This window comes from Lissotriton helveticus, chromosome 2_1 (assembly GCF_964261635.1).
Source record: "Lissotriton helveticus chromosome 2_1, aLisHel1.1, whole genome shotgun sequence".
NCBI classification, from domain to species: domain Eukaryota; kingdom Metazoa; phylum Chordata; class Amphibia; order Caudata; family Salamandridae; genus Lissotriton; species Lissotriton helveticus.
In genome coordinates, this window is record NC_136059.1 from 1,588,503,621 (window position 1) to 1,589,657,053 (window position 1,153,433).

The 1,153,433-nt window shown below is 44.2% G+C and overlaps 2 protein-coding genes and 1 pseudogene across 5 annotated transcripts in view; 1 reads left to right on the forward strand and 2 right to left on the reverse strand.

The window, feature by feature from the left end:
* Nucleotides 1–370,664, forward strand: part of SLC49A3 (solute carrier family 49 member 3) — a 484,926-nt gene extending 114,262 nt beyond the window's left edge. Inside the window, exons 1-10 of one of the 3 annotated variants that reach the window (XM_078676556.1) lie at nt 8,829–8,961; nt 235,024–235,182; nt 278,881–279,097; nt 306,983–307,059; nt 307,171–307,308; nt 312,705–312,821; nt 357,351–357,503; nt 365,520–365,677; nt 367,196–367,308; nt 368,691–370,664. In XM_078676556.1, coding sequence (XP_078532682.1) covers nt 235,081–235,182; nt 278,881–279,097; nt 306,983–307,059; nt 307,171–307,308; nt 312,705–312,821; nt 357,351–357,503; nt 365,520–365,677; nt 367,196–367,308; nt 368,691–368,827 — 1,212 coding nt within the window. In that variant the 5' untranslated portion in view covers nt 8,829–8,961; nt 235,024–235,080 and the 3' untranslated portion in view covers nt 368,828–370,664. Of the gene's footprint in view, nt 1–8,828; nt 8,962–71,530; nt 72,265–235,023; nt 235,183–278,880; nt 279,098–306,982; nt 307,060–307,170; nt 307,309–312,704; nt 312,822–357,350; nt 357,504–365,519; nt 365,678–367,195; nt 367,309–368,690 lie in introns of those variants that run through there. The other 2 variants (XM_078676554.1, XM_078676555.1) reach the window with 2 other exon arrangements.
* Nucleotides 163,210–185,987, reverse strand: LOC144819142 (uncharacterized; annotated as a pseudogene).
* A 34,717-nt stretch (nt 370,665–405,381) lies between the features above and the next one.
* TBC1D2 (TBC1 domain family member 2) lies at nt 405,382–916,392 on the reverse strand. Of its 2 annotated transcripts, none has more exons than XM_078676557.1 (14): nt 915,821–916,392; nt 882,871–883,325; nt 844,705–844,837; nt 783,861–784,002; nt 730,559–730,695; nt 727,406–727,614; nt 678,228–678,614; nt 674,085–674,195; nt 631,017–631,207; nt 565,684–566,160; nt 481,588–481,708; nt 453,202–453,387; nt 424,070–424,191; nt 405,382–405,787 (listed from the first exon to the last, which is right to left on the reverse strand). In XM_078676557.1, the coding sequence occupies exons 2-14, from the start codon at nt 883,294–883,296 to the stop codon at nt 405,586–405,588; spliced, it is 2,844 nt and encodes a 947-aa protein (XP_078532683.1). In that variant the 5' UTR covers nt 883,297–883,325; nt 915,821–916,392; the 3' UTR covers nt 405,382–405,585. The 2 variants fall into 2 exon arrangements, with proteins under 2 accessions (XP_078532683.1, XP_078532684.1); XM_078676558.1 differs by having other exon boundaries at nt 727,406–727,611; nt 915,821–916,267.
* Between the last annotated feature and the right edge of the window lie 237,041 nt (nt 916,393–1,153,433).

A 1,153,433-nucleotide genomic window follows, 5' to 3' on the forward strand; every position in this document is an offset into this window, starting at 1 on the left:
CAGGCAGGACACACTCTCTCCCAACGCTTTTTAAAAATATTTGATCTAGGTGTGGAGCCCATCTCTGAACTACTAGCGGCCCGACCCCTCCTGTATTGGAGAAGGCTCTGGACAGTACCTGAGCTTGCAGACTACAGAGCTGAGTTCGCTGCTGTCTGGGGGTCCTTGAAGAGTAAGAAAATATCCTGGCTGCTCCACATTAAAACTATTGCCTATCGAATCGGAATGCCCCAAATATGGGAGTCCCCGGCGGAGAGCTGCCCAGTGGTGCGGAGAACTGAGCTGCTGACCTCTCTGAGGCACTATAACCTAAGTCTGCTGCATCGCCTGCCAAGTATGGGCAGGTTGTCTTTGGAATTCTTGCAGGTAAAACTTGTGCCCAGAAGGGAGGAATTTTTGGACCAAATGGAACCTCCCCTTGCAAGAAAACTATATACACAATTAAGGCATGGTTGCCTGCCACTTGGGGCCTTGACCTGCAAATGGGCAGGTCAAGAGGAGGGAATTTGCCCTGTCTGCAACAATAGCAAAGAAGACATTGCCCATGTTTTGTTTTTTTGCCCCGCTTATAGTGCAATTCGGAGAGCCTGGCTGGTACCACTATGTAGAAATCTGGGACTAAACCATTGTGCTCAAGCTGTTAGAATTTTAAAATTTGATACACCCCCCTCATTGTGTTTTCGGTCTCCCGCTTTCTGTATAGTATGTGGCGTAGAAGGTCCACCTTGATTAATTGTGACTAATTTTTAACGATGACTACTTTGTTGATAACTGATTGTTTAATACTGTCTTAACCATTGGTTCTTAATTATTTATGTATTTTATTGTATGTACATATTTTATCTGTGCTTTCATGGTCGTCGACCGAAATAAAGTTATCAATGATGATGATGAAAAATATTTGTAGCACCTATTTGCAATGCAATAGGTCTTGCATTTGCGAGAGTTTAAGCTATTGGCATTGTAAATGACAATGCCTTTTATTTATCTGTTTCAAAAACAATACATAACTAAAAGGCATTGTCATTTACAATGCCAATAGCTCAACTCTCGTAAATGCGAGACCTATTGCATTGCAAATGCTTGTTTTTTACTGGTGCCAAGTAGGCCTACAATCGCAGTTGCCTTCAGGGGCTTTTAGTTTTGCTTTTAATGATGATTCACAATCATATCATGCAAAGCGAGGACGGCCAAATAAAAACGACTGGCTGACAGTGGCATACGTGTCATGAAGCAACTTGACAGCTTCTACTTTAAACAAAAAGTTTAAAGTACATTTCGAAACTGAGAAAGCTTGTTTTATGTGCAAACCAAACTTTCTCCCGATTCCCGAGAGTCAGTGCTTTAAATGGGCCTGTACTCACCGGTACTGAGTACCGGCACTTCTTCATTTTCTCCCCTTGAGTACCGGCGCTTTTTTCTAGAAGAAACAGAGTACCGGTACTCATGGGGATCTGACTTTAACCGAGGCAGCGGGCTCCCTTTATCCCTCAAGTTATACTACGGCAGCACCTTTCAAGCACTGCACGGAATCAATCAATGGAGCTCGTCACCAGGACCCAGCGTGAGCTGCTTTGTAAATCAGAGCAGGGGTGTGTCTGCTGAGTCGTTTGCTTATCCAAAGATCTTTCACAGTGGGCGCCAAGAGGGGGCTTTAAAATCTAATGGGTGGCGGTGGGAGGCACTATTCAGGACATAACAAAAGAACGTATGGGAAGGCATTTACAGTTGCCACGCATCTGAATTGCTTTCTTGCACACTTCCACTTCCACACTCGCTGATTCCTATTTCATCGACCTTGGACAGACCTTAAGACCAATCAAAAATGTGGAGATTGGCACCTGGTTCCCCAGTACAGACGTTGTCAGCTCTGGCCCTAACTCCGGTTTACAAATGTTCCAGGAGAGACTTGTTTATTTATTTTATGCGTTTTTATATAGCGCGTACTTTACCCGAAGGTGTCAGAGCGCTTCACAATAGGAACAGTAATGATACATGAGGAGAAAATTACAAGTGAACAAATTACAAAAGCAAACGTTAAGTTACATGAGGCAAAAGTGACAATTGTGAGCAAACAAAATACAAGAGGTAGCAAACGATACATTACAGGAGGAAAAAGTGATATGTGTGCAGGTTACAAAAGCATACAAAGTACAAGTAAAGGTATTAGTACAGCAATAAATGGCAGACACTCCAGCACAAGAACAAATGTTACATGAGGCAATGGTGGCACTTGCGCAAGTATCTAAAGCAAACAAAATGTAAGAGGTAGCAAACAGTATGTTACAAGAGAAAAGTGACGTGTGCATGTCACAAAAGAGTACCAGTGCTGGACAGATGGCTCAGTGGGCTGTAGGCTACCGGTTCGATTTAAGGCAGGCTGAAGCAGCATGTAATCCTTAGGCGGTTGATAAAATGCATGCAGATTTCATGCATACAACCTTGGCACGGTCAAAGAGCGAACCCTGCCCCTTGTTCCCCCTTAGCCCCGCCCCAAACTCCGCCCACTGCTCCTTTTGGTGAGTACCTGCACTTATTTTTTTCCATTTAAAGCACTGCCGAGAGTTCACTCTTTGCATCGCGCTTTTAAAAATGTTTTTACAATTTCAAACATTTTGCCTTTTGACTAATTAAAAAGTTTATATGAAGATGCAAGCTTCCACAAGACAAATTACTCAGGCAAAGCAGGCGCTAGCAACAGGAGTGGCTGTAGGTTCCATTGCCTGCAAGGACTATGAGCAACACAGCACCAGTGCAAGCATATTCCCCTCACAGAACAGGTACAACTCAAGCACTACAGGCCAAGCTTCTCTCATCATGAAAGAAGGTACACATTGATAAGGAGCAGTAAAAAAGTCCTTCTCTAATCTGGATGAAATGTTCTGTGGGCCACCTGCAACTGTCCTACTGCCCATGCATATGCATCAGAAAATACCTTGTACTTCTGATGTATGCTGTTATGTTAAATACAAAACTAATAAAAAAAATGTTTTGAAAACAAATGTATGTCCTTCTCCAGAGAACAGGTAAAGCAGCAACAGTCAAGTTTTCCCCTCCCGCACACAGAAGGCACACACTAGCGATGGCGGTGCAAGCTTTCCACCGTATAGAACACATCCAGTTCTGCAGGTAGCAGAACGTCCCTTGCTCGCAAAAAACATGCATCATGCCAGCAGCATAGCAAGTTTCCACCTCGTCAGAACAAAGTCATTTTGCAAGGTTTCCTTCACTGCAGAAAGGAATATTCACAGCAGGAATGATATAAGGATGCACTGATCACAGAGGATTTAGAGAGCTATTTGAAACCTTGAATTTATTTTTGGCTCCCTACTGTTTACTGTCTCAAACCTATACTTTACAAACATTTTGTGAAGAACTGGCTTGTTTTGTTCTGCGTCTCTAAAATCCAGAAAATGTACTTCGAAACAAAAACATGTACAAACCTCCAGTGGCGGCTGATGCATATTAACAGTGGTGAGGTGGGTGGAGGGAGTGCAGGGGGGTGGGGGCGGGATAAAACAAACAAAAAAAGAAAACGCACCTCATGCTGCTTCTGCTGTCTCCCGTCTCGGAGCTCCTCTGCTTCCTGGTCCCAGCGGACACTGGGACAGTAGCAGACTCCCTGTGCAATTGCTGCACTGCTCTCATTTTGTAGGAGCAGCGCAGGGATTGGCCTGAGCAGGCTGGTTTGATGCTCCGCTCAAGACAGGGAGTCTGTGCTATTTCTCCAAAAGCCAGGTTGGAGAAACCTAACTGCGCATGCACAGTTAGTAGTGCAAATCACTCCACCTCCTCCCATGGCCCAGCCCAGCCCCGCCCATATCATTTTATTTTTCGGCTGCTGGCTGAGGCGACAATACTCCGCCATTGAGGAGGAGCCGCCCCTGCAAACCTCTCTTCTTTGCCTCTATCTTGTCCCTAAAGATATTATGTCAGAAGCAAATAAGTGTAAATTGTCTCGCAATAATCCAGAAGTCCCTAATGGTATTATGCACGCATGTGAGAATAAGACCATGTAATGTATTAAAATGCTGTCGCATTTGCTATGACGATGTTTGGACATGGCCGGCCAATGTATTGATATATTTGTAAAAAAAAACTGAAAAAAGGGCAAAAGGGATCAATTAAAGACTCTCGGACTAAATCCCCTTAATTCAATTTGTCAGTCACAAAGTAGACCGAAGTCTGTTCAAAAGAGTGTTCATTAATGTATAGACACTACAAGTCTCAAGTGCTCGAAAGGTGGAGTACAAAAGACAAACCTGAAAGGGTTTAAATAGAGATCAGAGTCAAGATGCAGTCTCCATTGTATATCCTTTTTTAACTCACATCTTGCTTTTGGTTTCTTGCACTGAACTATTCATTTAAAAGAGTCTTTCCCTCTTACACTATTCTCCTGTATAGAATTCTACAAGACAATACAACTATTTTCTTCTTTCCTCCTTCTGGATGGAGGTAGGGTGAAGTGTAGTTGTTTGGCATCCCAGATGACGACACTGGGCACGAAATGTGTAATGATGGGACACCAATGATCCCTTAAGGAGTTTCTCTGTTTTCTTCTAGGTCATCCAAGTGATGGCCTTTCATTCTGCATCTTGACTCTGATCTCTATTTAAACCCTTTCAGGTTTGGCTTTTGTACTCCACCTTTCGAGCACTTGAGACTTGTAGTGTCTATACATTAATGAACACTCTTTTGGATATATTTGTAACCAAATGCAATACAATGATTTATAAAAAAAATCTAAAACAACCCAGAAGTCACTTTCATTCTTAATATCATCAAAGCAGATCCCCTGGAGGTTATTTCCCTAGCTACGTTTTGCACTCCTGAAGTCTTGCACCAATCTTGACGAATATTGTGAATTGCTCATTGTCTTATGGAGAACTTCTACTGGACTGAATGTTAATGAGTAAAAACTCCTCTCTTTAAAACACAGTAACTTAGACAGAGTGTAGTTGGAAACTGCAGACTGATCACTCTCCTTTTACCCTTAGGGCAGTTTACTGAGATTCGTACTGCCTAGATGGATGGCAACTTAGTTTTCACTTTGCTGTGGAGGAGGTCAGAGCAATCTTACACCAAGGTGATTCTGCTGTAATTATGATTTTAGATCCCTCAGCAGTGTTTGATACAGTGGCGGCTCCTCTGCTAAGGTGGAGGAGCGTTGCCCCACTGCTCACAGAGCACAGTAAACAAAAACAAAAAAATGATAATAACTGAATTTATTATCATTTTATTTTTCGTATGGTCAGGCTAGGGTGGGGCTTGGCTCCGCTGACGTCAGGGAGGAGGCGTGGTTGTGCACTCTGTAGAGTGCGCATGTTCTCCATGCAGGCTGCATTACAGTCTGCATGGAGAACATGCCCAGTCCCCCATTCCCTGCCTGAGCGCCGAACCACGGAACTCAGACCAATCACAACACTGCATTGCAGCATTGTGACTGGTCCAAGGGAGCCTGGGTGCTTACCAATCACAATGCTGCATTGCAGCGTTGTGTTTGGGTGTGGGGAGCCAGGGTGCTTGAGACTCACTCGGCGCGGGAGAGACGTGGCGATGGAGAGACGCAGCGAGATCAGGTAAGTGATTTTTTACCCTCCCCCATCACGCCACCCCCATACCTTACTGCCTGCCAATGGTTTGATATGGTGGGCCATGAACTTCTGCTGGGTTGTATTGGAATTGGAAGTATTACCTTGAATTGTTTTTCATCGTTTTTCAGTGATCGTTTCCAAATTGTTACAGTACCTCCTTTCCTCCTTTTCGTTCCTCGTCTCGACCAGTCAGCTGTGGCGGGCGCATCACTGTCTCCCATTCTGTTCAATGTGTATGTTCATCCTTTGTTGGAAATGATCTAATCTGTCGGCTGCAGAACACTTATCTAGTTTGATGACAACCATTTGATTGTTCGGTTAGATCATTTGCTCTAGCTCTCTTCTTAAAATCTGGCCACATACCTTGCAGAAGAACCATTGTGGATTACAACTAACTTCCTCAGCTGAATGCTGGTAAATCAGAGATCCATATATTAGGCAACAATGACAGGAATCTGACTCAATCTGCCTAGCAACAATGACAGGAATCTGACTCAATCTGCCTAGCAACAATGACAGGAATCTGACTCAATCTGCCTAGCAACAATGACAGGAATCTGACTCAATCTGCCTAGCTACTTCCGAAGAGTGAGGATCCCTCAACGGCAAAGAGGGTCAAAGCAGGGTTTTGGACTCCTGTTTTTTTTGGACTCCATTTCATTCAGTCTCTTCGAACTGTTTTCTCCATGTAAAGTTATTAAAATCCTCCTACCTTCCTTAATACAGGAGCTACATGCCCAAGTGGATACTGATTGTAATATTTCAAGATTGACTATGCCAATATCCTCTACTATGGACTGCCTGGTTAGCTGATTGACAACTTGCAAATAATACAAAACCTTGTTGCAAGGCTAGTATGTAAGAATAAAACAAAGTTGAGTCAGTGAAGCAGCGCTAGGAAGAAATAGTATATATATAAAGAAGTGTTGTCAGTTCAATACATTTTGTCGTATGCACAGAGTTTACTGTAACACTGAAAAATTCCCTCTCTCATCATATTTCACTCCCTATTCTGTTGGAAGACATTTACAATTAAATACTCATTTCATTTTCATTTCATACAGCAGTATGTTGTCTTTGTTTATTGATAATTAAATACTCAACCGCTGTTCAATATCCTTAGATTTAGACTTTCGAGAACTGAAGGTTTTGCCCTATCTAATCTTCACCCACACTTTTGGAACAATCTTCTTTTTCATACAAGAGTATTTCCTATTGTCTGAAGTTTAGAAAAGCTTTAAAAACTCATCTGATCTGCTAGCTACTGGACTACACTTTTACATGATTTCTAGTGGCAAGATGCCTTCGTTGGTGAACGTGTGTTTAACAAATAACATAACATTTATAACCCAAGCTTCAGTGTCACACACATTTGCTAGGAGCAGTCACTTAATCTACTGGTGGATGAATGAGTGAATGTACAAGTGCTGCTGCTACCCTCCCTCGTGTGTCAGTTTCTTTCAGTAACCCTGCTGTTGCTCTCTTTCATTTCTAGCTTCACTTGGGCTGTACTCAAAGTGGCTTCCCAAATACCCTGCAAGTCCTGCAGAGGTAATTCTGAGTTCTGCTGCCAGTGTTGTAACTCCTACTGGTGTATTATTCTGCCGTTTTGCAAATGTGACGGAGTCCTACTCTAAATGCCTGTTGTTAAGGTTAATCATACTTAACTAGAGCTTGCGGATGAGGTCACAACCCTGCAACTGCATAACCTTTGGATTGTGTAGTATTTTCTTTTACTGTGCGTCTACTTTCTGTTAAGTAAAGATATGCAATGAACTGCATAACATGGTATAGTGTCTGTTGTTTGACTGTTGAGTTCTGAGCTCTTGGCCCCCACACTACATCCCAAGAAGTCTTTGACTGCTTGACATCACTATCCTGAGAGCCAGGTGTGCAAAGGGTATTCTTGGCCGTGTTTATTGAGCCATAGTTGAACACAACCATCACAATTGGTAAGTTAAGGTAATACGTTATTGTACAGTTAATTAAAACCATTACAAAACATCATCAATTAAAACAGTTTCATAGCAGCCATAACAAATTACGATAATACTATGGTACACTGTGAGTAAAAACTGCTATTAAAATAATAAAGCTAAGACTATTAAAATGTAGGTAGAGTATAAGATTGGCCTAAGAACTGACTCGATTCTGTTCTGCCAATAAAAAATGTGTGGGGTGGCCCTCTAGATAAGTTGGGCTAACTTGCATTCCCATTCAATCCAGTTAAGTATTGAAGCCCTTAATGTGCCTTGGCCACAAGAAATGATCCACTGCATAAACTTGTGCTTGCTTAATCCAGCCCAGAAGAGAATTACCACATGTACTACAAAGAGAGCGAACAGTAGAGTAGGAAGAAAAGAAAAAAATAAATCCCAGTAATGCCCTTGAAACAACACAAACAATTGATTGCGTGAAGAACAAAAAGTTTCAGAAAGGCATCTAAGCTGTAATTATTCGGTTCTTGAACTCTGACCATTAACTGTTCAAGGTTTTAAAGTTTTTAGCAGTAAAGCTCAATGAACACCAAGATACCGACTAGTCCCTTGTTGCCATCAGGTTACTTTGGCTCTTAGGGTACAAAGATTGCACTGGCTTCCTCTACTGCCCTTCCTGCTTATCCGCTAATGCGAAGCGGAACCTTCTTCATGAGGATTTTAGCGCTGTATTCTGCTCTGCAACCAGACCAATTTGACTTTTTCTGTTTATTCTTTCACTTTATTAAGGACAGCTTCAACAGCTTCAAGATATTTTACCAACCAGCAGCTCAGTTGGACTTCATCCCCGGAGAAGCATGCCAGGACTGCTTGCCTGCATGACCTTATCCGGTTTTTAGGTCTCGCTGAACCAACGCGCATGCGTTGTTCTGCGAGAGTATTGTAGGTGAAACAAACTCTTGAAACCAGCGAGGATTGTCCCCAATGCATGTGAGGTACTCAAGCGCGACGCTTCCCCAGCGCGCGTTTGGCCTCACTTCTCAATCACACCCCATATGGTGTTCCCTCCCACTCGCTCGCACATCAAAGGCTGCTGCTCCCCCGCCAATGCGCTCCCGCCCCGCCCCCCCCACAGCAATGCCAAGAGCTTGTTTGTTATTATTTCCTTTCAGCCCGGCCGCACGGCCAATGCTTGTTGGTAAACTATGCCCTTCGCAAGTGACACTCCGTTCAGTGGTCTTCCTTGATTGCAGTTTCCTATTTCCTGGCGAGTGTCCGTGCTGTTGTCCCCAGCCTGAAGAAACACGGTCTGGAGTTTCATTTAATCTACTGCTTGTTATTCTTTCCCTCAGCTCGTGTATCAGCCCGCTTCATGGACGCAGCAATTTTTCTTGCAATCAAAAACAAAGCTGGCCCCGGCTTGAAAACAGGTCTGTAAATCTTTTTTTTGAGGAATTTCGCCCCTCTGCCGCCCCACACCCTCCCGCCCGTCACTACCTGTTATTTTCAATGCTTCGTCACTTAATATCCCATGCCGTGGTCCCCGCTCTCCGCGCCCATCGCTGCCTATTATTATTCAGTGCTGCAGTACCCGTTGTAGTCACTTAAGATCCCCGTGCCATCCCCTCCCCCACCACCACTTCCCGCTCGTCGCTGCCTGTTAATTTTAGTGCTTCGGCACTGGTCACCTTCACTTGCTGCTGCGCAACAAGTTAGTTAATTGTACACCTGTACTGTGACTCATGTGAGAGAACAATAATACCATTAAATCTTAAAACAACAGCAACATTTCAAATCTCAGTACAACTTCTTAGGGGAAAACATTTCTTTGCATAGGGCGTAAGTAACACATGCTTCCATAGCACAGACCTTTGCCTACACATCCAGTACACGCCGTTCTTCAAACGGTCCTAAGTGATGGCGCCTGGTTATAAAAAGCAGCCGCACAGATGTACTGGGAGGCAACCTTGTGTTTGCTAAGTGCTTTGCCGACAACAACTCACCTGAGAGCACAGAAGCATGACCAACTCCACCATAGAACTTCTGGATTTTATGCACACCAAACCGAAAAAAACAGATAGATATCTGGTCACATCTCAAAGACAGTCTGCTCAGCCCATGGTGACACGTAGCAATACTATTCACACGTAAACGAGCAAGTGGCTTCCAATTATGTACTTTCATTCTTAAGGAGAGCAAAGAGACACATTTCAGTGTAAAAAAAAATCTGCATTACAATTAAAAGTATAGAATGGCGAAAATGGGCCATTAGAAGTTTGGAAAGAGGAAAATGCCTGCGTTAGTAAGAAAGTATAATAGCAAATGCGGTTTGTGTGTCCCTCAAAACGTATCCATTAACTCATCTCTGTACCACACATTAGTCATGTCAACTGAAGACAAAACCAACTGCAACTTTAGATCTGTTTGCGTTTATATTACTGGTGACAATGTGCAGGGCATCTGCTGTATTGATCCATAGTATCTACGTTATGCTGCTTCACAGCGTGTAGTCATTACATGCAGAGAAGGGAAATTGCTCCATGACCTTTGCTTTCTCCGTTGCTCTTCTGCCTTCAGCCCTCTAGCTATCAAACAAGCTTCCAGTTTGTTTGGTGGCAACAGACATCCGAAACATTCTCATTAATACGTTGACCCTTGACCTGCAGTAATCCTTCGCAGAAGTGCAAGTGGTAGCACATTAGATGTTTGCAAGTGTTTATAAATACATTTTGAGTATTCCTTTGTTGAACATTTGTAATACATTCTCAAAGCCCCACACGCATGCAAAGATTGATTTACAGGGATGCATTTTTATGATAAGTGAAATAAAAACGGTTATCTTACTGTTAAAATTTTTTGAGCTGGAGAACAGTTAAAAGGCCTCGAATTGCAAACTGTTATGTGAAAACGTATTTGTTTTTCCAGATGCTTTAAAGTACCTTATCAATAACACTGCAAACTGGCACTATGTTTTATCGTTCTTGGCATTAAAATTAAAATGTACTAATGAAATTATGAATAAAACATTAACATTTCAGATGATTGGATATATTTTCGCTGCATTTCATACACAAACTACCAATTACCCTAATCCACTCCACTGCAAACCAAAAATATACGTGAAAAACAATATCATTTACAACACCAATAACTCTAACTTTCACAAATGCGAGACCGATTGCATTGCAAAAGCTTTTTTTTTCTATGCAAGTAACAGAGCCAAGAGAAGCTCGATCTAAAAACTGCAAACATACTGGAGGAAGGCATGAAAGTAGGAGATTCCATGCTAATATAGTTCTCTATAAGTTTCCTCCCCTCTTTAGCAGAAACAGCTTTGAAGCAAATGTGTTAAGGTCTGATAGGAAAGGGCCATAAAGACTTGCCAGCATTACTTCCACTGCTGCTGTGTGCCATCACATCAACTTCTGAACAAGGGGTTTGGTTGTCAGGTTTGGTGGCTTAGTGGATTAATGCATCCCCTCTAGGGATGCGTGTTTGACCTCATGGTCACAGGTTCAAATTCCAACAGGTCTCACTCAACCTTTCATCCTTCCAAAGTCAATGCTTTGAGTTGGGTAACAATAAAGATCTGTTATTTTAGCTTCAAGATGCCCCAAAGTGTGAAAGTGTGCTTTCCAGATGTGGGTTCAAATACATTTTCCAACAAAAATCTAAGAGAGATCAAGATGACACTTGTAGGCTTGTAAGAGGCTTCTGGCAGGTAGAAGCGCTGACCATTGTGCTGTGCTTGCATGATTTTTAGGTCTCGGCCTGTCTGAGCTAAGGGATTCTCTCCATGTTCACTGGAGTACTTCAGTGATCACGATGTTTGAAACATGCAGAACACCCAAGTTTTGACTTGCGCCTCGCTGATGGAGCATGAGCTTAGCTTCCCCTCTCGGCACTGGACGTCGCTAAGAAGCCAGGACACGGCTGAGTGAAGTCTTTATCTCCATAGGCCGCTCTGTTCGAGAAACCAATGCTGTAAGTCATCCACGTTATTACCTTTGCTGCCTGCCGGCTTCTCAGTGTGCTCATTTTCATCCTGACACCGGCTAGTGCTCTACCATTCTGCCGGCACTGCAGTACCCGGCGGCTTGCGCTCTCTAGCTGCCGTGCTGCTGACTCCAAAAACACTGCCCTAGCTTGGACCAGATGACACCCCTTCATTAGAGGCTGTCCTCTTCTGAACCTCCACGCTGAGAGCTCTTGCTGATAGTTATTCCGATAACACATGGCTGTTTCAGCAACACTTCTGTAATTTGGGAAATTCTCATCAGCACAACACCTCCAACTTACTGCGCTATTGGCCTCTTCCTTATAGCATGCTGCTTCTGTGTATCTTCAGGCAATGTTATGCATCCCAGCAGGAATTATCATAGAGTTTGTCCGCAATTGCCTGCTTTACCCCACATGGTGCATTTCATGGTGAAGGAGACAGATACACACCTTGGGTTGCCAACGATCAAGTAAAGTCATGTTCCTACTGTTTCTTTTCTTGTCCTGGTGGGTAATCAATTTTGAACTCTGTTGTTACACCATATCTACACCTCATATCGTGCATTAACGTCTTTGATAGATTATGATTACTACGCTAATCAGCAATCTGCCTTGTTCTGTATTTTGACTTACTTTGTTCCATTGCCGTGTTAAGCATACCCTACGGGAGTGACTTTGAAGTGGTGCCCGCCTTTACACCTCTTTTACCGCCCTTGAAGTAGCAGGATATTCCTTTTTTCTCTCACTGAACACCATCCTTTATCCATATCCTTCTGAGGGTTCATTGCGTTATGTGCCATTATTGCTATCCTTACACTCTAGTGGCTTCTCTTTCTATGACCACGTTGTCTCTAACGCACTCATATTGTATCATTCTAGATATGCTGTAACTGAAAGCCTTACAAATTGAGGATAAACTTCTCAATAGTAACTTCTCTAAATCTTGTGATATGTCTTTGTGGAATAATGAAAAACAGATAGCCCATTCTTCGCTGGGATTGGTCTTATTTGGGTGTGTAAAGGTGTCAACTTGATTAGCAATATCTTTTCTTAAAAGGACCCTCTTCAATTTGCATCTCTTCAACACAAGTTCTTCATTTCAGATCTAGACTTTTATAAGTTCCTGAAAATTAAAGCTAAAATCTCCAATTTGGCCCTCTTCTGCCACCTATTCCTGCCTTCTTGTGCCAAAGCCTGAATTGGGTCATTCTGCTTCAAAGATTTATAAATGAATACACAGACCCATAAACATTCCCCCCTCCCCCTCCTGTTCAGTCTAAATGGACCGCATGCTTCCAAAGCTGGTATAGACAACCTCCCAACTCACAATCATGAAATAACATATGTGCTCATCTCCTACAAAATAAACTCATGCCTTCTTTGTCATAAACAAAACTCTTGCACCAACATTCCTTTATTGGGCCCCAGAAAAACTCTTTAAATTACATATTTCAGATAGAGATGTTGCTGGTCCTGAAAACTGGATCAAGGCGCTCCGGAACAAATATTATTCAAATGTAAGTAGCTAACTCCTTACTTAATTGCCTTGGATTTCCCAACAATAAACCTCTATCTATATATCGCCCTCACTCTATCTTTTGCCCTCATTCGATCTATCTATCGCCCTCACTCTATCTCCCTCACCTTATCGCCTTCATTCTATCTATCGCCCTCACTCTATCGCCCTCACTCTATCTATCGCCCTCACTCTATCTATCGCCCTCACTCTATCACCCCCCCTCTATCTATCTATCGCCCTAACTCTATCTATCTATCTATCTATGGCCCTCACTCTATCTATCTATTGCCCTCACTCTATCTATCGCCCTCACTGTATTTATCTATCTATCTATCTATCTACAGGGCTCGAAAAATCATAAAAAATGCACTAGACCTGCAGGTCTAGTAACCTACAAAATCTCCTCGACCTACCTGAAATACACTTGACCTCTAACTCTGAAAGCTGAACAAATGTGACAAATGATCAAGATTTAAAAGCATTTTTTGGCTCTTTTACTTTGTGAGCAATAAAGATACCTTTAAATCTTGCTATCTAGTAACATTTCCTCTGCTTTCAGAGGCGGAGGTCAAGTGTCAGTTTGCATTCCAACTCGCCAGAAAGGGCGAGTAGGACCTAAAAAAAGCTCGTCCTGAATTAATCTGACTCGCAAATGTGAGCGGTTGAGTGAATTTTTCGAGCCCTGATCTATCTATCTATCTACCTCACTCTATCTATCTATCGCCCTCACTCTATCTATCAATCACCCTCTATCTATCGCTCTCACTTTATCTATCACCCTCACTCTATCTGTCTATCTATCTATCGCCCGCACTCTATTAGTCTATCTATCGCACTCACTCTATCTATCGCCCTCACTCTATCTATTGCCCTCACTCTATCTATCGCCCCCACTCTATCTTTCTATCTATCTATCACTTCACTATCTATCTAGCTATCTATCGCCCTCACTCTGTCTATCGCCCTCCCTCTATCTATCTATTGCCCTCCCTCTATCTATCTATCGCCCTCCCTCACTCTATCTATCGCACTCACTCTCTCTATCGCATCACCACAGCATCACTCAGCACCACCACAGCATCATTCAGGGGCACCACAACATCACTATGCGCTACCACAGCATCACTGAACGCCACAGCATCACTCGTCGCCACCACAACATCACTCAGTACCACCACAGCATCAATTTGTGCAACAATTCAACAACAACTGGTTCAAATATGTTCTCTCAATATTTCAAGCTTTATTACAAATGTCACAAAAAGATGTTAATATTTCACTTCTGCTCTTGGATTTTCTTCACAATAAAATACACTGAACATAATCTTCACAAAAGTTATTTACAAAAGTTTAAGCTATTGCCATTATAAATTACAATAACTTTTATTTAACTATTAATTATTTAAAAAAATTAAAAGCCATTGTTATTTGTAATATCAATACATCTAAGTCACGTAAATACAACACATATTGCATTACAAATGCTATAGGTGTCACATTTACAAAAGTAAAAACTGTTGGCATTGTAAATGACAAAGCTATTAATTTCGCTATTTTCAAAACCAACACATAAATAAAAAATGTGTCATTTACAATGCCAGTAGCTCACACTTTCCTAATGCGAGAGCTATTGCATTGCAAATGCTTGTTATTGAATAGTGGTCTCAAAAGGGCCCTGCGTTCTTGTAGTAAATCCTTGCAGATGGTGATAAGGTGTACAATATTTTCTTTGCCGTTACCACAGAGGTGGCACTTTGCTGGTGTTGAGGGGCGCATCCAAGGACCAAATGGTTTGCATCACAATTGGGGCGCTGTAGCCCCTGCAACCCCCCGTCAACTCCCCTGCCCCCAAGCAACCAATTTTACTTCAGGAGACAGCTGCATTTGCATACATTATTATCCTCTTTTGGCAGGGGCAATGCAAATGATTCTTTGGACAATGCAAGGATATATCATAGAACCAGCTACTTCCTGTCACGTAGCCCAGTACTGTAGCTCCAATTGTTTTCTCTGAGCGGTGGTATGTGTTGTAATTTAAAATATAAGTTGCATGGCTGCATCCAGCAATTACTTGCAAAGCTGAGTGCTTCTGTATATATGTGCCTTCTAATCACAGTCAGAAGGAGTGCATGCCACATTGCTGGCATGTTGCATTTCTAAAGTTGCCTCTTGCTAGTAGTGGGAATTACTGACAGCAATTAAGATAAAGTAACAGAAGGGAAAACAAAGGGGATATAGTAGCTGAGAGTAATAGGAGATCAAGTCAGAACCCAGAAAGAGAGTCTTGGGGGATAGTGCCAAAGAGAAACAAACAGTGACAGAAGAGACAGAGAAAAAAGAAGAAAACCAGAGTGACAGATTAATAGAGTTTAACAAAGGCCAGGAACATATTAGCATATTGCATACTTTTCTAGATTAGAACAGCTGGCTGTGGACAGTGTTGCAGGCCACTACAGAAGAGTGACATGAGGGTGCTATGTTTATACTGGGGTAACAGTTGGTATGCAGGCGAGGGCTGAATGAGTTATTACTGCCATAGCACTATATTTTGCAGGTCAGGTTAGAGGTACATTGAGTTATGCCTCTTGTCAATGACAGCAGTTCTAAAAATCTGCAGACAGTATTTTTCAAGGTAATCTATGGGGATGCTAGCAGTCAGCAGTGCTTTGACCTACATACAGATCTGCCAAGTCAATCTACCTTAAAGATGACATGCAGCAGGCTCGGCTATTTTGGTATTTTGATGCAGACACATTCACATTTATCTATGAACCTTAGATCTGACAGGCTGGAGCCCTTGCTATGCCTTTACAGAGATCTTCCATACTCAGAGTATGAAAGAGGGTAGAAGGAGAGACCAGTCCCCAACGTGAATATTTCCGACACTCCTTCCTCCACCCTTTCGCATTCACTCCATGTATTTCCCTCTCTCTGTTCTAATTTTCTCATTTCTCTCAGTTGTTCCACTCTTCCTCTTGTTTCACCTTAATCTCTTTTTTTTCACCAGCTACTCTTACCCTGACGTTCCCAACGAACACTAATATTCCATCCAGCTCCCTCTTTGCCTCCTTTCTCCCACTCTACTCGCTTATACAACCCCACCTTTCTCACCCTATTCTAACTCTCAATCGCTTCCTCGCGTATGTCTTCCTATCTCTTACTCCTATTTCCTGCCCCCCCTCCTAGGGTGATTGCAAGGGTCTATTGCCACAAAAGGTGAAGGTACATTTTCTGGACCACTGTATTTTTAGTACTGGTGCCCCTTTTGTTGCTTGTATTGGTAATATGATATGGTATTGGTAACATAATGGCATTTCCTGCAGCATAATCCTGACATCCACCTATTATTTCCACCCCAAAACATGCTCCTTCCCTCTCCTCTGTCTCACACATCATCCTGTCTTTCCCATACCTCTATTTATCCCTCTCTTGAGCTCACCTTCACTCTTCCTTTTTCATCAGTTCCTGAGAAGGGAACATGAGGTCAAACCCATCATCCTTTCTTTCCCACTCCTATCGTGTCTCTTTCAAGCTCACCTTTCTTCCTTATGTTTCCCATATCCATATTTCTCTCTGCCTTAACCTCCTACCAATTTGCCTTCTTTCTCTCTTTCATGCATTCATCAATACATAATATGAGCCGGAGTGTATGTGATTATATGCATAAATTATACAAACGTTATGAGTTAGATAATGTGGCCCCGCTATTACCAAACAAAATCCCGGCAGGGCACAGAAATCAGCACCTTGGTTTAACTCTGACTTGCGTCTGGCTAAAACAGAGTGCAAGCGCCTTGAGAGGCAATGGAGAAAGGGTTTTTCAAATCGAGACAAATTGGAATATCTTGATAAACGTTAAAAGTATCATGGGCTTATTAGACGGGTCATGGCAGCGCACTATGTGGACAGAATAGGAGCAGCAGGAAATTCCACCAAAGAATTATTTAAGATCTATAAGGAGATCTCTTCCTTGGCAGCGTCTGTCGCTCCAATGGAGGGTTCGGTGGAATCATGCTACCGCATTGCAACCTTTTTATCAGAAAAGGTGGAGAAAATGTATTCTTCCTTTCCGGGGACTGTAAAGATGGGTATAGAATTTGTAGAGCAGATTGGAGGAGCCGGGGAAAGTAGTAGGCTGGATAGTAGCACGATCCCTTCATCCAAGCTGCTTAGTAGAATTTGCCTAAGCGTTAAATCTGGCTCGCCCAGAGACCCTGCCTCACCTATATTGCTTGGCGAGAGTATTACCATCCTTGAGCCATATATAAGATATCTCTTGGAGGTATCTTTTAGTACACATACCGTGCCTGTTAGTTGGAAAAATGCTATTGTTCTTCCACTGCAGAAGAAACCCAATGTCAGCCCGGAGAAGCTTGATAACTTACGACCTATCTCACTGTTGCTGTACCTGGCTAAAGTGACAGAGAAGGTAGTAAACCAACAGCTTATGGCTTATGTGGAAGAGGCCGATCTCTTGCGTCCCTCTCAATTTGGATTTCGGGCTCTACATTCTACTGAGTCCACTCTACTTATGGGCACGGAGGCTATTAGACAGGGAGCAGATGATGGGCAAACAATGGCTCTAGTTCTCCTGGACCTGAGCGCTGCCTTTGATACTGTGGCACATTACACCTTGCTGCAGCGTCTGAATAAGGGCGGCGTCTCAGGCCCGGCTTTAAAATGGCTGCAATCTTTCCTTGTGGAGCGCAGTTTCCAGGTGAGACAGGGTGCCCATTACTCCAGGGCCATTAAGTTGAAACAGGGTGTGCCACAGGGCTCTGCGCTGAGTCGCACCCTATTTAATCTTTACATATCCCCCTTGGCGGAAATAGTGGAGGTTTTTGGAATCAGGGTCGTGTCATACGCCGACGATACCCAGCTGGTGATCTCCCTATCACAGGCACCGGATTCGGTAGCTTCCAATTTGAGGGCATACATGCTGGAGCTTGCCTCCTGGATGGCAAATAACTGCCTAAAACTTAATGGAGCTAAAACCGAGGTGCTTGTGGTAGGAGGGGTCCATCAGTGTGGTCATCGGTGTGTTGGCCTTCAAGCTTGGGCTCCATTCCTATACCATTCACCCAGGCGAAGAACCTGGGTGTATGGTTGGATTCTAACCTTACATTTGAACCGCATACTAGACGTGTAGTGGGGACGTGTTTTGGAGTCCTTAAGGGCCTGTGGAAAACCATGGATCTCCTCCCCATAGAGGCCAGGAAGACCTGGTGCATGCACTTGTCACGTCTCATTTGGATTATGGCAACATACTCTATCTTGGCGCCACTGCTAAATGTTTAAACAGACTTCAGGTGCTGCAGAATGCTGCGGCACGGCTGGTCCTCATGCAGCCCAGTAGGGCTGCCTCAAAAAGTGCCTTAAACACGTGGCACTGGCTTCCTGTTAGGAAGAGAGTGCTATTTAAGGCTCTCTGCACGTGCCACCGCATTATCCAGGGCATTGGCCCTGTGTATCTGCGGAGTCTCCTCACCTCATATACGCCTGCTCGGCCTCTTAGATCCAGTGGGACTGGTCCGAAGGTTAAGTAGGCCAGGATGGGTGGTAAGTCCTTTCGGCTTCTTGTGGCCCAGAGTTGGAATAGACTCCCTCTTAACCTCCGGTTGGAATCATCTGAGATGAATTTTAGGAAGGATCTCAAACTTACCTGTTTTCCCATTAATAGTTGCGCTTTGACGTCGTCCTAGGTACTGTGGCTCTGCCTCTCCCACTTTCTAGCGCGGGGACACGCCGACATGGCATAACCAGGCGCTTTATAAAATCCCTTATTATTATTATTATTATTATTATTATTATTATTATTATTATTATTATTATGTTGTTTACAATTTAAAAGGCATGAGGTAACTTGACTGCATTTGTACAGCTTGCCTTGGCAGTAATGTCAGCATTGATGTATAGTATTGAAATGTACTCTACTGTAAATGAGGTAGAGAAAGAAATATGGAAATAGGAGCAGATAGGCACATGGAAAGAGGAGGCTGGTAGATGGGCTGAGGGAAATACGGGTAGAAGGAAAGAAGGGGATAGAGGTAAATGGAGCGGTATGACAAGTACATATTAAGCCTGGGCGGTGAACTCACTCTATTCGTGGAGTTTGTGGAGTTTTTCGCACTTTGTGGAGCTCGCGGAGTTCTGAAAAACTCTGTTCTGCATAGCAGAGTGTTTTCCTCGCTCGCCTATGGTAAGTTGCCAAGTGCGAGCGAGGAAAATCCAATGCTAGACCACTTCCCAGCGAGATTTCTCAACGCGGGAGTCGCGTATGGTGACTATCACTCTCGTTGAGAAACCTGCCGCTAAAGTAGAACTTCTACTCGAGCGGCAGGAAGAAGCAGCATCCTCTTGCACTGTGGGAGATGCCATTCTCACTGATTTTACCGCAGGGGACAAACTCCTGCCACTAAAAATCAGTGTGAATGGCGCGAAGTAACCCACTCAACCCCTCGCAGAACTCGGAGTAGCTTGATGGATTTTTTTGTCACTTCACAGAGTTCTGCATAGCAGAACTACGTGAACTCAGCCCATGCTTAGTACATATAGAGATGTTGCAAGAAGTAGCTGGGGAAAGGGAGACAATAGTATGGAGAAAGGTGGCACAGCCAGACAGATGGGAAGAAAAATAGACACAGAGAGGAAAAAATGATAGAGCGAGAGAGTTGCAAGAGGAGTGTGTGAACGACTGTTGGAAAGTGGGTTATTGGTAGGGGCAAATGTAGGTCTGCCACTGGCAATGAGGCCACTAACACATGGTAGGACTCAGCATAAGTCTTAGAAAATTATTCCTATGCTCAACCCTTGGTAGCTTGGCTGCAAGCTGACAGGCTTAACTTCACAGACAGGTATGTAAAGCATTCAAAAACGCCATTTCAGTAAATGATTAGACACAACACAAAATAAAAATCCAATACCACTTTATAAAACTAGATAATATTTGTATCTTTTAAATGACACCAAAGCAAACAAAATCTACTGTAGGGAACCAGAGATATGAATTTTTAAAGATTAGTCGATTCGATTTGATTAGTCACTTTCTAGTGCTTAGAAACCAACAGTGCCCCTTTTAGTCATTTTGTTTACTCTGACAGGGACACACCTTTAGAAATTGTTCTGGCAAATTTCTCACCACTGTGTTGTGCCGCCTTCTCCAGCAGGCGGGGTCTAGTTAGAACTTCTTCCTGAAGTTCTGCTTGCGGGTCCCAAAGTATCCAACACACAATCCAAGGTTCTGGAATGTCCAAGAGGGTCCTTGAAAGTGTGAAACTTCAATTCCGCAATCCACTTGAAGAAAACCCTTACAAATGCACTTGTACTCCAGGCTGGGAATTCTTTGTGGAGATGTCCAGGTAAGCTCTGTAAACGTGTAGCTTGCAGGAAGTCCACTCTTTAGTCCTTTTAAAGCAGGTTTGATCCACAGGGCTGTAGTTTCCAATGGTGCAAAAAGGTGCAAACTCAGAGTCCTGACCTTTGGAAATGCACTTCAAAATCTTCAGCGCAGACAGACCCTTCTGATTCACTTCAGTTTGAAGCAGCAGATCTGGAGGGCTCCGCCCCTCTCAGATACTTATTATTCCAAGTTCTCTGGGTCATGCAGGAGGTCACTTCCGACCAATGGGAGCAGGGTAACTCCTCAACGCTATGACCACATCCTGTAGAGTGTGGCATTATTTTGTCCCAGAGAGCATCAAATCTTCCAAATCCATAATGGCTGATTTTCCAGCAAGGAGGTAAGAGCTGGCTAAACACACCCGTAGGATGGCTAATTTACTTAGACTCACCCTCTGCATCTGCCCATACCTTCCTTAATCCTACCATCTAATCCTACCATCTGCCTAAGGTGGGAAGTTCATAGCTGTAAAGACAATGATGTGCATAGTTTACGACCCCTCCCCCTGGCATGGCATTCCCATGGAATAGCACACTGCCCTGCCAGCAGAGCTGGTTAACCCCAGGGGCTATTATCACCTCTTCAAGGCAGCCTGGCTAATCCACTTAACTCTGACCAATCAGGGCAGATCACTGGCAGCCGGAATTTGGACCTACAAACAAGAAAGTCTTATAACTGCTTGTATGTACACTTTAGGAGAAATTCAACAATGTGATATTGTTGGATTTGTTAATACCATTCTGGGAAGTCTTGGAATGGCATTTTTATACCTTTCCTATCAATAGTTATTAATCAATAACTTTCTACCATGTTATCCTGTATAACAGGGGATTTGCAATGGGAAAAATGACTTGGGCCATTTTTCTAGCACCAGGACTTCAAAAACATATTTTATAAGTACTTGCCTTATATCTACAGGAACCCCATCCCCTGTGCAACTAGGGGAGACTTTAGGGGTTCTGAATCTGTAGAAATATTGCAGATTCTCCCTCTACCAGGGGCGTAACACAGGCCCCCGCAGCCCCCGTAGTGTGGGGGGCCCCCAGGAACCTTTACTCTGGAGGGGGCCCCATCCACTTCCAAAGTCTTTTCGCAAGGGCTTCAGGAAAAAAACACAGCAGCTGCTGCCTCGCTGAAGCCTGTTGTATGGGGGATATCCCAGCACAGTGAACCATTAAAAAACCGAGCAAAATGAAACAATGTTGGCAGAGGGGGCCCCCAGTAAACGGGCCTCCATGTCTCTTCATGCTAGTAAGGAAAGAGAGCCCAGGGTGAGAGAGGAGCAAGACATCGCAGGGAAAGAGAATGGCATAAGAGTAAAAGCAAGCACTTAAAAGGCACAGGTGAGAGGGAGAAAGCGGGAGAAGTGCAAAAATTAGTGAGAGGTAATAAAAAACAGGTTACAGAGAGAGGTGGAAAGGTAGGAGAGGTGAGAAAAAGGCTGATGAGAGAAGAGACAGGTGTGAGACAGAAATAGACAGCAGCCAGAGAATTAGAGTGGAGGGGTGATAAAGAAGCAGGCATGTGAGAAAGGAACAGGTTAGAGAGACAGAGAAAAGACAAGTGTGTGAGTGATAGACAGGTGAAACACAATGGGAAGATATAGAGGGGAGGCCAGTCAAAAAAGTACAAAAGAGACTGCAGGAAAAAAAGTAATAGCTGAGAGAGAGAAAGAGAGACAGAGTGAGTGGGATGGGGGTTGGTAAAGAGACAGCCATGTTATAAATGACAACTGAGGATAAATGTGTGGAGGAGACAGATGTCAGAGAGATAGAAGACAAGCAAGATACAGTTGTTGAGATAAGGGGAGAGAAGTGATAGAGCCAGAACAGTAAGAAAGAAAGACAGCTGAGAAAGAGACAGCCAGTTGTTGGGAGGGAGATAAGTTAAACACAGATAAGAGGTATGGAAGGAGAGATTTGTGTGAGAAGTGATAAAGATATAGAGGCATATGGGAAAGAGACAGCTTAAATGACACACAGATGGGGCATGGGAGAGGGAGAAGGGCTGGGAGGGGATGACAGGTGAGTGAGATAGAGAGTGATTAAGAGAGAGAAGTGAAAATAGGGCTGAAGAGTAGAAGAGACAGAGATAGGGCGGAGACAGGCGTTCAATCAAGATGAAGAGAGGTGAAAGTCAACTGAGAGAGGGTAAAAAGGGTGGCAGATGAGAGAGGCTATAAAGACCAGGTTGAGTACGTTACACTGGAAGTAAACGCATCCTTGGAATTGGGCACACTCATTTGGTTCATCATATGAAGACAGACTCCACTATAGATTATGACATTCAATTATTTATTCAAAATTCTCATCATTGATTGCCAAAGTTCATAAATTCTTGTTTTCCAATTTTTTAGTCAAATCATGAAAATCATTGCTGACGAATTCAAGAATACACCAAAAGTGCGCCAATGCATTTAGGGCAATGGGTGCCCTTTTTCAAGGAGCTCTGTGAACGCAATGAAATGCTTTTACCATTCAGAACATAAGATTGGAAACATTGCATTAAATGGATTTACATTTCAAGTGAAGTCCGAATGACACGTGAATGTGGGAGCTGTGTACCTTATAGCCCAATGTGTGGAGTTATGGGGACAGGGGTGTTCGGTGCTTGGATGTAAGAAACCTCACAGGAGGGGGGGGTGTTGGAAAAGCGGGATTTGCGGGCGGAACACTTACGTTTCCGGATCGTAGCAAGTGGTTTGACTCGGAAGCTGGGGAGAGATTAAACAACCTGTTATGAACAGTACCGGCCCAACGTGGCAGTAATTAGGACGTGGGTCTTAGTTGGAGCTCCAACTTACTTGAAAATGTTCGATGGGTTGGTTCTCAATATTCCGTTAGGTCGCGGAGGGCTCACTGAGTGGGGACGGAGTTTGTGAATGGAGGTCAGCTACGCGGAAGGGTGATCACGTGAGGGGTCATGGAAAGGGTGAAGGACGGAGTGTGTTTTGATGGTTTTAGCGGCCATCTTGGAAAGGGATACCGATAGTGAGAATCAATGTTGGTGAAATGTAAACAAATGCAAAGATAGAGCTCGAGCTTAATGAACAAAAGATACAGGGTAAAACATGTGTACCATCAAGGGTACTATAGAAAGCAGCTAAGTTCAATCCGATCGTTGAGGCCATGTGGCTTCATCGCCTGTAATCTGTAGATCCAAGCTGTTTCACGTTGGAGAAGTGTTTTATTATTGTCTTTCCCTTCCTTTTTGCAGACGATTTCAAGCACCAGAAATTTTAACTGTGCCACGTTGTGGTTGAACTCATTAAAGTGTGTGGCTATGCTGGATTTTTGATTTTTGGTGCGGATGTTTGATTTATGTTCGTTTAGGCGGACTTTAATTTTCCTGGTGGTTTTGCCCACATATATCTTGCCACACGGGCATTTCAGTAGGTAGATCAGATTACTTGAGTCACATGTAGCATTCACGTGTAGTTTAATTTCGAACCCTCTCATGGGGTGGTTTATGCTGTTTCCTGTGATGATGTTGTTACAACTGTTACAGTTGTGGCACGGACGTGTGCCAGTATGGGAAACTTGTGGTGTGGGTTCTTTTGCCAAAATTTCTTTCAAGTTTTCAGATCTGGTATACGCAAAGATTGGAGGATTTTTGAATAGATTACCAAAATCAGGTTCAGATGATAATATACGCCAGTGTTTAAAGATGATGCTTTTGTATGTTTTGCTGGAGGTTGAATATTTGGAAACTACTACAGTTCTTTTTTCCTCCTTTTTCTTTGATCCTTTTAAGGCTTCCTGGCGTGTGATGGTAGATGCTTTTTTGATAGCTTCACTTAAGGGTTCTAATGGATATCCTCTGTTGGTGAATCTTGTGGCCATTTCATCCATTTTTTTTAAGCATGTTTCCGGATTGGATACGATGCGTTTTATCCTAAGCATCTGACTGTATGGTAAATTTCTTTTAAGGGAATGTTGATGGAAACTGGTGTAATGCACCGTGTTGTTTCGATCTGTTGCTTTGCGAAAAAGATCTGTTACGAACCCTGTTTCTGTGATCTTCACCAAAACGTCAAGAAAGGTGATCTGATGTTCACTGATATTCCATGTGAGGGTGATTTTATTGTCTTTTGTGTTCAGGTTGGTTAAGGCTAACTCCAGGTTTTCTCGTGTGTTTTTCCAGATGAAAAATAAATCGTCGATATAACGAACATAAAGCTTTAGGTTGTCTGACCAGTTGGGATTGGCATAAATGTGGGTTGACTCAAACTCTGCCATGTATATGTTGGCATAGGTCGGTGCAGCGCAGTTGCCCATTGACATCCCGGACATTTGAAGAAACCACTGTTGTTCGTGTGTAAAATAACTGTGGTACAGTGTAAAAATCAGCAGTTCCATAAGGAAAGTTTGTAAAGAATCGGTGATGTTGCTGTTCAGTAAGGCTTTTTCTATGGCCTCGATGCCACCCCCGTGAGGGATGGAAGTATAAAGGTTTTTAACGTCGGCTGTGCATAAGATCAGACGTTCATCTGTAGAGATATTCACCTCTGACAGTTTTTTGAGAAATTCCGTCGTGTCTTTAATGTAACTTTTACAGTTCATTACAATTGGCTGTAGATGTCGGTCTAAGAATTTTCCTGTGGGCTCATGTAGGGACCCTCTCGTGGACACGATCGGTCGGAACGGGGGGTCCATCAAATTCTTATGGATTTTCGGAAGCATTGTGATTGATGGACTTCTGGGGTATTCCACGATGAGGAATTTCCTGGTTCGATCATCAATGGTGTCGTTATCGTGTGCTTTGGTGGCAAGATCTCTCAGCTCTGCTTTGTATTGTTCAGTTCGGTTGCCCTTTAATTGCATGTATGTTTGAGGGTCGTTAATGTGTTCTTTGATTTTGTCATCGTACATGCTGGTATTTAGAACAACTAGGGCTCCGCCTTTATCTGCTTGTAGGCATTTGATGGTTTTATTGCCTGCGATTTTTTTCAAGGTGTCTTTGTCCTTTATGGTGATGTTTTGTTTTGTATGTTTAGAGTAATTGATTTTAGATATGTCTTGTTTTACAGCCCACAGGAAAATTCTTAGACCGACATCTACAGCCAATTGTAATGAACTGTAAAAGTTACATTAAAGACACGACGGAATTTCTCAAAAAACTGTCAGAGGTGAATATCTCTACAGATGAACATCTGATCTTATGCACAGCCGACGTTAAAAACCTTTATACTTCCATCCCTCACGGGGGTGGCATCGAGGCCAATGAAAAAGCCTTACTGAACAGCAACATCACCGATTCTTTACAAATTTTCCTTATGGAACTGCTGATTTTTACACTGTACCACAGTTATTTTACACACGAACAACAGTGGTATCTTCAAATGTCCGGGATGTCAATGGGCAACTGCGCTGCACCGACCTATGCCAACATATACATGGCAGAGTTTGAGTCAACCCACATTTATGCCAATCCCAACTGGTCAGACAACCTAAAGCTTTATGTTCGTTATATCGACGATTTATTTTTCATCTGGAAAAACACACGAGGAAACCTGGAGTTAGCCTTAACCAACCTGAACACAAAAGACAATAGAATCACCCTCACATGGAATATCAGTGAACATCAGATCACCTTTCTTGACGTTTTGGTGAAGATCACAGAAACAGGGTTCGTAACAGATCTTTTTCGCAAAGCAACAGATCGAAACAACACGGTGCATTACACCAGTTTCCATCAACATTCCCTTAAAAGAAATTTACCATACAGTCAGATGCTTAGGATAAAACGCATCGTATCCAATCCGGAAACATGCTTAAAAAAAATGGATGAAATGGCCACAAGATTCACCAACAGAGGATATCCATTAGAACCCTTAAGTGAAGCTATCAAAAAAGCATCTACCATCACACGCCAGGAAGCCTTAAAAGGATCAAAGAAAAAGGAGGAAAAAAGAACTGTAGTAGTTTCCAAATATTCAACCTCCAGCAAAACATACAAAAGCATCATCTTGAAACACTGGCGTATATTATCATCTGAACCTGATTTTGGTAATCTATTCAAAAATCCTCCAATCTTTGCGTATACCAGATCTGAAAACTTGAAAGAAATTTTGGCAAAAGAACCCACACCACAAGTTTCCCATACTGGCACACGTCCGTGCCACAACTGTAACAGTTGTAACAACATCATCACAGGAAACAGCATAAACCACCCCATGAGAGAGTTCAAAATTAAACTGCACGTGAATGCTACATGTGACTCAAGTAATCTGATCTACCTACTGAAATGCCGGTGTGGCAAGATATATGTGGGCAAAATCACCAGGAAAATTAAAGTCCGCCTAAACGAACATAAATCAAACATCCGCACCAAAAATCAAAAATCCAGCATAGCCACACACTTTAATGAGTTCCACCACAACGTGGCACAGTTAAAATTTCTGGTGCTTGAAATCGTCTGCAAAAAGGAAGGGAAAGACAATAATAAAACACTTCTCCAACGTGAAACAGCTTGGATCTACAGATTACAGGCAATGAAGACACATGGCCTCAACGATCGGATTGAACATAGCTGCTTTCTATAGTACCCTTGATGGTACACATGTTTTACCCTGTATCTTTTGTTCATTAAGCTCGAGCTCTATCTTTGCATTTGTTTACATTTCACCAACATTCATTCTCACTATCGGTATCCCTTTCCAAGATGGACGCTAAAACCATCGAAACACACTCCGTCCTTTCACCCTTTCCATGACCCCTCACGTGATCACCCTTCCGCGTAGCTGACCTCCATTCACAAACTCCGTCCCCACTCCGTGAGCCCTCCGCGACCTACACGGAATATTGAGAACCAACCCATCGAACATTTTCAAGTAAGTTGGAGCTCCAACTAAGACCCACGTCCTAATTACTGCCACGTTGGGCCGGTACTGTTCATAACAGGTTGTTTAATCTCTCCCCAGCTTCCGAGTCAAACCACTTGCTACGATCCGGAAACGTAAGTGTTCCACCCGCAAATCCCGCTTTTCCAACACCCCCCCCCTGTGAGGTTTCTTACATCCAAGCACCGAACACCCCCGTCCCCATAACTCCACACATTGGGCTATAAGGTACACAGCTCCCACATTCACGTGTCTCTCGGACTTCACTTGAAATGTAAATCCATTTAATGCAATGTTTTCAATGTTATGTTCTGAATGGTGAAAGCATTTCGTTGCGTTCACAGAGCTCCTTGAAAAAGGGCACCCATTGCCCGAAATACATTGGAGCACTTTTGGTGTATTCTTGAATTCGTCAGCAATGATTTTCATGATTTGACTAAAAAATTGGAAAACAAGAATTTATGAACTTTGGCAATCAATGATGAGAACTTTGAATAAATAATTGAATGTCATAATCTATAGTGGAGTCTGTCTTCATATGACGAACCAAATGAGTGTGCCCAATTCCAAGGATGCGATTACTTCCAGTGTAACGCACTCAACCAGGTATTAAGTACGACGTATCCGGCCGGTTACGTCTCTTGGGGGAGCACCCGAAACCTCAACAAAACGCTTAAACTACGTAAAAACCTAATCAAACGACCAGCTGTGCGCTGTGCCTCCACTGCTACCTTTACAGTATCTTTACCGCCCGCCAGGCTGGCAGCACGCCTCCAATCTACTGCACAATGCAATACGACGAAATATCGAAAACAACTGAAGCCCGAGCTAGTACACTTGCTTATGCAACCGAGGAAATTGAACGCATTTATGCCCTTATCGATGAAGACCTAACTCAAAACACCTCGAGCCGCACAAAAGAACAATGCGTAAAACAACTACTTTATCTCTCAAAACGGAGAATCAATCAAAAACTTCACGCGAACACACAAATTAAATATCATCGAGCCCAGCGCATACCCCGAGGACTACGGATTGCACTGAAGACGTCATTGTGCAAAAATTCAAAATTATTTTAGGAAAGGTGGAACTCAATTTTAAACAAATGCAGCTTTGACCTGATCCTTTTGATCGTGGAAGAACTGTCCACAATTCTACTTGATTTAACTAAAGAAATTTCTGAGATTGAAAATGAACTAAAAGAATCCATTACACCAGAGGAACTTAGCAAAACTTTAGAAGACATCAACAGACAAATAGAAAAACACACCAAAGAAATAAACGAGCGAAAAATCCGAAAATTTCGCCGAGATACCCTTGACTACAAATTAGGAGAGGTGTATACTTGGGCAGTCGTATATGCACAACGTCGCCGCAACAAACCTTACAATCAAAACGCGGACACCTCATCTTCTGGAAGTGAAAGCACCAACCACCCACCGAGAAAAACTATCTTTGAATCAACCACACCAAACGTATCCTGAGATCCCAAACAAAACCAAGGTCAACCCAATGACAGCCCTACAACATCGAGGCCTTTTTTAGAATTAGGACCGGACGAAATAGACGACCCCGGCGGGGAAAAAAATCAAGAAAAAGAATTGGAGGCAGCTCAACCCCAGAACAAGAAGAAACCGAAAGGGAAAAAGAATCGCTAGTGATTAACATCTCAGACACCGCACTAACAACACATGAAATCAAACTCCTCCAAAAAGGAACCTCATTCATTCCTACGACTTCAACAAACCTTCTTGAATTAGAATTGAGCACTTTCAAACTAACCCGTAAACTACGCCGAAGGCACTTTTTTGAAAATATACTCCCACCTACCGTCGAAAAAAAACCCGATCAACTACTTGGTCTGAAAACAACCAGCACCTACATGCCACCTTGTAGTCACAAAAGTATCGATACTTTCGAAACTCTTGTAAAACAAGACATATCTAAAATCAATTACTCTAAACATACAAAACAAAACATCACCATAAAGGACAAAGACACCTTGAAAAAAATCGCAGGCAATAAAACCATCAAATGCCTAAAAGCAGATAAAGGCGGAGCCCTAGTTGTTCTAAATACCAGCATGTACGATGACAAAATCAAAGAACACATTAACGACCCTCAAACATACATGCAATTAAAGGGCAACCCAACTGAACAATACAAAGCAGAGCTGAGAGATCTTATCACCAAAGCACACGATAACGACACCATTGATGATCGAACCAGGAAATTCCTCATCGTGGAATACCCCGAAGTCCATCAATCACAATGCTTCCGAAAATCCATAAGAATTTGATGGACCCCCCGTTTCGACCGATCGTGTCCACGAGAAGGTCCCTACACGAGCCCACAGGAAAATTCTTAGACTGACATCTACAGACAATTGTAATGAACTGTAAAAGTTACATTAAAGACACGACGGAATTTCTCAAAAAACTGTCAGAGGTGAATATCTCTACAGATGAACGTCTGATCTTATGCACAGCCGACGTTAAAAACCTTTATACTTCCATCCCTCACGGGGGTGGCATCGAGGCCATAGAAAAAGCCTTACTGAACAGCAACATCACCGATTCTTTACAAACTTTCCTTATGGAACTGCTGATTTTTACACTGTACCACAGTTATTTTACACACGAACAACAGTGGTATCTTCAAATGTCCGGGATGTCAATGGGCAACTGCGCTGCACCGACCTATGCCAACATATACATGGCAGAGTTTGAGTCAACCCACATTTATGCCAATCCCAACTGGTCAGACAACCTAAAGCTTTATGTTCGTTATATCGACGATTTATTTTTCATCTGGAAAAACACACGAGAAAACCTGGAGTTAGCCTGAACCAACCTGAACACAAAAGACAATAGAATCACCCTCACATGGAATATCAGTGAACATCAGATCACCTTTCTTGACGTTTTGGTGAAGATCACAGAAACAGGGTTCGTAACAGATCTTTTTCGCAAAGCAACAGAACGAAACAACACGGTGCATTACACCAGTTTCCATCAACATTCCCTTAAAAGAAATTTACCATACAGTCAGATGCTTAGGATAAAACGCATCGTATCCAATCCGGAAACATGCTTAAAAAAATGTATGAAATGGCCACAAGATTCACCAACAGAGGATATCCATTAGATCCCTTAAGTGAAGCTATCAAAAAAGCATCTACCATCACACGCCAGGAAGCCTTAAAAGGATCAAAGAAAAAGGAGGAAAAAAGAACTGTAGTAGTTTCCAAATATTCAACCTCCAGCAAAACATACAAAAGCATCATCTTGAAACACTGGCGTATATTATCATCTGAACCTGATTTTGGTAATCTATTAAAAAATCCTCCAATCTTTGCGTATACCAGATCTGAAAACTTGAAAGAAATTTTGGCAAAAGAACCCACACCACAAGTTTCCCATACTGGCACACGTCCGTGCCACAACTGTAACAGTTGTAACAACATCATCACAGGAAACAGCATAAACCACCCCATGAGAGGGTTCAAAATTAAACTACACGTGAATGCTACATGTGACTCAAGTAATCTGATCTACCTACTGAATGCCCGTGTGGCAAGATATATGTGGGCAAAACCACCAGGAAAATTAAAGTCCACCTAAACGAACATAAATCAAACATCCGCACCAAAAATCAAAAATCCAGCATAGCCACACACTTTAATGAGTTCAACCACAACGTGGCACAGTTAAAATTTCTGGTGCTTGAAATCGTCTGCAAAAAGGAAGGGAAAGACAATAATAAAACACTTCTCCAACGTGAAACAGCTTGGATCTACAGATTACAGGCGATGAAGCCACATGGCCTCAACGATCGGATTGAACTTAGCTGCTTTCTATAGTACCCTTGATGGTACACATGTTTTACCCTGTATCTTTTGTTCATTAAGCTCGAGCTCTATCTTTGCATTTGTTTACATTTCACCAACATTCATTCTCACTATCGGTATCCCTTTCCAAGATTACCGCTAAAACCATCGAAAAACACTCCGTCCTTTCACCCTTTCCATGACCCCTCACGTGATCACCCTTCCGCGTAGCTGACCTCCATTCACAAACTCCGTCCCCACTTCGTGAGCCCTCCGCGACCTACACGGAATATTGAGAAACCAACCCATCGAACATTTTCAAGTAAGTTGGAGCTCCAACTAAGACCCACGTCCTAATTACTGCCACGTTGGGCCGGTACTGTTCATAACAGGTTGTTTAATCTCTCCCCAGCTTCCGAGTCAAACCACTTGCTACGATCCGGAAACGTAAGTGTTCCGCCCGCAAATCCCGCTTTTCCAACACCCCCCCCTGTGAGGTTTCTTACATCCAAGCACCGAACACCCCCGTCCCCATAACTCCACACATTGGGCTATAAGGTACACAGCTCCCACATTCACGTGCCTCTCGGACTTCACTTGAAATGTAAATCCATTTAATGCAATGTTTTCAATGTTATGTTCTGAATGGTGAAAGCATTTCATTGCGTTCACAGAGCTCCTTGAAAAAGGGCACCCATTGCCCGAAATGCATTGGAGCACTTTTGGTGTATTCTTGAATTCGTCAGCAATGATTTTCATGATTTGACTAAAAAATTGGAAAACAAGAATTTATGAACTTTGGCAATCAATGATGAGAACTTTGAATAAATAATTGAATGTCATAATCTATAGTGGAGTCTGTCTTCATATGACAAACCAAATGAGTGTGCCCAATTCCAAGGATACGTTTACTTCCAGTGTAACGCACTCTACCAGGTATTAAGTACGACGTATCCGGCCGGTTACGTCTCTTGGGGGAGCACCCGAAACCTCAACAAAACGCTTAAACTACGTAAAAACCTAATCAAACGACCAGCTGTGCGCCGTGCCTCCACTGCTACCTTTACAGAGGCTATAAAGAGACAGCCAAGAAAGCAATAGCCTCGAGAGAGCATTAGTAGTCACAAAAGAGAGGGATTCGAAAGAGACGTACAGGTTGGAGAAAGAGAGGTGAGAAAGGGACAAGCTAAAAGAGGAAATTAAGAGACAGCAGCTGCGAATGGTGCAGCAGAGAGCGATAAGGAGGGGCAAAATGATGGTATACATGATCAAGAGACAGGTGACAAAGAGACAGTGGGGAAAGAGATTAGGGTAAATTAAGAGACGGGTACAGATGAGAAAGAAAAGAGAGGGTGGGGAGATAGGAGAGAGCATGGCAATACAGAGACAGGTTAGAAAGAGAGCAGAGAGGGAAAGAGATAGAAAGTTGATGAAGGGACAGGCATGATATAAAGAGACAGGTATAGAGAAGGGGTAGAAAAGAAGTAGTTAAATGATAGTTATGTGCGTGAGAGATAGCTGTGCAAGAGTGAAAGAGGTAAGAAAGAGACATATATATATATATATATATATATATTCACTGAAAAAACCATAGGTTATAGACCATATATAGTTAGGGATTAGCATTTACAAAACCTTATTTTACTCACACAAAACCATTGAAATTCCATATATAGTTAGTTGCACTAACTATATATCGCGCACCCGCAATCCACTGCTGATCATGTCACATATTACATCATTCATGACATGGTCAGTGACATCACTGATGACATCACTGATGACATCTCAAATGACATCACTGATGACATCACTGATGACATCTCAAATGACATCACTGATGACATCACTGATGACTACATCCAGTGACTGTATAATTCTGTAAAGTTAAAATATGTCTTACAAATTGAATAATGAGTGGATTTATAAGTGTCTGGATGAAGGATTTAGTAGGTGCGTGACTGACTGTATGAGTGAGTGATTAAATGTGTCTCACTGAGAGCATGGGTTAGCGACTAAACTGTCTTAATTTGTGCATCATTATGTCTGTTGTTCTGTAAACTGCTGCATGTGTTGATCAGTAGCTATATGAGTAACTATATGGGTTATTGATTGGTTGCTCAAGTATTTGTATGGGAGACTGAGTGTGTGTGTGGGTGGCTGGGAGGTGTATGACTCTGTGCATAGATGTGTGAGCAGTTGATTCACTAGATGTATGGGTTCAAAAGTGCATGTGGAAACAGCTGTATGGGCGGTTGACTGTGTGCATGAGTGTATTGGTGAGTGAATGGATATCTCAGTGCTACATGTCAAAGTAAGTACATATGTAAAACACAGTACATGTGAGAGTTGACATATATAAATAACTATGCATAAGAGCCAGTGAATGTGTGAGTGGCTGTATGGATCATTGTGAACTTGTATCCGGGATTGTATAAGAGAGTAAATATGTGTTAGTATATGTTTGAATAAGTAAGGTGTGTATAACTGTATAGTTGAGAAAATGGAGGTGTGATTGATTCTTTGCATGACTGAGTAGGTGTGTGTGTAACTTCATGGATGAGTGACAGTCTGTGAGTGTCTGTTTACACTGAGTGTATCTAAGGTTATATTAGAGTCTGAAGAGGTTCATCGTATTATCACATGAATTATGTCATCAGTAATGTGATCAGTAATGTCAACTGAGATGTCATCAGTGATGTCATCAGTGATGTCATTTGAGATGTCATCAGTGATGTCATCAGTGATGTCATTTGAGATGTCATCAGTGATGTCATCAGTGATGTCACTGACCATGTCATGAATGATGTAATATGTGACATGATCAGCAGTGGATTGCGGGTGCGCGATATATAGTTAGTGCAACTAACTATATATGGAATTTCAATGGTTTTGTGTGAGTAAAATAAGGTTTTGTAAATGCTAATCCCTAACTATATATGGTCTATAACCTATGGTTTTTTCAGTGAATTTTCAAGGTTTTGTAAATGCTAATTCCTAACTATATATGGTCTCTAACCTATGGTTTTTTCAGTGAATTTCAATGGTTTTTTAATAGCAAATATCATAAGCTGTCGAATGTCAAGTACGTGGTAAGTAAAAACATTTTCGTGTTTATGCACACTGATCTGCTTTGAATGCTGCCCCCCCCAGCTCATTTCTATTAGGAGTACTCTCTCTTTGCAGATAGTGAAGGGTAGTTAACGCAGGCCTTTGCCCCCGTTGTAATCCGTCGTGCCTGCTTCTCTCTCCATTTGATTGATTGTTATCCAAGCATTTACTGTTTTAGAATTGGTTCTCTTTGGTTCATTCTCTATTTACAAACAAGCACAGAGTCGCAATACTCTGTTTAGTCTTTGCAGATAGTGAAAAATCGTGTAAAAAAACAAAAGGAATCGAGCAAAATCAGTAGGCCACTAATGGGATCTCTTTTTGACCTCGCTAAAATAGAAACATTAGGAACAACCCCTCATGAGAAATACGAAACTAGTGAGATGAACTGAGCTCCACACCATGATGGCTGCAAGACAGCTCGGCTCCGCCACCCACCCCGCCCAAAATAACGATAAACTCTATGCAAATATTACAAATATATACAACACACCAGCAAAGTAACAGGGTAAAACATTTTATTAAATAACTATTTACATAACTATTTTATACTTTTTGTTGCCCGATCCGGCTAGCTCAATCGATCGAGCATGAAACTCATGCACTCTGACAGTTCAAAGTTTTGAGGAGTGCTTGTTAGACTGTCTGAAGCTTATTTGCACCTGCTACAGCTTCACTATTCTCAATGTAAGTGGGGGCTGTTTGAGGACGTGACTGCATTTGAAAACAATGTGATGCGGTGCCTCCCTGAACCGCTAGACGGAGGCCCCCGAGGGACGGTGTGATGGCGCGGACTCGGAGGGGGCGCTTGGCTCCGGCACCCTCCCCAAGTCGTGTTGCCCTGGTGTGGCCTGAGATCGCCCCCGACATAGGTGGCCGGCTCCCGGGGTCAAGCGGAACTTTTTGCCTTTTGGTGACTCTTCCATTCTTGACCTTGTCCCACAATCCGTTTGACCTAAAGACACGCTGTAGTGGGGCGCCCCTTTACCGTTTCAGTTGCCATTCCGCCCGCTTTTGCTACACTGTGCCTCTTCCGCTATTCAGCTGTTTACCGCCCGCTCTTGCGACTACAGCGTCTCGCTCACCATGTAGTTGAGTTGCTCCCGCTCTTGCGGTGCAGCGATAGGCGGCTGCCACAGGACTCTCAAAATGGCGGCCGGCTCTTCAGATTTGGGTGTGGTCCACTAAAATGGCCCTGCGACACCTTGGAACTCGGACGCTTGTCTGCTAGGGCTTGGGCTCCATTCTCGAAAGCGTCCCCTCAGCCTTGAAGATTCTACAAAAGTCTTGGGGGCCCCCGACTCCTGCAGGCTTCTGGTGGGGAGCGGCTGCCATGATTGCTCGTGGAATGGCCACGACGGAGCTACGAGATGGTGGTGCTCTCATGCTGACGCCAGCTTCAGTCTGAAACATCCAGAAACACTGTAGACTACCAATTCGATCAGTTCCGGTAGCGCCCCAACGTGACCCGGTAGAGAAGAACTTGCCCTCCCCTCTTTGACTGATGGTTCTTGTTGCCTGTCCCTTCTGTTGTCATTTAACAGAACTATTTAGCCTGCTGAAAGGGGTTGTGTTCCGACCGCTGGTTGGTGGAGACATTTTGACTATATTCTGGACCTGCGTTGTCGCGTAATGCGTCATATGACGCGCCGCGTTAGCGCATCCGGAAGTGCTCCGGTGCGCGAAGCGCAGCTTCCCGGAAGCGATCCGGGGCGCGGCGCGCAGCGCGTAATGTAAGCATAACAGGTCATGTGACTTGTTAATAAAACTTTTCATTGGTTCATTTTACTTTTCTTATTCTAATGATGAAAGGCTTGGTCATATGACCTAAAATTTACACTTTTTATTACTTTCGAACATTATTTTTTCTTAAACATATATGTTATAATGTTCCAGGCTAATGTACTTTCCCGGAAAATTTACAACTGTCCTGCAAGTAAAATATATTCCTTTTTCGAGAAAAAGGGCGTTTCTTCGTCCCATGACGGAGCCGTTGAGCAAAAGAGGCTCGGCCTGCTGTCTTAGTCGCCGATACGCCTGAATATCAGATTCTTATCGATCACTTTATGTTGCAGGAGTAGAAAACACAACAGCCCTTGACCATTTATCTTTACTGCGTTCCTGCGTATTATACCTTTTACCCTTCATGTAATTGGACTGCTTTATTTCACTTGCCTTTTACTGATTCGAAAACAGTGACTATTATTAAAAACTTTACCAATGTAAATACTACTACCATGTTTTCTTTTAAAAACCTTTATTGTGAAAATGTCAGTATACAAATACGGGCCTATAACCACGTGGGCCGGCCACGGAGCAAACTGTAATCGTATATGATGAGGAGACATTTACACTGTAGAGGAACGTAACGGGCGGGCCATTAGGTTGCAAGAACTAAGGTGTCTAACAGTTGCGGAATCGGTGGACGTACATTTTATAATTAAAATACGACAGGGCCAGTTACAATAAAATTATCTAGATATACATTTGCGGGCAAGTACCATGGGTGACGTTAATTCGAACTTTCAATAGTACAGTAATCAATAACACATCAGAACTTAATATCAATAGGGATGTCGAAATATTCAATCAGTTCTCGTCCCCGCCCGCCATGTGCTTCAAAACTGCATACGTATCTCGTGATATCAAGGTTGTGCAACCAGTACACAACAAGGAGTTACGAGTCCCATTTATTCCGGCGCCATTTTGGGCGAGGACGGGCAGGTCCAGGATATAGTCAAAATGTCTCCACCAACCATCGACTATGATGATGTTCATATGCTGTATTTATTAGAGTAACACTCATCTGTCCACATGAAACTAATTTGCCACAATCTAAACATGTCATTTTAATCTTTCCAAAGTTCTTCTGAATATTTGGGACCGTTTCCCTTGCCTCTGATGCTGTCAGTGCCACTTCTTTGGTGAATGTACTGGCAGGTCGGGGGTTGTCCTCCAAATCTCTCTTTTGTGCAGCACTATAATTAATCGGTGCCACCTCTCCATATGACGATGCATGGTATAATTACCATAACTATATTTTTTTCGGTTCCTCTGGAGAGTACATCGTGGCAGATGAGGCAGGTAACGTACCGGGCATTTACCTTTTTTGCATGTAGAGGAAAGGAAAAAAAATTCGAGCGTCCGAGTTCTAAGGTGTCCCAGGGCCATTTTAGTGGACCAGGCCCAAATCCAAAGAACAGGCTGCCATTTTGAGAGTCCTGTTGCAGCCGCCTGTCGCTGTAGCAGCAAGAGCGGGCGAAACTCAGCTAGACGGCGCTCCACTGCAGATGAAGTGCCTCAACCTGGAGAGGCGGGAGAGGCTCGTTTGCGCCGCCTCCCCCCCCCCTTCGGGCACCCCACGCCGTCTTTCGGCGCAGCATTGTAGGATGGCCACACCAGTGCGGCAACTTGCTAGACACCACCTCGGTGCCATCCGGATCTCGGCACCCCACTGCAGATGAAGTGCCTCCACATGGAGAAGCGGGAGAGGCTCGTTTGCGCCGCCTCCCCTCCCCCTTCGGGCACCCCACGCCGACTTTCGGCGCAGCATTGTAGGATGGCCACACCAGTGCGGCAACTTGCTGGACACCACCTCGGTGCCAACCGAATCTCAGCGACTTGTGGTGTCTTCCATTCCGAAAATATTGTTGGCAGCATTTTGAAAGGAAAGAAACAGCCGTTTGTGGCCCTCACTACACCGTTCCCCTAGTGAGTCTCACATTGTTACATTTAGGAAGAATGTTGAAGAGTAGTATGTTGAAAATCTGAAGCCATTGTTCTACAAACTCTCAACCAGCCTTGGATGGAAAAATCCTGAAGAATGTACAACTGAAAACCAGTTTTTGTCTGTATAGCATCAGCAGCAACGCTTGAGTCAGCTTTGTGTGAAGCCGCCATTTTGATTCAATCAATAGCGTCCCCCTGCACACATTCAGGGACCTGGTCGTGTCTTCAGGTCAAACGGATTGTGGGACAAGATGCACAAAGGAAAAGGAAAAAAGTTCCGCCGGACCCCGGGAGGCGGCCGCCTATGTCATGGGCGATCTTAGGCCACACCAGGGCAATAGTGAAGCTGCAGCAGGTGCAAATAAGCTTCAGACAGTGTTACAAGCGCTGCTCAGAACTCTCAACTATGACACCACCTCGGTGCCATCCGGATCTTGGCGCCTTGTGCTGGTTCCGGCCTATTCACACATCGGTCCGCTACTGACGCCACCTCACAGGCCAACGGGGCACCCCACGCCGACTTTCGGCGCAGCATTGTAGGATGGCCACACCAGTGCGGCAACTTGCTGGACACCACCTCGGTGCCATCCAGATCTCGGCGCGTTGTGCTGCCTTCGGCCTATTCGCCGCAAGTGCGCACGCAACTCAGCTGCATAGCGAGTGAAACACCAAGGGGCGCCCCACTGCAGCCGAGGAACCTCCATCTTGGGGGCGACGCACAGCATCACATTGCTTTCCAATGCAGTCAGATCCTCAAACAGCCCCCACTGACTGACGCGAACTCACAGGCCAACTGGGCGCCCCACGCCGACTTTCGGCGCAGCATTGTAGGATGGCCACACCAGTGCGGCAACTTGCTGGACACCACCTCGGTGCCATCCGGATCTTGGCGCGTTGTGCTGCCTTCGGCCTATTCGCACATCAGTCCGCTATTGACGCCGCCTCACGTGCCAGCGGATTTTCTACGCTTTTTATAGCCCTATGCCGCATAACAGGTCATGTGACTTGTTTATAAAACTTTTCATTGGTTTATTTTACTTTTGGTTTCCTAATGATGGAAGGCTTGATCATATGACCTAAAAATAACACTTTTCATTGGATTAAAACATTTTTTTTTCCCAAACGATGAAAGCCCCACCTTGTTTCTGGATGTTTCAGACTGAAGCTGGCGTCAGCATGAAAGCACCACCATCTCGTGGCTCCGTCGTGGTCATTCCGCGAGCAATCATGGCAGCCGCTCCCCACCGGAAGCCTGCAGGAGTCGGGGGCCCCCAAGACTTTTGTAGAATCTTCAAGGCTGAGGGGACGCTTTCGAGAATGGGGTCCAAGACCTAGCAGACAAGCGTCCGAGTTCCAAGGTGTCCCAGGGCCATTTCAGTGGACCAGGCCCAAAAAGGAAAGAGCCTGCCGCCATTTTGAGAGTCCTGTGGCAGCCGCCTATCGCTGCACCGCAAGAGTGGGCGCAGCTCAGCTGAATGGCGGATTTTGGCACAGTGTACCAAAAGCGGGCGGAATGGCAACTGAAACGGTAAAGGGGCGCCCCACTACAGCAGACGAGCCTCCACCTGGGGAGGCCCGTTCACGCCGCCTCACCCCCCACCCTCCCGGGGCTCCCCACGCCGTTATTCGGAGCAGCATTGTAGGATACCAAAACCAGTGCGGCAACTTACTGGACATCACCTGGGTGCCATCCACATCTCAGCGCGTTCTGCTGCCTTGGGACTATTCGCACAACAGACCGCTACTGACGAGGCCTCCCCCCGCACCCCCCGGGACGCCCCACGCCGTTTTTCGGAGCTGCATTGTAGGATACCAAAAACCAGTGCGGCACCCAGGTAACATCACCTGGGTGCCGTCCAGAACTCAGCACGTTGTGCTGCCTTGGGACTATTCGCACAAAACACAGCTACTGACCATTGTTGCTTCTTTTTTCAATTTTTTTTTTAAATGTATTTACTGTTTTTGTTGCGTTGTATATATTTATAAGTTATTAAAGTTTTATAATCCTACTACTTTGTTGGAGTGCTATATATTTTTAATGTGACACATAATTGTAAAAACTTTGATGTACAAAGAGGCATCCCTGGAATCTTCCGCTTCAGGCTCGGTCCCCTCCCCAATCACAATACAGGATGGTTTTCAGATAGTAGGAACGCGTGTGGTGTGACGGATCTCATCGGGTGGGGGCCTTGATCTACTGTAACTCCTTTGAAGAGGGGTGATTCTTTACAGCTGGGGCCATAAACTACATCTGCAGGGCTAGGTGATAGCCTGGGACCGGCCTGGACAATCGGACACAGAGGAAGAGGAGTGTCAGAGGGTGCGGTAGTGAATAGGGCGAAAGGGAGGTGTCGGGCGGGCACAGGGTGTGATTCTCAAGGAAGAGCAGCGCAGATGGGGGGAGGCTTATTGCCCATGCATAAGACAGAGAGCGGGGTGACCAGTGCCTGGGGGAGATGCTTGCAAGGGTGGGGAGCCATGCTAAGGATCGACAGCGTGCAGAGAGTGGGTCTGGTCAAGGCATCTAAAATGGCTGCCGTGCACGACAAAAGTGTGGCATTTGAAAAAAGGCAAGATGGCGCAGACAATGTTTTTCAACACTTCCTGATTTCCTTCGAATCGAACGTTAACAGACGTTATCTCTCCCACACTACCGGTCCCCCTGGGCTTAAACGCCGAGATGGTAGGGACTGCATCCCGTGGAGATAGGCCGAGACGTCACTCAGCAGAAAAAAAAAAAAAAAAGTCTATAAACATACAATAAGTTAAAAGTCAATCATTCTTGTTTCCTTGTAGTACGCTCCCCAGTCCGCTTTCCGTTACGCGTACCGGGCGCACCCCACGAAAAAAAACGATTTTTTTTTTTTTTTTTTTTGCCCCGCGGGGCCCTTTTAAAGCCTCAACATCAAACCTAGGGGGTCAGGGAGGATCTACTATGCCCCCTTATGGTCATTTCCCCCTTTGTTTTGGCCTCCTCTTGTCTCTCGATCCTACCGAGAGACAAGATGGCGGCCGCTCCGGACTGTTTAGAATGGTGACAGACACCGGAGAGCCAATCAGCTTCGCTTCGCGAAGTTCCGTTACGCTTCAAGTACGCGAACCGGAGCGCTACCCGGAGCGCAGTTACAGATATATATCTTTTTTTGAACGTTAATTTCTCAAAATCCACTGGAGCACATATATTGAGACCTAGCAAAGGCACATCGGGCTAACAGTCCCTACAATTTTGCCAAGTTTTGTGCAAATCCATTCAGCCGTTCGGGCTAAAAGTGAGGCCAACCGCCCTATGGAAATTAACATGGGAAAAACGCGTTTTAGGACCCCCCTTTTTTCTCGGCCCCCCCTTGACAAACCCCCCCCCCAATTTTCAGTGGCTGCTCAGAAACATAATGTTCAATTTTCCTGAAAATTTCAGCCAATTCCGTCCACAAACGCCAAAGTTATTAGACATAGAATTTTCAAAAATCCCATAGAGAAAAAATCCTAACTATATATACCTACTGGCGACCGCCAGTAGGTAATATATATATATATATATATATTTATATATATATATATGTATATCCAAAATACTTGCCACAAAATTTGAAGGAGCCCACACAGGAGAAATGTTGCACAAAATTTAATGAAAGCTTGCTGCTGGAGGAGACAAGCAGTACAGCAAAAAGTCTTTAAAAATCCAGCCTGACGCGTTTCATGACGTGGTCACTTCTTCAGAGGCTTAGGAAATGCTGGCGTTCACAAACATTTTGCGGGGCACTCATTTATCAGTTCAAATACCTGCACAAGTGGGTGTGGCCGTTCGCACGGCATTCTGGTATTAGTAGTGTCTCCGCTCATGCTCCAGTGAGCTGTTGTGTCGCGCTGCACCAAATAAACAACAATGTTCCCAAGTGGGGGGCTGTGCGAACTTGCTTCATGCAGCAGACTCGTTCTCGCTTTCATTGGCGCTCCTGTCCCATCAATCGGCAGCGCTGGTATGCGATGCCGTGGGTCTGTGCTCGCATTGGGGCTCCTTACACGACCTTTGGCTGGCCGTTAAACATCCAAAATACTTGCCACAAAATTTGAAGGAGCCCACACAGGAGAAATGTTGCACAAAATTTAATGAAAGCTTGCTGCTGGAGGAGACAAGCAGTACAGCAAAAAGTCTTTAAAAATCCAGCCTGACGCGTTTCATGACGTGGTCACTTCTTCAGAGGCTTAGGAAATGCTGGCGTTCACAAACATTTTGCGGGGCACTCATTTATCAGTTCAAATACCTGCACAAGTGGGTGTGGCCGTTCGCACGGCATTCTGGTATTAGTAGTGTCTCCGCTCATGCTCCAGTGAGCTGTTGTGTCGCGCTGCACCAAATAAACAACAATGTTCCCAAGTGGGGGGCTGTGCGAACTTGCTTCATGCAGCAGACTCGTTCTCGCTTTCATTGGCGCTCCTGTCCCATCAATCGGCAGCGCTGGTATGCGATGCCGTGGGTCTGTGCTCGCATTGGGGCTCCTTACACGACCTTTGGCTGGCCGTTAAACATCCAAAATACTTGCCACAAAATTTGAAGGAGCCCACACAGGAGAAATGTTGCACAAAATTTAATGAAAGCTTGCTGCTGGAGGAGACAAGCAGTACAGCAAAAAGTCTTTAAAAATCCAGCCTGACGCGTTTCATGACGTGGTCACTTCTTCAGAGGCTTAGGAAATGCTGGCGTTCACAAACATTTTGCGGGGCACTCATTTATCAGTTCAAATACCTGCACAAGTGGGTGTGGCCGTTCGCACGGCATTCTGGTATTAGTAGTGTCTCCGCTCATGCTCCAGTGAGCTGTTGTGTCGCGCTGCACCAAATAAACAACAATGTTCCCAAGTGGGGGGCTGTGCGAACTTGCTTCATGCAGCAGACTCGTTCTCGCTTTCATTGGCGCTCCTGTCCCATCAATCGGCAGCGCTGGTATGCGATGCCGTGGGTCTGTGCTCGCATTGGGGCTCCTTACACGACCTTTGGCTGGCCGTTAAACATCCAAAATACTTGCCACAAAATTTGAAGGAGCCCACACAGGAGAAATGTTGCACAAAATTTAATGAAAGCTTGCTGCTGGAGGAGACAAGCAGTACAGCAAAAAGTCTTTAAAAATCCAGCCTGACGCGTTTCATGACGTGGTCACTTCTTCAGAGGCTTAGGAAATGCTGGCGTTCACAAACATTTTGCGGGGCACTCATTTATCAGTTCAAATACCTGCACAAGTGGGTGTGGCCGTTGGCAAGTATTTTGGATGTTTAACGGCCAGCCAAAGGTCGTGTAAGGAGCCCCAATGCGAGCACAGACCCACGGCATCGCATACCAGCGCTGCTGATTGATGGGACAGGAGCGCCAATGAAAGCGAGAACGAGTCTGCTGCATGAAGCAAGTTCGCACAGCCCCCCACTTGGGAACATTGTTGTTTATTTGGTGCAGCGCGACACAACAGCTCACTGGAGCATGAGCGGAGACACTACTAATACCAGAATGCCGTGCGAACGGCCACACCCACTTGTGCAGGTATTTGAACTGATAAATGAGTGCCCCGCAAAATGTTTGTGAACGCCAGCATTTCCTAAGCCTCTGAAGAAGTGACCACGTCATGAAACGCGTCAGGCTGGACTTTTAAAGACTTTTTGCTGTACTGCTTGTCTCCTCCAGCAGCAAGCTTTCATTAAATTTTGTGCAACATTTCTCCTGTGTGGGCTCCTTCAAATTTTGTGGCAAGTATTTTGGATGTTTAACGGCCAGCCAAAGGTCGTGTAAGGAGCCCCAATGCGAGCACAGACCCACGGCATCGCATACCAGCGCTGCCGATTGATGGGACAGGAGCGCCAATGAAAGCGAGAACGAGTCTGCTGCATGAAGCAAGTTCGCACAGCCCCCCACTTGGGAACATTGTTGTTTATTTGGTGCAGCGCGACACAACAGCTCACTGGAGCATGAGCGGAGACACTACTAATACCAGAATGCCGTGCGAACGGCCACACCCACTTGTGCAGGTATTTGAACTGATAAATGAGTGCCCCGCAAAATGTTTGTGAACGCCAGCATTTCCTAAGCCTCTGAAGAAGTGACCACGTCATGAAACGCGTCAGGCTGGACTTTTAAAGACTTTTTGCTGTACTGCTTGTCTCCTCCAGCAGCAAGCTTTCATTAAATTTTGTGCAACATTTCTCCTGTGTGGGCTCCTTCAAATTTTGTGGCAAGTATTTTGGATGTTTAACGGCCAGCCAAAGGTCGTGTAAGGAGCCCCAATGCGAGCACAGACCCACGGCATCGCATACCAGCGCTGCCGATTGATGGGACAGGAGCGCCAATGAAAGCGAGAACGAGTCTGCTGCATGAAGCAAGTTCGCACAGCCCCCCACTTGGGAACATTGTTGTTTATTTGGTGCAGCGCGACACAACAGCTCACTGGAGCATGAGCGGAGACACTACTAATACCAGAATGCCGTGCGAACGGCCACACCCACTTGTGCAGGTATTTGAACTGATAAATGAGTGCCCCGCAAAATGTTTGTGAACGCCAGCATTTCCTAAGCCTCTGAAGAAGTGACCACGTCATGAAACGCGTCAGGCTGGACTTTTAAAGACTTTTTGCTGTACTGCTTGTCTCCTCCAGCAGCAAGCTTTCATTAAATTTTGTGCAACATTTCTCCTGTGTGGGCTCCTTCAAATTTTGTGGCAAGTATTTTGGATGTTTAACGGCCAGCCAAAGGTCGTGTAAGGAGCCCCAATGCGAGCACAGACCCACGGCATCGCATACCAGCGCTGCCGATTGATGGGACAGGAGCGCCAATGAAAGCGAGAACGAGTCTGCTGCATGAAGCAAGTTCGCACAGCCCCCCACTTGGGAACATTGTTGTTTATTTGGTGCAGCGCGACACAACAGCTCACTGGAGCATGAGCGGAGACACTACTAATACCAGAATGCCGTGCGAACGGCCACACCCACTTGTGCAGGTATTTGAACTGATAAATGAGTGCCCCGCAAAATGTTTGTGAACGCCAGCATTTCCTAAGCCTCTGAAGAAGTGACCACGTCATGAAACGCGTCAGGCTGGACTTTTAAAGACTATTTGCTGTACTGCTTGTCTCCTCCAGCAGCAAGCTTTCATTAAATTTTGTGCAACATTTCTCCTGTGTGGGCTCCTTCAAATTTTGTGGCAAGTATTTTGGATATATATATATATATATATATATATATATATATATATATATATATATATATATATATATATATATATATATATATAATCAATAATTAACATAGGGAAAGGTAGCAGTGGTGATAAAGAGACATGAGAAAGAGAGGGAGAGGTGAGAGAGGAAAACAGGTGACACAGAGACGAGTAATATGGAAGGGAGAAAAGACAAACAACCCAGTGGAGGAGAGATGACAAAAAAAGCATGGAAGAGAGGGTGAGACAAAAGACAGAGAAAGGGAGTGGAAAACCATAGGACTGGGACGATGTGAAGGAGAGAGTAAAAAGAGAAGGCCACATGAGGGAGAATATTAGTAGGAGAAGATACAAATTAAACTTGAAGAGGAGTACAACACAAAGGAGAAAACTGAGCATGCCCTATTACAAATATAGATTAACATTCTGGTTTTCTATTATGGAGAATGTGCATGCATGTAGAGTGGTAGCCAATGTACAATGAACTGCATTACCCGGTAGAGCAGTAACTCATCCTTAGCTATACATTTTCTAGAAATGGCTGGTTTTAAACAGTTTCTGAGTTGCCCAGTTTTCCGAAGGCAATATATAATAAAGGGAAACCACAAAGATGGCAAAGAAGTCTCCACTGGAATGACTTTTACAGTATCTCAGCGAGATAGGTCTCATTGGAGCGGAATATCGCAAATGTCTTCTGGGACAGCATCTTCTAATGACTTTTTAAGGCACATATCACCTTTGTAATAAGTAGCTCTATGGGCCGGATATAATACCTTTAATTCCATAAAGCACACCATAATCTGCTTTCTTCACTCTGTAAATCAATCACAATGCTTGGTCTTGAGCCATCTGGAACACGTTAAATCTGTCCAGCAGTTATCTTGTCATGAAGGACATTATCATAGGCCATTCAAAATAAAATGTTAACCCTCATAAATGCAGCCCTATTGATTGAGCCCAAGAACGGAACAAGATTTCGGGCCAGTCTGGACTAAACTTTTTGCTTCTGTTCTAATTTTGGGACCTAAAGAGAGTTGATGGTCTGTATAGGCATTTAGGATCTTAACGGTGGAGATGGTTCATGATGCTGTCATAAGGAAAACCGGCCAAGAAAACAGAGATTAACCCGTTCGATGCTGATGACGGAACCGCTCCGTCATCAGCTGCGGTGGCGCTGTGCTTATGACGTAGCGGTTCCATCATGGCCCGGCCGCCGCACCTGCGCGGCCCATTCTATTGAGCGGGCGGGGCCATGACGGAACCGCTTCGTCATGAGCACAGCCCAACCGCGGCTGATGACGGAGCGGTTCCGTCACCAGCATGCGGCCGCCGGGCGGCCGCCCCGCCCCCTTAGTGCTGCGGCGGAATAGCCGCCGCAGCGATGCGGTTAAGATGAAATAGCCACTCCATTTTGTGATATTTCCATTTTTCCGCCACTGAAAGCTGGTTTGCTTACTCTCATCCCCACAAGAAGCTGTTATTTACTCTCTCTCTCTATTGTCAGACATGAGGGGATGGAATACAACCACCTTCACTCTAAGATGGTGCATGCCTCCTAGCTTGCAAGAGGGAGCACCAAGCCTCAGGATGATGGCAGTCTAATTTCTGCCTTTCAAGATTGGTCTTTGAACTTGCCACTACAAATGGTTCTGGAGTGAAGTGGTAATCAGCAGTAGAGTTGACCAGCTGCAGACTAGGCAGTGATAGCAAAGAAACCAGAAGCCTGGAGTGATGCACTGCTTATTGAAATTCTGATCTGAAAATGCCTGGTAATAAAGGTATCTGTCTGTCGTGGGCTGAATATAGTAGGCGAGTAGAAAAATAGCATAATGGCACTGAAAAAGCAAAGAGGACCATTTGGAACCGAGAGACTAGGAAATGTAGAAGAGTGGAAGAGTACACACTAAGGGGTAGGCAAGGAGAAACATGTGGAGCAGTGGTGAGCAGAAGGACAATTGAGGATGCTTAGAAGAGCTGGAGATGTTCTGTACTGCAAGTAAACACTGTGGAACAATGACAGTTGGAGCTAAACTCCTTTTTAATTGTACTGATACTCAAGCAAGCTCAAGTGATCAGAGTTTTCTTAAAGGCATTTGCTGTATTCCGTTTACTGACAAGAAGGCATGTGCAAAACGACAGCTAATTCTGTGCTTGGTGTGGTTGCTGATGAAGGCTCTTGAATGAAGCTAATGATTCCAGGATTAAATGTTGCCACAGAGAGGCCACAATCTCTGTGAGCCCGTAAGAATGTGGGAACAGAGCCTGGCAACTACCTTCCTCCAGATGAACCCTTATTTGGGTGCCATCTATTTAGTGCTGAAAGCCTAGTCCAGTTGAAAGTCAGCCTATACCCATAAAAAGCAATTGATAAACTGCAGAATCTTGTGGTAGCGCAAAAACAAAGCTCCCTCACCATGGGATAATTATCTTAATCACTACACCCAGTCTAAAGCTGATTATAGCCAAGCTTTGTGCCTCAAATATGTAGGGAAAAGTTCTCCCTTTCCAGTAGAACAGAGTGATCTATTATATCATAGGACACGGACAGGTTCAAGCAAAAAAACGACTGTCTCTGTACCATGCCCTAGTTGAAATCCTAATTAACATTCACTGAATAGGTAAAACTTACAAACATGTGTCTGGATCATTTCATGTACCACTCCCTCCAACACTTGGCTGAGACCGGCAAATAAAAACATGGTTTAAAAATTGTCTGTAATCCAAGGGAAGACCTTCTTTTTAGGTCGAGCTGGAGATGCCTCCGAAGGATGCATGTCCATGCTCGATACCTATTGTCAGCCATCAATTGGGAATGGGGGACAGGAGGGTGGCACGAGCTTCTCCGAGCTTCTCTGAGGGATTTGGCTGCGTGCACGCGCTTTTGTTGCAAGTTTTGTAGAGCTGTTGTGTGGGCGTTCTTTCAGTTTCATTTTTTTTTTCTTTTCAGAGCGCGTGGAGTGCTGTCCGCTGTTGTTCTGTCACATGCAGTATCTTCAGCACATTTAATTTGCATCGCAAACAAAACAGCTTGCAGCCGGCCGCTTTCAAGCCTCTAACATTTCAGCACATTTGTACGTGCTGCTTTTCTCAATTAAATGTTTACGCATTACATGTCACATGCAGTATCTTCTGCATATTTAATTTGCATCGTATAAGGGCACACATTCATTTTGTTACGCAGAGGGAGATTAATTGATTTGCCCAGAATCACGGGCACACATTCATTTTGTGACGCACGGGGAGATTAATTGATTTGCCCAGAATCACAGAAGTCTTTTTGTTGGCATTACTGAGACTCAAACTAGGTTAGGGCACACATTTATTTTGTTAGGCACCGGGAGATTAATTGAGTTGCCCAGAATCACAGAAGTCTTTTTGTTAGCATTACTGAGACTCAAACTGATTTTTTCAGGCATGAAGTCGGGCGCTTTCAAGCCTCTAACAATTCAGCACATTTGTACGTGTTTCCTATCTTATTTCACCTTTGTATTTAGAACTTTCAGCCATTGCATTTTCCTCTATCACACCTCTAACAATTCAGCAGATTTGTACGTATTCCCCATCCCATTTCGCCTTTGTATTTGTTCGCTTTGCTTACACCTATGCAGTTTAGTCCAGCACACCCTTCCCCCAGCCTGGAGCCATTTGCTTGCATTTAGGCACTTCAAGACATCCTTTCCCCCACCCTACAGCCATTAACACGGTTTCGTCTTTCATTAGATAAAAACTGTTACAAATCACAGGGACACTTTACAAGATGCTTAGCAGGCGCCACCATGTCTGCTTTCAGTTTAGGAACAGTTAGCAAATGTTCAGCTTATTCGCCTTAAGCAAATAAAGTGTCACGATTTAATCAAAATGTAAAAAGAGAACTTAAAGATGCTTCATGTGAAGTCTTTATAAAAGTGTGCCGTCGGCGCGAGAACTAAAGTTTAAAACTGCTCCATGTGAAAGTTTTTATAAAAACTTGCTGTTTGAAAGTACGATAGCCAATGCTTTCACATAATGTATTTTTCTATACCGGGAAGGTGCTGTTAACTACACATTCATTTTGTTAGGCACGAAGAGATTAAGTAATTTGCCCAGAATCACAAGAAGTTTTTTGCGACATTACTAAGACTGAAACTGGCTTTTCAAGGCTGAAGTTGAGCGCTTTTTACGCTTTACATGTCACATGCAGTATCTTCAGCATATTTATTTTGCAAATTGTAGCGCAGCATATGTAATTTGCATCGCACAAGGGCATACATTCATTTTGTTAGGCACGGGGAGATTAATTGATTTGCCCAGAATCACAGTTGATATACTGCCAAATAGACCTGCACTCAACGTAGTATCACAGTGCTTTACATAGCACCAGTTACGTTATACTTGGGCACACATTCATTTTGTTAGGCACGGAGAGATTAAGTGATTTGCCCAGAATCACAGTTGATATAGCGCCAAATAGACCTGCACTCAACGTAGTATCACAGTGCTTTACATAGCACCAGTTACGTTATACAAGGGCACACATTCATTTGGTCGGTAATTATAATACATTAGCGTTCAAATAGCCTTTGTCAATATTTACTTAGTGCCGTACAAATGCGCCATGACTACAAATGCAGCCGTACTGCAAAACAAGTCTTATATACTTTATTCTGCCTCAGAACAAAAAACGCAGCTATGATACTTTCTTAGACACAGGCTAGCAGCGTAGCTGGTGCTTTATAATATTAATTAATACCACTCAGATACTAGTCTTGCATACAACTAAAATTTGGTCAATGAGTTACGTTACATAAAGGCACACATTTATTTTGTTAGACACAGGTAGAATAAGCGATTTGGCCAGAATCACATGAGGCTTTTTGGCGACATTACTGAGACTTGAACTGTGTTCCCTAAGCTTAAAGTAAAGCGCTTTAGTCTATGATGAAAGCTTACTACGTAATTGTGCGATAGCCAATGCTAATAAATAACGTATTTTCTTGCATATGGTAAAAGAACTTTCCAAAAACTTCATGTTAAGTCCTAATTAAAGCTTGCGGTTAACGCAAGAAACAACGTTTATTTTGCAGAGTTTTATATTGCGCGAACGAGACTCAAACTGAACTGGGTTTCAGAGTGCTTTACATATCACTACTTACGTTACACAAAGACACACATTGATTTTGTTAAGCGCAAGAAAATGAAGTAATTTGCCAAAAATTACAAGAGTTTTTTTTAGCAACATTCTTCACACTCGAACTAGGTTTTCCGAGCTTAAAGTTGAGCGCTGTTGTCTATGATGAAAGTTTGCCACCTCAAAGTGCGATAGCAAATGCTAATAAATAACGTATTTTCTTGCAGTAATAAGCTGTTCGGTAATTATAATACATTAGCGTTCAAATAGCCTTTGTCAATATTTACTTAGTGCTGTACAAATGCGCCATGACTACAAACGCAGCCGTACTGCAAAACAAGTCTTATATACCATAATCTGGCTCAGAACAAAAAACGTAGCCATGATACTTTCTTAGACACAGGCTAGAAGCGTAGCTGGTGCTTTATAATATTAATTACTACCACTCAGATACTAGTCTTGCATACAACTAAAATTTGGTCAATGATGTGCTGATCAATGCCTACCTCAACGCCACGCTGAGTCGTCGTCAAGTCGAGTCAAGTCAAGTAAGCACGCAGATTTCATGCGATGCTACTCTCGTGGTGAGCTGCCTGCTGTAGCGGTTTTGCTACGGCGTGGTATCAATGCAAAAAAAAAAAAATGCGCACCTTGTCGCACAACCCGCCTGCAACCTATCAAAAAACAGCCCAAACTAGTGTTTTCTAGTATGCTCATTACAAGCAACTGCCTTAACACTGCTGCGGCCTACAGTGCAGTACCGCTATTAACAATTAACAGAATAATTCTGATTGTGTGAATTTCCTTAATCTGGGGCGAGGTTCATAGCACGTTAAGTGCAGGGCAGCTCGTAACTTCTAAAAGTAATAGAACTTAATTGTGCAAACTACCGAGTGAAGTGCTCTGCAGCCGGCAAGCACAGAATGAGAGTTAAGGAGTCACTCTCACTGCCAAAATAGAGAAAAAAAGAAGTAACATTCCAATTCACATTACCCCGTGCCTTTTGCACTTTCAAGTTAGACATGAAATAGCATAATCAAGATGCTAAAAACTGTGAAGTTTATTTTGCAGAGTTTCATATAGCGCGAAATAGACCTCTTATAACAGAAATGCAACACATATTGCATTACAAAAGCTATAAATGTCACATTTGCAAAAGTTACAACTATTAACATTGTAAATGCCAAAGCTATTAATTTATCTACGTAAAAAAAAAAAAACATTGCTATTTACAATACTAATGGCTCAAACTTTTCTACTGCGAGACCTATTGCATTGTAAATGCTTGTTTAATGTGGGGAGTCACAATAGCTGTTTTAATCTATTGTGAGACCACACCTTGCCATATCAGCAACAGATAACACAACATGCTGCTGGGCAAGGACTCAACAGTGCCTCAGCCAGTGAAATAAGGAAAAAACATTTGAGTTCCTGACTAGAGATTATTCAAATTTTGTGCTGGATTATAATGATCTTGTGTTGAAAGGCAAGAGTCCCTGTTGGTTACCAAACTCCGTGAAGGCAACGCCATCAGGAAGAGGCCTGATGGATGAGTAGTTTAACTGAACCCCCTAGCAGCACGATGGTATGGCTTCCATTATAGTAGTAGTATAATACAGCTTTTGTCTTTTCCTGTTGCGAATGGAGCTGCAGATGCTTCCTACAGCAAGCCTTGTTTTCCTCAAATTCTCTCTCCCTCCATCTTCTCTCTGCTGTTCTACACATCTGTCTTTGGTGATAAATGGACAAACTAAACCAGGGTTTAGACTTTTGCCTATTAGATAGACTGGCTGCCTCAGACAGAGGCACCATCATCTTCAAACATGTGATTATGATTTAATAAAAAGCCTTACGGTTTCTGGTTAACATGTCCCCAAATCCTGAAACAAAGTATTGAGCTTGTCAGTACTCAGTGCTTAGAACTTTTTGTGTGTGCACTACATAAGCTTCCCGATTAAATGAATTTCATCCTTGTATAAAGTTGTTTGTTTTCTGGCTATGCCATTTCCTCACTTAAATAAAAGATCTTTTTAGATATTCTGATTTCCTCTCTACCAGTACAAGCATTGCATACACTAAGAACAATAGTTATTTATCAAAGAGGCCTCTCTTTCTTGTTTCAGTAACATACCTACTCCCTAGTTTATCACCCATCTGGTCGATGCCATTTAGTGTGTGCAGCCTATAGGCCTTTTTTTCACTTGATGTACAACACAGTCTCAGTCCACAGCCTGCAGATTTGTGTAATCTGGGATTAGTTCTGTTGAAAGTGTCTATATGGTGTGCGGTTCTGAAAGTCTTTGCAAAGGTGATAGATTGCACATAGTTGAGCAGGGCCCATTCATCACACCTTGCATTGGGGGCCCTAAGCTTTTGTTATGCCACTGCCCTCTACAGTGCTCCTAGCATCAAAGTCGAATTTGAGCAGCACTTTACCACAATGTGCGGAGTGAAATGTAAAATTTCACTTTACCCAGGCATATAAAACCTCATTTTATAAGAGTGTTCCATACAAATACCTGATCTTCCACCCCTGGGATACCTTGGGGAGACCCTGGGGGTCCATAATATGCCAACACATTGTAGGTTATCCATTCTGAAGTGCCCCAAACACCAAAGTCGAGTTTGGGCACAATTTACTTTTTAAAAGCAGTCCTGGCATCCAATGCTGTTTTTAAACTGACCTCAGGCTTCAGCAGTGCACACATGCAAGTGCAGAAAAAGTCTGCTGGCCTCTAAACTGCCATGCCCCAGGATACTGGGGACTTCTAGGTAGTATCAATCTCCCTGCCTTATTATATACTCGGGCCTATAGGGTAGGTCATGCCAATCACGTGTACCCCACCATTCCATTGTGTACCCGAGTATATGTAGGTGTTTTAACTGTATTCTAATGTGTCTCTTTCAGCTTAGCACTGGCCCTGGGCCTGGTTAGGCTGAGCCCAGAGTCAGTCAGAGTTAGTTACCACCAGCATCAGTCAGCAAAAAGTTGGGGGATGCCCAGGGCACAGGATAACTTTGCAACATAGCCTCCCCCTAAACGAAAGGTGATGGGCTACTAACCTACACACTGGTAGTCCTCATCAGCTAAGTGGGAAAACCTGGAAAGCCCATCTGCATTTGCATGGCAACCTCAGGTCTGTATTCCACTGTAAAGTCCATTCCCTGTGGGGAAATGGACCATCTTAACTGCTTGGGATTCACCCCGCTCATCTGCATGAGCCATCTGAGAGGCCTGTGTGTCGGTTTGAACATGAAAGTGATTCCCAAACAAATATGGTCTCAATTTTTTCAGGGACCACACCACAGCAAAAGCCTCTCTCTAAATGGCACTCCACCTCTGCTCTCTGGGAAGAAGCCTCCGGCTAATAAAGGCAACTGGCTGACCAAGGCCCCCTTCATTTAGCTGTGACAACACTGCCCCAATCCCTTGCTCTGAAGCATCTGTCTGAACCACAAATTCCTTTGCGTAGTCAGGGGCCAGTAGCACTGGTGCTGAACACACAGCAGCTTTCAGAGTATCAAAAGCCTTCTGACACTCTGAGGTCCAAATCACCTTCTTGGGCCTCTTTTTACAAGTGAGTTCTGTTAGGGGCCCCACAATGGTGTAAAAACTAGGTCAATGGACAATCAATATTTGCCCGGCGGTATCGCCTCTTTAACCCACAAAATATTAATCAATGAAGAGGCAGGCGCTGGAGACTGGAAGGCAGGTAATTTAGAGCTAGACTGGGTTTCCCGTCTTAGCGTTGTTTGATCTATGAGGACTCGAACATGTCGCTGAAATCGGCCTGGCGAAATCTGTGCCATCGGGCATAATCAAACGTGGTGGTTCTATCTGGCCTGTCCATGTCAGTCTGATTCATCTTTGTCTCGCGCCTTTTCCCTTTCTGCCGGCCTGTTATTCCTGTCGGCCCTCTGCTCCTACTCTCGTTCAGTAGAGTCGGGCATTGGGCTTTCCAGTGCCCGGCATATTTACAAAAAGCGCATTGGTTTTGCCCTAAGTCTGGTCGTCCTGTGCGTAGTGTCGGGGGATTACTTTCGGGTCGTTGTGTCCTGGGGTTGTCCTGTCGATATATTCCTTTACCTACTCTGTCCTCGTCTCTTTTCTTTCGTTGCATTGCTTCTTTGCGCCACATACCGAGACTGTCGAGCATAATAGGCGTTGTCTTATTATTACGAAGGGCTATTTCTAACGTTTCTATTTTATCAAGATCGAAGGATCCTATCAGTGGCCACTGTTTCTCTTGATTTTCTTTGGTATACCTGTGCCACAGCTTACTATAGGCTATGGTAACTAATCCATAGTTAATGAACATGTCTTTATTAGGGGTGCCTTCCAGCGGAGCTAGATGATCCACCTCTAATAAACGGTCCGGGCTGAACCAACTACCAACCAGTGGGGAGAAGACAGACATGACGGCTCGCAACGAGGACAAAAAGTCAGCACTGCCTATCTTATCACTGCGTGCAAAGACTAGACAGAATATTTCTATTCTACGTTGTTTGCAGGCAGTGAATACCTCATGAACCAATATCAAAACAATTAATAAACAACCAGTGGGGAGAATAAGTAGGTCCGCAAAAGGTCTGCGTCCTCTACCCTTTCACTATCTGCAAAGGGGAACCTGTTCTTTCCTGTTTGCAGACAGAGAATCTCCAGAAAACAATCCGCGAACAGTAGCTCGGGGTCAAAAACAGTTAATCAGTGTGGGAGAGGGAATCTCCCGAAAACAATTCGTGAACAAATAATCAATCAGTGGGGGAGAAAGATAGGCACGCTGGCTGCGTTACCTATCCTTCACTGTTTGCAAAGAGAAAGAGCCTGTTGTTTCTCCGTGTGCAGACAGTGAATCTCCAAATAAGTCAACAAAGAGTAATACTAGTATTTTCCGAACCATTAAACAATCATTTCGTAATTCGTCGTGTTTACACGACCTTACCCGGACCGTATGGACAGTTTCTTGTCTTCCGAATCCAGCGCCCGATCGTCCTCTTTTCCTCGTATTCCTCGCAGCACTCCTGATGGTTCCCAGTCAGGACCGTAGATCACTCGAGAGAGGTCTGTTCGGAACTAGTGAAGTTCGGATGATCGGCTGCCAGACGAGGGTCTATTGGGCAAGAGCTCTCCCGATCGTTGCAGTCGTTCACTCTGTCGTCAGGACCTCTCCCACTGGATCCACGTGTCGCTGATGGGCCCCACGCTTGGGACGCCAATTGTAAAAACTAGGTCAATGGACAATCAATATTTGCCCGGCGGTATCGCCTCTTTAACCCACAAAATATTAATCAATGAAGAGGCAGGCGCTGGAGACTGGAAGGCAGGAAACAAGGTTTATTCTCTCCGGAGGAGAACACATCAGTTCAGACAGCCAGTATAGTCACGAGGTGCTCTAGCCACATCTCTGAGGCCTGGCCTCTTATACACATGTTCATGATCTTTATTGCAGGTAACACATTCTTGTAATGCTTTGAAGTATGAAAGGACATCCTCTGAGTCTCCCCCTCAGGCCCGTCCCCACACACATTTACAGTTGAAGTCCCCACCCCGGTCACAACAGGTGATGATTATCGCGCAGCTGGACATCCCGCCGATTCACGGGATGTGGGGGGTTGATCGGATCTCATAGGGTGGGGGCTTTGATCAACTCGAGGGTCCTTTGATGAGGGAAGCTTCCTACTGTACGGGGGGGCAATAAACAGTATCCGCAGAGCTAGGTGGCGGCCTGGGAACGAGGAAGACAAACGGGCACACAGGAAAGGGGGTTTGTATCAAAAAAGGCCTGGGACCATGAAAGGAATGAAGGGAGGTGTCGCGCTGGGAACAGGATGGGGTTCTGAGGCAGAGCTGCGCTGAAGAGGGGTTTATGACCCAAGGCATGCGAGAGCGGGGGGGTTGTCAGCGTGCGGGCTTTGCGAGGGCGAAGGGCTATGCTGGGGGTCAGTGGCGTGCAGAGGGTGGTTCTGATCGAGGCACCTAAAATGGCGGGTGCACACGACAAAAGTGTGGCATCAGGGAAAAAGGCAAGATGGCGCAGATAATGTTTACCAAACCGTACTAATTTTCCACAGTCCTCCCTTTAACATATCCAAGACATCTTGCTGGCCTATTTCCTATCCATGTCTACTGTGGCGGTCATAAGTAAAGAAGTAGGAACCCAGGTGAAGGAGCTATAAACATTACATTTAAAATCTTTCGTCTTAGGAGGCGGGTCTATCGATAAAACTTGTTTGCAGGAAAGTCATAGTAATGCAATGTCGGACAAAAACGATTCTGTAGTGAGAGCATGGAGTACATTTCATAGATACTTGTACTCATTCGGAATGTGAACTGATAGGTTATTACATATGTAAGTTCTGTTCATTTTTGGTGGGAGCATAATCAATACAATGGTGGCTGGGAGAGAAATGAGACGTAGTAAAAAACAATAATCAGGGGTGTCATTGTTCGAAGGGGAGGTCCCATTGTCATGGACCATCATTAGCGAGTTCTCAGCATTCTTTGTCGTCTTCTGTTGGCACGGTGGAGCTATGGGTCCAGCTCTATTCTAGTTTCCGCGTTGCAGGGCATGACCTTTTCCTCGCTTTTCTGGTCAAAAAGGTCCTTTTCGCCCTGTGTCCCTTTGAGTCGATTGTCAAAAAGTTCAGGTGGAAGAAGTGTGTGTGTAAGTAGTCCTTAGGGTAGGTCGGAGAAAAAGGGGGATGGAGCAGGGCCAGATCGGGAACAGACCAGGGGGACGGAAAATTTTAGGTAGGCGGGCTCATGACCGAGTTCAGAGAGCGGGGACTTTTCGGCACACGTTGAACATCGAGCAGGGGCATCAGGTCAGCCCTTTCCTCTTATTTTGTCGGAAACGGTGCCTCGTCCTGCGACTCCTTACTGTTGCGGTCTCGCCTTGGCCAGTGTCGCAGATGTTCCACGATCTGTAGTCAGGCCGCGTGCTCCCACATCCGGTCTCTCTCTCCTCCGACAGTGGTACCCTTAAATGAGTTTAAAAAGACAGTCTTTAGAGAATTGGCAGAGGAAGGTAATCACATAAGTCTATTTCTCTCCCAGCTCCAAGTAAATGAGAAACATCCGTTATTTTGGGGTTCACAACCAACATATAAATAATTGACGATGGGCTTGCTGGATTTATTATAACTTTCCTTCGTAACTATTTCTTTGGTGTTTGTTGGTGTTACATTCATTGTCGTGGTACGAGATCTGGTACCTATCCATTGCATTTTGTTTATTACAATTACGTCAGTTCTTCTGGCAGAGACCCACTTTCCTAGTACGAGCCTTACGAAGCTATACCGTTCTCCAGGGCTTTATATTTTACGAAAAAAGTGCAACGTGCTATCACCATGGTCTGATAGGTATCTTAATGAGGAACGAACATAGGCTAAACAATTTTCCATTCGATCAACGCATCCTACCTTTCAGCTAAACATTTTACTTCTAACAGGGTTTATTGCAACAATTTTTTCTTCATTTTGGTCTAATCTTAACTTTTGCAAATATCCTTCTAATTCCTACATGGTCTCTTACAACCTGACTACTTCATTAAAAAATGAGGTCTTATGGAAGACAACTAGGAACATAGCAAACTGTGGTGAGGGACTATTGTCTTGCTTTGTGTCATGAGGGCGTTTATCTAGCAGAAGGCCACAGTTCAGTTGGTAAGCGTTCAGTGACATTTCTCGAATTCTAAACTCTGTAGCTTGCTCATCGACAAATCATTCCTAGGAACAACGGCTGGCCTGTGTTAGTCGTAAGACGACACATCTCTTACAACCGAGGGTGAGGGACATTAAAAACTCTCGCCCGGGGCAGCTGATATAAAACTGGGGGCGTTCTGGGAAGATGGGGATGTTTCGATCACCTTTACTGTTTGGGTATTGAGACAATTCGGGACGGGGAAGGTCGCGTTATCTGAGGCATTTTTGTTTATCATAGAAGCCGCTGACATGTAGTTCCCTTATTACGGGTCAGATTGGGGAACCTCAGTCGTCTTACCTGTCCTTTCCCTTTTGGCCAATTCTAGGTTTCATCAATTTTTAGCAGAAAGGAGAGGTAGTGACACGGCATCAGGGTGATTTTATTTAAGACAAATTTTGTGCAAATACTTGCGGTACTTGGAGCCAATTGGGTGGTGCACCAGGGGTGGCGGTTTGCCAATTAGGTGCTAATCGTTCGGAAGAGTGAGAGTGTGGAGGGGAGCGAGAGAGAGAGAGAGAGAGAGAGAGAGAGAGAGGGGGGGAGAGAGAGAGAGAGAGAGAGAGAGAGAGAGAGAGAGAGAGATGTGCAACAATAGGCTAAATAGTACACGTGCGACGTGGGGAGTGGCCGTGTATTAAGATAGGCTATTCAGCGCTTTACGCAACATAAGACATTTCGGGTCTGTGTTAGAATTTCGAAAGCATGCAGTTTGGGACGGACGAGCATTAGGCCGGGTACAGGGGACATGCATTGAGTAAAAGACACCATTGTATCGCACTTCTCGCACTCTCGGTCCTTCGACCAGTCAAGTCAGCGCCTCAGTCGCACAAAAACATTTGCTCATAGTTTCAGACATACGTGACACGTGCCCATTCACGCAACACGGATTAGGGGTGACCGTGTGTCATCATATCATACAACTCATTAGCTCTTTCGTTACGAGAGCAGTTTGTGGGTGTGCTTAGGTGCCACCTTGCAGCGTTAGTCCGCTTCATGTATCAGACATAGCGAGGCTTCAGATCTTCACCGTACCTCGGTCGTGATTCCAATGTAACCTGTAGAGGGAGGAAAAAGAGGGGAAGGGAGGGGGACAACATTCGAGCATACCAAATGCATGGGCACGAAAGTCCTTTACTTACCTCATACTCGTCTTATCTCCTCGGGGTAGAATCCCTGGTGTCTTGGTTTCTGAAGCCAGGGGGGGGGCAGTGTGTCCTTATAGGCCGTGTGTAGGGAAACGTTAAAAATCAGAAGCACTTAGTGCGAGGTATCTAGTTGGTAGGTGTATCTAGCTATCGGGGTCCTTAAATCTTTTCCAACGCTGTGATGTTCTAAGGTATATCAGTTTTTCGGCCAACTCTGCTCCCTAGTACCTTTTAGTGCCGTACCTTTATAACATTCTATTATTTACACCGCTTCACTTTACCCGTCCTCAGAAGCCGAGGTCCTTCTCCATGCGTTAGTTCCTAAGCCAGTCGCATACCTGGAGGCAGAGTATCGTGTTTTAGATTCGATCTTCCATCTGGGGCTGAGCAACCATCTTCTAATAACCTTAAAGAGAGAGCAAAGCAGGGTGCACAGAAAAACTCTCCCGCTGATCCCACATTAAAAAAAACATGCAATACCTGTTCATAATTTGGAAAACCTTTATTTGCACAATCGTTCAGCATGTAGATATGAGGGTGCAATCGTATTTGGCCGGACACGGCGATGGCTGAAGTACGTACAGTAAGGGGGGCTATTTTGCAGCATTAAAAACATTAAAAAAGGGTTTATTTAGTCATCTGCAGGAAACTAAAAAGGTCTATCAATAGGTGAGGGATCAAGGGGCATTCATTTCATAATTGGAAGCACAGTCAGGCTAGTTGTAATCAAATTTCCTATATGCATACCGTGGGCGTGTGTCACAAGCGAGGTTACGTATTAGCTACAATAATATCATAATAAATCGTACATTGAAAACAACATTTTTAACGTGATCCTTTTACATGTTCGTCGAGTGAACCCTCCCTCTTTTTCGTCAAGTGTACAAAGGATCATATACATATCTCAGAACATCGAGTCTTTTTAGCTAAAAAACCCCACGAGGTGTTCGTAAGTTCTCATTGATTCCGGTGCCATTTTGGGCGGGCCGGGTTAGTCCGGAAGTAGCATCAGAAAAAATGTTTCCTACAACCGGCGGTTGTACCAGAGTCCTTTTCGGCAGTTCAAAAATTCATGTTAACAGAAGGGATGGCTATGTCGTGGTTATTTCGTTAGCGACCAAGGCAGTTGTTCCTCACTGGAAGCCGGCAGGGGCCGAGGGCTCCGGGGACTTTTGTAGAATCTTCAAGGCCGTGGAGGTGCTGTCGGAGGTGGGGGCTCGTGCCCCGGTGGGCAAGCGTCCGAGTTACATTGCTGGTCAAAGTCACTCTAGCGGCCTAGACCCGCCTTCCAGGGGTCCAGACGCCATTTTGAGGCCCTGCAGCAGCCGCCCTTCATCGAGTCTGCAAGAGTGGAAGAGACCTTTTGGGGTGAAAGAAATGGAACTCCGTGCCGTAGGAGCAGGACGTTCGGCTAGGGTGCAGCTGTGGCGCCCCCACCTGGGGGGGCGAGGGAGACTCGTTCGCGCCGTCTCCCTCTCCCAGTGCACCCCACGCCGCCCCTTCTCACAGGCATACATGATGGCCACTCCACATCCCGTGCTCCACATGTACTCTTGAGGGCCATCGTATGTCTTGTGCTGCGCAAGTATGGCCGCCGTTGTATGTCCGGTGCTGCGCAAGTATGGGCACCGTTGTATGTTCGGTGCTGCGCAAGTATGGGCGCCGCTGCATGTTCGGTGCTGCGCAAGTATGGGCACCGTTGCATGTTCGGTGCTGCGCAAGTATGGGCACCGTCCGACTGGAGGATTTCGGTACCGGGCCGGGGGCTGGGAAACCTCCTATCCGAGGAGGTGGGAGAGGCTCGTCCGCGTCGCCTCTCCCTCCCAGCCCAACCTGGACTAATTTCAGCGGAGGTATTTGTGATGGCCGGACTGGGGCTGGGAAGCCTCCTATCCGTGGAGGTGGGAGAGGCTCGTCCGCGTCGCCTCTCCCTCCCAGCCCACTCCGCGAAGAAGAGGATGGGACAGCCATTTCATGCCGGGCCCGTGGTGCCTCCTGGACATCCCACTGGCGATTCGATCGACGGTTGTCAGCAGGCCCCGCCCCACACGTGCTGTGTGGTTCACCTTCCGGATGGGCGTGACCGGTGACCTGCGGCATTTCGGGAACTTCCAGAGTGGGGGTAGGTATTTTGTTTGGACAGGCATGTCTGGGTAATGGGGGGTTGTCTATGCATGCCTGTAGTTGCTCCTTTCTTTTTACAGAGTGGGGGGGGGGCAGCAGAGAGTAATCAGTCCCATTGCACTCGAAGTTTGCGTTCATTTAATGGAATGTATACTAATCTGTCCGAGACTACTCTGTGTATTGTTTCTATAGGTTCTCCGAAAAGGGTGGCTTTTTTTTTTTGTGTTAGGGAACAGTAGTGGTAGTACGGGGTTCGTCGCCGGGTAATTTAGAGCTAGACTGGGTTTCCCGTCTTAGCGTTGTTTGATCTATGAGGACTCGAACATGTCGCTGAAATCGGCCTGGCGAAATCTGTGCCATCGGGCATAATCAAACGTGGTGGTTCTATCTGGCCTGTCCATGTCAGTCTGATTCATCTTTGTCTCGCGCCTTTTCCCTTTCTGCCGGCCTGTTATTCCTGTCGGCCCTCTGCTCCTACTCTCGTTCAGTAGAGTCGGGCATTGGGCTTTCCAGTGCCCGGCATATTTACAAAAAGCGCATTGGTTTTGCCCTAAGTCTGGTCGTCCTGTGCGTAGTGTCGGGGGATTACTTTCGGGTCGTTGTGTCCTGGGGTTGTCCTGTCGATATATTCCTTTACCTACTCTGTCCTCGTCTCTTTTCTTTCGTTGCATTGCTTCTTTGCGCCACATACCGAGACTGTCGAGCATAATAGGCGTTGTCTTATTATTACGAAGGGCTATTTCTAACGTTTCTATTTTATCAAGATCGAAGGATCCTATCAGTGGCCACTGTTTCTCTTGATTTTCTTTGGTATACCTGTGCCACAGCTTACTATAGGCTATGGTAACTAATCCATAGTTAATGAACATGTCTTTATTAGGGGTGCCTTCCAGCGGAGCTAGATGATCCACCTCTAATAAACGGTCCGGGCTGAACCAACTACCAACCAGTGGGGAGAAGACAGACATGACGGCTCGCAACGAGGACAAAAAGTCAGCACTGCCTATCTTATCACTGCGTGCAAAGACTAGACAGAATATTTCTATTCTACGTTGTTTGCAGGCAGTGAATACCTCATGAACCAATATCAAAACAATTAATAAACAACCAGTGGGGAGAATAAGTAGGTCCGCAAAAGGTCTGCGTCCTCTACCCTTTCACTATCTGCAAAGGGGAACCTGTTCTTTCCTGTTTGCAGACAGAGAATCTCCAGAAAACAATCCGCGAACAGTAGCTCGGGGTCAAAAACAGTTAATCAGTGTGGGAGAGGGAATCTCCCGAAAACAATTCGTGAACAAATAATCAATCAGTGGGGGAGAAAGATAGGCACGCTGGCTGCGTTACCTATCCTTCACTGTTTGCAAAGAGAAAGAGCCTGTTGTTTCTCCGTGTGCAGACAGTGAATCTCCAAATAAGTCAACAAAGAGTAATACTAGTATTTTCCGAACCATTAAACAATCATTTCGCAATTCGTCGTGTTTACACGACCTTACCCGGACCGTATGGACAGTTTCTTGTCTTCCGAATCCAGCGCCCGATCGTCCTCTTTTTCTCGTATTCCTCGCAGCACTCCCGATGGTTCCCAGTCAGGACCGTAGATCACTCGAGAGAGGTCTGTTCGGAACTAGTGAAGTTCGGATGATCGGCTGCCAGACGAGGGTCTATTGGGCAAGAGCTCTCCCGATCGTTGCAGTCGTTCACTCTGTCGTCAGGACCTCTCCCACTGGATCCACGTGTCGCTGATGGGCCCCACGCTTGGGACGCCAATTGTAAAAACTAGGTCAATGGACAATCAATATTTGCCCGGCGGTATCGCCTCTTTAACCCACAAAATATTAATCAATGAAGAGGCAGGCGCTGGAGACTGGAAGGCAGGAAACAAGGTTTATTCTCTCCGGAGGAGAACACATCAGTTCAGACAGCCAGTATCGTCACGAGGTGCTCTAGCCGCATCTCTGAGGCCTGGCCTCTTATACACATGTTCATGATCTTTATTGCAGGTAACACATTCTTGTAATGCTTTGAAGTATGAAAGGACATCCTCTGAGTCTCCCCCTCAGGCCCGTCCCCACACACATTTACAGTTGAAGTCCCCACCCCGGTCACAACAGGTGATGATTATCGCGCAGCTGGACATCCCGCCGATTCACGGGATGTGGGGGGTTGATCGGATCTCATAGGGTGGGGGCTTTGATCAACTCGAGGGTCCTTTGATGAGGGAAGCTTCCTACTGTACGGGGGGGGGGCAATAAACAGTATCCGCAGAGCTAGGTGGCGGCCTGGGAACGAGGAAGACAAACGGGCACACAGGAAAGGGGGTTTGTATCAAAAAAGGCCTGGGACCATGAAAGGAATGAAGGGAGGTGTCGCGCTGGGAACAGGATGGGGTTCTGAGGCAGAGCTGCGCTGAAGAGGGGTTTATGACCCAAGGCATGCGAGAGCGGGGGGGTTGTCAGCGTGCGGGCTTTGCGAGGGCGAAGGGCTATGCTGGGGGTCAGTGGCGTGCAGAGGGTGGTTCTGATCGAGGCACCTAAAATGGCGGGTGCACACGACAAAAGTGTGGCATCAGGGAAAAAGGCAAGATGGCGCAGATAATGTTTACCAAACCGTACTAATTTTCCACAGTGGTCCCATAATTTTGAACAAATCTTCTATAGTACCCTGTCAGTCCAAGGAATGCCCTGGCCCGAGTCTGGGTAACAGGAGCTGGCCAATCCAAAATAGTTTGAATTTTTGCTTGGAGAGGCTGTACATGGCCCCCACCTACCAGGTGGCCCAGGTACACCACAGAACTCCGCCCTATTTGCACTTGCTTGCCTTAATAGTCAGGCCGGCCTGCTGCATGGCCTGAAGCACTTCCCTTAGGTGGCTTAAGTGATCCCCCCCAGGTAGAACTGTATACAGCTATATCACCAGGCCAGGTAAGCTGTACTGAACTGTTCCAACCCAGACAAGACCCTGTTCACAAACCTTTGGATGGTGGCAGGTGCATTTGTTAATCCAAAGGGCATTACCTTGAACTGATAATGCCCCTCTGGTGTGGAGAATGCTGATCTCACCTTTGCTCCATCAGTGAGGACAATCTGCCAATAACCTGAAGTCAAATCAAATGTACTCAGTTACTTAGCAGCCCAAAACCTGTCAATGAGCTCATCAGCTCTAGGTATAGGGTGAGAGTCAGTCTTTGTGACTGCATTCAAAGCTCTGTAATCCACACAGAACCTTAACTCCTTGGGTCCCACCTGAGGATTAGGTTTGGGTACCAGCACCACTGGACTGGCCCATGGACTCTCAGATGGTTCAATTACCCCCAGTTCCAGCATCTTAGCAACCTCTGATTTAATGCTGGCTCTGACATGGTCAGACAACTGTACAGTATATTTATGACAGGTAGGCTATCACCAGTGTCAATGTGGTGCACACACCACTCAGTGATGCCTGGAGTCCAAGAGAACAGGCAAGCAAACTGCTCCAGCACTTGCTTGCAGCTTAGGAGAGAGCTTAGGAGAGAGCACAACTCCCTCCACTGATCCCTCCTGCACATTAGTGGAGAGGAGGTCAGGCACAGGCTGTGTTTCTCCTCCACACCCTCATCAGTGACCAGGAACATGGTCATGTCTGCCCTGTCATGGTGGGGTTTCAATCTATTCACATGCAGAACCCTATGCGGGTTCCTGGGGGTGCCAAGGTCAACCAAATAGGTAACCTCACCATTCTTTTCTAAGATTGGATAGGGCCCACTCCACTTGTCAGGGAGGGCCCTGGGAGCTACAGGCTCCAACACCCACACCAATTGTCCTGGAGTATACTCAGGCATAGTAGCCGTTTGATCATACCAGTGCTTCATGAGCTCCTGGCTGGCCTCCAATTTCCTGTTTGCCTTATACATGTACTCTGTCATTCTAGATCTCAGGCCTAGCACATAATCAAGCACATTGTCCTTAGCTTCTTTAAGAGACTTCTCTAAAGACTCTCTTAGCAGGCTCAATGACCCTCCTCACAGGGTGTCCAAACAACAACTCAAAGGGATTGAAACCAACCCCTTTCTGTGGCACCTCCCTGCAGGCAAACAGTAAGCATGGGAGGAGAACATCCCATCTCCTCCTGAGTTTCTCTAACAACCCATTTATCATGCCCTTCAGGGTTTTGTTGAATCTCTCAACAAGATCCTTTGCTGTGGGTGATAGGGGATAGTGAACTTGTAGTTAACACCACACTCATCCCACATAGCAGTCAGCTAGCTGGACAGGAAGTTCGTGCCCCTATCTGACACCACCTCTTTTGGAAAACCCACTCTGGTGAACACACCAAGCAGTGCTATAGCCACCACAGGAGCATGAATGGTTCTAAGAGGTATGGCTTCAGGGTACCTCATGGCATAGTCAACTACAACTAAGATGTACCTATTCCCTTATGCAGTAGGGAGATCCAGGGGACCAACAATGTCCATCCCCACCCTTTCATAAGGAATCCTAACCACTGGCAGTGGTATTAGAAGAGCTTTTGTCTTGCCCCCTGCCTTGCCACTGGCCTATATGGGATCAGTAGAAATGGTTCACCAACCGGTTCCATGTCTTTATCTGTCCCAAATGTCCTACCAAGGGGATATCATGACCCAAAGTCAGGATGAACTCTCTGTACTTCTGGGGCACCACCAACCTCCTGGTGGCCCCCTCCTTGAGGTTTCTGGCCTCAGTATAAAGCAGTCCATCTTCCCAAAGTCATCTCCCTCCTCTTGCTTAGAAGCAATCCGCCTCAAGTTCTCAAGGATGGGACTGTCACGCTGTCCCTTACTGAACTCCTCTCTGGAGGGTCCACCTGCTCCTGTCAGTTCTAACAAATTTGACAACTCTGGCAGGGTTGGAGTCCCTCCCTCAGAGGCCAGATCCTCCCCATCAGGGTTAGATTCTTCCTGCCCCTCTGGAGTCCCCTGGGCTGGCTCACCAGGCCCAGTGCCCTTGTCCTTGGACACTTGGCCCTTTGTTCCAGGGTCCAAGTGTCCAACCTCTCCCTTCTGGCTAGTCTGTGACCTAGTCACAGCACATACCCACTCAGGGAGCTCCAATATTTTCATATGGAGTCCTCTCTCCACCTCTGACCACACAGAGGCTTCAAGACCATTGCCCAGTAAACACTGGACTGGGAGCACCTTTGACACAGCCACCATTATAGGGCCTGTCACACCTCCCCATTCCAAATCCACCAAAGCCATAGGATGGAGTTTGTTAGTGCTGTCTGCATAAGTCACTGGTGAAACTTACCAGGTAGCAACCTCTCTGGAGGCACCAGCTCATCCAGGGTCATAGTTACACTTGCACTTGTGTCTCTGATAGCCTCAACCTCACTCCCATTCACTTAAGGCCTCAGCCTGTACTTGTGCATGTTTGGAGGTAAGGCAGCAAAGGTTGCAATAGTCACCTCACCCAGGGACACTAAGGTTGCTTCCGCCACCTGACTACCCCCTTGCTAGGACAGCACTCTTCACCACTACACTTACACTGGCAATCCCTGTGGATTGCCCCTTAGAGGGAGCTTCTTGGCACAGACAGCATCTCCCTGTTTGTGCCCTGGCTGGTTACAATCAAAGTACGTATCCACCTTTGAGGGATCAAAGAACCTACCATTCTTTCCCTGATACCCCCCCTTTGAATTTGGGTTGGCTTGGGGCCCCCCTCTTTGTGCAGTTTTTTTGTGGGTCTTGGCAGGTTTCCTGGTTTTGACCTTCTTTTCCCTGGATTTTTGCCTGTGGAGGGGCCTGTCCTTTCTTCTGGTCACCCCAGTGCTGAATGGAAACCCGGGTTCTCACCCACTCATCTGCTGCTTCTCCCAGCTCTCTGGGGCCTGTCAGCTTAGAGTCCACTAGATACTGGCATAACTTCTCTTCTGCACAATAAGTCAAAATATGTTCTTTCAAAAACAAATTATCATATGTGTCAACAGTGTTACCAACAATCCAGACTTCCAGTGCCTTCACTGAAACATCCACAGTCTACCCAAGACTTTGAACTCAATTTCTGGGTGCCTCTAAACTTCACCCTGTACTGCTTTGGAGTCAGACAAAATCGTTTGACCAAGCATGCCTTTATCTGCTGGTATGATTCTGCATCCTCTCCCTTCAGGGTCAGGAGCCTATCCCTCCCAGCTACTGGATTCAACTCCCACAGGAGTGCACCCCAATACTTAGAATGGATCCTACTCATTCTAAGGGCCCTCTCAAAAGCAGCTAGCCACTTGTCAATGTCATCCCCCTCGGTGTACTTGGGTACTATGCCCTTGGGAAGTTTGTGATCAAGACCACCACCCCTGGACATTTCGAAAACTTCATCCTTTTCACTGCCACCATTTCTTTTCAATGCCTCCTCCCTCTCCCATCTCTTCTCAGCTAATTCCAGTTTCCTTTGCTCCAAAGCTATCAAAGCTAATTGAGCTTTAAGCTGTCTCTCTGCAAGGGACAGTGCTGGTTCCTGAGTAAGGGACTCTTCCCCTCTCCCACGACATGGAGTCATATGGCTAACACTAGACAAAATGGAAGAGGCATCATCTTCACCCCCCTCTGGGGTGAGGTTGGGGGGCTCACCCTCTACTCCCCTTGATTCTCTTCAGCTACCCCAGCCCAGGCCTTTAGGGACTCAATCAACCCTGCCTTTCTAAGCTTCTTGGTAGCAGGCAGCCCCCTAAGCCTAAACTGCACCCTAGGATCAGCCATCTTGAAGTGGGACAGCTCAGCCAGGTCCAGCTCCATGGTTCCCTAGTTTTGAGTCACAACAACTAGGCACAACAGACTTAGAACAATTTGGAAAAATCAAAACAATGGATTAAAAACAGTTTAGTCCAAATTCCAAAAATCAAACTCAAATGTTTTGTTCTAAGGTAATTTGGAGGATTTTTATCATCTTAATTCACTTTACTGAAAGGTGTACTTTTAAACTCAAGTCCTCATCCACACTGCTGAGCACCAAATGTTGGAAAGTGGGTTATTGGTAGGGGCAAATGTAGGTCTGCCACTGGCATTAAGGCCACTAACACATGATAGGAGTCAGCATAGGTCTTAGAAAATTATTCCTATGCTCAACCCTCGGTAGCTTGGCTGCGAGCAGACAGGTTTAACTTCAAAGACAGGTATGTAAAGCATTCAAAAACACAATTTCAGTGAATAAATAAGGCACAACACAAAACAAAAATCCAACACCAATTTATAAAAATAGGTAGTATTTTTATCTTTTAAATGACACCAACACAAAACAAATCCACTGTAGGGAACCAGAGATATGATTTTTTAAAGATTAGTCACTTTCTAGTGCTTAGAAACCAACGGTTCCCCTTTTAGTCATTTTTTATTCTCTGACAGGGACACACCTTTAGAAATTATTATGGTGAATTTCTCACCACTGTGTTGTGCTGCCTTCTCCAGCAGGCGGGGTCCAGTTAGAACTCCTTCCTGAAGTTCTGCTTCTGGGTCCCAAAGTATCCAACACACAATCCAAGGTTCTGGAATCTCCAAGAGGGTCTTTGACTTCAATTCCGCAATCCACTTGAACAAAACCCTTACAAATCCACTGGTACTCCAGGCTAGGAATTCTTTGTGGCACAGGATGACTTTGCAACAATGAATAAGAAAGAAAGGTGACATGGTCATAGAGAGCATGATAAGGATAGTGAGAAAAAAAGTAGAGACCAGAGATACAAGAGGCCGTAGGCGAACACGGTGATTGTTGACAGATACAGCTTGGGTGCTGGGCACAGCGTCTGGTAGAGGGAAGATGCCATGATGTTGATGGTAGCCCCAGTATCCACTACAGCCATGACATCCTGGGATCCCACACAGACTTTGCATTGCGACAGCCGTCGCGCTTTGCAGGTGTCAGTGCCAATCATGTGTACTTTATGGACCAATCGCTCTTCATCTTCGTTGTCATCCATGTCGCTAGGCGTCCGATCCCCTTCCGGTATGGCGTTGACCACCTGTCGTGGCTTGCGAAACTTCTTTGATCTGCACACTTTCTCAAAGTGGTTGAAACGCCCACATCCCGAGCATCTCTTCCCTTTTGCAGGACACTCTGCTGGCTGGTGTGGAGGTCCATCACAGTACCCGCACGTTCCTGCTGGTCCCCGAGTCGTGGTGCTGGACCCTTTCTTGTTCCATCTTGCCGGTGTTTTGGTCGTGACTGCGTTGGCAGGTTCTGTCTTCACCGGGACTTGGAGGGCTGCCTCCATGTGCGCTGCACATGCTTTTGACAGCTCTTTGGTGCATCCCAAGGTCAGGATGTTGGCAAGGGACTTTCCAGATTCTTCCAGAATGCGTTCCCAGAGTTTGGCGGAGGCACATCCCTGAATCACCTGTTCTCTTATCACTTATGTCTCGTCGTGGAACCCGCAGGTTGATGCCAAGTTCTTGAGTCTAGCATGGTACGTGTCCAAGGACTCCTCCAGGAGCTGGCGTGCCTGCCTGAATATGAACCTCTCGTAGTCCTGGTTGGTCATCGGCTCAAAATGTCCATTATGGTGTGGTGGTTCTTCGGCGTGGCTTCTACGAGCGTTTTAGCAATGTTATGAATATCCTTGCCCCCTCGGGGCAACAGCATCGCTCTCTTCTGGTCCTTGTGGACCTTGGTGGCCTCAAAGAATATCTGTAAGCGGTCAACCCAATCCTTCCATTTGGGAGCCAGTGACGATGGCGACCCTTCCACGATGAAGAGCTCTATGGGAGGTATTTGGGACATCGTTTAAGCGGAGGCTCTGATTCCGTAGGCGCAGCGTTGTGGTAGCGAGATGGGTAGGCACTCAGCCTTCCACTGACCTCCTGGTTATCCCTGCGTGGTAAGAGGGGCACCCGGCCGTGAGGTGTGGCACCACTTTTCTCTCTGCTGGCAGATTGCCCCTTCCGCTGGTGCGCAGTCTTCCCAACCGGCTTTCCCAGCCCAGTTAACAAGAGGGCATTGGTACCAGTGTAGCTCCGCCCCCTCAGGACCAGTGCCATGTCTCGTGGCAAGGTAGGCCTCAAGAGGGCCTCAGTATGGATTCCCCGGGGCTAGAGCACAGCCTAATTCACAGTCCCTTGCTGGTGCTCACCGTGTTGTGCCAGTGGGCTTGTTGGACAGCCTTTCACTTTCCCCTTTCGCACCGCGAGCACGTGTGGGGACTCGCGGTGTTTCCACGTTAGCGGGGCCAGGCGGAGGCACACTCGGGCCGAACACGGCAGTATCAGCGTACGCGGGCTGCTGGCAGATGGGGCAATGAACTTCAGGGGCCCACCACTTGACCCAGGCGCCACCATGTGCAGCACACAGCCGCGTGGCAGGACGCGTGGGCGGCAGGCCGCACTTGAAGCTGGGCACAGGGGCGGGCTCACCTTGAGGCCGCGCCAATATCCGCCGCACTTCAGGCCGTTGATCGGAGCAGTTCAGGAGCTCCCGGGCGTCAGGAGACACAGCGCCACTGTACGGGGCACGAGCGCCTCGAGCGGTCAGGGAGCTCGAGACCGCCTTACCGCAGGGTTGCGAGGGTGCGACACACCCTCGTTTCCAATTGTGGTGTCGGGGAGTAAAAGCATCGACACTTGGGGGACTGCATGTAAGGCCTGTGGTACACGCTATTTAAATCACGACAGGAGACCGTGTGGCATGTAACTATCGGGACACGTTTCCGTCGCCTGACTGGCGCACGGATACGTGCCCTTTTCTTTTATTATAGCTTGTCCACGTGACCGATACGCTGTGAACGTATCGTAACGTGTGACGTGTCACGACATCACAAGCCTGGATCTCCCCTCCCCTCCTTGTACCGCGGGGGCCTTTGTGACCAGGGCTTTAAGTCGGATGAAAAAACTGGGGGGGAGGGGGGTCTCTCAGGTGGGCCTGGCCAATGTAATTGAGGGCATGGCTTAAAACACAAACTAAAAATCTGTGCTTAGCATAGTGTGCCGCCCGACTTGTATGTTGCTGTTTCTGTCATTGCATCCAGATATATGATACTTGTGGTAACATAATACCTACAAGAAGTCAGGACTATTGGCTTTGCCAAAAGTTGTAAGTTGCATCAGATAAATAAGCAGCAACAATGGCTTGTATATAATATTGAATACGCTTCAAATTAAAGCCCTGGTGACACCAGGACAATGTTGCTGCTACTGAGTTTCAAAAAGAGATGAGAAAGCCAGAGAGAAAATGACTCACTTTCGTTTTCGTGAACTTCTCCGGTGGGTAAAAGGTTAACCGGGCAATTTATTCAATCAGATCGCAGTGGAAGGCTTAGGAGAGCTGCTGAGGGCGGAGCCACAAGGAAGGGGTTGTCTCTCAGCTTCTCTAGTGTGCCACACTGTGCACGAGACAGCGGAAGGGAGTGTTGCTAACCGGAGAGCTGAAGCTTGTGCTCCGAAAGGCATCGCTGGCACAGGAATCGAAACATGGGACTCTTTGTCCCGTTTGCCTACGGTTACCTCGGAGTTCTTGGGGTTTCATCTCCACAGGGGAGCCTTTAAAATGCCGCAAGAGGAGATATATTCCCTAAAACACAGCGGGCTGCTTTCGAAGAGAAAAGGAAAATAGGAAAAGAGAGAAGCATGCATTCCTCGTGACAGCCTTCATAGCGCACCAACTCCCCTCAGCCAAGCAGCGCCTGATAAAGGGGCTTGAACCTCGCAGAAGCTGTTCGTGTCTAACCCTCTCTTAGGTTGCTTTCTAAAGCATAATCTGCACAAAGGAGGAAGTGCCTCGTCTGTTTTGACTGCAGCCGTGATAATCAGTCATCGGGCAGCTACAAGAGGAACTCTGGGAGTTTTTTGTTTAGCGCTGAAGTCTCACAGTTGTGAATTTTGTTTTTCCGGGTGATTGTAGTGAGGGCGAACACTTGCGGGGCAACTATGGGTGATAGGGCTGTTCTGGTGGCCAATGAGTGTCCCACTGACCGCGGACCGATTCTTGCGGAAACAAATCAGAGGAGGAATGAGCTGGAGAAATTGGCGGAGTACAAAACCTATGGGATGCGGTGGTACGTGCTGGGGGTGATCTGCCTGCTGAACTGTTCCAACGCCATGGTATGTACTGATGAGCGAGAAGGGCTCCCACAAATCATCATTTTCACATAGTGCTTGCTGCTACAATCTTCCTGCTTTAAGGCGCTGTAAATCGTGCGTTTGTCTAGTTCTGGTGGTGCAACCTACATACGACCCATGATAGTGGGCAGTCATAAGCAGTGCGCCGTGTGTGTATATGTGTTAAAATATGTGGCACACTCCTTTGCAGTATTATTTCCATCTGTTTACCCCAGAAACAGCCTTTTTGTGTGAAATCGGCAAATTATGTGGCCAGTTTTGTATAGACTTAATTATGTGGTCAAGTCTGCAGGCACAGAATCATATACATGGACTGCCCAGTTTCTGTTGGGGACTGCTTTTTATCAACTATTTAGTAATTCAATTGAAACCTAAACGTTTTTTCCTCGCCCTGTGTTAGCTTCACTAGTTATTTATAGCAACTGAATTAAATAAATGCACATTTACTCTTTATTGCTGCACTGCACACACTTTGTACTGCTTCATGGAATACATGTAACAGTTGCTTCAAACAGGGAAAGCACTCCCTCTACTCACAAGGACGCTTCATTGTGATTTTACCATTCAGCACAAATGTAACTCCTTGCATTCTGATTTTGATGAAATACCTTTTGTTAAAACAAATATACATGAAAAAAATAATATGGCATAAACTATACATGCAGGTGTGGAATGTATAATTTTATATTTAACACCATTGGTATCGGAGGGGCAACACAAATCAATTCAGAGATTTGAAATTCTTCAGCTGAAGCGTACACAGGAGTCTCCTGTGCTGTGAAACTGAGATAGGGGCAGACAGCTAAACAAGCCTTCTTGCCAGGGTGCCTCCTTGTCTGAAAGAAATGTAAATGTGCTCAACCGGTTAATCTGCAAAAATAAAGGGTACTTGGAAGTCGGTATTGGCTTTAATTGATGGAATCACTTGAAGGTTCCTGATGACACACAATTATTTTTTTTAGGCTTATTGTAAGGGAGATACAAGCTAAGCTGTGAAGTATGCGATTTTAAAAGACAGTTAATAAAACAAATTTACAGTACGTACAGTCTGGGTCAGGCGGGCAACTAGAGCCAAATTTCGGGGGGGGGGCTGAAAAATATTTAGAGGGGGGCTAATTCTTCCAAACTTAGACAAGAGTGGCTGTAAAAAAGGGTGAACACACAACTAAAGCCTCATTTACAACTAAATGGTCTTCTAACGACCTGTTAAGTACTCGGCTGCGGCTGCAATTAGATGCTCGCCAGGCCGCGAAGCTGTCTTCGCCCAGGCTGACACACACAGATGGGGGGGGGCTGAAGCACCGTGAGCCCAATGGGTGTTGCGCGCCTGGTCTTGGTATTACTAAAATCTATATTTTGGAAGCTCTCTTTTATCTTAAACCTTTTTGCGTTTTTTTGTAGCAGCCTAGCTAATACTGTCTGCAATGCAAGTTTAAAATAATGACATACATGCTCTGCTCACAGTGCTTTCTGCCACAGACTGGAACCTTGTAGCACTAAGCATATACAAGTCACTATTCTCCCCTGTACCAACCAGGATTCAGTTCTGTGGCTCTCTGCTTACACACACAGACCTCTGCAGTGCATTAACTAATAGATGTTTCATAATGTACAATAGTGCATTTCCCACTGATTAACTTTACTTGCATTTTTTTCGCATTTAATCTGTGAGTTATTTCATATGTAGTTATCTAAAGGCTAAAGCCTGGAAAAAAGTTACAGAATATTTTGGTTTTTTTTAGCCACGCCTTTGACCCCGCCCTCACGCTTACTCATCCCGCCCCCATAGCACGCAGCATCACAGTTCTCATACTTTTTTTGGTGCACTTGGATCTCTAATGTGTATATTTACATCTTGTTTTCGTGGGGTGCTCTGTTGTTATATCTCTGTTGCTCTGTTTTTGTGCTCCATTATTGCAATGTGATGGGTTGTACTGTGATTGTTGTGCAGCATACTGTTTTTGTTGTGAGGTACTATGTTATGTTTTAAATGCATTGTTACGGCACTCTGTGTATGTTATTGTCACGTGTTTTACATTGGATATGTCAACAAATGCAGCTACATTTCTATCTTAAAGGGGAATATGACTTGAACTTTCCTGTGATAAGCAACCATTTATCACTGCCGGAGGTGGTAAAGGACTGCTGTTCTAGCTCTTCGACTATTTAAGACATCAGACAGTCCAACACTGGCCTTATAGTAGCATTTCCAATGTTCACTTTGTCTTAAGATTTCTGACCATCATGTATTGACAGTAATTTGAAGGCTGTGTCTCTCAGGACAGTGCTTTTTATAAATATGTTTTTGTTTAAATATTTATATTCAAATTTTTAAACATATCCGTTGTTGTTCATGCGTACATGCAGCTGAATCAAGTACTAGTTGTTTATTCAATTAACTGCCAAATCACAAACACTAATTTACTAATGTGAAAGCAAATTTTAACAGTAAGTAGTTCTCAACTGGTAAGCAAAATAAAAAACAGAGAAAATAGGTAAACACTCTATAGGGAGATAAGGATAGGAAAGACTCCATGTAAGAGCGTATTCACCCACACCTTTTTTGAAATATATTATTAGAGCAAACAAACTCAATTCAAAAGTTTTCCCTTAGGTACTCGTGTAATAAATGAGGCGTTCATACCTCACCCTCAAGTAGATTTGGAGAAACAATATGTAATATATGTCCCTATTTATCAAACCGCTTAAATTCATCAGCGCGAATCAGAGGAGTTCTTTTCTAGTCTGATTGTTACATACTGTACTTCACAAAGCGTATATGCTAATTGTGTTTCCCACAAATTTTTGTATGGTGCTAGAACCCACTGTAATAATATAAAGTAGTCTAATTACATGTTTGGAAAGTACTAGAGTGGGGTGGGCCACTGAAGGATCAAGCCGGACTCGAGCCAAAAGCCTGGCTCTGACGCCGCTTGACTGCTTCTTGAAATCTCAATCCCAAAATGAGCCAAGCTTTCATGGGAGGTAATATAGCCTAGAGTACATGTGCTGACCATATAAGGGGGGGAGGCAAGGTTCTATCCTGGCCTCAGCTCAGCATCCTGTGAACCCCAGCAAATGCCCCATTGACAGTCTTTGTTGGGAAGTACTCTTATGCTATTGGACAGTGGATTATGTCTCTTTCCCACACTCTAATATCATCTTCCAAGAACTAAGTACAAAGCATTAACATTTAATGTCAGAGATAAGATACCCATCTAGTGGCTGAACTGCACAGTGTGGAACTGGACATTCGGTCACCAATTGTAGCTTCCCTGCTTGAACAAATTTTGTGATCTTTGGCAAATACTTTTTTACACGAGTCTCTCTTTTTTGTTCATTATCACATATGAGAGCACCTTCATATATGTGAGTTTAAGATGTGCACTCTACAGAAACCTCTTGTGTTTGATTGAATAGCTTAGAATGTTGCTTCATTTCATATAAGAATAATTTATAATAAGAATCTAAGCCACATATAGTGTACACATGACAAAAGAGCATTGCCACCAGGGCCTGGGTAGGTATGTTTTTCAGTTAATGGTTACAAATTCTGACTTTTAGTGTATATTCTCAATGTAGTGATATATTCTCATGTACTAAGGTGAAGTGCTTCTGAATGTTAAAGAAATACAACTTATTTTATTCTGAAGACACCATATCATATTTTAACATGCATCATTTATTTTAACATGTTTTAACATTTTAACATATTTAACATATTTTAACATTGCATAATTTACATGTCAAATATTTTCAAGGCTTGGCTCGTGCATGGGCTCTTGAAGTAAGAGCTGGTTCTTGTTTCGGCTCTCCCTGTTGATTTTTTTGCCCACACACGTCTAGAAAGTACAGTGTTTGTAGCACATAGACCGACATCTGAGCTATGTGAGCTTAGTGGGATACTAATTTTTAAATTACAATAAAGTTGCCCTAGTTTTGCCGTTCCAAGAGGTGTTTATTTTAGTACAGTTAAAACATGTTGATATAGATTGTTCCACTTTGACAATGACAATTGTTTTCCATTGCACTAGAATTTGTCCTATACAGAGTTGCTGATTTCCACAAAGTACTATGGAGAGAAAAAGAGTGCATTTATTGATATTTGCTGCTCCTGACAAGGGAAGAACATTTTCTTATTTAACCTTCACAGTTACTCGAAAGTAAACAAACGCAAATTTTGGCTACAATATTGCATGAAAACAACAATCAAGTAATGAGTTGAAAATGTGATGTTCCCATCGAAACTCCGGATTGTACTTGATGGCTCCACACATTTTTGTGAGGACCTTGAATCCGATTGAGCCTGGTTGGAGGCCTACAAGGTGGGTTCAACCCTTCCTAACACACGCATATGATCTTCGGCTCTCAAGCAGAGGGTACGGAGGTGTCCACGCCGGGCCCAGCGAGGAGGCCCCAAAAGTGGCTCATCACCCTCGCAGACCAAACTGGAACGTGCAGCCGCTCCGCAGGCAGTAGTGGGCATTGTACAGGAGCCCAGGATTGTCTCGGGGGTGGATACTGCATTGGACGGAAAATCAATAGTGTCTGACTCTATGTCCTCACATGGAGACGAGATTGGTCTTCTAGTGGTCACACCTCGGACAGAGATGATCTGATCTGATATCGTTTCTTGTGAGGGGACCGTGGGGTTCGAGTGTGGTTGGAGGCAGGGGTGGGTGAGGGAGACTCCTGGGTGGCCTCATATTGCTCTGTACATTTTATAGGAATATTGTCTCCTGGGTGAATTTAGCTGTCTACCGGAAAATCAATTACTCTACGTATGATATACTGGGACTATTTGCACGGAACTGGCTAACCCCTCTTGACCCGCCCCTCACAGAGTGGCCCTTGTAGGCTAACTGGGGGAAGAATTCACTAAAGACATGTTTGATGTGGTTGGTTTGGCCGGCCGGCCGTTGCCGTGCTGCCCTTGGAGTGGGGAGCTCTTAGTTGGGGGCTGTTTATTCCCCGTTTCTTTTTTCTTTCATCTTTTCTTTTTTCGATTCAGTTTTTTTCTTCATGCCTACAGGGACCGTACAGTGGTATGAGGGGAGATGGGAGGATATAGGGAGGTTGTGGCTGGAGTACGATGGCGTAATCACTTACGGCTGACAACGATCAAACCTGAAATGTATGTCCTGGAATATTAGGGGGATGGGGTCAGCCACAAAGACATGGAATTCATAGGTACATCTGTCAATCGCCATGCTTCAAGAGACCCACCTTACAGGGACTGAGATAGATCAGTTGCAGCGTAGATGGCGAAGCCATCTCTGTGTCACTTCCTATTTAGCTTATGCCAGGGGGGTTTTAAAATGGATCAGGGCCGGGGTTCCTTTTAGCTCAACCATTCCATTATAGATAAGGAAGGGAAGTTTGTTTTTGTGATGGGGAGATTCTTTGGAAAAGAGATTGCATTGGAGTGCGTCTCTGCACCAAACCAGGACCAGATTCCCTTCTTCCACTCACTCTCTGCTCATCTGGTTAGCCTCCAGATCGATACTCTGCTGAAAGGTGGCTATTTTGATTGTGATGGATGTGTTAATAGACTGTTCAAGTCCTGCTGATGGGCCTTAGGGCGGGTAAGCTTACCATGGGATTGAGAAACTGGGTGGAGAACTGAGGGATGGTAGATATATGGAGGATTCAGCACGGGGAGGAGCAAGGTTTCTCATATTCCTCCCTTATACATGATCTGCATACCTGGACCGATAGACTTGTGTGTTCTCAGAAACGTACCCATCAAATTGTACACTCAGAATATTTAGCCTGCGCCATATCTGACCACAGTCCCGTGCTTCTAACATTTCAGCCATTGGGGGAACACCCACCTATACTTTTGTGTCGACTTAGCCCAATCTCACTGGAGGACGCAAGCTATTGCAACTCTTTAGCAGAAGTAATCTCAGAGTACTTTGCTCAGAAGCAGGGCTCTGCATCCTCGAGCATAGTAGAGTGGGAGGCTTTTAAGGTGGTGGTCCATGGTCGGTGAATTGGACTGATGGTAGGCACCCAGAGAGAACTTGACAGGGAACGCCAAACCTAAAAGACAAGTTGCACGTTTTAGATGGGACCCTAGGCACCCAGACAGGAGTAATGGAGGAAATACAGGAGACAATAGAACAACACAGGGCCATTTTTAGAGAGAATGCGCAGTCATGATTATAAACAATACATCATTAGGGCTCATGAAAAAGAGGGCAAGGCAGGGTGAGTGTTAGCATGGTTCATCAGCCCGAGTCTCTGGGGAACCCTATCGTGCGCATCCGACAAAGAGACGGTCGCTCTTTGTATTCACCCATAGCTATTAATGGTGAGTTCCATGTCTATTATAAAAGCCTGTACGCAACTCCCGCACCCTCCAGATGGGACACCTATCAGACATTTTAGCGGCCATTCCCCTGACCTCAATCCCAGAGGAATGCAGTAGAGAATTTGACGGTCATATAACGGCGCAGGTGAATCCAGTGGCAATTAAAGATATGGCGAGCGGTAAGACACCAGTACCCGAGGGCCAGCCAATCGAGTTCTATATGGGCTTATGCAGCGACCCTGACCCCTCAGGTGGTTGAACTGTATGGTTACGCATGGCGCCTTAGTGGACTCCCAAAGTCTGAGGCCGTGGTCATCCAACTTCCCAAAATCAAGACACTGGGTGTCCAGGTCAAGGAGTTCCGACCTCTCTCTATGCTGAACCTATACTTTAAGATACTTAGTAAGGTGTTGGCCCTCCGCTTGCTCCCCTATATGCAGACTCTAATTAATGAAGATTAAAGCCGCTTCACCCCTACCCGCGACACCTTCCAAAATCTTAGGCGACTTTATCATGTGACATCACCCTGAGGAACAGACAAAGCGGGATGCAGTGTTGGTGTCGATGGACCTTGAAAAAGCATTCAACTCAGTGAGCTGGGACTGTCTTTTCGAGGTGATGTGTAAAATGGGTTTGGTTGAGAACACGTTGTGTTGTGTCCAATTACCATACACTCCACCGACGGCCTTGATGCAAACGGGCACCACAATATCCTCACAATGTAAATACCCATTACAACAAATCTTTTACCACAACTACCATCACCTCCCATACTATCACAACGCAACTACCATTACTCCGCAATGACATTACAGCGCATGGCATTACATTTTATATGCTTTTACCACGCATGCTTTTACAACGAAATTCGTTGTAAATGCATGAATGGTAAAAGCAGATTTTTTTTATATGTAAGTATAAGGTAAGTATAGGATTTCGGTTTTGGGGTGTAGGGCAAAGGTATTCAATCTGTGGGTCACGACCCCCACGGGGCCGTGGAGTCATGGGAAGGGTTTGCTCATTCCCGGGCCTCACTTCTGCCTGGACTCTGGGGAAAAAAACACATCCCCAGACAGCTCATTATGAAATTAAAATACTAAAAGCTACAATGCGCTTCAGGCAGTGTTCTCTTGTGATTGTGAATCCAGAGCTGATCAGACACCTAAACAAGGTTTCCTTCCAGAATGCCTGCTTGCCTGAAAGGAATGGAAATATGCTATGAGTTAATCTGAAAATGCACAGGGCAATTTGCAGCAGTAAAGAATGCTTGGGAGCCGACGCTGGCTTTCATTGATCAAATCACTGAAAGGTTTGTGATGAGCTCTGAAGTGCGCGCTTCTGATTGTTTAATATATGTGCATAGCGATTGCTATCCCAGAGGAGGTGTTGAAGGCAAGTAAGGAGCAAGAAAAACAAGCATTTGCAATGCAATAGTTCTCGCAATTAAGCGAGTTTGAGCTGTTGGCATTGTAAATAACAATGCCTTTTATTTATGTTTTGGTTTTAAAAACTTAACCTCATGGCTGCTGGAGCGATTCCCCTGCAGTGCTGGGCCGTAATAAAAACGGGTGTGTTCATGACGAGCTCAGCTCGTCATGAGCACCTGACAGGTATATGCCATGACGAGCTGAGCTCGTCATGAGCACCGAAGATTGTCATTTACAATCCAATAGCTTAAACTCGCTTAAATACGAGACCTATTGCATTGCAAATCTATTGTAAATCATTGTGGCCAGTTTATTCTCAAGCACATTTCGGTCAAGGATTTTTCCTCGAGAATATTACTTACCAACTGTAGCAGTTCTTCGAGTTTGAAATACCACATAATTAAAATAAATAAAAGTACTCCCAGTATTTCTGAAATCTGGGTGGGCGGCCAGAGCTTTGGGTGTTTTGAAGTCTGCCATCTAGGCTTAGGAAAGAGATGCGTTGTGTCTTGCATGTCCTCCAGTGCGTCACCCATCTGCTCTGCTCAACGTGGAGCATAGCGTTGTGTCAGATGTCACAAATGGGGCGGAGCACTACCATATGTGTCAGTAGCAGGGATGCCGGGCAGTGAAGTTGTACTCAGAGCTAGTGCAACACTAAGGCCAGGGACACTGAAATTATGCGATTATGCAGCCGCAGCGATTTTCATATAATTATACATTTGCCACATAATCCATCATCATCTGCATAATATGCTGATTTAACATTAAATAGTTTTGAGGTCAAACCGTTCAAAAGTTATTAAAAACAAAGCAACAGGTGTTGCTGAGCAGGGAAGATCCTTTGTAAAGGTTGACTGTTCATATTTCTGCAACTTAAGGCTGTGCTTGGGTGTTAAAGTGGTACTAATGAGTTGCAACTAATAATGAAGTGATACTTTCCCAAAATGTGCTGCATAATTTGCCTTTGCTTGCCACATAATTTATCCAACCCTGCTGCATAATTTGGGCCTCCCCTACTGCATAATTCCTGTGGCCCTGAATAAGGCCACTGAAAATATCTGCCTTATGGCCTGCATAAACAAATGACCCCAAAAGGTGGCCATATAACAATAGTGTCCTCAAAAGCCCTTGTTAGGGAAAAATGAGCACTCAAATTTTGCGTAGGGCTCCGCAGATCTGTGCACCGAGGCTGTTTGTGCTGCTCTCGGTAAGGCAGCTTTTAAAGTCTGTATATGTCATAAGTAAGAGGCCTGCTGCCTAAAATATGGGGCAGATTAAGGGACCATGCGCTACTGCTACAACACTGAATCAGTGAACACTTTATTACAAGACAAGCAAACCATCAAAATACTGGTTTGTAAACACCCCCAGTGAGCGACGCACAATGCCGAGGCACGGATGAACATCGTATGCACACTGTAAACTTGGGTCTCTCCGAGCTGCCTACAAATTTCTAACCTCTTGCAAGTTGAAAACCAAAGCCCAATTGACTTAAACCACAAAACTGCACTGCTGATGGTGTCAATAGTACATCTGAAACCACAAGGACACAGGGTGTCCTGCTGGCAACCTGCCAGGGAGGGAAGCAGAGGTTCAAATACCAAAGTCACTATTATCCACTGCACCAACCAAGATTTAATTTAGTGGCTTTCTAGTTACACACAGACCGGTTATTAAGGTGGATTAACTACTACAGGTTTAATAATGTACAATATTGCATTGGCGACTGAGTAGCATTTCTTTATATTTTTTTTAATTTAGGCTGACCCTTAATTTATATGTAGCTACCTGATGGCGAAGGCCCTGAAAAACGTACAGAGTATTTCGTTTTTAGCCAAACCTTTGACACACCCAAGTGCTCACACTCTCAAGGCCCTCCAGCCACCCCCCAAACATGGCTGAAATCAACAACAGCAGCAAACTAATATAACAAGGAGGCAAGTTTTTGCTAAAATAGAAGTGTCTGTTTTCATAATGTTAAAAATAAAACCTTTTTAGAATAACAGTGTGAAAGATGCTTAAGGGACCACTTCCTCCCCCTGGTATTAAAGAAAGCATCCTACTTGGACCTTACAGTTCATCATTAATGACTGTATATAGTGTTTCAATGATGATAAATGATGCTCAGCAACCTCCAGTTCCATGCAGCTGTAAATGCCAAGCCTCAAGCATTCCATGATATATAGTATGGTTCTCCTTGGATGCCTTGCACTAAAGTTGCAGCCCATGCATTACAGCCATTATACCCAGGGGCACTGGGATGATTCGATTGTGCAACCGCAGCGATTTTCACATAATCATAGATTTGCCACATAGTCAATCATCTGCCTCATAAGCTGCTGATTTTAACAACAAAAAATGTGTTTCTGGCTCAACCGGTTCACTAGTTACTAAAAATCAGCTACACGTGTTGATGCGCACAGAGGACCCTTTGCAAAGCGGGACTGGTCCCCGTTTTGTTGCTTATTGCTATATTTGGGTGTTAAACTGGTATTTATAAGGTGCAATCACAGATAGAGAGACCTCTGGGAAAAACAAGCACACTCATCACTTTAGTTCAGAAAGGTGTTATCATCCAAATAAGTTTTGCCAAAATATGTTTTATTTGTGAAAACATTGTGAATTTTTGTGTAATTCTTTTTTGAACTGTGTAATAAGCCTCTGATTCCAATTAACAGTCACCCACAAACGTTTGGTTTGCTAAACACTGTTTAATATGGTTTCCCCACCATACAAATGATTTGCTATGGGAATTAGGGATGTTTATGCATGTCGAGGATGAGGAGTACCAGGTTCCAGAAACTTTTGTCAGGAGGGGTTCCTTAACCCTACAACATTTTGACATGGGGGTCTCGGCATCAAAAAGTTTGAAGACCTCTGGTGTAGGGGTATATCTTTTGGGGTTCAGGGGTAATTTTAGGGTTAAGGGTATGTTTGGGTTTTGGGGTGCTGGGGTATTTTTAGGGTTCAGGGTGGGTTTGGGTTTTGGGTAAACAGGGTATTTTTAGGGTTCAGGGTCGGTTAGGGTTTTGGGGTGGACAGGGTAATTTGAGGGTTCGGGTGGATTTAAGTTTTAGGGTGCTGGGGTATTTTTAGGGTTCAGGGTGGCTTTAGGTTTTGGGGTGCTGGGGTATTTTTAGGGGTCTGGGTGGGTTAGGATTTTGGGGTGCAAGGGGATTTTTAGGGTTCAGGGTGGGTTTGGGATATGGGGTGCACAGAGTAATTTTAGGGTACAGGGTGGGTTTAGGTTTTGGGTTACTAGGGTTTTTTAGGGGTCAGGGTGGGTAAGGGTTTTGGGATGCAGGGGGTATTTTTAGGGTTCAGGCTGGGTTTAGGTTATGGGGTCCTGGGGTATTTAGGCTTTTGGGTACTAGGGCATTTCTAGCGTTTAGGGTGTGTTTTGGGGTGCAGGGGGTATTTTTAGGGTTCATGGTGGGTTTTGGTTTTGGGGTGCAGGGGTATTTAGTTTTTGGGGTACTGGGGCATTTTAGGGTTTAGGGTGGGTTTTGGGGTGCAGGAGGTATTTTTAGTGTTCAGGGTGTGTTTAGCTTTTGGGGGCTCGGGTATTTTAGGGTACAGGGTGGGTTTAGGTTTTGGGGTTCAGGGTTTGTTTGGGTTTTGGGGTTCAGGGGTATTTTTAGGGTTCAGGGTGGGTTTAGGTTTTGGGGTGTTGGGTATTTTTAGGGTTCAGAGTTTGGGGTTGGGGTGCAGGGGTATTTTTAGGGATCAGGGTGGGTTTGGGTTTTGGGGTGCACAGGGTAATTTTAGGGCACAGGGTGCTTTTGGGGTGCCAAGGGTAATTTAAGATTTTTGTGGTTATGGGTATTGGGGTGGTATGGGTAATTTAACAATTTTTGGGGAGTTTAGTCATTGGGATACAAATGGACATTTATGGGATTTAGGGAGTATTTAAATAAAATTAAATATATATATATATATAGATATATATATATATATATATATATATATATTATAAAAAATAAATCCTATATATATTTATAAAAAAAATTATATATATATTTAGCGTAACCACTTTTACAGAGTGTATACCTTCACCACGCATGCCTTTGCGTTTTATTGACATGCGTGGTAAAGGCATATGCGTAGTAAAAGTTTGCAGGGTGATTGTATCGCGTTGTAACATCACTTGCGTTGTAAAAAATGCGGGGTAATGGTGTGCGGGGTAATGACTTGCGGGAAAACAACATATATTCCCCAGAATATGTGATCTGTAGAGGCACAAGGCAGGGATGCCCTTTGTCCCCACTGTTGTTCGCTCTGGCAATCGAACTCCTCGCTGTGCTTTTTAGACAGGAATGTCAGGGCTCCGGTGTATTAGTTGAGGGATGAGAACATATCGTCTCCCTCTATGCAGATGATATTCTTCATTTGAAGGACGGAGTGCAGGATATAACGCAGGCTTTGGATTATTTGCGGAGGTTTGGGATGGGGTAGGGGCTGAGAGTAATAAGGCCAAGACACATGTCTTCTCTAGCTCTTCTGATGCAGCACTGCCATAAGGCCTCCCTCCAGACTTGATTTGGTCGCTCACCTCCTTCCGATATTTGGGCATCCAAGTTTTTCATCACTTGGATGACCTTTGGGAGGCCAATTTGGGCAAGGCCCTCTGCTCCATAAAAACATGTGTTCTTTTTTGGAGGTCCCTCATATTGCCCATAATGGCTTAGATTACGCTTACTAAGATGGTCATTCTCCCAAGACTCATTTATTTTTACGAATTTACTGGTGTGGGTACCAATATCCTGTTTTAAGCAGCTGGATACCCTGTTGTGGGATTTGGTATGAGACGGAGTGCGCCATAGGGTGTCACTGGCTGTTTTTCCGCGCTCCTTAAAGGATGGAGGCCTGGGAGATCCGGGCTTCGAGCTTTATTTTCTGGCTGCCTAACTTTATTGGATTGCATGATGGCTCTAACGCACAGCTCGGGTTGGACTGGGGGCGATTGGGCTCTTAACATATAGGGACCTCCTATTGGCTAAGTTACTCTACCCCCTGATGGGCCTCTAGCGCCCAGTAGTGCTGCTTATGGTAGCTTTGAAGTGATGGTATAGATGCATGGTGAGGACTGCGGGGATGCAATTATACGCACCAGCGCTATCTCTGGTGGGCTTCCCTCATGGCGACCTGTAACACGCTTTACTGCTGGGCAAATGGTGGCCTGGACAGACGCTAGCATTGTCAGTGTGTGTGATTGTTACCATCAGGGCATTCTCCTACATTAGATGACTTGATGGAGCAAAATTGCTTTCATCAGGGCAATTCCTTACGTATGAGGCACTCACACAGACATTGCGAGACATTATGGTCCGGGGTCTTCATGAACCTGTGACACATGCCTTGGTGCAGTTATTGGTCTCCTTGGGATCAACCAGACACCTGGTGACCTGGTTTGATCACTCCATTGTGGCAATGGTATGCCTTTCATTACTGGCTCAGACGGGCAGGTGGCAGAGAGTTTTGGAAGGGGAACTATCAGACTAGGAATGGCACAACATTTTGGCCTCCCTTAGAAAGATCTCCAGGAATACCAGGCTGAAATATACCAAGTTTCCATTTATACACATGCCTTGTATGACTCCACACAAAATCTAGGTGATGTACGGTGTCTAGCTTGCCCCTGCCCTCGGTGTGGTCCCCTAGATGCAGATTTTGCCCACATGATATGGCCTTGCTTCACAATACGACCTTATTGGGCAGAAGTAGTTGCGGCCCTGGAGACCACACTTAGCCGTTCCCCTCATTGCTCTCTAGAGATGTGTGTTCTGGGCCTGTTCTTGAGACCGACTACCCGAAAAGTAGGTACACGTTTTTATAGATCTGGCGTTAGTGCTGGCTAAAAGACGAATAGCCATGACCTGAAAATGGACTGACACCTCTGATTCAAAGTTGGGGGGAGGATGTATCCCAATGGGCGAGGGCTGAGGAAAGGGCACTGGCTAGAGAAGAAGCTAGGTGGGCACGAGCTTGCCCTACAGCAGACCTTTGGAGAGAAGTATTGGTGGTGTGGGAACACCCAGAGATTGGCCAGGAGGTAGACCTTGGGGAAAGTACTGATCCACTAAATGATGAAATGGATGGGGAGCTGGGAGACTAGGAAATGGGCATGTCCTTGGGGAGTGTCGAGATCCGCAGTTAATGCCTTACGAGTAATATAATGTGCGGACAAGACACTGATTAAAAATTGCATTGCTAGGCCTACTTAATAAAGGGTAGACTTTGAGGCATATGAGAAGCCAGCCATGCCACTAGGAAGGAACCTTGCAACCTTTGTCCCCCAAACTCACACCCATACTGATTGGTGGCCCACACCCACTGAAGTTCAGGTATAGCAACTGCATTTTTGTTTGTTTAAAGTACTATTCTTTTTTTTTTTGATTCCCTGTTATATATCTGGTATTTTAATTTCCCTTGAATGTGCATTCATTATACTGATGGGATGTTCACATACCGCCCCCCCCCCCTTTCGTAAAAACAAGGGGCTATCTCTCGTGCCATGTAATGATGCAAATTGTTGGCAATATATGGACCTACCTGGAAAGGACGATGATTACTGGAAATAAGAGTGTATATCATTTTTCCTTTAAAGATATGATATGACTTCATGCTAATAAGATTAAAATGCCAATAAAAATACTTTAAAGTAGTAATACGTTGAAAATTGTTCTTAAAAACTGAAGTTGATTTTGCTTAGGGTTTTGGTGGTTAAGGTGGTGATTGTGGCTATGGTAGGGTGGTGGTGGTTAGGGTGGTGATAGAGCAGTGGTGGTGTTTAGGATGGAGGGGGTTAGGGTTGTTGTGGTGGTTATGATAGAATGGCGGTGTTGTGGTGGGGATGCTTAGGATTATGGTGGTAGTAGTAGAGTGGGGGGTAGTAGGGTCATGATAGTGGTGTGGTGGTGGTAGGAGAGTGTGGTCATGTGGTGGAGTGTTGGTAGTGTCGTTGTGGTACGGTGGTGGTAGGACGATTGTGGTAGTTTGGTGGTGGTAGAGTGGTAGTAAGTTAGTAGTGGTACAATGGTGGTGGTTGGTTGGTGGTAGAGTGGTGGTGGTCGTAGGTGGTATGGAGGTGGGTAGGGTAGTGGTGGTAGCGTGATGGTGGTGGTAAAGTGATGGTGGTGGTAGGTTAATGGCTGGTTGGTGTAGGTGGTGCCTGTGTTCAGTGTACTTGTGGGTGTCTGAGAAGTGTGAGAGAGTTGGGTTAGATGTTTATGATCCCCAATATCCCTGAACAAAATATCTCAGCAAAAGTTTTCCCAAAACCAATGTGAAATGTAATTTTGAATAGGCAAAAAGAGATATTTTAAAAAGGCAGGCGAAGACACAGCATAATTCGAGAGGATGTCATTCCCTTGTCAAATTTGAACAGTGAGACGTGAAGCATTGTGAGACCTTATTAATCACAGATTTGCCACGTAGAATAATAAATAATACAAAAACTAGTCATATTGAGATAGATACGTATAACTCCTCTTTTTACTACACATATTGGGTGACCAGAAACTGGATCCTGCCTTTATCTAACTTAGTGACGGAGCATTTATCTAATAGCTTATTCCCTTGCCAGCCCAGACCTCTGAATGTGTCTGCCTCCTTGCAATGGGTAGCAACAGCACATTGTATTGTGGAAATTGTAGTCTTGTTGTACCTTTTTAATGATCAACTCCACATTCACAGGGACAAAAAGCTTCTCATTAAAAAGGCAGTAGTGTCTCAAGGGTCCACACATGTTCTGTTCCCACCTGGCAGCGACAGGCAGGGTAACATGAATGTATTGGGCATTGTAAAACCGTACCTATGGGCTAGTAGATGGTGAGCTAGTGGGCTGCTTTAGGGCTAACACAGGAGCAGCGGGAGGCAGTCAGTCACTGTAAATGTTCCTCTTCTGTCTAACCCTAACAGTGACAAAAATTACATTCTGTGCATGCTTGGTTGCCACAAACCTTACTTTGCAGTGCTCGTTGTATGCAACATGTAATTAAATATGGTAAGTCAAGTTCAGTACTTGCACAGTTTCAGTCAAGACCTAAAAAGGATTCTATGTTGTTACCAAAAAATTACAGGCAATTTGTGATCCATGAGGTCAGTTGTAAATTGTTAATTGTTCTGTAAATCCCCTTTTATGTCATTTTTAGGAGTAGGCCAACACATCATATAAATCTTAATTCAACTATAGATAATATAAACGAGTTTACAATCACAAAATCACATTTGTTAACACATTTTAAAATTAATCACCCATAGATTCATGTACCAGCTTAAAAGGTTAAAAAGATTAAGTCAACAGTAAAATGCATTAGATGATTGGATGTGTGTTCCACATCAGAGTTAACCAGGCCTAGATTGTCTATATCTCAAAGTAGCATGTAGAAAACGTGAAACAGCAAAAAGAACATGCTCATTTGGCAGGAGCTGCAGATACATAAGTGCCAGATGGGCTTGTGCCAAGTTCAGTAACGGGAGGAGAAATGACTTCCCAGGAACACTGAAATATTTACACAAAATGTAGGGGTATCCTGTGGAGACATTTTGTCATGGCCACAGGCCCCTAAAGAGCCAGGGTGCGACCAACCACTGGGGCTGGCTAAAAGATGATGTAACAAGTTGAACCTTAATCGTGCCACCACAATTCTGTCCCTTTCGTTGGATTGGAGGGAAAAGTATGGCTCCATAGTCTGAACAGTTTGTAATACCAGGTGGCCTGTACCATAGGTTTCACAAGCTCTCATTGCTCATGTTGTGATATGACACGTTAAAAAACACAAGCCTCTCACTCTTTTATGCTCCAAGGGTCTCATAGAGTGATGGTAAAATATGTCCACACTCCCCAAGCCGGTAAAAGCTGCTTTCACATAAGCAACCCTAGGGATTTTATACATGTGATTGAGGGATAAGCAATCCGACAAAACCAATCTGTTTAGGCCATAGTAACCGCCGTCTTGATCCAGCACAGCAAGGGCCTGAGAGCAAAAAAACCCCCTAATGTATCTAATACCAAGCGGGAAACAGCCTTTACAACGCAGTCATTACATCGCACTACACTTACAATGCAGTCATTACATCGCAACGTCCCTTACAACGTATGTCACTACAACGCAGGCATTACAACGCATACCATTACAACGCATAGTACCCCTACACTATCCATCACTTACCCTACTGTTGCACCCCCTGGAGTTAGAATAGTAATTTTTACCCCTATACTATCCAATACTTACCTTAAATACAATGTAATGGTATGCGTTGTAAGGTAGCATGCAATGTAATGGAATGCGTTGTAAAGGTATTTTTTTAATATGCGATGTAGTGTCTTGCGATGTAATGGAATGCGTTGTAGTGGATGTTGCGATGTAAAAACTGCGTTGTAAGTACGTGCGTTGTAAATGTATGCGTTTTAACATCGTACATTCCACCAAGCTCCTCATAAACAGAGGAATCCCGGATAATTTGTGGGACCTGCAGAATGCACCCTAAGAACTTATTTTCTGCGAGTTGAATCTCATCAGCTGTTTTGTAACCCCAAACTTCACTGCTTTAAAGCACCTTAGAGATGCACTTGGAATGGAAAAGCTTCACTAGGGTGTGCTGAGACCTCGAGCCCAGCCGCTCAACAAATCTAGCTACTACCCCACTGGGTTATTGATATTACAGTTTTACCATTCCAGTAATGAGGATTTCTGGAGGACTGATAAGTTATCAATAACGCAGCAGTGGTGCATTCTTTGGTAGATTAATAAAATGTTTTTTTAAAAACAGCTAATCTATTCTTTTATTAAATCTTCAAACAGATTTTAACTTTGTTGCTAGAATCACATTGTGGTAACAGATTGTGAGACATTGCCTACTCCATGAGTTGATTCATCTAAACATAAATGCTTGACAGCCAATTCGAGATGGCGTTATATGGTTAAGATTTATTCATACACCTCAGCCACCGTCTAATCCTAAATGCCTCATATAAGAATTTTCAAGGCAGTTTACAATTACACGTTCTGGTATATAATCCACCCTCATTGTATTTGTAAGAGATTGGGTTGTTTGTTGAGGGGATAGATACCTACCTCCGGTAGTCACCACCATTAAAGCCAGCATCTTACCCTCAACCCCTGGTAGCTATGGCGTAGACCAGACAGGCTTAACCCAGAGGCAATGTGTCCAATATTTATGCAGTACAAAAAAAGTAATGAAGTTGAAACGCAAAACAATACAAATCCCGAAATGAACCAGAACAATAAAGTAAAATTCCATCAAAATGACAAAAATCCAAATTTTAAAATGTAAGTAGAAATAGCAGCAGGAAGCACAAAGTGCCAATGACGGTCAGCGGACATTGTAGAACAGGACCTAGGCGCAATTTAATGCTGCCAGCGACGGAGTGCCAGCAGATACACTAACCAGGCTCATCCTGGTCAAAGATTTTTCATTCCAACATTAGTACTTTAAATCCCAGTCCTCCACAGCAGTACACTTGTAAAGCCCCGCAGGACCTCAGGGGAGGCACTTAGACATGTACGGGGTGGCAGGCAGAGGCCAACAAGAGGGTCAAGTCCAGGTCCAGTTGCCACTGGTCATCTGGGCAGTTGCAGGAAAAGACCTATTGTATTATGATGTTTACATAGCTTTATCAGGAGGTCAGCCTCATGACTCTTAGGGTCCACCTAGGTGTCCTGGGTACAAGAAGGAGAGCAGGTCCAGATCTCTGGCAGACATATGGGGCTATTCTCAGGTCTCCCGACAGTAGGTTCAATTTTCAACTGATCTTCAACCTGTCCTGACAATCGCTTTGTAATGTATGTAGTGAAAGACGTAGACCTGCAATCGCAGGAGGCGCTGAGTCATAAAACCAAGCTAACCATTAAATTGTTTGTCCTCCTTGCTAAAACAAACAAAGTCTTATGGACTTGGAACAATCAACTCAATGCTTTCAAGCAGGCTGGCGCCATCTGCAACTGACTGGAGGGCTGGTTCTCTGTAAAGACAATTGTTTAAAAGACTATTTTTTTTTATATTGTTTAATTATTTGCGTGATGAATTATGACCCAGCATGGACATTTAGTTTGTCTATACTTAACATTGTGCACAGTTATGTGCAGGCAATCACAATTTATTTATTATTGAATAAGTACTCTTGCTTTGTGCTATACATATTCAGAGGAAGTGTTTTGGTTCGACATTAGAAGATTGATTCGACGCTCCTCAACAGGGCCCGGATTTACCTAGATTTTGCATCATGACTGAATCCCTTATTTGGTGCAGCCCCACTGCAGAATCCATTTTGGGATTTACAAAGGCACACAAATCCTGATTTGCAGTAGTGAGAGTTGTATTGGTGGTGTGGTGCATGGGCATTCCCATGCATCCACCTATGTATTTTGACGCAAACCCATATTTACAAAGTCTTGTAAACACGGGGTTGCACCACAGTGGTGCCCCTACCTGAGGCTGGCGTAATGAGGAGCAATATCTTTATCCTTGCTATTTCTTCTTTTCATCTGTGCTGCCTGCACTAAAACAATCCTGACCTCAACACAGGCACCCTTGTGTCATGATTCAAGGGTGCCTGCATTGACTCTAAGCTGCCAAAAGTGCACTAGTGCTAGGATCAGGCAGAACTGCACCACTTTGAAAATATGGTGCTGTTCTGCTATTTCTCTTTCACGCAACACAGTACAGCAAAATCACTTGATGCACTGCGTTGTGTGACATATTAGTTAACCCTTTCACCACTCTCCTCTACACCACTAACTTTTAGCCATGCTGAACAGCAGCCATGCTGTTGCATAACATGACTAAAATACATTGGCAAAGCCAATAGCTCTTGCATAGGCTAATCCCGTGTCACTCCCCTGGGTCATGAGTGCAGCAGCAGAGAGCAGGAACAGGACCCTCTTTGCTTTCTGTAGTTCCCTCTTGTTTCCCCCAAAGAGGAGGCTGCTGAGGGTGGTCCTCTTTTTACCAGACAGAAATACTCCAGCACTAGATGGAGCTATACCAGGCCATCCCCACAGTTGTTTAGGCTTTTTCAGCTGTCCCAAAGGAATGCCAAGTGCAGATGGATTTCTCAGAAGACCTGGGCTATAAACATTGCAGGCTGTTTTAGTTGGTGAAGACTGTTGCTGCTCTGTGTCGCCTTCGGATTGTCCTACAACTGTGCCTTCTCTCCCTGCACACCATTAAACACAAGAAAACGAGATTTAAAGACACAACAGCAATAACCACTTAAAACACACATAACAGTAAATAAAAGAGAGATGGGTAGAATTCAGACTATCACCAGGCAAAAATAATCTGATCCCTCCTCTGAGACCCCTTTTTAGCCGTCAGCCCAGGACACATGCTGAGAGCCCAATAGAAGATGTGAGGTGTGTGAAAGAAGCTAACATGCTCCTGTACTTAGCTGCATTGGCTAGACTGAGCAAGGAGCACCCCTACAGAGTGGGTTGCAGGCTAGCCCATATTTTACCAAGTGTTCAAGGCTGAACCTCCATCAGAGGAAATGGTGTGTACACTCCACCATTTTTATATGGGCAAGTGATTAATTTTATAGTTCAATTTTCAAAACCAATCCCTAAAAATTAGTAGGTTGTATGTTCTGTTGCGGAGACTAACTTGACATATCTCTGTTTTTCACAGTATGATTGATTGATTGATTGATTTTGAAACTTATATAGTGCATTCTGTCACCCTACGGGTATCCTGGCGCTTCAGACTAATAAACAAGACCAGAGTGGAAACAGGTCATGACAGAAAGAACAGGAAGACGAGACAGGGACTTAGACCTTGAGAAAGAGCCAGGTTTTTAGGTTCCTGCAAAATTCTAGCAGGGAGTTGAACTGTCTAAGACTCTGGGGGAGTTCATTCCACAGACGGGAACCAGCCACACTAAATGCCCTTCCTCCCAACCTAGACCGTTTAAACCTGGGGACCGTCAGTAGGCCGGCACTAGAGGAGCGGAGTTGCCTTGTGGGTTGATACCATGAAAACCTTTCCTGCATAGGAACAGGACCTAGCTCGTGCACTGCTCTGAAAACCAGACAGAGGGATTTAAAGTAAACCCTTTCCATTATAGGCAACCAATGTAGCTCTCTCAGAGCCAATGTTGTAGAGGAGCTTCGTTGCCTGCCAAGGGCCAGTTTAGCTCCTGCAGACTGGTTTCTTTGCAGCCCCTTAAGGATGTATAATCGGGCCCCCAGATACAGGGAATTGCAATAATACAGCCTGCTTCCCACTGTACTGCTTACCACCAGTGAGCGCGACTCTTTAGGTAGTAGAGGGAGTATTTTACGTAGCATACGTAATAAGGCGCGCGCAAAGGAGCTTTATTTCTCAGTAGAGGCAGATCGTACATGTGCCTAAATGTATGCTTCCCCCTTAATTTTGCTTCTCAAGATAGATGAGCTAAGAATACCATGCTGGACTAAAGTCTGTCCCTTGCCACTAACCTCAGTGTGAGAAGTTGGCCTGATGTGCAGTGTTCACTATTCTAGTGATCACTATATATCAGTCCAAACAACCCTTATTGATGATTGGTTGTAAGTCAACCTTATAGACCAGCTATCCTAGTAGCATGGATACGAGCAGTCTAAGGCTAAGACTCTAGAGGGCGTGTTAAGCCAGCTGTTTTACCATCACATTACCCCTTGAACACCCAGTGAAAGGACACCACACAAGTTGTTATGAAAATAAACAGTGTATTTATTTATAACAAGACTACCCTGGCTCTTTATGAGACAGGGAGCTAAGCACACAACAAAACTCTTATAAAAATACTTCAAGTCGCACAATTTACACAAATGCCCGAGGGGCACGAAAAACCATATACTCTAAAAGTGGAATGCGAATTACTAGCAGGTAAGTAACGATTCTCAGAGGCTTTAGAAATGCTAGGCCTACAATACTGAACACTCAGGTTAGGAGCAGGAGGCCTAGGGACACCACGTGCAGAGTGGGAACTCTCACGCGTAAGGTGGGAAAAAGCCTATGGAAGCTAGTATTCACAAAGTTAGTGTTCTCGGGCGAACCCGACTAGGTAGGTCAAAAACGAAAGTGGATCTGGACCCTTGGATAGTGAGGCTATGCTGGGGCACCGAAATGCCGAAGTTACCTAGCCCAGGGGCGGCAGCTGCATAGGTCTGAAAAGACGTCGGGATTCTTCGTTGACGAACCAGGAGCCTGAAGGAAAGGAGTTGCTGGCAGGCGACCAGTCGAGATTGTTCGAGTGATCCAAGCCTGGATCGAAGATGGATGACACCTGAAAGCAGAGGGGACCAAGTTCGTGACTACTAGCCAGTAGTCAGGTGGCACCAGGAGGGCACCGGATGGTAGTCACCTCGACTAGGTGAGTGGGCGACGCTGTGCTCTGCAGTCTCACGGACCAGGAGGCGTTGTCGGCGACCAGGATGGAGGTACGAGCTGTCCCACGATGGATGATGCTGTCGACGTCGCTGGACCCAGGATTGGGGCAACAAGTCTTGGCAAATTCAAGCCCACGCGGTGGACCTAAAATGGCGTCTGGAGTGGACCAGGAGGGTCCGGGGTGCTCCTCTCTTGGAAGGGAGCAAGGGCCAGTCTGGAGCAACCAGACCAGCAGCAGTGATGTCGTCGGGGGTCGTTAAGAAGGTCACAAGCCAGCGGGCTAGTAGCCAAACAACGCGGTGAGCAGCAAAAAGCAGAAGGGCCCCACGCAGATCGTGGAGATGCTGGGAGGCTGAACTTCGGTGCTGGAGCTGCTCAGGGTCGGGGCTTCTCGGACCCCAAAGCACTCACCAGAGGATCCCTCGGCGGTCGTGCTGGAAAGAAGTCGTGCAGTCTTGAAGATGGCCGGTCCCTCGAGGTCTCGTCGCACCCACGGTTCTCAGCTTTGCTGTAGAGGTGGGTAGAGGTCAGAGGTGCCAGGGAAGCCGGTTCTCGTCGAGCTGGGCAGTCAGATTCCGGAGGAAGGACTTGCAGCAGGCCGCAGTGTTCTTAAGATGGTGCCTGCGGATGCAGGGTGACTACTCCTTAGTCACAAGGGAGAATCTTGAAGAAGAAATCTTGATGTCCTTTCGTAGAAAGTCGTGTCTTGATTCCAAAGATGATCTAATTTGGAAGGGGGCCTGCTCCTACCTTTATCTGGGAAAAGGGGGCTGGCACGCGACTAAGTCCTGCCCTATGGGTGGGACCAGGAGGGGGGTGGTTACACCCCCTTCCTTGGCGGGCTTTTCCCCAGCTCACGGTCTGGAGTGTCCCTGGAACTGGTTCAAGCCGGCCTATGCACAGTGAGCACCGGGGTGCCACTTGCAGTCACCTTCCTCTGTAGCCCTGCCTACCTGGAATACACAAAACCCTGTCTGGGACGGTGCTGGCACCGCCCGTGGCAGGAAACCCTTTGTCCTTGCCTCCTGCTCTGGGAGGACTCCCAGCAGCAGGAGGGCAGACTTGTGTCTCGGTGGCAGCATCCATTTTGTGGATGCTAAGGCTCTGTCTGACTTTAACCGGGGTTACAGGTTACATCCATGTCGTGTCCCTCTAGAAGGGTGGAATGCTAACCCCGTCGCCAGAATTGGCAAGGGGTTAGTATTCCAATTCGTATGACACCTTACTCGACATGTTTTGATAAAGCGATACCAGAGTTGGCATATAACCGTGAGGATTATAATGCACTTAAGAGTATATGGTATGCGATATCATGGAAACGGCTAAGGGATGGATCCCGAAAGCCGCAGACAGGCTCAGCTCATGCCAGAGCACTATCTCACACGATTCCAAGCACTCTGCCTTCAGGATTGTCAAAGCCTGCCATAGGAGTGACTGATAGGAGATCTGTGTGTCCATTTTTAGGGTTAGATATAGGAATACTATATCTAAAGCAAAGGGTGTTTACACCACCTTGCCCCAGCTGTCGTGCAGCCAGTTGTGTCAGATTTGGATGGCCAGCCAGGGGTGGCATAATACATGCTGCAGCCCCTGGTAGGCCCTGGGCACACCTATGCCCTGGGTACCTAAGGTACACTGTACAGGGACTGATAAGGTGACTCAGTATCCGATTAGATATGTACCTAAGGTACATGGAATCCATTTTACAGAGAGAACAGTGGGCCTGGGGTCCTGTATAGCAGGGCCCCAGGTCAACTAAGTCAGAAAACCAGCAAAACACCAGGCAAAAAGTTGGGGGCAACCATAGTCAGGGATCTACCTTCCTACACTCAGTGTATAATTAACACCAGGCTGAAGACTCGACTTCTGGTGCACATATGCAAATACCGCTCTCACAAAGGCACAGTGTTCGGCAAGTCTGTGGTGCAGATTCAGCCTTTGGTGACTCTGGTGCTGCACCTGACTAAAGGTTACATGCATGGCCTCCTGTAGCTAAAAGATCTGCATCACACCATTACCATCTTGTTAAGGTTGGACATGTTTTTGTAATTCTTATTCTGCATTAAGCGGTAGTGAATCCCAAGGCAAATCCCCAATGGCCAACCATGGATTAATTTTAAAAATTCACAATAGTTGGTCTTCTGCACCAATTGATTAACCACTACCATTATGAATTACCAGCCTGCATCCACTCCTAGTCTGTTTGTTTATTCTGAAGCAATTCTTTGAAAATAGCTAATTAGACTGGGTGTGAAACAGGGCCCTGTTCTGTTTGGTTGAAAGTGTCACCAAAAAGATCACTGTAATAACAGCACTGGGGGGCCCCAATCTTTCAACCCTTAAATATAATTGGGTTGCCTTTGTCCCTCAGAACCTGGGTATATAAGTATAAGCTACAAGTGGTCCTGTCGGCTGTCACCTTTTCAGGAGAAATTGTGAGAAATGCATAATATTAACTATGGAAATTAAGGGTCCAATGATGATCCCTAAAAGTCAGTGCGCAAGAGCAACTATAAGCGATTCCTTACTTGCCTTCGCACATGGTACTTTGTAATGTCCACAAACCACGATAATGAAGAGAGATTAATTAATTAACATGTATTATTCTGGCTGTCCAAAACACACAGAACAGATAATACAATCAATTAAACTAACATCATTTTTTACAGTGTTCACAGATACAGACATGAAAACATAAAAGACACACATTGTCAAATGTCCGCACTTGTGACACTCAAAGTATCTTTGAAGTGTTTCCTTTATATATTTGTAGGATAGCTGACGCAGGACATTGGATAATTACACCGATGTTACTACCCTCTGATAACATGTTATTGGTTATACATCTTAGCGGGTCTTCCTCAGGACTAGACAAGGGACAAAAAGAGACAGCCTCCAAAAGGAGAATACAGGATCACAAAATGTGCATCCTGTAAAATATAATCAATGCATATTCCATGTCCTCATGGTAACCAGCCTGAAGAGGGTGTACAGCCAGCTTTCAGCTGCTGATAGGGATCGATTTCCCCATACAATCACCAAAAATTAATTTGAAAGGGTTTTGTGTACTTTACAGAAAAGGATGATTGGGTGCCCCTTTTTACATACCTTGATTACTTTTGTAGGGGACCATGAGAACATGGTATATGCATTGATGATATTTTGCAGGATGCTCATTTTGTGATCCTGGATTCTCCTTTTGGAGGCCGTCCGGTTTTTGTTTTTTTTTTAGTCCTGAGGAAGACCTGCTAAGATGCATGACCCTTAACATGATTTCCACCACCGATCTCCAATCCTGAAGCGTGGTTCTGCCACACATTTCACATGTTTCAAAGACTGAAAGGAGATAAATGGGCCTGGGGATTTACCGTCCTAAAGCAAACACAGCCCTGTGCACAATACTACCATGCCGGGTTGTTACCCGATGATTGTGGAGCACACTGGCTCATTTGTTCTTTTTGTGAAAACCAATAAAGATATCTTAAACAAAAAAAAAAGCAAACGCAAGGAGATGATGGACAGAGCGCTGAAACTTTTCAGACACTCACCCCCAGTCACATATCTGGGTTGAATCCATCATCGTTCTTTAGCTCACTTTGTGAGCCCAGTTCAGATACAGCTATATTCAAACCAGTCTTGACCCTGTGCCTCATGGGAACAGTCCAGTCCGAACTGCCAAGCTATGTCTTCCCTGGACCGGAAACAAGCATCCTTGGACCGGTTTCAGGCTAACAGCCTTCCTCAGCCAGGCTAGCTTGAATCCAGTGGCAAAGTGAGCAAGAGACCCACATCTGGGTATACCCTGCCAACTTAGGGCGAACAAAGCAAACACAAAGAGATGATGGACGGAGCGCTGAAACTTTTCAGGCACTCATCCCCAGTCACAGATCTGGGTTGAATCCATCATCATTTTTTAGCTCACTTTGCCACCCCAGTTCAAACACAGCTAAATGCAAATCAGTCTTTACCCTCTTAATCTGTCCATTCACCACAACACATTACTGCATGTCAATTTTTAATGTATTGCAATAATTAAAGGCGATGCAGAAAGAACCAGTGTAAGACATATTAGGACCTGATAAAACTACAGTCAGAAGCGTAACTTTCATTGGTGCAACAAGTTCTGTGCGCCGAGCCCAGTGGCCTGAGGTACACACTTAACCCTGATTATTGCTATAATTCAAGCAGCAACCACGTAGGCCCATTTCCTTCCTAGCACTAGGGCCAATGACAGACCCACAAAAGTGCTTGTTTGTCTGCGTTGGGCTTTACTTTCTAACATCTTCCCTACCTCTCGCTTTACTAGCCTGAAGAACAGCAGATGGTTAAATGCTTGGAAGGCATGTCCAAGATACAGCATTTCTATTTCTACTCAACCCTGAAAGGAATAAAGGATGTAAATCTATCCAGAGAACTGGCGCTTCCCGTTATCTTGTATTCAGAACGAGAAAACAGCCGGATTTTCAATGTTTAAGCAACGAATGAGATAAAATTAGCAAACCCTGCGGTACCAAGCGCAACCTAGCTGTATAGTGTAAAGAAAAGCAGTAATGGACCACAAAAAGGTAAAACTCTGTAATAGGTGTGTGCATCTTTCTAGCCACTATCATTACTCATGTGAATTCTTGTGTTCGTTTTCTTTCGGCAGGAGCTGCATAAGCATAAGCATCAGAAGCAGGGTTCTTCCTTCACTCGATGTTCAGCTAAAGGAGCGTAGTTACTAATAGTGCAGCAGGTGTAGAGGAATTTGGGTATAGGGGCATTAGGGCCCACCGAACCCCAATTATGGCTGTGGTTTAATGCCCAAGTAGCGGTTAAGGAGGCCCATTTTCCATCCTTTCACCAGGGCCCATAGCACCTTTGCTAGTCCAGTAGGTCATAGGGTAGCAGGCTTTATTGATGTAAACAGCCAGCTATTTATTCAGCTCAGAAGCCATTTATGCAGCATCATACAATGAGGGCAAATGCGGGAAATCAACATAAAATTCCTGTTTCCGGGGTTTCTTCACTTTCTGTTTTGCCACCAGACCAGTCCTCTCCATATCGATGTGAAAAGAAACTTTGAGGGGCCCATTAGCATGACGGGCGGATCGCCACCCCGCCCGCCAAAAGCATGGCGGGGGGTACCGCGGCGGACGGAAAGACCGTCCGCTGCTAGGCAATCATCACGATTGCCTACCGGGCGGAAAAGGCCTGCAATATGGTGGCGATCCATATTATGATGTTGGCGGTTTAGTGCCTTTCCATGGCAGAGACTCCGCAATGAAAAGGCATGCAGTGTTCACTTTGGGGGCCCGTTGCGGGTGGGGGGATACACTTGGGGGGGTACCCCCCAACATAGGCATACAAGAGGTGCCTATCACATTGTGCCAATGCACAACATGCATATATTGCATTGTGGCGGGTGCTGCTTACAGCATCGCCCGCTACAATGCAAAATATGTGGGATGCCACTGCCACCGTGGTGGTGGCATCCTAATTGCCTTGGCAAGACCACCACACCCATGGCGGTCGGTCCCATGTACTGTTACAGTGGTGGGTGGACAAAGTCCGACCGCCATCATAAAGGACCCAAAAGTGTGCACAGATTCAGGCTTACAAAGGTTAATTTTTGAATATTTAATTCTGACTGTTTATGTTACTGAGCGCCAAGTGATGTGGTCAGGGCGAAGGGTGCATGTGTACGAGATGGATAGAAGGCGATTAGAAAAGTGTGTTTTGATTGTGTTTAATAGAGGGAGAGTGTATGTGCTGACATAAACTGACACAAAGCATGCATGACAGTGCCATTTCCAATACATATTTGACATATTGCTCATTCAAACACAAGACAGAAAAACTGATAGGTTTTGAAATACCAGCAGATAATTATGCACTATGACATCCTTTCCATCCTCCAACATCCTAATTGCTTCGAATATACTTTAGTGGGCGGCAGAGGATGTTATCAGCAAATGTTCATCACGGTTTAAAAATGTGTTTATTTCCCAGTATCTGGTGGGATCATGTTCTAAAAATATCCAAATTCTGCCTACCTCGAGGAGCCAGGCAGTAGAAGATGTGTTGTAGCAAATTGTATGTATTGTGTGATTTTAGTCTTTCCTGCCCAGTGTTGTAATACAGAACACTTTGATTACTAGTTGGACTGTTGACTGAAAGTGGCTATATCATGTGTTTGTTGTGGTCCATAAATATATTTAACACAAAATAACTGGATTAAAGGAAATGTTAATGCACCTGATCTTATAAAATCAGCTGTAAAAAGTGGATGTATGACAGAACCATGCAAGCCATTACCACACATGGCTTTACGTCGCTGTCATTACACTACCATGCGGATGTATGACGTTACGACGCATACTTTTACAACGCCTACCTTTACAACACAATTTTTACAACGCAGGATCCTTTACAACGAATGCCTTTACAATGCATGACATTAGATCGCAGATGCTATTACAACGCATGCCATTACAACGTAAGTATAGGTAAGTATATAATATTATTAAAAAATGTAATTAATTAACATTGATTTAATTTAATTTTTCTTTTATTTTTCTCAATTTTTAAAATATATATATATATATTTAAAATAATGTAGGTGTTTTAAAATAATATTCTAACTCCATAGGGGTGTAATAGTAGGGTAAGTGCTGGATAGTGTAGGGGTAAAAATTACTATTCTAACTCCAGGGGGTGTAATAGTAGGGTAAGTGCTGGATAGTGTAGGGGTAAAAATGACTAGTCTAACTCCAGGGGGTGTAATAGTAGGGTAAGTGCTGGATAGAGTAGGGGTAAAAATTACTATTCTAACTCCAGGGGGGTGAAATAGTAGGGTAAGTGCTGGATAGTGTAGGGGTAAAATTTACTATTCTAACTCCAGGGGGGTGTAATAGTAGGGTGAGTGCTGGATAGTGTAGGTGTAAAAATTACTATTCTGACTCCAGGGCGGTGTAATAGTAGGGTAAGTGCTGGATAGTGTAGGGGTAAAAATTACTATTCTAACTCCAGGGGGGTGTAATAGTAGGGTAAGTGCTGGATAGTGTAGGGGTAAAAATTACTATTCTAACTCCAGGGGGGTGTAATAGTAGGGTAAGTGCTGGATAGTGTAGGGGTAAAAATTACTACTCTAACTCCAGGGGGGTGTAATAGTAGGGTAAGAGCTGGATAGTGTAGGGGTAAAAATCACTATTCTAACTCCAGGGGGGTGTATCAGTAGGGTAAGTGCTGGATAGTGTAGGGGTAAAAAATGTAATTAATAATAAAATTACTTACATTAATTTATTTTTATAAATGATACTTTTTAAAATATATATTAAAAAATTAATAAAAAAAATTAAATAACTTTTTTATTATAATTATATACTTACCTATACTTACGTTGTAATGGCATGCGTTGTAAAGGCATCTGCGATGTAATATCATGCGTTGTAAAGACATTCGTTGTAAAGGATCCTGCGTTGTAAAGGTAGTTCGTGGTAAAAGTTACGTTGAAACGGTTGTTTCCCCTACCATGCATATGCCTTCACCACATATGGCTTTACAACGAAATTTGCGTTGTTAAGGCATGTATAGTAAAGGCATATTTGTGGAGAAGTGTGGCTCCATGGTTAGAGCAGGCAGACCTTGATGCAGAGCTCTGGCCAGGGACCAGGGTTCGATTCCCGCCTTGGCGGGTCTTGGGCTCTTAAATTCCTCTGACCGGATATTCTCGCCTCAGTGCCTATTCTGAGCATGGGTCCCACGCAGCAACTCTGAGCAATAGCTTGCTTAGTCTCCACAACGGCCCCCACAATGCGGGGGATGCCTGGTTTCACCATGGGGGTGCCCAGGAGTGGACACTTCACAGGGAAAAACCAGGAAGGGTTCCCTTGCAGTATTCGTACAAGCGCCGGGAAACCCATTCAGGGTAGCTGCGCGCTATACAAGTACAAAAACATTTACATTTACAATTCACATATTGGTGGTAAAAACTTACTAGGTAAGTATAACCCCAAATTAAATTATATTGTTTTTTTCTCCCAGTTTTACAAATAAATATATGTATTTTTTTATAAAGCATATATATTTCAATAATTACAGGTATATATACATTTAAAGACAAAATATATTTGTAGCTAAATCTCTATATATTTGTATGTATATCTATCTATCTATCTATCTATCTATCTATCTATCTATCTATCTATCTATCTATATATATATTCACTGAAAAAACCATAGGTTATAGACCATATATAGTTAGGAATTAGCATTTACAAAACCTTGAAAATTCACTGAAAAAACCATAGGTTATAGACCATATATAGTTAGGAATTAGCATTTAAAAAACCTTATTTTACTCACACAAAACCATTGAAATTCCATATATAGTTAGTTGCACTAACTATATATCGCGCACCCGCAATCCACTGCTGATCATATTACATCATTCATGACATGGTCAGTGACATCACTGATGACATCACTGATGACATCTCAAATGACATCACTGATGACATCACTGATGACAACATCCAGTGACTGTATGTTTCTGTAAAGTTAAAATGTGTCTTACATATTGAAGAATGAGTGGAAGTATAAGTGTCTGGACAAAGGATTTAGTAGGTGCATGACTGAATGTATGAGTGAGTGATTAAATGTGTCTCACTGAGTGCATGGGTTAGTGACTAAACTGTCTTAATTTGTGCATCATTATGTCTGTTGTTCTGTAAACTGCTGCATGTGTTGATCAGTAGCTATATGAGTAACTATATGGGTTATTGATTGGTTGCCCAAGTATTTGTATGGGAGACTGAGTGTGTGTGGGTGGCTGGGAGGTGTATGACTCTGTGCATAGATGTGTGAGCAGTTGATTCACTAGATGTATGGGTTCAAAAGTGCATGTGGAAACAGCTGTATGGGCGGTTGACTGTGTGCATGAGTGTATTGGTGAGTGAATGGATATCTCAGTGCTGCATGTCAAAGTAAGTACATATGTAAAACACAGTACATGTGAGAGTTGACATATATAAATAACTGTGCATAAGAGCCAGTGAATGTGTGAGTGGCTGTATGGATCACTGTGAACTTGTATCAGGGATTGTATAATAGAGTAAATATGTGTTAGTATATGTTTGAATAAGTAAGGTGTGTATAACTGTATAGTTGAGGAAATGGAGGTGTGATTGATTCTTTGCATGACTGACTAGGTGTGTGAGTAACTCCATGGATGAGTGACAGTCTGTGAGTGTCTGTTTACACTGAGTGTATCTAAGGTTGTATTAGAGTCTGAAGAGGTTCATCGTATTATCACATGAATGATGTCATCAGTGATGTGATCAGTAATGTCAAATGAGATGTCATCAGTGATGTCATCAGTGATGTCATTTGAGATGTCATCAGTGATGTCATCAGTGATGTCATTTGAGATGTCATCAGTGATGTCATCAGCGATGTCATTTGAGATGTCATCAGTGATGTGATCAGTGATGTCACTGACCATGTCATGAATGATGTAATATGTGACATGATCAGCAGTGGATTGCGGGTGCGCGATATATAGTTAGTGCAACTAACTATATATGGAATTTCAATGGTTTTGTGTGAGTAAAATAAGGTTTTTTTAAATGCTAATTCCTAACTATATATGGTCTATAACCTATGGTTTTTTCAGTGAATTTTCAAGGTTTTGTAAATGCTAATTCCTAACTATATATGGTCTATAACCTATGGTTTTTTCAGTGAATTTCAATGGTTTTTTAATAGCAAATATCATAAGCTGTCGAATGTCAAGTACGTGGTAAGTGAAAACATTTTCGTATTTATGCACACTGATCTGCTTTGAATGGTGCCCCCCCCCTCATTTCTATTAGGAGTACTCTCTCTTTGCAGATAGTGAAAGGTAGTTAACGCAGGCCTTTGCCCCCGTTGTAATCCGTCGTGCCTGCTTCTCTCTCCATTTGATTGATTGTTATCCAAGTATTTACTGTTTTAGAATTAGTTCTCTTTGGTTCATTCTCTATTTACAAACAAACACAGAGTCGCAATACTCTGTTTAGTCTTTGCAGATAACGAAAAATCGTGTAAAAAAAAAGAAAAGGAATCGAGTAAAATCAGTAGGCCACTAATGGGATCTCTTTTTGACCTCGCTAAAATAGAAACATTAGGAACAACCCCTCATGACAAATACAAAACTAGTGAGATGAACTGAACTCCACACAATGATGGCTGCAAAACAGCTCGGCTCCGCCACCCACCCCGCCCAAAATAACGATAAAGAGCGGCTGCCATGATTGGTTGCGGAATGGCCACAACGGAGCTACGAAATGGTGCTGCTCTCATGCTAACCCCAGCTTCAGTCTGAAACATCCAGAAACACTGTAGACTACCAATTCGATCAGTTCCGGTAGCGCCCCAATGTAACCCGGTAGAGAAGAACTAGCCCTCCCCTCTTTGACTGATGGTTCTTGTTGCCTGTCCCTTCTGTTGTCATTTAACAGAACTATTTAGCCTGCTGAAAGGGGTTGTGTTCCGACCGCTGGTTGGTGGAGACATTTTGACTATATTCTGGACCTGCGTTGTCGCGTAATGCGTCATATGACGCGCCGCGTTAGCGCATCCGGAAGTCATCCGGGGCGCGCAGCGCGTAACGTAAGCATAACAAGTCATGTGACTTGTTAATAAAAATTTTCATTGGTTCATTTTACTTTTCTTATTGTAATGATGAAAGGCTTGGTCATATCACCTAAAAATTACGCTTTTCATTACTTCCGAACATTATTTTTTCTTAAATATATGTTATAATGTTCCAGGCTAATGTACTTTCCCGGAAATTTTACAACTGTCCTGCAAGTAAAATATATTCTTTTTTCGAGAAAAAGAGCGTTTCTTCGTCCCATGACGGAGCCGTTGAGCAAAAGAGGGTCGACCTGCTGTCTTAGTCGCCGATACGCCTGAATATGAGATTCTTATCGATCACTTTATGTTGCAGGAATAGAAAACACAACAGCCCTTGACCATTTATCTTTACTGCGTTCCTTTGTATTATACCTTTTACCCTTCATGTAATTGGTCTGCTTTATTTCACTTGCCTTTTAATGATTCTAAAACAGTGACTATTATTAAAAACTTTACCAATGTATATACTACTACCATGTTTTCTTTTAAAAACCTTTATTGTGAAAATTTCATTATACAAATACGAGCCTATAACCACGTGGGCCTGCCACGGAGCAAACTGTAATCGTATATGATGAATAGACATTTACACTGTAGAGGAACGTAACGGGCGGGCCATTAGGTTGCAAGAACTAAGGTGTCTAACAGTTACGGAATCGGTGGACGTACATTTTATAATTAAAATACGACAGGGCCAGTTACAATAAAATTATCTAGATATACATTTGCGGGCAAGTACCATGGGTGACGTTAATTCGAACTTTCAACAGTACAGTAATCAATAACACATCAGAACTTAATATCAATAGGGATGTCGAAATATTCAATCAATTCTCGTCCCCGCCCGCCATGTGCTTCAAAACTGCATACGTATCTCGTGATTTCAAGGTTCTGCAACCAGTACACAACAAGGAGTTACGAGTCCCATTTATTCCGGCGCCATTTTGGGCGAGGACGGGCAGGTCCAGGATATAGTCAAAATGTCTCTACCAACCATCGACTATGATGATGTTCATATGCTGTATTTATTAGAGTAACACTCATCTGTCCACGTGAAATTAATTTACCACAATCTAAACATGTCATTTTAATCTTTCCAAAGTTCTTCTAAATATTTGGGACCGTTTCCCTTGCCTCTGAAGCTCTCAGTGCCACTTCTTTGATGAATGTACTAGCAGGTCAGGGGTTCTCCTCCAAATCTCTCTTTTATGCAGCACTATAATTAATTGGTGCCACCTCTCCATATGACGATGCATGGTATAGTTACCACAACTATATTTTTTTTCGGTTCCTCTGGAGAGTTCATCGTGGCAGATGAAGCGTGTAACGTACCGGGCATTTACCTTTTTTTGCATGTACAGGAAAGGAAAAAAAAATCGAGCGTCCGAGTTCTAAGGTGTCCCAGGGCCATTTTAGTGGACCAGGCCCAAATCCAAAGAACAGGCCGCCATTTTGAGAGTCCTCTTGCAGCCGCCTGTCGCTGTAGCATCAACAGCAGCCGAAACTCAGCTGAATGGCAACTGAAACGGTAAAGGGGCGCCCCACTACAGCAGACGAGCCTCCACCTAGGAAGGCCCATTCACGCCGGCTCCCCCCCCCCCACCTTCGGGCACCCCACGCCGTTATTCGGAGCAGTATTGTAGGATGGCCACACCAGTGCGGCAACTTGCTAGACATCACCCCGGTGGTAACCGAATCTCAACGCCTTGTGGTGTCTTCTATTCAGAAAACATTGTTATGCTGCCTTCGACCTATTCGCCGCAAGTGCGCACACAACTCAACTGCATAGCTTGCTAGACACCACCTCGGTGCCATCCGGATCTTGGAATGTCAGCGCCTTTTGGTGTCTTCTCTTCAGAAAATATTGTTGCGCTGCCTTTGGCCCCATTCGCACATCGGTCCGCAACTTAGACATCACCTCGGTGCCATCCGGATCTTGGCATCTCAGCGCCTTGTGGTGTCAGTCAGAAAATATTGTTGCGCTGCCTTTGGCCCCATTCGCACATCAGTCCGCTACTGACACCATCTCACAGGCCAACAGGGCGCCCCACGCCGACTTTTACCATTGTAGGATGGCCACACCAGTGCCACAACTTGCTAGACACCACCTCGGTGCCATCTGGAACTTGGCATCTCAGCGCCTTGTGGTGTCTTCAATTCAGAATATATTGTTGCGCTGCCTTTGGCCCCATTCGCACATCGGTCCGCTACTGACGCCATCTCACAGGCCAACGGGGCGCCCCACGCCGACTATCAGCATTGTAGGATAGCCACACCAGTACAGCAACTTGCTAGACATCACCTCGGTGCCATCCGGATCTCGGCGCCCCACTGCAGATGAAGTGCCTCTCAACTATGAAACCACCACGGTGACATCCGGATCTTGGCGCGTTGTGCTGCCTTCGGCCTATTCGCACATCGGTCCGCTACTGACGCCATCTCACAGGCTAATGGGGCGACCCACGCCGAGTTTCAGCATTGTAGGATGACCACACCAGTACAGCAACTTGCTAGACATCACCTCGGTGCCATCCGAATCTTGGCATCTCAACGCCTACTGGTATCTTCCATACAGAAAATATTGTTACGCTGCCTTTGGCCCCATTCGCACATCGGTCCGCAACTTAGACATCACCTCGGTGCCATCCGGATCTTGGCATCTCAGCGCCTTGTGGTGTATTCTCTTCAGAAAATATTGTTGCGCTGCCTTTGGCCCCATTCGCACATCGGTCCGCAACTTAGACATCACCTCGGTGCCATCCGGATCTTGGCATCTCAGCGCCTTGTGGTGTCTTCTACTCCGAAAATATTGTAGAAAATATTGTTGCGCTGCCTTTGGCCCCATTCGCACATCAGTCCGCTACTGACACCATCTCACAGGCCAACAGGGCGCCCCACGCCGACTTTCAGCATTGTAGGATGGCCACACCAGTGCGGCAACTTGCTACACACCACCTCGGTGCCATCCGGATCTTGGCATCTCAGCGCCTAGTGGTGTCTTCTATTCCGAAAATATTGTTGCGCTGCCTTCGGCCCCATTCACACATCGGTCCGCTACTGACGCCATCTCACAGGCCAACGGGGGCGCCCCACGCCGACTTTCAGCATTGTAGGATGGCCACACCAGTGCGGCAACTTACTAGACACCACCTCGGTGCCATCCGGATCTTGGCGCGTTGTGCTGCCTTCGGCCTATTCGCACATCGGTCCGCTACTGACGCAAACTCACAGGCCAACGGGGCGCCCCACGCCGACTTTCAGCATTGTTGGATGGCCACACCAGTGCGGCAACTTACTAGACACCACCTCGGTGCCATCCGGATCTTGGCGCGTTGTGCTGCCTTCGGCCTATTCGCACATCGGTCCGCTACTGACGCAAACTCACAGGCCAACGGGGCGCCCCACGCCGACTTTCAGCATTGTAGGATGGCCACACCAGTGCACCTTACTAGACACCACCTCGGTGCCATCCGGATCTTGGCGCGTAGTGAAGCTGCAGCAGCTGCAAATAAGCTTCAGACAGTGTTACAACCGCTGCTCAGAACTCTCAACTATGACACCACCTCGGTGCCATCCGGATCTTGGCGCGTTGTATTGCCTTCGGCCTATTCGCACATCGGTCCGCTACTGACGCCGCCTCACGTGCCAACGTATTTTCTCCGCATTTTATACCCTATGCCGCATAACAGGTCATGTGACTTGTTTATAAAACTTTTCATTGGTTCATTTTACTTTTGGTTTCCTAATGATGGAAGGCTTGATCATATGACCTAAAAACAACACTTTTCATTGGATGAAAACTTTTTTTTTTTCCCAAACGATGAAAGCCCCACCTTGTTTCTGGATGTTTCAGACTGAAGCTGGCGTCAGCATGAGAGCACCACCATCTCGTAGCTCAGTCGTGGTCATTCCGCGAGCAATCATGGCAGCCGCTCCCCACCAGAAGCCTGCAGGAGTCGGGGCCCCCAAAACTTTTGATGAATTCTCAAGGCGGAGGGGACGCTTTCGAGAATGGGGTCCAAGACCTAGCAGACAAGCGTCCGATTTCCAAGGTGTCCCAGGGCCATTTCAGTGGACCAGGCCCAAAAAGGAAACAGCCTGCCGCCATTTTGAGAGTCCTGTGACAGCCGCCTATCGCTGCACCGCAAGAGTGGGCGCAACTCAGCTGAATTGCGGCTTTTGACACAGTGGACCAAAAACGGACGGAATGGCAACTGAAACGGTAAAGGGGCGCCCCACTACAACAGATGACACTCCACCTGGAGAGGCCCGTTCACGCCGCCTCCCCCGGGGCGCCCCACGCCGTTATTCGGAGCAGCATTGTAGGATACCAAAACCAGTGCGGCAACTTACTGGACATCACCTTGGTGCCATCGTTCTGCTGCCTTGGAACTATTCGCACAACAGTTTGCTACTGATGACCCACCCCCCGCAATGCCCCACGCCGTTATTTGCTGGGTGGCAACTTACTAGACATCACTTTCGTGTCATCTAGATTTCAGCGCGTTCTGCTGCCTTGGAACTATTCGCACAACAGTTTGCTACTGATGACCCACCCCCCGCGACGCCCCACGCCGGAAATCTGGACGTTGTGCTGCGTTGGGACTATTCGCACAGCCGACCGCTACTTCGTTGTTTTTCCCTAAAAATGTTTATATGTTATTACTATTTTTGTTTTCTTGTATATATTTATAAATTATTAAAGTTTTATAATCTTACTACTTTGTCGGAGTGCTATATATTTTTAATGTGACACATAATTGTAAAAACTTTGATGTACAAAGAGTCATCCCTGGAATCTTCCGCTTCAGGCTCGGTCCCCTCCCCAATCACAATACAGGATCGTTTTCAGATAATAGCAACGCTTCTGCTGTGACGGATCTCATCGAGTGTGGGCCTTGATCTACTATAACTCCTTTGAAGAGGGGTGATTCTTTACAGCTGTGGCCATAAACTACATCTGCAGGGCTAGCTGATACCCTAGGACCAGCCTGGACAATCGGACACAGAGGAAAAGGAGTGTCAGAGGGTGCGGTAGTGAATAGGGCGAAAGGGAGGTGTCGGGCGGGCACAGGGTGTGATTCTCAGGGAAGAGCAGCGCAGATGGGGGGAGGTTTATTACCCATGCATAAGACAGAGAGCGGGGGTGACCACTGCCTGGGGGAGATGCTTGCGAGGGTGGGGAGCCATGCTAAGGATCGACAGCGTGCACAGAGTGGGTCTGGTCAAGGCATCTAAAATGGCTGCCGTGCACGACAAAAGTGTGGCATTTGAAAAAAGACAAGATGGCGCCGACAATGTTTTTCAACACTTCCTGATTTCCTTCGAATCGAACGTTAACAGACGTTGGGGCATATTACCAAAGTTAAGCGATATTTATCCCTAACGATGCTTAGCAACGATTTTTTTACCGTCAGAAATTATCGCAGATAAACCATGCTATTATCAAGGTTTATCGCAAATACGATAAAAAACGACCGCAATGCATTAATATCGCTGAAAACTCAGCGATATTCATGCATTACCGAGCTAATGCTCTTAGCCATGTTATCCACCTCCCATTGGATAACATGGCTAAGAACTGCTCAGGGCAGGTGGTAGCTTTTGGAGATATTCGCGCTTATCTCGAATATTTCCAAAAGTTGATAATAGGAGATAGCGATGTTAGCGACTGTTTCCAGTCGCTAACATCTTGGCATGCCCACTTTGCATGTCATTAGTGATAAATATCACTCACATGCAAAGTGGGGCCCAAGATGGTCGCTATCTTCTACTAGCCGTCGCTAACTGGTGTTAGCAACAGCTAGGTAATACACATATAATTTTATCTCCGCGAAGCGGAGTGCTGTTACAGATATATATCTTGTTTTTGAACGTTAATTTCTCAAAATGCACTGAAGCACATATATTGAGACCTAGCAAAGGCACATCGGGCTACCAGTCCCTACAATTTTGCCAAGTTTCTTGCAAATCCATTCAGCTGTTCGATCCTACCGAGAGACAAGATGGCGGCCGCTACAGACTGTTTGGAATGTTTACAGACACCGGAGAGCCAATCCGCTTCGCTTCGCAAAGCTCCGTAACGCGAAAAGTACGCGAAGCGGTGCGCTGTTACAGATATATATCTTTTTTTGAACGTTAATTTCTCAAAATCCACTGGAGCACATATATTGAGATCTAGCAAAGGCACATCGGGCTACCAGTCCCTACAATTTTGCCAAGTTTCGTGCAAATCCATTCAGCTGTTTTATTATTATTATTTTTTTTTTTTTGCCCCGCGGGGCCCTTTTAAAACCTCCACATCAAACCTAAACGGTCAGGGAGGATCTACTATGCCCCCTTATGGTCATTTGCCCCTTCGGTTTGGCCTCCGCTTGTCTCTCGATCCTACCGAGAGACAAGATGGCGGCCGCTACGGACTGTTTGGAATGTTTACAGACGCCGGAGAACCAATCAGCTTCGCTTCACAAAGCTCCGTTGCGCGAAAAGTACGCGTCCTGGAGCGCTGCCCGGTCCGCTGTTACAGATATATATCTTTTTTTAAACGTTAATTTCTCAAAATCCACTGTAGCACATATATTGAGACCTACAAAAGGCACATCGGGCTACCAGTCCCTACAATTTTGCCAAGTTTCGTGCAAATCCATTCAGCTGTTCGATTATTATTATTATTTTTTTTTTTTTGCCCCGCGGGGCCCTTTTAAAACCTCCACATCAAACCTAAACGGTCAGGGAGGATCTACTATGCCCCCTTATGGTCATTTGCCCCTTCGGTTTGGCCTCCGCTTGTCTCTCGATCCTACCGAGAGACAAGATGGCGGCCGCTACGGACTGTTTGGAATGTTTACAGACGCCGGAGAACCAATCTGCTTCGCTTCACAAAGCTCCGTTGCGCGAAAAGTACGCGTCCTGGAGCGCTGCCCGGTCCGCTGTTACAGATATATATCTTTTTTTAAACGTTAATTTCTCAAAATCCACTGTAGCACATATATTGAGACCTACAAAAGGCACATCGGGCTACCAGTCCCTACAATTTTGCCAAGTTTCGTGCAAATCCATTCAGCCGTTCGGGCTAAAAGTGAGGCCAACCGCCCTATGGAAAACTCAATGTTAAAAACACGTTTTGGGACCCCCCTTTTTTCTCGGCCCCCCCTTGACGAACCCCCCCCAAATTTTCAAGGGCTACTCAGAAACAAAATGTGCCATTATCCTGAAAATTTCAGCCAATTCCGTCCACAAACGCCAAAGTTATTAGACATAGAATTTTCAAAAATCCCATAGAGAAAAAATCCTAACTATATATACCTACTGGCGACCGCCAGTAGGGAATATATGTGCGCAAACTCCAAGGAAACGCCACTTCCAAATCCCAGCACAACACAGGACCGGCGAGGCAAGTAGGAGACGGACCACAGCTTACAAAATCACAGGTTTAATTGCAGGAAAGGATGGAGGCAAACGGGCAAGACGCGTTTCGGGCTCCACGAGCCCTTGATCACATGCAAAGAACCAACAATTTTCATTTGTATTTATAATGCAGTGAAGCCTGCCTCCCCGCCAATTTTCAAAACTGGTCACATGGTCATAAAAATAGAGAAAATACTCTATAGTGCCGCTGAAATACCTAAACACATGCTAGTAGGTTACTTTACAATTGAAAAATAACTAAGCAAGACGGAAAAAAGTATATAACATTGAATCAATGCCATCTATTATATTTTGTTTCAGAAAATTATTTCGGGATAAATCCCTTATTAAAGAAACAATGTGCAAAGTATAGCCTAGCGACATGTACCAAATTGGGGAAAAACGGGTAAAATTTAAAGTGCAATATACAACGATCGTTGACCCATTGTCTGACATAAGTGGAATAAACATATTTATGTGCAAAATGCAATTCAAAAGGGAAGGAAAAAATAGTGCTACGGGTGACTGATACTAATAACCTATGTATATAATGCATATATGTCTTTTACAACATAGAAGGACAATATTAGCCTAGCATATGTTATGAATTATGCATATCTTAAAAAGCATTTGATACAGGTTAGTATATTTATTCTTATATATAAAATATACATTCATATATAAAAACACCACGTGTAAAAAGTGCTAAAAAATCACACATCTAGAATAAAAAATGGTTACATAAAATTGCATAAATTTATATGTACATGAAGGAGCAGAACAATTATGATTGTCTATGGAGTGGCTAACAAGGAACTTGACTAACCACCCCTGCCATTGTTTAGAAACGCAACACTGTATAGGACTATTATTGAAAGACAAATCATCTCCCTAGATCACAGGGACCCTGATATATCTAGGGAGCAGAATAAGAAACTAAGTAGCCTGTTTCACATTGATGGACGTGTTTGACAGAGTCGAAGCATTAAAGAAAGTGGCGCAAATCCTCAGTGTTATTTAGCCCATTTGGCCACTTGCTATCGAACTCAAGAATCAAACTTGATTCTAATCGCCTCAGTTTGAGCTCACGGTTACCTCCTCTTCTGGATTTGGGAACAGACGCCACCACATAATACGAAAGACAACTGATGTCTTTATTATGTATGCTCTCAAAGTGGCGAGCCACCGGGTACGCCTGATCGCAATGTAGGATTGCCCGAATATGCTGGAGAATCCTGACGTGCACTTGCTGTTTAGTACTGCCTATATAATTAAGGCCACAAGTGCACGTCAGGACATATACCGCATACTCTGTCTTGCAGGTGTGGCTACCCTGAATTGGGATTTCAGAGGCGGAAAATGGGGTTCCATAATGGGTTTTGTTTATTCCAAACTTACAGGCTCTGCAAATGGTACATTTACGGAACCCAGCTGGTGACAGCCAATTGGGTTTTTGTTGCAGTTCTGGACTGCTACAGTCCAAAACTGCACCCATACTCTGTGCTCGCCTAAAAGTAACCGATGGTTTATTTGGCAGCAAACATCCCAAAACAGTATCTGTGAGGACAGTAGACCAATTTCGATTAATTATTTGTCTAATTTTATTTTCTTGACTGCTATAGTTTGTTATAAACCTGGGACAGTCGGAACTCCTTAAACTGGTCTTGTCAAGGACTGTGTCATTCTTGCTTTTAGTGTCTGTAAGCAAGCTGGCCCTGGAACGCTTTTGTGCTTTAGTTAAAGCTTGATTAAACAGCCGTTCCGAGTATCCCCGAGCTTTCATTCGATGTTTTAGATCAATGACATTTGTCAAAGTCCTTAGTGGAACTACAAATTCTCTTTAGCCTAGAGGATTTCTCCATAGGGTATATTATGGATGGTATGACTGGGATGAAGACTGGACGCATGGAGCGTGCTGTTGCCCGCTGTGGCTTTTCTGTGCAGGGTAGTTTGTATTCGTTTGTCATTATCAACATATATTTTAACATCTAAGAATTCTGCTTGTTTGGCACTTATATTAGAAGTAAATTTCTAATTAAGGTGGTTGTGGTTGATCTCATTAATGAATGTACATGCTTCATTTTCATCACCTTGCCAAACAATAAAGATGTCGTCAATGTAATGAAGGTATTTAACAATTTTCTCACGTACCCATGCTTGATGTGTGACCCTGAGGACCCGCTCCTCCCACCAGCCAACGTGTAAACACGCGTAGCTGGGGGAGAAGCAGGCCCCCATAGCCACACCTCTCAGTTGTCTCCATATCTCCTTGCCAAAAGAGAAATAATTGTTGTCCAAACACCATTCAATCAAGCCCAAAATCACCTTATTGTGTTCGTAAAATTCTGCTGGTCGCTGACCAAGAAAGTGTGAGACTGCATTCAGACCACATGTATGAGCAATGCTCGTGTACAATTGTTCAACATCAAGTGTAATTAACAACATGTCATCTTGCCATTCTAAGTCCTCTATTTTAGCTAGAAAATCACTAGTATCCCGAACAAAACTGGGAAGGTTGTTAACCCAATTCTGTAAAAAGAAATCAATATATTGACCCACATTTTCTCCACAACTATTAATAGCGGAGATGATGGGTCTGCCGGGATCCGGTGATATCCCTTTATGAACTTTCGGGATAAGGTAGAGGACTGGCAGGACCGGATGTTCATTGTACATGAATTTGTATTCGTCCAAAGAAATAAGACCTTCTCTACGATATTTTAAAAGCAACTTATGAAGACCCTCCGTTGATTTTAGATACTCTTTATTAGTTGCTTTGATGTAGCAAGCAGGGTCTTGAAGCTGTCTGTGTGCCTCTGTGGAATAATCCGATTTGGGCCAAATAACAATGTTACTCCCTTTGTCAGCAGTTTTGACTACTATATTGGGGTTGTCTTTTAGTTTTTTCATTAATTCAAAGTATTTGGCTTTTTGCACATTATATTTCTTTTTCTTTTGGTTGTTGATTTTTTTGTACAATTCTTTAATGTCTGTGATAATGCAATCTTGGAAAACATCCACAGCGTCTTTGGTCATAATGGGCACAAAGTCTGATTTCCCTTTGAATGGCGTAATACCTGCACCTTTCTGAATCATATCAATTTTTTCTAGTCTTTTTTGTGTGCTGGTATCAACTTCTCCACTCATGCTTTGAGAGTTTATGGCTTGATTAAGGTCATATATGTCAAGAAAAAGTGGGACATCATGTGCCGAAATCTGAGGTTCATTAGCCGTGTCATCTGTGTCATTGTTGATATCAATTCCATTATTGGATCTAAGTTTCTGTAATATATATATATATACACACACACACATGTGCAAAGACCCTTCCCACCCCAAAACCCATATCCACCCTAAACCCTAAAAACCCTTACCATCCAAAAACCTATTTGAAGGGCTTTCCACTGCGCGACAACACTGTCACTGCATTTTTAGTAACTTTTTTCCCACCTGAGCTAGAAACATTTTTTTTATTGTTAAAATCTACAGCTATTGCAGCAAATGATGGATTGGATGGCGAATTCTGCAAATCCATATTTTTGTGGAAAACGCCACACGTGCAAAATTGCTCAATTCCAGAGGCCCTGAATGTGATGGAGAATAATATAGGTCAAGGTCCAGCATGCAGCATGCTGTTGACTGAAATCCTAGCATCGGGTGAATATATCACGATAGGAGGCCCCTCTGCAGCGGTGACATACTGACGCTTCTGCCATGTGACCCCAGAAGAAGGTTGATTTTAGTCTTTAAACCTAGAATTTATGACCGAGAGTAAACTAGAGCCCTTGAATAGCACAGTTCTCAAAGCAAATGACCTTGAGGCACTGACAATGTGGCTGTAATATGTAAAGGATTAACTCTGCAATTGTTTTCTTTTTCTTTTTCTTTAATAGCTGGATTAGATCCTCTTTTTTAACGAAAAGACAAAGGGGACATAAATTCGCCGTTATTGCAAAACAAGTCCTGTCTATCAAAGGGACATAATCCGATCGAAGCAATAACAGTACACAAATCTTGTGATTATTGTATGTTCGACAATCATAATCTGGTGAGTTATGCTGTGCAGATGCGACACAGGCCATACTGGCTGAGGTTAGATATGTTCTTCCTTGAACTTATCAGCTGCAAAAGAAGCACAAACCGAATCTCAGTTGATTATTCGTTTAACTCTTCTCAGCCTACATTTTAGGTCTGGTGTTAGCAAAGACTTTTTGATATTACTACAATTAAATGGAGAAGTGGAGAAGTGTGGCTCACTGGTTAGAGGAGGCGGACCCTGAAGCAGAGGTCAGACCCGGGACCAGGGTTCAATTCCCGACGCAGCAGGGTCTTGAGCCCAAAATGTCCACGGACTCGAAAATTCTCGCTTTGGTGCCTACTCGAATCACGGGTTCACACTCTGCAACTCTGGGAAATAGCTTGCTTAATCTCCACTACGGCCCCCCCGCGGCGGGATGCCTGGCTTTCACCTTGGGGATGCCCAGTAGGGGTTATCTCACAGGGAAAAAGCCAGGACGGGTTCCCAAAGCCAGCGCCTTGAGACCTTGCGGTGATAGGCGCTATATAAGAACCTTTGACATTTGACAAATAATACTTTGAAGTTAAGTTAGCCACAGCAACGACCTTTTGGTGTTACTGAAAAAAAACGATATACATACACACACACACACACGTGTATGTAACCTTATAGTTAGGTGAAATGTTCAGTAACAATGTAACTTTTTAAACTCTAAAAACCACTGAAATGTGCCAGTTATAGTTATCCCAAGTAAATATAACTCGTGCCATAGGGTAACAATAACTCGCACCCCTGACGTGCACAGTACTCTCATTAGTAATTTCACTGCAAATGTTGAAGTGATATTATCAATGCTGTCATAGAAGGTGTAATATATGTGTTAATTTGAAGTGCATGGCCTCAAAAAGACGCCAGGATCTGGGGATGGGACCCGAGCCGAATACGGCCCGGGAAGTAGGGGCATGTACCCCCTCCCTCTGAAAGAGATGTCTGAAATCAGCCAGGGAGGGGGGGGGGGCAGTTGCATCCCCTCTCCCACCATAAATGTGTTCTTTGTTTTTTAAATTTTATGTTGCCCTGGATCCGTGGACCTGCCACAAATTTGCAGTAACACATTTTTTTGTAAGTTTTTAACCCTGGGACACCACCAGGCCTAGGGCATCAGATCATCTTTATTCTGCTTCAAACAGAGCCATAAAAGTCCAGAATATCTGCATAACCATGAACAAAACAAAGAAAAGGAATAATGAAATCTGCAATTGTTATATAAGAATGATCTTTGATAAAATACTATAACGATATCTTAAATCATATGCGCAGCGTAACCTTATAGTGCAGACGATATTTAAACTGTAATAGTACATTGTTGACAATTAATCAAAAAATCCAACTTGACACCAGGTGACCCCGATATAAAACAAGTACAGGGTCATGGATCATATATGAGATTTCATAGCAAAGGTCCATGTTGTTGATCTCATACCAGAGCCTTGGCTTATATAAATATACTTTAAAATAAACAATGTTTCAAATACAGGAATACAGGACTAGCAGACCATAAAAGACATATCATCCCAAAATAGTCCGCATGCTGGTCTTAAATCGTTAGTAAACATACAGAAACCCCATACCTCTTCCTTGTAGACAATGAGCATCTAATGTAATGTATTACTGTCTGACGTACGTGGAGAGCCTAATTGCTGAAGGAAGACTCAAGCAATCTTGTGCTGTTATATTTGCGCCACACAGAATTGAGGCCAAAAAGTGTTTCTGGCAGAACTTTTAATAGCGTGCAAAAAAGCACAAAGTGTGCTGTGCTTTAATTGTGAGATATTGGCAGGGACAAGTTGGAAGGTTTGGGAACCAAGATTCCTGCATTGGAAACGTTGCTAAAAAGTGAGCAGGTGTTAAAAATTGAGGTTTCATAGAGCTCAGGACCCGTTGTTCAGTTGATGAAACAGTATTTACTACAAGATTTCATGTTACGGAACTCCCTTGCTCGAAATTTGAGTCGATGATTAATAAACACGTTTCTTAATATATATATATATATATATATATATAGAGAGAGAGCGAGAGAGTGAGAGAGAGAGTGAGATATATATATATATATATATATATATATATATATTCACTGAAAAAACCATAGGTTTGACACCAGTTATAGTTAGCTGGAAATTTTACTGACATAAAACCATTGAAATTCCCACGTTATAGTTAGTTGGACTCACTATAACTCGCGCGCCCGCAATGCACTGCTGATGATGTCACATATTACATCATTCATGACATGGTTAGTGACATCACTGATGACATCACTGCTAACATCTCAAATGACATCACTGATGACATCTCAAATGACATCACTGATGACATCATCCAGTGTCTGTGTGTTTCTGTAAAGTTAAAATATGTTTTACATATTGAAGAGTGAGTGTATGTATGAGTGTCTGGATGAAGGATTTAGTAGGTGCGTGACTGACTGTATGAGTGAGTGATTAAATGTGTCTTAGTGAATGCATGGGTTAGTGACTAAACTGTCTGAATGTGTACATCATTATGTTTGTTGTTGTGTAAGCTGCTGCATGTGAGAGTTGTCATATATAAATGACTATAACAGCCTGTGATTGCATAAGTGACTGTATCTATCAATATGTACTTGTATCAGTGATTGTAAAAGACAGTAAGTATGTGTTAGTCTATGTTTAAATAAGCAAAGTTTTGTGTGTTTAACTGTATAGTTCTGGAAATGGGAGTGTGATCGATTCTTTACATGACTGACTAGGTGTATAAGTAACTCCATGGATGAGTGGCAGTGTGTGAGTCTCTGTATAGGTTTATGAGTGCATATGTTGGTCTTGTATTGATGAGTGACTGTATGTATGAAAGATTGTATGGGTGAATGAGTGGATGTGTGCGTAGACCTAGAAATCAGTGAGTGCGTATGTGGTAAGTGGTTTTAGAGTGTCAATGGTTTCAGGAATGGTAGTTTGTATTTAACACTAGGTGTATCATGTGTTAGATTAGAGTGTGAGGAGGTGTATTGTATTATCACATGGATGATGTCATCAGTGATGTCATCAGTGATGTCATTTGAGATGTCATCAGTGATGTCATCAGTGACGTCATTTGAGATGTCATCAGTGATGTCATCAGTGATGTCACTAACCATGTCATGAATGATGTAATATGTGACATCATCAGCAGTGCATTGCGGGCGCGCGAGTTATAGTGAGTCCAACTAACTATAACGTGGGAATTTCAATGGTTTTATGTCAGTAAAATTTCCAGCTAACTATAACTGGTGTCAAACCTATGGTTTTTTCAGTGAATTTAATAGGTTTTTTAAATGCTAATTCCTAACTATAACTGGTGTGAAACCTTTTTTGTTTTTTCAGTGAATTTCATAGGTTTTTTAATAGTAAATTTCTATAGCTATGAAATATAATATTTTTTATAATGAATCCTATATTGTATATTTATGTAATAATTTTTTTTTATGTATATTGTTCATGTTTATTTATTTTTTTATTTTTTGCCCTGGAGCGCTCCCGGTGCGCGTACCGGTGAGCGCACCGGTGCGCAGTCTTGCGGCGCGCCCCGGTGCGCGTACCGGTGAGCGTCCCGTTAGCGCTATTGCCGCGAACGAAAACATCATCGTGGCGTATCGCGTAGCCGCGTGATGCGTCTTATAACGCACGGCGTAAGCGCATCCGGAAGCGCGGGAGCGCATACGATCGCGCTACGTAAGCGCCCCCGGGGCGCGTAGCGTAAGCGCGTCGGGTCATGTGACCTGAAAATAACACTTTTCATTGGTTCAGAACAGTTTTGTTTTCCAAATGATGAAAGCCCGGGTCATGTGACCTGAAAATAACACTTTTATTGGTTCAGAACAGTTTTGTTTTCCAAATGATGAAAGCCCCCACCTTTTTTCCTCATTCTCACTTTGTTCTTTGAGTGAGGAAGACCTGTTTCTATTCATTGAGAAATGGCTACAGTAGCAGCAGCAGCAGGAGCATCTGCACCGCCACCACCACCACCACCACAACGACCACCACAACACCACAGTGGTGGTGAAGAAGAAGAAGAGGAGGAGGAAGAGGAGCACAGGCACTTCCTGCCTGAAGATAATCCCCCATATAAACCTAAGGAGCACTTTGTGTGGGAGTTTTTTAAAAATCCCAAGGGACCAAAAGAAAGTGAATGCGCCAAAAGTGACTTGTCTGATCTGTGGCACTGTACTTTCCAGGGGGAACCCTGCAAAAAAATATTCATTTGGGAACCACACAATGCTTTGCCACATGCAACGCAGGCACCCTAACAACTATGCTGCGGCAGAGGTCAGAGAACTGACCAGAAACCCTCCCCAATCTTCTCCGAGCACCTCCAAAAGCAAACAACCCACTCCATCGGCTCCAGAGACAAGGGAGATGGTCCCAAACATCCAACGCCAGTTTGGAGAATACAAAATAGTTTGTATATTTTGTGGGACTACAATTTCGTATGGTGAGCAAAGCATCAAACTCATCAACCGTGCTGGAGACAACCACAACTGTAGAAAGAAATCTTAATTTTTTTCTGATTTTTTTTGCTCGAGTTGAGCCGTTTACATTTCCCTGTTTTTTGTTTGTCCCCATAAAAACTACAAAAAAATATAAAATTGTTCATAAAAGCCAAAAAAAGTAAAAAATGTTCAAAAAAACAATAAAAAAAATATAAAACAACAAAAAGAATAAAAAAACAGTTCTTTTTAGAACTACCTCCAACCGCACCCCCCCCGCAGAGAGCACCACCCAATTACTGGTCTCTACACTTTTGCATTCATGGGTTTGTTTGGGGGAACTCTTTTTTTTATCGTTTTTCGGCTCGTGTCTTTGGTTTTGAGCTTCAATCGCTGCTTGCAGTTCACTTCATTTTTTTTGCCATCCCCCTACCCTAATGCCATGCCATTCCCCGATGCCACCCACCTGTCTCAGGCTGTTATTTTTTGTTTCCTGCTCGTGTCTTGAGTGCACCCCTTTCACCGTCTGTGCATCTCTTGAATGTAATTACCTTTTGGCCCAACCCGTCCCACTGTACTCACTTGAGTAAAAGTTGGTCAAATCTTGTTTAGAACTTGTGCCCTGGCAATAAGTGCTTGTGTTCTTGTGTCTTGATATCTCTGTATGTGTCCGCTCCTGGATGCACTTTGTCTGCGTGCCTCGCGCTTGTATGTTAAGTGCATATGTGCAGTTTTTTGGTGTATTGTGCTAGTCTGTACGCGTGTACAGTCATTGCACCTTACTTGCCTCATGTGAAGAGTTCCTTATGCTGGTGCATCCGAAACTATCTCTCCCTGAAAGAAATGAGTTAATAAAAAAAAGCATACAATAGTCTCCCTCTTGTTGTTGCAACATGTGTGTTGCACTTTCTGTCATGAAGTCAAGCTTGCACCACCCTTGTCTTGCTTGACCATGTAATCATTTTTGCCTTATGATCTTTCTTCGCGGAATCTCATGAGAAAGGGATATAATCCTACATTATTTTGTTATATTTAAAGGTTTTGCGCAGAACTGAAAGTGCACTGAAAGTGCAGTCTTTCAAGGACATGAAGCGGGCGAGTTATGGGGGAGGCACAGTTTGCCTCTCAGTACCATGGAGTGATGGGCGGAGACCCCAAAAGGGGCTTAGCAAAAGGGTGTGAAGGGCGACCTCTCCCCTGCACTGTGAGACACGCCTCATCTCCGGCTATAGGGGAGAGGGCTTCACCCGAGTATTCCCATTCAATGCAGGAGGAGGTGGTGGCCGCTCCTCCCTCACCACCAGACACCGGTAGATGGGTCTTTAACATCCTGACCAGCTGTGCGACAGCTAGGCTATGAGGAGGTCAGGCTGCCCTGTGAGAACATTAGGGATGAAGCTAGCCTGTTGTGAATAGAGACAATTTATAACGGGTTCTAAAGAAACATTTGAAATCAGAACCAATCATAGAAATCTACAGTGTCTTCACAGCATTCAGTGCCATAATATCCGCCAAACTAGGTGGGCCTACTTTTTAGTCAATATGATTTTACCATCACGTATGTATCAGGTTCCCAAAACATTCTGGCAGACGGCCTCTCACGACATCCTGGATGCCCTACCCTTCCTCAACAGAACATCATAGAACCACAACATGTCATAGATACTGTGCAGTCATTTCTTGACAGGGTCCAGTGAGGCTATGCCTCTCTCCCCAAGAAAGAGTGGAATAGGATATCTGATCAACTGAACCAACAAGACAAACATTATTACAAAGAAAAGGCGCTGTTTCTCCCTACTAAGAAATTGCAATTGGCGGCCTTGCAGATGTGTCACAACTCTCCCATTGCTCATCACTGTGGTTTTAAGAATACCTATGAACCAGTGCTTCATTATTTCTGGTTGCAGTCAATACTAGAAGATACCGAAAGATATGTATTTTCCTGTCCAGTCTGTGCACGAGCCAAAACCCCTCACACTAGACCAGTACGTTTGCTTCAACCCTTACCTGTTCCCCCAGGACCGTGGCATATGGTGTCCACAGATTTAATCTTTTCTTTGCCCCATCTGTAGGCAACCATGTAATTATGGTAACAGTGGACTTCTTTTCTAAAATGGCACGTTTTACCACTTTAAAGAAGCTGTCTACTGCAAGAGCGTTGGGAAGGATATTCATACAGGAGATCTTTTGTCTTCGTGGACTTCCACAGGTCATAATATCTGACCGAGGTCCCCAGTATATATCCCAGTTCTGGAAGCACTTCTGTAAATCCCTTCACATTGAGGTAGCCTTATCCTTTGGTTTCCATCCTCATACCAACAGACAAACCAAACGCCTTAATCAAAGCTTGGAGCAGTATCTCCGTTGTTTCTGTAATGCCATCCAAAGTGATTAGACCACTTATTTGCCACTAGCAGAGTTCTCCTAAAACAATGCTGTCCACAGTGCATCCAGGATTGCTCAGTTTTTCTGTTTTAATGGCTATCATCCTAGAGCATTCCCTTTGGTTTTGCAAGAATCAGTTTCTGTCCCAGCAGCAGCCTCCTTTACTCGTTGTCTTCAAGTTATAGGGCAAAAGATACACTACAACCGACAAGAGGCCAAGGCAAGAATGAAAAGGACTGTTGACTTCCTTTGGTGTAAGCTTCCTTCATATCAGGTCAATAATAAAGTCTGGCTATCCTCATGGTATTTGCCCTTTCGCCACACTTTTATGGACCTTTTAAAATCACCCATGTAGTAAATGATGTGTCTTTTCATTTGCAGTTGCCGAGTACTCGGAAGGTTCACCCTGTGTTCCATACTTCCCAATTAAAAGTATATGTCACTGACCACTATAATCAGTTTCTTTCTCTTTCTCCTCCAGTCCTGGCCAATAATATTCCTAAATCCCAGGTCCGGGAAATCTGTGACTCCTATTTTTTTTAGAAACCGATTACAATTCCTGATTCATTGGAAAGGTTATCCATCTAGTTATCAGTCTTGGGAAGATGCTGACACTGTCCATGCTCCTCTCCTCATTTGCATGTTTTTTGCTACTCTTCCCTGCTATGACCGGAACGTCGGTAGGGGGACCTACTGTTATGCCGCGGACCGGGTCACTGTCTCAGTGCAGTGGCCCGCCATTTCTTTTCTGGATGCACAGATGCGCCCTGAGGAGCTTCTCTTTTCTCTTCGGGTACCCCGCCAGTGTAGGCGGCTGCCTGCTTATGTCCATACCACTCAGAAAGCACCTGATCTCGTCTGAACTCGGAAGTTAAGCAGGGTCAAGCCTGGTTTGTGCGTGGATGAGCGACCGCCTGGGAATATCAGGTGCTTTTGACTTACCTGAATCCTGGAGGGACATTACTATGAGTTGCCTGCAGTTATGGTTTAGGGACCATTGTTGTGTTTCTTCCTCCCATAATTCCTGTCTGGTTCCCAGAAAGCCTTGGGTTCTGTTTTTGCTTCACCATTCCATGATGGAGGTTTTCTGACCTTTTTCCTTTTTCTTACCAAACCAAGGTGGTGTTTCACCTTTTCCTGTTGTGTCACTTCCTGTCCCTGGGTATATAAGGGGCCGTAATTCTCATTTTTCGTGCGTTGCAACACTCTTCACTCCCGTTGGTGTCTCTTCGCTTCTGTTGATATCTATTTTCTTCTGTTGGTGACACTTTGTTCCAGTTTGGTATGTCGTTCCTATGGGTTCCTTCTTCCGCAATTCTCCTCTTCTTCCGAGGTCTGTTGTCGCCTTGCTGACTAACCTCCTTGACGTGTCCAGTTGCCTGGATTCTGTAGTCACTGCTTCCATCAGAGGTTTTCCATTTTGGATTTTTTTCTCTCTGGGACTTCTTTGGGAAGGCACTGTCTGCCCTGACGTTGAATTGTCAGCAGCACCATAGCCAGCAGAAAAGGTCACCCCCTGCCTCGGACAGACCAGGACCCTCAAGACCCGGAACTGGAAAACATCTTCACACCTAAAGGTTAGAAGAAAGAGTTCCGAACCTGACCAATATCATGCTGTTTTTATTATCTTCTGAAAAATGCCCGGCACCCAACAATCTCTGCTGGCGGTTTTTATCCCTCGTCAGGCTGTCGTGCAAGTGGTACCCCCTCGAGCGTGGTGCCTGGTGTGGGGGCACTAGTTGTACTGCCCTAAAGCCAGCACAGGCATGAAGCAACAGTCAAATAGCAGAAGTGTTTGTACAGAGCACATCTTGAACCCATGTGTCGGAAGCTGTTGTCAAATCTGGTAATAAAGAAGAAGCATTGACACAGCCAAAAGATCTCTCCTATGAGAGCTATTAGCTTTAGAAATGATTTCTTGCCATGCTGTACAACAGGACAGTTAATGGGAAACTTGGCTAAAATATATATATTTTTTAAGTGTCTTGACAAGGCCAACGTTAATGTTGTTTGTTTGCGCTGGCTGAGTCATATCACTTTTAAAAAAAATACTTTTTAGGTCTCGCCTGTCGATGCGCATGCGCATCGAGCTTGCGAGACTATTGGGGCTTAAACAGTCTTTAACCAACTTGCAAGGAATCGTGGCGATTCCTTGCAGTGCCCGTGAAATTTAAGCTTAATGCGCATGCGCTTAAAAGCGCGTGCACATGCCCCCAGCCGCCTGCCTGCCCCAGCTGCTTTCACACCCTCTCGCCGTCTGTTCCCCCTGCTGCGTCATCAAAGGCTTTCACGGCCGGCCGGCCGTGCTTTCAGTTTCACTGCCGGCCGGCCGTGTAAAGTGCACTTCAAAGGCCGCTCTCCCTGCTCCGCCCCCTGTAAGTGCTCTTGTTTTACTCTTCAGCACACACTTTTAGAAAGTGCATGCCTCTGCTCTCAATCTCCTTCACCCCTGAAATCCCCGCTCCTCTGGTCTTTTAAACCTCCTCTCCACCGGTTTCCATTCTTTTTTCGAACATTTCTCCCACCCGTCGTCCTTCTCTGTAATCCATCCCGCCCCCTCCAGCTACACGTTCTTTGTTTCCCAGCCTCTTGTTTATTTTTTGATGATTTCGCTCAACCTCACGTTTCCCACCTTCCGTCATCCCGTTGCTTGAGGTCATGAAAAGGACGCTGCAGGATTGCACAGCCTCGCTCGAGTTGCCCACCCCCTCCCTCTCCCCTTCCGTGACTCGTATATAACAACTGAGAACAGCACATTAATTAACAACTGGTCACAATTGCTAATCACGCTCAATACCCAATAACGTCTGATCACTCGTACTTGGCACTATGCTTTATGCGATTTTTTGACACAATTTATTTTGTGTTGTTAGCTCTTAGCGCCCTCGCCTTTTTCAAAACGCTCGGGGTATTCACCATCTTCTGATGTTTGGAGTCACCGGAATACATCCTACAAAAGGAGGCCAGAAAGGCTGGGACTCCTGAGACAATTAAAGCTAGAGGCATTGGATGGCGAGCCGCAAAACAACCGGAAGACAATCGCAAGTCCACACAGTGAACCCAATACTTGCACGGTCACATCTAGAAAGGTAAAACTCTCCTCTCGCCTGCCGTGGGATGCATACGTGTGACCTCGGCATAATTAGCCTTTGAAAACTTTGGGGATTACAAACGCTTGCGGGTCACCCCTTCCAGCTGAGCTAACAGACTGATGCGAAGCAGATGGACAGCACACAGAAGGCGGCGCTGGCCTCTCTAATTAACAAGCACTGGCGTTGCCAATAGGTCTCGTTTTTTTTTTTTCCCGCTATTCTTTCCAGTGTTTTCGCGTCTTCTCCTCTACCATTTCCTCCCTTCTTTTTTCTGCAGTCCATCTGTGGCTCCTCTTAATCTCGTCCATCTCCCCTTCCTTTCCCTTGCCTTCAATCCCTTCATGCCCTCTCTCCTTTTCCCACCACTTTGCCTCCCCTCCCTTCTTCTTCTCTCCTCTCTCCTCCCTTCTCGCCTCCTTTTACAGCCCTGCTGTTCAGCTTGCTTCCTTCCGTATCCATGCAGTTTCCTTCTTTTCCCATGGCTCACTGCAGCGTTTCATTCGCACTTTTCGGCATCAATTCCTCGGTTCACTCTATTTGCTATGTTTCTTTGTTCCACTGCCCCCACCTTTCTTCCAACACACTGTGGCCCTGTGCAGTTTGTCGCTGGCATTCTTTAGTGAAATGTAGTGCACATTGCCCCTATAATTTCATCTTGTGTGTATAGCGTCTTCCCTGCTCTTATTAAGTCGTTCATGTTCTTGCTTTTCCTCTGCAGCCTCTTCTCGTTTATGTTTCTATATTATACCGAGGCACATCTCTTTACCAGGCACATGCACTTTTGTCACTTAGGGAGTATGCAGTACCGAGCACGGCGTTTCCATTGCGTATGTTTGCTTGTTAGTTGCTGGGTTATAACTGCGTGTTAAAGAGCCAGAAACACGGGTGAGTGCACATGAGATTTGTGTGCGTCAGTGTTGCCGGCGAATGTAGAAGTGGCCATTAAAAGTAGAGACAAAGGAGCATCGGTGTGTGAGGGCTTACCTGCAATGTGTGTGTCTGTGTAGATTGCTTCTAAATGTACAATGTATGCGAGCCTGTGTATGACTGTCTACGTCTGTAAAATGTGTATTTCTTTGTATTCTATATGTGTGCTTGCATAGAGGAGCATGTTTTTTCTGTACCCCACTGCACGTTGCTTGTGCACGAGTCTTTGTGTATGTAAACGCTCGTGCGTGTTTGCTTGTGCAATAAATGTGTACAATGATGTGTGTATCACGTTCTATGGAATGTATGTGCTGAGCGAATGTTGTGCTTGTGCCTTTGTGCATGCCTGTGTGTTTGTGTAGATTGTGTGCGCCTTTGTACTTGGTATATAGCTCCGTAGTAGTGCTACTATGTGTAAAGTATGACTGTTACTTTGAGCTGTGCGTTTGTGCATGTATACAAAAGCTTCTCGAACGCTTTTGCATGGTGCGAATTTTTTTAATTTTTATATAGGAATGACTGTGTTTATAGATAAGTATGTGTGTTTGTATTCTGTGCTTGGCTACGAACTCTGTTGTTTTGTGTGCCCTTCAGCGTATGTATGTCTTTTTTACGAGTACGCCTGTGTGCATTTGTGTAATGTATGTGCCTTTGTGTGGTGTATGACTGCTCCCGTTTTTTTGTATGTGTATGAGATGTGGGCTTTACCCACGTAACGCCACTCACACACGCAATGCCAATCACACACGCAACGCCACTCACACACGCAACGCCACTCACACACGCAACGCCACTCACACACGCAACGCCACTCACACACGCAACGCCACTCACACACGCAACGCCACTCACACACGCAACGCCACTCACACACGCAGCGCCACTCACCCACGCAGCGCCACTCACCCACGCAACGCCACTCACCCACGCAACGCCACTCACCCACGCAACGCCACTCACCCACGCAACGCCACTCACCCACGCAACGCCACTCACCCCCGCAACGCCACTCATCCATTTGCAAAACGAAAAATGTAAAACTCTTCTATTGCGAGACCTATTGCATTTTCAATGCTTGTTTGCCATTTGCACTCCATCCCCTCTTGCCTGTCCTCTATCCAATACACATCCTACTTAACTGCCATCCTTGTTCCCCATTTTGCCGTGTACCCCAGTCTACTTCCCTACCAAACGAGGGAGTGGGTTTGGGGACGAGGCAACACAGCGGGATGGTGATAGAGAAGGCTGTGGGTTCTGGAGAGGATAGGTAAGAGGGAATGGGGAGCACACAGAAACGGAGGGAGGGCAGAAACGGCTGAGGTAAGCACATGGACAGTGGAGGTTGAGCGGGAGGGGTGACGGCTAGCACACAGACACCGTGTGTGTGATGGGTGGGACTAGGGCAAGCACATAGACAACATAGGGTGCATGGGAGGGGCTGGGGAAGCAAAGGAACAAGCACACGGACAATGGAGTGTGGGGTGAAGGGCTGGGGGAAGCACTCGGACAAGGAAGGTGGGAGGAAGAGGATGGGGCAGCGCTTCGTTGTCTTGTCAGAAGTATTAAGTGCTATATAAATACAATTTGCTGTTTACACTGATGATGGAGAGTGGACAGTAGGGGAGGGAAAAGGAACTGAATAAATACACAAGGGAGGCAGTTGGAACACAAACACTCTTGTAGAAGGCTTAAACATAAAGAAAATAAGTAGCACCTGAGGAAGCGAGCAGTGGAAGGACACTGTAATGTGTCTTTGCTCCAGTGGAGGGACAAACATAAGAAAAGAAAAGAAAGCCTACTGAAGCTGATGAATTAAGAATCAAGGAAATGAGAGACATGAATCCAACCAAGGATAAACAATGGGTAGCCTCAAAGCCCACTGTACAGTAACAAAAGCTCTCAAGAGACAACATATGCTCATTTTTGGGCAAGACCTAAAAAGCAAGCTTTGTTGAAATACATTTTTTGCCTAGGAATACATAATTTGGTCAAGTGGAATGCTGGAATGTACCACAGGTTTTCTGGTTTCACATTGTGAAATTCACTTACTAGGTAGGTAGGTGTCTCTTTCTCTCTACTTTTTTACATCAAAGGTCACTGCTTTGCTTTTAATTCTTTGTGCATGAGGCTAGAGCATTGGTGACCGGCCAAAGCACTGGCAAGCTCGACTAGTGTTGGGCTTGAGAGTCCATGAGGATCTCGAGCTGAGCAAGAGCAAGGCACCTGGTTCGAGCCTGGCTCGAGCTTTCAGTGGCTCAATGACTTCAAACCACCATTCCACATGAAGTACCATAATGGTATAGGATTCCACAGGACACCACAGCATTATAAATGATGTTTACTGAAATTGAAACTTTTGCTTCAGTTATTTGAAATTGACATGGAATTTTTATGGTTGAAGGTCAGCGGGGAAAGCAGTGACCCCTGAGGTGCTGTGTAATCTCTTGTAGATGGGGCATTTCTTGGATGATTGTCCTGTGGCAACACTTTTATGTTGTGCTCTCATCTTGCTTGACACACGTCAGCTGTTTTACTTTCTCAATACCATTAAGTGTATTCAAGTGAGTACTGGAATTGTAGTAGAGTTACCAGTTGGTGGGTGCATAGGTGACAAGCTTTCGGCAGTCCTCCTTTTGTCCTGGCCTACATCAATATTGAATAAAGAAGCTTCACATTTTGTGCAGTCTATTTAAACTACACAACAGTGTGGTGATGAGTGGACCCGGAAACTAAACAAGACTATGCTTCGTTAAAAGGGGAAACAACTTTAAGATTGCATGCTTTACATCGCATGCCATTACAATGCGGTCGTTACAACGACTGCGTTGTTACAACGCGAACCATTACATCGCAAGTTGTTACAACAATTTGCTGTAGAGGGCAGATGGTGTTGATATTTACAATCCAACACCTTGCCTGCTGCTGCACAAACTGGAGTAGGAATAGTAAATTATACTATTCCTAAATCCAGCGCGCCCCCTACAGCAAGTAGTTGAAATAACTTGCGATGTAATGGTTTGCGTTGTAACAACACGGTTGTTGTAACGACCGCGTTGTAATGGCATGCAATGTAAAGTTTGCGTAGTAAAGGTCGTTAAAAGTTCTTGTGGGTCTGCTTGAGGTATACTGGTGAATTTTGGGATTTTAGTACGGAGTGTCAGAAATGGTTTCTCAAGGAGTGGTAAGTGCCTTTTGTCTTATCTGCTGACAGAACCCCAAGAAGCTCCGAGGTTCGCGAAGGCTGATCTTGTAGTCAAATCTTTAAGGAGGGTGTTCTGAGCTGTTTTTGTGGAAAGAGTGGGGAAGAGCGGACAGTAATCTAGTCCAGTTGTTGGTGAAGGGAGTTGAGAGAACAATTCCACTTTTCTTCTTTTATCAATTCATTAAGAGTTCCCAAAGTTTCGCAATTAGCCCTCCTCAGGCATTCTGACCTGGGGGTATAGAGTCCTGCATGAAATGACCCGAATGGAAAAAGTATTTTTAAATGTATTTAGCTATTATTAATTATACTGGTGTTATGCCCACTGAACAGAAAAAAAGTATCTTCTTACATTCCTTGGGCTATGATGATGCAATTTTTTCAGGAAGGCTATTGTGGACTTTGATAATTATTTTGCTCAATGTATTGGTATTGTCGCATTAAATTAAAGAGGCAAATGAGCCAATAGACGAATATTTGCTTGAGAAAGAGGATGCCTACCATTGACATGTTTCTATTGTGTATTGCTACTTTTCCAAATTCTTAACATTTCTGAGATCAGATGGAAAACTAGAAATGACTGGAGCCTGCTGCCACTTGTAATTAAAACAAGTCCTGTTGTCATATCAATTAGTTGTGATTTACATTAACACGAGAGAAAAAACGATTCTGAGTTTTTAACTCAGCTGGATTTTGTGTCTATTTAGGAGCCCTTTATTTTCCACCTTGTAACGAGGCAAGTTTTGTTTCTAAATAACAGAAATGCTGCATTTTGATGAAATTTCCGTGGGTGAACAATGAGTCAGGAAGAGAATCAGCGTTTGCTTTTCATCTTCTCGCTTGCGAGTGAGAAAGCGCGGGTATCCCACCGGCTTCAGCTGCTTATTAAGTCTTTAGTCGTCTCTATTTGTCAGTGTAAATAAGTCAGCAGTTGCCTCCCCCTGGTTTCTTTGTCAGACAGATTCTTGGCACACAAGTAGACAGGGACAATGAGATCAGTGCTCATCAGTGTCACTGTCACTGGGCGAGAGCAGACAACAGGGACATGTGTAACGACCTCAGCTGAACCCGTGTGTGTGTGTGTGTATGTGGGGGGGGGGGGGGAATAGCTGAGGGGGGCGGGGTTCTGTGCAGCTGACCCAGCCCTCCCGTCCGACTCACACTTTGCTTGCAGAATATGCATATTAACTTTGCATACATCTAATACCACTGGAATGCAGAGCTGCCACCTCACCTGGTATCAGCGTGTGTACCACACCATCGGCTCCCTGAATAGGCAATGCCACACAACTTGAATAACAATCTGACCCTGTGAGGAGGGGGCGGGGCCTTCAAAGGGGTGGGGCCCAGTGCCAAGAAGTACCTACGAGGCACTTTTTGAACCCCACCTGCCCCCAAGCCACCTCCTCAAAAAAAAAAAAAAAAAGCTTGCTGAAGCAGGTGTCAATGTTCTTGGGTATTTTCAAAACCCTGAACGGAGGTTGGCAGTAAGTAGGCCTTGGAAAACCAGCTGGAAAACCACGTTTTAAAGTGGTTTTCAGCTCGTTATTGACTCCTCACCGGGAGACCGTGTGATGGGAGCCGATATTTATTTATGTGTTTTTATATAGCGCATACCTTAACCAGAGGTGTCAGAGCGCTTTACAATAGAGCGAAGGAATGAGAGTGACATTCCATAATGGTGGATTGTATTTCATGTACACTTTTTTAATCTAAAAGTTTACTTGATAATTCTAAGCTGCTAGCACAAGGCACTTTAACTTCTGCTGCTAATCGTTTATTAGTAAACCGTTTATTTGTAGTTAAACAAACCATGTTAGGGCTTAGTTCTGGGTCTAGTCATGGATATAAAAGCACATTGTAGCTGTATATTTTTAATCTGATTTCGTTTTGGATATGTACTTTGCTGTTTGTAATGATTTTAAGTAATCAACAAATACATTTCACTTACTTACTTGCATGGCAGTAGGTAACACTACACATATGTGAAACAGTTATTTGTGGTGAGAGTTACAGATTAATATATTACAAATTCACTCAAGGTTTCATCTTAAGAAAAGGTTGAGCAATTAGGGTTACACAAATCTATAAAACATATTTACAGAATTGAGACAGAGGGTCATAGTGGCTCTCGTGAGTGTCGTGAACAAGCACAGTAGCACTGTGTGAGTTGGCAGGTATGCACACAGCGAGCTGGAAGATGATGTCCAGCAAAGGATTTCTACAATCTTATCAGGATATTGGCAAGAACTACAAAAGCCTCTGCATTTTTTGGAGGGGAAGAGATTAGAGCCCCTGCAGCTCCACTCTGCCTATTGGTTGAAGAATTACCCCCTACCCCCCCCCCCCCACCCCCCGCCCCCGAAATTTGGCTCTAGTTGCACCTCTGACTCCCTCCCACCTCGCACAGTAGAACTAACTTCAATGTTGACTGGGAACGGACTGGGTGGGTTACAATATTTGGCATGGCTGGGTTCATTTTTAAGGTTATTCTTTTTGCACTTTGCATGATGTCTTATTGATTCTTTTCTGCTACTATAAAAAGATAAATGGGAAGAAGACATATCTTCCCGTTTTTAGCATGTATTTGTATGGCACGTCATACCCCTCTGTCAGTTGCAGTAGCCACAGTACTCTAAAACCCCTTACTGGAGTATGTTCTGTCAGACACCACCCTGCTTTCCTATCTGCAAATCTAGAAAATTCAACTTTTCAGGGCCTGCATTAAATACTAACTCCCCTCTGCTCTCAGTGTATCACAAGCTCGCTCAGAATGTTTGACTACATTCTCTGGTTTCATGTGAAGCTCTCAGTTGCTCCATTGATTAGGTCCAGGATATACAAATATCCTGAAAAAAATAAATGAATTATGTTTGCCCGCGAGCTGTTGCAGAGGTGCACTGAATGTGGGAACACCCTGAGGGTATTTGACGCAGGATCCTTCCGTACCTTGAAACGAGGGCAGGATTGTGATCGTTAGTGCAGGTGCCAAGATTAGGGATGAATTATTCGTCTGGATCCGGTTTCATGTCCTCGATTGGGAATGGTGTCTCCATATACCTTGGAAGAAGAGATGACAACACATTTTCCTTGTTCGAAGGAGATTTGCCGCTGTAAGGGCACCTCAGACTTAGAAAACTGGCCCATCCTGTACTTTTTCTGCACTGGCCCATCCTGTACTTTTTCTGCACTATCTTGCACCAGCATGTTGTTGCTGTATTTTACATAGTAACAGATTATTTTTCTGATTTCTTCTTGAAACACTTTCCATTCACTTTTAGAGAGTCTGTGTTAGAGCATTCTTAAGTGAGCAAGCTCTTCAAAGGTACTGAAAGCTCCCCTTTTAAGATCAAAGTGTTTGCTAAAGACCTCTTGGGGATATTCGGAAAGCTGACCTAGGAATGCATTCCACCTAGTACTTACCATTGGCTTTGTGACTGCTTGTAACTCCCATGTGCTTCCTTTCTATTTGCTGGCTTTTGTATATTAAGCTTTCCACTATGTCTTGACCCTCCCATGTAGCATAGTCTATTTACAGTATTCTTCCACAAGTGCTTGGCTTTTACATGCTCTTGTCACATTTGCAATGCATTCAAAGACTGCCAGACTCCGTCTTCCGAGGGAGCTTGGTGTTTACTTTTCTTTTTCTGACTTCAAAGTGAAAAGCTTTATCAGACACTCTTGGGGTGAGGTAGGGGGGAGAAGTGAACGAGGGTTGATTTTTTCCCCTTTAATTCTGTGCAGGGCTTGCTAATCTTTTTCATTTTCTCTCCCTGCCTTTGTGGCAATCTCTGGGTTTTGCTAGCGTCGTGACACCTTTGGGTACTGTGCGTTCTACAAATGTAGTTTACTTATTTACTAAAGGTATTTTTCTAGCTCACATCAAAATTTTAATGTCTGTAAATGAACAGTGAAATATTTCAGAATATATCAGAATTAGAAAAGCACAAATGAAGCACACTTTCTTTTCATTTTGAAGTGTGCAGGAAACAAATATTTGAATATGATCAAAATAAATGAATACACTAGGAGATGCCATTTCCACACATTATCGTCTGTCCGCTGTATAGTTTTATAACTGCATAGTATTTGTTTCAAATGACAGTGCACTGCCATACCCTACATATTCTACTCTTTGACATTCTACTCTATGCCACTCTTCACTGCTCTACTCCACTCTTCATCACTTCACTGTATGCACTCCACTCCACCCTACGCCACACTACTCTACTCCACTGTATGCCCCTACACTCTTTAACACTGTGTTCCACTCTGTGCCACTCCCCTCTAAGCCACTCTACCCCACTGAATGACCATCCACTCTGCGATGACACTCTACATCTCTCCACTCTCACACAATCTACTCCACACCACTCTACAGAAGTCCATTCTGCGCCACTCTACTTTACGATTCTATGCCACTTCACTGTAGGGCACTCTACTCCTTTTTATGACACTCCGCTTTACGACACTCCACTATGTATCACTATGACACTAATTGACACTTCACTCCACCTTCTTCCCCACCACTTTACTCCTCTCTGGAACACTCCAGGTTAAGCTAAGGCTAAGCCACTGCACTCAACTTAACTCCTCTCTGCGGCACTACATGCTAAACCACTCCACTCTACTTGGAGAGCTTTTACTCCACTCTATAACACTTTACTCCACTCTAAAACACTTTACTACACTCTACGGCACTCTATGCCACTCCACTCTGTCATTCCACTCTATGACACTCTACTCTACAACACTCCACTCTATGACACTCCACTCTACAACACTCTATGCCTCCTAATACCACTCCACACCACTCAACTCCAATCTACATCACTCCACTCTCACACCTCATTCCACTCTATGCTACACCACTCTATTCTACAATACTTTCCTCCACTCTATGCCCTTCTGCTCTACACCACTCCATTCTACAGCCTTCCATTCTTCAACACTTCACTCTATGACTTTCCACTCTGTGATACTCTGTGCCCCTCCACTCTAAACCTCTCCACTCTACAACACTCTTTCGTACGGCACTTTACTCCACTTGGTGCTATGCCACTCTGCTCTACAACACTTTACTCAACTCAACGCTCCTTCACTGTATGGCCCTCCACTTTACACCAATCTGCTCTGTGATATGCTGCTTTGTGACATTCCACTCTACGACACTCTGCGCCCCTCCACTTTACAAAACTGCTCTCTATAACACTCTGTTCCACTCTGACACTCTACACACCTCCACTCTATAACATTTTACTCAACTCTAGGCCCCTTCCCTCTACGACCCTCTACACTACACCACTTTACAACTCCAAGCCACTCTACAACACCTCACGACCCAACTCGACTCTACGCCATTCTACTCTATGCCACACTATGCTACTCTGCACTGACCCTCCATTCTACTTTACTCCACTCCACACCACTCTACTCTTCTTCACTACACTCTACTCTACACCACTCTACTCTACAACACACCAATCCACTCTAGACCACTCTACTCCATGACACTCCACACTACTTCACAACACTCCACTCTACTTCACGACACTCCACTCTAAGACACTCCAGTTTACTCCATGACACTCCACTCTACAAATCTGCATGACAATCCTCTCCACTCTACGCAAGTCCACAACCCTCCACTCCAGAGTACGCCACTCCAAGACACTCTACGCCAGTCCACTCTTCAACAATCTTCTACACACTACAATACTCCACTTTACAACACTCCATGACACTCCACTCCACGTCACTCTCCTCTACGCTACAATCTTTTAGCCATGGTAAACAGCAGCCATGTTGGTGTACAACATGGCTAAAACACATTTTAAAGCCAATAGCTCATGCATGTTGTTATGTTATGTTAAACACACTTATTGTGGCGTAGTGACCCACCCCCATAGGTGTATCTCGGTGCTTTACTAGTACAGGTAGGAGATGCCTCCAAGGGAATTTGTTCAGAGAATATATTTTTATGAATTAAAGAAGACTTAGGAGGACAAATCAATGATCCTGTAGTGGAGTGACTCAATAATATGTTCTAGTGAGTAATACACATCAATGTTCAAGATAAAACAAACATAAACAGAAAACAGGTGTGTAAGAAAATCTTGATTTTATCAAAAGATTAAGAGGCAATAGAATTATGGTACAAATACATAAACAGACCTACAGGAAAAAACAATAATATATGGATATTATACTCTGTAGGTCCTGATAACGCCTTTCCTATTTCTTAAATTAATTGAGTAGGAAAAAAGCGAAGGTCGACGTTTCGGTCTGCTATGTGTTTATCTGCGAGACCATCTTCAGGACTGTTAGTTTGATATTAGTAATGCCCTAATGTAAAATGAAACAGAAATATTTACAATTACATTTAGATCCATGATTTTGATCATATTTCTAAACAATACACCTGTGTTTTAGCAGAAAACATACATTAACATAGAGAAAAACAACATCAAAACATGCATATTAATTTATTTGACTCTTACATACTAACAATAGCTAATCTAAAATATTGATGATGTACCTATGTTAACTTTACATTAGGCAATCTTCTTATAACAATGTCACGGTAATGAACCTTCTGAAATGTTTGATAGACTTAGCATCATATGTATAAGTCTCATAAGGTAAAAGGAACATGATTATTAATTTACCCTAGGAGAAAGCACATTCCTCGCAGTATCATGGCTTACATGAATTGGCCTCATTTAACCTACCAACAATGATACAATCTGTCACAGTATTAATTATTGTGATTTGGTTACATTGGTTTATGTTCATCGGAGAACTGTTTTCTTTTAACGTTGCCGCGTGTGCATTTTTGAAGAATGCCTCCAATCCTTCAGCTCGCTCTTTCACTGTTCGGGAGAGCGTGAATAGACTTTGACATTGCGTTGCCCTACGCTGCGTGTGACGTTCAACAACATGGCGGCCATATTGGGTAAACTGTGAAGTGTATTTGTTCGGTCGGGAAGCCGTCAATGCCCGGAACAAACAAACTAATCTAATTGCTTTATTTGAACAATTTAACGAAGATAACGTTTTTATGGTGAGTGCTATTTACATAACAAAGAACATTTTTTTGTTGTTTTATTTTGGACTTTTGTTACAAGTCTGACACGTTTTATTGAAGAAGTACATTTGATGGTTGGAGAACAAGAATAGGAAAGAATAAATAATAACCAGTTCTTTTGACATTGTACCTACCAGCATAATGACGTCAGCATCCAGCATGTCACAACCTCCACCATTCCTCTCTGAAGAAGGAGAACCAATTCTTCACTGGAAGAGATGGAGGAATTTGTTTGATTCTTACTTAGTGGCCATAGGAGGGGAGACATTTTCTGCCTTTAGGAAGCAAGCAATTTTGTTACACAACCTGGGTGTTGAAGGCAGAAACACCTATGATAGTATGGATCCTATACCATTTGGTGGAGGTGATGGGGAGCCATCAGACGTATTTGAAATGTCTATGACAATGTTGGAACGAAATTTTGGTCCCAGGATCACAGATTCTTTACACGTGTTTAAGGGTCTACTGAGAGAGTTGGTACATACGTTGCTTCTCTCAAAATGCTGGCACGCACATGTGACTTTGGGGAGTTATCTGAATCACTTGTAAGAGACCAACTTGTGAGATGTACCAATAGCTCAAGAGTACAGGAAAAACTTCTGTCTAAGAATTCCACATTATCTGAAGCACTTGCTATAGTAGAAGGTATGGAAAATACTTCCTCTTGGGTCAAAGAGATATGGAAGAATCTAGAAGATGGCAGTCATAATCTTAATGACAGCAAAAAGAAAAATCAAGATAATGTGCTTATGTTGGAAGATAGTGACATTGTTGAAGAATTTCACGAGGGTGTTGCCAAAGTTTCTTTGAATGCAAAAAATAAGCTGGTACATAAAAATCCTCATTCCCAAAAGAGTGCTCTAGACAGTCAAGCTCGCTCTTCTACTAGCAAATATACTCCTCCAACCAGGGAACATGCTACTCGCTCACCACGACCATCTACTCAACAGAAAATAAAGTGTTATAGATGTGGACGTTTTTCACATTACTCGAGTTGTCCAAATTGTTATGCGAGGGACAGCATTTGTAATAATTGTGGTGTCAAGGGACATTATGCTCGTGTCTGTAAATCATCCAGGAAAAAGAATGTAGGAGAAGAAGTTTCTGATGTCATTCGCACTCTTGTGGTGTCAAATTTAAAAGAAGTTGGAGATGTTATTGATGCAGGACAAATCAGTATGCCTTTCTGTGATATTGGTGTAGATGGGAATGTTTTCAAATTAATGGCAGATTCTGGGTCTCCATTTACCCTGATTGGTAATAAGATCTGGGATGAGGTTGTGTGGTTAGAAAGTGTACCACTTTTACCTCCAGACATTGCTCCTGTAAGTTATGGAGGATCAAAAATTGATATTCTTGGATATGTCATAGCAAAGATTACGTTCAAAGGCAAGGGAACGACTGGTAAAGTATATGTAGCAGTGAGGGGGGACAATCTTCTTGGTTGGAGGCACCAACATGATTTGGGGATAGTTCTTAACCCGGGAGCTAAAGACCCTCGAAATCAAGTGCTGTTAATGGAGGAGTTGGTTGGTAACACCCATTCCCTGTCTGTTGATACTGTGTTTGACTGTAACAGATATTTTGAAGATTATCCTAATGTATTCTCTGATACGCTTGGTTGCTTGAAAGGATTTGAACATCAAATTATTCTTTAAAAATCAGCTAAACCTTGTGTTCACAAAGTGCGTAGAGTGCCAAACATGGCGCTTGAACCGTTGAAACTTGAGATTGAGAGAATATTGAGCTTGGGTGTGATTGAGGAAATAGAATCTTCAGAATGATTGGCTCCGGTGGTTTTGGCACCTAAAGATGGACGAAGGTGAGAATGTGTGTGGACTTGCGCGGATTGAATGAATGGATCTGGGTAGATCGCCAGCCACTTCCTGAATCTGAATCCATCAGTGTTTTGAAAAGTGCCAACATTTTTGTGTACTGGACCTTTCGTCAGCATATCACCAAATTGTGCTTCGCCTAGACTCAAGGCCTTTAACTTCCTTTGTTACTCCTATAGGGGCATATCGGTTCCTAAGAATGCCTTTTGGATTGGCCTCACCGGCAACCTGTTTCCAGAGAGTGATGAAGATGGTCCTTGGTAAGCTGCAAAACGTGATGGTTTTCCAAGATTATATCTTGATTTATGGGAAGGATAAGTTGGAGCATGAGAGTATGCTGGGAGCTGTGTTGAGCAAATTGGGAGAAAGTGGTCTCACTGTAAAGAAAGAGAAATGTAGGATTGGTCTTGAGTCGGTTACATATCTTGGTCATGTGATTTCAGGAAATGGGATATAACCAAAGATGGAACTTGCAAATAGCATTGTGAAAGCTCATGCGCCAGAGGATAAATAACAGGTTAAGTCATTTCTGGGCATGGCTGAGTTTTACTCAAAGTTTGTTAAGGGTTTTGCGAGTGTGGTTGAGCCAATTAGAGTTCTTTTGAAAAAGGGTGCGCGATTTATATGGTCGGATGATTGTGAGGAAGCTTTTAATATCATTAAAAGGAAAATTGGAAAGATGCCAACCATAGGTCATTTTGACTCAAAGTTGAAAACGATCTTGACAACTGATGCAAGTCTTAAGGGACTTGGGGCTGTTCTCTCTCAAGTAGTCAATGGTGAAGCAATTGTTGTAGCTTTTGCTTCAAGAGCTCTTAGAGAGGCGAAGATAAACTACTCTTGTATTGAGAGGGAAGCTTTGGCTGTAATTTGGGTGATCTATAATTTTACATTTTATTTGTGGGGCATTCCGTTTGTGGTAAAGTCAGATCATCGCCCACTTGTGCAAATTTTCTCTTGTCATCATAATGATCGTATGACTCCCAGATTAAAGAGATGGAGTGAGGGTTTGCAGGAATGTAATTTTTATGTGCAGTAAATTCGAGGTCAGAATAACAAACCTGCAGATTGCTTATCACGCTTACCCATTGAAGCTGAGCATGGTTTAGAGATGGTGGAAAGTGTGAATTGGTTGGTTGAACCATCAGTGTCCAGGGAAGAGTGGTTGTCGTGTGTCAAGAGTGACTATGTCTTTTTTCTTTCAAAAATGTTATTTCCAGGGGTTGGCCTGTTTATAAAGATCTTGATTGTGATTTGAAATCATACTGGACAGTGAGCGATGACCTTACGTTTTGGCAGGATAACTTGTTGAGAGGTGACAGAGTAGTACCACCTTGTGATTTGAGAAGTAGGATTATCAACCTGGCTCATGAGGGGCATTTGGGTAGAAGCCTTACCAAGGCACGAGCCAGGGAAAAATATTGGTGGCCTGGCATGGACTGTATGGTAGAATCTGTAGTCAAAGATTGTCATCTATGTTCTGTCAATGATAAATCTCGCACCACTAATCATTCTCCACTTTCACCTGTTGAAGTTCCTGTTGCGGTTTGGATCAAAGTTGGTCTAGATATAGCAGGTCCGTTTGAATTGATGCCTTCTCATGAAAGATTTGTGTTACTTTTGGTGGATTACACTTCAAAATGAGTTGTCTCGAAGTGCTTGGGTGTGGTTAACTCTAGAGCTGTGATTGAGTTTTTAAAAGATGTGTTTGTGTCAGAAGGTGTGTAGTGTAGTTCCTATTATCCCAATAGGGTCTGCGCATTGGAATAATACCTTCAATAGTATAGGCCTAGACCAGACGTTAACTAGGTCTACTACTGTCGATATTAGACTTAAAGTTTTGGGTTTGCCAGCTAGCTCAGAGTTCACTAGAAACTTTCTCGAATAGGCAAGGAGGAGTTGAACCTCCCTGGATAGACAAGAAGGGATTTAGTTTCTGACAACCATAGAACATGACAACTTTGCTCTCCCCTAATCAAGAGTGTATCTCGAGAGTCGTGTGAAAACAAAAGGCAATTTATTTTACTCAGTCAGTACGTGCATTCTTAGTCTCATCAGATTGTAGAGAAAAGGAAGAGACGGGCGTGTTCAATAAAAGATGTTATTTATTGATCAGTCTCTTTTCTCGTACAAGAGAAATGGATCGATATTATTGCAATACTTATGATTAAGTAAAGTGCATACATTAAAAGCAGAAGTATAAAATAATACTGTAAAAACATTGATATGGTTTCTAAGCCATATGAAGGTTTAAAATGAATAAAATATATTACATACACATATACATTTGACTAATCGTACTCAACTGGTGTTTCTAGCTACGCCTACCCCGTGTACCTGACCTAAGCCTAATACGTGGGCGGGAATAGAAAGTTACAGTTTAAGTTAAGTTTGTTTTGCCAAGTGACTGACTAAAGAATTCTCTGCGAGGGGTTATTCAGTTCTGTACCTGGAATCTAGGATGGATGAGGGATGGTATCTCTCGTCTCTGGTCTCGATATTCCAGGCTGCCTGCGAGGGCTACCCGGAAGCGCCGGAGCTGGATTTCTCGGCAGGAGAAAAACGGCTTCTCGTTCTCAGCGCGTCAGGAAGGCGGGGCTGCGCCAGCGGGGTCTGCTCTGCTCTGGGCTTCGGCAAGTCTGGCTGCTCCGTCCTCGTCACCACCGCGTGTGTTTGCATAGGGCAATATCGGTAATATTTATACCTTTAAGGCGCCGAGATTGACGTAAGGATGGACATAGATACGTCAATAAGGATGTCATACGACCAGGTCGTTAGCACATTCTTTTGCTGAAGTTCTCGGTGAAATCAAAACAATGGCCGCAGGGTTTTTCCCAAGGTGTCATAGGTTTGATTTGTTTTGAGAACTCCGTATGCCTTATCAGGGGCTGGAGGAATATCGCTTGTCTAATTAGATGGCAAGCGTTATGACCTAATCAGATAACACGCTCCTGTGCCGTAGTGTGGCTTTATCAGATAACGGTTCCTGCATCATGGGGGTTTTCTGCCTCATGGGATGGCTGCTAGTTAACTTGTTAGTTTGTTAACCAGAATAGGGTCAGGAATAGGGGGATCGATACAGAACCTATAGGAATACATCACAGGTGTTCCTAAGTATTTGGTCATGGATAACTGGTTACAATTTACTTCTAATGAAATGGATGTCTTTCTTAAAGATCTTGGAATTGTTCATCAGAAGACAGCATTATATTCACCCCAGGCCAATGGTCTTACAGAGAGGATGAATAGAGTGGTGAAAAGTTGTGCCCAACGAGCATTGGAGTCCAGGACTATGTTTAGTAGTGTCTTGAGGGAAACTTGGTGGGCACATCGCAGGGTTCCCAATGCTATCATGCAAAAGTCACCTTTTGAGGCTCTGAGGGGAAGGGTGGCGAATTCTAAACTTAACCCTGTTTGGCTTCCAGTGAAGGATAGGGATGATAGTGTGGTTGAGAACCGGGCCAGAAGAGATGTGTTGTCTCAATATCAAAACAAATACAAACAAAGGTATGATGGAAGAATGGCTGTCAAAGTAAAGAAATGGAATTTAGGTGATGGAGTGTTGGTGAAAAAACCTAAACTGGGTCACAAAGGTGTCTCTAATTTCTGTGGTCCTTTCATCATTGTTGCTATTAAGAAGAATGTTGTGACCTTAGATAATGGTTGTAACTGGAACATGTCTAGGTTAACCAAGTTCACAGAACTCAAAAGTGGTTCCACTGTTGTTTCTCCAAATTCAACCAAGTTCACAGAACTAAAAAGTGGTTCCACTGTTGCTTCTCAAAATTTGAATGTAAACACAGAAATTGCAGATAAGAGATGCAAACAACTACCTAAGAAATTCAAAGACTATGTTCTGTATTGATGCGTATATTTCCTTTTCTTTAATTGTTTTATTTGTCTTATTATTGTGTAATGTCTGAACGATTAGATGAATAGTTTTGTTTAATAATTTCTATGTGAGGGGGATGTGTTATGATTTGATGTATCTTTAAGGAACATGGTGTGCATGACATCACTGGTTGCGATGTAGCATTCCAATGAATAGGGATTCAGTTGAACTGGTTTCCTGTTGATGGCTGTACTGAATAAACCTGCTCTTCACAATATTGGAAGATTGGTGCATTTTATCAGTCTGCCTAGGAGACAGGGTGGAACCCAACTCAGGGGGCTACCAGTCTGGTGTCCAAAGCTGCAGATGTTTTCCGGACAACAGAATCTCGGTTTTGCAGACAATTATTTATCATCCAAGCAGCTATTTTCCTCACACAGTCTATAAAATGAGGTTTCAACTCGTCAAGATTCTGTCAGAAAGAGATGAATATCTGTCCCAAAGAGATGACAGAGTGTCGTCAGCGTTAAGATATTATCTCAGAGCCACATCCTTTGACAATCTGAGCGAGGGGACCCACATAGATGTTGAATAATGTGGGCTCAAGGAAAAGCCTTGAGGTACCCCATATTGATAGGCATCATATGTGACTTGAAAGAGTCCAGTGAGATCGCCTTTATCCGATTTTCTGGAAAATCTATAACCATTGTAGAGCTTTACCATAAATGCCTTATACATGCAGCCTGCGGATCAGTAAAGCCTGAGAGACCGTGTCAAAAGCTGCAGACAAATCCGGCAAAACCAGCATTGCTGGAGTGCCAACATCCAGGGACAATCTGATGAAGTCAGAAATCGCCACCAAAGCTGTGTCTGTACTGTGAAAGGTTCTGAACTCATATTGAGAAGGATCAAGAATCTCATGATCTTCCAAATAAGTGGTAAGCATAGGTGAGACCTTATTGCGTTGCTTATGCTTGTTGGAAATCATGTTCTGTCTTCATCAAATGGGGTTGGGAAATGTGTGGGCTTCCTGTTTGATGGGTAATGATGCCAGAAAATTCCTTTACAAGTAGTTAGAGATTACACTGAATTTCTGTCTTAACTCCCTACATGTAAAATCATGTTGATTTATATGTTGCTTCAGTTGCCTTAATCATCTATTCGGATTGCGAAAAAGAATTTTTCAGGGTCTCTATTTGGATAGATTTTAGATACATTAGCCACCCTGTTTTTTCAAGAGTAATGTAATCAATGTTGGTCTGGTGTGACGCTAATAGTGGTTAATCAGTCATGAGTTGGACTCAATTAAGGTGTTATAATTTCTTTTTCTTGGCCACAATTTGCTAAATATTGTTATCCAGCTCCGTGGCTGGAATTATTGCTGCATGTTATACTCTTTGTAGTGTCTGGATTTTATTTTTTTGGTAGAGGGACTTCCTCATAAAGGGCAATGCGATGTTTAAAATAAAAACTCATTAGACATCATTTTGCACGGATCGTTAATCCTCAGATATAACTGGAATATTCCTCTTAAGTATCCACTCTGAAATGTTAAGATTAGGTAACTTGGTTAATTTGCTGCGACAAAGATAGTCTTTTTTTATTGAACACAAACGAGGACTTTTTATGTCTCCTATGGTAGAGATACGTTATCAAGAAACGCTGCTAGTGATGAGTAACCTTCAAAACTGTGCATGACATTTAAGGGGCCCCCAAATACATAATGTCTTTCCTTCACTTCTGCAAGCTTGTGTGTATCCAAATCTGCTCTAGTTACCCCATGTCCCCCAATGTAACTTATCTCTTGTATACATGTGTAAAATCCTGTAACAGACCTGATCTGATTAATGCAGTAAAACAATGGACTTCTGGGGACACGCATCTAAGTTGTATATAAGAAGTGACATGTATTGTGAAGTGCAGGGCGGTCGGGAGATTGCTGAGTATTAATGGAATCAGATGTGTATGTAGAGGGTTCAGAAACAACCATTTAGTTTTGATCATTTACTGACAAGCGTTTGAATTTATAATTTTGCATTGAAGTGCTCTCCCTATTATTTGAACTTGGTAATTTAGGTGGAGCTAGTGTTTTTTCGTATCACTTTGAACCATAATAAGCTCTTCAGTGCCCAATTTTTAGGGATGTTGACTAGATTGTTTTTTGTACCTAATGGTTCGAGGAGTGCAAATCCCAATAATCGCCCTCCCACTCATCCATAGACCCGATGTTTACACCTCGTTCCTAGGCTTTATTGAGAGTGGCTCTTAGGCTTGTAGGCCTCTTGGCCTCCTGAAGTGGAACCTGAAGTCTCAGTGGACCCAACACCAGGGGAACATGTCCAATTCTAGCCACATTTCAGAGGAGACTGCACAAGACCTGCAGTTGTGGCTCCTTAACCACAGTAGTACCACCAGCAGATCTCTCTTCCCTGCCCAACCCAGAGTTGAAAGTCGTGACAGATGTGTCATTGCGAGATGGCGAGGTTATCTGGAGAGGTAAAGATTAGAGGACTCAGGTCTCTGATGTAGACCCATCTCCACATCAGCCTGTGGGAGTTGCAGACCATTTGCTTGGTGCTGAAAGCCTTCCTACCATCTATCAAAGTGAGGCTGGTTCAGGTTCCCATGGATAACATCACATCCATGTGGCACCGCAATAATCAGAATGGTTGGGTTCCTGGGTTCTGTGTCAAGAGACACTTACGGACAGTTTTAACAATGTGTTGTGTTGACCTTGCGTCACGTACGGGCAACGCAGCACTAAACTCAGATTTACCAAGCCACGCAAGGCCATCTTGTATGGCCTTGTGGAACTTGTTAAAACTGGAGTAACGCAAGGCAGTGCCCCAAGAAGGCGTCCCATGAGGGGGGGGGGGGCGTGGGTGATCCCATGCATCCACTCGTGGATTTTGTTGCATTCCCAGATTTACCATGAGTGGTAGACCTGGGAATGCGTCAATATGCTACACCTCCCCAGGGAAGGCGAAGCAAGGAGAATCTCCTAATTTTTTCCTCTTTCTAGGTGTGTTGCAGCACACATAGAAAAAGGAAAAAGGCCCAGCGGATTGTTTTTGTCCTGGGAGGTGGCCCTGCACAAAAACAATCCTGCCTACAACACTGGCACCCTTACAGTATGGTCCCAGGTTACCTTTGTTGGTGCTAGATATCAGTTTGTGCACCAGTGCAGGATGAGAGCTGAAATACGCTGTATAATATTAAATATGGTGCATCCTGCCCTCTCCCTTTCATGCAGCAAGGTGGCCTCTTGCTGCATTGCCTGAATATTTGATAAATCTGCCCTTTAGTCTCTGGAGCTGGCTGGAACATCAGGGTACTTCCCTGAGAACCACCTGTTGGGATCTTTGAATTCTAGGGTGGACAAACTCAGCTGGCTGCGCCTAGCAGATCATAAATGGCGGTTGCATCCCAAGGTGTCACGGGCAACTTCCAGAAATGGGGAGAACCTGGCTAGACCTTTTTGCCACCGCCAAGAATGTACACTGTCAAACATTTGCACGCTTGACTTCCCAAGAAGGATCCTATTATAAGACTTCTGCATGCCATTCGGCTACTCCTCCCCGAGTTCTGTATTGCTGTTTAAATGTCGTGGATCCAGTCTTGCACCTAGATACATCGTAAAGGTGAGGAATCTCTGAATAGATAGAGTATCCACCAGAAAGAGCATCACCGAAGGCAAGTGACATAATGAGGCAATGTGAATACATGGTGCATTTGTAGCAATTGTGCTTCAGTGCACTTGCTTTCAGAGGAATATGATCAGTGAAATAGCTTAGAGGAAGAGATTACACATGCTTGTTACACAGCTGGTGACTATTAAGAAAACATTCAGCTTGTTCTCTACGAAAATATGAACCAAGGAGGCGGACACTCTCTGAACCAGCCTTTCAGTGACAGTGAGCTGCCATGAATCAGTCACCAGTGGTTGCTTTCTCTGTGATTTCAATACTTTACTTTTAAGAACTAGATAACAACTTTATCTTTGCCACCATTACCATAATCTTTTCCCTCCTCATGGCTTTGTGAGAGATTTTGCTTTTCCATCCCTCCCAGTACTCTGGCACGGCGGAAAGGTTTTGTGGGATCTTGGCCCAAAAGTCCCTGCATATCACAGACACTTGTTCGGAAGATACCACGGTTACAGGAAGTCACTGATCCATGGATAGCGAGTTGGGCTCCGAGATTTTCTTTTAGGCGGAAGTTAACTGGTGTAAGAGCAGAACATGCACCAGGCTTCCCATGCCCACCCCTGAGCACAATAAACCGTGCACAGCCAGCAGAGTTTCAAAATGATCAGCTAATAACAGAAGGTGGGTGGACTTATAGAGTTGAAGATTTTACTTTTTTGCCTGGCCAGAATTAATAGACAGCTATTTAGCCAGCAGTACCTTCCTTTATCAGGGTTTTATTAACATATTTTTCAGTATAAGTAAGAGCTAAAAATCCCAGTTTGTGAAGGATGTTTTGCAGAAAATAAAATTGCTGGTTGAAGGGATCATCTCTAAAGCATGAGATTACTTATATTTCTGTTTTCTGGAGCATGTGCGGTTTATGCTGTATACATTGTAATAATTTGTGTAATTATACATATAGACTATATAGACTGACATTTCAAATACATACGGTGCACACAAAGACTTACTTATCTTACATGCATACAGGTTTTAAGAAACTAAAACACTTAACCTTTTTCGGTTCCTCTCTTGGCCAGGTTACGAACTGGCATGCTTTGTGCATTTTAATTTCTTCTTATGGGCTAGTGAATCTGGTGGCAAGGTGTTTTCATTAAACTGTGCGCCTCCTGGTTTTGATTTCTGCTCCCAGTCAGGATCCAATTTAGACAAAGGATTACAAATTGTTCTTGAAGTAAGACATCAAGATTTGGCTTAAAAAAAAGACACCTTTTTGCCATCCGCCTTCAGACTGCTGCTTCACAGAGCACACTCTGAATGTAGGCAGATATTGTCGCCTGGTTCACGGTGTTGATGAACTTAGTAGATATGGTGTATTCTTGCCCTCTCCATTTGACAAAGTGCTGCAAGTTGTCTTGCTGCTTTTGGTCAAATATTGATGCATCTAGGCCTAGATGTTTTCTATGAAAGCCAGACGTTACGCATTCTTAAGGCTGCGGGATTATATTATTTGCCCAGAATCACAGGATGTTGCGCTGATGCCAGATTTGAGCCGGCTTCTCTGGTCCCATTGGTGGCAGCTCTAGCTGTTATATCTCATCCGTTACCGCCCGATACAATCGAGCACCAGGCACTCATTTCTTAAGCCTTAGTGTACAAAAAGAGCATGGCGGATCTGTATAGGAGTAACTGAACAAACGCAAAGATTTGTGAAGGAACATAGATCCCATTTGTTGTTTACTTGCACACTTGCATACACACTTGCATACACATAGCCATCTTCTGAACCTGCTCTTTTTGAGCACACATGGTTCTTTAGCCTTTCTAAGTAACACTTTCAGTCAGTGAATCCCCCTCTCACATTTATTCTTGCTTCTAACGTATTCACTTTTCCCCCATATTTCTCTGGCCTACCCTTTCACTGGGATATGTAGAGTTTGTCTCCTCTTGGTGGGTATGTAGACTCTGGGCCAAAGGAACTCAGATGGGCCTTCTTCGATGGGCTGCTGCTGCTACTTTGCCTATCATTTTGAGGTCTCAGCTAGTAAGGGCATGCGCTGTCTCTTCGAGGCTATTGTGTACAATAAGGGGCTTCCAAGGACCCCCATTGCATACCCCTCGTTGACTTTATTGCCACTTTTATTTGCTGCTTCCTAGTTGGCCAGCACACACCAATTATTTTCTTTTCTTTGTGTGGCGCATGGACTGAGCACAGACTGATTAATTTGAATTAAAGCGCACCCGCTGCTTGCACTGTTATTCAGATACTATCTCATCTTCCCCCTCCCACCCATCGGCGTTCCTCCTTTGGGGTGGAGGAGCATCTCCCCGCCTGCTGCAAGCGCAACAGTAAACCAATGGATTTGAATAAATAAATAAAATCGTATCATTACCAATTTTATCCTGCACGTGCTACGGGTGAGTGTGTGTGAGGGGTGATTCCTGCTGCTTGATTGGCAGCTGCAGGGATAACACGAAAAGTGAGCATGTCGGATTGAGCGGCGGTCTTGCCATGGCCAGCCCGGCTTGTGCATTTCTGCAGCAGCAATACAGCAGCTGTGTCAACAGCCGTAGTATTACAGTCACAGACCCCCAGTCTCAAAAGGAGCGCTGGGGTAGCCTGCTCCATCCAATCCTGACGCTTCTTTCATGCTGAAGAGCATGAGAGCAGCTGCAGGATTGGTTAGCATCGCATTGACGTGACCAGACAGCAGCCTCAGAGGCGCGGGCTCAGCAGTAGAAAGACAACCGTGTCCAGTTGCCTGCAGGCTTTTCCATGCGTGGCTGAAATTTGGGGATCACAGCCTGCAGGGTGCAAGATAAGAGGGTAAAATGAAGTGAAGACCACAGAGCTGTACAATTCTGCACGCTGCCAAGTTTAATAAAAAAAAAATATATATATACATATATATACACATTGGTTCAAACCTTTAAGGAACTTGAAAATGGAAGATAAAGGAGTATAAAAGAAAAGGATTAGCAAAGCATTGAAAATTAAGTTTAGCTTCAACCAACAGTTTTCACCTCCGGTGGTTTCTAAGAGTCTGGAAAGTTCTGGAGTGACAACTCGTGGTGTGAAATGTTGGTTTGTTTCTAAATATTGAAGTGCCATTGGATACATGCATTGCCCTTATTTGTCGACGATGTCTTCTGTGCCATTACTTTGAACCTAGTATGGTAGCTTGGTCGTATAATGCACCTGCAGTTTCCTGGCAGAGCTGACTCAAACGGCCATCCTTCCACGCTGATAAAAATCTTCACTGTCTGGGACATGCAGCTTCTGTTCACAAAGGGCTTCAAAGCACTAATAGATTTATGTATGTTTAAAATGATAATAATTTATATTTATTTTCTTGAGATTGTTTCAAAACAAACACTTGGGGGGGGGAGGGGGGTGTCTTAATTTGCTTGAGAACTTGGAATCCGAAAAGAGAATCAGGAGTTGATCTAAATTATTAAAAGTTTCCTTTGACACCATGTTTGACCTTCGGCATGGCCTTTACAAAAGCTTAAGGGAGGGGTAGGGGTTGATTGCTGGGACACCTCCTGCATCCAAGGGAAGGGGCTCTGGCGTCAAAGGCTGCTCCTCCTCTTGCAGCCGCGCTGGTCATTCCGTGGTAAAGTGGGCGCCCAGAGCCAGGTTCGAACCTGCAAGAGCCCTTTATCAATATTGACCTGGAGTCATAGCGCTCTGTGCAAAAACCGAGGGGCAGCATTTAAAAGCTGGCAGGGAACCAGCTTTGTGCCAATAATGTGAAAAACAGCTTATAGTGCACAACTACCAGAAACCGTCATATTGACTTTATAATCCCGCCTGCATTCGAGCACCAACTCTCCCAACACAACGTAGAAGGAAGAACTATTTATTTTATGTTCCTTCGCTATGCCGTATTTTATAATCATTTTTTAAAGTGAACGGTTCGTGTCTGTTGGTAGCGCCTACTACCAGAGCCGGTTCTAGGATTTGCGAGGCCCCTCTAATTTAGATAAGTGACCCCTTGCAAGGAGACCATTCAGAGACACTGTGGGAGGCCCATTGTCCAGCATTTTTGTGCCCCCCACAGTTTTAACTTTTAGCCCACAAGCAATTCTCACACCTTCAGTCCATAGGTGTGAGAATTGCTTGTGGGCTAAAAGTTAAAACTGCGGGGGGGGGGGGGGGGGGTAAAAAATGCTGGACAATGGGCCTCCCACAGTGTCTCTGAATGGGTCTCCTTGCAATTGGGACAAGAGGAAGCATCTCCCTCCCCTAAGCTTCCAGACACCATCCCTGAGAGGCACGGGAGGAGGGGGGCCCTTCCCATGGACACTAATTGAAAGGCGACACCTTTCTTTAAAATGGATGGCCAGGGAAACAACAGGACACACCACCAATGCCAGGCCCCATGCTGGTGGGCTGAGTGCGCGAGGCCTTGGGCAGCTGCCCTCACTGCCCATGGCTAGCGCCAGCCCTGCCTATTACCTAGGGTGACTAACATTTTTAAGCCAAGAACTGGGATATTTCCCAAAAAATAGAAGAAGGACTACAATTTTACTTTAACCCAGCGCACAGCATGACAGTACTCCTTAGCTGAGAATTACAGAAGAGGCAGTCAAGACATTCATAAAATGCCATCTTTATTAAAGTCAGTAGCATGCCTGTTAATTAATTTGCTTTCTTATAACAGCTGCTAACGACCACTGCTTTGCAAAACATAAAAAGATACCTCTCACCGTTTTCAGCCGACCCTCTGAAAACTGGGACATGAGCTTAATTTTCAGAAATCTGCCGGGACAGCTGGCGAAGAACCAGGACTGTCTGGGAAAATCCGGAACCCCTGTTCAGCCTACTATTACCGCAGCGCTACAAAACCTATTATAGGGGCTGCTGCTGGTTTACACAGAAAACAAGATATTGATATTTCATCCATGTGTTTTGTTTGTGTGAGGCGTATAAAGTAGGTCCCTCTGGCATTTAATGGGCCTTGCCCAGCTTGTCTGTCTGCTACTGTTTGCGATCTCTTTGTAGTTGGGGCTGCTCGCCTCACTCGCTCCCTACATAAAGCTCAGCCCGATTTTTATGCCTCACCACTTTGAAATGTCACCAGCCACCACAGCTTCCTGATCACTATTCCGTGTTGCTGACCCTGTTCCTACATTCCTCTCCTCGCTCTATCCTTTAAACATGAACACGCACACTTCGCTGTGTGACTCATTTCTCCAACTGCTACCCGATTGTAGGAAACGTACTTGCACGGCCACTTTGATTTAAAATGCAACCTGTTACCCCAGTTTAAAAAACAATGTACTTTTACTGCTATTTACAAAGCACATATTTTGAAAGCGTATACATGTTTAAATTCGTCAGTTCTTATTTGCAATAGCCTGGGTACCTTCATTTAAATTCACATCTTGTTTAATTTACTGAACGCAATGCAAGTATATTTCACACAATACGTGGCCCTGCATTTGTTTCCAAGATGTCCAAACCACATTCCACAAAAATGTTGTGTTTATAAATAAATACTCTTATCTTCACCATCGGCTGTTTAATTTAACTACCTATATTCATTGCTCCTTCTGCACACAATTCCACTCCATGCCATTCCATGCCTTACAATTCCACACCACACAATACCACACCACACAATTCTACGCCCCACAATTACATGCTCCACAATTTCGCTCCACACGATTTCACTCCACACAAATCCACTCCACACAAATCCACTCCACACAATTCCACATCACACAACCCCACTATATGCACAAAAATTATACGCCACACAGTTCCATGGCTCACAATTCCATGCCACGCAATTCCACTCCACACGATTTCACTCCACACAAATCCACTCCACACAATACCACACCACACAATACCACACCACATCACACAACCCCTCTATATGCCAAACCATTATACGACAAATAATTCCATGTCTCACAATTCCATGCCACACAATTCCACTCTGCGCTTCACAATCTTACTCCGCTGCACGTAATTCCCTTACATGCCACATAATTCCCTTGCATGCCTCATATTTCCACTCCACATAGTTTCACTCTGTGCCACATAATTCCACTCCATGCCACATAATTCAACTCCACTACACCCAATCATGCTCCAATACATGCCACATAATTCAATTTGACTCGATGCAACACAATTCTACGCCATACCACACTATTATATAACACATAATTCTACTCCACATCATGCCACATAATTTGACGCCACACTACATAATTCCACACTGTGTCACATAATTCCACTCCTCGCTGCATGATTCCACTCCACACCATGGAATTACACATCACACAGTTGCAATCCAAGTTAAACCATTGCACTCCATGTTACACAGTTGCACTCCATGCCACACAATTACATGTCTCACAATTCGACTACAATACATGCCACACAATCCCATGCCCTGCAACCCAGTTCCACGCAACATAATCCAACTCCATTCCACATAATTGTATGCCACATAATACCCCTCCTATCCACATAATTCCACTCCACATATTTTCAATCCACTCCATATCATATAAGTTCACTCGATTCCAAATAATTCCACTCCACTCAACGCCACAGAGTTACATGCCACACCATTCCACATCTTATAATTCTACTCATGCCACAACATTCCACTCATAGAATTCCAGGCACAATTCCACACTGCATAATTCCACTTCATATCTCATAATTCCACTTCAATGCACACCACATAATTCCACATCATGCATCATAATTTGATTTGATTTTGATGTGATTTGATTTATAAAGTGCCTGAACCACCCCCGAAGGGGTATCTCTGTGCTACTAAGGAAAAAACACAGGCCAGGAGACGTTAGTTGCAAAAAAACTCAGTTTTAAGTAGTTTATAAAATGAAGGTGAAAGGGTAAGTGAGTCAAATAATGGGGAGCCACGTAGGAAAAGGCTTTGCCCCCAGAACGAGATTTCCTAAAACGGGGAGTAGTAAGGAGGGATTTCTCCCCAGATGGTAGAGATCTGCTCGGCTGGTATGGGATCAATTTTTCTGTTAAATAACTGGGTCATCTGCCATTCAATGCTTTATGTACTATACAACAATTCTTGAACTTACTTCTCCTGCACATATGGAGCCAGTGTAGTAAGCACAGGAGGGGGAGAGAAGCAGTTCTGGCTGGCATATTCTGGACTTGTCGGGCCGCTGTGTTCTGGACCACCTAGAGTTTTTTTCAATAATGATTCACTTTACAATAGTCCAGGCAACTGATTATCAGTGCCTCAATGAGAGTTTTTCACACAGAGAATGGAAGGAGAGGAAATACTCTACGCAAGAGACTCATCATGTGAAAGCAGCATAATTCTACTCTGTGCCACATAAATACACTACACTCTGTGCCACTTAATTGAATTCAACATAATTCCATACAAATCAACACAATTCCACGCCATGTGACACAATTACACATCACTCAAATCCATGCCTCATAAGTCTACTATATGCCACAATATGTCACTCCACATCACATGATTCCATTCCAAGTCACATAATTACAATCCACATCACATAATCCTACTCCACACAATTGCACTCTTTACAATTCCACACCTCAATTCCACTCCATGCCACACAATTTCACACCACACAATTCAGTGGCACGCCAAATAATTCCACGCCACATAAATCCAATCCACAGCATGTTATTCCATACATTGCCATGCAAATCCATGCTACATAATCCTGCTCCATGCCACATATTTCCACTCCATGCCATGTCTCATAATTCAACTCCACACCACATGATTCCACTCCACCCTATAAAATTCCACTCAACATGATTCCACTCCACACAATTCCACTCAACGCAACATAATTCCATTCTTCACAATGCCACACAATACCATGTCAAACAATTCCATGCAACACAATTCTGCTCCACACAATTTCACTACATGATTCCTCTCCACTCAAGCCAACGTAATTTCAAACCACACAATTCCATGACACACCACATAATTCTACTCCACACACCATAATAATTTCACTCCTTGTCACATACTTCCTCTCCACAAAATTGCACACCACATCACACAATTGCAGTTCACGCCACACAGTTCTATGTCTATCAGTTTCCTTTCCCGCCACATAATTCTCTACACTACACATAAATCTGCACCACATAAATTCCACTGTGTGGCACACAATTCCATGTCACAGAATTCCACCCCCACCACTTAATTCCACTCCATGCCGCATAATTCCACCCCACACAAGTCTTCTCCACACCACAAAATTCTATACCAAGACATCTAGTTTCACACTATCCCAAATAATTCCACACAATTCCATGCCACATAATTCCACTGCAACCCTCATAATTCCACTCCACTCAGTGCCCCACAATTCCATGCTACATATTTCCACTCCAACCCACATAATTCTACCCCACTCAGTGCCCCACAATTCCATGCCACATAATTCCCTCCACACCACATAATTCCACTCTATACCACATAATTCCACTACGCTCAGTACCACATAATTCTACTCCTCATAATTCCACTCCATTCAACTAAGCTCATTTGTACTACACAATTCCCGCCATACAATTCCACACCACACAATTCCATGCCACTAATTCCCGTAGCAGCCATGCCACATAATTCCATACTACACCACATAATTCCACACTGTCACATAATTCCACTTCCCGCCCCTTACTTCCATTCCACAGAATTGCACTTCATGTCACAATTCCACTCCACACAATTCTCCACCACACCCCAAAATTCCACACAGACATCTAATTTCACACCACGCCACATAATTCCATACAACCCCATGCCACACATTTCCACTCCAGTCCACTTAATTCTACTCCACAATTTCATGTCTCACCATTTCACTCCACAGCCCACAATTCTAGGGCACATCACACAAATCCACACCAAATAATTCCATGCCCCATCACATAATTTCACTCCATGGCACATAATTCCATGCCACATAATTCCACACCACATAATTCCACTCCACTATTAATAAATCCACTCCATAACATAATTCCACTAAGTGCTGCATAATTCCACTCCACGACCCATAGTTCTATTCCACTCTACACAATTCCATACCACACAATTCCACTCCACACAATTCCATACCACACAATTCCACTCCACACAATTCCATACCACACAATTCCACTCCACACAATTCCATGCCATACAATTAATCTCCACACAAGTCCATGCCACACCATATAATCTTACTCCTCACCACATAATTCCACAACATGCCAACTAATTCCACACCACTTAATTCAACAGCACACCACATAATTTAGCTCCAGGCCGCATAATTCATCTCCATACAATTGCAGTGTATGCCACACAGTTGTACTCCACGCCGATCAATTCCCCTTCTAACAATTCAACTCCACACCACATAATTCCAAGCCACCTAGCACACTTCCATGCCACATAATTTCACTCCACACAACACAATTTCACTCTGCATAATTTCACTCTCTTCTACACCACATAATTCCACTCCCCTGCACAAATCTTCACACTACATTACATAATTCCATGCCACACAATTCCACACCACACATTTCCACGCCATACCACACATTTCCACACCACACCACATAATTCAACTCCACACTACATAATTCCACAGCACATAATTCCACTCCACAGCACATAATTCCAAGACACCTAATTTCACATCATCCACATAATTCCACTCCACATAATTTAACTCCACACAATTGCCCACCAAACTGCACACTTCCACTCCATGCCACACAATTCCACTACACGCCACATAATTCCACTCAGTGCCACATAATTCCAGTCAGTGCTACATAACTCTAATCCACATATTTCCACTTGCATACTACATAATTCGACTCCACCTAATACCACACAATTCCATGCCACGCTATATAATTCCACTCCACACCTCACCACACAATTCCACGCCATGCCACATAATTTCACACCATGCCACATATTTCCACACCATGCCACATATTTCCACTCCACATATTTACGCTCCATTCCAATTCACGTCACTCCAAGCCACACTGTGACTTTAGAAACCACCGCAATGGAGCGCACACCGCTAGCCCCTCCTCCGGATCGCCCCTCGGGACTCTGGTACTTGTAGTTCAATAGTGGATCACCCAGTTGGGTGCAAGTCGGTACTTGTTGGACTGATGAATCTCTAGACCCGATACATGTCCCGGGTTTTTGGGTATCGTCCGAGACATGGCTCGGGTTTCGGGATAACTTCCCTCATCAGTAGAGAAATGGTTAGGGGTGGAGGAGAAGGCCGCCAAACAACCGTCAATGGCCTCGATGCCCGAACCGGCACGCAGGGCAGCATCCAGGAGCCCGTCGGCTCAAAGCTCAAGGGAGCCAATAAATAGAAACCACCGCAATGGAGCGCACACCGCTAGCCCCTCCTCTGGATCGCCCCTCGGGACTCTGGTACTTGTAGTTCAATAGTGGATCACCCAGGTGGGTGCAAGTCAGTACTTGTTGGACTGATGAATCTCTAGACCCGATACATGTCCCAGGTTTTTGGGTATCGCCCGAGACATGGCTCGGGTTTCGGGATAACTTCCCTCATCAGTAGAGAAATGGTTAGGGGTGGAGGAGAAGGCCGCCAAACAACCGTCAATGGCCTCGATGCCCGAACCGGCACGCAGGGCAGCATCCAGGAGCCCGTCGGCTCAAAGCTCAAGGGAGCCAATAAATAGAAACCACCGCAATGGAGCGCACACCGCTAGCCCCTCCTCCGGATCGCCCCTCGGGACTCTGGTACTTGTAGTTCAATAGTGGATCACCCAGGTGGGTGCAAGTCGGTACTTGTTGGACTGATGAATCTCTAGACCCGATACATGTCCCGGGTTTTTGGGTATCGCCCGAGACATGGCTCGGGTTTCGGGATAACTTCCCTCATCAGTAGAGAAATGGTTAGGGGTGGAGGAGAAGGCCGCCAAACAACCGTCAATGGCCTCGATGCCCGAACCGGCACGCAGGGCAGCATCCAGGAGCCCGTCGGCTCAAAGCTCAAGGGAGCCAATAAATAGAAACCACCGCAATGGAGCGCACACCGCTAACCCCTCCTCCGGATCGCCCCTCGGGACTCTGGTACTTGTAGTTCAATAGTGGATCACCCAGGTGGGTGCAAGTCGGTACTTGTTGGACTGATGAATCTCTAGACCCGATACATGTCCCGGGTTTTTGGGTATCGCCCGAGACATGGCTCGGGTTTCGGGATAACTTCCCTCATCAGTAGAGAAATGGTTAGGGGTGGAGGAGAAGGCCGCCAAACAACCGTCAATGGCCTCGATGCCCGAACCGGCACGCAGGGCAGCATCCAGGAGCCCGTCGGCTCAAAGCTCAAGGGAGCCAATAAATAGAAACCACCGCAATGGAGCGCACACCGCTAGCCCCTCCTCCGGATCGCCCCTCGGGACTCTGGTACTTGTAGTTCAATAGTGGATCACCCAGGTGGGTGCAAGTCGGTACTTGTTGGACTGATGAATCTCTAGACCCGATACATGTCCCGGGTTTTTGGGTATCGCCCGAGACATGGCTCGGGTTTCGGGATAACTTCCCTCATCAGTAGAGAAATGGTTAGGGGTGTCTTCTAATCCACTGCTCACAATGCCACTACATGCCACACAATTCCACTTTGCTCCACTTTTCACAGTACCACTCAACTCCAGACTCCATGCCACACAGTACCACGCCATGACAACAAAACCAATAGCTCACGTATAGGTGAGAGCTGTTTGCTTTTGCAATGTTTTGTAGCCATGCTGTACAGCGGTGCTGAAGCTTTGCAGTGTGGCTAAAAGTAATTTTAAAAAGCGCTATGACGCAGCTAGGGCTAACATGCATTTTTTAACAGTAAAAGTGCATTAGCACTGGATTCATCATAGTTTATTTTTATTATTAATTTTAGTCATGCTGCTATACAGCATGGCTACATATCATTGCCAAAGACGACAATGCCCATGATGTACAGCAGTAACAAAAAGCAATGCCAGAGGCAATGGTCTCCAAGGCAAGGCATTTTGGCTGTGCCAATACTAGTTTTGTTTCCGTACAGAGACCTACCTCTACGAGTACTGACGCCACAGGGAGGTTAAGGGCGCCTCTGGCTTCTGATAATGCTCTTGACTGCCAATGGCTTAAACCACTGCAGTGCTCACTATGTTCTCTCTATCACCAATGTACTGAGTTGGCTGACCCTTGTCCAGCTTTCCGTTGTGTTCCCCCCACCCCCTCCTCTCGCTTAACCTTGTGTTTTCCAATTCCTCCCTTGTGTTGCTGAACCCCGTCCCAACCCCCCTGCACTATTATAAAACATATTTTACAGCAGCACAGGCTACTGTGCAACATGGCTTAAAATGAAAAAAGTACTAGAACGCGGCCAATGCTTTAAAAAAATATTTTTCTTACCTGTAGCCACATGTAAAAAAAACATTTCCGAAGCAAATAGATTTCTCATAGGCCAAACCTGTTGGCTTTGCTAGTGCTTGTTGATAAGATGTTCCTAAATGTAAAACGTCTGCTGCAGAGCTTTTACTCTGCCTATAGGCTGATGGTTTTAATGCCCAGAAGGACTTCACAGATTTTCATCTTTCTTCGGATAATATATCTGCGAGTTTACATGTGTGTAACAGTACTGGCAGGTCAGGGGCTCCAGTACCAGTTAGTTTTTTTGGGGGAAACATCATTTACAACGAAGGCATTACTACGCGTGACGTTTACTACGAGGCCCTTACCACATAAACGTCTTTTCCACGCATATGCCTTCCACGACAGTCTTTACCACGCAAGTCATCCTACGTTCTGGGTGTTACACTCCGGTCATCCTACGTTATACGTGTACGTCTAAAAAGAAGTCCTTCTTTTATTTTGTGTGAAGTGTTTTCACACTTGTTTCTTTGGTTGGTCGATGTAAGGGCTGCTGGTGAAAGGCGTGCGGCTGACAGGTAAGTAATACGTTAAAACGTAATATTTTAGCGCACTTAAAATTAAATGCATATTTAATTTTTACGTAATTGATGTATGTGACATCATTGCTTTGTTCTGCACTTGTGGAAGCTGTAGACAGCTAAGCTAGAAACGGTGAGCAGCCCTTGCTTCTTTCTAGAGCATGTGTCAACTCTAATTCTATGTGCAAGGCAAGCATATTAATAGCGGCCTTTATCTGTTCCCAGCTCGATTGCGTGCGTTTAACATACGGCTCAAAGTCAGAGCAGCAGCATTTTTAAAGGTTGTGTATATGCTAATATGGTATCCTGGGTGAGACATGCCGTATAGTGTAGGATTCCCACTAGTGGAGCCATTGTGGATTTTAGGAGGCCATACAGATTTCATTTTAATTGCATCATCCTTATTTCAGACTTTATGGGCTTGAAAAGCAGTTCCGATTTTGCTATTTTGAGGACCTATTTCACTTGTTCGGTAAGGTGAGCTGGTCCCTGGTGGCCTTTGGCTTCCTGGCTGTGTGTTCCTTCTGGTGAATTTACTTTTCTTACTTATAGGAGTAGGATGCTTGGGGTATAGGGGTATTGGGTGGGGTAGTGTTTTAATACCCAGGTATTTTTTTTCCTAGTTGGCAAAAAATCCCTGAGTATTAATTTGTAAGTGGCTACTCCTTATTTATGACAAAAACAAGAAGTGTATTTAACAAGAAATTTCTACACTAACTTTTAGGAGCGGGATGCTTGGGGTATAGGGGTATTGGGTGGGGTAGTGTTTTAATACCCAGGTATTTTTTTTCCTAGTTGGCAAAAAATCCCTGAGTATTAATTTGTAAGTGACTACTCCATATTTATGACAAAAACAAGAAGTGTATTTAACAAGAAATTTCTACACTAACTTTTAGGAGCGGGATGCTTGGGGTATAGGGGTATTGGGTGGGGTAGTGTTTTAATACACCAGTATTTTTTTCCTAGTTGGAAAAAAATCCCTGAGTATTAATTTGTAAGTGGCTACTCCATATTTATTTGAAAAACATGAAGTATACTTTACATGAAATTACTACGCTAACTTTTAGGAGCGGGATGCTTGGGGTATAGGGGTATTGGGTGGAGTAGTGTTTTAATACCCAGGTATTTTTTTTCCTAGTTGGCAAAAAATCCCTGAGTATTAATTTGTAAGTGGCTACTCCTTATTTATGACAAAAACAAGAAGTGTATTTAACAAGAAATTTCTACGCTAACTTTTAGGAGCGGGATGCTTGGGGTATAGGGGTATTGGGTGGGGTAGTGTTTTAATACCCAGGTATTTTTTTTCCTAGTTGGCAAAAAATACCTGAGTATTAATTTGTAAGTGGCTACTCCTTATTTATGTGAAAAACAAGAAGTATAATTTACTTGAAATTACTACGCTAACTTTTAGGAGCGGGATGCTTGGGGTATAGGGGTATTGGGTGGGGTAGTGTTTTAATACCCAGGTATTTTTTCCCTAGTTGGCAAAAAATCCCTGAGTATTAATTTGTAAGTGGCTACTCCTTATTTATGTGAAAAACAAGAAGTATACTTTACTTGAAATTACTACGCTAACTTTTAGGAGCGGGATGCTTGGGGTATAGGGGTATTGGGTGGGGTAGTGTTTTAATACCCAGGTATTTTTTTTCCTAGTTGGCAAAAAATACCTGAGTATTAATTTGTAAGTGGGTACTCCATATTTATTTGAAAAACAAGAAGTATACTTTACATGAAATTACTACGCTAACTTTTAGGAGCGGAATGCTTGGGGTATAGGGGTATTGGGTGGGGTAGTGTTTTAATACCCAGGTATTTTTTTTCCTAGTTGGCAAAACATCCCTGAGTATTAATTTGTAAGTGGCTACTCCTTATTTATGTGAAAAACAAGAAGTATACTTTACTTGAAATTACTACGCTAACTTTTAGGAGCGGGATGCTTGGGGTATAGGGGTATTGGGTGGGGTAGTGTTTTAATACCCAGGAATTTTTTTTCCTAGTTGGCAAAACATCCCTGAGTATTAATTTGTAAGTGGCTACTCCTTATTCATGTGAAAAACAAGAAGTATACTTTACATGAAATTACTACGCTAACTTTTAGGAGCGGGATGCTTGGGGTATAGGGGTATTGAGTGGGGTAGTGTTTTAATACCCAGGTATTTTTTTTCCTAGTTGGAAAAAAATACCCGAGTATTAATTTGTGAGTGGCTACTCCATATTTATGTTAAATATAAAGAAGTATACTTTACAAGAAATTACTACACTAACTTTTAGGAGCGGGATGCTTGGGGTATAGGGGTATTGGGTGGGGTAGTGTTTTAATACTCCTGTATTAAATCCAAATGTTTTAAAAATGTTGTACAATCAATTAACATTATAAGCAATGGATCAATGCAATTATTAGTACCATCATGCACATTTTATATCTTTGCAAATCAAATATAAAATAGAATCTAAGATTAAATAATGAATTAAGAAAATAAATTAAGATATTGTTCAGTAAAAAAATGTATTTATTGAGTATATATTAAAATATTTTTCAGAAAAAGAGATCAATACATTTTTAATAATGCACAACAAATTTTTATTTTAAAACAAAAACATTAGTAAATATTTTCTTAATATGATATATTAATCCATTTGGGATTTAGTTTAATCGTTATAATAGTTCATTTTAATTTTATAGATACTTCGTAGTCAATAATTGTTTCACATTTGATTCTGTAGTCGGTGGTTCCTCTCAGCATGCAATGGCATGAAGACGGAGTCCGGTTATGTTTTGTTCTTTTTTTACCAAATACATTATAACATTTGGAAGGTACATTTACTGTAAGGAAAATCCATACGTTAATTTCAAATTCTGTGGTGAGTATCATTTTTAATTTTTAAGAACTACACTTTGATCCCCATGCAGGTTGCCATAATATACACACTTTGGAACAATTATTTTCTTACTAATAAATTGTTCAAGAAAGTTATTGTAGATGAACTCAGAAACATTCTTTTATTCATACCTAGCCTAACTTTGTTAATTTAAAAAAGAAATTTAAATAAAAGTGTTTCAAATTAAACATATTGATCCAAAATTGATGTGACGTCAGTTCAAAAAATATGTGCTAGTTGGTAAGATAGCAAAAGTAGTTTTTATTTGATATTTGGGTCAATTTTGAAAAATGTCAATTATAACTTTTGGGAGATGTGTAAAACAGGCGATCAATTCACATGTTAGAAATGAAGAATATATGCAATACTTTCAAGGTAGTCAGACGTTCCCATTAAAGGAAATTGTTGGAGTTTTGATTGAAGTCTTTCAGTCATCTCTCGGCTACGTCGTGTCACTCGAAGATTTAGCATACCTGAAAGTGACTGAGCCATCCTCATTTCTTGAAAACTTTGTTCTTTTTTTAAAATTTCTAAGAAATGATAAAAGTTTGGATGACTCCTACCTATGGATTTATTAAAAGAGTTATGCCATCCTTCGATGGAATTGTTCGTTTTTGCTCCTCCCTCTAAGCAAGTTAAGTAGCAGTTCCACCACTCAATGGGGAACCTTGGCTTCCTCCTGCTACTTGACCTGCTAAGATTGCCAATCCAGGTTCCCTCAAAATAATTTAAAAGAGGTGCCAATTTCTCTTCATTTGCTATAAAATAATCTGATTGTATAATTGCATTGTAGAAGTCATCTACAAAATCAGGAGGAACAAAACACAAAGCTGTTAGTTTTTTTAACTCGTATTGTAGTTTGCTGTCTGACATATAATCTTCGGCTAAGGATGTTTTCTGTATTTTTCTCCAATACGCCTGGGCAAAGTGAAAAAAAAAAACCTTGAATTTGGGTGTCTGGATATAGTTTACAAATAGTATTAATCATTTGTATCTCAAAATCAATTATTACTTTCCGAGGACTTTTGTTGAGAGTTTTGGTTTTTATAACTGATAAAAACTCAGTGTAAGTGGAAGATTGTCTGTCAGGCAGCAAACCAAATACTAAGGGGATAGTTGTGTGGTTAATATTGCCATGAATAGTATGAATTTGGTTAAAAGGATGGGGGGTAGATTTAAATGTGCCGTCCATCATCCAAATTTCTGTATTTTCAAGAGTGGCCAATTTACGTGTTGTAGAAAAGATTAGAAGACGTTTTTGAGGATTATCATTATCATGTAAAAGGAAAGTTTCATTAGTAAAAGTCACAGTTAGTTCTGGGGGGATGTTAATATCGGAGAAAGATAGTGGCCTTATTGCATGTGGATTGATGGCCTGTTTTGTTCTTTGAATCATGCGCCTTAAATTGGGGATTGTGGGCATATTACTGGCAACATGCATGGGGATGTATTGTGCAACTTCCCGTAAAACTGAGCCACAGGGTTCATTGGAGGTGGCTGCCAAAAATTGTATCTGCTGTAGATTTTCCCTTACTTCAATCTCCATTGCAGAGGCAGAGTGGCTATGCTCTGTGGACCTCTCCACTATGTCTCCCAGAGTAACCGCTCTGCCTTTGCAATGTGATGAGAAATATTCTACGCACCTCCAATGACTCCTGGGCTCAGTTAAACGATCCTTACAGTAAATGTAGCCACCAAATTTTAATAACCTGTTACCCCTCTTAGATTGAACGTAATTTGCTCGGCGACTTGAATTATCTGTTGATGATCCTTTAAATAGAAGAGGATGATAAATGAGTTTTCATTTTTTAAAAACTACTTGTGTTTTTCTGTACAGAAGATTTATGGTATCTAAATAAAATTACTAAAATCAAGATTTTTTCTGTTTTAGAATGGATTCAAGATTTAGTTTAAACAAATCAATAAAAACTGGATTCAGACACTTTAACACAACTGTTTCCACCCATAACCATAACCACACATGCATTATAACGCATGGGTGGTTACCACTAATAGCCTTTATCACGCATACATTTACTACAAGATACGTAGTAAAGGCATGTGTTTTAAAGGAAATTTAAAAAGGGGGGTTGGGGGGGTCTCCCCCCCCCCCCAAAAAAAAGTCTCTTTGTGATGCGTTTTATATATATATATATATATATATATAAAATAATAATATATCATGCCTGCGTTTTCAATGAAAATCATTGTAAAGATTTGGTTTTTAAGGTATTTTGTGGTAACAGTTATGCATGGTAATGGAATACGCGTTGTAACTCATGCGTGGTAAAAATTAAAAAAGGGGGTTTGGGGGGTTTCCCCCCCCCCCAAAAAAAGCTTACAAATCAGAAAGGGGGGTTGGGGGGGATTTCCCCCCCAAATAAAAGGCATGTGTTGAGACAGGATGCATAGTAACGTCATACAACAAATTATAATGTGCTACACTATTGACAGTTTTAATATCTGATTAAAAAAAGTTAATTATAGATTTGTTTTTCAGAAATGTTTTCGATTGTACCTGAGGCTTGCATTTCTTTGTTCTTCTGTGGTGAAGTTACGTTTGCAATAGTATTGCTGTATGTGTTGCTTTCCTTTGTATTCTCTTTTCCAGTCTGTTTGGTTTTCCAGGTCAATGTTGTAGACGTAGCTGCAATTACATGTGATAGAGCGCGCGAGGCCACCCGACCAATAGTTTTCGCCGTTTCCGGCTTCAGGGCCCATATACTTTCAAATCACCATATACATCGATCGGGTGACTTCACGAGCTCTACCAAGTTGATGTGTGTGTGTTCCCTGCTAATAATTTTCAGTGCACCCGACTTACCATCCACCGTTGCGGGTATCTAATGACCACAATGAATCAGGGAGCTAGCTGTAAAAGAAAGGCAGCAAAATGCAAACCCACACAATAACATTCAAATACTGTTTTAAATGACCACGGACAACTGGAAGTTTTTAAAATGTTTATCTAAATTCAATAACTTCTTGCATGAGGTACAGTAAAATAAGGCAATCAATAACCAAGGTAACGTAAATTATATAGGCATAAAGAAATAATGACAGGGTAATCATTCGAATGTAATATGAAATGCAGATGGAAAATACTATAAAATCTCAGAAATGTTTAAGCATGGACAGTTTATGCATGAATAACTATGGGAGGGTCTATAAAGAGTAACACGCTTCACTTAAGGTGAATGGGCCTTTGAACAATCTAGGCAATGAAGTTCTAGACCATATCATAAAATTACAGACTGCAATGCAAAATATAATTTCTAACCAGTGAGTAGACATAGGAACAAAACCTTATGGAAAAATATGTAATTGACTTTCAATAGTTGCGGAAAAGCATGGAAAATATAACATATGCAATGATGAACTTTATTAAAGCAAAAGTCAGAAATTCAGAAGGTGCAAGATTTAAAGAGTTTTCAGAGCAATATTTACCTAGAAAGGTGTGGAAACCAAACCCTGGCCACGGGTCAGTTAAGGACAGGAAACCCTCAAGGAAGGATACCCCTCAAAGGACAGCAGGTGCAGAACGGACACCCAGGACAGGACAGGATACCCTCGGAATAGGAATCAGGACAGGACCCTCAGGACAGGACAGCAAACCCTCAGGACAGGACCCTCTTCAGGACAGGACCGGAACCCACAGTTCGGAAGCAACGCCTGCGCTCCACCCGCTCTGCAGCTATCGATCAAGACCCCGATTGGGTCAGCGAACTCCCAGCTAAGTGCTTTGCCAGCACTATAAGGTTCAGTAGAACCTTAGTCTATGGTCAAATTCGGACAGAGTGCTTCGCAGCGCTCTGTATCTTCAGTCACCTATTGAGTGCGTTGGGTCAGTGACAGGTCAGCTAAACCAGACAAGTCGGACGGTTCACTAGGTGAACCCAGGGTAGATATACAGTTTGGGGTCAGTGTACCACCCCCCAATGTTGCAAAGTGTCAGAATCCTTCAATTTGGATTGGTCCTAAAGTAGGATTTGGGTAGCACACCAATCACGACATAGAGTCTCAAGCCTTCATTTGCATAATAGGGTACCGCCTAACTAGATTGGGGTTCTCATGAGAACTGGTGCAGAAATACAATGGCAACTTTAACATTGTTGCTCTGTGAGTACATGTGATTGGTTCAGCCGAGTTTTCGGGTCGTTCTCAGGAGCATCTTGCTCATCACTGCCAACTGGCTGAGTTCCATCATTCAAGGTCTGCTCTGGCTTGGCAGGTCGCGCAGGCGCAGAAGGACCTCCAAAATGGTTCTCGGCACAGACAAACCCCATTCCCCGCGGTACATAAAAAGTAAGCGAAAAACAAATTAATACATAATAATGTCATTATGAAAATACATCACAGGATTTGTACTTTTGACTCATCATCAAGAAATAAAACTATTGCATTAAAATGTTAGCTACATTGACACAGTCACAAGAGCAGTGGCACTTGCAGTACCACATGATAAGCACAGCTATGAATTACGCATGCGCACAACTTTCCCTCCACTTCTGCAGACGCGTCAGGACACGTGAGTGTGGCTGACGCATGCGCAGTAACTAAATACAAGCGGCGGCCATTTTAGGTGACTTGGGTAAATTATTTTAGTAAAACACATGTGCAAGCTTCACTATCTGTGTTCAAACTTAACATAAACGTTAGTAAAACATACATTTGTTACCTTATTACACATAAACGAGGTTCTTGACTTCGGCAAGCCGCAAAATATGCGAAGCTTTGCTTCATCAATCCCCTCTTTGATGATATTTTCTATCATCACAAATTATAATGGAACCAGATGCCAACTTTCTTTCACACTTTATAAAGTTCTATTTCTTCCAGCAACCGTTCTAACTTTTCTCTCTCAGTTTTAGTAGGGTGAGAAGTCTTCACCTTTTTGTATATCTGATCATTCACTTCCTCTAATTCAATCTCATCCACACTTCGTTTCACTCCTCTTGCATTTACCCCGTGCTTTTTTGTGCGCTTGCGGCATTTACAGCATAAGAAAATGGAAAGTATAATAAGACCTATAATACCAATTGGCATCAGAATTTTGAACAATAAGTTTTTACCTATGCTAGCAAGCCAATGACCTACATTTGAGAGACCATCTACCAGTCTCTTCCAGGCACTATCAACCTCGAGTGGTTTGAGTTCCTTTGCCAAATTAGTAATGTTTTTCACATATCTTTTGATCTGTACACTTTTATCCGGAATATAAGTGCAACAATGTTGCGCCTTCAACATCCGGCAGACTCCGCCCTCTTTCGCTAATAAGGTGTCAAGAGCAAGTCGATTCTGCAAAACCATTGATCTGATCGCAACCATTTCAGTATTGACCAGCAGAAATCCATGAGCTGTTTCAGTAGACAGCACATCTACTATAGTAGACAATTTGCAAATTCTGTGAGTGTTCAGAACCACTCCCACTCCAGGTATCAGTGCACTGAAAATACTACCCATAATTTCACCTATACTTTCTCTTTTACTACGCACTAAGCCATTAGTATCTTCATTGCTTCCAGCTTTCCCATTCACATGGTATATTTTCGGGAAGACAATGCCAAAGTAGCAGCTTCCATACCAGTGATCTGGCAATTTGAAATAAGCCTTGTCCCCACAAATATAATAAATTCCAGGAAACACAGGCTCTGACCCATTTTTGAAACCCCAACCTCCAATTACCTTGTAATTATGTTCGCATTCACTGGAACCAATGAAAACATTATTATAATAGCTAGTCTTCTCGCGGTGAAGACATAGCTTGCCTTTCTTTTCAAAATCCAGCAACAGAGCAGGACCCGCTCCACCAGATGAGGTGCCTTCCATGTTCTCTGCCCACTTTGGCTTTTTCTGACTTTCGTCATTAGCCTTCTTTTGAATTTTAATTCTTCTTTTCTCTGCCATGTTCAGGAACATTTTTTCCTGCTCACGCAAAGAACAAGTCAAGTTATCTCTGTGTGCGTCTGCTATGTCAATGTTACCTATAGTCAGAAAGTAGTCTCCCATATATCTTATGGTGTCACTTTTGGTATGTACAGGATTCAAGTTCCCACGTATAGGAAGTTCAGAAAAGATCACGTCATTGTTAGAGTAATAGTACTGTAACGGTCCCCTTTTGTAAAATAAACTAGCTAAAATGCTACAGGAGATTCCATATGTCAATGGCAGGTGATGGTATGTCACGCCTTCAGCCACAGAAGTAGGTAGCTTCATGCAGACATAGCAATCTTCAATTTCCATAGTCTCTACATAGTGTATTAATAAGTTTGCGAAAACATTTAAGTGTGTCTTGTTCTTAACTCCATGATAATGTAGTCCTCCCTCATCTGATGCTTCTAAGTTCTGTTTTGTTTGTCTCAGGGCTCTTTCATGTCGTGCTACACTCTGTGTTGTTAGCTCCTCACTGTCAGTATTTACAACTTCAGTAGGGACAATGTTAGTATCTTTACTTACAGCAAAGGGAATGAAAATTGTTAATCCTATCCAGATAACTATCAGTACTACTACACTACATATACACACCTTGCAACACGTCTTAAAACGGCTGCAACTAGGTCTACCATTCACTGTTGAATCAGACATTTTGGCTCAGAAGGAGTTTCTCGAACCCCTCTTTTTGGCTTTACACAACTAGCTTACTTCGTGCAAATTCACGGTGGTTCGTCTTCTTCTTCAGCTGAGTACCCAGGGACGGGCTCTCCGTCGCTCACGTCAGTTATATCAAGATCTTCAAGTTCTTCCAAAACCAGTGTCCATTCAGGAGACTTGTACTTTTTGTTTTGTCTTTTTATTCGTTCACTCCTTCTTTTGGAAGAGTCTTCTTCTTGCTCTGCTATCCGAGCACTTCTTCTTGCTTCTGCACGTTTTTCTTCCACTGTCTTTATCCTTAGTCTCAATCTTTTTACAAACCTAGGCTCAAGGTTGTTTCTTTTCTTTAGTCTCTTAGTCGGTACTTGGACTTCACTTTCTTCTCTTATTCTCTTGTTCTCTTTATCTTGTGGTAATTCTTCTCCACTTTCTTCTTCTACTTCCCCTATCTGGCTAGTTCCAGGGCTAGCATCAAATTCTTCTGCCTGGTTGCTAATCTGGCCTTGTTCAGGAATAATTTGCTTTTGGCTTTCGATTGTCTTTATTTCTGTGTCTATTTCCTGAACCCGTTCTTCTAACCCTCTCTGATCCTGTTCAAGCACTTCGATCTCTTGATTTTCTTCTGCTCGAACTATCACTCTATTTCTAGTCTCTCCTTTATCTGCATCAGGTGTTAGCGGTGGGGTATCGAACACCTGCTCTGTCCCTGTCTGACCTTCTCCTTCCTCAGTTTTGATGTGAATCTCAAGCGGCTGAGGTTCTTCGCCTGTGCCTTGCTTTTCCTGACTAGTCCACTCTCTACCTTCACTAAGTCGCTCTCTTGTTCTGATAGGATCTTCGGTCAGATCAATCATCGGTATCCATTCTTCTGGCCATATGCTTGGCAGCTCGTCTTCAGCTACTCCTGGCTCAGTTTCCTGGACCTCTTCAGCAGGCTGGATTCTTGGCAGTTCGTAGTCAACTACTCCTGGGCCAATGTCTGCTGTTCCTGCAACCTGACTGGTGCTGGGCTGCTCGTTGTCAGTTGCTTCTGGTCTGGCTCCTTCAGGGTCCTCTACTGGTTGCCCTTCTTCTTCAAATCCTCTGTCTGGTAATACCTTCTGGGTGTGTCCAGCGTGGATCCACTGGGGAACACCTGCGACCTTCACTGCAGTGGTTGTTACCAGGATTACTTGGCGTTTCTTTCCCCACCTTGGTGCCAGACAGCTTGATCGAGTGTGCTTCTTTATTTTGACCCAATCTCCTGGAACCAAGCTGTGGAGAGGAGTCGTTGGATTGAGGATGCCGTCGTCTCCAATCTGGCGAGAGATAGAACGCACTTGATCACCCAATCTTCTGCAGTATTCAAGCACCAAATCATCAGTAATATTCAACAGTTTGCTTCCTGGCACCCATGCTTGTCTCATCACTCTTCCCATAATGATTTCATGAGGACTTAGGCCTGTCTTGCGGTCAGGAACACTTCTCAGTCCCATCAGGACCAGGGGCAGGGCCTTCACCCAGGTCATGCCAGTAGCATTTGTCAGCTTTGCTAGTCTGTTTTTGATAGTTCCATTTACTTGTTCTACTATTCCAGAAGCCTCTGGGTGGTATGCACAATGCAATTTTTGCCTTATTCCGAAGGCCTTACATAATTCAGCCAGTATCTCATTCTGGAAATGTCCACCCTTATCTGATTCAATAATGTATGGTATGCCGAATCTAGGTATCAGTTCTTTTAGTAAACACTTCGCTACTGTCAGTGCGTCACTTTTGGGAGTAGGGTAAGCTTCTACCCATTTTGAAAATACACAAACAATGACAAGGACATATCGCTTTCCTTCACAACGGGGCATGGTGATGAAATCAATCTGTATTTTTATAAAGGGACCCCCTGATCTCCCAATCTTGCTCAGTTCAACCATTGTCCTCTTGCCTGGGTTCATCTGTTGACATGACAGGCACCTCTGGCAGAGGGACTCTGCTACCTTCCTGAACTTTTTACTGTACCAAGTCTGTTGAAATACCAGAATCATGGCATCCCTACCAATGTGTGATCCTTCGTGTATTAATCTTGCCATTGCGCCAAGCAAGTGTCGGGGTAACACAGGCATACCAGTTGGGCCCAAAATCACACCATCCACACGCCTCGGTCTACACCCATCCTCCTTCCATTTCTCTCTTTCTTGCCAAGGAGCCGATTCCTGCCACTCTCTCACTTCATCCCATGTAGGCACTTCTTCAAACACCTGAAGCTGGCAGCTGGTTCCTGGCCCCCCTCGTTTTGGATTTACAATATACCGATCTTTGGCACACCATTGGGCCACTCGATCAGCATAATCGTTTCCCAGTGATACTTTGTCCATGCTCTTTTTATGAGCAGCACATTTTACCACTGCCAGTTCTTTGGGCAACTGGATGGCCTCTAAAAGGTCATGAACAACCTTTGCATTCCGAATGGGAGTACCTGAGGAAGTCATGAATTCCCTCTGCAGCCACAATTGGCCAAAGTCATGCACAACTCCATAACAGTACTGACTGTCAGTATACACTGTTATGCGTAAGTCCTTCCCAATTTTGCAAGCTTTTATCATAGCTATTAATTCGGCTACTTGTGCAGACTTGATGTTATATAGGTAACCTGCTTCTTCAATTTTTGTGAAAGAGACTACTGCATAAGCAGCACTCAAGCCTCCGAGTTCATGTCTTAGACAGGAACCATCCACAAATAGTTCTTTATCATGTTCAGGCAATGGCACTTCTTTTATGTCTGGGCGTGGTTTAGTACTGAACTCTGTCAGGTCAATACAATCATGTTCATCATCATCCCCACCTTCTATTTCCAAGGGGTCGGGGAGTAAAGTGGCAGGGTTCAGAATACCGCACCTAACAATGCTTACATTTGCTGCACCCACAAGAATCCTCTCGTATTTAGTCAGCCGACTAGGGGTGAGATACTGTGTTTTAGTTCTGGTCAATAGAATTACCACTCCATGTGAAACATACACGGTCACAGGATGTCCCATGACGATGGACTCACTCTGTTCCAAACTTGCGCAGGTAGCAGCTACTGCTTTCAGACAGCCTGGTAACCCAGCAGCTACTGGGTCCAAAGTGGCAGAGAAATAGGCCACAGGCCTTCTGGTCGTGCCATGTTCTTGAGTCAGGACTGACAATGCACAATTATCGCGAGTGTCACAGAATAGGGCAAACTCTTTGGAATAATCTGGCATTCCCAACGCAGGGGCTGTACACAGACAATTTTTCAGTCTTGTGAAAGCCATTAGACTTTCATCGTCCCACTCTACAACATCTGGCATTCCTCTCGTGGTCATTTTTATCAAGGGCCTGGCTAAGGCTGCAAATCCCAGAATCCACTGCCTGCAGTACCCTAATACACCCAGGAACATTCTGACATCTTTTTGAGTACGGGGCAACTGCATCTTTTGAATTATTCTCACTCTTTCTGATGTGACCTTTCTGACACCCTTTTCTATTTGGTGTCCCAGATATTTCACTGATTTCGCACAGAACTGTAGTTTGTCAGGGGCCACTTTATGCCCTTTCTCACACAGATGATTTAAGAGGGCAATGGTGTCAACTACACAGTCCCTATGACTTTTAGACGCCAGTAGAAGGTCGTCTATGTACTGCACTAACACAGAGTTCCCAGGTAAGATCAAAGTCTCTAGACATTTTTTCAAGATCTGATTAAAGATAGAGGGGCTCTCTGTATACCCTTGAGGGACCCGGTTCCAACAATACACGTGACCTTCGAAGGCAAATGAGAAAAGAAATTTGCTGTCGGGGTGCAGGGGTATCGAAAAGAATGCATGACACAAATCAATCACAGTGAACCATTCAGCATCCCAAGGAATCTGGTACAATATCACTGCAGGGTTCGGGACAATAGGGCAGCAAGGAACTACAATTTTGTTAACCTTTCTCAGGTCCTGCACTACCCTATACTTGCCACTAGGCTTTTTGATGCCCATAATCGGTGAGTTGCATGGGCTGCTCATCACTTCCTGTATGATGTCTCCTTCTAATAATTTTTGTATTTCCAGAGTGACACCTGCTTTCACTTCAGCATTCATTCGGTAGGGCCTAGTGTTAGGATATACTGCATTGTCCTTGATGGCTATCTGTATGGGGTCCACATCTTTCATCAACCCCACATCTTTTCCAGTGAAATCCCACACCTCTGGCTTTACGGCTTCCTGGAGTTCTTGGGGCAAGTCCTGCAGGGTCAATCTTTTAATTTCTGAGTCAGGTCTAAGTAACAATAGTTTATAAATGCCATCTTCATCTGGGGTCTGTATTTCAACACCTTTTGGTGTGCAAAAGATGGTACAGTTCATTTTGCACAGCAAATCACGACCCAGTAGATTCACTGGACTGGTGTCACAGACGACAAATCTATGCATCTGTTTAAAATTTCCAATTGAAATCTCCATTGGTTCGGTAACAGGAGTACTAATCAATTGATTAGATACACCCACTACTTGGATATTTTCTCCCGAGAGGGGTAGGTTTGGAACGTCCACTGTTCTTACAGTAGAACGGGTAGCGCCAGTGTCCAACAGAAAAGTGACATCATTTCCGTCAACCTTTCCTTCAATATATGGTCCAGACTGGTCTACCGGCAAGGAAGCGCCAAGTACGCACTCCTCGTCCTCCCCTCTCAGGCCCCGTCAGTCCTGATCATTACAAAGGAAGGTATCATTTAGCAGATACTGCGAAGTTGCTGTATTTCTGTTCTCCCCGCTTTCCCAAACCTCTATCTCTTCATCTTCTGCCTGTCTTCCCCTGTATACCTGCTTGGGTGCTCGAGGCACCTGGACTGTTTTTACCTGGGGTTGAGTCTTTCTTGGTCTTTCTTTCTGCGTCTGTGGAGTTAAATCAGGAGTTTTTTCATTAGCATCTACTAATTGGGGACACTCGTTTCGCCAGTGTCCAATTTCGCCGCACTGATGGCAGGGAAATTTCTTCATAGCCTCTTCCCTGCTAAATTTGGGCCGGGGCTTTCCTCCACCCCCTCCCCCAGGACTTTTGTTCTCAGCATTCTTAACCATGTTACTCAATTGTTTTTCCTGCTGTTCTGCGAGCTTCACCTGAGCCCACATCACCTTTTCCTTAAGGGCCTTTTTCTTCTCTGCCATCTCGTCCTCGCAGTACTTAGCGTACCGCAGGACCTCATCCATTTTCTTAGTATGCCAACAGATTTTATTATCTTTTATCCACTGACAAATTTCAGGTCTTAAACCATTTACAAACCTGTAAATAAAGTGCGTCATGTCCTTCAAATCGATGTTATCAATACCACTGTATGTTTTAAATACCTGCAATAACCTCTCATAGAAGGAGTGCACTGTCTCGTCCCTTTCCTGAGTTGTTCTATCTATTTTTGTCCAATCAGTTTCCTTTGCGGGCACCTTTTCTTTCAAATGCTGAATTACCTGCTCATATTTTCGCATGACATCCTTTGATGGCTCCCCAGTTTCCTTGTTTCTGGGATACTCCTCACTGGGCCAGTCTATGGCTATTTTACACTGGGTCCATAAATCTACTGGAACCACAATGTCGAAAAACCCATCCAGGTCTTTCCACAGACATTTCTGTACCTTCACGAACCTCTCCACCTGCCTGTACCAGTCAACTGGTTTCTCTCGTAATTTTGGAAAATCGTTCGTGAAGGACACAATATCCTGCCTAGACCAGGGGACATGCACATATTTCCCTCCTGGAACTTCGCGCATGGGGCATAACTGCTCAGGTTTTTCTACCTCCCTTAAAGCAAACTCAGGAGTCACTTGTCGGGAGCGAACCTCTTCCCTCTTTTTCGCCCACCTGCTTCTCCATCTTTCCACATCTCCCCATTTCTGCAGTACCCCCATTAATTCTTTAATCTGTAACTTCTTCCCTGCCACATTCAGGTGTTCTATATCTTTGTCTGAGAAGTCTGCTCTGTACGGTTTCTGTAAGGGCTTGGATTTTGAGATATCTACCCCCATACTAACTGCTGTTTCGGTCAGTTTTTCGTGGAGTACTCTGGTGTTCCTTGTAAAGCTTTTACATATGAACGACAATTCTTCTTCAGAGTAGGTATTCAATCGATCCAACCCCACATTTCCTGCCATCAATTCTTCTATTTCGACCCTCAGCTTGTAGAGGTCTAAAGGTTTTGTTTGCGGAGTCTGCTTCTCTAATTCACGACTCCAACTCTCAATTTCATCCGGAGTTACCAGAGAGACATTCCTAGTACCTGTTGCTGTCTCTAATTTAATTTCTTTTGTATTAAAAGGGTTATGCCTCTGCTGTATTCCCTTTCCAGTCTGTTTGTTTGGCAATTCCAAGAACGCAACTTCAGACTCGCACTCACTGGACTGATCATCTATGATGATCGGTTCCTGTCTCGGGGTTGCCATGACTGGGGTCATAACTGGAGTAATCGGATTTCCCTGACCATTTCCGTATAACGGGACCACCGGTCCAATAGTTACTGGAATAGTCAATGCCTCAGGACTGGTATTTAACTGGGAAATTTTCTGAATTATTTCTGTCCTTTGTCTAGCTAGAGCCTCTTGTTCCTTTTCCACTAGTACCCTTCTTAAAGTTGTGTCATGTAATATCTGTGGGGTCAACGGAGGAGTAAAACTCGGGGCAGTAGGATGCGTTTCACTTGGTCCTCCCCCATAATTTGGTTTCGGGAATAAAGTTCCAGTATTAAAGGACCTGCGCTCTTCCCCATATGGAGGTTGAACAAAAGGCAGTCCTGAATTCGATGGTTTCTCTTCGCTTTCATACAAGGGTCTGGGAAAAAAGATTTTCGTACGTGAATATTTTTCTTCCTGGCTCGCGGGCACTTTGGGATATATATCCCTTGTTTCCGCCGGTTCGGGTTTTTCAGGATAGGGCAATACTTGACCACCCCCTCCCAGTCCCAGGGACCTGTCTTCTTCCTTTAGGAAGTGGCGTCGGGGAACATCTCCTACACTGGAAGGTCGGGTTCCCTCATTGTAAGGTGGCGGACTTCTGGTACAGATGTCATCTATTAGTTCATCATCTGATTCCCCCAGGGCCCCCCAATGCTTACATTTTTCAGTACTTTTCTCACCCGCTCCAATGTTATGACATGCCGGCATCATGGGAAACAGACCCTCAACAATCATGCTCTGCCTCCACTGTTTCATCCTTTTATCCCTGGACTCCTGTTTCTGCCTGGGGTACCACTTGGTCAAACCCTTGTCCATTCGGGGTCTTTCTCTTTCAAAAGCCTCAATCTCCCATTCCTCTAATGCCTCATACTGCGTTAGTCTCGGTCTGGGATGCAATTCGTTCATCCGAGTCCTTAAATTAAATAGGATCCTACCATTGAAAGTACCATCTAACGGAAAAGCCAATACTCCGCCATCTTTTGTGTATTTCACCCAATTCTCCAACCACACACAGGTATTGTACCCTCGGTCAAACATCATGAATGAGGCAGGACTATTAGGTGGTGGGACAAGAACACCTTCCCTAGATTTAATCGGTTTGTCCGTTTTAAAATAATTTTTCACCTTACTTATAAGGGACATTTTTCTTTTCGTTCCGTACATAATATCGTATCTATTAGTCTTCCACTGATCCCTTTCAAACCCTAGGTGCCTTGGATCAGGTCGAGTTCCTGTAGTCTGCGAGTGCCACATACGACTTCTGCGCTAAACTTTGTTTACAAACTACCTCCAATCAGAACGCGCTTCAGAAATTCGTGTAACCAATGGGTGCGCGATACTAAATAAGCTCCGCCAATGGGTGCGCGGCCCCTTCGTGAGACAGTTCCCACGCTCCGGCGCTCACCCCTCCTTTACAATTCCAGCTCCGCTACCCGCCCGCTGCTTCTACCAATCCCAGCGCGGCACAGAGTGACGTCAGAGGCGCTTCGCGACTGACTCCCTCCCTTCACAAGGTAACGGAAACTTTCTTTCTTTTAAAGTGCTCAGTGCTTGGTTATTTTACAACAAATACACATTCGCCACAGTGCTCAAGTGTCTAGACAGAGAAAGAATTGTTTTACTGCAAGTAAACTACTTCCATTTACTTTTCACTCGCTGCGGGCAGATCTCTTCCACCTACCCTTCACTCTAGCCTCGGTGAACCTGTTATTCCCCTAAACTCATCCACTTCTTTCCGGGATATATTCCGAGTTTTAAGGTTTCTCAGCGGACCCCTCTGCTTTCACGCTAGCTCCGAGGAACCTGCTACTCTTCCGATGTGACCCTTACTAGGTTACGCCACTATGGGAATTTTGCCAATGAACCCCGTTACTGTCATTTATTCACACATGTATTCAGAAAACCCTAGTTAGTGCTTCCCGGTTATCCTAACCTGCACCTAACTTTCCTCGAACCTGTGACCTCAGGACAATGGATTCTATTCACCACTTGCCCTTTCAATTCCCCGGGGAGTTCGGACAACATGAAACTAAACGATTGACAAATGCATGGATTAGTACATATAACAATATAAGAACAAGAATAATAAAAATGCAAAAATTCATGAGTTTCAGCAGCGTATTCACAAGAGAATGATCAGGTCTCTTAGAACAGCCGCTCTTCTAGCAGCATCAATATAATAGCAGCTTCCGACTCAACTTAGTCCAACTAATCCCTGCCTTACTCTCAACTAGTCCCTAACCATCCTCTAGCTACCAGAAAACTGATAGAGCGCGCGAGGCCACCCGACCAATAGTTTTCGCCGTTTCCGGCTTCAGGGCCCATATACTTTCAAATCACCATATACATCGATCGGGTGACTTCACGAGCTCTACCAAGTTGATGTGTGTGTGTTCCCTGCTAATAATTTTCAGTGCACCCGACTTACCATCCACCGATGCGGGTATCTAATGACCACAATGAATCAGGGAGCTAGCTGTAAAAGAAAGGCAGCAAAATGCAAACCCACACAATAACATTCAAATACTGTTTTAAATGACCACGGACAACTGGAAGTTTTTAAAATGTTTATCTAAATTCAATAACTTCTTGCATGAGGTACAGTAAAATAAGGCAATCAATAACCAAGGTAACGTAAATTATATAGGCATAAAGAAATAATGACAGGGTAATCATTCGAATGTAATATGAAATGCAGATGGAAAATACTATAAAATCTCAGAAATGTTTAAGCATGGACAGTTTATGCATGAATAACTATGGGAGGGTCTATAAAGAGTAACACGCTTCACTTAAGGTGAATGGGCCTTTGAACAATCTAGGCAATGAAGTTCTAGACCATATCATAAAATTACAGACTGCAATGCAAAATATAATTTCTAACCAGTGAGTAGACATAGGAACAAAACCTTATGGAAAAATATGTAATTGACTTTCAATAGTTGCGGAAAAGCATGGAAAATATAACATATGCAATGATGAACTTTATTAAAGCAAAAGTCAGAAATTCAGAAGGTGCAAGATTTAAAGAGTTTTCAGAGCAATATTTACCTAGAAAGGTGTGGAAACCAAACCCTGGCCACGGGTCAGTTAAGGACAGGAAACCCTCAAGGAAGGATACCCCTCAAAGGACAGCAGGTGCAGAACGGACACCCAGGACAGGACAGGATACCCTCGGAATAGGAATCAGGACAGGACCCTCAGGACAGGACAGCAAACCCTCAGGACAGGACCCTCTTCAGGACAGGACCGGAACCCACAGTTCGGAAGCAACGCCTGCGCTCCACCCGCTCTGCAGCTATCGATCAAGACCCCGATTGGGTCAGCGAACTCCCAGCTAAGTGCTTTGCCAGCACTATAAGGTTCAGTAGAACCTTAGTCTATGGTCAAATTCGGACAGAGTGCTTCGCAGCGCTCTGTATCTTCAGTCACCTATTGAGTGCGTTGGGTCAGTGACAGGTCAGCTAAACCAGACAAGTCGGACGGTTCACTAGGTGAACCCAGGGTAGATATACAGTTTGGGGTCAGTGTACCACCCCCCAATGTTGCAAAGTGTCAGAATCCTTCAATTTGGATTGGTCCTAAGGTAGGATTTGGGTAGCACACCAATCACGACATAGAGTCTCAAGCCTTCATTTGCATAATAGGGTACCGCCTAACTAGATTGGGGTTCTCATGAGAACTGGTGCAGAAATACAATGGCAACTTTAACATTGTTGCTCTGTGAGTACATGTGATTGGTTCAGCCGAGTTTTCGGGTCGTTCTCAGGAGCATCTTGCTCATCACTGCCAACTGGCTGAGTTCCATCATTCAAGGTCTGCTCTGGCTTGGCAGGTCGCGCAGGCGCAGAAGGACCTCCAAAATGGTTCTCGGCACAGACAAACCCCATTCCCCGCGGTACATAAAAAGTAAGCGAAAAACAAATTAATACATAATAATGTCATTATGAAAATACATCACAGGATTTGTACTTTTGACTCATCATCAAGAAATAAAACTATTGCATTAAAATGTTAGCTACATTGACACAGTCACAAGAGCAGTGGCACGAGCAGTACCACATGATAAGCACAGCTATGAATTACGCATGCGCACAACTTTCCCTCCACTTCTGCAGACGCGTCAGGACACGTGAGTGTGGCTGACGCATGCGCAGTAACTAAATACAAGCGGCGGCCATTTTAGGTGACTTGGGTAAATTATTTTAGTAAAACACATGTGCAAGCTTCACTATCTGTGTTCAAACTTAACATAAACGTTAGTAAAACATACATTTGTTACCTTATTACACATAAACGAGGTTCTTGACTTCGGCAAGCCGCAAAATATGCGAAGCTTTGCTTCATCACATGTATCAATAATAGGATTAGAATAGTTAACATAAAATTATTGGTTAATCTGCAAATTTTAAATTGTTTTTTTAAGTTTGTTTAACTGTTTCATTATTTTCTAATATTACTATAAAAATCCTTAATTTTAAAAAAACGGAGTAAGATGGTTGTTTTATTAGAGGTTTAATTAAAAAGATAAGGTAAATTAAAAGGTTGTTTAATTTATACCTGAATATTGGATGTTTTGTTCTTTCGTGCAACAGATGTTGTAAGCTGTTCTTCCTTTTTCTAGTTTATGGTTTGATGTTAATGGTTCTCTTTGCGATATCTGGTTAGAAAAACAAAGACATAGCATATTTTAAACAATTATTATTTAGACATTTTACACTTCTCTGTTGTATCTTTCTTAGTAAAGTTATTATATGTTGACAAAGATCTTCTCTGAGGTAAGTACCTAACAGAGTAAGAATACTAAATCTAGCTCCCAGACACCGTCCAACACCTATCCTCAGGTAAGTACCCGTCGCAGTATGAATAGTAAATCTACCCCCATTCACCTACCTACTCCTTCCCAGAGGTAAGTAACCGATGGAGTTTGAATAGTAAATCTGGCGCAAAGATGCTAACAAACACCATCACATCTACCATGAGGTAAGTACCCAGCGGAGTATGAATAGTAAATCAGGCCCCCAAACACTGACCAACACCTTCCCTGAGGTATGTAACCAGTGGTGTATGGATTGTTAATCTGGCTCTTCAACACTAACCAGCATCTTCTTTAATTTAAGTATCCTGCGGAGTTAGATTTGTAAAACTTGACCCCAGACTCAGCCTAACACTCTCCCTGGTGTAAGTTTTCAACAGTGTAAAAATTAAAAAAAAACGTGCTCTCAGAAAACCGAGTTAGATTGTTGAACCAGTATTGGTTTTAAAAATACAAAAGACAAATTAAAAGGTTCTTTCATTTATACCTGAAATTTGGATGTATTCATGCAACTGATGTTTTAAGTTGATCTTCCTTTTTCCAGTTTATGTATTGACGGTAATGGAGATATCTGTTTTAAAAAACAAAGACATAGGGGTCGATTCCGATCCGGTAAAATCCCCGTCCGTACGATTCGTATCCGGAGCCGTTTCCGTACGACTCGTACGGACGCCGTACGACCGGACGATTCCGATCCCGATCGTCCGACCCGGGCGCGATTCGTACGGTACACGTCGATACGTACGGAAAAGCGCACGATCACCTACACACCGTACGGCGCGTACCCCCCATGATCGCAGGGGTACGCGCCGTACCCCTGTGATCATGCGGGGTACCTGCCGTACACCCACCATACATGGGGTACGGTGCGTACCCCATGTACGCTGGGTGTACGGCACGTACCCCGCATGATCACAGGGGTACGGCGCGTACCCCTGCGATCATGGGGGGTACGTGCCGTACCCGGGGGGCGTTCCGTACCTGTTTCGGCGCGAACTCTGCGTTTACGACTGTTTTCGGCTCCCGTAGGAAAAGGATTGTACGGTGCGTACCCGACACGAATCGTACTTGCTGGGTCGTAAAAACCAGCCGCGAACAGTAGTGATGTTGTGTGCAGCGGGTTCCGAGTGAGACTCGTACGGAGATTTGAGTCGTACGGAGTCCTGTACGACTCGTACGGAGTTCGGCTCCTGGTACGGATCGTACTTCGTCGTACGTACGGGACGTTTACGGGTACGATTCGTACGGGGAAAAAACGCTCCGTACGACGATTCGGAGCGCATTTTACCGGATCGGAATCGACCCCATAGTATATTTTACAATTTAGAAATATTACATTTATTTGTTGTAACGTATTTTGAAAATTTAATATGTATCAACAAACACCTTCCATAAGTTAATTATTCAGCATAATAAGACTACTTAATCTGGTCCACATACTCTGTCCAACATCTACCCAAATGAAAGCACTCAGCTGTCTAAAAATAGTAAAACGTGTCCCCAGTTAATACCCAACATCCTCCCTGAGGTAAGTTTGAAGCAGAGTAAGAATTGGAAAATGTGCTCTGAAAAAACAGTTACATCATTGCACCAGTATAACTTTTAAAATGAGATAAGGCAAATTAATAAGTTGATTTAGTTGGTTGTATTTTTCTTTCATGCAACTGATCTCTTAAGATGTTCTTCCTTTTACCAGATTTTTGATTGACGGTAATGGTTCTTTATCTGATTTCTTGTTAGAAAAATAAAGACCTAGCATATTTTAAAATTGTAAATTAGAAATATTACATTTCTTTGTTGTAAGTACCAACTAAGAATAGTACTAAGAATAGAAAATCTGGCACCAAGACACCGACCAACACACCTATCTTGAGGTAAGTACCCAGCGGAGGAAGATTTGTAATTCATGCATACAGACTCCGACCAAAACCTTCCCTCTGGTAAGTACCTAGCGGAGTAAGAATACTTTGGGGCCTATTACGATTGCAGATTTCCCGCATCCTCCGGGCCTAGAAGCAGAAACTACACTATACGGCATGTCTCACCCAGGATACCATATTAGCATATATACAACCTTTAAAAATGCTGCTGCTCTGACTTTGAGCCGTATGTTAAACGCACGCAATCGAGCTGGGAACAGATAAAGGCCGCTATTAATATGCTTGCCTTGCACATAGAATTAGAGTTGACACATGCTCTATAAAGAAGCAAGGGCTGCTCACCGTTTCTAGCTTAGCTGTCTACAGCTTCCACAAGTGCAGAACAAAGCAATGATGTCACATACATCAATTACGTAAAAATTAAATATGCATTTAATTTTAAGTGCGCTAAAATATTACGTTTTAACGTATTACTTACCTGTCAGCCGCACGCCTTTCACCAGCAGCCCTTACTTCGACCAACCAAAGAAACAAGTGTGAAAACACTTCACACAAAATAAAAGAAGGACTTCTTTTTAGACGTACACGTATAACGTAGGATGACCGGAGTGTAACACGCAGAACGTAGGATGACTTGCGTTCAAACGGGTTCAAATGGTGACTAAAAGTGTATTTTAAAATGCTTTTTTGTTAATAACAATTGACCTTCTTCGTCGAATTTTTCTTCCATCTTGCTTGGGGACACGTTTTTAGAGAGTCAGTGAAAGTGAGAAAAGACAAACGCTGTCACTACGCAACGCATATTTTTTAACCTATTAGTATCATTGTGTTTATTTCAGTGTCATTTGTGCTTGATGGACTTTGGGTGCTTCATTACGTTATATGCGTGGTATAATCCTTCGTTGTAAATTCCAGCGTGGTAAAGCCACTTGTGAAGTAAAATTCGCGTGGTAAAGCCATGCGTGGTAATTGTAAGCGTGGTATAATCATATATTCGGCTGTGATACCTGTTACTAATACATAAAGGGCGTTTTCTGGGGGCATTAGTTTAGGTAAGAGGGGTTATGCTTCCTGTGCAGAAACCTTTTGGGTAACTTGCTGATGTCAACTACCATCCCAGTCAGATAGCTCAAGAGGTTAATTAAATGATGAATATTTATTAATTGGTTTGTTACATTTGTAATGTTTGATATGGTTATTTGTTTACATGTTTTATCATTTTATAATTTATTTTTGGGAGAAGTGTAGTATGTTGGAGGAAGTGGCATTTACAGTTTTTTTTTACTATAGTTAGATTATAGTTTAATACAAAGTAAGATATTTTTATCATAACATGTTACATTAATTTGTTTTGTGTTTGATTTGTCGGAGTGTGGTTGAAGGGTGCTGTTTACTTTAAATAGAAATTATCTAGTTTATTTAATTATTTAATGTTCTGTTATGATAGATTTGTTAAGTTACAAAAAACTATTCATTAAAAATGATATAGCATTTTAAAAAAATTTTTTAACCCGTTCGGTGCGCCGAAGAGCCCTCGGCCGTCCGACATGACAGTGGGCGTGTGCAGAGGACGCCGGGGGCCGTCCCTAACATGCCAACTCATTAAATCACCCACACCACGGCAGAATCTTCGCCGCATTTAACGGGTTAAATTGATGAAACAATCAATCTGTTCTCTTTGATGTGAACTTTTACTGTTGTAAAGCCCTCTGATACCTTCGGGTCTAGCTAGCGTTATATAAACCTCTCGAATAAATAAATGTATGGACAGCAAAGACTTTGTGTAGTCTGGGAGTTACGTATTTCCATATCCGCGATATAGGTTAAAAAGTTACATTACCTTCTGTAAGGACCACTCAACCCTGCAAACTGCACATTCCTGTCCCTGTAGGATAGCTGCAGATCTGCTTGTAAAATGCAGGTAATGAGTTTCAGTCCCAGTAAGCTATCTCGGAGACTTATCTCAATGGAGAGATAATACCTCTTAGCTGCATATAACAAGTTTGAATAAAAAAAAGTAATATGCTTACATATGCTCCATCTATTCTGAGATTATTGGAGACAGTGGCCAGTGTTTCAGGTTAGAAAAGAAAATAGTAGTTTCAACCTCGGTGATAAGTGCAGGAAATGTAGGGAATCGCCTTGGGCCCTGGTTCCGGCTTCTGTTTCGGAGTCATTTCTGGGGTCCCACCTACCCAGTGAAATATGCTGAATGTGTCCTGGTGTAATTTTCAGGCACCTCCATACAATTCAGCAGTGCCGCCCCGTTGACTGCCTTCTGAGCAGCAGCATGCAGTCGGCACGGGGATTTTGCTATTTTCACTTCCAGCAGAGTTAAAAACAAAGGCATGATTTAAAGGACCATCAGCTCTTCTTTTGTTCAAGTATGATAGTGGCTGGGAGCTGTCTGGAGCATAATACCTCGTCCCTAATCCAAAGGAAGAAAACAAAGACACACAGTTTATCACTTCTCTAGTACTTTGGCGAAACTATCATTTCGAGGCATTTTTAACTTTTTAGGTTTCGACCTGGTGAGGGCACGAAGTGCCCCTCCCAGATCGAAAACTTTTGTCTTCAGTATGGATGTCGGCACCGCCTCTGCCTCTCATTGGCTAGCTCCATAAATGGAGGCTAGCCATTGGGAGACAGAGGCTGTCAATCGCGCTTTCTCTTGAAAACGCGATTCGGGGGCGTTTCTGGTGCTTTTTTTAAGCCCCGCCCCTTTGTCCCGGGCCGCGCTGCGATTGGCTGCCGGCCCGGGACACCCCCGTGATGTCATTCCCGGGCCGCGCTGTGATTGGCTGCCGGCCCGGGACACCCCCGTGACGTCAGCCAATCACAGCGCGGCCCGGGACCTGACTTGTTCTTTGATGCCGGCAAAAAGTGTGGGTATTTCCTTTTCAATCTGACCACCCTTTGACTTAGTTCCGGCAGCAGAGGCAGGTTCCTGGACTTGATACGAGGCAGAATTGTTATTGCCACTTTGTACCGTCTTTCCCCTCACCTGTGCAGCCACTCCAGAGTTTTCCACCGCCTCTGCCGTTCCCTCCTCATGTCCGCGGGGATTGCCGCGAGAGCCCTTCGGCGGCATCCCAGCAGAACACTAAGGTTTTGCAGGACAATCAAGAAACGGCCTCCAGGTGCGCCGCGAGCTCAGCAAGAGCAACGCCCAGAGACTACGCCGAGTCCGCACCCGCTCCGCTGCAGAGAAACACAGCGGTATCCACAACGGCATCAGAGTCCAATAATCCGTTCAGCAAAACGGCCACCAGGTAAGGTCCGCGTTTAGAAAATGCCGGCAGCAGCAACAGAATTCCACTCCTCCACTCCATCCGAGGACTCACGAACAGGGTCTGGCAAGAGAGGTCTGCTCAAGCGTCCACAGCGTTCGCCATCTTGCCTCGAGACTCTCGCCATCTTGCCTCGAGAGATTCCTTTTTTTATTTTATTTTTTTATGCATTTTTTTTTTAGTAGGATAAAAAAGCAGTCCATACAAAAGTCAGAACAAAGAGAAACCGAATATTAATTTGACATTCATCAAGCAAAAAATATCTCTAAGCACATCTCCAATAACAATAAGACAGTGCAAAGTGCAAAATACTATTATAACAATTCATATTTACAAATCAAAACAAATAAGTATCAGGTTTAAATAAATCTAGGATAATCTTTTTCTCAATAGAAGAATATAAAGCTAGTGTAAAATACACAACAGAAAGTGCAAATTCCAAGATACCACTTTTGGCAATTCATCATAATCTGATATCTTAACATTTAATTCGTGGTTAAAAGAAAAAATTGAATTCTAGATTTCCAACAATTGTATGTTGTAACAGATAGCACTAACTGTGGGATAAAAAATGAGTGCAGCTGGCCTTAGAAGAAATCTACATACAGGACATAACAGTCACATAGAGCTAGCCTACGAAGTAAAATTATCTAAATCCATTTTTTAGCTCAGTAGTAAACTTGATCTCTACATGGCATCTATAAAACGGAAAGGATGTCAATCTTAAACATCATTTACTTGCTGGAAATAACAGAGAGAAATCTCACCAGACTCCCTTAATTCTACACATTGGCCTCATGCGTTTAGCATATGCCTCCTCAAAAGCATATGTCCTGGACATCTTACTAAACCATTGCTGTACTCATGGTTTCCTATCTGATTTCCCGCCCCCCCTCCCGCTGTCTGTGTCTCCGGCCCCACTTGTAAATGCTTGTTAGGAAGTCGTGCTCCTCGTGGCTGACACCAAGCGCTCCTCTTATCTAGAAATTCCAGTCTTGAAAGGCCTACTTAGTTAGCGCAGCTCGCGGAAGGCTGCATGTGGTGGTGGGGGTGGGCGGGTGGTGTGTGTAAAAAGCTTCATTTAAACCTAGAGAAAACACAAACTCGTTTTGTTTTAGAGAAGTTGTGTTTGTCTCTGTTTAAGGATGTTTCGACTGTGTTCCCTGAAATCACCATGTTAGCTCTGCGAACTCCGGCGGGCAGTGTCTGTGCCAAAGGCTGTAAATCACGTCGAGGTGGCTGCAGGCAAGGTGTCTCTGATTATGTGGTGCATGGCATCATTTTAGAGCAGTCTGTACGTTCATCCCACGTGGCGTGCTGCAGGGTGGTAAGGAAAGGACAGACTCTGGGCCTAAGAAGTTAAATCGTATAATTAATGTAACACGTAAAATGGGACTTGCGTTATGAATATGCCTGTTTGCTGTGACTGTGCGCCCTGATGTCAGTGGGGTGTCGAAGTGTGTGTCCGTAGAGGTGGGGGCACGGGGGGCGGGACTGGTATTTCCTCTTGGTTTAATGAGTGAGTGACGCAGTTACCGCAGATCTGCTCTCTTTCAAGGCAGTGTCATGTGGGTGGATGACCTGGGAGTCAGGATGTCTGTGTGAGGAGTGTGTCTAATGGACACTGCCATGGAGATAGATGTTTTGGAGACAGGCCGTATCGGAATATCTGGCATTCCAGGCATTTCTCATCTCTTGTTTCCAAGGATGAAGGGGACCAAATTTCTCATCGTGCAGGCCTCTCAGTTTAGTACCTTCCCATCCACGCAGGAAGAGGATGGAAAAGTTGATGCATAGAAGCATCAACTTGAAAGCATCCCCATGTAAGTGATGTGAACTCTTCATCGGCTATTACCAAATGTTTTATTTTTTTACTGTCCCGCTATGTTTTTCTGTGGTTTTGCAGTACAAGGATGAGCTGGTAGATACAGTGACTGTCCTTACTGATATATTGATTTTCATTACTTTAAACCGGTGGTTTGCATGACTCCGTTTTATGTATTACAGCATACTCTGCTTCCTGTCTCTTTGCAGAGTCTTGGTACATTAATAAACGTGATTGAGGGTTTGCAGGACTGATAATGTGGGGTGGATGTGATGTGGGTCAGCAACCTTTGCCGGGCCTGAAGAAGTATATAATGTGGTACCCATGTTCTGTTTTGCTGTTAGGAGGAGTGCAGTGTGGAATGAGTGGGATAAATGGTCAGATGTTGCAAATTTACTGGTCATCCCAAATGAATGTGAGCTGTATTATCTTTTACCAATTCTGGTTGCTACACTGGGTATAGGGCCTTTTGTTTTCATCCAAAACGTTTGAGTTGTACCTGCTTTTTTTGTCGTTTTAGAATTCTGATGGATCGCTTAATAGGTGACTGGTCTTGAGTTTTAGCGTATGGCATATGTCAAATCCAATCTAATCGGTGTTAGAGACTTGTCTGTTTCTTAATTTGAGGTTTTTGGTTCCTGAGCCAAATTATGATGGAACCTTCGACAATGTATTCCTAGATTTGCTTTCCTTGCCCACTTTCTCTTGACAGGGTCTTGTGTGGGTATTAATCTAGCACTAATCAGTTAGTCATCATGTCGGTCTCTCTCTGCTTTTATTTCTCCTTTCCCACGAGCCCAATCAGTGGGCTTCATATTTGTTAACTCTGTCTTTTGAGATTCCAAACTGCAAGTCTCTTGACCCCAATGTTTATTGATCATAGATAAGATAATCTCCCAATCTTACTTGATTCTGGTCCGTGTCCCTCAGTGTACCAACATCTCTAAGTGAGTTGTTTAAATGTGGAGGTATATAACTTTCTATATGAATGATGGATGAATCTTGATAGTCCATTCTATAGGCTGATATAGATAGAAGATTAGATAGGTATGCAGGACAATAAAGTTGAGAAAAGAATTGCTTGCAGGTTTGTGGCAAGTCAGGGACCAGTTTTAAATTTGGGGGATAAATCAAGTAGGCAATGAATTGCTCTACTGTCTGGCAATGATGGGGTGTCTCTGCTGTCTGCTCAGTGAGGGATAGTTCTGATGTCTGCAATAGCTGACAAATTAGTGGAGCAAGTATCACATCTGCTGTATGTGACAAAGAAAGGAAACTCTTCTGATAGTTTGTTCCTACCCACTCTTGGTGTGTTTGGAGGAAATCTGGTTAAGGACTGCAGCAGGGACTGATAGACCTGGGATGGACTGACTTCCTGCTCCCAATCTAATCGACACATTTACCTGCAGGGATTAGAGTTTGGGAGAGAGCTGCAGAGAGTATGGCCTAGGCTTCTAGTGCTTTAAAGGTGGCTTCCCCCATGAGGCACTTTAGACATTGCAGACCGTAGCATGTTTCATCCCTAGATTTCTGCAAGGAAAAAACCAGTAGCAGCAATTGAAAATAAAATGCTGATGAGCGAAAGGAAGTAAAAAAGGAAAAGGTAGTGGAGTAGGTTGATCTACGGCACAACCCTTTACCGCAGATATGATTAATTTGACACCGCTTTCTGGCTCTGAGTTATGTTGAGGATTTCAGTATATGGAATGTATCTGGACCACTTGGCCTTGATTTTGTCGATTTTGTTTAATCTAGAGTTGGATGTTCTACATGGGAACCCATGGGGTTCCTTTAAGGGCCGATTCTGGTCTGACATTTAGGAGTACCACAGTTGATTTTATGAAAAAAAAATTGGGTCTTACACAAAGCCTGACTTTGGTCAGTCCCTGAGGATCGTAAGTGTGTACCCTGTGGCTGGTTCTCCATTCAGTACTCTAGGAAGAACCAGCTACCATGTCTTCTTATCACCCATGACCACAACCTCACTTAGGTCACCAACAAAAGCAATCTCTGAATTTAAACTTTAGAATCTTTTCTCTAGCAAGGATGAGACACCATTGACATAGAAGCAGTCAGCAAATGCAATGCTCTAAATTTCTTTAATTGTCAATTGAACAAACTGCGAAGTCAGTATAAAAAAAAAAAACTTAGTTTGCCCATATCTGCCAACATGATCTTTAAACTCCTCTGCCACATAAACATCCTACATTATTCATCATCAAAATAAATAAATCTCCAGTAACTAGATAACAATGAGAGAGGGTGTTTTTAGACCTCTTAGCTCTTTAATCACCCCCCTTTCAAGTTGGTGTACACAATCTATATGGTGTTAAAAGGTTTTTTGATTACCCCCACCTCCACACAATGCTGGTGAATGCGGGCCCTGCAGCCAGAGAGATTAAGCTATTGGCATTGTAAATGACAATGACATTTATTTATCTGCTTTCAAAACCAACACATAAATACAAAATTTGTCATTTACAATGCCAATAGCTCAAACTTTTACAAAGGCGAAACCGTTGCATTGTAAATGCTTGTTCTTATAGGCCCCATGTAAGAGGTGTGCATGGACGGTAAGAATGTCGGTTGTATCTGTGTGCATGAGACCTCTGTACTTGTTGCTGACCGTTTGAGGACTTTGTTTGGACCCCTTCTAGCCGCTTTACGACTTGCGGAACCCGCTTCGCGGGTCCCGCTGCGCCCCAGAGTCACAGGGGAGCCTGTTTGCTGCTGCGTGGAAGGACCAGGGCTGCGAGCGTGCGGGGCAGGACTTCGAATCCCAGAAGCCCCTGCACACCGCGCCTCTCGTCACCTGGCCGCTCTCCCTGGCCACCACGCCCCGCCTGCAACCTTCAAAGGGCTTGTGAGGACCGTCCGTCGTGGGAGACCTCTGTACTTGTTGCTGACCGTTGAGGACTTTGTTTGGACCCCTTCTAGCCGCTTTACGACTTGCGGAACCCGCTTCGCGGGTCCCGCTGCGCCCCAGAGTCACAGGGGAGCCTGTTTGCTGCTGCGTGGAAGGACCAGGGCTGCGAGCGTGCGGGGCAGGACTTCGAATCCCAGAAGCCCCTGCACACCGCGCCTCTCGTCACCTGGCCGCTCTCCCTGGCCACCACGCCCCGCCTGCAACCTTCAAAGGGCTTGTGAGGACCGTCCGTCGTGGGAGACCTCTGTACTTGTTGCTGACCGTTTGAGGACTTTGTTTGGACCCCTTCTATCCGCTTTACGACTTGCGGAACCCGCTTCGCGGGTCCCGCTGCGCCCCAGAGTCACAGGGGAGCCTGTTTGCTGCTGCGTGGAAGGACCAGGGCTGCGAGCGTGCGGGGCAGGACTTCGAATCCCAGAAGCCCCTGCACACCGCGCCTCTCGTCACCTGGCCGCTCTCCCTGGCCACCACGCCCCGCCTGCAACCTTCAAAGGGCTTGTGAGGACCGTCCGTCGTGGGAGACCTCTGTACTTGTTGCTGACCGTTTGAGGACTTTGTTTGGACCCCTTCTAGCCGCTTTACGACTTGCGGAACCCGCTTCGCGGGTCCCGCTGCGCCCCAGAGTCACAGGGGAGCCTGTTTGCTGCTGCGTGGAAGGACCAGGGCTGCGAGCGTGCGGGGCAGGACTTCGAATCCCAGAAGCCCCTGCACACCGCGCCTCTCGTCACCTGGCCGCTCTCCCTGGCCACCACGCCCTGCCTGCAAATCTACGGACTACCCATTTAAGGGAGGGTCAGTACCCGCTAAGCGGGAGCGTGCGGGAGCGTCCCGGGAGAAGCCCGGGACAAGGGCGGGACCGTCTGTGGCCGTCCGGGGCCGAAGGAGGCCGGGCCGGGCCACCGCTCTGACAAATGGACTAGAATTCATTCTTGGGTAAATTGTTGTCTTTCATATCTGTTACCCTTATTGGACCCTTATAGGTCTTAATTGTTTTTAGCTTATTTTTATCATCTTTTAAATATCTAACCTTATAGTCTGTTAAAGGATGTCTGCTTCTACCCCAAATATTCTACCTGATCATGTGAGTGTTTCTATACTCGGTCCTTTAGATAAATTCTTTACTAAAGCTACTAAAGACATTGATCGTGAATTGCTATTGGCAGAAAAAAGGGCCGAACGGCGCCTATCTGTAGAGGCAGTTAAAAGACAGGTTTCTTCTGTCAATAAAGGTGTACTTTCTGCATCCATAGTAGAACAGGCGGATATAGATGCAGAGCTTTTTAATACAGATAGCATCCCGTTAATTTTTCAGGAAAGTCTGCTACCCCTGGGGGATCAAGGTATGATGGTGACCATTTTGAGTGAATCGTCTATGGTAACAACTGATAATCTTATAGATCTTAATACCCCGTTACCCCAGGAAATTGATACTCATTGTCACATTAATGTTGTTCCACCCCCTTTGAAGATACAAACAGAGGTTGTTACCTTGCTTCCTTCTCCTCCCTCTCCTGAAACAACCAAGGCACACCATGGTCAGAAGCGTAAAAATGGTGTATCCTCTCCAGCAAGGAAAAGAAGGAGGAGGGGAAACAAAAACAAAAATAGGTCTCTTAACCTATGGAAACCCTCTGAGATGGCATCCCCAAGACCATTGTTGCCAATAGATACGGGGGATATGGTATCGGAGGGAATAGAAACAACACAAATAAATGCAGTTGGGGAGGATAATAAAAGTTCCAATGTTGAGCTTCTGGAAGCACTCAAAAAAATGTTACAAGCCTTTGTCCTACCGCTTGTAGAAAGGTTAAAAATCTTAGAAAAAAAATTAGACTGTCTTCTTCCTCAACCCATACTCCCAGAGAAGGTAGCATTACCCGCTTCGGCTATCAGTCCTGGAGAACAAAATACCAGTAAACCTCCTAGCCAACATAATCCCCCTAATAAATTAAAGAAATTAGTTGTTGATAAAAACCCTTTACCTTTATCACATACGCAAGTAACCCCAGCACTAAAAAATATGGAAAAAGGGAAAGTACCTGCCGTTGTTTTAAAGCCTACAGAAAGTAATATATCAACTAATTTAGAAACGTCGCATATTGGTAAGGCTAAATTACAATATAAAAACACGGTACAATTACCCCCAGATTCATATGGCTTTGTTATTGTTCTAACTGGAGTTCCAGTAGTTGGAGAGGAGGAAACTGAATCAAACAGAAGTTTAAAAAATAAAGTGATTCATTGGTTGTCCGTGAATAGACCACTACCTGCATATTTGAATGGGGACATTGTATTTGTTAGGAGGTGTCAATGGGTAGGCATACGTCCCAAGGATATAGATGGTGACTTGATCATAGTGAATTTTAAGGACCACACGGTGGTATCCTATATAAATGATTGGTTTGTTGGTAGTAATGAGGGTGGAGTTTCTACACGTAGCCTGACATATTTTTACCAGGAAAATATGATGCTTCCATCGAAAAAAGAACGGCAGGGATATGGTTTAAATTTTAACCATTATCAGAAACCACCCATAGAATATCCAACCTTTGACTATACAAATAGAAATCCCAGATTCCACACCACAGCCAATTATCGAAATTCGTACTTTGATTCAAATAGTCAATACCGGACTGATCCGAGGGAGCTCTGGAATATTCCTTTGTCAAACATGTTTTACCCCTTGACTCCACTGAATCTGAACGATTGACTCCCTCTAACTAAATATCGAACAAACGACTTTGGTTCAATACGGGGGGATAACATGGTTCCTTGTAGAGCTACAAATATAAGTGAGGATTTGGAAAAGAGTAGTGATGACAAGGACACCTACATAAATGAGGCATATGAGGTCGCCGATCCGGGAACTAATATTATAGAAACCAAGGCAGGCCAATGTGCCCAAGATCCCTTCCCAGATAGATTGCTAGTGGGAAAAGAGGGTAATTGTGAAAAGGTTTCTAATACCTGTGAGAGGGTCAGTAATTTTCGTGTACTCTCTTGGAATATAGCGGGTTTTGCCCATAGGGGGGATGATCCGGTATGGGTAGATTTTGTGGAGTCCTTTGATTTAGTCTGTTTTCAGGAGACCTGGAGTATAGTGGATTTGAGTTTGGATGGTTTTCAGGCTTTTAATACCCCAGCAATACCATCAAACTCAGGGCGAGCAAAGGGTGGACTTATGACAGCAATCTCTGTAAAACATAATTTAATAACCGTAAATCTTGTGGTGGAAAGACCTTGGTACCAACTATTTATTATTAAGAACCTTATTACAGAACCTGTTCTTCTTATTAATTGGTATTACAATATATTTGACCCAAATAAAACGGAAATTATTGATAATTTGTATGAAGAGATTGCTAAAGTAAGAAATAAAGCTTTCCCTCTCCTTATTATGTGGTTAGGTGATTTTAACTGCGAGCTGTGTAAATTTAGTGGGTCCAGAGCCTGTGGGATGATGGACTTAAATGACCACCCTGTGGCCCATTTTTCCCATACAAAACAAGGCGAGGCCCTAAATAGTATTTTAGTAAACAATAATTTATCTATTCTTGATGCGAAGAATTTTATGGGTAACATGAATATGAATATGAACATACCCACTTTTCAGGGCACAAGGGGCAGAACTAGCACAATTGATTTTGCTATAGTATCCATGGGATTTTTTAGTTATCTAAATGATTTTAAAACTGAGGTAAACCCGGCTAGCGATCATAACCCCCTAACCTTGAGTTTGACTATTGCTGCTGACTCAAAAAGGTTTCAGGAATTTGGTTGTGAAAAAAAAAAAAGGTTTCAGGAACATCCTGTAGCATATAATAAGAATAAGGGTATTACTGTAAAATGGAATAAAGTAGCCGTGGGGGAACTGGAAATGGATATTTTTAAAGAAAATGTGGCTCAGATAGACATATGTCTATCATCCGATCCCGACCCAGTTCATATAATTAGGAGCTTCGAGAAGCTAATGGAAAATGTAGCTACACATTTACTAGTAAAGGTAGGGGGGAAGAATCAAGATCATGGGCCCAAATGGTTTAACGCGGAATGTTCTGCAGCTCAAACTACCTTAGCTAAAGCACTGCGTAAAAAACCCAGAGATGGAAACATGGTTATATTAGCAAGGAAACAATATAGGCAGGCAATTAAAAAAAGGAAAAATTAATTGAAAACTAAAGCATGGGAAGATTTAGATAAGGCATCTGACTTAAGGGATAACAGACTCTTTTGGGAAGTTATAAATAGGCCCTCTTTAAAATCTGGGGAGGAAAATACTATTCGAGTTCACCTATCAGAGGGAACTTGGGTAACTCATTATAACAAAATTTTCAATCCCAAAGAGAAATTATATACTGCTGCCCTGGAGGAGGATGATTCCCGTTATGTTAATATGGACTCAGCTAAGAAGTTGAGCGAATCGATAACGCTTGCCGAAGTAAAGTTAACTTTGACTTTGGGGGCAGCTTCAAAGGCCCCAGGCCCTGATTCAGTACCTCTAGATCTTTTTAAATCTAATCAAGAGTTTTGGTCTCCTCTACTGATGAATGTATTTAAGGCAATAATAACTGGCCCCATTCCGACCTCATGGAAAGAGGCCGTTTTGGTCCCAATTTTTAAAAAAGTCGACAAGTATGATCCAAGATGCTATAGGCCAATATCGCTAATAGACTCAACATGTAAGTTGATGGGTCGGGTGATATTGGCACGGTTGGAAACATGGGCTGAGTCATCAGGGGTAATTGTAGAATCGCAATATGGTTTTAGGAAAGGGAAAGGAACCACCGAGCAGTGTTTGAACCTTGCTTTGATTATGGGCAAGCACATGGGTGCCAAGATTGGCTCTATACACTTGGCATTCATGGACTTGTCCAGCGCCTTTGATACAGTGTGCAGGGAAAAATTATGGCGTATGATGGACTCCATGGGTTTTGAAGAACCACTGGTTACCCTGCTCCGCAGGCTACACACTGCTACAACGGTCAGGGTCAGATATGGCCGTGGTGGAGAAAAATCACAACCAATTTTATATACTGAAGGCGTCCGTCAAGGATGTATTTTAGCACCTTTCTTATTCTTGGTTTATACAAATGGTTTGGAGGGTTTTTTGTTAGAAACATCTGCTGATTTTCCAAAGATAAACGGAAAAAGAATCCCAATGTTGTCTTATGCTGATGACACTGTTTTAATGGCACTTACCCCTAACAGCATGCAGATTTCCCTGAATGCTTTTGATACTTTCATGGGCAATTTAGAATTAGGTGTTAATTTTACTAAATCTTTTGCCATGACTTGCGGTCCAAAAAATGTTAAAATACGGAAATATACGGTAAAGAATGCTACCATTGAGAAAGTGGATAACTTCTGTTATCTGGGTAACCTTTTTAATAAAAAACTGAGTTGGGAACCATTGCTGACAGCACGGGTTCAGAAGGTTGCACAATTAACCGAAGCTCTTTTCCGCTTTTCTAGTAAATTAGGCCAGCGGTGTGTAGCAGAAATTATATCATTATATAAGGCCAAGTGTGTTTCCGTTTTGACCTATGGTTCAGGGGTGTGGGGTTCGGATAAATGTGAAAAAATACAAATTGTGGAAAATAAGTTTGTTAAGCGTTTGTTATCTGTCCCAATGGGTACATCTAATATATTTTGCCATGGAGAAGTTGGTATCGAGTTTATAAGTGACATCATTTACGTTGCCCCTCTAATATTATGGGCAAAGGTTTGGCAATCTGAAGACCTGAAACTAACAAAAGATATCATCCAAGATTGTCTTAAACTTGATTATTATACCCAAATCCCGTGGCTAAGATACGTTAGAGAGACTTTTTTTAACATTGGCCTAGGTAAAATGTTTACAAACCCGGAACTACTTGGTAGGGATGCCAAGGAGATTATTAAAAACGCTTTTAAAACTAGTTTGGGTTCTTTTAGGACAAATGACCATGCACTGAGCGCACGGGGAAAGCCAGTTCGCCAGTTTTATTTGTCATATATTATGAACACGCAATGGCGTTTCTATCTAACAAGATTTCGCCTTGGTACCCTACATTTTTTGTTCGCTTTCCCAAAGCAGGGGGGCTGGTGGGAAAAGTTACCCCACTGCCCCTGTAACAATAGGGTTTCACAGAATACTCTCCACCTTTTGTTTTTCTGTACCTTGTATAAAGTACCAAGAAACACTTTCCTTAAACCTTTATTGGCATCATTTCAAACACGATATTATAAAGAAGCGTATGATTGTTTGTTATCCCTGTCAACTAACTGCACATATTTGTAATGCCGTCTTAAATTTTATCAGATCAGCTCTGGTGATTCGAAATAGATATTGATGGCATTTGGTCTTAAGAAAAAGTATGTAAACATGTACAATGTCTGATTAATTTTATTGTTTTTTAAAATTTGTTATGTATACTTTTATGGTTTCTATATGAAATCGAAATAAAGTTTTTGAAATGAATGTGTGCATGAGTAATTTTACAACTAACCATTTAAATGTCACTCATGAATGCATTTTTTTATTTAATTATTTTATAGCGCTACTCATCCCAGTTTAGGGTGTCAGAGCGCTTTACACCACATACAAACAGACAATAAATCGTATAAGTGTATAAATCAATGGACAGGAAATGTTACAAGAGACAATGTGGATCTAAACTATGGCCTGTTGTTTGCACGCAGCTCATTCATGCGGGTTCATAGCTCACTGGGCTATATTAGGATTGCAATTTAGGAACTGTAAATAACAAAAGGATCTCAGTAACAAAAGCAGTAACCAACGTACTTATCTTCTTAAAAGGCAAATCTGGGATATGCATGTTGTACAATGTGCTTTGCAGCTAGCACATTAACCCTCTGTGGTAGTTTGAGACAAAACAGTGACTTGAAAAAACACCAAACTCTCCTATAACTGCGTTAACCACCAGAGTTAGCTTACCATTTTTATAATTCCCTGAAAATTGCTCTACATAGAAAGGTCTCTTCAGCAGATGGGTATAGGCGCTAAGGCACTCGGTACCTGCACTTCTTTAATTTGGAAGGGATATGGCAGGTACTTCCCAGCCACCTTGCCACCACATTAAAATGGTGGCTGGCACAAAAAACGGAGGCGCTAATATGTAAATGTTGGGCAATCAGTTCGCCCAAATAGAGCCCAAACCCGCCATGTAGTCCTCTGGAATGCACCACTTCCCCCCAAAGACGGGGGGGGGGGGGGTGCAGATCTCTCTCCAGTTTCTGCCCCCCAAATCCCCATTGCAGGTGTCACACCCGCATTTTGGGTTAAACACCCACAACATGAGGCTCTCACCTGAGTATTCACTGACCTGTGCTGATACGGCCTCATGCTGCAACAAGTCTTTCCGTTCTTTCGAGTCTACACAGGTGTCTTCTTTCCTTGGCACTACCCCTTTCCCTGCGTAAACAAGCATTGGCAAGGCCAGGAGGTCTTGTCTTTAGGACCTTTTGGCTCTGCCAATGGTTTTCAGCCATGCTATTCACCATCCCAGAGGCTGTGCATCATAGCTAAAGAAAATAAAGTTACAAAAAGGAGCGCTACGACACTACATCATGTATGTGCGTGCACCATGCGTTCACACGCCTACAAAATGATGCAGGCGTTTTTTTAATTTTTTTTATTTACGTGCCAGTGTGGAAGGAAGCAAGCAATATGGAAGTCTGGGGTGGGGTTCTCAACTGTCGGTGGTGGGACAGAAGCAACACAATGTACAGGGGGCGAAGCACAGGGCGAGAGGGTAGGAGGGCGGGGTGGATGGAAGCAACAGAGTGAGCAGAGGTGGGGTGATTCGCTAAGTCTGTTAGCAACACTCCTCAAATCTCGCTTTCATTTTTGTCTTCAAAAAGCGATGCGGTCCATTTTAAGCACTGATTCGTTTAAAGTTATTTATAGGTTGGTTTTTATTCTTTGAGATACTGGCTGTTATTCACATCTTTATTTCCTCTTCGGAAGGTCTATACATCTTTTGCTGCTTTTAGAAGACGTGAGATTTTTGCACATTTAGTGTGCTGAGGGGTTGCCTCAAAGGCACTTCCTTAAGGTCACTAACATAAATATTGAATGGACTTCTACATCTGAAGAATGCAGAGGCATTTAAAAACCACAGGTTTGCAGTGCATGAAATGTATTCTTCCCTGCCAGACCAGGCTATTGATAGCTTTCCATAGATGGAGAATATGTCAGTCAGCAGAGTAGGCGAAGATGCCTTCAGGGCCAGAGAGGTAGAGGCTGCATGAAAAGGATGACATGTATGGGCATGGAACGGTAAAGGCGAATGAATGAAGCCAGATTTATATAGCGCTACTTAGGCCAACGGGCGTCAAAGCGCCTAACCAAATAACGTGTAAGGTCAAAGAGCATGCTTACTGGTAGGCCTTAGTGAAACACCACGTCTTTAGGGCTTTCTTAAAAAGGGCCATAGAGGGTTGGGTTTTAGAATGAATGAAGGCAGCAACGAGGGAGTAAGTGGGCAGGAACTCTTCGGTCGCCCAACTCTAGAGAAAGGATGCACGCAATTCCGATGAGAAAACAGTTTTTTTTCTTGATAATATTTCTCCCCTTATAAGAGGCACTTGGCAACTCTACTGGCAAACGTTAGCGAGTAAGATGGTGTGACATGGCCTTGTTTTCAAGTAATCGATTAATCGATTAATCCAGACCCTCGACTTCCTGTTGGTGATTATGCATGTGATGGGCGAGGTAACTCACGGGGGTTTAGTCACAAAGAGCAGTTTGAAGTAAGTGAAGTTGTACTGCCATATTACTACTTATGTACTACAAAATGCTATTCACTAACCTGCTGACTGTGACTTCCCCCTCTCCTACTGTTCCTGTGTGGAGATCTCTGCCATGCAGCAGCAGCCAGTTCCTGGGCAGAGTGGCGGGAGGTGGTGGTGGCGGGGGATGATGGTTGAGGGTGGACGGGGCCAATGGACAAAGAAACAAACAAAAATAAAATGCGTGCATCGTCGCCGGTTTATACTGCAGGCACTGGCTCCGAGCCATTCCTGCGGGCAATCCTGACGCTGCTCTCATGCTACTGGCAGCATAAGAGCAGCGTCAGGATTGGCCTGAGCGCCCTCAATTTACGCTCCCGTTGAGAATGGGAGTCTGTGCCTGCTGTCTCCAACCCTGCAATGGAGCTCGGGTTGGTGACCGCTTCAGTGAGCGTTTCAGTTTGGCCGTTCTGAGACTGCTCGCCAAACGCACATGCTCGCGGAAGGCAATGTGTGCAACCGATCCCCTCAGTGTCTGTCATCCCCCTGGCCCCGCCCCCGAAGGCTCGGCTGAGAAACAAAATAAAGCGATAATAAGCCCAGGTTTAATATAGGATTTATTTTTCATTCTTTTGAGGCTGATGGCAGTAGGGGGGGAGCTTATATCTGGATCCTAGAATTCAGAAGTAAAAACTTTAGCTCTCTCTCTCTGCAAGTAGTGCATTGCTGCCTGCATGTGTGCCATGTATCCACTGATGTTGTATAAAAGGAAAGAAGCTTTCTGCACAGGACTTGGACTGGTGCATTCGTATTCACTTCTATACCAGGGCTTGCTGCGGCATCCACCTGCGACACTCTACTATACATTTCTTGCTATATATATCCCGTACTCTAGTGGTTTCACCTACAATGCACTGAAACATTACATCATCCACTTCCTCAATAGAGGTTGTTGTGGTCTCTCCCTGGTTACTATTTGGGTGACAGCACAAATTCCCCTCTTTTTATAGTCAGTATGGACAGTGCCATTGCCTGTTTGTTCCTGAACACCTTGTCATGTTACACAATGCCATTTGTCTAGGGTTCCCTGCTATATCATGGAGCATTTCAGGAACTGTCACTTTGGGTGAACTTGATTCCTTGAAAGGGTGAATACTTTTTCTCCTAGCTAGCCATGCTTAATATCTGAGCCCAGTTGTGCTCTTGGAAGTGCAGGTGAGTTCCCTGGATTTGTTAAAGGGAACAGTGATTGTATGCCAGTTTCTCTCTCATGGTATTAAGTGCATGACAGCTTCCCAAGACTCAAGATCATGCACTGAAGCGGTGGGGGAGGGGCCTCCAAGGAAAACTGCTAGCTGCACTGTGCGTTCTAGATTTCCTAAAATGTGCCATGTCAGTTTCTGTCACACAGTGCTAACACGTTTATTATTGTTGGGTGAAGTAAGGACTTATGAAAAGGTGGATTCATCCAGCCCAATGCTTTTTTCCTGATCGATTGCCTGGATGAAGCACAAATGTTTCATGATTACAGGGTCTGAGGCATCCAAGCTGGATAGCCCTTAATGGTGGGCTTCCATCTCTAGAAGGAACTGAAAGTACCCACTCAAGTCAGAGCAGGACCCATTAGATGGCTGCTAGTCAGCAAAGCATCCTGGGAGCCAGGAAGACATTGCTCTCCAATTGGGACGACACAAATATTGGTGGAAAGGTTTGGGCCCCCAGCCATAACCTGTCCTGGCTCACCCTATACATAGTGAACAGTAACTTGGCCTTCATGCAATGCCCTTCCAAGTCTCCCCCTGATACTATTACAGAATCCGAAGGCAGATATATCTACAATTCTCTGGAGGCCCTGCACAACAGATTTAGATCGTTGTATTATGTAAAAAGTGCATTAATTTATTTATTGTTTAATGAAAGGTTAAAAACGTTGGATCTCTCCTCTTCAATCACTGTTTGGCTTCTTCAGGCTAAAATCGGAAACCGAAACAAAAAGTTGGAAAACTACAGTTCTCTATTTTCATATTGCAATCTGGTAAACCCCTGAATCTGGTGACTCATAGATGTTTAAGAAGAATGGCATACCAATCTACACAGTTGAGATTTCTGGGGTACTGGTAGTAGTTACTGAGCCTTCCCGGAGGATAGCACTGTTCTGTATTATTGAGGTCTTTGCAGGTCTAAGGGGGTATCGGAGCCTCCTTGGAATCGGGACTCTCTTGGCCAAACGCGATATCTTCAAACATTGGCTTTCCCCAAACCCCCTCTGCTGGCAAGCTGGAGGGCAGGAATGGCATGGTGCGCCAGACTCAAAGAATTGGTTTATATGTCAAGAGGCTGCCCCAAGAAATATAAGCAGGTGTAGGGGAAATGGGTAGCTTATCATATCCTTGCCTGAGGGGCCGTGGTTGGCTTCTGTTTGTAAGTGAGATGTAAACTCTGATGTGGTTCGGTCAACTCCTGTATTACTATATAGTGGCAAAACTAAATGAAATGTTTGATATAGAAAAAATCTACACAGGTTGTACATTTAAATGCATACGCCCACCCTAAATGTGGAGTTTGTAAGGTTCAAAGCCAGAGACCTTAAAAAGGGAAGTATAAAGATTGGAATTTTTCTATTACCTTCTGTGCCATTTATAACATTTCTGTTGCTTAGTGCTTACGTATGTGATTTATTTATTCAATTGTCATCAGCATTAGCCTTGCAACGTATAAAAAATGGAATTACAAATTATCACGATTAAGACCTTCATAAAAGCCCCGCTCTGCGCAATGTTAAACAAGCATTTGCAATGCAATAGTTCTCGCATTTGCGAGAGTTTGAGCAATTGGCATTGTAAATGACAATACCTTTTATATATATGTGTTGGTTTTCAAAACAGATAAATGAAAGGCATTGCCATTTATAATACCAGTAGCTTAAACTCTCGCAAATGTGAGACCTTTGCATTGCAAATGCTTGTTTGAAAAAATGCACCATGCCGCGCTTTCAATTTAATGCCGGCTGCCAATAAAGTGAATGCGCAATATGTGGTGCTTTTACAAAAAAAAAGTATTTGTTTGTCAATTTGACAGACAAATGTTTTGGGCGTTTTTACAAAAAAAGCATTTGTTGGTCAAGTTGACAAACAAATGTTTTTTTTTTTTTTTGTAAAAGCGCCTCATGCCTCTTTATTTGTGGCGCACACTTTTCTTTAGGCAAGCAGCGTCTAAAGAAAGGGGGGTGGCTGGCATAAAAATAAAATCGCGGAGTGGGGCGCTTTAAGATAAACAAAGTTAACAAATAGGAAGAAGAAAAAAACATTCGTCCGTGTTTAACTCAGCAAACAACTAACCAAAGGCACGGCCTCCAGGCATGCTGTGCTATGAAAAACAAAAAAGAAAGCATTGTGGGAGTGCGTGTCTTGCCTGCAACAACTGGCAGGAGACGACCATTTAACCCCTTCCACGCTCATGACGAGCTGGGCTCGTCATGGTGTAGCCTCCTCGCACGCTCATGACGAGCCCAGCTCGTCATGAATAATGGAAAATGGGCAATCCCAGCACCGGGGGGGAAAACGCATAGCAGCCAAGTGGTTAACCAAATAGTGCCCAGAGGCTGTAATTAAAACCTACTGAGTAACAACACATTTAACAGGGGCTGTCCTCATGGGAGATTACAAGATGAGACAAGGCGGTACTAAGGATGGACTACTAAGCCTAATGACCAATGAAAAGCCACACTTTACAAAGGACAGTGACGGGAGTCAATTAAAAAGATGGGCGGAAAGTGAGCAGAGCTGCAAGTCCATACCTGAACACAGCATTTCTCAAAGAGACAGCGCAAGCACTGCCTGTGCGAGACCTAAAAAGGAAAAGTATATATACATCACAAAAATCACCTAAAAACCGTGCGAAGTGAGGGTCTATTCAATCAACAGGCATAGCATGATACAGTATATTTATGTATCATTGTGCCTACTTTGAAATATATACACTTGTCTTACATTTATAAGCAGCTTGTTTCTAAAGCCTGCTTTGCATTTTTCATACCGGAAAAATGACATGGATCTTTGTAGCATTTCGTAACTTGGAAAAACTAAAGATATGGGCATCAGTGGTCAGTTCCTCACTTTATAAAGAGGTACCCTGTGCATTTATCTTCCTTGTTCATGGGGTTATAGAGCAGGACCATAAATCAATGACTTAATCAGGTAAATGTAAGAGACAGAGATGCCCTAGGGAAGAGGGCTGGAATGATGACTAGAGTAGTGCAGGTGACACTAATCACGCTAATAAATACTCCGCTTTTCCTTTCCCGAGAGAATTAAATTGCAGGCCACCATGAACAGATACTGAAACAAACCATGACAAAGACCCTGTCAAGCATGAACTTTATTTTATATTTATTCAAGGATTTGCAATAGAAATTGAACGTTTTTAAGTCTAAAAATAGTTTAAAAAGGAAAGGATTGATTGACCCAAAAGCCCTGGCACTGAAGTGCACTTGTTTTTCACTGGATACGAACATGTGATTGGGCAAAATGCTGTTACGTTCAGTGCAAGAGAGCCAATGGCTGACGGTGGGCTGAACCACTGACACATGCTGCATCCAGTGGTGGGTAGAAGCTAAACATGAATGCCAGTTTAACAGGCCACTGAATGAAGAGGGCTGAGTCCTCTATGTATGTATATTTTAAGTGGAAGCTGAAAAGGTAACCCTCCTCTCTAATACAAAACATCATTAAGTAAATGTTCTCTACACTGCAAAAAAGAGTATTAATTATTTAAAATGTATTATTTAGAGCTAGCTCAAACCCCATTTCTAAACTGTGTTAAATTTAGCAGCAAGACTATCACATAAGAAATAAATAAACCACTATAAATATGCAAATATGCCTATTTTGCAACTGCCCTCCTCAATCTACTCTTTCTCCATGCCCGGTTCTAGCGGGTGGGCTAGGCCCACCCAAACATGACCTGGCCCACCCAAACAGGAGCTTTGGCCCTCGCAGTGAGGGCTTGAAGTCGGGCGTGCAAAGCACAGGTCGTGAGTGTCAGCCCGGGCCGAGACAGCTTCCGGGCGCACAGAGACAGTTTTAGAGTACTTCACAGGTCTTTAAAGACCATTTAAATGTTAACAAGGCTTTGTTTATTTTTTCACCCCTTCATCTCTGCATGGTGAAAGGCGACAAATCCTTTCTTTGACAATGGTAACCTTTGGTAACCTTTGCCTGCTGTCCTGCTGCATTGATAGTTCTTTTTCTATGCAGCACAGGAGAAAAGAATTAGTAAAATCTGCACAGGCCCAGCAGGACACATACTTCCTGTGTGCTTCATTTAAACAGTTTTTATCGTTATCATGGCCGATGCTGTCAAGACAATACAAAATGCCCAGATAATGCTGGGGATTAATGATCCTTCTGGAGAGCAATCATTTGTCTGTTAATAGTTTTTAAATGCAGATGAACTGTATTTGATGTGGATAGCTCAGTGGGTTACTGCCTTTGTCACAGAGATCCTTGTGTTACTTGCAGTTCAGAAGTTACAATCCTAACATAGGACAGTGACCAATGAACTGTCACCAAAGAGCCTCATACAAACATGAATGGTATAGTTAGAACTTCGCTTTTTTGTTTTGTGATATAGTTGGAACTTCCCCAGTCTTTCATAATTCTAATGTTGCTAAAATGAGTATGTTGGGCAGATATACATTTTTATCAGTAAAGCTGAACCCCATGGAATACTGTTTAAATCCTAAGGTTGTATTCCCCAGACCAAACCCTCTTAAAATATACTGCCCACCAGTATGGATGGCATGTGATTACTACACCTTGTAATCCTCATTGGCTTATGTGACATTCCCTATAGACTGATTTACATACTTGTATGATTCATTGTCTTTGTATAATGTGTGTGTGGTGTAAAGTACTAACACACACTACACTGATATGAGTAGCGCTATACAACAAATGAAATGCATATGAGAGAGGGGCTACGTAAATATGAGGGGTGCTGGTGGAGGGTGGCAGTGAGGGAATCCGAGGAGGAGGTAGTGGGCAGGATTGGATTGGGATTGAAAATCGGCCCGGACAAGCCAAAACAAAAATTGGCCCTCATTTGCATAATCACTCCTCAAACCACTGCTTTGGCTTAATCTTATAAAAAAACTTTAGGAGGGGGTAAAGAAATGCATGCGTTAGTTTACACAGGTGAAACAAGTGAGGCCACTTCTGCTCAAGCCCCCTGCCCGCGCTCAGTATGTGCACACATTAATGGGCCGGCCAGGAAAGGGAGTGACATCTTTGCCTGTTGCTAAACGGAGGAAATGAGCACCCATCTGCCTCTAGAAAGGCCACTCAGACACCAAATGGGTCGCTGGCTGAGCCTGTATTCGAACAATAGACACAGCGCCCAAATGGCCCCCCAGACTGCTCAAAAAAAGCCGCCCACAGCAGAACTCGGACACCGGCCCGAATGCCCTTGTTACCTATACGACGCTGGTAGTGGGAGGGGCTATGGAGCGACGAGGAGCACTGTTGGTGGGTGGCAGTGTGGAATCCGAGAAAGAGGCCCTGAGGTGGAGGGAGGAGCTAGGGAGATATGAGGGGCACTGATGGAGGGTGGTAGTGAGGGAGTCTGAGGAGAAGGTCATGAAGGGGAGGGGCCACAGAGATGAGGGACACTGGTGGTGGGTGACACTGAGGGAATCTGAGGAGGTTATAAGGGGGTGGGGCTATGGGGAGATGAGGGACACTTGTGGTGTGTGGCAGTGAGGGAATCCGAGGAAGAGGTCAATAGTGGGGCCATGAAGGGATGAGGGGCACTGTTGGAAGGTGGTAGTAAAGGTATTTGCTGAGAAAGAGGTTATTGGTGCGGCGCCAAAAAAGTCTTTCGCCTCAGTGCTAAAGCCGGCCCTGTCATGGCCTTTCTGTTTTAGTTTATTTAATTCGCAGTCAGGCCATAAGGGCTACTGTGGAACATACTTTAAAGTGCCTGCTAATTATATTTACTGCTATATTCAATGTTTTAAGTATGAAGGTGATTTTACGAATGTTTTTACCGGGAAAAATGAAAGTGGAGCCCGATGGTGCCTGATATGGGACTGGGGCCCAAGGTCAGCTGTGAGATCAGGTGCACTGGAGAGGAGTAGTGGATAATCAAGCCTGTAAGCGAGTGTTTTGCAGAGTCCGTGGTTAGGTGGAGGTAGTAATGAAGAGGAATTCTCCCTGAAGGCTCGCACAGAGGGAGCCCGAGGAGTGTCACTTGCCTGATACCCCCACCTCAGAAACCTCCTCTTCCCATCAAAGTAACATTACATGGAAAAAACACTTTTTGAAAGTGATAACATTAAAAGGAGGTTTGGAAAAGAGTGAGTTTTACTGTGCCTTGTACGTCTAAGAAGAAATAAAGGAGGGCCCTGAAGCAGGCCTGCCTAGACATATATGCAATAAATCAAGCCCGCAGTGGCCCACCCAAATGTACCCTTGGCCCACCCAAATAAAAATTCCTGGAGCTGGGACTGCCTCTCTCCCCACTTGTCTCTGAGAGACCCAATCAATCCTCTTCATTCATCAAGGCTGTAAAATACACAACCAATTACACTATAAACTACATCGCATACTATATTGTACGGTGCATTACACTACATATTGTTTTGACGGATTGATGATTGTTAAACATATATACATTTTACTATAATCTGCACTGTTAATTGCACTGCATGTTATGTTCGAACATGACAGTATATCAAGATGGCGATTGGACACTGCAATTACAAGCTCTCTGTAAACTACAAGATAAAATGTACTATATGTAACATTATTTTATGTATTGCAGTATTTGTACGACAATGTAGTTCACTCATATGGTAACCGGCATGCCTCATGTGACACAATAAACCAAATTACCTTGTATTCTTTGTTACCCTTTTATTATTTACTTATTGTTTATTCGTTCATTTATTGTTTATTCATTTATTTATTAATTACCCTTTACCTGCTTTAACTCTTTTTCATGAATTTTTTTAAATAAAAAAAAATCTATTTGCCTATCATCGTAGAATTTGTTCACGTGCGGTCATGATGGTTATTGCTATGCAGTAATGAAATTAATAGACTACTTCTCTCTTGCACGAAAAGATCCCAAATTTAGGACACCAATATCTGATGGCACAAAGCCTGATGGATGTTGTAATACAAAGACAAACACTTGCGTCAGATCAGAACCCTGAGGCAACTTGGTTTGCACATGCACTTGTCTTCATTAATGTACACACATACACAAACTCAGGGATTCAGCAATATTATATAGCCTGTGGTGGACTGCCCATTTATCCCACTGGGCTGAAGCCCTCGGAGGCCGGGGTTTGAAGGTTGAGCCGCTGCTGGCACCTGGGCGTTTTTTTCCAACTTCACCGGGTTATATGCAGCTGGCGCGTCAGGAAGATACTGGATAAAGAGAGACGAAAGACTAAAGGAGAGGGAGAGGAGGAAGGGGGTGAAGCTGGTTTGAACATTTTTGCCATGGATGCTTTTGGTTCCCAATACGGCTTTGTATGTAGCTGTTTTATCTCATAAGAAGGACTATTTTTTTCCAAACCGTACTTCAATATTCGTCTCATTATGATATTACTCACAGATTGTATGTTTCCAACAAAATTAATTTGCAGAGGAAGTCAGTGGCAAACATGCGGATTCATCTAAACAAACAGCATGCTTTGCGTTAATCAAAAAAGCTACTATAACCCGTTGATAAGGAACCACTTTTTAAAAATTATGTAGATAATGACAGCACTTACTCAAATAATCTTCCTGCATTATGTTTAGGTTTCGCCTCGTCGAAAGCTGCGCACCGCGCAGCTTTTCGGCGCAGGCGAAAACCTTATTTTAACAGTAGAGTGGCTTGGGAATCCGCTCTCTGTTCCATTGGCTAGCTCCATAAATGGAGGCTAGCCATTGGAACAGAGATCTGTCCGTCATTTGCGGAGCAGATTCGGGGGCGTTCCGGCCATTTTTACTCATCCTGCCCCTTTGACAACGTCATTGGGTGGTGGGCGGTTCCTATTTTTTTTTGGGGGGAAGGTTTGTTTTGGTCATTGCAGGCCGACCGCCGCCGGAAGAAGTCCAGGTGAGTGCCCGTTCTCGCCCCCCCCCTCCCGCTGACCGTGTGCCGTTCCCGCCCGCCCTCCCGCTGTCCGTGGCTTTCCCGCCCCCCCTCCCGCTGTCCGTGCCTTTCCCGCCCCCCTCCCGCTGTCTGTGCCTTTCCCGCCCCCCCTCCCGCTGTCTGTGCCTTTCCCGCCCCCCCTCCCGCTGTCCGTGCCTTTCCTGCCCCCCTTGTTGTTTTCCTCGATTGTTGTAAAACTGGTTAGTCACTCTTTTGTTGACATTTCTTCCTTGTTTTATTATTGCCAACTATTACTTATCTACTTTCTTCATCTGAAGTGTAGTTGTTTTGCCTCGCCAATCTTTAATGTTTACAGAATCTTTGCTACTTTTAGTCACTAGTTGTCTTTTCCGAAATTAATTTTTCAGTTGTCTTTCTTAAATACGCTGATATTCCCTTTCCGTTTGTCTGTTATCTCGGCATTGCTTTATTTTTGTTTTTAAAATGCTTTTGTTGTTGCGGTGAATCATTTTCTCTTTGTGTCATTTAGGGCGGGGCAGATGGGGTTCTAGGCGCCTCCAGGTCAGATTTTCACTTGGGTCGGAGCCTTTGATTTACTTGCCTTTTTGTGGGGTTTTATTGGTGTTGTCGGCTGCGCCGTCCTTTTCTTGTAATTATAATTCGGGAGAAGTAAAGTGAGCATGACCCCGAGTGCTGTGGATTGGAGTGTGACGTCAAAGTTCAGGTCTGAAGGGCGGAGTCAAAGCTTTAACAGCAGCAATATTCAAAGTGCCGCCATAACTACTGGAGTGAAGTGCTGTGTCTTTGGGGTTGGAGGGTTGTGCGGCGATGTCCATTCAGTGCCGCCTGTAACCACCAGTGCAAAGCTCTGTGGAGGTCCCGGGTATATCCCTTCAAAGTGCCACCCGTAACTACCGCTGTAAAGTGCATGGGGCGGGGATAGTCATTAAAAGTGCAATGTAAAATGTAACGTGGAGAGGGTCTGGATGTTGAGTGTTACCTGAAGCTTGTATTCCCTGCATAGCAGACAAGTGGTGTCCAAAGTCTCGCTGCAAGAACTGTTTTTTGTTGCAGGTTTATAAAGCATGAACTCGACCTGAAGGTATCGGAGCGCTTTACATGAGCACCAGCTACATTACACAGTCAAGGACACATTAATTTTTTGTAGCTACAGGGAGAGTGAGTGTTTTGCCCAGAATCACAGGACGCTGTGCCAACGCTGAGACTCCAACACGGTTCTTCAGATTCAAAGTCGACAGTTTTGGCCGTTAGGCTACCCCCCCTCCCCTCCCCCTCCCTAAAAAAAAAATGAAGAGGGGAAATAAATAAGTGAAAGTGGAGCTGATAAAAAAGTTGGGGCGGTTAATCCTTTAATACATTCGGTAACCTATTAATAAATAGCAAAGTGCAGATGGGTATGATCTCGGGAACGTTTAGGAGACTTTAGTCGAAAAAATGTCCTTTAAACTGCAGTGGAAGGAAAGGATTCCCTGCACTTCGGCTTCACACTATAAGCGTACCGCGTAATGTGTGCTAACGTGTTCATCCGAAGTGCAGCGGTGTTGTCTAGTATAGTATTTACGGTTGGAATGAGTTAAAGTGCAGGCGACATCTGTACACACAAAATGACTCGGGTATATGGATTTAAAGTCCAGTGATTGTGCACGAGCTTAAATTGTATTAGTGTGTGAATTTAAAGTGAAAATCAAATGAGTAATGTGCTTTGAACGTGCTGCAGGGTGTACGTTTAAATACGTTACTGAATAACACGCAGCTGACATAGGTGCCCTTACGTGCAGAAGGGTGTATTCGAGTAAAGTGCTGTGAGAAGGGAGCCAGGTCCTCACCCAGAGGGACAGTGCGTCCATTTAAAGTGCAACAAATAATGTTTGAGGGTGCAGTATGTAAAGTGCAGCACGGGTGCATGATTTTCGAACGCAGCAGGCACCTCTTGTGCTCCGGTGATGTAGTAAAGTGCAATTGAGGAGTGCCGTAGGGGGTGTACAGTGCAGCGAGGGAGTACAAGAGTGTACTCCGCATTTAGAGCACGCTGAGCGCGTGCATTAATCGTGCAGCTAGCAGGGTTTCGTTTGCAGTGCAAGGGCTGTGTGGGCTGTGAGAGCTGTGAGGGCTGAGAGTTCTGTGAGGGCTGAGAGTTCTGTGAGGGCTGAGAGTTCTGTGTGGGCTGTGTGGGCTGTGTGGGCTGTGTGGGCTGTGTGGGCTGTGAGTGCTGTGAGTGCTGTGAGTGCTGTGAGTGCTGTGAGTGCTGTGAGTGCTGTGAGTGCTGTGAGTGCTGTGAGTGCTGTGAGTGCTGTGAGTGCTGTGAGTGCTGTGAGTGCTGTGAGTGCTGTGTGGGCTGTGAGTGCTGTGTGGGCTGTGTGGGCTGTGTGGGCTGTGAGAGCTGTGTGGGCTGTGAGAGCTGTGTGGGCTGTGTGGGCTGTGTGGGCTGAGAGAGCTGTGTGGGCTGAGAGAGCTGTGTGGGCTGAGAGAGCTGTTGGCAATGTAAATAACTATGCCATTTATTTATAAGTAAAAAAAAAAAGAAATGTCATGAGCAATGCCAATAGCTCTAACTTTTCCAAAGGCGAAACCATTGCATTGTAAATGCTTGTTTTGGCCTTGGGATGACATTCGAAAATATGCGGTTTGAAAACCCGCTTTGTGAGCCGGGGCTGGCAGCGAGTTCAAAAAATGTATTGCAATAAGAAAATCTGAAATTTCAGTAGTCTACTGTAATTTGTCTAATTTATTTGCCCAGTAATGACAAAGGGCCCAATTTAGATCTTGGCAGGGAGGAAACTCCGTCTCAACTGCGACAAAGTTCTGTCCCTGCCAAGACTATGGTCTGCCTGAATGATATAAATGTGGTTGAACCATAGTTTTACTCCGTGTCCCCAGTGATCAAACTTCTACTATGGCCAGATGGAGTAAGGGGTTTCGTAGGTTTGGCTACATGTCTGCCACCAAAGTTAGGCGAGCGGACATACAGCTGTTTATCAGTGCCTGCCACCACCAGGACGGCTGTTCCTGCCAATGCTAGAAATGTTCGGCCGGACATTTCTAAATTTGACTGTCGTGACTTCTGTTAAGGTGACTTGAGTAATTTAGTTCATTGCCCTGACAGAGGACTGGCAACCGCTAATAAATAAATAGGGCCCTATATCATTATCAAAAAGCTTCTTAATTTCAGGCAAATTTTTGATATCGCACTCCATTTCAGAGATATATTAGGGGATGGCATAAACCAGTACAAGTGGGTTAGGTAAGTACCACAATTTCAGAGTGAGGGTTCACATGTGGGTTGAGCAGGTTATTAGCGAGGCAAAGACATTTCAAGGCCTGGCTTATGGATGTAACCACGTTGCCATCAAGGATTTTCTGAAGAAAGTTTTTTTTTTTTAGTTTGAGAATCAGGGATTAGTGCTCACACACTGAAAGAATGGATTTTTCATTCTCACCGAAGGACAGCTTTAGTGCCTTTAGCTGCACTGTTCTGTTAGAAAAATGAAAAACATGCAATGGTATCAACTAACATCATACATTGTGGGTGATACTTTTTGATGTTTTGGCTACAGACATCTTTAGCTCTCTGTTGACAAGACCTATTGTTTCAGGTATAATGGGCGAAGTTTTCCCCTGAACATTTCTGCACCAGTCTGGTTTAGGGTGGTCCCCCAGACGGATTAGGTCCAGCAATTGATGGTGCCTGCGAAGTCCTTGACCATCGTATACAGCTTGCTTTAGATATGACGGCTCCCTGGTCCAGCACGGGTCCCATGCGGCGAACTAAATCCGCAGGGTAGTTTAATGCTGAATTAAGAGAGGCTAAGACGGTATGCAAGCGTCTTGAAAGAAGCTGGAGAAATGGTTACCTGCCTGCCCCGGAGAGGGCGTATAAAACTAGCCTCAGAAGGTACCATGCCTTGATTAGGAAAATCCGCTCTGCCTACTACACTGAGCGGATTGACAAGGCAGACTGTTCTGTTAAGGAACTCTATGTGGTATATAAAGAGCTATCCTCACTGGCCTCTATTGGGGAACAGGAGGCAGGCTCTGCGCAATCCTGTAATCAGATAGCTGAATTCTTCCACAATAAAGTAAAGGATATCTATTCTACCTTCCCAAAGGAGGCTAGGGCTTGCTCCGGTAGTGAGGAGACACCGTTGGATGGACCAGTAGAAAAAGATTGCCTAAGGGCGTTCATGGTTCCAGATGAGGACCTGCTGATTAAAGTAGCTAGAGGTGTGAAATCTGGCTCCCCTAAAGACCCGGCCCCAGCTAAAATTCTGAGAGGAAATATTGAGGCGTTAGCACCTTACATTAGTCACCTGTTAATGCTGTCATTTGGATCTGGTAGGGTGCCGACAGCCTGGAAAGAAGCCGTGGTTCTTCCACTTAAGAAAAAGCCACAGATTAGTATGGCCCAATTGAGTAATCTGCGGCCCATATCACTCCTTCCCTACTTTGCCAAAATAGCTGAAAAACTGGTTAATCAGCAACTTACAGCTCATATTGAAGCTCATAAGCTCCTACATCCTTCTCAGGCGGGTTTTCGTGCCTGCCACTCAACAGAGTCTGCCTTGCTCTTCTCCACAGAGGCCTTGCGAAGACATGTGGATGAGGGCCAGACCGCGGCACTGATTCTCCTCGATCTTAGTGCCGCATTTGACACTGTGGCGCATCACACCTTGCTACAGTGTCTAAGGAATTGTGGAGTGGTAGGAAAGGCATGGGACTGGCTGGACTCTTTTCTCTACGAGGGCAGCTTTCGTGTTGAGCAAGGGCCCCACAGGTCTGAGGCTTTTGACTTGAATCAAGGTGTTCCACAGGGTTCCAGTCTGAGCCCTACCCTTTTCAACCTTTATGTGGCCCCTGTGGCACTATTAACTGAGCAATATGGAGTGGATGTGGTGACGTATGCAGATGATACTCAGCTGGTTGTGGCATTGACACAACCGGCTGAGCATGCAGCCAGCAGGTTTGCGTCTTGTCTTCAAGACTTGGCTGGATGGATGTCCGACAATTGTCTGATTGAACGGAGACAAAACGGACGTGCTGATTATGGGCAAGTCTCCGTCTGTCTGAACATCGGCCTGGTGGCCTCAATCATTGGGCCCTCTACCTGTACCCAAGGATCAAGTTAAAAACCTCGGAATCTGGATTGATTCTAAAATCTCCTTTGAGTATCACACCAGACGCGTGGCTGGAACCTGCTTCGGCATTCTGCGTAGTCTTAGAAAGTCACTTGATTTGCTCCCTGTGTCAACTAGGAAAGCCCTGGTCCATGCCTTGATTACTTCCAGGCTGGACTAGGGGAACATCCTCTATTTAGGAGCCAATGTGAAGTGACTTCAGAGACTACAGCATATTCAGAATGCTGCCGCCCGCCTGGTGTTGATGCTACCCAAGAGATCCGCCTCTAAAAAATCTCTGGAGACACTTCACCGGTTGCCCATTAGGGAGCGTATTCAGTTTAAAGCTCTTTGTGTCAGCCATAGGATTGCGCAGGGGAAAGGCCCTTGTTTCCTGCGCAATTTGCTCACACCGTACACTCCCACTCGGCTGCTGAGGTCGCAGGGTGCTGGTATGATGCAGATTCCCAAAACCAGAAGGGCAAGAATGGGAGGTAGGTCCTTTCGCTTGTTGGCGGCCCGTATGTGGAATACCCTACCCCTCAGGCTCCGTGTGGAAACCTCGGAGGTGGCTTTCCGTAAGGACTTAAAAACCTATCTTTTCCCTAAGGACTAGTTTATCTGGGTGGGCCTGTGGAAGCTGTAACAGTGGGATGCAGAAGCCAATAACTAGCGCGGGGACACACTGGTTAGTGTAACCAGGCGCTGTATAAGCTCAGGATTATTATTATTATTATTATACAGAGAGTGGGCTTTGGGTCTGTCCCTTGCTCATGACTGGATGGCTATGTTGTCTATCTTACATATCTACTTCTTATTCCATAGCTTTCCTTCCTATACTTGTGTTTGTCCTGCCCAGGAGCATTTCCATCTCTGACTGGACAAGTTGTTGTTAAAGATCCCAGAATACGGGAATGAACTAAACAAGAGAGACTATGACCTAGTGAAACTGGTTGTTTGTCTGGTGTAACATGCACCTTGTGATATCAGGTAGATTTTATAAGTACAGTAATTTAAGTTATCACATTTTAAGGGCTTAGGCAATTATTTGAACTCTGGATGTTTTTAGCATACAGAATTTGTAATCTGTTCCAATGAATTTTATTAGAACAAATGTACATCAAAGGTAGTGTGATGGCCCCTTGATTTGTAATGATTTTGTATGGTTTCAAGTAACTATGCAATAAACTTTACTGATATATATTTTAATGTGGTGAGGGATTAGACCAGCTGTGTCCTTCCACTGCATGATTGTGGGCCTTATTGTTTATTTAGCTTTAAGCATGTCGTAGAAGTGGGTTCACTGATGCAACATTGATGTAAAAAAATATAGATCTAAAAAAATATCGCGTAAAAAATTCAGACAACAAAAATAACAACTATACTAAAAAAGGTAAGTACAAAATGTTGGCTAAAAAACTGGATGTAAAAATATAGATGTATAAATGATCGACTTTTATATAAAATAAAATAATATATATTAAATATGATAAATATAATTTTAACAACATGAAATAAATGTAATATACATTTTAATAAAATATAAAAAACAAACGTAAAAAATAAACACACAAACATAATAATTTATACATATATATTTACTTTAAAAAACTTAAACTAATATTTCTAATTTATATCAAAAGTTTAAAATAAAATAAAATATAAAAATATATATTAATGATTTAAAATATAAAAAACAAAAATCTATATTGAATTAAAACATTGAACTATGAAAACATTTTTAAACTTACATTTCAAAATACAATCAACGCAACCGTGGGGAAAATATTGGATAGCAAAGGGGTAAAAATAACTTCCGTGCAACAGTAGGGTAAGTGTTGGATAGAGGAGGGGTAAAAATTACTATTCCCACTCCAAAGAGTGCAACAGTAGAGAAAGTGTTGGATAGCGGCGTAGGGGTAAACATTACTATTCCCACTCCACTGAATGCAACAGTAGGATAAGTGATGGATAGCGTAGGTGTAAAACATTTTATTCCCACTCTGGTGAGTGCAACAATAGGGAAAGTGCTGGATAGCAGAAGGGTTAAACACTTTATTCCAACTCCGGCGAGTGCAACAGTGGGGAAAGTGTTGGATAGTAGTGGGGTAAAATTTACGATTCCCACTCCAAAGAATGCAACAGTATAGAAAGTGTTGGATAGCGAAGGGGAAAAATTAACTGTTCCCACTCCAGTGAGTGCAACAGTGGGGAAAATGCATGATAGTGGAGGCTTGAAAATTACTATTTCCACTCCAGTGAGTGCAACATTAGGGAAAGTGTTGTATGGCGGAGAGACAAACATTATTATTTATATTATAATGCAGCCCTGTTAACTTTAAGGAAAGATACTGCATTAAAAAAAAAGATTGACCTTATTTAAATGCGATCACAAACATGACGGTCTGCTGCTGGCATCCAATCATAGTAAGTCGCTATTTGGGAACTACTTCTATGAATATTGAGGAGGTAGGTTGGATTTGCGACCCGTAATGAATCCAAATTTTGTCAACCAACACAGGTTATTTTTACAAATTCTTTTACATTTGCAAAAAGTTGGTGTTTAATTTGGGAATAGAAATGTTGTACTGTAGGCCCTTATTCTTTGAAATAGTGTAAAGAATACTTTATGTGCACTATTTTTTGACATTTAAGAGTATGTGGAGACACCATTGAGCCATTTAAGCAAATTTAAAGTGGTGATTGTGTGAAGCAGTTTCTGGGCTGTGTTCATAGCTGATTGCTTGCAGGCTGTTGTTCCCTTGCAGATTTACCCCTTTGTTCCAGATGCTCCATTTGGTCTCATTCTGCTTCACCATTTCAAGGCTTGGAGGACATAGATATTAGGCCACTGGTGTAGCTTCCTTGTGTCATTCGGCTTCCCTCCACCTCAAGTCACTGATATCCACACTGGCTTGTGCATCCAAGAGCAGGGCGGAAGTTTATGGGCAACTACCAGTAGCACCTTCCCTGTTCAAACCACAAAAGTGTCTAAGGACAACAAAGCTTCCTTCCACCAATGAGTAGGTCCTCTGTCTCTGTCTTAGCTGGTCCCGCAATTGCACTCCATATAATATGCACCTGGAGGTTTAGCAGAGAATCAAATAGATTGATCCTCAGCCATTTTAATGTATACGCCATGTAATACTTCCCTGTTGATTTAATAGAACCTCTAATGAAAAGGGGCGGTGCTCATGTTATTAAATAATTGGGCATTTTAGTATTTTGCACCGGGAAGTGCTCGCTAGCCACATGGCGCCATTTCCATAACTGCTCATTCAGCTCATGCTGACAGCAGTTTATACCTATCAGAGTATTGTTTTGTCTGAGCACAGCAAGACTCCTCACTATGATTATTGCCACATAAGGGGCAGAAAAGATTAAATCAAAGATGGCCACCATGTTAGATGTAGAAAATTGCCTTGAGTGTCACATGGCGGGAGTGCCAGATTGTAACGGCAATAATTGTTGCACTGAAAAAGCAAAGAAAGGCAGCTGTGTAATACTGGCTACTGTTGTGTTGGCTGTTTAGTAAGTGGTATGGTGGGGAATTGCTCTTCCCCCAAAACAGGACAATGAAAGTTTGAAATATTTCACGATTACCCTTTCAAAGCCTATGGTTGTTTAGGAAAATTAGTTGAAAATTGTGCTGAAAAAATCATGTTTTTTTCCAGATGTTTAAAGAACTCTCTACGTTTGGAGCTGTGATTTCTGGAAAAATAGCCCCTTTCCGAAATAAAAATTCTGTTATTCAGCGCTCACTTCAATATGTAGCCCCTCGTTCCCCCACTAACATGAAGGACTGTCCCCTCCATTATCGTGGATACTCTATTTTACCCTCTCACCCACCTCTAGCTAATTTTTTCTGCTCACCTTTTCCTTACTTTTACACATTTTTTGTTGTTAAGATGTACTTTCTAAACTTGATATTCACACTTGTGTTCTTTACACAGTACTGACACCCGCCCGAGTAAGAGTAGCGCTATATATATATAAATACATGATTGAAAAATAAATAAAATGTCCTTAAGAAATGCTTTTTTTAAATAAAATGTGGAGTAATTGTGTACATTTTACGAATGAAATAAAGTTTAGTCCTTAAAATCTATAGATTTAAGAATAAGTTGTAAGTAGCCTTGAAACAACTCAATATGTCATGGTCCGCCACAGTTACTGGGGGATTTGTTCCTCGTTCAGCTGCTGAGAAATGTATGTGCCAATAAGACATGACATGTAGGTGTATCATTGAACCAGTGATGTACGGCTAACAAATCATGCGTATCTAATACATTGTGCCTCCACGGAAAAAGTCTAAGCATGAACTCTTTGAAAGGAGGCAAACATAATTTTCAAATAATGTGTCAGGATGTGTTATAATGCCCACCATTGTTCAAAGACCAGTGATTATCCAGAAACATAAAATAGCAACAGACTTTATTTTGTGGGGGGAGTTTTATACAGCGTGAACTCGACCCTAAGGGAGAGGCAGATACGTTTTAAGGTATGGGCAAAATGGGCTCTGGCCTTTCAAGTATTTTTAAAGCTCTGTTCTGTAGAGTTTTGCCTTGATTACCTTGAATAATTCTTAAAAAGATTGGTTCAAATTCCATTTTCTTTATTTTTAATGTGTGGGGGTCTAATATAGACCTTTTACAGAGAAATGTTGTGTTCATGTTCTATGCAACATCCATAAAAAAGGTTTCTTTTTTAACAAAACAAGAACTCCCATGTGAGAAGTGGGAAGGTGTCACAGATTACTTGTAGTAATATTAATAAGCTGCTGCAGTGGTACAATATTGAAAGCACAGTCACTATCCCTGAATAATGGATGTAAACACATTTAGAATTTGTATGAGTTCACCTGTACACTGTCAGTGACCTGGCCAAAGACGGCATGAAAGAGCTGAATTTGGATCATAAATTTGAAGCAGTAAGAGGGGCCCACGAAATACATTTGGCCCGGGGCTCCCAAAAATCATTAAGATGTCTCTGGGGAGAGGATTTACATGAGCCCCAGTTGCGTTACAGGCGGACACATTCATTTTATTAGGCACGGGAGACCAAGTGATGTGCCCAGAATCATAGGATGTTACACGTCCGTGCCGAGACTCGAACCTGGTCCCAAAACTTCGGGGTCGACCGCTCTAGCCATTAGGTCACATTCTGTTCCCAACTTGCTGTCTGGCTCACTCTCTCTTTTCCCATCTGCTTCCTTTTACCCCCCTCGGTGTTGCGTGGGTCGTTCTCACAAGTAATATTTTGTCTGATTTTCTCCACCCTGGATGATTTTGCTATTGATATTTCCTTTATACCTTCAGAGTTCTTCTCACTCACTCAGTACTTTCTCTTCAGACCCTTCCTCGAGAGGGCTGACTCCTACCTCTCCAGGTCAAGTCCTGCTCTTAGCATTTCTTTCTCCTCCTGAGTTGCTGCATCATCTTCCTTATTCGTGTAAGATGTTTTGTCTTTCCTTCGTTTTACCTCTTCTCACCCCCCGCCCCTCCCTTTTTTTAACCAAATGTACCTTTACATTTTGCAACCTTCTGATAGAGCGCGCGAGGTCACCCAACCAATAATTTCGCCGCTTCCGGCTTCGGGCCCATATATTTCAATTCACCATATACATTGACCGGGTGACTTCACGGGCTGCTACCAATTTGTGTGAATTCCCTACTGTTATTACTCAGCGTACCCGACTTACCATCCACCGACACGGGTACCTATGACCACAATGGATCAGGGAGCTAGCTGTAAAAGGAAAGGCAGCAAAATACAACTCAAAAATGACATTAAATACCTTTGTAAAATGACCACGGACAACTGGAAGTTTTAAAGTCTTTATCTAAAGTTCGTTTTCAGTAAGCATTAGATTTACAAGGATAAGACAATCGATAATCAAGATAATGAAAAGTACATAACTATAGAGAAATAAAGTCAGGGTAATCATTGAAATGCAAATATGAGATGCAACGGGAAATGCTATGCATTTAGGGTAAAAGTTCTTTAGACAGTTTAAGTAAGGACGTTCTAGACCATATTAGAAAATGACAAACTGCAATGCAAAATATAATTTCTAACAGATAGGGTAACATGGGAACACGTTATGAAAATATGCAAATGACTTTACGATTCAATAGTTGCGGCAAAAGCATGGAAAAGTCAACATATGCAAAGGTGTGTCTTTATTAAAGCAAAAGACAGAAAAATAGAAAGGTGCAAGTTCAAAGAATTTAGAGCAATATTTACCTAGACTGGTGTGGAAACCAAACCCTGGCCACGGGTCAGTTAAGGACAGGAAACCCTCAAGGAAGGATACCCCTCAAAGGACAGCAGGTGCAGAATGGACACCCAGGACAGGTCAGAAAACCCTCAGATTAGGAATCAGGACAGGACCTCAGGACAGGACAGGAAACCCTCAGGACAGGACCAGCACCCGCAGTTCGGAAGCAACGCCTGCGCTCCACCCTCTCTGCAGCTATCGATCAAGACCCCGATTGGGTCAGCGAACTCCCAGCAAAGTGCTTCGCCAGCACTTTAAGGTTCAGTAGAACCTTAGTCTATGGTCAATTTCGGACAGAGTACTCCGCAGTGCTCTGTATCTTCAGTCACCTATTGAGTGCTATGGGTCAGTGACAGGTCAGCTAAACCAGACAAGTCGGACAATTTCCCTAGGTGAACCCAGGGTAGATATACAGTTTGGGGACGATGTACCACCCCCCAATGTTGCAAAGTGTCAGAATCCCTCAATTTGGATTGGTCCTAAGGTAGGCTTTGGGTAACACACCAATCAGAACAGACTATTTGGAGGCCTTATTTACATCTCTGGGCACCGCCTAGCAAGATTGGGGTTCCCATGAGAAAATAGCGCAGAATACATTGAAAGAATACATTTTAGCAACATAATGGAACAATATCGTGATGCTGCGGGGCGAAGGTACAGCTTCCCAGGGTGGCTTCTGGTATCAACCTTCTTTGGCAGCAATTCAATGCCATGATGGCTCCTGGCGAGTCTGCGCACAAGTACCCTCCAAGATGGACTCCCCAGCCCAGCACCCCTCCGAGTCGAGGATACATGAAAAGTAAGCGAAAACAAATTAATACATAGAAACAACGATATGAAAACACATCATTGGGTTTGTACTTTCAACTTATCACTAAAATTTATACTTATGCAGTCTAAATGTTAGCTACATATACACGGGCACAAGAGCAATGGCACGAGCAGTACCACGTTATTGCCAAAGCTATGTATTACGCATGCGCAACTATTTCCCTCCAAACCTGCAAACACGTCAGGACACGTGAGTGTGACTGACGAATGCGCAGGAGCTATTTCAAAGCAGCGGCCATTTTTAGGACTCAAATTAATCGTATTAGAAATACACATAGGCAAGCTTCATTGATTTCGTTTCAACATGAAATAAACGTTAATAAGACGTACAAATTATTACTTGGTTATACATGGACGAGGTTCATGACAAAAGCAAGTCGCAAATGCGAAGCTTTGCTTCATCACTTCCATAGCTGTGAGGGGGACTGCTGGTCCTTCTTTTTCATGGCTGGTGTTCTTTTTGATTATGTCTTGGTTTTGAAGGTGCACCTGTCCAACAGACCTACTATTTGTAATATGCGATTACATCTGCCCAGGAGAGACTGACCAGAGACTCTGGAATATTCGTAGGCGGCACCTCTCTGGTCCTGTTGCTCAGGGCGGGGTGGGTCCCACCACTCTGGCAGTGTCAAAAGGCTCTTCCATGCGCTTTGTGGAGCACTGGCTCGAAGGGCAGTAGGCAGAGCACAGAGACTTGGAAAAGAGGAGAGATGTGAAACAAGAATTGGTGAAACCAATAAGGTTTACCTACGCAAGCGCTATTGGCTTTGCCAATATGTTTTAGCAATGCTGTACACCATAATGACTGCTCTTCAGCATGGTAAAAGTTCGTGGGGTAAAAGACCTTTGGGGTGGAGTGTCGTAAAGTGGAGTAGAGTGGAGTGTTATAGTGTTATGGAGTGGCGTAGAGTGGCATGGAGTGAAGTAGAGTTGAGTGGTAGGAGTGAAGTGTTGTGCAGGGAGTAGAGTGTAGTAATGTGGGAGGGCATAGAGTTGAGTACAGTGTCAGAGTTGAGTAGAGTGTTGTAGGATGGAGTGGCATCGAGTGTCTTAGAGCGGTTTAGTGCAGAGTGGAGAATCATCGGGAGTGTTGCGTAGAAAGAAGTAGAGTGTTGTAGAGTGGAATAGACTGTCATAGAGTGGAGTGGCGTGGAGCACTGTATTATAAAACAGAGTGGAGTGAAGTGGCATGGAGTGTCCTAGAGGGAGTTGCATAGAGTGTTGTAGAGTGGAGTAGTGTCGTAGAATGGTATAGAGTGGAGTAGAGTGCTGTAGAGTGGAGTGGCATAGAGTGGAGTAGATTGTCATTCTAAATACCCTTGTCATTGGCCCAGTATTATATTTCCTCAGGGTCTTGTAACCCTGAGTACACCTTTTTAATGCACCGCTTTGTAGGAGCACAGTCCTAGACTAGCGCTTTGCCGTGCTTGATTTAAACATACCAGAGAATGCACAGGATGGAACCTAAGATCTCTTATTTGTTAAATTCCTATCTTCCTTGCTTTTGCAATGGCTAGATTCCCTTAGGCAAGGATCACTGGCAGCGCTGCTCTGACATCACTGACGGAAGAGAGCCACTGCAGCAGTAAGGAAAACAAAGTCAGTTTAAGACCTGACTTACACTGGCTGCCTGGAGAGAGCAATGTCTGCCATGAGTCTGACGTAAGGTGCAAAGATCTGACATCCTCCGTTGAACGTCAGAACAGGTAACTAGAGTCATGCTGGCAGAGCAGTTTAAATGAGAGGCCGGGACTTGCAATGCTGGAGGTCAATTTTAAAACAAAGTCTAGACTGGCTTAAGTTGACTCCAGCCTGGGCCTCTCACACACCACCAGTGATGTGGCAACCAGACCTGACTGGCACAACTTGAAAGAGCCACTACCCAACTCTGAGAAAAGATTGGGGGGGGTTGCTTCACCCCATACACACCCTGTGAAGATACGCCTCTGTCCCTGACCTTCAACTGCCAGCCCAATTCGCATGAGAAACTGTACTGTAATGAAGACAAGGTATACTTCAGGAGTCGTCTATATACTGTAATTTAAGTGTCATAGATATATTTTAGAAATACTGTTTCTCTATGTGCAATCACATTACAACAACAAGAACTGTTGGTTTTGCCAAAGCCTGTTAAATGGTGTGTCATCCCTAATTGGGATAACAACTTTTTTTTTTGTGCAGTGGTCTGTTCCTGCAGTCTGGTGTGAAAATATACTGCAAACTATCACTAAATGTAAACTGTAAGTGGCTTGAAAGCATGCTGACTCTCATTACTGATTTTGGGCTTATTTCAATCTCTGCACCAAGACTGTGACAGAGAAGAGAGACAAAATGAATTCCTCACGGTCCAAGCTGATGTTTTCTGGATCTGAATGAGAGACTGCAAACAGTTTTCCCAAACTGTGTTAGGGCATTTCTCTCCTGGACATGACCATACAAAACAATGACGTCACTGCATTCTGCTTCCACACTCTGGAGATGCTGAAGACGATCTTCAAATGGCTGCTAAGCAACTCTAGGAAACTATTACCTATGCCCTAATCATCAGCAAGTTGGACTATGGGGCCACTCTCTATGCCGGGATCACCAAACAACAAATTAGAAGATGACAAATAATCCAGAACTAAGCAGCCAGACCCATCCTCAACTCCCATCACACCACTCCTCAGGGAACTACATTGGCTCTTGATACACAATTGGGATCAATTCAAACTCCTCACACACACATTGAAGGCACTACACAACTCAGGCCCCACCTACCAGGACAGTCACATCTCCTTCAGTTAACCACCCAAACACCTCTGCTCAACAAGACCCCTACTGGCACACACCCCACCCATACACAGAACCAGATCAGGACAAGCATTTTCTTGCATCGCTCCCAAAGTGTGGAATGACCTCACACTCCACATCAGAGCTTCCTCCTCTCTTGTTGAGTCCCACAGGAAACTGAATACTTGGCTTTTTAATTAACCAACCTACCATAGGCAGGGCTTGGCACACACACAACTGCTCAACACCAGGATACCCTCACGGGTGATAGTGCACTTTACAAATATATATAACATATTCAAAATTCTTTCTGCTTGCCTCAACTTCATTAGCTCATTTTCTCAAATTTCAGTTGGTTTTAGAATGAGATATACATTGTATTCAACTCACAAGGAGCCTTCTGATACTGTAAGAACTACCACTTAGATAATACCGATTTGTTGCTTCAGAGTATCTGACTGGCATTCGAAGACATTCAGGAGCTCATTGTTTGGTGAAGGAGGGAATTGAATGAGACGACGGGTTGAGGGGTGCCAAATCAAAAGATCCTGATGCTGTGGCCTTCTACCATTCCTGGCATAAGGTTACTGTACCAGTTCTGTCAGACGAGTATGTTTTTTGGTGAACAAGACTCAAGTTATGAGTGTTCTGGAAGGGGGCGTATTTGTCTCTGGTTGTGGGACCTTATGTGTGTGTTACATTTTTGTACCTCTTGCTGTAAACTCCCCTTGGTCTCCCAGCATGTGAATGTGTAGCTCCTTCTTCTAAATATCCTCCCCGAGTTATTAGACCCTAGGCTTCGGTATGCCTATTCAGGTCAACAAGCTCTCAATGGAGCACAGAAGTGTACCTGTGATCACCCCTACCAAATTGAGCTAGTTTGGGCAATTTTGTCTGTTGCCTGCACAATGCAAATCTACACAGTGGGGGTGGCCATGTTTACTGCTCTCACCTGAACAAAGGGATGTGTTGCATCTTTCTCAAAGGTAGCTACTCTATCTTTTGTTCCAGAATTAATTTTGTTATTCCTAACCAAGGATGATTACTCCATATGTGTTTTTCCTCAAATCAATTTACCTTATTCCATTCCATTAAATTTTAAAAACACCAACACAACCAACATGTTGATATCTAGAGTAACCTCCTTTGAGGAAGAAGTAATTGCATGACGAACCATTGGTGTTTGCTGCTGAAAGTTTGAGGCGTCGGGTATATTTTCTCTTTAGCCCAGGCCATTTGAACTTTTCAAAGGGATCTGTTACCTCCTCACCCCATGCATCCTGTCCAACTTAACAAAAGCCCCTGAAATAGACGCTGATTGGTTGAAAGACTGTCTGGACAAGATTTAGAACCCTTAGATCCTCAATGCAGAAGCTGTCAGTCGTGCCAAAATTTGTTTGCTCTCTGTTGGGCCGACGACGCCTGAAATGGCAGAAACCGGTCCCCGGAAGCTTGTTTCCTTCCCAGTACAAGAATTGGCTTGGTAGTTTGGTTTGCCCTGTTCCCATCATGCACTGGGACAGGAACAGACTAATTTGCATATAGCCAAGTTCTGAGCTGGGATGGTGCAGTGAGCTAAAAAACGGCGATGGATCAAGCCCTGATCTTTGGACTGGGTAAGAGTGGTCTGCTTAATTCAGGCACTCTGTTCATCACCACCCCCTTTTCTGAATCATTTTGTCCACCATAAGCGTGGAAGGGTATACTCAGATGGGAGTCCCTTGCTCATTGCACCATCAGGATTCAAGCAAGCCGGGCGACGACGCCTGAAATGGCAGAAACCGGTCCCCGGAAGCTTGTTTCCTTCCCAGAACAAGAACTGGCTTGGTAGTTTGGTTTGCCCTGTTCCCATCATGCACTGGGACAGGAACAGACTAATTTGCATATAGCCAAGTTCTGAGCTGGGATGGTGCAGTGAGCTAAAAAACGGTGATGGATCAAGCCCTGATCTTTGGCATGGGTAAGAGTGGTCTGCTTAATTCAGGCACTCTGTTCATCACCACCCCCTTTTCTGAATCATTTTGTCCACCATAAGCGTGGACGGGTAAACTCAGATGTGAGTCCCTTGCTCATTCCACCATCAGGATTCAAGCAAGCCGGGCCGACGACGCCTGAAATGGCAGAAACCGGTCCCCGGAAGCTTGTTTCCTTCCAAGTACAAGAATTGGCTTGGTAGTTTGGTTTGCCCTGTTCCCATCATGCACTGGGACAGGAACAGACTAATTTGCATATAGCCAAGTTCTGAGTTGGGATGGTGCAGTGAGCTAAAAAACGGTGATGGATCAAGCCCTGATCTTTGGACTGGGTAAGAGTGGTCTGCTTAATTCAGGCACTCTGTTCATCACCACCCCCTTTTCTGAATCTCTGTTGGGTGGGCGCACATTCCAGGTGACCGCCACAAAGTTGTGGAACAACCTGCCGCCTCTCTTAAGACAGGAACAAACTCTCCTCAGTTTTAGAAGGAAATTAAAAACATGGTTGTTTCAATGAGAAGCGGAGTTCCTGCAGCTTAATCTGTTCTGTTAGGAGGGTTAGGCCAGCGCCGGGACACTCGTCTAAGTAACCGCGCGCGCTTTACAAATACCCCCTATAGCATAACATATAACATAACATTTACATTGGCTGGTGATACCAAGGGATTTGTGCCTTCACTATGAGCATATTGTGTTGTTCCTTAACATTGGCCTGGAAAGACACATTTTGATTTAGTGAGCTTCCTTCAAATTTTCAAGTGCTTCAAAATCTCTTGGTGGCTGGTTTGCCTGGCAATTGCTTCATTTAAAGCTGCATTTAAGCTGACTTTGTAACCTAGGAAGTAAGTTCACCCCTTGACTAAAGTGAATCATTGTGCAGCAGCACGCACAAGAGTAATGGCACTGTGGCTACTTTCCAGTAGGAGTGAGGGCCAGAATACAGGTCTGAAAAAGAAAGCCTGTAACATTGATGTGACAGAAGGACACCGTTTTCCTATCCTTTAATGTGCCCTTGACTGACAAGTAAACTTGTCTTCACCAGCAGCATACCTTTTCTTAATTTATCCTGTGTATCTAATGCAAAAGTTACTGGCTATTTGCCTAGGAGTACTGTCATCCTTAGCGGACAAACCCTCCAGAGACACAAAGGCTGGAAATCGTGCAGGCTATGTTATGCCTTCAAAGAGGACTTTTTAGGTCGAAGCACGACCTGCATTCAATGCGTAAGCATTGATTGCAGTGTGCTTCGACAACTATTGCTACCCGTTTTGGGGAATGTGGACACGAGAGGGTGCACGAGCGCAGATTTGCTCAGTTTTGACCTCGTGAGCGCGCACGGCGCCGTGCCCCTCTCGTGCCTCATTCCCTTGCGCAAACACTCTACACTCACGCATGCGCACATACACAGCCATACACAGGCATACACACACGCAGACCCACGCGCACACACACAGACACACGCACAGACACATTCGAACACACACAGACACACGCGCGTGCACCCCCCCTCCCCAACCCCAACCACTTACCGGGCTCTTTCGGCGTGTTCCGTGTCTCCTCTGCAGCGCTGGTCGGGCACTCACCGGGCTGTTGCTGGGGATCGGGCTCCTCTCTGCGGCAGTCTCGTCTCGTCGCGGCACCAGGGGGCAGGGGGCTCCCTCCATCACCTGGGAGCCCCGGGCTGCGGAGAGGCCATCAGTCTGCCGGCTTAATTTCTTCCTCGGCGGCGGCGGCGGGCGGGACTTCCTGCCGGATTGCAGGCCCCGCCCCCGTCTCAGCCAAAAGTGCCTGACTTCCGGTTTTGACGGAGCAGGGCTGCGGCGGTGATTTCTTTTTTTTTTCTATTTCTTTTTATTTTTTTTGCTTTCCGGTCTGCTATTGGTCTTTATGTATGTATTTGTTTTAAAGGGAGCATACCATAGGTCAGAGGCGGGCGCATAGCTCCGCCCCTGACCTATTGGTGTCTGTTACGCGCATTTCACGCAGCCCTCGCGCACCAATGGCCATATATCATCAATTATCGCGGGTGTCATGGCTGCCGCGATTCGCGCGCACCACTCTAGAGCATCTTTTATTTTTTTCTTCCATTTCATGGCAACGCTCTTTCGACATCTCTGTCCCCTGCGCCGGGAAGGGGCGTCTGGCAGCACCCCGAAGCATAACAGTAGCCCCGCAGTCCACAACCTCGCAGCCATACTGAGAACTGGTCCCCTCAGCAGGGCGTAACAATCACGGACCAAGGGGGTGATGCGCAGCGCCTCTGACACCCCGGGTCTGCCCTCGACACAGCCTGGCTCCAGCAGCGTGCAGCGGGATGCCCTGTGTGTAGGAATGCAGCCCGGCTCCTGTGAGGACCCTCCCTCCCACCCCTGCCTCCGTCTTGTCCCACCCACCAGCCCTGGTACACGAGGCACCAGCCAGGAGCTGTCTGTTCGCATTTGGCCTGGCACGAATCAGGCGGGCCCCTTACACACGTCGGGATCACGGCCCCGGAGAGCTGCGCCATATGCAGCGCCAGGCAGCGGGACGTGCACCTGGCCCTGGAGACCTGCTGTGCCAGCTCCGCCCCGGACCCCTCTTCATGGTCCCTGCGCCGGGAAGGGGCGACTGGCAGCACCCCGAAGCACAACAGTAGCCCCGCACTCCACAACCTCGCAGCCATACTGAGAGCTAAAGAAGGATAGCGTTTCTGTTCTTGCTTATTTATAAGCAGAAACCGTGGCTCTGCTGTGAGATCAGTGTAACTTGACGGCGTTGTGCTACATGTCTGTGAAACTTGCGACTTCTAGGTTACAAGTCCGATTTGGTTTGTTACGTTATGCTCTTTAACCACTTATTGGGCGCAGAGCATCCTGTTGTATACATCTACATTAACATTCGTTTCGATAGCGAAGACCAATATGACTTGCATTTGAATAACACCTGCAGTTCTGAAATACTTCCATTACAGCCCAGCGAACAAAATGTGCTGCGTAACGTCACGTTGAGGTTTATTAAATCCACACACTTTTCTCTCCCCAGGCAACGGGTTGACAAACAGAGTCGATTAGGCAATTTTTATTTTAGTGTTCTGAGAATGCCAGATCTTGGAACTGCAGCCCTTCTCTCTCACTCTTTCTCTTGCCTGTTTTTGGGAGGCTCAAGCTTACTGTCTTCCGTGAAACAGCCCCCCCCCCCTGTAAATTCAGGCATAAGGAGGACAGACCTCCATTAGCCTGGCCTTTGAATGTTTCCTTGCACTGTTGACTCGGATAGAACAGCAGGTTGCTGTGCAGATGTAGACATTTGAGAATCCTTTTGGTGTTTGTAGGCTACCAAGCAAAGTTAATTTCCCAGTGAAAAATGTATTCCACGTCAGTAGAATGTGAAAAGGGACAAGGATAATGTTGCATCGCAGCTGCCTTTGATGGTATTTGTTTCAGAATAGAAATGTCAGGTGCCTACAAACTTATTCTTGTATAGCTTTATGAATGTATCATGTGTCTGTGGAAGGGCTTTAGATGAGGCGGTGCTTCTTTTTAACAAATACATTTTTAGTCTTTGGGTGACATCATGTTCGATGATCACTAAAGTTTTTCAAGGATTCGAGCACTGCAAACTTTAAAGGAAGTGTATAAACGATTACTGTGCTCCAGGAACGCCCTCTACTCCAGGGTGCAGATTATCATAATCGAAATGAAGAACAAGTTCATAATCAACTTGTGTACCTGGGCACAAGCATATGCTGAAAATCAGCCCCAATTTTTTCAAGACGCTGTTTCACTATATTTCATTCAAAAAAATTGTTCTTTATTTAATTATCCATGTTTGGTAACGACATTCAAATGTTGCATCACATGTAATATCCAGCCAAACGAATTAATTGTTTCAAATTCACAAATATTTGTAGACTTGGCCTCCCATGGCCTCCCGATGCATTTCGGCGCTACACTGCGCCTTTATCAAGGGATCTGTAATTTAAATGTCCGTAATTAATACTACATCCTGAGTCAACAACAAAAACTACTACTCGCTACATGTCGAGTTAACTAAACTTACTTCTGAAGGTGTTAAGAAAAACTAATACATTTAACCAATGGTTATCTATTCATAGCAATGCGAGCGTTAACTGCGTACCGGAAAACTAAGATACAAACTTGCATGTATATTATCACCACCCTCTGGGGAACAACACTACCAAACCTACTGCGTGGTAGTAAGCTAATGGCTGCAAAAAGGTAGCTGGGGCCCTAAGCCCAACGACTGGTAAATGATCTAAATTGCGGAGCTTCCTGCTACTCTGCGGGAAGCACAGGGGGATATATCCCGTGTTTAAACTATCCGCCCAAAATTACTCGTGACGATTATTTAAGCTAACGCTGCTTCCCTTACGCTACGGTTCCTAGGGCTTCTCCTAACAGAGGGGCTTACAGGAGTGAGTAAAAAACCGCTCACAGGAGACTGCTCCTCACGGACGCAAGCATCACAGCGTGGCAGGTGACCTATGGCGGAAGTGGGTGGGCAAAGTTAATCTCGCGGCTCAAGCGCTATGAATTCTGGGACTTGTATGCTATTAGTGGTGTTCTACGTTATCTTTGCAGTGAAAGCAACAAACAAAGCCCATCATACAATGCATTGACAAGAAAACAGATTACAGTTATAAATAGCAGAGAAATTCCACCCTCTCATTGAGGCCAAACGGTTTGAGAGATTTCAAACGATAAATCCAATGATTCTCTCTCTTCAAGAGTTGGGTTTTGTTTTGTTGTTAACCCCTTCATGCTTATCCACTATTTCCAAAATACATGCTTTCAGTTCTGTAATGTCATGTTGAGCGTAAGGGAAGCAGCGTTCGCTTAAATAATCGTCACGAGTAATTTTGGGCGGATAGTTTAAACACAGGATATATCCCCCTGTGCTTCCCGCAGAGTAGCAGGAAGCTCCGCAATTTAGATCATTTACCAGTCGTTGGGCTTAGGGCCCCAGCTACCTTTTTGCAGCCATTAGCTTACTACCACGCAGTAGGTTTGGTAGTGTTGTTCCCCCGAGGGTGGTGATAATATACATGCAAGTTTGTATCTTAGTTTTCCGGTACGCAGTTAACGCTCGCATTGCTATGAATAGATAACCATTGGTTAAATGTATTAGTTTTTCTTAACACCTTCAGAAGTAAGTTTAGTTAACTCGACATGTAGCGAGTAGTAGTTTTTGTTGTTGACTCAGGATGTAGTATTAATTACGGACATTTAAATTACAGATCCCTTGATAAAGGCGCAGTGTAGCGCCGAAATGCATCGGGAGGCCATGGGAGGCCAAGTCTACAAATATTTGTGAATTTGAAACAATTAATTCGTTTGGCTGGATATTACATGTGATGCAACATTTGAATGTCGTTACCAAACATAGATAATTAAATAAAGAACAATTTTTTTGAATGAAATATAGTGAAACAGCGTCTTGAAAAAATTGGGGCTGATTTTCAGCATATGCTTGTGCCCAGGTACACAAGTTGATTATGAACTTGTTCTTCATTTCGATTATCATGTTCGATGATGTCATTACTGAACTTGTTACTGACAAAGTCTTATCTTTGTCTACCGCTCAGCATTAGTACGATAGTGTGTAAACGAGTAGACAGTCGTGCATTAAAAAATAAGTGCTCGATATTTAAAGCTTAGAGAAAGGAAAAGAGCATATAAACATCCAGGAGCTCTTTGGTGGTAGCAGCAATTTATTAGTACTCTGGCACTGGTTTGTTTTCATACATCTTGTTAAGGCCTCTATCACGATTGCAAGTGAGACTCCAATGGGCAAAACAGAAAAGCTGCATCCTTGCATGGGGAAGCAGGCACGGTTTGCATTTAGAACATGTACCAAATAAGCAGTCATATTAAATCAATTGTAGATCCATCAGTAGTAGTGCAGTCAATTATGATTTCCGAGGGACTTCCTAGCCCACAATCTTGTACAGAACGCTAAGACACATGGTCGGTATTCTCCAAAGAAACAAAGGAGGGAACCTGCTGAGCTAGGTAGAGACCTGAAAGACCACACAGTGACCGACCCTGACCATAAACGTTGTGTTGTTTCAGAAACGTTCTAGGCAGTATTTATTCAAAAATTAAAACAAGACTCAATTGACACAAACGAAAAACTTGCATAAACAATATCACATTAACACTATTTACATACTTTACATCCTTTGTTTACATCTTGGTGGGGACAGAAAAAACACTGTGTACAGAAGTAGTCGTAACACCAGACATCACACTGGCAAATTGGCCTCCTGATTTACCACCATCTTGCTCTTCCTGATTGCTTACGTCAGGCCCCCACGTACACTCAATCCACTTAGGAACCTACGCACTGTTGCCAAAGCATGGAACAGTGCCAGCTTACATGCTGACCCAAACCATGGCAAAGGCATCGCCCCTGGCACTCTTAAAGAGATGAGCCTGGGAAGTGTGCCAAACGTGGTTCTCTAGTGCAAGTGCCATATTCCCAAACCCCCAGGACACTCTGTGGAGAACTTGCAAAGGGCCAGACCTCTACGTAAAGGTCCCTACCAGCCCCCTGTCACCTTTAGTACTACAGAGGCTATACTTGGGTAAAACAGCCAGGTCCCAGACATGCCCTTAGTTGAGGTATGATGTCGCAGGTATCAAGCAGGGGGAAAACAGAAACGCTAGCCTCCTCTTTTAGTAGCTTTAACAAGAAAAAAACACGTCCACGCTTCAGATTTTCCAAAACATATAGTAGCCACTTCCCCGACACAGAAGACACGTTCTAACTTTGCAGCTATGTTTATGGCAGGATAGAATTGTCTTTCAATTTTCATCATGAACCCGAACTTTCATTTTTTTAAAAAAAACAATTGATCCTGACCGATTTTTACTATACATTTGACTTTCTGGTAATACTGCATAAAAGACCAATATTGACTGTTAAAGTGACATTTGCAGATTTTAAAACGTAAGACTAGAGAACGATTTTTCGGAAAAGCAGATGTGCTTGCATTTTTCTTTGTCATGGGTGTTACTATGATTATTGACTGTTTTTGGTCTCTAGGAGCTTGATTTTTATGTAATGAGCCTTACAACTCGGTTCAGTATATCTCAAATTTTATTTCAAGTATTCATACGACAGTTACAACCTTGGGTGCTAGATACACCTCGGATTTTACACAGATTTTACTAGTTCACAACAACTGATACACTGCCTCCCGCCTTGCACTGCTGCATGCCTCACACTGCTGCGTGCCTCACACTGCTGCGTGCCTCACACTGCTGCGCGCCTCACACTGCTGCGCGCCTCACACTGCTGCGCGCCTCACACTGCTGCGCGCCTCACACTGCTGCGTGCCTCACACTGCTGCGTGCCTCACACTGCTGCATGCTGCACACTGCTGCACGCCTCACACTGCTGCACGCCTCACACTGCTGCACGCCTCACACTGCTGCACGCCTCACACTGCTGCACGCCTCACACTGCTGCACGCCACACACTGCTGCACGCCACACACTGCTGCACGCCACACACTGCTGCACGCCACACACTGCTGCACGCCACACACTGCTGCACGCCACACACTGCTGCACCCCTCACACTGCTGCACCCCTCACACTGCTGCACCCCTCACACTGCTGCACCCCTCACACTGCTGCACGTCTCACACAGCTGCACACCACACACTGCTACACTCCACACACTGCTGCATGTCTCACACTGCTGCACGCCACACACTGCTGCACGTTGCAGACCACACACTGCTGCACGCCACACACTGCTGCACGCCACACACTGCTGCACGTTGCAGACCACACACTGCTGCACGCCACACACTGCTGCACGCCACACACTGCTGCACGCCACACGCTGCTGCACGCCACACGCTGCTGCACGCCACACGCTGCTGCACGCCACACGCCGCTGCACGCCACACGCCGCTGCGCGCCACACGCCACTGCACGCCACACGCCGCTGCACGCCTCACGCCGCCGCACGCCTCACACTGTCGCACGCCTCACACTGCCGCACACTGCTGCATTACTCGCACTGCTGCATGCTGCACACTGCTGCACGCCTCACACTGCTGCACGCCTCACACTGCTTCACGCCTCACACTGCTTCACGCCTCACACTGCTTCACGCCTCATACTGCTGCATTACTCACACTGCTGCACGCCGCACACTGCTGCACGCCGCACACTGCTGCACGCCGCACACTGCTGCACACCTCACACTGCTGCACCCCTCACACTGCTGCACCCCTCACACTGCTGCACGCTGCCTGGCCACACACTGCTGCACGCCGCACACTGCTGCACGCCGCACACTGCTGCACGCCGCACACTGCTGCACGCCACACACTGCTGCACGCCACACACTGCTGCACGCCACACACTGCTGTACGCCACACACTGCTGCACGCCACACACAAACATCTTTTACTTGCAAAATGTGTTTTCTTTTTCTCAAACTGTAAATCAAAGTCACAAACACATATTTTACGTACATCGCAGAATAAGAACGAACGTGGGACAGGTAGGCTTTTTTTAAATTTATTTATTCGTTTTTACTTTTATATAGCGCAAACTTTACCCGCAGGTATCAGAGCGCTTTAAATCAGCATGCTTATAACAAGCAAGACTAGCACTCTATATTACTGCCAACTTTGCTTAGCATAAGCAACAGCTAACCATTCACAAACAATGTTTATATACCAATTGCAAATTAAAAAAAAATTCATGCAAAGCATTGTCATTTACAATGCCAGTAACTCAAACTTTAATGCTGCGAGACCTATTGCATTGTAAATGCTTGTTGAATTTGGTTTGCATATGTCCCGCATTAAAGAAAGCAAGCCTCTCTTTGTTAAGACTGATATTCAACAAGAGGGGGATTTGCACCTGCCGAACCACAATAATGAGAAGCCTTGACCCTAAGTTGAACTGCAAACTTTTGACATTTTTGCAATTTCATGACAAATTACTCAAACAGGCTTCCGAGGGCACAGCTCTAGTACGAGAAAGGGGTCCGCATAATGATTAAACAACAAGAAGGGTGTGAGCAGAAGACAGTTGTATGACTCTTTTAAAATGTTGGACTCTGGTATTTTACACAAATCGAAATAAAACTTAACTTGTCATCTCCACACACAATGATACTTTATAACAACTCATTCGAAAGTTATTGGTCATTTATTTGAAGAAAACGAAACAATAACACCTGAGATGCTAAATGATTTTATTATTTTGTATTGTTGAAATAATAATGTGAACGTTTAAGAAATTGACAAACCAGAAAATTAACCATGAATTGTTTTATTCAAAACTGTTTTTATTATTTGGTATTATCTGTAAAATATTGTGACGGTTTTTATTAACTTATAACAATCATAACAATCAAAAAATGAAATTGAAACTGACATTGTTTTCACTGTCAAACACAAGTAACACAATATGCCAGGCTTTCCACTTAACACTGCAACTTTCTGTCTCCATCTTCAAACCACTCCTACATCCTTCTCCTCTGTTAGACTTAAGAATATGCAAAGGAGCGAGAGCAAATATTCACCTTTCCTCATGTTTTTGTTGTCTTGCAGCTATGGCTTAGTTTTGCTCCAGTCGCTGACATTACTGCAAAATTCTTTGACATCACCATGGACCAAGTCAACTGGTTATCACAAGTATACCTTATAGTAGCCATCCCAGTTGGGCTTTGTACGATGTGGGTGCTGGATATAATGGGACTCAGAACTGCTGTAAGTTTTATTTAAAATACCTAAAATATATGATATTTTGTCGTAATGTGTCTGAACCAGGTTATGTTATTTGAAATAACAGTGTCAGAGGGTAGAGCACTCATTTACATATGCTGTTAGATTGATGATGAATAATCAGGATTGTATTAGAGATAATTATGTGTAAACAGACACAACAAATACGCAAAATATTGTATGGAGCACCACCCTCCTACTCTGCCTATATGGAATTTGAAGAAGATGGTCTGTATATGAGTGCTGCCATGTATACAAAGGAACTCAAGCTGAAGTATATGCTTTGCTCCAGGAGTCCTAAAAGTATTTTTTTCTGAATTTGGGGATTACCTCTTGACCTTCAGTAGCGATGATAACAATTAATTAGGAACATACTTGATACTACTCATACTCAGATGCTCCGGGTAAAGAACTTTTAACAGACCAGGGGGAAGCACTACAATAGACTACATATTGGTGAATGTAGAGTTCTGGGCCTACCTTAGAGCCTTTTCTGTGATCCCAAGGGTGGATAGCGATCACAATTTATTATCATTAGAACTTCTAGCACCCCTGGGCCGTCACACCGCATTGGGGCGTCAGGAGACTGGCAGTGATCCCAATTTAGTTTTAGCAGCGGGAGGGAGACGTGTTAGATGGGAGAGGATTGCGCAGGTCCCCGACAGTTTGGCAGAACTTTATCAATTAGTTGTAAGTTCCCTCTTAGAGGTTTCTAACCTCTTGGGTACTACTAGTGATCCCCTTTACCCTCATCCTCAGGGGTTGCAGCTTATTCATAACAAACTCTTTGGTTCTCTGGCAAGTCTCTTCTACTCCAGTGATCTTAAGCGCCACAGGACAAAAAAGCAAAACCACTGGTTTAATAAAGCATGTAGTGATGCGAAGAGGTGTCTGATTAGGGAGGTTAAATTGGGCTCAATCCCTGGCATCAGGAAGGCGAGGGAAAGATATAAACGCCTGACAAAGGAGGCTAGGTCTGAGTGGGACGCTGCAAGGTGGGTCAGTATTGGGGTGGCCTTGGGAGCTCAAGATTTCAGGTCATTCTGGAACCTTGTGCGAGATGGGTCAGCCGAGGGGAAGCCTGCCATTATCCCTAACCTTAGTGAAGCTGCCTGTTTAGAGCACTTTAAGCCCCTCTATTCTCTTCTACCCAGTGAACATCTTGGAGAGGCCTTAATCCAAACTTCCCCCCAGAATTGGCCCCATTGGAGGCCTCGGTCCCACTGTGCCCACCTTGCTCTATCCATGAAGTGCAGGTGGCCCTTGGAAGCCTGAAGCCAGGGAAAGCTCCGGGCCTTGACAGAATTCCTGGCGACCTTTTCCGTAGCGAACAAAAGGTGTGGGCTCCCTACATCTGTGTCTACTTTAACGCCATCCTTCAGGGCTTGGAGATCCCGGATACTTGGTTGGGAGCTGAAATAATTCCCATTCACAAGAAAGCTTCCCCCCTCGATCCGGCCAACTACCGCCCCATAAGTTTAATCGACGTCCTCCAGAACATTTTTGCCCGCCTTTTGTTATCTAGGTTGCAGAGTTGGATGAATGAACAACACATCCTAACCTCCCTCCAGGCGGGCTTTCGAACAAAGGTCTCCACTATAGACCAACTGTTTAGATTACAGTTGGTCTACTGGAAGATGGTCACCATTGGGGCGGGTAGTTTGTTCCTGATCTTTGTGGACCTTAAGTCAGCCTTTGACCTGGTACACAGGGACAAACTCTGGGCATTATTGTTGGAGATGGGTAATGCCCAGAGTAGTGCTCCACCCTATTTGTGTCATCTACTCAAACGTCTGCACCAGGGCACATACGCTAGGGTGAGGTATGGGAGGAGTGGGGAGTTATCAGCTCCCTTCACGGTAGAAAGGGGAGTAAGGCAGGGGTGCGTTCTGGCCCCTACCCTCTTCTCCCTTTTCCTTAATGGGTTAATAGATCATCTCTCGGGGGCAACAGACCTGGACTCTCCTAGCTTAGCAGGGCGAAAGATACCTGCCCTTATGTTCGCTGACGATACCCTTCTGGTATCAAAATCGTCAGAGGGTATACAGTGTACATTGGAGGCATTTTGTTCTTTCTGCCGTCTAAGAGATTTGGAGATCAATATCTCCAAAACAAAGTTCATGGTCTATAATAATAAATCGGCTAATTGCCCTCGCCCACACATGGAAGGAATGGTGCTGGAACAAGTATCCACTTTTGAGTACATGGGGGTCATACTGAACCACAAAATGGATTGAGGGACACATAAGGCTCGGACCAATTTAAAGCAGGCCCAATCATCGGGCGGTATCCTAAAGATCTTCAATGATACGTCACAGAAATTGCTCAGCCTGCCCCTTGAGATCTACAAGGCTCAGGCAAGAGGGGGCGCGCTTTATGGCGTAGAGTTATGGGCCATACTAGTGTTGCCCCCCTTACGCTTACGGAAAACAGCTTCATCAGGCGCTTGCTTCGCTTGCCTATGAGCTCCTATCTGATCCCGCTGCGGCTGGATCTGGGTTTGGTACCCATACAGGATATTGTAGCCAACCGTCATCTCCTGTACTGGAGACGCCTGTGGGCGACCGCGGAGTTGTCGTCCTATAGGGAGGACTTGAGAGACATTTTACAAAGGGGGTCCTCGGGGAAAATACCTTGTCTGAATTACATCAAGCATCACGGCCATTCCATAGGCAGAGGTGATCTGTGGTCGTCTCCCCAAGACACTTGCCCATCGTTCTCCAAGAAACTATTGAATGCGGCGCTAAGGACCACAGATTGGAGTTCTTAACATGTAATTCCACCTTGGGTAGGTTGACAAACTTTTCTGAATATCAAGGCCCACCCTCACTTTGAAGCCTTCCTGGACGATATCCAGCCTTCCTTGGCCAAGAAACTGTATATCCAGTTTAGACACGGCTCATTGCCACTGAGGGCTGTAACACATAAATGGCGGAACGCCCTCCCAACGGCGAGCTCCTGCCCGGGGTGTTGGAACGGTAGAGAGACAGATCTGCACGTTCTGCTCCTCTGCCCTTCCTACGCCAGGGCTAGGGAGAAATGGATTCTGCAGCTGTGTAGGGCTAGGGGCTTTAGAGACTACCGGGAGGTTTTTAGGATTCTCAAATATGACACTTCCCCCCCCCCCCCCCCTGATAGTGTTTGCCACAGCTAGATTCCTCCAGTCTATGTGGTACACAAGATGTGCAATATTAAAGTTGGAAGCCTGCACCCGGCGCTAAGGGCCATCTTTAGGGGAGTGTTGTAACCTACTGCAATCTAGTATATCATAGGAAATGCTTACATATTGCTGTTCTTGTGTTTTAATTGATGTTTTAACCTTCGGAGAAACGGACTATATGAAATTTCCTCAGATTATTCTTAAAATTTGTACTACCAGTTTTTATTGCCATTTTATGTGTGTATCTGTGTTTGGCCTTTTTATGGTATGTTTACCGAAATAAAGCTCTCTGACTGACTGACTGACTGACTGACTGACATACTTGATAACTATCTACTGCAAATAAACTGATGGGTTAACTAAGGCTGTGGCTTAACTCTACAAAGTTTGACTTTCCCACCGACAGATTCCTGAACTTAGTTCATTGCACCAGCGCTTGACCATGAAAGTACAGGTTATTGTAGCCCCACGCAACCCCACTCAAAACATAGTTGACGTGGTGTCCATGCTTTCCTGGCAATTAACAGTCCCTTAGAAAGGGGCCAAGGATGCAGTGGTAATTCAGACTCAATTTTGTTCTTCAGAATATCACACACACGGTTAGCACTAAAAGAAAAGACACATTATGTTTGAAGTGTGTTTTAGTTGAACAGTCCCATACAGTTGCTTAGTACATGTAAAATAACCAAACAGAATATTATTAAAATAGCACCGATGCATGTTACTAAAAAGAAAAATAATATGAACATTTCTAACATAGCTGAAATATCTTTTGGCAGCCAACACCCTAAAGTCTACTTCTATGAGCTATACTATTGGAGGAAAGAGTAGCTTAACTTGCATCTGGAGTTTCGTAGGATTCAGCACTTTGCATACCTGTTTACAGTAAGTAGATGTCATTATCAGTAGCTAGGCGAGACTGTTCTCTCAAAAGGAAAACAAATATCAGCTAGACTTAGCTCCTCTCCTCTCCTCTCAGACTTGGCTTGGTATCAGCTCTGAGCGTAGGACTCGGTGCTGCGGAAGTTCAGCAATCTGGTGATCTCTGTCAGTATCTTGTGCGATAAACTGGATGAGGGACCTCTCTGACTGAGTGGCCAATTGATGGACCTATTATGCTGTTGCCCACCAATCTTATCTTGCATAGGGGATTTTTGAGGAATTTCTGACATACCTTGCATCCATCAATATGTTGATCTTAAGACACACTAGTATAAACAAGTGTGGTAAAAATATGTCAATTCAGACTACATTGTTTGTGATTTTCACTATCTGACCTTGAAATATACATACCAAGGCACTTGTCCCAGACTGATGTCTCATTAGGTGTCTTATCATTGTCATTATCTGGATGATTTGACACTTTCACAGAGCCTTTGAAGTATAAGGGCAGACTGATCTACATTAAAGATAGGCAGAAATAGAGTCTTGTGCTCAAAATGGAGTCTGACTATGGGGACTTTATGTCAAACAATATTCTTATATTTATTTGCAGCATATGTATTCATTGTAGTCTCACTGAAGTATATAAAAAAAGTGAAGTATTAAAAAAATTGAATGATGGTCGGCTTGAATTAACCAATTACTTTGGCTACATCCCAGTTCATCTTTATTTTGCACACCATGCAACCCCAGTTCGGACCCAGCCATATTCAAATCAGTCTTGACCCTGTCCAGTGGAAAAGTCCAGCCCAACCTACCAGGCCAAGTCCTCCCTGAACCAGAACACAAGCAATCCAAGACCAGTTTTGCCCATAATAGACTTCATCTGTCCAGTATAGCTTGGTTACAGGGGCAAAGTGTACACCCTTGATCCATGTCTGGACATACCCATCCTACTTTGGGCGTTTCACTGAAATGTCCAAAAAAGCGATGGATGGAACGTGTGAATTAGTCTCAGCACTAGTAATTATTTAGGCTGCATATTCCCAATCATTGCTATTTTACACATCATGCCACCCACCCATATACAATTCAGTCTTGACCCTTCTCCAATAGGAATAGTAAGAATGGATGGTAGGTGCACAGCACTTGTTGATTATGTGTTGACTTGAGAAGTTATACTGGAGAGGGTGCACTCGAGGGTGGTGTGACCGTCACACACCTTGAGTATCAATAGGAACTGGTGTAAGCAAAAGAATTGCGTTTACATCCCCTCATGGAGGCACTCAAAGACGTTCATAAAAATGACTCTATTGTTCTTTTCAAAACTCAGGTTTATTCCAAACTTGTTTTAAGCATTTTAGAAAAGTTTTCTCTGTTTCATGGGTTAATAGATATTACATCATATCCATGCAATGAACAACCATATTTCTCCAATGCATTTCGGGCTGCACGCCCTTTGTCAAGGAGAAGCTGAAAAGAAGAAAAAATGAGCCCGAATCAGGGTGGGGGAATGTAGCAAGAAAATCGTAATGGGCCGAATAGCAGTTTAACAAGTGCCTATCAACGAGTGAGGTGACGTGAAGGTCGAGGGCAACGTGACAAATAATAACTTAAAGGTGGAGTGCAAATATGACGAACACAGGAAAAAATTACTAAGCAGGATGGTTCGGTGGGCGATATAACGGAAGGTAACTAGAGGACATGTGCTGTTAGGTGAAAATCATAACGGTGTGCAAACGCGACAAGCGCGTGTGAAGTTACCGCAGTGTACAAACGCGATACGCGCATGTGAAAAATGATTATAAAGAACGGGTCGTAAAGGAGAAGTGATCTCTCCTAGAAGTTACGAAGCAAACAGGGTTACTCACTTGGTGGTTTAACGCAGTGGCGGTCAGTGACGCGGCGGTTTGAGGATGCGCAAGGGTGCATCAAGGGTGGAATACATAGACGAAAACATAAAAAACGGACTAGAAAATAAAATTGAAAGGTGGTGGCCATCTTGGAACGGGGAAAAAGGCTAGTGGACAACAAAAACCAAACTGATGTGGGTGAAATCCCGTGACAAATAAAAAAAGTGCTATGGGTATGGAATAGAGAGCAAGGCATAACAATAGTAAATAGTGGATTTACAAGTGACAGCTATATTCTACACGGTCATTCAGACCATGGGGCTTAAGAGTTTGTAGACGAAAAGTCCATTCCAATTCTTTCTGCAAAAGCAGTTTCCGATTGTCAACTCCTTCTTTTCGTGGAACACATTCAAGGACAATAAACTGAAGTTGTGCGATGGTGTGATGAAATTCTTGAAATTGTGTGGCCACGTTAGATTTCTCATTTTTGGTACGTATGTTGGACTTATGTTCGTTAATGCGAACCTTGATTTTTCTTTCAGTTTTGCCAACATAAAGTTTACCACATGGGCATTTTAGGGCGTAAATGAGATTTGTAGAGTCACAGGTTGCGTTTACTCGCAATTTAATGGAAGTCCCCTTCATAGGATGTTTGATTGCTTTTCCTCTCATGACGCAGTTACAATTATTACAGTTGTGGCATGGTTGGGTCCCTTTAAATTTTTGTGGAACAATGGGTGGTGAGGAAAGTATTTCTTTTATATTTTTACCACGTGTATAGGCAAATAGTGGGGGGCTATCAAAGATATTCCTGAAGTCCGGTTCCATCTGGAGAATGGGCCAATGATTCAAAATAATTTTCTTGAAACTGTTGCTGGCTGTTGAGAATTTAGAGACTAGAACCATGCGTTGAGCAGGAGGTTTGGTCTTTTTTACTAGACTTTGTGGTCTAGTGACGTTGGCAACTCGGGTTTCAGCGTCGTTGATGATAGTTTGGGGATATCCTCTCTCAAGGAACCGTTGGTGCATTTCCTTGATGCGATGGGTGTAGGTGTCCTGTTCAGACACGATCCGTTTGATACGCAACATTTGTGAATAGGGCAGGTGTTTTTTAAGAGACCCTTGGTGGAAACTTTGAAAATGGAGTGTATTGTTGCGATCGGTGCTTTTACGATACAAATCTGTAGTAATGGATTGGTTGCAGATTTTAACTAGGACGTCCAAGAAAGAGATTTCTGTGTTGCTTGTGACCCATGAAAGGAAGATTCGAGGATCTTTGGTGTTAAGGTCTGTGAGAGCTACAATAAGTTCTTCTTCTGAACTGGCCCATATGAAGAAAAGATCATCTATGTATCTTACATACATTCTCAGTTTACCGCGAAACTTGGGGTTCTCATATATGTAGATTTTCTCAAAGTTCTCCATATAGATGTTCGCGTACGTTGGAGCCGCGCAGTTTCCCATGGCCATTCCTGTGAGTTGGAGGTACCATTTATCTTTGTCTTGGAAATAGCTATGGTAGAGTGTGTAAATCATCAACTCCATTAAGAATGTTTGCATTTGAGGGTTGATGTCGCTTTTGAGTAAGGCTTGTTCTACAGCCTCTATGCCTCCCTGATGGGGTATAGAGGTGTATAATGATCTGACGTCTGCAGTGCATAGGATCAGTGATTCATTGTCGATGTTTTCAATGAGAGAGAGCTTATTCAAAAATTCAGTGGTCTTTTATGTAACTTTGTGCTTTGATGACTAAAGGTTGCAGATATCTGTCTAGATATTTTCCAGTTGGTTCGTGGATCGATCCTTTTGTGGAGACAATTGGCCGGAACGGTGGGTCATGGAGGTTTTTGTGAATTTTTGGACTCATGAAGATTTTTGGACATCTTGGAAATTCTTAAGACAACTCATATATTTATCAAAACGCCATATTAACCAAAAGCTACATGCAAGTACCTACATGGAACTTCAGAACAATCCCACCAAAGAGTTTCAGGACTCGTTATTGAATATTATCAATGGGGCACACCAATTAGGGATAATTGAAGATCGCACTAAAAAATATCTAATCACCGAATTTCCAAGATGTCTAAAAATCTTCATGAGTCCAAAAATTCACAAAAACCTCCATGACCCACCGTTCCGGCCAATTGTCTCCACAAAAGGATCGATCCACGAACCAACTGGAAAATATCTAGACAGATATCTGCAACCTTTAGTCATCAAAGCACAAAGTTACATAAAAGACACCACTGAATTTTTGAATAAGCTCTCTCTCATTGAAAACATCGACAATGAATCACTGATCCTATGCACTGCAGACGTCAGATCATTATACACCTCTATACCCCATCAGGGAGGCATAGAGGCTGTAGAACAAGCCTTACTCAAAAGCGACATCAACCCTCAAATGCAAACATTCTTAATGGAGTTGATGATTTACACACTCTACCATAGCTATTTCCAAGACAAAGATAAATGGTACCTCCAACTCACAGGAATGGCCATGGGAAACTGCGCAGCTCCAACGTACGCGAACATCTATATGGAGAACTTTGAGAAAATCTACATATATGAGAACCCCAAGTTTCACGGTAAACTGAGAATGTATGTAAGATACATAGATGATCTTTTCTTCATATGGGCCAGTTCAGAAGAAGAACTTATTGTAGCTCTCACAGACCTTAACACAAAGATCCTCGAATCTTCCTTTCATGGGTCACAAGCAACACAGAAATCTCTTTCTTGGACGTCCTAGTTAAAATCTGCAACCAATCCATTACTACAGATTTGTATCGTAAAAGCACCGATCGCAACAATACACTCCATTTTCAAAGTTTCCACCAAGGGTCTCTTAAAAAACACCTGCCCTATTCACAAATGTTGCGTATCAAACGGATCGTGTCTGAACAGGACACCTACACCCATCGCATCAAGGAAATGCACCAACGGTTCCTTGAGAGAGGATATCCCCAAACTATCATCAACGACGCTGAAACCCGAGTTGCCAACGTCACTAGACCACAAAGTCTAGTAAAAAAGACCAAACCTCCTGCTCAAAGCATGGTTCTAGTCTCTAAATTCTCAACAGCCAGCAACAGTTTCAAAAAAATTATTTTGAATCATTGGCCCATTCTCCAGATGGAACCGGACTTCAGGAATATCTTTGATAGCCCCCCACTATTTGCCTATACACGTGGTAAAAATATCAAAGAAATTCTTTCCTCACCACCCATTGTTCCACAAAAATTTAAAGGGAACCAACCATGCCACAACTGTAATAATTGTAACTGCGTCATGAGAGGAAAAGCAATCAAACATCCTATGAAGGGGACTTCCATTAAATTGCGAGTAAACGCAACCTGTGACTCTACAAATCTCATTTACGCCCTAAAATGCCCATGTGGTAAACTTTATGTTGGCAAAACTGAAAGAAAAATCAAGGTTCGCGTTAACGAACATAAGTCCAACATACGTACCAAAAATGAGAAATCTAACGTGGCCACACAATTTCAAGAATTTCATCACACCATCGCACAACTTCAGTTTATTGTCCTTGAATGTGTTCCACGAAAAGAAGGAGTTGACAATCGGAAACTGCTTTTGCAGAAAGAATTGGAATGGACTTTTCGTCTACAAACTCTTAAGCCCCATGGTCTGAATGACCGTGTAGAATATAGCTGTCACTTGTAAATCCACTATTTACTATTGTTATGCCTTGCTCTCTATTCCATACCCATAGCACTTTTTTTATTTGTCACGGGATTTCACCCACATCAGTTTGGTTTTTGTTGTCCACTAGCCTTTTTCCCCGTTCCAAGATGGCCACCACCTTTCAATTTTATTTTCTAGTCCGTTTTTTATGTTTTCGTCTATGTATTCCACCCTTGATGCACCCTTGCGCATCCTCAAACCGCCGCGTCACTGACCGCCACTGCGTTAAACCACCAAGTGAGTAACCCTGTTTGCTTCGTAACTTCTAGGAGAGATCACTTCTCCTTTACGACCCGTTCTTTATAATCATTTTTCACATGCGCGTATCGCGTTTGTACACTGCGGTAACTTCACACGCGCTTGTCGCGTTTGCACACCGTTATGATTTTCACCTAACAGCACATGTCCTCTAGTTACCTTCCGTTATATCGCCCACACAAACCATCCTGCTTAGTAATTTTTTCCCGTGTTCGTCATATTTGCACTCCACCTTTAAGTTATTATTTGTCACGTTGCCCTCGACCTTCACGTCACCTCACTCGTTGATAGGCACTTGTTAAACTGCTATTCGGCCCATTACGATTTTCTTGCTACATTCCCCCACCCTGATTCGGGCTCATTTTTTCTTCTTTTCAGCTTCTCCTTGACAAAGGGCGTGCAGCCCGAAATGCATTGGAGAAATATGGTTGTTCATTGCATGGATATGATGTAATATCTATTAACCCATGAAACAGAGAAAACTTTTCTAAAATGCTTAAAACAAGTTTGGAATAAACCTGAGTTTTGAAAAGAACAATAGAGTCATTTTTATGAACGTCTTGGAGTGCCTCCATGAGGGGATGTAAACGCAATTCTTTTGCTTACACCAGTTCCTTCTCCAATAGGAACAGTCCGGTACGAACTGCCAGGCCAGGTCCTCCCTGAACTGGAACATAAGCAAATCAATAAGAGATTCACTCTTATTAGGGCTTATCAGTCTGGTGTAGCTTGTTTCTCCACAAAAATGTGAGAGATGCCTTATATCCGAAAGGGACAGGGTCAGTTATAATAAAAAAAAACAGAGTCCCTCTTGTGTCATTTATTCTAATGTATTCAATAGAATAAAGCCGTGCATTCTCGTACTGACTCTCTACTACATTCACTCAAATGTCTACACACTGAACTTTTTATGTGTAAGAATGTCTCATTTATTAGAGTATAAAAAATATATTTATTAAAATCACTATGTTGCTATATTAAACGACACATACATTGCTTTGTAAATGTTTTTTATTGTGATAGCTCTGTGTATTTTTATGGTGAAATTATGAAGACAACTTTACATGCTTAAAGTGATATCTATTTGTCTTGATAGTGAAATTACCTATAGAAATGTATGAATTGTGTTTTTAATTTTGATGGTATCTATATATATGATTTCTACCTGAAGAAAGTCTATTTGCGACAAATACAAAGAAATGCATTTGTCGTTTTAATATAGCAACACAGTGTCTTGTGGATCATGTATGGTGACTACATCAAGAGATGGCACGCTGCCTCTTCCAAGAATTAGTAGAATTTTGGCTTGATCTGTTCTCCACTGCCGAGAACACACAATGACAGTACTTCTATGGGTTGGAGTCTTCAAAGTGGCTCTTGCTCGGAGACACATTTGACCTTGAGTGGAATTCGGGAGTCCTGTATGCCTTTTCAAGTTTTCAAGAAGATCAAGACAAACTGGGCCCAAGGCATTTTAGTGGCTCCGGATTGGGCATGGAGAGTTTGGTATGACAAACTCCCAACATGACCATCAGTCATCTGATCAGGCTGCCCCTTCAGGAGGACCTGCTGTAGCAGCAACAGGGTAGGGTCCTGCTGACTCTCCACCTTAATGCTTGAAGATTGAGTGACAACAGTTGAGAGTATTCGATCTACCTCCCAAGGCCTATGATATCATCTTGGCAGCTAGGCGTCTCTCCACTAAAACTGTATTCCCCTGCTATTGGGATATGTTTGTGGCTTGGTGTTCCCCACACCATGTGGATCCCCTTTCTGCACTGCATAGGTGCTGCTGTTGGTTTTATATTTAGCCCGGCAAGGCATTTCCCTGAATGCTTTTAAGGATTACCTGTAGGCCAACTCAACTTCCCTGTGGTTGCTTAATATAACCCCCCACCAGCCAGTCACCGGTGACTTGTTTTCAGAAAGGTTTGCTACACTTGTTCACACGTACCCCTTTCGTGATGCCTTAATGTAACATCAATCTGGTCCTCACAGTTCTCATGTGTTGCCCCTTCGAGCCCCCTCATAGATGTTCTATGCAGCACTTGCATATTAAAATTATTTTTCTAGTGCCCATTACTTAGGCCTGGAGGTTTAGCGAGCTTCAAGCTGTTTCAGTTCACCCTCTTTACACCACCTTTCACCCCAATAAACGTTATTTGGACACAGACCTCTTTCCTGCTCAAAGTTGTCACCCCATTTCATGTCGGTCAGAGCATTACTCTGAATGCATTTTTCATCCACCTCATCATTTCAAGGAGGAGAAGAGACTCCATCATCTGGACCTGAAGAGAGCTCTCTCGTCCTACATTGATCATACCAAGGACCATCGGGTGGATGATCATCTCTTCAGCCGGCTTATTGGAGCGAAAAAAATCAAGGCTATGCAGAAGCAGACCATTTCTCAATGGATTGTACTCTGTATTACCATCTGCCACATATTAGCTAAGTAGCAGCCTCCTGAGGGCTTGATGGCCCATTCCACCATGGCATAGGCCACTACTATTGCATTGGCTGACATGATACGCATCCTGGACATCTGCCGAGCCGCTCCTTGGGCGTCACTTGATACATTCATCAAGCACTACTGCTTGGTCAGTCATGACCATTGAGATGGGCATTTTGCCTGTTCGATCCTCCAGGATTTTATGGTTTAGGCCTCTGTATTGCTTGGGTATCTAGTCTAATGTGAGGAATCTTTGGTTAGAAGTCTATATCAGAAGTACAAGTTACTTACCTTCAGTAATGCGTTTTCTGGTAGAGCCTCTATTTAACTGAAGATTCCTCAAAGACCCTTCTGTCCTCACAGCTCTGTGATCTGAGCTCTTCCCTCTAAATATCTCATTGGACACTGAGCATTGGTCAAACATTGTTTTTTATGTGGCTCTGTGTTTGTTTTTGATGTAGAAATAATCACAAAAGAAACTGAGGTAAGTGCAGCAGGAGGGCTTTTATATTGGCACCACGGCGTACATTTAGATGTGGATGATGCCAGCACGAAGTGGATCGACATCACCTACAGGCTTGCATAGGTACTTCTCAAGATTTTCTAGATGCAGTCTCATGCCTGGGGAATATTCTAAGGTGAGGAATCTGTGGTTAGATAGAGTCTCTACCAGAAAAGGCGTTACCAAAGGTAAGTAACTTATTCAATAATTTGATCCCTCCAAATATTTGTAGCCAATTTGAATTTGAGTGGCCAGTTATTTTGAGCCTAACTGCTTCCCCCTCTCTTAGCTTATTGAGGAGTTCTCTTTATACTTTGAAGGCTTCTGTACTTTTTTGAAGAGGTAGGCTGGAACATAACGCATTAAGATTGGCTGTGTCGGTTAGTGAGGAAGAGAGTATTCCCAGCTTGTGGAGGAGACTGTGTTACAGCAACCTAAGAAATATCCTGCCTGGCATGTAGAAAAATCTGCCTTTCTTTACACCAGAGTATGAGTTTGGTGACACAGTGCATTTCCATGAGTAGTTCAGATGGACCGAAACTGCAAAGACTGGAGGCCTGCAATCACCGCCCATCCCAAATTAGATTTTTCACCACCAAGCAATGCCCCCATAGGATGAGGGTCAGTCTGTTCTTTCCTTGAAGCACATATGATCACCCCGCCCTGGATGCTGACACCATTATGAGGTCTTGTGTGCCTCTCCACTCATTGGTGGATTTGTGCCTCCTGGTGAGCAGCATTGCCCCTAGCATTAGGGCAGCTGTGATTATGCGAATTAATATGGTACTCTTATTCCTCATTCTTTAAACATTATTAACCGAATCATAAGGCCGTAGGCCTCCACCCCAGGTGCTTCCCTTCTTTTTAAAGTTTTGTTTTTTTTTAGAGTTTTATATAGTGCGAACTAGATCCGAAAAATCGGGTATCAGATGTCTTTACATGAGCACTAGTTTTGTTACAGATGGACACATTCATTTTGGTTAGACACGGAAAGATTAAGTGATTTGCCCAGAATCGCAGAATTTGAGCTGTTGCCGAGACTCAAACCCAGTTCCCCAGCTTCGAGCTCGACCTCTCTAGCCGTAAGGCTACATCCTCTACCTTTTAATATCCACTCATGAGAATTTGAACTGCTTTCGACCTGAAATGTGACCGGGAAGTGACTAACGATCAAAGCCGAAATTGATGATTCCTGGGCTTTACGGTGCCCCTCCCAATGCAATCCACAAGGGCCACGATTGTGGTCCATCAAAGGAACTGAATGAGCTATTAAACGGTGTGATTGTGGCCACCATAACCAAACAGTTTGGCTGTACCATCCAGACTTCAATTGTAAATGCATTTTTGCTTTAAGTTCATGCAGTTACTGAAAGAACACAGAAAGAATCACAATTGTGTGTGACATGTACTAGATTTCCTACCATGCAACATGTTATAGGACTAATTCTTGACTTTACCCTCCTACACCGTGAAAGCTAAAGCATAAAGATCAGTACATGGTAATTCAAAGAAAATCCAGTTGGCTCCTAGATTTCTTGAAAAAATGCCTAACTTTCCCCAAGTTCACCACACCCCTGAGTAAAAGCTTGACAATCTCGCATAAGGGGAGGCTAATTCCTCTAACCAATCATGTTCACTAGTGTGACAAAGAGACAGAAGCAAGGGAGGATCTAAAAGTTTTACCAGCAGAGTTTGGGCTCCACAGCAAATCAAAAAGGGTATAAATGTAAGATCTGAAATATATTGGCAGAGAAAGTTATAATGGTCCTGGTAAAAAAGAAGGTAAAAAGAAGAAAAGAACCAGATTGGAACCTGAACATATATCGTCTTCAAAGATAGCTTTTAGTGCCACCGTCGTGATTCCTGACAGAGCTCTTTAGTAGTGAGTGGCGACTGACATGCCATACAGTCTGCAACTAAATTGTCTCGAATGTGATTATGATTAAGTGACCACAGAGAATGCATCTCTAAGCAGCTTTGGTAGGCTGCTAGCACGCTCAAGAAATAATGAAACTGGCATTGTGGTCTGTCCTGTATGTGTCACATAACTTATGGTTTGTGGTTAAGAACTTCCACGCTCTGACGGTACAAAATAGGCTGTTATTTTGCAAAGTATGGAGCTTCCTCTCCGAGAGGTGCTGCCAGACTTTCAGGCCGACTTTTGTGGTGCACTTGAGTTGTTTTACAGGCACTTAAATTGTAAGGCCTATTAAAGAATATTTCTTTAAGTTGTCTGTTTATGCCAAAGTTTGTTTGGTGCATTCCTGAAAGATGTGGTAGCTATACTCTTCAACAACTACAAACATGCTGTGGATGTTTAGAGGAAACGTAAGACATGTCTTCAAGGCTTTAAAGCTGTGATCAGTCCCATTAGCAAACCCCTCCTTCTTGTTCAAGGGGCGAAATAAGGCAAAGACAACCCTGCTTAATGCCTCTTGGCCATACTGATGAGAGTCTCACTTCTTTCCAGTCTCAGGTTACATCTTAGAGTATGCACAAAGTTAATAGGTCCCTAAATGTTATTTAATATCACAACAGTAGTACCCTGAAATTAGCAACAGTAAAAAAAGAAAACAAAATGTAACCACCACACACTAACTGTACTCATAGTCTTATGGGCAGTGCGTCCAGATTTCCTTAAATACTTTGTGCAAGTGAACACATTTCTCACTAGATTTCAAAGATTATTGAGTTCTAAATTCCATTTGGCAACAAAAAGGCGTTTGGGTTTTCTTTTTCTGAGGACCATTATTTTGTTAGTCACAGTGGCTTTAATAATCCCTTTCTTTCTAACCTATTTGTTACTTTGTCAATAGTCTAAAAAATTACAGTAGTCTACCTTGGATAATTTTAACCTACATGAAGGTATTTCCCAGAAAAGAAAAAACTCTATAGGATGCAATTTTCAAGAAATCGATCGAAATCCCATTTTTTTCTATTTTGGTTTCAATTTGAGAATGTCTGTTTTTGTTGAAAAGAGTTGCATAGTCTAATTTATAGAACACTAGCTTACCCGTTGCGCGTTGCTGCGATCTCCGAAGAAAGGAAATTCAAGGAAACTCCTTATGATAACATTCAATTTACATTGTGTCATTTTTATTGAAACTTATTCATTTTAATATGGAAAACATTTCAAAGTGTCGTTTTAATTCTATTTAATTATTCAAGTGCTTGTGGATACCCGATTTTTTGTTTTTCCGTCTTGTGCGTATATCAGTATTCGAAAGATTATGAGGGCCCTGGGGGGCCTATATTTAAAAAAGTTTTATGCCAGAAACCTTCACGGGAGTGTACTCAAAAACTTCCCCAAGTTTCATGGCGATCGGGTGAATGGTGTTTTAATTATATTTATTTATTCAAGTGCTTGTAGATACACAATTTTTTGTTTTTCCGTCTTGTGCGTACATCAATATTCGAAAGATTATGAGGGCCCTGGGGGGCCGATATTTAAAACATTTTTATGCCAGAAACCTTCGCGGGAGTGTACTCAACAACTTCCCAAAGTTTTATGGCGATCCGATGAATGGTGTTTTACTTCTATTTATTTATTTATTTGAGTGCTTGTGGATACACGGTTTGTTGTTTTTCCGTCTGGTGCGTACATCAGAATTCGAAAGATTATGAGGGCCCTGGGGGGCCGATATTTAAAAAAATGTTATGCCCGAAACCTTCGCGGGAGTGTACTCAACAACTTCCCAAAGTTTCATGGCGATCGAATGAATGGTGTAGTAATGCATAAAGGACAAACAGACAGACGGACAGACATACATTCGTTTATATATATATATATATATATATATATATATATATATATATATATATATATATATATATATATATATATATATATATATATATATATTATAGGCCCTGCAGCTGTCCTATAGATATCCTTCTAAAAATGATTTTTTTCATCAAACTTATCTACTGTATATTTTACGTTAATTTGTAAACGTTTAATTTAGACACCTCTTGAAGAAAGTGTTTGAAGTGACGCAGAAGTTCTTGAAATGTTAACAATAAAGGAAAGCCCAAAATATTTCCCTGATTTCTTGAATTTAGCGGTTGAGTCTTATCCTTTACTCATTGGGTAGTCAAGAAAAGCTGGCAAAGTAGCTTGGTGGATTAACCATCTGCTACAGACATCTGTATATGAACATCATAGTCATAATTTCAAATTATGTCATTCTTTTAACATTAGTAAACTGAGTACTATTAAGTTGTGTGTTAGCAACAGTTGGTATCTATACTTCTGTGAATTGGCACAACTGTTGTCAGTAGTACTTTCTTTCAAGTAAGAAAATTGTATTTGTTTGCTTTATAAAAAAAAGTTTTTGTGCTTTTAGAGGTCTTGTCAAGTCTCAAAGATAATTAAAAAGTAATTCAAGTCCAATTAGCAGCCACAGAATAGAGAGGAGCTCAATTTCTAGACAGACATTCATGTTTTTTGGTTCTAGTGGCTCTATTGTTGGAGGTGCACCACAGCTTGAATGTGATGTTGTGCCCATGTTTGGTTGATTTTCTTTTGAACATTCTCCATCTAGAGACCAGTCTTTAGAGGCCATTCACAAAGCGATTGAGACTTTTGAGCAAGCACACTTGCTGTGACTGAAAATATATTTTTTGTTATTTCAAAGGCATCAGTGAAACAAGACATCGAGACATTGTGATGTACCCATGCAGCTGTCCTTTAGATACCCTTCTAAAAATTATTTTTTTCTTCATCAAACTTATCTACTGTATATTTTACGTTAATTTGTAAACGTTTAATTTAGACACCTCTTGAAGAAAGTGTTTGAAGTGACGCAGAAGTTCTTGAAATGTTTATAATGAAGGAAAGCCCAAAATATTTCGCCGATTTCTTGAATTTAGTGGTTGAGTCTTATCCTTTACTCATTGGGTAGTCAAGAAAAGCTGGCAAAGTAGCTCAGTGGATTAACCACCTGCTACAGACATCTGTATATGAACATCATAGTCATAATTTCAAATTATGTCATTCTTTTAACATTAGTAAACTGAGTACTATTAAGTTGTGTGTTAGCAACAGTTGGTATCTATACTACTGTGAATTGGCACAACTGTTGTCATTAGTACTTTATTTCAAGTAAGACAATTGTATTTGTTTGCTTTATAAAAACAAGTTTTTGTGTTTTCAGAGGTCTTGTCAAGTCTTAAAGATAATTAAAAAGTAATTCAAGTCCAACTAGCAGCCACAGAATAGAGAGGACCTCAATTTCTAGACAGACATTCATGTTTTTTGGTTCTAGTAGCTCTATTGTTGGAGGTGCACCACAGCTTGAATGTGATGTTGTGCCCATGTTTGGCTGATTTTCTTTTGAACATTCTCCATCTAGAGATCAGTCTTTAGATGCCATTCACAGAGTGATTGAGACTTTTGAGCAAGCACACTTGCTGTGATTGGTAATACTTTTTTGGGTCTCGGCTATTCTTATTTATATTTATCTTATTCGTACCGCTTTGGTTTTCATTTGTCTGAACTGGGTGTATAACGCGGCATAGTTAAAAAAAAATTGAAATATAAATCCCTTAGACTGTAATGGGATTTATATTTCGGTGGACGGGATATCTGTCACCGCCGTGATGAAATAACCCGTCTGCCAAGAGCTAAGACAAACCCTAATTGTCCTCTGTCTACCTCTCATTTTGGTACAGTGCTCCTTTTTGGGTCTCGGCTAGAAGCGCGCGAAGCGCGTTCTTGCCAGAGAACCATAGTCGTCGGCTCAGCCGACAAGACCCGACAAGGAGTGGAGACAAAAGCTGGGCACGCGCGCAGCATTGTCTATGGCGGAGGCGGCATCCGACATGCGCCTTGGGATTGGGTCGAGCGCGTGAGCTTGTAACGTAGACAGCTCACGCACGCGACCCAATCCCAAGGCGCGCGTCGGAATGTCGGGCAGGCACGGAGCTCACAGGCGCAGGGTGCAGGGGTTCACGGGGAGGACAGAGGGATCCCGGCAGACTCATTATCTTCCCCCAGCTCTTTTTTTTTTCACGGCGGGCTGCGACATTAATCACCCCTGCGAGTGACTTGAGAATACTGACGTGCTTGGTGAAGTATTTGAGAAAACTTCGTATGGTTTTAATAAAAGTGGTACGAAGTGTTTCTCATCTGGCCTTGTGTGCGTGCCTTGACCTGCGCGCATGCCTCAGGCACGGGCTCACAATTTAGCACAAAAAACGTGTGGATGACGTGAGGTGGGGTGGGGTAAAAACAACAGGTGATCGGAAAAAGCCCTATTTGCATGAAATTGTTGGTGAGTAAAATACTTAAAAAACGATTAGTCTTCGAGGTCATCACCTCGGGCACGGGGCTGACGCAGTTATTCACACAGCTCTGATGATGCACCTCAGGCAGGGGCTCACAGCTGTTATTATTATTCACACAGCTCTGATGATGCACCTCAGGCATGGGGCTGACGCAGTTATTATTCACACAGCTCTGATGATGCACCTCAGGCACGGGCTGAGGTAGTTATTATTCACACAGCTCTGATGATGCACCCCAGGCAGGGGCTCACAGCTGTTATTATTCACACAGCTCTGATGATGTACCTCAGGCACGGGGCTGACACAGTTATTATTCATACAGTTCTGATGATGCACCTCAGGCACGGGCTGAAGTAGTTATTATTCACACAGCTCTGATGATGCACCTCAGGCAGGGGCTCACAGCTGTTATTATTCACACAGCTCTGATGATGCACCTCAGGCACGGGGCTGACTCAGTTATTATTCACACAGCTCTGATGATGCACCTCAGGCACGGGCTGACGCAGTTATTCACACAGCTCTGATGATGCACCTCAGGCACGGGCTGACGCAGTTATTATTCACACAGCTCTGATGATGCACCCCAGGCAGGTGCTCACAGCTGTTATTATTCACACAGCTCTGATGATGCACCTCAGGCACGGGGCTGACACAGTTATTATTCACACAGCTCCGATGATGCACCTCAGGCACGGGCTCACAGCTGTTATTATTCACACAGCTCTGATGATGCACCTCAGGTACGGGCTCACAGCTGTTATTATTCACACAGCTCTGATGATGCACCTCAGGCACGGGCTCACAGCTGTTATTATTCACACAGCTCTGATGCGCTCTCTAATACTCTTTACTAATAACTCTCTCACTCTTCTACTTACTCTGTGTGTGGGTGCTAATGCAATAGGTCTTGCATATGCAAGTGATGAAGCTATTGGCAATGTAAATGACAATGCCATTTATTTATGATTTAAAAAAAATCATGAGCAATGCCAATAGCTCTACCTTTAATGCTGCAGAGACCATTGCATTGTAAATGCTTGTTTTGTTATTTCAATGGCATCAGTGAAACAAGACATCGAGACATTGTGATGTACCCATTTTAACATATAGTAAAGCAAGGCAGACGATCTAACACAGAGTCAAAAGTAACTGCATAGTACTGGGTGCAGAAACAAATCACACTGAAAAGTGTGTGATTCAAGCTAATGCCCCACTGTGATTTTCAATTATTTTGCACACGGTGTCCAAAGTGATAGAGCGGGGATCCCACTTGATTGTGAATGTAAATAGTTGCAGAATATCATGAGCTCTGGGCCTGGAATACACACGGCATTTTTTTCATACAGCCTTGGCAATATTTTTACCTTGGAACGAGTAACCAGACTTCTAATCTTGGCTTGCAACGCTTCTATTTTTATCTTAGGCTCTAATTTGCGAGTGGCTGTGTATTGAAGGAGACATTGGCTATTGTAATCATAGTTCCACAGATTAGATTGTATCTTGAGTTCTTAATCCCTCAATTTCTACCTTTCTGGGAATCTAACTCAAAGATGTTTGAAATACAGATTTCAATGATGCCTGCCTTGAACAAATCTACTTATGGTGGGCATTTGGGCCTCAACTACTACATCAGATGGTGGTTACAACAGATATTAGTGGCAAAAGATGCAGTACCAGTCTGATCAACCTTTTGCCTCAGGGATGGTCGTATGTTTAACTGTACAAAATTCTTTCACCTGGGAGGACAGGGCAGCCATTCGTTTTGTTATCCTCTAAGTTTGCAGTCTAGCTGATGGGGTCTGCATTGATAGTTGCTTAGATAATGTGACGCACTAAGCATTCCTACAGAGACAGGAACAAAAGTATTCACAGAAAATAGTGGACATTTTACTTTGTGGGTTGAGGCATATGTGACATTGGGTGTCCAGTCACATTCTGTGGTGAACAGTTGTTAGGTGTATCATCTCAATAGAATCAGTTATTTCTCCCATTTTTCAGAATTTGAAGCTGGCTTGTTTAGCTTTGTTTGCATAGACCTTTACCTTTATGTAATAAGAGGTTGCATTGACACCCTTGTTATGCTTTCAGCATCAGGTAGGTCAATGCTGCAAAGATGCTGTTATTGCTATATGTCATGGGTCTCCAACCTTTTGTGTAGTCAGAGCTACTTCTGGCCAGTGAAAATCGTCTTGAGCTACTGAACCAGAAGTAACTCACGCATTTTTCCGAGAGACCCCCCACGCCCAGTTTCATTGACTTTAAGCCTAATTTCATCAGTGCCCATACTGTGGTTTGAACAAAATACCCAAGACAGGCCTAGAACACCAAAAGGAATGACTTTGGGTTGTGACGCTTCAAGACATTTCAATTAATAGGTCCAAAATTAAGGTCCAGAATTAAGACCTTGTTTTTTGTGCCCTTCTGCCCTCTGTTCCACACGTTTTTCCCTCTTTTTTTCTGCCTTTCTGCCCTCTGTTCCACTTGTTTTTGCTTCGTTTTCTGTGCCCTTCTGCCCTCTGTTCCACTAGTTTTTTGTGCCTTTCTGCTCTCTGTTCCCCTCGTTTTTTGTGCCTTTCTGCCCTATGTTCCACTCGTTTTTGCTTAGTTTTTGTGCCCTTCTGCCCTCTGTTCCACTCGTTTTCCCCTTGTTTTTTGTGCCCTTCTGCCCTCTGTTCCACTTGTTTTTTGTGCCTTTCTGCCCTATGTTCCACTATTTTTTTGTGCCTTTCTGCCCTCTGTTCCACTCGTTTTTGCTTCATGTTTTGTGCCCTTCTGCCCTCTGTTCCACTCGTTTTTTGTGCCCTTCTGCCCTCTGTTCCACTTGTTTTTTGTGCCTTTCTGCCCACTGGTCCACTCGTTATTGCTTTGTTTTCTGTGCCCTTCTGCCCTCTGTTCCACTAGTTGTTTGTGCCCTTCTGCGCTCTGTTCCACTCGTTTTCCCCTTGTTTTTTGTGCCCTTCTGCCCTCTGTTCCACTTTTTTTTGTTCCTTTCTGCCCTATGTTCCACTCGTTTTTTAGGCCTTTCTGCCCTCTGTTCCACTCATTTTTGCTTCATTTTTTGTACCCTTCTGCCCTCTGTTCCACTCGTTTTTTGTGCACTTCTGCCCTCTGTTCCACCAGCGCTCTCTGACGCCTTGTCAGCTATCCCTCCCACAGGATCCCTAATTCCACCATTGAGCTTACCTGCGGTGGAAGGCACGTCTCCTGGCGTTGGAAGGCACGTCTCCTGGCTGCTTCTGGCGGTGGAAGTCACGTCTCCTACTGCTCTGGCACCCGTCGCACAATGGCAGACAGTGCGATGACAGCGGGTTTTCAGTACACAATGACGTCACAAGAGTCAGACTCTCACGAGGGGAGTCTGCTGCTCCAGGAGAGGAGCGTCATCCTCTTCTTATTAATTAAATATTTCTAAATATTATAAAAAAAATACCAAACTAAAATTAAACTACATAAACAAAAACACATTAACACAACATTAGTCCCAAAATATAAAACCAAAAAACTATAAAAATAAAATAATTAATTTAAGCTTTACTTGTATGTAAATGATCCTAAATATATCTTCAAAAATTTATATGTATAACATTGTGAAAAAATGGTCTGTGACCAATACTTTTCAAGGAATTCAATTCAATAATACAATGAGTGTTGTGTACAATTTTAACAACACTGGTCTCTAGTACCTTCACAAATGGCTTAATGCATGAATTAATTACCTCTTTATGCATGCACATTTCAAGGAAACAGACAGACGAAAAGAAAGATTTATGCCCAATTAAAAAGTAATCACATTTATTTTGAATATGTATCAACTTGTTAGACAAGGTTGCGCGCAGAAGAGAAAGGGGTAGTAGGGTAGTGGTGGTGGATTGTGAAAGTGCAAGTCAGGGGTTAAAAAAGGAACAAATAGATTCTTTTTGATGATTGCTGGTAAATCTAGACCAGACAATGTTGACCTGTCCAATGTTAAACTTTCATTTACATGTATTCTGTAAATCACAATATGCACTCAATGCATTTTGAAAGTATACCAGATGGATAATTGGTACAAGTCTGCAACACATAGCAACAACCCTTTTTTTATGTATCAAAAATAAAAGGAGAATAATTATTTATGCAACCGAAAACAACCCAATAGGACAAACTTAAAGCAACATGTGATTGAAGGATGGGACATGTAAATTATGCCCTTCACCTTTCACACAAATCTACACAATACATAGTGACTACCACAACACAAACATAACGTTAGTCTATGCAATTTTACCTGGCAAACAAAGCGCAACATACCACAAACTACTACTCAAATAAAAAACTAACAATTGCTATCCCGAAACAAAAATCATTCACATTGAGCAAGCAATGATTAACCTCTACCGCGCTACCGCGTTTTCCCGCTGTGCGCTGATTTTTGAAAATCGCGCGGTTTATGACAAAGCCAGCTCGTCATCTGCGTAGCGCAGGTAACGCCCATGACGAGCTGGCTTTGTCATTAGCATCGAAGGGGTTAATGCCATTTAAAAAATATGCCCACATACAGCTGTAAAGGAATGTTAACACCAATGTAACCAAGGTATGTGGAAAGACCTCCAAAAATTGGCACTAAGAGTTGAATATTCTCCAAATGTTGAATCTGTGTATGAACTTAAAAAAATTATTGCTCTAGCATATGTTCCAGTAACTGAAGTAGCAGACACTACAAGCTCCTAATGGTATCACCAATAACCCAGGGCGGGGACCGCCGCCCGCGGAGTGTGCAGAGATTTGCCTACTCCGCGTTCAGCTGAGAACACAGAGTAGGCAAATCTCTGCACACTCCGCGATGGAGCAGAGTTGGCCAGCACCCGCCTCCCACCCGCCCTATTAACAATTGCGTACAAGTTAGATAAAAGGACTTTAAAGTAAATAAAAACACCTTACCTTAGCTACGGTGTCCCCGGGCTGCCCTCCTCCTCTTCATCGTGTTCTGTGGAAACACTGCGCATGCGCGGGACACCAAAAGCAGCAGATCGTTTCTCGGGCATCAGTGTGGGGGGCAACAATACCACACCGCCGCCGTGAGGGTAACGGCCAATGTTGCAGAATCTCACTTCTCTCTGCCATGAGGGGAACGACTCTCCTGAACTACATCTCCCAGCAACCCTTGCCTCGTCGCCCACTCTGACGCTCTTCAGCGCACCTGGAGGCGCGATATAATCACCGCCAGCCTCAAGCAGCGCGGGACGCGCCCAGGCCAAGGGCGGGCCCGTCCTTGCCCGTCATCGGCAGGAAAAGGCAGGGCCAACGTTGCAGAATCTCGCTTCTACCTGCTGTGAGGGGACCGGCTCTCCTGAACTACATCTCCCAGCAACCCTTGCCTCGTCGCCTGCTCTGACACTGTGCAGCCCACCTGGAGACGCGATATAATCACCTCCAGTCTCCCACAGAGCAGGATGCTCCCAGGCCAAGGGCGGGCCCGTCCTTGCTCGTCATCGGCAGGAAAAGGCAGGGCTGGGCCACCCCCCTAAAATTTGCTGCGGATAGCGTTAAACATGGTACTGTACATTCCGGGCTTCCCTACACAACGCTAATTGCTAATATTTTACTACTTAGTAATCTTTGCCCACTGACTCTGATGGTGTTTGACCCCCTTGTGTTAAAGGGGATTATATAGCACCTATGTTCTCTTTGTTTCATTGGTCTGTATTTCTGTTTCTTCTTACTATTTGCAGGGGCTCACGATTACTTTTTGTTTGACCTGTTAGAACTGTGGGCACCTACCAGCATTATCATTAGTGTTATCTGGTTACTTAAGATGGGGAAGCGGAAAACCAAGGAAGGTATTGGTGGAAGCGGGGCAGGCAGCTCAACTAAAGGGAAAAGGGCTAGAAAGTCCCTCAAACATCCAGGCAGTAATTGGGTACTTGATAGGATAGATGCCCTAATAAACGAGTGTGAGGAAATTTTGGAGTGTAATCAACCGATACCCCAATTTATGAAGGTTCGAATGAGATATCACCCCCAAGCTTAAGTTCAAGAACGGCCTGCCCCCCTGTTATTCCAATGATGTTCCAAAAGCCACCCTTTAAAGAGACATCCACTAAATTTAACAAGTCAGCTCTTCCTGCTCAAGATACAGTCCGACCCCCCATTACTTCCCTTGCCAATATCAGCACTAACGCATCTCAAGAGGCCCATGAACAAAAACATATTCCTTGCTCAAATAGATTTCTACCTCTCCAGGCAATTGGGGATGAACATAGTGGCAACTCCCCCCAGCTGTTGCCGTATGGCACGGCTGACGCTATCGGGGTGTGCAGCATAGCAAACCAATCTGAACCCACGGACACAGTTATTGACATTAATACACTGAGAACAGAGATTGGCACACTGAAAAGGATGATAGAGGATCTCACAACCCTAGTTACATCTATAGCGGGGAAGGTCGTGCCCCACAAAGAAAATGTCACGACTCTACAATATCACTGCCCACAGCTCACCAGTAGTGGCCCTAAACAAGTAGCCCCATCAATTTCTAGCACAAAAAGCTCCACCCATGATCCTAATGCTCATCAACTAGCCACCTCTGTTCCACTGACTCGAAAATACGTTTCTAACGAACCCTCGAACCAGGGCATACATAGGCCTAATAGTTCTAATCAAGATAGGCTTAAGAGGTTGGCAGTTCCGCAGACCCTACAGGCCCACGCAACGAAACACAGTTCCCAGCCACGACAGGCTCAATCACCTACTCAACATCTTACTCATGGCAATCGAGACTAGCAGACCTCCCCAACTGCTACAACTAATAGCAATGGACCACAATCCAGAAAATTAATATGACTAATGTTCCAAGATTAAAAACCTACTAAAAGCATCTTTGAGAGTGAAGAATCCTTAATCAATAAAGTAATTCACTGGATTCGTCACACTAGGGGTTGTCAATCGGTGATCAGAGATGATATCCTCCGAGCACGGCGATGTCCCGCACCCATCACCCAACTGGATGACATCGAGATCACCATAAAGGAATTTGAGACTGCGGGGAATCTCCTGGCTCTGGATTTTCGCACCTGCCCTCCGGATTGCTCTTCCATCCAGTTTAGAAACCAGCCTTCGCATAAGCAGGGCAGATTACAAAACACGCGGGCAATAATACATCTAGCAGGTGCTTCTTCCCTGGAGTCCAACGATTGACTCCAAGAACCACCGCCTCTGATCCCCTCTAACTGTCCAAACCACTATATGCAAAGTCCTCAATGCTTAGTGGGCATAAGTAGGGCCAAAATCTATCCAGCTAGTCCTAGATTTACACTTATCTATAGATTCACCTGCTTCAGTTCCTTTGCAAGAAAACATCCTTACCTCTCCACAATGCATTGCTCCTATACTAAACCAGCAGTTAAAGATCGTATCTTTGAATGTGGCGGGACTGAATAGCAAAGTCCTGCAGTAGAACGATTTTGTAGGGAATTTTGATATTTGCATTTTCCAGGAAACGTGGAGTCTGGTCTCCCTATATAAACGTGGTTACACCTGTCATTTAATCCCTGCAACTTCTGTTGGGAGAGGCTGCCCTTCAGGGGCTTGACTGTTTCGACGAGCATTGGTCTTGACTGCCGAATTATCTCCCAGTAAAGCCCAGGCCCAGATATTTTGTGGCTGAGTATTAGGGGTCCTAGGGTTGGTAGTCAAATTGAGCTTTTCAATGTTTATGCAAGAGGGACAAAGAGTGTAAGGCCAACAAATATAATTTCTACACTAGAGGATTACCTCGACAAATGCCCACCATATGCAAGAACAATAGTCACAGGTGATTTCAACTGCACCTATGAACCCCTGACTACAGAGGGATGGATGGAAATCGAACCCCAAGATGTTAGGTGGGCAGTACCCAAACTTGATCTTCCCCCGATCAAAGGATGGACTCAGCAGGTTCTTCAATTGAATTCCATTACTATGGAATTTGGCCTCAGAGCAACTAATGGCAGGTCACCTTCTGACAAGCGAGGGGCCAATACCTATAATAGAGTTAGCTGCCCATCCAGGATTGATTACATCCTCCTCGATATTAGATTATGGGGGCACTTGATTGATATGCTAGGGCTCAACCACAGAGAGTGACCACAATCCTTTGTGCTTAACTCTGAAACCGCTCTGGGAAGTAAATTGTCATCAGCAGAACACTCAACCTCAGGCAGTTACTAGAGAGGTAGTGCAATCAAATTGTAACAGCACCCTGAAGTGGAAAAGGGTAGCACTAAATGAGGGGAAGATTGACAGCATTAGACAAGAGCTAGCATCTGTCATGGCTGAGCTTCAAGTTGCGGTACACAGTGCAACAAGATCATTGGATGTATCTAGGGCCCATGAGATCACAATCACTCAAATCACTGCATACATTTTGACCCCAACTCAAAAAGAAAAACCCAGCGACTCTACCAAGGACCCATACTCTTGGTTCAATAAAGATTATAGTGAAAACAGGTCAGCACTAATCAAGACAATCAAGGGGGAAGATAAAACACAAATAAAAACAGCAAGAAATTCCTATAAAGTGGCCCAACGAGAGGCAAATGCATCCTGGGACGAATTAATATGGGAGCAATTGAAAGATGCATGCTCATCCAAAGATAGTGATCTTTTTTGGAAATTAGTCACTTGGAGCAGTAGGTCAGGTCCACGCCTACCCCCGAGCCATACCACTAGGACATTATGGTTTAACCATTTTAAATGGCTTTATTCTGAAGGGGGCAGTCAAGAGGGGGAACCAGTAGGGCTTTTTGGACACATGCAAGAGGAGGAGTATTTTACAATCCTGGAGGTAGAAGCTGCAATTAACAAAATAGTCCCCGCGAAAGCTGTAGGCCCGGACGGTCTGCACGGTGATCTATTTCTGGCCGACCGCAATCAATGGGCATGTTACATTTTACTGCTAACAAATGCCATAGCCGAAGGAGCACCAGTCCCACTGCCATGGAAATCTGCTGAAATAGTCCCCATTTACAAAAAGGGAGCAAGAGATAACCCCTCCAATTACAGACCAATAGGTCTGATTGATGCTGTGCAGAAGTTCTTTGGCTGGATGCTTCTTCACAGGATCCAGACATGGTCTGAGGACGGGGATATCCTTTCACAGTTCCGGGCAGGCTGCAGAACAAAGACTGGGACAATGGACCAAGTATTCAAATTCCTTCTAATATACTGGAAGGTTGTGGTGCTCGGCAGAGGCAGTCTTTATCTAACATTTATTGATTTGAAGGCTGCCTTTGACCTGGTTCCTAGGTCCAAGCTATGGGATACGCTTGGTGAGATGGGCATACCCCATTTTGCTCTTAACTTACTAGTCCAGCTGCACGAGGGGAACTTTGCCCAGGTTAGACGGGGTGAGCAGGGTCAACTTACAGAGCGCATCCCTGTCAAGAGAGGAGTAAGGCAGGGATGTGTTCTGGCACCAACCCTCTTCTCCCTATATGTGAACGGAGTAGTGGACTTCCTTCTGGAGGAGCCGGCTGACTCACCTGTTCTGGGGGGGGCAGATACCAACTTTGTTGTTCGCAGATGACACGTTGTTGATATCTAAGCCCCCGGCTAGGCTACAGCGTCTAACTGACAGATTCAATCATTTTTTGTGAGAACTGGGGTTTGATTGTAAATGCCAACAAAACCAAATTTATGGCTTTTAATCCCCATAGGACATGCAGGAATGGCCCTCTCCTAGGTGGAACTCCCCTTGAAAAGGTTGTCACCTTTGATTACCTAGGTGTAAGATTCCCTGATAAAACGTCATGGAAACCCCACCTAGGTAAGATGTTGATGGCCCACAAGCGCATGTCTGGTGCATTAGCAAGAGAACATCACCTTTCCCATACTAGGCCGGTAGCTCCAGCCCTCCAGATATATGACACCAAGGCTGTTAGCGCTTCCCTCTATGGAGCTGAAGTCTGGGGATTTGATAATCTTGATGAGCTCCGGAGATCAGAATATAAATTCCTAAGAGATCTAGTAACAGCACCAAAATACACCCCCCTCACGCCGCTACTAATGGATATGGGCAGGCGATCAATAAGCGATGGAGCTAGGTTGCGTCCCATGCACTTCTGGGCCCACATTAGGAGGACCACTGAGCTTTCTCCCTACGCAGAGGCCCTTACTGAGGTTATCAGCCTCGACACTGGGGGGAAAATAGGCTGGATACGTGACATCAAGAAAATGTTATCTGCAATCGGGCTTTGTGGCTGTCGGGCTAGCCAGGAGCCCCCAAGGAGAGAGGATCTCAAACGCCTGTACTAGGAATGGGTGGACCAACGAGAGATCAGCAGACCCAATGTGGGTAAATTGACAACTGAGTTCTATTCCCACAAACCAATCAGATACAACGAGCCTTACCTGGACCTAATTAAAGTACTTAGAGACAGAATACTCTACATGCATTTTAAGTATGGCTCCCTTCCAGTGGGTGAAGTGATAGCAAAATAGTTCCTTAAATAATGGAAAACACTGGCCTAGGTACCAAGCCCCTTTGGAAAGCATTGCCTACTTACTGTTTGTCTGCCCAGCGTACAAAACCACGGAGAAAATGGCTGAGCCTGCTTTGCCGGCAACTTGGTACACGGGAGCACCATGTTGCACTCCGCATTCTTAAGTCAGATTCTAAACCTTTTTTATCCTGCTGCGTAGCAAAGTACTCGGGGAAAGCTTGGCTGATACAGTGGAAAACGCTTGCGAGAAAGACATAGCCTCCGTTGCACAGACAATAGCCAAGACCTCAAAGCCACAACAGCATTGCCGTTAAAATCAAAATGCACAAGCACTTTATTTTTTTTAATTCTTGGTAACTAGTGCAAGTAAATGAAAAGTCTTCCCATGTATTGCACTGCGTTTAAACAAAATGATGAAATACTGTTTGTTTTTAACTAGATTTTAAGATGATTAAGTGTATATTTATTATTGTATCTTCTTTTACCTATACTCATTTTATTGGCTATGCTACCTTTGCTCTATGTTGCTTTTATGACTTTTATGTCGAAATAAAGCTTGTGATGATGATGAAAAATATATTTAAACATGCATAATACATAAAATCCTACACAACCAAAATTAAAACTACCAACTAATGTTTAACCACTGAACAACTACAAAACAGTAACCTATGCTGACCCTATATACATCTCCCAACTACCATACACCCAGTAAATATCTTGGGGCCTTACGACTTTGACGTTGCTGCACCGGCTTTGCACCGCGTGCGGTCGAATTCTCCCATTTCTGTATCGGAGCTTGTTTTACGGCCATAAGGTGCAGGGATTAACAGGGGTGCACCACAGGTGCTCCCTCAACTCCCAGCCAGAGGCTGCATGGGAAAGGGGGCCCTACTAGAGGCCCTCAAACACGCTATTTGACAAGGTTTCCATGTCGGAATGGCCGGTTTTGAAAGCGTGCCGGAAACCGTGCATCAGAATCCGGCTAGCGTAAACCACCATCCATATGGATTACGGGCTGGTTCCGACTGGCTGAAGGGCTCCTTGAGCCCGCCGGAAGCCAGCTGGAATGATTGGCTGGTTTCAATTCTGACCGGCTGTCTCGTAATCAGGCAGTCGGAATTGAAACTGCCGATGTTGGTCATAAAACCTCGGACCTAAGGTCGGCGGTTTGACGAACAACATCGTAATTGGCCCCTGAATTTTGTTCTTTGTTGAATTCAGATTTTTCAGACACCTATTTTTTTACCCTCAATATTTACGAGTATGGTAAATTTTTCATCAGTGCTGAAGGCTAAAAGCTTCTACATAGCGAATCATTTCAAATGGCGGGCTTTTGTACAGTTTGGTGTGCTATTTCTTGTCGTATTTCTAATAACATCTAAACAGTTTGCCATATGGTCAGGAACGTGCACAACCAACAATATTTTACTTTGACCACTACATCAATTCTGTGATAATCAATTGGCTATGGTCTCTGTTATTCTTTGTCCCTTTTAGATTTTGTAGTTATTTGTGTATAACATAGAAACCTGTCTGGCCCTTCGGATTCGACCTTTGACAGGGTTCCAAATATTAAGGGTTGTAATATAAGAGTATACAGTTTATTTTGACAATATCTGCAATCCTTGTGTTTTTATTGCACAGCAAGTATTGTGATGTATTCCTATAGGTTCTGAATCGATCCCCCTATTCCTGACCCTATTCTGGTTAAACAAACCAACAAGTTAACTAGCAGTCAGCCCATGAGGCAGAAAACCCCCATGATGCAGATACCGTTATCTGACGCAGTCACACTACGGCACAGGAACGTGTTATCTGATTAGGTCATAACGCTTGCGATCTAATTAGACAAGCGATATTCCTCCAGCCCCTGATAAGGCATACGGAGTTCTCATAACAAATCAAACCTATGACAACCTGGGCAAAACCCTGCGGCCATTGTTTTGATTTCACCGAGAACTTCAGCAAAAGAATGTGCTAACGAGCAAGTCGTATGACATCCTTATTGACGTATCTATGTCCATCCTTACGTCAATCTCGGCACCTTAAAGGTATAAATATTACCGATATTGCCCTATGCAAACACACGCGGTGGTGACGAGACGGAGCAGCCATACTTGCCGAAGCCCAGAGCAGAGCAGACCCCGCTGGCACAGCCCCGCCTTCCTGACGCGCTGAGAACGAGACGCGCTGATTTCTCCTGCCGAGAGATCCAGCACCGGCGCTTCCGGGTAGCCCTCGCAGGCAGCCTGGAATATCGAGACCAGAGAGAGAGATACCATCCCTCATTCATCCTTAATTCCAGGTACAGAACTGAATAACCCCTCGCAGAGAATTCTTTAGTTATTCACTTGGCAAAAACAAACTTAACTTAAACTGTAACTTTCTATTCCCGCCCACGTATTAGACTTAGGTCAGGTACACGGGGTAGGCGTATTTAGAAACACCAGTTGAGTACGTTTAGTCAAATGTATATGTGTATGTAATATATTTTATTCATTTTAAAACATCTTATGGCTTAGAAACCATATCAATGTTTTTACAGTATTATTTTATACTTCTGCTTTTAATGTATGCACTTTACTTAACTATAAGTATTGCAATAATATCGATCCATTTCTCTTGTATGAGAAAAGAGACTGATCAATAAATAACACCTTTTTATTGAACACGCCCGTCTCTTCCTTTTCTCTACATTCTGATGAGACTAAGAATGCACGTACTGACTGAGTAAAATAAATTGCCTTTTGTTCACACGACTCTCGAGATACACTCTTGATTAGGGGAGAGCAAAGTTGTCATGTTCTATGGTTGTCAGAAACTAAATCCCTTCTTGTCTAATCAGGGAAGTTAATTCCTACCTGAACATTCGAGAAAGTTTCTAGTGAACTCTGAGCTAGCTGGCAAACCCAAAACTTTAAGTCTAATATCGTCAGTAGTAGACCTAGTTAACGTCTGGTCTAGGCCTTTACTATTGAAGGTATTATTCCAATGCGCAGAGCCTATTGGGATAATAGGAACTACACTACATGGCGCCCAACGCGTTTGGAAAGGGCGATAAAACTAACGTAAGACATTTAAAGTAACTCAGTCGTGCTCTCTCACTCAGACCCCTTTCTCCCATAATACTCCAAAGACGTCTGGAGTGGGTAAAATGTCATATCCGCCAGACCTCGCAGGAGGGAACTCCTATGTATGGTTCTTGGTATAGTCAACGTTGAAGGATACACTGTTCCAAAATATTGTGCATCTAATCTTTGTTTCCATAAGAAACCTGATCTGCAAACAAACAAAATAACCTTCTGGACTGTATAATGTCAGACAGTGAAGGAGAAAGAGAGGCAGTTAGATTAGCAACTGAACTCGCAGCAGCTGATGCTACCATGCAAGACGCAGACCCGGATATAATACTCATCCCGGTCATCAAAAGGAAATCTATAACCATAAAACTTATAGAAAATGGACTGACACCTAGAGGTGGTACAGTCATATTCGTAATTGAGGCACACGAATATCGGCAGACAGAGGTATACTATTCATGGATAAATTTTCCAGCAGCAAATCCTGTAACAAAGTACTTCCACTATTACAAAATAGAGGAACCTCCTGAAACGTACACTCCTTTCGAGGAGGTGGAAGTACCACTCAAATTTCAAGAGCATTTGCTCTTATTTGATGGCGCCCTAAAACATAATAATCACATCACCAGGCTCGGTCCTTTAGGTAGACCAGGAGCAACGTGGCCGGTCCTAGCCGGATACACACCACATCCAGACATCGACGGGATGTCTGCAGCTAACCTATTAACACAGCTAAAACAATTAATAAAAATACATAGACAATTAGTCCAGTATGTGATGCGGACTTCAACAATTCAGCCAGCGATTAAACTCCCGCAGCTGACCCCTCACCAGGGGAACACAAATAAAATTACACCACAGAACATCCAGTCCTGCCTAGGTAAAGTACCGGCTAAACGGGAACAAATACCATTCTGGCTAGCGCAGAAAATCACCCAAATAGAGGCGGTGTTTCCAGACACCACCCCGCTAGAAAAGCACAGGATTCTGACTATCTGTCTTCCAATGGGAATCGCACCACACATTGAGGACTGTGACACTTGGGGTACAGTCTTTGCTTCCATCTACACAAAAACGCACGGTGTTCCATCCATTTCGGTAATACCAGATGTGCTAAAACAAATTCAAGATGAATATGGTCCAGAACCCGCTTTAACTCTTGGTATGAAATTACTAAAAGACTTCAAGCAGGTCTCGGCTATATTGTTAGCCAACATAAAGGGAGAAGCAGCAAACGTGGCGATCCGCCAGAGGTTAAAGGAGACAGATATAGCAGACCAACCAGCTGAAATTGCCAGAATCATAGAAAAATCCTATGAGGAACTAGGTAGAGATAGTTTAGGTGGAATACCAGTAAAACCACAACTGATTGAAAGTCCTGAAAAAATATTTTTTAATAATAATTCAACATCACAGAAAAAGAGCTGGGATGGAAACAAACAATCCAATCCCAAAGAAAAGAAATTCCAGTCCAGAGGAAGGTCTCCTAGGCGAAGAGAGAAATCTCCGAACCAAAGACACAGGTCACCCCAGAGTGACCCCTCTGGGAAAAGATATAACCTTAGAAATAGGGATAATATAAAAAAGCCTGATAGATATCAAGACATTGATACACGTCCCTCTCAATCTTTTCAGACTTCCTCGCAGAAATCGGAAAGAAGAGGATGATCAGAACAAAGAGAAGAGCACACCAAGTCCAAAGACAAGGAACCTGCTCAGCTAAAAAAGAAATTACAATTTCCAAAGAAGAAGGTAGCCAGCATTAAAATAGTTAACAATGCCGAGAATTCTGAGGACACAACTGAAAAACGGGGAATGGGCTCAGACAATGCTAGACAGCGCAGCAGAAGTGAGCATAGCTCGCAAAGTCCTTATGAATCATCTGGAGACAGTGGACACGAATGAATATCTTCAAGTGGAAACTGCAGACACCAGAGTTAGCAAACCTCACAAAATATACGAAATAACATTACGTATAGAGGGAGATAAGACTAGGAAAATAAGGGGACTATTTTGGGATAATCTCTCCAAGGGCTATGATATCCTTCTAGCTGAAAAAGACTGGCCACCAGAGTTTGTCAGGGATTGCCCTCATGGCGAAGAAGTAATTATGCCTGCCTTCTCAAATCATATCCCAATTCATAAAAAATACACACTTGCTAGAAAGTGGGCAGTGGCTCTAGCCCCTGCTTTATATAAAAATCACGTGGGATGGGATGAGGACTCTCCTCCTCACAAAATCCAGTTAAAGTCACAACCTACTGCACAAAGGCAGTTCCCAATTAAGCAAGAAGCTAAAAAACAGGTAAAAGAAATACTAGATCAGCTAGAATACCAGGGGGTGATTGAAACTTGCACCTCACAAATGAACAACCCTTTGTTTCCGGTCTCCAAACCAGACAATTCATATCGTCTAGTTTTGGATTACCGACACATTAACACATGTTGCAAAACTTTTGCAGTACAAAATTCGCATAGTGCTGCACTAATGAATAACATAGTGCGCAAAAAATACAAAACAACATTAGACATCTCTAATGGATTCTTTTGTCAAAACATAGCACCAGAGAGCAGATATTTGTCTGCGTTCTCAATAAATGGCACTCAAAAACAATTCTGTCGGTTAGCCCAGGGGTACAAGAACAGCCCGGGAGTATTCTCAGCGAGAGTAACAGAATTACTACAAATATATGATGATGAAGCATTATCTTATGTCGATGACATTTACTTAACAGATGATGACTTGGAGACTCACTTGAAGAGAGTGAACACCATAATACTTGGGTTCGCAGCAGAGGGTTACAAATTCAACTTTAAAAAATCCAGAATTGCCCATCTGACAGTCCTGTTCTTAGGATATGAATTATCAAGTGAAGGCAAAAGCCTGGCTGACAATTTCCTAGAGAAATGTGCCGTAATCCAAGCACCTAGAACACTAAAAAACCTACAGTCGATTCTAGGCTTCCTAAATTTCGGAAGAACATACATTGCAAATTATGCAGAAAGGGTCAAACCCCTTTATGATCTGATAAAACCAGATTTTAAAAGATCCAATTGGACTCAAATACACACAGAAATTTTGAGATCCTTACAAACAGACATGCTAATTAAAACAAAATTAGAAACACGTGATAACACACGCAATCTTGTGATTCGAGTCATCCCAGGGAGATGCGGATTCACATACCTGACCTCTAATGAGGGAGAAAAGGTACCAATTGCATTCAAATCACACTTGTACACTAAGGCTGAAATGAAATTTAGCCCTACGGAAAAAATTCTAACTGCAACACAGACAGCTATAGCAAAAGAACGAGCCCTGGCACAAGGTAAACGAATAATAATCGTGACACCGATACCAGCCCTAGAGGCGGTAACAAAGGCAAGCATTCCAAATGCTAAAGCGCTCCATCCGAGATGGATACAATGGGCTAATTCTGTTGCTGCAACGGACGTGGCATACGAATTTGATCCTAACTTAAAAACACAAGAATTTCTCCAATATGAATTTGAGTGTCCTCCGCCGACCGAAATTCTGCCTCTAGATCATTACGGCTGTATAATATATACAGACGGATCAGCACAACCCGCAGTCGGGGGTAAAACAAGCTTATAGTGCTGCGTGCGCGATTGTTAAAGGTCGCTTGCACGAAGGGAAATTTAAACCAACCCTCACTAAAACGCAATCTCTAGGAGATTGCACAGCTCAGCGAGCTGAACTACTGGCATTTAAGATGGCGCTTGAAAATACCGATCGAGAATTCCCCACGCTGATAGTGTGCGATTCGTATTATTGCGTTCAGTCTTATAATGAATACTTGCAGATCTGGCTTCAAAATGGTTTTAAGGATGCAAAAGGAGGCACAATCAAGCATAAAATGCTCTGGGAACAAGTAGTTCTTTTGCAAAAAGAACTACCAAAGACTCACGTGATACACACACTGAGTCATCAACGTGATGGCGTTCACGTTGCAGGGAATTCATTGGCTGATGAGGCCGCGAAGGCAGCTGTGCAAACGGCTTCCGTAGCTGCCATCACCCGGTCAAAAACAAAAATAGACAGCGAAATATTACAAGCTGTCAGCGCTTCAGAAAAGGATTCGATAGAAACACTCCCGAAAGGCTTTCCAGTAAAATACTCATACATAACTGATGCAAACAATGTTCCTTTTGCTCGAATCCCTGGAGTGGGGGATAGGGCAATTCCAAACATGGAACATAGGTTAGGACTAATAATAGCGGCACACGAAGGGCTTGCTTCCATCCATGCTGGCGTCTCAGCCACAGTATCATTATTAAAACAGAGATACTGGTGGCCACAAATGAGAAGACAAACAAGGAACTATGTTCTAGAATGTGAAATATGTCAAAAAATAAAAGTATCAACGGTGAGACGTCCAGCTCAGACGCCCCTTCTAATCTCGGATAAACCATTAGCCTGTGTTTATCTAGATCACTGCGGTCCCTTACAAAGGGACGGTAACTATAAATATATCTTGGTCGCAGTGGATTCATGCACGAGATTCATATGGATGTGGCCCCAGCGAACGGCTGACGCCAGAACTGTTATAAACGCAATTGGCATGCTGCATTCAGACCACGGTCCTGCTTTTAGCTCTAGAGCTTATAAGGAGGCCATGGTCAGCATGGGCGTGGCATTGCGGTACTCTTGTCCATTTCACCCTGAGGGGAACGGAATTGTTGAAAGAAAAAACCGTGACATAAAGCAATCTATAACGGCAAAGGTATTAGGTTCGGGAGCTGGGTGGGTCAAACATCTAATAAGTGTCCAACGTAGTCTAAATAACTTGCCAAGAAATTCTGTGAAGGGATTCAGTGCGTACGAATTATTATTTGGAACTAGGATGTTGATCTCTGACATTGATAGTCAGACTTCAGTGGTGAAAGAAAAAAGCTTTGATATCAAAGACCGTTTGGCTATTTTGCAGGACTTAAACAAAACGAGAAAAGACCTGAGCAACATAAAGTTGAAACAACAGCCAACAGCCACTGAAGAACCACCACCTGTCCCAGCAAGACCTGTCTGGATTCCAAAAGTCGGGGATCTAGTCAGGGAAAAGATTGCGGTAAAGAAGGAATTTGGGCCTTCTTACAGAAAAGCAGTTCCTGTCTTGTCTATCAACGGGACAAGATCTGTTATACTACCGCCACTTGCTGGTAAAAAGGAGAACCGAGTTGTATCCATCGACCTGGTAAAACCACAATCATGTGGCCGATAACAAACAGTAGGCCAAGTGGACTCCCAATAAGTAGCCGAACACCAAGGTTTGCTACCAATACAGAGGTCCTAACGAAGAGGCTCATCACATTCGAAACGCCTACAGAAGAACAACAAGGACTATGGAACAATGCAATAGAACTCAGACCTCTGAAAACCCAAATAATAACATTTAGCAGAGACACACCAATCTATAATGAAGTACCAAGCGAAAATGCAAGAAACAGTAATCCTGAAGCAATTGGAACAATTGACAGAACTGCATCCGGCTACTTCATAAACTTCGATGATTCCTCTGAAGGCTTCAGTGAATCAAAGACACAGCCATCATCAAAAACCTTTCAAGATAAAGCTAAAGAACTTTTGAAACAACTGAAAGAAACATATCTGATTTCTCCATGGATCGAATTTTGGGTGGGTTTTGGTGCATTTATCCTCATACTTTGGCTCATCATGGTACTTACTTTGGGACGCTTCGTTGAGGGAAAATATGCTAAAATGGACACAGCAAGTCAGAAAATCAACTTGATCCTCAAACCACACACATCGTCACACGTCGAGAAAAGAGAACTTTCTTCAGTCAACTTCACAGCCAATCCGATACCGGGTGGGGTAGCCTGGGACAACACTGACTATGAAATTTATGGTCCGGTCGAAATCCTGAAATATCCACACCAAATTAAGATCTCATTGAGTGACTTTGCAAAACCAAGCTCATTTGCTGATGATTGGGACTTCGAAAGCATTAATAATATGATGTCTGACTTAGTAATGTCTGCTAAATTTACCAAACATGATTATTTGCAGGGTTCTACAAATTATGATAGTATGTACTGTTATAACCACTATGGTAACCATTTTTTACATAGATCTGCACAACCTAGAAATGTTTTAAATTATAATCAATGGGAACATTGTGCAACCCCTCCAAAAGGAAGCTCAAGAACCTTCTATGACAAATATTCATACTTTTCAGGTTTTAACACAAGTAATGCTGAAGCATTTTATTTCAAATTGTCAAACAAGACAGGAACTAAGACCATGATAACAAACACAAAATTGATGTATTCGGACTCATTTTTTGAACAAATGAATACTTTTGGTTTTGATTATTGGGAAACAAAATGTTGAATTGAAAAGTGTTTGGGGCACAAAAGAATGGCAAGTACAGGGTATAGAATCTTTGTTTAGAGCCTGCATGATCCCAGAACAAATGATATTTTTAAACGACACTGTTCAACAAACTACCTGTCTTGGCCTAGCCAAAATAAAAGACTTAAATAAACCGTCTATTCCAAAACCAACAATGTACAGCAATACCTCTACAGATGAGGAGATAGACGTAAATTATGTATTAAACCAAAACAGAACACATCCTGATTGGAAACAGTGGTTGATCTGGCCCACAGATACTAATAACTGTCAAGACAGACTCCTGAACAAAACACAGGGGTTCAAAATGACCAGGCCAGACCCTAGATATCCTCAAAGACATTACCCAGGGATAATAACCACCTACAGTGTGGGCAAATTATGCCTTCAATGGCTACAAACTTCCACACTGACAGAAATTAAGCAACACCTAACTTTACTTACTGATGGTGCTGACTTGCGTGATTTCATTATGGGACCGCGCAAACAGCGTCAAAAACGTTTCATAGCAGCCTCTGTATATGCAGCATACAATGAGGCCTGGAAGGTTACTCAAATTGAAACAGCAGAGAGAATACGGGAAATTGACCGTATTAATTTGGAAAAATCACTTTCTGTAGTGGACAATGGGTTAATGACTCTGTCCTCCAGAATTTTTTCTTTGGACAGCATTGTGTCTTCAGCAATCGACATCTTATCGCAAGACTTACTGTTATTACAACACGGTCAGTCTCAATTGCGTTCTATTGTACAGCTTGGCTGGACGTTACAAAATCTGCGTTCAGGCTATGTGCCTTGGCGTTTAATCAACACAACGTCACTATTCCAAATCTTTAACCTTACTGATAGACAAATCAGTATGGCACAAAAGGGTGCTGATTATACAATCTTGAGCATTGAAAAACTCGAAAGATTACCAGTGACAATGTCAGAACGACCTGTCAGTGAATGGATAATACATGGGATAATAAATATTCCAATCTCAACCTTCAGGTTTCAATACTGCCAAAAATATATACAGGCTGGCATGTACGAGAAATTGGGAAAGGGGTACATTAAAACAACATGGAACCTGCCCTATTCACATGCATGTGTCAGTAATAAAGGACAGAAAGTGTTTCTTAGTGGCAATAATTGTGCGATGTCACTAAGCGGCACGCTTCTGTGTAACGGAATTAGTTTGCATGGAGCCTGTGAAGGGAATTCATACAACCTTTCATGTCACCAGCAAGGCGCACCTGCAACAGAGATAGAACCATTCTTTCAAAGACTCTACAATGGGAGTTACATTCTAATTGTAGATCGCAGATGTTGTAGTCTTATGCCCGGAACTCCTTATCTCATAACTACGACTGCGAAGGTCAAGTGCTGTGGACGCTCATTGTTCCCCAGCTCCTTTCCAGACAGGGAGGCAAGGGCATGGCCCAACTTGAAAATTACTTCTATTCGAATAGATACTTTAAGCAGAATGAAAACAGTGCTTCTTCAGACGCCTACAAGGCTCACGTCATCAAAAGAAACGTATGATCTACAAGTCGCAAGGACGACTGCAGAGATACATTCATTGTTATCGACTAATTCCCCCATACATTTCGCAGAAATCCTGAATGAAATCTTAAATATTTCTGATACCAATGGGGTCTCAAAGGTATTTAAGACAGTATTTTCGATGGCATTAACACCATTCAAAGCCATACTGGGTATTTTTCCAGATTTCGTCCATTCGATTTTTGGCGGACTTCCCCTGATCTTGGGACTAATTGCAGGAATACTATTCTTGGTCCTTATTTTTCGTTATGGCAACCCATGTCACAGACCAAACTCTTGCGACAAGGGAAGAAACAATCCTAGCCATTGGATACCGGGACCGGATATCAAAAATCCTGGGACTCTCCCGGCTTAGAGACCTGAACATGACTTGGTTTCTATCATTTCGACCAATGTGGCAAAGATGTGTTTTACCTGTATTAAGGTGTCTGCTATGCGGAGAAGAATGCGTGTTAGACACCTGTCTGACACTACAATCGGATGCGCCAATGGATGCAGAAACATTGTTGAGCCCGATCAAGGTTCACGCTTTGTGCTGCCCTCAAAGGCTACCAATCCTGATGACGGCATTCGTGGAAGCTTCACCACTACGATTAAGGGGTAGTGAAGTTCAAGATGAAAGCAGCATCGAACAGGTACGACCTTCTGTCAGCAATGCGAATCAGAACGTCAATGGAAACAATCATGCGCACAAATGCATGGTTACACCTTTTTCCGAGTTAGTGGAACTTTCCCAGGAAGCTGTTGACAGCTTTTTCGAAAGCCTAAATGATATGATGTTCTCACCAGAGCAGAAATAGAGACTTTTGAGCAAGCTCGCACACGGCGTTCCCTGAATTCGGCCTTCAACTTTAAAAATAAAGTCACATGAACAATTTTTCCTCCAGTTCACGGACAGCAATTTTTCAGCAGCCCCAAAATATTTTTGCATATTTTTCGGGACACTATCTTCTGCTTAAAGTAAGAACTATTCTTAGAGAACTAAGGTTTCTAAATTTTAGATAGCTTATAGACATTAGCTGCCCGCTGGTATGTTCATAAATATTTTATTGTGTGATGGAATGGTCTCGAACTTTTTTTCTGTATTAAGAGCCGTTTCATGTGTAAATTATCATATACCAAATAGCAATAATGTATACAAATGCGTGATTACTTTGGCATTATTCTACAGCTTGAGTGCATACAATACATATGATTGCAATTCTTCCGTATATTTGGAAAATTTCAAAATGCATTTATGTATTTTGGGGTGGTAAGGTATACACTATACTCTATAGTATGTTTTACTATGCATAGATTAGTAAATATGTCCATAGTTAGCGTGGAGTGGGTGTGATGTATTCCTATAGGTTCTGAATCGATCCCCCTATTCCTGACCCAAACCAACAAGTTAACTAGCAGTCAGCCCATGAGGCAGAAAACCCCCATGATGCAGATACCGTTATCTGACGCAGTCACACTACGGCACAGGAACGTGTTATCTGATTAGGTCATAACGCTTGCGATCTAATTAGACAAGCGATATTCCTCCAGCCCCTGATAAGGCATACGGAGTTCTCATAACAAATCAAACCTATGACAACCTGGGCAAAACCCTGCGGCCATTGTTTTGATTTCACCGAGAACTTCAGCAAAAGAATGTGCTAACGAGCAAGTCGTATGACATCCTTATTGACGTATCTATGTCCATCCTTACGTCAATCTCGGCACCTTAAAGGTATAAATATTACCGATATTGCCCTATGCAAACACACGCGGTGGTGACGAGACGGAGCAGCCATACTTGCCGAAGCCCAGAGCAGAGCAGACCCCGCTGGCACAGCCCCGCCTTCCTGACGCGCTGAGAACGAGACGCGCTGATTTCTCCTGCCGAGAGATCCAGCACCGGCGCTTCCGGGTAGCCCTCGCAGGCAGCCTGGAATATCGAGACCAGAGAGAGAGATACCATCCCTCATTCATCCTTAATTCCAGGTACAGAACTGAATAACCCCTCACAGAGAATTCTTTAGTTATTCACTTGGCAAAAACAAACTTAACTTAAACTGTAACTTTCTATTCCCGCCCACGTATTAGACTTAGGTCAGGTACACGGGGTAGGCGTATTTAGAAACACCAGTTGAGTACGTTTAGTCAAATGTATATGTGTATGTAATATATTTTATTCATTTTAAAACATCTTATGGCTTAGAAACCATATCAATGTTTTTACAGTATTATTTTATACTTCTGCTTTTAATGTATGCACTTTACTTAACTATAAGTATTGCAATAATATCGATCCATTTCTCTTGTATGAGAAAAGAGACTGATCAATAAATAACACCTTTTTATTGAACACGCCCGTCTCTTCCTTTTCTCTACATTCTGATGAGACTAAGAATGCACGTACTGACTGAGTAAAATAAATTGCCTTTTGTTCACACGACTCTCGAGATACACTCTTGATTAGGGGAGAGCAAAGTTGTCATGTTCTATGGTTGTCAGAAACTAAATCCCTTCTTGTCTAATCAGGGAAGTTAATTCCTACCTGAACATTCGAGAAAGTTTCTAGTGAACTCTGAGCTAGCTGGCAAACCCAAAACTTTAAGTCTAATATCGTCAGTAGTAGACCTAGTTAACGTCTGGTCTAGGCCTTTACTATTGAAGGTATTATTCCAATGCGCAGAGCCTATTGGGATAATAGGAACTACACTACAGTATGATTCTATATTTATAGATGCAGGGATTACATTGTCTTATTTTTAGATTAGTGTCCTATCAATGTATCGTGAAGCATCAATACTCAATTATAAATCTGGATGAGTTCCTACTAAATGTAATAGCCTGGCAACATAATTTTAGTTTTGCATAAATTAATTGTTATTTGATTCAAGTAAGGTAAGATTGAATGCATATAATTGTATGTATAATATTCAAGTTTGGTTAAAAGTAAAATAAAGAGCATTTTTGTAAACTGCAGCTGCACACAATGGTGTAATAGCCACTGTGAATATTGTGTAAAGAGACTCAGAACCAACTAATGGGTAATAGTGTAATTTCTACTTTATTCAAGTAAGACATTTTTTAATTTCCATATATCCCTCTTGGGTTTGCAGGTGATCCTCGGCGCTTGGCTGAACATGCTTGGCAGTGTCATCCGTTTCATGGGTTTTTTGAGTGAAGATTATAAGAGTGTACAATACGGTATCCTCCTAACCGGCCAGTGCCTGTGTGCTGTGGCTCAGCCACTTGTCCTATTCTCGCCAACTAAGTTGGCTGCCATCTGGTTTCCGGAACATCAGCGAGCGACCGCAAACATGATAGCTTCTATGTGTAAGTATCTGTCATCAAACAGTTGAGAAAAATTTTCCAGCATTTGACAGCCACTTGGGATTCAAAATGTACTGTTCACTTGATAGAGATTGTTTTCTTTTGTGTGGGAGATATGCATAGCTTTTATACTACACAGTTGCCCACAGAGGTTACATAAGTTGATTTTATGCCAGACTGCTTTCTCAGATAAGCATTATACAGTCCAAGTAGAGTCCATAATCCTAAGCAGTCTGACTTCAAGTTTGACTAAGGTTCAACAAACATGTGTCCAAAAGGTTTTTGAATTTGCATGATGTATCAAGGCAGTATCTCCATAGTCTAGTTATAGGTAAAGGGGAAATAAATTGAACATTCACATGTTTTTTTTTCTGTTGGATGAGTATTCAATCTGCGTAGTTATTCTTTTTTTATGTAGTCTGTATATTTTGTTTGTATGAATGGATGTTACATAGTCATGAATAATATGGCACTCTACCAGCAGCTTTGGATTCTTTGCACAACATCAGGGTGACTTAACCTGTTGCAGGAATAAAGATTATCCATCTGGAGTATTTGTCACCAGCCATACAACTTTCAGTTTATACGTGGCGTATTACATCTCACCAGTAGCATCTCGTGAACCTCCAAAGTGATGGGACATAAATGACGTCCCTGAATTGGACTGAACTTTTACTTCACATGCAAGCAGGCCAGCACTGTATAGGTGAAATATGTAAGTGTTCTAGGAAAGCTCTTCTAGAGGTGTAGAGAAGGTCTGATGCACACAGGATTTGTCAGCACAGAGCTGTACTCCTTTCATGGTGCGTATTCTTTGGCAGCTCTTTGAGTGTGGTCAAGACCCTTGGCAAAAAGTGTTTTTAAAATTTTAAAGACTATGTGGAGTTTGGCCTGAAGGAAGCGGATGGTACCGCCGGCCCTCCTTAGGCCCTGATTACAAGTTTGGGAGTACGCACCACCAAACCCATGGTTAGGCCGCCCGCAAGACTATGAGTGTAATTAATGGCTGGTAGGCGTTTTTATTAACGTTTCCACACAGTGCCCTGAAAATGGGCACCGCAATGGGAACACCAAAAACAGTTCCTGCATGGATGAACTGAAAAGCTGATGCCATGCAGGAACTGGGGAGCATACATACAGGGAGGCACAGCTTGCACCCTATGGTGCAGAGGCAAAAGGGGGCCCTGTAGAGCCCCCTTTGTTTCCTCTCCACCAGGATTTTCATGGAGGAAGAACCGCCATGAAAACCATGGCAGAGAGGAAACTGGATATATTCTTGGAGGGACAGCGGTAGTCCCTCCAAGCATTTTGATGCCTCCAGACCACCGCAACACCGCCAGGGAATGGCAGTTCTCTGGTGGCTGCAGCGGGCAATGTCGGTCCAACTGCCATGAAAACCATGGCAGATAGGAAACTGGTAATTTGCTTGGTGGGACAGTGGCAGTCCCTCCAAGCATTTTGATGCCTCCTGACCAACGCAACACCGCCAAGGGATGGCAGTTGTCTGGTGGCTGCAGCGGGCAATGTCGGTCCAATCGCCCTAATCGTAATAGCGATACCGCTGCACCCCCATAAGTCGGACCGCCAGACTCATAATCATGCCCTTAGGGTCTAGAAATATCTATATCCTGAAATAAGCAGAGATAAAAACAATTTTTATATCCAATATTCTTTTTAAAATACTTTGTATAAAAGGGCTGCAAAAGGAACACACTATTTGTTTAGTTAAAACAATGTTTCATTCACTCACTGTGAAAATAAATGTGATTTTCTAATTATTTTTTAGAAGCTTTTATACCAAACTAGCAGCCCGTACCGACGTTGTCCGGGTATGAAATAGAATGTGTGTAATGTGTGTATTCAGATACGGTCATTCGCGTGTTCCCCCGCTTGAGGCCCATGTTAGCAGGCGCATGTAATTAGTGTAGTGATCCGCCGCCTGAGCCCGGCTACAGCCCTAGCTGATGTTAGCAGGCGCGTGTAATTTGGTTTAATGTGATAGTTCAGTAACAGTGCGCATGAGAGGCTGCAGTAATTGTCCCCGCAGACACGCTCAGTCGCATGTGCCCCCGCTTGAGGGCCAGCGGTGACCGTCTAACAATTAGAATTGTGTGAGTCTTGAATGATTGTTTCCCGCTGTTCTTATTTTTTTATGACCCACACCGACGCTCTTCGGCCCGAGTGCTTTTTAGAGGCGCCCAGGCCAAGCCACACACTGCGTTCGGTCCTTTCAGACGCACCCAGGCCAAGGCACACACTGCATTCGGCACCCCCAGTATGTGTGAGACAACGGGCAGTCCCCCAAGGTAATCTTGCGAATGTTTACTTACCACGCTTCGAGGTGAACACCTTTGTGATGCCAGAATTTGCAGCTCTCTCTCGCCGGTTCGTAAATCCCCGCGGCAGAACCACGCCGCATTTAAATCCACAACCAATTCCCCCAGCTGGGAGAAAATCGGGACGAACTCGCGTTTGTCTTCACTTATGTGCTTTTTTATTTAATCCTCACAGCATGGAGTTTCTCAAGCAGGCAGGCACAAATCTACGCGTTTCGGGATAGCATATTCCTTGTTCACGATCAATTTGGCTCCAGGCTCTCAGTCTCAATATAGTGAGTCACATTATTACACCATTTCCTGTTTGATGTTGTTATGGCCCTCGGCCTTCTGGATGATGTAGTTTTTTGCAATTTTTTTTATAATTTTTTTTATCCGTCTGCATATCCTATGTCCTTCTGCTGCAACTGCCCTTTCCATTGCTGTATTGGGTGTTGTGATTGGTGCTGTGGTTACTGAGATTACCCGCCTCAAAGGTTTGGGCTTTCTCTTTATACTATTAGTATGGATTCCTTAACCTAGCAGGATGGGCACCCATTCAGCACTTTCTGTAAATCCGTGATCTTTAAGCAATCACATTTAAAAGTCGTGCTGTAAATTGCAAAATTCGACAAAAGTTAAAAAAAAAAGTTTAATGGAGAAAGGAATTGAAATGAAATGAAATGAAAAATTGCATTTGTATAGCGCATAACTGCCCTAGGGCCTCGCAGCGCTTGAAGATAAAATGGTTTAGCGCAGGCTCGGGGCAGATCAGCAGGATTTAGCAAACAAATGCGTTTTCAAGGCCTTTCTGAACGAGAGGAGGTTGCTATTTCCTCGGATGGCAAAGGGGAGGGCATTCCAAAGTCTGGTCGCCGAGTGGGAAAAAGAGCGCCACCCCAACGGGCTTTGTTGATTTTAGAGGAGGTGGCCAGCTGCAAGGTACCAGACCGAAGGGGGCGTGCTGGGACATAAGGCGTGACCAGAGGGTGCAGAATCGCTGGGCCTACACGGTGAAAGGATTTGTGCATAATGCACAGAGCTTTAAACTGCACTCTGGCAGCCATTGGGAGCCAGTGGAGGTCTTTCAGAGCTTTCCTCGCCGACTGCCGACGGGAGAGATTGAACAGTAGGCGGGCCGCACTGTTTTGTGTGACCTGAAGCCTCTGCAATACCGAAGCCGGTGCTCCTAGGTAGAGAGCATTCCCATAATCCAGGCGAGAGAGAATCAGGGCCTGGACCATGATCCTCCTCGCCTGGAAAGGGAGCAAAGGGAGCACCCGCCGGAGCATCCTCATTAGTCCAAAGCAAGTGGCGGCAGTCTTAGTAGCCTGGACCGAGAAATCAAGGGCGGTGTCAAGCCAGATCCCAAGGCTCTTTATCTGGGACTTGGGGGCAGGAGGAGCGCCAAGACATGGTGGCCAGACGGGTGCAAGAGCAGACGGGGAGGGATTTCCGAGGAGAATGATGTCTGTCTTCTCCCCGTTAAGCTTCAAACAGGAGGCTTGCATCCATCTGGCAACAGCCTCTAGACAGGGGCCTAAGGTGTCGGATGATCCATCTGCGTGGTCTAACGAGACCACCAGCTGCGTGTCATCCGCGTAGGTGACTATACGCACACCAAAGGGATGGACTATCCTGTCCAGAGGTTCCATGTAGGCGTTAAAGAGGGTCGGGCTCAGGGAGGAGCCCTGAGGGACCCCACACCTGAGAGGGTGTTTGGGAGAGACTATCTCACCCTCGAAGACCTGGAAAAAGCGCTCACTCAGAAAGGAGGTAAGCCAGTCTAGAGCCGCGCCCGACACGCCCATGCCCGCCAGTCGGTGTAATAGCGTGGCATGGTTCACCGTGTCGAATGCGGCGCTAAGGTCTAACAGGATAATGGCCACCTTTCCTCCCCGATCCAAAGTCGTTCTTGCTTCCTCTGTAACCGCTAACATAGCGGTTTCTGTGCCATGTTGAGGGCGAAAACCTGTCTGGGAGGCACGCAACAGACAGTTGGACTCCAAATAGAATTCATTGGATGTCTGATTTACCTTTTCAGGCTATTCTTTCTTCATGGGGTTGAGCCTTCAAGCGAAGAAAGGTGGTGGAAGCATCAGTGGGCTTTACCTATGTTGAAGGGTTAAACATGATATGACAATTGTTGTGGCAAATACACTTTCTCTTCCCTACATACATGCTTTTACAGGTAAACTGTGCAGAGGATGAAAAGTTCAGAACCCCAACTTTCTAACATGCAAACCGTACTCCTGAAAGTCCCTAACTAATCTGATGGCCTTAATATTGACAGGCCATCATCTTTTTTACTGGTTGTTGAATATCAGAAATGGTGGTAAGGATGTGATGGCTACTCCCTAAAGGGCCAGCCATCACTACCCCTACCACATAATTAACCCCAGTCATTTCCCATTTGGAGTTCTGGTGATCCCCCATTTAGATGATTATTATCTTCAATATTTGGGGGTCCCTAACTCTCTTATGAATAAACGTCAAGTGCTAAATGTCATGGACACATCAAACAGCACTATAATTTTTAAGCTCAACGTGGCCATTAAAAGCTCAAAGTCTATATAAGCAGATGTGATTGGTTGCACATTCTTGCCTATGAAAAGATCCTGGGCCTGGCTGGAACTGACCAAGAAGTCCATAGTTATCCAAATGATTTTGAAGCTTGCTAAATTTAGCCTTTCCAAAATGTGTGGGTTGAATACATTTGATATCCAGTGACTTTTTAAATTTTGTTTCTGTTTTTATCTCACATTTTCATAGAAAGTATACAAGACGTGCACATATGTGCAAGAGTATAACTGGCCTTTTTTTACTCTTTCCATGCATTGCTTGACCTGTCACAGTTTTCACAAACTTTTTAGAACCACAACCCACTTTTTAGAACGGCAAACCTTTGTGGCCCACTGGGGTTTATATGTTCATCAACAAGTAAAGTGTCTAGATTTGTTTTAATTCTATTAATCTCTTTGCTTCCATCACACTTCAGAATTACAAAACATTTGATTATTTTTTACTTTCCTAACTGCTGCATGTGTACAGCTCATTTACAGGAATATACATTTTGTTGAATGTTACGAAAATTATATCCTACAGCCTTTCTGTTCATACTTTCTGTCCCCTAGCAACATTGTCACATAATTCATTTTGCTTCTCTTTAACTGACTGCAAAGTGAGAGGAGTTTGTAAGCAATAATTCCGCATTAAAAAACATAAATAGCAATTTGTCAGAAGACATAGCCTGATGTTGACCTCAGTCTTTGAAGCGCAACAAATGTGATAAGGTAACTACAGAGCAAAAAGGCATGTTTATTTATTTCTTGGAATTTCATGACCCAACAAAACGCAGGTCGCTTCCCACATTTGAGAAACACTACCCTATCATGTATCATGACTTTTCAGATCCAAGCTTCACCCATTGACATTAGATCATTAAGAAATACATTTGATCACCCTCATCTGTTGTTGTCTCTGGGAATGCTTCACTCGTCTTAAACTGTGAAATGAATCTATTACCTAATGCTTCTTTTTAAAGATCTCTCCACTGGTAACTAGGGGCCTGATTATGATGACGGTGGGAACGCCACCGACAGCCCATCGGTGGTGGTCCCACCACCATCGTAATGAAAATTCCCGCCTGCCACATTAGAATGGCGGGCAGATGAGTGGTGGTCGGTCTCTGATCCAACAGGCTCAAGGAGCCTATCAGAGAAAATTCAATCCCTACAATGGTGGCAGTGCCTGCCAGACACCGCCGTAGGGATTATAATGTCCCTCCCCGCCGGCGGTTTCATGGGGGTTTACCAGCCATGAAAAGGCTGGTGGAAAGGGACATTGGGGGCCTGTAGCAGGCCCCACCTTTCTCACCTTGCCTTCAGTTTTGGGTTAACCCTACCTATCCCTGCACCATGTGGCAGGTATCGCATGGTGCCTGCCACATAGTGCAGGGATATTTGTAATGTACATTTTTTGTACTGCGGCGTATGCTGCCGACTAAAGCACCCGCCGCAATACAAAATATAGACATTGTGATTACCGTGGTGGCGGTTGCATCCTAATTTGGCTGGCTGAACCGCTGACTTGGATTCAGGCGGTCCTGTTTCCGAACAGTTACATATTTGAATAACCCTATTAATTTAGAAAAAACATAAAACTTTCAATATAAACATTATTACGTAACATAAAATATATATAAATATATAATAAAAAATAAACAACTAACCACTTTACTACATTCATAAACAATGTAATAATACATTTTCAATAACAAAATAATGGTTATACAATTATTACTTAACGCCTTAGCTGAGGCCGTTATTTTGGCGCAGTGCTGGGCGTTCCAAAGAGTGGGCCGTTGAACGTTCGCAGCACCAGCCAGGTAGTGCTCCGAACGTTCAGCCGCCGACTTGCCACCCTATACCCCTACACACATAACACATTTGACATAGCGAATTATAAATGAATAATGTATTGTTAATTATTACTCAGTTACCTTCCTACCCTACAACCCTACAAACCCAGCAGGCCGCACCTAAAATATAATTAAAATATATAATTATCACAGAATTTACATAATTATTAGTCAATTTAATTATACATTAATAATAATAATTTTTCATTATTACTTAACTTCCCACACTATGCCCCTACAAACCTAGCAACCTTGAACTAAAATATAACTAAAATAAATCAGTATTATATAATGTAGATAGTCATCAATTCAATAATTAACACTACATGAATAATGAATTGTTTATTACTTAATTTCGCACCCTATACCCCAACAAACTTAGCACCCCCAACTAAAAGTTAACTAAAATATGAGTATTACATGATTTACATAATTAATAATCAGTTAATTAATAATTAAGTAGTTACTTAGAAATTAATTGTTATTTAATGATTATATAATGAATTGCCCACCCTATACCCCTACGAACCTGGGCAGGACTAGGAACCAAAACCAGCTCAGGCAATGTTAACGGAACAGACCCCCTGCTGATTCTGTTACTGGGGGCCAATATAGCACCGCCACTGCAAAAGCGCCCCTCATCACTGCAAAAGCGTCCCGCCCTTCCAGTCTCCTGGGGAAATGCTCGATGCCCGCTATGGCCAGTCCGGCCCTGCTATGAACGTAGCAACCCACCCATAAAATATAAGTACATTAAATCAGTATTAAATAATATACATCATTAATTTCAATCACATACTTACTTAAAAATGAGTAATTAATAAATATAACTTAAGTTCCCACTTTGTCCCCCTACAAACCCAACAACCCGTGATGACACTATAAATTACTATTAGCAATTAAATAAAAAATTCTAAATCACTTGAAATTACAATCTACATTAAAAAAATAACAAACAAATACTAATGCATACAATTAATATATGACCTAAAAGAACTTAAAATAATTAAAAAACGACGTGCCTTACAACTATATTATTGAAAACAGTATTAACAACAAAAATATTCTTAACAACAATATTACTTACTTCAAAGAATTATATTCTTGACAGCAATAGTTCTGCATTACAATATTTTTGTATCACAATATTTGTTTCCAATATTTCTGTTTCTCGATATTTACAGCTCCATATATTGTCCAAATACCCTAAGCAATGCCTGCACCAAAAGCCTTAATAAATTATTTGCCCTATTAGCGTGTTTGTTAGACTGTGCTAACATGCCACAGTAGAAAAGTGTTTCACCACTTGTTGCCTATATTGCATTTCAGAGAGGACCATTTTAAACACAACTGAATACAGGGCAGGCTAAAACAAGGCAGACTCAACTAATGCACCTGAGTTATGTTCTTGTATTATTGGTCGTTCGACTTGAACCTTCACCAAATTTTGAATAATCTAAATTTCATTTTATGTGGAAGAACTTCGCTCCTCAGATGCATTTCATAAGCAGTTGGGTGTCGACCATTATGTCACTCATCTTAGTTTAACATTAACCTGTTCACTTTATTTGCATCTTACCATAAATTACAGGAAACCATTTAATATAATTGAATGTTTTCTCCTTTATATAATTACAAGTCTAGACTTGGATTATGCAACTTTCAGCTCGTTAATGTTGTTTCTTGTCCTTTAATATATATCCAGCTGGGTATCTAATGGAAATAAGAAATCTACGAATTAGAGAAGTGTAAATAAAAGCAATGTGTTGGGTATATCTTACTTTGTATCCTTTGATGTTTCTGGGGCATGTAAAAGATTGTAAGATTGCAAGAGTTTGTCTCTGTTTAATGAGTGTTCCTTGGTACTTCTGGTATCCCCAGGATTCACAAATTAATTGGACAGCTATTCACTTAATGACTCGACACAGTCTCAAGCGACAAGTCAGCAGCGAAGCCCATGGGGCCACCATGACTTTTCCTGACCAGGTTATTACAAATAGAGCTGGCCAGTCTGTTCGCTAAGGGTAGTCACATCTCCATATTTGGATCCCATCCAGTTAAGGTTCCCTACAGCCCAGCAATTTATCTTTGTTATGAATAGGGCTCCTGGTTTTTATGGTATTTCTTTTTTTAACCTTTCCGTCTGGATTTATCCATATTTATTTTTTGGCAATTTTATCTGTATTTATCCATATTTATTTTAAGTTGTAAAACTGTACATTTCCATAATTATTTAACTGATAGGACACGCCCTCATACTTTGATGTCTGTCGTAATTTAGCTATTTAAGCTGCCAAATATTACGTAACAATACATCCACTAAATATTAGCATTATACCACAAATATATGTTGACATATGCCATTATTTAAAGAAATGTCATCCTGTTTTTTAATTTTTCATGCTATCCATGTGCTTGGCTGTTGGGCTGCAATTCATGAAAGATAGCACGGAGTGCCACTTAAAAGAAACTCAATTTTCTGTACTTATCCACTTTCAAAAATAAATGCACACAGAAAACACTTTGTTTTCTGTCTGTATCTATCTGTAAAATCCGTAAAAACTGAAAACTGGGAGCCTTCGTTATAAACACGGCTGTAAAACTAGACATAATTAAATATGTGAAACTGGCATCCATCTATTCCTTATAGAAAGCTTTACAGACTTATAAAGAGGATCAACTTGTGATGTCGGAGAAACTGAAACATGTAACCTTCCTCAGTTTACTTTAACATTTCTGTCGGGAATATCAACCAGGCTAGGTGCCTGCAGGAAACATTTTATTATTTATCTATGCTATAGTGCTTCCAGATTGGTCCAGATTGTAACCATGGTAAGAATGATTTGAGTGCTGCCAACTCTTTCATCTTCACACCAAGTGGGATGTTCATATGAAGTAATGATCGTATGTGAAAATCAAAGTTGATCTTCTCATTGTGAATCTAAAGTGTGTAATGCACATGCCACCACCCTCCGTTCTGTTCAAAATAAGGTGCCAAACAGTACCTTTTCAGGCTTTTTATCTAACGATGATCCACAGAGTATCCCCTACATTTTCTGTTGAATTGGACAGTGTAATGGTCAAATGTTTTGGTAACACCTTACTTTTCTGCATCAGAGCAGCCCATCCAATGGAATGTGCAAATTGAAGATACACACCTTGCCATCTGATTACCATATATTAGAACCATTCTTGTAGTTGTATGCCTATTGCTTTTGTTTTATTATCATAATTAATCAGTGGGTTGGGCGAAATGCAGTAGCCCTGGAAAGTAGGAACTATTGTTAAGAGGGCCACCTCCATCTGGGCCAGAGGGTAAGCATCATTTGTGAATTGAAATACTGGCTAACTATCTTATCCTTCTTGAGTGACCCCCTCTTCATTTGCTTTTACATATTACATTATGTCTAAACATTTCATAAAATGATGTGGGGACATGGGCACAGCCATCCCTTACTCCTCTCGTGACAGAGCAGTTTTTCATTCTTTCACTATTTGAGCCATAGTGCATGTATTATCAGAATAGAATTATTTCCCAGCCTCCCATTTATTTGTGCAGTCTCCTAAATTGAAAATGTTGTTGGTAAATAAATGAAAGATAGAGATGCGTGTTTGGGTGGCCAGTTTAGAGGTTTTAAGGATTAACACTAAACTAAAAAACTGCTAAATTAATGGAAAGTAACTCCCTATGTACTAATGATAGGACATTTCCAAAATTGGCATGAAGTAAAGTCACAAATGTACTCCAATAGGTTGATTCATACGTGCACAACTTTCCCTGAGAAACCTGGAAGAATTTTAAAAGTACCCCTTAGTATCTATGCTGGAGACGCCACGAAGAATCCTGCCTGGGTGTGGAGGACTCCATCACCCAGAGTCCCTTTCTTTTTATGCAGCCCTACCCACATCATCCATGATGCCCCCAAAAGGCCGTTCCTCTTTCTACCAGAGAGATTTCATGCGATAAGGCAGCACAAGGAAGAATTGTGTCTGGGATCTGGGGCTCAATCAATAGACATGCTTGCTACCCTCTAGTCCTACTCGCATCGTGCGAAGGACCGCTAAAAGGCCACTACTAGACCAGCAAATGAAACCTTTATGTATCCTAAAGATCTTTCTGTACCTTTTTGAAAACATGTCGCCCATATTTGCAGCTCTGCAATTTGAGTATTTGTTTTAGCCCTGCTAGTATTTTCATGACCATTCATATCATGGGCACCACAGTACGATGTCATACATAAGTCATGCACTTTGCTGGTGTGCTGTAGAAAATATTATTTTACCAAGATACCGAAGGCTAGATACAGCTAGGATACACACCCCTTTTGCAGCACCTAACTCAACAATGGAGTAAAAAATGCAGTTTGGTCACAACAGTTGTGGTGGATAGCGGTGTAAGCATATACTTATGTTAGAACATTTGTGACACAAATTTTCCTCTACATGTAGTTGCAGTGTGTTTAGTCTATTTATTGGGGGAAAGCATGCATGGGTGGTGAATAATGTGCATGCATTCTCCCTTTGTGGGTCTTGCCAGATTGATGGACTGGGTTTTGATCTATCAGATCATGAAGTTTGCAGAGGAGAACACTCATGTTGTACTCCCTGAAGTATAAGTTGTACTTGGATAGAAAATCTAAATGGAAGCTGATGGTCTGGTGGCCAACCTGTGTTGGGTAGAGAACAATTGGATTGTAAGTGCTTCTCTTTTGGAATATTTACCCGACATATTTCACACAGTTGATATCACATCCTACTGAATCCCTGTACAGTTCTAGTTTGGGTGACAAGACCACTCTGGTCACCAGAATACTTTTTGATTGCATAGTAATCACTGAGGCAGTTCTTGCACCTGTCTTACGGATGAAAGATATAAGATAATGGCAATCGAGAATCCTGGTCTTTGAGGGACACGCTTTCTGTGCTTCTCGAATTCTAGCCCTTAATTTTGGATTTTAACTCATTTGAACATAGACTATAAGACCTGAAGTTCCGGATTGATGATAATCTTTACCCCAACTCATAGACTGACACAGTTTTTAAATCAAACTTTTAGTAACTGAACCAGGCACTTTAAGGATTTCTCTGTATTCACTGTTCGCTTACTGTATGAGTGTCCATCTCTTTAGGTCTTCTACATAGACCATTTTTTCAGCTTCAAAGTATTCCAGTCCCCACAGCTTGATGGAGGTTTAATACAGCCCCTCACCATTACAGCCAACTCGGCATTAGAGAGTGATTCAGCATTATGGCATATAAAACATTGTTGATGACAACAGACAGAAGAATAAGGGAGCGTTCTATTGTTGGCATAAGAGAAGACTATGCCCTGAAAGGTCATTGTTTTGACTTGTCTAACAAAGAGCGAACAGGTGTGTTGAATATTGAATTATGAAGTGAACATTACCAGCGCCAACTTGTCCCATTTAGGCCTTTTGCGAGCGCGTAAACGGCAGCCATTTTAAGACTATGGCCGCTCTTGTAACATTGCCGATCGCCTGCACATCTCCCCGACCTTGCGATCATCCCCCGCGCGCTGGCAACCCCCAAACACATGTTGGAGCCATAAAGTAGCTGCAGCGCGACCTAGCCCCGGACCCACATCCCGTGCGGAACCCATATACCCTTTCATCTTTTTCACGCAAACGGGCCCTTTGATAACCCCCTTCCCCTGTGCCCGATTTTCCGAGCTGATCCCAGGCCATCACCTAGCCCTGCGGATGCAGTTTATTGCCCCCTACAGTAGAAACTCGTCTTGCTTCAAAGGGGCTGAGATTAATCAATGTCTTCACACCATAAGATCCGACCGATCACACACATTTCTGTTCCCAGCGGAATGTCCAGCTGCGCGATAGCCATCAAATGCTGAGATTGGGGTGGGGGCTTCTACTGTAGATATGTGTGGGAACGGGCCTGAAGCGGGGATTCCGAGGATGTCTTTCCGAACATCAAAGCATTGCCAAGAATTTGTTGTATGTAATAAAGCAATAAACCTGTGTATAAGAGGCCAGGCCTCAGAGATGCTGTCTGAGCACCGCGAGACGATACCCCGTTTGTCCGATCTGTCGTGTTCTGCTCCTGAGAGAATTAAACTCTGTTTCCTGCTTTCCAATTGCCAGCGCCTGCCTCTTTATTTGATAATCGTCGAATGGTTTAGAGGCGACAAACGCCAAAGCAGTGTTAGAAAAGGTTATCCAATAGTAGCTGCTTTTTCACAGGTGTAAGGCATTGGCCAGGTTGGCCTGGATGATATTTTACCAATCCAAAGCTGTAATACTGTGCCTGGAGTGGTAAAAGGCTTTTAACGATTTTCAGCTCGGCTTGGATGGCAGTTGCTAGTTCTATCCTTACAGATTTTGCTGTAAACATGGCAAAAGGCTTTGTCATGTTCAAGCTCAGCATGAATGGCACTATGCTGATCCTGTGCTTAAAAACTCTGCTAGATAAAAATTGTATTTTAAATTAACAGATTTGTGTCAGTGGTGTTGTAGAGTGCTTCATATAGAGAAGCAAATAACAAGTGAAGGTGCCAGCAAGAGATTTACTTTTGAAGAAATTAAATAAACACCAATTGCATGAATAGATCTACTGTCAAGCCCAACAATGGTGACTGACTAGTGAACAATCAAATTTAAAATGAAATTATTTATATTTTGATGAATCATCCAAAAAACAATTTAAACACGGGTGTGTGTATTTCAGCAATATGTAATATAAGTAAATGGACAGGGTACACAAAAAATAACTGCATACAAAGACTTAGGTAAATCAGTATTGAACAGAAGCTGTGACCTCAGGGTCCAGTATATTAAACATCTATCGCAGAGTTATTATAATGGAAAACAAATCTGAAGTAACAGAAAACAATTCCAAGAAATCAAATAATTGTGGAAATAGATGAACTAGTCAACCTTTCGGTCTCTATGGCTTAAAAGTCCATTGGACCATCTTCAGTATGATGAATAAAAGGTTAATAGTTGACCCTCATGTTTGGCCAAGTACTGTATTTCCTAGACCAGCAGAATTGTAATTTATTTAATAATTCCAGATAGCCAACGCCGGACAAATGATTGAGATTCCAGGCTATTTGGAAAAAGTTTAAACAGCAATTCGATAGATAAGCTGTAGATATCGCTCATTTCCGTTGAGCAATATCAAGGCAGAGTTGCTCCCCTCACTGATCGTTGTCAATATAAGCTGCAGCTGGCAGCACAAGCCGCAATAGAAACAACACACTTTCCAACCGCTGTGAAGGTTGTTGCATCATAATAATGAAAGCGGGCCACCGACTCCTTGGCTGGCGGTCCCATTTCCGCTACGATTTCGGTCAGACGTTCATCCGACTGACATCGTAATGGGCCCCTTTGCTGTAAAAACTGTCTAAAGGTTTTGTAACATTCTGGCCAGGCTTGGATGGCACTGTGCTAATCCTATGCTTTAAAACTCAGCAGACATGTTATTTGAGCAGATTTGGAGTGTTGATGGTGTTGCACAGTGTTCCATACAAAGGAGCTGCTCTCCAGCTAAAACTTGAGAACTACCCAGGGTTTCCTCCTTTTGTTTGCATACTTTATGCTGCATTCTAAAACTCTAAGCCTGAAAGGGCATGGTTTCGACTTATATTGGCTACTATCTTGTTTTTGGACAAAGCTATATCTCTCTGACGAGATATAATAGGAGAAACAAATGTCAGTGGTTGATTATATTCATTCAGGGTTGGCTTAGATAGACATTTAGCAATCCAGAGTTGTAATATCTATCTGAAGTGGTAAATGTATTTCCTGTAAAAATGGCAAAACGGTTTGTCACTTTCTATCTTGGCATGGATGGCCCTGTGCTAATGCTTTGCTTATAAACTCACAAAAGTAAAGGTAAAACATTTTTTTGAATATATAATACAAATACATTTAAAGAAACAAAATATGATCCAATAGTTTTTCTTTCTAAAGATTGAAAACAAATACTAATAATCAACACTTTTTAAAAATGCAACATATGCATAATACACATTTATACTAAAAGAAAGTGAGAATAGTATGCAATATAATTATTAGATTGCAAATTACATTTAAAAGACATAAATATAATACATATCACTTTCCACAGTTACTAAATAAAAGAAAAATATTAAATTGCAATAAAATATACTGTGGAATAAAATGTTAAAAAGATAAAAAGCAAATAGGTCTCGGCAATCCGAGGGCTTTAGCTATAGGTGATGTCAATGTTAATGCTTTGTGTACGGCACTATAATTGGGAGCAGACCACAAAATAACACAGTTCAGGGGCACACTTTCTTTCTGTTTCACACCAATTCTGGGTAAGAATAAGATCCAGAGTCAATAATGCACTGAATTGTGTTATATGTTTTTTTAGATTTGACACTGTCGATGGCGTTTATAATATTTTGAACGTGCGCAAGAAAGTGTAGGTTTTGCCAAATTGCTCCGAGTATGTTAATAACCATTGGAGAGCTGTTGACAAACAGTAGGCTAATGAAACTGTATTTAAGTTTGAAATAATTAGCTCTGTTCCATTTTGTAGTTTATTTTAGATAGAAATTCACATTTTAATACAAAACAAGATTAAAAGTGTACAGTACAGACACGAAGTGCTGAGGTGAAAATCAGTCATTGGAAAATGATATGATGACAGAGTGAACTACTGGACAGACAGAGCTGCTGCTGTGACGAAAGAGAGAAACGTGGTTACAAAATGAATGATTAACTATTGAGAGGAAAATAAAACTGCATTGATAATATAGCAGTAAACCACTCCAAGTAGAAAAATGTAAAGCCTTAGCCAATATAAACTTGGCCCTGGAAACTTGTCTCCGCAGCCGTCATTTTGGGAACACTATACGTCCGGCTGTGTGGCCAGATATTGGCCTCAGAATACCAATTCTTAAATCACATAATACCTGGTGCTATGTTGCACCAAAGTGCTGTTTAGCACCATTTTTGTACGTGTGCTATTTTAGCTCAGTTTTAGAACACACAATGCTGTTTTACAACACCTGAATCATAGCTCGTGTGTGTGTGTGTGTGCGTGTGTGTGTGTGTGTGTGTGTGTGTGAGTGAATGCAACACGCACAATTAGAGCTGCTGCGCAACAGAGTCCTGACTAAGCAAAAGGAAGAGCAAAGCAGGGCTAATGTTTTCAGATAGCATAGATAAAATGTTGCGTTGGTGTAATTTAGTGCTGAAATCTGCGGGGTTTGACAGGTTACAACATTTGCTAGTTACAACATTTGCTTCTTTCTGTCCAAATGATGGTGCACCAGCATTGTGCAGACTAAGCAATGCTGGAATGAGTTATGATATCTGTCCGTCACTACTGTTATCTCATGCCTTATTTTTACCTAGCACGCCTGTGTAACATGGTGCTAATTAGTACCTTGGAAAAAAACATCCAGACAGTGCATGTAGTCAGGGCCCAGAAAATCAAATCACGTTTTTACATGTTGAGATAAAAATGCTGATTACGTGTGTGTCCTGTTTGTTTAAAAAAATCTGCACAAAATTGGAAAGCGCTATGAATTTAGTACATAAACTGCACATGTGCGCTAAATTGTCATGAGAGAAATTGGAATCGGCGCGAGTCACAGTATCCTCACTCTGAGATTTTAACAGGGCCAAAGAGATAGATAGTCCAGACTCCAGGTCATTCTCTGCTGCACACATTAAGATGCGGTATTAGAAAATACATTTGGAAGCAGATGAGAGGTGTTGTGCAAATAAGCATCCATTTCAAAGGAAACAAGCAAAAATGGATGGAGGGGGCAAACAGCAATAAGGGAGGGGTGGGCGGAGATGCAAATGTACTCGCCATACTGCCACCCACCCATAACCATTAAGAAGCGCAGAAAGCGTGCCAAAGTCCAGTGCAGTGAAAAATATTTTGAGGGCAGATCGACAAACCTTGGCATAAACTTCCGGCAGCCCAACCAATCGTGAAAAAACCCCCCACTGCAGTTTGCATAAAAAAATACATTGACTAAAATAATCAGCCTGCATCACAAACGTGTAATGTATCTGAAATCTTTCCAATGCTCATTTGCTTTATGCGCAATCTGTGAAATCTCCCAATGAATAATTACATGTTAAGAAACATTGTCTCGCATTTGTCACTGATTGTTTGACAAAGAAAGCAGAGCTTAGTTTGTTTCTCTTTCTGGGTCATAAATCATTACACCGCTATACATCGTGGCCTTGGTTCTTGGGCACACAGCCTGCCTCTCTCCATCCTTCAGCAGAGATAGTTATCGCCAACATCTCATCAACACAGCTGCCATTAGCTCTGCTTAGCACATTCTTATAAAACTATAAAACAAGCACTGCACACTGTTCGAAAAAGCAGAACCATGTGTACGGTAGCATATGCAAAGTAACATCTAGGTGTGGTAGAGACTAGGAAGCTACTTGGAGAGCACAACATGAGGTGGGAGAGGGTTGGAGGAGAGGTAAACAACGAAGGAAGCGGTCGCCCTACCACCAAACCCGGGGTTGGGCTGCCCGCCACATTATTTTATTTTATTTATTTAATTTATTTATAAAGCGCACTGTCACCTTGCAGGCATCCTGGCGCTAACTGACTCATGGGCATACAAGTATCAGGCAGGGCAAGACCACACATTACGAGTGTTTCTTGCATCTGCCTGGCTTTTTTTTTTTCATGCTCCCATGGGGGTGCCTCTGAAAATTTGGCATCGCAGTGGTAACGTCAAAAGCAGTTCCTGAACCACATGGACTGTAAACTCCATGCAGTGCTTGAACTGGGGTGCCTGCACACAGGGGGGCACACTCTCCATGGCCCTGAGGCACAAGGATGCCCTGTAGGGCCCCTTTGTTTACTCTCCACCATTGTTTTCATCGAGGAGGAACTGCCATGAAAACCGTGGCGGAGAGGAAACTTGTAATATGCTTGACGGGACCGCGGCGGTCCTGCCAAGCATATAGCTGCCTCTACACCATCGCACCACCACCCGGGAACAGCAGTTACCTGGTTGCTGAGGCGGGGTAAAATTGGTATGTCCACCCAAATTGTAATAGGGCGGTTGGAAGACTGCTGCCACTCGGCGAGTGTGGCGATTCGTGGGCCGCCAGACTTGTAATCGAGCCCTTAGTTGGAAGGGAAGAAGAGGTGCTGTTTGCCATGAGGACAGAGAGCCTTGGTGGGTTACAGGGCTTATATGTATGCAAGGAGGCTTCTCTCTGGTACATCGCCAAGTTTGTGCTTCTGAAAAACAACAGAAAAACAACAAACCCAAGGCACCTAATATTTCATCAAATCGATGGAACACCCATCACGTGCTTAGCACAGCTGTGAGTAAACAGAATATGCTGTAAACATGGTGGGATTAGCCCGCCTCGCCAAGTGTCCAGTTCTAGATGTCAATACTCACCATGCACCCCTGTACAAATCCATGGAAGCAACACTGAAGCAACGGAATGGGGTGGGATTTATATAAGGACACTGATGCCTCAAATCAAAAGAAAATAAAGTTGGTTATCCGCTATTAAAAAGTACCCACGTTTGATTTTCATTGTAGTAATTCTGAACTTCTGCTTTCTAATGCACAGAAACTGAAATCACCCAGAAGTAGGTAACCTAGTAACAAAGCACTACACGAAAACATTGACGAGTTTAGATGAGAAGCGAGGAGGAAGGCGAAAATGTGAAATGATACTAAAAACATTTTTTAAATCACAACACATAGAACATGTTTAAAAAAATGACACATTAAATATAGAAAATAGAATAATGTAATCAATTGCATAATTTAAAACACAATATTCTGAGTAAAATGAAAAATGTATTCATTTACAAAAAAGAATCATTACATGATTAATCAGTTGACACATTTATGTATCTCATCTTGTTAATCAATTTAAGGGAATTTAAATAAAATTTTTACATGTTTTAAGTAGATAATGTAACAGTTACACCATTACATAATTACTAATCTAAATAACAAATTGTAAAAAAGAATGTAAATATATATATTTAAATATCTTTTCACCCAACTTCCTTACATATATTCAAATATCTTTCCACCCAACGCCCTTACAAATCCAGCAATCCACAATCATTGTAAAATTGAAATAAATTCAAAAAGTAAACTTTAAAAAATATTGCCAAACAATAAACCTACTAAATTTTAGAGAGCTAAAATTAACCTAGTAATACCTTAAAACATTTAAAATCATAATACAATATAACATAATACAAAATCAGTGTTATACATAACTATATTAAAAACCAGTATTAGACACCTAAAACCCCATATTATTACCGGCACCATTCGGCACCAGCATATTCTTACTACCACAATATTTTTTGACAATATTTGTGCCAGATGATACTTGTAACACAATAATAATATCATGCATCGCTCTGCATGAGGGATACTTAATTCCTCCCTGACTAACACTGTAAAAAGATGGTGTGACAGTGAGCCACTCTGTAGAGGACAAACCGCAGCATATTTTGTGAGTTTTGTACTGGCAGGGAAAAGGTGATAAAGGGGCCCCTACCAAATAATCCCCACTTACCTCACCCCCCTAAATTCTGAAAAAGAATCACACTAGAGACAATTGTAAGATGATAGGCATGCCCGCTGGATGTCGATATTCATGTATGTATTGTACTTGTTAAAGGGATAACTGGATATAATTGCAGTGTTTAACCCCTTCAGCGCTGATGACAAAGCCAGCTCGTCATGGGCGTTACCTGCGCTACGCGCATGACGAGCTGGCTTTGTCACGTAACGCGGGTTTTTTAAATATCCAGCGCGCAGCGGGAAAACCGCTAGCGCGCATGCGGTTAACATGGTCATGTCTGCTAGTGGCTTCATGTCTTGTGCAGTGCCTGCATCCTACCATGCAAAGTGCTTCTGGTTAAAATCTCAGGGCTGGTTTAAGGCATCACACATGCTGTAGGGTCAGTTGCCAGTTGGGTATTGTAATGTGAAAAATAAAAGGCAAGAATGAATATCAAATTGCCCCAAATTCTTAGATATCTGTTAAATTCTCTCATGCATATTGCCTCCCTTAGTCTACAACTTTTTAATTTCACATATGGTATTTATTGTATGGAAACAATGAATGTTGCTTATTTTTATTATTTTAAACTGCCCATTTACCCAGTGATCTCATTTCGAATAACGTGGTTTACATGATATGCATTTCATGTATTTATTGTAATCTTGTCTGTAACCCCATTAAAATTGTTTAGCTTGCTTGTGAGAAAATAGACTGTCATTTTCACAGGCGTCAATGAAAATATTTTACACAAGGTGTAAGCTGTATTAAAAGGTTTGAAGATCATTGATACAGGGGCTGTGGAGCATTTAGATATGGCAGAAGAGGATGGACAAGAAAGAAATGTCTTATAGAATGGTCTGGCCAGGAAGGGTATTAACATCACTTTTTCCTAAGGAAACAGATATGCCCAAATGTGATCCTTTAGCTCGCTATACCAAAGGATGCAAACCATATCTCAATGAAGAGGCCCAACAATGTCGACACCAATCTAAGGTTATATGCATTCCCATTCACAGGGGAGATAGCCTACCAGTTCAGGCAGGTGTGTCTCCTTTGTAGTGGGTTCAAGACTCAGTTGAATATGATTGCCTGTCGGTTATTGCACAGGTGAGCAAAAGATTTGGTGCAATGCACCCAGATCCCTTCCCACTGGCTCAGATGGAGTCAATATATGTAAATATGTAATATATTTAGATACATTCAAGCCTTTCAATTATTTGTTTCCCACCCAAAGGTAGGGTCTTCATTCCTCAACAGAGTAGTCTAGTGGTGTGACCTTTGATAGTGTTTGGGGAGGATTTCAGAGAGGGAGAAGCATTTCCCTCAGTGAAGGTTTAGGTTCATTCAAAGATTGCTATAAATCCCTTCTGAGTTTCTTTCTGTGTCGGTTAACAAAGATTCCTATTGGAGCTAAATTGGAACTGCTGTTTTTTTACCATCTTGTTAAATGTACCCTCCTTGAAGTGTATGCATGAATCTCAAAATATCACAATTAAACTTAAAATGTCAAGGGCCTGCCAAGTGTTGGTCAGGTCTAAAAATTGAACCAATGTTTTCAGCAAATCAATCATTTTTTGACTGTTCACACCATTTAACTTTGCTACTCTTTTTGGATCTACATGAAACTTGAGATTCTCTACTGGGCTTAACATGCAGAGAGGTTGCCAGATTTCATGCAATTTCATTATAGAGCACCAATGTTATTAGGACTTAGTAGTGCCCCCTTCAACTTTGCCATCCCCAATTGATGGATCTGCACAAGAGTTGCCTTATCCAAGTAAATTAAACATTCTAAATATCTGCCAAATTTCACCTGGATTAGTAAAATGATCCCATAGTCATTAGCAAATGAACACATTTTAATCCCTGTCTTTTAAAAGTGCCCCCCTTGACCAGTCTGCTCACATTTAAAAATACAAACAGTGATTAAACTTGCTAAGCATCTGCCAACATTCGTGCAGCTTCGTCAAACAATGCTGAAGTCATTGCTTAATTAAAAATACAGCTTTCCAATTGTCAATACAGCTCTAAAATATAACCTCTTTAAACCTAGCCCACGGACCTCTTTAAATGATAATTCTCAAACTACTAAATGGATTTATACCAAGCTAACAAAGGCACAATCCTTGATTAAAGTTCTTACTTTGTGGCAAGGTTGGCTTAATTTCACTTAGACATTTTTTCTGTATTGAAGAGCAGAGAACCCTATAAGAAGTGCATTTTGGGAGCTCTCCTATTTAGGTCTCGGCCTGCGTAGGCTGCGTTTGCGCAGTCTCGCTGGGCGAGAAATTATGTCTTAGAGTAGGGAGGTAAATGAGCCAGCTCTTCTCCATTGGCTGGCTTCCTAAACGGCAGCCAGCCATTGGAGAAGAGCTCTGTCCGGCCCTTTAAGCCCCGTCCGTTTCGGATTGAGGGGCGTGTTTTTTGCGGTCTTTTCTATCCGTGACGTCATCCGTCACTCAACAAAAAACACGCCCCCCAATCTGAAAAGGACGGGGCTTATCCGCAGCTGCTGCCACCATTTTGCTTGTTTCCTCCCTCGCCGTTTTGTTTCATTTTCGTCCCTCTCTCTCACCCTGTGGCCCCTCACCCGCTCCTATATCTTACCCTGTCACCCCCTCCTCCGCTTCTGCCTCATCCCGTTGCCCCTCCCCGCCCCCTCTCTCTCTCACCCCTGCTACCCTTCATTCACACCACCCTTTCTCCTCTTCCTGTCCATCCGTCTCACCCCATTCTGTTACTTGTCTCCCCTTCCTCCTTTCTTACCCCCGTGCCCCCTCTTATCTCCCGCCTTCCCTTGCTCCTCGCAGTCCACAGAAGGGGTGGGGGCGTCTTCCTTCCATCTGCTTGTTGGAGACGTTACCATGGTACACGGCCTGGAACTAAGTCCGGGTTAGAGACTGATCCTGGAGAGGAGGCAGCTCGGCGGGCTAATGCTCCCGCTGCACGGCTCGGTGCGTGCCGAGCGGGTCACCTAAATCAAACCCCAGCAAGATCGCTCAGTGAGTTAGACGCCTAAGTGCGTAGATGTAATGCCATCCATCAGGAAAGACCCAACGGTGAATACTGCCTGCTGCTAAAATCGGCGTACGGCCCGGTAACTGTAGGACAGTTCACGACCTGCATTCATCCCTTTGCCCTTATCGTGACAGAGCCCTTGTCATGATGGGACAGGAGCCCTCTCAGCCCACTCCAAGCATGTCGCTTTGTTTAGGGGTGAGACTGCTCCCCGTGCCTTCCTCGCCTCGAAAGGAGCTGTGTCTCGCTCGCTCATTTCATTTCCTCGTTCCCGTTGTTTCTCTCTCCCCTCACTCTTCCTATCTGCATGGTTTGCCCTCCCATTTCCCCCTCTTTCTGTCCATTTATTTATTTCCTCTTCCCTTCTCTCACACACCTCTGTCATTATATCTCTCTTCCTCCCAGGCCCGGCTCCAGAATTCTGGATCTGGTGGGCAACAAGGGTGCAGGGGTGGGCCATGAAGATTCATTGAGGAACATGCATAGTCAAAAGAGAATCTTTCATAACATATGCTGTTTTAGACTCGGACATCTATCTCGTTTTGACAAGTCTAGAAATTTACCTATCTTTGTAATGTGGAGTCTAATGTTTAGGACCATTACCCACGTTGTAGTCTCAGTGCCCAATTTGTGCTGGTTGGAGGGGTATTAGTCACAAGGCATCGGTGCAGATTATAGCCTGTGCCCACGAGGCGGGCTGCTGCAGGCCACGGCCACTGTCTGCAGGGTACTGAGCCTAAGTCTGGGCTCTAGCCATTACCTACACCAGCGCTCGCTCAGTGGCATAGCAAAGTGGGGCTGTCCTCCCCGGGAGCCATGAGTTTTGGAGGGGGCGGCCTCCTCCGGCTCTTACTCGCCGTCTAGGGGTGGCAATCCCCAACACCTCACCCTGCTCTTCAATGTGGCAAACGGCAGGGACCTCCACGGGTAGGGTGACCAGAATTTTAAAGCCAAAAACCGGGACATTTCTCAAAAATAGAACAAGGACTACAATTTTACTTCAAGCGATGAGAGCGCTCCTCAGCAGAGAATGACAGAACAGGCAGTAAGAACATACATAAAATGCCATTTTTAAGCCCAGTAGCTTGCCTGTTAATTAAATTGCTTTCTTGAAACAACTGCTAACTATCCCTGCTTTGTAAAACATAAACAACACCTCCCACCGTTTTCAGTCGACCCTCTCTAAAAACAGGGACATGAGCTGAATTTCTTGAAATTTGCTGGGACAGCTGGTTAAAAACAGGGACCGTCCTGGCAAAACGGGGACGCCTGGTCACCCTATCCACGGGTGACCAAAGGGCTAGCTACGCCACTGCGCCCACTTGGCTTAGACCTGCCCTATTATCACTGCATTGTATGACCTGTTAGCCATGGGGTGCTACGGCACCACACCGAACCATAAATGATGAAAATCAAGGTTTTTTGAAACTTTTGAAACTCATTTATAATGTCCTGTCGACAATGATTTCAAAACGTGTTTCGCCGACAGTATTCCAAGCCTTTGAGTTAATTACTTTCCATAATTCGTGGAAATTACACTAGTCATGCGAATTACAGATTCCAATTAACGATTTGGCGAAAAGGTATTATAGAATACTACAGCATGAAGCACTAAGTTATAGTAGCATTTTAAAAAGACCATTTTACTATTTTGAAAGTTGTAACATAAAAAAATGCATGTCACGTAACATAACGTACAGTTCGTCTAACATTTACAAACTATCCCACGCTTAAAATCATGTCAAAGGAACCCTTCACTGGCATTATAGAACGCGAGGTCTGCAAATGATAAACTTAGCTCATGTGCCATCTCATTGCATATCCAGCTGTGGAAAACTGTATTCTCTGCTCTCGCTCAGGGGCGAGTGACAGCAGGGACACACAGTTGGCACTGCCCAACAACATGCAGAGTTGCCCTTCCTAACAGCCAAAAGTCCTGCGACTGCCAGCGTATTCAGTAGGGGGAATACATTGCTAGTAAAAATTGATGAGAAGTTTCTGTGGAACAACTACCAACCCTGCCATGACTATGTGGACAAACTGAAACGGACTTCCTTGAAGAAGCTGGTAAAAAGCCCACTTCATTAACTATCTGGAGCACATGAAACGGATCCTTAACCCCTCCCCTGCTGGTGACGGAACCACTCCGTCATCAGCTGCGGTCGAGCTGTGCTGATGACGGAGCGGTTCCGTCACGGCCCGCACGGCACGCCTGCGCGGCGCGGATTCCGCGCCTGCGCTGAGCGGGCGGGGCCGTGACGGAACCGCTCTGTCATGAGCACAGCGCAACCGCGGCTGGTGACGGAGCGGTTCCGTCACCAGCATGCGCCCGCCGCGCGGCCGCCCTGCCCCCTTAGCACTGAGGCGGAATAGCCGCCGCAGTGAAGGGGTTAAATAAATATATGTACATTTGGGTAAAGAATTGAACATGCATTCTAACCAATGTATATTTGAACCAATAACGTACATTTGAACCTACAATTGCACCAAAGAATGTATGTGTAGACCTACGAAAGTACATTCACGAATCACATGGTCCACCAGCATCACATTAACCGGATTCTACTTGGCATGTACCAAGTCAACTTGTCATACATATTTCATGTGCATGTCCTTGACGCAGCCCACACAGAAACATAACTGCTTACTGTATTCCATGTAGCTCTGTCTAATCACTGCCACTCACCTAATTGATCAGGATTTAGGGGTATTACGGGTACAGACTGCAATTACACAGATAATAGTGCTATACAAAATCATTAACTCTGCCTTTCATTCTAAAGTGGGTAAATAAAGTGCCACATAATGGGTAATATTAACATCTCTTAATTTTATAGCACTTAGAACTGCCAGAATTGTAGTATTTATAGTTTTATATATAAAACAAATAGCTTTTTATTGAACTAATCTTTACGACTATGCAGCAAGTTAGAAACTGCCTCAAAGCAGGAAGAAAATAAACCGAACCACTTCTAAGCACATATGTTCTAAGTGTATGTACATTTTAATTTCATTTTCTTAGGAAGGTAAAATCCGTTCCAGATTGTTCGTGCTGTGTCTCTGGTTTTATCTCTGAAGTAGCTTGTGAGAGGATCTTGTCTTTACACTAGAGGGGGAATGCAGCAGGATATCCCTACTGTTCATGTGTGAATGCAATCAGCAGCTTCCATCCCTGCTCGTTCCACACCTGCAGCCATATTATCCCTTAAATAATTAGACGCCTAATGGCCATGGCAGGACCCAAAGAGTGGCTGTCAACTTCTGAATGGCCTTGGGTGGGCCGGGAGATCCTTTGGGAGGGCCTGGTCCACCTGGCCTACCCTCTAGAACCGGGCCTGCTTCCTCCTCTCTCTTCCACCCTGTCTGTCTCTCTAGACTTTCTTAAACTCTCGCTCGATCTCTTTTTCTTTCTCACTTCTCTCTCAACCTTCATCTTTCTTCTCCCTCTAGCTCGCTCTTTTTTCCCTATTAGTTTCTCCCTGTTCTCTCTCACATACTGTCTCTGTTCTGTCTCTCTCTCTCTCTTCCCCTCTTTTCTCTACATTCCTTTCTCTCTCGTACTATTGTCCGTGTCCTCTTTTCCTTTCTCTCTTTCACTTCTATTTCTTTCTCCCAGTCTCTCCTTCACTCTCTCTGTTTCTACATAGCATCCTCTCATCTTTCTTCTCCCTCTCATTCTCTTATTTTCCCTTACTCCCGACCCTTACACTCTACCCTCACCTCTAGCTCCCTTCATCGCTCTCTACACTCCCTTTCTTCCCTTTTCTCTTTCTTTTCTTTCTCACTGTTTCTTTTCTTCTCTGTGGGTTCCTTTCTCTATTCCCCCCTCTTCTGCTTATTTTTCTTTCTACTCTCTCTTCCATCTTCCTTCCTCGCAGCCCTCTCTTTCTCATTTTCTTTCTCGACTTTTCCCTCGCATTTGCGAGAGATTAAGCTATTGGCATTGTAAATGACAATGCCATTTATTTATACGTTTTAAAAACAAAAATAATGTCATGAGCAATGCCAATAGCTCTAACTTGACCAAAGACGAGACTATTGCATTGTAAATGCTTGTTTCTTCTTTTCCACTTATGGGATCTGCATGAAGCTTGCCATGAAGGACCCAAAGTCAGTGATCTTTTTTGCTGAAAGCTTTGTGCTAATTCTTCAAAAAGCCCCAAATGTATTAAGGAAACAAAATATACCTTTGTTATGGAGGCTTGGACTCACCATAACTTCACTAACGATGTCGTTGCCAGTGTAATATGTAATAAATATATATTAGAAAAGGTAATTTTTTTAATACTTCCCTCCAAACTAGTGACTCCCAAAATAAGTGTAGCATACCTTACCTGCCAAGTAATGGCGTGTGATGTACTGCCTGTGATGTAAAGATGAAGGACAAATAAAATGCATTCAATCATAAATTCTGCATATCACACAATACGGTTTAGTATACTATGATTTAATTGTTCTCATGTTAACCTCCTTAATCATTTTAACAAATTACATAAATCCTTAAAAAATATATATCGGAGTCATACATTTAATATTTTATATTCTTTGAAAGAATTCCATGAGAAAGGACTGGATTATCAGAGTCGTGATATAGAAGTTAAATCGATACAAGAAATCCTTCCGCATAATAGTCAATTATTCTTTTTCCTCTTTTAATAGAAGTGACATTTTCTTTAGTTGAACTATGTGTGCCATCCTGTGTACCCAGGCATCAATGTGCGGTTTGATCGTGGATTTCTATTGTTTTTGTATAATTTGCTCTGCTGGCATCATAGAACCTTAGAGCCTAGGAAACGTAACCCTAGTTTGCTTCTTCCCTTGCCTGAACCCAGCGGCTCCCAGTGATATCTTCCAGGTGGCATTGGGAAGGTAAGATAATGTTTACTTTGAGACTGACCCTTTACAGGATTCTGTTAACCAGTAAGTCATGTCAGCTATCTTGTTTTCCTGCCAGTTGTGGTGCCCAAGTTTAAATATGATACTTCACAAAATAGTCTCTGCTTTCACTAAATGCCTGTACAGTTCTTCTTCCAAATCATAAAACTTATCATACTCGGTCAATGGCTACTATAAATGCCTGGCAATATTGGGATGGTTTTGGGCATGCTGAGCCACACTGCCTTGTGGTCCAATGCAGTGGCATGTCTAATGCTTGGCTTATTTTTAAGAGTATTAATAAGCGGTTGAAATCCACAGTTCCTGATCCATGGATAAACCTCAGTGTCTTTCCAAATTCTAACTCAGTTAATGTTTATTCATGATCAGCTATAATGTCTAAACACATGGTGGAGGATTTCTGTGAACTAACTCTTCTGTGGTGTGCTGCCTGTGCTTTCGGCTGAGAAACATAATTCGCCCCCATTTCACTTGCTGAAACACCATGCCCATGCCCTTAGCCTGGAAATGAGTGCTTTCATGTGTTTTAACTTTCTGTTACTACCATGCATGTTCACAACAGATAACTTGTGGTTCTATTGCATTTTCCGTCTGGTGCTGCCCCAAGTGCATCTGGGCTCTAGAACTTTCTTTGGATCTTGTTGACACATATAGTGATGCAAATTCACTGACCTTTCCTTTTGCTTCACTTTAGCAAATCCTATGGGCGTACTTGTAGCTAACTTATTGTCACCAGCTCTGGTTCATAAGACGGAGGACATGGCTTTAATGGTAATTATGAGACATTTCTGGGATCTTAACCATGGCTTTAGATTTATGAATTAATTGTCCTCTGATACAGAAAGACTGTTGTGATACTAGTTTTTGTTTTTGCTTCATTAGATGGGCATCTATGCCATTCCAGCAGTGTTGGCTTGCACGTTTGCTACAGGAGGGGTTTGCCACAGTGAACCTCTAACACCCCCATCAGCTAGCGCGATCAACTCCACGTCCGAGCCTTTCTGCTCTGGTTTGAAAAAGGTAAATCATACATGTAGCGTTGTCCCCAGCCCAGGTACTCGGAAATGAATGTGCCACACACAGGGTATAGTTTTACACGTCTTTATTCATCAGCATGTAAACTTGAACTCAACATTCAAACTGTGTCATCCCTTCCCAACAAGCAAATGTTCATGTGATCAGTATACAGAGTCCCTTGGGAACCAAAAGGGTTTTGCCACTTCTACCTCACAAGTCAGTATCTCTGTCCCTTTTTTTTAAAATTGAAAATATTTCATCACATAAATATATATATATATTCACTGAAAAACCAAAGGTTACAGGGACATTATAGTTAGGGGATAGAATTAAAAAAAACTTACAAATTCACTGGCAAAACCAAAGGTTACAGGGATGTTATAGTTAGGAAATAGAATAAAAAAATTCACTGAAAAAATAAAGGCTAATGGGACGTTATAGTTAGGCTCAGTTTTCACTCGTACAAAACCAGCAAAATTTTATTTCCTAATTATAATGTCCCTGTAGCCTTTGGTTTTTTCAGTGAATTTCTAAGAATTTTTAAACTCTATTTCCCATCTATAACATCCCTGTAATCTTTGTTTCTGTCCGTGAATTTCAACATTTTTTTAAATGTTATTTCCAAACTCCTGCCCTGCGTATTTATCCAAGAAGATGTGTGTGTGTTTCCAGCCTATCTTCCCATAGGCTTAGGATGGAGAGGTGAAGTTTAGTGTGCCTGAACTCACAATTTAATAACACATCTTTTTTTGAAGGTGGTTTTTGCATTGTGTGTTTAGAAACTGCGCTTTAGAAGTGGCTGGTTTCTTTGTTCTAACAATTATGTGTGTTCTGCCTGGTTGTGGATTGACTGTCTGGATTTGAATGTGATAGGATCTGGGAAATGTCTCGACCCAGGGGATGAGTAGGAGACAGCAACAGGCTGACCTGCATCTGGAGTGTAGGGGAGGAAGAGTAGCCCCTGTAGGTGAAGAGGCCTGGGCTGCTGCCATAAAAGAATGGCTCTACCTCCTGCTGAGTGATTGAGGAACCAGACCCCTACTAATCAAAGGACGAAAGTTTCACTGGCAGGGAGACTCCCAGAACTGGTTTGAACAGGGGTCAGTCCCCCCCAGGTGTGCATTCACCATTTTGGATTTGAATATAAATCTCTCGTAATGGCAATCTACTTAGGTGATTTCGGCCAGGTGGCCTCAGCCTCTATCTGTTCGAAAATAACCCCAGACTTCCTACTTAACAAACAACAGCCCATACTACGTTAATGATAAAAACAGGGATGTGAAGTAGGGACACCGTTTATCTGTGGAAAGGGGAATTAAAATCAAGAGGGGCTCTAGCTTGAACCCACGGTGTAACTGCACCACTCGGATTAACTTTTACAATCTGGCAATGTTCCGTTTGCACATTACCAACTGATTCGAGTTGTACAGACTAGGCTTCCAGTGAAGCTTTTCAAAGCTGGTGATACTGAATACCGTTTGGGAGCCCCCTCCGAGAGACAGTATGCGCACAATGGAAGCAGGTTTAATACTAGGATCAAAAACAGGTACAAATCCAATGTGGCCAAAAAGTGCCTCGTCCTCCTTTAGGCCGTAGGAAGACTTGCTGCTGAGAAGGACAATGTTACTGGACTCCAGTATACTCAGTTGTCTCTCTATCTCCCCCTCTAGAGGTTGTTGCGACTCCATTATTTCTTCCTGGTTTACTGAGTTGTTCTCGCATGCAGCATTATGTCTTTTGTGCTTGTGCCCTCCCCACCAGATTTTCCTCCTTCTGCGTTTACGTTTCTTGCTCCTCCTCCTTCTGGTGGTCTTGGTCTCAGTGACTTCTTTGATTGTAAAAAATGATATTCCTCTAAAGATGTAAAAGGTAGGCCCGATTCCGAATTAGCAACATGAAAGCTATTCCGATATGGAGGAGCAACTAGGAACTACTAGCAAGTATTCCCTGCCTTTTACACTCAAACAAGACTGAGATCGAGACCCATTTGTTGAAATGAGGAAGCCAGACTCAATCTTGGAGAGTGCATTTGCTGGCAATGATTCTTCGACGTCCCTCATGGACCACCTCAATTATCTGTTGTTTTAGACTCTCTGGAATAACAATTTGTGAATCTCTCAAGATGAGAACTTCTTGAGTTACAGACAGTTCATATTTGATATTCTTAAATTTTAAATATTCACTGTCGAGAATACAGGTTCGAGGATTGGTGAGTATAGTGTCTTTCAATTTTAGCATGCCACTATCATGGCTGGTGGCAGCGACAGTTTGTTCCAGTGACATGGCAGCTGGTGTGCTTGATTTCACAATTAACTTTATGTAGGCTTCAGTTGTTTTAGATGGATTACCAGGTCATTGCAATGGTACTCTTGCGAAATAGTCAGCAGGATTTCGATGTTTTCCTGGTTGATGTACAATCGTATAGTTGTATTCTTCTAATCTCAAATCCTAACGTTCAATACGAGGAGGCATCATGAGTTTTGGATTTCCAAATATTGTCAATAAGGCCTGATGATCAGTCCGTACTGTGAAAAGATTTCCATATAAAAACAGGTGGAAGTATTCACAAGCCTACACCATACTCTCTTTCTCAGGTTGTTAACAAGCAAGTTCAGTCTGGGACAAAGTTTTACTGGCATAAGCTATGATACGTCATTGTGCATTTAGCTGTCCATTGTGTTGTGAAAGTATTGCACCTAACCTGACAGGGATAGCATCTTCCACAACCTCTGTATGCAGGATCGATCAAAGTAGGCCATTTCGAAGGGGTTCTCGATGGCTTGTTTGATTCTCTGGAAACTCTGCTCGCATTCAATTGACCAATGAAACAATACCTTTTTTTTGTTTGTTCTCTCAGTGGAGCACTGACCATGGCAAAATCTTATATATATATCGAGAACAGTAAGTGGCCATGCCAAGGAATGAACGTAACCTGGAAATGTCTTGTAGGGCACTGGCAGTAGCCATAGCTTGCACTTTAACCAGATCAGGTATCATGCCCCCATCAGAAAAGATATTGCAGAAGAATTTCAACTTTGTTTTATGGAATTCTCACTTATCAGCATTTAGAGTTAAGCCAGCATCAGTTAGCAAACAACAGACATGCATGAGAGTCTTGTCATTTTACTTCTGAGTAGGTCTGAAAACTAAGATTCCATTGCTATAATTAAAAGCATTCTCAACAGGCTGTCTGATACGTCGCATGACATCTTAAAAAACTCGGTAGCAGATGACACATTAAAGCTTAGTCACTTGTAACAAAATTGACCAATGTATGTAGATAAGGTAGTAAGGTACGCATAATCTTCTTCCACTTCAAACTGGTGGTGTCCTATAAGTCGAGACGAGAGAAAACCTTCAAAACATTCTGTTGGGTTATCATGTCAGCAATGGGCTGACCAGGATGTCATTCTCTCTGTTGCCTTGACCATCAATGGAACATTGACCTTCTTTTAGGTCTCATTTGGAGTCCTTTATTGTGGTGGAGATCTTTGGAGTAGTTCTGTGCCACCACCCAGCAGCTTTGGTGGCTCGCTGCTTCGTATACGGACAGCTCCATAAGCACAAATGCTAGGGCTTCTGGGGTTGAGGTGCCAGGCACTGAGGTTGTACAACTACCTCGATTTGGGTTATGGTGAGTAACCAATCTCTATTACATTTAAAACACCTGTCCAATCATCGCCTGGCAGCACTTCCTATCGTAGTGTTAGCTTGTTCTTGGAATTTTCTTTGCTTTTGTACTTTCAAACTTAGTGGCATCTGCCTTTAGCGTTATCACTCTGTATAATGCATTGTAATATGTTGCATAGCAGCGTATTACTTTTATTGCAGCCTTCTCATTCAGTTCTCGGCCATCACCATATGTACTTCTCACCAAAGCCTACCTTATCTTCAATGCTTTATATAGGCTGAGATTGCGCTTTAACTCCACATACACCAATGTCGATTCTGCATTTCGACTGGTTGCACGCGTAAGCAGCTTTCTTGACCCCGGCAAACTCTCAGGAAGGGCACTGTCAATCTTCGGTTTGACTATTCCTTACTCGTCGCCTGTTCTAGCGTTCTTCCCGGCCCGGGCACTTGCAAATGACTGCGCTACACATGGAGGATTGTGTTACATGCCTTTATTGATCAGCGTGTAAACGCAAACTCAACATCCTAAACCTGTCTTCCCTTCCCCACATTTAAATGTTCACATAATCAGTCTATGGAGTCCACCGGGTGCCAGAAGGGTTCCGTCACTTCTAACTCTTAAGACACTACAATACGTTTCATCAACTGATATTACTGTTCACTAATTGTGTAGAGGTGGATCTGATGAATGAGCAGACACAACTTGTTGTTCTCTGAAATGGCCAATTACTAGTATTTCTGATAAGGGGAAAACAGATAACTGTCTACTTGTGACCTATTTCCGATATATTTTCGGGTCAGTAGTTATGGAAGGATGACAGGAGTCGCGTGTCTGAATTAACGGCACAATATATCATCATATCTATGTACTGTGCAGACAGCAGAGAAATCCACTGGCTTGCTGGCCGTTTGACATTACCCCATTCACATATTTGTTCTTTTCTGCCCTTTAGGAATTTGATGAAAACAAACTTTTCTATTCAAGGCTTGTCTGCATAAGGATATATGTCTATGATTAGCTGTAAGAAGTGTGTAAGGCTGGTAACTCTAGAGATGGTAATAATTTTTTCATGCTTTATATATACTTTACAGAAAGTGTTTAGAAGCAGGGTGAGGACGTAGGGGTTAAGCCTCATTTCTGCACTTATCTCCCAGAATAGTATGCAGTTGTTCCAGCGCCTTTTGGGTACGGGTAAAATTAAGCTCTTCCTATATGGACAAGGCACAAGCCACCTGCAAGCAGAGCACGAGTTTGTTGTCGAAATTCAGAGGGATGACTTTTCAGGGCTCCTATGGTACCCCATAAAGAATTCAGTCCTGTCAGATGTTATCGACATTTTAACCCTACACAGAAATCAACCTTTGGGATCCATTGTTCTCTATTTCTATAATGTACCCCGGTTCTGCTAGGAATAGTGGGAAGGCAATGTTTCATTTGTACTGGTCCATGGATGATTTCAGTCAAATGCAAGTGAGACGGTGTTGCCTGAGCCCAGGCATCCCAAGAGCCCAGGCCATGATGGGGATGCCTAAGATGGCTTTAGTCAGCCATCATGATGATCCCCGGGATTCTTAATCAGTGGCATCGTCAGTGAAATCTCTAGGGAGTGATTTTTAATGAATTTAACATCACAATTTTCTTTGAGGCGGACAGAGGGCTTCAGTGCCCTAACGGTCCTTTTCAGTCCCACTTCCATCTTTGTGGTGTTTTGCAGGTTGCTTCTTCTCTCAAGTCATTTATTTTTGTTTTTTCCTTATATTCACAGCTCATGACAAATAAAGCATACGTTATCCTGATGGTCTGTGTTGGAGCTGGAATTGGAATAATAACGGCCTTCTCAGCACTTTTGGAGCAGATCCTTTGTGTCATGGGGTACTCAAATGTAAGCCTCTTTGCATAGTTTTTTGTTTAATACTTTTATGTCACCAGACACACTTACTAAATAACGTGCTATAGCAGTGTTGAGTATTTAGATGCTTTTACGTTGGTTGTGTCACATTCTGTTATTCCACTCAGACTGGTCCAGCCTGGGTCTTTGTTGTGACCAGGAAGGTAGAGTGTAGCTGATAGTCTGCAGGCTGAAGAACCCAAAACAAGGACTGGCAAGCAAGGAAGGTTGTACTACTTAACTACCTGCCAGAGAATAATTTGCCATGATAGAACCAGGGGAATCTCTCTGGCTTCAAAGAGGCCCTCTTTACCCTTTCTTAAGATGCCGCAGTCTGACCTATTACAAAGAATCTCTGGAATGTCGTGGACAGAGCCATGCCGTTCACATGTGTTGTCTGGACCCTCTTCAACACCACCACATACCAATTGAATGTAGCTAATACTACATGGAACCCAGCGTGGCTGCAGCCACCTTTGCTACATACGATTCATACATGCATCTTCTAAACACACAAAACATACAGTACACACTTATGACATCCATGTCTCTGATTGGCTGGGTAGAGGACCCGGTGCAAGGGGCTGGAAGAAAACTTTAAAAAGTGTGAGAGTACAGTTGACACTTCTCTCTGCCACAGGTGGGTAAAAGGCCTGCCTTCGCCACTATGAACGGTATTCCTGCCACAACTGTCTTTCATCCAGAGTCTAGTAAAATGACAGCACTCTGTTTCATCTCAAGAACGTTAAAAACACATATACTTCAGCATTTACCCAACTTTAAAAGGGTTAGTGTGTACTTAATTGGTAAGTCAACAATTAACTTAATTTTTAGCAAAGGCTCTGAGGCTTATGAAATGCGTACCTGTTTCTTTCAAGGATTTCCTTTCTCAAGTTTTACTGCTATAGAGGAAACAACATCCTTTCCCATATACAAGCGTCCCTCCAGGATCTTGTGTATCGATATTTAGCCTACCGTTCTTCTAATACTCCGACCACATCAACTGTTCACCAGACCCATCTTTCATGTTCTGTTTTCAACCTCTGCTAAATTGTTTGCTGTAACAAAGATATTAAGAGAGGGGCATTTGCACACTAAATGAAGCATTCACTTTTATTTGCATTGTTAAAAACGTAATTAAACTGCTTGATACTCTGCATGCCTGCTTTCTTATTTACTGACGGCTAGGGCCTGCTTTAAAAATAAAAAAAATGGCATTCAGCGAATTTATTTATTTATTTATTTATTGAGCTTATAGAGCGCGACAGCTACCCAAAAGGGTTTCCCGGCGCTACGAGACAGTGTACTAGAGGACAATAAGGTTACTACCATGCAAAACAGGAGGATTTATTGATTGAACAACCAGGTCTTAATGGCTCTGCGAAAATGGACATAACTAGTTTCGTTTCGAATGGTCAGAGGGAGAGAGTTCCACAGTTTGGGGCCCACTAGAGAAAAAGACGCCCATTCTGGCAAGTCGGACCTTAGGCAAGCTAAAAAGGCCATGAGATGACAAACTCAAGCAGCGGGCAGGAGTGTACATATGCACCAGAGATTGTAAGTATCACGGGTCAATACCCCATTTTATTTTGTGTATGTAGCTGAGAGTTTTAAATTTAACTCTGCTCTCGACCCATAGCCAATGTAATGCACAGAGATGTCCTGAGATGTGTTCCTTTCTGTGAACTTTACATAACAGCCTAGCGGCGGCATTTTGGACTAGCTGAAGGCGTCTAGTGACAGCCTGTGATGCCCCTAAATAAAGAACATTGCCATAATCTAACCGTGAAGTTATCAGTGCATTGATTACGGACTTCTGTGTGTCACCCGGCAGCGAATAGCATCAGAAGCAGCTTGCCAATGGTCTCCTGCACCAATGTCTGCTCCCCTTGATGCCTAAAGCCCACATTCACAAAGTGTAAGCTATCCTCCTTTATGATAACGGGATACCATCCTTGGTCCAGAGTTGGTATCTGAACAAATGTTTTCGACTGCAATTGTGATCTCAAATGATTGATTCTTTACATTCCGGCTTGCATGGCGGCCTTGGACGGACCTTTCAAGATCTCTACTCTTTATGCACAGTTGTTCGCAAATAGTATTTTGTGAATTGTAGTCATTTCTGGAATGCATTTCATTTTGCATTTTTGCACTTGCAAAGTCAGGGGTTTCGTGAATTGTAGACTTTAAGACTACATTAATACATAGTACTTCGGGTGTAAGTATATGTTTATTAGTCTTATCGTAATAAAATATATAGTTTACTAAAATATCGTGTAGCATGTCGTTTTCGATGATATTTTTGTTAAATAGTTGTCGCAGTTGTGAAATTTGTTTGTATTTAATTTTAAATAGTTTAATGCTATTTATATTTATTGTAAAACATGTTTGAATAGTTATTGTGTATTATTCTAAAATGAATTTATTTTCTTACAACAATATATTTTTAATAACATCTATAGTAGCGGAATGTTGGGTTTATGGGGAAAAAGGGTAGGGTGATTTTTAAGGTATCTGTTAATATTTTTAGTTATTTTAAATATATATTTTTTAGATTTTTATTAGCAATGGCAAAAATTGGAAATGTACAATTTTAAATATATATGCAAGCAAAAACATTTTCATTTTTGTCCTTGATAATGTTAGAATTGTATTTTTTTAAATGTAAGTTATAGATGTATGTTGAAAATCATTCTTATTTCTAAAATGTTATAATGTTATTATTTACTTAATTTTATGTTTATGTTATTGTATTATCTTGTGCCTTTGATAATGAAAAGGGAAATATTAAGAAAATGTGTCTGAATTGTTTTAATATTCATTACAGTAATTTCAAATAAATTATTGACATTTTCTTAAATATACATTTTATTAACATTCATTGTATAATTAAAAAATTGAATTTATTATATTTTAGTACAAAATGTATATAAAGCATTAAGAAGTTTATTTTAAATAAAATGATGAATAATATTTTTATTAGTGGGATGTTGGGTTCAGATGGGAATTGGGTGAGGAGAATTTTTAAGTATTTGCTAGTAGATTTATATTTTATTTAATGTTTTTAAGTATTGCGTTTTAATCACTTTTAAATATATAACATTTATATTTAATATTGTAATTTTTTGCTAGAATTTAATTATAATTTGACATTATTTTTGAAGTTTTGATGTGTGTATATAAAATATATTTTACTTTTGTGTATATGTATACTTTATGTATATATTGTGTTACATTGTAATTAAATTATGTTATTTTAATAATGTATTTATTTGTTAAAAAATAGAATTTATTTAAATTTCGAAATAAGTTTATTATGTAATAGTTTCTAATTTGTATGATATTTATATTGTTAGCGAAGGTTTAGTAAAGAATGAAAATGTAGATTATAGATCTTTCACTGATGTTATTATTTGTATTATTTCTAAATTTAGTTATATGATTGCTAAAAGTCATTTTTGTTTATTAAATGTTCATATTTTTGTTTTGTTTTATTTGATATTGTTATATTTTTATTTTTGAAGTACATATGTAAATTGTAAGTATGCATTGTTTATTATATTTATTGTATTTATAATATTTAGGATTTCGAAAAATTATATACCGACTTGTGGGAATATTCATTGTTACAAAGAAAAACCAAAGGTGATGATGGACGGAGCGTTGACAATACAAACACTCACCCCCAGTCAACTGATCTGGGTTTAATCCATCACCGTTCTTTAGCTCACTCCGCCACCCCAGTTCAGACATGGCTATATGCAAATCAGTCTGACCCTGTGCCTTCTGGGAACAGTCCAGCCCGAACTGCCAAGCCATGTCTTCCCTGGACCGGAATCAAGCTTCCCAGGACCGGTTTCTGGCATTACAGCCGTCTTCAGCCGGGCTTGCTTGACTCCAGTGGCAAAGTGAGCAAGGGACTCACGTCTGAGCATACCCTGCCAACTTAGGGCGAACAAAGAAAAACCAAAGGTGATGATGGACGGAGCGTTGACAATACAAACACTCACCCCCAGTCAACTGATCTGGGTTTAATCCATCACCGTTCTTTAGCTCACTCCGCCACCCCAGTTCAGACATGGCTATATGCAAATCAGTCTGACCCTGTGCCTTCTGGGAACAGTCCAGCCCGAACTGCCAAGCCATGTCTTCCCTGGACCGGAATCAAGCTTCCCAGGACCGGTTTCTGGCATTACAGCCGTCTTCAGCCGGGCTTGCTTGACTCCAGTGGCAAAGTGAGCAAGGGACTCACGTCTGAGCATACCCTGCCAACTTAGGGCGAACAAAGAAAAACCAAAGGTGATGATGGACGGAGCGTTGACAATACAAACACTCACCCCCAGTCAACTGATCTGGGTTTAATCCATCACCGTTCTTTAGCTCACTCCGCCACCCCAGTTCAGACATGGCTATATGCAAATCAGTCTGACCCTGTGCCTTCTGGGAACAGTCCAGCCCGAACTGCCAAGCCATGTCTTCCCTGGACCGGAATCAAGCTTCCCAGGACCGGTTTCTGGCATTACAGCCGTCTTCAGCCGGGCTTGCTTGACTCCAGTGGCAAAGTGAGCAAGGGACTCACGTCTGAGCATACCCTGCCAACTTAGGGCGAACAAAGAAAAACCAAAGGTGATGATGGACGGAGCGTTGACAATACAAACACTCACCCCCAGTCAACTGATCTGGGTTTAATCCATCACCGTTATTTTGCTCACTCCGCCACCCCAGTTCAGACATGGCTATATGCAAATCAGTCTGACCCTGTGCCTTCTGGGAACAGTCCAGCCCGAACTGCCAAGCCATGTCTTCCCTGGACCGGAATCAAGCTTCCCAGGACCGGTTTCTGGCATTACAGCCGTCTTCAGCCGGGCTTGCTTGACTCCAGTGGCAAAGTGAGCAAGGGACTCACGTCTGAGCATACCCTGCCAACTTAGGGCGAACAAAGAAAAACCAAAGGTGATGATGGACGGAGCGTTGACAATACAAACACTCACCCCCAGTCAACTGATCTGGGTTTAATCCATCACCGTTCTTTAGCTCACTCCGCCACCCCAGTTCACAACACAACATGCACAACATGCCTTCAACATGCTCACTCCGCCACCCCAGTTCACAACACAACATGCACAACATGCCTTCTTGACATTGTGGCGGGCGGTGCTGAGAGCACCGACCGCCACAATGTCAAGAATGCAGGATGCGCCCGCCAGTGTGGCGGGCACATCCTAATGTCACCAACGGGACTCCCCCCCACAAGTGGCAGGCAGTACCGTTCCACGAAAAGAACGGCGGGTGGGCAAAGCCCGCCCGCCATCCTAATGACCCCCTTAGTGACCCCTTTAGTGTTTAAATTTCCTCAGAATGGTTGAGATTGGACTCAGAATAGTAAATGTAACCCCTTTAGTGTCCAACACCTTCCCCAAAATGGTTTAAATTGGAGTTGGAATAGCACATCTCGCCCTTTTAGCATTCAACACCTTCCCCAAAATGGTTGACAGTGGGGTGGGAATAGTTTCCAGAGCTCTGCGGTCTGCCAACCCAAGTGGTGGGGTTTTAGTTTTAAGTTGAACCTTTAGGGGTTATTTTATGTTCATAACTGTGTTTATTTTGCTTACTTTAAAAATGCCTTTTCCAGGTGTATGAGTGTTGAGTTGGATTTCTCAGTGTGAAGTGCTTAGTGTATGCTGAACTGCTTTTTTTGTATCTAAGTATTAAAATATATATATAAGAAAAGAGAGAGTATAGTAATGTATTTTTAGATTTGAGTTTTAAAATTATGTTCGGTTATATTAAGTAAGTACAGTTTATTTTGGTTAATTATAACCATCCACTATTAAATTTCTATCCTAATTGCATGCATGCCCACCTAAGGCACCACAATAAATATCCCTGGATTCTATGCACAATGATATGATAGTGTTAAAAATAATGAAAGCCAAATGTGCCGTTAGTGTCCTCTTACACAACATAAATGAAAATGCATATAATAATGTTCAGCACATTATAAAATACAGTCTCAGCATAAAATGTTCTGTACTACAAATCCAGCTATATATAATTCGCACTGCCTCCTTTGCCCTCGTCTAGTTCCTTTCCAATAAAAGCTGGTCAAATGTATTCATAACTTTAGGGAAAGGAATGGACACCATTGGAAAATCACCTCTCAAGCAAAACATTTTTGCCTGTTGATGTCTTTATTATGAACGAACGAAATAGTGGTTGTAGCCAACATTTCTGTTCCGGTAAGATACATGGGCAGACACAATAAATGCAGTACAGTCTCTTGCAAACACAGTCTGCAACTGTTCGATGATGGCGCCTCCGTCCATTTTGTTAACAGGCCTAGTGAAGCAAAAAAACAAAACAAATCCTAATTGCATCAACCATATTTTCTTTTATACGTTTGTAGCTTTCTGCTAGATATTTTTGGTGCTGAAGACGCTTCTGTGAATTCATTAAGATTTCCTTGTCTCTCAGAAATTAATACCATTTTGGCTGCTTGTTTATGATCAGTTACAAAACTTGCTATATACTTGTTCTTGGAACCACTTGTTATCTACTTTGATATCCTTCAAGGCAGAAGACAAGTCAGCCATCCAAGGGTTTCATAATTTCCCACTCTGCATCTCTTTCCATATGCATGTTTAAAGTTTACAATCCTCAGCATTGACGAGGCAGTAAGAAAATACTCCTTGTGTTTGATTCTCCAGTTTGTAGCCTGGAGTGACACCTCCCTCGCCAGTGCCTTATCACTGACTACAACGCCTGGTGTTGGGACCACCTGTTATTAGACAGGTTTGGCAAGCAACAGGTCAGTTTTGGAACCCTTAACCCCCTTCTTATCGCAGTTGCACGGAGTAAATCTGGAACCCCCTTCCACATTTGCTTAACCCATTTCTTCCATCTGACTTTAACTGCTCTCCCAAATGTGGCTCCTAACTCCATAAGAGAACTTGACATTAAACTAGAGCTGGCCAGGCGCCTCTCAATCTAACAAAAATGCATCTAAGAACTTAAAACACAGACTCCTCAAATCTCACCCAGAAACTCTAATCTCTGACCCATACTTCTGTTCGCATAAATTAGCTATAATTAGTGATCTTATCTTCTACACAAAAAGACAAGCACAATGGAAGAAAGCCCTATATATATACTCTTTGCTCTTAATCACTACTTCCAGGAAAACTCCTCATGGTCTAAGACTCGGATGAACCAAGCGCTCCTGCTCAATCATCTCTCGAGCTCCCCACTTCTCCTTCATGCCTAACACTATCCCCACTCAGACATATCTTTCACAGGTTCTCCCAGAAAAGCAATATTCCAACACCACAACCCGAAGCACCCCCTCATCACCTGGCCCCTTGTCCCAAACTATGGCCGCTCAGTTCCATGCATCTCTTGAATCCAGACTAGGTGATATTAAACTGGTCTTCAACAAGCAGATCTACAGAGCCTCATAAGCATCACCACAAAGCTGGTGACCAATGGCCCAATAGGACTCTGATGAACATCAGTCGCAACCACGCTCGATCCTTTAACTTCCGCACTAGGCTGCCTTCATAGATCTCTTCCTCTCCTCAACTGAGATGGAGAAGCATACCCTAACTTAAAACCCCCTACTGGCCCATTAGACTGAATGAGTGACTACCAGACTGTGACATTCACACCCTTCTTCTTACTAGTCCCCCCTAGTCACGACATCACTAGATTAGCTGCAGCTAACAGACTGGGTGGTTTGGTTGCCTGCGTTCACCATAACAATCTCTCAGTGAAACAGTCACAAACTCTACCCTTTTGCGAATACCTTTGAATTGATATTGCAAGTAACAATAGACCACGTTGCAAACTTTACATGATCTACCATCTACTGGGAGACAACCTTCAATTCATGGAAATCATCTCAACCAAAGCTGGGCATCAAGACACCCAAATCTTTCTTGGATATCTCAACCTACTCTGGAAGTACCCCAATGACCCTGCAGCAAACAGTCTTAAAACCTTCCTCGCTGACCTTGATCTGACCAAAATCTACGACAGCCCTACACTTAATAAGGGTATGACCTTGGACCTAAACATTGTGCAGATGAACACCATCCAACTTGAATCTATCTTCCCATTCGACTTGACAGACCGCCACCGCTTTACCCTACTCATCACAGATGCTGTGAAAACATAAAAGCTCAACTAAAGAAACCAATGGAAAAGGAGCATGCAAACATAAACCTCAATGAACTGACAGCCCTCAGCAATAGCATTGTGCCCTCTCCGGTGGGCATGTTAGATGTCCAAGTCCTTACAGATCAATACAACAATTCCATGATGAACATTCTAGATTCGATTGCACCCGTACAACTACAAAGAATGTCCACCAAAGACTCCAAATTGTGGTTCAAAGGCAGCCTAAATGCAGAAAGATGTAATCGGGAGACCAGATGAAAAATCTTGGCAATTCTCTCGATCCCTCAAACACCTCAAGAGCTTAGGATCGCTGAGGAACATCTATAACAAACGCATCAGAAGTGCAAAAGCGAATTTCTTTAGAACCAAACTAGATCTAGCCAGAAATCGACCCAAAAACGGGTTGTACTTGTCAAACTCCAGTTGAATAACCAATCTAATACTTCTACAATTGGGTCTAGTTTGCTGCCTAATTGCGTGGAATTTGCCTTTGGTCTGGGAAAGACAGAAATAATTGAAAATGATGTGGGGACAGCAAGGGAGCACCTTCCTGTCACACCACATATCAGCCTACCTCCTCACTGGATAGCTGAGCCCTCATGTCTCCCAAGGCACCCCCCCTAAAAACAACTCTTCTTGGAACACATTCAAACCCTTTGATGAAAGTGACATTCTCAAACTTCTAACAGCTCTGAAACCCTCAAACCACTTCAGTGACATGTAACCATCGAATATCTTCAGAGTGATCAAATCTTCTATATTCTCACTTTGGACCAAGATAGTAAATGCCTCAATACTCCTAGGCACTCTTTCGAACTGCCTAAAAGTTGAACAGGTAAACCCTTTTTTTTAAAAACCCACAGCAGATTGCGCAGACCTATACAACTTCCACCCAGTCTCCAACATTCTGACTTTGGCAAAACTCCTTGAAAAATATGTCCCGGTCCAACTATGCAACCACTTAGAACAATTTCAACTCCTAGACCAATTCCAATCCAGCTTTAGCCAAGGCCCCATCACTGAATCGCCTCTCACACTCATGGTGGGCAACATGCTAAAAATGCTTGATCATAATGAATCCTGCCTTTTAATCCTCCTCGAACTATTGTCTGCTTTCAATACGGTTAAACATTTTTTTAAAACATATTTTTATTGGCATTTAAAAGATATCAGGACAATTTGAACTTCAAACACATTAAGACAAATAATAGTTTGCACCAATCATAACTGGTGAGCTCGGTAGTGTACGGTGAAGCTGCTCGGATGCAAAGTGACAATAGTGGTGGTCGGGGCTGTGTGAATGCCATGAACAATAAAAAGAACCCAGGGACACAATAACCGGGGAGAGGTACAGGGAGGTACTGGGTATAGGGGTCAGATGCGGTGTCTGAGTAACGTGAGGCTCACCAATTTGTGCAGTCATACGCTATATAATGATGGGGAGGATGGCGTGCAGGCCAGGTGCGGGGTTCCGATCACCCATTGTAGTATAACGCGTAGTGTGATTGGCATCATCCCTAATGTGCCGTCGGGAAAGGTCTAATGTGTGCAATTGTGGATTGCTCAGGCAGATGGGGATCTGCAGGGACGGGTGCGCCTGCGCCCAGATCGTCACTGGGTGAGGATTGCTTGAAGCGGTGTAACAGGAGAGCCCACTCCATGGAGATGGGGTGTTTACGTATCCCCTTTACTTCTTCCTCACGTAATGTCTCCTCCTCCGCGGCCGCCGAATTTATGTAATGCTCCCACCCATGCTGCAAGCGGGGGGCCTGTGGGGCATCGCCAGTGCATAGTTATGCTCCTCTTGGCTAGGAGGACGGCGAGCGAAGTGAAGCGGAGGTGCACTTTGAGATGTTTCTGTGTGCGAAATATGCCGAGTGCGCTAGCTTCCCATGTGTTGAGGTGTGTGAGTCCTGTGAGGTCCCCCAAGGTGTCATAAACTGTTTGCCAAAAGAATCGGATAGTGGGGCAACTCCAGAGCATGTGCTGAAGGTCTGCATCCCGCGATTGGCATCTGGGGCAAAGGAACTGCGTGTCAGGGTGAAACTTCTGAAGGCGTGCGGGTGTCAGATACGCTCTGTGGAGTATATAAAATTGTATGTTTTTGAAGCGTGCGTTTCTGGAAACCTTTTTAGGGTATTCGAGGGCTCTTGCCCATTCTTTCTCATGCAGTGGACGTCCAATGTCCTCATCCCAAGTGGTGCGTAAAGTCGTTAAGGATGTGTGGGTGAGTTCCCGGAGGGCTTTATAAAGCCACGTGACTAAGTGTCGCCCCACTCCCATGTGTAAGACTGTATGTATGAGCAGATGTGTGGTTGGCTCCCCGCCCGCAAGGTTGTGAAGTGGACGGTAACTCTTGAGGAGTTGTCGATAAAGCAGGAACTGGCCCAGGGGGAGACCATACCCATCGATGAGCCGTTGAAATGATTTAAACTGTCCATCCTCAAAAAAGGATTCCATGTCGTTGATCCCAGAGTCTGTCCATGCGGTGAGCATATTAGCCGTGTAATGGCCTTCGCCTTTGGGCCATCCGACGAGTGGGAACATAGGGGAGTAAGGGGGTGTCCCCGGTGCTAGGCGATGCACCCTAAGCATGCACTGGCGGGCTACTGTGACTTGTAGGGGGTATGTTCTCCTAGGCTTGGTACCGGGTAGTAGAAGGCCGGTGAGTTCTGAGATGGATATTCGACGAGTCATGGTATTCGTCTCGTCCGTGTGTCTGCCTGCCGTCCAATAAGATAGCCATTGAAGTTGTGCTGCCAGAAAATAGGATTCGAATGACGGGCCCCCAGTCCACCCTGCGTAATAGGTAATTGCAGTGTCCTCAACGCTATCCTATGTCTACTAGGTCCCCAGATCAATGTGCCGAGCATCGAATTTAGGTCCCGGAAGAAGGTTCTGGGCGGGATCACTGGTAGATTCGTTGAGTGGTATGACAACCTGGGGACTATTATCATTTTTGCGAGAGCCACTCGGCCACTCGGGGCCAAGGGGAGGCTACTCCAAAATCCGATTTGACGATCGGATGCTAGCCATTGCCCTCCGGTGATTGCCCTCTAAGATGTCGGTCGGGGATTGGTAAAGACGAATCCCAAGATAACGGGGGGCCTCTGCGCTCCAGGCCACCCTCTGGCTGCCCATCCAGATGTCTCGGGGGGGGGGGGCAGATTCGGATGAAGGGGGTACACTGTGGATTTGTTCCAGTTTACCTTCAGTCCAGAGGCGTCCGCGAATTCCGTGAGTGTCACCCAGATAGGTGTTAAATCGTCCGTGATGTCTTGTATGTAAAGTAAGAGGTCGTCGGCGTACATGGAGACGCTGTGCACGGTGTCGGCTATGGGAATGCCCCAGCGTGCGCCCTCTTGCCGCAGTCGTATGGCTAGTGGTTCGACCGCGAGGGCAAAGAGGAGAGGCGAAAGGGGACAGCCTTGCCTTGTGCCCATTTGTACCTCGAATGCCGCCGAGATGCGTCTCCCTATGCGGACCCGTGTGGTGAGTTTAGTGTAGAGTAGTCGTGTATACGTTAGGAGAATGGGACCAATATTTGTTCGTTGCAGGACTGAAAATAAATACTGCCAAGTGAGGGTATCAAAGGCCTTTTCAAGGTCCAGAATGAGGCAGGCTGATCGGGGGTAAGTGCCTCTCACTTGATCCTGGACATGAAAAATGCGACGTATATTTTGAGATGTGTTCCTGCCTGGGACGAACCCATTCTGGTCCGGATGGATCAGGGGTCGTATAATCTGTGCGTATTTGTCCGCCAGTATCTTCCCGAGGATTTTACAATCGGTGGAGAGAAGCGTGATGGGACGGTAAGATGCCATGAGTTGCGAGTCACAATACGGTTTTAGGAAGGTGACAATTACCGATTCCCTTAGGGATTCCGGCAACTCCCCTTGTTCAAGCGCAGTAGCGAACATCGTTAGCAACCGAGGGACTAATAAGGGGAGAAAGTCTTATAATACTCCCGTGGGAGCCCATCTAGTCCCGGTGCCTTGTTTCGAGCCAAGGCATGTAATGCTTGGGTAATGTCGGTGGATGTTATTGCCGCGTCCAGTGTCGTCTTATCTGTCTGTGTAATCTTGGGGACCGTCAGGGGGTCTAGAAAATGATCTATTGTGGCTTGCCCGGTTGGGGTTGGGTGACTATAGACTACCGCATAGTAATGTCGGAACGCCAGGAGGATCTCATCCTGAGACCGCACCAAAGCGCCCCGACGGTCGATAACCTCCGTGATAGGTTTCGTGGCAAATCCTGTTTAGCCAGTCACGCGAGCAGCATGCCCGTTTTGTCCCTTTCTTTATGCATCCGGGTGGCATATGATCTGAAATTATACCTACGGAGATGTGCGCAAGCTGCTAGGTATTCTGTTTTGGCAATGGCTATGAGAGCTACTCTCTCTCCAGATAGATCGGTATGTTTAGTGACCGTGGCGATGTGCTGCTTGGCTTTAGCAACCGCCCGTTCCAATGTCCGCTTGGCCTCTATTATTTGTTTGATACATTCCCCCCGGGCCACCACTTTAAATGTGTCCCATTCCACCAATGCTGACAATGCTGTGCCAGCATTGTGGATGAAGTAGTCTTGGATGCTTTGCCCCTGATCTTGTTTAAAGACCTGATCCGTCAGACAATCTCGGGGTAGATGGCAGGTAGGGACTGGGGGATGCGGGGGCCTCCCTCTTAATCGCAATATGTGGGCATCGTGGTCCGATACAATCCTGCCCATGTAATCTCTGTGTAAAATGTTAGGGAGCACCGACGCAGAGCATAAGAATCTGTCTAATCGCACCCGCAGGTTATGTGGGATGGAGTGGAATGAGTACAGTTGGGTGTTTCGATACGGTTAAACATGACGTCTCCTAGACTTACTGGAACAAACAATGGCCCTATCAGGGTCCGTCCTAAGTTGATTCAACTTGCTTCTCCACAACAGAACTCAAAGAATAAAAATTAACGAGTCCCTGTCCAAAGCCACACTGGTCATGTAAGGGGTTCCACAGGGGTCTTCTCGGTCACTCACTCTCTTTAAGCTATTCATGGAGCCTGTGACTTAAATTCTGAAATTATCTAACAGTCATGATCACATATATGCGGATGACAGCCAACTGTACTTGAAAATCTCCTCCACTGAAGGTATTCGGTCCCTCAACGCTATGCAGAAACCTAAAACTGGCTGACCTGCAACCACCTCAAACTAAATTCCCTCAAAAGAGAATTCCTCCTAATCGTCCTACCCAAACATTCTCTCGATATCTATTTATGGATGAAGCAACTAACTGCTCTTAACTGCTCGCCAATCATGATAGATTCCACAAGATCACTGGGAATAACACTTGACAAGAACATGAACATACAGGAGCTCATCAGTATTGCCACCAAAGGAGCGAGCTACCAAATGAACATCTTTAGGACATTAAAACCCTTCCTCCCCCCTGACGACTACAACTCAACTGCTCAAGACCTAATTATTTCCAGGCTGGACTATGGAAATGGAAACCTTTGTGGCCTTCCTAGGTCTACGAAGGCTCCTCTAAGGGCCTCTCTTAAATCTGCTGCAAGACTCATTACAGGAACTAAAAGAAACAGACACATCACTCTGAATCTAAAATCCCCAAACTGGCTCCCATACGAGCCAAGGAATAAGGTACAAATTACCAGTCTGACCCATACAGACTTACACTACAACACCCCAAGGTACTTGGCACAAAAACTAGAGTTATCTGCTGGATGCAGATTCTCTAGAAGCACCAGCACCATGTTGCTGAAATCACAGAAATTCCATAAAAAGAAAACTTTCAACAGACCCTTCCTCCCGAGAATATGGAACTCCCTACCTGATATCAGACTGCTTCCCTCAACTGCATCGTTCAAAAAAGAAGTTAAAATACTACTTGTGAACACATTTCTGCTCTAGTTCACACAATATAAATCAGTGTCTACACCCATGATTATTATTAGAATGTTGGCCATTGTCTAATGTCTTGTCGGCTTTGTCCCGTGGAGGTGTCTTTCCTCAATTTGTGAGCCACTACATTCGGTACCTCTCTTAATTATGTTCCTGTTTCTTCCTTCCGATCATTTGTAAAGAACTCTGAAACCCTCACGGGTCATGTTCGCGCTATATACAACTTTATAAATAAAACGTATGAACAGCTGGTAGTGCACACAACAACTAAAAGTGAAATGTGTTGTGGTGCACGTATCCTCAGTCAACCCTATCCTTTTATAGTGGAAGAAAAGGAAGCTATCCCACAAGGCTTTGGATTTTCCATATTGGATTGGGGAATGGCTTCAGAGAAACAGGAATCCATCATCTTTGTTAGAGGAAAAGAAGTAGGCGATCCTCCCATGACTATAGTCTTCCTGTAAGGAAATCTGAGAAGTTTAATTTCTAAAAAATTATTTGCAGAATGTCTAAACATTTTTCCACTTATGAAGGGGAACTGAGAAGCGGGGTGGTTGGCAGCACACTGCCATCCTCGAGAAACAAGAAGCAGATGTCTGAGTGGGAGCGGCCTCCGAGGTAAGCAGGGCGCAGTCGAACAGAAGTCATTGTCTTATCAGCTTCCCTGAAATTGTCTGAGTGTTTTCAAATGCTGAATATTTTAGGTCACCCAGCATGTTACTCGAAAAACCAACATCACAGTAGACCTGCTCTCTGGCTAGATCTAGTTTGGGATTGGTAAAAAAAAATGAGCTGTCTATCAGCGGTGCATGAACAGTTGAAGCATACCCTCAGGATTGTTCACTAGGCAGATAAGGTTTCCAATTGATCAACAGTTAACTTTCCCTTTAAAAATATGAGGTGCAGATGCCTTTTACCTCATATTCTGGAAAATCTTTAATCCAAAATAGGTGGAAGTATTGAAAAAGAAATTTGATATATATATATATATATATATCAACTCAGCAGAGCTTTAATTGAGAATCAATCATGAAAAATATGACTCTTCCAGGTGAATGGTAATTGAAGTTTACAGGCCCCTGGATCGATACATTGTGTTATTCAAAAGACAGTAAAATTGTGACTTGACTAAGTTGGAAGAAAGATGAGATGACATAAAAAATGTGGGGATAACCAAACTTTATCTTCTGGTTTATACTGAGGGTTGGGAAGGTGTTAAGCATCAGTATGACATATTGGCAATACCTTGGACTTTCAGAGGTTCTCTTGTGCTTCAACTTCCTGGGAAGGGGCACAAGGGCACAAGTTTAGGGCTGCGATTTGTGGGCTTTCCCAGAGGAGGACACTTGTTGGCTGCAGAAATTGTCTTTCTGGGAATGGGTCAGGGACACTTTCTTTGAGTTGTCACCAGACGCATTCTACCGGCCTGGTCTGTGTGTGCCAATGAAAAAGAGTGGAAATCTCTGTAATCCGTTATATTTTCCCTTTTATGATATATGCCTAAAACAGAAATACGTGGCAACAAAAAATAAATAAATGTGGACATGTGGGACCCAACTAACCGCTAGGCGATGCACCAAGAGCGAAGTAGTTGTGCTGTCGCTCATAATGAATGTTGAAGCTCATGACAGGGTTGCCCTATCCATATAGTTTGAATAGTTGGTACAATGGAATTTCAAGTTAAGTGGGGTGCACAAATTAATTTTGAAAATAACATTTTTAAAAAGAATTAGAAAAAATTCGGATGACCGCATGTCACGGTTCATTTAGGGCACCTGTTGTTAGCAGCACTCTTGAACCACAACCGCTGCTAAGTTTTGTTTTCTTACCTGGTCACTATAAGGATTGGAGGCTGTAGGGACAGTCTGGTAGAAAGTAGGCTTCTTTGCTGAGACTGACACATAAGTAGACAGAGGTGCTGTGTGCATCTTCACTCCATGAGTCTACTGACAGTGGAACACTGGAGCAGAAATGGCATCACATACTAAAGGCAGCTCTGGAAGCAGACACCTTGAGTCTGCACAGTATGTCTTCAAAATTCATAATGATCAATTGTGCAGACTCGATTGCTCGGCAGCCCGCCTGCAGCCTCTACCCCACCCTTTACGAACTTGTCACAGAATGGGACAAATCCCACCCTGTTCTGAGTTCGGAAAGGGTGGGGGTGACCATAATCTCCACTCTCTGATTGACGTGAAGCCCCAGCCCTGTAGGGCTTCAGTATGAAATGCCTGGGAATAACTTTACTGCTAGGTAATCAGGGAGTGGAGACTGGTTCTTGAGGCTATGTGTTTGCTGAGCTGATGACCTTACAGGCCTCTGGGCTATGAGATCGTCTGCCCAGCAGATACTTTTGACTTTGAGCCCCATGCCAGGTGTTAGGAACAACAAGCACAACTGGGGTGAGTGGCAGTGTGCAGAAGGCCCCCCACCAGAAGGATTAAGTATGTGGGTATGTTTGTTACATTTTTTAAATAAAAGGAACACTGTAGTGTGAACAAATTGGCTCATTCTTCTGACATGCCCTTGGGGCAAAATAAAGGGGACGGAGCCGCCACGCTCTCCAAAGCAAATTTCACTGTGTGATGGGCCATTTTTTGTGATATCTATCTGTCTTCGTCTTCTTCTCTCACAGTTGTTTTCCAACACTCTTCCATTTGTTGTCTACTTATACTACATAACGACCCAATAATAAATAGGTACAGAATATCAAGTATGGAAATCTCGAATTATCAGAATATTAAAGCCAAAATGTTGAGGACCAAAATATGAACAGGTATGGGTAGGTATGTATAGGTTTACTGTACTTAACTTCACACACACACACACATACACACACACACGCACACATACACGCACACACACGCACACACACACATATATATATATCTTGAATATATATATATATATATATATATACTTATATATATATATATATAGATAGATATACACATATATATATTTTTTTTTTTCAATAAAAATCAAAAGGTCACATGAATGTCATAGTTAGGTTCAGATTTTACATGCCCAAAAACATAGAAATTCAGCAGTTACAGTTATACTTATCTCAAGAAACTATAAACCAGTGCCCTACTATAACTCGCACCGCTGCAATGCACTGTTTTCTCATTAATAATTTTACTGCAAAAGTTGCAGTGATCTTATTAATTAATTTATAAGAGATGCCATTAGTGATGTAATATGTGGGGTAATTAGCAGTGTATTGCTGGTGTGAGTTATAGTTACCAACCATTAAACTGCATTTATAAAAGCAGCCCTTAGAGGGCAAAACATTGTAATGATATTGCATTGCAACCACACAAATGGCCCCTAGAGGACCCTTCAATACATACAATGCTTTTAACCACCTTTAGATCTTTCGAGCTGTAATGAATATAACCATACTCATGACCCTGGAGGGTATAGCACTCCCAGCTGTAGAGCAAAAGCTCCAACCTTGGGAGAGCTTGAAAATATAAGGAAAATCCTGGGGTGATGAATATTTTGGGGTCCCCCCAAGTTAGGGTGGGGACTCCTGAAATCCATTGTTGGGAAAGGGGGAGCCTTCCTGATACTGTTGGTGACCCCGTCGTCCTGGGGTTACATCAAGGGGGGAAATAGTCAAAAATGCATTCAAAATGATAAAGCCCCTCAGAGCATTATGGGGCGTTCCTCAGGAGTGCAGTGAATATTATAGTATCAGCACTCCCACTGAGCCACAACAGCCCTGAAGCTTTTGCTTTTGTTTTTCTTGCTTGTTTCTAGGGGCTCCCAGTCCCACCTGGGCACTCTCAAGTCCCTCAAACATTGGGGGCAATGGCGAGAGCCCAGGCCTCACCACCCTGCTGGCTCCCCCGGGAGCATACACTGCTGACTGCGGCCACAGAAGCCGGCAGCTTCCTTCTCCCTGCTTGCTCCTGCAGGCAGGTTGCTTTCTTCAGCAGTGGCTGCCCTGCTCTCTCCAAAGATGGGCCCAAGGTGGGGGTAAGGCCACCATCATTGAGGGGCATGATGGCACTCCCCTCTCCGCTTTCGATTTGTGGGGGCAGGGGATGGGGTCCCTACCCCCAGGAGAGTAGTACTCCAGGGGGATGGGGTCCCAGGCGAATCGGAGGATGAGGGAAGGGGGGGCCCTTGCATGCCCTTTCCCTGAGGCCATTGTAACTGCTTCCTTGTACCTGGCCCACCCTAGGTCTTATAGATAGCACAGCATCCCACGCTTATTTTTAAACATGTTTAATTTAACAGCTGATTCTCCGCAAATTTGTGGCAAAATTAAAAAAAAAGTGTTGGCCCCTGGGACCCCACCACCAGGCCTAAGGGGTTGGGGTATTCTTACCCTGCCCCCTTCTTTTTTTTTTTTTTCGTTCAACCTTTTTTTTCTTGGGACTAGTCTGAGTCTCAAGATGGCTGGCAACGCTTGTAGCAGGAGATCTGTCAGATCTGCGGAGGATTCGTGTCCCTAGATATACTAATTTCTCTTTTCTTTAACAATTCCAAAACTACTGAGCAAATTTACACCAAATCACAAAAGTCTGGACCATTAGATAGCTTTCAGACAAATTTGGTGTAATTCCATCTAGCAGTTCGGGCTGTTGTCGTGTCTTAAATCCCCATGGGAAATCGCATGGGGAAAACACGTTTTGTGACCCCCCCGCTTGACAAATCACCTCGAAATGTTCAAGACAGCAGCTGAAGTGAGCGGCAAACTAATTTAGAAAATGTCATGAAGATTTGTTAAACAGTGTCAACGTTATTAGCAAAACAAAAAATTATTTGTCTATGGGAATTAGGTCATAACTATACCTACCTTCTCGCCACCGCCATTGGATCAGTAGATGTGGAGTTAAAAATAGCAACTCTAGATATGGTCTGGCCAGTTATCAAGGTCTGAGTGATGTTGTTGTTATACGCGAACGCATGCCCAAGTATGCTATATTAGGGGGAGAGGGAAAGGGGCAGACATGGCGGAACTTCCCTGACATGTAGAACTCCGCCAACTGGCCATTTCATTTTTGGTGGAGGAAAAGGGATACCACCAAACATTGAATTTTGCCTACCACCGACTGATGAATAATGAACGAGGTATATGGGCATGTGCACAGCAGCTAAAAAAAAATTTATAAAGTGTGCGGCTGCCCGCACACGTACCACAAGGTAAGGGATGCCTTGTGGGATCACCAAGACACAAATAAATGAATAACATATGCACTTACCTTATTGATATTTTGGTCCTCGATATTTTAGCTTTGACATTCTTGTAACTCAAGATTTCATGTTTGATATTCCAGACTACAACACTCAATCCTTAACTATGTTGTCTTTGTTAAAAGTATTGGGTACACTTTACAAAACGTTTTAATGAAATCTTTTGTAAAGTGGGCCTAATCCTTTTATCAGGGACACAGTAGCTAAAGATTGAGAATACTTTGTAGTACGTTATAGTACAAAACATACTACAAAGTGTAAATGTTGCCTATATTTATATGTGTGGAGTTCTCCGCCCCAAATGTGGAGTCTGCGCACATGTGCGTATAGATTTTAAAAGTAAATGTTTGAGGGGCACAGGAGAATGGTGGCAAAAGGAGCAGATTTACTAAAGGGGATGGGATTAGGGAGGATTAAGGGGACATTTATGGTGGGTCATGGAGGAATTTAGTGAGGGATGTCACCCACCCATTCGAGTAATCCAATTGATTACTCTGGGGGTGGAGACATGTAACTTAAACGTTTGTAGTAAGTTTACATTCAAAGTATGTGAATACCGAAAGTACTAAACGTACTACAAAGTGTAAACTTACTCAAGAGTGTAGCTTACCTTTGTAAATCAGGGCCACAGTGATAATGTAGTATAAGTAGAAATTGTAAAAAGTGTCATTACAACGTAGAATGATGGGGTACCGCATATTTTGGTGAGGGACACTTGAGACACCCATGCCTTACAGATATTCATAGGGATGAGGCTGAATGGGGGTGGGCCCTGAAGGGTGGAGGAACCCCTGTGCCACAGGACTTACAAAAGCCTGTATTACACTACGACCACTGGGGTTTTTGGGTTGTAATTGCTCTGATATCTTTTTTGTGGCCACCCTCCCAAAAGTATGTGTACTATCCTGTACACATACCAATAAGCGTACTATTGTGGAACGTCTGCTGCACTAACTCATCTCCCATAGAAGTAGGGTTCTGGTTTTTACTGGCATGTGCAATATATTTTTTCTTCGAATTGTTTTTATTGGCATTTCCATTTAGACCAAAATATTAAAGTTTAGGATCTGATTCACAGAGGTAATAAACACTTGATAATAAGTTTACACTTTTGAGTATGTTTACTAATTTTCGGTATTCACAAATTATACTTTTTTAGTAATTTACAATTTTGTAAGAACTTAAACCAGAAAATGCAAGCATGCATTTAAGGTTACAGAACATATGCATCAGTTCCTCGAACTATGTGTATTGTGCATAGGTTAGGTTGTCCATATAAATGCAACCCAATAGGGGTGTGATCTGACAGGCCTCTGGCATGTAGACGTAATTCCTTAATATAAAGAAGATCTACTATGTGCACCAGGGGGTGTTCAATATCCGAAAAAGACCTGTATCATCCCGAAAAGAAGGTATAGCACCCCTCTTTAGGGCAGTAATGGAGCCACACATCACAGAGTCCCATACTGGAGTCTAATGGGGTACAGTCAACAAGGAGAGACCGCAGGGTCAGAATTTGAATGTCCCAGGCGTTACAAAAATGAGGAAAATCACCTAGAGCTGGTATTTTTTCCTCTTCTCTGTAATACTTAAATCAGCATATATACAAGAAGAAGAATGCACTTCAAAATTGTATTCCAGAGTCGCCTTATTGAGTCATGATTAATAGTTAAAGAAAACAAAGACAACGCCATGTTACAAATGAATACGGACCATTTTATATGAACTTCAATTTAAGTATCATGCCTGGGCCTTTTCAGAATCTTAAAACGTGAACAAATGGCCCGTGTTTTCTCTTTGAAAGTGGCATTCCTATCTGTTACTTTCGCAGCATAAAACTGTTTTAGGTTCACATGTTTGTATGCTTCTGCCATCTAGTGGCTAGTCGAGATTAGTTTAAAAAAAAAAGCTAAAGTAGCCTGCAACACATTTTAATAGACTACACTCTTTCAAATTATTTACCAAGAAGAATCTTAAAAGCTTACTCGCTAAAATGCTCTTAACTTGTGAAAATGGCAATCTTTGACAACTTACCGTAAATTGCTTTAGTGGCATGTGGGTTTAGGAGTACCTATTTGCATTAAGACCTATACGTTGACTACTCGTTCACATCATTGCACCAGTCATTACTCTATGAGGAGCAGTGCTGGAAAGTAGGGGGGATCCCGCTGGATCCAGGTTACGGCTGTTATTTCTGGACAAGATGTGGGATCAGGCCGATCCAGGGAAACATGCTGAATTTGTCCTGGTGCCATTTCAGACACCAGGACATAATTCCGAAACGCCCGCACATCTACATTTGTTCGTAGTAGCAACGTGCAGGTGTGAGGAAGTTTACTTACATCAACTTCCAGCTGAGCCAAAAAAGAAAGACCTGATTATAAGCTCCATCAGCCCTTTTTTTCTTCAAGTATCATTCTGGCTGGGAGCCATCCGGACCCTACCACCTAGACGCCAATGCAATGGAAGGAAACTAAGACACATAGCTTATCCCTTCATATTACTTTAGAGCATGGGTACTCACAAACTTTGTGTCGGGGGCCAAAATCACAGTGTGGTTTGTGGCCGAGGGCCCCACCGGTAGGAGTGGGGTCAGTGGGGGGGCGGGGTTAGAGTAAAAAAAATCAAACCCGTTTCAAAACATTAGACAGTGCGATAATGCTGTATTTTAAAAGCAGCTTTAACTACAAAGAGCACATTTTGATAATACTTTCATACACACTTTGACCCCAATTCCATCACAGTCGCTTCTCTCTCTCTCTCTGTCAGTTAGTCTTTATCTCTGTCAGTCAGTCTCTCTCTGTCAGTCAGTCAGTCTCTCAGTCTCTCTCTCTCTCTCTCTCTCTCTCTCTCTCTCTCTCTCTCTCTCTCTCTCTCTCTCTCAGTCAGTCAGTCAGTCTCCCTCTCTCATGCAAACAAAAAATCTGTGCTTAGCATAGTGTGCCACCCTACTGGTATTTTGCTGTTTGTCATTGTATCCAGATATATCGGATACAACCAGTAACATTATACCTGCAACAAGTCAGGACTATTGGTTTTACCAATGGGTGTTAGTTGCATAAGATAAATAAGCAACAACTATGGATTTGTTTTATATAATATATAACATTGAAAATGCTTCAGTTTTGAAATGATGAAACTGTGAAAGAACTAAAACTAGCCTATTTGTAATTACATCAAAGGCTTTGTGCTGCTGTTGAGTTGAGATTTATCTAAGGGCGAAAATGGAGACCCCCATTAGTTGTTTGTTGCATAAGATAAAAAAGCAAAACCAATGGCTTTGTTGTATATAACATTGAGAATGCTTCAGGTCTGAAATGATGAGACTGAAAGAATGAAAACAGTCAATTTGAAATGACAAAGACTTTTTGAGCAGTAGTGCTGCTGCCGAGTTGATATATATTTGTTTCACCCTGAAGGCAAAAATGGAGCCCCAATAGCTACACGTCTCAGCACCTGCTTTTAAGCACCTGGCCCACTAAAAACCCTTCCTGTTAACTCAGGGAGAACAAACTTGCATAAAAAGTACATTTTAGCTGATGATTAACTCACAATTGGTCACAGAATACGGCAACAGCGTTATCTACTGTAGCATGCACTTAAATTAATATGCAAAACCACTCGTAATTAATCGAAAAGAAAAACATACATAACTCTTCTGCCCAAGATTTTAAGCGCCCTTGAAAACCACAAACAATATCTTTACCTTTTGTGTGGTGCATGAACAAGGAGGTCTAGCAACAGAAAACCACAAAATATGGGGGACCAGCAATAGCAATGATGGCATTGGCATACACTTACTGCTTTTCCGGAGATGCGGCAATGGTGCCAGGGGGCCGTGAATCTTGGCTCCATTTTAGCTGGGCACACACTGCTTCCATCGGCGCCTGGTGAGTCCGAGGTAGGTGTGGATAACGGCAGGTAAAGAAAGGCAGCAACTTGCATGCCTTCTTTTAAAAGCTTCACCTGCCGTGACGCAAGCCTATGACTTCACAATAGCAGATGAGGGCAGGGGCCGCAGGTGAGCATGGAGACGTTAAAGGGGTCATTAGGATAGCGGGCCGATCGCCACCCCCCATATGGCGGTGGCGATCCACCCGCCAAAATCCACCACCTGCATGACTTTCCCCCCGCCACATTACGAAGGCGGGGTGGACCGTCCGCCGGTCCGGACCGTCCGCCGGTTTTCCGCCCGTAGGCAATCTGCCTGATTGCCTACTGGGCGGAAAAGCCCAGGAACATGGTGGCGGTGCCCACAGAAAGGCATGCGGTCTTCAACATTGGGGGCCGTAGTGGGCCCCCAGGGATTCTAGGGGGTGGGGGTGCACATGGGGGGTACCTATGGTACCCCCCCTGCTTTTCAATGTACAACGTGGCAGGCACAACGCGGTGCCTGTCACGTTGTGTATTTAAACGCACAACTTGTAGTTGTGGCATTGCGGAGGGCGGTGCTTTCAGCATCGCCTGCCGCAATGTTACAAATGAGGGATGTGCCCGCCAGTCTGGCGGGCGCATCCTAATTGTTGGTGCGAGACCGCCACATGCATTGCGGGCGGTCCCGTTTCCCGGGGCTATTGCGGGCGGACAAAGTCCGCCCACCATGCTAATGAGCCCCTGATTGTCTGCCCATGCCCCTTTGACCTTTTCTCAGCAAAGGCGGTCCCCGAGGAATCGCAACAGCAGTAATGGCGCCAAGTCTGTGACTGATGTTGTTTTCCATGGGGCCGCAAAGAAAGGTTTGGTGGGCCGTAAGTGGCCCGCGGGCCGTACTTTGAGTACCACCGCTTTAGAGAAACTGTTGGACTTGGCCCTTTTTGCAGGGTTATCCCCAAACATTTTGCCTTCTTCCTCCTATTTATTCTGACCTGTTTTTGCTGGATTTAGGACTCTGGGCACTTTACTACTGCTGACTAGTGCTAAAGTGCAAGTACTCTCTGTGTAAATTGTATTGGTGATTGGTTTATCTATGATTGGCATATTTGATTTACTAGTAAGTACCTAGTAAAATGGACCAGGTGTGCCCAGGGCCTGTAAATCAAATGTTTCTAGTGGGCCTGCAGCACTGATTGTGCCACTCACATGAGTAGCCCTGCAAACATGTCTCAGACCTACCACTGCAGCGTCTTTGTGTACAGATTTAAACTCCCATGTCGACCTGGCAAGTGCACCTACTCGCCAGGCCCTACCCTTCCCTTTTACTACATGTAAGCCATCCATAAGGTAGGCCCAACACAGCCTGATGGACCGTGTGGAGTGTATTTAAAAGGCAGGACAAATATTGGTATCCTCCCCTGGGAGTAAGAAACCAATGCACCGCTTTGCTTTTCTGACGCCTCGCCTCCCCTGCGCTTCGCACCGTCTTTGAATTTTAACTATCCAAGGTACTTTGTGCTAAAAGTGACACATCCATACATTCCTATGGACTACATTTGCTTAACCTTTAAAAAGTGATATATTTGCTTATGTTTGTTGTTTTTGTTGTTGTTTTGATCTTGTTTTATTCAGATACATATTGGTTATTTTCTCAAACTGATGTGGACTCATTTTGTAGCGTTTTGTTTGTGTTACTGTATATGTACAAATACTTTTCACATTGCCTCTGAGATAAGCCTGACTTCTCATGCCAAGCAACAAAGAGGGTGAGCACCTGTTATCTTAGCTGTGTGACTCCCTTACCCTGACTAGAATGAGGGTACCTACTTGGACAGGGTGCCAACCTTTGCCAACTGGAGACCCCATTTCTGACAGAAACTATTACTGCAAGAGTAATGTAAGACTATGAATGTAATGTGCTTGTACTGCAAGAATGAACGACTTTCTTTGTGTATTGGTAAATACAATAAGAATTTAAATGGCACCTACTAATTTATTTTACATTTAATTCTTTTATAGCACTGCGCATCCCAGTGTAGGGTGTCAGAGCACTTTATTTCACACACAGAGACACAATAAATGAAACAAGTGTGTAAATCAATCTACAGGAAATCTTTAATAAGACAAAGAGCGTAATAAGGTGTAGGAATCGCATATCATCCATACTTGTAGACATTATATTTTAAGAGTGAATGGTTGAGAGAAACAGAAAGTCAGGATATAACATGTAATGTAGTGATTGTGGTTGTCTGTACTAACATGACTTTAATGCTTCAAGAAGGAACCCTTCTTAGTGATCTTGAATAATAATAGATTGAGAAACAAAACAATAGGCATCCAAACCCATGACTTTGTTTGCACTCAGCTCCTTGATGCCTGTAAATAGATCACTATGCTGTATTAGAAGTATTGCAACCTACGAACCTATAGTCATAATATGACCTCGGTATCTACAGCAGTAGTCTACTTATCTAGCTAAATAAAATACTCATCTGGGATCTACATGTCACACAATGTGCTTTGCAGCAGACACATTAACCCTTTATGCTACGTTATGAGTCAAAACTAAGACTGGACAAAATAGAGAACTCTCCCACAACTGTGTTAACCACAAGTTATCATACTTCTAATATAATCCCCTCAAAATTGCTGGGCACATGATCTCTGCGGCAGGTGTCTTAACCCTGTAAGATACTTTAAAATGTAGCGTTTTTGTGACCAATTAAGTAATCTAGAACAAATTTCCTATTACACATGTCCATGTTGCCACTTTATGTGCAGAAGATTTTTTGTTTATATGTATATGTTGACTGTCAAACTCAGTTTTTCAAGCTTTGCCCAATGTGGGTCACCCCCTTTCATCCGCCACATTATTACAAATTATTTCCAATTCCAGCACTGGACTGATGAGAAGTATCCAACTTTTCTGACAGACCCACTATAGTCCTACGTTTCTTTCTAAAATTCTCCCCAAGGTTTAGATATACTTTACTACAAAAGGTCCCTCCTCACCACCAGAAATCCTTTTTAGTATCTTCCTGATTGATGTCTATGTAGTCCCTTATGTCACTAGAGAACCTTTATAAATCTATTGCTTTTTTTAAATTAAGAATTATTGTTTGCACTTTCTGTTACTGTATTCGCAAGAAGTTTTGATCATATCCTTAACAAGCCTAAAGGTAGATAGCTGACTTGCTTGCAAGGTGCTAAGAATACATTTGCGCCAGCTTGTTTTTCTCTGCAAGTTTTGGAGTTTGAGAGCAACCTAAGTATATAAAAAGAAGAATAGAATGACGATGAAGGCATTTGATAAAAATGTAAAATAATTTTTGTTAGCAGGTTGTAGATGGGATACTTTTGCCTTTTGGAAATGGGGATTGGTATAAAAGTAAGCCAATGGAATGATACAGTTTGGTCACATGATATATTAAAGTGTGTAGAAGTTCTTCCCTGGAATTTTGAGTTTTGATGGGGGAAAGATGGAGAGGAAAAGAGCAGAGAAAAGAAAGCATAGAGAAGAGGTCACTTGTCATAAAGGGAATGAGAGAGGTAAAAATAGATTTACATGATCGGCAGTCTCTTCCAGTAGATCTGTGCAAGAAGGTTAAAATACAGCACATTATGAAAGATTTGAAAAAGTAAAAAAGGCGTTTGAGGCAGAGAAGGCCAAAAGGAGAAGGTATAAAATTCATACAAGGGATGATTATTTTTCATCTAGATCATCCTCTCCGAAAGCTGATCCTTCATCAAAGGGGAAATAAACGAGAAGGAAAGAAATGCAGCAGAATATGACACACCTGAGGGACGTTCTGGGTTGTCCTTGACCTGAGGTCACAGATGATGAATCTTCAAGTTTGTTCTTTCAATATGGAAAACAATCTGGCCCTACTTTTACAAGAAAAGGTGTGCTCATTAATCATTAGGGTACGGAAGATTACATTGGAATCATCTTGCAGTTCCAGGATGCATACAGAAAATGTATTTATGGGCAGATTTAGGATCTGTGCTGGCCCATGCTGTTAAAGTTGACTCAATATTGGCAACTCCTGCAGGCAAGACATTGGTGAGTCCAGAAGGTTCAACTCCCTTGCATGAGGTTCATAAAAAGATGAATGAAGAAGATGTATGCAGCAATGACCTTTGCCCTAAGAGCAGATGCTGGTGACACTGTTCAATGCCTAGTGAATGAGTTTGATGATCTTTCATGAGTCATGCAGGAAGGAGAGGATTGTTCTGTCTGGTATCCTGGTGAACATGGTACAAAAGGCAAGATTCCTTTCTAATATAATATGCGGTGGACTAACAACCTCACCTTTAGTGGCTGCTGGTGCAGTGTTGAAAAGATGACAAATTGGCTGAGATATTGGAAAGCAGAGATAGATAGCATTGTAGAAGATTCCATTTTCAGGAATAAAGTTGCTTGGTGACCACTCGGATGCTGTGGTTACAAAGGCTTTCAAGGAATTGGTCTGAAAGGTATTTATCAAATGTTTCAAGTTCTGTGGGAAAAGAAGGCTGACAAACAGCCAAAGAAGAAGAAATGCTATGAACCACACCACTCAGTTAGAAATGATCTTTCAAATCAGGAGTCAACAAATTCGAAAGCTTAGCACTCCTGACTTCTGTGGAGCAGTGTTTCTAGAGTTTCCAGTAGGAGAGCATATCCAGATGATTGGTTGCTGAACATAGCAAACCAGTTATGTGACCAAATTAGCATCCAAGCCTGTAAATCTGGTTTTCATCCCTACTCCTATTCCAGGGACCAATACAAGTCAGATGCTCTGTTGAGATGTATAAAAGATCTGTAGAAAGCGATCATCCCAGTTGCAAAAGAAGAATCGGAGTAAAGGAATTAATTTTATTCTTTCGCTGGTGGAAAAATCATCAGGAGGGTACAGTCCAGTGTTGGATTTGAACAAATGGGTTGAAACTATTAATTTCAAGATGGACTTCGTTCAAAATATCATCCCATTAGTACAAATGTAAGAGTTCATGGCGAAGCCGAATTTTCAAGACATCTACCTGCACATTCCAGTACGCAGTAAACATCAAAGGTTTTCACACTACTCAGTGATGAATCAGCATTTTCTGTTTCAGGTTCTGGCATTTGGGTTGAAGTCAGTCCCAAGGGTATTCACAAATGTTCTGTTTCCTTTAATGGAATTACTACAAAATCAAGGGATTTATCTGCACCCATGTCTGAATGATTGTTTGATCCATGCATCATCAAAAGAGCTTACAAAATCGTCTCTTCAGAGGGTGATGGTAATGATTCAGAGGTATGGATTTCTAATCAATTGGGAAAGTCCAGTCTAGGCCCAGGTCAAGATTTGAAATTGTTTGGCGCAAGGCTTCAGACAATCAGAAGTATAGTTATCCTTTGAAAAACTAGGACTTTGAAGATTCTCAAACATATGATCATAGATGTGCCGAGGGCCAGAGACTGGCTGCACTGGCTGCAAGTCTAGGGAGACATAGCAGCAACAGTTGCAGTAGTTGTGGGCAAGATATCAGCTAGGGGTGTTAGTTCAATATTACCTGACCTCTTGGAAACCCTCAGTGTTGGCCTTCATACTCCTAAATCAGAGCATCAGGGAAGAACTAAATTGGTGGTTAGATCGGATTCATTAAGGGATGAGAATAACCCTGCAGACTCTATCAGTGAAAGAATGGAAATTCACGGTAGATTGTCTACACAATCAAAGATGAATTCCCTGAGTTGGAAAGAACAGAAAACTGTCAGACTGGCACGCCTAAAGTCCTCTCTATCCTTCAGAAAGCATCAGTGGTGAAAAAAAACGTACAATTTAATAAACAAATCTTAGCTGAACAGATGGTGGGGGGGGGGGGGGGCAGGTCCAGCTATCTTGTAGCAGTGGCAGAGATAATCTTCAGCTGAGTCGAGAATAATCTCTGTTCCCTGACATCCACATACTTCATTGGATTTGAGAATATGGTAGCAGACAGACTCAGCTGAATGTTTCCATTATTTCAGGATTTTGTTTCCAAACTTCACACTTCCAAAACATTTGTATCCGAAAATAGATCTATTTTCACAATCTATTTTTTCAATTTTGTCACAAGTTTGTGTTAAGGAACAGGGTGGAAGGAGCATGGGCACTGTATGCCTTGTCATGCTAAAGGCCCCATGTACTACTGTTCACCTTTCCACCTTTTCTGCTGATTCCCAAAACATTTGATGACAACCAGAGGAGAGATTTGGGTGTTCCATCCTGCATAAGTCCCTATCTGAGATTCTTTTCTGGCAGATTGGTATTGAAGTTTGGTCCTCCTTTATTCTGAAGGTTTATATCCAGTTTCATTTACATCAGGAAATGCTTGCTTTTTTTTACCAAACCTTTCTTCTCCAGAGGAAGATGCTCTTCGTTCTCTAGATGTTATAAGGGCTGTTTTCATATATTAGGAGAAAGTCTGTTTCAGGAAGGTTGATGCATTGTCTGTTTATTTTGGGCCAGCTAGAAGGGGTTTAAAGCCCTTGATAAGTTCTTTAAGCAGGTGAATTTCTTCAGCAATTGTGCCTGCAATCGCAGAACAAGGAAGGTTTGCCTTGTCCTTGGAGGGTTCAAGCTAAACCAACCAAAAGCATGCCTGCTTCTTGGGTAGAAGTTCATGCGGCTTCTATTTTGGAGACATGCAGGGCACCTACATGAGGAGTTCCTTGAACATTTATGAAATATTACAAAATTCATTGCGATGACACGAGTTCGGTGGACTTCGGTTCAAAGTACTGTCATCAGCAGTACATGCTTATATGTAACCGTAAATGTTGTCATCAATTTCCCTGGGTGGTATAAAATACTGTAATGTTACAGAGCTTCGTATACCTCACAGTGTAATAACTGGAGCGAGGAAGTGGATGAGGAGGTAATATTACATATACTGGTAATTTCATTACTCTGAGCACTTTCTGCCTTGCTCTAGTCATTAGGTGTTGGGGACGCAATTTATTTGTCAAGTTGTGAAGAAGCTTACTTATGATAGACTTTCCTGCGGGGAGGAGGTGCCTTAAATTGTAAGGTGTGTCAAAACCTTGGGAAGTTTTAGAAAGAACGATGGGCCTATGTCAGATCTACTAGCGGAGATGGATACTCCTCGTAGAGTAATGACTGGAGAAATAAGTAAAAGACTTTGACTAATAAGAGTATTGGTAAGTAGTTGTAACCGTACAGTACCTCCTGTGTACCTGTCTTTTGTGCGTTTTTCCCAGGTTCTGAGATTTGCTACAAGTGAAATCGTTAAGGCAGTAGAAAGAATGATGTCCCACAAACGTAGGTCTCTGTGCAACTGCTGATGCTGCATTGTCTATAGTTGTTTTCCATAACTTGGCCTGAAGGAGATGGAAAGTGGAGGTGCTGAGTGTGGCATTCTCTCCCCAAGAAGCTGCTCTGAGTTCTGCTGAGGGACAAAAGGATTAGTGCCCTTCTTGTACTGAGCAGAGGCTTTCTCCTCAGTGGGTAACTTGTTGAATGTGGGGCCTATCAGATTATTAATTATGGAGGAGGGGTGGGAGGCCTGTCCACTGGTAATGAAGTTTAAAGCATAGGAATGAATACTGACATGGGGAAACGTGCTGCAAAGGGAAGTGTGGTCTCAGAAATGAGGAATGAAAGGAGAAGCCTCTTACTCAATTGACTAACAGCATCTGATCTTGAAGGACTGTTTTTGCCTCAGTGGATCAGTGAGTTGCGGGCCCAACACAAATGGAAGGACGCATGTTGACATGATTTTTTCTAATTCCTAACATGACTGACCATGCACTATTTATTCTGTTAATGTCCTCTTCTCTATCAGTATCTATCTATCTATTCAGCTAGAATGATCTAAAGTCTTTTGAGGCAGCTCTGAGGTAAATAAGTCATTCTTTTACTAATGTATTTTATAGGTTAATAAGTATCCTTGAATTGTGGAAACATCTATGTTGTGTCCCTAATTAAGTGTAAAACTAACGGCCTGATTTAGAGTATGGTGTGAAAATATCCTGTCCACATTCTGCAGCACACATAGAAAGAGGAATATGCAGTTCGGGATTTTTTGTGTGCAGTTCAGTATACTTTATTCAGATACATAGCCATAAAAGACAACGACACAGTAAAAACATGCAGTTAAAATGCATGCAGTACAGATTGTGCCTCAATAAGATGAGCAAAAAGTGCAGTAAAAACCGGTAAGAACATACAGTTAATATACGAGTAGTGCAACAATACATCACTGGTGCAAAAAGGTGCAATAAATGCAGAACAGCGCTAACCTTTACCTAGACCCTTAAGTCTCTCCAAATTCTAAGGGAGTAACTGGTACTTGATTATTTAGGCCATAGTCTGTAAACATTATTATAAAACATCCATACATATATTCTAAAATCATGATTAATATGAAAACGATTAGATAGAAATAAAATACATATTTTTGCATACATACAAGTACATGTTATGTTATGTTAATATATTTATTAAACGCACAAATACCCAGAGGTGTCTTGGCGCTGAGGTCTGGAGAAGCAAGTTCATGTAAGGCACAGGTCACTATTTATTGAACAACGAAGTTTTCAGGGCCTTCCTAAAAGCAAACAAGGTTGGAGGTGTTCTAATGGAGAAAGGAAGTTCATTCCAAAGTTTAAGGGCTGCCACTCTAAAGCTTCTTCCACCCCAACTGGCTCTAAAAAATCTCTGAGTTACTAGCAATTTAGCTCCTTCTGAGCGCAGGTGTCTTTTAGGGACATACCAATATAATAGGTGTTTTAGTGACTTTGGACCAGAATCGTGGAGTGCTTTGTAGGTAGTGCAGAGGACCTTAAACATGATGCAGCTCTTAACTGGGAGCCAGTGCAGCTTTTGCAGGTGTTTCTCAACTGATTGATACTTAGGAATTCCCAGCAGAAGCCTGGCGGCCGCATTCTGGATTATTTGCAACTTATTAAGTTGTTTCTCAGACACTTCAAGATAGAGACCATTACAATAGTCTAATTTAGTGAGAATCAATGTGGTGATCACCATTTTCCTGCTGTCTACGGGAATAAAAGGTAGTATTTTTTCCATTATTTTAAGCAAAAAGAAACTCGATGAGGAAACGGCATTAACTTGTGCCTCAAAGTTCAGTTTACTGTCAATGATCACGCCAAGGATCTTTGCCTTGGCGGCTGAAACTGGTGCCGTCCCTAATTCAACAGGCCACCAACTCTGTGACCAGTTTGGCAAAAAAATTGCCAAAGAGGACTACTTCAGTTTTACCTGAATTCAATCTAAGGCAGTGAGAGCTCATCCAGGAGCTGACAGCCCTCATGCAGGCCTTAAAATTTTGCATCAGTGGTAAAGTATTTTTTGACACAAACAAGACAATTTGTGTATCATCTGCATAAGACTTTAAAGCCAGTCCGAAGGATATAATAAGTGTTGCCAACTCGGAAACATAAATATTAAAAAGAGTGGGGCTCAGGAATGAGCTCTGTGGGACTCCGCACGGGAGGACAAAGTGGGGAGACTCATAACTGCCCAGGAATACCGACTGTATTCTACTGGACAGAAAGGAAGACACCAGTGTGAGTACTTTGTCGGAAATGCCAATGGAATCAAGACGCTTTAGTAAGAGATTGTGATCGACTGTGTCGAAGGTCGCCGACAAAATCAGAGCAGCAGCTCCTCCTACATCCAGGACTGTTCTGATTTAGTCTTTGGCTTTTTACCAGGGCTGATTCCGTACTATGTTCTGCCCTGAAACCAAACTGTGTTTCGTTCAGATAGTTGTTGGAATGCAGGTAGTGAGTTAACTGTTCATTCATAATTTTTTCTACCAATTTTGCAGGGAGATAAAGACGTGAAATCAGTCTGTATTTATTCGGTTCCATGGGATCAAGATTGTTTTTTTCAGTAATGGCTAAAAAGAAGCCTTTTTTCCAGATAGTAGGAAATACACCCTGAGCAAACATGGAGTTAAAAATAGTAGTGAGACCAGCATCTCAGGAGCTTGCTTAAACACAGTGTGGGGGGGAGAGGGTCATAGGGGCAGCCTGATTTAGCCTGCTGAATAAGAGTGGTAATCTTCTCGTTGGTTATTGATTTAAATTCAGAGACATTTGTGTCAGCAGAAGAGCCATCATTGGCTATGATGCTTTTATCAGTGTGAGTAGTGGTACCAAATATATTGTATATTTGTTCCACTTTCTTCAGAAAGTGTTGCGCTAAGGAGTTGCAGAACTCTTGTGAAGGCTCCGTGGTATTTGTTACTAATGGTACAGACAATTTGGAGACTACTTGAAAGAGTTCCCTAGTAGAATTTCTTGCCTCCTCAATTTGTTTAGAGAAATAGGAGCGCTTCTCTGTCATTATCAGGTTTTTATATTCAGCCAATAGGAGCTTATAAATGGTGAGTTTGTGGACATTATAATTAATTCCCCAGCGCCTTTCCTGTCACCTACACTCCTGTTTCTGGACTTCGAGTGTTTCGGAGAATCAAGGAGCCGTGGGTGAGTGTCTTTTGTCTGAGGCTTTTTTAACAAGGGCTATCTTAACAGCTGTTTGTGAGAGCCAATTGTTGAATTGAAGTGAAGCTACTTCCATGTCATCCAGAAGTTTATTTTGAGTTTTAGACAATTAATCATTAAGCATTTTGCTGTCGACCTGTTGTCAACTATGGTATGTCCTAGTAAGTTGCTTTGGGCCGGTGATCTTGTCCGTGAGAGGATCATGCAACTCAAAAATAACAGCTGAGTGATCTATCCATATTACAGGCAGAATTTCCTTGATCATGATTAATTTGTTATTAGTAAATATATCATCAAGGGTATGATCAGCTTGGTGTGTAGGGCCTGTAACTATTTGGTTTAACCCTGCCATAGTCATAAGATCAGTTAGTGCAACGATGTTTGAGTCCAAGCCATCTTCGAGATGAAAATTAAAATCGCCCAGAAGATGGATTGAGTTCTCTAAGGCATAGGTTTCAAGCAGGGATTTAATTGTGTTTAAAAATCAAGTTTTGATTCCTGGTGGGCAATAGAGTAAGACCCCTTTGAAGGGAAAGCAATTGGTTATTTTTAGGTTGAAGGAGAAGGCTTGGCAATCTGGGCTTGGTATGGGCTCAAAGGATGCTTTAATGGAGTCGAGATAGACCAGCGCAATTCCACCTCCTTTTTCCCCCAATTCTATTGTGTCTAAATACCATGAAACCCTGGGTGACAGCCTGGTTAGAAATCAGGTCCTGCTGTCTTATCAACCCAGGTTTCAGTGATAAAAAGTATGTCTAATTGCTGAGCCTAAATCAACTCAGCAATGTCTAGCCTATGTTTAGGTAAAGACCGAGAGTTAATGAGAGCACACTGAATTGTGCTTATGACTTTAGGCGTTGTTTGCACATTGGAAGGGAGAGAGATATGGGGTGTCAGTGCTGTCTGGAAGTGGAAGCCACAGTTTGGGCATTTTTCTGCAATCTTTGCAGCTAACATACTAAGATCTAAGCAAATACAATCCTTGGACCCGTTTGCATCAAGGGTATTTAATTTGTGTAGATCCTTACCAGAATATAACTCGCGTTCCCTTGGGTGAATAAAAAATTGGGCAGCATCCCTGGCGCTCAGTGTGGTCTTAGCGCGGATGGGCGCAGATGGGCTTGCCTTAGGCACGCCAGCGGAGCGCCCGCCGCATGTTTGATTCCCCATGATTAAGTATGCTCCCCACCCGGAAATGCTGAAATGCTAAAAAAAAAAAAGCTAGACCGTCACCACCACCCTAACGATGGCTGCCGTCCCGGAACTCTCAAGGGACTGAAGGAGGCACTCTCTCCGCTCAATCGGGATCACCTGTGGTGGACTGGAGAGTGGGAACTCTGTGGCGGTAAGAAGGGCGGTCAATATATCAGGATTTTGTAAAATAACACATAAAAATGATGCTAAAAGCAGGTTAAAATTGGTTAACACAGTAAAGTAAAAATAAGGCGCCTTATCAGAACTTACGTCCGCTGTGTGTTTGATTCTCCATGATTAAGTATGCTACCCCCCCGGAAATGCTAAAAAAAAAAGAAGCTAGACTGTCACCACCACCCTTATGATGTCGGCCGTCACCCGAACTCTCAAGAGAATGAAGGGGGCACTCTCTCCACTCAATATGGATCTCCCATGGCGGACCGGAGAGTGAGAACTCCATACAGGTAAGAAGGGCGGTCAATATATTAGGGTTTTGTAAAATAACACATAAAAATGCTAAAAGCATGTTAAAATTGGTTAACACAGTAAAGTAAAAGTACGGCGCCTTATCAGAACTTACATCAAAGAAACATCGAGTAATAAACAATCTCATTCCAACCTCCTGGGCCCTTTCAAGTTATATTAGCAGCTCTTTTAATGACTCCTGTACTGCAATTAAAAATCTTCCTATTGCACATACAGCATTTAAAAATCTCATATCTATCAACAGGCTGCGGGCTTGATCCCTATAAATAATCTTATAAACAATAAAAAGAGGTTTTAAGAACTCCTTCCATACTTGTAGGAACCACAAACAATCCAATAAAATATGTGGGCCGCTGCATTTTACTTTCAGCCCTCATGTGCATTAGCCCTGATCATTTCTCATTGCAGATTTTATCTTCATATCTGCATTGCATGGATTAAGTCCAACCCTACATTTCAAAATGGCCTTCCTAAGCTTGGGACTTGCCAGGGACTCGATATAAGGGAACGTATTATCATTGATCCAGCTATTTACCAAGAGCTGGGTGGACAGTTTGTCCCCCAAATTGAACAAATCCTCCTCTTTAGCACATTTACTTATAATAGCACATAGCTCCTGCTTAACGATCTGCTGCCCTAACTTCCACTGTTCTCACGCTAGTGATAGTTTGACACAGATTTTAGCAAGCATGTGTCTAAAATTTGGCATTCTGCCCTTTCAGCCTAGATTATGGTTGATGGTGGAAGTGCAAGGAGCTGTTTCACACATTTACCCTCCTCAAAATTCCAACCCACTTTACTGCCTAAGGCTAATACATCCACCTCTTACTGTGGATGGACTATTGCGTTAAAGGTCAACAAAATGCGGCGTAAAGACGGCCCTCCATATTTTCGCTTGAACTGTTTCAGGTCCCATACTGAAGATAGTGCAGTTGATTTTAATGATCCTGTGTGGCCCCTCTAATTTAATTTGGTATCAATATCCATACCAAAATATTTATATTTGTCCACCACCTCAACTTTGACCTCTTCCAGATGCCTATTAAAAAAAACCTTTCCTTTCCCCAGAAGCATTATTTTAGTCTTGTCCAAATTAACTGTAAGACATTTCTTTAAACAATCATTTTGGAAAATGTCCAATTTCTGTTGCAGACCCAATTCTGTCATGTCCACTATCACCAAATCATCGGCATATAGTAGACAAGGGATATGGGTCCCGCCCATCTTAGGGTATAGACCAGCAGCTTTATGTAACATATTTGGTAAGTCGGACAGGAATAATGAGAACAGTAGGGGGCAAGGAAGCAGTCCTGTCGTAGACCATTCGTTATCTGTACTTTCTTTGAAAGGCTCCTATGGGTATCAAAGATTAGCCGTGCCCAATTCTCCCAATGCCCTTCCTGGATTAGTGAGAGTAACGCCTTGTTGATGCCAAGCCGCCCTTGCATATCCCACAGAAACTTATGATCTATCAAATCAAAGGCGGCCCTGAAATCAACAAAGCAGCAAAATAATCTGCCCCGCTGCTCACTTGCATTTTTTGCCATTGCCCTTAGACTAAGCCAATGGTCTATTGTTGAGTGGCCCTCTTTAAAACCACCTTGCTGTATCGGAATTAGGTTGTTTTGTTCTACCCAGGCCTTCATTACGCCTAAGAGTATTTTTGAGAATATTTTCTCCCCCACATCCAACAGGCTAATTAGACTTGGACTGTGTAGCATCATTCTTTTTATATATTGGCCTGAATATTGCCCCTTTCCAGCTTTTGGGAAAGTGCCCAGATGTCAAGACTTTTTGAAAAATGTCATTAAAGTGACTTGCCCACCGATCCACATTATGGGGCCGATTATGATGGCGGACGGACCTGAGTCCGTCCGCCACCATAGAGTAGGAGGGAACCTCCACATGGCGTGCGGAGTTCCCTCCTGTGCAATTAGGATGTGACCGCCACCCTGGTGGTCACATCCTCTTTATTTACCATTGCGGCGGGTGCGGCTTCAAGCTGCATCCGCCGCAATGGTAAAAATGCATAGATTGCATTTGCATGCAGAAAGCGGCAGGCACTGTGCGGTGCCTGCCGATTTCTGTATACAAATGCAGGGGGGTACCCTAGGTACCCCCCATGTGCACCCCCCAACCCCCCTTCACCCAGGGGGCCCGCAACGGGTCCCCGAAGTGAAGGTTCGTATGCTTTTCCACGGCGGAAAAGCCGCCGTGGAAAAGCATACTTCCTACTCCATCATAATATGGCTGGCGGTGTCTGATAGACACCGCCAGCCATGTTATTGCTTTCCACCGCGGTCGGAAGGCGACCGCGGCGGAAAATCTGCGGACTGAAAAACGATCCCCCAGCCATCCTAATCTGGCGGGGGGTCTTTTTCAGTCTGCAGCGGTTTTCCCGCATCCTCCGGGCTGGCGGTGGCTTTCGCCGGCCCGGAGGATGCGGGAAAACCGCCATCATAATCGGGCCCTTAGTGTCAATATAATTGCCGGTAGGATGTCTTGGCCTGCAGCTTTGGTTAGCTTTAGGGATTTGATGATTTTATTTATCTTCTGGAAGGTGAAGTGCAACGCTTTTTCTACACCAACCTTAATCATATTTTCTAGGTTCTCATCTACCTTATTACATTTATACAGATTGTTCAAGTGATTAATCCAATCCACTTCTCCCGCTAAACACCTAATTTCCCCATGTACATTCCCCTCCCGCACCAGTTGCCAAAATTTCCTAATGTTAATTGTGCCTATCAATTCAAGCATAATTTGACAATTTTTCATATACTCGGATTTCCTTTCCTTCAATTTGTTTTTATACTCAAGTTTTGCCGAGCGGAGGCTCTCCACTGTTACCTTATCATGCCTTTTCTGAAAAAGCAGCCTTTCCCATTTCCGTACCCTCAATTTTAAGCTCCTTATCATGAACACGTTCCTTAGTCACAGGGCCTGATTTTAATTTCAACCTCAAACAATTTACCACTTCCTCAATCACCTGGCCATACAATATTAGGATATTATTCAACTCCTCTGCTTTATCAAAAGACGTATATTTGACCATCAGCACACAAAGCAATTTCAGACTATCCTCAGTTATCCAGGTAGTTATATGTCAGGGATACTCAATCTGCAATGGGGCCACTTTGTTTCTTTGCACCCCTTGCTCCTTCCTAAGTATTACCTTTTGAGGCCAGTGTTCACTACCTTCAATTTGCAGCACTTCTAACCCGCTACTTCTGAAAAGTGGCAAGTATTTATGAAGGCATAGTCAATTGCACAGCTCTTATTACCTAAGTTAAAAGTCTTTGTTGCTGTGTGGTTGGCATCTACTCGCCCAATGACACAGAACAGCCCTATAGATCCTAAGAGCTTTACTAGGGTTTCATCTCATACAGTACCACCTGAACTAGGGGAATCTAGCCAGGGGGACCTGTACCAAGGCTAATAATTCTTTAAAGAATTTTCTCACTAAAAGAGGGATCTAATTTATGATTAAAATCCGCTAAAATCATTACCAACTGTGTTGCATTTGCTGAGCAGATTAACTCCAATTCCTTTTCTAATATTCCAACTGCGCTTCATAATCTATTATGTACCCTGCTGGCTGGATGTATATATTAGCCACAATTATTTGTCTTCTTGCCCAGGGGCCACTATAGAGTTCTATCTAACTAGCCAATAGCCAACGACTTTTAACTTTTAGCCTAGTTGCTTTATTGGCTATTTTAGTCGATACTAAAGTGAACCATTCCCCTGAAGGGGATCCTGGGCCTATACGCTATGCATTTAGTAAGCATTAAAAATCCATCTACTGGATCAGGTACTTCGCACAGCCAAGTTGCTTAAAAGCACATTATTTCATATCTTCCCGACATCTCTTTAAAGGTATCTTGAGTTAACTGTCTCCTGTATCCCCCTGTGTTCCAAATCAATAAATGCTGGTTCTACAAGCACTCTGCTTCCTAATCCAGATCACTCATCCCTCCTAATGTATTATCTTCACAACTTGCTATTGAATAAGATAGAGGTTTGAATCAATTCCTCAACATTGGTCCTTTTACAGCATTTACTATAGCTACTTGTAGACCACCCTTGCTTCTATCCATAAATGTTCTTCTCTGCTGATCCCCTGATAAGCCATATTGTATTTGATCAGGGCATAATCCAGCCTGGTGGGTGAGAGCCCCAAGGCTCCTAGGACCACTCCTCTCCATTTCCAGTTCACCAACTTTTTCCAATCTCATACCCTCCTTTTATAATTCTTCCTCGGCTCTCACCACCATTTGTTTGACACATTCTGGATAAAAAAGGACCTCTGTCACCTCTTTTCCTTCCAAGTTTGTTGCACAAGCTATTTACCTTATATCGCGGGTTGTAATCTCGCCCAGGCTAGGATATTTAGCCAGTACTTCTAGAAGGTGTGAGCGGTTCAGGTACTTTAGCTTCCTCTGGTGTTTCTTCCCTATTCTTCTTCACCACGGTTCCATAAATAACCATACACTGTCTCTCCTATTATACTTTTCTTCACTCTTCCTGAAGTTCTGGCTGACTTTAAGCATTTACTTTTCTCAAGATGATCTAAGGTGGAATCGCCCCTTTTACTTATTCGAGTCAACTCCCCCTTCACCCTACTTCCCTCTTTTTTGAATCCAACTATTTCTTTTCTTCTCTCTTCTACAGTTCTACGGGGTTGCATACTTTCCGACAATACCTTAATCTCCTCTTGACTTATTACTACATTTCTACTCAAAGTACCACTCATGCTCTTTTTGCTTCCCATTCCATTCTTCTGTTGGCTCGCTAGCTCTGGGGTCACACACTGCCCTTTCCTCCAGCCTTGTTTTATGCCCCCTTTCTTATTCAGTGTCTTCTGTATTTTCCCTATTATCTTAGAATGAGGTACATACCTCTTTGGCCCCCAGTGCTGTCATCTCTTTATTATCAACAGTATACTTACCAAAGGGGAACTTACAGTCTGTGTGTGAGTTGTCTCATCAATGTCAACTGTTGCATATACCTCCTGATGTCTTTTTTCTGTCACTGGTCGTACTAGGGTTGTCTTGCAATTATTAATTTGTTTTCGCTCCTCTGTGATCCTCTGTAGTTGAGTTTTATGAAATTTCCCCTGTCAGTTAATCTCGACTAGGGCTTCTTATATTGCCTGAAGTGTCCAATGCATTAGAAACATCACTTCTAATAATGACGATGCTGAGGTTGCGGTCATATCTAGGGCCAGGGAGGACTGTGACATTTCAGGGGGTATAGTACATTGCCGAGGGATACCCCTTCTTGCCTCTTCTAATGATTCATTCTCCCCGCTCCCTCCCTCCCTTGCCTAGTCACTGCTTGTTGCGGGGCCTCACTCTCCTCTGTGTTACTATGGATTCCAAAGGGGGAAAGACATGGTGCTGACAATAACCTTGGGACAGGCAGAAACATCACCCCTGACATTTTTACCCACTCCATCCCCCACAGCTTGATCCAAGTCTGGTAGTGTTTCAAAATAATAAAGTCACTCATTAAGTTCTTCTTGCCATCTTTCCAGTTGTCCCCTTGAAGGCTTGCCAGCAATAAAGGGTGCTTACGTGCATCGGGTTTCCTTTTGAAATATTTCCCACAAATTAATTTATGGTTTGCCCCAAGTATGTTCCACCCACTTCTAACGTGGGGTATGCCGGGACCCCTATCAGATGTCTGTCCTTTAACATTCTAGCAGTCACATTTTCTTCTGGGGGGGGGGGTCAATAGTAATACTCCCCCCAGATGTGCTATGAAGGTCCACTTTATGGGTGCGCTTTTTTAGCAAGGAGTCTTTCTGCCCCCACTTTAGATTGTGGCCCCCACGTGCCTTTGTTTTCAACTGCATTTCCCTTTGCAGGACTCCTACTGCTTAAGGTAGTCCTTCTGATTTTAAGCAGGAACCTGGCATTGAACAAAAAGACTTGCCTCCCCCTCTGCCTTAATGCTTCTGCCGCCTCCACTGGCCAATATACTTAGTTGACCACTAAATTGAATTCCAGCGTCCTCCCTCTTTTTCTGGGCGCCAATCAGTAGTTGCCCTGCACTCTTTGTCCCCTACACTAGATTACCACTCCGCCGTACACACTAACCCCCCTGGCTTCCCAGAGGAGCTGGGCGCTGTAGCGGTTGGTGGAGGGTGGGGTCTGAGGCAGAGCAAAGCTTAATTATGGCATTTCAGTACACAGATCCTGGCTGCTGCAAAAGTTATACAAATTCTGTAAATACTATAAAAGTTGCACCAAAAATCCTTACTTGCTTCCAGGCATCCCAGGATTTAGATGGCAACTGGTCATCACTACTACACCACTCTCCTGTGGCTCCAAACCGGCTTGCCAAACAGGCCTACTGGGGGTGCTAGCTCCACGCCAGGCTGACTCACTCTTCGGCCTCTCTCTCGCGGCCTCACACGGCCTCACTCTCCGCTCTACTACAGAAACACTGCAGCACCTACTTGGCGGCTTGCAGTCCTTCCTCATTCAAGCCTCAATTAGGTGGCGGGATGCGGCACTGTGCAGTACTCCCGTGAACTTTCCTGTACTTCTGAGTAGAGGGGGTGGTTACATGGGCTGAAGACAAGGGAGCAGCAATGCGGCTGCCGTAATATCACAGGGCACCCTGCCGGGAGCTCTTCTTTAAAACAAAAAGGAGGGTACAAAGTTCCCCGGGAAGGATAAAAAGTGTTGTGGTGCTAGCGTGGAATCAATGGCAGAAAAAAGGGGGAATTCCCTTTTTGGAACTAAAACCCTCACACACCTAGCAAGCTAGGTGTCATGCTTCATCATATGGGTTCTGCTCCTCGTCGGGTCAGGACTGGAAGCGGCTGGGTGGATCGTCAAGGTCAGGTAGTGTATTTAAACCAGCTCGCTTCCTCCCCGCCTCGTCATGGGGGCTGGCCGACACCGAGGGAGCGCATGCGCAGTGGAGGTCACAGAGAATTTGAGCTATACCGCGCACTGCCCAGGATCCAACCGTGTAGTTTGGCGGCCATCTTGGGCATAGCTTCTGTAGCGGGCAGACCTGCGTAAAGTGAATGAGACCCTCAACCTCAGCCCTCGAGTATCGGACATGTACCAACACAGTGGGTGATTGTTAGTAAGTCAGATGCGGGGGCCCAGGGATCAGCTGAGCAATTTATGGGGCTCATTATATAATGCCATGTGTGAATGCTCATAGGAATAATTAGTAGGATGTCCTCTTGAGTACTAGAGTGGAATACTGAAGCATAGTAAGGCGGATATATAACCGTGAGAGTGTTGGTACTGTAAGTGTGGTCCCCAATCGGCTCAGTGATAATAGCTGGGGTGCCTCAGGATCATAAGTCGTCTGTAGCAGTGGTTCTATACCAATGTGTTTGCTGTTACAGAGAGACTCACTATAGGTCACCTATGGCAGTGTGATCCAATACGGCAACCATAAACTAATCAAAAGGGTGCCCTTATGCACTATCGGACTAGGGTTGCCCATGGGACTGAATCATTTAGACCTGCTGTGTCCAACCTCAGACGATGAACCCATCTCTGATCTATTCTGAACAGCGCTTGGGGAGTAATGTTCTGGTGGGCTTCCAGAATCGTCCAACGGACACTCTCTGCTGTGTGTCCATGCTGGGTGTAATGGTCATACAGTCTAATGTGTGTTTTTAAGCATCTAATATTTGCTCTTATGTTCTGTGATCCTGAGTTTCACGTGCCTCATTGTCATCCCAATGTAGTGTTTTCCACAGGGGCATGTAAGCAAATAAATACACCTTGATGTGTTGCAGTTTGTGTGTTTTTTCAGGTGCCAGATGAACGTCTCAGTCAGTTGGATGTCCTTACAGTGACTAGTCTGTGGACAAACAGAACACCCCCCGCAAGGATAGTGGCCCACTACGGGTGGTAGCCCCCACAGTGTATTTTGGGAGATGCTAGTCTGCTTTCTCAGCCTTGTGTGGATGAGTGCGTCTTTCAAATTCGATGTCCGTTTGAAAGCGAACCTTGGGCGTGGAATATTCAACCCACAAGTATTGATGATCCCCCAATGTTTGTTTATGGTCTTTTTTTTATAAAAGCAGAATTTTTTGTAAAGCAGGTTACACAGGTAATCAGTTCCTCTGTCTCTTTAGGCTGCACTTCTAGCAGTGCTTCCCTCGGGTTGTTCATAGCTCGTTTGTAGGAGTTACGAATGTGCCTCGTGGGGTATCCCCTATCTTGTAGCTTATGTTGTAAGAGTTTAGCCTCCTGCTTATAATCTGCCATGGTGGTGCACGGGAGCTCTTCTTTAGCCATTTGCGGTTCCTCGGCTCCTTGTCACAGGTTCCTCCGGTCATGACTCTGCGGAATGTAGCTTGCCGTGCAGTTCACCTCGTGCCCTGCCCTGCCACCAGTCGATAACTTCCATGGCCTCCGACCACAGCCCTTTGCACCCCTGCGCCGAATCTGAGCAGTTGCAAGCAGGTGCAGCTCTAAAGGGTAAACCAGCATCAACCAGCAGAATCTCTGCTCTCCGGTCAATTGCAGAATGCAGCACACACAGTAAGAGGAAGTAATGAGGAGAAATAAAGATATTTCTCCTTGTTTCACCTCTCCTGGGGAGGTGTGTCTTTTCAGTGCATTCCCAGGTTTACAAGGTCTTGTAAATCTGGGATGTGTCAAAAACCATGGGAGTTGTGTGGGAACTCCCATGCAATGCCCATGGAACAGCTCCCCAGAGCAGAGTAACGCAACACAATGATGTGCGCTGCGTTGCATTACTCCGTATTTTTGGATCCACACAAAGTGGCTTCACATGGCTTCAAAAATCTGACTTAGAGGTTTGCGTCATGCATGTACCATGTGGCAAACGTGATGCAACCCTCTTATAAATATGCCCCCTAAGACCATAGCTTGAGAAGCTACCACAAAATGTAATTAATTGCCCTAGTGCTTTTACCATTGGTGAATATAGACTTTTGACAGCGTTTGCAGGTGCTGTGATTTCAGCTATTTTTCCTCTGAAAGTATTTTGACAATGGTTTTACTGCTGTGCAACCGCAACTTCCACCTCTTCTGGGCAAACCTTTTCTGAATTTGATTTAATTTGTTATACGTGTGTGGTTGTACTTAAGGAACAGATAGAAAAATAGAATATATTTTGGTCTTTGACTATTATTATTCCTAAGGCTAACCAATTTTCTCTGTTCTTTCTAGTCATTTGCAGGACTTTGCGGAGCTCTACTTATTGCCTTTGGACTGCTTGGGGCTTTCTTACTTGGGCTGTACATTGACAGAACTAAAATGTTTATAGAGGCAACCAAGGTCTTTTTCTGTGGAGCAGCACTTGCAAGCATTGCTTTTGCATTGGTAAGATCGTTTAACTGAATCTCGTTTTTATTTTGTGTTGGTTATTTTTATCGCAGACTGTTGGGGACCGGGGACATCTGTGGTTGAGATTTTGACACAATTCTATATTTTAATTAAATGTATTATACTTTTGGGCCACCAAGGTGCCCTTGCATTGAGTGCTAAATTTGACTTAAGTGTTGCTCTTGCTTTAGTTACCGAGTGTGATGCTAGGACAACCTAACACTATGATAAATCTGGCTCCTAATTCCTTAGGCAATCCAGACCCAAAATTATAACATTTTGACACTATTTCCTTTTAAAGTTCGGTTTGTTCTTCTTCACCAGTCCAATTTTGGGATTTGCAGGATGTCATTCACAGAGGCGAACGTGGTAACCTGATCTGATTGGTCTGAAGACTACATTTATCCCAAATTTAGTATTAACGCGGTACTCTTTTCAGAGCAATGATATTTACCATCTGAAATGGAATAAGGTCAAGAGCAGGGCTCTCCAACCTTTTCTGTAGTGAGAGCTAATTATGCTCAAGGAAAGTTCTGCTGAGCTACTAGCATATTTTATCACTGTAAAATACTGATTATATGTATTAACATTACACTCAGACCACCCTAAGCACAATTATCAGTAGTATCCACCCAAAAATTTCAGGTGAAGTTATCAGCAGAATGCTAGGAAAACGTTTATCAATATTAAATGCTTGTAATCAAGTAAAATTCAAATCATTACATGTTGTGTGCCACAAAGGGTATTAAGACAGCAGTAAGTCTCCCCAACTCAAATTGAATTATCATTCAGCTAACAACTTTAAATGTGTTTCAGAACTGCAATATTTTGTCGTCATTAGCATATTAGTTTTTGAAAATACACATATTTTTCTATCCAAATCCCTTTCCACTTTGAGCAATCAAACTCAATTTTCCAGAAGAAAAACCTTTTCTGAAAAAGCATAATTTTTTCTTTTAAAATTCAAATCAATTTTTATAGTTAGAAAATACACAGTCCCTAAACATCAGCTTTTAGTTTACATTGAGTACCGCCATGTAAAAATGCCTCTCATGGATAAATTATGCTTCAAATACCCAGGTATTGGAATCATAGGCCATGCTTCCTCACCATAACACTAAGAATGCCTCGGTTATGCCAATAATGCCCACTATTAATCCATGGCTACCACTGTGCCACAGCTGGATGCCCAACATATATCAGTTATGGCCATTGCTATGGGAGAAGCTGTTGACACTCTGCCAGGAATGGCTAAGCAGGCCAGTCATGCTCTTAATATGTCAGTGATGGCAGCAAGTATGTAATTACTAGACTAGTATGCCCAAAATAGTCAAGGATGAAAATATTATGGCTATGGCACAACTGTACCTTGAATGGGCACAATTACGTCAGAGATAATACTCTTATGATGGAGATCAGCATACATATTTGGCAGTCCTTGATGCTAGGAGTAGCTTTAAGGAATCAACACTGTTCATTTGGGAAGGACACTATGTCACACGCCCCCACGCACAAATTAATGTGATGCTTTTAATTTTCACTGTCCTGGATGCATACTCCCGTCTCCTCAGCTCTTTGGTTGAACATGCTCCCAACTAACACATTTTCACTCTAGTTCTTGCAGTCACACCCTTTGGGTGGGTAAGCCCTGGTTACTGCTGCTACTATTCTTTGATGTCACACAGTGCGACTAATCGAGCAGGGCGGATAACATGGCCAATCTCCTTCTTAGGCAGATTTAAAGTGGATAAAGATGGTTCATGTGGCAGACCCATAGGCCAACGCTGCAGCTTCCACATGCTTCAATCCCCTCCTCATACTCAGCAAGACCTTCAAATGGACCCACCCCCCGAATCCAGGAAGAACATCACCCATGCACTCATTACCAGCAGGCTGGAGTACGGGAACGTTCTCTATGCCGGAATCAACAAATCTCTACTCCACAAACTTCAGATTGTCCAGAACGCCGCAGCCAGACTCATCCTCAGCATCCCACAACAAGACCCCATTACCCAGCATATAGGAGCACTCCACTGTTTCCCAGTCGAAAAAAGAGTGACCTTCAAGATGCTCAAACACACCTATAAATCCCTCCACAACACTGGACCCCAATACCTCAACAAAATAATCTCCTTCTACACCCCCAAAAGAAACCTCCGCTCCGCTGACCAGGCCTTTGACAAAATCCCCTGCATCCACAGAACTAGAACAGGAAGCACACCCTTCTCCTACATCATGGCCAAGACCTGTAACAAAGTCCCCCTCAGCATCAGATGAAGCCCCGCACTGAAAGCATTCTGGAAGAACCTCAAGACCTGGCTTTTCGAAATACTTGCGCTGCCCAAATCCCCCCCACACACTCCCCCAGCGCCTTGAGACCCTCACAGGTGAGTAGTGCGCTCTGTAAACCCCATATTTATTTGTTGAGATAGGCCACCACAGTGTGTGTTTTGAGTGTTATCAACGGGCATTGGTTTGGCTGTCTGTAACTCTTAAGGGTAGTGAAACGAGCAGTGATGCCTTCTTTAATATACAGAATCTCTGAGATTGGCTTGGTTTGGCTTCACCTCTGAGAGCTACTTTGAGGGTGCAGGTGAGCTACCAGTATCTCCCGAGCTACTGGTTGGAGACCCCTGGTCAAGAGCATAGCATAAGCCACCCTGTTGTTCCTGCTCCACGAGAAGATGGCATTGACACCAACCTTCCCACTTGCGCAGTGTTCCTTTATTGTCTCCAGTTCCGTATTACCAAATAGGCGAAGTCGGCACCAGCCTATTGGCCCCACTCCTTTGAGGGGCCCACAAAAACGGATCAAAATAATATTGATTTGATCTTGAAAGAAAATTACAATCAAGCTTTCTTAATATTGTTTTCAGTAGATAAAAAAACGAATCAACTAAAAGAAATGAAAACTTTACATTAAAGACGATAGAGAAAATGCTGTATACATGTAATGTACTTATTAACAACTGAAAGTACATAAACCAGAGACTTCAGATTCACATAACAATTTGTCTCTTAAAAGCTCATCTTCTGGCAGCTGTCAGTTTGTAAAAAAAACAGAGCATTGGGTATTAGGAGATAATCCGTGAGGGAGGCCGACATTTCGACTGCCTAGGGGTCTCTACAGAATTTAATCTGGCACTGCCTGTCTCCCTCCATCTCTACTCCCATTTGACCTACAGGAATGTACCTAAGAGTCTGGGAAAGCATTCTTTCCGTTTCTTCTTAGCCAAAATCACTCATTTTTGTCAAACACTGAATACCTGGTAATTCCCTCAAGCAGTTCTGCTATGTCTGTATTTGTCTGTATTGCAGCGCCTTGCTCAACTCTGTAAATTACTATAAAGTCGGTACAAAGCACTATAACCTCAAAACAGAACTCAGGTGTCAATTTCTTTCTGCTTCTTGAGATTATTTGAAGCAAAGCTTTCATAAGTTTATTTCACATCTCTTTTTTTCCGTCCATTACTGGAAGATTGAAAGGGCAGATTTTGATTAATCTGTGTAATTCTACTTTACTAAAAGAAAAAAATCCAGAAACAACTGTCTTTTTCTTATCAATAACAAGTGATTTAAAAGAGCCCAGAAGACCATAGCTCCCATTACGTTTACTTTTTAGAACTCGGAAACTAAGAGAAGGTTGCTACATCTGGGCAGAGTCTTTTTATCCCCTCAAAACATGTTAACTTATGCTACATAGTATTCATTATTTACAATGTTTAACAAAGCTAGAAAGAAGAAACTAGGGCTAAAACAAAATAATATTCAGATCTGCTAAACAAAAATGTAGATTACATTTCACACCTTGCATGCTCATGACAAGGTCAGCTCGTCATGAGCCACGGTGCTCCTGTGCTCATGACGAGCTGAGCTTGTCATGACCGTTGGAACGCTCGCATGCTGGGCTAATTCCCCTGCTGTGCGAGCGTTCCACACAAACGGGTGTGGTCATGATGAGCACAGCTCGTCATGAGCACACGAGCACTGTGCCTCATGACGAGCTGACCTCGTCATGAGCATGGGGGCGCTGTGCGCGTCCCCCTTCCCCCAGCCCAGCTGGGGAATATGCCCCGCAGGGAAGGGGTTATACAGTTGTAGCCAGGAATACAGCAGAAGAAATATCAAGTGACCACAATATTGTGACCGAAATATTGGGAGGCTATATGCACAGAGAGAGGTATAGATTTTCTATTCTTAACTCCATTGCTATGTAACTTCCGATTCCTTCGTACGAAACAGACACCGACTCAGGGGCTGGGTTTCCAATTACTTCTGCATTTTATTTTCCGCTGTTACGCGATTCGGCATTGCTGCCTTGCTCACACAACTAGTGTTTTCACATTTCCTCATTAAAATGCAAGAACTACTTGTGACATGGTTCTCTTACTTCGACAGCCATGGAAAACAGACTCGGCACCCATCTTTCGCATTGAGAGATCTTTACATTTCGAGAATCTCTCACCAAATTTCATTAGGACCATTTCATATGAATAAATATTAACATAAATAAACAATTTCTGGGTGCTTATTTTCCATTGTTACTTGATGTAGCATGGTTCCATCACAATGTGATAGCCAGTTTCTATTGTTTTTTTCTAAAATTGGGAATCAGAGTTGAGTTCATCATTATGTAAGTGCCTCAGCTCATGCTTTATACCATAAAATCATACATGTCCACAATAAATAACCTTGATAAGTGTTAGAATAAAATAGACATAACATTATGGTTCAAAAGCTGATAAAATGACCAAGGTAATCCTTGCAAAGTCAGAATTCCCCTGAATATTGTGTCACAAAAGTGCCATCGTACAAAGTGCAAATGCTTCAATATTTCCAAGGCTCTGCCACTGTCTTTCACAAAAGTTAGTCCCCTGATCAATTGTCCTGCAATAAAAATCAATGATAAAGTGCAAGTGCTATATTAGTGGTTACTGGGTTGTAAACAAAATGCCTCTAGCCTAGTGGCTTCAAAATTGTGGCCATTATGGAGTGCAAATGCTCTCCAGTTCATCACCTGTATCTAAGAACGTAGAAGCATATGCTCACAATGCTGATATCCTTACGGGTGGGTATATAGGGGAATAAAGTGCAAATGCTATTTTCAAATAAAAAGTTTTGATTTGCTAACTTCCACAGCACAATTCACAAATACAAAATCATCTATTTTGGTCATCATGTAATTATGATATATATGTTACCTACTGGCGGTCGCCAGTAGGTAGTTATAGTTAGGACCTAGTTTCCATAGGAAAAGCGTTTTTTGATTTGCCAATATCTTTGGTGCCGTTTGGCGAATCTTTGCGAAATTTTCAAAACAAATGGGGCGCTCCGGTCAGCTCTGGTCTTGAATGTTTTGGGGTGATTCGTCGATTGTGGGCAGAGGAAAAAAGGGTGTCCCAAAACATGTTTTCCCCATGTTAATTCCTTAGGAAACTTTAGACACGGCTACAGCCCGAACTGCTCAACAGAATTACACTAAATGTGGCAAAAAGGTAGCTCTTTGTTCAGAAAGCGACCTTTTTTTTTTAAATGGTGTAAATCCGTTCGGTAGTTCCTGAGAAATTAAAAAAGAAAACTTTCGATATCTGAGCACCAAGGAGGAGTCGCGACTCCTCCAGAGCATGAGCTGACTTCTGATTGGCTGCCAGCACTCCAAACCAGGAAGTGTGGGCAGCCATCTTGTGACTCGGTAACTGAGTCACAAGAAAAGAGTGGAAAAAAGGTTGAAAAACAAGAAAAGAGGGCAGGGTAAAAACACCCTGACCCCCTGGGCCTGAGACCCCTAGGCCCAAAATAAGCATTTAAAAATATAATTTCGGCCGGATTTGTGCACCCAGTTATTTTACAAAACTAAGCGCGGGCTGCCGCGCTTCATTTGTTAAAAAGCCACATAGTGGGCCAGGTCCCGGAGGCAATTCTAAATTAAGGTGTAGGGGCCCGTGGGGCCCCCACAGCCCCGGGGACCGCCACCGCCCGGGGCTTCATAATTTATGCACGGGGCACTCGCCTCCCCCCTGCAGCCCCGGGGACCGCCATCTCCCCGGGGTTTCGTTGAAATTGGGTGGGGAGACCTCGCGGCCTCCCCCAACCCACAGGGACCGCCACCTTCCCGGGCATTTGATTATTTGGGGGGCCTCACGGGCCCCACATGCGCTGGGGACCACCACCTTCCTGGGCTCCCTGATTTAAAAGCGGGGGCTACAGGGGACCGCCACCTCCCAGGGGCTACATTTAATATTAAAGTGTGGGGGGGGCTCAAGCCACCCCCCCCACTTCCCCAGCTACCACCACCTTCCCGGAGCACTAAATATTCAGATACAGGCGTCCGTTGCGGATCCCGGGGACTACCACCTCCCCGGCGCTTTAAACACATGAGAGGGGGCCACGTGCCCCCACCTGGAGCTCTTGATGGCCCTGGGGACCGCCACCCCCCAGGGCCGGCTTCTGCGATGTCCCGGGGTGCCCACCCCTGGGACATTGCCGTTTACTATGGCAGGGCGGTACAGTATTTTCTCTAAGGGGAATGCACAAATAAAGTTGAACAGTGAGTTTTCTTTTAACCAGTAATATATTAGCCCAATTATTTGCATGAGAGATTTTGTAATCAAGGTGAACACGAATGATCAAATGTAAAACTGGGGTTCTAGAGCTATCAAGCTACATACAAGGTTAGAGGAATTCAACTAACAACAACATTTCAGCTTTTTCCCCTAATCAAATTACATTGTGTGCCCCCTTCAGACTGTTGCTTCTTCCTGAGCATAAGAGAAATTAACCACACTTTCACTGGCATCAGCACTGATGGTTTGCACATGGCTTCTGTACTATATACTGATTTAGAGAGAAGTAGTAATTATTATTTAAATACAATTATATAACAGAGTCGAGGGGTGCTGCAGCGCCCTTGGAATATATGAATGATAGAGTTTGGTTCAGCCTCCTTCAGGTTTTGCCATGTCCCTCCAACCACTTGCTTGACACCCGATCCAGTGGAGTGCATGGGTAGGGATACGGAAGGTTCTTCACTTCAAAACCGACACTACACCTTAGTGTCTGCCTCTACCAGTACACAATGCCGTTAGCCCCCAACTCAACCAGGGTTCCGGTATAGATCTACAGGTACCACTTTTTAGGGTGCTGTATGGTTGGTCGTTTATACACTTCACTGAGGTCCTGACCACCACCAAAAAGTGTAGGTAGATCTAATTTTGGTCCTGAGGAATTGCCATCAATAGATAACAGGCAAGAAACATGTTGACCTATTGCACTAGCACATATTTTCGCATACCTTAGAGTGAGAGTGTGTGTTTTTCTAGTTTTAACCAGGGTAGTGACCACAACTCATTAAAATTGCTATGAGTGGACCACTAATCCCTGTTTTATTTTTCACACCTGACACATTTTCACCACCTACACTACACACATTCGATAGGGCCCTCACACGTACTGCACCCAACAGCATTAGGAATAAAGATCTCTTCCAAGAAGGCCCCATCACAGGCGCCTGATCGGGTATTGCAGCGCTTACCCGATAAGGAGCAGACGAAGTGATGAAGCAAGACACCTGCTTGTTGGGTGTGTGAGGGTCTTTTTCCGAAAGGAGGAGACTTTTCTCCTGTCCATTGGATTATGCACTCACTGGGTTTTCCCTTTGATCTCTTACCATCGCCTGCATTACATATTGGAAACTGCATACTATTTCTGTTTACTCTGTCAATCACATCATCGACCAGCACACAGGATTTTTTTGGTCTCACTGTCTTTCTGGTGGCTCTCTATGTATCCATCCGCCCCCTTTGGGTGTTAGAGGGACTATTTCATATCTGATAATGAAACTCAGTCATCACACTTTTTGGTTACTTTTATACTCTCTTGAAATTGCATTGACTCTCTTGAAATTGTATTTATTCTCTATTTTAAAAAATATTGACTAAAATTTTCTTGCCATAAAATCTCATTTAAAGTACAGCTACAAAGAAAGGTTTTAGACGGTTCTTTGTTTTTCCCCAGGTGTCCAGGTTGCCAGGGCAGCCGGCTTTGGTGGCTGTATTCTGTTCCCTCTTTGGATTATTAACATTTTCTATCTATCCCATCTCAATGGAGCTCGCTGTGGAATGTACCTATCCGGTCGGAGAGGGCACTTCAACAGGCCTCATCTACATCTCTGGGTAAGTGGACACCCAAAAGTCAGTCTTATGGGGCAGGTGGTGTGTGCATGGATCCACAGATCTTACGACTGTGTTCACACTAATGCTGCTTTCCTCCAGCTGCCTTTGTTACTTGCTGCAGCCAATGCTTTCTCTTGCACCCCATCTAACTGCCCTCTGGATATTTCCTCTACTAGCCTCGCTCACTCGGACTACCTTTTCAATTAGCAAGAAAAACAACAGTGAGTCATATCTGGAGAAGAGTGCCCCTTCCTGGTGGTGAACTCCAAAAAAAGCCCTGGGCCACCCTCTCTAGTGGGGTCATTTAAACCTTAGAAGACTAAGGAGGCACCTGAGTAGAGTCCTTTTAGGGTATTTCAAAAAATCGAGTCCAAAACTCATTAGTTTCATAAATGTCTCTACATAATTTACCATGTACACCCTCTTTTTTCTTAACTGTTATTGAAAAAACGAAAACATTTAATCCAGTTCTTAGAGACGACGTGCATACCACAGAACATGTTGCTGATTGTATTTTGTTTTAAAGATGAAGCACCCTACAAGATTGGGCTACAAACACACTGGTCTCCCCTTCCTTGTATGTTCCAGTACTTTCTCACACCTTTTACGCCTGTAGAATTCAGGGCAGTAGGAGGTCCAGGGTGACAGACTACATGGTACACAGGTGGAGCCAGTAGGTAATGTGTCCACTGGGGTGGCCTGCTTCCCACAACTATAGATCAGCTGCCATCAACTATTAATATTGTTGTGGCCTATAATTGTGCTACTTTGCTCACTACAACATGTATGTTGTGCTTTTCATTTTGCTCTTCCATGTACTTTGAGGCAGGGCCCCTCTGACTGCACTGAATTATAATGTACATGAACTAATATACAGGAGCAGATTTACAAAGAGCTCAAAAAATGGAGTGCTGCATCCAAAGTTGCTGCTCTACGTTACGTAGAGGGCGAGAGCAGGGAGTGCCATATCTACAGAGATATGGTACTGTACCGCTCTCTGCATTGCGCTGGTGCATAATCAGGCTACCAAGCAAACACCTTTGCACCATAGTGCAAAGATGTCGGTGTCATGTTTAGCATAAGTTTTGTATTGGAAGGGTACCATTTTCAGTACAAAATACAATGCTTAGACAAACTTTTAAAAATGTTACCACTTCCGATGTGTGCTGTCCAGTACAGCACACATGCAAATCGGAAAAGCATTTCTCCAAGTAAATTCTAGTCTCAAAGAGGCATTATTTTTTGCCTCTAAACCCGGTCTACTGTTGTTAGCAGATAGGGTTTTGCGTCAAAAATAATGGGTGATTGCATGGAAGCACCAATGTACCACCCATGGAACGTCCCCTGTTACAAAGTAATGCGAAGCAGCGCAAATTCCAAGGAAACATTGTGCTAAGTTTGTGTAACTTTTGTGACACAAACAGAGTTCGGAATGTTAATATATCTGCCTTTCTATTTGTTCCCACCTTTCTTTCTCGCAGACTCCCTTTCTGACAGAAACTCTCTCCCCTCTTCCAGGCAGATCCAAGGAATTATCTACATGCTGTTGTTTCAAGCCACCACTAAGCAGTTGTCTGATGCGCCATTGTCTACGTGTAGCTCTGAAATGGATTCAGACCTAGACTGGAAAGGTATAGACTTGGTTCCATTTTTTTACTTTTGTTGACCATTTTCAAGTTACAAACGGCCACATGCATCATTGCACCCGTTTGCGATTCCTAAATTGCGAAAATGAAGGAATCGCAATTTAGAAATCGCAAACGGCAATGCATGAATAATTCGCAAATATTTTTGCGATTTCTTCATTTTCCTTAATTGCGATTCACATTTTGCGAATCGCAATTAAGGAAAACCTTCCCATTGATTGCTATGGGCCAAAAGGCCCATAGGAATCAATGGGAAGGCATTAACATTTTGCAAATTTCATTTTGCGAATCGCAATTTGTTAATGCATTTCAAGGGTGCTGAGGGGGGTCCCCCCCGCACCCTTGAAATGTTTTTGTAAGTGCAAGTTTCACACACACATGTCCAAAGGATGCATTTTTGAGCATTTTTGAGAGGTTCAACCTCGTGTTAATTTGCTCCCCCTATTTGCGAATTCGCATTTTTAAAAAGATTCATGCATTGCATTTAAGGAATCGCAAAAATGCGATTACTTAAATGCAATTGCATTTTTAGAAATCGCAAATAATTGCGACTTCTAAAAAATTCTTTAATGCATCCCAAAAAGTGATTTTGGAATCGCAAACGGCCGAATTTTGCGATTCGCACCGTTTGCGACTCCAAAATCGCTTGATGCATGTGGCTGAAAATGTTTTGCCTTGAATTTCTTGAGTACAGCAGGGTACCGAAAGAGAGGCAGTAGACCAGAGCCATGCCCTCTTGTGACAATCTTCTATCTGCCCAATTCCCTCATGTTGTACTGAGGGGCCCAGCTCAGCAGCATGTACCTGTCTGGGCCTAGGGAACATATATACTGCGCTCTCTTCCTACCCCACAATCACCCTCACATAGTAGTCTAGAAAAAAGGGCATTCATGTTTATGATGCATTCGTTTTATGTGTCTAAAAATGCTTCAACTCCTAATAAAGGAATACCAAAGCCAAACATTTTGCCTTTTGTATTATGGAAACGATTTGTCAAGGTTCACAAACAAGTACAGAACTGGAACTCAGCCCTGCCTGGGACCCAGACCCATAACATGCAGACCATAGTGCATCAGTGAAAGGCTCCCTCATACATAAAAGGTAGTCCATACGTTCAAGCAGTGCCTCTATGACCTCTAACCCTGGCCCCAGGCTCCCATCTGCCCAGTGGGTTACAACTCACATCCTTTAGGTGTGATCTTCATCCAAACGCCTCTCAGAAAATGGTGTCATGACACGCTCAGCTCACGTCTTGTGACTTTTATAAGCTCACTTCCAAATTAAAGTTTAAAATATGCCTTTTCATTTCTCTAAAATAGTCTAAGTTTGTCTTTTGTCTAATATGTTTTTTTCTTGTTTATTCCCAGTTCCAGTGCTGCTAATGGCCGGTGTAATGAGCGTTGGGTCCTGCTTCTTCGTCCTGTGTTTCCACACAGACTACAAGAGACTGCAGGCTGAGGCAGAAAGTGCGGCCATCACACAGAGGGAAGCGGACTCCTCCTAGTGCCCACATCTCAGTTATTTATCTTCGTACTTTCTTACAGCTGCTCACAGCAAGGTTTTATTAAAAAAAAAATCCTTGTGCCTATGAAGGTTTACTGAAGACATGCATCCGAACACTGACGCGGCCAGCCAAGGTTCAAGCATAGGGGATGCGTCTCCTAGAAGGGAAAATGGATATAAACTGCAATTTTTGTTACAAAAATTGTTTTATACTGTCTTTTTAATCAAGGTTTGTTAAATGAACACTGATTGGTGAATGTTTTACCTATTGAGAGCTCATCGTTTAACAGTTTTTATAGATCTGTACATTTTTAACTATGTTATAAAATAATACTGACTAGAGAAGATATATTTGTATTTATATTGTGAGCCTAGTGCCTTATGCTGTGGTGTTATACAAACATAGCCACTTGGACCAGCAAACATCACCTTGCGTACTAAACAGCATGAAAGGATCAGATGTTGGGGATCCCTGACCATGTTGTAGATCTACATTGATGCTCGCAAACCTTTGCACTTTTTGGCGCGCTTCTCATCACTTCTTGATGGATTGTTGGAGCTGGTTTATTTTATTTATTTATTTGAATAGTTTTATAAAGCTTGAACAAGACTCATACAGGTATCAAAGCGCTTTAAAGAATTGGCGAAAGAAAGGGTACAAAACACAATGGGACAGTAGGTAAAGTTACAACAAAGGGGGAAATAGATCAGGTTAAAAGTTGGGGGTATCAGCGCTGCCCTAGAGCACGAAGAGCATAACAGCATAGAATAAAATGCAACAGTGAAGTGCAACAAGAATCAGAGTATTAACAAAACAAGAGCAAGATCACAAGTTGATGCTTTTAAGGTGCCCTAGAGCAAATTAACATAAACGCATACAATGGAACGCATCAGTATAGTACAGCAAGAATCAGAGTATTAATAAAAACAAGAGCATGATCACATGTTGATGAACGCCCATTAGCACTCAGCAGTGCACTTTCATTCTGCAGTGCCCACTCTTTCCTTTCTTCACACTGTTAGTCAAAGTCACTGGGCGTACGTCCACTGTCAGCAGTCGCCTGATTGGTGTTTTCTGGGCAGGAAATGGAGGTCTCATCCTTCCCATGCCTTGGTGATGTTTGTTGACCTTAATTCTTCAAATAAGTGTCATTTAAGCCAACTTTGAAGAACAGTCATTAGGATCTCCACTTCTGTTTCTTATGTAGAAAATTTCCATCAGTGCCCAGGAGTAGAGCCTTTTGTCCATAATCGTATGCCTTCTCAATCAAAACCGTCAATCAAGTCAATAATGATGAACCATAATATCTAAGCTTATCAACATTTGTTTCCCAATTTACATCCAGCTCATCAGAGTACACTCTTGATGTCAATTCTTAGCCCTACTCGTGTCCTATTACATAATTTCTATTTTAATGCTCCTTTCAGTGGAAATTAAAGGCTTTAAAAAATATATATTTTAAATATATCTTTTTATTCAGTAGTTGCTCAGCATACAACAATACATGTCAAATTATAAATACAAACCTCAGGTTAATTGCGGGGTTTACAGACTACATCCACTACATTGTGTTACGTTTCTTTATAAAGTCACGCACGGCGGAGCAGACAGCCCCTTGCGTGGCTTTGGAAATCCCACTTAAGTTTTTGCGATGACTTGTGTCATGCAAGTGCAACGCAAGTTCCTAGTAAATATGATCCGAGATTTACTCTCATGGTCTCAGTTCTCAATCAAGTATGCAGCAAGGTATGTTTGATGAGAAATCTACAACTGGTTAACACATATTTCAATTAGCTCATTTATCTCTTCGGATGAATATAATAAAAATTGTCTTGGATTAATGACCACTGACTCAAATAAAAAAATATCACTACACCTCTAAACTATTTAAGCGCCAAGAGGCAAGAAATACAGGAAACCATTATTTCTTCTACCTACGGAAAGAAGGTTGCAGTAGGGAAATAAGAAATAATGCACATTGTCACTGGGAGGCCCAATAAACTCAGTCCTTCAATGGAGTGCACTAACCCAATAGTCTAGATGTGTTGGGGCGCAGTTGTGTCTCCGGAGGAAGATGGTGAAATCCTTATTAACTGTTCTAGGTCAAAATTACTTTATGTCTGAGGGTGTCTTTTACCAGTAATGTTCTGGAATTTCGATGGGAGCAGTTTTTGCTCCCAATCTGGCCAACATCTATATGGATTATATAGAACAAACATATGCCCTTTCCCAGGAGAGTATTTATTGTTCCAACATTTTATGTTGTAAACGTTATATCGATGATATTTTCCTTATCTGGTCTGGCTTTGAATGTGACTTACATGATTGATTTTGTAACATACCTAAATGGTGCTCAGAAGCATCTGACCTTCATGTCTGCCGTACCCTTCGGCCAATTGCTATGTCTCCATAGAAACTGTTCCCATAAGGAGGACTACATGAGAGAAGCCCAAACTCTGAAAGCCAAATTGTTGCCTGGGGTTACCCTAACAAGATAGTAAAGAACTCCCTAAAACATGCATGGTTCTGTCCGAGAGAGGACAGCCTATTGTTATTTCTTCAGGTAAACCCTTCAGTCATTATACTACCCATTTAGAGTTACTCCTCATTCTAGCCGATTTAGTCATCTCTTTATTGTTCTATTTAAGGTATCCCTTATTATTAGGTCCTGATGAGACCCCCTACTGATTGTGGGGTCGAAACGCCATTGACACACACTTAAAAATGAACCATCTTCCAGCCCCTATTATTGTGTTAGCCAGCAATATATCAGTATGTTTCCCAACCCCTAGGGCAGACGGCAGCCTGGGTGCAGGGGATGGAGGTTATAGAGGAAAGGATGACTGAATGGGTAACTTTTGGCAAGGGGAACACTTCAGTCTGAAAGGCACTGACTCTTCAAATAATGTGTAGTAGAAATACAGCATTTCAGCAATATCTGAGTGTTGATATCTTGATTTCCCAATCCATCAGTGACACTGGAATGGCTTGCCTCTGACCCCTCACTGGCAAAGCAGACAGAAATCAATATTCTTTCAGTCGCTGAATGATTCTATCTGCTTGGAAACCGCCTCTATTGGTCAGAAACATAGCAGCTCACTTTGAGTGCGGAATCAAGGGGCCTTTGTGCCTCCCAGCTGAAGAGGATGGGCAAGAGACATTCAATACAGTGTAATCCCAGGGATGTTCTGTGGGCAGCAGAAAGCCTTCAGGTATATGACTCACAGATGGCCTTTTGAGGATCAGGACAGAAACACAACTTCTCCCAACCTCAAATGAACCTTTTGATGTGCGGGTTGAATCTGTGCTTGTCAGCAGCAGTTTCAGAAGTGGATATGGTCCTCCAACAAATCACAGGCCATCTCAACTGCACCGCACCCTCCTGCTAGGTGAGTTGTTCTGGTGATGTCACAGTGCTGCTGAACACTGGGATCCACTCTGGCTTGAATGGTTTGTCAGATTTTTATGTATCCAGGAGTCTTTCCTGAAGGGACTTGCTGGTTCTTGGCCGTTCCCAGATCAGAAGATCAGAACTTCAAAGAGAGCTCCTGTCCACCATTCGAGCTACCTGGCGAGTGACTGGTTCCTTAACTCCTGGGAAGTGACAGGAACTGCAGGAAAATATTTGCGGGCTTAAAGTGCGCCCTACAGATACTAAAAACTATCTCATAAGTGACACAATCCTCACAAGTGAATTTCTTGAGATGTAGAATAACTTACCAATGAATCATTGAGAAGTTTCCTAGGAGTCTGTTAACAGTGTTGATCCCAGATAATCTTAGGGCGTGGAAGCAGGATTTTACTTGATCCAGTGGTAGGAGTGTGTTGTATGTATTATATTCCCCTTGTCCTCTGATCTCTTTCCTCTGTTTCCCTTGTGCATATTTTCCCGTGTGTTATTTCCATGTCCTCGTGCCGTCTCTTTGGTGCTATTGATATGTTAGGCTTTTTGAGACTCAGACAGTCTTGGCTGTTACTCCTTGCTGCTGAGAAGCATGGATTTACCTGGCTGTGGGGCCCTAATTAAGAGCTTAATGAATCAATTTTATTTGGTGCAGTTCTTCATTCCACATTTTGGTGACGATTCTTGGGCCCTGTAGGGACTCCTCTCTTCTCTGCTCCTGGTGCTGACTAACTTCAGTCCTTCAATGCTGCAATCAGCACCGTTTCACTTGTGCCAACCTGCAGAGCTGACGTCATACCAGAGCTCCTTTAACAAGGTTAACCTGGAGGTTACACAGTATTTGCTTTCAAGAAGGACTGCATCGCCATTGGGTGGTGTAGAGATGCTAGTGACATCTACTGGGCAAAATTGGAATGGACGCTTTTGGCTCGCTTCAAATTGCATTTGTGTGATGCGCACACACTGAAGTATTTCACCCTGTGCATCATTGCTATGAAATCAGTGAAGAGCTCATATATTTAGAGCATTATGTATAATTCTATGATGCACACACATTCATAGTATAGCATTATTCTGGCACATTTTAAATGCTCTTGTGTGTAATATGCACACAATGTGTCCATGTTTGTGAAATTATTTTTCTAAAATAAAATAGTGCATCAGTTTACTATTCTGCACTTCCTCTTCTGGATGGAGATAGTTTTCTTCAATTTCCCTCAACCTTATTGCACTCACTTTCTAACTGTTTCATGCTTTTGCAGCAGTTTTTTAAAATGTATTCTTTCTATCGGAGTCTATACATTGTACTATATATTAGTAGTCTGCATATGGACCATACTAGTCACAGAGAAGTTTTAAATTATTTAATTCATCAGTTTGATTTGGTTTTCTCCATAGAGCTTTTCTTTAATGAAGGGACTATGTCTTTATCTCCTACCTTTCCAGGACATGGGTGTGTCTCTATAATCAAATGTATATTCTTTTTCTCTAGATGGTTTCTGAACCTAGGGTTCTAGACACAGTCTTTAGCAACCACAATCCAATAGGATTATCTTTGGGGTAGGATCGACCAATTAGAAATAAAATTTAATATGCACAGAGTTGGCCCCTACAGACCAGTGGAGAAAAATAAAATGGGCAAAAATAACCCCTATGGATTTTTTGGCTAAACTGTTTTGCAGTGAAGATCTTGATCTCACTAAATGTTTAGTGGCTGAAGCAGAAGGTTATGACATCTTAAAAACCTTTAACAACATACCTAAAGAGGGGCACAACCCTTTGACACATCCGTTTCTTAACTTCTCTGGAAGAAATGCATGTAGATGGTTAGATAGGCTGGGGCAGATTTACAATAACTGGCGCATCCCTGCAGATCAGCAGGGATGCGGCAGTTATTTTTGTGACGTTAGGAACCCCTTGCGCCACCATGGTTGCACTGCATTTGCAATGCAGCACACGGTGGGTCAAGGAGAGACAGATGCCTGGCGCATCTGTCAGCGTATAGATGATGCAGTGCTGGAGTTGTGTCGCAAGAGCGAAACAACTCCAGCACTTCTCAGGGGCATCCTATACTTGCAATGCTGTGTTACTCCTTATGCCTACTACAAGCAGGCGTAAGGTTTTGACGCAGCATGGACGTTAAAGTGACTTAGTGAAATCTTGTAGATTTCATTGCGTCACTTTTACGTGGCTTCCTGTGACGGAACGCCACCCTGCATACATTATACCTGACGCAGGTATAATGTAGCGCAGGGCTTTACAACGTGACGCATCTCACTAGATGCGTCACGTTGCAAATCTGTCAAATAGTGGTGCATTATTTACGCCGCCGCTGCGTCACAAAAGTGGCGCAACGGCGGCGTAAAAGTGTCGCAAGGGGCTTGTAAATCTGCCCCCCCCCCAAGTTCTAGAGAACAGAGGAGATTCCAGAAGGGCATTAAGACCTCTCCGAGGGATAAAATATTGATAGAGACATGTGGTGCATCTTATAAACATGAGGTCAAAAGGCTTAAAAACCATTTGAGGGAGGCAGCTTGGGATCAATTACTTGGTGCTAGTTGTGTAGGTAAGAGCAGTCAATTCATGCAGACTGTTAACTGCCCTTTGTTTTCCCTTTCTTCTAGTGGGGCGGCTTCACCCTACATTTCCCCTGATTTGTGGGCGAGTCAATTCATGGAGATATTCTGCCTTGCTTTCTGCCTTCAGGAAAATAGTACACACAGTCTTTATAGGCTGGGAGAATCTTATTTAGAATTTTCGCTATCTGAAGTAAAGATGTGAAATATAGGGTTGTCAAAAAACAAAGGTCCAGGTCCTGATGGTATCCCTGTTGATTTGTAGTTAGGTGAGCTGGAGATTTAGGCCTCTCTACTTGCTCAAACACTTAATGCAGCTGTCAAGGAAGTTCTTCCCTCTTCATGGTCGACCTTGATTATTATTCTAGTATTTAAAAAAGGGAATAATGATAGCTCAAAGTGCTATTGTCCCATCTCTTTAATTGACTCGTAGTTAAGGTTATTGGTCGAATGGTGCTTAACAGGCTTTCAACATGAGACAAGGAGAACCATATCTTTTGGGTCTTCAATATGGGTCAGGCCACAGCACCATCGATCAATGCCTGAATTTCCATCCTATTCTTACTAGATATTTGGTGGCGAAATCTGGCTTTGTGTATATGATCTTCATAGGCTTGACTCAGGCGTTTGATAGAGTCAATAGAAGTAAATTGCGGAACTTGCTCCCATCTATAGGGGTACATCCAGATATTATAATATTTCTAAGTGGTTTGAATACTCACATGTTGGCAGTCGGTTGTATGGTATAATACTTATGGCTCCTGTACGAAGTCTTTTTAGGGACATGAGTGGGGTGCTCAAGGGTGTATAGTTGCCTCATTTTTGTCCACTCTTTATATTAATGGTCTGCAACAGAACCTCTTTGATAATGATCAGGATTTCCCAATGGTGGGCAAATGGCCTCTCCCTGTATTACGATACCAAATTGATGCAGTTTTTCTAGCCTGAACAGCGGTAGATCTGTAAAAGATGGTGGACTCATTTGCAATGTTTATGGGTATGCTAAACTTAGCAACAAATTACAGTAAGTGGCCGATTATGATGGTGGTCAGAAAGGCTCAGAATGGGATTCAGATTCGGAGTATGCGATTCGGAACCTATGTTTCCGACCAAATTGGATACATTTCCGAATGCCCGATTATGTTGCAAGGAAACTGTTCCGGCTGTCCGAATCGGTTTCGATTGGCATTCTTACAGCCCGAGTTGTTTGGAGATGAATTGTACAAATCTATGGACACCCGTTTCCGACCGAACGATTACGATGTCCGATTCTGACAGCTGTTCCGAATCGTTTTTTCTGACAGGAAACGCCTGTCAGAATCTGACTTCGGGACCATAGCAAGCCCCCCTTCACCCGTAGGCCTCTGGTTGGGGCCTGTGAGTGTACCCATGGGCCACCCCTTTCCATCAATGAACAGTGTGGCAGGCACCATGGGGTGCCCGTCCCAAGATGCAAGGTTTTCTCCAACCACCCCTTTTTTTCAATGGGAGCCTGTGTTCTCATTTGGAACACAGGCTCCCATTGAAGTCAATGCGAGTCAGACCGAGCAATGTCCTAAAGCATCGTAATTGGTCGGACGGACTCGCAGAACCTGAGTCAGTCGGAAACAATTCCGAAACCGATTTGGTCGGAAGAGTTTCCAACCCCCATCGTAATCAGCCCCTAAGTCATTTGTGAGGATGGTGGGGCCTAAGCGATCTAGAGCTACATCTTTTTGTATTCAGGGGCATGTGGTGGCTTAAGATGATTCCTCGTCACAATTAGGAGTGCATTTTGACTCTGCACAGACCTGGTCTTCCCTAGTTAAGACTAATAAAAAATAGTTTTTGAGGGCTACAGCATTAGCTTCTGATTTTGAGGCGTGACTGGGAAATAAAGCGTTTCAGGCACTCCTTAAAATTTACCATGCTAAAAATACCTCTGTCTAATATGGCAGTGACATCTGGAGCTACATGGATGGGTCTCCTTTTCAGACAGACAGTTGAAAATAAATTCTGTAGATAGCTTTTAAATGTCCTGTAGTGTACCCCAGCATTTATTGTACATCAAGAACTAGGAGTTAACAATCTATGTGATACTCGGCCCCCTCGCCAACTGTATTTAAAAATGTGGTCTTGGCCTGAGACAAACCTTGATCAGGATATCGTAAGGGATTGTTTATCCCTTGATAATGCCCATAAAAATCCCTGGTTAAAATACTTTAAAAGTTCTTTCTCATCTCTAGGTCACCCCAATGATAGCCCAAAGAATATAAGGAATGTGGATCTAAAATGGATCACACATGCTTTTTTATCCTGGTGTCTGGCCAATAGATTTGGCCAGGAATTATCTAACCCGTGTGTCCTTGCCTACACACTTTTAAAAACAGTCAGCATGATGGAACTATATTTAACGTGAATGAATAATGGTAACCATCATTGTTTACTGACATGGTTTAGGTTGAATGATTACATTGGCTTTGATCTGTCCCTAAGGGCTAGAATGAGGGATCTAAGCCTAAACCTTGTGACTGTGACCTAGTGCCTCCACAAGACCTGCTTTATTTTGTCATGTTTTGTGGCTTTACCTCATGCCTTAAAGAAACTTTATTTTAGCACTTTTTATTAATCATTTTTTAGACATGTGCGCCTTTCTTTAATGTATTCAGAACTGTTGAATAAAGATGTTATGTTATTTTGTTACTCATTTTTCAGCTGCAGTATTTAAAACAAGACAGACATTTAATGATTGAAATTCTGTAGTATTTGATTTTTTTAACTATGTAAGATGTTTGATGGATTATTAATTCTGAAATACATATTAATAGATTGATGTTCGATTGATATACACTTTAATAATATTTCTCATTCTATTCCTTGTCACAAGCATGCAGTGTAACCTGCTTCCTGTGTTTTTGGATATGCCTAGTGACCCTCCATGAGATGGAACTCCTAGATAAACTTGTTTTATTTCATCGCTATGTTTAACAAAATGTTTAGTGCTGAGAGAAAAAAAAAAGAACTATTGTTGTATTTGCTTGGCAGAGAAGCAAAAACAAAATTGAACATTTATCTCCATGTCATCCTCCACCTCTTTCATCTTCTTGTGACTTCAACAAGTATTTATAGGCAATTGATAGACTTAAGTTGCTATTCAAGGATGAACCACATATTGTCATGGGAAGGCACGCATTTTGAACATGTCATCAGCTTTGAGTCTATTGATTCTTATGTGGCAGCATTACTCATTTTAGGTTCTCAGTGTAAACTTGATGGTACGCTTAATTTATAAATAAGCGGTCAAATTGTTGTGCATTGTTTCAACAAAACAAATCAGGAACAGCTGTTGATACAACACAGTCCTTCATTAAAACAATTCAATTGACATTGTTAAAAGTGTAGAAGTCGCTATTCATTCCATTAAAGCAATGTTGGAGCATAAAAACCTCGAAGAGGAAGTTTGTTTAATCAAAGGCAAAAATACTACTGAGATAAAAGTAAACAAATTATGATAAATATCGAGAAAAGGGCTAGTCAGGTAAAAGTCTGTCTTTAGAGATGTCTGGTTCTCTGCAGTCTTTGTGCAGGTCCTATAAATGTTGTTCACATTCTCATTTAGCTAATTCCAAACTTTGTTCAGCTCTAAGAAAGAAATGTCTGAAATGCAAGAAGATAGATCATTTTGTCACTGTTTGTAACAATGGTTTAAGGAAGTTCAACTTTATTCAAGCCGAAAATGAAGAGAAGAATGATGAAGTAGCCGTCGGTATGATCGTCACCATATGTGATCAGCAAAGCCCTTCAAAAAACAGACACTTCAAAATCATGATTAATGTAAAAATATTTCTGTTATTGAAACCTGTCCTGATTCCATAAAAAAATATTGATTTGGAACCATATGTACCATCCCAATGTGAAATTGTTATTGATAATGTAGTTACCTTGGAATTAGCTGACTGTGGTTCTCCTTTTACTGTTATTTCTGACATGTTTTTTTTCAAATAACTATATTGGTGTACCTTTATTTGAACCAGACATTAAGGCTGTTTTGTATTGTGGTAGTAATATTGACTTTCTTGGATTTTTTATTGCAAATGTTCATGTCATGGCAATATTTATGTTTCTCATCCGAAACAGCATTTATTAGGATGGAGATGGCAATGTTATTTAGAGATAACTCTTAAACCTAGCACTGATGCTGCTTTCTTGTATTTGTTTGTGACTAATTCCATAGACATTATATTGAATCAATTTTCTGTTATTTTTAATGGCGCACTAGGAAAAGTCAAGGGCTGTACCCATAAAATTAAGTGAATTTAAAATGGCATGCAAGTCTGATGCAAGATGAGGAATGTGTTCATGACTGTTTGCAAATAACTTTTTCTATCATTGGACAATGTGTGCAAAGAAGTAATCATTCAACCTATTGAGTCATCTCAGTGGGTGTCTCCTATTGTTTTAGTTTAAAACTAAACAGAAGATTACAGGCTATGAACCGATTTAAGATCTCATAACAAGCAGATCTTAGTAAACTGTCACCTTCTTCTCAAATTCAGGACATTTTTGCAAAAAAAGAGAGAGGCTATATTTTTACCACATTCAATATCATCTTACTACTTTTTTAAAACGTTGTGGGCCGTTTTGTTGTTTACGCATGCCATCGGATCAGCTTCTGCTGCCACTGTATTCCAGAAATTAATTAATTCCTTATTTGAAAGTATGGAAGGAGTAGCAGCTTTTCAGGATGACATCTTCATTTTTGCTGTGACCATGGAGGAACATAATCATATTGTTACCAAAGTTGTGGCTGCTTTACAAGATAAAGGCACAAACCGTAACAGAGAAGAAAATGTAATATTTTACAAAGTGAAGTTAAAAATCTGGGTCATTCTAATTCTTCTAAAGGTATTCGTTCCAATGATGATGGTTTTCATACTTTTTAAGTTTATATGAGTACTATTCTAGATTTATGGCTGATTTTTCTTCCCATACCTTTGAAATGCAGAAATTGTTAAAGAAAAAAATACTTTTTGCTGGTCTGAAGCTATATCGCAGTATTTCAATAGAGTCAAAAAATCATTTACTTCGGCACCTGCACTTGCTCCTTTTTCAGAGAATGAAATTTCTACTGTTATTGTAAATGCCAGTGGTGTTGGATTGGGTGCTGTTCTTTCACAAACATCCACCTGTAAGAAAATTGGGAACTCAGCATTGCATATACTTCAAGAATTCATCTGAAGCTGAAATACGTTACTCCACATCTGAAAGGGAAGCCCTAAGTTGTATGTGGGCTGTTGAACGTTTCAAAACATATCTGAGGGTTAAACATCTTATTATTAGGGCAGACTACAAACCTTTTGTTTGTGTTTACTGTGGTGAAGCAACGGGTCAGGCATGGGTACTTCTAGATTGATTCACATTTTATCCAAATTATATGAGTACACTTTTGCCGTACAATTTATTTCTGGTGAGGAAAATTCAAGAGCAAATTGTGTAGCTTGGTTCCGTGTGAAACTTTTAAGGAAATGGGAGATCAAATGCAACAGTATATTGTGGCAAATGTTTCTGATATTCTTGAATCTCACATTTCTGAAAAAGAGAGGGATGATGCCTTGATTAATGATACCACACTTTTGCGTGTCAAAGACCTGATGGTTGATAGACAGCCTGAAGAGAGAGTGCATTACCTGGTGATCATAAGGTTTTTTGTAAAGTTATTGATGAATTATCTCTTTAAGTTAATTTTGTTATCCGGGGTGATAAATGTGTGCCACCTTCTAACATTAGACCTAAAATTATTTCAGTGGCACATAAATAACATTTAGTTGAAACTGGTTAGGGCTAGATTTTGTGGCATTATCTGGATGCCATGATCATTTCTACTGTCAAGAACTGCTCTGTCTGTTCTAATTCTGCCACAACTTTGAAAAAATAAATTCACTTCTTTGCAGCCTGTGTTGTATCCTAAAAGCCATGGCAACTGGTGGGGACTGACTTTCTTGGTCCGTTCTCCTTGCTAAAGAACTCTCAGAATACATTATGTTAGTGGTAGAGCACTAATATCAGAAAATGTAGTTGAATTTTTGGGTGAATATTTTTACAGAGAAGCTTTTCCCAAAACCATTATGTCTAATTTGTTTCACATGAAATGCAATATTTCTTTGACAAACCCAGCACCACTCACAAACATACACTGCCGTATTCCCTCAAATCTAATGGATTTGTGGAAAGGTGTAATTGCATAATTAGTAAAAACATACAAGCCGTGTGTTTGTAGTGGATTTATGTTAAAGGTTTTCAGAGATGAAAAATGTGGTGTTATCATTTGATACCCAACTCTTCCAATGTTTTTTTTACTATTTGCATAGCTTAGGAATGGAATTCCTTTTTCTGATATTAATTCATCATGGTTGTCCAAATATAAAAATCTTTTAGAAATTCAAAAGGAGAGGAGAGTCAAGGCTAGAGATCCCGCACTAGTCAGCAATACCCTATCTAGGCTGAGTCTATCATTACATTTTATGAAAAAGAAGTCACACAAGTGCTACTAAGAGAAATTAAACAAGGGGTGGCCCAGCACTCAAACTAATATATCATGTAAGTGGAACTTGTTGGTAATCCACAAATTATAGAAGCGCAACATCAAGTAAACAGTGTATCAAGATCTTCCCAAACAAAAATAAGAAAAGCGCTGATGAGTTTTGATTGTAGTTATGAAAAGTCTTTATTCCTTTTTCAATTTCTTAAAATTCATAATCGCCATCACGTTTCATCCCCATACGGACTTCTTCAGGGCTCTGATGTATTTTAAGATCTTTGTTTGGGTTTGAGGTTTCTTATATGAGATCCAGTTGAATTTAAAAAGCAAGACAATATACTACGAAAACACAAATACGTGTATTCGTATTGCTCCTCTTGATCCTAGGGGATCTAGTTTCTACTCAGGGTTTTAGATTAAATCATTTGGGATATGTATCTCCCTCCTAACGAAAGAAGGGAGCTACATATACCACTTACATGATATATTAGTTTGAGTGCTGGGCCACCCCTTGTTTAATAAAAATCTTTTAATTGCGAAAGATATGCATGAGAAAGCTAAGGCAAATGTATTAATGAAACAAAATAAGAGGCAAATTTGGCGTGACAAGAAATTTGGTGCTAAATTTTCTTGCGTGAATGCTGGTGATTTTGTAAGTGTAAACTATCCGTTGCCATATTTATGAAAAAATCATGCAGTGCAGCAAGCCACCTTGTTGTGTTCTCTGCACTGTGTGAAAGGGAACGGACAGGAATGTTCTGTAATTACCAATATATGGCCATTACTGTCCTTTCTTAGGGCTGGAGAACTTTTGGCTGCCTAGTACCAACACAGGCACCATAGCGTCATGTTGAAAGGGTGCCTGTGTTGCAAGCAGGTTTGTTTAATGTGCAGTAAGATATACATTCTTGCACACAAACAAACCTCAGAGGCACTTTCCTCTTTCTAACTGTATTAAATGCAGGACACGTAGAAACAGGAAATGTCAAGGAGGAATAAAGATATTTCTCATTGTTGCGCCTCTGGTGGGGACGTGTACAATTCTGATGCATTCCCAGGTCTTCCAATGTTGGTAAATCTGGGAATTTCAGAATCCATGGTTGGATGCGTGGGAAAATACACGCTCCAACCTTGGAACGCCTCCCTGGAGGAGAGCAATGCAAGGCAGCGATTTGCACTGCTAGTAGGGCTGGACTGAGAACCACAACCGGCCCTGGCAAAGTGCTCGGCCGGCCCCCCCCTTCCCACTTGGGGGGTTGGAGGTGCCGCCGAGCTTCTTGCCGGGGACGGTTTTTGGCCGATTTTCAGCCGATTTTGGTACAGGGCGGCTATTGCAGCTATGCTGCAAAAATGGCCCTGGAACAAAAACGGCCCCCAGGGGCCCAAAACCGGCCCCCACCCGTGCGGCGCACCGGGGGATTGTCCGGTGCCCGCTATGGCCAGTCCGGCCCTGACTGCCAGCGTAACTCCAGATTTGCCATGCAGGGCCTTGCATGGTGGCCTAGTGTTGCTTGATAGTCTCAATTAGATTTTGTATCTCTAAAGATCCCTCCACTGCCACTGGTGCCTGTTACACAAGCGAGCCCTCTTCAAATGCTTGTGCTTGTCATCATGTGAACGTAAGAGTGATGCAAAACCTTGACAAATATGCCCCTGTTTTTAGAAACAAAGGTAGTTCTAAATTCATGCCTTCCCCAAAAGTTGTGAGAAGAACCAGTTCATCTGTAATGTTGGAGGATGGGAAGTGGTTGATATTAGCCAGGGTGGCTTTATCCAAGGAAAGTGGTTTTTCTGACAAAGGTATCCCTTGTTAATCGAATTTGAGAATTTTTTCAGGTTGATGTTAAGGCTTTCACTTCTGTTTGTAATAGTCATTCAAGTAATTATCAAGCTGTTAATTGTTCACCTTTGGATTCTACTTTGGATCTGATGGATGATGGTAATTCTTCAAAGTTCATTCCTTCTCAATTTGTTATCAACACCAAGTTCAGAAGAAGCAATGGAGCGACTAGAATACCTGGGAAGGAGTACGTTTATTTTCCCATTGTTGCTATTTGCATTTTTCCCTTTTGTAATATAGTCTGTTTATGTTTTTTTTATGTTTCAAAGGCAGCAGATATGTTGTATGTATTAAATGCATCTTCCCGTTCCTCTGTTCTCTTTCCTCTATTTTCTCTGTTACCCTTGTGAATACTTTGTCTTGTGTTGTTACCCTGTCCTCACGCCCCCTCTTTACTTCTGCTGCTACTTTATGCTTCAGAGACTCTTACATTCCTGGCTTTTACTCCTTGCAGTTGTGAAGCACAGATTTGCCTGGTTGTGGGGCCCTAATAAACCGCTTTCTTAATCAGTTTTCTCTGGAGCCATTCTTTATTCCACAGAGTCAGGGTGGTATGATGTTACATTCATGTGCTGGTGACTATTTGGATGGTGAGAGATGAGAATATAGATAAAGTAGAATGTCATTCAAAGAAAGCATTATTTGTTTGCGATATTGGTAGATGACAGTGATAGGATGGAGTCCTTTAGTTCATGGAAAATTATTTAAACATAACTTTGGCAGTACAATGCCTCAATTGATATTGAATTTGATGGCCTCTTGCACTATGATGTTTGTAAGTTTGATAGTGTGAACACTCAAAGTGACAACCCCCATCCCTCCCCCAATTGGTGTGTGCAAATCAGACAGTCCGCACATGTGAATTCGGAAAGAAAATGGACTCAATGAAATAAATTCTTGACAAATCTCTCAGAAGAGGGTTAGGATATGGAGGTGCTGAACCTTGGGTGTTAGGGATTTAGCTACCAGTGGTTAAGCAGATGCCTTGGCACTGGGGCCAAGAGGTTTAAGGGCCTTTGCACCCTAAATATGCCTAACCGTTGCTACCCTACTAGGGTCTGGGATCGCCCATTTTCATTCTCTGACATAGGGTCCAAATCGCTCTTGCTATGCCATTAGTGTCCGTGTATCCATAATCAGGCGGTCTGAACATAAAAACAACTTTCCCACCTCTTATTGTATGTAGCAGCAGATATGGAGCAGGAGATTTGCAGAATGCAACAGTTGTGTATTTGAGTTGTCACATATTTGGTCATAGTGTCAGCTTGTGGTAGAGTTAGTTAAATGGTAGGAATAAAGCTATACAACGAATCTTGCCTCTGAATGATCCACCATGAGGGTTTAAGGAGCAGGTAGACATGAGTGACAAGATATGATACTAAACAGCAGTCAACATGCTCTTGTAGGCACTATGATACTGGTTAGAAATAAAACACACAGACCTGTGTGTGTATGGGAGCAGAGCCCTGGTCGGCTGGTGAACAGATATTTTTCTGCACACCTTTGCTACATTGCCAGTTATAGGCCCCCCTATACTGCAACACACCTGACACCCATTTCTGCTGTAGTGTTGTGTGGGGAGTCCTCGTGCTTCGAAGCGGCAGCTGTTGTCGCCTGCACCTGGAGAAGGAGTGCTCATCTGTAATGCTCTGTTTTTGCACCTGCATGATGCCAGGGTTGTAGGAAACTGCTGGAAGCGGGCCGCAGAAGCCGAACATCGAGGCAGCTGAGTGGGCAGCCTCATGTACACAGCCAAGTGCCTGGGACCTCGATGCTCATAGGCAAGCCGAAGCGGATAAAGATCACAAGAGTACCTGAGGGCAGGCCAGACCTTACTACACTTGTCCTTGACCCAACCGTTGCATGCAAATGATGCAGGTGCGACATGCCAATAAGCAAAATAAAGGCAGTCTAAAAAGGACTGACTGGGGAAAGAGAACGCAAAAGAGGAAGAAAAGCAGAGAGAAAAGGCGGTCTGGAATGCAGCCACAAAATAAAAGAGAGACGAAAGAGACATAGAGAATTGAAATGTTCAGGAGTGGAACAGCTGTGGGGTTGCACCATGGACCTTTAAGGTGCACATCGTTAATCAACTTACGAATATTTATCTAACAGGTGGGAAACACATTCGCAAAGTCCAGCACTAATTCCAACCTCCCTGTGTCTGACGTCTTGGCAGTGGAACAACTATTTGTGCCTGAATCCTGAGTCTGACTCCCTAAGAGGTTGTACCAGTTGCAGGCATAGTGAACCTACTGGCGGGATCCTTGTTGTTCACTCGAGTCACCCTACTTTTGGTTACTGCCCACCTGTTTACTGTGCCAGAAACATTGTTCCCCTCTGCTTGGGGGGCTGACCTAGACATGACGTGAGTATATCTTGGCAATGACTCAGTCAATATAAGATCAATAAATTGGCAGTATGGGAAAGGACATGGCCATCCCTGGCCAGGGGCATGCTAGGATTGACAAATACGATAAATCCCAGTCAGATGCCTCCAATGTACGTGAGCACTGACACACTATCACCTGACACATCCTCCACAACAACACTAATCCAGGCTATCCATGCATCAGAATGCCCTGGAACTAGGATTGGCGAAGTGGGAATGGATATAGCACTTCTCAAGCAGGACCTGCTCAATATGGTGGATAGAGTGAAGGAAGCTGAAGGGCACATATCTGTGGTACACAGCACAATCAAAAAGCTCAAGGCATCAGCTATTCACCTCTTGATAAAGCTCAAGGTGCTAAAAAACCATACAGGATGCTGGAGGAACTCCGCCAGATGAACTCCGACTCCTCCTTCTGCTTCCACACCCTCCACCTCCTATGTAAGACCTTCAAATGAATCCCCCTCGAACACAGAAAGAGTGTCACTCGCGCCCTGGTCACCAGGAGACTCGACTACGGCAACGCACTCTATGCCGGAATAAACAAAAACCTCACCCGTAGGCTACAGAACATCCAAAATGCCTCTGCAAGACTAATCCTCAACCTGCCAAGACACTGCCACATCTCCCAGCACCTGCCCACACTCCATTGGCTTCCCATCAAAGCTAGAGTCACCTTCAAGATGCTCACCCACGCTCACAAGGCCCTCCACAACACCGGACCAGCAAACCTGAACAGCCGACTCAAATTCCACGCACCCCAAAGGACCCTACGATCAGCCCAGCTCTCCTACGGCACAGTCCCCCGCACCAGAAAGACCAGATCAGGAGGCTGCTCCTTCTCCTTCCTCGCGGCCAGAACCTGGAACGACCTTCCGCTTCACCTCAGACAAACAACATCACTCCCCATCTTCACAAGAAACCTCAAAACCTGGCTCTTCGACAGACCGCCTCCTTGATGGACTGGAACCTGAGATTCCCCCCCACCCCAGCACCTTAAGACCCTTACGGGTGAGTAGTCGCGCTTAACAAACACCTTGATTGATTTATTGACAACAGTCTTTTGTGGCGTTTCTGGAGGGAATGTAGGACTCCTAAACTAAGAACTTCCAGGAACAGCGGCCTAGTTAGGGGATGCTTCTGAACATTTTCTTTCTATTCTTTGTTCTAGAGATAGCCCACTGGCTCTCGCACAGAAAACCCCCAGGGACCCACTCTTCGTTCTCTCTTTTGCAAAAATCCAATTTACTGTTTATTTGTTGCTTGTATCCATTGGATATCCCAAGTGAAATATTTTTATGATGAAGCTCAAAAAAGAAGGCCAATTAATACCTGTAGTTAGTTTGGCTGAAAATGCCCATTTGTGCTTCTTAGGTCAAAGCCAATCTGACAGTACAGTTGTCTGGTTGCAAAGACATATTGGGGACATGCTGAAAGCTTACCTAGAATGCATTCCGCCCATTGCTCACCATTGGCTTTGTTTTTTGTCACTCACACTTGCTTGATTTCTATTTGCTCAGTTTATTTGTTTTCGCACATCAAGCATGTCTTTGTTGATCCCATGAGCATAGCGTGTTTACCATTTTTTTTAATGGATCCTCCTATTCTTACATCAGGGCTTGCTTCTGGGAACACATTTTTTTGTCTTCAGTAGTGTTTTTCAGCTGCGTGAAAGGGCGAGAGCAGGAATGCATAATATTGTAACAGTGCCAGCGTAGGCACCCTGCACCTTGGTCCAACGGTGCTGGTGTTACTCGCAGGACTTTTTTTGCAGGAAAGAATGCCTTCTTGCACAAAAACAATCCTTAGAGGCATTTTAATTTTTTAGGTCTCGCCCACGCAGTGCGCACTGCATAGAAAAGACCTTTAGCCATCGATTCAGTTTGTCTGCCAAAAACGTGCACGCATTGCATTGCCTTCAATGGCAACTCGTGCACGTTTGGCGATTCCCTTGCGGGAGCGAGCTTTGACATATGGTTCCTGCTCACTCCCGCAAGGGAATCCGGCGCAGGCCCCCTCCTCTCTTCCCTCCCACTGCTGCCTCCTCCTCTCCTCGTCAGCACGAAGCGCGCCTGTCTTTTTTTGGATCCATTTCACAATTAAGCAACTAAATGAAAGCAGGAAAGAGAGGCAGTGTGTGTTCTGGTATCTGGTTAGGTGCCTGGTGTTCAAAGCAAAATGTTCTGCTGTGTTCGCAGTTTTCAGAGGGCTTGTCACGAAGTTTGTCCACTTGTTTTGTTTTGTGTTTATTGCTTGCGGAGAGGTGATTTGCAAGCTTGTTGTCTTTGCGTGCGTGGCGATAGCTTTTTAGGGCCGCGCTTTTTTATTTATTTAATTACAATGTGCTGCACGATTTGCTTTCACCGCGCTTGTTTTATTTGTAAACCACATCTCTGTGCGGGTGAACACAGATGCTTTGATACACCTGAGCTGCTCCTGTCCCTTCTGCCTTAGCACTTCACCTGAAGCTTGTCTGCATCTTTTTGAGATGTACCGGTCATATGTTCTTGGAGATTATAGTAATAACGCCAAAACTGTACCATTTGCCATCTGATAAGAGCGAGTATGTAAAATAAAACTCAGTAGCACAGTTGTGTGTTGTGCTAGAGTACCAGGGTTTATTGATAGCAAATAGTCTCTCGCACAATAATAGAGCCAAGCCAAGCTTTGCGCTCACTCATGATTCCACCAGGGGTGCTGTATAGTAAACACTGTCACTGAAGTCTCCACTTCCAAGTTTAGTTGTGCACTCCTCTTTGAATGCTCCATGGTGGATTTCCTGGATGTATGATGTGGGTTACCCATGCTTAGGTATCCACTGCCTCAGTAGAAGTGTAAAAGTAGACTTCTGTGCAAGGTGTACTTCAGTCCTTTTCAGGCTTGCCTCTGGTCAAATAATTAACCCCACGATGCGTTAGGGATGCTAGGAGTTTATGCAACCCAAAATAGTAAATAAAGAAAAAAGGGTATCCTGACAAAAAGCAATGCAAAAACAATGTATTAATCAAAAACTCGTACAAGGAAACCACTCCCAAGTGTGCTGCAATAAACTTTACAGTTGGGCTGAAACTTACGGTTAGATCTTGTTGTAAATGGTATTAATAGTATAATGTCATGTCCCCTACAGTCCAGTGAAATCACAGAATGAGTTCCAACAGGCAAGAGGCCACTGTTGGCTGGCAGGACCTATATTCACCCTTGTGTCATGTGGTTAAATAAAGGACCTTATTGGAGACCACAAATGTGTGTCACTACTTCACCTATCTGCACGGTGTAACTAACTGACCATATTGAAAATCCTTTAGGTAAGGCTAAATGCTGCAGGCGCAGACCCGTGCATCTCCTCAGTGAAGAAAATACTTGTTGTGTGAACTACAGTAGGACAACTTCTCTAAGGTTGTACCAAGTTCACAGAAGGTGGATGTGTTTCTGGCAGTGCCAATGCAGATCCGACATGGAATCCACATTCAGCAGATGGGATGGAACATAGAAAGATGTTAATTATAACTAGTTTTCTCTGTTGACGATCTGACTAGTAACCAGGCATGTTCATATACACTGAAGGCCTGTTAGGCCTCGGCTCTTCCCTGATAGAGAAAAGAGCACCATAGGTCTGTGACTTAGCTGAGGAATGAGGGCAGGTTTAAGTGGAGGAAAATGACACCTACAATTAACTCTCAGCACTTGAAGAAAGGAGACCGTGGGCTTAATTTAAACCGTAAGTGTTGGTAATTTGACCAGATTATCTGTGCATTTCTAATTGTGTACTTTCTAGGCATTTTGCGAAGTTTAACATTACATTTACTTTTTGGACTTGACTTGTGATAACTATCTTTTTTGTGCTTTAAAAAACATGAAACCTGACTTTCTTAAAAGTAAACTTAACATAGCAAATCACTTATTTTTCTTTGCTAACTTCCACAAGTACAAATGTCTCACTGACTCCTACTTGGTATATACCCCGTTCTGTTGCATGCATTATATCTAGGATTATATCACATAACAGTAATATCTCACCCAGTGCATCGACCTAAGCACTGCAATGCAAGGGAAGCACAGGAAATTATACATGGATATATAGTTAATAAGGTTAAGCACACAATGTGGTGATGAAAATAGTAATCTAATTAAGTAATCTTATTAGTATGACCCTGTAGTGATAGGCAATATACTGGGTGCAATAATATGGGTCGATATTCCGAACCTCGTTATAGTGTCAAGCAACCCTTCCCAAGATAAATCTCACAAGAAAGCGAATCCTATCTGAAATTTTGAGTCCTGTAATATTCATGTTCTAGGCTTGTCAATTTGAATTCCTTTTGCTTTTTGAAAAGTATGTATTTTTTTCCAACAGTGTGTTATTTCCCTGCTAAATAACTTTTTGGGTGCATTAATTGTATAGATGTGTGCAGCTAACTTTACTTTTTATCGTTCAGTGTGGTTGTGGTGACCTTACCTATCAACATTCGTTTATAGAGAGCATAGCCAAAAGGGGTGGTGTGTCTGTGGTGGTGTGCTATTTAATGTGTTTACATATTCATTCATATGATTTTTTTTTCTGCAGCATAATAATTTCGTCTCCTGCCATTGATTTACCACAAACTTTGATGTCTTTAATATCTCATATAATGTGATGAATAATGTGTGGCATGGCCAAACACTTATAAGGTCCCAAAGACGAGACCTATTGGCTATGCCAATGCTTGTCTACATGGGCTGCAGAATGCAGCACACAGAAAAAGTAAACAATTAAATAGTACAGAGAAATTAAGATATTTCTCCTTGTTAGGCCTCTGTTGGTAAGGCATACCATTGTGACCTAATCCCAGGTTTACTATAATCAGTAAGTCTGAGAATGCGTCAAAATCAGTGGTCAAAGTGGGAAAATATGAAGGCCCCAATATTCCCACACTTTTTAAAGGAAAATCGTTTCGATACTTTTTTATTAAAATTCAATTACCCCAGGATGGTTCATTTCGACAGTTTAAATGCTTAAGGTGCTGTATACGGCAAAGAGTCTCCTGTGCTGTAAAAACAAGGGAGTACCAGACAGCTAAGCAAGAAACAAGCCTTCTTGCCATTGTGCCTGCTTACCTGAAATAAATGTTAATGTGTGCAGTTGGTTAAACTGCTATTGTGCTTTATTTGATGGAATCACTTAAAGCTTCCTGGTGACACAGATGCATTCTTTTTGAGTGGTATTGCAAGGGAGGTACCAGCTGAGCTGTGAATTGTGTGCTTTCAAAGGACAGTTATACAACAATGTGTGCTATACACAGTCTGGGTATTACTAACATCTATATTTTGGAAGCACTTTTTCAACTTAAACCTTTTTACACATTTCGTAGCAGCATACCTTATACTGTGTTTAATGCGAGTTTAAAATAATGACTTACATGTTCACAGTGCTTCCTTTCACAGAAAGGGACCTAATAGCACTAAACATACACAAGTAACTATTCTCCACTGCACTAACCAGGATTACATTCTGTGATTTTCTGGTTACACTCTGCAGTGCATCAACCAATAGAGGTTTCATGATGTATGACAGTGCATTTCCCACTAATTAACTTACTTTGTTTTCTTTTTATTTAAGCTGTGGGTTATTTTATATGTAGTTATCTGAAGGTTGAAAACCAAAAAAGGTTGCAGAATATATATATATTTTTTTAACTACGCCTTTGATACTGCACCACGCTCACTCACCCCTCCCATATTGTGAGCAGTATCATAGTTCCCTTACTTTTTTTTAATGCCCTTTGACTCCTGGTCAAAAAGCATGGATGGATGCATGGTAACATCCATGCTTCACACATGGAAAGACTTCCGAACGCAGAGTAATGCAAAGCAGTGATTTGCGAAACCTTACGTTACTCTGAATTTACTAAACCATGCAGAACCATGGTATAGTAAATCTCATTTAAGCCCTTGCGTCACTTTATGTGACACAACAGCGATGCACAGGCTTAGTAAATCTGGGCCCTAAGCTTGTCCAGTCAGTGAAAATTGATGTAAACTCTACAGTTCATCACCGCTATCACCGTGTTTTTAAAATCGTTGCCACAATGTTCTGAAAATCACATTTGGATAGGATGGGGCTGCGGCCTTTAGTTTTTGATTATTTATTGTTCATTTTATCAAATAGTATTTCCTTTTATTGTCCATGCATGCTGCACTTTGGTAAAGCGATAGTATATAAACTGATCGCTGTAAACATTTTCAAACCAGAAATATCTTTAGTATTAAGGAGCCAATGAAAACAGGGAAGTATGAACTGCTCCTGTTTAGGTACATGCGCTTTCTATGTCTCAGCTGAACACAACTGAAAGTTACCCCGAAACCGGTCCCAGGATGCTCGTTTCCTGTCCAGGAAAGACCTGGATTGGCAGTTCGGGCTGGACTGTTACCATGAGGAACAGGGTCAAGACTGATTTGCATATGGCTGGGTCTGAACTGGGGTGGCGAATTAAGCAGAAGAACGATGATGGATTCAACCCAGATCACTGACTGGGGGTGAGTGTCTGAAAGGATGTATGTCAGTACAACGCGATCTTTTAGATCGCGGTGCTTAACAACGCGGTTATGACAACGCAAGTCGTTACAACGACTTGCGTTGGAGGGCGCGGATTGAGGAATATTATAATTTTATATTCCAACACCAGTCCACGTAACAGTAGGGAAGGTGTTGGAATATAAAATTACAATATTCCTTAACCAACAGCGCCATCCAGCGCAAGTCATAGTAACGACTTGCGTTGTAATGGCAGTGTGGGAAAAGTCGTGCGGTGTAAACACCACGTTATAAAAGACATTTACCGTCTGAAAGGTTTCAGAGCTCTGCCCATCATCTCCTTGTGTTTGCTTTACAACTGAAAGTATTACAAAGATGGGGCAAGAAGTACAGTGTAGCATGGAAAAAGTCCTCAAGACAATGGGTGAGGGAATGTTCTTTTGCTTACAAAGTAGCACTATTATTGTCTGTAAGTAAAGTAGATGGATTATTTGCTTCTGGTGTTTTGCCATTTTTTTCTGTTACTGTACAGCAAAATGACCAATAAGTGTACTTATTGTAAAATACCTGCATGATAATTAACCCCGATTGTAACGAATTCTAAGGTATACAAAGACATGTTTTCTGTAAACAATAAACATTTATGTTTACAGGTGACAACATATTCGTCATACATTTTGCATCAAATAGTCCTTGTTGGTGTGCTTTCATGCAGGGGAATAAGGTTTTGAAATAGGAAATGAGAGTACAAAAAACACAGGGGCAGATTTACAAACCCCTTGCGCCACTTTGGGTCACTTTTCCGAAGTTAAAAGTGACGCAAAAGTGGTGCAAGGGGCTTGTAAATCTGCCCCACGGATTTTAATTGTGACACCGGTTTCAAATTAGCTTCGGTCTCCTTCATTAAACCCACTCCAACTCCATTACAATGGAAGACTTAAAGAACAGGTCTTCGTCTACCAAAACGGTCCTAGGGTCAAAATGTAGAGGGGACTGATTGTTGAGGAAGCAGATATGCAAGGGAAATGCTTGACATAGGCAGGAAACTTGGTCATTAACTAGATTTAGCCATTTAACCCCTTCACTGCGGCGGCTATTCCGCCGCAGTGCTAAGGGGGCGGGGCGGAAGAGCGGCGGGCGCATGCTGGTGACGGAACCGCTCCGTCACCAGCGTCAGTTGCGCTGTGCTTATGACGGAGCGGTTCCGTCACGGCCCCGCCCGCTCAATAGAACGCTCAGCGCAGGCGCGGAATCCGCGCAGCGCAGGTGCGGAATCCGCGCAGCGCAGGTGTGCCTAGCGGGCCGTGACGGAACCGCTCCGTCATCAGCACAGCGCGACCGCGGCTGATGACGGAGCGGGTCCGTCATCAGCAGGGGAGGGGTTAAAATTGTATAGATTCAAATTAATAGAAATCCATAATTCATCTCATATATTTTAAATAAAGTTTCAAATATGTATTAGATTTATACAATACACTTATACTCCTTATTTCACTAGTTTCCCGCAGCCTGCTCCATAGGACATTTGTTAAGCTCAAGTCCATATTTACAACATGGAGTGTAGGTGCGACCCACTTTTGTCATGAATATGGAATGCTAGCATTCCAGCTGTTATATTGGACTCTGTTCATTTGGTGGACTGATGCTATTAAAAGTACAGGTCAGACTTTTTCTGACACAAATAAGGAAGATATTTTTGAATGTACATTCAGGCAGAATGTATGTCACGTGTTCTGCTTTTGAGATGAATATATATAAATATATATATCACTTTCACCTTTCAAAAAGAAAGAAATGAGCCGCACACGTCGTGGTTGTTTTTGAAGGTTTAATTGAAAGCTCCTATTTTTCCTAATGCATTTCAGCCCACCTTGGGCTTTCGTCAGAGGAGGAGCACGGCTGAAACATCGTGTGGCTGTGATTTGGACTGACAGCACCAGCTACGCTCTTTTAAATTGTTCATAATTACCCTCCAGTGGGTGTAACACACAATTTCGTTGCCGAGCGTTCCGGTAATTGTGGTCCAACCCAGTCTTTAATGCTTTTCCTTCAGTGGAAGATGTTTCATATTGAAGCCAAAATCCTTTTACCTTTTCTTCCACGATTCCTTTACAAACACTTTAATTTGCTCAGGTCTGGACCTGGGGCCAGTCCCAGGCGGCAGCCACTGCTCTTTGTGCCTCTCATTCAGGCAGAATGTATGTCAATATATATATATATATATATATATTCACTGAAAAAAACATAGGTTATAGACCATATATAGTTAGGAATTAGCATTTAAAAAACCTTATTTTACTCACACAAAACCATTGAAATTCCATATATAGTTAGTTGCACTAACTATATATCGCGCACCCGCAATCCACTGCTGATCATGTCACATATTACATCATTCATGACATGGTCAGTGACATCACTGATGACATCACTGATGACATCTCAAATGACATCACTGATGACGTCAGTGATGACAACATGTTTCTGTAAAGTTAAAATATGTTTGATATATTGAAGAATGAGTGGATGTATAAGTGTCTGGATGAAGGATTTAGTAGGTGCGTGACTGACTGTATGAGTGAGTGATTAAATGTGTCTCACTGAATGCATGGGTTAGTGACTAAACTGTCTTAATTTGTGCATCATTATGTCTGTTGTTCTGTAAACTGCTGCATGTGTTGATCATTAACTATACGAGAGGCTATATGTGTTATTAATTGGTTGCCCAAGTATTTCTATGGGAGATTGAGTTTGTGTGGGGGTGGCTGGAAGGTGTGTGACTCTATGCATAGATGTGTGAGCAGTTTATTCAGTAGGTGTATGAGTTCAAGAGTGCATGTGGAAACAGCTACATGGGCAGTTGACTGTGTGCATGAGTGTATTGATGAGTGAATGGATATCTCAATGCTACATGTCATAGTAAGTACATATGTAAAACACAGTACATGTGAGAGTTGGCATATATAAATAACTGTGCATGAGAGCCACTGAATGAGTGAGTGGTTGTATCGATCATTGTGAACTTGTATCAGGGATTGTATAAGAGAGTAAATATGTGTTAGTATATGTTTCAATAAGTAAGGTGTGTTTAACTGTATAGTTGAAGAAATGGAGGTGAGATTGTTTCTTTGCATGACTGACTGGGTGTGTGAGTAACTCCATGGATGAGTGGCAGTGTGTGAGTGTCTGTATACACTGAGTGTATCTAAGGTTATATTAGAGTCTGAAGAGGTTTATCGTATTAGCACAAGAATGATGTCAAATGAGATGTCATCAGTGATGTCATCAGTGATATCATTTGAGATGTCATCAGTGATGTCACTGACCATGTCATGAATGATGTAATATGTGACATGATCAGCAGTGGATTGCGGGTGCGCGATATATAGTTAGTGCAACTAACTATATATGGAATTTCAATGGTTTTGTGTGAGTAAAATAAGATTTTTAAATGCTAATTCCTAACTATATATGGTCTATAACCTATGGTTTTTTCAGTGAATTTTCAAGGTTTTGTAAATGCTAATTCCTAACTATATATGGTCTATAACCTATGGTTTTTTCAGTGAATTTCAATGGTTTTTTAATAGCAAATATCATAAGCTGTCGAATGTCAAGTACGTGGTAAGTGAAAACATTTTCGTGTTTATGCACACTGATCTGCTTTGAATGGTGCCCCCCCCCCTCATTTCTATTAGGAGTACTCTCTCTTTGCAGATAGTGAAAGGTAGTTAACGCAGGCCTTTGCCCCCGTTGTAATCCGTCGTGCCTGCTTCTCTCTCCATTTGATTGATTGTTATCCAAGTATTTACTGTTTTAGAATTAGTTCTCTTTGGTTCATTCTCTATTTACAAACAAACACAGAGTCGCAATACTCTGTTTAGTCTTTGCAGATAACGAAAAATCGTGTAAAAAAAAAGAAAAGGAATCGAGCAAAATCAGTAGGCCACTAATGGGATCTCTTTTTGACCTCGCTAAAATAGAAACATTAGGAACAACCCCTCATGACAAATACAAAACTAGTGAGATGAACTGAACTCCACACAATGATGGCTGCAAAACAGCTCGGCTCCGCCACCCACCCCGCCCAAAATAACGATTAAGAACGGCTGCCATGATTGGTTGCGGAATGACCACGACGGAGCTACGAAATGGTGCTGCTCTCATGCTAACCCCAGCTTCAGTCTGAAACATCCAGAAACACTGTAGACTACCAATTCGATCAGTTCCGGTAGTGCCCCAATGTAACCCGGTAGAGAAGAACTAGCCCTCCCCTCTTTGACTGATGGTTCTTGTTGCCTGTCCCTTCTGTTGTCATTTAACAGAACTATTTAGCCTGCTGAAAGGGGTTGTGTTCCGACCGCTGGTTGGTGGAGACATTTTGACTATATTCTGTACCTGCGTTGTCGCGTAATGCGTCATATGACGCGCCGCGTTAGCGCATCCGGAAGTCATCCGGGGCGCGCAGCGCGTAACGTAAGCATAACAAGTCATGTGACTTGTTAATAAAACTTTTCATTGGTTCATTTTACTTTTCTTATTGTAATGATGAAAGGCTTGGTCATATGACCTAAAAATTACGCTTTTCATTACTTCCGAACATTATTTTTTCTTAAATATATGTTATAATGTTCCAGGCTAATGTACTTTCCCGGAAATTTTACAACTGTCCTGCAAGTAAAATATATTATTTTTTCGAGAAAAAGAGCGTTTCTTCGTCCCATGACGGAGCCGTTGAGCAAAAGAGGGTCGACCTGCTGTCTTAGTCGCCGATACGCCTGAATATGAGATTCTTATCGATCACTTTATGTTGCAGGAATAGAAAACACAACAGCCCTTGACCATTTATCTTTACTGCGTTCCTTCGTATTATACCTTTTACCCTTCATGTAATTGGTCTGCTTTATTTCACTTGCCTTTTAATGATTCTAAAACAGTCACTATTATTAAAAACTTTACCAATGTATATACTACTACCATGTTTTCTTTTAAAAACCTTTATTGTGAAAATTTCATTATACAAATACGAGCCTATAACCACGTGGGCCTGCCACAGAGCAAACTGTAATCGTATATGATGAATAGACATTTACACTGTAGAGGAACGTAACGGGCGGGCCATTAGGTTGCAAGAACTAAGGTGTCTAACAGTTACGGAATCGGTGGACGTACATTTTATAATTAAAATACGACAGGGCCAGTTACAATAAAATTATCTAGATATACATTTGCGGGCAAGTACCATGGGTGACGTTAATTCGAACTTTCAACAGTACAGTAATCAATAACACATCAGAACTTAATATCAATAGGGATGTCGAAATAGTCAATCAATTCTCGTCCCCGCCCGCCATGTGCTTCAAAACTGCATACGTATCTCGTGATTTCAAGGTTCTGCAACCAGTACACAACAAGGAGTTACGAGTCCCATTTATTCCGGCGCCATTTTGGGCGAGGACGGGCAGGTCCAGGATATAGTCAAAATGTCTCTACCAACCATCGACTATGATGATGTTCATATGCTGTATTTATTAGAGTAACACTCATCTGTCCACATGAAATTAATTTGCCACAATCTAAACATGTCATTTTAATCTTTCCAAAGTTCTTCTAAATATTTGGGACCGTTTCCCTTGCCTCTGAAGCTCTCAGTGCCACTTCTTTGATGAATGTACTAGCAGGTCAGGGGTTCTCCTCCAAATCTCTCTTTTATGCAGCACTATAATTAATTGGTGCCACCTCTCCATATGACGATGCATGGTATAGTTACCACAACTATATTTTTTTTCGGTTCCTCTGGAGAGTTCATCGTGGCAGATGAAGCGTGTAACGTACCGGGCATTTACCTTTTTTTGCATGTACAGGAAAGGAAAAAAAAATCGAGCGTCCGAGTTCTAAGGTGTCCCAGGGCCATTTTAGTGGACCAGGCACAAATCCAAAGAACAGGCCGCCATTTTGAGAGTCCTCTTGCAGCCGCCTGTCGCTGTAGCATCAAGAGCAGCCGAAACTCAGCTGAATGGCAACTGAAACGGTAAAGGGGCGCCCCACTACAGCAGACGAGCCTCCACCTAGGAAGGCCCATTCACGCCGGCTCCCCCCCCCCTTCGGGCACCCCACGCCGTTATTCGGAGCAGTATTGTAGGATGGCCACACCAGTGCGGCAACTTGCTAGACATCACCTCGGTGGTAACCGAATCTCAACGCCTTGTGGTGTCTTCTATTCAAAAAACATTGTTATGCTGCCTTCGACCTATTCGCCGCAAGTGCGCACACAACTCAACTGCATAGCTTGCTAGACACCACCTCGGTGCCATCCGGATCTTGGAATGTCAGCACCTTTTGGTGTCTTCTCTTCAGAAAATATTGTTGCGCTGCCTTTGGCCCCATTCGCACATCAGTCCGCTACTGACGCCATCTCACAGGCTAATGGGGCGCCCCACGCCGACTTTCAACATTGTAGAATGACCACACCAGTACAGCAACTTGCTAGACATCACCTCGGTGCCATCCGGATCTCGGCGCCCCACTGCAGATGAAGTGCCTCTCAACTATGAAACCACCACGGTGACATCCGGATCTTGGCGCGTTGTGCTGCCTTCGGCCTATTCGCACATCGGTCCGCTACTGACGCCATCTCACAGGCTAATGGGGCGACCCACGCCGAGTTTCAGCATTGTAGGATGACCACACCAGTACAGCAACTTGCTAGACATCACCTCGGTGCCATCCGAATCTTGGCATCTCAACGCCTAGTGGTATCTTCCATACAAAAAATATTGTTACGCTGCCTTTGGCCCCATTCGCACATCAGTCCGCAACTTAGACATCACCTCGGTGCCATCCGGATCTTGGCATCTCAGCGCCTTGTGGTGTCAGTCAGAAAATATTGTTGCGCTGCCTTTGGCCCCATTCGCACATCGGTCCGCTACTGACGCCATCTCACAGGCCAACGGGGCGCCCCACGCCGACTTTCAACATTGTAGGATGGCCACAGAAGTGCGACAACTTACTAGACACCACCTCGGTGCCATCCGGATCTTGGCGCGTTGTGCTGCCTTCGGCCTATTCGCACATCGGTCCGCTACTGACGCCATCTCACAGGCCAACGGGGCGCCCCACGCCGACTTTCAGCATTGTTGGATGGCCACACCAGTGCGGCAACTTACTAGACACCACCTCGGTGCCATCCGGATCTTGGCGCGTTGTGCTGCCTTCGGCCTATTCGCACATCGGTCCGCTACTGACGCAAACTCACAGGCCAACGGGGCTCCCCACGCCGACTTTCAGCATTGTAGGATGGCCACACCAGTGCTGCAACTTGCTGGACACCACCTCGGTGCCATCCGGATCTTGGCGCGTTGTATTGCCTTCGGCCTATTCGCACATCGGTCCGCTACTGACGCCGCCTCACGTGCCAACGTATTTTCTCCGCATTTTATACCCTATGCCGCATAACAGGTCATGTGACTTGTTTATAAAACTTTTCATTGGTTCATTTTACTTTTGGTTTCCTAATGATGGAAGGCTTGATCATATGACCTAAAAACAACACTTTTCATTGGATGAAAACTTTTTTTTTTTCCCAAACGATGAAAGCCCCACCTTGTTTCTGGATGTTTCAGACTAAACTGGCGTCAGCATGAGAGCACCACCATCTCGTAGCTCCGTCGTGGTCATTCCGCGAGCAATCATGGCAGCCGCTCCCCACCAGAAGCCTGCAGGAGTCGGGGCCCCCAAAACTTTTGATGAATTCTCAAGGCGGAGGGGACGCTTTCGAGAATGGGGTCCAAGACCTAGCAGACAAGCGTCCGATTTCCAAGGTGTCCCAGGGCCATTTCAGTGGACCAGGCCCAAAAAGGAAAGAGCCTGCCGCCATTTTGAGAGTCCTGTGACAGCCGCCTATCGCTGCACCGCAAGAGTGGGCGCAACTCAGCTGAATTGCGGCTTTTGACACAGTGGACCAAAAACGGACGGAATGGCAACTGAAACGGTAAAGGGGCGCCCCACTACAACAGATGACACTCCACCTGGAGAGGCCCGTTCACGCCGCCTCCCCCCCCCCCCCCCCCGGGGCGCCCCACGCCGTTCTTCGGAGCAGCATTGTAGGATACCAAAACCAGTGCGGCAACTTACTGGACATCACCTTGGTGCCATCGTTCTGCTGCCTTGGAACTATTCGCACAACAGTTTGCTACTGATGACCCACCCCCCGCGACGCCCCACGCCGTTATTTGCTGGGTGGCAACTTACTAGACATCACTTTCGTGTCATCTAGATTTCGGCGCGTTCTGCTGCCTTGGAACTATTCGCACAACAGTTTGCTACTGATGACCCACCCCCCGCGACGCCCCACGCCGGAAATCTGGACGTTGTGCTGCGTTGGGACTATTCGCACAGCCGACCGCTACTTCGTTGTTTTTCCCTAAAAATGTTTATATGTTATTACTATTTTTGTTTTCTTGTATATATTTATAAATTATTAAAGTTTTATAATCTTACTACTTTGTCGGAGTGCTATATATTTTTAATGTGACACATAATTGTAAAAACTTTGATGTACAAAGAGTCATCCCTGGAATCTTCCGCTTCACGCTCGGTCCCCTCCCCAATCACAATACAGGATGGTTTTCAGATAATAGCAACGCTTCTGCTGTGACGGATCTCATCGAGTGTGGGCCTTGATCTACTATAACTCCTTTGAAGAGGGGTGATTCTTTACAGCTGTGGCCATAAACTACATCTGCAGGGCTAGCTGATAGCCTAGGACCGGCCTGGACAATCGGACACAGAGGAAAAGGAGTGTCAGAGGGTGCGGTAGTGAATAGGGCGAAAGGGAGGTGTCGGGCGGGCACAGGGTGTGATTCTCAGGGAAGAGCAGCGCAGATGGGGGGAGGTTTATTACCCATGCATAAGACAGAGAGCGGGGGTGACCACTGCCTGGGTGAGATGCTTGCGAGGGTGGGGAGCCATGCTAAGGATCGACAGCGTGCACAGAGTGGGTCTGGTCAAGGCATCTAAAATGGCTGCCGTGCACGACAAAAGTGTGGCATTTGAAAAAAGACAAGATGGCGCAGACAATGTTTTTCAACACTTCCTGATTTCCTTCGAATCGAACGTTAACAGACGTTGGGGCATATTACCAAAGTTAAGCGATATTTATCCCTAACGATGCATTGCAAAGATTTTTTTACCGTCAGAAATTATCGCAGATAAACCTTGCTATTATCAAGGTTTATCGCAAATACGATAAAAAACGACCGCAATGCATTAATATCGCTGAAAACTCAGCGATATTCATGCATTACCGAGCTAATGCTCTTAGCCATGTTATCCACCTCCCATTGGATAACATGGCTAAGAACTGCTCAGGGCAGCTGTTACTTTTTGGAGATATTCGCGCTTATCTCGAATATTTCCAAAAGTTGATAATAGGAGATAGCGATGTTAGCGACTGTTTCCAGTCGCTAACATCTTGGCATGCCCACTTTGCATGTCATTAGTGATAAATATCACTCACATGCAAAGTGGGGCCCAAGATGGTCGCTATCTCCTACTAGCCGTCGCTAACTGGTGTTAGCAACAGCTAGGTAATACAGATATAATTTTATCTCCGCGAAGCGGAGCGCTTTTACAGATATATATCTTGTTTTTGAACGTTAATTTCTCAAAATGCACTGAAGCACATATATTGAGACCTAGCAAAGGCACATCGGGCTACCAGTCCCTAATATTTTACCAAGTTTCGTGCAAATCCATTCAGCCGTTAGATTATTATTATTATATTTTTTTTTTGCCCCGCGGGGCCCTTTTAAAACCTCCACATCAAACCTAGGGGGTCAGCGAGGATCTACTATGCCCCCTTATGGTCATTTGCCCCTTCGCTTTGGCCTCCTCTTGTCTCTCGATCCTACCGAGAGACAAGATGGCGGCCGCTACGTACTGTTTGGAATGTTTACAGACACCGGAGAGCCAATCAGCTTCGCTTCGCAAAGCTCCGTAACGCGAAAAGTACGCGAAGCGGTGCGCTGTTACAGATATATATCTTTTTTTGAACGTTAATTTCTCAAAATCCACTGAAGCACATATATTGAGACCTAGCAAAGGCACATCGGGCTACCAGTCCCTACAATTTTGCCAAGTTTCGTGCAAATCCATTCAGCCGTTCGATTATTATTATTATTTTTTTTTTTGCCCCGCGGGGCCCTTTTAAAACCTCCACATCAAACCTAGGGGGTCAGCGAGGATCTACTGTTACACCCTTATGGTCATTTGCCCCTTCGCTTTGGCCTCCTCTTGTCTCTCGATCCTACCGAGAGACAAGATGGCGGCCGCTACGGACTGTTTGGAATGTTGACAGACGCCGGAGAACCAATCAGCTTCGCTTCACAAAGCTCCGTTGCGCGAAAAGTACGCGTCCTGGAGCGCTGCCCGGTCCGCTGTTACAGATATATATCTTTTTTTAAACGTTAATTTCTCAAAATCCACTGTATCACATATATTGAGACCTACAAAAGGCACATCGGGCTACCAGTCCCTACAATTTTGCCAAGTTTCGTGCAAATCCATTCAGCCGTTCGGGCTAAAAGTGAGGCCAACCGCCCTATGGAAAACTCAATGTTAAAAACACGTTTTGGGAACCCCCTTTTTTCTCGACCCCCCCTGGACAAACCCCCCCCCAATTTTCAGGGGCTGCTCAGAAACGAAATGTGCCATTTTCCTGAAAATTTCAGCCAATTCCGTCCACAAACGCCAAAGTTATTAGACATAGAATTTTCAAAAAACCCATAGAGAAAAAATCCTAACTATATATACCTACTGGCGACCGCCAGTAGGTAATATATATTTTTTTTTTCTTTAAATAAATATCCAGGGAGAGGGATCACCATTTTTCATATGGTGAAATCACCTTAAAATTAACCACAATTCCTAAGCTGAGTGCACGCCACCAGTAACTCATTTCAATCGGGACTAAAATCTGTTACCACCCTTTTTATAGATTCCTTTATTATGATCCTCGAAGAGTCATCAGTCACTCCAGTGCATTTTAATAACAAGCTAAAGTTGCTACAGGACAACAATGACGGTTCCTAATCACAGTAAGTAATGTTGCAGTTACGTTGCGAGTTACTGTCAAGCAATGTGGTACCGTGAAAAACACACTTCTAACAATCATTGGTAAGAATCATATCCGAAATTTCGAGGGTTTGATATACAAGACCATCACAAGCGGGGGTGCGGGGTTGCTCTTTCACTTGCAGATAGTTATTGACCAGGACAGTGTGGAGCCCTTGAATTCACTTCTGGCCCACCATATTCACCCAGCTCTCTAACTACATAAGAAGTGACCTTCCCCTTGAATACTACTGCTCAATGATCTCCAATAGCTGTCATAATTAGGTCACTTAAAGCTTAAAAATACACCCACGCAGCAATTAATATGATTTGGAATTTTGAATTTTGTTGATGTTTTTAATAACATTGTGTGCTGAACAGTTTCCTTTCACTATATAAAACAAATAATACATGCATGCAACAGCTACTTAGTAATTCATATTATTCTAATGAATTCCGTATTTATGCAAAGACCATTCATACTGTTGCTTACATTACTCTGTAGCCATACCCGTTTCCTTACTGATCTCACATACAGCAAGCTGCCAAGAACATTTAACTTCAAGAGTCAATTTCTTTTACAGCGTGCCAATTTGCCTCTGAAATGTTGCATCATTTTTCATTGGCACATTCGCACTTCAAGTGCTGTGCTTTTTTGGAAGGCTCTTCACCTGTGTGTTTCAATTAATTTTACAGGCACTGACTTGCTATTTTCCAGAGCAGCATATCTAGTTTGCCACTCTGGTTTGCTGGGATGCTGTTGATGGCAATTGTGACACTGTTGCATTATCTATTAAGTGGTATTAGGAGTAAACATTCAGGACCATAATGTGCTGTATTTATCACAATACAGCTCATTTTGGACTTTTCCCAGCACTGGTGCACTACGGGCTGCCTAGCGCCAACATAGGCACCCTTGCACCATGGTGCAAGTGTGTCTGCGTTGCATGCAGGATTGTTTTTGTGCAGGAAAGGCCCTAAACAAAAACAGTCCCCTCAGGCATATTCCTCTAGCTATGATTGCAGCACACATAGAAAGAGAAAGTAACAAGAAGAAATAAAGATATTTCTCCTTGTTACGCCTCCCCTGGGAAGTGTAGCATTTTTGCGCATTCACGGGTCTACCAATTTTGGTAAATCTGGGAATGCATCAAACTCCATGGGAGTTGCGTGGGAACAACCACGCAGTGCCCAAGGAACACCTCTCTGGGGTAGAGTAATGCAACGCATCAATTGACGCTGCTTTGCGTTACTCCTGATTTATCAAGCCACTCAGGGCCAAGCACAGTGAACTTGCGTGGCTTGATAAATCGCATTTTGGGGTTGCGTTGCCCATGCGCCATGTTGTGTGGTGCAAAAGTGACGCAACTACCTTGATAAATAGGGCCCTCAGTGTCTTGTCTAGAATAATAGTACCCTGTTTAGAAGAAAACAAAAACACATTTTCTGCAACTAAGAAATACAAGGGCATATGTATCAACAAACAGATTTGCAAATCCTTGAATGCGTTTTTTTGCAAATCGCTTTTAAGGACTTGCAAACTGCTATGTATGTAGGAATCACAATAATAATTGTGATTCCTACGCATTCCTTAATTGCGAGTTGCAAATTGGGAGTTGCAATTAAGGAATCCCTTCCCATTCATTCCTATGGGCCAAGAGGCCCATAGAAATGAATGGGAATTGCGCACGCAATTTCAAGGAGGCAAGGGTTCCAAAGGACACCCTGTTGCACCCCTGAAATGTCATGTGTGCACATGCGGCGCACATACATGCCTTAAGGGCATGTATGTGTGCCACATGGCACTGTGAAAAAAGCAAAAAAGTGCCTTTTTTCCACGAAATCACAAATTGCCACCAACTTGAAGTTGGTGGTAATTTTCGATTCCTTAAGGCAATATCGCAATTTGTGATGCCTACTAGCATAGCAATTAGGGAATCGCAAATTGCAATTCTCTAAATGCATGCGCAAAATAGGGAATTGCAATTTTTACAAATTTTTATTTTGCAAGAAGGTTTTTGCCTACCTACATAGCACACAGCTAAATTGCGATCGCAAATACTGAAATTCTGTGAATTACAGCATTTGCGAACACAATTTAGCTTGATACATCTGGCCCACAGGCTTTTGAAAAAATCAAAAAAACTACTAAAAAGCGTGAAAACAGCAATGACCAAGTAGGTCTGTAAAAAGAGGCGAGAAAGTTGTTCATGACTCTTTAATTAGTGCTCGGGAAGGAGTGAGCTGAAAATAGTTCAGTGACACCTTTCGCATTCCAATTTTACTCTTCTGTACATAAATTACTTTCTAGAAGTTTAAATGAAATATATATATAATATATAAGATAAAATGCTCTGAAATCTTTATAAAAATGTCTGTGATTTAATTTTAAAATGCTGTGTTCCATTTATGTTTCTTCCTCATCTTCACTAACGCCTACATCCAGATGCATATTTGCATGTTCCACTTTTTCTTTCACATATTCCTCCTTTATCCTTTCCAGCTCACTCAACTCTGCCTTCAGTTTTTCCATGTGGGCTGCTCGCCGATTTCTTAGCTGCTTCATTCTGAAGGGATTCATTTCATTAAATGCTATATTCGTCAATTTCCTAGAAAGAAAACAAATGTCTATGAGAGATGCTGATAAGTTAGCTCCAAAGAAACGCTGTGAGATTTCGTTTTATATAAAATAGATGGTATTCGAGAGTACATTGATTGTAGGTTACAGAAGTACATCTTTCTATGCATCCACTACAGAAACAAGCATTGGCAAGGCCAACACATCTCCCCTTTGAGACCTATTTGCTTTGCCATGGCTATTAGCAATGCTGCACAGCATCCCCAATGTTGTACAGTGTGGCTAAAGTTGACAAGTTGAATTCGTAACTAAAAATAAAATGAAAAATGCTAAGTTATTTGTTTTAAGCGAGCAGGGGGTTGGAACAGAAGTACAATGAGGGGCTGAAGTAACCCTGGAATGTGCAGGCGAATGCTGAAGCAACATGGAGGAGGAAGGGGAAGCCAAAGCAACACAACAACTGAAAGAAATAGGGGGGAGGGCATGGGTGAGAGGAAGCAGCATGAAGGTGCATGAGGCAATGAGTTGAAGCACAAAGACGAGAGCAACAGGGAGGGGCAATGAGAAGTACTCCAACGACAGAGAGCAACATGGAGTGAAGGCAGAGAAGTACACAAGGGTGGCAGTTCAAAAATACAATCACCTTCAGGCTGATACTGGGCGCATGGCACATCCTAGGTACCCTCTCCAATACTGGGCGGCAGCGGACACGAAAACGGCAGGGTGGCGATTTTGTGCAAAGCTGGCATCAGGCGGGGTAATGATAGGCTCTTCCGAAGTGGTGATGGCCGTTTCCTCAAGGTGACTGTTGAGGTGGGACTTCGCCGTCTTACACTGTGCAATGTGTATGCCCCTAATCTGGCGCAGGATCGTTTCCTCCGAGACCTCTTACGCGACCAGGTACTTCGAGGTGGACCCTCTATTGTCCTCGGGGGGGATTTTAATTTGGTGTGGTGTCCGAAGATGGACCGGAGTGAGGGCTCCTTTCATGGGGCGGGGGCGATGTCTCTGGCGCTTCGCAAGCAGATCGGCGACCTAGGCTTATTTGATGCATGGCGATACTTCTCCCCGGATAAGAGTGAGTACTCTTTTTATTCGAGTGCCCACCGCTCTTATTCTCGCATTGATCATGTCTTCCTGTCCCATGATCTACTTCACGACGTGGTAGATGCTGGGATGTCGGACATATCCATCTCGGACCATGCACATGTGGAGCTGCTTCTCAGGAACCCGCGGGACGGTCCCCCCAGAGAACGGAAATGGCATTTACCCCCGCACCTCCTTAGAGATGCAGCGTCTGTTGAGGACTTTCGTGCAGCCATTACCTCCTATTTTGAGTTCAATGACCTGCCAGAGACCCCTTTTCCGGTGGTCTGGGACGCCTTTAAGGCCACGATACGGGGCCACATTACGTCCCTTGCGATTGCGAGGGCACGAGAGAGGAGGGTGGTGGAGGACGGCTTGGTGAGGGACTTGAGGGAGGCGGAGACGCAGGATCAAGAGGGATCCACCTTGAGGACACGGCGACGCCTGGCAAATATTCGGGGCCAGCTGCGACTGCTGCGTGCGAACAGGGCTTAGGGCTCCCTTTTGGCTCTGAAGCAATTGCACTTTGACGGAGGGGATAAGGTGGGGAAACTATTGGCGAGACGGCTGAGGGTCAAAGCGGCCAGATCCCACATAGCGAACGTGGTGCTCCCCGATGGGTCTCGAGCGACGGCGGCAGGGGACAAGCTGGGAGCGTTTCGGGACTATTACGCCTCACTCTACACGGCGGACCCACCGGCCCCGCCTTGTCGGAAGCAGTTTTGGCGCACTATAGCGGGACGCGGCTGCACCCCCTTACGGCTGAAAGTTTGGAGGAGCCGTTAACGCTGGATGAGGTAACCTCGGCTATTAAAGAACTAAATTTGGGGAAGACACCAGGCCCTGATGGCTTGCCGCTCTCCTTCTATCGCCTATTCCAATCTCAGCTGAGTCCATACCGCCTCCGGCTCTTCGCCTCTTTCGATGGCGGTCAGGGCCCCTCCCCGGACATGGGGATGGCGGAAATAGCTTTAATTCCGAAGCCCGGAAAGGACCCCGCGCTCTGCTCGTCGTATCGCCCGATTGCGCTGCTCAATACCGACTTTAAAATATACACCAAGGTGCTGGCCAAGTGATTGGATCCCCACATGCCTGATCTCGTTGACCCGGATCAGGTGGGCTTCATTCGTGGCCGCCAAGGGGCCGATAACGTGCGGAAAGTTGCACATTTGGTGGGGAAGGCGCACCATTGGCGTATCCCGGCGTGCCTCCTCTCGTTGGACGCTGAGAAAGCGTTCGACCGCGTGGACTGGTCATTTCTCCGAGCGGTCCTTTGTAAGATAGGGCTCGGGCCACAGATGGTTGCCAGGATCATGGCGCCTTATGCTGCGCCAAAGGCTAGGATCCGCGTGAATGGGAGGTTGACAGACCCGATCGACATCGGGAGAGGGACTAGACAGGGCTGCCCTCTCTCGCCCCTCCTGTTCGCCTTGGCGGTCGAACCTCTGGCGGATCTGATCAGGCGAGACCCGGGCATCCACGGCATTACGATGGGTGGACAAGTCCATAAAGTGGCGTTGTACGCTGACGAGCTCATCCTTACCCTTACGGAGCCCCGGCAGTCCTTACCGGCGCTCCATGCAGCGCTCTGCTCCTTCCAGGACGCCTCCGGCCTGAAAATCAACCACGATAAATCGTGGGTACTTAACCTTACGATCCCTCCGGCCGATATCCCCTCACTGGAACAGTTGTGCCCCTATAGCTGGACTGCTCGCCATATTCGATACCTCGGCCTATCCCTGACCCACTCCCTGGAAGATTGGTCGGCACTCAACTGGGCAGATTGCCGCAAATCCATCCTTGACGACCTGAGACGCTGGAAACCACTTATCCCCTCATGGCTGGGAAGGCTAAACGCAATCAAAATGTCTATCCTGCCTAAACTCCTTTATCTGTTCCCGTGCCTTCCCACACCTATCCCCTTGCCGAACATCCGAGCCCTGCAAAAAGACTGCACTAAATTTATATGGGGGGGGGTAAGAGACCCCGCTTCTCTCAGGCACTTCTTATGGCCCTGCGAGATCGCGGAGGGCTTGCGTGCCCTAACCTGGTGGATTATTACTCACTTGCGCTTTGTGATTGAATGGGGCACCAGGCGAAGCGAGAAGGGGTGGCTCCATATGGACCATATGGAGCGGGCGGTCACGGGCCGCACCATCTGGAATCTGGCTTGGATTCATAAAGCGGGGCGGTCCCCTAGTGCATATTTGGCGGTGCCCACGAAAGCAGTCCTGAATGTGTGGGACAAGATAGCGTTACGGAGAGGTCTCACGACCTTCCCCTCACCGCACACCCCTATTGAAGACAACCCGTGGTTTCCACCGGCTAGCCGCTCTAATGCCTTTCGTAAATGGACGCAAGGCGACTGCAGAGTCCTTACAGATCTCTTTGATGGAGGCACCCTTAAGACTTTTGCCCATTGTCGAGAGGAATTCCGTCTTCCGCCGGAGGCTGAGTTGCAATTTCTCCAATTGCGTCATTGGGCCTTGTCGGACGCGGTATACCCAGGGGCCACCAGGGCCTTTACCCCGTTTGAGCGTCTGGCCCGCTCCTGCACCGACACGAAGGGCCTAATCTCTCAGATCTATCGCATTTTGCAACACCCCCAAACTCCCCCCTTGCAGCCGTACCAGCAAAAATGGCATGCGACGCTGGGTGCAGATATTACGCCGACGCAATGGGCTCGCTTCTGGGGAGATATCCCCAAAGTATACCGCAGCGTACCGCAGCAAGAAAACGCGTACAAAGTAATGACACAATGGTATTACACACCACAGCGCTTACACAGAATGTTCTCCTCTTCCTCTCCCGGTTGTTGGAGGTGCCATCATGTGCCTGGGGATTTCCTGCACATCTGGTGGACCTGCCCCCTGATCGCTATCTTTTGGAAAGAGGTACTGAGCCACATAAGGGGGGTTCTGGGGTTCCCTTTGCCTGATGCCGCTAGTACAGTATTGCTGGGAATCAAACCTGTCAATTTGCTTGCCCTGACCCGTAATGAATGGAGTATATCATTGCAAATGCTGGGTGCTGCCAGACAACTTATTGCCCTGTATTGGAAGAAGGCGGAGGCTCCCCCCCTTGCTGCATGGTTTGGGAGACTCTGGCAGGTCATCACTATGGAGATGCTTTCAGCAAGGCTACAGTCCCGCACTACACGCTTTGAGAAAGTTTGGCAACCCCTGGTGACTTATCTGTGCAAAAGCGAACATGCTAGGAGCATGCCCCCTAAGCTGCGGGCGCTGCGTTTAGTGGATCCCCTTTGCCCCCCGTAGCACCCTGAGATAATGGCCTGCGGACCCGGCATGGAACTGCGGAAGTGTGCCCCGACGGCCGCTCCTCTTCGGGTCCTTTCACTCCCCCTATCCTGTCTGCCTCTTTCCTACCTTTCTCTCTGCTCTCCCTGGACACTGTCTCTCTCTTCTCTGTTGCCTTCCTTTAGGCCCCTGGTTGTGTGTTGGACCGCTATGGTCCGATGTTTGTTTCCGTTTGGCCCACTAGTTGCTGCCCGATCTTCAGGGCTGAACCTAACGCGTGGTGACAATTGGGCGTGGTGGATTGCACATAATGCTCTTTCATATGACAGGCCCGATTGGGTTGTAGGCAGAACACTGAATGTGAGACTGGAGGAATCGCAGATCCTGCACGCACAGAAAGCTATTGTACATCGAGTTGTGTGTCGCGGCCGGCCCCTTGGGGGTTGTAGACTTAACGCTGTGTAAATGTCACCTTTTCCTTTGCGTATCCCCGTCTGGGGGTTTAATAAAACAGATGTTGAAATAAAAAATACAATCACTATCATGGACTGCTTGGCATTAAAAAAACTACAGTGTCTGAAAAACAAGCAGAGATGCCAGTCAATCAAAGTGGTGGTAAATAAGTTATGCTCCACAAGAGGGACAACCACAAGACTGATAAGCTTGGATAGAAATATGAAGCAGGCAAATTAGAGTGACAGGAAGGCCAACCAATTGAAAGCAAAGGGTGAGCTCTAAGACTTTCTATGTTCTTTGTAAACTACAATGTACCTGGTAACAGACAGCGCATGTGTCGTCTAGTAAGCGTGCCTAAATATGGCCTTTCCGAGATCTTTAATACTTTAATAACACCAGGATGTATTTAAGGGGGAAGGCAGTTGTACTGTCCTCTCTGGACAATGTAGTATTACCCTGTGGCTTCTCTGGACCGGGTGATGTTCATGTATTGGAATTTACAACACAAGAACTTCAACAGAAGACCTCCTACTTTACTCCAGGGGCAGCATTTCACACAAAAAGGGTAACTGCTACTCATGTTTTATGTGTATAAAACTTACATTGAAGTCAGCAAAATACTAATAGCCTGGTTGCTTACCGGAGAACTTCAATATTCCTGGGTTCATCTTCTTCCTGTTTCTTACTCAAAAGTGTAGCGACCTCCCAGCAGTCATCTCCTGGCTATTTTAATTTACCAAGTTTGCCTCTTTGTTGCCTAGCGTATTTCCCTTTATTCTAGGATTATCCTATAAAATTCCTTGTATACCAAGCTACAAACTCTGGCCAGGCAGGTTTTTCCCTCGAAATCGAGGGCGAAACATAATGTAGGAGCTGGACTACCCTGGAGTAAAGAAGATCATATTCCTGTAATCAGATCACACCTCCTCAGGTCACTTTCTTACCCCATCCTTACTCAGAGATGTTTCCAAGCAGCACAACTGTTACCAGGACACACAATACCAAATCGTGCAAATCACGATTTCAGTGCTCTCAAAACCAGGCTCGAGAGAAACGCAAACAAGAGAGACGGAGGACAAAATGTTTGTACTAATTTCAAATCTAACTTCCATCTCTTAAATGCAGTATGTAATGGAAGATAAAAGAAAAATGCTCATTCCAAAAGCCCATCACAGCTCTGCAGTGAATGTCTTGTGCCTGGGTCCATGGGCTAGCCATCTCCACTATGAACTACTCATTAATGGAAGATGGACCTTGCAAATTTGTTGAAGGATAAAGTGTTTAAATCCACCCATCTGCTGTTGGAAGACGAAGTTCGAAGGCCGTTTAAAGTTAGTTCCAAATTAATGATATTAAATTTACAGTGGTGACAAACCGCTGTCTTTGGAAGGTAAATGCCAAAGCCATGTCAGGGTCCAGGATAATCAATGTGGAACTTGGGAGTGGGGGAAGGTGCAGGAATGGTGAAAAATGAGGGGATGATGAGGATTTCCTGTTCACTATACATAACATGCACTGCAAGTTGTTAAAAGTCACCAAAACATTGGGACTCTAACCAACAATAAAATCTTATTTCAATATCAATTCATAAAAGTATTTAGTTCACTTAGTTAAAGGCACCCTACATTTAACATTGATCACACTTTGAGCAACCTATAACAACTGAGGTGTGTATGGGATTTTCTGTAATTCACATAGTTTAAAAAATGTGTATTAGTTGTAGACACGTTGCAGGGTTGGTGAGAAAGGTAGCAAAGCTCTCCCTGAAACCTGTTGGAGTTGAGAATTGAAAGACTATAGCTAAATGACAGCCCTCAGAATTAGAATTTCACTTGATCATTCAGATCAAGGGCTATGTATGCACAGGGATCTGCTCCTGACTGTATAAAATATTGGTGAGAAGGAATACACCATTACATCCTTTCCTGTGATGTAATGGTGTATTCAAACATAAAAAGTGAGGGAATAGGCCCCGCTTTTCAAATTGTGATGAAGGCACAAGTGGTGCCGAAATGCGTAGGTGTGTTTACCTGTCTGTCTTGAATGCCGAAAATATCAATGAAATGCTGAAAATAAAATTAATTCATTACAAGTACCTGCGATGAGTGCGGCCCGTTTTGTTCTGGTCAAACCGGGATTTGTGGAGTTATATATATATATATATATATATATATGTGTATATATATATATATATATATATATATATATACATACATACATACTCCAGACTCACTGATGCTCTGCGCAGTTGGCGTGAGTGCTGAGAAACATCAAAAATCCACAGGTCCCACGGTGTACTGGAAGGAAATGCGCACTCCGCTTTGCAGTGACTTGCTCGCCAAAACGTGTTGGGTTCTCTGAGCCCCTGTATCTTGGAATGCCATGGCATTTCCTTATTTAATAAACTTGTAAGGCAAATACCTTTGGAGGGTGCATTTCCTTCCACTGCACCATGGGACCTGTGGACCATTAATATATATATATATATTCACTGAAAACAAATGTTAAAGGAACGTTATAGTTAAGTGAAAAAAACATACTGCTGTATTGAGCTTTACATGCTTATTTATTACCTATGTGTTCATGGCATGAAGGCCGTCACTGATCTGTAAATTGTAGAGGTCTTCCAGGCTATCCATTTTTAACATGATTTGGATGTCATCTGCATAGTTGTAACAGGTGAAGTTGTATAATTTAATCAGATTTGGTAAGGAGGGCTAGGTAGATGTTGAATAATAGACGGAATATGATGGATTCTTCAGGACTGAATGTCAACACTACCAATGTTGATACCAGTTTAGGCTTTGCAAAGATGTGTACAATTGCAGCACAAGCATTAGCAAAGCCATTAGTATCGGGTGGCAATTCTTAAATACTATTTGATCTGTATTATTTATGTTATACCCTTCCAAGAATGTTATTCATCAAGTGTCATCTAGATTAACATGATGACCATCTTGGAATTCTTGTGCTTGTCTTTTTTAACAAAGGAGTTGCATTTGAAGGTGGAACTCACATTGATTCTTTATTCAACATGATAGCCTTATTATATTTACATAACTATAATAAGAAATACCAAGCAAATAGATTTGAAAGTTGGCCCGATAGTATTGGCTCTGCCAATACTTGCACTGTAGTTGTGCAAGTAGTAGCAAATCCAATACCAGAGGTGGTGGTGGTATGTGAGCATATTTTGAGGAAATGAGGGAGGTATGGAAAAGTAATAGTGTGCAGCTGGGAAAGAAACATTAGTATGGACGAGAGAAAGAGAGCCAAGATGTGAGGAAAGAGAGGGCTGGGCCTGAATTAAGCCCAAGGCAGAGAGAAAAAGGCTAGGCCAATGCACTCCCATCAAGTACCAAAAGACAAATGTCTTAAAAACGTGCAAAAGTAAATAGAGACTCCTGGCTCATCCAATCAAAACCATGGTAAACCAAAAACTACTGGGGAAGAATAAACCTACAAAAAAGGAGGAAAGCCATTGGGTGAGGAGCACGTAATTGGAATTAAAAGGGAATCCAACCAATCATGAGCAAGTGGCATGTTTCCAGCCCACTCAAGTGTAAATTCAAGTTTTGGTTACAATGCTGTCTACAACAAACAGCGAAAGCTGACTGTAGCAAGGCTTCAAAAAAACACACTAATAATTCTTAATGTCATCAAAATAAATATTGCACTCAGCATGTTATCATTCTGAGAAAGTAGATTAAAAACTAGAGGCTGAGCTCATATTATCGGAACCTACAAAGCTCCTTGCAAAAATCTCCGTAAATTACTGTACAGAAGAGCCACCATGTAGATGAACAATTCTAACACAAAAATAATGTATAGTACTGTTGGAATTGGCCCTTTTTGCAAGGCCATCCCTGAACTTTTTGCCTTCCACCTTGTCTTTTTTCTGACCTGGTATTGTTAGTTTTAGGACACTGGGCACTTTAGTACTGCTGTCCAATGTAAAGTGTGTGTGCTCTCTGTGGTAAACATGGTAAGATTGGTCTACACCTGTTTGGCGTATTTAATTTACCTGTCAGTCCCATGTAAAGTGGTATCTGAGATACCCAGGGCTAGTAAATTAAATGCTACTTTTGCGCTTGCAGCGCTGATTGCACCACCCACCAAAGTAGCCTTTCAAACCTGTCTCAGGCCTCTGCCATTGCAGGGCCTGTACGCGCAGTTTACTGCCGCTTTGACGTGGCACCTAAAGTTGTTGCCACGTCAGTGACCCCCCTTTTACTGCATGTCAGTCACCCCTAATTTAGGCCCTAGCTAGCCACATGGGCGAGGTGCATTTTAGGTAAAAGGTACAACATGTTCCTTAAATGTGTGATATGTCCTGGTAGTGACAAACAGCCATTTTGGTTTCTCGCTGCTTTGAGGCTGCCATCTCATAGGAATGCTTTGGGGATTCTCTGATAAGTGTTTCAGTGTTAATTCCTGATATGAGAGGAACAGTGTGGTCAAGTTTGGTATGTTTGGAACAGTGATAATAAATGCTGCGTAGTGGTGTGCGCAGATTTATGATCACTATTTTAAAGATGACACTTTTAGAAGCAGCAGCGTCAGAGATCTGGCTATGTACAATTGACGTTACTGCCCTGTACACATCCATTCCGCATTCAGAGGGAAACAAGGCGGAAGAGTGGGCTCTCTTGTGACAAGAAGATGTACAAGCCAACAAGGTATTCCTACTGGAGTTATTGCAATGTTCCCTGTTTCACAGTTATTTCCAATGGAAACAGAAATATTATCTTCAGACTAACAGGACGTCAATGGGTTTTTCTGGAGCACCCAAGTACGCCAAAATCTTCATGATGCAGTCTGAACTTCAGCACATCTTATCTGATGCCAGGTGGTCCGAACACCTTATCCTGTATAGAAGATACATAGACGACATACTGATAGTATGGCAAGGTGCCCAAAATGACCTCTTGGAGAACTTAACACGACTTCACACCAGACACCCACAAATACAGTTCACTTACAATATGGACCGCTGTCATATTGCTTTCTTGTATATTAACATTGAAGTGGATGGAACAGTCATCCAGACCTCCATGTTAAAGAAACCTACTGATCGCAATATCTCACTGCTTCACGCCATTTTCCACCCACCATCACTCAAACGTCATCTTCCGTACTCTCAGTTTCTTCGGGTCAAATGTATTACTTCTGACATGACTAAATTGGATCCCTCTATGCATGAAACAAGAAAGAGATTTTTGGCTCGTGGATACCCAGTTGAGAATGTTGATGAGGCAGAGAAACGCACACAGAAACTAAATAGAGAGTCTCTGCTGATGAAACAGAATAAACAACTATCCAGCAGAGAAGTGTTTGTATCCGCCTATTGCACCTCATCCATGGCCATAAAGCAAGTGATTTTAAAGCGTTGGGAACTACTACAGTCCGAACCGGACTTTTGAGGTATTTTTTCAGAACCCCCAATTTTTGCATACAGGAGATCATGCAATATGAGAGAGCTGGAATCTGATGAAAAAGTGACACATAAGGGCATGCACAAATGTTAGAACTGCACCCATTGTAATAATGTTCTAGTTCTTGACTGTATATCTCACCCATGGTCTGGAAAAAGCATTAAGTTACATTTGACTGGAGATTGCAATAGCACTTTTGTCATTTACATGATTCGATGCCCTTGCAGTATGTATTATGTAGGAAAGACTGAGAGATCTTTATGTAAACGAATCACGGAACACAAGAGTTGCTTTAGAACCAAGACTACTACCTCTCCTCTTGCGGTCCACTGGCATGAATACCACCACATGATGGCTCGATTACGCTTTCCGATTCTGGAAGTAGTAAGGGTTCAAGCAGACAGGGACATTTCTACATTTTTGTCTCAGCGTGAAATGTATTGGATACGCTTTTTGGATACTTTTATGCCTAAAGGATTGAATGACATGCTGGAGTTTTCTTGTTTCTTATAACGCTGTTTCTGGTCACACCTTTTTTTAACATGCCACCGCTCTTGCCTATTATCATTTTCACATTTTGGGTGAACACACACACTGTTGTCTTTAGCTCGTTACTTATTATTTATTCACTATTAGTTTGCTTGTAATTTCATTCAGTATATGCATTTGTACTGGGGCTTCTATAAGTCCATGGGAGCTTTACATATTGTATTTCTTTGTATTTGACTGCATTTGTTTCCATCTTGAAATGATATGGATGGTTTTCATTCTACATATGTACATTCAATTATGAGTGAGATGATACATTTTTTTGACACTATTTTTTCTTCTTTGTTATCTTTTATCTTCTATTCTTGGCCATTCAGGATTTTTTGAGGTAGCACACCTACGACACTGGTTGGTCAGGTATGCTATTATATTGCCATCTGCTATTATAATGCGATTTTCTATCACCACTATCATCACTTAGTGTCATGTCCTAATTATTGCACCTGTGGATTTAGATTGATATCCGGCATCTCTGTACGATTACTTTTCATTTTTGCATGTTGTTACCTTTAAGCTCATGGCTCACATTGGTATTGGGAGCATAACTTTCGTTCTTTCTCCTTCTTTTATTTCCATTCTGGTTCTCTGTTATTATTTTGCGGACTACACTGCTCCTTTAATTCGAAGCATACGGCCTCACACTGGCATTAAATTCCTGACGAGCACTCATATGCGTGCACGCAAGCTCCGCTCATGGCGTTGTTACTCTTGGGACAGCCGTAGAATCTCTGTCTCCTCTCTACATGGTTTAACTGCTGATGCCACTACCTGGCTTTAGATTCTAGTGAGTCTTGGCACTTCAGTGCTTTATGTTTTTGAATTCACACCTTTGACGTACTTGCTAAGTAATTCGATCTTTTTGTTGATCCAGAGGCATGGTAATGTTTGACATTACCGGCTGGCCCGACGGCGGGTTCGGCCCACCTCGTGCAAATAAAGCTTATAACGTTTTGGTTTGGCGTCTCTTACCACGGTCTTCGCCGGTGAGTTACATTTTTTAACACAAGGGGTATTGCATTTGGATTTGAGTGGGCCACTAACACACTCACACTTTGATCACTTTATTTACAGCACTATCCTTTGAGTTAGTGTTCTTTATACATGACGCTGTGTCGTGTTTTGATGCAGGCTTCAAGTAATGAATGCTTCACGTATTTACCTCTGGGGGCACGAGTGGGTGGCGTTTTATTTTGCATTGGCAACTGCATGTTACTTTTTGAGCATGCGCTTTCACGCAGGCACTTTAGCGGAATTGGCACGTTTGGTCGTTTTTTAAAATTAATTTGCACCATCCATTTAGTTGTGAAATTTGTTGTGTGCTCTAGCGCTGGACAATGGGCATACACACTATTGATTTGAATGTCTAACACTTTCCTCCTTTTGTTCGTTCCTCTTCCTCTCTTACTTTTGAGGTTTTACATTAAGTAGCATTTTCTTTCGAGTTAGGGCTATTTAGTGTGTTTGGAGCATTCATTATGTTGACTCATCATGTTGACTTCCTCTCTGTACCTCTCGGATACGTATTTGATTTTGTTAACTTTTCGGAGAATTATATAATTCAGTTACTTAGTTTGTAAATTCCCCTGACGAAGGGCAGCATTCATGCCAGAAATGCATTGGGATTTAAGTGTCACTCGTGGGATTCAGATGTTTGCTGTTCCACGCATTTGAAAGAAATATCCCTGTGGACCGTCACAAGCCTCTCTTCAATTAAAAGACTCTTTTGATTTACTACTGTTGTTTCTACAGAGTACTTTTTCAATGGACTTTTTGTATTTGTGAATGTGTTCATTTTGATCATCTGATTTGTGACAATGTATTACTTGTATGCCACACTGTTTGATACTCACTTGAGTGCTTTTTGGTAGTCTACGACTCTTGTCCTAGTTTTTTCATTACTTTTAGAAGTTGGCATTTCTGTGTGCTATGTGTCTTTGCCTGCCTGGTGTGTATTGCATGTCTCGCTCTGGAGTGACAGGGGATGGTGAGGTGTGTGGCCCCAGAGGGGCAGGGTGAGTCAGCACTAGGCTGAATAGGCAGAGCTACATTTTGAGTAGTGGGAGGAGTAGCCCCTGACCCTGAATGGGTCTGTGCCTGACTGGGTCAATGCTGGCTCCGCACCCTAAGGTGTGCCTGAAGACCGAGCCCCACCTGCCAAAGAAGAGTAGAAGCACTGTAAGCAAAGTGCTTCAGGACACCCCAGAACCAATTGAAACTGGTTCCCCAAGCCCTGTGCCAGGGCAGAACAAAGCCATCTCTAGTATAAATATTGGGGCTGTGACCCCATGTCTGTGTGCTGTTCGGGGGTGTTGGCTTGTACCTGCTGGTCCCCAGGAGGAACCGCCACGAGGGACTGCCCCTCTGCAGTAGGCCCTGTGAGATGCCCTGCCTGGGCCCAGCTTTGCCCCTCAAAAATTCTGGGATTCTAACACCTCGTGAGCGCTGCATCTTTTTCCCTGCTGCTCCAGGACGAGAGGAGCGTAAGTGCCTTTCATGCTGGGCTGCAAAAGTGTTCCGGGGGAATCCCGGCGTGGGGATTCCCCCGCACTGCAAAGGAGTAAAGCTGGAGCCTACCGTGAATTGTGGTGCTTTCAGGAGTAAAGTGGGAGCCTAGCCCGCATTGTGGTGCTTTCAGGAGTAAAGCAGGAGCCTACCCTGCATTGTGGTGATTCCAGGAATGAAGCCGCAGAGATCAGCGAAAACGGAAGTCAGGCACCCGTGCCTGACTGTTGATGGGACCTGTTGAAGCCACAAGCCGGAGCCTCGATGGCTCCATTTCCGCCTTTCCACTGCTTCAGAGAGAGAGGAAGTGCCTGCCGGAAGACAGACAGCTGAAGGCTTGATTGGGGGCAGGGCTCGGCCCAGGCAGCCGAGAGCCCTGTGTTCTGCCGCTAGAGAGCACAGCTGGAGTCCTCTGAGGGACGGAACCTCGAGGGCAGCCAGGAAAGAGGACCGGAACCTCAAGGGTGCCCCGTTGACAACCTCGCGTCTTGTCCAGAGACAGAGCCTGCCAGGCACATTGCTGGTGCCATTCTCCCTGCCCAAAGAGACCGGAGGAGTCCAGGAAGAGCCCCAGTAAGTGGGGGTTCTGGTTGGGCATTGTTGGTGCAATTCTTCTCCAGCTGCACCGCAACAGTGCGGGCAGCTGCAATGACAGGGGCATTTCTTTTCATAAAGAAGAAGGGGTGAGACCCTCACCCCCAGTGCATTGCACACATTTGCGGTGGTTGCTTTTGCAGCCAAAGGGCCAGTGGAAGGCCCTATGATTATCAAGCCCGGACTTTTGGGACAAAGGGTATTTGGGACAGCCCAGACGAGCCCCATGAGGAAGGCCAGTTGGCCTGGTGTCATTTCGTGTCCTGGTGTGGCATGAGGCCGCCACATGATGTGTGCACCTACCTAGTGTTACTGGGGTGCACAGCTAGTTATTAGGATGTATTCCTAATGTGATGCCTAATGCTAATGCATAATGTGTTTATGTGATGCAGACATAATGTGTCTATGTTACTTGTGATGATGCTGAGGACAGTATGTTGCCAGTAGTTACTGGTTGTGTTATTACTTGCATGCTGATGGTTCTGACAGTGGCCCGATTGGCCCTGTCCTGTATATAATCCCTGTGTAAATTACTACCGAGTGCCAGGTGGCACAGTGTATATTTGTGATTATGATCTAATGTGCTTATGAGTAATACAAAGGCTATAATTTATATAACCTTGTGTGGAGTTTCTTTTGTGGTGTGCCTAGTGTGTCGCTGCTGTTGTGTGTGTTGCGCAAACACTTTACACATTGCCTCTGGGATAAGCCTAACTGCTTGTGCCAAGCTACCAAGGGGATGAGCAGGGGTTATCTTCAGCATGTAACTCCCTTACCCTGACTAGAGTGGTGGTTTCTGCCTGGCTTAGGCGCAAGCCCTAGCCAACCATAAATCCCATTTCCAACAAGTACCAACAAAGCAGGCAAAATATCGTAAAGCTAAGAAAATGAATACATCCTTCTCTGCTCAGACATAAGAGAATGAAGAGTTTGTTATTAGTGTGAAGGATCCTGTGTCTTACAGATATTGCTGACAAATACTTCAAAAGTTTTAATTTGCCTAAGATTACCTTTTCAATTTACAACTGCCCTTGTGTAAAGAAAAAGGAATTTAAGCAGTAAACACCACCGAAAAAATACAAATCTCCTGGCCCAGATGGTCTGATGACTGTGCCAATATTAAACTTGGAGAGTGATGTTCGAAACAGCAGGCAGCAAATAATGGATGCAGATTGTGCAGTGACTTTTTGCGTCCTGCTCTTCATTTTGTAACTCAACCTATATACCAATGGGCTGGGAAACCATTAGAGGTGACATGTGTTGGTTCCCCGGATCACTGCCTTCCCCCTCACTGCCAGAAACAATTCCCAATGGGGGGTATGTGCAACAGGGACAATATCCCTTTCTGAATGAGTTCACACTTCCTCTGAGGTGTCAATAACTGTTCAGTGGTTTATGGATGGAAATGCATCACAAACCATTATATATGACACTGCAAAAAGTAGGTGGGGACGCCCATTTCATGCCACCCCCTTATTGCAATTCAGAACGAGTTGCAAAATCCCTTTTGCTATCTGGAAAGGATTTCTTAATAACAAAAGAGGACACTGTAAAACAGTATGTTTCCATCTTGTAATTTTGCAAATTGCAGGGTTTGCAACTGTAAAATGGGTTTGACAAAGTAACGTCTTAACTATCTTGTAAAGATGAGCATCAGAATCTATACAAAAACCTAGGCTCCATAAAAAATGTGTTCCAACAAAATATTAGTCATTTTGCTCAATGAGGCCCTTAAGAAGTGGGCAATGCCAGTAACACTAGGAAATGAGAATTATGGGCCGGCCCTTAGAACAGGGTAGCTGTTTTCTGCCTGGAAGTGGAAACAAGGTTTCTTTTTGAAATGTTGTTTCTGATAAAGCAGCTTCTTAACTGATAAGTCCCAATGCTCACCCCTTCTTTTAAACGCCTATATGCTTTCTTTGGTCCAGGTGACTGGGGACCACGGTTTTCACTGGTGATTATGCTTCAATGATAGAGATATAATTTTATCAATCAATCAGTATTTGTACACCACACATTCTCACCCCTAAGGGCACCTGGGCGCTGAGGTGATGTGTTTCAGTTGACAATCCAGGTCTTGAGCTTCTTCTGGACTCTGCCAGGGTGGGAGCTGTGCGGAGGAGAAGGGGTAGGGCGTTCCAGGTCTCGGCAGCAATGTTGGAGAAGGAGCTGCCCCTTCTGTGGCTATGATGATGTAGGGTGTGAGCTAATTCGACAGAGCACAGGTGTCTTGCGGGCAGGTGGACGTTCATAGATGATTGATGTAGGAAGGTCCTTGGTTGTGTAGAAGTTTGTAAGCGTGTATGAGATCTTGAACTGACCTCTCTTCTGGATAGGGAGCTAGCGGAGTTCTATGAGTTGGGGGATGATGTAGGACCATTTGTGGAGGTCCAGCATGAGTCTGGCTGAGGTGTTCTGTATGGTCTGGAGTTTTTTGAGGAGTTGGTTGGAGATTCCGACATAGAGAACGTTGTCGTAGTCTAGCAGGCTGGTGACGAGGGCCAGCGTGACGGTCTTTCTGGTGGTGATGGGGATCCATCTGAAGATTTTGTGGAGCACGTGGAGGGTGTGGAAGCATGAAGAGACGACTGCATTGACTTGTCGTCTCATTGGCAGTTGCCTGTCGAGGATGATGCCGAGGATGCATGGGTGGTCTGTCGGTGTGGGTGTTGGTATGAGTTCTGCTGGCCACCAGTTGTGGTCCCTTACAGAGCTGTTATAGCAAAAGATCAGTACTTCTGTTTTGTTGGAGATGAGCTTGAGGCAGCTGTCCACTTGTTTACGTCTATCATGGTGCTCAGGAAGTTGGTTTTGGCGTTGGTAGGGTCCTAGATGAGTGAGAGGATGAGTTTACTGTTGTCAGTGTAGGAGATTATGTTGAGACTGAGGGACCTGACAATGTTTGCGAGGGGGGTCATGTAGATGTTGAATAGGGTGGGGCTGAGGGATGATCCTTGGGGTATGCTGCAGGTGATATCCTTGGGTGCGGATGAGAAGGGAGACATTTGGATGCTGTGTGGGTGTCCTGAGAGGAAAAATGTGATCCATTTGAGGGCATTGTGCTATACGCACGCGGTGTGGAGATGAGGGTGTGGTGGGAGATGGTGACAAATGCAGCGGAGAGGTTGAGGTGGATCAGAGCCAAAGTTTCTCTGCGGTAGAGGAGAGATCTGATGTCGTCTCTGGGGCCGATCAGCACAGTCTTGCTGCTTTGGTTGGCAGGGAATCCAGATTGTGAGGGGTCAAGTAGTTGGTTGAGTTCCAAGAATTTGGTGAGCTTCTGTTTGGTGGCCTACTCCAGTACTTTGGCTGGGAAGGTGAGAAGGGAGATTGTCAGATGTTTTTGAGGTCGCTGGGGTTGGCCGAGGGCTTTTTCAGGAGGGGTCTGACCTCCACGTGCTTCCATCAATCTGGAAAGTTTGCTGTGGAGATGGAGGTGTTGAGGATGCAGGGTTGGCTCTAAGGTTGAAGAGTTGGTGGGTCAGGGTGCGGTGGGTACCCCAGAGTGGATAGACAACATGATGGTCATGGTGGTCTGTACAGTGAGTGGAGACCAGGTGATTAGTGTTCAGCTGGTGATTGCTGGTTGCTTGAGGTTGTCGAGGCTGAGGTTGGTGAGTTGGGGAGTGGAAAGTTGCTGTAGATCATGACTATCTTGCTGTGGGAGTAGTGCGAGAGGGAGTCGCATAGTTCTTGGGAGGGGTGGATAGTGTTCTCTGTGGCTGGAAGGCTGGCAAATTCCTTGACAATCTTGAATAGTTCCTTCGTCTGGTTGGCTGCGGTGTCGATGCAGTTGGTGATGGCTGCTCTCTTGGCCTCCTCGATGCAGCAGTGGCAGTTGCTAAGGGCTGCTTTGTGGGCAGCTCTGTTGAAAGGGTCTTTGGAGAAGCCAGCGCTCCTTGAGTCAGTAGCAGTTGCGCTTGGTGGTTCTGAGCTCTGTAGTGTACCAGCTGGCTTGTTTTGAGGCTTCGAGAAGTGGTAGATTGTCTGGGTAAGCTATTCAGTAACAAGAAAAATAAAATAACATCATGCACAGCTATAAGTAGTATTTTGGGTCTTTCATAAAAAATATATTTCCCATTTTAGTATGATGGTATCCGAAATTTTTATTCTATGTATTGCCATTTGTGCCAGCACCCTTTCAGTTTTCCTGCTACATTTCTTGAATGAATACATGGTGATACGTTGCCTAAATTTTTTTATCATAGAAATAAACTTGTTTACCCGAACATGTCTCCAAAAATAATGTAACAAATAAATTCACACACTGCTTTGTTCTAGAGATTACAAGCACAACAGTATGATTGTTTATTCAGCACACACTGATTACAAATTATAGCAAAAATAACAGCGCAATAGTAAATACAAAAACGTTAAAAACAGATAGCAGCTACAGAACCTTTAGGTGTATCAGCAAATGCCCTTTGACCTCACCTGCCGTCACATATAGTTTGGGTGAACGATGCCAGATACTGGTATATCTCCGTGGACTCGTGTTTTTTCAAAATCTCCTCCTCGTTATACTTGAAGATTGCCAGGGCGTAACGAAATATCACCTGTAAACAATTCAAACACTCAGTACCAAAGCATTGCATTACACACAGAATAGACTCTCTGGCAACAGAACATCACATTTAAGACCTCATTCTTAATGGCACTCAAGATATACTAGCTTCTCTTGCACTGTTATAGAAGACTATTTGAGGCAAGATAGAGCCTTTTTAATTCATTGCCTTGCTCTTGTTAAAAGGGGCCTTACTGACATAAGTCTCTCTAATTTATTTTATTCACCCAATGAAATTGATAATTTATCTAAATCTATGGTGAAAACTTTATTTTGGCAATTTAAAAATCATGATAGATTTGATAAAAATCAATGATTAAGGATAGTGCAGTGCTATCTGGACTTATAGTTGGAAGCAGGGAAGGAACACTATTTAACTTGGGTTACTAATAATGATTCAGATTTAGCATCCTGCATTTTATTGTAACTTTTCCCCACCAGGGTACTTGGTTTCAATCCCTGCCCCCCTGTCCTTGTGATACCATTTCTAAGCAATCAACGGAACATTTTATGTTCTTTTGCAAATTTTAGGTCTACCCTCGGCACATATATTTATTACACTTTTTTACGCACCCTTTCTTTTAAATCTTACAAAGATTGTTTACATCGTCTCCAACTTTTAGTTAAAGAGCTGTCAATATTATCATTTTGATTTTTTAGTATGGTTATATAATTGTCTAGATTTTATCTAATTTCATTTATTGTATATTATCTTTTATGGCTTTTTAGCCGAATAAAGAAACTTGACTGACTGAGTGGCCTCTCACTTTTGATGGGGCTGGTGAAAGCAGTTGGGAAACATCCATGACAACGCGGTCAAAACACCGCGCTGCCATTACCACGGGTCTTTTACAACGCAAGTCGTTACCACGACTTGCGCTGGAGGGCGCTCTAGACTCAGGAATAGTAGATGTACTATTCCAACACCTTCCCTACTGTACGTAGGCTGGAGTTGGAATAGTAAATCTTACTATTCCTAAGTCCAGCACCCTACAGCGCAAGTCGTGGTAACGACTTGCGTTATAAAAGATGCATTGTGATGTACCGCGATCTAAAAGATCGTGTTGTAACATCATACAACACTGGCTCAAAACAAGGAATTACCAGGGGACTTTGGGCCATATTATCAAGAACGGCACAAACATTATCGTCACTTTAGCGGCAGTAAACTGCTGCTAAAACGGCAATAAGGGGCTTGATAATATGACCTTGTGAATTCCAATAGGAGCCCAGGTTCATACCAGAAAATGGGCTTATGTGGGAATTCACAAGCCCCTTATCGCCACTTTAGCAGCAGTTTCCTGACGCTAAAGCGGCGATCATTTTTACATAGTTTCTTGTTAATATGGCCCCAAGTCCCTTGGTAATTCCTCATTTCTTAGCTGACCTTCATGGTCTCCTTGTAATGGGCACATTTCTCCCCACACCCAGAGTTACTGGTAACCCCAATATCAATAATGCCGGGTTGGGCAAATGGAGCCCATTTACCATCCGACTCATAACGAGAGCCAAAGGGGTGAGTGGAAGAGCAATGAAACACTTGATGATGGAACGTGCAGTGTAATGATAGAAACTGCAGCTAGTGAAAACAATTCACAAAATACAAGATCATGCCTTTCACCAGTAACAGTGCATCATAAAGTGTAATTGTTTCTACTTTCACAGTACCTAGGCAGCTTAGAGTTTTGGAATTGACAGGCGGTGATTTGGGCACATCATTAATCTTCACAGGCCGGTTTCAATTGGGTGATGGATTTATATACCGCATTGTAACTGCTTGAATGACTAGGATGGGCTGTCCTGTGGGTGGGCACTCCTGTCCAAAGCATGAGCCACATTTAAGGTCTGGTTACAGTGTAACTTACTTATTGTTGGGTTATTGTGTAGTCTGTGCGACAAAAATGAAATACTGATAAATGTTTCAATAATTTTTTCAGAATTCACCCTGACGAAGGGACGGGAGTTCCGAAATGCATTGGGATGGCTTCATAGTTTACATTTTTGCATTTTACCATGTGATTGCTTGATATTTGATTTATATGTATTTGTGATTATTTTTTAAATAAGTGCAATTTTGTAGTTTGTAAATCAAGGAACACTAAGTTGAAAGCAATGATTAAAATTGCATGATATGAAAATCAAAAATCGTTTTGTATGTGAACTGAGGTCTTAAGGTAGAATATTATTTTTATACTGTTAGTATTAACCATAAATGCTGTGCTAGTGTGAGCCCAAGTCACCTGTCGGAGCTTGGCCACTTTCACTGTTTCACCAGTAACTGCCTTAATTTAACATTGCACAATAGGATGTTTTTGAGTGTTTGTTTTAAAGTAATCCTGCTTCAACATATTTCTGCCTTTCCATAGATTTATAGTAACTTGGGGGCATATTGTCAAGAGAGGCGATAAAATTATCGCCGCTTTAGCGGCAGGAAACTGCCGCTTGTGAATTCCAATACCAGCCCAGGTTCTAGTGTTAACCTGGGCTGCTATGGGAAATCACAAGGGCATATTATCAAGGACAATATCGCCGCTTTAGCGGCACTTTTCTACCGCTAAAGTGGCGATAATTTTCTCGCCTTTCTTGATAATATGCCCCTTGGTTTTATAATTTCAAACAAGTGGTTGTAAAGCATTAGAGCACCAATACACCATGGCCGGCTCCATTTATAACTATATTCCCAAAAATGCAGAAAAACCTACATAACAATATCTCCACAAGAAATTCAAAATCTGTGGGAGAAAGTTGAAAATGCAGGGTTAATTCCACATTTCCCAACTGCTGTAAAATTGTTAGCGCATTTAAGAATTGGCACTTGATTTATTGTGAGAATGTACTTAAACAGGTAAGTAGATTACTCTCAGTGAAAAAAGTCTCTCTCCGCAACCATCCCGAATCAACTTCAATGGTAAAAGTTCATGGCACAGTTTAATGTTAGTGCCCAGTGGTAGGTTATGCACCATAAAATCCCTGGCCGCAAAGAAATTTGTTTATTGTACTGAGAAGATTTTTTGATTGACAGTGGTTCCTGAAATGTGGTGTGGATTCCTTCCAACAGACCGTAGGATGCACACAGGCATTATACCAGCGATCTGTAATAAGAGCTAATTACGTTCAGTAAAAATCATCCAGAGCTTCTATTAGTGGAGTCAGTGTGATCACCTCAGGCAAAATGACATTAACGGCTACCATATGCAAGATAACCAGCAATGAGCATCTCAGTGCATCAAGCAGGCTTGCAAGCAGTAGTGGAAAAAATACATTGTCAACTTAGAATGCCTCTACATTGGTAATAGTTAAGAGCCATAGCTACAATGCATTGGCACCAAAGTAATAATATTTGTAGTAAATCTCCTCATTGTCACTTGTTTTTTCACTGAAGTATCGGCTTTAAATATGTTTTGGAAATTCAGCCATTTTCTGCAAACTTGCTGATGAGGTCTGAAAATACGCCCATTTTCGTCTCAAATAAAACTGTCCATTTTGGTATACCAATATTAATTCAGCAGGATTGAGTACTCCGCCGAGCTGATGGTCTTACGGCCGCTTCAATTAGATGTATATGTGATACGCAGAAGAACATTGTGGCAGCGGTCTTCAGTGCTGGCAACCCGCCCGCTGTCAGTCCTAATTTGGAAGTTCCCGTTGGGCTAGCGGTGTCCTGTCGGTGGAGTGCTGACGGAGAGCGACTGTGGTGGTAGGAAGACAGCTGAGTAACATATTTTTATGTACATATATGTATAAATGTTGTGTAGTGAGCATATTTTGTACATTCTTCATTGCACCCCACCAACCTACACACAACATGCAATGTATACCCGCACACACCACAAACACCTACCTTCAGGTCCATCTGATGGGGTGCGGGTCTGTCGCAGTCAAGGTGTAGCAGGTAAGGTGGGAGCTAGGCGAAGGAGTTGAGGACAAAATCGCAGTCTGAATCCCACAAAAAGGTGTGTTTTACACTCCTTTTCATCCCACTCCGCCAACTCAAAGTAGGAGGGATTAATGCCGGAATTCCCTTCGAAACAGCCCACATCCAAATCTGGAGGGCCTGAATCCTGGCTGGAATTCTGCCGCTGCCTGCTGCAGCCCATCCTACCGCAGGGGGGTGGGGTGAAGTCCTGGCGGAGGATGGGAAGGCTGCTAAAAAAGCCCACTCTGTCGAGGTCCCACCAAAAAATATATCAGGCCCAAAGCTTCTAAGTTAGTAGGCTGGGCTGTACATAAGAGAGCTACTAAAAGATAGCTGGACCACATGAATGCTACTTAAATGTAGCTGGAGGGCTACCAGTAGTTCACAAGCTGCCAGTTGAAGAAGCCTGCTCAATTATGTACCTTAGGATTCCTTGGACACTCTGAACGTCTCAACCTTAAACAGTCAATTAACTAAATTTGGTTGTAATTTGTTTATACCAGCACAGTCTCACATACGTTTCAGTATTTCACTCTACGATTGTTATACAAAATGTCTGAGATTATGACATTATGCCATGTCTTGTAATTGAGATTTAGTTGGGATGAAAAAGCTACTATGGTAGCACAGTAAAAACATGACTGAACCAAACGTGTGTCTGTTGTTAGCATCACATTCAATTTTGTACTTCAAAATGGACCCAAGGACACATTTTGAGCCAGATTGGCATTTCACAAAATAATGCCTTCTTTTGCACCTTTTGTGACCATTTAGCATCATTTTTGCAACAGAAACTAAGTGAAGTTTGTCCATGTCTACCATTAACCTGAGAGGTATATTTTGTGGCTTATTGGACATTTCTAAATTGGATTTTCTGAGTATTTTTGCAATTTACTACATCAATAGTGCTTGGGAAATGTTAGGATGTGGGATTCCCAAACATGGGATGGGTTATGGATAGAACTGATAGATTATGCCTTTCATGCTTCTAAAGTACATGAATACAGATTTGGCAGAAAATTGTTAAAGTTGACCCAGACTAAGATGACTAGAGGCTTAGCAAGAGCTAAGGGATACAATTTGTAACTAAATGTAGGCAGCACTGCAGATATACTGTGCTTAAAAAATAAAATGGAATTAATAGATGTAGAGTGGAACCTTCTGCATTACCCACATTGTAACATCAACTCTATGATATCATGGCCAGAGCCACCATCCGTAAGCTGCACTGGTAACCCATCGAATCCAGAATCCAGTTCAAAACCCTTATTATGACATTCAAAATACTTAAACTCGGATGCCCTGAGCTATTGCGACCTCTCCTTACACTGTACGTGCCGCGGCGCAATCTGCGTTCATCTGGCCAGCACCTACTGAACGTACCCCGTATAAAGCTCTGCCGCACTGGTGGTCGCTCCTTTAGGGTTCTGGGAGCCAAGCTCTGGAACGCTCTGCCATTAAACATCCGTTCTTTGGAAAACTTATCTACTTTTCGGAAGGCCATCAAGACCTACCTGTTCCCCTCTCCCTAGGCCACCTGTCTATCCCACTCTTCTCATTCTCAGGGTAGTGTCTGTGGTTTCTTAGCGCCGGGACGCCTCTTTGCTGGGGCAGCTGTCGCGCTCTACCAAACTTATAACATAACATAACATGGGAATTGGTGAGTGGTGTGGTTGTGACCTATATCACCTTTGTAAAGTTCCTATGAAAGGGAAATTCCATAGGCATTCATCTCTTCTCAGATTTGATACCATCACTTTCCAGAGAGCATTTGGTCACATACATTCTCTTTTCGAGAGATAAAGTCACATATTGGTTGGGAAGGTATATGGGAAAAATGAGATAAGAAGGAGATTTCTATAATAGGGTCATACTTTAAAATAAGGGACGATAAAGGTGAACTGCATAAAAAGTAAGCAAAGATTTCTAATTATGTGGATCATACAATGCACATCAGGAAACGGTATGTGATTCTTTCTAAACATACTTTACTAGTTAGAGGGCGTAGCTAGTAGCCTTCGAAGATAGCAGCGTAACGGCAGAGATCTGGACCCAGACTGATTTATAATGCGGTTTTTGCCTTTCCCTTGATAAATATCCCGCATAGAAATTGAGCTCCCGCATGTCCAAAGTGTTCCTCATGTGGTTGTTTGTATCCATTAAGAGATTTTTGACATATGGTTCACAACACAACGGGTTAAAGCGTCTGCCACCCAATGTCTGTGAGGCGATCTTCAAAATGGCACCCGTTTCTCCTTAAAGGCCCGTAATACCGCCTCATGCATTGCGATGCAGAGTCTGATTTTCAACAATAAAAACATCCCTATAGTTAAGCATCAGGTGCAACATCCCTAATCTCTTCTGGTGTGCATGCCCTGTCTTGGTTAGTCCACTGAAGGAAATTTTATGGGAACACCTTGCTTCCTAAAGTGCTGCAATATAAAATGGCGGCTATGAGCATTCCATACGCTTTATAAATGCATCTCAACACCGCCTTTTTTTAAACTTTCTAATGTGGCACTATCTGATTGGTACTGGCACAGTGTTCTGCTATCTTGCTTTCTATAATATGGCAAAGTACAGCTGACTGCATGTGGAGGCTAGTAGTAGCAAGTAGTCACATGCAGTGAGAAGTAGTGAAAAGCACTGATAAGAAATGGTGGCAAATAATGGCAAGCAGTGACAAATTGTGCTGTCTGCAAATATAAAAGTGCACCGCTTATTTAACTCATCGACGGTTTGAATTACCTCATGTTACCTCGACTAATGCGATTCTGCTTCATGTGGAGAAGCTACAAAACAGAAAGTATTGTAAGGAAGCTGTTGTGTTTTTAAACTGTTTAATGCCACTGTTTCTGAGACTGACTGCCGTATCCCAGGGGTAGCTACCCTATCCCAGTGGTGACTTCAAGTGGTGGCAAGCTGTGCCATGTAGAAGCAAGTAGTTGTGTCTGCATATGTCAAGTGTCAAAGAACTTTAAAAATATCAGTGCATTGATTGTAACTTGGTGAGTAGAAGTCACAGGAGAGAATATATTCTACAGATGCTGCTGCATTCTTTGTAATTTCCTTAGCATATACTGGCTTTCATATCCTAGTGGTAACTGCAAACAGTGACAGGTAGTGAGTGGCTAGTGGCTGCAAGTGTCTGCAAATACACCACTCATTTATAACTTAAATCTAGCTTAAAATCTCTCATGCTTCAACGACTAATGCAAATCAGCTGCATGTAGCCCAAAAGGTTAAGTGGGATCACCATGTCTGCATCTGACTTGCGTTCATGTTTTGAGGCTCAGCTACGCGAATTTTGGGGTTTTGTTTTCATCATGCCTCGCAACGCATACAGCTCATGTTTTCTGCCTCTCTAAGTAATCAGGGCCTTAGCATAGGATTTGTTTATTTCTGTAGTAGGGGATCTCTGTGTATAGTCATAATCTAGTGAATAGTCCCGCCCATGTGCGTGGACCCCGGAGCAATCAAAAATAATCTCTTACAGTGTCAAAAAATGCAGAAAATGCATAGACACTTAAGAGAGAATTTAAAGACAGATAATGCAGCCAAAAAGGCTACACTGTCCAGTACTTCAACTAGAAATTCCACCATAAAATCCACAAAACAGCAAAGCCTGTACAGATTTCCCTTGCTTAACAGCAAAATCCCTCAGGAATGATAGAGAGAAGAACCTGGACAGACAAGCCCCATAGGCTGCCATTATGTGGCTTAATTAGGATACTGTGCCTTTAAGGAACCTTCCAGAACCTTCTCTCAGTATCCCAGAATGCATAGCAGGTCCAACTTAGCCTCAGTTCTTTTTTCCGGCTCCTGCAAGCAGGACCCTGGAGCATTGAGCTCTCCCTTTTCAGGGGTTTTTGTTAGTGTTTTACACTAATTTCGATTTTTGGTACTTTTAAAGTACTTTGGTGACTTTCTTTCTGTGTTTCTGCGCTCTTTTTTGTCCATAATGCCTGCATTATTCGACAAATGCCCTGAGTGCTCAAGAAAGAAGGCCAGGTCAGACTCCCATGAGGTCTGTATTCTCTGCCTTCCCTCTTCCCACATTCCTGAGGAGTGTGTGATATGCAGAAGCTTCTCTGGAAGGACCCTGAAGGAGAGGAAGAAGATCAGGCTTCAGGGACTTGAGGAGAGAAAGTTGAAGGCACGAGGTGGGTCAGGAGGGGCTCCTTCTACCCATGCTGAGGCCTCTGGGGGGCTCCCCAGGGGCAGGAAGACCAGCCCTCGCCCAAGATCTCCGTCTGGGTCAGTTGCGCTGACCACGACGTCGAGGGGACGGTCAACGGCCAGTTCCAGGTCTCCCCAGGGCTCTGGGTCGAGAAAACGTCGCCCGTCGACGTCGAGGAACGTGTTCCGGCCGCCGTCGAAGCCGGTGTCGATATCCTCGTCGTCGCTGTCGGCGTCGAGTGGTCGACATCGGAGGGCCCGGCGTCGGCGCTCGCCGTCGAGGCGACACCGCCGTTCGCCGTCGAGGACATCGTCGTCGAGGGGATCCTCGTCGTCGAGGTCGCCGTCGAGACGGAAGGCGTCTCCGGCGCCGAAGAGGTCGACGTCGAAGCATTCCAAAAGACCGACGTCGAGACGGTCAAGGAGATCGACGTCGAGAAGGTCAGAGAGGTCGACGTCGAGAAGGTCCAAAGGGTCGACGTCGAAGCGATCCAAGAAGTCGACGTCGAGGCCGGCGAAGAGGTCGAGGTCGCCGTCGAGGCACCATCGCCCGTCGTCGAGGTTTCGTGGCTCGTCAATCTGGTCGGGGTCGACGTCGAGACGGAGACACGGTTCGACGTCGAGAAGTGTGATTCGGTCGACGCCGAAGGACCGTTCGACGTCGAGGGGACATCGGTCGTCGTCTGGGCACCGGTCTTCAACGTCTGGAGGTCCTAAGGACAGGCCCAGGACTGTGGGGGGCTCCCCACGCTCCGGAAGAGATGGTGGCTCGCCGGGAACGGCGCATTCCGGGGTGGATACTCCGATGAAGCCTTCTACACCTCCTTCGCGGCCTGCTGTGCCGAAGGGTCCGCCTCCGAAGGCCCCTACCCCACCTCCGAAGCCGGCTCCGCAGACCCCGCGTCCGGTTGCTCCTCCACCCCCGGTCCCACCGAGGGCGGTGTCGATGCCTAAGTTTCCGACGCCTCCGAAGAAGACTCCTAAGAAGCCTAGGACTCCTGACCCTGGGAGGCCGAAGGAGCGTCCGAGGCCCAAGAGGTCGAGGTCTCGCTCGGGGAGACGGGACAGATCAAGGAGTGGCCATGGATCTTCCTCACGATCCAGGCGTCATCACAAGAGACGTCGGTCCAGGTCACGTTCTCCATCTGGGACCCGTTCCTACTCGCCCACGCTGTCCGATTCGCCGGAGACTAGGGTGTCTCCGATAGACGATATAAGCACATTTCAGGAGGTTCTCCTGCGTGGAGCGGCGAAGTTGGGCATTGAGGTTGAAGCACCTACGGCTTCTACCTCGGTGATATTTGAGACATTACACAAAAGGCACTTGTCTCGCCCCCTGTTACCTCTGGTGCCGGGGCTCCTTGAGCCCGCCAAACAGCTATTCCTGACGCCGGCAACGGTGAAGTCTGTACCTTCCAGGATCCTAAAAAAGTACAGGGCTCCGGACTCAGACCCAGCCTTCTTGAGGAAGGACCCGGTACCGGATTCGGTCATCGTGACTGCTGCACGGAAGCTTCATGCCACCTCCCCTGCGTCCACGGTGCCTCCGGACAAGGAGAGCCGTTGGATCGATTCTGCTGGTCGTAAGGCGTGTGGGACATCCGCCTCGTCCATGAAGGCCGCCAGTGACTCGGCTTTGCTGGGACGTTACGACCGGTCCCTGTGGGACTCGATGGAGCAGTTCGCAGACCTTGTCCCTCGAGACCGCAAGGAGGACTTTGTGGAGATCGTCCAGGAGGGGATGCTGGTCTCTAATCAGGCCATCGGCGCCGCAGCGGACATATCATTGCTGTCCGCGCACGGATATTGCCACGGGATTCACCAGAGACGCCACGCTTGGCTCAGGTTGACGTCATTGAAACCGGAAGCACAGCAACGCGTGGCGAATCTCCCGTTTTCCGGAGATACCCTCTTCGGGAAACACGCGGGTGATGAGATGGCCAGGATGAAGGCCGAAGCGGAGACCCTGACGGCAGTGGGCTTGGAGAAGCCCAAGGAAAAGAAACCCTTCCGACAGTACCAACGTCGGTTTGGGTCGCAGGGTCGTGGAAGGGGGCAGTCTGCTGGACAACATCAACAGAAGCAGCAGCAGCAGCAGTACAGGCGGCCCTTCCAGAAGCGACAGGGTGGTAGAGGTCGTCAACAGTCCTCTACCGCGACCAAGGGCCCGGCCGGGTCCCGTCCCTGAGCTGTTACTTCCCCCTCGTCCGTTACCCGCTCCGGTGGGGGGAAGCGTTCAATTTTTTCTGGCAGAGTGGAGAAAAATTACTCAGGACAAGTGGGTGCTGAATATTGTTTGCAATGGATACAGTCTACGTTTCACCAGCCCTCCTCCATCGATTCCTCCCGTCAGCTCGCAGTATCAACTGCGCGAGCTTCAGACGGAGGCGGACGTTCTGCTAAGGAAAAGAAGAGAGAAGTTTCGCATGCTGTCGTTGCATCAGATCTACCCTCAGCTGCAACGAGGAGACTGGATGTGTGCCATAGATCTACAGGACGCATACTTCCACGTGCCCATTGCATGCAAACACAGGAAATTTCTGCGCTTTCAAGTCGGCACCAATCATTATCAATACACGGTGCTACCCTTCGGACTGAAGTCTGCACCCAGGACGTTCTCAAAATGTATGGCAGTGGTAGCGGCACACCTGAGGAAGAACAAGGTGTTTGTCTACCCGTACCTGGACGATTGGTTGATCAAAGCCTCCTCCTTCTCGGAAGCTCAAGCACACTTCCAGAAGACGTGCGTTCTCTTGAACAAGCTGGGGTTGCACATCAACATGTCCAAGTCGGTCCCGATTCCGGTACAGTGCATCCAGTACTTGGGGGCCTCCATCAATACGCTGTCAGCAAGCGTGTCTCCTTCGGAAGAGCGACGTTTATCACTCGTTCGGAAGGCTCAGGCTCTCATGAAAACTCCGTCTACGACTGTGAGGACGGTGTCTTCTCTACTGGGATCGATGGCCTCTTGCATCTTTCTCACTCCTCACGCACGGCTACAGATGAGACCTCTGCAGGAGTGCTTGGAGGATCAGTGGGACCAGAGGAGAGGTTCTTGGGACGACAGGATACGACTGTCTCTACATGCTCTTCAGTCTCTAAAGTGGTGGTGCTCGAAGGAGAATCTCCTCAGAGGCGTTCCCTTCCACAAGGACATTCCCACACAGACCATCGTGACGGATGCGTCTCTCCAAGGTTGGGGGGCGCATTCCGGAGACCTGCAAATTCAAGGGACGTGGTCCCCGACGGAGTCCACGTACCACATCAATTTCCTGGAACTGAGAGCTGTTCACTTGGCACTGAAGGCCTTTCATCCGTCCTTTCAGACCAACTCTCTGCTTGTTCAGACGGACAACACGACAACGATGTATTACCTCAACAAGCAGGGGGGCTCGAGATCGCGCACTCTGTCGCAGGAGGCGCAGGCGATCTGGCACTGGCTTCTGGCTCGAGGACTGTCGATAACGGCCACCCATCTGCCAGGTGTGCAGAATGTTCAGGCAGACGAACTGAGCAGAATCGTGCAGGAAAACCACGAATGGGTCATAAACGACGAAGTACTAGGAGAAGTCTTCGCAAGGTGGGGAACTCCAGACGTAGATCTGTTTGCCACCGCCGAAAACAGCAAATGCCGAGGCTTCGCCTCCAGGTACTACCAGCCAGGGACGCTGGGGAACGCGTTATGGATCAACTGGTCGAACAGCTTTCTGTACGCTTTTCCACCAATTCCCCTGATTCCGGCGGTTCTCATCAAGCTGTCTCAATCCAGGGCGAGAATGATTCTGATTGCCCCGGAATGGCCCAGACAGTGGTGGTTCACGGACCTGCTTCACCGATCTTTCCTTCCTCACATGAAGCTGCCGTGCAGGCCGGACCTTCTCACGAAGTTCGGGGGGCGGATGGTGCACCCCAACCTCTCGTCTTTGAGTTTGGCGGCATGGCTCCTGAAATAGTGCAATATGGCCATCTGAATCTCCCAGAGGATTGTATGGGCATACTGAAGGAGGCTAAGCGACCTTCCACTAGGACTTCCTATGCTTACAAGTGGAAGAGGTTTTGCATCTGGTGCAAGTCTAAGAACTATGATCCTATGTCATGCAAGGAAGATGTCATCCTTCCATATCTGCTTCATCTGGCGCAGTCGGGCCTTAATGTCCATTCCATTAAGGTTCATCTGGCTGCTTTGACTGCCTACAGGAAAGGCCCTTCACAGACTTCCTTTTTCCAGATCCCTGTGATCAAAGATTTTTTGGAAGGCTTGAAGAAAGTGTTCCCTCCTGTCAGGCTTCCTTCGCCTTCATGGGACTTGAATGTGGTGCTGTCCAGATTGATGAAGGAGCCTTTTGAACCCATTCATAAGGCTTCGTTGCAGCACCTGTCCTGGAAGGCGGCGTTCCTCGTGGCCATTACATCGGCCCGCAGGGTGAGTGAGATTCAGGCATTGTGTTGCCAAGAACCTTATACTGTATTTCATAATGCTAAAGTTGTTATGCGTACTCACCCTAAGTTTCTTCCCAAGGTTGTTTCTGATTTTCATATCAATCAGACTATCACTTTGCCTACGTTCTTTCAGAATCCTTCATCTCCGGCGGAAAGGTCTTTACATTCCCTGGATGTGCGGAGGGTGCTGAAGTTTTATCTTGATAAGACTAAAGATATTCGTAGGTCAGACCAATTGTTCATCAATTATGGCTCAGTCAGGACGGGTCTTGCTACCTCTAAACAGTCCATCTCTAGGTGGATTGTGTCCTGCATTCAGTTGTGTTACTGCAAAGCTAATAAGACCTTAGGGGGCAAACCTAAGGCTCATTCCACCAGGGGCAAGGCTGCTACGACAGCTATGCTCCGTAATGTTCCCATTGCAGAGATCTGCAAGGCGGCCACTTGGAAGTCGGTCCATACCTTTGCTAAGCATTACTGCCTGGACACTGATGCCAGGGCAGACGCTCAGGTTGGGCAGGCTTCGCTGCGGAATCTGTTCGCACAGTAGTGGCGTTATTTTATTCTCCACCGCCGCTTGGTGTGGGGATGGGCTTGCCATTCTATTCACTAGATTATGACTATACACAGAGATCCCCTACTACAGAAGGAGTAGTTTCTGTCCTGTAACTCCAGTTCTGTAGTAGGGGTATCTCTGTTATAGTCATAAGCGCCCTCCCGCCTCCCCGGTGGAGTGTTGTTCATGATCATAATGCTACAGGTCTGGCGTTTTCTGCGCCTTCAAAAAGAACTGAGGCTAAGTTGGACCTGCTATGCATTCTGGGATACTGAGAGAAGGTTCTGGAAGGTTCCTTAAAGGCACAGTATCCTAATTAAGCCACATAATGGCAGCCTATGGGGCTTGTCTGTCCAGGTTCTTCTCTCTATCATTCCTGAGGGATTTTGCTGTTAAGCAAGGGAAATCTGTACAGGCTTTGCTGTTTTGTGGATTTTATGGTGGAATTTCTAGTTGAAGTACTGGACAGTGTAGCCTTTTTGGCTGCATTATCTGTCTTTAAATTCTCTCTTAAGTGTCTATGCATTTTCTGCATTTTTTGACACTGTAAGAGATTATTTTTGATTGCTCCGGGGTCCACGCACATGGGCGGGACTATTCACTAGATTATGACTATAACAGAGATACCCCTACTACAGAACTGGAGTTACAGGACAGAAACTACTCCATCTCTATCTTGCTGCTGGCTTTTCGACTTTCACCTGAGTCTATATGCGGTCAATTATATCACTTCTATAGTTCCATAACAAGTTCCAGGCTATCGCACTACAACCCTTCACAGCCGATATCTCCAAATACCAAGTAACAAGTGGAATTTCTCCAAGAGTTCTCGCTACGCTCTAGGCTGCATGATCATGGCAGACAGAAGAGAGGAAGAACACAGAGTTGAATCATGCAGGTCCAAATACCATAAAGACCCCAAAGATCACAAACTGGGTCAAAAGAGAACAAAACAAGATTTGCTTTCTCCAGATTCCCCGGTAAAAGGGAAACCGGGCTTCTTGGATAGAATTGACATTATTCTATCAAAACCTAATGCTCTCCATGGTTTCAGTCAACTAATATTAATAATAACAAATATATTAATAATAATAGTGATAATAACTATAGTAAATATTGAGTTCCTCCAATCAGAAATGGGTGACCTCAGGCAAGTTGTACGTACACTGACCAACATGCTGAAGATAGCAGAATTTCGCATCAGCAAAGTTGAAGATAATCAGTGCTCTATTACAAAATCATCTGAAATAATGTTGCTAAAAATATTCTCTGTAGAAAAAGAAATAATCAGCCTTGGAAGATAGAAACAAGAAAGGCAATCTCCGAATATTTGGCCTCCCAGAAAAAACACAGACAACTCCAGCAAATCTTGCGTCTGCTTCCTAGAATCGTGGTTTGCTCAGGTCCTTGAACTTACATTTGATTAAAATTTTGAAATTGAATGGGCCCACAGGATACCAACATACATCACCTCTGTCTCCCTGAACAAACCAAGGGTCCTCATATTCAGACCTCTAAGGTACCAGCATACTGAAATGATCCTTGACCATGTGAAGAAAATCATAACTTTCAGCTGGAAAGATCATAAAATTGGCATCGCACAAGAGTATGCAGGTCCTACAGTGGAGTGAAAATAAAAGTTCTTAGCTCTTCTCCAAGATCTCCGCTCCCTCAATATACCTTTGTCCTTTATTGGGCCAGTGAAGATGAAGATCATCTTTGAGGGTACCCCACATATTTTTGACAAACCAAAGGATCTGGAAACTTTCATACACCAAATAATTGAAAACCAAATGTCGCATTGAAAATTGGTTTAAATGATATGATATCCCTTACGCCTCTGTAATGCCACTCCTCTAATAGAAAAATGTCATTATGTCCTACTTTACCTTGCCACCCATGGTATGCCCTTGGTATGCCCAATGTATTACTTATGGTATATGGCATACTAATGGTTTTGCCACCATGATTCATTTTGTAAAGAATAACTCTCCTTTATGTTATAAGATGTTCTTCAAATATGCCCTTGTAGCTTAGCAGTTATATGTTCTCTCAGTCTTTTCATGTTCTTGCTCATAGACTCGCTTTCACAACACTTTTTATAATGATATGTTCTCCTCATTTAGGATTAGCTTAGTGTCTTCCACTGTATTAGGTTAAATCCTTTGCAAACTCCTTAGGCCCTTTACATCTATGGTTGCTTATCTGTGGTTAATCATCTATGGTCAATTTAAAGATGCTATCATACCAAAGTATAGCTGTTTGCTACAAATATATATGTTAACTCAGCTGTGTTTACCCATCTATGGTTACATTAAAATTGTTACCATATCATACTATAGGTTATTCCATGGTTAATCTATGGTTATGCTTCTAGGTTGCCCATTTTTGGTTATTTTAGAAACATTCTTTGTTCTTTACTCTTAGTTAAGTTAACAAGCAAATAGTGTACCCCGTTTCACAGCTTTGGGAATCTTTCTGTTCTGTGAAGTGAACAACAGCCCAATGCTGCTGTTCACCAGGGGGCAACAATTAAAGGTCAGGAGGGCCGCATGTGGCCTTCGGGCCGTACTTTGAGTATCCCTAATCTAGAGAAACAAATCCACATTTTAGAAGAAGACAGAATCAAAGACCTTAAATTTAACAAATTTGGCCTCACCATCAAATTCGTAAAACCTAACAAAGCCCCAGACCTGGACGGTATCCTGCTTCCTTTTACCACAGCTACCAGCAAATATTAGTACAGCACATTCTTACCCTCCTCCATAACTTTGACTTGACGGGTAAACTTGGAGGCTCCTTCTCAAAGGCACATATCGTGGTCATTATCAAAGAGGTGAAAGACCCACTCGACACAAAGAAATTTAGACCTATTTAGTTATTAAATACAGACTACAAAATCTATACTAAAATATCGGCACTCCGAATTGAGAAAGTCCTTCCTCTTCTTATACATCATCTCAGACAGGCTTTGTAAAAGGTCCCTATTCGGCTGATAATATTAGGATTTTTTTCCATGTTTTCCCATGTTTTAGAGAAAGCAAAATTACTCTCCTCTCTGGTCATGGCTATGGCTATGGACACAGAAAATGCATTTGACAAGGTCTCTTGGCCCTTCCTATAAGCCACTTTGGAAAAATTCAATCTAGGTTCAAGATTTACTCGCTTGGCCATGGCATTATACTATAACTCAATAGCCTGCATTAAACTTAATGGACACATTTCTGATGCTTTTAATCTTGCTCGAAGGACGAAGCAAGGCTGCCCCTTGTCCCCTTTATTGTTGCTTCTTTTAATCGAAGCACTGCTATATTCTATTTGTACTAATTCAAAAATCTAAGGTATTCCTTTCAAAAGCGTATCTCAGAAATTGGCTGCCTATGCAGATGACATCCTAATTTTGTCCACTGAGACTGACAACACCATCCCCGTAATTCTCAATGTCATCACAGATTATGCCAAAGTCTCAGGTTATTCCTTAAATAAAGAAAGAACTGAAATATCCTCCTCAATAATTTGTGCCCTCCATTTATGGCCTCAACTTCAAACCTTAAATGGCAACCTAACAAACTTAAATATTTGGGAATTGAGTCTGACAAAATCTATCTCAAAAAACAAAATTCATACAAAACCTCCCTCCTCACAAAAATCGCAAAGTTAACCGAGGAGTAGCCTCCAAAGTTCATTACATTGTGGTGTAGGGCTGAAACTGTTAAAATGTTAATTGCCCCTCAAATCAACTTCTATCTCAATATGCTGCCACCACACATCTCCAGCACCTTCTTTCCATCTCTCAACGCTCAAATATCAGACTTTATTTGGTAAGGGAAAAATACAAGAATTTCCCTTCGCAAATTAGAATCAAATAAACAAAAGGGTGGTATTAACCTCCCTAATTTCATGTTCTATCAAACAGCTTTCTTAGTTAGGCCAACTGTCTGGTTGTTACACCCATCTGTTCCTCATTGCCTCACCTGGGTGGACATAGAGTTGGACCCAATGTCCCCTCTCTCACCTATAAATATTCTTACAACAAAACAAATGAAGGTACCTCATTCTTACTAAAGAATTAAAACCTCCATCTCTATTGTCAAAATATTTATTAAATGCTTCCTCACCAAATCAGAGGCTCAGAGCTAGCCTCCCTATGGATCAATCCATCCATAAAACTCAATCCTAGCCCCTCTAGGAAAAATGAGCCTCTCTTGTCTTACTATATGTTAAAGACATTATATCCCCGGATGAATCACTAACTTTTGCCACACTATCATCCAAAATCGGTCTCTAACCAAGTGATTTCTAGGACTTCCTCTTTCTTAAAGTGGCTCTGAGAGGTTTTAAAACCCCACATGAAGCAGTCTGTCTCAATTTCCTTCAAAACCTAATAACCAAAAACTATAAAGTCTCCATAATCTATAAAATACTTTTAAAAACTTCACCATCTTTAACAGATGGCATCTAAAAAAACATGAGAAGCATCATGCATTAAATGTAACCTTGACCCCATATTACCATCACAATGGCCACATATTTGGAAATCTATGCTACTTCATAATAGTTTTGCCTCTCATCCTACAGTGCAAACTTTGGACAACATACAGAGCATTTTGGATTACGGAACGGTTAAAAAGCGTTGTCTTTTATTGTGAGCTGCTTGTTGGCTTTGGTAACACTCCAGAGGTGATATAGAACATTTGCTGTTTTACTGCACACACATTAATAACCCTTTCTGTTTATCTATTTAAGCTACACTATCAAACACATTCAATATACAGATTTCTTTATCACATACCATAATCTCTCTAGGTATTCATGCAGCATCTGGCTCTGTACTACAAACTCACTATCATCTTGGGATTGTTTCCTTATTGATATTTTGCTTGCAATGGGCATTTAAACAATCCTTGCTAATTGGAAAAATTGTAATAACATCTCATACCATATGTGGTGGGCTTGGGTATGTTTTATAAGAGGTGCCGACAACCTGCTACATAATCAGACATTGAACAAAAAGTCCTCTAGCCTTTAATGGTCTAAACTGGACTTATATCGGCAAACGATTAACTCACCCAGATCCACATCAGGAGACTCTTTCGTACTATTTCATTGTTCAGCATTCACCTCCCTACGCTCTCTCTCCTCTTTTTCTCTCTTTACTCTCCCTCCTCTCTCTTTTTCCTTCCTCCTACATATGTGCTGTTTTGTGTGATATACTAAATATACACCTTTATAGCTCACCGATTTCTGTCCAAGATATGATTCTACTCATAGATTTACGTGCAAAATGTTGATACAATGCTGACTGCTATTTCAATTGCATTTAAACCTCTCTGTATCTGCTATATCATGATTTATTTTGTTCTTTGGGAAAACATAACTCAATAAAAATGTTTTGAAATCAAACGATACTAGCCTAGTTAAGTCTTTGACCCACTGATCAATATCAAGCTGCTGTAACAATTTCCGAGGATAATTCATTCTGCAACAAACAGCCATTTGGAAATCCAAAGCATATATCATTTATTTGAAAAGGTGACTGAGAAGAAATTGTATGGCATTAGGATATAGGGTGACATCTGGGACTCCATGTTGGTGTTCTTTTTGATTCTGTTAAGGATTTCATTTCACCAGGCCTGAGCAGTGTGGCATTCAACAAATATTTGGAGATACCCAGGGGCACATATCAACGGCCAGCGATAATTATTGCTGGCCGTGCTTAGTGATAATTTTGTTATCCCAGGCTATCTCTGGAATTTATCGCCCTGGTAGCGCGTTATTAACAACGCGTTTCTCCAGGGCGATAAAAATTCCAGAGATAGCGAGGTTCTCGACATTTTGCAGGGAACATTACTGGTTTTCCAGCGATGTTCCCTGCAAAACGGCGATAACCTTGCTGATATGACCCACAGGGTCGTATCAGCATAATCCACCTCAATGTTAGGGATTGGTAAGTCTGCATTTTAGCAGACGTTAATTTTTGGAGAAAACAGTAGTTTTCTCCAAAAAACTAACGTGTGCTTAAATGCTGGGGCAGCCTTGTAAATATCGCAATGTGAACATCAGCGATATTTGCAAGGTACTCCATCCTGGGTACGCTCAGTGACGCCCACTTTGCATCTCATTAGAGATGCAAAGGGAGGCTCTGGGAAAAAGGGTGCCTACATGCGATTATGCATGTTAGCACCTTCTTGTAAATAGGACAATAGTTTTATCTCTGCTTTTTTGGCTTTGTAAGTCAAAAAAGCAGAGATAAAGTGCTTGTAAATATGCCCCCCAGTGTCTTCTTTCTTGCATTTTCAGCATTATGAGGTTTTTTGTTTAGACTAAGCTTAAGAAGTTTAAGAGGTTACTAGCAAACTCTGCAGGTCAAAGCAGAGTTACCTATCAGATTACAGTGCTTCCAACACTGATGCTGCTTCTTTGGATAGGTTTAACTCAATTCTCCTAGCCTCAAGAAGTTGAGCAGTATAACTGATGTCATCCAGACATAAAGATGATAGAGGGAGAGGAGTAGGCCTAACGGCTAGGGCGCTCGACCTCGGACCTGGGGTTCTGGGTTCGAGTCTCGGTAACGACGCCAAAACCTCCTGTGATTCTGGGCAAATCACTTAATCTTCCCGTGCCTAAAATGAATGTGTGTCTGTCCTCATGTAACGTAACTGGTGCTATGTAAAGCGCTCTGATACCTGATTCGGTTCGGGTCTAGTATGCGCTATATAAAACTCTGCAAAAAAAAAAAAGAGTATAACACTTGTTTTCTTCCATATTTTGCTCAGAAGCAAATTTATGAGATCAGTTGACTAGTTTTGGAAAATGTCTTAACATGTATTTTCAGATGCAAGTATGGGCCAAACAGGTTTTATCAGTGGCAAAACCTACAATTTGGAAATTAAGAGGGCTTGTAACTGGCTTAATGCTCTTTCTACTGTACTAAATACATTTTACAATGTGAAAACCTTTTCTCAAATTTCAAAATGGGTTTAGAAATGGTTACAGATTCAGTATTTGGAATGGGTGTTTTTTTGGTGTCCTTTCCAAATACAAAATTGGAACCCTATGTATCATATTTTGGCAACTGTAATTCCTGATGCAAACAACTGATAAATTATAGACCCCCAAGTAGGGGTGGTAATTGATTCACAAAGTGAAAGGGAACACCTTTGGTCCTCTACCCCTTTGGAAAACACGGAGGAAACTTCATGTCAAGAAGGCAGTGGTCTAGAAGGCCAGTCAACTCTCATCAAAGTTGTTCAAAATTGAAAACTTCTTTTGAAAAAGGAAGCACTGCTTCCTTAAAGAAATGTGGTTGCTTTAAAAAACACAAAGAAAAGTTTTTAATTTTGAAATACAATCACAGGAAAGGTGGTTTGCTGTTCCTTGCAGGCCGCCATCCCTGTGATTGTAGCCAATTGCGCGGGTTTGCAAATTGCAGCCTCCCTAATTAATATTCATTAGACAGGTCATTCTGCACCCTCTACAATTCCATATTTTGCAAACTGATGTATTAGTTATATAGGCCGGTTTGCAAAATTAGATACAGGTTACAAAAAAACGGGTTGCAAATTTGTGACCCTTTGTGTGATCAGTAACTTTGTACACCACATTCCCAAGTTCTTTAAGTAAAAATAGTTCCAGATCCCTGGTGTGACAAAATTGCACTTCATACATAGCTTGTTGGAAGGTAACGCATTGCTATTTTTCCACATGTGGCTGTTAACGTTTTATTTTTTTACAGAGTTTTATATAGCGCGAACTTGACCCAAATCGGGTATCAAAGCGCTTTACATAGCACCTGTTGCATTACATGAGGACACACTCATTTTTGTTAGGCACGGGGAGGTTAAGTGATATGCCCAGAATCACAGGATGTTCAGCGTCATTGCCTAGACTCAAACCCAGTTTCCCAGATTCGAGGTCGACCGCCCTAGCCGTTAGGCCAACTCCTCTCCCCAACATTAAATACCACAAGTGTACCAATGTTTCAATTGAGTTATTTTATTCCTCAGTTTTAGGTATGGGTTGACCTATAGTCAGGCCTTTGAGTGCTGGGAGAGGATACAATTGGATTGATTAATATTTCTACAAAAAAACAATTTTGCTCAATAGACGATAAAATACATTTCATTTCTAATCTGCTGGTTTGCTCCCTAGATAGCCAATTTAGAGTTTCACCAGTAATTCTTTGGTGAAAGTACCTGGCTTGGTTTAAAATATAGATATCATTATATCTTTTAGTGTCAGAAAATATATGCTAGACCCTACTATTCATTAAGTCAGCTCATCCCAAAATAATGAATTCAGGGATCCCAAATCATTAGGATTTGTTAAGTCAGCCTCTTCCCTTATGCACCATGCATAATGCTGCACCAGGCGACATTTTTTTTCTTGGCTTCCCCAAAGCCTTACAATGTCCCGCTTGCCACTGTAACCCACATGCTCTAAAATGTTTTAAGGTATTTTGACAACCATCTCCCCAAATCCTGACTATTATGAGCCTTCCTTCCATAGGAACATATTTACCCATCACTCCATTAAAGCTTATCTTGTCCTGCACCCTCCCTAATTAATGCAAACGAGCATGCATAATAAATCCTATGAAATATCCTGCTTTGCTCCAGATGAAAACCAGATTGTATCCCTATCTTTCTAGCGTAAATATAAACTTACTCCCAGTCTGCATCTTCAAAGGTCTTATTTCCATTTACACCGGGGTGTTACTCTATAATGTTCTGTGTGGTTGGGAGGTAGTTTTAATCCTTAAAAGAGTAACAAATGCCTAAATTCATCAACCAAAATTGTGATTGCAATAGTTGCGAAACAGCTATTGCGATCGCAATTGTTGTTACCGCAATTCATGATAGTAAGAACAACCAAATTGCGAATTCGCTAAAAATATTTTGCGAGTTCGCAATTAAATTCGCAGAATCAACGTGGAACCACCTTTGCGATTCTGTAAAAGCGATGTTCCACTGATTCTGCGAAATCATTTGCGAAATCGCAAAATAATCGCAAAGCAAATTTGCGAAAAACCCCAAAATCGCTATTAGCGAGGCACAATTTAAGGAGAACTCAAACCAGGTGGTAACCATGAAGTTCAGTTGGAAGAAAAAAAAAACTAACAAGATACAGGTGCGGGGATAAACAAACACACTTAAGGAGACACAGTAGGAGCATGAGGACATTCACAATAACAGGACTCTACATTGTGGTAAGGCGACGAAGGCTCCAGGCTGCAGCCCGGAACCGACGCAGGATCCAGGAGCGCATCTTCCGGCTGCGGATCACACTCCTGGGCCAGACTGAAGAGGAGATCTACTCAAAATACAGGCTGAATGGGGCAATGATAAACAAGCTCATCCGAGACCTTGACCCCCTGATGCAGCACCCAACAAGGAGGACGAATGCGGTGCCCACCCATGTCCAGGTCCTGACATAGTGACCCAATACCCGGGGAGCACACATGATTCTTTCATATTCAGGCACAGCAGCATACACACCCGCTTGGCCAGGGGTGACTTTGGCGAAGGACACCTCCTAGGTAAGTACACATGCCCACATACAGTACGCCAAGCCCATGTAGCTGCGCATGACAGGCACTGACCCTCTGCTCCTTTCCTTCAGGTGACAGCGCCTATGGCCTCCGTGAGTACCTCCTCACCCATACCTCAACCCTGCCTCACCACAGGAACGGCGTTACAATGCAGCGCACATTCGCACCAGGAATGTCATTGAACGGACATTTGGGATGTTAAAGAGCCGATTCCGCATCCTACATAAGACTGGTGGGGCCCTCAAATACCAGCCTGAGGTCTGCTGCCGCATCGTGGCCGTGTGTGCTATACTCCACAATATTGCTATCAAGCGGAGGATACCTGTGGAGATCTCTGGCAGTGAGTCAGAGGGGGACAACCGCCCACCTGCACATGTGCGTCATGCATGCGGGGAGAATCCTGCTGAAGGACACAGGCGCCGCAACAACATCACACTGAATTATTTTTAGTGCTCCAATACCCCTCACACAACACTGCACTCCTGCCTGCCAAATCAAAAAATGACATGAGTATGATTTGCGTTTCAAATAAATTCTCATTATAATGTAAATAGGATCTTTCTTTTACATTTTTTGGTTCACAAAACATGAAAACTGTATTAAGTCCTACAGCCTCATGATTGGGAAGCAGGCCTGATTTGTACTTCAGCACGGCACTGCTGCTAATAGTCAGTTAATCACTAGCGCCTCCGGCCAGACGCGCCCTGTCGCCTCTCCACATCCACCTCACCAGTATCGGGCCTTGATTCTGCAGTGGGCCTGGTACTGCGGTGTCGTTCTTGTACCACCGGCAGGGACAGGCTGCTCAGACTGGAGGTGCCCTCACTGGCATCATTCCCCCCCCTTGCATGGGCATGGCCCCCATACCTGCTGGTTCTGGACAACAGTTGTGACCTGTTCCAACGCCCTAGCAACATCCTGGCAGCATTGCTCCATCTGGCATTGCATTGTCAGGGACCGGCGTGATAGTTGGGAAGAAGCATTCCCGATCAGGTTGTTTGACCTGGTGTATGCCGAAAGGCGGGTCAGCAGCTGGCGCTGGCGGCGGCGGGTGATGTCCTGCTGTGACACCATGATCTGGCTGTTCTCCCTCACTGCAGCCGTTAACACCTGCACGCTTTCGGTGAGCTGGCTCATGTTGTGCGCTGTTTTGTAAAGCTGCAGCTGCATGGCTGCCATGTGCCGTGCCTGCTTCTGGTGGACAGCTAGCATCCGGCGTTCGATGCAAGCCCTTGTTCCTGATCATGTTGACCCCGGTCAGCCCGTGTTGCCACGTTGCCCTGCTGCCTCATCCGGCCACTTGACTGCGACCGCACAGTGGCTGTGCACCGTGTCTGCCTCCTGGGTGGTGGTGTGGCCTGTTCCACTGCCATGTGTGACGCATGGGGTGGTTGCTCTCCTCCTGTGGCTGCAGGGGTGGCCCTGTTTGCATGGGGAGGTGATGGTACTGGTGCAGGTGTGTCTGAAGGTCCAGGTCGTGGGGCAGGATTGCTCTCTCCCTCGGTGTCCTCTGTGTTCTCATCAATTTGGAGTGCCTCGCTGCCCGTGCTCTATGGTTCAGCAGCACCTGTGATGTAAATGGGTGCATGATTAATGATATGAATCTTGCACATGGGAAGTTGCGACATGCATGCAGGCTTGCATTCCCTGACTGGCTTTAGGGACATGTTTGACTTGACAGGTCTGGCTGTGTGTGGCTATCAGTAAAGTATTATCACACTACTGGTCCCACAATGCAATATGGCGTTTCTGATGTGCATGGCCTACATCACTGGGGTTTTCAGATGGCTAGCTCTGGGGGCATGGGCATTGTTAGGGGACGGGATCGCATTTGCATGGCTCTTACCTTTTGATTGTTGGGTGGGTCGGGAGGTGTCCAGCTGGGTGACCCCCACGCAGGCTGCAGGGTTGATGGTCTCCTCCACCAGGTCTTCAAGTGGTGTGTTGGGCGCAACTGTGGGGTCTCCTCCTCCGGTCTCATGTTGCTCCCCCAACCTCTCTGCAATGCGCTCTTTGGCACGGCCTCTGAGGTCGTACCACCTCTTCTTTAGTTCATCAATAGAGCGCTGGGTCACTCCGACAGAGTTGACCTTAGCCCTGATGCGCCGCCAAATGCGCCTCTTGTCTGCTTCAGGGACCTTCCGGGATTGCTTCTCAAAGAGCCTATCATGGTCCCTGCTTACACCCTCGATGAGGAACTCCGGCTCCTGTTCAGAAAATGTAATTTTTCTTTTTCTTCCAGGTGCACTGCTTCCTGCTGCTTCCTGGAACATTCTGGTTCTAGATGTGTGTCCTGTTGTGGGGCTGCAGGGTGTGTCTGTTGGAGCTCTGTGCTGTGCTTCTTCCACTCTCAAGCTCTGTGTTCAGAATGAGTGAGGGAACTGCCTACTCCCTGGTTGTGATGTCATCATTGTGCTCGAAATGAGACTTCCCGTTTTTGCGATCTCGCAGTTAGCGAGATGGCAATTTGCGATTTCGGTAATTGCGAAATCGCAATTTCAACATGGGAAACCGGCGATTCTGCGATTTTTGTAGGATTTAGCGGAATTCGCAATCGGCGATTGTGGCCGACTGAGAATCACTTTTTTGGTTGGCTTTTATTGATGCATTCCATTCTGCGAATTCTAATTTGCAATTTAGAATTCGCAGAATCTGGGCTTGATGCATCTGGGGGAAAGAGTCTATACTGCGAGGGAGAGCCTCTGGGTATATTGCCAGTGAGCTTTAAGCACTGCTACAAATCATGCCTAAATCGTATGTTCTAATATCTCTATGCATCTGCCAATTCAACTTTCTCTGTAATTGTGCAAAGGCCATTAGGCTCACACCACCCCCGCCAGTGATCTTCTAGTGTTGAAAATCTATTTCTATCCCATACTGTAAAGCCTGTCAGCTTCCCAAGATCAGGTATAAGAACACTTCACCACAAGGGGATCTTTTCACTGGTTATTGCATCATATTTCAATTAATCTGTGGACAGTCTTTATTCTTGAATTAGCGTTGCCGTTGCTGCCAGGAGATACTATACTCCTTCCTTTCCTTCATATACAGCACTAAAATATCCTCCCTCTTCCACTGCGTCTCTGTTTATGTTCAAGGATGGCTATTGAAGGGGTGCATATACTTAGTGTATGACTGTTAAGTGTGAGGCCACTAGTACCGCCTAGTATCAGGCAGGGCAATCTCTGCATTATGAAAGCCCTCTGTAGGCTGGCCAGAGAGTTAGGAGGTGGGGGGCTTCCTTCCCAAAAGAGTATAAGCAAAGTCATCTCTATGATGATGTCCTTCCATACAAAAATTCTCCTAGAGGCCCCTTTAGCTCATCTTAGAACTAGTTGATGGCTGCCAAACCTAAAAGGGCCCCCGCCCTCTCTTCTGAAGACACTGATTCAATGTTATCACTATATATGTGAGCCTTGCTGCAAAACAAAGACAGCTACAATCCACATTGCAGATGATACCCCTTGTATTGTTAACAATTGTGACCACTGTTGCTCCTTCATCTCTTTACTACTCCATATGCACATCTGCACATTATGTAAAGCTACATAATGCTTTACCTCTTTTCTAAGCAACACGGAAAATCATCAGGAAGGGTCCCCTCTGGACCACACCGCAGTCAGTCTTCTGTGAGGTCCTCTTCGCTGACTCTCTAAGAAGGGCTGTATCCACATGCTGGACTGTGTGCTTTGGCCTAAGGTCATTGATTACAAGTGAACACTTAAAGCTTAAATCCATTAACAGAAAATGTTTCCTAACCCAAAATACCCAAGGATGGTTTCTCCTCAACTAACCTCGTGCACCAAATATCTCAGCTTTAGCACAAACAGTCAACACTCTTAAAACTCTAACTACAATGAAAACACAAGCTGACCGGTACCTTTCACACTTTTTAGCAACGTAAAACCCCAACTCCTGTAAACCAAACTGTCTTTGGGTCTATACCATCCTTATAGAAGAAGTTATTTACTCATGGAGTACCCTAGACATGCCTGTCATATTTGAAGGTAGTATTCTACATAGAAGCATTCCTCAACAAAGGTCAATATGATTTCAGTCATATTATGACTATTTTTATCTTCACTCTGGCTACTAAAGTAACTGTGTATTATAATCAAGACCAGCTGCACAGCTATTACGATTTGAAAGTCAAAAAACCAACCAACATATCCGCCTGAGAACCTGACCATCTCCCAGACCAACTACATTATCAGAAGCTAATTTGTAGATCTTGAACACATCACTGGTGATAAAGGGTTTACGCCTAAACTAAAGACTATAGAACAGTATCCCCATCAAAATCACAATAGTGCTTCCATAATGAGTTAACAGAAATCCTAGCCCAATGTTCCTAACATTTGCAAATCTGAGCTCTTGTGAAAGCACCACCACTCCTTAATCCATCCACTTAACTCCTTCACCTTCCCTGCTGCTATGTACTCAACATTCCTGTAAAGTATCTGCATACTGACTACAAGACCCCTTACTTTATTAGTGTTGAACTATCCTCTTTAAAGTATATGCAGTGCTCCACTGCTTTTTGAAGTTAAGTTTGCCTTTTAGAAATACTCCTACAAAAAGCAAAATACGATATTGGCGATTATTTGGTTAGCTTTGGCATGATGAAATTTGAACTGTACTTCAGGTTGCAGATGCGAACATTTAATCCACAGAGCTAATTTGCTAACACATTCTGCATGCATGAGAACACTATGTGTTGGGCCATATGTTGTGATATTGCATACATCTGCCTTGCCTACGGAAGTATGCTTAGCCAAAACACTTTGCATGTGGTGCCAGGTGCAAAACTGTATTATTTCCACTGTTTACTCAAGCTTCCAGTTCACTACCTCTTTCCTTTCCACTTTTGCACAGAAATACCTGCTCAAGCAGAACCAAATGCTTTTTGGAGAAGCACACCAAATGTATGTAATTCCCAAAAGGTAACTGATAAAATCAATTACTTCTGATTGGAAAGATGCAACTTTGCTTCTGGGCATACTTAGTGGGCATGGATTCGTTTTTCAAGACATGGAGCTCGTAAATCGAAATCTCATAAACCCATACCATGCTATCATCCGTTTTGGGATGTCTTGATGGCTATATTGCTACTGTTTTATAGTTTATAGTCACTAAATGTATGCAAATATATATTCATGATAAAAACAAAGGTTAAATCTAAGTTATAGTTAAGAAAACTTTATTTATTCTTTATATAGAAACCCACCTATAAAAACTGGAGAATTTATAAAGTTATAGTTATATCTTAAATGTATAATTTACGCACCACATTCAATTTACTATACGTCATGCACCTCCGTACACATTCTTGTCACATCAATCGCTACACTACATTAACTATAACTCAACACTCTACCATGCACTGTGTTCTGAGAAATTATGTCATTTCAGATGTCATAAGTCTGACTGCTATGATTTCACATGCCATAAGTAATATAATATACAAGGGTATAACCAGTACATGGAGAAAGGGCGAGTAATAGTTATAGCATTAGCAATAGGGGGGTAGTTATATGAGTTATAGGATCCTCCATAAGTTATAGGATCTTCTGTGCCTTCTCTGTAAAATAAAAAAAACATTTCTGGCTCCAGGCGCAGGGTCCCTAACCTGACACCTTATGTATTTTCCTAACATTTTTCTTAGGACTGAGAGTGGTTGAAAAACCTGCTTTTAAACATTCGTGAAGATTCATCCAAATGGCAGCAAAGTTATTAGGAAAACAAAAAATACTTTCCCTATGGAAACGAGGTCCTAACTGAAACAGTGGGTATTCTCACTATACTATAAATATATGTTTAAAGTCCCTTCGTCTATCAGTTCTCGTTAACCTTTGACTAATTTTATTCTTTTTTCATTTTTAATATTCTTCTTATATTTACGTGTGTGGTTCTAGCTTGACTTAATTTTACTGATTTGGTCTATCGATTTTGGTTTTTGATATTGGTTGCAGATAAATTAGATTTGAGTATAGTATTTATTCCAGTTCTATATAGTGATTGATATTTATTTGGTACTGTTATTTTCTGTATAGTTTTATTATACACTTCATCAAAATATTTTAAACACTAGAACAAAAAGCTTTTTGGAGAAGCACACAACTTTATGTAAATCACCAGAGGTACCTGTGGTAAAGCACACATTCTGATTACTCAATACCGAGTAATGCGCCAGTAAGCCATACCTCCGATGGATACATTTTTTACAGGATAATGCAGAACAAATAATGGACTATCCAATTAAAAGGGCACACTGTACATTATGCTACTTCAAAAAGCATCAGATGAGAAGGTGTTCCTTGTTATTCTTGTGCTGTTTTCCCATTCATCTACAGTGACCTACCTTCGTCCCTTCATAAAGAAAGGCATCCCAGACCCTGAGGAGAATGTCGCTGACCAAGCTGTCCACAAAGACGACTAGAAACCAGTTAAAGGTGATCAGAGAGAGGTCAATCTTGTGCTGTTCAAAGTGAGCTGTTAGTTTAGGAAGCTTCTCAGCCAGAAAGTCCTTGAACACTCGCTGATCCACCTGGAGAAAACAAAAGTGATTTAGAAATGGCCTTTTTACAAACAATACATAAAGCATGGTGATACAGGTGTGCCTGACCATCCCACCTTCTTCAGCCAGCACTCAAACATCTAGAGACACCAAATCCCCCAGCTCAAAAACAAATGGAATAACCTGGAATCGTGTGCCTCTCTCTGCTGGCCACTGGCACCTGGTGAATTTTGAATGTGGTGGAGCACTCAGATTGCATCAACCGACTAAGCCGGAAATCCCACAGTAAGTTTGGTAGATAACTAGAGAGCGTTCTTGTTAGACCTGACGCCTTTTGGCGTGGTTCTTCCCCCATCTTTTTGCCTCTGACTCATGTGTTTTGATGCTGTGCTGGATTTCGTTTTTGCTGATTTAGATGCTTTGGACACTCTGCCACTGCTGATCAGTGCCAGAGTGTAAGTGCTCCCTCTGTAAATTGTGATATTGATTGAATATACCTGATTGGCATATTTGTATCACCACGAAGTCCCTAGTAAAGGGCACTGTGTGTGCCAGGGCTGGTGATGACAAATGCTACTAGTGGGCCTGCAGCGCAGATTGCGCCACCCACATGAGTAGCTTTAAAATGGTGACTCAGGCCTGCCAGCGCAGAGCCTGTGTGCAGTCAGTGACTGCCATGTCAGCCTGGCCAGTGTCCCCACTGGCTAGGCCTAACCCTTCCCTGTCTGTGCACATCAGTCACCCCTATGGAAGGCTCAAGGTACCCCCCTGGGCAGGGTGCAGTGTATGGATAAGGTAGGGCATGTGCTAGTGCAGGTAACATGCCCTGGTAGTGGGCTGCAGCCATTTTTGTGGGCTCACTGCTGTAAGGCTATCTTGCTCCATAGAGTAACATGGAGGAGGCTGGGCCCATGTGATACCAGCCTATCTTCCCGTAGGAACAAGATGGGACATAAGTGAAAGATATCCCTGAACTCAGAATTTAATGACACATCTTTTAGTGAAGGGTGTTTTTAAATCCTGTGTTGGAGAATAGCACTTTTTAGAAAGTGGCTGTTCTCTTGTCTAAACCTTTCTGTGTGCCTGGGTTTGTGGAATGCTTGGGTGTGACAGGGGGGCTGCAGAGCCCCCGAGGAGAGGGTCAGAGCCATCCCGGGGATGAAAGGGCACATCTGCCTGCCTGGGAGGAGGGAGGAAGGAATGCCTGATAAGTGCTGAGCTGCGCCTGCCTACCTCCCCCACGTTAGCTCTCTCCTGGTGGTCAACTGACACCTCTGGCCCTGAAGCTGACAGGAAAAAGAAAACCAGAGACACCTCCGTGCTCCGCAACCCCCAGAACTGGTTTAGACTGGACCCAGGGCCTCCATGCACAAAGACTTCAAAGAACTCAAAGACATTGAGGGGTATAAGGAAAGGACCCCTGACTACAGAAGATTAGATTCTGAAATTCTGCAACCAAGAAGGAACTTCGGCTGGAAGGAGGACGGCTAGAGAACTAAAGGAAGACTGCCTTGCTGTGTGCTCTAAGGGCTGACCTGTTCTACTGTCTACCTGGAAGCTGAGGAGAAGAAAGGGGCTTTGCTGTGTGCTGTGACCCTGCCTACTTGAAACTGCCAAGACTTTGCTGTGTGCTGTGTCTGCAACTTGAATCTCCAAGGGCCTGAGAAGAGCTGGCCCCCTGTCTGCAACCCAGGGACATAAAGGTTGCCCAAGGACTGCAAGACTCTGCTGTGCCCCCCTGAAGCTGCTGGGTGGCAAAGAGATCGTGAAACCTGGCCGGTTGCCTGCTTAGCGCACGGGCTGCTCTCTAATCTGCTTGAGAGCGCCGCGCTGACCCAGCCTGCTGAGTGGCCAAGATCGGCGTGTTCATCGACACGCGGGTGTGGGGCTTGCCGGAGACTTGTGGGCCTTCCCAGTGCGAGGCGCACTGAAAACCACTGCCAGCCGTGTCACCGCCGCGGCCCGGGGGCCAGGAATACCCCCCCAAGATCGTCGATCGTTGGGGAGCTGAAGCGGCAAAGAACGAAGCCGCCGTGCTCCCATTGGTTGAGGGAGCCGAGCCCCCTCACTAACGCCGCGACGGGATTGGCCCGAGCGGCGCAGCGTCATCCGTGGTGGTAGGCCGTGATTGGCCGAAGGAGCGGAGCGTCATTGTTTGCCTGGCCCGGGAGCCGCTCTGCCATTGGCTGACTCCCGGGTGCTGCTGGAGGCTCGCCCCATTTGCCGCGACGGGATTGGTTGGTCCCGGCGAGGAGAGAAGGAAGAGAGGGGACGACCCCTCAGCGAGAGCCGACCCCGCCGAGGGACTCTGAAGCGTCCCGCACCCTCGGCCAGCCGTCCCCCACCAGGTGAGCAGCACCACCTCCCCCGCCGCTCGTTGGATTGTCGAGAGCGGGCGGGAGAGGACAGGGGACCGGCCGGGGTGGAGGCGCTGGAGGTCTGCTGTGCGCGAGGCGCCCGACGCCTAAGAACACGTGAGTCTGTCCCGGGGGGAGAGAAAGAGTCCCCGGGCCTCGCGCAAGGAGCGCATTTGCAGCGCAGGAAGCCCACGCCTAAGAGCACGCGTGGGCAGAGGGTCCCTTGCTCGTTTTTAGAGCTACTTGAACAGAACTCAGGGGCATTATTATTTCTAGCCACTGATTTGAGAGATTAGAGACTATTTTTGTTTTGATTCTGAGAACTACCTATTTACAAGAACCATTAATAATTAAGTGCAACATTTTTCTAAATGAAGTGTTTATCGTGCAACTGCTTGATTTACCTTGCTGAAACTAGATAAAGTTATATTTTATATATACTTACCTGTGTGGTCTCAGTTTGTGGTGGATTGGGAATTATTGTTGTGTTAAGTGCAAATGTTATCCACATTGCCTCTGTTTAGCCTAGACTGCTCGCGCCATGCTACCTAGAGGGTGAGCAGGGGTTATCTCAGAAGGTTATTCCGTCGCCCTGACCGGAACTAGGGGTCCCTACTTAGGCCAAGGTACTTACCTTTGCCAACCAGAGACTCCCGGTTCTAACATTGGTGGCTCGCGGTGCGGATTTTGAACTAATAATTGCACTTGACCTGCAGTGATTTCTTGTACATCACTAGTCTAGTTTAGCGGAACAGGTTGCGCAAGATTTTTTCTTTTTGGTGAAACCTTTTTAGTTGAAAAAGGGTAGGAAGCATCATGTCTCAGAACGCGCCGAGCGTGAATGGAGAAGTAGAAGTGGAATTTGAAGTCCAGAAGTTGCTCACCTATAACAAGGAGCAACTGAGGAAATTCTGCAGACTGCTTGAATGCCCAGTAAGGGGCGGCGCAAATAAGGAAGAGCTACGGACAGCTCGGAGGGCCTGGTGGGAGGCCAAACATGGTGCCCCGGAAGCTGCTACTGGAGAGGGAGACACACAGGAGAATGGGTTTTTGCCCAGTGAATTGCCAGTGAGGAAGCCAGGGTCTAGGACCGGCAGCGACCACTCCAGTAGGGGTATGTCTCCAGAGGAAATAGAGGAGAATCAGCGAGTTAGGGCCCATGAGATTGAGCTTTTGAAGCTCAGAGCGGAAGCCGACGAGAAGAGACTGCGCCTAGAAGTTGAGAAAGAGGCGCAGGAGAGAGCGGCGCAGGAGAGAAGACATACTCTCGCTTTGGAGGAAAAGAAGCTCCAATTGGCTCATGAGAGGAGCATGAAGGAGTTGAACTTCAAATATAAAGAGAGGGGGTCCAGTTCTAATGGTGGCAGCGCACAACCAGTACAGGCGGGTAAGGTATACATACCAAAGGATCTGGTACAGAATTATCAGAGGGGTGAGGATATTTATGCGTGGTTCAGAGCGTATGAACTTGCCTTAAAGATGAATGAGGTGCCTGAGAAGAATTGGGGAGCAGGATTGTGGAAGCATTTTGAGGCCTCTGGGAGGGATGTTTTGGCACCCTTGGAAGCAAAGAATGCTTTATCCTACTCCGCCATGAAGGAGGCTTTGTGCCTCAGGTATGGGCTCACTGCAGAACAGTACCGCCAGAAGTTTAGGAACTTCAAGAAGCTTGATTCAAGTACTTGGGTGGAGTGTGTGAGTATGTACACGCGTGCACTGGAAGGTTGGATGAAGGGCAGCAAAGTTACTGATTATGTGGGGTTGTGTCACTTGATTAGTAGGGAGCACTTAAGTAGTTTATGTGTCCCAGAGCTGCGCCAGCATCTTTTGGATAGCAAGTTAACTGATCCCAGTGAGCTTGCTAAAGAGGCGGACCGGTGGACGAGCACCAGGGTCCACAAGGGGGTGGTAAGTACCCCAGCCAAAGGTGGACAGGGTCCCCAGCAGAAGAGTGGGGGGGACACGGGTAATCAAAAGGAGTCTTCTAAAGGGCCCCAAAGTAGTTCCCAGGAGAAGGTGTCTCAACCCCCCAAGCCTAAGAAGTCCTGGCCCCATAAGGGCCCACAGGACAAAAAGACCCTTACTTGCTATTCATGCAGGGAGGTGGGGCACATTGCTCCAAGCTGTCCAAAGAAGAAATCAGCACCCACTGGTGCTCCAGCTCCAGCTCTGGCGTTGGCCAGTGTAGCTTTGGGAGGGGATTTGATTTCTAGTCGGGAGGAGGGGTTAGCATTGATGACCCTTGTCTCTCTAGGAGACCAAGAGATGGTCCAGGAAACCTTGCTGCCCCAAAATACTAAGAAATACGGACAGAAGGTGACTATCAATGGACAGGTGGTGGAGGCTCTGAGAGACACAGGGGCCAGTGTGACATCTGTTAGGTGTCGGTGGGTGTCTGAAGAGCAAATTATTCCCCAGGTACTCCGGCCTGTGGTGGCAGCTGACAGTTCAGTGCGCTACTGCAAGTTAGCGAAAGTTCCATTCGAATGGGGAGGAGTCTCCGGTATTTTGGAAATTGTTGTAAGTGATGCCTTGCCTGTAGATTGTCTATTAGGTAATGACCTGGAGAGCTCCCCATGGAAAGAGGTGGAGCACAGGACTCACTTGGAGATGTTGGGTTTGCCTGCGTGGATCTGTGTGTCCACCCGTGCAATGACAGCCAGAGAGGGCGGTCTAGCAGAACTGGAGCCTGGAACAATGGCCCAGGGACCTGCCAAGAGAGGAAGGGGTAGAGGGCGCGGGAAACCGGCCCCCACTGTTCCCACGGTCCAGGAGGAGGCAGACCCAGAGGGGGATGCCCTGGAACCTACAGGGGAGCAGGTGGCCGAACTAGGGGAATTGCCTGAGCTGTCCCAGTGGCAGCAAGAGGGTGGTCCCTCCAGGGAGGAATTCTGCCAGGCTCAGAAGGAGTGCCCTTCTCTCATTGGTGTGCGGCAGCAGGCTGCCGACCAGGCCGCAGGCCTGGGGTCCACGGAGCATTTGATCTACTGGGAGGATGACTTACTTTATAGTGAGCCTAAGTTCGCTGAGCCCGGTGCAGCCCGTGTGCTGGTGGTACCGGAGCGCTTCAGGAACTTCCTACTGGGTCTGGCTCATGACGTGCCTCTCGCAGGACATCTGGGGCAAGACAAGACCTATCACAGGCTTGTCACCCATTTCTACTGGCCCCAGATGAAGACGCACGTCTCTGCCTTTTGTAAATCTTGCCAGACTTGTCAGGCCAGTGGCAAGAGTGGAGGGAAGCGCGTGGCCCCCCTCCAACCCTTTCCCGTGGTGAGCACCCCTTTTGAGCGGGTGGGCATTGACATCGTGGGGCCCCTGGATCCCAAGACAGCCCTAGGCAACAGGTTTATCCTGGTCTTGGTGGACCATGCCACTCGGTACCCGGAAGCCCTTCCGCTCAGGACAGTCACCGCCCCAGTGGTGGGCCGTGCCCTGATGGGGATCTTTTCCCGGGTGGGATTTCCGAAGGAGGTCGTTTCGGACCGAGGGACAAACTTCATTTCTAAGTATATGAAGTCCCTGTGGAGTGAGTGTGGGGTGACATACAAATTCACCACTCCTTACCACCCTCAAGGAAATGGTTTGGTTGAGAGATTCAACCGCACATTGAAGGGCATGATCATGGGCCTGGAGGAGCCCATGAGGCGGAAATGGGATGTCTTGTTGCCATGCCTGTTGTTTGCCTACAGGGAGGTGCCTCAGAAATCCTTAGGGTTCAGTCCCTTTGAGTTGCTGTATGGCCACACTGTCAGAGGGCCTCTTACTCTGGTGAAGGAGGGGTGGGAGAAATCCCGTGGGAAAACCCCTCAGGATGTGTTCAGCTATGTGCTGGCCATCCGCAACCAGACCAAGCGCTTCAGGAAGCTCGCTCAAGAGAACCTGGAGGCTAGCCAGGAGGAAATGAAGAGGTGGTATGACCAGAACACTTCTCTGGTTGAGTTCCAACCTGGTCAGAAGGTGTGGGTGATGGCGCCAGTGGAGCCTTGTGCGCTCCGTGACAAGTGGTCTGGCCCATATGAGGTGGTGGAGCGCAAGAGCGAGGTTACCTATTTGGTTAACCTGAAGACTCCCAGGCAGCCCCTGAGAGTGCTACATGTGAACCGCCTCAAACCCCACTTTGAGAGGACTGAAGTAACTATGCTCATGGCTACAGATGTTGGAGGGGAGGAGGATAGTGATCCTCTCCCTGACCTCCTGGCAGTCAAGGAGCAAGATGGGTCAGTGGATGGTGTGGTCCTCTCCCCCACCCTGACCCCAGAACAGCAGGAGGACTGTCGCCAAGTCTTGGGTCAGTTCGCCCCACTGTTCTCCCTGACCCCAGGTGTCACCAAGTGGTGCGTCCACGACGTGGACACTGGAGACAGCATGCCTGTGAAACAGAAGTTTTACAGGGTGGCTGACAAGGTCAAAGCCAGCATCAAGGAAGAAGTTTCCAAGATGTTGACGCTAGGGGTTATTGAGCCCTCCAGCAGCCCCTGGGCTAGCCCAGTGGTCTTAGTGCCTAAGAAAGCTGCTACCCCCGGTGGCACCCCAGAACTTCGGTTCTGCGTGGACTACCGTGGGCTCAATGCGGTCACCAAGACTGACGCGCACCCCATCCCCAGAGCTGATGAGCTGGTGGATCGGTTGGGAGCTGCCCAGTACCTGAGTACTTTTGATTTGACTTCAGGGTACTGGCAGATTGCCTTAACTGACGGGGCAAAGGAGAGGTCAGCATTTTCAACGCCAGAAGGACACTTCCAGTTTCGTGTCATGCCCTTTGGGTTGAAAAATGCCCCCGCCACATTTCAGAGATTGGTCAACCAGGTACTGGCAGGGCTGGAGCAATTCAGCGCAGCCTACCTGGATGACATTGCTGTGTTCAGCTCCACTTGGGAGGAACACCTGCAACACCTCACTGAAGTGTTGAAGGCTCTGCAGAAGGCAGGCCTCACTATCAAGGCCAGTAAATGCCAGATAGGGCAGGGATCTGTGGTGTACTTGGGACACCAGGTGGGGAGCGGCAAGGTGGCGCCCCTACAGACAAAAATTGATACCATTCTGGCTTGGGAACCCCCCAAGACCCAGACTGAGGTGGGAGCCTTCTTAGGTCTCACCGGGTATTACAGACGGTTTGTCAAAGGCTATGGCACCATTGTGGCCCCTTTGACAGAGCTGACATCTAGGAATCAGCCCAGGAAAGTGAATTGGACTGAGGCCTGTCAAACTGCTTTTGACACCCTCAAAACTGCCATGTGCACAGCACCGGTGCTTAAGGCACCTGACTTTTCCAGTGAGTTCATTGTGCAAACTGACGCTTCAGAGCAAGGCGTGGGAGCAGTGCTCTCACAGATTAATGATGAGGGCGGAGACCAACCAGTGGCTTTCATTAGCCGAAGGCTAATCCCCAGGGAACAGAAATGGAGTGCCATCGAAAGAGAAGCTTTCGCTGTGGTCTGGGCTCTGAAGAAGCTGAGGCCCTACCTGTTTGGGACTCACTTCCGTGTTCAGACCGACCACAGGCCCCTCAGATGGTTAATGCAGATGAGGGGTGAGAATCCAAAATTGTTGAGGTGGTCCATTTCCCTACAGGGGATGGACTTTACGGTGGAGCACCGCCCTGGTACAGAACACGCCAATGCTGACGGTCTGTCCAGATTCTTCCGCCTTAGTGATGAGGACTCCCAAGAGGTTGGGTAGTTCTCCCCACTTTCAGCTGGAGGGGACACGTGTTAGACCTGACGCCTTTTGGCGTGGTTCTTCCCCCATCTTTTTGCCTCTGACTCATGTGTTTTGATGCTGTGCTGGATTTCGTTTTTGCTGATTTAGATGCTTTGGACACTCTGCCACTGCTGATCAGTGCCAGAGTGTAAGTGCTCCCTCTGTAAATTGTGATATTGATTGAATATACCTGATTGGCATATTTGTATCACCACGAAGTCCCTAGTAAAGGGCACTGTGTGTGCCAGGGCTGGTGATGACAAATGCTACTAGTGGGCCTGCAGCGCAGATTGCGCCACCCACATGAGTAGCTTTAAAATGGTGACTCAGGCCTGCCAGCGCAGAGCCTGTGTGCAGTCAGTGACTGCCATGTCAGCCTGGCCAGTGTCCCCACTGGCTAGGCCTAACCCTTCCCTGTCTGTGCACATCAGTCACCCCTATGGAAGGCTCAAGGTACCCCCCTGGGCAGGGTGCAGTGTATGGATAAGGTAGGGCATGTGCTAGTGCAGGTAACATGCCCTGGTAGTGGGCGGCAGCCATTTTTGTGTGCTCACTGCTGTAAGGCTATCTTGCTCCATAGAGTAACATGGAGGAGGCTGGGCCCATGTGATACCAGCCTATCTTCCCGTAGGAACAAGATGGGACATAAGTGAAAGATATCCCTGAACTCAGAATTTAATGACACATCTTTTAGTGAAGGGTGTTTTTAAATCCTGTGTTGGAGAATAGCACTTTTTAGAAAGTGGCTGTTCTCTTGTCTAAATCTTTCTGTGTGCCTGGGTTTGTGGAATGCTTGGGTGTGACAGGGGGGCTGCAGAGCCCCCGAGGAGAGGGTCAGAGCCATCCCGGGGATGAAAGGGCACATCTGCCTGCCTGGGAGGAGGGAGGAAGGAATGCCTGATAAATGCTGAGCTGCGCCTGCCTACCTCCCCCACGTTAGCTCTCTCCTGGTGGTCAACTGACACCTCTGGCCCTGAAGCTGACAGGAAAAAGAAAACCAGAGACACCTCGGTGCTCCGCAACCCCCAGAACTGGTTTAGACTGGACCCAGGGCCTCCATGCACAAAGACTTCAAAGAACTTCAAAGACATTGAGGGGTATAAGGAAAGGACCCCTGACTACAGAAGATTAGATTCTGAAATTCTGCAACCAAGAAGGAACCTCGGCTGGAAGGAGGACGGCTAGAGAACTAAAGGAAGACTGCCTTGCTGTGTGCTCTAAGGGCTGACCTGTTCTACTGTCTACCTGGAAGCTGAGGAGAAGAAAGGGGCTTTGCTGTGTGCTGTGACCCTGCCTACTTGAAACTGCCAAGACTTTGCTGTGTGCTGTGTCTGCAACTTGAATCTCCAAGGGCCTGAGAAGAGCTGGCCCCCTGTCTGCAACCCAGGGACATAAAGGTTGCCCAAGGACTGCAAGACTCTGCTGTGCCCCCCTGAAGCTGCTGGGTGGCAAGGAGATCGTGAAACCTGGCCGGTTGCCTGCTTAGCGCACGGGCTGCTCTCTAATCTGCTTGAGAGCGCCGCGCTGACCCAGCCTGCTGAGTGGCCAAGATCGGCGTGTTCATCGACACGCGGGTGTGGGGCTTGCCGGAGACTTGTGGGCCTTCCCAGTGCGAGGCGCACTGAAAACCACTGCCAGCCGTGTCACCGCCGCGGCCCGGGGGCCAGGAATACCCCCCCCAAGATCGTCGATCGTTGGGGAGCTGAAGCGGCAAAGAACGAAGCCGCCGTGCTCCCATTGGTTGAGGGAGCCGAGCCCCCTCACTAACGCCGCGACGGGATTGGCCCGTGCGGCGCAGCGTCATCCGTGGTGGTAGGCCGTGAGTGGCCGAAGGAGCGGAGCGTCATTGTTTGCCTGGCCCGGGAGCCGCTCTGCCATTGGCTGACTCCCGGGTGCTGCTGGAGGCTCGCCCCATTTGCCGCGACGGGATTGGTTGGTCCCGGCGAGGAGAGAAGGAAGAGAGGGGACGACCCCTCAGCGAGAGCCGACCCCGCCGAGGGACTCTGAAGCGTCCCGCACCCTCGGCCAGCCGTCCCCCACCAGGTGAGCAGCACCACCTCCCCCGCCGCTCGTTGGATTGTCGAGAGCGGGCAGGAGAGGACAGGGGACCGGCCGGGGTGGAGGCGCTGGAGGTCTGCTGTGCGCGAGGCGCCCGACGCCTAAGAACACGTGAGTCTGTCCCGGGGGGAGAGAAAGAGTCCCCGGGCCTCGCGCAAGGAGCGCATTTGCAGCGCAGGAAGCCCACGCCTAAGAGCACGCGTGGGCAGAGGGTCCCTTGCTCGTTTTTAGAGCTACTTGAACAGAACTCAGGGGCATTATTATTTCTAGCCACTGATTTGAGAGATTAGAGACTATTTTTGTTTTGATTCTGAGAACTGCCTATTTACAAGAACCATTAAGAATTAAGTGCAACATTTTTCTAAATGAAGTGTTTATCGTGCAACTGCTTGATTTACCTTGCTGAAACTAGATAAAGTTATATTTTATATATACTTACCTGTGTGGTCTCAGTTTGTGGTGGATTGGGAATTATTGTTGTGTTAAGTGCAAATGTTATCCACATTGCCTCTGTTTAGCCTAGACTGCTCGCGCCATGCTACCTAGAGGGTGAGCAGGGGTTATCTCAGAGGGTTATTCCGTCGCCCTGACCGGAACCAGGGGTCCCTACTTGGGCCAAGGTACTTACCTTTGCCAACCAGAGACACCCGGGTCTAACAGTTCTCAACTCAGATTCTCTTTGAAAATGTGGGATTGATGGTTGCATTTTACGGTGCATATTCCAGATTTACTAGCTGAAAAGCAAACCCTACCCTCAAAAAGGACATTGTGACGTTTACTTTTAGAAAAAATTGAAAATATGATGGTAGACTAGCTCATTTTTCAACATAGTTTCACAAAAAAATTGCTAAATAGGAGATTTAAAGAATTTAGGGTATATACCCAAACTGGGCATCTTATTGGTTGTCAAAATTCTGATTATATCGCATGTGATCTTAGAGTAAGACCAACTCGATCACATCATTTCTCCAAACCTGCATTCTTGAAATTTCCAAGAGAGATGTCATTTACCAAGCTTTTAAATCTAACTGGGTGACAGCCATTTATCTTGAAACTGTTTTCATTGAGATACTTTATTTTTGTTACTCTGTTCTAAAGCTGCCCCTCCCCTGTTTCCAATTTTAAATTTTACTCAACTCTCTCTGGTGACCTCCTCACCCTCACTCCGAGGGGCATATTACCAAGGAGGGCGATAGGCGAATATCACCGCGTTAGTGGCCGTTTTCGGCCGCTAAACGGCGATAATTCTATCGCCCTATTCACAAGCTGTCGCTAACAGCAGTTTGCGACAGCTTGTCGGCGATAGCGAGCGGTTTGGGGCCCGCTTTGCATGTCAGCGATATTTATCGCTAATGACATGCAAAGCGGGTGTACCCAACCCGTTAGCGACTGAACGCAGTCGATAACGATGCAATCGCCTATTAGCAAGGTAGGCGTAGCGATGGAAATAATCACGCTAAGCACGAATATCTCCAAATACTAACACTTGCCCAGACCAGTTCTTAGCCATGTTATCCAATGGGAGGTGGATAACATGGCTGAGAGCATTTCGTCGCTAATGCGTGAATATCGCTGTATTCTCAGCGATATTCACACATTTCACTGTTATTACCTGGATTTTTATCGCTTTTGAGATAAACCTTGCTAATAGCAAGTTATCTCAGCGATAAAAAAACAGTGATGCGCGGTGATAAAAATATTACCGCTAAGATAAATATCGCTATTTGTTGGTAAGATGCCCCCTCTTTCTTATGTTGCAGTTTGCTCTATATTCATTTTATATTCACTCATCCTTCCACTGTCTCGAATCAGCATCTCCTTCTCATCTACCCTACTTTTCCTCCTCCCTCCCACCAACTCACTGCTTTTTTAAACCCCTTTTTCAGTATAGAGCCAGTTTATAAAAACACCTCCCGGAATGCTCACGTTCCCTCCTGTCTTATGTTTTGTCTACCTTTAACATGCCTACTTCTTTGTGATCCAACACCTTTGTTGTGTTTTTATAAAACTAATATGGGCCCCTTATTCAGCACCTGATTATTTTTCTCACCTTCTTACTGCCTTACCTGCCACCATGCACTGTGACCGTTTTTCTGTACCTGGCTGTCTGTCCCATAGTACGCAATGAATGATCAGTCACGGGTCCTTACTAACAGTTTAAAGACAAGGCAGAACACAATAAAGACTAACAACAATAAATTGTTTTTTTGTGTTTTTTTTATTCCAGTGATTTACTTCTTTATGTTTTATTTTTAAATAGTTTCTTCACGAACTTACAATTCCTATATTCTTTGCTAGAGGTTTTGTGTAGTATTATCGAATGTTAACCAGCGTCCAGAGTAAAGATTCGAAATAGGGTCATAAGTGAATTTGTCATCTTTTTTGTTAGTTTATTTGTTCTTTGACCTTTGTTTAAAAAAAATAGTTTTATCATAAAGATAAAGCATGAAATATTGTCTGGCATTCAAATGCAAGGTCGCCTAGCTTGTGTGAGCTAATATTTCCATAGCAACATTCTATGTTTTTTATGTGGATTAGATTATTAAACAAACATCCAGTGATATCTCTTGTTGATGAGACAACCGATGCTGTCAGTACGCTTAAAATTAAACTCCGAACATAGACTTATTTAGTCCACTGAGTCCATGATGTTCTTTCTACCAATACCAAACACTTTAATAGACTTACTAGGTCATCCACGAAATTGTGTAATACGTTCCGCATAACCACAAATCCAGTACTAACTGAATATTCTTATTTATTTTTAGAGGGCCCGAGGGGTGCCAGCTGAGTTTCATAAAAGAAGTATTTAGCATCCAACTGTATTGAAAATGTACCGATCAAAACTACTGATTTTTTCCTGTTTTGTGTTCATGCAGTCAGGCGGCCACTACAAGCTGTAAGAAAATATAACGTGTTCACACACCTCATCTATCACGTTACATTTTTTAGTGCATCACAAACCATTTTCCCCGAATTCACATGCAATCCCTGAGTTCAACTTGATGAGTTGCAAATGTACATAATTTAAAGAGGGCATGGCTTGTTAAGAAATATATGCATTACTTTTGTATGTTTAATTAAATGCATATTTGCATATTTCATAATATGCAAATGTCAATGATTACATGTTTATAAATGCATGATTTACTATTTAAATGAAGACTCGTACATTGCACTAAAGATTCACTACATTGCAATGACGGACAGGTTGCCTGTGATCTGGTTCATGAGGACCTGGCCTGGCAGTTCGGCTGGACTGTTCCCATTGGAGCAGAGTCAAGAGTAATTTGCATATGGCTGGGCCCAAACTGAGGTGCCATGGTCAGCAAAAACGATGTATTGGCATATGGCCCAGTGCAGTTGCCAGGGCTGAGATTAATTTAACCCCTTCGGGGCTGATGACGAGCTGGGCTCGTCATGGCGTAGCCTCCTCGCACGCTCATGACGAGCCCAGCTCGTCATGAGCCCCACCCTCGGGGGAAGCGCCAGCGCTCCCCCCGAGTCAGCCCGATTTTTTTAGTTTCTGCGGGGATGGCAGGGGAAGACCTTCCCCTGCCTCCCCCCGCCCTCCCCGCCCGCGTCATCAATGACGTCAGCGCGCGAGGCGCGCTGACGTCACCGGAGGCTCCATTTGTTTACCGACGCGCAGGGAAGCCATTTGCTTCCTGCGCGTCGGATGGTAAACAGGTTAGTTTTGCGGCTGGGGCGGGGGAGATTTCAGTATTGGTTCTAAGGAGGGAAAGGAAAGGCTTTTCCTTTCCCTCGGTGGCATTTAGAGGTTTCCTGCTGCACGATCGTGCGATCGTGCAGCAGGAATGTTAGGGATTTTTTTTTTTTTTTCATGGATGATCAATTTCGTAGTTCGGGGAGCGGCCCCTTGGGGAAGGGTCGCTCCCCTTGTTGGGGGAACATTATCTATGAAGTCTTCTCTTTGCTGCAATGTTGTTGAAAGGCCGTTTTTTCTACAAAAATGCCGATGGGGGTCATTTATAAAGTAAAATAATAGTGCTCATTGTAATGAAGGATGCAAGTGCCTCTGTCCTTCATTACTTATACTGATGTGTGTTTCTGAAGTGGCTAAAAAACACACCTGTGCTGCCTAGGCAAAGCTCACTAGTGTTTTTGGCCTGATGAATGTTTTTTTTTTGTGTGCTGCTTTTCAAACACATGCTTTGTCTCCAGTGACCATGTGTGTGTTACTATGCCATGTGCGAAGGGGTCCCTTGAGTGAGCTGTCCATCATAGTGGGAAGCTCACAAATGTTTTTGGGCTGTTGATTGTTACCTGAATTTGTGCTGCAACTCTAGCGCCATCTTTGTCTCCATTGACCATGGGTGCGTTACTATGCAACTGCACAAATGTGCGCAGGGGTCCCTTGAGTGGGCTGTCCATCATAGTGGGAAGCTCACAAATTTTTTTGTGTTGATGATTGTTTTCCTGAGTTTGTGCCGCAACTCGAGCGCCATCTTTGTCTCCAGTGTCCATGTGTGCGTTACTATGCAATTGCACAGATGTGCGCAGGGGTCCCTTGTGTGAGCTGTCCATCATAGTGTTTGGGGTATGCACGAAACATGTCGACGATAGGAGTTGATAGGTACATCTGGACACATTACGTTTAGGGCAGCCTATCTTTCCACCCCGTTTATTACCACCTAGAGGCAAGAATAAAGTTTATTGTAAACCTACTGGGCAGGTATTTCACACATCACATAGTCCACTCCTCAAATACACATGCACCACACATAGTCTAATAAAGTGCTCCTACGTAACTTTCGCAAGTCGCAGCACGCCCCAGCCCGTAGAGGACTGGGATGGCCCCAATGATGAAGCATGTCACCGTGGGGCAACCCTGGTGAGTGAGGGGACACCTAAAAGAGGAGCATTTCTCCCCTTTTTTGTACACAATACCATATTTTCACAATCGACCCCAGTGTGTGTTGGTTGTTATCTGAATAAACTAGCAACGCTCTTAGGTATCTGGAAGCAGAGACCATTTGTTCATCATAGTGGGAAGTTCACAAATGTTTTTGGGCTGATGATTGCTTTCCTGAGTTTGTGCTGCAACTCGAGCCCCATCTTTGTCTCCAGTGTCCATGTGTGCGTTACTATGCAATTGCACAGATGTGCGCAGGGGTCCCTTGTGTGAGCTGTGAATCATAGTGGGAAGGTCACAAATGTTTTTGGGCTGATGAATGTTTTTCTGAATTTGTGCTGCAACTCGAGCGCTTGCTTTGTCTCCAGTGTCCGTGTGTGTTACTATGCCATCGCACCAATGTGTGCACAGGTCCCTTGAGTGAGCTGTCCATCATAGTGGGTAAATTTAGGAAAGATGGTGCACTCCGCTAGTTGGTGGGCGTTGCCAATAGGGGATCTTCTGTGTGAGTTCACATGCCTCTTATGTGTATAAATGGTCAGAGACTGTTGAGAGCAGCAGATGGGGAGAAAGAAGCTCCTGGTCATAGGAACTGTTTTAGGATTGCGCTTGTGAAAATCAAGGATGCAAGTGCCTCTGTCCAGCATCGCAGTTAACCACAGTAATTCTGTTGTCCCCCTCCCCATGAGAATCCCTGATGATGTCAGCGCGCACAGCACGCGCCAACATCTTCAGGGATTCCCAGGCGGTCGGGAAGCCATTTGCTTCCTGCGCCTGGAGGTGTTAGGTTGGTTTTGAGATATTTGGGGGGGTTTGCAAAGAGGCTTCAGGGGAGAGGTAAGTGATTTTCCTCTCTTCTGATGTCTCTTTGCAGGGCATTTCTGGCTCACGGTCGCGCACAGCATTGCGATTGTGCGGTGGAAATGCCCTCACTAGCACCAGGGATTTTATTTTAGATTGTAGGAAGTGACCCATTGTGCAAGGGTCGCTTTCAGGTGGGTCGGATTTTAAATTTAGATGTTCTGGCCCCCCCCCCCGGTGGGCAAATCAACCCGTACTTTTGTCCGTTTTGCCCTTTTTGATGGCCCATCTGTGTGGATGTGATTTTGGGGGTACATTTGTGTATTGTTTATTCATTTGTTATGTTGTTTGTGAAATGTAGTATTACATTTTTTTTTTTCTTCTTTGTTTTTGATCCAGGCTTTTGCTGTTTGTATTGGTGTAGGTTGTGGTTCGGTTAATGCTGGTTTTGCAGCTTGTGTAGTTGCATGTGCTTGGTAAGTAAATGTTTTTTGTACTATTTTTCCTAGATAAATGTGTTGTTATGAAAAGTGAAGTTATTGCTGTTTGTGTGGCTTTGTGTTTCTTGATTGTTAACTTTTTTTTGTATTGCTGCTTGATGTGTACTTTGTCTAATCTATACTTGTTTTTTTTTCTTTCCAGTGGGATTTCCTTTCTTTTTGCTGTGTTTCAGCAGAGTAGGTGCTGGTGAGTCTTCTTATATTTGGTTAGATTTGAATTGTTTTTGAGTGTATTGATTTTTGTGTGAAGACTCTACCTTGTTTACTTCTTCCTTTGCACAGTGTAGGTTGTTGTTCACTTGTGTGTGTAGTCTTCTTGATTTGTAAGGATAATGGCTGCTCGCAGGATTACTGCTAAGCAGGTTGTTAGTTTGCTTTTTGAGTCTTCCTCTGACCATGGTCCAGACACTGACTCCGATTCGGAGCTTGAGTTAGGTGCAGAAGATTCAGGCAGTGAGTTTTCTCTTCGCATGGTATCATCGGATGATGATTCTTCTTCTAGTGCTGATGAAGTGCCTGTGGTAGAGAGGGACATTGATGTGCCGGTAGAGAGGGAAGAGCCATGTGAGCGGCAGCCTAGGTCCTCAAGGTTTCCCTTTTTTTCTCGTCAGGAACAGGCAAGTGTGGTAAAGGCTGCGCCCAAAAGGTTTCACATTGCTGTGGTGCGCCAAAGGTTATCTGGTGCTGCTAGTCTTCCTGTTGTTGAGCAGCATGAGGCATCTGGTGCTGCTAGTCTTTCTGTTGTTGTTGAGCAGCAAGTGGCATCTGGGGATGCGAGTTCTTCTGTTGATGTTGAGATGCAAGAGGCAGCTGGGGATGTGAGTTCGTCTGTTGGTGAAGAGATGCAAAATGTATCTGGGGATGCTAGTATTCCTGTTGGTGTAGTGAGGCAAGAGGCATCTGGGGATGCTAGTGTTCCCGTTGATGTAGTGCAGCAAGAGGCATCTGGCCTGCAGGCTAGGGTGGCTTCTTCTCCTCATGTTAGTGATGACGTCTGGGTTGCCCCTGGCATGGTGCAGCCGGAATTGCCAGACTTCACTGGTGTTCCAGGGTGTAGAGTGGATACTGACAATTTTTTGCCAATTCAATATTTTCAATTGTTTTTTGACGATGAGTTTTTGCAGGAGATTGTGGAGCAAACTAATTTGTATGCAGAGCAGTATTTGAGGGACCACAGTGCCAGCCTTAAGCCCCATTCCAGAGCTACCCATTGGTCTCCCACATATGTTGAAGAGATGAAGAAGTTTTTGGGATTAACTTTTTTGATGGGCTTGCTAAGGAAGCCATCAATGTCTTCTTATTGGTCCACTAGTCCCTTGATGGCAACATCTATATTTCCAGCACTTATGACTCGTGATCGATATATGCTTCTTCTTCGCATGATGCATTTTGTTGATAATGATTTAGCGTTGCCACGCGATCACCCTGATTGTGACCGTCTTTTTAAGATTCGGCCTGTCCTTGATCACTTTGTTGATCGTTTTCCTGAGATGTTTGCACCTGGAAGAGAAATAGCTGTGGACGAGTCTTTGGTGTTGTTCAAGGGCCGCTTGGTTTTTAGGCAATACATTCCTAGTAAGAGGGCACGCTATGGCATCAAACTGTATATGCTGTGTGACAGTGAGACTGGATATGTTTATAATTTCAGGGTGTACACCGGTAAGGATTCCAGCATTAACACTTCTGCTTGTCCGTCCACTTTTGGAGTGACTGAGAAAATTGTGTGGGAACTAGGTAGACGATTATTTAACAAAGGCCACCATTTATATGTAGATAACTTCTACACTAGTGTGCGTTTGTTCAAGGAGTTGGCCAAAGTGGGCACTGTTGCATGTGGCACGATGCGCAGTAACCGGAAAGGTTTTCCAATAGAACTTGTTTGCAAAAGGCTTGTGCGGGGACAGTCTACTGCATTGCGATGTGGGAAGCTTCTAGCTGTGAAGTTTTCAGACAGGAGAGATGTTTACATGCTGACTACTATCCATGACGAAAGCACTGAAGCTCTGCCAGTTCGGGGTGAGACTGCTGAAGTGCGTAAACCTGTGTGCATTTTAGACTATAATAGGCACATGGGTGGTGTTGACAGAGTAGATCAGAGGTTGGAACCTTATGCTGCTCTTCGAAAGGCTTACGTTTGGTACAAGAAGTTGGCTATCCATCTTTTCCACTTGGCATCCTTTAATGCTTTTGTTGTTTTCCAGAAATCTTGTCCTGAGTCAAAGATGCCTTTTGTTAAGTTTCAGGAGACTATAATAGGCAGCCTTGTACTAGTGGAACAGGCAAGTGTGCCAAGATTTGGAGTGGTGGAGGAAGTGGCTAGACTGAAAGATCGCCACTTTCCAGAATACATTCCTCCCACAACTGCAAAAGACAAACCCACTAAAAGATGTAGAGTCTGTTGGCGAAGAGAAGTGCGGAGGGAGTCTCGTATGCACTGTCCTGACTGTCCTTCAAATCCTGGATTGTGTGTGCCAGCTTGTTTTAAATCGTACCACACACAAAAGAAGTTTTGGGAGTTTCATTGAGCTTGTAAGTGTACTGTCTGGTTTGTTTTCTGTAATATTTTTTTGTTTGCTTTTAGGTTTGCATTAGTGCAAAGCATTTAGGTTTTGAATTTGTGTTAGCAGATTTGTAGGTTTCTACATTTGATTTGTGGTATTTCTTTAAAAAATTCTAATTTTGATGGTGGTGTGTGCAGGATTGTGCTTGGATTGTTGGTGTGCGTGGACAGGCGCTTGGCTGGTGGTGTGCGTGGTCTGGTGCTTGGCTGGAATAGTGCATGGATTGGAGTTGTGCTGGGGGGGTTAGTGGATTTTTGCTTGGCTGGCGGAGTGTATGGTTAGGTGCTTGGCTGGCGGTGTGAGTGGAGTGGTGCTTGGCTGGCGGTGTGTGTGGAGTGGTGCTTGGCTGGCGGCGTGTGTGGAGTGGTGCTTGGATGGTGTTGTGTTTGTGGAGTGGCGCTTGGCTGGTGGTGTGCGTGGAGTGATGCTTGGCTGGTGGTGTGTGTGGAGTGGTAGTTGGCTGTCGGTGTGCGCTGAGTGGTGTTTGGCTGGCAGTGTGCATGGTCTGGTGCTTGGATGGTGGTGTGGGTGGACTGGCGCTCGGCAGGCGGTGTGTGAGTAGTTACTTTCTGTTGGTCACTACACACACTGCTAGTTGAGTGACACTCCACACAGTCCATCATTTTGTGTAGTTGCAGTGTCAGAAATGTGGGCGTGTGAAAGTGATGGGCCCTTGAATGGCGCTGTTTGCTGGTGTGAGTGTTGAAATGTGATGGGTCCGCGGCTGGCGGTGTGAATGTTTTGTATGTGTCACGCGTACGAAAGGTGTATGAATGGCCTGTAAAGAGGTTGGTGCCTTGACGTGGCTTTACAGCTCACGAGCTGCGAGTCAGTGGTTCAGTTTATCATACTTTCAATTATACGCAGTGTATTTCATTTTTGATGAAATTACTTGCGTATCCAATTGTATGTACTGAATCATCACTCACCCTCGTGCCAAATCCAACCAGTATGTGTGTGTGCTTGCGGATTAGATGGGTGTGCAGTAATAATTGTTTTTTTTCTAATTTCTGCAGTAGGGTGTACCTTGCCCCTTATTGTGATTGTTGTTATGTGTTGCTTTTCCATTCGGATGGTGTCAATGGTCTGGTTTGTATCAGGTATGAAAGGTGCGTGAATGGCCTGTAAAACGGTTGGTGCCTTGTCGTGGCTTTACAGCTCACGAGTTGCGAGTCACTGGTTCAGTTTTTATGCATTTATTTATTGACAGAGCATTTCATTTTTTTGAAATATCTTGTTAATAAAATTTTGTGTACTGAACCATCACTCGCCCTCGTGCCAAATCCAACCTGTATGTGTGTGTCTTTGAGGAATAGATAGCCGTGCTTGAATGTTTGACTTTTGAGTAACTCTGTTAAGGTGTGGTATCCTTTTACTTGGGAGAACAAGGGGAGCGCAGGGTGGTAGGACTTTTTTGCCGGCACGGCGATCCCACGCCAAAATGTTTGGAAAAGTGCTATTTTTACCTATTTTTAAGGTTTGCAAGGAGTTCTGGGTAGGAAAACATTGGTGGACCCACACATGCCATACCTCCCTGGACTCTCCCGGGTGTCTAGTTTTCAGAACTGTTTGGGTTTGCTACTTTCCAAAGAATACCACCCATCCCGGGCCAAAAACTCAGGTGCCTCCCCCCCAAAAAATCAAAGTTATATTGCTTCAGGGTATTTTATATTCACCACTGTTAGATTTGGACCTTTTCCTGTTGCAGCCACTATGGCTACCCACGCAAGTGAGGTACCGTTTTTATCGGGAGACCTGGGGGAATGCTGGGTGGGAGGTAATTTGTGTGAGCCCAGTGATGCCACGCTTTCCCAGACTACAACGTGTGAAAAAATTGATTTTTTTCTGCTAAAATTGAGGTTTGCAAGGGATTCTGGGTAAAGGAACGTTGGCGGATCCACGCAAGCCATACCTCCTTGGAAGCGCCCGGGTGTCTACTTTTCAGAAATGTGTGGGTTTCGTAGGTTTCCATAGATGGCTGTCTCGCACGGGGCCAGAAACCCAGGTAACCCCTAAGTCCACCAGCTTTTGCAAGAGGGGTTACCTGGGTTTTTGGCCCCGTGCGAGACAGCCATCTAGGGAAACCTACCAATCCCACACATTTCTGAAAAGTAGACAACCGGGGGCTTCCAAGGAGGTATGGCTTGCGTGGATCCTCCAACGTTCCTTTACCCAGAATCCCTTGCAAACCTCATTTTTTGCATGGTAAAAAATCTGTTTTTTCACACGTTTTAGTGTGGGAAAGCGTGGCATCACTGGGCACACACAAATTACCTCCCACCCAGCGTTCCCCAAGGTCTCCCGATAAAAATGGTACCTCACTTGCGTGGGTAGGCATAGCGGCTGCTTTAGGAAAAGGCCCAATTCATACTGTGGAGACAAAAACTTTACCTTTAGCCAAATAATCTTATTTTTTGAGGGGGTCACCTGAGCTTTTGGCCCGGGGCTTGGCAGGCATCTTTGGAAACTACCAAACCCAAACAGTTCTGAGAACTAGACACCCAGGGGAGTCCAGGGTGGTATGGCATGCGTGGGTCCCCCAATGTTTTCCTACCCAGAAACCCCTGCAAACCTGAAATTTTGGTCAAAAAACCCACTTTTCCATACTTTTTTGGGTGGGATCTCGCTGCCGGAACAAATGTCCTACCACCCAGTGTTTCCCTTGTTCTCCCGAGTAAAATGATACCTCACTTGTGTGGGTGGGCCAAAGGCATGTGACTTAGGCTGGGGTGCTTAATTTGTAAAACGTAAATATGAGTAAAAACTACTTTTTTCAAAATTCATTTTTGGCGTATTCTGCTTTGGGGCACCCACACAAGTGAGGTATCCTTTTACTCGGGAGAACAAGGGGAACGCAGGGTGGTATGACTTTTTTGCCGACCCGGCGATCCCACGCCAAAAAGTTTGGAAAAGTGCAATTTTTACCTAATTTTAAGGTTTGCAGAGAGTTCTGGGTAGGAAAACATTGGGGGACCCATGCATGCCATACCTCCCTGGAGTCCCCCGGGTGTCTAGTTTTCAGAACTGTTTGGGTTTGCTACTTTGCAAAGAATACCACCGAGCCCCGGGCCACAAACTCAGATGCCCCCCCCCCAAAATCAAGGTAGTTTTGCAATAAGGTAATGTAAATTCACCACCGTACAATTTGAACCGTTTCCAGTTGCAGCCACTATGTTTACCCACGCAAGTGAGGTACCGTTTTTTTCGGGAGACCTGGGGGCACGCTGGGTGGGTGGAAATTTGTTGATCCACGCAGATTCCAGAACTTTCCACCACAGAAATGTGAGGAAAATGTGTTTTTTTGGTCAAATTTTTATGTTTGCAAGGGATTCTGGGTAACAAAACCTGGGGGTAGGCAGGCGAGTCACCCCATCCTGAATTCCCCTGGGTGTCTAGTTTTCAAAAATGTATAGGTTTGCTAGGTTTCCCTAGGTGCTGGCAGAGCTACGGCGCAAAAACAAAAGGTAGTCTTTTTGTCCGAATCGTGCTAAATTTCACTGGGAAATTGAGGTGCGACCATGCTGCGTTTTGCGCTGTTTCATGTCGCAGCCACTATGCCTACCCACGCAAGTGAGGTACCGTTTTTTTCGGGAGACCTGGGGGCACGCTGGGTGGGTGGAAATTTGTTGATCCACGCAGATTCCAGAACTTTCCACCACAGAAATGTGAGGAAAATGTGTTTTTTTGGTCAAATTTTTATGTTTGCAAGGGATTCTGGGTAACAAAACCTGGGGGTAGGCAGGCGAGTCACCCCATCCTGAATTTCCCTGGGTGTCTAGTTTTCAAAAATGTATAGGTTTGCTAGGTTTCCCTAGGTGCTGGCAGAGCTACGGCGCAAAAACAAAAGGTAGTCTTTTTGTCCGAATCGTGCTAAATTTCACTGAGAAATTGAGGTGCGACCATGCTGCGTTTTGCGCTGTTTCATGTCGCAGCCACTATGCCTACCCACGCAAGTGAGGTACCGTTTTTTTCGGGAGACCTGGGGGCACGCTGGGTGGGTGGAAATTTGTTGATCCACGCAGATTCCAGAACTTTCCACCACAGAAATGTGAGGAAAATGTGTTTTTTTGGTCAAATTTTTATGTTTGCAAGGGATTCTGGGTAACAAAACCTGGGGGTAGGCAGGCGAGTCACCCCATCCTGAATTCCCCTGGGTGTCTAGTTTTCAAAAATGTATAGGTTTGCTAGGTTTCCCTAGGTGCTGGCAGAGCTACGGCGCAAAAACAAAAGGTAGTCTTTTTGTCCGAATCGTGCTAAATTTCACTGGGAAATTGAGGTGCGACCATGCTGCGTTTTGCGCTGTTTCATGTGGCAGCCACTATGCCTACCCACGCAAGTGAGGTACCGTTTTTTTCGGGAGACCTGGGGGCACGCTGGGTGGGTGGAAATTTGTTGATCCACGCAGATTCCAGAACTTTCCACCACAGAAATGTGAGGAAAATGTGTTTTTTTGGTCAAATTTTTATGTTTGCAAGGGATTCTGGGTAACAAAACCTGGGGGTAGGCAGGCGAGTCACCCCATCCTGAATTCCCCTGGGTGTCTAGTTTTCAAAAATGTATAGGTTTGCTAGGTTTCCCTAGGTGCTGGCAGAGCTACGGCGCAAAAACAAAAGGTAGTCTTTTTGTCCGAATCGTGCTAAATTTCACTGGGAAATTGAGGTGCGACTATGCTGCGTTTTGCGCTGTTTCATGTCGCAGCCACTATGCCTACCCACGCAAGTGAGGTACCGTTTTTTTCGGGAGACCTGGGGGCACGCTGGGTGGGTGGAAATTTGTTGATCCACGCAGATTCCAGAACTTTCCACCACAGAAATGTGAGGAAAATGTGTTTTTTTGGTCAAATTTTTATGTTTGCAAGGGATTCTGGGTAACAAAACCTGGGGGTAGGCAGGCGAGTCACCACATCCTGAATTCCCCTGGGTATCTAGTTTTCAAAAATGTATAGGTTTGCTAGGTTTCCCTAGGTGCTGGCAGAGCTACGGCGCAAAAACAAAAGGTAGTCTTTTTGTCCGAATCGTGCTAAATTTCACTGGGAAATTGAGGTGCGACCATGCTGCGTTTTGCGCTGTTTCATGTCGCAGCCACTATGCCTACCCACGCAAGTGAGGTACCGTTTTTTTCGGGAGACCTGGGGGCACGCTGGGTGGGTGGAAATTTGTTGATCCACGCAGATTCCAGAACTTTCCACCACAGAAATGTGAGGAAAATGTGTTTTTTTGGTCAAATTTTTATGTTTGCAAGGGATTCTGGGTAACAAAACCTGGGGGTAGGCAGGCGAGTCACCCCATCCTGAATTCCCCTGGGTGTCTAGTTTTCAAAAATGTATAGGTTTGGTAGGTTTCCCTAGGTGCTGGCAGAGCTACGGCGCAAAAACAAAAGGTAGTCTTTTTGTCCGAATCGTGCTAAATTTCACTGGGAAATTGAGGTGCGACCATGCTGCGTTTTGCGCTGTTTCATGTCGCAGCCACTATGCCTACCCACGCAAGTGAGGTACCGTTTTTTTCGGGAGACCTGGGGGCACGCTGGGTGGGTGGAAATTTGTTGATCCACGCAGATTCCAGAACTTTCCACCACAGAAATGTGAGGAAAATGTGTTTTTTTGGTCAAATTTTTATGTTTGCAAGGGATTCTGGGTAACAAAACCTGGGGGTAGGCAGGCGAGTCACCCCATCCTGAATTCCCCTGGGTGTCTAGTTTTCAAAAATGTATAGGTTTGCTAGGTTTCCCTAGGTGCTGGCAGAGCTACGGCGCAAAAACAAAAGGTAGTCTTTTTGTCCGAATCGTGCTAAATTTCACTGGGAAATTGAGGTGCGACCATGCTGCGTTTTGCGCTGTTTCATGTCGCAGCCACTATGCCTACCCACGCAAGTGAGGTACCGTTTTTTTCGGGAGACCTGGGGGCACGCTGGGTGGGTGGAAATTTGTTGATCCACGCAGATTCCAGAACTTTCCACCACAGAAATGTGAGGAAAATGTGTTTTTTTGGTCAAATTTTTATGTTTGCAAGGGATTCTGGGTAACAAAACCTGGGGGTAGGCAGGCGAGTCACCCCATCCTGAATTTCCCTGGGTGTCTAGTTTTCAAAAATGTATAGGTTTGCTAGGTTTCCCTAGGTTCTGGCAGAGCTACGGCGCAAAAACAAAAGGTAGTCTTTTTGTCCGAATCGTGCTAAATTTCACTGGGAAATTGAGGTGCAACCATGCTGCGTTTTGCGCTGTTTCATGTCGCAGCCACTATGCCTACCCACGCAAGTGAGGTACCGTTTTTTTCGGGAGACCTGGGGGCACGCTGGGTGAGTGGAAATTTGTTGATCCACGCAGATTCCAGAACTTTCCACCACAGAAATGTGAGGAAAATGTGTTTTTTTGGTCAAATTTTTATGTTTGCAAGGGATTCTGGGTAACAAAACCTGGGGGTAGGCAGGCGAGTCACCCCATCCTGAATTCCCCTGGGTGTCTAGTTTTCAAAAATGTATAGGTTTGCTAGGTTTCCCTAGATGCTGGCAGAGCTACGGCGCAAAAACAAAAGGTAGTCTTTTTGTCCGAATCGTGCTAAATTTCACTGGGAAATTGAGGTGCGACCATGCTGCGTTTTGCGCTGTTTCATGTCGCAGCCACTATGCCTACCCACGCAAGTGAGGTACCGTTTTTTTCGGGAGACCTGGGGGCACGCTGGGTGGGTGGAAATTTGTTGATCCACGCAGATTCCAGAACTTTCCACCACAGAAATGTGAGGAAAATGTGTTTTTTTGGTCAAATTTTTATGTTTGCAAGGGATTCTGGGTAACAAAACCTGGGGGTAGGCAGGCGAGTCACCCCATCCTGAATTCCCCTGGGTGTCTAGTTTTCAAAAATGTATAGGTTTGCTAGGTTTCCCTAGGTGCTGGCAGAGCTACGGCGCAAAAACAAAAGGTAGTCTTTTTGTCCGAATCGTGCTAAATTTCACTGGGAAATTGAGGTGCGACCATGCTGCGTTTTGCGCTGTTTCATGTCGCAGCCACTATGCCTACCCACGCAAGTGAGGTACCGTTTTTTTCGGGAGACCTGGGGGCACGCTGGGTGGGTGGAAATTTGTTGATCCACGCAGATTCCAGAACTTACCACCACAGAAATGTGAGGAAAATGTGTTTTTTTGGTCAAATTTTTATGTTTGCAAGGGATTCTGGGTAACAAAACCTGGGGATAGGCAGGCGAGTCACCCCATCCTGAATTTCCCTGGGTGTCTAGTTTTCAAAAATGTATAGGTTTGCTAGGTTTCCCTAGGTGCTGGCAGAGCTACGGCGCAAAAACAAAAGGTAGTCTTTTTGTCCGAATCGTGCTAAATTTCACTGGGAAATTGAGGTGCGACCATGCTGCGTTTTGCGCTGTTTCATGTCGCAGCCACTATGCCTACCCACGCAAGTGAGGTACCGTTTTTTTCGGGAGACCTGGGGGCACGCTGGGTGGGTGGAAATTTGTTGATCCACGCAGATTCCAGAACTTTCCACCACAGAAATGTGAGGAAAATGTGTTTATTTTGTGAAAAACTTAGCTTTGCAAGGGATTCTGGGTAACAAAACCTGGTGGTAGGCAGTCGAGTCACCCCATCCTGAATTCCCCTGGGTGTCTACTTTTCAAAAATGTATAGGTTTGCAAGGTTTCCCTAGGTGCCGGCAGAGCTAGGGTGCAAAAACTACAGGTAGGCACTTTGCCAAAAAAGGGTCAATTTGTAACTGCTAAATTTAGGTGCGACCACGTTGCATTTTCCGCCGTTTCCTGTCGCAGGCACAAGGCCGACCCACACAAGTGAGGTACCGTTTTTATCGGGACACTTGGGGTAATTCAGATTTGTAAATCAACTGTTATTACCAATTGAGCTTTCATGCATTTCTCCCTTTGAATGAAAGACATTGAGTAAAAAAAAAATCTTTATGAAAAATGACCAATAATTCTCATGCTAGTATGAGTATTCCCAACTTTGAAAATGTGCAATTATATACTGTTTCTGAAGTCTATAATTTGTACCCAATTCAGAAATACATAGGTGTCTTTCATACAGATTATTCCATGTATACATTTTCCAAGACAAAGTGCACTATACCCAGTAAATGAAAAAATACCATTGCAAGTTGCTGCTCAGTTTTTGGATCTGGGTTCGTCGGGTTCTTGGTGAAACTACAAGTCCTATATATCCCCACAACCAGGAAGGTCTAACGGATGTAACGGTATATTGCTTTCCAAGAGCTGTCAAAATTAGAAAAAGTTATAGGTGAAAACGTTGAGACAAAAGGCTGTTTTTTTCAACAAAATTTCAAATATTCCAATATCTAACTGTTAGTTTCTATAACGAAACCTTCATGGATTTAGACAAATGACCCCTTTCTGAATTCAGAATTTTGTCTACTTTTCGAAAATGTAAAGCTTTCCAGGATCCATTATTGCTTTCAAACTCATTTCTACCATTAACTGGAAGGAGGTGGAAAGCTCTAAAAATAGCAAAAATAGGCTATGTCCCAGAAAAATGCCAAAACTGAGTGAAAAATTTCGGTTCTCTGACAAAAGTCTGTCATTCCCTGAAAGCTGAGAAAATGGAGATTTCAGCCCCACAAACCTTTTTGTGATACCATTTTCAGGGAAACACCCAGAGGCTTTCATTTGCAGCCCGTTTTTCCCATTTTTCTGAAAAAAACAAAAAAATCACTATATTTTGCTAAATTTCTGGGCCCCCTCCAAAGGAATCCACAAACCCAGGGCGCCTTTAGAATCCACATGATGTTGGAAGAAAAGGACGCAAATTTGGCGTGGATACCTTATGTGGTCAAAAAGTTACAAGGGCCTAAGCGCGCACTACTCCAAAACGCCAAAAAAAGCCTCAGCACAGGAGGGGAAAAGGCCTAGCAGCGAAGGGGTTAAACAATCATTCCATCACTATCACGTTCTTTCTGATGCCCTACATGTTACGGGTTTACCCAAACAGGTGTCCCGTGTTCAATGTGCCACTGGAACAAAGCTATACCTGGCTGATGAGCCCTAATAAGAGTGAAACTGGTCCTGGGTTGCTAATGTTCGGGTTCAGAGAGAATATAGCCTGGCAGTTGGGGTTCGCCTGTTTCTGTTCTGGAAGATTAATTCAAGCATTCCATCACCTTGTTTTTAGTGCCCTTTATGATGAAAACATACATTATATCCAGCAAAGTTTGGATCTCAGCTGGTCCATTTCCTTTAAAGTGAGGGATAGTACAAGGCGGGACACCCCTTCCTGTGATTTTTATTATTTTTTAGGATTTGCATTGTGTGGAAGAGTTAAAGCACGGGCCACTGGTGTACATCAGCTAAATGGGGCCTCGCTTAAAGAAGTGCCATTATAGTGTATGGTGTAGGACATTCCAGCTTTACCTGGGATGCAGCTAAGGTTTTGCTGTAGTACTCCACTGGCATTATATTTTCAACAATATCTACAAGGCACCAAAAAGAACTCTCCTCCTCTTGCATGACCAACAGGATAAGTGCTGCTAATCTAGAGAAAATAGAAAAGAAAAATGGGTTAAACTGATAATCAATTAAAGCTAGTAATTAGCCGTCAAATATGGATGAGAAGTCACGAAAATAAGAATGCGGGTAACATTTTTCTTCTGAAGTTATACGTTTTTTAAAGTATAGATTTTGTCGAGTTCACAGGTTAAAACCTATTCATGTTTCATGTGTCTAGAATACTTTAATACTTGGAAACAATAATGTTCTTATTATAGTTGAGCTTAAGGTAGCTTGTAGTCAGAACCACCCGTTATGCAAACATGATCTCAAGACTAGTCTATAATAATAATGGGAAAGACACTGACTTAAAATACCTTGAAACCGAAGACTTTATACTTATGGCATCAATACATTCTTTTTGCATTCAGACGTTTTTGCTATTACATTATAAAAATGCAATTCTGCAACAGAAATGTTCTAGGGTCTAACGTTTGGAATCTTCCTCCTCACACCTTGTGCTTTATAGAACCTGAAGAAGATTTTTTGAAATAATTAAAAACTTGGTTATTTTCAGCCTAAGACTCTTGTCATTCGCTAATTTAGTGACATCTGCATTCATTTCTGGACCTGTAGCAGTTTTCTAGCATAGCACCAGGATGCTCCTTGGAGTGACAGCTGTGCTTAACACATGTTTCATTCATTCATTCAGTTATTCAAATACGTTTCATTCAAATCACAAAAAAACCTAAGGTAGCAGTACAAACTAGGAACCAAGAAACAGCAAAGAAGATGAAACAGCACCTCATAACCAGGGCGACATTATTGCACCAAGACTATGAGGGATTATTTTCTCCCATCCAGTTCCTGCTGATGTTTTTTGTCTTTCCCGTGCATAGCAACGGTACTTTGTTTGCCCTGACAACACCCTGGATCAGCTGTTCAACTTATTAGGAGTCTATTCAGGGAAAGCAAACCCATAGGATTTGTCAGTACTGGAGCTGAGCACCAGATAAACCTAAATAGTAATTGAAACTACTGGGACAAGAACTAAACGAGCAGTGGAAGGTTCAAATAATGAGGCACCCTCCTCAACTGGGCTCTAAGAAACTGGAAGGAAGATGACTTGAAAAGACAAAAGGAAAAGCACTGAGGCGTAGCATCACATGAGGTCTGTACAGTTGCAGGTGGAGTGGGGCTCGAAAATCTTATCAATAAAGATAATATGATAATAAAAAAAAATGTATATGTTATATGTTTGATCTAAATAGGTTACATTTGATAAGTTGCAGTATTTCAATCCACATTTAGGAGCCATATCCTCTTATTTAATAACTAAAGTGAGTAATAACTATGGACTTTGCCGTTGTCCAGAATCATCAAATTGCCACTGAGTAGCCGCACACTAATCAACCGCCTCTCTATTGAGTTCAATGAATTACCTATTAGACTGGTTGGTCCGACAGCACTCTGAGTGTCTATTTTAATACTTCCAAACCTCCATACATCTTAAAAGCTTATAATATACAATGATTCATTAATTCAAAATAAAGCCAAAAAATCTTTTCTAATAGACAGAGGGGCTTGCCTTTGGGGATGCCGAAGGCAAACCCGTCTCCACATACCAGCTGGGCCCACGGCCGGCAACGCTGCCTCTTCTTCTCCACTGCAATTCTCAACTGAGCACTTGATTAGCCTTAGCTCTTGAATTACTACCGTGAGATTTTCGTCTGTTGCCATGAAGACTGTTCCTTCCTCCTGTTTTCTAATTAATCAGTTCTGAACTCTTTCCCTACTCTGTCTCTCTGGTGTTATCTGATAAATGCTCAATCCCTCGCACGCTGCAAACAAAAGGCCAATGACCTTATATCAACTCTTAATGTAGATGTTGTGTTCGTTACTGAAACCTGGCTTCATGAGGCCTCACAACGGGACATCGCTTTGGCCACCCCTGATCACTATGTTGACCGCCTCACCAAAACGTGTTTCTTGACAGAAACTCTTTCCTCTAATGATACTGGGTTGTTTAGCAATGCTATTGAGAAAGCCAAACTACTGAAACCCCCCAACAATCACCATGACGGTGGACGTAGAAAATCCTTTGATAAGGTTCCTGCATGATGTAGAAGAGCGCTTCTCTTTGGGAAAGCCTTTTCCCCATATAATCCTCACATTATACAAAATTCTCTCAGCCACAGTCAGCATTAATGGCTTCCTCTTCAAAATCATTTTGCTACAAGCGACAACAGGAGTGACCCCTTTCCCCATCTATTGTTTTTGCCATTTACGGAACCTCTAGTAATCTCTATTAGAGAAAATTCAAATGTTATGAGCATTCCATTTAATTTGGGCTGATATAAGACAGCAAAATGCACAGATGGCAGTCTCATATTTGTAATTTATTGAGGATGTAGGGAGGACTATTCCTGTAATTCTAGATACAGTAGATAAAATATAATGAAGTCTCGGGATATTGCGTAACAAGGATAAAACAGAAGTCCTGCCAATAAAAAACCTGTGCCTTTGCTTTCCAGAGAAGGGACAGAGTCCAGGATGAAATACCTCAGTATTTGGTTTGAATCTAATCTGAACAAATTCATAAGACATAATGAAAAGGTTACACTACAATTGATAAAGTACCTTCTGAACCAATCGTCCCCTAAATTCATTGCCCGAGACAGCGGGATAGGATTTAACCAGTTAAAAAATGATTTACCTGCTTATCAACTTCTTCACAAACATGTTCCAAATCCAATTGTCTGGGTGTATTAGGTGTTTCATGTGTGGGAGCAGTCGGGACGCCAGGATTTTGCTCAGTATTTTGAAATCTGTGTTGAGTATGGACAAAGGCCTGAAGTCCCACACTCCAGCATCGGGCCAGGCACCTTGGGGAGGGGGACCACAGTTGCAGTTTGTGTGAAGTTCGGCAAATGTCCCGACTCGAGAGCCTCAGCGTACAAGGAGACCAGATGGGTGGCCAGTTCTGTTATATAGTTAGCGAAAAACTCTGCTGGGAGGCCCATCCAGGCACGGTGTCTTACCATTGGCCAACGACGCAATGGCCCCTCAGATCTCTAGGATAGTTAGAGGGCTGTCCAACTCTTCCGCCGTCTGTTCTTCCACAATGCAGAGGGGAAGCGGGCCAGGAATGAACCACAGTCTGCCTGGGGGGCCTCTTGGGGGGTGGTGTACAGTGTTACCTAGTAGCGCTGGAATCGTTTGTTGATCTTGTCTGGGTCGAATTCGGTTGAGCCTGGTGTGTGTGTGCGTGTACCCCTGTTCATTGCGTGCTATCCAGCGGGCACGGCACTCCCTCAATGGTCAAGAGCTCCCGGTGTAGTTCCCTTTGCATGCCAGTTGTTTGGCCCATACAATGTCCCTTCACCACCACCTTGAATGCCTCCCAAGAAGCGTAGCTAACAGACAAAATGTTATGTTATGTAAAAGTATTTGTAAAGCGCAGCTTCCACCATACGGTTTCTTGGCGCTGTGAGCGTGTGGAGACAGATCAAGGGGGGATTTAGTCGTATGCTTTGCGAAACAGATGGGTTTTGAGAAGGGACCTGAAGTGAGGATAGGAAGCTGTAAGCCTAAACTCTAAAGGGAGTGCATTCCAAAAGGAAGGGGCCAGAAAAGAAAATCTGAGCCCACCATGTTTCTTACGCCTGAAAGCAGGGATATTGAGTAGGGTAAGATGAGAGGAGCGGAGATTGCGAGGGGGGACATAATGATGAAGAAGGGAAGAAATGAAAAGAGGACCAAGGCCAGCTAGGGCTTTGAAAATAACACAGCCCAATTTAAAATAGCAGCGTTCTGTTACCAGGAGCCAATGAAGGGTTTTCCGAAGGGGGCGCACATGCTGATGTCTAGGCTGATGAAAAATTAGCCGTGCAGCTTGATTCTGAACCAGCTGGAGGCGGTTCAATTGATAGGAAGGAATGCCGGCATAAAGAGAATTGGCGTAATCAATTCTAGAGATGACCAACGCCAAAAGGGTCAAGGTGAGGGCAGAGGTGGTGAGGAAGCGCGCAATTTTCCGAATTTTGCGTAGGTGAAAAAAACTAGAGGAGACCACAGCATTGATCTGGGGTTTCATCGAGAGATCGTTGCTGATGATCACCCCAAGACTTTTCGCGGAATTTGTGGGAGGGGGGAGGCCTAAACTTGTTGGCCAAAAGTGGGGCCTCCAGGGGTTAGAGGCACCCCCGATAAGAACCAATTCGGTCTTATCTGGGTTAAGTTTAACCTTTGCCTGCTAATGACAAGGTGAACTCGTCATGAGGCACACTGGAGCTGTGCTCATGACAAGGTCAACTCGTCATGTAAAATGGGATTCATAAATATTCAGCACCGGAGGGGAAAAGCCTTAGCAGCCAAGGTGTTAAGATGGTTTGCCCCCATCCAGTCACTGATGTGACATAAGGTGGACTGGAAATTATAGACAGATTGGTCTGAGGGGTTAATGTAAAAAATCAGCTGAATGTCATCCGCATAGTTGAATGCGGTGACATTGCTGTTACATGGACTGGATAAGGGGGGTCAGGTATAAATTAAAAAGGAGGGGGGAAAGAGAAGAGCCCTGTGGGACACCACATGTCATCCCAACTTTCTCCGCGGAGAACTGGGAGAGACGAACGGCCTGTTAGCGGTTACTCAAAAAAGAGTGAACCCAGTTAAGGGCCGATCCCTGTATGCCGGCCTCCCTGACATGGTCGATCAAGATCTTATGGTCAACCGTGTCAAAGGCGGCCGACAAATCCAGGAGTACCAAGGCCTGACTGGTGTTAGAGTCGGCTCCCCTCCGCAGCTCCTCCATCACTGAGAGAATGACCGACTCAGTGGAATGAGCGGGTCTAAAGCCCGCCTGTTGGGAATCGAGGAACTGTGAGCGCTCAATGAAGAGGCTCAGAGAGTTGGTGACATGGGACTCAATGATTTTGCTGAGATAGGGGAGTAAAGAGATAGGGCGAAAATTACTCATGACCGAGGGATCTGCGTTAGGTTTTTTGAGGATGGGAACCACCTCGGCATTTTTAAAAGAGCTGGGAACAAGGCCCCATTTAAGGGAGTCATTTAACAGTGTCAGGGGGGGAGAAGGGCAGGCGGAGAAGGCCTCGCGTAAGACATGGGGAGGGCAGCAATCAGTAGGGGAACCAGAGGACACTTTATGCAGAAGAGTCAAAAACTCAGCCTCTGTGATCGGGGGAATCTGAGTTATTGATTGGGGGTACATAGGGTAACCACGAGAGGGAGGGGGCCGGAAGTGGCAGGGGGACAGATGCTATGTTTGATTTTAGTTATTTTATCAATAAAGAACTGATTTAGGGAGTCGCAGAGCTCTTGGGAAGGGAGGGGTCTAATGGTTACCCTATCTGGGTGGGATAGCTCCTCAACAATAGAGAAGATGTCCTTAGCTTTGGAAACAGAATCAGTAATCTTCTTTGAAAAATAGGCGGTTTTTGCTTGCAAAATGGCTGATTTGTACTCTTTAAGCTGGAACGTGAATGCCGACTTATTGTCGGCGGCATAGTCACGGCGCCAACGCCGCTCAGCTTGTCTAAGTCTGAGTTTTTTCTCTTTAAGATCTTCCGAGAACCATCTTTGTGCGTCGTGGGGGCGCTTGAGTCTAACCTGTCTGAGAGGGGCTATGATGTTACAAGCTGAATCAAGCCAATGATTAAGGCCGGAGGCCTGGGCGTCTAAGGAGTCACAGTCGGGGGGAGGAGAGGCTTTGAGCAGGGATATGAATTCGCTAAGGTCAGCTTTATTCCAATTCCTGGCTGAGAGGTTGGTCTCAGGTGTTCGAGTAGTGTTTGACCCAATAGTCAAAGAAAAAGTAATAATGTCCGACCAAAGGCAGGGAAGGATACAGGGAATGGAAATATCTAGGTTGATAGTCCATACCTGGTCCAGTATATGGCCTTTTACATGGGTAGCTGATTTGATATGTTGGGAGCAGTTAATGCTTGTCAGAAGGTCAGTAAAGGCCAGTGAACACGCACTCTCTTTGTCGTCAGAGGGCCAGTAGTTAAAATCTCCCAAAATTAGAACTTTGGAGTTATTGATGACCAATTGGGAGAGCATGTTACCAAACCTGGATGGGAAGTTGGGCATATACTGGGGGGGGGCGATAAACCAAAACGCAAATAAGTGGTACCGCTGGAGATTCAAGTTTGAGGACAAGACAATTGACCAAGCTAATATCATCCACAGCCAATGAGGAGAAACGGGTGGGGTGCTTGATGATAGCTGCCACCCTACCGCCTGGTTTGCCTGAGACCCTATTAGCCTGGAGGATGTAATAGCCTGGCGGGGTCGCAGCAAGAATATACGGGGAGGATTTCTCATTGAGCCATGTCTCGGTGATGAATAGTAGGTCGGGTTTATCAAAATCCAGAAATTGAAATATTTCCAGCTGGTGCTTGGGTAGGGAACGAGTGTTCAAATAGTATACAGTAAGCTCAGAGTTAACAGTCATTTTGGTGAGGAAGAGGGAGGGGACCGTGCACGGCGGAATGTTAGGAAGGGGATCCATGGCCGGAGGGGAAGCGACCTCAGGAAAACCCGTCTCAGGCAGAGCAGCCCCAATGAGTTAAGTTTGGACTGAGTGATGGTACTGAGGGGCCAGAGAGCCTGCAGAAGAGTCAAATCATGGGCCGAATACCTGGTGGGGGTTGCAGAGTGGAGTGCCCCTTGTCCCGGCCAGTCGCGGACGGGCGCAGAAGGGCTTACCTTAGGCGCACCTTCGGCGCGCCGTCGGCGCGCCCGCTGCGCTCGTCCTCTGCGCGGCCGAGTAACCGCCTCCCCCATATTGCGACCCAGGGAGTGACGTAGCAGGGGGGAGGTGTCGCGTCCCTCCGTTCAAGCGGCACGAAATCGCCGTGACGGACCAGGGACCGATAAGGTAAGTGCAGAGGGGGAGAGGGTATTTTAAAAACAAGTTTTTAGCACCAGAACACAAAGTAATACAAGATGGTACAAGTTAGCCTGTTCTTAAATCAGCCGCGCTAACACTCGCATTCAGTTTAAAAGAAATCGCATAGCTCGCCAACCAGCATCTGGCACACACTACTCACCCTACTCACACTACTCAAAATATATATATATCACTGGGAAAAACACATATATCAATGGGAAATATCGAGATGAACCTATGGAATAACTGAACTCTTTCCTCAAATTGCTTAACCCCCTGAACTGATGGCAATCTATCAGTCAATAGTGATACCAAAGCAGATATCATGGATTCACACCAATATTCAATGTAGACTACTGGCTGTCCAACCATCATCTCTCTATGCCATTACCTTTACCTATTTCTGTCTTTCCTTTTCATCCCTGTTAACACCGGATGCTTTTACAGGGGAGTTTTCTCTTAATTAAGCAGGTACCAAATGTAATATTACTATTAAATTATATTTGCGTCTCAGAGTTCTTTATTTATAATTAATATAACTGCATTACATAATACCACACAAAAAGCAATGCACAAAGAGTTTCAAAACTGATGCTGGAGAATGAGTTATGTATTCTGCAACCTATGCGTGTTCCTGTACTCATTTATTTACCAAAAACTGGTTGAATACAAAATTATTAGGAAGTCTATGGCTTACTTTTTTTTAAATGTCTTAACTTTTTGTTATTCAGAGAACTTAATTTCAGTTCAGTTACTTCCCTTAGGAAGCTACTGCTTTTCATCAATATATATCATGTATTACATCTTATTCAGCAAGTTAAGCTTGCTACCCAGTTGTTTTGAACAAGTTCTTCCTGCCCTTTCACCACCTGAAGGCAACGTTGCTGCCGACCTGACCAACAATTTACATTTTTGGTGGATATTGGCCCTAAATTCTCTTGCAACTTGTGAGCTGATTACTTCATCTCCAGATCAACTTTCAGCTCCTTGGTTTTTAAAATAACTAGACATTGCTGCACATCTCTAGAAAAGCGATAGTGTGCCAGCTACCATCAGGCAATTAAAATCAATTACCTTTTAGCAATTAATAACTATAAAAACCATATCTGCAAGGTGCGCTCTGCATTTTACTCTTCCTCCATTACTTGTGCTGCCAATTCTAGTTTCAATAATGTTAAAGGAATTTTTTCAGAATATTCTCTCATTTAAATTGGACCTTCGGGGGCGTGGCTTGCGCCCTGCGGAGATGGCGGCGGTTTTGTGACTCTCCCGGGCTGACGGGAGTGAGGCTGAACCAGAGCGACATTCCTGGTGCCTACACCGACTTACGGGTGAGGCATGAGGTGTGTGAAAATGTCCTGAGTTCCACCGGATTTGTTTCGAGCCTTCTCCAGCTCTGAGACCGGCTTTTCTCACTGGCTGAATGGTGGCGTGGTTCTGTGAAGGTTGCGCCCGCCATTTTACGCTGCCGCTGACAGAATTATTTCCAATGCAGCTTTTCAGTTACCGCGCATGATACCTCTTCAACAACTCAATGACCAGCCAAAGGTATTTCACCTTATCTTCAAGTGCAGCTAAGCCCTATGATGTCTCGTTATCAAATGTGCAGCGAATTTTGAATCTGTTGAGCTTTTGACTGTCATTTTTATTTCGTGATTTTCTTTACCGCCGACTGAGCTCTTCTCCCATGCAGCATTTCTTCACTCTGCTAAACGGCATTAATTGGAGCTTCATCATTTCAAGCTTGTTTGGGTCGATGTATTTTATCATAACTGCTCGCCATTGTATTCACTGAATGCACCTGTGGATCTTTGCAGTCATAGCTGCTCTAACTGAGGCATTTACAGTGTTACACATATTGCTTGATTTATGGAAGATTGGTGTGCTCCCCAAGAACATTAACAAAGTTAACTTTTACAAACATCTCAAGGCCTGAAAGAATATTTGCTTCTCAAACCAGGATTTATTATAACTTTGAGCAGGTTTTGTCCGCCATTTTGCCTTTTGGCTCACATTTAATGTTGACAGAACCTCCTTCTCTTGAGACGCTTTTACCATTTCTTCACTGCACAATTATACGATGATTATTTGAAGCTACTCCAAACAATGTCTTGTATAATGTATGTTAGGTCGCGCACCAAGCATTTCTAAGTTTATGACGCTGCATTTATACACTCGACATATCGGAATGTATGCCCTTTTGTCTTAAATGTATTATGTCTACGCTTTACAGTTAGTCAGTGTTCCATCGGTAATGAGTACTGTTGTATTCTCTGCACTTATGTTTTATGTATCCCTTTAAGTCCAACATTCCATTTTCCCTGATGTCATTTACTCCTTTGTTCTGTCCTGTCAGTTAGCTCCTGCTTTCTGATGGGAACACCAGCTTTTCTCTATGGTGCTTAATAAATAAGAGTTAAGCCTTACATCTGCCTGCTGACTTCATTTACAACACATGGCGATGATGAACAGAAGGAGCTAAACAACCATAGAGGGAGAAGAACTCCACTGGTGAAAAGAACCACGCGAAAATTTTTTTTTGAAGAAACAGAGAAAAGAACTTTGAAGAACCATACTAACAGAGACAAATTGCTATCCCAGGAAACATTTGAGCCTGAAGCCTGCATCAATTTACGTTTTCATTACTGAAGTGAAGCCTGCAAGTTTCCTAACTGACCGGTGAGTTGGAGAGATTGTCGTGTGCCTGCTTGTGACTTTCCTTAACGTTAATCTAAAAGGCTACACCCAGCCAAAGAACCGCCACGTTTGTGAAAGCAGCACTCTTAAAAGAAAGAGAAACTCCTTAGATTTAATCGGGATGTAAACGCGACTTCTTGAGCAGAAACTGAACGATTTGTGCAAAAGAAAAACGGAATGACTTGTGTGCATACTATGTGACCCAATTTTTGACTTTCGTTGTACCCAACCTGTTGATCCCAACAGGGTTGCATCTTTCAAATCGACGCACGAGCACACCAGCACATCGAGTGGAGATACGCGTTGCATCTTTCAAACAGGCACACGAGCACACTCCTCGAGAAACGCTCACCGTTCGATGTTCAACCATTGTCTTTCTTCCACTGAGCCGCGTCAACAAGGGAGCAGGAAGTGATGTGCCTGCAGTGACGCGACTCGAACGGCAACGTGCCAGCAGTGACGCGACCACGCAGCGTCCATCTTGGATTACCGCGTATCCTAGCAACGGATATCGCAAGGCGAGATTGTTCGGTGAAACAATTTACCGAATAGTTAGATAACCCCAAGCAGTTTACCCAGTAGTTAGAACTGGTTAAAGCAAGACGGACATCAGGCAGAGGGAACGAGGCGTGCGTGCCCCATCAACGGAAAAAATAAAGGGTGAGAGCATCATTTAAAGATCGTTTTTTTTAACGAGACTGTAAGCAGTGCACAGCGAAAAAAAAGAATAACGAAGCACTCTTTTAGTATATGTTAGGAGGTGACATTTTTTTATCCAGTTTGACCACCTCTCCATTCTAAAAAAAAAATGGAGAATCTAAATATTATTGCACCTCCTTTGTTCCTACAAGCCACAGGAGATCCACCCATCGAGTGGGATGAATGGATAGATGTTTTTGAGAACTACATCGAGGCGCTAGATGGGAAAGATTTTAGTGCAGTTAGGAAGAAAGCCCTCTTGTTAAGTGCTTTGGGCAAGGAGGGTCAGCATTCTTTTAAATATCTTCCTGTGGCAGTCAACCAAGATGGTAGGGCGATAACTAATGTATACACAGAAGCTAAAGCTCGGATGAAAAAACAATATGCAAAAGAAGTAAATATTGTGATGGCGCGACACAAATTTTACACCCAACCTCAAAGGAATGAAGAGTCTGTGGACCAGTTTGTAGCTAGGCTACGTGAGTTGTCGATAAAATGTTGTTTTGGTGAAATAAGAGATGAAATGATAAGAGACCAGCTAATAGTACAGTGTCGAAACAAAAAGATGCAGGAAAAATTGTGGGCAGCAAAAAACCCAACTCTACAAATGGCCATTGATATAGCAAAAGTAGTTGAGGAATCGAATGCATGCATGAAGGAAATGGAAAAGAAAGATAACGCAAAAGGCAATGCTCAAGGCAATGATGTTTCATGTGTTGATCATGATGAAGTTGCTGTTGTGAACAAGAGGAGTGTGGACCTAGGAGGAGGTAGTCAGAAAAGATTTAACAATACATTTTCAGGTAATGACAGGAACAGATTCCAAGGAAGAATGTGCAGTAGATGTGGGAGTACTTTTCACAACTCGGACTTTAGGAGATGCTTTGCGATAGACAAAATGTGTAGGAAATGTGGGCGGAAAGGACACTTTTCAAAAATGTGTAGAAGTACAAACGTTGACACGGTTGCTGTTGTTGAAAACAAGGATGAAGTAAAAGACTCCATTAGTGTTGAAGGTGCAAACAAAATATTATGTTTAGGTGGAGACGGTGCGAATGAGGGTGAACCTGGTAGGAGATTCAGACCAAAAGCATTGTTTCTTATTGATAAAATCGAGGTTCAACTAATGGTTGACCCTGGGTCTTTATGGACCATAATTCCCAAGGATATGTTCCTGGCAAATTGGAAAGATGCGCACTTGTCTGCTAGTGACATTAATGCCTGTGGTTTTCAGGGTGAAAGCATAGATGTGATTGGGTTCATGGTGTGTGCAATAACATTCAAGGATCGTTCAACTGAAGGGAAGGTGTATGTAGCTAAGTCTGGTCCTGCAATTTTAGGATGGGGGCAACAGTATGACCTTGGGATAATAATAAATCCCAGAGCAACACAACAAGTGATGGTGGTAGACAGCATAACCACTGATTCGATAGTGGAAGGGATGAATGGTTTGTTTGAGGAACATATAGGAGAGTTAAGGGGCTATGTGCATAAGATCGTGTTGAGGGACGATGCCATACCTATGCAACACAAGGTCAGAAAGGTTCCATTCATTGCACGTGAGGAAGTGAAGAAGATGTTAGAGGAAATGCTAGTCCAGGGTGTAATAGAGCAGATCGAAACATCACCTTGGATTTCCCCTGTAGTTATTACAACCAAATCTGATGGAAAATTTCGTTTTTGTGTGGACCTTCGCACTCTGAACCAAAACATTGTGGTGGACAACTTTCCCTTACCGAACATCAATGAGTTGGTTCTGTCATTAAAAGGGGGGAAGTACTTTTCCAAGTTAGACCTTCGTAGCGCCTATCACCAAATAAGACTACACCAAGACTCCAAAGCACTTACGGCGTTCATAACAACCGAAGGAATATATCAATTCACACGAATGCCTTTTGGTCTCGCCTCTGCTGCTGGAGTATTCCAAAGGATGATGGGTGTTGTACTAAAAGGTGTACACAATGTTGTGTATTTTCAGGACGATGTTCTGATATTTGGAGCGACCATTGAAGAGCACAATGTAATCCTGAAAACCGTTTTAGAAAGGATGGAACAGGCAGGTTTGACTCTAAAGAAAGAGAAATGCAAATTTGCAGTGGAGGAGGTTGAATACCTGGGGTATACATTGTCTGTGGATGGAGTAAAACCTAAAAGAGACTTATTAGACTCCATTAGAAATGCACCTTCTCCGTGCGATAAGGATCAGTTGAGGTCTTTTCTCGGCCTCATCGAGTACTATGCCAAGTTTGTAAGGGATTTTGCAGAGAAAACCGAGAAGATCAAAGTGCTGTTAAGGAGTGGATGTAAGTTTGTATGGGGTGTGGAACAAGATGAGTGCTTCAAAAGAATCAAGGTGGAAATTTGTGAGGCGGGCATTTTGACACCGTTTGATACCAACCGTAAGTCAGTCCTGACAGTAGATGCAAGTGCTGTAGGTGTTGGTGCGGTCCTTGCTCAAGTACACGATTCTGGTCTCAAAACTGTTGCGTTTGCCTCAAGGACACTCACTACAGCTGAAAGGAACTACTCTATAATCGAGCGTGAGGCTTTGGCTGCGGCATGGGGTTGCGAGTATTATAGAATGTACCTGTGGGGGTTCAGATTCACATTATTGACAGATCACAAACCCCTGGTTAAAATACTTTCGCCTGGTGGCGCTGGCAAAGGCTCTGCCAGGTTAGCTAGACTCGCTGCCAGGATCCAGGAGTATTTGTACACTATAGAATACATTCCCGGTTGGAAGAATGGCCAAGCGGATGGACTCTCTAGACTTCCACTACCTTGGGAGAGGGTAGACAAGTTAGGGGTTGAATCTCTCAATTCAGAGGGTTCTGTTGCCGCTGTAGAAGAAGTTGTTGATATGTGCGCTGGGGCAATCAGTAGAAGTTTGTGGAATTCTTCAATGGCCAAAGATGTGGTGTTGTGTGAAGTCAAAGATTTAATAGCGAAGGGACCAAGGAGAGAGAGTTGTCTATCTCCTGCACTTCGTCCTTATTTGAAGGTTCTGGACCAATTGTCTATCTTGGACAATGAGGGATTCATGATTTTAATGGATGACAAATTCATTCCTCCACAAGATGTGCGATTTACTTTGTTTAAGCTGGGTCATGAGGGTCATTTGGGACAGTCCCTTACCAAGAGGAGAATTAGGGACAATTTTTGGTGGCCCGGGATGGACTCAGAAATCTCACAGTGGGTGGAGAGATGTACGGAGTGTTTGGAAAGTGAAAAGAGACTTAAGGTGGGTAGTCATACTGGTTGTGGCTCAATAGCTGATCCCAAGTGCCCGTGGCACACCATATGTCTCGACTTCATTGGCCCTTTTCACCAGTTGAATCAGGATATGAGGTTTGGGTTGGTGGTAGTTGACGTCTCTTCCAAGTGGTTAGTAGTCAAATTCATGAGGGAGATCACCACGAGCAGCACTATAGCCATGTTGGGTGAGATCTTTAGAGAGGAAGGTTTCCCCACAAGGATCATTACTGACAATGGGACACAACTCACCTCCCTGGAAATGGCTAATTTCTTGGGAAAGAGTGGCATTATTCACTCTAGGACCTCACTTTACAACCCCCAGGGAAATGGCATAGTGGAGAGGGCCAACCGAATGGTTAAAGGTGCCATTCAAATGGCAGTTTCTTCCCGCATGGATGTGAAGAGTTTAGTTAATGACCTGGTGTGGGCCTACAGGACTACAGAAAATGGGGTGACTGGTTTAGTCCCGTTTTCTGTCATGAGGGGACGTCCTGCGGGTACTAAACTAGTGGCTGCTTGGATGAAAGAACTCATGAACGCTGATCCTCCTGCTGGTCATGGTGAGCCTGACACTGCTTGCGAATCAGATGGCGCGTGTAAATTCGCTGTGAATGATTGGGTTAAGGTCAAACCAGGTCGTGTGGGTGTTGGACTGACGAAGTTCAGGGGCCCATTTAAGATCAAGTCTGTGCACAAGAGGTTTGTTACCTTATTTAACGGGGAGAGTTGGAACTTGAGGCGTGTGGCTCTATATAAGAAAGCCGAGCGAGAACCGGTGGGGATCAGAGAGCCCAGAGGACAGGCCAATGAGATTAGCGCAAGTAGAATGCAGAGAGTGAGAAGACCTCCAGTTCATCTACGTGACTTTGTTTGCAAGTAAGGTCTCTCTCTGCAACGAAGGGCATGGTCTTATAATGTTTTTGTTTGACCTACTTTCGTTTTTTTTTATTGTTTCTCCATATGAAGGGAAGAGGATATGTTGTATTCTCTGCACTTATGTTTTATGTATCCCTTTAAGTCCAACATTCCATTTTCCCTGATGTCATTTACTCCTTTGTTCTGTCCTGTCAGTTAGCTCCTGCTTTCTGATGGGAACACCAGCTTTTCTCTATGGTGCTTAATAAATAAGAGTTAAGCCTTACATCTGCCTGCTGACTTCATTTACAACAAGTACCTATTTACTTAACTATTGATTGCTTTTTCCTTTCACAGTGCACATTTCACCTTTTTTTAATACAATAAATGCATAGACTTCTAAGAGCACTTTTTCTTAGCACAGTGTTCATTTTCTTTAGATCCTTTCCATAACTTGTTTGCTGATTCTATTATTTGTTCCCTTCTCCTCTTGCTTATTTTCTTCTCCTCACGCTAACATTAGCAATATACCTGTAATGACGTAGCAATCATTCTAATCATTCGTGCTCTGAATTTTCACATGAATGTTTTAGTACTTTCATTGTACTGCAGTGTGTAATTTTAGATTTTTTGCAAAAATAGAAGTCTGCTATTGCTGTTCTTTTATTTTGGTTTTCATTCTCTTTATTTATGGGAAGACAACTTAAAGGTTTATCTCAGGCTAAATCCTCACTTCGCAGTTTTTTACTTCAGACTAGTTCACACTACCAGTGCTCAGACATGGATGACTCCAGCAACGCTTCACCTAAAAATCCATCATCATCAGTGACTACCTTTACCTCTAATGTTACCAAAGCGTCAACTAAAAGGCTGAAAAAAGATCCTCCCTCACCTCCTAAGCAATCCTCTTCGGTTACAACGGATCTACTGTTAGAAGAAATTCGGGCTATACGCCCCTTTGTTAAGGAGACTAACTCGAAGCTTCAGGTACTCACTGACAAGTGGTCAAGTGTGGAAGAACGCTTCACTACTTTGGAGCAGAATGTTGATTCTTTATCCTCTTCCACATTCAAAGTGGATTCCTTATGTTCCAAGTATTGTTGTTACACAAGCAAATAGAAATTTTAGAGAACAGAAACAGGAGAAATAATCTCAGCATTTATGGACTACCTGAGGGAACGGAAGGATCAGACTCAGTTACCTTCTTCAAATCCTTTCTTTCAAAACTCTTCAATTTACCTGAAGGCACTGTTTTGAACATCCAAAGAGCTCACCGATTGGGCCCAATAACACGTATGGCATCCTCTTCTTCAGTAAGAAAGCCAAGGGGAGTGATCTTATATTTCCTTGAGTACACCGACTCGTTAAAGGTTTTGTCTGCAGCTAGAGCACTAAATAGGATCAATCGGTCAGGAAATTCCTTATTTTTTACTCAAGATTATGCTAAACCAACGGCGGATCGTCGTAAGGAGTCCCTGGCACTATGACCTCAATTACGCTTGATAGGTGCACGCTGTGGCCTTTTCCACCCTTGCTTATTCAAGGTGACCATCAATAATAAGACCAATACTTATGAGGATCCAATACAACTAAAAAGTTTCCTCTATTCTTATCAGGCTGACCCAATGGACACCGCTTCTTCCTCACGTTTCAAATAGACATTTCAGTTTCTACTCTGTTTTCCATTTATTTCAAAAGCCTTGTCCTTAGCTATGTTTCAATTATTGGCTATTCATGTTTATGCAATGTAACAACTTTTGCTCCTATTGTTTTCAACATATACTTGATATTTTCCTCCTCCTTTCACAGGTTGTTCCAGTCTTTTTGTCCTTTCCGTATATGTTTGGAGTCCGCTGGTTGTGTTCTCCTCTCCGCCCTCCCTCATGAGTCTTTTTTTTTAACGTCTACATGCAGCCTCTAGCAGGGATAGTCCAACCCTTCGGCGTGCGTATTGTCACCTACGCAGACGATACCCAACTGGTGGTCTCTCTAGACCACACGGATGGGTCGTCCAACACCTTAGGTCCCTGTCTAGAGGCTGTAGCTAGGTGGATGCAACTGTCCTGCCTCAAACTCAATGGGGAGAAAACGGAGGTCATGCTCCTGGGCAACCCTCCTCCGACCTGTCTGGCCTCTATTTGGCCTTCCTGCCTTGGCGCCCTTCCCCTCCCCAAACCCCAGATAAAGAGCCTGGGCGTCTGGCTGGACAAGTCGCTTGACTTCTCGGCTCAAGCCATTAAAACAGCGGCCACATGCGCGGGGCTCATGAAGATGCTTCGTAAAGTGCTCCCGTTGCTCCCTTTCCAGGCGAGGAGAATCTTGGTCCAGGCCCTGATCCTTTCTCGCCTGGACTATGGAAACGCGCTATATCTGGGAGCACCGGTGACCCACAGGCTCCAGGTCACCCAAAATTGTGCCGCCCGCCTACTGTACAACATCCCTCGCTGGCAGTCTGCCAAGCACGCCTTGAACGATCTTCACTGGCTTCCAGTCGTCGCCAGAGCTCAGTTCAAGGCCATGTGCATTGTCCACAAATCTTTCCATCGAATGGGCCCGGCCATCTTGTTTCCCTTAGTACTGCCTTATGTCCCCCCCAGAGCCCTTCGCTCCAGATCATTGCATCTAGCAACTACAACAAAGATTAACAAAGCTAGGTGGGGCGGCCGCTCCTTTTCCCACACGGCCGCCAGGGTCTGGAATTCCCTCCCTCTTGCCCTCAGAGGGATCCCCAACAGGATGGCTTTTAGGAAAGCGCTGAAGACATATCTGTACACCAAAACTCGGTAACCCCGCGGCCAGCTCAGTATTACAATCAATGTAAGCGCTGCGAGGCCTCCGGGTAGTTTCGGCGCTATACAAATATAATTTTTCATTTCATTTCTCGAACACGTCATTGTTCCCTGTGACCTTCCATCCTTCCATCCCTCCATCCCAGGCACGTAACGGGTCTTTTTGTGACTATTTCATGCTGTTGTAATACTTTATTCGATAGCAAAGTATCATAAAAGTAAGTACATTTCATCATTTTGTAAGGTAAAATTTTTGTTAAAAAACAGAATTCAAAATACAAAAAACTATTTCCTTTTTCTCCCACAGGTCTTTTTGTATTTTTCTCGCCCATTTGGGAATGAGACACTTTCCTACAACAGATTTTTGTTAGTAGGTTTAAAGGAATCTAAGACTGGCAGTGCGTTAGTGTGCCCTGACCACCCATTTTCCTCTGGTCCTGAAAAAAACCCGGCATTTTCCAACCACGGGTTGAAACGTGTAGACCTATCACATACAGATACACATGGTCATAATAAACCTTAACCGTATCTACACACCATTTTAATATTGTCCAGTAGTCTTAGAATAAAGTTATTTTTCACATAAGTCATACCAGGACAATTTTTAACATAATTTTTTTGCACCACTCACACGAATACCAGCTCCACTGTAATCCAGGTGTCGAAGCACACCCTGATGGCACTCGGCTATCAGGGTGGACCCCGATGATGAAGCATGTCACCAACCAGGTTGGTGAGTGAGGGGTTTATAAAAACCAAAGAAGACTTTCTTCTTTTTTTCAGCTGTAGTCATCCCACTCAGACTGCTCTTTGAGCTCATTCTGGTGGTACTCCTCTCATGTTATTTAGATATTTAGTCCAGGGGACCAGGAGTACTCGCCATTCACTTCTGTGAATAGATTCCCTAACTCTCCCTTTTGTTTATCTCTAATTATTTAAAAGTCAAACAAAACAAGCTTAATATTGATTCCATTTTTGGTCAAGATCATCAGTTAAAATCTAAAGACGAGGACATCCTCAATGAATTTTTTCAATTTTATAAATCACTTTACACATCTGAAACCTTATCCTCTGATCATACCATATCCCAGTTTCTTTCTCACATACAATGCAACTCCAATACTAACTCTGACCTTTCGCTCTTAGAGGCTGATCTAATGCAGAAAGACCTTCTAGCTGCCCTATAAACATTAAAGAAGGACAAAGCCCCAGGTCCTGATGGGTTCACTGTGGAGTTTTTTACTCATTTTGCACATCTCCTCCTTCCTAAATTACATGCCCTCATATCCCCTTTTTTGCAGTCTGGTGAATCTTCAGGCTCTTTTTCAGATGCTCTCATCTGTCTTATACCTAAAGAAGGCAAAGACCCACAACACTGTAAAAATTATCGTCCCATTTCTTTGGTCAATATTGACTAAAAAATTTTTTCAAAAGCTTTAGATTTACGTTTGGAATCCCAGATGCCTGACCTATTAGGTACGGAACAATCCGGTTTTGTTAAAGGTCGCCTTATAACGGATAATACCTGCTTATTCTTTGATATTTTGTCTAAAAAAAAGCATTTGACAGAGTTGATTGGCCCAATCTCTTTCGTGTGCTTCAATGTTTTGGTTTTGGCCCAAAGATCACTGCTTTAATTTCTATTTTGTATTCCAATCCCAGGGCAGCTATATCGGCAAATGGTGACGTTTCTTCCTACTTTCAACTTGGAAGGGGCGTCAGACAAGGCTGTCCATTATCTCCTTTTCTCTTTAATCTCGCCCTGGAACCTTTTTTGTTAAGGATTCGTCAAAATGACAATATTCATGGTTTTACTTTTAAAGACACCACTGTTAAAATGGCAGCTAATGCAGACGATGTTCTTCTATTTTTATCACACCCTCAGACTTCTCTTCCTGCTTTTTTAGAGGAAGTTTCCTCTTTTGCATCTGTTTCTGGATACAAATTAAATAGAGATAAATGTGAGATTTTACCCCTCACCAAGTATACTCTCAGGTACTACGTGGAGTTCCCAGTACATAGAGGGGCAGATTTATGTTAACTGGCGCATCCCCAGGGATGCGCCAGTTAATGTGCGCCACAGTGCGCCACAGCTCCGCCACCCATGGTGCGCCGCATTTACAATGTGGCGCACTATGGGGCAAAAACGGCACAGATGCGTGACGCATCTGTGCCGTAAAGGTAGCGCATTGCTGGAGTTGCGTCGCAAGCGCGACGCAGCTCCAGCAAGGCTCGGGGGGGGGCCCTATCTGACCAATGCTGCATCAAGACCTACGCCTGCTTCAAGCAGGCGCAGGCTTTTGACGCAGCATTGGCCTGAAAGTGACTGAGTGAAATCTTATAGATTTCACTCAGCCACTTTTGCGAGGCGCACCTGCCCCGGAACGCCCACCCTGCGCCGGAACGCCCACAAGCGGCGCAGGGCTTTACAACGTGACGCATCTGCCTAGATGCGTCACGTTGTAAATCGTTCGTAGGGATGCGCCACGTTTACGCCGCCTTGCGTGACGCAACAGCGGCGTAAACGTGGCGCAAGGGCCTCATAAATCTGCCCCAGAGTACCTAGGTTTACATTTTACTCCAACCATTTCAGGGACGATATCACGATGTTTAGAAAACTGTATACAGCGATTGTCATCTTTAACAACAAAATGGCATCCCCTTTATTTATCTTGGTGGGGTCGTTTGGACACCATTAAGATGATGCTTTCACCCATAGTCTTATACATAATTTCTAATATCCCATTATTCATTCCCTCAAAATATTTTAAGAAACTCACTTCCATTTTATCTTCTTTTTTATGGAGTAACAAAAAATCACGCCGTCCGTATCAAAACTGATTCGTCCAAAATCAGAGGGTGGGGTAAATTATCCTGACTTCCCCACATATCACAAAGCCTCCTTTTACATCAAGCGTCAAAATGGCTTTCTGACACCTCCAACAATCTTCCTAAATGGGCTATACTTGAACAATCCTTCCTTTTACCATTCTCATTTCAGGAGTATCTTTCCTTCACACGTAAACCGCAATCTATTTCTACTCCTATAATCAAACATACTTCTAAGATAATACCGCCTGTTTTCCTAACCTCATTCCTTAACTCCTTTATTTGGCACAACGAAAATATTCTGATCAACAATAAAGCTTTCTTTTGGAAATCTTGGAGGCAGCGAGGCCTAATTTGGAATCATCAACTTTATGACCAAGACCAAATTATGGGCCCTATTATGATGGCGGACGGACTTGTGTCCGTCCGCCACCCCTGTGTAAGAGGGACCGTCCGCATGGGCAGCGGCGGTCCCTCCATGGCAATTAGGATGTGACCGCCACCCTGGCGGTCACATCCTGATTTTTTACATTGCGGCGGGTGCTGCTTGGAGCAGCACCCGCCGCAATGTAAAAAATGAAAGCAGTGCCTTTGCATGCACAAAGCGGCAGGTACCGCACGGTGCCTGCCGCTTCGTGCACGCAAAGGCGGTACCCCCCATGTGCACCCCCCACCCCCCTTCACCCAGGGGGCCTGCTACGGGCCCCCGAGGTGAAGATCCACATGCTTTTCCTCGGCGGAGAATCCGCCGCGGAAAAGCATGTTTGCACAGCCATCCTAATATGTCTGGCAGTGTCTGAGAGACACCGCCACCATATTAGGCCTTTTCCTCCGCGGTTTTAAGCCAACCACGGCGGAAAAGCGGTGGACAGAAACCAGGACCCACCAGCCATCCTAATGTGGCGGTGGGTCTTTGGTGGGTCCGCAGAGGATTTTCCGCATCCTCCGGGCCGGCGGTGGCTTCCGCCGGCCCGGAGGATGAGGAAAATCCTCCATCGTAATGTGCCCCTAAGTCTTTGGAACAGATTAGCACATTATTTACCCTGCCTCCACTTTTCAAATCTAAATACTTTCTTTAATTGGAGGCCATTCAAAATGCTCACACACAATTTACACCGTTTCAGTCAACTTCTCCGCATGAACTTATTCATATAGATAAGTTATAAACTCTTATCATTAACGAATCTAAGGCACCCACTATATATGAATTTTTACACTCTCTACCTTGTTCAAGAGACAAAACCAAAGTAGAATTGTTGTGGGAAAGCGATTTAGGGGTTTCTTGGCCAGTGGACTTTTGGGATAAAATCTGGCTTAAGCTTCGGAAATCCTTTAAGGCTGCCAACACGAGACAGACGCTATTTTTCAAATATAACAGACTATTACTACCTCCACTCACTCTTAGTGCAAGACATTCTCATCTTCCAGATCTTTGTTGGTCTTGCATGTTACCACGTGCTGACTTAAATCACATGCTTTATACATGCAAATATGTCCAGAATGTTTGGGAAAAGGTGTGGCCTCAAATTAATTCTATTTTTATTTCTAATCACCCTCTTTCTTCTTCACATATCTTTTTAGGTAGCTTGTCCCCTATTTGGGGAAATTGTGAATCCAATATTAGGATAGTAGACCTGTTAGCAGTGGCCTTTCAGCAGGTAACCAAGAACTGGAAAGACTTCACCAAACTTTCTTACCAAGCATGGTGATATGCTGTCTGTTACAACCACAGAATAGACACAACCTTTGTATATTCGTTACACATGGCATCAAAACGTTTAGACTTATGGTCACCTGTCACACTCTTCATTGATACAAGTGCAAGATGCTCTTTGTCTCCTATTCCTCAACAAGAGGAAGTAACTAAACCCCCATGACATTCCTTAGTTTGATACTATATGGCTTAATTTACGTTCCATTTTGCTCTTTGAACCTATATAGACCATACATGATACAGGTTTTACTTTCATATGTTATTGTTCTCCTACTTATGCATGGCATGTCGGACTGTATTTCAATTGCATTTTGTTTGTTATTGATTACGCAATTGATATATTGTATGAAATTCTTTTATTTTTCTTTGTCTATATATCTTCTGTATTGATGTAGTACTTACCCTAATAAACTTATTTTTTTTAACTTAAATTGAATCTTCAATAGAACTTTGTCATAATTTGTCTAATTTTTTTCATTCTAAAATTTAAACTCTCCATGATACTTTTACCAGTCTCAACTCTGTTACTCAACTATTATTCTTGCCTGGTACCAACAGTACTCTGTATGGGTCAACAAATGGCTCTGCTCCTTCATTGCATACTATTCCTAACTTTATTAACTTTTGTCTCTGTCTCTACTGTTATTCTTGGTAATTCCATGTATTCTGCCTTCCCTCTTGCCCACCTATGATCTTAAGAAGTGCTACACTATTAATGGCACTGTTCTCTGGGATATGTGAAATCTATTCCTTAAATCTGTCATGTTTTCCAATTGACTGAAAAAAAACATTAGTGATTTCTTTGCTCTAAAAGTCTTCTGTTGACCCCACCGTCTTGCCAATTTTAATCCTATCTTTTTACTTCCTCTACCTTCAAAAATACTAGAAATTCGTGCCAATGAGCAACTTCCACCATTACTAGTCGCTAGTGCTTAGCTTCATTCTACTCAATCAGGTTTCTGAACCATGCTTAGCAATGAGTCAGCTCTGCTGTCAGTTGCCGACGACCTAAGACTTGTAGTGAACCAGGTAGGCATGGCAGCACCAGTCATCCTCAACCTGCTGGCAGCCTTTGACACAGGGGCTTCTCCATTCTTATTGCCTCACCTTTTACCTGATCACAAACAAAAACGTTGTACACTCAGGCCCGATTCACTGAGGTCTAAGTTTAAACCCAAAGTCTAATTTTAGATCTTAAGTCTAATTTTAGACCTGAAGTTTACGTTTAGACCTAAATTCTAAGTTTAGACTTAAAGTCTAACTTTAGACCTGAAGTCTAACTTTAGACTTTAGGTCTAACTTTAGACTTCAGGCCAAAAGTTAGACTTCAGGTCAAAAGTTAGACTTCAGGTCTAAATATAGACTTCAGGTCTAAGTTTACCTTTGTGAATCGGGCTCTCAATTGTTATCTCTAGGTTAGATTATGCTAATTCTATTCATTTTGGACTTAAAAAAAGAAATTATTTATTGCTTTCAGCTAGTTCAAAACTCAGCTGCCAGGCTTCTTCTTCAACTGCCATGAACGCCCATATTTCTAACAGGTTTGCCGCTGTACATTGGCTCCCAACTTGAAAAACATTGATCTATTACATCAGATAGTAGCTTTCCCTCTATCATCCTGTCAGGACTCTTCAATCATCTTCTCAAAATGTGCTTAAAGTACACCCGGTTTATAAGGTCAGAACAGGTAGCAGATCCTTATCCTTTCTGGTACGAGAACTTGGAACAGCCTCTATTTTTTTGCTACATCTTGTAACCAATCATATACAGTTATCAGGGACGTAGTTTAGTTAATAATGTTAGGGAGACATGAGGCTAAGATTTCCAAACCAGTAACAAAGTGTATCTAACTCAAAATGATAAGGCGGGCTAACAGGACTAGATGTAATAATGGACTGGATTAAGGGGAATTATGTTTCAGTTATTTGGAAAACTAAAGTCAGGAAATGTAGGGATATCATGGACTATGTTGTGCATTCCAGTCCAGCTCCTCCTCAGAGCAATGTAGGCCAGAGAGGCCCAGGAGAGCAGGCTAGCATAAGCCCATACCTAAAATCAGTAGACCAGGCTTAGGGTGGGCAGTGACAGCAGGCCTTTTAGTAGCCCAGATTGCAACTGCGTGAAGTCTGAATATCTTTATGGCAAACGTAACAGGCAGTATGAGAAATTCATACTACCTTCAGACTCTTCCTCAGAGCTCTCACTTATGTCCCATCATGAGCACTCACCCACAACTGGAATTCACCCAGATGTCTAGAAATTATTCTGCTCATATGAAAGAGTCAGATATTGCATGTACAAACTGCAGAAACACAGCATATGGAAAAAAACAAATACTTTTAGGGAATGCAAGATGAAGTTAAAACGTAATATAAACCGGGACTGCTTCTCTGTTATGGATTACCTCAATGCTTTCTACAGTTTTTGCTAGGAATTCAAGCACTGTTTTTACCTACAAAACCATGCATTTAGACCCAACAGGGTCCCATTTTTAAAGTTTGTATATCAGACCTGGCAGGACCCAAACCACTTAACACCCTGCAAGCAGCACTCTGATGTAGAGTGAGTGACAGGCAGGGGCGCAATCAGGTCCATGCTCTAAACTTTGCCTGTGCATCACACAGACATTTGAGCGTTACTCTGCAATCCCATGCATAATCTTATAGTCAAGCGAGCTATTGAAATCTCATCTCAAGCTCCTCTTGGACCCTGAATCCCAAAACAAGTGAGCTTTCATGGGGCATCTGCCTGCCCCCTCATTTTAACCTCATGCTCCAAGAATTAACGTTTAAGCAGTGACCTTTGATTTAAAAGGAGTAAAAGAAAAAACCTGCTCATATAGTAGCTGAATTGCATAAAGTGAAACCAGAAAATCTGTGGACAATCCCGGCTTCAATAAACAGCTTTATCCTAGGCAAATACTTTATTTACAGAGTCTCCTTTTTCTCCATGATCACACATGAAAATACCTTCATATGTTAGAGTTCAGGAAGTGCCCTGTACAAAAACCACTTACATTTAACAGACTATATAACTTTCCTCTGGCTAGAGCAGGGTTCTCCAAAGTCAGTCCTAAAGGTCCGGATCCATGCCAGATTTTTAAAAGAACTACATTTATCTAAATGTGGATAGGCCAACAATCTAGCATGGATCCGGCCCTCCTGGCCCGACTTTGGAGAACCCTGGTCTAGAGTAATCTCGCCACATATGTGGTACACTTGACAAGTGACTTGCCTCCGATCTCAACAGTAGCATTATTGTGAGGGAGGATGGAGGAATTCATCAATTTAATTAAATTTTTTTAAACTATCACTTTTTATAAACGCTTCTCAAAGCATTGATATAATCTGAAGTATTAAGGTAAAACACATCTGCAAGTTGAAGAAATATGCTTCTTTAGAAAGTGACTTGATAATATTTACACGGCAAATATTTTCATGTCTCTACTCGTGTACGGGCACAAGCTTTTAGAGCCAAGCCCAACCCCTGTCTCGACTCACCCCTTTAATAAGTTGGTTCACCTACCTCTACCCATATTGCAGCAACAGTCACTTGATGTCACTGTTGCTACAGATAGCGATTCGACTGACACTGCCAGGCAAGACCAACTAAGTAATTACTAGGGGGGTTTCCCATCCCATAATACACCTGCACTGAAGCTACATTCCTGACAGTTTCGTAAACTTCTCAAATCCTTTCCCTCTAGTCTTCTTCTGCCTCAATTAGCAGCAAGGCACTCACACTGTTGCGTATAGGTACGCTCTATAAATGTGTATTATTTGTATTATTATTAATTTTGCTAATATTATTATTCCCTAAAAGAAGAAGCTAATGGTCTCTTAAATATAACAAATATACATTGTATGTTAATATCGTCGTTTATAAATCCGCCACTGACATCTTTAGAAACACTGCACAATAGGGTACATTTTAACTAGATTATTTTTAAACCAGGAACAGAGGAAAACCTTTAGTTAATACTTTAATAGGAGTCCTTAAAAATGGTAAAATATGAATACGTTGAACATCAGCAATGCACAGTAAATCACAAGACAATAAACATATCATAACACATACAATTTCATTTAAATGAACCCGCACAGAGAAACGGGTTTCCATATTGCACGATAGGAAAACAATTCTCTCATTTTATTTTCTGAAAGCAACATTAATTCTTATTGTTTGTCTTTCTTTTAAATAGCAATAACTTCAATTATCATCCATTTACTCCTTCCTAGGGTACATAGATGTACTGCCTAATAACTGTAAAAAAATAATGAAATTTCCTCATATGGTCTACGAACTAACGATGCATAATTTTGAGCACGCACAAACAAACTTTACATAAGCCCACATTAGTTCCAGTTCACTGAACTTAAAACAACTCCGTACACAGGCAGCAGCTCAATATACAAATTGCCCTCATGACTTCCAATGACCAAAAAGTCTGTATCAACATCCCCAATGGGTTCAGTAGGGAAAATAGAAATCCTTCAAATTATTTTTTTACCTAAATTAACGCAGGTTCAATGTCCACCTATGAAATTTCACACGCAAAAGACCAGGGGCCGTATTATGCATTTTCATTGTTTGCGTTGGGCGCATCTTTTAACCCCTTCCGTTACGGTGGGCGTGTGCGGACGACGGCCGGGGGCCGTCCGAACCACGCCCACGCCATAAATCACCCGCACCGCGGCGGAATTTTCGCCGCGGTCAAGGGGTTAAAAGGTGTGCTGGGTGTAAACAAAGAAAATGCGCCTTATTACGATGAATGCGCTTTCTCAAGGCAGCCACGAACTTGCGCTGTCCACAGGGCAACACATTCATGTGAAAACACGGAGCAGCTGCATGCATCCGCACCGTGTTTTCACAGTGCAGGCGGCAACCTGCCTGCACTTTTGAAGGGGATTAGAGATCCCAATGCAGAAGGGTGCAGTCCATAGACCCCCTTTTCCCCCTCCAGAGGGCTGCTCTCAGGGGGCACATTCACAGTGCCCCACCTTCTAGGTGGCACACTGTGAGTGTGCCCCCTGAGAGCTTCTTTGCCTCTGTGCCCACATCTGTAACATGGCGCTGGCGCAAAGGCAAGGGAACTCCCTCATTTGCATAGGGCATGCCCCTATGCAAATGCAGGAACAACCCCTGAAGGTGGTGCTGGTGCTTTGAGTGCTGGTGCTATTGGTATTATAAAAGCTGATGCACAAGCGACGGTGCCCCCTTCTGTAATACCAAAGTGCCCCGCGGGAGAACATAGCAGGCGCAAATGCCCCTTATGCCCCAGGGGCACTTACTGTAACATGGCCCCAGATGGTTCCTTTCCATGGGCAGACTAGCCTCTTTCTTGCATTAATGTCCAGTTCAATATAAAGCCTTTTCTCTTTCTAACCCTAAACAAACGTATTCAAACGAAATTTGAGGTGCCTCACACCATGTCATCTCTTCTTTCCAGGTACAGGTGTAAAAGGGTGACACTACCAACCAGAATATAAGATCCTTAAGTATTGCCCGGCGGTGTCGCCTCTTGACCCCACAAGGAAGTTAAACTATTGAAGAGGCAGGCGCTGGAGACTGGAAGGCAGGAAACAAGGTTTTTATTCTCTCCGGAGGAGAACACGGCAAAACAGACAGCAGGTATCGTTCTGAGGTGCTCTACTCGCATCTCTGAGGCTTGGCCTCTTATACACAAGTTAATCACTTTATTGCATGAAACACATTCTCGTTAATACTTTGATGTACGAAAAGGCATCCTCGGAATCTCCCCTTCAGGCCCGTTCCCACACATAGTTACAGTTGAAGTCCCCACCCCGGTCACAACGGGTGGTGATCATCGCACAGTTGGATATTCCGCCGGTTCACGGAGCGTGTGGGGTTCGATCGGATCTCATGGGGTGGGGGCTTTGATCAACTCGGGGGTCCTTTGATGAGGGAAGCTTCCTACTGTACTGGGGGGTAATAAACAGTATCCGCAGAGCCAGATGGCGGCCTGGGAGCGGGGAAGACAGACGGGCACACAGGAAAAGGGGGTTTGCATCAAAAGGACCTGGGACCATGTAAGAAATGAAGGGGGGGGTGTCGTGCTGGGAACAGGATGGGATTCCGAGGCCGGGGTGCGCTGGAGAGGGGTTTATGACCCGAGACATGTGAGGGCGAGGGGGTTGTCAGCATGAGGGGGGGGTGCCCGTGAGGCTAGGAGAGGGAGAGACGCGCTGGTTATCAGGTAAGGGCAGGGAAGCCATGGTGTTCAAAATGGCGGCTGTTTACGCGCACGAAAAAGGTTCGAGAAGGGCAAGAGGGCGCCGATAATGTTGACGGTTTCAGCCTAACTTTCAACAGTCCTCCCTTTTCAACATATCTAGCCAACTTGCCTACTCAATGTCAATTTTCATCAAATTCCTAACCTCGGTATCGTATAATGCTCTCATGTGTTCGTTTCCAAAGTCCACAGTTTTGGGGAAAATACAACTCGCACATAAAGAACACAAAGGTGGCAGACATTGAATTCCTAAGCATAGACCACATATTACGACTACAGGAATCAGGATAATGGTGAGCAGTCTCCAGCCCCAGTTCTTAACGGAGTCCCAGAACCAACCACCAAGCGACCATTCTTCTTGTTCTTGGTGGACTTCCGAAGAGAGTCTGTGAAGATGTTCGATGGCTTTGTACACTGATGGTGAGTTGTCCGGTATGTATGTACAACAGCTGGACCCAATAATGCGGCATGCCCCCCCACGGTCCGCCAGAACCACGTCTAGAACAAGGCGGTTCTGGAGAGCCACCAGACGGACCGCTTGGAGCTCGGCAGTGTTGTTAGCAAAGATACCAGCTGTGATGTTCATAGTTGTCTCAACTGCCTGAGTCAGGTGTCGGATGGCACGGCTGTTTGCCATCGGGCCCCAGAGGGGGACGAGTCCTTTCATAGCATCGAGGAACTGTGCTCCTGTTGAGTCGGCTTGTTCAATGTCTTTGGCTCGTTTTTGTCTGTGGTGATTCGCTGGGGCCACATAAGTCGGAGGTAGGATGAAGGAGATGAAACAAGTGCCTCCCCAGCCTTTGGGGAGCCAGGTGTAGGCCTTGGTGCCGCAGACGAAATACATGTTTGGTGATGCCACAAAGGAAGGTGGATCCATGGAATCCAAAGTTCTGGTAAAACGGCAGGCGCTGCGACCCACCAGCTGTGTCCCAAGTCCTTCTACACACATGTGGCCTGTGACGTTGATGACCGACAAGGCCACAGTCAGAGTGGCCGCCGTTCGTTTCCGCAGATAGGAGAAGGTGGGTCTGGTTGGATTGTTGAACACCTGCATTTCGATCCGTTCTTTAGCCGGGATGTCCATTTGGATTGAATCGTTGGAGGTCTGCGGGCAGAAGTGTATCTTCGTTTTGTTTCGTCGGACCCCGTGGGAGAAATGCGTTATGGTTTTGCCTGAGGTGGCATTGTCCTTATAGCTTTCTTGTAGGAGGATCAGCCAAGCAAGGCAGGAGCCGTGAACAGAGAAGGGTGAAGGGATGAATGGTATTGAATGTCCAGTGGCATGGGGCAGCAACCCACAGATCCAGCAGTTGGTGGCAAGATTGTGTTGGTGAAGCAGCTGCACGAACGAGTTATTCCAAAATTCCTTTCGCCTCTCTCTTAGTTGAGGAGAGAGCGAAATTAGATAATGTTCCTTCATGGTTGTAGGCTGAGCAGTGGTTAGGAATGTTTCGCGAGCGGGTGCATGCTCTTCCAAAATCCAGAGCGTGGTCATGAGGAGAAAACAGAAGAGGATTACGATGAAGAGTGCAATTGTCTTTGAGCGATGGAGTCTGTCTGTTCTCGGATTTCTGTAGTGGGTATTTCCTGCTGTCTCCGTCGGCTTCTTATTTGGCGCTCCCATCATCTTCTTATCTGGCGCTTCCATCATCTTCGTTTTCAAGGTGCTCGGTAGTGGGCAGGACCACAGACTTAGTTTAGCTTCTCTCCAGGTAACCCTTGGTAGTTTGGGTCACCGTTCTGAGATCCTTTAACCTAGTCCGTGGCCTACTTAGCCGAAGCTCCCTCCTTTCGACGCAGGAAATACCCTTCTCGAGATGGTACAGTGGGGTCAGGATGTTTTGAAAGTTCAAGTGTCTCTGTGTCAGGATAGCAGTTCAACGATGGTCGGTCCTGGTTCAGGAGCTCTTCTTGGGTGTTGACGGTGTCTGTCGTGGCCAGGGCTGGGGAGACCTTTTTGCAGTGATGGGCGTGCAGCCAGTGCTTCTTCCCCTCCACTCGAAGTGCGGTCCGAGTGGTGATCAGCACTTGCCAGAGGCCCGTCCACCGGGGTTCCAAACTCTTTGATCGCTGAAAATTCCGGATCAGCACGAAGTCCCCCGGCTGGATGGCGTGACCCGGACCCCTGGAAGCATCGGGGATGGCCTGCTGCACCTGCTGATGAATGACAGACAGAGTTTCAGTCAATTTATACAGATAATCAGACATTAGGACGTCCGGAACGTCATGAATGGAAGTTGGTTTCGGGGCAGACCAGACGCTCATGGGTCGACCGAAGACAACTTCATAAGGAGTTAAGTGATGTCGGGTGGGGGTAGAGCGCATCGATAGCAATGCCAGTGGGAGGGCGTCTGGCCATTTCAGGCCCGTGGTAGCCACTATTTTGGCCAGTTTAAGCTTTAGTGTGGCATTGTGTCGTTCGACAAGCCCAGCAGATTGGGGGTGGAAGACTGCGTGGAATTTCTGTTTAATACCCAACCCATTTAGGATGAGCTGGATAACTTTGGCTATGAAGTGGGGGCCATTATCACTCCATAAAACACGACAGAGGCCATAACGGGGGAAAAACTCCTTTAACAGAACCTTTGCAGTGGCCATAGCGGTGTTGTCACGGGTTGGATATGCTTCCACCCACTTGCTAAATGCGCACACCACAACAAGTACATATTTCAGGCCTTGGCATCTGTCTAGCTGGATGTAGTCCATCTGCAGGACTTCAAATGGGTGGTTTGGGACCCCAAATCCCCCCCGGGGTACTACAGTTCCTTTCCCGGGGTTGTGTTGCAGGCATATTAAGCATTGTTGGACCAAGCGTTTGGCGGAATCTGGGATATTATCGTTGTGCCAAACCCTGGAGACAAGTTCGATCATGGGGGCCGATCCTATGTGGGCAGGGGAGTGTGCCATGGTCAGTATGGGAATCAAGTATGAATCAGGTAGCAACCATTTGTTTGTGTCTTTTGTCCGCCAGCAGCCTTCATCGTCTTTCAATCCCACCCGTGTCCATTCAGTCAACTCGTGTTGTGTGCTAGCCGTTTGAATGTCCCTGATAGTGTCTCCAACGTCAGTCCATTTTTCCGCTTGTGATCTGGTCACGTACATGTGTGTTGTCGTCCTATTTTCAGCTGTCATTCGGGCGGTGATGTCGGCTAGTGCATTTCCCTGTCCAATAATGTCTGTCACCTTCTTGTGTGCCTGGCATTTGATGACGGCAAGCTTGTTGGGGAGGAGGACAGCTTCGATTAAGGCGGAGACTAGATCCCCGTGCAAAATGGGTGTGCCGTGTGAGGTCAAGAATCCCCTTTCCCTCCAAAGGAGCCCAAAGTGGTGAACCACCCCGAAGGCATACTGGCTGTCGGTGTAAATGTTCGCTGTGGTTCCTGTTGCCAGGATGCAGGCTCGTGTCAAAGCAATCAGTTCCGCTGCCTGGGCAGATCGCTGGGTGATGCGGGCTGTTTCTACTACGGTTCGAGCCGTGGTGACTGCATAGGCAGCGGAAGTGGTACCGTCGGAGAGTTTGATGCAAGAACCGTCCACCCACAGCTCCCCGTCGGGGTCAGGGAAAGCCGTGTCTCTGAGATCAACCCTACTCCTGGTTTGTTCGTCCGTAAGAGTCACGCAGTCATGCACGGGGTGCACATTGGGATCGTTCTCCGGCAAGGGTAACAGAGTTGCCGGGTTCAATGTGGTGCATCTTTTCAGGGTGATATGGGGGGCAAGCAAAGTCAGTTCGTATCCAGTCAGTCGTGCACTCGTCAGATGTTGCGTCTTGGTTTGGTTCAGGAGGGTGTCGACTGCATGGGGTACCAGTACCGTGAGGGAATTCGAGAGTACAATCCCCTCACTCTGTCGGATAGAGATTGCAGCAGCAGCTACAGCTCGAAGGCAGGCAGGCAAGGCTCTGGCGACGGGGTCAAGAGTGGCAGAGAAGTAAGCGCACGGTCGTTGCTTAGGGCCGGTGGCCTGGGTCAGGACAGATAAAGCGCACCCCTCCCTTTCGTGAGTGTAAAGGGAGAAGGGCTTTTTGTAATCAGGGGTACCTAGGACAGGGGCTGAGCAAAGGGCATCTCGCAGTTCCGTGAAGGAAGTTTGACACTCAGGGGTCCACGGGAGTGGGAAAGGGACGTCTTTGTTTAGCAGAGAAAGCAGTGGTTTTACAACGAGGCTGAAGTTTGGTAGCCATTGTCGGCAGAAGGAGGTGAGGCCTAATAGGGAGCGAACCTGCTTCTGGGTCTTGGGGACAGGGGTATCTAGAATGGTTTGGATTCGATCAGGAGTGAGTTTTCTTCCATCTTTGGACAAAAGGTGGCCTAGGTAAGTGACCTGGGGTAGGCAGAATTGCAACTTCTTCTTGGAGACCTTGTGGCCATTTTCCGCAAGGAAGTGCAAGAGTTGAATGGTGGCGGTAACCGCTAGAGGGGTGGTGTCGGCTGCCAAAAGAATGTCATCGACGTATTGTACCAACACCACTCCGTCGGGTAACTGGACTTGGTCTAGTTGTCTTTTGAGGGCCTGGCTGTAGATGCTAGGGCTTTCCGTGTAGCCTTGGGGCGCTCGGCAAAACCTATATGAGCGGGCTTTTAGGGTAAAGCCGAAGAGATATCGGCTGTCTGGGTGGATGGGGATGGAGAAGAATGCGTTCTTGAGGTCGATGACGGTAAAGGTGGTGGCAGTAGATGGAATCAAGGTCAGGATGGTGGTGATGTCTGAGACCACAGGGTACTGGGGTACCACCACTTTGTTGATCTCTCGGAGGTCGATGATAAAACGGTATGCTTTCTCATCTCCCTCTCCCTGCTTCTTGATAATGGGCAAGATAGGGCTGTTGCAAATGTTGCTAACCACTTCCTCTACCACTCCTGCGTCTATCAGTGACTGGATAATCATTACCAATGCCTTCTCGCCCTCCGGCGATATCCGATATTGTGGGAGTTTTGGGAGTGTTGCGTCTGGTCGGACAGTAATGTGTACTGGGTCAATTAACATACGCCCTACGTCCGAATCCGCTTTGGCCCACAGATACGGAGGCAGAGTGTCAAGCAGGGATGCGTCAACGTCGGTGATGGAAAACATGTGTCGGGGAGAGCAATGTCTAAGCAGAACGGGGTTGTCGTAAAGAAACACTCGAACTCCATCTTGAGAACACCTGATCGTCGCTCGGAAGTGTTTCAGTAAGTCAAGTCCCATAATGGCGTCAGGGCTATTGGAGGAGAGCAAGATCGTGGTGTCGTGGTGTTGTTTTCTACGTCAAAGAGAATCGGGGCAGACAAAGGGTTGGTGGAGGGCGTTCCATCGAAACCTGTCGATGTTATGAGTGAGCCAGACAAGGGTGCCCTTGGAATCAGTCGTTTAGATAACGCACTACGTGTTGCGCCAGTGTCTACCAGAAATGGAGACTTGGTACCCAGGACCTTAGCAGTGACGTAAGGGCCCTGCTGGTCAACATAGAGCTCGACTGGATCCCTCCCTTGCCCTTGGCTGTCCTATGCGAAGTTGTGGGTGTCTTCATAGTCAGATTGTTGGTATTGGTTCAGCCTGGGTCGATCGAACGTATTTGGTCTGCTTGATCTGTCGTTAGTCGCGTCATTTGGGGGCTGACGCTGTTGTCCCTTAGGTCTCGGTCCGTTTGCTACGTCCCTGGGGTCTTTGTTTCTGATCATTTCCAGAAGAACTGGGCACTGGGATTTCCAATGGCCGGTCCCTTTGCAGAAAGCGCACTGGTTCTCTCTAAGGTCTGTGCGTCCACTGTAGGAAGTCAGAGTGCGGTCCTGGGGAAACGTAGTCTTAGGGACGTTCGTCTGGTAGTTTCCCCGATATTGGTCTCGTCCTATAGTCACCCCTTGCAGTTTGGCAATCATCACCCTCTCTTTTAAGTCCTTCTTCTTTTTCTCTGTTGCCCTATCGTTTTCATTTTTCTGATGCTCATAATATTGGGCCATTTGGAGAATCGCTGTAGGTTTGGAGGCTGCCCAACTACTCTCGCTGGCCTGGAGTTTCTGGGAGATCTCTGATGACAGGCCCTTAACATAATTCTGGACAAACAGATGGTGTCCGGTTGCAGTGGTCATGTCCTGGCCGCTGTAATCGGAGAACACCGTTTCAAACCGGGAGAAGTATTCTGATACATCCTCCTGGGGTTTCTGGCGACAGGCTGTTACTATCGACCAGTCCACTTTCTTTTCTGGGATCAGGGTTTTTAATTTCTCTACGATTTTATCTGGAAGGTCTAAAATAGATTTCAAAGGCTTTTGTCCTGGTCCCCGTTGTTTATCCAGGTCATTGAGTTGTGACCAGGTTTGTCCAAACAGCTCAAGGTGGTCGACTTTCCGGATTTGCTTCCACACATCAGCTGGTAGACATAACCCGAAGAACAAGTCGATGTCAGCCAGGGTCATAATCGTCGAGCCCAGGGCTGTACCCAATTCAGTATAGAAGGCAGTGGGGTTTTTACGTAGGTCGGGTAGAGATTTCCGGAATGTCAGTATCTCTTGCCGGTCCCATGGCTGGTAGACCCAGTTGTACACTACCCTTCCCTTCGCATCTTGGTTGTTTGCATCATCGTGAGTCCCTGTACCTCGGGGAGGAACCCAGTAAGGGGCAGCCTCTCGTATCGGCATCATGGTGTTAGATTGCTCGGTTGGTGGTTTGGTCACTACGGAGGTCGCGGGTTTAGCTCCCGGTTCTCGTTCAGTGAGGTGGCGGAAAACCTCAAGCGTATGCGTAAGGAGGTCCGACACATCACACTCGCCCTCATCCCCGATACCGACCTTCCGGTACAGAGTCGTTAGGCTCCTGGGACCGTTGTCTCGATATCGGTCCTCGTATGCATTCAAGACATGATAACACAGTCGTACGGTAAAATGTCGTCTGTGACTCCCTGTATACGAGCTGAACACATCCGTGATGTACTCTTCATCATCCTTCCTTTCTACCAGTGTCTTTGCTATTTTGTCGATCCCTGCTCGCTCATCTTTGCTTAGTCTGCTTGTTCTTGCAGGGCCAGCCCCTCGAGTCTCATGGTCGTCTAACGTTGTTGTTGATGCGGTTTTTAATACAAGGGGTTCGGCTGGCACAGAGGCCATTGGGGCCGAAGCTGTGGCGGTACCTTCGTTTGTACCTGGGGGTGGCGCGTGTTGCGCTAAGGGTTGGGAGGGGGCATATGGAGGGGGCATGTAGATGATAGGAGGACCTAACAGCAGATCCTCGTTGGCTCGTTGTTTCGAGGGTAAATCAGGGTAGAGCATGGAGGGAGTTCTAACCGGACACTGGCTTGGTGTTTCCATTTCTAGTTTCTGTTTAGCTTTCTCTCTTTCCTTTATCTCTTTTTCTAGTTTTTGGGCAGCTAGGTGGGCTGCTTTTCGCAGCTCTTTTTCCAACCTACTCTCAGTTTTCTTTTTACGTTGTTCAGTTTCTTTTCGCCACATGCCGAAACTGTCAAGCATAGTGGGTGTTGTCTTGTTTTTACCCAAGGCAGTTTCTAGCGTTTTTATTTTATCATCATCGAAGGATCCTATCAGGGGCCACTGACTTTCTTGGCTCTTTTTCGTATATTTATGCCATAGTTTACTATAGGCTATAGCGGTCAATCCATGCTTCATGAACATGTCCTTATTAGGGGTGCCTTCCAGTGGGGCTGGATGGTCCATCTCTAATAAGCGGTCCGGGCTAAACAGGCTACTAATCAGTGGGGAGAAGACAGACATGACGGCTCGTAACGAGGGACTAAAAAGTCAGCACTGCCTATCTTATCACTAGGTGCAAAGACTGGACAGAATATTTCTATTCTACGTTGTTTGCAGGCAGTGAATACCTCATGGATCAAAATAACAAAAAGACCAATAAATATTCAATGGGGAGGATGAGTAGGTCCGCAAAGATCTGCGTTACCTACCCTTTTCACTATCTGCAAAAAGGGCGGTCTCTTCCCTGTTTGCAGACAGAGAATCTCCAGAAAACAATAGTTTTGCGAACAACAGTTCAGTTTCAAGTAATTATTGAGTGGGGGAGAAAAAATAAGCACGGCTGCTGCCCTACCTATCCTCCACTGCTTGCAAAGGGAGAGCCCGTTGTTTCTCCGTTTGCAGACAGCGAATCTCCAAATAAATAAAAAGAGCAATACTAGTATTTTTAAAACAATCAAGCAATCAAGCAATCATTTCGCAACTTGTCGTGTTTACACGACCTTACCCGGACCGCATGGACAGTTTCTTGTCTTCCGAATCCAGCGCCCGATCGTCCTCTCTTCTCCGTTATCCTCGCGGCACTTCTGATGGTTCCCAGTCAGGACCGTAGATCACTCGAGAGAGGTCTGTTCGGAACCAGTGAAGTTCGGATGATCGGCTGTCAGACGAGGGTCTATCGGACAGACGCGTTCCCGATCGTTGCAGTCGTTCACTCTGTCGTCAGGACCTCTCCCACTGGATCCACGGGTCGCTGATGGGCCCCACGCTTGGGACGCCAATTGTAAAAGGGTGACACTACCAACCAGAATATAAGATCCTTAAGTATTGCCCGGCGGTGTCGCCTCTTGACCCCACAAGGAAGTTAAACTATTGAAGAGGCAGGCGCTGGAGACTGGAAGGCAGGAAACAAGGTTTTTATTCTCTCCGGAGGAGAACACGGCAAAACAGACAGCAGGTATCGTTCTGAGGTGCTCTACTCGCATCTCTGAGGCTTGGCCTCTTATACACAAGTTAATCACTTTATTGCATGAAACACATTCTCGTTAATACTTTGATGTACGAAAAGGCATCCTCGGAATCTCCCCTTCAGGCCCGTTCCCACACATAGTTACAGTTGAAGTCCCCACCCCGGTCACAACGGGTGGTGATCATCGCACAGTTAGATATTCCGCCGGTTCACGGAGCGTGTGGGGTTCGATCGGATCTCATGGGGTGGGGGCTTTGATCAACTCGGGGGTCCTTTGATGAGGGAAGCTTCCTACTGTACTGGGGGTAATAAACAGTATCCGCAGAGCCAGATGGCGGCCTGGGAGCGGGGAAGACAGACGGGCACACAGGAAAAGGGGGTTTGCATCAAAAGGACCTGGGACCATGTAAGAAATGAAGGGGGGGGTGTCGTGCTGGGAACAGGATGGGATTCCGAGGCCGGGCTGCGCTGGAGAGGGGTTTATGACCCGAGACATGTGAGGGCGAGGGGGTTGTCAGCATGAGGGGGGGGTGCCCGTGAGGCTAGGAGAGGGAGAGACGCGCTGGTTATCAGGTAAGGGCAGGGAAGCCATGGTGTTCAAAATGGCGGCTGTTTACGCGCACGAAAAAGGTTCGAGAAGGGCAAGAGGGCGCCGATAATGTTGACGGTTTCAGCCTAACTTTCAACACAGGTCCCAACCCTTCCAGGTCTCCCACTTGCACTCACACAAATTACATTCAACTTCTCCTCAGCAAAACCCGCTTGATTTCCCTACATGTGTGTTCTAACTTTACATCCAGGCAAGCGTACTGTCTTTCAGAAAGTTTGAATGAACAACATTAACCTGTTCACTCAGCACAACTCTTTTGCTGGGAATGATTATATAATGCCATGTCTGAAGCTATCATCTTATCTGCAGGTTCCATGTATCCTTTGCTCATCATGTTCAACATATCTATTAAGCCAACGCACTACAATTCAGCTACTCATTACTAAATGATACATGAAAGCTTCCTTCCCTCACTATATATGTCATTTAGGAGTATTGCCTTCAGGCTCAATAATTTCATAAGGTAATAATGTGCATAACATTCCTTTACAACATATCGCAAATGAATACAGGGTAGTTTTCATGTTTTCACAACATACTTGATGTACCATTTAAAATAAATCCACAATTGCTTCCTCACCATCCTAAATAAAATAGAAAGATAGAATATTGCAATAGCCTATATGTACAAACAGTGTGGGTCCTTCCGGGATCAGTCCCATTGCCAGGTGGTGCATCGGCCGGCAGGCGCCCCAAGCCGGTTTGTAATTACAAAGTTAGCAAGCATTTACAATGCAATGGTCTGGTCTTTGTTAAAGTTAGAGCTATTGGCATTGCTCATGACATTATTTTTGTTTTTAAAACATATAAATAAATGGCATTGTCATTTACAATGCCAATAGCTTAATCTCTCGCAAACGCGAGACCTATTGCATTTGCACACACAGAGAGCCACACACAGAGCCACACACACCCACACACAGAGCCACACACATACAGACAGAGCCACACACAGACAGAGCCACACACAGACACACACAGACAGAGCCACACACATACAGACAGAGCTACACACACACACACAGACAGAGCCACACACACACACACACACACAGACAGAGCCACACACACACACACAGACAGAGCCACACACACACACAGACAGAGCCCCACACACACAGACAGAGCCCCACACACACAGACAGAGCCACACACACACAGACAGAGCCACACACACATACACAGCCAGAGCCACACACAGACAGAGCCACACACACAGACAGAGACACACACACACACACAGAACAGAGGCGCTAAAAACGATCACAAGCAGGGAACAGAGGCACTAAAAACAATCACAAGCAGGGAACAGAGGCACTAAAAACAAGCAGGGAACAGAGGCACTAAAAACGATCACAACTAGGGAACAGAGGCACTAAAAACGATCACAAGCAGGTAACGGAGGCCCGGGAACAGAGGCACTAAAAACGATCTCAAGCAGGTAACAGAGGCACAGGAACATAGGCAAGAAAAAACGATCACACGCAGGGAACAGAGGCAAGAAAATCACGCACAAGCAGGGAACAGAGGCAAGAAAAGCGAAAAATACCAGCCGGCTTCCCGCTGCTGCTGCTCCTCCTCTGCTGGTGCCTGGGCCCGCTGTGCGCCACGTTGGTGCTGGTGGAGCCTGCCCTGGCTTGGCTGGCGCGGGATGGAGCACCCCATTGACCCCCGGGGCCACGCGGAACTTTGCCGGAAAGCGTATTTGATTATGTCCTTCCGGGTTTTCTAATACATGATCAATGCGCATAACTAGTCATGCACCCAATAGTCGATAGTATGATTTAAAGACACACTCGTCCCTGAACTGTTTTTGTATCTATTTGCGGGAAGCATTGAGCAGGTCGCTAGTCCCTATTAAGGGTCTGTAATATCGCACCTTCCTACTTTAACTCACGATGTCATTCCCAGCGGCCATCTTAGGTGTAGGAGCTATGCACTTGATCCAGTATTATACTGCTCTACAGGCCCGGTTCAGGAATGACAATCGTGGGAGGAAATAACGATGTTTGCACACAACTTATTTGGCTTCCCGCTGCTGCTGCTCCTCCTCTGCTGGTGCCTGGGCCTGCTGTGCGCCACATTGGTGCTGGCGGTGCCTGCCCTGGCTTGGCCGGCGCTGGGCGGGCGGTGCGGGACGGAGCACCCCATTGACCCCCGGGGCCGCTCGGTCTTCATCACGGGTTGTGACTCCGGCTGGTGGGCTCAGACGTGGAGCGGAGCACGCTCAGCAGCAGTGGCTGAGAGGCGGACGGGAAACCAAGCAGCAGAGGTCCATGGCGAAGCGAGCGCATGGACAGCGGCCACCTCAGGTAGGAAAGCGGACCACACCATTAACCCAACCATCTTTCTCCGAGGTCATGCAGAAATGCCTCAGAGAAACTCCCCGTCATTTTCCGACTGAGGGGCGTGTTTTTCTTTCTCTCATCTTCCCATTGGCTGGAATGTAAAATTCCAGCCAATGGGAAGAGGAGAGAGAGAAACGAAAAAACACACCCCTCAATCCCAAAAAGACGGGGCGTAAACGGACAGACACCCCTCTTCTCCAATGGCTGGCCTCCGTTTAGGAAGCCAGCCAATGGAGAAGAGTGGCGGGTTCAAGCCCCACTCTGTAAAACATAAGATCTCGCCAGTGAGACTGCGCAAGCGCAGCCTGCGCAGGCCGAGACATAAAAAAGTAGTAAAGATGCACGCTCAGAAGAGAGTTTGCTGAATCACCAAGGTTTATTCCTGGATACCACTACGCGTTTTGACACTCCTCGGTGTAAATACAGTATATATAGCGAGGATTCGTCAAACGTCGCCAAAGTTATTGGCAAATGAAAAAATGCTCTTCTTATGGAAATGACATCCTACCTATAAATACCTACTAGCGACCGCCAGCAAGTCATATATATGACCTACTTGCGGTCTCCAGTAGATATTGATAGTTAGGATCACCAGAAAGTAGTTATAGTTAGCATGTAGTTTCCATAGAAAAGCGTTTTTTTATTTGCTGATAACTTTGACGTAGTTTGAGGAATCCTCGCAACATTTTCAAAACTAGTTTGCTACTCACTTCAACTGCCATCTTGACAATTTCGGAGTGATCCGTCAAGTGAGGGCCAAGAAAAAGGGGGGTCCCAAAATGTGTTTTCCCCAAGTTAATTACTAGTGTCACCTATGAAGCTGGACATGCCTACTGCAAAACATCCATTTCGGTCCCTTAACATGTTGTGGTGATAACTAAATGAGGTGGATGCATACCATGCAATCCTATCCAAATGGAAGTCTACGGTTCTACAATTGGACTACCATTCATAGTACACAGCCTTTGACTTATCATTGGATGAAATATTGCTGTGAAAGCTGGAATAGGCAAAGAAACAGTTTTAGTTTGGATGCGGAGCATAACCTGAGTTGCTCCATGGGAGAAATAAAAAAAAGCCCATACTCTGGTGCTGCTGTGTATTCAGAATGTTCATTGAGGTAGCCCAGCTCCTCCTTCTCCTGAAGCTGTGAAAGGCGTGTGGGGCTGATAGGGGTTCCTGTTGTGATGCCTCTATGCAAGCTTGAGCGCGAACCCTGCCCGGGGTAGAGGTGGCCATGATGCCTGTGGGAGGAAAGAGGCTGCATCGTAACGGAGGGGGAAGGGCTCAGGAAATCTAAAAGCCAGCAGGCGTGCACTCTGAATCTACCCAAGTGATACACGCCTGGGGGAGCGAGCAAGCAGCACCGAAGCTGCATTAAGTAACAACTCTACACGAGCTTGAGCGCAAGCCCTGCACCGGCTTAGAGGCGGGCATGTTGCCGGCTGGAAGCACCACAGAGGCACACAGATGTGGATGTCTGCTTTGGCTCCAGGAGAACTGGAGAGGGCACAAAGAACATGGGAGCCCGCAAGGAGATCCCTGCTTGTGCCTCAGGGGAACCGTGGAGTGTGTGCTCAATCGCAACTGACCCAGACAGAGAAGGTGAAAAAAAGTCCCTCAGTAGAAAGTAGAAAGCGGAAGCAGACAAGTCCTGCGGCAATACTCCAGAGCGCACAAAGAACAATTAGCAGATAATCCTGCAGCCTCGACCTAAACAGAGGTAGGGCTAAGCTGACTCTGTAACACTGCTTGTTTCAGTCCTCTGACTTGTACATCCAGACAGCTTTCCCTTGTTATGTATGATAAAGTGTTATCCCATTTTGCTAAATGCACCAATTTTAGGCGTGGAAACTGCGTATTTTTAAAGTGCATGTGAGGAAAAAATCACATTCCTAAAGCAGGCTAGTGTCTAATCCCTTGGATTATTTCGATTTTCTCCAAATTTTATTTTTTTGTTTCATGTCTTCAGACCTTGCGGCCATCAGCTAGCACCAAACACACATGTCATACTATTTAAAGCATCTTTCCAACAGCACAACTCCAAGCGGACACTAACTAGAGCGCTTTATATTTGTTAGGGGTTTGATGTGCTATACAAATTCTGCTACAACATGCAATACAATGCTGATTACAACATCGATTAAAGCATGAACACTTCGAAACTGTCCCCCTCCTCCACCCCGCGCACCTCGCCCTACCCTCCTCCACTCACTTCCCCGGATAGTTGGCTTAAATATCCCACTCAGCTCCTTCAAGCACCTCTCCGTTTACACACAAACAGAGTGCCATCTTGAGCCGGCAGGCACACCCTCCTTATCAGCCCGCACTGTCCCCAGCCCCGCCTTATTGGCCTCAGAGGGCACCTGGGTGTAAGGTTTAACGGGTGAATGGTCGCCAGGGTTTGAGGGCGGACCAAAACAGCAGTCTCACGTGCAGTTGATTTGTACACTTGTGACACAATGAGGGTGTTTAGAGGAGAGTGTGAGAAAGTGTTTGGTTTTTATAAATAAATAATATATGTAATAAACAAGCATTGGCAATGCCAATGGGCCTGGCTCATCAGCAAAATACCTCTCCAGTAACCTAGACTTTAGGCGCTCGGTATTTTAGCATGCATTCACTTTATTAATCATCCTTGCACTTGTGCATCCCCGTACCCACTAATCCAATCACATATCCATAATAAAAGCACACAGAGTCAACATGCATAGGCAAGATAATTTAAATGAACAAAAATAAAACAAGTAAAATAAATAAACAGAGCAGTGGTTGGCCATCTTGAAATGGCACAAAATATGTGTGTAATCGCAATCCACCTACAAAAAAAACTATTGGCTTTAACACGCCAGCCGTAGGGCCTTTGTTGTAACTTTACAGAACAAATAGTTCAGGCCTACGTCTTCGGACATAGCTTTTCCTAAATGAACTAGTCTGGCCTATAGCCTTTATCAATGACGTAGCACTATAACCAATCGCCAAATGCAACTTTGTATACTGTTGTAATAGCTTCAAGCTATTAAAGTACAAATATATACAAAGTAGCATTTGACAGAAATCTATAGACCTCATCATAAGAGGACCAAACTGTTCACATTTTCTGCCCCCAAAGTTTGGCATAGCGGGTAACAAACACATAAGAGTTTCTCTAGTACAGTAACCTCTGAGAGTCAATGTAATGAAATACCTATGTCAGGCGTTAGGGCGGGGTGTTAACAATACACCATTAAAATCAAAGGGACATTTTAGCGAGAACCTCGTTAAAATTATCGCCGTTTTAGCGTCAGGAAACTGCTGCTTAAACTGCGATAATGGGCTTGCTAATATGCGTTATAGAATTCCAATAGAAGCCCAGGTTAGATGTCCTGCACATATAACACTAAAACTGCGATAATTTTAACGAGGTTCTGGCTAATATGCCCCCAAGTGTCTTTAACATATGCTTTTCACAACAAATACATCAGACCTACTGCTTTTACAGAACATTTGGTGATAATCAGATCAGCCTGGAGCAATGGCTTGCTGCCATAAATAACTTGTATGCACAATGCGAATGGGGCGAGGCTGTGGCGTAACCACCAGAGCTGCCAACTTTAGAATTGGGGAGTCCGGTTCGAGTCTCCGCGGTGGCTCAACAACCGGTGATTCTGGGCAAATCACTAAATCTCCCTGTGCCTGCCAAAAATGAATGTGTCCTTGTCTAACGTAACTGGTGCTCATGTAAAGCGATCCAATACCTTCCAGTCTAATTCACGCTATATAAATCTGCAAATAATAAATACATTAAAAATGCAGTATGGGGTAATCCCGTTTTCCCCAAAACATGGATCTATTTGTAAAATGTATCTGTATTCAAGGCAGTAAATAAACAAACAATCTTCCCATCTGCCCAACCGAGGCGGTAATACACAATCAAAGGTGAAATAATTCCTAATGTCTAAATGGTTAGACAACTAGTCATCATTATACTATATATCGATGAAACTTACCTGTTGAAATACTATTCGATTGATCTCCACCACCTCTGTCTGAGCTCCTAACGAAATCGTGCTCCTACATTCATTACTCACCTATGTTTATATTTCTGGAAAGGCACTGTATTTCTGTCTTGTACTGATGTATCCACCCCTCCTTGTAAAGCGCTCTGATACCCTCACGGGTCTTGTTCGTGCTATATAAAACTTTCTAACTAACTAAATAAATAAATAAATACGCAACCACAAACATTGAATTTCATAAATCTTATATTGTCTGAAAGTAGTTCATTTCAACTTAACATGAAAAAGGTGCTCCGTGAGCAATGTGCAAAGGTGCTCCTGCAGTAAAGTGTGCAAGAATTATAAATACAAAAAGTGACCAGCTTCTGATTGCATATCTTGAGTCTGTTCACTGAGTGCTTGAGGCTGGTTCAGTCACATGGCCAGTCTTTCAATGGACATGGTACAGATAATTTAGACTGTCACAGTTTTGCCCCAATAAAATAGTGTGACAATTATTTATCAAAACGGGGTCTTCCTGAGGATGGTGAGTAGGGGCACCCTGAATTCACAGGTGAGAGTGTTCAAGAGTTCCAAAAGGTCCTCTTAGGGCTGCCACAGAAATGACCTGTAGGGCTATTCAGAAGGGAAAACGCCACTGAGCAGCCTCAATTCAGTAGTGATAATGGAGAGTTTAATTTAGTCATAAATAATTCTTTGCATCCACCCAGGTGATCCAAGAATGCGGCACTTTCAATGAATTCATGAATGAATGTCCTGTTTTGATTAATATAATCAAATACGGTTAACCTTTTTGTATTTATATCTGACATCACTTATCCAATGACCCAATCAGCCCCATAGCCTCTACTATTGGCTGGACACTGTAACCAACACAGGCACACTGAAGTGCACTAATGCTAGCAACCATCATAGCCAATAGGTCTCGCCTTTGGCACCATATAAGTGTTTCGCTATGCAACAGTTGATGTTGTTGCAGTAAGTATATTGTGCTGGATAACTGAACACTTAAAAGGTCTCAAAGGCAAGACCTATTGGCTATGCCAATGCTTGTTTTTCTAGCACTGTTTTCAGCACTGCTAAGCATTAGCGTTAGTAATTTGGGAAACGCTCAGATGCAGCAGCGTCGCGTGGGTTGCCAGCGTCTAGAGCAAAATTTTAAAAGAAAGCATTGCGCCACTTAACCCATGAACGGTTAGCTCAGGAAGTGCTAATGGTCGACAATGGTCGACCAGTTAGGTGGCGCAATACTTTCTTTTAAAATGTTGTGCTCTCAAGATCTTTGTGCCCGGGACAACTGCCACTCTGAGGTTCCGTGAATTCTGAACCCTTGGGTTCCATTTTGTGCATGGCAGCCATTTTGTGGTTGCCCTCACATAGGCCGATGCCTTTAGCTGACTTTTAGATGACCTGAGTGAACTGACCTTGTTGCCTGTAGCTGACCTTGTTAGGCCAGTTCCTGCCCTTGAGCTGATCAAGATTAAGGATCAGAGCACAGGAGATTGTAAAGTTTGGTATGCACATACACACCCCTTATCCTGTTTCTTATCTGTTTCTGTTTCTTCTTTTATGGTCTGTTTATGATATGGGTTGTGGTCCTTTTATTATGGGTTAATCCGGCTTGTGTAAGAAGGAATGTTAGGTATTTTGCATGCTTGCAAAAGCTAGGACTGCCCCTTACTTGTATGCTGAAGTTTGTAACCCTGAGCATTATATAAGGCCTCTGTTCTCTGTACTCTTCAGACTACCTCATTCAGTTGCTACGGCTTCTGTGTGACGTGGCCTCACTTATTACATTTAATAAAGATGTCTTTTCATATTTCAGCTTCTGTGCCAAGTTCTTTGTTATATTAGTAAGTACTCCCTGAGAATGAAGATTACAGTTCTTCAAATGGCGCGGCCAATGTGGGCTTCATCAGAGAAGTGACTTTCTGTGGGAGTGATCTGGTCAGAGGACTGAAATCTACTGAGGAGGACAGAACAGGATTCTACTAAGGAGGTACTCTGTGCACAGGGATTCTGGAGATTCTTTGATTCTGCAGCCCAGTATATTTCTGATATTCCTGATTTTGATCCTCCACATGATGTCACTCCTGACTGAGAACCTTTTTGGCGTGAGTATTCTAAAAAAGACCGTTAGGTCATGTAGAACTTGACAGTTAGAATTTGGATAACATTTTGATTAGTAAAAGTAAGAGTTAAGTATAAGTGGGTCGCTCCCAGTCCTTTGTTCTTTGGTTCTTTGGTTCTTTGAGTCCTTAGTTTTTGGTTCTTTGGGTCTTTGATTTGGTTATTGCAATTACCAAAGCCGAGGGGCTCGTACATTTGCGAGTATATCGTTTTTGATAACCCCTTGAAGTTTGAAGCTAGATTAGTGAGCTATAAGATGCCTGATCTTAGCAAATTTGGAGCTTTGTGTTGGCCAACTTTGTATACGTTTGGATTAACCGGCTTCCCCTAAAGGGAATATCTAAATAGGTTTAGATTTAAAAACATATTTCTTCCTTGGTGATTTTGTATCCCCAGGGAATTAAAATATGACATAATACAAAACAAGGATCCTTTGTTCTGCGCAGTTTTATGAATGAAGATATGCAGAACGATTTTGTTTGGTGTTCTGCTAGCCAAAGCTAGTCAATTGAGTGTATTTTCGCTTCTTGGACATACATCAGTCTGTTGGGCTGTTTTTGCAGTCTTTTGAAACACAGTTGAGAAGGGTTTCTTGTAAATATTACTTACAACTAGTATTTCCAAATGGTTTGGTTTAAGTACAGTCTGTGGGCTGTCCTTGGTTTCTGTCCTGAGTATTGATTTGTAGGTTAAATGTGTGTTTAAATGTCTATGTGGGTTTCCCATTAGTGCAATTTCTGTAAGTACATAGCGATGGCGCTATTCACGAGATGCATGGCTAAAGCGCGCTATATTGTGTGTCCTGAGTGTTTTGACCCCTTTCTGTTTATGTCTGAAATGAGCTCAATGTCTGTTCGTGGTTTTTCTCGATGTTTTCAGTCTATTAAGCAACATTTTGTAAGCATATTCTTGGGTCAGTTGCTAAATAAAATTGTCCTTTTTAGAAAGAAAAAAATGGCGCAAACATTTTGTCATGTTTCAAGTTAGGCGTCTGTGCTTGGGCTTATAAATGAATGCGTCCAAAAATGATAGGCAAGGGATGCAGCTTGCTCTTATATGTGGAATTATCAAAAATAATTGGGTTTAATATTTTTTTTATTATTAATTATGAAAAATAATAATTAAAAATAAGTGCTACAAAATTCGTTTTTTACTATTCATGACGCGTAATACTCATACTATGACCCCCTAGCATTAAAATTTAATTTAAGTTGTGCTATACCGCATAATGAGAACATTGGCATTTAGAATTTCACTTAGCGCAGGCGTAAAAAACTCATTTTTCTAAGGATTTACATGAGATATGTCTAATGTCTAATCTCTGTAATGTGTAAAGAACATTCTGAGGATGATTAATATGTAACATACTTATAGGATATTTATTTTTACGTGCCCCACACATCAAAGTCGATTTTGGGTATTTTTGCCATTTAAAAAGCTTTAAAGTGCTTTAGGTTTCAGTAAATGCATACATTTAGGTATAAAACACAAATTTGCAGGTTGGTCCCATTTGGGGTTGCGTTTAATGGCTCAGTGAGCCAATGTGCCTGGTGCAGAGGTTTGAGTTTAATATCAGGGTTGAAGGTTTTTAACTTTGACTGGACCTAACTGAGACTTTCATGTATTTAAGGTTGATGAAATGAGTACCATTGCAAACAAGCATTTGTTCTAAAACTGGTATGTGTGTTTATGTTCTGCGAATTATTCACAGTAAATGTTTTAATAATATAAGTATAGAAATAAATTATGGCCCCTAATAGGAGTAATATATATAACATGTATTTTAAATAGAGTGAATTATTGCAGGTTAGGAGGCCTTTTGCCTTTGTCAGCCTCAGAATGAGCAGAGAGTGGGGGCTAGAAGAAGCTGTGGGCCAGGAGAACAGGCTGCTCAAGTTGCGCTAAGATGCTATCTTTAGTTTTCCTGTAAACAATGGAGGAGGCTGTCATGTTGACATTTGTAACCTTTTAAATTAGGGACTTGTCTCTGTGAAATGCAGAATAACCTTGCTAAACAGGCCTCTAAAAGGAAGGGTTTCTGGTTTCTCCACAAAATTAAAGAACTTAATTCCAAAGGGAAAAATATGAAAAAGGTTTCTTTGAAAGTCCCAACACATGCTAAATGCTCTGCAGAAATGATACATTTGTATTTCTGCTCTAAAAAATGATGTCCGCTAGTTGCTTTTATTTGACAGAAAATGAGGCATTGCATTAAGTTTTAGACAGAAAATAAGAGGAAGCTCTTTATTCAAATTTTGAAGACTACATGCCTAAGTGAGGATGATTTGCCAATTAAGAATTATTTTTCACAGTGGGAAATTGTAGGTGCCAAATTAATATGGAGTGTCAGTGTAACAATTTTACTTTTAGGAAGGCAAAACTAAGGTGGCTTGATGTTGCAAGCTGCCTGACAAGATGGTAACAGTTAAGTAATGGAAATTTATTTTTGTGTCGGTTAATGTGTATTATGTTTTGTCTTCTGATTAAAAGTTATAATTGATATTTGTTTGTTATGAAAAATGTCTCTCTTTTGTGTGTTGTGTTTTTTTTCCTGCTTCTGCCCGCAGATCATTCATGGATTGTTCTGGGTGATTTTAAGGCTGACAAGACACGTGAGTTTGGTTGGTTGAAAAGAGATGTGTTTTTGCGTAATTTCTTTGAAAAGAAATGTTTGTGCATTTTACATATTCTTGCATTTTATCCTTTTATGAATTGTTCCTGCTGGTCCTGTGTGTCAGAAGTGACACACAGTAAGTTGCATTTGACAGCCAAATCTCCACTACCTGGTGATTTGCTGTCAAAAGGAGGGTGAGGATTTTAAACCTGACAAATTAAGCAGGCCCGAATATTGTTAGTACATGACCTGGTGTTGTGCGTCACCGCTCATTTATATATTCTATTGTTTTGTCTATGCTTTTTTGTGCTTGATATACAGCGAGTATATCTGATGGCTTGACATGTCCGTTTTGTGCGTTTTTTTGCATGTTTTTGTTTTATGTTGCTGCTTATGATACTATTACAAGTTTACCTGTGTTGTGAAGGGATATACATGACGATGTGTATCCTGCAAACAGTTGGGTAGATTTGCTCTGACACTAAATTTCACAGAAAGACAGACAACACTTCATCAGTGTATGTCAAATTTGGCTTTAATGGTATTTGAAGGAAAATAAAAAAGATATACAGGAAACAAGGTTTCACCTACAGTCACATTACTGCCCCCTTTCCTGTAAGGAACAGGCAGCCTTAAAATTATGTATCCTGAATTGGACGTAAGGATAAATTATAGATCTGTGACTTTTGTGCATGGTGACCTAATTTTTATATTACATTAGTCAGTTTTGTTCTGCTTCCTGAATAGTGTATGGCCTTGTACCATAAAGGAAACCAGGTTTCATTTTTCCCTGAAGAAGGAACTGGAACATTAGCTGAGATTACCGTATATGGTGTAGCGGCCAGCGGTAGAGTTTAAATTTGTGTACTATTTTGACTTTTTGTGTATCACCCATACTCTTGGTATTGTGTCACATGCCTGACTATCACCCAAGCGCATTGTGCCTAGTTATTGGGATTTTAGCTGTGTCCTAGTTCCATTTCCCTTTTCCATATTCTTTTCACCAGTTAGCCCATTTCTTTATTGTTGGTGAATTATTCAGGTTCACACTTTCAGATTGCAGTAATGTACCATGGACCCCCATCTTATGTATAATTCCCTTTTGTATAACCAGACTGTTTTCCCTGATAATCTGCATTATATGATTTCTCTTTTGAAATGTTTTAGATAAGGAATTTAGGAACACCTATATGTAATCATTAAGAAAAAAAGGTGTTTACCCCATTAAACGATGACACTATGTGTGAGGACATCCATTCAGATAGATTTCCCATGTCGCTATCTACCCTTAGATGGTGGAGGATATGCTCTCACACGGAAACCCAATTGAAGAGCCTAGAGGCACTGTTTTGCCTACTGCCTTTGTTTTTGTATTGCCTTTGAGAATGACAGTCTATTTCAACGCAGAATTGTCCCATGGCGTATGGCCACTCCTTTGAAGATTGCAGGCCACCTGTTTTCAGTCCCTTTGTTATACAATGAACTGTTTAAAGCATCGCACTTGCTCCATCAGACGGCATTGGACATCACAGAACCAGAATTTCAGTGCAAAAGAGCGCCTGTCATGTACTGGTAACCTCTGACAGTGTGCAGTCCCTTGAGTCCCTTGGCCTGAGTTTTGGCCACACACCCCCTTTTCCTTTGCTCCAACGGAAGTGCAGTGCACCGGAGGATCCAAGATTGGCAAAAGGCACTCCATTCTGGTGCCCATGAAAGAGCAGCCTGAGCTTCCTCTGACACTGAATGAGTGTTGGAGTCTGAGAATGGTCCCGGGTCTGCACAAGATGATTTGTGCTCATGATCAATGGAGAGCACACTATCTGTAGTGCCTGCCGCAGAGAAGAGATATTGGTGCACTGCCTTGAGACATTGAGACTTTCAAATAAGCTGCAAGTGTTTGCCAGGAGGGCACTCCAACGGATACTGAGAAGGACCATTTTCATGAAAGGCCTGAATGAAGAGGCCCATGCGGAAGAAAACAACAGAAGAAGATTTGATGGACAATAGAAGCCTGCCAGAGAGGCTTTTGAACTGACTCTGGGCATAGTTGGTTTCACAAGGGGTTTCTGTGCAATTGCATATAATGGGTGTTATGAGACTGATTCTTATTGTTTTGCTGGCATTGTTTTGAAGTAGTATTCTGTTTAGTAAAAGCGGAATAAAGTCCATTCTCTGTGGAAGAGTATCCCTTTTCATCTGAGAGCATTAATAAGGATCGCCACTGTTTCACCTGAACATATAATGAGTTAATGAAATGCATAGGAACCATAAAAAAATCTTACTAGATAATTTTAGGATTTGTTTCTACTTAGGGTTGTGAAAAACGATAAATGTTGTTTGTAATAGTGGTCATTACTTTCTCCTGTTGTCTATATGTTCTTAAAAACGTGTTTTCTAGTGTTTTTAAGCATGGTGTTGTCTCTGATGGGTTGGATTTTTTTCACTACCCAATTGACTTCTGCACCCACCTCCCAACCTATGTCTTTTCCTACTACTACTTCTTTGCATTCTTTCCATATTTTACCTGAACATGAACTGGTTAGGAGGTCAGAGTTTACTATTAATTCCTTTTGTACAGCTTCTGCATCAACACCAGTTAGTAGTGAACATCACTAATTGTTGGGTGTGTGGTCTTATGCCACATACTACAGATAGAGGTATTCCCTATTTGGTCCTGCCATATGTGGCCTTTGTGCTACTACGTGTGTAAGGAGACCTGTCCCGAGAGAGTTGCTAAGTAATAGGATTATGCTCCAGCAACATCTTGATGATCTGATGAATATAGACCTGGATTCAGATTGACGTGAGTTTAGATGATTGCCTATGTAAGGGCAAAAGGAGGGTCTGAGGTTCCGTGAATTCTGAACCCTTGGGTTCCATTTTGTGCATGGCAGCCATTGTGTGGTTGCCCTCACATAGGCCGATCACTTTAGCTGACTTTTAGATGACCTGAGTGAACTGATCCTGTTGCCTGTAGCTGACCTTGTTAGGCCAGTTCCTGCCCTCGAGCTGATCAAGAATAAGGATCAGAGCACAGGAGATTGTAAACTTTGGTATGCACATACACACCCCTTATCCTGTTTCTTATCTGTTTCTGTTCATTCTTTTATGGTCTGTTTATGATATGGGTTGTGGTCCTTTTATTATGGGTTTGTCCGGCTTGTGTAAGAAGGAATGTTAGGTATTTTGCATGCTTGCAAAAGCTAGGACTGCCCCTTACTTGTATGCTGAAGTTTGTAACCCTGAGCATTATATAAGGCCTCTGTTCTCTGTACTCTTCAGACTACCTCATTCAGTTGCTACGGCTTCTGTGTGACGTGGCCTCACTTATTAAATTTAATAAAGATGTCTTTTCATATTTCAGCTTCTGTGCCAAGTTCTTTGTTATATTAGTAAGTATTCCCTGAGAATGAAGATTAAATTTCTTCAACTGTGGACTCCCCACGCTACGCCCCTGCAGATAAGACCCTTCCTTTTCCACCGCCGCATCTCTACTCCGCTTTTCTGCTCTTCCTGACTCCAGACTGGAAGAAGCTGCAGGAAGCATTCAGGCACACAGGCTCCCCTGAGCCAATCACAACACTGCAATGCAGCGTTGTGATTGGCCTGGGTGCCATGGATCGGTGCTCAGATCGGGACAGGGTGCATGTGCATACTCCCTACCAGGCTGTCCATTACAGCCTGGTGGGGAATATGCAAAGTGCGCTTGACTGCTTGGCTGGCCAAAACAGCAGGCCAAGCAGTCACGCGCACTTAGTGTGCATAGTCCACTCCTCCTCCCTGAGCCACCAGCACGCCCCGCCCTAACCCAGCCCCACAGCAACCTAAAAAATAAAATGATATTAACGTTTAGTTATCATCATTTTATTTTTCCCTCTTTCACTGCTCTAAAAGCAGAGGAGCCGCCCCGGCTTGCACTTGACTATGGCTCAGTTCTAGAGGGGAAAGGGTTACGACTCTCCCAAACAGGGATGTATGACGTTACAACGCATACTTTTACAACGCATACCTTTACAACGCATTTTTTACAACGTAACATCCACTACAACGCATTCCATTACAACTAATTTTTAAAAACTACCTTTACAACGCATTCCATTACAATGCATACTACCTTTACAACGCATACCATTACAACGCAGAACATTACATTGCATGTATGGTAAGTATTGGATAGTGTAGGGGTAAAAATTACTATTCTAACTCCAGGGGGGTGCAACAGTAGGGTAAGTGCTGGATAGTGTAGGGGTAAAAATTACTATTCTAAATCCAGGGGGGTGCAACAGTAGGGTAAGTGTTGGATAGTGTAGGGGTAAAAATTACTATTCTAACTCCAGGGGGTGCAACAGTAGGGTAAGTGTTGGATAGTGTAAGGTAATATGCGTTGTAATGTTATGCATTGTAATGGTATGCGTTGTAATGACATGCGTTGTAGTGGTATGCATTGTAGTGTCATGAGTTGTAATGGTTGTGTTGTAATGGCATGCGATGTAATGGATGTTGCGTTGTAAAAGTTTAGTTGTAATGGTAGTGCGTTGTAAAAGTTGCGTTGTAAAGGTTGTTTACCCCAAACAGCTATGTGTCCAAACTATATGTGTTTAAGTGCCAGATTTGTAAATTCCCTGAAGCACATTGGGAGGTACAATTACCCCCGCCTATGCTGTGAGCTGGCTGTGGTGGTTTCTGAATTTCTGAGGCTGTTGATCTCATATATGTTGTAGGTCTGTGTGACACTCTTCTCTGTACAGTTTTAGGGCAAGCAAGATATTGCTACAAGAATCTCTAACAAGATGATGGATTGTCCAGATGAATCTCACTGGCTGTTTGATTTATAAAAGCTTCTCCCGGGCAGTTTTTACAGAACCATCTGATTACAAAGGACCTTCATTTTCAGTTTTTGGGGGGAGGAACGACTTTTATCTGTGGATTTTCACATTTGTAATGGTAGAATTTGTCCCACTGCGCATAGCCTCTGAATGTTTTTCTTCTGTTGTTCCATACACTTTCAAACTATACACTTTGACTCAAAGTTTTAGCTTTTCAATCTCCATATATTCATTACATTTTTTAATTATTTCAATTTCTCTTTCTCTTCAATCTTTAAATCCACCGTCTACTAATGCTTTTCTCTTCACGTCAAGATTAATGAGTACATTCAAAATTCTATTAATACATGTCAGACCGAAAACGGTTTTGGTCAGGTCGTACGTGAATCCCTTCCCAAATGACCAAAAACAAAATTCCCCCTTCATGATTTAACAGAATTCGCAATACACATTCTTTGATGAAGCAGCAGCTTTGGCTGCCTTTGATACAGCTCCCATTTGTGTCAGATTCCCTAACCCATAGCTCATGGCATCCGTCAGGACGATTATGCCCCTGGGGTCACATTACAGACAAGGCGCATTTTCATTGTTTGCCCTGGGTGCACCTTTAAAAAGGTGCGCCTAGGACAAATAATGAAAATGCCCCCTAGTTTGATGAATGTGCTGCCCCCAGGGCAGTGCACTGGGGACAGCACATTCAGTGAAAAAACGGAGCGCCTGCTTCACAGCCGCACTGTGTTTTCACAGTGCAGGCGGCAACCCGCCTGCACTTTGCCACCTGCACTTTTAAAGGGGATTAGAGATCCCCTTGCAGACAGGTGCAGTCAGTGACTCCACCCGCCTGCAAGGGGATGTCTGGAGGGGGGTCTATGGGACCCCCTTTCCCCGCCAGACGCCTGCTCTCAGGGGGCACGCTCACAGTTCGCCACCTAGGTGGCTCACTGTGTGTGCGCCCCCTGAGAGCTTCTTTGCCCCTGCACCAACGTCTGTAATACGGCATGGGTGCAGAGGCAAAGGAATTTCCTCATTACACCCATGCAAATGATGGAATGCCCCCTGAAGTTAGTGCTGGTGTATTATGTGTGCCAGCACTGTCAGAATTACAGAAGAGGCTGCACAAGCAACTGCAGTCCCTTCTCTAATACCAAAGTGCCCCGGGGGCATGCAAAGCGGGCAAAAACGCCTGTTGCGCCCCTAGGGCACTTTATGTAATGCGGCCCCAGGTACATTTTTTGTGGTCTCTTATTACATGTAACAAACACACACTAGCCCCACATCCTGTAACACCCCACTTACAACTACCGGAATTGGGTTCGACTTTGTTTCTGCATTTAAAACATCGGTGCTTTGCTGTCTATAGAGATTTCCACTTTAAAACTATGGATATTCAGCAGAAACAGTTGCTTCCTAGCCTGCTGCACTAACTTCCAAGACCTTACTGTGAAATTGACTCTCTTCTTGATCCCAATGGCTTTTGGAAGTCAAGTACTGGAGATAAGCCCCCAAGTGATAAACAGCAATGTTTTATAATAATTGTTGTCTGGGGCTGTGCCACCTGTCGGAGGCCTTGACAAGTGTATTTCATTTTCCTTCGACCTATGAAGCACTTGGTGCGTAGATGGTGCCAGGTACACTTAATCCTCCCATCATCCCTACACCTGTTTCCAGTGAATGTATACCTAATGCTGAAAACGTCTCATCTGCAATATGCCGTGGGATAGCAGGGATACAACACGACTTTGTGAGGTGGAAAGTATTATTAAGTGTGACTATTATTTCTGATCTTTCATACGAATAGTCTCATGAGCCTCAGAGGCAATGATTTCTTCGCGTTTGCTTCGAAACTCCCTGACTCCGTCACTGCGTTCCATCCAGTTCTTCATTTTACCATTTTTGTCCATCCGATATGTTTCCCTACACAAAGGACCTGTGTTAATAGCCTCTGACCAGGCCTCTCCTTGCTTTGCTGTAGACTGTTGGATGGTCTGGGACCTCCAAAATGTTCCTCTTTTTGTCAGTAAGTAACTACTGTCCCCCTGTCCTGGCCAAAACACTACTGAGATGTGGCAACACTTGATCTCTAGTCATGGGGGATGCCTTTTTACCTTCACCCCCAAAGTGGAGAGACTGTCTACTGGTGCTTCCTGTTAAAATCTGTGGTCTTTCATAACTAGGTCGCCTTCCTTAACCCCTTCCATGCTGATGACGAACCCCAGCCGTCACGCTCCACGGTGCTCGTGTGCTGATGACGGCTGGGGTTCGTCACGGCCCGCCCTGTTCTTTTGTTTACCGCACAGCGGGGGAATCGGCCCAGCATGGAAGGGGTTAAAAGCTTTTCCCCTTAGTAAAGCTCATTTACCCCTATTGGGGTTGTTTTTCCAATTGTTATATTTTTTTTAAATTCTTAACTCTTTTTGATGCCTTCTTCTTATGTACTGATGTTTTACATTGTATATCCTGTTTAATAAAGCTCTTTAAACTTAAAAAAAAAATAGCTAGGTCGCCTTAAATGCTCCCAAAGATTAACAGGTACATGTAAGGGAGTGCTTGATCATGAGATGGGTGTGGAAGACCTTCAAAGAATTATTGGCATGCTGCCTCCCTCTCCTTGCTGTTTACCGTTGTCACCATAGTAAGATAAGTGTACATACAGGATTTTATATTTGCATCTGCTCAATGGAGAAGGCTGTTTGAGTTCATATTCTCTGGATCAAGACAAGCCCAGCAAGACAACCTGGAATCTGAGAGACGAGACCTGAACAAAGGACTGCGGATGAGGGTGGAGCTATGGTAACACACCTTTACATAGGTATACACTCAAAATACAGAGTTTTTAATATCGATTTGCATTAATTTCGATTAAAAAATATAGAATGGACACAATATCGACTGGACAGAATATAGACTACAAAAATATCGGATAGGATAGCATTAATATCGAATCAAAAATATAGAATGGACATAATATCGAATGGACAGAATATAGACAACAAAAATATAGAATGGACAGAATATAGACTACAAAAATATAGAATGGACAGAATATAGACTACAAAAATATCTAATTTGAGGTAAGAAAGTTAATATCAATTTTTAAAGTGTTTTTTATGTTACTATATGTTTGAAAAGTGTATTTTTTTAATTATTTATATTAATTAATTATTTTGATGGTATTTAATTTTTGCGTAATATAATTCTGTAGCGGGTTGTGGGTTTATAGGGGAATAGGGTGGGAAGTAATTTAATTATAATTAATTAAATATGTTAATTTATTTATTGGTATTGATTTTGAATTAATTGTTAATCAATCATTAATTGTTAATTAATTAAAATATAATTGGTAATTCATTTTAATTAATTGATTAATTGATAATTATGTTAATTTTAGTAATTTATTTTCTGTAGCGGGTTGTGGGTTTATAGGGGAATAGGGTGGGAAGTAATTTAAATATAATTAAATATGTTAATTTATTTATTGGTATTTATTTTGAATTAAATGTTAATTAATTATTAATTGGTAATTAATTAAAATATAATTGGTAATTAATTTTAATTAATTGATTAATTGATAAATATGGGTCACTTTTTTTTTACCTTGCAGAAGCGCATTGCTGGTCGCGCTCACCCTTGCCTGGACACTGTGGACTGCGTGAACTTCCTTTGGACCTTGCCGCACCCGCTCCGCGGGTGCCGCTGCGTTTGGTCACCGTGAGGAGGAGCAGTCAGGGAGACCTGTGTACGGACGCTTCAACCTCGGCGGAGGGCTGCAGGGCTGCGAGCGTGTCAGGGACTCCAATTCCCAGGAGTCCCTGATAGACCGTCGACCACTTCCGGTCCGCTCTCCCTGCCGGCCCGCCCCCGCCCACCGGTGGGCTCTTTTAAACCCCTTGCCGACTAGCCCTCACTGGGTCACTTTTTTTACCTTGCAGAAGCGCATTGCTGGTCGCGCTCACCCTTGCCTGGACACTGTGGACTGCGTGAACTTCCTTTGGACCTTGCCGCACCCGCTCCGCGGGTGCCGCTGCGTTTGGTCACCGTGAGGAGGAGCAGTCAGGGAGACCTGTGTACGGACGCTTCAACCTCGGCGGAGGGCTGCAGGGCTGCGAGCGTGTCAGGGACTCCAATTCCCAGGAGTCCCTGATAGACCGTCGACCACTTCCGGTCCGCTCTCCCTGCCGGCCCGCCCACCACCCTCTAACCCTCCTATAATAGGGGTCACTCCTCCCGCAGCGCGGGACGCAGCCCGGGCGAAGACTGGGCAAAGACTGGGCCATTTGAGGCCGTTCGAGGACTAAGAGGGCTGGGCTGGGCCACCCCCTCTGGCCGGTACATTATACAGTTTTATTGTCTTTGTATTTATTGTTATTTATATATCCTGTATAATGTGCACACGGGGTAGCCGCAGCAAAACCCTTATGGCTGCGAATAATTCGAACAGAACCTTGGATGATTTTCTCATCAAAACCAATTTGGCTATTGATGAGGAAATTAGTAAAATGCAGCACAGGGTCTCTCTGGATCTTGAAGCGGCACGAAGGCTATCTGTCCACCTAGCCTGCACTGAAAAATCATCCCTGGGGAAAATTGCTTCTGCCCGTACCCCTGAGCAAATATCAGGTCCCCATCCTCTGTTAATAACGGCAGCTATCCATCCCGCCCCTACCACTGCCTCTCCAACGTCTCGCCCTAATTCCTTACCTACTCCTATGAATCTCAATCAGGTTCTTGCTCCACCCACTTGCGTGACAGGCACTTGTTTCCCTTCCAAAAGTAATCTTCCCCCGACGCCAAGCAGGGTTAAGAAAGCTGCCATCTATAAAAAGAAATGCCTTGCTAGGTCCATTTATGCACGGAAAAAAGCAAAAATGGCTAGAGCAAAGTTCTTTAACAGCCGAAGGGCATTGTCTTCCAATGGGATGAAGGATGAAAGTACTAAAATTAATTCTTGTTCCCTGGATGGGGAAGATGTCCTTGGTTCACCTAGTCCTGTGGAAGACCACTCTTTGGATGGTTTTTCCGCCCCGAACAGTGTGAACGAATTTGAGGGTCGGTTGAGCGGATCCGAGAAAGACAGGGGGGGGGACGATGAATTCCTTAAAATAGTCTGGGGCACATTAAAAAAATTACTTACCCCCTTGGAACTTAGGCTGTCTCGTATAGAGAACAACTTGCTAGAAATGGATAAAACCATAGTCACCCTGGCTAGTCTCAGCCTAAAGGAAATGGAGGAAAACTCCCACGCGAAACTGTTCCAATTCCACAAACCCAGACGTTAGAACCCATGCGCCTATCCCCAGAAATACCCCAAAATATCCCAGCAGTTCCACCAATACCTAAACCCGTACCAAAGCCCCGAACAACTGTTGTAAACCATGTTGTGTCCACTCCTAGTCCTGCTGTACAAAGCCCTCTTCCTTTGCAAAGCTCAGTTAACCCCAAACAGAAACCTAATCCACGAACCTTATTACACTACGCAAAAAGACCAGACTTTGTGAACAATCCTCATCGGCCAGCTAGTCGTCCCAACTTTCGTGGCGGGTTTATTGACCTTCCACCGGAAGCTGGCCCTTATGTTATTATATTAGCTGGTGTTCCTGAACTAGGTCCGCATTCCCAGGAGAACCATCACTCCCTGAAAAATAAAGTCATTCATTGGCTTAATTTACACAAACAGCTCCCCGACCACCAAAGAAGCAGTGTATTAATGGTACGTAGAGTGCCTTGGATAGGCCCAACACACAAGTCCATAACTGGTGACTGCATAGTGGTTTCCTTTGCAGATCCCCACACAGCCCAGCACCTTTGTACATGGCCCTCTCATGAAGTTAATGCAACAATAGTAGTGAGACCCCTCACCTTCTTCTATCCCCCAAGGCAGCCTCGAGTGCAGGAGGGTTTATCGTCAACCGTCCAGAACACTAGATGGACTGCCCGTAGGGTTGATGGTTACAGCCAGCACAATTGGTGGCAAGGGGCACCTACCTCCAATATGTATGGATGCTTGGAGGAGGTTGATTGACTTGGGGGGTCTGATGATGCTATGCCTACTGTGGAATCCCCTTACCCACGGGGGACTGTTTTATCCACATCACTGACAACTTCCACAAATGGCTTCACCCCTCTTAAAAGTGTAGGCACAGTTTCGGATTCAGATAATATCCCAGTTAAGTTCATGAAAGAGGAAATGGGCTTGGAACCGACATCCTCTGCTTTTGCAAATGGCACGGATAACCCTTTAAGAGTGGCCTCCTGGAACATTGCAGGGTTACGGGGACGTTTGGACAACGACGATTGGGTCAATTTTATTGACTCCTATGATATCGTTGTCTTTCAGGAAACATGGTCAACTGTCCCCCTTTTTAGGCTGGGTTATCTAAACTTTTTTAAACCTGCTATTCAGGGTCCCAAGGGTAGGGCCTCTGGTGGCCTAACCATTTGGATTAAAAACAACTTGGGTTTTCATGCAAAAGAAATCTTGGATGAGAATGCTGACCTCTTAGGTATTACCCTTAGTAAAGCCAATACAAGGGGTTTTCTCCTAATTGATGTTTATGCCCGTGGCTGTCCGGGTGGGAAGAAACAAACTGTCCTGAATGACCTTGATCAATTTCTTAAGATATTTAAAACTGATCAGATAGTTATAATAGCGGGTGACATGAATACATCTTTCGAGCCCATCCTTACCTTGGCAGAGGATGTGGGATCTGAAGAGGATACTGCCTGGAACATCCCCCCGCTATCTATTATCAAGGGAGTTAGGGGCACCGAGGCAGCCTTACACTGGTTGGGTTTCTGTCTGGAGTGGGGTCTTCGGGCAGTAAACGGGCGCACATGTTCTGATAGTCAGGGGCAGCAACATTTGATAACGGTCTGAGCTCTAGCCGTATCGATTATATATTGATCAATATTGAATCGTGGTCATGTGTGAAAGATATGGTGGTGGAGCCCAGACCTGAGAGTGACCATAATCCTCTTTCTCTGGAGATGTTGGTCTCCGGTATGGGTGCCCCCCTTATGGAAACCAACTACCTAACGTCTGATGTAGTTCTGTGTGACAATAGGCGGCGAGTTAAATGGTCCAAAGTCTTAGATGATCCAGTGCTTATTCCTAAGATTGAGGAGTTGGTTCTCAAAGTGTGGAGCAGGATGTCATCTATATCCCCCTCTGGTAACATTGATTCTTCAATTACCACTCTTCATGAGGAGTGCTTTTTGGGCCTTAAAAACCTCCTTACCAAACCCTTAAAGTCGGGTATTGTAAAGGCACACAAAAAATGGTATAACAAAAGTTGTAGAGATGCCCATAGCAACCTAATAGCCGCTGTAAAAGGCCAGAATACAGATGATATTAGAATAGCCAGGCAGCGCTACAAGCATATTCTCTGGGTTGCCAAGCGGGACTGGGACGATTCATACTGGCTTGACCTTCTCAGAGCATGTGAATCTTCCAACCAAACTGAATTCTGGTTGATTGTTAGGCGGGGCAGGGATTCGGCCCCCCAAGCTCCGGTGAACCATGTCTCAGCACAGTCTTGGGTGGAATTTTTCTCGGCCCAATTTAAAGACTCAAGTGTAGCACTGGACTCACCCTCTGCAATGGCACCACAGTCCACTCAGCTACATTTGGGGGCCGAACTTGTGTTTTTAGAATCTGATACCGTTCACGCTCTCGAGTCTGTCAAGTCTGGTAAAGCCCCTGGTCTAGATGCCATACCAGCCGATCTTTTTAAACTAAACCTCGACCTATGGGTTCCTTATATTACACAACTGGCTAATAATATCGCCGCTGGGGCAGAGATTCCTAAATCCTGGAAAGGGGCGGAAATTCTGCCAGTATACAAAAAAGGAGACCGCTCCCTCCCAAATAATTATCGGCCTATTAGCCTGATCGACTCGATCCAGAAAATAGTATCAAGGATGGTTCTACTAAGAATCCAGGGCTGGATCGATTCGAACAATATACTTTCCCCTATGCAGGCAGGGTTTAGATTTGGTACCAGTACCATAGATGAGGTGTTCCGTTTCTCGTTGCTTTTTTGGAAGGTGGTTTTTTTGGGTGGTGGGGTTTTATACGCCGCATTCGTCGACCTCAAGTCGGCCTTTGATTTAGTCCCTAGGAAGAAACTATGGGAGGCTCTTAGACAAATGGGCCTTCCTCCCGAGTTGTTGAGTCTAGTCCAGCGCTTACATGAGGATAATTTCGCTCAGGTAAGATGGGGGAGTCAGGGACAGGTGACCAAAAGCTTCCCTGTTCAACGAGGGGTGCGCCAAGGCTGTGTCCTGGCCCCCACCTTGTTCCTTCTGTTTATAAACCAGGTGGTCGAATACTTTAACAACACACAGTCCGATGCACCTACTCTGGGCGGACTCAAATATCCCATGTTAATTTTCGCGGACGACACCCTTCTCCTCTCGAAAACTAGGGGTGGGTTACAGGTAAGCATGGGCGTAAAATCCGCTCCGCTCGCGGATTTTTCGGATTTTCGGCAAATTCGCAATCCGCGAACGCTCGCGAATTTGTCGAAAATCCGTGAATCCGCTTGCGGCGGATTTTTTGCTTGGTTGCGGCGCGCGGCGTGGTGCACGGCGTTCACTTTCCGTCATTTAGCGTTTGCCGAGTTGTTTTTCTGTGCGAGTGACGCGCCATTTTAGATCTTGCTGCGTGTTCCCGCGGGAGTTTGGCGCCCGCGAATACGTACTCGCGGCTTGCCACCTTGCACAGCACACCTCGCGAGAGTTCGCAATTGCAAACACGTAGTTGCGGCGGAAAGGAACAATCTCGCACTTGCGAAATAGAGATTTTACAATTTCGCACAAGAAAATCACCAGCAAACAGGATAAACCTTCAGAAAATTATGATTTTTATCAGAATTACTCCTCAGGTTGACATTTGCATGGCCTTTTTTTTTGCAAGGAGTCCATTTTGGGGGGGGGGGGAGGAAGGAAGTGCCCCACAGTCTCCAACTTCCTGTTCCTGTCCAGCAGGCTCCTCCCAGTGCTTTGTCCATCTCCTGGTCACTTTCATTTGGATCTGGAGCTGGAAGGATTACTTTTTGTGGGTGCTGCTGGATATTTGGATTTGAGGCCTTTTTGACTGTCTTTGGATCACTTTTGGATTAGAAATCAACTTTCACAAGTAAGTTTGTTTGGGGCATTACAGTTGCTGCAAGTAAAATTTTGGAACTTTTTCAGAACATTAAATAAATTATATTGTGGGTAGCCACAGTATCCAGTAGGACCAGGGTTGGTTAGGGGTGCATGATACAACTGTTTTGTTGAATTTAAACACCATTGAGGCCATGGATGGGCTGGGATTGTGCTGATTTTTGTCCTTTTTTTGGGCCTGCTGGTGTGGCCCTTTGCCCAGGGGTGGTGAGTGTTGCATGGGCTTAGTCTTTCTGTGGGGTGTCTTCTTGAATTTAAACATAATTGAGGCCATGGATGGGCTGGGATTGTGCTTATTTTATTGTTTTTTGTCGTTTTTGGGGGGCTGCTGGTGTGGCCTTTTGCCCAGGGGTGGTGGTGCATGGACTGAGTGTGCCTGTGGTGTGGTCTCACTCTCTTTAATGTAAACATCATGGATGGCATTGGATTGTGGTGATTTCTGGCTGTTTTTCTGTTTTTTGGGGGTGTACTGTTGATGTGGACTGGCCATGTGGGTGGTGGTGGTGGCCATCTTGAGTGCTGGCTGGTACAGGCAACATGTGCTTGGGGTGTAAGGGGCCATTTTGAGGAGAGGCAGTGTCTGAGGCCTGCACTTATTTTGCCTACTTTTCATCCATTATGCCCAGGGGTAGTGAGTGTTGCATGGGCCTAGTGTTTCTGAGGGGTGTCTTCTTGAATTTAAACACCATTGAGGCCATGGATGGGCTGGGATTGTGCTGATTTTATTGTTTTTTGTCGTTTTTGGGGGGCTGCTGGTGTGGCCTTTTGCCCAGGGGTGGTGGTGCATGGACTGAGTGTGCCTGTGGTGTGGTCTCACTCTCTTTAATGTAAACATCATGGATGGCATTGGATTGTGGTGATTTCTGGCTGTTTTTCTGTTTTTTGGGGGTGTACTGTTGATGTGGACTGGCCATGTGGGTGGTGGTGGTGGCCATCTTGAGTGCTGGCTGGTACAGGCAACATGTGCTTGGGGTGTAAGGGGCCATTTTGAGGAGAGGCAGTGTCTGAGGCCTGCACTTATTTTGCCTACTTTTCATCCATTATGCCCAGGGGTAGTGAGTGTTGCATGGGCCTAGTGTTTCTGAGGGGTGTCTTCTTGAATTTAAACACCATTGAGGCCATGGATGGGCTGGGATTGTGCTGATTTTATTGTTTTTTGTCGTTTTATTGGGCCTGCTGGTGGGGCCCTTTGCCCAGGGGTGGTGAGTGTTGCATGGGCCTAGTCTTTCTGTGGGGTGTCTTCTTGAATTTAAACATAATTGAGGCCATGGATGGGCTGGGATTGTGCTTATTTGATTGTTTTTTGTCGTTTTTGGGGGGCTGCTGGTGTGGCCTTTCGCCCACGGGTGGTGGTGCATGGACTGAGTGTGCCTGTGGTGTGGTCTCACTCTCTTTAATGTAAACATCATGGATGGCATTGGATTGTGGTGATTTCTGGCTGTTTTTCTGTTTTTTGGGGGTGTACTGTTGATGTGGACTGGCCATGTGGGTGGTGGTGGTGGCCATCTTGAGTGCTGGCTGGTACAGGCAACATGTGCTTGGGGTGTAAGGGGCCATTTTGAGGAGAGGCAGTGTCTGAGGCCTGCACTTATTTTGCCTACTTTTCATCCATTATGCCCAGGGGTAGTGAGTGTTGCATGGGCCTAGTGTTTCTGAGGGGTGTCTTCTTGAATTTAAACACCATTGAGGCCATGGATGGGCTGGGATTGTGCTGATTTTATTGTTTTTTGTCGTTTTTTTGGGCCTGCTGGTGGGGCCCTTTGCCCAGGGGTGGTGAGTGTTGCATGGGCCTAGTCTTTCTGTGGGGTGTCTACTTGAATTTAAACATAATTGAGGCCATGGATGGGCTGGGATTGTGCTGATTGTATTGTTTTTTGTCGTTTTTGGGGGGCTGCTGGTGTGGCCTTTTGCCCAGGGGTGGTGGTGCATGGACTGAGTGTGCCTGTGGTGTGGTCTCACTCTCTTTAATGTAAACATCATGGATGGCATTGGATTGTGGTGATTTCTGGCTGTTTTTCTGTTTTTTGGGGGTGTACTGTTGATGTGGACTGGCCATGTGGGTGGTGGTGGTGGCCATCTTGAGTGCTGGCTGGTACAGGCAACATGTGCTTGGGGTGTAAGGGGTCATTTTGAGGAGAGGCAGTGTCTGAGGCCTGCAGTTATTTTGCCTACTTTTCATCCATTATGCCCAGGGGTAGTGAGTGTTGCATACTTGCATGTCCCACTCCCTAGTCTTTCTGTGGGGTGTCTTCAATGTAAACATCATGGATGGCATGGGATTGTGCTCATTTTTCTGTGTTTTGTCGATTTTTTGGGGTGTATAACTGAACTGATGTTCCTCTGTCTTCCATTGCTTTTAGGTGCACAAGAAGACTCAAGAGAACCACCAGTGCCAGGAAGAAGTCCTGCAGCGGTGTGTGTGTGCAGCATAACGTCACGCGACGTCACGTCTGGACACAGAACCCTCTGCAACTCGTGCAACTGCTGCCGTGCTGACCTGCTCTGAAGAAGATGGCCCCAAAAAAAGTAACCCGTAGCTCCTCTAGCAAGAAAGGTGCCAGTAAGGAGCAAGTTACCAAGGACACTGGTGTGCTGCCCGCCCCTTTTTTTGGGAGTAAAAAAAAAAGTATGCCTGCAGCAGCAGCAGCGGGATCTGCTGGGGACCAAGCTGGCAGCAGCACCCCCGCTCCATTGGGCTCAGTGCCACCACCACGCCAACTTAAGTCCAAGCCCTTGAGTGCTACAGAGGCAGCCAGTATAGTTCTTCAATCACCATCGACCAGTGATGTTGGCTCATCGCAAGAAAGCAGCAGCAATGTCCCTCAATCAACACAGGTTGTTGTAGCTCATCTGACGAGTGTTGAACAACCACAGCCGCAACAACAATCACATGTGCAAGCACAAGCCCAAGTACATGTGGAAGGAGAGGCAGCGCAAGGAGATGCGCAAGCAGAGGTGCATGGAGGGTCACAAGTGCCCACAATAGTTGTTCCTCCCGAAGTAGGGGCACATCAGGAAATCGACAATCAAGGCGAGGTATCATTTGAGGAAGCCACTCCTCCTGATGATCCTTCATTGTCTTCCACACCCCTAGCAAGGAAGAGATCAAGGGTGGTGTCTACATCTTCTTCAAGCACACCTCCTTCTGATGATACGGATCAAACTTGGGAACCAGCACCACAGCCGTCTGAGAGTGAGGCACACCATGATCCGACAAAGGTAGTTAAGCGTAAAAGGAAGCTCGTCCAAAGTCTCAGAGTTATGGAGTGTGATGAGTCTCAACAAGAAGTGGCGGATACTGCTGCTGATGAAGACTCTGCCAACGACGACCCAGTCATCATAAAGGTCACTGCAGCCCCAGCGGGCATGCAGCAAACAGACATTTTGACCCTAGCCCGAAGAGCTGCTGAGCGTGATGATGATGATGATGATGTTGTCGATGAGGAGGCAGTGGAAACACCACAATCATTGGAGTTAAGTAGTACACCAACTCGTCCCGCTTCCATATTTCTTTCTGGCAAGAAGAGACCTCCGTCAACCTCGACCTTAATTAGTGGCGGTGAAAGTGCAAAACGTACAAAAGTTGGGCAATCCAGATCCTCCACTTCATCTGGCATTAGCTTCATGACCACCACCACCAGTATCGCCGCCTCCTCCAGGTCCCACAGACACTTCAAGTCCCCAGTTTGGGACTTCTTTACTGTTTGTCCCAAAAATCCAAAGTTTGCCATTTGTACCCTTTGTAAGCTTGCAGTTAGTCGTGGTAAGTCAGGTACCAACTATGGTACCGGCGGCCAGAGAGGTCATCTTGAGAGAAAGCACGCTGTCAAATGGTTTGCGCACCTAGATGCGATCAAGAAAGGCCAAATTCAAGGAAACGTTGATGTTTCATCTGATGATGACGAGCAGGAAGAAGACGTGTCAAACACTTCCCTTACACCCAGTACCCCTGTCAGCAGCACACCCAATGTGAGGCACACTAAGAGTGTTGGAGCGAGTGAGACACCAACGCACAAAAGTTCACCAGCGAGCAAAATTGGGTCAACGAAGTCATTATCAGCCCGTAAATGCTTGGTCCAGGGCAACATTAGAACAATGCTTACTTCAGACGTGCCATATGAACGCAACCACCCACTGACGCGTCTGTATAACACTAAGATGGCTAAAATGCTAGCTGTGGACCTTCTACCTTTTTCTTTTGTAGAAGCGGTAGGTTTTCTTGAATTAGTGGCAACGCTCTGCCCTAAATGGAAGGTTCCGAGCCGGTTCTATTTTGCCAGAGTTGCGGTTCCAGCACTACATGAAGATGTGCTGGAGGCGATTAGGGCAGCTTTGCAGAAGAGTGCTGTTCACACAATACATCTGACAACAGACATGTGGACCAGTGGCGCAGGCGCTGATTACATGTGCATCACTGCACATTGGGTCTCTTTTTCAGGTGTTAAAGCAAAGCTAAACGCAGGTGTTGACCCGGACAAAGTTTTCAAAGCTGCTCGGAAACATGCAACACTAGCCATGTTTGGCTTGGAGAAAAGTCACACAGCAGAAAACCTTTTGGAAGAGTTTAACAAAAAGGTCTTGAAAATGCTATCCCCTCTAAAACGCAAGATTGGTTATGTTTCCACGGATAATGGCGCCAATGTAGTTAAGGCCATGTTGAAGGGTGACCATGTTAGAGTGCCGTGTTTGGCGCACTGTATCAACCTGGTAGTTCAAAAATTCTTGATTGATAAACAGAGTCCAGCGTTCGAGGTAATGGCCACCTGCCGCAAAATGTGCAACCATTTCAGCCATTCTTTTAAGGCCCGGAAGCATCTGCGGAGACTGCTACTTCAACGTGGAATGCCAGTGAAAGCACTCATCCAGGAGGTGGCAACACGTTGGAACTCAACCTTCTACATGCTTGAGCGTCTGTATGAGCAGTATACGGTACTCGATCACTATTTCTTCACAGAGGGTACATCTCAGAAGGAGGACCTGCGGATGAGTGCGGCGCAATGGGACATAGTTAAAAGCCTGACAGACATGCTTCGTCCTTTTGAGTTCTTCATGCGTGCAGTCAGCCAGGAGGACTGTAATTTGGGAAAAGCTATCCCATTGTTGTGCATGCTGGAGCACCAACTGATGGCGGTGTCTTCTGAGTTTGAAAAAGATGTACAAAAAAAAGACCATTTTATTTTGTCTGAGAAATTATTAGAGCGCCTACGTGGTGATGAACGTCTTCAAAAGATCAAGTCAGATCAGCATTACATTTGTGCTACTATTCTGGATCCACGCTACAAAAAGGCGCTGGCAGGCGAAGCATTCTTTCCTTTTGCTGATGCAGATGTTCAAAAGTACAAACATTGGTTAGCTTGGTCAGCCAAGAGGTTTGAAAACGAACGGCAGGTTATTGAAGGAGAAGCCAGTACATCAGCATCAGCATCAGCAGGCCATCCCCAGTCACAAGAATCCACTTCTGCACCTGTGGCTGGGGCACAAGTGACCTCTCAGCCGTTAAAGACACCGGCAACTGGATCATCTGCACCACACACAATGACAACACTAACAGTGGCTGCGGAGGAGGATTGGCTAAGTTTGATGGGGTATGGTTCTCGAAAAAATGTCACAGGCACAGCAAAAAGTAAGCAAAGTGGAGGAACAGTTGATGACCTTGAGTCGATGGTGCAGGACTATCTGAATGACTCAACAGAGGTCTTTCTTAATGATGAGCCATTGCAGTATTGGCATGGCAAAAAACAATTGTGGCCACAGCTCTTCAACCTGGCTATAAACTATTTGTCTTGCCCACTCGCAAGTGTGTCTTCTGAACGTGTTTTCAGTGCTGCTGGTGGCATTGTAACTCCCAAACGGAGCCGCCTCTCGCCCAAAAATGTGGAGCGGCTGACAATGATAAAGATGAATCAGCACCTCATACCACCAGATTACAAAGTACGAGAAAGCACGCCGCATGAAGACGAGGATGACGGCAACGTAGATGAGGGGATTTGTTCTCTGTTCGGTGGCACTGACCTCATCCAGCCTGAATTCGCAGAGTATGATGACGAAATCTTGTTCTTATTCCCTGACACCGAGCCCTGAAAATGAGACAATCAATCAAGAACTTTCTTTTTCGTCCTTATTCACTTTTATTCCTGTGTGCTTTGTGTCTCTCTTTCTTTGTTTTGCACAGTTAATTTAATTCAAACTTTAATCACCTAATCCCAAAAACAAGACCATCATCAGAACTGTCTTCACTTGTTTGCTTATTGATTTGAAGGTGCCGCAGTCTACATTCCTCAGGTTCACAAGTTCTGAAGAACATGCTCCTCTATCCTCCTCCTCCAGACTGCGATTTCCCTCAAAGCAGAGTGCTGGATTACGCCCAATGAAGAAAGACTCAGCACTTGTGGGGGTGTTGTACTTCTTTGCGGGTGAGTTGACGGATTTGGGCCCATTGCTGTGAAGCTCTAATAATGGACAAAAGTGTTTTGGACCAAATATGAGGTGGAAATTTCTTGCCGTTTTTGCTGACTTGCTTGCCTTTGAGGTGCTCTTTGGCGGGGTTCCGGGTGTTTGTGGGTAATTTTTGGTGTCTGGGAGCACTGTTGCGACAGTCTAATCTTGATTGCATTTGCTTTTCAGGAAATCCGTGGTGGAAAACAGGAGTTATGATGATTGATGATGATGATGACCTAGCTGCACAGCGCCGCGTTTGGACCGAAGGCCGAGAGATATTGTAAGTATGAGATTTAGCTTTTTCGCTGTTTGGGGGTGTTGTCGGTGGTTTTTTCCGGGTGGGTTGGCGGGTCTTGCCTGGTGCATTCCTGGGAAGGTCTAATACCGGATAGAAGTGTTTTGGACAAAATCCTGAAGGAACAGCCTTTTTTTTGCTATTTCTTCTGTCATCTTGCTCAATGTAGCGTTTTGGGGGGCTTCCTGCTGTTCGTGGGTGGGTTGCGGCCGGGGTCTCTGTCGAAGCACTGCTGCGACAATCTAATCTTGATTGCATTTGCTTTTCAGGAAATCCGTGGTGGAAAACAGGAGTTATGATGATTGATGATGATGATGACCTAGCTGCACAGCGCCGCGTTTGGACCGAAGGCCGAGAGATATTGTAAGTATGAGATTTAGCTTTTTCGCTGTTTGGGGGTGTTGTCGGGTGTTTTTTTCCGGGTGGGTTGGCGGGTCTTGTCTGGGGCATTCCTGGGAAGGTCCAATACCGGATAGAAGTGTTTTGGACAAAATCCTGAAGGAAACACCAGTTTTGGCACTTTTTGTAAATTAGGGTTCGTTAGGGTTAGCCCTACCAGCAGGATTGCATGTGTTTCGGGGGGTTCTATTGCAACGCAGTTCTGGTGTTGTAGAGCACTGTTGGAGCGATGCTGGCTATGGATACTTTTGCTTGCTTGCAAGTGGTTGGAATACAATCCACGGTCTGTATTTGGGCCTACTGTTACTTTCAAAGTACGTTTTGTAACCATTTTTCTGCTAGGCATCGTTTTTGGAGATCTGATTGGGGTTCTTCTACATTTTTGCGACTGGCTTTAGTAAGGGTCTTGGTGGGAGCATTGCTGGGAAGGTCAAATTTTGTTCTAAAACACAGTTTATAGTACACCTTAATTGAGGGGAAAGATCCGCTATAATATTTTGGCCATACTTATTTATCTTTAAAAAAGTGAGTCCGACAGAGCACGCAATTTCAAAAATATTGTACTGTCTATTAGGGAAATCAAAGTGTCACATTTTGAACCACACAGCGTACATACCTTTTATTTATTTATCAGTGGTATTGTAATAGCACTTCCTGTTTTCCGTTCAATAATTACAGGCCGGGTTTCAGTCAACATCCGCCAGGCAGGCAGTGGACAGGGTGTCTTCTGTCAGTGGTCACCAACATTGATGGACGAAGCGTCAGCTGGAATGGAGGAGTGCCGCCAATAAGAGGAATTGTTTGCTGCATGCAACTTACTTACCAAATTCAAGGACAACACCAAAAACATACGCAATACAGATACAGTATCCATTGTATTATTCTATGAGTGTGACTGCATGTGCTTAGCTTTAGTTTGTAACCAAAGATTGTCTTTATCTTCAATTATTGTTTGTCCATGCTCTGCTTTTTTTTTCTTCTCTCAACAAAACCTACCCAAAAAGAAACCCCCATTCCCATCCATTTTACAAACCCTAACCCTCTTCCCCCGGGCTGTGTTGTTTTGCTTGATGTCTGACTAAAATGACATCAATAATTCCACACACTTGCTGGGGAGGATAAGGTCATAGCAACAGGCTGGTGAAGGAATACGAGGATATCTTCTAGACTTACTCAGCTTCAGTACTATATCTTCTAGTAGTAGTAGCCAATGTCAAATAAATTCAACGCAAGTACTAGTTATACTTGCAAGCAAATACTTTACCATTTGTTAGGCTACATTATGGCACTGTTCTGTCTGTCACCTGCTATATTCTCGATCGTACCGTAACCGTTGTAATGCTACAGTAAGGACAAACAAGGTTTCGTTTTCTTTTTTTCCATAGGCATGCAACTGCCACTGTGTCACACCACTAGTACCACCGCAATGAGGAAATGTCACCCGCCCAGGATTGACAACGTTAATCCCCATTTCACGTGGAGCCAGCCCTGGGCCTAGCCCTAATTTCTAACACAAATTACAGGTAAGATAAGCGTTTGGTGGGAGGTAGTATAATGGAGTATTATTTCGGAGTAGACAAGAGATTGACGGTTGTACTACTAAAGTCCTACGACTGTTCAGGAAAACAAAGTTACTGTTACACCCCCACCCCCCACCCACCAGACTGAAAAGCAGTAAAAAACAGGTATGGTCAGATAAAGTTTAAAAATATATTTATTTAGCCCTAACAATATAATCTCCCTCACCCACCCTAACCCCAACGATTGTCTTTGAAACGTCCCAAAACGATCCCAACTCCCAAATCCCATCCCCCAAAAGTCTATAAAAAAAGGGCAAGGGACACTCCACTACTGGAGGGTGCTGGTGCTGGTGCATTTTGCGGCATGGGCATCATACTCCTTGCGGAGGGTGGCAAGCTCGGAGCGGAGGCCCTTAACCAAGTTCTTATACTTCAGGACCTCCTGCTCCAGGTTGGACATTCGGACTCGTAGGCGGCGTTGGCGTTCCTTGCAGCTCCTGTGGGGGGCAGCTGGTATTTCTGTTGCTTGGCGGTGGCGGTTGTCTTTGTTAGCCCGGCTCGGTCCTGCTGGCTTAGTCACGGAGGAGGATGCAGTGGTCACAGTCGAGGATGTTGTTGTTGCCCCGCTCGACTGCATGTCCTCCTCCTCCTCCAGGGCCACCAGCCGCCGATATTTGGCGACAGTGGCCTCCAGCCTCCGTTGCCGGGCCATTCTAGCCTGCTCCCTCCGTGTTGTTGATTTGGAAGGAGCAACTATATGAAGAAAGAAAGACATAGTCTGTAACCAATGCTCCTTAGCATTAATAACACAAAGTGATTGAGCCGAAAGTTGGGTCACAGTACAAGTAGCAAATTGAAAGCACAGTACATAACTATTGTGGACTGTATCTATGTAACCTCCCACTTCTGCATCCTTGCTCTAACATTAGTGGTAGTTTAATGAACAAATTCTACGACCACTATGGACTTCCATTACAGTCGACTATGACAGTACACCAGTCTTATTCTTCTTCTTCTCTCTTGTTTAGGGAAATTGGTACGTTATCTTATGCAAGCCGGTAGAATGACATGGACAGCACAGTGAACTTGCACCCGAGAAAAAAAGTTGCACACCATGATGAGTGAGACAGACTTGCGTTACTGTACCGGTCCAGTACATGCAGGTGGTGAAGCTATTACTTTTCTATTACGGGTGGCACTGAGAATACTCTGTTACAAGGGCTACTGCTTAATTAATTTACCTTTCACCCTACAGTGCAAATGAGTACTAGAAAAGGAAAATGAAGAAGCTAACTAATTTGATTATCTATCACTTCACATGGGACGTATTTGATGACATATGGGATGACTTTAGGTGCTTTGCTTAATATTGAGTGAACAGTGATACACCCACACATGAATGACGTACTACAAGTAAACTAAAGTTATTAAGAGAGGTACGGAGTGTCCACCGTAATAACCAGATATATGCTGTGATTGCAGACGCAATACAAAGTACTGCTACTATTCATGGTAGTATTGGACACATTTACAATTTCTTTCCCTTGCCTTCCCTGCACTGGAACGGACGTGCGGGTGCGGTGGTACATGCTCTTCAAGGTAACACTTACTTCATCTGGCGACCATCTACTCTCTCTAGATACACATGTGCTATCTAAGAGTCAGAGAATACCATGCTCCAGGCATCCATTCAGTCAAAGTATACGCACACATACAGTTTCTGTTTCACCCACCCAGGCTGCTGTCCTTCCACCCATCCTTGCTTCATCATTGACCCAGCCATGCACCATACCATATTCTTTCCTTCCCAGCCACCTTGGGGGCCAAGCAAACACATATCGTTCTTCTTTGCCAGCCATCATACAAGTTCGCGTCCCACTTACTTATACCCTTCTTTCGCTTTTCGTTCATCCCATCCATCACGTTCGTCTAAGAACTTATTGGGATTCTTCTCACCAAAAACTTCACAGCTAAGTCGAAGTACATTTCGAGGAGGCTACTACCTGGTTGATTTGTAATACACCCGTGCAGAAAGCACACTATGCAGTCTTCAATCTCAATAAGTAAGGAATATATAGCTTACCTGTTTCCGCCACCACCGTTTGAACCCCCACAGGACCGTCCGCCGGCTCTTGCACCGCCTCCTCCCCAGAGTCCGCCGAGTCCTCGCCCAACACAGCCACCTCCGCGCTGGCCCCGTCACCAGATGTTACACCTACAAAGTACATTTAAGAATGTTAGAATACACCACTCACTACTATATAATATTTGGTCTAGGAGAAATGTTAAAAAAACTGAATACAATGTAATAATTTGTGACTGTCTACTCCAAAGTAAAAATGTCCCATTTTCCAGGGAAGGCTGTTGTCTTGCTGCACTTTTATGCACAACTGATGAATGCTTGCTTTTGATTTTTAACACGCACCACTTTTTCTCCTAACAGACAGAAGCTTGACTCCTAAGAACACGACCAGGATCAAGTTCAAACCAGGTGAGAGCTCGGCTCGACCACAAGAAATGTGTCCAATTAATCGTCAGCACTAACCACTTTTCCGTTTTCAGTTAAATAGTTTTATGACAAAGTAGATTTTAATAAATGTGTTTACTTTTAATAAAGCTTTTAAACTTAAATAGACTCTGTGGTTTTTGTTCCTCCAGACTAGAGTGGATGAGCTAAAGGTTTTGGAATTTTTGCAAGCATGAGTGCCTCTGACACTTCTTGACTGTGCTGTGACTCCGTACTCTCTTGTCCTGCGTACGATAATCTAGAGATCATTGGGGATCAATAATCGGTGACTTCGGGAGCTGAATGACTCTGCCACACTATCTAGTCAGTAAGGAGACAGTGCATAGAGCTATTGCTGAATAGAATGGGAGTCCAATGGAATTGCCAAATGTCCAATCTTAGTTAGCTACACAGACAGACTAATAAGAATAGTCTAGTAATACCACAGGGAGTCATATTCGAGGCAGGATAAGAATTTATATCCAGTCTACAAGAAGATCAAAGACGATTTAGAAAAAATCGAATGAGGAACGCTAGGAAAAAATAGGTACTCTTTATTAAAATGTAAACTTACTGGGGCCAGCAAAGGAGCCCTCGCCTGCCCGATCCTGGCCTGCATCCTCAGCACCCTCCTCCTGTGTCCTCTTGCCCTTGGGGGGAGCTGATGTACAACATGAAAGAAAGAAAAACCAGAAAACATGGATGAGATTTTTCAACCAAATCAAACATTTCAAAAGAACAATAACAAAATATTATGGAGAAATAGCAAATAGATAGACAACTATTCCACGGGATCTATCTCATGTGGTATACTATGTTATTCGTATTGCCTGATTTGCGGAACGTTGACTTAGAAAGTTCCTATGTAACTCAATAAACAGACTACTAAAGAGGTTTGCCTAGGCCTGGCACTGCAGGCAGCAGTCCGCAGCACGCGAAGTGACATGACAGACAAAGTCCATCCTGCTTGCAGATCAGTGAATACTCAAACTATCAATCCACCCACCACCGCCACTATTTCTTCTTATAGCCATGTGTCTAAAGGAAGGACTGGACTTCAGTCTGTTGGGGCTGATTTAGAAGTCCCTTGCGGCTCATTTTCCTCCATTGTTGCGTGCCTTTTGTGACGCAGCGGCAGAACAAAAGACTCGCCATGGTGTTGGTGCGGCGTATATATTAAAAAAAACCACATATGGGCATATGGGCGATGCATCACGTTGTAAAGCCCTGCGCCATCAGGGGGCGTTCCGGCGCAAGGGAGGGCGTACCTGCGCAGGAACGAATCCTAAAAGTGGCTGAGGGAAATCTACAAGATGTCAATCAGTTACTTTTAGGACAATGATGCATGACTCAAACCCTGCGCGCTTGAAGCCGACGTACGGCTTGATGCACCATTGGGGAGATAGGGTACCCCAGAGCATTGCTGGAGCTGCGCCATCGTTGGCACGCAACTCCAGCAATGCGCTGCCTTTACGGCACAGATGCGTAAGGCTTCTGTGACGTTTTGGGCCAATGGGTGGTGGTGGCATGGCACACAATTACTGCCGCATCCCTGCTACTTTGCAGGGATGCGCCGGTAATTGAAAAAATGACCCTTAGTGTCTAGCATTACGCAGTTCTTATCTTTACACTACACTCATACATAATTTCTCAGGCCAATGAAATGCTTCTGAACACAACATACAAAACAAAGAAGCATAGTAGCAAGCAAGGCTACTGAGAAGGAGAGCAGTGCACCTGAAATGCATAGAAGATTTTGAAATATAATTTACCTCAATGTAATCGGCAGCATTATTGCTCTTGGTAAAGAACAAAGGTTTGCAAATAACAGAGCCGGATAAAACAGAGTAGTAAATGAATAGCTACTACTGCTCACCAAGCCCGGGGACCTCTACGCCGAGCGCGTCCAGCAAGTCCCGCTCCCGGTCCATGACATCGGTCCAGCGGTGGGTGGCCTGGTTATATGTGCGCCGGACCCCAGAGAGCCAGTACATGGCCCGGCACACCTTCTCCCACCGCTGGCGGCGCTCCCGGATGCCATAGCCAGTCGCGATCTTGCCGCCTCCCAGGATCGTCTTGGGGAGGCGGCGCTGGACGTGGAAGATGAGTGCCGCCACTTCCTCCGCGCTGAAGATCTCCCGCGGGACCACTTGCTCCCCCCTCAAACGCCCGCACGGGAGCCGGGCACGGGGTGCGGGACCCTTCCCCTTCTCAGGGTGCTTCCCGGCTCCCTTTACCATGGTCTGGGCAGAAATACAGTTAAATGATAAACAAGAAATAGAATAGTGAAGAAGAAACGAAAAGAGTTTAAAAAAGTAGTTTAAAAGTAACTAAAAGCAGCAGAAAACACAAAAATATAGAGCTAGAAAAATAGAGGGATAGATAATAAGTAAAATTAGATCAAATAAACTTCAAACAAGCAAAGGATGGCAGAGATTGAGAGAGGATAGAGAAAGCATGCCCAGAACCATAGCAATGAATGAGAAACAAGATGGCCGCGCCCGTTCACGACCGCGTGGGTAAGTTCGCGCGAGATTTTCCTCGCGAGCACGCGCGAAATTGTACTAGCGAGCAGCACACTTTGCGAGATTACACATAGCGGCCGGAAACGGAATTACGTCACGCAAACAAGATGGCCGCGCCCGTGTACGACCGATAGGGTAACTTGGCAAACGTATAGCTAGAAGCGCCTCGCGAACACGCGCAAGATCACGCGAACATACACGTCGCAAAAAAAACAATTTTGTATTCGCACGTATTCGCGGCTTCCGAAATCGATCTCGCACGGATTCGCGCCCCAAAAAACGCGCGAAATTGCACAAAAAACGATTTTAGCTAAACTGAAAGCAAGGAGCAGGTGCAAAAGTTCAAACTTAACATTAGTAACATTCAAGGTAGTGCTTCCTGAGGGGCCCCTCCAGAGTTTGCAACTATTCTATGACCCTGCTATGACCCAAACAGCAGGCTCATAGAATAGCTACAAGTAGACCATAAAGGTCCTGTGAAAAAAAAATTCACTGCAACAAAAAGCAAATTACAGATAAGGAAGGAAGCAGGTGCCAGCCAGACTGGAACTTTCAAAATTACTGACACATTAATGACCCACAAATTAATTGATGGCAGTTGAAGAAGGGCAGGTGTGCTTGCTTTTTTCAACCACCATAATCTACAGTGATAAATAAACCTAATGGGTGGCAGTGAGGATGTACCAGAGGGTGGCATGGGTGTCCCAGAGGGTGGCAGTGGTGAAACAGAGGGTGCTGTGAACCTGTGATGATAAACCAGAGGTAGAAACAACATAGTCGCGGCCGTTGCGAGCCGAAAAGTAAGTTCGCAATTGCGAACTTGTCCCAAAATCGGCGCGAACGCGCGCCAACACAAAAAACGGGAAAATCCGCAAATCCGCTAGAGTTCGCGTATCTTCGCGGATTGCGAATCCGTAAATCCGCAATTTCGCGTACGCGAGATCCGCTAGATCCGCCCATGCTTAGTTACAGGTAGCCCTGAACAGATTTTCAGAGTTCTGTAAAAAAAATGACTTGCAGATTAACGTTGAGAAAACCAAATTTATGGTCTTCTGCAAGAAACCCCCCCCTAATTGTTCTGTTACACTAAACGGCGCATCAATTGAGCAGGTCAAGGTCATGACTTATTTAGGTGTGACACTTGACCATCAACTCAATTGGAACCCCCAACTGGAGACAACTAAACTTAAATTTAATCGCTTGGCTGGTTGTCTGGTCCAAGAACAAAAGAAATCCTTCACAAAACGAATCACCCCCGCCCTAAAAATCTATGATGCCAAGATTATCGCTGCAACCCTATATGGAGCTGATGTTTGGGGCTACAAGGACTTATCATGTTTGGCCATTGCCCAGAATAGATTCCTGCGGAACCTGGTAGGTCTCCCGCAGTCTGCACCTATAAAACCCCTGTTACTAGATCTTGGTTGTAGACCTATCACTGAGCTGGCACAGTATCGCCTAGTGGCACTATGGCGCCGCCTCTGGACAACCCCAGAGCTTAGCCTTTTCTGCCGTGAGCTTGATGAGGTAAAATCATTGTGGGGCGCGCTAAAGATACCATGGCTCAGGGAAGTTAAAAACATTCTGCATATGATGGGCCTACCAGAGCTATGGTCTAACCCAGGGGGGTGCATCTTTCGATCTAAACCTGAGTTTAAGGCCCTTTTTTGGGCCTGGAAAAGATCTATTTTAGTAGCCCAATCTTCGGATGCAAACTTAACAGGTTTATTCTTGATGCATAAAGCCATTCCCTTTTTAGAGCAGTATTGGGACCTGATCTCCAAAGTACTAGATGGTAAACTGTACCACCAGTTCCGTACAGGTACCTTGCCTGTTAATTCCTTTACAGCGAAGTGGGTAACAAAAGCAGGAAGCAAGTGTTTCTGGTGTCCTGACCAGGAAGAAAGTGTTGGTCATCTATTCTTTGGTTGTCCTGTCTATCGATTCCCTCGTAACAAGTGGCTAAAACCCACATGTGTATCCCTGAACTGTAGCGGTCATCGAGATGCACTGACCAAATTACAAGAAATCAGATCAGAAACGGTTGTGGTTTGTGTTGCCAAATTTTTGGGTTGGTCCTGGTTGATCCGAGCTAAGAGAATGAATTTGTTTTTAAATTAATTGTTCTAACCATATGCATTTTTTTGTATCATGTTTGTTGTGTATTCTGTGGATTCCAACGGTATTAATTGATGTGTATGTTGTAATTATCCTATTTGTATTAAGGATCCTCTAGTGGAACCTTTTTATTGTGTATGGTTTGTATGTTGTCTTTTATGAATTGCTTTTATTCGAAATAAAGACAAACTGAAACGATAAATATGTTAATTTTAGTAATTTATTTTCTGTAGCGGGCTGTGGGTTTATAGGGGAATAGGGTGGGAAGTAATTTCATTATAATTAGTTAAATATGTTTATTTATTGGTATGTATTTTGAAATAATTGTTCATTAGTTATTAATTGGTAATTAATTAAAATATAATTGTAATTAATTTTAATTAATTGATTAATTGATAAATATGTTACTTTTAGTAATTTTTTTCTGTAGCGGGTTGTGGGTTTATAGGGGAATAGGGTGGGAAGTTATTTAATTATACATAATTAAATATGCTAATTTATTTATTTGTATTTATTTTGAATTAATTGTTAATTAATTATTAATTGGTAATTAATTAAAATATAATGGGTAATTAATTTTAATTAATTTATTAATTGATAATTATGTTAATTTTATTAATTTATTTTCTGTAGTGGGTCGTGGGTTTATAGGGGAATAGGCTGGGGAGTAATTTAATTGTAAGTAATTCAATTTTTAAATTTATTTTCTTATCTAATTTTTAATTATTTTTTAATTGTTAATTAATTTATTGTTAATTGGTAAATAATTTGTATTAGTAGGTAATTATTTTGAATAATTAATTTGTATTTGTATTTTTAATTGATAAATTAATATATTATATAAAAGTGTTAATTATTTTAATTAATTTGTAATTGGTATTAATATTTATTTTATTTTTAATTATATATGAAATATTTACTTTCCCTACTGTTGCACTCACTGGAGTGGGAATAGTAATTTTTACCCTCCTGCTATCCAACGCTTTCCCTACTTTTGCACTCACTGGAGTGGGAATAGTAATTTTTACCCCTACGCTATCCAACGCTTTCCCTACTGTTGCGCTTTCTGGAGTGGGAATAGTAATTTTTACACTCACGTTATCCAACGCTTTCTCTACTGTTGCACTCACTGGAGTGGGAATAGTAATTTTCACCCCTACGCTATCCAACGCATTCCCTCATGTTGCACTCACTGGAGTGGGAATAGTCATTTTTACCCCTACGCTATCCAACACTTTCCCCGGACGAAACACGTCATGTTGCCGATCATATCGATGGAATAAAGCACTTTATAACTCTACAAATCCCTTGTTGTGGTCTGTACCTGTGTTCGTGTTGGTGCTGCCGGCGGGTCGCACGCACTGCAGGATTGTGGAATCATATATATATATATATATATATATATATATATATATATATATATATATATATATATATATACACACACAAGGATACCGGCTGGAAACCGGTAAGGAGGCACTCACACAGGTTATTTCAGTTTAGACCAACTGCTTTTATTTCAGCATACTCGTCCTAACCCAACGCGTTTCGCCTTCAGCCGAAGGCTTGATCAAGGGTGTTGAGCTCTAACACGAGCCTACTTTTATTTCAGTGCACAGTGAAAAAAACGTTACAGTGAAAATGCATTGCATTGTGGGTGACGTAGTTTTTCATGTGAACAAGTGTTAATGTGCTCAATTTTCAATAACATTTCAGCTGTTTGGATTTTCAAAAATCTATGCAGAGAAGACCCCCCCAAAAAAACACCCAATTGAAACAAATGTCAAATTTAAATCTAAATGCTGAGGACTCTGAGGCACTCTCCACCTTAATGACAATGGGTGCAGTGTCAATATCACAGGAAGAAGAAGAGCTCATTGAAATGGAAGATTCCATGGAACAAGAAGGTGCCAACGAGAGTGGATTAAAAGAAAAATCCAAATGTAACCCTATACTGCCTCCTGGCAACAAGATTGATTTATTCCAGGAACTCGTAATCGATGAGCTATACAAAATCAAACAAAACCAGACAAAAAACAACTTTTCTTTGAAAGAAAAACTAATTATAAGAAATCTCTCTGAAGACAAAAAAATAGAGATAAAGCCAGCGGATAAGGGTGGAAACATCATTATCATAGACAAAATAGATTACGCAGAGGAAGCACAACGTCAACTGCAGGATAAAAATTGCTATGAGCTCCTAAATCAGGATCCAACTGCAGACCTACAAACAGAAATTACTGAATTATTACAGACTTGGACTGTTGCGGGCCTCATAAGCGATGATGAACAAAAATACATGACAAACACATTTCCAACTCTACCCACATTCTATTGCCTCCCAAAAATCCATAAAAACAGCCAGAAACCACCAGGGAGGCCAATAGTCTCGGCAAACAATTCATTGCTAGAAGGAATGTCAAATTACATCGACCAATTCCTAGCTCCTCTGGTCAGAGACCTCCCATCATTCATAAAGGATACTAGTGACCTTTTAAAACAACTAGAAAAAATTGTCTGGAAACCTTCTTTCAAACTAATCACAACGGATGTGACATCACTGTACACAAACATCGAGCACACCATTAGGATGAATGCATGCAGATACTATCTGGGAAAAAGGAACATAAGATATAAGGAACATAATGAAATGTTAAATCACATGATCTTCTTATGCCTACATAACAACTATTTCCTATTTGACAAAAACATCTTTAAACAAATACGGGGATGCGCCATGGGATTTTCTTTTTCACCAAATTACGCTAATCTTACCATGGGTTGGTATGAACAAAATGAGGCATGGAAAACAGAACATTATGCGTGGAAAAAGAGGACAATACTATGGCTTAGATTCATAGACGATCTTTTTATAATATGGGACGGTGAACAAACAGATTTTGAACAATACTTTGAAAAACTAAACAATACACCTACAAATCTGAAGTTCACGTGCGAAATAAGCAGCAATCGGGTAGTGTTCCTGGACACAGAAATATATATTGAGAACAACTGTCTTGAAACCACACTACACCGAAAGAAGACTGCGGCCAACTCTGTACTACATGGACAAAGTTTCCATGATGACAAACTAAAAAGAAGTAATCCATATGGAGAATTTCTCCGCATAAAAAGAAACTGTTCTAAAAACTCGGAATTCCTCAAACACAGCACGGAGGCCTCAAATAGATTCATAAAAAGAAAATACCAACCGAACAATGTGAAAAAAAGCCTCAAGAAAGTAATTGAAACGGACAGAAAAGAAATCCTACACAAAGTCCAAGAGACTAAAACTGACAACAAAATCAGATTAATAACATCATACAATGCGGAAAAGGGGACACTAATGAGAATAATCAAAAAACACTGGGGTATTCTACGGACAGATTCAACACTATCAAAAATCATTGGAGAACATCCACATGTAACCTTCCGCAGAGCAAAAAATCTGGGTGACCAATTAGTCCACAGCCACTTTAAAAAATCTCCAACTGTAAATTGGATGCATCGTGAGGGCTTTTGGCCATGCAAACAATGCAAGGTTTGCCGAATTGCATCTCCAACAAAAGAACTCTCTATGTTTGGAGGAAAAAAATGGAAAATAAAACAACATCTGACGTGCAAAAGCACGTTCGTAGTTTATATGGTGACATGACCCTGCGCCAAAAGTTACATCGGCAGCACAATCTTTGAGGCCAAAAAAAGAATGCTTGAACATACAAGAGCTGTCACTCATCAAGACCAGTCCAATGCAATCGCCAAACACATGACACAGTACCATAACAACAATTGGGAAACCCTCAAATATTGTGCAATTGACCAACAGACGAACTCAGAAAGAGGAACTGAAATAAAAGTAGGCTCGTGTTAGAGGTCAACACCCGTGATCAAGCCTTCGGCTGAAGGCGAAACGCGTTGGGTTAGGACGAGTATGCTGAAATAAAAGCAGTTGGTCTAAACTGAAATAACCTGTGTGAGTGCCTCCTTACCGGTTTCCAGCCGGTATCCTTGTGTGCAAATTTTACGACTGGTTCCGTCGTCTAAGGAGGGCACCACGCTATCATCAAGAGCGCCGGCGTTTCACACAGAACCAAACCACGAAAAAAAAAAAAATGTTATTAACATTTTTTTATTTTCATTTATATTAATTATTTATTAATTTTAATGTTATTTAAGTATTTTAAGTATGTTTCAGTTAGTTATATTTATTATTTATTTAATGTAAAATTACTTTTAACTATTTAAAAAATTCGATATTTTGACTATCTATATTTTTGATTCGATATTTTTGTACTTACCTGTTTGAAGATAGGAAGTCGATATTTAGGCATTCTATATTTTTTACTCGATATTTTTGTAGGTCTATATTTTTGCCATCGATATTGTTTCAGTGATCCCTTTACATAGGAGAGGGGCCGCCTGCCTATCCTGCAAACCCTGTGTCCCGATGTGCCAAGGAAGCAGGCAATGAGAAAAAAACCCTCATTAGTTGATGCTCTCTGGAAACTATACAAATAGCAGGGGACATTGCAGCAGCTTCTCTGGCGTCCCCAAGGAAACCAGAGCCACAGTGCACCTTCTGGTAACTGGTTTCCACCAGCTGGACGGTCCCTATAGGGAAGGTTCCCTGTGCATTAACCTGTTGACCTTAATTAAAAGTTTAGTAAAAAAGTTTAGTAGAGGTATTGATACCGCCTCTACTAAGCAAAGGAACTTAACAGAAATACATTTTAATTTCTTTACTTAAAGTTATGAAACTGACTGAGAGCAGTCCATTTACTGTATGTTAACCGTGTGCAACTTTATTGAACTTTCTACTCCACAACATATTGATCAATCGTTTAATATTTTAGACCTCTTGCTACTCTGATTTCATTTGGTGGGGCATAAGGATAATACAGAGCGCGGGATATAAACTGGTCACTAAAAATAAGTCGAACCGTGGAGAAAAAAAAACGTTTTTATTGCAGTTTTTGACAACACTGCAAGTTCGTAGGCGTCTAAGAATGTGAGTGACCCGTTTTGCAGTTCTGAAAATTCATATCTGAAAACGATTAGTAGAGAGCCATAGCCTTTGATTTAACAGTACTACTGTAGATAGTGAATTGTAAGGCCTTCCCAATAGTAGGCAGTGCACATCCGAATAGTTTACTGTGATGGGAAATGTATTTGAAAGTCTGCAAAGCATCAGATGAAACATTTTTTGTGATGGAAAATATATTCGAAAGTATTCGGTGGAGCGTTTTAACTCTAGCCTGAATCAATAGTGCTTATTGTAAGGCCTGTTCAAGTAACACAATTAGTGGTTCAGTGACTCCACTCAAAAGCATCTTAGAATCCGGCAATGTGGGTAGATGCAGCCTTCCAGGCGCCACGAGCCACGTGTTCAGGGCAGACGCAGAAAACTGAATTGTGGGCAGATACTTTTACGGATCTATGAGCAATTGTAAGACTCAGCTTTTCAGGGAAAGGGGAGAGGAATACATATTTGAGTTCCACACCAGTGGCACAACTCAAATCTTTGAAGGTCAAAGATAAGAAATATAAAAAATCCGCAAATATACAATTAAGAAGCATTCAGGAAAAGGGCTAAACATAAAGGGCACGATTCACAAAGGTAAACTGAGACGAGCGTCTAATTTTACGACTTTCGGTATTCACAAAGGGCATCAGTATCATTTACCACTCGTAACTGCCCTTTGTGAATACCAAAAGTCGTAAAGTTAGACTTTCGTCTCAGTTTGCCTTTGTGAATCGGACCCAAAGGTCTTTACCGCAGCCCATCACTAGACAGATTTACATTAAAAAGAACATATCACAAACTAGGAAAACAAAGTTCTAAAGCACATGCACTGTCTAACTGAGCGAAGTACCTGTTTAACCCCTGACAGTAGCCAATGGTGGGGTTGTGCCATGAAAACGCAAGCAGCACCCGCCGTAGCTTCTGAATGTACTGAGATGTGGGTACGGAGAAGTGCCTGTTGTTGGTCAAAGTTCTGTGAAGGTCCAGCTCTATCTGCCTTGAGGCTGGGTTCTCCTTGTCCTCACACTTCTTCAGGAGATTCTCGTAGTGGCTGGAATTTTGTGACATTGGTACCCGTCGACTTACTATCCATTTCCATACATCCTGCCGGTACTCCACAGGGATTCCCATCCGGATTAGATTCTTCAGCTCCACAGAGGGAGCTAGCTCGCCAATGTTGTTCCACCTCATATGTAAAGGCTTTTCTACAATCTCATGGTTCAGAAGATTATTGGATTTGATTCCTAGTGCTTGGATTTTGGCCAGAAGTTTCTGATGCTCAAAGTTATATTCAGGAATGGTCAGGAATCCATATTCATCGTACTTCCTGTAAAGGGGAAAAAAACACAGCTGAAATTATTTTATTATCTTTTCAGTGCCTGAAACTGGCATGCTAGTGGATCTTCACCATTTATTTTAACTGATATGCAGAATAGTACATTATAAGTGAAATGAAAATGTTACTTACCTTCGGTAATGCTTTGCGTGACGTGATGGATAATCTATCTTACTGCAAACGTCTCACCTATAGAATGGCCTCAGGCATTAAACGGGATCCGAACATATTTCAGCATGGTACTGCACACTGGTAGCTGAAGTCGTGTGGCTCTGTGTTGACCCAGCTCTGCCCTGAAGTGGCAGATGGAACTAGAGGTAGGCACCACCTAAGCATGGCGGTGTCTTTCTTTTTGCACAGTGTCCACGCCTTCAGATGCAGAGCACAAAGAACATTTTTTGCATCTGGTTGCAGATCTGTAGATTGGGACCTTTTTAGATGGAAAATAGTCCATTCCATAGAACATGGAGGGAGGGCAGTGAGGAACCTATGATTAGATAGAGTAGCTAAGAGAAAAAGCGTTATTAAAGGCAAGTAACTCGTTCTGAAGGATACTTCTAACTGCATATTCCTCACCTTTGGAACAGACACCAATGCAGTACCTCCCCCGGTGGTCGATCTTTGGAACGACTCAGACCAAAAAATCCTGCTGGACCATTCAGCCAAAGTATCCTTCTCATGAGGCATGGCTGTTAAGGCAGTAGTGTTTTTTCAAACATGTGCACTGATGCCCACAAGCAGCTTGACAAACATCCTGGACAGCCACTCCATGTGCAATCACAGTATTAGCAGCCTTGGCTCTGATAGATTGCTCCCTCAATCTTGGCCAACGCGTAGCAGATCTTGATGTAGAGTACTATTCACCTGGACAGTGTCCTCTTCTGCACTGCCTTGCCTTTCTCTGACCCAGAGAAATCCACAAAGAGCTGATCGTTCACCAAAGGTCTTTTGTGAGATCAATGTAAATGATCAGCGCTCTTTTGCGGTCCAAGAAATGGAATCTCTTCTCCTCCTTCAAAGGGTGAGGAGGAGTACAGAATATCAGAAGTGGGATAGACTGGCTAATAAGGAAGGGAGTCACAACCTTCAGAAGAAAGGCCACTGTAGGCCGCAGCACCAATTTGCCCTGAATGTGGTGTAGGAAGGCTGCACTAAAATAGCTTGAAGCTTACCTATGCAATGAGCTGAAGCAATCTCAAAGAGGAAAACTGTCTTCACTTTCAGGAGATGCTGGGGACTGCTGTTCAATAGTTCAAACAGATTACACATAAGGAAAGTAAGGACAAGATTAATGTCGTACTCAGGCATCATGAAAGGCTTTGTGGTAAACGTGTGGGCCAAACTTTGAAGAAACATATCATATCGGTTGATTTGAGCAAGGATGGCTGGTCAGGCAACCTCAGAAAGACCAAAAGACTTTAACAGTGTCCACAACAAGTCTGTGCTTGGCCAGAGACAAAACAAACAGTCCCAAATCCTACAGTTTGGCTTATAATGGGCTGTATTATGGGTTTCACACCCAACCACAAACCTGTTCCACTGACTGGTGTAAACAGATTTTGTAAAAGGATGCCTCACAGCCTAAATGGCATTCACTACTTTGGAATGTAAATAGAATGCAGTCAACCGCCACCGCTCAATCTTGATGCATGGAGGTGCACATTGCACAGGCCCGGGAGCAAGAACCTACCATGCTACTGTGACAGAAGATCCTCCTGAAGTAGCAGCCTGATTACAGGACCGATTTCATTCCCAAAACCGGAGTCTCTAGGATGACTTGGGCTCAGTCATTCTTGATCTTCATCAGAACTTGGGGCAGGGGAGGTAGTGGCAGTAGTCCCGTGTTGCACTCCCTGAGGAATGCGTTTCCGAGACAGAGCCTTCTTGGAAAGTACAACGTGCCAAAGTGTTGTCACTGTCAGTTCTCTGCAGTGTCGAAGAGATCAATTCAGGGTTCTTCCCTTTATTTAGACACCGGGAGCGTCCTGTTGTTGAGGTGGTGGGCCTTGACGCTGTCTATAAGCAAAACTCTTAACAATGTCTCAAAAGCGCAAAACTGCTGTGGATACTGCCTTGGTGATGTGGATCAACTGAGGGAGTGCGTAGAAGCTCTACTTTCTTTAAAGTGCTTGAGAGCAGAGTCGGCCTTCTAAGCCAATGAGGCAAGACCAATCATAAGGCATATCTGAGAGTGATGCCTAAACGTCACCTGAGAATTATTAGTCCAGAAAGAACTGGGTTTAACCCTGCTGTTGGAAGCCTGTACTAACAGGGATCCAGGAGTAGTGTGTTGACTAAGGAAAGAAGGGTTTCCCCTAGCAGGTCTGTGATGATGTGTCACCTGCCTTTTTACTGGTAGACAAAAGCAGGGTTTGTTTCAAGTGTCCACAAGGGTGTAGGCTACAGCCTTGTTGAAAGGCAGTAAGTGCTCCAATGGGGACTGTCTGGGCTGTAACACCACTGTTAGGATGTGTGTTTTTACCTCAATCGATAGTAACTATAGATCCAAAACATTCTGCACCCATCTGATGACCATAGCAAATGAAGCAGACTCATCCATAAAAGGGCAAAGGGCTTATACCAGCACCATGTCGAGGGAAGTATCCAGTCCACTGGCCTCTTGTTGGTTTAACTAAACATTGTCATTATAGTGAAGGACAAACTAATGTCCACTATCACCATTATCACCAAAAGGTGCTTGGCTCTGGTCAGAGTCCGATCTGAGCACTGGAGGGCAGCTCCTCAATAAAGATAGTGTTTTGTCAGCATCACAATGTAATACAGCCATGCGTGACAAACAGAACTGTGCCGGACTGCGGCTGTGGCCAAGGTCAAGACGGATGCAGTTCAGAATAGGACAGAATAATGGAATCAGCTCCCTCCTCCAGCATCAGTGGCATTGGTGACAGCATTGACGCAGACGAAACCAGCAAGGATCTTGGTGTAGGGTGTTGAGTCCACTCCAAAGTGGGGTCGGGAGGCACAGACGGCACTGATGATGAACCCAGCGATGGTAACCTGACCAAGGCATCAACGGATCTGTTATACACAAAAGCAGAACAGAGGCAGTCAGTAGGGTGCCAAAGATGTGGACAATGGTATACTTAAATGTCTCAATCTGTTATGGCATCGCTGATGAACCTCAGAATTTGGGATGCATGGGATCGGGCTGCAGGTTCGGCTCCTCAGTAGTGGACCGGGAGCGAGACGCGGGGCAGTTAACTTGGAGTCCTTGCGAATTCTCAGAGGGAGAATGGCAAGGTTGAGACGAGGCCTGCTGAACTTTTGTTCTTCTCTTTCGTCTTGGACTTACATGAAGACTTTGATCTCGGTGATGACCTGTCACAGGATCAGCCCCAACAGGGGGAACAAGTTTGTGTCCTCGATTCTGTGACGGAACGAGCTTTACATGACTTTCTGTGGTGTTCAGCGAGGTAACGCTTGGCTTAATGAACACAGGTTTATCAGATAACCCTCTCCGCGCAACTTGGAGCCATGGCCTGAACCCACATATGAAATGCACATCTTGTGAGGATCTGTCCTGAACAGCCCTTTCTTTGCAACAGTCTGTATAAGGCGTGAACGCTGTCATTTTAGGAGGCTTGAACACTGTCATTGGAAACAATTCGGAAAAAAGTTCATTGACTGGCGAGAAAAAAGCAGGAGCTAACTCTGGATCCTCCTACGAAGGCATGGAAATAAGTTAACTAAAGTCAGAGCAATTAGGTGGCACCTATATGCAGATCAAGCTGTCACTTCTGGGGCAGAGCATACTTGACACAGAGCCACTCACTGGAGCACTAGGGCTGTACTGAAAAATCTTACAGGTCCAGTCTGGCACCTTAGGATAGTCCCAATTAGAAGAATCTGCGGTTAGAAGTATCCATCAGAAACATGAAATAAAAAACCAACTGTAACTAAACAAGCTACAAAGTTAATAGCTATATTGTAATTGAAAATGGCACTCAACACAGGAAAAGTGACTACCTGTCGCTAGACGAATGCCAAATTGGAAAAACACAATGTACTTTGAGTTTAACTAAGCTCTGTCAAAATCCTGGGGATGTTCTGGGCTTGGTGCACCAAAAAGGTCAAAATAACCTTTAAAATAAAGTCAGCCTTGCCACACAGAAACAAAATTATTACTCCCAACCTTGTTACCGAGGAGGAAATATATTACTACCTGCTTTGCCAGATTAGTAATGCATACTTTACTCATCTTTACCTTGACCGCTGCCTCGGCTACTCCTACCAGGTGTCCAGGAGTGCTTCATAAGTACACTATTTTCTTCTTTCTTTTCCAAAAATTATTCATCAGAATCCAATACTTCATAGACCATTTTCAATATCAGTAAAACGTAATTGGTAGTAGTAGTGACCAACGGTAAAAAAGTGCATTATATTTGACAGAAAAGAAAAATCTGAGGAGAAAAAAGTGCTTTAAATTCCAAGTAGGTTAATAAAATGTGATCGATTTTCTAATAAGTGAATTAGCATAGAATGACTGCACTTGTGCACAAAATTACACAACACAGGACTTCAACCCTCTTCCTACCATGACAAATAACTCCTTATTTCTCCCTGAAGCTGACGACAGCTACACGTTGAAATAATAGATGATGTTGCCCTACTCAAGCATCTACTGGGAAGAGAGGAGAGCCACAGGTCCATTTTGAGTATGATGCTCAAGCCTGATAGCCATTGGTGGGCTCAAATAAAGCTGTGTGAACCACATCGGGGGTTCAGCCAACTGTTCAGTCAATGCCAGTGCCACCCTCTGAAGCCAGAGCTGTCATCAGATGACTACCAATCACAGTCACCTCAACCTCTCCCAGAGAATGAGTCTGGACCAAGTCGATATTGGGAAGCAACTGCTGCTAGAACAGCTCCCAGCTTACAAGAGGGCAGCACTCGCCCATGGATTGCTTTGCTGAAATATATACATGTAAGCACTACAGCAGGGCATCAAGATGTATTTTAAGAGTTCAGAGACTACTGAAAACTCTATAGACCCTGCCGATTGGTGCCATCAGAAACAAGGTCATGGCTCCACCAGCTCCCAGATCCTAAGATTTACATCCAGGTCACATTTCTTATCTCTTGAAACTGGGGAGCGCAAACGCCTTGGGGTCCATGATGCTAATCCCATTGGGGCACAGTTAGAGGAGTCACAAGGTGTGTGTGTGTGTGTGGGGGTGGGGATGTGACTGTGGGGTTATTCACCAGTGCTTGAAAGGCAGCCTGGAAGAGTGACATTTGCTTGGTACATTTCGAGCCTGTGTTTCACACGTCATTTTCAGTGCTAAGAGTGATTGAAGGATCCTGCTGCCCCATAAGGCTGGCACTGGCACCCATGGAGAGCAGCACTACCCTTTGTAGACTCCTGGGGCGCTAATAATGTTGGCTGATTGGAGCAGAGCATGGTTTGAGGGAGATGGAGCCACGTGCAGGCTCAATGTGATGATTTAGAAATAGGGAGAGGCAAGTGCCTGTTGGCGGCCATATGGAAATGGCCCATGGTATAGAGTAGGGGCAGGCCTCATTGTGATGTTTTGCAAACAAGAAGAGGGCGCTGCCTGCTGCGGCCTTAGCCCCGTGGCACAGAAGAGGGGAGCAACTCCTGCCTGCTGCAGCATGTCAGCTCACCTTGTCGCAGTGGAGAGAGACCTACCCTACTGAGTTAAATGTTCTAATAAAAAACTGTACCTACAGATCTCAGAACAGTTGATTCGCAAAACGCTAAAAAAAAGCTGCTGTGGCTAGAATGGACAGGAGCAGATCTGAGCTGCGTTACTTTACCAAGGGCTGTGTTTAAAATGTGTTAAAGCATTTTTTTTTCCTCATTTGCCATAACCTCCATCCACAAAGACGAGCCAACTACCATGCGTGTCTGCCTTGAAAAACTTGGAGATCTTTCCTCCTTCAAGTCCTTTCCCAGGCCCGATTTATTGGTAGGCGGGAGACCAGGCCTCAAAGGTGGAAACGGAGAGATGGGTGCAGCCCTTTTGTTCCAGCCAACGTTATTCAACCTGACAGACCCGGGATTTTGTTTCGGATGGGGCCACGTCCCAAGGTCTCTAGAGCCTAATCGGCATAATCATAGGACCCGGGGAAAATTAATAAATAAATAAATAAATAAAACGGAATTCCTATCTCCAGTTAATTAACAAATCCCAGAAGGACAGATTTCTTTTTACTACACGATCTGGCCAAGTCCGTCTTTGAGGTTTCATACAACGACATTAACCATGCTGCCTGCGATGGAGCATTAGAATCCACCAAATATTTACATATTTGCCGTCTTGCCAGAATAATAGAATAAAAAAGAAAAGGCTTTGCGTCGCCAGTTACACTTTCCTCCAATCCAAAAATTATTAATGGAAGAGTGATGTTCAGGGACATACTTAAGATCTATTCCAAGGTAGCCTTTACTTCCTCCCAAAAGAACGTAATAGCAGGACAATCCTTAAACATGTGTATGTCTGAAGCTGCCACAAGGTTACACTTATTACATTTCTTCCCCGGGAGAAATTCTGAGAGCCTTAAGGGTGAAAAGTAAGCACGATGCAGAGTGAACAAATGATTGCACTTTAACCATGCTGGCTTCACTATTCTGTACAGGAAATTGAAGGATCTCATCCATGAATCCTCGCACTGAAGGGCCAACTTGTTTCCCCATAGCTCGTCTGGCAAAGTTAAATCTCCATCTGCCTCCTCCACTATACTCCAATACCAGGTTGCCACCTCTTTACCCCCCTCTCACTTTTCTACCAATTGTTGTTCAAGGTAGCTGTGTTTCCCCAGTTGGGGACCCCTCCTACTTACTGCTCGATTCCAACTGTCCAGCTGTATAAGTTTGAACCTAGAAAAAGTCGGGCCCACCCTATCCCTCAACCCCTCCCAGTCCTGTGCCCTCCCATCAACCAATATCTCCCCCCATCTGAGTATCCCAGCTTCCTTTAACGGGATTGCCAGACTGTCCTGCATACAAGGTGGCTGCCCTGGAGACTCCCACACCGGGGCAAAATTAGAGTAATAGTGTAACCCGACTTTCTTTAGTCTCACTTTCTTGAAGTATTTCATATCTCCAAACTTGAATAGAAATCCGTCCGGTGGAATATCCACTCCCACTAACATGGACCTGAACATAACCCCCAAAGATGATCTTAGTGGAGTTTTAAGGAGCCCTCCCTTCTCCCTCCTCCTTCTCAACTTCTTCCAGGCCAGCCTGGCTGTTTTATAGTTCCATATAAACAAATTAATTTTGCGCAGGCTTTTTTCCAATTTTTTACAATCAAACATCAAGGGGATGGAATTAAAAATAAAAGTAAACTTTGGGAGGATGGACATTTTAACTAGATTTATTCTCCTGAGAATAGAAAGTGGCAGGAACGACCAAGATTTTAAAAGTTTTCTACACTCAGTGGCATCCCGATCTAAATTGGTCTGTGCCATATTGCCTATTTCTTGGGTAATTCGTATTCCCAAATATCTCATAGATGTTGCCACTTTTAGTTGTAAATTAGGAACGTTCCAGCACATGATCTCCGTTTTACTGGCGTTGATGTCATAGCCAGAGATCCGCCCGAACTCCTCTGCCTTTTTAATTACAGTTGAGAAAGTTCTTTCCGGATCAGACGTATAGATCAAAATATCGTCTGCATAGAGCGCTATCCGCTTCACCCACTCACCAAATACAAATGGAGAAATATCTACTTCCTCTCTCAACACTTGGGCGAACGCCTCAATGTATAGATTAAATAAGAGAGGGGAGAGCGGGCAGCCTTGTCTGGTGCCTCTGGTGATTTTTATCGGATCTGTTAAGGCGCCATTAACTAGCAATCTAGCCCTTGGAGCCCTATACAGGGTCTCAATGACCCGACAGAACACATCCCCCAACCCAAGCCTTCTCATCACCTCCACCAGATAGGGCCAATTGACCCTATCGAAGGCTTTGGTGGCGTCCAAGGTCAGAGTGGCCAGTGGGAGAGAAAAGATGGTTGCGATATCTATTGCCCCCACCAGGTCTCGAGTGTGATCAGCCAGCTGGCACCCCCTTATAAACCCCCTTTGGTCCGGGTGGATTATTGAACCCATTACCTCCCCCAATCTGGGTGCCAAAATAGATGTAAAAATTTAGTAGTTGTTAATTAGGAGGGAAATTGGCCTATAGGAGCCACACTCCACCGGGTTTTTGCCTGGCTTAGGAATGAGAACGATCGTAGCTTCATTCCAGGAATCCGGGGGCTCTCCCCCCTCCGAAGTATACCATTAAGAAGGGCCGTCAATGCTGAAACTATGGCGGAGCTTAACCCCTGATATAATTCTCTGGGTAACCCATCCGGGCCTGCCGTTTTTCCTTTCTTCAAATGACCTATCGCTTTTCCCACCTCCTCCTCTGAAATCTCCCACTCTAAGTGGACCCTCTGTGATGTTAGCAGGGTAGGTAAGGCGATGTTATCTAGCACCCTATCCCTAGCCTCCGGATCATTCCTAACCTCCTCCTTATATATTTCTTGAAAGAATTCTTGAAAAGCAATCCCTTTTTCCCGGTCCGAGGTCCTAGTAACGGTCTCTCCTTCTCGTTTGATCTCTTTGATGTCGTTTTTTGCCTGGTCAGCTTTGACTTTCCATGCGAGGACCTTTCTCGCGGCTTCCCCAAATTCAAAATGCGAGATTTTGCTCGCCTCCCACCTTTTAGTTAACTGATCTTGTAGTATGGTTTCGAGCTGACTTCTCAGATTGGCCTGTTTTTATGCCACACCCGGGGATGCCATAGCGGAACCCCACTCTTGATCTATTTTGGCCAGCTCCTGCTCAATATTTCTGATTTTCTCCCAGTACATTTTCCTTCTATACGTGGCTCTGTTAGTTATGCAGCCCCTCATATAGGCCTTCATGGCATCCCAGACTATATTAATATTTGCCGAGTCCAAATTTGATTCCAAAAAAAAACTTCGCCTCTGATAACAAAAAGTTAGTTTCCTCCTCCTCTAAAAGAATCGTACGGTCAAAAGAGCAAGAGGAGTCTTTTTTATAATTACCCATTTGAAGTTCAAATACAATTGCCATATGGTCCGACATGTGTGAGGGAAGGTAAGCCAACTGCTTTAACGAGGCCTTTAAAGAATAGCTAAAAAGGGCGTAATCAATACTTGACTTATGTTTGTATTTAAGGTTTTTGAAGGAAACCCCCAATTTGTTTCCTGCTCTTTCCCTCCATACATCAGCTAGACCCATATGTTCCATTATATCTAACAGAGCCAGCCTTGATTTAGATGGTATAAGCGCTCTTGACTTGGAAGACTTATCTAACAAAGGGTTAAGTACTATGTTAAAATCTCCGACCCAGATAACTGGATCCTGAGAAAGTATAAGGTGGTTCTGGATTGCTTTCAAGTAAGAGGGGTCGTCTTGGTTCGGCCCATAATACCCCACCAACGTCAAAGTCGTGCCCTCCACTAAAATTCTCAACATTAGCCATCTCCCGCTGCGGTCCTCCTTACATTCCAACTTGAGCTTTTGCTGCTTTTTAAAAAATTATTGGGATCCCTCTTATATTTGCGGTTTGGTCCGTGAATGAAAACGTATCTACCCATTTCTGTTTCTTTAGCATCTCACAGACCTCCGCTTTAAGTAAATGCGTCTCTTGAATGACGATGGCCTGCGCAGGAGCATCTCTCAAATATTGTAAGATTGTATACCTTCGACTCCTTACTCGCAGGCCATTGACATTCCAGGATAAAATTTCTATAGGGATCATCTATTTTTTTTACCTTCTCCCCCTACTTTTTTCCTCTGCCATAGGGACAACTTTACAAAAAGCTGAAATATGACAATTATCTGGTGATAAAGGCTTGTAAGGCAAACTAACCTTCTAACCTTTGTGAGGTCTGACTCTTGAGGAATTTTATTGTTTTTCCCACTTCCCCCCTGTGCCCCGTACTTCCCTCCCACCCCTGGAAAACCCCTCCTTCCTTACGCTAGCCAGGTGTATGGCCAGATTTAAGTCCCCCCCATCCCTCACCCTCCTACCCTACTGTGCAACCTGTTTTCTAAATAGTTGATAATAGTGAATAATAGATGCCGATTTAATCCCTCATCCCTTAATCCCTCATTTTACCATAGAGACTGCTAAAAGACAAAAAATAAGGAGAAACTCCCCTACTATTATATGCAGATGTCAGTGTGTACCTATTAAGTCAGCTGGTACAGTATAAGATATGTAATATCTCACTGTCTCTCTTTAATCACCTTAATCCCATGCTTCTATACCGCTTTTTTTTAATAGGTAGTTCTTAAACCCTTTAACCCACCCGGTGCCTTACTATATTTCTACTAAGAACGCAAAAACATCCAGCTGACCCATCCTTTTAGCTCCCCCCCTTGAACTCTCCCCCATTTTCTCCAAGAACTCATCCACCTCAAAGGGGGATCGGATATTGTACATTTTATTATTGTACAGTATCCGCAGAAAGGCGGGGAATCGCATCTGGACCGTGGCACCGGCTGCCCTGAGCTTTTCCATCCTCTGACCCAACTCCCATTGCCGATCTAATGTTGCTTTTGAGAGGTCTGACCTGACTTCACACAAAAAGTCGGTACCCTTGATTGTCTTGGCCTTCAGTGCGAGGTTTAGGATCATATGTCTGAAAATTTACTAGGATTTTTCGTGGTTTGGTTCTCCCAGGGTTGAGGCGGAAGGGGTCTCGATGGATCCCCTGGATATCTCTATCAAGTAACTCGACTGTTTCATCCAAATTTAGAGAGACCTTCAAAAGCGCAACCACAAAAGCTTTTATATCATCCCCTTCTTTTCCCTCAGGGACTTTCAAAATCCGCAAATTATTCCTCCGTGAAAAGTTTTCCAACGACTCAACCCTCTCCTTCATAGCTTCTCCTTCCCTCCGTAAAGTTTGGATCTTGGACTCAGCCACCTCCAAATTCGCTTTTATAGATCCCACCTCCCCCTCCAAACTCTCCGTTCTCTCATACAATCCATCCACCTTTCTTTCCAGAATTTCGCAGGCCGCTCTTATGTCGTTTTGGTTTGCCTTGGATACTGCGAAATCGCTCCTGATCTCCTCCCTCATAGCTGACATAGCAATCAAAATAGTTTCAAGAGAGTTATTTGACTCCCCCTCCCCCACCCGCCCCTCCTCCGTGCCGGTGTCCGTCGTAGGATTTTTACCCCCCTTGTCCTGAACATGGTTTACATTACTCATGCCAGGAGGGGCAGCGGTAGTAGTAGTGGTAGAGGTAGAGTTAAGAGGAATAAGAGAGGTAAGAGGAGAGGGGAGAGAAGAGGCGGATGTCCCCGGAGAGGGAGCCTGTAATGACGGGGGTGGTGCGGGGGTAAGAGGCTTACTTGTTGGTCCACCTTCGTTTAAACTCACAATTGCTTCGAGCTGATTAACCTCAGCCATACTCAACCGGTTTATCGGGTCACCGGATTTTACAGGGTTGATTGCCAGGACCTGGGGAAGCACTTTGAAAAAGGAACGGAGTGACGGGGTAACACGCACTGCGCTATTTTGTATACTCTTGTCTTTGCCCTTTCTTTTTTTTCCAACCTATTTACTCACATGTCCCCTCCTATCCTTCTCACTATCCCCGGGATTATCTGAAACCCAACCTGCCTCAGCCTTATCTTTACTCACGCTAGCTATCTTCAATGGTTTCTCCACCTCTTCTTTCCCCCCAGGGGCTATGGTTTGTGGCCGCCTTTTGTGCTTCTTATGCCCTTCCCTCTTCCCTGTCTTTAAGCCTTGCTTTTCGGGGGTGCATCCTTCTGTATTTGTTGACTTGGAATCAGCTTTGTGGCTGCCTCCCCCTCCTCAGGTTCTCCCCCAGCCTCTCTGTCTCCTTCTGTCTCACACAGACCCCCTCCGCTCCCCCTGTCAAATGCAAGTGCTATGGGCTCCCCCGCATTAACTTGGCCGTCCACCGTGACAGTCTTCCCACCCTCCCTCTCCCCCCGTCAAACCTCTATGTAGGAGCCCGCGAGCCACCGCCCTGCGACCTCGCCTTAGCTCCACGGCTGCTTGTCTCCACTTCGGAAGGTAGGTGGGGGGGTGGGGTCTCTCAGCCGGAGCCAGGCACATCGGCTCCCGCTTCAGAGTTCGCTGAAAAAAACGCCACTAAGTCCAAGCGGAGCGGAGTCAGAAATCGGCCGAATTCCGAAATCCTAGGTGCTGGGCTGCTGAAAGTGAAGTCGCCCCTTTAAAAGATATGTCTCGCTCTTCAAGCTACTGGGTTGCCGGGGTCACTTTTCAAAAAGGATTCTTGCAGTTTTTTTGCCACTCGAAGTATCTGTGTTACTCAGCCATAATCGGCTGTACTCAGATATGTCTCTGCCGGCTCAGCACGCAATCAGGTGCCGCAGAGTAGGAGCGATGGGAGAGACGTGCGTCCCGCGCTAGCCTGCGGCCGCCATGTTTTCCCGTCAGAATGTGTTAAAGTATTGTAAACATACTGAAAATGCTACATGTTAGAAAGCACGTGGTAAAGAAAAGCAGCTCTGAGATCCATTTTTTCTGTCTTCCAACAATTCTTCCTCTGTAGCAATGACGCTGAGAGTATCATGAATTCACCTAATGTCGCCCTCTCTCGGAGGGTGACAACTTCGTTGGACTCACCACCCTCCAAACCAGGGACATACCCCCTGCACATTCGTGGGCTTAAGTGCTCTAGAAACCTCACTCACTCTTTTAAAAGTGCTTACTTTCCATTGATTTCAAAAGATCACTATCAATAATCTCAAAGTACTTGGAGACAAAAGATTGAGAGGGATGCATCTTGCCTTAACTTTTACAAGCTGTACTTTTTATTAGGCGCCGATGCTGCATCTGTTTACTTTATTAGTCCATTTAGGATAGACTAGAAAGCACTGAAATAGAAGAAATCATGTTAGAAGTTGCTATTTTGCGTTAATATTATAAAGATGAAAAACACTGGCAGATTCTCCTCTATTTTTGCCAGTCGACGTAATTTATTAATCCTCAGTTCCTCCTTCTCCACTACCTTTCTGATCCTAAAGTTTTGAAAGTGATCCGACATGAATGCATATGTTTCACGTGAGGCTTGGAAGAAGAAAAATTGAAGACCTTTGATCTAGCCATCCAGGTGACTAGAACCACGCACAGCACCCTGGATAATGATGGGAAGAGCGCCAACAATAGGTGCAAAGGACAAAGCACTATTCAAACCAACAGGAACACATTTTGCAGGAGCCGCTAGGGTCAACAGATGGTGCTAGCGGCTGATTCCAGGACATATCAGACCCAATGAACTGCCTCATTCTCACCCCTTTCCTCTTGTGGCCCGATCCCAACATGGATGGTGCCAACAATTTTAAATTTCATCTTAGTATCAATTGGGAGACAACTGAGTGCTATGATGGCAGGTTTCATCCCGCTTCCAGAGCTTACTTCACGCTCTGGGTCCATCAACCTTTTGCGCCGGGCATTGAGATTCTTTGGAGCCGGGCATTGAGGTTCTTTGGCAGTGCAGAGTAGATGATTCCACAGTAGGCTAGGTATTTCTGGATGGCAACCTGACTTAGTAGTCAGTATGAAGGTGTAGGAATCTTTTTTGAAAAAGTAATGGTTGGATGTTCACAGCCTTTGCACTGTACTGACCCAGGGAGCAAAGGTGAACAGCCTTCCTACCAAAATGTCATGCTGCACAGCTAACATGGCACCCATAACCCTGGCATTGCCCTAGGCTCCCCTCGTACTGTGCTTCTCTGCCTTGCACTAAGGCATGTACTAAGGCATGCTGAGAAACAGGAAAAGCAGGCCTATCTGGTTTTGTGCCACGCCTGTGGACTCTTGTCAGTCATGTAGGCCATGTCTCCGACCTGAAACAGCACTTGGCACCCACCGGCTGCGTCACAGTCAAAAGAAAGCACCGTCATTGGAGCAAACACTGACCTAAAACAATACTGCTTTTTTAACTCTGATATGTTGTATGCTCTCAGATTTATGCAATAATCTTAATTGGATTATTGATATATCTGTTCTTAAAAAAAGTACTTCTAAGGTACTTATTTTGTGTTACGGTTAAACGAACATCATCACAGTAGGCCCATATTTCTCCAGCATAGCTAGCTACAGCCACTACCTGGACTTGGTCGACTAGAAGTAATGACTGGTTGCAAAACCTGACCTTAAGTGCCTCTACTGCATTAGATGCCTGTAATAATTAATAAGATGGCTTTAGGCTCGACCACGTGCGTTCTCCACTCCAAAGGTGATATATATTACCTACTGGCGGTCGCCAGTAGGTATTTATAGTTAGGATCGTTTTCCATAGGAAATCCGCAACATTCTATTGGGAATAACTTTGGCGCCGAATGAGTTATCTGCCTGTAATTTTCATTAACTTTGCCTCGCTGCGCTCCGCTCCTTCCCTGAAAGTTTCGGGGGGATCCGTCAAGCGGGGGCCGAGATAAAAGGGGGGTCCCAAAACGTGTTTTCCCCATGTTAATTTCCATAGGGCGGTTGGACTCACTTTTAGCCCGAACGGCTGAATGGATTTCCACCAAACTTGGCAAAATTGTAGGGACTGGTACCCCGATGTGCCTTTGCTATGTCTCAAGATATATGCTCCAGTGGTTTTTACGAAAATTAACTTTGAAAAAAGGCGAGTTGGCAACGGCAGCAGGAAAAAGATTCTACTGTTGATTGGGGAGATGAGATGCAGCAGTTGTTGTTGCAACGTCTGGGGTCCAGGGCTCAGAGCTCTGTGGCAAGTATCCGTGGGTGGCCGGAGGGTCATAGTTCCTGCCGCTAAGTGAGGTCCAGTTGCGGAAGGGCACAGACGAGATTGCCTTTGGTGTACCAGCATCGCGCCCGCTGCACCCGTCTACTGTGCAGTTGTGCTGCGACCTCCATTAAGTAGGTCCTGGGAGGTGGAAGGGAGGTGGTGGGTAGTACCGGCAGAAGGGTGAAACAGCAGGAAGGGCGCAGGTAGCAGGGAAAATACAATGAAAAACAACAGAGTATGGCAAAGAATCGAGCACAGACAAAACTGATACACAATATGGCACAGAAAGGAACAAGGAAAAAAAAAACAATATCAAGTAGCAAACCAGGAAGAAAAACAGTCAGCAAGGGTTGAAGCCATGGGGGCCTGCTTTCCCTAGTGTACTGCTTTACCTCCCTGTAACTTCCCCCCACCAGCTGTCCAGCGATACACCCCATCACCACTTTTTTTAGGAGGTGTGGGGAGGAAAAGGCAGCACATTTTTAATGACCCCTCCGCCTTGGAAAAAAAGGACTTTCACTCTACAGGGCATATTCTCAAGGAGTTATCGGCGAGTTATCAGCACTTTATCACAGCCAAAGTGGCAATAAATGTATCGCCCCATTCACAAGCTGGTGCTAACAGCCCTGAACACCAGTTTACCTGCGATAACAGCCGCAAAATCATTGCCACAGATGACCCCGGCAACTATCACTAATGAGATGCAGAGTATGCGTTCCCGTGCAAAAAGCTGCGACAACACCACTCTGCAACATTCTCTACGACTAGCCAGATTGGTGATAAGTACCCAAAACAGGGTATACGGCACGTTAGCAGCAGGAAATTAACACCTGCTCTGACCTGGTGTAAAGGTGGACGACAGCCTGCACCAGAAAAGGTAGCCCAGCCCAGAGCCACACCTGAAGATCAACAGATGCCATGGAGCCACTGATCATGCAGCTCGGAACCCCAACAGAGCCACAAGACCCACAAACACCACCCCCTGGACCCCCCCGGGCCACCACGTACAAAGACAGCGACCTTCAGAAAACGCACCAACCTCAAAGACCCAATACCAGAGAATGCCATTGCCCACTACAGTATCAAAATCCTCCACATCCTGACCATCATTGCCCACAGGCTGACGGAAGCAACACAGCGGACAACCAACATCCCACCTCGGACAAAGCTGCTGGCTGTGCTGCACTTGTTGTCCTCTGGTACCGTCCAACCACCAACTGCCAGAGGCGGAGGAGTCTCACAGCCAGCCCACTGCTGGTGTATGGAGTGCAGTGGACAGTGAACGCAACCATGTCACCCCAGTCAGTGCGGAAGATCGCGGAAATGTAGCTTGTTACGTTCCCCCCTGTAAGCATGAGTGGAATGGGCTGGCCCGGCCTCCTCAGACCATTATGGTCTCTGCGACACAGGCCCACAGTACTCCTTTCTCGTTGACATACTCCACCGGCATACACAGCGGACTACTAGGTCACACATTTGGAACTGAATCTTGATTACACTATGGCAGAGTACATTTTTTATGACAGGATTTATATCACTATACTCCATTCGATGTGGTGCCACCAAGTCTGTGTATAACATTCCAACCACACATGTGTGTGGGTCCCCATGGACTACTGCCCTCGTGCCACAATGCACTCGAGTAGGTCACACATTTGGAACTGAGTCTTGATTCTTCATGGCAGAGTTCATATCATTGTAACAGCCTCATCGCAGACTGCATCCCCTCTCAGCCCCGATGCCACTTAATCTGTTTCGCGACATTCATGGACACTCTCTGGTTGAACTTTGGTGGCATCTGAGACTATGGACTGGGGGTTGTCTTCATCCTCATGTAGCTGATACTGACTTGGTGGTAATAACAAGACTGTAGCATTCCACTCCTCAATTTGCCGCTTCTGCCCTCTGCATCATGCCCAGGAGGACAATGTCCCCCGCAACCCTCCGCCACATTCACCTTCAACATCGACGAGGACCCCCTCAGTCCACTTGGCCCTACCTCAGTGCACCACAAGTCACCGTCCCATGGCGGTGTGCCTGTGCCGGCCGCAGTGCGTCCTGGGCCACTAACTCTGTGCAGCTCAAGTCAGGAACCATGTCTGATGAGATATTGGATGGCCGCTGAGACAATGGCCTTGGGGTCATCAATGCCCTGTGTATGTGGCCTTGTGCTGTCCGCTGCCTCCGGACTCAACTGCGGTCCACCAGGGCTCACACATCAAATCGAGTCCTGACTGGCCCGGACATCGCATCACTGCAGGAGGCACACGCCATCACCACCAGGACCACCTCCAAACACTAACTGCCAGAGTCTAAACAGTTGTACTGTCAGACTAATGGATTTGCTCACACCTGACGTGGATGCCATCATCTGCCCGATACCCTGCCCAGCACTCCAGGTGCCACTAACTCAATGCACCACAACTCATGGACCATTTCTGATTGAGTTGGTTGCTGTGGAGAGCTCACGCAGCAATGTCACCTCAGGCAGTGTGGGAGACCTGGGACGATGATGAGGAAGATGATGCAGGTGTAATACACCCCACTGCAGCTGCATCAGGAATATCCCGAAGGGACACAATCCTAGACATTTTCTTCACATGAGCGCGCTCTCCTCTGGTGCACCAACCTCAGTCCACTGCATCTCACGAACACTTCTGTTTGCATATTGGGTGACCTCTGTACTTAATCCGGCTACCACCATGATGCCCCGCAGTTGTCTCTATAATGCTGGTGTTTTCTGTTTCCGTTTTTATTAGTGTTCACTGTTGAAGTTGTTGTCAGCACCAACCACTCCTTGCGAGCTGGCTTACACTCACCCCACACACATCCAGCACAGGCATCACTGTACATGTGACCCTGCCAAAAAAGGGGCCAGGCGCATGTGCCCGTAGCCAGTTCCACAAACTATCTGCGTGTGTCCGTGTGGTCTTGATGTATGCATGAGGGCCCCAGGCCACACAACATTACATTGTACCGTGTACAGTGGATGCAAACATGACACCGCTGGCAGCGGGTAAGACCTTGGACATGTAGTTTTGTCGTCACCCACTCAATACGTATGAGGATTGGACTGGGCCGTCATACGGAGGTTCAGCATGGGTGTGTGAGTGATAATTCCAGGGCTCTGGGTATGGTTCATTACAGGAAATGTGCAAATGCATGTGTCTCTGTCGCATTGTGGGTATCCTTTGTGGGGTGCAGGTGGTCCCTGATGGGACTTAGACACCCACGTATGTGATCTAGTTCAGCTTCCATGAGCTCTGACCACACCGCACCTGTTCGGCGACCTCCTTTTTGCATTCTAACACCTGGCATTGGAATGTGGTGTGTGCCTCGGTGAAGTGTTGGGAGCCAGCCGTGGTGGTGGGTGCTTCCTGCTGTGTGATCTGTGCAGAGGCTGGGTCTCCTCTATGTAGCTTAGCTGCCCTGCTCCTGGGTGGTGGGTTGCCTAAGATGTCCATGAGCTGTTGTAGGGCGTCGGTGTCGAAGGTGTGGTGCTCCTTTCCAGCATCACTGATGATTTGTCTGGTGTGCTCTGCTGGAGGTGTTATTTGTCCCGCTATAATGTGAAGGGGGTGCATTGTTCTAGTTTACATGCAGACTGTATGATAATGTACATTGGGACTGTGTGGGAGGTGCTGAATATTTGATGCGGGACAGTGGACATTTGGACTACATGACGGATGTGAGGTTGTACACGTACATTTTAATCTCACAGTTTCCTGCTATGTTAGATGTGATTGGCCTATTTCTGCGCCTGAGCCAGTTGTGTCCTCTGTTCTGCAGTGTTGGTGTTGCACTTTGTAACACATTGTCGTCGGTTGTGCTGTGACAGGGGTCAGGGACATGATCCTGGGTCATTGTGGGTGTGCAGTGTGCTACACATCGTTGTGCATGTGTGCCATTGTGTCCATTTCCCCCCGTCTCCCCAGTCCCTGGGCATTACTCACCCTGTTGATGTTGTGTCAGGTCCTATTGAGCTGTGTCCGTACTCCCAACTCTTTGGACCGTCTCCACACTGATGACTGTGGCCTCCATTTCCTCCAGCTTCTCCTGTGGTGCAGGACTCCTACCTCCTGTCACCGTTGCTGCCTTCCTTTTGGCAGAAGGTTTGTGCTTGGTTTGGCTTTTCACATCATGCCAGTGCCTTTAGGCCTCCTCCGTTGAACTCCTCGACTCTCCGAATGCATTCCCATTTGTCAAATTGGAGTTCAGTTGATGGTAGTGTTCTGTCACCTCCGTGACGCTGATCTGGTTTTCCTGTGGACTGCACCCCGTCTTCCTCTTCCAATTCTCCTTGCTCTTCCCCGACCCCGAGGTTCCTTGCTGGTGGTCTGTGGGGCTTGTGGGGTTCGCGTTGGCCTCTGCACTCGGTCCAGGTGCATCCATGGTGCTACGCAGTTTGTTTTAGTTTCCCTTTGGTTTTGTTCTGCTTTTATGGTGATTTTTCCCACCTGATGTGTGTGAATTGCAGGCCTGTTGCTGGTTTTCGCTGATTTTTGTATTGTGATTGGTCTCATCGCAACTTTTTTTGCGTTCATGTTTCACAATTTTGCAGAGTCGTGTTGAATTTATCGCGGACATTTGATGCGTTATCGTGTGCCTATCGTATGGTACCGCCGTGTTGAGGACACAACGTTAAAACAGTGTTATTTTTCCCGCAATAGACTGCGATGTGAAGAGTTGCTTTGAGCTAATTTTTCTGAAATTATCACACGTTCTTGAGAATATCCCCATCTTCTTTTCCTCTTTTTCTTTCTGTAGTTTACCGATCCATCTCAGAGTGATAAATAATAAAGATGCAGCCCGCAACATTTTGTAGGCACCCCTCATCTGCGTCATCACTCATTTTCTTTTGCTTATTAGGTCTCCTCTAGACAGCACTTGACATGTTGTATATACTTTGTAGGCTTCAGCCCATCCATACGCTTACCATTTGCTGGCTCCATCATCACTCTCCTATTCTTTCTCCCCATTTGTCCGTGGCATGCATTTGTCATTCCTGTGTTTAGCTGTCCTTGAGAGCAGGGACCAAGTATTATATCAATCCGCTGGTCACCGTTTTAGCATCTGTTAAGAACTACTCATTTCTTTCTTGAAAAGCAATTCACATGATCGGTTCTGTTTTCACCAACTCCCTGCTCTGCTGTGATTTTGTAAATAGATCTGCAAATCTTATTCGTAGCTCATCACATTTGCTGAGAACTGAAAGACCGAGATCAAATGTCAGATATGTTTTCCAAGGGCATTTGTTTACTTAATGTCCCGGTGTTGCTTGTGATCTTCTTATTTCTACATCTGTTTCTGGTACTCTTACAGTGCATGCTTCTTATCTCTTCTTTAATCCTCCTACATCACTGTCTCCATGTTGATGGCCACTATCCTCTAACCCCTCCCTGCCATTTGTACATGTTGTGCATATTCGCATGTCCCCTTTATGTGTTCCTCGAATGTCTGTTCTGTCTTTACGTTTCCCTTTCTGTCTCCGCTTCTGTTTCATTTAGTGTGCATGTATTGTCTGTCTTTTTAATCAGCTAGTCCTCCAACCAATTCAGTGTTGCTGTTACTGTATACAGAGGATTGTGCAACATGCTTGCTGTATTTTAGCGCTTGGATGCCTCATCAGGGGTAGTAAGTGCCATATAAATACAATTACTCTACAATTTTGTTCAGTTCACCTCTGCCTCTATTTGCTGGTCTGTGAATGATGCCTTTGAAATAGGCAGTGCATTCTGATTGATTCTGTTGGGTGATAGCAGATGCCTAGCACCAGGTTTGTAAAGAGGCCTGGAATGCAGTTGGCACCTCAGACAACAGAGTCCTGTTATTTTTGTTCCTCAAGTCTGGGACACTGTTGCTGAGTCCTTTCAGTCCTGCATATTTACAGTTACCACATGGAGAATTTTATGGAAGAAATAGAGTGCGTTAGAAAAACATACCACCAGAATAAAAACACAGGTTTAGATGTCATTACCAGATGACTTAATTTTAACAGGGAGATGCACAGTTCTAGCCCCTTGTTCTCATTTCACAATGTCATGCATGCTGGTAGTTGTAGTCTTTCACGTCTTGCAACTAAGTACACTAAAGTAGGACCAGCTTACAATGGTTTATAAAGGGATACCCCAGGATTATAATAACTGCGTCTCTGAAAACAAGAACTCTTTCTTATTCCTAGACTGTCACAGAGACCTGGCACAGGTAATCCAGCCTCAAGGGCGCAATGTAAGGTGACAATGAAATATACTGAGAGAATGGAGAACACAATAGCATCTCCCAATCACTGATGGAGAGGTGCAATGGGCACTTTTAACACGCACAGCTCTCAGCTCCAAAAGGATACTATAGCAGACTTCACAATACGCAGATAAACTCGGACATAAGGCAACTTCACTACACACGTGCAGCTGTCAGTGTCCAGAGGGCATAGCGATGGCAGACCCAAGTTACAACGACATTATTACTAGAAAAGGAAGATGAAAAGGTAAAGACATCATGTTGGCCCTTCTTGCCCTATTATTTACTGCTCCAATCCCACCCTCAGTAAATACCACTACCTCAGGAGTGGTATTTACTAGGTTTAGTATTTCCTGACCGTTACGCACCTCAGTCTCTCAGATAGTGTAGGAATACGTAAAAATGCCTACAGAAATCTGAATAATGCATTTCCCTGAGTGTTACTTGGCTAAATTTCTGTGGGGACAAAAATAAATTGTCGTGTTTTTACAAAACTCATTGTGCAAAGTTGCCACAGGAATCCAGTTGTGGACCCTAAATCCATGCTGCACTGGATGGCTTTACTTGACATTTCGAGGTAGATTGCTGCTTTGTGGGCGAAATGAAAAGGGCAAGAATGGGTCCTGGTTTAATTTGCGACCTGTTTTCAGTTTTACCACTTGTTACTTAATTTGCTGCGGGTGTTCATGTACTTAGAATGTTGCCTTTTCATTTCAGATACAACAGGTTGTGGAATGCAAGGCCCTTTCTTCAAGGATAATGAGAAGGCTGTATTTTGCTGAATACTCAACACACTGTGGAATATGCGTGACTCTCCCACAATTTACCTGCAGCTGTGGTCCGGCACTCTCCATTCACAGGAAGTCTTGCCCTGCTATCACAGACCTGCTCATTCAGACGGCGACATCGTGTGCCACACAATTTCAAAACTCCTTTTCAGACATTCATCCGGTGAAAGCCCAATATCACATAGTGAGCGTTGGGTGAGTTGGAATACATAGAGTAGGTCTCCAGTTTGTGTAATGGAAACTCTGTACACTCGTCCATTCGGGGTTTTGCATTCTGCCCAAACTCTAAAGGCAGATTCAGAATCTATTGTTTTTAGATCAAAGCCTAACATATAGCTCCGCTAAAGGCTTCGTGGGGACGTTCTGAAAGCTGACCTAAGAATGCATTCCACCCGTTGCTTATCATTGGATTGGTGTTTATTAACTTATATGTGCTTGCTTTCTATTTGCTGGCCTTATTTGTTTTAGGCTGCCCAGCGTGTCTTTGCCCCTCTTTTGGAGCATAGCCTGTAAACTGTATTCTTTCACAAGTGCTCGCTTTCTGCAAACAGGCCTTTAAGTTTGGTTCTTATCTTGTCAGATTTGCTAAGCATTCACACACAGATGTCAAATGTCAGGCTCTGTCTTCCAGGGTGATTGGTGTTTACTTTTCTTTCTTTGACTTCAAAGTGAGAAGATTTGCACTTTATCTGAAAATCTATGAGCGTGAAATAAAAGCTTTTCTTTAGAACACAACAAAATTAAAATGTGTGTAAATGAGCTGTGCAAATATTTCGGAATGTAATAGTAATTTCATACTCCATTCAATGCCACTCCACTCTACGAAAGTCTACTTCACTCTATGCCACTCTATGGTCCTCCACGACAGTCTACGGCACTCCACTACACTCTGCACCTCTCCAACTCTATGCCACTCTATGACTCTATACGCCACTCTACTCCACTCTATGCCACTCTACTCCTTTCCACTCCACTCTGAAACACTACTCTACAACACTTTACTGTACTCCACACTACTCCACTCTATGATACTTCACTCTGACACTCTAATCCACTCTTTGCCAGCCACTTCACTCTACGACACTCTACACTACATCATTCCACTCTATGCACTCCAGTCTATAACACTCTACTCCACTTATGCCACTCCACTCTATGCCACTCCATTCTACGTCCCTGAACTCTACACCCCTCCACTCTATGTCACTCTACTCTACGATACACTCTACTCCATTCTACTCCACTTTACCAACTCCCTCTATGCGACTCCATGCCACTTTACTCCACTCTACAGAAGTCCACGCTATACCACACTATGGCACTCCATGCCACTCCACTCTGACTCTCTACTCCCCTCCACTCTATGCCCCTCCACTCTACACCTCTCTACACGCCTCCATTCCACGCCGCGTCACGCCACACCACTCTACACCACTTCACTCTACTCAACACCAACCTACTCCTCTCCTTTCAACAACACTTCAAAACCCTCCACTGCACTCCACACCATGACATTCTACGCCACTCCTCTCAATGACGCTCTGTACCACTCTATGCTACTGTACTCGACTCCACTTCACTCAACTGAACGCCACTCTCCTCTACTCTACTAACTTTTACCCATGCTGAACAGCAGCCAGGCTGGTGTACAGCATGGCTGAAACACATTGGCAAAGCCTATAGCTCTTGCATAGGCGAGACCAATTGGGGTTGCCAGTGCTTGTTTTTTTCTTTACATTTGGCCATGCTACAGAGCACTTTGCAGATGTTCTACATCAAAGTCGATAGGTTCAAAATGTGAGACATACTAGTTTTATGTATACTTGTTTACAGTTCATCTTAAAACGTCATGGGGACAGCAAAGCCAAAGCTTGAGACACGCCTCGTCATGGGTAGGAAGGGCAACACAATTACAATGCAAGACCTGCATGCCAGGAAGAGGCTGGGGGTCAGTAGCGTCACGAAACTTGGGGGGCACCCTGCAGGGTACATGGAGGCCCCCCCTCCGGACTCAATCAGGAGCTCTCCGGCCAGAGTGCAGTGCCGAGGGGACCTCTTGGAGCTAGGGTCCCCCCCCCGCACTGCGGGGGCCTGTGTTACGCCCCTGAGCACAGGGGTTGCGGGGACATATGTTACGCCACTGCAGGGGGTGCAGAGACAGATGGCTCAACTCGTCAGGCGTATGGCTGGAGCTTTCAGTGCCAGGCCCACCTCTAGTGAGGTCACTGAAGCATGGGCACGGATTAAACCATTTTAGTTCTATGTCTGGTATAGCAACCCCCTTCGTGATGTTTGTTACAAGCCCTCTAAATGTCCCCTGGCCAAGCAAAAGAATTTTAACTAAGGCTAATTCTCGCCTTTCAATGTGAACTGTTGTTACCCAACAAGAGCACTGCCAGTATCACAAATGCGGACTGTTAGTCACAAGCACCGTTCTATCACTCATACAATCGCCGTTTTTGCATGCGAGACATTTACACACTTGGAGAACAATGCCTCGTGTATAAATCGACCTCAAATAAATCTATTTTATGTGCGCAATCAATAGAAAGCAACAAACGTGAGCTGAGCTGGATGAATGCGTATATTTAACAACCAAGCTGTGCATTTGCAAAGCAAATACAGTCTGGATTTCAGATAAAGGTTCGCAGCCCTCGCCTCCTCCCGTTGAGAGGCTGGTAAAAGGGTTTCTCCAGTCTATCTGCAGGGGAGAGTCAAAAATTACTGAATGGTTGATGTGCAATCCGCGCGAGGTCGTAATTTATAAGTGTGCCTATAACTAACACTTTCACACGTGCTGCTCAGTCATACACCCAACGAGTGTGGAAACTTTCTCCTGGAAAGTTGTAGTATCCGAAGTAATTCCTTCAGTTATTTCAATATCTTCCCTTAATGGACACACACCAGCAAAATGGGCGATACTGGTGTGGCCCCTCCCACCACAATATTTGCTTCACTATGTATTCCCCTGGTAACTGCATTGCACGACGTTTGTAAGTGCGCACAAGGATACAAGCTCTTTTGAAATGACTTTCCCTAATAGGCCTCCAGGGTAGTCCACCTAGAAAAGTCATGGAGAATTTAACAGTGATTAAGTGCACAAACTCAGCAACTTTTGCACATTCAGTGCTGATGTCCTTGCCAAGACCAACTTTTGTTTACCTCCTCTAATCAAATAGCTTTTAGTTGGTAACTTGGTAAGTTCCATGGTAAACTGGACTGCTGTCTCAATTTTGGGGTTTCACACGGTACCACGGGGCAGATTTATGTTGGTAATGCGCCACGTTTGCGTCACGCAACTGCGGCGTAAACGTGACGCATCCCTACGACCCATTTACAACGTGACGCATCTAGGCAGAGGCGTCACGTTGTAAAGCCCTGCGCCGCTTGTGGGCGTTCCGGCGCAGGCTGGGCGTTCCGGGGCAGGTGTGCCTCGCAAAAGTGGCTGAGTGAAATCTATAAGATTTCACTCAGTCACTTTCAGGCCAATGCTGCGTCAAAACCCTGCGCCTGCTTGAAGCAGGCGTAGGTCTTGACGCAGCATTGTAAAGATGGGGCACCCCCGAGCCTTGCTGGAACTGCGTCGCGCTTGCGACGCAACTCCAGCAATGCGCCACCTTTACGGCACAGATGCGTCTGTGCCGTTTTTGCCCCATGGTGGGCCGCATTGTAAATGCGGCGCACCATGGGTGGTGGAGCAGCGGCGCAATATGACTGGCGCATCCCTGGGGATGCGCCAGTCATCATAAATCTGCCCCCACATGTATACGCTTCAGAAAGTGCAGAATGTGCTTGTATCAGGTAGCAAAGGACAGCTCACAAAGCCCAAGAAGTATTACTACAGCCACGGTGTGACACCACCAGAGGATCCGAGGGGGAGAAGGAGAATTTTTTTTTCGTGCAGTCACAAGACCACAGCAGAGGCAGAAAAAACATCAATGATTTTAGATGACTGGACATCAAAGAAGCCAATCAGGAATCAGAAGAGGGAAAAAAGAGAAACAAAAGTTTGTGGAAGATAGATAATGGCCACACAGATGAATTTAAAAAAGAGGAAGACCTATCATCCTTTGGCACTGAAAAAATAAATAAAACAACAAGCAATTAATGAGAAAGAAAATGCAAAAGCAGAGAGCGAACAAAGTCAATCCTCCAGTAGAGATCACATCAGTGCCCAGCTGCCTGTAACCTAGGGCAGATTCAAAACACAAACTCAGCTGTAACTGAAGAGAGGAGAGAATGTTGTTTCCCTTTTTTCTGCTGATGGAGTACTATGGCTTACTAAAATATTCAAAAGTACACTGTGAAAGGAATCAGTTGACACTGATCCATGTCCGCCATAAAAGAGGTTCAGTGAGAATGAAATCACAGGTCACTGAGTTCCACAGACAAAGATAGCAACCGTTGGAAATTGAAACTTCTGATATGTTTTTTGCCAATATGGTGGAGAAGCGTCGTCCCACTGCTTTTAAGCAGTGCCAAGTAGAAACATAAAATAATAATAACTTAGAGTTATTATCACTTTATTCTTCGTGTCCTGCTGCTTTGCAGGTGGGCGGGGCTGCTCTGCTCTCGGAGCAGGGGAGGAGTTGCTTGCCCACTCCTAAGTGCGCAATCACTGTTTGATCGGCCCTCTCGAGCCACCCAAACCAGTCATGCACACTTTCCACGTTCTCCATTAACATGCCCACCCCTCGAGGCCCTGGCTGAGTGTCGGGTCATGGAGCTCAGACCAATCACAACGCTACACTACAGAGTTGTGATTGGCTTAGGGGAGGGAACCTGGCTGCCTGCTTCCTTTTCCTGGAGTCGGAGGCAGGAGAGGAGGAGCAGAAATACAGGACCCGGCCTCAAGGTAAGTTTAAGTCACTTATCCATTAAGACATGAAAAGGAGTCTACAATTGCACCTTGAAACCAAAGCACAGTCTCTCTGTCAGGCCAGAAAGGTGACAGGAGGAGGGAAATGGCATTAATTTGGAGGACTGGATGATACAGAGGTAAGAATCTGAAGAAGAATTCTTAGCTTTAAGGAGAATTTGAACATTGAAATGTTGAACGCTCCATTGAAGACACTGGAGTGCTCCGACTTCTAATGGCTGGTAGAAGGCCGGAGCATCAACATTCCAATGTTTGTTCTCAGATGTTGTTGTGAACAAAGGCCTCACTGAGCTGTGCGGATTTTAACGCCCTCGGGCTCCGTGAAGGCTTTGTTTTACAAATTAGAACATTCTGCCCTCTAGGGGTGGATTGTTCTAATAGCCTTGTTGAAGGCACTCACCTTCGGCTTGGGCCTTTAATTCTGGAGCGGGCCTTTAATGGCCGGTAGAGCCCACTACGACGGGTTATAAGGCTATAGTAATCTCTGACACATAGGACTGCATTCCTCTAGAAGGATAAAATCCCCCCTATCTATAGACACAGAAAGAAGCACAAAGGCCAGGGGAGAAACAATTGGAGAATCAGATGATTCTAGATGATGGGAATCTTTATCAAGATCTTTCCTGTTTGATACAAAGCGCGATCCCCAGATACTTGCTTCCAATTTTTTTAGCAGAAGGACACTCATTAAATAAAATATACTTTGTGGTCTAATCTATTTGTGTCTGCACGCCCGTCTAACCAGATTTAAGCACTAACTGTTCCTTGATACATCTCCATCTCTTGTGTTAACTGTTTTGGACTTGTGGAGAAAAGGTGCATGGGATGACATAATGGCTGACCGGCTAACTGAAGTAGCCTGTTAGGTACCGACTCATAGGGCAAGTTCAAGAATATTATTTATGTTTTGATGCTCAAAGTAATGCTTCAAGAGACTTAGCTAATCGTTTATCTATGGCAACATGATATCTCCAAATGCAGAAAAATGTGACAATGACAAACTCCACTGGTTATAGCCTTGAGGCCTTATGGTGGCTGGGTAACCAACATTTATACAATTACTTGGACTTTAATCTTCATGCTGCATTTTCAAAAGATCTTTCGAAAATGTAAACTTTTTTGAAAAAACAAAGATCTTGTTATTCAAAATGAACTGGATCATCTGTTTATGAAAGATTCCTCCTTTTAACTTTCTGCCTAAAATTGATACAGCAATTTCAACAACGAGAGAGAGACCCTTTTTAAACTGCTAAAGAAGCTACACACAATATTTCTAACAACATTATAGATTATCACTCCAACATGTGAGAGTCCTTCTTTTGTTGCATATGTGAGATACTTCTGTGACTTCCTAAACAGAACATCCAGAAACCTCATGGGAAGTTCATTGCCTACATCAACCATCGATTCAACTTCCGCCAACCCTCTAGACACATGCGCTCCTCTTCACTCACCCTCGCACAACCCCCGCATCCGTCACAGCCACAGCTGTGGTCGCTCCTTCTCCTACATCACTGCAAGATCTGGAACAACTTTCCCCTCCATCCCAGCACAGGCCGCTCACTGGCAGACTTCAGAAAGATACTCAAGACCTGGTTCTTCGATGGAGACACAGCGCCTAGGTACGCTAGGGGTGACAGTGTTACACTTTACAAATGTTGCTTGACTGATCATTTTAGATGCAGCTAATTTACGAGTATTTATAGATCACCAGACCTATAAAATTAACCCTTAGGGAATTCTTTCCTAAATACATTTAAGCCGAGTTATTTGTAAGTTATGCCTAACAATTTATACTTTGCTAGATCTCAATGGTTACAGAGCAATGGAAAAGCAAGTGGGTTTGGTTTCCATCATCGAGTGTAAATCTTTTTAGAGTGGTATGAAGAGATACGCTTTTTATATTTGGATAGACACTGAAGAAGTAAGTTAAAATGTATTCCATGTCATATTTGCATTGATGATTTATCTCTTCTTCAGAAATACTTTAAACAAAATACCGAATTGCAATAATTTTAAATGACCTGTTATTCTTATTGTTGTAATACTGCAAAGTGTACTTCTGGATGCTACAGTTCAGATTTTGTAGGCAAAAGTCGTCTGCTGAGCACTCGTTTAGAACAATAAGCTTCTAACTCACTTTTCTATGCTGATCTTAAAAGGGTCTGACAGTTGCACGGTTTACAGTCATAGAAACTATCTCCACAGATTGGAAGTTCCACACTGAACATAATGATTAAAACAAATACCCTAAAATGTCTTCTTTCTAGTGTAATAAGAACAAAAGGAAATTATCCTTTATATTCTCTGTAATCAGGGGCGGATTACCCACAGTGCAATCAGGCAGTGCCCAATGGGCTGGCTTGACATGTCTGTGTGTGGACTGGATTTTTTGCAGTTTACTGGACGGTTTTATGGGCAAGTGGTACGGTTTTTACTGTTGATTTTCCAGATATCACTACAGGGACTGCCTGCAGCAAACACATACACGCAGTCTCCCATATCTCGCAAAATACCCATACAGTGTGTCTTTATAAGTTTAAAATTGGCCTGATTTGCAAACATGGGCTGCTTTTTAGCTGTATGGTTCATAAATAGGGGCCACTCTCATTTTTGAACCCAGTCCAATTTGTTTGTCCCAGACTGACCCTGCATGTGATGTTCTTGTACATGATTCTCAAATCACCTACGATATTTGTCAATCCAAATGAAACAAAAATGGCCGACCAAACAGGGCAACACTTCTATGCAGTGGGAACTCAGAGGCAGCTAGGTAATCCTTGTAAAACAAACAATTGTGAGTTGTTTCTGAAACCGCTGGAACAAGGTGCTACTGCGAGCTCATTGAACAGTCATTAGCCTCCGCTTTTAGCTGTGACCCACATGGTAAGTGTTAGAAGCCAGGACTTACTCCAGGAACAACTCAGATATCAATGACAAACGAATGCTGCACAATTATTCAAATGCCCAGTTAGGATTCTCATTGTATACAATGTTTAAATATGTTATTCACAGTTAGTCCCAATGGTAGAAAGACTGTTACCGTACAATAAGCTATAACAATCTCACTCCTCTGGGTTGTTGAATGAGGATGCATTGCGCTGACTGGCCGGGTTCTCAGGCTGTAAGCTATGCGGTCTATGCACACTGTTTGGCCTGCACATGTGGGGGCTCCTTGTCTTTCACAGTTTTAGTTGTCCAGGTGCACATATCTAATAGTCAAGTCTCTCAAGCAGCCACACAGCTCTCTAGGGCAGCACGTGGCTCACGCGGGCTCGATGCCGGATGTCATGGGAGAAGGACAGTTAAACAACAGAGGGTCTACATGGACAGCTTCACCGGACCATTCATTTGGGCAGCCGCGTCCCATGCAGGTAAGAGTGCGGGGTAGGGGGGTTGACAGACAACGAAGAGAGAGAAATATTTATTTATTTATTTTTCCCTCGTGGTCGTCTGTCGAACCCCCCCCCCCACCCCCTTCAACCCCGCCCCACTGCTCTTACCTGCACAGGCCGCAGCTGCATTTGGGCAGGTACAGCCCCTTTGGAAAGTCACATTTCTGCTGGAAGTCCCCCTGTAGGTTTCTTGAGTTCTTCCCTTGCACCAGGCATTTTGGGCACTGCGTTGATTACGACTCTCTCTTAAAAGAAATAATAAACTGGGTCCCTTTCTTGTCAATGTTGGTTTTGGAGTCACCCTGCTCATTGGCCTCAATATAGACTCCTACCCAAGGCAACAGTCTTCATGAAAGCATATATTGCAGCTAGGTTTCAGGGTTCTTTTATGTATTTACAACTTTTTTGGGAGTGAATAAGCATAAAACAGCGATGACAGCACCTCTTGATATACAACATATCAGTAGATGAATTCCATACATTCTTCATACTATTCAACTTGCCAGGCCTCTGCATCAGTACCAAAGTGACAAGTCCCTCCATGTAGCAGTCCTTGATCTAGTTACCTCGGATGGACTCACTAGTAACAGGTGTGCACAACATTCTCCTGCTTTCATTCCACCTCTCCCAGACCTTCGTTCATTTGTGTGTACATCCTCTGCTCTCATAGACAACCCTTTCTGCCTGCATGCGCCAGTCCATGTCTGCCTTCCATTCCCCCAACGTCGGGGAGGATGCAGCCCTCCACATCCTACCTTTATTACTCTTGGCTGCAATGAAGTCTAGTGCAACGCAGAGCCTCTCTGTAGCTCTGTTGCCTCCCATACGTTTAATAGGCACCACTTTGCCGAGACCATCAGGTTCCCTCCACACATTGCAATAACGCAGGAAGTCACTACAGCCCAGTAAGCCCGGAGTACCGGGCAGGGATCAGGGTTCTTGAGCCGATTAAGGCAGGTTGTTCTTTCAGAACAGACTAAACTATCTCTTTCAGGTTTCAAACACTGCAGGCCTTTAATCTCAGTCTTCATGTCTTGCCCCACCTCTAGGGGTCAACAGCCATCTTTACTGCTTGTGTCTGTAGCAATGACAGACATTCCGTAATGCTACCCGGGAGCGTGTATTTCTCTAAGGCAGCCCGCCAGCCAATCAGAGACAGTTGCAGAAGCTGATCACCGGAGGGCAGGGGGGTTCCTGTTATGACAACAAGCATATATTTATCAGGTGCAGCAAGTAGCTGTTTTGCCAATCTGGGACCGTATTACAGAATGTGCCCCGGGGGCGCAACAGGCGTTTGCCCCCGCTTTGCGAACCCCTGCTGTACTTTGGTATTATAGAAGGGGACGCAGACGGTTCTGCGTCCCCTTCTATAATAACGATAGCGCTGGTGCACTTAAAGCACCAGTACTATCAACTGAGGGTGTTCCCTCATTTGCATAGGGGCGTGCCCTATGCAAATGGGGGAATTCCTTTGACTCTGCGCCCGCGCCATATTACAGATGCGGGCGCAGAGTCAAAGAAGCTCTCAGGAGGCGCGCCATTTAAAAGTTGGTACACTGTCAGTGCGCCTCCTGACAGCAGCCCTCTGCAGGAGGTAAAGGAGGTCCCATGGACCCCCCAGACATCCCCTTGCAGGCGGGTGCAGTCACTGACTGCATCCACCTTACAAGGGGATCTCTAAACCCCTTTGAAAGTGCAGGCGGGTGCTGCTCACACTGTAAAAAGACGGAGCGGCTGCTCCGTGTTTTCACATGAATGCGGCTGCAGTGAGCGCAAGGTAAATAGTTTTATTTATTGATTTACTTACTTTACTCCATTCCGTCATATGTCTGAGTCTACTACCCCCCCCACCCTGCCCCTTTCCCGCCCCGCCTCGCCGCCCCGCAGCACTCCGTCGGCGAGCCGCCACTGCAGCGCATACACCAAAATGGGGCGCATTATCACTGTTTGCACCCTGTGCACCTTTTGAAAGGTGCGCCGGGCGCAAACAGTGATAACGTGTAATACGTCCCCTGAGTTACAAGCTGAAACGTGACAAACAATTAGCTGATAGGAGAACATTATCAGCCAATAAATGTGGTTCCCCCCGGGAGTGCACCCCATCTACGGGGGAGTCGAAAACCAACTTCTACAAAAATACGTTCATTCAGCATCACTAAGTGGGCATTTGGTGAGTCTCCTTGTCACACATAAGTGGTAAAAGGAGGATCTGGGCAACACAGGTCTAATGTGCCAGAAGCTTTCATTTCTATAATATACGATAGCCGTCGGAATTTCACAATTTTGTCTAGCCCCAGGTACATACATCTTGAATTCTGTCAATATACAGACAGCCTCAGTGTAATACTCTCTACGCAGGATGCAAGTCGCAGTACCAACATCTTAAGATGCAGATAGCTGATAAAGACCAAGGAGTCGTGTTGGTAGACCTACAATCCCCGCCTGTAAGTGTTACTCCTGTCCAGGAAAACAAAGGGGAGAACAGTAAGAATGTATCTAATCCAATGTCCACTAAAATTATTAGTAATAGTGGGAAAACCAATTCCATTAACACTACCAATAGGGGTTGTAAGGTTAGTGTAAAAAATCCGCCCACCATAACTAGTAAAAATGCCACACTTTTGCCGATCGGACCGGGGAAAACTATGGCCAAAAGGCCAGGAAATGATAAAATCCCTTCTAGTAATGGCAACGGGAATAAGGTGGGGCCTACGACCCATATAGCAATGGGTGGTGGTCCCACGAGGGATGCCCCTAGTATCGGGAACGGGACTAATACTGTTGTGGCAGTGGAAAACATCCTTACACAGTGCCGTGTTCTCCCAGAGCAAGCACTAACAAAACCCCATATAACTAAATTTCTGACTAGGATCCCCCCAGTACAGCTCACCCCGGACTCCTACCCATATGTGGCCATACTCACCAATGTTCCACCCCTAATGGAGGGCCAAAGAGAAACTTATGACACGCTAAAAAACAAGGCCATGCATTGGCTTCGTGTCAATAGACCCCTGCCAGGGGGAGTGGATGGCCTGATAATTGGGGTAAGAAGAGTCGATTGGATAGGGAATACCCTAAAAAAGCAGGGGGGTGAGTGTATTATAATTAACTTTCAGGATCCAAGGGTTGTGGGGCTGATAACGGGACCTGGTTGGAATATTAGCATTGGTGGGATTGGGGTTGTGGACCTAACTTTCTTTTATCCCAGACCGGTCATCCACCCAGGGGGTTGTAGGGAGCAATTGAGATCCAGTCTCTGTACTGGGGTAGAGGCTGGCCCCACTGCTGTGCCCACTTTAAGAACAAATAATTACTATATACCGGCATTTATCCCCCAGAATGGGCAGGGACAGATTAGGTGGGGATATTGACAGAGTTCAGATGAGCAATTACATCTGGAAGGGGAAATGGTTGGGGGAAGTAACCCTGTTGAAACAATGATAAACAATGAAGATGAAATGAGTTTAACATCTGAAGTAGTGAATGTGAGTGATGGGAGTATCATTGCAAGTCCGGTGGGCTGTGTGGGTGAACTAGCAATCCCAACCACTATTTGCATGAAGGAGGGAATAGTTGCTAATTGCATAAACACTGTTATAGGAGAGGATTGTGATTGTGGGACGCTGGATGATTTGTTGTCCATGGTATCTATCGAAAAGGGGACTTGTATAGAAAACACCCTGGAGAGATTTTTGTCATGGAATGTAGCGGGGCTGGGGGCTAGATTGTTGTCACAGTATTGGATTGATTTTGTAAGTGGGTTCGAAATGTGCCTATTCCAAGAGACGTGGGCTTGTGACCCAATATATTTCCCAGGTTACTTAAATTTTTGTATACCAGCTACGAGAGGCCCCAGGGGTAGACCTATGGGTGGCCTCGCAATTTGGATCAAGCAAAACTCAAATGTTAAAGTAAAAATGATTGATCTAGGGTGCAAGGATATACAATTATTAAGACTATCTGTAGGAAAGGGTGGCTTGATAGACATTTATAACATATATGCTAGGGGCAAGAGTCTTGGGAATTCTGCTACCCTAGAGGTCTTATCCGCCTCCCTCGAATCCCAGTCACTTGGAAACAGAGTAATTTTGGCTGGTGATTTGAATAGGACATTTGAGCCTTTAGAAAATACTGCATATCCAATAGGAATGGAGGAAGATGCCCTTTGGGGCATCCCAAATCTAAACCTCATACCTGTGAAGCGGTGGTCAAAAGATATTCTATTGTTGAATGCGTTATGTCTAGAGTATGGTTTGAGGGCCCTTAATGGCAGGACAAAAAGCGACCAAGGTGGCAATTGTACATTCGACAATGGACATAATAAAAGAAGGATCGACTATGTCATCTGTAGTCTTGAGTTATGGTGTGGCGTGGGTGACATGGAAATTGTGGGGAGAGTAGAAAGTGACCATAACCCCCTCTGTGTCTCCCACTTATGGTGGAGGGCCGCACGAACTAACTCAGTGTCAGGTAGTGGGAGCGTACCTGTTATGACTAATGACTCAAGACGGGTGAGATGGCCATATGTCCTGGCCAATTTGTCCACTATGGAGTCCATTAAATTGGAGACAGACAATGCTATTGCTGCCATGACGAAAGTAGATCCGGTAACACCAGACTCTGTCCAATTAACTGATATACATGACACATTCTTCTCCGTGATAAAACCGCACTTTACCAAGTCATCAAAGACTAACAGAAAAGTACCAATCACTATGGCGACCTGGTTCAACAAACAGTGCAGGGTAGCCAGACTGGAGTTGGGCAGAGCACTCAAAAGCAGGGTCAAGGCCTCGATTAGCGCCACTAGGAAATTTTATAATGACAGTATCCGTAAGGCAAAGAAGTTGTGGGACGAGGAGTACTGGGAGGAGCTACTCGAGGCTTCAGGGCAAAAGGATTCCAGACTTTTCTGGAAAATTGTGAAATGGGGAAGAGGGGGCGCCCCCAACAATCCCGACAACAATGTCGATGAGGCGTTGTGGGTCGAGTATTTTAAACCCCAGTATGCTGAGAGTAGGGATATTATGGCCATAGAACCAATCCCTATGGTATTCTGCAAGGGTGATTTATTTTCATCCAAGGACGCGGAACTCGTAATAGCAAGTTTGCAGGGGGGGAAAGCCCCTGGGCTAGATGGAATCCCCTCAGACATTTTCAAACACGACAAGGCCCAGTGGGCAAAATACGCGACCTTGTTGGGAAATGGCCTAGCGAAAGGGGCAAAAATCCCAAATATATGGAAGGGGGCAATAATAATACCGATCTTTAAGAAAGGCGATCGGTCACTCCCGGCAAATTATAGACCAATAAGTTTGTTGGCCACCATGCAAAAAGTGGTGGGGAAGATGTTGGTTGACAAACTTATGGCCTGGGTAGATGACAACAATGCTTTATCCCCCTTCCAGGCAGGATTCAGACGTGCAACTAGTACGGTCGACCAAATTTTTCGCTTCACCATGCTGCGGTGGGGGACTGTACTCCTGGGCAAAGGCAGGCTCTATGTAGCATTTGTAGATCTAAGGGCCGCCTTTGATCTGGTGCCCAGGCGCACGCTGTGGGAGGTTCTGTATAAAATAGGGGTCCCACCTGATTTGCTCACGCTGATAATGCGTCTGCATGAAAGCAACTATGCAAAGGTTCAGTGGGGGAGGAATGGGGAATCCACCACCAACTTCCCAGTCGAGCGGGGGGTCCGGCAGGGATGTGCTATGGCACCCCTGCTGTTCTCCCTGTTCATTAATGGCATTGTAGATAGGATATTGGACGCAATGGTTGACGCACCTTCGTTAGCGGGCATCAGAGTTCCAATTCTGATGTTCGCTGACGACACTTTGATCGTGTCTAAAACCCCGTCGGGTCTCCAGCGAGCCTTAAACATTTTTGACTCATTCTGTAAAGAACGGGGTCTCGAGGTTAATGTAAATAAAACCAAGTTGATGGCCTTTGGGCAAAAGCGTCAATCTCGACCCAATGTATTTTTGAACAATATCAAACTAGAGTTGGTAAATGTTTTTACATACCTTGGGGTCGAGATATCAAGTAAACTTGGTTGGTCAAGACACATAGAGAAGGCGGTGTTGAAACACCAGCAGATTTCTGGAGCACTCAGGGTCGAGCAAGTAAAATCCAAAACCAGGCCTATAAAACCTGTTCTCATGGTTTATGACGCAAAAGCCCTGGGCGCAACCCTTTACGGGGCTGAAGTCTGGGGCTTTGAGAGTCTTACCACCCTTCAAAGATCTGAGAACAGGTTTGTGAGAGGGATAACTAGTCTCCCTCAAAGTACCCCACTGATACCGCTTGGTTTAGATTTAGGTAGAAGATCGCTTAGTGACCGTGCCCGACTGAGGCCTATCCTTTATTGGAGACGGCTATGGACAACCGTGGAAATAAGACACTACGCTGAGGGGTTCTTAGCATTAGCCAAACTAGATGTTTTCCATAAAATCACATGGCTAAAAACGTTAAGGGATGTCCTTGCAGAGCTTGGGCTCTCCAAATTGTGGGAAAACCCCCTCGGGGAAGTATTCCCTAGTAAATCCAGTATTAAAGAACTATATTGGAACCACATTGATCAAAAACTTTGGAGGAGCGTAACCTCGGAATCCATGGGGGGTAGATTCATGGAAATTAAACAAAGACCATCCTTAGAAAAGTATTGGGACAGTATAACTGTTCCAATAGATAGGAAATTATTTTTCCAGTTAAGGGCAGGCTCTCTCCCCTTGAGGTGTATGACGTCCAGGTGGAAAACTGGAGGTAGCGCGTGTTGTCCGTCATGTGGGGCCCCCAATGAAAGCATCGCACACTTTCTTTTTTTATGTGTGGCTTATGTAAATCCAAGAAAATCTTGGTTGGCTCCAGTTTGTAGGAACCTCGGTGTCCTAAGTGGTGTTGAGGGGCTGAGAATTATTTGTTCCTCCACTGAAATGTCCATCGTAGTCGGAACTGCCAAATATCTGGGGTGGGCATGGTCCATAAGGAGGAGGGCTCTATCCACTAATGTGTTCTGAATTTTACATTTTCCTATGTATGATTTATCCTTGCAGATAGCAACTGGGAGACATATATGAATTTTAACTTTAAAATGCGGCTAACACGTATGGTATGAGTTTTTATTGTATAAACTCGGGAATGGTCCGCAACGCGGAGGTTTCTATATTGTAACATGCATCTAGTTTCCGCATATTATGAAAAAGCTTATTTTAATTCCAATTGACAAATAATTTTTATGCTTATGTATTAGGTATTTTTAACTACAAATTAATTGTTATAGAATGTTTGATGTTTTTAAGAAATGTATGAATTTATATGTGTGTGCTTTTATGAGTGTATAACTCGAATAAAGCTTTTTCTACCTACCTTAAGATGCAGGTCAAACAATCGAACAGTCAGCAATCGCGACTTAAATCAAAAGAGTCTAATTATTATGTTTAACGGTGACTCTAAAGGTTGTTCTCACATACAATGTAAGAATAGAGCTTTCCTGGCATAACAAAATGCCCCTCCCTCTCGAAATGCCATCCCACATTGAATTTGTTAATATTTTGTGGGGTTGGGGGCATTATTTTGATATAGTGGAACTCAATGTACATATCCCGGTGAAAAACAGCAGACATCCTCGCACCAGTTGAGATTTAACTTTTTGGATGACCATAAATAACAGAAAATATTTCTCTCTCTATAAACGTTAGTTTACATTTGTGCGACAACCTACAAAGTGACCACTGGGTGGCACTAACTCAGTATGTTCATCCAATGGATTCGAGATTGTTTTTTTTCCCACTTTATCCATAGCTCTTAATAATGTATGTGGAAGACTGCAAAAAAAGTAATACTTACAAGCGTTTTATAACGAAGGTTCATTGTATTCACCATTACTACCAGGGACGCTGCATCAAACAACGTAAAAGGTAAACATGTTGGAAGCACACAGACCACCTGACACAAGGCCTTCCATGCACAGACTAACAGACAGAGATTCGTGAACACAGATGAGCACCTGGATGCGTGCACACAAACATGCTTTCGTTACACGCAGGGTTTCCAACAATTCACATGCAGTTCAGACAGCACACAATCAAACATACATAAATCGGCGAAGTTATAGGCTTACACATCGGGGGCCCTCAACATTTTGAACAGGTGCAGCACTGAGCATGGGATTGATTGCACAGCGCCTAATGCACGTGCATTCAAAACCTTTTCAAAGAGGTTGCCACTTGTCTGCCTTTTTCGAGCATGGTTAGTTACATTATAGTCATGGATGTCGAGTCACACATCCTTATACCTCTGTGATATCATATGAAGTGATGTCATAGGACATTTGCTCCTGACGTTAAGAACCCCATAGTAAGAGCACAGGTACTACAACACAGCAGTTACTAACACAAATACATGTATTTTTATATATACATAGATGTATTCAAGTTAGGGCACTGCTATGATGTGCCACAGAAACATTACACATTCCTGTTTTTTAACCCGTTGCATGCTGATGACGGAACCGCTCCGTCATCAGCTGCGGGTGCGCTGTGCTGATGACGGAGCGGTTCCGTCATGGCCCGCTCGCCGCTCATGCGCGGCGCGAATTCCGCGCCTGCGCTGAGCGTTCTATTGAGCGGGGCGGGCCATAACGGAACCGCTCCGTCACAAGCACAGCGCAACCGACGCTGGTGACGGAGCGGTTCCGTCACCAGCATGCGCCCGCCGCATTGCCGCCTCGCCCCCTTAGCACTGCGGCGGAATAGCCGCCGCAGTGAAGGGGTTAATTGGAGAATATTGTGCTGCAAAACAAACAATCTTACTGGCTTACAGCATGCCTATAACTGTTTAAACATTTTAATTTGTGCCACTTTTTCACTCTTACTAAGCACAAGGGTGAAGGTATGGCTCTAATATAATTTTTCATCTATTCATAATAAAGAAACATGATGACATGTTCAACAATGTGCTTTTATTACACTTTTTTGTTTATTCAGAAGAGTGGCATTCCTCTGGGGAATTTGCTTATTCTAAAAAATTGGATCTCAGTTGAAGCAGCAAAACGCAATCAGTGCTCACCTGGAGACTGTTTACCTTTCTTCTTGGGACAGCTTTTGCCACCTCTGATGCCAGGGGTCGCAAAGGAAGTGCCAGTGTTACCTTGAAGCAATTCAGGGGTCACAGTTGCGACCCCTGGCAACCCCCAAATGACATCCATGGCTGTAGTGCGGCAGCTCTAATGAACAATTACCCATTGGGTGATGTTGACTTCTCAATACATGGGACACCAAAGACTCAAATCAAACAGCTTGTCTCCAACTGAATGTGGCAGGAATTTCAGGATGCTGACTTGAAATATCACCTGAGTGAGAACCTTGTCAAAACTTGCACATTCGCTCAATCATCCATCTAGACATTCTTCTTCATGACCTAAGCACCCACTCCAGAGATCTGTCTGTAACCTATATGTCACTCATGCCTTAACTGTACATGGTCTCTGAGAGATGAATTCTCTATTCTGCGGGAAATGGAAAGCTGCTTTATTACCTTCTGTGAGAAAGGGAAGCTTGGTTTGCTACTGCTATTCAGTCCTGGTTCTGCTTAATTTGAGCCTGTCCTGTAATAGGAAAGGCTTGTGTTGATGCCATCTTTGCTGCACCTGTCCTCCTAAGTTGTGATGCTTGAACCGTTTGTGACTAAGGTGTTCTATGAACAGGGGTACATCCAATGCTGTTTCCCCATCCTATAAACAAACAAAGTATATTTTGGATACACTTGCCTAAGATGCCCAGGCCAGTCTGAAGCCTTTGTTGGACACAGGGCAAAAACTAGTTGCAAGGCCTTGACCTAGCGACCCTGGTTTCTTACACAGTTTCCGAGTTCGATCAAAATGTGTGACCCTGGACAAATCATTTTCTTCCCTTTACCTTGAAATAATTCAGTTCAGGATGTGCACTGTATGTAACCGACTCTCTAATATGGTTTAATAGAAGATGCTGTTGCTTCATATATGACAACCAAAGTGCTCTGTATAGGTGGCAAAAGACAGCTGACTTGCCTCTTGGGTCACTAATAAAATTGTCATCAGGGCAGAAGAGGGAAAGAGTGTGATGCCTATGGTAAGAGAATGGGCCATTAGTTATGTGGCATGCACAAGTAGTGGGTCCATGTTTTCATCCACTGGGAAGCAAACACCCCATTGTAGTGCTTGACTCTCTCAGGGTAGCGGAGCAAAGCAGTCCAAGGTCTACTTAAGGAAGGTGGCATAGGCTAGAATTCACTATTCGCTAGCACGCAGTAATAACACTCAATAAATAATTGTTCAGTCAATACTTTTTCTGTACAAAAAGGAAAAGTACATTCAGTACACACACACTACTAAATATTACACACTAACTTACAAATATACATAAGGCTGGTGAAAATTCCTCAGACGCTCGAAAGGGTCATACAAACACATTCGTTAAATCTTTTGACTTTGTTCAAGTTCAAGAAACCACATGCTAAAGACTTAATTTTGTATATAAATGCAATCATCAATGATAATGATAATCACCATTTTGGGATTTGCACTGAGGCACAGCGCTTCTAATCACTGTATCCTGCTCTACTAACCGGATCCCACTGCCACTGCTCGCGGTACCCACTCCGCGGGTCCCGCTTCGTTTTCGGGGGCTTACCTTGACATCAACAGCACCCGTGGGACAGCGTCTCCTCTTGAAGGTAGGGACTGCGGGGACGCGTGCAGGGCTGCGAGCGAGTGCGGGCGCAGGACTCCAAGTCCCAGGAGCGCCCGCCAGACCCAATTGGAAGCACCTGGGCCGCTCTCCCTGCACGCTCCGCCCCACCTTTCCTCATCACCAGCATTAAAGCCTCCACATCGTCGTATACCGCTGTGTCACCATTTTGGGATTTGCACTGAGGCACAGCGCTTCTAATCACTGTATCCTGCTCTACTAACCGGATCCCACTGTCACTGCTCGCGGTACCCGCTCCGCGGGTCCCGCTTCGTTTTCGGGGGCTTACCTTGACATCAACAGCACCCGTGGGACAGCGTCTCCTCTTGGAGGTAGGGACTGCGGGGACGCGTGCAGGGCTGCGAGCGAGTGCGGGCGCAGGACTCCAAGTCCCAGGAGCGCCCGCCAGACCCAATTGGAAGCACCTGGGCCGCTCTCCCTGCACGCTCTGCCCCTCTCACAAGCTCTAAATATAAACAAGTGACAAGACCCGCTGCGCCCGGGACAAGGGCGGGCACGTTTTAGCCCGTTCTAGACCGAGCAAGACCGGACCGGGCCACCCCTCTTGGTCGTGCGGTCCCATTACCTGCTGTTAGGTATTAGTATTCTTTCCTTACTCCTGACTAGGGTCTCTTTATGAACAATGTCTACACGCGAAACCCGATACAGGGCCAAAAATGCAAAAAAGGTCACAGGAACTTTGGACGATTTTATAACAAGGACCAACACAAGCATTGACATTGAGATTTCCAAACTCCAGCATAGAGTGTCTTTGGAGCTGGAGGAAGCTAGAAGACTATCTACAGATTTAGGCTTGGGTAAAAAATCTTCTCTAGGCAGCATCGCCTTAGCTAAGACTCCAGAACGCCCCGTTACTACCAAATCCATTGTCATACCGGCTGAAGTTCATCCAGTTCCTGAAGAAACTCTGCCATCTGTCGATGTTACACCTGACCACACCCAAGAAACATCCAAAAGGAACTCACCAGAAAAATCTCCTAATGCGGATATACCGTTGAAGGATAATGAAAATAAAGACAATGACGACACTAACAAAATTATGTGCACCAATAAGGCAACGCTATCACAAAAAAGAAAATGTCAGTCTAGATCAGCGTACTTTAGGAAAAAAGCAAAAGTGGCTAAAAGCCAGTGTTTAACAGCTTGGTCTAACCCACAGGGAGGTACAAAAGGTCTATTTCATCAGTCACTACCCACTACAGAGCTGTCTAAAAATGTTAATGTGATTGAAACCATGAATACAGCCAATGTTGCTAATATTGATGTGCATGACACTCCAACGGTGGAGAAGATAGGTACACCCTTGGTGGATTTGGAGGGAGGGAAGGAGGATTTTGTTAAAACTGTATGGGAGACCTTAAAGAAACTATTAAAGCCCCTCGAAGTCAGGTTATCTTGTATTGAAAACCAACTCTTCGAGCTGGAGAAAAGTATTATTACCCTGTCTAGTATAAGCCTAAACACATGTGTCAACAAGCCACAGTGTTCTGATGCAGCTTCTAGCAGCCTACATGTCCCCATCTGTCCTGTACCTTCTAAAATAAAAACGGGTGCTAAACAAACCACTACGGAGAGTGTTCCAAAAGTAGCTGATCATAATGTGAGCCCAGTCTACACCTTTTCTGCTACCCCCTTGGTTTTGCCTAAAGGTAAAAATATAAATAACTTGAATGGCAAAGGTCCTGCACCTGTAGTGAATAATGGAACTACGAGTACTAAAAATGTGAGTCTTCCTAAACAGATTGCTTCCAACCCCCTTGCATGTGTTGCATCTATTCCAAGTGTGACCTTGTCAAACAAAAACATGAAAAAGACTGTACAAAACCATCACACTTTCCACACTAGCAAAATCCCAAGGGGAGGATACATAGATCTTCCACCTGACGCAAGTCCCTTTGTAATTGTATTAACTGGGGTTCCTGAGCTAGATAACCAACATGAGGAAAATTTCTTGTCCTTGAAAAATAAGGTAATATATTGGCTAAACGAGAACAAGCCTATCCCAAACCATATTAAAAGTAAAATCCTCATGGTAAGAAGGGTACCGTGGATTGGTCCCATACATAAAACCATTATGGGCGACTGTATTGTCGTTTCATTTGAGGGTTCTCTTACTGCCCAACATATTTGTACACGAACTACATATGCAGGCACATCCCCCATTGAAGTTAGGCCCCTAACATTCTTTTATCCTCCTTTGAGGCATACGAATAATGGAGGAAACTGGACCACGGTCAACTACCATTCTACGCCTGGTATGAAACCGAGCAGGTATGGCACTAGCATTGCGTGGAATGGAATTTCTACCTATAATAGGTTTAGTCCCCTGGATGGAGTTGATTGACTCCCAACCCAGACAGTTTGTCCCACTATTACACAAGTCATTGATCATCTAGCTGATACTGAGGGTACTTTTACTAAATCTGTTAATTCTAAAATAATGATTCCAGTTGGAGAGGGTGGTAAGGATTGTCATCTTAAAAAGGGTATCTTAGACAAGCAGCATGTAATTGTGTCAAGTACGAGTAATTCTGGGGAAAATTCGGGTGGTTCGGCCAATGGAGCACATAACTGTGTAGTGGGCCTGCCATCTGACTTAGTTCCACATTATGTAGATGCACCAGCAAAAGACTTAACGACAGGACCAGAATCTATTACAAATTCACTTAATATTGATAAAGGGGTAAAACCATCTTTGCTTATAATCTCTTGGAATATATCGGGGGTAAATAAAAATCTGAGGGACCCAGAATGGGCAGAATATATAGATTCTTGTGATTTCTGCCTTTTACAAGAAACCTGGGCAATAGACATACCCCATAGGACAGGATATAAAACCTATGGTATCAGGGCTGCCCAGTCAAGTAGGGGTAGACCCTCGGGGGGTCTTATTATATGGGCCAAAGTCACGCTGAAGATCAAGATCAAAATAATTGAAACAGGCTCATTGGACATCCTGGCTCTGAAAATCACAAATGTAAAAGAGGAAGAATGTTATCTAATTAATGTCTATAATAGACCCTCCATGCATTCTAAAAAATCCCCCACCATTGAAGTTTTGGATGATTTTTTAAAAAGGGTGGTTGGTGAGGTTCCAGTAATTATGGGCGGAGATATCAACTGTAATTTCGAACCCATCCTGGGACTTGTGGATATCCTTGAGGAGGAAGATCATGCAAATAACATCCCACAACTTGAGAGTACAAATTTTGTCAACTGCTCCGCATTGGTCGTACAATTGGTAGGACTAACGGTCGACCATAACCTTAGGGCATGCAATGGCCGTTTTCCCTCCGATCTTTCAAAACGCCCCACTTTTGCAAGGTCCGATATCACAAGTAATCTGGATTTTATAATTGTTTCATTGTGTATTTGGCAATATATGTTGGACTTTGTGGTGTCTAATAGGGGTGAAAGTGATCACTACCCATTGGAATTGTCGGTTGATGGTACTTTGTTCAGTGAACCCCCTTTTCAAACACTAATTGAGGTTCCTAATCTGAATTCACATAATGTGCATCATGTCAGTAAAATAGGCGAGTGCTGAAATGGTGCCATGTACTTGAACGCGGAAATGCACTGGCAAATGTATATTCAATCTTTGACTCAATCTTTGGGTCTTTAGATGATTATTCTCTCTCACCCAACTGTTATGATAGATTTATTGAACTCCACCATACACTTTTTGAAAAATTAAAAATTTGTTTAACAAAAATGCCAAAGAAAAAACATCAAAACGTGAGGATGGGGTGTCATGGAAAATTATGGTATGATCACTCATGTAGAGCAGCCAAGAGGGAACTACTGATGGCAATAAAAAACAAATCGAAGGAGGATGTTAGAGCAGCTAGGGAACTCTATAAGTCTACCCAAAATAGCTCAAAAAGGAGATGGGAGGAGTCGATCTGGGCAGAGATGTTGACTGCAGCCAAAGTGAAAGATAATGTTGGGTTTTGGAGGTTGGTGGCCAATGGGTCTCATGCAGGTAGAGTTGTGAAGGATGTTTTTTTAGATGAGTTGACTTGGGTAAACCATTTTACATCCCTCTACAAACAATATGATAATGGGTCTGATGTTACCCCCTGGTCCTCCCCACCAATCGAGTGTATGAACTTCACAATTGACGAGACAGAAAGAGCAATTGCTGATTTAAAAAGTAGCAAAGCCCCTGGCCCCGACAAAATTCCAGGTGACTTGTACAAACATGAGGTCGAAGTTTGGGCTCCTTACATAAATCATTTATTTAATGCCCTGTCTAGTAAATGTCAATTCCCAGACAGTTGGCGTGCTGCGGAGGTTGTTCTCACATTTAAAAAGGGCAGCAGGTTTGTTCCGTCGAACTATAGACCGATTAGTCTGATGGACATCCTACAAAAACTTTACTCTAAACACCTACTGTTTCGGATGAACGATTGGCTTGAGGAAAAAGCTATACTTACCAAATTACAAGCCGGTTTTAGGGGTAAGATCAGTACCATAGACCAGGTCTTTAGATTCTGTTGTATATACCGGAAGTATGTGCACATTAGGAAGGGTCGTTTGTATGTCGCCTTCGTGGATTTGAGGGCGGCTTTCGACCTTGTTCCGCGTAATCTGCTCTGGAGGACACTTAGTGAAGCTGGTCTTCCTGGATGTCTCCTGGCCCAAATAGTCCATCTACATGATGGGAATCATGCCAATATTAGGTGGGGACCGAACGGAGAACTGTCACGCGATATCCCCATAGAGCTTGGAGTACGCCAAGGATGCGTTCTGGCTCCCACTTTATTTTCGCTTTTTGTTAATGATATCCCTGACTATTTGAACAGTTGTGCTAGCGATTCACCAAAACTTAATGGGGAGATGGTGCCCGCGTTACTTTTTGCGGATGACACCATCTTGATATCGCAAACCAAGAAGGGGCTTCAAGCCCTCTTGAATTCTTTTAGCACATACTGTATGAAGAAGGGCCTAGAGATAAATGTTAGTAAAACCAAATGTATGGCTCTAAACCCACCCAAGCCTGATAGGGGGACCTTAAGTTTGGACGGCCAAGTACTGGAAACAGTGGATAATTTTACCTATCTGGGGGTAGTGTTAGATTCGAACCTAACCTGGAAAGATCAAATTGAGAAAAGCAAGATGTCCTACGCCCATAATGTTAGACCAATTATCAGCAAACTAAATAATTGCTCAAGTAAAAGCGTTACACCTGCACTTGAGCTATTTAAATTCAAAACTCAGTCTGCTGCCCTCTATGGGGCTGAGATATGGGGGCCTTGGTCTAAGGACAGCTTCCATGGACTGGATAATAGATTCATGAGATCAATCGTAAGGGTCCCCATAAGTACACCTTTGATACCACTCCAAATGGATCTGAATTTTAGAAGAACTGATAATTATACAATTGTAAGACCACTAATGTTTTGGGTAAGACTATGGTCTACCCCCGAACTAATCGACTATAGGAAAGGACTTCAGGAGATATTGGGTCTCGATTCTCTGCATTCCATTGTATGGCTTAAGCATATTAAAAGATGGTTTCTTATCCTGGGCTTACCTCAGTTTTGGGAATGTCCGGAAGGGTTACCGTTCAATGCTAAACCTATGGTGAAACAAGCGTTCTGGTCCTTCATCTCCACTCGCCAAGTAAATGGTAATAGTATTGGTTCCCTCACCCAAAATTTCCTAAACTTCAAGGAAGAGCCTTTTTTTGAGGCATTTTTGGATGAGATTGAGCCTCCGCTCGCGAAATCTCTATTCTTGAAGTTTAGGTATGGGAATCTTATGACGAGCAGTAATGTCGAACGCTGGTCTAAGAGAAGCGGGGATGGGGTTGACCCTACACAGGGGAAGTGTGCAATGTGCCCAGGCTCTTATATGGAAGACGAGAGACACATCCTTTTTTTCTGTCCAGCGTACGATAAAGCGAGAAAAAAATGGGTTAAACCTCTGTGTAACACCCTAGGAATAAGAACATGTTCCCAGGCCTATAGAATTGCAAAGACTAATACCCTACAAATTGTTGTATTTAGCATTAGTAGATTTCTCCTCTCAGCCTATTTCTCTAGAAGGAAGGTTGGTCAACCACTATGAGTAGTTAAACTATGCATATACTTTTCCAACCAAAATGGTGTATGACTTTGTCCCTCGTTATCAAATGCAAATAGGTGACAACATTTATTCCCTGTGTACATATGTATACTTATCTTGTACTGAAAATGGTTTTAGCACTTTGTAAATATGGACATATTTTAAATTGTAGCATGTAATATATGTGTTGTATGATATGCTGTATGTTTTATATGCATCTTTTATGGCTGGATTAGTCGAAATAAACATCAATTGAAGATAATAATCTTTAAATACTTATTTCTGTTAATAAAGCATATGCATTTTGATCAGTAATCACTGCCAACATTATTATATCAATAGGCCAATACAAAGAAACATCACATGTCTTTGTGCTTATTGTTAGCCCCTGAAGGGCATCGCATTGTAATCACATAACATGCAACCAAAAACGTAGCCCCTTGAGGGCGCTGTACAACATGTACCTTTTTTAAAACAACTTTGGGCCCAATAACTCCATCCGTAGACTTAGCCTCTAGACTAAGTCTCCTTAGGTTGTGCATCCTATGAACTTGGAGACATAGGTTGAGGACTTTAAAAGCAGTGTGGATGAGTGGGTACTGAGCCTCTTCCAGCCCTACCAGAACACTTTACAAAAACATTGATGGTGCCCCTACCCCTCCATGGGACAACACAAAGAGGTAGAAAATGGAACTACACCCTCACAAGGCATTATGGGGCACTCCTGGGTCAAGAACGATACATATCAGAACACCAGGTTTAGCTGGCATAGAGCCACACGTCCTTTTTCTTATTTTGTTTTGTTTTTACTTTACGACCAGGTGCCCATGTCACCTCTAACTGGACATCCTTGGCAGGGAGCTGATTTTATGGGCTACCTACCCCAGTCTTCTTCTCTCCTGGCTCCTTATGCTCCTGTATGGCTGTTGGACACCACCTCTGCTCCCAGCCAGCAGAGCACCCTCCTCTCCACACTAGCAACCACCAGAACCTCCTGGCTGTCTTGCAGGGCACTTGAAGTGGCAGTTGAGTCCAGATCTTCCCCCAACAGGTCCTCAAGGGGCATAAGGGGACAGTACCACTGGCCCTGGAGAGACCCATCTAGTCCTGGGGCTCAGCTACAGACAGAGTCCTTAGTAGGGCTTCTCATTCCAGTTCTCCTTGATTCTTCTGTTGACGCCTTACAGGGTCCTGTTCACGGTCTTTCTCTTTTGCAGGGGTTTATACGTGGGTGATAAAAATGTTCTAGATGGCAAGCAACACTGGCCAATCCTACAATGCCACATTATCCCTCGAACCCTGCCCTACCCTTCCTGCACAGCATTCTGGGGCAATCCAAAATTATACCATCAAGTTTTCTCTGTGAAGAGCTTTTCCGAGAGCTTTCCTAGCTGACATTACTGCTAGATCTTTATCCATCAAACCTCAAAGAGGATCCCCTCCTGTGTTGGCTTTAAATGTCTGGGTTTCCTCCTTTGTTCAGTGGGCCTGGGTGACTTAGCCCAGGTGCAGTGTGACAACTAATTATCAGATGCTGATTTTCCTTCCTGCCCCTTCCTTCTCAAGAACAAAGTCAATCACTGCTCCCTTTGTGTGGGGAGGCCTTTATTCACACTGCTGGAGAGCGGCGTAATGAAGTTGGTTCAGCAGGTGAGACAAAGGCCTAGAATATGATTAAGAGCTCGCAGCCGTTAGTGGAGAGCGTTGATACTTGGCGTCCTGAGGAGGAGAACCCTTTACCCTGTCCATTTACGGATTACTGCGGCTGTTGCTGTTGGGGAAATAGAGACCTTGCTCACGGACTCACCAGCGGGCGCGGGACTGCGAGTCCCAGCAGGCGGAGCGCCGTAGTCACCAGGCGCACCTGCGACTCTTCCCACCCCCTCCCCCATCTGCACCTGAAAACGGCTCGCGGCCCCCGCTCCGCGGGAGCCGCTCGCAGCCGTTAGTGGAGAGCGTTGATACTTGGCGTCCTGAGGAGGAGAACCCTTTGCCCTGTTCATTTACGGATTACTGCGGCTGTTGCTGTTGGGGAAATAGAGACCTTGCTCACGGACTCACCAGCGGGCGCGGGACTGCGAGTCCCAGCAGGCGGAGCGCCGTAGTCACCAGGCGCACCTGCGACTCTTCCCACCCCCCCCCCCATCTGCACCTGAAAACGGCTCGCGGCCCCCGCTCCGCGGGAGCCGCTCGCAGCCGTTAGTGGAGAGCGTTGATACTTGGCGTCCTGAGGAGGAGAACCCTTTACCCTGTTCATTTACGGATTACTGCGGCTGTTGCTGTTGGGGAAATAGAGACCTTGCTCACGGACTCACCAGCGGGCGCGGGACTGCGAGTCCCAGCAGGCGGAGCGCCATAGTCACCAGGCGCACCTGCGACTCTTCCCACCCCCTCCCCCATCTGCACCTGAAAATGGCTCGCGGCCCCCGCTCCGTGGGAGCCGCTCCCAGCCGTCAGTGGAGAGCTTTGATACTTGGCGTCCTGAGGAGGAGAACCCTTTACCCTGTTCATTTACGGATTACTGCGGCTGTTGCTGTTGGGGAAATAGAGACCTTGCTCGCGGACTCACCAGCGGGCGCGGGACTGCGAGTCCCAGCAGGCGGAGCGCCGTAGTCACCAGGCGCACCTGCGACTCTTCCCGCCCCCTCCCCATCTGCACCTGAAAACGGCTCGCGGCCCCCGCTCCGCGGGAGCCGCTCGCAGCCGTTAGTGGAGAGCGTTGATACTTGGCGTCCTGAGGAGGAGAACCCTTTACCCTGTTCATTTACGGATTACTGCGGCTGTTGCTGTTGGGGAAATAGAAACCTTGCTCATGGACTCACCAGCGGGCACGGGACTGCGAGTCCCAGCAGGCGGAGCGCCGTAGTCACCAGGCGCACCTGCGACTCTTCCAGCCCCCTCCCCCATCTGCACCTGAAAACGGCTCGCGGCCCCCGCTCCGCTGGAGCTGCTCGCAGCCGTTAGTGGAGAGCGTTGATACTTGGCGTCCTGAGGAGGAGAACCCTTTACCCTGTTCATTTACGGATTACTGCGGCTGTTGCTGTTGGGGAAATAGAAACCTTGCTCACGGACTCACCAGCGGGCGCGGGACTGCGAGTCCCAGCAGGCGGAGCGCGGTAGTCACCAGGTGCACCTGCGACTCCTCCCGCACCCTCCCCCTTTCTGTATATAGGTCAGGCTGTACCCGCGCACGCGGGACGCGCGCGGGCGTACGCCGGGCTAAGCCCGGGCAAAGGGCGGGCCGTTTGAGGCCGTTCGAGAACAGTAGAGACCGGGCCGGGCTACCCCCCTAACACCCTGTCTCCCGGGTAATGCACATTGTTTAGCTGGTTGCCCCGAAGCAGGACGTTACAACATCATGGCCAGTAGGGAAATCAGAAGCAAGGCTACTTCCACGATTTCAGGTACTCTGGACAATTTTCTTCTTAAAGGTAACTCTGTAACCAATAAGGGTACTACAGTGCCTGACAAATTAATTCTGGAGGGTGTAGAAAACTCCTGTCTATCCTCGCCTGGGATATCAACAAATATCAGTACACCGCTTATGCTTGATGCAACCCACTTATCCCTAATGGACAGTATTGATCAAACAATAGAGTCTGTTCTACAACAGCTAAGGACACCGTCATCCTCGCTAAGGGATAGAGACACATCACGCATTATTAGTGATGTAGAGCTCTCCCCTGTTGCAGAGCGTGTACTGTCCGGGGATCAGGGTGAGGTTGATAACCTGTTGGAGCATACGAGGCACAGAGAGGATCCCGTAATGAAAAGGAAAAGATCCAGAAAGCCTAAGGGTGCCAAAAGGGCCAAAACTGATCCCGTTCCACCCACTCTGGAGGAAAATCCGGGTGTACCTGACACTATAAGTATGGGAAAGGACAGGGTAATGTTAAGCGTTCCATCCATCGCATCTACACCTGTGCTCACTCAGCCATTTATTTTTGGTGGGACTAGCGCTAACGCTACAGAACTCCTCATTGCTTTACTCACCGCTGTCTTCAAAAGCTTCCTGGATCCTCTTCTCCTCAAACTGGACTCAATAGATTCGAGACTATCAGTGATTGAGAGATCAAGAGTGGGCAATGGAGGACAGTTGGGGATAGGAGTAAGTCCAGATGGAATGCACGGGGATGGTGATGGAGTTTCAGTTTCATATCCAATGCCGGCCACTACGGTTCACGTTCCAATATGTGCTAAAACTCCCACCGGGGAAAATAGTAACAACAGTATAGTTCCCGTGCCTCTAACCGCACCTGTACCACTACCCAGGTTAGTGCCCCCGATTCCACCCCGTAGGAGGTCGAAGCAACCAGCTTCGGCCAGTCTACCCACCCTGGGGAGACCAACAAATGCATCAGCCCACAGCTCTAACCATCAGGATAGCCCCAAAACCAGACGCAAGGCGATTAACCTGCCCCCTGAGGCGGTGGGTTATTCTGTGATATTGATGGGGGTCCCAGAACTGGCCAGCGACGTAATGGAGTCCTATGACTCTCTACGCAATAAGGTAATTAGCTGGTTAAACATCCAAAGGCCTTTACCACCTAACCTAAAAGGAGAGGTTTTGATGATTAGAAGGGTCCCGTGGGTTGAGTACACTGCTAAGAAAAGTGTGGGGGATTGTATAATCGTCAGTTTTAAGAGCCCCCAGGTCGTTACCTATATTTGTAATTGGCTCGGTAACACATGCAACACATCCATCGAATTGGTCCCTCTCTCATATTTCTATCCTAATACTTGCACGCCATCTATGAGGAGGGACGAAGGCTGGACAACCTATCACTGAAACCCTGAAGGTCCTCTCCTGGAATGTGGCAGGTATTGCAAACAAAATACACACAGCAGACTGGGATCTTCTATTAGGTACCAGTGATATCTGTCTCTTCCAGGAGACGTGGGCAAGGGACCCAATGAGTAGAGCGGGTTTCGCAGTCTTTGAAATCCAGGCTAGGTGGAGTGTAAGGGGGAGACCTTCGGGGGGTCTGGCGATTTGGGTAGCCAGTCACATCGGATGTAGTGTGGAAAACGTCCCCACGTTCTCGCAGGACATCCAGTGTGTACTTCTTAGGTGGCCTAATGCAGCTAAATTGGCCATTGTAAACGTATACTCTCGTCCAGTCAGTGTAGCCAAGGAATCGCCCACTCTGGAAGATCTCTCGTCCTTTCTGGGCTCTCTACCAAGTGACCATAAAATTGTGATGGGTGGAGATTTTAACTGTCATTTTGAACCCCTGGAAGGTCTAAAAGAGGGAGCCCTCACTATTGAGGACGACTTTTGGGGTGTCCCACCATGTTCATCCCCCCATCCTAAATCTTGGTCTCCACTTGCGGTCCAAATCATGTCCCTCACGTAAAACTATGCACTGAGGGCTTGTAATGGTCGCACTCCGTCAGACAGCCCCTCATCGTGTACCTTCAATAGAAAGGACCACGAATCGAGGCTGGATTACATCTTTGTCGACATTGGCTTATGGTCCAAGGTCCAGGATTTTAGAGTATCCCCCAGAACAGATAGCGACCACAACCTACTTCTATTAGATCTGAAACACCCTGCCCCCCGTTGCTGAGTCATTACCTAACAATCCCAATGATGACCCAGGGAATCTGGCCCTTAGTTCTAATAGGCGAAGGGTAAAATGGGGGAAAATAATTAATAGAGAGGAAAATATTAGTAAAATCTTTGATATAGTACTCCAGAAGTTTGTAGAACTAGATGAACTTATTAACCAGCCCAGATCCCCAGATTTTAGCGACAAACTGGGAAATATCCATGCAAATCTAGTGGGATCACTAGCAGAGGTTTTCTACCCAGTGGCAGTTCCACGGCGCAAACAGACCCGAACTTCAACCTGGTACAACTCTTCCTGTAAAAAGGCTAAGATAGAGCTAATTGCCACAATTAAAGCAGGTTCAGGCAAGGGCACGGTCGCCAAACTTAGGCGCGACTATAAGGAAGCCATTGCTTTGGCCAAGAGGGAGTGGGATTGGAATCATTGGCAGGATCTCTCCTCTGCATTAGAGACCAGGGACTCGAAAAATTGTTGGTCCCTGGTAAATAATGGCACGGGAGAAGTTAAAGCTGCAGTGGAGCCTAATATTGCACCATCTGCCTGGGAAGTCCACTATGGCAAACTGTATCAGGATATCGAACAGTCCGCCTATGAAGTGGCCACTGATGATATACCCATCCCTGCAGACGGTTTGGAATTTACTCTCGGCGAGGTGGTTAGTGCAGTAGAGAGACTGGCAATGGGGAAAGCCCCGGGATTGGACAGATTGCCCGGTGACCTCTGTAGACAATACCCTGAGATCTGGGGGCCTTACCTCCTTATTCTTTTTAATGCCATCTTGGGAGATATGGAGATCCCCTGTACTTGGCTGGGAGCTGGGATAGTGCCAATTTACAAAAAGGGTTCTCCTCTTCTCCCAGCCAATTACAGGCCGATCAGCCTCATAGACGTTCCCCAAAAACTCTTCTCTCGTCTCCTCCTGGACCATCTCCTTGATTGGATGGAGGCACATGAAATCTTGAGTCCCCTCCAGGCTGGCTTCAGAAAAAACACGTCCACCATGGACCAGATCTTCCGCCTCGTCCTCCTGTATTGGAAAACGGTGAGGATTGAGGGGGGGAGGCTGTACATGGTGTTCGTGGATCTGAGGTCAGCCTTTGACTTGGTCCCACGTAAAAAATTATGGGAGGTCCTAAAGGAGTTGGGTGTCCCAACCCAACTGCTGCACACCATAATTAGACTCCACGACGGTAATTATGCGCAGGTCAGGTGCGGGAGGGACGGACCGCTGTCATCAAGGTTTCCTGTTCTCAGAGGGGTAAGGCAGGGTTGCGTCCTGGCGCCAACCCTGTTTTGCCTCTTCGTCAACAGCGTTATATCTCACCTTGATGATGTTAAAGACAACAACGCCCCACTTTTGGCAGGCAGGAGGGTGCCAGCCATTATGCTTGCCGACGACACCCTCCTGCTTTCCAAATCCCCAATGGGGATTCAAAGGATTCTGGATGGATTTGGTCTTTTCTGTAGAGAACACGGTCTAGAGATCAATACAGAGAAGACCAAGTTCATGATCTTTAATCCATCCCCAAAAACCAGACCTAATCCCACTCTGGGAAGAGCTAGCCTGGAAAGGGTTACAACCTTTCAATATTTGGGGGTAACACTTCATGAGAATTTATCCTGGGGCCCCCAAATAACAAGATCCCGGCTAAAGCTGTCCCAATTATCTGGTGCAATTTTGAAGGTTGTAAATACTTCAACCTTCAAACCTATAAGTCCGGCACTGGAAATGTACAAAACGCAAGACAAAGCGGCCGCAACCTATGGCAGTGAGCTATGGGGGTATAGAGCAGGTCCAGATCTCGTCAGAGTGGAAAATAACTTCCTCAGACGTCTTCTGGCCCTCCCCCGTGGCACACCCCTGCTTCCCCTAAGACTGGATGTGGGTTTACCCTCCATCGCTGCTGAATTGGAGTCCAAGCCATTAAGATTCTGGCATAAGCTCTGGTCCACTAGTGAGCTTGCACACTACAGGAGTGATCTTACCCATGTAATGGACCTGAACCAGCGAGATAGAATTCCTTGGCTGGCTTTTGTCAAGAATGAACTGTACCGTTTAAAACTGCCTGAGCTTTGGGAGGCTCCAGAATTAGGCTGCCAAAGGCTTTCTCGTAAACGACTAGTTCAAATTCACAAGGATAAAAGCCTAGATCTCCTCCGGACTGCAACTAATAACGGCACCCTAACCGAACGTTTTCTGCAATCCAAAAACTCATATGAATTTGAAGGTTTTATGGCCATTATCTTCCCCATTGTAGCCAGGAAATTGTTTATTCAGTGGAGGCTGGGCACTCTGCCTATTAAAACCTTCACCTGTAAATGGCTGCAGCGGGACGATAAAATCTGTCCAGGTTGCAACTCCCATGATGAGGAAGAAACCCATCTTTTTTTCTTTTGTCCTGCATATCAGAGACCAAGGAAACACTGGCTCGTCCCCTTATGTAGGAATTTGGGTTTCAGGAGTCATATGTATGCATACAGAATATTAAGAACTAGTACCTTGCCCCACATAGTCTTTTCAGTGGCGAAATTTATCATGGCTATGTGGCAGATTAGGAAAAAATTGTTAAATGCACAAATGCCAAAAACATGAATTTGTACTTATATTTATGGACTGTGCTTTCTAATCATGTCATGAAATGTTCCTCCCAACTATGTATGTTATTCAAATCTTCATCATGTCTGGAACAACCTGGAATTTTATGTAATGTTTTTATAAATCTAATCTCTTTTAAATATGCCTGTAAATGTCATATGCAATGCATCTTTTATGGTCTAAAAGGCCGAAATAAAGAATTTTTGGATTGGATTAAGAGCTGAACAAGAGACATATAATGATTCTTGATAACCTATAAGCTTTGTATGTATGTTAATGGAACCTGCAAAATCAAACTCAGTGTACATATTTCACCCCAGTTTTATAGGACAGTGTAGGCTTAAGTGGAGTGCTACTGCAATATAAGTCAGATTTCACCTTTTTGTATAATACAGTGACAACACTACAGATTTTCCAGTAAACCCTATTGACCTACTAATGAATGTCCACTAATATTATAAGACCTTCCCTAGGTCAGCACCTATCCTTGAAGAGTTCCTTCCGTGCAAGGCTACCTGTGAATAATTACTGGGATGCGGATGATCGTAGCCTCAAATGCTCTGCCTGCACATGAGTGCACACATATTCATGTGCGACCATCCCAGGAACCCTTACCCTAGGTGGTCTGTAACTGCCTTATCTTAAAAGGTTAACACTGGTGGTAAACATGTTCAGAGCAGTTACAGTGAAATTACAGTAAGTGAGACTCAGGTAGCGAGACTCACTCACAGTAAATGTCCAGTAGCCATGTGATCGAAAGTGAAAAATCCTGATGGACTAACTGGATGGAACCTATTTGGATCATCCATTACCTCCCTAAAGCAGAACCCCAATGCAGAATTCCTATCATTTACCCAACGTTCACCCAATGCCAGGTCACTCATATTCACCCTGGGCACTGAACCCTCAAGGCACAATGTAAGAAAATCAAGTCAGCCTGGTACCAGCTGTCTCTCCTGAGAAAGTTAAAATTCTTCGCAGAATGTGACTTGAAAACTGCTGTTCAACCCTCTGTAACTCTTGCATCTTAAAGTCCAGACTGGCCCCCTTAATGCCATCTACACATAATAGTATGCCTCATCAAGGGCCTAAAGAAATGTGACCACATTATCCCTACTCTGATCGAACTCCATTGTTCCCCTTGCCAACACACACCATCTGCATAGCTATCATGATTGACACTCCTGTCTAACTGGATGACAAGCTCATCATCTCTTGTGACTCTAAGCACCCCAAAACAGGCCTTCTCCGGCCATGATCCCATAATCCGGAACAACAATCCTCTATCCATCAGGACTGGTCCAACCCTGGTCTAATTTAGGAAAAAACTGAAGACAAACCTTTTTAAAGAACACCACATCACAAAGAAGTAACAGTCCACCTAAACTCTCAGAACCCAATGGCCCTCCGATTACTCCCTAACTGTATCTTTGCCTTTGACCCTGTTTAACTAGTAATGGTGGGGAGGAGGAAAGGAAAAACTGCAAATATGTAGGAACACATTCTTTTAGACTAATTTGTGTTGTGGGTGCACAGTGGCGCTTAAGATTCCTTATCCTCAATAGAAGTGGGAAAGTAAAATGCTCTGTTCTTGTCACCAGGCTGTTACACAGCTCGGTTGAAAGGAGCAGTACGCTATATGAGGATCACACTCTGAAATAAATTCATTCAGTGGTTTGGACATCATCTGATCTGAGAAGGCATAAAAAATAAATGTCCTGGGCCAGTCAAGAGTAATGATGAAGGAGTAGACTTTTTTATACTAAAGGCTACAGACTTTTATACTACAGTCACCTTTGTCCAGTTACTACACAGCTCGTTCTCTGAATCTATTCCAGGGCAGGAGGAGTGTCAAATTTTGTGGCTTTGTGACGGGGGATTATTCAATCACCGAAAATGTGTTCTTTTGTGATACTGCACCTTCAGGAGAACCTGGTGGATTAAATCAGAATTCTGTCACAGTTTTACGCGTGTCACCTTTTTGATCTTCCCAGGCACCTTCACAGTTTTAAGGGTAAGGATGGGTAGGAGTGACATCAGCAGCCCCATTGGAAGATCAGCATTGTAACATGTGGTCTTGCACTATGTGACAAAACCAGTAAAGGCCACACCTTTCACTTTTGATATAGATTTTTCCCCAGCCATCAATGGATGATTTTACGTCTAGGAAAAAAGTATTTGTTTTTCTAGGGTATCACTTTCTTGGTTAGCTGACATATGCAGTCTTATTTTTTATCATAAATAATGTGTAATAGGTAAAATTATGCGTGCGATAGGATACTTCCTCAACTGACTAAATTCAAATTCAATATTCTGCACAAATGTGCACTGATAAATGTAGAGACCATAGACTGGACAGAGTTTCTATACTATGCTAAATAAGTGACGAAACAGACAGGGTTAGCACCAGAAAACTACCACAACTTGTCCATAACAAAAAGAGAACACTAGTACAATATAAGGCTAAGAACCATGTCATAACTGTGAATAAGGGGGGGCGTGGCTAGCGCCTGAGGAAGATGGCGGCACTCCCGTGACTCGCCTGAGGTGACGGGGCTTTCAAAGGCATTTTCCACCACCACCCGAGTCCTGAAGGTCAGCAAACTGCATAAATGAAAGTCGGGATGTAAACACCTCCAGATAGGAGCATTTCCGTCTCTTCTCCAGCAAGATTTTGACCTTTTGACAAGCATTCTGCTCATAGCTGAGGTATTTGAAACAGCTGCGTAATTGCTGCCTGAATGCTGAGGGAGCCGGTTCTTTCTCTCACGGTTCTTTCTCTCACGTGTTACACTTTAACAGTGAACACAAATTCACAGGCAACAAGGAATTATATCAGCCTGTGATGACTTTTAAGCTGTAATCTGCAATGATTTATTGCCTCACTTGACGTGCAATGCCCCCAATCTGAACACTTTCATTTCCTGACTAACTATAATGTGAACTGTTACTTCAAATCAGACTGAAGGCTGAGGAGATTATTTTCACCATGCTGTTTCTCTTCAAAAGGGGAAGTGAATCTTTCATTTACTGACTTTCAATTACTGATTATTGATGTTTGACACTAGAAGTTATCCAGGAAAGTGAATTTTGACTCTATTTCCATACATTTGCCTCCTTTATTAATGCGCTTTAAATAGGCATTTCAGTAACCTAATTTCTATATTGCCAGTTTGTGTATGTGGAACCTTCTGTATTTTTCAGTGGATTTTCTCAGAGCCTGCAATGCCATATTAGTGCACCACGAAGTTATTTATTTAAAATGGCTCTTTTGGCTTTGGGATTAATTTAGCATGTTGTATGGCTTGCTCTGATATGGATACTCTTCAGTAATGAATTGTGGTGACTTCCATTCCATACACTTTCTTCCCTTTCAGCATAGAGTCACCACTTTTATATCTTTTTTCATGCTTATTGGTAAATATGTGTTTTGAAAAGTGACTTACACTAAATGTATTGGTCGCATTTATTACTCTCTACTACATTTTTATAATGTTGTGCAATATTTTTACAGGATCTTTTTTGCTATTATTGTATTAATATAGTTACGCTTACAGTGATAAGGCAGTTTACCCCAATGTTGGGTTTACGCTATTTTTGCTCTTGATACGGAATTTCTTCTTCTACGCAGTGCTATTCTATGTTTTTGGACTGTTTTTCTCAATTCTATGGGCAGGACATCCAATAATTTACAGATATCTACACCTTCTCCTCGGAAATTTTTGATTCATCTCAGCTCACGTTATAATTGTTTATCCATGGAGGATTCAGTTGCTTCATCGCCCAAAGGTGCATTGCCTTCACAGATTGCCTCAGTCTCTACTGTTTCCAAAGCCTCTACAAAAAGATTGAAAAAAGATCCTCCCTCTCCACCTAAACAGACTGCTTCTGTCACAATGGATCTAATACTAGAGGAGATTAGAGCTCTACGTCCGTTTATGGAAGAGACCAAATCCACGCTTCCGATGCTCTCTGACAAATGGTCAGCAATGGATCAACGAATCAATACGCTAGAGTAGAACTTTGGCTCTTTATCTTCATCTACTTCTAAAGTAGAATCTCTTTGTTCACAGGTCTCCATACTTCACAAAGAAGTTGAGCAGTTGGAAAACAGAAATAAACGGAATAACCTTCGAATTTATGGTCTTCCTGAAGGGACAGAAGGTTTGGATCCGTCCACCTTCTTTAAATCCTTTCTTCCAACGCTCCTTAAGCTGCCTGAGGGCACCATGTTGAATATACAGAGAGCTCATAGATTAGGTCCACCGATGCGTCAAACATCTTCATCGCCACACAAACCGAGAGGAGTGATCTTGTACTTTTTGGAATATACTGACCTCTTAAAGATTCTATCAGCAGCTAGGGCAATAAATCGTATAACTTGGTCAGGAAATTCTCTGTTCTTTTCCCAGGATTACTCCAAATCGACGGCTGATCGACGCAAAGAATTTTTTGCATTGCGGCCGCAGTTACGCTCATTAGGTGCAATTTATGGTCTTTTTCACCCTTGCTTGTTTAAAGTGACATTTAATAATAAAACTACCACTTATGAGGATCCAAATAAGTTGAAGAGCTTCCTGTACTCTCACCACACTGATACAATGGAGACTACTTCATAATTTAGTTCCAGCTAGATTGCGTTCAGACTCTGTTTCTGGTTACAGTATTCTCATGTTTTATCTTCTGGTTTTTGATCCATTTGTTGTTTCTTGAAATGTATGCAGCAGTTTACTTTCATTGTTATTGTTTGCAATATATCTAATAATTTTTTCTTCCCCCACAGGTCTCGGTTGTGTGTCTTCTCCTACCTATGTTCAAATATGTTCATTATGCCCTTCCCTCCGCCTCCCCATGTGGGTCCTGGACACGTCATTGTTCCCTGTGGCCTTCCATCCCTCCACTCTTCGTATGTCTTGGATTGTATGTGTTTACTTTCTTCATTTTTCATTACTCTATTCATGCTCTCTTTCTTCTTTCTCTTTTCTTTCTCTTTTTGCATATTTTCTTCTCTCTTTGGTGTTCCTCATTTCCTTTTTATACCCTGCAATCTTCCTTTCCCTTACAGAGGTTGTATTTTCGCTTTGATTCCTTTCTTTCTTGCTTCTCCTTTCTAGTTCAGTTCTCTTACTTTTTGTGCAGTTGGTTTGATATTGCCTGTATTTTTATTAATTTCACATGTCATTCTTATTGGAATTTAGAATCTCAACTCTTCTTTTGCTATTTTTATTTTCCTTTTCATCTTCTTCTATTTATCGCTTTATTGATCCAGTTTTCTCATTTTCCTTCTGTTTCGCTTACTTCTTTCCTATACTTTTTGTTTTCTCTTCTTAATTTTTTGATCCATTATTTAACTGACTTTTACTATGCTATTTCTAATGCATTTCTTCTCTTTCACTTCTGGTGTTTCTTCTTATTATGCTTATATGTCTTAATTACTTTTCTGCTTCATAATTGTCCCTCAACCGGTTTTTTTATATGCTTTTCTAAAATTATGATATGCCTTTGAAAATGTTATCTTGGAATGTTAGAGGTTTACATTCACCAATCAAAAGACAGAGAGTATTATCCCACCTGGCCAAGCTCAACGCAGATATAGCTTGTATACAGGAATCACATTTGTCGGCATTTGAATCTGCTAAATTGAAGAGGGGTTGGGTAGGCGAAGTTTATTTTTCCCCAGGTGATGGTAAGCGTAATGGAGTCTTGATTTTGTTTCGAAAATCTCTTCCAATTAAAGTAGTAACGCATTCTGCAGACACTTCAGGTAGATGGGTGCTAGTGAATCTCACTCTAGATAATGTCCCTATTTCTATTTTAAATGTTTATGCTCCTACTCAATACTACGTTGATAATTTCATCCTTGTGGGTGACTGCAATGAAGTTTTTGACCCATTTTTGGATAGACACTCAGTTAGTGCACCCATTCCTCATAAGTCACAAAAATCTTTTACACAACTCATTACACAATACAAACTTACTGACGCATGGAGACTCTGCAATCCCACTTTGCGAGAATACTCCTTCTTTTCACCCCCTCATCAAACTCAATCACGCTTGGATTATTTTTTTATCTCTCATCAATTTATCCAATCCCTTATTTCTTCTGACATTGGCTCCATCTTAATTTCTGATCATGCCCCAGTCTCCATTGTTTTAGATGTATTACAAAAACCTACTTCTATTAAAAAATGGTGTTTCAATAATGCTCTCCTTCTCGATGCACAGTTAGTTTCTTCTTTCACATCCTTTTTTCATGAATATTTTTTGTTCAATCACACGGATGAAGTTCCATTCCCTGTAGTTTGGGACGCTTTCAAAGCATCAGCTAGAGATTTCATCATTCACTATGTTTCTCGCAAATGGAAGAAAGCCCAACAAGCCACCAATGACCTCCTTTCTAAAATTAAAAAATTAGAGCACTTATATTACACTTCCAAATCAAAGGATTGTTTAGATGATCTTATCGCCACCAAAATTCAGTTTAATAAAGATTCCACGTACAATACCTCCAATTTCCTCTTAAAATCTAGCGCCAAGTTTTATGGTGGACAGAATAAGGCTGGGAAATTGCTGGCCAACTATCTAAAGGTAAAGCAGAACAAGGTCAATATTGAATCTATCTATAGTTGTGATGGGTCACTAAAACACAAAAGTGAAGATATCCTACAGGAGTTTTTGCATTTTTATGAAACATTGTATTCGTCTGAATCATCTTCTTCTGAACAAACATTTCCCAATTTTTGTCCAAAATTTCCTCTCCTTCAGACACTCTTCCGGACCTTTCCTCTTTAGAATCAGACCTTACGCAGAAAGATCTCCTTCAAGCTCTTAACTCTCTCAAACATGGTAAAGCTCCAGGTCCCAACGGTTTCACTGTTGAATTCTTCTCCTGTTTCTCAAAACTACTTATTCCCAAATTACATACTCTTCTTTCCACTTTCCTTCAAACTGGTTCCTCTTCTGTCTCTTTCTCTGATGCCCTTATTTGCATTATCCCGAAACCAGGTAAAGATCCACAACATTGTAAAAACTATCGCCCTATTTCTTTAGTAAATATCGACTATAAAATGTTTTCAAAGGCTTTAGCATTGCGTTTAGAATCTTTTTTAACCGAGCTTTTAGGGAAAGAGCAATCCGGTTTCGTTAAAGGTAGACTGCTGACGGATAATACTAGATTGTTTTTTGACATTCTCTCTAAGACCTTGCATAGCTCTCATCCCCTTGCAGCTATAGCCCTAGATGCAGAGAAAGCTTTTGATCAAGTTGAATGGCCATATCTGTTTAGTACTCTGAAGTGGTTTGGTTTTGGTCCAAAGATTTCCACCCTGATTTCGTTCCTTTATTCCCGCCCTAGAGCAGCAATTTCGGCAAACGGTACCTTATCTTCTTACTTTCCTCTTAATAGAGGGGTTAGACAGGGATGCCCACTTTCACCTTTTCTATTTAATCTTGCTTTAGAACCTTTCCTTTTGAGAATTCGTCAGAATGCTAATATACATGGTTTTAATTTCCACGACTCTGATATTAAGATGGCAGCATACGCTGACGATGTATTATTATTTCTCTCCCAACCAGACGCATCCCTTTTGGATGCAGTTAACTCATTTGCACAAGTATCTGGCTACAAATTAAATAAGGATAAATGTGAAATTTTGCCACTTACCAAACTCACTCTCAAGGACGATTTCTCTGCATCGGGCTTTACTTGGAGCCCTAACTCTATTGAATATTTGGGTCTCCATTTTACTTCTTCTCTTTCGGGCACAGTTACTAAGTGTATGGATGACTGTTTACAAAAATTGACTACTCTCACTAGCAAATGGCATCCTCTATATCTATCGTGGTGGGGGAGATTAGATACAATCAAGATGATGCTCTCTCCCATTGTCCTATTTACAATATCTAACATACCGTTTTCTATCCCTTTGAAATGTTTCAAGAAAATTAACTCTATTTTATCTTCCTTTTTGTGGGGACATAAAAAGTCTTGTATGTCTTTGTCCAAATTAATGCGTTCTAAAAGAGAGGGTGGGGTAAACTTTCCGAATTTTGCCTTATATCATAAATCCTTTTTATTGAATCAAGTGTCGAACTATATTACGGATTCCGCATCATCCTCTCCTCTCTTGTTGGCCTTAGAAAAGTCTTTTATATCCCCCTTTTCTTTCAAAGAATATCTTATGTTTTCTCGTAAACCTCAATCTTTATTTACTCCTATGCTTAAGTATACCTCCAAAATCCTTCCTTCCTTTCCCGTTTCATCCTTTTTTGATCAACCTATTTGGCACAATACATCTATATTAATTAACAATAAGCCGATTTTTTGGAAATCCTGGAGATTACGTGGCCTTATCTGGGTGCATCAATTGTTTCACCAAAATCAGATCATCCCATTTGCATTAGCTGCTACTTCTTTCAATTTACCTCCCGCTTTTCGAGTTAAATATTCATTATTGTCACACGCATTACAACTTGCCTACGATGCTTCCCTTGCTGCACCTCCTCCATCAAACCACGTATCATCCGATATGTCTTCACTGAGTTCTTTACTTCTTAAACAACCTAAAGCTTCAAAAATCTATGCTTTTCTCCAAACTCAGTCTTCATCTCGCACAAAAACCACAACTGAAGAAACCTGGGAAAAAGACCTAGAAGTCTCTTGGCCTATTGAGCTATGGGACAAATTATGGCTTAAGATTTGTAGATCTTCCAGAGCTGCTAATACTACTCAAACACTATTTTTTATTTATAATTGTTTATTATTTTCATCACTAGTTCTTAGTAACCAATACCCAGATGCTTCTGATAAGTGTTGGTCCTGCTCCTTACCATGTGCAGATCTTTTCCACATGCTTTTCAGTTGTCCCCATGTTCATAATTTTGGGCGGCAAGTTTGGTCTCAAATTAACAAGATTTTTTCCTCTAATCACTCCTTCTCTTTATCTCACATTTTCTTAGGGAGTGTTTCCCCCATCTGGGATCATTGCACTTTCAGGATTAGAATAATTGACTTATTGTTGGCAGTAGCTTTCCAGCAAATAACTAAAAATTGGAAGGATTTTACCAAAATATCTTATCAGGCTTGGTGGTATGCTGTTTGCTATAATCACAGGTTAGATACGACTTTTGTCTACCCCTTGGCTTTAGCTGCCAAGCGAAAATAATTGTGGAGTCCAGTTACACTATTTTTTTATTTAAGTGCTCAGAGTTCTCTGCCTTTGTCCCCGTTACAAGAAGAAGTTCCTAAACCTCCATGAATGCCTGTATTTTGTTAAACATATTAATATTATTTTTGCTTTTCTTGTAATTACAATGTATATTTAGTATATATATTTTATTACCTTATATCATACCAGTTGCCAATTTTGCTTATATTTATTCTAAGTTTTTTGATGTTTCTTTTTGTAGCTTATATTAATACCTTTAATTATCTTGATGTATACTTTTGCTTGTTATTTTCTTTGTCTTACTTTGTAAGCTTATGTCATATTCTTTCAATAAAATTTATCTGAACTTAAAAAAATAACTGTGAATAAGAACTATTCTAAAAGTAACACAGTCAGCTAAAACAGACAATTAAAGATGCTTTGTACTCAAGAGTCAGTTTGACTTTGTTTGGACTTGCCCGTGTAATGCAAAGGATATGTGAGTAATTTAGTATTTCTTTGATATTACTGTATTGCAAAAGTGGTATAAAAGCACCTACTTACAGAATCTGTATTGCAATTCTTTATACAAGTCACAAGGATATGAATGCCAATGTTCTCCACGTCACATCCGGTGCACTTACCCAACAACATCCATTTGCACAAATGAAGATTCAGTTCCTTCTCTCACGTCAGGCTGCAGAGCATCTTCCACGAGGCTTTTCACCATTTCACGGTCGTCAGCGTCAAGATCTGGCAGCATCTCTTGAAGCTGTCGCAGGACTATGAGGTACTTGCTCTCTATCTGACAGTTTTTGGCTTGCAGGTAGGCACACTACAATAGGACAAAGGGCACAGATGGCAATGTGGTCTCAAAGGTTTAACACATGCTTCCATATATATATTTCAAAAGAGTACCATCTTAGGAAAATCATCAAAAAAAGTTAATCAAGTGCAGGTGTAAATATTCACTTATCTTTACACACATTTCCTGTAGGATAATTGTTCTTGTTATATGTCCATTGATATGGACTCCTGTCCACTTCAACAATTATCTATCCTATAGATCCACAGGTAATTATTGCCATGTTCAGTGTATGGCATGTAGTGTTTACCACCATATCAATCCCATTAGATTCAATCAGTCATAGGTTTGAAAAGTATGGTCGTCAATGTTTCAATCCCCTATGGATGAGGGATCATCATCATCAGGACAGGGCAGTATTTGGACAAAGCCCAATAACAGATTGTATGATCATACAGCTGTCAATGCACAAAAGAGACCAGGAAAGGACAATTTAGAGGAGGGTAAGGGGCCCTATTGGAATGACAACACATTACTTACAATTGCAAGGGAAAATCACGCCACGAAACACTCAAATTTGTCTATTATCGGTTTAATGGGAAAAGAAAGGGAAAGCTTAAGGGAGAACTAGACAATCTGTTGGGTGCACAGTAATCAGGACACCAAGGGACGCATTGTACTCATGCAAAAAGATCTTTTCTTTGAGTCACCAGGAGAATGCTGGAAAACGCAATATGGCAATTGTATGAATCTGGTTGCTTAATTTATGCAAGAGTAATACATTAAAGCAATTTGCAGTTTCTCAGATTTGAAAAAACCAACAGCAAGAGGTGCAATTTACCTTCTGAGGCACATCATATTAATAGTCAATCTCTACTGGCATGGACTACAGTTATTATGCGCCCCAGCTCAGTCACGGGCTGTTCGTACAGGCAGCGGGGCCTTGCCCCCACCTTTTTCCTCTGACAAGACGAGTGTTTGTCAGGCTGAGCAAAGGTTAGCCTGACAGGCACTATTCTTTGTTCAGATCAGGCATCCAGGAGCTAGACATGCGCTAAATGCGCAGGCACCTGGCTGCCTAAGTTGTCCTTTGCCACTGAGAATTTCATAGCCCTGTGGGTGTGAACTCCTCCGCTTAGCAAAAGTGCTTCAAAGCTTTCCCCCTCATCACAAAGGGATGTGTCACTGATTGCATTGAACCTGGGCGCTTAAGTTTTAAGTCCTGAAGTGCTCATGGCCGAGTGTCAGTCAGTGACACCTTGTAACAAAATGGGGTAGGGTCAGCAGCCTCACTGACCCTTAAACCACTCTGTGGTGAGTGAGGAACTGCTGTGTCTTCTCATTAGCTGACATAAGATCAGCCAATGAGGGATGACTGCAGTCCAAATCCTCCTGGGACCTCCGGGGCTTCCTTGCTGAGCTGCAGCGTAGGTAAGTTTGATGTGTTTGAATGTTTGGTGTGTGAGTGACTGTATGTATGAATTTGTGAGTGAGTGCTGTGAATGGGAGTGTGTATTTGTGAATGTTACTGCATGGGTGTGAGTGAGTGTGTATGTGTACATGTGTGGCCCCCCTGCCCCCTCCCTGCTAAAATGACTGGCTACCACTGGCCAAGTTGTAATTTTAGAGACTGGTGTGACCTAACTGGAAGATTGAAAGTGGCGGGGAAGCCAGAGCGAATTGCTCTTTGACTGCAGGGATAGGCTGTCTGTGAACAGGATTGTGGCCTGCCTAGTTACAGGCAGTGCTAAATTGAGAGTCAGGTGGGGGTGCTCTCTCCAATGAATGGAGAAATTAGGCACACGCTGACGAATCAACTGTGGCTTTGGAGGCATCTCAGAGGGGTCTTGGCGAGACGCAAGTGCCTCATCCAGAAGTACCAGCAAAGTTGGAAAGGCACGGCCTGAATAGGGAGAGGACACAAGGAAGAATAATAATAAGCGGTGGCCATGTTGAGAATAATGGTTAAGGGGCAAGGCATCGTGGACATTTTTCTTTAAATTCATGGGCAAAGAAGAAAAGAGGAATTAGATGGTAATGTGAAATTTAGACTTACAGATTATACCATACGTGTCCGGTGTGATGTACAGAGTGTCAAATGGGCAAACAGAACATTACATTACAGTGATACTGTCCTGTCATGGAGGGGAAACATTAATATAAAACATCTGGAGCTGGCAGCACTCCAATGTATTTTGTATTCAAGCCTGTAGAATTGTTCACGTATAAAGGAGCATACAGTACATAAGCATACAGTACATGATTACCTCAGGGAATGCCAGCCCTCCATACCATCAGGCCTTTATTTACAGCATCATAAGTAAAATTCATCTGAGTTTCCCTTTGTTCAGGAGTCCAGAAATATCGTCCATGGGTAAGAAGACCTACTTGATGACATGACATCTCAGATCATCCGCAGTTGAAACTGAGCAACCAAGGGCACAATGGGGACCTTACATCTGAGTCTACTCCTGTGTTGGCAAGCGGGTTGCTTGACTAATTTGTCCTATATAAAGTAACCCACATGGGCAAAAAAAGGCCATATATAACATTACTCTTGTTGCAGTTGGAGAACTGCTTCAGTATCACTTTGGTTTCTAAATTAGAAAATTCTTTATTTTCCAGTGGTAAGCGGCAAACGCTGAATTGACCACATTTATAGCGAGTCCATCAGTAGTGTCAAGTCCCACGTGCCATTTAGATTTTTGGGGGGATTATTGATAGGGAGTGCCGCCCTTACCAAATGTTTTTTTATATTCTTGCCTTTTTGTAAAGCAAACATAGGTAATTCGCATTTCAGGTCCCTTCCAGACAATAAAAGGTAATGTTTTTTTTAATGCATTCAGTAATGAAATTGAATGCAGGTGAGAAATTGGCGACACAAGTAATTTTATTGTTTACTTTATTTCTCAATTGGAGATAGAAGTTCATGCCTGGAACAGTACAAGGCTCTCTTCATGGAGTGATGGACCAAGAGACTGAATAGGCAGTTTCAATAAAAATAACAAGGCAGCTTCAATAAAAAAAAGTCTCTCTTAAGTTTGCAATTGCATCTGATACTCAAAATGTTACCATAGGGCAGTGAGTCCTGAAGGGATCTGGGATGAGAACTGGAGTATTGAAGTAGTGTATTCCTCTCAGTTGGCTTGCAGTATAAACTTGTGTATAAATGATTATTTTTGGCCATCACAAAAAGATCTAAAAATTAAAACTAAGAGTTGTGATGCATAATGAAAAGTAGTCCCTTAGAGGTATTATTGAGCCCATCTAGGAAATCAGGCAAGAGGGTTTCTAAACTTTGCCAGATTAAAAAGATATTGTCTGTATATAATTTACAGCATGATAAGAAAAGTCTAAAGGGTCTGTCACTGCCAGAAGTAGATTCAGGATTATCAATAAAGAGAACGGCACATTTTGGAGCAAAAGTAGCTCCCACTGATGTGCGTTCGATCTGTAAGTAATATTTATGGTCAAAGGAAAATATGTTTTTGACAGGGCCAACCGTAAACGGGACATTATGAACCCTGAGCATCCCTGTTGGGGTTAGCATCAAGTAGGTTGTGGATCACCTGTAACCCATCCCCCCTTAACGATGTTGATGTATTTATTTATAACGTTTTATATAGTGCAAACATGATTAAAGGCTCCATGTCAAAAATCAACAAAAACACAAGGGAGGGGTCAAAGGAATTATCTACTACCATATTGATGAAATCAGAGCTGTCTCACATAAAGCAGTCAGTCAGTGGCAAAAGGGTACTAATGAAAAAGTCTATATATCGTCCAATGGGTTCTAAAATGGACCCACGCCCAGAGACCATAGGTATCCCTGAGGGGGTTCAGTATTCACAGGAATTGCGGGTAGGGTATACAAGTCTGAAGTTCTGGGATTTTTTACATTCAGGAAATTAAATCCATTCTGCGTTAAGCAACATTCTTCCTTACCATGTGTAGTGGTCATTTGGAGGATTTCATTTTGTATGCCTTTAGTGGATTTCTTGTGTAATTTACAGCACTCTTCAGCATTGCTGAGTTGCCTTAGGATCTCCTGTTTGTAATTTCCACTATCCTGTACCACAATCGTATTCAAGCACCAGCCAGGGTCTTCGCTAAAGATTCCCCCAGCAGGCCTGGGCTTTTTAGGTTGAAGCTTGAATACCAACATGTCCGAAGCAGCCGGGTAGGTCCAAACAGTGGTTTAAAATTACGTGCAAAAAGTTCAGAATATGTACATATTGCAGGCTACAAAGCCAGCTTTGTATAGAAGATTTTCAGTGGGCCAGGTAAAATGACATTTTGCATTATGGGACTTAATCTATATCCTAATAAAGAAGGAAATATTCAGGGCATTGTTTTGTAATGTTGCACAGCCACTTTGTGGCAGTATAAGGCTGCTGCCACACCCAGACATATACACTGGCCCTATGCATAGTGGAAGCTTCTCTACAATGGTAAACAGCGTTTTACAACAGCAAGCCTTTTCTTTCCTTTGAGCAAATGCCAAGGATCCGTAAATCTGCTTACGTGTGGCCAACTATTAAAACAAACATTGAAAAAGCAAACAGGTCAGGTCAGTGTATTTTGTTTATTGCACATAGCACCTATGAAACATTGAAATAAAATCTGAGACTTTGAACCCAATACAGATTGCATGTAGAAGGGTCGAAGTATTTTTTTAACATAAACAGCCATCAGCGTTGCTTACAGTAAATGTGGTCCGGAAGATCAAATGGAACACAGAATGGAAATCATATCACTGCCCTCCCTGCAATCATGATTGCATGCAGGCAGGCTAACATTTCCGAACAATATCTTGCTGCAGGATATAATTTTAAACTGTGTGTGTGTGTGTGTTGTACACTAGAACTTTCAGTAACTTTGGTACCTGATCAACACATATAATGGTGACTATAAGAAGAGATTGGACAAACGACTAGAGCTGCAGACTTTGTAAATGGGGAACTAGGTTTGTCTGCTGACATTGGCACAACATCCTGTGGTTCTGTGCAAATCACTTAATCTCCCCATGCCTAAAAAGCAGAAATGTGACCTTTCTTTTTTTTTTTCTTCCTTTTAAAAAAAACTTTTTATTAAATGAAAAGAAAGGGCAACTACACCATCACTATGTTCCATCGCCATTTGTACAAAATGCATGTCCACATTATCTAATATCTGAAAAGCATATGCACCCTGTAACACATATTCGAAGCATTAAAACAGAGCATAAATTACTTCCAACATTGATAGAATGTCCCCCCACAAAACAAGGAGGACCCCTCGAACCAAAGAGGAGAAAAAAAAAAAAAACGAAAAAAGAAATAAAAATAAAAATAAACTTTCCACATCAACTTCCACGCACTTCATCTAGTTCTGCAAGCCCAACACAGCTGCAGGTTCTTCTTGGTTGATACATTCTTAACGGTTCCCAAATGTCCCTGGGCCTCGAAATCTCGGGCAATTCCTCAGCATAGGCCACCAAATTGTCTCTGCAGTATACCAGGTCTTTGATCCATAAATCCACTCTCGGTCTGCTCCTGCCCACTCATGTCATAGCCACTCCCCGAGCCGCCATCAGTAATGCAAGGCGCACAAACTTGCCGGTTACTCCTTTGATGCGTGGCACGCAGCATAACAAGCAGGCAAGTGGCTCACAGCTTAGCCCCACAATCACCAATTCGTTCAGACAGTTGACCACTTTTTCCCAGAATTCCCATACCGCTTGACAATCCCAGGCCAGGTGCATAAAATCCTCATTGTCACGGCCACAACGCTTACACTCCGCAGATGCACGCAGTCCGTACCCAAGCAGCCTCAGTGGAGTATACTATACCTGATGTATATATTTAAAATTAATTATCCTCAAATTGCCATTCATACTCAGTGTTCCCGTTAGACCACATATGTATTTCCAGTCCGTCTCCGCAATGGGTTCAGGCAGACAAGCAGACCATCGCTCCCAACTACGATCCTGGCCATCCACACTTTCAAGCTGTATCATCTTGTATAGTTTAGAAACTAAACTTCTATTGCTGGGGACAGTGAGTGCGTATTGTAATGAGGTCAGTGTAGGTGGTTCCTGTGGGTATGTGGGGTAGTGCACTTTGAGTGCGTGCCGCAATCTGTGTATAGCAAACCGAAACAACAACGACTGGTTGTTGATGTAGGTCAGATCGTCTTCCGCCAGAACTGAGCCATTCACATAAACATCTGCCTTAGTTCTGAGTCCTGCCTCAGTCAACAAGCGGAGTGACGGCTTCTCCTGTGTCACAGACAACTCAGCATGACACTCCAGGTATAAAGCCGGTGCGTAGAGTGGCAGTTTCTGTGCCAACTGTCAAATGCTCCACCACGCAGATATGGTAGCGTCCACCGAGTTGATTTCTGCCCTCGGGGTACCACGCCGGCGATGTGTGATCATGCTGTGAAGCAGGACCGGGGCCGCATCTCCCTCTTCCACCGCAACATGCGGCGGGAAGGCGTGCGTCTTGTACCAATAATACAAATATTGAGCTTGCGCACTCAGATAATATACATAAAAGTCTGGGGCCTCAAATCCGCCTCTCTCGTACCCCTTAGCCAGTATCGTCCACTGTACACGAGCATGTTTACCTCCCCATGCCAGCCGAATCAGCTGACCTCTCAACGTCTTAAAAAACTGCTGTGTAAGCACTATGGGAATGTTAAGGAACAAATAAAGGAACCGCGGCAGCACCACCATCTTTATCAAGGCAATGTGGTCTGCCAACGACAACGGCAACGTTATCCAATTATCTACCTGCGTTTCCAGCGCCATATAGGCTTTGCCATAATTCTCCCTGACCACAATCTGCGGGTCCCTATGTATCCAGACTCCTAGATATTTACCTGGATCTGCGGTCCATACCAACGGGAACTCCAAGTCCGGGCAGGTAGTCGAGGTGGTCAACGGTATCACAAAAGACTAATCCCAGTTTATAGTAAGCCCGGACAGACGGCCAAACCGGACATACTCTCTAAGCAGTTGCGCTAGGTATTTGGACTGTTCCCGAACAAAGAGAACCACGTCGTCTGCATAGAGTGATATACCCACCGGGCGATGGTTAAAGTTAAGTGCTGCCTCACGATGCCGCTGTCTGATCACACACGCCAATGGTTCCAATATCAAAGCAAAAATTAATGGTGATAGGGGACCACCCTGCAGCGTGCCTCTTGCAATAGGAAAGGAGTCCGACGTGAGACCCCTATTCGTACCCGCGCACTCGGTTTGGAGTACAGTACCACAATCCACTGCAGAAACAGTGGTGGAAATCCCATACGACGCAATATATAATGAAGATAATGCCATTCGACCGAGTCAAATGCCTTGGCCACGTCCAAGAACACGGCCGCCGCCTGCAAATCTGGCTCCAGAACATAGAACATGGAGAAGACCGTACATAGATTATATGATGTAGATCGCTCGGGTATGAAACCTGATTGATCGGGCAGAACCAGTTTCTGCATCAGTGGGTGTAGGCGAGTTGCAAGGATCTTGGCCAGAATTTTAGTATCTATATTAAGCAGGGATAGCGGGCGATATGAATCGCATCTGTCCGTCGGTTTATCTTTTTTTGTGTAATGGTATCATCATCGCCTCCCGCAGCGAGGGGGGCAATTCCCCAGACTCATGAGCCCCTGCATACATTTCAAGGAGGTGTGGCACCAAAAGGTCTGCATATTTTTCATAAAATTCAACCGTCAGTCCATCTGGACCAGGCGCCTTCCCGTTAGCCAAGGCCGCAATCGCGGTTTTCACATCTTGTTCATCTATCGGTGAGCACAAATATTCTCTGCGTACATCGGATAGCCAGGCGCACGCCACATCATCCAGGTATGTATCCATGTCTGCCTCCGGCACTTTCCTGTGGGACCTATATAAGTCTGCATAGAACCTCCGAAACTGTTCCACTAAGTCTCCTTGTTCAATATGTTCATCCCCCTGGTCATCTACAATCCTGTCCACTCTCGGTTGCTCCAATCATGTTTCGATCCTATGCGCTAAGACCCGCCCCGGCCTACCCCCTTCTCCGTATCGTCTAGCTGTGTGCCTACGCAACAGGTATTTTACTGCCGTGTCTGCCAGTTACTCAAATTCCTTGAGTAACCTCTGCAGCTCAGCCAGCGTATCTGTTCTAGGGTCTGCCTCATATTTACGCTCCAGCTCGCGCAGTGCAGCCTCAGTATTCCCCAGTTGTGTGCGTATGTCTTTTAATATGCCCGCCGCTGTGCTTATGCAAACTCCTCGTATAGTGTACTTAAAGGCCTCCCACAAGGTAGCAGCCTCAGCAACAGACCCTTTCTTTAGTTCGAAGTACTGTGTAATGGCGGCCCTGATCGTCGACTCATATACTGGGTCCAGCAGAGGTTCGAAACGCAGGCGCCACGTAAACGGGGGGCGTCGCGTTGAGGGGAAGGTCACTTCTAATTTGATGGGAATATGATCTGACAATGTACGAGCCAGTGGGTGAATCTCTCGTACCCAACACATTACCTCTTCCCCCACTAGCCAGTAATCTAACCTCGACCAGCTACCATGAGCAGGTGTTGCGCGCGTACCCGCCCTCACCTGTGGGTTCCTGACATGCCATACATCCAGCATTCCAAATTCTTCCATTACACATTGCAACATCTGGGCCACTTTGGGGGTACGGTGCGACAGAGGATTAGATTTATCCAGTTCCGCATCCAAATAGGTATTGAGATCTCCACCCAGCAACACTGGGGCCTCCGGCCACTCACGTAATACCCCACGCATTCTCCGAACACAGGTAGCATCGTCCGCAATAGAGCCATATATATTCACAATGGTAACCACTCTCCCTTGCAGTCTGCCACAGACCATCACACATCTACCTTCTTCATCCGCATACGTGTGTAGAGGCTGAACGTCCACCCCCCTTTTTATCAGGATCATGACCCCCCTAGTATAGGAAGAGTACGGTGCCGATAATGTGAAGCCCGCCCATCTACGGGCCACTCCCCTATCTGTATATTTGGTGAGATGCGTCTCCTGCAAGAGTGCTATGTTAATCGCGTGTCTATCTAAATACGCCAACACCTGCCTGACTTTTTTCGATGAATTCAAGCCTCTGACATTCCAAGTCAACAGCCTACATGCATCCGCCATGCCAAGCTATGTAGTGATATCCGATTCTACATCGTCTATTCCCGACAGGGTGCCTCTCATGCCGGTTCAGCTCCCCAATCATCCAACCATTCTCTGTGCGCATCGAAGTACTCATGTGGAAAAACAAAGTATAAATCATAAAACATACAATGTACAATAAACCCCCGGTCAACCCCGCCCACCAACCACCCACTCCAACCTCCCAATCTGGTCGAGATACAGTCCCTTTACCCTCCCAACAAAGGTCAATAAGCTCCATGCGAACCACCAATCGGGGATCTCCCGCTAGGGGAAGTGGGCCAGCAGCGAATACCCACACCGTAGTGCGGTTGCCGACCTTCAGCCAAATGCCCCCCTCACCCGCCATTTCCAGTCAGGCCTTGAGTATAGGGCTAACGTCACACATCGATCAAACCAACAGTGCATAGCAACAATAAATTGCGGATCATCCTATCCCCACACTGGGCACGCAGTAGTGTCTGTACCACATCCGACCTGCCTCCATATGTCCCTTTTGTCAGCGCACTGTGCCATCTTGACCATGACAAATCGCCATCCACTTAGTCCGCATCATTCAGACCAGAGTCTTAGGGTGTCTTGTCATTCAGAGGAGTCGCCTGTCTGCCCTTGCAGATATGCCTTGTAAATTTCAACTCTGATTTTGCATCAGTAAAGAAGTGCGCCTGTTCTTCGTAGGTGATCTTCCGGTTAGCCGGGTAAAACATGGCGTACGGCACAGAGGCTTCTCGCAACAGTTTTTTCACTGGCACAAACTCCTTCCTTGCCGCTTGAACTCCTGCAGTGAAATCAGGGAAGAATGATAACTTGTCGCCCTTATACATCACCGGTTCCTTGGCCCTGGCCTCACGTAACACCACATCCCTGTCAGCATAATTCAAGAGGCGCGCTATGATAGGACGAGGCAGCGCACCTGGCTTGGGCCTGGGCCCCAGGGATCTGTGCGCCCGCTCTACTATCATGACCGCGGAAAGTGCAGGGCTAAACAGCTCACGCAGCAGCTCCTCTACAAATGTCTCCATTTTGGATATGGGTGTGGTCTCCGATAGGCCTACAATGCGCAGGTTGTTGCGCCTAGAGCGCGCTTCTAAATCCTCATTTTTGGCGCTAATGCCCGCCAAAATCTTTTCCATCTGTAGAATCTGCGTTCTGGATTCAGCCTGCGCATCATGAGTGTCCAAGACCCGGTTTTAGAGAACATCCAACCGTCGCTCGTGCTTTTCAACCTTTTTTTTAACCACATCCAACTCAGCAGCTAGAGCGTCTATCTTCCCATCAATAGTTTTCATACCAGCTCGGAGTTTCAACAATATAGTACGTGTATCATCAGCTGCATCTTCTTCCGAGCCCTGATGCCCTCCTTGCTCTCCACTGTCGCCCATGCCATCCGCTGTTCGCGTGTTGCGCTTGTTTTCAAACTGCAACTTGGCCTGCCGAGGTTCCGATTTCCCCATGATAGGCACCACTGCTGGTTCGTGCCTCAAATTGCCTCTATAGATATGTCTCAGCCTAAATACCAACAGTCATAAGCGAAGATGTCCCCTCCGCAGCACCTTATCTAAGGTAGCTCAGTCCACTTCTCCACTTTGCAGTGCAAGTTTCAATGCCAGTCCCTACACAGTCTCGCAGTTTCCAGCCTTGGTCCCTCCTGTGCAGCAGCGTAAGAGCTTAATCAACCTAAGACCCTCCGATGAGCCGGCCTCGGAGCCCAGAAATAGAGCTATGCGTCCCTCGGCTCCGTGGTGCACCAGGCCAAGCCGGTGTCTTCCCCGTCTGCCTGGCAGCCCCCTGCGGTCACCCAGACCCCCCGACCCGCAAACGAATCAGGGCTGGTCCCGGTGCCCACAGTCAGAGCCCCCCAAATTCCGGGGGTCAATCCCCGGCCCCCCCTGGGTCCCCGTGAGCGCAACTATGGGCCTGTGCCCCACACCGCTCAGCGGCCCTTGCCGCACCGTGCACCAGTAAAATGGCGCCTGGCACCAGTCGTGCCACTCAGCAGCCCAGGCCCAGCCCAAACAGTCGTCTCACTTACCCGGCCAGGCTCCTCCAGGCGCACCCCTTAGATGAGCCCCGTCTCTGCTCCGCCTTGCCGAGCCTCGATGTCACCTCGGGTCTCCGCCTCAGGGGAGCCGCACTCCGTCCCCTACAGTGCTCCAAGCGTGAGCCCTCACTGCCGGTCACAACTCAGGCTCCGCTCCGGCATACAGGTTGTAGGAGGCCCCAACCCCGCATACGGCATCCTCGTCTGGGCACACAATGTGGCGCTTCTGCCCCTCTCAGTCCGCCACAGCACAGCACCTGGGTATGTCCGGCAGTCTGCACATACCCAGGGGGTTCCAGCTCCGGAGTTAGGCCGTCACCGTCCCTTCGCCGCCATTTTCCTCCCGAACCTACTCCGGCCTCCAGATCACGATAACACCGCTATTGCACCACTGCTACCGCCGTGATCCCTCCGACGTGGTTCCCGACTCATAAGCCGCAATCACACCGTGATTTGTCTGCGGGTGGGGGCTCTGCAACAGGATGTTAGTGCAGGATGAAGTTATCGGCTAGCGGAGCTCCTTCACCAGGCAGCCATCCCGTGTCGCGCCGAAGCCACGCCCCCCAGAAATGTGACCTTATGTAATGTAATCGGGTGCTCAAGTAAAACGCTCTAAAACCTTATGCATTATGGGTTATTCTGCGCATTTTAGTCTTCCTCTTTGCTGCATTGCCACACTAAAGTGCAATCATTTACACAGTGACGAAGCTAGACCTTTTGACGCCCAGTGAGAGTGTGGGGGAGAGTGCATTCACATTTAGCTCTTCTGAGTGGTGCAACTGATGCTCAGCCAAGTACTCCGTGCACCACTTGGCCAGGCGAGTTCCATGCTCTCTGTGCTCGGCTCAGACATCTAGTCCCGGTCCGACTATCCTACATCGGGCAATCTTGCAGTGTCAGAGGGCTCTTTTGACAGGTCAGTGTGTGGGCTTATTTTGTGGCTGTTTGAAGCACTCAGCAAAACCAAAGGAAATGATGGACGGAGCATTGACAATACAAGCACTCACCCCCAGTCAACTGATCTGGGTTTAATCCATCACGTTCTTTATCCCACTCTGCCACCCCAGTTCAGACATGGCCATATGCAAATCAGTCTGACCCTGTGCCTCATGGGAACAGTCCAGCCCGAACTGCCAAGCCATGCCTTCCCTGGACCGGAAACAAGCTTTCCTGGACCGGTTTCTGGCATTGCAGCCGTCTTCAGCCGGGCTTGCTTGAATCCAGTGGCAAAGTGAGCAAGGGACTCACGTCTGTTTGAAGCACTCACCCAGCAGCAGCCAGGCCGGCGCACCCAGACCAGACTGCCGCTTGGATTGTTAGTCAGCAGCGTAGTGGCTCCAGATAGAATTCTCAATGCTTAAAACAGGTATGCCACGTAAGAGGTGCAATTCCGTTTACCTTCAGAGTTTTACTTAATTTTGCATTCTTGTATAATACCTAAAAGGTGAACTGAGTTGCCTATACATGTCTGTGGAAGCTCACGTTATGGTTGGGTGTACATGGCAGAGCATGAATGCACAGGTGGGAAGATTAAGCCACTTACAGTTTCCCACAGTGCCTATTGGTCGCTCATAAAGCTGTTCAGACCACATGCTCCAGGGCCAGACTGACCGGACCAGGCATCGGGAGTTTCCCCGGGAGGCTGGAAGAGTGGGGGCCGGTTTTGCAGAGGTGAGGCCAGTTTTGTTACTGGGGGCCAGTTTTGTGCCTGTGGGGTCTGCTTTTGTTACTGGGGGCTAGTTTTGCAGCAGTGCTGCAATATCGCCATCCAGTAGCAAAAGCAGCAAACAAGCGTTTCCTGCCTCCTGGGGCCAGACAGAGCTTCCCCAGGGGCTGGTCTGAGAAAATTGCCTGGGCTGCTTTGGGTTCCTAGTCTGGCCTTGACTTGCTCATCCAATAATTGACCTCTCTCTCCAAAGGGCACAGAATGGGCCCGATTCACAGAATTAACTTAAGACAAATATCCTTACTACTTTTGGTATTCACAGAATGCACTTACTACTTTTGGTATTCACAGAATGCACTTACTACTTTTGGTATTCACGGAATGGATTTACGACTACTAACTTTACCTCCGCCCTCGGGCCGGAGATTCCGGCCCGGGGGTGGAGCTTCCGGCCCGGAGGTGGGGATTCCGGCCGCTAGTGGAGATTTAGCCATGGACAAAATCTCCACCTCCAGGCCAGAAGTCCCACCTCTGGGCTGTAATCTCCGCCTCAGGGCCAGAAGCTCCGCCTCTGGGCCAGAAGCTCCGCCTCCGGGCCGGAAGCTCCGCCTCCAGGCCGGAAGCTCCAGCCCGAGTGCGGACGTAAAGTTAGTAGTCGTAAATCCATTCTGTGAATACCAAAAGTAGTAAGTGCATTCTGTGAATACCAAAAGTAGTAAGTGCATTCTGTGAATACCAAAAGTAGTAAGTTTAGGATTTTGTCTTAAGTTAGTTCTGTGAATCGGGCCCCCAGATGTTAAACTCCTCCCTTATAGTAATCCATGTCAGTGATGAAGTCCCCTGTTTACATTTCATGTTTTACTTGATCTTGCAGTACAACCTTTTTGAAGATGTTGTGTTAATGTTTTTCCTGCAACATCAGACTCTTGTATAGTGCAACTGTGAACACAGTTGTCTCTATGTATCTAGATAAGTTCAGGTTATGGGTGGGTGTGCATAATAGAGCTCATATGAGAGGTCTGGAGGTGAGGCTGAAGTTAGTAAATGCTTCTCATAGTGCCTCCTTGAGGGTTCATACATTTGTGTCTACTATATGCTTATCCAACCCACCTCCTCGCTGTAGAGTGTACAGACAGATTTCCAAACACATGCCAATTGTAATTACCAATTTATGTGAAGTAGTGTGAATACTACTATATTTACAGTTGAAGAGAGAGAGTGAGAGAGAGAGAGAGACAGAAAGTATGTGCTTTGTGCGTCTGTGTGTGTGAGAGAACAAGAGAGAGCATGGTGAGGTAGCCAAATTAAGGAAGTTATGCAGAAAGACAGAGTGAAAAGACAATGGTGAAGAGGAAGGAGATGACGTGTGAGATATGTAAATGGAGGATTTCCAAAAAAGGCAAGTAGAAAAGTGCCTTATAGGTTTGAGAAAATGCAGAAGAAAGTAGTGTGAAGTTAAGAGCATGAGTGGTTTTGACACTCCGAAGATCACAACGCCAAACATAGTCATTTTCAATTCACAGTCTAAAATTCTCTGAAACATTTTTGATTCTAATTATTCACAAAGGAATCAATGGTCCTACTTATTGATCTGATACTGCTAACAAGCATTGAAAGAGCCAATATAGAAATGGCTAGTTTGTGAAGAGTGTATTGCTGTATGATATGTCCGAACAACAGGAAATTTACATAGTTACTCAATTACTAGTTATTGGGAAACAGCCTTTACCATGATGGCTGAACGACGTGCTGCAGTTACAACACGGCTGTTACAACAAATGCGTCTTTAACATGCATTCCTTTACCACGCATGTTGTTACAACAATATGCCTTAGTGAAAGTGCTGTTGGACTTTAAAATCCAACTCTTGCCCTACTGTTGCACAGACTGGAGTTGGAATAGTAAATTACACTGCTCCAAAGTCCATCCCTTATTTGTAAGGTATGTTGTTGTAACGATATGCGTGGGAAAAGAATGCATGGTAAAGACACATTTGTTGTAAAGACTGCGGTGTAACACCACGTGTGGTAAAGGCATGCATTGTTACAACATGCAGTACTAGTTATTGCTTTGATTTATGCTGCAGACGGTGTCACTGGAAGTGTCACACTTTTGACAGTAGGATGTCACTAATACGCCACCTGAACCCATAGATATAGCACACATACACAATTTGAAAACTTTGCAGCTATGCAGCTCTGCAATGACTAGTCACCCTAAAGTCAGAATTCTGGTGCGGTATCCAAGTCACTGGGATTTTGGCGATCTGCTAGAAAAGCCATACTTGGATCCGGAAGGGGTAGCAGGCTGTTGACCTCTTGGTCATCATGACTGGTGTGCACGGAATGAGCAGCCCGCTGTGTGGTATTGGGACTAGAACCATAGAGGTTGTTAAACTGGGAAAATGTCTCTGCCCTAGTGGCCTTTGGCATTTGTAGGAATTCCATTTGTTAGAGGTCCAACTCTGAACTAAACTAAACAGTGAGGAATCTGGTGCAGTTGGTAATAGAAAAAAAACAGACATCAGTAATGAACACTGCAGGAGATGGACCAAAAGGAGACTTTGATAGAAACTTTGGGGCTCTGGAAGGGACAGACTCAGGGAACAGCAGTACTGAGACCAAAGTTGAGGATCATGGAGGCCTAATCAGGTGCACCAGAGGGCAGAGCAGCAAAAAATCATCTTTGAGAGACCTCCACCTGACTGGATGAAGCTCTGGGACAGCGGAGAGGCAGTACAGCTATGCAGAATCGGCCGCAGGTAGGACTCTGGTCCAAAGAAGACCTGATCTTCTGCTGGCTGTGAGGAGCGCCTGTGCTCCTTTACCTGATTTTATGTGCCTTCTCCTACAAACAGCTGTGCAGGCTGTGGAGGGGAGAATCGGCTCGAACTGCATGTTACTAAGACAACCTTGACTTACCTTTAAAAGCATGCCATTCCGTACTCCCGCTCACTCATCTCATTATGGTGCATCTGTGCACATGCATCACATCGCGAAGTGTTCTACATTTTATCCCAGTAGTACTGAAAATACATGAGTGTCCCGGGAATCACTAGGGACCTGGGGTGACATAGTATTAGAAGAGACAGAGGTCCTTTTTTCACAAGTACTAGAATATCACATAACCAAATGGTATTTTAATCAACAAATATAATGAAAACTTCCCATAAAAAGAACAGCGCAGTGGGTACTTGTGCTGAAACGTTCTCTGTGCTCTCAAAAACTGATACACACAAGTGAAAAAGTGTGATCAACATGTGTCACAACAAGAACCGCAGGTCGCGCAAAAATGATGCATGTGATGGGTCCCAATTCCAGTAAATGGTGTTTCGATCTCTACATAGGTGGCAAGGTATTAGGGTGGCCCAATAGAGAGAGCAGCACATATACAGGACACGCTTAGCTGGAAACCAAGCAAGGCGGTTGTTGGGACAGAAAATTCCTCTGCATGGTCAAAGACGTGTACCCATGCCCTCCCAACTGCACTGCTGTCTGGATCCTTTATGTTGATATTTTGTCATGGGAGAACACGGATCATGTGTGTGCGCCATGTCATAGGCCTGTCTCACGGATGGCTGTCTTATTGGACCAGGAGGGGTGCCCAGAGTGCTACCCTATTATCAGTGGAATGACTACTATTTTCACCAAGAGTTAAGCAGCACAAGTGCAATGATAACAGCATAGCCTGTAGTGATTACAAGTAGTGAACAGGTCCTTTTTAACCTGTGGCACTGAAGTGTGGCCTACAGGCTCGCTCATCTTTTAAAAGTTCTGCAGCTGCGAGCTTAACTCACCCTTGTTCTACATCAGGTAGATGTGGAGTGCTGCAGAGTAGTAACTCCTGCGGTGGATGTATATGTGACTGGGAGGGTACAGTACAGGGACGGAACAGTGATGTACAATATATGTCTGGTAGTGTATGTACTGAGTGTATGTATGCCTGCCTGCTTCGAATACATTACATGAAGGTTGTAGTGTTGTGCAGTGCATGTTCAATGGAAGAATGTGCTGGGGGTATGTGTGCTTGTGTGAAGTACCATACATGATGGGTGAAGTGTTGTGCAGCATGCACTTGGTGAGTGTGTGTGCTGGCAGTGAATATGTTTGTAAATAGCACACCCTGTGCCGTTGTTTTTTTATAAGTTTTGATTATGTTTGTTGATTAAAATACCATTTGGTTATGTGACATTCTAGTACTTGTGAAAAAGGGACCACTGTCTCTTTTAATGTATTTTGCCCCAAGCACCACAGACATTCGGACTGAGGGTCTGTCAACTACATAGGCCCACAACAAGACCTACAGGGATGAAACTCGTCATGATTCAGAAGATTTAAGTCTACAGATCGAAAAATGAAAAGCTGGAGAAAAAAAACGTCAACAGCGCCAGGTTTCCATCTGTGGAGCCACAATATAGATGCTTGATGGCTTGGAACATCCACCCCCCCTCCTCCGGGGGGCGATGGTCTTCATGAAAGCATGATTGTTGAAACCACAAGAAATCTGTGTCATCAGATGGCCATGGATTGGAACAGATGCCGCACGGCGTGGCCTCGTCAACTTGTTACACAGTGTCACGCCCGGACTGGCCGTTGTGGGCACCGGGCAATCCCCCGGTCGGCCGCAAGGGTGGGGGCCGGTTTTGGGCCCTGGGGGCCGTTTTTGTTGCAGAGCCGGTTTTGCAGCATAGCTGCAAAATCGGCCCTGTAACAAAATCGGCTGAAAAGCGGCCCTGGCAAAGCGCTCGCCCCCCTCCCGCCCGGGTGCGGGGGGGCCGGCCAAGCACTTTGCCAGGGCCGGTTTTGGTTCCCAGTCCGGCCCTTTTAGCAACGAAAAACTTGAAGGTCAAAAAGATGCCGAGTAGGACAGACACCAAAAGAAAGAAAGCGTCACACCATAAACAGTTTCCACCTGTGGTAAAGAAACATCAAATACTTAAATAAGTCCTATCAGTCCACCCATGTAGCGGAGCATCGTCATTTAGGACCTTCTGAACAAGGTCCATATGTCCAAGCCCAATGATAGTGGCTTAGTCTCTTTAGACCATTGTTCTAAAGATAGATGTGTCCTCACCACACATGGTGCTGATAAAGTGCAGTGCTCAAAAAGAAATATATAATAGTGATTTTAAAATGGCGGTCAAAGTAGAAAAATATGTTTATTGGTATCCACCTTGACGTCAAGTAAAAAACAGTGTAATGACAGTGTGAAAAAATCACTGTCCAGTATGCTAGTAAGATTAGGCCAACATGTTTCTGCCGTGTTGGTGGTAGTTCACCGGCATTCTTCAGGGCCAGGCTGAAAATATAGCTACTGCAAAATACACTATCATCAGTGTAGATCAAAAAAACATTTTGTTATTTTTGTGATAACATATAAGTATTACTGAAATAGGTGAGTGTGGTGAAATCAACCACCCTACCGTATCCTCGTGATTTTTTGGATAACGAGGAGTTCTTCCTGTAAATATTGAAAAAAATTTGATGTCAATACCTAGTATAATTATGGTGTCACATAAAAAACTAATAATATAAAATCAATTCTTGGCAAATGTCCTCACTCCACTGCGCCAATTTCCATCTGTGACGGCGACAATTTTAATGTGCACTGTAATAGTTACACCAAACTCTTCAGTTAGAGCAAAGTAAAAGAATATTTTCACTTACCCAGCTTTGTGTGGGAAGAATGCCTCACCTCACCCGGCAACGACTCAGAATGTGGGGCCCCGCTCTATTGAACATATGAAGAGGGACAGTTTCAGAAAGGTCAAATGTCCCCCTGAAAAAAATGTTCTAAAACAACTTGGTTGTTCAAATAAGCCCATGAGGTTTATAAAACGATGTCTAACAACGGCCTGGCCACACCCACTCAAGGGATCTTGATATACAAGCCACACGATCCAATATGTGCCTCCAGACGGGTCTGTGTCAATAATTTAAAACCCATTGGTCTGGATAATTACTTATATTGAAGGAAACTAACCGAAAAGAATTATTGTATTTTTTTTAAAGTCAGTGCAGAAAAATATACTAACGGGAGCTTTCTTTAAAGGTCTCCAAACCTCTAGGTCGGCTTGAGACAAAGCCCTCGGGTGCACAAGCAAAGTTCTGTGAACGGCACTAAAGTCCTTACCTGTCCGTCGGTACCTCCAGGAGTGTTCCTGAGCCGAAGGGGAGGTACCGACGGACGGAAGGAAGCGCGTTTATATACCATCATTGATTGGTGTATTTTCGATAACTACCTCCACCTGGCTCGAGTCTGCGGAGGGCGTCAGAAAAACTTCCGGTTGATACGAGTAGTGGTATTATACTTGGCGCATGCGCAGCACTGTCATGAGACCGCCTAGCTGTAACGCCGGCTGTCTCAATGACCGCGCATGCGCACTTGCAGCGTTTGTCCATTTCTACACAGCTCTATCGTTATGCCGTGTCTCCAAGAGTGTTCTAGCGCGATTAACTATGGTGCAAGTGTTCGCTTTCCACATATTTCAAAAGACGTGTGATATTATAATTCCATTATTGTTTTTACCATATAATGCTCATAACACATATTTACACGATATGGTACACTAACCGGAGGTCAAATCTTGCTGCTCGTTAGTGATCCGATGGAAACCAGTTCTCAATAATGTTAATATTATCCTATTAGGCCAAACTGGAGTTGAACAACATGTCTAGAAAAGGTGTATGTCATCCAGATTGTGTATCTGGATGGGATGTGGTAACATGGAGCGTCACAGGGGAGCACTAGTTAAATCCCCAGCGCTATAACCCTGTCTCATGATCATGTTAAAAAAGCGTTATTTGTGCAGGTACTTGTTTAGGGCCCAGCTAAGCCATATTCCTTGGGTCTCGATTTGAGTATAACCAGCGAAACACGTATGACACAGACTGGCTTAGCTGGGCCCTAAACAAGTACCTGCACAAATAGCGCTTTTTTAACATGATCATGAGACAGGGTTATAACGCTGGGGATTTAACTAGTGCTCCCCTGTGACGCTCCATGTTACCACATCCCATCCAGATACACAATCTGAATGACATACACCTTTTCTAGACATGTTGTTCAACTCCAGTTTGGCCTAATAGGATAATAAAATTATTGAGAACTGGTTTCCATCGGATCACTAACGAGCAGCAAGATTTGACCTCCGGTTAGTGTACCATATCGTGTAAATATGTGTTATGAGCATTATATGGTAAAAACAATAATGGAATTATAATATCACACGTCTTTTGAAATATGTGGAAAGCGAACACTTGCACCATAGTTAATCGTGCTAGAACACTCTTGGAGACACGGCATAACAATAGAGCTGTGTAGAAATGGACAAACGCTGCAAGTGCACATGCGCGGTCATTGAGACAGCCGACGTTACAGCTAGGCGGTCTCATGACAGTGCTGCGCATGCGCCAAGTATAATACCACTACCCGTATCAACCGGAAGTTTTTCTGACGCCCTCCGCAGACTCGAGCCAGGTGGAGGTAGTTATCGAAAATACACCAATCAATGATGGTATATAAACGCGCTTCCTTCCGTCCGTCGGTACCTCCCCTTCGGCTCAGGAACACTCCTGGAGGTACCGACGGACAGGTAAGGACTTTAGCGCCGTTCACAGAACTTTGCTTGTGCACCCGAGGGCTTTGTCTCAAGCCGACCTAGAGGTTTGGTGACCTTTAAAGAAAGCTCCCGTTAGTATATTTTTCTCGACTGACTTTGAAAAAAATACAATAATTATTTTCGGTTAGTTTCCTTCAATATAAGTAATTATCCAGACCAATGGGTTTTAAATTATTGACACAGACCCGTCTGGAGGCACATATTGGATCGTGTGGCTTGTATATCAAGATCCCTTGAGTGGGTGTGGCCAGGCCGTTGTTAGACATCGTTTTATAAACCTCATGGGCTTATTTGAACAACCAAGTTTTTTTAGAATTTTTTTTTCAGGGGGACATTTGACCTTTCTGAAACTGTCCCTCTTCATATGTTCAATAGAGCGGGGCCCCACATTCCGAGTCGTTGCCGGGTGAGGTGAGGCATTCTTCCCACACAAAGCTGGGTAAGTGAAAATATTCTTTTACTTTGCTCTAACTGAAGAGTTTGGTGTAACTATTACAGTGCACATTAAAATTGTCGCCGTCACAGATGGAAATTGGCGCAGTGGAGTGAGGACATTCGCCAAGAATTGATTTTATATTATTAGTTTTTTTATGTGACACCATAATTATACTAGGTATTGACATCAAATTTTTTTCAATATTTACAGGAAGAACTCCTCGTTATCCAAAAAATAACGAGGATACGGTAGGGTGGTTGATTTCACCACACTCACCTATTTCAGTAATACTTATATGTTATCACAAAAATAACAAAATGTTTTTTTTGATCTACACTGATGATAGTGTATTTTGCAGTAGCTATATTTTCAGCCTGGCCCTGAAGAATGCCGGTGAACTACCACCAACACGGCAGAAACATGTTGGCCTAATCTTACTAGCATACTGGACAGTGATTTTTTCACACTGTCATTACACTGTTTTTTACTTGACGTCAAGGTGGATACCAATAAACATATTTTTCTACTTTGACCGCCATTTTAAAATCACTATTATATATTTCTTTTTGAGCACTTCACTTTATCAGCACCATGTGTGGTGAGGACACATCTATCTTTAGAACAATGGTCTAAAGAGACTAAGCCACTATCATTGGGCTTGGACATATGGACCTTGTTCAGAAGATCCTAAATGACGATGCTCCGCCACATGGGTGGGCTGATAGGACTTATTTAAGTATTTGATGTTTCTTTACCACAGGTGGAAACTGTTTATGGTGTGACGCTTTCTTTCTTTTGGTGTCTGTCGTACTCGGCATCTTTTTGACCTTCAAGTTTTTCGTTGTTAAAAGTATTGGTAATAAGGGATAATTTCTTGAATGGTCGGTAAATATAGTTCCCTTGGCCCTCCCTTTGAAAGTTGTTGTTTCTAGTTCCCAGTCCGGCCCTGCACAGTGTACTGTGGGTTGATCCGGAGGGAGGAGTGGGATGGACTCGAGTATATGTTGAACTTGTCTATGCCTTTTAGCGATGTACAGGAAAGATTACCACTGCCAACTGCTGACTAGGTCTTCTTTTCTTTCTTATATTCTTGGTTACCTCTTTTGTGTGTCATTGCCAGCTGTTTACCTTATTGGGGCTGTACAGCGCTCCCAGCCTTTACAAAAATACTTCATGATGTCCTTCAGGGTCCGAATTCAAGATTTTCCTGGGGGCATCATAGATCCATGGAGGGAGCCTAAATCCACGAATTGTACTTTGATTTGACACTATTTGTGCACGATGTGTTTACGTGCGATATGAATGTGTAATGATGGCTTTATACTCCAAAAGAAACACATTTAACCCCCTGGCTGCGGCCGGAATTCTGCACCTGTGCGGCACATTCCGATCGTGGGCGTGGTCATGACGGCGCCCGGCCATCATCAGCACACGCCCACCGTAACTGATAACGACCGGGAGCCGTCATCAGCACCGAAGGGGTTAAAAAAAATGCCTGAAGCCTGTGGTTGTGGAGCCGAAGTATCACTTCCCTTCCCTTGGATTTGAGAGACTCCAATTCCACCTTTAGAGATTGCCACCTTGCCCTGGTGACCGCACACACTGCTTTAGAAATTGTACCAGGTACTGTCTGGTGACTGGGAGGGTATTTCTGTAGGAATTTGCAGGACTGATTATACGCCTTAACCCTTATTTTTTTTGCTTCTTCCTATTAAAGAGCCACTACGGTGGCAGATATGTATAATAAATGCTGACCCTGCAACTGTGCAAAATAAACAACCCACATCCACCTATCACTGTGTGCAAAATATTTATAAGACAGTTTAATAAGCCATTCGAAAGTGGTTCAGAAATTGTGATAATATGAGGAAAGATGACTGCTGTTTTAAAATGATTCTCTGTGTGTAATAAATCAAAAAAAGTCCCTTATCAGTTAATGAGTACATTTTCAAGGAATAAGACCTCATAAGGACGAGCTGAAAGCTGATTATCTCTTTTATGTTTTAACGGTAGTCATAAAACTTCTCAGTGATCTGCCTCTCACAGTGCTGGATCCCACAGCAGGCATTACAAAGTCATAACTCAACTGTAATACGTTATTAAAGTATGGTAGCAATGTAATTTACTTTTTACAGGGCAAGTCCCCTCGGTTCCGGTATTTGTTAACTGTCGTCAGACCACTCCCACTCCCCCCCATGCTCTGATCCCTGCATCGATTAAATGCAGCACCGATGGTCTGCAGACTTAGCTGAGCCTCAGAAGCTTATTATCCCTTCTTTGTAACGTTAACTCTTGCACACCTAGGCAAACTTCAGTATGATCTCTCCATACTGTGAGCCCTCATTAGATTACCTATTTCAAATTAATTAAATGAATTAAATGTAACAGGTTGGGTAGTATTTTCTGGTGGTTCTAATCCATGTTCTAGAGAGCAGGTGCAGCCAACATTGCGTCTATCTACACACTAAGCAAACACAAGGAGATGATGGACGGAGCACTGAAACCTTTCAGACACTCACCACCAGTCACAGATCTGGGTTGAATCCATCATCGTTCTTTATCTCACATTGCCACCCCAGTTCAGACCTGGCCATATGCAAATCAGTCTTGACACCGTACTTCATGGAAACAGTCCAGCCCGAACTGCCAAGCCAGGTCTTCCCTGGACCGGAAACAAGCATCCCGGGACCGGTTTCGGGGTAACACCCCACATCAGCCAGGCTAGCTTGAACCCAGTGGCGTAGTAAGAAAGGGACCCACATCTGGGCATAACCTGCCAACTTAGGATGAACAATGCAAACAAAATAAGATGATGGATGCAGCGCTGAAGCTTTTCAGACACTCACCCCCAGTCACAGATCTGGGTTGAATCCATCATTGTTCTTTAGCTCACTTCGCCACCCCATTTCAGACCCAGCCATATGCAAATCAGTCTTGACCCTGTCCCACTTGGGAACCAGCCCCTGTTTATCGATAACTCAAGGTCATAAAAGATCTCCCTTTGGCCTTTTCCCTTGTGGCTGAGTCCCAAGTGGACTTTGTTTCACAAACAATTTCCTGCTGCCTCCATTGCTGACACTCTTTCCTAGGTCTTTCAAGCCATAAACAGTCTGGCTATATTTTCCTATATTTTACTTTCCCAACGTCACCACATTCTGCTATGACATTTCTTACTCGTGATGACTTGATTCCCACTCTTTCATGGCAGGCATTTCTAGCCCTCGACATCTCACAGAGTCACTGGTCTCTACGTCTTCAGTCCTATCACAGCGTGCTTGCAAAACAAAAAAAAAAACATCCCAATCTTAAATCACCCTCTTGCATGTCTAAGTAAACCTAAACCATATGGATAAGGAACTGAGCCAAGGAGGTGGTATTTTCATTTTTAGGTTTATTTCGTTTTTTTATTGACTTATTGATGTGCAAAATGCACAGTCCCTCCTAAACACACTCTCATACTTAGGCTCAATCAAAAGCATCAAGGACAAGATCAACATCACTGCACGACTAATACTAATAGGCTGTTGTTACATACCGTACTCACCAATGGCTTTGCAACTCCCTGCTCATCCTTAGAATAACACTGCAAAAGTGCAGAAAAAAAATAGAATGCCACTCAGTGAAGTGGCACTCCTTTACAGTAGCCCATCACGCCGACAGAGTCAAAGCTATTAGGAACAAGCATTTTCAATGCAAAATGTCTCGCAATTGCGAGCTTTTGACCTATTGGCATTGTAAATGACAATGCCTTTTATTGAGTTTTACAAAGGGACATCTACGAGTTCTTATATCCCGGTTAAATGCATCTAAAATGCTTTATTAACCCACACTTGAAACTGGTCGGCACCCAGGGGCATTCTATCTAGATCACACATGTAGAGGGGTTTAAGCTGCACACTGCTTCTCGGAACTCCAACAAGTAAGTATGCTCCAGAGCATGACATGGCTTTGGTTACTGACATGAATGAAAAGGAACCAAGGAACAGAAGTCTTTAACCCCTTGTGTGCTGTTGATGAGCTCAGCTCATCATGAGGGATGGTTGAGCTGCCCTCATGACGAGCTGATCTCGTCACAGCCATTGGAACGTTCACAGGTGGGGATAATTACCCCGCTGTGCTGAACGCTCAAAAAACGGGTGTGGTGTGACGAGCTCAGCTCGTCACGAGGGCAGCTCCGCTGTGCCTCATGACGAGCCGAGCTCGTCAACAGTACAGCGGCTCTGCGTGCGGCCCCCCTCCCCCCGCAAAGCAGGGGGAAAACACCCCACAGCCAAGGGGTTAAAGCGCTGTACAATGTCCAAGAGCAGGAAACGCTACCCGGTACTTTACAGCTACAGAATGAAAGTTGAAAACTCTCCTTTTACAAGGGCAGGTCAGCCATTCTTAGGATTACCCAAGCGAGGTCCTGGTTGTCAGGGAACCAAGATTCCTCAACCTTTAGAAAGGCTGGAGCTGACCCACAAAACCTTGTGACTGCAGCAAAGAGAAGTTACTCTGAAGCGCAAACCTTGCTCCTACCCCCAGAATTATGGCTGGTGTGCTGAAGAGTGAGGAAAGTGACTTGGCTCGCGTGCCAGCAAGAGAGGTCTGTGGTTGTGCGTCTCCTACTGCCTCAGCCGGCTCGTGAAGGAAGCTCCGAGGCTCCTCAGTAGTCCTTGGGCAAATGGAAGAGGGTGTGAAGGGGTGCCGGGGGAGGAAAAGAAGCGACAGGGAAGGAGGAGGCGGGGAGGTGTTTTCCAACTTTAAAAAGGGCAGCAGGCACAGATAGCCTGCTCTGTATCAGAGGGAAACTTGGAGGGCCCGATTCACAGAACTAACTTAAGACAAAATCCTAAACTTACTACCATTTTGGTATTCACAGAAGGCACTTACTCATTTTAGTATTCACAGAAGGCACTTACTCATTTCGGTATTCACAGAAGATAGGAGTCCTAACTTTAGGACTCCTAAATGCATTCTGTGAATACCGAAAGTTTTAAAATTAGGACTTTTGTCAATTTAGTAGTAGTAAAGTTAGGACTCCTAACTTTAGGACTCCTAAATGCCTTCTGTGAATACCGAAAACCTTAAAATTAGGATTTTTCTCAATTTAGTAGTAGTAAAGTTAGGACTCCTAACTTTAGGACTCCTAAATGCCTTCAGTGAATACCGAAAGTCTTAAAATTAGGATTTTTCTCAATTTAGTGGTAGTAAAGTTAGGACTCCTAACTTTACTACTACTAAATTGAGAAAAATCCTAATTTTAAGACTTTCGGTATTCACAGAAGGCATTTAGGAGTCCTAAAGTTAGGAGTCCTAACTTTACTACTACTAAAATGAGAAAAAACCTAACTTTAAGACTTTCGGTATTCACAGAAGGCATTTAGGAGTCCTAAAGTTAGGACTCCTAACTTCTGTGAATACCGAAAAAAGTAAGTGCCTTCTGTGAATACCAAAATGAGTAAGTGCCTTCTGTGAATACCAAAATGGTAGTAAGTTTAGGATTTTGTCTTAAGTTAGTTCTGTGAATCGGGCCCGGAGACTCTATAGATATATATTTTTCAAGTTACAGGAAAAACCAGCATTGCGTAAACACACGATGTACGTGAAGCGGGCGCCATAGTAGTCAAATAAAAAAAACATCAAAGTGGGCGTTGTACTGAAACACAGAGCGGCACCCGTGTATATAAAACTTGTGTGGCGTGACGGCCTGTAAAGAGCATGGCACGCTGAATGTTGCAGGAAAGCATGCCGTGCTTGCAGTAGGAGAAACACATTAAAGAGAATAGTGCTCAAAGAATAAATTAAACGTACCGTGTAACAACAGAGGTAAAAGGGCCAGTCCTCATGGGAGGTTACAAATGATACAAGGTGGTACTAAGGAGGGACTAACATGCCTATTAACCACTCAGAAGCCAGCATTTACGAAGGACAATGACACAAGCCAATGACAAATATGGGCGGAGAGTGGGCAGGGCTTCAAGTATGTGCTGCCTATGCTCGACCTAAAAATGTACAAGAAAATAATCCTAACTGCCAAAGCTAACTGTATACAAGACCAGTTCTCTTCGTCTATTAACTCAGTTGGTGATTGATTCAATTTCACTCTCACTTCATGACTTTACCCTCTCCAGAATCTTCCGTATTTAGCTGTAACAAGGAAAGGGTTTTCTTCACCGACAAGATAAAATTCATTCAACCAAGCCCCAAACTAAACCTAACCCACCATTAAAACTATTCCAGAGAGTATCATTGGAATTAAAGAAGTCCAGTCTTTTCAAAGCGTAAATAAATTTAGCAAATCAGATTTTCAAGACAAATTCTGAAAATCAAGTTGTGCCCTGTTCAAACCTCCTATCATGTAAACCTTATCATCCCTTGCAACTCTGAGCAGTGAACTAGTGTGCAAAGCGGCCAGAAAGTAAAGCCTCAAACATCACTGTCTAAGCTTCGACAACAATAGAAAACATTCAGATGTTGGCCCAAATGTTATAAGTTTATAAATGCTTCAAACAGGATAAGTCAAAAACATTAAAATAATATTCACTTTGCAGGTAAAGAAACCCTCAGCCAGTCTACTGGAACCATATAAATGTAAAACTATCTGTTTATCTGTCGTTTACTAGTAACATCATGGAGATAGGTTAACCGCATGCGTGCGGCCACGATTTTCGCGCTGTGCAGCTTTTTTTACAAAAGCCGTGTTCATGAGCATGCGAGCGGCGCAACTCATGACGAGCTCAGCTCGTCATGAGCACGGAAGGGGTTAAAGAACCAGCTTCAAGAATTTTTAGATTCAAACAATACTCTACATATTTAATTGTTGAGGAATTTTGTCTGCCCTTCGAAGCCTTTTTAAGGCGTAGGCAAAGGGGGCTCTGGCCCAAGGCCCCAGCCTTTCAGGAGGGCCCCCTGATAGACCCAGCTCTGTTCTGCAGAGTCTTGCCCTGATGATGTTGATTAATTCCTAAACAGATTGTTTGAAGTATTTATTTATTATGTGGTTGATGTGTGAGAGTCTATCACAGACATTATGCAGTGGATGCTCTTTTTGTGTTTCATGCAATATTCATTAAAAGGTTTCCTTTAGACCAAAACAGGCCCTCACATATGAGAAATGTGAGGATGACATAGAGATTTGCAATATTAATGAGTTCCTGCTGTGTTACAATATTGGAAAACACCCATCACTATCCTTGTATATTAGATCAAAAACACATTTAGAATTTGGACAAGTGTGGCTGTGCACTGTCAGTGACCTGGTCAAAGAAGGCATCAAAGAGCTGAAACCAGATCATACATTCAAAGTTTTCAGAACAGGGGCCCCAAAAATACATTTGGTCCAGGCCCCCCAAATCCTTAAGATATCCCTGCTGCCCCTGTGGAAAAATACAAAGAGCTGACAGAGGCAATGAAATCCAGTGAAGTACTAGGAGGGGGAGGTAAAGTCCACTGCTGTGGAGCATGCAACTGTGTCCGATATTCCTCTTTGGCAAACCCTGCATGTACTTACTTACTTACTTACTTACTGTATGGTGTCCAACGCAAATTAAGGCATCTTTGAAGAGTTCCATTTCCAAAAGTTTCCTGAAGCGCATTTAATTGGGATCTGATTGTAAGTTTGGGTTACGGGCATTTCAGAGTCTAGCGGCCTTCCTCCATGTTTGATCCCCTGAAGGATTCTGTGCAGTGTGGAATGTTGGAGTAATAAAGTGCCTCCTTGGCTGTACTATGCTCTGCCGATTGTGCAAACAACTTTAAATGTCATCTTAACATCAATTGGGAGCCATGTTTGTGCTGTGAGGGCAAGCTTCATTCAGTCCCACTTCTGGAGTTTACTTCACGCTCTGGATGATTAGGCTCTGAAGACTTTGGAGCCTGCAAATGAGATTCTTGGGAAGGGCATAGTAGATGATACGACAGCAGTCTAGGCATGTCAGAATAAGGGCTACTGTCAACGTGACTTTGTAGACAATCTGAAGGTCTAGGAGGATTTTCTGCAAAAAAGACATAGCTGCAAGTTTAAAGCCTTTCTACTTCACTGACCTGGGGAAAAAGGTGAATTATGCATCAAAAAGAATTTCCTAGATTTTTTTTGGAAGGCTGATGTGAAAAGATTTGTATACGGTTACAGCAGAGACTGTCAACTTGGTTTAACAGCCTAAAGGGTTTCCAGTTAGATGTATTTACTCCTCCGGCATAGACTATATAATATATAATAAAGCCTCTTCAGCACCACGGGTCTGGTCAATTCGGTAACCGAAGTTGTTGAAGAATCCTTCTCAGAAAATGAGATAGAAGGTGGCAATTTTAATTGCTGTTGCAATTTGTTCACCACAAGTTGTTTTTTTCATTTCTTGAGCAGTGTTGCAGCGGATCTTGTCTCCTCTGGCCAACTGAATGTCAGACTGTTTACTAGGGTGTCACCTCCTCTGAGGATTTCCGTCTTTGTGACGTTGAGCTAGAGTTACCTCTACTGCATCAATAGCTTCTATTGTTTGGAACTGATGGTCTTGCTCTGTTATGATGTTGTTGCCCTGCCACACAGATCTGGAGTTCGATATCATCTGCGTACATTTGGAAGGGTAGGTGGTTGTGGCCCAGTGGTCTAATATAGACATTGTAAAGAAGGTGAAACAAGAGATCCTTGCTCAATCTCAAAGTTGATAGGTTTCACAATCAAACAGGATTCATCAGTTCTGCTTTGCTGAATACAAAGATCTGGACACTGTTGTTTCATCAAACCTTGCTTGGCCACATACCTTTTTCTTGTTATTAAAACCCATCAATTTAGTTTTAACAAGGGTGATGATGAATTATTTCTGTGTATAATACCTGCCAAATTATTAAATATTGGTATTTACCCCCGCCTTTTTATGGACTTTTTGTCTCTACATCCCACATTTTTTTACTATCTGATGGATTTCGATTTTGCTGGCTTAGATGCTTTGGGCACTTTGCCACTGCTGCCCTCTGTGTAAATTGTTATTATAATTGGTTATCCATGATTGACATATTTGATTTACTGTAAATCCCTAGCACAGTGCACTGTGTGTGCCCAGGGCCCGTAAATCAAATGCTACTAGTGGGCTGCAGCACTGGTTGTGCCACCCACATGAGTAGTCCTATAAGTGTATCTCAGACCTACCACTGCAGAGTCTGCATGCGCAGTTTTAAACTGCCATGTCGACCTGGCAAGTGCACCCGCTTGCCAGGCCCGAACCTTCCCTTTTCCCACATGTAAAGAACCCCTCAGGTAGCCCCACTGTACTCCCATGGGCAGGGTACAGTGTTTGTAAAAGGCAGGACATGTTCTACCTGTGTTTTACATGTCCTAATAATGAAATACTGCCCATTTTGTTTTTCACTATTGAAAGGCTATCTGTACCATAGGCTAACATGGAAGTTACTTTTTCTAATATCTTATAAGTATGACTTTCCATTGGGACAAGATAACAAAATTGAGTTTAGGCTCTCTGAACTCAGAATTTACTAACACATCTTTTCTGGGAGATGGATTTTAAATTGTGAATTTGAAAATGAACACAAAAGCAGAATTCGCACCAAGACATTAAGTTCCCCTTTAGCTCAACATTGGCAGCGCGAAAACGATACCATTGCGCAACTCAGGTTTGGGGTGTTGGAAAAAACTTGACGAAATGGCCGGTAGAGATATGGCAAAAACACTCAACGAGAATCCAATTGTATTTGGTACATGCAAACCGTGTCCCCAATGGGGCTCAATGATAAATTTTAACTGTCACGTTTTTTGTAACTCTTATCTAATTATCATACCTGGCACTGTATTCCAATTAGGTAGATATATTTTGTTTCAGATCAGGGCCTTGAATAATTCTTCCTGAAATATGGACGTTTCGATTTCAATTCACACAACAACCAGCATTCTCCTTTCTTCTTTTTTATTTTTTTTCATCTCTATTAATTATTTTTATTTGCATTTTTCTTTTATATCCTCTCACTGTACTTTTTATGGCTATAAAAATTTGGTATCCTATTTAGTTGTGATTGCATGGTTTCGCCTTGTATTTTCATTAGTCCTTTCTCTTGTTGACACTCTTTACCGGTAGCCGTTAGTCCTCTTTCTATGCGTATGCTTTTCACGCACGCTGTAGTTTATACGTTGGGAAGTCTTGTGTTCTACTTGCTGTTATCGGCGTTCCGTAAGGCAGACAGCTTTTCTTCAAGTCAGGAGCATTTGTAGAGGTAAGCGAATAGTTTTGAATGGTGGTCACCTTACTAACGCTGCTTGCGGATATGGAACAGAACTTAGCTTGTATTTTTACATTTCCAGAAGTCGGAGATATGGTGAACATGATTTTCATGCAAGAGTGGTAGACATAACGATAACTTCACGCAGCGTAGTAGAGGTACCATTACATGCTGTCTATCGGCAGATTTTCACCACCATGGCTGTTTTCATAGCACTTGATTGCACTTTTTCCATTGTTTTTTTCATTGTTTTGACAGTTTCATTACGTGAACCCTGATCTTCTTGCTGGCAGGACACGTTCTGCTTTCAGGTAGTCACTTCACTTCATTGGTAGTGGTAATGATGCTTAGCACGACATGTGTTTTTTATATTCATGCACTGGGTTCTTTTTGGTAGTTGGTTTCGCTATTCACACGGCTCTGTTTTGTTTCTTGCTGGATTTTGTTGATTTGGAGTCGGGAAATTGGTGTCCATTATGCACACACAATTGAGCCTACTGTATGTCAGTTTGATTTATTGCTGTTTCCATTATTATGTCTATTTAGATCATAATTGTAAATTTGTTTAATTGTAGATTCCCCTGATGAAGGGCTGAATTGTATAGCCCGAAATGCATTGGGAAATTTTTGCAACCTGTTTCTATTTGCTGAAAACACACAACAATATTTCTTCTCATCTTTGACGCAATGTGCATGGACTGTGAATAAATAAGCAGATTCTATACTCTTCTTGTTGTGGAAAACATTGTTTTGATTTGTTTATTGACCACATGCATATTGTTTGATCACTTTGAACTAATGTTTGATAATCAATTGATGACATTGATACTTTTTGTGAAAATTGTGGTGGTAGACTAAGGTGACACACTTGTAGTGCACTGGGTCAACCTGGATAAACATCCAGGTATTCTTTTCCACTGTTAGAATGTAGGCATTTTGTTGTTTAACCATTCGGTGTGCCTCTGCTGTTTGAGTATTGACTGTCTTGTTTTGCATGTGACAGGAGCTGGGTATGTGGATTCACTGTAGACAGCCACAAGGAGGGTTGAGGTGTGTCCTGCCTTTCCTGGGTGAATCATAGCTGGGTTGAATAGACCTTGGCTGCATTAAGAGTGGTGGGAGGAGTTTCACTTGCACCTGCATGGGCTATGTCTTCTTTGCACAATGCTGTCTCCACCTCCTGTGGTCATGCTGCACCAGAGAGGACAGAACTGGTTTGGACTGGACTCAGAGACCTTTGCCAGAAAGAGAACAAAGAGAAAATGGGGTATAAGTATTGAACCTTAAACCCCAGAGAATTAGATCACTTATGGACTCAAGAGGAACATCTGCCAAGGAGAAGAGCTGGGAGCAGTTGCTGCTTCTAACAAGGAGAGGACAAATGCTGCAACTTTGCTGTGAACCTGCTTGAAGAAGAATCTCTAAGGCCCTCTTTGTGCTCGCTTCCTGTTCTGAAGTCTGACTGACACAAAATCTTTAACTGCAACCCACTGAACAATACCTGGACTCCTCTGTGAACTCCTGCATTCAAAAGACAGCCAATTCCAGTTCCTGGGCCTTGCGAGTTGTGTGGTGGGTGCTGCAAAGCAAGAACAACAACGTGGACGCCGTCAGCGACGTTGCCAGTGATGCCGCAACTTGCACCGAGGCCGGGGGTACTATTCGTGAAGTGCACAACGCACCGCAGCTCTGACGCCTTTTGACACCTGCAGTTATTGGCCTTCCAGATGCCAGTGCTGACACTGATATCATCATTGCCAGTGCCAGCATCCCGTTATCTTGGAGCCGATAACCGACGAGGGCGACTTCATGAACTCTTCGACGTTGCATTGCCTCAAGGCCGACTAACTTTCCTTGTCTTCCCTCGTGGCAACCAGGGAACCGGCTTTGCCTCGTCACTGACGCCTCACCTCCACAACACTGTGCATCATCCATAGACTCTGTTTCCTAGGTACAGTTGATAGGGGTCCTTGCAAATCTGTGCCGGACGACACTCACCTTGCGGTTGTTGGAGTACTTTGGATTTATGCCTGTCACAATGTCATTATGGCCCCAGGTGGAGCTACTTTGCTTCTACAGGTTCTATTTTTGAAATAACTGTTCTAAAAGTGATATCTTGATACATGTTTCCTGGATTTTGGTAGTTTTGGTCTTGTTTGGTTTAGATAAAGATACCTTATTTTTCTAAACTGGTGTGGTGTCCATTTGTAGTGTTTTGCACTGTGTTAGTGGGAGTTTGGGTACAAATACTTTACACATTGCCTTTGGGATAAGCCTGTTTGCTCGTGCTAAGCTACCAAGGGGGTGAGCAGGGGTTATCTAAAGTGTAACTCCCTTACCCTGACCTGAAGCAAGAGCCTACTTGGACAGAGGTGTATACCTCTGCTAATTAGAGAGCCTCATTTCAGACAGCTGCCAGAAGGTTGGTGGGTATCCCTGGTGTGTTTAGATTTCTCCATGGATATTTACCAAAGAGACTACCTAACACAGTGTTCTAAGAACGGTAATCTCTAACTCCATTTGTATAGTTGTTCATACTTCATTATCTCTAGATGGAGTGTAAGGACTTGCAGTACTATCTCAACACCACTAACAAGGCCTGCTTGATAATCAGATATACCATTTTTAGACCGTGTCCAATGATAATGATGATCAGTAATTTTTACAAATGTTTGCCAATGGGTCAATTAAGGAGATGGGGCAATAGTTGCCCCTTGGGACCTTTTTATAAACTGCACCAATCACATCGCTTCTAAGCATATTCGACACAGCACAGTATGTAATATGCTAATAACAAAGCTTCAGTCTTAAAGACGTCAGCAGGTACAGTGACTCTACAGTGACTCTACCAGGAGCTTTAAGATATATTGTGCTTTTAGGGACACCTGTAGCAGCTGCTACCGGACTCGGTGGTGAGGCAGTGGCAGGTGGGTGGGGGTGAAAAAAACTTTTTAAAAACACTTACCAGTGACGACCAGCCGCTGCCTCTCCTATGTCCTCTTCTTCCTGCTCCAGTCCTGCAGCAGGATACAGGAAGGAGCAGGAAGCACCCTGCTCCCAGGCTCCCGATAGCCAATCACAACACTGCAATGTAGCATTGAGGTAGGTCTGAGTGCCATGGATCGGCACTCAGCCAGGGATTGGGGGTCTGGGCATGTTCTCCATGCAGGTTGTAATACAGTCTGCATGGAGAATAAGGGAAGTGCGCAGTACTGTTTTGGGCTGCCCGATATGCTTCACCTTTCTTTCTTGAATCAACCTTTTGTAAACCTGCACCTTAATATACAATATTCATGTATACCTTTATTGATCTCAGCAGATTTTTTTGCCTTCTAGGTCATACCGTTTGTTTTTACGATGATAAGCCTTATGACACCGCTTTACTGATTTACTCAAGTTGTATTGAATACCACTTCTGGTGTTCTAATGTTGTTTGGGTAATTCATTAGGGGTAACCATCTCTTCATCCAGAACTGTATTTAAGTGCTCCATGATTTCAATTCATATTATCAGTAATAAACTTTCCATTTCCTGAGAATCCCATTTCAGTGCTTTACGGTTATTGGCAACCATCGGGCTATCATAGTTTCCTCTTCACTGATGATAAGCACTCTAATTTGGGGAATGCATAGAGGAGACGTAAGTCTTGGTCACTTTTGTTCATGACCAAAAAAGAAACTACACTTATCTAAATGGTCAAATTAATAAAGATGTTGTCCATTAGAATGGCTCATGTAAATCTTTAAACATTTGATTTGTACAGGTTAACTAATTTGGTGCACCCATTAAGCATCCTTAATTGTATCGAAGTCACCAAGCTTATAAGTATTTTCATATCTACAGCACTCCTGCAGCCTTGGGTATGGGGGAACCCCTACACTACATTTTTAAAAAGAGTTTCTTCCATGGACAAGGATGAAAATGGACATGAAAATCTCCCCCAGATATCCATGAATCAGTCTCCTTTACTATCAGACAAAAATTTAGAAACTGGTAAATTGTCTAATATTTTAAAAGTGGGGCTTATTTTTTTAATGGAACTGAATAGGACGAAATAGTACAGGAACATAGTCTAATGCCTGCCTCAACTTCATCTCCAGAGAACGTATGTGTAGGCTCAGAGTCAGGAAAAGATTAACATGCAATGCCCAGAAGGGAAAGCTGTCAAATTAAACAAATCTAAACAATTCACAACCACATCCTCTTATCAATGGACAAAGGGACTCACAGAAAAGGAACAGACGAAGAGGTTTTAACTATAGAGCCGCAGCCATTACTACCCATTGCATTTGACAATGCGCACAGAAGCTCAGTGGATAGGCTAAAAACTCAATCAATGCCGATTTAAATATACCTCCAGCCTCTCTAACAAAATACAGAAGCAGCAGGCTAGGAAAGCCAGAAAGAACCTCCATAACAGCAAGGAAATAGATCATCATGTGAACGGCATTTATCCAATTTTCAACTTAATAAAAAATCAGCCCTTACCCGTTATTGCAACATACAGTGGCCAAAATGAAGTAGGGGTGAAACATCTTAAAGATCAATCGCTGATGACGGAAATATCAAGCCTAATAGGTGGAGAATCTTTTGTTATAAATAAATCATCTGCTTCAAAAAACGTACACAAGATTTGCACAGGAGTGGGACCCGGGTCAAATGCCGTACACATAGAAACAAGGGATCCTATGGGCAGTAAGAAATCGCGTTCCACGAATAATATAAGAGCAACTGATGGCATATCAAATAGATTCAGCGGCGGTGCTACCACCTTACGCAGGATAGCTGCTAAAAATAATGTAGAAGAGGCCGGCCCCAAATCTCACAGTCTAGTTCATGACTCACGTCCTTGCTTGGAGACAAATATCCCCCGTGGGGGTGAGAGAGAGATCACATTACAGAAAGAGTTCCTGCCGGGTGAAGAACTGAGTGACCGAGTTGCGATAAGATTGATTCTTCAGCATACTAAAGAGCAAGGTCGCCGTCCGGATGGGCACCTTGGGAATCAAAGCAGTAGCCCAGCCCTATCTGTTCAATTAAGAGCCAATGAGGGAATACAACATCCAAACAATCAGGTATTATTAATTCCACATTATACCTCACAAGCTCACAAGACTACTTAAACAGAGGAAACATCATGAGCCTAATGGCAGCTATTCCAACATTAAAGCACCTAACTTCAAATGACTTTCTGTCAATAGAGTTCATCCACCAGGAGGGCAACAAATGAATAGAAAACACCTTGTCGACTTGGAAGTCTGAGGAAATGGTTTTAGCCATTTTAAATCACGCTCCTCAATTTGAGGCTTGGGGTATAACATTAACCACTAAGAATGTATTGTTGAAGTGTTGAATGAATGCTGGTTTTGAATGTGTGTGTGTGTGGGACCTGATTTATATCTATATGTATATGTCTGGTGTATATCACATTCATGTCATTTTTTTTGTATGTGCCTATTTTGATCAGATTTATGTATGTCTATCATGGAAATAAATATATAGAAATTTTGTAAGAATGTTTGTGTGATGTCATGATGATGAATTATATTGTGTTAGCCCAATGATGTTATGTATTTAGTGATCCCTTCTGGGCACAGTTTATCGCATATATAGGCAGGTTGATCTTTGTAGTAGTAATTTGGGGTATATCATTGTCTATTCCGATAAAAAAGGGTGTCCCATACCCCTGCTACAGCAGCAATGAATCAAATACAAAGATTCCTGCAGAAGGCCTGTTCATTTGGTATTACGCGGTACAAAAGGTAAAGAGGATATTAAGGGTCCTCAACCACCAGCACGAAGAGAATGACCAAGGCGGATGAACAGCAGAGATGACCATAGGTCAATAAACATCCTTTCATGGAATACAGCAGGGGCAAAGCGCGATCTGCAGGATAATGTACCCCCAGAGTACTGGAATAACTTCGAAATAGTAGCGCTTCAGGAAACATGGCTAATAGCCCCAGTCCAGGTCGCAGGGCGCATTCTTCATCATGTAAAGACTATAAGGACTCAACGATATGGGAGACCAAAGGGTGGCCTAGCAGTCTACATCCCGACAAGTCTAAACATTTCATCTGCCCAACTGCCCACAACAACTACAGACATGCAAATTATAAAAATGGAACTCATTAAAAATGTTAGGACAATCATTCTTATCAAACTTTATGCGCATCCAAAGCATAACATTAAAAAAGAATTATTTAAAACCTTAATTACTACCATATTGGAACTCCGGTTTGAGCATCCTGCATGGAAATAATTCTAACAGGAGATTTCAATTCCAATTTGATATACACTCCAGAGAAAAACGACCACTTAACCGCGGCTAATGCAATATGGGTAGTACAAAATCAAGTGCACACCACCTCCCTACGGACAGATCGGATTGGACAACAACTAGTGACAGACCTAGAGCATCTGGGGATGCAAGTAATACACAGCAGAGTAGCTCAGGACAGAACGCCAATCAGCAACTATCACAGCCCCAATGTTAGCTCCATTTTGGATTATACAATTGTCACACCACCTCTTTTAGAACATACAAAGGTATTTTCAATTATATATTCCACAGAAAGTGATCATTCTAGTCAACACCTCAAACTACTAAACTCATTTCCAAGGCACATGGAAGCTGTACTAGAGATCGGAACCACAACAACGATAAATCTTAAAAGATTATGGTGGACTAGTAACACACTTCCCCAAATTGCTCAGAGGGCAAAGAAACTGTGGGTATCCCAAGACTCACGAAATGGCTCACTGATAGAAACCTGGGTCACCTTTTTAACAAATCTCCCCAAGGATGCAAAAACTACAAATTGACATCGAAGCACGATGCAAAACGAACGAAGATTCTTGAGGCTGACCACCAGGAAAAAACTACCTGCTGGGATTGGATCAACAAGGGGTAACAATGCTTCAAAAATAAAACGTGATCACATACAGCAACTCAAAAAGCAATACAAATAACAAATCTGGGAATATAACAAAACGCAACAGGACACATTTTGGGCAAAACTTTTGTATAACGCTAGAAGATCAAACCCCAAAGCCTTTTGGGATCAAGTGAATTCCCTGGTAAGAACGCCAAAAGTGATTAACATGACATGTGTGACTGAACAAGTCTGGGCAGGTCATCTAACGGCAACATTTTCAATAACATCGGAAAGAGCGAGCACATTGCAGGTATCTCCATACTTTGAGCATGCAGAGGAAAAAACATCATCCACACAGTTAAGACCAGCTATTTATAAAGCACGATCACAAATAACAGAGGTTGTAGGGACAAACACAAAGGAGGATAAATTGTATATCACAATCAACATCCCCAAGGACTGAGGAAGCATCAATCATTTATGCACGCACTACGCCCAAGATAAATAGCAAACGTTATAGTCAAGGGCAGGTTAAACAGCACCCCAGGCCCAAATGGCATACCACAGGCAATATATAAACAAGACCCTACTTTTTGGGCGGCACCACTATCTTGCCTGTTTGATGAGGTGAGCACCTTAAACCGCTTGCCAGATAGTTGGAGAGGCTCAATAATAAATCTAATATTTAAGGGAGGGGAGCGAACCGATCCAGCCAACTATCCTTTGATAGCTTTAATTTATGCTGAAGCAAAGTATTACTCCTCATTAATCCTGGCAGATCTAAAAAGCTGCATAAATCAACAATACCCGCCCCACAAGGCAAAGAATATATCGTACGTAGAACACTTTTCGTTGTCTACCCTACGGGGTGTATATATCACACAATTTTCAGTTGTTTTTGCAAAATAACCTATTCTTTACTTATGGTTAATTGCCATACATCAAATGCCTTAACAAATTTCTTTTTCTAAAAATGCTTCCATTCCACTGACAGTCTCTCCAAAGTGGAAAACACTTGATGACTGATTATTTCAATCACCCAACGTTGCGCCTAAATAGACGGTCAGCACCAAATCTTAGTGAATTTTAAAAGATGTGAAAAAATGTGAAAGAGACAAAGTGACCCGTCACGGGCGGACCACCCAGGGGATAACTTGCAGGTACTCACCAGGTAAACCCACTGTTCTCATCATCGGTAGTCACCTTGTTTATAACAAAAAAGAGTGTCCAACAAACAAAAACATAAATAGTGTAGGTGCACAGGGAGTGATATAGAAGTACACTCTCTGTTGGTGACAAAGTATAATTAAAATTGACAGGCACACCTTTCACACGATACTTTATTGTTTAGTAGGGGTGAATTGTCAAATAAAAAATGTGTGTAGGTTGCTCTTTATGCATACCCATTTCACATGCCATAAATATGCATGGTTGATGGATGTAGAGCTAAAAAGCTGGTCTGAAAGTAATAAAATCATTCCCATTAACCAGTCTGGCTTCCGACGAGACTCTGGTACTATTACGAATGTACATGCGGTTGGTCTGGACAACAAAATAACTTGTTTTTATGCTTCATTGACTTTAAAGCTGCATTCGATCGAGTCAACAGAGGCTTTCTATGGCACAAGCTAAAACAGTGGGGCCTGCCAGAAACAATACTAAAACCGATAATGGAATTATACTCGGATACGTGGATGCAAGTGAAAATAGCTGACGAGACGAGGCTCTTAAGAAATATTTATACGAAGGAGGGCCTCAAGCAAGGATGCGTCCTAGCACCACACTTATTTAATCTATTCATGGCGAACCTGTCACCAAGGCTTGACGAAATCAACTTGCATCCCCCTTGCTTGGGAACTTCACGGATCACTCATCTATCTATCTTACACTGACGATATAGTCCTAGTAAGCCACACTAGGATCGGCCTTCAAAGAGCAATAGACGACTTAGGGAATTTCGCCAGGAAGAACTTGCTGGAAATAAATGTTACAAAAACAAAAGCAATGATTATAAGTTGAGCCATCCATAAACAAACATCATTTAAACTTGGCAACGTGAATCTGGAAGTAATAAGTAGCTACAAATATCTAGGGATACATTTGGACAAACGACTAACTTCAAATACAGAATGAGGCAATACAAAAAAAGGGAAATTGACTTACATTTGCATTTTGCTCAATATCAAAAATGTCCCTCTTTTACCCTGCTACTAGCCATCATGAAATCAAAACTTCTACCTACTCTAGCATACAGAAGTGAAGTCCAGTATGGGAAAGACGCTACGATGCTGGAATGATTCCAAACACGAGCATATGAAAAAGTATTTTCACTTCCGCATAATGCCTCACCGCCGCAGGTTCGGTTAGAATTTGGGCTACAACAGCAAAGGTTGCATAGAAGATATGTCACAATAAAAGCCAGGTACAAAGTCCGGTGCAACCGAGAAAAGGAGATCAATAATGCACTCTGGAATGCTTTTCAAGGTGACCCACAGTCTGCCTATTCCGAATATCTTCAATCTTCACCACACTCCACTAATATGGTAGATCTTTGGCAGCAGAATCTTCCATTTACCACTTTCCAGCAAATCCTGAAGAAGGAAGCAAAGCAACACTCATTACTTGAGGATAAGGCCATCCTGAGCAAGTGGGCCCACGCATGGATTGTCCTGCAATCCTACATGAAATTGCAACCAGTGTCATATTTGGGTCAGCCTTTCTCCAGCTATTTAAAGTATAAGTTTATAGCAATACACTTTCGTAACTTTGCCTCAACTGCAGACCAGCCAAGTTGGAAATATCAGAGCCCAAAGTCAAGTAGTCTTTGTGGATCGCTAATACAGGATTGTATTCACTTAGTTTGCATCTGCCCAGCGCTAGGCCAGGATCGCCGGAAATTGCTAACAGGAAAATTCAACGCAAGAGGCATTCGCTCCTGTTGAACTGCAATATTAAAATGTCTCGATCAAGAAGATCCACAGCTAAACTGTTGTTTGATTAAATGTATAACCAAGCACGAGGAAGAATTGAAATAAGGCCAGTGGCCTGGCAAAACGGCCAGTCTCTTCTCGCTACCTAGCTAGGTTTGAGCAAATGTAACTAATAAATTAAGTATTATAGAACATACAATAAGATACTGTAAAAAGAGTAGCATGATGAAGTTTTTAGATACTATGTTTTTTTATGTATTAGTTAACTTTTATTTAACTCCTTTGCTGCGGCAGCAATTCCGCCGCAGCGCTAGGGGGGCCACGTGGCGCTCCCATGCTTGTGACGGAACCGCTCCGTCACGAGCCTCGCCGAGCGGGCCGTGACGGAACCGCTCCGTCACCAGCACAGCGCGACCGAGGCTGGTGACGGAGCGGTTCCGTCACTAGCATGGAAGGGGTTAATGTTGCATTTTATCGTAACAGGAATAAGTGCAAGCTTTTGTGATAAGAAATTCTTTTCTTTTTTAACAAACCAGAAAAAGGGAAAAAATATTTTATGGACTTTTAATGGTGCTATGCATCGCGACTCATTGGTACATTGTTATGGTTTTAATTTAACTAAACAATAATCATATTCTGATTCTGAACTCTGGTAACTAAGACCATTTTTTCCTGACCATGATCTAAAATCGATATTTTACGCACTGGTGCTTTCTGGACTGGACTATGGGAATTCTCTTCTCCCAGGTCTAGTCCCCTTAGAGCAGTGCTAAATGCTGCTGCTGGTTTCGTTTCAAAACGCAAGACATTGAACCACAGTAACTGAGCCAACACTTCAATTCAAAGCAGTGCTTAACCCGTTCGCTGCAGGTGTCGGTCAACGGCCGTCGCGAGCACTACCGACGCGGCCCTGCCCGCTTAATGGAACGCTCCGCACTGGCGCGGAACGTTCGAAGCAGCAAACAGGTTAATTTGAGCCGGTGTTTTGGAACTTACTTGTCAAGACCAGCACTTATGACAGTCTGCACTGTTTATCTAAATTAGAGAATAACACAACAGTTGTTTAATATTTCAATGAGCATTAATCATGACTAATATCCGCGGCCTAAGCCATTATTGTAGCTTTGGGGTCTGGAATAGTCTGAAATGTCATACTTGTAGGGTTTGTTATTTAATAGTTGTGATGATTCTGTCACTGGAGCCATGTATAGAGGCAATGAGTAGTGCAAACTGCAGTGGCCTCTTGACAAGGGCCCCGGCGGGAAACATCACTTACAACGCAACTTTTACCACGCAGTGCCTTTACATCGCAACTTTTACAACGCAAACCATTACAACGCATTGCGCTGGGGGGCGCTCTAGGATAGGGAATAGGTTAATTTACTATCCAATAACCTTCCCTACTATCCACGGGGACTGGAGTTGGAATAGTAAATTAAACTATTCACTATCCAGCGCCCCAAAGCACTATGGGTTGTAATGGTATGCGTTGTAAAAACCACGTTGTAAAAGCATGCGATGTAAAAGCATGCATTGTAATGTCGTACATCCGCCCCTGCACTTATTTGTTTACAAATTAAGAATTAGGCACTGCTTCAAAGGCACCCAATAGAAGCACAAGCACAGTATAAAACAGCCTGTAACACTCACAAAGTCCTACAAATGACTGCTTCCTCTTACTTAACGGAGAAACTGATAATTTCTTGTGTCTAACGAGGATCAAGAAGTGGACAAGCCCTTCTCCTTGAAAAGTGTTAACTAGATTACTTAAGGACGCCCATTTTACACGTTCCATTGTTCCATTTAACTCCGGATTGTTTAATTTACAAGGTAGCGCATTGCTGTCTGTCATATGCTATTTTGAAGTGAAATGCTGCACTCTCATAAGTTATCCATACAGTGAGACACCTCAAGCTGTTATGAAAACCAGATGTAGTTAAGTAAAAATATAAATGGGTCTTGCCTTCATCTGAAGAGCTTTCTCTCGCTCTGCAATATTTGTCCAGATATTCGTTATATGATGGATCTCCGAGTTCAAAAACTTGTTCTGTGTCTTGTAAGCTTCCATATCATCCTAGAGGGAAAGAAAAAGTTAACCCGTTAAATCTCCTTAAAGCAAGACACACAAAGCTACAAGACTTTGTTTATGTATTGCACTCAGTTTTGGAGATTTGCAGATTTGCAAGACTAAGGGCCAGATGTACGACCATTAGGTTTAGTGAGTCGCAAATTGCGCAAAGTTGCTAAACTAACAGCTAGATGCATCAAACAACATTCTTAGAATCTTCCCCTTTGCGACCGGTGTTTTTGCATTTGGGATGCATCATCCCAAATGCAAAAATCGCTAATTGAGAAATCGCTAAATTGCGATTATTTGCATTTAAGGAATCTCAAATTGAGATTCCTTAAATGCAATGCATGAAAGTTTTAAAAATAGCGAATTCGCTAATAGGGCACGTAAATTACCATGAAGTACAACTTCATGGTAATTTGCAAAAACTCTGAAAAATGCACTAAAGTGTATTTTTCAAAGTTTCTTGTTGCGCACACACATGCCCTAAGGGCATGTGTGTGCGCAACATATGTGCACAGATCAATTTCAGGGGTGCAACAGGGTGTCCTTTGGACACCCCTGTACCCTTGAAATCGCAATCTCAATTTGCGAATCGCTAATGGCGATTCGCAAATTGAGATTGTCTTCCCATTCATTCCTATGGGCCTCTAGGCCCATAGGAATGAATGGGGAGGTATTCCTTAATTGCGACTCGCTACGGAATTCTAAGAAATCGCTATTTTTTTAGGGATTTCTTGATGCATTCCATTTTGCTATTCCTTAATAGCGAATCGGTATTTTTCGCTATTAAGGAATAGCTAAATGGGTTGCTGATGCATCTGGGGGTTAATGTACACCAGTGTCTCAGACACTGTTTGCGATTCCCAATGGGGTCGCAAATTGCATGTCTCATGAATATTAATGAGGCTATCGCAATTTGCGACCCCCTTGGGAATGGCTATCACTCCCTGGATGGTGGCCTGCTGGGGTAGAGTATAGCATGTTACTATGCATGCTATTATATCGCATTCTATTACAATGCAGTCGTTACAACGACAGCGTTGTTAGAACACGATACCTCTACATTGCAAGTCATTAGATCGACTTGATGTAGGGGGTGGGCTGAACTTAGGAATAGTATAATTTACTATTTAAACTCCAGCATGTGCAACAGTAAGGAAGGTGTTGGAATAGTAAATTATACTATTCCTTAGTTTAGAGCGCCCCCTATAGCAAGTTGATCTAATGACTTGCGATGTAAAAGTATTGGGTACTAACAACGCGGTCATTGTAACGACCGCGTTGTAAAAGCACTGCGATGTAATGGCAGTGTTGTAAACGCTGTTTCCCACTGGGGTCAGCAGACTACCATGTCTGTGACTTCTTGTTTAATAAAGCAGTTTTCTTTTTTTAAAATGCAGCCCATTTTCCTTAAAGGAAAACGGGATGCATTTAAAAAAGAAAATGATATTTTTCAGTTTCATTTTTGAAGGGCAGGCAGTGGTCCCTGGGTCATCTGCCTGCTCTCAAAAAATATTTGCAAACCCATTCATAAAGGAGAAGGGGTCCCCTGGGGACCCCTTCCCATTTGCCAGTGGCTTATCACCCTTTTAACAAGGGTGGTAAACTGCGATCGCAAAACAATGGTACATGGCAAGTGCACTCGCTATTAGAAAGGCACGCCCTTGGCACGCCCCTTCCTAATAGCGAGTCGCTAACCATATTTTTCAAGTCGCTAATAGGCTAGCGACTCCCAAAATAGGGTTAGTACACTGGGCAGATGTTTTTTGCAGTCACAAAGGGGCCAAATTTCCCTTTGCGACCGCAGCAAAAAACGATCGTACATCTGCCCCAGAGTCCCAAAAATCTCAGAATTCCATTCAACAGTTCCCGCAAATGTTTCAACGAAAGGTAGTGACCGGTAATGCACTAAAGTGTCTGGGGTTGATCCTGTTACGAGTATATGCATTAGAAGCAGCCAACACATGCCTCAGAGGCACAGAGATCATCTGGACACAAAACTAATAGATCTAGGCTATTTTATGTCTCAAAATATGCTTATAAAATGGCCACGTTAGCAAAGAAAATAAGATGTTTTTTACTCTTCAATTACAATAAACTGAGGTAAATACAAATGCATACAAACCAGTCAGGCTTTCATACAATGTTTCACAGATGGGACAAATTCTATTCTAGAATCTCACTAACATAATCTGAACATAATCTGTACAGTCAACAAACACTGGCCAAATCAAGACGTCTTGTGCAGAATACCTATTCGCTTTGTGTTCCCCCCAGATGGTCACCACGCGTGCACAGGCATTTTGTTTTTGATACAGTGGAATCATTACAAGATGACCACTACCTGTATGCCTGGATATTGGTAGCTTAAAGATTTCTGTGTTTTCAGTCTAGATGTGGAAGTGAAGCTCATGGTGTTTTCAGGAATCTCAGGCAGCATACCCGAAGACACGTGGGCAGGGTGTAAACCTGGGCATTTGTATGGAACATCCAGATTGTGATTCTCTGATCAGACTTGTTCCAGGGTCAGGTGTGGTAGAGGGGTGTCCCTTATGGTCTCACAGGCTGCATCACTGTTGGTATTGTTAGTATTCCAGGTGGTCTAGCCGTTGGTGTGTACTTGGTGAGCCAGTGGTCTGGGTGTGTGGGAAGTGGGGTTCCAAGTGGTGGGATGGTCTAATTGTCCAGTCATTTCTGCTAGGAGAACCCTGTTTTTCAGTGGTTCGCTCTGAATACTTTTCGGTAGTCTCCATAGCCTTTCATAACCTCCCACTGAGGGACCAGATGACCTGTGACGGTAGGGATGTGTTTACTGCACAAATCCTGCAAGATCTGAACCCTCTCACAGGAAATGGACTGCTTAGTTTCTTGGCAGACAGTGTATTTCAGCCACGTTCCTCTTGTTCTCAGTGCTGTGCTTTAAGAATCATCAGTGGGCTTATACGTGCGACCACTTTATTCCTTGTCTACAGCACCACGAAGCATCCAGGTGACCCCAGTGCAACGACATCCAGTCTTCAGAGTTACGTGTACAGGAGTACAGAGATGGTCTATTGACTGTAATGGCATGCAGTGAACTCTGTACAACTTGGCCACCATGTTCATAGAATGCAGGTCATGTTTACAGACACAATGCAAGTGGTGCTTTCTAAGGTCTGGATTAATATCGCAGCTGTTGCCAGACAATTATGTGAGTATCACTGGGAGAGAGGAGATATGGCTCCGCACATGTTGGGAGCCAGGAGTACATGTTTTGTTTGGGCAGAAGTTGTGTGCTTCCACAAAAAAGTGCTTGCCCTTCACACAGCTGTGATAATTTGTTTTATTTGTCTAGCTCCCTGAGCTTAAACTTTCAGGGGCACACAAATGATATTGCAATGCTTTTAAAGTGTCTTAGATAACTTGACAATGTGCGATGTTCTTCTCTGGCAGCAGCACAGATCGGAGGAGGGCAGTCATCAAACTAGATCATACTACATGGATTTTTTAGGTCTGCCTTGACAGTGCAAATGTCATTTGACCTTTTAACCTGCACCCATATAATTCTACAGTTCTTTGATTTCACACACATAAATATATATTCCCATGCTATTTACTTGTAATGCTTCACATTAGTATACAACATTCCTATAAAGCTGACTTGAGCGCTGATGATCCCGGTTTGAGTCCGCGCAACATACTGTGGTTCTATGCAAATCACTTAATCTCTCTGGGCGATTAATTGTTATATAAATATGCTGCAAGAGTAAAAGGCAAAACTCTATGAAAATATACTTCCACCAAAGCAGATGTTAACAGTATTTCAGTGGCAGGAAACTGATAATAGAAGCAGACAAGGAACAAGCATTAGTAAATGCAGGAAAATACGCTACAGCCAATAAAAATGGAGGAAAGGTAAGCGGCATACACAGGAACCAAAGAAAAGGCAGGAAAGAGAGGAGAGGGATGTAAGTCCCTTTTAAGTTTATATAAAAAATATTAGATTTCTTGCTGTGCAGGCGAATCCTAAAATAGGAGATTTAAGTTACTTACCTTAAGATGCTCAATCGTCTCATATTGTTGACGCAATGTCTCCGATGGATTAAGGCCAATATCGCTTGCAAAGCCAGATTCATTCTGGCAAACATGCTCTGTGAGCTTCAGGATGACCTGCTGCTTGGAGCTGTTCTTCTCCATCAGCATCTGAACATGCTCTTTGAGTTCAGCAATGTCTCTCTCTTGCTGGGCATTGCTTTCCGCCAGTACCTTCTTGACTTGCTCCATCTCCGTCACACGCCTCGTAAGGTCCTCGATCTGTCTTACTTTGTGCCTCACCAGCTCCAACCGGTCTTGCTCATCGGGGGCGGTGAGGTAGGCACTGCATGCTCTCTTTTCCTGCTGTGCTGACTCGAGGGCCCTGTGCAAGAGCTTCACAAGTTCCTGTTGGGAATACAACAAGAATGAGAAAACCATACTGCAGGTTGGACAAAAATACAATTTTAGTTGGGAAGCTTGAACACACCAGTTTTAGTAAAGAGTGCAAAGGGTTGGGGGAAGACATCTGTCCAGCAACCGATGACCACGCCCTCGGCCCTTTTTACTGGCTGGTGGATATCTGGTACCACAAATATGGAAAACGTTGGGTATGCTGATAGTTGAGCACAGGGCAAAATCAATTTCTTACTATAACCTCTTAAACTGTAGAGCACTTTGGCTAAGTGAGCCTGAGCTCTAACAAAACGAGGTTGAATGTTTTAGAGTGTGCTGCAGCCCCATTCAAATTACATTTCAAAATATTATTCCTGCAAAGAAAAACTAAATAAAGTTATTGGGGAATTCTGTGCCATGGGATAGGCCTTATTTATGGCCACTATGCCTGTAATTCCTCTGGGAGCTTCTTGCGTAGGGGCTGGTCTCTAAGCTGGTCTGTGCTACTGCTTTCCACTTTACACCACTTTGGGCCAGATGTAGGTAGCCCAATACTGGTCGGAAACGGCCGAAAATACCGATTTTCGGCCGTTTCAGACCGGTATTGGGCTATGGAGATGTAGGGGCTCAAAAACATACAGAATCGGTAATTTTACCAAATCGGTAATTTTACCGAATCGGTAAAATTACAGAATCGGTAAAATTACAGAATCGGTAAATTTACCGATTCAGTACATTTTACCGATTCGGTAAATTTACCGACCGGTAAAATGACCGATTCTGTATTTTCAGATGTAGGTAGCACTTTTAACAGTGCTACAGGCCTTTCAGGATTCGGTATTTACCATGTAATACAATTGCATGGTAAATAACGAATCCCTGTGTTACATGCACATCTGTGCATGTACACCTGTGCCATGTGGCACACAGACATGCCCTAAGGGCATGTATGTGTGCAACAGGGTGTCAAAGTGACACCCTGTTCCCCTTAACAATTCGGTAATTTTACCGATTCTGTAATTACCGAATCGGTATTTGGCATTGATTCCTATGGGCTTCAAGGCCCATAGGAATCAATGGCAAATACCGATTCTGTAAATACAGAATCGGTAAATACCGATTCCTACCGAATCGGTAAAAAATACCGATTTTTCATCTACATCTCATTTACCGAATCTAGAATACCGAATCGGTAAAATTCTGTATTTTAGAGTCGGTAAATAAGGATTACCTACATCTGGCCCTTTGTTCGTCCACCACCGATTTCAGCTGCAAAAATCTGCCAATATCTCCAGATGGTAAGTGGACCAAAAACAGGAGGCTGCCCCGCGGGAATCAGTGTGATAATGCCAACTTCCACAGCTGTTCCTCACTTGTCTGGATACACCGCATCAAGGCCCTGTCATTAAGCGTCCCCGAACTGTTGATGCCTCTAAGTTCAAAATAATTTTATTAAGCTGAAGTAATACGATAATGCAAAAACTGTTGATGCCTCTAATATCAGGAATGACAGCTGCGCATTTACTAGAAGTGACCGAGCCTGCATTAGCAGAGCCGAATAGAGCCAATCCAAAGGTCTGGCATGGCTCCTAGAGGCCTAACACGAGCCAACACCCTATTTAGCAAGTAAGTTGTGCAAACAACACCGTGTATGATAAAGGCTCTACAGAATTCACAAAAAGTTTATTTCTAGAACATGCTGAGGTGTTTCACTTTAGAGCAGTGCATTTCCTCACTACATGGAGTGGCCTTTAACAGCACCGATAATTTCCAAACAATACCTTATAAACATTCATGCCCCTCCTCCACCGTCATATTAGGATGCCATAAGTGAACCATGTGGCAAGGCCGTTTTTATTATATATAAAGTGTATGTAGCACAGGTTGGTGTAGACAGACCTGCGATATAGTTTATTAAAAAGATATTGGTTTATGTCAGATCACTTCCTGGGCTGAGGTATTTCTAGGTACGTACACATCTGTTAATAAAGCAAAAGGAGAACACTGTAAAAGAAAAAAGTTGCTAGGATCGCACAACTTGGTTAAGTATGAAATCTAGGTGTGAACCGAGGATTCCTGATTGTGCAATTCAGTCACTAAGGGGCTTATTACCAAGCTACTTGCGTCGCCGGTGCGTCACGTTTCCTATATTAAAAGTGATGCACCGGCTGCTATCTCACTTGGGGCATTCTGTAGCCTACCTGGTCCCATATTTCAGTCCTCCCGCCGCCGCATTCCCAACATCAGCGGCCGCCGAGAGGAGGACTACGCCACCCAGGGTGCACAGCGGCAGAAGCCGCCCTTGTCATCTCCCGCGCCCGGAGGCGCTTTAAATAGCGCGTACTCCCCGCGTCACGGGAACGCGCGCGGGATACGCCGGGCTAAGCCCGGGCAAAGGGCGGGCCGTCTACGGCCGTCAAAGGCCGGGGAAGGCTGGGCTGGGCCACCCCCCTAAAACCTCCAGAACTGTAAGGTGCTTTAATTATTTGACGTATTGTATTGTACATTAAGAACATTTGTTGGGCTAGTGAGTATTGTTTATTAGCACCAGTCCTGTGTCAATGGCAATGCATATAGGGAAAGGGAGGAAAACAGGGGTGGGTGGGTCAGTAAGTGGTACTCTAGATGATTTTATCACCAGGGCTGCGTCAGTCCTCGAATACGAGATTGCCATTACTGAACGGCGTCTGTCAACAGAACCTATGTATACCAGACGCTCGTCCCTTGGTCCCCTAATGCTCGCTACATCCCCTAATGCCTTAACAGGGCATGCTGATAGAAATTCTCCGGCCATCGAGGAAGTTAGTATAACTAGCCGAGATGAAAGTGTGAAAGAGCCAACGCTACCAGTGGGTGATACATATAAATCTCCAAGACCTCACCCACAGACACGGGCGAATACAACAGCCAACATAAAGAGAAAAAGAGAAGGGCACGCCCAAATGGGGAGATGTCCAAAGATACCCAAAGTTACAAAGACACCATTTATGGAAGCAGGAGCGACTAGGAACCAAAGTAAAAAAGCGGCTGACGCTCTGCCACCATTAAACACCTTAATGACCCCAAATACTATTGGAGCATCAATATCTACTCCCATCTCCCACCATCAGGGAGAATCCATCTCCCAGATAGAGCAATTAGTAAGGTCATTGATTCTCCCACTTCTTGAGAGGATAAAAGTAGTTAACGAAAAGCTGGAGAGGTTTGAACAAAGTACCCTAGATAACTTTTTTTCATTAAAAACATTAATAAAAATGCAGCCAAAAGAAAGATCGAATATTTATGCCAATTCATCAAATATATTGAAGGTTCCTGCAATGGCCCCACAAGTTGCAATTAACCAACCCGCTGTGCAAACTGTAGACACTACTACACAAAATGTGCCAAGTATTACTAAGCAAATTGATAAAGCACCTGATAAAGGGTCACGCGAACTAAGTAGTAATAACTTGGGAAGGCGGCAAAAGGAGAAACAAACCACCCCTAAAACAATAGTTAACAAGCCGGAAACAACTGTTAACAAGAATAAGAATGCTATACCCCTCCCTGTTAGTGTTGAGCTTCCACCAGATTCTCTACCATATGTTGTTGTGCTCACTGGCGTCCCCGAATTAATGAGTTGGAAAAACGAATCCTACCACGAATTAAAAAATAAAGTCATATTCTGGATGAACAAGAATAGACCACTACCAAGTGATATGAATGGGGAAATTCTGTTTGCCAGAAGGGCTAACTGGGTAGGTCGAAGATCTAAATATATATCTGGGGATACAATAATTGTAAATTTCAGGGATAAGCGTGTGGTGCGATTTATCTGTGATCAACTACCCCATAGTCATTGGAGCAGAATTGGCACACAGGACCTAACCTATTTTTACAACCTAGCTCCTATTTCATCGATGGCCCAATATCCCTTGGGAAGACTGCAGGAGGGGATGATGGAAAGACCTCATTTTAATTTTCCTATCCCAATTTCTAACCGCTTCATGGAATTATACGGGCTGAACGACGTGGAATGACTGGGTGATGCAGGATGGAATTTAGCAGCTCCAAGGGTTGGTGCTCCAAACAGGGTGGATGACTATACTAGTATGAGCACTCATAAAATGTTTAAATATACAGCCCCTAGCAGTAGGCTGGAACATATACCAGCAGTTTAGTAGTACAGAAGGGATTTATTCGTTGTTGAATGTTTGTTTAGCAGATAAGGACCTGAATATTAGGCATATCAAACCAGGGAGAACAGGCGATGGCACAAAAACACGTGTCACAAAGGAAGAGGAGCATAAGGACATTAGGCTTGAAGTCCCTAAGCTAACAGAATGTGATGACTATTGATCCCAATAGTCTATCATCTACGGTACTTAAAAATATACAAAATAATACTCAATCAATCAATCAGGAGTTTGTTAAAGCGCGACTACTCACCCGTAAGGGTCTCAAGGCGCTAGGGGTGGGGGGGGTTGGAGGGGTGCAGGTTCCATTCCATCAAGGAGGGGGTCTGTCGAAGAGCCAGGTTTTGAGGTTTCTTGCGAAGATGGGGAGCGATGTTGACTGTCTGAGGTGGAGCGGAAGGGCGTTCCATGCTTTGGCCGCGAGGAAGGAGAAGGAGCGGCCTCCCGATCTGGTCTTTCTGGTGCGGGGGACCACAGCGTAGGAAAGCTGGGCTGATCGTAGGGTCCTTTGGGGTGCGTGGAATTTGAGTCGGCTGTTCAGGTATGCTGGTCCGGTGCCGTGGAGGGCCTTGTGTGCGTGGGTGAGCATCTTAAAGGTGATTCTCGCCTCGACGGGGAGCCAGTGGAGTGTGCGCAGGTGCTGGGAGATGTGGCAGTGTTTTGGCAGGTTGAGGACCAGTCTTGCGGCGGCGTTCTGGATGTTCTGTAGCTTGCGGATGAGGTTTTTGTTTATTCCGGCGTAGAGTGCGTTGCCGTAGTCGAGTCTGCTGGTGACCAGGGCGTGAGTGACTGTCTTTCGGTGTTCGAGGGGGATCCATTTGAAGGTCTTACGAAGGAGGCGGAGGGTGTGGAAGCAGGAAGATGAGACAGAGTTGATCTGGCGGTCCATTTTGAGCTCGGAGTCCAGGATGATTCCCAGGTTGCGTGCGTGGTCTGTGGGGGTTGGCGGGTTTCCGAGGGCGGTGGGCCACCAGGTGTCACTCCAGGCGTCGGGGTTTGGGCCCATGATGAGTACTTCTGTTTTGTTGGTGTTTAGTTGTAGGCAGCTGTTTTTCATCCATTTGGCGACGGCTTCCATGCCTTCTCGAAAGTTGCGTCTGGCGGTGTTGGGCTCGTTGGATAGGGAGAGGATGAGCTGGGTGTCGTCTGCATATGACACGATGTTGAGTCCGTAGGTTCTGACGATGGGGGCAAGTGGAGCCATGTAGACGTTGAAGAGCGTCGGGCTGAGGGAGGAGCCCTGGGGGACTCCGCAGGTGATAGGTGTGGGGTCTGAGAGGAAAGGGGGGAGTCTGACCCGCTGCGTCCTGCTGGAGAGGAAGGAGCAGATCCAGTCGAGGGCCTTGTCCTGGATTCCTGCATCGTAGAGTCTGCGTATTAGGGTGCGGTGGGAGACTGTGTCGAACGCCGCTGATAGGTCGAGGAGGATGAGGGCTACTGTTTCTCCTTTGTCCAGTAAGGTGCGGATGTCGTCTGTTGCGGCGAGGAGGGCGGTTTCCGTACTGTGGTTTTTTCTGAAGCCGGATTGGGAGGAGTCGAGGATGTTGTGTTCTTCAATGAATGTGGCGAGTTGGCTGTTGATGGCTTTCTCGATGACTTTCGCTGGGAACGGGAGCAGGGAGATGGGTCTGTAGTTTTTGAGGTCGGTGGGGTCCGCTGAGGGTTTCTTTAGGAGGGGGTTGACCTCGGCGTGTTTCCAGTCGTCGGGGAATGAGGCGGTCGCCAGGGAGCGGTTGATGGTCTGGCGGAGCATGGGTGCGATGGTGTTGGCGGCTCTGTTGAAGATGTGGTGGGGGCAGGGGTCCGTGGGGGCCCCTGAGTGGATTGACTTCATTGTCTTCAGTGTGTCTTCGGTGGTGAGTGCTGTCCAGTCATCAATCGCTGGTTTCCGGGTGTCGGGGGTGGTTGGTGAGGGTTCAGTGTGTTGGTTGTCTTCGTCGAAGTTGTCGTAGATGCTCTTGATTTTGTGGTGGAAAAATACTGAGGGTTCTAAGCCTAAAACCCAAATTAAACTAATGTCTTGGAATATTGCTGGCATAAAAAAAAATCTAAGCGACCTAACTTGGCATGAATTTATCGATAATGGGGATATTATACTTTTCAAAGAAATGTGGGGTGTTGAAAATTATTTCAAAATTGGCTATAGATCATTTTATGCACCTGCAACCAATGTGAATAAAGGAAGACCGTCGGGAGGTCTGATAATATGGACAAAGATCACATTAGGAACTAACTTTAAACAAATTGACTGTAATAGCCTAGATATTCTAGGCATACAATTTACAGATATTAATAACAAAGAAGTTTGCATAATAAACATCTACAGCAGACTCCAGTCTTCTAATAAGGAATCTGAGACCATAGTATTCTTAGACAATATTATTTCTAGGCTAGACCATAGGACCCTGATAATTATAGGAGGGGATATTAACCGAAGGTTCGAACCGATAACGGGCATGGAAAGTATCCTCGAGTTGGAAGATAATGCCATTAATATCCCTGAAATAGATACTAGTACAGCAGTACCTTGCACAAGAGCTGCTTCTCAGCTGCTTCGTCTGACAGTGGCATATTTCCTGCGTGCCTGTAATGGCTGCTTGCCATCAGATTGCCCAGCTAGACCTACTTTCAGACGGGGCAACTGTTTTAGTCATTTAGATATAATTGTCTTGACAACCCTCTTGTCAAGGATGGTAGATTTGGTGGTGGAAGATCGCACGGAGAGCGACCATTACCCACTCACCCTCACCCTCATAAATATAATTACTAAGCTGCCCGTAGATGGTATATCACACATGCAATGCCTAAGCACCGATCCCTTACTGTCTAATAATCGCAGAACACTCAAATGGCCGACAGTTATTGGTAATGACTCCAGTATTAATAAAATATATGAGCTCTTTGTTAAGTTATTGTCCCCCCTTGTTGATCATTCACCGCAGATAACATCGTTAACAGAGGTTCACGGGAAATTGATACTGGGTCTTGGGGAATTACTTGGCAATGCCACCAAATGAGCAAATACTATTCAATGTAAGCCACCAAAAAGCTGTCTTTGGTACGATAAGATATGTCGACAAGCTAAAACAGATCTGATAGTTGCCTTAAAAAGTAAAGATATGTCAAAGTTAAAAGAAAAAAGGCAAATATACAAGAGGATGTTAGTAAGGGCAAAAAAAGGTTGGGATGAAAAAGTCTGGTCAGAGTTACTAGAAGCTTGTAAACTCAAAGACCAGACTTTATTTTGGGCCTTGATAGCCAGAGGAAAAAAAGAAGGGACACCAGCAAGGGACAAGTTTTTGGAAGCAAATGTTTGGGTTTCGCACTTCTCCGCATTATATTCATGGGGAGATAATGAGCCGAGGATTGATATTGAGGATGCAGGATCAAATGTAAGAGCGGCCCCAATATCATTCAGCATGGCAGACACTGTGGCAGCCATTAAGCAGACCCCCCAGGATATAGCGGCATAGATTGTCAAATTTAGCGGCACAAAAATGGAAATTTAGCGGCACAAAAGTGGAAATTTAGCGGCATTATTGCGGTACCGTATCTTATTCATAATCATTCCTTTTCAGCCTTAAATCAATGTAAACTGATTCAGCAGGGTATTCCACTGTGAAACTGACATGTTTAAAGTGTCTGTGACTCTATGGAAGCACAGCTTCAATCTGTCCCTCTTGAGAGGGGGCTGTATTTCCCCCTTGGGTGTTCTAGCACCCATGTATGCACCCCTGCCAGGGCACCGCTGCCTCCTGGACCCGTCCGTTTTAAAAAACAGTAATTTCTATCACCCTTTTTAACATTGAAAATATATTGATAATACAAATATGACCCATAGAGGTAGTCCTGCTTAGCTGCTGGAGCACTAGATTTACCAGAAAGTAATGCAGCGAATTTGTGAGTGGACAAAGACAAGGATATTCATTTAAAAAACTATCCTCTTTTCTGAAACCCAATGGTCTAAAAGGGGCCTTAAAACATCCCGAGCAGTTCTGAAGCGCTGCTGCTGGGTACATAGCTGCCAAGGTTTCAGATTGCTTATGTGTGACATTTTCATAAATTCACTGTACATATGAGTGACATATGAGTAAAATTCAATGACTGACAATTTCTCCTGAATCAAGCAATGAAGTCTAGGAAAACAGATAAATATCAGATATTACCTCCAATTTGAGCAAGTAGAAACTCTATGAAAATCTTGAAACTGCAGCAAAGAAATACACACGGGGGCTTGCTGCGTTGCTCCTTGATGGCTTGCCTCTAGGTCCCACATATCAAGGGCATGAGTGAGTGGCATGCACACAGAGGTCCGTGAAATAACAGTTAAACAGATGCTGACTCAGACACAAGCAGTGTTAAAAGCTGGTAGCTATAAGTACAAAAATCCCCTGACACAATGCTGCCTATAGGTGGCTGGATTGTTAGTTTTGTATGAGCCTGTGTCACTTGAAGAAAGGTGGGTCTTGTGCACAGTTAATACCACAGTAAGTCAGGGTCTTTGGGTGGACGTTTTTAAAAGATTTGTTTTGCTAGTAAAAACATTTTAAACATTTAATATTTACATAACATTACGTCAGTTGATTGAATGACAATTTTATTAAACGGAACACGTTTGGTTACATATAAAAGCTACACTTATGTCTAATAACGCTTCCTTCAAAAACGCATTTTGGTGACCTTTGAGCAGAAAGAGGTATGTAGCTGAAGTAACAGTGGTAAAAGGCCCTGCAAAAAAGTCCTCTTTGGTTCTCAGACTTGCTATCTCCTGTCTCCGTGTATTTTCCAAACTCATGCCCTTTGACCTGAAATATCCTTTTTGTTAATTACTGCTTGAAGAAACGATAAAGGGGGAACGAGGGCGATCCGAAGACCTAAGGTGTTTAGCATTTTGAAATTAAAGTCTTGTCTAAAACACTAACCATACTAATTTTTTTTAGGTTACGAAGTGCATCTTACATTGCAACATCCTTCCCCAACTTTCAGCTCCGACATATTTTTCCTGGCTCACTTTAAAATGTGTTTCACTGTGGTGGGATTATCTTTGAAGAACTACGTGCACGGCACAGTCCTTTACCCACAGGAGGCGAGGGGGGAGTAGGGGGGTGGGGGCAAACACAACAAACGCCGTCAAAATAGCCAATGTCGAATCCTACTCGCCTGCCACCACAACCGTTACGGCTGCAGTCCGGCGCTCCAATGCTGACGGCGGCGGAAAGGATTATGAGCGAATTGCCTCTTGAAATAAGATTTTACCGACAAAGAAAACATGTTTACTGTGGCAACTTTGTTGGCGCTTCTGCGCTTTTGTTGTTCTTTGGCAGAATAATGGACAGGAGGAAGCAAGTATTGGACGGCGGCACGTAGTGACGTGTGCACGCACAGCCAATTATCGGGCACTGTTTGTTTTGCAGTCACTTTGGCAAATATCGCGGCATGAATTGTAAATATCGCGGCCATCGCGCTATTCAGCCAATTTCGCGATTTTTTCGTAAATCGCGAAATCGCGAAATGCTGGAGGGTCTGATTAAGGCAATTAAACCTGGGAAAGCACCAGGACCAGATATGGTACCTGGGGACCTTTGGAAACACGAGAACATGATATGGGCCCCGTATATTAATTCCCTTATTAACGAAATTGCCAGAGGTGCGCCTATCCCCGACACATGGAGGGGTGCTTAAATTGTGAGCATTTTTAAAAAGGGTGATAGACTTAATCCAGCCCATTATAGACCCATAAGTCTGATTGACGTGCTTCAAAAGGTATTTGCACGTCAAATTTTAAATAAGCTAAGTGCTTGGATGGAAGAGAATTCTATCTTAACCAAGTACCAGGCTGGTTTTAGGGAAAAGATCAGCACAGTCGATCAAGTTTTTAGATTTTTATGTATAGTCTGGAAATATATTAATATTAAGAAATCTCACCTGTAAGTGGCCTTTGTTGACCTCAGAGCGGCCTTCGATCTCGTCCCCAGAGACAAACTGTGGATGAGATTAAGGGATCAGGGCGTCCCTGGGGAAATTCTCGAACAAATTATCAGACTGCATGAGGACAACTACGCCAGGGTGAGATGGGGCCCAAATGGGGAACTAACAGAGCGCATAGACATAAAGAGAGGTGTCAGGCAAGGATGTGTCCTGGCACCGACTCTGTTCTCCTTATTTGTTAATGACATCCCGGACACCCTCTTGAGCTGCGAGCATGACTCTCCCAAGTTGGGTGCCCAAGTGGTCCCCGCATTATTGTTCGCAGACGATACTATTTTAATTTCACAGACACCAAGAGGTTTGCAGAACCTACTTGATGCTTTTAATTCCTATTGTGAGGGTAAGAGCCTGGAGATTAATTCATCTAAAACAAAATATATGGCGATTAACCCCCACAAGAGTTTTAAAAGATCCATCAGTATTAATAATGAATTGATCGAATATGTGCACAGTTTTAGTTATTTGGGTATTACTCTATATACAAAAATGAATTGGAAGTCACAACTTGATAAAAGTAAAACAATCCTGACACAAAATTTAGCCCCAATAGTAAGAAGACACAAGAATAGCTACTGCAGAGCAGTAACGCCTATAATAGAGCTATTCAAATATAAAGCTCAATCTGCCGCACTCTATGGGGCGGAACTATGGGGTTACTTAGCAAAAAATGCCTTTTCCACTTGTGAGAGTACCTTTTTTAGGCAAATATTAGCAGTACCGCAATGTACTCCACTCGTTCCACTCTTTATGGACTTGAACATACATCGCTCTGACGACCATGCAATCCTGCGACCACTGTTGTATTGGGTACGCCTGTGGTCAACGGATGAATTAGTTGACTACAGATAAGCCCTTAAAGAAGTCATAAGAATCAAGAATACGACCCGGTTGGCATGGTTGACCCATATTGAAAATTGGTTCAGCAAGTTGGGGTTATACCACTTTTGGACAGACCGTGAATCTCGGACCCTGAGTTGTAAAAAGTTGCTAAGAGAGAGGTTCTGGGATTCTGTCCTTAATTCCACTTTATGTAAACCTAAAACTGGAGTATTAACCCTTACATTTTTCAAAGTAAAAATAGTGAGCCAGTTTGAATGCTTCATGGATGAAATTTTACCAACCGTAGCAAAATCGTTGTACTTAACATTTCGGTATGGCATACTCCAAGTTAAAGCAAACACAAAGAATTGGGCACCCAATAAAGATGGCTCGGGAAATGATACGTCAGAAACATGTGATTTATGTGACATGGAACTAAGGGAGGACAAGGCTCACATTTTATTTATATGCCCCGCATATCGACATATCAGAAAGAAATGGATAAGACCGATTTGCCGACTCTTAGGATTTAGGGCCCGATGTAGGTCGGTCGGTAACGGCCGAAAATCGGTATTTTCGGCCGTTACCGACCGGTATTGCAGGAATGGTATGTAGGGCCCTTAATTTTACAGAATCGGTAAATTTACCGATCGGTAAATTTACCGATTCTGTAAAATACCGAATCGGTATTTTTACCGATTCGGTAAATTTGGGATGTAGGTGGGACTCTTCTGAGTCCCACAAGCCTTACAAAATCGGTATTTTACCATCAAATCCAATTTGATGGTAAAATACAGATTCCGGTGTGCATGCACATGTGTGCATGCACACCTCTGCCATATGACAGGCAGACCTGCCCTTGGGGCATGTATGCCTGCCACATGGCACCCAAGCCTGTTTTGGGGGGGCCAGAGGGTGTCAAAGTGACACCCCCTGCACCCTTGTGAAATTGGGTATTTACCGATTTGGTAAATACCGAATCGGTAATGCCCATTCATTCCTATGGGCTTCAAAGCCCATAGGAATGCATGGGCATTACCGATCGGTATTTACCGAATCGGTAATTACCGATTTTTATCCGTTTCGGTATTCCAGCACATCTGGAATACCTACATACCCACCCCTCTGATTTACCGATTCATAATTACCGAATCGGTAAAATTCGGTAATTATGAATCGGTAAATCAATCCTACCTACATCGGGCCCTTAGACAATTAAAAGAAGCGGAAAGAGTATTCATGGGGGACACAAGCCAGGTCATTGTATTTAGTGTAAGTCGATACCTTTTTTCTGTGGAAATAGCCCGTAGAAGACGGGGTCTCAAACTGTGATGTCCTATGGCAATGAATTGCCAGCTATAACAGTACCAGTGAAGAGGGGCTCATGGGCCTACGGGCTGTAGGAGTGATGTAAAGGCATGGAATAGAAGTAATACCCTATATACTATGTATATTTAAAATACTGTTTTTTAATGTCTCCCGGTTGCACCAACTAATGATATAACTCCTGGTATGTATTTATTTATTCTTTTTTTAATAGTGCAATTATCTTTGTGTAGTACGATATTGCAATCAACTGACTATGGGAAAGTGGAGCTGATAACTTTGAATTGTTTACACCGTGGATCGTAAAGAATATATTTGTATCTCTATGCATATCTTTTATGGTTTGTTATTAACCGAAATAAAGATTTGAAATGAAATAAGCTCCTAAATGTGTATGTATCTCTCTCTCCCATTTTACATTACATTGTAATGGTTTGTCTTTACTTCTCAGATGAACTACGTCAGTACTCTGTGCCAAATAAATACACACTACGTGTTACATCGAGCAGAAAGTAGAAGACGTTCCAGAAAATGGTGGATGAGATAAAAGGGTGGGCGGCAGAAACCACAGGTAGCCAGGGCTCGGCTTGCTTTTGGCTCGAGGTTCCAAGAGGACCTCGAGCTGAGCCAGGAGCAGGAACCTGTCTGTAGCATTCTGTATCTCGTTCACTTATAGATATCACTGCATAGAAACTTGAATGAGCTTGTAATGTGGGCCGTTGTATGAACTTCCCGTTCTGAGACTCCTACACATTTGTGCTGGGAGCTTGTGTGAGTGTCGGACGCATGTCTGTTTCTGAGTAAGTGTGGGAGTCTGGCCCAAATGTGTATTATGCTAGCATTGTGAAAATTAGGAAAAGTTTGTGCATTTCTCACATTGTGCGAATTGGAAAATTGTGTGCATTACTATATCATTGTGAAGAATTGACTGAAAACATACATCACACTACAGCATTGCGAAAAGTAGACCAACACGTACAGTAATATGATAATGTAGAAAATTAGAAAGAATTTGGCTTAACCCAGCATTGAGTCAACATTGGTGTTAAATATGAGAGCAAGCGATGGGGTGAGACAACTTTCCTCGAATAAAAAATTGTATCAGGGGTGTAAAAAAATGTATATTATACTACGTCAAAATACCTTGAAATGGCACTGCCGTGGTAAAAATGTACAAACAAGTGTGATGGATCTCTCGACTCGTAGCTGGGACAGGCCTTAAAATTCCCTCCTAATAATCAATGCCGGACGTTCCAACCAGCTCTACAATGCAGGAGACTTCTACTAGAATGAGGCAACGGAGCAGGCGCATGGAGATTGGATCGGACATGGTTAGATCCGGGCATTAACCTGCTCTGAAAGTAGCCCCGGGTCCTGAAAACCTGTAAAATGCCAAGGTGGCAGAATGGTCAGTCAGGCCCTCTGAAAGGCTGCTATCAACAACGCGGCAGGTGCAATTGAAACAGGGCCAGGGTCGCTGGGGCCAACTTTGAATTAAAGGTGTGTTTTTTACTACCCAAACTTGAGGTAGGTCTACCTGTGCCGCGACAGCACTGCCGACCCTGAGAACACTGGACGTCTTTAGTTTCCAAGTGAGCCCGGCAGGCAGTGACGTAGTCGTCATCTACCTTGAACAAGCACCCTGTACTCGAACAAAGTAGTACAGGTTATAACGTTGCTTGGCAAGCCGGGCGAGGAGGGGTTGTCGCACAATGGGTGCATCTTTCCTTCATTCCTCCCTTTTGTCCGCGAGGCTTTCCTTTATTTGCCGCACTCTTTCTTGAGCCAAGGGAGTATTAGTTTGAAAGCAAATCTCTGGCCATTAAAGGAACATGTCGTCACTAACGATCGAACGCTGAAACCACAATGCACAAGTTAACATAATATACACAGGGGGTGCCTGCTGGGCGCGTCTCATCCTCAAAATGTTTTGTTCGCGTTCTATTGTTTGTTCTGGGCTGTGAAGCACACTTCCTGCTGGCTTTTTATTTCACCATGTGCAGTGCAGGTTTACCGGTAGTCTGCGGTTTTGTCTCTATTAACACTTCTTTTGTGAACTGTCTTCAAAACGTGTTCTGTCACAGACTAGCCTTGGAGACGCCCTGTTTTGAAAAGGGTCGCTAATGCCGATTTGATGCCGCAGATATGATTCACTTTCAATCATTGAGAAATAGCAGTGAAACTGGACACTGGTGCAAAAATAAAAACGTCAAAACGTGCAAACACAGTTGTAGCATTTCTGCTGCTTGGGCGACACAGTCAGTGGCACACCGGACTTGCCTGAAAGTTAGCAATAAAGTAAAATTTGAAAAGTAGAGAACGTGAATTTTTTTCAATAGGCTGTGTGGCGAATAAAAGGAAGTTATACCCATAGATGGCAAACTGTCTTTTTTTCAGTTCAAAATATTTTATTGAAGACATGTTCATGAATATGAAATACAATACATAAAATAATACCGAACCATACAGTATAGAAACATACTACAATATATAAGAAAAGTAGAATAGCAATACCAACATTTCATACTAGTACACACATGATATAAATAATAAAATAAACATAAAAGGGCTACAGTAAGCATACATTAACTATTACAAAAGGAAATCCGTTTCCTAAATTGTCTTTTGATCTGATGTAATGCACGCTGTGATCATGTCTAGAAGGCATTAACCTGGAGCGAGATTTGTTTTTTAGGGCTCGCCTGGCGTTGGAGCGCGAAGCGCTCCCGCCAGCGAGTTCTATAGTCGCCTTCCTCCCTGTCAAGGGAGTAGCAGCCCGACACAGAGCTGGGAACGAGCCGACTCAGGTCCGTGAACGCGCGGGAACGTCAACGTGCACGTTCACGCGCGTCACGCTCCTGTCCTCCCGCTTCTCTGCCGAGGCGCGCTCCAGGCCGACTTGCTGGTGTGCGTCACAGCGTGTTCCAGCGGCCGGAGGTAGGTAAGTGAGGGACGGGGGGCGGCGGGATTTTTTGCTTTGTTGCTAGCTTGTTGGATTCCCCTTTCTATTCCTTGCCTGTACTCATCCCATTGGCCTGCTTACTTCTTTGTTGTCATTACTTCCAGTTCTCCATTTCTTAGCTCCATCTCTTGACCTTCTGTTGCATTTGCTGATTCCCCGTTCTGTTTATTGCATGTGCTCTTCCGTTTGCCGGACTCTTTCCTTATGTTGCGTTTTCTCCCCATTATCCATTTCTTGACTCCGTGTCCTCGTTCTATTGCTTCTTCCTTGGATCTCTTTCTGTTTCTTGTCAGTATTTTTCCTTTGTTGGCCTTCTTCCTATCTTTGTTGCTATCACGCCTTGTTTTTTTAAGGGGCGAGTGGGGAAGGTCGGTCTTTCGCCCAACTCCTTGACATCAGATTACCCGTTTCCCCGAGTTTACAACTAAACACCGGTACTTTTCAAACTTGGTGCGCAGTGTTTCACTGCTGTGAACGGCTTTGATCTGTAGCCCGTGTTGATTTAAGCGCCCAGGGCGGTACTCTCATCTGTGGTGTTACCATTTTGAATCCCAACAAAGTCAACGCACCCTTTCATCTTTCTCATGCGGATAAAAAGAGCAAACATGAGTTTGGAAAGAAGGAAAGCATGTTTATTTGCAAAGACGGCTGCACTGCATACATCTGTGAAATATTGGTTAAGGGGGCCCTCGAGTTTAGCTAAAAAAAAGAACAGCAACAATAGGCTTCTGGAATGTTCTATTGTTTTGTGATGTCATCTGAGGTTTAGAGATCTACTGTGACGTCATTCACTGTAAGGCCCCTTTAAAGGAAGGTGTTAGCACTTATTGCAGATTACTTGATTCTAACAACTTCATAACTATAAGAAGACTGGGTCGTGCCTTATACTTCAAATACATTGTGAAATCTTTAACCGAGGATGTGTACTGGTGAATGACACAAGTAGTTCAGCAAGATTAGAACCTACCTAATTACTTGGGTAACTTGGTTACTATGTACCTGTGGAAACAGTACCCAAGAGTGCTTATTGAAAGGCTTTACATGAGCACCAGTTACATTACACAAGGGCACATTCATTCATGGGGAGATTATTTTAAATGATTTGCCCAGAATCCCAGGATGTTGAGCCAGCGTCAAGATTCGAACCAGGATACCCAGTTCCAGAGTTTTTTTTTTTTGCAGAGTTTTATATAGCGCGAACTTGACCCGAATCCGAATCGGGTATCAGAGCGATAGCACCAGTTACGTTACATGAGGGGACACACTCATTTTTGTTAGGCATGGGGAGATTACGTGATTTGCCCAGAATCACAGGATTTTTGTAGCGTCATTACCGAGATTCAAACCCAGTTCCCCAGATCCGAGGTTTAGCGCCCTAGACATTAGGCCAACTCCTCTCCAGTGTTGGCAGCTTTGGTTGTTATGCACATCCATATAGTCGATCCCCGCTTGCACCTGACTCTGAATGTTGCCCTTTCCCCCTAGATCACGCTTGATAACCCCTCCCCACCCTCTTACCTCAGTCTTCCCTCACCCTTCAATAGAAGTATTGTTTGAAATAACGTCACTACCATATCATTGCACATTAGTCATTTGTATACGCATGCGTGCACGCCTCTGCCTCCCTGCAGCTTCTCTTATATAGCCCAGCATGGGTTACATCGTATGGCATTCAGTGTTCTGCAGAGGTTATATATATTCAGGTACTCACTTTTTAGGGATGTATGACTGTACACGCGTACCGTTACAACACGTTTTTTACAACGCAAGTCGTTACCACGACTTGCGCTGTAGGGGTGCTGGACTTAGAATAGTTAAATTTACTATTCCAACACCAGCCTACGTACAGTAGGGAAGGTGTTGGAATAGTAAATCTACTATTCCTTGTCCTTGAGCGCCCTCCAGCGTAAGTCGTGGTTACAACTTGCGTTGTAAAAGACACGTCGTAACTGTAGTGCGGGGTAACATCCGCGTTGTAAAGGATGTTCCCCCTTTTTAGAGTACCGATTTGCTGAAAGTGCCTGCAGTCTCCCATTAAATATACTGCCATTGTGCTGAGAGGTGCAGGTACTCACCATTTCAAAATAAATCTGGTGAGAAATGATATATTTTATAACTACGCGTCTTACAATTTTTCTGGTGATACGTTTGCATTTTAAAAGCAATGTTTTGATTCTCCCACTGAAAGCACATTTTTATTTCCAAGCACCGAAGATGATCTCTCGAGGCCAAAAATGTAGCAGCACGCTGTTACTAGGAAATTGCAGCCTTGAGGGAAAGCACAATACATGTAAAGCGAAACAATCAAGAAAACAAAACGTGAATACAAGCCAGGTGAGGATCAATTCCACGTTAATTCCATCAAAGCCAAGGTGGCAAAGCTTGCTGTCCTGAAAAGTCAAGCAAGGAAAACGCTGTCTCAAAAGAGCGCTCCAGTCAAAATCCGTGGGTCACTTTAGAATATACTTATATAACTCGCTTTTTCAAGAAGTAGACTGTCATGTCTGTAGCGGAACCAGGCTACAGCCAGGTTTGAACGGGCCCATTCAGACCCAAACCTTCAGTGTGCCTGTGACTCAGTGTGCCTGAGACTCAGTGTGCCTGCGTGTGTGATCACGTGCTTCGGTGCACCCGTGTGCCTCTATGTATTAGTGTGTCTCTCGCACGGGGTACGTGTGCTTCTCAGCGTGTGCATGCATGTGTGCCAATTTGTAGTGCGGTTTTTCTGAATGCGGGGGTCAACAGGGGGTAAAAAGACATTGTCATTTACAACGCCATTGCTTGTTTCTTTTTAGAAGTTGGCAAGCAGCTGTAAGGCAAGTACTAAGAAGCCAGATGTGAGACGTGCGTGTCAGGCTGACAGACCACGTAAGGGGCTGATTATTGCATACTGCAGTGGCCCCTCATATGAAACGCGAGGGCACTGCTGTGCCGGCGGATCCGCACTTTTTTACCTCATTATTCTTTGTTGATGGTGGAGGGCGCTCCCTGCAGAAAACAACAACGTGTGTGTCAAAAGCTAACAACATCGGGGAGCCAGTGTCCCACACCATGTAAACGGCAATTCATTTATGTTCTCAGTTCAAAGTATGGGATGGGCGCAATCTACTGGAGGATATGGAATCTGTTGTTTTCTGTGAACTTTAATTTGACAAGGATTGTAGAGAGTGTAATCTTTATTAACACTCAAATAACACATCTGAAGGCATGCAGGGTTGCAAAATCTCACTTGGCTGGTAAATCAGAATATTGGTTTGATTTTTACGTGAAAATTATTTAGCACTCCTTCTTTATGTGTCTGTGACCTGCTCTTCACTTCTTTCTCACAGTCTTTCTGCTCCCCTGTCTATTTTAAGCTCATTCACCACTTCATGCACAAACTTCCTATGCCTCTCTATCTTCCTTTTATCTATTCTATGCAGCTCTCAATCCATCTATCCACCACACCACATAAATCAACTATACAAATACACTACACATCACACAATTCCACACCACACAATTCCAATGCAACCCACATAATTTGACTCCACACCATATACATCCACTCCAAACCAAAACACAAAACTAAAAAACATTGTCATTTACTATGCCAATAGCTCTAACTCTCACAAATGCGAGACCTATTGCATTGCAAATGCTTGTTCTTACATGGGGGTTGGCAGGAGTGAAAGATTCATGGACAGATTCTGAGATCAATTTAGTTGCATTGTGGGTTCATACCTTTCCTCAACTTCGCCGGCCAGATAAGGTACAGTATTGAAAGATATACACATATTAAAGAGAGCAGATTAAAAAAAATATCCTTCCACCTAAACTGCAACAATTGCATCCTCGGCAACCATCTTCAGCCACGGTACAATCTACATAATATAACATAACAATCATAACATAACAATTGATTGTTTGATTGAATCCAAGTATGTAAGTAAGGCATATGGCGTTGCTTTAGTATGCTCTAACAGCATAAGAGTAACTCATTGCTGCCAGAGAGACAGTGAAAATATCACACACTCTACCGGTGACTCTGTTCACAGTCAATGATAATGGGGCATCTTTAGCATACCCATAGGAATATTCGGATATAAATATATATTTGTGGCATTCTCTTGCCCTTTTTTCAACGCTGGGAAGCCAAAGTTGTATTGTAATGCAAAAAAGGACTTTGGGTCAGACACATTTTTCCAGTAGTTATTTTAGGTCATCCCCTTTCAGCCACTGCTTGTTGACATTTATTGGTAAGCCCAAAGCGGTATTTAGTCTGCACTATCCCCAGTAGCCGAGCCAGGTGCTGGGATCACCGGGCCCTGGTCGTGCGACAGCCTCGCTTGTTTCATCAGAGGGAGGGATCACCGGGCTCTGGCCGTGCAACAGGCTCCTGGGGCTCCCTCCAGGGCCACGGGTACTCATGGTATGGCCCGCGGGCCGGCAGCGGCCCGGCAAGCCTTCCTTGGCGGCCCGCAGACCATGAGACCTCGTACCGTGTTTAAAAAACCATAATTCCAAGAGTGTCTGCAAACACTGCCGGTTGCAGAGACACTCTGAGCGACTCTGCTGCTCTGTGGTGCCGGGCAATTCATTCCAGGAGGCCAGAGTGGGGCTGCAGGGGCGCTAAAAGGTGAACAAAGCCCCATTCACATCAGTGGTCGAAGTGGGGAAAAAAAGTAGGGGAACTCTGGGAGGAGAATCAGAGGGCGGGAATAACCTGAGGATTGGATCAGTGGGCGGAGTTAGAGGTGTGGCCAGGATGCGTAAAACATCCCAATCTTTAGTATTTGTGAGGCATTTCACTGACCAGTTACAGATTATTATGTTATGTAATTCAACCAATGGATACACATAATGATTTTTTAACGATTAATAATATGAGCTATTGACATTAGAAACATATTCCACTTTGTGAATTTATTTTAATCACAGAATGTCCCAAAAATGCTTAAAAGTGGAAGCACGAGCCATTTGTTTCCGAGCCATGGAGTTTCTGTCGTCAGCAGTATACACAGAGACAATCAATTTTACGTGTGTAAAAGACTGTATAGGAAATGTTACATAAGACAAAGGACTACAAGGTGTAGGAGTCACATGATAACCATACTAGTAGACAGTATAGTTTAATAGTGATTGGCCCGGAGAAACACAAATTCAGAATTTAAAACTTAATACCATGATTGGGGGTGCTCTTTAAAAATCATTATTGATTTGTATCAAAAATAACACTTTTTGCAACATTACGATAATCAAAGGCTTAGGGAAAAAAACCATAACACTCTAGTTTATACCTTGCAGTTTGTATGCAGCTCTTAGGTGAAAGTTAATAGCTCACTGTTCTTTGTTAGGATTTTAACTTATAAACTGCAAGTAGCAAAAGGATCTCACTGACAAAAGCAGTAACCCACTGACCTATTTACAATATGTGCACTTTGTGATGGGCCTGGTACATTTTCTTTGCAGCAGGCACATTAATCCTCTGCGCTATCTTTCCATGAGTCAAAACTTCCACTAGACAAATCTCCGATCTCGCTCTAGGAAGAAGTTTATTCATCAGAGTTATCATGACATTTTTATTATTGCCGAAAATAGCTGGCGGCCAGGAAGGAGGCAGCAAGTGCTTTTAAAACAATAATATACGACGCCCCCACTCAAAGTCAGCGCCTGTTGCGGTCACACCATTCGCACCGCCTTAGAGCCAGCTCTTCTCAGGGGTCCTGTGACCTCAGTGACAGAGTCACTGTTGCTCTAGGGTCTGCTACTTCGTAGTCCTGCCTGCAAGACTGGAGGTGAACTTCAGTATGGATTGTGGTGGGCAAGCCTTCAAAGTGAACCCACACTTGCCACGGCTAGGGTCCACTTGCTGGTGCTAACACACCAGGGCTTTTCTGGTGCCCTCTAAGGTCTGGCATGGGAATGTGCTCCCTCAGGAGAGTGGTCTGGGGGACTGTTCATGAAGGCTGAACCTGGTTCCCCAGTTCTAAATTTAGCAGCTCTGCCCCCAGTGCTACATCTGCTCTCTCACTGAACACCATACTGCCCCACTGAGAGAAACTCATACTTCAGCTACAATCCAATTTGACCTGCTATAAATAACTGGATGCGACTCAATTCAAATTACACACTAGGCAAGAGCAATATGCTGCCTAACAGAAAAGGTAACAACATCCTGGAAAAAGCAAACATTCATAAGGAATGAAAGATTTAATAAAGCATGCAAAATGTAAGCAGGAACATGGTGAACTTAACACTTTTACAGTCATTATTCAGAAATCAACATGTATTTTTGCCTGACAAGTTAAGGACTTAACTACAGGGCCCAGAAAGGACCAATTTCAATGTCCACTGCTTATATGCTTACAAAACGTAAGCAGTATGGTTTCAAAAGACCACATTAGTGAACACAAAGCCGCCGTACACATTTCGTTTTCCAATCCACCCATCAACCAGGTATTGCAGTACCTCCAGGCAGGGCCGGTCCTAGGATTTTCGGGACCCTGGGCAAAAGGGAATGTGGGAGGCCCCTGAAATCTACATAAGTGACACCTTCTGATCTCGGGAAGCTGCTTTGTGCAGACTGCACTTGGGCCGCAGCTCCTCTTCTCAGCCATCCCAAGCAACTCTTGTACAGCCCATTTCGAACTGAAGGTGTGAGAATTGCTTGGGGGCTGAGTTAAACCTTTGTGGGCCAAAGTGCTGACAATGGGCGCCCTGCCGAGTCTCTGAACTGGCTGCCTGAGAGGTGTACCCTCCCCTAGGCCTTCCCACACCATCCCTTAGAGGCCCCAGGAGGGGGGGGGCCCTCCCATGAGCCCATTTGTGAAGCATTTCTTTCACTCTGATCGGCAGACATACTCGAGGACTAGTGGGGTGTTAATTGCCATTGTGGGGGGCCCCATCCTGGCAGGCAGAGTGCCAGGCCCTGGGCAGCTGCCCACACTGCCCATGCCTAGCGCCGGCCCTGCCTCCAGGTAGGAGGTACTGGCAGCCACGGCCAGCGGTAGGTGTAACTGCAGGGCGGTGACGTAGGGAGGGGGAGGGGCAGGGTGGGGAGTTGTAATGTATGGATTACGGACTTTACCAGGTAAGTAAACAAATAAATAAATAAAACAAATTTTGTTGTGTGCACTGCATCACCAAATACCTGCTGTTGTGCTTCCTAACACCTTTAATGCCCCCTCCGTGCTCGCCTTGACACCAGCTTTCTTCCACGTCGTGTGCATTAGCAGTACACTGGTTAAACACACCTCACCACCTTGGCATGTTGTGCTGCTACATGCTAGTAGCATTCGCATTTCCTACATGTCACATGGCGCACACACTGGTCTTATAACCCAGTAGCAAGATGGTTGCCATAGGACCTACACGCCTTAAAGATACTCTTGCTAGTTTCCTCATGTTGATATGTATGTTTTGTAGTTTTTTTGTAGTGCTACCAGCAAAATTGGATGATGTATGAACATATGTGAAGTTACAATGTTTAAAACTCACTTCCCCCCTACCATTCACCCCCCCCCCGTTTTTGTTCCCTCTGCTCAGGTCCACTGATTCCCAAGTTAACGTCATCTAGGGTCTCTTCCACCCCTGGTAATTCACATCCATAAATTGAATACCAGGTGGTAGTGCACGCAACCACTTCACTTCACCACGGTCCTGAAGAAGTGCCAATTGACCCATTAGGGGCACACACAGGCACGAAGCATGTCGACCTCACACATTTAGACTGCCCTTTAGGAACAGTTACTTCCCCACAGGGGCCCACTTTTGTTTTTACTTAGGCTAGAGCTACCTTTTTATTAAAATTGACTGTAGAGGACTGCTCTATACCTATTTTACCTTATCTCACTGTGCACTACCCAGCCCCCACACGCGCACGCACCTAACAGCTTCCTCTTCAGAAGATCCCCGACAAAGAGCCCCGGTTTCGGGAGCCCGTCAGGCATTGCGGCGCAGGCCTGACGAGGGGCACCCGCCCTATGATGAAGCATGACACCTCTCAGGGTGTGTGAGGGCATCCCGAAGAAAGACCTGTCTTTCCCCATCACTCCTTTACTCCCTCTTTTCACATAGGAACGGCATACCCTCTTTAAACACCACTACATTTATGTCCCACTAAAATTGCCACTATCTTATTCTTTGGTAGGAAGAAGCAAAACACAAGCCAACTGATAAATATAGTTGGTGAAGGGTCATTGAAAACACCATTGGCTACATGGACTTTATAGTTAGGCTCAGATTTTACACACACAAAAGCATAGAAATACAACAGTTATAATTACCTGAGCTAAATATAACTTACACTCACACATTGCACTGCTTATAACCTCACATATTACATCACTCCTGACATGGTCAGTGACATCACTTATGACATCTCAAATGACACCCGCCAGTAGGTAGTTATAGTTAGGACTTAGTTTAACTAGGCAAAGCATTTTTTGTTTTGCTAATAACTGTGGCACCGTTAGATGAATCTTCACAAAATTTCAAAAACTAGTTTGCCAGTAACTTCAGCTGCTGTCTGGAAAGTGTTGTGGTGATTTGTCGGGAGGGGGCTGAGAAAATGGGGGGTCCCAAAACGTGTATTCTCCAGGCAATTTCCTATTATCAATCCAAATAACTGACTAACATATCCTCCACTGAAATTACTTTAATATTTCACAATACTAATTCACCACTAACACTGTATGGGTTCCAGAGTAGCGTTCTACTCGCCAATAAAAACACTTCAACCCTTCATCAGGTGTAGCAAGTGCTTTATAAATGCAAACCTTTTTCCTTTCTCTGTCCCTCCACTACCCTTCTCAATTCAAATAATCTGACTAACTTATCCATCACTCAAATTACTGTCATATTTTCACTATACTAATTCACCACTAATCCTTTATGGGTTCCGAATTAGGTTGCTTCTCAACGAAAAAACGCTTCAACACCCCCATCACCGGTAGCAAGCGCTATATAAAAGCAGTGCTTTTTCTCTCTTCTATCCCTCCACTATCCTTCTCAATCCAAATAACTAACATATCCACCATTCAAATTACTTTCATTTTTTCACTATACTAATTCATCACTAATCCTTTATGGGCACCAGAGTAGCGTGCTACCTGCCGAAAAAGCAATTTGATGCCTTGTCAGGGGTAGTAAGAGCTATATAAATGCAATTACAATACAATACAGCACAATAGGGATTTTAGACATGACTGCAGCCCAAATCCCTGAAAGGAATTACAACACATTTCGCAGAAAGCTAGATCATGGTCCAGAAAGAGTGCTTTTGTAATTTGGTGTAAATCCGTTCAGTAAATTTGCAATTATTAAAACATTTTTTTAAATATTTATCTAGAGACACAGAGGGTCAGCGGATTCGACAGATCTGATGCTGATATCTGATTGGCTGCCACCACATCATGACTGAGGCCCACCTCCCCAGGCTGACTTCTGCTCTGGTGATCCCATTCCTCGGGGCTCAGACAATTATAAGTAGTGGAAGTGGGCCATGTGGCTCCCTCCTGGGCTAATTTTGGCCTCAAGGATCCCATCACCCATGGCCTTGCCTTTAACTTAAACTGGGAGGGGAATGCAGCCCCCCTCCGGGGCTGATTTTGACCCCAGGGACCCCCATCTGTTAGGGCCTGCCTATATTTGAAAAGGAGGAGGAGACACGTCACTCCCCTCTCCGTGCCAATTTCAGCCCTGGGGAACTCATCCCCCTAAGACCAGGCCGTATTAGTAATGGGAAGGGGGGCTTCACAGTCCCCTCCCCAAGCCGATTTTGGCCCCGGGGACCCCATCCACCGGGGCATGGCCACAATTTAAAAAGGGAGGGGGTCACGCAGTCACCCTTCCAGAGCCATTTATGGCCCTGGGAACCCCATCCCTACATTACTGGCATCTGCTATGTCCAGGGATTCCCACTCCCGGGACATAGTGGTTTTCCTGCCCAGACTGGCATGGGCAGGGAAATCTCTGTTTGCTCTCGTTTGGAGGGGAGTAATTTCAAAGCTAACTCCCACCAAGCAGGTGCAAACTTCAAGTATGCTCTCAGAGGGTGCCCGCTGGAAGAAAACTTTTCATGTTTCCCTGCAGAGAGCAGCATTTTTAGCTGTTCCCTGTGGGCAGGAGTAATGCCGGCTCCTGCTCAAGGTGGGGAGCTGGGTGGGGCCATGGAGGCCTTGGGGCTTCCTCGTGGCCCCTAACTATAGTGTGGTGTTTGTTCTCGGTGGGCACACACCAAATGTTGATTGGGCCCAGGGGGTGGGGTCCCCAGGGCAAAAATTGGCTTGGGGAGGGAGCTGCACGGTTCCCCTCCCTCTATGGATATTGACTAGTCTCCAGGGGATGGATCCCCCCTGGTGAAATTGTCCCAGGAAGAGGGTCTGTATGTCGCCCACATAAAAATAGTGGTGAGCCCTGAGGGATGGGGTCCACAGAGCCAAAAACGGCCCAGGGAGGGGTCCATGTATCCCTATTCCCTAAAAACAAAATGCACAGGGCCTTGGGAGCTGAGGTCCCGGTGGCCGAAATCAGACTAGGAAGGGGATCACTTGTCCCCCCCCACAAAATATGCTTGGTTCAAGGGGATGGGGTTGAAATCGGCCTAGGGAGGGGGGCTGCATGCCCAATCCTCATTAAATATATAGTGCCGGACCCAGGATGATGGGGCCCCTGGGGGAGAAATCGACCTGGAGAGGGGGCTGCATACCCCTGCCCCGTGAAATATTTTGCCACATCCTAGGGGATGGAGTCGCCGGGACTCAAAGCAGCCCTTGGAGGAGGAGCTCTTGCCCCCTTCCCCCAAAAAATATGCTGGACCCTGGGGGATGTGGTCCCCGGAGCCAAAACCAGCCCAGAGAGGGAGCCTGTGGTCAAGCTGTCTTTAGGGGGTTGGCCACATGCCCTGCAGCCAACCCACCTGCTGTGCACAGTGGAAGGCCATGCGTGGTGTGGGGCTTGCAGCATGTGGCAAACCTCCGGCTGCACATGGCCAAAGGTCAGGCGCAGCGTGGGGTTGGCTGCATGTGGAGGACGGCCTCAGGCAGTACATGGCGGGGGTTGGATTAACGTATGGTAATTAAAGATTACTATGTTAAAAAAAGGCCAAAAATTCACCGAAAAAGCAAAGGTTACAGGGACAGTATAGTGAAGAAATAGCGTTAAAAAAACTTTAAAATTCATGGAAAAAAACAAAGGTTTTAGGGACGTTATAGTGAAGAAATAGCATTAAAAAACGTAAACATTCAATGAAAGAAACAAAGGTTACTGGGAGGTTATAGTTAGGTTTAGATTTTACACCTATAAAACCATGGATATATATATAGTTATGTTATCTCATGGAACAATAACTTATGTCACAAGGTAAACTATAGCCCTCGCCATGAACTGCTAATTACCCCACACATTACATCAGTGATGACTTCAATGACTTCATTGATAATATCACTGCAACATTTATAACAAAATTATTGATGAGAAAACGTTGCAAGGTGGGGGCACGAGTTATAGTTATCTTAGGGAACGAGTTATAGTTTCTTGTAAGAACTATACCTGCTTAATTTCTATGACTTTATGTGTAAAATCTGAACCTAATAATAATGACCCTAAAAACTTTGGTTTTTCGGTGATCACTGGCTAGTTATAGTTAGGTTAGCATTTCCATAGGAAATGCATTTTTTGTGATGCTTATAACTTTGGCACAGTTTGACAAATTGCCACAAAACATTTTTGCCTAGTTTGGGCATGAAAAGTTTCAAGGTGATCTGTCAAGCAGGAGCCCAAACAAAGTGAAGCTGCAGAACGCAAAATTCCCATGCATTTTCCATATACTTCTTTAGATGAGATGCGCATTTTGCAGCTTAAACAATGGATAGAAGATCCGACGCATAAGGCAAGAAACACCATGGACCTGCTATTCTCTAACATCGGAGCAATTAGGATCCATAGCATTGAGCCTATCCACTAGTCTCATCATTTTTTGATTAATTTTTCATTCGTGTTATCTAGTGGTCTGGCAGTGGATTCCAGCATTACGTCTGCCCAGAAGAGAGCTAGGAGGAATGACAATTCTGAGTCCTTTGCCAATAACTTTAGCCCTCCTGGGACCAGTGATGATGCTCCCCTAGAAATATTTATTTTTATTTTTATACAGCTTTAACTAGAGCTCTGGATGCACGAGCTCCCTAGAAATCATGCAACTTCCCTAGAACATCCCCATTATAAAAATGGTATTCAAACTAACTTAGTTAGATAAGAGGAATATCAAAGTCCTTGAGCGCCGCTGGTGACTATCAAAGTGTCCCGAAGACCGTCTGGCATACAGAACTACCCTGAAAGCTCACCATAAGGCGTTCAGACAGGCAAACAAATTGTACTTTCTAAAAATATTAGAGGAGAACAGTGGCTCCTCAATGGAAATATTCAAAATAGTGAAGGAACTGACTCATCCTGGATGTCTAAGTCAGGCAGTCGATGCTTTAGTTCAACACTGTGTAGAGCTGGCTACATTTTTCAATGAGAAAATAGAGAAGATCTATGTGACTTCTGAAGACCAACCTCCTTTAGTGGAGAGCTATTTTAAGAATTTTGGTCCTCATGGGAGAGCACTGGCCCATCTTGGCAGCTTCATGCTTTTTAAAACAGAAGTTGTAGAAAAGGCCATATTAGAAGTGACATCTGGTTCAACTTTGGACCCTTGCCCAACTTTATCTTTTGCCGGCTGGCCTCTTTCAGATTTTCAACATCTCTCTGATGAGGGATGATATCCTGCCATGTGAAAGAGGACCCTGATTCTACCTCTGGCCAAAAAAGTGGGCTTGATGCTTCCATCTTGTCCTCTATTGCGTGATCTCTTTACTGCCATACACGTCCAAAGTGATAGAAAGACTAGTTAATGCACTGCTAATGCATTATTTAGACAGCAATAACTTGCTGAACCCTACTCAAAAAGGTTTTAGAACCAGAAGTAGTACAGAATCCACTCTGTTGGCAGTTTTGGGTAGTATTAGATCGGAGGTTGATCAGGGCAAGGCTGACTCTCTGATCCTGTTAGATTTGTCTGCAGCTTTCAACATGGTCTCACATTACCTTTAGATGCAGAGACTTCATGAAATCGGCCTCCTTGGGGGCAAAGTTGGTATCAGTGCCAGCCACAAAAAAAGCTTCATGGGGTGGAAGAAGCTTTATAGCGTGCGCAGCAAGAGCCTGGAATGATCTCCCCTTTAACTTGAGAAACTCCACTGATTTGCTAATTTTTAGGAAGCAACTGACAACTTGGCTTTTTAATTTATAATTTGTGTCTTTATCTTAATGACCAGAGGAAAACAGTTAGCGCCAGGACACCCTTGAGTAACTGTTCGCGCTTTAGAAATACAAATAATATAACATAACGTAACATACACTCAAAGGCTTTGCGACAGTTCGGATCCTTTTTGAACTACAGATCTCAATCAGTCAATCTGCTCCTTTCAGGTCAATTCATTGCACAAACAAATGTGGGGTCCATCAGTGTTCTTCACTCAGCCCCTCTTGTTTAATATATGTAGGTCTTCTTTAGTGGGTATTGTCAAGGTTTGGGGTTTTGAGATCCCCTCATATACTGATGATGCTCAGCTTCTCATTTCCATAGGTGAGAAACACGGAGAGACATGGGACAATCTTATTGGCTGTCTCTCTGAAGACGATGCATGCCGTCCCACTATTTGAAGCTTAATGCAAAAAAAAGAAAAATACTGCTCTTTGGTCTGGAATGACTCTAGGTGGCCATCACTCTTGGGCCCTGTGCCCAGACTAAAGAGAGTAGCCAAGAACCACAGCTTCTTAATATATGACACTCTATCTATGCAGGACCAGGTTTCTCGAACACTTGGAAAATGTTTTGATCTTCTCCGATTGCTGCGTAAGCTCATTCACTGGATAGCAGCAGTTTGGCGAAGGGCGGTCACTCAGGCCGAATTTGTGAGTAGGCTGGACCATGGGAATGCTTTGTATCTGGGAATGGCCGAATTCCTATTTACCCGCTTAGAATCAATCCACAGTACAGCAGCTAGACTTATCTGCAACAGTACATGACATAGCTCTGTTTCTGCTTGTTTACATTCACTGCACTGGATCCCTGTATGTTAAAAGGCCAATTTTAAGTTGTTATGTCATGTTCATAGAGCACTCTAGGAAACAGGGACAATAATTTCACGAGAGTGATCCATTTTATACAAGCCTACATGTGTGCTTTGCTCCTCCAATCTAGCTATGGGCAAAGCACATTAAAAAAGCGTGAATGGGAGGGGGAGGAGCTTCGCGCGCATCCGAGATGGCCGCGTGAGCACAGGGCTCCCGTACCTTCGCCACTCCCGGCACTTATCCTGACTATTATCCTGGTTATGACGACGGGTCATTGAAGACGCAACCCAGCTGATATAATAGCTGTTTCCAGAATTCGATTTGGACCCCGGGAACCGATTTTACGAAACTCTGAACTTTTGTGGCCTGCTCCTCGGAACTGCCCCGGGCTCGAGTCATTGGCCTGCCCGGACAGTAATTGAACAACATCGGCCAGCCTGATCCACACTCTCTGCCCAGGTCTTGGCTTTCGGTTTCACTTTTGGCCTCGTACTCTCCCCAACATCGGTTTCGCTCCTGCTACCCAGGGTTTACTCAACTCCGCAACTTCGCTCTAGTGCCGTGATTGAATGTCACTGTTCGTTGTATGGCGAGTGGTACCCTGTTGTTCTAGCGAGCCCCTTTGGGTGATTTGAACGTATCATATAACAACCGGGGTAAAAGGGTCTCAGGGAAGTTTAAAGACTCAATCAGGCTACGTCCCCTCCTAACTAACATGAAATACTGAAAAAACCTGGGAGTCTAAAAGGAACTAAAATGTGTTCTAACAAGTGAAAAAACCAGTGCCCAGTACTAGGTAGCAAAGGAAGAATCCTTGTAAACTATTAGCAGAGAGTGCATACGCCAACGCACATAGTCACCAGCAACTGTAGGTGTATCCCAAATTTAAAGATGGATTCCCATCAAAGTCTTGTAAATGATCAATATTATCATTTGGTCATCCGATGGTAGGGATTGTAAGTCTCTAGATCATTGAGACACAATCCAAACCCTCCATGAGGGATATCCCTCCAAAGTTGCTCGAAGGCCATATGTTTGATCATAAAGTGGGAACTAGTGCAGTGCAAAAAGAAATGAGTGAAAATAAAATGAATAGAAAAAGGCAGCAAAGTAAACTTTAATAGCTGCCAGTGTCTTTCAGATTAAAACCAAGAACAGCGCAATTATAGCAGTTCAAACAAATAGCTGCTGGGGGGCCGACATGTTTCTGCCAAACGGGAATAAACTCCTAAGGCTTTCTTCAGGGCCTCTGTTCTAAATAAATCTTGCGACTGCAGAATGTAATACATTTGAATTGACAAACACAACTTATAAGTGAAAGAGAAAGTGAAAAACCATAAAGGATATACACAACTATTCCTCCATGTTACTTGGTGTGTTGTTCACCTATAGTTACAGGGGATAGGACCTCACCTCACCTGGACCATGCTCAGGGTAGAGGAGGCCACGCGCTCTCCGTCGTTGCCTCGGAACTGGATCTGAATCTGGGGGAACGTAGCCATTTTAACCAGGTCTCAGGGTCCCCTCGGGGGCGCAGCTTTCAAGATGGCCGCCAAACCGGAGATCGAGAAGCGAAAGACCAAGTCCGTCCACCGTGGGGGTTCCATACAATCTAACGTTATGGACAGGTACACTCATCCTAAGGGATCCCCCGGTGGGGCGAGTAGGCCTCTGGGAGATGCGGGAGACGACTCGACGGCGGGAGATGACTTGACTCTACATGATGTCATGGGTGCCATTGCTGGCATGAAGACCTCTATTGGCCAACAATATGAGACTCTGGCCAACAAACTGGACACTGTTGCGATCAACGTCAATTTGATCAGGGCGGATTTAGCCAAGACCAATGAAAAAGTCAAATCCCTAGACCTGAAGACCTCCAGCCTCACGACTGATGTTTTCGATCTTCAAACGGAGATCCGCAATCTGCGATCCGCACACGATTTCTTTTCTCGTCGACTGGAGGATTTCGAAAGTCGTGCAAGACGAAACAACGTTCGTATTGTGGGTGTCCCTGAAAAACCAGACAGCCCAACTGTTGACCTCCTCATTGAGGACCTCATCGTAAACCATCTTGCACCTAAAGGCCTGAGCAACTTCTTTGCGGTGGAATGGGCGCACAGGGTGCCGGGAGGTAAACCTAAGCTGGGTGCCACCCTGCAGCCCATAATCGCCAGGATTTTCAACTTTCGCGATAGAGATGCTATCCTGCAGGCGTCGCGTCTGGGTGGCACCACGAAATTCGAAAATACCACGGTGAGTTTTTACCTGGACTTCACCCAACTCGTGCAGAAACAAAGGATGGGGTTCCAAGGGGTGAAGAGATGATTGAGAGACAGGGACATGAAGTACGCAATGCTCTTCCCAGCTCGCCTACATGTGGAACATGGAGATCGGACGTTCTTTTTTGATCATCCTGAGGCTGCAAGTGACTGGCTCGACACGCTGCCCCGGCAGCAGGAACACCCTGAACACTCTGGAGGAGCTGAAGGTGTCCCGCTGGAGCAGGAATGAGAAACGGGCTTGGTTCTCTGGACTATATACAGACTTTTCAGCTGTGGTTTGATGATTCTTAAACTTGCTTTAATAGAGGTGGTTACCCAGGGTTGGCGGGGGGGGATGGGCCTCTTCCTCCTCCGGGGTTCTTTTCGTAGATTAGTTATTTGTTAGGGCGACAGGCACACTGCAAGTTGGGGTGGCTTTCGAGTCTAACGCAGGGGTGCAGGGTGGTGGGTCTTGTTTTGGGAGTTTGCTAGGGGGTGGAGGGGGGAAGTTGTTGAGGTTTGGTTCACTTCAAGGCACTGTATTGATGGACTTCTGGACTTGGATGTCACGTTCGCTGTGGGGTGGATGCAGCACTTATTCCTGGGATGGGGGGTAGGAGATTGAAATTATTATGTTGGAATGTCAATGGGTTGGGGGACAGGATAAAACGTGGTGTGGTGTTACAAATATTAAGACGCCTCTCCCCTGATGTTGTGCTGTTGCAGGAGACACACCTGATAGGAAACACATGCCACGCTATGAATAGACAAGGCTACCGTCTTCTGGCGCACTCTGGTTTTACTACTGGCTCTAGGGGGGTGGGTATCCTGGTCAGGGGTTCCCTTCCTCTGGAGGTCGATGATATCATCCTTGATGATAGGGGGCGGTACGCCGCCATTATTGGAAGATGGGAGGGGAAGGTGATCACTCTGCTTTCTGTTTATGTCCCGCCTGGCCTCCAGAACACGACCTTTGCCGACTTGGGGAGAGTTATTCTGGGGCTCCAGGAAGGAATCCTGGTGGTGGGTGGTGATTTTAATTCGGTATTATCCGGAAATAGCGACCGCTACCCCCCCAGGGAACCCATGAAGTCTCGATCCTGGCTGGGTGGCTTCCTGGATACTCTGGGATTGATAGATTGTTGGAGACTGCTTCATCCGGGGCAGTTGCAATACACCTTTCACTCTGGTGCTCATGGTAGTCTCTCGAGGCTTGATTACATACTGATGCCCGCGACACAGGCCTCTTCTATCAGAGAGATCAGACATTTGGCTAGGGGTATTTCAGACCACTCTCCTTTATGGCTTGTCATGGAAACAAGGCTGGGAACTGAGGGCCGGGTAGCCCCGATTAACCCTTGGTATCTCCGCGACCCTAAGATCCGTACAGAGTTGGTCAAATCACTGGATCAATACTTCACGGAAAATGTGGGGTCTGTGTCATCTTCTGTCTCACTATGGAAAGCCTACAAGACTGTTATCCGTGGCCAGGCGCTATCATTAATCAGTAGCGTTAAGAAGCGTAAACACGAGGCAATTGTCCGACTTGAGAATGAAATAACTGACTTGGAAAGGGAATTGGAATTTGGTGTCACCCAGGACAAGCTCCACCTCCTTAGTCTTAAACAACTTGACTATAGAGCGCTGGTGACGGACGCAGCCAAAGTGATGAGCAGAGAGCAGCAAGGCCGTCTGTACGATGTGGCTGATAAGGCGGGAAAGTTGATTGCTTGGCTAGACAAGAAGGAGAGGGCTAGTCGTGTGGTTCCTTTGATTGAGAGAGTGGATGGAGTGAGAGTAACTGACCCCACCGAGATTGTGGAGTGTTTTACGGAATACTTCCAGACTGTATATTCCCCTGTATCAGATAAGCCGGAGCAGGACTCACATCTGCTTCTACGAGACATTGCACTGCCCTGCTTATCTGATCTAGACAGGGAACTGATGGACGCAGCGCTTTCCGTCGAGGAGGTGGCGATTGCTGTCCGCTCCGTGCGGTTGGGAAAGGCCATGGGCCCTAATGGACTCCCCATTGAGCTCTACAAGCTGCGCCAGGATAAAATAGCACCGTATCTTCGATCGATGTTTTTAGAGTCACTAGATGTGGGTTCCCTCCCTTCTGATCAACGACTTGCATCTATTGTCGTGATTCACAAGGAGGGGAAGCCGCGAGATCGTTGTGCATCGTACAGACCCATTTCGCTCTTAAATGGCGAGCACAAGATCCTTGCAAAAGTGCTCGCGAACCGCTTGCTAACCATCATTGGTGACCTGATCCATCCAGATCAATCCGGTTTCATTCCACATCGTAACACGGCATTGAATCTTCGGCGCTTGCATGGCGCCCTCACGAGGGCGACGTCGTTACGTGAGCCGGCCATTTTGGCCTCTTTGGACACCACAATGGCGTTTGATACGCTGGAATGGCTGTACCTCTGGGCAGTCCTTGCTAAGTTTGGTTTTGGTCCTGTTTTTATCGGCTGGGTGAAATTACTGTATGAGGAACCATTGGCCCAGGTGGTCGTGAATGGTCGAGTTTCTGGCTCGTTTACCCTTGGAAGGGGTACGCGCCAGGGATGTCCGCTGTCTCCGCTTCTTTTTGCCCTCGCTTTGGAACTCCTGGCAGCCTGGCTGAGGTGGGAGCCATCGATGAAGGGTATTTGAAGGACCCCGGACTTCGAGGACCGAGTGTCACTCTATGCGGATGATATCCTGTTGTATCTCACGTCGCCTCGGAAGTCGCTGATAGTGTTATTTGATGTGTTAAATTCCTTTGGGAAAAATTCCGGCCTCGTAATCAACTGGTCCAAATCCTGTGTATATGTCCTTTTGAGTGGGTCTCCTCTCGTGCCACGTGGGTGCCCCATACAGGTAGTGCAGGGGGGGTTTAAATACTTTGGGGTCTTTATCACCCTAGACCTTGTGGTCCGCTATGAACGTAACTTGCTACCCCCGCTTCAACGCCTGAGGTCCGATGTTGAGGCATGGCGCAACCTACCGTTGTCCCCTCTCGGACGAGCGGCATTATTCAAGATGATGGCGCTACCCCGGTTCTTATATGCGTTACAAAATACATTTGACACTATCCCAGCAAGTTACTTTCGAGAGGTGGAAAGTCTACAGAGACGATTGATATGGGGCGGGCGCTCCCGTATTGCCCTTGCCAAATTGACGCTCCCGTGGTACGACGGTGGAATCGCACTCCCGGATATTAGACGTTACTATTGGGCCTCCCAGCTGGGGGCGATAAATCATGGTACGTATGGTCCCGCGTCGAATCCCGCGTTCGAAATGGACAAGTGGCTGTTGCCTGGCGGGGACTACAATAGGGCGCTCTATACAAAATCTGCTGGGAAGATGCTCACGGGTCCAACCAAAATAGCGGTGCAAGTATGGTACCGTGCCAATGCTGCAATGGGATGGAAGGGTAGTTTGACACGAGCGACCCCACTTTACGCATCCGAGAGACTGGGCTCCCTGTGGAAGATGAAAGGCTGCGACAGGTGGGACGTGATTGGTATTATCAGGGTGAATGACGTATGGACCAAGGACAGGGTCAAGACTTTTGAGGAGTTGAAGGTGGAGTATGATTTGAGTGACAGAGAGTTTTTCCGTTACGCGCAGATTCAGCACGCACTTACATCGGTTTTTCAATCGGGTACTACTATCCCGGAGGCATCCCCTCTCGAAGATCGGATACTGGATGGGTACGTCCCCGACAGTACGATCTCGCTAATCTACAAAAAACTGATAAATAACAGGGTTGACCTCCTACATCGTGTCAGGGAGGCCTGGACCAGCGATGGACTAGAGTTGGACGACGAGGACTGGCAGTCGGCGGTATCCTCGCCGAAGGAGGTTGCGATTACGGCCCGTCTTCGGTTTTTTGCAGCTCAAAATCCTTCACCGGATCTACGTGACTGGTCCTCGCCTGGTTAGCATGGGATATTCCTCGGACGGGATGTGTAGGCGTGGGTGTGGCTTTCTGGGCACTTTTCTCCACATACTCTGGGAGTGCCCGGCGGTTGTGCGTTTCTGGAATAGAGTGTATGTAGTTATGAAAGAGGTCACGGGTGTTGCGTTGTTGCCTGAAGCTAGGAGATGCTTGTTGAATGTTTGGGAGCCGACTGACTATTATGTGGCGCAGACCCAGTGGGTGACCCTCAGGAATATGATTGCTAAGAGGGATATAGCGCAATTGTGGGGATCTCAGAGGCCGCCCACTGTTCTGGCATGGAAGGAAAATATGGACTGGTGCATGTTTAGAGAGAAGACGGTATACGTTGCACGTGGCAGGCCAAGAAAATGGGGGAACATCTGGGGCCAGTGGAACTCCTATCGAGGTGATATATGTACGCCTCCCTTCACACATGAAGTGACTACCCCACCTTCCCCCTGACCCGACATTCCTATTGCTGCTTCAGTTAACATGCCTCCTGATTTGCAATTCCCCTTGCTTTCCCCCATCCCGTACTGTTCCTGGACGTATCGAATTTGTATGCCTTCCTCCCTCACAGGACGCTTCACCATTTGAATGATTGTATTGCCTTGTTTCTTTACTGTTTATGCTTTACATTTTAATAAAAAGAAATATATATTAAAAAAAAGCGTGAATGGGAGGACGGTCTTTCAGATATTTAGCAGCAATCTATTGGAATTCCTTGCTTCTTGATCTCTTTCTTATCCCTGACCTCTGTTCATTTTGAAAGAGGTTGAAGACTTGGCTATTCTCCCAATAATGGTTTGAGCAGATGACAAGTATTCATCAATCCTAACGCTGGGATATCCCTTTGGGGATGATGGTTAGTGCTTAACAAATACTCTAAATAAATGAATAAATAGGCAGGTCTGCAGCAAAAACTTCTGAATGGAATTCACCAAATTTGGTAGGAAGGCACATCATGCTCTGCAGATTGTGCTTTTTGTGATTTGGGGTAAATCTGTTCAGTAGTTTTTTAAAATTAAGGGTCAAACATATTTGTATGTCTGGACAGCTGGGTCTGTGAGAGGCTCAAAAGACTCTCGTGGGAGTGCCAGTTTACAAATGGAGGTTTCTGATTGGCCTAGGGAGATTTTTTCCTTTGGGCCAATTTGCTCCTGTGGAGCTGAGACACTGCCAGAGCAAGCACTCTGATTGGCTGCCAGCAACATTACAGGATTCGGGGACTTAGTCCCCTGTCTTGAAGTTTTAAATAAAAGAAATATAAGGGGACAGAGTAGAAATACCCTGTCATCCCGAAGGACCCATGGGGTGGATCCAGTGGGACCCCTAACCCAGGGCCAAAACCAGAAAAAACCCAGCCATTTTCAACGCGATCATGCATAATTCACGCGGGATCGGAAAATAAAATGGCTGTAATGTTGTACCCTGCGCATAGAAACACTGGTAGCTATGTTGTGTATTTCAAGTCTTCTTTATTGGTTCCAGTTCAGGGTAGTATCAATCATAGTTCAGCCAGCTCTAGTCAGGTACTAGCCATCTACCAGCTCCACCAGGGGCAGCCTGCCTAGCTGCTCAACCCATCTCCAACTGTCGCCACTCATCAACACAGGCACCCAGGCATTCCACGCATCACAGTCACACCAACATTCCGTTACCATCTCTCACTCTGGCTGAGCAGCAAGGAGGACCTAGGCTAATTACATATAACATAACATTTACGTTTACGGGCCGCGGAAGTGCTAACAGCTAGATGCAGAGCGGGGAGTCGTCGCCTCAGAATTGCAGCGCAACGTGAAGAACACCCCTGCCGCGCTGCCCATGTAGCTTCTTAATTCACCAGCTACGATTGTGGGCCCTGGTGACATCCGGTGAAGCCCCCACGGTAATTCCGTGAGTTTACAAACAATTTTTTTACACATTTCCTCACGGGAGGGTGCGTCTTAGCGCACGCATACCACCGGAAGAAGTACACATTTTTTCTGGTCCTGATGAATGCTAAGTGAAATTCACTATGTAAAGCAGAAACATGTTGACCTCATGATCCACAGGACAATGAGTTTTTGATTAATTAAACTCAATCTTGTCCAATAATTTTTCACGAAACAGTTTGGCTCCTTATTAAATTTTGTAGTGGGCACTTGCTGTTTCTTTTAACATCACAGTCACTATCAACATTCACAACACTTTACAAAAAAAAAAAAACCTGCTCCGCTGTAACACAGGCGTTGTAGCACACTGGGGGGATATTCGGTCTCCCCAGTGGGAACCCCATGATGAAGCATGTCACCACTAGGTGGTGAGTGAGGGGTCTTTTTAAGAAAATAGTATTTTTCTTTTTCTCCTTTCTTTTCTTTCTCTTTTGTTTCACCTAGGTTCTGGTTTAGTATCTTTTGCTTGCACATAATATGTCCAGCACAAAGTGTCACTCTTTAGTTGTTTACGCTTAATTTGTATATATCCTTCATGGTATATATGAGTACATCAATGTATTAAGTACTATGTTCAATTGAAATGCTATTCCCGACAGAACGATTATTGTTTGTGTAATCTTCCTCAGCCTGCAACATGTGGTTTGTTATTCTTAGAAATTTCAGGAAGCGACCTGACATCTGTGAGACTTGCCTTTCACGCAGCAAAGCATTGCTTCCTCACAAGTTTGAATGTTAATGCCCGCAGGAGGGCACGCAACCAAAATATCCTATGCTTACAGATGCTGATTATGTGGGTTAGTGACTCAATCTCTGTTGTCCCCTTCTCTTCTTCCGCACTAATAGGCTTTGAGTGTGATCAGGCTGAATCTTAATTTCATTAAACTTGTTTTCATTTCTTTGGACAGAGTTTGGGATAGGTAGATTGGTAGTGCTCCTGGGTCCTATGACTTGGAAGCTCGGTTACCATGGGCTTCCTTTACCGGTATATTATTTTTTAATGCTTGAGGAGGAGTTTGGTTATCTGTCTAGCTGGAAGGTCAACTGCCCAGAAGCCACCTGCTTCTAGATCATTAATTGAGCTGTCCCAATATCAATGCCAGTTTTATTCTCTTTCATTTATTACTGGCCGCATCATGTATTTTAATGTGCCAGAAAGTGCCTGCTTCAGTTTCAAACAGTAGGCTACATATCTTGAATGTTATACAAGCTGTTGAGAGGTTAAATTACATTCTATTCATACTTGAGTGTGTTTTGTGCAGTTTGGAAATGCAAAGATGTTCTGGTAGCTGCTAACTTGGGCTCTGTCGAGTCATTTGGCCATTTCATCACAAAACACAATTGTACCTTACGAGATAATTGATAGCTGTGTGCTAGCCACTGCCTTTAGCAGTGCTTGTGACTGAGGACTCTTGAAGGATTTTTTCATCTTGTAGAATGCCCAGGTTAGAGAGTTGGCAGCTGTCTGTTGTGAAGTAATCTGTGCTGTGAGGTGCCCTAGGCTACCCAACCAGGCGCCCATGTTTGTATGAGGAGATGGTCTCAGTTCTGTTCCCTTGACAGAACCATGCTCCGCGATTGATTACCTTTTGGTGTACAATCGTCACCCAAGTTTTTGCCCTGTTGATCATTCATTTGTTTTCTTCACAGCACTTGATTAAGGTGTCGAATGATCTCTGTAGCCCTATTTGTGTCTGGTCTAGTAACACAGTGTCATCAGCATACTGTAGAATTTGGATTTTGTGAGTGGCCATTTTCAGAGGGAATGCTCTTGTTTCTTCTAGGGCTTCCTTTAGGTTGGATAGGTGTAGGCTGAACAGCAGGGGAGCAAACATACAGCCTTGCATTAAGCCCCAGTTGGTATGCACTTTTGTAGATGTCCTCCAGGCCGCTGCCACTTTGTCTTTTACCCATGTGCCAAAAGTATAGATCTATTATAGCCTTAAAGATGTGGGATGGAATCCCCCACTTGTTTAGTTTGGCCCAGATCTTACCCAGTGAGACACTGTCGAAGGCCTCAGCAAAATCGACAAAACGGAAATATAAGGATTTATTTTTCGTGAGCACAGTTTCTTCAATCAGGTGGGAAGTGCAAATGTGGCACCCTTTTCTAAAGCCTGTTTGTCATGGTGGAATCAGCTTTTTTCTTTCAGCCCATTTTTCAAGTTCATTCTTTAAGATATTTGCAAAGGATTTTCCTTCTGTGTCCAGTAAAGCTCTCATCCTATAGTTCTCCAGATTTGTGCGATCCTATTTTTTTGTGAATTGGTACTAGGACTGAGCCTCTCCGGTAATCTGGCATTGATCTGCCTAGGAGTCAAGATAAAAAAATTGGTGTTATCACCTCGGCTCATTTTATCGGTGATCTTTTACATATGGCTGCTGGAATGCCATTTGGTCCAGATGCCCCATTTGTGTGCATTGAGACAAACACTTTTCCAACTTGTAGATATGTTTAGTGTTTGCTTCCATGCCTCTTTGCTAACATTTGCAGTCTGTTAGTAGTTGGTGCTGGGTCATCGAAGAGGTTGTTTATGTGGGCCTCCCATTGTTCTGGGGAGATGTTTGCCACCACTTTTTGGGGAGAGGTGCATTCTTTGCCATTTATCCATGTCCAGATCAGTTTTCTATAGGATCTTCTTATCTTGTTGGTTTTATTTCTGGTGAGTTAACTGTCATTATTGCTCCAGCATTATTCCCTCAAGGCACTGTTTACTAATAACTAAATTTGACTTATTTCCTTGCAGAGTTTCGTTAGCTGTGCATTGATTCGCCCCCTCCGACTGTGGCTGGATATTATGCATTCAAATTCGATCTTTTGGAGGAGCTCAGCCCATTCGCAACATGAATCATCATTGTTTTGAACACCTATCCCTATGTTTTGGTGAAGGTCTGGCATTTTTTCTGTTGCCTAGGTTGACACCTAATGGTTACTAGTGACCCATTTTATTCTTTTGAGGGATTCTAGACCTTCTGGTTTGCCGATGTGCTGCTGTTTAGAGGGTTGCTCATTTGGCAGAGTCAGACTGCATTTTAGCATCAAATGGTCACTGGTTATCAAGGGAGCATCTCGAATGTGCCTAAATGATTACATGCCGGAAATAGGCTATTGATATCCACATGAGGTCCAGGGTTCCTAACGTACTGAATGATACGTGCAGGTAGGCCGCTAATGAATCAGTCACGAGTCTGTCATTTAAGAGGCGCAAGCCCATGTTGTTAAGCACTGTGCTGACGTCTGTCACATGCTTATCCTGTCTTTGGAATTGTGAGTTGATCTCAGGTATATTCCTTCTTTGATCGTCTAATTTCTGCCATATGTTGTTAGTCACCATGGTCATTAAATTGGCATTAAAATCTCCCATGAGTAGCCTTAGCGAATCCGTGTGGGATGCTTTGACGTCCCTCAGTGCTGGGAGAAATGTGGTCAATGTTTTCTCACATTTGCATTTTGCCATGTGTAGATATAATTCTGCCTATAATCCATAACTCGCCTTGTAGATGATTGGCTGTGGCTTTGCATGATGCAAAGGATGGCATATCTGCCCTTCCCTAAACTCAGTGAGGACACTGAAGCCAATAGTACATTCTTCATGTAGATGGAGACGCACCACGAGAAGTGGCCTCCTGCTCTTGATGTAGTTGCGGGGTCTACTTACAACATGAAATCTGGCCATTGGGTAGAGTACAGGTTCCAAGTTTCTTCTATTGAGATTCTGTTCACCAGAGTTAAAGCTGCTAATACTTTCCTTTTGCTGTTTGATTCTGAGAAACACCTGGCATTCCATGATAATACAGTAGACATGGATGGGTGCTTCTTTCTGAACCACACTCTTTGCAGACAGTGAAACTCTCATGAGAAATACACTACAGAGTATTAAAAAGTAGCGACTAAGAGCAGTGTACACTCTATGCAACACTTGGCAAAAAAGACACCATTCACTTAAAATTACCAAGGTCTGAAGGTGGTAAAGATCATAATACCTGCAGCCCTCACACTGCCACGAAAACTTTACAGATAGTCCATCCTCTGAAGCACAGGGAGCACATGTTGATAGGTAACAACCTGGTGCTCACAGTCACATCAACTTGACATGATCAGACAATTGTGCCAGACTGCATTGGTCTGTATAAAGAAAGCTTAGCTCTAGATTACTGTGACTTTGGTGACATGGAGTAATCCAGTACGTCAAAACATCAGGAGGCCAAGCACTGTTGACCACTTTTGCTCTTTATCACAACTATAGCTTATGCCTTCTGTTTACAGCTAGCCATAACTTCATTCAATATTATTTGTATCAATTAAGAAATTAATAACCTTCCGCTCCCTTCTAACTTCATTATAAATACCAATTTCCAAACCTCATTTCACTTTGTTACTCTCTGGTGTGTTCGCCTTTGCAGTTAAGTACAAGTCGCCTGTAACTGCAAATTTCTTGGCGCATGCCCATCACTTTATCCAGGACCAATAAGACGTTAAGTTTCTATTTTCAAATATAATAATGTTTACAGTATATAGTTTAATTCCAGTGTACTGACGTAAGTTACAAACAATTTAGTATTTATGAATTTGACGTATTTATACTGCTTATTCTTTGGCTATTCACGCTATCGTGTATGGACGTGCAATGATTGTGTAATAATACTCAACTGCTGCAGGTGTAACAAAGTTGGAAATTATAAGTAGCTCTGGAGTCCCAAACTCTCTATTTACAGCAGTGGGGCACTCTGTTGTGCCTCTGCGGTAACTCAATATGGGGATCTCACTTGTGCCTCTGCGGTAGCTGAACATGGGGCTCTCTCTTTTGCCTCAGCAGTAGCCCAATATGGGGCTCTCTGCTGTGCCACTGCGGTAACTCAATATGGGGCTCTCTGCTGTGCCTCTGCGGTAACCCAGTATGGGCCTCTCTGTTGTGCCTCTGCTGTAACTCAGTATGGGACTCTCTGTTGTGCCTCTGCTGTAACTCAGTATGGGACTCTCTGTTGTGCCTCTGCTGTAACTCAGTATGGGACTCTCTGTTGTGCCTCTGCGGTAACTCAGTATGGGGCTCTCTGTTGTCCCTCTGAGGTAACTCAATATGGGGCTCTCTGTTGTGCCTCTGTGGTACCCCAAAATGGGGCTATCTGTTGTGCCTCTGTGGGAACTAAATATGGGGCTCTCTGTTGTGCCTCTGCTGTAACTCAATATGGGGCTATCTGTTGTGCCTCTGTGGGAAATAAATACGGGGCTCTCTGTTGTGCCTCTGCGGTAACTCAATATGGGGCTATCTGTTGTGCCTCTGTGGGAACTAAATATAGGGCTTTCTGTTGTGCCTCTGCCGTAACTCAACAGGCTCCCTACATTGTTTCCTTTCATGGTTGACTGGAACTGAAGTTACTGCAAGATAAGACTGAGGCCATTGCTTCAGTGTGTTGGGGTACTGCTTGAAAATCCTGCAGGGCATCTTCGATCATTCTAATGTGAAAGGGGTGAAGTATAACATATCAAGGAGCCTGTAGTATGGAGCTGCCCACAGACAATGACTTGGAGCAACCAAGTATTTTCTTCTTTACTTGTGACTTTCCTGCCTAGTTCAATAAAGATCCATTTTGCTCTATCTGTGGTTCTCAGAGGCTGCCTTTTCAAAAGTCCATGTGACAATCTTCTAATGTTCTCTTTTAGACTCACTCAATGTTTTCTTTTTCAGGAGATCAGTAACAAGACAATCTGCTCCTAATTCTCTCACTCTTTTTTACCAAATGTGTTTTGCTTTGCAGTAGATCTCTCGTCGAGCCTCCTGGCAAGTGTCTGTTACTCACCAACAGAGCACTAGAGTATTGAGTGCTAGATATGCACTGTATGCTGCTTTTAACAAGGATAACTATTTTTCCATAGTTAGGCCATGACACTACTAATGGTTGGTTGCAACTGATAATAGTCGAGGTAACCTAAACCCAGTGGGAAGATTCTTACTAGCTCTCCTTCTTTCAGAATAAACCTGGGTTATAAGACATGATTGCACCCAGCTTTCTCCCCCGATTGTGTTTGGTGTGCCTGAGTATACATCGGTACATAAGAGGTGGGTAATCCATGTTGGATGTCTCCTGTTTAAATTCAGCCTTAAGGGCTGGGATGTCTTCAGTAGAGTTAAATAGTAATTGTGGCGTCTTTCTCCCTGCCTCCTCGCTTGTTTCCATGCCATGGACTTCTATCTCTCCTTGTGCAGAAAATACTGTAAAGTTATTGCACATGTTTAGATTTAAACTCACATAACGGGATCTAGCCGTAGGATCCTTTGTACTTTACTATCTAAGCTTAACCAAATCCAGCAGATAAGTCTGTTTCCTGAGAGGACCTGGCCAAATCTGACATACAACAAAAAGATGGTCTAGCTACCCTTACCCAGCATGCTACGTCTTGATCTGCTGGAGAAGGCAGGCCCCCAACACCAGCACATGATTGAGCAGATATCGTATGTGCCCCAATGCAAAAACTGAGAGTGACTGTTCATCAAATAAGGTTTCCATGAAGGTTTGATCCTACCGAAATGAAAATGCACTTTAATATGGCTCTATCGCTTCAAATGCTAAGGGCCAACTTTTACTTTGAAATGTTAGTTGTTTGAAGACCCACTGACACTTTACAAGATATATGCGCACCACTCTGGCTTAGGAGATTTACACAGAAGATGCTTACAAAAATATGATATGTTGAGGAATGCTTGCACCACAAAGGAAATCTTTGGCTGTCTTTGGTGGACAAGCAAGGACTGTCCTCTAGGACTTACAAAGAATGCGCAACTTCTGCTGCTATGCTAAGCAAGAGGAAACTGCCTGGCATTCAGATAATCTGCCGGAGTTCACCACAGAACCTTACAAAGTCCTGAAGAACCAGCCTCACTACCTTCAAGGATTCAGAAAAGGGGGTGGTGATGAACAGAGTCTCTGAATTAAGCAGACCACTCTTACCCAGTCCAAAGATCAGGGCTTGATCCATCACCGTTATTTAGCTCACTGCCCCATCCCAGCTCAGAACCTGGCTATATGCAAATTAGTCTGTCCCTGGCCCAGTGCATCATGGGAACAGGGCAGACCAAACTACCAAGCCAATTCTTCACCAGAAAGGAGACAAGCTACCGGGGACTACCTTCAAGGCCACCAGAGTGTATGCTACTACTCTTTCCTTCAAAGCACCTTCCATCCAACTCCAATTGGTAAAAGATCTGCCCTTCTAGAATGCAGATAGAGTGACTTAAGGTTTACTAAATACTGCTGAGAGTGTGCAGAGTGTGGCTTAAAATGAGTGGCTGATTGCAGGCAACATGGCTGCAAATCACAGTATACTATGTGTGTAGCATTGTTGAGCGTATGCATTGTGGTAGTGTACACAGACCGCGGAGTACTTTATTAGTGGACAAAGCATTAGTTGACAAAGCCTTCGTGGATCAAACATTAGAGCTGGGTCTGGTGGCTCAGTGGACTAATGCATCCACTGCAGGGGCCTGTGTTTGACCTCATGGTCACAGGTTCAAATTCCGAGGGTCCACTCAGCCTTCATTCATTTGAGGTCGATAAAATGAGCAACATTGAGTTGGGTAACAATATACATCTGTAATTTCAGCGCCAAGATGCCCCATTGCTGGGGTGAACGTGTGCTTTACAAATACACATGTTATGTTATGTTGTCTGAGAAGAGAATGGCTTAGAGTATGCGGACGTGGGAAGAGGATGAGTAGAGCAGAGTGAAGCATGTGCAGAACAATCTTAAGTATGTGTAGTGCATAGATTGGTGTTTACATTGAGGCTAAATGTATGCAAGTGGGGTGAAGGTTAAGGCACAAGGCCTATCCTATGAATATTAATGAGGTACGTCACAAATTGTGACTCGCTACAATTGGAAGCCATCAGAGGGATGGTGGCCTGCTGGGGCCAGTAGACCACCCTGCCTGTGATTGCCATTCAATAAAGCATTTTCTTTCTTTTTTTTTTTTAAATGGAGCCTGTTTTCATTAAAGGAAATGGGACTGTGTTTATAAAGAAAACTACTATTTAAAAAATTGTTTAGATATTGGCATTGGTCCCCTGAACCACTGCTCACTGTTCAATAAACGTTTTGTTTTACATTTAGCGTCCTCTGAGATGCTGGTAAAATAGCAATGTTTTGTGACCGAATTTGTGTCCCAAAATATTGATAAATTAGACACAGATTCAATATTGGAATGCAACGGCTACAACATGTCCCTTACACCTACCAAATCAGTATCCATTTACAATCCCGTTTTAGAGTCAGAAAATCTTTTCCGACTCCTAAAAAAGGATTAGTACATAAGAAAAAGCAATTTAACGGTTGCAGATGCCAAATTGGAGGGATAGCACCTGTTAATATTCCAAGTACTCCGAGTTTAATACACAGCAGAAATTAAATATGTGGCGGTAACGAGGTCTGCCCATTAATTAAAACATCTCCTCACATGAGGCCTGAGAATAACATCTGGTTTTCAAGCATACTGTAGCAAAAATAACAAATCTTTCCCTATTTCTTATCATTTAACCAATCCATCCATCCTCAAATGTCTGCCTGCCTAAATAATATTCATACTTCGACGCTCTTTACCCTCTCTATCCCTCAAAACTCTCAACCATACCTTTTCATCTACCCATCACTGCTGTGTATTGTCCAGGCTTCTCCACCTTTCTCATAATAACTCTCATCGCTTCTTGTCAGTGGTTATAAATCTATAGCCCCTCTCCTTTCACTTCATTTACTACAGTTGCTCATATCTCTTGGTTGCTTTGTTTAAATATTCTAAATAATCTTCCTTTTCTCAGCTTTTGTGTCTTTAAACTACTTCTCCAAATATACAAACTTCTCCAAATTTTCATTTGACCACCTACCACTTGTAGTTCTTCCTTACAATACAGTCTTTACTCTGCTGCATATATGCTTCTGTTTTTGATGGGTGGTGTTCAAATGATTACCTCCTGCAAATCCAACGCGTCCACTCAGGTTCCTCTTCTTGCTTCCTGTCCCCCGTCTACACCCTTATATTTTTGCCTTTTTTCTCACTGTCCCAAATTCGTCCAGAAATATGCTCCCTATTCACTTTTCTACTGCACAAGAATTTAAAATTGTTTTGTCTGTCCTTGACAAATCCGATGGAAACTTGAATTTCAACACCATTACTTTCCTGTAATAAATTCTATGCTTACATACATGTTTTGCCATTCTTATTGCAATATTTGGCTATAAAGTTCTATATAAATAATTTGATATGTAAATAATCTTGGCCATCAGACCTTATCGACCCCTCCACCAAAAGTGTGATGCTTGTAATATATTTAATACATATCAATACTCTACATGTGCCTCCACTTAATATGTTCATTTTCATCAATAGATCCCTCAACTACGAATTGACTCTGTGTCCAGTTGGCTTTATGAGTGTTCTGTGTTCTTCATGCCTGTTGCTTATTTTCTACCACTACATGTTCAGATTCGAAGAGGGGAGACTTCTGGTTATCTTTTAAAACCAATGATGTTTCTTAGATAGACATCATCATACTGTTTGGTAGTGTAAACGCCACAATACCAGCTAGCTCAATCACACACTTGTGTTGTCATGCACAGAGTGTAACTTGAGGGACTATGAGACGGGGACTACAAACATACTCACCTCAAAAGTTCAATCCGAGATCATTGATCAGGAGGGCCTTGTGGTGTTCTGTATCCTCTGTCTTGTCTCAATAGAGGAGCCACACCACAGGCCACTCTGGGAAATATAAGAGATGGTGCACCCCACTCACATTGCTCTGCTGTTCACGTTGCCACAGATTGCCAGCACGCAAGAACTATACCCTGCAGTTCTGGTGAGCAGAAGAATCTTCTTTTCGACTTCAGTCTCTCCATCTTTGGCCACATTGCCAGTCCAGTTGGAGGGAGAGGGACAAAAACTCTCAACAACTTTGTTGTAGGGCAGGTTGCATAATAGTGGTGCACTGCATCAGGTAAATATCAAGGCATGGGTTTCATAGGCTGTCATGTAGAGCATTGCATGCTGGGATTTGTCACTGCCCCGCTGTACCTACAAAGGCTTCACTGTGATTTGCCGAGCAACATGTGCTCTGACAAACACTTATGCCTAACCCGCAGCCCTACAAATGCTATTAGTAAGCGCAAAAGGTCCGATGGTTGTATTTTAAGTACACGTTCTGTTTCATATGATGACCAGCTCACTAGTTTCTTGCTCATCTAACCTCGTGTCCCTGACCAGGTTGCCTCCCAGCCTACAAGGTAAGCTAGTTTGATTTATCCAGTGTTTTGTTTTACTCTGCAAGTACATTTATTGTCAATCAGTCAACTGTTTCATATGCATTTTTCCTTTAATAAGAAAAGAAAAAAAGAGTATTACAAAAAAAGAAACCCCATATTAGTTACTTCACCACAATAAGTAGTCATTACTGACTTAAGTAATTCCTGTTTCTTACAACCACTGTTAGAACTTCAACGTATCTCTTTTCAGGAATGATTATTTTATTAAGTGTGCACCATCCTTAAATTCTTCTTCAGTGAGATTTGAGAGATTAATTCACACATGTTGATTTCCGACACAGATAACACATTCAGTACTAGAAAGAAAGAGTTCCTCATAACACAGAACACATGTGCAAAAGTAATGACAGTGGCGACCTTGATCCAATGTTTAATTTTTCACAGGACTCCAGGACTGAGATCCTACTAGCTGATCCCACTTACCACAATCAGCGTACCACCTGACAGGTTCTTTGCTTTACATGTGAATCTATGTTTTGGCATGGGAGGAAGTGTTTCCTTATTTGCATGGGGTCATATCTCATCCAAATGATGGAATGCCCTCCCTGAGATCTTGCCTGAGTTACATATCCACAAGAAAGATTTGCATTACAGAAGAATCAGTCACTCCTGTAATGCCAAAATGACGTAGGGTTGCAAACAAAAGTGTCCCACCACCATTGTGCTCCAAAGACACTTTTGATAATACCGTAGGAGACCCATATCTACTATACGTTTATTGCATATAGGGATATCCGCTTGCCATCAAGGTTTTTTCTCAACATTCTTTTAACAGTGGTCAGTTGGTAACTCTGTTGATTTAGTTCTCACTTCCTTGAGCAAATTCGAAAGTAATTTAATTCTATTGTCACATCAGCAAGGAACACACAAGGTTCAATATCCTTATACATCAACCTTCTAGTGAGACTTTAGACTCCCTTATCATCCGTTTTAAGCACTAACACATAACTTAGATTGTTCAGTGCATTAACACAAGGTATTCTTCTTACCCTTTGGGACTTGAGCTCTTCGGTGAGACTAGAGACCTGTTGCTGCAGACTGGTCGTCTTGTCTTGAGGGATTCTCTCCTGGGATATCGCTTCTAGGAAAGGGTTCATAGCACCATTCAGCCGTATACCCTTCCTAGCACGGTTGAATGATGGTGACAGCTTCTGAACATAGGGCTTCGCAACGTCCTCCTGTCTGTGATCCCACACTGCTAAGGAAGATAATGTAAAACACACCCGGTAAATAGAGTGAATTAATATAATGTCAGTGAAAATAATGGATGTTTTTAAAGCCGGACAGCTAAGAATCTCACATAAATTCCTTGATCATAAGTGAGCAACAGATAGTAACTGAAGAGGAGGCAAACTCCATCTTGTTAGGGTCTTGCTACTGCACTATCTACCAACAGCAAGTTAAAATGGCTTCCAGTGTAAAGAAAAAAACACAGTTCTCGTAAACCTCCACTGCATTGCTAACAATCACCAAAAGGGGTTCTAGAACATTGCTTTGTTTGATGATGTCAGATTGGGTTTTGAGATCTATTATGACCTCATTTACCGGATGCTCCTTTTAAAAAGCAACTCCAAACTCTATCCAGGGGCAACCGAAGTTTTCATGACTACAGAATCTTGCTTCTCACCATGCATTTTCAAAAACTCTGGTAAAATGGTGTGAGGAGGAATGGGTTGTGCTGCATTTGCACAGTAGATGACAGTGTACCTGAAATGTTGCTATTATTTACGCAAAATTTTATCTGAAATTTGCAGGGCACGATTGGACAGACAGTAAATAGTTGTAAATTTTCCACTATCGTATGTCCAATTTACTATCAGATAACTGCGCACCCCTGAAATAGAATGTCAATTAAACGATTGTATTTGCATTTTATTTTTTGCACGAAAGCACTCTAAAACGTGAAGATTCTACTGACCAAGCACAGAAAAATTACCTAATTCCAAATTCTATCAAACTCTCTGAAATGGCGGGGGTTGCCAGAAGAATCCATATTTGTGTTCAATCAATGGGCCGATTACGACTTTGGCAGGGCTGCACCAGCTCAGCATTGCCATAGCTGTGCAGGGACCATACGTCGGATTATTAGTTGAACTCGTATCTGGCAGGCTTTTCCTGTCTTTTCTTTTGCCGTTCCCACGGCGGTGCCCTGAAAACGGGAACCACAATGATGGCGCAAAAGAAGTTCCAGAACGGCATGGACTGTGAAGTTCATGCTGCCCTAGAACTTGGGGTGCATGCAAACAGGAGGGCAACATGTTGTGCTTCCCTGAATGCATCCCCATGATAGCGGAGGCATGGGGTCCTGTCGGGCCCACTTTGTTTCCCATCCGCCAGCCTTTTCATGGTGGTGAGCACGCCCTGACAAGGCTGGCGGAGGGAAACTCACAGTATGCTTGGCGGACTGCGGCGTTCCAGCCTTCCATTTTATATAGGCCCTGTGCACTGCGCCACCTCCAGGAAACTGCTGTTCCCTAGCGCAGCCAGTGTAGCGGTGGACAGTCCAAAAAGCCACCTCAGAATAGGGCGGACGCAGGACCGCCACTGCTGCACCACCGCGAGTCTGGAGGTCCAAGACAGCCAGACTCGAAATCGAGCCCTAAGATTTTGAAAATGTGGGTGTGTTTTTCTTTCATAAGATCACCTTTACCCCTTTAAAGTCGCTAAACAGCTGCTACTAAAATGAGAAATTCCCTCAAATTACTTCTTTATTAATTTCCTAATTTAAATTGTCACTAGGCAGTATCACATGGCTGGTAGGTGCAAACTCGTTTTAATGCAATCCATTGTTTTTTTAAACTTTCTTTCTCAGAAGAAAACAAGTTCAATTTTAATCTTAAGCAGAAAGGAACAAGTCACCTACCTTCCGTAACACCTTATCTGGTAGAGACTCCATCGAGCCGCAGTTTCCTTCTAAGGTAAGGAATCTGCACCTAAAAGTCTCGATCAGATAAAGTTGTGACACTTTGAATACTGTTAAAAAGTTGCAAGAGGTTTTATGAAGAAAGAGAACAGTAACACATTATTAATAATTTGCCTATGATTTTTCACTTGTCCTGTAAAATAGTCACTTAATGTATGAGTTAGAAACAGATCTAATGGTTTGATTAGTATTAAATATGAATGATTTCCCTGCCCAATATTATGCTAGAAACTAACTCCTACTTTTGACAGGAACTAGTTTGTGTGCATTCTCAGGATTCGAGAATAAACTTTGCAAAATGAATTTGGCCTTCAATGATTAGCTGCTTGATTGAGTTCTTCTTCTGATCACAATTCCTCTTCTACCATCTCACTAAACTAAATTCAGAGTGTATTACACCATCAAATTTGTGGCGTGCTGCTATTTCACTACTAGGGGGAACATTCCTGCACCTAACACACACCTCTTGTATATCTGTGAATGAACAAATTCCTTTATAAAACCCGTGTATTGACTTTGTGAAAACCACTTATTCTCTGAAATGGACTGCTGATATTAATGAGATAGATTAATGTATTCAAAAACAAATAAAACACCTATTCTACAGACTAATAGCGATTATCCTTCTTCTCATTGGCACTCTTGATCATTAGACAGGTCGATATTTGTGAACCCATGTGATTGGTTATAAACATGGATGTGGCCTGCAAGGACCAGCAGAGGCCTATCCCTGTGTTTGCATTATCAAATGAGAAAAAAATGATTCCCATTTCAGAAGACATTGGGAGGAGTGGGAGCGCAGTCAGTGTTTTTCTTCTGGACTACCGCCAGCTTCACTCTCACGCAAGAGGCCGCCCAATATGATCACGACCACGAAGCTGTCCAACAGGGCCAGTCTCCACTTTGCAAATTTGTTACCATCTTCTTTGAGGTGTCAGTAATATTTCAATGGTTTGCGAACAGGTGGAAACCATTGATACACCTACTGCTGTTCACATTTAGGAGGGAACATCCCTTTCACATCAGCTCATAACTGCAATTTGAAGTGAGTCATAAAATCAATTTCTGATTGGCAAAATAGATTTGGCATTTTCAATAAGTCATTCTGCAGTCGCAAACCTGTGATTTTCACAGTTGTACCATTAGCGATCACAAAATGGTTTCCCCTCAGTTTATCTCTAGTGAAATCAACGATTTTGCATTTGTGCCAGTACCACACCTGGGATCTCATTTGCTGCTTGGATGTTCTGTTCCTCAGTCTGCCTTGTAGTGTTCTGCTGGGCATCCTCAAAACGGAAAAATTGCTTGACGTTTTCACGTAATGGTTTGCTGCCACGGATGTTAAGCACTGTATTTCTACAGAAGAAAGCAGCGGATATGGTTTAGGAAAAGTAGGTCATCAGTGGTGTCTTTTTCTCTCATTTTATTGTGAAGATGACAAGCTGAGGCAACATATGTTTCCGACAGCAAATATTGCAGGCAATCAAGCGTTCGCATTTTTGTACTCATTGCTCAAGGAATTTCAGTCAAATATGTCTAAATATTTGTATAGAACATATTTTTACTCACTGCAAATCTAGAAATATTGACTTGACATTTCAGGACAAAGAGATCGTATTCATTTATTACGACTAATGAAAAAATATTGTCCACCATGTGTGACGGCACAAAAGATATATGATTGCATTTGTTTGTGGTAACCCTACAACCACAGAAATCATCAATTCCATAAATTTCTGAAAAGTAGTCATCCAGTGGAATCCAGGGAGGAGTGAATTCCTTACCCAGCGTAAATAAATGAAAAACAAATATCAACTTTCTAGAATATTCAGATATTAATAAATAACAAAGGAGTCATTATTGCTTTTTTCCCTGGGACACTTGGGAGTTTTGTCTTTTTACTTGAAGCTTTAAATATTGTAAGCCAGACCTATGGAAATTCATGGTACTCTACAATAATATGCATACAGGTGCATCAGATTGTGTCCGCTAATCATATAAGAGCATTTAATGAGTCAGTAAACCTACAAAAAACAGCAAATTAGTTTCAACAAGTTAATCAAGAAACAAGGTAAACCACAAAACAAGACACTGTCAATAACATAAAAAAACAAATAACTAGACAGTAAAAAAAAAACAAATGACACAAACTAACCTGTAATCAATCACCCATACTTAATATATACAAAAAAGTTCAGATTTCCTTTATTCAAACTCAAGAGATTCATCATGAAAGTTGAAACCTAAAGTAGTATTGAGAGGTGTACTGTGAGAAAAAAGATAACTGAACAATGGGAGAGCTAGAAGCAATTGTATCAAATCCTATTTGGAAGTACATTTAGAAATGAAGCCATTCAAAGCATGGATAGATAGTAGAAGGGAGATAATTCCTGATTTTAGGAGCACTAGTTCAACATACGCAAATATATTCCTTCCATATTGACAATGAACACTGGTGAAAGAAAAAATAGTGTAGGTTTCTGCAGGGTATGATACCAGAAGTGTGTGGCCTAAACATTATCTGTTAAATATCTTGTGTCCTAAATATTGTTTACAAACATATTTCCCTGTTGACAATATACACCCAATGGATCTCTATTTTTGTTAGCAGTATTTAGGCACCTATATTTATTTCAGCAACATTTTTGCTATTGACATTCACACATGCACATATCTGCGCTCCTAACTGTGTTTCCAAAATCAGTGCCTCTCGTTCAAAGCATAAACAGAAAAGTAACCTGGGATACTGTACATTTCCAAATAGAAAAAAACCCTGTGGTTTCAGGCAGAGGAAATGCAGTTTCTTTCTACAAGTTCTTACTCTACAAGCCTTACATGACAAATAATAATCAATTTCTTCAAATGCACTTGAAAGTCACAAGGATTTACAAGCATCACCCTTTTTAGAAAGATACTGTACTTCTGTACTTCTGTCTATGGTGGTTGTTTTTCCCCCACGTTTTGTACCCATTCTAGAATTGAATAATTGAATGTAGCTATTAGAACCATAATGTCCCCCTCTCAGAGAACCCACTGGTTGAAATAATGTAGCCCTCGAACCTGTTAAGAGAATGTCACAGAGTTATTATTTTTTTAGCTTTCAGATCTAAAAGTTAATATTTAGCGAGTAGACTTGGCTGAATCAAATTTAATCAGCTGAATCTCATTGCCTCAGGGATACAGCAGGGGCGGTTAAGCACTAGCATGCTGTTCATTTTACTGACAGTGAAAACAAGGTTAAATATATTTAACAAAGAAAATTACCCTGCATTATTAGAGAAAGAGACAGTAATTTTATAAAGAAAAGTCTTTCTAGGCCTGGGTCATAGACTTTGGATTTTACTTCATAAAAAATGATTAGACATATATTTATTAGACTAATTTAATTTACTGTAGTGAGGGTATCCTGTTATTTGAGAGAGAACGCCAACTTAGGAACTCCCATCTCAATAGCACACACTGTGTTGCTTCCTCTTATTGCATGTGCGCCTTATACAACAATAAAGAGACTTATAGATAAATAAATACATAATGAGTGAAAATGGAATTATATTCTGAAAACGCACTCTTTAATACTGACTTCTGGAAATTGCCCAAATCATAGGAAGAATTAACTCACAAGGGGCTTTTTTTCTGGGAGGAACTTCTAGAGGGTCGGGGATGCCTCTTCATGTACACTAAAAAAGAGCAAGAGCCTCTGGAATCTAATAAAAGTATGGGGCTACCGTGTAATGAGGAGGACAGAATGGCAGTAAAGGGTAGGCTGGTCTGCTCTTGCACTGTCAGGACAACAAGCAAGTTGAAGTGTGTCTCTCACACTTCCACGTCCAGGGTTCCAGTCAGGCTAGGATCTGAGCCACTGCCTGACTGGGGCTCGTCCGACTGTTGTTCACCTGCCTTTGGGAGCCTTGGCGAGCTTGAGAGGGGTAGAGGGTGCGAACCCCTGCTCGAAATGTTGGCTTCCATTGGCCTAGCAGTTGTAGGTGGAATCTGGGCCTTTTAACAATCGTGTACTTCCTGCTCAGGTTACCAACCTTGACTGCTCTTCCAATTCCTTCCTCATTCATGTGGTGCATTTGTTCGGTAGTAGGCAGTATGCTTGTGTATAAATTGTGCATGGCTCCCGCTGATATCACCAGTTCTTGCCCTTTTAGCTTCCTTTTACCTATTCAACACCATCTCTGAATCGCGCATGTTGCAATGTGAATAACTTGCTATTTTCTAGTCAACACCTCTTTTTTGGCCTATATACACTGAGCAACACATTGTCCTTATGGCCAGGCTGGTGCTCTATAGCTGCCTCTATGCTTTATCCCTTTTTTACAATTATAATTAGAGAGTGTGTCTCCTACATACCCATCGCAGAGCACGTCCCATAACACAATAACGGCACCTCTGTGGTCATCACACACATGAAATCTCTTCTTGCATAGGCTTAAAACAAAAACATCACCCTTCCAACCACACACACTGCACAGTGTAGTTTGCTATCCGTGTGCAGAAACCCTTCAGCGGCCCACATAGGAGTACTAATCGCTACACAATTGCTACAACAGAATTTATCTGGATCTATGCCCTGATCTCTTCTGTGAACTGCACAAGCAAAGGGTTGTCAAATCAGCCATCCGGGGACTCAAATAATGGGTAGTCGGAGCTTCATTCTGGTTTTCAAAAAAAGCAGTCCATTCATGATCAAATGTAAGCATGTATCTTGCAGCACTTGTACAGCATGAACTGCCTAATAAGGGGTAGCAGTTGGTAGGTGTTATATGTTAATCTAACATCAAGGTTTAATTACATTTTTCAGTAAGGTGATGAATACATCATGAGGAATGCTGAGGGACATTCAAATAACCTTAGTTTTTGTTTGTTTGTTTTAAAGCCCTGTCTTGTGATAATTGCCACTTCACAGATGGCAGTTTAGGTTGCAGATTTGACGATTAATCATCCTCATCTTAGATGAAATACTGGCTAAAGTTATTCAGGATGATAAAGAAGGAAATTTAAACTTCAATCTTCGGTGGGCACAGAGGGACCCTGTCCCTTCTTAGATGTGCCAGTGGGTGCGGGTTTAGATCGCATGGTTTCTTGGACAGACACTAGGGCATCCTTGATGATGAACTTTGTTTGCAAGTGGTCAAGTTAGGTTGATTATAAAGATTTGGGCCACACTGTTTCAGACCTGATGGCATACAAAGTGGCCAAGTCTAGACTCAACAAGTAGATCTTTGTTACTGTAGCTTAGTTTGCAATTTGGTGTGGTATTCTGGATCTGCCACTAGAGGTGCTTGGGCCGAGTCCTGCTAATGCTGTAAAAATGATGCAGAAATTTTTACATTATATTCTCAGTGTCAGGGGAGTCTTTGTCATTTTTAAGGGCAACTGTGATATGAAATGATGTCTACATTTTAACAGAGAGCGGATGGTTTTTAGTGCAATCAATGGAGTTTCAATATCTTAAATGCTCCACAGTGATTTGGTGGTATAGGTGCACATGGACTTGACAAATGTTATGCTGGAATTTCAGTTATTGTCCAGGTTAATCCAGGGCACTGTGCTGTATTATTTAGTGTGGTTTTCATTAAGATGATGACAAGTCATCCCCCAGTCCACTGGGTGGGTAGAGGCCATTATCTCCCCACCAGGTTATGACTGTTCACCCAATCTAGAGATTGCCATAGTATCAGAACACACAGGTGACCTACAGGGGGCACTGAGGCCCACCACCAATACCTTTGTCTTTCACCCAGAACACTGATGTATTAGTTGAACCTTAAAAATTGTTTGGTGTTGTCAGCCTAGGAAAAGGATTCAAAGCAAAAGGAACTGCACGGCTCACCCAGATGCTGAACTTATAGGTTAAACAAGATGGGGAAAGAGCAGAGCTTTGAGTCAGGACATGCACTAACTCACTAACTACTAACCTAAATAGAGACACCAAGACCACCTGGGTTCTCCCTGGTAAGAAAGGAACAAGCCAATAGCTAATCCCTTAAACCATGCATGCTGTCCCAGATATGTTGGCCTATTATATCAAAAGCGATGGAGAGGTCTAGCAACAACAGGCCTCTTTGCTTCCCTTCATTCCTGACATTAAGTAGTTTGTCCAAATTGGATAAAGCCACAGACTCTGTACTGTGAGTGTGTTGAAGCCTGCTTGAGTTCAGTCCAGGAGCCCCTGGACCTCAAGGTGGTTTAGCAGCAACTGTTAAAGATATTTCTCCATCACTTTCGAGATAGCCGGCAGGAGAGTAATGCTGCATTAGATCTTCGTGATTCTTAAGCCAGGATGATTTTTCCAAGTGGGAGGTACTGTTTTAGAGTACAAGGAAAACCTGATAAATAAATCTGGAAGACTAAAAGGAGCATGATGTTCGGTTCCATAGCCCTCACTGTGCAGCGGGGGGGGGGGGCACCCAGAGTTAGCACTCATTTGACTCTTGACTATGCCACTCAGCCCCCCCTTTATAAAAATATTTTGGGCCAGCCCTGGGTTCCTAACGACCCCGCCTCCTGGTCATGTAATGTGGCTTTGCCGTTTTACCCATTAAATATTCATATATAAATAGCATAGACAGAACTACACAGCAACGCAGACAACGAAGAGGAAGGAAGCAGGTTCATCTAGGCCTTGGTATCTCCTTTGGTTCAGGGCAGGGCAGGGGTGGGACACGCTGTGTCATGGTCAAACACAGTGTAACTGCATGTGGATCCAGGTAACATCCTTTAAAACGCAACCATTACATCGCACTACACTTACAATGCAGTCATTACATCGCAACATCCTTTACAACGCATGTCACTACAACGCAGGCATTGCAACCCATGACACTACATTGCATGACACTACATCGCATGTCACTACAACGCAGGCATTACAACGCATACCATTACAATGCATACCATTACAACGCATAGTACCCCTACACTATCAAAAACGTACCCTACTGTTGCACCCCCTGGAGTTAGAATAGTAATTTTTACCCCTATACTATCCAATACTTAACTTAAATGCAATGTAATGGTATGCGTTGCAATGGTATGCATTGTAAAGGTATAATGTGATGTAAATGTAAATGTCTGGTAAAGCGCACTGCTGCCCTGAGGCGTCGTGGCGCTGTAGACCGCTGGGGAACCCGTCCTGGCTATCCCTGTGAGATGGTCCCTACTGGGTATCTCCAATGTGAAACCAGGCATCCCCCGGCAAATGTGGGGGGCCGTTGTAGAGATGAGGCAAGTTAATGCCCAGAGTTGCCGAGTGTGATCCCTGGTTAGAGTAGGCACCGAGGCGAGAATTATCGAGTCCGCTGACCCTGATCCACGACCCTGCCGCGTCTGGAATTGAACCCTGGTCCCGGGCCGTTCTCTGCTTCCGGGTCTGCCGCCTCTAACCAGTGAGCCACACCCCTCCACATCCAGTGATGTAATGGAATGCGTTGTAAAGGTTGTTTCTAAAAATGCGATGTAGTGTCATGCGTTGTAAAGGAGTGCGTTGTAAAGTGTGTTGCAAAGTAAAAACTGCATTGTAAAGGTATTCACTGTAAATGTATGCATTGTAAAGTCATACATTTGTTAATCCATACAGATGGTGCAAGCCATGGCTTACAGTAATTGCATGTGCAAGTGAGTAAGTTGCACAGTTGTGGCACACTACACAGTCACTCTGCACTGCTGCTCATGCTTGAGTCATATAGCCATTGCTTGATGGATGGTGCTCACAGGTGTGACGGCGCACCAAAAACCATCATCGTCCACGGTTGGACCAGTCTCCAGACAGTCAGCCCAGTGATTGCCACAATACCTTCCGGCTTGGCAGAGATGGAACAGCCTGTTTTAAAAATGTAAATGAAATGTCAAGCCAAGTTTTAGAATATTGTGCGTGCATGATGCGCCTGAGCCTCCATGCACTTTGCCTATGATAGCCCATGCTATCTATGTCTGCATGTTTCGACTGTCATCTCTCTCGCGTCGTAGCAGCGGACCCTCGCCTGGGCTCTCCTTGTTTCTTCTCGAGCTGTGGCCTGGTCACAACATTTTTTTTTTAAATTGTATTTCTTTAAACATAACACATGGGAATTGCTTCAACTTATCCACTAAGTCGAAAAAAAGACCATTTAAAAACTTTTTGGACAACCGCGTGGAGGCCGCCTGGTTCACATGGTCACAGTTGAAAGAAATGTTTATCTCTCTATAACCACTTCTTGCTTTACCCAGTGGCATTCACTAGAGGTTGGAGAGCCACTGAACACTCAAGCCAGTCTCTTCTGGCTCAGCTCGAGGTCCTCTTGGAACAAGGTCTACTTGGAAACTATTTCAAAACAAGCAGAGGCTTCATGGGAGGCTGTGTAGCCTACTGGCTACAGCTGCTGACCATGTAGCACGGGTGCCAGGTTCGAATCTAGGACTTGGCTCAACATTCTGGGAATCTCTGCAAATCTTCCTGTGTCTAACACACGTGTAATGTAGTCGCTGTACGTTGTGAAGTGCTTTTATCCTTCGGCAAGGGTCGTGATGGGAAACTGCCCTTAAAATAATGTGAATTCTGCCTTCACTCCTACTTTAATCATCGCCCAAGAATTAAGCAAAAATCATTAACATTTTATGACAGCAACAGCTAGCCATCCAATGGCTGAATTGCACAGTGTGAAACTGGAAAACTTGGGATTAATACAGGATTGCCTACTTGACCAAACTGTAGTCCTAGACAATAAAGTCACTTCAATGAGCCTCCATTTTGCTCATTATTACATAGGAGAGCACCTTTAAATACGTCAGTTCAGGATGTACACTATACAAAAACCCATCTTGTGTTTGATTCAATATCCTATAAAGTTGCTGCATGTATAATAACCTAGGCCATATGTAGGGTACATAAGACAACCAACTCGCTTGTTAGTTCACGAATAGCAGTGTCATCGGGGTGGTGGCAGGAATGTTTCTCTGTGCATGTCTGAAAAACTCACTGTTCATAAATGCCTGAATGCAGTGTTATAATCTGACGTACTATGGTGAAATGGTTCAGCGAGTTAAAGAAATACGCTTTGAATTTTGAAGACTCCTTGTCATATTCTAACATGATCTTTGTTCCACGAATAACAATTCAAACATTTCCAAGGTTCGGCACTGCTTATACACAGGCTATTAGAGCCAGAGCCAATGCTAGGCTCAGCTCTGGTCGTCTCCCATGTTACTTTGCTGGTTCGTTGATCTCTAGCATCCAAGGGCACCAATTTTTTAAAAGATTTTTTTAAGCATGTCATGAGAAAACTCTTCAACATAGTGCACAAAATTATATCAATGCAGTGAAAGACATTTATTGAAAGTGATAGTTTTTAAGAATGAACTTGTTAAAATTTAATGCCACCTATGCCTCCAGTTCTATTAGTGAATTAACATGATGATAAAGAAAAAGAGCACAGAATGATTGAATCATATCCAGTTTCAGTGAATGAGGTTAGCCAGTTGGTCCAGCAACTTTAAAAAATAAAAATGGGACTGCTAATATTTCACCTGTATGGTACACAGTATGTAACTTCTATAGGCACATCAACTTTCTGAGCTCCTTAGTGATACAAGAGTGATGACAAGTGTGACCAGAGGAGACACACCAATCTCTTCTTTTTTTTCTTCTGCATCGCTTATGCCACTATTTGGATCTTATCAGCCCTGTTTGTAACCACTCATCAATATAGAAACACGTGCATTTTCCGCCATAGCTATATTATTAGTATTAAGCCCTAAAATGGAAGGGACACGTGTCGACATCGGAGGCAAGCGGTTAGGGGCCTCTAATCGAACCTAATATTCATTCTTTATGTGATCAATAAACTATGCCTGGAGAGCAAAAAAATCTATTTTGTCAATTTCTTTGCGCAATTTCACAGTACATATTTACAGGCGCATTATACTTCACGAATCCCTCTTTTTTGGATCAATGAGGTTTAAGTGATGGGATCAGAGAGTCACATGAATTCCAGCAAAATACCACGGGAGGGTTTAGAAACAAGGTCCACTGCTAAGCTTCTGAGCAACACGCCACATAGTCACCGGCAATATTGTAAAGCCAACTGAATGGCGCTAGAGTACCTAGTTGCCACTAGTAGCACACAACCTGGCCCTCATCTGAAAACGTATACACTACCGTTCTCGCCCACCATACATAATGCACACCAGCTAAATTAAATCGAAATTAGATTAAATTCACTGAAATTTCGATGCATAATGGCAGTCGGAGTCCAAGACATAAGGTACCTGATTCATGTGCATATGCCTGCATTCAGCCTCCATTTTAGTCACAAAGAGCACGAGATTACGAATCTTCTCGGGAGGAATACTGAGACAGGCATTACAGCTACATATTAGATCAGGAATATTCAATTACAGTCAGGAACGAACCCCCAGATGCATCAACAAACCAATTTGCGATTCCTTAATAGCGAAAAATACCGATTCGCTATTAAGGAATTGCAAAATGGAATGCATCAAGAAATCACTTAAAAAATAGCGATTTCTTAGAATTCCTTAATTGCGACTCGCAAATTGTGAGTCGCAATTAAGGAATACCTCCCCATTCATTCCTATGGGCCTAGAAGCTCATTGGTGGATGTTCAGGTGGGTGGAGTAAAAGTCACAAACAGCACTACAGTCGCATGGGCGGACTGCAAGTACCAGCATGCACCTCTCACGGCTTGCAGGTAAGTCACTCCCCTCCAATCTCTGTGCCCTTGAGCGGGCCCTGAACAGAATATGAACGTGAATTGCGGTTTTTGGCAGGCTTATGCTGGTGAAATAAATATCCCTCCTGGGTCCCGAACGCTTCAACCGCATTCGTCCAAAGTCAGTTTCAGCCTGAAAAAGTGGATTCAGTAATCACAATTCCTACGTGAAGTCACAAACTGCCTTATGTGCAGCGGCACCTTGCTGAAATTGGATGCGGTGGGTTAGAGCCTGTCCAATACCTTGGAGTGCGAAAAGAAGTTGCCGAAGCTGTCCTTGTGGCTCTTACCCTGAGTGAAGCGGGTCACCTCCAACGCGCCCAGGACTAGCGCGTAAAATATGTCACGAAGGATTCCTTGTTAAAAGAACCGGAGGGACACAGCGGGGAATACCAGAAGGAATTTTATTGCACAGGAGCAATGGCATGACGCGTTTCGGTCTGTGCCTTCATCAGATGCCTACTCCAACACAGCAAATCCCGCCAACCACCCGCAAAAATAGTTCCAATTGTTCTTCCATTGGTGGATGTTCAGGTGGGTGGAGTAAAAGTCACAAACAGCACTACAGTCGCATGGGCGGACTGCAAGTACCAGCATGCAGTAATCACAATTCCTACATATATATGTATTTGCTTTTTCAGAACATACAAAACTGACACCTACATAGCGACCCTCCGTGACTTTGAAAATGTAGGAGAGTATTTCTACCTCTACAGCACCACTTATACAGAAGATACATACAGATGATGAGCTTAATCCTCCCACAGACATTAGCCCTCACATTGCTCCTGGACATAGAGCAGATAAGCAGTGAGGGGGCCTCAAATGTCAATTGGCCTCAAGAGCATGGGCAGTTCTTCCGCATGTAATTCCAACTGTTTCTAGCAGTATATCATGTTCAAAAGCCACTTCTTTTTGGAGGGTGCAGTACGTTTGACCCAATGCATAGCAGCCCTTTGCTTTGCTAACAGTAAAGCCACAGTGACAAAGCCTCGATTGGACACTCATAATGAGATACCCAGAGGGCGCAATCGAAACCACAGTGCAGAAGTGGCAGGACGCTGTCGGATCACACAAGCCAGGGCTCCAGGGCAATAGCAAATATTTTCAGTGACAAATGGCACCCTTGTCGCGTACCCCTGTGTATGGGAACCCCTCGGACGTGTTATCATTTATACACACGCAGGCCACTGGGATTGTATATAGTAATCAAATTGATCTCAGGAATGTCTCAGGTATCCTGAGGTGATGGATTCAGCTGGTGTAACAGTGTGAACAATGTGCACTAGTTATGTGTAGCGGAGCAGGCCAGAAAGAAGCCTGACTGATCCAGCAATACAAGGTTAGGAAGTAATTGCTGCTGCTGGCACGCCAATGTCTTTGCCAGTATCTTTCCATCAATATTTATTAGAGACAGTGGTCTATGCAATTCACAGCATTTTGGTGCCTTATCTGGTTTCAGCAGTGCAACAATAAGGGCTTCCCGTATGGAGGGGGGTAGTATGTGCCTAATATATGCCTCTTCATAAAGAGTTTTAGTTAAATATTCCGGCTGACCTAGGGACAGCCACGCCAACCCTATGTCATCAATATTTCTCCTCAGTTCATTTCCCACAGTAGCATGGCTAGTTTCGTACAGGTAGGCATAGAAGTTCTGAAAAGCAGTAAGTGTGGCGGGGGTATCATAGTGGTCCATGCCCTCCGGGTTGGTTATCTGTACAACATATGCATGCCCCATCGGTGAACTCAGCCGTGTAACTAAGCTCTGGCCTAGGCGTCCACCTTCTCCATAGGCTCTAGCCCTGTGACATTTGGATAAGAAGTACAGTTCCTGAGAGGCCAGGTCATGGAAGGCAGTGGTGTATTCCTGAATGGTAGCCAGAGTGTCAGGGCTAGGATTTACCTTGTAGTCTCTTTCTAGAGATCACAACTGGCTTTCAGTATTCTGTAATTGGGTGCATATTACATGAAGCACTGTGTGCCTATGCACACCCCTCCAATTGTAACCTTAAACGCTTCCAAAGCCTATCCATACCCTCCACACAGCCAACATTCTTTTCAAAATACTCAACTATAGAGGCGTGTAACCCATCTCGGAGTGGTAGATAAATTATATATGAAAGTTATAACTATAACTTTAGAATGTTCAAAGTTTGTGTTGTTTAAACTTGGTTTATATAGGGAAAATAAGTTTAGCTAACAATCACTATGCTGTAACCTTTTTTTTTATTGAATGTTAGTTAGATTTTTTTTAAATAAAAATGTGTTTTTATATCATTCAGTCCAATGTTGCAAGTGTGAGTTGTTATGGGGAGTGTGGTACAGTAGAGTGCAGGAGAGTGTTGTAAAGTCTATTGTCATAGAGTGGAGTATTGTACATTGGAATAGGGTGGAGAAAAGCAGAGTGTAGTAGTGTATCGTACAAGTGTTATACAGTGTAGTGGCAGGGTGGTTCATATAGCGTAGTCAAGTATTGTAGACTGGAGCAGCAAGTTGTTGTACAGTGGAATGGCGTGTCGAACAGTCGAGTAAGGTGTTGTAGAATACTATAGAGGGGAGTAGAGTGTTTTAGAGTGGAGAAGGGTGAAGTAGAGTGTCAGAACAAAGTATCATCAAGTGGAGTGTCGCAGAGTACAGTGGAGGAGAGTGTTGTAGAGTGGATTGCTGTGTCATATTGTGGAATGACGTATCGATGAGAAATTAGGTGGCTTGTCCTTGAGTGTCATACAATGTAGTACAGTGGCTAGAGTGGATGGGCACAGAGTGTAGTAGAGTGGTATAGAGTGTAGTACAGAGTTGTAGAGTGGAGTTGCACACAGTGGAGTACAGTGTCGGGCAGTGGAGCGAGGTAGAGCAGAATATAGTACAGTAGGGTAGAGTGGGATAAAGCGTAGTAGAGTGGAGTATAGTGGAGTAGAGTACACTGGAGAGGGGTAGTGTAGAGTGGAGTGGTTTGTCATAGACTATAGTGGTGTGGAATGCAGTACAGTGGAGTGGCGTAACATTCAGTCAAGTAAAGTGTCATAAATTGGAGTACCATGTTGTACAGTAGAGTGTAGGGGGGTGTCGTACAGTATTGGAAAGTGACATAGACTAAAGTAGAGCAGAGCGCCATACGGTCTAGTTAATTTTTGTAGGGTGGAGTGGTGTACAGTACTGTACAGAGTTGTAGAGTGTGGTAGAGTGTGGTAGAGTGGATTGGCATACAGTGTTATAGAGTACAATGGCATAGAGTGGAGTAGTGGAGAAGAGTGGAGTACAATGTCAGAGTAGAGTGCAGTAAACTGGGGTGCAGTGGCATACAAAGAGTTGCGAACAGTGTCGTATATTGTACTCGAGTATTGTACAGTACAGTGGAGCAGAGTGTTGTACAGTGGTACACAGCATAGTACAGTGTTGTACAGTGGAGTGAAGGGGTATAGACAGGAGTAAAGTGTCAGAGAGTGGCATACAGCATAGTATAGTGTTGTAAATTGGCGCTGCATACAGTTGTACATACAGCATGGAGTGGGGTGGAATATATTGAAGTAGTGTAGATCAGTGTTGGGAAATTGGAGTGGTGCGTTCTACAGTAGAGTGGAGTGCTGTGTCCTATAGTGCTGGAAAGTGTCATAGAGTGTTGTACGATAGAGTGCACAGGCTTAGAGTCGAGTGCAAATTTAGAAGTGGAGTGTACGGAGATAGAGTGGAGCAGAGTCTAGTAGAGTGGCACACAATGAAGCAGAGTCTTATAGATTGGAGTTAAATGGAGTGGTGTAGAGTGGAATAGTGTACAGTGGAATGGCACTAAGTAGAATAGCGAAGAGTGGAGTAGCGTACAATGGAGTGGCGAACAGTGGAGTGGTGTAGAGTGTAATAGCGAACAGTGTAATATTCCAGTCAAGGTCTTAAAAAAAGTTTTTAAAAAAAAGAAATTTGTGGCCTTGGCAAGTGTCATTTACTGCTGGGCCATTCCTTCGTAAATGTGCTTTTGCACACATTTAATTATTTTTAATCCACCAATCCAAAGTTGGTACCTAGGAATGTAAAATTAAAAAAACATGAACAAAATTGTAGCCAGGTTATACTTAAGCCACACGTACTCCTGGGAATGCAGGCATGATCAAATCATTGCATTTTGTCTCCCTTTTTTTTCGTTTTCCGATGCTGCACAGCATTGGGGAAAAAGCATTACTTTTGACAATGCTGGGCAGTGTCAGCAAAAAGCAATAGCAGACCAGAGAGATTAAAAAGATGACACCTATTGGCTTTGCTGGTTTCCAAATGTTTTGCAAGGACTCAAATGGGAGTCTGACATTAAGATGGTTGCCTAATTGCATTTTCGCTTTTACATACTGCAATGGACTGACACCAAAATGGAAATCCTGTCTTCCAAGATCCGAGATCAACACCACACTCCTTGTTAATGTCTCTTTTCTGCTGCCGGACCACTAGGTACACTTTCAGAGCGCCCGGCAACTGTCATGATACTGCTCCATTGTTCTCCCCTCTTCAGCTCCCACTTGCAGATCCTCATTAGCTCTGTCCCAGCAGCTCATGTGATACTGCTGAATTGTGCTCACAGTTTCAGCTTAATCCTGTCCACATTCTTATCATTCTCTTCTGCTGAGGGGCTGTTGCATTCTCTTTCAGCACAGCAGGCAGCTTCCCAGTGTAGTCCTAGAAATGCTACCATCATTCCCACTACTACTACTTCACATGAAAAGGGGGGGCCCTCGGCCCCCCCGCACGCATGGCGGCGCGGCGACCGTCGCCCCCACTGTCTCCGTTGTCACCATTCGGCGGTGGGGGCGTGCCCTGGGGGGGCGCGGCCCACCGCCGATTGGCTGGCGGCCTCCCTGACCCGGATCCTGGGAAGTGGGTCCGGGTCAGGGGGGCCGGGCTAGAGGAGGGGCCACCTGGCCCCTCGGGAATAAAGAGATAGGGAGCGCCCAGGAGACCCCCTTGTCCCTGGACGCTCCCTCACCGAAACGGTGTGCCCCGCGCTCGGGGCTTCTTTGTTTCTTTAATTTTTTCCATTTTTTATTCGCAGGTATGGGGGTTGGCGTCGTGACTATTTCAAAGAATCACCGCCACTGCATCGAGGGACGAGCATGGAGGCTGGAGCGATCCGATATCCGCGGGAGTGAGAGGGCGGCTGGGCCAGTCGGCGGAGAAGCCAACGCGCCTTGGGGGAACAGCTGTGTCGGTCTCCGGCGGTGCGAGCAGCCACCTCCACCTACCGCTTCCTGTTTTAAAAATGGTGAGCGTGCGCCTGGTTGGCGGCATGGGTTTGCGAGTCTCATGGTGGGAATGTGTTCTTTCACAGACGGGGTTCACTGGGCTGCTTGCGGGGGCAGTCATTCCTTAGCAAATATTCCCGCTTTTGAACAGTTGTGTGCATAATGTTCGTCGGAAAAGTAAAGACTGCTCCGCTGCTCTCGCCTTACCAGTAGCTCGGTGGGTTAATGCTTCAACTGCACAAAGGAATCACTTACCTTTATGATGAATAGAGGCAACAGGTACCCCCGAGATCGGCCGGCTTTGACTCCCCTGGCGCCCTGTGCTATAGTATTTTACTAGTCACTGACCATGAGAGCGTGCCATGGCTCAGTACATAAATGTGTCTGAGTGCGTGTGAGTGCGAGATCGAAGTGAGCCCGTGAGAGAAAGTGTCTGCTCCAGACCCGCAGTTAACTGCCATGTGGTTAAGGGACATGTTCAAGGGGCGGGTGCTGGGTGGCGATACAGAGGCTTATTGGTCTTTTCTCCCACGGCTTCACCCCATGTCCGGTTCTAGCACTGGACGCTCTTTGCGCCTTATCGCACTGTTGGTTCTAAGTTGTATGTCCAAGTGTTTTTGAGCTTGGTGGTTGGCAATATGCATCTGTAACCGACTATCCGGGATGCAAAGCAGCCAGTAATACGTCCAGGTTGTATCAGGTGCTGGATTTCACTCGGCTTTCGGCGTCAGGCAGCTGTTTCAAATGTACGGTCAAGAAGCCGGTTAATTTACGATGGCTTATTTGGGGCGACGCACGATCAGATAAGCAAAGTGTGTGCTTACTACAGCCTGCTGCCTGACTTGGTATTCTTTTAAAATAGGTTGTTGTCATAATTTGGATATGGGTTTCTAGGGGTTCTCTTTTTCAAAGAATGCTGCACTTTTGTGCTTCTTGAGGGTTTAAACCTTACTTTTTACCGTTCTTCCGTTTTTCTGAGATATGTGTGCCTGGGAAGGGCCCTGCTCTCCCCAGGGACTCCGAGAGGCCCAGTTGCGTGGGATGGTGGGCAGAAGAACAAGGATAGGGGAGTGAAGGAAAGGCTAGCGCTGAAGCGATAGGAGTCTACAGCCGTGTGACTATGTACGTGAGTGAGGGGAAACAGGCAAGCAGAGTACCATTAGTGAATGCGACGAGGGCATGCAAACAAGTGACAAGGCAAAGAGGTCATGGCCAAGGCGCAGGTGCAGATGACTGCGGAGGGAGCAAGAACTGCGGCCTTAGGCTGTCATGGACTAGGGTGGTGGGGTACATAGGGAGAGGGTACGAGCATTCCCCTATCTCCTAGAGGTATTTCAGACACCCCCTTTTCCTGCAACATTGAGGAGACTACGATAATTCAGTCCACCTTATCTGCCCCATATCAAACTGTGTGTACTGAACTGGTGTGCCTGCCTGTTAGACTTTGATGGCCATGCGTGCGTTAGAATAGAAACTCCGCACCCTACCTCACGGCACTGATGGACTCCCTACGTCGCCAGAGTGTACTTACCCCGTCATAACTTGGGCTGCGCAGTACCTCGTTCTCCATATAACTCTATTACAATGCCCAGGGGTAGTGAACAGGTGCGCTGCATGTACTTGTCTTGTCGTCAGGGGTCTTCCGTTACAATCCATAGAGTGAGATGTCGACCCACTCACGGTTTACAACCTATGCCCAGTGCATTATGGGTAGGTCAATCCCGCCTTCACATAGCATTTTGTCTGCAGGTCCCATAATATTAGAACTATCATAAGGGTGTTAAACCAGGCTCCTCCGTTGGCAGGAAGGTATTGAAGGTGTGCCCCTGATTCTATGTAACAGCGCTCGAGTGTGTTTGGGTGGGCTGCTATGTTCTGCGGGCTCTAGTAATGCGAGCAGGTGGGTGTACAGGGTTTGACCATTATATTAGGCCATCATGACGTGACAACTGCATTCATCAAAGTTGTAATTTGAAGACATGCAGAAGACATAATACTGTGGGCAGGCACTGTACAGAATTTTTTAAGTGGCACTGTTTACATTAGTTTACCACATGCAGTAGTCAAACACTGCCTTGAAAACGGACATTCAGCCAAGTCTGCTCCTGTTTAATGGTTCACATCTCCTTTTGTTATATAAGGCGGATGCACTCTGCGGCTTGTTTGTGTGCTTAGGCTAATGGAAAACATGAAAGGCGGGTTTCTTATACCGCCGACCTCGGTATATTTTATTTCTACAGGCGGCTTGTTACCAGAGAAATTCGCATGTCAGTTTCACTTAAATTCTGTATTTTCATAATTTCGGGTAGAGAAAACGCTATGCTATTGACAGCGTAAGCAATTCAGATAAACTGAAGAGCTAGGAATTCATTACGGTTTTCCGCCAGACAGAAACATGTCATGTTCATTAATAAAGAGTAATGTTTACACGCAATCTTATAATATTGAGCATAAAACGTTTTTACTTCAATCCGGGGTGAAAGTACCAGCTAAAGGTGTTGAATCAGACCCTTAAGGGTCTGATTCATTAAACATTTATGCAGCAACCTGTATGTTAAAGCAGGGAAGTATGAAATTCAGATGACTGCTCATGGTCAAAACACCCAATTTTTTAAATGCGCAGGAAGAGAAGAAATACGCGCTGCGAGAGACTGAAGCACATGTAAATGCCGGATTGGTGTCACTACAACGCATGCTTTTACATCGCATGCCTTTACAACGCGGTTTTTACATCGCATACCATTACAACGCATAATGCTTTTAGGCGCTGGATAGTGAATTATTTAATTTACTATTCCAACTCCAGTCCCCGTGGATAGCAGGGAAGGTGTTGGATAGTATATTAAATACATTCCCTATCCTAGAGCGCCCCCCAGCGCATTGCGTTGTAATGGTTTGCGTTGTAATGGTTGCGATGTAATGGTAGTGCGTTGTAAAAAATTCGTTGTAAGTGATGTTCCCCGTAAATGCCCTTCGTTTAAAGTAAAGCTGTTAAACAGCTTGGAGTAATTCTAAACACACATCAGAATTTCCCAGATCACAGAACATTGTTATGTCCTTGGTAGTAAATTGAGGCACGGTTTGTTGTTACCGAATTGGGTGACAATTTTTAAGGTAAAGGTGATGCGTTCTGATAATTTTCTGTTGCAGTGTTTGTACTTCATTATTGCAAAAATACTGCGCTGGGGCTATAGCTGGTGTGTTGGATCCAGTTTTTGACTATTTTCGTGATGCTGTGCCCTGTAAAGTTTTACTTTTCTTGTTATATTACTTCGTGTATGGGGTAGAATAGCACTGTTTCCAGCTGTTGGAGCATTTAAGAGTTCGGTCGGCCCAAAACTTGTTGGGCATTCTACAAATGCTCAGGTTGTACGTTGGTAGAATTCACAAGGCAGACGCAGCTCCCTGATGGGACGGGTCTCCACCAGGGGCTGTGAATTACACAGAAGATGCTCTGTCGGCACTCAAGAACTCAGGTCATTCAGCTGATGGGTTCAGTTTTTAGAGAACTCACGGTCTAAATCAGAGCTAACGCTACATGGGTGACATTAAATTTCACCTGGAGAATAGGATGGCTTTATTGATGGCCTCTAAGCACTTGCAATACTTTATCCAAGCTATGGTTGCAGCTTATTTCTCTTACGCAAGGAACAGCCATTGACATAAGTCAAATTTTGACACTCTAGAACGACTACCATTGGTATCTGCTAGGTGATAGTTGGAACAATGGTGGAATCATTCATAAATAAGGTATACCACCTTCTCTTGGGGTCATCCGGGGGATTAACGACATCTAGGGGTAGGGCTTGACGAGACTGGGAGCCAGTTTCCCAGGTCCCACTTTCCTTTGCAAGCGGAAAGCCACACAATGGACTTATTTCAGTGTGGAGGTACTCACTATACGAGGTGCTGTTCGCTATTCTAGGGGGGACAGGGCACCAGTCCAAACATTGCACCTGTCCAAACGACCCTTCAGGGATGATAGGTTAAAGCCAACATTATTAGTGAGCTATCCTAGGGCTGGCTGTATTGCGTGCAGCCCTTGGGCTAAGTCTTGAGGGAATATAGAGCAGCTTGTTTTACCAGTTTTTAATCTCATGAATGGGTAAATGAAAAGAACAGGTGTATAACAACAGGTATATATATTGGTTCTAAACACACCCCTGTAGTTCCTTTCCGAGCAAAAAACAAGAATTACGGTTAGTAAACTTATTTAACACACAAGTACATTGGCACAATATACGTGAGCCCATGATGAGATTTAATGGCAAATAATTACAGTGTGAAAACTTATATGGCACACGGTAAGTTAGCACCATATAAGTCGAGCTCTAGGGGTGTAACAAAGCCATATATTAATAATATGGGGGAGGAACAACGAATGGCAGAAAGGCAGGGCCTAGAGCCTATAGAAAGATTACTTGGGGTCCTGGTAATGATACAGACCCTGAGGTCACACCCAAAAGGTGCCCAAGAGCCTAGTTGCGGCACCACACAGTTATAGGGATGCATGTGACCATGTTCGGTTGGCTGGGACGATATTCCCCAGAGGCCAAAGTGGCCAGCGGGAGGGGTCCTTTGGCCAGCTTATGGCCTGGCAGAGGTAGGGCTGTGCTAATTCTTTTAGCTAAAGACGGTGAGGCAGCACTGTTAAGTAGACTGTCTTGTTTTTACACATGGACCCTATGCATAGAAACGTAGGTAGGAAACCAGGATTAAGAGGCGATGTCCTCGCCTGCAGCTCAACTTTCTTGTGTAACAATGATTGTTAAAATAAGAAGCCAATTTACAGCCTACCATGGTGGGGGTGGCGCAGATCCTATGCTTAACGACATAGATGCTGTTATTACAAACAAACAAACTGAGGCTATGCTTAACATTTACTGTCGACATGTTAATGTGTAGTAATATGGCACTAAGATTACCCAAAACTTAGCAATGGATGGTAATGCAAGTCTAACGCGTGTACAGCAGTTACCGCCGGAAACACTAATGGTGTGTGTCTATCTTTTCAATTTATGTATGGCCGGGTGGATACCGGGAGTGCTCCACATCACAACAACTGCAACAGGTGGACAGCCCAAGGGAGGCTTACGTCAGTCACGTCTGGGTCCATGACGGATATCTGAGGAGTGCCCCACACCGCAACATCAGCAGCGGGTGGACGTCGATAGCGCAAGAATACGTCGAGAAGGAGGACACCAATGGCCCAAGTATTGCTGGCAGGTGTAAGTGCTACCCATTCCCTAAGGTGGAAGTGGGAATTGTCACCCAGGTTTTATTGGTCTTTCCCTGGTTCTTGCATTTTCTCAAACCTGTCACGCAGGGGAGGAACTCAGCACCAGAAGTGGAGGAGCTGCAATGGCCGGCACAAACAACAGGCTGGACGCAGGACAAGGGAGAATTGGTTTGAGGGTCTGTGCCATGGTCAGTTCAGGAACTTCTTCCAGGGACTTTTAGCCCAGCAGCCCGACCCCCTGTCAGTGGTGATACTTCACCCAGGGGGGATTGAATTGGCCAAACTGGGGAGGCGAATACTCATTGAGTCCATCTCCACTGTGGGGGGGGTCTTCAGGACTTGCCTGGGTGGCACAGTTGTAGGGCCTCAACTTATCCCGTGGTGGCAGGGACTCGGTCAGGTCGTTGAATCACTCGATAAAGAGGATCAACACACAGAGGGACGAGTTATTTCAAGCCCCCCCCCCCGGTTGTAGATGATCCAACATGGGGGGTATTTGTTCTACCTGCGGAAGGGAGTCCATTTGACGGAGGGAGGAAGGGTCCTGTAGTCTGATGATGTCAGGGCCGGGGTGGTAGGTTTTGCTAAAAGTGAGAACTTTCTAGGGAGGTCTAGGCAGGGGGAGGCCAGATCGTCGGTTAACAATGCTGGCCTGTGGCGGTAAGGTCATTATCGGTGAGCACATATTTGAGGTCTGAGGGGGCGGGCATCATCCTATGGAGGTTCCCGCCCAGGGGGAGGGGCCTGCGGGCCACTCCCAGAACTCCAGGGGCAAGGTAATATGCAAAGGAGCGCGGGTAGGAGTAGTTCACGCTTTCCTTAGGCTGGTAGCCACCCCGCGCGCGTGGACTCATGACGCCACCGGCGCAGAGTAAGGGCCCTCCTTTAGTGGGTAAATGGAGTTCAGGGCGTAGACCGGGCAATTCCCGGGGTAACACTGCGCATGCGCACATCCAGAGGGGAGGCGCAGCTTGTAGGACCTGACACCGGTAGTGACCCTGCCATATGGCCAGAAATGTACAAAAATTCTAGATGAGGATGTTTAGTCTAAGTTAGGAAACAACATGTATTAGAGTTTTGTTAAAGTCAGGCTCTCAAACTTGTTGCTAAGAATTATGTACCTAAACGTCCTGCTGAATTTTTGTATAAATTGTTGATTATGCAATTAAAAACCTTTTTTAATTTCATACTTTAATAAATACGGCCGGGCGACTAGCGCCCGCCTTCCAAAAAGTAAAAACGTCTCGTGTCCACGTTCCTGGGTATTGGGTGCCGGATTGGGGGGGAGGCAGCAGCTAGTCGCTGACCATGTGAAAAGGGGGGGCCCTCGGCCCCCCCGCACGCATGGCGGCGCGGCGACCGTCGCCCCCACTGTCTCCGTTGTCACCATTCGGCGGTGGGGGCGTGCCCTGGGGGGGCGCGGCCCACCGCCGATTGGCTGGCGGCCTCCCTGACCCGGATCCTGGGAAGTGGGTCCGGGTCAGGGGGGCCGGGCTAGAGGAGGGGCCACCTGGCCCCTCGGGAATAAAGAGATAGGGAGCGCCCAGGAGACCCCCTTGTCCCTGGACGCTCCCTCACCGAAACGGTGTGCCCCGCGCTCGGGGCTTCTTTGTTTTCCCACCCACCATCCCTTAGAACAAACAGTTTCTAGCAGTTTTATGTCTGGTTCAATGGTAAGTTTCGAAGGTACGGTCCACGGGTCTCACAGGGTAATAGAGATGGAACTGTTGGTATATTTTGCTGATGCCTTTGTCTAGGAATTTTTTCCCCTTTTAGCAAGTCATTTGTGTGAAGTGAATTGTATTTGATGCCAAGTGTCTTTAGGCCTTTTTTCCCTTTGTAGCTATACGTTGATACTGTTATTTATTAGCCAGTGTAGCTGTCCTTTAGAATTTTTTCCCATAGGTCGTCGTATTTATTAGGTATGGGGCATGCGGTAAGGTCATTATCGGTGAGCACATATTTGAGGTCTGAGGGGGGCGGGCATCATCCTATGGAGGTTCCCGCCCAGGGGGAGGGGCCTGCGGGCCACTCCCAGAACTCCAGGGGCAAGGTAATATGCAAAGGAGCGCGGGTAGGAGTAGTTCACGCTTTCCTTAGGCTGGTAGCCACCCCGCGCGCGTGGACTCATGACGCCACCGGCGCTGAGTAAGGGCCCTCCTTTAGTGGGTAAATGGAGTTCAGGGCGTAGACCGGGCAATTCCCGGGGTAACACTGCGCATGCGCACATCCAGAGGGGAGGCGCAGCTTGTAGGACCTGACACCGGTAGTGACCCTGCCATATGGCCAGAAATGTACAAAATTTCTAGATGAGGATGTTTAGTCTAAGTTAGGAAACAACATGTATTAGAGTTTTGTTAAAGTCAGGCTCTCAAACTTGTTGCTAAGAATTATGTACCTAAACGTCCTGCTGAATTTTTGTATAAATTGTTGATTATGCAATTAAAAACCTTTTTTAATTTCATACTTTAATAAATACGGCCGGGCGACTAGCGCCCGCCTTCCAAAAAGTAAAAACGTCTCGTGTCCACGTTCCTGGGTATTGGGTGCCGGATTGGGGGGGAGGCGGCAGCTAGTCGCTGACCATGTCACTACCAGTGCCACGATCAATAACCCTAACCAAGTTACTACCACCACTGCCACCATTACCACTACTACCATAAATCACCATAAACATTACCACCCCTGTCATTAACACATCATTACTGCAACCATAGTACCACCATCATTACCACTGTCACCACCATATTCACCACCCCTATCTTCATTACCAAAACCACAATTTGCACCACTCCTTCCACCAACCAAGTCAATTAATCTGGATTTAATTACCTAACATAAGTAAAATACAGCAATTAACAAATGCTGATTGCATTAATTAGCGTATTAAGGGCACATCAATGTTCTTTTCCACTGCTTCTTGCTGCCACATGGCTATGGTGTCTGATGTGCAGAATAGCATAGTGGGTGGGGACCTGCTGAGACTGGCTTACGGAAACCAAAGTGTGATGTAGAGGTGTGGGAACATGTAACTGGGACATTGCTAACCAACATACTGAACAGTATTCTATATATTCACATTACATATATTTACAGTTTGAGGCAGAATCACAATTAATTTCTGCTCAAAGGGTGAAGCTAGCTTTCAAAACCAGGGGCCAGATGTATGACCTGCCAATTAGCGAGTCGCAAATTGCATCGCATTTGCGACTCGCAATTTGCGACCCGCTAATTGGGATGCACAACAGTGTCTGAGACACTGTTTGCGATTCCTAATGGGGTTGCAAATTGCATGCCTCACGCATATCAATGAGGCTGTTGCAATTTGCAACCCCATTGGGAATGGCTGGCACTCCCAGGAATGGTGGCCTGCTGGGGTCAGCAGACCTCCATGTCTGGGACTGCTTTTAAATAAAGCAGTTTTATTTTAAATGCAGCCCGTTTTCCTTAAAAGAAAACGGGATGCATTTAAAAAATAAAAATGAAACTTTTTAGTTTCATTTTTTAAGGGCAGGCAGTGGTCCCTGGGACCACTGCCTGCCCTTGAAAAATATTTGCGCAGGGGATCCCTTCCCATTTGCGAGTGCTTTACCACCCTTCTGAGAAGGGTGGTAAACTGCAACCGCAAATATGGTCAAGGACATGGCATGGTGACTCGCTATTAGGAAGGGATGCCCCTTCATAATAGCGGGAGTCGCAAATGCTATTTTGCTAGTATAAATGCAAAATATCATTTGTACATGCCATTACCCTTTTTAGCGGTCGCAAACGGGAGGATCTCCCGTTTGCCGCCACAAAAAAGGGTCGTACATCTGGCCCCAGATCTCCTGTGGTTGTATGTCAGTATATGGCATAAAGAAATATTGTCTGAAATAAAAATCTTGTCCTAAATATCACTTACATAAAGAACTTTCCACTAGACGTAGATTTTCTGTTATTAACTCCAATAAGGCAACAATTTTGTAGCCTATATTTAGGACATGATAATTATGTCACAGGTCATTCTGACAATGATGTCCTGATATAAAGCCATCTCCAGAGTCAGAGTTCTGAAGCACATCTGTCAAAGTGGAGCCCTGTACCTGAGTAATTAGAACTGTTCCCCAATAGTCATAACCCCCCTCAATTTCATATTTTTACAATTTACCTCTGTAAGTACCCCTCCGGGTTGATCACACCACATGCAAAAGGGAATCCTCAACCAACATCAGTTTAACAAAGTATTAAAAATAAGTAATGACAACCACTTAGTCAAAAGTTTTATTGCATAAATATCAAAATAAAGTAGTAGAGGATAAGGGGCAGATGTATCAACCATTTTGCGACTCGCAAAGGCATGTTTTAGAATGTATCAAAAATTCGCAAATTAAGAAATCGCAAAGATTTGCGATTCCTTAATTTGCCATAGCATTTAAGGAATCGCAAATTTTGCGATTCCTTAAATGCTATGTATGAAGCAATTTTGTTTTGTGAATTTTTGTTAAGGAGTCGCAAATTACCACCAACTTGTAGTTGATGGTAATTTGCGAAGTCCTCAAAACATGCACAATTTTGCATTTTTAAAGGTGGCATGTGACGCACACACATGCCCATGGGGCATGTATGTGCGCCATATACACACACATGTACATTTCAGGGGTGCAGCAGGGTGTCTTTCAGACACCCCTGCACCCTTGAAATGATTCTCAAATTGCGATTAGCAAATTGCGAATTCGCAATTTGAGAATTAGTTCAAAATCATTCCTATGGCCTCCTGGCCCATAGGAATGCATCGGTGATTATTCCTTATTTGCGAATTCGCATCTTTCGCAAATAAAGAATATTAAGGAATCGCTCAAAAGTAGCAAAATTGTACATACATTCCATTTTGCGAATTCTAAATAGCGATTCGCAAAAAATCGCTATTTAGAATTCGCAAAATGAAATCTTGATACATCTGCCCCTAAGTGTCAAGAAGGCTCACATGCAGAGTTATTCAGAGTAGTCAAAATCAGAAATAATTCCCAAGAGAGCATCAAAAACTCAGAAAGAATAAGACAGCCTCCTTCATAAGAAAATCAAGAGTCTCTCCCTTTCCCCCAAAATCAAAGGTTCTTATACACATTTCTTGCATATTAAATTAGCTAAAAGTCCATCTTTAGGAAAGCATGATCCTATGTAAACTTTCTTTGGAAATTTAGAGTAATTCACGTCAACAGCATTACACGTTAGCAGTAGCACTATCCTATTTTAGAAGAAAGCATCCTGTTTTTCCATGTCACTGTCACCCAGAGATGTTCTGAAAATATGACATTGAAAAAAGGCGATTCATAAACGTACAAAACGAAACTGAGCTGCGGAAATACAGCGGAAGGAAGCTTGAATGCTGCAACCTATCTAGGACACCAAAAGTTTCATTAACACGCCTTTGTATTCATGACTATTTGAAAAACATTACATCATTTGCCTTTGCTTTCGCAACGCCTGCGGGAGTAAAGATGTGTGGGGGAACCTAAATGGAGGACGTAAATGAAGGAGTAGAAAGAGAGGCAGAAACAGCATATGGATCATTCACCAAAATGTGGTATAACTAAATCATGTTATTAAACGTAATTCTGTACATTGTATTAAACTCGTTTTAACTGCATGCATGCCGGTTTATTATTTTGTGCATGGAATTCAACATAAAGTACAAAATTACCGAATATTATTTGTCACACAAAAACATGAACTTGAAAAATAGTCAAACATAGCCACGAGGCCGCGATGAAAACCGTGTCATCTTCTGAAAATGAGCAAAGAAGCCCATGATTAAAAAATGGCAACATTTTAACATCTATATTTTGCATAGCTATGCAATACTAATATGAATTACCAATTATTTTGCTCAAGAGTAAACAAACCACCAGATTGTCTTGCAAGAGGTTCCTTCCTCAAGAGGCATTGAGTAATACACTGTACACAAATCAAGTACTCCATAACAAGACACACAAACAGGTCTCTCTAACTACTTCCGTAGAAGTGGTTTAAAGCACAAGAACACCGTTTTTTAATTTGTAGACAAAATATTGAATTGTCTATGTAACCTGGAAAATGCAAGGCATTGAGACAGTGCAATACTCATCCTGATACAAAGGACTGGAATATGAAGTTGTTAAAGTCAATTAGATGTAATTAGCATGGCTCCTCACATCTAGACATTTAGGGCCTGATTCACAAATGTAAACTTACACTTTTGTGTATGTTTACAATTGTTTTTATTCACAAAGGGATTTAACCCCTTCGCTGCTTCGAACGTTCCGCGCTGGTGCGGAACATTCTATTAAGCGGGCAGGGCTGCGACGTTCAACGGACGTGCGCAGCACTGCCGAGGTAGTGCACGCGACGTCCGTTGAATGTTCGCAGCACAGAAGGGGTTAAGAGCAGTATCTTTAAAAATGCGGAGTCTACGCACATAAAGTCTTATCTTTTATGTGCAGACACTACACACTCTCAAAGATACCACTCATAAATCTATTTGTGAATAGCAAACAATTGTAATCTTACACAAAAGTGTGAATCAGGCCCACAACGTTTAAGGGCTGAAGTTTTAGAACGCAGAGTTACCTGAGTAGTTTCTTTAAAGAATCAATTATTTACATATTTTCTTAATCATAGAGAGATTCAAAATTCCGCAGGGGAAGACAATTATTAACAATAAGAGCAATGACCTGCCATCCACAACCAAAACACTTGTTTACTCTTTGAGTGTATGGATGAGAGGTGTGAATTTATTCGTGGTCCAGGCTCAACATCCTGTGATTTTGGGCCAATCACTTAATCTCCCTTGCCAAAAAAAGGAAAGTTTTATGTAGTCCATTGGTCATATAAAGCACTCTAAAGTCTTTGGTCCAAGTTCGAACAATATAAAAATTAATTAAAAAAACAGACTTACATTTATCCATCCTTAGATCTAGTCTACAGATGTGTGGTAAAGGCCCACATGATTCTTGCACGTGATTGTAAGCCAAAATTTCTGACTGGAGTCAAATCCTAGAATGACTTCTCTCTGGAGATGCAAACGTACCAACACCTTGTGTTTTTCAAAGAAACTCAAAAAAATACCATTTCTTCTGCAGTATTTTTCATCCGTTCAAACTGTATGATGTTTATTTCCAAAGAACAGTGTACTGGCATAATCCAAATCAAAGAAATGTAGCACCTGGGCTACCTATCAAGCATATATATATATATTTTTTTTTGACAGGGCATATACGTTAAATACTTTCGGCAGTCTGACGAACTTCAAGTTTCGCAGAAGCTTTTTGTTTTAATTTACTTCTATTAGTCACAGGTTCGGTCCTCTGTTTGAGCTGAGGAGCATCGCCCCACTTAATTGACTCAGAGACCAAAAACTAAAATGGTAATGAAGTTAATTCAGTTCCATTTTATTTTCCATCAACCCGTCCTGAACCAAGTGTCAGGACAGGGAGGGGCCTGTTGAGTGGCAGCAGTGGTGGGCTGCCTGACTGTGTGCTAGTTTATAGAGCGCATGTGCCTTTGGCCGGCCATCTTTTAATGGCCAGCCTGACTTGAGCCTTATAAACCTTCCAAACCGGCTGTCTTAGATAGCCTAGCTAAGAGCTTACACAAGTCTCCAGTGTCCTTGGGAGTGGTGAGAGAGACTGGTCCAACCAATCAGGGCACTACTCACATTCAGCGCAATGATTGGTTAAGCCCAGCTGGACGTAATGTGATGTGGGGAGAAGAAGATGAACGGAGCGAGGAGGACGTGTCTCCGGAAAACAGAAAACGTGGTAAGTTACTTTTTTTTCTTTTCTTTTGTGTATGTTGTTATGTTATGTTATGTTACTGCGACTTGTAGAGCACTACAGCTGCCACAGCAAAAGGGCGTCCCGGCGCTAATACAAAAAAAATGACATAAGCAGATGGAGCGGACACGGACTATGGTGCAGGGTCTTGATGGCCTTCCTCAATTCTAAATAGGTGCTAAAGCCACGAATATGCGGAGGAAGTGCGTTCCATAGGAAGGCCGCTCTACTACGAAAGGAGCTGCCGCCAGCACAAACTCTTCGTGTCCGGGGAACCACCACCAAGTGCTGACCCTGTGAGCGGAGATGTCGTGATGGGACATATTGCAAAAGGAGGTTGGCCAAAATAGAGGGGGTGGTCAGTTTCAAAGCTTTAAAGGCGATACATAAGGCTTTGAATTCAATAAACCTGACTACAGGTAACCAATGAAGACGGCAAATGGCCTCGGACACAGAGCAAGGCCTGCGCAAACCTGAAAGGCTTCTTGCTGCCGCATTCTGTGCCCTTTGTAGCCTTTGAATCTCCACCTTGTTGGACCCCAGATAAAGAGAACAGGCATAATAAAGTCTGGACAGTACAGACGCCTGAATGATAACCTGAGGCGTAGGTGCATTGAAGAAGCCCAACAGGTGTCTAAGCCCCCGTAGGAGTCCAAATTAGGTCCCTGACATCTTTTTAGTTTCGACTCGATAGTTAAGAGATTAGTCCAGCTATACCCCTAGATTCTTCACTGCCTGTTTGGGGGAGGGGGCCCTGCCCAGGTTATCTGGCCACCAGAGTTCACTCCACTGACCATGATCCTTTCCCACTAACAATACCTCCGACTTGTAGAATTCAGCTGGAGACAGTTGGTGGTTATCGACCCTGCCACTGCCGCAAGGTCGCCCTGAAACGTAAGGACATTCCGCTCGTTGTTATTGGAGAGTGCCACCACCAACTGCGTCTCGTCAGCATAGGAGGCCATGGTCAGACCCCTGCTAGTGGCTAACGTAGCCAGCGGTTGGACATAGATATTAAATAGCAGGGGGCTAAGGGAGGATCCCCGTGGCACCCCTTGTTTAACAGAATGTTTGCCAGAGGCAAACGGGGGGGCTGTAACCAAAAACTACCTCTCATGGAGGAATGAGGCAAGCCACTCCAGGGCTGCGCCAGTAATTCCCACTTCCTCCAGGTGTCTCAGCAATATGTCATGAGACACAGTGTAATGTGTATGTAATTGTATTCATGTTCTTTTTGAAAGATGTGTAACTTTTTTCCCGCCCTTCTAATTGGCAGACTTTTTAGCCGCCACTGATTAGTCATCTGCAGGCAAGCTTTAGGTTGTCATTCACTGCTATTGTGTAGTTGGTCAAATCTTCACTGCGCTCAGCCACAGAGATCACGCCCATAGCACCTGGTCTGCCGATTGCCACTAGGCAGGGATTTAAGAAACAAAAAATTGTGGTGTCTGTTTGGTAGCTGACTGAGAGCATTTTCCATGTTCATGGTTTGGCTTCACAGCCCAGCTGTTGCCAGGCAAATATGGTGAGAATCACCAGAATATGGTCCCCATATGATGGAATCCAGAAGTACATGTTTGTTTGGGCAGAAGTTGTGCGCTTCCACAAAAAATTGCTTGCCATCAACACAGCTGTGATCATTTTATGTAAATATCCAGCTGCCTGAGCTTGAACTTTCAGGGCACATATATGTAATGCTATTCAATGTTTTAGATACCTGGGATAATTAAAGGTGCTTTTCTCTGGGGAGGACAGCAGTTATTGATGTACATACATTTTTAGGTTTGCAATGACGGAGCATTCATAAGCCACACCTATTTGCATTGACAATTCTTGTTTTCCTCTTTAAGCTTAAATCGAGTAATACTCTGGATTTTTGCACGCAACTCTTGGCTGCTATGCAGCCGCTGCAGGTAAGAGCAGTGAGGCGGAAGGGCTGGGTGGTGGGGGGTGAGAATAAATCCCCCCCCACCTGGTGCCACCGCTCTTTTACATGACTCAGAACAGAGAAATGAAGCAAAAATAGTTTTAACTCGCAAAGAACTGATTACTACCTGCCTATGTAGACAGAAAAGAGAACATAAATGACGCACAGAGAGAATGAGGAGAGGACTGACATGGTTGTAGATTGCATAAAGATCGGTAGGAGATTAGTTGACCTTCCTTGATCCAAAAAATGCAGGCTCTAATGAGAGGGCCTGGGGAGACTTGATGTCCGATCGATGAGAAAGTCCCTACTAGCCGGAGGCAAGAACGCGTCACGTGTAGGTTAGGTTAGAAAACGAGTCAAATATCATTGGACGTTTCTCGTGAAATAGCACGGCTTGTCCGACACCCTGAAAAAGAACAGCTGATGTGTGACTGCTTTACTGAGCAGATATGCAGTTTGTTTTCTAGCTTTAATCCATCCAGCGAAGAGAAAAAAGCTATACAATCTCGCATCATGTACAATCTCAAAAAACATGGATTCCAGAATGTGCCTTTGTTTAATGTCTGGTTGGGTGGTGACATTCATAAATACACGATTAACTAGACGGTCCCTTTAACCCCTTGGCCGTGGCGGTGATTCCGCCGCGGCGCTAGGGGGGAGGGGGGCCGCGCGGCGCCACCATGCTCGTGACAGAACCACTCCGTCACGAGCCGCGGTGTCGCTGTGCTTGTGATGGAATGGTTCCATCACGGCTCCGCCGGCTAAATAGAACGCACCGCGCAGGCGTGACGGCCGGGCTGTGACGGAACCATTCCGTCACCAGCACAGCCCAACCGTGGCTCGTGACAGAATGGTTCCGTCACGAGCGTGCAAGGGGTTAATTAGCTCCAGAATTGCGAAGCTCAGCTGCTTCTAGTGTTCATGTGAAGTCTGCAATCTGCAGGAGGAGTTTGTCCACACAGGCATGATGCCATTAGGCAGCTTAATCGATGGACAGGCCCAATGCAGCCGCAGAATTTTCGACATAATTATAGACGCGCCAAATTTGCCACGTAATCCATCATCTGCTGCATAATTTGCAGATTGTACACCCAAAAATTATTTCTAACTCAAATGGCGCATAAGGTAAGGTAAAAGCAGGGACACGTGTTGCCGCACAGTAGAAGGCATTTCAGAAAAGTTGACTGGTCACCTTTGAGTCGTTTATTGCTGTATTTGGCTATTATAGTGGCATTAATGATGTTAAACCTTTGCTACGATTGTGTTAACATGAATAAAAGTGATAAAATTATGGCATTGCTTTCACAAAAAGTGCCGCATTATGTCGCATAATTTAGGGAACTCTGCCACATACTTTGTTTTTCTCCTGCCTCATAATGTCAGTGGCCCTGCCTATGGATAATCACCAAGGAAAAGTAAGTGCTTAAATCTCTTTCACAGGTTGGTGAGAAAAAGAACCCAACTGTTGCTGTGTCTATCTAGTAGGGGAAAAAAAAGTGTAATAAAGATTTAGAGGGTAAATGGCGTCAAGTTTGAGAGTGCCCAAGGTGCTCTTAGTTCCTGTGCAGCCCCCAACTTGACTGCAGTACGAGCGACTGTTGAATTCTCTCCCATTTTGAGAAACCCCTCCCACTAGAACACAAATGTTGCATTGCCCACTAAGGAAACTGCTCACTTGTTGCTGCTTGAATGAAGCATCCCCTTAGCACCACTGAATTTAGCACATGGTGGATCTACACCAAACCCACCTATACGTCTCACCAGCAACACATCTACCTAACAAGGGCACATGCCCTTAAACCCCCTCTGAGCAGCTACTGTCTCCCATTGGAGAACCGTGGCACAAATTAAGGGCCTTATTATGAGTTTGGCGGTGCAAGAGCGGGCCGCCCGCTCCGGGACCGCCAAACCCATGTTTGAACCGCCTGCCAGATTAGGAGTTTTCGTCTGTCTGTCGGGTGGTTCTTTGGTGTTCCCACTGCAGTGCCTATGAAATAGGCACTGCAATGGAAACTTCAAAATCAGTACCTACACGGCATGGACTGCTGCAGTCTATGCCATGCAGGTACTGGGATGCATGCACACAGGTGGGCACATGTTATGGCCCCCTTTGTGCATCCACATGGTGCAGAGGCACAAGGGCTGCCCTTGCACACTGCCACACTTTTCATGGCGGTCGCACCACCATGAAAAGTGTGGCAGTGAGGAAACTCATAATATGCTTGGTGGGCCGCAGGGGCCCTGTCAAGCATATTGTGGCCTCAAGACTGCTGCGTCACCGCCAGGGATCTCTGATCCCTAGCTGCTGCGGTGGTCCCAGTGCACTCTATGCCAATGTACTCTATGGTTCTACGTCACTCTACTTTACTCTGCCCCATTCTACTCTATGCCAGTGTACTCTACACTGCTCTACTATGCATGACTGCACTCTTCGCCACGACACTCTATACCACTCTAGTCTACGCCACTCCACTATACTCTGCACAACTCCACTCTACTCTTCAAAACTGCACTTTATTCCACTGCACTCTATACCAATGCACTCTATGCCACTCTACACCACTGAACTCCTCAACACTCTAGCCTTCAGCAGAGCACTCACGGCCACTGAACTCTTTGCCAATCTAATATGCACCACTGCACTCTATGCCAATGCACTCCACACCACTACACTCTTGCCTGCACACCTCTACTCTATGCTAGTACACTCTACCCGACTCTATTATGCACCACTGCACTCTTCGCCACTGCACTCTACACCAATCCAGTGTAGGCCACTCCACTATACTCTGCACCCATCCACTCTACTCTACTCCACTCCACTCTATACCACTCTACTCTGCAACATTGCACTCTATGCCACTGCACTCTATGTCAATTTACTCTAAGGTACTTTAATTTACTCTGCACCAATGCACTCTGCTCTGAAACACTGCACTCTATGCCACTCTATTCCACTTTATGCCATTCTTCTATATGTCACTGCATACCACTGCAATCTACCCTGCCATACTCCACTCCACTATATTCTACGCCGCAGCACTCTATACCACTGCACTCAGCGCCACTGTACTGTAACTACTTTACTCAAAACCAATACACTCTATGTCACTGTACTATATGTCAATCTACTCTGCACCACTGCACACCACTATACTCTGGAACACTCTACACCACTCTGCGATACACCATTGCAAATTACATCACTTTACTCTGCACCACACCACACCAATGAACTGAATTCCACACAAATATATGCCAATGCACTCTGCAGCACTCTACTCCTCTCTATTCTACACCATTACAGTCTACTGTACTCTACTCTACGCCACTCTACTGCACTTAATGCCAGTGCACTCTATGCCACTACAGACTATGCCACTCAAATCTACTGTGCACCACTGCACTCTATGGCACTGCACTCAACGTCACTTCACTCTAGGCCTCTCTACTCTGTGCCACTCTACTCTATGCTGGTGCACTCTACCCCACTCCACACCCACTCTACTATGCACCCCTACATTACTCCAGTCTAAGCCACTGCACCCTATTCTGCATCACTCGACTCTACGCCACTCCACTCTATGACGCTCTACTCTGCAGAACTGCTCTCCATGCCAATGCACCCTACGCAGTGCACTCTATGCCACTGCACTCTAACCTGCACCACTCCACTATACTTCACTCTACTCTGAAAACAATCTACTCTATGCCACTGCACTATACCCCACTCTACACCACTGCACTCTACGCCACTATTCTATGCCACTGCACAACTCCATTCTACACTGCACCACTACACTCTATGCCACTACACTCTACTCTGAAACAATCTACTCTATGCCACTGCACTATATGCCACTCTATTCCAACCTGTAGCACTCCAGTCTACACCACTGCACTCTACGCCACTCTACTCTACTCTGCACCACTCTACTCCACTGCGCTCTACGCCACTACTCTATACCACTGCACAACTTCCTTCTACCCTGCACCACTTCACTCTACTCTGAAATAATCTACTCTGTGCCACTTCACTCTACTCTGAAACAACCTACTCTATGCCACTGCACTATATGCCACTCTACTCCACTCTGCACTACTCCAATCAACACCACTGCACTCTACACCAATCTACTCTACTCTGCACCACTCTACTCCACTGAGCTCTATGCCACTACTCTATACCACTGCACAACTCCATTCTATCCTGCACCACTTCACTCTACTCTGAAATATTCTACTCTATGCTGCATCACGTTACGCCACTCTACTCTACTCTGCACCACTCTGCTTTATACCACTGTGCTCTACACCACTCTACTGTAAGCCACTGCACTGTACGCCAATGCACTCAAAACCACTTGCCTCAAAACCACTACGCCACTGTGCTCTACCAAACTATTCTGCAACCCTGCAATCTATGCCACTATACTCTACTCTGAAACACTCTATGCCACTGCATGCTACGCCACTTTAAACTATTGTGTTCTATGTCAATGTACTCTACACCTTTCTTTTCTACTCAGCACCAATGCTCTCTACACCACTCTACTCTGGGACACTGCACTCTACGAGACTGCACTCTCTGCCACTGAACTCAAAGCCACTCTACTCTGCGCAACTGTACTAAATTCCACTGCTCTTTGCAACACTCTACTCTGCACCACTGCACTCTACACCACTTCGCTCTACTCTGCACCACTCACATCTATGCCACTCTACATCAATGCACACTACGTCACTAGACTTTGCCTCACTTCACACCACTCAAATCTATTCTGCTTCACTGCACTCAATGCCTCTGTACTCTACACCACTGTACTCTAGGCCACTGCACAATACACCTCTGCAGTTTATCCTACACAACTCCACTCTATGCCACTTCACTGTACTCTGAAACAATCTACTCTATGCCACTCCATTCTACTCTGCACCACTCTACTCTACACTACTGCACTCTATTCCAATGTACCTTACACGCTTTACTTAAAACCAATGCACTCTGCGCCAATCTAATCTGCACCACTGTACTTTACACCACTTCACTCTAGGACACTCTGCTCCACTCTACAATACTCCTCTCTATGATGCTCTACTCCATTAAACTCAACTCCACTCTAAGACACTCTACTTCACAACACTCTACTCCACTCTATACCACTCTACAACACCAATTAACTCTATGACGGTCCAAGTGACTCTCTCTATGCCACTCCATGATACTTCACTCCACTGTATTCTATGGCACACTAATCCGCTCTTATCCCACTCCACTCTATTCTAGGCCACTCAACTCTACAACAATCTATTCCACTCTGTGCCAATTCTCCTACTCCACTCTATGCCACTCCACTTTATGACAATCTACTCTGCTCCACTCTATGCCACTCTACAACACTCTTCTCCAATCTACGCAACACACTGTATGCCACTCCCTCTACAACACTCTATGCTACTCCTAGACCCTAATCAAGTCTATGCTCTTACATTCTACAACACTATACTCCATACACAACACTCTATACCACTTCCACAAACGACACAGAATACTGGCCCAACTTAACCGTAGGGGGGTCGTGATAGCTTGCCTCCAGGAGACACATCTGAACAGTGCTGAGAACCTGAAACTGTCGAAGAAATGGAGGGGTCAGCTCTTTGCTACGTCCTACTCTGCATTCTCAAGGGGGGCGGTTATATGGGTTCGAAATTCTGTGCCCTTCAAGCCGGTTGAGCAGAGAATTGACAAGGAGTGACGATATGTATTTGTAAGGGACGAACTGGATGGTACCGCTGTTGTGCTTGGATGTGTGTATGCCCCGAACTCGGGTCAAACGGATTTTTTAACTATGCTTAATGGTGTCTTAGCGGACTGGGCAGGATATCAATGGGTTGTTGGAGGGGATTTTAATGCTGTGTTGGATGTCACGTTGGACAGGTCGCACCCACCATTACACGCCACCGACAGCAGGAAACAGGCGATTGCACTAACACAATGGGTTGACGGGTGGGATTTAGCAGATGCATGGCGCAGCAAACCCTCGCTTGACAAGGAATACACCTTTTTCTCCCCACCGCACCAACTACACACCAGAATCGACCGCGTGTTCTGCTCCGGCTCTCTACTAGGGGCGCTTCTCACAGCACAGCACATGGGTAAGACACTCTCGGACCATAACCCTGTCGAATTGGCGATACAATGGGGTAGGCTCCTGACACCGATACCGACTTGGAGGTTGCACACGGACTTGTTGGAAGACGTTGTCTTCAAATCGTCCATGGCGGACACCATTGAGGCTTACTTTACCACGAACACTGGCACTGCAAGCTCCAGATGCCTGGAGTGGGACACGTTCAAAGTCTACGTTAGAGGGGAGGCCATGGCCACCCGGGTGGGCATGAAGAGGGCGGTACTGGATAGCCTTAGGGACATAGAGGGAAGACTGGCTATGTTAGAAAACGAAGCAGTGGGCACGCACCTACACTTTACGCCACTACAAGAAGCACACATAAGGCATGCTGAGCTCCTTGAAGACTTAAGATTACTGGACTATCACGAATACACTAACAGACAGCACACTCTAGCTGATCGGTCAGGCCCACTGTTAGCCCACATAATACGGGATACCCCGACACACCTCCCAATCTTGGATATTACAGACCAGGAAGGCTCAATAGCTTCGACTCAATTAGGAGTCAACAATGCGTTCAAGGATTACTACACCACACTATATGGCCCGCATCAACCCCTTTCGCATACGGCACTTGGGCCTTTCCTGGAGGGCCTGGTTCTACCACGGCTCACTGATAGACAGTGAGATGATCTGAAACGTACTATCACCACGGCAGAGATTAAGCAGGCGATACGCGCCCTCCCGAAGAATAAAACTCCTGGGACGGACGGCATTCCTGTAGAATTTTACGAGACGTTTATTGACCTACTCGCCCCGCGACTACAAATCATCTATCACGAAGCACTACAGACCAATTCCCTGCCACGATCATCCCTACAGGCCTTGATAACTTCCCTACTGAAACCGGGCAGAAACGGAATGCACTTAGCTAATTACAGACCCCTGTCTCGTCTTAATACTGACTACAAAATACTGAGCAAAGTGCTGGCAACTAGACTGACGCAATACATCCTCCAACTGATCCATCCCGACCAGTGCAGTTTTGTCCCTGGTAGGAGCACGGCCTTGAACCTCCGTAGGCTAGCTCAACTGATGTTACGAGACCAGGCGACTGGAAGCACTGAGGGCTGTATCACACTAGACCTAAAACAGTCATTCGACTCCCTCAGATGGGATTTCATGTTTGCCACATTTGAGAAATTCGGGTTGCCCCCGGAGTATGTTGCATGGGTCAGACTGCTCTACACCTGCCCCACGGCACGGGTTCGAACGTCCAGATGCATCTCTGAGCCATTGACCATTGCAAAGGATACCAGACAGGGATGCCCACTCTCCCCACTCTTACTTATCCTGGCGCTCGAACCGTTGCTTTGCAAGCTCCGGAAAGAGGCTTCTCACCGTGGCATACAGAGGGGTGGGACGACACATGTGGTGTCCGCCTATGCTGACGATATCATCCTGTACCTCCGTGATCTGAGGGGTGACCTACACCCTATACCCACACTTTTTGAGGAATACAGGTTGCTATCGGGCCTCACAATAAGCGAACCCAAGTCATATGGTTACTGCTTTAATGACACTGAACCATCCACACCACTACTTTTCCACCCGTACACTTTCCAAATGGCGGACACCACTTTCCGCTACCTTGGGATCCAAATCTACAGAGATGCAGAGGAAATGATAGAAGGCAATTTGGGCAGAGCAATGAGAGCACTCAAATCACAGATACAATTCTGGCTGTCACTGCCTTTGTCAGTCGCGGGTAGAGTGGCAGTCTCCAAGATGGTGGTGCTTCCCCGACTCATTTACTATTTCACTAACTTGCCATTCCTGATTCCAGCCTCAACTTTCAAGGCACTAGACACACTCCTAACGGAGCTTATATGGGGGTCGGGGCGGAGACGCATAGGCCTTGCTAAATTACAACTCACCTCTGGAGCTGGGGGCATGGGAGCACCGGACTTCAGGGCCTATAACTACGCCTGTCAGTTACAATGGCTGGCTTACTGGCTGGCGGGCCGGAACCTACATGAGATCGACATGACGGAGGAGGACCGGTCCAAGGGAAAACTCCATATCTTACTTCTACCCCGTTCGGAGCTACCTAGGGACGCTCGTCCTCTTCTCCGCCTTGCTATACAATATTGGCGGAGAGCGGTGAAGTACACGTCCCCCACGACCTCATATGCTCCTACGACCCCGCTACTAGGCATCCCGCTGGAGTCGGGTACACTCACAACCCACAAGCTAGCCCCATGGCATGACGCAGGGGTAATGCACATTGGAGACCTCTTCGCAGATGGACGCATGTTGTCCTTTGAGGACTTCAGGGCCATACATAACGTCCCGGGAGGCTCGTTCCTCCTACATGCTAGCTTACGTCACTATGTAACAACGATGTGGGCAAGAGAGGGCGAAGAGCCGCCCACAAACCCACTACTGACGATGCAATACCTCATGGGAACGGGAAGCCACCTGACCAGATGGCTTACTGCTGGAATCAGAACCGGGAGAGCGACCTCCTTACTGCCGCTTAAAGTCAAATGGGAGGGCGATATAGGACGACCACTTGAGGATAAAGAATGGGAGCGAATCCTGCAATTCCCCAAAAGAGTGTCTAGAAGCCCGAAGTTTAAGTTTATTCAATTGATGGTCTTACACCGGGCATATCTCACGCCACGCCGTATACACGCGATGTTCCCTGACGCTGCTGACACCTGTCCCAGATGCAGAGCTGATGATGCCTCACTTATACACATGCTATGGGACTGCTCGAAACTAGGCTATTATTGGACCACCATACATGACTCGCTCACCAGAGCGGGAACTTCCTTGCTACCCCACACCTTAGAACACACACTTCTAGGGCTAGGGCCACGGGCGCATAAAAGGAGTGTGTCGACACGCTTCACTGATATGGCCCTGCTACTTGCGAAACGCGCGATAACCATGCGGTGGAAATCGCCCAAACCACCGGACTCTGACATGTGGAGAGCTGAGGTTATACGATGGGGAAGAGCAGAGGGAGAGGCGCTGCAGCGCGAAGAACGTAGGGGCCACAGGAAGACACTGATATCACTAGACTGGTTCACCATTCTAGGAGCCTTTGAGGCGGAGGGGGACGAGGGATCTAATGTCTCGTTGTCTGCTGCTTGAACTGTGAACCGCCCTCATTGCACCACATCTTGCCACAATACTGATTGGTGCACCGGGAAATATGGCAACGGGGAAACCCACGCATTTTTTGTTGTTTATATCTCTGGCTGATTGTATAGGATAATGTATTAGAAATGAGCCGTTTATGGCAGTAGCCAAATACCACTGGATAACTGCAATTCCAAAGTATGAGTGCCTGGGGTGGGTTTAAAAGGGGTGGAGGGTGGAAGGGTCATGGGGGTTCTGTTGAGTTCACTGCAATGCAACAAAATAGAAAATTTATAATACGACTGTTATTATTGTACCACAAAGAGCGTAACGTTACGAGATTGCTTTTATACAGGCTGTAACATACTGTTGCTCTGCTTGATATGCAAATAAACAAATTAAAAAAAAAAAACCACTCTATACCACTTCACCCTACTCCATAACACTCCACTTAAATCCACTTCACTCAACTCTACACTACTCGTCATCACTTCATAACACTCCACTATACTCCACTTTACAACTCTCCTTGCAACTCTCTTTTACCCCACTAACATTTAGCCATGCTGAACAGTAGCAACACTGGTCTGCAACATGGCTGAAACATATTGGCATAGCTCTTGCATAGGCACGATCTATTGGCCTTGCCAGTGCTTGTTTATTTTGCAACACAATTTTATTGATTTCCGTAGTTATATAGACATGGACAAAAAGTATATGCAGCCCTGCAGTTCTTCACATCATCTATGTATATAAGTACAGTATAAAATCTGAGAGTAGTTGTGATAAGGAAGGAAGTGGGGGGGGGCACTGATAGGAGGAACACATATTAAGGTGCACCAGTTCTATCACATTGTGGGGGAAGCATAGTTGATGGGGAGTACATAGGTAATTCGGGAAATAAATAGAAATCCAACACATAATAAAACATAAATCAGAAACTAATCAACCTGCTGGAGTGAGTGTAATAATGTAGAAAAGCAGTGTTGGGGTTATATTGGCTGTGAGTCTTCCACAGTAGTTGTGTCATGCAATCTAGTATGACACGGGTACTATGAAGGCTATATGTAGGGTCGAGCAGGTGGCCTTGGCAGTGGTTAGGGGTGTACATTTAGTCAGAGTCATCGCCCTCTCTCTAGGGGGGGAGTCCAGAGTCTTCCAGACCTGTCCATATGGGGGCAATCCTGCAAGATGGCATCCCATGCTTCCTTGTACACCGGGGCCCAGATACTCTACCTCACTTTCACTGCAGAGGAGCTCCCTCGAATTCGATACATTCTGCCCAACACTGTATGAGGCTGTGTCTTGGTGGGGTTTTCCAGGAGATCGGAAATTCATGACACGCTACCAATGCTAGGTCTATGACTCTGGACTTGACCACTTTAGGCCTGGGGCTCAGGAAAGGTCCCAACAGACAATAAACCATAGTGTTCAAGATGTGTCACCCAATGGTTTATGCTATGTATTGTGTAACAGCGCCCCCCAGTAATGGAGGAGTACAGGACAGCTCCACACCATATGGTATAAATCTGCTCCCTCTACATCACACAGTGGCCATGCTGCATGTGCATAGCATTAATGCCTGTGGATGATGCATAACCGATGTCGAAAGTAATATTGTATGAGCTTAAATCTGGTATTCAGGAACAGGAAGCACCCGGGCTGAGGCTCCCCTGATACAATCACAATGCTGCAATGCAGTGTCTTGGTTTGGTGCTCAGCCAGGGAATGGGAGCCGGGGCATGTTCTCCACTCAGACTGTAATGTAGCCTCGGTGGAGAACATGCAAAGTGCGGATGGATGTTTGGCCGGCCAGAGATGGACAGTCAAACATTCATGCCCACTTGGGGAGTGCAAACCACTCCTATTCTGCTCTGTCAGCAGAGCAGCCCTGACCCACACTGCCCGCAAAGCTGCTCCAGCAGGGTAAAAAGAAAATGATAATAAACTCGAGTTATTATCATTGTATTTTTCCTTTATTTCACTGCTGCTTAGCAGCGAGGCGACGCCCCTCCTCCTTAGCACAGGAGCCACTACTGCTCCAAAAGGGATACAAAAAACAATCCTCAACTGACCCCACCCTGGACTATCATGTCAGCATCCAGGCACCATTGGAGAAGTCAATGTTCAGCCATGCTACCTTGGTACAGTGACGGGAGGGAGGAGGGAGAAGCAAAGTGCACAAGTCGAGAGCCTAGTTTGATCTCAACGATGGGATGGATCTGGATCACTGTGTAGTCAACTGACTGGGCAAGAAAGTAAAGTAGTGTAGCCTACTAAAGAAACAATGAGGAAGACCATGTGGGAGGTTAGATTATATTGTCAACTGTGCCAGGGGTGACCTTGGGTAGCAGTATACTGGCACTGGATCTGTGGGCACTACCGAATATCGAGTCAGTGTCTACCTCCAAAATGATGGCCCCTCCAGGGCTCCCACCACAGTGTGCAATTGTCGCTGCTACCACCACCGTCTCATCTCTGCTGACTCTGGCCTGCCGCGGAGTGGGGCATACCCCGCATTTCCAGAGCCTCTTAAGCCTGTGGTGTCAAGAGGGTGCTGAGTGAGGGTGCAAGTGACTACTCAAGTCTTGGGTGTCGATCCACTACCAGACCTTCTCCGGGTTAGTGAAGAAGGTGGACCTTCCATCCAGCTGAAATCGCAGTTTGGGTGGGAATACGGCATGCCTAATTCCCAAAGTCTCTTCTTGGATGCTGAGAGGGAGATCCTTTGTCTCTGTACTGTATTCTACTGTAATCCAGAAATATGTAGACTTGTGTGCTAGCCACAGTAAAGGGGCCAGCGCTGCGTGCCTGCAGCAGGATACAGTGGGCGAGGGCTCTTGCTACAATATCTTCTATATCCCATCCATCCCGAGCTAAGTTAGGTTACACAACTGGTGCCAACCGTAACTCTGGTTAGGAACAGCACTTTGTTTTGATAATCATTACAGAAGTGGGAGTGTAAGTGCTGGACCTTGATTACTCCCAGTCCCTCTTTTTCTCTATATTAGTTATGTTCTAGCCTTACACAGAATGCATCCAGACATATCTACATATAGACGTTCTTAGACAGAACATAATAGACAGAGACCTCACCCCCATATGTGCTGTGCACAGCACCAAAGCCTTGTAGTAGGCAAAGTGCTGCATAACTAAATGTAATGTCTCACACCACACCAACATACACCGTCTAACTTCTCTGAAAAATCCAGGTCAAACATACCACATAAACATTGCATCATATTTACCTGCTGGGAATATGATGCATAGATAGAGGAAACTCCCTCCTCCACTTCTGCAAACAAATGATGACGCGTCTGTTGTGCAAGCATCTTTCCACACGGTAAAAACTCCTGACTAACCACACATTTCCATTCCCAACACTCTAGAATCTCATTTTCCCTTGTGCTCTGCCCTCTCTTGTTAGAGCCACCTACTTTATAACCCCCCTTTCCACAGTGTCCCTCTACTTTACAACTAGGGTCCCACTCTGCAAATCTAATTCATACATTCAGACACCTCAAGGAAATTTTACAATCCATAGCCAGACTTGTATCTTCAACAAGAAAAGGTGATCCTGTGACCACTATCCTGAGAAACTTGATTTGGTTTCCCCACTGAATGGTACAATATGGACTGCACAGTCTAGGACGCCTTACATTTGTATGGGCCTCCCTATCTCGCCAGTCTGTTCATGATATCGGGTGAACAAAGAGGACTCTGAAGCAAGCACTGTCTATACTGAGATCTAAAAAGATTCCGAACTCCCCATGTTCAAAACCAATGTTTCTCTTCCTGTTGCTTTAAGAACCAGGCATTTACTGGTGTCCTTCAAACATCATTTTATAGACATCCTTTTCCTGTTATTTCTTAAATCTGACCCTTTTTTGTGTCCAGTCTTAATGGCCTCCTTTTTGGTTCTAGGCTCCAGACATTAGCTTCCTTTTTGACAGACCTATTGCTTCCAAATCCATGACATACTTGGAGTGGGCTTTTGAGCCAGTCCTGTGCTCATGAATGAATGACTTTGATATCTATCTCAGTTATCAATGGCTTTTATCCTTACTGTTGTGCTTTTACCGCCTGGAGCAATTCGCAATCAGTGTTCAGAGTGAATGAGTTGTACCCTTCCACTTCTCTATTTCTTTTGAAGTGAGGACTCAATAGGAGTTAATGTTTCCTCTCTCCGCTTGAGCCTCTGCACACTCTCATGCACTCTCTTCACCTCTTTCGCTCTTCCCCATTACAAACATTTTGTATTTATGTCTTTTTTTACGAGGGCCTGACAGCTGCTTGCTTCTTTCTTTGCACTGGTGCACACATTTCTTTCACTTTTGATGAAACCCACCGAAGTGTAAGCAATGCTAAATGTAGTTGTTAAAAAAAATATTTTAATAAAATACTTTGAAATAAAAAATGTCAATTTACCATTCTATCATGGTCATCTCCAATGTTAGAATAGTAACTTAAAATTGGCCACCTTAGGTCACGGCGCATGTGCATGCATGTATTACAACACGCGTAAACACTTGGGATGGGTTTTCTTTATTACAAAATCTATTTCAAGATTGAGGCCAAGAATGCACTAGTATTTTGACCAATGTATTTGCATGCAACTGTCAAAAAAACACTGGCAAACCTCAGCCTTTTAGATTTGAGACCAATTGTCGTTACCAATTACTGTTTGGAAACCAATGTACTTGCTTTGTTCAAATACTTTTTGTCAGTCCATAATGCTACATAAGACTTTAACAAATTAATACCTCATTACGTGCACAAATCCACAGACCTATGGTTCAGAAAGACGAAAAATTCTCCCATTTAGGAAAATATACATGCAGTTGACAGGTTGCTGAAAAACAGCTCACACCACTTTCAGATTGTATAAAACGCAAAGGTGATTTACATAAAAAATGCCTACAATAACATAATTTAAGACCCTGCTTAAATCAATGAAAATAGGCCAAAGAGATAGAGGAAAGCATATGGGAAGATGAATGACATTAAGGTATATGCAGGTCTAGTACATGACATGCCATGAAGCAGCTAAAAGAGGATGGGCCCGATTTCTATGTTGGTGGCAAGCATACTCCGTCACAACGGTGAAGGAGTATGCTTACCACCCACATAATGGTTTGTCCGTCAAATATAGATGCGGATGGACATTTGCTTTAATCAAGGTGGAGACTATTTCATCTTGGCCTTGATTAAATCCCTCTAAGAGCCATGTGGAGTAAGGGCCGGAAACCCTGGCAGTAAGGAGCAGTGAACATTACTAAATGCTTCACTCACTATGGGGGGATAACTCCCATGGGGAGAGGAGCATTTTATTTTTTATTTTCAAAAAGAAAATTTGACTTCGAGATTTTATTTTTAAAAATAAAAAATAAAAGTCTGTTGAAGGGTTCTTTCATATTGACAGAGCAATGAGCCCTACAATCAACTGCAATTTGTGACAGCAGTTCCTGGCAAAGCTTTAATAAATGACCACCTACTTGGAAGGGGGGCTTGGGGGGGGGCAGCCGACCCCTGGGAGGTTCCCCCCCCCGGGCTGTTTGGGAGGGGCGGGTGGGAGCCATTTTGGAGCAGGCTATTGTTTGGGCTGGTTTTGGGCTTCTTTTTAGTTTTGGAGGAGCCCTGCCTATAAGGGTCGTGGGCTCCTCCTCCCGGCCACCATTTTAGGCTTAGGTGACCTGGTGGCCGGGTGTTAGTATAGTGAATTTTCTGTCACAGTTAGGTTTTCTTCTTAGCTTCTCTTTTTCAAATGGCAGCCGAGGACTATCGTGTCCTGGAAGCGATCCGCCTCCTTAGCGAGGCGGGCCGCCTGGATTTGGTTATTGGTGAGCGGCAGGTCGAGCAGCAGCGGCCTCCGCGACGTGCGTCAGCGGGAGTGTCGGCCGTGGTGGCGGCGTGTTTGTCTCCAAAGCGTCGCCGTAATGAGGCGGTGAGTGAAAGGGGCCGCTCGCGTTCTCGCAGAGCGGCCCCGGCGGTCAAAGCGCAGCGGGGGAGAGGCTCGGGGCTCTCTGAGCCCGCTAGTGCGGGCGGTTTTGCAGCGGGGGAGCTGGCGGCTGGGGAAATCATGCAGGCGGCGCCGGTTGAAGTACCGGTGTCCGCTTTTCGGGAGCGAGCTGCTTCAGCTCCTTCGCAGCAAGGTCGCAGGGCCTCTGTGCAACGTGGGGGTACTCGGCGCTCTGCCTCGACCTCTGCAGTGGCGGTTGGTGACGTCGCTGTGGGGGGAGGGGCAGAGGCCCCATTGGAGCGCGGGCCACTTTCTATTTTACCTATACAGAGCTGGCATGGTGAGAAGGGGCATGGAGCGGTGGTTCCTGGACAGGTTGTTTTTTCTCAGGATGTTTTGCAAGCGCAGGGAACGGCAAGGGGAGGGTTTATATTAACTCCTCCTCGGCCCCATAAAGTTTCTTTTTCAGCTGCTCAGGAGGCTGGTTCTTCTTTAGAGGGAGTTGGTGTGGCAGGTTTATCCGGGGTGCCTTTTAGCCCCTTATTGTTTTCTCCCCCTTTATCTGTTGGGAGGGAGGTTGTTTCAGTTTGCAGTGGTTCTGTGGGTGAGGGGGAGTGGGCGCAGACTGGGGGGCAGGATGTTTCCCCCTTTTTGCAATCAGGTTTAGGTGGTGAGGTATTTGTTTTTCCTCAGGTTCCTTCTTGTTCTGTGTCAGACAAGGGTTTGGTGGGTTCTGATACAGTGTTGGGGTCCGTGGGTGGGGATCCCCCGGGGGTTAGGGTTCGGTCTTGGGGGGGTCTGGATATTTTTCCCTCTTGGGCGGAAGGGCTGCGTGATGCTGCTCAGTTTGGTAATGCTGAGTCTCGGTGTGCAGAGGGTACGAGGTCTGGCGTTGTGCAATTCCCGGGTTTACGGGTTGGTGGACAGAATAGGGCGTTGGGTTCTTTGGAGGTGACGCAACGGGATGGCATGGCTTTGGGTTCTCAGGTACAGGGTCCAGCGTCGGTTATGGTTCAGTCTATGTTGGAATGCAGCAGTGATGAGGAGGTTTGTTCCCCTTCTCCCCCTCCGCCTCGTTTGAGCGCGGTTCTTAAGAATAAGCGGCCTGTTTCAGTGGATTTTCAGGAGGGCAGACAGAGTTTTGAAGGGGCAGCGGGGGACGTGTGCCCAGCTGCTGGTTATTTAGGTGGTTTAAACCCTGGCACATCAGTCCGGCCTTTTTCTTTTCTGGTTAGGGAGCGGTCTGGAGCAGCGGACTTGGTAGGGCGGACGGCAGCCCATTTGCGCCAAGGTGAAAAGAGGGTGGAGCCTTGCGCGGCACGTCCCGTCACAACGAGGGATCCCGTCGTGGCCAGTAAAAGCAGGTTCAGCGCGACCTCAGTGGCCCCAACGAGGGATGGCGGCGCAGCCAGTGTACGTAGGTCAAGCGCGATCTCCCTGGCTCCACCGAGGGATTCCAGCACAGTTGCCAAGAGCAGGTCAAGCGCGACTTCTCTTGCTCCGCACGGTCTTACAAATTTGATGACGGAGAATGTTGTTGTGAGTGGTGTTAGTAGTGGGGCGTACCGGCGAGTACAGTCGGCTTCCCCGCCTCGCTCACATTTAAGGGTTGGTAAGGCCCGTGATCGTTCGCAGACCCTTGATAGGGTCCGGAAGGAGGTGGTGTTGCCTGCTCCTCCCCAGTTGGATGAATCGTTAATTCTTGACTACGATGAAGATAGTCCTGAGGAGGGTGAAGTGCGGGATACTGTGTCCGGGGGGGGACATTTTCATGTATCTCTTAGTTCTTCACAGGCACCGGTGGTGCGTGCTAGAGCGGAATTGTCCAGACCACGAGCGCTCGGCCCCTCAGTGAGGGCTCCTCGGACGGCGGATGACGTTTCGCAGGTGGAGTGGAGAGCGGAGCCGAGTCAGCCTCCTTTGTTACGTCCAGGTGAGAATGTGGAGCTTCCGGCTAAAATGGTGTCTGTGGGGTCTGGGGAGGATTTAGTCTCTACAGGGTCTGAGGGTAGGTTACATAAGGGCCGTTATGTTAAGGACCAGAGTGTGGGTACTGAGGGAGCTGCCAAAGTTGTGGCGGCTAAGGTTGACAGTGGGACTTCTACAGTCGCAGTTGACACAGGTAAGGTTTTGCATAGTAAAGAGTTGAAAATTAAGAAGTTGCCCTATATGGGCGTCACTAAGCCATTGGGAGCTCATTTAATGTTGAGCACTAAGGAGAAAATATGGAATGGTGAGTTTGTGGAACTCTTAAAGTTATTACATAGGGAAGTGCGTGCTAAAGAGGGTTCCAAGGAGGAGGAATACGAATTAGCTAAACGCCCTAAAGTCCCATTGACCATCGAAAATTGGACGGCGGCGTTTTTAATATACGCCAGTGTATACTGTGAGAAGTTCCCTGAGCGCTGCGTTTCACTGTTCAAATACATGGATGTGATTCGTAAGGCTCAAATCACGAGAAATGACTTTGCTTGGGCGCAATATGATGAGGAGTTTAGGGCGCGTATGGCTTGGGATCCTGAGGCGAAATGGGGGGAATTAGACACAGACCTTTGGCAACACACTATGGGTGCGTCCACTAGTGGTAAAACAATCTTTACGGCCAGTGGTTTGCCTTTACTTTACCGCCCCTTTCAGGCGCGACCCACCCGGGGAGGGGTGGGGACAGGTACATCAGCACAGGCTAATGTTGGGACCTGCTGGGATTTCAATCGAGGGACATGCACTAGAGAGTTTTGTAAGTTCCGACATGAATGTTCGCAGTGTGGGAAGAAGAGCCACCCTCTGTCAAGATGTTGGGGACTCAGACCTCCGGGTGGGCAACAGTGGTCACAGTAGGGTGCAACACATCATGCCACGCCACAGACACCTCAGGCTCCCAGGGGAGGGAGAGGTTCATCAGGTGTTGGGCCCAAAGGCTCATACACCGGTTAATGTGCTACATTTGTCTGAGGCGCTACAAGGTTATGGGTCTGCTGAGCTGAGAGAGTTTTTGGTGTCTGGTTTCAGAGATGGTTTTCATCTAGGTTATGTGGGGCCTCGTGTGAGGAGGTGGTCGAAGAATCTTAAGTCAGCGGGTGACCATAAGGATATTGTCCAGGAGAAGTTGAACAAGGAAGTGTGTGAAGGCAGAATGGCAGGTCCTTTTGATGATTGGCCTTTGGAGAACTTAATTATTTCACCAATTGGAGTGGTTCCCAAAAAAGACCCGGGGCAGTTTAGGCTTATCCAACACTTGTCGTGGCCAGAAGGTAGTTCTGTGAATGACTTCATTGATGACGAAGCGGCCTCTGTCTCCTATTCTTCTGTCGATGTGGCCATGTCTTTGGTAGTGGCTGCGGGCCCTTCTGCTTTGATGGCAAAATGTGATATTAAATCCGCATTTCGACTGCTTCCAGTCCATCCTGAAGATTGGCCGCTTCTGGGTATCCAATTCCTTGGGAAGTGGTACGTGGACAAAGCATTGCCAATGGGCTGCTCCATGTCATGTGCGTTGTTTGAAACGTTCAGTACGTTTTTACAATGGTTCTTCACACAGGAATCTGGTCACACTTTGGTCACACATTATCTGGACGATTTCTTTTTTGTGGGTGCTGCTGATTCTTTAGACTGCCAGAATGCTTTGGTTAAGTTCCAGACACTTATGGTCCATTTGGGTGTTCCTTTGGCTCCAGAGAAGACCATGGGTCCTTGCGCGACCATGTCTTTTTTGGGCATAGAGATTGACTCTCAGTCCATGCAAGCCCGTTTACCCCTTGATAAGAAACAGAACATGTTGGAGTTGGTGGAGGAAATGTTACCTAGAGAGAAAGTCATGGTGCGGGAGGTTCAAGTCTTACTGGGTCACCTTAATTTTGCATGTCGGGTGGTCCGGGCGGGCAGGACTTTCTGTAGGCGTCTAGGCAGGGCTCTGTCTGGTCGTTACTTGCCACATCATCGGGTCCGGCTGTCAGCGGGTGTCAAAGAGGATTTGCGTATGTGGGTCACCTTTCTGCATTCCTTCAATGGTGTTCCTCTATACAGGGAGGTTGATTGGATTTGGGATGTGCAGATATTTTCTGATGCGGCTGGTAGTGAGGGTTTTGGCTTGTATTGGCAAGGAAGATGGTGTGCTCAGCAGTGGCCCGAGGATTGGAAGAATGGTAGCCGGAGCATTGCCTTTTTGGAACTGTTTCCGGTTGTTGTGGCAGTTACGTTGTGGGGCCAGGATTTAGCTCACAAGAAGGTTCTTTTCAGGATTGACAATCTGGCTGTGGTGCAGGTGATCAATAGACAATCTGCGAAGGGTGTGCAAGTTCTGAAATTGCTCAGGGTCTTTGTGTTGGGATGCCTGAGATTTGATATTTGCTTTAGGGCCCAGCACATTCCTGGTGTGGACAATGACATTGCGGATGCTTTGTCTCGTTCACAGTGGGAGAGATTCCGTGGGCTAGCTTTGGAGGCAGACGAGACGCCGACTCCCATGCCGGAACATCTGTGGACGGTAGGCAACACAGGGTCTTTCAGCTGGTGGTAGGGTCATTGGCACCTTCTACAAGAACAGCTTATGAGTTGGCGTGGAAAGACTTTTTGGCTTCTGGAGCTATCAAGAGGGAACTGCCATGGCAAAGATCAGAGGATGTGGTTCAGTTTATTTTGTGTTTAATGGATAAGGGTTTAACCAGAGTTACTATTGCTGGCAAGTTGGCGGGCGTTTCATTTATGGGTAAGTTGTTATGGGGTTATTCCCCGTCTGCGGGGGAATTGGGTCGGAGAATGTTGGAAGGGTGGGCTCGGGAGCGGGGTGGTGTTCAGGCAGTGAGGTCTCCTTTGTCATGGCAGAGGCTGGCAAGTGTAGTGGCGATTTTGCCGGCAGTTTGTAGGGATGAGTCAGAAGCTTGCCTGTTTGCCACCTTGATGGTTTGGATGTTTTTTGGCGCTTTTCGGGTGTCTGAGTTGTTGGGTAATCGGTTTAACAAAGGAGTTTTGTGGGGTGATGTTCGTTTGTCAGGTAAAGGAGTTCATATATGGCTTTCACATTCGAAGACAGATCAGAGGCAACAAGGCAAGGGTGTTTGGTTGGAAGCTGTTTCTTCATTGGAGACTTGCCCTTTGCGCTGGGCGCGACGCTGGTGGGAGCTTTCGGGTGGGGTTTTGGAACACAATGTTTTTCAACACTTGGATGGTTCTGTGGTCACTACATATCAACTGCGCATGGTGTTGCGGAAAGCGCTGCGTCAGCTTGGTTTTGATGAGTCTCGTTATGACACACATTCTTTTCGAATTGGAGCTGCGACGGAGGCTTTTAACAGGGGTTGGTCAAGGGAGGACATTATGCGTTTGGGGCGCTGGACTTCAAACTGTTTTCAGCGCTATGTCCGACGTGAGGTTGGGGATGCGCCCGCGTCTTCTTCTGTTTTGCCTTTCTGATACTTCTTTTTCTTGCAGGTTCTGTGGCTGGTCCTCGTTCCGCTTTCCTGACGATATGGATTGTGGGACACTCCTTCGTTAAAAGAGCTCAACTTCAAGCTCGTTTGAGTTACTTTGGTGCTATGCTTGGCTTCAATGAACGTTTATTTAATGTTGTTTGGAAGGGTAGGGGGGGTATGTTGTGGAAGGATCTTATTCCAGCTCTTAACTCGTGGTTGGTGGGTGGGGTTTGTCCTGATATTTTAGTGTTACATCTTGGAGAGAATGACCTGTGTTCAGTTAAAGGTGTTGTTCTTCTTAGGACCATGAAAAAGGATCTTTCTTTGTTACATCAGCAATGGGCTGGGTGTCACGTCCTGTGGACAGAATTGATCCCGAGGAGGTGTTGGCGAAATGCGGTTAAACCTAAGGCTATTGACAAGTCTCGCAGGAAGGTTAATCTTGAGGTGTCTCGGTTTTGTCGAGATTTGGGGTTTGGTCGGATTGTTCATAGTGACATCCGTTATGATGCTGTAGCTTTTTTCCACAGTGACGGGGTTCATTTGTCCCGGATGGGGATGGATTTGTATCTTTTGGAACTGCGGGAGGTTCTGTCCCGATGTTTGAAGGTCCGAAGTGTTTTGGGTTAGTGTGGTTTTACCCCCCAAATTTTTTCCCAGGTTTTGAGCGCTGTTTTGGGGGGGCAGAAAGGTGGGTTTCGGTGTTCCTCCCCCACTGCTTTCTGGGTGGCGGATTATTTTGATTTCACACTGTTGGGCATGAGGGGAGTTGATATTTTGGAATTTGGATTTTGTCAGGGGAAGTTGTGCAGGTGGAATTCGGGTTTGGAGGCATAGGCTGGGGGATCTGGTGGGGCTTTGGCTGTAAGTGGGGTTTTGAGATATGGTTTTGGGGCATGTTGAAGTTATAATGTTGTAATGGGGCTGTTGTATGGTTTTAATATGGGATGGGGTATGTACGGGTGGGGGCGGGTTTGACGGAGGGTGAGGGGCGGGGGTGGGTGTTTTGGGGGTTGGAAAAAACAATACAATCAATTGGTAAAGGTTTAGATTGTTAGGCTGTTGCCGAGGTTACGTTGTGTAAATGTGCACCTGTTTCATTAAAGCGGCCTTTTTCACACTCTACTTGGTCTCTGAGTCTGCTCACTCCCCCCCACCCCTCCCTCCCAAGGGGGGCTCGGGGGGGGGCAGCCGACCCCTGGGAGGTTCCCCCCCCCGGGCTGTTTGGGAGGGGCGGGTGGGAGCCATTTTGGAGCAGGCTATTGTTTGGGCTGGTTTTGGGCTTCTTTTTAGTTTTGGAGGAGCCCAGCCTATAAGGGTCGTGGGCTCCTCCTCCCGGCCACCATTTTAGGCTTAGGTGACCTGGTGGCCGGGTGTTAGTATAGTGAATTTTCTGTCCCTCCCTCCCTCCCTTATGGTTTTTTGCCCCCTCTTTTTCCAATTTTTGGGTTTTTCTGGGTTTGTATTTTTCCTGGTCTTTATTCGGGCGCAGCGGTTTGTCACAGGTGGACATGGGGTTTGTCTATTATTGTTATTTCATTGTCGCTTGGAACAGGTGCGGTGCGGATTATTTTGATTTCACACTGTTGGGCATGAGGGGAGTTGATATTTTGGAATTTGGATTTTGTCAGGGGAAGTTGTGCAGGTGGAATTCGGGTTTGGAGGCATAGGCTGGGGGATCTGGTCGGGCTTTGGCTGTAAGTGGGGTTTTGAGATATGATTTTGGGGCATGTTGAAGTTATAATGTTGTAATGGGGCTGTTGTATGGTTTTAATATGTGATGGGGTATGTACGGGTGGGGGCGGGTTTGACGGAAGGTGAGGGGCGGGGGTGGGTGTTTTGGGGGTTGGAAAAAACAATACAATCAATTGGTAAAGGTTTAGATTATTAGGCTGTTGCCGAGGTTACGTTGTGTAAATGTGCACCTGTTTCATTAAAGCGGCCTTTTTCACACTCTACTTGGTCTCTGAGTCTGCTCACTCCCCCCCACCCCTCCCTCCCAAGTCAACTCTAAATCTAGCGGATGGCAATTCCTCCAGGGTGACGGAGTCGTGGGGGGGGGGTGGGGGGGGGGGGGGTGCCACCAAGCTCTTTTCCCGGGCCGATTTTGCAGCATTTCAAAGCAAATCGGCCCTGTAACAAAAACGGCCCCAAACCGGCCCCCCACCCGTGCGGCACACCGGGGGATTGCCCGGTGCCCGCTACAGCCAGACCGGCCCTGTTTATGGGTGCCCTAGGGAGGCACTATGCATTCCAATACTTCCAGCGAACGATCGTGTAGCCACAGGTACTTGCTTGAAGGTGATTGTACCTCATGTCTCTCCAAAATGCACAAACTGCACCACTCATGACAGAAAATGTAGATGTGGCATGAAATGCTGCTTTATTTATTTATTTGTGATTTTCTCAGGCGGCAGAAGCATTTTGTAGGAGCCTCAGAGCATAGAAGGCAATTGAGTGTTAGAGAGGTAATATGCTTATAAATTAGAAATGATATAACTACTTGTGGCATAATGAGAATTGTTCTAGTCATTAAACATAGTAACATAAAATGCAAAAAGTAAAAAAATGAAGGAATTAAAATCGTTAATTTGTGTGAATTTAAAATTAATTACTCTAATAATAAAATTCTAAAGTGCTCTTTCTTAATATTATAACTTCAGGAACATAATTCACACCACATTGCCTTCTCCTAACTCTGCAATCAAGTTTCAATATTTCAGAAATCATTTTGCCAACTCGCCTCTTCTTCCCTACAGTGATGCTGTTGTGGTCACCGGTGTACGCACGCACGTCATCAGGCACGCCGCAAGGCCGTGCCACGCTGATGTCAATGTGAGTCACTCTGACTGGATGTAGACATGACCGTATCTACGTGCGGCAGACGCAAAAGGTTACGCCTATGTGACTGGAAAGGAAGTAACTCAGCGCAAAAGCAAAGGATGAGTTTAATTGAAAGATTTACTGATAGTCTTACTGTATTTCTGTCCATGGGTGCTTCAGGGAGATATTCTGCAGGGCGGTCGACTGTTGAGGTACCGGTAAGAAAGAAACTGTCAGCCCTACAGCTTCCGTTGGTGTTTTGACTGGAGGCAGAAATTCCTCAGCAGTGTCATCTCCTGAAACAATAAAGAAAAATCAGAAAGATCAAAGCTTCTGGTTACTGTTTCTCTTTACATATTCAATTTAGGAATAATTATACCTGTCTTCGATTGTATGGTGGTCTGCTTTTTCCCCTGGACGCCCGAACGACCTCACTTCGGGTACAATCAGTCAAAATTCTACATTTATATTTTTTGACATTTTCTGGTTTCATTTTATTGTTGCACAAAGAAGAAAAGATGGAACAATAAGTAGGTATGCAATTCCAGGATGAGAAATATGACCTCAGAAAAAGGAAAACTATGGACAGAGGGGATAAAGTCAAAACAGACCCCATCAAACCACAACAAAACCAGACGTCTTAAATGAGAATGTAAGTCCAGAAAGTCACTGTAGATAGATTCAAACTCCCCTGCTGTTATTTAAGCAACAGAACCTCCTTTCAGTGAAGTTAGATCGAGCGTCCCGGTCTTACTGATCCAAAGATGTGCAGGGGTTACTTGAGCCTTTCAGCAAAAATTTAATATTTTTTCCCAGCTGCTCCAGTCTGAAACAGACATGGAGAAGTATTTAGGGGCAGATTTACAAGCCCCATGTGCCTCATTTACGCAGCCGTTGCGTCACTTTTGTGACGCAGCGGCGGCGCAAATCCTGCTCCATGGTGCGGGTGTACTTATAACGTGACGCATCTGGGAGATGCGTCACGTTGTAATGCCCTGCGCCACATGTAGGCGTTCCTGTGCAGGGGGGGGTTCCGGCGCAGGAACGCCTCCTAAAAGTGGCGAGTGAAATCTACAAGATTTCACTCAGTCACTTTTAGGCCCATGCTGCGTCAAAACCCTGCGCCTGCCTGAAGCAGGCGTAAGGATTGACGCAACATTAACTAGATAGGGCACCCAGAGCATTGCTGGAGCTGCGTCGCGCTTGCGACGCAACTCTAGCAATGTGTCACTTTTACGGCACAGATGCGTCACGCATCTGTGCCGTTTTGCACCATGGAGCACCGCATTGTAAATGTGGCGCATCCATGATGGCGGAGCTGTGGTGCACAATAACTGGGGTGCGACTCGCGGCTCGAGGCTTGCTGGGACTGAGACGCCCTGGGGGACCCGAGGATATTCCAGCCCATCTGGGGATTGTTTGCTGACTTAGATTACCTGTGCTGATTCGGCGGGTGCGGCGGACAGGGACTGCGAGTACCAGCATTCCCCGACATCACCAACAGCTGGTACTCTTCCCCAGCCGGCCCCGCCTACCTGACCTACTTATACAGTCCGTGTTTCTGTCCCGCGGGACGCGCGCGGGTTCAAGCGCGGGGCTAAGCCCGGGCAAAGGGCGGGCCCTCTAAGGTCCTCAGAGGACAGAGGAGGACGGGACGGGCCACCCCCCTTGGTACTGCTATAAGAGGAAGTACATTGTTTTGATCTAAACATTGACTCTTTTTGGACAGTGTATTTCTCCCTGAAAGCCATCTTAATCGTTAAAATACTACCTCACTGTACTATGTCACGCAAGGGGACCAATAAGAAATCGCCTTTAATACGCGACCCAGGCCAGGGGATCCTGAACTTTAATGCGACCAGTAGAACACTGCCCACTTCCAGCGAAGATGCGAATGAGCTGCGACAATCGATAGTAACTAGGCAATCTCCCCCATTGATCCCTGATAATCCGCAGGACTTGCCTTTTTGGGAGGAAATAAATGCTTTATGTGGTACTAAGTATGCCCTAGTGGCATCCCCATCCCCCGTTAAAAACATCAGCACTATTACCCCAATTAGGAAACCCTGTGATTTATTCCCACCATCTCTAATAGACAATACCCAATGTATTGCCTCGTTTCAGGGCCCAGGTAGCTGACAGCAGCGAGAGCGCTTAGCGCGCTGTGTTAAAGACTGCTATTTTAAACTTTATTTCTGTTCTATTTTGGTCATTTTGACCCTGTTTTAAAAGCGCCCCTTACTTGCACTCTAATTTGTTCCCCCCACCGCCGTTTGGGCGGGTCTGGTCCTGGGGTGGGTGCCTTCTTCGATCTTGGTCGCCATTTTGGAGTGGGGTCATTGGTTTGAGGCATTTCGACCTGCCTGCGCTTTACTGCGCATGCGCGGCCTTGGAACACCTTCTTAAGGCGAGTCCCTCCCAACTTCGCCCCCTGACAAGGTAGCTGACAGCAGCGAGAGCGCTTAGCGCGCTGTGTTAAAGACTGCTATTTTAAACTTTATTTCTGTTCTATTTTGGTCATTTTGACCCTGTTTTAAAAGCGCCCCTTACTTGCACTCTAATTTGTTCCCCCCACCGCCGTTTGGGCGGGTCTGGTCCTGGGGTGGGTGCCTTCTTCGATCCTGGTCGCCATTTTGGAGTGGGGTCATTGGTTTGAGGCATTTCGACCTGCCTGCGCTTTACTGCGCATGCGCGGCCTTGGAACACCTTCTTAAGGCGAGTCCCTCCCAACTTCGCCCCCTGACAAGGTAGCTGACAGCAGCGAGAGCGCTTAGCGCGCTGTGTTAAAGACTGCTATTTTAAACTTTATTTCTGTTCTATTTTGGTCATTTTGACCCTGTTTTAAAAGCGCCCCTTACTTGCACTCTAATTTGTTCCCCCCACCGCCGTTTGGGCGGGTCTGGTCCTGGGGTGGGTGCCTTCTTCGATCCTGGTCGCCATTTTGGAGTGGGGTCATTGGTTTGAGGCATTTCGACCTGCCTGCGCTTTACTGCGCATGCGCGGCCTTGGAACACCTTCTTAAGGCGAGTCCCTCCCAACTTCGCCCCCTGACAAGGTAGCTGACAGCAGCGAGAGCGCTTAGCGCGCTGTGTTAAAGACTGCTATTTTAAACTTTATTTCTGTTCTATTTTGGTCATTTTGACCCTGTTTTAAAAGCGCCCCTTACTTGCACTCTAATTTGTTCCCCCCACCGCCGTTTGGGCGGGTCTGGTCCTGGGGTGGGTGCCTTCTTCGATCCTGGTCGCCATTTTGGAGTGGGGTCATTGGTTTGAGGCATTTCGACCTGCCTGCGCTTTACTGCGCATGCGCGGCCTTGGAACACCTACTTAAAGCTCCTCCCCTAGCGCAGCGGGATCGCGCAGCGGGCGTGTCCTCGCGTGGCCGGAGTCGTGCCAGAGTCCTGCCCGTCTGCGCCCGTCCGCGCTCGGTTGCGCTGGTTTCGCGGTGGCCTTAACATCAGGTACATCTTTAATTATGTTTACGTACACCAGGGAAACTCTCCTGGCGATTAACAATTGCCTGCCTCCTTGTGCTGGAGCCCGTGTTGACCCTTTGTGTGGCCCCCACCATTGTGCTTGTGGTGGTTGGCTACTCGAAGCACCATCTTGCTTGGGGTCCAGTATAGTGCAGCCTGCTATAAGCAGCCACGTCTCTTCGCGACATCTCACCATCTGGAATTTGAACGTAAGATCGGCGGTCAAGCATTATCAGGATATTGCTGATCTTATGGACAATGACCCCCCTGACATCTTCTGTCTGACAGAGACATGGCTGCAGGATACCGATTCTACTGTATTGAATCTGGCGCTCCCCGCGGAGTATTCCATCTACACGCTCAACCACTCTTCGAGAGGGGGTGGAGTCGCTCTTGCAGTTAAATCTTGTTATCCTTGCGCCTGGAGAGCGCAGAACATCACGGGATGCGAGAGCGCCCTGTTCAAGGTTGCAGTTACATCGCATTTTACCATGTCAGGATTGCTTATTTATCGCCCACCTGGTAGTTCCGTGGCATTCAGGGAGGCTCTTCCTGAGGCAGTTAGTTCACTAGCAGTAGGGTCTGCCAATTTTTCTATCATTGGAGACTTGAATCTCCATTTTGACACTCTGTGTCTTTCTTCAGTGGGAGGGATGGTGGCGGATCTCGAGGCCCTTCAACTGTTCCAGCTGGTCTCGGACCCCACTCATAAGGGTGGCCACATTTTGGACCCCTTTTTTTCCAACCTAGAGGGGGCTACAGTGGCCCCCCCTCTCCCCCTGACCTGGTCAGACCACTCGCTCGTGACTATCTACTGTCCTCTTATAGAAGCCCCACTTAAGGTGCCACTGCGAGCTATGCCCAGACGGCGTTGGAGCAAACTTAAGGCGGAAGATCTCCATCGCCTTCTCACTGATGATCCTCTGGGTGCAGTGGAGAACGTGGAATCTGGTTATGACCATTTCTGCGGATGGGTAACCAGAGCCCTCGACTCCCTTATCCCGATGGTTTCCAGTAAGTGTGGCCTCCGCGCCCCCAGCCCCTGGTATGATGGCAATTTGAGGGCTCTAAAAAGTGTCTGTAGACGCGCGGAGAGAGACTGGAGGAAGAGGTATGACAGCAGCAAAAAAACCCTGTAAATGGCTGCGGTTAAGTCCTATCACCGCGCGGTTTGTAGAACCCGGGCGGCATATTACGCTCTGGAGTTTCGCAGCAGTGGGAATCCTGTTAAAACCATCTTTAAGGCCCTTAAAGACCTTGTGGCTAGGAAGCCTGCCGGCAATTCCATCAGCTCCAATACCCATTGTGAAGCGCTGGCGGCTTTCTTCCTGGAGAAGGTCCAGACCATCTACAGGGCCTTCCCCACCACTGCACAAACCAGTACGGGGTCACCCATCCAGCAGGATCAGGTGGTGCTAGACTCTCTCCCCTGTCTCTCTTTGGAGTCCTACACGGCATTGGCTCTTCGAGTCAAGTCTGGGTCGCCGGTTGACCCGCTCAAGCCACCAATGTTCAGAGACCAGACTTTTGCTCGCCCGGTCTGCGACTTAATCAACATGTCGCTATCATCTGGCCAGGTGCCTTTGAAATGGAAGCATGCGGTAGTTATGCCCATTTTGAAAAAACCATCTCTCGACCCCTTAAAATCGGAGAACTACCGCCCGATTTCGCTTCTCCCGTGGCCAGCCAAACTCGCGGAGGTGCATGTTAACACCGCCCTCACTGATCATCTGTCGCGTGCCAACATTCTGGATGACACCCAGAATGGTTTTCGGGCCGGCCACAGTACGGAGACAGCATTGTTATTTATGGTCGAGCACCTGCGGGCAGTTCTGGATGCAGGTCAAACGGCGGCGCTTGTTTTGTTAGACCTAAGCGCCGCCTTTGACACGGTCTCCCATGAAATTCTCCTGCAGCGTCTTGAGGAGATAGGGGTGACCGGCACTGAACACCAGTGGTTTCGTTCGTTTCTCAGGGATCGTTCCTTCTGTGTGGCGTCCCCGCCCTATCAGTCCAAATGTCATCCTCTGTCTCTTGGGGTTCCGCAGGGTTCCTCGCTGAGTCCCACGTTGTTTAACATCTACGTGAGGCCGCTGGCTGAGGTGGTGAAGCTCTGTGGTATGACCATGGTGTCATACGCAGATGATACCCAGCTAGCGGTCACGATCAGCGGGGACTCTGGGGTGGATGCCCCAAGATTCAGAGAAGGACTTAGGGCGGTGGCTGGCTGGATGACGTCCAACTGTCTCCAACTTAACGCCAAAAAAACGGAGGTGATGGTCTTTGGGAAGCGGACGGACCTATGGGGAGATACCTGGTGGCCTCCTGAGCTGGGTCCCACCCCCACTCCGGTTGCGGAGATCAAAAATCTTGGTGTCTGGCTGGACCCTTCCCTCAACTTTGTTGGTCACACCAAAAGGACGGCGGCGTGCTGCTTTGGCATCTTGCGCAATCTGCGACCTGCTCTTAAATATTTTGATGCCGCAACCCGTCAACTTGTGGTACAAGCAACGGTTTTGGCTCGGCTGGACTATGCCAGCTCCCTTTTTATAGGGTTAAACCAGGCCGAGCTAACCCGACTTCAAAGAGTGCAGAACGCAGCGGCCAGAGCATTCGTAGGTCTTCCTAGGTTTTGCTCGGCCGGTCCCACCTTGCGAGCCTTGCATTGGTTACCCGTTAGGCAGCGGATCCATTTTAAAGTACTGTGCATATCTTTCAAGATTCTGAAGGGCCTACCGCCTCCCTTACTGTGCCAACTTTTGTGTCCTTACATCCCGGGCCGCACTCTGCGTTCGTTGGACCAAGAACTAGCGGCAGCCCCTCGGTTCAAACTCAGTCGGGCGGGGGGTCGCTCTTTTAGGGTGCGGGCAGCCGCGCTTTGGAACGCTCTCCCCTTGAAACTCCGGACCCTTGGCGACTTGCTTTCTTTCCGCAAGGCCGCTAAAACCCTTCTGTTCTCTGAGTTATGTTAAAATCCATACCCTCCATTTTTAAATAATATTTTCTGTTTTCTGTTGTGTTGTGTTCGCCACCTTGTCGGTGCGCCGGGACGCTCCTTCGCTGGAGCAGCCGTGCGCAATACAAATAGCCCTAACATAACATAACATAACATAACAAATGATAAAAGGAAGCATGACGCGACTAATGACAGTGGGAATCATTCGAAAACACAAAAATCGTGCACTAGTCTTACATCGCCAGCCACCAACCCCACCTTAACTACGGTGGAGACTGGAAATCATGAAGTCCATGCACCTTCTCCCTATTTCCCTCTACTGTCCCAGTTAGAGTTATTGTTTAATTCTATCGTATTACCACTGGTAGAAAAAATCAATGCTCTGGGTGATAGTCTAGCAGGTATCGAGAAAATCATTCTAGTCAACTCCCCATCCCCACCACTTACTAAAGATCTATCTAATGGGGGAAGAGCCCTCCCGGCTACTACTATAACAAAAGAGATAAACACTAAAACTAATTCTCCGTCCACTTTTAAGAAGGCAATACCCAATGGTTCTGACCTACTAATTGCCCCCAATGTTCCCTTACCTATTAACTTAAGTAAACATGCTCAAACTTTTCCACAGCTTCCAAAAAAAACAGCTACAACTGTCCCAAAAGTCGCCCCTAAATCTGGGTTTACTAAGTACACTGCTGCCAGAGTGGATCCAAAAAGAGTAGCCTCCATACACTTACCCCCAGAAGCCGCCCCATTTGTTCTTGTTCTTTCGGGAATACCGGCACCCTCCCACGGGAAACTTGAAAGTCGCCAGGAACTCTTAAACAAGGTCATATTCTGGCTTTCTAAAAATAGACCACTCGCACCCAATCACGACGGCGGAATCCTGTGTGTTAGAAGGGTGGCCTGGCTAGGGTCTCTAACTAAAGACATCAGTGGGGATCTGGTCCTAGTGAAATTTAGAAATAGGAACATTGTCCCCCTTCTATGATCCAACCCGCCTCAAAAAGGAGACGGCCCCATATCTGTCTGGGACTTACATGACTTCTACCCAAAGTACACCATATATCCGGACTATAAGGTCAAAGGCGGACTATACCCATCTGTCGGGAAGGGGTCTCCATGCTTACTTAAATTTAATCCATGTTTTAATTGAACTTTTTGCACTATGTATTGATATTGTATCATCATGAACTGTTCTTTTTTCTATGTACTTTTATGGTTATCATTCTTTTAACCGAATAAAGTCAAACTGACACACAATAACTGGCGCATCCCTGCTGATTTGCAGGGATGCGCCAGTTATTGTAAATATGCCCCATACTTTCTACGGTAAGATCCTTGTTTGAAAACTCTAGTTGTATGACGGAACAAGACAGGGAAATACTTTGCATGCCTTTACATCGCATTTTCTACCCCGCATTTTTTAGAAAGCATATGCTTTTACAACATATGCCTTTACCACACATTAAAAAAAGAAAAAAAAATATATATATACAATGAATTTGTCGGGGGAGACCCCCCACATCCCTGAACCTAGCTTAAATGAGTGGTAAAGGCATGCGTTGTAAAGGCATAAACGTTGTTAAAACATGCATGGTAAAAAATGCAAAGTACATGCACAACGTGGTTAAAAACCTCGTTGTAAAGGCTGTTTCTACTCCCACCAAGCTCTTATTGCTAGATGCTCAAAAGTAAAATATGACCAGCAACTACTATTTCGTTTCGGGGTGTGTCTAGAGGTTTACATTATATTGCTTTGTGGCATACGTTTGTTAGAATTACAATATTTTAGCCACAAAGCAGCATGTCCAATTGGAGTGTTGAGCAAAACAAATCCTTAACAAGATACCAGAATACTGTCTACTGCATGATCTATAGTTTTAGATATGACAATCAGCCTAAATCCTTGTCACAGATCATGCATTCAAACCGATTCCGAAAACAAATCTTAGGCTCATTTTGTGATCTGGCACTTTATATAAAAAATGTTTTAAAAAATCAGCTTCCAGTATCAATTAGGCTACAACTTGAACAGCCGCAACCAAAGAATTTCCAAAAGGTGCACAGACATATAGTACTATATTACCAATCTTTGCATTTAACACTTAGGGGATACTTAGAATTTGAGGACAGGGTACTCCGTCACAAAAATAGAGGAGTGACCTGCCCACCATACTGCTTGTCCATCTACCCTATTTAGAGTCATGCGGACTGTCATCTTTCCACCGGCGGTGCCCCTGCTGGATCTGCCGGCGGATACCGTACACCAACATCCTGATAGAGTTGGGGCTATTGCTTTAAGTACATCAGACCATTCCGCCTATGTAGCGAGGACAGTCTAATGTACTTTTCTTCTGTTCAGGACTACCAGGGAAAGTCTGGTGGTCTCAAATAGAAAAAAAGAACAATAACCTGCTATACCCTGGCAAAAATCTCTTAGCATGTCAGTGTCATTAGTATTTTGTTTTACAACAGCAAATTCACCCTTTGGAAGTTTGTTTTTATGACACAGCAAAGGCGGCATGAAAATGGTAGCCAATCAGGTAACTTTTAGTGCCTTCAGAGGAGCCGCCATGGCAGAAGCTCCCATGAGGGCATAGAGATCTCTGCCTGGTTGATGAAGATCTCTTAATATGAAAACAAACTCCAAATGAGGGCCTGAGTTATTTACTGATTCAAGAAAACAACCAATTCTTAAAAACCTTTTATGATTCACAGAATGAAAGTGTCATGGCCTTTATCCTAATGAAGGTGACTCAGGAAAACTTAAGAGTGTTAATAATGTACAATAATTTGAATGTCCACTAGGTCCTATGGCCCACATGCATCAATATCGGCTTTTGCGAGTTCTAAATTGCGAAAAATAACGATTCGCAATTTAGAAATCGCAAAAGCCTATGCATGAATATTTTAGCTTTTTTTTTGCAATTCGGTAAAAATCGCTATTTTTACCGAATTGCATAAAAAATGCAATTTTTCAATTGCGAATTTACAATTCCTATTCATTCCTATGGGCCAAAATGCCCATAGGAATGAATGGGAATTGCGAATTCGCAATGTGAAATAGCAATTCATCAATGCATTTCAAGGGTGGAGAGGGGGGTCCAAATGACCCCCCCCTGCACCCATGAAATGTACTTTTCAGTATAAGTTACAAACACACATGTCCTAAGGACATGTGTGTCTGTAACTTAACAGTTTAAAAAATGCATTTTTGTACATTTTTAAACAATTTCGCAAATTACCACGAGGTTGAACTTCGTGGTAATTTGCACTTCCAATTTTAAAAATCGCACATTTTTCTGAAATGATGCATAGCATTTAAGAAATCGCACAATTGCGATTTCTTATATGCTATCGCAATTTTAGAAATCGTTAAAAAGTAGCGACTTCTAAAATAACATGATGCATCCCAAACAGCACTTTTGGAATCGCAAACGGCCGATTTTAAGGAATCGCACCGTTTGCGACTCCAAAAATGCTTGATGCATGTGAGCCTATGTCTTTATTAACAAGTGGATTTCAAAGAGATTCAAGAGTAAAACAAAATGCAGTAATTGGAAGTTAACATAGTCTTCCTCGGTCCAAGGATGTCTATAATATCCAGCAACCTTCTTTCTTGCACAGCTTAAAGAGCTTTAAAAACAACTGTATTTCCAGGTTTCTCCAACGAGTAGCTCGCGAGCTACTGGCAGCTCTCCAGCTATGTGTAAGTAGCTCACCTGTGTCCAGCCCAGACTACTAAATTAGAAACTTTTGCTTGGTTGGATAAATGCATATATAGGAAAACTGAAAAGTGTGTATTTGAGACAAGAATTTGTGAATTTTCAGGACTCATAAGCTGATGTTTGGAGAAAAATTATTGAGTTTCCAAAATATATTTAAAGCTGAAATTTTAGTGATAAATCATGGTGCGTTGGGGAGGCTTATTACTAATAATATTACCTTATTACCAGAAGCATTACATATATGTAATACATTACCCGTTTAGATGCATTCCAAAATGACAAAGCCTTTTTTATACTGCTGATGGTAACCCTGCTTGGTGCTTATTTTGCATCTGATGGATACTTTCGTAATATTGTCTGATATGTCCCACCAGTACAAAACTAATATTAATTGCTCGGGGTGATTTTTATTGTTCATAATTAGCTCTTCTTCCAGAAAAGGTTGGACACCCGTACACTAATATGGTGCATGATTGACAGGATCACTGCAGAGTCTGGACAAGGTTAGAGCATAAGTGCTACCGTTGTTTATGATCCTGAACAGCAAGCAAAAGTGCCAAAATTAGTTCAGCAGTCAAGCAACATATTTCTGGCTGACGCAAAATCGAACAAGCGTAACTCCAGCCTATGCCTGTTCACAGATGGGCCCTTTTAAAGTTCTGGTGCAGTAGCACAGAGAAGCATAAACAACTCTCAAACCAAACAAGAGCTAACTCCACCCTCTATGGCAGTGCTTCCCAAACTTTTTAGAACCACAACCAAATTTTCCAACAACAAATGTTCGCAACCCATCAAGTTTTACTGAATATGTGGCAGGCAATTTTTTAATGTAACTAAAGAATCGTGGAGTAGTGCACTGTCATTTCCAGGCAGCCCATTTTCCACTGAAATATGCACTTACATATATCATTTTACTGATAAAAGTGTATTGTACACAAATGATAATGTGCGGAAATTGATTTAAAGGGATAACTTATCATTTGTGCGTCACTAAGCAAAGTGTCTTCATTTGTTTTGATCCTATTAAAATCTTGTTTTCCATCACATGTCGGAATTACAAACAAGGTGCTCAATTTTTGCTTTTCTAACTGTTTAATAAGTACAATTCATTTACAGGTATTTAAATGTTGTTGTGTTACAAAAAATGACATTCTTTAGCCCTTTCTTTTACACTCCCTGTGCCTCAGCAAGATTGTCACATAATTTACTTTACTTTACTTCCTTTCTCCAGCTGTGGAGTGAGAGGAGTTAGTACACACAAATCCGTAAAAAACATGAGCAGCAATTTGTCAGTAGACATAGCCTGACATTTGACCTCTGTCTTTGGAGTGCAGCAAGTGAGATAAGATAAATAAAGAATGTAACCCCTTCCATGCTGATGACGAACCCCAGCCGTCACGCTCCCGCTCCACGGTGCTCGTGTGCTGATGACGGCTGGGGTTCGTCACGGCCCCGCCCTGTTCTTTTGTTTACCGCACAGCGGCGGAATCGGCCCAGCATGGAAGGGGTAAAAGGCATCTTTATTTATTGCTTGGAGTTTTGCAACCCACCAAAAATCGGCTTTCGACGTGACGCACAGTTTGGAAAAAAAGTGCTCTATGGTTAGAGACTTTATTTGGAATGAAGCAAAGCAGGACATCTGATGTGTACTAGTGTATTGAGAATGTGATATTAATGTGTGTATAATGTGGTTAATATTTTAATAGACGCATGCATCCCGGGAGGTGGATGGAAATGAGAATCTACAGCATAATTATCCATCATGCAAGATCCGACTTAGAAATAGGATTTCCTAAGAGTGGAGGTGCAAAAGCCACAAGTTTGCTTTGTCCTCAAAATTGATTTTGTATTATCAATGGAATAAATAAGGGCTCCTTTGACATCTAATGATTGTAATATTCTTTATGAAACTGACAGGCATTGTGGGACGAAACTTTGTAAGTTAATAGTTCAATTAACATGGAACTGAAGACAATATTAGGCAGAAAACAAGTTTTTTTTTCATTCAATTACCCAATTTTTATACACCTAAATAAACAGCTCCTCTACATTTAGGCCTTGCAATTCACTGACTTTACAAGAAATTTATTGCAACGAAAATAGCTATTTTAAATTGAATAAATTGCAGTTGTCACGAAAGTAATGACTCAAAAGAGGGCCCCATGAGCCGGGTGAGAATGACAGTGCCACATGAATGGACTGGTGGTTTTCTTGGTGGATAAATCTCTATTGTAAACCTTCCATGAGCTCCTTCGCCACTGGATTCTTAAATAGAGATTGCTGTCTATTCTGCATGTGGAGAAGGATTGTATTTATTGTAGACAGAGATGTGATTTCATTGCATTTATTGTGAATCCTATTCTGTGTAGAAGTGACACTACTTGCTGAATGTGTGCAGGGCAACTCTTTGACGGCAGCTGCAGCAGAGAGGAGTGGTGGGTCTGGTTTTAGGACCAACTACTGTACGGAGTCGGCCCTTCTGGAGGTCACAGATAACATCAGAATGACCTTAGACAGTGGCCACACTACAATCCTTTTGCTGTTGGACCTTTCGGCCGCGTTCGACACGGTGGCACACCAGATCTTGCTCAGGAGATTGGAGGAAATTGGACTTACAGGACCTGCCCTTCAGTGGAAGACTAGCTTCCTGTCCTCCCGTACTCTCGAACTCAGACTGTCAATCTAGGACCGTTTCGGTCTAAGAAGATGGAACTGACCAAGGGTGTGCCTCAGGGCTCATGCTTTAGCCCTACTTTGTTAAACATCTATATTGCCCCCTTGGCCAACCTCCTTAGATCCTGTGGCTTCTTGCCCGTTTCTTACGCAGATGACACCCAGCTCCTCTTCTCCTTTAACAAATCTTCCTCGTCGGCTCAGTCCACCTTTTCAGAGGGAATGATTGCAATTGCCCGCTGGATGAAAAGCAATTTTACGCAATTTTACGCAGGTAAGATGGAGATTATGCTCTTTGGGGACGCTCCTATCCTATAGTCCCCAGACTGGTGGCCTGCAGCCCTTGACACCCCTCCTGGCCCTAAAGATCTAGTTAAAAACGTGGGCATTCGCCTTGATCGTGCCTTAACACTAAAGGAGCATGCTGCCCACACAGCTAGCACCTGCTTTTATGTGTTGGGTTTGCTTAGACGTGTCTGTCCCTTCTTGCCAGATCATACCAGCAAAACTCTCATGCAGCCGCCTCTCATGAGCCGCCTCGACTACTGTAATGCTCTCCTTGTCTCTGCAAATGAGTCATCCCTCACTAGATTGCAGGTGGTCCAGAACACCGCAGTGCGACTCGTCACAAATGCTCCTTTTAAAACTCCCTCCCTTCCCCTTCTCCACTGGCTCCCAATCTGCAAGCATGTGAAATTCGAAATCTGTTGTATTGTCCATAAAGCCTTGTATAACAAAGGCCCTCTCTACATCTCTAAGAAACTTAAGCCTTACGTTCCCTCCAGGACCCTCAGATCAGGAAGTAAATCTCTTCTACTAGTACCCAGGGTTAGGAAAACAAGACTAGGTGGTCCTACCTTGCTCCCCTGCACGGGAACCAACTTCTCATTCATCTGAGACAATGCCCTGACTATCCACACTTCAGGAAACTACTTAAGACCACCTTGTTCTGAATTTTTCGTCAGCCCGCACAGTAGCTTCATCCAAAGCGCAGAGATACCCGTCCGGGGGTGATTCAGGTGCCTATATAAAACCCATCAATCAATAAATACTGTAAGTGCGCATGTCGGTTTCGATGGCCATCTTAAGATGGCCAAACTGACATGCGCACTTACCATTTCTCGAACCCAAGATGTGTTGCACCATCAGGTGGAGAATACACAAGCTCCCAGACCCTGTCTGAGTGGAAAACCAGGCAGCTCAGACCCTACCCAGTATTTCTCCCATACTGGGTAATAGAATTTCCAGCATGAAGAAAGCGTCAGGATTGGCATCTGGAAGCCTGCACAGTGTTCACCAGCCCGTGGGAGTCAAGGATCAGGAGAGGAGTAAGGCAGCGGCCACAGCGGCAGGTGAGTACTATTTTATATTTTTTAATTCATTTTTTTGTCTGCGTTTTTAATTTTTGTATTTCCGCCGTGCTGCCCCACCACTTCGCATTCTGACCAACTGCCACGGGGGAATAAACCATGCATCCTTATCGGTAGCGCTGGCCTGATACCATAATAAAAATGAGAAAATCAGTGAGCAAGAGTTAGGAGTTTCATACGAAGTATTTAGCAAAAGAATGAATGAATGAAAGGTGCCCCTATCTAGCAAGGCTTGATCATTTTCGTCTTTATTCGACCGACTGGTCCAGCTACATCCAGTATGCATCCTCCCGAAGCAACCCACCACGCTCAACAATACAAATGCAAATAACGGAAGAAACCCCTAAGCCAAAGAGTGGCAAAAGAAAAATTCACATTCTTAAAGGAAAGCAGCAGGGGGAGTGCAAGCACAGATGGGTGAACCAGGATTAAACAAAGCGACTACAAATATAAAGCAATACATAATATAAAACTGACAAAATAAAAATGTCAAGGTATGCATTAATAAAGAGGATATTACATTAATATCCTCACTTACAGACAATAGAAGCACAACATATTAAATGTATACATTTACAAATTAAGTATGGCATTTTTTTTGATTGATGATAAACAGTGTTCAAACAGCAGTTGTATAAATACAAAAACTACATGAATCATACCTTGCCTGTAGGCTTAATTATCGATTTAAAGGAGCGTCCTGCCTAGCCCAACAAGAAATATGCGTTCCTATGGTAACGAGCATGTTACACAAACAAAGCCAGAAGAGAGTCTATAATAAATATTTTAACAAGTATAAACGGCATTACATACAATAAGAAATCATCCCAGGAGTGTGGAGCTTGACAGCTGCGCCCTTTCTACAGGTGGGCAGACAAAACAAAGGCCGCAATTGAGCTCTGTGTGTCTGCCCTGCTTCTGCCCTTGCACAATTAGTCTCTCAAGCCAGCCAAAAAAGTCCTACACCTACAGAGAACTTGAAATTACATGAACCCACAGTACCTCTTCCCACAAATCAAAGATGGACTGTCATGAGCTCAAACTTGTCAGACCTCAGATTGATGCTAAGCTCCTTGACCTCTAAGATACGGTACTCAACAGAACAACGTTACACTTCCAATAAGCTGCTCCAGTGGAAGGGTAACCCCACCTTTGTTATCTTTCCTAGAATTGTCAATGACCGAGTTCTAGGAACTTGTGAAAGCTAACAGACCAGCCAGCTGCCTCTCCCATCCTTGACCACTGCAAATATTCAAGAACATACTTCTAGCAACATCATCTGCTATCCCAGTCAGAAACCTGATCAACACCTCCTTATCAATAGCAGTTTTACATGCAGACTTGACAAAAGGAATACATATGCCCATTGTTATGTTTATGTTAGTGTGTGAGCCCACTGTAAGCACAGAAAGGAGATGTGTACCTGACCTGAGCCCTCCAAGGATGGGCTGGGCCATTTGGTCTAGGCCTTGACAGAGGGAAGTGGAGAAAATAAAAGGGCCAGAGGCACATACTTCGTGGCAGTTAACCAACATTCAGTGTCTGGGGCTTTATTTCAAGAGCACCAGGACTGCATTATATCTGGCCGGCTGACCATGAAAAATAACAACTGGCGACAGAGGTGGACGAACCCTGCTGCCTCACCTCATGACCTTTCCTCCTCTGCCGGTTGCCTCTCGGTGCCCTCGCTGCCCCTGGAGTGGCTCCCAGAAACGTTTTCTCCTCCGGGTGCGCTGCCTGACAGCTAGTCCCCTCCCTACAGTCTTGCAAGCTCTCACGGCAGACTCCGGCAAACTTCCATTGCTGTTGTGCCGACCCCCTCATGGTGCCAGCGAGCTGCCTGCCTGTACAGTGCAAAAACAACAGGTGATGGACTGAATGCAGAACATTGTCATACATTCACCCCAGTACAGAGATCTGGGCCTAAATCCATCGTTTTTTTGCACTCCACACCACCCCAGGTCAGACATGGCCATATGCAAATCAGCCTTGACCCTGTGCCTCATGGGAACAGTCCAGCCCGAACTGCCAAGCCATGTCTTTCCTGGCTTTCGAGTGGGATGGGTATGCTCAGACGTGAGTCCCGTGCTCTCCATGCCACTGGAATCAAGCTATCCAGGCTGAAGAGGGCTGAAAGCCCGAAACCGGTCCTTGGATGCTTGTTTCCAGTCCAGGGAGGACCTGGCTTGGCAGTTCGGGCTGGACTGTTCCCATGGGGCACAGGGTCAAGACTGATTTGCATATGGCTGGGTTCAAACTGGAATGGCATGGTGAGCAAAAAAACGATGGATTTAGGCCCAGATCTCTGTACTGGGGTGAATGTATGACATTGTTCTGCATTCTGTCCATCACCTGTTGTTTTTGCATTTGCCTGTACAGTGCAGCACCATGCCGGGCCCCGGAGGAAGCAGAGTCGCAGACTAGTCTTCCCCCGGGGTCTTTCGTGCATGGGAGGACCAGGTAGGGGGAAGGGGAGGAGTTAGGGGGTGGGGTATAAGAGCGCAGGGAAGGAAAGAGACTTCCTCTGCCTGCGCTCGGCATCATCGGGTGGGAAGTTAGAAAAAGGGAGAGTTTAGGAGTCTACCGGGTTTGGAGTGTAGCGTAGGTGGGGGCTCAGGGCAGCGCTCTGTTTTTGGAGCGGCAGCGGAGCGAGGGTGGGTGTGTAGCAGGAGCTGCGGCCGAGGTCTGGGCGAGAGGAATTCGGTGGCGGCGAAGTCTCGGAGATGTCGGGAGTGTCGCAAGAAGAGGTACGGAATGCGCTCATCCTGCTGGGGCGTGCGAGGCGGGAGGATTTGCTCCAGCCTGGCGTCCTCAGCGAGGCCTGGGTTGGCTTTGCGAGGGCGCCGCGCGCGGCCTCAGCTGGAGTGGCGGCGGCGGTCCTGGCTTGTCAGGAGGACCCGCCGCTGCGGGAGGAAGGCGAATTAGGGCGGGGCGAGGTGCGGTTAGAAAGGAGCAGGCTCGAGGGGTCAGGCCGAAGAGCGCTCCACCCCGGGTTCAATTCCCTGAGCTGGTTTTTGTACAGGAGGGGGCGGGGGGGCCTACAGGCCTTCGAATGGCCACGGGGGGTCTACAGCTGAGCAAGGAGGCCCAGACAGGAGAGTGTGGGGGAGGGGCTGGGGGGGCCTCTGCGTTACAGGTGGAGGTAGTGCAGGCTCCGGTGGTGGGCGATGGGGGGCATTCACCAGCCCGTGTTGAGGAGGTGCAGGTGTTGGGGGGAGGAAGAGGAGGCTTTGGGGCATTGTGAGGACGCTCCCATTGACCTCTCAGTGGGCTCCAGGATTCAGTTCCCCGCCCCTAAGTAGGGGACAGTGCAGGGGGGCTTGGTGTGAGGGGGGGCCGGGCCGGCAGTGAGGGGGCCACATGGGTGGTTAGTGGCACCGGGGGGGGTTCCAGGGCTACTGCCCACCTCTGCCCCTACCGAGTTGGGGTCCCCCGGCCTGGGAGGACATAATCAGGGAGCAGAGATTGCTAGCGTAGGTTGCTGAGGCCAGATGGGCAGAGCAGACTGTGGCCCGGGTTGGAGCGGTCTGGGGGCACGAGGTTGAGGGGCTCCCCACTCCTACATCGGAGGAGGAGCGGTGGGCAGAGCAGGAGGAGGCGTCCAGGGCAGCACAGGCCAGGAAGGGGAGCGCTAAGGGGACTAGGGGACAGCAGGCCAAGGTAGGGACGGCCAGGACGGCACTGAGGCCCGATGATGCCGGGGCCCACTCAGGTTGGAGCGACCTGGGGGGCGGGTGGGGTTCCAAGCCGGCGGATGTCGGCAGAGGTCGGGGTGGTCCAGCGGGGCGCAAGACGGCCCCAGGACGCCGGTGTGAAGCAGCAGGGCGGTCCGCGGCGGCCATCCCTCCGGCGGGGGCTCGGGCTACGGCAGCCTGTGTGCCTGTTGGGCGGGGAGCGTCTGCAGTGAATTGCAAGGGCGTGAAGAGGGCAGTGGAGGTGTTGAGTGCGCCTGTGGATGTGGATCCTGTGGGTGACTTGGATTATGAGGATGATGAGACTGACATGGAAGAGGGAGAGCTGAGGGATGACGAGGACTTGACAGGTGGGGGACAGGACAACAGGTGGCCGGTGCAAAATCCAAGACGGCGAAGGGCAAGGAGAAGGCGGTGGTGGCCAAAGTCTCTACCCCCAGAGAACGACCGGGAGAGCTGCACTCCTCGCTTTCAGGTGAGGGGGATTGGTGGGCTGCGTGGGATGGTGGGCCCAGAGGGAGTTGCAAGAAGGCTTGTAGGTCTGTGGGGGTGGGGGATGGTTCGGTTAGGAACGAGGTAGGTCGTCAAAAGGAGGGGTTCCCTCGGGGGGACAAGCTGTGTCGTGGTGGTATGTCGGTGGCTACGGCGGGGGTGCAGACTGACAAGGTGGAGGGGAAGGAGGATAAAGGGGAGAAGGGGGATGACAAACGTCAGAAGAAGCTCCCCTACATGGGGATAGCGATGCCACTGGGGTCTCACCTGTCTGACAAGGTTAAAGGTAGGATATGGAAACACAAATATGTGGATGTTTTTAAGTTGTTGCACAGGGAGGTGCAGGCAAAGGAGGGATCTAAGGAGTGGGAGTTGACTAGGCGTCCCAGGGTTCCGGTGACAATGGAGAATTTGGCTTTGGCGTTTTTGATTTATGCGAGCATTCACTGTGAGAGGTATTTGGATAGGGCCATAGCCTTGATGAAGTATATGGATATTATAAGGAAGGCGCAAATGCAGTTTGGTGGGTTTGCGTGGCTGAGCTATGATGAGGAGTTCAGGGCTAGGGTTAGTGTGAACCCAGACAAGCATTGGGGGGAGGTGGATGAGGAATTGTGGATGCATTGGATGGCGTCTACGCACTCGTCGGCGTCTACTCACACGGCCAGCGGTTTGCCGGTGGTTTATCGGTCTTTTCAGCCGCGTCCCGCCCACGGTGGGGCGGGGGGGGTGCGGCCGCAAGCACAGTCACCACTGGCCAAGAGCCCAAACCGGGCAGTTACAACACCGGGGCTTGTTGGAGCTACAACAGGGGCTACTGCTCACACTACCCCTGTAAATTTAAACATGAGGGCTCCAAGTGTGGAGGGAAACATGCCCTTACGCAGTGCCTCACTTTGGTCTCCCCATCTGAGCAGCTGCGGAACGCAAAAGGTAGGGGACAGCCTGGACAGAAGGGCGTCTACACCGGTTAAGGTGGAGGCGATGGCCCACTGGCTCTCGTGTTACCGGTCCAGGAGGCGGTGTTTATTTATTTATTTATTTGGAAGGTTTTATAAAGCGCGGACAAGATCCTTGCGGATATCAGAGCGCTTTCCAGTATTCAGAATTGCATAATACATAGGGAGAAGAATGACAAATTAAAAACAGGTAAAAAGAATTGCGCAAGGAATAATAAAAGGGTGCAGAATACAATACGTGGTGACAAGAAACATGGCATAACATTAAAATCAGAGATCAAGAACCGTAGTAGAAAACTTAACGTGAATGTCTCGAATTCTTAAGTTCTATAACGTGAATGTCTCGAATACTTAAGTTCCATGGCTTCCACGCTCCTGGGGAGAGTGGAGGGACCTCCCCAAATGGGCAGAATTATTCTTCAGATAGGTTTAGTGTCTAGTCAAGTAAATTTTGCCATGAGGATCGCTTTTACATCCTTTTTGAAGGAGACGGTAGAAGAGTTCAATCTGGTTTCTGGGGGAAGAGAGTTCCAAATCCTAGGTGCCATTCCTGAAAAGGTTTGTTTGTATGTTTTCTTTTTGTTGAATCTTTGAGGTTTTAGAAGTAGGTTGTCTGCCCCCCTAGAGGACCTAGACCCGTCAGAGATTGTCAGTTTCTGACCAAGGTAGATAGGAGCCTTGTGGTGTAAGGCCTTGAGTGTCATGCATGCTATTTTTAGATGAATTCTAGCTTCAAGTGGGAGCCAATTCAAGGATTTAAGATCTGGGGAGATGTGAGAGCTTCTTCTCGAGCCCGTGATGAGTCTTGCTGCTGTGTTTATTGAGGCTCTCAGGGGGGCTGTGATGACTTTTGGGAGGCCGCAAAGTGAGACACTACCATAGTCCACTCGAGGGATAACTAGCGCTTGAACAGGAGGGCTTTAGGGTGGGTTATCAAGGGCCAAGGGTGATGAGGTGGGCGGAGAATCTGAAGTCTGCTAAGGAATTGCCAGGAGAGGTGGCGGACAAATTGAGGAAAGAGGTGGAGGCAGGGAGGATAGCGGGCCCCTTTTATGCTTGGCCGATGTCTGACCTAATTGTCTCTCCACTGGCGGTGGTGCCCAAAAAGGAGGACGGGGAGTTTTGGATGATTCACCACCTCTCCTGGCCTGAGGGTCAATCTGTCAACGATTTTATTGCGGTGGAGGACTCGAGGGTGCTGTATGCTTTCATGGACAATGCGATCAGACTGGTGCGGGTGTGTGGGCCGGGGGCGGAACTGGCGAAATGTGATGTTAATTCTGCTTTCTGTCTGCTGCCTCTACACCCCACGGATTTTTCGCTCCTGGGAATGCAGTTTGAGGGTGCTATCTATGTGGACAAGGTATTGCCCATGGGATGTGCCATTTCCTGCGCGCTGTTTGAACTCTTTAGCACCTTCCTGCAGTGGGCTTTCATGCGTTTCAGTGGTCATAAGGACGTCACGCACTATCTTGACGACTTCCTATTCCTGGGTAAAGCACGCTCTGGGGACTGTGGCAGAGCTCTGGCGCGTTTTCAGGAGTTGGCAAGGCCATTTGGTGTTCCCCTGGCCCCGGAGAAGACGGCGGGCCCGAGTTGTCTGACGTTCCTCGGTATAGAGCTGGATTCCATACAGTGGTTGGCGCGATTGCCTGCGGCGAAGTCGGCGGAAATTCAGGCATGCCTGCTGGCGGCGATAGGTGAGAAGAGGATCGCTTTGAGAACGGTACAGAGGTTGCTGTTTTTTTTAAATTTCACGTGCAGAGTAGTCAGGGCTGGACGGACGTTCTGCCGGCGGCTCGGCATGCACATGTCGGGGGCAGTGCTTCCACACCACAGGGTCAGGATCTCCATGGGGGTCCGGGCTGACTTGAGGACTTGGTTGACATTCTTGGAGGATTTCAATGGTGAGTCGTTGGACTTCGATGAGGAGAGGGTGGTTTGGCAATGCCAAATTTACTCAGATGCAGCGGGGGCGGCTGGTTTTCGAATCTTCTGGGATGGCAGATGGTGCGCGGAAAGCTGGCTGGCTCATTGGGTGAAACAAGGGAGGAGTATTGCTTTCCTGGAGTTCTTCCCCCTGTTGGTGGCATTGGAGGTGTGGGGGGAGGAATTTCGGAACAGGGCAGTGCTTTTCCATGTCGATAACATGACTGTGGTGGAGTTGGTGAATCGCCAGAGGGCCAGGGATCTGAGAGTGTTGCGGCTGCTGAGGAGTTTTATGCTGAAATGTTTGCGCCTGAATGTGGTTCTTAGAGCCAAGCATATCCCTGGAGCGAATAATGACATTGCGGATGCTATGTCTCGTTCGCAGTGGCAGCGGTTACGCTGTTTGGCTCCAGGAGTGGATCAGTGCAAGACCGGGCTGCCGGACGGCATCTGGGCCTTGGGGGAGTGAGAGTGATGTGTCTGGTTGAACATTCTATTGCTAAATCTACGAGAAGGAAGTACTGGCTAGCGTGGGCGGAGTTTGGATCATTCATGGGTTGGGTGGAAGATTCTATGTTGGGTGATCGTGTGGTGGTTGAGCAGGGTGTTCGTCAGTTCGTGTTGCAGTATATGGACAGAAGGCTGACGGCTGCGACTATTTCTGGCAAGTTGGCGGGGTTGCTTTTTACGATAGTCTGTTTTTGGGATTTGATCTAATGAAAGATGTGATTTTGAGCAGGATGCTCAGGGGTTGGGGCAGGGTGAGACAAGGAGGTGGTGGGGAGTTAAGGGAGGCAATTACGTTTGAGTTGCTTGTTCGGCTGGCTGGGGTGTTGCCGGAATGTTGTTATGACTCTTTTGAGGTGCAGATTTTTTGGTTGTGCATGGTCTGCGCAGGGGGAATGCGAAGGGGGGCACTACTGCCTTGGATCACAAAAATGGTTCCGCAGAAGGGATGCCCGGACCTTTTGATCATTCACTTGGGGGAGAATGATTTGGTGCAGCTGTCAGGTTTGGCGCTTTTACAGCTCATGCAGAGGGATTTGGAAGTGTTGAAGGTCAGGCTTGCAATGAAACATGGGGCTATTGAGAAGGCCCGGAGGAAGCTCAACAGAGCTATGAGACTGTTTTGTGGGGACAAGGACGTTAAGGTGATATCCCATACTGGACTGCGACTTGAGGAACCATTGCTGTTCAGGGACGACGGAGTGCACCTCTCATGCTTAGGGAAGGCTTACTACATGATGGAGTTGAGGGATGTGGTCAGCAAACTCTGGAATGAGGCGATTTGGTGTAGCAGGTCTGACTGAAGGGAAAGTGTGTAGTAAGCCTGGAGTGGTCCTAGGGGGAGCGGGGGGGGGGGCAGGTAACCGCCGTACAGTGGGTTCCCTGGGTGGCGGTACTTTAGAGGGGTGGGGGGTCAAGAGCGGGTGCACCCATCCCTCGGGGGGGAGATTGAATGAGGGGGGAGCTGGAGGCATGACTGGAATGCCTGAGTATATCTGGGTAGGGTGCTAGGTGATTTGTGGAAACAGATGAGGTATGGAGGGGACGCGGAGTGGTTGGAGTCATGAGTCAGAGGGGGTGAACAGAGTGAAGAATGGTGTGGGTTTTTTTGCTGTTATTGATGTTGATGTTATTTGTTACTGTTTAGTTGTGCAGCCTGGTCCTAATAAATGGCCTTTTATGCTTAACATCTGCGTGGTCTGTTTATTGCACGATGCCGGGCCCCGGGGGAAGCAGAGTTGCAGACTAGTCTTCCCCCGGGGTCTTTCGCGCAGGGGAGGACCAGGTAGGGGGAAGGGGAGGAGTTAGGGGGTGGGGTATAAGAGCGCAGCGGAGGAAGGAGACTTCCTCTTGCTGCGCTCGGCATAATCTTGTGGGAAGTTAGAAAAAGGTCACCCACCCACCCTGCAGCATTAGGGTTTGAAGGTAGGGTTGGCTTGGCGTGCCAGTTTAGGCCGGGCTGCGTTAGGCGGTACTTTAGAGGGGTAGGGGGGTCAAGAGTGGGCGCACCCATCCCTCGGAGGGGGGAAGATTGAATGAGGGTGGGAGCTGGAGGCATCACTGGAATGCCTGAGGATATCTGGGTAAGATGCTAGGTGATTTGTGGATACGGATGAGGTGCGGAGGGGACGCGGAGTGGTTGGAGTCATGAGTAAGAGGGGTGAACAGAGTGAAGAATGGTGAGGGGGTTTTTGCTGTTATTGATGTTGATGTTATTTGTTACTGTTTAGTTGTGCAGACTGGTCCTAATAAATGGCCTTTTACGCTTAACATCTGCGTGGTCTGTTTATTGCGCGATAGTCCTGGCTGCTCTTCTGATCCCGGCCGTAAAAAGCGGTCCTGTCGATGATGTCACGGGCCCTCAGAGAGGCGCACGAGAGCCTGTGGCCGCATCTGCTGCTATCGTGATGTGCACTGTTTGGTCAAAGGGGCAAGTACTTTCATTTTCTGTGCTGGGATGAAAAATTGTCTGACACAGCACGTACTCTTTGCTTTCAGTGCTGGGAGGCCACATGCTCATGCTCCTGTCAATCTGCCTGCTACTCTGGGAGAGGTCCCTAAGTTCGATGGAGGTGCCATTTGTGCCTGCTCTGCATTGGTTCTCCGTTTTGATGCTCCTGGGCTGCTTTTAGCATGTGCATGCTGCCTGCAATGCTGGAATAAAAATAAAACTGGGACAAAACAGCAATACGGCCTGCCATACTGCCTGCCATACTGCTTGAAGTACTGGGGCTGGTCTCCTGCTGGCTGTTGTGAGGAGGAGGGCGGCATATGCCGAGTTTCCCCAGTTCAAATACCCAGTTGCCTCATAGAAAATGATATCATTGACTATTTCCTCCGACCATGTCCTGAGAGATCTTGTTGTCTGAAGGATTTTTTTTACCTGAACTGTGGTACAATGTCATATTTCTCTCTCTCTCTCTCTCTCTCTCTCTCTCTCTCTCTCTCTCTTTTTCCTCTCTCTCACAATTTTTTTCTTAATGGTGAGATTTTGCTCATCATCTCTCCTCTGGTTTTCAACACTTACCTGAAAGTCTTAACAGAACTAATCAACAGCTTTGTCTTCACGCTCTATAACACAGATCTATTACACAGATCTGGAAGGCTGGACGACAACATTGAGTACAACACAGGTTAATCATCTCTTTTAAGGGAAAAATGCACCAGGGCTGCACCCCTCAGTGGTATCATGGTCCACTTTTTGATTTACAATTTACAAATAATCCAAATGTGCTTCAAATCACACAATTTTCAGGCCAGGTGGACGTTTTTTTATCATTTTCATACCCTGCTAGTTAGTAAATCAGAGTGTTTGGGAATGCGAAAGCCCCTTTTCTTATATACTTAACACATATAGTGATTCAGAAAACATTTTCCGAATTGCTAGATTTGTTTAGAAATGGATACCAAATTATTACTTGAAAGGGTGTGTTTTTCTAATTTTTCCAAATTATAAATTCTGTTGCTCTTTGTATCAATGTTTTGTGACCGAAATCCAGTTGGGAAACAATGAAAAATTACATACTCAAAGTTGCAGGGGCTGGGTGGGGGTAAGGCATTTGCAAAAGGGAAGGAAGGGTACCTTCCACTTAGTGAATTCTTAAAAACATTGTTGGGGATAGGTAATGGTTGATGGAACCACTGCTAACTCGCAAACCTTTAATTAAAAATAAATATATATATATATTTTATAACAAGCCTGTTAGACCTGGAGGTCTCTAGTTGGCAATGGTATTCACCTTTGTCCAAATAGGGACCCTTACTTCTAAGTCAGGATAAGGGGATTACAGTCCTTAATAACCCCTGCTCACCCCCTTGGTAGCTTGACACGAGCACACAGGCTTATCTCCTCAGAGGCAGTGTGTTAAGCATTTGTGAATATACACAGTAATACAGTGAAAACACCACAGATGGACACAACTCAGGTTTTATAAAAATACGTATTCTACATATAGACTTAACACAAGACCAACAAACAACAAAAATCGACAATACTATACTCAAAGATGACTTAAAGATGATTCAATGTTGCTTAGTTCAAGTTGATGATAAATGCAACAAAGTTCTCAACAAAGTACCTGGATGCGTAACGCAAAGTAAAAAAAAAGGCTTGCAAAGGGGGAGATGCGTCGGTTCCGTGATCCGGGGGAGATGATGCGTCGTGCCTCAATGCTTGCGCAGAGTAGGGGATGCGTCGTGATCCTTACCGGTGAGGAGGTGATGCGTAGATTCTCGGCCTGCGGGCCCGTTGCGGTGCGCAAGATTGCGCCTTGATGCGATGATCCGGTTGTGATGCGAGAAGATGGCGCCCTTGAAGCGAGGATGTGATGACGATGCGTAGCTGCCCTGGCAGCCTTGCGACGACTCTGTACTTTGGAGCCGCGACAGGCCCTGAAACACGCTTCTCCGGTGATGCAATGGCGACTCTCACAATGGCGTCACTCTTCTCCGGTGATGCGACTGCAGGCAGCTTCGATGAACACACGCTTCCAGGGAGATGCGGCGAAGGCTCGCTTCCCCGGCGATGCGGCGATTTAAGCTGCGGCGGTGACTCGCTTCCTCTCGATGCGCCGCGCTTCCAGCTCCCAGCGACACGCAAATGCCTGGAGTCAGAATTCCCAGCAAGGAAATTCAGAGGGGAGCTGGAGATGAAGTCTCTTGTCCCTGAGACTTCAGCAGGAGGCAAACACAGTTCAAGCACTTGGCAATGAAGCAACCACTGCAGGCCAACCCAGCATACAGCACACTGGCAGAGGGGCTGCATCATCCTTGGTTCTTCTCCTTGGCAAAAGGTTTCTTGTTCCAGAAGTTATCTAATTTCTTGGGATCAGGGTTCCAACATTTATACACCAAAATCCTTTGTTCTCTGAAGGCAGATAGGCCTCTGCCTAGTCCAAACCAGTTCCTGAGCACTTTGTTTACACAACTCTCTTCTTCCTTTCACTGTGCAGGGCAGAAACATCAGCCGCCCCACAGGAGGTGGAGCCAGCACAGAGGAGGGAAGATACAGCTCTAGAGCACTTTGTTGACAAGATTCCTCCTCTCCTTTCACAGTGCAGGGCAGAGACATCAGACAAGCCACAGGAGGTAGAGCCAGCATTGTAAGCGGGCTTCCGCGCTTCGTTAATATTTAGCTCCCGGGTGGGCCAAGTCCCGGGGCAATCTTTATATTGTAATGGGGGGCCCCAGCCCCGGGGACAGCCACCCCTCGGGGCTTTTCAAAAATAATTGCGGGGGTCTCACAGCCCCACGGACCGCCACACCCAGGGCTTGTAAATGAAATGGATGGGGGACTCGAAGGCCCCCCCAAGCCCCGGGGACCGCCACCCCGGGGCTTTTCGAATATATTTGCGAGGGCTCACGACCCCCCCGCAGCCTCGGGGACCGCCACTCCCCGGGGCTTGTGTTTAAAAAAAAAAAAACATAACCTGGGGGGGTTCGAGACCCCCCACACGTCCCAGGGACCGCCACCTCCCAGGGCTCTAATTATTTAAATTGGGGGGTCCGTGACAGACCCCCAAGCCCCGGGGACAATAACCCCTGGGCTTTGCAAATGTTGGGAGGGGGGCCGTGTGACCCCCCTCCTGGAGCCCTGTCATGGCCCTGGGGACCGCCACCTCCCAGGGCCAGCTTCTGCAGTGTCCCGGGGGGTCACTGCACACATTCACTGGATGATGTCATCAGTGATGTCATGAGTGATGTCACTGACCATGTCATGAGTGATGTAATAAGTGACGTCATCAGCAGTGCATTGCGGGGGCGCGGGTTATAGTTAGCTGAACTAACTATAAATGGGGAATTTCTATGGTTTTGTACGAGTGAAATGTGCAACTAACTATAACGCCCCTGAAACCTATGATTTTTTCAGTGAATTTCTCAGGTTTTTTAAATGCTAATTCCTAACTACAAGATGCCTGAAACCTATGTTTTTTCCAGTAAATATATATATATATATTCACTCCACAGCGGCTTAATTAACTCAGCCCACCATGCAGCGGCACATATGAAGAAGGATGATCCAGGACTCTCCAGGGCTTTTGACAAACACATTATCTTTTATTCAGCCAGTAATTGAACGTGCCAGAGTAGTGTGGTCTACAACAATTGAGGCAACTGACCACAACCGACGCGTTTCGGCAACCACCTTCAACTGGGTCTCCTGTTAAGACGGTACCCAGCTTATTTAAACACTTCTCTTTTCCATTTCAATGACCCACAGAAACACTGAAATGCTAACCTCACAGTAGCTTATTTTGCACAAAGCAGTCGCCATCAACTCATATAATTGTACATATATCCAAAAGGGGATTCAAAACAAAATTTAGAGCTTCAAGGACCAATACATTTTAAAGTAAGATAGAGTAAAGCACAATCTGTACTAAAATAATGACTCAATGGTGTAAATCAATTGGTCATTAGAGTTTTCATTTTCTATTATGCTAATATGTATTGCACATTAGCTCTTTTTTCAATTACCAACAAATTAGATTATATTAGATAGTACAGATAAAGGCATAGGTGCTTTCCTAAAATTGAACTAAAATGATATATAATATATAATTAAAGTGTATCATACTAATAAAGTGCATTATTTTTCTCTTCCTTAAAGTTCATAAATTGAATGGACCTCAAACTGGTCCCAAAGAGCTTATTATTTGTAATGTGCAAAACAGGCAAAACATTTAAAGTGCCACAGATTAATTAATATTGTCAACTAGTAAAAACAGCGCATTTTTAAAGTGCAATTCAATTTAGGACTATCGTCCTCCCTCGGGGTTCCTAATCAGAAGTTCCCATGCATTACTGGAAATATTACTGGACATTACTTGCAAATCAAAAGTGTCTCGTGCTTCTAAAGTGCATATGTATAAATATCTAAAAACTCCCATATATTTCTACTTTTATCAGAAAATACACTAGGACATCTCATGCAAATTGAAAGTGTCTCGTGTTTAAAAAAGTGCATATAAGTGTTTGAGCACCCACATTGTGGTACTCCCCTGTCCTGCTACGTGCATTTTCCCTCTTTCCTGCAAGCAAGATTGTCTCAAAATGTGCTACTAAAATCAGAAAATCCCACATATTAAAATTCAGAGCAAGTTTTCCATGAAAGTTCCCAAAACAGGGGGTAGCTTTTATCTCCATTTTTTTATGGCCCGTATGTGCTGCAATATTCTAAGCTTCAACTTGTTTACGGTGCTACCCACATATAGCTTATTGCAACCACATTTGAGGGCGTAGATCCCATGATCAGTGTTACAATTAATGTGATCATCAATTTGTACTGTTCTTCCCTCAAATGTCCAATAACTCTTACAATTCAATCCATATTTGCATGCCTAGTACGAGTTACATTTGACAAAACCTCTCACGCTGACTGATAACCAATTTCTAAATTCATTCTTTGGATAGTAGTAGCTGGAAGTCAAAATGTCTCCTAAAGATTTTACTTTTTTGGATGTAATCTGTGGACCCTGTATCCACAATATCCACTAAATGTTCATCTTTCTTCAAAACACGCCAGTTTTTTTGGAGGATCTTCTTGATATCCTTTTGGGTGGCATTGTATTCCAAAAATTCTCTTTTTGTTTTGCTTGTTTGTTCTATCAAGTTGTAGCTGCATGGGAACAGTAATTCATTCCTTGTCTTTTCATTAACTCTCCTCTTGGCATCATTTATAACGCTGATAGGATATCCCCTTTTCCGAAAGCATTGAACCATATTATTTAACTCACAGTTAAGCAACTCCGCTGTTGAACACACTCGCTTTGCTCTAAGCATATGGCTGTAAGGAATACCCCATTTCAAAGCTTGTGGGTGTCCACTATTAGCATGTAGCAAGGAGTTTGTTGCTGTAGGTTTTCTATGTATCCTTGTGGTAAGCATTTAGTTTTTCACTTACAGGACCATGTCTAAAAATCCACATTGAGTGCTTGTAAATTGTAAGTTCAATTGTTATTGTTATTGTTATTTGACATTTGTTAAGCGCATATATCACCGTACGGTCTCATAGCGCTGATACTAGCAATACCAGTAAGTGACAGAGAGGGCGAGCTGCGGGTGAGTGAAATTAGAATAATAGAGTTTTGAGGGACTTACGGAATTTCTTATGGTCGCTCTCTATTCGAAGTCTATGGGCAGAGTATTCCAGATGGTGGGGGCGATTTTGGAGAATGATCTGCCGCCGTATTTGACGGTACGGGTCTTTGGTATGGTTAAAAGATGTTTACTGGTTGAGCGAAGGGTTCTAGTGGGTTGGTATGTGATTAGTTTCTGCGCTAGGTAGCGGGGTCCCTTTTTGTTCAGAGTGTTATGTACAAGGCAGCAAATTTTAAAGGTGATCCGCTTTTTAATGGGCAGCCAGTGAAGGGACTTCAAGCTAGGGGCAGAGGGAGAACGAGGGGGGAGTTTGAGGACCAGTCTGGCCGCAGTGTTTTGCAGGACCTGGAGTCTGGTAAGGTGAGATTCATTTATGGATGCCAGCAGAGCGTTACCATAGTCAAGGCGGCTGATGATCAGTCCTTGCACTAATGGCATACATGAGGAGAGTGGTATCCATTTAAAGATTGTTCTCAGGCTGCGCATCAGCCCATAGCAAGTGCGCACTACCTGGTTGACGTGGTCCGACATTGAGAGTTTGGTGTCAATTGTCACACCTAGGTTGCGTGCTGCCTCTTTAGGAGACGGGCAGGGCCCTAACGTGGAGGGCCACCAGTCGTCGGCCCACAGTTGCTGGGCCTTACCGAAGAGTAAGATCTCGGTTTTTCCGGCATTAAGTTGGAGGTGGTTAGCCGTCATCCAGTCCTTAATGTCAGTCAAACATTGTTTGAATTTAAGGTTCGTGTAGGTGGGATCTGGATCAAGGGTGATTAGTAGTTGGGTGTCGTCAGCGTATGACACCGTATCAAAGCCATGAGCTTTGATTATCTTGGCCAGGGGGGATAGATACACGTTGAAAAGAGTGGGGCTCAATATGGAACCCTGGGGGATGTCCTTATCTATAGGCTGGCTGCTGATGTGAAAGATCCTATTTGGACTTTCGATGTGCGGTTGGTGAGGTAGTTCTTGATCCAGTTAAGCGCAGTGCCCTTGACACCATGCTCATACAGTCGATCCAGGAGGATGCTGTGGGAGATGGTGTCGAAGGCTGCCGATAGGTCTAATAGTACCAAGATGGTGGATTGTTTGGCATCGAGGGAGAGTTTGATGTTGTCGACCATCTCCAGAAGTGCCGTTTCGGTGCTGTGGAAAGGTCGGAACCCAGATTGTGAGGGGTCAAACAGGTTATTATTCTCAAGGTGCGCAGACAATTACTTGTTTACTATTGTCTCCAGTACCTTCCCAAAGAGAGGTAGGAGGGAGATGGGTCTGTAGTTATTATGCACTTTTGGGTCAGAGTTAGGTTTTTAAGAATGGGTTTCACTATGGCCTCTTTCCAGGTGTTGGGTACCGTGGAGAGAGACAGTGAGTTGTTATGTAGATTAGTCAGTCTGGGTGTGAGGGCGGGTCCGAATTTGGATATGATCTGTGCGGAGGCAGGGTCAGTAGGGGAGCCGGATTTGATCCTAGAGAGGGTTAGTAGGACTTCTTCCTCGGTAATGGGGAGGAATTCTCTGAGGGGTATTAGATGGGATCTGGGGGTGTCAGGATTCCTAGCTGAAGGGGGTGAGCTTCCAGATTGTGGAAAAGAGCTGCGGATGATGTTGATTTTATTAAATTCATTATGATTCAAGATTTGTAGATAAGCATTAAATTCATTCTCACTGCCTTCCCACAGAATTAATAAATCATCTATGAATCAAGTCAACATTGTGATCTTTTCTGTATAGATGTCATTCTCTTGGGCCCACCGAAGGAGGTGCCCATGGTACTGCCCTGTTCTTGTAGATAATACTTGCCATCAAAGATAAAAACATTGTGAGACAAAAGGTCAACATCTCCAATAACATTTGTGTGTGGTCATACCACTCTAGGGGACGGTCTCCCAAAAAATGCTCACATGCCAAGATGCCCTTCTTGTAATCTATTGATGTGTATAAGGAGACTACAGCCAATGTCACCATCAAATAGTTTTGTTTCCAAGGGATTTGCTCCAATCTTCTCAAACAAATCTGTACTGTCCTTCAGATATGAGGGTAGATTAACTACATATTCTTGCAGGGATAAATCCAGGTATCTAGAGGTGTTCTCTAATAAAGAACCAATAGAACTGATTATGGGTCTCCCTGCGGGATTTCTAATTATTTTATGTATTTTGGGTAGGAGGCTATATAGTGGCAACCTTAGAATTCTCCACTTTCAAATATTGGAATTCTTCCCAATCAAGGAGGTTCAGGTCATACCAGGTCTTCAATTTTAGATGGTACTCCTCCTCCAAAACCTTCATAGGATTAGCTTTAAGGTAGGTATAGTGTGACCTATTATTCAACTGTCTCTTAACTTCAGAGGTGCATGTTTGATGTACCATCAGGACGATATTTCCCCCGTTGTCAGAGGGATTTATAATCAGTGAGGTGTTATTTTTCAATTCATTGATATCCTGCCAATCCTTAAAATTTAAATTACTTTTCTTTCGATCATTTTGCCATTTTCTCCGGAGCTCCGTCAGATCTTCTATCACTAGTTCTTGCAACAGGTCAATGTGATTGCCAGCTTTTATTTGGGGGCCAAATCTGCTACGTTGTTTCACACTGCTCCCAACCTGGTGGTCCTTCTCAAAGCCCATATCCCTTACGTACTTCCTAATGGCACTTGTCTCTCGGCACGCACCAACTATGTCCAAACCATCATCCTTGGTCATCTGTGACAAGTTCATTGTTTCACAGGTGTCCAGTGTATGTATATCAAGGAGACTGGGAAATCTGCATTTTGAAACGACATTTTATCTTCATGGTTAAGTTTTTTGGGTTTCATCTGATGATACTTATGCAATTTTAATTTACTGATCTATTTGTAAATCTCTATTCTAGAATCCGTGAAGTCTGGTAGTGTTGTTGGACAAAACGTCAAGCCCAAATTCAATAATCTTATTTGATTCGGGTTTAATATTGCAGATGAAATGTTCACCACCAGTGGCTTCTCATTGTTATCTTCATTCATCAGATCTACTTGCGAGCTTTGTTTTCCCTCAGTCTCTTCCTTTTACCCTTTCTTGTTCTGCAGCTCCTTTTCGTAATTCGGTTGTTGCTTGCCTCGTGCTCCTTGTCGCGTGGTCATTTTTAATAATTGCAGTTCCCTGTGAAAATCCAATTTATCACTCAATGTTTCATCTGCACTAGATCTTACTCCAGAGCTCAATTCACTCTCACTTAAATTACCTTTGGGTTGGGGCCCCACTTTTTCTTTTGCCCTTAGACTGTTATATTTTCTTGCAAAAGTGTTTATGCGGCCATATTGGTAGTCCAACCTGTCCCTCGTGAATTTCTCACTTTTTGGTCCATGATCTCTTCATCATATTATTGTAATGATTTTTTCAATCTGTAAATGTGATATTTGGCAACTGTATCTTCCTTATATTTATCCAATTCCTGGTTGATGGTCTCAATCTTAGTAGTGTGTATGTTCATTTTCGTTTCAGCGTGTTTGATTAAATTCCTCATTAATTTCACTAAGAATTTCTCTGTGTTTCACATCATTTCTCTGTTAGGTCATCATCCATATCCTCGTATGTCCTCATATATGTCGGTAATAGCATGATTCTTAATTCTCTTTGGATCCTCTTGTATTCTAGATATCTGGTGAGGGAGGTCTTCTCCCACCACTGCTTCGCTTCCCGCGTATATATAATATTGTCACCAAAGGGAAAATAGGGGTCCATATTACAATGCCTTGATTGCCTGCTTCTATTAAGAATTTACTTGAGTAAATAAGTGCACACCGAATATTTCCAGTGAATGTTCTGAGTATGTTGTCTAGTTATGGTTGTTAATATGAAAAACATACACGATTGCTTATTAGGTACACAAGTGGAAAATACTTAAATCAATAAAGGAGCATTACGTTGTTTGGCTAAAGCTAAATGACACCTCAATTGTTCATGGTACTTCTGTATTACAGGAAAGGCTGACAAGATCTCAGTTTGTGGCAATTATGATTCTGAGTGTTTTAAGCTTGGGTAGTGAGTGCATGGAAAATATTATACAATCCCAACAACTTCCCTGTTAAGATAACCATAAAGGGCGTGGCCCACAAAAAGCCTTTTTTCTATGAATAGGCATTTCTTACTACTGGAAATTCATGAAACAGGAGTAAAGCACAACAACTACAAAAAGATCGCTTTTGTTCAAACAATTTATACCTGAAGTAGAAAACGTTAGCCCTTGGTTATTTTCACAGTGCAATTTTATGTTCAATTGGCCGTTAAAAGGTTAATGCTGGTTACCCAGAATAAGTCGGGTTTCACAGACAATGCATACTTAGTAGCTTCTAGTAATTGCAAGTTGTAACAGAGTGAGTTAATCACTGTTTGACAATGCAGGAGTTGGGTTAAAGGTTCAGGTTGTGGGCACTGTCCCATGTTTTGGTGGTAAACCTCAAGTAATTTTAACATTTGACTGAGGGGCTACTGACTTTAAAATGCTGTTCCAACCAGAGATTTCCTTTTAAATTTTATGTAACTGGAAGAGCCATTTGGGTTATTAGATTATGAAAATTGTCAATACTTGATTAAAATGGGAAGGAGTCTGACACCAAAGACAGAGTCACCGTTAGTATCTGTCAGGGCATAAAGTTGGACATTTGCAAATGCAAATGAAAATAAAATGATGATGAGTTCATGTGTGTTTATATTCTTTGAATGCACAATTTTATACATGCCACTACCTGGCAGCATCCATGAGGAATTTCCCATTGGCCAGTGCCAGAATTGTAAAGCAGCCCCATGACTCAGATGTAAGGTGTCTGCTGGTTGGCTGCAGCTGATAACTCATGATTGAATACCTGCTGTCTCTTCTGAGTTTTCAAATCTGCTTGCTTATGTGTTCACATACATCTTAAAATAGCTGTCAAACATCTATGGTCTCATTATGATGTCGGTCAGAAAGGCCCCGAACGGCATTCGGATTTTCCCAATCTGAGTTGGAAACATTTCCGACCGACAGATTACGATGGTAAGTAACCGTTCGGTCTGTCTGACTCGGTTCCTACCGGCATTCGGAGACTCGGAGTCAGTCGGAGCGGAATCATACTGGTCTACGGACCGTGCTTCCGACCGACCGATTAAGATGTCGGATTCCGACAGCCGTTCCGAATCAGTCTGTCCGACACTAAATGGCTGTCGGAAACTGACTTTGAGGGCTCATAGCTGGCCACCTTCATCCGAGGGCCTCCGGTTTGGGCGTTACCCATGGCACCCCTCTTCACAACCATGGATAGTGTGGCAGGCACCATGGGGTGCCCGCCAGAGGGTGCAAGGTTTTCCACAACCACCCTATTTTTCAATGGAAGTATGTGTTTGTCCTTTGGAACACAGGCTCCCATTGAAGCCAATGGGAGTCAGACCGAACGGTGTTCGGGATCATCGTAATCGGTTGGTCGGACTCCCCGAACCCAAGTCAGTCGGAAACGATTTCTCACAAGAAGTCGTCGGAAGGCTATTCGACTGACATCGTAATGAGGCCCTAATGTTACACTACAAAAAATCCTAACAGGGTTGATATTCTGATAATTGGCATTGCCGGCTCTTTTCAATAGAGTTTCTATACTTTTATTGGGACAATGCCAACAACTTTGAGCGGGGCTAATATAGAAGCATTGCAAGACCTTTCTTAGCAGGTCTGGTATATTTTTAGTTCACCAATGTCCACACTTCCTGTCAGATGTACACATAATGATAAGGAACAGCATTTCTTAGCAGGGCTGTTATATTATTTATGGACAGTGTCAGTACTCTCAGCAGGACTGCAACACTTTTAGTGAGCAGCAGTACCTGCTGCACTAAATAGATATTTAAATATTTTGTTAATAAATAATTGCTTATATTATGCTCTACCTGTTTAGGGATTAGGCATACTAGGATGTTACAAATATTTGTGTCACAATTCAAAGTTCGAAAGCAAATTGTAGGCTGTCCACTTTTTAATACCAAATTTCATTTGTTAGTTGCATTTATTTAATTAAACTAAATTTAGATTACACAAACTCTGACCACATCACCATGTTACATTCATTCACATGAAAGGACAAAGCCATTAATGGGATTAAATACTTAAGGGCCTCTGTTCTGGGTAGCCCCCACCCCCCTGCAGTGTAGACTAGGAAACGGTCAGTGTTCTGTCATTAAAAAAAGGGTCGAAGTGCCTGACTTTGCCTCATGGGCAGTCAGGCATCTGTGAGCACAGGGTCCGTGACCAACGCAGTCTGCATCTTTGGAAACATGTATGCTGCAGAGGGAGCCCCTTTGGTGTGCAGCGTGCACCCTCCTCCCTATCACGGGGACTGCATGAGTTGTGTTCAGTGAATCTACGCATCGCACCAGGACACTGTCAATCAATTCGAAGGTTCAGTGAATGGCAACCGGGAATGAGAATTCAGGAAGAGGATTTCTTTTGGAGCGGGTCGACAACATCTTGGGCATTCTGTCCAGGCGACAAGTGCGTGGCAGCAGTCAATAATGCACCAGATGCAGTTGCACCTGGGAAACGACCCACAATGCTTAGAACTAAGAAGGAAGAGTCACACACTGTCACTTGAGTTAGGGTACAACATTAAATTGGCAAAGCACAGCAAAGGGGACACGTGCTGGTGTGGGGACTGGGCGTAGCACTGAGCACATCTAGTTTCAGGGCAAGGAACGTCACGGAGCATTCCAGGTGATCTAATAGGGTACATCACAGAGCACTGATTCCCTTAATAATGTTGGATACAGCAACAAAAATACCCACTGCCAAAACAGAGCACAGAACAAGGCACACCTCCTCTGGCAGACAGGGTACACAAATAAGCGGACTACCGCTCCCGCGAGCAGTGTAGCGCATACAGTACTGATAGGGCAGGGTATAGAAAAGGACAGCTGAGTACCACACATACCTGTTCCTGTCAGGATATGGCACAGCGCCAGCAGACCCGCTATTATCAGAAAACACCCGCTGCCAAGGTGAGAGCACAAAAGCGAACACACTAGCTGCTTGATCAAACATGTGTACTGTCTGCTATTCATCTTCGTAAGGTCATACAAAACATGATCTGTATGTATGATTTCCACAGGATGCACAAAGCTGTACTTGTCTGACTTTAGTAGGCTTCCAAGGTTCACCGTACTTGGGAAACTGGGCTAACATGTTGTAAATGTTAAGACAGAAAACCTACCATAGATTAGAAGAAATGAATGATTTAATTGCCAGAGAAGCAGGGCTGATATGAAATATTCTGCGTACCTCAGGGAATACACAGTACATACATCTTTTTTCATTCCACCAGAAATGCAGTGAGGTACACTCAAGCAATAACATCAAATGCTTGAATCGCAACTGATAATTTGGGCACTACATCAGTGACAAGAGGAAGTCCCACATTAATGGTGCAACATCTGTACACTGAATACCACAAATGTCTTCCGTCATCCAATCACAAAGCATATGCTTTTGTACTCCAGCCATAAAGGATCTTTTTCGAGGGGGAGGAAGAGAGGGGTGGAAGAGAATGGTGGGTTTTAATTTTGTGCAGTAGAGTTTTTTACGTCTTATACCAAGGTACCACCTTACTACTGATCCCTTTTAGTGCCTGACCCACAGATAGGGTTTTACTGAGACAGGTGGTGTGGGCTAGAGACTCAAACTTCCATCTGAAGGAAGGAGAAGAAACTCACAAGACAATGGGATCATCAATCCCATTGTGAGGTTAAAAATTTCTGAGATGGGGAAACTTCATTCAATAAGGGTCGGGACGAGGAGGACTACGAATCGCGGAAATGAAGATTACTGGTAAGGATTGATTCATTCCACCTGAATCTTCTTAGCACCTGTTTTAACCTGTTGCTGTATAATGCATCCTCCCCATAGTCTCTATGTTTCCAGCGTGTGAGGTTACTGGAACTTTGAGAGTGTTTATGCTTGGAGGAGTGTCAGTAGGAGTGGATTGGCTGAGCAGCAAGGAGGCTGCTGCTGGTGGGGCATTACATAGGAATCTACCATCTTACTGATAACCTGTAACTTAAGACATGACTTAAAGAATAAACCTTCAACCATAATCTACATGACCTGTCTACAGAGTATATCTTCATTTGTAACAACAATGACATGAGAAACACTGGCTAAGTAAAGCCGGGCACACTGCCATACTTATGTACGTCTCTAAATCTAGATAAGGACACAGCAGATTATGGAGAGTTTAACAAGTCAAATTGTGGAAGCCAACCACATTCAAACCACCTGCAACCTCGTCACAATAGAAATTATCACTAGCAGTAGGAATCCAAGATCTAGGAATAAATCATGTCGCTCTGCCACACAACAACAAGCACAACCTTTGGACCCTGCTTCGCACAAAATGAGATAAGATGATTTTACCTTTCTTTGATGCTGCTGCTATCGCTTTTTATTCTTCATTAAGCAAGATAGCAATTGCATTATTTTAGGGCAATTGTAGTAAAGACTATCAAGTACCAGGAAGTACAGTACCCATAAACGTCCACAAATAAACACATTTCAGCAGCACAATTAGATTGAAAGCATTGGGCAAGGGGGTGCAGCACAAACCACTGACAACTTGTAAGTTGGAAAAGGCCCCTTTAGTGAACCAGGTGTACATTACAATTAATATACATAACCCAAGGCCAAGGACCAACAAACACTCTCTGATAACCAATACAGGTTTCATGAGGGGATAGGAACTGTCAAACAATGTGTAACTTAAGACTTCTTATTGTGAAGTACACAGTGGCCAAGAAGGGTCCAATTAACATGGCGTTCAACTGTGTTAATGACAGTAAACTCTGGCGTGTTTTGAGTGATATGGGGTGGATACATCACAAATAAACCTCCTTAGGGAGATTTACTCAGGAACCAATGCAAGGTGATGTTTAGTATAAAGGGTGTAAGGCCTGGCATTTCTTGGCGTGATTACCCCTGACTTTTTGCCTCTACCTCCTCCATTTTTGGTTTTGTGATAGATTTTGTTTTGCCAACTTAGAGGCTTTGGACACTTTGCCACTGCTAAACAGTGTCAAAGTGCAAGTGCTCCCTGTGTAAAGTGTAATGGTAATTGGTTATCCATGATTGGTATGTTTGCCTTACTATTAAAGTCCCTAGTAAAGTGTACTGTGTGTGCCAGGGCTGGAAATGCAAATGCTACTGGTGGGCCTGCAGCACTAATTGTGCCATCCACACAAGTAGCCTTAAAAAGGGAACTCAGGCCTGCCATTGCAGTGCCTGTGTGCAGTTTGTTAAACTGCCATGTTGTTCTGTCAAGTGCATACACTTGCCAGACCTTACCCTTCCCTTTCTATGCACATCAGACACCCCTATGGTAGGTCCAGGGTACCCCCTGGGCAGGGTGCAGTGCATGTGAAAGGTAGGACATGTACTACGGTGTGTACCATGTCCTGACAGTGAAATAATCTCCATTTCACTTTTCACTGTGGAAAGGCCATCTTGTCCATAGGATAGAATGGGAAGGCTTTGTAACATGTTTCCAGCCTATCTTCCCAAAGGCTTAAGGTGGAAAGGTGAAATTTAATATGCCTAAACTCCCATTGTAATACCACATCTTTTTATGAAGGTGGTTTTTGCATTGTGTGTTGAGAAGCCACTCTTTTAGAAGAGGCTGGGTTTTTGGGTTCGAACATTTCTGTGTGTCTCTGCCTGGCTGTGGATTGATTGTCTGGATTTGAAAGCGATAGGATCTGGGAAATGTCTTGACCCAGGAGAGGAGGTGAGACAGCAACAGGCTGACCTACATCTGGAGTGTAGGGGGAGGAGAAGCCCCTAGAGGTAAAGCGGCCTGGGTTGCTGCTATAAAACAATTGTCCTATCTCCTCCTGAGTGATTGAGAATCCAGACATCTACTAATCAAAGGAAGAAGGTGTCACTGGCAAGGAGGCACCCAGAACTGGTTTGAACAAGGGTCAGTGCCCCCTGAAACACAAAGACGTCAAAGCCATTGAGGGGTATAACTATGACAGCTGAAGCCCCTGAACTTTGGAGAATGGCTTGATCAAGAGTGAACAAGACTGGAGCTACTTCGTGGTCAAGAGGACCTTTGCCAAGGAAGAAATAACTGAATAGACTGAAGGAGTGGACTGACCCTTGCTGTGTGGTCTGGGGCTGGCCTGCTGTTTGCTGTTTTAACAAAGGAAAGGCTAAAGGGACTTTGCTGTGTGCTGTGTCCCCCTGCTTGAAAGGACTTTGCTGTGTGCTGTGTCCTGAAGTAACTTCTCTCCAAAGGCCTGAGGTGTGCTGGCTCCCTCGGGCGGAAGCACAGGAACACAAAAGTTTCCAGGAAAGTCTCAGCGGCACTGTGTGTGCGTGCTTTTGCAGCATGAGACCCTCGTAAGGTGTGCCCTATGATCGTGGGCACCTAGAGTCCAAGCAAGGATCAGCGATGCAGTGTGCGCGTGCTTTGTGCAGCCTGAACCCCTTTGTAAGAATTTTCAAGCTGTCGTGTGCACCGGAATTCAAGTGAGTCTCATCGGCACTGTGTCCGTGTGCGTTGTGCACAGTGAGACCTTCGTGAGGATTTGCCTTGTTATTGTGTGCACCGTAATCCAAGTGAGTCTTATCGACGCTGTGTGTGTGTGTGTTGTGCACCATGAGACCTTCATGAGGATTTGCCTTGCTATCGTGCATCCTGAATCCAAGTGAGTCTCATCGAGGCTGTGTGAGGGTGCGTTGTGCATGGAGACCTTTGTGAGGATTTGCCTTATCGTGCACCCGGAGTTAAAGTGAGTCTCAGTGACACTGTGCGTGCGATCTTCGTGCAGCCTGAGAACGTCATGTGGAGTGCCCGGTGACTGTGCACCCGAAGCTCAAGGAAGTCTCAGCGACACTGTGTATGTGCCCTATGGCAGCCTGAGATCTTCGTAGAAGTAGCGGCCCGGACCGGCAGCCCCGGAGGAGCTGAGCCACCGGCCAAGCCAACCGTTGCCAAGTCCCAAAGATTACATCAGAGGCGCAAACCGCTGGATGAGGAGAGGAGAGTGAGTTTGCAACCCCCAGGTAATGTGTGTCAACTCCTGGGGCGGGGCGCGGGGTCGGAGGGAGACGTTCTTGGCCTCTCTCTCACTTCAGCAGCTCGAGCCTCTGCCACTCCCTTGGTCGTATTGCCAAGGGAGTGGCAGTAGCAGGGCCGGAGCGCGGAGCTGCACTTTTTGTGTTATATCATACCTGTGTTGGGGGAAACTGTTGTCAGAGGCTACCTGTGAGTAAGCACGAGTGGCGGAGAGACGGCTGGAGGCGCTGTGTTCGGTGCCGGAGTGTAGTATGGATTACTCATTTTGTGCATAACGGAGTACCTGATTGTTGTAATACAAATTGCATAATTTCTGCATAACGAAGTACCTGATTAGTGTATTACGCATTGCATCTTTCCTGCATAACGAACTACCTGATTAGTGTATGTCGCATGGCATTGTTTCTGCATAACGAACTACCTGATTGTCGTATGACGCATTACATTGTTTCTGCATAACGTACTACCTGATTAGCGTATTAAGCAGTGCCTTATTCTTGCGTAACAAACTACCTGATTAGCATATTACGCATTGCCTTACATCTGTATAACGACGTACCTGGTGGTTGTATTACGAATTGCATTATTTTTACATTGCAAAGTACCTGATTGTCGTGCTACTCATTGCATTATTTTTACATCACAAAGTGCCTGATTGTTGCGTACGCATTGCATTATTTTCACATTGCAAAAGTGCCTGATTCTAACATTACAATCTGCATAACATGGTGTTAGGATTACAGTAGAATGTTTAGAAGTGCTCATTAATATCGCCAGAACTTACAATGGCTGGCTGGTCTAACAACCGGCCAGGAGAAATATTACAAATACACATATGTTGGATTTATATCATGTAATCTTATGGTATATCTTTTTATATAAATGTTATACTAATTTTGATAAAACGTGTGTGGAGTCTATTTGTGGTGTCATCATTGGGTTGCTGTGAGCATGCTTGCAAATAATTTACACATTTGCCTTGAAGATAAGCCTGGGTGCTCGTCCCAAGCTACCGAGGCTGTGAGCAGGGCTATCTCAGAAGGTGACTTCCTTTCCCTGACATTGGAACGCGGGCCCCATTTGGCCTAAGGTACCTTCCTCAGCCAGCCAGGGATCCTGGGTCTAACAAAGGGGAAATGTATGCCATAGTTCGGCATACAGAGGGAGTGCGGAAGGGTTGTGTACTTGCACCGTTTCCCTTCAACCTATAAATTAATACCTTGGGCAGGGGGTTGGAGGATTGGTATATGGACCTGCCTCAGATTGGCCATTGTCCAGTCCCCGCCCTTCTGTATGCTGACGACACGTTACTCATGGCTCGGAATCCTATTGGTTTGCAATGGCTTATTAATGTCTTTGTGGATTTTATGGCAGATTTAGATTTTGATGGTCACTTTGGGTAAAACTTATTCTGGAGTGTGGCTCAAAAATTCAAAATGTTCCTACAAATTTAAAGTTGGACAAGAAAATGTATTGCAAACCACTACATTCACATACCTGGGTGTACTATTTGGCATATAAGGTTCCTGGAAACAGTTGGCTATGATGATATAAATACTAATTAGAAAAAGTATAGGAGCACTGTTTAACTTTTCGGTAACGTTTGGAATGAAACCATTGAAGGAGATGGGTATAATAAACAGGGCGAAATGTGTATCAATACCAGCGTATGGGGCAGGAATATGGTCGATTTGCTATTAGGAAGGGGCGTGTTTAGGGAGGCCCTCCTTAATACCGAATCGCATCAGTATGTAAGAATGTTTAGTGACCGAAATGTGGTCGCAAAATATTCACATTTTACCACCTGCTTAAAGTAGGTGGTAAACCATTTGAAAATGGGAAGGGGTACCCAAGGAACCCCTTCCCCTTTGTGAATGTTTGTTACAGCAATTTTTAAGAGCAGGCAGTAATCCCAAGGACCACTGCCTACTCTTAAGAAATTAAAAGAAAGCTTTTCATTTTTGAAACACATCCCGTTTTCCTTTAAGGAAAATGGGCTGCATTTTAAAAAAAAGATTGCTTTATTCAAAAGCAATTATGGACATGGTGGTCTGCTGACCCGAGCAGGCCGCCATCCCCATGATTTTAGCGATTCCCAGGGGGTCGTAAATTGCGATCTACCTCATTAATATTAATGAAGTAATGCGATTTGCGACCACCAAGGAATCACTATATGAAACTGTTAGACCTGGCATCTTTGGTGTGGTTCCCCTGTCATTTTGCCTCTACCTCCTGTATTTTGGACCCTGTCCTGGATTTCGTTTTTGCTGGTTTAGATGCTTTGGGCACTTTGCCACTGCTGATCAGTGTCAAAGTGCAAGTGATCCCTGTGTAAATTGTGACTGTAATTGGTTATCCATGATTGGCATATTTGTATCACCAAGAAGTCCCTAGTAAAGTGCACTGAGTGTGCCAGGGCTGGTGATACAAGTGCTACTAGTGGGCCTGCAGCACTGATTGTGCCACCCACATGAGTAGCCCTAAAATGATGTCTCAGGCCTGCCACCGCAGTGCCTGTGTGCAGTCTGTGAACTGCCATGTCCACCTGTCAGTGTCCCCACTGACCAGGCCTAACCCTCCCCTTCTGTACACATTGGTCACCCCTATGGAATGGCCAATGTACCCCCATGGGCAGGGTGCAGTGTATGTGTAAGGTAGAGCATGTACTAGTGCAGGTGCACCGGAATCCACGCAAGGTATCGCATCCCTCCCCATACAGACCTGAGTCATTGCAACACGTCCGCTGAGTCCAGCGGGGTTGTCGCATCGCCTCCTCAGGGTCTCAGGAGTGACGCATCGCTTGCTTTTCAACGCTGCAGCTTTCACTTGGAACTTTTGTCGCATCTAAAGGTAATGTTGGCTAAAACACAACTGTGGATTATTTTAACGCAACCTTAAGAACTCTTTTTGAAACCATATTCTTGAACTGTGTATGTTGGATTTTTGTCGTTTTGGTCTTGTGTAGTTTAGATTAAATACCTTTATTTTTCTAAACTGTTGTGGAGTCAGTTTGTGGTGTTTTCACTGTATTATTGTGAGTGTTGGTACAAATACTTTACACACTGCCTTTGATAAGCATGACTGCTCGTGCCAAGCTACCAAGGGGGTGAGCAGGGGTTATCTAAAGAGTATATCCTCCTTACCCTGACTAGAAGCAAGGGTCCCTATTTTGACAGTGGTACCTACCTCTGCCAACTAGAGACCCCCATATCTAACAGAAACTCTTTGTTTCATACTTAGTAAATTCTGATGAACTAATTGTGATTCTCAGAAATTCGCAATTTACAATTTTTATACATGTAGCCCCAAATGCTGTTAATTAAGGACGGTCTCCAACCCTATTTGGAATACATACACAATCATCAGCACAGGTTTGTTTTAACCAGATTCAGGTCCAATATGATCCATCACCTTGTAACATTCCCTAGGGCAAATGAATGATCTGACCCTTTAGTCAAGTGTCCTTGTGATGGTCACATGGATCTATGTACATTGCACTTTTAATTTTTTGGGGTAAATATTATGAAGTGCCTAGAAGACGTATTGTTCTACCATTATTATGAAAATGTAAGTGTAGGCAGTGCAGACCTGCTTTGATATTCTATCGACAACTAGACTCATTAAAGATTTTTTGTGCAGTTTCCACTTTTATGTGTCAAGCTGTTTTTTTTATTTTTTTAAAAAGGCCAACGCTGTTTTCATTCTTTACAAACACAGATTAACTTATGTATATTTATATAATTGTGTAGCTGTATTTATCTGATTTTTGACTCTCTTGGGGTAATTGCTTGACTGGTGTTTTTTTCTGACTGTTTAAGGTTTTAAAAGAAATCGAATAAAGCTTATTATTACAATGACTATGAATTACCAAAATGTGCAACACAGTTAAGAATTGCTTTTTTTACAAAAAAAAACCGACGAATCTAGAATACAATTCACTTATTCTAATATTTGCTGTTTCGCTTCTAGTTGTTCTAGTGGCAGTCAGGATTACTATAGCATATAAATGCTATTAATAGCACCCATATTATTGATACCCTGCATATCAATTTAGTAAGGGTGAATGGCCTTGTTAGACCTGCTGGGGTGTGAGCTCACGGCTGGTAGATTATGTAGGTCAGGATGCACTACCACTCAAAGCCATGGAAGACACAGTGGTCCAGGCCATCATCAGACTAGGCTATATCTACAATCCCAAGAAATCCCATTCGAATCAACTTGAAGACTAGCGGAAATGATCTCTGGGACCGACATGGTTTGTAATCAAAAATAAAATAGCACTTCCTATGTGAGCTGCCCTACCAAGTGGCATTTCTCATGCCAAAGAGTACATTTCAAGTGATCAAATAAAGGTATACGTCACTCTGAGGTATCTAATTCAAACATGGTCACTATAACATCAAAAGAGATGTATAGATTTCAATTTAAATCGCATCCAATGTTGAAAATAATAAGTGCAAAGGTACTTCCAAACATCTCATATGGCTGCCAGGCACTATGGGGAAGAGAAGCAAAACTCCTGGGGCCGTATTACATATAAAGTGCACCTTCCCTGTTTGTGCCACGGTGCACCTTTACATAGGAGCGCCGTGGGCAGATAGAGAGTGAGCTGTATTAGAGTGAATGTGCTGCCCTGAGGGCAGCCGCAAACTTGTGCTGCCCTGGGTGCAGCGTATTCAAGTAAAATACAGAGCTTCAAAGCAAGTGCATGTTTCACTGTGGAGGTGGCAACTCGCCTGCACTTTTAAGAAGGGAGAGAGGTCCCCTTGCAGGGGGGTGCATTGAGTGACTACACCCGCCTGGAAGGGGAGAGCGGAGGGCCCATATGCACCCCTTTCCCCCCTCCAGAGGGCTGTCTTTACGAGGTGCATTGATAGTGCGCCACCTTTTTGTGGCGCACTTTTAGTGCTCGTCCTAAAGGTGTGTTTTCTCTGCGCCATCGTCTATAAAACACAGCGTACACAGAAGCAAAGTGATTCGCTCAACTGCATGGGGCCATGCCCCATGCAAATAAGGTAACACCCTCTTATGATGGCGCTGATGCAAGATATGCACCAGTGCTGTATGTACTACAGAATGGACCACACAAGCGTCTTTGACCTCTTCTATAACATCAAAGTGCACAAGTGGTGCACAAAGCATGCACACTTGCCGGTTGCGTCCCCAGGGCATCTCTGTATAATGGCACCAGGACACAACTATTGGAAATATATAAAGGCACATACTTGGCCAACCTAAAAACACCTTGCAAGCACAAATTTGCTTGGAATTTGGATTGGTTAAACAAAAATAGCAAAACAAATGGCCTATGTAAGAATGTGCTCTAAAGTTAAATGATCTACAGGAGACACTTTAGACCACTTTAACTGGCTACAAATCATGAGACTTGACTAAAAATCCCGGCACGAAGCTACCTGGGAGCAGCCCTGCAAAACTTGGAAATGACGGAGCTCTGGTCGTGTGGGCTTCCTTCAATGAATTTAAAAAGTATTTAAATACAAATATGAATGTGATATCTGATTTTTCAAGACGAAATTGGATTTTGAAAGCATTGTCATGCTTGGATTACCTAGAACATCTGTCACTCAATCAATAGACAGTCCTACCATGGTGTATGCTTTTATAAATTGTTGAACACAAATTACGATTTGGAGTAATTCCCACATTTGATTTTACAATGGCATGGATTAAACCAATAGATATTAAAAACTACTGACTGTGTAATGAATATGTCGGGACCACTGTTTGTATAAGTCCATCTTTAGCAAAGGAGAGGAGAGTACAGCTGCGCCGAGCTTAACATAAATGGAAATTCGCACTTATAGACACACATTGATTGAATGATGACAAAACAAAACTACATTTAAGTTTGATAAAAATTCATGTTCCAGGTAGGAAAAAAACTGGAAATACAATAATCATATTTAACTCTTATTACTTTACAATTGTGACCACTTTGCAATAATTATTTGTTTTTCATCATGTTTTCAGAGCCAGTTACAAGGATTTGTAGATCCCCAAGCCCTTCAGTGAAATAACAGGACAATAACATCTTGGTTCAATCCATGGCATGGTTTTATCTCATATATATATGCTATTTTATCAAACTCTTTTTTTTGTGACTATACCTAGAAAAGTTTGTTGAACTTGCTCTTGAGATGAAAATTGCTCCTGAAAGCACTTTTTGGTGCACCACATTTTTCCATACCTGCAGCGGCATCCCTCGAGATGATAACTGCACCTGAAAGCACTATAGCAACATGCACTTTGTGCGGTCCAGAACAATGGGTCAACCCCCCCAACCATATGACTTTGCCATGGGCATTTCCTGAATCGCACACTTACACTTTGACTTACCGGCCACGGTTAGGAAAGTTTCAGATTGATAATGAACCGAAAAAAGTGGTCAAAAGGTGAAGCCCCCAGACCACCACCACGGTAAGGGCTCCCCACCTCCTAGAAACATTTTACAATGTTGAGTTTAACCCGCCATTTTCCTTTTTATGCCGTTTATAACTGCTCTTTTTGTCGATTGTTTATTTTATTGTATATTGTTTTCCATGCAGTGGGGATTTTGACTGTAATGATTTTAATTAATCGCAGAATGTTGATCTTATCCATCTATCAGTGAACTTGCACCATTACTCAAAAATGTTACATTCAAGAATATTTTTTACTTTATTGTTTTTATAAACGCATGTAATGGTTTCATTAAATAAGCCTGAAATAAATAAATTTGAAATTTGATAAATGACATCCCTATCATCCTGCTATGCATGTATAGTCAAATCGGCATCACAAAGCCCACCTCACAACCTTAACATGATTGGGACTCATGGCACAACAGGGTCTCAAACGAAATCAACTGAGGATCACCCTGCCTGAAAGAAATGGCTCAGAGACCAACTCTGCTCCTATGAGGCCATGCTGGCAACCCTCGTCCAAACTTAACAGTAGGTTAGGCAACCGTGGATTTCTGGTTATGTTTGGGTATTCGTCCTTGATGTGACCCTTTGCTCACAATTGTAACACCCATTGCTAGCTCTATATCCTAGTAAGTACTGTGGTTGGTCTTAAATGTTAGAACCATCTGTTAGGTACTCTTGTCCCCCTCGACTTTCACCAGCTTGGAACCCTTCCCCTGTGGTCTACCCAGTTTACTTCCTGCTTGCCAGCTTGTGCTGCAAGTTCCTTTGGCACCAAGATTTGCTCATCAACAAAATATTGATACCGGTCTACTGGGCAATCACCCCTAGGTTGCCTATCAAACAAAAGATTAAAAAATTCCCCAAATGTTGATCTATTCTTCTCTTTCCAATACCTTCTCAGTCTCTTACACACACACTCTCTCATACACACACACACACGCATACACTCACATACACAAACACGCACACATACACAAACACACACACATATTGTTGGCTTTACACGTCTTCTCAGCACAGCCTGGTGGATACGAGGACCAGTTCAATGGTAATGAGTAGGTGAATCAGACATGCAATGAACAGGATCTCATTTACTAATCACTTATGCAGACGGCGCACTGATGTCTGTGATTAGCTGTCAGCTAAAACCTTTTTGTGAAGGCAATCGCCAGTGAACCTTTTTGCAGCTAATAGTACTTTCCATGCCAGGCCTGTAGGATAAGTCTTAAAATGGAGGGAAGTGGAACTCACAAGTCCCTGAGCCCAAAGTGTTGTTGCTTAAAAAGCAGGGACGAGCTGATATGAAAATCATGACATTGGGCCAGTTGGCAGACATGTAGCATTGGCAGAGAGGGAGCCATGATTTATTTTTCTGAGGATTGCACTTGTAATGATCTGCTCTGGGTAGGTGAAAAGTATGCTTGGAGTATCATGGGATATGTGAGTGGTAGTGGACTAGGGATAAGTAAGAGGTGCAGTAGGAGAGGGGTGCATGTAAGAGGCACAAGGGAAGTGCAGATGTAAGAGCAATGTGAGACTGACATGTGTAAGCAAAGGAAAAAAGGAGGCAAAGAGGAGAAAAGAAGGCGCAAGGAAAGAGGGACATAGCAGCAGGAAATCTGCAGAAAAACGTCAGCAGGGGGATAGCAAGTCTATTAAATCTATACTACTATTATAAAGAGAGAACTTTGCACCTTTGAGGCGGGTAAACTCAGGAACTACAGCACCAATCCAAACACCCGATACATCGTTGTAATTGTCAGGGTCTGCAGATGGACATAGGCTATATAAAAAAAAATATATACGTTCTTTAAAATATTTACGATTAAAAAAAAAGTAGTCCCTTGGAAGTAGCGCCGGCCGCGACGTGCGTGCTGACATCAGGAGCGCGGGGAGGAGCGGCGTACAGGAGCGCGAGGAGGAGCGGCGGACATGAGAGCGGGGAGGAGCAGCGGACAGGCGGGGAGGAGCGGTGAGGAGCGGCAGACAGGCGGTGAGGAGCGGCGGACAGGCGGGGAGGAGCGGCGGCTGAGGTAGGTGAAGCGGCCCGTGTGCGGCTCATTGGGGGCCTTGAAAGTGGCGGGTGCGCTCCGGGGGACCCACGGACAACGTCGGGGCGGGCGGGGGCCCTGAAGCCTGAGACAACGTCGGGGCGGGCGGGGGCCCAGAAGCCTGATTGCTCCCGGACAACGTCGGGACGGGCTGCTAGTAGTAATATAAAACATTAATGTTCCATGACGAGTGAGTGCAAAACAAGTTGGGAGAGTCCCACGATATATTTTATCACAGTCCCATAAACCCTGAAAATCTGTTTTTTAGGTCGTCTAACCTTCCACAGTTCCTTCTCCTTTATGTTGAACGAATTTGGATTCCCACACACCACTATCTGCACAGCCTCCGCCACCACCACCACATTTGCTTCACAGCAGAACCTTCTAGTATTTTCAGTTCCCATAATTCCCATCAAAGGTACAACTCCAAGACACTGCAATGCTGCTGACGTGGCACAAATCCTTCAGAAAGTGTATCCTGCTGTCTTCTTGGCTTTCCCCCCTCTGCTATGAACACTTACCCCCTTGTACTCTCAGTCGGTCAAATTAATTTGTAAGTCGCTTAAGCCCAAAAGTATCTGGGCTCCAACAAAAATCCTTCCTTGCTCAGACTCAAACTACAAGAGGATTTTTAAAGACCTTTCCTAAACTTTTCAGTGCATGGTACTGTCCTAACCTTCAAGTGAAGGTAATTTCCAAATGTAACTCGAGAATCTGGATCTGCTGAAGCAGTGTGGGGCAGTACTATGGAATGATGCTTCCTATGGCTAGGAGGGGGACATCCGCCTTTAGAGCATTGACATTGACATTTTAGGTCGGTTTTGCTGTAGAGGGAATTCCAAAGATGTTGAAGAAGAGCAAATAACTTAAAATAGTACAGGTAATAAGAAGAGAGTGTTTGCGAGGTAGAGTGGAGAGGTCTAAAGGGAAAGTAAAGCTATATGAGAAACAAAAGACAAGGCGGAAAGAAGGCAGGAATACATTGAAAAATGAGGCAAAGAAAAAGGAAAACAGACAACAATGAAATGATAGCCAACAAAGAGAAAAGCTATGTTGGAACACGTGGTTAAAGGGGAAGATTAATGAGAACATGGCGCTGCTTCATATCTAGGCACATGGAAATCCTGACGCTATTTCGCTTTCACACATTCTATTTTTTAAAGGCCATTTCAGATCATCCTTACCTCAGAAATTCGTGGTACTTCTTAACTGGTGTAATAAATAAGAAATTAAATGAAATGAAAGGGAAATTTGTAAGAGCGCGAAACATTCACCCTTGGGTATCATGGCTCTAACTCAGCAAGTCGAGAGAGGAGCAGCTAGGACACAGTTCAGAGGTTAAACAGCCACGTCTTCAGAGCCCTCCTAAAAGGTGGCAGTTGATTTTCTTCTTGATATGTATTGGCATTTGTTGTACATGGACTTTGTCTCTTTTTCCCAGGTTTGTATTTCCTTGATGCTCACTTGATGTCACTGTATGTTTACCTCTTGACATCATAGAATGTTGTAGTGAATGCCTAAGCCTACTGACAGTTGGAGGCAGGCTGAGTGACAAGGAGGTCATTCCTGGTGAGGTCTCTTATTAATTATCTTAAGAACTGGACCTGTAACTATCCATGAATAAAGCTACATGAAAATATATTATGACTCAAGGACATCTTTTATATACAACAGCATTGAATTCCAGAGTCTGGCTGTACTGACCAGGAAGCTCCTCCCCCCAAGCAGCCTTTTTGAACCTGGGTACTACCAGGTTATAAGAGTGTGCTGAGCGGAGCTGACGGGCGGGCACATATGGCTGCAAGTTCTTTTTCAAGAACATTGGCCCTGCGTTGTGGGTGGCCTTGAATGCAATGCAAAGCACCTTGAATTCAATTCTTCTAATCACTGGCAACGAGTGCAGTTTTTTGAGTGCCGAAGAGACTGAATGATATTTTGGAAGGTTTAACAAAAGCCGCGCAGCGGCATTTTGCACCAACTGCAACTTATTGAGGCAGTGTTTAAGCAGATTCATGAAAAGCCTGTCCGCTCTAGATAATACCAGGGCTGAGACCACTAACTTCTTCTTTCTGCTGGGATGAAAGGCAGAATACTTCTTAAAAATGTTAGGGTGTAGAAGGAGGCCGAGGTGACCTGGGTGACATGCCCATCAAACGAGAGCCTAGAATCGAAGGTAACCCCCAAGTTCTTAACCTTATCTTTAGGGCAGGGGAGCGGACCAAACTCTGGCGGCCACAATGCAGGGGTCCAGAAATTGTTTTTGCCAAAAAGTTAGACTTCAGTCTTACTGGTATTTCACTTCAAACAATTTGAGGTCATGCAGGCCCCAACCTGGCTCAGACATGTATGGAACTGGGCAGCAGTTTCATCAGGGGAGCCTGTCACTGAGACCACTATTTGGGTGGCGTCCACATAAGATATGGCAGCGAAGCCCAGAGATCTAATTAGTCTAGCCAGTGGGGCCACATAAATGTGAAAGAGGATAGGGCTCAGTGACGATCCCTGCGTGACCCCACATGGCAGTGTGAATTTCAGTGACTGGTGACCTGCGAAGGCCACAAATTGTTCCCTTCCTTACAGAAAAGATTTTAGAAGCGCTAGTGCTTTGCCTCTGATCCGGATGTCCTCCAGAACTTGCAGTAGTTTCTGGTGGTTTACCTTATCAAATGCTGCAGCAATAAGGTTCCATAAAAATGTTCTTTCACCTACTGACATCAGAAAAACAAAGTTCTTACACTTATGCTTAACTCACACAATATAGGCATTTTAAGTTTCTTGCTCCTTAATCCACACTAGATCCAGACCATCTGTCTATCATGTTTAAAACAGGCATTTGAATTTCAATAATTAAACACAAACATTGTGAAGTCTCAAAACTCCAGATAATAAGTTCAGTCATGGGAGAACCTATTTTTACAACAATTAGGCCCCAAAATACAAAGCCCTTTTGTAGTTGTATACCCTGTGATTCGCACAATCAAAGGATTTGAGGCAGCAAATGGGCTTTTTTTTCTATATAATAAACTAATTTTGCGATCCATTTTGAATTGCAATTAAGAGGGGGCGTGAAAGTGGCATCCCATCTGATTTATATGTTGCAATGGTATATATCAATGGTTGTCTCAAAAGATTTATCAATTTCTGATGTGGTAATTGATCTGCAAAGGAAAAGTGTCCTCTATACTTCAGCTTACTACCCTCCTTCGATGTTTTTCTTCACAGGAAACTTTTGAGGTCGAGCCTAGCTGCAGCGCGCATGTGCTACTCACTCTGCGAGGCATGCTGTATTAGGGAATGCACTATAAGCCCCGCCCACTCTCCACCCATGTTTGTCATTGACTTGTGATATTGTCCTTCGAAAATGCTGGCTTCTGATTCGTACATGGGCTTGTTAGTCCCGCTTTGTCTACATTTGTTATCGCCCATAATGACTGGACCTTTTACTTGGCTCGTTACACAGTCTCCGTTATTTAGTGGGTGAGCACTATTTTCTTTAATGGCCTTTCCTTATTCCAGCACAGTCCGCTTTCACTTTAGCGGCTGCACTGCTTTATTTACTTAATTTGCAGCGCGGTCGGCATCAGTTCAGTGTAGCACAGGCAAACAAGCATTTGCAATGCAACAGGTCTCGCATTTACGCGAGTTTGAGCTATTGGCATTGTAAATGACAATGCCTTTTATTTATGTTTTGGTTTATTAGTACATAGGACACCTCACAAAAAGTCAGTGCGCAATTTGTAACTATTTTATTGAAACCTGTCACTTAGTATATCAATGAAGAGTGGCAGTGCGGTATGAGGAGGTATATAACAACTACTTAGAGTTACTTTCATCTGCGGACCGTGGAGGTAAGAGCAGTCGGGGCGATGGGGCCGGGGGGAGGGGGATTTCGACTGACAACGAGGGAACATTAATTATTTATTTAATTTTCCCTGGTGGTCTTCTGTCGAAGCCCCCCAACACGGACCCAATGCCCCACCTCTTTTACCTGCATGGGCCATGCCTAGTTATTTTTAAATATTGTTTTTGAGGTGGAGGGAAAAAGACACCTACTTGGCCAGGCAGAAGAACATTCATCAGAATGTATTTACTATTCACTGCACAAAGTAACACTTGGTTTATAAATCATGCAACTGAACAGAGGCTTGGCTTTGATGGTTTAACATTTTTGGTTTGTTCCTTTTAAGTCCTATATCCCGTGAAGAAAAGTAATAAAACAGTAATAGAACAGTTTTTTTTAAAAAACAATACATTAATGTTTGCTTTGAACCAGTCATGCTGCTGCAACGAGCCAGTGTTTCCTTCATAATCTTACATCTCTCAGGAACTGAATCTGAGGGGCTTCTGTTAATCTACATGGGAGGGCAAACTGAGTCCATGGTGATGAGGAACTGCCACGTGAAGAATCCTTTCCCCCCTTCTTAAGTGATGTCAAAATGGTAGAGTCAGCTGTCTTCTTTCTTGGAGCTGCCACAATTTGGTTGTGGGAGACCAAGTGGAATGTCTGCATTTTAGAGGGGTCCTCTGGAAGAAAGGCTTATGGTTCGACCGGAGTCCATGACTGAAGTGCAACACGACTGCGACACTGATATGGGGACGAGATGAGGTATCCCATAACGCAACAAATAGAAAACAGGGCACAGACCTCTACCCTTGTTCATCAGCGTAGGGAAGGCACCTAGTGGGTTGGACTTAGGGATTTTGAAGTGCCGGGGGCAGGTTTCAGCTGAGTGACATCATAAAGCACAGAGTTATTTATATATTTCACTAGCTCGCCAATCGAAATGAAGCGGCTCTTAAGGGACCATGCCGGAAGCTGAAAGTAAGGTGAGCAGCACCACTCCACGAGATAAATTCTTTTATGTGCACTCTCAGTCTCAAGAGAAGACAATCACGGTGATGGGCATGCCATCCAAGTGACAATAAGTGTTGATGCCAACCGTGAACAGACTGCATAAACAGACGGATAACTTTGAATTCATAATTGTGGCCCAGGAGGGCACGCTGATGGGGACTGAAAAGCGAGCTATGGGGTATAAATTGCTTTCCAGGCCTTGGAATAGAAGGTAATCACAGACGACAGCTTCATGGCAAATCAGCAGCATGCAACTAAGAAATCTACTTATTTCCAGCCATGTGCTGTGACATCTATATCTTAGCTCCGAGAAATATTTGAACAAGACATATTTGATTGGCTGGAGAATAAGCCAAGAGCCGCTGCCCTTGGTCTGACTGGCTGGTCGGTGTCTGAAAGAGAGGATGTTCTAAAAGAATCCATTTAACTTTTTTTCTGTGGCTTCCCAGAAACACCACTGATCAATGCGTCCGGAGAGAGCAGCAAGAACTCATACAACTGTGAAACGACCAGACAGTGGTGATAAATGTTCTCATCACACTTTGAGATGAGAACTGTTGCCCAATCATGTTGAGATGGGTGACAAGAATGAAGAAGTGGCACATAAGAGCCACAGAATGTTCTTTTTTTATTAGCATGGTGACTGTGGCAAAGAGGGAAGCCTTACATATTTTAAGAACTGATTTTGCCAAGCGGGAAGATCAGATGGGTGATCAGTTTCTAGCTGGACAGAGTGGTGGTAGTAAATAGGGTTTCACTGTCAGAATGTGGGTTACTAATTTGGGCGAGGGAACAATTACAAATTTAATGAATACACCCTGATTAAGTCACAACACAGGTCTAAGAGAAAGTTTTCTTAACTCTTAGTAGCTTTGGTATAAGCAATAGGCACTTCCCCAGGGCAACACTTATTAAAATCATGCAATAAAATAAAGTAATATAATTTCTGAAACAATTTAGGAAAATAGAGAAGAATTTAATTAAAAAAAAGATACTTAAAAGGTCGAATCGGATAATTGGAACTGGAGATAAAAATCTATTACATTTTTTTAGGCTGGATGGAGAGGGTTTGGGCAAGCTAAGCAAGTCACATTGGTATTTTTTTTGTTCTTAGGGCTTATTCTTTTTTCTGAAGTTCCACATCCTCCAGCAAAGGTAGGCAAGAGTTTGAAGAAATCAATAGCCCCTTTAAGTCAGATATGCTGTTATCGAGTTCCCGCTAAAGCCACTGTTTTCAGCCAAAAGCTCAGAGAGGGACAAAGCAGAAAGTCATAGCCACAAACTCGCTTCTCAGCTGGTGTAGAGTAGAAGCCTCACCCTAGTCCAAGCCTTGCCTCAGTCCTTCAGAGTTAGTCACTTTTTTGGTTCACAAATCTACCAGTGGGTAAGGCTGACAGCAGTAAATATTTTGGCTTCTGCTAGGCCTCATATTATTACCACAAGGTCCAGCTAACCCAGGTATCAGTGTGGCAAACAGCTCAGCTCTGGACAAACCTGTTTTTCTTGCCTGCATCACCAGGGAAGCCTCAGCGCCGTGTTCCAGTCTACCAGAGGTGGAAAATGACTAAGTCCCTCTTCCTACAGCTGCTGGAAAAGGTCAGTCTGGATTTTCATGAAGTCCAGAGGTTTTCTGCTTTTCGCATTTATCGAACAGAAAATAGGCAGCTGATTGACCCTAGAAGAACAGTCCCAGCCGGATGTATGACGGTACAACGCGTACCGTTACAACGCGTCCCTTTACGACGCAGTTTTAACAACGCAAGTCGTTACAACGACTTGCGTTGGGGGGGCACTGATAGTGAATAGTTTAATTTACTATTCCAACACCAGTCCCCGTGGATAGTAGGGAAGGTGTTGGATAGTAAATTAAACTATCCCCTATCCTAGAGCGCCCTCCAGCGAAAGTCGCTGTCACGACTTTCGTTGTTAAAACTGCGTCGTAACGGTACCACGTTGTAGCGGTTCCGTTGTAAAGGATGTTTCCCGTCCCAGCCTGTGGGTGGTAGGAGGTGTATGTGAATCTTCTTTCATGTAGCATTCAGGCAGTGTCTTGTTTTTCCAGGTAGTTCTTCCCAAGACCAGAATTGTTTTGAGCAGTTAGTGGTGAAGTGTCAGTCCTATTCTGTGCAGCAGCACATGATTGGAGAATTCCTGCAGCCAATCCTGACTACTTACTTACAAAAGTACCACCTCCTTTTTAGGTTTCGCCTGGGGCACGGAGCTCCTAGCTCCGCCCCCAGGAGAAATCTTATGTCTCTACAGTGTACTGCTTAGTCCCGCCCTCTGTTCCATTGGCTAGCTCCATAAATGGAGGCTAGCCATTGGAACAGAGATCTGTCCGTCATGGCCGGACCAGATTCGTGGGCGTTCCTGCATTTTTTTCGCTCTCCACCCTTTTTGCATCGTCATTGGGCGGTGGGCGGAGTTTCGTTATTTTTTTTGGGTGTTTGTTTTCCTCATTTCATGCCGACCACGGCCGCCGGAAGAAGTCCAGGTGAGTGCCCGTTCCTGCCCCCCCCTCCCGCTGTCCGTGTGCCGTTCCCGCCCCCTCCCGCTTTCCGTGTGCCGTTCCCGCCCCCCCCCCGCTCTCCCGCTGTTCGTGTGCCCGCCCGCCCCCTGTCCGTGTGTGTCCGTGCAGGCGGCTCCGGTCCCAGCGTCCATGTCCCAGTGTATCTGGCCTTAGCACACCTAGTTTTAGCTGTTGTAGTCTTGCGTTTGCTACGTGGGTGTGGAGAGTACTGGGATACGGGGCTTCCTGCCGAGGTCACCTGTCCATCATGACTCTGTATGTGACGCAAGGACGAAGGAGTCGGAGGTCGCTGGGGAAACTTGCACTCCACGTGGGGCGAGTGCAAGTTGTAAGAGAGCGTGCACGGAGAGCTCGTAGAAATAACACGCGTATGCACAGACCGTGTGTAATACTGGGTTTGGGTGAAGGCTGTCAGGAGCACGAGTGCAGAGTTATCAGTAACAAAGCATTTCTGTAGAAAAGATTCTATTTTGGGTGACGTTGTCTGTAAGGTAAAGGGAGGTGTAATGGAGTAAGTTGGAAGTGTGCTTCAAGCTTAACTGGCACACACACTCAAAGACACTTTCTCTGTTTACACGAGCCCACACAGACGGATGTTTGTCTCGCAACCCTGGGTGGTCAAGAAAGTAAAATTATGCGCGACCAGGTGTCAAGCTTGAAATCTTGGCAAAATAAAGGTAATTGCGTTGGTATAGGACGCGGCACAAAGTGTTATGAAGAATAATATCTGTGTTTTAAATACTGCGTGCTACAAAAAAATGGCAGATTCCTCGTGCTGATACCAATGGTAACTATTGTCGTCGCCCAAACGTGTATTGTTTTAAAGGACCTCGAAAGGTTACACGACTGAGACGTTCCTTCCCAGATTCGGTTCTGTGACCCACACATTTCTGTACACACTTGCATAACCCAAGCGTTTCACCTCTGCAAGAAGAAAGTCTGCGTCACGCCTCCCGGATTCAAACCCGTGGCCTACGAGCTGGAACACTCTGAGCTGTCCTACCAGACAATGATGGTGATAGAAAAGCGAGGTTTGGGTATGAAACTGGTGCGGTGCCACACCACAAACTGAATCGGGCGGTGGCTTATAGAATGGTTGTCACCGCGCTCAATTCCATTTTATTGTCTTCATAAGGATAAACTGTGGGTTCGTCCCAGCCCGTGTTTTCACTCATGAGTGTTTGCTCACACAGGCAAACCTGCGACTTATGTGTTAACCCCCTGAGGCGCCCTACCAGTTAATTGGTGCATTTATTGCCAAACTCAGTCAGATTCAGTTTGTCAGCCTCGGAAAGAAGGAAAGACGAGGAAATTGGGCTTTAACGTCACGATCAGATTAACACTGTTATTCTGTAAGTTTTGTGTACATGTGAATTTTACATTAAAAAGTACCTTTTGTGATCAATTATTTTTGTGAGTAAATCTGCTTCTAAGGTTTTGAGTTGGCAAGGCAGCAGTTCCATGTAGAGCGTGCACATTTACATCCCTACGTATTAGTGGACATTCACAAACTGTTTTCTGAGACATTGCCGCAAAGAAACAGTTGGCAATTTAGTTCTGTCACGGGCATAAGTAAATCGCGGTCTAGTGTGTGAACAGGAAGGGTAGGTCCCAAAATGTGGGGCCTTTTAGAGGGCTCGCAGCAGGAAAAGAATAGTTCCTTCGGGAAAAAAACGAAAAAAATGTAGTTGCACACATGGAAGACATTTCTATCCATGTGCAGTTGTGCACTACTTGTAAAGTAGCCGCCCGCCCCCCCTCCTGCTGTCCGTGTAGCCGCCCGCCCCCCCTCCTGCTGTCCGTGTAGCCGCCCGCCCCCCCTCCCGCTGTCCTTGTGCCCGCCCGCCCCCCTCCCGCTGTCCGTGTCTCCGGCCCCACTTGTAAGTGCTTGTTTTATTTTTGCACTATATTTCCTTGGGAAAGCACATGTCTGTAGTTGCATTTGGGGAATGAATCTCTGAAACTGAGATCTGTTTTGAATTTGGGAAGTGCTTCTCTTAGAGACAGCAGCATAGTGTGGGCTGTGAGAGCTGTGTGGGCTGTGTGGGCTGTGAGGGCTGTGAGAGCTGTGTGGGCTGTGAGAGCTGTGTGGGCTGTGAGAGCTGTGTGGGCTGTGAGAGCTGTGTGGGCTGTGAGAGCTGTGACAGCTGTGAGAGCTGTGTGGGCTGTGAGGGCTGTGAGGGCTGTGAGGGCTGTGTGGGCTGTGTGGGCTGTGAGAGCTGTGTGGGCTGTGTGGGTTGTGAGAGCTGTGTAGGCTGTGTGGGCTGTGTGGGCGGTGTGGGCTGTGTGAGCGCTGTGTGGGCTGTGTGAGCTGTGTGAGCTGTAAGAGCTGTGAGAGCTGTGTGGGCTGTGTGGCTGAGAGCTGTGTGGGCTGTGTGGGCTGTGTGGGCTGTGAGAGCTGTGTGGGCTGTGTGGGCTGTGAGAGCTGAGCGAGCTGTGTGGGCTGAGAGAGCTGTTGGCAATGTAAATAACAGTGCCATTTATTTATAAGTAAAAAAAAAAAAAGAAATGTCATGAGCAATGCCAATAGCTCTAACTTTTCCAAAGGCAAAACCATTGCATTGTAAATGCTTGTTTACTACTTCCTCTCATGGCTTACTGCAACCTTCTCAGAATCCCTCAACTGATATGGCACATCTTTCAGCTACAGAAGCTGTAGCACCTCCTCTGGCCAATCTTCCAAGAAAGTGGGTTGTCCCACACTCTGTCAGTGGAAGACCTGGTTTTCCTTCCTGCTGGCGATCTAGATAGAGAGTCTCTGAGAACCAATGGCTGCTGTTCCTGACAGCCTCATTTGGCATTTATAAGTCAAAGGATGATATGTGAAAGCAGCAATATGTTCTAGCAGCTCATCCTGTTCTCATCCCAGAAGGCTAATCTATGGTAAGTGACCGCTTGCTGACCACTCCCATGCTTTTCTCCTACCAGAGGCCGAGCCATTATCTTCCAGGAGGAATGCCATTAGCAAGCCAGCCAAGGCTATCCATGGAGCATCTGAGGCAGGGATGAGAACCAAAATAGTTCTAAACTAGTTTCTCCACAGGCAGCACAAAGCACACATTCCCAAATTCACTTATTCACTAAACTTACCAAAATTCTACTTTCGCCTCTTAATAAGATTTTTTAAACTAAGTGAAAAATAAATTGTAATCATTGTTCTATAATTTCCCCATAATTAGCTATGAAAAAATATCTTATTGACAAGTAGGCATGATGCAGCGAAAATGCAGCTTTATCTACACAGTGAAACCAGTTCCCTGTGAGTATTCACTGGGAGGGTATATTTTTCTCAAATATATAGTATGTCACTTAAAACAATATATTAAACACCAAGTCCAGTAGACATACATGGGATACTTTAGAGTGACTTAGCTAATATATAAAAACAGATTTTCTACATGTCAAAATCACTTTCTCTTGTAATTCGACACTGGAGTGTTTTTAAACTACAGCCCATCCCAGATGGCTAAACTATGCTAAGTGATCACTTGTTGATCCCACCGCTGCTTTCCTGCTAGCAGAGGTCAAGCAAGCCATTGTCTTTCAAAAGGAATGCCATTAGCAAGCCAGTCAAGGCTATGCATGGGGCCTCTGCAGCAGGGCTGAGAGCCAAACAAGTTCTAAACTAATTCTTCCTCAGGCAGCACAAAGAACAAGCTCTGGAAGTCACGTTTTCACTAAACTTATCGAAATTCTACTTTCGTCACTGAATTCCATTTTTGTAACTAACTGAAAAATACTTTTGATCATTGCTCTATTCTTTTCCTATAATTACCTATGAAAAAATAGTTTATTCATAAGTAGCATGGCATTGGAAACTGCAGCTTTAGCTACACAGTGAAAACTGCTTCCTGTCAGTATTCACTGTGAGGGTATACTTTACTCAAATGTCCAGTATGCCACTTTTTATATTTAGAGCCTAGTACTGTGGGTTTACAAGGGACATATTAGGGTAACTTGGATAACATATCAAAATAGATTTTTCTATATTGCAATCGCTCTTTTTCTTGTTATTTGCCACTGGAGTGGTTTTAAACTGCAGTCTATCCAAAAACACAATGGTGTTCCCTGCAACCACATAATTAGTTTGTTCTGTGAGTGGTGTAAATATACACTGCAGATAAATGTTTTGCTTCCATTAACACATCTCTCTATAAGAAAGTGGGCTGTTAGTTGTGAAGGATGCAGATGCTTCCCAATTGCTAAGTCTTTACCCGTCTGTCCAAGGGGAACCAAGTACCCCAACGTAGCACTTGACTCTCTCAGGGTACCGAGGCAGAGCAGTCCAAAGCCTACTACTACTCCGGGGAGGTGGTATTGGCTAGTACCACAAGTACACACCAAACAATACACAATAAATCATTGGTCAGTCGGAGCTTTTGCTTATAAAAAGGAAAGTACTATATTATACACAATACTACGCATTAAGTTACAAAGTTACATGAAGGTGGGGGTGGAAATACCTATGGTGGGACCTTCCTAACAGTTCATACTCCTAGTGAGCCCTGAACACTATAACCTCAACCCACACATATACTAGAAAGAATAACAAGGGAAGTAGTTATAACAAGTTATCCCAGGGTGTCAACTCATTAATACAAGCAGAAATATGTTTGGGCAAAAAACTACCACAGTGACTAAAAACTTCATCAAATAATGCAAACTGTTTAGCACATTTGATGCATACCTGGCATGCGCTGCTCATATTCCGTCACAGGCAGGACTGGGGCAACCATTCGTGTTATTTGACCGCTGGAAAATTCCCGACGTCTCAACTGCAACTGCTGCAACCAGTACATCATAGCTTCCTTGTGCACCGCCTGGATGTGCATAAAACAGAAACTGGAGGTTAAGTGCGGTCTATGAAAAAAATACAGCATACCACATTTTTTGGCAAATATTGACTAAAGCACACAAGACCCTCGAATGGATATTTAGCCCTGCGGGTGTGAGGAGAATACAGAAATGTTCTCAAAAGACAGAGGCCCAGATTTATGCTTGCATTGCCCTTTTGACATGCAAGGTGACGCAAGCCCTTAAGTGAGATTTACTATGCCACGTACAGCCACCTTGCATGCTCTGAGCGGCATAGAATTTCTGCAGTAAAGCAAAGTAGTGCAAGCCGCTACCTTGCTTTGCTCTGTTTGGGGAAGGCGTTCCATGGGGCGAACATGGGTTTTCTCATTCATCCAGCCAAGGTTTTTGCTGTATTCTCAGATTTACCAAGACTAGTTATGTTACGTTATGTTAAAAATTATTTCTATAGCGCAACATACACCGGATAGGTTTCTTGGCGCTTAGAAATCGCACTAGTAAACCTGGGAATGTGTCAAAATGCTATGCCTTCCAAAGTGGGGCGTAACAAAGAGAAATATGTTTTTTTCTCCTTGTTTATTTCCTCTTTATATGTGCGATGCATTCTGCAGCACACATAGAAGAGGAAAATGCCTGTGGGGATTTTTTTTGTGAAGAAGGTGTCCCTTCCTGCACAAAACAATCCTGGCTGTAACAGGCTCCCTTGCACCATAGCACAAGGGTGCCTGCGTTGGTACTGGCAGCGGTAAGTGCGCCAGCACAAAGAGAGAGCTGGAATGCACCGCATGTTACTAAATATGGTGCATTCCTGCTCTCTCCATTTGATGCAGTGCAGCAAGTTGTCTTGCTGCATTGCGTCAAATATTGGTTAATTCTGGGCTTTTGTGTCTGCTAGCTCTCTCTTGTCAAATCATGGACAAAAGCTTGCCAAACTCAGTCTGAGAAACACCGCACCCTACAGAATGCCCCGGTTACTTACCAATACCATTACTTCACGTCCTGGTCTTCCAGAACTTAGTCCTGGTTCATGCCCTCCGTCCCGGTAGTGAGATTCATTATATTTTGCTCTCTGTTGGGTTTGTATTTTTGCTTGGCATTTGAACAGGAAGTGATGTTACGGTTTTCCCTTTATGGGATGGCTGCGTAAATGGCAGCCATATTAGGGGAATTATTATTTGTTGGTTAGGGACTATGTTCTGCAGTTTGAAGATATATCTCACGTGTAAAGACTGGGTCAAGGAAGACGGATAAGGAGGTAATCAAGCTATGCTACATCTAGAATGAACTTTAACATGAGGCAAAATACTAGAATCAGTATATGCAGAATAGTACTCTCACAATAATGGGATTTTCAAATAGGGAAATTCCACCCATACATTCACATTTTCCGAATCAACAATGCTGGGTGCCTTTTTGTGGACAGTAATAAGTGAACATTCACAAACACATTAGTTTATGGGCATTCTTATACTCTTTTGCAGACTGTTTCATTCTTTGGAAACAATCGCAGAGAGCACTTCTGAGAAAATTTGAGGGTCCCATCAGGACGGGAAATTAGCTCCAAAGGCTAGAGTTCTACCATACCTGCTTACTAGTCGAGCATCCCCTCTAGCAAGCACTTCTAAAGTCCAGTGCACCGCAGCAATGAGGCATGTTAGCCACCTAGACCACAACTTCCAACACTACTCAGGCACCGCTTCCCGCTAACGGATATCCAGTGCGCTGTCCTATCACAGTTTACAAGTTCTACAAGAATATGGAGTACATTTGTGAAAAGTACCTAATCTATATACAATTTAACATTTTTGTGCATCATTCAGGCATATTACAGAAACAACAGTAAATCAGCCAAACATCCACTGCATGTCGCATCACACCAGCACAATGTGTTTCAGTTCAAAGCAGTGTCTTTCCTGACAGAGTAGCAGGTGTGTGAATGATTAGAGAGCCTGCATCTCATACTCTCTTCATTAGACTATTTTTAAATTAATTTAGAGATTGCTAGGTTAACAGTAGAGACACCCTACAGGAGCAAATCTACTACTGCGTTTCCTAAAGTTTTGAATCAAGCTTCATGTCACTAAACTACTCACCACCAGAGTCACAGATTATTTTGTCCTTCCAATTAAAAAAAATCTTCAAATAAAAAGCATCAATATCCAATCATAGCCGAAACAGAAAATGCTTTGCCAATAGCTATTCCATATCAAACAACGCTAAAAGTCATTGAACTCACTCCCGTTTTAATTTTGTTTACGCAGGGAAACCTCAATCCAAGACATTTTGAAATGCCTTGCACATGTATAGATACCACAAAGACACACTCAGTTACCCTGGTTCAATTCGCTCACACAGCAGAGATTCAATCTGCCATGATTAATGGAGAGCACAGGATAAGAACTCCCACTCATTTATGAGCTTCGGACCTTGACCCAAGGCAGCTCACTCTAAGAAACCTTCGTCAACTCTCATGAAGGTGTACTCACACTTGCACACCAAATCCAGGACCAGCACAAAAGGACAGCCACAACCAACCTGGCACTTCGAATTGGAATAAAATGGCGATAACTTTGCAAAAGCCTCTACAGAAATTATTACCCTTGCTGTTAGTCCATAGCAACTGTTTATCAGGTCCAGTAAATCAGCCAAAATGCAAACATCACAAAATACATGATTTCTGAATGGAGGACTGAGCTGGGCTGGCGGTACCCTACTACCACCTTCCCCTAATCCAGATTTGGGGTGCCTAATAAAAACATTTTTGAGTGGATTAGTTAACCTGTCTTGAAACTAGAGTAGCATTTCCTTCGCACAATCCTACAATCTCCTGTTTTCAAACCGAATATCAGGTGTGCACAATTATACAAAAATATTCATTAATGCTGGTAATATAATTTCCAGCACACTCGTATCAGAACTGGAGTCAATTTCAACACTGCGCACAGAGTAAGTAAGAGTAAGCAACACACATCTCACTAGCATGCTGCAGTGACACCACTTGGATGCTAAGCTTCTTGCTGCACTTCAATGTAATTTCCATTGAAATGAATGGGCACTCCATGACGAGCTGAGCTCGTCATGAGCGTCCAAGGGGTTAAGAGAGTGAGTTCACCGATAGTTGAATTCTAAGGATAGTGTGAGAGGCACACAGACCCCATAATTACTCTTTCACCTGTACCAATGGTGTTCGGTACAAAATTTAAGATCTCTGCTACTGCTGAGGATAAACATGATTCAACTCAGCAAAGAGAGCATACATCTAGGGTTTTTAGAAGAGCACATAAGCATCTCCAAACTGTCCTCCTCTCTGTCAATCTAGCCACCTCCTACTATGAATCTCTTTAAAACAGCTGTACACGAAGAGGCTGAAGTATTAAACTTGAAAGCAAACATTGTGGACAGAAGCCATAAGCAATATCGGCTCCACAAAGAGTTACAGCAGTAGGTTTAGCTGTGAGAATGCTCCAAAACTGTCAATATTGTTTCTTCTTGGTCTTTGGACCTTTTATTAGTTGCATGAGAGGTAAGAGGGAGTAAACATGAATTTCATATCACATTAACAGTGTAACAAACTAGTCACACAATAAAACTTGTACTACTGAAGAAAGTTAAAAGGTTTTATTACAGACTCTGAAACAAAGTGATATAGATGAGTCTCAGAAGCATATTATAGAAATATAGCATCACAAGAATAAATCCAAATCTCCTGATGACATTTAGTCTAAACAATAGAAAGCACACCAAACACTCAGTGGCTGTGATACAGAAAATGAGAAAAGGAATCTGAACATTTATTTGCAGAATTCGATCCTCCTGCCTAGTCATTAGTATCTCTGATAAAGTCTAACTTATCCTATTCTGTACTAACTTCAGGTAAACCCTAGTAAGCTATGGAAAGCAAGGAACTGGTGTCAGCATTATGGAGTCTTTCGTAAAAGTACTCCAAATCTAAAGAGTATAGCACAAAGCTACACTGTATGTATGTATGTATGTATTGGCATTCCTGTATAGCGCAATGACTGTCACCCAACGGGCATCCTGGCGCTTAGACTGTTATGACACATACATGATGTTTCCAACTGTGAGAGGAATTGCATGCATAAGAGGTCTGTACCTTGTGAAATCCTAACGGTTTCTGCTATCTAGCTAACTATACATCTATTAGCACAAAAAGCAATCAAGATAAGCAGCGTCATCATTTTCCAGTACATTCCCATCTTCCTAGGTAGACTTTACCCAGCTCTTCTCCCACACTTTCAACTGGGCACATTCTATTGTCTATGAGCATCCCTTCTTTGCCAAGAGAACTTGTCTCCCACCTCGTTAACTCGTCTTCTTCTAGCTGAGAAATTCCTCCTGCACCTTACTGTCACTACAAACAAACAATGCCCTGCTCTATTTACCGATGCCTTGTATCTACAGCTGCAGAGGAGAGAATATTCAAGCCAAATGATTCACACGTGAAAGTTAAACATTGAAATTCAAAAGCTTCAGACTTTGGGGTATGCTAATTTAGCACAGCAGTTAAAGTGCACTTGAGGTTTGAATATACGTACATGCACATTCACAATTAATACACATATGAAATGGCATATGTAATAAATCATGACTACATAGAATGGTGTGTTACATATTAAAACATTGGTATAATTATGAATGACAGCTACATTTCTACTAAAACGTTCAACATTAGTATACACACGTCAAAATATTCTATTAGGTTTATCATGGAGAATTTCAGGAATACATTTGAAATCCCCATGTTTATTAGAAAATTAGAATACACCAAATAACATAAATGCCTATTTGCATAAATCAATGTAAATAAGTGACGAGTAAGGGTGGAGCCAAATGAAGCTGCTCCAGCTGCATATACAAGTATAAGGTGCCTATTTCGATTGACTTTTCAGCCTATGCAGAACAGACATCCAAAAGGTGTGTCACCTTCATAAAGATGATATAGCTTATAAATATACAGATGTTCACTGCATGGCCCAGTGGTTAGAGCTGCTGACTTTGGAACACGCGGAAGCAATATCTGTGACTGGTCAAATCATATGTTTATATTATGCAACTGAGAGAGCGCAAACTGACCTAAATGTATGAGTGCATCACACTTACTTGTAGTAAGCACAAATCATGAGGAGAAATGCCATGAGTGCTAATAGTATCTGCAATCATATTCTAAATGTATAGCTAATATAGAGATTTAAGTAGAAGTGGAACTAATACAGAAATGTGTGACGCTATATGATTTTATTAGATGTGATTATTCCTGAATCCATGTCGTGTAGCTGTTAAAATGTAAGATGGTAGGTGGTTAAACGCAGAATGTGGTAGGCCTCAGGGCCAGAGCTGGAGGGAAAGGGAAGATGTTTCTTTTCACGACACAGATTGTATTAATGTTTTGGTCATTGCATTAATGGGCCAGGATTTATAAAATGTTTACTGAATAATAGAATAAGAGTATTAACATGCTTTAATTAATGAAGAAGTTGAATGCTATAATCATTATGAGAAATATTGTAGGCCTGAAATGTTTTAACATTGATTTACACGTACATGTCTGGGCTGAGAAATGTTGCAAGCCTTTATTTTGGAAGTCTATGAGAGTTGGGTTCTTGGCTGCAGATATCTGTCTGCAAGAGGAAAGGGGGGATCCAATTATAAATGAATGAATAGAGGTCTGTTCAGTAGACGGCCCAGACATGGAGGAGGGTTCCGGAATGTTTAAGGGGTATCAGCGGGCCGGAGAAGAGTCTGAGAAGCAAGGTCAACTCTAACGTATGAGGCCCAATACAAAGCATCATGGAAAAAGCCAGAAGCTACACCACGTGAGGGGCGTCTCGAAAGGGGCGTCTCAAATGTTGTTGACTGTTTTGTATTAGGGACAGCACCCCTGGGTGGAGTTAGAGCAGATACCTGAGGACCCTTCAGAGAGCGGATGGGTAGGCAGAGAGGGGTCATGACTGGAGAACTATAGGTTTTCACCAAGAGACTTAGAGTGAGTGACTTCCCTTGGGGTCATTCACTGCTGACACCTTTGTTAGGTTGGGATTTGGTTAAGTAGGGATACCATCTAGAGCAGGGTAGGGACAGCCTAACCCGTGCGTTTTCCTCCAACTTAAATGAAGGAGAGATATGCGTCAATGCTGATAGCTTTATTATTCTTAGAACTTGTGTTAGTGATTTCCGTTGCTCGTCTGAGGGCTTTCCGAGAGCACATGTATGTAATTGGACCTGTGTACCTCGTGAATCTCATTCTGAGATGCCTGTATTTGCAGCTTATCATTTCCTTACAATAAACTTTTGAAAGCTAGAAGTTGTTTGTGATCTTTGGGAGTAGAGTCCTTTATTGGGTGAACTAACTTGGAAATGGATGTACTTTGTACCTTAAAGACAGGCAACAAAGGTTCAGTCGACCAGATCGAGGTTTAGATCAATAGTGCTAAGGTATCGATCAAAATCTCGCCCTTCCAGTTGGTAGCTATAGAGGATGGTTGCCTTCTTGAGGACGGTAACCTAGGCCAGGTTAGCTTACCCCAAGGCCCCTAGAAATCGATGATTGGAAGAACAGCCCGCTGAAGAAGATCCGGATGACGTGAGACAGAAACAGCAGCAGTATCGGTCGAGAGTGAGTATAAAGGGTTATGCGTGTTAAGATTGCGGTGTTTTGTATTGTATCTATGTTGTAATGTCAGGCGGAGGTGAATGTCTGTAGAGTGACTGTGGAACAGGTTGTGAGCGCGCGCAACCGGTGGAAATCTTAAGTTCAAGGAGAGCTTAAGTGGTTCGGGTGTATCGGACACCCAGAGTAATTGTCAACTGTGAAGGGGGTCATGAGGTACCATTGATCACCCGAAAGACCGAGATAGGGGGAACGTAAGAGTGAGTGCGTGAGTAACGGACGCTGGTCGGAAGTTACTGTGTGTGTAAGCAACCTATCAGAGAGACGATAGACATTTCGTCAGTTACGTTGACAATTACATATAGACTGTGGACGTACAGTCGAGAGAAGTGACCGCTTGGTCGGAAGTAGTCATTTTTCGGTGTATGAATGGGACGCATGCATAACCGGGAGACGAGTTGAGAAAGGAGGGGTGCTGCTGCGAAGCGGAGAAAAGTGACGTCAGAAAGTGTCGCGACGTGATTGGCCGACCGGAGAAAGACCGCGCTGTGATAGGCCAAGTTAGCAAAGCCGCGACAGGATTGGTGGATTGTCATCAGGAAGTAAACAGAGTAGCGAGGCTGGATATTGTGCGCATAATTATGAAGTGTTTTAAATGGTTGAAAGCGGTGTTTAAAAAAGAGAAGCGGGGATCGTATGAAGGGGAAGAAGCCCCGCCGGAGGGTACGCCAGCTCGTTACATGGCAGTGAATGTTGGGTTGCATACGATCCTCTGGATATCAGAATGGAGTAAGATTACAGAAGGAAATGAGGAACTGACGTTCCCGAAGTACGGGACGTTCAGATTAGAGGTGTTACATCGATTAAAATCAGTCATGACCTCAATAAGACCCTTGCCTAGACCGACCCAGTTTGAAGCCCTTGAAGCATGGATTAGGGCAGCGCATGAAAAGAATATGAACAGACGACAAGAAAGGGTGAAACGCTCGGTAAGGGCAGTGCAGGATGCCAGGTGGGATGCGGATGCTAAAAGATGGAGAGTGCATAACCTGGAAGTAAATAAACTGTACCCAGTGTTAGAGGTGCCCGTAAATAAAAGCCCCCTAGAAGAAGATGATGAGAGCGAAACAGAGGACAGCCTGATAAACAGATTATTGACAGACAGGCCACCCCCGTATAATAGAGCAGGGGGAGAGGTCGAGCATACAGAAGGAGAAAAGGGGGGCAATGCAGGAGAGCATAGACCGCTTCCCAGTTCAGAGTGGGATCCTGAGGCAAAGAAAGAGCTGTCCCAGCCTAGTCAGGTGCAGCAGGTAGTCGGTAGGTTTGTGGTACAAAGAGCGCCGGAAACGGAAAGCGCCACATCCTACGCATTACCAGATGCACTACAGGTACCTGTTACCATAGGTCCTATAATATCGATATATGACCAAGAGAGAGCAAGAGGGGAAGAACGGGTACGGAAGGACAGAGAAAGAGCAGAGAAGGCAAGAAGGAACGATACGATCAATTCCCCAAGTCAGATGCCGATACCGAGAGAGTGGAGCACCCCGATGCAAACAGCAGGGGACCCAGGAGGAGATCCTGGGGGCCCTAGATGGCCAGTGGATCTGAGGGGATCTGGACGAAAATCCTTTCAAGAGCTAAATGAGTACATGAAGCAGTGGGATGAGGCAGTGAAGGCTCAAAAGAACATCATAGCTGCGGAAGCTGAAAGGGAAAGTCAGGACAGCCGAGCTCGGACGCACTGCGGGGCTGGGGAGAGCAGCCCGGAGTGGGACTGTAGAGAGAGAGATAGTAGGGGAGTCACCCATTGGGCCCGGAGAGGAGATAGAACAGACCTGGAAAACGGGGGCCCCGGGAGTGGAGGGGTGGCGCGCCCAATACTCAGTGAAGGGGAGAGGAGAGCACAAGAGTACAGAAACAGCTTTAAGTGTCCACACTGTGTGCCTGGCACCAGAGAACTGAATGGGAGTTGTGAGAGGTCGCACCATAGACCCTGTGATGACGGAAATGAGCGCAGCCCAGGGAATATGGGGAACCAGGAAGGATCGTATCGGATACTGAGCGATACGAGGCAAAGGGAGAGTAGCGACCAGAGGGAAAATAACAGAGAGGTGTACGGTGAGAGGAGAGAAGAAGAAGAGAGTGGACAGAGCAAGAGTAGGGGTAACAGGCCCGTGTTCCATCACCTTCCAAGATCGGATGGCCAAGCATGGGACCTGGAGAGATGGGAGCAAGGGAGGGCACCCATTAACTCTCCCGAGCCCAAACGCAGAGCTCGAAGTTGGGATGGTAGGGAGACCAGTGAGCCCCCTTCGAAAGACATATTGCGAGCTGAGATAAAAGCCAAGAGACTTGATGTCACCAGCTTAAGGTCAGACCTGGATGACATGGTAGATGGTACCCTGCCTTTAGAAAGAATGGAAATGTATGAGCAGGATGAAATACTGTATATGGCAAAGGACATCACTCGAAAGGCGAGAGCAGTTCATGAGAAGTTAGTCGAACTAGCAGGCAAATATATGGTGGATCTGTCAAGAACCAAAGCATTACAAGGTAACCACAGGCTACATTACACAGATCGAGACCTAGATGAGAGGAGAACGATTGGGCTGAAAACGCACATAAGGGAACTGATCGCTGGAATAAGGACATGGAGGGCACTAGATAAGTGGGAAGAGAGGTGGTCCAAGAAAGGGACCGGCAGGAGAAGCACGCTTGGTATGACACCAGGACTGCAGGGAATAGAAGCATACCCTTTGCGGGAAGTCGCAAATGGGAACTATGTGCATGTCCCATGGAGTAGGGGAGATTTAGCTGCTTTTACCACCTCTTTCCCCAAATTGCGGGAAAACCCCGTGGAGTGGTACAAGCAAGTCGAGAGGTTTGTAAAAATCTCAAAGGTCCTATGGATAGATCTGAACACGCTGTTCGACATTGTAGTACCAGGAGATCTGTGGACAGCATGCAAGGTTAGCGCTGAGTGGCCCACAACGGAGCCAGAGAGAGATGCTAAGACTAATGGGCCGTCCGAGATTGTGATGGCAAAATTCGAGAGAGTGATGACTTGGCTGAAAGAGAAAGTGCCAATGCAAGACATAGATTGGGTCAGAATAGACCGAACCAGACAGGAACCCAAAGAGACAGTCCACGAATATTACGAGAGATTGCTGAAGGCGTTTAAACAGTATAGCGGCTTGGATGTAATGGATCCAAAGGACATAGGGCAATTTGTGTCCAAGTTCGTCCTGGGACTGAGACCGGATATTAGTTTAATGATTCAGCAACACTCGATTTGTTGGCAAAGTAAACCCCTAGACGAAATACTGAGATATGCCAGGTACTGCTGTGATGAGATAGACTCCAAGGCTAAGAAACTAAAGGAAAAGTTGATGGTGGTACAGATGCAGGCAGCAGGAAAGGGGGGACCGCAGCAACAGCAGCAAGGAACAGGTACAGGAGGAAAGAAGCAGTACAGTCAGAACAAGGGCAATGAGGAGAGTTCTACCTTTAGACCCAGAATAGACATAGCTGCCTTGAAGAAAACGACTAGGTGCCACCAGTGTAACGAGGTGGGGCATTGGAAACGCGAGTGTCCCTACAATGTAGAGATAGGAGAACAAGAGATAGAGGAGGAAGAGGTCCAGAGCACACCTGCAAGAGGGGTGACGCCATACCAAGGAAAGGTGCTCAAAGGGGGGGGGGCTCCTCCCCGAGCTCAGTTCCCGCAACCTCCTCGGGTAGGGACTGTGGGTAAGACCTATAGACAAATGCCCCTGTTTGTGGAAGGTGAAGAGTGCTATTATGTGGACCCATTAACCGGACAGAGAGTGGAAAGAGAAGACTGCACCCTCGGGGCAGCCTTAGAGGTGGACCAGAGGGGACCCTATGTCGAAGCAGAAGTAGCAGGGTGCCCTACGACATTTCTGGTGGACACAGGAGCCACTAGGTCCACGATCAGATCAGCTGCAGTTCCAGACCTGCCCATGTCTGGAGAGACCATACAAGTGGTAGGGGTCGCAAATAGGAGAATAACCAGCCAATTGACAGAACCGGTACAGGTGAAAATAGGGAAGTACAGCGATGAGCACCAATTTGTGGTTTGCGATTCAAGCCCTGTGTGTCTGCTAGGAAGAGACCTGTTGTGTAAATTGAATTGTACTATATACTGTACACCACAGGGAGTGGAGGTATTGACCAATGATGATGATGCAGATTTCAAAGTTGCAAACTCAAGAATATGCGTGGAGCTGTATCCTACTTTGACAGTAGATGAGCTCCCCTGGGACTTGAGAGAGACAGTGGCACTAGAAGTATGGGATTTCACTGGGGAAGAGATAGGTTTGGTCAAAGGGGTGGACCCAGTGAAAATTGTAGTGAAACCGCATGCTGAGTTCCCAAGAACACCCCAATATAAATTGACTCCAGAAACGATTGCAGGTATAAAACCCGTGATCGAGTCCATGATTAAACAGGGAATACTGAAAGAAATCGTGGGTAGTCCATGCAACTCCCCGATTATGGGTCTGCAGAAACCAAATGGGAAATTTCGGATAGTGCAGGACCTTCGAAAGATTAATAACATAGTCGTTTCGTGTTGTCCAGTGGTACCGAATCCATCAGTGATACTGTTTCAGATTCCATTTCAAGCAGAGTGGTTCACAGTGATCGATCTTTGTCAGGCTTTCTTTTCGATCCCCCTGGACGAAGAAAGCCATTTTCTTTTCGCATTTAAGCTGGAAAATCGCGTCCTAACATGGTGTCGTATCCCTCAGGGGTATACAGAGAGTCCATCGATCTTTAACCAGCTTTTGAAGAAAAATCTTGAAAGTCTAGTGCTGCCCCAGAAGTCAGTTCTGGTCCAGTACATAGACGACCTCCTCGTGGCGTCAGAAACAGAAGAAGCTTGCAGGGAGGACTCCATTGCTTTGTTAAATCACCTAGCTGCCAATGGGCATAAGGTGTCCCCGGGAAAATTGCAGTACTGCCTGACAGAAGTGCAGTACTTAGGACACAGAATAGAGAAAGGCAAACGAAAGGTGTCACCAGACAGGATAGAGGCGATCATGAAAATGAATGCGCCTAAGACACAGAGAGAGGTCAGGATGTTTCTAGGGATGGTGGGTTATTGCCGACAGTGGATCGCGAACTTTTCACTGAAAGCAAAACCCTTGCAAAAACTGACGCACAAGGAGGTGAGCGATCCGGTACCATGGGACAAAGACTGTTTGATGGCATTCTTACAGCTGCGAGAGGACCTGTGTCGTGCTCCGGCATTGGGAATGCCTGATTACAATAAACAATTTTTTCTTTACTGTTGTGAGAGAGAAGGTTGTGCGTTGTCTGTGTTGGTCCAAATCCATGGGAATGCCCGTAGACCAGTTGCTTATTTCTCGGCTACTTTAGACCCAGTAGCCGCAGCGTTGCCCGGATGTCTCAAATCCGTTGCTGCAACGGGTGTCAGCATTGAAAGATGTGAAAATATCGTCATGGGGCACCCGTTAGAGGTGTGCGTGCCCCATTCTGTTGAACTGTTAATGACCAGGACCAAAACACAGCATCTGACCAACAGCAGGCTCACGCGATATGAGCAAGTTATTCTTGCTGCAGAGAATGTGACCCTCAAGAGATGCTCTGTTTTGAACCCTGCCACCTTGATGCCACTTCCAAATGATATCGATGATGATGATGAATGTACAGACCATGACTGCCTCGATGTGACTGAACTATGCACCAAACCCAGACCCGACATCGTAGATGAGCCACTGACCGACCCAGACGAAATTTTCTTTGTCGATGGCTCATGTGTAAGAGACGAAGTTGGGCAGTTGAGAGCAGCTTACGCTGTTTGTACAATTGCTGGAGTTGTGGAAGCTGGGTGCCTGGAAGGAGTACACTCCGCTCAGGTAGCCGAGATTATTGCCCTGACACGTGCTTGCTTAGCAAGCAATCAAATTCGAGTCACCATATACACCGACAGCCAATATGGCTATGGGGTAGTTCATGATTACGGGCAGTTATGGTCTCAAAGAGGGTTCATGACCTCTTCAGGCTCTCCCATTCGCAATGGAGAGTTTGTGCGCCTGTTGTTAGAGGCGTTGCAATGCCCAGCAGGTATCGCAGTTGTAAAGTGCACCGCACATACCAGAAATGAGGACTTTGTTTCAAAAGGCAATAGATATGCAGATGAAGTTGCGCGGTATTGCGCGGAGCAAGGGTACTCTTTCACAGAGGTGGAAGTGGGCGGAATAAATGTAAGAACTGAATTAGCCATGATATTGGAAACTGTTGATACTTGGGATGAACTGTCAAACATGCAAGAAAATGCTCCTGATATTGAAAAGGAAACATGGGAAAAGGCAGGATGTGTAATGGGTGAGTCCCATTTTTGGGTCTCAGCAGACGGCAGAGCAGTGTTGCCCAATGAGATGGTGAGTCCTATGGCCAGACTCATACATGGTCCCGTACACTTAGGGAGAGATGCTATGCTGAGAGTGTTTAGACAGACTTGGTACAATCCTAAGTTTAGAATAGCAGCAGAAGCAGTGTGCCAGCGTTGTGTGACCTGTCAGCAGCTGAACGTAGGAAAAAGAACACCAGTTACACTGAGTCACATAGGAAGATCTGGAGGTCCATTCAACAGAATGCAGATAGATTTCATTGAAATGCCAAGATGCAACCGCCTCCGCTATGTCCTGGTGGTTGTTTGTGTGTTCTCCAGATGGGTTGAGGCATACCCTACACGTAGGTGCGACACCCTCACCGTGGCCAAGTTACTGCTCAGAGAACTCATTCCGCGCTTCGGGGTGCCGGCCTTTTTGGAATCAGATAGGGGAACGCATTTTAACAGCGAGCTTGTGAAGATGATTTGTGTAGCACTCAATATAGACCAGAAGTTGCATTGCAGTTACCGACCAGAAGCCTCAGGGATTGTGGAGCAGATCAATGGCACGATCAAGGCCAGGATAGCGAAAGTGTGCTCCTCAACGACCCTGAGTTGGCCTGACGCCTTGCCATTGGTCCTCATGAGCCTTCGTAGTACCCCAGACAGAAGAACAGGGTTGTCACCACATGAGGTGTTAATGGGGAGAGCAATGAGGCTGCCATCTGTCCCAACTGCTGCACTGTTAAATATCACAGATGATATGATCCTGGACTATTGTAAGGGGCTGTCTGACGCCATTCGTTCTGTGTCCCTTCAGGTGCAGGCTGCCGAGGTTCCAGCGTGCCAGGGCCCGTGCCATGACCTGTATCCTGGGGACTGGGTCCTGGTGAAAAAACATGTGAGAAGAAGCTGTCTGGATGTTCGTTGGCGTGGGCCCTTCCAGATCATCCTGATCACGAACACAGCTGTGAAGGTGGGAGGCCTGCCCAATTGGATTCACGCGTCACATACGCGAAGGGTTCCAGCACCTCTGGAAGAAACAGCTCCTCTCTCGGATAGACGTCCAGCAGAGGACCGAGAAGCCATAGAGGGGGCTAGCCAAGCTGTAGAGGTGCCAGCGGAAGCAGGGGAAGAGTCTGACCAAGCTGAGGACGGTCAGTACAACAGCGAAACAGACGACGCTACAGAAGGAGAAAGTAGCTGGGAGTACGAGTCAGACCCTGACAGGTCTGAAAGAGAGAGAGAACAGACAAGAAGGAGAAGGAGTAGAAGGGCACGTGGAGAAGCTAATTGGCCGCAAAGAAGGAGCTCGAGCCTGAGGTCAACTCCAGAAGTAACCCTTCCTCCGATATCAGAAGACTCAGATCCGGAAGAAGGTGCTCAGGGCGCTGAAGCACCAGACCGAAGAAGGTCAAGAAGAGTGCGTGTGCCAAACAGAAGATACTCCACACCTGAGTGGACATATCTGGCGACAAATGTCTGTGAAACCGGAGACAGGGAGGATCCGAGCGGTGGTGGTGTCCAGTTCTGAGCCCATTATCACCGTGGAAATACGACTGTTGGTACCCGGTGTCGAACAAGAAGGGTCACTAACATTCATGCTCCCCAGACCTCCCCGCCTCAGCAAGTTAAAACACATGTTTCTTTCAGAATTGCAATTCCCCGACTTTGGTACAACGATAACAGCACATGAAGAGCACAATCTTCGTTTGGAAATATTGAACTATGCTATTGAAGCTGCAACAACAAATCTGATAGTAGACTGTTAAGGACTTTGTAAATAAAGCAAGCAGAAAAAGAAGATTACCTAGCGCCCAGGAAGCAGAAAATTTTAGGGAACTTCCCTTGAGTTGATGGAGAAGGGCTAGGGTTGTCTTTATTGAACTGTTAAAGGACTTTTGCGGAGAAGGTTGTCAGCTTCCAGTTGTGTGATTCTAAAAACAAAAGGATTAAAAAGAGACTGTAAAGGAACGAGAGGAAAAGAACTTTTTGCTAAGATAAGAGAGAGCCATATTGTCTGACGAAATGGAGGCCGGCACCCCGAACCGCAGAGCTAAATGTATAATAGGTACACTAATAATAGGAGTGATAATATTAATAGCTTTAGTGGTAACAATTTCTTATGTAAAGGGACATGAGGAAGAGGCAAAGGTAACTGATGTGAATTCTGTAGAAACGCTTTCACCTACTGTTGTTGGTGAAAAAGGGGAAAACACTCAAGAGAAAGCGTTATTAGCTGCAGAAGCCCTCAGGTTACACGTAGATGAGTCCCAAGGAGACTTTAGGTCAAATGCTTATGCTAAACTCTTATATGAATACGTGGATGCCATGGAGGTTAAGAATTGTTATGTCTGCATGCAGTTGCCGGCGTCTGTAGATGAAGGAATTCGATATCATCACCTCCCGCTGACATATGGCATTACATGTAGCTTATTGCTTAGTATATTTTATGAGAGAGATAGTTTTGAATACTATTTCTCCAATTATGATTCAGTGTTGCCAGAAGTCCCAAATTATAAGCAGATGAACAAATGGGATTACTGGAAGAGTGAAGACAGATTGGCCAAGTTCTTCATTCCTTGGATTACCTTAGATACTTCACATGCCCGTAGAAATAACCTGACATGCAAGGTGTCAGAAGTCGAGAAGAAGTTCATAGGGCAAGTGGATGATCGTTATAGGAGACAAAAGATTTTGAAGAAATCAGGACAATGGAAAACAGATTGGACCGAGGAAGAGAAGGCACACAAGAGAAAGGGTAGTAGTGGTCCAATAGCTTTAGATAAAACGCAGAGAGGAAAGCTATGTCTTCATCGAGCCAAAACGTATTATGAAAATGTATACGTTGGAGAAGTTGACTGTGAACATGCTTTCAATATAGAGTACTATACTAAAGATTTCCTGAAGGGAATGCAAGTAATTCCAAATGTGTATTTTGTATGTGGAAGAAATGCCTACGTGAGACTACCTGACAACTGGTATGGATCATGTTACTTAGCAATTGTCTTCCCCAAAATATATCATGCACAAGACTTAGTGATCATTGAGGGCAAGACATCTTCGAGGGGAAGGAGAGATGTAGGAGATGCAGAAATGGTTGGAGATGTCTTTGGAGCTATGTTCCCTCTTTTGGGAGTAATCCTTAATGATGTTAAAATTAGACGACTGGCAACAGTTGTCGACAGGTTGTCTGCCAGCACTGCTCAGTCCTTAATGCTGGTAGAAGGAGAGATGCAATCGATAAGGGCTATGGTTCTTCAGAACCGTCTTGCATTAGATGTCCTACTAGCAAAAGAGGGCGGAGTCTGTAAGGCTTTGAAGGTCCAGGAATGTTGCACTTACATTCCAGACAATTCAAAGCCCCTTGAGAAGGTTATTAGGAACATAACTAATATACACAAGGAGATCGAAGACTTGAGTAGAGAAAATGTCTGGGAAAAGGTGGGCCACGGAATGAGTGCAGTTGGTGGGTGGTTTTCCACCTTAGGCAAAAGCTTTGTGTGGTATATTCTAAAACCTGTCATCATAATATTGGTCTGTGGGATCATATTGTGGGGATTGGTGAGGGTATTCAAATGGTACCGGGCAAGAAGGACAGAAAGGGCCCAAAGAGAGCAGCTGCAGAGATTGGCTGCCATACAAGATAATCAGTACAGGAGTCTGAGGGCTCTGGAAGAGCAGAGACAAGTTATGCTGCCAATTACTGCAGTTTAAATGTTAGTGATGACCCCGAGAGGTCATCAAAGGGGGGAACTGAGAGAGCGCAAACTGACCTAAATGTATGAGTGCATCACACTTACTTGTAGTAAGCACAAATCATGAGGAGAAATGCCATGAGTGCTAATAGTATCTGCAATCATATTCTAAATGTATAGCTAATATAGAGATTTAAGTAGAAGTGGAACTAATACAGAAATGTGTGACGCTATATGATTTTATTAGATGTGATTATTCCTGAATCCATGTCGTGTAGCTGTTAAAATGTAAGATGGTAGGTGGTTAAACGCAGAATGTGGTAGGCCTCAGGGCCAGAGCTGGAGGGAAAGGGAAGATGTTTCTTTTCACGACACAGATTGTATTAATGTTTTGGTCATTGCATTAATGGGCCAGGATTTATAAAATGTTTACTGAATAATAGAATAAGAGTATTAACATGCTTTAATTAATGAAGAAGTTGAATGCTATAATCATTATGAGAAATATTGTAGGCCTGAAATGTTTTAACATTGATTTACACGTACATGTCTGGGCTGAGAAATGTTGCAAGCCTTTATTTTGGAAGTCTATGAGAGTTGGGTTCTTGGCTGCAGATATCTGTCTGCAAGAGGAAAGGGGGGATCCAATTATAAATGAATGAATAGAGGTCTGTTCAGTAGACGGCCCAGACATGGAGGAGGGTTCCGGAATGTTTAAGGGGTATCAGCGGGCCGGAGAAGAGTCTGAGAAGCAAGGTCAACTCTAACGTATGAGGCCCAATACAAAGCATCATGGAAAAAGCCAGAAGCTACACCACGTGAGGGGCGTCTCGAAAGGGGCGTCTCAAATGTTGTTGACTGTTTTGTATTAGGGACAGCACCCCTGGGTGGAGTTAGAGCAGATACCTGAGGACCCTTCAGAGAGCGGATGGGTAGGCAGAGAGGGGTCATGACTGGAGAACTATAGGTTTTCACCAAGAGACTTAGAGTGAGTGACTTCCCTTGGGGTCATTCACTGCTGACACCTTTGTTAGGTTGGGATTTGGTTAAGTAGGGATACCATCTAGAGCAGGGTAGGGACAGCCTAACCCGTGCGTTTTCCTCCAACTTAAATGAAGGAGAGATATGCGTCAATGCTGATAGCTTTATTATTCTTAGAACTTGTGTTAGTGATTTCCGTTGCTCGTCTGAGGGCTTTCCGAGAGCACATGTATGTAATTGGACCTGTGTACCTCGTGAATCTCATTCTGAGATGCCTGTATTTGCAGCTTATCATTTCCTTACAATAAACTTTTGAAAGCTAGAAGTTGTTTGTGATCTTTGGGAGTAGAGTCCTTTATTGGGTGAACTAACTTGGAAATGGATGTACTTTGTACCTTAAAGACAGGCAACAAAGGTTCAGTCGACCAGATCGAGGTTTAGATCAATAGTGCTAAGGTATCGATCAAAATCTCGCCCTTCCACATACAAAACATAATGTCTGGTTCTTTTGTAAAGCACTCCAGTAGGCTTGCACATGTTTGCACTGTAAAAGAAATATATCTGTGATCCCTTTCATGCTCTGTACTCACCACCAGTGGGAGACTGGAGTGTGGACTAAACACTCGCGACGTGTTGAAACAGCATTGCGGCCCAGAACCTAGCACCAAGGGCCCGGGCCCTGAACCCAACACAGTCCTAGACAACTGTAGCACCAACTCCAAATATTACTGCGGAGTAAGGTGCGATAGTTACATTATCCTTGGGGGTACTTTACAGAGTGCTCAATGAAAATTATAGAAACAAAACCGGTCCAATGTTCATTTTCAGCAGAATTTCCCAGATGTATTAGCTAAGTAGTAACATATTGTAAGGCAATCCTGAAGGGCAACTAATAAAGTATTACAATTATTCAGGGTCTGGACCATACCAAACCAAATATTTCTCTTTAAGGAAATCATGTATGTGCCTGTAACAAAGTCTTACGTGTGACACAAAATAGTTGGTGCACAGTAGGTGTCTGTTTCTACCGCACAAGAAGTAGTACACATTGCAGCGTGAGCAACTACAAAAACACTCATCAAAAGTTCTATAAACCTCATCTTAAATATTGTGCATGGGTATAATGCCCATCTTGAGTCCTATGCTTAGTAACAAGCCATCAAAATGGACCTTCCATTCCAGCACCCCCATTAGGTAAACAGCGTTTACAACGCAACTTTTACCACGCACTACCTTTACTACGCAACTTTTACAACACAATTCGTTACAACGAACTGCGCTGGGGGGCGCTGTAGGATAGGTAATAGTTTAATTTGCTATCCAACACCTTCCCTACTATCCACGGGGACTGGAGTTGGAATAGTAAATTAAACTATTCACTATCCAGCGCCCCCCAACGTAAGTCATTGTAACGACTTGCGTTGTAAAACCTGCGTTGTAAAGGCATGCGTGGAAAAAGCATGCGTTGTAACAACATACATCCCCCACATTACTGCAGTGTTTGGGGCATCTATTGAGACCAGTCTTCACAATGCCCCCATCAAATACAGCACAATGGACAGATTAAAAGCCACACTGCCCTGGAAGAAAATACTTCATAGCTAGTCCAATAATAACCCTGTGTGTAAAGAGCAATAGTCAGACACTTGCTGACTATGCAAAACTGTCAACATGCCAGAACAAGGCAGGATTGAGGCTACAATAGTACTGCATAGCATCATGTTGATATCATAGAAAACACGTCACTTTTTTCAGCACACTGTACATCAAATAAATCCCAAAGTGAATCTTCCTTTTTGCTGGCTGGTTTCTGCTAATCATGGCCTGAAATAAAATGTATGCACATCAGATGGTATCCTGCAGAGGTCCATGGTCCTCTGAGAAATTGCCGGCTCTCATACAATTTTGCAAAACAAAATCCGCTTCTCATGGGAACACTCCCCTTACCTCCCCACCCACTCACCCCTGCCTCAGCAAAAATAGAATGGATTATATCATGCTTGCATTTCAGCAAACAATTTCACCCGCCTTTACCAAGATCAGATGACCGTATGGCCTTCACCCAAATATCATGACAAATGGCAATACATCTTAAGCAGTGGGCACAAGTGATCTTCATTTTGGTAGTAGAATCCTTATTTGACCTTAATCTTTAGTAACAAAAAAAAGTTCCTTCCGTGGCCCTTAGAATATTCATATAATCCAAAATATTTATTTTGAAATATAAATAGGACCAGCATTTTAGAGTACAACATTACAATCTGACTATGCATAAGGCTGCATGAAGATAGCTGTGGATTGTAAAACAGGCAAACGTAGAATCACTATACTTCAAAAAATATTTCTTGGGCAAATATTCAAGCAGGTTGACATAGGTGTTGGGCCAGCAGGTTAGATATGAACTATATAAATATGAGAATCATGGCACTTATTACATATAGGGCACATTATCCTTGTTTTCGCTACAGTGCACCTTCAACTGGGCGCGCCTAGCGCAGACGAAGGAAGAGCCTCCCCATAAATCATCTGACCACAACATAGCCATGAACTTGCACCTGCACTGGGGGTAGCAGATTAGTAAAGGAAGCCCAGCTGTCTAGAGCAGTCTGTCTACCTTTCATTGTGCTGGCATGTACCTGGTCTGCATTTGAAAGGGGGGCCATTCCTAGCATCCCTTTTCTCCTCTTTTCAAGGGTGTCCTCGGGGTGAATGGGCACATTGACTGTGCCACCTCAATGTGGTGGACAGTCAGTGTGCATCCTGCCAGCTCCTTTGCAGCTGAACTAATGTCGGCAATAAGGTGCGGGCGCAGCGCCAAAGTGCTTAATCATTTTGCAAGATGCCGCACGCCATGCAAATAAAGGAATAGCCCCTAGTGATCACAACAGTACAAAATGTGCACCAGAGAGGTCCGTATTATAGAAGTAGCCACAAAAGCATCTGAGGCCCCTTCTTTTAGAACAAAGTGTCTGTGTCGCAAGAAGCAAGCATAGATGCCTTTTAAGCCCCCAGAAGCAAAAAGAACAGATGATGAAAGGAATGCTGAACAATTTAAACATTCACCCCTAGCCACAGATCTGCGTTTAATCCATTGTTTTTTTACTCAACATGCTACTCAAGTTCAGACCCAGCCACATGCAAATCAGTCTTGACCCTGTCCCTATTGGGAACAGTCCAGCTCGAACTGCCAAGCCAGGTCATCCGTGGACCAGAAACAAGCATCCTGGAACCGGTTTCAGGGTATCACCCATCATCAGCCAGGCTAGCTTGACTCCATTGGCATGGTGAGCATGGGATCCACGTCTGTGCATACCCTTCACTCTAAGGGCAACAAAAGCAAGAAGAACAGATCTTGGACGTAATGATGAACAATGCAAATATTCACCCCCAGTCACAGAACTGGGTTTAATCCATCGTTTTTTTGCTCACCACCCCACCCCAGTTCGGACCTAGCCATAAGCACCCAGTGCCACAGCACCTAAACCACAGGGGCCCTATTGTAGTAGGGGGTCAATTTATCACAAACATTATCCAACATTTATAAACTGCTAAAACTCATAAGAGGAATACATGTAATGGCACATAAATGCTAGGAAGAGCAATCAAAACAGGAAGGTCTCACACAATGAACCCAAATCTAGTAATTATGGAAGAAGTACCGCAGAAAAGGAAAGCCACAGTGCCCCTCCTGAAAGCATATCTGTTCATGGACTGCGGCAGGAACACAATCGCTAAGCCGAAATTCTTTCGGAAAAAGCACCAATGCTCCCCTAAAAGGGTGGAAAGTGTGGTTCTTGTACAACCCAGAAGCAAATATACTTTTAGAAGGGACTATTTTGAAAAAGGAAGAGTTCCTGTTTGCCTCTTTCATCATTATTGATTTCCAGGATGTCATTATCTCAAATCATTCCTTCAACACATTAGGACATACAAACTCTTACAGCTTATATTCTTTCCACTTCAATATACTCTTCGATAGCCCCCGTAGTAGAGGGAACAGACTCTCTTGGTTGGGTGCTGAGAATGTGGTGTTTCCCCCAGAGTCTAATCGGAAGGTTTTCCTGCTGGATTACCAGATGATAAATTCTTTAAGAATTAACTTACTTATGCCTAATATCCCTCTTAGGGTATAGGCCATCAACCAGGGCTTTCCACCCACCTTTGTCCTGTGCTTTTCATTGAATCAGACTCCACGTGTAGTCAGCCTTGAAGCCTTGGCGCCAGGTGTTTCTTGTCCTTCCTCTTTTCCCGTGAGTGTTTCAGATCAGGGCATGCCTGGTTGTGTTTGCTGTGGATTTGCAGAGGGTGTGACCTATCCACCCCCAGCATCTTTTAATGATTTCTTCATGAGCTGTCATAGGTCATTGTTGCTGATGGTATTTGTCAAGCAGATTTGGGGGATTTAACACACCAGGTGCTGATGAAGGCCTGGACATTGTTGGTGGTGGTCACTGTTGTCCTCCAAGCTTCTGCTCCCTACCAAAGGACCGATTGTACATTGGTGTTAAAAAGCCTGATCTTGGTCTGCAGTGTTAGGTCCTTGGAGCACCGGATCTTCTTTACGTGAATGAAGACAGACCTTTCTTTGCCAATATTGCCTTGACTTAGGCGTCTGTGCCACCCTGTTTGTCTATGATACTGCCCAGGTAGGGGAAGGCCTCAATCTCTCCCAGTGCATCACCTGCAAGTGTGACTGCAGTTGTGCTGGTCATGTTAGCCTTCAGGAGCTTGTTTTTTCCCCTGTAAATGTTCAGCCCAAGTTTGACGGATGCAGCTTCCACCTTGTTGGCCCTTCTCTTGCATCTTCAGATGGGTATGGGAGAGTAGGGCCAGGTCATCTGCAACATTCAGGTCATCTGGCTGCATCCAAGGTGTCCACTTGATCCCATTTCTTCTGCTTGCAGTGGATGTCTTCATGATCCAGCCTATGGTCAGCAGAAAGTAAAAAGGTGAGTGTAAACAACCCTGGCAGACTCCGGTCCTCACTTGGAAGGCGTCTGTGAGTTGTTCTCCATGGACTATCTTGTAGGTTATTACTTCTTAAGAGTTATTTATGATTCTCACAAGTTTATCTGGCACACCGTAGTGGTGGAGGAGTTCCCAAAGGTTCTCTCTGTCCACCCTGTCAAATGCCTTCTCATAGTGGATGAGGTTGATATAGAGGAGGGAGTTCCATTCCATTGACTGCTCAATGATTTTTTTTTTTTTGGGTTTTTAGAAGATCTTTATTATGCAGTATTCGGTTATCATACATTTCACAATCCACATCGTTACAAAGACTGTATAAGCATGTGGTAGTCTGTTAGGTTCTGGACAGGATGACACAGCCATTCAGCCGGCAACCCGGGGGGTCCGGCGGCGAATTCCACGTGTTAGTTGGTATAACCATCTGTGGGCTAATGGCGCTAATGATAGATCTCATGGTTTTACATTTTATCTTCAAGATTCGCGTCGCAATGGTCACCCAGCATTTGCTCCATGAATGTAGCTTCCCAAATCCCATAAGTCGCGTGTGAGTCAGCTGTGGGTAGCCAGAGATGGGGAGGGGAATCGGCTATATATGCGTCTCTAATGCTGTGTCAGCGTTTCTGTGCTTGTATTGGCGATGTGTGCATTAGTATAGCTCACTGAGGCATAGGAGTGAGCAGGTGCAGTCAGCAGGGTTAGTCCGTGGCCATGTTGGGTAAGGCTCAAACGACTTAGCAGTAGGGTGTCTGTGTGTCCCCCCAGTTACATCACTGGGAGGATGCTAGGGACATGACAGCGTTCAATGAACAGAGTATCTTATCCATGCGCAACACGTGTGTGGCCAGGGGTCCATGTGTTCCTCGTGCAATGTGCGAGTGGCATCGCGTCCCCGCGGTTCGCAGGTGGCGTGAGGTCCCTGAGGGATTGTCTCCAGTTAGTAACGTGTTGCTTCTAGTGTCTGCAATTCAAACAAGGAAAGTGGGTCTGGTCAGGGAACTTGACCAGTAAACAAACTGTTCCCTACGCCTATATATTGGCTGGGAAAACTGGGGGTTGGGAAAGTGTGAGAGGCAGGGGAAGGGAGAGGGGGGAGATCGTTACGGTTTCCAATGTGGGGCAACTACTGTAAAGCGGGGTCCAGCGAGGCTGCGTGCAATGCATAGAGACAGTCGAGGGGGGGGGGAGGAGGGGGAGGGGGGTGGGGGAGGGAGGGGGGGGAAGCGCGGCGGGGGAGGGGTGTGATTCCTCCATTTTAGTCAAGATCTTATGGGTATCATCTGCAGTGCAGGGTCAGGGCGTGCGTCGGCGCAGGCATGTCAGGGCCAGGGTATCGTTGCGCACTCAGTGTCTCAAAGGCGTCTAATGTGTGCTTGGGAGATGGTTGCATCCTCATCCAGTGCTGTATGTCTCGCGCTGACGAAAGGTGAGCGGGCGGGGGGGGAGAGTTGCAGGGTTGCACCCACCCTCAGTATCAGTTCGGATCGCTGTGGCGATGTTGCCTTTCGTCTCATGTGACCCCCCGTTCTTGGCAGGCGTGATGGAATGCCTTTAGGAGGTCGTTCCAAAGCCGGGCGATAGGGAATTTGCGGAGTCTCGCTGTTTCCTCTCGAAGAAGAACCGTGCCCTCCGGTCGCAGCCTTCCAATGCTTGGTGATCAGGCGCTTAGCCGTTATGAGCCCCATGTCCCAGAAGCGTGTCCGCACTTTGTTGAGCTTCGTGCGTTTATACAATCCTAAGATGCATGCTTCCCACGTGTGCGGTATTTGCTCGTCAGCGCTGCGAGTGAGGAGCGTCACGACCTCGCTCCAGTATGCGTGCAGTTCAGGGCAATGCCACAGCATGTGTAAGATGTCAGCTCCAGCCAGAGAGCAGCGCGGGCAGGCAGCATCTTTGGTGGCAAAGTATCTATTTATCTTGTCAGGCGTTAGGTAAGCGCGGTGCAGAATATAGAATTGTATAATTTTGAAGCGGGGGCTGCGCGGGATATACGTCGGGCCAGCTAATATCATTGCCCATTCTTTGTCGGTCCAGGCCCGCCCTCTGTCTGCCGCCCACCCCTCGCGTAACCGCAGCGTGGGTGGCTGCGAGTGTGCCTGCAGGGCCTGCGCCAACCAATGAATGATGTGCGAGCCAGTCCCCATAACATGGAGGTACTGTAGAAAGCTGTGCATCGGTAGTTCCTCCGCTACATCTCCCCAGGAGGTAGTGAGTGTACGCAAGAGGGACGCATGCAGCAGGAACTGTCCAGCTGGGAGCTCCGTGGCAGCAGCTAGGTCCGCAAAGGTGAGCAGCGTTCCCTCAGCATATAGGTCGGCCAGGGTATCCACCCCTGCTTGTGTCCAGCTAGTCAGACAAGTCACAGTCAGTGCTCCCGTTGGGCTCGGGGTGCCTAGAATGGGCATGGTCGGGGCGTATGGTGTCGTAGCTCGGGTGAGTTTCAAACAGCGCAGAAAGCACTTGCGCGCCACCGCCAAGTGTAGCTGGGGGGGGCGGGAGGTTCTGGATATTGGGTGGAACAGGGTATTGATTTGCGTTTGCGTCCAGGCAGCAGCATCCGAGGCAGTATCCTCAAGGTGTTTGCCGCTAAGCCACTCCGACACCCACTGCATCTGTGCCGAAAGATAATACAGTTCCATGTTGGGAACCGCTAGGCCTCCCAATTCCATTGGCATGTAGAGCTTAGTCAGCGCTACCCTGGGCCGACCCTTATTCCAGATGAGGCTCCTCAGCAGGGTCTCCAGGTCCCGGAATATTTTGTTCGGCACATAAGTCGGTATATTAGCGAAATAGTACAGCAGCCTAGGCAGTACTATCATTTTGATAAGTGCTATCCGACTTGGCACATTAAGGGGTAAGGTGTTCCAGAACGTGATCTGCGCCCGAATCGAGGCAATTGCTCGCAGGAGGTTCCCCTCCAGGATATCCAGTGGAGTCCGATAGATTCGTATCCCCAGATAGCGGAACGTGGTGGGATACCACTGCAGCCTGCCGCCACCTAGTCGCACATCACACTCCGGCGTATCCGGGCGGAAGGGGTAAGCCCCCGACTTGGACCAGTTGACTCGCAGTCCCGACATCTCCTCGAAAGTACGGAAGACGTCAGCCAGAGAGGCCGGGATGTTGGTTATATCCCTGACGTACAACAGTAAATCATCGGCGTACAGCGACACTGCGTGGAGGCCGTCCGCCAGTGGTACGCCCCAGTCGGCTCCCTGTGCCCTAAGTATTGTGGCCAGGGGCTCCATGGCTAGAGAGAACAGTAGAGGCGACAGGGGGCAGCCCTGCCTAGTGCCTCTGCAGACTCGGATGGCGTCCGAGAGTAGCGCACCCGTGCGTACCCGAACCGTCGGCCTGCCATAAAGCAAGTCCACCATGGCCTCGTATCCACCACCCAGTTGGAACTTTTCCAACACCGCTCCCAGGTACGGCCACTCCACCGAGTCGAATGCTTTCTCCAGGTCCAATATCAAGCACCCTGCTCTAGGCCACCGCAGGGTGGCATACTCCTGCACCCGGAAGAGGCGTCGGATATTATAGGAGGTGTGGCGTGTTGGGACAAAGCCGTTTTGATCCTGGTGCACCAGTCGGGGCACATAAGGGGCCAATCTCCGAGCTAGAGTGGAGGCCAGTATTTTGTAGTCCGTATTTAGCAGCGCCAACGGGCGATAAGAGCCCACTTGTGTGCAATCTTTGTCCGGTTTAGGAATGGAGATCAAGGTCGCCTCATTTAACGTCGGGGGTAAGGCAGCGTCCTCTAAGGCCGCAGCATACATCTTCAGAAGTTCAGGGATGAGTATGGCCGAGCCTGCTTTATAAAATTCGGCTGGAAGCCCATCCGGGCCCGGGGATTTGCTATTAGACAAGTTAAAGATTGCGTCGCGGACCTCTTCAGGGTCGAGCTGGGCTCCCAGCTCGTCCTGCTGCGCAGTAGTCAGTTGCGGCATTGGCAGGGGGGCAAGGTAGCCAGTGATGTCGGGGTGCGGGTGAGGTAGCCGTGAGCGATATAGTGCAGTATAGTGTGTAGTGAACGCGTCGTGGATCTGGCGCTGCGAGTATAGTAGGCCCCTCCCTTCCACTTGTATCGCTACCACTGGGGTCGAGCGCGCCTCTTGTGATATCAGCCAGGCCAGTAACTTGCCAGGTCTGTCGCTCATGTGGTGTGTTCTCGCCGAGTGTGCTGCGTAATTAATGTCGCGAAGTCGCTCCAAGAGGCCCGCGTGTTCTGCGCGCGTCTCCTGTAGCGAGTCAGCGCTACCCTCGGCGGCCTCCCCCTCTCTCTCGAGTAGAGTAGTCTCTAATCTGGTGAGCTCGCTCTCTAGTTGTTGTCTCATGTGGCCCTGTGTCCTCAGGCAGTGGCCCCGGATCACCACCTTGAAGGCATCCCACTCTACCTGTGGGGAGGACGCCGTGCCTGCGTTGTCCTCAAAATATTGAGCAGTGCGTGTGAGAAGGGACTCGCGAAAAGTCTCGTCCAGCAGCATCGTCGGCTGCAGTCTCCAGGTGGGGACGGGAGGGCGCGGTCCATCCCAGGCCATGGTTAGAAAGTGCGGGTTGTGGTCAGAGTGTGTGCGGCCCATGTATAGTGCGTCAGTCACAAGGGGTAGGAGGTCAGTGGTGGACATGAATCGGTCTAAGCGGACATGTAAGTCGTGGGCGCCACAATAGTAGGAGTAGATACGTGTCCGAGGGTTGTGTGATCTCCAAAAGTCATGGAGGTCCCACTGTTCGGCCCACTCCAGCAGTGCCTTCGTGGCTCCGCGTGTCGGAGCGCCAACAGGGGGCGGGGAGGAGCGATCCAGTGTAGTATCTAGTGTGCAATTGTAATCCCCACCCAGTAGCCAGGGGGTCGCGTGCCAGGTCGCCATTATCGCAGAGAGGCGCGCCAGGAAGCCACCCTGGTCAGCGTTTGGAGCATACAGTGATACCAGCACCATCTGGTGCCCATTGAGTCTGCCTCGTAGCGCTACGAATCTACCCTCCCGATCTATCGTAGTGTCTGTAGTCGTCCAGGGGATCCCAGGGCGGACCCATATCAGTGCGCCGTGGGCATATGAGGAATAGGACGTGGCGTAGAGTTGTCCGCGCCATTTGCGGTGTAGCGCCCGGACCTCTGCCTCGTTCAGGTGTGTTTCCTGAAGTAGTGCTATGCCTATCTTATGTCGCTTCAAGTATGAGTAAATCTGGTAGCGTCGAGTTGGTGTGTGCATCCCCCTGATGTTCCAAGTGCATATACGTGTCTCAGTCATTAGTCTATTGGGTGTAGGTCCCCCCCACCCCCCCCCCCCGCCCCCCAGGCACCCAAGCAGAACTCCCCGCCCGGCCCAGTGCCCCCACTCCAATACAAAAGTGCCCCAAAGTGTCAGTGCTGAGCGTGGTGATCTCCAAAGAAGGAAAAGGGTAGGGAAAGGGTTGGAAACACGTGGCCTCAACATGGCTACGTAACCTAAAATGCCAAAAGGTCGGCTACAGAACATGTTGCCGTCCAAACGCTCGTATGAGCTCGTAAACTATACAGTTCTAAGGGGTACGCTGTGGCTTAAGCTGTAACAGTACAAATAACAGTATTATCCATAGTGAATGCAGCATCCCACCCGGGTAGGGTCAGGAGGCCATTGCCGTCTGGCGGTCGCCCAGGTCTCGTCGTTCAGCGCAGCTATAGCAGTTCGCCTGGCATCGAGCTGGCAGGGTGGGGCGAGGCCCTCGGGGGGAACGAGCTCCCGCCTCAAATAGTCTGGCTGTCTCTGGTCAGCTCGTGTGGTGCTGCCGATTAGGTGTCCAGTACGCAACAGTAGTGATCGGGTCTTGTATGCATAATAAGTACAGTACCTGGTCGGAGTTCAGTGTCCCAAGGTGGACAGGATCCAGCAATGTAGAGCTGCTTAGTTCTCTTCTCACAATGGAGGCCTGCAAAGCCCCCGCGCAGGTATGTCATTGCCATCGCATGGGCGCTGGATTCCGCGTGGGTCGCTCAGCCAAACAAGTCTGCAGTTTGCGGTGTGACGTCCGGGAGGTCGTCAGTGTGCTGGGAGTCCTGTAGGCCATAAATTGCCTCATCATCGCTCGGGAGAGGCGTTGGAGTTGTGTCCGGAGCAGGGGATGGAGTCGGGGAGCTGCTGATTTCCACTACCTTGCGGAGAGCATCTCGTTGTTCCTGCATCATCTCGCTTGCAGTTGGAGAGTGAGCTGGCGGTTCTCTTGTTCTGGGAGGTGTGGGAGCTCTTTGTCTGCGGCGCCTCCGCGCCCCTCGTGTGCGTTCTGCGGTGGCAGTCCCTTGTGCCCGCCTAGGTACTTCTGGCATGTTCTCGTCTAGCCAGGCCTCGACTTCATCAGAGTCCGTAAAAAAGTGCGTTTTGTCTTTCGCTACCACCCGTAGCTTGGCAGGGAAGAGAAGCGAGTATTTAAGTCCAGCTTGCCGCAATCGTCTTTTCACTTCCAGGAAGGAGTGTCTTAGCCTTTGGACTTGCACGGTATAGTCCGGAAAGAACATCACTGTGGTGTTGTCAATCCTGATCTCGCCTAGTTTCCTGGCTTCCCGCAAGATCGTGTCGCGGTCTCTGTAGTTGAGGACTCGGAGGATTATAGGTCTGGGGTTCGAGCCAGTGGCTAGGGGTTTCGTGGGCACTCGGTGGGCATGTTCCACTACAAAGTGAGGCGACAGCACCCCCTCCGGTAGCAGTTCACGTAGCCAGTCCTCCACTCTCTGCGTAGGGTCCATCCCTTCCCATTTCTCTGGAATGCCCACCAGGCGGATATTGTTCCTTCTCGCCCTCCCCTCTGCATCCTCCGCGCGATCCTCTAGGAATTCCACTCTGTTAAGAAGATCCTGTATGTGCTTGTCCGACTGCGACACCTTCGGTTCCATTATTGTCACCGCACCTTCCACCGCGGTGGTGCGCTCCTGCAATTTCTTGTGATCGGCTCTGAGATGAGTTAGATCAATCGCCACTCCATCTATCCTGGTTTCCAAGGAGGCGCGTGTCTGTTGTAGAGATTCCTCCATCCGTTCCATAGCTGCCAGGACGGAGTCCAGCTTCGACGCCACGTGATCGGCGTCCATTTTGGAAGGTGTTTTCGCCGCCTTCCCCTTCACCGACATGCCCCCCGTTTCGGTGCGTGTCTTCACCCCGCCAGACATGGGGCAAGTTGAATGCGTAGGCAGCAGCAGGGGCGTTTCTTGCTTACGATCGTGAGGGCTCAGGGGGGCAGGCAAGTGCGCGGGTCGCGTCTAAGGTGTGTCAGGCCATGCAGGCCAGCAACGTTGTCATATCAGTCCTCCAATGCCGCCTGCCCTTGGCGTGGTGGGGAGCCTCGTGGATGCACCTACTCCCTCGGCCCTCACTCTGCTGTCCCGTAGCGTGCGCCTCAGTCAAGCGCCTGGGGGTTTGCGGTGCAGCTGGTCACAGGTGCCAGGAGGGCGGGACGCCAGTCCAGTCCTGGAGAATGTGAGACTCCCGCTGTCTCCAAGCGCCAGTCGGGTCCCACCAGGGCAAGTATTGCCGTCAGGGTGCCTTCCGGGGTGGTATTGTCGCAAGCGGTGGGAAACTCAGGTAGCCACCGAGGGCGGTCGTGCTCCGGTAGCGTCTCTGCGGCTCTCCACTCGTGACCTCCTCTATGATGGGGGGGAGGGGGGATTCCCCGGTCCGGGTACTCGCTGCGTCTCTGGAAGGGGCCGCCAGCTCCGAGGTCCCCTGCCCGTGGCGCCAACGTGGGGTGGAATGCAGCATCAGCGGGGAAGAAAGAAGAAGGCTCCACTCTTCCGACAGCACCAGCTGGGACCCGCCAGAGCAAGTAGCGCTGTTAGGGCGCCTCCGGGGGCAGTATAGTTGCAGGCGTGTGGGAGCTCAGGCAGCCTCCGCGGGCGGTCGTGTCCCGGCTGCGTCTCCGTAACCCTCTGCCGGCACCCCCCTCTATGATGGGGGGGAGGGGAATTCCCCGATCCGGGTACTCACTGCGTCGCTGTGAGGGCCTCCCAGCTCCGGGATCCCTTGCCTGTGGAGTCGTCGTGGGGTGACATGTAGCATCGGAGGGACAGAAGGAAGAAGGCTCCGCTCATCCGTCAGCGCCCCTGCGCCACTCCCGCGTCGCAGCCCAGGCCGCGTCTGCATTAAGCGGGCGTTCGCCCCCACTCGTCTGTGCCCCCGCGAGTCCGTCCCGACCCGCGTTGAGTTCTCGCCGCCCTTGGCTCACCGTCTTCCCCACCTATTATCTCCAGGGCCCGATGTGTGGGGCTTTCGGACGCACCTCCGCGGGGGTCGTTGCATCCGTCGTGGCCCGCGCCCAGTATCAGTCGGGCCGGTTCCGATGGGCCGCTGGGTGAGGCCCGGTAGGCCGCAAGAAGCCGCGGCCTCGCGTGACTTGGCACCCGGTCCTGGCGCAGGCAGGTCGGCTGTGTTGTCGCCACCAGACGCGGTGCGGAGCCCTGCAGCCGATCCTCTCCAAATTCGGCCCAGATGCCGTCAAGGTTTGCGGGCAGACCCGCCAGCAGTGACAGGCCAAGCAGGACAATTTTAGCCGGATAAATGGCCCGGGGTAGGGGAGCTCAAGCAGGAGCTCTACCCGAGCACGTCTTCCACCATTGCGTGCTAAGCCACGCCCCCCATTGACTGCTCAATGATGATGCTTAGTGTTGCAATCTGGTTTGTACAGGATCTATCTTTGTGGAAGCCAGCCTGCTGATCTCACAACTGTGCGTCTACCTGTTCCTCCAGTCTGTTCAGATGACTCTGTTGGACGCATTGCCTGGGCTTGATGGAGAGTTATCCTTCTGTAGTTTGCATAGCTACACAGGTCACCTTTCTTGGGTGTCTTGATGAGGTATCCCTCCTTGCAGTCTGGCGGTACCTTTTCCTCTTCCCAGATCCTTCCCAGCATGGGGAGGAGCATGCCTACTGATGTTTCAAAGTCTGTCTTCAGTGTAGCTGCAGTAAGGTTGTTGGGCCCTGCTGCGTTCCAATTTCTCAGATGTTAGGTGGCTTGCCATATTTCTTCCTTTGTTGGTCTGCTGCAGTCGATTGTCAAGTGTTTATCAGCTGGCTGTATGTCTGATGGAGACTGCGTCACAGGCTGCTTCAGCAGTTCTTCAAAGTGCACCACACATCTTTCTTATTGGCCTTCGTTACCCATGATTGTCTTCCCTGCTTTGTCTTTAACAGGACTTTCTGGCTTGCTGGGTCTGACGAAGAGTTTCCTTGTTATATTGGAGAGTTCTTTAACATTTCCATGGCTTGCAGCTTCCTGGGCTTCACGGGCCCTCTTGAAAGCTTATCTGCCCGTGGACTGCTGCAGGAGTGCAATCCCTGACCAGAAATCTGTTCAGGAAGAGCACTAATGATCCTTTGAATGGGAGGGAATTGTGGTTTTTGTGCAGTCCATAAGTAAACTTCCTTTTAGAAGAGAGTTTTTTTGAAAAAGGAAGTTTCCTGTTTGTCTCTTACATCATTATTGGTTTCCAGGGTGTCATTTTCTCAAATCAGTCCCTCAACACATTAAGACTCTTACATCTTGTAAACTTTGCACGCTAGTTAACTCTTTGATAGCCCGCTGTGGTAAGGGGAACAGACTCTCTTGGTTGGCTGCTTAGACTGTGACATTTCTCCCTAGACTCTAATGAGAAGGATTTCATGCTGGAATACCAGATGATAAATTCTTTCAGAATGTGCGCTGTTAAAAGGGGGGAAGTCTGTCCTTGCCAACAGTGACTTTCAGCCAGTCTTCCCACCAAGCCTTCAGCCACTTTCTTTGGTGAAAATAGTAGGTGAAAGATATCTGCCACCTTGTGCTCTTTCCTTAACCCTGAAGGGCTGATCCGTCGATAATTAGATGATCAGTCATAGTGTTTATGGCTGAAGGGCTGCAGGCTGAGCCAGGATGCAAATCCCCAACAAAGTCCCCAAAATCTAGTAGAAAGGATTCCTGATACAAATTCTCCCCCACAATCAACAAGCAGGAATTGGGAAGGGTGCTGCTGAAAAGGGTAGCCTCTCACCTCTGCAACGCCATCCATTACCAAAGGATTCCAGGTCGGGGATCAAGGAAGGACAAAAATCCATGAGCATGTTTGCTCGGCACTGAATGGAACAGATAAATAAGGGGGTTGGGGGGCCCTGCTCTTGCATTGGCCTGACTCTCCCCAGCCCACCATGAGCCACTTACATTTTGCTTCACCTGCTGGGACCAGATTCAGATAGGTTACTCACTGACTTAAACCCAGGACATACAATATCCCTTGGATGGAACCAGTAATTTAAAAAAAAAATGTAAACAAAGGTAAAAGTTTTGCAGCCAGACTCCCTGACCTGGAATGTACAGCCCTGACTCTCACTGAAACTACTACTATATGACTTTCAGCTCTCTGGGGTAGATCATGGATGACCACCCCCTCCCCCAGATTGCATCCCTTAGAGAACATGAAAGGCCGCCTGAATAGCAGGGATTTTTATGTCAAACAAATAGAGAATTGGGTAGCTGGGTTCAAAACATTCTTCTTTCTGATCTCTATGCAACATATCTATTTCAACCTCCCAGGGCGAGCAGATCAGGTGACTCATTTTTCATTCTACACCCTTGTGGGAGATAACACTGTAACTGTAAGGCATGATTTAAATTGTGTCAAAACCTACCAGGCAGCGGTGCTGTCTGGTTGCAAAAAGACTTCTAGTGGGCATTCTGAAAGCTCTCAAGGATGTGCATTCCATCCATTGCTAGCTATTGGCTTTGTGGTTTGTAACTCACGTTTTATGGCTTCCTATTTGCTAACTTTATTTGCTTTAGGATTCCCAGCATGTCTTTGTCCCTTCCATAGAGTATAGCCTGTCCACCATAACTTCTTGTATTCTTCCACAAGTGATCACTTTTTGTACACAGGCCTTTAAATGTTGTTCTTATCTTGTCACATTTGCTGTGTGTTCAAAGTCAGAGGACAAATGTCAGGCTCTGTCTTCCGAAGGAGAATGGTGTTTACTATCCATTCTCTGATTTCAAAGTGAGAAGAGTTATATGACAATCTAGCTGGGTACTGAGAAAAAAACATTTTTAGTTCTCGGCTTTCGTAGGCTGCGTTTGCGCAGTCTCGCTGGTGATATTTTATGTTTTTTAGTACGGAGGGTAAACAAGCTAGGTCTTCTCCATTGGCTGGCTTCCTAAACGGGGGCCAGCCATTGGAGAAGAGCTGTATTCGTCACTTTAAGCCCCGTCCGTTTCAGATTGAGGGGCGTGTTTTTGCTGTCCTTTCTCTCCGTGACGTCTTCAGTCACTCAACAAAAAACACGCCCCCCCAGTCTGAAAAGAACGGGGCTTATCCGCAGCTGCTGCCATACTTAACTTCCCCCTATCTTCCCCTGTACTTGTTTTTTTTTTTGCAGCTAAGCCCCGTCCTTTTCGGATTGGGGGCGTGTTTTTGACATTCTTCCTCCTTCTCAAAAACACGCCCCCCAGTCTGAAAAGGACGGGGCTTAGATCCTTCGTGTTTATGCGAGGCAGCCCTTCTCATCCACCAGCCTTGTTACAACTTTCAATGTGCTCGATTATTAAAACAAACTGTATGTATGTGCGACGGTCTGCGCACAATTTGAGTTCATTCCTATCATAGTCGTTATTGGCAGCGTATGGCGCTATTTGCAAGCCTAATAGCAGCCCCCCTTTTCATGTTTACTTCGACCCTAATTATTATTAAAACAAACTGTATGTATGTGCGATGGTCTGCGAACAATTTGAGTTTGTTCCTATCATAGTCGTTATTGGCAGCGTATGGCGCTATTTGCAAGCCTAATAACAGCCCCCCTTTTCATGTTTACTTCGACCCTAATCCTGACGCAACTTCCACCCGCGCATGGGCTTGTGGACCGGAAGAGAGGTGCTAAAATAGTTTTTGTTTGCTTTGTTTACACTTGCGTGTTTTGAGGCTGCTGAGTTGCTCTCTGGTAAATAGAGGTTTTTGTGTAGTGTCGTGCACAGGGAGCCATACTTTTTGCTACGCACGTTTATCCTCTGTTTATTTGACCTTACAATTGAAGCCATCGCCGTATTGCAAAACCAAACTCACACACTGCTCATAGTCCGTCACGCGATACGGCAGCCGGTGGTGGGTTTTAGTTAGAAGACTTGTATTCTAAGACTTGAATATTTTTGTCTGTGTTTGTTACCTTGTAATTAGCAGATAGATGCCCACTAATGCAGAGTGCGCTTGGTTAAAAAGCCAACTGTAAAAAATAAAATAAAACGCCAACTGTTGGTCCAAGGATGGGACCTTAAGATTGCCTTGTGTAAGATGCACATGTGTGTGTGTCTCTCTGTGTATGTGTGGCTCTGTGTTTGTGTGTGGCGCTCTGTGTGTGTGTGTGTGCGACGCTCTGTGTGGTGCTCTGTGTTTGTGTGTGGCACTGTGTGTGTGTGTGTGTGTGCTAAGGCCTCTTCCGCTCCACCTACTTTCTTTCCCTTTTCTCTGACCAACGAGTAGCGAGGTAACGTGTAGTCGCTGTCGGGCTTCTCAGAATCCCGTGAATAAATTGTTATCTTGTGACACTGGACGTTATATTCCAAGCATTCCCGATATTGTTCCATGATACCTTCATCTCGATTCAGTTAGGCCGCCTATCTCCTGCTTCGTGTAATCTATTCGCGGGGGCCTTCTCAAGTTGTGTACTAGCAGAAACTATTAAAATAGTTTTTGTTTGCTTTGTTTACACTTGCGTGTTTTGAGGCTGCTGAGTCGCTCTCTGGTAAATAGAGGTTTTTGTTTAGTGTCGTGCACAGGGAGGCATACTTTGTGTTACGCACGTTTTCCCTCTGTTTATTTGACTTTACAATTGAAGCCATCGCCGTATTGCAAAACCGAACTCACACACTGCTCTTTGTCCGTCACGCTAGACGTCAGCCGGTGGTGGGTTTTAGTCAGAAGACTTGTATTCTAAGACATGAATATTTTTGTGTGTGTTTGTTACCTTTTAATTAGCAGATAGATGCCCACTAATGCAAAGTGCGCTTGGTTAAAAAGCCAACTGTAAAAAATAAAATAAAACGCCAACTGTTGGTCCAAGGATGGGGCCTTAAGATTGCCTTGTGTAAGATGCACATGTGTGTGTGGCTCTCTATGCGTGTGTGGCTCTGTGTGTGTGTGTGGCACTGTGTGTGGCGCTGTGTGTGTGTGGCACTGTGTGTGTGTGTGGCGCTATGTGTGTGTGTGGCACTGTGTGTGTGTGTGGCGCTGTGTGTGGGGGCTCTGTGTGTGTGGGGCTCTGTGTGTGGGGGGGGCTCTGTGTGTGTGGGGGGCCCTGTGTGTGGGGGGCCTCTGTGTGTGTGTGTGGGGGGCTCTGTGTGTGTGGGGGGGGGCTCTGTGTGTGTGTGTGGGGGGGGCTCTGTGTGTGGGGGGGTCTCTGTGTGTGTGGGGGGGCTCTGTGTGTGTGAGTCTGTGGCATGCCGGTGCAAGTCTCTCGTACTTCGGTGGGTCTGGATGTGGCTTGCTGTGCCTGGAGTGTGAGACACCATTGTGTGTAAGAAAGACAGCAGTGTGTGTGAGAGAGACAGCAGTGTGAGAGAGACAGCAGTGTGACAGACCTTTTATTTATGTCACTCTCTACTAACTATTAATCACTGCTAATACTCTCTACTACTCTCTAATGCTTACCTATTGCCATTGTAAATGACAATACCATATATTTATTGGTTTAAAAAAAAACAATAAATGAAAAAAATTACATTTGCAATGCCAATAGCTCTAACTTTAACAAAGACGAGACCATTGCATTGTAAATGCTTGTTATCCTAGCACACAACATTTAAATGTCTGGAAACAAACTGAGCAAATATTTCAGAATTAGTCTGAATTATGAAAGCAGAAATGAAGCACAATGTTTGTAAATCTGAAGTGTGATGGAAACAAACATTTTAATACGATCAAAACATATCAATACACTAGGCAATGCCATTGCCACACATTATCATTTGTGCGCTGAAGAGTTGTATTAGTAAAATCGTATGTGTAAATGTAATGGTCATTTCAATTAAAAATGTGTTGTCTACAATGTGTTGTCTGTAATGCCTGTGAGCTAACATACCATGAGACTCCACTCTATGACACTCTACTCTACGACATGTGGGGGGTAGTGAATTTTAGGGGGTATTCCACGCTCACTCAAGCATGATAAAATAATTATTTTTGTGCTACAATTTTACATCGCAGTCCCAGGCAGTGTAAGCAATAATGGCCCCTCATACAGTTTTAGAAATCATGACCCCCTCGGTCAGTGTTAATAATTATACAATTGTGTACAATACAAAGGGACCAGCACCGCTGAGGTATGCCACAAATAGCCTCCTCACCAGACACATGACAAAGAGTGCCTCAAGAGAGAATGCAGAAATACATTCAAAGTTGCGTCTTTTCCAACTTAACGTTCATGGTTCAAAAGTGCGAAAGAAAAAAGGCGTGGTGATTGCATCCAAAAAATTAACGTGCACAATACTCAAAGCTAGGCACAGACTCAAATATTTCAGCGCGCATAAGAACACAATATGTAAGCGCGCACAAGAACAGACACAAAGACAGATTCAAGCACAAAGCACATACCAACATACAAAGAACATCTGGAATAGATATAGTAAAGCAAAAATATAGACAGTCAGAATTAAATGTACACATGTATGAACACAAGCAAAGGTACACAAGGGCAAAGCAATCCCACAATCCCACGCACACACAGTCACATGCTATCACAAAGGCACAAGCATACATACACTTGCAGCAAAATTCTTCAGTGCCTCGTCAGGGGTAGTAAATGCTATACAAACACCATTTACAATTACAAGGTTGGTGACACACAAGCATACATATACAACACCCTCCCTCTCTATACCAAGATCATTCAGCCTGTTTAAATATATAAGGAAAGATTACAGGAAAAATATAAAATAAGGTATTGTTAAGAACGTCTTTCAACATCAAAGATGTCAGAAAATGTTTAAGGCACAATAAAAGGTAAACTTAACATAGTTACCATTAACGACATAATTGAAAAAGACTGCATATGATCTACATCACAAATAACAGTAATCATATCAAAAATGTTCTCAGTAGAGTTGAGAACAAAGCACATGTTAGAGCTTTATCGTAATCCATTTAAGAATGCCTAAATCCACACACAGAAAACAAGAGAAATATAGCAGGTTACATTACAGTTGTGCTCACATAAGGGCATACAACCAGTGCACAGGAATGGAAATTGTCCAAGGATATGTAGTTTGCCCATCCTACTGACAACATTTCTGATGTTTTTACATACCTCCCTATACAGGCTAGATCCTGCTCCTATACCCTGTGCTACATCTAAGATTACTAGGGTGACTAGAAGATTGCTGATGTGATTTACTGTATATACTTCTTACCTTAAGCAGAAATACTCGGCTTGGTGTTTTGATTTCAAAGGTTCCTTCTTCTGCTTCCATCTTGCAATCAAACACCGCGTTGCATAAGTCAATGCTTCCAAGGGGATTGGCATCATTTGCTGTCCTATAGTATAGCAAGTGGCATCTCTTCTCATCGTAGCAGAACCAGCGATACTTCCATCCCTTCATTGGCCCTTTGGTACCAAACTTATTCAGATAACCACATAGTTTCTTCCTGGGCACCCGAATTCCATCTTTGATGGGTTTGAGCCAGGCGTTGTCCTCTGCCTCCTGTAAAGGGCTCTCGTAGTTGTTAAATGCGTCTGTGGTGTCCTCAGTGGCACTTGCACTATGTTTAGGATATGGCACAGTCATTTCAGGAGGGGCTTCTACAGCACCAGAATTCAAAATTTTACTTTCTTCCATTTTATAAAGGTATTAAAGGCAATGTGCTCCTGAAATATAAATGAGAAATAACCATTATAAGGGACATATTTAACAAGATGGATTTACACAGTTGGGTTTTCCCAGCTTATCATTATTCTCCTAAACCCATCTAGAAATAACGCACTTTATACATGTTTGCAACTGAATCATACATCATGTGCCACAAAGAGCAACAAGGATGATGGACAGATGAATCTTTGTTTCAGAACGCTCTGTTTAAATATATATATTGTAGCTTTATAACTGGCTATTGTTTCTATGAATCTTCCAATTTTGTTGTGTCTCATTCAAGCTTCAATAACAATGTTTCTGTAAATGACCATTTACTCCAGATTCTGTTGTTGTGTTTAAAAGACATAACTCCAGTTTTATGATAGTTTCCCACGATTCACTAACCTTTGCAAGTAAACCATGTATTAAAAAAATAATACTCGGATCCTATGAACAGATTTATTGACCACGGTTAAATATATAAATGTGAAATAGAACGTCTTACAGAGATAACTCAGTGGGATGTGAATTAAGGGCAACAGGAGGTTGATAGTATCAGTCAACATAGAATCTGTAAAAACAAATAATTTCCCTCATGCAACAAACAGTGGCATCTTCCCAGAGGATGGGGGCATTTACTGCTTAGCTTTATTTTGTCCTCTCTTGATAATCTGTTAACTCCATCAAGAGTTGATCCCAGTGCTGGTGTTTTAAAAGCAGGGTGTTGGATATGATAGCTGGTCATTATTGTTCAGCTAAAAAAAAAATTGACAGAATTGTGTATTCCTTCCTCCAATACATTTCAACAAATATATTTAATTCTTCAAGACAACAACTAACACAATCAACTGACTGACTTAGGACGAGGCTTCAGAAACATTCAAGAATGTATAGGCCTTGCAAACGCCTAGGAACATAAATGCATCTCATTCAAGATCAGAGCCAAAGCACAGCAGTTTTAGGAAAGCAATCTTTGTTTGACTTGAACCACCAAGGTAATGCATCCAGTAAGACACTCACGGATGCCCTCTTAGCTGGCCAACTCTTTCCAGCTTCTAAAGCTGATGACTCACGCATTGCAGGATAACCATCTTGGACCTCGTCTGCACTTAAAGACCAACATGAACAGCTGCCTCCGACTGCATGATTCCTCAACAGACTACACCTCTAAAAACTAGCCAGCTCTCTTAGTTCAGACACAACTGGCCAATAATCTCTACATCCCAACGAAATGCTCTTCAGAATGACCTGATACCCCGATCTGATTCCAGTGACCCCAAAGCAGATGTTGTGATCCTGCAACAGGATTTCAACAGGAATTTCTAGATGGCAACAGACACCCATGGCCAGATGATACCCCAACCTATGAAAGCCAATCCTCCACATTTACTCACAATTCAATGACAGTAAGCATGCAGTTAAAAGACAATAAATGTACTAGTGTTGCAGACAGCTTCAAGCCTGAAAATTACTCTACCAACATGCAGGCAACGCGCCACAGAGGCTAAGCCTGCTTACTACCAGAATGTTATCAGTGAGGCTTCCAACAAAAAAAGGACACTCTTCAAGACAACTGGGCACTGCTTGAATCCACAAGACCCCTCGCTCACCAATTTCAACGAGAGGTGCTCGGCTATCAATATTTTCTTCAAGGGCAAGAGTGACAAAATTTGCCAAACACATTGACAACAAATCTACTTCGAAGACTTCAGTGATGATTCTATCATGCAATACCCCAAATGGTCTACCTTCCACATCCTCTCTGCAGAAGACCTGGCGAACCTACTTCAGTACATTGGTTCCCAATACAAAAAGGATACCTGACACCTGGATTTCCAAAATCTTTCTGAAGCTGAACCTTACCAAGATGGAGTTTGCTATAATCTCCAGAGATATTAAGCAACATTAGGCTCAGAAATGGCTAAACAAGATGACTATTGGATTGTCTGTACTATTAATTACATGCAGTAAAATCCACAGGATTCTTCATTGATACTAATCATGCCTTCAGCAAGCACACTGAGCAAAGGGCCAATAATGCATGGCAGCAATTATTACTGCTCTGTAGAGAGACCCCTTTTATAGCACAAGATAAAGTCAGAACAATCATCTAGGTACGGGTCCTATCTTATCTTGATTATGGCAAGACTTCTAGCCGGTGTACGAAAGACTCATTTGACAACTGTGAAGAGTCCTTTATGCAAAGTCTAACAAAATGTCCTCTGCCAACCTGCTACATCATCATTAAGGCATTCACGGATAGCACCCCTTTATACCTGACAAACAGGATCAAGTTGTGAGGGTGGCTTTGCAAGATGTGCAGAAGCGGAACTGTCAGGCTGGAATAAAAAAAATGCAGAAAGGAAAAAAACCTGATTACATGACATAACTGGAAATTTTATCCAACCACAATCTCTAAGGCATCATCCATCCCACACATGAAAAAGGCCAAAAAAGGCCAACACCCTATCCTGTTCATTTGGCACTGTGCAGTATATGAACCAATTAAATTAAAGCCTTGAGATGTAGCTCACCATGTACCACCTCTGTCTTCACTGCCAAGCCAGGTTCTCCCTGGACCAGAAACAAGCATCCTGGGACTGGTTACTGGGTATCACCCCTAATAAGCCAGGCTAACTTAAATCCAGTGGCACAGCGAGCATGGGGCCCATGTCTGGGAAAACCCACCCCACTTAGGGCAAAAAATGCTCTGACAACAAATAATGCCAAGCTAGCCTGGCTGATGAGGGGTGTTACTCAGAAACCGGTCCCAGGATGCTTGTTCCCAGTCCAGGGAGGACCCGACTTGGCAGTTTGGGCTGGACTGTTCCCATGAGGAATAGAGTCAAGACTGATATGCATATTGCTGGGTCCAAACTGGGGTGGCGTAGTGAGGAAAAAACCATGGATTTAACCTAGATCTCTTGAGTAGGGTTGAATGTTTGATTTATTCAGCATTCTGCCCATCATTTGTTGCCGAAGCACTCTTATATTTAGCCACAGGATTTCAACCCATGATCACATAAAAGACAATCTCTAACAACTGCCCAATGGAGCCCTGCTTCCTGGCTCATCGAAATCGAACACCAGAGAAATAAAGGAGCTACATTAATGAGACCTTGAACATACTCTAGGCCTTGTTCTTGATGCAGAGAGAAGTGAGGGGTAGAAGGAGGGACCCCCAGCAGGCGTTGGCAAAATCTATTTTCCTCTGCTTGGATACACCCAACATCTCTGTAGCCCCATACCCCCGTACCAAACATCACAGTTGGGAGGCATTTCGTTTTATAGATTTCTAAGATTGGGTGACAAGTTTTCTACCAATACCAATACCAATACCAAGAGAAAAACTGATTCCAACAGCACAAGAGAAACGAGTCAGTCTGCTTGACACACAGACCAGGTACAAGCATCATCAAAATCCAAGATATGAAATAAAGCTCACCCTGTTAAATTTCCTCCCTCCTAGTACTAGTTTTGGTGTTTCTGGGGCCATGCACCATAAAAAAAGCTTTTGAGAAGGTAGTCTCCAAATCAAGCCCATTCATAAATTTTCTGAAACTTAAAATCACATTTCTTAGGCTGTTAGCCATTCTGGTAAGAAGCACCGCACCATCCGCTTATAATAATGCGTGCACAGCCTTTTTTCTCAGCACTCGGTACGTCCGCCTCGACAGACACCAGTGTTCTCTAAAGATCATTAATATAAAGTAAAACAACAATGGGGGCAAGTACACACCCTTGGCATACTCCACGATTGAGTTTAAAAGGTGCAGTACACTTGCCAGGCTTCCCAAATCTCAGTACAGCCGAAAGATCCTGGTGGAGGAGTTTTAGGAAGGAAACCAGACCTGCCCAGAGGCCCATGGACACATGGGTAGCACATAGTTTAGACCTGTTGATACAATCTAATGCACTTGATAAATCCATGAATGCAAAATGGATGGGGGTGCCCTTTGAGTATTTGTGTTTAGCCACAATAAGATGTGAATTAAGGCACTGTTTGATTGTCCCAAGGCCCTTCCTAAAACCATATTGCACTTGAGAAAGGATATTACTCTCACTTAGCCAGGAAAGAAGCTGTTCCAATATACATGGTTAACACCGTGAGTCATGGGGATTCGTTTTTTAAAGATAAGTACAATAATTGATATACGTTAAGAAGGCGGAGTACTCTCCCGACAAATTGGGTTAATGACACTAGTAAGCACAGGGGTCAAAACCAAGGATCCTCTTTAAGTTAATCCATCTGGGCCCAACACCTTTTTGCACAGACTATCATGGATGGCTTTAAGAACTTTCCTTAAATGAGAGCCTGTTGCATGAAGAACCCCCAATCAGTCTCTCATCTGAGATCAGAAAATTGGAGGAGTAAACAGAAGAAAAGTGTGCAGTCCAAACCTCGGGGGCGATGTGAATGGTAACTTTATCTGGGGATAGGACTGGTGATAGACCTGACAGGTGACAACAATAGCCTCCCATTTTTCATCTTAAACCGGGTAACTTCAGATTTCTCAATGCCAAATCATTTGCCTTTCTGCTGGCTGAAATTATGCTCTGATCTCTAGGGATTTGCTTTAGGGCCCTACGCAGGCCATCATTTGCCGCCCTACTATCTTTGTCAAACCATGATTCACCATTGGGGTGGAAGCCTGCCCAAAGATCTTGTCAGCATGCCTTTTACGTGAAGCATAAGTTCCATGAAACACCTGCAGCCCTACATCTATGGCCAAGCACCTTCACCATCTTGCCAAAAATCAGCTATCAGCTGCCCCTGTCTCGAAACTTCATTCATCCGCCCCGTTGCCACACTCCCTTTTGAGTTAACCCCATGCCTCACTTGCTGCAGTTTCTTCTCTCTACTGTCCAACGTTCCATTGCTTTGTGCCTACGTTAAGGCTCTATTGGGCCACAAATATAAAAGCATGCCTACAATTATTACTTCAACTGTTGCCAAATTTATTTTGTCAAACAGTTCAACCACTGTCAGATATTATTTCGAGCATACACAGCTAATGTGACAGATAAACCGACAACTATATAATTTCACTAAAAAACTGACAAAAACTATATATCAGTCCTGTGCTCAGACTTAATAGATCTAGGATGGGTTCTTTCTACTTAACCACATGACATAAGAATAAATCTCACTGGGCTCAGAAAGCAGGGGTAGGTAGAAAGAAGCACATTAGACAAAAATTGGTTAGATGCTCAGTGCAAATGTACTAGTCCATAGAAAAGATCACATGAAGTGGACATATCTGGAAGAAGCTGGAAGGACTGGAATGTTCAAATGTTAGTTCTTCCATGGCGTCTTCACATATATTATCAAATGAAATGCCTTTCAGATACTCAAGACTTACTTTGGCTAATAGCACATTCAACCACACAGTTTCCTCAAAGAGGCCAGGCAATACTAAACTGTCACTGGGCCACTCATGATGCAATTTATGCCCCCCTGTCCTGGTAGTACAGATGTAGGAAAGTCTGCACCCGTGTGAAGTCTTAGCTTAGTTTAGCAAATAGAATATTAACTTGTTGATAGGGCCTACCAGCCCCACACTCAATGTTTAGCAAAGAGCCTTTCAAAAAATCACGCTCTTTAGATCCTTCCCTTTCCTACTAAAAATCACTATTTTAGTCTCACCCACGAGGGTCTACATTGACTAAGGAAGTTGGGAGAATTAAAGAGATCTCTCGGAACTGGTGTAAATACACCAGAGAAGGTATTACAGAATTCTAATGAAATCTGATCCACCCAAGAAGCCTTCCCATTTGCTAGTTGACTCCATAGTTATAGCTGTTGTCCACAGAGCTAGCTATCCTTGTTCTCTCCTCTCTACCTTCCCACAAATTCCATTTAAACCCGCCTCACAAATTGTGCACAAGTACTCCCGTTCCATGTAGAGGTGAGAAAAGACTAAACGTCACCTGCAATGTCTGGAATGTCAATCTTTCCCAGACTTTCTCTCCCCCCCCCCCACAGCCCTTCTACCCCTCAAAGAGTGATCATTTCCGTTTTTCAGGAGGTTTCATTCCTGAAAGCAGGGGGGCATGCGGAGCATTAAAAACAGGCAATAATCAACATAGAAGGTAGAATGTGCTAGGCTGGTAGTGGGAGGAAGTTTGGACATGGGACCTTTTACAGGGAGGGGGCCAGTCCTAAGTCTGGTAGAGATAGTGGAGCTCCATGGATGACACTTTTAAGGAGAGAAGCAGGATTACGTTTCTGGCAGAGAATGGTGCATGTATGGGGGTTCAAACAAATGGATAATGAAAAGCAATCACGTGACGGCAATCCTTCACCTGCTCTGAGAGGCGGGGAACTATCACAAAATATGTCCCTTTTTAGCTTCACACTTCACATAGTTCGCAAAGTTTAAAAATGTATTATGGTACGTGTTGAATTGGCCAAGCGCTTTTCCTGCGAATCAGTTAGTGAAGCTAGGGCTCAACTCTCTTCGTGAGACCTAGATACAGGAAGAGGGGTTTGGGGAGACAGACCACCTCCTTAAGTCTTTTTTCTCTTAGTCCCAAGTCTGACCTACTAATAATGTGTTGATCAAAGTAAGGTGAACACAAATATGTCTTCCTACATGACAACATATTGCTATATTGAAAGATTTGGAATGGTGCCCACCAAAAAAAGTAAATATAAACAAGCAAGATTTTCATAAAGGGACTGGCTGGGTCTGAAAGCCACGTTCAAGAAAAGGCTGTTTCAAGGAACTGGTTTGCCTGGTTGGTGAAAAATAATATAATAAAGGAGAGGCTAGGAGCAGGTCCTGGGCAAATGCTACCCCAGTGCCAACGTACAAAGCTGGAGGCAAGGGCACGTGATGCAGACCAGAACAAAGGTGGGCTCTGGGTCATGCCCTGCATTCAGAATTCACTGGGAAGATCAAAGGTCTTACCCAGCAGGCTCTAGGGGGTGGGTGTGATCAAACATCTGTGGCCGAGGATGGGATGTTCAGTGTGATTGAAAGTAAACTTTGCACATAGTGATTGACATGCAGTGCAAAGTGGCGTGCCCCAGTGGTTTCTGGGTGCATGTCGATCAGGCGCAGTGCATAACAGAATGCATTGCCCCTTGGCTTTGTAAGAAGAGCTCTGTGTAGAGGGGGACTAGGTTGATAGCCAAAGACTATAACTTGGGGCCAGTGGCCAGCTCCAAAAGCTGTCCCTTCTATTTTGTAAGTGCTGAGGGACAGTGTGTAGGGTTAGGCCAAAGCTAAGCCCTTCATTTGGAGTATGTGCCTGGGAAATGGTGGTTAGAAACGGGTTGCCAGAAAAACAATAAATAAGAGTTGGGCTAAGGGTATGGCCTGGGTTCAGGCCATGGCTAAATGTGGATTTTAGGGTTAGGGAACTAGGTTGGGGGTTCTGGGTGCAGGTGCATTGGGCACAAGTCATAGCCAAAGGCCAATCCCTGTACTGAGTGGTCACTGTTCAAAGCCTGCTTATGGGGAAATGGGACTGTACACAACGGGCCAGTGAAAGTCTGGGCCCTTCACCTACATTGAGCTCTAGGATTTGGAACACCCAAAGCCCACTGAAGCTAATGCCCAATAGAAACAGTGGTGGACTATTGGGCTTCATACAGTATGTGTAGGAAATTGGGTTATTGATTGAGGGAGGGTGACAATCCAAATCATGGAACAATCACAATCCTGGTCAGGGTGAATCACAATAGTCACTAAATTAACCTGCGCTTAACCCCTGGTAGCTTGGCACAAAAGCAGTCAGACAGCACACAACCAGCGATAAAGTGAAAACACAAACAAAATACCACACCAATTTCGAAAAATAAAGTCAAATTTAATAAATAAAATTATACCAAAATTGAATTCAATCAAGTTAGTTGAACTGGAGTTATGATTTTTAAAATTTGTATGTGAAAAATAGCGCCTATAACATCAAAACACCAACCATGTGTATATGGTCGCGCAAGCATGAGGCAAAGTCAAAAGATAACGTCCAACGCAATGCAGCGCGGGTTGGTTACACACAGTAGATTTGGCTTAGTCTCAACTTACCTTCAGATTTACAAAAAATTTTGCAGAACATTTCTTGAGAAGGTAAAGTTAAGCAGGGCAAAGCAGCCGACGGAGTCTGACAAAGCGTTGCCATCGTCGGTGAGCCACTGGATGCAGTGATGTTGAACATTTCTACTTTCAGACTTTGTCACTTTTTTGAGATTTGAACATCTCCAGCAGGACAAATCGGTCCTGCCTCAAAGGTCCTGCTGATCAGGATGTGCTGCTGCTGAGAAGAATGTAAAAAGAACAATTGATGGACAGAATGCAGAAGAATGAGATACATTCACCCCAGTACAGAGATCTGGGCCAAAATCCATAGTTTTTTTGCTCACCATGTTATTCCAGTTTGGACCCAGTCATATGCAAATCAGTCTTGACCTTGCGCCCAATGGGAACAGTCCATCCCGAACTGCCAGGCCAGGTCCTCCCTGGACTGGAAACAGGAATCCTAGGACCAGTTTCGGGCTTTCAGCCAGGTATGCTTGACTCCAGATGCATGGAGAGCATGAGACCCATGTCTGGGCATACCCGTCCCACTCGGGGTGACAAATGCGAAAACAAAAGAACAATTGATCGACAGAATGCAGAACAATGTCATACATTCACCTCAGTACAGAGATCTGGGCCTAAATCAATCGTTTTTTGCTCACCATGCCATTCAAGTTTGGACCCATCCCGAACTGCTGATGATGTAGATAGATTCAACCCAGATCTGTGACTGGGGGTGAGTGTCTGAAAAGTTTCAGCGCTCCATCCATCATCTCCTTGTGTTTGCTTTGTTCACCCTAAGTTGGCAGGGTATGCCCAGATGTGGGTCCCTTGCTCACTTTGCCACTGAATTCAAGCTAGCTTGGCTGATGAGGCGTGTTAGCCCTAAACCGGTCCCAGGATGCTTGTTTCCGGTTCAGGGAAGACCTGGCTTGGCAGTTCGGGCTGGACTGTTCCCATGAGGCACAGGGTCGCAGACTGATTTGCATATAGCTGGATCTGAACTGAGGAGGCGCAGTGAGCTAAAGAGCGATGATGGATTCCACTCAGATCTGTGACTGGGGGTGAGTGTCTGAAAAGATTCCGTGGTCCGTCCATCATCTCCTTGTGTTTGCTTTGTCCACCCTAAGTTGGCAGGGTATGCCCAGACGTGGGTCCCTTGCTCACTTTCCCACTGGATTCAAGCTAGCCCGGCTGATGAGGGGTGTTATCCCAAAATCAGTTCCAGGATGCTTGCTTCCCGTCCAGGGGGTGAGTGTCTGAAAAGTTTCGGTGCTCCGTCCATCATCTCCTTGTGTTTGCTTTGTTCACCCTAAGTTGGCAGGGTATTCCCAGACGTGGGCCCCTTGCTAACTTTGCCACTGGATTCAAGCTAGCCTGTCTGATGAGGGGTGTTATCCCAAAACCGATCCCAGGATGCTTGTTTCCTGTTCAGGGAAGACCTGGCTTGGCAGTTCGGGCTGGACTGTGCCCATGAGGCACAGGGTCAAAGACTGATTTGCATATATCTGGGTCTGAACTGAGGGGCGAAGTGAGCTAAAGAGGGATGATGGATTCAACCCAGATCTGTGACTGGGGGTGACTGTCTGAAAATTTTCCGTGCACCGTCCATCGTCTCCTTGTGTTTGGTTTGTTAGCCCTAGGTTGGCAGGTTATGCACAGACTTGGGTCCCTTCCTCACTTTGCCACTGGATTCAAGCTAGCCTGGCTGATGAGGGGTGTTATCCCTAAACCGGCCCCAGGGTGCTTGTTTCCGGTTCAGGGAAGACCTGGCTTGGCAGTTCGGGCTGGACTGTTCCCATGAGGCACAGGGTCACAGACTGATTTGCATGTAGCTGGATCTGAACTGAGAAGGCGTAGTGAGCTAAAGAGCAATGATGGATTCAACCCAGATCTGTGACTGGGGATGAGTGTCAGAAAAGATTCCGTGCTCCGTCCATCATCTCCTTGTGTTTGCTTTGTTCACCCTAAGTTGGTAGGGTATGCCCAGACGTGGGTCCCTTGCTCACTTTGCCACTGGGTTCAAGCTACCCTGGCTGATGAAGGATGTTACCCCGAAACTGGTCCCAGGATGCTTGTTTCCGGCTCAGGGAAGACCTGGCTTGGCAGTTCGGGTTAGACTGTTTACATGATGCACAGGGTCAAGACTGATTTGCTTATAGCTGGGTCTGAACTGAGGTGGCGAAGTGAGCTAAAGAACGATGATGGATTCAACCCAGATTTGTGACTGGGTGGGAGTGTCTGAAAAGTTTCAGCACTCCGTCCATCATCTCCTTGTGTTTGCATTGAGAAGAATGTAGCAGAGCTACTGTGATGGCAGGTCAACTGGTGATGCACCTTCGATGTATCAACAAGCAGGTAGGTCCAGATCTCCTACCGGTTATTAAGCCACTTTTTGGTGATTTTTTTTTTTGAGTCCTCTGTTTCAGGTTTTGGCTGTAAAAGCACCCTTAGCACCGCTTCCAAAGAACCAAGACTGGGTGGGCACGACTTAGGAGGTCAGGACTCATTATAGGCAGAGCCCTTGTGCAAGGTTTAAGGTCTGTGAACCTTGCTATGTCACTGTCACGCTCACAGGAGGCCATCCAATTCCAATTAGCCATTGGAGTCACTCGGGCAGCCCTGAGATCAAGTGGCAAGGCAGGCCTTAAGTAGCAGAGCAGCCTTCTGAGGGTACAAAGTAAGCGTGTTTATCAAAAGGAGGGAAGAGGAATAATTGTCCTATCGGTTCCCCAGAGCATATCAATTTTAATCAAAATGGATAGGACACTTGTAACCACTTTGCCAGGAGATATATGTTGAAAAACCCTCATAAACGCCGTGTTTCTCGAGTAGCGGTTTATCTTATTCTCCGCCCCACACTAGCGTTGTGGCATTAGTCATAGGGTTTGACAACTTGTATCATACCAGCCTCACCCGAGGCAATCTCTGGTGTATCGTGGCAGTATCCAGAGATCTCCAGATGTTACCCCACTGGTAGGTTGTTAAAAAAGGTAAAAATAGTCTCCAATCAACAACCTAATCTTTATTCACGTCGTTGGACAACTATAGTAAAAAGAATTTGTGGGTATGCTCTCAGGACTGAGTGAAGGGTCCCTAGCATATCTCTTCAATTAAGTACGTCAATTGAAGAGATATGCTTTTACCTTTTTTAACAACCTACCAGTGGGGTAACATCTGGAGATCTCTGGATGCAGTGATGTTGAACATTTCTACTTTCAGACTTTGTCACTTTTTTGAGATTTGAACATCTCCAGCAGGACAAATCGGTCCTGCCTCAAAGGTCCTGCTGATCAGGATGTGCTGCTGCTGAGAAGAATGTAAAAAGAACAATTGATGGACAGAATGCAGAAGAATGAGATACATTCACCCCAGTACAGAGATCTGGGCCAAAATCCATAGTTTTTTTGCTCACCATGTTATTCCAGTTTGGACCCAGTCATATGCAAATCAGTCTTGACCTTGCGCCCAATGGGAACAGTCCATCCCGAACTGCCAGGCCAGGTCCTCCCTGGACTGGAAACAGGAATCCTAGGACCAGTTTCGGGCTTTCAGCCAGGTATGCTTGACTCCAGATGCATGGAGAGCATGAGACCCATGTCTGGGCATACCCGTCCCACTCGGGGTGACAAATGCGAAAACAAAAGAACAATTGATCGACAGAATGCAGAACAATGTCATACATTCACCTCAGTACAGAGATCTGGGCCTAAATCAATCGTTTTTTGCTCACCATGCCATTCAAATTTGGACCCATCCCGAACTGCTGATGATGTAGATAGATTCAACCCAGATCTGTGACTGGGGGTGAGTGTCTGAAAAGTTTCAGCGCTCCATCCATCATCTCCTTGTGTTTGCTTTGTTCACCCTAAGTTGGCAGGGTATGCCCAGATGTGGGTCCCTTGCTCACTTTGCCACTGAATTCAAGCTAGCTTGGCTGATGAGGCGTGTTAGCCCTAAACCGGTCCCAGGATGCTTGTTTCCGGTTCAGGGAAGACCTGGCTTGGCAGTTCGGGCTGGACTGTTCCCATGAGGCACAGGGTCGCAGACTGATTTGCATATAGCTGGATCTGAACTGAGGAGGCGCAGTGAGCTAAAGAGCGATGATGGATTCCACTCAGATCTGTGACTGGGGGTGAGTGTCTGAAAAGATTCCGTGGTCCGTCCATCATCTCCTTGTGTTTGCTTTGTCCACCCTAAGTTGGCAGGGTATGCCCAGACGTGGGTCCCTTGCTCACTTTCCCACTGGATTCAGGCTAGCCTGGCTGATGAGGGGTGTTATCCCAAAACCGGTTCCAGGATGCTTGCTTCCCGTCCAGGGGGTGAGTGTCTGAAAAGTTTCGGTGCTCCGTCCATCATCTCCTTGTGTTTGCTTTGTTCACCCTAAGTTGGCAGGGTATTCCCAGACGTGGGCCCCTTGCTAACTTTGCCACTGGATTCAAGCTAGCCTGTCTGATGAGGGGTGTTATCCCAAAACCGATCCCAGGATGCTTGTTTCCTGTTCAGGGAAGACCTGGCTTGGCAGTTCGGGCTGGACTGTGCCCATGAGGCACAGGGTCAAAGACTGATTTGCATATATCTGGGTCTGAACTGAGGGGCGAAGTGAGCTAAAGAGGGATGATGGATTCAACCCAGATCTGTGACTGGGGGTGACTGTCTGAAAATTTTCCGTGCACCGTCCATCGTCTCCTTGTGTTTGGTTTGTTAGCCCTAGGTTGGCAGGTTATGCACAGACTTGGGTCCCTTGCTCACTTTGCCACTGGGTTCAAGCTAGCCTGGCTGATGAAGGATGTTACCCCGAAACTGGTCCCAGGATGCTTGTTTCCGGCTCAGGGAAGACCTGGCTTGGCAGTTCGGGCTGGACTGTTTACATGATGCACAGGGTCAAGACTGATTTGCTTATAGCTGGGTCTGAACTGAGGTGGCGAAGTGAGCTAAAGAGGGATGATGGATTCAACCCAGATCTGTGACTGGGGGTGACTGTCTGAAAATTTTCCGTGCACCGTCCATCGTCTCCTTGTGTTTGGTTTGTTAGCCCTAAGTTGGCAGGTTATGCACAGACTTGGGTCCCTTCCTCACTTTGCCACTGGATTCAAGCTAGCCTGGCTGATGAGGGGTGTTATCCCTAAACCGGCCCCAGGGTGCTTGTTTCCGGTTCAGGGAAGACCTGGCTTGGCAGTTCGGGCTGGACTTATCCCATGAGGCACAGGGTCACAGACTGATTTGCATGTAGCTGGATCTGAACTGAGAAGGCGTAGTGAGCTAAAGAGCAATGATGGATTCAACCCAGATCTGTGACTGGGGATGAGTGTCAGAAAAGATTCCGTGCTCCGTCCATCATCTCCTTGTGTTTGCTTTGTTCACCCTAAGTTGGTAGGGTATGCCCAGACGTGGGTCCCTTGCTCACTTTGCCACTGGGTTCAAGCTAGCCTGGCTGATGAAGGATGTTACCCCGAAACTGGTCCCAGGATGCTTGTTTCCGGCTCAGGGAAGACCTGGCTTGGCAGTTCGGGCTGGACTGTTTACATGATGCACAGGGTCAAGACTGATTTGCTTATAGCTGGGTCTGAACTGAGGTGGCGAAGTGAGCTAAAGAACGATGATGGATTCAACCCAGATTTGTGACTGGGTGGGAGTGTCTGAAAAGTTTCAGCACTCCGTCCATCATCTCCTTGTGTTTGCACTGAGAAGAATGTAGCAGAGCTACTGTGATGGCAGGTCAACTGGTGATGCACCTTCGATGTATCAACAAGCAGGTAGGTCCAGATCTCCTACCGGTTATTAAGCCACTTTTTGGTTATTTTTTTTTTGAGTCCTCTGTTTCAGGTTTTGGCTGTAAAAGCACCCTTAGCACCGCTTCCAAAGAACCAAGACTGGGTGGGCACGACTTAGGAGGTCAGGACTCATTACAGGCAGAGCCCTTGTGCAAGGTTTAAGGTCTGTGAACCTTGCTATGTCACTGTCACGCTCACAGGAGGCCATCCAATTCCAATTAGCCATTGGAGTCACTCGGGCAGCCCTGAGATCAAGTGGCAAGGCAGACCTTAAGTAGCAGAGCAGCCTTCTGAGGGTACAAAGTAAGCGTGTTTATCAAAAGGAGGGAAGAGGAATAATTGTCCTATCGGGTCCCCAGAGCATATCAATTTTAATCAAAATGGATAGGACACTTGTAACCACTTTGCCAGGAGATATATGTTGAAAAACCCTCATAAACGCCGTGTTTCTCGAGTAGCGGTTTATCTTATTCTCCGCCCCACACTAGCGTTGTGGCATTAGTCATAGGGTTTGACAACTTGTATCATACCAGCCTCACCCGAGGCAATCTCTGGTGTATCGTGGCAGTATCCAGAGATCTCCAGATGTTACCCCACTGGTAGGTTGTTAAAAAAGGTAAAAATAGTCTCCAATCAACAACCTAATCTTTATTCACGTCGTTGGACAACTATAGTAAAAAGAATTTGTGGGTATGCTCTCAGGACTGAGTGAAGGGTCCCTAGCATATCTCTTCAATTAAGTACGTCAATTGAAGAGATATGCTTTTACCTTTTTTAACAACCTACCAGTGGGGTAACATCTGGAGATCTCTGGATACTGCCACGATACACCAGAGATTGCCTCGGTGAGGCTGGTATGATACAAGTTGTCAAACCCTATGACTAATGCCACAACGCTAGTGTGGGGCGGAGAAAAAGATAAACCGCTACTCGAGAAACACAGTGTTTATGAGGGTTTTTCAACATATATCTCCTGGCAAAGTGGTTACAAGTGTCCTATCCATTTTGATTAAAATTGGTACAAAGTAAGCTTCAAGCAGCTGGGAAATCCCCTGGCAGCATCAGGGCAGTCATCTGAGGTACAAAGCAATCCTTTTGGGGCTTTGCTGCAGGTCCATGAGTGTACTGAAAAGTTGGTCTGAGGGTCCAATAGTTATACCTGGTGCCATCATGTAAAGTGTGCAACACTTATAGACTATCCCCACATCTGGTTCTGGTGATTTCCTTCCTCCTACTGAGCAGGCTCCAAGTAGTCTAGGGTGACAAAAGTCTGATGTCAAGTTCCTTTGTTAGTGTGCTAGAAGCAGTCCTTTGTAATGAAAGTGGGGCAGGGAGCAGCTCCACCACACCCATCCAGAAAGGATGGCCCATCTTGCCAACACCTAAAACCCCTTTGTCTCTCTGGCTGGGAGGAATACACAACGGCCAACTGCCAAGTATTCACAGACATGTGACCCAGAACACAGGCTGTAGGTACCAATTGGTTAGGACAAGAAAACACCAACTTTCTAAAAGTGAAATTTTCAGAACAGGGACTTAAAATTCGACTTTACTAATGAGGAAGTTTTTAAGTTACAGTTATTTGAAGGCCAAACATGACATTTCACTTGTTCCGAATCAGAAGTTGACACTTAATAAGAGTAGTAAGATAACTGATTGTTATCCTATGAGAGAGGTGGGCCTCACAGTAGTGAAACACAGATTTGGAAATGTTTTCACCACCAGGACATGCAAAACTGAAAAAACACATGGTCTACCTTTTAATTACAAAGCATCCTGCCCCATGTGCAGGTTAGGGCCTACCTAAGGGGTGGCATATGTATTAATAAAAAGGGAAGTTTCGGTCTGGAAAAATGTTTGTTTTGCCAGGTCAAATTGACGGTTTAAAACTGCACACAGGCTGCAATGGCAGATCTGAGACATGATTTAATGGGCTACTTAAGTGAGTGGCACAATAGGTGCTGTAGGCCAAGTAGTAGTATTTAAATTACAGGCTCTGGATACATGTAGTACCGCTTTAATAGGGACTAATATGTAAATCAAATGTGACAATTAGGTGTAAGCCAATTTTACCAAGTTTAAAGGAGTGAGCACAAGCACTTTAACACTGGTTAGCAGTGGTAAAGTGCACCCTGGTCCCAAAGCCAACAAAAACTAATTTCAGTAAATGGGAATAGAAGGCACAAAGGTTTGGGGGGACCCTGAAGAGAGGGCCAAGTCCAACAGTTTGTCATAGCAAAACATGCAAAAATCAGTGAAGAAAAGCTTACGTTAAATTATGTCACAATGTAGTACTGAGACCCACAGATTACAAACATAGTTATAAAACATTTCAGATATCTTTAATAATAATTTAGTGGAAGAAACATTGCGCTTACAATCCAAAACCTAAAAACCACTGAAAATACGAAGTTATTTCTAAGTAATCAACCTTAACATCGCCACGTTGCACTGTTCATTATAAGTAAGCTAGCATTTGACAGTCTGTAACTACTACTACTTGTGCTGCAGCAAAGCCCAGGAACCATGCAAAGCAGAGACATGCAGACACGTATGTTTGGTTGGAAGGTATGATGTAGAATGTCCGATGTGGGAAAAGATGGGTGCAGCACTTTAAGTCCTGACGCATAGTCTAGTGATCTTGTGGTAAACATCACTGATGGTATGAGCACCAATATTTATAAGGTATGTGAGAAGTGACAGGATTTGCTTCATTCACCTTTGTTTGAACATATCGCATAGATGAATCATCTCATAGAAAGCATGTTTTTAATTAGACTTGAGAACACATAGTGATCTGAAGCTTGAAGGGCTATGTTTTAAGGTCCTCATTAAGGTGAGGTAGGTTTTTGGTTTTAATATCTAGATGGGGAGGAAGTTCCAAAGTCTGCAGGCTTCAACTGTGCATGAAAGAACTCCAGGCCAGGCTTTATTCAAGTGTGGTACTTTAATCTGCAACAGGGTGTTGGGACAGAGGCCGCATCTAGTGCGGCAGGTCTGGAATTTTTGTTGAGAGTGCTGTGTGCACTAAGTGCAGAAGTTTTATTGTTATCCTGTGAGATACTAAAAGTGCAAAGTCATCATGGCTGAGGTAGTGTGATCCCAGTGTATAAGGTATAGTATGACCATTGTATTTTGCTCCCATTTCAATTGGTTTCAGATGATTTTTGAATTCATAAGTAGAGGCCATTTGCATAGTCCAGAGAAGTGAGTAGAATAGCAAAAATTGCCTTGAACTCTGTGCCGGATTCATAGGCGCAGGAATATTGATTTTCGGATTCTGGACGTATTCTTACAGGATTTCCCAACAAATGTGCATCCAAGAAGATTTCAAAGTGTTTTGAGATGTCCACTGAGAGAGGTGCTGGTCACAAATCTGTGGGCATGCGGAGATCTCGTATTGGTAGTCAACATCCATATCTGAAGAGTTTAGCCTTGTCTGGGCTGACTTTAACACAGTTAGTGATCTCCTAATCTCTTATGTTGACAAGTCAGAGTGTCAGTCTGGAAACCAAGGTGTATTACATATGATGGAACTTGACAATAACCTGTGTATTATCAGCATAATTGAAGAAAGTAAGAATTAAAATGATCCAAGTGGAAAAGGCTGAGGTAGATGTCAAAGAGCAGTGAAGATCTGGCTGAGTAACATCAGTGTACAAGCTACACGGTACAGAGGAATGTAGTGGTATGGAGATGATGTGGTTCCATCATGTAGGAAGGCGGCAATCCAAACAATTGCTTTATTGTGAATGTCTACATTCCAGAGTGTGCTCAGTGGTGTTAGTGTTAGACTGAATCAAATGCAGCTAAGGTCTAACAAGATCTTTGCTGCCTAATTTGAATGAGCTAATGTTCTGATCTAATCCATTTTAGAGATTAGTACACATTCTATCTCTACGTAAGAGTGAAAACAAGCTTGTGCTTCTAAGAAAGTGGCATTCTTTTCACTAAACCCCAGCAACTACATGTAGGCCAATGTTCTGATAGGTTGGTCAGGAGGTATCTGTTTGCTATTTTTCTGTAGCGGGCTAGTTTACTAGCATTCAAACTTGGATTTTTTGACAACTTTTTATGAACGAACATTTGAGCTAATTTGGCATAGTGCCCGTAGAAAGTGAAGCATTGACTACAACCCGTACAGCTTCTTTATTCACTTTAATATATATGATAGCCTTAAAAATTGCTGGCAGGTGGATATGTGCCAGTGAGGATCTAGATTTTTCTGCTGAGAGATAATTAGTTGTTGAAAGGATTGTTTCAATGTGGGAGGGATTATCTTGAAGGTGCTTCCTTCAGTTTTCCAAGTGTGCAAGTCTGTTAAAAAATAAAGGATGATCAGTGGTATGTTTGAGCTAACGAAAGGGCTCAGTTTTTTACCTTTTCCACAAAACGAGCAGCCAGGGTGGGCATCGCAGAAATTAAGAAAAGAAAGGGGCACAATTAAAATAGCCTCCATGTTCCTGAATTGAGACAATTTAGAAGATCTCCTTTACAGGGCAAGTTGCAAAGGAGAGGCGAGAGTAGGATTTCTATTTTTCTTCTCTCATGGTTGTCCAATGGAAGTAAAGTCGACAGATGTATCGATTCCTGCTGTCTAATCTAGATATTTTCTCCAAATTCCTTTGAGAGCTTTATTCCCAGTTTTAAGTAATGCAAACTCTTTGGTGAATCATTTAGCTGAAGGGGTGCAAGTTGAGTGAAGTTTTTTTGTCTGTGGGATAGTAGTGTTGAGGGCATCCTACAGCTATTCATTTAGTTTTTGAGGGACTGATGTCAAGCAACTGATGTGGTCGGGCTGGCCCAGTGGTCGAAGTGAGCAGGATCGGCATTGCACGGCGTACCCCTACTGTTTAAATTTAATAGAAACTGTTCCCTTACTTTTTTATTTTAAAAATTCGTCCCCAGACGGCAGAAATAGCCAAGGCCTATAGATAAGGCTTGGCTGCTCGTGGCCGTTCGGGCGCAGGCGGGTGAGCAGAGAAGGAAAAGGACTCTGTCTCTTCCTTCTTGCCCAGAGAAGGAAGTATCCACTCTTCCTGTTCTGCCTCTGGCAGCTGCCCCCGCCTCTTGCTGTCTCTGTCTCGCTTCTCCTCACATCCTGAAAACCTGTGACTTCAAAAAACGTACCGTAACCCATTTTCTCTCTTTTCCTTCATTCGTTCCCCTATTAAATGGATCCAAAAACATAAGAAACACATTTGCTGGAAATGTCATCTTTTTTTAGCCGAAGATGTGGATTTATTAAAAAAATATATAGAGGTAAGTAATACATCACTGACAAAGCTGAACCAAAACGGTGGCAGAATGAATACATATTCAAGTAAAAACATATTTCTACTTGGTAAATTTTCTAAATGTAATGCAAGTTAAAATGGGCATTCTCGTACTCATTTCAAAATCAGTGTTACTTAAACTACTGTCGTCAAAACTTTCATGCGACTTAGTAAGAAAAGAAACCAACTTCATACAATTTTAAAGTAACTTGTAAACTAAAGGTTTGGTCGAGCAAAAAAAAAGAATAATAAAACAGCAAAATTAGGATGTGTGTAGACCTCAGGAGTCTAAATAATGTAATATGGGTGGATAGGCAACCGTTGCCCAATATCAATGAGATACTGACAAAAGTGGGTGGTTCTAATGTGTTTAGTGTCATGGATTTATCTGCTGCATATCATCAGATAATGCTTCATGAGGAGTGTAGGCACCTTACATCATTTGTCACTCCAATAGGTGTTTACAGATTCATCAGAATGCCCTTTGGTTTAGCAAGTGCTGCTGCTTGTTTCCAGAGGGTTATGAAAAATGTATTATCAGGTATTGATTCCGTCCTCTTTTTTCAGGATGACATTTTAGTGTATGGTAAAGATGGGAGCGAGCATGATGAGATTTTATTCAGAGTGTTATCAAAGTTAGATGAATGTGGTTTAACCCTGAGTCGTGAAAAATGCAAGTTTAGGCTCAACTCTGTGTCTTATCTTGGTCATTCAATTTCTGGGGAGGGTATCAGCCCCAAGGTTGATTTGATCGAGGCAATTTTACAAGCCCCAACTTCATGCAATAAAGACCAAGTAAAATCCTTCAATGGATTGGCTGAGTACTACTCCAAATTTATTTGTAATTTTGCGAGTGTTATGCAACCTATTAGACTTCTTTTAAAAAAGGGTGCCATCTTTAAATGGGACTGTGAGTGTGCCAAGGCTTTTGGTTTTGTAAAATCGGAAATTGCCAAAATGCCAACTTTAGGACATTTCGATGTTAGTAAGAAGACAATTTTGACTTCGGATGCAAGTTTGAAGGGATTGGGTGCTGTCCTTTCTCAAATTGTTGATGGTAATGAGAGAGTAATAGGTTTTGCTTCTAGGGCACTTAAGGGGGCTGAAGAGCGTTACTCAGTGATAGAGAGAGAGGCTCTTGCTTGTTATTGGGCCATTAATCACTTTAGGTTTTACTTATGGGGTTTATCATTTATTGTACGGTCTGATCATAAGCCTCTTGTACAATTGTTTGCGTGTCGGAATGTTGAGTGCACAACTCCCAGGATCAAGAGATGGGTTGAGGGACTCATGGGGTACAATTTTTGTGTGGAATACTTACCAGGCCTTAGGAATGTTCCTGCTGATTTTCTTTCAAGGTTACCATTGGAAAAGGTTTTCGTACATGATTCGGATTTAGTACAGCATAGTGTCTCGTGGGTGAAAGAATCAGCGATAAATGAAGAAGAGTGGAAGAATTGTTTTTCAAATGATTTAGCTAGAGTGGAAGTCATGGATTTTACCATAAATGGTTGGCTGATGTTAAAAGATGTTAGTGATGTGGCTAGAGGTTATTGGAATGTTAGGGACGAACTGCACATTACTCAAGGTGAGTTGTTTCGGGGAGATAGATTGCTTCCTCCTTTGTTGATGAGAGAGAAGATAATAAATTTGGCACATGAGGGACATCTTGGACGCAGCCTTACCAAAGCTAGAGTTAGAGAGTCATATTGGTGGCCGGAATTAGACCGTGAGGTGGAGTCTGTTGTCAAAGATTGCAACATTTGTGCATGAAATGATAAGTCAAGGAAAGTGAGGGTCACCCCACTTTCACCTGTTGCAATTCCAGAACGTCCTTGGTCGAAATTAGCAGTGGACATTGTTGGTCCTTTTGATAATTTAGCGCCTTCTGAGAGATTTGTTGTGGTTTTAGTGGACTATACGTCAAAATGGTTATCTGCATGTTGTATGAGTTCTGTTTTGAGCAAAAATGTTATTGAGTTTATGAAAGATGCCTTTGCATGTGAAGGGGTTCCTGACATCCTAGTGTCTGACAACGGGGTACAATTTACATCGAAGGAGATGACCAGTTTTTTTTAAAGATTTGTCCATTACCCATCACAAAACTGCACTTTATGCTCCCCAGGCCAATGGCCTGGTTGAGAGCATGAATAGGTTAATTAGAGCTTGTGCTCAGAATGCTTTTGAATCAAAGGTTGCTCTCAAACCCATTCTTAGAGAAAAACTTTGGGCGCACAGGAACACTCCTAACAGAGTGACGGGCATCTCACCCTTTAAGTGTTTGAAGGGGAGGGTGGCTGGTTCAAAGTTGAATCCCTTATGGTTGAGTGTGAAAGACAGGGGTTGTGTTGTAAATAGTGGGAGAGTAAAAAGTTATCAAAATAATTACAAAAGGAGATTTGATTTAATAAAAGGTGCGAAAAAAATGTTTTGGAAGGTGGGTGATTCTGTTTTTATAAAGAAAGCAGTGTGGTCACCAAAAGGTGAATCAAAGTATTTTGGACCAAAAAGAATTGTTGAAGTTATGAGAAATGTTGTTAGGCTTGAAGGGGGTGATGTATAGAGCATGTCTCGTTTATCGCATTGTGCTAGGGAGGATGGTAGGAGGGTTTGTTCTGACAATTTTGTGAAAAAGAATGGTTTTAATAATTTGTTGCAGAACATCTCTTCACGCAGCACAATAATTAGAAGACCTCCTTTGTATTTACAAGATTATTGTGTCAAATGATTCTTTGTTCTATTATCATACAGTTGTCATGTTTTCTTGCTTATATTTTTGTTGTTTTCTTTTTGCATTGCCTTTTAGTTTAGTTCAGTTATTTTTGTTTTGATTTTATCTGTTTTATTATAATAAGGGAGATGTGTTGTAATTTCTCCTTTAAATGCAGAATTCTTATAAAGAATGTTGGGTTGGGGTTTGGGAATGTTTGTGTTTAAGTCAGGCAGTTGTATCCTTGACTTGGCTGCTGGAATACTTGCCTCCCTGGTGAGGTTATAATAAAGCCTGTTCCTGTTTATTCAATCTGGCTGCTGACCTTACATTACTCCTCTCTTGTTTTCTCTTCTTCTTCCTCCTCTCCAGCTCTCCTGTACCTCCTTTGAAACCTCAAATGATTCTGGGACAATTAAGGTCAGACCACACTCATTAGGACGGTTAATCCCATGATTTTTCCTTTGTGCAACTTTTGAATGGTTCCTGCCATTTGTGTCCCTAAACCGAGCCCTGGGAGAAAGCTATTTGGGAAGGTGGAGTTTTTGCACGGTGAAAGAACAAATATGGCACAGAACTTCCATAGAGACGGTTTGCCGGGCTCCAGCGGCCTCGGCTGATTAAAGTCGCCTGAAAGGAGGAGAGCCGAGGTTCGAAAAAAATGAACATGTAGGAAGTAATTCGCGGAGTGAATCACCTTTCCAACCAGCACTCTTCCCCCACTCCCTCCCCCCGCCTGTGCTGCGGGAGTTCAGATTTAACTGAACCTAGTTACTGCCCATCTCCGCCCTCATGTTTACATTTTCCCTGGCTTGCGGTGCTCAAGACCCCAACCCCGGAAGGATGAGGGCTGGCAGTTGGCTCCGCCGGGATCCTGAAGTGTGACCGCAGATGTCAGCAGCGAGCGTCTCTTTCAAGTTGCACTGCTGCAGAGTTCGGATTTATTTGTTCGGTGAGGGCTAGCAAGGTCGGGCAGAGAAATAGAGTACAGCACCATGGACCCCCGCCGTTACAGCGCAGCGCTGGCCTTGCTGAGCCACGCGCTGCTCTGTTATAGGGCACCGACTTTTCAGTTGATCTATTGGTCAACCTGAAGTCCGCAGGACCATAACTCCCAGAATGCACAGGCGTTACTATGGCCCAGAGCAATGTTACTTAAGATACAAAGCCCGGAAGGATGAGGGCTGGCAGTTGGCCCTGCAAGGATCCTGAAGAGTGACCTGCAGTGACCGCAGATGTCAGCAGTGAGTGCCGAACCGCCGCGCCCTCACGGGGGGCAGGTACAAGCAGCTAGGGTGGCTCAGGACTGGGTCCTTCTCAGGCCTGTCCCAGGGCAAAGGGCCACTCCCTCCACACCGGAGGCATAAGGGCTGGGCACACAGGGCTCGGGGGGGGGGGGGGGGGGGGGGGGAGAGTGCAGGTGTGAAAGCGCTGCCATGTGGACTGTGCTGTGCGGGGCTCCTGCTTCACGTGCCCGGGGTTGTTTTGCCCTAAGCAGGGCAGCCGCCGGCTCCGAGGGTCAATCACGTCTCGGCGGGCAGTCTATTTTTTTATTTGCTAGTTTCACACACTTGAGGTGGGAGATGTAGTGCAGCTGGGTTAGATACTCCCCCCCCACACACGCGCACACACACACTACCTTCCTTCCCTGAGGGGCAAAGCAATAAAGTAACTCCATGTCAGCAAGGGTTGGGATGCTCCAGATCCGGGCTTTTCTTTCAGTGGATCCATTGGTCAACCCGAAGTCAGCAGGACCATAACTCCCAGAATGCACAGTACTGTGATACTTAGCAGCAGCAGGTGGCGGTAATGTTTCAACCCCCGGGCTGTCAGTACCACCTTTTGGGAAAAGCATATGTCGCCTTTTGTGGCCATGTATTTCTGGTAGTGAACTGTGTTTAAAACGGAGAGCGTCTCGGATTACACTTCTGCTAGGTGCTATGAACAACAGGCGTCACTATGGCCCAGAGCGATGGTGCTCAAGATACCAACCCCGGAAAGATGAAGCCTGGAAGTTGGCCCCACCGGGATCCTAAAGTGTGACCTGCTGTGACCGCATATGTCAGCAGCGAGCGCCGAACCGCTGCGCCCACACGGTGGGCTGGTACAAGCAGCTAGGGTGGCTCGGGACTGGCTCCTTCCCGGGCCAGGGTGCAGGGCCACTCCCTTCACACAGGAGGCATAAGGGCCGGGCACACGGGCTCCGGGGGGAAGAGTGCGGGTGTCTAAGCGCTGCCATGTGGACTCTCGCCGTGTGCTGTGCGGGGCTCCTGCTTCATGTGCCTGGGGTTGTTTTGCCCTATGCTGGGCATCCGCCGGCTCCAAGGGTCCATCACGTCTCGGCGGGCAGTCTATTGTTTAAAGCTAGTTTCACACACTCAGGGGTGAGAGATGTATTGCAGCTGGGTTAGATACTCCCTCCCCCTCCCCCCCACACACACACTACCCTCCTCCCCTGAGGGGCAAAGCAATAAAGTAACTCCATGTCAGCAAGGGCGGGATGCTCCAGATCAAGGCTTTTCTTTCAGTGGATCCATTGGTCAACCCGAAGTCAGCAGGACCATAACTCCCAGAATGCAGAGTACTGGTAAACAAACATCTTGCACTGTATCCTGGTGACACGTGGTCATGTGATACTTATCAGCAGCAGGGGGCTGTAATGTTTCAACCCCCGGGCTGTCAATACCACCTTTTGGGAAAAGCATGAGTCGTCTTTTTTAGCCATGTATTTCAGGTAGTGAACTGTGTTTAAAACAGAGAGCGTCTTGTATTACACTTCTGTTGCTAGGTGCTACGAACACCAGGCGTTACTATGGCCCAGAGCGATGGTGCTCAAGATACCAACCCCGGAAGGATGAGGGCTGGGAGTTGGCCCCGCCGAGATCCTGAAGTGTGACCTGCGGTGACCGTAGATGTCAGCATTGAGCGCCGAACCGCCGCGACCACATGGTGGGCAGGTACAAGCAGCTAAGATAGCTCGGGACTGGCTCCTTCCCAGGCCTGGCCTAGGGCGCAGGGCCACTCCACGGGGTTCCGGAGGGGAAGAGTGCCTGTGTCTAAATGCTGCCATGTGGACTCTCGCCGTTTGCTGTGCGAGGCTCCTTCCTGCTCCAGGCTACCACCGCCGCAGTCCAGGAGGCCTCGTCTAACATATAAGTCTGCCTTTCCCCCTCCCCACTACCCCACCTCCCCGGATGTATGTCGTTAGCACGCATGCTTTTACAACGCATGCCTTTACCACGCAACTTTTACAACGCAAGTCATTACAACGACTTGGGTTGGGGGGCGCTGGATAGTGAATAGTTTCATTTACTATTCCAACTCCAGTCCCCCTGGATAGTAGGGAAGGTGTTGGATAGTAAATTAAACTATTCCCTATCCTAGAGCGCCCCCCAGCGCAAGTCGTTGTAACAACTTGCATTGTAAAAGTTGCATGGTAAAGGTAGTTCGTTGTAAAAGTTGCGTTGTAAGCGCTGTTCACCCACCTCCCCACTGCTCTCGGTACTGAAGCGGCCTGTGACCATGTAGGGGAGCTCCGTCAGTGCACATCAGCCCTGTGCTCACCACTGCACACAGCTACGTCAGTGCAGATCTACCCTGACCACCAGCATCATGTGCTCACCACTGCACACAGCTCCGTCAGTGCACATCTACCCTGACCACCAGCATCATGTGCTCACCACTGCACACAGCTCCATCAGTTCACCTCAACCCTGTCCTGTGCTCACAACTGCACACAGCTGTCAGTGCACCTCAGCCCTGACCACCAGCATCAAGCGCTCACCACTGCACACAGTTGCGTCAGCGCACATCTACCCTGACCACCAGCATTATATGCTCACCACTGCACACAGCTCCATCAGTTCACCTCAGCCCTGTCCTGCGCTCACAACTGCACACAGCTGTCAGTGCATCTCAGCCCTGATCACCAGCATCAAGCGCTCACCACTGCCCACAGCTGCGTCAGCGCACATCTACCCTGACCACCAGCATATTGTGCTCACCACTGCACACAGCTCTGTCAGTTCACTTAAGCCCTGCCCTGTGCTCACAACTGCACACAGCTATCAGTGCACCTCAGCCCTGACCACCAGCATCAAGCGCTCACCACTGCACACAGCTTCGTCAGTGCACCTCAGCCCTGACCAGTGCTCACCACTGCACACAGCTCGGGTAATGCCCCTCAGCCCTGACCAGTGCTCACCACTGCACACAGCTCTGTCAATGCACCTTAGCCCTGACCAGGGCTCACCACTGCACACAGCTGCGTCAGCGCACATCTACCCTGACCACCAGCATCATGTGCTCACCACTGCACACAGCTCCATCAGTTCACCTCAGCCCTGTCCTGTGCTCACAACTGCACACAGCTATCAGTGCACCTCAGCCCTGACCACCAGCATCAAGCGCTCACCACTGCACACAGCTGCGTCAGCGCACATCTACCCTGACCACCAGCATCATGTGCTCACCATTGCACACAGCTCTGTCAGTTCACTTCAGCCCTGCCCTGTGCTCACAACTGCACACAGCTCTCAGTGCACCTCAGACCTGACCACCAGCATCAAGCGCTCACCACTGCACACAGCTCCGTCAGTGCACCTCAGCCCTGACCAGTGCTCACCACTGCACACAGCTCCGTCAATGCACCTCAGCCCTGACCAGTGCTCACCACTGCACACAGCTGCGTCAGTGCAAATCTACCCTGACCACCTGCATCATGTGCTCACCACTGCACATAGCTGCGTCAGTGCACATCTACCCTGACCACCAGCATCATGTGCTCACCACTGCACACAGCTCTGTCAGTGCACCTCAGCCCTGACCAGTGCTCACCACTGCACACAGCATAGTCAATGCACATCTACCCTGACCACAAGCATCATGTGCTCACCACTGCACACAGCTCCGTCAGCGCACCTCAGCCCTGACCACTGCTCACCACTGCACACAGCTGCGTCAGTGCACATCTACCCTGACCACCAGCATCATTTGCTCACCACTGCACACAGCTCTGTCAGTGCACCTCAGCCCTGACCAGTGCTCACCACTGCACACAGCTGTCAGTGCACCTCAGCCCTGACCAGTGCTCACCACTGCACACAGCTGCGTCAGTGCACATCTTCCCTGAACACCAGCATCATGTGCTCACCACTGCACACAGCTTCGTCAGCGCACCTCAGCCCTGACCAGTGCTCACCGCTGCACACAGCTGCATCAGTGCACATCTACTCTCACCACCAGCATCATGTGCTCACCACTGCACACAGCTCTGTCAGTGCACATCAGCCCTGACCAGTGCTCACCACAGCACACAGCTCTGTCAGTGCACCTCAGCCCTGACCAGTGCTCACCACCCCACCGGATTCATGCATCCTGTTGTATCTCGTCCTGCACCCCACACTATTCTTGCACAGGCAGCGAAATGAAATGCAATAGGTCACGCATTTGCGAGACATTAAGCTATTGGCATTGAAATGACAATGCCATTTTTTTCTTGCCTCTGTTCCCTGCTTGTCATTCATTTTTTTTTCTTGCCTCTGTTCCCTGCTTGTCATTTGTGTTTTCTTGCCTCTGTTGTTTGTTGCCTCTGTTCCCTGGCTGTGCGCGTGTTTGTTGCCTCTGTTCCCTGGCTGTGCGTGTGTTTTCTTGTTGCCTGTGTTCCCTGGCTGTGCGCGTGTTTTCTTGTTGCCTCTGTTCCCTGGCTGTGCTCGTGTTTTCTTCTTGCCTCTGTTCCCTGGCTGTGCACCTGTTTGTTGCCTCTGTTCCCTAGCTGTGCTCGTGTTTGTTGCCTCTGTTCCCTAGCTGTGCTCGTGTTTGTTGACTCTGTTCCCTGGCTGTGCTCATGTTTGTTGCCTCTGTTGCCTGGCTGTGCTCGTCTTTTCTTGCCACTGTTCCCTGGCTGTGCTCGTGTTTTCTTCTTGCCTCTATTCCCTGGCTGTGCACGTGTTTGTTGCCTCTGTTCCCTAGCTGCGCTCGTGTTTGTTGCCTCTGTTCCCTGGCTGCGCTCATGTTTGTTGCCTCTGTTACCTGGCTGTGCTCGTCTTTTCTTGCCTCTGTGCCCTGACTGTGCTCGTGTTTTTTTCTTGCCTTTGTTCCCTGGCTGTGCTTGTGTTTTCTTCTTGCCTCTGTTCTTTGACTGTGCTCGTGGTTTCTACTTGCCTCTGTTCCCTGGCTGTGCTTGTGTTTGTTGCCTCTGTTCCCTAGCTGTGCTCGTGTTTTCTTGCCTTTGTTCCCTGGCTGTGCTCGATTGTGTGTGTGGCTCTCTGTGTCTGTGAGTGAGTGCGTGGCTCTGTGTGTGCGTGTGTGTTGCTCTGTTTGTGTGTGTGGCTCTGTGTTTGTGTGTGTGGCTCTGTGTGTGTGTGACTCTGTGTGTGTGTGTGTGTGTGAGGCTCTGTGTGTGTGTGGCTCTCTGTGTCTGTATGTATGTGGCTCTGTGTGTGCGTGTGTGTGGCTCTGTGTGTGTGTGGCTCTCTCTTTGTGTGTGTGTGTGGCTCTCTGTGTGTGTGGCTCTGTGTGTGTGTGGCTGTGTGTGTGGCTCTGTGTGTGTGGCTCTGTGTGTGTGTGTGTGTAGCTCACTGTGTGTGTGTGTCTCTGTGTGTGTGTGTGGCTGTGTGTGTGTGTGTGTGTGTGACTCTGTGTGTGTGTGTGCGGCCTCTCTGTGTGTGTGTGGCTCTCTGTGTGTGGCTCTCTCTGTGTGTGTGGCTGTGTGTGTGTGTGGCTCTGTGTGTGTGTGTGTGGTTGTGTGTGTGTGTGTGTGTGTGTGTGTGTGGCTCTGTGTGTGGCTCTGTGTGTGTGTGTGTGTGTGGCTCTGGGTGTGTGTGTGTGTGTGTGTGTGTGGCTCTGTGGGTGTGTGTGGCTTTCTGTGTGTGTGGCTCTGTGTCCGCTAATACTCTCTACTACTCTCTAATGCTCACCTATTGCCATTGTAAATGACAATACCATTTATTTATGTTTTTTTTTAAAAATGCCATTTGCAATGCCAATAGCTCTAACTTTAACAAAGCCGAGGCCATTGCATTGTAAATGCTTGTTTGTTATGTCAGATAGACACCTTGGTGTGAAGGTTTCTGCACTGCACACAAACAAACAATCACAGTTCAAAATAGTACCCTTTGTAAACATACAATCTAAATAACTGCTGACACAAACCTTCCAGCACACACCTTGCACCTTATCAAGACCAGATAAAAATCGCCTTGACTTTTTATTTATTCCTTCTTCCGCAGCTGATCCTCTGGCACAAGACAATGCTTCTTGGTCAAAGCTTTGATAAAAGCCTCTGATAACGTAGCACGTGCTCCAGGCTCCTCGCCTGGGTGCGTGAGTTGTTTTTACAAGAACTGAATTGCCATAGCCTCTCATGACCTCAAACGATCTTACAGATGACATAAAATATCACATCACTATTATGACATCATAACATACATTTAGAGAAAGAAGATGGCTGACATCACACTCCTGTATTCTCATCCACATTCTTTGTAATGGGAAGGCTTTACCACCACTTTTACTAGGCAGGTGTTTTCACACAGGCTACATATCTACATTTCCAAAGACAGAAGACAAACGTGGAAAAGAAAAAATAATAATTTGCAGCATCAGTGATATCATCATTGAAGCAGAGACATGGGACTTCAACAGTAATGTAATTGATTATGCCATTTGCAATGTCATGTATGACATCTGATTTCATAAGTAGTGCTTTAGTTAGCTTCAAGATGCTGTAGAGAACCATAGTTTGGGAATGTATACGTTTTGTTTAGATTTTGGATCATAGCAAGCCTTCAACTGAAGCTTTTTCAGGGAATCGCAAAGGTGTGTAATGAGGAAAATTGACAAGGAACTGATGTTATAGTAATTACTAAAAAATATATATATATATGACAAGATGGTGTAATATTTCTCTGGATAAAGTATCCAGTTGTACATTAGAAAAATACTGCAAGTAGCCAAAGAGTTAGTTTGAAAGGTCATGGAGCTCTTCTGTGACTTGCAATATTCTTATAATGTGTGGCGGGTGGCAGATTGATCCTTATAATGCACTGGCACGTCTTCACCCTATCCACAAACCATAAACAGACCCTTGGTGTTTTGCTATTTTAGAAGAAATATGTGGCAATGTTGGAGACTTGAAGAATATAAGCGGAATCTGGAGTGCAAAATTAAACACACCAAAAAAGCAGTTAGCAATTTGCTGCAAAAAAAACAGATATTAGAATCTCCTTAATATTAGGTTTAAAAAATGTTGCACCTCAGAACGCGTAGAAACACACAGACCAGTAATGACCTATAGAGTGCAAAAAATAAGACATCGCATACGTCACAATTCGCCTGCAGTAAGGAAATTACAGAAAGGCTTTTATTAGTAGAAGGCACGCTCTTGTGTATTATAGTTCTTTCACATATGGAACTACCAGTCAACCACTAATACTTCGGCTATGCTACATGCCACTCACATTGCTCAAAGCACCATGTCGCTAGAGTATACCCAATGTGTACTACAGACACCAGCAGTCAAGAAACATAATAAAAAAGCATCTAAAAACAGAACATGAAAAAACAGTATTCTTCCCCTTCCTGCACTTCATACATCACAGAGAATGAAAACATGCCTTTATGGGATGACCCAGAATCTTCAGATTTTAGGAACATTCCCTGTCCTGGAATGAAGTTCTACCTTTATTCAGTGCGGCACATTTGCAGAATGTTTTCCACAAACAAAGTGACGCTTTAAAGCAAAATGAACTCATACTTCTAAGCGTTCAATAATGAGTGTAGCACAAGCACATCTGTGCTTAGTTCAGCAGAGTGATAATTGTGCTACAGGGCTTTAATCGGGATGTAAAAATGTGGAGGGGGTCTCTAAAAGGGTGTGGCCTATGTAAATAAGGGTATGCCTTGACAGTGTACAATGTGCATAGTGTGCTGCTCAAGTAGTATCTTGCTGCTTAGCTGTACTTTCTTTATTGCATCCAGGTATTTATACACCAACAGACATACACCTACAACAATGCACATACAAGGGGACTCCCTGCAAAGGTGAATGTTTCTGAGGCAGGGACACAATAACTAGAATTTAAATCCTAAGGCAACCATTCCATATATATATATACTAACATATTATTCCATAATGAACAGAGCTCGTCAACACATTAGTGTAAAACATTATCAAAATTATTTTATTATTCACATACAACTGAGACAGACAATTAACATGTACATACATATGCCTACAATTAAGCTCTAAAACAATACGATCCACTCATCCACATCCTAATCCTGAATACAGTCTGTCAAAAAGAGGCCCATAAACCGACACCGTGTCCTCCATGCAGTCGGAAATATATTGATATGAAAGTATATTTTTTAAAAGACATTCTCTATCAGGATCTATTAAATAAGAAGACACTGATTGATACATATAATTGAACTCATTGAGAGATTATTGAATACATTTCATGTATGTGTATGGGTTATGATAGATGTGATAGATGTGGATTGTATTGTTTTAGACCTTCACTTTACGACCCCCCACACAAAACACACCTACTAACTTAAGCACTGCATTTTTCCATCTACTTACACCTGTCAATATTTTGACAGCTGTGCACCTCCTCCACACATATTTGCATGCAATAACAGTTGCAACTGACATACGTGGCCATTGCTCTGTGCGCTCTGCAGAGAGGCCATGGACTGGATGGCCGCGTGGAACACCTCCTTGGCCCAGTGACAGGAACTGTCACAAAATCGCACTTCCGCTTCAACTCCAGGACACTCAGTGGTAGTCCATAATAAACACATGGATGCGACTTAATACAAAGTATTCCCTATACAATGGTATTATGCTGCAAAAAAAACTACAGAAATATAACAAACAAGAATGAATAAACGCTCCTAGGGAATGGAAGACTAAGTAAAACACGTGCAATATAAACAGAAACTAAATCGCAGATTTAGATTACATTCATTGTTCAGAAATAGAGCAGTGCGTGTCTGTAAAATTAGGGACATGATCATAAGGCCCATAAGTGACACCAGTTTCAAAGCTAACATTTAATTACAACCTGGTTTGAGACCCGGAGGGACCACCCACTTACACCCTTGCTTTAGCTGTCTTGGGGCTTGTTAACAAGCCCCTTGCGCCGTCGGTACGTCGGCTTTTTCCCCATATTAAAATTGACGCACCTGCGGCGCAAGGTGCTTGTAAATAAGCCCCAATGGAGTCTGACACCCACCAAAATCACCAGAGTCAAATTTATGACACTCCACACAGAGGCCAAAGATTGAATGAACATACATACAGCCTGTTTTAAATAAACACCTGCTCAAGTATGGTGACCACAACTGCGCCCTGGGCACAAACTACAATACTAGTTGAACTAGTTTGTGCTTCCGATACATTCCCTTTTACAGGCGCTAATTTCAGGCCCCGAGCTAAATCAGTTTGCTCGCAGAATGCACTTGGAAAAAAAGACTCGCACTTTAAACTATACACTCGACCCTGTCATTGATTACAAAGATGCAATCTTTAAGGAACAGCTAGTGTTTATTTAGTCCTGCAGCTTAGTAACACCATTGCATCTTGAATAAATAAACAGTCTGTACTTTAGCATTATTAGATAACTAAACGAGTGCATAATACTTCATGCTGAATCTTAAAACAACCCAATGTCACGAGAGTGATAGAACCGCGTGAGCGTCTGTCTGTGCGGACTTTACCTTGATGCAGAGTGCGTTGAGACACTGCGACTTTTCATTATCTCGAGAATCGCCGCTCGGGACCTTCCAGCAGGGTCTCTGCTGTCGGAGAGCTCCTCGGAATGTGTTTTCTCGCAGCCGATCCCAGTTTCATGCTCCAACTTGTCACCTGTGCGCTGGAAGTTGCTCCCTCCGAGTTACACACCGCGGCTGCCCACACACCGGAGGAGTCATGTTCTTTGAAAGGAAACTCTAGACAGTGCCCACCCTCTGCCAGCCTCGAACCACCCGTTCCTGTCTCAAGACAACAGGTTGCAGCGTCAGCAGGGCTCCGAGTCCACACCACAGGCTGAGCTCAGACTCGTAGCACACACCTCTTGGAATGCAACTCACACCCCGAAGAAACCACTCACAACCAGGAAACATCACCCGCGGACTGTACCATTCTGCACAGTCAGATCTCGTGACCAGATTAAACTCAATCTAACCGCTTAAACTGCATGAACACAAAGGAAGCCTGACAAAATAGATTTTTCAGTTTGCACTCATTAAACGAGTGTCAAATAGAATCTAAGCGGAAGCAAAGTTCAACTGACTTGCGGGAAATATTTTTTTCTACTAGTTTGTTTGACTCGAATGTTTCTTAAAACCGGGCACGATGTAGCGCCATCTGGTGGTCAAGGTGATGCTCCACGTGTTTTCCACAATATTTGCTCGTTGTCATAAATACAATTCGCTTCTTCTACAATCAAATTCACCCCATTAATTTGGCAGCGTATTTTTTAGTACGTATGCGTCTATTACCATGTTAGAAATACTTGCACTGTTGCAAAATATAGGGAAACGCCATTATGCACTGTTTTTTCTTTGTAATACGATTGGAAACTGAACATACTCAAGACCATAATACAATAATATATTTTGTACCAGGTCAAAAGGAAGTCTATTGACAGTAGGTAGCCATTGATAATCATACACAGCACATTTATTGTTTATTTCCTGCGAGTAAAAATAATTTAATAAAGAAAGTCTATTTACTGACTAATCCTTTAAATATGGCCAGTCCCACTGCTTTTGGAACAAAAAAGACAAACAGGCAATTCTTATGACAAGCTGTCACTGTTCCTGGCAAGACTGGAAAACAAAATAAAGTCCTGCGAAAATGTTCAAAGCAGCCCCACTTAGTGGTTACGACTCGAATTCGGCAATGGTGGCATGGTTGGGTCATAGCAGCCCATCCTACCCTCAAAGTTTAAACAGCACATTAAACCCAAGCAGCACAATAAGTCAAGTCAAGTCAAGTCATAGAATTTATATAGCGCACTACCTACCCAGAGGGTCTCAAGGCGCTTAGAAAGGGGAGGAGGATTATTTGTCAAATATCCACGTTTTAAGTTGCTTTCTGAATGCTAGGTGGTTCTGGGTGAGGCGAAGGTGAGCGGGGAGTGAGTTCCATGTTTTAGCAGCCAGGTATGAGAAGGATCTGCCTCCCATGGTGGTCTTGTTGATGCGAGGTACAGTGGCGAGGGCTTGGCTGGAAGAACGTAGTTGGCGGGAGGGGGTGTAGAAGGACAGTCGAGAGTTGAGGCATTCTGGTCCGATGTCGTAGAGTGATTTGTGTGCGTGGGTTAGCAGTCGGAAAGTGATTCTCTTATTGACGGGTAGCCAGTGGAGGTCTTTCAGGTGACCAGAGATGTGTTCGTTGCGCGGTATGTCTAATATGATCCTGGCTGATGCGTTTTGGATTCGTTGGAGTTTCTTCTGGAGTTTAGCGGTAGTACCTGCGTAGAGGGTGTTTCCGTAGTCCAGTCGGCTCGTGACTAGAGCATGGGTGACTGTTTTCCTTGTTTCGGTGGGAATCCAGCGAAATGTTTTTCTGAGCATGCGAAGAATGTTGAAGCAGGATGAGGATACGGCGCTGACTTGTCTGTTCATTGAGAGTGAAGAATCCAGGATGACGCCTAGGTTCCGTGCGTGGTCTGTCGGGATGGGTGCTTTTCCCAGGGCTTCCGGCCACCAAGAGTCGTCCCATGCAGAGGGGGATGTACCTAAGATGAGGACTTCTGTTTTGTCTGAGTTCAGTTTCAGACGGCTTTGTTTCATCCATTCGGCAACTTCTTTCATTCCTTCGTGTAGGTTAGTTTTGGCGGTGCTGGGGTCATTGGTGAGAGAAAGGATTAGTTGAGTGTCATCCGCGTAAGAGATGATGTTGAGGTTGTGTTGACGGGCGATGGCCGCAAGGGGGCTCATGTATACGTTGAAAAGGGTGGGGCTGAGTGAAGATCCTTGTGGTACGCCACAGATGACTTCAGTGGCCTCGGACTTGAATGGTGGGAGGCGGACTCTCTGAGTTCTTCCGGCGAGGAACGAGGTGATCCATTCAAGTGCTTTTCCTTGTATTCCGATGTTTTTGAGGCGTTGTAAGAGGGTGCTGTGGCAGACCGTGTCGAAGGCTGCAGAGAGGTCAAGGAGGATGAGGGCGACTGTGTCTCCATTGTCCAGTAGAGTTCGAATGTCGTCTGTTGCTGCGATGAGGGCGGTCTCAGTGCTGTGTTTAGCTCGGAAGCCAGATTGTGAGGAGTCGAGGGATTTGTTGGCTTCGAGGAAAGCGGCGAGTTGGTTGTTGACAGCTTTCTCGATGACTTTGGCCGGGAATGGAAGGAGCGAAATGGGGCGGTAATTTTTGAGTTCGGTGGGGTCCGCTGTGGGTTTTTTCAGAAGGGCGGTGAGTTCAGCGTGTTTCCAGCTTTCCGGGAAGGTGGCGGAGATGAAGGAGCAGTTGATGACGTCTCGGAGGTGCGGTGCTATGATGGAGTCTGCTTTGTTGAAGATGTGGTGAGGACATGGGTCTGTGGGGGATCCTGAGTGGATGGAGTTCATCAGGCGGATGGTGTCCTCAGTGGAGATTGGGTTCCAGTCGTTAAGGATGTTCAAGGGGGGTGAAGGTCCTGCAGCAGGTTGGGTGGGTTGGTCTCCGGGTTGGTTGTCGAAGCTGTTGTGGATGTCTGCAATCTTGTTGTGGAAGAATGAGGCTAGGGAGTCGCAGAGGGCTTGAGAGGGGGTGATGTCGTTGGAGTTGGCCGAGGGGTTGGAAAATTCCTTGACGATGTTGAAGAGTTCCTTGCTGTTGTGGGCGTTGTTGTCAAGTCGATCCTTGAATACTGTTTTCTTGGCCTTTCGGATTAGTTGGTGGTGAGTGCGGGAGGCGTTTTTGAAGGCGTCCTTGGTGCTAGTGGTTGGGTCTTTTTTCCAGGCCTTTTCAAAGGAGCGGCAGAGTTTCTTGGACTTCTTAAGATCATCGTTGAACCATGAGGCCTTCTTGCTGCCAAGTTTGCTTTGACGTTTTTTCAGTGGTGCTAAGGTGTCGGCGGTGTTGGATAACCATAGGGTGAGGTTGGCGGCGGCTTGGTTTGGGTTAGAAGAGTGGGCTGGGGTGTTTAGAAGGAGCGATGCGGAGATCTGGTCGGTGGTGATTTTGTTCCAGTTTCTTTGCAGAGTTGGTTGGAGGTGGTTGGTGGGTTTTGGCTTGTTGTAGGTGAAGTGAACGCAGCTGTGGTCAGTCCAGAGGAGATCCGTAGTGTGGCTGAAGGAGACATGATTGCTGGAGGTGAAGATGGGGTCGAGTGTGTGACCTGCGATGTGGGTGGGGGAAGTGACCAGTTGTTTAAGTCCGAGGTTGGCGAGGTTGTCCAAGAGGGTGGTGGTGTTGCGGTCGTTGATCTTTTCAAGGTGAAAGTTGAGGTCTCCCAGAAGGATGTAGTCTTTGGAGGGGAGCGCGTGTGGAGTGATGAAGTCCGTGATGTCTTCACTGAATTTAGCGCGGGGTCCTGGTGGTCTGTAGAGGAGGGTGCCTCTGAGTGTGGTCTTGGGGTCGATGTGTATTTGGAAGTGAAGGTGTTCGGAGTTGGCGAGGTTGGCGTCAGAGCTGGTTGAGATGCGGATTGATTTCTTATGGACGATAGCGATTCCTCCTCCTGTGTGGCCGGTACGGTCCTTGCGTGTGATCTTATAGTCTTCGGGGATGGCAATGGTGATGTCTGGGGCGGAGGAAGCGTTCATCCATGTTTCAGTTAGGAAGGCGACGTCTGGAGAGATGGTGTCTAGTAGATTCCATAGGTCAATGGCGTGTCTGTGGACCGAGCGGGTGTTGAGAAGGATGCATTGTAGGTGGTTGGGGTCGGGAATCTGTGGAGTTGTCGTGGCGGAGATGCAGTCGGTGCCGCTGAATTTGCAGGAGTAGCATGAGAAAGGTCCATGAGTGTGTCCAGGAGCGGCTTGGACGCAGATGGGGGCGCGACCGGGGTTAAGGGCTAGGAGGGTGGCGGCATCGTAGGTGATGCGGGGGGGCAACGCAGCACGAGGGGCAGGGGGTGTGGCGCTGGGCGCGGTCCAGGCACGGACGGGCGTAGACGGGCTTACCTTTGGCGCACCTTCGGCGCGGATTGGGCGCGGACGCTGCGCGTAGACGCTGCGCGCGGGAACTACTGTCATATATGGATGGTGGAGGGGGAGGGGCGAGGGCGTCTCAGCTGGGAGGCGGGGCGGGCACACGAGGACAACAACAACAGTCAAAATGGAGGCGGAGGGGGGAGCACAGCGGAGCGCTACAGGTAGACGCGCAAAACAGCAGTAACAATCACCAAACAATGCAAATCAAGCAAAGAGGCAGGCAGCAGGCAATAATAGTCGGCAGATGCACAGGCAAAGCAGCGCTACGATACCAAAACCAGCAGGGGACGCTGGGAGCGACCACTCGGCTCGAGGAGAGGAGTGAGTCACAGCGCACTAAGGTGGAGAAGCGCTATTTGAGGACAGTGGGAGGGCGTCTCAGCTGGGAGGCGGGGCGGGCACACGAGGACAACAACAACAGTCAAAATGGAGGCTGAGGGGGGAGCACAGCGGAGCGCTACAGGTAGACGCGCAAAACAGCAGTAACAATCACCAAACAATGCAAATCAAGCAAAGAGGCAGGCAGCAGGCAATAATAGTCGGCAGATGCACAGGCAAAGCAGCGCTACGATACCAAAACCAGCAGGGGACGCTGGGAGCGACCACTCGGCTCGAGGAGAGGAGTGAGTCACAGCGCACTAAGGTGGAGAAGCGCTATTTGAGGACAGTGGGAGGGCGTCTCAGCTGGGAGGCGGGGCGGGCACACGAGGACAACAACAACAGTCAAAATGGAGGCGGAGGGGGGAGCACAGCGGAGCGCTACAGGTAGACGCGCAAAACAGCAGTAACAATCACCAAACAATGCAAATCAAGCAAAGAGGCAGGCAGCAGGCAATAATAGTCGGCAGATGCACAGGCAAAGCAGCGCTACGATACCAAAACCAGCAGGGGACGCTGGGAGCGACCACTCGGCTCGAGGAGAGGAGTGAGTCACAGCGCACTAAGGTGGAGAAGCGCTATTTGAGGACAGTGGGAGGGCGTCTCAGCTGGGAGGCGGGGCGGGCACACGAGGACAACAACAACAGTCAAAATGGAGGCGGAGGGGGGAGCACAGCGGAGCGCTACAGGTAGACGCGCAAAACAGCAGTAACAATCACCAAACAATGCAAATCAAGCAAAGAGGCAGGCAGCAGGCAATAATAGTCGGCAGATGCACAGGCAAAGCAGCGCTACGATACCAAAACCAGCAGGGGACGCTGGGAGCGACCACTCGGCTCGAGGAGAGGAGTGAGTCACAGCGCACTAAGGTGGAGAAGCGCTATTTGAGGACAGTGGGAGGGCGTCTCAGCTGGGAGGCGGGGCGGGCACACGAGGACAACAACAACAGTCAAAATGGAGGCGGAGGGGGGAGCACAGCGGAGCGCTACAGGTAGACGCGCAAAACAGCAGTAACAATCACCAAACAATGCAAATCAAGCAAAGAGGCAGGCAGCAGGCAATAATAGTCGGCAGATGCACAGGCAAAGCAGCGCTACGATACCAAAACCAGCAGGGGACGCTGGGAGCGACCACTCGGCTCGAGGAGAGGAGTGAGTCACAAGTCAATGCCCAGGCAGTGTTGTATTTTTTAAGAAAAATAAACGTGTTTCTCTTTTATTAAATATAATTCCTATGTAATTACAGAGGCACCATCGCGCCTTTTCAGTTAAGGTTCAAAGATTGACACCTTTCTGGAGAACAAATCAGATTTTTGTATTCTAAATAACTTTGGCACCCCATGACCAATCTGTACTAGTTCAAGAGATTAAAATGCATCGCACGTCTAACTCTTTGCTAAATTTGGTGCTTCGAAAATGATAAAAGGGGATACTATAGTTGGATTCACCTTACTAATTTTAAATGACATGTCACACTTTTGGTCATTTGTTGCCTTTCCTTGACTGAGTAAAAATCCATCACTTATACCCAAGTCTTGGAAAACCCTAAACCAAGTTCTCTGACACACACAACCAATCTGTGCGTCATATGTAAAGTTGGATTTTGCGACAAAGCACTTTGCACCATTGTCACTGATCGCAAACAATTTTGAAAGTATGCACAAGATCAACGGTGCTAAAGACCATGGCGCCTCATTTATGAGAAATGACGCATCGCTGCGTGAAAGCAGCGATGCGTCACTTCTCAGTGCGCACTCCTTGCGACATGATTGATGCGTCATATTTACAGTATGACGCATCATGTCGCAAGGAGTTACAGATACGTCAGTGTTTCTGACGTATCTGAAGCGCAAAAGTCACGCATTGCTTGAGTGTGTCACAAAAGCCCCATGTGAAAGGGCTTGTGTCAGTCTTACGCCTGCTGTGAGGCAGGTGCAAGATTTTGACGCAGCAGCGTCCTAAAAGTGACGCAGTGAAATCTCATAGATTTCACTGCGTCACTATTACGAGGCTTTTTGCGGGGGAACGCCCCCTCTGCATACATTATACCTGACGCAGGTATAATGTAGCGCAGGGGTTTACAAAGTGACGCATCTGCTTAGATGCGTCACTTTGTAAATAGTGCGCAACAGGAGGCATGTTTTACGCCGCCGATGCGTCACAAAAAGTGACGCATCGGAAGCGCAAAACTGACGCAAGGCCTCATAAATGAGGCCCCATGTCTTGGCAGATGATAAACATACTTCCTATAAGACCATCAATACTTTGCTGGGATGTACTGAGTTTGCTCTAAGCCACTTTTCACCATTTATGGTGTTTGTGAATACTGGACGAAAATATGCAAAACACACTCCCCCAAGGGTAGCCTTGGCGACGCCTATACCTTGGCAGACAATATCACAGATCAGCTGACACACATAACGTCACACGGGAATATATGGAGTTTCACTTTGTACCCATCTACTTTACACCACTTCCATGGTAGCAAACAATCATGGACAACAACTTACACGAGCTATAGATATAATGCATACCATCGTCAGCGCAGAGAAAGACCACGCCTTGGCCGACCACAAACATTCACCCTCTGGGGATCCACAACACATCATTGTGACATATGGAGCTTGACTTTGCACCGATCAGTGTGCACCATTTTTCCGTGTTCGCAAACAATAGAAAAATACGACACACAAGAGAAACACAGCACCCACGCCAAGATTATTTCGCATCAAAACACAACATTGTTCACAACCATTACAATACAGAAACAGTTCCTAACAAAAAAATCCTCTATGTTTGAACGAATTGCGTGGTCCGAATGATGGAGGAGTGCTGGGGGAGCAAGTTAAAGTTGTATTGTGAACAGATTTCGAGTTTGAAAATATCTCCTCGACCCAGTGTCAAAACCTATTGGACATAAGAAACGATGGTTGAAGGTAATATGCTCCCACTCATTCTTATCTTTAGAAACCGAAGAGTGCAGCGCCACATATTTTATACTTTATTTTTAGGTTTATTAATGTACAACTACATTCTATCAGTTGTATTAATTTCTCTTAACACTTTCGTCTATGTATCATATGTGTCATATTACATTTTATAGGCATATGCACATTAATACTATAGTCACATATTTATATATTACTCCACATGGATTAACACAGCAGTTATGAATCAAGCAGTTCCCAATACAGTTGTAATTCAGGGGGTGTATGTTGAGGGGTGTAAAAGTGTTCCCACTATCTGCCCCAGACTGTACCCCAAGCCATCAATCAAGTCTCTATTTTATCTAGTGGGGACAGTTACTCTGCATATATTCTACAGGGCCGCATTTAGTCTATTCACATCTTTGTGGGGACATGGGGGCTTTTGCTATGCAGCCCAACAATGCAGTTAATGGAAATAAAGTTAAATGCGAATTTATCACTTCATTCAGTGAAGTGAAAATTCACTTCCAGTAGCTCGCAATGGTCGGACATTACCATACATCATGCATATAATCAGCACCAGTACCAGCCGTAGTATATGGTTTGCAGTTATGGCCAATGCAAATATCATAATTTGGCAAATTCTGAGGTGAAATGTCAAAATCTATGAACAAACTCGAAATCCACTAATATGTATCTGCTATTAAATAGAATTATTTTGTAGAGTGCAGCTATATTTACGCTTCTACTTAGTTAGTACTGGTCCCATGTCTGAGTGACATCCAGTGTTGTCCAGCAGGTGGGTTTGCTACCTGTCGGGTTTGATTAACTTGTTTGTATGTGTATGGGATATGATTCGTCTAGTGTTTTCTCTCATAATTGGTTTAGGCAGGACTTCTTATTCTTTTGGAGGCAGAGAGAATGATTACCAGGCTGATTTGGCAGCTTGTTTCAGTATGTATTACAATGACATGGTTAGTGCTGAAAGTCCACAAATTTCTTTAAAGATCTGTCTTGGGATGAATTCATCATTTAAGACTAATGCTCGATTTACAGTTTGGCAGACAGGGTACTCTGTCACAAACTTTATTGAATATCCTGTCTACTGAACTGATCCTTCACTTGCACTACTTAGAGTCAGATGGACCATTATGTTTCTGCCAGTGGTGCCCCAGATGGCTCAGCCAGCGGAAACCTTACACTAATGTTCTGATGGACATGGGGCCATTGGTATAGGGGCAGTAGACAATCGCTCTGTAACTGCCAGTAATTTCCTAGCAGTTCTGGAAAAGAAAAGGGTTTTTTTTGTAAAACAAAAATCTTTGCTGAGGGCCACTTGAAATATGGCTTCTTCTCAGCAAATATTCAAGTCATTCAGATCTCTGTGAAGCTGGCAGAGATCTCTAAATAAAGCTGGCAGTGGACAACTAGTACAACTGAGATTTCTAGATCTGCGCCCCTAGCAGATAAAGGGAATAACTGACACAAAATTCAAAACAACAATATCATGAAACAAAAATATTATGCCAAAAATAGTGTTTTCAGCAATATCGTGTCCCTATACTTATAATGATAAGTACAAAAATATCGTAACAAATATAATTTCACACTAATATCATTAAAAACATACAAAAGATAATTTTTAAATAAATAGCTTCTAATAATATAATCATATAATAACATAACATATAAAATAATTTTAATATATATATATATATATATAAAATAATATAATGTAAATTAAATAAATTGAAATAATATTTAATATCATACATAAATAAATACTTATATAAATAAACATATATTTGTGTGTATGTTTCGTTATACATATATAAAATGTAACAGTGATATTAAAAATATATATTTTACATTATATTAAATTTAGCGGGTTATTTTTATAAATTTAGTGCTATGAAAAGCATATATAAATATATTACCTACTGGCGGTCGCCAGTAGGTAGTTATAGTTAGGACCTTGTTTCTATTCAAAAAGCGTTTTTTCTTTTGTCAATAATATCTTTGGCGCCGTTTTACGAATCTTCGCGAAAATTTCCAATCTAATGACAAGTTCCGGTCAACTCCTGTCTTGAAAGTTTCAGGGAGATTCGTCAAGCGGGGGCTTAGAAAAAAGGAGGGGTCCCAAAATGCTTTTTCTCACTGTTAATTTCCATAGGAGATATTGGAACAGGCTACAGCCGAACTGCTGAATGGAATTACACCAAATTTGGCGCCCCCCTCCCTTTATTATTATTATTTTTAAATAAAAAAGAGGCCATACCCCAGGGGATGTGGCCCCCAGGGCTGAAAGTGGCCTGGGAGGGGGCTCGCGGTCCACCTCCCATAATTGAATTATTTTAAAAATTATTTTAAAAAGTGGCTGGGCTCTGGGAGATGGGGTCCTTGGGGTCCAAATTGTCCCAGAGGTGGGCAACTCGGCTCCTCTTTCTTTTGGTTTATTAAAAAATAATTTTCAAAATGATGGGCCCTGGGGGATGGGGGATTCACTCGGAGAGGGGGGCTGCATGGCTCCCCTGCCCTATTTAAAATAGACCTGGCCCGGAGTATGGGGCCCTCAGGAATAAAATTGGCCCAGGGAAGGGGAGGTGTTAAAACTGGGGGTCTCTAGTTGGCAGAGGTGGGTACCTTGGTCCAAATAGATAACCTTGCTTCTAGTCGGGGCAAGGTGGTATACACTTTAGATATTCCCTGCTCACCCCCTTGGTAGCTTGGCACGAGCAACCAGGCTTATCCCAAAAGCAATGTGTAAAGTATTTGCATCAAGACACACAGTAACACAGTGAAAACACCACAAAAGGACACCACACCATTTCAGAAAAAAATATCTTTATCCAAACTCAACAAGACCAAAACGACAAAAATCCAACATACACAGTTAAAAATATGACTTTCAAAAGGTTTCAATAACTTGTACCATAGAAAACTATGAATACGTGATTTCTCTCAAAGTACCTGTAGTTGCGACATAATTCACACGGCCAAACAGCAGCAGAGATGGGAAGCGTAAAAAAACAAAGAGATGCGTCAGTTCCTGAGACCATGAGGAGGGGATACAACAGTTCAGCTGCATGCAGAAGAAGTGATGCGTCAAATCTGGTCTGTAGGGAGAAGTCATGCGTCGGTTCCGAGACAGTTCTGGTCCACGGGTGATGCATCAGGAAACTTGCCGAACAGGTACGATGGGTGGAAATCTGAGATGCATCTGCCATCGATGCGGCATTGGCATTGAGTGACGCTGCAAGGAAGTTCAGGAGAGCTGGGGGTGAAGTCGTTGTGTCACTGAGACTTTAGAACAGGATGCAACCTCTATTCAAGCCCTTGGAGAACTTCTTCAAGCGGGGGGAGGCACAGCACACAGCAAAGTCATTCTCCTTTCCTTGGGAGGAACAGCTACTGCATGCCGACCCCAGATAGCACACAGCAAAGGGGCTGTACTTCTCTTCAGTTTCTTCAGTTCTTCCCCTTGGCAAAGGTTCCTCTTGATTCCAGAAGTAGTCTAAAGTTCTGGGGTCTGGTCCACAATATTTATACGGCAAAATACTTTGTTCTCTGGTGGCAGAGAAGCCCTGTGCTTAGTCAACACCAGTTCTGTCCTCTCTGGTGTAGCTCCCTGGCAGGAGGTAGAGACAGCCTTGTGGAAGGCAGACCAGGCCCATTCAGGTGAAAGGAAATCTCCTCCCCTATTCTAAATGCAGCCCAGATCTATTCAGCCCAGCCCTTACTCATCCAGACTTTCTGGAGCCACTGCACATCCTCAGCCCCTGTCACTCCAAAGCCAGACAGTCAATACACATCCTAGCAGAGGCACACTGGATGGCTGAGCGAGAAAATAAATACCTACTTTCTAAAAGTGGTATTATCAAACACAGAATGTAAAAAATCACTCTTACTAAAAGATGCATTTTAACATTCTGAGTTCAGGCATACTAGACTTTATTTTCCTACCTTGTTCCCAGGAGTAGTTATGCATATAAGATGTTATAAGCAAACTCCCCATTCTATCCTATGGGAACAGGTAGCCTTGCAATAGTGAACAACAGATTTGGCAGTATGTCACAATCCGGACACGCCACACACACCAGGGCATGTCCTACCTTTCACATACACTGCACCCTGCCCACAAGGGGTACTTTGGGCCTACCTTAGGGGTGAGTAACATACAAGAAAAAGGAAGGTTAGGGCCTGGCAAGTGGGTGCACTTGCCAGTTCGACATGGCAGTTGACAACCTGCACACAGGCACTGCAGTGGCAGGTCTGAGATACCTTTTCAGGGCTACTCATATGGGTGGTACAATTAGTGCTGCAGGCCCACTTGTAGCATTTGACTTACATGCCCTGGCACACGTAGTGCACATTACTAGGGGCTTACCAGTAAATTAAATATGCCAATGAGGGAGAACCAATCATAATATTAGTTTTCATAGGGAGCACTTGCAAGTTGACACTTATCAGCAGTGGCAAAGTGCCCAAAGCATCTAAGCCAACGAAAACAAAATCCAGCACAGCACCAAAAATACAAGAGGTAGAGGCAAAAAGTCAGGGGAAACCACACCAAGGATGCCACGTCTAACAGGGGGCCACACAGCCCCCTCCCAAAATAAATGAGAAAAACTTTAAATAAGACTCCACCCCTTTCTTTACCAATTTGTAAACGTGCCTCCTGGCGCACTGCTGGTTGGGAGATTAATTCCCTTAGGGTCCAGAGGGTCCTTGGAGGCCCACAAGCCCTCCTTTTATCTCCAGTAAGTCCCATACAGTAGGATTGCTGACAGGGCCGGACTGGGAACTGAAAGCAGCCCTGGCAAATTTTGTCAGACCAGCCCCCGCACGGTGCGTAGTGAGCGAGCGCAGCGAGCGAGCGCGACCACTGCTGGCGGAGGTCGGGGGGGGGGGCAAGAAAACTTTGGACAAAGAGACCAAAATTATGCATTTATAACACATTTCATTACATATTTAATTGCATTAACTTTCAGAGCACAGTAAATGATGTCCTTAAAGAGCACCAGGGTACCCAGTCATTTGTACCCATAGACATTCTTACAGAATACTCTAAGAATAGACACAAGAGTAGTGAATCAGGAACACAAAGTATAAGTCAGACCACTGGTGGCAGTCCTGTGGTGCTGTGCAGCCACTTTTAAAAATGAAGTGGAAAAAAATACTAACTCAGGCACCATTCTCAGTTTCTTCAGTGGTGAAGCATTTATCTTTGTTTATCCTGGTCTGCTATGCTTCGCCGATGTGATATATATATGTATGTGTATGCACAAAGGCTAAATCAGACTCATCACCATGTGATGGAAAAGAACCTTTGAGAGTTAGCTAAAGAGACAGGATGTGTAGGTGGCAAAAGAAAGATTCATTAGGTAAAATCAAGACTAAGTTGCCCTTGGTATTTGGCAACCATGGTATTGAACAGCGGGACACTCATAAGAAAGTTTTTTGAGCCCTGCATTTATAACAAATAATGTGACTGTTGGCTCATGTTTCAAAATATAACGATGCAGTATCAAATCCCAGTCCATTTCACAGTATATAACATAGATTCATGGCTAAGCAGCAGATGACTCCGAAATCGTAATGATACTAGTCATAATATTTGTTGTGACTCAGGCCATGTGAGCTTAGTGTGAGACAGCATAAAATATTAGCAAACTCCTTGGCTTTATTTTCACATTACAGGCACGTTTTATTTTAATGAAAGGCTTTTTATCACTGTCAGGAATAAAGTTAAACTGTGTTTTCACCAAAACCAACACTGCCCAATACTGACAAAAATCAATCGTAGTGGTGACACCTCCAAGGTGCTTAAATGGAGGTTCAATGCCCTGTTGAGTTGTTGTCATGGAGAGACGTGAAGCCAGCCCCTCCCGGTCCTGTGTCGGTAGTGAGGTGTGCATTCCTATTTGTTGAATAATGCAATCAAGGATATGGTCTTATCTAGACTTAAACTATGGCAGTGCTCCCTTGACCGTTGCAGCAAAATCACGCATAACACCAATGAAGGCCATCTTAAATGCGGCAGCTAGGCTAGTATCCGGAGCAAAGTGATTCAGACACATTAAACCTGTTCTCGTCACTCTCAAGTGGCTCACATTAGAAAGCAAGGTGTCACTAAGTAACTCCTGACAAACTAATCGATCGCCCTCATCTTCCACCGGTCTGAATATGGCATGGAATTCCCCGTTCCTGTGTTTGGTAAAATTGTTCTGTGTAACCGCACTAATGATACCTAGCTTGTCCTTGCACTGGCAGAATATGCCATGTATATCTAGTTATAATGAATTGTAAACTCGTTGCTCTGTAAACTCACAGCCTTGTCCTTCAGCTTTGTAGTTATCATCTTGAACTGATATGTATGTGAAATTTGTACTGTACAAATGCTCTTCCTACCCCCGGGTCTTCTTTACGCTTTATAAAACCTCTGAATACACAAATAAATATACGATTGAGACATTTTGTCAGCAAAAGTTTCAAAAATGTGCATTTCTTTAAACAAGTTTTTACTTGAAATGATCTGTTTGACTGCCAGTCACCTTTGCATGAGAAATGAAGGGAAAGGAGTGAGAATGGTAAATTAAAAACTATAGGACCGATCTTAGCATCCCACTTTACAACATACACTTAGTCAGCGGTCTATCACTCGGTGGCAAATTGCACTGGCCAGGAGTGCATGCAGCTCAAAATTAGGGGTATCTCGACCAGGCCAGAGCATCTCATCACCCTGCAAGGAGCTGGAGGCTGAGACCTATGATCCTACAGCCAGCGCAAGTGTCACTGCAGCAATAAGATGGGGACTTGGGAGCAGAGGGTGGGGAGGCCGGGCCGTTACCGAGGCCCAATGAGAATATCGCAGGACTGGTGAATCTTTAAACTGAATAGAGAGGCCTCCGAACGCTCGAAATTGAGACCCCCCTGTAACAGGCCTTTTTGAGACAAGAGGGTTGACGGGAATGCTGCAAATTAAGCAAACTTGGTCAGTGGATCAGAGCGAGAGAATATCCGACGCCCTCCAGGGCCCTGCCTTACAGCGATACCTTCTCCAACCCTGCCTACATCCCAGGTGGAATACAGGATCTGCAGCACAGGATACAGGGTTCCCCACGAACAGACGAATAGGGCGAGTGATGGCTAACCAAGCAGCAGGCTCCTGGATACATAGGAAAGACTAGGACCCCGCCCACAAATAGCACTAATAAGACAACTCTTAGGAGACCCCCCCACTGTTTGAAAACCCGGAGTCAGTACTGAAAACAAGGCTCTTTAAGACCATTGGAGTGGGGGTGTATTCAAGAGAACCAACCCCCTCCCCCCAAACCCTGTTTGTTGCTGTATAACAAAGAAAAAGCATACTGGGCCTCGACTGAGGCAGGAGGCCCAAACACAAGCAGAAACGGCGTGGGGGGGGTGGTGCAACCAGCCACAAGAGAGCCCTCTCCAGTGCCTCAGGTAAGACAAGGAGAGGAAAACAATGGCGCGGAAGGCATGAAACGACCTACTTTCTGCCCGGTACGTGCTTAGTGCACCTTTCCTCATTGCGCACCTTTCTAAAATGTTGTTAGGTTATATAAAGGTACACAAAGTTCACGATCTATTGTGTTTTCTTTTTTAATTCTTTTAAAAGCAGTAAATTACACTTACTTAAATGTCTGGCGGCATCAGGCCTACACAGACTAATGCTGTGCTGTCTGCTGCTTGCTTCTCTGGTGCGTGCGACTCCCTAACTGACTAAGAGGGCGGGGCGCGCTGTGTACAATGCTGCACGATTCAAAAGGGGGTGGTGATGGACAGAGTATCTGAATTAAGCAGAACACTCCTACCCAGTCAAAAGATCAGGGCTTGATCCATCACCGTTTTTTAGCTCACTGCACCATCCCAGCTCAGAACCTGGCTACATGCAAATTAGTCTGACCCTGACCCAGTGCATCATGGGAACAGGGCAGACCAAACTACCAAGCCAATTCTTTACTGGAAAGGAAACAAGCTTCCGGGGACCGGTTTCTGGCATTACAGCCGTCTTCGGCCGGGGCTTGCTTGAAACCTGATGGTGCAGTGAGCAAGGGACTCACATCTGAGCATACCCTTCCACACTTGTGGTGGCCAAAACGATTCAAAAGGGGGTGGTGATGGACAGAGTATCTGAATTAAGCAGAACACTCCTACCCAGTCAAAAGATCAGGGCTTGATCCATCACCGTTTTTTAGCTCACTGCACCATCCCAGCTCAGAACCTGGCTACATGCAAATTAGTCTGACCCTGGCCCAGTGCATCATGGGAACAGGGCAGACCAAACTACCAAGCCAATTATTTACTGGAAAGGAAACAAGCTTCCGGGGACCGGTTTCTGGCATTACAGCCGTCTTCGGCCCGGCTTGCTTGAATCCTGATGGTGCAGTGAGCAAGGGACTCACATCTGAGCATACCCTTCCACACTTGTGGTGGCCAAAACGATTCAAAAGGGGGTGGTGATGGACAGAGTATCTGAATTAAGCAGAACACTTCTACCCAGTCAAAAGATCAGGGCTTGATCCATCACCGTTTTTTAGCTCACTGCACCATCCCAGCTCAGAACCTGGCTACATGCAAATTAGTCTGACCCTGGCCCAGTGCATCATGGGAACAGGGCAGACCAAACTACCAAGCCAATTCTTTACTGGAAAGGAAACAAGCTTCCGGGGACCGGTTTCTGGCATTACAGCCATCTTCGGCCCGGCTTGCTTGAATCCTGATGGTGCAGTGAGCAAGGGACTCACATCTGAGCATACCCTTCCACACTTGTGGTGGCCAAAACTATTCAAAAGGGGGTGGTGATGGACAGAGTATCTGAATTAAGCAGAACACTCCTACCCAGTCAAAAGATCAGGGCTTGATCCATCACCGTTTTTTAGCTCACTGCACCATCCCAGCTCAGAACCTGGCTACATGCAAATTAGTCTGACCCTGGCCCAGTGCATCATGGGAACAGGGCAGACCAAACTACCAAGCCAATTCTTTACTGGAAAGGAAACAAGCTTCCGGGGACCGGTTTCTGGCATTACAGCCGTCTTCGGCCCGGCTTGCTTGAATCCTGATGGTGCAGTGAGCAAGGGACTCACATCTGAGCATACCCTTCCACACTTGTGGTGGCCAAAACGATTCAAAAGGGGGTGGTGATGGACAGAGTATCTGAATTAAGCAGAACACTCCTACCCAGTCAAAAGATCAGGGCTTGATCCATCACCGTTTTTTAGCTCACTGCACCATCCCAGCTCAGAACCTGGCTACATGCAAATTAGTCGGACCCTGGCCCAGTGCATCATGGGAACAGGGCGGACCAAACTACCAAGCCAATTCTTTACTGGAAAGGAAACAAGCTTCCGGGGACCGGTTTCTGGCATTACAGCCGTCTTCGGCCCGGCTTGCTTGAATCCTGATGGTGCAGTGAGCAAGGGACTCACATCTGAGCATACCCTTCCACACCTGTGGTGGCCAAAACGATTCAAAAGGGGGTGGTGATGGACAGAGTATCTGAATTAAGCAGAACACTCCTACCCAGTCAAAAGATCAGGGCTTGATCCATCACCGTTTTTTAGCTCACTGCACCATCCCAGCTCAGAACCTGGCTACATGCAAATTAGTCTGACCCTGGCCCAGTGCATCATGGGAACAGGGCAGACCAAACTACCAAGCCAATTCTTTACTGGAAAGGAAACAAGCTTCCGGGGACTGGTTTCTGGCATTACAGCCATCTTCGGCCCGGCTTGCTTGAATCCTGATGGTGCATTGAGCAAGGGACTCACATCTGAGCATACCCTTCCACACTTGTGGTGGCCAAACCGATTCAAAAGGGGGTGGTGATGGACAGAGTATCTGAATTAAGCAGAACACTCCTACCCAGTCAAAAGATCAGGGCTTGATCCATCACCGTTTTTTAGCTCACTGCACCATCCCAGCTCAGAACCTGGCTACATGCAAATTCGTCTGACCCTGGCCCAGTGCATCATGGGAACAGGGCAGACCAAACTACCAAGCCAATTCTTTACTGGAAAGGAAACAAGCTTCCGGGGACCGGTTTCTGGCATTACAGCCGTCTTCGGCCCGGCTTGCTTGAATCCTGATGGTGCAGTGAGCAAGGGACTCACATCTGAGCATACCCTTCCACACTTGTGGTGGCCAAAACGATTCAAAAGGGGGTGGTGATGGACAGAGTATCTGAATTAAGCAGAACACTCCTACCCAGTCAAAAGATCAGGGCTTGATCCATCACCGTTTTTTAGCTCACTGCACCATCCCAGCTCAGAACCTGGCTACATGCAAATTAGTTTGCCCTGGCCCAGTGCATCATGGGAACAGGGTAGACCAATCTACCAAGCCAATTCTTTACTGGAAAGGAAACAAGCTTCCGGGGATCGGTTTCTGGCATTACAGCCGTCTTCGGCCCGGCTTGCTTGAATCCTGATGGTGCAGTGAGCAAGGGACTCACATCTGAGCATACCCTTCCGCACTTGTGGTGGCCAAAACGATTCAAAAGGGGGTGGTGATGGACAGAGTATCTGAATTAAGCAGAACACTCCTACCCAGTCAAAAGATCAGGGCTTGATCCATCACCGTTTTTAGCTCACTGCACCATCCCAGCTCAGAACCTGGCTACATGCAAATTAGTCTGACCCTGGCTCAGTGCATCATGGGAACAGGGCAGACCAAACTACCAAGCCAATTCTTTACTGGAAAGGAAACAAGCTTCCGGGGACCGGTTTCTGGCATTACAGCCGTCTTCGGCCCGGCTTGCTTGCATCCTGATGGTGCAGTGAGCAAGGGACTCACATCTGAGCATACCCTTCCACACTTGTGGTGGCCAAAACGATTCAAAAGGGGGTGGTGATGGACAGAGTATCTGAATTAAGCAGAACACTCCTACCCAGTCAAAAGATCAGGGCTTGATCCATCACCGTTTTTTAGCTCACTGCACCATCCCAGCTCAGAACCTGGCTACATGCAAATTAGTCTGACCCTGGCCCAGTGCATCATGGGAACAGGGCAGACCAAACTACCAAGCCAATTCTTTACTGGAAAGGAAACAAGCTTCCGGGGACCGGTTTCTGGCATTACAGCCGTCTTCGGCCCGGCTTGCTTGAATCCTGATGGTGCAGTGAGCAAGGGACTCACATCTGAGCATACCCTTCCACACTTGTGGTGGCCAAAACGATTCAAAAGGGGGTGGTGATGGACAGAGTATCTGAATTAAGCAGAACACTCCTACCCAGTCAAAAGATCAGGGCTTGATCCATCACCGTTTTTTAGCTCACTGCACCATCCCAGCTCAGAACCTGGCTACATGCAAATTAGTCTGACCCTGGCCCAGTGCATCATGGGAACAGGGCAGACCAAACTACCAAGCCAATTCTTTACTGGAAAGGAAACAAGCTTCCGGGGACCGGTTTCTGGCATTACAGCCGTCTTCGGCCCGGCTTGCTTGAATCCTGATGGTGCAGTGAGCAAGGGACTCACATCTGAGCATACCCTTCCACACTTGTGGTGGCCAACATATTCAAAAGGGGGTGGTGATGGACAGAGTATCTGAATTAAGCAGAACACTCCTACCCAGTCAAAAGATCAGGGCTTGATCCATCACTGTTTTTTAGCTCACTGCACCATCCCAGCTCCGAACCTGGCTACATGCAAATTAGTCTGACCCTGGCCCAGTGCATCATGGGAACAGGGCAGACCAAACTACCAAGCCAATTCTTTACTGGAAAGGAAACAAGCTTCCGGGGACCGGTTTCTGGCATTACAGCCGTCTTCGGCCCGGCTTGCTTGAATCCTGATGGTGCAGTGAGCAAGGGACTCACATCTGAGCATACCCTTCCACACTTGTGGTGGCCAAAACGATTCAAAAGGGGGTGGTGATGGACAGAGTATCTGAATTAAGCAGAACACTTCTACCCAGTCAAAAGATCAGGGCTTGATCCATCACCGTTTTTTAGCTCACTGCACCATCCCAGCTCAGAACCTGGCTACATGCAAATTAGTCTGACCCTGGCCCAGTGCATCATGGGAACAGGGCAGACCAAACTACCAAGCCAATTCTTTACTGGAAAGGAAACAAGCTTCCGGGGACCGGTTTCTGGCATTACAGCCATCTTCGGCCCGGCTTGCTTGAATCCTGATGGTGCAGTGAGCAAGGGACTCACATCTGAGCATACCCTTCCACACTTGTGGTGGCCAAAACTATTCAAAAGGGGGTGGTGATGGACAGAGTATCTGAATTAAGCAGAACACTCCTACCCAGTCAAAAGATCAGGGCTTGATCCATCACCGTTTTTTAGCTCACTGCACCATCCCAGCTCAGAACCTGGCTACATGCAAATTAGTCTGACCCTGGCCCAGTGCATCATGGGAACAGGGCAGACCAAACTACCAAGCCAATTCTTTACTGGAAAGGAAACAAGCTTCCGGGGACCGGTTTCTGGCATTACAGCCGTCTTCGGCCCGGCTTGCTTGAATCCTGATGGTGCAGTGAGCAAGGGACTCACATCTGAGCATACCCTTCCACACTTGTGGTGGCCAAAACGATTCAAAAGGGGGTGGTGATGGACAGAGTATCTGAATTAAGCAGAACACTCCTACCCAGTCAAAAGATCAGGGCTTGATCCATCACCGTTTTTTAGCTCACTGCACCATCCCAGCTCAGAACCTGGCTACATGCAAATTAGTCTGACCCTGGCCCAGTGCATCATGGGAACAGGGCAGACCAAACTACCAAGCCAATTCTTTACTGGAAAGGAAACAAGCTTCCGGGGACCGGTTTCTGGCATTACAGCCGTCTTCGGCCCGGCTTGCTTGAATCCTGATGGTGCAGTGAGCAAGGGACTCACATCTGAGCATACCCTTCCACACTTGTGGTGGCCAAAACGATTCAAAAGGGGGTGGTGATGGACAGAGTATCTGAATTAAGCAGAACACTCCTACCCAGTCAAAAGATCAGGGCTTGATCCATCACCGTTTTTTAGCTCACTGCACCATCCCAGCTCAGAACCTGGCTACATGCAAATTAGTCGGACCCTGGCCCAGTGCATCATGGGAACAGGGCGGACCAAACTACCAAGCCAATTCTTTACTGGAAAGGAAACAAGCTTCCGGGGACCGGTTTCTGGCATTACAGCCGTCTTCGGCCCGGCTTGCTTGAATCCTGATGGTGCAGTGAGCAAGGGACTCACATCTGAGCATACCCTTCCACACCTGTGGTGGCCAAAACGATTCAAAAGGGGGTGGTGATGGACAGAGTATCTGAATTAAGCAGAACACTCCTACCCAGTCAAAAGATCAGGGCTTGATCCATCACCGTTTTTTAGCTCACTGCACCATCCCAGCTCAGAACCTGGCTACATGCAAATTCGTCTGACCCTGGCCCAGTGCATCATGGGAACAGGGCAGACCAAACTACCAAGCCAATTCTTTACTGGAAAGGAAACAAGCTTCCGGGGACCGGTTTCTGGCATTACAGCCGTCTTCGGCCCGGCTTGCTTGAATCCTGATGGTGCAGTGAGCAAGGGACTCACATCTGAGCATACCCTTCCACACTTGTGGTGGCCAAAACGATTCAAAAGGGGGTGGTGATGGACAGAGTATCTGAATTAAGCAGAACACTCCTACCCAGTCAAAAGATCAGGGCTTGATCCATCACCGTTTTTTAGCTCACTGCACCATCCCAGCTCAGAACCTGGCTACATGCAAATTAGTTTGCCCTGGCCCAGTGCATCATGGGAACAGGGTAGACCAATCTACCAAGCCAATTCTTTACTGGAAAGGAAACAAGCTTCCGGGGATCGGTTTCTGGCATTACAGCCGTCTTCGGCCCGGCTTGCTTGAATCCTGATGGTGCAGTGAGCAAGGGACTCACATCTGAGCATACCCTTCCGCACTTGTGGTGGCCAAAACGATTCAAAAGGGGGTGGTGATGGACAGAGTATCTGAATTAAGCAGAACACTCCTACCCAGTCAAAAGATCAGGGCTTGATCCATCACCGTTTTTAGCTCACTGCACCATCCCAGCTCAGAACCTGGCTACATGCAAATTAGTCTGACCCTGGCTCAGTGCATCATGGGAACAGGGCAGACCAAACTACCAAGCCAATTCTTTACTGGAAAGGAAACAAGCTTCCGGGGACCGGTTTCTGGCATTACAGCCGTCTTCGGCCCGGCTTGCTTGCATCCTGATGGTGCAGTGAGCAAGGGACTCACATCTGAGCATACCCTTCCACACTTGTGGTGGCCAAAACGATTCAAAAGGGGGTGGTGATGGACAGAGTATCTGAATTAAGCAGAACACTCCTACCCAGTCAAAAGATCAGGGCTTGATCCATCACCGTTTTTTAGCTCACTGCACCATCCCAGCTCAGAACCTGGCTACATGCAAATTAGTCTGACCCTGGCCCAGTGCATCATGGGAACAGGGCAGACCAAACTACCAAGCCAATTCTTTACTGGAAAGGAAACAAGCTTCCGGGGACCGGTTTCTGGCATTACAGCCGTCTTCGGCCCGGCTTGCTTGAATCCTGATGGTGCAGTGAGCAAGGGACTCACATCTGAGCATACCCTTCCACACTTGTGGTGGCCAAAACGATTCAAAAGGGGGTGGTGATGGACAGAGTATCTGAATTAAGCAGAACACTCCTACCCAGTCAAAAGATCAGGGCTTGATCCATCACCGTTTTTTAGCTCACTGCACCATCCCAGCTCAGAACCTGGCTACATGCAAATTAGTCTGACCCTGGCCCAGTGCATCATGGGAACAGGGCAGACCAAACTACCAAGCCAATTCTTTACTGGAAAGGAAACAAGCTTCCGGGGACCGGTTTCTGGCATTACAGCCGTCTTCGGCCCGGCTTGCTTGAATCCTGATGGTGCAGTGAGCAAGGGACTCACATCTGAGCATACCCTTCTACACTTGTGGTGGCCAAAACGATTCAAAAGGGGGTGGTGATGGACAGAGTATCTGAATTAAGCAGAACACTCCTACCCAGTCAAAAGATCAGGGCTTGATCCATCACTGTTTTTTAGCTCACTGCACCATCCCAGCTCCGAACCTGGCTACATGCAAATTAGTCTGACCCTGGCCCAGTGCATCATGGGAACAGGGCAGACCAAACTACCAAGCCAATTCTTTACTGGAAAGGAAACAAGCTTCCGGGGACCGGTTTCTGGCATTACAGCCGTCTTCGGCCCGGCTTGCTTGAATCCTGATGGTGCAGTGAGCAAGGGACTCACATCTGAGCATACCCTTCTACACTTGTGGTGGCCAAAACGATTCAAAAGGGGGTGGTGATGGACAGAGTATCTGAATTAAGCAGAACACTCCTACCCAGTCAAAAGATCAGGGCTTGATCCATCACCGTTTTTTAGCTCACTGCACCATCCCAGCTCAGAACCTGGCTACATGCAAATTAGTCTGACCCTGGCCCAGTGCATCATGGGAACAGGGCAGACCAAACTACCAAGCCAATTCTTTACTGGAAAGGAAACAAGCTTCCGGGGACCGGTTTCTGGCATTACAGCCGTCTTCGGCCCAGCTTGTTTGAATCCTGATGGTGCAGTGAGCAAGGGACTCACATCTGAGCATACCCTTCCACACTTGTGGTGGCCAAAACGATTCAAAAGGGGGTGGTGATGGACAGAGTATCTGAATTAAGCAGAACACTCCTACCCAGTCAAAAGATCAGGGCTTGATCCATCACCGTTTTTTAGCTCACTGCACCATCCCAGCTCAGAACCTGGCTACATGCAAATTCGTCTGACCCTGGCCCAGTGCATCATGGGAACAGGGCAGACCAAACTACCAAGCCAATTCTTTACTGGAAAGGAAACAAGCTTCCGGGGACCGGTTTCTGGCATTACAGCCGTCTTCGGCCCGGCTTGCTTGAATCCTGATGGTGCAGTGAGCAAGGGACTCACATCTGAGCATACCCTTCTACACTTGTGGTGGCCAAAACGATTCAAAAGGGGGTGGTGATGGACAGAGTATCTGAATTAAGCAGAACACTCCTACCCAGTCAAAAGATCAGGGCTTGATCCATCACCGTTTTTTAGCTCACTGCACCATCCCAGCTCAGAACCTGGCTACATGCAAATTAGTCTGACCCTGGCCCAGTGCATCATGGGAACAGGGCAGACCAAACTACCAAGCCAATTCTTTACTGGAAAGGAAACAAGCTTCCGGGGACCGGTTTCTGGCATTACAGCCGTCTTCGGCCCAGCTTGCTTGAATCCTGATGGTGCAGTGAGCAAGGGACTCACATCTGAGCATACCCTTCCACACTTGTGGTGGCCAAAACGATTCAAAAGGGGGTGGTGATGGACAGAGTATCTGAATTAAGCAGAACACTCCTACCCAGTCAAAAGATCAGGGCTTGATCCATCACCGTTTTTTAGCTCACTGCACCATCCCAGCTCAGAACCTGGCTACATGCAAATTAGTCTGACCCTGGCCCAGTGCATCATGGGAACAGGGCAGACCAAACTACCAAGCCAATTCTTTACTGGAAAGGAAACAAGCTTCCGGGGACCGGTTTCTGGCATTACAGCCGTCTTCGGCCCGGCTTGCTTGAATCCTGATGGTGCAGTGAGCAAGGGACTCACATCTGAGCATACCCTTCCACACTTGTGGTGGCCAAAACGATTCAAAAGGGGGTGGTGATGGACAGAGTATCTGAATTAAGCAGAACACTCCTACCCAGTCAAAAGATCAGGGCTTGATCCATCACCGTTTTTTAGCTCACTGCACCATCCCAGCTCAGAACCTGGCTACATGCAAATTAGTCTGACCCTGGCCCAGTGCATCATGGGAACAGGGCAGACCAAACTACCAAGCCAATTCTTTACTGGAAAGGAAACAAGCTTCCGGGGACCGGTTTCTGGCATTACAGCCGTCTTCGGCCCGGCTTGCTTGAATCCTGATGGTCCAGTGAGCAAGGGACTCACATCTGAGCATACCCTTCCACACTTGTGGTGGCCAAAACGATTCAAAAGGGGGTGGTGATGGACAGAGTGAAGAATTGGCTTGGTAGTTTGGTCTGCCCTGTTCCCATGATGCACTGGGCCAGGGACAGACTAATTTGCATATAGCCAGGTTCTGAACTGGGATGGTGCAGTGAGCTAAAAAACGGTGATGGATCAAGCCCTGATCTGTTGACTGGGTAGGAGTGTTCTGATCAACTCAGATACTCTGTCCATCACCACCCCCTTTTGAAATTGTGTACAATGCTGCAGGCGGGCGAACTTGGAGAGGGGGAAAAGATGATTGGTCTGACTCGCGCACCATGCCCTAAACTTTCTCTGTCATTGGCAATGACAGTGAGAGTTTAGGGTGCGATGCGCAAGTCGGACTAATCATTGGCGCTTCCGGATGGCTTCTGGTGTTTGCATGCACTGCCACAATAAGGTGGTTGGCGATTAAACGCACCGCAGGCACACTAATTACAGAGAGCAGAGTGCACTGCAGGGACTGTCACCGTGGCCTTCTGATTTTGTTACTGACGGACGATTTTGCTAAAAATAAAAACAACATCGGCCCCCAGTAATAAAACCAGCCCCCTGTGACAAAACCAGCCCCCATTTCTTCCAGCCTACCGGGAGATAGTCCGGTGCCCGGCAACGCCAGTCTGGCCCTGATTGCTGAGAGGTCTTTGAAGACCATGCCTCCTTTCTCCACCACTCTGCAAATGTGCCTTCTGGGGCACTGCTGGAGGGGGTTGAAGTCCTCTTGGTTTTAGAGGGTCTTTGGGGCCCAACAAGCCATCCTGTTGTCTACATTAAGTCCCACACAGCAGGATTACTGAGAGATCTTTAAGGCTACACCTCCTTTCGCCACCACTGTGCAAATGCACCCCCTGGTGCACTGCAGGCTGGGAGATGAAGTCCCCTTGGCTCCAGAGGGTCCTTGGAGGCCAACTACCCTTCCTGTTATCGCCAGTAAGTCCCACAGAGCTTGATTCCTATAAGGACTTTGGAGACCACGCCCCTTTCTTCACCGCTCTGCAAAAATGCCTCTTGGTGCACTACTGGTTGGGGGTAGAAGTACCCGTGGCTGCTAAGGGTCCTTGTGGGGCTAAGAAGACCTCATGTTACCTTCAGTAAGTCCCTTGCAGCAGGATTCCTGCGGGCTGGTAAGATGCACCGCCATCTTTCTCCACCACTCTGCAAACGTGACTAGTAATTAAAAAAATATAGAAATTCATTAAAAAAAAAGAAGATTACAGGGACGTTTTAGTTAGGAAATAGAGTTTGAAAAACCTGGAAATTCACTGCAAGAACCAAAGGTTACAGGGACCTTATAGTCAGGCTCAGGTTTCACTTGTACAAACCAGTGAAATTGAGCAGTTATAGATACCTGAGCTAACTAAAACTCACGCAATGCACTGCTTATGACCTTACATATTACAATACTCATGACATGGTCATTTACATCACAGATGACATCACTGAAGACATCTCAAATGACATCACTGATGACATCATCAAGTTAGTGTAAGTGTATTTAAGATGTTATGGGTATTAAACATATATACTAACCTGCTATAAAAGTTAACCTATTATACTAGGTGCACTACTACTTACTCATTCTGCTTCTAACATATATTATATGCATGGCTGTGTGACTGTATGTATCCTTGTGTTTATGGGTGTGTAAGTGGGTTCGTCCTGTGAGGAAGGATGCAATCCATTTGAGGGCATCTCCCTGGATCTTGATGAGTATGTGGGGGTATAGTGTCGAATGCTGCTGAAAGTTCGAGGAGGATTAGGAGACTGTTTCTCCCTGGTCGAGGAGGGTTGTAATATCGCTTGTGGCAGTGATCAGGCAGGTCACAGTGCTGTGGTTGGCGTGGAAACAGATTGGAAATTGTCCAGCAGGTTGTTTCTTTCGAGGTGTTCTGTGAGTTGGCGCTTGATGGCCTTCTCGAAGACTTTGGCAGGAAAGGGAGTAGAGACATGGAACAGTTGTTCTTGAGTTCGCTGGGGTTGGCTGAGGGTTTCTTGATGAGTGGTCTGACCTCTGCATGTTTCCATCCATCTGGGAAGGCGGCCGAGGTGATGGATGAGTTGAGAATGGAGGTGTATTCAAAGCTAATATCCTTGCTTCCGAGGTTGAAGACGTGGTGGGGCAGGGATCCATGGGTGCTTCGGAGTGGATTGAATTCACGATGGCTGTGGTGCTCTGAGTGGGAAGCTGTTCCCATGCGGTGTGCAGGTGGTTGTGGGTGGCATCTGTTGATGCGAGGAGGTTGCAGAGGTTTGTGGGTTGGGGTTTGAAGTTACTGTAGATGGTAGCTATCTTGTTGTGGAAGCAGACTGCCAAGTTATCACAGAGTTCCTGGGAAGGGGAGAGCGTGCTCTTCGTGGCTGATGGGCTGGAGACCTTTCTGACGATGTTGAAGAGTTCCTTGCTATGATGCGGTCTTTGATGCGGTCTGCCAGGGACCCTCTTTTTGTGTCTTTTAGGCATTGATGTTATTTGTGGCGGGCTGTCTTGAAGGTGGCTCAGTCTGTGGGATCTTTCCTGATGCGCCATCTTCTTTCTACCCATTTGCTTTTGTGTTTCATTGTCCTGAGTTCTGGTGCATACCATCTGGCTTGTTTGGTGGATTTGCTGCTCTTGGCAGGCTTTATGGGGCGACTCTGTCAGTGCAGTAAGTGATCCAGTTGGATAAGTTCTAGAAAGCCTGTTGTGGGGTTGGGCTGGGTGGTGTTAAAGGTGTCCCTCCATTGAGTCTCGGTCATGTTGTTCCAACTGCAGTGGAATGACCTGGGGGGCTTGGTAGTGGTGCATGAGGATCCTTCAATGCTGAAGTGGTCAATCGCATGGTTGGTCCAAGAAAGAATGGATAGATGAAGTGAAAGGATGGCTAAATGAGTGAAATGGTGGATGAGGGATGGAAGGGTGAAAGAATAGGTGGCTAAGTGGAAGGGTGATGGATAAGTGAAAGGATGGATGGATACAGTGAAATGGTAATGGGTATTTCCCGGTGAAGGAGATGAGGTCACAGTGGGTATCCATGGCTAGTGCCACCACTCACGCTCAGCAGTTCAGATATTTGTTCTTTTATACTTACACATGCAGTAGAGGTGGTGTATAACCAGCAAATCATTTTCAGAGAGAATGTAACCACCCTGCAGCTCTTCAATACCTACACCATGAATGACCATTCAAAGGAATCAAACTGTTTTTCAGTACCAAGTAAAATGGCTGCCTGTGGGAGGACAGGTCTATGTGGTGGAGAACATCAGTGAGTGTATGTTGTATAGAGCAGGTCACTTTTGGGATACACCCAACTGAAGCCAAATGAGGCTTTTAGCAGCATCAGCCTATTAGCAAAAACTTTGTAAATATTTTATTTTGAAAGTTTATTAGGGATTATGGTCTATAGGAGGAGGAGTTAGTTGGTTCTCTGCCAGACTTTTGTAGAGTTATGAATACTACTTCTCTGACTGTGTGGGGTGGGTGAGGGGTGGAATACATGCTGCCTGTAAGTCTAGTCCATACATAGTTAGGAGATGATTTGCCAATAGTTCTATATATTATATATAAAACTCTGTTTTGAGGCCAGCGAATTGTGGTGCCTAGGTGCTGGCCAATGTCTTGACTGCCATTTTAATCTCATCCACAGATATGGTGGTATTAAACTGTTTTCTGAGTTCAATGTCTACCAATTCCAATGTAATATTCTCTAAGTCGTTGATTATTTGCAATGCCATTATATCTGGAAACATGTAGCCCAGATTAACATTCAGCAAACATATCAAGTACAGCTTATAAATGAATTACTTAGAGCCAGATTTATCATAGTGTTGTGTCACCTTTGCGCCATGCAAGGGAGCGAAAGGGCGACATAACATTAAAGTCAAATTTATCAAGCCACTTTGCATGGCCCTGCATGGCTTGATAAATCTAGAGTAACTCAAGGTAGTGCAACTCGCTGCCTTCCATTACTCTGCCCGAGAGAGTCGTTCCATGTGTGGAGCGCCACACATCCACTTATGGATTTTTGCACATTCCCAGATTTACCATTACAGGTAGACCTGGGAATGTGGCAAAATACTATGCCTCCCAGGGGAGGCGTAACGAGGAGACATATCTTTATTTCTCCTCGTTATTTCCTGTTTCTACGTGACCTGTATTCTATAGCACACAGGGAAATAGGGAAATGCCTCTGAGGATTGTTTTTGTGCCCGAGGGTGTCCCGTCCTCCTCAAAAACAATCCTTTGTGTAGTGCAGGCACCCTTGCACCATGATGCAAGGATGCTTGTGTTGGCACCAGGAAGCCCTTCATGGAGCGCAGCAAGGTGGCTTGCTCTGTTGCCCTGCATAAAAGTTTGATAAATATGTCCCTATATTCCTGTCTGCCACGCGTATATGCGAAATGTTACTTTGTTCATGAGGTCCATTCAGAACCCAATTTCGGGAGACAAAAAAGTGAGCTTTTCCTTTAGGTTCTGTCTACATTGGCCTGGAATAACATTGTATACTTCACTTTACTTCTTGCAATCGCTTCAATACTTCTAAGAGGGATTTCCCTGCTTCCCATACTGCAACAGTGAAATCTGAAAGAAAGGATAGGTCAACACCATGTAATAAATGTCATCCTTGAGTCTTGGCCTTGATGTAGCACAAAATCAATTTTTTATTTTAGGGGTGGATTATAATCACACATGTAGTCTGCCTATAATTTTTTGTTGTGTTAACCTAAGTGTTAGCATCTAGTAACGTGATAACATGAACATGATGTATTTAGGCCAAAATGTAGAATACGAGAAGAAATAACGTGGAAAATGAATGTAACTAGCAGAAACCATTAACTGAAACCTTTGTATTGTGCAACTGACAATCATTTCACTATTGAATGTGCCTATTAATTGTGTCATTTTATATATAGATGGAATTATTACCTCTATATGATTTAATTTCCATATAGCTCCGTAAAGATCATATTCCATTTCTCTTATGTTAGCTGGATTATGTTGACCTGAAATGCCTTTTCCCTGAAAGCTCTAGCATTACAATTAATACATTGATTTTCATGTGCAAGTTGGGTCTCATTCTCTCTCTCGCTTATGTGGCAGGTGGAAAAAGCATTCTTGTTAGCTTGAATTATGTCTTTGTTTTTTTGGAGTTAGGCAAGGAGAGAAGGGGATACATTGAACACTGATACTAATATGGAGAACTGTTGTGCTTTCTCACCAGAGAAAGCCTGGACACCAAGGACATCAAGCCACCATCTGGGAGCATCGCTGTCCAGTGGAAAAGTACCTATGAGAATGTGTCTTGATCGTATGATGTGATCCGAAGTGGATCTTGGGAAGTCACCTGTAATAATGATGTGAGGTAACTAGGGAAAGAGCCCTACTTCCTCTCTGCCTTCGGAGAGAGAGCATCTTACAATTAGCTCTGTCTCTTTAGCTTCATGTTATTTGACCCAACTGATGTGGAGAGACTTCTAAGGAAGACTCCTCTTGCTGACACCTTAACTGACCCTGCCCCACAATATGCTTATCTAGGGATGTCATGTTAACACTAGTGTAGGGATAGATTAATGCTTATTTCTCTGAAAATTACCAACGCACGGGAACCTGGACTCTTGTTTTCTGCTCTTTTGTATCTTGATTCTTGAATTAATTATCTTGTGCATGTTGCCGCGCCTTAATTTAATTCGTAGGTTTGGCTTTGTATTAGTTCCAATGTATTTCTACAGCCTTATGTTGTACAGTGCTTGGCTTCTTTCTCTGGCCAGCACTCTAGATCCTTACCTAAGTTCTGAGTTCTGGAACGCTCCTTCGCCCTGTTGGCAGTTGGAGCTCTGGTTGGACTGGGGGCTGACCTACCTACATCTGTGCTGCAATAAAGCTCCTGCTTAACTTACCTATTTGTGGAGTCCTCTTCATTTACAACACTTGGCGACTTGGACTTGTGGAGTGTCCAACCACTTCATCTCCACGTATTGCTGCAGCCTCAAGAAACTCCCACAGTGCAGTAGGCTCAGAAACCCCTCAAGAACCCCGTGTGGATAGCGAGGAACGAGGACGCAGAAGACTGCTTGCCAAAGGTATTCTTGTCCGATTAAATTGTCATCGGAGGACTTCTGGTTCACAAAGTGACGTCATCTCAACCGAGTTAACACCGCGGTGAGTCGCTTAGCAACGCGCGCCTGCAACGTTAATCCAAACACGCGCCACCAGAAAATTAACTGCAGCAACGTTAGCGTCATTAGAGCGCAGATCCTGACAGCGTCTGCGTCAGCGTAACACAGACGGCGGAAGTGGTCGCTCAATAACCGGATGCTACGTCATTGAAACGCAAAATAAAGTGTCACTGGAACGCACCGCTACAGCGAACCTACGGTTTCTTAGAAATACCTCGTTCAAGAAGCGCATTTCAATAGCGCATATACTCTCGCTATAGTAAATATTACAAACGTCTTACGCAAGACATTTTCGGCCATTCTACGATTAATTGAATATTGTGGATCTCCATGGAAACGCTCGTGTATGAGCGCTAAGCATCTGCTCTTTGCTGACATTGGTTCTTCACCTCAGATCTCCTTTATAATAAACCGTAAGCCTATAATTTTATTCTATTCTGTTTAAATAGGAGTGTTTACTTGTTTTACTCTTTTGTGAGCCGTGAACATGACTCAAGCCATCAATGTTGCACTTCCTCCTCAATTCCTGTCAGAGCCTGGCATGCCTCAAATAGCTTGGGAAGACTGGATAGTAATGTTTTATAATTACATCGAGGCTCTGGACGGTGAGGATTATTCACCCAAACGTAAAAAAGCATTACTAATGACCACATTGGGTAAAGAAGGGCAACGTTTATTTAGGTATCTCCCTCAAGTATTACCTGTAGGGTCACAAGCTGACTTTGATGAATTTAAAGAAGCGATAACAAGATTGGAGACCCGTTTTGGCAAAGAAGAAAATCTTATACTCCAAAGATATAAATTTTATAAGAATAAACAATTACCTGAGGAGAGCATTGATGAATTCGTGGCGAGATTGCGAGAATTATCTATCAAATGTAACTTTGGACAGATGGCTGACGAGCTAATCAGAGACCAGCTAGTTGTTCAAGCCAATAATAGAAAAGTACAAGAACGCCTATGGGCAGCAAAGAATCCAAGTTTAAAAGATGCTATAGAACTTGCTAAGATTGTGGAAGAAAGCGAAAAGTGTATGAGGGAACTACAGAAAGGTGGTTTGGAGACTAAAGTGGCAGAAATTTCTCATAAGAGTATCCATAGCGAAAATAGTGACGATGAAGCTGCTGCCATCGCAATTGTCAGGAAGAAAGGTTATGTCCTTCAGAAAAAGAACATACAACAAACTCCCTTTACCAAGAATAATCAAAAAATTTGTTCTAGGTGTGGTAGCTTTTCCCATCCTTCTGATGGAAAATTTTGTTATGCAAACAACAAGGAATGTCTAAAGTGTGGTAAGACGGGACATTTCGCTAAAATGTGTAGGAACAGGAATAATGCGAGGGTAACAGTTGTGAACGAAAGTGATGATTTGAGACGTGATGTCAACAAAATCCTGGTACTGACTGACACTGTGTGCGCATGTGATAATCAGAGAGGTAATCCTTTCAAGGATGACTTTATAATTGATGGAAAAGTCATTACACTCATGGTAGATACAGGTTCAAAATGGACTATAATTCCTAATTCTCTGATGAAAAGTGTGTGGGGTGAAAGAGTGTTGAAAATGTGTGACATTTTCCCATCTGGGTACCAGGGAGAGAAAATTGATATACTGGGTTACTTTGAAGCTGAAATTGGTTTCAAAGGAAGATTGGCGTGTGGTAAGATTTACATATCTGCTGATGGTCCGGCAATCTTAGGCCGTCACCACCAATATGATCTTCACATTGTGGTTGACCCTAGATCTGATAACCCCATTTCTATTGTTGAAACTCCATCCTTAGAAGTCATTTTAACTAAATATAAAAACGTTTTTAGAGATGAGTTGGGTGAACTCATTGGCTATTCACATCGCATAGTTCTCAAGGACGGCAGCTCACCTGTACAACACAAAGTAAGGAGAGTGCCCTTTGCCCTGCGAAATGAGGTCAAGGCTACTCTTGAAGAGATGCTTCAAGGGGGAATTATAGAACCCATTGAGGCGTCCCCTTGGGTTTCGCCCGTTGTGATCTCGCAGAAACCGGACAACAAGATCAGGTTCTGTGTGGATCTTCGTTCCCTCAACAAATGTGTCGTGGCAGATGTCTTTCCCCTACCCAACATAGGAGAATTAGTATCAACCCTCAAAGGAGCAAGGTTCTTCAGTAAGTTAGACCTCAAACATGCCTATCATCAAATTTGTTTGGACGAAAGCTCTAAGCATTTAACTGCCTTTATCACCAGTGAGGGCACATTTCAATTCACCAGGCTACCCTTTGGACTAGTTTCAGCTGCTAGCGTATTTCAGAGACTTGTTTCTGAAGTTTTTAAAGGTCTTGATAAAGTACTATATTTTCAAGACGATATCTTGATTTATGGTAATTCCCTACAGGAACACAACAAAATTTTACAGGATGTGTTAATCAGAGTGGATGAGGCTGGGTTGACTCTAAGAAAAGAAAAGTGTGCTTTTCTATTGAGAGAAATTGAGTATTTAGGATTTTGTTTATCTGAAGAGGGTATTAAACCCAAGAAAAATTTACTCGAAGCCATTGAGTTAGCACCCTCCCCAGTTGACAAGGATCAGCTTCGGTCCTTTATGGGCTTGATAGAATTTTACTCGAAATTCGTAAGAGACTTCTCATCCAAGACAGCTTCCCTGAGATCCTTACTAAAAAAAGGCGTAAAATTTAACTGGACCCCTGAACATGAATCCTGCTTTAGACTTATCAAAGGAGAACTTAAATCGGCCAATGTTCTCACCCCTTTTGACACTGCTCGGTCTTCCATTCTCATGGTTGATGCCAGTGCCATTGGCCTTGGTGCGGTTCTCTTACAAAGGCATGGTAGCGCTGAGAGAACCATTGCTTTCGCGTCTAGACCTCTGTCCTCCTCTGAGTCTAACTACTCGGTAATAGAGCGTGAGGCTCTTGCCGCAGTCTGGGGAACAAGTTACTTTTGAACTTATCTATGGGGTTACAAGTTTGTCCTGCGTACAGACCACAAACCCCTGTTGAATGTGTTAGCTCCTGGAGGGGCTAGTAAAGGTTCCCCGAGATTGGCGAGACTGGCTTCCCGTTTGCAGGATTATCAGTGTGAGATCGAATTTGTCCATGGGTGGAGGAACGTCCAAGCGGACTGTCTGTCTAGACTTCCCATTCCCTCCATTGATTCCGACTCTGGGATTCCGTCTGATGATCTTGCGGTTGCTGTAATGGAGGATGTTTTGTCAGTGGGCGGTGGTTCGTTTTCTCGTGATGAATGGTCTAAAGGCATGGCTGAAGATTTGACCTTGAAGGCTGTCATCGGTCTTATTTCCAATGGTACTAAGAGAGAAAGTACTGTTGGTCCTTCAGTCAGACCCTTTCTAAAGATCTTGGACGAACTTTCTTTGGAGGGTAAAGATGTGTTGGTGCGAGGTGACCGTTTTGTCCCTCCCTTTTCATTAAGGAAAAGGATTTTAGACTTGGCTCATGAGGGGCACTTGGGTCAAAGTCTCACTCAACGCCGCGTTAAACTGAACTTTTGGTGGCCCTCTATCGACAATGATGCAGTGGATTGTGTTACGAGGTGTGGTTTCTGCAAGGAAGGGGAGAAACGCCTCAAAGTCTTGGGCTCTCAGTCTACGCAAAAAATTGCTTTTGAAAATACTCCCTGGCATAGTGTGTGCATTGATTTTATAGGACCTATGAATGAACTGCCTATTGATTATCGTTTTGCAATTGTTTTAATCGACTGTTTCTCTAAATGGCTGTGTGTACACTTTGTAAAGGAAATCACCACTGATGCCACCATAAAGTTTCTGAAAAGCACTTTTATCAATGAGGGATACCCTTCTGTTCTCATTTCAGACAATGGGACTCAACTCACGTCTTTGAAGATGACTGATTTTGTGAATGAGTGTGGTATCAGACATCAGAAGACCAGTCTTTACAATCAACAAGGCAATGGCATACGTGAAAGGGTGAATCGCCTTGTCAAGGGTGTAATTCAGATGTTTGTAGAATCTGGCTGTTTCTCTACAGAGCGTGTCCAGGAATTAGTATGGGCTTACCGCTCCACACCCCATAAGAGTGGTGAAAAGTCTCCCTTTGAACTTATGCGTGGTCGCACGCCCGTGGGCAAATTGAACCCCGCATGGTTGAAAAGTTCTAATAGCGATGTCCCTGCAATTCATGACGACATTTCCTTGCCCATTTCTGTTGGTGACCTGGTTAAAGTTAAGCCAGGAAGATTTGCGAAAGGCCTCAGCAAGTTTAGGGGTCCCTACAAAGTCAAGAGAGTTTTCCCTCACTTCATTGTTCTGGCTAACGGTGAAAGTTGGAATTACCGGAGGGTGGCCCTCTACCAGAAACGCAAAGACTTTTCTTCTGATGATCTGCTCCCAGCTCATGATGATGGTTGTAATGGATACTTACTGTCTTCTGGTAACTCTGCCCTGCCCATGCCCTTGCCAATTGAACGGGGGGAGGTGGGTGGTGGTGATGCTTCTACCTCTTTGCGTACACATCATAGGGGCCCTGTGGTTAATTCTACTCCTGCTTCGCTTGTTTCTACTTCTATTCCTGCATCTGTCTCCTCTTCCTTGGCTGACGTTGGTTTAAGGAGTTCTCGCTCTCGTCGCCCTCCCACGTACCTGAATGACTATGTGCACTAGTATGTTTTCCTTTTCATGTGTTTTCATTCCTTGCAACGAGGGGAGATATGTTGTACAGTGCTTGGCTTCTTTCTCTGGCCAGCACTCTAGATCCTTACCTAAGTTCTGAGTTCTGGAACGCTCCTTCGCCCTGTTGGCAGTTGGAGCTCTGGTTGGACTGGGGGCTGACCTACCTACATCTGTGCTGCAATAAAGCTCCTGCTTAACTTACCTATTTGTGGAGTCCTCTTCATTTACAACACCTTACCTTGAGGTGTCTGTACGTTCAGTTGTTTCTGGCTTTGTAATAAATTAACTAACCCCATTTAGCTGTCTGTGATCCTTAAATGACGCTAGCGCACTTCAATTTAGTAGATTTACCGGTTAACGATTTCTCCACCCCCCACGCTCTCATGCTGAGAAAAAGTACCATCAACTTGAGGTTCTAGAGTGCATCTAGAATGTGAGATCCGGCTTCATCACTTATATAGAACAGAGTCTCTGCCTTGAAAGCATAACAGTCTGGCAATAATTGTGCTGTTGTGCATGAGTTCTATGTACCCATTCAAATATAAATACTTGTGACAGAGATCCCAGGTCAAATATTGATGTCAGTAAGTTTTCGCAGAATTGCTTTACAGAAATCCTTGTATGCTGATGTTCTTGGAGCCGGATCACCCTTCTAGGTATTCATTTTTGGCCCGGATGCTCTGCAACATTTTTTCAAGATTACACACTTTATCATTGGTTGTGTTGGTAAACGCCTTCCAGCTGCTATTTCGACCATGTCCAGCTGTCATGCATGCTTGTCCATCCTCTTGTTCATTTGGTCTAGCCTTGATGTGAGCAACGCATCTTTACCATCGATGGTGCACGGGCTCATATTGTTTCCCTGAATATTGCTTTCAGTCCAAAGTCACTTCCCTTGCAGAATTTGGATTGGAGTGTGATGGACCCACATTGGTACCTTCCCTGTCGAAGGCCAGCTTCTTTTGTTTTGAGCAATTTTTCCCCATTGTGCCATTTGATGTTATTCGGTGATGAGGATGGGTTCTGCCATTAAGATCTAGTCAGTATTTCTTATTTCAGTTGTTGATACTTCTTACTAAAATGGTGAGGTAGTATGTGCAGTATTTAGAAGAGTTATTCGGAATGGCTCCAAAGATGTTCACTTCTAGCAAACACTCAATGTCCATGTGCTGCCGTCATCCAAAGCTATCAAAAAGAGCAGATCTTGTTCAGCACTATCAAAGGGCCACAACACCTCCCAAAAGGCAACTACCCAGACAAGAGGCTGCCAGTGTCTCAAGAAGGGCAAAGGGAAAGACAGACTCCTCCTCCCCCTGAGCCTTTGTCACACGTCCACGCTGTGGGAGCTCCACCTCTCATGCACCCGTTGCTAGGTTTCTGTGTAGGATTCCTTGGTTCAAAAGGACCTGGAGGTCAAAGTCTCAGATGATCTCATCTTTGCTCCACTTACACCAACTCTAGGGCCCATTTCAGTGTGATTTTAACATCTTGAGTGGTCTAATTTAGATTATTATATTGTCCAAGACTGTGGAGCTCATGGATAACGCCACACCTTGCTCCATGGCTTTCTGCACCCTTACCTCAATGGATTCTGCAGAACATAAATGCAGCCTCACTAAAGTCATCTTATTTGCTGGGAACCTGAAGAAGGTCATAATCTGTGTATTTGCATCCACCCCAGCTGAAACAGAAGTGATACCAACCTAATCCCCTTTGCGAATATGTAAATTTCTAACACCACTTTGCAATTGTTGCAACACAGTGCTAAGAATGTACTGCAAATGCTGTGACTGTATGTATTGCAGCATAGTGTCATGCCCAAATTCTATTTAGGCATGTTACTAGGGTTTGACACATCACCACATGCATTGCAAACAAAGTATTGCACCAATCAACGTTCAACTTTTGTGCATGGCAAGAAATGTGATCACAACTGGGAGTCGTGCAGGTCAGTTTATGCAGCTGGAGTGAATCCGTGATTGGCTGATGCAGGTCCAGCATTGCTCTCCACAGCCGCAGCAGCTTTTGATCTATCTTCGTCGCCACGTTTATTTCCAGAAGCTTCTTGCCCCATGGGCTTCATCATTAACTAAAGCATAAGCACAGAAAATCTAATTGAGTGACTACACAGTGAATCTAACCTTGCATAGTACCATGGCTGCCCAAAAGTAATTTCTACAAGTAAAGCTGTGCATTTCATTATAGGAGATTACACGTTGTTAAACTGATAACACTTTCAGTACTACGCCTATGCAGATCCTTATGCAAAAGAGATTGAAATACCTTTTGCATACCACATTAAAAGCAGTCATTAATTTAAGGGTTAAAACAGGTTTGTGTAACTGGACTAGAAATTCAGCACTCAAGCAAATAATCTTAAGGAGGGAGCAAATCACTACAACAGAGGTTCCAAATTTACCTAAACTTTAGTATGGTCTATGTTGGGAATAAGCACATACAAATTATTTTAAAAAACATGTCACTTACTAAACTTCGGCAAAGAAAATTAAATCATACAAATACATCAATCTTAAGCAAAGTTTTTTTGTAATATTAAGTAAAATACCGTTAATTTAGCATTCAGTAAAATTACCGAGACACATCGGGGCATATGTATCAAAAAAGAGTTTTGCGATTCTCAAATTGCGATTTTTAGCGATTTGCAATTTGAGAATCGCAAAATGCAATGTATGTAGGATTTGCAAACAAATTTAAGAATCCTACATATTCCTTAATTACAACTCGCAAATTGTGAATCGCAATTAAGGAATACCTTCCCATTCATTCCTAAGGGCCTAGAGGCCCATAGGAATGACTGGGAAGACATTCGCAATTTGCGATTACCAAATAGGTAATCACAATTTGCAAATGCAGTTTCAAGGGTGCAGGGGTGCCAAAAGGAAACCCTGTTGCACCCCTGAAATACGCATGTGTGCACATACATGCCCTAAGGGCATGTATGTGCGCAATATGGCACTTTGAGAAAAGCAAAAAAGAGCTTTTTTCTAGAAAATCGCAATTTGCGATTCCTTAAGGCCAAATAGCAAATTTCTGGTGCTTCCAGAATTGCATTGAAGGAATCGCAATTTGCAATTCCTTAATTGCATTCGCAAAATAGAAAATCGCAAATTTTGTGATTATCTATTTTGCAATGGCCTTTTAGGATGACACATCCCAAAAGGATTTTTCCCATTCGCAAACGGGCAGATTTTGAGAATCGGCCCATTTGCAAACTGGAAAAAGGCTTGATACATATGGCCCTAAGAACCGTGGCATCAGGACATAGCACAGAATAATCCCCTTTTCTTTCATACTGTGATAAACTAAATCTTTTATCATTTGAAACAGTTTTGGTTCCTTTTTTCAGAGCTGGGAAGATGAGTAACTTTTGGAGGCTATTTACAAAAGTAAATTTACAGGTGATTAAATCTACACATGTAAAATGTACTCTTACACTGTGCAATAACTGTAGTACTTGTGGCTATTCACAAGTTAAAAGTGTATATAAACTGAAACTGTAGCTTTACAGGTTGACACCCCCTTAAAAAAGGGCGCAGTCAGCAAAAAATTAAAATACAAGCGTAATGTTACACTGGTAGTAATTCTACAACCTTAGGGGCCGATTAGGATTGCGGTGAATCCGCATCCTCCGGGCCGGCGGAAGATTGAAAAGACCCCCCGCCAGATTGTGATGGCAGGGGGGTCATCTGCGGACGGGAAGACCGTCCGCCGCCTTTCCGCCGCGGTCGCCTTCCGACCGTGGCGGAAAATCTCTAATATGGTGGCGGTACCAGCCATATTAGGATGCATGCCCGTTACGGGCCCCCAGGGGTGATGGGGGGTGGGGGGTGCACATGGGGAGTACCTATGGTACCCCCCTGCCTTTGCATGCACAAAGCGGCAGGCACCACGCGGTGCCTGCCGCTTTGCAAAGGGAAAACATGCATATTTAACATTGCGGAGGGTGCTGCTTCAAGCAGCACCCGCCACAATGTTAACTATATGGGATGTGACCGCCAGGGTGGCGGTCACTTCCTAATTCTGAGGGAGGGAACGCCGCTGGCCCTACGGACGGTCCCTCCACCTCGGGGGTGGCGGACGGATGCAGGTCCGTCCGCAATCCTCATAGGCCCCATAATTTGCATTTCCTCCCATTTAGTAGTAAGTATTCCCCATTTTCCAGCCACCCCCATCTCTAACCCATTTACTACATAAATGTAGGTGAATGTCTGTGAAGATCTGTGCAATTGGGGCAGAGATCGACATACAGAAAAGAGAGGAGAAGGTATAGACCTAAGCATGTAGGTTTGTGAAAAGCATTCTGCAGTATGTGGGTTGTACTATTGTAGTACTTCTAAATATTCTACTAAATAAAGTTTGTGGATAGGCCCCATCATTAGCAGGGGCCATATGATTAGTACTTCCTGAACACTGCCATTTGGTAGATGGTAAAAGTGAAGGATGGGACTGCAGCTTCTGTTGTTCAAGGTGAGGAGGCGTCTAGGTAGTGTTGGGGTTTTATCTGTCCAGAGATGATGCTGATATCCAGGTGCAGAGACCTCACACTTCATTATGCCCATATTGTGAGTGCTCCAGTTGTGAGACAACTCCAATACTACATGCTGTGCGAAGCATAACTTTACACAAAGGCTGTGTTTAGAGAGCAGCTTAACCTGAGAAGGACACGTCGCTGAGAACCACCATAAACTGTTTTTGAAGTTTGAAACAGTGAATCAACATCCGCTGTGTAGAAGATGTATATAAAAGTTAGACCCAAACCACCCTAAATTTGCTCAAGTTCTATTTATGGCTAAGGATGATATGCTCTGTAGAGCAGTCAAAGGACTGTTGTGTGACAATGGCTGTGTGTGTCTGACAGCCAGTCTCCGAGAGGAGAGAGTATCACCAGAAGTCTGGACATTCTGCTGAAGTAGATGAAAGTCTGCCTAGTGTCTAGAAGCCTGCCTGTCCACTGAGGAAGGGAAGGAGTCTGCTTGGCCAAGAAAGAGGATGGCCTATCCAGGAGGAGACGTCCAGTGCTTAATTTGAGCTAGTGGTTGGGGGTGGGGGCCACCTGCGTCAATTTGTGGGGCCTAGCGTTTATTTTTACTCATCAGACTTTCAACCAGGGCAAGAGAAAGAACATCACAGAAGGGAAAAAGCAAGACGAAGGAAAATGGAGAAACAATGGCAACGAATGAAAGCAATGATGAAAAACAAAATGAAATTGTGAAGGGACGGTGAGTGGCTGGTGGGGAATGGAAGAAGAATGGAATCAAGATACTGCAGCCTTGACAGTCAGCTCCCTCAACATTCAATAGCACTATCTTTGGGCTTCTCAGCAAAACTGTGGGCCCCTACACTCAGTGTTTTGCAACTTAAGCACTGGAGAAGCCCAAGATGTACCTGGCCTGAGGAGCACCCAGAGAAAGCATATTGCTGAGACAATGTTAGACCTGACTGCCTTAGGGTGGTCTTCCCCCATTGTTTTGCTTGCCTCCCTCCATTTGTATGACCTTGTTTTGCTGGCTTTAGGTCTCTGCGCACCTTACCACTGCTAACCAGTGCTAATGTGCTTGATCCCCCATACCTAAACATGGTAATATTGGTTCATCCCCAATTAGCATATTTAATTTACTTATAAGTCCTTAGTAAAGTGCAAAACATCTGCACAGGGCCTGTAAATTAGATGCTACGAGAGGGCCTGCAGCACTGATTGTGCCAACCACATAAGTAGCCCCTTAACCATGTCTCAGGTATGATACGGCAGAGCCTCTATGTGCTGTTTCACACTGCCATGCCGACCTCGCAAGTAAACCCTCTTGCCAGGCCTAAATCATCCCTTCTTATACATATGTCACCCCTAAGATAGGCCCGGTGTAACCTACATGACAGGTTGCAGTGTATTTAAAAGGCTGGACCTGTAATTTTGATCTTTACATATCTTGGTAGTGAAAACCACCCAATTTCGTTTTTCACACCTTCAAGGCCTCTCTCACCCATGGGATAACATTAGGATTATCTTATTGTTGGAAGGGGGGTCATTAGTAAGGGTGGGTATGCACCCACAACTAGCAATAAGGCCACCAACGCAGTATAAGGTCGAGACAAGGTCTCAATAAATGTATCCTTGCTCAACTCATGGTAGATGGCAATGAACAGGCAGGCATAACTTACTTGTTGCATTTGAAAACACCAATATATTGAATAAGTAAGGCACAACACACAATAAAAATCTACCATCGATAAAAATAGGAAATATATTTATGATTGAAATGGCACCAAAACGACAAACATCCAATGTAAGGACCAAGAGTTACGAATTTTACAAGAATAAACACTTTCTAGTCCTTGACTGCGACAAAGTCAAAGTTTGAGGCTGACAGCAATTGAGCCCTGGTCGGATACACTAAGCAGAAGGCCCTGATCAAAATTTTACCTTTGCATTTAGAACCTCTTGTGGAGGATTTTCTATTGCCATCGAGCAAGGCTCCTCTTCAGACTGGGTTTAGGGTCGACTGGACTTGGCTCAGTGCGAGGCCTCAGTGAAATCTTGGAAGTCTTGAACTTCAGAGCTTTCAACTGGATGAATCTGAAATCCAGGCTGGGTAGGGGTTTGACATCGGCGCCTGACTATCGTTGATGGGTCTGTCACCTGATGAAGCCTTTCCCTCTTGAGTGTTCAAAGTGTTTAAAACACAAATCCAAGATTCTAGAATCTCTGAGATGGTTCTTGGAAGTTTGAGAATACAATTCCTGCGCTGGATGTGGCCAAATCCTGAAAGTCCACTGGGTGCACTCAAAGCTGGGGATTTCTTGGTGAGATGGTGCAAATGAGCTCTCTTAACCTTCTTAATCCTTTTTGAAGCAAGGCAAAGTAATCAGGGCTGTAGGTCCCAGTGTGCAGCAGGAGCAGTCCTTCAAAATACAATCCCTTGGGGTGCAGACTAGGATTCCAGCAGGGCAGCCCTTCTTCTCGTTGTAATTTCAAGCAGCAGATCTCAGATGCTATGCAGCTCTTACACATTTATCCAATGTTCTTGGATGTCAAGCAGGGGGGCACCCCTGACCAATGGTTTACAGGGTGCTGCCCAAAAGCACGACAGCTTCCTTCAACATGTGGCATATTATTGTCAAATAAAGCACTGTGTTTTAAAATTCAAGATGGAGAATTTCTCTCCTTGGGAGTAAGAGCTGGCTAAACCAACCTACTGGTGTGGCACGTTTCCCTTAACACTCCCTTTTCAGACCCCAAATTCTGCGAATTCCACTCCTGGGGCTCTCATCTGGCTGGGGGGTCCAGGACGAGTGGGTAGGCCTGGCTCGCACTCCTTACTGTCCTTCTCTCCTTGAAGCCCAGTTTGATTTACCCAGACGCCCCTTCCTGGCCTGTTCTCCGTAGCTGTAGAGCTCCCCCTACCAGATAACCTCTGTCTCTGTGAAGGCCGCTTATCACCTCACCAAGCGGTTTGGCTAAGCCTGTTGAGGGCTGGCCAATCAGGAGAGGCTGCTAGAAGGCTGGATTTTGGCTCACAGAAAATATTCCATAACTTATTTTCTGTATTAGTTACAAATTCAACAGTGGCAAGTTGTTGGATTTATCATTACCAATCTTCAAGTCCTTAAAATATTATTTTAGCTCACTCCAGTCAATAGTTACAATGTATTACAGAATTCCCATGTTAGCCTATAGAGCTAAAAGGGAAACAATTGGGGACAAAGGAAAGTGATAGTTTTTCCCTCACCTCGCATATAAAACACCTTTTAAAATGCCCAAAGGATAGCCCTTTGGGTTGACCTATATGTAAAAATAAGGTAGTTTAATACTTTGAAAGTACCTTCAAATCCAAAGTCGAATTTGCATCTACTTTCAATTCAAAAGCAGCTTGCAAAGCAGGACTGACTTTTAAAATGGCGGCAGGCAACCAAGCAGTTCACACATAAGTGCCTCAGAACTGCTGGGCCTCTACACCTACACGTCCTACCACATACTAGGGACTTACAGGTAGGTTGTTAGTGCCAATTGTAATTACACATAATTACCATATACCTTTTTAATCAGAGCACCTGCCCTGGTTAATTGAGCCCACTTATTACATCTTTTAATTGTACTCCCAATTGTGAAGAATTCAATTTTTTGAACAAAGTGAATCTAAGAATCCCAGTAATATGCTTCCTACCAAAAATACACAAAGATTAAAACAACCCACCAGGGTGACCTATCGTCTCGTGATTCGGTCTTGGAACCAATTTTACAATACATGGACACATTCTTAAAACCATGTATTAATAAGGTACCATCATATCTGAGAGATACAATGGACTTCATCAATAAAATTGAAGGGCACCAATTCGACTCCAGTACACAGTGGTTAGTCACATTTGATGTGGTTTCCTTGTTTACGCAAATTCCTCAGGATGATGGCCTAGAGGTCATAGAGTTTTATTTGGAGACAAGACCCGGGCCACATAGAGTTCCCACCAGCCGCGGCCCATGGAGGGAGTTCGGTGGGGCAGGGAGGCGGTGCAGGAGAGGGGCAGGGTGGACAGTGGTAAACAACGGAATATGGATAATTGCAGGTAAGTAAACAATTTAATAAATAAAACGAATTTCGTAGTGCACCATGCATTGCAAAATGCGATGCAGCGCGCGCTACGAAATTCGTTTTATTTTTTAAATTGTTTACTTACCTGCAATTGTCCATATTACGCTGTTTAGAACTGTCCACCTTGTCCCTCCCCCGCACCGCCTCCCTGCCCCACCGAACTCCCTCCACCGGCCGCGGCTGGTTCCCACACAATTTATTCTAAGGTTGAAAGGTTTGGCCATGCGCTGTTCTTTTGCACTGTAAATGACAGATTTGTACATGGCATTATTCGAAGAAAAGTCCATATTTAACAACAATCCTTTTCACAAGAATGTAAAAAAATGGCTAAGATTTATTAATGATATCTGGTGTATAAAGACTGGAGAAGAACAATCTCTTGACCAATCCCAGAAATCAAATTTTGTATGGCCAAACATAAAAAAATCATTACATTTCTGGAAAAGATTGACAATAATTTGGTAGAGTTGTCCAATGAATATGAAAAGTGTATATGTATAATGCTTGAAAAAAACTAAAGGGTAACTAAATTACAAATAAGGTCAAGACAAATAAATTACCTGACCGTTTTCATGAATAGTGTTGACTAAATAACGATTGTTATTACTTTTAGAAAGTTGACATTTACTTACTTTAGCCATTTGGATCATTGTGCCTGTTTCTGGAATACACATCTGTGGTGTGTGACAGCTTTATTCCTGCATTTCCTCTAGGCAGTCACACACGGAGGAAGGGTAGGTGTGCCTAAGTGGTCATCATCTGCATGCAGATGGGCCATCCTGAGCAGGGTGGGAGGGAGGAGCTGACACTTACACCTGAAATGGCTGTGTCCTGTCCCCACACAATATATTGATTACCTCCCTGTAGTATGTCTGTAGCAAGGGCAGGAAGGGAGAACCTCTGTGCACTTCAAAGTTTTCTTTGAAATCTGTCCCACTTCAAAGGCACCACTGGGTATAAGTACTGGACTTCTGGCACTACCAAATGAGTACACTTATGGACATTTGACTACTCTGTCAGGAAAAAGACCTGATGTGCTGCTGAAAAGACTGCTACGCTACTGGACTGCTGCATTGATGAACTCTGCCTTGCTGTGTTTTTGCCTTGCTGATCTGCCCTGCTGCCTGCTGTCCTCCTGTGTGGGTGAGAAGAACTGGACATGCATCAGTTGAACCCAGAGTAACTCAAAGGGGCTTGCTGGCTTGCCTTCTGTTCCCAAGTCCAAGGGATTTCAAAGATTTGAACCACATGCATCTGCACCTGGACTCTGCAAGCTATGAGCCTGCCCTGCCAAGTGGTGCCACCCCAGTCCTTGACCCTTGGAAGTGAGTCCTAAGATGCTTTTTCATCCAGAACCCACACATCTTCATCTGAACTGGCACATCCTTGCCTTTGCGTGAGTCGAAACCCATGCATCCTCGTTGTTGTGTGGAGTGGACACACAGCATCACCCTTGGAAACAGCACTTCTTTGTTGTTGTGTGGAGCAGACCTGACGTATCATCCTCAGGTCCAGCGCATCACCTTCGGTGTCATCGACACATCTCCTACTGCAGAAGCAGCAGCCACACATTGCATATGGGACCAGCACTCACACTCAGAACCGACACATCGCCACAGTTGTGTGGAGAAAAGCGATGTATCTCATCCATTACGTGGTTGGATGCCTACGCATCACCTCTGCTGCACTGTGCATCCTCGTTGACGATGACACATCCCGGATCCACAACACCCGCGGATTCCCGCTGTCTGAGATGAGGAGAGAGACCATTGAGTCCCCACCATAAGTTTACTGCCGCGTAAATCGCAACGAAAGCACTAATACCGCCGTAACAAAGCGGCTTGACTATCCCAGGAGCAGTGTACTCCTAATATTGAGCCCGACCAGTGAGGAGGACTCTACCGTGGGCCCCCGGCCGGTCTAGGCCAGACTCCGTCCACATCAAGACACCCTAAATACCCGGGCACCTTGATCAATTACAACAGCGCCTGACCCTGACCACCAAAGGGAATCGGCAGGCGTCTGCAATTAAAACAGGCAATGATTAATACAGTCCTGATGATGATCCCGGTTTATTAGGAGCCAGGGGATCGAAACGTCTACGCCTAAACAGTTCTGCAGTTAATCCATCTGTATATTGTTCTGTAGATACTGTATGTCGAAGCTTGCTGAGATTGTGTAACATTTTGCAAGCGACAGTTGGCTCCAACGTTTTTTGCCTGCTAAACTCTTTTCTTGACTTGTTTACTTTTCTTACTATATGTTTTCTGACTTTGGGATAGGTACAGGATTGTGCCCTATCTAAATTTGTGTATGTGACCTCCCCTAGGTCAATTGATTTCTCCTTGATCATACATTAAATATTTCCTCACCCGGCTGGGTGTAGAAAATTTGATTATAGTACTGATTCCGGTTTATAATTTCATTCTTTATTCTATTGAACTATCCTTAGGACCCTTGTTCTCGATAATAGTGGGCTACCCATGGTCCAAGGTATCCATTGGGTTCCCTTGTTCACTTAAAAAGACATCCCGGATCAAGGTACTTCGCTTCAGCGGGCCCCAGTGGGTACCTGTATTTGGCCCGCGCTCCAAAGACGCTGGTCTGAATGATTGACTTTGCCCCGGTCGAGCGCAACCAGCTACCCCATTTAAGCTCCTATTGCTTCTATACACTATTTTGGCATTTATTCTTTAAAACTCATATCTGGACTTCTACACATTGGATTTTGGTTGTTTGGGCTTATTTTATTTGTTAAATCATAATCTATTTTTCTAACCTGGGACGGAGTCTTTTTGAGGTATTTTCACTGTGTTGTTCTATTAAGTGTTGCACAAGTACTTTACCCATTGCCTCTTAAGTTAGATGTGACTTCTCAGTGCCAAGCTACCAGAAGGTGAGCACAGGATAATTTAGGTTGTGCTGTGACCTACCCTGACTAGGATTGTGTTCCTGCTTGGACAGGGTGCATACCTCTGGCACCCATAAACCCCAATTTCTAACAGACAGCAAAGCAAGGAGTGATCCATATTGCAGAGGGTCTCTCTGTCTCTTCATTCTTCCTGATGAGAACTGCAAAAGACTACATGCATCCATAAATGGGCCCAAGGTAGGTTCATTGACTTTGCCATGTGCAATATCCCAGGTCAGGGTTGCATCTACCTTGCCATGCGTATCGGCCTAAGTCAGGACGGTACTTGCCTTGCTGTATATATTGCTCCTGGTTGGTCTGTACATGCTATGCCTTGTGTCCTCGCTGAGACTGGTCTGCAACTGCCTAACTGGAAGCGCACTTGCCTGGGTTGGGCTGCAACTGCCTCAACATCCACACCGGGCCAGATTGAGGACATAAAGTCTGTGTCTGTATCAGCCTAGAAGTGGGTACAACAGCCTGAAACATCTGCCCATTGTTGCAAGGGTCCAACGAGCAGTGCCAGAAAATCCAGGGTCACCATGCTTGAAGAGGACTCGAGTCACACATGACTACCTTGCGATCACTGCTGACGTTGCAGAGGATCACTGTAGGCCTCCACCTGTGATAGGACTGATCTGCCAATCCTGTGCTAAAGAACTTAATACTGCTATCCTACCCGCTACAACACTGGAAGTACGCACCTGATCCTTATTCATGCTTCTACCATGATTTTGCTGGGGGACAGATCCAACTAGGGTCACTCACATGGGGGAGAGCATGAATTGAGGGTGTAGCACCCACAAGATAATTTTCTGATTAGGGGTACCACCACTTGGATTGAATTGTGTAGTATTGAGTACTGTTCTGTAACTAAAAAGTACTTTCATTTCCAAAAGACAACCTCCGGGATGGGAGGTAAAGTTATTATGTCTGTTGGTTAGTTGTAGAGTTCTGTCTCATACCACCCAGCCTACCTCCCTGAAAAGCCTCTTATTGCTTGCTTTCGCTACCTAGTGAGGCAAGTGCAGAAAATGTGCACGCGGTCCAGTATGCTGAGCCACAGTAGATTGTGCCCCAGGACACCAGTGGCTAACAACCTCAGGGTTGATGCCCAGTAGCTCTTGCAAGGCCTTTGGTCCTCATAAAGTGGTCTCACACATTTACTGACATCCAAGGCATTGCCTCTTTTGGTGCTTGTTGTTTGCTTGTAGTTTGTCTCTGTGGCTGATGCTGCGCTCGATATGCAAGCTCTGGCAGAACTGTTTATGACCAACAATTATTTACTAGTTTGCGTTTTTGGCATATCAAATAACCTTGACTAATAAATTAAACACTTACATCAAATGATGTTAGCCATTGCTTGCCAGCTTGTGTTTGTCATCCATGTGATCCCAAATGTCTACATTAGGCTTAGAGCATTTTACTGTCTCCTGTCTACACGGAGCTTCTTGGGGGTTCTACTCACTGGTAAGAGCATCATGATTCCCCACTATGGTGATGATACTTAACTCTACCTGAAAGCTTTCTCTGCTCCAGGCATCCACTGCGTCAAACACTGCCTACACCTCATTTAGACCTAGATGTTCAGTGCTGTTTCCAAGGGTGAACCATACCAAGACAGAATTCCTTTTATTTACCATGAGCAACAAGCAAGATATAGTACAAACACATGATACTTGATGGCTTCTAAACAGAACTTTTAGTGCATGTCAGGTTACTTGGATTCACATTGGACATCAACCTCACCCTCAAGGAACACATTACTGAAAACAGCAAAGACAACTAGCTATCTCTACTAAAAAAAAGTCATATTGTTTCTTCCAGAATATGACTTTAGAACTGCTGTTTAAGTCCTCAACTCTCATATTTAAATGGCTGTAATGCCCTGCTCCATTGCCTCCCAGACTCCACACTGGCAAACCCTAAGGGAATCCTAGCAAGTCGCATCCAGGGCTGGAAGAAATATGATCACACCACCCCCGACCTGACATAACTCCATTGGCTCCTCTTGCAAGCTTGCACCATCTTCAAAACCAGCCGTAACATTTGTAAAGCTCTCATGAACAGCAGCCCCGCTTATCAGGCGGATAAACTCACCATCTCTGGTGACGCTCAGAACACCTGCAGCAAGGCCATCATCAGATTAGGGACTAAGAAGTGTAACAAAACACAAGGCAGCAGCCCCAATATTTCTCCAGTTTAGGAAAGAGTTAAAGACACACCTCTTTAAAGAACACTACATCACAATGCAGTAACAATCCCATAACCAGCGACCTCTCCTATTTCTCATTGACTTTATGCTTGTCTGGTTCTCTGTACAGTGCTCTGCTGCAGTTTTGTCTAGGTTTTCTCTATACAAATACCACATTCATACAAAGATATACACATACATTCAGACCTCACTTACTATGTCCCCTGGTGGAACTGTGGCGACACCATGAAAAGGTGAATCCAAATAATATACAATATTTAAAATGAGAAGAATCTTCTGATGTTGTCACTGGTTGTAGACCAACGTGTGACTGTGTGAACTGGTGTCTCGGCCTGAAAACTATAAAGGTCTTCAGAATAGGGGGAACATTCAAGTTTTTGGTAAAATTCAGGTACATGCACCCTACTTGATGGTTCTTGGAAGTTTGAGAATACAATTCCCGCGCTGGATTTGGCCAAATCCTGAAAGTCCACTGGGTGCACTCAAAGCTGGGGATTTCTTGGTGAGATGGTGCAAATGAGCTCTCTTAACCTTCTTAATCCTTTTTGAAGCAAGGCAAAGTAATCAGGGCTGTAGGTCCCAGTGTGCAGCAGGAGCAGTCCTTCAAAATACAATCCCTTGGGGTGCAGACTAGGATTCCAGCAGGGCAGCCCTTCTTCTCGTTGTAATTTCAAGCAGCAGATCTCAGATGCTATGCAGCTCTTACACATTTATCCAATGTTCTTGGATGTCAAGCAGGGGGGCACCCCTGACCAATGGTTTACAGGGTGCTGCCCAAAAGCACGACAGCTTCCTCCAACATGTGGCATATTATTGTCAAATAAAGCACTGTGTTTTAAAATTCAAGATGGAGAATTTCTCTCCTTGGGAGTAAGAGCTGGCTAAACCAACCTACTGGTGTGGCACGTTTCCCTTAACACTCCCTTTTCAGACCCCAAATTCTGCGAATTCCACTCCTGGGGCTCTCATCTGGCTGGGGGGTCCAGGACGAGTGGGTAGGCCTGGCTCGCACTCCTTACTGTCCTTCTCTCCTTGAAGCCCAGTTTGATTTACCCAGACGCCCCTTCCTGGCCTGTTCTCCGTAGCTGTAGAGCTCCCCCTACCAGATAACCTCTGTCTCTGTGAAGGCCGCTTATCACCTCACCAAGCGGTTTGGCTAAGCCTGTTGAGGGCTGGCCAATCAGGAGAGGCTGCTAGAAGGCTGGATTTTGGCTCACAGAAAATATTCCATAACTTATTTTCTGTATTAGTTACAAATTCAACAGTGGCAAGTTGTTGGATTTATCATTACCAATCTTCAAGTCCTTAAAATATTATTTTAGCTCACTCCAGTCAATAGTTACAATGTATTACAGAATTCCCATGTTAGCCTATAGAGCTAAAAGGGAAACAATTGGGGACAAAGGAAAGTGATAGTTTTTCCCTCACCTCGCATATAAAACACCTTTTAAAATGCCCAAAGGATAGCCCTTTGGGTTGACCTATATGTAAAAATAAGGTAGTTTAATACTTTGAAAGTACCTTCAAATCCAAAGTCGAATTTGCATCTACTTTCAATTCAAAAGCAGCTTGCAAAGCAGGACTGACTTTTAAAATGGCGGCAGGCAACCAAGCAGTGCACACATAAGTGCCTCAGAACTGCTGGGCCTCTACACCTACACGTCCTACCACATACTAGGGACTTACAGGTAGGTTGTTAGTGCCAATTGTAATTACACATAATTACCATATACCTTTTTAATCAGAGCACCTGCCCTGGTTAATTGAGCCCACTTATTACATCTTTTAATTGTACTCCCAATTGTGAAGAATTCAATTTTTTGAACAAAGTGAATCTAAGAATCCCAGTAATATGCTTCCTACCAAAAATACACAAAGATTAAAACAACCCACCAGGGTGACCTATCGTCTCGTGATTCGGTCTTGGAACCAATTTTACAATACATGGACACATTCTTAAAACCATGTATTAATAAGGTACCATCATATCTGAGAGATACAATGGACTTCATCAATAAAATTGAAGGGCACCAATTCGACTCCAGTACACAGTGGTTAGTCACATTTGATGTGGTTTCCTTGTTTACGCAAATTCCTCAGGATGATGGCCTAGAGGTCATAGAGTTTTATTTGGAGACAAGACCCGGGCCACATAGAGTTCCCACCAGCCGCGGCCCATGGAGGGAGTTCGGTGGGGCAGGGAGGCGGTGCAGGAGAGGGGCAGGGTGGACAGTGGTAAACAACGGAATATGGATAATTGCAGGTAAGTAAACAATTTAATAAATAAAACGAATTTCGTAGTGCACCATGCATTGCAAAATGCGATGCAGCGCGCGCTACGAAATTCGTTTTATTTTTTAAATTGTTTACTTACCTGCAATTGTCCATATTACGCTGTTTAGAACTGTCCACCTTGTCCCTCCCCCGCACCGCCTCCCTGCCCCACCGAACTCCCCCCACCGGCCGCGGCTGGTTCCCACACAATTTATTCTAAGGTTGAAAGGTTTGGCCATGCGCTGTTCTTTTGCACTGTAAATGACAGATTTGTACATGGCATTATTCGAAGAAAAGTCCATATTTAACAACAATCCTTTTCACAAGAATGTAAAAAAATGGCTAAGATTTATTAATGATATCTGGTGTATAAAGACTGGAGAAGAACAATCTCTTGACCAATCCCAGAAATCAAATTTTGTATGGCCAAACATAAAAAAATCATTACATTTCTGGAAAAGATTGACAATAATTTGGTAGAGTTGTCCAATGAATATGAAAAGTGTATATGTATAATGCTTGAAAAAAACTAAAGGGTAACTAAATTACAAATAAGGTCAAGACAAATAAATTACCTGACCGTTTTCATGAATAGTGTTGACTAAATAACGATTGTTATTACTTTTAGAAAGTTGACATTTACTTACTTTAGCCATTTGGATCATTGTGCCTGTTTCTGGAATACACATCTGTGGTGTGTGACAGCTTTATTCCTGCATTTCCTCTAGGCAGTCACACACGGAGGAAGGGTAGGTGTGCCTAAGTGGTCATCATCTGCATGCAGATGGGCCATCCTGAGCAGGGTGGGAGTGAGGAGCTGACACTTACACCTGAAATGGCTGTGTCCTGTCCCCACACAATATATTGATTACCTCCCTGTAGTATGTCTGTAGCAAGGGCAGGAAGGGAGAACCTCTGTGCACTTCAAAGTTTTCTTTGAAATCTGTCCCACTTCAAAGGCACCACTGGGTATAAGTACTGGACTTCTGGCACTACCAAATGAGTACACTTATGGACATTTGACTACTCTGTCAGGAAAAAGACCTGATGTGCTGCTGAAAAGACTGCTACGCTACTGGACTGCTGCATTGATGAACTCTGCCTTGCTGTGTTTTTGCCTTGCTGATCTGCCCTGCTGCCTGCTGTCCTCCTGTGTGGGTGAGAAGAACTGGACATGCATCAGTTGAACCCAGAGTAACTCAAAGGGGCTTGCTGGCTTGCCTTCTGTTCCCAAGTCCAAGGGATTTCAAAGATTTGAACCACATGCATCTGCACCTGGACTCTGCAAGCTATGAGCCTGCCCTGCCAAGTGGTGCCACCCCAGTCCTTGACCCTTGGAAGTGAGTCCTAAGATGCTTTTTCATCCAGAATCCACACATCTTCATCTGAACTGGCACATCCTTGCCTTTGCGTGAGTCGAAACCCATGCATCCTCGTTGTTGTGTGGAGTGGACACACAGCATCACCCTTGGAAACAGCACTTCTTTGTTGTTGTGTGGAGCAGACCTGACGTATCATCCTCAGGTCCAGCGCATCACCTTCGGTGTCATCGACACATCTCCTACTGCAGAAGCAGCAGCCACACATTGCATATGGGACCAGCACTCACACTCAGAACCGACACATCGCCACAGTTGTGTGGAGAAAAGCGATGTATCTCATCCATTACGTGGTTGGATGCCTACGCATCACCTCTGCTGCACTGTGCATCCTCGTTGACGATGACACATCCCGGATCCACAACACCCGCGGATTCCCGCTGTCTGAGATGAGGAGAGAGACCATTGAGTCCCCACCATAAGTTTACTGCCGCGTAAATCGCAACGAAAGCACTAATACCGCCGTAACAAAGCGGCTTGACTATCCCAGGAGCAGTGTACTCCTAATATTGAGCCCGACCAGTGAGGAGGACTCTACCGTGGACCCCCGGCCGGTCTAGGCCAGACTCCGTCCACATCAAGACACCCTAAATACCCGGGCACCTTGATCAATTACAACAGCGCCTGACCCTGACCACCAAAGGGAATCGGCAGGCGTCTGCAATTAAAACAGGCAATGATTAATACAGTCCTGATGATGATCCCGGTTTATTAGGAGCCAGGGGATCGAAACGTCTACGCCTAAACAGTTCTGCAGTTAATCCATCTGTATATTGTTCTGTAGATACTGTATGTCGAAGCTTGCTGAGATTGTGTAACATTTTGCAAGCGACAGTTGGCTCCAACGTTTTTTGCCTGCTAAACTCTTTTCTTGACTTGTTTACTTTTCTTACTATATGTTTTCTGACTTTGGGATAGGTACAGGATTGTGCCCTATCTAAATTTGTGTATGTGACCTCCCCTAGGTCAATTGATTTCTCCTTGATCATACATTAAATATTTCCTCACCCGGCTGGGTGTAGAAAATTTGATTATAGTACTGATTCCGGTTTATAATTTCATTCTTTATTCTATTGAACTATCCTTAGGACCCTTGTTCTCGATAATAGTGGGCTACCCATGGTCCAAGGTATCCATTGGGTTCCCTTGTTCACTTAAAAAGACATCCCGGATCAAGGTACTTCGCGTCAGCGGGCCCCAGTGGGTACCTGTATTTGGCCCGCGCTCCAAAGACGCTGGTCTGAATGATTGACTTTGCCCCGGTCGAGCGCAACCAGCTACCCCATTTAAGCTCCTATTGCTTCTATACACTATTTTGGCATTTATTCTTTAAAACTCATATCTGGACTTCTACACATTGGATTTTGGTTGTTTGGGCTTATTTTATTTGTTAAATCATAATCTATTTTTCTAACCTGGGACGGAGTCTTTTTGAGGTATTTTCACTGTGTTGTTCTATTAAGTGTTGCACAAGTACTTTACCCATTGCCTCTTAAGTTAGATGTGACTTCTCAGTGCCAAGCTACCAGAAGGTGAGCACAGGATAATTTAGGTTGTGCTGTGACCTACCCTGACTAGGATTGTGTTCCTGCTTGGACAGGGTGCATACCTCTGGCACCCATAAACCCCAATTTCTAACAGACAGCAAAGCAAGGAGTGATCCATATTGCAGAGGGTCTCTCTGTCTCTTCATTCTTCCTGATGAGAACTGCAAAAGACTACATGCATCCATAAATGGGCCCAAGGTAGGTTCATTGACTTTGCCATGTGCAATATCCCAGGTCAGGGTTGCATCTACCTTGCCATGCGTATCGGCCTAAGTCAGGACGGTACTTGCCTTGCTGTATATATTGCTCCTGGTTGGTCTGTACATGCTATGCCTTGTGTCCTCGCTGAGACTGGTCTGCAACTGCCTAACTGGAAGCGCACTTGCCTGGGTTGGGCTGCAACTGCCTCAACATTCACACCGGGCCAGATTGAGGACATAAAGTCTGTGTCTGTATCAGCCTAGAAGTGGGTACAACAGCCTGAAACATCTGCCCATTGTTGCAAGGGTCCAACGAGCAGTGCCAGAAAATCCAGGGTCACCATGCTTGAAGAGGACTCGAGTCACACATGACTACCTTGCGATCACTGCTGACGTTGCAGAGGATCACTGTAGGCCTCCACCTGTGATAGGACTGATCTGCCAATCCTGTGCTAAAGAACTTAATACTGCTATCCTACCCGCTACAACACTGGAAGTACGCACCTGATCCTTATTCATGCTTCTACCATGATTTTGCTGGGGGACAGATCCAACTAGGGTCACTCACATGGGGGAGAGCATGAATTGAGGGTGTAGCACCCACAAGATAATTTTCTGATTAGGGGTACCACCACTTGGATTGAATTGTGTAGTATTGAGTACTGTTCTGTAACTAAAAAGTATTTTCATTTCCAAAAGACAACCTCCGGGATGGGAGGTAAAGTTATTATGTCTGTTGGTTAGTTGTAGAGTTCTGTCTCATACCACCCAGCCTACCTCCCTGAAAAGCCTCTTATTGCTTGCTTTCGCTACCTAGTGAGGCAAGTGCAGAAAATGTGCACGCGGTCCAGTATGCTGAGCCACAGTAGATTGTGCCCCAGGACACCAGTGGCTAACAACCTCAGGGTTGATGCCCAGTAGCTCTTGCAAGGCCTTTGGTCCTCATAAAGTGGTCTCACACATTTACTGACATCCAAGGCATTGCCTCTTTTGGTGCTTGTTGTTTGCTTGTAGTTTGTCTCTGTGGCTGATGCTGCGCTCGATATGCAAGCTCTGGCAGAACTGTTTATGACCAACAATTATTTACTAGTTTGCGTTTTTGGCATATCAAATAACCTTGACTAATAAATTAAACACTTACATCAAATGATGTTAGCCATTGCTTGCCAGCTTGTGTTTGTCATCCATGTGATCCCAAATGTCTACATTAGGCTTAGAGCATTTTACTGTCTCCTGTCTACACGGAGCTTCTTGGGGGTTCTACTCACTGGTAAGAGCATCATGATTCCCCACTATGGTGATGATACTTAACTCTACCTGAAAGCTTTCTCTGCTCCAGGCATCCACTGCGTCAAACACTGCCTACACCTCATTTAGACCTAGATGTTCAGTGCTGTTTCCAAGGGTGAACCATACCAAGACAGAATTCCTTTTATTTACCATGAGCAACAAGCAAGATATAGTACAAACACATGATACTTGATGGCTTCTAAACAGAACTTTTAGTGCATGTCAGGTTACTTGGATTCACATTGGACATCAACCTCACCCTCAAGGAACACATTACTGAAAACAGCAAAGACAACTAGCTATCTCTACTAAAAAAAAGTCATATTGTTTCTTCCAGAATATGACTTTAGAACTGCTGTTTAAGTCCTCATCTCTCATATTTAAATGGCTGTAATGCCCTGCTCCATTGCCTCCCAGACTCCACACTGGCAAACCCTAAGGGAATCCTAGCAAGTCGCATCCAGGGCTGGAAGAAATATGATCACACCACCCCCGACCTGACATAACTCCATTGGCTCCTCTTGCAAGCTTGCACCATCTTCAAAACCAGCCGTAACATTTGTAAAGCTCTCATGAACAGCAGCCCCGCTTATCAGGCCGATAAACTCACCATCTCTGGTGACGCTCAGAACACCTGCAGCAAGGCCATCATCAGATTAGGGACTAAGAAGTGTAACAAAACACAAGGCAGCAGCCCCAATATTTCTCCAGTTTAGGAAAGAGTTAAAGACACACCTCTTTAAAGAACACTACATCACAATGCAGTAACAATCCCATAACCAGCGACCTCTCCTATTTCTCATTGACTTTATGCTTGTCTGGTTCTCTGTACAGTGCTCTGCTGCAGTTTTGTCTAGGTTTTCTCTATACAAATACCACATTCATACAAAGATATACACATACATTCAGACCTCACTTACTATGTCCCCGGGTGGAACTGTGGCGACACCATGAAAAGGTGAATCCAAATAATATACAATATTTAAAATGAGAAGAATCTTCTGATGTTGTCACTGGTTGTAGACCAACGTGTGACTGTGTGAACTGGTGTCTCGGCCTGAAAACTATAAAGGTCTTCAGAATAGGGGGAACATTCAAGTTTTTGGTAAAATTCAGGTACATGCACCCTACTGCCCAGGTCAGACTCAACAGATGTATCTCCCCACTGACTGCAATCCAGAGCTACTCTAGACAGGGCTGCCACCTCTTCCCTTTCCTATTTACTTTGATGAGGGAAGCGTTGGTGGCTAGATTATGAAAAAACATTACATTCAAGGGTTATAGTTAAAAAATCAGGTTCTCACACTCAGAATGTATACCGACGATGTCCTGAAAACACTGACTGGCCCAAAATTCTCCATCTAATGTAGGAACAGGGGAGATACAGAGATGTTTCAGGATTTAGGATTAACACAACCAAGTCCCAGTGTCTGGTTAGACTGGCTCGAGGCAAGGTCCCCCTGCCAGTGGACCTTGAGGTCCCTGACCTAGTTAGGTATAGAGAGTACCCCATCGGCAAACCAGACGGTGCAGATAAATTACACTGACCAGTTGTAGACCGTGGGACACAATCTGTTTGGTCCAGTTATTGCAAATGCTTGAATAATAACCAAACCTGTTTATTATTTAAAGAACTGTGGGAATCAAATCATTGGGGTCTGCGAGATAGAGAAGATCATCTACATATAAGGGCAGACAACATTCTTCCATTTGGTTTCCCAGTTTGCCAATGGCTGCAGGGCCAGCGCCAACAGCAAGGGGAAAATGAGACAACCCTGTCTCATACCTCATCCCAGTGGGAACACCTATGATATAGTACTGTTGACCCTAGCAATGAGATCAGTATAAAGGAGAGATATCCAAGACTTGAATTCCGGTCCAAAGCCCATTTTTTCGAATAGATAAAAGTAAGGGCCATTGCAGTGAGTCAAATACCTTTATGGGATCTAATGACAATATCACTGCTTGTTCTTGTATCTTGTTTCTCCCAGTAGGTATCTGTGTAATAGCCTGAGATTGTATAGACCTGTATGGCTTGAACCTTTATTCGTTTAAGAGTATAATTATATTCACAATTGTGTATTAGCAAATGGCTGAAACCTTCACTAGGAGTCAATACTCCTTTAATAGAGAAAGACCTATATGAGACACACTCCTCAAGCAATTTCCTCTGTACATGAATAATTACTTTAGCAGCCTTTCTTACATCTGGGGGCAGTTTTCCATACAGCAAATGAAGGATGGGCTCCCCCAGTTTACTACTGAGACATTTGACGAACTCCATAGATAGTCCATTTGGGCCATGGGTTTTTCAACTTTTGAATTGTTTATTCGCCTCTGAGATTTCCTCCACCCATATCTCCTCCTCCATTTCTTATCTATCTTTTCTTGATAAATCAGTAAGTGGGATGTCCTCTACAAAACTACCTACTTCGTCTGTGAAGCACTGGAGTCTAGGTTTATATCATGTCTGCAGGTATTGCACAAACACATGTTCAATATCTTGGCAGACTTCACTAATTTCCCTATTTTCAATCTAATGTTTTATACTTGTCTCTGGCCCTCCACTCACTTAGACAACCATGCCAGGAGGCTTATAGCCTACTTGATATAATCAATGCTGTTTTTCCCTATATTGTGCCATGCCATCTTATCTGCACAGTCCTATCTGATGGGATAGGTCTGCTGTTGGATTCAGCATCAGCTCAGACTCCCTTTGGATTAACTGCTGTTCCATTTCTAGTGATACTGCTTCTCTCACCTTATTGCTTATTGTGATTACTAACATGACACACCCCCAGTCACAGTCTAGTATGCCTCCCATATGGCAACTTCAGATTGTACCAACCATGCATTTCTTAAAAGTACAATTTTGTTTAGGGCCCCAGGGGTCTAATCTCTATCTAGCTAGCTTGTACTTGTCAGTAATTCTACCTTGTCGATCAGTAGAAATGTTAAGAAATTCCCTATGATAAATCTTTAATGAGTGGGATGAAGATACAATCATGCCTAAAAAGTAGTCCTCTGACTACTTTTGTGATATATCATATCTTTTTCTAGAAAACATGAGTCCCAAAGCCCTACTAAATTTATGTTGCCGTGTATATTCCTGCCTTGTAGTTTTGTAGTAGTACCTAGCCTGGCAGTTAGCTCTGGACTATTCTCATTGGAGCAGGGTCAAGACTGATATGCATATGGCTTGTTCAAACAGAGGTGGCTTGTGGGCAAAATATCTATGGACTGGGATCCCGTCTCATGTAATTTCCAGTTGCTGGCAGTAGTAGATGTAGCTAGAGCTTCCTGCATAGTTCAGTTGAAATCTTTGCCTAAGTTCAAGAGTGTCTCTGGGGTTTGGAGAATTAGATTCCTCCTATTTGCTCTAGTGTGGTCAATTGCAGTCCAGATCGTAAATATGTTGAGAATACAGTAATTTTCTCCCCGCTTCATTTCTTATTCGTTGCCACATAACATCTCCTTTTGTTTATAAAGGTGTTGCTTACCTTCAATTGGAGTCATCTAGAGGTTATGATTCCAATCCCACTGGTGCCAGAAGTAAACCATGAGTGTTCCATGAATTTGTATTTTCTCCGACCCAGGAACCTTAAATTATTGCCCACCAGGTGCATCTTTTGGAGGAGGGTTATGTCTGGGTTATGTCTGTTAAGAAACTGTGCCCCTACCACTCTTCTAAACCCAGGCCATTTATGTTCTAAGTCAATACACGAAGGGCTTCTTGTAGTTTAAATTCCCCTGTGGGTTAACCAGACTGTGATTGTTTTGGACCCCTCATGGGCTCCTTTTTCTGCTGTTTACCTTTGGGTAACTGCCTCAAAAACTGTGTGCCTTTCCCCACATACCATACTACCACCCTACTGCCACTCATGGTAGGTTTAAAACTCCCAACCTTCCCATGCTTGAGACACCTGTGAGCTGTCAATCCCTGTCATGTATTCCTATAGGTTCTGAATCGATCCCCCTATTCCTGACCCTATTCTGGTTAAACTAACTATCAAGTTAACTAACAGTCAGCCCATGAGGCAAGAACAGCCCCCATGATGCAGATACCGTTATCTGACGCAGTCACACTACGGCACAGGAACGTGTTATCTGATTAGGTCATAACGCTTGAGATCTAATTAGACAAGCGACATTCCTCCAGCCCCTGATAAGGAATACGACGTTCTCATAACAAATCAAACCTATGACAACCTGGAAAATCCGTGCGGCCATTGTTTTGATTTCACAGAGAACTTTAGTAAAGAATGTGCTAACGAGCAAGTCGTATGACATCTTTATTGACGTATCTATGTCCATCTTTACGTCAATCTCGGCACCTTTAAGGTATAAATATTGCCGATCTTGCCCTATGCAAACACACGCGTGGTGACAAGACGGAGCAGCCACACTTGCCAAAGCCGAGAGCAGAAGCAGACCCCGCTGGCAGCAGCCCCGCCTTCCTGACGCGCTGCTATCTCAAGCCGAGAGACCCAGCACCGGCGTTTCTGGGCAGCCCTCGCAGGCAGCCTGGAATATCGAGAGCAGAGAAAGAGATACCATTCCTCATTCATCCTAACTTCCAGGTAAATAACTGAATAACCCCTCACAGAGAATTCTTTAGTTATTCACTTGGCAAAAACAAACCTAACTTAAACTGTAACTTTCTATTCCCGCCCACGCATTAGACTTAGGTCAGGTACACAGGGTAGGCGTATTTAGAAACACCAGTTGAGTACGTTTAGTCAAATGTATATGTGTATGTAAATATATTTTAATCATTTTAAACATCATATGGCTCAGAAACCATATCAATGTTTTTACAGTATTATTTTATACTATTGCTTTTAATGTATGCACTTTACTTAACTATAAGTATTGCAATAATATCGATCCATTTCTCTTGTACGAGAAAAGAGACTGATCAATAAATAACACCTTTTATTGAACACGCCCGTCTCTTCCTTTTCTCTACATTCTGATGAGACTAAGAATGCACGTACTGACTGAGTAAAATAATTGCCTTGTGCTCACACGACTCTCGAGATTGACTCTTGATTAGGGGAGAGCAAAGTTGTCATGTTCTATGGTTGTCAGAAACTAAATCCCTTCTTGTCTAATCAGGGAAGTTAACTCCTCCTTGAACATTCGAGAAAGTTTCTAGCGAACTCTGAGCTACGCTGGCAAACCCAAAAATTAAGTCTAGTATCGACAGTAGTAGACCTAGTTAACGTCTGGTCTAGGCCTTTACTGCTGTAGGTATTATTCCAATGCGCAGAGCCTATTGGGAAAATAGGAGCTACACTACATGGCGCCCAACGCGTTTGGAAAGGGCGATAAAACTAACGTAAGACATTTAGAGTAACTCAATCGTGCTTTCTCACTCAGACCCCTTTTCCCAAATACTCCAAAGACGTCTGGAGTGGGTGAAAGGTAATATCCTCCAAAACCTCGCAGGAGGGAACTCCTATGTATGGTTCTTGGTATAGTCAACGTTGAAGGATAAAAACAGTCCCAAAATATTGTGCATCTAATCTCTGTTTCCATAAAGAAACCTGATCTGCAAACAAACATAATACCATCCTGTCTGTAAAATGGCAGAGAGTGATGATGAAAGAGAGACAGTTAGATTAGCAACTGAACTCGCAGATGCTGATGCTACCATGCAAGCAGCAGACCCGAATATAACACTCATTCCGGTCATTAAAAGGAGATCTATAACCTTAAAACTTATAGAAAATGGACTGACACCTAGAGGTGGCACAGTCATATTCGTAATCGAGGCACACGAATATCGGCAGACAGAGGTATACTATTCATGGATACATTTTCCAGCAGCAAATGCTGTAACAAAGTACTTCCACTATTACAAAGTAGAGGAACCTCCTGAAACGTACACTCCTTTCGAGGAGGTGGAAGTACCACTCAAATTCCAAGAGCATTTGCTCTTATTTGATGGCGCCCTAAAACATAACAATCACATTACAAGACTCGGTCCTTTAGGAAGACCAGGAGCAACGTGGCCGGTCTTAGCCGGATACACACCACATCCAGACATCGAAAGAATGCCTGCAGCAGAGCTGTTAATACAGCTAAAACAACTACTAAAAATTCATAGACAATTAGTTCAGTATGTAATGCGGACTTCAACAATTCAGCCAGCGATTAAACTTCCACAGCTGACCCCTCACCAGGGGAACACAAATAAAATTACACCACAGAACATCCAATCCTGCCTAGGTAAAGTTCCAGCTAAACGGGAACAGATACCATTCTGGTTGACACAGAAAATCACCCAAATAGAGGCGGTGTTTCCTGACACCACCCCATTAGAAAAACACAGGATTCTGACTATATGTCTCCCAATGGGAATCGCACCACACATTGAGGACTGTGACACTTGGGGTACAGTCTTTGCTTCCATCTACACAAAAACGCACGGTGTTCCATCCATTTCGGTAATACCAGATGTGCTAAAACAAATTCAAGATGAATACGGTCCAGAACCTGCTTTAACTCTTGGTATGAAATTACTAAAAGACTTCAAGCAGGTCTCGGCTATATTATTAGCCAACATAAAAGGTGAAGCAGCAAACGTGGCGATCCGCCAGAGGTTAAAAGAGACAGATATAGCAGACCAACCAGCTGAAATTGCCAGAATCATAGAAAAATCCTATGAAGAACTAGGCAGAGATAGTCTAGGTGGAATACCAGTAAAACCGCAACTGACTACAAGTCCAGAAAAAATATTTTTTATTAATAATTCACCAAAAAAGAACTGGGATGGAAACAAACAATCCAATCCTAAAGAAAAGAAATTCCAGTCCCGAGGGAGGTCTCCCAGGCGAAGAGAGAAATCTCCAAACCAAAGACAGAGGTCACCGCAGAGTGACCCCTCTGGGAATAGATATAACCTTAGAAATAGGGATAATATTAAAAAACCTGATAGATATCAAGACATTGATACACGTCCCTCTCAATCTTTTCAGACTTCCTCGCAGAAATCGGAAAGAAGAGGACGATCAGAAGAGCACGCCAAGTCCAAAGACAAGGAACCTGCTCAACTAAAAAAGAAATTACAATTTCCAAAAAAGAAGGTAGCCAGTATCAAGGTAGTTAAAAATGCCGAGAATACTGAGGACACAACTGAAAAACGGAGAGTGGGCTCAGACGATGCTAGACAGCGCAGCAGAGGTGAGCATAGCTCGCAAAGTCCTTATGAATCATCTGGAGACAGTGGACACGAATGAATACCTTCAAGTGGAAACTGCAGACACCAGAGTTAGCAAGCCCCACAAGATATACGAGATAACATTACGTATAGAGGGAGATAAGACTAGGAAAATAAGGGGACTATTTTGGGATAACCTCTCAAAGGGTTATGACATCCTTCTAGCTGAAAAAGACTGGCCACCAGAGTTTGTCAGGGAGTGCCCTCATGGCGAAGAAGTAATTATGCCTGCCTTCTCGAATCAAATCCCGATTCATAAAAAATATACACTTGCTAGAAAGTGGGCAGTGGCCTTAGCACCTGCTTTATATAAAAATCATGTAGGATGGGATGAGGACTCCCCTCCTCACAAAATCCAGTTAAAATCACAACCTACTGCACAAAGGCAGTACCCAATTAAGCAAGAAGCTAAAAAACAGGTAAATTAAATACTAGATCAGCTAGAATACCAGGGGGTGATTGAAACTTGCACCTCACAAATGAACAATCCTTTGTTTCCGGTCTCCAAACCAGACAATTCATATCGTCTAGTTTTGGATTACCGACACCTTAACACATGTTGCAAAACCTTTGCAGTGCAAAACTCACACAGTGCTGCACTAATGAATAACATAGTGCGCAAAAAATACAAAACAACCTTGGACATCTCCAATGGATTCTTTTGTCAAAACATAGCACCAGAGAGCAGATACTTAACTGCATTCTCAGTAAATGGCACTCAAAAACAATTCTGTCGGTTAGCCCAGGGGTACAAGAACAGCCCGGGGGTATTCTCAGCGAGAGTAACAGAATTACTACAACTATATGATGATGAAGCATTATCTTATGTCGATGACATTTACTTAACAGATGATGACTTGGAGACTCACTTGAAAAGGGTGAACACCATAATACTTGGGTTCGCTGCAGAGGGTTACAAATTCAACTTTAAAAAGTCCAGAATTGCCCATCTGACGGTCCTATTCTTAGGATATGAGTTATCAATTGAAGGCAAAAGCCTGGCTGACAATTTCCTAGAGAAATGTGCCGTAATCCAAGCTCCTAAAACACTAAAAAACCTACAGTCAATTCTAGGTTTCCTAAATTTCGGAAGAACATACATTGCAAATTACGCAGAAAGGGTCAAACCCCTTTATGATCTAATTAAACCAGACTTTAAAAGATCCAGTTGGACTCAAACACACACAGAAATTTTGAGATCCTTACAAACAGACATGCTAATTAAAACAAAATTAGAAACACGTGATAACACACGCAATCTTGTGATTCGAGTCATCCCAGGGAGATGCGGATTCACATACCTGACTTCTAATGAAGGAGAAAAGGTACCAATTGCATTCAAATCACACTTGTACACAGAAGCTGAACAGAAATTCAGTAATACAGAAAAAATCATTCGTGCAGTTCAAACCGCAATAGCTAGAGAAAAAGACATAGCTGACGGTAGACATATCACAGTCAGAACAGCAGAATCAGCCTTTGAGGCACTAACAACACCTTGTAATTTACCAACAACAACATTGAATCCGGAATGGATACAATGGGTGAATTCAATCACAACGGATAAAGTATACTACTACTTTGATCCAGAACTAGAAGAATTAAAAAATCTAAAATATGAAAAGACGTATCCTCTGCCAATCGACATTCTGCCTCTACGACATTACGCCTGTGTAATCTATACAGACGGACATGCTCAACCCTCTGTTTGGGGCGAACAAGCATACAACCCCACATGTGAGATTACAAAAGAAGTGTGGCGCGGAGGTAAACTAAGACCTCTATTAACAAAATCACACTCAGTAGAAACTAATTCAGAACTACAAACTGAAATAATAGCTTTGAAAATGGCGCTAGATAATGCGGATCGCGAATTCCCGACACTTATAGTGTCAGATTCATATTACTGCGTCAAAGCATATAACAAGGATTTGCAGACATGGATTCAGAACGGTTACAAAGATGACACAGATGCACCAATAAAGCAGAAACTGCTCTGGGAACAAGTAGCTCTTTTGAAAAAAGAACTACCAAAGACTCACGTGACACACTCACTGAGTCATCAGCGTGATGGCGTTCACGTTGTGGGGAATTCATTGGCTGAAGCAGCCGCAGCGGCAGCCACTAAACCGGCTCCCGTAGATCGAAAAAAGCGTACATTAAAATACATTGACGGTGAAACAATGCTGGCGGTGAAAACGTCATCAAAAGGCGACTGCTCAGCGTTACCGATCAACTATCCACTCAATTATACATACATAATCGATGCGAACTCCGTCCCTTTTGCTCGAATCCCTGGAGTGGGGGATAGAGTGATTCCAAACATGGACAGGAGAAGCTTGTTAATCGCAGACGCACACATGGGCGAGGGTCACAGACACCTTAAATTAAAAGATTCTCTGGAAGAATTACAATCACGGTACTGGTGACCAGGCATGAGCCTGCACTACACCATGTTTGTAAAAAACTGCCCAAACTGCAACAGAGATCGCAGTGGGGAGAGAAACAGTTTAATACCTCGTCGTATCAAGGCAGATAATATTACCAGCAAAAAGAATGGCTTGCGATTAACATATACAGGCTAGTTTCCACTTATAATGTAGATCACCAGCACTCGGCTGACGTCCGGACTATTATACAAGATTTGCGAGTCTAAATGGCATATACGCTAAGAGCATGTTACGTTCGACCATTGTTTTCACTCTGGCACACCAGCCTGGGGGGAAACATGGCCAAATGAGCACAGCCCAGCGGGAATCTTCTCACTTCCTTCCTGAGGGTACTGGATGGTGTAAAGAAAAAACCAAGGCAGAAAGCAATCTATAATGGAAAGGATATTAGGTTCGGGAGCTGGGTGGGTCAAACATCTAATAAGTGTCCAACGTAGTCTAAATAACTTGCCAAGAAATTCTCTGAAGGGATTCAGTCCGTACGAATTATTATTTGGAACTAGGATGTTGATCTCTGACCTTGATAGTCAGACTTCAGTGGTTAAAGAAAAAAGCTTTGATGTCAAAGACCGTTTGGCTATTTTGCAGGACTTAAACAAAACAAGAAAAGACCTGAGCAACATACAGTTGAAACAACAGCCAACGACCACTGAAGAATCACCACCTGTCCCAGCAAGACCTGTCTGGATTCCAAAAGTCGGGGATCTAGTCAGGGAAAATATCGCGGTAAAGAAGGAATTTGGGCCTTCCTACAGAAAAGCAGTTCCTGTCTTGTCTGTCAACGGGACAAGATCAGTAGTACTACCGCCACTTGCTGGTAAAAAGGAGAACCGAGTTGTATCCATCGACCTGGTAAAACCACAACATGTGGCCGATAACAAACAGTAGGCCAAGTGGACTCCCAATAAGTAGCAGAACACCAAGGTTTGCTACAAGCACAGAGGTCCTAACAAAAAGGCTCATCACATTCGAAACGCCTAAAGAAGAACAAGAAGGACTATGCAACAATGCAATAGAACTCAGACCTCTGAAAACCCAAATAAAGACATTTAGCAGAGACACACCAATCTATACTGAAGTACCAAGTGAAAATGCAAAAAACAAAAATCCTGAACCAATTGGAACAATTGACAGAACTGCATCCGGTTACTTCATCAACTTCGATGATTCCTCTGAAGGCTTCAGTGAATCAAAGACACAGCCATCATCAAAATCCTTTAAAGACAAAGCGAAGGAACTTTTGAAACATCTGAAAGAAACATATCTGGTTTCTCCATGGATTGAATTTTGGGTGGGTTTTGGTGCATTTATCCTCATACTTTGGCTCATCATGGTATTTACTTTGGGACGCTTCATTGAGGGAAAATATGCCAAAATGGACACAGCAAGTCAGAACATCAACTTGGTCCTCAAACCACACACATCTTCACACGTCGAGAAAAGAGAACTTTCTTCAGCCAACTTCACAGCCAATCCTATACCTGGTGGGGTAGCCTGGGACAACACTGACTATGAAATTTATGGTCCGGTCGAGATCCTGAAATATCCACACCAAATCAAGATCTCCTTGAGTGACTTTGCAAAACCAAACTCATTTGCTGATGATTGGGACTTCGAAAGTATTAACAACATGATGTCTGACTTAGTAATGTCTGCTAAATTTACAAAACATGATTATTTGCAAGGTTCTACAAATTATGATAGTATGTATTGCTATAACCACTATGGTAATCATTTTTTGCATAAATCTGCACAACCTAGAAATGTTTTAAGTTATAATCAATGGGAACATTGTGCTACACCTCCAAAAGGAAGCTCTAGAACCGTATATGACAAATATTCATATTTTTCAGATTTTAACACAAGTAATGCTGAAACATTATATTTTAAATTGTCAAACCAAACAGGGATGAAAACCATGATAACCAACACAAAATTGATATATTCAGATTCATTCTTTGAAAAAATGAATACATTTGGATTTGATTATTGGGACAAAAATGTTGATTTGAAAAGTGTTTGGGGTACAAAAGATTGGCAAGTACAAGGTTTAGAAGCTTTGTTTAGAGCCTGCGTGATCCCAGAACAAATGATATTTTTAAATGACACTGTTCAACAAACCACCTGTCTTGGCTTAGCCAAAATCAAAGATTTAATTAAACCGTCTATTCCAAAGCCAACAATGTTTAGCAATAGCTCTGATACAGATGAAGAGATAGACGTAAACCATATATTAAACCAAAACAGAACACATCCTGATTGGAAACAATGGTTGATCTGGCCCACAGATACAAATAACTGTCAAGATAGATTCCTGAATAAAACACAGGGTTTCAAAATGACCAGGCCAGACCCTAGATATCCCCAAAGACATCACCCAGGGATAATAACAACCTACAGTGTGGGCAAATTATGCCTTTAGTGGCTACAAACTTCCACACTGCCTGAAATTAAGCAACACCTAACTTTACTTACTGATGGTGCTGACTTGCGTGATTTCATAATGGGACCACGCAAACAGCGTCAAAAGCGTTTCATAGCAGCCTCTGTATATGCAGCATACAATGAGGCCTGAAAGGTTACTCAAATTGAGACAGCAGAAAGAATACGGGAAATTGACCGTATTAATTTGGAAAAATCACTATCTGTAGTGGACAATGGGTTAATGACTCTGTCCTCCAGAATTTTTTCATTGGACAGCATTGTGTCTTCAGCAATCGATATATTATCGCAAGACTTACTGTTATTACAACATGGTCAGTCACAATTGCGTTCCATTGTACAGCTTGGCTGGACGTTACAAAATCTGCGTTCAGGCTATGTGCCTTGGCGTTTAATCAACACAACGTCACTATTCCAAATCTTTAACCTTACTGATAGACAAATCGGTATGGCGCAAAAGGGTGCTGATTATACAATCTTGAGCACTGAAAAACTAGAAAGATTACCAATGACAATGTCAGAACGACCTGTCAGTGAATGGATAATACACGGAATCATAAATATTCCAATCTCAACCTTCAGGTTTCAATACTGCCAAAAATATATACAGGCTGGCATGTACGAGAAATTGGGAAAGGGGTACCTTAAAACAACTTGGAACCTGCCCTATTCACATGCATGTGTCAGTAATAAAGGACAGAAAGTGTTTCTTAGTGGCAACAATTGTGATATGTCACTAAGCGGCACGTTTCTGTGTAACGGTATTAGTTTGCACGGAGCCTGTGAAGGGAATTCGTACAACCTTTCATGTCACCAGCAAGGCGCACCTGCAACTGAAATAGAACCATTCTTTCAAAGACTCTATAATGGGAGTTACATTCTTATTGTAGACCGCAGATGTTGTAGTCTTATGCCCAGGACTCCTTATCTAGTCACTACGACGGCGAAGGTCAAGTGCTGTGGACGTTCTTTATTCCCCAGCTCCTTTCCAGACAGGGAGGCAAGGGCATGGCCCAGTTTGAAAATTACTTCTATTCGAATAGATACTTTAAGCAGAATGAAAACAGTGCTTCTTCAGACGCCTACAAGGCTCACGTCATCAAAAGAAACGTATGATCTACAAGTCGCAAGGACGACTGCAGAGATACATACATTATTATCGACTAATTCCCCCGTACATTTCGCGGAAATCCTGAGCGAAATCTTAAATATTTCTGATACCACTGGGGTCTCAAAGGTATTTAAGACAGTATTTTCGATGGCATTAACACCATTCAAAGCCATACTGGGTATTTTTCCAGATTTCGTCCATTCGATTTTTGGCGGACTTCCCCTGATCCTGGGACTAATTGCAGGAATCCTATTCTTAGTCCTTATTTTTCGTTATGGCAACCCATGTCACAGATCAAACTCTCGCGACAATGGAAGAAACGATCCTAGCCATTGGATACCGGGACCGGATATCAAAAATCCTGGGACTATCCCGGCTTAGAGACCTGAACATGACTTGGTTTCTATCATTTCGACCAATGTGGCAAAGATGTGTTTTACCTGTACTAAGGTGTCTGCTATGCGGAGAAGAATGCGTGTTAGACACCTGTCTGACGCTACAATCGGATGCGCCAGTGGATGCAGATACACTGTTGGTTCCTACCAAGGTTCACGCTTTGTGCTGCCCTCAAAGGCTGCCAATCCTGATGACGGCATTCCTGGAATCTTCACCACTGCGATTGAAGAGTAGTGAAGTTCAAGATGAAAGCAGCATCGAACAGGTACGACCTTCTGTCAGCAATGCGAATCAGAATGTCAATGCAGACAATCATGTGCACGAATGCATGGTTACCCCTATTTCCGACTTAGTGGAACTTTCCCATGAAGCTGTTGACAGTTTTTTTGAAAGCCTGAATGATATGATGTTCTCTCCAGAACAGAAATAGAGACTTTTGAGCAAGCTCGCACACGGCGTTCCCTGAATTCGGCCTTCAACTTTAAAAATAAAGTCACATGAACAATTCTTCCCACCAGTTCACGGACAACAATTTTTTAGCAGCCCCAAATTATTTTTCACAAATTTTTCGGGACACTTATCTTCTGCTTAAAGTAAGAAACTATTCCTAGAGAACTAAGATTCCTATTTTTAGATACTCTATAAACTTTAGTTGCCCGCTGGGATGTTCACAAATATTTTATTATGTGATGAAATGGTCTCGAACTTCCTTTCTGTATGGCTATATTAAGAGCCATTTCATGTGTATTTCTCATATACCAAATAAGCAATAATGTCTACAAATGCGTGTTTGCTTTAGCGTTTAATTCATAGCTTAAGTGCATACAATATATATGACTGCAATTTTTCAGTATATTTGAAATTTTCAAAATGCATTTATGTATTTTGGGGTGGTAAGGTATACACTATACTCTATAGTATGTTGTACTATGTTATACTATGCATAGATTAGTAAATATGACCATAGTTAGCGTGGAGTGGGTGTCATGTATTCCTATAGGTTCTGAATCGATCCCCCTATTCCTGACCCTATTCTGGTTAAACTAACTATCAAGTTAACTAACAGTCAGCCCATGAGGCAAGAACAGCCCCCATGATGCAGATACCGTTATCTGACGCAGTCACACTACGGCACAGGAACGTGTTATCTGATTAGGTCATAACGCTTGAGATCTAATTAGACAAGCGACATTCCTACAGCCCCTGATAAGGCATACGACGTTCTCATAACAAATCAAACCTATGACAAACTGGAAAATCCGTGCGGCCATTGTTTTGATTTCACAGAGAACTTTAGTAAAGAATGTGCTAACGAGCAAGTCGTATGACATCTTTATTGACGTATCTATGTCCATCTTTACGTCAATCTCGGCACCTTTAAGGTATAAATATTGCCGATCTTGCCCTATGCAAACACACGCGTGGTGACAAGACGGAGCAGCCACACTTGCCGAAGCCGAGAGCAGAAGCAGACCCCGCTGGCAGCAGCCCCGCCTTCCTGACGCGCTGAGAGACGCGCTGCTATCTCAAGCCGAGAGACCCAGCACCGGCGTTTCTGGGCAGCCCTCGCAGGCAGCCTGGAATATCGAGAGCAGAGAAAGAGATACCATTCCTCATTCATCCTAACTTCCAGGTATAGAACTGAATAACCCCTCACAGAGAATTCTTTAGTTATTCACTTGGCAAAAACAAACTTAACTTAAACTGTAACTTTCTATTCCCGCCCACGCATTAGACTTAGGTCAGGTACACGGGGTAGGCGTATTTAGAAACACCAGTTGAGTACGTTTAGTCAAATGTATATGTGTATGTAAATATATTTTAATCATTTTAAACATCATATGGCTCAGAAACCATATCAATGTTTTTACAGTATTATTTTATACTATTGCTTTTAATGTATGCACTTTACTTAACTATAAGTATTGCAATAATATCGATCCATTTCTCTTGTACGAGAAAAGAGACTGATCAATAAATAACACCTTTTATTGAACACGCCCGTCTCTTCCTTTTCTCTACATTCTGATGAGACTAAGAATGCACGTACTGACTGAGTAAAATAATTGCCTTGTGCTCACACGACTCTCGAGATTGACTCTTGATTAGGGGAGAGCAAAGTTGTCATGTTCTATGGTTGTCAGAAACTAAATCCCTTCTTGTCTAATCAGGGAAGTTAACTCCTCCTTGAACATTCGAGAAAGTTTCTAGCGAACTCAGAGCTACGCTGGCAAACCCAAAAATTAAGTCTAGTATCGACAGTAGTAGACCTAGTTAACGTCTGGTCTAGGCCTTTACTGCTGTAGGTATTATTCCAATGCGCAGAGCCTATTGGGAAAATAGGAGCTACACTACATCCCAACTTAACACCTTGATTAACTTGCAAACTGTTCATTGGGCCATGCTTATTCCTGGGATGAGAACAGTCTCTGGGGGCTGTTTGAGCTTCTAACCCCAATGGCAACTTCCACATTTTCATTTTGCTTTATCTGCAAAGATATCTATAACGTTAGTAAAAGTATTATCCTTCATACTGAGTTTACAATTCTGATGAGTTTATATCTTTGAACAGGCTTTATAAGGTTCTGTATCTCATTTCATAAAGTTTTAGGTCTGATTTATTTTTGTTATTTCTTCCAGCTGGTCAAGCCTGTGTTTCTTGCCCTCATCAGTGGGTTCCACTTGCATTTCCCTCTCTCTTGATTTACCTCTTCTTCTGCACCTCTATGATGCAGGCTCTTTGGTGCCAGCTGCTTTCCTCCAACCTTCTAACCGTTACCAGACTGTATTCGAGAAAAAACAGGATTTACCTTCTGACACAACATGCAGTTTTGTAGGGAAGAGTGCAATATATGTTACACTCCTTCTACTAAGTTCTACCTTTGCCTTGATGAAGGATTCTCTTTTCACCTGCACTTCCTGAGTATAGTCTGGGAGCAGTCAAAAGTGTGTATTATCTAATTTAACAGTTCCATCGAGTTTGGCCATTTTGACTGTGTTCTAATCTCTGAAATTGAGGATGCAAGCAATTATAGCCCTTGGTCACATTCATGACCTCGATCGAGGGCCCTGGGACATGGTGAACATTTTCAATTACAAAGAGAATACTTTATTGAGGTCTGTAAAACAAGGTTCCCTCAGCCTTCTGCAGGATTCCCGCCATGCAGATGTTGTTGCACAATGAGCATCCTTCGGCATCTTCCACTTTGGTGTGCAATCCTTGAGTGCCAGCAAAAAGATTTTGTATTTCTTCATTTAGTTCCTTGACAGAGAAGGTGTGGTCTTCCACCATATATTCTGCTGTTTTCACTCTTTTCAAGACTTTCTTTCAGTCTCATCTTAGAAGCTTAATGTCCAATGCATTGGTAGCACTCTTTCAGTTCTGGTGTCCATGTCTGCTAACAGGACTTCTTTTGAACCCACAGCTGCTGAAGCTTTTCCCACCCCAGTTCTGAGCCCATTTGAAAATTTAGGGGAGCTTTGTGATTTGGCATTCCTAACTTTTTTCTACAAAAGGTATCCAGGCCACATTTGCATCTTTTTCCCCACATGTTGGGGATCTAAGGTTACCCAGGGTTTGTGGATTGCCCTGGAGGTAACTGAGAAAATAGCAAAAATGTCTCCAAAGTTTGGATTTTGTAGGAAAAATGGAAAAACAAGATGGCATATTTTTTTTCTAGAAATTGCATCAACAATAGGTTTGCTATGCTAAGATCATCGCCTTCCTAGCTTTTGGGAACAAACACTGTTGTAAAAACATTTTTGTCACAAGGTTTGCATATTTGTAGGCCCTGGTGGATTTCCCTGTTTTTTGTGATTTAAACTAGTTTTCATCTGTATTTTATTGCACAGATGCACGATTTATGAAAGCAATGTACCATTACATCGATCGGACTCTACAGTATATATATATATATATTCCCTGAAAAAACCATAGGTTATAGACCATATATAGTTAGGAATTAGCATTTACAAAACCTTGAAAATTCACTGAAAAAACCATAGGTTAGAGACCATATATAGTTAGCTGGACATTTTATTGACATAAAACCAATGAAATTCCATATATAGTTAGTTGCACTAACTATATATCGCGCACCCGCAATCCACTGCTGATGATGTCACATATTACATCATTCATGACATGGTCAGTGACATCACTGATGACATCACTGATGACATCTCAAATGACATCACTGATGACATCACTGATAACAACATCCAGTGATTTTTTGTTTCTGTAAAGTTTAAATATGTCTTACATATTGAAGAATGAGTGGATGTGTAAGTGTCTGGACGAAGGATTTAGTAGGTGCATGACTGACTGTATGAGTGAGTGATTAAATGTGTCTCACTGAGTGCATGGGTTAGTGACTAAACTGTCTTAATTTGTGCATCATTATGTCTGTTGTTCTGTAAACTGCTGCATGTGTTGATCAGTAGCTATATGAGTAACTATATGGGTTATTGATTGATTGCCCAAGTATTTGTATGGGAGACTGAGTGTGTGTGTGGCTAGCTGGGAGGTGTGTGACTCTGTGCAGATCAATGTGTACTTGTATCAATGATTGTATAAGAAGGTAAGTATGTGTTAGTATATGTTTGAAAATGTAAGGTGCTCTATGTTTAACTGTATAGACAAGAAAATGGAAGTGTCATTGATTCTTTACAGGACTGACTAGGTGTGTGAGTAACTCCATGGATGAGTGGCAGACTGTGAGTGTCTGTATAGGTGTATGAGTGCATATGATAGTGTTGTAAAGATGAGTGATTGTATGTATGAATGATTGTATGGGTGAATGAGTGAAGGTGTGTGTAGACGTAGCAAACAGTGAGTGCGTACGTAGTAACTAGTATTGGTGTGTCAATGGTTTCAAAAATTATACTCTGTATTTAACACTGGGTGAAACAGAGGTTATATTAAAATGTGAGGAGATGCATTGTATTGTCACATGAATGATATCATCAGTGATGTGGTCATTGATGTCAAATGAGATGTCATCAGTGATGTCATCAGTGATGTCATTTGAGATGTCATCAGTGATGTCATCAGTGTCACTGACCATGTCATGAATGATGTAATATGTGACATCATCAGCAGTGGATTGCGGGTGCGCGATATATAGTTAGTGCAACTAACTATATATGGAATTTCATTGGTTTTATGTCAATAAAATGTCCAGCTAACTATATATGGTCTCTAACCTATGGTTTTTTCAGTGAATTTTCAAGGTTTTGTAAATGCTAATTCCTAACTATATATGGTCTATAACCTATGGTTTTTTCAGTGAATTTTCAAGGTTTTGTAAATGCTAATTCCTAACTATATATGGTCTATAACCTATGGTTTTTTCAGTGAATTTTCAAGGTTTTGTAAATGCTAATTCCTAACTATATATGGTCTATAACCTATGGTTTTTTCAGTGAATTTCAATGTTTTTTTAATAGCAAATATCATAAGCTGTCGAATGTCAAGTACGTGGTAAGTAAAAACATTTTCGTGTTTATGCACACTGATCTGCTTTGAATGCTGCCCCCCACCCCTCATTTCTATTAGGAGTACTCTCTCTTTGCAGATAGTGAAGGGTAGTTAACGCAGGCCTTTGCCCCTGTTGTAATCCGTCGTGCCTGCTTCTCTCTCCATTTGATTGATTGTTCTCTTTGGTTCATTCTCTATTTACAAACAAGCACAGAGTCGCAATACTCTGTTTAGTCTTTGCAGATAGCGAAAAATCGTGTAAAAAAACAAAATGAATCGAGCAAAATCAGTAGGCCACTAATGGGATCTCTTTTTGACCTCGCTAAAATAGAAACATTAGGAACAACCTGTTGAAAATAGCAATGTGTATGTACATAAGCGGCGTTCATTTGTGTTCACAGTACCCCTTGTTGATTGTTTGAATCGAGCATTGAATTGTTCGAAGTTGGTTCTCTTAAGGATCTTCTCTGCCTGCAAACAAGGAAGAATAGGAATATTCTCTCTCCCTTTGCAGATAGTGAAGGGTAGGTAACGCAAGCCTTTAACACGTCGTACCTATTTCATTCCTCATTGATTGATTGATTGTCCGAACATTGACTGTTTGGGAATTAGTTCTTTTTGGAGGTATTCCCTGTTTGCAAATAAACGTAGGAAAATCTTTGCAAGTAGTGAAAGGGTAGGTAATGCGGACCTTTCTCCCCCGTTGTAATCTGTCATGCCTATCTACTCCCCACTGATTGATGCACCTGTTTCACCCGGACCATTTACTAGAGATATCTGGCCCAACAAGAGAGCAACCCTAGTGAAAAGGACATATGCAATAATAACGAAGTGATCACTGTATCCTGTTAACAGAAACTTTAGCATGAAACAACCTGGAAAGAAAAGAATAGGAAAACGAAAATCAGTAGGCCACTGATGAACTTTTTATTAAATAACAAACAAAGAAACGATAACAATACGTAATGATAAAACCTATTATTGTCCTAGAAACAAGAAACGTTAGAAGTAAGCCCGTAATAAGAAACCTGAAAACATCGCCCCTCACTGCCCCAAAACGTGTCTGTCCCACCGCCTGCCACGGCCAAATAACGGCAAACTGGGAAAGATAGAAGTCAGCAGACATCCGCCCCATTCTAGAAACTTCCAAAGGGCAACAGGTTTTCGGCTACGCCCAGCCGGAAGCAACACATATAAGGCGGGTCCTGCTGCCACGCCTCGGAGATCATCACGTAGGGTGTAGCCGGAGGAGAGGCCGAGGCCGAGGCCAGCGGGACCCGGCCAGGGGGATTGACAACGCTGGAGAGTTGCAGGGGGGGGAATGTCCGTGTCCTCGACCCTCCCCTCTCTCTCCCAGTCCGGCCGCGGTGGCCCTTGACAGTTTCAGGTAGTCCCGCCACATTCTCTACCAGTCCGGCCACCAACGGCCGGGGCCGATGGGATCCGGCTGCAGCCGATAAACCAAGGAACCCGTTCATGGGGCCAGAGCAAGGGGCGTCCGGCCGACATCCACCGGAAGCCCGGCCCGAAGACGGACGGGACACTTCTTCTTTCTTGAATAATGGCTGCGACAACACTGGGGGGGGGGATGTCTTGCACATGCCTCCGACCCCCCCCCCCCTCGTCCTCATCGCCTGGTCCGGCCATAACAAATCTCAAGTGAGACGCCGTGGGGTGCACTGGGAGGGAGAGACGGTGCGAACAGGCCTCTCCCGCCTCCCCAGTGGAGGCTTCCCACCTGCACCCTCAGCGCTCCAGGCGCCCGGAAAAGGGTTCTTCCACTGTGGCGATGCTGCAACGTCTCGCCCGGCAGGGTGGAGCCCGTCCGCTCATTTGACCCCGCGATCGCCAGTAGCTACCGAACTCTCAAAATGGCGATCGACGTGGCAAGAGCGGGCCCAGCATAAAGAAATGGCCCGGTCACTGGTTGACTCCACCACAGTAGTCCTCCACGACCTTGAAGATTCTAGAGGAGCCGCGGGAGTCTCCGACCCCCGCAGACACCCCCGATGGGGAATGACTGCCATGATCGCCCGTGGAGTGACGAAACTGTATCCGCGGGACGTCGGCGCTCCCATGCTGGCGCCAGCCTCACTTTGAATTACTAGAATCCTGCAAACCTCAGTTCCGGTGAAAGCACACTGTGACCCGGTAGGAAAAATTGTTACACCCCCTCCCCTTTTTGACTGATAGTTCAAACCACCGATCCTTTCCTTTGCCCTTTTACCAGAACTTTGGACTGCCTCCCCCTCTTTTACATTTTCTAGAGAAAACAAAACATTAACCACTACATTAGCATAGCAGTTGACACCAGAACTGTTTTCAAATTGAAAACCAACAACATCTTCAACAGAATCCTTTTTGTTTCTGCTGTGACCCTGCTACAGCACAGGCATTGTCCCCAGCAGTAATTCTGCAATGCCGGTAAAAATACCTGTGGTGCCTACTGGACTCACTCACCCCCGCGGTGCCCCACGCCGTTATTTGCTGGGCGGCAACTTACTAGACATCACCTTTGTGCCATCTAGATTTCAGCGCGTTCTGCTGCCTTGGAACTATTCGCACAACAGACTGCTACTGACGACCCACCCCCAGGCAACATCTTCTGAATTTTCATAATTTGAAAGAACTAGTAACATGTCCTCATCAGGAATTTCCTCATGAAAAGTCTGCAATGATGATTCTTGTAACTCTATGGTCTCCAAACATTCGATAAATTCGCCATCAAGAGATTGATCAAAAAAATCATTCAAGTCATCTCCTCCTTGTGAGAAAATTTCATTATTGGTGCTGTCAATTTCAATAAATGTATTGGATAATTCAAAAGAAATTGCCACGGTCTCTTCGTTGTTTAAATGTTTTTACTGTTTTTCTTTTGTTGTATATATTTATAAGTTATTAAAGTTTTATAATCCTACTACTTTGTTGGAGTGCTATATATTTTTAATGTGATACATAAATGTAAAAACTTTGATGTACAAAGAGTCATCCCTGGAATCTTCCGCTTCAGGCTCGGTCCCCTCCCCAATCACAATACAGGATGGTTTTCAGATAGTAGGAACACGTGTGGTGTGACGGATCTCATCGGGTGTGGGCCTTGATCTACTATAACTCCTTTGAAGAGGGGTGATTCTTTACAGCTGGGGCCATAAACTACATCTGAAGGGCTAGCGGATAGCCTGGACAATCGGACACAGAGGAAGAGGAGTGTCAGAGGGTGCGGTAGTGAATAGGGCGAAAGGGAGGTGTCGGGCGGGCACAGAGTGTGATTCTCAGGGAAGAGCAGCGCAGATGGGGAGAGGTTTATTGCCCATGCATAACACAGAGAGCGGGGGTGACCAGTGCCTGGGGAAGATGCTTGCGAGGGTGGGGAGCCATGCTACGAATCAACAGCGTGCAGAGAGTGGGTCTGGTCAAGGCATCTAAAATGGCTGCCGTGCACGACAAAAGTGTGGCATTTCAAAAAAGGCAAGATGGCGCAAACAATGTTTTTCAACACTTCCTCATTTCCTTCGAATCGAACGTTAACAGACGTTGGTGCATATTACCAAAGTTAAGCGATATTTATCGCTAACGATGCTTACCACGAATTTTTTACCGCTAAGCATCGTCAGAAATTATCGAAGATAAACCTTGCTATTATCAAGGTTTATCGCAAATGCGATAAAAAACGACCGCAACGCATTAATATCGCTGAAAACTCAGCGATATTCATGCATTACCGAGCTAATGCTCTTAGCCATGTTATCCACCTCCCATTGGATAACATGGCTAAGAACTGCTCAGGGCAGGTGTTAGTTTTTGGAGATATTCGCGCTTAGCGCGAATATCTCCAAAAGTTGGTAATAGGAGATATATATCTTGCATGTTGTAATGCAAATTATTGTGGTATATGGAACTCATACCATAATCTCTCAGGAAAGCAGAAACTGATCCTTTTGGGACCGCCTGAGAAGGCCTAGGGGGTGAGGGGTACTCTACTTTGCCCCCTTTTCACGTTCCGAACTATTTTATTTTACTCTCTTCTGTAATTACACAAAATAGCAGCGATAAGATGCATCAGAGACACACAGTGAGAGAAAGGAGGCCGGAGATGAAGAAGAGATGTCAAATACACATTGGAGATAATATAGTGGGAGAAGGGAAGTAAATATGAGTAAACTTACCATGTAACATAAAAATGTTGCACTCTATACTATAAGTCTAATTTTATACTACAATCACTTCGCTACAACCTCATAAATTAAAAATAAAAATGAATAATGTCTCAAACAATTTTTGATTTCTAAATATAAATTTATTCTTCTGAATTTTCTAAATTTGAAAGAACTAGTAACATGTCCTCATCAGTAATTTCCTCTTCAATCATCTCATCTGGAATCTCCTCATTAAAAGTCTGCAATGATGATTCTTGTAACTCTATGGTCTCCAAACATTCGATAAATTCGCCATCAACAGATTGATCCAAAAAATCATTCAAGTCATCTCCTCCTTGTGACAATATTTCATTATTGGTGCTGTCAATTTCAATCAATGTAGTGGAATCATTCAAGTCATCTCCTCCTTGTGACAATATTTCATTATTGGTGCTGTCAATTTCAATCAATGTAGTGGACAATTCAAAAGAAATTACCACGATCTCTTCATTGTGAGCCATTTTATTTTCAAATTGCTTGCTGTAAATTGCAGAAAAAAATAATCACTTTCATTTATCGTTTTTAGTAATACATAATATAAAACTAACTTTATCAAGTATTTAGTATAACAGAAGGACTGCAAATAAATAACAGAAAACATTTTTCAAATTATCTTCAAGTGTACAACATAGTTCCCCTTACAAATTAACAACTCACCTTTTTAAAAGTAGGAGAAGTGTTAGTACTGTGTAAATCAAACACCAGAAATTCACCACCAAAAATTCCTCACAAATGTACCTCAGACAGTAGTATCACAAAATGGCTGTGGTTTCCTCTCATTTGAGATATATACATAACCAATTAACTTTCATCACACACAAATACAAAACCAAAGTAACATTTTAATTGGTTCTAAATTTCAACACTTTCAAATGTGTTTTCCCCATGCAATTTTCCATAGGACATTTACATACGTTTACAGCCTGAATGGCTGAACGGAATTACACCAAACTTGGCAAAATGGTACATCAAACCTAAGAGGTCAGGAAGGATCTACTATGCCCCCTTATGGTCATTTGCCCCTTCGCTTTCGCCTCCTCTTGTCTCTCGATCCTACCGAGAGACAAGATGGCGGCCGCTACGGACTGTTTGGAATGTTTACAGACGCCGGAGAACCAATCAGCTTCGCAAAGCTCCGTAACGCGAAAAGTACGCGAAGCGGAGCGCTGTTACAGATATATATCTTTTTTTGAACGTTAATTTCTCAAAATCCACTGGAGCACATATATTGAGACCTAGCAAAGGCACATCGGGCTACCAGTCCCTAATATTTTGCCAAGTTTCGTGCAAATCCATTCAGCCGTTCGATTATTATTATTATTATTTTTTTTTGCCCCGCGGGGCCCTTTTAAAACCTCCACATCAAACCTAGGGGGTCAGCGAGGATCTACTATGCCCCCTTATGGTCATTTGCCCCTTCGCTTTGGCCTCCTCTTGTCTCTCGATCCTACCGAGAGACAAGATGGCGGCCGCTACGGACTGTTTGGAATGTTTACAGACGCCGGAGAACCAATCAGCTTCGCAAAGCTCCGTAACGCGAAAAGTACGCGAAGCAGAGCGCTGTTACAGATATATATCTTTTTTTGAACGTTAATTTCTCAAAATTCACTGAAGCACATATATTGAGACCTAGCAAAGGCACATCGGGGTACCAGTCCCTACAATTTTGCCAAGTTTCGTGCAAATCCATTCAGCCGTTCGGGCTAAAAGTGAGGCCAACCGCCCTATGGGAAACTCAATGTTAAAAACACGTTTTGGGACCCCCCTTTTTTCTCGGCCCCCCCTTGACGAAACCCCCCCAAATTTCCAGGGGCTGCTCAGAAACAAAATGTTCCATTTTCCTGAAAATTTCAGCCAATTCCGTCCATAAACGCCAAAGTTATTAGACATAGAATTTTCAAAAATCCCATAGAGAAAAAATCCTAACTATATATACCTACTGGCGACCGCCAGTAGGTAATGACTGAGACACATCATGTGATTAAGCTCCCTAGAGGAGTGAAACGCGTCATGGAGCGCACTGGTCCATCTATTTGTATGCCGAAAATAAAGATTTGTTACTGCTGACACTCTACGGAAGTGTGAAGAGTCCGTGATTTAAGAGGGAGAAACATCAAGAGGTCGGTGCCTGTGTGGTTCCGCCTGTGCATTTGGGTGGTCAGGACGTGTTATATAAATATATAGAGTAAAGAATTGTCACCTGATCTTGTGGTTTGTCTCCTGCTTCGCCGGTCCGAGGGGATTGGAGGTGGCTTTTGGGAGTTTTCGTGCATATATATATATATATATTACCTACTGGCGGTCGCCAGTAGGTATATATAGTTAGGATTTTTTCTCTATGGGTTTTTTGAAAATTCTATGTCTAATAACTTTGGCGTTTGTGGACGGAATCGGCTGACATTTTCAGGAAAATGGCACATTTTGTTTCTGAGCAGCCCTTGAAAATTTGGGGGGGGGTTCGTCCAGTGGGGGCCGAGAAAAAAGGGGGGTCCCAAAACGTGTTTTTAACATTGAGTTTTCCATAGGGCGGTTGGCCTCACTTTTAGCCCGAACGGCTGAATGGATTTGCACGAAACTTGGCAAAATTGTAGGGACTGGTAGCCCGATGTGCCTTTTGTAGGTCTCAATATATGTGCTCCAGTGGATTTTGAGAAATTAACGTTTAAAAAAAGATATATATCTGTAACAGCGGACCGGTTAGCGCTCTGGTTCGCGGACTTTTCGCGCAACGGAGCTTTGTGAAGCGAAGCTGATTGGTTCTCCGGCGTCTGTCAACATTCCAAACAGTCCGTAGCGGCCGCCATCTTGTCTCTCGGTAGGATCGAGAGACAAGAGGAGGTCAAAACAAAGGGGGAAATAACTATAAGGGGGCATAGTAGATCCTCGCTGACCCCCTAGGTTTGATGTGGAGGTTTTAAAAGGGCCCCGCGGGGCAAAAAAAAACCAAAATAATAATAATCGAACGGCTGAATGGATTTGCACGAAACTTGGCAAAATATTAGGGACTGGTAGCCCGATGTGCCTTTGCTAGGTCTCAATATATGTGCTCCAGTGGATTTTGAGAAATTAACGTTGAAAAAAAGATATATATCTGTAACAGCGCTCCGCTTCGCGTACTTTTCGCGTTACGGAGCTTTGCGAAGCTGATTGGTTCTCCGGCGTCTGTCAACATTCCAAACAGTCCGTAGCGGCCGCCATCTTGTCCCTCGGTAGGATTGAGAGACAAGAGGAGGCCAAAGCGAAGGGGGAAATGACCATAAGGGGGCATAGTAGATCCTTCCTGACCTCTTAGGTTTGATGTACCATTTTGCCAAGTTTGGTGTAATTCCGTTCAGCCATTCAGGCTGTAGACGTATGTAAATGTCCTATGGAAAATTGCATGGGGAAAACACATTTGAAAGTGTTGAAATTTAGAACCAATTAAAATGTTACTTTGGTTTTGTATTTGTGTGTGATGAAAGTTAATTGGTTATGTATATATGTCAAATGAGAGGAAACCACAGCCATTTTGTGATACTACTGTCTGAGGTACATTTGTGAGGAATTTTTGGTGGTGAATTTCTGGTGTTTGATTTACACAGTACTAACACTTCTGCTACTTTTAAAAAGGTGAGTTGTTAATTTGTAAGGGGAACTATGTTGTACACTTGAAGATAATTTGAAAAATGTTTTCTGTTATTTATTTGCAGTCCTTCTGTTATACTAAATACTTGATGAAGTTAGTTTTTTATTATGTATTACTAAAAACGATAAATGAAAGTGATTATTTTTTTCTGCAATTTACAGCAAGCAATTTCAAAATAAAATGGCTCACAATGAAGAGACCGTGGCAATTTCTTTTGAATTGTCCACTACATTGATTGAAATTGAGAGCACCAATAATGAAATATTGTCACAAGGAGGACATGACTTGTATGATTCCATTAGATTGATTGAAATGGACAGCACCAAGAATGAAATATTGTCACAAGGAGATGACTTGAATGATTCCACTACATTGATTGAAATTGAGAGCACCAATAATGAAATATTGTCACAAGGAGGAGATGGCTTGTATGATTCCATTAGATTGATTGAAATGGACAGCACCAATAATGAAATATTGTCACAAGGAGGAGATGACTTGAATGATTCCACTACATTGATTGAAATTGAGAGCACCAATAATGAAATATTGTCACGAGGAGATGACTTGAATGATTCCACTACATTGATTGAAATGGACAGCACCAATAATGAAATATTGTCAGAAGGAGGAGATGACTTGAATGATTTTTTTGATCAATCTCTTGATGGCGAATTTATCGAGTGTTTGGAGACCATAGAGTTACAAGAATCATCATTGCAGACTTTTAATGAGGAGATTCCAGATGAGATGATTGAAGAGGAAATTACTGATGAGGACATGTTACTAGTTGTTTCAAATTTAGAAAATTCTGAAGAATAAATTTATATTTAGAAATCAAAAATTGTTTGAGACATTATTTATTTTTATTTTTAATTTATGAGGTTGTAGCGAAGTGATTGTAGTATAAAATGAGACTTATAGTATAGAGTGCAACATTTTTATGTTACATGGTAAGTTTACTCATATTTACTTCCCTTCTGCCACTATATTATCTCCAATGTGTATTTGACATGTCTTCTTCATCTCCGGCCTCCTTTCTCTCAGTGTGTGTCTCCGATGCATCTTATCGCTGGTATTTTGTGTAATTACAGAAGAGAGTAAAATAAAATAGTTCGGAACGTGAAAAGGGGGCAAAGTAGAGTACTCCTCACCCCCTAGGCCTTTTTAGGCGGTCCCAAAAGGATCAGTTTCTGCTTTCCTGAGAGATTATGGTATGAGTTCCATATACCACAATAACTTGCATTACAACATGCAAGATATCTATCTCCTATTACCAACTTTTGGAGATATTCGCGCTAAGCGCGAATATCTCCAAAAAGTAACACCTGCCCTGAGCAGTTCTTAGCCATGTTATCCAATGGGAGGTGGATAACATGGCTAAGAGTATTAGCTCGGTAATGCATGAATATCGCTGAGTTTTTAGCGATATTCATGCATTGCGGCCGTTTATTATCGCATTTGCGATAAACCTTGATAATAGTAAGGTTTATCTTCGATAATTTCTGACGATGCTTAGTGGTAAAAAATTGGTTGGTAAGCATCGTTAGCGATAAATATCGCTTAACTTTGGTAATATGCCCCAACGTCTGTTAACGTTCGATTCGAAGGAAATGAGGAAGTGTTGAAAAACATTGTCTGCGCCATCTTGCCTTTTTTGAAATGCCACACTTTTGTCGTGCACGGCAGCCATTTTAGATGTCTTGACCAGACCCACTCTCTGCACGCTGTCGATTCGTAGCATGGCTCCTCACCCTCGTAAGCATCTCCCCCAGGCACTGGTCACCACCGCTCTCTGTCTTATGCATGGGCAATAAACCTTCCCCCATCTGCGCTGCTCTTCCCTGAGAATCACACTCTGTGCCCGCCCGACACCTCCCTTTCGCCCTATTCACTACCGCACCCTCTGACACTCCTCTTCCTCTGTGTCCGAATGTCCAGGCCGGTCCTAGGCTATCAGCTAGCCCTGCAGATGTAGTTTATGGCCCCAGCTGTAAAGAATCACCCCTCTTCAAAGGAGTTATAGTAGATCAAGGCCCACACCCGATGTGATCCGTCACAGCACACGCGTTCCTACTATCTGAAAACCATCCTGTATTGTGATTGGGGAGGGGACCGAGCCTGAAGCGGAAGATTCCAGGAATGACTCTTTGTACATCAAAGTTTTTACAATTATGTGTCACATTAAAAATATATAGCACTCCAACAAAGTAGTAGGAATATAAAACTTTAATAACATATAAATATATACAACAAAACAAAAACAGTAAAAACATTTAAACAACGAAGAGACCGTGGCAATTTCTTTTTAATTATCCAATAGATTTATTGAAATTGACAGCACCAATAATGAAATATTCTTGTCAGTAGCGGTCTGTTGTGCGAATAGTTCCAAGGCAGCAGAACGCGCTGAAATCTAGATGGCACGAAAGTGATGTCTAGTAAGTTGCCGCCCAGCAAAAAACGGCGTGGGGCGCCGCGGGGGTGAGTGAGTCCAGTAGGCACCACAGCTATTCTTACCGGCATTGCAGAATTACTGCTGGGGACAATGCCTGTGCTGTAGCAGGGTCACAGCAGAAACAAAAAGGATTCTGTTGAAGATGTTGTTGGTTTTCAATTTGAAAACAGTTCTGGTGTCAACTGCTATGCTAATGTAGTGGTTAATGTTTTGTTTTCTCTAGAAAATGTAAAAGAGGGGGAGGCAGTCCAAAGTTCCGTTAAAAGGGCAAAGGAAAGGATCGGTGGTTTGAACTATCAGTCAAAAAGGGGAGGGGGTGCAATAATTTTTCCTACCGGGTCACACTGTGCTTTCACCGGAAGTGAGGTCTGCAGGATTGTAGTAATTCAAAGTGAGGCTGGCGCCAGCATGGGAGCGCCGACGTCCTGCGGATACAGTTTCGTCACTCCACGGGCGATCATGGCAGTCATTCCCCATCGGGGGTCGGAGACTCCCGCGGCTCCTCTAGAATCTTCAAGGTCGTGGAGGACTACGGTGGTTGAGTCAACCAGTGACCGGGCCATTTCTTTATGTTGGGCCCGCTCTTGCCAGGTCGACCGCCATTTTGAGAGTTCGGCAGCTACCGGCGATCGCGGGGTCACATGAGCGGACGGGCTCCACCCTGCCGGGCGAGACGTTGCAGCATGGCCACAGTGGAAGAACCGTTATCTAGGTCGTTCCGAAACTGTGCAGCACTGTAGTTGTTAGGATGCCACCGCCTGGAGCGCTGAGGGTGCAGCTGGGAAGCCTCCACCTGGGGAGGCGGGAGAGGCCTGTTCGCACCGTCTCTCCCTCCCAGTGCACCCCACGGCGTCTCGCTTGAGATTTGTTATGGCCGGACCAGGCGATGAGGACGAGGGGGGGGTCGGAGGCATGTGCAAGACATCCCCCTCCAGTGTTGTCGCAGCCATTATAAAAGAAAGAAGTGTCCCGTCCGTCTTCGGGCCGGGCTTCCGGTGGATGTCGGCCGGACGCCCCTGGCTCTGGCCCCATGAACGGGTTTCTTGGTTTATCGGCTGCAGTCGGATCCCGTCGGCCTCGGCCCCCCGACCGTTGGTGGTCGGACCGGAAGAGCATGTGGCGGGACTACCTGCAACTCTCAAGGGCCACCGCGGCCGGACTGGGAGAGAGAGGGGAGGGTCGAGGAGACATTCCCCCCCCCTGCAACTGTTCAGCGTTGTAAAGGCAATCCCCTGGCCGGATCCCGCTGGCCTTGGCCTCTCCTCCGGCTACACCCTACGTTAGGATCTCCTGGCCGAGGCGTGGCAGCAGGACCTGCCTTATATGGGCTGCTCCCGGCTGGGCGTAGCCGGAACCCTGCCCCACCTTGGAAGTTTCCAGAGTGGGGGTGGATGTTCTACTGACTTGCATTTTCCCTAGTCTATCGATTTTTTTGGCGTGGCAGGCGGTGGGACAGCGAGGGGTGATTTGGTTTCTCTTACTGTTTTTCTGGTCTCTCACCACTGGCATATTTTAACGTTTTCTTGTTTCTAGGACATTAATAGGTTTTATCATTACGTTATGTTATCGTTTCTTTGTTCGTTGTTTAATAAAAGTTCATGTTCATCAGTGGCCTACTGATTTTCGTTTTCCTATTTTTTTCTTTCCAGGTTGTTTCATGGTAAAGTTTCTGTTAACAGGATACAGTGATCACTTCGTTATTATTGCATATGTCCTTTTCACTAGGGGTGCTCTCTGGTCGGGCCAGATGACGTATCTCTAGTAAATGGTCCGGGTGAAAAAGGTGCATCAATCAGTGGGGAGTAGATAGGCATGACAGATTACAACGGGGGAGAACGGTCCGCATTACGTACCCTTTCACTACTTGCAAAGATTTTCCTACGTTTATTTGCAAACAGGGAATACCTCCAAAAAGAACTAATTCCCAAACAGTCAATGTTCGGACAATCAATCAATCAATGAGGAATGAAATAGGTACGACGTGTTAAAGGCTTGCGTTACCTACCCTTCACTATCTGCAAAGGGAGATAGAATATTCCTATTCTTCCTCGTTTGCAGGTAGAGAAGATCGTTAAGAGAATTAACTTCGAACAATTCAATGCTCGATTGAAACAATCAACAAGGGGTACTGTGAACACAAATGAACGCCGCTTATATACATACGCATTGCTATTTTCAACAGTTTGTTCCTAATGTTTCTATTTTAGCGAGGTCAAAAGAGATCCCATTAGTGGCCTACTGATTTTGCTCGATTCCTTTTGTTTTTTTACACGATTTTTCGCTATCTGCAAAGACTAAACAGAGTATTGCGACTCTGTGCTTGTTTGTAAATAGAGAATGAACCAAAGAGAACAATCAATCAAATGGAGAGAGAAGCAGGCACGACGGATTACAAAGGGGGAAAGGGCTGCGTTAACTACCCTTCACTATCTGCAAAGAGAGAGTACTCCTAATAGAAATGAGGGGTGGGGGGCAGCAATCAAAGCAGATCAGTGTGCATAAACACGAAAAAAAAAATTCTTACCACGTACTTGACATTCGACAGCTTATGATATTTGCTATTAAAAAACCATTGAAATTCACTGAAAAAACCATAGGTTATAGACCATATATAGTTAGGAATTAGCATTTACAAAACCTTGAAAATTCACTGAAAAAACCATAGGTTATAGACCATATATAGTTAGGAATTAGCATTTAAAAAACCTTATTTTACTCACACAAAACCATTGAAATTCCATATATAGTTAGTTGCACTAACTATATATTGCGCACCCGCAATCCACTGCTGATGATGTCACATATTACATCATTCATGACATGGTCAGTGACATCACTGATGACATCACTGATGACATCTCAAATGACATCACTGATGACATCACTGATGACATCTCATTTGACATCAATGACCACATCACTGATGATATCATTCATGTGACAATACAATGCATCTCCTCACATTTTAATATAACCTCTGTTTCACCCAGTGTTAAAAACAGAGTATAATTTTTGAAACCATTGACACACCAATACTAGTTACTACATACGTACTCACTGATTCCTATGTCTACACACACATTCACTCATTCACCCATACAATCATTCATACATACAATCACTCATGTTTACAACACAATCATATGCACTCATACACCTATACAGACACTCACACTCTGCCACTCATCCATGGAGTTACTCACACACCTAGTCAGTCCTGTAAAGAATCAATCACACTTCAATTTTCTACTCTATACAGTTAAACATAGAGCACCTTACGTTTTCAACCATATACTAACACATACTTACTCTCTTATACAATCACTGATACAAGTACACATTGATCTGTACAGAGTCACACAGCTCCCATCCAGCCACACACACACTCAGTCTCCCATGCAAATACTTGGGCAATCAATCAATAACCCATATAGTCACTCATATAGCTACTGATCAACACATGCAGCAGTTTACAGAACAACAGACATAATGATGCACAAATTAAGACAGTTTAGTCACTAACCCATGCACTCAGTGAGACACATTTAATCACTCACTCATACATTCAGTCATGCACCTACTAAATCCTTCGTCCAGACACTTATACATCCACTCATTCTTCAATATGAAAGACATATTTTAACTTTACAGAAACATAGTCACTGGATGTTGTCATCAGTGATGTCATCAGTGATGTCATTTGAGATGTCATCAGTGATGTCATCAGTGATGTCACTGACCATGTCATGAATGATGTAATATGTGACATCATCAGCAGTGGATTGCGGGTGCGCAATATATAGTTAGTGCAACTAACTATATATGGAATTTCAATGGTTTTGTGTGAGTAAAATAAGGTTTTTTAAATGCTAATTCCTAACTATATATGGTCTATAACCTATGGTTTTTTCAGTGAATATATATATATATATATATATATATATATATATATATATTTTTTTTGTTTTTTTTTTTTTTTTTTTTTTGTTTCAAGAACAGGGGCTATAAGAAAGGACATTTGCAAAGTGCAGAACTCAAAGTACAGCAAATTGATAGAAGAACCCTATTATCCTCTGCAAGTAAAAACAGAACCAAACCTGAGGACAACACTGTACGTATGATTACCACATACAATGAGAAATCTGCGCAAATTGTCCAAATCTTTAAAAAGAATTGGCACATTCTTCAAACCGATTCCGTTTTGAAGAAGCATATCCCAGATCGCCCCGCGATCACATACAAAAGATGTTTATCAATTGGCGACCATCTTATACATAGTCATTTTACTAAACCAACAGCCACCAAAAACAAACTGGGAATTAATGGCTTTTTTCCTTGCAAGAAATGCAAGGCCTGTAAATTCAGTAAGAAAGTTACACAGTTTGAGGGTGCTCCGGGAACTAGTAGGCCAATGAAAACGATCAATAAGTTTTACAATTGTAATTCCGAATATACGGTCTATTGTCTCATCTGTCCCTGTAAAAAGAGATACATTGGTAGCACCAAAAATCCCACAAAGAAACGCATACTGGAACATATGCGGGCGATCTCTAATAAGGACCCCACCTACCCCGTCGCGAGACATTTTGAGTTACATCATCAGAGCAATAGGGATCTATTGCAATTTTATTGTATCGACGGGGTAGACAAACATGAGAGAGGGGGAGACAGACTGAAAAAACTTAGAGCCAAAGAGTCCCGTTACATCATAGAACTCCAAAGCATGAGCCCGGCTGGACTCAATAATGATGAAGAGCTCTGGGCACACCTGGACTAATGTATTTTCTTAAAATGTATTTTCTTAAAATGTGTTGTATAAGTATCCATCTAGCATGAAAATGTGAACTTAGAAATGTAGGTTTATACAGTCAGAATGATACATATAGGAATTTGGTCCAGTATTAAGTGACTCGTATACCTGCTTCTCTTTCTTTCTTTTTCCTCCAAAAGGCCCTGGACATAGGGGTCACCTTACAATAATTTATTGTTATTCAAGCAAGGATGTATATCTGGACATAATTACAAGAATTATGTTGGGAGCTTCATGCCCATACAGGGCTCAATTCTGTTAACTCAGTAGGTAGCTGTACATGATGATATGGGGCTACAATGTTCTTATGAATTTTGGAACTTTTCCCTCTATCAGCCGTGACATCTGCTGAGACTTTGTAAAAAAAATACAGGTCACAAAATGAGTGAAGTACAAAATTGTATAACTATTATCAATAGACCTGTTCTTTATGAATTAATAGTAGGAGTGGATTTTGACTCCTTTTTAACTCAATATTGTATTAATATTGTTTAAGCACTTGCACTTATATATTGCTTTGTAATTATCGCAATTTTTACCCATTATAAGATGGCCGCCGCTTTACGAATGTAGAGCTGGTTGAATTTATGTCCGTCATTTGTTTCCATGGCCATGTAATTGAAGTTTGGGTTTATAATCATTGTAACACTGTGGGTTAATCGACATTGAAAAAGCCGCGAAGGCGAAACGCGTCTGTCGAACTGGAGGGGAGAGGAAACTAAAAGCACCGATTAAAGCATTTTAGCTTTATAAATCAGACTCCGTGTGTGCCTCTTACATCGTCAGCAAATTAATCTGCTTGCTAAGTATTACCATATATATATATATATATATATATATATATATATATATATATATATATATATATACAATCCAATCCTTAATTGTTTCGTGAAAAATAAGGCGCTGACTCCGTGGGAATCCAGTTATCAAAGAAAAGTTTTGTTTATTCCAGAACGAAGTGGCGACGCGTTTCGGCGAACGGAACCGCCTTGTTCACAACATCTTAACACTCTGTGAAGCCTGCAATATATACAAGGTTTCATAAGCTTCGTCATGACATGAGTTGGTTGCCCCGGGGATTTTCCTCCCCCCACAGTCATGGAAAAGGTATGCAGAAACCGTCATGTAGTGTGTCACAAAGCATCAAGTCTTTCTTCCAGTAATTTACAACATAGTCACCCAAAATTGAAGAATGGCAAATAAAGTTCCCTTTACAATTTAATTCATTGTAGATTCTGCCATCGGTGACACAAGTTGTTTATACCCGTGCAATTTGATTCATTGCCGGTCTGACTGTTTAGGAATGTCTGTTGCCTGGCGTGAGAGAGCTCCCGTCCGGAACACACTTATTATTATTATTAGGTTTTGTAGAGCGCGTAGTCACCCGTAAGTATCCCAGCGCTAAAAGAATCCGGACAACCAAAGGGTGGCAGAGGGGGGCAGATAGAAGGCAAGAGATTTAGGGGAACAGGTAAGTTTTCAGTCGCTTCCTGAATCGGAGGTAATCTGGTTCTGTCCTAAGATCCCGGGGGAGGGAGTTCCAGAGGCGAGCGGCGTTGACAGAGAAACGCCGGCCACCCGTGCGCACCCTCCTCACTCTGGGAACCGTGATAAGGTATTCATGGTCAGGTCGAAGGGATCTTAAGGCCTTGTAAGGCTTGTAAGGCTTAATGAATTTTTTTAAGATGGGGGCCTTTGTCCTGTAGGAGTTTGTGTGACAAACAAAGGGCTTTGAGCTTCACTCGCTCTCTCACTGGGAGCCAGTGGAGATGTTTCAGAGCTGGTTTGGCTGAAGATCTCGCCGGGGTATTTGTAAGGATCCGGGCTGCGGCGTTCTGGATTCTTTGCAGTTTGTTTAGGGTAGCCTCAGGGGCTCCCAGATAGATGGTATTACTGTAATCTAGCCTTGATAAAATGAGGCCTTGGATTAGCAGTTTCTGGGAGACAGGGGGGAGTAGGGGCAGAATCTTCCTGATAGATTTCAGGAGCCCAAAGCAAGTCCCGGCTATTTTATTGGCTTGAGTCTTAAACGACAGATCTTTTTCAAGCCAAATACCCAGGCTCTTGATCTCAGATTTGGGGGCAGGGGGTACACCCAGACAGGGAGGCCAGATGTTCTGAGGGAGGGAGAGCCCCTTCTGTCCAAGGAGGAGAATGTCTGTATTAGATCCGTTAAGTTTTAATGACGAGTCATTCATCCATCCTTGAATTTTTGCCAGGCAGTTGTAAAGGTCAGAGGGATCTTGGTCAGGGTGAGATAAGGACACCACTAATTGCGTGTCATCAGCATAGCTGATAATTTTCACTCCGAACGGGTTGACAACCTCCTCCAGTGGGGACATGTAGACATTAAATAATGTCGGGCTTAGAGATGAGCCCTGGGGCACACCACACTGGAGGGGGGTGTCGGGGGAGCGGGTGTCATTCTCCCAGACCTGAAAGGAGCGTTGGCCAAGAAATGATGTAAACCAGCTCAGGGCGGTGCCCTCAACACCGATGTTCTTGAGTCTCTGGATAAGAACCCGATGGTTGACAGTGTCGAAGGCCGCACTGAGGTCCAGGAGGATCACTGCCACTGATCCTCCCGCGTCCAACAGGGTTCTGACCTCCTCCACTGCAGCCAGGAGGGCGATGTCAGTGCCCTGACCTGGGCGAAATCCCGTTTGCGAGCTTCTGAGAAGCATGTTAGTCTCCAGAAACTGTGAAAGCTTTTTATTAACTAGCTTTCCGGCGATTTTGCTGGTTCCGGGAAGGAGAGAAATTGGCCTGTAATTGGCTAGGTCCGCGGGGTCCAGAGAAGGTTTTTTTAGTAGTGCTTTGACTACAGCCGCTTTCCAGCTTGGGGGAACTTTCCCCTGGAGCAGGGAGGCGTTAATGAGCTGGGTGAGAGGGGGAACAATAGTGGGGGCCACTTTCTTGAGGATGCGTAGTGGAACCGGGTCCCGGGGTGATCCACTTTTAATAGCGTGGAGAGTAGTTGACACCTCTTCGTCGGTAACTGGTCCGAGAGAGAATAAACGGGGCGAGTAGAGGGTTGAGTTAATGTACCCTTCCTCATTGAATTCCGAAGGTGGAAGTGACGCCAGAATTTTCTGAATCTTCTCCTCAAAGAATTTAGCCAGTTTAAGGCATTTCTCTTCAGCGGCTTTGGGATCTGGCAAGTTATTTGGTACGGGTTCTGGTGTTTTAAGTAATTCTTTTAGAATAATGTAGGTTTCCTTGGAGGAACAGGAGGAGTTTTCTATTCTTTCCTGAAAGAATGAGCACTTGGTCTTGCGGAGGGCTAGCTGGAGCAGACAGTGAGGGCAGTGTATAAACAAATGTATACTATGCAATCCCGTGATTGTATTGAAAAACCCCCAGCACTGTACAGGGATGATTCGCAATCACCAAGGAATATGGTAATTACCGAAAGAAAGGGTAGCTGTCCGGTCGTGATCCGTTTGAGGAAAAAAACAAGAACACGGTAAATATGTATGTGCTCTGCTGCAAGTCTCCTATGCAATCAATGTTGCAAGAATTCTGTGAGGCCTGCTGTTCGCACTTGGAGCCCAAGTGGGCCTAGGTGACCCTATGTAGACCTAATGAACGCAAGTAGCGCTTGTGCTGCCCCTGTGGGCCTGCGTGTCTATGGGTTTATATATATTTCCACATGTTTTGGCTCCTGCTTCGCTCTGATCCACAGCGCATCGATTCGGTGCGAATTTCGAGGCAGAGCCGTGCCAATTATTTCCCACACAAATCCTGTCAGATTGATGAAATCGCACTCACAAAAACGTTGATTTTCTCAATTTTCTTTTATTTTCCAAAAGGTCTCCAGATCGAGGGAACAACCAATATATAAATAAAAAAAAAAAAAATATATATATATATATAACACCTACTGGCCGTCGCCAGTAGGTAGTTGCAGTTAGGACTTAATTTCTATTACAAAGCTGTTTTCAGTTGCCTATATACATGGTGTCGGTTGACGATTGTCACAACATTTTCCCCAAAAATTTGACACTCGCTCCACTTCTGCTATGAAGTTTCGGAGTGGCTCATCAAGTAGGGGCAGAGAAATATGGGGGCTCCCAAAATGCGTTTTCCCCATGTTAATTCCCGTAGGATGAACAAGTTTACAGCCCAAACCGCTGGACAGAATTATACCAAACTTGGCAGAAAGCTAGGTTTTGATCTGCAGACGTGCTTTTTGCGATTTGGGTAGATCCGTTCAGTAGCTTGGGAGATATTAACTGATAAACAAATATGTGTATAAAGGGGCGTGGATCCTCTGCGGATCCACCAGCAGGGGGATACATGGGTTCAAGCGCCACCTTATAGTCCTGATTGGCTAGCCACACCTTCACAGAAAAGCAGCAGCCTCCATTTTCTTTGTCGGGGAAGCTGTCCCTAGGCTTAAAATGTGTTTGCAAATTGAATAAAGGGGTCAGGTGAGATGTTTCCTGACCCCTTGAACATGTTGTAAAAGAGGGCTGAGCATGTATCCTGGGGCCAGAATCGAGAACATTTTTTTTTGCCACCTGTGAACTCTTCAGATCCCTCTCCAGGCTCAGAGTAGCCCCCATGTAACTACGTGGAGGATCCACAGATTTAGTGAGACAGGAAAAATATATTTTTTTATACTCTCTCTTCCTCTCACAGCTACTTACATACCCATACAGATACTGACACACTCACTAACATACCCATACTGACACTCTCATGTCCAGTCTTACACCCATAGTGACACTGTCACACCTATTCACAAACCATATCGGTATACAAACCTATACAGAGACTGTCACACCCAGAGTTACATCTATATAGACAGTTTTACAACAAATCAAATGCCCATACAAACACCATCACACCCATTCACATATCGTACAAACACTGTTACACCCATTCACAAACACATACAGAGACTCTAACACCCAGTCTTACACCTATATAATCACGTTTACACCTAGTCATATATCCATACATACACTGTCACACTCATTCCATATCTTAAAAAAACTGTTACAGCCATTCACAAACCCATACAGAGACTCTCACATGCACAGTTACAACTATACAGAGCCCTTCACACCACGTACATACCCATACAGATTCTCTCATGCCCAGTCTTGAAGCTATACAGACATTGTTACACTCATTTATATAAACCATACAGGGAGTCTCACAACCGCACTTACATCCAAAGACTTTCACATCCAATCCCATATACATGCGGACCCTGTCAGACCCACTCGTACCCCTTTGCAGACACTGTTACACTGAATCACAAACCCATACAGAGACTCTCACTCGCAGTCTTACACCTATGTATACACTTTTACACCTAGACATATACTCCTACAAACACTGTCACACCCATTCCCATATCTTATAAACCCTGTTACAGCCATTAACAAACCCCTTCATAGAATCTCACATTCACAGTTACATCCATACAGAGGTTTTCACACCAAGTCACACATCCAGACAGACCCTCTCACACCCAGTCTTACAGCTATGCAGACATTATTAAACTCATTCACAAACCTACACAGAGACTCCCACACTTATATCTATACAGAGACTTTCACACCCAGTCACATACCCATACAGACACTCTCACACCCACTTTTACATGTATGCAGATGCTGTTACACCCATTCACAAACCCATACAGAGACCTTACATTCACAAACACACCTACATAACGTTTTTGGGCCACTCACATACCCATATGGACAGTTTTACATCAATTCAAATATTGTACATACAACATTACAGTCATTAAAAAATGCATACAGACAATTTACCACCCAGAGTTATACATATATAGACACTTTTATAGTCACTCAGCTAGTGGTGTACAAAGTCTCACATCTAATGGTATACTTATACAGACACTGTTACAACAAGTAAGATATGCATTGAGACATGTATGCGCCTACAATCATATCCATGTAGAGTCTGTTATACCTACCGTGAGATCCATTCACAATTGTCTACTAGAAATATTAAATGTGCTTTTCTGCATTGAATGTGTGCTTTTGGATCAAGCGGATTTGATATAGTTAAAAATAACAAATCTGCTTGGGACATAGGGTGGGTAATAGAAAAGCCGTTGTGTTCATTGTGTGTCTATGATGACTACATATACGAGCAAATATAGAGTTTCGAGTTGCTCAGTAATACTCTGTTGGCTTTGTCTGTGAAGTGAACACCATCTCTTCTGTATATTCCATGCATGTTGAAGAGCAGGTTATTATTGTAGACTGGGCCCGTGTTATGGTCTCTGAGGAATGCTGAAACTGTTTTATTAACATGTTTGCTGGCTTTCTCTATCTGTGGACAAACTTCAGATAATCCCTTCCATTTCTGCCTCCGGCAAATGCTAGAAAACACCAATTCATTGTTCAAAGGTTTCTAGTGTTACCCCAGTCCCTGTGCCCCAGTCATTCCCACCACAGTGCACAACTATGAGGTCTGGATGTTAGGAATCCATAATGCTTTCAGCCAATGGAAGCAATTTCTGCCACTTTAACCCTCTCTGGCCAAACCAAGGAATATCCACATTAGGTAAGCCCAGGTCCCTGTCAATCCCACTTTTTCTAGCAAACTCTCTCACCCAGACCACAAATCTATGACCTACCATTCATACTCTAATCATTTTGAAGGATGAAGCAGGAACACACAGGAGAAGGCTGAAGAAGACTGCAGCTGAATGAGGCAGTTTTCAACATAAAGTCAGTTAGAAGAGACCCTAGCAAGTAACATTTAAAATACAACATTTGATTGGATGCTGTCATAATGGCAGTGTTTAAAACTAGGCTGTGGTGTATATTTAAAGTAAGTATATGTCTGAGTGGCTATGTGGGATATGTTTGAAATTGCATACAGTTAACCACACCTGCTGTCTTGGGTTTAAGAATTGGCATGCTGCTGTAGAGACTGCTGTGAACAGAGAATGTTGCAAGTTTAGTTAACATAGAAACAGGGCTACAAGAGTATGAGGAAGGGAACAAGAAAAGCCTAGAATGTCACTGTGAGGAGACATTGTTGATAAAGAAATACTATTTACATAATGTTTGGGTTTCAATTTAGGGATCTGTAGGCAGTGGTGTGTAAGTGATAGTGTTTAGCAATAGTTTGTAAAAAAGATTTTGGTTTACCGCATGGATCCACCGTAAGGTTACACGGGGGGCTGTGCTGAGTGCCACAGATTTCTTCATGGATCTGCGAATCACACTCAAACTCACTACCAAATTGGGCTGTCTTTAGAGGACTCAAACAAAGGGTTAAGAAATGTGACCTTTGAGAAGAGCTGTATGATACGTAAGGAAACTAAATGAAAGCATTGTTTCCATTTGTTTGCTTCCTCTGTGAGCTTGAAAGCAAAGTTGACTAGGGTGGCATTTATGGTTGCCTTGTATGATAGTTATTTACCATTCTTCTGCTTGGTTTTTGTGTGCTTTCTTGTGACAACATTGAGAACCTGATACTGAAAAAGAAAAATACTCACTTATAGTCATAGTTAAAAGGTATGCAAATGAAGCTGTAGCATGAAAAAAGAAAGTTGTTATAGAAGGTGTGAGTGTGAGGGATGTATGACATTACAACGCATGCATTTACATCACATGCCTTTACAACGCAGTCCATTACAATGCATAGTGCTTTGGGGTGCTGGATAGTGAATAGTTTAATTTACTATTCCAACTCCAGTCCCCGTGGACACTAGGGAAGGTTATTGGATAGTAAATTAACCTATTCCCTATCCTAGAGCGCCCCCCAGAGCAATGCGTTGTAATAGTTTGCGTTGTAAAAGTTGCGTTGTAAAGGTAGTGCGTTGTAAAAGTTTCGTTGTAAAGGCTGTTCACCGAGTGTGAGTAATGTGGATGTAAGTGAGTTGGATGTTTGAGAAAACTAAAAGGAAATGTTGAAAGTGAGTAGAATATAAAATAAAGTAAAGTATACTGATCAGGAACTATAAATAAAAAGTGGTGAAGAAAAACAAGGAAGCGGTATACACCAATGTTAGCAATGACACAAGGAGTGAAATACTAATGTATGTTGTGAGATGTTAAGGCATTTTATTGTATATGCAGTTATGCAATTAAATATACTGAGATATGTAGATTAAGATTAGCTGATACTCACTCATGCTTTTGCTAAGAGAGCAAGGTTTAGGTAATTGTAGTTAGTTTTCAAAATAATAATATAGTTAGGCATGTAGTAACAGATGAAAGGGTATAGTGATGCATAGATTTAGATAGTGAGAAGATAGCTGATGTCTACATCCTTTCCCATACTCATTCAGAACACCGTTATTCCCATCCACATAGATATACAGACACTGTTATACCCATTCACAGATGGATACAGAGACTCTGTTATCCTCTTATATATCCATAGAGAGACTCTCACACCCTCTCACATGCCCGTACATACACTATCACCCCCTGTCACATACCCATTCAGAGCTCCTTTATTCCTAACAATATACTCATACAGTCTGACACCCATCCACATAGCGATACAGAGTCACACCTTCTCATATACTAATACAGAGCCTCTTACATCCTCTCATATACCCATGTAGATACTTTTATACCATTCACATACCCATACAGAGAATCTTACACCCTCTCACATACCCAAACATAGACTGCCACACTCTCTTATATACCCCATAGATAATGTCATAACCATTTGCATACCCATAGAGTCACTCCAATATCCTGTCAGATACGTATGTAGACACCCTTATACCCATTGACATATGCATAGAGTGACTCTTCCACCCTCTCACATACCTGTACATAGACAGAAACACCCTCAAATGTACCAATGTACATACTATCATAACAGTAACATATGTATACAGACAATCTTACACACTCTCACGTATCCACACAGACACCCTTATACACATTGACAACGCTATGCACAAACTGTGACAACTTTTCTCATACACATTCAGACCTCCTTTATTCCCCAAAATGCAAAAAAAGAAACAAAGGAAACAGTATCATCAACTTGAAAGTGAGACGGACAAACAAAATGAGGTGGAGAATGCAGAAAAAAACAGAAGCTGGTAAGAGTACCAAGCAGATTCTCAGAAAGATATGCCGTAAAATGCAAAATGTGACTACAGTTTTCTAAAAATGGGGTTTACACATCAAGTGGAAAAAAAGCAAGGAGTACATCTTTTCTGAAAGTAGAAAATGCTCTAAGAAAATAAAGACTTTGTCAGTCAGACAGAAACAGTTTAAGCAGTTGAGAGATAAAATGTTTTGAACTAGAGTAATACAAAATTTGGTGAAAAGGATGAAAAAGTATAAGAGGAGAAGTCCTTAAAGGAGAAGCTCTTGAGCAAAAGGAATACATTGAGAGTGTTGTTGAGAAAGCATTTGTTCTCACAGGGAAAGTATTGTTATTATTATTGAATAGAATGAGGACACTAGACTACACAATGTTGTGTACAAAGAAAAGATCCCTTAGAAAACGGCTTAATAAAATAAGACATTTTTGCTAAATTTGTAAAGGTGAATGGAAGCATACCTCTGGTACAGAAGCCTATTTTAATGATAAAAGCAATTTGCGAAAGAACACACTAGTGTATGTAGTTGATTTAACTGGTTGTTGGTATAACGCAAAAGATGATATTCCTGTTGCAAAAGAGGAGATGGTTGCTATGAATGTAGAGGAAGTGGTAGCCAAAGAAGTACAAGGTAGGCGCACACAGGCCCAATGTACAAATGGAGCTTTAGTACTATTTGCAGTATTCTTCAGGAGTCAATTGATTTATTTAAAAAAATTATACATGACTTTCCATCTAGAAGTCTCAAACAGAAAATTGGAATTTTGCATGGATTAGATCCATGCCCCCTGAGAAATTATTCTACTTTACTGGGATATTCATTGGCATGTCTTGCAAGGAAAGTTTGTAGAAGCAGTTTTCATCATTTCAGGGTGTTAGCTGTTCACCACTCCAAAATACGTACTTTAGTTAGAAGACTTTACTATGTAAATACTGCTTTATTTTTAGGAGCAATAAATAGATTGTTATTGTATAGTACACTATTAGAGGTAGAAAATGTTTGTTAATATATTCAGTTTTGGTTGTTTGGCCCAGAAGAGGAGTCTAGCGAAAATGAATAGTTGGTTACTGGAGGTGTAGAATAAGCGTATATAGAAATTAGTGCTGAAAACTGATTACAAAGTTTAACACAGTGTGCTTTAAGAAACCAAACTATGTTTGTATTTGTTGTCAACGCACTCACTACAAAACACAAACTGACAATGTAGCTGTATTCTCTGAAGCAGAAAAAGAGAAAAATGATAGATGGCAATCATTTTGTGCATATTTATTTGTTGAGGAAATATTTGATTTGTCCACACAGCAGATTGTATGTAAGTACTGCTTTGATAAATTAGAGAACAGTAAAATGCCAACTAGAGCTATATATAATAAGTTAAAATTGTTGTCTGTTCCAGAAGAACTTAAAGTTTAAATGTTTATGAATCAACTCTGATACAGACTATACATCCATCCCAAGTCATAGTTCGTATGGAGCCAAAGACAGGGAAATTACCTCAAACTGTGCTCCAGAATGGACTAAAAGGAAGAGTTGTGTATTTTACCTTTAGATATCAAGCAGACTATAGAAACTATAGGGGTAAATAAAGATAATGAAGAACCTTTTATTATTTTAGTAAATGGTGTTCCAACAAAGATTAGAAAAATAGGGCAACATTTAGCAGATATTAATAAGGTTAAAAAAGCAACACTATACCAAACAAAAATAATATTTACTATAGAAATGTTGATGTTGCTGAAAATGTAATTTGTATAGAGGATGACACATTAATATCCAGTGGACAAATTGAAAAAGTGGACCAATTCACATGTGAACAAATTTATGAACATTGCGGCATCCATCCCCTACATTGTAAAGAACTCATTAGTGATGCTATTGAGCTGTTTCAAATGAAACAAGAAAAAGGAGCTCCTTTAAATGTATGGGAAAAAAGTTTAGGGGCTCGCTGCTTTAACCAACTGTTTTCCACTGGAGCAAGAGGCCGCTAAGATGACCATGCTGTACAGACCTAGTAATAAACAAAAGGGGGGAGGGAGAGGGAGAAGTGGATTCTGTCTCCCCAGACAATATTCATAAACAAAAGGAATCCACTAGGTTGGGTTCGGTTGTCACTACAGTGGTGGGGAGCAACCAGTGTTGTTTAAATACCCCTCACACACCAACAGGCCCCTTGGTGTCATGCTTCATCATCGGGGTCTTCGCAAACCTCTACGGGATGCGGCGTGCTACGACTCACGACTACGTAGGAGCACTGTAAGTGAACTATGTGCTGGTGTGTGTGGGTAGTAAAATGTGAGTGGTGAGGTGAAAGTGAAATATTAAAAAATACCTGGCTCGTAAGTACAGAAAAATGTATTAAGTCTTCGGCTGGTATCATTAAAAAGTGCGAGAGAGGTTGTTGTCTACTGATTAGGGTAAAACAACCTTACTAGTGCGTCGACATGTTTCGGAGTAGAAAACTCCTTCTTCAGGACAAGGATGTGCACTACTTATCCTCACCTTACTCACATGTATGTAGATGTTAAAGTTTGCTCTACAAAAATAATTTTAGGTGGAAATGTACCTATCTGTTTTATTAAAGGTCATTAAGTCCGTTGCGCCCAATTGGCGATGAACTGAACCTGTGAATGAAGAAAGGTCAAATAAACCATGATGTAAATACATGTTCAAGAAACACTGTGTAAATACACAGGAGGGTAACAAGGAGCAAAAATAAGGTCCAGGAACCCTAAAAAGAAAAGGAAAAAAACGAACAAACACATAGACTGGGACACACATTAATGGTCTCTGAAGATCTCCAAATGATTCCATGAGATGAAAAAACATAAAGGTAATACATAGTAAAACATAGATGTATATAGCTTACTTATAGTAATGGGCCAAATAGCCTCATGAGCCAGAAGCGTAGTATTGGGGGTTTCCTGTTCTGCCCAGTGTGGCAACCTGTGAGGTATTCAAGGAACCGAGTTTAAGCATTAAGAGCCGTCGATCCTGGTAAGGGTATTAGGCAGCTGTAAAACTTCCAAACACACACAAACACTCACGGTTACTGCAAGGCCTGGTTGGCTCTCATCCCCTCAACGCGGCTCCGACGAAGTGTCGGTCAAGTCAGAGGTAAGCCCTTTTATAGTGTTTCACCCGTTACTAATTGTCCCTTCATTGGAAAAGGAAACGGTCCCTACGAATAAGCCAGATATATTCCTCCTGCACAAAGAGGTTCAGGACTTTGTCAGAACTATCAAGCTGAAGGCTTTCTTTTACAACCAAGCACCGAGAGTTGAGACATCCGACACAGGCTTAAAACCTAAGTCGTCCTTTACACCACAGGATAATCAACTTCCAGTTGAAGTTCTAGCTTTCGAAAAAGCGATCATGTTGGAATTAGGCAAAATGGATGTCGACCCTAAAGTTTTCCAAAATATGAGTAGACTAGAAAACTAAGCAATAAGGGAACTGTCTCAAAACGAGCAGATCGTCATAAAACCTGCGGATAAGGGCAGAGCAGTGGTTATTCAGACAACCACGGCATACGACCAGGAATGCAGAAGACTCCTCTCAGATAGGAGGAACTATCAGGTTCTGGATGAGGACCCCACAGAGTCCATACGCTTTCAAGTAGGAGCAATGACTGAAGAAGCTCTTGCCCATGATTGGCTTTCAAAGAAGGAGGCCCAATTCCTGACACAAAAAAACCCGCGGAAACCTTATTTCTACACGATACCCAAGGTTCACAAGAACCTAGAGAATCCTCCTGGCCGCCCCATCGTGTCTGGCATTTCATCTGTACTCGAACCACTTTCCAAGTTCGCGGATGCCTTCTTGAGACCACTTGTCCAAGCTACTGACACGTATCTCAAGGACACAAAAGCTGTGCTCCAAATGTTAAAAGACCACCCGTTCAACCCTGACTCTCAAATACTACTGAGCCTCGATGTGGAGAGCCTCTACACCAGTCTCCCACACGACGAAACTCTCCTCATTATTGAGGAAGTATTACACAGTAAACAATGGAACTATCATACCCCACGTGGAGTAGTGATGGAATGTATCTCGTTGGCCCTTACCAAGAACTTCTTTGAGTATGAAGGAACCCTTTACTTACAACGTCATGGGACTAGCATGGGTAGCACATTTGCGCCGAGCCTGGCAGGTCTTTATGTACACCATTTGGAAACCAGCTAAATCCTGCACCAAAACAATCCATTCAGGAGTAAGATCCTCTCCTGGAGGCGCTATATCGATGACGTCTTGGTCATCTGGGAAGGGAATAGCCAATCTGTCATGGACTTCATGCAGTGGATCAACAATCAGAACAACTTCCTGAAATTTACCCACCAAATGTCCAATGAATCAATGGTTTTCCTGGACTTGAACATTTACCATGAGGCAGGTCACTTAAAAACTTATTGCAGTGTTTGTGTGTGTTTGGAAGTTTTACATCTGCCTAATACCCTTACCAGGATCGACGGCTCTTAATGCTTAAACTCGGTTCCTTGAATACCTCACAGGTTGCCACACTGGGCAGAACAGGAAACCCCCAATACTACGCTTCTGGCTCATGAGGCTATTTGGCCCATTACTATAAGTAAGCTATATACATCTATGTTTTACTATGTATTACCTTTATGTTTTTTCATCTCATGGAATCATTTGGAGATCTTCAGAGACCATTAATGTGTGTCCCAGTCTATGTGTTTGTTCGTTTTTTTCCTTTTCTTTTTAGGGTTCCTGGACCTTATTTTTGCTCCTTGTTACCCTCCTGTGTATTTACACAGTGTTTCTTGAACATGTATTTACATCATGGTTTATTTGACCTTTCTTCATTCACAGGTTCAGTTCATCGCCAATTGGGCGCAACGGACTTAATGACCTTTAATAAAACAGATAGGTACATTTTCACCTAAAATTATTTTTGTAGAGCACACTTTAACATCTACATACATGTGAGTAAGGTGAGGATAAGTAGTGCACATCCTTGTCCTGAAGAAGGAGTTTTCTACTCCGAAACATGTCGACGCACTAGTAAGGTTGTTTTACCCTAATCAGTAGACAACAACCTCTCTCGCACTTTTTAATGATACCAGCCGAAGACTTAATACATTTTTCCGTACTTACGAGCCAGGTATTTTTTAATATTTCACTTTCACCTCACCACTCACATTTTACTACCCACACACACCAGCACATAGTTCACTTACAGTGCTCCTACGTAGTCGTGAGTCGTAGCACGCCGCATCCCGTAGAGGTTTGCGAAGACCCCGATGATGAAGCATGACACCAAGGGGCCTGTTGGTGTGTGAGGGGTATTTAAACAACACTGGTTGCTCCCCACCACTGTAGTGACAACCGAACCCAACCTAGTGGATTCCTTTTGTTTATGCATGCTGTACAGACACCAGCAGCTAAATGCGTCTCAACATGATTATATTCAAAGGGTCCAATATTTCGTCAGTGGATTCTGTATATTTTCCATCTTCTGTTTGAAAGTGATTTGTCTGGACTTTCATATGCTCTGATCATATATTAAAGGCAGGTGTTAATCTTCAAAATTACACAGCAAAGGAATTTGTTGATAAAGTTTAAAAAAAAATGAAAACTTGTTGCACAATTTAATCAATTTGCTGGCGTGCCAACGTGGCACCAACGAGGATTGGTTTCCTCAACATGGAGGACTTAAATGCATGCTGAGAAACCTGTTTTCGCTAACTTGTTTTGCTATTTTTAGTTGTGAGGTATATGCATGGGATGAGCTGCTTGGAATTTTAAAAGCTCAAACATTGAGGACATTAATGTAAAGACAGCAGGAGAACTTTGCTATTTAGATCCTGCTAAGGATTTCAGACATTTTAACTACAGGTTCCAAGCCATCTCATCTTTAATTTGCAACAAAAGTAAGAGTCCACTTGGTGAAGTAACTGATTTTTTCTGGTGTAAAGAGTACCAAGCAAGAGGTGCTCCTCATATAAATATGCTGTTATGGATAAAAGATGCTCCCAAATTTGGAACAGACAGTAATGACTCTGCTTTCTTTCATACAACAGTATGTGACATGCACCATTCCTAAAACATAGTACTAACGAAGATTTCAGAGAACAAGTTCTGCATTTTAAAACACATAGATGTGGAAAGCACTGTTATTGAAAATACTGAAGCAAAGGAAGAGTTTACATGAGATGTCGTTTTGGGTTTCCACAGCCAGTTATTTAGCAAGGAAGAGTCAACAGCTTTTTGTCTGCAGTGAGACATACAATAATATGGAAGTCACTGAAAAATACGTACAACGTAACAAGAACAGAGGCTTCCAAGTTCATTAATGATTATAATGCTGTAATTCTCATGTGGAATGCAAATATGGACATGCAATTTATTGCAGACTACTCCATTGCTGTTGCTCGTTATGTGACTTCCTACATCACAAAATTAGAGAAGACTGAATAAAAAGAGATGTGGCAGGAGATTTCTGCAGAAAAGAGTTTAACAAAAAAGCTATAAGCTTTGGTTTAAAAAGTGCTGTCCCATAGGGAGATGGGTCTTATGAATGTTGTGACAGGTTGAGCTCAGCCAGTTTATTGTCAAAGTCTAGGGGAATTGTTTGGGTATGTCTAGGACAAGATTGCACACGAACCAGAATGTTAAAGTCTTTCCCAGAAATTCAGTATCGAGTGCAGTTTGACCCAGAAAAGAACAGGTTAAGCAAAAACAAACATATTGGATACATACTACCCAAGAAGAAGTGTACACTTAAAAAACATGTGCATTCAGTACTACAGATACAGAAGCAATGTAAAAGAAAACATATGAGAATGCAAATTTGCAGTTCTTGGATGTGATGGATGTTTAGTGAAACATGCAAAAGGAAATCTCCTTAGCCACAAGAAACTTAGGGGCATATTATCAACAACTAGCGATATTGATCGCTAAATAAGCTTAGCGAAATTTTTTTTATCGCGTGCATCGCCGGATTTTATCGCAGAGATAACGTGCTATTAGCAACGTTTATCTCCAATGCGATAAAATATCTGGCGATAGCGGTGAAATGCTTGAATATCGCAGCGATATTCAGGCATTAACGCCAATAGGGTCTTAACCTGAATATCCAATTCCCATTGGATATACAGGTTAAGAAGTGGTCTGAGCATGCGTTAGTTTTCAGCGATATTCTCGCTTAGCGCAAATTTTTTCATCGCTACGCCTGCGTTGATAATAGGCAATAGCGATGTTAGCGACTGCTTTCAGTCTCTAACAGGTTGGGTACGCCAACTTTGCATGTCATTAGCGATAAATATCGCTGACATGCAAAGCGGGCCCCAAACCGCTCGCTATCACCTAAAAGATGTCACTAACTGATGTTAGCGACAGCTTGCTAATAGGTCGATGAAATTATCGCCGCTTTTGTGGCCGCTTTCGGCCGCAAAGCGCCAATAATTTCATCGCCTGCCTTGGTAATATACCCCCCAAGTGCCTCATTATGATGTCAGGCAGATAGGCTCTGACATGATAGGTTTACAGTCCTACTGCCGTATTAGGATGATGGCAATTGGAGTTCATTCTGTGGGGGGATTCCAACATGGTTCCGATGGGGTGCATAGGAAAGACAGCATAATTCCTTAATGATGGTGGTTGTGCCGTCAGAATTATGATATTGGTTTCCGGCAGCCATTCCATGTTGGCCTTTCTGACATGGAGAGACTGTCAGTAAGTGACATTGGGGGGACCCTAGCAGGGCCCCCTTCACCCCTGGCCCTCTGCAATGGGGCCTTGGGGGTCCTAAACATCCCTTTACCATGTGGCAGGCACCACATGGTACCTGCCACACGGTGCAGGGATGTTAACAAACATCTGCTTGTGCTGCAGGCCTTTTCCACACACTGTAAAGGTTCTACTAGAAAATGGGTGTTTGCGATCGCCCTATGTGTGGTCGCATCGTAATCATGCGGTCAGAACCGCCGACCTAAGGTCAGGCGGTTCCAAACCTCAATGGTGGTCCGCCCGACATCATAATCAGCCCAATAGTTGCCAAACTTAAGAGAAAATACCGTTTTTCAATGTGGCACTTCTTCAACTTTTCAAACCTTGGCGTCCAGAATCCGAAGTACTTGAGGGGTATGATTGCTATGAAGTTTCATTTAATGCTATAAAAGACACTATTCAGTGTTCAGTCTTCCAAAATTATATGCAAATGTTAAGTGATGAGATTGAGCAAGAAGAAACAATTGCTGCAAAGGTAGCTAAGGACAGTTCACAAAGTAGTTGAGTTCTGCATCACTCAGTCACAATCCTCTTGGGCCACCTATTATTGAAAGTGAAGCTGCAATAGCTTTGAATGAGGTGGAAAGTATAATGGAACTAAACATCTGGAGCAGTTAGTGGCACAAATCACAATAAACAGAAGTAGATTTATATGGAAGTAACAGAGAAAATAGAACATGGATTTATCCACAAGAACAAACAATGCAATTGTTCATCCATTAAACCAATTGTATTGTATAGCAGTGAGGAAATGGCACAGTAAAAAAGCTTTTTAATTAAACTTTTGACTGCTTACCTAGAGAGGACAACACAAACAAATTTGTCATGTATAGTAACGGCACCAACTGGACTATCTGCACACAATACTAAAGGAATTACTCTACATTGGCTATTAGTACTACCTGTGGAACATGATAGTAAACTGGAATACAAACAGTTCTCTGGTAAAGCATGTCAGAGGATAGCAAGAGTTTTGAAGAAAATTAAACTTTTAATCATCAATGAGGTAAATATGGTTTCAAATGTAAGGCTTGCCTATGTTCACTTAAGAATGCAACAGATTTTAAGAACAGACAATGACATTCTCTTTGGAGGAAAGCATTTAATTGTGTTTGGTGATTTGCTGCAATTAACCCCTGTAAGAGGAGAGCCTATTTCTAAGACACTTCTGCATGAACAAACTCGCAATTCATTAGGGAGTATTGGAAATGTAAACATCTGGCTGAATTTTCAATACAAGGAACAACTGAAAAATATGCGTCAAGCGTCCAACGAGATATATGGTAATATTCTGGATGATATTAGAGTCAGACTTCTGATAAAGGAAGGTAAGAGTACCTTAGAAACTCAACTTATCAAGAAAACAATTTACGTCTAAGAAAACAGCAGTACAGCTAATGTTCAATTTGATTGAAGAAGGAAAATCAAGAGTGCATCAATTTTAATGAGGAACTGGTGAAACTGGAGAACAAACACATTTTTCAAAGTTACAGCTATTGACAGAATAGAACACCAAGAAGTTACTTTGGTGTTAAATGAAAAATTTCAAGGAAAACTGGATTCATTAGAAAAATCTGTATCTGTATTTTGAAGCGTGATTTAAATGTTGAAGAAGGAACAGTAAATGATGCAACGGATAAAGGTATTGATTTCATTCGTTTTCCAAATAGGGATGAGATTGAATACTTTGCTATAAAATGTGATCATATTACTGGGATCAAACTATTGGTCGATGTGTTGTACGTTTTTTGCTAGTGAAAGATGTATATGTGCAGCATAAGCAGTTCCCTCTCTCGCTAGTGTTTGCTGTAACTATCCATAATTCATAATGTTTAAATGAAGATGCAGCTTTTATTAATATTGAAAGTACAGTATTTAAAGATGGCATGTCATATCTAGCATTGTCACGAGTTAGAACATTGTTCTGTTTGTTTTTGGTTGATTTTGATGAAAAGAAAGTTGCTGCTGATGCAAGTTGTGCTACAGAATAAAACAGGTTAAGAAGTGTATATGCCCCTCACTTAGAACAGCATCCTATTTATGATTAAAACAATAATCTGTCCTAAGCAGAAGGTTAGTAAGCAATTGATGGATGTTACTGTAAAAAAGCACAAAAATGATAAGGAAGAAGGTGCTAAAATGGAAAAATTGAAAATTGACGGTGGTATTGATGTCAACTGCTATGCAAATGTGGTTCTCAATGTACTCTTTTATTTATCGCGTTTTTTAAATGAAATTCAAGATAAAGGAGACAACAGAATCTGCTCTCATCTATGTACTTTGCTGGAACATGGTGGTAGGACTGTAGTACATTCCGCTTCAGACAGTCGAGATATAGTAGACACGAGTAGTAAATCTGTAGTATTTTCTCTCAACAGTCAACAAGACACTCAGGAATTTATTATGGTGATGCTTGGATGTTTGTGAGAAGAAGAAGCTAATATTGATGTATTATTTGGGCTGAGTTACATACGGAACCATGATTGTGAAGAGTGTTCCTTTACACGTACTACTCAAATCAATTCAGAAAGATGTATCTACTTAAGATTACCAGATTGTAAAACGGTGTCTTTTGAGAGACTAATGAAAAACGTAACCCAAAATATAACCTGCTCAAAATGTAGATCAGATTGTATGTCTACCTTGCAGATACAGAGAAGTGGAAAATATATTATATTGATGTTACAACAATGCAGGCCTGATGGAACAAAAATGGAAACTAAAATTACAAACTCAAAGTAGAATATACACACCAATGACTATTATCTTTCATGAAGGACTTTATATAACTTAAGGACACTACACTGTGTATTTGAAAAATTAAACTGGATGGATAGCAAACTCACCTTTAAACAAAAACTACCTTTCAAACTTCCAAATTCATATCTCTTCTTTCTACAACCAAAGTTCTAAGAAAAAGTAGCATTTAAATAGCTGTATACGATGTTTGTTTCAGTGTGTAAGATTTAATACAGCCTAGCAGGGGTGATACCTTCAAAATGCAGTCTGAAATTTGAACATGTCTTATATCTATTTTGAGTAATTGACTATTTCAGTATGATATCATTTGTTTACACATATTTTCATTTAAATTAGTTGTGTTATTTTATCAGCAATAACTTGTTAAATGTTTGTAGTGAGTGTGATGCATGACATGACTTTTTTGTAGTGTAACACTTTGCAGTTCTGGGGTATTTTTTTTTACAATCTATATGATTGGTTTTTCCCCACTGTTCAACGATGATTATTTATACAGTACATGTTTTATGATGTACAAGTGTAAAAGCTGGGAACAGTAAAAAACAGAAAATGATATGCTAAAACAAATTGTTTTCCAGTGTTACAGTTGTGACCTTCTTGTATATTAATATAAATAGTATTTTGATCTGCTTGTATATTAAGATAAATAGTAATTTGAACTTTACTGTAGCATTTTTAAATATATCTTAATAACATGTATTTTTGTTGTCTCTCTTTTATAGCAAATCAATGGATTAAATATTTGGAGATGTTTCGGTAAGCAGTTATGTATATAATTGTTATGAAATATATACATAGGGAAAGTAACTGACACCCTAGGACTCACTGATGCATACACTAATATACCCTTGCAAACACTAGAGCATTTATTCATATACTCATCCACTCTGTTATACAGACACTCACACACTAGGACTCACTAATACATACCCTAATACACAGATGGACACTTTCATGCATCTACTAACATTCACTCACTCAGTGATACACACAGCCACACACTGTACAAGTCACTAATACATACACTGACATATACATAAACAGACTGATATATTAGGTAATGTACTCACTGACTCAATCATATAGACTGTTACATACCCCAATCTTTCCCTAATAAATGCACTGACACACCTATGAACATAGTAATGCATTGAATGACATACTCACTCACTCACTCAGTCATACACACATGAATACACCCTAGGACTCAGTAATAGATACTCTTGCACAGCCATGGACACAGTCATGCATTAACTGACATTCGCTCACTTACTCTTACACACTCTGACTCACCTTAGGTCTCAGTAATAGATCCACTGACACATCAATGGACATGCAGATGCATTATCTGATATGCTCAGTCATTCAGTGATACACACTCTGACACACCCTAGGTCTCAGTAATATATACACTAACACTCCCATTGACACACTCATGCATTAACTGACAAAATCACTGACTCACTCATAAACACACTGAGACACTCTGGAAGTAGCTGATACACACACTGACACACCCATGAATGCATCAATCCATTCAGTAACAAATTCAAATAGTTACTCATACACACCCTGGTACACTCTAGGACTAACTGATACATACACTGACACACCCATGGATTTACTAATGCATTCCCTAACACTGACAGACCCATGAACACACTAATACATTAACTAACATACTCACTCACTCCTAGACACCCTGACACACCCTAGGTCTCACTAATATATACACACCCATGGAAACACTGATGCATTAACTGACATTCACTCACTCAGTTATACACACAGTGACACATTCTAGAACTCACTAATGCATACACTGACACACCCACTGTCACACTGATGTATTATGTGACATACTCACTCACTCAGTCGTACACACTCTGGCACACTCTAGGTCTCAGTAATACATACACTAACACACCCATGGACACACTTATGCATTCTTAGACAAAATAACCAAGTGCCTCATGTACACACTGCGACACTCTTGAGCTAACTGATACATACACTGACACTACCATGGATTCACTACTGCATTCACTAACACACTCTCACACTACTTCTGCACACCCTTAGACAAAGTACGACACACAGATGCATTAAGTGACATACTCACTGACTCGGTCATACCCTAACTTGCACACTCTAGGTCTTAGTAATAGACACACTAGCACGCCTATGGAGTCACTAATGCATTCAGTTGCACACACACACACCCTTACTTCTGCACACTCTGAATGTCTTTTATGAGTCATTAATGTACGCACTGAGAGTCTCTTTAACAGACTAATGCATCCACTGAGTTACTGAGACACATACTTATACTCACAGAAACATATTGAACACTAACAGATTCATATACTAATACACCCATACACACACACACACATATACAACATATCTAGAATGAATAAATGACACAAAGAACAGAGCTCTTTTTAGGTTATTTGGTTAGGTACTTAAAAGAATCTTTTTTAACCTCATCGCTGCTTGAGAGTTTCCCCTGCTGTGCTGGTCAGCAATAAAACGGATGTGGTCATGACGAGCTCAGCTCATCATAAGCACATGAGTACTGTGCTGCATGACGATCTGAGCTCGTCATGAGCATGAAAGGGGTTACAACTGTGTTTATTATTATTGTTATTTTATTAAGGATTAATGTACCCCAAAAAACACTTGATACTGAACTATACAAAAATTAGTTCCATGTCAAAGGACATGCTGCCAACATCCGGAATAGAGGAATCAAATGTGGATGGTAATAAGAATAATAGTTAACAAGAATGAGTATTAACAGCATGTAAATACTCTGCAACAGATGTGCTTAGTCCAACAGGCATATGACTCCAAAAACAATGGGTGGTCATTTGTGTCAAATTGGGGGCTACAGCAGCCACCGTTATGGTTGCTGTAGTGGATGGTCCTGCAACAGTCACAGATGAAAGAGAAGAATGGGAAGCAGTGACTCACTCATAAACAACCTGAAGTGTTGGTTTCTCTTTGCCGGCCCTTATCAAGGAGGCCACCTCCCCTCTGCTAGTGACCATACTGAGTGCGCTGATTCCATATTCAAGAACGCAATAGTTACGTTTCCTTCCTACATCAACTTTGCCCTGACGAAGTTCATTTTATGAATGAAACGCGTTGGCTGATGTATTTTACTATTCACATGGATTATCAAAAATAAAGATTGATTCAACTAAGACATTGATCGGGCTTCCTTATTAATGTAATACCGTCCTGGGAGTGCACCGCTCCATTGTTCTTACATGAATACTAACCTACTAGAAAAGTTAAATTAGTATCCTAGGTGCACTGCTACTGAGTGATACTACTTCTAACATATATTATTTGAGTGGCTGTGTGGCTGTATGTATTCTTGCATGTATGATGTGTAAGTGGCTGTAAATATATATATAAATATATATATATATATATATATATATATATATATATATATATATATATATATATACATAGCGAGAGAGAGAGAGAGAGAGAGAGAGAGGCGGTGTTATATTTAGGTATATGTTTCCATTGGAAAAGAGTTTTTTGACTTGCCCTTATCTTTGCTGCCGGTATACAAATCTTCCCGAAATGTTCCCAAAAATGTGTACCGTGATTCTAGTTGTGCATGAAACGTTGCGGGGAGATCTGTCAAGCGTGGTCTTGAAAAAGGGGGGGTGTCCGTGTTAATTCCTATACGGATTTTAGACATGGCTACAGCCTGAACCGGTGAACAGAAGTACACCAAATTTGGAAGAAATTCAGGACTTACTTTAGAATGCGCCCTTTTTGATATTTGGTGTAAACCCATCCAGGAGTTTTGGAGATATTAAAAGTAATCCAGCTTTGTAGATATATAGACACCGATCCTCCAAGAATCCAACAGTCCCTGTGCTTATATCTGAATGACTGCCAACACTTCATCCAGGAAGTGTTGGCGGCCACCTTGGGAATAAGCCTCAATTGAGTGCCTGCAATAAAAGTAAAAATAAAGAAAAGGGGGCATGGTAGGAACACCCTGAGCCACTAGCCGTGGTCCTGGGGTCCCTATGGGACCCTGCCAGGGCAAAAAAGCTTTTAAAAAAAAATGTTTGTTGCAAAATCCCGAAGGAGTCACAACTCCGTGGGAAAAATGAAAAGAAAAACAAGTGTCATCTCCCACGCTTGTTTCTTATTCAGCCACGGGGTTGTTTGGGTCCTGAGGGCATCCATTTTATTAAAAAGTGGGAAGGGGGGACACATGCGGCCTCCCCAAGTCCAGTTTGAACTCCGGGGATGCCACCTCCTGCGGCTTTATTTATTAATTTGGAGGGGGCAGCTCGCCCCCCTTCAGGCTGTTAAAGGAACTGGTGACAACCCCCTCCTCGAGGCTTATAAAATATAAAGGAGGGGGGCTTCATGGACCCCTGTCATACTTTGTAAGTGCCCCAGGGTCTGCAACCTCCCAGGGGCACAAAAGTACTGCAAAGAATGGAGGGGGACACATATACCGCCAGGGGACCAACCACCTACCTGGGTCCGGCCCATGGAAACAGAGGGAGAGGGGCTGCGCCCCCCCATGGAGTCATTAATGGCCCTGGGGACCGCCACTCCCCAGGGCCAGCTCACGCTATCCCCTGAGGTGCCCAACCTTGGCAGAGAGCTGTTTGATTTGGCTTGCTGGGAGCTGTGACAGCTCCCGCCAAGTGACAGCAAACACTAACTCCACTCCAAGCAAGCAGGAGCTGACAAACTGCTCCCGTTTGCTGGGAGTAGAGTTTTTGTCTGTTTCTCTGCTGTCAAGCGGGCAGCGAAAGAGATGAAAGGATTGCTCCCACATTCAGGGAACAGCATTTTTGGATGCTGCCTACATGTGAGAGCAATGTCAGTTCCTGCTGGGGGCGAGGAGTGGACAGGGTGCACTGGGTAGGCTCCAGGGCACCCAGGTAGATATGGTCAGGCCCTGTGGGATGGGGTCCCCGGAGCCAAAATTGACACAGGGAGGGGGCCATGTGCCCCCCCATTGAATTTTTACTGGGCCCCGAAGGTGGGGTCCCTGGGCTGAAATCAAAATAATTTAACCAAACTATTAGGAGACTTTTTGGGATGCTTAAACTCCTGGGGGTAGATGTATCAAGCTTTTGGCGATTCGCAAAGGCCGGAATTCTGCGAATTTCGGCCTTTGTGAATCGCAAAATGCTTTTTTGCATTTTTTGATATGTATAAAAAAAACGCAAATTAAGGAATCGCAAAAATGTGTGATTCCTTATTTTGCTTAAGCATTTAAGGAATCGCAAATTTTGGGATTCCTTAAATGCGATGTATGTAGGTATTAGAAATTACGAATTTGGGATAAGAAATCGCAAATTACCACCAACTTGTAGTTGGTGGTAATTTGTGATTTCTTTTAAAAATGCCCTATTGGGCATTTGTGAAGGTGGCATGTGACGCACATACATGCCCATAGGGCATGTATGTGCACCATATGCACACACATGTGAATTTCAGGGGTGCAGCAGGGTGTCTTTGAGACACCCCTGCACCCTTGAAATTATTCTCAATTTGCGATTAGCAAATTGCGAATCGCAAATTGAGAATTATTTCACAATCATTCCTATGGGCCTCCTGGCACATAGGAATGCATGGGAAATTATTCCTTAATTGCTCGCAAATAAGGAAGACTAAGAAATCGCAAAAAAAAGCGATTTTCTACATACATTCCATTTTGCGATTTCTAAATAGCGATTCCTTAAAAATCGCTATTTAGAAATCGCAATATGGAATCTTGATACATCTACCCCCTGGTGACTTGGATCCTGGCTTGCCTTCTGCGGATGCACTACTGGCCATCACTCCATCAGCGGTTAGATCTGAACATGTGACAGCTCCCGCCAAGTGACAGCAAACACTAACTCCACTCCAAGCAAGCAGGAGCTGACAAACTGCTCCCGTTTGTTGGGAGTAGAGTTTTTGTCTGTTTCTCTGCTGTCATGCAGGCAGGGAAACAGATGAAAGGATTGCTTCCACATTCAGGGAACAGCGTTTTTGGAAGCTGCCTACATGTGAGAGCAATGTCAGTTTTGCTGGGGGCGAGGAGTGGACAGGGTGCACTGGGTAGGCTCCAGGGCACCCAGATAGATGAGGTCAGGCCCTGTAGGATGGGATCCCTGGGGCCAAAATTGACACAGGGAGGGGGCCATGTGCCCCCCCATTGAATTTTACTGGGCCCCGAAGGTGGGGTCCCTGGGCTGAAATCAAAATAATATAACCAAACTATTAGGAGCTTTTTTGGGATGCTTAAACTCCTGGTGAATTGGATCCTGGCTTGCCTTATGCGGATGCACTACCGGCCATCACTCCATCAGTGGTTAGATCTGAACATGTTTGATTCCTGGAGCAGATGAGAGGTGTGCCACCAGAAAAATCGTCTGCAGATGCTGGGAATGGCAATATTTTTTCTACTCTTCTGTACAATTAAAGAATCTCGCAGTTTCGAGCAGTTGAGACTTTTTTTAATTGGCTATGTTTTTGTTTGTAAATTGCTTTTAGATTAAAGTATTTTTTTACCAGACCCTTTTCTATTGCCTTTTTAAAATATAATTTGGCTTTCTATAAGCTTGTATTATTAAAGAAGCACAATGCTTTTCTTATTTTAGGTTTTATATTGAATCTATATTTTTAGAATACATTTTAGGAAGCTTTTTATGCACCTTATGTCCAAGGAGTGGGTGGCATATGGTCACAGTAGGCCTGGGCAGGAACACCACAATGTTCCTGTTGGAAGTTGACATCTTTTCTTGAACATTGACATTTGACACACATTTGCATGTATGCTTGTATGGATCATGGCCCATAAAATGACTTTGCTTACTTTTACACATCTTCAATGACATATGATCAGAGCCTTGAACATTCTGTACGAAAGCTAATGTTCACAAGGTAAAATGATGTTGTTTATTATTGTTCGCTCGGTGACAGCTTTGTCAGGATAGAATCAATAATGACAGCCGGACAGGGACTTTGACATGGCAACATGGGTGAAGTTGTTACATAAACAGCATCACTCCTTCACCTAGTGAGAGGAGTATTTTGCTGACACTTTTGAAGTCGACCCATGCCGGATTTCCAGCCCAACTGAATCCTGTTTTCCTCCTGAGAAGGATGATGCCCTGCTCTACACCAAGATGGGCTCCCAAATTAAACATACCCACAGGTAACTGGGAAGTTAGATCCCCCTGCAGATATTCTGGCAGATACACCCACCCTAGGCACACTAGGATAGGGAGCACTAGTTAGGACCATAACTAGAACTGTACTTATATGCAAGCATATATTCTAGGTAACAGCACAATGGTTGAGTTGTTCATTTTCTTTACCATTCTTGTTATGCTGATTAGTCTGTTCTGTTTCCTTCTTTATTGCAGCTGATGGATCGAGATTTAGAAATATATTTATTTCAACTCGCAAAGTCACACTTCTATAATGAATAATAAATTAATAAAATGTGCAGTGTGAAATATTAACCAACCTAGAGTAAAAGTTGCATTATCATGAACACGCGGAAACTAATATATGTGCTCATAAATGTGCATTATGTTGCATGTGCATGTGTGTGAAAATAATGAATTAATCCTGTCTATTGTCATGTCAGAATTAAATGCGGCTGTTTATTAATGGCATGTGCTTATTTCTGTGTGCTCATGTTTTGTTTTTCCTGTCTTAAATGTTGCACGAATCTGTATGTTGCTTTATTTGCCTATGCTAGGTAATATAGATTAATGGGTTAATAATTAGCAAAGGTGGGTGGGTAACAGAACAAATGTCGATTCCTTAATTAATTGATGTTTTATGTTTGTTTAAATAATAGTTCTTCGAATGAAGCTTAAAGTTGGCTGCAGAGAAAAATATGACTCTTTTAAAAGTGACGCAAGAAAAAGGTGGCGCTGAAAATTGACGCTTTCTGAAAAAGAGGCCTGTTGATAAAGTCACAAGAGAAAACTTATTTTTTGAAAATGATGAGAAACCCATGAACTTTTATTTTGAAAAGTTTTGAAAAGAACTGCTAAAGGCACTCTGTGGAGAGGTTTGCTATTGTGCCACGAGAAGTTCAGAACGGACAAGCTCAAAGTTGAAAGGAAGAGCCGTGACATTTTTTTTACATTGCTTGAACATCTTTGCTACAAAATGTAACAGCCTAAGGAAGTGCTGCCAGAACTTTATGCAATGAACAATGGGTTAGTGAAAAAGCCCGGACATGAGCTAGAAGATGTCACAATTTACTGTGGCATGAGGTGGCTCAGCCAATGGAGAGCCAGATTTCAGCTGTTGGAATGTGAAAATAGTTAGATTAGCTTTAGTTTTAGGGTATAAGAATTGGCTCAAAGAACAGACATTTGGCTTACGCTTTTTGATTCCAGAGGGTCGTGCTCTGCTGGTGGACGAATGCACGTAAGGAAAGGAGTCTTTGATAAAACTTTGTTTTCAGGCGATGAGGGTAGAGACAGGGAAATAGTTAGGATTTGGAAATGTTTATTTTCACTTATTTCTACTAATGAATAATATTTCATGAATTAAGCTCTTTTTATAATTGCTGAATAAATCTTTCTTTATGACATTTTCTAATGCTTGTTTAATAAAGTTCCAAAACCTAAGTTTTCATGAATATGTTTAAATAAACTTACTAAATGACAAGCTGGTCTTGTTTATTGTGGATAGTTTAAACAACATATTTAGATCTAATCGCCTCATGATTCAGTCGCTCTGTTGTTGATATGGGCCTAGTATTGTATGGTAAGTTTGGTAGTAGTAGGTAGAGTCACTTATGCAAAATATTGGTAGGAGCGTTGGATCAGTTTTTGGTAGCATTCAGACGGTTTATATGTTGTTTTTAACATACATGTTACATACATGATACATATATGTTGGTATATTCATAGGATTAATGTTTAACATATGTTAAGTTTTTGATTTTGTCAGATTGTTATATGTAGTTGAAAGGTTTTTTTTTCCAGCAGTGTGAAAAATCTCAGGTTAGCCATGGCAAAGAGTAGTGTAATGCTGTGATCAGGACGCTGTTATCAGGTTACACAGTTCATTTGTTCTGCTTCAAAAGGTGATATCGCTGCATATCATCGTGTTGTGGACGTACAACACAAGTTAAGGGTTCTAGGTGTGTTGAGTAAATTGTATGTATGATAGTGAGGATTGTCTATGAAATTGTAGCATTGAGTATAGGGACTTGGAGCCTGTTTTAAAACTCTCTGTGAAAAGAGTAATAGGATTTATCCAAGCTTGTGTGAAGGGTAAGCGTTGTTTTCTCTTCCAAGGTTAGAGTCCTAAGGAAGAAAAATAAGTGTCGTTTTCTTACTGGCAAAAGAGGTTTTCATTTAAGGTTAGAGTCCTTAAGAAGAAAATAAGTGTGCATGAGTGGGAATTTCTTCAGTATATATGTATGTGTAAATGTGATAAGAAAATATCCTGGGGAAATAGCGTTGTCTATTCCAAATGAATGTAATTCTGCATGTCTGAAACTACTGTCCTTTTTAGGGAAGCAGGCAAATGGTTTGTTTTGTGTAGTCACTAATTGTGTAAAAAAAAAAAAGTAATTGTAAAGCGTTTTGGAGCCTTCAGGGTAAAGTCTGCGCTATTTAAAAGCATTATAAAGTGTTCTGCGCTATTTAAATGCATTTAAAAGTATTGCGCGCTAATAAAAATCCATTCAAAAGTGTCCCGATCGAAATTGTGAAGGAGGCGCTATAGAAGCGTAAGGGGAGAGCTTGGAGCTGCAGCGGCTGTGTACGTCATAGCCGCCGCGCTCTGATTGGCTGAGGTGTTTTATGTGTCACAGCAAAGCCGCGCTGTGATTCGTTGAAAGATGTTTCAGGGTTTTAGAGTGGTTGCGCAGTGATTGGCCGATGCGCATTACCACTGTTTACTGATTTATTTACATTTAAAAGTGTCCCCGCTTTAGTTTTCTTTCTTGCTGCACCCGCGCAAATAATAAATAACGCGTGTGTCACAGCTGATGAATAATAGCGACGAGCGAACGTTGTGCACTGTATTGTGAGCTCAGCTCATTTTGCAAAGGAGGGGCTGAGCGCGGAGAGCTGGAGACCGCAGCGGCTACATGCGTCATAGCCGCCGCGCTGTGATAGGCTGAAGCGTCATAGATGCAGCATTCTGATTGGCTGAGGCATTTGTTGCACTGCCATTGGCTGATGGGAAGTCCTTTTGGTTTAGCTAAGCATGTGATAGCCGACGAACGTTGTGCGCTATGTTTAAGCTGATGGCACTTGTTATGGGCCGTGTACTTCTCACGTCAAGTGTTGTGAGCTCATTTAGTAGAAGAGGGACTATTTTGGAGCGCAAAAAAGCGAGGAGAGAAAGATAGACTGCAATGGCAGTATAGGTCACTGTAGCGACACTGTGATTGGCTAGAGCGTCATAGCTGCTGTGCTGTGATTGGTTGTAGCGTCATAGCTGCCGCTTTGTGATTGGCTGTAGTGTCATGGCAGCCGCGCTGAGATTGGCCGAGACAATTGTTGCGCTGTAATTGGCTAATGCCCGTTGTTTACTACTGCCGAGAGTGTTTGATTTTGTTTTCTTTAGCGCTAGTGCCCAGAACTTCGTTTGGCTCACATAACATAGTATATAAAGTTTTTAACAAGTTGATAAGATTCTAGCTTTTAATAACGATTTCAATGTACTTTGGGGAAATGGGTCTTGTTATAATATAGTGGATAGCAGTTACCACAGTAGCCACCCTGATAAGGACAGTAGCAACAGAAATAACAAGTACAGGGACAGCAGTAATATCAGCTGTCATAATATTAAGTAGTGGTACAACATTAGCCATTGCCACCAGAGCTGCAAAATATAGTCATAGCAAAAGTAGTTTCTACTAGAATAGGAAACATAGCAACAGCCATAGTTGTGATTTCAGCCACCTCCACAGTAGCATCAGTAGTTATAATAATAGTTGTGATTTGTGATTACTAAGCCAAAATTAAATGGAGGATTGTGCAACATAATTAAATAAATAAACATTACTGAGTCTTCCCCACAGCTGATATGTGATTATAGTGTCTTACAATGCTGCATATGATTCATTAACAGCAGTGTAGTAGCAATCTAGTAGTATAATTTAATTAAGGTATACTGAGTCCTTGTTCTGTTTTCAGATAGTTCTGTCCCTATTTATGATTTATTAGTTGCATTACTTCCATTGGTGCTTTTAATTGATTTATTTTCTACTACCCAAATTAAAGTGAGAACAAAGGAAAAAGAGAAAGTAAAGTCTGACAAATCGCTTAGCTTTGTGGACTAATTAGTGAATTTTGCGTGTTGGTCAATAAAGTAAACAATTTTATTTGTTGTGATCAATTTTAATAAAAGTAAATATTTTATAAAACATGAATAATTATTTTCTAAAGAAAGAGAAAATGATTTCCTGGTATCAGAAAATGAAAAAGGTTGTTGTTATATGTGAGAGCAAATTAATGAATACACTACCTCTCCCAAAATAAATAGTTTTTAATGAAAATTCAATTGCCAAATCAGCAAATTTAAATAATAAAATTGTCAGAGTAGAATTTATTGATCACTGTAAAAATGATGTTGTAAATACAGATCAGGACAAAAATTCAAGCAGACTCCCAGAACAGATTAATGTGCCAAGAGTCCCAGTACAGATTAGTGGAATCCCAGCCCAGATCCCTTCTCAACGTGTCACAACAGAAAGGTATGATGAGATGCCTAGTACTTTTGGAATTAATATTCCTGATCATGTGGATTCTGCTAGTGATTTAATTGAACAGTTAACTAGAAACATGGAAGCAGAGACAGCTCCTGTGATAATTAGATCTGTTCACCCAGTGCTTAGAAAAGATGAAACTAGTCCCACAGCTTTAACGGTCCCATTAAATTCTAAAATTCAAAAGTTTGCTGAAAAACTTTACTCTAATGCATCTGAAAGTCAGCCAGTAATGATTTTAACTCAGCAAGAGAGAGTGATGACTCCAGCTCCAACCAGTGAGGACTCTGATGTTGAAATGATTGACCTGACACAGCCTGATGAGTACAAATTACTGGATGTTGCAAAATTAAAAGTTGTTTTAGAAGAATTAATAAATGGTACAATCAGTACAGACAGATTAAAAACATATCAGGATGATGAATTGATGTTTCTTTACAAAAGCATTACTTGGAAAACTAAAAATAAGCATGATGCTATTGAAGAAATGGCTTTTGATTTAAAAATTGATTTGAGTAAACAAAAACTGTTTCAGAAAAGTTACAGAATGGATTTCACTGAAAGGGACATTGAAAGCTTGAACAATTCAGGTAGAATTGCCCATATAAAAGATTTAATTTGGACTTTGAGAAAATTGGGTAATCTGAATAAATGGAAAACAATATGGACGAAGAAAAAGGAGAAGGAAAAAGCAAAATTAGCTTTTGTAAGAGAGTGTAAAAATTCGCCCAGAAATATCATTAAGAATGAATCATGGTCTAATACAATTACTCTTTTGAATCATTTGACAGATGAGGGACATAAAGTGCCACCTGCAAAATTACAGTTTTGCAAGCAAGAAGTAAATTATCTTGGTCACAGAATTACACAGGGAATGAGACAAGTGACAATTGAGAGAATCAAAATGATTCAGGAAATGCAACTTCTAAAAACACAGATACAGGTCAGAATGTTTTTAGGATTGGTTGGCTATTGTTGTCAATGGATTAGTGGATTTTCAGTACTTGCAAAACAACTGCAGAGGCCAATAAAATTTGATATAAAAGATCAAATTGTCATTACAGAAATTGAGATGGAAGCTTTTGAAAAGCTAAAAAGGAGCTTGTGTGAAGCACTAGCCTTAGGCATGCTAGACTATGAAAAGAATTTTGAGCTGTATTGCAGTGAAAGAGAAGGATGTACATTGTCTGTGTTAATTCAGAGACATGAAAAACTGAGAAAGCCAATAGCTTACTTCTCTGCTAATCTTGATCCTGTTGCAAAAGCTTTGCCATATTATTTAAAAGCAGTGGCTGCAACAAGTGCAAGCCTTGATCAGAGTGAAGAAATCATAATGGGGTTTCTTGTAAAAGTATATGTACCTCATTCAGTTGAAATCCATCTTATAAAAAGCAAAAAACAACACTTGACAAGTGACAGGATGACCAAATTTGAAAAGATAATTATGGGACCAGGAAATGTCTCAATAGCAAAATGTGTGAATGTAATTCTTTCCACATTATTACCTGATGGTGCTGTAACGAAAAACAGAAATGAAAATGATGTTAATCTTGAATGCTTGGATGTCTTGGAATATTACACCAAGCAAAGACAGGACATTAAAGGTGTACCTCTGCCAGAGTCAGATTATGTTTATTTCGTTGATGAATCTTGTCTAAGAACAAAAGAAAGCTTTAGTGCTGATGTGGTTGAAGCATCATATCTTGAAGAATTTCGTTCAGCTCAAGTAGCAGAATTGATTGCTTTAATTCGTGCATGTAAAAGAGCAATACATTTGAAGAACACTATAATAAATGACAGCAAGTACGGTTATGGAGTTGTGTATGATTATGAACAGTTCTGGTCCCAAAGAAGTTATTTGACTTCTGCAGGTTCACCTATCAGAAATGCAAATTTAAAATAAAAGATTGATTGATGGCATTCAATTTCCAGAAAGGATTGCTGTCGTGAAATGTGCAGCACACAAAAAGAATGATGAACATGCTGTGAGTTCACTAATACTAACATCTGTAGTTGAAACATGGCAGGGAGTCAAAGATTTACAAGATGAAGCAATTCATGAGGAGAAAAACACATGGTTGAGAGCAGAATGTAGACAGCGAGATGAGGATGAAATTTGGACACACAAAGATGGCAGAGTAGTTTTACCAAACTGCATGATTGCTGACATGGCCAGAATATAACATAGTTTGTGACATATTGGAATTGATTCAATGGTTAAGCTTTTCAGAGAAATTTGGTTCAATACAAAATTCAGAATAATTGTAGAATTTCTTTGCCAAAAGTGTCCGACTTGCCAGCAAATGAACCCAATTAAGAAAACAGTTGTGGGAATGGGAACAAAAGGACAAGAGAGTGGTCCATTCACCAGATTACAAATGGATTTCATTGAGATGGCACTGCATAACCAACTGTGCTACGTTCTTGTGATAGTCTGTTTGTTTTCAAGATGGGTTGAAGCATTTCCTATGCGACATAATGATGCAATTACTGTTGCAAAGTTACCCGATGGTGGAAGAAATATTGAAAACAGACTGTTACAAATGATTTGTGAAGTTTTAAACATTGAACAAAAGCTCCATTGTACATATAGACCAGAAATGTCAGGTGTTGTGGAGCAAGAGAATGGTACTATAAAGAACAGAAATGTAAAAATATGCCTAGCTACAGGTATAAAGTGGACAGATGCTCTTCCACTTGTTTTGATGACTCTAAGAAGTACACCTGATAAAAAGACAGGTTTAAGCCCACGTTATATTTTGATGGACAGGGTCATGAGACAGGCATTTATACTAGTAGGGAAGTTGATGACAATTAATGATAGCGTCATTTTGAAGTACTGCAGGAATTTATCAGATGTAGTGACTTCTGTGTCCAATCAGATGGGAACCGAAGTACAGTCAAGAGACAAAGAGCAAACACATGATCTGTCACCAGATGACTGGGTGAGAACAAAAGTTCACCGAAGAAGAAACTGTTTGGCACCCAAGTGGCAGAAAACAAGACAGATTATCCTTGTCACTACAAAAATAGTGAAGTACAAAGACTTGAAGAGGTGGATTGATGTTAGCCACACCATTTGTGTGCCTACACCTGAAAATTCAGATGAAGAAAGTGACATCACTACTGATTCAGATTCTGAAGAAGAGCCTGAAAGAAATCCAGGTCTTGAAGATCGACAAGAAGGTCGACATCTGGAGAGTTTAAGTGGAAAACAAGCCTTGAATGAAGAAGACTTGGAAATTGTGACATTAAACTCAGAAAATGATGAAGATCTGCCAGAAAATGAAGCATAAAAAGAGTCTGAATCAGAAGAAAAAAAAGATTCTGAAGATGAGAAAACTGAAATTTTGCTAGATCAAATAGTAGAAGAAGATGAAGAATCTGATCAAGAGATTCAAGAATTTCAAGAACTAATTCAGGAAAGTATCGAAAAGCAGATTGAAGACTCTGAAAGTAGGAACAGGAATTCTGAAACTGGGAAGTTGAAGGTAATTGAAGAAGAAGAAGACGAATTACCAAGTAGCAGCTATAAGGATGATGTTTCTAACGGAGTGAAGCTGCTGAGTAAAGAAGTACCTGAGTCCAGAATCCACATTTTTGACAGTGAAACTGATGAGTGATGAAGATTCTCAAATAAGAAAATTCAGAAAAAGAGCTTGGAGAACAGAATGTAATATGACCAAGCAAAAGAAGAAATTTCCAAGAAAAGGTGATATCTGGCCAGAAGAAAATGAAGGTCTGAAATTGAAATTAGTACACAGATCAAAAGAATAGATAAATGAAATATTAAGTCAAAAAGATCCTGAAAAGAAAAGTGAGACAGGAAAGAAAATATAAGTTACACCTGTAGTAGAGATTAATAGAAGCAGTAAGGAAGAAATGGATGACAATGATGACAACGATTGGAGTGTTTTCTGTAAAATTTAGGTTTCCTGTTTTGGCATTAGGCTGAAGAAATTGTGTTAGGTGACACAAGGTAGAAGAAATTGTGTTCGCTGGAAAACAACTTGTGACACAAGGTTGAAGAAAAGCTGTTAGAGGGTTTGAGGGTCTTATATAAAAAAAAAATTGAAAAAGGGGGTGTTAGAATTTTTTAGAAAATTTAGACATTTTAAATTTTTTTTATTTTTCCTTGCAAGCTTAGTGAAAATGCCTTGTGCTTTTGTAAATAACAGTTCAAGATGCTTCATCTTAAAGAGATGTTGTAAGATGTCTCTGATATGTGTGCTCCTAATAATTCTGCTTTAGTTAGTTTTAGTTGTCATTTTCCCTTATGGAATTGACAAGGGGAAGTTTAAGGTCAATATAACAAGCAAATCAAGACAAACATGGCGTAATCACTGAGCTGGATGAGAAATTTTTCCTTAGAAGAGGATGTTTTTTCTGAACATCTGTCTAAAAGATTTCAGGCAACCAAAACCTGGTTTCAAGAGATTGGTGGTTCAATTCTTGGCAAATTACTAACACCTTTAATAGTTATAGTTTTTGTAATACTGTTGTTGAAGATTAGTTGCATGTTACACAAGAGAAAGAAATATCTGAGGGAAAAGAAGAGAATTTACAAAGTCAGAAAGAAACAGAAGAGAGAAATAGAACTGGAAGAGTTTCATAAAGCTCAATATGAAAGTTGCAGACAGACAACTGGGACAAGTCTTTAGAAATACAAACACAGTGAAAACAAATCATGTTCATCTATAAGATAAAATTTGCTAAATTTTTGGGTGTGGTGTGGTGATTTTGAAATCACCAGGTGAGGGAGTTGATGGAGCGAGATTTAGAAATATATTTATTTCAACTCGCAAAGTCACACTTCCATAATGAATAATAAATTAATAAAATGTGCAGTGTGAAATATTAACCAACCTAGAGTAAAAGTTGCAGTATCATGAACACGCGGGAAACTAATATATGTGCTCATAAATGTGCATTATGTTGCATGTGCATGTGTGTGAAAATAATGAGTTAATCCTGTCTATTGTCATGCCAGAATTAAATGCGGCTGTTTATTAATGGCATGTGCTTATTTCTGTGTGCTCATGTTTTGTTTTTCCTGTCTTAAATGTTGCACGAATCTGTATGTTGCTTTATGTGCTTATGCTAGGTAATATAGATTAATGGGTTAATAATTAGCAAAGGTGGGTGGGTAACAGAACAAATGTCAATTCCTTAATTAATTGATGTTTTATGTTTGTTTAAATAATAGTTCTTCAAATGAAGCTTAAAGTTGGCTGCAGAGAAAAATATTACTCTTTTAAAAGTGACGCAAGAAAAAGGTGGCGCTGAAAATTGACGCTTTCTGAAAAAGAGGCCTGTTGATAAAGTCACAAGAGAAAACGTATTTTTTGAAAATGATGAGAAACCCATGAACTTTTATTTTGAAAAGTTTTGAAAAGAACTGCTAAAGGCACTCTGTGGAGAGGTTTGCTATTGTCCCACGAGAAGTTCAGAATGGACAAGCTCAAAGTTGAAAGGAAGAGCCGTGACATTTTTTTTACATTGCTTGAACATCTTTGCTACAAAATGTAACAGCCTAAGGAAGTGCTGCCAGAACTTTATGCAATGAACAATGGGTTAGTGAAAAAGCCCGGACATGAGCTAGAAGATGTCACAATTTACTGTGGCATGAGGTGGCTCAGCCAATGGAGAGCCAGATTTCAGCTGTTGGAATGTGAAAATAGTTAGATTAGCTTTAGTTTTAGGGTATAAGAATTGGCTCAAAGAACAGACATTTGGATTACGCTTTTTGATTCCAGAGGGTCGTGTTCTGCTGATGGACGAATGCACGTAAGGAAAGGAGTCTTTGATAAAACTTTGTTTTCAGGCGATGACGGTAGAGACAGGGAAATTGTTAGGATTTGGAAATGTTTATTTTCACTTATTTCTACTAATGAATAATATTTCTTGAATTAAGCTCTTTTTATATTTGCTGAATAAATCTTTCTTTATGATATTTTCTAATGCTTGTTTAATAAAGTTCCAAAACCTACGTTTTCATGAATATGTTTAAATAAACTTACTAAATGACAAGCTGGTCTTGTTTATTGTGGATAGTTTAAACAACATATTTAGATCTAATCGCCTCATGATTCAGTCGCTCTGTTGTTGATATGGTCCTAGTATTGTATGGTAAGTTTGGTAGTAGTAGGTAGAGTCACTTATGCAGAATTTTGCTAGGAGCGCTGGATCACAGCAAACATATTTTACACAAGAATCCTATTGCTTCAATACAAATTGAAATGGCAATGCTAATATTTCTTGTTTCTCCCTTTGGGCATGCTTGAGGTACCAAACAAAAAGGTTCTAGATCTGTTTCCACAATTTCCTTGGGGAGTCAGGGTTGTCATGTTCTGAGGTCGCACATATCACCTGTTCCCTTACATGGCTAGAGGTGCAGATGGTGCACTGTGAGCGTGCCAGGACTCAGGCCAACATATCCAGATGGTGTGTGTAGAATCAATCTTACACAGTTTTGATGTTTATGTTGTCCAACAAATGCACAGTTTTACTGAAAAAGTATTAATCGTATGACTAAAGGCTTTCACTAAAGCACATCAAACTGAGACAGGCAATGCTCGCAAAACTCCTCTGAGGGTGGTGCCAGATCTAGCAAGGCCAAAGAGAAACATATTGAAACATCTGTGCTTACAAGGGGGTCTGACCAGGAGGTGGAAGCATCGTCTCAACTAGCAACACAAGGTGCTTCACTGGGAGTGGTGGTGCTACTGTCAGCTGGATCAGCACCAGAAGCAACTGCAATTGTCAATAGGGGTGCACCTGATGCATCAGGTGTACAGTGAACTGCAAACCGGCTGAGCTTTTCCTCCTTTTTCTAAGCAGGGTAATGACTACTAGTAATGTGGAAGATTGCACAGTCAAAGCAATTCTCCTCATGCAAACAAGATCTAATAAGGCACAGGGCAGCACAGAGAATTAGAGATCTAAGGATGGGCGACAACCTTATGGAGGCTTCTGAAGGCACAGCAAAACAGAGAACTGACTGCCTATCTAGTGTATAGGTGAAAATCTCCAAGGCACTCAAGTGAATCGATGAAATGGAAGATCAAATATCAAGCTGCGAGGAAAGTCTTCTGCAGAGCTAGGGGGCAGTGGAGAAACTGGAAAAGCAATTTGATGCTCCTACGGGTTAAGCAGGAGGGGCTGGACAACCATTATTGAAGGTCCAACTCAACGGAATAACCAAGCATAAGGAGCACTCAGTAGGACCCATCACCTACGTGAATGACGATTAGAAAATGTGTCCTCCCAGACTGCACACAGAACTTGACCATTGTACGTGCTCACTGTGTACCTTCTCATATCCCAGCAACTGTAAAGTTTCTCCGCACATTTATAATCAATTTTGCTGATTTTCGAGTTAAAGAAAGGATTTTGAGTGAGAAAATTCAACAGAGAGCGCTAAAAATTAACTAGGAACTTTCAGTCAGCATCTTCTCAAACATGACTGTGGACTCTGCATACTGGGTCAAAGATTTTGAGACTTCTGCTTCCTCTTTTACAGCAGTTAGGGGCACAGATAACGGCCATTCAACTTGCGAAGCTGAACATTTTATGTAAGGGCTAGTTTACTGTGTTTCCAACTGTTGAGGAGGCAAATGGATTCCTGAAAGAAATATCTTTATGTTGAAGGGGTAGTAAACAAATCTGCTTCCCTATAATGATTTGCGAGGAGAGGGGTGAACTTGGGAGGGGCAGGGAAGCAGAACACAGTGGGCGGGGCACCGACACATTGGGGGAGGGTGGGATGGGCTTGGATGGGTAGGGTAAAGAGCAGATGTAAAAATAGAAGATTCTGCCATGTGTGGCACAGAAATGTTAATCCAATCCTTTGTATGGATATATTTCAGTGCTCATCCACAAAGTTTCAATTACTCAAGCATTGCTTGATGCAGGGGTCTGTGCTTAGTTAAACGACATGGGGCATTTTAGCACGCAGACTCTTTTGCACTTCAACACTTTAGGCCCTCATGGGAGAATTCACTTTATCAGCTCTATAGATACCCTATTTTATGCATTTTTGACATATCAGTAGAATCCTTGAATAGAGCTTACAAGGGTATAACAAACTCAAGGCATATTTGTCAAGATTGAGGTTCTGGCATTTAGGCAAAGTGCCCTTTAAACGGATCACTGGGCTAGGGAATTGCCCAGATTCATTGTGTGTTTTTCAGGATATAGCAATAAGCGATCCCTTTTATGTAAAAACATCTGTTTTTACTCAAGCTGTATACCCTATGCAGCATATTGTTTAGTATGATAGGGCCTAGTTTCCATAGGAAAATAATTTTGTGTTTTACTAATAAGTTTGGCATTGTTTTAAGAATCTTCATGACATTTTCAAAACTAGTTTGCAACTCACATTAGCTGCTGTCCTGGGTTGATTCGTCAAGTGGGGGCTGAGAGAAAGGGGGGATGCAAAACATGTTTTTGCCATGCAATTTCCCTTAGGGATTTTAGACACAACTACAGCCTGAACTACAGAACCGAATGACACCAAATTTAGTAGAAAGCTAGATCTTGGCTCAGAAAGAGTGCTTTTTTTAATCTGCCATAAATCCGTTCAGTAGTTTTTGAGATTTTAAAGGAAAAAAAAAATGTGTATATCTAGGGACGTGGATCCAACAGGTCTCATGCTGAGATCTGATTAACTGCCAAACATTTAGCCAGGAAGTCGTGAAGAGAGATTGGGTTTGGGTAAGGGACAGGAAGAAATGGCGCTCTAGCGGGTACGAAATATGTTGGATGTGAATTAGCTAAGATACCACGGTGCAAACAGGTCAAGGGAAAAAACCCAGACAGTAAACAGCCCCTCCATAGGTAAGGAACATGTCCCCTCCCAAACAAATGAATACAAGTCCTGTGCATACGTTTTCAAATTGCTTGGTTCTTCAGTCAGAACCCGATGAGGTAGACAAAGTTTAAGAAATGAGGTCGAGATCCAGCGACGTTAAATGTAAGTTTTATAGTTCAATCTTGATCAGTACATACGAAGTACAACTAGCCGACACGTGTTTCGTCACACCGTGTGAAGGATGTGGCTCTTCAGGGCTGGGAAGGACATAAGGTATGACAGTCATAAGATACAATAAAATAAATGCAAAGTGCATTAGCAGGAAGGGGTGTTAAAGGGGTAAATAAGTTCGCAGTAATCAGTACAATGGTTGTAACGTATTCAAAGGAAGTGCATTGTAAATACAGTAAAAAACCACAATTCCTAGTATTCGTACCTAAGAGAAGACAAAATAAGCATGTGCTAAGATCATGTACTAGCTGAACACTGACAAAAGGATAGTCAAATGTATCATGGATTGAGAAGTTATCTATACATCTACCCAGAGAGACCCAATATGGTTGAAATATCAACTGGTATTAGTTAGTTAAAGAACATAAAGTTCAAAGAGCGCAGCCTATTCCGGGCCAACAAGTTTGCAGTAATCAGTACAACCGATGTAGTGTGTTACAAGGAAGCGTCAAGTTCATGTATACAATGTGTGCCCAAATAGAGAGGGCCCAAAGAAGCTAGCTCGCTCGTTTATATGGTAAATGTGACATAGAATGCAGGTCCTAAACAAAAATAAAAATACAACGTACAGAGGCACGCAAACACTGGTAAAGTGAGAGATATCGTCTTACAGGAAATACAGTTGCACACATAATAGTAAAAGGCACCGGAGTCAAAACTCTGGTTAGGAATGGATAGAGAGCCGGGAGTAGTGGAAACGAGTATGTGGAGAGACAGCCTAAGAAATAAAGGATATAAATGACAGTATAATACCCGGGTGTAAATGAGGTATTACTGAAATGAGGGTAACATGGCAAAAGTAAAGAGGTAAATACCTGTTGGATTCACAAGGATAACGTAATGACGCTGTAGGGGAGAGAGGGATTCAGTAAGGAAACAGGTCGTCAGTGCGGATAGTAATAAAATTGTGTCGTAGTGGGCAAAAAACCCGCGCTTACCGCAGGTCCGGTGAGATTCAAAACCTAGCTGCATGGCGAGCAGTATCTTTCAGATGAAGTGCACCATTGTTTGGCAATAGCTGCCGATGAGTGAACACCTCAGGACGGTTGTGTCCACGGTAGCGTTCTGTGAAATTGAGTGAAAAGATACTATGCCAGTGAGTCAAATGTCGAGTTAAAAGACGGGTATTAATGGTATGGTGGCGTTTGGGAGTGCGGGGTGGTCTCTTACCAGATTTTAGAACGAGGCACAGCTGTGTGCAAATGGCGGTAGCGTCCAGATCCAGGTAGCAAATCTCACGACGCAGAACTCACCGAGGTACTAAATAGTCAGCTTGCGTATGGGTCTACGTGAGGGTAGGCAGGATGGGCGGAGCTTGTATTGAAAATGAGTCATGAGTCAAAGACTAGACCGCGTTTCTACTAATGAGATGAGAACCGGAAGTGAGGGAAGAAATGGGAGTAAATGAGTAAAGTATAGGTAGAGCGAAAGGAAGGTTGAAAGGGGCAAGGGTAAGACACGGTTAATTGAAGAGAATAGAGCATGTGCCATATCAAAGGCAACAACTAGCAGGATAGCTTATGGGAGTGTTCATGTTAACAAAGACTAATAGTCAGTTGTATGAGGTAAGTGTGAGCATCGCACATACAAGCTGCTACTAAGGGCAAATAATCACAATAATCCGTAGAATTGTAGCAAACAAAGGACAGAATGGTAAATAAAAAACTAGCAAAGTTTCAGAGACACAACGGTTCCGGGTCTAACCGTTCATAATGTGCAAAGAATAACAAACAAAAGAACAATATACATGCAGAATGTTAAAGGCACAGTCTGGTGATGTGGTCATGCATGGCATCAGGAACCTAAGAAATATTGGAGTTTGTGGTCAATGTTAAGACCATGTTTCACAGCTTGCATGCGCATTATCCAAGTTACCTCTAGTCTCCTGAGCCTGAGTTCGCGGTTGCCACCTCTTATGCTTGGTTCAGTAACATCAATTCCAAAGAAAGTGAGGCTTTTATTCGGTCCCTGTGAGGAGCATGCATTAATGTGACAAGACATGGGGTATCTTGCATCCCCATGGTGCATTGCTCTGATGTGTTCCATGATACGTTACTTTAGGGCTCTGATCGTGCTACCCACATAGTAATGTTTGCAAGTGGATTCTAATATGTACACAACATATTTAGAATTACAGTTGATGTTCCTGGTTATCCTGTATCTTTGATCTCTCCAATCTTTGAATTCTTTGATACCGCTGTGTGCCCATTTGCAGGCCCCGCTGCTTCCGCATTTGTGGAAACCAATGGATAGATGGGTCATCCAGTTAGAGGTGGTGCTGGATTTAGGGACAGTAGGACTGAGTCTGTTTCTTAGTGTCCGACCTTTCCTGAAGGTAATCTGTGGTCTCGTGGTTAAGCTTTCCTTAAGTGTGTTGTCCTTGAGTAGGGTTTTCCAATGTTTATTGAAGCTCTGTCTCATTGTAGTACTGATTTCATTGTAGTCAGTGATGAGTCTTACTGGTTGTTTGGTTGATGTGGGCCTAGTCCTTGTAGCCAGAGACTTCTCCCTGTCCAGATCACGGATTCTCATGGCAGCTTTATCTATGGTCTCCGGTTTGTAGCCTCGTTTGGTGAACCTCTGTCTCATGTTGGCGATTTCCTTGTTGAATTCTGCATCTTCACTGCAGTTGCGTCTCGCTCTGGTGAATTCCTCATAGGGGATTGACTGTATGTGATGGAGGGTATGTGAGCTTGCAGCGTGAAGTATCACATTGCATGAGGTTTCTTTACGAAATAACCTGCTGTGCAGGACATTGTCTTTGATATAAAGTTTGATGTCTAAGAACGAGATACATGTTGGACTGGAATGACAGGTGAATTGTATTTCCATATTGTTAGAGTTAAGGTATGTGCAGAAGGAGTCTAGGTGGTGTCAGGAATGGTTTATCTGTAGGTCATTCGCAGTTTGTGTCCCCTATAAATAAATCTTCTCAACGTGCTAAGACCCCTAGCGCCTCAACTAGCTGGAGTTTGTTGGTCGCTAAATATCGCTTGGGTCTGGTCAGGCGCTTCCCTGTTGCCACTGACAGCGCAATCTGTTAGCGCTCTAGTGGTTCCCTTAGAATGTTGGCAAAGCTGAACTTGGAGCGCGAGCGTTCTTCCAACGTCGCACTTCAACCATTATTTTCTGAGAGGCGGACTAGCTTCGCGCTCTTCCCTCTTCGTAATTCCTGTGTAGTCTGATAACTTAGGTTTTCTTTGCCTATTTGGTATTCCTGCAGTCCTGTTCAGTATCGGGTCTCTCACGAACATCTTCCGTTGCTCGGAAGATTTTTGCAGAACGTTCTCTGAGTTTTCTTGGAATTCGGCGGCAGCTTCGTCGCAGCTTAGTCACTCTCCGTGACTCTTCACTGCCCTCCAGTGGTTCAGCAGCAGCTCCTCTTCTAGTGCATCTTTCTGCATCCAGCGTGAGCTCAGCAGCATAGACTTCATTCCGTCGGACTCACATTGCTTGAGGCAGAAGCAGCCGAGTAATGGGTGAGACCTTTCCTAGCTTTCATTGAGGAAATACAGAGAGTGTTCTGAACTCATTTTCTGCATAGTGTTTGGAGTCTATTCAATGACAGTACTTGTTAATTGTTACTTCCCAGTTCGAAGACCTTCCTCCTAATAGAACCCTCTGGCAAGTAATTTCTGCTCATGTACTAAGAGTTTCCTGAGAAGTCATTCGTTTTAATGAACTTCAGCAGTGCAGACTTTCAAGGAATTTTGGGCAGTTACAAAACTAATCCGAAGCGCTCACTGCAACTGAGTAAGGCGCTACATTTTGGAACTGAACTGTTAGCCTTGCCTGTGGAATTAGTTGGAGTACAGTTACTGAGGACACTTCTTCAAGTGGCAGTTTCTTCAAGTAGATAACAATATATATATATATATTCTTGTGTACCATCTTTATCTTCAGCCTCCAATTTTTCCAAGCATCCTCTTGTGGCTATGGTTCATTAGTAGAGTTCCAAAAAGAGACTCTCTAGAGAGAGGCTAACGCCCACACTAAATCAGGTAATAGAGAGAGAGTGAGAGATAGTTTTGGAAAAGAAACGTATGATTATATGTGCGTGAACTTAGTAATGTTTTATTAAATCTTGCAGGAAGAATATTCATCTCCTCAGAATATTCGAGGTGAGGATTCCAGTGTGGCAGTCTCTCTGTTTGTCTCTTCTTCCCTTCCTGACGTCACTGAGGCAAGAGAAATCTGGCGCAGTGGTGTGGGGGAATTGGGAGCAAGCATCATCTTCGGCCTGGTATTCCCGCGGAACTCAGGAAATTTCAGGTACTGAATCTGACAGCTGGTTCTGGGATCCGGACCATAGGAGGAGACAGTCATTGATATATCTCCCCCAGTAGATGATATATTCTGTCCAAAAGGCACCCTTCGTGCCCCATATCTTATTCGGTTTCCAGTGCATCCGTAAAGAGATTAGCGAAGGATGGGGAGAATTTAGAGCCCATAGCTACCCCTTTTATTTGTTTATACCAGCGCTGGTTGTAGATGAAGCAGTTATTGTTCAGTATAATCTCCATCATAGAGATGATCATGTTGGTATGATCCCACAATGTCGCTGGTTTGTTGTGTAGAAGTTTAGTAATGGTTTCCAGGCCTAGTTTGGGGTTGATTGAAGTATATAAAGATACCACATCCAGTGTGGTCATAATCATGTTGGGTTGCCATTGGATGTCTGTCAGAATTCCTAGTATGTGTTTGGTGTCCTGGATATTGGAGGCCAGATTTTTAACCATAGCGTTCAAGGAAAGGTCTACATATTGGGCCAGTTTCTCAGTGGTCCCCCATCCCAGATATGATCGGTCTCCCTGGCGGGAAAGGTGCTTGCTTGTGTACTTTGGGAAGTATGTACAGGCACGGGTAGGTAGGTCTGATCACCTTCAAATACAAAGTTTCATCCTCATCCAGTAAGCCTTGTGTGTGCCAATCCTGAAGGTTCTTGTTGATAAGAATGGTAAGCAGGCCCATAGGGTTGCCATCAAGGGTTGTGTAACAGGAATTGTCTTGTAGCTGTCTCATGATCTCATGGTCATAGTTGGAGCGGTCCATGACAATCACATTACCCCCCTTATCAGCCTCTTTTATGATGATATTGTCTTTTTTGCTGAGGGTGTTGAGTGTTAGTCTCTCTCCTCTAGTCAGATTGTCTTTAGTGTGTTTAGGATTGACGTGGGTCTTCATTTCATACTTGTCTAGGTCATCTAACACAAGGTTGTAGAAAATATTGATGGGATTACCACCTGAGAGAGTGGGAGTCCACTTGGACTTGGTCTTTAAGCCACTGGGGATTGTGGCATTCGGGTCGATATCCAGGTCGTGTAGAAGAAGATCCATGCTGTGTGGAGGATCATCTGTATCAGTTATAGACAAAAGAATATGCGTTGCTTTGATGTCATTGTTAGTTTGGATGCTAGGTATGTTGGTGTTGTAAAAACTGATTGTCTCTCTGATGGTGTTGGGTGTGTTGGCAAGTGTCTCAATCCATGATACATTTGACTATCCTTTTGTCAGTGTTCAGCTACTACATGATCTTAGCACATGCTTATTTTGTCTTCTCTTAGGTACGAATACTAGGAAGAGTGTTTTTTTACTGTATTTACAATGCGCTTCCTTTGAATACGTTACAACTATTGTACTGATTACTGCGAACTTATTGGCCCGGCAAATGGGATGTATGACGTTATAACGCATACTTTAACAACGCATACCTTTACAACGCTATTTTTACAACGCAGGAACCATTACAACGAATTACCATTACAACGCATTTTTTTACAACGCAATACTTTTACAACGCAATACCTTTACAACGTAAGTATTGGTAAGTATATAATATTTTTTTAAATGTCATTAATTAAATTTAATATAATTTATTTTAATTTAATATTATTTTTATTTTATTTTTACCCTGTATCCTTGTATTGGTAATTATATAATAATTTTTTTTAATGTAATTAATTAAAATTAATATAATTTATTTTAATTTAATATTATTTGTAATTTATTTTTACTCTGTATCCATGTACCCCAAACCCAAACCTGGCCCTGAACCCTAAAAATACCCCTTTACCCAAAAAACCAAACTTAGCCCTGAACCCTAAAAATACCCCTTTATCCAAAAACCCAAACCTTGCCCTGAACCCTAAAAATACCCCTTTACCCAAAAACCCAAACCTAGCCCTGAACCCTAAAAATACCCCTTTACCCAAAAACCCAAACCTAGCCCTGAACCCTAAAAATACCCCTTTACCCAAAAACCCAAACCTGGCCCTGAACCCTAAAAATACCCCTTTACCCAAAAACCCAAACCTGGCCCTGAACCCTAAAAATACCCCTTTACCTAAAATCCCAAACGTATAACATTTTTATTATAATAATATACTTACCAATACTTACGTTGTAAAGGTATTGCGTTGTAAAAGTATTGCGTTGTAAAAAAATGCGTTGTAATGGTAGTTCGTTGTAATGGTTCCTGCGTTGTAAAAGTTGCGTTGTAAAAGTAGTCCGTTGTAAAAGTTTCGTTGTAACGGTGGTTTACCCGGCAAATGCTGCGCCTTTTGAACTTTACTGTTCTTAACTACCGATACCAGTTGATTTTCAACCACATTGCTCACAATTTATGGGTATCTCTGGGTAGATGTATAGATACTTCTCAATCCATGATACATTTGACTATTCTTTTGTCAGTGTTCTGCCAGTTCATGATCTTAGCACATGCTTATTTTGTCTTCACTTAGGTACGAATACTAGAATTGTGATTTTTTACTATATTTACAACGCGTTTATTTTCATCCCAGATCATATATTTTCCTTATTTCACCATGCCACTGCACAACATTTGGACTGTAATTTTCTATTTTTCCAAGACACTATATTATGTCTTTTTCACAACATAGTGTCTCCACCAATAGATAGGTGTGCTCATTCGCTCACATCGTCACCATCCTTCATTTACCCCTTTAACCCCCCTTCCTGCTAATGCACTTTGCATTTATTTTATTGTATCTTATGACTGTCATACCTTATGTCCTTCCCAGCCCTGAAGAGTCACATCCTTCACACGGTGTGATGAAACACGTGTCGGCTAGTTGTATTTTGTATGTACTTATCAAGATTTAACTATAAAACTTACATTTAATGTCGCTGGATCTCGACCTCATTTCTTGAACTTTGTCTACCTCATCGGGTTCTGACTGAAGAACCAAGCAATTTGAAAACGTGTGCACAGGACTTGTATTCATTTAGCCAGGAAGTGTTGGCAGCCATTCTGGGACTCCCCCCAAAATGTTTTTAAAAAAGAGAAGGGACATGTTAGGAACATGTTAAACCCCTATGCCTGCTGGTGGGGCTCCCCAGGGACCCCACCCGGGACCTCGCCAGAGCCCAAAAGCAATTTTTAAAACAATTTTACAGCAAAAATTGTGGGACTCTCGAATCTCTACAAATAAAAAAAAAGTGCGGTCTCCCGCACATGTTTTGATTTTAACCCCCAGGTAGGTAGGTCCCATGGGCAAAATAACACATATATTATGGGGAGGGGAGTGCATGCATCCCCTCTCCCCTTGGCCGGAACCATTAATGACCCTGGTGACTGCCCTCTCCCAGCCAAGCGATAGCAAACTGTAAGTCCGGTCCTAGCGGGGGGCAGCAGTAAAACTGCACCCAGTTGGTGGGAGCAGACTTTTCATCTGTTTTTGTGCATGCTGTAAAGCGGGCTGGAATCAGGTGAAAGAAATGCTCCTGTACACAGCCAGCAACATTTATTGCTGTTCCCTGCATGTGGGAGCGATGCCAGCTCCTGCTGGAGGCAGGGAGCCAGCAGGGACCACAGGGGATTTGACGAACCCTAGCGATCCCTAAAATTGGCCCAGGGCACCCAGGATAAAGTGGCCAAGCCCTGGGAGATGGGGTATCTGTGGCCAAAATCGACCCAGAGAAGAGGGGCCATGTGATATGTGTGCTCTTCCCGCAGGTTGCCTAAATATAGGGGATGGCCCACAGGGCCAGGCTGCAGACTAAGCACTGAGGCGGCCCCACCATAGGCCATGCGATCATTAGGGGTGGGTGCCTGGAGATGGTTGTTCACGGGGTCTCTAGCCAAAAACCACCGCACATGGCCAAAGGCCGTGCAAGATGCGAGGTCGGAGGTTGACCACAGAGTTTTGCCACAGCCCAGACCCTATGGCCAACTGCCGTGCCAAACAGCCACAGCCAAATGCCGTGCATGGCACGGGGTTGGGTATGTATGGGGTCTGGTTGAAAGGCCAGTCTACTGGCCAGGCCCTGTGGCCAACCCCTGCCATGCACTGCCAAAGGCTGTGTGTGGTGCAGAGTTAGGTTTGTACAGGAGGTTGGCCGCAGTGGCTGGCTACAGTGGCTGGCCACAGGCCAACCTGTCGCAGAAGGCCGCGCATGGCATCAGGTTATGGGTGTCTACATGAGGTTGGCCCTTTTTGCCAACTCCCACAGTGCACTGCCAAAGGCCGTGCACAGCGGGGAATATTACTTAACTTTTTTTAAAAACATAGAAATTCACTGAAAAAAACAAAGGTTAAAAGGACATTATAGTTACGAAATAGAATAAAAAAACATTGGAAATATACTGAAAAAACAAAGGTTACAGGGACGCTATAGTTAGGTTCAGATTTAACACGCACACAACCATGAAATTTCAACAGTTATAGTTTTACTTATCTCAAGAAACTATAACTCATGTTCTAAGATAACTATAACTCACCCCCTCGCAATGCACTGCTGATTACCGCACATATTACATCGCTGATGACCTATCAAATAATTAATATTACTGCAACTTTTGCAGTAAAATTATTGATGAGAAAAGGGTGCATGGTGGGGGCTTGAGTTATAGTTACCTTAAGGCACAACCAACCTCCTCACACACCAGCTCTTCATACTCTCCCTCATATTCCATAACTCCCATTACGTCATACCTACCACACAAGTTCATCCGTTTAAGGTGTTCTGTGGCACGAACACCACCCAGGTAGAATCCTCCACTAAATACTCCCCTCTTTCATTACATAAAACACTTTCGCCATACATATATACATTTCATGAATACAATATACACATGTTTACAGAAAATCTTCCTAATGACTATACTACCTAAATATAAAGTACATAATACCTGTTCCAATAAGATATTGCTCACATTATCTGTGTGTAAATAGAAATGGCACTTGGAGGGTGCACTAAAGTTAATGTTACCTCAATTACTCACAAACATAGTGCTGCAACTTTTTAGGTCCAACTACAGGGTGACGGCCTTAGTTGTTTTATCATACATAGTAGTACCTCCATCCTGTGGTACTCCATCCTACTCTGGGAATCTTCTCCAACACCTTTACCAGCACATCACTACAGCCGTATAAACTTACTGTCATACAGTCAAATAAATCTCTACCATTAGAATCTGGGAACACGACTTGATACAAGGGTTTCACTCGATATATCAGACTTTTGACACACACCTTTCTCACCACCCCTTCCCATACACACGGAAAGAAAAGAAAAATGCCACACCTTGCCGTCATTCAACAAAGTATAGTTGCAAAAATCCTTTCCACACTTAAAGGGTAAGAAAACCACTTTTGCCTTTATCCATCATTCCACTCTTCCCACTCTCACAATGTCACCTACTTTCAGATGCATGGTATTAGTCTTGTTAATCAAATCATAATTCCTCTTGTACTTATCTTGTTTTTGTAACAACTTCTTCCTTACCTCTTCTGATGAGCAGTTGACTCTTTTTGCTGCCACTATCCAACCTCCATTATTTTTTTCCATGGATGTTCTTCCTCTCATTAGTTTGAAAGGACTGGTCAGTACTCTAGGGGTAATTTTATATGCCCCAACCGTCCTTAGCACTCCTCTTCCCCACACCAAATCATTGTCGCTAGCTGAATATTCTCCTTTTTCACTCAGTTGAACCTTTTCATGGCACCTTTCACTGCAGGGTGAAACACAGAAGTGGTTTTATTTTAAATCTTATTCCTATCAATCTATCAACTAATCCACCAATCAATCAATCAATCAATCAATCAGTAAACTTATAAAGCATGACAACTCACCCGTAAGGGTCTCAAAGTGCTGAGTGGGGCCGGGCATCCGTGGTTCAGTCGATGAACCGAGTCTTGAGGTCCTTCCTGAATTGCGTCAGCAGTTGGCATTGCCTTAGTTACAGGTCTTTGCAATAAGGTAGGGGAAGGATCTTTCTCCAGACATGGACTTGCGGATCTGTGGGACGATGACAAGGGCCAGTTGTGCGGATCAAAGCTGTCTGGTGGTAGTGTAGAAGGAGAGGTGGTGGCATAGATATTCTTATACAAATAAATACCAAAACACTCTCAAGTAAATTGGGGGCCACTGTCATCTAAGATGTACTTACAGAAACCTTCCTTTAAGAACACCTTTTCCAAAAATGTGACTACGTAAGCAGCATCAGCTCTTCGTACCACTCTATTTCAGTCCACTTAGTGAAATGATCAACTATCACAATCACATACACTTGCTCTCCATGTTCCCATAAGGGTCCTGTGATATCAATTCCCACCCTTTCCCAAGGCATCTTTGGGCTGGGAAGGGGATGCAGAGGTTGTCGGAGAGTTGTATGGGTCTTGTCTGAGTTTTCAAAGTGTGCACAGTTCCTTATTTTCCCCTTGATTTCCAGATCCTATCCTGGCTACCAACAACAATTTTTCACTCTGCTCCTGGTCTTACCAATACCTAGATGACCTTTGTGGCAGAGCTCCAGGATTTTTGTTCTAAGGGTCTCTGGAGGGATAACCTTCATTCTTCTCAAAAAGAGATCTCCTTTCAATGACAATTTGTGTCTTACCTCACAGTAAGTCAATACTTCCTTCACTATTTTTTTCTTCTCTGACCAACCTTCCCTAGTCATCTTACACACCACCTTTAAATCTTTGTCTTGTTCCAGCACATTCATCCAATCTTATTTAGAAATACCAGGCAATTCTTTAACAATATTTGCCAAACAAATCGTCTCTATCTCATTCTCACATACATTTCACTTGTTTAACGGCATACTACTCAGGAAGTCAGCAACCATTTTTTTATCACCAGGAACATACTGTATGTCATAGTTGAAATCAAGTTATATGACAGACATGCAAGCTAAACATTGTACAAACTCTTGGTCATTAGTACTTTTGTGAGGATTTTTTGATCATAACGTAAGAAAACTCTTTTTTCCCACAGATATTGCTGGAAATGCTCCAAAACCCACATGCAGGCCAATGCTCCTTGTTCAATTACAGAGACTTTCTCCTTTATGGTAGTTAAAGAACGAGAAGAATTTGCTATTGTGTCTTCCCTCCCTGATCCATTCTTTAGTGTGAGCACAGCACCAATTCCCCTATCACTAGCATGGTGGTAATTAAACTATGCAATGAGGGATCAAATCCTTGCAAAGGTGGAACATTACAAATGGAGTTTTTCAAGGAGATACATGCATCCTGGCACTGACTGGACAATACAAATGTGTATGTTACCTTTAGTAACTGCCTGATTTCATGTTTTAGATGAGAAATCTTTCACAAACTTGGAATAAAATTTCACAAGACCTAGGAATGCTTTTACTTCATCTTTGCTTTTGGGCATGAGTGCCTCCCAAATTGCTTGTAACAATTCTTTCTTCAGTTAGATGGCATCTCTTGTGACTTTATCGCCAATGTACGTGACCTGCCTCCTTGTAAATGTACATTTACTATACTCTGCTGTTAATCTCTTCCTCTCAGGATGGTTAGGACCTATTCTAACTTCTAGTTATGCTCCTCCCTGGTCATACCCATCACCAGTATGTCATCTTGGAAAAGCAATAGGTTACCGACTTCTTTAAAAATCACAAGCATGAGCCTTTGGAACATGGCTGCAGCAAAAGCCAGGCCACATGGTACCCTCTTAAATCTATAGCACCCAAATAGAGTCACAAAGGTGATGCGACTTCTACTGTCAAGGTGTAATATAACCTGGTGATAAGCGGTAGTTAGGTCAATCATTATGAACCATTGTACATGCTCGGTGAGGGCCAACATCTCATTTATCCTTGATAATGGAAATTGATCTATCAGGATATTCTTGTTGAAATCACAGAGGTCTATGCATAGTCTCAACTTTCCATTAGCCTTTATGGCCATCACCAAGGGTGCTACCCACTCTGATGACGCCACTTGCTCAATAATTCCTGCTCCTTGTAGCTTCTGCAATTTCTTACCAACATCCTTCTTCAATGAAAAAGGTATTTTTCTGACCTTATGTACACATGGCTACGCTCCTTGTTTTAATATTATTTTATGCTGGAAACCCTTTAGCCTCCCTATACCTCATGAGAAGACACCAGGGAACATCTTCTAAATAAAGTGACTGAATTCCTTTATACAAGAATAACGTTGATTCAATAAATATATTGAAAACTTCCCTTTGTGTATTCTGTATACTTCTCTGGGACAAAGTAAGACTGAGCAAAAGATTCTGTACTGTTTCCAAGATTCCTAAGTGATCAAGGTTGTCATGTTCAGTGGTCCATGAAATTGCTCTCTCCCTGGTAGGTGATGGTGGTTTACACTGGCACTGTGAGCTAGCTGGTCTATAGGCCAGCATATCCTGTGGGGGTGTCCGGAACTAGTCTAGGCACCAAGGCCTTAGTTTATGTTGTCCAAAGAATGAGCAGATCCTATGGATGTTATGTTATGTTAAAAAAACTTGTTACCGCGCACTGACACCAATTGGTTTCATGGCGCTCAGGGACAAGTGGAAAGGAGGAGCAGCAGTGAGAGAGGCAAATTAATCATAAGCTAGCTGGAACAGATACGTTTTCAGATTTTTACGAAAAGTGATGTAGTCAGGAATGAGCCGGATTGAGAGAGGGAGAGAGTTCCAGGTAGAAGGAGCAAGGAAGGAAAAACAGGCACCACCATGTTTCTTGCGTTTGTACCTGGGGGTAATTAGAAGATTGTGGGCAGAGGACCTAAGGTGCCTTGAGGGAATGTGACGGTTGAGACTAAGAGAGATAAAGGCAGGGGCAAGTGCAGAAAGAGATTTGAAAACAGTGCAACCCATTTTAAAGATACAGCGGGATGCGACTGGGAGCCAGTGCAGTCTCTTCAACAGGGGCATGACGTGTTGGTGCTTAGGCTGTTGGAAAATCAGTCTGGCCGCCTGGTTTTGCACCAGCTGAAGCCGATGAAGGTGGTACGCGGGGATCCCCACATATAAGCAATTCGCGTAGTCGATACGTGAAGTGACAAGGGCCATGATCACAAGTATGAGGACCTCTAAGGATAGAAACCTTCATATTTTACCAATTCTGCGTAGGTGGTAAAAGCAGGCCGAAGTGATGGAATTGATTTGAGGCCTCATCGACAAATCACTTGAGATGATGACACCGAGGCTCTTCACGGACTTGACTGGACAGGGGGGGGGGAACCAAGAGCCTGGGGCCAGAAGCTAGGACACCAGGGATTTAAGGGCTCTCCCGTCAGGACCAGCTCAGTCTTGCTAGGGTTGAGTTTCAGCTGACTGAAGTTCATCCACTCATAGATGGTAAGCATGATCGATTGAAAATTAGAGCAGGAGAGAGAAGAGGAATCAATGGGGAAAATTAACTGCAGATCGATTAGTAGGAACTACACGACATGCCCTTGTCCATCCAACCCAGCACAGATGGCCCTTTCACAGAAATGTACAAATTCCCAAACGTCTCCCTGTCCTTGAACTTGAACAAAATGTCCTAAACCTCACCGTGTGGACCAGTTTCCCCGTGAATGTTTTTACTTAAATGAGATGTATGGCATTTTCAACTCTTCCCCTAGGACAGGTACACATTTTGTATTCCACATCTCCTTATTCACTTTGGTGTAAGGTGAACCTAAATCTGGCATAATTGACATGCTCACCCTACCATTTTAGATATTGGTTTCTTCTTTCTACCATTCACCCTTCTTCAACATTCAGCAGTCAATATAATACACTTCAGCACACACATATTCAACGTCGCATCTTCTGGCAAATTTGTCAAATCTTTATTCCCTTGTTCCCTTGTTCAATCATATCACCATTTTTGTCTGACAAACTATGCTAAAATGACCCACAATCCCATATTTAGAGCATTTCTGCTTTTGTCCACGGAACTTCTTATCATGCTCCAGATGCTTATCACTCACACAGCTAAAACATCTTTTGATTTTGAATGGTCTCACGAGTTTCTGTGCAGATTCTGTGTTATACTTATTTTTCTTCTCAACGGACCTCTGAGATTGTATTTTTAATTTTCTTGTGTTGGCAATAACTGAATCGGCTTTCTGATGTCCTTCAGACAGCACCACCCTAGCACAGCATCATGTCAGTTTTGCTCTCTTGACAATGTGAATCACATCCTGTAGAGGTAATTCATCCTTTGCCCAGAAGTTGTCTTGAATGTTTGAATTTGCCGCATGCATCACAATTTGGCCCCTGAATGAGTTTGTCATGTAATACTCCAAAATGACATGTGAGGCCACATTCTTTAAATCTGACACATTATCCTCTATGTGTTCCTCTTTACCTTGTTTTCTATGGAAACATGTGCAGCGATCCACTGCCACACATACTGTCCTTTTCAAATAATTATCCAAATCTTCCAATGCTTTTGAAAATGTTATACCTTGCCCCTCTGGTCTCTGTATTTTTATTGATGCAATTGCATCCTTTGAGACCTCCCAGTCCCAAATAATGCAATAAGATCTTTTACATTTTTTCAGCGATGAAGTCTTTATTGTCTTCAAATGTAGAGATGTAGTTTACAAAGTACTCCCATCATTCTTTCCATTTCAACATGGGCTCCCCGGAAACAGGAAAGATGATTGTGGTAGTGATCAATTCCAGATGTTCGCTGTAACTATTGTGCAGTTGAAACTCAGAATAAAATATGTGTTCCGATAAACAACAAGTAGTTATAGAGCATTTACAACTGACAAGGCAACTCTGGTGCTGTTAAATAGTGCCATGAAGATAAAACTTCCGAAATGCCACCACTAGGCTAAAATAATTTCCGACCAAAATTGTCACAAAAATTATTGGTGAAGATACTAATGCTTGTTTGTAATATGTAGTTGCTAGTATAAGCCTGAAGAATGTACCAACGGAAAGAGAAGCATAGGTTTTGGCATCTGTTATTGGCAGAGTAGTGAAGTAGTACCAGTTATCCTCATCAGTCAATGGGAGAAACCTGCAGTGGTGCAGAGAACCAATTGTTACTAAAATTATGGGTGAGGATACTAATGTTTGATTGTCATATATAACGCTTATACTTGCTAGTATAAGCCTGAAGAATGTGCCAGCAGAATGAGAAGCTTAAATTTAGGCATCTGTTATTAGCAGAGTAGTGAAGTAGTATAGCTACCAGTCATCAGCATCAGTCATTGTCAGAGACATGCGGTAGAGCAGGGAACCAATAAGCACACATGCACAACTCACAGTTCACCACTGCAATCCACCCACATACATCAGAGGGGGGTTTCTTAAGAACGTGTGTTAACTATCGCAAAATTAGACTAGCGCAACTTTCAACATTGCAGTCTATCGCGGGAAAACAACGCAGTTTCCACTATGTATTCACAACACAGCAGTACCATGCGATAGGCCCACGATAACATGTGAAATGTCCGCGATAAAGTCAAAGCGATGCCGCAAAAATGCAAAATACGAACGCAAAAAAAGTTGCGATGAGGCAAAAATCTGCGAAAACCAGCAACAGGCCTGCAATTCACACACGTCAGGTGGGAAAAATCACCATAAAAGTTGAAAAAAAAACAGACAAACAAATGTCAACCAAAAGTGAAGCACAATGGATGTTGCCGTAGCAAGTACGGAGGACAACCAGAACTCCACAAGCCCCACGGAGGACAGTCTGGGACCTCGGGGTCAGGGAAGGCCAAGGAGAAGAACAGTAGGATGAAGCGGTTCAGTCCGCAGGAAAACAGGATCCTGATAACGGAGGTGGTAGAACACCATCAACAACTGTTCGTCACCTCCACTCTGTCATTGGCAACATAAAAATGGACTATGGCAGTCCATCATGGACAAGGTGAATGCAGTCGGAGTGCTGAAGATGACAATGGAAGAGGTCAAGAGGTGCTGGAATGATGTCAAGCGCAAAACCAAGCTGAAACTCACCAACAACCGGAAGGCAGCAATGCAGACTGGAGGTGAGAGTCTGGCACTACACGAGGAGCTGGACGAGATGGAGGAAATGGTGTCCACAATCATCGGTGGGGAGATGGTGGCAGGAGTTGGGGGACCAACACTACTCAACATGACCGGACACAACAGCACCAGGGTGAGTAATGACCAGGGACTGGGGGACGGGGGGAGATGGGCACAATGGCACACATGTACAATTAAGTTGAGTACATCTGCCGATAAACCATGCACCAGCCCCCAACTCCCAAGAGACCAATGTACCCAAGTATGCAAGAGCTCAGCACCATATAAGCACAGAAACCAAAGGCACACCGCATGAAAGGGAGAAGGGACAGCAAAATCAGAGCTGCAGGGGTGACTCCCCGGAAATGCTGCACACACACACATAACATTAAGAGCACATCAACATTGACAACAATGTGGTACAAACCGCAACATGTCCACAACAGATCACAGGACACAACTGGTGCTGCTTGTGTGTAGTAACTGGCCAATCACATTTGGCATTGCATGGAAATGTGAGTTGATAATGTTCAAGTACAATCACACATCGAAATGTCCACTGTCCCACATCAAATAGGCAGCTCCTCCCAAACAGCCACAATGTACACAGTCATGCAGTCTGTATGAAAACATGTATGCCGAGCAGCCCGAACCTCTCTTCTCTGATGACGAAGATGACCACAACAGCTTCGACTCTAACACCCTTCAACAGCTCGTGGAGAGCCTCTGCAGGCCCACCTCCAGGAGCAGCACAGCCCAGCTGCTATGAGGAGACCCCACCCCCTGCACAGACCACACAGCTGGCAGCACCCACCACCACAGCTGCCTTTCAGGACCTCCACAAACAAAACATGGCCTTCCAACACTGTGTGTTGCGGTGCCAGGAGGAAAAACTGGCTGAACAGGTGCGGGTGGGCTTCGTCTGCATGGCAGCCAAAATAGATGCCATACGTGGGTGTCTAAGTCCCATCAGGGAAAACTCACGGTCCCTAATGGACACCCACAGTCTGCTCCATGCCCTCCAACAGACCATGGCTGACATCGCAGGAGCCCTGACTCAGAGACTAGAACAACTGTCCAGTAAGAGTGGCTCTAGCGATGTCACACAGGAGTTGGGACACATGCAGACGTCAATGGAGACCACAGAGCGGACGCAGGCAAAAAGAGCGGCTGCCACGGCTGCACACCAGCGAGAGGTAGCTGGGTTTCTCAAGGATCTCAGGACCATCCTCATGGCATTGCTGCCACAAGGCCTAGTGCTGATGCATGCTGCTGCTACCACTACATCCACATCTCTGCCCCCTAAAGTTTCAGTGCCATACAGTGTGGCAGACATTCCACCTCGGGCACCTGAGGTATCACTGCCACTTAGTTCTGGAGACAGAACACCACTGCCCTCACGTGAGGCACATGAAACAGCAGATGACGAAGATGCGGATGGCAAACTTAATTGCATCCCCATAAACATGGGAAATGTCCCCAGGGCACTGGTCAACGGTCCACTAGTGAGGCTCCAACTGTTCAATAAAGACAATAATCCAAATCACATTTCAATGTAATCTCAGGTTATATTCTTCATTCACAACACAAAAGCTTCATGGGAAATATTGAACTTCATTTCCCAAAACTCATTAATGATGAGTCACAAATCGCCCACTTTACATATCCCAATGCATTTTGGCCTAAAAAGGCCTTCATTTGGGGATAATCTGAAAAAGTAGATGGGCGTGTGTCAATATACAAGGACCTCGGGGTAATGATGGTGACGTGCATTTTGACCGTGAATAGTGAAACTGTGCAACTAAAAATGCGTTGGTTAAAGAAGGGTTTCCAATTCGTGAAATCTAGGTGGAATGAAGCCATACTTTAAACTGTTGGTGATACGAAGAACCAACGTAAAAAACAGTTGCAGATATGAAGTGGTAAAATGCTCAATCTACAGTGCACGCGGTGAATAATAAATGACACCAAGTACGTGAATGCTGTGAATGCCTACACCTTGTAACGGTGCACGAATCATGCTGAAAATTGAAAAAAGAAACATGCTCAAACGATAAAAAAGCAACAACTTACTCGTAAAGCTGAGTGAACGTGCTACAATCGACACGTCTGGTTAGTAAACAAGAGGTGCTCTGCGTTACGGTTTAAAGACCATGAGCCAGGTTTCATAGAGGTGAAAGTAGGACTACCGTTGTGCGCTATACGTGATTAAAAGTGACAATGGACTGATAGTGGTGAAAACGGACTAGTAATAGTAAAAAGAAGGTACTAGGGTGAAAAAGCTGCCATATTAACCGCATGATGGAGAGTAACATATAAGCGGGTGCATAGAATTATAGTAAGTGTGCCGAAGCTACTAACTGCACAACTGAGTAATAACATGTTTTGAGCAATGTATAAACGTACACTAACAACAAGAAACAATAACAAGAAAGAATAAGTAAAGGGAAAAGTGTAATGCAAAGAGTAAACAGGAAAGTCAGAAAAGTCTATATGATAAAGTGACAGGTACTGCATACTTGAGCAATCACAAAAGTGATGGCGAGCAAAATTCGAAAAGGAAAAGGTATGAAATAAAAAATAAACAGAAAGATCAAAAAAGGTCTGTAGAGATAATAATCGCCATTGGAACAGATTTTTACGAAGGCTAAGAATGTCTTAAATCCAAAAAGTGATATGTCATCGATAACATTGAAACTCCATGCGTTCATTCAATCCATTGGGTTTCATGGAGTTCAGGAGTCGGATCCAGTGGTTCTCACGATGTAATAAGTAATTGCGATTTGAAAGGACCACTCATAGTCGAAAATTTCGATACCACAGCCATGTGATTCTGTATCGGTTTCTCATTGGGTGTCAGCAAGTCATTTCTGGTTTTTAGTGCGCAGTGAGTTTGAGCTTGAGTCAATATCTGTTCTGGATAACCACGTTCCTTCAATTGTTGTAACATGTTGTTTATACGTTCAACACCAGTCACTAGATTGGATAATGTTACCACTTTCATGTGTTCCTTGTTTTTCCTTTTTATTTTGTACCCTGTCTTCTCCTTTCTTGGGCTCCTTTCTCTTCATGATTGAGTAACAGAAATCAGGTGCGAAAGGAAGCACTATAAAGACCCTCCCCTACCTAGAAGGAGCGCTTTGGCTTTCTGGTAATTATCGTTTCTAGCCCGGGAGATAAGGCTGGAGCGTTTCTCTCCGTCTTTCCTGTATCTACCATACAAGTAGATACATCTCAGCCCATCTCAGCCGTATGCGAAAAGCGTCAGACGCCGCATAGACAGAGGTAGGCTTTAGCCGCTTATGAAATGCGGCAGACGCTGCCTACATTGAATCGAGGCCTCAGCCGCTGGTGAAACGCGGCAGATGCCGCCTGCATTGAATCGCGGCCTCAGCCGCTGGTGAAACGCGGCAGACGCCGCCTACATTGAATCGCGGCCTCAATCGCTGGTGAAACGCGGCAGATGCTGCCTGGATTTGGACGCAGCCTCAGCCGCTTGTGAACCTATTGAGCGGTCGAAAACCGCAGGGGCACATTCTCGGCAACCACCACAGGCGTATTTACATGGCGGGAGTTGCCGTTTTTTCTTTGCATAAACGCAGCATGAGCTACGAGGGAGTGCAGCATAGCGCTGAAGGAACCGTGAATGTCTGATGAACTCGGCATGGAGCCTTTAACCTAAAGAGGCAACATTTGCGTTGGTGGTTTATTTAACACGTCCTAGTGTTTTTTCCTATTAAGTGTAATTTGTCTTCCTTGGAGGAAGAAGTAGTATTCCCTATTTTCCTTTTGCTCATCACTGAGGCGAACGGCAGGAGCCGGCGGCACCGCCTTCGACACGAGCTCTTCACCCCTTTGTATTGACCCTCAGAGGCACACAGCAGGAGCCGGCGGCTTTGCCTCCCACACCAGGTATCGTGAGACTTTGTGCTTTGACGGCTGTGCTTCAGACCAATGGGACCCTTCCTTTGCTGTGGATAAATTCCTATCGGACCAAAACCTTCCTTTTTTGGGGTAAGAAGACATTGTGTGTTTGTTCATGCGAATGTAGGCATCAGAAGCACCTATCGTTCTTTATTTAGGTTCTCCCTGCATTCTCACGATATCTATCTCTTACCTTTCTGTTTTCCAGGACCTACTGAAGGTCCTCCCTCAGACATCCTTTGATTCTCTTTCCATTGAAACACCAAACCCTGAAGACGTCCCCTCTGGTATCATCCTTTCACATCCTGAACTTACCTCGTGAGTGAGGTACTCTCTCTCCCCCTTCCCCTTGGACTCAATCGCCCATACAGATATTTTCCATGTAGAGGATTGGTTTGGAGGTGAGAGGGGAGGCTCTCTTCATTCCTGCGGTACCTGGTTTTCAGGTGAGTGGAATCTTGTGACAGATACGATTCTATTCACCCTTAGTAACTGGGCATAAGGCATGTGATGTTTCAATCAAGTCAAAAAGCTTTATTTCGATAAAATTTCATTATCATAAAAGCAAATTTAAAAGAATTAATGGTAATAAAATTAATAAAACATATCCAGTTAATAACAACAAGTATAACATTTGCTAAAATTAGTGGAATTTAAGAGAGAATTAAACAAGGTTTTTAAGCTTTCTGGCTCGAATGGCCCAAGCCCAGAATAAAAATTTGGCTAGGGCACAGACATAGGGTACATAACTGTCCGAAACAAGGATCCTGATTGCCACATCGTGGCTCCTGGTTCCCAGTTGCCTACACAGATTCTTCAGCCAGACCCTTCTTGGATTAGCATATTCGCTACAAACGAATAAGAAGTGGGCCAATGTCTCTGGATGGGCTAAACATGAAGGACACAGGTCGGTTTTGTAAAGACAGGAGTTCCATGTTTTGGTAAAAGTGTTCAATGGCAAGGTACCCGTTCTGAATTTAAAATACAAAGACCGGGCAAACGGTTTCCCGATTATATCTAGATAGGGTTCTCGCATAGGAATGTCTTTAAATTTCAGGAAATCCACAGAAAGCCTGCCAATGGAAGTGCTGGAGTGCCTTTGGGAGCAGATCCAATCCCGATAAAGATTTTTGAGTGCTTGTTTAGGTGGAGAAGATCTACTTAACCAAGAGTCCAGAAGGCCCAAGTCCAACAGTAAAGATTTCATGTCTGTTAGCCATTTGACTCTAGCCCAATGTGGTGACGCCATTATTTCTTCCAGGCCTCTAGCATAGGCACTAAGTTCCTCTACCCGCCAAATGCGGGCCCATAACAAAAGAGGGCGAAATTTCGCAATTTCGCCAATCTGGGAACAGCCAAAGTCCATAAATAGAGGTAAAAGTGGGGTACTTCGAGGAAGGGACATTATTTGTCTACAGAAGTTATTCTCAGATTTTTGGAGAGCTACTGAAGATGCAAAGCCCCAGAGTTCAGCTCCATAGAGTGCAGAGCTGACACCCTTGGCGGCATAGATCTCTAGGACTGTTCCTATTGGTTTCAACGAACTGGAACGTTGCTCCCTCAATAGGGCACCTGTGATCCTTTTATGATTTAGCAGCATCTTGTCTAAATGAGGAGTCCAATCCATTTTGTCTGTGATGCGTATCCCTAAGTAGTCAAATACTTTCACCCTTTCCAGGGGCTCAGTGTTTAAGATAGGGGGACGCACTTGCTGTTTCGGGGGGTTAAGAACAAGGTATTTTGTTTTGTTGGTGTTTATAACCAATCCCCGGTCAGTACAAAATGATTGGAAGTTATCCAAGAGTTTCTGTAGTCCCATAGGTGATTTGGAGATTAGGAGCGTGTCGTCCGCGAAGAGGAGGGTCGGTACTCGAACCCCCGCCAGGGATGGTTCATCAGATGGAAATTTCAGTAGGTGCTCAACCACCCCATTGATATACAAGGAGAAAAGGGTGGGAGCCAGAACACATCCCTGGCGGACACCTCTCTCCACCGGAATACAGCCCGTTTTCTCCCCTCCAGAACCCCACCTGATTTGGGCAAAGCTGTCCTGATGGAGCCTAACTAGTAGGGATAGTAGATACTGTGGAAGCCCCATATTAGCCAGGACCCTCCATAATAAGTCCCGGGGGACAAGGTCAAAGGCAGTCTTTAGGTCGATAAAGGCGAGATAAAGACTGCCCTTGCCTATCACTACCACCTTCCAGTAAATCATCATAAGCCTGAAGGCCTGCTCTATCGTACCAGTGCCTACTCTAAAACCAGCCTGGAAGTCACTAAGTATTTTGTTTTCGTCTACCCAGTTAAGTATCCTAAGTAGAATAACTTTACCAACGACTTTTTGGCTTACATCAAGCAAGCTGATCGGCCTATAATTGGAAGGATCGTCCCTTGGACCTTTCTTATAGATGGGAACTACCTCTGCCCCCTTCCATGACGCGGGAATGGGGGCACCCCTACAAATAGCGAGAAGGAGGGAGTGGATTGATTTACCCCAAGTAGCAACATCAGATTTGAACAGGTCCCCTGGGATGCCATCAGGTCCTGCAGCTTTCTGTGGAGTGATGGAATTAATAGCATATTCTACTTCCTTCTGTGTGAATTCAGGATCACTGGGAAGAAGAATATAATTAATGTAAGGGGAGGATTGGACAAACCCTCTCCTGTTCGAATCATTGTAGCAGGAATAAAGTTTAGAAAAATGGGCCTCCCATACCTGCCCTAAAATATTGCAGGTTATAAGATCGGAATCCGGTCTATTTCGTGCCCTTATGGCGTCCCAAAAGGATTTAGAATCTTTTTTCAGACTAGCTTCCTTAAGGGTTAGCCAGTAGGCATCCTCCCACTCCCTTTTAGCAACCTGCAAGGCCTTTTTATGATCTCTTCTAGCAATTTGGATTAGTGGAGGGGACTTCCCTTTAACTGCCTCTATTAGGCGGGATTTGGCCTTCCTGCATGATGCCGAATACCAATCGTGCTTGCCTTTAGCTTTTAATAACAAATTTTGTTTCCCTGGAGGCAATTGGACCCAAAAAAGGTCCCCTATAGTTTTTACAGCAGTTTCAAATATAGCGGTAGCCATATCTGCTGCTATAGTTAGGTCAATCGAGCCGATTTCGGCTTGCATGACCTTAGCTACTTCATCTATTGCTGATAGTTTATCGACATTACACATGATCTTACTCCACTTTAGACGTCTGCCACAAGTGGCAACAGTAGTCCCTTGTTGACGGCTCAAGGGAACTGGCAATACTTCGGTGGGCCAAGGGTTTTTTAAAGATAGAGAGAGTGGATTGTGGTCACTCTCTACGGTATTGGTGATAACCATGTCATCAACATGGCTCCAGAGGCCCCTGTCCAGCAGAATATAGTCGATCCGTGTGCATTGACCAACTCTGTTAAATGTCGGAGCACCCTGCAGGTCCGATCGAGTACGACCGTTAGCAGCTCTCAAGCCAAACTCCAATGTGAGTGCGTTTAGGTAAATTGCACTGCGAGTCCAGCGTTTGATAGATGGAATAGAGAGGGTAGGAATCCCCCATCTACTGTCCTCCTCTCCTAGGTCTGGCACTCCTTCTAGGGGAAGTGGCTCATATGTACAATTAAAATCCCCTGCTACTAGGATATGCCCAGGTCCACTCTGCTCTCCTAACTGTGCCTCAAGCTCCAACATTGTAGGTGAAATACACCCATTTTTAGTTCCCCTAATATATACATTATAAAGGTCAAGGATCATGCTTCCCCGAGGGCCCAATAGTGAGACACCAAGGATATCCGGGGACCTTGGCTTCTTGGTAATTATCCTACAATTTAGGAGGATACTTATCCAAATAATAAGCCCCCCCGATGGCCGCCCCTTCCCTACTTTAGATTTTACTGCTGGAGTAAAGATAGTGACAAACCCCACCCGGTGTAATGGTTCGATAGCCCAAGTCTCTTGAAATATACAGACTGTATGGGCATCGACCAGGGCATTCCACTCGGGGTGACCTAACTTCCTTGAGATCCCGGCAAGGTTCCAGCTAAGGATCTTTAAATTACACTGTGCTAAGTTTCCATCTTGGATCATAGTGCCTTGATAGTTGCATGAGTCACCGCTACATCTAGTTGATGTGGGTGATAACACCTCTAAATTAATAGGGAAGAATGTCTCCCGCACTGGGTCCTTCATACTGGTGTTTGCGCTAGGGAGGTTAGCATCTAATCCTCCCTTAGGAGTGAGTCAATCAACCTCATCCAGGACACAGAACCTATTTGGATGGGCAAACTGTGTATAGGAAGGGTTGGAAGACAAAGATGGAGACGGATCCTGCCATGGCTGTTGCCATTGCTGATTGGTAAGTAGTGGCTGAGGAGGTTGTTGCCACTGCTGCGTGGGTTGAAAGAAAGGAGGAGGTAAGGGGTGAAAGGGATGTTGCCACTGAAAGCCAGCATGATGTGGGACGAAAGATGGAAAATTCGGCGGTTGTTGCCAATAGTTAGAGGCATATTGAGGGGGACATGCAGGCCCTTGATTTCTTGGACGATGAAAATTGGGTCTTTTCAAGTCTGGGAGGAAATAAGATAGGGGAAGTGGTTTAATCTGGGTGGCTGGGCCGCTGTTAGAGGCATTACAAATAAAAGTCGCAGCCCCCATATCCCTAAAGTTAACAGTAATTACGTCCCCTGATATTGTTTTCTTACTCCTACCCACCCAGTCGCCTCTACGCACAGTAAGAATTTCCCCACTCATACTACTAGGTAATGGTCTATGTATTTGAAGCCACTGGGCACATTTATTTCTAAGCTCTACATAAGTCTCTCTAACTCCTTCCTTCAGTGGGGGGACAGCAGTCAGCACAACCACAAAAGGGGAAACTTCTGGTGGCAGACTAATAGTCTTAAAACGAGTCTGCCTTGGCTTAGGGGCTTCAGGATTATTAGTAGCAAGGGGGGCTGGGATGTTCGTAGGTTTCCCTTTAGCATCCGGGGTTTGGGAAGTGATAGATTTTATTCCAGCAGCCGGTTGCTGGGCAGATAGAGAGCTGCTCACTAATTTTGGTGATGGTTGGGCAAGATTTTTCACAGAGTGGGGATGGCATGTTGCTGATTGCTCTTTAGATGGGGGAAGGTTTTTCGCTTCATCAGCTATAAAATTGATGACCTTAGTTGGAGGTTGGGGATTAGATGGAGTTTCTCTGCGCCCTTGTTGCTGAATAGACCCGGACTCATTGGTCTTATTGAGCCATTTAGTATTAATAAGAGATGTTAATCTATCCAGTTTTGAGATCAAGGGTTTGATTTGGGCCACTATTGTAGTTTCAAGGTCATGCTTGAGATCCGTGACCATATTTTCAACCCAGCATGGAATGCCAGGCGTTGTATGTGGAATGGGTGTCACCAAATTATGATTATTAACTTTCGTTTTAGTTTTCTCTTTAGATTTGGACTTAAACTCCCTGGTTTTAGACTTAGCTACTACTTTTGAGGGAATAAAAGTAACCTTTCCCCTAGAACCACTGGGCACATAAGCGGTCGACTTGGCAGCTAACCCATCCAGATCCGGCTCCGCCTCACCGGATGTCCGACAGGCTTCTAGATCTGGGGTCGCCTCCAGATCCACAAAGGACGGGTCCGACTCTGAGCAGGTAACCGACAAGTCGACAGCACTCGGAACTGTAACAGTACCCATAGTGGATAAGGGGAAGGGCGAGGAGCAGTTATTCAAAACCTGCTGGGAAGGTGAATGCACATTTGCAAGGGAGCCCAAGGAAGAGCGCTTGGCCTCCATGAGATCAAGAGAGACTCTTTTCTCTAGGAGTACAATGCTCTTGTCGATTGTCTCTGTTACCCGTGAGATGAAGAGGTCAATGGGGCCAGTCACTTGAGCTACCTCTGCAGCCTTTTTGGTGCAGCTTCTGGTTTTGTTCCGCATGATTTAACACTACTGTTGAACAACTACACCAATGTCAATGACTATAGGCTCGAACAAAAGGCTGAGTACCAGCACCCTACCTGGTTGGTAGTCTCAGGGCAATAGGCCAAGGATTCAGGGCCTGGGCCGTCCTCTGCCGTCCTTGAACGGCCTTAAACGGCCCGCTCTTTGCCCGGTCTTCGCCCCGGTGGCCGCCCCGCGCGCGTCCCGCGTGCGCGTTAGAGCTGCACAAAGTTTATAGGAGGAGCAGGTGAGGTGGAGGGGGCGGGAAGAGGACCAGCTGCGGCCAATCAGCGCCGCGCTGCACGCTGGTCCTCGCAGTCCCGCCTCGAGGAGAAGGGTTGATTTTCACTCTCTCAAATCGCGTTGGTGCTCCTGTGCACTCCGGGATGACTTTGGGCAGTTAGGACAGATAAAGTCTTGCCTTCGAGCGGCACCCGCGGAGCGGGGGCCGCGAGGCGTGAAGGTTTTGGCAAACGCTGGAGACAGAGATGAAATGTGGAGCAAGAGGCAGGCAGCACTCGCGGCGTCCAAAAGGCAGAACCCGCACTCCTGTCACACCGCCTGATCTTTATCGGTGGAGGGGCGGGAAGAGGACCAGCTGCGGCCAATCAGCGCCGCGCTGCACGCTGGTCCTCGCAGTCCCGCCTCGAGGAGAAGGGTTGATTTTCACTCTCTCAAATCGCGTTGGTGCTCCTGTGCACTCCGGGATGACTTTGGGCAGTTAGGACAGATAAAGTCTTGCCTTCGAGCGGCACCCGCGGAGCGGGGGCCGCGAGGCGTGAAGGTTTTGGCAAACGCTGGAGACAGAGATGAAATGTGGAGCAAGAGGCAGGCAGCACTCGCGGCGTCCAAAAGGCAGAACCCGCACTCCTGTCACACCGCCTGATCTTTATCGGTGGAGGGGCGGGAAGAGGACCAGCTGCGGCCAATCAGCGCCGCGCTGCACGCTGGTCCTCGCAGTCCCGCCTCGAGGAGAAGGGTTGATTTTCACTCTCTCAAATCGCGTTGGTGCTCCTGTGCACTCCGGGATGACTTTGGGCAGTTAGGACAGATAAAGTCTTGCCTTCGAGCGGCACCCGCGGAGCGGGGGCCGCGAGGCGTGAAGGTTTTGGCAAACGCTGGAGACAGAGATGAAATGTGGAGCAAGAGGCAGGCAGCACTCGCGGCGTCCAAAAGGCAGAACCCGCACTCCTGTCACACCGCCTGATCTTTATCGGTGGAGGGGCGGGAAGAGGGCCAGCTGCGGCCAATCAGCGCCGCGCTGCACGCTGGTCCTCGCAGTCCCGCCTCGAGGAGAAGGGTTGATTTTCACTCTCTCAAATCGCGTTGGTGCTCCTGTGCACTCCGGGATGACTTTGGGCAGTTAGGACAGATAAAGTCTTGCCTTCGAGCGGCACCCGCGGAGCGGGGGCCGCGAGGCGTGAAGGTTTTGGCAAACGCTGGAGACAGAGATGAAATGTGGAGCAAGAGGCAGGCAGCACTCGCGGCGTCCAAAAGGCAGAACAAGTTTTGACAGTCAACTGGGTTGGTCTGCTTTCTGAGCACCCTTGTGTATGGCTGAAGGGTATCCTTACTTCTTAGGTCAAAAAAATGCGTGTATCAGTAGCAGTGTTGCTGTCCTGTGCCGATTTGGGCACAATTGATTATCTCCTCTATCGAAGTCTTCCTTCGTGTGTCCTCGATCCGAAAAAAAGAAGAGGATGTTTCAATGACTGTTATTGAAACTGCTGTACAGGAGGATGTTATTTCTGTCTCTGTCTTTCCTGTGGAGATCTGTTTTAAAGCCTGTGGAGGTTTTAGTAATTCTCACGTCCAAGAAGTTGATTGACTTTTCCTGGATCTCATATGTAAATTGAATCCTTTCATCAATCTGATTGAGTTTGACTAGTTGCTCGGTGACTTCTGTAATTTGCCCATTCCATAGGATGAAAATTACATTTATGAATTTTACAAATGTCTTGAGGTATGTTTTCCATTCGGGTACTGACAAAATGTGTTTCTCTTCAAAACAGCTTATAAAAATATTCGCGTATGATGGGGCTGCACAATTGCCCATTGAAGTTTCGGTCTTCTGTAAAAACCAGTAATTTTTCTATTTAAAATACTTATGCAGCAAGGTGAACTGCAACAGTTCCATGAGGAAGATTTTCTTCCCATCATCATAATCAGTGTGTAACAAAGCATGTTATGTGGCCTCTATGCCCAATTGGTGTGGAATGGAAGTATATAATGATTTGACATCAACTGTACACAGTACCACTGTTTCATCCTCGTTGATGGAAATTTGACTTATTTTATTCAAGAAATCAGTTGTATCTTTTATGTATGTTTTCATTTTGGTTACTCGGGTTGCAGATACCGGTCCAAATACTTTCCCACGGGTACATGGATGCTACCTCTTGTCGAAACTATGGGACGGAACAGGCGATTTAAAAGATCTTTATGTACTTTGGGGCAGCATATATATTATCGGACTCCTGGGATTGGTTTGAATCAAGAATCTCTTGACTTTATCGTTGATTGTTCCTAAGTCAAAGGCTTTTTGAGCGATAGTTCTTAGAACATCTGTGAATTGATCCGTCGGTTTCATGTCCAATTTCATATAAGTGTTTTCATCAGATAGGTGAAGTGAATTTCAACTTGTGTATCATAATGGCTGGTGTTTAAGATTACAAGAGGTCCTCTCTTGTCAGCTTTTTGACAGGTGATGGACGATTTTTGTGCTATAGATCTCAAGATTCCAAGTCCTTTCCGTGTGAGATTATTCTGTTTCTGTTTCTTAGGAAAGTTAAGTTTCGACAGGTCTTGTTTTATTGATGATTCAAATGTGTCTAAGCTTTTATGGCGTAGGGGTGCCATGAAAGTGCTTTTCAATTTCAATGCCATCAGGGGGTCTTCTTCGGTGTTGTTGGATGTTCAGTAACCATATTTTCAGAAAAATATTGCAGGCGTAGTTTTCTCATTAATTTGAAAAAACTGATGTCTAGTTCTAGGCTGATAGTGTGGGTGGTTGGCACGAATGAAGTGCCCTTTTGCAATGTGCATAATTCTGAATCAGAGAACTGGTAATCTGAAATATTGATAACCAGGTTATTCATCGCTCTCCCTTCTTGGTTTTGTCTTTCTTCGAAGTGATTGTTTTTGTCTCGGCCTGTTCTCTTTCTTTTTCTTTTTCCTGTTCTTTTGCTCCGCCTGGGTCGTCCCTGTCGGCAGGACCTGACTCAAAAAAAGGAATTCCTGTTGTTGTAGTTGAGCTCGAAGCGATTAATGGTAAGGCTAAATCCTGTGGTTTCCTGGGTTGACTAGACATGTCACTTCCTGAGGGGGATGTGTCTGTGTTTTGGGTATAAGGTCCATTCTGCCTGCGTTTCACATATATTTCAGCCCATGTGTAGACTTCCCCCAGTTTATAATCAATCGTATCTCTACGAAATTTGCGGATTTCCCTTTCGTTAATCTCCTGGGTGTGTCTTTGTAGTTGATTGTTGATATCTTCTAGTGCTTTGGCCCAGTCTTCAGCAGTCATAGATTTCTCTAATTCTGTTCTAACGGTTGATATTTCCTTTGTGTGTTCCTCCAGAATGTTGGAAAGCTTCTCTATAAATTCTCTCTAAAATTTCGACTCTGAGTGGTCCTTCCAAAAGGATCATCAAAAAACACTGGTCAATATTGCAGTTAGAACCAGATTTTAATCACATCTTTGCACAGGAACCCATTTTTGCCTACACCCGGGGCAAAAATTTGGGAGAGTTCATTAAAAATCCTATCAGTCAACCATGCCAAGCCATGCACAAAGGAACTGTAGCACGCTGGAATTGCAATAATCGTCACAATATTATAACAGGTTCCTACATAACTGATGAAGGGACATAAAACCAAACTAAAAGTGACAGCCACATGTGACACATCGAATCTGGTGTATTTACTGAAATGCCCCTGTGGAAAAACGTATGTAGGACAAACTGAAAGGAAAATAAAAACACGTATAAACGAACATAAAAGCAACACCAGAATCAAATATTTAAAATCAACAGTAGCTAGTCACTTTTTAGAAGTTGGACACAACATCACACTTAAATTCTGTGTGTTGGAAACCATTGTCAGATGTGAAGGAAGAGACAATCGCAGTACATCGTTAGAACCACTGAATCCGACTCCTGAACTCCATAAACCCAACGGATTGAATGAATGCATAGAGTTTCAATGTTATCTATGACATATCACTTTTTGGATTTAAGACATTCTTAGCCTTCGTAAAAATCTGTGCCAATAGCGATTACTATCTCTATAGACCTTTTTTGATCTTTCTGTTTATTTTTTATTTCATACCTTTTCCGTTTCGAATTTTGCTCACCATCACGTTTGTGATTGCTCAAGTATGCAGTACCTGTCACTTTATCATATGGACCTTTCTGACTTTCCTGTTTACTCTTTGCATTACACTTTTCCCCACTACTTATTCTTTCTTGTTATTGTTTCTTGTTGTTAGTGTACGTTTATACATTGCTCAAAACATGTTATTACTCTGTAGTGCAGTTAGTAGCTTCCGCACTCTTGCTATATTTCTATCCACCCGCTTATATGTTACTCTCCATCATGGGGTTAATATGTCAGTTTTTTCACCCTAATTACCTTCTTTTCACTATTACTTGTCCGTTTTCACCACTATCAGTCCGTTGTCACTTTTGATCACCTATCACGCACAACGGTAGTCCTACTTTCACCTCTATGAAACCTCGCTCATGGTCTTTAAACTATCACGCAGAGCACCTCCTGTTTACTAACCAGACGTGTCGATCGTAGCACGTTCACTCAACTTTACGAGTAAGTTGTTGCTTTTTTATCTTTTAAGCATGTTTCTTTTTTCAATTTTCAGCATGACTCGTGCACCTTTACAGGGTGTAGGCATTCACAGCATTCACGTACTTGGTGTTATTTATTATTCACCGTGTGCACTGTAGATTGAGCATTTTACCACTTCATATCTGCAACTGTTTTTTACGTTGGTTCTTCGTATCACCAACAGTTTTAAGTATGGCTTCATTCCACCTAGATTTTAAGAATAAGAAACTCTTCTTTAACCAACGCATGTTTAGTTGCACAGTTTCACTATTCATGCTTCAAGTGCACGTCACCATCATTACCCTGCTTTCCTTGTATATTGACACATGCCCATCTACTTTTTTAGATTATCCCCAGAGGAAGTCCTTGTTGGCCGAAATGCATTGGGATATGTAAAGTTGGCGATTTGTGAATCATCATTAATGCATTTTGGGAAATTAAGTTCAATATTTCCCATTAAGCTTTTGTGTTGTGAATGAACAATACAACCTGAGATTACATTGGAATTTGATTGGATTATTGTCTTTATCGAACAGTTGAAGCCTCACTAGAGGACCGTTGACCAGTGCCCTGGGGACATTCCCCACGTTTATGGGGATGCAATTAAGTTTGTTTACGGATACACTCTGGTTCAGGGAGTGATACCTAGGGAGCATGGCATATTGGATAATGCTTCAGAGTAATATAGCTGTGCACGCACAACATTGATTGGAAGATGCAGATGAATCTAACTTCCTGGTAAGTAGAAAACTTCCTCTCTGCCATATGGCCGGCTTCTGCTTGGTTCTGCCCTCTGTATCATCACCTTCCACTGTCCCCCGATACACTCTGCAACACTCACCTTGGACCTCGAAACGGACTGACATATTCTGTTTGATCGCCAATGACACAGCACTCAGACTGTGGACTGAACTCTACCTCCTCCTTTGGACTTGTTATTCCCTGAAGGACTCTGGCTGGCCCTCCACAGGCCTTAATTGATATATGGGGTTTGCATGGCCCAGTACTGTCCAGCTGCAACATTCAATTGAATGTGCATTAAACATTCTTTGTCACACAGATGTGTCATGTTTATGATCTTTCAAGTGTGGAAGTATGGATGAATGTAGGATCAGTGATTCCCCCTTACGTCCATGTTGCTCATGTCGTTGGTCTTGGGTCAAAGGGTGACACATTGCCGAATGCGGTCCGGGGTGCCGTCACTACAACAGGGACACACGCATTAGTAACTTTCTTGGCCAGCCCAGTACAGAACCATGCCCAGAGCCCCGGGGTCATTGTTCACACCCTTAAGCTGGACTGTCATACGCCTGGCCAGCCCACTCTGCTTACGCTCACAGGGGAGGATGACAACGCTACTGTTTCTCTCTCTCTCTCCATCGCTCTCTCTCTGTCCTTTGATAAGAGCATAACACATCTTCTTATCTGGATTTTTGTCTTGCAGTTTGTGATCTACAGATTGTCCCGATGAGAGCCACCATGCGTCTTTATTAATGTTATCCTGTGTTATCTTTAATAAAGTTTTGTTTAATAATTCGAACTTGAATGTGTGATGCTCATTTTTGTTATGACACACGCATGTTACCTGTTGTGATTGTGCGACATCATGCAGATTCTTTGGTACATGATTTCGTGAAGGTGACGTGACATGTCTATGTCTGGGGGAGGGTGCCCGGGGGGGGGGGGTCCTGGGGGTGGTGGCAGTGGGTGTTAATGTAATGCAATGTAATGTAATGCAATGTGTATACTTGTAAAGCGCACTGTTGCCAGCCGGCGTCCTGGCGCTGTATACCGCTGGGGAACCCGTCCTGGCTTTCCTTGTGGGATGGTCCCTGCTGGGAATCCCCAAGGTGGAGCCAGGCATCCCCGGCGTTGATGGGGCCGATGTGGAGATTAGGCAAGCTAATACCCAGAGTTGCCGAGTGGAACCCCTGGTTAGAGTAGGCACCGAGGCGATAATTATCGAGTCCTCTGACCCTGGTCCACGACCCTGCCGCGTCGGGAATCGAACACTGGTCCCGGGCCGACTTCTGCTCTGCGGGTCTGCCGGCTCTAACCAGTGAGCCACACCACTCCATTGTTGTGGCCCTCTTAGGTGTCCCGCCTGCATGATCAGTGGCTCCATGGCATCGGTTGTTCTGCTGGTGTGGCTCCGGGCTGGGCTCCCTTTTCTGGTGCAGGCTGTCGTCCGGATTTACACCTGGTTAGAGCAGGTGTTGATTTCCTGCTGCTAACGTGCCTTATTGCGTGTTTTGTGATCTTTTCGCCGATCTGGCTGGTCGTTGAGAATGTTGCGGAGTGGTGTTGTTGCGGCTTTTTGCACGGGAATACCTACTCTGCATCTCATTAGTGTTAGGTGCCGGGGTCATCGGTGGTGATGTTTTTTGCGTCTGCTATTGCAGGTAAACTGGTGATATGGGCTGTTAGCACCAGCTTGTAAATGGGGCGATAAATTTATCGCCACTTCGGCTGCGATAAAGTGCAGATAACTTGGCAATAGTTCCTTGAGAATATGCCCCAAAGTGTGGCATTTGAAAGTGCTAAATCACCAATATTATTCATATACCAGTCCTTATAGCGGCAAACTCTTTAACCCACCGTCGAGTGCTTCCGGGGAGTGGTGGTAGCAATTACTTCTGAGATTGACAAAATATGCCAGGACGCAGCACCCTCCTGTGCCACATGACGCATGTCATGCTCATAGCTCAATGACACATAGACTATCCATACTCAGCGTTGCATTCCAGTGATGCTGCATAAAGCTGTTAGATGAAGAAGGTTGTAACATTGCAGTTTTAAGTACATTTAGCAATAAATCTTTCAACGAGTTTTAGGATTGTAAGAATTAGCCTCAGTACTTGCTATTCCTACTGTTAACTCATCGGCATGTGCAGGACACACGATTCCCTTGAGGCAGTGTTCCAACTTTGTTCTCATTCGGCGGTGAACGGCGGCACACATGGGTTTGAGTGTGGTGGGAGTCGTCACCACTTCTGTAAGGACACTCCACATGCATTACATGTGTAAATCTTCTTTATTTATCAAGTAGCAGTTTTCCCAACACACTCGGGGAGGAACGGCAGAAAAACCGACCTCCTCACACACCAGCTCTCCATGTACTCTCTAACACTCCCGAATTCCCACATGTCATACCTACCCCGCACGTTCATTCCTGTGCAGTGTTGTTTGATATGAACACCGCTCAGGTAGAATTATCAACTACAGTTTCTGTAAATTCACACTATATATCTCAACCATGTGTGAACAATGCCTGTATTTCTCAGTAAAACATGTACTACCTTCAGGAGCAACTTGTCAGCTCATTCCACTGTGTTCTTCTATAGCCTCCCAGGGTGATCTAACGAACAGCTAGAGCCCTAACAGTCTTACTTGTGACAAAAGTGAGGCACACCTGAAACCATATTGATTGAATCAAACTGGTAAAACTCAAATAATTTAATTTAGAAATGAACAAAATGAGGGGGTTCATTTTGTCATAGCAATTAAGGTTAGTGCTGAAGAAAGCAAAACTAGAACACATTTTAAATGAGTTCACAAAAATCTTACTCTTCTATTTCATTAAAACATTCTGACATGCAGACTGAAACATGCATTTTCAACAACAGCAGCAGACTGCAGGTTGACTCCCTAGTGATCAGCAGCTTTACCACAGTAATCTAAAGAACAACAAAAGTACTAACATTAGGAATTTATGCAAAAGTGTGGCATATCTGACTGCCATCTAAATGGAATCAAAGTAGAAAATTGAAAGAATTTTCTACTGAAGGTACTGCAGTAATTGAGGAAATTAGGGAGTTTCACAACAAAAAAGTATACCAAGATGGCCACCAGATAAAAAAGAGGCCAAATGTAACACAAATATCACCCAAATGCAGCCCATCAACAGAACTGTGCAAAACACTTAATTTCTTTCTCTTTTTTGTTGTTGCAGTTTTATATAGCGCTAACATGAGCCGAAGGTATTGGAGAGGTTTACATGAGCATCACTTGTATCAGTTACATTACGCAAGGACACATTCATTTTGGTTTTAGGCATGGGAAGATTAAAGGGCATATTTATCATGCAGTTGCATTGCCATTGAACCACGCAACGAGGTGCAAGGGTGACAAAACTACTAAGTAAGATTTATCAAGCCACGCAAAGTCAAACAAAGCCACCTTGCATGGTCCGAAGTGGCTTAATAAATCTGGAGTAAGGCAACTCAGTGCAAATCCCTGCATTGTGTTACGCTGCACCAGCGAGGGGTTCCATGGGCGGAACGTGGGTGGAGCGTCGGTGTTTCCATGCATCCACCCATAGATATTGTCACATTCCCATATTTACCATTACTGGTAGGCCTGGGAATGGGTCAAAATACTCTGCCTCCCCAGGTGAAACATAACAATGAGAAATACCTTTATTCCTGCTCAATTTCCCCTCCTTCTATTTGTTCTGCAATCTGCAGCACACATAGAAAGAGAAAATGCCTCAGGGGATTGTTTTTGTGAAGGAAGGTGTTCCTTCCTGCAAAAAAACTATTCTGCTTACAATGCACGTAACCTTGCACCATCATACATGCCAATATTTTGAACTTGGTAAGAAGGATATTTCTAAAAACAAAATCTAGGGAATTGATTTTTCCCAATGACTTACATTGACAAAGAGGACATTTTATATGAGAGATGGCTAAAATAAAGCTAATTTGGTCTTAATAACATCAGGGGTCTCTTGCCTGAATTGGGTCTGTTGGCATGTATGGTTATACTGCCTCTCCATTCTGCCCTCAATAGTCTTTTGTGTTGCTACAGCCTCTCTTGCCTGGCCAGCATGGGTGTGTTGTTGCCCCCTTTCCCCTGCCCTCCATGGTCTGTTGTGCTGCCACTGTCCCCCCCTGCCTGCCCAGTGTGGTCAACTTGGTGCCTCTGCTCCCTCCTCCCTGCCCTCAATTGTCTGAATCCATGCCCTGACCTCTGCTGCCTCCAGTATTCTAATGAACAACTAGATCACATTCTATACTAATCACAAAGGTGTGGCATGCCTGAAGTCATCTTCAGAAAGTAATACCTAAAGCAGTCCCTTAAGAAATTATAAGAAGGAGGAGTATTTTTCCCATAGAAATTAAGGTAAATGCGCTAAAAAACTAAAATGGGGATATATTTTCTGAATACCCAAATTGCAGCAAAGCTCTGTGAAATTATTTGCTACCTTTATGTTTTTTATTTATCCAGTTGATCACTTAATTTTTTGCTGCACTTAGGGGAGAGGCTGTGGCATTATAGCCAGAGCTGTCGACTTTGTAACTGGGGAACCAGGTTCAAGTTTTGGCGTCGGCTAAACTTCATGTGATTTTGGGAAAATCACTTAGGGGCCTATTTATCAAAAAAATCATGCAGTGCAGCAAGCCACCTTGCTGCGTTGTGCTGTGGGATAGGGAAAGGGAGGGAATGTGCCGTATTTAACATTATACAACACATTCCTGTCTTTTCCTTGTGTTGGTGCACAATATGCTGCCTAACACCAATGCAGGCACCCTTGCAACATGGTGCATTCATGCCAACCCTCCCGATTCAGGCGGGAGATTACTGATTTCAAGGCTAGTCTTCCGGCTCCCGATTTCTACATGCAAAAATCTGATTCCTCTGTGGGCTTCAGCTGACAGGGACTGGTCTTGTGTGAGACTAATTATGCACTGTGAGTAACCTGCTCCTGTAGGCCAGTGCACCACATGTTTGTCACACTCTCTTTGCCTACCATATCACTTTTTCCTTGCTCCTGACCAAGGCACAAGTCCTAAAAAAGAAGTGGGGGGACGCTGTCACCGGAAGTGACGTCACGAAAGGTGGCTTGCACCATCGGGCTCATTGCCACCCACACATCAGCGTCAAACATGCCTTTTATTTACTGAACATGGAATATGCCTCTACACCGCATATGTTTCTAGGCAATTACCTGGATTCTGAGGTCTCGGAGGATCCTTTTTGCCACCTCGGCGTAATTACATGCTCGCTGCGGTCTTGGGCGCACCCATGTCTGGTGTTTCAGGCATGTACCAGGCGCCTCTCATTACGGGATTTATGTCAGCTCCGATCTCGCCCCAGAGAGGCCAAACAGTGAAGTCCAACTGTTTGGCAGGGGGGCGGCTTCCACCCGGTAAAATAAGTGGGGGGACGCCGACCACCCACGTGGTACCCCGACTCGCGCCCTGCTCCTTACAGGTAATGAAAAAAACATATATTTGTATTTCTGATATGCGATCCTGCAGCAGCACACTTGCAAGTCCCATACATACCTATAGACCCGCTGCAAGAGAAGTCAGGGGGGGAAGTACATTCTCCTGATTATTTTTTTTAGATCTCACTTTCCTCTTCTAAAATGTTGGCATGTATGAATAAGGTCATCATAAATTGGCACGAACCAGAAGTTTTTGGTTCCTTTCATGGTTCAGATTAAAATAATTCAAGTAACTACGGTTTAAAACGGTAAGATTAGTAGTGTTTGTCTCCGAAGATTCCAATGCATGATACACAAACGCAACGTAGATCTCCCAGGTCACAAAAAATGCGTTAGTTGAAGCTCCAGTTCAACTACCGTTTATTTTACAATGAACCACTTGGTGGCGCCCGTACGCCGTATCAGGGTTCCCGCTTTGCAGAAGAAATTAAGAAGCAAAACACCATCTGCAGCTGCTTCATTTAATTCCGTGCGCTGCATTCATTTTACTTTAAATATTTGACTAGGTAATTATAATATCACAGGTGAAACAGAATAATGTGCAGTCAAGATATAAAGTAAAGAAAATACAAGGGAGATGACTTTGTAAATGTAATTTCGACATCTATATATTTTTTTTAATCTTATATTTGAAAAAATGGTGGGGCGGCCAAATACCTTCCAGCCTTTGATTAAACACACTTAATATTGACATAACATGTTGCATTCAGAAACGTGTTAACAGTAAGTCGACGTAGCTTAAAGAACACGCAGGCTTGGAAATGAACAACGTGAAAGTAGTTTGTTAAATTCATTTTGTCTTTGTCATAAAATGCCCTTCTCAAGTTTGAAACAAAGGTAGCAAGTAGAAGAGTCGAATTGTTTTCTTTCAAAAGAAAGGCGGAAATGTATATACTGGGGCAGCTTTACGAGCCCCTTGCGCCACTTTTGCGTCACTTTTAACATGGAAAAGTGGCGCAAAGGGCTTGTAAATCTGCCCCTGTGTTTATTTTTTATGTCAAATGAAAACGCTTTCCAACTTTTTATATATAACTGGAACAAAACGACATTAAATTGGGGGCTTTGGTGACATCGTGGTACTTTGTCGTACCTCACCACTGCTACCAGAAGCTCTTGGAAGGCCATGTCATAAACAAGCTTCATCATCTTGCGCCACCTTGTGGCGAAATATGGTCCCTGCTACATTGTGAATCTAATACAAAAGAAGGTCTTTGTGGTTTATTGGTACAGCATTGGTCATCATAATTCTTCTAAATAATAATAATAGCAATAAGAATGCATGCTACAAATGTAGATTTTGTTGTATTGAGGGACAGTCCCAATGCAACAATATAAATTACTCAAATGCATTTAAAGGAAGGATAATAAAGTGATGAAAGGGGAAGGGAAAAGGGGACGAGGAAGGGGAAGAAAAGGGAAAAGGAAAGGACACAAGGCAAGAAAAGCAAAAAAAGCACTCGGTTCTACACTGTAATATTCATACTGCTAAGTATTAATAGTATAACAACATTTTTACGGTGATTACAAATCATCATGCCGGTTAAGGGTTCATCAAATTTTATGATTTAAAAGAAAATATGAAAAATATTCATCAGAATTAAGGGGCATATTACCAAGGGCTAGTATTACCGCTTTCTGAGCGATTTGTGCCGAGAAAGCGGCGATACAGATAGAGCCCTATTACCAAGGGCACTTTAAAGCCTGGGCCGAGCCCTCTTTGCATGTCGGCGATAAACATCGCTAATGACATGCAAAGTGGGCGTTCCCACGTCCAACCACATTTTACATGTGGTTGGACGTGGGAACGCCCACCTTATTACCAAGTCAGGTGTTGGGAGACTAGAACCTGCGATAAACTCATTTATCGCAGGTCTCCCAACGCCTGCTCCGACCAGGCGTTAGGCATTGTTAACATGGGGGTGTGGATCATAAAGCTGAATCCACCCCCCCATATTATCAATGTACACATTAGCGCATGAAAACAACATTTGTTTTCCTGCGCTAATGTGCCATATCGCCGACTATCGCCGGATTTCTAATCGCCTGCCTGTTGCGCATTGATAATTGCGCGCTAATTAGGCGATGAAATCCGGCGATACTGAGATGTGCGTTGTGCGTTTTGCAACGTACACCTCGGTAATATGCCCCACAGTCCGTTTGGGTTTGTGGTAGGTAGCTTATTGAACATTGGTGACTTCTATTGCCTCAGATTTATTTCTCTCTTATCATCTCTGGTGTGATTATTCTCTGTACCTATTCCAGCGACTTTGATACTGATTCTTTCATTAGAGTTTTGAAACATTTTAGTGAAATGAGAAAAGTGTTCTCCTTCTTTCTGATGGGCTGATTATATTCTACAAGGTGAAGTGTCTAGCAGTACACCCTACATACAACAGACCATAAGGTTACTGTAGTATGAAAACTATATATGTGCTATTTCAGTTGACAAAAGCATTGATGAAAAAATGTTACCATTCACACTTCATATATTTTCACATTTGTTAAGTGCTAAGTCACATAAAGAACAATTTATGCATTTAAAGAAACCCTACTTTCTATCCATGTACACCATATTTTCCATGGGCATTGAAAGGCTATTTGTTAGTTTGTCCGTCACATTTCTACTTCTCAGGAAAGACAAACTAGGCTTGGGAGTGATTTTATCTTTATTGGCAGATCAACTAGTAATAACTGTCAATGTTTGTTTAGTGGTTTCCTCAATGTAACACTTTGGCACGGGAATCTAGTGAGAAAAAACAATTTGGAATTGTGGCTATGATTCTCAACGTAATGCTTCTGGATGAAGAAGGAATTACTCCTGGTTTACGTCTGGAATTCAGCAATTAAGCAAGGGTGCAACAAGAGTAAGTCACACCCGCTCATGCCACAATCATTCAGAATTAAGCTCAGGGTATTTAAAACAATAATAGCACTGTTCCAGCCAGTGCTTTATTTGTGAAAAAGTAGGTGCCGGGCCCTTGTCAGGAGGCCACTGCTGCGTGCACCACACATTGCCCCGGCCAGCGCTGCCAAAGACAGTGTCAGCACAACTACTGACCATCGGGCTCCTCCAAGTGTGATGAATCAGACTATTCCAGGCCCACAAAGCTATAAGAATGTAGGTATCAGTCATTTTTAAGGTATATTGAATTAACAGTTCATCAAAACCAGTCGATTCTTTCCAATTTAGGAATGCAATCATACCTGACTTACCAGTTAACTGGATATGAAAGATTTGTATTGGTCAGATTTAGACTAGATTGCTTTTATCATTTAGTGTCGTTCCCTGTAACAAACGACTGGTCAAGAAACTTAGGACCATGCCAGTGTGATAGGGTTGCAGCCCAATCAACAATACACATTGTGTTATTTTGTAAATATTATGGGGAATATAGAAAAAGATGGATCATCCCAATTTTGAAAATGTGGGGTTTGAGGCAATGTCGCCCGGCTTACTTTGCACTCCAATTATTGGAAAATGACTGTTACGCAAAAAACATAGCATTATTTTTAAAAGCTGTTATCAAATCACGGAAAAATGTAATACTATTTTAAAAAAGATTTGTCTATTTTGTATAAACCTTTTGTGTAAAATATGAATTTGAGATGAAATGACCAGACCGTTGCTTTGGAAAGACGTGTCATTTTTATAATATACTGGATGGTTTCTCTTTTAAACTAAAGATTTTAAATGTTGATATTTTGTATTTGTATGCTATGCTTTTATGATTTTTAAGTTTTGAAAAGAAACCAAATAAAGTGAATTTGAATTTGAATTAAAAAGCAACTGTTATTGTGCTCAGCGTTAAATTAGACAAACAGAGACACCTTGTGGCTGACTATCATCAGTGCTGGTGCTGACAAGTGCCAAGCACTGGAAACCACCGGTTCAAATTAAGCACTGGTTCCAGCTTTCCTCTCTTGCTATCTAGATAGCTACCACTTAAATTCTGCAACCATCAGTCTCAACTATCTTGTGACCCCAAATTCTCATGTAGGCCGTGCTCTTTCAATTTGCCTAAATCCTTTTATTGGAATACCCGTCCCATCAATCTCTTGGTCAGCACTCCTTTCCCATCTTTCAAAACAACCCCGAAGCTGTATGTAAGGTCCATGGAACACCCGTTTGACAGATTGCCTCTCAGTGTCCACTGCCCCCTCTTCCTTTATGCCAAGCCCCACACGCCTGTCTTACCAGGTAATGCATCACCAGAAAATATTCGAATGCCTTTATTTACTATGCATTGGAATTGATCATTTATTCAATGTATGACTTGTGGTTGTCACACTCTTCACATATTATCTATCTCACTTACCATATATAAGCACCCAATCTATGGTGTCGTGTACTCTCTGATACAATGTCACATATTCCTTTTGCAAATTCTGACAAAATAAATAACATTTTCTAATCTGTAAGTTAGGGGCAAACTGACCTGGCCCCAAGATGGTCTTGTTCCTTGCAGACTCCTGAAAGAGCGCCCATGTACTGATGCCAGTTTGCACACAGTGGGATGTCTGTGTAACGCCTCTCTCAGTGAACTGAAAACAGATGGTTTGACTTTGTAGGGCTTGAGAGTGGAACTCAGGAGGAATGTTAACTCTGTAATTGAAATGGAAAAATAGAAGTGTAGGCACTCTGTACCAGAGTACCTGCTTGTTTCTTGGAAGTGTAGGCACTCTCCAATGAAAGTATTATGTTTCTCTTGAGAAGTGCAGGTTCTCTCCCTCTCAAAATAAAAAAGTGCTGGGACTCAGTACTGGACAGTACCAGCCCCTTCAAAGCACTGGCCAAGCTCCAATGTGGCTTCCCAGGTTGACCCCGGATGACCTTCTGAGGAGCGTGGATAGGCAACTGTTTTCAGAGCTGATGGCGGCAGCTTGACGTAGGAGCTCTCCCCGGTGAGAGGAGCAGCAAGCGGTGCATAGGTGGATTTTGTTGGCCAATAGAACTTTGTTGAGGAACTTTACATTGGACAACCACTGTGTAACTGGAGCCGCTGCCCTAAATGTGAAGCACCAGAGTGGGGAGACCAGAAGATGAGCGAGCTGGGGAGATAACACATTTGCCTCAAGCTGGTGGACTAGAAATCATGCAACATCAGGGTTACTGGTGTTATGGTGGTGGTTTGTAGGGAATATTGCGCTACAGGTGGTCTAATACAGGCCCTATAAACACCTCCTGCCAGTGGCGCACCCAAAAATGTTGGGACCCCCTTCAGAATTTGATGAAGGGCCCTGAGTCTCCCACATCTCACTTATATTCATTGACTGTGGGCTTAATGGAGCCCCCCTGAAGGTTTGGGGTCCCCTGCCCGTAGGGGTTGCAGGGGCCTGTGTTACCCCCCTATATCCTGCACAATTCTTTGTAGGTGAGACAATGAAGTCAGTGAAATTTCCATGATTCTCAGGTTCTCATCCCACCACTGGACTTCACGAAAAGCTGTACCGGTTAGGGAGGAAGAAACGATTTTTTTGCACTACGCAGTGGTACTCCCATGAGTAATCCAAGAATCATGATTTCTGAACCCATTGACGACCTGATGATCACTTAATGGGAGAGAATCCTTCTCAGCTTGATCAATGCTTCCTACTTTGCCCTGAAAGAGAAACAAAACACGATTAATGTCAATCAATTCATCCATCAATCAATCAGGAGTTGGTAAAGTGCAACTACTCACCTGTGAGGGTCTCAAGGCCCTTGGGGGGGCTCCGTTGAGCATTGGCATCATTCGAAGAGCCAGGTCTTGAGGTCCTGCCTGAACTGGAGCAGTGTGAGGTATTTCTGGAGGCGGAGGTCATTCCAGGCCTTGGCTGTGAGGTGGGAGAAAGACTTACCTCCTGTTCTGGTCTTGTAGATGCGAGGGGCAGAATTTAGAGTGTGGCCAGCTGATTGGAGGTGTTTTATGGGTGTGTGGAAGGAGAGGCGGTTGTTCATGTCACAGTGTGAATTATTCCAAGACGTTTGAAGGGTTTGGCAGGGACAGAAACAGAAAACTACTGAGAATCTGGAATGAAACACCAGAGGAACTAGATACGAAACACCCTGTCAGAAAGAACTAAATCTAATCCTTCATGGTGGGTGCTTCTGACTCCCTTGTAAAACATGAGGACAGGTACGTGATGACAAACATTCATGCAAAGGAATACTCATTTTACAATGTCCTGACAAATGTTTTGAGGCGGTTCTGCTTGGCTGCATTTCAAGGTACGGACTGATATGTCTACAACAAAGTATAGATTGTAGTGTAGTGGTCCTCTGTGAAATCTGTGGAGATAGATCTCGACAAAGTGATTGGTAGAGGTCTGCTTGGTTGGCTTGAGGGGCAGCATCATGCTTATAGCCATTCTGAAGAAAACTGCCATTGTGGGGAATAAACACTACTTTATCTTCTGTAACTGAATTGTAGTTTGCTGGCAAGTAAGTGAGCGCTGGTACACATAAATCAAGAATTGCTTACAGCCTCTGAGGGATATTCTTTTCGACTGAGTGTGGAACATAATGGCAGGTGCATTCTACAAAAGAAATCTAATGAAGTTCAGGCTCTAATTGTCAGTAACTGTTGGGTGATTGACGGAGGGCGTCATCTTAGGTATTCATGTAGGTGGGGAGATAGTCCACTCTCTAAATGAAGTAGGTCTTGGTAGTCGCTTTTGAAGTCGGGGTTGAGGGGTGGAGTATTGTTTCTTGTTTGCAACAGATGTGTTTTGCACCATGTTCTCTCGTCATGTCCACTGTGCTCTTTCTGGAGTAGGTGGAATGTTTTCTGTTACATTTTCTGTGTTTAGCTCTGTTTTATCTCCTTTACTTTCTTGAGCTAATGTCCTTCTTTTAGTAGTCTCAAAACCTGTTTACATCACATTCAAGATGGGAAATAAGGAAGGATATCTACCATAGGCAACTTTGAGTTGTAGGTGGGATATTTGTGGAAGGGGAATTTATTAATGAAACAAACAATTAATCTGGTGGTAATGATCCAGCGGCGTACCAACAACAGATACTCCACTACCATATACTCACCTGGGCCACATACTTACACAATAGTTGAGTAAACCGCTGGAGTCAAAGTTTATACAATTCTCCACAGTTTTAAAGATTAGTTATTTAATATTCCTAACAAACCTTTTCACTGATCAGAAAGTTCTTTCCTCTGGTCAATGGACCATTAGTTGAACTACTTGATGGTGAAAATGACATACGCTAACTTGTTATTTATTCAATGTAAAAAACCACAGACTCAGGAAAGTTTTAAATCTTTATCTAAATTTCTAACGCATGTGAACCATCTCAAATGCACAGTGCAGTCACCATAATTCTTGGGAGAGAAAATTCAATTAGTTAACCATCAAACACATACTTTGGACTCATGCAATGATCAATGCTCAGAAAGGGGGAGGACAGAGAGAAAAGAACATCTGCGAATAGAGTGAAAATATAATTACTAAGAATGGTGTGAAGACCAACACCCTGGCCAAAGGGCTGGTAAGGGTCCCCTAGGATAGATCAGGAGACAAATACTTCAGGACAGGATTCAGGACAGGATAGTTGACCTCTCTAAATACTGATGGCTGCGTCACACCCCTCTCTGACACTCTTCCTCCTCGAGATTCTTCCGCAATCTTCTCATCTAACCCAATTAATTAGGATAGAAAGTTCTGCAATCGGCTCCTCATCAGTTTGAGAAGTTAGCCTGGCATATGATGTCCACTATTCTAGTGGGCACCTTGTTCCAGTCTAAACGACCCTTATTGATGGTGGTTGTAAAGTCAACCTTATAGACAAGCTATCCTAGTGGTAGCATGGAGCAGCAGTCTTAGGCTAATACTTCAGAGAGCATGTGAAGCCAGCTGTTTTACCATATATAATCCCTTGAATACCAAATGAAAGGACACAACACAATGTATATATCAAATACATATGTATTTATTACTAACACAACCCCTCTGCACTCTTTATGAGGTCAGAGTTCGAGATACGTTACAAGTTACTCATTAAGCATACAATAAGTTGCACAAATACAATTCTGCCCTAGGGGCCTCATGAACCATATACTAAGTAAGTGGTATAAGGACCACTTCAGGAATAGTGAATAGGTCTAGGGCCTAGGGAATGGCTGGGGCTACACTACAGAACCAAAGGTCTGGAAGTAGGAGACCCACGGGACACGCGTGCAGTGTGGGAACACAGACGCAAGTTACCATTGACTTACAATGGAGAACGAAGAAGTCACAAAGTTACTGATTAAGGACATTTCCGGGTGGACTACAGTGAAACCCCTTTAAACTACGACACTTGGATAGTCAATAACCACGGGAGCACCGGAGTACTCGAGTTACCTCACCCAGGGAAGCCGGGTGCATAGGTGTCTTTTCGTGTCGGGTTTCGTCGATGCTTTAAATGGAGACCTGCAAAAGAAGTGCTGCAGGCGGCCGAAGGAAGAGTGTCTGGGTGGATCGAAGAACTGAAGAACCTGAAAGCAGAGGGGACAGAGTCTCCAGGAAGGAAGCAGGATGGAACCAGGTGGTGTCGTGATGCAAACAGGTGAAGAGGTGAAGCTTGTCTCTGCAGCCACGAAGACCAGGAGGGGTCGACGACAACCAAGAGCTGGATTCGAGTTGTCCCACAAAGGATCTAGTTGACTGCGGTGTTGGTCTCCGAATTGGACCCAACAAGCCTTGTGGGTCGGAGTCCAAAACGTCTGGAAGTCCAGTCCTGAGTAACTGAGTCTTCGGGTTCCGTCGGGAGCGTCGACAAAGCAAACTGGCAAGTTACTGGTGGTGCCTGTTTGAAAAGGGTGGTCACTCCTTGACCACAAGGGAGATGTCTTCTGTCTTCTCATTGATGTAGAAAGTCGAAGGTCCAAGAGTTCGTTTCAGAGTTTCAGTTCAGGATAATCTAATGTCTCTAGACACAGCTCCTATCTTTATACTATTCTAAGGGGCTGGATTACCTGCTAGGTCCCTCCTGCGGGTGGACCCTGAGAAGGGGGTGGTTACACCCCTTTCTCTTTGTCCAGTTTCACACCAGAGCGGGGCTGGTGTGCTCCAGCAACTGGTTTGAACCGGGCTATGCATGGAGCACCTTGTGTGCCCCACGCAGTGTCTCATTTTGCAGCCCTCCCTGCCCCAATACACTAAAAGCCTGTCTGGGGAGGTGCTAGCATCTCCCAAGGCAGGAAACCTATTGTTTAGGCCTTCCCTGCCGGAGTTTCATCCAGCAGCAGGAGGTCAGACTCATGTCTGTGGCAGCAGCATCCATTTTGTGATGCTGAGGCTCTGTTTAACTTTAACCGGGTAATGCAGTAACCAACATGTCTTCTCCCTCTAGAAGAGTGGAATGCTACCCCTGCCGCCAGAATTGGCGGTGGGGTAGTATTCCAAAGTGTTTGACACCTTACATGACATGTTTTGATACCCTGTGGATTATAATGCACTTAAGAGTATATGGTATGGCTATATCATAGAACAGCTATAAGGACATGGTTCCAAAAGCTGCAGAGGGGCTCAGCTCATGGTCGGGCACCCTCTCACATAAAACCAAGCACTCTGCCTCCAGGATTATTAAGGCCTGCCATAGGAGTGACTTATAGGTTACTATGTGTCTATATATAAGGTAGATATAGGTATGCTATATCTAAGTAAGGGTTGATTACACCACCTTACCCAAGCTGAGTGATCGGCCTGTGGTGTCAGTTTGTATGGCCAGCCAGGGGTGGCATAATACATGCTGCAGCCCCTGGTAGGCCTTGGATGCACCTATGCTCTGGGTACCTATGGTACACTATACAGGGGCTCACAAAGGTGACCCAATACCCAATCAGGTATGTACCTAAAGTACATGGTATCAATTTAGAGAGAGAACAGCTGGGCTGTGGGTCTGATTAGCAGTCCCACAGCCACACTAAAGTCGAAAAACCAGAAAATCGCAGCAAAAGTGACCATAGGAAGCAGACCCTACTCTCCTACAATCAGCATCTCACAGCATCTCTCCCAGCATCAGCATCTCCTGCAGCAGCATCCCAAATCACTCTCACTAACTAACTAAGGCTATCTCAATTATACCTTTCGTTCTTCATGTACCACCCACTAAAGTTTCAATATTGTAAAAATACGAAATCTAATTGGTCAGGCAAGGGGGGAAGATCATCACACCATGCTTACATGTCATCTAAATCAGTTTGACTATTGTTCACAAACCCATCCCCTTAATTTGTATTCACAATTTTATTTCACACCTGCTTCCACATTTTATTTGCAACAAAATTGTATACAATCTAAATACAAGTCCACATCATTGAACTTTTCACTGTCCATTCTCAGGCTAGGACACTTTGCGACTTTGTCTTGCGTTCAACTTCCAAGTCATCATTCTAGGTTAACTTTCAGTAGTCATGTGCAGTCGTCACGTGACTCAGCTTACGTCAGTTATGCATGAGAGGCCCAAAAACGCACCAGTGATAAAGTCAGAAAGACAGATGTTACTTTCACAAATAAATGGTTTTACTTTACACCACCCACCTCTACTCTATCCCAGTTTATTTTTTAGACTTATCCCCAAGTTATCATTAGTAAAACCCCTTGATTTAGTTCAAGCAAGCAGATGCCATGCACACGAGTCTTCAAGACTCCATTTTAGTATCTTCTGCTCATGCGCAAGAATTTCCCTCCAAGCAATAGCTCGTCATACTGCGTAGATGCAGTTGACGAATGCGCAATAAAGATTTCCAGTTTAAAGCAGTTTTAGTCCTTCGTTCATGTTATTATTATTAGTAAACACATAAGCAAGCTTCACTAACCAGCGTATTCGTGTGGTGCGCATTAGTTTTACACAAAACAATTTTAATAACTTGTTAGTGCGTGGAGTCTACCGATCCAGTACAAAAACAGAGGTGACCAGCGCTTGAGGTCAGCCTGTAATTGGATGAGTAGCGGAGGATAATTGGCAGCAAACAAGCCTGAGACTTTGGGGGTCAATTTAATCCCTAGGTAGGTCAAGTCCTTTTTGTCCCGTTGAAATTGTGTTGATGCCTCTAAGTTTCTCATTTCAGCTTCTGGCAGCGTTAGATTTAGTAGGAATGATTTAGGGAGGTTAATTTTTAGACCAGCTACCAGCTCAAACCGGGTCAACTCGTCTTGCACTGCAGCCACAGAGCGCAGGGGGTCCAACAATGTCAACAAGACGTCATTGGGAACAAAGATATTTTATGTTCATCAGAACCAAAGGGTACCCCTCTAATCTCCGGTGATTCCCTAATAGTTTCCGCCAGTGGCTCAATACCAAGCACAAAGAGGAGTGGGGACAGTGGACAGCCCTGTCTCATTCCCCTCCCCAGCAAGACAGGGTCTGATGCCACCCTGTTAACCAATATCCTGCCGCCCGGGGTGGCGAAGTTAGGTTGTACCATGTTGATGAAGATGTCACAGAATCCAAACCCCTGGAGGACCCGGAAGAGAAAGGCCCAGTCCACCCAGTCGACTGCATCTAACCCTAGGAGAACTGCGGTAATCGGTTTCTTGTGGGTTTTCTCTATTAAGTGGATCACCCTGCGTACATTATTGTGTGATTATCTGCCCCCAATGAAACCGGATTGGTCTGGGTGAATAAGATCCGGCATCAATTTGTCCAAACGTGAGGCCAATATCTTAGAGTATAGTTTAGCGTCCAGGTTAAGAAGGGTGATGGGGCACTAATAACCACACAGCTGGGGGGCCTTTCCGGCTTTAGGGATCACAGTGATTAATGCTTCGCTTATAGTGCGAGTCACCTGGGTAGCAGTCGCTATGTGGTTAAAAAGATGAGTCAGTTGGGGAATGAGTTCCACGCTAAAGCTTTTGTAAAATTGCGCAGTCAGATGAACCGGCCTGAGGCTTTGTGCAATTTAAGGGTTTATGGGCCGCCTGGATCTCGTCCTCCAAAATATGTTCTCCAAGTTGCTCGTTCTGGGAGCGTATTACCTGAGGCAGTGTCATCAAGTTCAGGTCGTCTGCTTAAGAGTGTGAGTTGGCTGGGTCAGGAGTATAGAGGGCATCATAGAAGTCTTTGAACATTTGCGCTTTCCTTAGTTCCTCCCTAATCTGGACGCCTAAGGGATCCTTTATGCTTGCGATATACTCTCTTTCCCTTTTTACTCTCAGTTGTCGCGCCAGATGCACCCCAATTTTTTTACCCTGAGCATACAACATCTGCTGAAGGAGAAGCAAGGTCAATTCCGCCCTATTCGAGTAAATTGCGTGCAGTTTCCCTTTCAGGGCCGTGACTTTTATCTGGGGCGTGTGAGTGGGTTGGCCTTGTGCTCGCGCTCTGCAGTCTTTAATTCCCCCTCTAAGAATAGTCTCTCTGTCGCTCTCTCTTTATTAAGGGCAGACATAAGGGACAGACATTGTCCCCGGATAACAGCTTTGAATGTGTCCCATTTATTTGCCGTGGACGTATCTTGGGGGTTATTCAGTTGGAAGAATTCTCCAATGGAAGTCCTTAGTAAATCACACAATGTTTTGTCTTGGATTAAGGCATTAGGGAAATACCCCCTCTGGGACTTGGGTGCAGTGCACGAACACTCCAGGGAGACCGCTAGCAGGGGGGTGGGGTCAGAAATGACTATAGGGTGTATGATGGCTTCTCGAACCTGACTATTGAGGCTTTGACTGAGAAATGTGTAATCAAGTCTTGAATAGCTGCGGGGGACATGAGAGAAGAAAGTATAGTCTATGTAATCTGGGTCTGCTTCTCTTCATGCGTCCCTGAGATCCATCACCTGTATCCCTTGTTTCAGAGCTTTTGAAAAAGTACCCGTATTGTTTTTTTGCAGATTGGAGGTGTCTGCCCCTGAGTGCCAGGTAAGGTTAAAGTCTCCCATAAGGATTATGTCGCCTCTCGGGAAGCCCCCAGCAAAGACAGCGTAGAGTGCAGGAATTTTGCCTGATTAGTAATGGGTGCGTATATCGTTGCTATGGTGCACTGTCGTCCCCGAAGGCGTCCCCTCACTATGAGAACCCTCCGCTCCTTGTCCGTTTTGTAGTCCTCAGGTTGGAATTTAAGAGAAGAATGAAAGAGCAGGGCCACCCTGTTATGTTTAGTAGTGGCGGAGGACTTGTAGATCAATGGGTATAATATGTGTTTCAATCTATGATCTTCGGACCTTTTGAGGTGGGTCTCCTGGAGGGCCACCAGGTCGTGGTGTTGATCAGTGAGGCATTTCTATACCTTGTGACGCTTAAAGGGAGCATTCATACCTCACATGTTCCAGGACAATGTGGCGATCACCATATTGAGGATAGCGGTTTAAGTACCCTCACACAAATATGTCTTAGATCACATACCTTCTCACACTCCTCCCCTATTCCTTCCCACAGTGTGTCCCCTCCACCCTCCAGTCACCTCAGAGCCCTCTGTGTCAGCCTCATCACCCAAGGTCAAAAAGAAAAACATGAATAAAAAAGAAAAAAAAAACAATGAATTTAAACAGTGTCAACTCTGGGACTGTCTGTCCCCAGTCCTGCATAACTCTATAGTGTCCGACCGACACTGTGAGGTGACTAGGACCAAAGTCTGTTGCTAAAAGCTCTGTGGTATAGCTAGTTGTAAAGACAACCACCGACCCCTTATGGCCAGAGTAGAATGCCCTGATCATCGGAGCGCAGTCAGAAAGATGGGGTAAAAAGTTAACATTTAACAAACGTCCAGTGTCCAATAGTACTGAGACTGCAGAGAGAGTGGAACATAGTCATTTCCATCTGTTTCATAGTAGGTATGAATCTCTACTCTCCAATGCCATTTCAATGCAGCTCTTTCGATCTGGTCTGCTGTCTCTCATGTCAGAGTCTCTCCGTGGCGTTCCTCAATTTGGATCAGTTGTATCCTGGGTTTTCTTTGAGCCGGGGTATTCTCCCCTGGTTTAGGAGCAGGCAGTAGAATCCCCAAGACCCTACACACCTCCTGGACCTCAGTGATGTGGCGCTCTCTGTTTTTGAATTCAAAGCTAAGGCCAGAGGGGTATGTGCATCCGTAGCGGATATTGTCTTGTCGTAGCTTGTCTGTGATGGGCCGAAATTGCTGACGTTGTACCAAGGTTGCCGGTGCGATACCCTGGAACAGCTCACATGCATACCCATGAAATATCACCAAATCCCTTTTCCTGGCCGCCTGGAGTATCGCTTCCTTAGTTTTGAAGGAGTGTGGTTTGGCGCGGATGTCCCTTGGTCGGCGTTTTTTCCCCTTTAGGAGCCTCCCCACTCTATGGACTCTCTCCGTTTTCACCTTCACCGTCGTTGCTCCCAGTATTTACGAGAACAGGCCCATTATGAAGGCCTCAAGGTCCTGGTCTTCCGCTCCTTCTACCAGATTATGGATCTGTATATTGTCTCGCTGAGAGTGGTTTTCCAGGTCCTCTTGTTTTAGTTGCATTGCTGTGAGCTGAGTCGGCGCTGAGATGTGTTCTGTCCTCCGTTCCAGTTCCGCATTTCTAATCTCTGCATCCAGCACTCTTGTGCCCACCGAGTCGATATCTTGCTGTAGGGAGGTAAGTCTGCCACTTAGATCTGCCTTCAAAGCATCCAGTGATTGGGACTAGTCCGCCTTCAATTCGTCTCTCAGCTCCTGCTTGAATGCTCTCAGAGAGGCGAGTAGGTTGTCCTTTGGGAGCGCCATTCCGCCCTCCTTGCGCACGTTCTGTTGTGGTTCCGTATTGGAGGTAGGTGCGAAGTAGGTAGACACCCTGTTGCTCTGGGGTTGTTTTTTAGGTGGCATAGAGTTGTAGTCGGCGTGATCTGTGGGGTGTCTTAAGCCCGGGTCTCCTGAGTCGCAGAGCCTGGAAGGACCATGACCCTCTCTCCAGTGCTACCCTCCACAGCCAGTCAGAACTTGAGGGCAACACACTGTTCAAGCTTCCAGCTCTAACCTCGATTCTCTGCACATGGTATTTCCCCCCTCCGCACCTGCAGTCACTCTTGCATTGGGTGGCCTCCTCAGTCTTCGAACATGTAGTTCCGGCCTGTCGTCATTGTGGATCGCTACAGAAGCTGCTGACTATGTCTCCTTTCCCTCGTTAAGCTGTCCGTTGCAAGGCGCTCCAATGGTTTGCGCACTGTGGAGAGCGGGAGGCACCCCTCCGTTAGCGCAGATATGCCACCGTATATAGGTGTCCAGTGTCCACATGAGGCATGCCGTCTGCCGCGGGTGCCAATTTGAGGTCAGGCACCGCTTAGTTGACTGCATCCCAGGGGTAGTATTGAAGTTCCACCCGTGCGGTAAGGGGACCTCATCCAGCAGCGATACTTGCTGCAGTGACTGCCACGTCTTTAAACTGGTTGCTTCCTTCCCGAAGAGCCTCCGCCCATCTCATCTATCCGCTCTGTGCAACTGGGAAATGGCGGTGGCCACGTCTTAAGCCCCACACCACAGTCACTCACCGGCCCGTTGCAGCGGAAGCATCACTTCAGGTCTCCGAGCACGGCCCGCATCTAAGTGTTGTGCCTCATCGCTGGCCCCAGGAAACCCGTGCTCCGTCTCTGGCCCAGCACCACCGACAGCCACGGGTGAAACTCCAGCGGGAACAGCAGCCTCCCACTCGGACCTCAATCACTTGCCATCCGGTGATTGATACACAGTCCTAGGTGGTGCAAACGAGATTGGAGCTGTCCCTGCTACATCCCAGGTACATTTCTGCACATTTGGTAGCTGTAGCACGATGGTGTCAGCAGTTAATTCTGTTTTGGCAATGGAGCCGTTATGGATCACGACCACACGGCCATATTGGGTGACCACGCCCCCAACTCATTGGTTTTTAACGACTCCCCACTTGTAAGAGAAAAAATACCTGGGAGGATTTCCTAGGACTATAAACTGAAATAAAACAATTCAAGGCTCAACAATGCGGTAGGCTGTGGTATTGAAGCTACCCAGACTAGGCATACTATATAGAAAACAAGAAACTTGGCATTCAGGGCCCGATTCACAAAGGTAAACTTACACTTTTGTGCAAGTTTACTAACTTTAATACTTTTCGATATTCACAAGGTAAGTTACTACTAGTAAAGCTAGCCTTTTGGTCTAAGTTTACCTTTGTGAATATCGAAAAATAGTAAAGTTAGACTTTTGGTCTATGTTCACCTTTGTGAATACCGAAAAGTAGAAAAGTTAATTCCAATTCATAAAAGCAAAGTGTAACTTTACTTTTGTGAATTGGGCCCTTCATCTATTCAATCACATCTCAAATCACCACAGTCCTCCTCATTCAAGCCAGTCATTCAAAAAGACAGGGGTCTCAGTAAGACTTCCAGACTATCTTATCACCCTTCAGTAACAACAGCAGATGGCATTATGCACCTGCATGAACCACTTTCTCTCTGTCTAGTCAAGTGGTCTTCAAACTTTTTAATAGCGAGCACCTTCTTGTAAAAAAAATAAATCATCGGGCACATACATGTTAAACATATTCCATCCATAAAATTGGCAATTTTAAGCAAATTTAACACTTTAAACACAGCTATTCTGTCCAGTTTGCCCTTTTAAAAATAGAATCACGTATGTGTTAACTGACATAGAATGGGCACCTTGGCCTTTTGAAGTGTAAAAGGATCCACAGTGTAATCCTTTATCACAAATAAAGGATGGGGGGCTTTGAAGACTATTTGGAGACCCCATGCCCCACTGCTTTGATACTTACTCCTAGTCAGAAGAAGAGTGAAACTTTGTGTTACTGATGGATGTAAGAATCTGGGTTGCTGGTTGAGGGGGGTGAAACCCTACTCAAACAGCAGACACAATCCTTGTCAGGGTGAAGTCATACACAAATCCCAATTTAATCTATGCTCAAACCTCTGGTTGCTTGGCACAGAGCACGCTTAACTCAGAGGCAATGTGTAGGGCAATTGTACAACACCTCAAACAGTAATAAAAGGAAAAACACCTCAAAAGGGATCCCACACAAGATTAGAAAAATTGATTTTAATAAATAAAAACAACACCAAAATGACAAAATTCCAATCAGTAAAACCAGAGATATACAGGTTTAACGATTTCGGTAAAAATAGCACCAAAAAGAACAAAGCGCCAACTGTGGATATCTAGTCGCACCAGAACGGTACAAAGTCACAAGTTCAGGCTGACCGCGATGGAGCACGGGCGGCTACAGGGACCCAGTTAGGCCCACTGAGCAGAGTACCTTACATCGTGGTTGTGGAGCGTTACAAGGTCCCTCAACAAGGATGCGTTGAGCAGCAGAAGCAATGTGTCGGTTCTGAGGTGTTGTGGAGCTGCGCTGAGAGGTCCTGCATCTTCTTCAAGGATCCTTTCAATGAGGTCTTGCTATTCGAAGTCCAGCATAAAGGATGCGTTGCACATTTGAGGTGATATGTTGTTTCTGAAGAGCTGGGAGGCTGTAATATGAGAACCAGCATCTTAGTCGAGGCTGCTGTCGATGAGAGATTTGCAATACAAGAGTTTGTGCTGGTGAAGCTTCGGGCAGTGGTGGTTCCAATGATGGCTGTGAGGTTGATGTAAAGTCCTTGCTCTGAGAGAATCCTTGCAGCGGAGGTGATGCATCAGTTCTGCTGGGGGTCGTGCTGCGCAACAGAGGAGATGCGTTGGTTCTGCCAGACCCACATTTAGGCTGGCAGAGCACATTCAGAACCGCTTCCAAGAGTCAAGGATTGGGGTGGCACCACTTGCAGGGTAGACTCGCAGTTGCAGTGCCAAGGTGCTGGAAACAAGAGACTAGAGCTTGTGTAGTGCTGACTGTACTGGGTTCAGGCTGCAGGTCCAGTCCTTCTCCCCCAATGCAAGAGGGCAGGGGTCAGCAGGTCAGCACCACAAGCATCCATCCGGGCAGCAGTCCAGCAGAGTGGCAGTCTTTCAGCAGCACAGCAGTCCTCTTCCTGGCAAAGTCTTCCACAGGTCCAGGAGCATCCTGAAGAGTTGGTGTCTGAGGTCCAATATTTATAATCAGTTTCTATTTGAAGCACACAGGTGTCCTGCCTTCCTGGCTCCAGAATAACTACAGGTGGCATGCAGTACCTTGCGTGGAGGCAGGACATAGCCAAGTCTAAGTAAGGCTGTGCCCAGCTTGTCCCTCCCGTCCTGTAATGTCTGCTGATGACCCACACTGTTCTCCGAGTGCAGCGGTGGTGGATCGTAAGGAGAATAAATGTGGAGTTGATGGGCAGGAAGCCTCTTATCTTTCTAATTGTTTTTACATTCAGCAGCTTCCTGCTGTTGTGTTTACTACCTTGCTTCCTGGTTCCCTCACTGATCTCAGAGTCTTCCATAGGCTACTCGTGTCGGTCTGAAGATGTCGGTCTGAAGATGTCACATTTCTTCGGGGCTGCTTCCTCGGGGGTTACTCACTTGCAAATCTGAATGCTTGCTGTTGACGATACTGCCAAACAAGAAAAGAGAATAAAAGAAACAAGAATCAAGCACATATGGACATTATCTGGTAACACTCTAGTGAGCTGATATTTATAACCAAAGTCTACCCAAAAGTCTATACATATCTGACTCTGAAGTCTTCTGCTTGGCTTTGGGTATTGAAGGAAATTTCTGATTTTGTTCCCAAGAGAAAACACAGGAAAAACGAACAGTGTTATTGTTTATAAATGATCCGATACCACTTTGAACACTCAGCGTAACTTCCCTTTTGGTGGGCTTATTTTTGTTTTGTATTTTTGTTAACATTATTGAGATGGCTGAATATTGGGTGCATGAAGTAATGAACTGAATGTATCTATGTATCTATTTATCTATCTATCTATCTATCTATCTATCTATCTATCTATCTATCTATCTATCTATCTATCTATCTATCTATCTATCTATCTATCTATCTATCTATCTATCGATCTATCTATCTATCTATCTATACACAGATATATATGTATGTATAGAGTTATTACATCTGATACACTTTTTTGATTCCTTCTGAAAGGAGAAGCTTGGACGGGTCCCGATAGACACACCTCCTGCATCCCAGTCATTGGTGGACGTACTCTCTTTTCTCTTCCCTTTTCCTTCGGTCGAGGTTGACTTTGACTAAGATTGGGTCTTCTCGGTTGATAGGGAAGTTAGGACCTCGAATTTTGGCCTCCTCTAGCTTCTGCAGAAAATCCAGGTGAGATTCTGACAGAATGACAAGCCATGCAGAGTTTTCACCCAAGCAAAATGGAGGCGGCAGGAGATATCGCCCTAGCAGACCTGGCCCATAAGATAGGCGATCTACAAAAGGAAACACAGGCATTAACTCAAAGAGAAGACACATTACAGGGATTAGGCGCTGTTGGAATTAGTCGACGGATGTCAGAACAAGGTGCAGGGGCTACAGGTGGTATTTTTCCCACATCAACAGCACTATAGGGATCAGTCAGGGTCCTGGGCACCAGTTATACATGTCACTACTCATCCTACTATCCTGTTAGCATCTCCTGAAAGATTCACGGGGAACCTGTGTAGTTTGCGTCCATTATCAATCAATGTCAACTGCATTATATGTGCAAGGCATCTTGCTTCCCTAATGAGCAGGCAAAGGTAGGTTTCGTGTTATCATACTTGGAGGGCACAGCAGCTGTTTTGTCTATTCCATTAGTAGAACGGAATGACCCTTTGTTACACAACTATTCTGCCATTAAAACTGAACTGAAAAAGCTGTTTGATCATCACTCCTTCATGCAATCAGTAGACACAGAGGTGCTAAAGCTACGCCAGGGTAAGAAAGACCTTATATCTTATGTGTCAAATTTTAATAGGTTAGTTGCGGAAGCAAATTGGCCTGAAAGTAAACATAGTTCTATGTTTTACAGAGGCTTGAAAGATGAGCAAATGGATCTAATTGCCCAAGTGGTTGATCCTCCTGAATCATGTAGTGATATGTTAGACTTATTACGAAAACTGGACCACTGTCTTACATAAAGATGTAGGGATAGGGAACATACCGATACCAATGTATTGGTATATAGAGAAACAAAACCAGAACCAGAGAAAAACCTGGAAGAGCCAGAACCTATGAAATAGGTGGCTTAAGTGGTTCACTAAACAAGGAGGAATGACAGAGACATCATGATGTGAAGTTGTGTTTACATTGTGGCAAGAAAGGCTACTTCTTACATGACTATACCTTGAAGCCTAAAAGAAGAGGGGAGTTGGGAAACTAGCAGTCCCTAAACCTGAGGAGATGAGTGTTTTGGGTAGTTCTAGTCCTTCAGTATCAAACACCTTAGCACAATTCACTTCCATGCATACCTATCATGATTTTTTTGTTTGCAACCAGGTGACTTGGGGAGAGCACTCCACAGATCTGCATATATTAATAGATTCTGGTGCTACCAGATATTTTATGGACATAGCCTTAGCCAACCAATTTGGTATGCCTCTAAAGAGATGGTGGCTGAAGTTAAAACTATAGATGAAGTGCTTTAAAGACAGGACCCATTACCCATTCCACTGGGGACCTGTTATATTGAGGAAAACCACAAAACAGTGGTGCGTTTTAATTTGATCCAGGCCCCCCAATTCCAAGCTATACTTGGTATACCCTGGCTAGAGAAGCACAACCCTGGTATCAATTGGACTGAGCATACCCTGGCATTTCAATCTACCTTTTGTGTCAAGCATTATTTGTTTGGTACTCCTTTATTTGGTTCCCAGAAGTAGGTAGCGGCAACCATGGAGATTGGCACCCCTACTATGCCTCCATGCTACCAGGACATTGCAGATGTGTTTGATAAAAATAAATCTACAGTCCTTCCCCCTCATCGAACCTACGATTTTTAAATATGGCTGCTACCTGGCACTCAAATACCTTGCAGTAGAATATATGCCCTGACAGAAAAAGAGAACCTCCATCTGCATGAGTGGAGTAGTGTGGCTCACTGGTTAGAGGCGGCAGGCCTGAGAGCAGAAGTCAGCCTGGGACCAGGGTTCAATTCCCGACGCGGCAGGGTCGTGGACCTTGGTCAGCGGACTCGATAATTCTCGCTTCAGTGCTTACTCTAATCAGGGGTTCCACTCGGCAACTCTGGGCATTAGCTTGCCTAATCTCCACAACGGCCCCACCAATTCCGGGGATGCCTGGCTCCACCTTGGGGACTCCCAGCAGGGACCATCCCACAGGGAAAGCCAGGACGGGTTCCCCAGAGTTATACAGCGCCGGGACGCCCCGTTGCTGGGGCAGCTGTGCGCTTTACAAGTATACTACATTTACACATTTACATTTACATGAATACATTGATGAAATACTTTGGATCGGGTTTATACAACCTTATTGCTCTCCTGCCTTATGGCCTTTATTTTTCATGCCAAAGTAAGGGGGACAACTTTGTTCATGCTATAGAACCCCCAACAATGTGACCATAAAAAATAGTTACCCCCTACCATTGATACAATCATTACTATTCAATTTTAAACATCTTTATTCGGTTTTTCAGGCAGAAAAAAACCATAAAAGCACATTGACCAATAATAAACAGGTTTTCATTGATCATCTGCATGAGATAAAACAAGCAGCGCAAGAGAATCTAAAGCAGGTTAAAGAAGCATACAAAAAGCATGCTGACCAACACACCCAGCCGAGTCCTGACTATGAAATCGGTTACAGAGTATGTTTACCCAAACACCATATAGCCTTGAAAAGATGACACAAATGTAAACCCCAAATCATTGGGCCTTACAAAATGACAACAAAAAAAAAATCAATGAGGCTGCAATGAAATTGGACTTCGCTCCACGTTACGGCTAAATCCTGTATTCCAGCTTTGTGCAGAACTCCTTGATCGACCTGAGCTCCGTCTCAACACAACACAAATACTACCCTCCTCGACTGGTCGGAGAGGCCATTGCACATATCCCTTTTTGTTATGATGTTTATTTGGTTCACTGTGAAGGTTTTCTGCGGTGACAGATGCTTCTGGGGGAAGTATGGGGAGGGGGAGTTGGGGAGCAAAGAGGTTTTAGTTTTTGTTTAACATATTCTTTTATTTTTCTTTCTTTATGGTGTGTGCATTTACACCTACTCCACCATCACTCACCTGCTTCTCCTTATTCAAGGAAGCTCCCACCAAGCCCATAGAGGTCGGGTCTCCGTTGATCCTCCCAGGCCTTACCCGGTCAATGACATTATCCTCCCCCTGGTGAGCACAAAAACCCATCTAGACCCTCTGGGCAGATATGTGGGCTGGTAAGGACAGTTGGAGGGAAAACAACTTAAATTTCTCAGTCTCTATGTGCCGCTGAAGGCACCTCAAAGTGCAGTGGAGGCGCTGTACATGGTACTGGTGGGTGTCCCCCAGGGTGTTATGGTCATTACCAGGGATTTTAACCCAGTTCCTGCAATGCACTTTGATACAACGGCTGAGCCAACTTCCCACAGATTGCAATCCACAAAATTGTTCCAGTCTTGGACTGAGACGCTGGGCCTTTGTAATGTATGGATGGCATTGCACCCTCATGCTAGGGAATACACGCACACTTATGCTGCCTACAAGACCCTCTTGCATATTGATCTGTACCTTCTACTGGCCCCAGACACCCTGCATGTCACAAGTGTAAAAATCCTGACAAATCACGTGTCTACCATTGCCTGGGTTCCCTCTCTATGGCCCAATGGCCGATGTGCGGCCTTAACACCTGATATCTCAGGGACCCTGAATGTATGGATTTCTTAACCTCGGAACTCGAGGACTACTACAAACATAACTTAGGCATGGTTGCCTCTGCGGACACACTGTGGCAGACTGGGAAGGTGACTGTTAGGGGCCTAGCAAAAGCTCATGTTAGTGGTAAATAACGGGTCCAACAGGACCAGACTCTCTAGTTCGAGACACAAATCCTCGCGTTTTAGGGATAGTATGTCCTTGACCCCACCCCAAACATGCTCCATCAACTGGAGCTGCACAAACGCTCCCTCCTTCAACTTGTGCTAGAGGAGGCACACCAATGTTGGAGGGCGACGACCCAATGGGTGTATGAACACCAAGACAAATCAGGCAAACATTTTCCGGTTGGCCTGCTCAGAAGCGTGCTCAGAGGGATCCGACGGGTTCACTGTAGAATGTTATCTTAAATTTCATGATCTGCTGACTCCCCACTGGCACACCCTATATTTTCATTAGAGCTGGACCTAGCCATGATAGTAATAATTCATAAACTGGGGAGGCCATGTGATCCTACGCCTAAAGACCCATATAATTAATTGATACAGAGTTGAAACTCTACGGTAAGATCATTGCCTTTTGGATTATTTCGGTACTCCCAACGTCAGTCCACGCGGACCAATGTGGCTATATGCCATCTTGCAGCACCCATCACTGTATAAGGCGCCTACACTCGGCTTTGGCCCGCAAACACAAGCCTTCTGGTCCAGGGGAATTGCTCCTGGTCAACTTTGAGAGAGCACTTGCCACAGTTGACTGGACATACCTAGATGCTGTGCTAGTAAAAATGGGCTTTGGCCTGTGTTTCCAACGCTTCAAAGGGCTCTTGTACTCTTCTCCAGCCACATAGATCGGTGTCAAAGGGGTGCTGTAGGAGTCTTTTCCTATTCCAAGGGAATGGGACAGGGTTGCCCCTTGTCTCCCCTACTCTTTGCCTTGGCCATTGAGACCCGGCGTGCCTTGTCCGCTGTGATGCCCATCTATGGGGCTAAAGCTTGGGGATGCGGGATGGGGCATGAAGAGCGAATCGCTTTATATGTGGACAACGCCCTTGTCTACCTTACTCACTCCAGGATTCTGATCCACAAGAGCTCCTTGACTTATTTGGAGACGCTTTTGGTCTCCTACCCAACTGGGCCAAATCCCTTGTGATCCCCATGGATGAGGGCGAGAGGTGGATTACTGGCTGACCACCATCCCTGTGAAGTGACTCAGTTTCTCTTATCTCAGAGTTTTTATAAGTGTGGAGCCCACTCTGACTTGGAACCTAAATCTGAAACCATTGGTGGCATGTATGAAAGATGACTTTCCATGTTGGGTGACCCTTCTGTTAAGGATTCTTGGGCCGGATGCTCTTTTTAAGATGAAGATTCTCCCCAACTTCTTGTATGCCTTAAAACATTTCCCCCTTCTCATTCCTCTTGCCTGGTCCCACAGCTTGAACACAGCCATATGGGCTTTTCTGTGTAAGAATAATCGCCCTTGCATAGCCTTTGATAATTGCTGTCAGTCAGCCTACAATGGGGGGTTGGGCATGGCTGATATTAAGCTATACTATTGGGCCACCCAACTAATGGTGATCAACAATTGGCTTAACAGGGAAGCCTGGGACTATGAAGCCAAGCTCTCACTCTTGGATTTACACTAAATCTTGTATTTGCTCGATGGGGAACTGATCTCAAAGGACCTCCCCCTCTGACCAGGTTGGTCCTCCAGACTTGAAAGAAAGCATCTCGGATGATGGGTTGGTATGGGATGCCCACCTGGCTATTGCTTCTCTGGAGAGACACAAGGCTCTGTCAGGCAGCCCGGCTGGAGGGGTTTGCCAAGTGGGACAGGATTGGGATATCACAGTTGGGGGATGTATGCGAGGGTTCGGCGATGAAATCCTTTCAGGATCTGCAATCAAGTTTCTCCTTATCCAACATACAATTCCATAAATACCTCGAACTGTAGCATGCCCTTGCCTTTCACATCCCCCCTTCTACAGTATCGTCCAGAATTCAGTCCCTTAGAGGACAAGCTTCTACTGGGCCCACCGGAGAAAGGTGGAATCTCCCCAATTTACAAATCCTTGACCCTTAACATGCCACATGGGTTCTCCTGCCTTAAACTCAGGTGTGAGGGTTGAGTAGGCACCCTAACTGATGCAGACTGGAGAGATGCCCAGATGGCCCCCTGCACTCTTGCCATTTCCTCACGGCTCCACACCATACAACTGAACTACCTTCACACTACATATTACACTCCTAGCTGGCTTTGGCACGCAGGCAGCCTGCCATCTTCCAGCTGTCACCATTGTGCTTCCCCAGGCTCCGACTTCTTTCATGTAGTGTAGTCCTGCCCAGTAATTGCACCATGTTGGCTATTTATCAGACTTGTGCTTGCTGGTGTCCTCGAGGGTCCTCTTGACTTGACTCCCAGGGTGGCTGCTCTGCGAATCCTGGATGAAATGGGGACCAAGCAAGTGGAACACATTCTACTAGGCATGGCCACAGTTCTGGCAAGAGAGACATTGCAGACTTTGCCTACTACTGGTCACATAAACAACCGCCCACACTCTCAGTGCGACAGAGGGTGATGGACGGGTGCTTCAAGAAACATGGGTCTGTCTTCGTAAATATTCGAAGATCTGGGAAGCCTTGTGGGACTATTCAGGGTTGGAGGGAGGGTGCAGGACTTTATGATTTATAATTTGTAGTTATGGATTATAATGGATTTGTTCTGTGTTGTTGTCCTCTGGGATGAAATGCTTCGCCCCCATGGACTGGGATGGGTATTTTGATTTGAAGGGTTGTTTTCTCATGCCCAAAATTCAATAAAGGCTGTTATATAAAAAAAAGCTGCACACACAGGCTGTAAGGGCATTCCTGATGACATGTTTTACAGTGCTACTTTAGTGGGTGTCACAATGAGTGCTGCTGGCCAATCGCAGCAGTCAATTTACAGGCCCTAGGTCAGGGGTCTCCAACCTTTTCTGTATCGAGAGCGACTCATGTTCAAGAAAACGCATTGACAGCTACTAATATTATTAGTGCTGTATAGTATAATTTTTTTAATGTATCATACTTCAAACTAGCTAAAGCTTTCTAATTTAATAAGCCGGGCTGTACATATGTGAGCTACTTGGAGATAGCTCTAGGTACATGTTGTGCCATGTACTAAGGTTGTATATGTAAATTACACGTGCCGATTAGGTGTATGCTAATTTAACCAGGTTTAAAAAGGAAAGGACAAACACATTACCACTGTTATCGGTAGTACAATGTGCAGAGACATATGGCCAACAAAAATGGGCTCAGTTAAATAAGGTAAAAATCTGGAGGAATACCACACTGAAGTTGGTCATTTTCCAACAAGTATTATTACATGCAGTATGGCATTACAAGAGGTGGAATGTGCTCAAGGGAGACAAGTATGCCAAAGAGGCACCTTAATTTTTGTAATTTAATTTATATTTATTCCATTTCTTATGGTAAAAAACAAATGCATATTCATAACAAGTGTTTCACAGTTTATACATGGAAACCTATACTGTAATGTACACAATCTCTGTGTCCCTCGTAATATACCAGCCTCAGTCTCTTCAATCCCAGGTTAGCCACAACAATACATTGATCCTTCCCGAAGCAATCATTATTACGGTACATTGATGAAGTTTCCACTTCTAGTGTTGTGCTTAAGCCGGAAAAAAAGTAGTACTTGAAAAAATGAGCTTTGAAAGGACACAGCTAATGCATGGATGATCCAGAGAATGCACAAACACACGAAGAGAAAGGAAACTAAAGCCAGCTGATCGATAAGAAGCAAGCAAATGAGAGTGACAATGATACCAACCAATAGTAAGAAGTTGGCAGTCTCTAAACCACTGTTAGAAAACACAAGGTCTTGAAGGGACAAAGGATGCACTGTCTATGTGAGCATTAAAAAGGAAATTGCCCTGATGCTCAGAGACTTGTGGTGGGCACTGTCTGTTCCTTGACCGAATCCTCTATGCATGTCCTAGCAGACCTTGGAATTGAAAATTAGACACTGTGACCTGATGGCCCAGTGAAGGGTGTGATGTCGGTTCAAGGTTTCTTACAGCAGAGCCAGATGGCACTCTGCATCAGAAATCCTGTAGTACCCCCAAATGTAAACCAGGTTTTGAAAAGTTCGGAGGGGAGCACTTGCACTTTATGGTGATGTTCCAGTCCTACCAAACTCTTCATTACCCTCTTAGTCTCATGGGAATATGTTGTAAGTCAATGAAATTGTTTGTTATATGCTTTGTGATACACCCCTATAAGTGACTATAGCAGCTATGAATAATGCCCGCTCCTTAGCTAAGCACTCCCATGACATCTTCGATCTCCTCTTGGATGAGTCTCTCAATTTATTGTTTATAACGGAGACTTGGCTTAACGAGTTCTCCAATCCAGTAATTGAACTGGCCATTCTTGGGGGATATAAAGTTTCCTGTGCTGATCGTAAAACCGGGAGAGGCAGAGTTATATCGGTGGTGTTTAGGGATAAGTGGACCTTCCGTCGCGGAGAGACCCAGTGGATAGGTGATGGGGAGGCGCTGGACTTTCACATCACCTTTTCACCCCATTTCACGCTCAGTGGCACGTTGGTTCATATACCCCAGGAGCTTTCCTTAAATTCCCCGCGCCCTTTGCTTCTCCCACTTCCTACTCCTTGGGGACTTTAACATTCATTTGGACTGTGTGGAGGCAGTAGAAATTCTGGAGTTCTTCGACTCTCTGAAACTTGCCTAGCTCTCCCAATGGGTCAGTGTGGAGGACACATCCTGGACCCAACATGTTCAAACTTCCCTGGACCATTGAGAGTTCTCATCCACCTAAACGGCGTTGCCAAAGCAGACCCTCCCACAAAATTGACCCCGCCACCTTTCGCCTGGTTTTGGCAGACACTCAACCAGCCTTTGCTAAGGATCTAGGAGGAGCCCTGGAGAGTTTCACTAAATGGATCTCACAGGCGGTTGAGCACCTATATCCTCTTTCACCACATAGGCGATCCAGAGACTCTCCCTCAAAACCGTGGTTTTCCAGTGAGCTTAAAGTGCAGAAACATCACTGCAAAAAATTTGAACACTGCTGGAGATTAGCATATTGACCATCTGTCAAGCTGGCATTAACGAAAGCGCAGAAATCATACTATGCATCCATATTGCAAGCTAAGAGCCTGTACTATGCCGAGCGTGTCGCTCTCTCTTAAAACAATGTCAAAGAAATCTTTTCTATTGTGAAGTGCTTCATAGCCCCTAGTGCAGAGATCATCACTCTCCCTACCTCGGTTACCAGGTGTGAGAAACTTTCTAGTTTTTTCATTGATATGATTCAGGCTCTCCAGGCGAATCCCAACACTGGCACCAATGTTCCGGCAGGAAATTAATTCCCTAAAGTGCTAACATCTACCTCGTCTCTATCACCTTCCCTGGCGACCTTTTCCCTCATTGCTCCGCAAGACTCCCTGTTGATTCTTAAATCCCTGAAATCAGGCTCCCCGTCGGACCCCTGCCTGGCCGGGTTGTTGGCTTCAATTGCAGAGGTGGTAAACAGGGAGGTTAACAGTCTGATCAACATGTCTCTACAGACCGCTACAGTTCCTCCAGCTTGGAAGCAGGCCAAACTTTTGCCTCTGCTGAAAAAACCTTCTTTGGATCCATCTATCCTGGCTAGCTACCGCCCTATTTCTCTCCTCCCGGCCGTGGCAAAAGTCTGTGAGAAAGCTGTCAACAAACAGCTTACCAACTATGTTGAAGGTTCTGGCCTGCTCCATTCAGCCCAATCAGGCTTCAAAGCCTCATATAGAACAGAGACAGCCTTTGTCGAAATCTCTGAAGCAATCCAGGAGTGTTTTGATGCTGGTGGCAGAGCGGCTCTGATTCTATTAGACCTCTCTGCGTCCTTTGATTATGTGCCTCACTCCTGTCACTATCCCGCCTCTCGGATATCGGTATTGTGCATGTGCGTTGGACGGACGGAGGCCGTCCGAACTGCGCAAGTGTCAAATTCCGCCGCACCGCGGCGGAATTTGCGCTGTGTCGAAAACGATATGTCACCCCGCTAATTCATCTGACGCAGGAGTTGGGCGTCAAGATCATCACATATGCCGATGATACTCAGCTTCCCTTTCCATGGAAAAAAACAACTCATCCCCCGCTCGAGCCAGAACTTGCCTTAGGGACGTTTTTCAATGGCTCCTCTATGTGCAGCTCAAGTGCAATGAGGACAAATCAGAGATCCTCTTGTATGGGACCTTTCCTCCTCAGTTTAGGGAATCGCTCTGGCTGACTGACTATCCACTGCCCAATTCCATGGGTCAGCCCACCAAAAACCTCAGAATTTGGTTCAACAAAGATCTCCGGTTTTCCACACAGATCAAGAAGCTAGCGGGGCAGTGTTTTGGCACCCTTAAATCACTCAGGAAATTTCTGCCCCTCCTCCCTAGAGCAGCCAAGGAAATGGTTACCCGTGCCTTGATCCTTTCGTGCATGGATTATGCGAATGACTTGTACATGGGCCTGCCAGATGAGGAGAATGCAGGTAGTTCAGAATTCACCCCTTGCTGCACACTTCATTACCAATAATCACAACATCAGTCAACTTAGATTTCTTGTTTTGGAGGTTGTCCCTGTTAGACAGTGTACTGACAACAGAAAGAGACTCCTACAATGCAAAATCATATGGATAAAAAAACTGGACGCTTGCCAGCCCAAGGGTCTCAATGACAGTATGGATTACAGTTGTTTTCTTTAACATGCTGCTCTTTATTTTTGTATCTTGTATTCTCATGATTCAGTTAAGAATGTTTTTCATTTTACGAGTATGTAAATTTTATTTTATTATCATTTTTTAATTTATCAAGAACCTGTTACATGGTCCTTGTCTACCAGGCACATTCCAACTATATATAGCCCTCCATGTTTGTTTTTTGCCAACTTTATTGACACTTACACATGGGGTTTTATACAGGGCTCTATAAACTTTCCTGTTTCACCAGCTATATGACCGCACGTTCTCCTTTATCCATCTGCATTTTACACTGTATGTGTGTTCCACACAATACCCAGCACAAGACATTCACTTTACTGTCCGTATATCTCACACTTCTCTGACTACATAATACAATACTGTCACAACATGGCCGCCACACAATCGAGTCCTTCCTTGTTTTCTAGTAACCTTGTAAACACTCCCGACGCATGCCCACCACACACCATCTCGAGCTTTGAGACTGGTGCTGACCACCGGAGCTACTGACTCATCACGAATTTATAAGCGGTAAGATCGTCATTTTCTCCAGCATTTAAAAGTTTAAATGCACAGGCAGTATTAAACTCCACTGAATTCACCTAAACACGTTGTTACTTCGAGCACAGAGTCACATGGCTAATATTTGATCGGACCGTTTATAGATCAATCACACGGCATCACGCCATTCACGGAATCATGCAACTTATTTTTGTGATGGTAATCTTCTTCAGGTTTTATTAACCACCTTTACGGGACACTGACACACTCGTTTGAAAACGTATCTTTCCACAGAAACTCCGACTCGGCTTGCCGATCAATACCGTTGTTAGCTCTGCATGTCGCCATTACATCATAGCCACCTGCACCGATTGTTAAGATTTATAGCACTTTTTACCGTCCCCATGCATGCGCACTTCACCACGTCATCAGCATTTGGAAGAGTAACCACACCTGAACATTACATTATAACCTGCATTTTGTCACTTTCAGATCGTACACTAATCCCCTGATGAAGGGCACGAGTCCCGAAATGCATAGGGATGTACATTTCGCAATTTGATTCTTTATCAAATGAAGATGCGACATTTACTTCTTTTGAAAATTGATTCTTAGAAGAATAATTTTGAATGTTACAATGAATTGACCCTCATAAACCTTTGAAGAGAATAAATAGACCATTGTTTGGAACAAATATGAATGGAAGTTGAGTACATTATTCAACTTAAATGGATCACAATTGAACTAAAGTTAGAGACAGCGTCTCACAAGGAGGGCCAGAAGGGCACAGTGTTGTTTGGTCGACAGTAAGAACTAGACCACAACCCCCTTGTTAATTATTAACATTTTGTTGCCTTTTTAGTATAAGACTAGACAGCGCTTGCGCTGTCGCTTAGTTAGCTGTTGTATATGGCTTGTGGAGTTAAACTCCACCCATTGCTTGCCATTTTGATCTATCCCAATGTCCTTTAGAAATCCTTGCTTGCTACTGGGCAATTCTTCCTCTATTCATTCCTTGTGTTACACTTTTCTGCCATGCAGCACTGGCCAAGTACTCTCACCTTATGCTTTCAGTGTTTTTATGTACTGCTGGGGATGACTTTTTATTTCGTGCCTGCTTGTGTTTCACTGTGGGTATTTGACTAGAGAGCGCGGGCTGCAGCAGAGCTGTAAATCATGTCCTTCTCTTATTACATTGGCTGTGCACGAGGGCGCTTCTTTCTGCCACCGCCGCACAAAGAGAATCATGACCACAACTATTTACGTTAATTTCCACATGCTGCCAAAGCGCTGAGAAAATCTCTACGGTTATGATTGGTAATCAATATTTCCCCAATTTAAGATGGCGGGCGCAAGTCACGCACAATTATAGCATTAACAGCGCAAAGAGGTTTTATGTCTCACAGAGTTCCATTTGCATTTTAGGTGCATCAATGAAGGACTATTTAGGAAGAAGGAGGCAGACGCGTTCAAATGTCAGCATTGCCATATGGGTGCTCTGCAGTCAGAGGTGGGTCCTGCTCCCAGCAAGTTATCCATATTGTCCTCGTTATGACGGTTATTTTAAGAAGCAGACTCAATCTACCACCGGGTCTGCGCTGCAGGGTCAGGAGGTGTGGCCTTCATGGTTAGCCCCAGTCTCTGAGTCACCCTTCAATTCCAGGGCGGATGGAGCCCAAGCTGCTTGCGCATCCACCTACCATGACTCTTCTGTTGTTCCTCAGCCTGGTGGCACTGTGCACTGTCTGGCCTGGGACACGGGCATCGATGCAAGCAACTCTTCCCTTCTGACCCAATCAGCTGCTGGCCTTCACCCTGGGCTGGGATACTTTCAGTACTTTGCCTTTGGCAGTAACTTGCTGAGGCAGGGGATCCTGCTCACAAACCCATCTACCACCTTCTACAGCACAGGGAGTGTTGTACCTGGTCCTTTTTGCAGGGGTATCCCCAATCTTTCTGCCTTCCTCATGTCTTTTTTCTGGCCTGTTTTTGTTAGCATTAGGACTCTGGGCACTTAACCACTGCTATTCAGTGCTAACGTGCATGTACCTTTAAACATGGTATGATTGGTTTGCATCAGTTTGCAATATTTAATTTATATGTAAGCCCCTTGTACAGTGGTATACCATATAGTTAGGGCTTGTAAATTCAATGCTACTAGTGGGCCTGCAGCACTGTTTGCGTCACCTAGAGAAATATCCTTTCAAACCTGTCTCAAGCCTCTGCCACTGCAGGGCCTGCATGCACAGTTTACAGCCACAGTGGCCTGGCATTTAAATTTACTTGCCAAGCCTGAAACTCCCCTTCAACTACATGTAGGTTACCCCTGATGTAGGCCCCAGGTAGCCCTTTGGGCAGAGATTTTGTAGGTAAATGGTAGGACATGTGCCTTCATTGTGTGGCATGTCCTGGTACTGACAGACAGCCTAGTTGGTTTCTCACTGCTGTGAGGTATGATCCTCTCATAGGTTTGCAAATGGAATTCCCTGAGATGTTATTCAGTGGTAATTACTTATCTGAAAGTAGTGTTGCCATGTTTGATATGTTTGGAATAGTGGTGATAAATCCTGCCTATTGGTGAAGGTATATTTTTAATTACTAATTTTAGAAATGGTACTGTTAGAAACTGGGCATTTCTATGTGCTTATTACTCTTTGTGCTTTGCAGCCTGACTCCAATCCACATCACTTTCCAGACAGCCATCACACAGGAAGGGTTATATGTAACAGGGGTGCATCTGCATTCATTTGGATACTGAATGGTCTTCCTGGGCAGGGAGAGAAGGAGGTTGGGCGCACTTACATTTGTAAAGGTTGGGTCCTGCCCTCCCACAGAGGGCTTTTTTATGCCCTACTGATGTCTGGAGCCAGAGCTGGGATTGAATGGAGTTGTTGTGCACTTCTGAAAGTTCTTTTGAAGTTACCTCCACATCATAGACATTTTGAGTATAAGTACAGGAGCTCTGACCCCACAATTTTAGACACTGCGTGGGACTTGTAACCAGACACTGCTGGCTCTCTACACTGCACCAGAGGATTGTTATACTGCCAGGAAAACCACCACTTGGACTTTGCTTTACTGTGCTGACCTGAGGGAAGGACTGCATCTGTGCCTGTAGGGATCCTGTGTGCTGGCCTGTTGTCTATCTCCCTGCTTGAGTGCCCCCCAAGTGTTCTACAAGAAGTGTTGGTTTATGCCCCTTGTCTCTACCATTAGCGCATGGATAGCACTTTATTTAGGATTTTATCTTGCCTGAAAGAGAAGTGTGAGGTGAGCCCTTTAATCTGGGGTTCTTGTATCTAAAACTCAGAGTACTGAGCATTTTAACCATTGCTGTCTGCTGTTATCAGGCTCTGGAGGGCGCTTCATTGAGGAGACCATGACGGATGGACGTTCCGAGGCTGGTGTGGTGCTGAGGCACCTGCCTCCTGGAGTTTGAAGTGCTGTGGGCATGCCAGAATCCTCTGTGGGACCCCGCATTAGGAAGTCATTGTGCTAGAAGAGCAGCTGACCAGGGTGCATGCCCCAATTACGCTGGGATCGTCCTACTGTACTTCGGGATCATGTCCATGCCCGACTCACCTTCCGGCAGTCAGGTATTGCCCAGTTGAAGCTGTGGGGAGAAACAGACATCTGTTACGGTACCGGGAGTGCACCCACTGATTGGTACTCCCTCATTGCTGCAGCTGAGTCGGCCGAGTGGTCCTGATGGACCTCGCTGTATTTAAAAGTTTGCGGGCACCCCATTCCTTTTTTTGGATAAAGCATACCTTGAGGGCATTGGCTCATGGAGTGATTCTTTGTCATGTAGGGAAAGTCCTTGACAGAGGCCCTCGCTTCACTGAGTAAGGGAACTTGACCAAATTACCACACTGTCACTAGTGGGCACACAGGTGTTCCTGCGGCCTACAGTTTATACACGCATTTGTCCCCAGAAAGGCTCATCTGTTACAAAACCACATGTAAGAGAAGCACAGTTGGGGTGTCTCTATGGGTTCTCTACACCTGTAGGTGATTTGTACAGTGTGTTTATTGTGTTACTTAGTGGTGATGTACTATGATGATACCTGGTGATTTATGTGGACTTGCTCTAACCTAACTGCTGCATTTCATGCCCTGATGTTATGATACATGTTGTTTTTGCCTTGCCTTGTCAGGATAACGAGTATTACTTCAGGATGCACATTGTTTGCACAGTGATGGTGTTTTTTCATGACGTGTGCAACATGAAAGTTTTTAAGTTATTGCACTAACTGTGATGTTATGACAATTGCCTAGTTGGCAAAGTAATTATTGGTTCCTGTTGTTTTGGTCTATGTTTCTATGCAATACAGAAATATATTTTATATAATATTGTGTGAAGTCTCTTTTGTGGCATATTTATTGTATCACTGGTGTGTGTGTGTTATGCTAACGTTTTACACATTGCGTCAGGGATAAGTCTGACTGCTTGTGCCAAGCTACCAAGGGGGTGAGCAGGGGTTATCCTGGGTGTGTAACTCCCTTACCCTTCCTAGAGTGGTGGGTTCTGCCTAGCTTAGAAGCATACTCTAGCCAACCAGAAACCTCATTTCTAACAAGGAGGCTGCAGGTACAACCCTGTGTTATCAAAAGAGTAACCCTAGTATAGTTCTCAAGAGGGGCTGGGGCGGGATTGCCAGAGAGAATGTCTAGCTTCTGCTTCACTTGTACCATCCCTTCATCACCATAGCAGCAATCTGATCTCTACCCACTTGACACTGTCTCTACTCCTGGCTTTTAAACCAAGGGCACGTTGCATGCTGGGAGTTGAAGTTCAGCCTCTAGCACAATTACCATAAGCTCAACAGTATCAGCACGCAGAGTGCTGTTTGCTGAACATTCTGATCTAGTATGAGGTACCACCCAGTCAAGCTATCCTGGCTGATGAGGGGTGAAACCCCAAAACCCGTCCTAGTATGCTTGTTTACAGTCCAGGGAGGACCTTGCCTAGTAGTTCGGGCTGGACTGTTCCCATTGGGCGAAGGGTCAAGACTGATTTGCATATGGCTGGGTTCAAACTGGAATGGCATGGGGAGCACAACAGTGATGGATTTAAGCTCAGATCTCTGTACTGTGGTAAAGGTATGACATTGTTTTGGATGTATGACATTACAACGCATGCTTTTACAACGCTGTTTTTACAACGCATACCATTACAACGCATAGTGCTTTTAGGCACAGGATAGTGAATTGTTTTATTCACTATTCCAACTCCAGTCCCCGTGGATAGTAGGGAAGGTGTTGGATAGTACATTAAACACATTCCGTATCCTAGAGCGCCCCCCAGCGCAATGCGTTGTAATGGTTTGCGTTGTAAAAGTTGCGTCGTAAAGGCACTGCGTGGTAAAAGTTGCGTTGTAAAGGATGTTTCCCCATTGTTTTGCATTCTGTCCATCAATTGTTCTTTTTGCATTTGTCACCCCGAATGGTACGGCTTTGCCCAGACGTTGGCCCCGTGCTCTCCATGCGACTGGAGTCAAGCTATCCTGGCTGATGAGGGGTGAAACCCTGAAACCGGTCTTAGTATGCTTGCTTCCAGTCCAGGGAGGACCTTGGCTAGCTCTTCTGACTGGACTGTTCCTACTGGGCGCAGGGTCAAGATTAATTTGCATATGGCTGGGTTCAAACTGGAATGGCATGGGGAGAAAAAAAAAGATAGATTTAGGTCCAGATCTCTGTACTGGGGTGAATGTATGACATTGTTTTGCATTCTGTCCATTAATTGTTCTCTTTGTACATAATTCAAATCAGCATATTTTCACTCAACGCGACACAGTTCCACGCCACACAACTCAACGCAACATGTTTCCATTACACACCACATAATTCAAGAAGAAACCACAGAATAGATTCAACACAATTACATAGCACACCACATACATACAATCCACACCAAATAATTAAACAGCACACCACATAATTAAACTCACTACATAACACTCCACAACCCAAAATACCATACCACATAACCACTCTCCATAACACACAATCCCACTACACATAATTCCTATACACTAAATACCACATAATTACTAACCACATAATTCCAGTGCACGCCCTACCACATAATTCCACTGCACCCTTCATACTTCCACTCCGCTCCAAAACACATAAGTACAAAACATTTACAACGCCAATAGCTCTAACTTTGGAAAAAGCGAGACCTATCGCATTGCAGATGCGTGTTTTCATTTATTTCTGTTAGCAAATATGTCCTTCTCTCGGAGCCTGAGCCTCGCCGGTCCTGCTTCTATTCCTAGCCCTCGATGGCATGTCCATTATCTACCATGACAACTAGCAGGGCTCTGAGTCATGAGATCATCCCGATGACACCGAGCGCCTGAGGTCAGCGCCTGCCGAGTGACAGCCGTACTTGAAGGATGCACGTGTAAAAGACACTGCACATGCAGTGTCCATTAGGGAAGCTATTGACGTACATTGAGTGGAATCAAGGGCCAGATAACGGGGCCTTGAAAAGTAGCCAGCTTTCCACCAAGCGCTCTCTGCGAATAAAAAGGTAATCTGCAAGAAGCTTTGAGGACCCTGGAAATATATTACAATCATCATGTTTTCAAGGCTGTATGCACACTTGCGATATTTATTGAGGGCCCACGTCACAACGATTTAACTATGAGTCCGTTTGATTTACTCCTATATATATTAGATTTAGTACCAAATAATCCAGTAGTACATCTAAAGTAAACGAGATGTACTCCTAGCTTTCACCAGGAATTCAGGAGTATACGTAGATTATTACAGGTAATCCACACATACAGCAAAATATTTGTGAATCAAGGTCACTGTTCGTGTTTTAATGCGGATAAGAGTTGATATTAGATTAGAGCAACGCCTATGCTTGGGAATGTTTTTAGAGAGTGAAAAACGCTTCCACTGTTACTGGTAATTACTGCGTCATCCTTTGCCATAGCATCTTTTCCTGGCAACCAGTGCGCCAAAGTGGCCTTCAGATTCGGGAAGAAACAGTGAAACGGAAGGGATTAAGGTATTGCACGTGTTTGTGTTTGCGCCATTATGACATAGGGGCAACAACGGTGAACAGGCATTGCCAAAGCCAAGAGGTCTCGCATGTGAGGATTTTAGTCTTTGGTAATTATGTTTAGCCATGCTGTACAGTAGCGCGGCTACTGTTCATTATGGCTGGAAATAATATATTTTTAAAAACATGACGCAGCTGTCGTGTAATTTTGTGGACGTGTGCCAACACAGATGTACATGCATACAAAATGAGGCGAACTTTTTTTTCTTTTTATTTACCAGTCTGAGGTGCTTTAGTAAATACGAATTTGCATGCAAGTGCTATTTTGATGGAGTGCTATTTTTTTATATAGCCCCAGAGAAGGCCGTAGTTAAATCCGCTCTTAAAAGTAACCACAAAAACATTTGCACGACCAGTAGAAACTTCCTCACTAACAGAATTTGACCGAATGGGACCTCATCGAAAGAAATGTATTATATTTATATTGTCAAAGAATTCTCAAACACCCTTGTCTATGTTATGTCAAAATTTTAAAACATTTCTAGGGCGCATGGCTGTCCCAGCAATGGGACGTCCCAGCGCTAAACCAGCAAGGTGGAGTGGGTGAGTGGAGGCGACTAATGATCAGAGGAAAGCGAGGTCTTCACAGCCCTTCTGAAGGCCAAGTGGTTAGAAATACTTCTGGTAGAGTGGGGCAAGGTTTGCCAAAGGGCCGGTGCGATTGCCTGGAATGAACGCCCTCCGGTTCTGATCTGCTAAACCGGGAAACCGAGCCAGGTGAAGATCAGCCGAGCCAGGTGAAGATCAGCCGAGCGTAGGGCGGAGGGGGCGTAGGGGAGGCACAGATTGCTCAGCGTCATTAGACAGAGGCCCAAGAGAATCTTGTGGATGATGCAAAAAACTTAAATCTGAATTCTCTGCTCTATGGGTAACCAATGTAGATGTGAAGGAAACCAGAAACCGAGAAGTGCTTGGGGAGGACAAGCAAAGTGGGGGATGCGGCATTCTGGGCATGCTGGAGCCTTTTGATCACTGACTTATTGGAACCTGGGAGCAGCACCTTACAATAGTCTAACCTATTCCGCGCTACCGTCGGAGCGCTCATCGTGTGGGTAGGTTTTCGAACCCAGGCTGCTCTCGCTACAGGTACCTTACCTGGTTGAGCAGCCCCACGGGAACAGACTGCGGGGCATACTAGGGACACTCCCAGGGTCCCCCCGCTAGAGCAGGACCATTTCGCCTGCCCTCAGATTGACCCAGTGAGGTTGTATCTCTCTCCTTTTTATGGTTTTTCACTGTGTAGTACCGAGCACCCAAGGTCCTGAAGAATTGCCAGTTGGGCAAGAAACATGTCGACCCATTTAGAGGGTTGAGGTAGTCCACTGTGCCCCTTACAGTCCCTATCTCCCCTCCCACCCTTTTAACCAAGGGAGTCAGCCACGTTAATAAAGATCCTTGTGGACTGACCCACCTTCTTTTAATTTCACCACTCCCTCACGACTACACTTCCACCAGACCCCTCACACGCACTCAACCATTGGCTGGAACAAAAGAACTCCAACAAAGAGCGCCTTTTGGCGCCCGTCGGATATTGCAGCGCCAGTCTGACAAGGAGCAGGAGACCAATGATGAAGCATGACACCTAGCTGACTGGGTGTGTGAGGTCTTCTAGTTCCAACAAGGGAACACCCTGTTCCCTGCCCTTTGCTCTCCTCCTAGAAAAAAACACACATACTTTTTATCTTTCCCCTGGGGAACTGTGTACCTTTTTTGGTATTTAATAGTCTAACCTAGCCAAGATGGTGGCTTGGAAAATCATCTGGCGGGTGTAAGAGTCAAAATTCCTAAAATGGGATTTAGGCCCTGAGCAAACTGAAGCAGGTGCCTGCTACTGATTTGGTGTGGGCATCAAAGGAGAGGGTGCTTTCCACCCAGATGCCCAGATTCTTGACAGCAGTTTCAGGCAGGGTGGGTTCAACAAGCTCGGGAAGCCACCAATTGCTATCCCAAAGATGGGGAGTCTCTCCCTAGGAGGAGGATTTCTGATTTAGTAGAGTTCAATTGAAGATAGTTGGCTGCCATCCTATCAGAGATGGTGGTCAGGTTCTCCTGAAATTTTGTGGAGCCCTGGCTAGGGTCATTAGAGAAAGAGAGTACCAGCTGCGTATCACCAACATACAACACCAAAGAGATGTTGCAACCTTAAGCTACCAGGGACAATGGCCGGATGTGAACATTAAACAAGGTAGGACTCAGTGCTGCACCCTGGGCGAGGCCACCGCATAGAGGATAAATGAGGGAATGGAAAGAGGGAGCAATGACTTGAAAGGTCCTGTTGGTCAAACAAGAAGAAAACTAGGAGAGGGATTTGCCAACGATACAGATCTCCCGCAGCCAGTGCAGCAGGATATTATGGGAGACTGTGCAAATGCTGCACTTAGGTCTAGCAGGATCAGTGTCTAAAGTTCTGCCCTCATCCAGAGAGGATAGAAGTTGTTCAACAACTGCCAGCAGAGCTGACTCAGTTCTGTGACGAGGCATAAAACCATTTCGGGAAGGGTCTGTATTGAATGAGATTCCAAATACTGAGTTAGGATAGAATTGACATGAGATTCCGTTATTTTGGCTAGAAATGGGAGCAAGGAAATTGGGCAGAAGTTCTCTGGACTGGTAGCATCTAGTGGAGGTTTTTTCAACAGGGGAATGACTTTGGCAGGTTTCCATTATTCCGGGGTAGCTGCAGAGGATAACGATAGATTGGTGAGTTCCAAGCAGCCAGGTAGGAGACATTCTTGGAAGTCTATAAAGAGGTCAGGTTTAAGAGGATCGTCTGGAGACCCCCAACTTTATCTTGGAGAACAAGGCTTTAAGGCCTTCGGAGGAGACAGGGAGTGGTTCACAGCACCTGTGCGATAACCCACCAGGGGGTCCGGGTCAATGCTTTCAGGACAGAAACTGTCATAGATACGCTCAACCTTATTGATGAAGTAAGTGGCCAGTACTTCACATTAAGAGTTGAAAGATACAGTGCTTTCAGGGGTCGAAGAGGTTTCACCAGTCATAAGACCTCTATTACTTCCCCCCTGGAATTATGTACCGCACCGCCTAGTTTTGTTCAGGAACAAATAAAGACAAATTATGACACTTTTGAACATCAACCCGAAATCAGGACTCTGCATTACTTGCAAAATCAATTGAATCCCGGAACAGGGTCCAAGCTCTAGAATGTTAAGGCCCCCACTAACAAATTATGCATACCATAGATTTAAGCTAACCTTTCGATCTCTCCCCGTTCCATATTGTGACTGCTTAACCAGAGCTTTTTTGTATTATTTTGATGGAGATCATTATTTTTTCGTTTGCTACAGGAAGGGTCCCACAGGTTTGTAAACATGTCAATGTGCATCCATGGCTTAAGAAGTTACAGGCAGACCCCCCTGGATTATTACAACTATCATCCCATTTTTGTTATCCCTTTTCCGGCAAAAATAATAGAGAAGCTAGTTAACCTACAGTTAACAGTTTACTTTGAAAAAAACAACCTTCTCAACTTGTTACAGTTTGGATTCAGGGCTGAACATAGTACGAAGACGGCCCTGCTTGCAGTCATGGATAAGATCAGCCTGAGTTTGGATATGGGCAGGCCAGTGGTTACTTATCCTACGCGATCGTTCTGCAGCATTTAATATCATATCTCGTGCTACTATGATCAAAAGACTGCATTAGATCGGCATCCACTCCAAAGTGCTTGCCTGGTTCTGATCATTTCTATCAGACAGAACCCAATCTGTCTAACAGGCACCTTTTAAAGTAGAATGTATTACTATCTCCTGTGTGGTGCCACAGGGGTCGTCACTTAACCCTACACTATTTAATATTTATATGTACCCTCTGACAGGCATAGTAAGAGCCTATCCTAAGCTGAAGATGCGCAGCTAGTAGTATCTATCTCAGGAGCTCACAAAATCCAAATGTTGTGAATGCTTAAGCTCCTTACCTAGGTGAAGGATCAGATTTGCATGTAACTGAATTGTGAGAAAACGGATATTATTCTACTTGGTAGGGCCAAAGCTATCTGGCCACATGAGTGATGGTCTACTGAATTGGCATTTAATTCTTTTCTCAAAAATGCTAATGCACTCAGTATGAAGGAACAGGTTGTAGCAGTATGTGGCGCTTGTTTTGGTATCATGCACATACTCTGTAAGGGCTCCAATGGGTTGCCTTGGAAGTACCGAAACGCGCTCTCTGAGAAAAATGTTAAAAACTTGGATGCTCCCTAATTGAGCAGCAGTTTTACTATTTACATTACTTCTGTCGACCCTTTTTGTGAAGACCTTTTTGGTTGCACCGAAAAACCCAGTTGGGAGTGAGCTGGTGTGCTATAAATGCTTTTTAACAGAAGATCCCTGCTGGGCAGGTGGGGGATGAAAGTTCAAGCATCTTCTTGTGTAATATCTGTTGTATTCCTGCCTTCAAGGGAGATCTTGCTTAGTCTTGGTCTCTAGAAGTAATTCTACATCTTGGTCCATGATTTCTTTGATTGTTCGTGATGATGGTGTGGGTCTTGATGTTGTTGCAGCAATTGCCTTCCTTAATTTTTGAGATTAAGATCATATCAGTATACAATTCTTATCTTTTTCCAGTTTTTGCGTTAAACTAAAGACACGCTGTGTATTCTCTATAAGTATAAATGACGGCCATCTTAAAGTGATCAAATCCGATTCGTGACAGCGTTTGAATAAGTCGGATGCAATAGTAATTCCATACACTCATTTATTGTACAGAGGTATTGAAAGTAAAGGCGCACCCTGCATTCATTAAAGGAACACCTTCCTGCACAAAAACAATTACAAAAGGTGATTTCCTCTTCATATGAGTGCTGCAGAATGCAAAGAAAGTGGAAAAAACAATAAGAAATTAAAAGATTTCTCCTCGTTGCGCCTTACTAGCATTCTGACACATTTTCAGGTTTACAATTTCTCATAAATCTTTTAATATGGCAGGAGCCATGGGTGTTGCTTGGGAACAGCCACAGCAACACCCATGGTACGTCCCTTTCACGCAAAGTGTTTCGTGTCAAGGGGCCATATTTACAAGGACACGAAAAGCTGCACATGGTGGCTTTACGTGTCCTTGTTAATACGGGGCAGCAGGTTGCACACCGGTGCGTCACAAAAAGTGACGCACCAGTGGCGCAAGGGGCCTGTATATTAGCCCCAATGTTTTTTGTTTACTCAAACTATGGTTATATTGCTTGAATGACAAAGTAGGTTTTAGAGCAAGAAAAATCGTCAACATTTTGAAAAAACTCTTTAGCTATTTCTCTTAAAAGGCACAGCCGTTACCATGCCAATAAAAAACTGCGATGCACAAGTTTAAATATATTACTTCTACCTTTTCTCCCACGGAAGAACCTTTACTAATGAACCCCTTTCAGAAAAGCTCTCCTGGCCCCTCACAAGCGGAATACTTAGCATGTTTTTGTGAGATAAGATTTTCTATTTGCTACATGCCTGCCACTGGGTACTGAGCTTTCCCGTGAATCCCTGCTCACTGGCGAGGCGCGTGCACCTCTTAAAGCATGTCACGTTACACATAATCCTTGCAGAATTAATTCTGCATTTCCGCTTTCATGTTAGGAGGCGGAATGTTTGTCTCGTTTTCATTACTGGATTCTGGGAATCTAGATTTAAAGGGGATGGATACGACGTAAACGGCTTTTCATTAGAACGATAAGTACAGTTAACTGTGGACTAAAAACCTTTAGATTTATTACCTGAAATAGATATTTTGAGCTCATGCTCGGAAAAAAATGCACAATTTTCACGCTTTGTGTGTTGCAAATCTGGCCTTTTATAATACTTTAATACTGTTTGTAAATCACTAGATGTCAAGCGCGGGTGTGACGTCACTTTACAGGTGAGCCTTTTTTCAGCATGCGAGTTAAGCTGTCAACCTTCTAAAAGGTTGTGTGCAAAAGGCAGATGTGCACGTGCAAACACAAGACGTAATGTGGTTCTTTTGTAAAGAATTGCCATCTTTTTGTGCAATTTTTAATTGTGTGATTTTTAAAAAATGTCTACCTTTATTAACACCTCTTTTGGAAAATAATACTTTTGGCCCAGTTTACAAAATATTCATAGGCCTTCACAGATACATGGTTGCAGATTTACCTCTTTTGAACATTCAAAAATGTTCACGGTAAGTTGTAGCAGCCACAGGTTGTTGGTGTATTTCAGGAAAATCTTTGTCACTTTCCCTTTGCACCTTTGTGTCAATATTTCTGCCACAGTATAGTAGGGGTTGAACAATTATTTCTTGCCAGAATCAAGGCCCCTTGCACTAAAACCAATCTGCAAACCAAGAGGTGCAATTTGCACACCAACTGCCTTGTAAATGGGTATGCTAATTGAGATGTGACCTATGAACTAGTACAGTTAACCCCACTTAATCACTAATGGAATCCAGTAGGGTGGGGACCACAACCTGAGCAATTTCTACAAATTGAACATCAAAATAAATACACACCAATACAGAAACAAGTATATTTCAAAGATATACAGAAATGTTTTATTTGTTTTATGCAAAAAATGCAAAACTCTAAGGTGCATATTTATGAGCCCCTTGTGCCACCGTATCCTCAATTTTTGTGATGCTCAAACTTAAAAATCATATTTATAGGGTAACGCAAACCACTTTGTGTGGCTTTGAGTAGCCTCATAGCACCCCTGCACCATGGTGCAAGGGTGCCTGCATTGTTGCTAGGCTGTCAAAACAGCGCCAGCACAAGGGGAAAGGACAGGAATGCACTGTATTGGATAAATACAGTGCATTCCTGCCCTTTTACATTGACGTAAGGCAGCGCAGCAAGGTGACTTTCTGCGCTGCCCTACGCCAAATCCCATAAATGAGCCCTACATTGTAATTTTAATTGAAATGTGCAAGTGTTTCAGGGTTAAAGTGGCCAGGAAGAAGTTGGTGTTGGCGAAACCCCAAAACCGTTCCTAGAATGATTCTCTCCGGGTCAGACTGATTTGCATATAGCCATGTCTGAACTGGGGTGGCAGAGTGGGCTAAAGAACGATGATGGATCAAACCCAGATCTTTTGACTGGGTGTGAGTGTTTGATTGGTTCAGATGCTCCGTCCATCACCACCTACTTTTGTACCGCTTTTGGCCGCCATAAGTGTGGCAGGGTATGCTCAGACGTGAGTCCCTTGCTCACTTTGCCACTGGATTCAAGCAAGCCGGGCTGAAGAAGGCTGTAATGCCAGAAACCGGTCCTCGGAAGCTTGTTTCCGGTCCAGGGAGGACCTGGCTTGGCAATTCGGGCTGGACTGTTCCCATGAGGCACAGGGTCAAGACTGATTGCATATGTCCAGGTCTAAACTGGGGTGGCATGGTGAGCAAAAGAATGATGCATTTTACCCAGATCCCTTGACGGGGGGTGAATGTTTTGATTTGTTCTGCATTCCATCCATCAATTGTGTGTCTTTTGTTTTCTTGCAGGAAGAAGTTGGCAGCATACTGCCTCCACATTCTGGGATGAGCCTTCTGAAAAGGGGTACATGCTGTTTCTGAGTCCAAACATTTTCTAGTGTGTTGCTGGGCAGCTCCAGCTTACCTTCAACAATCTGATCATTTGGGAAGATGCCTACTGCCAAGAACTGTCTAGTGCATCCAGGCAATTCTAAAGGTCCAGAAATAAGTCTGGATTAAGTTTTTCTTCTTCAGTGAGAAGTCTTGGATTGCAGGGGCATTTGCTTATGTGCAGGGAACAAGGTGAATGCTTTAGGGGACCCTCTAGTGAGACACCTGGTGTATTGTCTCTTGATAGACTAAACAAGAAGAAGAAGTGGGGCATTTGGTTGTCCTTTGTGGACAGCACTTATCCTCCATCTTGCAACGTTATTCTTACAGTGAAATAAAAGTTTGCACTGAATTATGGGTGGCCATAAAGACACGTGCACCAATATTGTTTACAAGGCTCTTATCTCATATAACTTTTACTAAAGCACCCAAACGGCTATAATAGCCATGACTGTGCATAATGTTTATGAACACTTCATTTAATAAAAAACGCAAACACAAGGTGTTCCTCTACCTTCCATGATCCTCTGGACTCATGAGATCACGAGGCAGCTCCTAGAGGTACACCTAGGTGGTTTGGTACTGGCATAACACGATTTAAGTATTGTAGCAAAAACGTTGAAAACCAGAATATCATAAGTATGTATTTCTAGTTAAGTATCTTTTTTCTTCACATTTAAGTGCCGTAATAATATATCAATATATATAAACGTATTGCTTGCTAATAACTTTTCCACAATTTGACGAATCTTCATGAAAATTTGCAGACCTATTGCCTTTCCTACATTGGCGTATGATGCAAAGTTTGGGTGATTCTTTAAGAGGGTGCAAAGGAAAAAGGGGTGGGGTTGATAAATGCTTTTTTCCAACAATGCACCGTCCACAGACTTTGTATTTGGGCGTTGCAGGGAAGCGAGTAGTCAGTTTCAAAGACATTTGGCAGGCATATAGTTTATGGCATGTAGATGATTCTTTTTGGTAGAAGAGGGTAAGTATTTCTAAACAAATCGGGCATTACAACTTGGTGATATCTCAGGCCGCTCTGTGCCATGTTTATTTATCGCTATACCATGGTACTTGCTGATAACAAGGCAGTATATCATTGTCTGATAACTGCCTTTGCAAAAGTTAAAGGCAGCCATATTGTTTAGACCATATTTTGGAAATTTTCTGGGTTAGGACCTTAGATAAAGATAAGTAGTAGTTTTTTTGTTGTACCTTTGACAACAATATTAAAGTGATTATAGGTAGGGAGAATTATTTATATTTAAAAAAATGCTAAAAGAGTACCATGGTACCACCTAGAAAGTACAGCGATACTTAAAAAAAAATTATGTGCAAAAATAAGAAAGCACTACCACATTATATTTAAAGAAAAATATAGAGTAGTTGTGATTTTTAAATCTTTTACATAGTTGTTATTTCAACTTTTTTTTAGTCTGTTCTCTGGTTTCTAAAGGCAAATATAGTATTGTACAGTGTATTTAAAAAAATAAACAAAAAATGAAATTTGTAAACAAATATTGACAAACACTGGACTACACTATATTTCCCCTTGAAACCAGAATGAAGACACAGAGTGGTTTAAACTATATTTCACACTTTCAATTTTGAAAGGAGAAAATATTGTTTAGACTACACTTTGCTTTCTGGGTTTTATGGGAAAAATAATGTAGTACAGTTTACTTAACACAATTAACTAAATAATTGCAAATGTACAAAAATTAAAAAAACACTGCATTCTGGGTTTTAATGGGAAACATAGTGCAGTACAGTACTTAGACCTGAAGTCTAATATTAGACCTGAAGTCTGAGTTTAGAATTGACGTCTAAACTTAAACTCCCAGTCTAAACTGTGGGTTCAATTCACAAAGATAAACGTGGACTTAAGTTTGAATGTACTGTTTTTTGGTACTCACAAAGATAAGTGCTGCTAGCAACTTTACTACTAGCAAACTCACTAGTAATTAAGTTAATACTAGTAAAATTACTAGTAGTTAAGTTACTAGTAGTAAACTGCATTTCTGAATACAAATAGTACACACACAATAAAACACACACTCCCCCTCACTTCTGACACCCATCAGCACCCACTGAGGCGGACGAAAAATATCCGGAAACTGGTTATGTTGTCCAAGGCATAGACTTTTATTCACATCTAACATATAAATCTCCACAAACCACTACAAGAGTAAAGTATTCTACGTGGGCATAAATCATTATAAACAGCATCAGACATGAGCGACATCCACATGTCAAAGGCAGTAAGGAAATTAGGCAAAAACATTTCAATTGACTTCAGCTTCACCGTACACATGTACTTAAATTACTGGTTGACCCACTCAGCTGCGTACATTTTGCCAGCAGGCCCCAACGCGCTACAGCAAACATTTGAATTACTTGAAATACAGGGGACCGCATAGCGCACTGGCCCACCAAGGTACCTGAACACAGGCAGCCTCCCCAAGATTCTACACAGTCCATATATTGCGGGTTAGGGCTGTAGAGTCCAGGACCACCAGCAGGTCACTCCCCTCCGCGTCTACCCTCAGCAGTAGATACCAGGACCACCAGCAAATCAGTCCCCTCTCCGCCTATCCTTTGCACAGTTCCATCCTACCCCCTCCTGAGGTCCATCCAGTCGCTGAACCTCCATTGCTGCGCATACCCCCTTTTGCTGTTATCTGTCAGCACTCCGCCACAGGGTGAGCAGCTCCCTGGCACATTCACCCTCCCCCTCCCCTGGCGTTTTCTGCGCTCCACAATAGCCCCCAGAATAGTTTGAATAATGATCGCCATTCTCTTGTCGGACAGATGCACTCCATCCATATGGAACAACTCCCTCATTCCAGGATGTAACAAGTTGTGCCTAATGGTACCCATGGTGGACTTCGCTAATATGCTTTTGATCAAATGGTTCCATTTCTTTACAGATTGGTTAATGGCGTTTGCCAGAGACCCACTGGCCCAAGCCGTCCACGGCAGCATCTCCAACCACAATATTGCTGCGTTTGGTAAGTATTGTTGAAACTTAGACATGATTAAAAACAAGGCCTCTCGCACCTGTTGCCTGCCCAGGGGCACCATCTCATTCCCGCCAGTGTGGATGTCGGGGAAATGCTCCAGAATGTAAAGCTTGCTCAAACTGACCAAATAGATGCTGTAATCTCAGACCCCCCACCCCAAACCAATGGTGTAAAAACCCTGCAGCCTTTTGTGCTTCCTCCAGATTGGACGCGCGGAATTGCGGCTCCACACTGCAAATCAAGGAATGCCCACACCAGCAAATGTGTACCGGGCTACAGGCATCAACCGAAATAAAGAAAGAATTGCTGTTATCACCAAGATTGCCGTGCCCCTGGGCATCCTCTTCTGTCTACACGAGATTGGGCCTCACCTACCGCTCAAAACAAGCTGATCGCCATCGACCTACCCTCTTTATTGCTTCCTTGGGCAGACCAATTGCCTCTGCTGTGGTGGCTGCTGCTACACGAAAGGAATGGGAACTAAACTGAGAAGAATGCTCAACCAGGAAGGCTAACGCCCGCCTACACACTTTAGTGAATTGTTATCGCGTCATTGGTGCCCAATCCTGGTGTGCTAGAAACCTGGTTGAGGCCCTGACCAGGCGTCCCCTGATGTAACCCTTTGCCAATTACACTGGACAGCACGTGGTGCTGTGCACTGCATGCAATTTCACCCATCTGCCTTTCCCTAACGGGTCTGTTTTAGACCTATGGATCCTGAGTAAGACTGCCTCGACTTCCAAGTGGACATCCACCACGCCTATCTCTCCTTCACCCATTCTTGACGATGGTACCAACTCGGATATGTGTAGGGCCCCAAAGAAGGCCAGCACATAGGCAAGAATGAATAGCTCTGTTTCATAATGGGACTGGCACACCTCGTGTAAGGCTCCCAAAAGCCTTCCCAGCCTCTCCATGTGTAGAGGACGCCTACTGTCTGGTACACCAGGTACCATGCGTTCACAACCCCTGATGGCCTTCCGTACCATAACGTCTTTGGTAGGGACTTGACGGCCTGCAACCCAGCAAAGAAAGCAATGGCGGGCATTTGCCGGTGCACTAACGACAGCGATTTCCCCCCTTCCTTCTGTAAAAACCAGGAAAACCAGCACTCCTTCCGGGGAGAACCTGTCTACATCAGTGCCTGATCTGAATGATGCACTGTACACCCCCCAAGCTTTCTCGTACATACGCTTTGTCTTGGGTGCCAGCACCGCTGCAATTAGGTCTGTGGTAATGGGGTACCAAGCTTCCACAACTCCTCTGGGAACTCCGCCATCACCCCCTCCACCTGCGGCCACCGTACCCTGAACTCTGTCAACTTAGATCAAGACAAAGCGTCAGCCACTGCATTATCCACACCTGGTACATGCTTGACAGAAAAATACATGGTAAGCAACAGACTAGGCGAATAAGACACTTCACCAACCGCAGCACCCAGCGGCATTTCACGCTCTGATTATTTATGGCCATACCCGCAGACATACTGTCTGACCCAAAAAATATTCTGGTGTTTGCAATTGATGTCCTCCAGATGTGTAGGGTGACAATGATGGGAAACAACTCTATAAAGATAACGTTGCGAGTGAGCACAGACGTAATCCATTCCCCAGGCCACTGCTGCATGCACCACAGAGGGCCCAACACTGCCCCAAAACCAATCCCACGCGCAGCGTCTGTGGAAAGGGCTATCTCCCTGTTCCTCTGGGCTGGTTGCTGCCATAATAGCGTCCCATTAAATTAATCTAAGAACCCCTTCCATGTCTCCAAGCCCTCTCTGACCTATGTTTTTTGAAAATACTCTCCCCATTAGAATCACTCTTAAAGCAAAGTTCAATTGCCCCACTAAGACTTGCAGTTGATGTAGCATAACCTTTTTGGCGGCTAAGCAGGTGGTCACTGCATCCCTGAATGCCCTCACTTTTACCTGTGGCAACCTACACTGCCCAGCAATGGAATCAATCTCAATGCAGAGGAAGCACAAACAGGTGGTGGGGCCATCTGTCTTGTCTTCAGCCAATGGGACCCCCAAAGCCCGAGCCAACTGTCGGAAACCCTGCAGAGCCCTCCCACATGCCCAGTCACCAGGGGGACCCATGAATAGGAAATCATCTAGGTATTGCACCATGTCATCCGATGACATCAAGTCCCTCACGGCCCACTCAAGGAATCTGCTGAATGTCTCAATCACAGAACACACAATGGAAAACCCCATGGGCATGCATAAGTCAAGGAAGTATTGACCATCAAAGTGAAACATAGCAGCAACATAGTGTCCTCTGGGTAGACGGGTAAAAGGCAGAAGGACCACTCAATGTGAAACTTTGCCATCAGGGCCCCCCTGCCTAATCTCTGTAGTTTTGCATGGCATTATCAAAGGTGGTGTATCGTACTGCGCATAGAGTGTGGTCCAACCCATCATTTACAGATGACCCAATGGAATAAGAGAGGTTGTGAATCAAGCGGAATTTACCGGGCTCCTTCTTCAGAACCAAACCCAGAGGTGAATATACCAGTGAAACACATGGTGGGAAACTAAAAGGACCTGCCACCCTCCCCGCATGCACCTCCCTCATGATTGTTTCCCGGACCAACTCATGTTGCTGCAAAACTGACAATTGATTCTTTGGAGGGACTGATGTGGGGGGTGCGTGGGAAGGAATGCAGAAACCATCCCTGAAACCATAGTAGAGCATGTGTGCAACCCTGCTGTTTGTATATCGGCTGAGTAGATGTGTGAACAAATGTAGACGAATTGGGGAGGGGAGTTTCTCACTACTAATTGGGCAGGCACCCCTTAGGGGATGGTTGCTCTCTGTGCTTGCCAAGCTTTCTGAAACATTTGAACTCTGGATGCCCTTGGCCCCCGCAGAAAGCGTAAAGGTGCGTAAACTTACATGTTGCCCCTTTGCCACACTCTTTACTGTTGTAGTGCCAGCAGTCCAGCCTTTTGGTCTCTCAATTCGGTGTGGAAAAGTTGGAGTAGAAATCAATTTAACTAGCTTTCTCAATGGCCGAGGGAACAGATCTAACTCTTGAACTCCAGCCCTTTAACACTAAAGTCCAAAAGGACTGCATCTGACCCTCAACAGTGGCTTCTCTTAGATCAATTCAAAGCCGGACACATGCCTCTATTCTTAGGCGGGCTTTTAGCTGGCTTCTTCGCCTCTTTAATGAAGACACTACTCTCAAGTGAATAGTGCACATATTGTTCTCTCATGATGACATTTATTTCTCTGTTTAGTAACAGGATCAGGAGGGGTATAGCCTTAACATTATTCTCAGGGGGTTTTCAACTAGCGCTTACTACAATCTGCTTCATAAACACACTAAAGCTATTTAATTCATTGCCTATCCAGGCATCCGCATTTCCTAATGTATTTTCTAGTATACTTTCTAATCCTGTAATGATAGTACAATCCCAGTGGGTTCTCCCAGTTTTCTTATTGAATTTAGACACATTCCCATCAAACCTCCAAGAACAAATGGGAGACATACCTAACCCAACAATTGTCACTAATGGTCGTATTCACTACCTTTAAGTCATCCAGCAGATAAAATAAACAGCAACCAATCACCACGTAATGCAAAATAGATCCTCCCCTTGGGGATTTGTGAGTACATCGTGCAGGGGAATCTCACAATAATCTCCAATTTGCAATGATACAGTCATTATTTCTCAGATGATCGAATACAAGCCTCCCTCTTTTTTCAGTTCTTCTCTTAGTGGGGAAAGCAGAAAAAGGAATTCGCAAGGCCTCCTTTTTTTCAACATCACATAGTTGGATCAGAGCATGATTAGATATCTTACAATTTAGATCCCCTACCAATATTATGTGTGGGAACTGTTCCTTATTCAGAGACATTTTAATAAAGGAATAAACTTGCTTAGTAATGCATCATATGATCCCTCAAGAGGACTGTGGGCATTTTTAACAAAATGTGTGGTGCTCAAAGCTCTCCAGCTGGATGAAATAAAGTTACTGCCATATACAGTTTGGAGGGATCTCTATGACAGACATACTTCCACGAGAACTGATTGGACAAGAGAAAACCCACTCCCCCCTTAGCATGTCCTCTCCTAAAGGGCCTAGCATTGCAATTAAAGACAAAGTAATCTTTGCACTGAAATTGCTCATTGCACCATGCCTTCTAGAGACAAATCAAATCTGCCTTTAGCAAATTTAAGAATTGAAACTTCTCCCTGCACCTTTTTTAATCCCTGCTGCATTCCAGGAGATAACCTTTAACTCACCGCTCATTACCGGACAGCAAATGGGGACTAGTCATACATGCATTATTTAAAACTCCAGGGAGTCAATTCCACCTTTGTATCTCATCATGTATATCATAGGCTTTTTTAGGTTTCCTAAATGACACCAGTCTACCATTTTTTCTAAGGTGCACTTTCAAAACTTGAGAGTCTACCTACAGATAACCAATGGAGGAGGAAGGAGAGAACAACCCCCTACCCCTCTCGCTACTTTGGCTTGAATCCAGATCTACATCCTGTTGTAGGGAAACCAAGTGAATATCTGAACTTAGAATTAAATTCAAAAGCCTAATATCCGTAAAACAAGCAAGTAGAGAGGACTGGTTCAAAATCAAATCAGAGTCAAAAAAGGGGATACAATCTAATGAAAGAACATAAAAATTACACCGAAGGAGGTCTTTATCTTCTGGTTTAAGCAGAGGCAGGGGGTCCTCCTTCCTGTTTAGGATCACAAATGGAGTAGCTGCTGGATTCAGAGAAGACGATATAGGCGATGTCTGACCCGCAGAAGTTGCTACCCTTATCTCCTCTGCATTCCTCTTGCTCATCAGGCTTGCATTTGCATTTATTGTGCCCACCACTGGGAAAGCTACTTGGGGGGATTTGTAACAACCCTTCTGACCTTTGTGAGATGTTCACCTCCTCTCTGAAATGCAGTTTTCTGTGATCCTTTATTTTAATTCCCTGAATTGGTCCTTTCACATCTCCAATTTCTTTTCTCACCTTTGGGTTTAGGTTGAGAGAGGCTGGGAACATCCATATTAAGATCTTACCTGGAGAGTGTTTTAAAGATGGGGATAGCTTTCTGTTCTGTGTGCAGAATTTTCTCAGCAGCCCCCTAGCTTCAGGGTTAGCCACATCAGTACCCAATGCATGTCTTGTCGAGCTAGTGGGGTTTTCAACACTGAAGGGTTCAATAGAGGCTTTACATGGCAGCTTTTCTATTTGCGAGCCATGGTCAATTTGCATACGAGATTCTTTATGGTCACCCTTTGCAATTGTCACTGGGATCTCCTCAAATGGAGCAATATGATTAGAGTCCATTTGACCACTGTGTACTACCTCTCCATTGTCTTTCTTGCCATTGATTAATACTTTTAATATTGTTGTCACTGTGTCATGGATGGAGTCCATCCACCCCACATATTTTTCTAGCAAGGCTAAAATGGATTACAAGAGTCTCTCTAAGCAGAATAGTGAAGTAGAGATCTTAGCCTCCTGGTCCGGAGGGTGACACTGCTGGTTGTCAGTTAACTCCAAGGCTGGGATTGCTGATAACTGAGATATTAGGGAGGAGTGGTTTGAAGGTGCATTACTAAAAAGTTGCAGACTACTACGTAATGACAAATGTGGTGAGTCTGGGGGCTGTACTTTGTGATCCTTTTCTTGTTGCATATACTTCTTGCATAGCTCTAGATCTATGCTTGGGAGTGTAATGTCTTCATTCAGCATGCCTGATACTTGCTTTTCATGGGAAGACTCATGGGGTACAGTAGATAACTTACCCTGTGTACAGGGATCTGTTAATGGGAAATTGGAGACCAGGAACATAGAAGAAACATGCTTATGTGAATGAACAGAATTCTCATGAGGGGCTGACCCCATAGACCAGCCACGGCCGTGGTAGGTGTAACTGCAGGGCGGTGACGTAGGGAGGGGGAGGGGCAGGGTGGGGGGTTGTAATGTGTGGATTACGGACATAACAGGTAAGTAAACATATACATAAATAAAACAAATTTTGTTGCGCGCACTGCATCGCATTTGGTGATGCAGTACACACAACGAAATTCGTTTTATTTATTTATATGTTTACTTACCTGTTACAGTCCGTAATCCATACATTACAACCCCCCACCCTGCTCCTCCCCCTCCCTACGTCATCGCCCTGCAGTTACACCTACCACCGGCCGTGGCTGCAATAGATATTAACTTAACCTCCTCCTCAGGCACTGCTTTTGTAACGACCGCAGCTAAGCTTTGTGCAGGAACTTTCAGGCGGAATAATCATGTTTTGCCTGAGAATGTTTTTTTTTCTTCAGTACTCCTGTCCATCTCTGGTAGTTTTCTCTTTATCCCACAAAGGAAACACAATGGAATTATTGGAAGGGTGATCATCAGGCACAGGAGTGTGAATATTTATAAAACCTCCAAATAATATGACAAACATTACATTATATCCTAATGAGTTATTGACGTGGTAAACATTACTTACATTATAGTGGGGGAGCATACATTGATAATGAAACTTGTCTCTATAATGCTATAATCTAGACGACTAATTTCACAAAGTGACCTTTTTTGAACAGTATATTAAATCATGCTACGGAAAGCTTCCGAAATGCACTGTATTATGGGAAATCCACGTGGTTCCAACCAGGGAGAGGTTTAAGCTCAGAAAATACCATCAGAAGTGGCAGTCCATTGATTGTTGTCTCATACAAACTATTCTCAGATGCATCCCTCTTCTTTCTTTTCATTCTAAAATTAAAGTATGAAAGAGCCCATTGCCAAATAATTGTGGAGACATATCAGTATGCACTGCATGTATCATAAAAATTGGGCCTTTCACTTAATGTAGTAGTATACTTATGTATAACCAGTAATCGTACAAGACACACAAGAAAGTGAAAAGCACACATAGCAAAACAACGTTTTTCAGGGACTCATGACCAAAAGTTTTGGTGAAGTACCCTTTTCTCTAGCTGTACTCTCTATTGCTACTTCGAGCTGTTCAACCCGCCAAAAATAACTATTGAGTAACCGTTTTCCTTAAATAAAACTGAATTATAAATGGTGCTGCTTTAGTTATATGATTTATGAAAATATCACAACATGTCTTGGGAGGAATGCCAGTCCCCATGGTAACTAAATCTCAGGTCCGTACGTGACCATTTTTATGGAGCAAAAGTATCATCCATCAGAAAAAGGAAAAACAAATAAAAACCATTCTTTTCATTCACATAAAATATAATTAAAAGTGTTTTATCCGATTCAACAGGCCCTGCGAAGAATACTTTCTAGGCTTCTACTTGGAGAATGGTATACAGAATATTCGATTGGGTTTAAAACAGTGTAAAAAAGAACCAGCGGCACCAATTTTCGATTTCTAAAGTATTTTTTATGGTTTGTAGAAGTAAATCAAAAACAAATAATTAGTGTTAAACAAGCATCGGCATAGCCAATAGCGCGGGCGCCGGCTATTTGTCTATTAGCTTTGCCAATGCTTGTTTTATTTTGTCATGTTAAATTTGCAAGTGCTGCTGGCTTCACAGCAAAATAAGAATGCAAACTTTGGCTAAAATAAAAAAGATTTTTGGTCACATAAACAGACACATAAATGTTGTAGTTTTTGCACCAGACTACTTACTGTGCAGATGTAAACATTGTGAAAGAGCTGAATGCTGTCACCCACAGGGAAGCTAGGCAATGGCTTAAGTGGGCTAACTTATTGCCCCATGCTCGAAGATGGATTTAGCAGAAGAAAATGCAAATGTCACAGTAAAAGACCAATAGATTAAGTGGGCTGTGTGAAAGCCCCTCTAGTAAAATTATATCTATATAATTGCAATAATGAACCAGTATTGGCGAAGTACATAGGTCTGGCATTGGCCGCCAGCCCTTTCTTTCTTGTTTTGTTTTATCATGGTTTTTGAAAAACATTATTTTTCGGGAAGCTGCCGGACCCTCATCAATCTAAAGAACACAATGAGTAAAGACAAAAATGCTGTCTTGGTCTCAAAAAAGTGCACAATGCATTAGTACTCCCTTGCACTGAAAGGAACTACTTTGTGTGTGGATGTGCTCCTTGCAAAAGAACAGCAAGCTGTAACTCATAGTGAAGTCAGTGAGTTGCTAAAATGGGCTGACTCATTGCCACTTGATGCATGCTGGCGTGGGTGAATGAAAAATGTGAATGGCACAAGCGCAGGCTAGTTAAAGACATTTAGGTGAAAACTCCATTAAGTAACTATGTTATACACATAATTTTAATCAAATTAAAACCTCTGAGCTAACACAAACTTAAAAAATCCAATAGAAGGAGTGAAAGAAAGAAAATAACAAACAAACAAATAATGAAAGAAAGGCAAGAAAGAAAGAGAAAGGAAGGAAGAAATGAAGGAAGGAAAGAAAGTAGGAAAAGAAAGAAAGAAGGAAAGGAAGATAAAAGAAAAATTAAATATAGAAAGAGGAAAGAATGAAAGAAGAAAAGAAAGAAGGAAGGAAGGAAACAAAGAACGATGAAAGGATGAAAGGCAGAAAGAAAGAGGAAGACATGCCCCATGCTTTATTCTGTAGTAGCTGGAAAGTAATTGTGAATGAAACAACAACAGACCAATGCTCGTAGCTGAGGTCAGACCATATATATATATATATATATATATATATATATATATATATATATATATATATATATATATATATATATATATATATATTCACTGAAAAAACCATAGGTTATAGACCATATATAGTTAGGAATTAGCATTTACAAAACCTTGAAAATTCACTGAAAAAACCATAGGTTATACACCATATATAGTTAGGAATTAGCATTTAAAAAACCTTATTTTACTCACACAAAACCAATGAAATTCCATATATAGTTAGTTGTACTAACTATATATCGCGCACCCGCAATCCACTGCTGATCATGTCACATATTACATCATTCATGACATGGTCAGTGACATCACTGATGACATCACTGATGACATCTCAAATGACATCACTGATGACATCACTGATGACATCTCAAATGACATCACTGATGACATCACTGATGACATCTCATTTGACATTACTGATCACATCACTGATGACATCATTCATGTGATAATACGATGAACCTCTTCAGACTCTAATATAACCTTAGATACACTCAGTGTAAACAGACACTCACAGACTGTCACTCATCCATGGAGTTACTTACACACCTAGTCAGTCATGCAAAGAATCAATCACACCTCCATTTTCACAACTATACAGGTATACACACCTTACTTATTCAAACATATACTAAAACATATTTACTCACTTATACAATCCTGGATACAAGTGCACAATGATCCATACAGCCACTCACACATTCACTGGCTCTTATGCACAGTTATTTATATATGTCAACTCTCACATGTACTGTATTTTACATATGTACTTACTTTGACATGTAGCACTGAGATATCTATTCACTCACCAATACAGTCATGCACACAGTCAACCGCCCATACAGCTGTTTCCACATGCACTTTTGAACCCATACATCTATGCACAGAGTCATACACCTCCCAGCCACCCACACACACACTCAGTCTCCCATACAAATGCTTGGGCAACCAATCAATAACCCATATAGTTACTCATATAGCTACTGATCAACACATGCAGCAGTTTACAGAACAACAGACATAATGATGCACAAATTAAGACAGTTTAGTCACTAACCCATGCACTCAGTGAGACACATTTAACCACTCACTCATACAGTCAGTCATGCACCTACTAAATCCTTCATCCAGACACTTATACATCCACTCATTCTTAAATATGTAAGACATATTTTAACTTTACAGAAAAATACAGTCACTGGATGTTGTCATCAGTGATGTCATCAGTGATGTCATTTGAGATGTCATCAGTGATGTCATCAGTGATGTCATTTGAGATGTCATCAGTGATGTCATCAGTGATGTCACTGACCATGTCATGAATGATGTAATATGTGACATGATCAGCAGTGGATTGCGGGTGCGCGATATATAGTTAGTACAACTAACTATATATGGAATTTCATTGGTTTTGTGTGAGTAAAATAAGGTTTTTTAAATGCTAATTCCTAACTATATATGGTGTATAACCTATGGTTTTTTCAGTGAATTTTCAAGGTTTTGTAAATGCTAATTCCTAACTATATATGGTCTATAACCTATGGTTTTTTCAGTGAATTTCATTGGTTTTTTAAAAGCTAATATCTATAGCTGTAAAATGTATTCTTCTTTAAATCCAAAAATATATTTTATATGTTTATTAATAATTTTTTTTAAATATTTTTTTTGTTTCGCTCCCGGTCCGCGAACCGGGAAGCTTTCCATTAGCTCAAATTGATGCCGCGACCCGGTCCGCGAACCGGTAAGAAATCAACATAGTGACGGTATCGCGTTGCCGCGTAATGCGTCTTATGACGTACTGCGTTAGGGCCGGAAGTGCCCCGGGGCGCGGACCGAGGCGCGAAACGCAGCTCCCCGGAAGCGATCCGCGTCGCGTCGCGAAAGCGCGATGTATCGCGTTGCCGCGTAATGCGTCTTGTGACGTACCGCATTAGCGCACCCGGAAGTGTCCCGGGGCGCGGACCGAGGCGCGAAGCTCAGCGACCCGGAAGCTAACCGGGGCGCGTTCCGCAGCGCGTAACATGAGCGTGAGAGGTCATGTGACTTGTTAATAAAACTTTTCATTGGTTCATTTCACTTTTGGTTTCATAATGATGTAAGGCTAGGTCAGGTGACCTAAAAATAACACTTTTCATTGGTTGAGAAGTATTGTTTTTCCCAAATGATGAAAACCCCTCCTTCTTTCCTCACTCTGACTTTCATCATTGTGAGAGGAAGACCTTTATTACTATATCAGAAATGGCTTCAGTAGTTGCTTCAGCTGGTGCACCCCCACCACCACCTCCACCTCCTCATGGGAAGAGAGGACCACCTCCCCAGGTGATGACCAACACTGAGGAGGAAGAGGAAGAAATGGATGAAGAGGAGGGAGAAGAACCACAGTTCTTAGAAGAAGTGCCCCGGGTTTCCCATAAGAAAGCCAGTTTCATCTGGCAGTTTTATTCGATCCCTCCTGGCCAAAAAAAAGTGAATGCGAGGTATGTCACCTGCCTCATCTGTAAAGAAAAATTATCCAGAGGGACGGATAAGAAATATAGTTATGGCAACCATACTATGCACAGGCACATGACAAGGAAGCATCCACTCAATTATAGCCGGGCGGAAATACGGGATTTGCAGGAAAATCCAAGATCAACTCCTGTGGCCAGATCAAGAATATCCATTTCATTGACACCAGCAGAGGCACGGGAAACTGTGCCAAACATACAAGAACATTTTGGCCACATGATCCACACTTGTATGCACTGTCGTGCGTTGTTAGCATGTGGCAATATGAGCATAAATGCTATCAACCTGGCGTATGAACACCATAATTGCCCTAACCGCCCCCAGTAATTTTTTTTTTGCTCCTGTTGAGCCCTTTTCAATGCCTGTTTTTTGTTGTTTCCCCCCCCCAAAAACAAAAAAAATATATAATCGTTCAAAAAATAATAAAAAAAAAAAAAATGTTCAAAAAAAAATAAAAATATATAAAACAACAAAAATATAAAAAAAAAAGTTCTTTTCAGAACTACCTTCCCTTTCAAAAAAAATTGCTAGAATGTTTAGCACTCTGGCAAGCTCTATTTCTTTTGGTTCGCTTCCCGGTTAGCTTCCCGGTACGCGGACCGGGAGCTAACCCAAAAAATTTTTTTTCAAAAAAAAGAGTAAGTATAAGGAAAGTAAACAGAGAGTGATGTTAAAAGAAAGACAGCTATAGGGAGTAAAGAAGAGATACTGTTTAATAGATCTATTTACCGAAGAAAAGACGGAAGAGGGTATAATTGTGAAAAACAAAATAGATAACGAAGTGAAAGAAAAAAAAAGAGAGTATAACATTAACAAAGAAGAGTTTCTTGGAGAATGTGAGTGAATGTTCAAAATAAGATTAAAACATGAGGAATAACAGAGAGAAAAAATAGAAAACAGAAAACAAAAAATAACAGAAAAAGATTAATTGAAATAGCAAAGAAATGTAAGTAACATAGAACCATATCATCAACATAGGCAATAAAAGTTTTGCAGCTTTTATTGGCAGAAATGTGTCGCTAAAGCTGTTTTTGCGGCTGAAAACTGCCGCTAAAACCACTTTTGCACCAGTTTTCTGCCAATAAAAAGAGCAATAATTTTATTGGCTGTGTTCATAATATGCCCCTTAGTGTGCTTCAACTACACAGAGAAAGCATTATGAACAAATAGTGATAGAGTGATCAGTCAAAGACACTAAGAGTAATAGAGACGGAGTGAGTGAACAAGAGTGAGGAACTATGAGAAGAGAGGGACTGAGAAAAAGAGTGGAAGGAGTTGAGTAAGTAGGTAATAGAGAAAGGAATGAGGGAAGTAGCAAAGGCAGGAAACTGAGGGTTAAAGAAATGAAGCAGTGGAACTAATAGAAGTTAAATGTGATAGAAATGTAACGAAAAGAGTACAAAACATTTACCTTATAATTGTCGTTAAATTACTCACTTTTTGTTTTTATACTTTCAATCTATGAAAGAGAGAACAAACATTTGAAAAATATTAAAACATGTATTTAAAAATTACAAAAGACAAGGGAAAAGATTGAAGGACAAACAGTTTTTCAACAACTTTGACACTTACAGAAGCTTCTGCTTCTCCAGGCCCACTACACAGTCCTAAAGATATACATTTTAAACTAACAGTATCTTGATGCAGATGAAGTGAGGCCTATCTTAAAACATGGTGCATCTTTTGCATTGCTGTTGTCTCAGAAAAGTGTCGCAAGACACTAAAATTTTAAATAATTGCTTCAGGATGCCAATAAGATGTCTCCTATCCAGAGGTTTGTTTGAGGTGAGGCCTACTCAGGGTTGCAGATGAAATTTCGAGTTGTTGAAGAGAATAGAGGACATAATATATGTGAAGGTCTACCAATGAAGTGAGTCATGTCCACTGCACTCTTGAACAAAGTCCAAACCTCCTATGTTTCCCTGGACAGACCTAAACTTGATCTGCACAATGTGCTTCGTAATGATAGGAAACACAGGTGATGTAAATGAAATACGTGCAATTTATTTTGCTCATTTCACAATCACATCACTTGTGTTTCCTTTGCTTAGGTATCTCATTGTGCAGATGTAGTCTAGCATATGAAAGAATACACAGAAGCGCAGCACTGCATGCAACAACTTTGACACTTACAGAAGCCTCACCTTCTCCATGCCTCCTACACAGTTCTACATATACATCATAAATGCAAACAGTACAGAATTAATTATACATGTTAAATGGTTTATTTTTGCTGTTCTCAGAATGTATCAAAATTCACTAAAAACAGTGACTTGAAGGTATTCATCATATAACAGCGGGGAAAAAAAAACACAATCAAAATGATTGTGTTTAAAAAACCCATACAACATAACAAATCAGAATTCAGAACTCCTTAAAGTTAACTTACTTTCCATGACGTCAAAGGATGTCCTATGAACAGCTTACACTCTGTTGTGCTGTTATTACTTTCAGCCCGCCACTTTCTGAAAGAAAATCTCCATTGTTTTTAAAAACATGTTACATGCAATAAATGACTTCTTGCTCTCTACCACAAGTTTCCACAAGGCCAAATCTTGTCAGAGCCATTTATAACTCTTGGATTTCTTGTAAGCCAATCCCGTCATTTGGCATTTCTGCAACTTTCAGAATTAAAATGTTGAAGATCATTTTCACAATCCAGGAATAGTAATATCTTCCTCTTCTTGCTCAGTCATGTTCTACATTTCCTATGACACTGATACTGCTTACTATGAAGCAGGCTTACACTAACTCTATGACTAGTACAATTATTTAATTCTCTACATCACTTTCAATCACAAAGCAATGTAAAACAGTAGACAGCATTGCAGACTTACATTCCCTCTACTCTATGTTTTGATTGGCTGCTTCAATTAGCTTATAAAAAGAAATAGTTTTTCTGAACTCATTCAAAGTGCACTTATTTCTCCATGACGTCCAGTCTTATGGTTAGAAGTTATGTCTCTGAACTACACTTATCCTCAAGGCCAAATTGTGTAGGAGCCATTAGAACTTCTTGAAATTCCACAGAGCACATCCCGAGATTATTTCCCTAAAATTTTGGTTTTAAAAACACCAGGTAAGAGTTTTTAAGGTCATACGGCAATTTTTTTTTGAAAATTAAAACAGAATCGTTGCAGAATGACCAGCCATTTCTAGACTTTAAATAAGCTGTGTAATGTCCTGATGTTATTGAAGGGCCGTCATGATATATAATTGCTGCAGTTACAAAAGTCCTTCCTGATATTGACAACTGCGAAGCTACAAAATTTTTAATTAAAGTTGTCAATTTTGTTCCATCAGGCCTACATCGTTGGAACATTAAAATGACATACTGGCCATATGTTCGTATAAATAATGTGGACATCATTTCAGATTTACATTGGCTACACTCCATGTTGTGATCAGCTGCTTTTACTAGCTTATTAAAGGAGACTGATTTACTGTCTGGCAAAGTTAAATATATAAATCTTTCTGAGTCTACACTAGTAGTACTTGATACCATACAGTTCTCGCAGTCATGCTGCCATTGATAAGAAAGCCCAAACAGCTGATCTACATCTACACCTTCAGCATGCAATACATCAAGCATATACATTAAAAACTCCTGACAATCTTGCTGAATATTTTAAGAGAATTGTGTTTGGCCTGAACATCTGTCTAACAGATTTCGAATTTCAGACACACTTTCTATGTTTGTTCTATCAGTGCTACATTTCTCTAACACAGAATTTAACAAACTGCAAAATCTTTGATCAGAATTGACCACAATCTCTTCTTTTACATTTTCTAGAGAAAACAAAACATTAACCACTACATTAGCATAGCAGTTGACACCAGAACTGTTTTCAAATTGAAAACCAACAACATCTTCAACAGAATCCTTTTTGTTTCTGCTTGTAATTTTAGGTTCATCGACTTTTCGTCTTTTTGCTACAACCTCCCCAGTATTGGTCACATTTCTTCGTTTCCGGCCTACCACACGTTTCTCAAACAAAGGATACTGAGGCAAATGTGGCGCATACTCTCTTCTTAACCTATTGTATTCCTTAACACAATCTAGATCCGCACAAATGTTTGTGACATCACACTCAATCAAGTACAATCCCGATAAAGTTCTAACTTGTGACAATGCCACATATGCCATACCCTCCTTGAACACAGAACTGCCAATATTCACCAATGCACAGTCTACACTTAAACCTTGCGATTTATGGATTGTCACCGCATATGCCAAGCAAACAGGAAACTGCTTACGGCGAACATATAAGTCTTTTACAAGCAAAAATCTAGCAGAGCAACGACCAATTAGCTGTACTTCCTCAATGCCATCAAATTTAATTTTTAAAAATTCAATTCCATCTCTATTTCTGTATTTTACAAAATCAACAACATTACCCATTGATCCATTTACCAGACCTCTTTCAACATGTAAATTCCTTCTTAAAATTATACGGCAGTTCAAGCACACATTCAGAGTCTTTTCAAAACCTGCAGTTTTAGATATACTCTTCTCTAATGAATCCAATTTTGTTTTCAGATTCTCAGACAAAATAATTGTTGATCCCATATGCTCTACTCTGTCAATAGCTTCCAGTTTCACAATCTCTTGCTTTTCTAAATGCAACATTTTGTTGTTGAATTTGGCACATTCTGCAAGAGTTGGCATCAAACATATTCCAGATTTCTTATCAGTAATTTTCTGAAAAATATTCTCAGGCACAACATCTTGTTCTGGATATAAATTTGACAGTAGTCGTGCATGTAAAGCTTCTTTCCCATGCTCGGTCACTTTTCCAATTCTAACATCTTGTAGAATAGTCTTGTAAACTTCATCCTTCGCCTGACGCATATTTTCATGCAGTTCAGCATAATTGAAGTTTAACCATATATTGACGTTGCCAATGCTGCCTAGGCACTTCCTGGTATCTTCATGCGTGAGCATTTTGAACACAGGTTGCCCTTTCACTGGTGTCAGCTGCAAAAGATCTCCGATAACAATGATGTGTTTGTCACCAAATAACACATCATACTCTGTTTTGAGAACTTCTTGCATTCTCAAATGCACAAAGGCAAGCATGACATTGGAAACCATGCTTACTTCGTCAATGATAAGAAGTTTCATTTTCCTCAAGATTCTTGAAACTTCAAAACAAGCATCTCCAGATAGCTTGTGATATTGTAATTTGTTGTCATGCTCCACTGGCAGCATCAGTAAACGATGTAAAGTAATCCCTTTAATGTTATGTGCTGCCAGTCCAGTTGGAGCGGTGACAACACAAGACAGCGATGACTCTGTCCTTTCCTGCAAATAGCATGAAATTGCTTTAATGAGGAAACTTTTTCCAGTTCCCGCTTCTCCACTCACGTACAGTCGGACAGGCTTCAACGACGTACATGAGCACTCTTTCTTGTCATGACTTAATCCATGATCAATTTGCATGGTAACTTCGTCATATATTTTCCTCTGCTCAACGTTGAGTTGTCTTTCCAACTCTTCTAAGTTAACCGCATCCTCCTGAGCATGTGCCATGGCTCTTTCCACTTCATTCATGGCAGTGGCAGCTTCATTTTCGATAACAGGTCCTCCTAGTGGATCCTGACTCAATGAAGCAGAACTCTGACTGTCCTGAGAACTGTCTCTGGCAATCTCGGCTGCAATCGTTGCTTCCTGCTCAATTTCCGCATTCAACATTTCTACATATTTGGGAAAAGCAGGACATTCTATGGTCTCCTTGGCGGCATTGAAAGAGTCTTCGTAACAGAGGAAATCTCCAAGCAGTTCCTCTTCTGCACGCCAAGGCTTGAAAAGTTGCAAAAGTGCTAAATAGAAAAACTCCTTTTTTTCAGGAGATTCGCCACTCAATTTTCGATGGTTTACCAAGTGGCATTTTCTTTGCTTGACCAGACATCCCTCACTTCCTATTACAGCATACACTCCTTTCTCAGTATCTTCTTTGATGTTCCTCTTGAATATGTAATTTTGAAGAACCTCATACAGACAAACATTGTCGAGGTGACTGCTTCTATTTGGATAATATGTATCCAACATGTTGGTCTTCAAAATGTCGGTACTGTTTGGCTCCTTTTCCGCCAAATACTCAATTTCCCGCACAGGTTTCAGAACTCGATTACGCGTTGCAGCAAGACCAAGACTCGCCCAAATGATACTCCTGGACTTGGCATAGAGACTTGCTGAAGAATACCGGTCAGAGCATTCGTAAGCTCCAATTTCTCGATGCGACAACATCTTCAGACTGAAACTGTACAACTTCTTGCTGAGGCTCTTTTCATGGGAAATGTCCTCCCACATATCCTTCAATTCTGTCTTCTCTTTTTTGGTGATGTAAGACGTCACATACCGAGCCACAGCCATACAGTTATCAGCCACAAACTGTATATCCATGTTAGCATTCCACATGGACAAAATCACCGGGTTGTAGTCGTTGATGTACTTGGACTCTTCGTTCCTCTTCAAATTGTATGTGTTTTTAGGTGATTTCTTCATGACATTATGTCGCAGCGAAGACATCAAACTGTTTACTCTTCCTTTAGAAATCACCGGTCGTGGAAAGCCGAAACGACATTTGGTGTAGAACTTGTCCTTGTTTCGGAATTTACGACGGCAGTACTTTCCACATCGATGGCTTTGGAAACGCAGAACTTTTTCTCTTAGGCTTTTCTTCTCCTTTGCGTTTGGAACAGCACACGTAGAATACTGTTGGATGAAACTCATCACTGAGTCTTCTGGATCCGTTCCAAATTTAGGTGCATCCTTGATCCACAGCAACATATGTATATGAGGAGCACCTCTTGCTTGGTACTCCTTTCTCCAGAAGAAATCCAACACCTCTCCAAGAGGTGGATTCTTCTTATTCATGATGAAAGACATCATAGCTTCAAATCTATGATTGAAGTACCTACATACATTGACTGGATCCAAAGAGCACAGTTCTCCGGGTGTCTTGAATTCGATGTTATCTACGTTAGCATTTGCCTCTCGTAGAAATTCAAGTAAGTCTTCCCAGCCATACTCGGCACAGCTCAGAGTGAGGAACCATGTGGGAGTACCTAAGTTCCTCAGCATACATTTTAAATCACCATGACGACGGTACCAGTACTCATTAGTACCACGCTGACACGCCATGAGATTAATCAGGTGAGAATCCAAAATACTGTCTTGGACATTGACTTTATCCATAAAGTCACTTGCCGAGATGTTTTGCATGTGTATACCACTTTTCAAGATGTGGTTCACTGCATATGACAGTCCAGACAGATCGCTTTCAAACAGGAGATGAAACAAATAAGGAATGCATTGTCGAAACCTAGCATCTCCTGCATACAATCGCAAAGTCCGGTATTCAGAAGCAGGAATTTGATGAGGTCGCTCATCATATCTTCCTCCCTGACCTGTTGGAAAAAGCTGTGGGAAACACCGAGCTTCCAAGCTTTCCTCCCAAACACTAATGGGACTCCCTTTGGCTTGTTTCATTTGAAACAACTCAATAGCATTCCCCATGACTTCCTTGGAATGCAAAGGATGAACACTATAATGTTCATATATTTCTTCACTAGTAGAGGGTTCTACCTTCTCAATTTGACCAGCACACAAATCGCTATCCTCTTCCTCACTTACTTCCTCTTCTGCAACATATACATTCTTATAGTATTTATTATTTTTTTTCAAATACAATGTTGCCTTTTTAACTTTCCTAACATCTACTAAATCTTGCCATATTTTCTTATTCTTTGTCGGAACCCCATTAACTAAGATAACCAGAGGTTCCTCTTCCACTTTTTCTACTCCAATTGTGTTAATGTTTTTCTTCAAATCTAGAGGCAAATAAACAACTCTTCCCTTTAATCCTCTCTGTAAATCTGATGGAGGCAATTTCCCTGTCTTTGGCTCCATTCTTACAATAGCCTGAAAGGGATGGATACTTTGAATCAAAATAGATTCATAAGTATTTAAATCCTTCAATTCAGAAGGAATCTCAACCAATTCCAGATTATTATGAACTGCTCTAGCAGGCATCTGGTTTTGATTTAATTTGCAACAACAATAAGTACACACACGTTGATCCAATCCCAAATCAAAACAATTTTCTACCATCAAGTATGTTGCAAAATCCTTCCATTCACTATTATTTTCCCTTTCACTTTTTGCATATAAATCCACTAACTTAGTCTGATTCTTATAATAAGTGCGTCGACAACACACACAAGTGAAATTTGGCCTCTCACTTGATTTGACCTGAAATGTGACAATTTCCCTCTGGAAATTATCTGTACTGGAAACCTGTACACTATCTTCCACATTACCCGCTTCTTCTTGGTCAATTTCAACATTCTCCTCTTTACTTCCAAAGTAACAAAACTCAATTTCTTCACATATATTCTTCACATCTATTTCAGAACCATGCAAAAGAGCAGCACATAATTGTTTAAGCATAATTGCTGGACTCTTAGCATAATACAACATTCTAACTAATTTCCTCACTTTATTATGATGCACTGCTAGCATTCTGAAATGATGAAAAACACTCTGGCATACTCTCCTGGAAAGACAAGCCAGTGAATGACCATGCAAACCTGTCACTTCTCTCACTCTGCAAGGATCTAATTCTTGCAACAACCTTATTTTCTGCTTCAAACTTTTCTTATTAAATGACCGTACAAAATCACAAAGCAAATTGATGGAATCCTGTCGCACACTACAAATACTACTACACTTCCAGGTGTACACAGGACCCTTAGAACGTCTTCCTAAAACCTCATTACCTAACACCTCTTCTGCCACTGTTGTCACAAGTTTTTCTTTTTCAACTGGACAACCATCTTTCACTTCATAAGCACGGCCACTGGTGTCAACTGCATGCACCAAATCATTATCCTGGAAATAACTCTCCTCATTAAAAAATGCCTCACAGCTTGAACTATGAATCCATTCTCCAGAAAAAACTTCACAAAAATTACTACGATTAACTATTCTCTTCCATCTACTATTTCTTTTGAAATCATAAATTGCCTTGTTTAGCTTCCTAATTCTATTGATTATCAAAATAAATAACTTACGTTTAATTTCAAATGCCTGATCAATAACTTTCTCAACTTTTTTTTTTCTCTTATAAAAAACCACTTTCTGTTGACCTTTCTTAATATTTTTTAACAAATTGCCAATTATCCTGTTGCGGAACATTCGTTTACGAATGTCCCTAAACTGTTGTTTCCTTCTACTATCATGCACAGAGTTATCTCTTGCTCTAGCAGTAACATTTTTGATTGGCCTTTCCATTTGAATTGGTTCTCTTTTTATGGACTGAAACATTTTCTGTAGTAATATTTTTTTTACTACACATATTTCTTATGAATGTTTTTGTACTTTTACCCGGTGCTTTCTTCGTGACTTGACAAATCTTTTTGTTAGAGGACTGCTGCTTCTTTTGATTCACCTGCTGTCTTTGACGTTTTGCAGCCTTTCTCTCTCTTTCTTTCGTTGGCATGGTGAAATGTTGAAATGATCTGCAGTTGAATCTGTGGTAAAATATATTAAAAAATGTTATTAACCACTATTACCAAACAGTAAATCAATAACAGTGATCAAAAACTTAACACACTACTTGACATTTTAAATAGAAGATTTTTTAGTCCTTGGCAAATTTACAATACAGAAATAGCAGAAAAGAAATGGAATTTATGTTCATGTTACCTGTGCTATTTTATATGTGAATCTGATCTAATTTTATGAGCATATTTTAATATTTTATTGAAGACACTACACATAACCTGTTTTTGAAGGTGTCTTTATTTTTAAATTAAACGGTTTACACTTTTACTTTTTATTTATTATAAATTTTAAAAATAAATGTTTATAGTTCCATAGGCTCAAGCAGGTCAGCTTCCCACCCTATATCATATAATTCGGACAAATCTGCATCCTCATCACGCTCTTCTTCATCCTCAGGATTTAAATCATCCAAGGGATCAACATCCACTGATGTTTCAATTACAAGTTCAATGATGAGGTCAAAATCAACTGATTGCAGATTGTCGCTCATGTTGATGTTGTCTTTATCTTTAAAGAAAGATAACAACAATGAGATGTTGCAGAGTAAGAGACAAATCTCAGAGATTATAATAGTAAAATTGTTTAACAAGAGTAACATTTTGCAGCTATTATTTAGCCATGTCCAGCGATGCTGAGCAGGTGAAGCCTATGTCTAATTTTTCAGTGAACAGGACTCATCTCTTCTTAACCTTGGATAAGCCTCACCAACTCTGTGTCCCCTGCACATACTTAAATGTAAAGGGGCAGATTTATGTTAAATGGCACATCCCCAGGCATGCACCAGTTAACGTGCACCGCTGCTCTGCCACCCATGGTGTGCCGTATTTACAATCAGATAGGAGAAAGCTGCGTCAAAACCCTGCGCCTGCTTTAAGCAGGCATAGGTCTTGACGCAACATTGTGGAGATGGGGCACCCCTGAGCCTTGCTTGAGCTGCATCGCACTTGCGATACAACTCCAGCAATCACTACCTTTACAGCACAGATACGTCACGCATCTGTGCCATTTTTGCCCCATGATGCCCCGCATTGTAAATGACGCACACCATGGGTGGTGGAACAGCGGCGCAGGATGACTGGCACATCCCTGGTGATGCGCCAGTCATCATAAATCTATCCCTAAGCTTCTTATCTTGTTACAGATGAACCGCCATATGTACCATCAAACTATTTTGCATTTCCTAAACAGCGAATTTTAAGGAATAAATAGCAATTCTTTACCATTCCTAATTTGCAATGAGCAAATTGCTAATTGCAAATTACCCATTCATTTCCATGGGCTAGGAGGCTCATAGGAATGAAGGTACAATTTGCGATTAGCAATTAGCTCATCGCAAATTAGGAATTTTTCCAAGGGTGCAGGGGTGTCTCAAGAACACCCTGCTGCACCCCTGAAAAAGAAATTTGGGGGCATATGGCGCACATACATGCCCTAAGGGCATGTATTGGCGTCATATGGCACCTTTTGTTTTTTGGAAAAAAAGCTTTTTGAAAAGAATTCGCAAATTACCACAAACTAGAAGTTGGTGGTAGTTTCCAAATCCTTAATGTCATTTTTTACATATTTTTTGTTTGATACATTGCATTTAAGTAATCGCAAAATTTGCAAATCCTTCAGTGCAATCGCAAAATAAGGAATAGCAAATTTTGC

Bases quoted from the DNA above. Each gene is read 5' to 3' on its own strand.
- TBC1D2 (XM_078676557.1), bottom strand. From the start codon at position 883,296: ATGGAAGAAAGTAAAATTTTGAATTCTGGTGCTGTAGAAGCCCCTCCT. The intron at 844,838-882,870 runs GTAAGAAGTATA...ATGCACATCCAG, and splicing joins GCCGAGTATTTCTGCTTAAG to GCGGTGCACAAGGAAGCTAT. The intron at 424,192-453,201 runs GTAGGTCACTGT...AATTGTTTACAG, and splicing joins TTCTTTATGAAGGGACGAAG to GTGATATTTCGTTACGCCCT.